Source organism: Lissotriton vulgaris, chromosome 11 (genome assembly GCF_964263255.1).
Source record: "Lissotriton vulgaris chromosome 11, aLisVul1.2, whole genome shotgun sequence".
NCBI classification, from domain to species: Eukaryota; Metazoa; Chordata; class Amphibia; order Caudata; family Salamandridae; genus Lissotriton; species Lissotriton vulgaris.
Genome location: NC_141699.1, coordinates 603,840,934 through 604,994,366, shown reverse-complemented (window position 1 = coordinate 604,994,366; position 1,153,433 = coordinate 603,840,934). Strand labels below are relative to the sequence as shown.

At 46.0% G+C, this 1,153,433-nt stretch overlaps 1 protein-coding gene and 1 non-coding gene across 7 annotated transcripts; one reads left to right on the top strand and one right to left on the bottom strand.

Annotated features, from left to right (window-relative positions):
* The first annotated feature begins 404,436 nt into the window (after nt 1-404,436).
* On the top strand, nt 404,437-1,035,487 carry TFDP2 (transcription factor Dp-2). Of its 6 annotated transcripts, none has more exons than XM_086943705.1 (12): nt 404,448-404,578; nt 493,469-493,572; nt 576,884-577,008; nt 585,437-585,511; nt 634,628-634,675; nt 734,692-734,854; nt 766,281-766,424; nt 869,586-869,654; nt 913,284-913,435; nt 953,085-953,251; nt 1,025,958-1,026,162; nt 1,027,053-1,035,487. In XM_086943705.1, exons 2-12 carry the CDS (start codon nt 493,570-493,572, stop codon nt 1,027,234-1,027,236), a joined length of 1,335 nt encoding a protein of 444 aa, XP_086799831.1. In that variant the 5' UTR covers nt 404,448-404,578; nt 493,469-493,569; the 3' UTR covers nt 1,027,237-1,035,487. The 6 variants fall into 6 exon arrangements, with proteins under 6 accessions (XP_086799832.1, XP_086799831.1, XP_086799829.1 ...); XM_086943703.1 differs by having other exon boundaries at nt 1,025,955-1,026,162; XM_086943704.1 differs by lacking the exon at nt 404,448-404,578 and adding an exon at nt 477,863-477,982 and having other exon boundaries at nt 1,025,955-1,026,162.
* On the bottom strand, nt 684,553-684,624 carry TRNAA-UGC (transfer RNA alanine (anticodon UGC)). The gene has a single exon. It is a non-coding gene; the product is annotated as a tRNA-Ala (tRNA).
* Nucleotides 1,035,488-1,153,433: the final 117,946 nt, after the last annotated feature.

Sequence of the window (1,153,433 nt, the reverse complement as noted above, 5' to 3'; positions counted from 1 at the left end):
TGCGCGTGCCCGCGTGCACGCACGCAGACATCACTCCCAATCTTAACCGAACGAACCAGGGTGAAAGGTCTCTTACCTCACTTCAGTGCCATTCTACTTTGGGGGGAGGAGGGGCACTCAAGTGACAACTTCCTAAAAGAACACTAAACACAAGCACATGAACTACTCTGCCTTCTTGCATGCACAGCTGAACACACGCAACTCGACTCTGACCTGCACGGCTCATGCCAATGCTATTTCTTTCATAGGTCACGGTAGGACGTCCATACGCCCTCTAGAAATCGGGTGACAAATGCCATGCTTCCATGAATGGGTCTGTCTGGGCATTGCGGTGTGGCCCAACTATCCAGGCGTGTCTGCAGCTTGCAATTAAATACTGTAATCTTATCTTCTTTTTATTACAGAGTAGGTCAATCAATAAATATTATCTCTTAAGAAGTCTCTTTTGCTCCAATTATAGTTACACCCTAATAATAAAACAAAGCTAGGAGGCCTTATTTCAATTGCAACTGCTACACTTTCAGCACTAACTCCAAGATCAGCAGAAGAACACTTTTTCAAAGCCAGGGTTTACTTTTCAGTTCTTTTGCAATTATAAAGCATAAGGTTCAAACCTTTCCAACAACAGTGGTAAACAATTTATCGGATATGCACATAACTGTGTATTCCCCACAAATAAAATCTCCCGACATAAATCATTTAATCGCTGCTTCTTACAGTCTGATCTGTTTAAATAAAAGCATTCGCCAATCACCATAAATCCATAAATGGGGAAGGATTCTACAGACTCACATCACAGCTTCATTTTTTGTAGTTTTACGTTTGTGAATATATGTTTAAACCTCAGCCATTTTCATGAAATTCAAAAACAGACTTTTAAAATGTGCAGGAAGGTTTTACAAATCGTAATTACTATAAACAAAATGTGAACTTTTTTCTATGCATTCCTTATTTTCTGAAATTTGAATTTTCCAAGCTGTTTAAAACAAGGTCTGGTGTTTAATAAAATTGTTTGTACATGTTTGTAGTTAGCTGGAGTCAAAAATAAGTGAGCATGGAACATTTTGGACAAATGTTTCTAATTAGGAAGAAATCATGACTAATTTAAAAAAAAATCAATCTTTACCTATTGTTTATATAAAATCACAACTGCAAAAGTAAATTTAAAAAATAGACAGTTTATACGGTCGTATTATGCCATAAAAACACTTATAACGCTATGGGTAAATATAGTATCTTGCTACTAGATGAGTAGGAAGCATTCTAGGTGCAGAGCAAAAGGTAATAAAACAAGCGTTGGCATATGTGCTACTACAGGAAGACTTAATGAGTACATTCCTGTGTTTCCAAGTGTTTGCACATTAAAGCCAGACCTATTGACTTTGCCAATGCTTGCTAATATTTGTAAAGTTTATATTTTTTACAGAATTAGGACACCTTTCTCCTGCCCCCTCCTATTCTCCTATTTCTGTTCAAAACCAAAACTTTCCATTCTATTTCTGAACAATATAGCCCAAAGTCAGCCTCTAATAACTGTCTTTTGCTCTTCACGACACACGGTCTCGTGCACACCATCAATTGGTACCCATTCCAATGGGAAATACAGAAACAAGTGGAGAAGTGTGGCTCAATGGTTAGAGCGGCAGACCTTGATGCAGAACGCTGGCCAGGGACCAGGGTTCGATTCCGGCCTCGGCGGGATCGGGCTTAAATTCCTCTGACTGGATATTCTCGCCTCAGTGCCGAATCTAAGCATGGACCCCACGCTGCAACTCTGGGCAATAGCTTGCTTAGTCTCCACAACGGCCCCCGATGCGCAAGGGATGCCTGGTTTCACCATGGGATGCCCAGGAGTGGACACCTCACAAGGAAAAGCCAGGAGGGGTTCCCTTGTGGTAGGAGTACAAGCGCCGGGATGCCTCCGGGTTACTGTTCGCGCTATACAAATACAACACATTTACAAATACAACACATACCTTTCTCTTCAGACAGATGGACTAGCCCCTCCGCTTCTTGCTTGTTTCAAAGGTTGTTATATCTGTTGTCTTCTCCTAGAGAGCTCAGAAGCAATACTAGGGTAGAATGAGTGCTGTACAAAAAAAAAGACTCTGTGAAAGCAGAGCAGGCAATACCTGCATATGCCCATAAAATACAGAGATTCAACTTCTTCTGCTAGGTGTTATCCTTTGAGATGAAGATACATCCACTGGACAGGTCCACTAAGAGTGTCCTTTAAAGTTACAATTACTGCAGAATGAAATGCGGGCAGCATTCATACTAGGAAAAACAAATAATGGGCTTAGTACGACTCTCTAATGAGGGATGGAGTGAGCAACGAAACCAAACAGAAGTTTTCAGAAAGATTTCCCTTATTGCGAATTTGAAGCCTACAAAGCAATGGCCCCGTAAATAACCATCCTCAGTACATGCAACCACTGAAAACATATTTCACCCTCTCATAAACATCTTACTACTCAAAAAGGAATGCAGCCTACAATCCAGTGAAGAAAAGTGCCACAAACAAAACAAAGATACAAACTGTGTCAGACCCCCATTATGACAGTATGGTGGTCATTCTCCAAATATTGTGCACAAAAGTCACCAATCCACTGCTCCCTGAAAATAGAGCCATGCATTTTGATGACCAACACAATTCTTGTAATCAACAAGTAGGCTCAATAGTTAAGCCAGTTTCTTTAGCATGTTATCTGACTGCAGAAGATGGATTTTGCTTAAAAACATTTATGGGGTGAAATTGTGCACAAAAGGCTAGTGGGTGACATCTCGGATTAAAATGGGGAGCGTAACTGAACACAGAGGCATTTTGTTTATGTTCAAGACGTGGATCTGATATCAATAAGGATTATATTTGGATTCAATAGGCTCTTTGACTTTCATAGTTTTCAAACCACGTAGGTTTTTGGGACATGTTATTGTTGTTCACAATGTCTTATTCGACAGATCCTCATTTCCCTTCCTAATTAGATATCACGGTAACAGGCAAATAACTCATGCATTGATCTACCCGTTTTGATTTGTAGGATTCCAGATGGTATGAGAAACTACTTAAGAGGCAATATCCATTATTTTCTCATCCTCATCTCATATACTTCACAAACAACCTTTTTTATTTCACCATCTTTATCATCAAATGGTTCCTCATTCATAGTCATTTCTAACCATTACCTAATGTTATCCTATACAAACCTCTAAGTTATCCAGCACAATATCCTTGGTGCTACAACATCAACTGTTGCAAGGCTAAACACTTATAAAGTCCCAAAGGTGAGACCTATTGGCTATGCCAATGCTTGTTATTAGTGAGTGTTTCTCAGTTGATTGATGAGTTTCTGTGTACGAGGTTGTGTGGCTCGGTGAGGGGGTGAATATGAGAACAAATCCATGGTTGGATCAATGAGTGAGAGCATGAATGATTGAATCACTGAGGACATGGATGAACGCATGAGTGAGTTACCGCATGGATAGAGTGGTGAATGAGTAGGCCAGGCAGCAAATGGTGGAAGCTGAATGAATGGATGATACATTTGGTATCCAACTACTAATACCAATACATTCATCTCCCAGTCTGTTTATCCACCGACTCATCCCACCATCAAACCACACTCTTGGCCATCCATCTTTGCAAGCATCTACATCCCCGTACAATCCATCCAAGCATCAACTTATTAAGCCGTGGGCATGCAGGCATTCATCATTCATGCGCAGGTAGACATTACGCCATGTAGGGGTGCTTGCATACCTGTATTTGTAAATAGTCTGTGATTGTATGTGTGCCTCTAGGTGTATTATTGGTGTGAGTATCTGTCAGTCTGTGTCTGCTACTTGCATCTACATGGGAATCCACGTGGGTACCGTGCATGTAGCTGTGTGTTTGTGTGTTCATGGGTGTTTGAGTCTGCATATGTGTCTGCATGTCTGTTGGTCAGTGTGCATCTGTGTCTTCATTATACCTGTTGGAATGTGCATCTGTTTATGCCTCTATCTGTTTTGACCTGCATTGAAAAAAATGGATGTATGCCATGAGTGTGCAAAATGGTGTCTATGTGTGCTGTGCGTGATTGAAGGTATATATTTTGTGCACGCTTGGGGATCTGAAAGTCTGTTGGTCTGTGTTCATTTGTCTCTTTATCTATGTTGATCTGTCTGTGTTATTGGCTGCCTGCTGTTTATCCATCTGCTTCGAGTGATGATATCAGTCTTGTCTCTTTCCTTTCCCATTCTCAGACTGGCTCCTTCAGAGGCTGTACAGAAGGGAGAGTATAGCGCCTCCCAGTCGCCAGGCCTCTCTTGCATCTTTTTGGGTTCATTAGCTTTGTATTTTTAGTAACATTTGTTTTAAGAACAATATATTGATTTGATTGAACTGTTGCCTTTCTGCTTTAAGCCCAGTGTAGCCAGGGTTCTAAATGTTCCCCTTACCTTCCCATGTGTGGGGAAAACAGATTGATTTACAGATTCACGTCTCAGCCACTGAAGGTAGGAATATCCCAAGTGACACATCATGCCATCACAGGCTTTGTAGCCAACAATCAATCAGAACATTTGTAAAGCGCACTACTTAGCCATGAGGGTCTCAAGGCGCTGGGGGAAGGGGCGGGGGTGCTGCTACTACTCGAATAGCCCGGTCTTGAGGAGTCTTCTGAAGGATAGCAGGTCCTGGGTCTGCCGCCGGAGGTCGCTCTTCGGATGCAGGGGACTGTGGCGAGGGCGAGGTCGGCGGAGCGGAGCTGGTGGTTGGGGGTGTAGAAGTTGAGTCGTCTGTTGAGGTATGCTGGTCCGGTATTGTGGAGTGCCTTGTATGCGTGGATGAGGAGTTTGAAGGTGACCCTTTTGTTGACGGGGAGCCAGTGCAGGTCTCTCAGGTGGGGTGTGATGTGGCTGCGGCGAGGATCAGGCGTGCAGAGGCGTTCGTCTGTTGAGGTATGCTGGTCCGGTATTGTGGAGTGCCTTGTATGCGTGGATGAGGAGTTTGAAGGTGACCCTTTTGTTGACGGGGAGCCAGTGCAGGTCTCTCAGGTGGGGTGTGATGTGGCTGCGGCGAGGATCAGGCGTGCAGAGGCGTTCTGTACACGTCGCAGTCGTTTGGCCGGAGTTTGGCCGAGGTTCCTGCATAGAGGGCGTTTCCATAGTCCAGACTGTTGTTGATGAGGTCCTGGATGACTGTTCTTCTTGTTTCGGTGGGGATCCACCTGTAGATCTTGCGGAGCATGCAAAGGGTGTTGAAGCAGGAGGACGAGACGGCGTTGACCTGTTTAGTCATGGAGAGAGTAGAGTTTAGGATGAACCCTAGGTTGCGTGCATGGTCGGTGGGTGTTGGAGCTGTTCCCAATGCGGTCAGCCACCAGGAGTCATCCCAGGCCGAGGGGGTGGAGCTGATGACTTACATCTTGTCCGAGTTTAGTTTTAGTCTGCTGTTCTTCATCCACTCGGCGACAGTTTTCATTTCTTCGTGGAGGTTGGCTTAGGTGGTGAGGGGGTCCTTGGTGAGGGAGAGGATCAGCTGGGTGTCGTCGGCGTAGGAGATGATGTTGAGGTCATGCAGTCGGGCGACGTGGGCCAGCGGTGCCATGTAGATGTTGAACAACGTCGGGCTGAGGGATGAACCCTGGGGTACGACGCAGATGATCTCTGTGGTTTCGGAGCGGAAAGGGGGAGGCGGACGCTCTGCGTTCTGCTGGAGAAGAAGGAGGTGGTCCAGTCCAGAGCCTTGTCTTGGATCCCAGCGTCGTGGAGGCGTGTGCGTAGGGTGCAGTGGCAGACGATGTCAAAGGCAGCTGACAGGTCCAGGAAGATGAGGGCCGCGGTTTCTCCGTTGTCCAGCAGGGCCCTGATGTCATCGGTGGCGGCGATGATGGCATTTTCGGTGCTGTGATTTCTGCGGAACCCAGACTGGGATGGGTCCAGGATGCTGTTCTCCTCAAAGTAGCGGGTCAGTTGTTTGTTGACAGTCTTTTCGATGACCTTCTCCGGGCACGGGAGCCGGGAATTGGGCCGGAAGTTCTAGAGGTCCTTGGGGTCAGCCTTGGGTTTTTTGAGTAGGGCGTTGCTCTCAGCATGCTTCCAGCTCTCCGGGAATGTTGCTGTCTCGAAGGAGATGTTGATGGCTTTCCGGAGATGGGGTGCGATGGTGGTGCTGGCTTTGTTGAAGATGTGGTGTGGGCATGGATCTGACGGAGATCTGAAGTGGATGGTGCTCATGATTTTGATGGTATTATTGTCGTTTATGTTAGTCCAGGAGAGCAGGGAGTCGGTGCGGATGGTGGCCGTAGGGGCGGAGGTCTCAGTGGTTGTCGGGACAGTCGTGTCGTTGAATCTGTCGTGGATGTCTGTGATTTTGTGATGGAAGAAGGTGGCAAGGGAGTCGCACAGGTCTTGCGAAGGTGGGATGTCGTTGGTGTTGGAGCTGGGGCTGGAGAGTTCCTTCACGATGTTGAAGAGCTCTTTACTGTTGTGTTTGTTGTAGTCTAGGCGGTCTTTGAAGGAGGCTCTTTTTGCGGATCTGATGAGTTGATGGTGTCTGCGGGGGGCGTTCTTGTGGGCTGCGTGGCTGTCCGGTGTGTGTTTGCAGTGCCATTTCTTCTCTAGCTTATGGCAGGTTTGCTTGGAGGCCTGGAGGTCTTTAGTGAACCTGTTGGCTTTCTTGCTGGTGTGTCTGTTGGAGGGTTTATTGATCGGGCGAGGGTGTTGGCGCAGTCGTCAATCCATTGTCTGAGGTTACGGGCGGCGGTGTCGGGCGATGGGCTCGGCGGGTGGGCTCCGGGCGACTTTGCTCCAGCAGCGGCAGGGGATCTGCTGGGTGCGGTAGAGGGTTTCCGAAAGGTGAAGTGGATGCAGCGATGGTCGGTCCAGTGGAGTTCGGTGGTGTGGTTGATGGAGACATGGGAGCTTGTGTAGAAGATGGGGTCAAACGTCTGGCCGGCGTAGTGGGTGGGTGTGGTGACGAGTTGTCTGAGTCCGAGGTTGGCGAGGTTTTCAATCAGGGTGGTGGAGTTGCAGTCGTTGGTGTTCTCGAGCTTGAAGTTCAGGTCCCTGAGAAGGATGTAGTCTGTGGAGGCGAGGGCGTGTGTACTGACGAAGTTGGCGATGGAGTAGCTGAACTGTGGGCGGGGTCCGTGGGATCTGTAGACGAGGGTTCCTCTGAGGGTGGTGTTGGGATCGGTGTGGATCTGGAAGTGCAGGTGTTCGGCGGTGCTGAGGATGTCGTCGGTGTTAGTCGAGACTCTGAGAGTGTTCGTGTGGATGATGGCGATTCCTCCTCCTACTCCATTGGCACGGTCCCTGCGGGTGATTTTGTAGCCATCCAGGATGGCTATGGCGACATCGGGTGCCGAGGAGGGGTTCAGTTAGGTCTCTGTCAGGAAAGCGACGACTGGGTAGGTTGAGTCGAGTAGGTCCCAGAGTTCAATGGCATGTCTGCGGGCGGAGCGGGTGTAGAGAAGGATGTATCTGAGGTGGTTGCATTCTTTCCCAGTGGGTGGCTTGGTGGATCGGATGCTGGTGAAGCTGCAGTTCCGGCAGGAGAAGGGTCCTTGGGTGCGCTTCAGGGCAGCCGGGAAGCAGATGTGAGATCGTACGGTGTTGAGTGCGGGGAGGGTGCTGGCATCGTAGCGGAGACGTGCGTCGTGGGGTTCAGTGGGGCAAGGGTTTCTGGCTCTGGGCACGGTCCAGGCACAGACGGGCGTAGACGGGCTTGCCTTAGGCTGCGGAGCAGCAGCCACAAGAAGGAGAGGTGGGAGGGAGGAGCAGCTGGGAGGAGGGAGTGGACAAATGGGCGAGCAGGGGGCAGGGCTGCCGGGGGTACAGCGGCGAGAAAAAATGGGTCAGGAACAGTGAGGGAACAGAAGGCAAAGAGGGCACAGAATCCAAGAGGAAGGAGAAAAAAACGAGCAAATTAAAAGATAAAAACAGAGGCAATACAGTACAAGCAGGGGGGGGGCGGGCCGCAGGGGGCACAGTGGCGAGAAAGACGGGGCAGGAGCGGCAAGGGGACAGAGGCAAAAGAGGGCATAGAATTAACACTGCAAAACCGAAGGAGGAGAAAACGCACCGTTTAAACAAAAACCAGCAGTACAGTGAAAAAACGAACAGTTAAACAAAAAACAAATAATACAGTGCAAGCAGACCTACGGCCAGCCACTCGCCACCAGGGATGAGGCGCAGGTGGTAGCCTGCGAGTGGAGGCGGGCCTCGAACTGGCGGCAGTGGCAGCAGCAGCGAGCAGGGAAACATAGGCACAACAGGTGGTGCTGTTGGGGCGTGGAGAGCGACCTGCCTGGAGCAGGGTCAAGGGTCACTTTGCATTCTGGAAAATGTTATTTCGCTTTTAGTGCTACAACTCATATTTAAATACCCTGGTATAAGTATTTTTTCTGTATTGTATAAGATGCTAGAATTAATAAAACATATTTTAATAAAATCCTAGGGGCAGATTTACAAGCTCCTTGAGACACTTTAGCGCTGCATTGCGTCACTTTTGTGACGCGGTGGTGGCGTACAAAATGCAGCCAATTTACAATGGGACGCATCTAGGGAGAATCGTCACGTTGTAAAGCCCTGCGTCACATTATACCTGCGTCAGGTATAATGTATGCAGAGTGGGCGTTCCCATGCAAAAAGCCATGTAGAACTGACGCACTGAAATCTACAAGGTTTCACTGCGTCACCGAACGCCTTCACTGCATCAAAATCCCTAATCCTGCTCAGACCAGGTGTAAGGAATGATGCAGGGCTTTTTGAATGGGACTCACCCATCTGTTATTGCGCAACACTGGAGTTGCGTCACTTTCATGAGCTACTCAGCAATGCGTCACTTTTGTGCCAACGGATGCGTCTGAATTCCTGACGCATCTGTTAATCCTTGCGCCATGGAGCACTGTAATGTAAATACAGCGCATCCATAGTGGCGCAAGGACATTCGGCACTGACACAAGGAAACTGACGCATTTGTACAGATGCATCAGTTCCTTATAAATCTGCCCCTCAGTATGTAGAGTGCTGTAGGCCAAAAAGACAGTCTTGGCTGAAAGCGCCTCACAGTATTCGGATCCAGTTATTAGCTATGCAGTATTCGTCCACCATATACGCTGCCAGGGCACAAAGTATGGTATGCTGCTCCCTCATTTGTTGTGCCCTCTCTCTCTGTTATAAGGTGTCTTTGTGCCCTTCCCCCCTGTCGATTTAAATTAAATATTGTGCTTTGCCTTGAGTGGCCCTTGTATGGTATGTGAATATGGGTGTTGTCCTGATGGATTTAAAAGAGCATCTGGCAGTGATCAATGTATTTATGTCTAGATATCTGAATCAGCCATCCAGCCCGTAAATGAAAAGAACACTCGATGCAAAGATGTATCTGCATGGGCAAAAACCATGCGGGGTTTGCACTGACAAGCTCCTTGGTTCAGCCACTGTGTGCCTGAAACAGGACCAGGCAGAAGGCATTGTTTCGGTTCTCATGGGCCCACACATGCAGGCCTTAACAAAGGGTTTAAATGGTGAAATGGAAAGAAAAATCTCCTTGGTCCATTTATCTTTTAAAACACAACTTATTCGGCTTTTTGGGAACACAGGAATTTCCAGTCAAAACAAAGCATTTCAGATGCTTTTATACAAACTTAACAATAATTAAACATGTGTTTGAATTACTTTTCAAGAATCTATTCCTGGAGAATTGGCAAATTCTACGCAGAGCACTTCCGGGGCAAATACGTGGAGTAAGGGGATTTGGCTCCGCCCCCATTACACAAACTACAGGCAATATCATTTGGAAAAACAAATCGGAATCCAAAAGGACTTGACATTAAGACATAAGGAGAAGAAAGCTCCCATGAACAGACACTGAGTAAGAAAATAGGCCGCCTTTTTAAATAAGTCAAACTGCTGCTTCAATGACTGGGCAGTTTTTAGTTTGTTATTGTGTGGAGGGGTGAGAAAATGTGAGAATGAGACCATGGCAGAATCACTGAGGCTGTGCATGATCAGATGATTGGAGGCAGTGGCGTAACGAAAGTTGAGGGGGCCCCCCTGCAAAGTACACGGAGGGGGCCCCCTCCCCAGGCCACCACCAACCACTTTTGCAGAGAGGCCCCCTGGAGCTTGAGGGTCCACCCTGCACTGAGGGGGCTGTGGGGGCTTATCTTACGCCACTGTGAAGATGCCAGAAATGCCTTTTATTTCAGTTATGGAGCTATCTCATTAAAAAAACAACAGACCTACAATTTCGTGCCGTAAGTCCATTTTAACACCAGGTAAAAAAAGAGAACAAATTCATTTTGCACTGACATAGCAACAAAAATCAGCCCATAGTAAGCTTATTCTATTTTGCCACAGCACAAAAATATTAAAACGTTCTCATGTGCCATGGCGGTGAGGTCTGTGGGACTGGCAGGTTTCTGTGCCCGGGGATGTCTGTGGGGCTGGCAGGTTTTTGTGCCCGGGGAGGTCTGTGGAGCTAGCAAGTTTCCATGGCTGGGGAGGTCTGTGGGACTGGCAGCTTTCTCTGCCTGGGGACGCCTGTGGGACTGTCAGGTTTCTCTGCCTGGGTAGGTCTGTGGGTCTCGCAGGTTTCTCTGCCCAGGTAGGTCTGTGGGACTGGCAGGTTTCTCTGCCCGGGGAGGTCTGTGGAGATGGCAGGATTCTTTGCTTGGGGAGGCCTGTAGCGCTGGCAGGTTTCTCTGCCTGGTGAGGTCTGTGGGGCTGGCAGGTTTCTCTGCCCGGGTAGGTCTGTGTTACTGGCAGGTTTCTCTACCTAGGGAGGTCTGTGGGGATGTCAGGATTCTTTGCTTGGGGAGGCCTGTAGCACTGGCAGGTTTTTCTGCCTGGAGAAGTCTGTCGGGATGGAAGGTTTCTGTGCATGTGAAGGTCTGTGGGACTCGCAGGTTTCTGTGCTTGGGGAGGTCTGTGGGGCTGGCAGGTTTCTATGCCCGGGGAGGTCTGTGGGACTGGCAGGTTTCTGTGCCCGGGGAGGTCTGTGGGGCTGGCAGGTTTCTCTGCCTGGAGTGGTATGTGGGACGGGCAGGTTTCTCTGCCTGGGGGAGGTCTGTGATACTGGCATGTTTCTGTGCTTGGGGAGCTCTGTGGTGCTGGCAGGTTTCTACGCCTGGGGAGGTCGGTGGGACTGGCAGGTTTCTGTGCCGGGGAAGGTCTGTGGGGCTGGCATGTTTCTGTGCCCGGAGAGGTCTGTGGGACTGGCATGTTTCTGTGCCTGGGAGGTCTGTGGGGCTGGCAGGTTTCTGTGCCTGGGAGGTCTGTGGGGCTGGCTGGTTTCTCTGCCTGGGGAGGTCTGTGGGGCTGGCAGGTTTCTGTGCCTGGAGAGGTCTATGGGGCTGGCAGGTTTCTCTGCCTGGAGAGGTCTGTGGGGCTGGCAGGTTTCTCTGCCTGGAGGGGTCTATGGGGCTGGCAGGTATCTGTGCCCAGAGAGGTATGTAGGACTGGCAGATTTCTCTGCCTGGAGAGGTGTGTGGGGCTGACAGGTTTCTGGGGCAGGATGCAGGGTGATCTTGTCACACCCACAGGGTCAGGGATTTGGAGACATTTATGGATCAGAAACATTGATCCTTTTACTGCTACTGAGCGAAGTAGAGCGGCTTCAGGGCGGAAAAGTGCAAGGAGCGCCCCACAGTTCAAAGGTCACAAGTGAGGTACGTTGTGCTGGTGTTAAAAAGTCCAGAAAGAGCAGAGAGTTACACACGCTGGTGCCTGTTTCCACGGAAGTCACGTGCAACCTCTGGTAGAACATGCTTCGTAACCTAGAAAGGCTGTAAATGCTATTTCTTTCCTTTCATATCAATGGGGTAGGATTGGTGGCTCTTTGCAACAGCAGTAAACAGAGGGGAAGTACATGGTATGCAGTGCCATGAGAATTATGCTGCAGGTACTCAATTATGCAGCACAAAAAGGCAAATTATGCGGTCTAATGCCGCACATTTTGTGATACTTATACTTAATTTTTTGTTATTTTTGCACCTTTTAAACTGTTCTAGCAAACGTTTCACCTCAGTCTCAGTTTAACAACCAAACAGCAAAGAGTAACTGAAAGGTGGCCTGTCAATTGTAGCGAAGGGCATCCGACTGTGCAGCATTGCATTTTGCTGTATTTTAGTAACTTTTATCTGTCTCAGCTACAAATAATTCTTTCTGCAAGCTGCAATTTATGTAGCACCGCTGTCACCACAGCCCCAATCCTCACCCTCTCTGCCCCAACCCTCCCCCCACTCCACTCACTCACACCCTGATGTCCAGTTCAGCTGGACCCGGCCCTTCAGAACTGACATCACTCGGCAACTAGAAATCAGAGACAAGAAATCGGGTCAGTTTTGGGGGGAAGTGGGTACCACTTTGTCTTGACAAAGTCGGGCGAAACCGGGAAACTTCTCCCAAAGTCACAGACCAAGGTGTAAATTCATAGGTGAAGGGTACATTTTCTTGCGCCCACAAACTGCAATGACTATTTTTGTTTTCTGTAAAATCCGCACATCAACATAAATCGCAGGTGAAACTGATGACAAGCACTTTTAATCTTTAATGTGCAACATAACACCCCCTCTTCTCCAAACAACCTTCACGTACCAAAGGCTCCTTTCTTTTACCAAATACCTTCACTATAAACTGGAGACCTTACACACACAAGTGGTCGTCGCAATGAATTTTGGGTGGGGTGCAGTTGTCTGCAGGGGGTGGCATAGACTGGGGGAACAGACAGACTCATCTGCTCGGGCCGCAGAAGACAGGGCAAATAAGGCTAGCCAGAGAAATAATTAAATTATGGCCGGCGATTGCCGTCGCATGTGACCTAACAATTGTCTCCACTCTGGCCTCTGAGATGCCTCCTCGCTTCACCAGTCAGCAATACACATGGCAATTGGTCACCAGCCCCACCCTAAGGGTAAAGAGTAAGACCGCGCAGACGCAGCAGTGGAGACATCTGCACGCTGCGCAGTGTGCACCATTACAATTTTTTAAATGTTACCATTTAATTTATGAAGAAAAGTCTAGAGCGAGTGTCAGTTACATAACCTGCCTATATTAATTCATTACCTAACCTAGACGGTCATGGATGTGTAGTGCTGGCTGGTACTGTTGAGGGGGCCCCTGGAGCACAGCCCCCCCCCCCAATACGGGGGCTACGGGGGCCTGTGTTACTCCCCTGGGGCCTGTGTTATGCCCCTGCTTATAATTCCACACCACACAATTCAACTATAAATAATTTAACCCTACAACATTCCATACCACATAATTACAATCCTAAAAATACACATATTTCCACTTCACTCCATAACACATAATTCCACATCACAGGATAACATTCCACACAACTTAATACCACTCCCAACCATATAATTACACTCCACACAACTCAACTACACATAATTCCACGTCAACCTATATAATTACACTTCACACAACATATTTATACTCAACTCTAAAACACATAATTAACCTCCAAAAAATGCAACTCTGCAACATGTTGCCTAATTCCACTCCGCATAATTATACACCATACAATGCCACATAATTCCACACATCACACAATTCTACAATTCATCCCCACACAATTTATCACACAGCATAATAACACTCCACATAATACCACTCAGCTCCTCATAATTAACCACCACATAATTATGCTCTACTCCATACTGCATACATACACTCCACATAAATCCAGTTTATGCCACGTAGCAACACTGCACATAGCTACACTTCACACCATGCCTCATAATACCACTCAACATAATTTCACTCAACAAGTAACTTCCACGTCACATAATTCAACTCTACACATTTCCATTCCACACCACATAATTCACAACAAACTACATAATTCAGACTAACACCACAAATGCACAACACACCACATACATCCAATCTACATCACACAATTCCACATCATGCTGCAACATTAAACAGCACACCACATAAGTAAAGTCCACTACATACCACTCCAAAACACAAAATACCATTCCAGATAATCCCACTCCAAGACACACACTCCCACTCCACTCAATACCACATAATTACACTGCACACCATGCCACATTATTTCACTACACAGATCCAATCAACGCAAAACAATTCCACAACTAACAATTCCAATCCAAACCATATGTGTCCACTTGGCACCACACACATTCCCTCCACTCTAAGCAGAAAATGCATAGGTAAAAAACATTGTCCTTTACAACATCAATAGCTGTAACTCTCACCTTCAAATGCCTTCCAGCAGATCCTGTTTCTGGAGCTGCAAACTTTCTGGCTGTAGTCAGCTCAGTGCTGCCTCAGAGGAGCAGTACTCTGTGGTGAATGCTGTCTCTGGAGCCCCCACCCCCATCCTTGTCCTCTCCCATCTCAGAGGCTGTGCTCTGTGGGGAATGCTGTCTCTGGGGCCCCTACTCCATCCTTTCTCCTGTGAGCTCTCCTCTGCACTGTCTCTGGGGCCCACACCCTCATCCTTTCTCCTGTCAGCTCTCCTCTGCGCTGCCTCCTGCGCTGTCTCTGGGGGCCCTACCCCATCCTTTCTCCGGTCAGCTTTCCTCTGAGCTGCCTCCAGCGCTGTCTCTGGGGCCCCCACCCCATCCTTCCTCCTGTCAGCTCTGCGCTGCCTCCTGCGCTGTCTCTGGGGCCCCCAGTCCCATCCTTTCTCCTGTCAGCTCTGCGTTGCCTCCTGCACTGTCTCTGGGGCCCCTACCCCATCCTTTCCCCTGTCAGCTCTCCTCTGCGCTGCCTCCTGCTCTCTCTGGGGCCCCCACCCCATCCTTTCTCCTGTCAGCTCTCTTCTGCGCTGCCTCCTGCGCTGTCTCTGGGGTCTCCACCCCCATCCTTTCTCCTGTCAGCTCTCCGCTGTGCTGCGTCCTGCGCTGTCTCTGGGGCCCCCACCCCCATCCTTTCTCCTGTCAGCTCTCCTCTGCGCTGCCTCCTGTGCTGTCTCTGGGGCCCCCACCCCCTTCCTTTTTCCTGTCTGCTCCCCTTTGTGCTGACTCCTGCGCCCGCTCTGGAGCCCCAACCCCCACCCCATCCTTGTCCTCTCCCGTCTCAGAGGCTCTGACCTGTGGGGAATGCTGTCTCTAGGGCCCCCACCTCCATCCTTTCCCCTGTCAGCTCTCCTCTGCACTGCCTCCTGCGCTGTTCTGGAGCCCCTACCCCCATTCTTTCTCCTGTCAGCTCTCCTCAGCGCTGCCTCCAGTATTGTCTCTGGGGCCCCCACCCCCATCCTTTCTCCGGTCAGCTCTGCGCTGCCTCCTGTGCTGTCTCTGGGGTCTCCACCCCCATCCTTTCTCCTGTCAGCTCTCCTCTGCGCTGCCTCCTGCACTGTCTCTGGGGTCTCCACCCCCATCCTTTCTCCTGTCATCTCTCCTCTGTGCTGCCTTCTGCTCTCTCTGGGACCCCCACCCCCATCCTTTCCCCTGTCAGCTCTCCTTTGCGCTGCCTCCTGCGCTGTCTCTGCCCCCACCCCCATCCTTTCTCCTGTCAGCTCTCCTCTGCGCTGCCTCCTGCACTGTCTCTGGGGCCCCCACCCCATCCTTTCCCCTGTCAGCTCTCCTCTGCGCTGCCTCCTGCGCTGTCTCTGGGGCCCCCACCCCCATCCTTTCCCCTGTCAGCTCTCCTCTGCGCTGCCTCCTGAGCTGTCTCTGAGGCCCCCAACCCCATCCTTTCCCGTGTCAGCTCTCCTCTGCGCTGCCTCCTGCGCTGTCTATGGGGCCCCCACCCGCATCCCTTCTCCTGTCAGCTCTCCTCTGCGCTGCCTCCTGCGCTGTCTCTGGGGCCCCCACTCCCATCCTTTCTTCTGTCAGCTCTCCTCTCTGCTGCCTCCTGCGCAGTCTCTGGGGCCCCCACCCCCATCCTTTCTCCTGTCAGCTCTCCTCTGTGCTCCCTCCTGCTCTCTGGGGCCCCCACCCCCATCCTTTCCCCTGTCAGCTCTCCTCTGTGCTGTCTCCTGTGCTGTCTCTGAGCCCCCCTCCCCCATCCTTTCTCCTGACAGCTCTCCTCTGTGATGCCTTCTGCTCTCTCTAGGGCCCCCACCCCCATCCTTGTCCTCTCCCTTCTCAGAGGCTGTGCCCTGTGGGGAATGCTGTCTCTGAGGGCCCCCACCCAGTGCTCTGTGCTGCCTCCTGCTCTCTGGGGCCCCCATCCTTGTCCTCTCCCATTTCAGAGGCTGTGCCCTGTGGGGAATGCTGTCTCTGAGGGCCCCCACCCAGTGCTCTGTGCTACCTCCTGCTCTCTGGGGCCCCACCCCCATCCTCTTTCCAGGCCTGGCTCGTGGCTCTGACTGAAGAGAAACAATGTAACTTGTTACATTGTTTCTCTTCAGTCCTGGGTCAGGGGGCTCAGAGCAGGTACACTGGATGCAGACTGCAGCTGCCTCAGAGCAAACCTCCCACCACAGCTCTGCTGTCTATCATGAGCTGAGGAGGCCCCCCTTCATATCCTGAAGATTGCCCCTTGGGGTGGGGGGGGGGGTTGTTTGTTACACCCCTGCTAGTAAGGTCTGTACAGCCTCTTCCCCTCTCAGACTGAGCAGTGGAAGACGCTTTCTGTGAGGAGGAGTGGGAGGGGGATCTGCTCTTGTAAGGGGTCGGTCAGGCTCAGAGTGAAAGAGAAAGAAAGTTATTTTTTTCTCTTCACTTCTGAGTCAGCCCTTGCTTTACGGGAGACACTGTGTCTGACACACCCTGGACAAACAAGCTGAGGGGGCCCCCCTTCATCAATAGAAAAGTGGGGCCCCCCACCCCCGCACTGCGGGGCTGCAGGGTTGTTCGTTACACCCCTGAATGGAGGAGTGGCGAAGGGAAGGTATGATTTGATCAGTGACTGCATTAATGGATGAATGGGTGAATGACTGAGGACATGGATGCATCAAGGAGTGAGTGCATGAATAGGTTAATGAGTGAGTAAATTAAGACATGCATAAAATATGAATGGTGAAAACACAGAATAAAAAATAAATCCAGTAATGCATGACATGGCCCACGAAGACAACATAAACATTCTTAAAATTGTTACCTAGCTCATAGCACCTTACCACCCTACTGCTACTTCGAAGTGATATGAACAGAAGCTTAAAATAGCAAGCCTATAAATTGTGTTTCTTAATATGGATCACACAGTGAAGGACTGGGTTTTTCTAAGACCCGGCGGTGCCAGGGGACAACACCTGAAACCTTTGTGGGTTACCTGTTCCGGCGTACAAATAACAGAGACACAGGACACTTCCTTCAGCGTCAAAGATTCGAGGTTTATTTACTGCAGGGAACACAGAAGTCACAAGAAGTACATAGCATGTAGGTTCTAGGAGACTGCTTCAAATTGTATCTGTGGATCGCTCCTTTTATATAGTTTCTCGTCATAGAACAACATGGCAAACAAAAGGTTACAACCCGGTTCCCACAGTAAATTTCATAGGGGGTCGCTTTCATGTATCCAGGGTCCGGAACATAATTACAGTAACATCGCCGGTTCCCAACTGTAAAAGTACATCTTCCCACCATGAGTGCATTCCATTCTGGCTGTAAACGAGTTAAGGAAGAGTCAGAAACAGGTGCAGAGGAAGACCAAAGATAGTCAACAGATTAAAAAGAGTGTAAGGGGGTGATATCGGAAACACGATTGCAGGGATCAAAGGAGACGCGCCTAATGAATGCACAACTGCAACAATAGACCGGCACGGCAAGATGAGCCTCAAGCGGGGCCATCTGCCTTGCAGTGTCATCCCCCTCGTCATAAAGACACCCTCAAAGGAACACGTGTCTTCCGCAAGAGTTTGGGAATCCCAGGGTCACGAAGCAGACAGTGTCCGTTCGCTGGCTACTTGAGGGCAAGAAACAAAATGGATGCCGTATCTAAAATGGAACCCGTGGGTTCAGATAAGGAAACCCACGAAACAGACGAACGGTTTAGGTTAGCATAGCGAAAATGCGTACACCCACTAAACTCGTCATTTGCGGTTCATAGATACCAAACTCGTCCATATTCGAGCGAGTTGAAAACACCACTTACAATTGTCATGGAACCTCAGACGCTCCTTTTGCCCTCATGTAGGCAAGCACTAATCGATATCAGAATCGATCTCGATATTCATCAGATCATCCAGATGTTGCTGCAACATTATTCTATCCATCAGTGCTTCCTTGGTAACAGGTGGCCGTCTTATACACGTCGTAGCACAAAGGCCACATAAGGCAGGACCACACTGCACACAAAGACAACACGTGAACAGAAATGCTACAACAACCCCAATGATCATCAGAATTTTCCAACCCCACATCGACATCAGGCCCCAAAACAACCCTAGTAGCGTCCAATCACCTACGTCCACGTGTATGGACTCGGAGATCTTATGCAACTTCGAGATGGCTTGATAGACAGTTGGAGCGTTATCAGGAATGAAAATGCAACAACTCGAATGGATCACCTTACATACTCCACCTCTATCTGCAAGGACAACGTCTAAAACCATACGGTTTTGTAACGTCATAAGCCTGTCAGCCTGAAGCTCTGCTGTAATGTTACCAAGGGCACTCGCAGTGATATTAGCAGTCGATTCCACCACTCGAGTCAACTGTCTTAGGTTCCTACTATTGATCATAGGTCCCCAAAACGGCAAGAAACCCTTAAAGAAGTCTCCTGCTTCTTGACCGGCAGTGTCCTCTTCGCTAATCACGCCTCTCACAACTCTGGTCTTGTGATAATCCGACCCAACAGTGAAGGTCGGCGGCAACAGATTCGCAATATAACATGTGCCTGAGAAATCACGAGGCAACCATGTATATGAGCGGTCGTAACAAACAAAGTATGTACCCTTGGCAGTCAGAAGAACAGGGGAAGAGGCCGTCGGTAAAACATACGTTTCAGTACAGGCACTCCTCCCAAGCTGAGCTCGTGGACTTCGGCCAAGACCTTTCAGACAGAAATTACCGAGATGGGGTACGATCCAGATCGGAGACGAGCTTTTAAGCTGCCGATCACCCACTGACATGCTGTACTCAGCCTCACTCAGATCTCTGTATGCTCGCACCTCTTCCTCTGGGATAAGCGATGCGTCGAAGATATCTCTATCTAAATCGGCAATCGCTCTTGCCAAAGGCTTGTGGTACGGGCCAGGACCATGATCTGCAGTGCGTGGCTCTCGATGGGGCTAGGAATCTAGTGCACTACGAAACATTGTTTGGAATGCTCGAGCTGAACCCTGGGAACTGTAAGGAAGGACCAAGTACGGAATTCCCCTATCCGTGGTATGTGGCATTAAACCACACACCCAACAGTTGGTAGTATTCATCACCAACTGATGTTGATGAAGAAGCTGAACGAAGGAGTTGTTCATGAATTCCGCACTTCTAACCTGCTCGTGTTGGGGTAAGAGGTGAAAAGAATGAGGAGAAACAGTGGAAGTAGGTTTTGGTTCAGAGGAAAGGGTAGGTGAAGCAGAAGGCAATAACGATTGTATTCCATAATATACCCCACCCACCAGTAACATGGAAACAGTTAGGAACAGTAGGAACACCTGAAACAGAAAGCATTTGGTACGTACAACCCTATGCAATATGGATCTTCGCACAAGAGTCTTCTCCACTTCCGACAACTTTGAGAATGCCATCCTCTAAAAACCGTCCGCAACGTTCTTGACGCACGTCGTTCTGTGTAGCAATTGTCAATCCCGAGGAGTTCCTAGGAATTGACGACCTCCGACCTAGTGTCAGGAACCTACTAAACAGAAGGAAGTACCCGCACGGCCCTACAGTCAACCCGGATGTAAGGTTCTTTTAATCAAACAATATATACAAAATCTCCTAGCTGTGGAAAAACACACACGTGGAAAAGAACTCAGAAATTAATAAAAACCACAATTGTTCAAAAATGTTCAAGATAGTAATGGGGGTAACGTGAATTTCAAAAAAGGAAAAGCAAAAATAATTTATTAGTCTCTGGTATTGGAACGAAGAAAATATCTGCTTCTTCCAGGACGAGTCTGCTCTTCAAATAATTGATCAGATTGTGGAACAGAGTCCTGTCGGTCAGACGATAGTTCAAGTCTTGAATCCTCCAATGGCAAAGGTTCAACAAAGTTATGTGGCTGTACTGGAGTATCTCCCACAGGCTGAGCGTCACTGAACGGCACAAAGTTCGGCAGAGTTTCTGTCTCTGATGCAGCGATGCCAGTCCTCACCCACGAGTCCGCTGGTAAAGGTATTGGTACCTTTTTGGTGTGGGTGGCGTGCACCCAATGCTTGCGGCCCCCCAAACGAACTGCAGTTCTCGTGGCGAGTAGCACCTGGAAGGGTCCCACAAACCTCGGCTCGAGGTTTCGCTTCGGGCCAAAATTTCTGGTCACCACCCAGTCTCCCGGTTGGAGCCGGTGGCCAGGACCCTCCGTCTGTGCCGGCAGTGCTTCAAAGACCTGTTGATGAATTAACTTCAGTTTAGCAGTCAGATCATGAAGGTAATCAATTAGCATTGGGTACTCAAGACTTGCGAATGACCTGGGTCTAGGAACCCCCCAAATATTTGCAGGACGGCCGAAAACAATCTCATATGGGCTGAGCCCTACTCGAGAGTGCACAGTCGCCCTAGTCGACAAAAGAGCCAGGGGCAAAGCGTCGGGCCACGACAGACCAGTCGTAGCCTGAATCTTTGCGAGTTTTAATTTTAGAGTACCATTGTACCCCTCAACCAAACCTGCTGACTGGGGATGATTGGCGCTGTGGAATTTTTGTGTAATTCCAAGGCCTTTACACACACTCTTCATCACACTCCCCACGAACTCACTTCCGTTATCAGACCATACAATCCGTGGCATTCCATACCGAGGAAAGTATTCCTTCAGTAGGACTTTTGCTGTAGACAGGGCAGTATTGTCTTTGAGAGGATAGGCTTCGATCCATCGGGAGAAAGCGTAAACCACAACTAAAACGTACTTCAGGTTATTACATCGCTCCATATGGATAAAGTCCAGCTGGATTACCTCAAAGGGACATGTAGGAGGAGCAAAATGGCCAGGGGGTGTAGGAGTGCCCTTGCCAGGATTGTACATCATACATACCATGCAATTCTTGACCAATCTCTCAGCACACTTAGCGATACCATCATTCTTCCATACAGGGGACAGCAACTTGCAGATACCTTTCGTGCTAATATGTGACAAGCCGTGTGCCATAGTCACAACAGCTAGCACATATGCATCCGGCAACATCCATCTTTGATTCTCCGACATGTCAATCCAACATCCATTCGCATCTAACTTTCCTGTGCTCTCCTTCCACTTGGTCTTTTCAGTTTCGGTAGCCTCATTCTGAATCGCTTTCACACTTTCAATAGTATCCTCACACATACCAGTTTCTGCAGGCCACCTTACCGAACTCGTCACATACATTCTAGTTGCAAGGTTTCTAGCAGTCTCCTTAGCAATCTCATCAGCAAACGCATTGCCACGACCAATATCATCCGTCACCTTACAGTGCGCACTACATTTAATAATCGCCACCTGCTTGGGCAATGTAAGTGCGTCTAAAAGATCGTTCACGAGCTGTCCGTGTTGGATCTTCGTACCATGCGATGTCATAAAGCCTCTCTCTCGCCACAATCGACCAAAACTATGCGCGACGCCAAAAGCATATTGGCTGTCGGTAAACACATTCACCCGTTTTCCTTTCGACATAACACACGCTCTCGTCAATGCAATTAATTCTGCCGCCTGCGCAGAATTCTGATTCAATCTCGCAGTTTCCACAACTGTACTCAATGTTACCACAGCATACGCAGTCGTCACATCACCATTCGGCAACTTAAAACATGAACCGTCCACATACAAAGTACCATCGGGATCTTCCAATGGAATGTTTTTTAGGTCAACACGACCCTTCGTTTCTTCCTCAGTTCGCAAATAACAATCATGTGGTGGTACCTCGTCTGATTCCATATTGGTTGGCAACAAAGTCGCCGGGTTTAGGACATTGCAGCGCTTTATTTGAATGTGGCTTGCCAAAAGCGCCAACTCGTAACCGGACAACCTTGCGCTCGTCAAATGTTGGGTTTTCGTACGATTTAAGAGAGTGTCAACTGCATGCGGAACCATCACCGTAAGCATATTATCCATGACCAATCCTGCAGATTGTCGGATGGACACCGCAGCTGCCGCTGTCGCTCTTAGACAACTCGGCAATGCTCTAGCTACTGGGTCCAAGGTCGAGGAAAAATATGCACATGGACGCTGCTTACCGCCAAATTGCTGCGTCAGAACACACAACGCACAACCTTCTCTCTCGTGAACGTATAGTGTAAACGGCTTGCTGTAGTCAGGAGTACCTAACACAGGGGCCGAACACAACGCATCACGTAATTCAGAAAAACTCTTCTGACATTCTTCCGTCCATGGCAAAGGAGTTGGAACATCCTTGCACGTAAGGGCTACCAATGGTTTTGCTAGCAATGAAAAATTTGGAATCCATTGCCTGCAGTATGACGTGATACCTAGAAAGGCACGCACATCTCTCTGAGTTGTTGGCACAGTCATTCGAGCGATCGCTGCAATTCTCTCTGGGGTCAACCTTCTTCCCTCCTTTGACAATAAGTGACCTAGATAGGTTACTTCTTGGCAACAATATTGCAGCTTAGAAGGTGACACCTTGTGATGTAAGTCACAGAGATGCTGTAACAGAGACACCGTAGCAGTCTTGCAAATCTCTCGTGTGTCCGCAGCCTCCAATAAGTCATCAACATATTGGATCAAGGCCGCACCAGCCGGTAACACAAACGCATCAAGTTGACTCTTCAGGGCTTGGCTGTATATCGATGGACTCTCACAATAGCCCTGAGGAGCGCGTTTAAACCTAAAGCTGCGACCACCTAATGAGAAACCAAATAGGTCCCTACTTTCCTCAGCAATCGGAATGCTAAAGAAAGCATTCTTCAGATTTATCACTGAGAACCAAGAAGCAGATGCTGGAATCAGAGTCAGTAAAGCCGTAATGTCAGGCACCACAGGGAACTGAGGAATCACAATTTTGTTCACCTCCCGTAAATCAATGACAAAACGATAAACAGGAGGCTTAGATGGATCAGTGCGTTTCAGAATAGGTAACACAGGACTATTACACACGTTTCCCCGTGTCTCCTCGATAACATCCTTCTCGATCAAATCATAGATGATCGCTAACAACGCTCGCTCACCATCAAGGGAGATGCGATACTGGGGAATACGTGGTAATCGCACATTTGATTTCAATTGGACAACATAAGGGGAGATGTCAAGCAGGCCCACGTCATTGGGACCTGTTGCCCACAAAGATGCAGGAAGAGAACTCAATTTGGGTGGGAGCTTATCAGTTGACAAGTACATAGGAGAGATCACTCTCTGACCCAATGTAAGCTCCAGTCCCGCAGGAGAACAATACAAAGTCGCATATAACCGTTTCAGCAAGTCCAGGCCCGAAAGATTTTCACCACAACCAGTAGTCAAAATCAAAGGAGCTTTCAGCTCACAAGGCCCAATTGTAAGGGGCAAAGGGCGAGAAACCGGATTGCTAACAGGGGCACCAGAGAATCCAACGGAAACATTCGTTAAGCCAGACAAAGGTGCGCCAGGGAGTTTCGAATGCATGATAGAACTTTTCGCTGCACCAGTGTCCAACAGAAAAGGCTCAACTACGCCCGATGTGGCAACTGCGACGTAAGGCCCTCTCTGATCAACTGGAACTGATACTACTCCCTCTCTTTGTCTATGGCTGTCCTAGTAATTACCGTCTTTGATACCCTGTTCGTCTGAAAAATCGTCCACATGGTACTGCTCGGATCTACCTGATGATGAACCACGCTGATCAAAACAATTATTGGAATCGGAGGAGTTATTAGAACGCTCATTTTGATTCTGAGTAACACCACGACCTCTACCTCGCGAAGCCTGTTGAGGACCACTACGACCTCCTCTAGATGAATTACCATTATTTCGATCGCGCAGCACCGGACAATCAAATTTCAAATGACCCTCACCTCTAGAATAGGCACATTTATTGTACCCAAGCATAGATCTTTGCGAAGAAGAGTCATTTCGCGACTGCGACCTAGCGGACTGCGATTGCGATCTATTCCGCTGTTGAGAATCATTTTGATTTGAGCGCGGAGGATACGCTTGTTGTAACAGAACTTTTGTTTTGAGGTCTTTCGTCTTTTTATCCGCACGATCATTTTCCTCCTTTTCTCTATTTTCATAATATTGAGCCGTAGCCAATATCTGTGCAGAGGTAGAAACAGCCCACAAACTCTCTGAATTTTTCAATTTGTTGCTAAGTTCAGGCAACAAATTCGATACAAATTTATCCACAAACAACCTCTGACCTCCCTCAGTGCTCATATCTTGACCACTGTGATCGATGAATGCCTCCTCAAATCTCGTAAAGAAATCAGAGACACTCTCGTCCTTCTTTTGCTTACACGCAGACAGTTTATCCCAATTAACTTTCAATGCTGGCATAAGTGTCTTCATAAGGGTAATTATTCTTTGGGGAAGATCAGTAATGAGCTGTTCAGGCTTAGCCCCACCAACTTGTCGCACGTCAGCCGCCGCAAGAGCAGCCCAATCACCGCCTAACTCGGCTGCATGATCTTCGTGACGTATTTTCGCCCATACCGGTTGCGGTACGACATTGCCGAACAACATGTCGATGTCGGCAAGATTCATAATCGTAGCATCCACTAATTGGGACAACTCTTTATAGTACCCTGCAGGATTTTTGCGGGGGTCAGGCAAAGTTTGCTTAACCTGCAAAACTTCCGATCGTTTCCATGGAAGGTGTATCCAAACTCTCTGGAAGTGTGGCAAAATATTAGGAACGGCAGAGGGCGTGGCTTGGGCGCCGATGGCGATGGTCGCCTGAGAGCTCGGCTCCGGGACTGAGCCCGGGATTATCCTGTAAATCGGAGGCTGCGGGGCACCCCAGACCCCGCATTCTGCTGAGCGGACCGACGAAGACCTGCCAGGGCCCCTGGTGGAGCTCGGACGAGGGTTGCTCCGGAGTAAAACCGAAGTTTGCGGAGTTGCGGAGTGCGACCCAACATGGCGCCCGGACTTCTTTGTCCCCCTGGTCGGACCCACTGACTTGGAGGAGCGTCGCGAGCAGCGACTTGCGCCCGACTTTGCCATCCCCGGCTGCTCTGGGCACTGGCTGTCTATTGGATCGAACCTCTCACAACGAGGTTGCACTCGGTTGGGTGACCGGGCGGATGCCCACGTTATAGGGGACCCCGGGAGCGGACGCCCTGTGATCCAGGCGGTGGCCCGACTCACGACTCCGCACCTAGCTACGTCCTCCTGGCCAGCCCACTCCCATGGGAGGCGCGACACTTTGGCGCCACAAATCGTCCGGTGGAGTTGGTGACCCTCACCCCGGGTCTCTAGCGGGCGAGCGGGCCTGCCCGACTCGGCGACGGCTGTCTCCGCCCCCTCATCGGTGCCCTCGGACGCCGTGGCGGTGGCGTGAGCCGAGGCGGAGAAGTCTCCACAGGCCCTGGAGAAGGAGGTCTCCCATACTCGATTTGAGGACCAGTAACCGGAAGGGTCGTGGTCGACATCTGCACCCGGAGACGTCTACTCCGGGACCTTCACGGAGTGCCCCCGGCGACATGGGGAAACCTAGAGGAGCCAAGGGGACTACCCCGACCGCCTCGGACTCGGAAGCCCAGGACAAAGAGGAGCATGGGGACCCAAAGAGTTCTGGCGGCGCGTCGATGCAGCAACAGTTCGACCGCGTCCTGGAGGCGATAGCGACTACGAGATCTGCCCTCCAACAGGACATTGCCCAGGTGGCGACGAGCCTAGGCCTCCTCAGAGCGGACCACGGCAAACTTTCGGACCGGGTCAAGGAAGTGGAGAGCTCGGTGAAAACCTTGGAGCCGGCGCAGCGAACCTTGGCTGCGACGATGAAGGATGCCCTGTCCCGAATTGCGACCCTGGAGCAGAGGGCGGAGGATGCGGAAGGCCGCAACAGGAGGAACAACATCCGTGTAGTGGGCCTCCCGGAAAAGATCGAGGATGGCGACATGGTGACATACTTGGAGACCTGGCTCCGTGACATGGTGGCCCCGGAGGGGCTATCCTCCTTCTACACTCTGGAGCGTGCCCACAGAGTCCCGGCACGGCCACCGCAACAGGGACGCACCCCGAGGCCGGTGGTGGCGCGATTGCTGCACTTTCGGGACAGAGACTTAATCCTCAATGCCGCCAGACATAATGGTCCATTCAAGGTGGCGAACAGTCAGGTGAACATTTTTCCGGATTACACCTACGAGACTCAGCGCAAGCGGTTCTCCTTCCTGGCGGTCAAGCGCGAGCTCAGGAGCGAGGGCATCCAGTACTCGCTCCTCTACCCTGCAAGGCTCCGCATCATTGTCGATGACAAAACTCAGTTCTTCGACACCCCGGAGGATGTCGGTGCCTGGCTCGAGCTTTACAGGACAGGGAAGGATGGCTTCGGCTCCTCGTCCCAACAGGCAGATGAGCCGGAACAGAGACGGCGATCCAGGAGGATCAGGAATCGCCGCGGCCGCACGGGAGGGCCCTCAACTGCAGAGACGTCGTCGGAGCGGAGGGGAGTGTTGGAAGTGTTGTCGGAGTTGTCGGGAGCACGGGACGAAGCCATTGGGGAGGAAGAAAACCCGGGTGAAGAGGAGGCACCATCGGACTCGGAGGACTCAGTGACTGATAGTGCCCATACACCGGTGATCACACCGAAATCGGTGGAGGACCTTTTGGATGGACAAGGGTAACGGGGTGTGCTGCCTTATTTTGGGAGGGGGCCCGGCAGGGGGGAGGCGGTCACCGTCCATTGCTGCTGACAAAGAGGGAGGGAGGGGTGGGGTGCCCCTGTTTCTGCCCCGAGAGGTTTTTAGCACTGTTTAGGGCTTGTTATAGTCCTGGTGGCCTGAGCGCCGAGGGCCCACTGCCTCCGCCCAGCCCGCACCTGGCCCTTAAGGCCTTCCTACGGTGGCGACCGTGGGATTAGTAGGGGTTATTGGGTTGATGGAAGGCGAGGTTTGGATGGTATCTAGATGGTGCAGTTTGGGTCCTGTTCTGGGGTGGGTGGGTGAGGGTTTGGTTCGTTCTTGGGTTGTTTGGTTTTGGTTGGGGAAAATGGCCGCCATCAGTGCTGGGAGGAATGATGTCTTTTCTTTGTGGGGACCCGGATGGGGAGACTGTGCGAGAACAATATGGGACAATGGCTGATGTTGCTAACTTGAAATGTGTCACTTGGAACGTAAGGGGGCTTCATACTATGTCCAGGCGCCACAAGGTCCACGCTTATTTAGTGCGTAGGGGAGTGCAAATGGCGCTGCTGCAGGAAACTCATCTGAACAAGGCGGAAGGGGCGGCGCTACAGCGTAGATGGCGGGGGCAGGTCTTTTCCACGTCGTACTCCGCTTATGCCAGAGGGGCGCTAATATGGATCAGGGCAGGGGTCCCCTTTCAAGTCACGAGAACAGTGATAGATCCAGAGGGGCGTTACGTGGCCATCTCGGGCACTCTGGGAGGGAGGGACTTGAACGTTTGCTGTGTGTATGCTCCTAATATGGACCAGACTGCCTTCCTTTCCAGGCTATCGGGCTCGTTGGCCCACTTCTTCTCCGGGCCCCTTCTGCTTGGGGGAGACTTCAATTCCGTAGTGGACGTAGACATTGACCGCTCGCATCCACCGCTTCCCGATTCTCCGGTTCGTCGCACGGCTAAGGGTCGTCAGGATTGGCAGACCCGCTGGGGTTTGACGGACATCTGGAGGGCGCATCACCCCGCATCTAGGGATTATTCATATTTCTCGAGCCTTCATGAGTTACATGTCAGACTGGATGGCTTTCTTGGGTCGCCCGAACTGGTTTCGGCAGCGGTCCGGTCTGAGTACTTGTCCAGGACCATTTCGGACCATAACCCCCTCCTGCTGGACCTTCGCTGGTTCCCCGGGACGCCGGCGGTGCCCACCTGGAAGCTGCGACCCGAGATCCTTGAGGACAGTGTTTTCAGGGCGGACCTGGGGGACAAGATATTGGAATATTTTGCATCCAACGGCGGCACCGCGAGTACTAGAGCGTTAGAGTGGGACGCTTTTAAGGTAGTGGTGAGGGGTTACTGTATTTCTAAGAAGGTGGGCATGAGGCGCGTTATCCTTGCTGACTTAGATGCAGCGGACCGGAAACTCCGCGAGCTTGAAATTCGACGCCCCGGGCACCCGGAATTGCAAATACGAACGGCGGAGGCGAGGGAAAAGGTAGCGGCAGAGGTCGAACGGCTCCGCTGTTTTGACTACAAGGCCTATACGGTCCGATCCATCGCAGAGGGAGACAGATCGAGCGCGTTGTTGGCGTGGTTGGCCAACCCTACGCGCCAGTCCCAATTGACGACAAGTATGCGTGAGGCAGACGGAACCGAGGTACACACCCAACCGGAGATTCTTAGCTGCTTCCGGCATTATTACGAATGTTTGTACCGTAGTCGCTCCGCACGAGACCCTGACCGACTAGATGATTATCTACGTCCACTGGAGCTCCGCACGGTGGAGCAGGAGGTGGCGAAAGCCCTGGGATCCGACATTGAATTGGGGGAGATCCGCGGGGCCATTAAACGGATGGCGAGAAACAAGACCCCGGGCCTGGATGGCCTACCTGTGGAGTTTTATGCAGCTTACGCTGATTTCCTAGCCCCTCGATTGTTGGTGGTCTACAGGGAGGCGAAGAGGCTGGGGCGACTCCCAAGCTCGATGTGTGAGGCGTTGGTGGTTCCTCTCCTCAAACCGGGCCGAGACTCATCCGACCCGGGGTCTTACCGTCCCCTATCGATGTTGACGGTGGACTATAAAATACTGAGCAGCATCTTGGCCTCGAGGTTGCTGGGACACATGAGTTCCCTAGTGCATGAAGACCAAGCTGGTTTCATCCCACGGCGGAACACGACTATGAATATTCGCAGGTTGTTCCGTTTGCTAGGGGAACCATTCGTGGATGCCCCGTCCCCGGTCGTTCTGTCGGTGGACCTAGAGAAGGCTTTTGATAGCCTGGAGTGGGACTACCTCTGCACGGTGCTGCGAAGATTCGGCCTCGGGGAGGGCTTTGTCAGGTGGACCGCGGTTCTCTATGCCTCTGCTTCGGCCAGGGTCCGGGCGGGGCCACTGATTTCCTCGCGGTATCCGGTAGAACGAGGCACGCGGCAAGGGTGTTCATTGTCCCCACTTCTCTTTGCGCTGGCGGTGGAGCCACTCGCGCTGCACCTTCGATCGGGAACCCACTACACGGGCTTGTGGACGCCTGCGGGCCCGCATTATGTTTCGCTGTATGCGGACGACCTGTTGCTCTTCCTGGAGGACCCGCTCGACGCTTTACGTGGAGCGGCGGAGGCGCTCACTGAGTTCGGGGAGGTCTCGGGCCTCCGAGTAAATTGGTCCAAGACCTGTCTTTTTCCGGTACGCAGGGGTACTCCCGCCCCTGCCCTAAATAGGGAGATTAGATGGGAACCCGACTGCTTTAAGTACCTTGGGGTATTTGTTTATCACGACCAACCCGACCTCCTAGATGGGAACATTGCCCGCAGCATTCGAGCACTCCGAGGCTGCATGGCCTTTTGGGCCACGCTGCCGCTTTCGGTGGCGGGACGAATCGCCCTGCTTAAAATGGTGGCGCTTCCCCGGCTATTATATTACTTCCGGACTCTACCGATCTGGGTCCCACCGGCCACGTTTCGACTGTTACGCTCTATGGTGGTCGGATTCCTCTGGGGGTCGGGCCGCCGGCGGGTGGCCCTCAAAACCCTGATGAGGCCGAAAGACGAGGGGGGGCTCGCGGTGCCGGACTTTGAAAAGTATTATCTGGCGGCGCAGCTCCAGACCTTCACCCAGGAGATCGCCAGGGAATTCCGGGGCCCCGAAGACGGGAGGGGGTCGGGCATGGCCAGGCATGTTCTCTCCTTTATAACGCTGCGACAACGTTTGGCCCTGCGGGACTTGTCGATGGAGGAGCGGACTGTCCGCCTATGTTGGAATCGGGCCCACGCCCGAGGCCAACTGAGGATACCATATGCGCCTGAAATACCGTTGGGGATGCTGACGGCCCTCCCCCATGGAGGGGATTGGTCACGCTTGGCGGCCTGGGAGGATGCCGGCTTACAGCTGGTTGGGGATCTGTACGGGGACGGAGCGCTCCTGTCCTTCCAGGATCTTATTGACCGCTTCGAGATCCCCCGTGGTGACTTTCTGCTACACTCGGCCATTATGCGAGCGATCCAGGCACACTGGATGAACGGGCAGGAGGAACCCCCCTTATGTCAGGTGTGCCAGTACGTGATGATGTCGGCGGGCACGGTGAAGGCGGTCACTTGCCTCTACGGCAGGTTGATTAACGAAGGGTTGGCTCCTCTCACCACTCTAAGAAACCGCTGGGAGGAGGACATTGGTAGGGAGATCCCGGAGACGACTTGGTCCCAGTTGATGAGACGAGCCTGGAAGGGCACACGCAACGCCCGTTTTCAGCTGGTCCACTATTACGTTCTCCATAGAGCGTACCTGACCCCGGTGAAAATCAGGCGTTATTTTGCCACGAATTCGGCGGCATGCCCTAGGTGCCCGGCGCAGGAAGCGGACCTCCTGCATATGTTATGGGCCTGTCCAGGACTGTCATCTTACTGGCAGGAAGTAGCGACGACCCTGGAGGAAGTGACGGGGAGATCCTTATCATTTGATGCGGCGGTGGGGCTCCTGCACTGGTTCCCCCATACCCCCAGGAATAAAATTTCTAGTAAATTTGTCGACCTAGGGCTCCTCCTTGCTAAACGAGAGGTGACCAGGAACTGGAAGGCACGAGTTGGTCCGACAGGCAGCAGATGGCACAGTGAGCTTTTGAAGTGGGCGGCGGGGGAGAGCGCGCTGAGATATCAACTAGCTTGGAGGCAGCGTAATGAGAAGGCGCAGGAAGCCGCGTTAGAGTGGGAAATGTTGGTGCAGGCCCTCAGGGATTATTGTGCCCCCAGCGACTCTGAAGGTGAAGAAGTGACTAGCCCCGAGTCCCGGTAAACGTTTGTACTGATAGTCCTATTGCTTTCCCCGAGGGTCCCATGGTAGATCCTGTGTCGGTAGCTCCCTGGCGCTGGTGGGGGGGTTGGGTGGGTTTCCTTTCAGTTAGTAGTTTTTTGAGGGTGGGGGTTTTCTTTTGGGGTTATAGGCTTGTCTAGAAAAGCAGATGACGGACAGTGAATCATCCGGACCAGCTCGAGCATCCTACTGATCCCCCATTGCATATCGCCGCCCGACCCCAGGGTTGTGAGCCGGATGGCTGTGTACGGAACTTACGGTGGGGGGCCAGAGGGTCTTATTCTGTTGATATTGCTTATGATACAATGCTGGTCGATATTGTAACGATTTACTAATTCCTGCAATAAAAATATATTTAAAAAAAAAAAAAAAAAAATATTAGGAACGGCAGTAGCATCAAGTGGCATCCACAGTGGTGGAACTTCACGCGTGGGATACTGACCAGGCGTTGCCATCCATTCCTCAGATTCATCTTTATACAATGCACGAGGCATCACAGTGGGACGAAAAGATAGAAGATGCTCGACAGCACGTCGAACATTGCTACCCACAATCATACCACTCGAAAACTGAATCTGAAGTTCAGTTACAGCGACCAATACCTCATTTACCACATCATGTGATATCGCTTCACGTAAGAATTTGCACATTTCTTCAAACACGAATCTCTGTGTTGGCTCATTAAATTGAGAGAAAGTCTCAACAACTATGCGCGGGGGATTTTTAAGGGGATACCTAATCCAATTTTTCGCCATGTTAATTAGCGTATCACGTTCCCTACCACCAGGAAGCTGACTTCGTCGTTGGGAAACATCAGAATCATCAGACCCAAGAAGCGATCCAAAAGGAGAGTAAAGATTAGCAACAGTATTAGGAATGCGTCTTCGAACAGACGGAGAAGAGGAGAGAAGTGCAGGGGCAACAACATGAGAGCTAAATAAAGGAGCAGTAGGAGTAGCCACAAGAGCAGAAGTAGCAGGAACAACAGCTTGAGAAGGTATAGACGGGGGAGCAGTAGAGACAGTAGCAGGTAGAGAAATAGGGACAAGAGGATTCGCAAGGGCAGGACCAGTGACAGGCTGATTAACAGCTGCCGGAACAGCAGGTTGAGGAACAGGGGAACCACAGGGGCTGTGGTATCCTGTGCATATGGAGGTGGCGACTTCAGTAGATAGGACAACAAAGGGTCCTCTACTGCTTCCTCTCCCTTCTTCTCAGTACCCGTCGGTAAAACGGGATAACATTTATCCACTGTCATACGTTGTAATCTATCAAAAATTTCCTTTTCCTTCTCTTCTTTGTCTCGCTTAAACTGCTCTGCATTTCTCATCGTTGTAACGATACCTTCTCTCTTATTACGTTTAAGCTGTTTGATTTCTTTCTGCTTGGCTTCTTTACGCCATAACCGAAAGGAATCAAACATGGCCGGCCTTGCTTTCTTTTGAAACAATTTAGCTTCAAGATTATCTAAAATTAGGGTTTCAAAACTACCATGAGGTGGCCAACTAAGGACACCGTCATCTTTAGTGTAGCGGACCCAACAATCATTAAATGTGATAGGACCCACACCATGACGACTATATCATTTATAGATTGGAGTTCCAACTGGAGGTATCGGACATGAGTCCTCCAATTGGGAATCCACACCACAACCTCTAAAGCAGCAAAACAAAGTACTACGGCCAGGCATCGTGCACATTAACCGAGTTTCACAAACTTCAAGGGTTATTGGATTACAACGTCCCTGCAAAATGCAAAAACCCTCGGTTTTTTGGCGACTGCAGTCGTCAAATAGAACAACTAAGAACAAAGTACGAAGAACCACAAATGCAATGGAACCATGCAACAACTAAGCACCCACAACAACTAAGGATTCTGGGAGCGACCCACAAATACTTAACTCAAAGAACAATGGCGTCACCAGGAAGGCCCGTCAATCGTCTCGCTGTACCAAGGTCTATGCCAGGTGCCAAAACAGGTCGACAGTCAGGGCATCAGTCCGTCGCAGCCGTCAGGAGGCGGGGATCTTCGCGGGAAAAGTCTTCGGGCCACTTGTTTCGACAACAGGATCGATAAAGCGGGGTGCACCTTCCCTCGGAGATTTCACACGAAGTTCCTCACGATCGTCGGGCTTTGGACCGGTACCGCTGATGCCGCCCAACGTTGGGCGCCAACTGAAGGACTGGGTTTTTCTAAGACCCAGCGGTGCCAGGGGACAACACCTGAAACCTTCGTGGGTTACCTGTTCCGGCGTACAAATAACAGAGACACAGGACACTTCCTTCGGCGTCAAAGATTCAAGGTTTATTTACTGCAGGGAACACAGAAGTCACAAGAAGTACATAGCATGTAGGTTCTAGGAGACTGCTTCAAATTGTATCTGTGGATCGCTCCTTTTATATAGTTTTTCGTCATAGAACAACATGGCAAACAAAAGGTTACAACCCGGTTCCCACAGTAAATTTCATAGGGGGTCGCTTTCATGTATCCAGGGTCCGGAACATAATTACAGTAACATCGCCGGTTCCCAACTGTAAAAGTACATCTTCCCACCATGAGTGCATTCCATTCCGGCTGTAAACGAGTTAAGGAAGAGTCAGAAACAGGTGCAGAGGAAGACCAAAGATAGTCAACAGATTGAAAAGAGTGTAAGGGGGTGATATCGGAAACACGATTGCAGGGATCAAAGGAGACGCGCCTAATGAATGCACAACTGCAACAATAGACCGGCACGGCAAGATGAGCCTCAAGCGGGGCCATCTGCCTTGCAGTGTCATCCCCCTCGTCATAAAGACACCCTCAAAGGAACACGTGTCTTCCGCAAGAGTTTGGGAATCCCAGGTTCACGAAGCGGACAGTGTCCGTTCGCTGGCTACTTGAGGGCAAGAAACAAAATGGATGCCGTATCTAAAATGGAACCCGTGGGTTCAGATAAGGAAACCCACGAAACAGACGAACGGATTAGGTTAGCATAGCGAAAATGCGTACACCCACTAAACTCGTCATTTGCGGTTCATAGATACCAAACTCGTCCATATTCGAGCGAGTCGAAAACACCACTTACAATTGTCACGGAACCTCAACAGCATGCCTTCTCTCTGTAAAAAAACTTTTCAGCTATTCTTTGTCACAGCTTTTGCCTAGGAGTGATGCAAGGCTGAAGGCCGCATCCTTGCACCACTCCTGGAACAGATCCCATCTGAGGCTGGTTGTCGCTGCAAATCGGTGTGACCTCTAGCTTTAAAGTTCTAGCTTGAAGCCCCTTCGATTAATGGTCAGATACTGGGTTTTGTGTAGTATCTGATCACCAATTGTATCTTATTTATATAATAAACAGTACTTACAGACACTAAAGTCTCAAGAAGACTAAACACATATGGCAATTAATCCAAACATACAGATAGTATGCTCCTATAACTAAAATAATTGTGAAAGGGATATCTCACTGGTTCCCCACCAAAACCTTCTTTAAAGAAAAAAGAAGCCTAGCAAGAGAACTTAATTTCCCATCACCCATCTGTACAGGAAGTGACATAATTGGATTCTCAATCATCCTTCTACATAGGAAGTCACATTATTGGATTTCTGCCTATGGCACTCAGCGCTTCTTACCCCCTCCCAAGACCTCCTTAATGGCGGCTGAAGTGCGGATACTGCTGGTATGCCAAAGGCACGCCTAAGGCAACCTGTCTGCACCCGCCCAAACACCTAGACCACGCCCACCACAAGAAACACTGGTTTTCCCCCTATCTGCCACTACCCTGCTGTGCTCCTCCGTGCTCTAAACCCTGACTGCTGCTCACCGGACTACTGTCACACCACACCACACAAAACAGAGGGAGAGTTCATATGCACCTCCCGCAAGTTCTCATGTACTCTCCCACACTCAACATCCACCACTACCACACCAACAGCACAGCATCACACTTGCTCCCACTCACAAAAATCAGCCACATGGTCATGCTCACAAAGATCAAACATCATCCACACAACACGCCACACTTTCATAATGCTCCTCAATGTCTGATCACTCACCAAACATGGCAGGGAGATATGGGACCTACCGTACACCCATGCTCCAAACCTATACTTCCTCATGAAAACATGGCTAACCTCAACCTCTGTACTGACTCACGCTAAAGCCATCCTTTCTTGCTATAAGAATGCCAGGCAAGATCGTCAGCACAAGCCCAGAGGTGGAGTCACAATCATATTCAAAGATACCATGAGCTGCACCACCTACATGGACTCCCCCACCAGCTATATGGAACACCTCATGGCCAAAATATACATCAAGGACAACTTCTCCCTGGGCGGAAACCTTGTATACAGACCCACAGGACCCCACACCAATTTCACCAGCTATTTCACAGATTTTGTTGCAGTTCTCATCATCCCTTCATCCTCCTTACAGGCCTTAACTTTTACTTAAAAGACCATACCAAATCAAATCCTATGGTCTTTCTGGGAAACCTTGGCCTCACCCACCATGTTACCGAACCCACCCACACCACCGGACACCTATTGGACCCTATTTTCTCCTGAATCAGCACCACCACAGTTGACGAACCAGCAACTATAACCTGGCCAGACATGTCCTCGTCAGTTTCAGCATACCAGTCCCACACCATCACAGACCTACGACCACCAGAACTACCTGCCGAAGCTGGAAAAGCATTGCAGAAGAGAAGTGGGCTTTGGTCCTCTCCACGGACTGGCCCGAGCACACCAGCAACTTACTAAAAGCCATCAAGAACCTCAACAGCTGTATCACAGCATGCGCCAACACCCTGGCTGCCCACAAGAGCAACCCAACGGCAAGAGATAGATCACAAGTCAGTTGGTAAACAGAGGAACTAAGGCAGACGAAACACCACTGTAAGCAAAAGGAGCACAAATCGAGAACAAGTCAAGACACAAGAGATAAAGACATCTTCAAATAAACCCTAAGACGCTACCACCAGAAGATACTGAACAGCAAGCACACAGCTCTTGAGGATCGCATCAACACCGGCACCAACAGCAGCACGGAAATATTTGCCATCATCAAAGAATTCACCACCCCTCCTGCCACATCCAGGAGCATCACCCCCTCAGAAGACATTGGCAATAAGCTCTCGGAATTCTTCTGTAACAGAATCACCTCCATATACTGCAACTTCGACTGTCAACAGGACCCAATAACCATTGCAACTCAACTACCCATCACGGACAAAGCAAAACCCTGACCCTGTGGCCCGTTGTCACCACCGTCAAAATCGCTGCTACCATGAGGAAAATCCACACAGGAGCCCTATCTGACCATTGTCTTCATCAAAGGACTGCTACCAATCTACAAAGTACTAACACCCATCCTCAATGCCTCCATCGATTCAATCACATTGCCGAACACCACAAGCCACTGTGATGCCCCTGCTCAAGAATCCATCCAGTGACACACCCATGCTTTCCATTATAGGCACATTTCCCTACTACCATACTTGGCAAAGGTCTTAGAGAATCTAATCAGCTGACACCTCACTAACTACCTCAGCAACCACCAGCTCATCGACGCCATGCAGTCTGGATTCAGGCCCAACCACAGGACAGAAACAGCACTCATTGCCAACACAGACGACATCCACATGATCCTTGACATGGAAGAAAAGGAATCCCACATTCTCCTGGACCTCTCTGCAGCATTTGACACAGTCTCACACCCCATCTTCCTCAGGCACCTGCATGAGATTGGCATCCAAAGACGCGCTCAGCACTGGATCTGCTCCTTCTTATTTTTCTAAGTTTGAGTTTATTGAGAAACAGTGAACAGCATTTAGTAATGGCATGAGCAATAAGAACAGAATTCAACAAAAGGGTGAAAGACATGTTATGTATCATAAAATATACCATATAACTACTGAAAATATATAGAGAGAAATAAATATACATCTTATGCTGTAAAGAACCATTGAAATGCATAAAATACATTAAGGCAGTGTAGTAAAGGAAAGGGATGGGAATATGTCATCTGAGTAATAATGATTAAAAAATAACAATAGAACCTGTGGACATATTATGTATATAGGAGAATCTTGGGGTAAACCTACAACCAGACCAAGGAAGGCTCTGAGTCTCTCTGTCTTTATTTTTATTTATTTATTTATTTATAAAGTTTTGTATAGAGCGAACATGACCATAGTGGGTATCAGAGAGTTTTACAGGAAGGGAGGGTAGGGTAAAATTGGAATAGCTTACAAGTTCACATTTATAATGAAGTAAAGTGCCATGAGAATACACATATTACTACACATGTTAAAAGAGGTAGTCAGCGAAGAAAAGGTCTGGCATCATAACACGAGACACTGGTATGGTTACAATTGATAAAGCACATAAATGATAGCTTAGGGTAAAAAACGTATTTATCAGAAAAGATTTGGCTTCTTTTTTGAAGGAAGCAGTAGTTGCGATTAGGCGAACGTCAGGTGGTAGAGAGTTCCATATCTTAGGAGCAGCACCCGAGAAAGCTCTGTATCCTGTTTTCTTTTTATGAAAATGTTGTGGTTTCAGTAGTAGGGCGTTCGTGCTTTGCGATGGTCTGCAACCACCGGATTTTTCAACTTTTTGAGCCAAATATTTGAGGGGAATGAAAGGTAGGGCTGTATGCGTCATGCATGCTATCTTTAGTTGGATTCTTGCCTCATAAGGTATCCAGTTCAGGGATTTTAGAGCAGGCGAAATGTGCTTGTTTCTTTTTGTTCTGGAGACAAGTCTGGCAGCCGCATTAAGGGAGGCCCTTAGAGGGGCCAATTTGTGTCTAGGTAGACCCCATAGTGTGGCACTACCGTAGTCTAGTTTGGGCAACACAAGAGCTTGAACCGCATGCCTAAAGTCCTCCTGAGGGAGGTAAGGTTTAAGTTTCCGTAGAATGCTCATCTGATAATTCGCTCCTTTGGTGATTGTGCTGAAATGATCTTGCATATTCAAAGGTTTGTCTAATGTAATTCCCAAGGATCGAGCAGAATCAATGATTTGAGGAGAACAGTTTAGTGCTATAAGATGTTTCATCCAGAGATCGATTTTGAGAATATTGTTCAGAGGTGAGATTAGTAGGAATTCCACTTTGGCGGCGTTGAATTTGAGGTGATTGTCGGTGAGCCAGAGGTGCGTGTTTTGTAGAATAGAGTTGAGGGATATGATGTCATCTGGAGAGGAGATTTTCAGATATATTTGTGTGTCATCTGCATACATGTGATAATGAATGCTGCCAAATTTTATGGAGTCTGCTAGCGGTTCCACAAATAAATTGACGAGAAATAGGTGAGAGGGCCCGCTGAAGGCTTAGAAAGAGATTGGTTCGTTGTGGAGAAATTAAGTAAACCATTGCAATACGACCCCAGATAAGCCCATTGGATCGCATCACTAAGCCCCTGGATCGCATCACCAAGCCCCTGGATCGTAAACTCTTCCATCAACTGAGAGTTGGCTCATTACCACTGAGGTGCTTAACTACATCATGGGGTAAGGGAGGGCCGGAGCATTTTCCACTGTGTATTAGGCAGGATGAAAGTGTGAGCCACTTTCTTTTTGTTTGCCCCCTGTATGTTGCCCTTAGAAATAAGTGGCTGCGTCCACTTTGTAGAAGGTTGGGCACTCGTTCAGCATCTACAGCCTGCAGAATCCTAAAATCGGATCTATCGCCCCTGATAGTAATAGGGGTTGCAAAATACTTAGGTAGGGCATGGATTCTACGCTTGAGGATGATTAACTCGCCTCAAGGCCCCAGCTAATTAAACTATAAGGTTCCAACTAGATTGTGTCACTCTGTATTAATTGTGTTTTTCATGTCAAGTATAACTTTTAAATTATGTAAATGAAGTCCGTAAAAATGATTTAATTCTGTCTTAGCTCATGTTTTTAACTTCACATTAAGTTATTTTTTTAAACAAATAACAGTGCACTTTAGAAATGAAGAATTAATGTTGGATGTGTAGCATGTCTTTTAAGATGAATAATCGAATAAAGACTTCTTTTGACTGGACTTGACTTGATAAGCCCATTCTTCGTTCAAGTAGGGTCAATAGACTATCATGTTTAACAATGTCAAAGGAAGAAGATAAGTCAAGTAGTATTAGCAGGCATGATTCGTTTAGATCCAGCATTTTTAATATGTCATCCACCACGTGCGTGGGTGCTGATTCAGTTCTGTGACCATGCCAGAAGCCTGATTGGTGTTGGTCAAGGAGTTGGAAGTTGTCTATGTGGTTACAAAGTTGGAGCTGGACACATTTTACCCGTAGTTTCGCCAGGGTGGTGATGTTTGAGATAGGTCATAGTTGTTGAGATCTGAGCAGTCTACATCAGGTTTCTGTAAGCGGGGATTACCTGTCCTGCTTTTTGACAGTCAGGGATGGTGCCTTGATGTAGCAGGCATTTACAATCTTAGACCATAAAGGGAGAATGATGGCTTTGATCTCTTTGAAGATAGTCGGAGGTAGCGGGTCAATGAAGTGATTAGATGGGTATAATGATGATAGGGTGTTGTAGATTTCATTATCATTGAGTGATGTGAAAGTGTGCCAGGAGGCATTATTTTTAAGTGTGTCCCTGAATGGATCAATCCATTCACCAGGTTGGGGGTGGTGTGGAAAGATGACTGAGGCTACCGGGAGTAGTTCCCTTGCTGCTTGAATTTCCTTCTCTATATTTGTCGATTTATCCAGAAATATGGAGGCCAATTCTTTGCAGTTTGTGAGAGTGATAGTTTCATTGTCAATCAGGTTTGATATATTGCGTGATTGTTGCTTGATGATTTAGTTTCTCATCCTTCTATTGTAAGTGTTCCTCGCTGATCTTAAGCATTTTAGGAGCTCCAAGGAGGTGGAAGACCTTCAAGCTCTTTTAGCTGATCTGCGATTGCACCTTTAAGTGTTCAAGTTATCATTGAACTAGGGTTTGGAGACTTTAGTTGATAAATTCTTTTGTTGAAGGGGCGAACGAATCTAGGACTCCCAATATGGAGGTATTGTAGAATTTTGGGAAATTCTGGAAAATTCTTTGGGAAAGGCACCTGAAGCATAGCCGAGATCTTTTCTGATTGGGGCTGTATAAAGTCCTTCACTACTAACTATCCCAGATACTTCAGATGTTTAGCTGCTAGATGGCTTTTTGTGGAGTTCACCTTCAGTCTTAAAGACTCCAATGCTTGTAGGATGTTCTGTTGATGTCTTAGTAGGGCTTCCCAAGTGGCGCCATATATGATTATATCATCTGTATAAGCAGATGCGTAAGAACTATGGGGTCTTAAAACTGTGTTAATCATTTCCGAAAGGTGGCTGGGTCCCTGTGTAACCCAAAGGGTAAAACAGTGAACTGGTATAACCCTCTTAGGGTGGAAAAGGCTGTTTTTTCCTTATCATTCGGGTTAAGAGGGACCTGCTAGTGTCCTTTATACAGGTCCAGGGTGCTAATGTATTGAGCTTCTCCTAGTATCTCGATCATCTCATCGATACGAGGTAGGGGGTAGATATTGAACTTGGAGATCTTGTTTAATTCTCGGTAGTCACTGCAAAACCAGATGAAGACATCTAGATTTGGGACTAAGACAATGGGTGAGATCCATTCACTCACAAAGGGTTCTATAACTCCCATTTTTAACATATTCTGTACCTCCTCCTTGATAGCATGCCTGCCAGCTTCAAGGCATCTATAAGGTTTAAGACATACTATTTTATCAGTTCTGTGATTATCGAATGATGAATTATACGAGTTTGCCAGGGGACGGTGGAGAACACCCCTTGGTAAGGCCTCAATCATTCCTTCAATTCCGGTTTTAGTTTCACCTCAAGTTCTGAATCAATACACTGTAGGTCTGGTACTTTCTGCTCCATATTACCTCTGAAAAGGACTGGGAGGGAGTCTTCCCAATTTTTCCGCAGGTTCACACGAGATATTTCTGACTCTTTTTTCTTTGCTGACCCACACTCTATAAGTTACCAGGGTTACGTGTTCTAATGGTTCCTGCCATTGACAAAACATTTTGTGTTTGGAAGAAGGTAACATTAAGAGCACCAAATCCCCAACCGCAAACACTAGAAGTTTTGCCTCTTTATCATATAGTACATTCTGCATTTGTTGGGCTTGCTCTAGGTTCAATCTCATGATCTCACCTATCTGGCTTAGGTGGGTCTTTAGACCAGTGACATATTCCTGTTCCCAAACTTCCTGGACCATGTCTAACAGGGTGCGAGGTTTTCAGCCAAACAACAGCTCAAAGGGTGAAAAACTCATGCTGCTCTGCTCCTTGCATCTTAGAGCAAATAGGGCCAATGACAGCATCTTTTCCCATTTTCTAACTTCCAGGTCTAAAAGTTCCTTTAATGTGCTTTTCAGGGTAGTACTTTATTGTTCTACTAAGCCATCCATCTAGGGATGGTAGGCAGCATTCGGATCTGTTTAATGCCCAACTGGTCACATACCTGTTTTATATGTTTGGTAGTAAAAGGGGTTCCCATGTCTGTTAATATCTCTTTGGGAAAATCCACCAGAAGAAGATCTCTATCATGGCTTTGGCAATCTGAGTAGTATTAGGCTGGCAAAGAGAGGCCGCTTCGGGATATGGGGTAGTGTAGGCCACCATCACTAGAATGTAGTAGCACACACTGCGGGAAGGAATTAAGGGCCCAATTATATCCATCCCTATTTGTGAAAAGGGTTTATTAATCACGGGTAGGGGTAGAAAGGGTCTCTTGTAGATCGATAGCGGCTGTGTTTCTGACAGATCGGACATTCCCAACAATACCTCTTGACCTGATTATAAATCCCCAGCCAATAAAACCTTTCAAGTGTTGCCTTCTCTGTTTTCTCATGACCAAAATGAACCTCTAACTAGATGGCTGTGGGCCAAAAACAGGACCCTGTCTTTGAACGGTGTAGGTATGAGTAACTGTCTTGGGTGTGTTTTCCCCCCTTTCTGGTACAGCAACCCTTTTTGCTTAAACAACTGGGAACCTACTGCTTGGAGATCCTCCTCTCCATTAGCGTATTACAAGCTTCCCACAAAAGTGGTTCTTCCCTCTGTGCTGCTCGGAAAGCCCTGTCTGATCCCCAGACATAGTCATCCTTTTTGGCAGGAAAGACCCTCTGTATCACCTGCCTCTCTGTTCTCTTTTGCCTTCTACTTTTACGGTTCTTGAGAAAGGGCCACTCGTTATACACCATCTGAGAAAAAGAAGCACTTTCGCACCAAGACTCATCCTCTCTCCAAGTCTCCTTGACCAGGGTCATCTGTATCTACTATAAGGGGTTCAGGTAACAATGGTATTGACTCTGCCTGTGGGGGAACTACAGGGTCTCGCTTATGTTGTAGGTTGACTTTAACTATGGGATAAACATTTTTGTCACCATAAACATACTTAATGTTCACTACCCCTGTCTGCTAGGGTGGGTCTGGGTGGGATGAGCTGAGGTCTTATAACACTTTGACGGTAACCCGCTGTTCAACAAAGCAGGAATAGGCTCACTGTTTACTTTTATCAGACAATGATAGGTTGGACGGTATCCAGAGTTTGCAGAGTATAAGGTTGTAACCATTCCAATATCCATCAGTTCCGTCTTTTGAGGATTATAATGGGCTATGTGTCCTATACCCCCGCAGTTGAAACACTGTGGTCCGGGCAGCACGCGTCTCAGACCATGACCTGGTGAAGGGTAATACATCATGTTTCCGAGGCCAGTGGGGCTTGCTAGGTCTCTTAGGGCCAGGACCCATGCCCCCCCAACTGTCATCTTCTCTTCCCCTTTGAAGATCTTGAGCATGATTATAGGCACTGGTGATTTCTACCGCGTTGTCCAGGGATACTTGGCTGTGCTGTCTCACCCATTTTTGTACTGGGTGATGCAAAGCTGCCAGAAACTGCTCTAGGTTTTGTTTCCAAGGATCTCTTCCTTGATAGCGTTCCCAGGATTTAACCATCTGGCTGTCATGCCTTTCATGGATCCCCTACTTGGTTTGTCTCAGCGGGACTCTGTTTGTTTCATTGTCCACCCCTAACTTCTCTCAGATGCTCTTTTTATTGTCCACATAGGGTGTAGTTCCTCGGGGATTAGCTGCCTGATAGGTGGCTTGCAGATCAGCCTTAAGCATTGGCCCCAAATATTGTCAGGATCTATCCTTGGGCAAGGCAGCTGCCTTGGCCAAGCCTTCAAAGTTATTGAAGAAGAAGTCAGGGTCTTTGCCCTTACGTATTTGTGTAGCTCTACAGAAGTTACAACGGTGTGGCCCTGTTGCTGGCACAACACATCGGCCAATTTGCTAATGGTTGCATCCTGTGACTGCGCTACCTAATCAATCAGCCCAGCCTGGTTAGTCAATGTCTTCTGGAATGTTTCTCTGTCTTCGGAGGCTGCTGGTAAAAGCTTTTCCATGACTTTCTCAAAGCATTGTTGTCCTTTAGCCATTCGGGATAGAAAAGCCTCCATTTCCCACGATCCCACTTCTGACAACACTTGTAGAAGGAATGGGAGGAAATACGGCTTAGGAGGCTTTACTGATTTACTTATTTTGGCCTTTGTTGGTAAGATGTATAAACAAAACAGAGTATGGAAGGGTATTTCACAGACTGTCTTTCGTGGCTGGGTGGTGGTTTTCCTCCAGGCCAGATGATGTTATTTTTCTTTTTCACAGGTCCCAGGAGGTGGTTGTTGCCACCAGCATCCTCAAGATAACAGGAAAGGATTCAGTAAATATTTAAATCCCACAGAGCGATTTTTCTCTTTCTTCATCAAAACACCTGTGATAGCCTAACAAATGTGTGACATTTTACCTGTGTAAGGAAGGGCTCATACCATGGGTTGATAAAGAAATGATGAATAACTAGGTTTCCTAGCTGCTGTTGGATCACTCAATAATGGCGCCCTTTTTATACGCCCTCTTTTCGAATGAGCTGAAGTGTCCATAACGAGGGTAATAAGCGTCCAGAATACTACGCAAGTGTTTAGTGACTTGTGGTAACGACAACATACATTAGGGTGAAGACAAACATAAGACTAGTGACTCATGATATTGGCAGCACACATGAGGTTAATAAAAAATGGCAGAATAGTGCCGCACACTGTGAGCATAACACAAGTTCCATTAACTAATTAGAAAAACAGCAATCCCCCCAAGCTTTTTCTAGCTCTCCCTTTCTGGGTAACTCACCGTACTGCCATAACTCTCCTGAGTTATGGCTGGCTTTTGCCTCTGGTGGCATCCACCAGTCTCTGCACCAGGTCTCCAGGGGGCCCTCAAAGGAGTTGGTTTCCCTGGGATTCTCCGCTGACACTCTGGTGATGTGGGAGGCAGTCTCCTGACAGTCAGGTCTCTCTCCTCCTCCAGCGCTATCCTCCTAACATGCTCCTTTGGCGTCCTTCCCCTTGGAGTACTTCCTGAATTCTGCCCCCGCCTTCCTTCTGGTCCGTCTACTTTTCATTTTTCACTGTCTTTACCTGTGGTTGTTACAGTTTAAAAATTGATTGTAGTTTTAACCTTCCTGTGATTGGATATTTTATCACCTGTTTGTGTTTTAAACTTGTGTTTTTTCCTGCCCATGATTGCTTTCATTTAACATGTTGAATTGTGGGATTTGCAGTCCAAACTCTGTAGTTTTTCCCTCTCATTGCTGATGACTTTCAGTTTTCCCTCCAAATTTCTTCTTTGCTCTGTGCTAAATGTATGTTAAAACAGTGCACCCCCAGCCACCATTTTGTGTTCACAAGCCAGTGAAACCAGCCCCCTCTGCCTCCCCTCTCAGCAACAGGGATATTCTATATAAGAGGGTGCTTCTGTGAGCTGTTTAAACTGTGTTTACTAGGGACTGTACACTTCGTTTTTTGGCCAGTAGAGGGAGTAAAGTTTTATTCAAACAGTATTGTTAGATTTCAAGTTAGTGAGGCCTTTACCTACATAAGTCCAAAGTGTGGATTGAGCCTGTCTGTCTCCTAGGAGATTCTGAACAGGAAAAGCAGCTTCCAACTCCCTGGCCAGCTAACCTTGTCTGAGGTCGCTGGGACCTTATATGGTCTGATATTGTTTGGTACATCGCTCAATATATCCTCTACATCTAGTCTCTCATTTAACCCCAACCCCCATACCACTACTATGATCCCCAAAATACCCTTTCTAGACTCTCTCCTACCCTACCCCTCCTTGCATCATCTTACACCTCTTTTACTGTACCGATCCCCCAAAACAAACCTTTCTAAACTCTTCCCTCTTTTCTACTCCTCCCCAACCCTTCTCAGTCCTAATAACTGACTAACATATCCACCACTAAAATTACTTTCATGTTTCACCATACTAATTCAACACTAATCCTGATGGATTCCAGAGTAGCGTACTACTTGCGTTTCAAAATCCCATCAGGGGTAGCAAGCCCTATATAAATACAAACCTCTTTCCCTTCACTATCCCGCCACCTACCCTTCTCTACCCAAATAACTGAATAACATATCCACTACTCAAATTACTTAATGTTTCACTATACTGATTTCACCACTAAACCTTTATGAGTTCTGGAGTGGAGTGCTACTCACCAGAAAAGCGCTTCAACATCCATCAGGGGTAACAAGTGCTATATGAATGCAAACCTTTCTTCCCCTTTTATCCCTCCGCTATCCTTCTCTCTCCAAATAACTGACTAATATCCACCACTGAAATTACTTTGATATTTCACCATATTAATTCACCACTAATCCTTTATGGGCTTCCTGAATAGCATGTTTCAACACCCCATCAGGGCTAACAAACGCTAAATAAATACAAACCTTTTTTTCCCTCCTCTATCCTTCTGCTATCATTCCAAATCCAAATAACTGACTAACCTATACACCACTTAAAATGTACTTGCTTGTTTCACTATACTAATTCAAAACTAATCCTCCAAGGGTCCCGGAGTAGCATGCTACCCTTCGAAAAAACGCTTCGACGCCTCATCAGGGGTAGTAAGTGCTATATAAATGCAATTACAATACAATACAATACTTCGCAGTTCACTGATAGAATATTGATGACAAAAACATTGATGTTAAAAATATCGAAAATAAAATATAGAATACAAAAATATCGACTCCCATACCTACACAGGTAAGTACAAAGATATTGAATCAATCAAAAATTTTGATGTAAAAAATATAGATGTAAAAAATATCGATGTAAATAAATATCAGATAAAATAATATATTAAAAATATTAAATATGAATATTAATTTTAACAATAAATTACATGTAATATACATTTTAACAAAATATAACAAACAGGCTTAATTAAAAAAAGAAACACATACTAATTTATACATATATATATTATCTTTAAAATAATTAATAAACTATAATCTTTAATTTATTTTAAAACTTTAAAATAATATAAAACTATTATATATATATTTATCAATAATTTAAAATAAAATAAACATTATATAATAATTTAAAACATTAAACTATTAACAAATATTTAAACTTCGATTTTCCAATACAATAAGTGGAACAGTAGGGAAAGTGTTGGACAGAAAAATAATTAAATTTACTATTCCAACTCCGGTGAGTTCAATAATAAAGAAAGTGTTGGATAGCGGTAGGGTAGAAATTACTATTCCCACTCTAGAGAGAGCAACAGTAGGAAAAGTGTTGGATAGCGGAGGTGTAAAAATTACTATTCCAAATCCAGTGAGTGCAACAGTAGGGAAAGTGTTCGATAGTGAAGAGACAAACATTACTATTCACACTCAAACAGTTAAAACACAAACAAAAAACCTTAAAAATGATTTTTATTTAAATCATAATCATAAATAAACAAATATATTAATTAATATCTAAATGTATTTATTGTATTTTCTATACTATAACACCACACCAATAGCAAAACACTTCAACATTTTTAATTACATGTTTTTCCAAAATAACATAATTAATGATCAATTTAAAATATATTATTAACAAAAAAAACTAATAAACATTAATTGACTACACACACTTCGACACTATGATATCCACATCACACACCTACAGCAAACTCTAAAATAATAAAACACAATTAAAACTTATTTATACATTTAAAACTATTACTATTAACAAATAATAATAAAGTAATTATAATCTATGTAATATCCACCCTTTACCCCTTTAAAAGTAAAAACAACAGACAAAAAAATAAACAATTACCCAAAACACATATCAAATAATTAATTAACTATATATTAATTAATTAAATACAAATTTCCACTTCCCACCCTTTACTCCTATAAACACCAAAACACACACCTAAAATTAATTATACAATTACCATAATTAATTTCCAATTAATTCAAATTAATTAATATTCGATTAATAATTCATCAATTAAAAATTAATTACCCCCACCCTTAACACCTATAAAAGAAATCACACACCAAAAATTAATTACTCAATTATCATAATTAATTACCAATTAATTAGTTTAAATTAATTAACAGCCGATTATTAATTCATCAATTAAAAACAAATTATTTCCCACACTTAACACCCAAAAAACACAACAGACACCTAAAATTATTTACACAATTACCATAATTAATTACCAATTAATTAATTAAAATGAATTAACAAGAAAATATTAAATAATTAATAATAAATTACTTTACATAGTTAACACTATAACATCTCAATTAAACAAATATTAATAAATAAAAAATAATCAATACATTTAATATAATTAAAGTACTTCCCACCGGGGAGGAGCCAAGATGGCGACGGAGACGGACGTGTAGTCTCCCGGCTCCGAGAGCCTTTGTTCCCCGCGACGATATCCTGATTCCTATCCTGCCACAGCGCGATAGCGGGTGAACGGTGAAAGTGCGCTGCATCTGTTGGCGCTTCCCCGACGTCCCTGCCTGCCTGCTAACCGGAGATGTCACCGAGTCGACTGGACGGCCATTCCTAGCCCCGTAACTGGGACCCGGGCTGTGGTGTACAGATGGCGGCTGGTGGAGCTACGAGGTGGGGTTGAGACGGAGCGGCTTTGACGTTCTACCCTGCGCTACTTTCTACTACTGTCCTCCCTAGCCCTCAACTCAGAATCTGCGTGCCTGCCGACTGAGAGTTCTCTCAGCTGCCTGATTTTATCGGACTTTACAGGTGAGGCGCGCCGCGCTTCTCCCAAGATGGCGGGCATCTGACTACCGTAGCTCCCTCACAAGCCTGCTCCTGCCCCGTCTCGATCGGGGTGGAACTCTTCCTACGGATCGCCCACTGCTTGCAAATCTGGACTGTGCTGTTACCCTGGGTCCCTGCTGTCTTGTGCTGGTATCGCCCACCTGCCCCTGTGACCCCCTTGGCGGGTTTGCAAAGATGGCTGGCTCTGCTGATATGTTTGTGGACAGTGCCTCGGATCAGGACTGGATCGCTTTGTCAGGCCCTGAGCAATGTTCTGCACTTGGCGCCGCACCTATGATCGTGGAGGCGATGAACTGTTCGGCTGCCTTCACTTGTGGCTCTGTTCTTGCGGCACTTGCCGAATGGCGGGCAGTACTGTGTGAGGATTCCAGATTGCTGAGTGGGAAACTTGAAGCTGCCGCGCTCACGGTGGATAGAGCATCGCCGGCTTGCTTTCTTCAATGTGTCGACCTGTCTCTCCTGACTTTTGACGGGGCTACATTGTTGCCGCGCGAGTGCTCTGACATCTGCTCTCCCGGCAGTGTTGGTGGACGCGGCTTGTTGTCTGCCCATTTCACTGACGCCACGCTATTTCCTCCCCTGCTAGATCATATGTCCACTGATGTGGTCTCGCTATCGATGAATATGGCGCCGCAATCGCAGCATCTAGTTCGCCTGGCGGCCCGTGCTCAGCAAACCCTGTTATCACTTCATGGTGCTTTGAAACACCGAGATCACCTGACAACGCCACCTCTTTGGGCTCATGGCATTGATCGAGATTTGAGACGTCCACTCTATTTCGGGACATTGCTTCTCTGCCGAGAGCGGCCATCTTGTTCCTTTGTTCTACTGGTGGCGATGGCCCTACAGGAGTTTTGCCCGGAGGGACGTGTGCGGTCTGGCCAGGGCTAAAGGATTCCCCTTGGCAGCCTGTGCGTTGTTGGCCGGTGGGGACTCGGACTGAGGCGCCTCCTTGCAGAGTACTGATGCGGAACGTTGTGACTCTCCCCAATTTATTTAGTACTTGATGCTCATTGTTCTTGTTAACACACACGGGGCGGAGTATACACTTATGGCTAGGAGTCCGGGAGATATTGGATGTGGCCCTCCTCCGTTCTCACAAGGTTTCCCCTTTTTTCTTCTTGTCTTTCTTGCTTCTATATTTCGGGTCTACTGGGCGACAGGCACACTGCTGGGGGGGGGGGGGGTAGGCCGTAGCCTCCGCATGCGTGTAGGGTGGGGGGTTGGGGGTTGGGATTTTTGTTTATTGATTTCAGTTCCTATGGGCCTTGTTTTTCCTTTCGTTTTCTATTCTTCTTCTCTTTCTCCATCTTGGGTCCGTGACTGGGAATGGTAGGGGGTGGATGGCGGTAGACACGTAGCCGACACTTGGTTTGATAAATCCTGTTTTATAAATATTTGTGCCGCCAAGCTACCTGGGGGGGATTATGGCTTCCGTTGCTACTGGATGACATGACAAATTTGCCTGCTTATGTCGTGATGTGATTGCACGGACTCTGCTTTTCTTGGTTTATCCTTTTATAAAAAATGAAACAGACTGCTCTTATACTTGCAAAAGAATTTTTTTTTTTTTAAATTAACCTTCACTGCTCCTGTGACACGGTAGCGCGGCTTTCTTTAGTGTAATTTTAATTGCTAGCTAACACGTATTAATGTACTACCGTGTCGCCGTATTGCTTGCACTCGTGCTTTAAATGATATCGTGGCCGGCCGGATGGTTGTGGGCCCGTATTTGTTCTCTTATTACTGCACAATAAAGGTTTTCAAAAATTTAAAAAAAAAAAAAAGTACTTCCCACCCTCTTCCCCTATAAACCTACAACCCGACATGGAACTAAAAACGCAAAATTCAAATAAAAAAATAATTAATATCTACCAAAAATGTAACACATATATTAAAAATACAAACAATTCTTATACAAAAAAATACAACACATACATATAAAATATATACGAATTTACATAACATTAATAAACAAACAATATTTTAACAACTATATTTTTGCAAACAATATTTAATACTTCGATATTTTTAACATCGATATAACTTACCTAAAATTGATATTCTTGACCACGAGAATCTGTATGTCGATATTTCTGACCCTTGATATTTGTGCAACTCAATATTTGTGCAACTCCATATTTGAGCAACTCGATATTCTGTCTCTGCACCATCTACTCTAATGTCCTTCCTTTATTTCTCTTCCAGGCTCCGAGCCTCGGACAGCGCTTCAGGAGTTTCATAGAACGATCCGTGGTGATTTCCGAAGGTATGTGCGGGAAGGGGGTTTTTAACACCCGTGTTTATGCAAGCAAATGAAACACAACTAAATGAAAGATATAAACAGCCCAAGAAAGAAAGAATGGAGTAAGTCTCTTTTTTTTTTCAACACTGTGCAAAATGTCAATAGAAAATTCATTTATTTCCATTTGTAGAGCAAACTTTCCATCACCTGCGAGGTTATCCTGCCACTGGATTTGAAAGCAGGAAAAGAAAATAGCTAAAATTATCAACATCCGAAATATAAATGTTTGTTTTGAGTGGAACATTAAACATGGTAAACATAATATTTGCTGCCTGTGGTCCAAAAATGGGTTCCAGATTGGTTCCTGCTAGCCGGGTACCATGTTTTTGGTCTTAGGATTCATTTTACAAATCAAGGTGGTGCTGTTCCTTGCAGACTTTTCATTTTATTGAATAGAACCAACACACACAATGGTGATTTGTAAACGGTAAGCCAGGCAAGGATGCAAAGTGTTTGCTGTACATGGAGTGATCTGCCAATCAATCAATCAATCACTGCATTTCTAAAGCATGCTACATACCTGTGAGGGTCTCAAGGCGCTGGGGGGTGGGGGTGGGTGGGCGCTACTGATCGAAGAGCCAGGTCTTGAGAAGTTTTCTGAAGGCTAGCAGGTCCTAAGTCTGTTGTAGGCTGTTAGGGAGAGCGTTCCAGGTCTTGGCGGTGAGGTAGGAGAAGGATCTGCCGGCGGCAGTGGTTTTTCGGATACGAGGGACTGTGGCGAGGGCGAGTTTGGCTGAGCGGAGGCATCGGGTGGGGATGTGGAAGCTGAGTCGGTTGTTGAGGTATGTAGGTCCGGTGTTGTGTAGTGCTTTGTGTGCGTGGATGAGGAGTTTGAAGGTGATCCTCTTGTTGACGGGGAGCCAGTGCAGGCCTCTCAGGTGGGGTGTGATGTGGCTGCGTCGGGGGACGTCAATGATCAGACGTGCCGAGGCGTTCTGGATTCGTTGTAGTCGTCTCAGGAGCTTGGTTGTTGTTCCTGAGTAGAGGGCGTTCCCGTAGTCCAGTCTGCTGGTGATGAGGGCCTGGGTGATGGTTTTTCTCGTGTCGGGAGGGATCCACTTGAAGATCCTGCGGAGCATTCGGAGGGTGTTGAAGCAGGCTGCGGAGACGGCGTTGACTTGCCTGGTCATGGAGAGGGTGGAGTCGAGGATGACCCCCAGGTTGCGTGCATGGTCTGTGGGTTCTGGGGCTGTGCCTAGCGATGTGGGCCACCAAGAGTCGTCCCAGGCTGATGGGGTGGGTCCGAGAATGAGGACCTCTGTCTTGTCTGAATTCAGCTTCAGTCTGCTGTCCTTCATCCAGTCAGCTAGAGCCTTCATTCCTCTGTGGAGGTTGGCTTTGGCGGTGTGGAAGTCTTTGGTGAGGGATATGATCAGCTGGGTGTCGTTGGCGTAGGAGATGATGTTGAGGTTATGTTGTCGTGCGACGTGGGCTAGCGGTGCCATGTAGATATTGAACAACGTCGGGCTGAGGGAGAATGCTTGTGGTACGCCGCAGATGATCTTGGTGGTTTTCTAGCGGAAATGTGGTAGGTGGACGCTCTGGGTTCTGTCGGAGAGGAAGGAAGTGGTCCAGGCTAGGGCCTTCTCTTGGATTCCGGCGTCATGGAGGGTGCTGATAGGGTGCGGTGGCAGACTGTGTCAAAGGCAGCTGATAGGTCCAGGAGGATGAGGGCGGCTGTTTCTCCTTTGTCCATCAGGATCCTGATGTCGTCAGTGGCGGCGATGAGGGCGGTCTCGGTGCTGTGGTCGCTGCGGAAACCGGTATGGGAAGGGTCCAGGATAATGTTGTCTTCGAGGTAGCGGGTTAGCTGTTTGTTGACAATCTTCTCTATCACTTTTGCCAGGAACGGGAGCAGGGAGATGGGCCCGAAGTTTTTGAGGTCCTTGGGGTCCGCCTTGGGCTTCTTCAGAATGCGTTGATCTTGGCGTGCTTCCAGCTTTCCGGGAAGGTTGCTGTCTTGAAGGAACTGTTGATTGTTTTCCGGAGGTGGGGCGCAATGGTTGTGCTGGCTTTGTTGAAGATGTGGTGATGGCAGGGGTCGGACGGGGATCCGGAGTGGATGGAGTTCATGGTTTTGATGGTGTCTTCGTTGCTGACTTTGGTCCAGGCGGTCAGGCGGCTGGTGCGGGTATTGGTCGTGGGGGTGGTGGACTCGGTGGTGGGTGCGGGGGTCTCGGAGTTGAAGCTGTCATGGATGTCGGTGATTTTGCGGTGAAAGAAGGTGGCCAGGGAGTCGCACAGGTCTTGTGAAAGTGGGATGTCGTTGGTGTTGGAGATGGGGTTGGAGAGTTCTTTCACGATGCTGAAGAGCTCTTTGGTGTTGTGTGCGTTGTTGTCTAGGCAGACCTTGAAGGCGGTCTTGATGAGTTGGTGGTGTCTGCGGGTGGCGCTCTTGTGGGCTGTGTGGCTGTCTGGTGTTCGGTCGTGGAGCCATTTCTTCTCCAGCTTCCGACAGGTGTGCTTGGAGATCCGGAGGTCTTCGGTGAACCAGGCGGCTTTCTTGTTGGTGTGGTTGGTTGTGGAGGTCTTGAGAGGAGCGAGGGTGTTGGCGCAGTCGTTGATCCACTGTTTGAGGTTGGTTGCGGTGGTGTCGGGGTCGGTGGGTTCGGCAGGTGATCTCATGGCGAGGGTGGTAGTCAGTTGGTCCTTGGTGACCTTGTCCCAGCAGTGGCGTGGCAGCTGTTGGGTATGGTGGTGTGTGGTGGGTTTCCTGAAGGTGAAGTGGACGCATCTGTGGTGGGTCCAGTGGGGTTCGGTGGTGTGGTTGAAGGAGAAGGAGGGGCTTGTGGAGAAGATAGGGTCCAGCGTGTGTACGGCGACGTGGGTGGGTGTCGTCACAAGCTGTTGGAGTACGAGGTTGGCGAGGTTGTCGATCAGGGCGGTGGAGTTGGCGTCGTTGTTGTTCTCGAGGTGGAAGTTCAGGTCCCCGAGGAGGATGTAGTCCATGGAAGCGAGGGTGTGGGTGCTGACGAGGTCAGCGATGGTGTCGCTGAACTGTGGTCTTGGTCCGGGTGGTCTGTAGACGAGTGTTTCTTGAAGGGTCGTGTTGGGGTCAGTGTGAATCTGGAAGTGCATGGGCTCGGCAGCGGTGAGGGTGTCGTTTGTGTTGGTCGAGACTCTGAGGGTGACCTTGTGGATGATGGCGATTCCCCCTCCAACTCCGTTGGTGCAGTCTCTGCGGGTGATCTTGTAGCCCTGTGGGATGGCTATGGCGATGTCTGGTGCCGAAGTGGCGTTCAGCCAGGTCTCCGTCAGGAAGGCCACGTCGGGGGCGGTAGAGTCTAGGAGGTCCCAGAGTTCGATGGCGTGCTTGCGAGCGGAGCGGGTGTTGAGGAGGATGTAGCGGAGGTGGTTGGGTTCTCTGGTTGCTGGTCTGGTGGGATGGATGCTGGTGAATCTGCAGTTCAGGCAGGTGAAGGGCCCTCGGGTGCCCTTCGGGGTGGCCCGGTAGCAGGGGTGGTTTTGTCCGCTGTTGAGTGCGTGGAGGGTGCTGGAGTCGTAGTGCAGTCTGACCACTGCGGGGGGTGGGGTCCAGGTGTTCTGGCGCTAGGCGCGGTCCAGGCATGGACGGGCTTGCCTTTGGCGTGCCTTCGGCGCGCCAGCGGCGCGGCCGCTGCGCGGCCTCCATAAGAGGGGCTGTGGGAGGGCGGAGCAGCTGGGAGGCAGGAGCGGGATGGCGAATGGGACGGCGGGGGGCAGGGCAGCAGGGATGCAGCGGCAGGAAAAGGCACGGAGGGAGGGGGAAACGGGGGAAGGGGGTACAGAGAGGGAGAGAAGCGGCAGATGAAAGCAAGGGGGTGAAAAACCAGGCAGAGGCACGGAGAGCCAACGAGGGAAGGAGCACAAGGGCACAGAGAGGGAGAAAAACGGCAGAAAAAAGCGAGGGAGTGAAAACCAGGCAATGGCACAGGGAGCCAACGAGGGAAGGGGCACAAGGGCAGAGAGAGGGGAAAAAAACAGCGAAAAAAAGCGAGGGGGTGAAAACCAGGCAAAGGCACAGGGAGCCAACGAGGGAAGGGGCACAAGGGCACAGCGAGGGAGATAAAAAAAACGGAGGAAAAAAGCGAGGGAGTGAAAACTAGGCAGAGGCACAGGGAGCCAACAAGGGAAGGGGCACAAGGGTCAGCAGCAAGGCGACAGCGTCACGGCGTGGCAGGAGGTCCGTTTAGCAGCTGGGAGGGCGACCTACCTGCAGGCAGGGTCAAAGGTCTATTGTGTTAGCATGAAGGCACTGCATTACAGTTCTATGTGTGATTACCACCACAGAGCACATGGCTGAAATTGGCATGTAGGGAGGACTTTACTGCTGCCTCTCTCTGATCATTTCAAAGACAACAAGAATTTAATGTGCAAATATTCCATCAGCGAGTGGAAGTTATTTTAAAGGACAATTGCCACTGACACATCACCACATCACTACCACCTCAAACTTAATTTTCACTGCACAGAGTTAAACTGAAAACTGCATCCTCCTGTCCGGCATCTGCCCATCAGTATATCTGTCCTTCCGTTTGGCAGTTTATTCTCCCCCCTAACCTTTTGAGTGTATCTGTTTGTGTGTGGATTGACTGTATATGTCTTGTGGGTCTGTCAGTGTGCTGTTTATGTGTGTGTGTGCATGGGCATCTGTACAGCACTAACTGTTGGCCTATGTGCCTGTTGGTTGGGTCCCAGAGCTTGCAGAGGTCTTTGTGGGTGCCCTTAAGTGTGCTGTCCCTAGTGTGTAGGTGGGAGTAAGTGTGCTCCTCCATGTGTGAATGTATGTGTGTTGTTTTGAGTATATATGTACAAGTATGTGCAATCTCTGTAAGAAAATGTGCATGCGTGTTGTACCTCTGTGCTTGAGTTATAGAAAAGGCAAGTCTATTGTCTTTGTCAATTCCGCTCTTTTTGAAATGATTGGGATTGGTCAAGTTTACCTGCTGAAGGCAGGGGTGTTGCTGGGAACCTCTGTCTGAGAAGGAACGTAGAGAATTCCATAAAATGATTGTAAGTATTTATTGTTTTCCCTCTTATCTGTTTGCAATCAACTAGTAGCAGCTACTGCCAGTAGCACTTGGTGGGGCCTGCGTGCGGGGGGAATAATAAAACAACATAAAATGTGTTTTTGTATTTATATAGCGCCTTCTACCCAGAGGTCTCGTAGCGCTGTATTCATACCGCTGTGGAACCCTTCCTGGCTTTCCTGGGAGATGTCCATTCCTGGGAACCCCCAAGGTGAAACCAGGCATCCAAGCGCTGCTGGGTCCATTGTGGAGATTAAGCAAGCTATTGCCCAGAGTCACAGAGTGGGACCCATGATTAGACTGGGCACTGAGGCGAGAATGATCAGGTCCGGGGAGATTGAGTCCAAGAGCCGCTGAGGCGGGAATTGAACCCTGGTCCCGGGCCAGACCTCTGCATGAGGGTCTGCCGCTCTAACCATTGATTTAGAAAAGGGGGTGGTGATGAACAGAGTGTCTGAGTTAAACAGACCACTCTTACCCAGTCCAAAGATCAGGGCTTGATCCATCACCGTTATTTATCTCACTGCCCCATCCCAGCTCAGAACCTGGCTATATGCAAATCAGTCTGTCCCTGGCCCAGTGCATCATGGGAACAGGGCAGACTAAACTACCAAGCCAATTCTTCACCAGAAAGGAGACAAGCTACCGGGGACCGGTTTCTGGCATTTCAGCCTTCTTCGGCCCGGCTTGCTTGAATCCTGATGGAGCAGTGAGAAAGGGACTCATGTCTGAGTATACCCTGCCACACCTATAGTGGCCAAAAACGATTTAGAAAAGGGGGTGGTGATGAACAGAGTGTCTGAGTTAAACAGACCACTCTTACCCAGTCCAAAGATCAGGGCTTGATCCATCACCGTTATTTATCTCACTGCCCCATCCCAGCTCAGAACCTGGCTATATGCAAATCAGTCTGTCCCTGGCCCAGTGCATCATGGGAACAGGGCAGACTAAACTACCAAGCCAATTCTTCACCAGAAAGGAGACAAGCTACCGGGGACCGGTTTCTGGCATTTCAGCCTTCTTCGGCCCGGCTTGCTTGAATCCTGATGGAGCAGTGAGAAAGGGACTCATGTCTGAGTATACCCTGCCACACCTATAGTGGCCAAAAACGATTTAGAAAAGGGGGTGGTGATGAACAGAGTGTCTGAGTTAAACAGACCACTCTTACCCAGTCCAAAGATCAGGGCTTGATCCATCACCGTTATTTATCTCACTGCCCCATCCCAGCTCAGAACCTGGCTACATGCAAATCAGTCTGTCCCTGGCCCAGTGCATCATGGGAACAGGGCAGACTAAACTACCAAGCCAATTCTTCACCTGCTTAATTCAGAGACTCTGTCCCTCACCAACCCTTGTTGTAAATATTTTTGTCCACCCTAAGCGTGGAAGGGTATTTTCAGATGTGAGACCCTTGCTCATTGCACCATCAGGATTCAAGCAAACCGGGCCGAAGACGGCTGTAATGCCAGAAACCGGTCCCCGGGAGCTTGTTTCCTTCCCAGTGTAAGAATTGGCTTTTGTAGTTTGGTTTGCCCTGTTCCCATCATGCACTGGGACAGGAACAGACTAATTTGCATACAGCCAGGTTCTGAAACTGGGATGGTGCAGTGAGCTAAAAAACGGTGTTGGATCTAGCCCTGATCTCTTGACTGGGTGAGAGCTTTCTGCTTAATTCAGAGACTCTGTCCCTCACCAACCCTTGTTGTAAATAGCTCTAACCATTGAGCCACGCTTCTCCACCTAAAAGAACTTACCTGCTGCTGCTACCAGACGCTGTCTCTGTGCTCCTCTGCATCTGCCACCTCAATGCTTCTATGCTCCTGTCCCCCTCCTAATCATGATATGAGAGCAGCGTTATGATTGGCCTGAGCGGGCTAAAATGCCGCTCAGTTATGGCCTGGGAGCCTGCGCTGGTTCTCCACCCGGCTGTGCAACACAGCCAGGTGTATAAATGCTAAGTGTGCATGATGATTTGGCCGGCTTAAGATGGCCAGCCAAACAGACATGCACACTTAAAGTGCACTTACCACTCCTCCCTAGCGGATGAAGCTGGGATAGAGAGGATGGCCCGCTCCACCCTTAACTACGGCGGACTGGGAGAAAGTTGAAAATAAAATGATAATAAAATATATATATATTTTTTTAATCTGCTACCTTTCGGCAGTGGGGCGACGTTCTTCCGCCATAGCGGAGAAGTCGCGCTTGCAATCAACATTTTTTTTCTAGTTTTTTGCTTGACTTTAGTCTCTCTTGGTTTCAATTTGAAAGTTAGATATTTTCCTACTTTATTGCCTGTTTTAAGGACTGATTCCATTGTGGAAGGAAGACTAAATTTTGCTCCCGGAGCAGAACCCCTGGTTGCACATTGATCAGAATTCCAACTTTAGCCTTAAACAACGAAGCCCTGCAATTTGTCCTGTTGAATATCAAAAGGTCAAACCAAAATTAACTAGGGGAAAAATATGCAAAATATTGTGATGCATGTGAAATTTAGCATGGAACACGGCAATTTCATTGGTAATTCCTCATTAAATATACTTGGGACTAGGCAGGCCCTGACTGGCCATAGCGGGTACCGGGCAATCCCCCGGTGTGCCGCAAGGGTGGGGGCCGGTTTTGAGCCCCTGTGGGCCGATTTTGTTACAGGGCCGTTTTTACAGGATAGCTGCAAAATCGTCCCTGCAACAAAATTGGCCGGAAACCGGCCCTAGCAAAGCGTTCGGCGGCACCTCCAATACTCCCCCCCTCCCTCAGTGGTGGGGGACGGCCGAGCACTTTGCCAGGGCCGGTTTTGGTTCCCAGTCCGGCTCTGGGACTAGGTTTACTAACACTTTGAGCATCACAAACTCACACAGAGCGGTAAAAAATAACACATGGGAATTTACTTTCTAGTTTAAAAGATATTTTGCACTGTAAAGCAGGCCCGGACTGGCCGTAGCAGGCACCGGGCATTTTCCCAGTGGGCTGGAAGGGTGAGGGCCGCTTTTGGAGCGCTGAGGGCTGTTTTTGCTACTTGGGGGCGGTTTTCCAGCAGTGCTGCAACATCAGGCCCCTGCAACAAAGGCAGCAGCAGTGCTGCTTCACACTAGCACCCCCACCCCCAGGGCCGGTCGAGCTGCACCGCCAGGGCTGGTTTGTGTTCCCAGTCCGCCCCTGCTGCTAAGTGCCCTTTTTTGCATTTTGCACTGCTTTCCGTCACTTTGCATTGAGGGGGCACTGGATTTGTACATATTTGTGTTTGGCTGGGTTTGCATTCAAAAGCCAAATCTATCGGTATTCCCAGTGCTTGTTATTTATTCTCTATACCTCGCTTTGTGAGGACTTGAAGACCACACTTCAAACTTTAATAATAATACTATTTTCTTTAAAAAACATATAATTTTGCCAGTGCTGAAAGTAGCATAACCTCACAATGAATACAAATATAAAGTAGCGCTTACTATAAATGGAATGCCGAACCCCATTCTGTATGTTGTATGGTATGTATGTGTCTTATTTGTTGTTCTGTGTTACTTGCTGTAGTGACATCATGGTCATGCCAGACAGCTAAAACTGTCCTTACCAGACAATAACAACTATTTTATTGAAAACGTATTATTGCAATCGGACAGTTGTGTCCATTCTGTAAAATCATGAGGGTAATGGAAATGGTATTCCATCCTAATATCGACTCCAGAATATTCCTCTATCAAACTTTTGAGGCGAAAATATCGGGGTCCAAAATATTGACAGGGGAAGTGTATGTATGTAAGTATAGGTTGGCTTTACATAACTCCACATCTATGTACCTTTATCATATTATCTTCAAGATATGTAGATGCTAAGGTAAGAGTAGTAAATCTATACTCACCTATATATGCCCTTACCTTCTGGATATTTTGACATCTATGTTTGTGTAGCTCCATGTTTCTGTAGTCGATATTTCAAACTACAACTCTGCGAATGAACTCGCATGCCTTTTGCCATCCTCTGGTGACATCGCAGCAAGAGATTTCATCACATGACCTTTGAACCTCCGCTCTGACATCACAGGAAGTAATGTCAGGTTTGTCTCGACCGGTCGGTAGGCATTCTTTTCAAAGTCTGTAATGTAAAGAGCAAAATGTTTTTTAAAAACTCTCTTTGAACCAAAAAATTAAACATACAATTTTGAACAAAATTGTCCAGTTAGGAAAAGAGAAGCAAATTGTTTAGAAATTCTAAATTCTGAACAATGAAAAGTTGAGTAAAACAAGTACATTTTAAAAAGTTTTCTGAGGAAAATGCTTTCAGTTTACACACTAAAGCAAACATTGACAAAAACAATTGTTTTCTGTATGCTGTGCATTTTAGTGCAAACAATCTGCTGGAGACGGGATGATATACCAATTAGCCAATAGCATGAGTTGAGAGAGAAATTCTTCTCTGAATAGAGCCAACGCCGGCTCTGTTTCTATTTCAAATAACTGGTGATAATAGGACTAGCAGACCGCTGAAATCAAGCAGATCGAATAAGAAATTTGTCAAATGTACGGCTTACCACGAACAGCACTGTCCTGTATTACAAAGTTTGGAGCTGTCTATATTTCTAAATATATTTCCAGGGCGTATTTATAAACAAGCATTGGAAATGCCAATAGGTCTGACTTGAAAGGAATGGTTATGGCAATGTGCAGCATTAAAAGTGAATAGTATAGGAATGGATAAGTATTTGTGTGGTAGGAAAGAACTGTAGTTGAATATTGCTGTAGGTGAAAAGGCAATGTGAGTGTTGCCCTGTTGAGCTAGACCTAAACATCCATATAGTTTAATGACGGCCCTTTTTCCATCTGTGCTGCTGCCAGAGAAAAACATAATAAATTATCTAGCTATTTAAGACAATTTAATAGCATTACCATTTTATATGTGAACCCTTGAAAGTTCAAGTTGGAACAGTTAACAAAATGATTACAGATGTATGGCAGGCAAGCACTTTTTTATGGAAGCACTTAACGTTTGTCCAATCAAAACATGTACTCCTGCTTATTCATCTGTTCTTTAGTAATGTCACTTTCTGTAAGGATCTTCCCAGCAATACGTCCTGAGTTCAGGAAGCCACATGGCACCACAAGAACGGCTATCAACAGTTTTTGAGCAACGACAGGTGTTCAACATTAAAATCAGTCGCACATCGCAGATCTATACATACACTATCCCCTTTGGAAGTGTGGAATCTGGCAGGTAGGAAAGCCAGAATATAAAGTTTTGAAGTATTCAAGAACAGTGGCGGCTGGTAGGGAATGCTGGCGGGAGCTGGGAAGAGGTGGCGGGGTTAGAAAAAAGAAAAGAAAACGTACCTGCTAATTGCCGGTCGCCAGCCACCATCTCTCCTCCAACGATGGAACCAGGAAGCACCCAGGCTCCCAGACTCCCCTAGCCAATCACGACGCTGCCTTACAGCAGTGTGATAGGTCTGAGCAATGTGGTTCAGCACTCAGAGAAGGACTGGGAGGCTGTCCATGTTCTCCGTCAGGCTGTGCAATACAGCCAATTCAGAACATGCAAAGTGTGCATGACGGTTTGGCTGGCCTAAGACGGCAGGCAAAACCGTCATTCACATTTAAGATGCAGCAACCACTTCTCCTTCCTCTAGGTCACGGGAGCCCAGCCCCACCCAACCTAACTTAACCTGGCTGCAACTACAAGCGCAATACTACAAGTTCAGTAATTATCATTTTATTTTTCCTCTGCACTGCTCTTAAAGCAGTGGAGTGACGCTCCTCCGCCCTAGCAGAGAAGCCGCCACTGTTCAAGACAGGCGCTTCCTTCACTCTGACAACCACTGAGTTGGTGGGCGCAGCTTACCAAGACAGCACCGCTTGTGTCACTCAGGGAGATATTGGCAATAAACCAGAAGCCTAAGTTGGGAAGGATTATTTACTAAGGAGCTCAGGGACATCAAGGGAGGACTGGGCTGGTATGTCCTTGGTTCCGAGGAGTTTGACTTCGGTGCTGCAATATAACCAGCGGTGGCCCCTCCAATAGGGGTGGAGGAGCACCGTCCCCCCTGCCACCACCCACAAATAAAACAATAATAAAACAGGTTTTAAACCTGTATTATTATCGTTTTATTTTAATCCCCTGGAACCCCCAGGACTCTGACGAGTCTTGGGGGCGGGTACAGGGGGATGACACTTCTAGTGGGGAGTAGTAGTGCACTCCCTTCACTGTGCATGAGGGTTTTGGCCAGCTGTCTCAGGTAGGCCAAACTCTTATGAGCAGTGAAGATCTCTCCAACCAGAGCTGCATTGCTGGGGCTGGAGTTAGCAGGCACAGGCTCCCAGTCTGCCTGGGAGAGCAGGTTGGCAGCGCTCTGGACAATCATGATTCAGCTTTCATGTTATAATCTTTAATTATTTTGTCCTCTGAATCCCCACCACCCTCCGCCACTTTGGCAGGGGATGGGCCACTACTGATTATTGCACTTGAAAGAAGCTGTTCTGCACCCAAGACTCTACTTCACTCACATATTTCTATAGGTTTGTGACTGGGTTCTTATTGTGGGGCAACTGTAGACGCACCTGCACGTAGTAAGTATAGCACCGTGCCCATTCTCATTAAAATAGAGGTAGACCATGATTTAGTGACTTACCTACATACCCTCCACACAATCTTACAGCTTGTATTAGGTATGGTGAGGACAGAAGATTAAAAGGGGAGTCAGGCAGGGGTGCATTCTTGCCCCTCTGCTTTTTACTCTCTATATTAACCAAATAGTGCCCACACTTAGTGCCGCCTGTATTGACATACCAAGGCCTGGTAAAAAAATGATACCGGAATTAAGGTATGCAGACAATGCTGTCCTGATAGCAGGACTCCTGTGGGCTTGGGAAGTCTTCTGGATGCCTTTGTGTGTTTCATGATTCTTTGGACCTACCAACTAATTTTACAAAATCTCACACAAGGGTAGAGGGCCAACAGAAAGAAGTTAGGACAAAATTCTTTAGTAAGGGAATTGAGCTCACAAAAGTAGCCACTTTTCCATATTTGGGTGTTGTATTTGATGAGCGGGGTCTTGAAACCCTCATAAAAACATGAAAAATAACACCGTGCTAAGAGCTGCTAAAGCCACACCAGACTTCGCAAGAAGTTAGGGGCCAAACCATTGCAGGTACTAATAAAGATGTATTTAGAAAAATGTCTTCCTATGGCATGTTATGGATCTGATCTATGGGGCTGAAAGGAAAGCAGGGAGTTGTAACGGGCAGAAGATAAGTTCCTGAGGAAAATTATGACAGTTCCCGCTAGTACCACTGCCCATGTGGTGCACAAAGAGTTGGGCATTGAGTATGTCTTGGACCTTATTACCGTGGCCCCTGTCGGCTGGGAATTTGGACAAACTCCGCTGCTGATTTACATAGTAACGTGCCCAGTGACTTGTTATCACTGAAGAAAGGCCTCCGAAAGTCTTGGATTGGAATGTCAAAGAATGGTTAGATAGGGTGACCGGACCTGTTTAGCAACCCTGTATCAAGGGGCGAAAAAGGTTTTGGTGGAGATTAAGAACTTATCTCTCTCATTAATGGTCGCAGAAAGGGAAGGGATGGAGCTCACCAAATACTCAGTGAGGGTGCACACCATGCTATTGACGGGACCAGCAAAGGAGCCATATTTGACGATGGTAGTTAATCTCCATCACCGATATTTATTGACGAGATTCAAGTTAAATACGATCCACTGTGTCCTTGTAGTCCCTAAAGGATTTAGTAAGGTAGAGTATTAGGCCCTGTGTACTTCTCATCTCAAGACACTATGCACTTTATATTTTTTTGTGAGTTTTATCACCCATTACGAAGGCGATTCATCCTCCCATTGTTAAAAGGAATGGATTTGCAGTAAAACCTGCAATGTTGTTCTTGCAAATGCTTTCATCTCCCAAGGTCATCTCTGGTGTTGTATCAGTCCCAATCGTGAGGGCATGGCTACTTCGCGCGGAGATGAGAGTGCCTCCTACTGGTCCGTGTCATCTAATTCCCCCAGCTCAGCAGACCATTTTATGCATACAGAGTGCATTGGATCAGGTAAATTGTTGATGAGTTTACGGTAAGTAAGAGAGGTAGCCTTTTTATCCATGTATTCAGTCAGCAACCTATCTTCCAAGGGGAGGCCTCTGATAGTGCGGTGCTAGGTGGTATAGCTGCCGTAAGTGCGTGCTTGATCTGTATGTATCAGAATATTTCAGAGGGTGCCAACTCGTATTGTTCCTGCAGGTGTGCAAATGTAGCCATCTCACCCTTAATCCATAAGTCACCCACCGTAGAGATGCCTATAGCCTATAGCCTCTCCCATCTGTGGAAACCTTTACTATTTCTAAGTCGCTCTAGCCGTTGCGTGTCCTAAAGTGGGGTGAGTTGGGTAATGACCCCCTTCCAGCCTAATTTCGTAAATGCCGTGTACCAAATCTGGACTGTATGTGGCGTCGGTCCGATTAGGGGGGTAGATCGCTTTTTGGTATATAGCGCCCTCATGACTCCTCCGTTTCCTAACCCATATCTGTCCGCTTTGAACACTGGATCTGCTTGCGGGGCATGTATCCACTGATTAAGCACTTTCAACTGCGAGACCAGTAATACAATTGTATGTTGGGAAGAGCTATGCCTCCATCATACCAACCACGGACCAATTTGCCCATGGCAATGCGTGCCGGTTTGTTCCGCCACAGTAAACTAGAAACCTCCGTCGTTATTGATTTAAAGTAGTTTGGTGGCACTAGAAACTGAGTTTTCTCCAGAGCATAAAGAAACCTGGGGAGTGCCATCCTTTTAAAAAGTGCAGCTTTCCCAAGTAACGTCAATGGTAGGGAGTGCCAGTGTACCATGTCTCTTTTGAGACGTTCCAGGGGAGGCATGACATTTTTTGGGATAAATTCATCGGGCCTTGGCGTGATGTGGATACCTAAGTACTTAAAACTGCTCTCTGTAATCTGTAAAGCACAGTCTTTTGGGAGCTGTGGTGGTGGGCCATGAAGTATATATATAATCGATTTAGACCAATTAATGGTGTAGCCAGAGACTTGGCCATAGAGGTTACAGATATTGAGGAGCACTAAGATGGATCGCCTGGGCGATGTCATATATAATAACAAGTCGTCAGCATATAGGGAGATGCGATCCTCCCAATCCACCATCTCATTTAAGCCCTCGGATAGTTGGTTCCCATCTAATTCATGCAGCCAAGGGCTTCAAAATGAGGGCGAATAGTAATGGTGAGAGAGGACACCCCTGACGTGTTCCTCGCCCTAGCGGAAAATCTTCTGATATGTGACCGTTTGATGTTACATGAGCCAAAGGCTTTGAGTAGAGCAAGTGCACCCACACACAAAATTTGGGACCAAAGCCCAAGTGCTTCAGGACTGCAAAGAGGAAGGGCCACTCCACCATATCAAATGCCAATGAGAGGATAACGACTGCTTCTTGGAAATAGGGTATACAGACCATCACTCCTTGTAGGCGTCTCAGATTGAGGGCCGTGTTTCGTCCAGGCATAAAACACGATTGGTCCAGGTGTATTAGGGCAGCGAGAAGGGGGTTAATCCAGTTGCAAGGAGTTTAGCGAGGATTTTAGCTTCAGCATTAATCAATGATATTGGGCGGTATGAGGTACTGTCCTTGGGAGGTTTACCCGGTTTAGGGATCATCCCTATGGTGGCCGTACGTTAATCCTGTGGGAGCTCCTTCACCTCCAGACTTTCTAGATACATATTTAAAAGATATGGGGCGATTGTGCTAGTTATTTTTTTGTAGAGTTCTATGGGTATGCCGTTAGGTCCCACTACTTTCCCTGATTGTATGGCCCCAATAGGTAATTGTATTTCATCTACCGTAAGGTCAGCTTCAAGCGTGAGGATCGCCTCTGGTGTTGGTTTGGACATGTTGATATCTTTAAGGAAGGCTTGTGATTCCTCGATCGTTGTCATGGATGTCGAGGTATATACTTGCTGAAAGTTTTTAGCTAGTTCCTTTACTATTCCCTGGGGATCCGTTATAGATTCGCCCTCCCCTGTTCGTAATTGCGCGATCCACCGATTAGACCGTTCTCTCTTATCGAGTCAGGCCAGAAGTTTTCCTGCCTTATCACCAATTTCATATATCTTATGCTGTGTGTCTCGCAACCTGGTCTTAACCGTCTCTTTTAGATATTCTCTATACTCCTGCTGTTTAGGACGTAGGGAGTGGGCCGATCCTGTCGTTGGGTTTTGTGTGTGGTATTCCTCGGCCTGGCGTAGTCCTAGCTCCATGGTTTCTTACTCTTTCCTCTTTTCGAGTTTATAACCCGCAATGGAGGCAATGGCTTGGCCACGGACAACTGTTTTGCAGGCCTCCCAGAGGGCCGACGGGGACCGGACTGACTGTACATTTTCTTGAAAGTAGTGTTTTGTTGTGTTAGTGACGTTCTTGATAATTTTGGGATTATGTAGGTAACCGGGGTACATGGGGTAGATGCGACGTCTCACCGTGTGTTGATACGTGTATGTGAGCAATAGTGGGGAATGATCCAAAATGCCCCTGGGTAGGGTATCAATGCCTACAATATTATGCAAACTAACTGCTGATGTGAAAAAGTAGTCGATCCTCGAGAGGCTGCTGTGCACCCCAGAGTGAAAGGTAAACTGTTGAGTTGATGGGTGACAGTAGCGCCAAGCATCTATTAGACCAAGTGCGTCTAGAAATCCTGCTAGTCGGGAGGTTCCAGTACTTTGGGCTTTGGGGGGGGGGGGGGTGGTCTAGGGTCTCACAAATAAGAGAATTAAAATCTCCCCCAATTATGAGCTCCCTCTCTGGAAGGGTGAGCAAGAAATCACTAAGGGCTGGGAGGGCCACTCGGTGGAGTGCTGGAGGAATGTATATAGACGGAATGTATATAGACACTATATTAAGGGCCCGTCATTTCCATTGGTACGCGCCGCAAACCGACCCTAGTCATCCGTCCATGTGCATTTAATTAACAGCAGAAATTGCTTTCGTACTAAAATACCTACTCCCCGCGACACAGAGGAAAACTCAGAATGCACTACCATTCGAAATTCCCACCGGACCATAGCTTTACAGGAGGGGCCCGTCAGGTGCGTTTCCTGAAGTAAGACCACCGCAGGTGCATGACGTTTCAAATATTGTAGGACTAGCCCTCTCTTGATCTTGTCGCCCAGTCCACGGACATTCCATGCAATCAATGATAGGGGAGCAACTGATGCCAAGGGAGGTGTCGAAGGCTCAGGGTTCTGTTGAACCTGTATTACTGTATCTGTCATAGGTTACACACGTAGTAGTGGAGAAGTGCCGATAGTGTGTCTGATGCGTAGTGTAGAAATGAAAACGGTGAGTCACTGTCCTTATGGAATCTGCAAACCACAAAATACAAAAAAACATGAACAACCCCCCATACCCTCCTTGCCTCCCTGCTTGACGGACTTAAAACCACCCGCCTCCCCAAGTGCGCAGAGCGCTTAGTAACCTTTCCCAATACCATAATGTGGGGGGGAGAGATCATCCGTAGTCCCAGAAGACCTCCCCTACAACTTCGTGAGTAATGGCTAAGTTCCCTTGCAGGAGGTAATCAAGCAATGTACATCCCTCGCGCCACTTGTGTCATCGCTTGGTGTTTTAGTTTGTGATCTTTCAGTCATCTTCAAAAAGTACTTCTTCAGAGCTCCTGTCCCTTAACAGTATTGTTTGAGTTTCAGCCGATCCAGTCAACAAGGCATGAAGTTCCGCCATTTTCTCAGAGTCTGGTTTCCTTCACATCTAGGTTGTGGTCAAAGTTTATGCGTTTTAATTACAGAATAAAGTATTTTGGACTGACTGAGTATAGAGCTCCAAATGAATTGAGGTCCTCACACTATTAAAGAGACGGTGTAACATCAGCAATGAGAGGGCGAAATTGATCTGTTTTCAAGTTTTAAAACCCTCTTAGTTGGCAGTCTGCTGCTGCAATGGTATAGTCACAATAAAGTGTTTTGGCACCCATAATGGCCTCTACACAGCTTTTAATCATATTGCTTTTTCACCAGCTTCTTGGTAATGTTTACTCCAGCGAGGCTCCATGAAGAAGTCATGGAGATAGAGAACAGAGCACAGCTAGCATCACAAGTAGCATTAACTTCTGCTAGAGTTGCTACTAACAGGGCAATTTGGTGCTGCATGGGGTTATCTATTGTGTGATGTTTGTGATTTGCGTTGTGTGCTGTTAGGCGCTGTGTGATGTGTGAGTGTGTATGTTATGTTATGTTATGTTACTGGTATTTGTGCAGCCCATAATCTTTCATTAGTATTGCTTTGTTGTGTTGCCAGTTGTCTGGAACTTGCCCATACACATCATTCCAAAGTTTCAAACAGAGGGTGGAAGGGGAATGCAAAAAAATAAGTTCCAGGGGTATGCTGACATGTGAGACGCCCCTCTGGCAAGGCACGTGCCTCCGATCGGTCGCGGCGCTACCTGGGTTCCGTCGGTGGGATACAATTGGGATCTCGACACTGGGCGACGTGATGCGTGGTCCCACACGGCGCTAGTGCTGGTGATATGCAGATGGCAGGGGAGGTTCTAGACTCATGGCGGCCCTGGGCAGGGAGCGTAGGTAGGGGGCCCCAGAAGAGGGGTCCAGGCTGGGTGGAGCAAGGAGGCCAGTGATTTTTTTTTTTTTAAATATGTTTTTATTGCAGATTTATAAACAAAGCATCGAAGTAGGTCAACCTTCTTACTTTGACATCTTAAAGCACATTCTTGTCATAAAATTGCACAAAGCCATTCAGCCCACATCCCGGAGGCCGGGCGGCGCACCAGTACGTTCCATCAAAGATGTCATGGAGGCCACCTCATAGAGATGTCCGGTCAACAACACAATTTAGTACCTGCATTTTATACCACCCAAACTCCCCCCACAAATTCACCGCCAAGTATAGCCAACCACCCATTGTGAGTGACGCCAATATTATCAGAGCCCGCACTTTCAGCCGTATTCTAGAGCCCTCCCGTGGTGGTATTCTCCGGGATCTATCGTGAGCCTATCTATGTGTGTACAAAGTGTCATGGCCCGAATGTTCTTTCCTTCATTTATAACCACGAGTCCCCTCTGCGGGCATCCCTCCTGTTGCTAGAGTGGTTCCTTAGCAATCCCCCCTCCGCCCCTCCCTCCCCCAACTGCTGCTGATGTGGATTGTAACTGTAGGTTCTGATTCAAGAGTTCACCACCTGATGATTCTATGCATTCACTCTTACATGCCCCATGGAAACCCCACTCTGGATGCCCTCTAATCCTCATCCTCTGTCAGATAGTCCTTCAAGGCCTGAACTATTGTCTCCCAAGCCCTCGCCATCTCTAAGCCCTTAACGTTTGCAGTCCTAGCAGCCTGCCGCAGTCTAACCACACTTTCACATCTGGACCATTTCAGCAGCTCATTCATCCATCTCCTAACTGATGGGCCTGCCTTGGATTTCCAGTGCCAGGTGATCTCTCTCTGGGCTAATATGAGTCCTAGGTCAATGAATTTACTCGTGATTTTCGTCCTGGCTGTGTGAGGGAACCAAAGCAGTAGACATGTTGCCATGTCAAACTCCACTTCGCGATCAGTGACTGTGTTCAGAAGCTCCCCCACCTCTGGCCAATACGTCCCCAGCCTCGGGCAGCCCCACAATAAATGGTCAAGCTCTACTTCAGGCGCTAAGCATCTAGGGCACGCTGCGTCTTGTACCCGGAAGTACCTTCTGATCTTCCCCGGGGTCAGATAAGCCCTATGTAGTACAAAAAAATGCACTTGCTGGAAGCGGGCATTTCTGCACCCCTTCCATGTCCTCTTCAGAATATGTCCTCAGACCGTGTCTGGTATGGGTTTGCCTATACTCTCCTCCCATTTTTCTTTCAGTGCCGTAAGCGGTTCTAGTCCCTCATGCAACATTCTAGAGTGGAGGCAGGTAACCGCTTTGATTGTTCCCGCAGCCATCACTACATATTGACAGGCCATGGTCGTGTTGGGTTCCGCCAACCCTCCTTTCCAGTGTTTCTGCATCGCCGCGACCACCGCCGCATGCAAGAGGAAATTCCCATCCGGGTAACTCCCAAACTGGTCCTGTAGCACCCTGAAGGGGACCAGCATCCCATCAACATATAAGTCTCCCACCATCTGTAGGCCCAGATCTTCCCATTCCAATAGAGGAGACCAATCACCGCCATGCGGCAGCGCCGTTAACATCCCCAGAGGAATCTCCGGCGTGTATGGTTGTGCCGCCTTCGCTCTTTTCAAGCTCCTATACCAGCACAACCGTAGGGTTTTCTCTTCCATGGACAGGCCTCTCAATTCTAATTTCTGTTGCATGATTATATACAATAGGATGTGTCTCTGGATACCTGTCCCCAGTTCCTGGTCTGGGCCTCTAAATTCTTTAGCAATGCTTTGGGTTAATATCTGTAATTGTGCCGCTAGGTAGTACAATTCAAAATCGGGAACTGCCATCCCTCCTTCTAGTTTGGGTTGTATCAGTGTGTTTAATGCTACCCTGCCTCTCCCATGTCCCCAAAGAAAGTCAATAACCATTGTTCTCAATTCTTTGAAGATCCACTGAGGGACCCATACCGGTAAGGTGCGGAAATAATAGAGTAACCTGGGCAAAGCCACCATCTTTAGCAGTGCTACCCGGCCCTGCACTGACAAAGGCAGGGAGGCCCAAAAGGTCATGCACCCCCTCAGAGCCCTTATACAGCGTCCTATGTTCCCTTCCAGCAGATTCATAGCATCGTGGTATATGCGGACCCCCAGATAGGTAAAACAAGTTCCTTCCCAGACCACATCTACTGTGAGAGGAGGATACGGCGTATCCACCCGCAACGGAAAAACACAGGTTTTATTCCAATTCACCTTAAGGCCTGACAGCCTTCCAAAACTTGACAGCATCTCTACCGCCCCCTCTAGTGCCCTCTCTGTGTCCTCTAGGTACAGCAACAGATCGTCTGCGTACAGTGATATGTGATGAAACTCCCCACCATTTCCAATACCATTATACAATGCCCCTGTTCGTGCCTGTGCTGCCAGCGGCTCCATCGCTAACGCAAATAACATGGGAGACAGCGAGCATCCCTGCCTCGTTCCTCTACACACCGGATAGTCGGAGGATATAATGGACCCCAGTCGTACCCTGGCTGTCGCCGAAGAGTAGAGAACTCTTGTCTAGCGTCCAAATCCACCCCCTAGGCCGAACTACCCCAGTACCTTATCAAGGTACCCCCATTCTAGGCTATCGAACGCTTTCTCGATATCTACCGACAATACTGCTGGTTTTTGATCCGCCTCCAAGGTACTGTCCAGTAGTCGGATTAAACGGCGGATGTTTATTGAGGTGTTCCTAGTAGGAATAAACCCGGCTTTGTCCCTGTGGATTAGCATGGTCATGTGTGGCAGCAATCTAGTGGCCAAAATGCGACTCAGAATCTTGTAATCCACCGTCAGCATAGACAGGGGCCTATACGATGCCACATCGGTGGCCTCCCTACCAGGTTTCAGCAGCTGGACCACCAGTGCTTCCCTCATCGATTGGGGTAGATGCCCCAGTTCCATGGCCTCAGAGTATACCGCTAAAAGCCTGGGCGCCAGAACATCAATATATTTCACATAAAATTCAATTGGTAGGCCATCCACCTCTGGTGTCTTGTTCCTAGCCATCTGCTTGATGGCCACTCTAATCTCTGACACCATTATAGCACCGCCCAAGTCCTTCGCAGTAGCGTCGTCGAGTACCGGGAGTTGAACATTCTCTAGGTAGTTTTCAATGTCAGGGGTGTCAACCTCCAGCCGACTTTCATACAAAGTCGTATAATATGTCAAGAAGCGCATCAAAACTGCAGCTTGCGAATAGACTACCTCTCCCGTCTCCGTCTTTATGCTCATGACCGGGCAACCTCTAGGTTCCGGATTAGCAAGTTTAGCTAGTAAAGTACCCACCTTATCTCTTTCCGCATGCACCTTGGTGATATACAACTTATAGTCATAACACCGCAGTCGCTCCGTTTCCGTCGCGACCAGTTCCTTTGCTTCCTGCAGCCGGTCCTGTAAGTCTGGTCGCTCAGGCCTACGCTGTTCTAGATCTCTCAGCACACATTCCGCTTTCCCCAAATCAGCCAAAACCCGCGTCCTCTCATTCGAAAACCTACCCATGCAGATGCCTCTCACTACCACCTTCATGGCATCCCATTCTACCGACCTTGTGGCGGCTGAGCCCTTGTTCTCGTCAAAATAGCGCTCAATACCCTGGTGGACCGTATCACTGAACACCAGGTCCTCCAAAGTATCAGGCCACAACCTCCATGTGGGAACCGCCGATCTCGTTCGCTGCCACTGAACAGTCATCAGTAAGGGATTATGGTCTGAAATGGTTCTAGTCAGGTATTCTGTGTGTGCCATCATGGCGGCCAGGGGGCCACTACACAGGATGGAGTCTATCCTAACATGTAACGCATGCAGTGCCGAGAAGAAGGAATAGTCTCTAAAATCGGAATGTTGCTCCCTCCATACATCAACAAGGCCCCGCCTCTCTTGCCAGTCTTTCCTGTGTGTAGCTAACCTGCGTACTGGGGAGTCGGCCAGTGATGGGTGTGATCTATCCAGCAATACATCGGTTATCGAATTGAAGTCGCCTCCCAATATTATGGGACCCGCTAAAAAGTGTGCCAGCGAACCTGTTAGTTTATCAAAAAAACGGGCCTGATCTGTATTGGGGGCGTATACACTGCATAAAACCACATCACAGCCATACAGTCTTCCTTCCACTGCTACAAATCGACCTTCAGGGTCCACTAGATGGTTCGGTGCCTGGAAAGGGACCCCCGCTCTCACCCATATCAACACCCCCCTGGCAAACGCCGAGTAAGACGTGCCAAACACCTGGCCATGCCACCTCCTCTGCAGTGCAGTGCATTCCTGCTTGGTTAAGTGAGTTTCTTGCAACAGCGCTATTTGAATACCACGCCTCACCAGATAGGCGTGCACCTTGTATCGCCTTGACATAGTTCGAAGTCCACGGACATTCCATGTAAGACATTTCAAATTAGGTAACGTCACCATTGCAGCCATCCCCCAACCACCTCAACAGTATCAATCGACCACCCACATCATTGCAGCAAAACCCCCCGCTCAAAACACCCCTGAAAACTCCCCCAACCCCTCTCCCCAGAACAGGACCTAATAACACATCAGCCCCTTCCAAACCTGTAACACAACACACATTCTACTACTCTGTAGTCGTCACTACAGAAGGCCTTAAGGGCAACGAGAGGGTGATTCAGAGCCAACCGAGGGCAGGCAGGGCCCTCACCCCGAGCCCAAGATCCCATGTGGTGTTCCAACACAGTACCTGCTACTCTGCAGATCACCAGGTTAATCAGCCCCAGCAGAACTAGTGATCATGGTCCTTACTCAACGTGTCACTCATTAAAGAGTCCATCTGCCGTTTGAGGGGTGACCACCGGCCCCCCAGAGCTGTCAACGTCCGAGATGTCTCCTCCAGACTTTCCTCCTTCCTCTTCAGATTGTGAACCTACCGACTGTCCCTCCTGTTGCGAGCCCGTTATGACCGCCGTTGCCGCCAAAGCTCCTTTCTTGTCCGCTGCCATTTGGTCATCCCGCATCACTCTCTTGAGTCTGTTTCGCTTGCGGATGCGTTGTGACTTTCGCACCTGGACAGGTTTTTGTTTCTCTTTCTCTCCTCTACCCCTTCAGTCCGTTCCAGCCCGATATAACTCGAGCCATGACCACACCTCGTTGGGGGTCTGAAAGAAATGGGTCGACCCGTCCCGGATGACTCGCAACTTAGCAGGGAAGAGCAAGGAATATTGTATGCCCTCGTCTCTCAGTTCTTTTTTCACTGCCAGATATGAGACCCTGCGTTTTTGGACCTCCTGCGTGTAGTTGGGAAAGATCGTGACCGAACTGTTGTCTACCTGGAAAGGACCCGTCGAGCGCGCCCTTTGTATCAGCAAGTCTCTGTCTCTGAAATGCAGTATCTTGACCACCAATGGTCGGGGTGGGCGGCCCGGCAAGGGCGGGCGGGCAGGGACCCTGTGCGCTCGTTCCAAGGAAAAGAAAGGGGAGAGTCCCTCCGGGGCCACAACCGTTTTAAACCAGTTCTCCATGTAAGCTATTGCATCATCCCCCTCAACTTTTTCCGGCAGGCCTACCACCCTCATGTTGTTCCTCCTATTGCGGCTTTCTGAGTCTTCTGCCCTCTTTTCCAGTGTCGCCAAGCGATCAAGGATATCCGTCAGCTTGTGCTCTGCGGTTACCACAGCCGGTTTAAGCTCCTGAAGCAGTAGCTCATTTTCTTTTACTCTGTCAGCTAGTTTAGCATGATCTGCCCTCAGGAGACCTAGTCCCGTGGCGACCTGAGCTATGTCTTGATGCAGGGACTCCTTGGTCGCAGCTATTGCCTCCAATATCCCGTCCAGTCTTTTGTCAGTCTCTGTTCTTGCGCTGAACCTTCTGGGTCGGTGTGGGACCTGCCATCTATTTCCGGTCCTTTCGCCTGGTCATTCCCCTGTTTCACTTTCAGTTTGCGACCATTGGCGGCCATCTTGATCACCGAGATCGCCGTTCCGGTTTCATTTCCAAGGAATTTCTCGGTCCCTATGTCAGTTCGCCGAGTAATATTGGCCCCTCGATCTTTCTCCCCGTATGTCAATCTTAATTTTGCCACCGATTGGCGGCTACCACTTCCAGGTGTTAAGTCGCCTTCAGTCAGTCCGAGGGCCTCACATCTGTGTCCAAGATGGCCGTTCACCATCCGTTGCGTCTCCCTCCAGGTGGGCAACGATCACCCCCAGATAGTACTCCCGCAGGGACGTAGTGGCCCAAGAGCTTGTCTTTGTCCAATCTAATATCGCCCCCTCAGCGGGCTCACCATGCCCCCTTGGCAGAAGAGTTGAGGAAGTCCCAATATAGTAGCTTCGTGGCTGCTATGTAAATGTGGAGATGCCAGTTGTATGTTCCAGGTCTAGCAAGTAAATGCCGTTTTGAACTGGAGTGTTGCTCCGTTTGGATCCGGCGTGCAACCCCTCTGCGCCAACCGATCTCTACACAACTGGATTCTGTGCGGCCGTGCTGTGTCAAAGTGCCGCCTCAGATTTCCGACCTCGTCACCAGTCGTCGGCCCGTGCCACCGCGTTCAACGGGTGGGGCCCACCAACGATCACTCCTCATTCTGCTCAGCGGTCGCTCTCGTGATCTGTTGCTCTGCTCAGGGAGCGAAGCCCTATCAAGGCCCCAGCCCGGTGCTATCGACCAGCCGTGAGTTCGGATTGGGGTTCCAATCGTTCCCACTTCCGCTTCTTCCCTGCTGTGCACCTCTTCACAATCCCCCTGTAGCCGTCCGTTGTCGGGCTCACAGCGGCAGCAATTGTCTCGGGCCGCGCTCAGGAAACGAGGTCTTCCTCATGCGGTCGCCATCTTAGTGAGCGGATGTCGTCACATCGATCGTAATTCTCTGAGGTGGCGGGGAGTTCACTTTGTTGCAGCCTCATCTGTTGCCTTGTACAGGGTGTGAACCCCACTCCGCTCGCTCCTTCAGATACTTTCCTCTGCTGTTCTCCAGCCGCTGTCCTTCGCACCTCATCTTTCATTCTCTTCAGCTCGGGGCTGCCGCCATCTTGTAGTCAGATCGCAACACCTCCGACTCCGAAATCGGCTCTCCTCACACCATTCGGCCTCCTGCTTCTCCGAAAGTATGCTCCTCCGCTACCCCTGGTGTTCCGAGCAGAGTGCCTGCGCTGCAATCGGTGCTTAGGCAAGGTTTATCAGGAGAAATTGCAGGATCGGGCACGGAGCTACAGGCTCACGCCGCCATCCCTATCGGCGTCCAAGCCACGCCCCCACGGAGGCCAGTGATGCCAAATCCCATCCATCCTAAGAGTATTATTATATTAAGGATATATATTGGCGTGGTGGCCCCTGGGGTTTGGTGGCCCTGTGCAGGTGCAAAGCTTGAACATGCCTAAGGCCGCCCCTGCAGATGGGCCTGCACGGCGCTAGTGCTGGTGATATACAGAGGCGCCCTGTCACTGTTGGCGTTATGCACCGGAGGGTACCCCTGCTGGGGCTGAACACTGCCACAGACTCACATCTGGACCCCAATGTGCCAGATGCTGGTGCTTCACCCGTCACTGCTAGCTTTGCGCAGGATCACTGTTTGACTGCTGGTGGTGCTGCCCTGGGTCAAGCTAGCGCTACAGTGTCACCTTGCTAGTTGTAACGCTTTGCAGTGTCACAGCTAGCAGTTCACAATGTCACTCCTGGCGCTGGACACATTGCCACTCCTGGCGCTTCGCAGTGTCACGGTATGCTGTATCTTGTCTTACTTTGAAACTTAATAAAGAGATTTTTTTTTAATGTAGGAAGTCGATAGTACTGTGATGAACTATCTGCATTATAATTTCATCTCTATGGGAAATGAGCCGACGTCTTTTTAAAGCTTGAATAACTAGATACTTTTATGATGTGCTTTTATGATTCTCTTGTACAGAAATCGAATAAAGCTTGTTTACTACTACCATCACAATATACTTGTCCTCGATATTCTTACCAATATTTTGGCCACATGAAATGTTATCGGCATATATTTAGGTCACTCACCCCATGCTCCTGTAGTGTCTTGAGATTAGGCATGCTAGGACCCTTGCAGTTCTGGGCGGGCTCTAAACAGGAATTATGTAATTGGCTAGGAGGTGTTAAGGTGTGGTTATAAAAGTTAGGACGCAATACGTGCTGTGTGTGGTTGTTTATTGAAGAATAAAGACGTATACTGCAGAGCTCCATGTGCGGTGGATTTTATTTGCCTGCTCCCGGATTGGGGAGAATGGCACAGCTCCCAACACAACTCCCATCTCAGAAACCCCAAATCTTGATAAAATCTAAAAAACGTGGTCTCTTGCACACTAAAGGGTGGATCTAACGCCAACTCTGGAAGGGCCCACTTTTCACTGCAGATTAATTCAGTCATTCAACTTAAAGCTCCTTTTAGGCCTGGGTATTTTGCCTGCTTAACACTAGTCTTTGGGTTTACAGTTTCTCTCCTCTCTTCTCCTCCGCAGTGGCTACTTCCTAATGAGACTATTAGCCTAATGGCTTTCCACTAGAGGATAATCGATTGCAGTGACTATCAAACTATGGGCTGTTGGGCAGGTTGCTTGCAGGTGGCGCTTCATGGGGGTAAGCTCTGACTAGGAGGAGTACTTATTCTCACAGAAATATCACATTGAAAAGCAGTGCTGTGATTTAGTCAAGGAAAACAGAGCAGCCATGATCCACTCTGCAATGGGTCTTCAGTAACTTATTTTGTGAGTCATGACCTGGCTGGGAATGGGTGACAGACGAGGCCTCCAAATAACCTCAACCCCTTACTCTCTCAATTTTATTTTAGGATAATTTTCAAGGCAACAAATGTGCCAATAGCATGTTGGTAACCTTGAATTTTAGGGCCCATGTAAAAGGGATAACTGAATGTTGTTGGTTGGTGCTATTTGTATTGCGCACGGCTGCTCCAGCGAAGGAGCGTCCCGGCGCAAAAAGAACTACAATATTTAAAACACTAGAGGGCATATTTATCAACGTTTTGCATCACCTTTGCGCCACACACGGTAACGCAAGGGAGACGTAAAACCTAGATAAGATTTACCGAGCCACTCAAGACCACCTTGCGTGGCCCTAGGGTGCTAGGTAAATCTGGAGTGATTCAAGGCAGCACAAGTCACTTCTTTGTGTTACTCTGCTCCAGGTAGGCATTCCGTGGGTGGAACATGGGTGTTTCCACTCATCCACCCATGGATTTTGGCATAATCGCTGATTTGTGTCACACCAGAAAAGAGCCACGGGTCCGAATTAGGAGGAAGTTAATAAACTGTGAGTCTATAATCTGTTGTGAAAGATGGGGGGTTTCCCTTTTCAGGACGGTTCCCCTCACACACCAGAGGTGTCATGCTTCATCATGGGGGTGCCTCCTCACGCAAAAGACCTAGTCTTTGCTTGGGCTACGACCCCCTCTCTATGAGGGAGGAGCTCAGGGATGTTTTATTTAAGTAAGGCAGGGGATACATAGGCCCACATGCATCAAGCATTTTTGGCGTCGCAAACGGTGCGATTCCTTAAAATCGTCCGTTTGCGATTCCAAAAATGCATTTTGGAATGCATCAAGCATTTTTGGAAATCGTAACATTTTTGCGATTTCTAAAAATGCGATTGCTTTTAGGAAATCGCAAATTTGCGATTTCCTAAAAGCAATGCATGAATACTTTTTAAAATGCGAATTCGCAATTAGAGGGACAAATTTACCGAGTAGTTGAACTACTCGGTAAATTTGCAAAAACTGTAAATAATTACTCGGCTACCCGGTGTCAGGATTAAAAACCGTAAGGAACTGGTAACACAGTTGCCAACATTAGAGACAAACTGTGTAAAACGCTAGACCAAAATGTTTCAGCCAAAGGGACCTAGATAGTGTTGCAGCCTTCTTCAGGGTCAGTTGTATTCAGCTACTGCGGTGATAAAGTACAAATAAGTGAAAAAAACATGAAAAACATGTGCATAAATCAAAAGTATGATACTGAATCAGTTTTGTTCAGCTGTTCAGTATGTACTGCATACAACCTATATTGGAGACACAAAGCATGTTTGTCACCATATGCATTACTTGTATACATATGAAATGTGTTAAAATCACCATTCTTTCCTGCCCGGGGACGTGCCCCGACGATTAGGATCCACAAACTTGTGGTGAGTGATACCCGCCTCTCCCTTCTCCAACGCCGAGGCACGTACCATCCCGCCGTCCTCCCTTGACTCCCCCGCTTTTCCTTCATACTTCTTTTCCCCTCCATTCCCAGCAAGAGTCAGTCACCATCACCTAAGGAGTGATCCATATGCATCACTTCATATCTCCTTCCAACCCCCAATCCCTGCACCCACTGAAGAAGTCGAAAATCCACTGAACGCATGCCACGGGCTTTGGATCAGAAGACTTAGTTCTGCTCCCTGACCCACATCAGTGGATTCACAGTTAGGAATAAATTAGAAGGGAATGTATGATTTTGGGATTCTCTCAGAATTAGTATTCAGCCATGAAATCCAAGGTGGTGACAAAGCACTCATAACAATGGCACCTGTGATTTCAGTATGCAATTTAGCTAATAAGTAGTGACTGATGTTGTGATTTATGCATTTGGGACAAATTAGTCCATGCTGTAAATTCAATAGAAACTGATTTCGTTCACGGCATAACTTAACAGCTTCAGGGAGAGTTGAAAAACCGGACTGATACCCTTAAATTTAGATCAAAATAAACTTCAGTTGAAACATTCCTGAAGTTGGCAATGCTAACACGGTTTTATGTGATACAAATAAGAAAGTTAAATAAACGAATTACTTAACAAATTTAAAATGTGAATGACACAGCCAGTGTCTCCTGAACATGAAGGTATTCAAATTATAACTGACAATGTTCACTTAAAAATATAAGATTAATAAAGATGTGTTTCGCTAAGAAGCCTATTTAGGGACCAAGCCACAGAATCCGTGGATAAAGAAGCTAGTGCGGCGGAGGTTTTTAACACAGATTTTATTTGGTTTTATATATCCAAGTATAGGCAGTTATGCAACATTTAAGAATCTCATCAGCATATGTGCATTAAATACTTAGCATAACAAGAGCTTGAAAACGTACTCCCTTCACCATGCTATATCCACCTCCTCTCGTGCCCCACCCCACGGTACATATCACATGTATTAGCTCAACGATAGGCATACATAATGCCGTGTAGGTTGTCTCTAGGAGCCTGTAGGTAAAGTCATGGAGTCGGCACGCGACATCAACCATACAATCTCAGTGATGCAAATATTTACCGTTGATGTTGTCCCAAGGGGTCTCCTCTGAGGGCGAAGGCTCTGGTTGTGTTATACAGTCTACTAAGGTCTCCCAGGCTCTGGTCATGTCTAGTGAACCACGTCAACATCTGGCTTCTTGGAGCAATACTGCCCTTTCATATCACACCCATCGTTCCAATTCTCTCCGACATACCACCACTCTGGGTCCCCCTGGCGTCTTCCAGTTTTGTGTAATTTCCCGCTTTGCAAGTATGAAAGCTAGGTCCTGAAACCTACATGTAGATTTCGATTTAGCGGTGCGGGGAAACCAAAGTAATAATCAGTGTTCTGGGGTGTAGGGGACGTTCCTCTCTATGACCTCAATGAGTACAGTAGTGACTTCCTCCCAATAGGCAGCAAGTATTGGTCAATACCAGAACACGTGCATGAATTCTGCCCCTTCCTCGTCCCACCAGCGGCATCTCCCATTGGTTATCTTAATGTGTTGATTTAGTCGCCCTGGAGTGAGATATGCCCTGTGTAGGAAATAAAAGTATATAAACTTAAAGCGGGCATTCCTTGATACTTTAGGGACCCTCTGCAGTACGCTCATCCAGTCCGTGTTGGGTATCAGGCTCCCCAGGTCATCCTCCCAGCGGGTCTGGAGGGCGGTGAGGGGAAGCAACATATCCTCCCTGATCGCCCTATTCAAGCAAGTTACTGCTTTGAACGTCCCTGATGATGCAACCATATAATGACAACTCTTATGGTAGGGAGATTCAGACAGGCCCGCCCTGCTGTGACAGCACCATGGAGTAGGAAGTGACCTGGGCAGATAATGTCCCATTCGGTAGTCCCCAAATGGGGGCAGCACCTCTGCTTCAAACAGGTCTACCCACTCTGTCAACTCCTACCATTTTCCTCCAAGCAAGGGGTAGTACTTCTAGCGATGTCATTGGAATATCAGGTGAGTAGGGTATTTTCATCCACGTTTTCTGCAAGCAACAGATCGAGCATCATCACATCACCCTAAATTCTGTGGTATCATCTTCATTAAGGTATGTAAGCTGTAATAATATTCTAGGCAAGTGGGGATCCTCGGGGACAAAAGGGCCCATCTCCCTTCCAGGTGTTAGTCTGCCCGCCCGCCATTCTGCCAACCACTGCATCAGCCACTGGAGCTGTGCAGCCAAGTAATATGATTGAAAGTTGGGGGCTGCCAGACCTCTGTCATCCACCAGTCCCTACAACCTAGTCAAAGCCACCCGCCTGCGGCCCAAGTCCCAAGTCCATACAAAGGCAAAGATAAGCTAATTGAGCTCTTTAAATATCACTTGGGAAATCCACACCGGCAATACCGTGAAAAAATATAAAGTCGTGGGAACATGACCATTTTCAGCAACGCGACCAGCAACTGAGGGGAGGAATGTTTTGCAAAACTCTGTGTTCGTCCTGAGAGTCCGGACCACCTACACGACATTCTCCTCGAGTAGGTCAGTCGGGTCATGAAACATTTGTACCAATATGTATTGCAAGTAATGGGGCAAGTAATGGGGCTCCCTTTGCAACATCACCAAATCCCTAGGAGTGTTGTGGTTTGCTAGTATAGGGAATAAGCACAATTTCTGCCAATTTACTCTCAGCCCAGGGAGCGAGCCTAATTTCTCCAACAGCCCTCAAGCACCCTCCAGCACGGTTGATGTGTTCCTCAAAAAGATCAGGACATTGTCTGCATATAGAAGGATATGGTGGAATTCTCCTTTTGGTTTCTATTCCCTAATAAGCATCCCAGGTCCTGGCATTGCAAGCCAATAGCTCCATCGCCAGGGCACCCAACAGAGCCAACAAAGGGCACCCCTGTCTAGTTCTGCAGCCCACACGATAACTTTAAAAGATAATGTGCCCTATTCGAACTCTGGCAGCGGGGTCCGCATAAAGCAGTCGGGTCCAGGCCACAAACCCCTGCCCTAGGCCAAAACGCTCCATAACTGCATTGAAAAATGCCCATCATAACAACGTTGAGCATATGCCCATTTTAGGCTGTCAAAGGCTTTCACTATAGCCACCGCAAAGATTGCCGCTTCTTTCCAATGATAATTGTCTGCCTCTAGGATCGCGAAAAGCCTCCTTATATTCATTGCTGTATTGCAACCAGTAAAAATCCTGCTTGGCCAGAGAGTATGAATCCGGCATGTGTGGGAGAAGCCTAGTGGCAAGGATCCAGCTAAGGATCTTATAATCTATATTAAACCACAACAGTCGTCGATACACATTTTTATCACAAGCCGGTTTCCCTGGTTTGAGCAGGGGCACTACTAGGACCTCGCAGGTGGATGATGGTAAAAGACCTGTATGTCTAGCCACCCTATAAATGTCGACAAGTTTGGAAACCAATTCGTCGCTGAAAGTAGCATAAAATTCCACCTGGAATCCATCAGTTCCCTGTGTTTTTGTCCTGAACCATACCTTTTATGGCGGCCCGACCTCCGACAGAGTGATCTCCCCTCCTAGCTCCTCTGCCACATCAGAAGATATACTGCCAGATTCATCAAAGACCCGTTTTGCGAGTCTTTAATAGCGATTCATAAGGAATCGCTATTACAGACTCGCAAAACGGGATTCATGTAGGAATCGCAAAATAAAATAGGATTCCTACACATTCCTTATTTGCGATTAGCAAATTGCTAATCGCAAATAAGGAATAACTCCCCATTCATTCCTATGGGCCTAATGGCCCATAGGAATGAATGGGGAGTTATTCTTTAATTGCGATTAGCAATTTGCTAATCGCAAATAAGGATGCGATTTCAAGGGTGCTAGGGGTGTCCAAAGGACACTCTGTAGCACCCCTGAAATGTAATCTACATTGGTGTTGCGCACACACATGTCCAAAGGACATGTGTGTGTGCAACATGCAACTTAGAGAAATGCATTTAAAAGCATTTTTCTAAGTTTTCGCTATTTACCACGAGGTTTGACCTCGCGGTAAATAGCGGCCCGAAATTGCGAATTCGCAATTTATAAATGGTTAATGAATTGCATTTAAGGAATCTCAATCAGAGATTCCTTAAATGTAATTCCTCGCAATTTAGCGAAATCGCATTTACCGTTTTTTGCATTTGGGATGATGAATCCCAAATGCAAAAATTGCGCTCGCAAAGGGCCAGATTCTCAGAATCTGGCCCTTTGCGAGCGCAATTAAGCTTCATGAATCTGGCTGATAGTTGAGAACGTCAACTGCAACAGGAAGGCATGTGTTTCGCCAATGGACTACTAGTCTGTGCCACTTCTGTATAAGTCCGAGAAGTAAGTGTAGAACTCACGATAAATGTCCGCTTGTTGGTAGACTGGTCAGTCTCCACTATAAATGAGCCCTGTTTAGCAGGGATCACGAGCCAAGCCAAAAGCAATCCTGTACTGTCTCGCTCAACATGCACCCTGGTCATATAGGCCTTATAATCAAAGCATCATAAAAGTTCTACCTTCTCTGGGACTGCGTCTTTGGCCTCCAACAATTCTGGTTGGACTTCTGGGTGACCTGGCTTACGCTGTTTAACTATTCTCAGCGCTTCCTCAGAAGACATCACTTCTGCTAACATGCGTCGCACTCCCATTGACACTGCAATGCACGCCCTTTGAACACGATCTTGAAAGCATCCCACTCCATCTGAGAGGACGAGGCCGTGCCTGCATTTTCCTAAAAGTACTGTTGAATGCTATCTCCCGCCGAGGACCGGAAAGGTCCTCCAAGGACTCTGGCGTTGAGTTTCCATGTCGGGATGCAGGGTGGAGTCCTCCTCCACCTCAGTGTAAGCAGAACTGGATTGTGATCCGATACGGTTCTAGAGAGATAATCAATGGTGTGTACCAGGCTGTGTACATCTGGAGCACAGAAAAACGCATCTAAGCGCACATGCGAGTCATGTAGTGATGTGAAAAAAGAATAATCCTGTTCTTGTGGGTGTTGCAGACAGCAGTTGTCAATGAGTTCCCATTCCGTCTGACAATCCAAAACCACATTGGCCAATCTAGTATTGGGGGAGTCTGTCAAGAAAGGGTGGGAGCAATGTTTGAATGTTGAAGAGAGTTATATGAATCCACGGGCACTTCAACCATTGTCCCAAGGCTGGATGGGAGCGAGTAACTGTGTACTACTATGTGAGTGAAGGCAATCAGGACTCTCTAATCCCACCATTTGGCAACCCCCATGACTTATAAAGTTTTATCCTGGAATATCCGGGGGACGCACACCATGACCAATAGTATAACGTATTTTTGTACCTTAACCCCTTCCATGCTGGGCCATTTCCGCCGCTGTGCGGTAAACAAAAGAACAGGGCGGGCCGTGACGAACCCCAGCCGTCATCAGCACACGAGCGCCGCAGAGCGTGACAGCATGGAAGGGGTTAAGTGACGAAGGGTCTAGATAGCCTTACTCCAGGAAACAAAACCTTATTGCTAAAAGAGGAGCAGCACTGCAGCGCATGTGGAGGGGCCAGGCCTATTATACGACCTGCTCGGCCTATGCTAGGGGTGTTTTGGTCTGGGTGTCCCCAGGAGTTCTCTTCTAGTGCACAGGAACTCTCATTGACCCATCGGGCAGGTTTGTGGTGGTGACTGGTTGACTGGAGGGAGGATATGTGGCGCTAATTAATGTATATGCCCCGATCACGGAGCAAGCATGGCCACACACCATTGATACATTCTTCTATGAGCAGGAAGGGACACTCGTCTTCTTCCACAGCCCCTCCTATTTGTTATTCAGACAGGGTCGCAAAAGCCCTTTTACAAGTCAGAAAGGACTAGATGTATCAAGAATTGCTTTTGCGATTCTATAATAGTGAAATTTACTGATATGCTATTACAGAATCACAAAATGCAATGTATGTAGGTCTCACAATAATAATTGCGATTCCTACATATTCTTAATTGCGAATTGCAAATTGCGATTCTTAATCAAGGAATACCTTCCCATTCATTCCAGGCCCATAGGAATGAATGGGAAGACATTCGCAATCTGCGAGTACCCAATCGGTACTTGCAAATTGCGAATGCAATTTCAAGGGTGCCAAAAGAACACCCTGTTGCACCCCTGAAATATGCATGTGTGCAAATGTGGCGCACATACATGCCCTAAGGGCATGTATGTGTGCCACATGGCACTTTGAAAAATGCAAAAAAGTGCATTTTTCTAGGAACTCGCAAATTACTACCAATTTGAAGTTGCTGGTAATTTGTGATTCCTGAAGGCGAAATCGCAAATTGCTGTTGCTTCCAGAATTGCATTTAAGGAATCGCAATTTGCGATTCCTTAAATGCATTTGCAAAATGGGAATCGCAAATTTTGCAATTCCCTTATTTTTCCCTGATTCTGAGAATTGGCCGGTTTCGAACAGGGAAAAGGTTTGATATATCTGGCCTTTTAAAGACTATTCCTACATGTAAAAAGGCTTTTGCAAATTAAGGAAGTAAAAGTAACTTTTGCGGTTGCAAATCCTGAGACATTACAAATCATAGGATTTAGAATCACAAAATGGCTTTGTACATGCAGCGCAGGGTTCATAGTTCAATGACATTGAAGGAAGCAAAGACTACAACGCACACCTTGCTCTAACGTGTGACATGAAAGGACCGGACAGGAAGCAGGGTCTCGTGCTGGTGTGCAGTACCCCTCAGTGCGTGCCGGCCTCGTGCTGCGTATGTCCCGACATGCATCGGGATGGGTTTGTTAACAGCGGGTTAAGTGGGCGAGGCACGTCTCTGTCTGAGACTCAGCAATTATTTTTTTGGGTCACTGGGCAGGGTCTCATTAATAACCAATGTGAAACGATTTATCATGTCGTGTGGCTCACAAAGCGAGCGAGCGCTGAGAAATAAAAGGTGCGTGGGCAGATAATGAGGAAAGAACAGGTCTGGGAAAATGGATGCGCTTGAATTGAACAGTTAGGAGGCGGGAGATTGCTTCATGCGATCCCGAGGCACTTGCAGCCATTTACTCTGCATGAAAGGAATATTCAGAATAAAACAGCTAGGAGCTAAGAGGCTGGTTGATAAGCAAGATGGTGTAAAAACTTGGCAGGGAACAACTGCTCACGTCTTGGCTGAGAGCTTTACACCCTCTGGCTGAGCTGCATACATTATTATGCCTTCAATACCCTCAAAATGACTACTAACCCTTCTTCCACCCACTAAAGAACCTCCCACCCCTACATTTTACAAACTCCCCTTTTTCTCATCAATATTGAACTTTTAACCAGGGTTAAGTCTGCTTGCAGAGAAGACCTACAGCATATTGACCAGGAGAGCTAAAACTAGTTCCACTTTGTGCACTGCAGCTTGAGCAGAAGAAATAATCGAATTTGGTGTTCATATAAAGAAGACGAAACAGTCATTTCTTTACCAAGCAAGACAGAATGAATTATTTAAAAAAATGCAATACAAGACAGCATATCTTGGTTTAATAATTGTGTATGAGTCAATGAACTTTCATTATTCTGGGTCAATTAATGACCTTGATCAAAAGCTTAATTGAAATAACACCCATGCCGGAGAAAAAGAAGCAGATCGGCAGGGACATATTAAGGATTTTGGGGGCCTTGGGCCAAACCTATGACGGGGGGGCCCCTGTTTGGAACAGCTTTGAATTTATGATCCAATTTCAGTTCTGTCATGCCCTCTTTGGCCAGGTCACTGACAGTGCACAGCCATACACTCATCCACATTCTACATGGGTTTACATCTTATATTTAGGGACAGTGGTGTGTTTTCAACATTGTAACACAGCAGTCGCTCACTAATATTACTGCAAATAATCAACTCTGTGACACCCTCCCATTTCACATATCTAAGGTCCTGTTTTGATTCAAAAGACATTTTTTTATGGATGTTGTATGAAACAAAATGTATCTACAAAATGTCTGTAATAGACTCTCACATATCACCCACATTAAAAACAAATTAAGGGAAAATGGCATTTCAAACAATATGTTTAAGAATTATTAAAGGTCAGTTGGCTTTATCAGGGGCCCCCCTGAAAGGCTGGGGTCTACTTTGCCCATGCCTTACAATGTCTCTGCAGATGGCAAACCTTTATTTCAAGGCAGCCCATGTCCATTTTTATTAAGCAGGGAGTTGTAAAGTTGCAAACTGTGACCAGCCTCATGAATATTAATTAGGCAGGTTGTTCTGTGAACTCCTGTGATTCGATATTTTGTGAACCCATGCACAAGCACATAGGGCGGTTAACAAACTCGGATTACATCCCCAAACAGTCAGTGCGCAAGTGCAACCACTTTTTGCAAATGTAATCTTTGCACATGAGGCCCCTTGTTAATAATGATACTAGGAAAGCCCATGATTTAGAACATAGATTCCTGCCAACATGGCATGACCTGCCATTACTACTAATGCATGCGTCAGTGCTTAATTTGAGCCAGTGTTTTCCGGTGCTCGGCACCGGCACTAAATTGTGAACAATGGTGCTCCTGACAGTTTGCCACAAAGGGCCGCAATCTCTATCTGGCTAATTTATAGATTACCACACAACACCACAACAACAGTTATTTTGTAATTCAATATCCGCTAAAAGTTACTATTACCTGCCATTCTTAATGCTTTGGGGGTCTGAAATAGTTTGAATTGTTACACTTGTAGTAGTGACGTAAATAATTAATTTACTCTCTTAATTTCTATGCAGGTAAGTACTTAATCAATAATAACTCAGATCGGAAGAAAAAGACAGAGTCCGTGGTGTTAGAGTTCTTAGGGGTTTTATTCCTTAAAAAGGAATGGTCATGGCCAGGATATCATGTTCTGACCACCACAGGGGTGTCAGAAGGGATAGAGCGCTACATTTTATTAACAGTACATAGCTTATATACTTAATTCATGCCATAAGCAACAGTGCAGGAGGCGTAACAGCTGAGAGAAGACAAGATAACAGTATACACGTGGTACAAGTGCGTAATCAAGAGGCGTGAACTAGAGGTGTGTGCTAGAAACGTCACTGATAGGTGTCACAAAAGGGGTGGCACTAACAGAAATGTTGCAATGTCAGCAGAAATCGGAAGCTTGGATGCGCGCGCAGCTGCATGACGTGTGATTGACGTGAAGCTGGAGGGTGCAGGGGACTTGACATTTACACTGACGGAAAGAGACAGAAGTCTGGCATGTCAGATCAACTTGTGCTTCTATCATATCTGGTATCTGATGTTTAGGAACTAAGCTATCTGGACGGAAAGGTCTCTAGGGCAGAAGCTATTCTATACTTGCTGTGAGTGCGTGTATAAGCGCCTGAGTGTCTGTATGAGAAGCGTGGGGGCATGGGCCTTCCATGGGAGCATGGCAACAAGGGCTATGAATTACTTGAATTAATTGCATAGAGACAGGCCGGCCCTTTGGCTCTGCAGCTGAGGGGAATGTTTACTGAAACTAGCAGGCAGGAATGTATTTTCGGGGAGCGGAACAGATAACTCGAAGGTTATAGTCAATCTTGGCAGGCAGCAGGCTGAGCTGAGCGCGAGGGGCCGCGCTGAAAGTAAGTCAGAGTTCACGGGTACAGAAGCAGCCTGGGCAGAGGCCCTTGGAGTCAGAAGCCAGAAAAGAGGCTCGGTGGCAGAAATTCAGGGGCCTACTCAGCCAGAGCTGAAAAACGTAGAAGTACACTACAAAAAGACATTGGCATAGCATACTTAGGAACGGACCATTCAACCCATTCATGGTGGGTCTGAAAGAGGACATGTTAACGTTGGACGCAAATGTATTTGCGTCTTCATAGCTGGTACAGGAGGGAAGTTACATGCACTTTAACTCGTACATGGAGACGGTGGGGTACGCGCTAGGGAACACATCTTGACCATAAAATTTATATTTCCTCATTAGTGTGATGGTTAGTAGTTGTGTTGTTACTATCATTGGCAGCATAGCAGGGGCAATGTGTGGAGCAAGCTGCAGTGGCCTAGTGACGCGAGCCCTGACACTTCTTTTTTTTGCAAATTAAGTACTGGCACGCATACGGAAACTTGCACAAACACACATGAACAATACTTCATGGTGGCCCTGTGCTACACACACTGACTCAAACACACATAGCTGGTACACAGTGACATTGCTCTCCCAATACACGGGCTCTGACTAATCTCTTTCTCTCTCTCTCTATGCACATTTAGAGAAGTGATCTTAAAGCTCTGAAGAGGCTTAAATAGAATGTATGAGAATCATGATTTCAGCCACTCACACTGTTAAAATGAAACTGGGTCAAGCTCCCTTTCCAGCAACAAAAAAAGACCAGCCTCCTACAGCAAATCAGTTCAAACAGGCATTGACAAAGCCAATAGTCCTATATTTTGTATAATGAAAAGATTTCCAGACCTGCCAATTTGTGAAAAATGTTCACTGTGTGAAAATGGGGCAGGGCTTTGAAAGGGGCGGTGCTTTGTGCTAAGCACAGCCTAAGACACTTTGAAGTCACTGCCTCCAACAGCAAATAAACAAAGCTTCTGAGGCTACTGCCAATGTCCTGGAGAAGTTTCACCTCCCATAATGGACACTGGCTTCTCAGTCTACAAATAATTCACTGGAAACCTGATTTCTGCCTGTGTTTTCAGTTGAGTGTACCCCGGGTGACTGTGTGAAGGGAGCCTGTGTTTTTTGACACACGGTGGCACTTTGTGAGTTGGAAGGTCTTTGTTACTACTTTATCCATGCTTCCCTCAAAACTTAAAAGCATATACAGATACATGTATGAACTAAAGGGTGGGAGCTGCAGGTACTTCTTATATGTGAGACCCTGATGCATTCTCCCTCAATATCAGTGGAAGCAAAACTAGACATTAGGGTTCCACATGTATGGTAAAGACATGAGATCAGCTAATTTAGAGAGACGCGTGAACTGAGAGGAAACCCTCCTATTGCTTACCTCTCACTAAGAATTTTCTAAAAAATAATTACCCTCACCCACTTCAAGTGGCAAGCATCATCAGGTACTTCCTCCCAAGCACAATTTGTTTGTTTATGTAGCAGGCTCCATTGGGAGCTTTTATGTGGTAGAGGATTTTGATGATGTGTTTTCTGCACAATCCCCGAGTTGAATAACTGTTGGTGTGCAACATAGAAATGACCTGTAATTTCATCAGAAGGCCTCAGGGAGTGGGGTTTTCTGTGTTCTTCAAGATGTTTATCGAGAGTTAGTGTCTTGCAAGGAGCCACATTATAATGGTATGTCTGGTCGAGTGACTGGCCTTGCACTGATAATTTGAGATGTAAGTCCTTTCACCACCCCTGCTCCCTTAGCTGTTTATAGCGTATGACTTCTTAGCACGGACTAGAAACAGCAACCATCCCTGACAGATTACTGCTCTGGCCCTGGGAGCATGGGGGGTTGCTGGTGAGAAGCACTGTTCCTGCTTCTGTTATAGGGGGCTGATATTACAACACTGCTGTAAAACCGGCCCCCAGTAAGAAAACCTGCCCCCACGGGTACACAAAAGGCCCCCATCCCTCCAGCCCACCGAGAAAATGCCTAGTGGCCACTACAGCCAGTCCGGCCCTGCTGGTTAGGGTGGAGTAGGCACAGGCAGAAGGAGGGAAGCAGGGACCGGGATCAGTCTTAATGAATGTGCCAAATTGTCTTTAGGTTTAAAAAGAACAGAAACATGCTGACAACATTAAAGGCTTACATTACTAAAACCTATTAGGGCTTTTGCTTTCATTCATGCAAGGAAGGGGCTACAATAAAGAATGTGCCTTAAGACCTTCTTATAGGAATTTTAATATTAATGGACCATTAAAAGAGAAACCATAGTAAGTATGGGTCTTTTCCTCATTACAACCCAAAAGAGTTAATGCATTATTTTTGCAGGGGCCTCTTTATGGAAAATAGATTATATAAGGGAGCCCTGCCCAAAAAGGGTTCTAGTGTGCTTCCAACAAACGGAAGAGCTCATATGTTAACTTCCTTGAGCTCTCGGCCATATTGGGGAAAGACCACTGACAATAATCCCAAACATATCAATTGCAATGCTCCAACTAGCCGTACTGCCAAGGAGTCTAGGCAGGCATGATGTGGATCATTCAGATGTAGACTAATGACAACTAAGTCTATTTCCAGACTTCATTACAGAAGTCAGAGATGGACAAGGAGCCTGGAGGTGAAGTGAGAGGAAGACAGAGTGAGGATTGCGGAGAGACAAATGTATCCTTTCACGTGTCCACTCAAAAAACAATCAAAAGCTTAAATTAGATTGATCTTCCACCACTGGACTGGCAAAACATGTAAATGGGAGCATAACTTGTAGTCCAGAGCCACTTACAAATATCTTCCCTGTAGAGGTCATTTTTCAACAAAATGGGACACATGCCATGGTTCAGTCCCAGTCTCATTCAGATATCTGCATTTGCACTCAATTGTGTGCCTAGCTGTTTCCAGGAAGAAACAACAATTAGACTCCAGAAGGGACTAAGGAGTCTAGAAACTCAGGGACAAATTAAAACATGAGCCCAACAGTAATAAAAGGTATACGCCTAATGCAGACAGAGTTGCGTTAATCTACATCAGCATGGAAAAGGATTGCCACTGGCGGGCTTGTGAAACTTATTCCCTTCAAATGCAGAATGCTTGTGCTCAAGTCAACACCCATTCCGTTACAGAATAACCAAGCCACAAATTCTCTCCTCCTGCTTAAAGCCCAAACATTTGTAAAAAGATGAATCTTTTTAAGCCTGCCAGACCATCCTCCCCAGTCCCTAATATCAGTCCCATAAAAATTACTAAATATGACTCCCCTAAATGTTATGGCTCTAACCTTCTTCTTGAAGAAACACCAGACATCTGGGATCATTGTGGACTGCACAGGGAAAATACCATTAGTGGCCAACCATAATTTAAGGGTCATGGTTTATGACAGAAAAAAAACATTAAAATCACCAGTGTTCCCAAGGTCTTGGGACAAGAATCATTGGAAAGTATACAGACAAGACAATTGCCTGGCTGAGGTACAAAGCTGAATCATGCCTTGTTTAGCAACAGGACTTTAATGTGTTGAAAAGGATCTACAAACCGGAATAGGCAGGCAATAGCGATTGCAGTCTCATTGGTTGGGTGGAATCCAATTTACCAGAGACAATGGAGAAGAATTATAAGGGTCTCTTTTTCCACCACATTACTCTCCCAAAATGCCCAACTAAAAATGTAGCTTTATCCCACTATGTATAGTCACCCAAACGTTTTCATCTTTTTTCACTTTTTTTGTTGCTTTATCCATGGAAGTTCATCAAGTGTTTTACAATGTTATGCTCACTCACATTACACTACTGTTTTTAGGACTCGTGACCTATCAATGCGCATGCGCATTGAGCGGAGCGAGATATAAAGTGACTTAAACGGAGCTTACCAAGATCGGGCGATTCCATGCAGTGCCCGTGAAAAGCTCGCTCAATGCGCATGTGCATTGCCATAAAAAGCGCATGCACAGACACCAGCCTCCCTCCCACAGTCATCCCCCAGCGTGCGCTGTGCCAACAAGCCTTTGAAGCAAAGCTTAGCTTCACTTCAAAGGTATCCGCTACCCCCGCCCCCTGCTTCACACGTTTTTCGCATTTCTCCTCCCTCCCTCGCCCTTCAGCGTGCATTTATTTAAGCATTTTTGGCATATGAGGGGCACGCTTGAGGACCCACACCCTCCCATCGTGTGATGTAGTTATAGGCAGATATGTACCATCTCCTACTGAAGTCTATCTCATGCTTTTATTGTGGAGAATGTCCTTTCTGCACTTTTTTCCCCGCTTTCATTTCGTGCAGTCATCCTTTCTTATAAGCATGAAGGAACAAATAAACTACTTACCCCACTCACTCTCAACCTCGGTTAGCGAACTACCACTACACATCCCAAGCTAGACCTCCCCTTTCCGCTCTTGTTATTTACCAATTGTTTAAAGTAGTGATGCAGCCACTGGTAGGACCTCAAACTGCATCTAGAAGAAAGCCTTGATGAGAAGGCATGTCTGCTGCTTCTAAGGTGCCAGGTTAACCACCGAGTCTCAATAAGATAACATCTTGGCCGCCACAGTCCTAGGCAGGGAAACAAAATTCACACTAAATTAGGCATGCAGTGCCTGAGGAAAAGGGAGTGGGCTCACTCCCTAGCTCCCAACAGCCCCCGTCCTCCTACGAACTGGATGGACTGACCACGCCCCCAGTGCACTTTCACTGAGCAAGTAAACGTGTTCGCTCACCCACTATCTTTCTCTAACTTTACGGCATTATGATCAGCCAGAACAGGCTCCCTGAACTTTTCACTGCTCAAATATTTGCTGTTTTGAGATCAAACAGCATAAAGGGGGAGGAACGAGGCATGAGCATGGCGAAAAAGTCAGGCTGCTTCGGTTTCAAACACCACACAGAGGAGAACAAACTATTACCACTGGCATTGACGAGAAGCTGCTCCAGTGGAGAGGGTACAACTTTAGTTTAATGGCATGCCACCCAGACCAACACATCAGGGAAACAAAGGCCTTTCTGGATATAAGAAGGGTACAGAGTGCAGGTGAATGGGGCGGATTTGGAGTTCAAGGACGCACATTTTAGGATCTCAAAGTTAGCCCCACACGCAGCACGCAGCAGCACTCCGCTACTAGAATTGGGGTATTGGACCTGTCATAGCAGCCGGTCCCGCTCTGAGTGACAGCAGACAACGGGAAAACGCCAGAGGGACACACTGGCCAATCAATAACTAACGTTATTTGGCCTTCATGAGCGGCGCGAAGGCCCGTAATGTTGTTAGCACATGACTGTTCTGTCTGCTGCCTCCTATAATATCCCGGTCGGCGCTTCAAGAAACTAGGAAGCTTAGAGCCTTTGCATTTCAAGGAATCTGATTGGCTGTCCTGCTCCCACCATCCCAATGGCTTTAATGATCAGAACTTCTGCTTGGAGTCATGAAAGCTAAAAAAGGGCATGAGTGTCAAATATAAGTAGAAAGGGGTAGTTGTTGCCAGTGCTCATTGTTGCTGGTACTTCTCTACCCCTGGTCTCAGAAACCACGAGGGCAGCGTCAGTAAAATAAAGTAAACAAACTTCTAAGAATTCTGTTTAATTTCTCTAAACTCCACCCATTGCCCCCTCTAGCCTTTCACTTTAGGAGGAGTCAGTTGTGGAGGGGTCAGGCTGGGATAAGTGGGCAAACGTGTGATGTGACAAGGGTCAAAGTGGGCTTAAAGTCACTTGCGCTAATTTGCTAGAGTAAATTTGCATACCCAGGGCTTCTTTCTGTTTCCTGATTTTGGAATGAAATTCTCTAATGAAGGGCTACTCTGGGGTTGTACAGTGCCTAGATGGCCACAGGTTTTATTGCAGGCATGGGCGGATTTTGCGGATTCGCAATCCGCGAATTTGCGGATTTGCGAATTTGCAGATTGCGAAAATCCGCAAAATCCGCGAATCCTCGCGGATTTTGCGTATTTTTTTGTGTGTGTTCGCATGGGTTTCTGCAAGTTCGCGAGGGTTTTGTGCAATTTCGCAAATTGCGAACTTACTTGTCAGGTCGCCAGTTTTGCGAATTTGTTGTTTCTACATGCCCAGCCTGTTTGCAAGCCTTTCTTCATCACTGCCACCCTCTGTCACCACTGGCACTCTCTTTGTTCACCCATGCCACCCTCTGACTCACCCATGTCACCCTCTGTGTCATCACAGCACCCTCTGGTTCACCAGTGTACATTATTGGGGCAAAGCAAAGCACTGCCATCCTCTGTCAACACTGGCACTCTGGTTCACCCATGCCACCCTCTGGCTGGCACACCCATGCCACCCTCGGTGTCATCACAGCACCCTCTGGTTGACCAGTGAGTGTACATTATTGTGGCAAAGCAAAGCACACCTGCTAAGTGCTTTAAGGTTTGCAAAATTAAATTACAACACCTGCCCTGCCCCAACTGACATTAATGAAGGCTGGCACCTGCTTGTCTGCTCCCTTTCCTTTCCTTTTCCTGTTTGTTGCAATGTAATTTTTTTTAACAGGAACCTAACCGAATTCTGGAGGGCCCCTTCAGGAAGCACTACAGGGAATGGTTACAAATGATGAGGTTGAACTTTTGCACCTGCTCATTGCTTTTGCAAAAATCGTTTTTCTGTAATTTCGCGCTATTCGCGAGGCGCGGCGTCGTGCGAAATCGACCGTAGAAGCCGCGAACTCGTGCGAATTACTCAAAGGTCGAGTATGGGCGCCGCCATTTTGTTTGCGTGACGTATTTCCGTTTCCGCCCGCGAAGTGTAATCTCGCGGAATGAGCGCCTTGCGAATACAAGTTCGCACGAGTTCGCGAGAGAAATCGCGTGCGAACTTACTTACGCGCACGTGATCGGGCCGCCATCTTGTTTTTCATTCATTCCTATGTGTCTGGGCATGGTGTTTCTAATCCTCTCTATATCTCTGCCATCCTTTGCTTGTTATAATATTTTTTGAATCTATTTAAATTATTATCTATCCCTCTATTTTTCTAGCTTTCTATTTTTGTGTTTTAGGCTACTTTTGTTTACTTTTCAACTACTTTTTTAAACTTTGATTTTCTTCTTCCCTAGTCTTATTCTTTTTCATTTTTTCTCCTTGTTGCTACCACCTGCCCAGACCATGATGAAGCCAGCAGTGAAGCTGCCCAAGACGGGCCCGCAGCCCGTGCCCGGCTCCCGTGTGGCCGTTTAAGGGCAGAAATGGTGGTGCCCAGGGAGATCTTCAGCCCTCAGGAGGTGGGCGCACTTGTTTTCTATGTACAGCGCCGCCTCCCCAAGACCATCGCGGCAGGCGGCAGGATCGCTGCTGGCAACACCAACTGCCAGGAGCAACGGAAGCGGTGGGAGCAGGTGTGCCGGGCCCTGTTTGACATCTCGGGGGTCCAGCGCACCTACAACCAGGCGACCCACCGCTGGACGGATATCCTGGACAGGGAGCGCGACCTGCTCGACCTGCTGGGAGTGGAGGTCCCCTGGCTTGGTGAGTAGTAGTAGCAATTTTTTCATCACTCACTACTCTGTTTTTTCCCCTGCTCTGTGTGTTATATTGCAAATGTTTGTTTTAACTTTTTTACAAAGAGCAATAATGCTGCCGATTACATTGATAGTAGAGGTAAATTAATATTTCAAAATCTTCTGTGCATTTCAGGTGCACTGCTCTCCTTCTCTGTGGCGGTGCCACTGCTTATTTGTTTTCTATTTTGTGTTCATTTAATTGGGCTGAGTAATGTATGAGTGTACTTTACAGAACTGCGTAATGCTAGACACAAAGGGGCAGATTTACAAGCCCCTTGCACCACGTTTACGCTGCCTTACCTGACGCAACAGCGACGTAAACGTGGTGCATCCCTGCGAGTCATGTACAACGTGATGAATCTAGGGAGATGCGCCACGTTAAGGCCTGGGCCTGCGCCACGATGGGTGCGTTCCCACGCAGGGGGGGGGGGGGGGAGGGGGTCAGGCAGCTTTGCGCCTCGCAAAAGTGCCTGCGTGAAATCTACAAGATTTAACGCAGGCACTTCCGCGACGCTGCTACGTCAATTCTTTATGCCTGCTTGCTTGAAGCAGGCGTAAGGACTGATGCGGTATGTTGAGTATTGGGCAGCCCTGAGCATTGCTAGAGTTGCATCGCGCCTGCGACGCGACTCTAGAGATGTGCCCCTCTTTCGTCATGAGATGCATCACGCATCTGCCTACCCTTGCGCCAGGGTGTGCCGCATTGTAATTGCGGCGCATCTGCCATGACGCAAGGTTAGTTTTGCGTTACGCATTTGTTCTGGTGCACCTCTGGAGGTGTGCAGCCCAGAACTCGTAAGTATGCCCCTAAGTGTCAGATTTGCAATTACCTGCGCATCCCTGCAAAGTGTGCGGCACGCCAGCACCACCCATGGTGCGCCGTATTTACAATGTGGCACACCATGGTCCCAAAACGTCACCGAAGCGTTACGCATCGGTGCCGTAAAGGTGGCTCATTGATGGAGTTGCGTCGCAACGATGGCGCAGCTCCAGCAATGCTGCGTCAAGCCGTACGTCTGCTTCATGCAGGCGCAGGGTTTGAGTGACGCATCATTGTCCTAAATGACTGATTGAAATTTTATATATTCCCCATAGCCACTTTTAGCATGCGTTCCTGCGCAGGAATGCCCTCCCTTGCGCTGGAACGCTCCCTTATGGCGCAGGGCTTTGAAATGGGATGCATCTCCCATATGCGTCACGTTGTTAATATACGCCACACCATGGCGCCTCTCTTGTTGTGGCGCTGCGTCACAAAAGTGACGCAAGAACGGAGCAAAAGAGCTGCAAGGGGCTTGTAAATCTGCCCCTAGAGTAGAGGCTCAGGTGCAGTCCTTCCTTTGTAGCCCTCTTTTTGGCTGAAATAGTTGGTTCTTGTTCTTTCTAAATGTTTGATTTGGTTGACAAGGACATCGACAAGCAGCAATCATCAATGTTTTCTGTTCTTTCTTTCATGTTGTACGTCAGGTCCCCCCAGGGGCAAGCGGACGGAAGTGGAACAGGAGGATGCTGTGGCTCCAGAGGAGGAGGATGCAGGCCAGGGCGGCGAGTGCTCCTTTGCTGGCCCCAGTAAGTTTTCATTTAAATATAGAGGACCTATTGTTGTCCAAGCGTTCCTAATTTAATTTTTTCGAAATAGTGTTTAGATAGGAGCACAATCCATAATACTACTGTTGCAGGGACAATTCTCCACAAACCGAACTATGGACACTAAACACCAGAGTAATAATATTTCAGAGTGGCGTGTTTGGCACACTGTATAAACCTGGTAGTGTCAGCGGCACGGACTCCTCCTTGCCAAAATTTGCAAAACCTTTCGCTCAGTCACTCTAGTCTGGAGGACCAAAAACCACAGAGTCTATTCAAGTTTAAAAGCTTTATTAAAAGTAAAAGTAAACAAATATATTAAAATTAAGTTAGCTGGAAATGGAAAAGTGCTTGGTGCTGAGTTGATGAGTAATGGAACACATTTCTTGTGGTCGAGCCGAGCTTTCACCTGGTTTGAAGTTGATGTTGCTCTTGTCCTTAGAAGTCCAGCTTCTGTCTGTTCAGAGAAAAATGGTGTGTGTTAAAATTAAACAAGCATCCATCAATTGTGACAAAAAAGTGCAGCAAGACAACAGCCTTCCGTGGAAGGAGGGACATTTTTACTTTAGACTATAGTAGACAGTCAATTACTTTTTCTGTTGTTTTCACATTTCTTCATTCCTAGACCAAATACTAGTGAGTGGTGTAATCTAACATTCTTAAATCTACTTTGTAGGTGGAACATCTGGTGGCGGGGCCAGCTCGGATGTGGTGGTGGTGGTCGACTCCGAGTCCGAGGACAACTCTGGGGAGGAGGCGGCGCAAGTGGCCAAAGAAGAGACTGTGAGGAAACAGACAGTGGTGCTGGCGGGTAGAGGTAAGCTGGATCATGGTACTATCTGACTCTTAGATAGCATATGATGTGTATCTACAGAGAGTAGACGGTCACTGGATGAACTACGAAAATACTATGAAATGTTTCCGGGGGGGGGGGGCGGCAACATCATCACCATCTCCTGAGTCCTGACATGATTGAGCACAAGTATTACATTTTATTTATTTTATTTTATTTTGAAAGTTTTATATAGCGCGAACAAGATCTTTGCAGATATCAGAGCGCTTTACAAGATACGGGGGTGATAGAGTAATACAGTGTAATAGTTGAGGTAGTTAGGTAGTTACATAGTAGTTACATGGTTACATAGGTAGGTCAAAAAAACATGAGGTAGGTCACAGGTGAGGTAGTGTCGGTACAAGGTGCATAGTCAAACAGTTGTGCCAATAATATAAAGTACAAAAATAAGGAGCATATACTTGCTTAATCTAACACGACATAGAGCTTAAATAAACAAAGAACCCCATAGGGGGAAGAGAAAAATCTTGTGCGGCACCACAGCAGACGACCTGGCAACTACATTAAAACAGAGGGAAAAACAAAAAATGCCGGAAAAAAACAATTCAATCTAAATCAGGAGGATGTGGTTATAGAGCATGGGTCCTCACAAACTTTCTCTCGGGGCCAAATTGACAGTGTGGTTTGTGGCCAAGGGCCGCACCGAAGGGGGCAGGGTCAGTGGGGGAGGGGGGTGGATCTAGAGCAACAAAAAAAACTATGACCATGAGGTTGAACTCATGTCCCTGCAGCGGATGCCTTCGTCCACTGAGCCACCAGACCTGGCATACACATTACACACATCTTTCTTTCTCTCTCTCTCTGTCTCTCTCTCTGTCTCTCTCCCTCCCTCTCTCTCTGTCTCCCTCCCTCTCTCTCTCTGTCTCCCTCCCTCTCTCTGTTTCCCTCTCTCTCTCTCTCTCTGTCTCCCTCTTTCTGTCTCCCTGTGTCTCCCTCTACCTCGCTGTCTCTCTCTCTCTGTCTCCCTCCCTCACCTTCCCTCTGTCACCCTCTGGCTCCCTCCCTCTCTCTCTCTCCTTCTGTCTTCCTCTCTGTCTGTCCCTGTCTCTGCCCCTATCTGTCAGTCTGTCCCTGTCGCTATCTGTCCCTGTTTCCCTCCCTCTGTCTCCCTCTCTGTCTCTCTGTCTGTCTCTGCTTGTCTGCCCCTTTCCCTGTCTCTGCCTCCATCTGTCTCTGTCTGTGTCTCTCTGTCTGTCTCTGTCTCCCTCCCTCCCTCCCTCTCTCTCTCTGTCTCCCTCCCTCTATGCCTGTCTCCCTCTCTTGCTCTCTCCCCCTCTCTCTCTCTCCCTCTGTCTCACTCACTCTGTCCGTCTCCCTCTCTGTCTCCCTCCGTCTCCGTCTCTCTGTCTCCCTCTGTCTCCGTCTCTCTGTCTCCCTCTGTCTCCGTCTCTCTGTCTCCCTCTCTGTCTCCCTCCCTCCGTCACCCTCAGTCTCAATCCCTCTCTCTCTCTCCCTCGCCATCTCCCTCTCTATCTCTCTGTCCCTGTCTCTGCCTCTATCTGTCTGTCGGTCCCAGCCTGCTGTAATTACCATATTGTAATTTGTCACTGGGCCAGCACTGGATGTACCTGCGATGGCCTCAATAGTTTTGTACTGCGCTGGCTAGTTGCTAGTTGTACTGTGACACAACTTTCTGCTGAATCATTTTGTGTTAATCATATTCTTAAAGAGCATTGGTTACAGATTATGTCTTTCTTTCTTCATATAGTTGGTAATACTAAAACATCAAAACCATCAAGGAGTATGAAGGCTCTACTGGCCCGGCAACGGAGGCTGGATGCTACTGTTGCCCAATATCGGCGGCTGGTGGAACTGGAGGGGGAGGACACGCAGTCCAGTACATCGAATGGGACACCTGCATCCTCCTCCGTGACCCCACATTCTGCCGGTCAGCGCAGTGCTCCGGCGATCGGAGCCGGGCTGGCAGACGCCACCGCCGAGCAGCAAAGGCTGCCCCTCACAGTACTCTAAAGGCTCGCTTGCGCCGTGCAATGCACAGAGTGTCCGACCTGGAGGCGGAGGTCCGGAAGTTGAAAGAATATCAAAATTTGTTGGAGGGCCTCCGCTTAGACCACGCCATCCTCCGGGAGCAGTACGATGCCCTGGCCCTAAGGCATGATGCCCTGGAGGCCAAAGTCCACACCATGCATCCCTAGAGTGTCCCTTGCCCCTTTTTTAGAGACTTTTGGGGGGTGGGAATTGGGAGTTGGGGTTTTTGGGGACTTTTGGAGGACTATTTATTTGTTGGGGTTAGGGAGGGTCTTGCGGGAGATTATTTTGTTAGGGATATAAAAATATACTTTTTCAAACTTTATCTGAGCAAACCTGTTTTTTACTACTTTTGAGCCTGGTGGGTGGTGGTTTTGCAATAAGTTCGTTTTACTGAACACTGTCATCGTGTTGGTTCACGTGTAATTGGCCAAATGTTTTCCAAAGTAAATGCCTGTCACAGAGTTTGTTAATTCAAGAGTCCTAGGACTTTACTAGTACCACTGTCACTCTCTCGCCTCTCCTAATACTCCAATATACTACATCCCATCCAAACGCTTATCTTACCTGTAATTTGTGTTTGAGGGCTGGCTCCACCTGGAATTCACAGTGTCCTAAAGCGTTCTGCAGCAGGGCCCCAACTGGAGTTTCCCGGCGTGGATTTTCTGCAAAACAAAAGCAATCAACATTAGAAATGTGGCAGCCGTGCTCACAGACCCCAAAACCCACATCCAAAAACCTAGAAGCCCCACAGACAGCACCCCTAAGACAGGCAAGCGAGCAATAATAACGCCTAAACGTTCCCGTGTAATTGGCCAAATGTTTTCCAAAGTAAATGCCTGTCACAGAGTTTGTTAATTCAAGAGTCCTAGGACTTTACTATTACCACTGTCACTCTCTCGCCTCTCCTAATACTCCATTATACTACCTCCCATCCAAACGCTTATCTTACCTGTAATTTGTGTTTGAGGGCTGGCTCCACCTGGAATTCACAGTGTCCTAAAGCGTTCTGCAGCAGGGCCCCAACTGGAGTTTCCCGGCGTGGATTTTCTGCAAAACAAAAGCAATCAACATTAGAAATTTGGCAGCCGTGCTCACAGACCCCAAAACCCTAGAAGCCCCACAGACAGCAACCCTATGACAGGCAAGCGAGCAATAACGCCTAAACGTTTTCACCTCCCATTTCCTCCTAACCAATTTCATCCCTTAATAGACCTTGCCAGCAATGGCCCAGCCAAGACCCGTTAACCCAAGCGCAAACAAGTTTGACACCCCCCAAACAGCCAAAAAGCAAATCCGGGAAAAAAGCCACACTTAGCAAAATGTATTTAAATGAGGACTCACTACTTCCAGTACCTCTTTAGGGGACTTGTCAACATAAGTTTCTTCATTGTGCGCAATCCAGGCATCAGCATTACGGGAAATGGATAGGGTGAGTCTGGAGGAGGAGGATAGACGACCAGGACTGAGTTCTTGGCAACTAACTTGTGAACCTGAGGAATGCTGCGGCATCAAAATCAAGACAGTTCTGCTGATGGGCTTGTTGTTTGATTGGGTGATTACAGTTTTGTTGTGAATGGGATCAAGCACTTGCTAAACAAAGAAAGACAGACACACAGGAATAAAAGTGAATAAGGACGAAAAATAAAGTTAATGAATCATTGACTCATTTTCAGAACTCGCTGTCAGGGAAGCAGAACTCGTCCTCATACTCTGCAAATTCAGTCGGTAGTACTTCTGGTAACTGAGGAGAACTTTCCTCAGGTAGGTTGGTGTCCTCTTCTTCCTGCGTGCATTCTCGTACTTTGTAATCTGGTGGTATGAAGTGCTGGTTCATCTTTATCATGGTGAGCCGCTCCACATTTGCGGGCAAGAGGCGGGACCTTTTGGAAGTCACAATGCCACCAGCAGAACTAAAAACACGTTCTGAAGACACGCTTGCGAGTGGGCAAGACAAGTAATTGATAGCCAGGTTGGTGAGCTCTCGCCATATGTTTCTTTTCCCATGCCAATACGCCAATGGGTCCTCAGTAATATTGACCGCTGTTGAGTCATCCAGGTAGGCCTGCACCATTGAAACAATGTTCTCCCGGATTCCTGTACTTCGCACTTCTGTGTCCTTTCTGGGACAAGGAAACCCTAGCTGACTTAGCCAATCCTCTTCAGACATATCGCCTGGGCCTGGTGCAGATGATCCGGTTGCTGGTGTGGTTAACGGCTCAGAGGAAAAGACACTCACTTCTGCCACAGGCACAGAAGTGCTTTTTTGGGACGCCCGATGGCCTGCTGAATCACTAGTACTGTCTTCTCCTACAGTTTCCTTCCGCTCTCTTTCAAAACGAATGGCTGACTGAGCTAGCCAACCTTTGTACTCTGTAACATCTGAAGTTTCAAAAGGAATTAATACTTTGCCAAACAATGGCTTTTTGTAACGTGGATCCAGAATAGTAGCACAAATGTAGTGCTGTTGTTTCTTGATATTTACAAGCCGTTCATTGCTAACTAGGCGTTGTAATAATCTCTGCGCCAACTCATATGCTTCATTCTTTCCAGCATCCTTTAATTTGGAAGACACCACCTTGACTTGGTGCTCGAGCTTCAGCAACAATGGGATAGCTTTGCTCAAAGAACAGTCCTCCCTGCTGACTTCACGCGTGAAGACCTCAAAAGGACGAAGCATGTCTGTCAGGCTTTTAACTAGCTGCCATTGCTCCACCGCTAGCATCATTTCTGTCGTATCACCACCCAGGTTGTAGAAATACTCATTGACTACTGGAAACAGCTCATGCAGACGCTCAAGCATGTAGAAGGTTGAGTTCCAACGTGTTGCCACCTCCTGGACAAGTGCTTTCACTGGCATTCTACGTACATTTTGCTGGCGCCTCAGCTCCTTCCGGGCCTTAAAAGAATGGTTGAAATGTGTGCATATTCTTCTGCAGATGGTCAGTATTTTCTCGACTGCAGGTTCTTTTTTCAAGAACTTTTGCATGACCAGGTTCATACAGTGCGCCAAACACGGCACTCTGAAATAGTCACCGTCCTCCATGGCCTTAACTACATTGCTGCCATTATCAGTAGAAACATAACCAACCTTGCAATTTCTTGGGGGCAGCCATTGCAAGACCTTTTTGTTAAAGTCATCCAAAATGTTGTCTGCAGTATGAGTTTTCTCCATGCCAAACATGGCTAATGTTGCATGTTTACGAGCACCCTTAAAAATCTCGACCAAGTCACCACCTGCATTTATCTGTTTTGCAACCCCTGAAAAAGAGACCCAGTGTGCAGTGATGCACATGTAATCATTGGCTGCGCAACTGGTCCACCTGTCTGTTGTCAGGTGTATAGTGTGAACAGCACTCTTCTGCAAAGCTGCCCCAACCAACTCAAGCACCTCTTTATGTAGTGCTGGAACAGCAACCCTGGCAAAATAGAACCGGCTAGGAACCTTCCATTTAGGGGCCAGTGTTGCCACGAGTTCAAGAAAACCCACACCTTCGACAAACGAAAAAGGGAGAAGGTCCACCGCTAGCATTTTAGCCAGCTTAGTGTTATAGAGGCGCACAATTGGGTGGTTGCGTTGAAATGGCGCATCTGCGGAGAACATGGCTGAATTTGGTGCGCTGGACAAATTTACTGGATGATGCTGATGACTTCTTCGACCCAGTTCTGCTCAGTGTTGACATTTTCCGCATTGGTGTCTCCCAGACTCTCAGTGTGCCTCCTATGTGTTGCGGAGGGTGTGGTGCTGCCAGGGGTACTGGGTGCAACCGGACAATTGTCTGACGCTTCTACCTCCCCGTCATCTTCAGATGAAACATCTAGTACGGGTTTATTTTGGCCACTTGCCCTTTGGGATTGCTTTCCCTCGATGTTTGCTAGGTGCGCAAACCATTCGACAGCGTGCCTTCTTTTAAGATGACCTATCTGGCCTCCGGTACCATAGTTGGTACCAGTCTTACCACGGCTAACTCTAGTCTTACAAATGGAACAAACGGCTAAGTAATCATGCTTTGCATGGACACTAAAAAAGTTCCAAACTGGGGACTGGAAACTTCTGGTTTTGCCGCACTAGGTGATACTGCCAATGCCAGATGAAGCAGTGGTGGATAAGCCTTGCAGACATCTACTGGGTTGTGCAATTATTGCAACAACCCTACTTGAGGGAGTCGAGTTGGATGGAGGTCCCCTCTGGGGAGGAAATATGGGAGCTGTAGGTTTTGTTGAACTTGTTGTACTACTTGACTGCGTTGATGGTGCTACCAGTGCCACGTCGCCAGGGTCACGCTCAGCATGACGTCGGGATAGGGTATAAATGTCTGTCTGCTGCATGGCCGGTGTGGCTGGAATGACGTGTGTGATGACTAGGTCATTGCTTTCATCCTGTTCATCAACATCAGAATGCACCACTTTATCAAGTCCGACGTTCGGATCCATAAGTATGAGCTTTCCGGGGCCCTTCCTTTTAACATTTGATACCTTTCTCAGCTCATGGTGTGCCTCCCTCTCAGACGTCGGAGATGGTTGCCATTCTAGATCCAGATCATCTGATGGAGCGGCGCTTGAAGAGGAACTTCTACACACCCTCCTTGATCTTTTCCTTGCTGGGGAGCTGGGAGAAAATGAATCATCAGGAGGAGTGGCTTCGTCTTCCTGACATGATACCCCGGCTCCAAAGTCAATTTCCTCCTGTGCCCCTACTTCTGGAAGAACAACCATTGTGGCCACTTGCACCGCTCCATTCGCCGCTACATGGGCCTCTTCACTGACCTCTACTTGCGACTCTCCATGGACCTCTCCTTCTCGGCCTTCTCCTTCTCGGACAGCTCCTTCTCGGACAGCTCCTTCTCGGACAGCTCCTTCTCGGCCTTCTCCTTCTCGGCCAGCTCCTTCTCGGCCTTCTCCTTCTCGGCCAGCTCCTTCTCGGCCTTCTCCTTCTCGGCCAGCTCCTTCTCGGCCTTCTCCTTCTCGGACAGCTCCTTCTCGGCCTTCTCCTTCTCAGCCAGCTCCTTCTCTGCCTTCTCCTTCTCGGCCAGCTCCTTCTCGGCCTTCTCCTTCTCGGCCAGCTCCTTCTCGGCCTTCTCCTTCTCGGCCAGCTCCTTCTCGGCCAGCTCCTTGCGCATGTACTTGTCTTCTACCAGTAGCCCATGCAGTTGTTGTTGCGGCTTTGGTTGTTCATTAGTACTTGTGAGATGAGTTACAACCTGTGTTGATTGTGTGCTGCTACTTTCTTGCGATGAGCCAACATCACTGGTCGTTGGTGATTTAACCACTAAACAGGCTACCTGTGCAGCACTCATGGTGAACTTTTATTTTTTCCACAAAAATGTAGTGGTCGAGGCACCAGTCTCCTTGGTAAGTGGTGCCACTTGCTTCTTCTTCTCCTTAGTAGAGACATCTTTCTTGCAAGAGGAGCTACGGCCACCTCTTTTTGGACCCATCTTCTTCAGATGTCGGAACAGCAGGCCGCAGCAGGACTTCTTCCTGGCACTGATGCTCAACGATGATGCAGAGTTCTTGACTTTGTGCACCTAAAAGCAAACGAAGACAGAGGAACATCAGTTAAATATATGTTGCATATGTAGCGCTTCAATTAATAGTTTGCAAGTAGGCATTTATGAATGCACATGTGCACACCACAATATGGAAATATCAAAAATAAGAATTGCTAAATTTTTGGGAAACGGGAATTTAACATTGATCCAAGAGAGCCCACAGAGAAGGTTGTAGTTTCATGTACCACTGACTCCCCCTGGGCACAATGGGTGAAAGCAAGGCAAAATGGGTGCAGGCCTATGTCACAAAGCTCACTGCCTGCCTTCAAAATGGCCGCTTGACCCCCATCCACATGGCCAGGACCATGCCTCAAAATGGCCCCCACCAACATAGCCAGCCCCCAACCCCTACTCCAAAAAGTCAAAAAACACAACACAAATCACCACAATCCAATGCCATCCATCAAGTTTCAGAAGGTTTATGCTGCCTGCTGGTGGTTTTCTGGTGCAGAATTGCAATTTTTGCAATTTCGCGAGTGCGAGATTGTTGCTTCACAACGCGAACGTGGCGAAAGACCCGCAAAATACGCGAACAAACCGATTCTGGGCCCCCTGGGCATAATGAATGAAATCAGAGCACACTGGGTGTAGGCCTATGGCACAAAGCACACAACCTGGCTGCAAAATGGCCGCTTGACCCCCATCCACATGGCCAGAACCTGCAGGACCATGCCTCAAAATGGCCCCCCACCAACATAGCCAGCCCCCAACACCACCCCAAAAAGTCGAAAAACACACACAAAAATCACCACAAACAAACAACATCAACTTATCAACTTACTTGTGAAATCAAATTTCGAATCCAAAAGTAATCCAAAAAGCCTCAAATCCAAATATCCAGCAGCATCCACAAAAAGTAATCCTTCCCAGTCAAGATCGAAATCAAAGTGGCCAGGAAATGGACTAAGCAATGGGAGGAGCTTGCTGGACAGGAACAGGAAGTTGGAGACTGGGGCACTTCCTTCACCCCACCCCAATGGGAGGAGATTGCTGGACAGGAACAGGAAGATGGAGACTGGGCCACTTCCTTCACCCCTCCCCAATTGTAATTTTTGTAATTTCGTGAGTGCGAGATTGTTGCTGCCCGCGCCGCGGGCCTCGAGCAGTGCGAACACAAGCAAAAAATCCGCAGCGCGCGGATTTGCGGATTTTGCGGGAAATTCGCGAATCTCGCGGATTGTGGATTTACCGAAAATCCGCAAAATCCGCGAGCGGAGCGGATTTTACTCCCATGCCTATTTTATTGTTACCATAGTAATAGGTGTTAATTCATTGTTTCCTTGGCATGGTGTCATTACTGGCCACACCAGAACATCCACTACTATAAAAACACGTCAAACATCCAGCAACGAGCAGCAAGCAACTAGGGCGAAAGTGGTCTTTGATTGTTGAACATCTTTGGGAGATGTTGTTACTTGGCTGACGAACTGTAATTTTGAGTGACCCGCCCTGTTGATCGTGAAGATATTTTGAGTTTTTTTTTTTACACAGAATCACTAAACTTAGAACTGTACAATGGTTTTCTACTGTCACTGCACTGCACTCCTTTACTTCTTGAAGTTCTGCGCGTTTGCAAGGACACAGCTGCAGCAAGCTCCGAAGCACTTGGAAAAAACCTGTTGCCGCTCGACAAAATCTCTACAACAGCAGCACGTCAGGATACATGGTCTCCTGCCTCCACCGCACTTAAACCAGACCAGGTCCCCGGGGAGCCACACGCGGGGCACAGACCCAGACAGGGTGGAAAAATAGCCCCGGGTGCAAGGTGCGAGCTGCAGCGCCACACAAAAGCTGTATTGTTCAGGCTCGGGTGGACCGACGGAGGGGTTGTTTATGTCAAAGGCCAATCATTCCTACACCCCCGCTTAACGACTGTCTATTTGTGCATTCAGTACTGTACATGCACACTGAGCTTTGTCCATGTAGCGCTGTACAGGCACTCAGCCTATCGATGTAGCGCTGTACATTCACTCTGAGTTCGATCATAGCGCTGTACATGCATTCTGAGCTTTATGGAATTAGCACTGTACATGCCCTCTGAGTTATATCATAGCGCAGTAAGGCACTCTGAGCCTATCGATGTAGCGCTGTACATGCACTCTCTGAGCTCCATCGATGTAGCGCTGTACATGCACTCTCTGAGCTCTATCGATGTAGAGCTGTACATGCACTCTCTGAGCTCTATCGATGTAGTGCTGTACATGCACTCTCTGAGCTCTATCGATATAGCGCTGTACATGCACTCTCTAAGCTCTATCGATGTAGCGCTGTATATGCACTCTGAGCTTTATCTGTATAGCACTCTACATGCCCTCTGAGTTATATCATAGTGCTGTAAGGCACTCTGAGCCTATCGATGTAGCGCTGTACATGCACTCTCTGAGCTCTATCGATGTAGCGCTGTACATGCTCCCAGAGCTCTATCGATGTAGCGCTGTACATGCACTCTCTGAGCTCTATCGATATAGTGCTGTACATGCACTCTCTGAGCTCTATCGATATAGTGCTGTACATGCACTCTCTGAGCTCTATCGATGTAGCGCTGTACATGCACTCTCTGAGCTCTATCGATGTAGCGCTGTACATGCACTCCCTGAGCTCTATCGATATAGTGCTGTACATGCACTCTCTGAGCTCTATCGATGTAGCGCTGTACATGCACTCTCTGAGCTCTATCGATGTAGCGCTGCACATGCACTCTAAGCTTTTTTCTGTATAGCCCTCTCACCCTCACCCCCTCACACCCACACACACTCACACACCCTCACACCCCCTCACCCTCACACACCCTCACTCCCCTCACACCCTCACCCCCTCACAACCCTCTCACCCTCACTCCGCCTCACACCCTCACACACCATCATCCCCTCACCCTCACACCCTCACCCTCACACCCCCTAACCCACCCCCTCACACCCCCTCACACACCCACACTCACAATCACACACCCTCACCCTCACACACCGTCACACACCCTCACCCTCATACCCCCTCTCACCCTCACCCTCACACCCCCTCACCCTCACACACCGTCACACACCCTCACCCTCACACCCTCACTCACCCTCACCCTCACACACTCTCACACACCCTCACCCTCACACCCCTCACCCTCACACCACTCACCCTCACACCACTCAGTGCTACAACACATATTGTGTTACAATAGGTGTCACATTAGCGAAACATAAAACTATTGGCATTGTAAATAACAAAGCTATTACTTTCGCTACTTTCAAAACAAGCACATAAATAAAAAATGTGTCCTTTACAATACCAATAGCTCAAAATTTCCTAATGCGAAACCTATTGCATTGCTGTGCTTCTCTCCCCTGCTGCACTCTCCTGCTCTCTAGAGATGTGGCCTAATGACCAGAGCTGCCATCTAAGTAACGTAAATACAAAACATGTTGCTTTCCAAATGCTATAGGTGTCACATTCGCGAAAGTTATAACTATTGGCGTTGTAAATGACAAAGCTATCAATTTAGCTATTTTAAAAACCAACAAATAAATAAAATATTTGTCATTTACAAGACCAATAACTCCAACTTTTCTAATGCGAGACCTACTGCATTTCCAATGCTTGTTTATAATCTCTGTTTATGATTTTACAATAACACCTCCTTGACTACCCCGGTGCTGTGCCCGCTGATAACATATGTGGTCCAAATGATTATCTATCATAACAATCTTCTTTCCAAGGGGATACTTTTGACCTTGGTAATTTTCACTCATTGACATCCTCGGTTATGAGAGATGCTGTGTTTTATTGTTTTTATTTCTGATTAAGCAGTTTGACTTACTGCCTTGGTTGTTTTCATTAGTTGTGCTTTATTTGTTACGAAAGGGTGGCAGCCGAAGGTCTTTCTGTAAACTCACACGGTCACAGCGCAAATATATTCTTCGTTAAAACCAGTAGCATAGCCAGCCAGTCGTGGGTCCTAGAACCAGGAAGGAAATGCTCAACCCGTCCCCAACCCACCACCAGCTGTTTAAATTGTGAGATACAACAATAATCGGGGTTCAGTGAGTATCGGGCCTCTGTGCCCCGGTACCACTGCACCTTCTGCATCAACGGAAGCTACGCCCTTGGTTCACACTGTGCAAACAGGGCTGTTGTTTTCCGATTGACAGTAGTACATGGGGGCAAAAACCTCAGGTTTACAAATGAAATGCTTGTTTTATGTCACGAAAAACGAAACAATTAATGAATCCCATTAGCAATACGTCACTGTTGTGTAACACAACAAGCAGTTTCCTAGTAACAATGTACATTCTTTTCTCAGTTTGCAGTGGCTGTGCGTTACTTTGGACGTGATGACTTGTATTAATGACTGCGTCACACGCTGCGTGGTGACTTTGTTCAATGAACCCCAAATAGTCACGTTCCATATGAATGGTATTTATGTGCGTGTGGCAAACCTGCTCGGCCACCCCTGGAGAGGTGGAATGTTCCCTTTGGCTTTCGCCTCTGACACCCCAGCAGTGCTGCGTGGCTTTGAAACTTCCCGCGCAGCACGCCACGCAGTTAATATTCAAAGAGCAATCATGGGCGCTGTATAATTCCTGTTCATTGTTACGCTTTACTTGCAGCGGTCAAAGGGCAAGGAGTGTCCTATTCCACTCGTTCTGGTCAGTCTTTTATGAGTTTTTTTGTTTTACATTTTTATTAAACCCCAATAAAACAGTTAATGTATTCTGTAGTACAATTTCTCTGCGTAAGCACAAATATACCGACACGTCCAGCAAAAGAAAACACGAAAAAGAAAGAAGCTAACTGCTCACATGCATTAGGTTTACTTTATTCTTCTTTTTTTATAGTGGGTGTGAGCAATAATATTTTTTTCTCTTTAATGTTCTTTGGTGCAAACAATCGGATTTGTAGTACATACATTTCCAACCATTATTTCAGGCCCTGCTCCAGGATTCGGGTTGGGTAGGGCATGGAAGCGAATGGAGTAGCCTAGTGCCTCTCAGGGTTCTGCAGCTGGTTCTGGCCATGTTGGCTGGTCTTAAAGGAGGTGGAGCTGCCTACCCTACGCTACCTACTGTGGAAGTGATGATTACTAGCTTTAACTCTGTTTCTAGAGGTTTGTACCAAAGTGTTTAATACTTTTTGCTCTCTTTGACCAGACCTCCTTTCTATCCGCCCCACACTCCCCTCTCTCTTCTTCATCCGCTTTTCTCTCTGCTTTAGCCTCCTCTCTGATCCTCCTATTTCTTTGCCTCACTCTCCTCTTTCTCCATCTCATCATCTCTTCCTGATTTGGCCTCCTCCCGTTCTGTCTTCACCTCGCTCTCCTCTCACTCCTACCTCATCCTTCTGTCTCCCACTCCTTCTTCTCTCTCAACACACCCTTCACTCTTTTCCGTGCCTTTATCTCACCATCTTTCTTACCCACCTCCTTCTTCCCTCCACCACACCACCTACACTCTCTCTTCCTTAGTATCCTCCCCCTCTCTTTGCCTCCATCTCCCTGTCTCACTGCCACCCACCTCCCTCCCCACACTCTGCGTCACCATCCCCTCTTTCTACTGCAACCTCCTCTCTCTCCTCCTCAACCTTGACTCTCTCCAAATCACCCTCTTCTGTCAGCCCTACCTTCACTGCTGCCGGCTATGGGGTAGTGAGTTTGTGTATGTAAAGGAAAATTGAAATGTTTCTGTACAAGTGGTTGTACTTGTGTGGGTGTGCGTAACTATTGCAGCCTTGCTGCCTGGTACCTGTTCTTCAAAGAAAGGTCTAGTGGCGGCTCCTCTGCTAAGGCGGAGGAGCATTGTCACCCTACCAGCCTCAAAACTTGAAAAAGAAAACGATAATGAATCGGGTTTATTATTGTTTTATTTTTTAAGTTTTAGTCTTGGGGGTGAGGCCATGGGGGGGCAGTCAGGAGAGGTAGTGGAGGGCACTGGTATCGGAACACATGTGTGTTTGACCAGCCGACTCAGGCCAGCCAAACACACATGCGCACTGAGCTTTCTCCAACCCCACCTGTGTTGCTGGGTTGGAGACAGCAAAGCAAAGCCGACCAGAATCACTGGGAGCACAAATTCTCAGCGCTCAGGCCAATCCTGATGCTGCTTTCAAACATGAAAGTAGTGCCAGGATTGGCCGCAAAGGACAAGGGGAGCCTGTGTTGCAGCTGCAGCGAGACTCGGAGCAAAAGAGAGGCGGACAATCGTCAGGTAAGTTTTCGTTTTCTCCTTTCTTTTTTTAGCCGCTACTGGGCAGCTTTCAACATTTTGAACAACAGCCACACCAACGTATGGATTGTATAGAATGTGCTTATCAGACGCAGGAGATCTAAAAAGACTTGAAGGCCATGCATATGTTAAAGAGATAGTATAGAGTTATGCAGCATTTTGTAGTTATGGGTGGTGACTACTGCTGTTCATTTACTTCAAAAAAATTTAAATAATTGGAAAAGCAATCAACGTTAGCAACTGGCCAACATCATATGTGGGCCGGGATCTACAATTAGCTGCCCACTGTGGCAAGAACACAGCTTGTGAGATTGAGGAGTGGACTTGTAATTTAGTGGCTAGTTTTTCAACCAATATTTATATGTCAGTCTTATCAATGGAAAGTATTTTAAAGAGAACAAAGTAGAAATGTACAGTTCATGTGAGTTCGTCAAAACTGATCGGTCTCTTCTACATTGTCACTGGCATGTTTCCTCTTCTTTCCAGTTCACTTCCATTTTACCCCCTGTCTTTCCTATTACCGTCACCCTCTCTATCGTATCCCCCTTCCCACCCATCACTTTTCCCTTGTGTTCAACAAATCGCTGTTTACCACTCTTTCCTTAACTCACAAATATGTATAATTTGCACATCACCCTCCTTTCTGATTACCTTCCTTTCTTTTCATCCTAATCTGTTATCAGCCTCATCCTCCACCTTCACTCTTCCCTTCTCCTCTCACTCACTTCTCAGTACAGGCGTACCAATCACCCAATTCTTTAACCCATTGTGCTCATCATTCTCCTGCTCAGTCCTGCTCAATCATCATCCTTCATCTACCTCTAGCACTGTCGTTATCTTCTTCTCTATTTCATGGCACACATCACTCTCCTACTCCTCTCTAATCAGCCCTCTCAGTCATATTTCTACTTTTCTCCTCTTTCATCCATCTCTAACTTTACTACTTGTAAGAATTTGGGTTTCTGGTTGAGGGGAGGTGAAGCACTACTCATGCAGCAGCCACAATCTTTGTCAAGGTGAGGCACAAGCAAACCCCAGATTAACCTGTGCTCAACCCTCTAGTAGCTTGTCACAAAGAAGCCAGGCTTAATTTAGAGGCAATGTGTAAAGTAATTATGCAGCACTTCAAACAGTAATAAAGAAAAAACACAACACAAGAAAAATTACACACCAATTTAGAAAAATAGAGCAAATTTTATTAAATAAATGAATACTAAAAGGACAAAAATCTAATCAGTAGAACCGGAGAAAAGCAATTTTAAAGATTTAACTGAAAATAGTGCCAAAAAGCACAAAGCACCAGCAGCAGATGTTTGGTTCTGCCTGACCGGGATAAAGTCACAAATTCAGGCTGACCGCGATAGTGTGCGAGCCGGCTACAGGGACTCAGTTAGGCACCCTGAATGAGAATACCTTAAATCCTGGTTGTGCAGCCTAGGTGATGCATCAGTACTGAGGAGCTGCAAAGCTGCGTTGCAAGGCCCTGCATCGTTGTCGAGGATCCTGTCAACGAGGGCTTGCGTTACGAACACCGGCATCACTGGTGCATCACACAGCTGAGGCGATGCTTCGGTTCGAGGAACTGTGAAACTGCGATGCTAGAAACTGTGTTGCCTTCGAGGCCGCTGTCAATGAGAGATTTGCAATGTGATGGCCTGCGTAGGGGATGCCTTGTACAGCATCGGTTCCGATGCGGGCTACAAGGTCGATACGGAGTCCTTTGGTTGGGAGAATCTCTGCAGCAGATGCAATGCATCGGTTCTGCCTGGGCTTGCGCTGCGGCAGAGAAGATGTGTCGGTTGTGCTGGATCCACAGATGGAAAAGCACCTTTAGGCTCACTTCTAAGTGTCCAGGACTGGGACGCACCACTTGGCAGGGTAGGACTCATAGCTGGCATATTCATGTGCTGGGTCATGGTTGTCGGAGCTTTATGTCCACGAGTCTCTAGTTAGGAGCCAGTCAACTAGCCCTTGGAGTCACTCTGGGGTTCTGGGTTCAACAGATGCAGGCACAGTCCTTCTTACCCAAGCAAGAGGGCATCAGGACAACACAGCAATCAGCAGTCCTTTAGGGCAGCAGTCCAGCAGAGTAGAAGTCCTTTCAGCACCACAGCAGTCCTTCTTTCTGACAGAATCTTCCACAGGTTCAGAAGTGTACTGAAGAGTTAGTGTCTGAGCTCCAATATTTATACCGGGTGCCTCTTATGAAGTGGGAGAAGCTTTCAGAGGTTTTCATTTGAAGTGCCCTGGTTTCCTTCCTCCCGTGCACTGGCTCCAGACTTACTGAAAGTCATGTGCAGTACTTTGCATGGAGGTTAGGACACAGCCTATTCAAGTGTAAGTTGAGCTGTGCCCAGCTCTGCCCTGCCATCATGACATTGATGGCACATCCAGGCACACCTAAGCTCTATATTGTGTGTGGCCTTCTAGAAGGAAATCATAAAGCCCAAATGTCAGCTACATCCAGTCATGTGACCCAGAGACAGGCTACAGGCACTAACTGGCTAGGGCAGAAAAAGGTCAAGTATTCTAAAAGTGGCATTTTCAAAATTGTAATACAAAATTTGACTTCACCATAAGAGAGGGTTTTTCGTTATAATTACAAAGACACCAAACACGAGCTGGTTACCTGCTCCTATTTGGAAATGATCACTTATTCATTGTAATTAGGTAACTCCAATGTTATCCTATGGGAAAGGCAGGCCTTGCAGTGATGAAAAACGAATTTATTTTATTTATTTATTTATTTTCTTATATAGCGCCTGAGTCAATTCCCGAAGGGATATCTCCGCGCTTGTGCTCCTATCTGATAGACTCAAACATGATCATATGCTGGTAGCAGAAAAATGTTTCTCAAAACTCAGTGAATAGATAGGTTTCGAGATTTTTCCTGAAGGATTCTAGATTGGTGATTTGTTTCAGCATGGGTGGGAAGAATTCCAGAGAACAGGGCCTTTGTAGGAGAGGGTGCGACCTCCTTGTCTGGTTCTTCTAAACTTTGGGACCTGTAGTAACTGATGACTACTGGAGCGCAAAGTGCGTCCGGGGATATATGGTACAAACTTTTCCCTCAAGTATTTGGGTCCTGTGCCAAACAGACATTTGTGTATTATGCAACACATCTTGAATTCTATGCGTTGCCTTATTGGCAGCCAATGAAGCTGGTGAAGAAGAGGACGAGAGGGCGTTCTAGGTTGAGCATTAAGAACCAGCCTCGCCGCAGTATTTTGGACCACTTGTAGTTTTTTTATTTGCTCCTCATTAGCCGCGATAAGCAAGCCATTGCAGTAGTCCATCCTACTGATTACTAATGTCTGGACTAGTGTTTTCCTATGGTTACTGGGCAGGAATGGAAAAACACGCCGTAACAGCCCGATAACGCGGAAGCATGCTCCTGTGACTTGGTTGGTGTGTTCTTTGAATAGGAGTGCTTGATCCAGACGTACTCCAAGATTTTTAACAACTTGTTTCGGGCTGGGAACAGGTCCCAACTCCAAGGGCCACCATTCTGGGGACCATATTCAAGAGTTTCTCACTATCAGGACATGTAAAACCTGAAAGTACATGTCCAACTTTTTAAATACACTGCACACTGCCCTCTGGGCCTACCCTAGGGGTGACTTAATATATTAAAAAGGGAGGTTTGGGCCTAGCAAAGGTTTACTTTGCCAGGTAGACATGGTAGTTTACAACTGCACACAGAGACTGCAGTGGCAGACCTGAGACAAATGTAAAGGGCAACTAAAGTGGGTGGCACAATCAGTGCCGCAGGCACACTAGTAGCATTTAACTCAGAGGCTCTGGGCACAGGTAGTGCCACTTTACTAGGGACAAGTACATTAAATATGCCAATTGGGTATAAGCCAATTCTACCATGTCTTGAGAAGTGAGCACAAGCACTTTAGCACTGCTAGGTTGCACAGAGTCCTAAGACCAGCAAAAAACAAAGTCAGCAAAACAGGAGGGTTGAAGGTAAAAGTCAGGGGGAAAACAACACCTAAGGATGCCAGGTCTAACACCCGTCCGTTACCAGTCCTTTTTGTCCTTACCCTCATCTTTTGTATCCTCACACTCTCCGCTAATCACCCTACATTTCTCTGTAACCCAACACCATTTCCTCCTGTCAAGATTCAAGAATTGTTGAAAATGTTTGGTAAACCTTAGAGCCACAGTTGCGGAATCTGTTCACCTGGATTTTTCAGGGCGTCTGATGAAAGGACACCACAGTATCCATAGCTGCAAGTTAATTGATGGCTAATAACAGTCACGGTCTAAGCTGGTTATCCAGGCTACCTTTCAAAATGAACTTGTTGAAACTCAAATAAGTGTTTTTTTTTTATCCAGATCAGGGTCACCTACCAGCTCAGAATTTGTATATTGATGGCAGGCCTCACATGTTTTTGTATTTGCAGCTCTATCTGTCCCACTCTTAAGTCAGAAATAAAACGCTGGGCAACAATATTTGAACTTATGAGGCCACTGATTCTAGGAGCATCTTGACCGCAAGTGCATTATCCCATGATGGATTTAGGCTCAGAAAGGCATTTGTCTCATCTAGGTAAGCCTATGTCTTGCCCTCTCATCTAGCCTCCATTTCCTTATTCTGTAAGAGTTTTTCTTCCGGATCAGGGAGTATATTCATTTGCAAGGCCACTAAAATCGAGTTCCAACTATCTGCAAAAGGAAATTTGCGCAGCCCTAAGGTGTCCTCTCTCCGGAGGGACACCGCCTCTGCTCTAGCCCAGTTGAGTACAGAACGGGTCCAGGCTAACAATAGTGGTGAATCTTTGGTTTTCCAGCATTTCCTTAAAAGTCTCTTAGCCACCACCAGCCCCAGATCTATAAATCGACTTGTGGCTCTGTACTTTTTGTCCCATGCGAACAATCCTAATATACACGTTTCCCATTTGTTCGAGAGACATCTATCAGTGCAAGCAGCTAGGTGTTGTATCACTCCCTCCCAATACTGCTGTTGATTGGCACAAGCCCACAACATATGTACAATATCTGCATCTTAATCGGAAAATCGGGGACATTGCATGTCATTTCTATTAAAATAGAGATTGATTTCTCCAGGGTTAAGTATGCATGATATATTATATAATATTGTATTAATTTAAATCTGGTCTCGCGACGGACTAAGGTAGGGCTCGCCAGGATTGATTTCCATTCTGTATTTGTGCGCAGAGGGGTGAGATCTGTTGCTGTGTGAAGGCGAAGCGCATCCGCAAACCAGCGAGTGAAATGCCTGCCACTTCCCATGACATATATATATATTGGAGTACTAAATTTGTTGGTGGTCCTTGCGTCATGTCCCCCCAGCTGCGATTTAGTAGGCTCATCCATGAAGCATGCATGAGGAAGTGCCCTGGGGGTATTCCGACTTCCTGCGTAAGATCAATGTACGGTATGAGTGTGCCATCTAGATAAAGGTCACCTAGAGTATACAGACCCGCCATGTGCCATGCACTGAGATCAGGCCATGTAGTTAGTCTGCTGCCCCTCGGTGTCCCCAGCAAAGGTATCGCTGGGACATAAGGTCTGATATTTCTATTGAGGTACAAGGAGCGACAATAACACCTTTAGGCTACTCGCAGCAGCAAAGGGAGAGGACCAATCTTCTTGCTGCATCAGTGAAATAGTGAGCGAATTTTATGCTCAGTATATGCCATATCGCTGCCTCTTGTGTCCATTAAATTTTAACTCGCCACCCAGCGTGCTTCACATTGAAGTTGGGATGCTAAGTAGTAATGCTCTGGGTGAGGAACTGCGAGCCCTCCTTATTCCGATGGCAAATATAGTTTTGTGAGCACCACTCTACATCTTGAGGTGCTCCATATTAGATCTCAGAACATGCGTTCAATCAGCTGGAAAAAGGATGGTGGCAAATACAACCGTAAATTAGTGAAATAGTAAAGTAGCTGAGGGAGCATCACCATTTTTATAAGTGACAACCTTCCTGCCACCAATAGAGCGTCAGGGGAGTGCAATGGCGTAATGGGGTTGTGTGGTTGCTCCTGTTGAATCAAGCAAACTAGTAGAGTACCAGAGCGATCTGTCAGCACATGTCCTGGCGGCATGCACCTCATAATTGAGGAACCTCAGCCTTTCAATTAAGGTTGCAAGTGTTTTCTTTGTGGCCAGGTGCTGTATAGAGCAAGAAGGATCAGAAATCGTGTGTGTCTCTAGTGACAGTAAGTTGCGCTCCAGTTCTTGGAGCTCTTTGTCCACCTGTCTCAGCATTCCACATCCCTTTCCCAGGCAGCCTCCCTGAGTTCTACATTAAATGTGTCCCATTCCAGAAAAACGTCCGACACCGTATCTATGCCATGCATAAAATAGTCTGTTATAGTTGTGCGAAGGAATGCCCGGAAAGGCAGATCTTCCAGTAGGGTGGGCTGCAGTCACCATGTTGGAGCTGGAGATGGCTGAATGTCCCATGCTATTGATACACATGCAGGGTGTGATCAGAATGTGTGAGGCCCAGATAGTCTGCCTGTATCATGTACGGTAACATGTTAGGTGTACATAAAACTCTGTCAAGATGAACATTTAGACCTTGCGGTGCGGAATAAAAGGAATACTCTTGTGTGCTAGGGTTACTGTGTCTCCAAATATCCACCAGCCCCCATCCGCTGGCCCAACTCCGAAGCAGTGAGGCCCAAGTGCATGCCATTGTGCCCCTAAGTGGTGGAAATGACCAATACAGTGTTGTGTCCAGTACATTATTGAAGTCCCCTCCTACTACTTAGGGTAATTCACACCATTTAGAAAGTATAGTTGATAGCTTACTCCAGAAAGGCCCCTGTTCTGTATTTGGTGTATAGATGTTTCCCAATAGGATATATCTTCCGTCCAATCTACTTTTATGAAACTGTATCTCCCCTTAGCGTCTGCTACCACCTCCTCAACTAGAAGGGGGTGCCCGGGCGAACCCATATTAGAACTCCACGGGCAAATGCGGAGTCGTTTGTGGCATAGATGCGTCCCCTCCACCTGCGCTGCAGCCTAGTTGACTCCATATGCGTTAGATGGGACTCTTGCCGGCGCGCTAATTGCACATTGTGCCATTTAAGATAAGCGTGTACCGAGGGAGGAGGCAAGCCTCATACATTTCATGTTATAATGCGTTGTGATGTCATGTTTTAAGCGTAGTTGGGGCATAAATTTGAATGGAGTGAATGTCATGTAGTTGGTTGTGGTGCAATGTATCATCTGGAGGCAGCAGTTAAGCACAAAACCACCCGATTAAACTTCTCTTAACTGATAGCGCTAACATTTCTAACATAGAATACCAAAAGAGCGGCCCTTTCAACCGTGAGGGATTGCCCAAACCTAGTGCTATAACGCACATGAACAAAATAATCCCCTAGAGTGTAAGGGAGTGAGGGGATGAGACCTACAGTAGCTTCCCAATGCAACACACCCATCCAGTAACAAGAAAAAATCATTGAACCCTGTGATCTCTAATCTGTGTGGCAGGCAGACGGCCACCCAGCTCTTCCTAAACTGCCAGGGTGAACAACGTGCCCCCTCTGCACCCCAACACCCCCTCTGCACCCTCTCACCCCCGGCACCCACACCACCGCCCATCTACACATAGAGACAGCATTGAGAAATCCCAGAGATGCATTGCATCTCAAATAATTCCATCTGCTGTCTGTGGGGTGACGGCCCGTAGAGTCAAAGAGACAGGCTTGGACGGGCATGGCCCCAACAAGCCCTCAGCATCAGCAGACTGGGCAGACAGCTTCTCTTTACCAGACTCCTTAGCTAAGTCCAAAATCCTTTCTACTTCTCGGACAGCCTGTTGCCGCTCCCTAATTATTTTTTCCAAATTTGGTACAGCCATTAGTTTATGGGTGCAAGCTTGTTTCTGTTGTCTGCGTCGTTCATCAGTGTGTGCTGTGTCTCCTCATGTTTCGACCAGTTAGTCTGGGGCCAGAGAACCTCCCGGTCGACTCCCTTGATAGTTGACCTGATAACATCGCTGCGCTAGCGCTTGGCAGTGATTAGGACTGCTACAAGCGCTTTCATTGTTTTATCCTGTATTTTAAAACTTGTGTTGTATTACCTGCATTTAGCTCGCTTACTCCCCGGTCCACCACAGCAACCAGTGCTGTTTGTTGTGGAGGGAGGCAAGCGGTACCACTTCCCGGTTGCTCCATTTCAGGCGGCCATTTTAGGAGGGTTGACGCGCTAGTCTCCCCCTTCGCCCTCACTACTTAAGGGTCTGAACCAGTCGCGCTCGATACTTGACCTGATAACATCGCTGCGCTAGCGCTTGGCAGTGATTAGGACTGCTACAAGCGCTTTCATTGTTTTATCCTGTATTTTAAAACTTGTGTTGTATTACCTGCATTTAGCTCGCTTACTCCCCGGTCCACCACAGCAACCAGTGCTGTTTGTTGTGGAGGGAGGCAAGCGGTACCACTTCCTGGTTGCTCCATTTCAGGCGGCCATTTTAGGAGGGTTGACGCTCTAGTCTCCTCCTTCGCCTAATCTATATAGCCCCTTATTCTCCCGCGCAGCGGTAGCGCCGTAGACGCGTCGAAGAGGCGCCAAAGAGAAGCCAGTCTGCGCCAGTCCGCGTCCAGACGCTTCCTGCTTGCTCGCGGTCAGGATCCTTCACCATGGTAGGGCTCATGCTTTCATATAACTCCTCAACGCTCCTCGCCCTACGCCCTCCTACGATTTTGACTTGTCGTCACTCGTTCCTCCCATCTCATACCGAGTATCATTGTAAAAACTGTAACTGGAGCCCACTTCCCCTACGCATCTGTCACTCGCCCCCTGTTCAGGATTGGAGAATGTTTCTCCTCAACTGTCGGTCCTTACCCAAACATCACACCGAACTGCATATATTGATTGAAGAGCTCAATCCCGATGCTCTTTTTCTAACAGAAACGTGGCTTCAGGCAGACAACGACCCGGCTATTGTATGGGTCACCCCCCAAGGATACACGCTAAAAAGATTGGATTGCCAGTCCGGGAGAGGGGGTGGACCGGCCATCATATATCGAGACAGCTATAAATGCTGTATCACCCCCACCACCTCACCAACCTGCGAGAGTCTTCACTTCTCGCTAGAACTCTCCCCCACCACCACGTTTTCTGGCATCCTAGCCTACTGTCCACCTGGCACCCTCAACAATTTTATCACTAAAATTACAGACCTCACCGCAAGTGTCGTGTTGTCCTCGCCTAACTTTACTTTGCTGGGGGATCTTAATTTACATCTAGATGATCCCCACGACACCTCAGCCAATAATCTTCGTTCCAACCTACAAGCCATGGATCTATACCAAAAGGGCTTTCATGTAACCCACAATAAGGGTCACCTTCTTGATCACATCTACAGTAATGTAGATGATCTTACGGTGGAGACCCCTATACCATTACCCTGGACCGACCACTTTTTAATACCTTTTACTTGGCGCACTAACCCCCCTTCCCCCTCCCACCACCTCGCTAGGCATCGAGGAAGGAAGTGGCCCTCACTTCCCCTCCCTGCGTGGGAAGCCGCCCTCGCCAGTGACCCACCCAGGAAGGTAACGAACCCCAATATGGCTACCAACAATTTCGACAATTGGATCTCCAGCACCCTTGACCTGGTCCTTCCCAAACACTCTTGTAACCCCGTAAAAAGACCTAAAGCCGCCCCATGGTATACACCCGCCCTCAGAATCATGAAATTAGCTTGCCGTAAACGTGCGAGAGCCTGGAGGCAGGACCGCTCTCAACTCAGAAAGGCCGAGTACAGAGATGCTATAAAGCTCTATAAACAGGAGATAAAGGCTGCACAAGCTTCCTTTTATGGAGGGAAAATCAACGCGGCCGCGAATGCCCCAAAGGAAATCTTTAAAATTATTAAATCCCTCATTTCACCCCCTGCGGAGCGTCCCTCTGCTGAAGGCGCCCAAAATCGCTGCAATGACCTGGCCGTCTTCTTTTCCCAGAAAATCCAGGCTATATATTCCTCATTCAGGGACGCTAATAACGATACGGAACCCCTCGTGCTCACAACCTCCGACCCCTGTACTTCTTTTACACTTGATACAATTCCACTCTTGGACACTCCTGGCTTGGATAGACTAATCCCCAAGATCACATCTGGCTCCCCCAACGACCCAGCACCCCCTCAGACCCTCATTAAGGTCATGGACGTTATTCGCCCGGTCAAATTGGACGTTCTCAATACATCCATCACCTCCAAATCCGTACCACCTCCATGGAAGTGTGCGATGGTGAGGGCTCTATTGAAGAAGCCCAATCTCGACCAGAACAACTTGGCGAATTACCGTCCCATCTCCTTACTCCCCTGGCTGAGCAAACTGCTGGAGAGGCACGTAAATAACACCTTGGTGGACTACTTGGAGTCCAACAGCCTGCTGCGTGCCTCTCAGACAGGGTTTCGCCCTCTGCACAGGACCGAAACCGCCCTTCTAGCGGTAACGGAAGAGGCGAGAGCAGTGTTGGACCGGGGTGGAAAAGTCGCCATTATCTTACTTGATCTCAGCGCCGCGTTCGACACAGTCAACCATATCACGCTATTACAACGACTGGCGGGCATGGGCGTGTCGGGCGCGGCCCTGGAATGGCTGACATCCTTCCTGGCTGACCGTTTCTTCCAGGTCTTTGAGGGTGAGACAGTGTCTTCCAAACACCCACTCAGGTGTGGGGTCCCCCAGGGCTCCTCCCTGAGCCCCACCCTTTTTAATGCCTACATGGAACCCCTAGACAGGATAGTCCACCCCTTCGGTGTGCGTATTGTCACCTACGCGGACGATACCCAACTGGTGGTCTCCTTAGACCACTCGAAGGGATCGTCCCACACCTTAGGCCCCTGTCTAGAGGCTGTCGCTAGATGGATGCAATCTTCTTGCCTAAAACTCAATGGGGAGAAGACAGACATCATCCTACTGGGCAACCCTTCTCCCTCGGCCCTTGCATCCATCTGGCCACCATGTCTGGGCCCGCCCCCCCGTCCCCAAGCCCCAAATAAAGAGCCTCTGGATCTGGCTCGACAAAGCTTTGGACTTCTCGGTCCAAGCTACCAAGACCGCCGCCACCTGCTTCGGGCTTATGAGGATGTTACGGAAGGTGCTCCCGCTGCTCCCATTTCAGGCAAGAAGGGTCTTGGTCCAGGCCCTTATACTCTCTCGCCTGGACTACGGGAATGCACTTTATATGGGAGCCCCGATTTTCGTCACCCAGAAGCTCCAAGTCACACAAAACAGTGCGTCCCGCCTATTCTATAACCTTCCTCGCTGGCAGTCAGCGAGAAATGCCCTAAAGGAGCTTCACTGGCTCCCTGTAGTGGCAAGAGTACAATTCAAAGCCATGCGTATCTTACACAAAGCCTTCTATCGTACAGGTCCTGCAATCCTACATCCCTTGGCTACTCCTTATGTCCCGTCCCGCTCCCTTTGTTCCTGCCCCCTCCAGCTGGCCACTTCCATCAGAGTCAGGAAAGCCCGCTGGGGAGGTCGCTCTTTCTCCCACACTGGGACTAAACTCTGGAACTCCCTCCCTCCATCTCTTTGAGGTAACAGTAACCACATGTCTTTCAGGAAAGCCCTGAAAACGCACCTGTATGTCAAAACCTGCTGAACTACCTTGAGCTCGCACTAAGCAATCAGTCACAAGCGCTGCGAGGCCTCCGGGTAGTTTAGCGCTATACAAGTGCAATTTTCATTCATTCATTCACCAGTCCCAGGTGTCTTGCAGTGTTTAAAAAAAGTGAGTTTTTCCATCTGCTATTACACGTAATGTCGCAGGGAAGGGCAAGGAGTATTGGATATCAGTTGCCGGAGCTGTTGCTTCACTTCCAGGAAGGAGCTTCACAGATGCTGCACCCAGACAGTATAATCCGGAAACATCACCTTAGCATTTCCAACTTGGACCTCTTTCAGCTTCCTTGTTGCCCTCAAAATAGAAACTCTGTCGCAGTAGTGGAGCAACTTAAAGAGGAATGGACTATGATTTGCACCTGGCGCAGGTCTCAGGAAGGGAAAATGATGAGCTCTCTTGACTGAGAAGTGGGGAGAGAGTGATACTGCTGGTACTAATTCTCTCAGGCATTTTTTGATGTACTCTACAGCGTCCTAGCCCTCCGCTCCCTCCGGAAGGCCTATCAGGCAGACATTATTTCGGCGGGGGCGGCCTTCCGCATCCTCTACCCTGCTCTCTCCAGGTGACGGAGCCTTACTTCATAGTACTTCATTTGTTGAGCCATATTGTTTGTGACCGGCAGAGCCTCTGCCAAGGCTTGTTCGACATTACTGACGTGCTCAGATAATGTTTGATGGTCCGCATGCAAGAGCATCAGCTCAGTTGCCACATTATCAATGTTAGCCTCCGTAGCACTCAATAGCTTGAAGAATAGCCTCAAACCTGTCCTCCAATGCTGAGGTTTGTGGACTCAGAGATTCCCACCTGTGCGCTTTCACCACTGAGGATGCCCCCGAGGGGGTCCCAGGGCCTGCTCCCCTCATATGTCCCATCTCTGGTCTTCCAGCAAGTGATATCGCCCCCACAGTGGCATGTTAACGTGTCCTGCCCACCATTTGCCTCTCGGCCGTGCAGCGCTCACAGGTCAAGGCTCCTGGTCACGCTATGTTTTCCCACTCCTGTGGGCCTCCCTTCCAAGAGCACCACGTGGACTCAAGGGCAGGGGGGGAAGAGGGGAGGAAGAGAGGAGGGGGGCAGGGACCCCACAACCCAGCCCCACAAGTAGTAGAAGGGGTGCAGCCTCAAGTTTCCAGGTGTAGGCGACTTCTCCTGTCCCCTCAGTGGACGCAATGGCAGCCAACTGAGGCTATCTCCACCTGGATCCCCTGCTAAAACCAGGCCTGATCATTTTATTTTGTTTTAACAGTGTGTATTTCGTCTTTTCTTTCTGGTTTGACTAAATTCATACTGATGAGGAATGAGGCCCTGCCGTCTCCGTAATAGGTAATACAATTTTATTGTTTCAAACAGGTCTCCCCAAAATATTTCTTGCCCAAGCCCTCAAAGTTCTTACATGATATGTAAGGTTTTAAAGTTCACCGTCATGCAGGATTTTCAACTTTGCCTGACATACACCACTTGAGAGAGTTCTTCGACTATCGGAAAGATACAAGATCAGTAAAGTAAAAACGGTCTTTTATTTAGGACTACTCCATCATCACTCTTGCTTTTTATTTTTCTTATTTTCAAGTATTTCCATACTCTTGATGGAGTTTTTTTTTCCAAAACCTAAGTCCTTCCACAATATTTTGAACTTTCCTTTTTAATCATTCTCCTTTTCAGCGTAAGGAGAAAAACCCTCTTACTGTATTTAGTTTTTTAAATCTGTCTCCCAACTGACTCGAGCTCTCTGTACATGGTTTTCAAGGCAAGTTTCATTTTTTAATATAGCAGAAACCAGCTGAAGATCAGTACATTAAGGTGAGGGCAAGTGCTGTATGTGACATGATACTATATCATGTAAGTCAAGCGGGATTTTACAGATTTGAATTACACAATTGCATTTCATATACTTGCAGTTGCTTTGCATTTTGTGTGTTTACAATTATTTTAGGCACACAAAGATTAAGGGGCAGATTTACTAACAAGTCACACAACACACCGCAGCAAGACAATTTGCTGCGTTGTGTTGTGTGACAGGAATATCGCAGGAACGTGCCATATCTACTAAGATTTGGCACCATTCTGCTCCCTCCCTGCACTGGTGCACTGAGTCAAGCCTGGTGCCAATGCAGGCACCCTTGCAGAATGGTGCGAGGGTGCCTGTATTACAGCCAGGATTGATTACAATCCTCTGAGGCATTTTAGTCTTTCTATGTGTGCTGCAGAATACACCATGGCGGACACCGCAGGAGAGCATAATTGAGCATAGTAGGTGGCAAAGATGTCTGCCACCCTTTGCCAATCTCGCACCAAATCTCCCTCCCTCGACTGGGCTTCTAGTACCCAGCAGCCTGCTTGCTCCCTCTTATCTAGCTAAGCCAGCAGTCTGCCAGCTTTGTCTACGACCTCATACACTCGGTGCTGTGCTGCTCTATGATTTAAGAGGGCGGCTTCTGTCGCTACATATATATATATTCGCATTGTTTGGGTGCAATTGCGTGCCTAGCTTATGCAATGTCCTGTTGAGTTAGAGCTCTTTTGAGTGCCTGAAGTCCTCGTTTCAGCAAGTCCAGTGCGCTTGTTTGTCTTTTTTGTGTCCTGTGATTAAGGCGAGTGAGTGTCCTTTAAATATCTTCTTGGAGGCTTTGCACAGGGTCTGGACAGATTCGATCATTTTTTCATTCTCAGTGAATTAGTGCTCTGTTGCCGTTTTGAGCCCTATTTTGACCTGGGGTAATTTAAAATACCACAGGCTGAGTGAAATACTGGATTATGAGGCGTCCTCCTAAAGACTCAGTCTCACCCACATGAGGGAGTGATCCGTGATGCTCCGTGCCAGATGATGAGCATCTGAGAAAAAGTGCATGTGAAGTGCAAAAGTGAACATGCAGTCTATGCGGGAGAGACTACTGTGTGTCCCAGAGTGAAAGGTGAATTGCTGCTCGTGCGGGTTGTGGGCCCACCATAAATCAGCCAACCGAAGTGCCATGAGAAATTCCCTTAGTGGAGGTCACAACGAGGGTGCCTATCTGGGCAACCTGCATTCACACTTGTCACACAACACTAGATTAAATTCATTCCCCATCATCAATTTTCAGTATGGTAACTTGAGAAATAGAGCCCCCAGGTCGGGAAAATTGGTTTAATGGAGATGTGGCAGGACATATGCAGAGCAGATATTAACGGACTGCCCTTCCCACTTCCCCTTGAGCAACACAAAGTGACCATGAGTATCTGGCTACATCTGCTGGACTGTAAATGGGAGCGACTTCCTAATCAAAACCCCCACCCCTCTGGAGGTAGTCAGATAGCATCTGTATGCCACTAGTTTGTAGATCCATCTGTCAAGAGTGTTATAGGTGTTTCCTTTCAAATTAGTCTTTTGTAGAAGGGCAACATTGGGGGCATGTCTCCTCTTAAGGTATTGTTGTATAACTTCCCTTTTAATTTTGTCACCCAGGTCATTAACATTAAATGATAAGAGCATAATATTTGGTTTGTCATGTCGCATAACCATCTGTAAGGTTTAGGGGCGACTATGTCACGGCAGCACCCATATGTCTGACCTGCAGGTGGGCTAGGGGAACCTTCGCAATGCCTGTGCTACAGTGTGATGGCTGTGCTCTCAAACGTAACTGCCCCCTTCCTCTGGTACAACAGCAACAAACAAAAGCCCCACACTTAATCTCCCTCTGTGCCTCTCTGCATTGCGCACTCAAAACTGCCCACCACCCAACTTTGCAGAGTGCCTGTCGCCCTTAACCAGAGCTAAACAGTAAGAGAGAGTGGCAATGACCAAAATTGAACCCATCGGCCACCCCCCTAACACAATAATTGTGTGTTACCAAGAGTCATCTGGTCCCTCCATCCACTCTGTATCGCCCACAGCAACTCATCCACAGCCATGGGAGAACATTCAAGGGAGTGTGTGCCATCATGCTGTCAAAAATACATTTATTTTATAGTACCTGGCCGGTCAGCCCTCTTCATCAAACCAGTCTCGGCATTGCTGCTGTATCGTTGTGGCCTGAGAGTCTTTGCGCTTTGCCAATACCTGCTTATTGCTTTGATTACAGGTGTTCTTTCGGTGGGTCTATGGTGGTCCACTCGCTGTGATGCCATTAAGAGGAATTCTTTGGCTTTGCTCCCCCGACCTGCCTCCATCCCTCATGGTAGTCCCATACTACTTCAGGAGTTGTAAAGTGCCAGGTTTTCCTCTCCGCCACCACTCGAAGTTGCGCCGGGAACAGCTTGGAGTATGTCATGTCCTGCTCTCAGAGGACTCATTTCACTTCAGCGAAACTCTAACAGATCCTCTGGACTCTGAGTCTCTATCCAGGAAGAGGTTTATAACTTTTTTTATCAAGTTGGACTAATGGGGCCTGTTGAACCACCTGGAGAATGGCAACGCAATCTCTAAAATTAAAGATCCGGGCTATTATCGTGCTTGGGGGTTGCACCTGGTTTTGGAGGGGCCTCCGGGATTCTATGCACTCTTTCCATCAAAAAGTATTTTGAGAGTCCACGTGGTTGCAGCACATTACGGATGATGTCTTTAACAAACAAGCCTACTGCAGGGCCCTCTGCCTTCTCAGACACTCCGTCCAATCAAATTTGACCCTGCTTTTCTAAAGTTGCCTCATTCGATAAGTTTTCTCCCAAAACATCTCCCATACTTAGCGAAAAATTCTACTAAGCCCAAGAAGGACCGCAGTTCCTCTTTATTCATTGGTACAGGAACTTCCTGAATGGCATTCAATAAATCCTTCCTAGGTTTTATACCATCTTTGCTTACTTTGTAAATCAAATAATTCAATGTTTGCACCTTGAATTTGCATTTATCAAACTCGGCTGACAGTCCATTATTTTGCAACGTTGACAACACTTTCCTCAGATGATCATTGTGTTGGCCTTCCTCTTTCCACATCGCAAGTATATCAAAAGTAATATTCCCATATCTCCATTGAACAGCTCATGCACAAACTTTTGGAAAACCCGGTCGCCTAAGCTAAGCCAAACGCATCATTACAAACCTTTAACATCCAGAAGGTGTCATGAATGTAGTTACATTTTTACAATCCTGGTGAACACTAATCGGATTGTATGCTGAGGATAAGTCAACAGTAGAAAACCATTTTCCCTATTCATTGCTAGCAACGTGTGGAATGAACAATCATGAGGGTATGACTTGCTCCAGTTTAACAAGGCTTGCAATGCCCAACGAACTCACCTCACTGCAGAAAATACAGTAAATACTGTTTTTCTTGTCCTCCTTGTCCTTTGCTTCCGGATCACCTCCACACAGTGATCTCCAATGTCTCCAGGCATCCACAATCCTTAACAGCAGCCAGCGATCCGCAATATGCATCAGCGGTTGGCGATCTGCCGCATGTAAAGTTTCCCAAGTCGTTTCTCTGCCAGGGCTGAATCTCGTCGCCAGTTCTATAGTGCAAAATGATGACCCACACCACTATTGATAAGTAAGTACTTCTTTATTCAGCCCAACTGTGGAGTCACCATTACGCATAGCAACCCTCCTTCACTCGCAGCTCAACTGCTTTGACCCTTCACTACAATTCAAACCCCTCATTTTATTATCACATTTCATTACCTACCTAATCTAGAACTGGAATCCCTCACGCAGGAGTTAAGAATACCATAACACAACATACTCTTTTTTTTTAATGCTTGATTGTGGACATATACTGTCCTGTTTTACACTGCAGCTCATCTTCCTAAGCTGCCCTGATGGAAGGAGGGAATTATGCCCAGACTCATTGTTTAGGGTGGAATAAATAGAACCAAGGGCAGCTTTTATCTCACTGATATGTGATTTCAAGACTTAGGGCCCAATTTAGATCTTGGTGGACCTGGTCCCGCCGTCACTTTTCCGTTGGGTTATCCGTCCTGCTACTAGGCGGTCTGCCTGCTACATTTAGATACTGGCAGGTCTATGGGCAAGAACTCATCTGAGTCTTGCCATCTCCGCCACAATTTTCCTCTAGCGTCGACAGAGTCATAGGCAAAAGCGGCTATAGGAGGGAGTTCAGCCATTATTTCCACTGGGCAATCACAACGTGCTCTCCCATTTACGTACCTGTGGCGAGTAAACCTCCACACCTGTGATGGTGGTTTTGAAGGGATATAAGGTCAAAAAGTACCTTTTTTTCTTTGTTCCACTCCCCTTTCCGTTATGAATCCGATCATCCAAGTCCTTCCTTTGCTGCTGCTACTTGACCATGATGAAGGGACGGAACAAGGGAACCCTACTCACTGAGGAACCAGGGTGCGTACTTTATATAGGAAGACAACGGTTCCAGTGGAGTAATATAATTGCTTATTCTATTCACAGTAAAGCATAATAGCCAATGGAATTTAAGGGTTATAGGCATTGTCAGAGAGAGAAAGGCACCAGACACGGTAGGAGTTTAAACAATATACTTGTATTTTCAAACACAATTCAAAATATGTACATTCACAACATAGTTCCAGTGCAATGGTGTCTCCAGTGTATCATGAAGAATCAACATCAAACTACATTAACGTGATTACATGTGACAATATTTACAAGGTTTCATTTATCAATAGTTCTAGGAAAGCAACCATTCTGAATATTTTAACAGGGGAAATAAACAGACACCTTATACAATCATGAGTGCTGTATGCAAAGTTCGCTTTCTTTTATCTTCGACGGCGTTTCGACCCTGTCGGGATAGAGGGTCTCGTCAGGACCAAGGGTGCGGGAGCATCTAGATATAACAGTGCTGAGTCACAAGTGTAGTGAAGTGCCAACTTGGCGAGTGAAGGAGTAAAAGGGGTTTACTCACAGTGAACCCGGCCGGGTTCACTGTTGTGTGCGTTCTCGGTGGAGCGCAGAGATGTGCAGAAAAAGATCAGGAAGGTTACAGCCCTCTGGAGGGCAATCGTTCCCAAGGATAATATCTTGTGTGAATGGCCTGGTGGCTCTCAAGCAGCGCGGTGCAATCCGTCTGCTCCTGTTTCGATAAAACGGCTACTTGACCATGAAGCAAACTTACTCTGTTGTCGCCAGTATCGAAGGTAAGCTTCTCTTTTAGTTGTTTTCTTTTGAATTGTCTGTTTACATTTGTTCTGGACTTGTGCATTTGTAATACAATTTTTTTCTAATGTATAATGCATATGTGTGTAAGGTTGTCATTTAAGAAATTTAAAGAAACACACTTGTATTAACTTGTTCTTTTACCTTCAAATTTGGTGCAAGCTTCCACCATAATGGACACTTACACAAAATTTGACATTAATCAAAATTCAAAATGTGTTCATACAGGTGTGTTTAATTATTTTGTGTAAACTATCAAATTATAAACATTTGCATTACGCATTTTTTGAATAATTTAAATGTAACATAATTCTGTAATTGCACTAGACAAGGTAAAATGTTTTTTTAAAATAAATGTTAGGGGCATAGCCAAGATGGTGGCGGGACAGAACGTGTTTCTCATAGCTCCTGCCCGGCGCCTCTCAGGATAGCACAGCACAGGCCCCTCGAGGTGCCTAATCGATTGAGGAGTGACCGCATCCCCTCTGGGTCACCCCGGGCCCGGTCTGGACCTGTCATCTGAGCCGAGGGGGCACCGAAATGCGACCTCCTGCATCGGCCGGGAGAAGGCCCCGGCGTCCCTGGTGGGGGAGCCCTCAACAACGCGGTGGCTGGCGGTGCCAGTCATCGAGGCCAGCTTCTAGTCTCACTTTGCTGCACGCCCGAACACTGTAGCCCGCCCGCTGCTGGGGCCGGACGTGAGACCGGCCTCCGAGGGCTGCAGAGACCGGAGTGGCGAAAGGGCCTGGCATGGTCCCAGCGGCGACGTCTCCCAAGTGACTGCCCAAGAGCCCGGTGAGCCTACCACTTACCCGGTGACCACACAACATCTAGGCCACTACTGTCAGGCGCGGTGGAGGGCTGCTTGCGGCCTGGTCCCTGTGCCATCGAGCTAGGCCGCGCAGATCCCCGGCCTGCATTGTTCCAGGAGTCCGCCTTGGTGGCAAGCAACGCGGCTGCGCTCTATGTGAGGCCTGGGCGTGGAGGTGGCTCCGGAGGCATGCTGCTGCCTCCCCGCGCCGCCTCGAGGATTCGGCCGCCGCTGTGTGAAGCTGCCCTATGCTGCTGGTGGAGGTGCCCCTACACGATTCCAGAGCCCGGTGCAGCTTGGCGGCCTGTGACCACGAGTAAAGGACTGACGCACCCCCACGTTGCAGGTACTGCAGGGGTTGGCGAAAGGGAGGAGAGCGGGCCACGGACTAACTCCCAGATAGCGGCCCTGTCTCTGTAGAAGAGCTGCTAAAATCTGCGGCCCTCTCTGACTTCTGTAGAAACTGCAGCCTAATGAAACATAAACAAAGAACAGATAAGTGCAACCTATCCCTAAATGTGTTCCTGAATAAACCTTAATCTTATTAGAAATTCTCTTCTGAAAGTACCTCTTGGATCCTGGTCTCAAGCTTCCAGGTTTGGAATTTGTTACTGTTCTGGGATGTGCTTTCTATTACTGGAAAACTTCTGTAAAATCAAACGAATATCATTATCAGAATTACCAACGTCTAATATTCACCTTAATATAACTAAAGCCTACATTCTTAATAGCAAACTCACTTTTCACACATTTCCAGACTTTTTATAAAGCAAATACTGTACTTTTACATCAAAATACAGCAGGTAATTTGTGCAAGTCCTTGATTTACTGTTTGCCTTGCTGTCAATGGTTTCCTCTGTTCGATTCTTAAAAAAGTTCCATGCAAAACAATGTTTATTTCACAAAGTTCCACAAAGTATTCTTGTAACAAAGCGTTTGAACCACAAAGTTCGTGGGCGATATCTTGTTCCAAATTGTCTTTACATGAATCCAGAAACCGCCGATAAAGTTTTGTCAGGTAATAAAAGGTTTTGCACTTACTTGTTGCTGAAAAGGGATACTGATCCGTCTAACCTTGACCTCTTTCTCTTTTGCAGGTCGATTGCAGTGGACAGAAGAGGGGCTGAGGCAAGAAGTAGCCGGAAACCAGAAGAAGGAAGAGCCAGAAGCCGCGCCCGTTGAAGTCAATGAAGGTCTGGAGAGAGCAGGAGTGCCACGCCGAAGGATCTGTTCTCAGGTAAGTGGGAGGTAGACGAGCACAAGCACTGGGTGAGGCTCAGGGGCTGCCTTTTGTAGACAGGGCTGGGTGTGGTTCGAAGAGCTGGGTGTGGTTCGAAGAACTGGGTGTGGTTCTCACAAGCAGGTGTGCAGAGCTTCAGTTATTATGCTAATGAGTTGAAGTAACACATGGCCTAGGGAGGAGTGTTCTAAATAAGCCTTGGTAAAAGCAAGGTCCAAAGTTTTCTAAATAAACCTTGGTAAAAGCAAGGTCCAATGTGCAAACAAGACAGCAATGTCCAAACTTGTGAATACATTGAGCAACATACACAGAAGTCTTAGGGAGGGGCTGAGATAACAAGAAAGGCTTTCAGTAGTATGTTTAAAGAGAGCTATTACAGAGACCACTAGTGCAAAGAGAGGGGACATGCTCTTTGCTGTGCACAAACCCTAACACAAGGGCTAGCTGGCCTAACAACCAGCCAGGAGAAATATTACAAATACACATATGTTGGATTTATATTGTGTGGTTTTATTGTATATCTTGTTATATAAAGTTTATACTTGTTTTTTATAAAATGTGTGTGGTGTCACATTTGCCTTGAAGATAAGCCTGGCAGCATGTGCCAAGCTACCAAGGGGGTGAGCGGGGCTAACTCAGAAGGTGACCTTCCTTTCCCTGCCGTTGAAACACAGGTCCCTATTTGGCCTAAGGTACCTACCCCAGCAAACCGGGGATCCCAGTTCTAACATTTGGTGGTCAGCGGTGTGGGACTCGAATGTGTATTTGAAAATTCACTCAGAGTGATTGGTGTACATCACAAGTTTAGTGCAGACCCCGACGCAACCACATATTGTGTTCTTGATTTGTTGGTTCTAATTGGTTTTGTTTTTGAGCAACCTTTAAGTCACACATCATATCTCAGAGGAGTCAAGTAGCCAGTGAGGCTGCAGAATTAGAATTCGAAATTGAGGCATTGCTTACCTACAAAGTTGATCAATTGAGGCAATTCTGCAGAGCTTTGGGGTGTCCCATGAAAAGTAGCACCAAGAAGGAGGAGCTGCAAATGGTCTTGAGGGCCTGGTGGGAAGCCAAAGGGACTCAGGAGGCAGGTGATGTTGAGGTGGATGAGGATGACCCAGGGAATGGATTTGGGCCACAGGATTTTCCAGTGGAGGGACCAGCTTCAGGGGCTGGTAGTAGCCATTCAGGAAGGAGGTTTTCACCAGAGGAGCTGGAGGAAAACCAAAGGGTCAGAGAGCATGAGTTGGAGGTTATAAAACTTAAAACTCAAGCAGAGGAGAAGAAGCTGCTCATTGAAAGTGAAAAGCGAGCAGAGGAGGGCTGGAACGCTCTTGCGCTGGAAGAGAAAAAAATTCTCTTAGCTCATGAGTTAAGCTTGAGGGAATTGGAAATGGAGGTTAAACAGGCCGAGTCCAGTTCAAACGGTGGCAGCACTTAACCAGTGCCAGTGGGGAAGGTGTACATTCCCAAAGACTTAGTGCGACATTACCAGAGGGGTGATGATATATATGTGTGGTTCATAGCATATGAGATTGCACTGAGGATGAATGAGGTGCCTGAGAAACATTGGGGGCTTTGGCCTATGGAAACCCTTTGAGGCTTCTGGGAGGGATGTCTTATCCCCTTTAGAGAGAGCGGGAACCCTGACCTATGCCATTATGAAGGAGGCTTTATGCCTCAGGTATGGGCTCACTCCTGAACAGTACCGGCAGAAATTCAGGTCTATTTCTGGTGTCATTATTGGGTTGCTGTGAGCGTGGTTGCAAATACTTTACACATTTGCTGTGAAGATAAGCCTGGCTGCTCATGCCAAGCTACCAAGGGGGTGAGCGGGGTACCTCAGAAGGTGACCTACCTTTCCCTGACGTTGAAGCGCGGGTCCCTATTTGGCTTGAGGTACCTACCCCAGCCAACCAGGGATCCCGAGTCCAACAGTCCCTATCATACGAACGTACGGGGCGAAAGAGCTGACACCTGACAGGGAGTGGCAGATGCCTTTGCAGACTATTACACCCACCTCTACTCTCTGGCACTCACTGCCTTCACCGAAGAGTCTTGTGAGTAATGGGCGGATATGTCGCTACCAGGGCTGGTAGCCGCATATGCGGACACCAGTAGACAGGGCGCTCTTGGAGAAGGAATTTACAGAGGACAAAATTATCCAGGTGATCCAGAATACTCGGGATACACCATAAATAAGGTTCCCAGTTTTCCGTTTTTACTGATTTTTATAGATTAATACAGACAGAATACAATGTGTTTCCTGTCTGTAGTTATTTTCAAAAGTGGAAAAATACTGAAAATTGTGCTTCTTGTAGAGAGATTCCCCATGCTGTCTTTCATTAACTCCAAGCAAAACCTGAACAGATAGACAACATAGGGAGTTACAAAATAGGATGAGATTTACTTAAAAACATATATGTGTTAACATATATTTTCAGTATATTGCTAACATGTACCTGTGGGTGTAGTTTTATATTAAATGTGGCTTCTTTATTTGCTAAAATGCAACAGGCAGCCATGTATAAGGGTATTTGTAAGAGTTAAATAAATGTAGAAATAATCCTCAAAATTCAAAATAAATATGGGTAAATACCAATAAGATGGCCCAAAAATAAATATGGATAAATACAGACGGGAATGTTAAAAAAATAAATACCATAAATTGGTATAAATCCCTCATATACCTCATTCACGGGTAGGTCCCATGACGGGCCCAAGACTGCATGGCAAAAGTTGCGGCTAGGGGGTTCTGTTATTTAGGGATCTACATTACAACAGATCCAGAGGTTTTCTTCGTGTGGAACCTGGAGCCACCACTGGCACTCCTCTGTGGAGATATACAAGGACCCTGCTGTTGTCCATTTTGGTCATTGAAAACAATGGGGTAAACCCAAGAAATCAATAGGACCTGGGTAGCTGTATGTATATAAAAAATGTGGTCCTAGACACAATTTATAAACACGGCTAGTGATGTGAGTATTACTTCTTCACAGTCAACAAAAAGTCAGACTTAATCTGAACCTGCAAACACATGGAGATGTATTATTAGCTTAATTCAGCTAAAAATGCAACAAAAATGCAGTAAATGCAAAAAACCCAACACAACAATATCACAACAAATTCTACTGCAGTTTATTTACAATTTCATAAAATTTCAGCAAAAAGAGAAAAGGAAAGGAAAAAGTTGGTGCTCAAGTGAAAGAAGGTGTGAGTATAGGTCTTAGAGTGATTCAGTGCAACAAAGAAGTTATTTTTACATTGCACATGTTTAGCCTACCCATTCACAGTCTATATACAATATTATGACAGGGGGGCAGGGGGGGGGGGGGGGGTTGGGCAGGTGTAGGCTTTTAATGGGGGGATCGTTGACGTTTCGACCCTGGCGCAATAAGGGAAAGTCACAACCTCTGCTGCGGGTCTTCTTCAGGACGGATGTGGGGACAGGGGACGGGGAAGCACCTGTAATGGTAAGTATAAATATATTTTACAATTTATTAAATCGGGTTCGAGTCTAAAAGAAATTAAAAAGTGTTGGGTACATTACCAAAAGGAATTGAATAGGTGTCGCAATTCCAGATCAGTTGGGCGAAACACCTATAAGAGGTAAAGACAAACCGGGAGACTGTTAGCCCATCTCCAAAGGCACAGTTATCCCAAAGTGTCAAAAAAGAGGGGGTGGTCAGCAAGGATTAAGACTCACCTCTGACTGAGGAATTCTGCTCAGTCTAAGGGTCAGTTCGTACACAATAGGCACTCGAGTTCAATCGTGCTGTATAAGGGAAAGAGGAACCAATCAGCGCTACCGGATTAGGGTGAGTGTTCCTTCATGTATGAAACTTTTCTATGGGGCGTAAAATTGTACTATGGGACTGATTGGTTCCTCTTTCCGTTATACAGCACGATTGAACTCGAGTGCCTATTGTGTACGAACTGACCCTTAGACTGAGCAGAATTCCTCAGTCAGAGGTGAGTCTTAATCCTTGCTGACCACCCCCTCTTTTTTGACACTTTGGGATAACTGTGCCTTTGGAGATGGGCTAACAGTCTCCCGTTTGTCTTTACCTCTTATAGGTGTTTCGCCCAACTGATCTGGAATTGCGACACCTATTCAATTCCTTTTGGTAATGTACCCAACACTTTTTAATTTCTTTTAGACTCGAACCCGATTTAATAAATTGTAAAATATATTTATACTTACCATTACAGGTGCTTCCCCGTCCCCTGTCCCCACATCCGTCCTGAAGAAGACCCGCAGCAGAGGTTGTGACTTTCCCTTATTGCGCCAGGGTCGAAACGTCGACGATCCCCCCATTAAAAGCCTACACCTGCCCAACCCCCCCAACCCCCTGCCCCCCTGTCATAATATTGTATATAGACTGTGAATGGGTAGGCTAAACATGTGCAATGTAAAAATAACTTCTTTGTTGCACTGAATAACTCTAAGACCTATACTCACACCTTCTTTCACTTGAGCACCAACTTTTTCCTTTCCTTTTCTCTTTTTGCTGAAATTTTATGAAATTGTAAATAAACTGCAGTAGAATTTGTTGTGATATTGTTGTGTTGGGTTTTTTGCATTTACTGCATTTTTGTTGCATTTTTAGCTGAATTAAGCTAATAATACATCTCCATGTGTTTGCAGGTTCAGATTAAGTCTGACTTTTTGTTGACTGTGAAGAAGTAATACTCACATCACTAGCGTTGTCCATTTTGGGGCAGGCCACCCTGTTTAGAATGATGGCACTGCCTCGATTTCTAAGTGCACTCCATAACACACAATACCTGGTCCCTAACTCCTACTTTCAGACTGTAGATAAGGAAATCCGCACGTTACTCTGGGATGGGGACCTTTACGCTTTCGCATTACAAAAACGCAACTGCTGTTGTCTGTATGTCCCTTACGTATGTCCAGACTGTCAGGGCTAGGGGGGAGGATAGAAAGAAAAAGTGCAAGGGGTTCCAAAAGGTAGTCCGTTCTTCCTCAAAATATCTTCGGTGGTGGGATAGCCAAAGATTTTGGAGAAGACGCCTCACTCACTTATCATGACATGCTTCATCATTGGCGTCTTTCCACACCTAGGTAAGATGGTGCTACCTGGGCGGACTCGACCTAGTATTGACAGTCTGGACATCTGTAAGGGATATACGGACAACAGCAGTTGCTTTATTGTGATGCGATTGTACCTTGGAGATTGCAACTGACCTGCTTCTCTCACTCTCTACTGTGAATAAGACCTTCACGCATTGCCTTAAAAAACTGACAAGGGGATGGCACGATGAAGGCATCACCCTCTCCGACATACAAAAATATAACTGGGCAGCGCAGCTCATCAAAATTAACCAGTGGGCCCATCTCCCAGAAGGGGAACCTGCTTATCATCTGGACAGCCAGACCATGCATCCAGGGGGATACCTCAAGGCTAGGTCAGCTACCAATTTATACAGTTTTTTTCTCTTTGTCAGTGATGCTCCACCCATACACGTGAGTTGTAATGGTGTAGACATAGAAAAAACACGTTTTTCATTATACATATACGTGTACACCTCTAACATATATTTCAAAGTTGATAACAATATAATGACTAATGCGGCGCGTCATAAGACGCATTACGCGACAACGTGATACGGCGCGCTTCCGCGACGCGTCACAGTTGCGCTAACGTAACGTTTACCGGTTCGCGGACTAGGTCGCGGCATCAAGATGAGCTAACGGAAAGCTTCCCGGTTCGCGAACTGGAAGCGAAGAAAAAAAATATTTAAAAAAAAATTATTAATAAACATCTAAAATATATTTTAGGTTTAAAGAAGAATACATTTTACAGCTACAGATGTTAGCTTTTAAAAAACCAATGAAATTCACAGAAAAAACCATAGGTTATAGACCATATATAGTTAGGAATTTGCATTTACAAAACCTTGAAAATTCACTGAAAAAACCATAGGTTATAGACCATATATAGTTAGGGATTTGCATTTACAAAACCTTATTTTACTCGCATAAAACCATTGAAATTCCATATATAGTTAGTTGCGCTAACTATATATCGCGCACCCGCAATCCACTGCTGATGATGTCACATATTACATCATTCATGACATGGTCAGTGACATCACTGATGACATCACTGATGACATCTCAAATGACGTCACTGATGACATCACTGATGACATCTCAAATGACATCACTGATGACATCTCAAATGACATCACTGATGACATTTCATTTGATATTACTGATCACATCACTGATGATATCATTCATGTGATAATACGATGAACCTCTTCAGACTCTAATATAACCTTAGATACAATCAGTGTAAACAGACACTCACAGACTGTCACTCATCCATGGAGTTACTCACACACCTAGTCAGTCATGCAAAGAATCAATCACACCTCCATTTCCTCAACTATACAGTTATACAAACTTTACTTATTCAAACATATACTAACACATATTTACTCTCTTATACAATCCCTGATACAAGTTCACAATGATCCATACAGCCACTCACACATTCACTGGCTCTTATGCACAGTTATTTATATATGTCAACTCTCACATGTACTGTGTTTTACATATGTACTTACTTTGACATGTAGCACTGAGATATCCATTCACTCACCAATACACTCATGCACACAGTCAACCGCCCATACAGCTGTTTCCACATGCACTTTTGAAACCATACATCTAGTGAATCAACTGCTCACACATCTATGCACAGAGTCATACACCTCCCAGCCACCCACACACACACTCAGTCTCCCATACAAATACTTGGGCAACCAATCAATAACCCATATAGTTACTCATATAGCTACTTATCAACACATGCAGCAGTTTACAGAACAACAGACATAATGATGCACAAATTAAGACAGTTTAGTCACTAACCCATGCACTCAGTGAGACACATTTAATCACTCACTCATACAGTCAGTCATGCACCTACTAAATCCTTCATCCAGACACTTATACATCCACTCATTCTTCAATATGTAAGACATATTTACACTTTACAGAAACATACAGTCACTGGATGTTGTCATCAGTGATGTCATCAGTGATGTCACTGACCATGTCATGAATGATGTAATATGTGACATCATCAGCAGTGGATTGCGGGTGCGCGATATATAGTTAGCGCAACTAACTATATATGGAATTTCAATGGTTTTATGCGAGTAAAATAAGGTTTTGTAAATGCAAATCCCTAACTATATATGGTCTATAACCTATGGTTTTTTCAGTGAATTTTCAAGGTTTTGTAAATGCAAATTCCTAACTATATATGGTCTATAACCTATGGTTTTTTCTGTGAATTTCATTGGTTTTTTAAAAGCTAACATCTGTAGCTGTAAAATGTATTCTTCTTTAAACCTAAAATATATTTTAGATGTTTATTAATAATTTTTTTTTAAATATTTTTTTTCTTCGCTTCCAGTTCGCGAACCGGGAAGCTTTCCGTTAGCTCATCTTGATGCCGCGACCTAGTCCGCGAACCGGTAAACGTTACGTTAGCGCAACTGTGACGCGTCGCGGAAGCGCGCCGTATCACGTTGTCGCGTAATGCGTCTTATGACGCGCCGCGTTAGCGCTCCCGGAAGTGCTCCGGACCGCGAACCGGAAGCGATCCGGGACGCGGCGCGCACCGCGTAACGTAAGCGGAACAGGTCATGTGACTTGTTTATCAAACTTTTCATTGGTTCATTTCACTTTTGGTTTCCAAATGATGTATGACTAGGTCATGTGACCTAAAAATAACACTTTTCATTGGTTCAGAACTTTTGCTTTTCCCAAATCATGTAAACCCCTCCTTCTTTCCTCACTCTGACTTTCATCTTGGTGAGAGAAAGACCATTCTAAACATTATTTGCCCTCCATCTTGTATCTTAATGCGACCGAAACACAAAATGGTGGACTCCCGTGACGCTTAAGGTTCGCGAACCAGGCCGCTTCCCGGAAAGCGGTCCTAAAAAAAAGGTGGGAAAGTAATTTACAGAAAAACGACTAGAGACACTCTCACCAAATATAGATTAGCTCATACTACATAACAATCCCTTTCATTTTCACAAATTTGATTGAAATTCCATTTAGCCATTAAGCCTGTAGACCTCTCTAAGTACCGTGAGGTAAATTACTTCACAAAACACATCTGAAGTGTTGGAATTGACAACCAATGAAAATGTTACTTTCATTTTCAATTTTTTTTTCCTGACATTTGATTGGTTATGTACCTGAATATATATAAAGGAAGAGAAGGAAACACAGCCATTTTGACTACTACTTCCTGAACTACATTTCAAGAGCCTTTTCACCTCCCTGTAAAGTTATTTGATAATTTGTAAGTGGCACTTTAAATTAATTTGTAAAAACGTTTATTGATAATTATTTACTGTCCCCCTGCTATAGTTATAGATACAGATAACCTCCTCTGTTACATTTATTGATTGACTTACACTTCTCTGCCATAATTATGAATTTACTTACTTTAACTTCACTGTTAAAAAAACAGAACTACATGTCTGAACTTAAACCCAACAGTGCCCTAACTCTTCTAATATAATTATTTTTTTTATGCAATTTACAGCAAAAAAATGGAAGGGGAGCAAGAAAAAACTAATGTTTCCTTCGAGATTACATCCGAAGACATTGTAACTGAAGAAAATGTGGATGAAGATTTTATGGATCAATCTTTTGACGAACAATTTATTCAAACCTTACAAGAGACAGAAACATCCATGTTTGACGAGATACCAGATGATATAATGCTGGAAGTTTTAATGAACTATGAAAATAATAAATAATTTTTTTTAAAATCAAAATAAATAAATAAATAAAAAAACGAACAAAAACAACAAATAATTAACATACAGTATTAGAAAAGTCTATCATTCTTTTATCCTTAAAGTACGCTGCCCAGAACGCTTTCCGGTTCGCGAACTTGGCGCTTACCACTCAAAAAAAAAATATATATATTTTTTTTTGGGACCCTCCTAGGCCCTTTTAAAACCTCCACATAAAACCTAGGGGGTCAACGAGGATCTACTATGCCCCCTTATGGTAATTTCCCCCTTTGTTTTGGCCTCCTCTTGTCTCTCGATCCTACCGAGAGACAAGATGGCGGCCGCTCCGGACTGTTTAGAATGTTGACAGACACCGGAGGGCCAATCAGCTTCGCATCGCAAAGTCCCGATACGCGAAAAGTTCGCTAACCGGATCGCTGCCCGGAGCGCTGTTACAGATATATATCTTGATTTAAACATTAATTTCTCAAATTCCACTGAAGCACATATATTGAGACCTAGCAAAGGCACATAGGGCTAACAGTCCCTACAATTTTGCCAAGTTTCGTGAAAATCCATTCAGCCGTTCGGGCTAAAAGTGAGTCCAACCGCCCTATGGAAATTAACATGGGAAAAACGCGTTTTGGGACCCCCCTTTTTTCTCGGCCCCCCCTTGACGACCCCCCCCCAAATTTCCAGGAGCTGCTCAGAAACAAAATGTGCCATTTTCCAGAAAATTTCAGCCAATTCCGTCCACAAACGCCAAAGTTATTAGGCATAGAATTTTCAGAAATCCCATAGGGAAAAAATCCTAACTATATATACCTACTGGCGACCGCCAGTAGGTAATATATATATATATATATATATATATATATATATATATATATATATATATATATATATATATATCCAAAACCAAGTTTGCCTGGAAGAAAGAGGGGCCCACGAGCAAGGTAAAGATTCAGCTTTTAATTCTTTGTCAGGATCGCAACTTGCGAAATGGATGCAAATACAGCAAATTCAATGAAAAGTCAGCCTGACGCGTTTCGTATTGCTACTTCTTCAGAGGCACTGACTCGGTCAGCCCTGGGGCTGTTCCAGCCCCCCACGGAGATGCTTACAACGCCACCAATGTGGGAGCAAGGAGCGTTTGTTGGGGATAATGGACAGCTGCGGAGTTGTGATGTGACTCTGCATACCCCACTGTGGTCTCACCTCTTCATCAACAGTGTGCTCCAAGGCAGACCACTCACTGAAGGAGGACAGGACATCACACTACAGGTACCATGAAGCCCTGGGACTGGCAACGCCTACTAGGGCGGGTACTTGTGCCGTGGTTTTGCCTAAAGAATGCCTGCCTTGCAGCTTGAGTCAGTGCCTCTGAAGAAGTAGCAATACGAAACGCGTCAGGCTGACTTTTCATTGAATTTGCTGTATTTGCATCCATTTCGCAAGCTGCGATCCTGACACAGAATTAAAAGCTGAATCAAGTATAGCGTGTATTTAGACTCAAGTGGTAAGCTCACCTGCAGGTTTTCAAAGTCTTGCATGCATGAAAAAGACCTGAATGGAACAAGAATCTCCCATCAGTATGATATTCTATTTAAAGATATTAGCGAGTTGTGAATGAAAAACGGCGCGCTTTTATCTGCGAGCCTTGTAGGTTAGACTTCGGTCTCGCTGTAGTCTCAATTCACGGTACTATAAATGTAAAGGACAGATCCATTGTGAAACTTGCTACTCCAGCTCAACATAACGCTTAATATATGCGTAAATTCCTCGAAAAAGCTTACAGTTCGACTTGAGTTATTTCAGTTTGGACAAACGATCGTCGCCTAGCTTGCCGGCTGGAAACTCAGAGGTAAACAAAAAGTCCTTTCTTTATTGTGGCTGCCATGCTACTGAGTGTGTAGACATAGACCGGGGATATGAGACGATAGTCGCCATTAAGTGGTTTTTACTTATCACTCGATAGTTAAAACTTTATGCGCTGAGAATTTTAGTATAAAGATGACGTATTTGAATTAAAAGCGAAACTTCGCTTTTTATATGAAACTACCCTATTATTTCAAATCGACTTTGTGTTATATATTAAATTATAGCCATTTTATTTTTAAGAAGAATACAGTGATTTTAACGTGCTATTTAAATTTGGGTGGTCTTTTGTTTAATGGATTGCTTCATTTTCAACTAGGGTGTGTTGAAATATATTGGATTAAACATACTGTTTAAAACGCCATGAATGGGGATGTTAACCAGACATTCATTATTAATGAGATGATTAGCTATTTGGATTTTTAACCCTTTGGATAGTACCCCTACGGTAGAAGAATCACAATCAAGTTGGGCTAAGGGACATACATACATGAAATTCACACTTGCTGCTATAGCCACTTAGTAAATAATAAACAGACATTCCTGCCTATTTACAATCTATGAATAATCCACTCTCTATGGAAAAATATTCCTAAAAATAAGTTGAAACTGAGTGCAGCACCCTTCTTCATTCATTATTCACAATCATGATGCAGTCACGATCCACAAATCATCTACTCCTCCTATCATCATAAGAACTTTATTTGAATACACAAGATATCCATAAAAGAAAAGTATGTACACATTAAACACATATAAATACATGTTTAAAATACATTTCATAAAAGTGACAATAAAACCAGACCATTTCAAAGTTAGTTAACACAGTAAAATCCCCAAATTAGTGCTAGCTTATTTGGAATACATTGAACTTTAAGCACGTACAACCATTCTCTAAATGGATCCTACGTGGATGCTTATCTCATCATCAGGCAGTTGTAACAAAAAGCTGAAGGTGGCCATAAAATACCTAATATTCTGCATTTTAATAAGCGGGAGTAAGAAATGCTTTGTGTATCTAGAATAAAATTTGCAGAAAAGAGTAAAATGTCACATAGACTGCCCAGATCTCTCATCACAGGGGCAGGGCCGCACATCAAGACTCCAGTGGTAAGCACAACAAATATTTTAAAGCGCCGGCCCTGAACCAAATTAGTCTAAAAAGATAACTAGTGGGTGGGCTTTCTGCAACAATGTTCATATAAACTGCCACACTCAATGACCCCCTTTCTGTGTTCATTGTAGTGGTGCAATCAAATTTATGTAGAGCTTGCTGCACATGTTTTTTGTTTACGTTAATGTGCTAAGGGTCCATAAAAACATGTTGCAAACCAATCTTGGGAAAAGTTAATTCCACTCCAGCTAGCCATGGAAACGAAAGGCCCTTTTCACACTGAAAGCAATCCTTGATAATATCGCTGGTGAGCTAGGCCTCCTTTTTAGGTCGAGGACCTAAAGGCTGCGCTTGCGCAGTCTGGGGTCGGAGAATTAATGTCCCTTAGTAGCACTTTGGAACACGCCTACCTGCCCTGTCTCTCCTCCATTGGCTGGCTTCCTAAACGGAGGCCAGCCATTGGAGGAGGGATGCGTCACTCCGATTTAGCCCTGTCTTTTTCGGATTCGGGGGCGTAAGTTTTGCTGTTCTTTAGCTTGTGACGTCGTCCGTCACTCAGGACAGCAAAACACGCCCCCAAATCCCAAAAATTTCGGAAGCTTGAGGCCGCCATTTTGTTTCCTTCGCAGTGAAGGTGAGCCGTTCCTCGCTGTCCTCATGTAATACGTTTTCAGTGGATACTAAAAACCGGTTGTTTGACCGGAAGAAATGCCCTTCGAAAACAATCATGTTTCGAATTCAACTAATTTAGTTTTAAATGGGGCAACCACTTAAGTTACTGTTCTCTCGTAATTAAAGCTCACAGTATTTGCCTCAAGCAACATACCACGTACCGGAGAACAAACAGGTCTGTCTGCGGTGCCCGACAAGCAAGACCCAGAGGCCGGCTCTCGGGGGATAGACTTCCGCTCGGAAGGATGAGGGTATTTTCATAGGGCAGGTTGACTCATCTGTGCAAAGTGAGTTTATTGTTTTCGTAGCCCGCGCATTAATGGCATATTGCTTTATTGCACGTTGGTCCCGCATTCACCATGACCGAGTTCTTTATCTTCTTGTCGGTCGTAACCTTGGAGGAAAAAAAAAAGTAAGTTTGGTGCCCAAAAATTTCCAAAGCAGCACGACACTGCAGAGTTCCGGAGTTTCCGAATACCAAGGCTGCCTTTTCTTGATTCCACCGAATGAATGCCTGTTTCTTCCATCACCCGGCACTGTCTGTCTCTCTATCTCTCTTGCAGGCCTGTTTTAATCTCTGCTTTCTCCCTTTGTCACTCTTTTCTTCTCTTTCTCTAATTTGTTTCTCCCTTTCTTCCACGTTGGGTCAGAATCTGATGATGAGAAAGAAGTTCAGCACCCCCCAAAAAAAAAGAGTGCAGGTGTTCATCTCCTCCACAGATTAAGCACTTGTTCTGTGAACTGTTATAAAGACCATTTAATTATGCAGAATAATGAATTCTGCATATGAATCATGAACCCATGACTTAGAGGGTGAGTACAGAACGTAGTGCCTCGGGGGTTTACAGGGCCTGTGATTTAAGACTCGAACCAACTAAACATTTGAAAATTAGAAAAGAGAAAAAGGCTGGAAATGGAAAGGGAAGACCACTCGGTCCCCCCGAACGTATGGATGGGTGCCCCGATCCCCCGGGAACCATTGTGGGCGGGGGGCGTGTCTCGGCTGGTATGCCCGAAGCGGCGTAGCCGGAGCCCGCCCCTCCCGCCTAGAAGAGGTTGTCCTAAACACCTGCCCGGAAGTCCGTGTACGGATGGGCGTGCTTGAGGCGGGAATCCAACGAAGCTTCCTCTTGTTCCAGTGCTCTGAAGGCTGCACCACTCGTCGCTCGTGAGCCCTCTAGGGAACAAGCTGCAATTTTGAGAACTTGTAATCTTTGTTATTTCTCTTTCAGTGTCGGGCGTGTGGAAGATCGAGTCACCCTTGCGGATCAAGTCGGATGGAGTAATCGAAGTCATGCCTGGCAAGAAAGCGGGAAAGAGCTCCGAGATGGAGAGGATGCTACGCACCTTGGTGAACCAAGTAGCGGTGATGGACCGGAAAATGGGTAAAGTGGATCAGCTCGGTCGTGGCTTAGCGGACATCAGGAAACAGTTGGCGGCCCAGAATGCCCCCTCGGGTCGGCCTAAAAGAGTCATAGGACCGGCCTTGCCGAATGTCGCTCCTGGGGGTAAGGGTAAGAGTAGGAAGGGGAGGGCAGGTTCCAGTGAGGTCCCAGTACCAGAGGTAACTCCATCGAGCCCAGGCGCAGACATCTCCGGCGCGCCGGTAGATAGCCCGGTACCAGGACCAGAAGGGGGTTTGCCAATTCCCGTAGTGATCACGCCAATTGGGGATGACCAAATGCCCCCGGAACTGGCACATCAGTTAGCGGCACATCATGGCTAAAGAAAGGATCAGGGGGATCAGTGGCTGTGGGAGACCCGGCTGAAGAAGCCAGATTAATTATTGAGCAGTTGCGGCAGTCAAGGGACGCCGGGACGGCGAATGTACCTTCTATTCCCCCGCAGGTAGCGATGGGGGTCACGACGGACGGTCGGCCGAAGACAACGGACACGGCTGGCAAGACGGCTGAAGCCGGTAAGAGAGCGTTGCCATTGGTGGGGGAGGGTCCGGTACCTTCAAGGCGGGAAAGCTTATCGCAGCACATTACCATGGCTAAGAAAGAAATGGTATGGGGAGATAAGTACATCAACATGTTTTCACTTTTAACTGACCATCGTGAGTTAGAATATGCAAAGACCCAGAAAGATTTGTGGCACCCCAGCGTACGGCGGGCCAAGATGGCGGAATTCAGGGTCGATGAGACCATGGTGAACTGGGTCAGGGCCTTTTCTATTTTTACGGCAATTGTTGGTGAGCGTAAACCGGAAGTGTTGACTGACTTAGCATGTTATCAGAACAGGATCATGAATTTCCATGCAATGTACGGGGGAAATGAATGGAAGGGTTACGATGTTACCTTTAGAAAAGCGAAGGAGTTTAACGAGGCCTTGACATGGGATTGTCTGGACACAGTGTCATGGCATGCCCAGCTCCTGCCGGGACCGGCGGGTACGTCGGTACCAAGCACGAGTGGCTCTGGGACATTCCATCAGAAGCCGTCGCAGCCCTTTCGGGCAAGCGCCGGGGGGGATCCACATCCCAGGTCCGGCGGGAATAGAGGCAAGCGTGGGGTTTGTTGGGGATTGTTAGACGGGGACCCGGAGGGTCGGCCGAGGACAGGGGGAGAGGCCTCCAGTGAGGGCCGTCTCCAGCGATCGTACAGACGAGTAACTTCCCCCCCACAGATGGACACCACACAAGGATGAGGTCAACACTCTTTATATACGATTCTTGAAGCAAGGTTATCAGCGATACAGTGAGGTCGGGACACGGGGGTCCTCTCAATTCTAGTCTCTGTAGGGGAAAGGGTAGCGGGACAGTCTTGGTACCGGTCCGGTACGGGTGTGGCAGGAGGGGAGCTCACAATCCTCGAGCTCGGAGGTCTGGAAGGTCGGGCCGCGGCAGCACCAGCAGGCTAGGATGATAAGTCTCAGTGAGGAGGGCCGCGGCAGCGCCAGCAGGCAAGAGCAATGGTTCACAAGGATGGGCCGCGGCAGCGCCAGCAGGTCCCGACGAAGGGGTAGGTTGCAGAGGGCCGCGGCAGCGCCAGCAGGCAAGAGCGATGGTTCACAAGGATGGGCCGCGGCAGTGCCAGCAGGTCCCGACGAAGGTGTAGGTTGCAGAGGGCCGCGTCAGCGTCAGCAGGCAAGAGCGATGGTTCACAAGGATGGGCCGCGGCAGCGCCAGCAGGTCCCGACGAAGGTGTAGGTTGCAGAGGGCTGCGGCAGCGCCAGCAGTCCGTCAAGGATGAGTTCTTCAAGGTGTCTCTCGACTCCAGGATACAACTGCCTTCCTGCTCTGGAGCTGCCCCAGTTATAGATCTGGTCTCCTTTGATGTCCGGACCCTCGCGCTGGGAGGTCGGGAGGTCCGGGATGAGGGAGTCCAGACACCCAGCAGGGGGGTGGAGCCAGCGCTTGGGGAGACCGGGGGCGATCGGCACCTGGCGGGGGAGAGCCATCGACACTCCTTTCTCCCATTGACCCGCCAAGTGGTCTCTTCACCTCCTGGGTGGATGGTGGTGCCTCGATGTCGGGGCCTGGCCAGGCCCAGGGTTGGGGTCGAGCCGAGGCCACGCGGCCTCGTGATGCAGTGTCCAAAGATGGCGGCTGGGCCGGGGCAATGCTGCTGATGGAGGCCCGGGCCAGCCGATGTCGAGGGGTTTGGGAGTTGGCGTCCCGTTGGGGACGGGTTGCGGGTTGCTTCTGTGGGTTGCCGGGGTGGTACTTCTGGGGACACCGGGAGAGCCGGTGTTCGGGCCTTAATATGCGGGGAGGGAGCGGCCCCTTCACGAGGCCTGTCCAACAGGGATTCAACAAAGGAACCTGTACCAGGCCTCAAGGAACGTGTAGGTTCCGGCATGCTTGTTCGGGCTGTGGGAATTCCTCACACCCGGAAAGCAGTTGCCGATCCAAGACCAATGGGGGGGAGGAAAGGGGGGATCCAAGCAGGATTGATGTGGTGCCGTGGAAGCAAACATCTTCGCCCATTGATATCTTGGCTTTGACCCCCTGGCTGAACCGTTACCCAGATCATGTGTCCGCCGGGACTTTGAGGAATGGCTTTGTGTATGGCTTCAAATCCCGGCGGGAAATTTTCAGGGGAGCCCCTCTTGTAAAAACCAACTGTCGATTCAGCGCAACCCGGCGGTGGCCGCCAGAAAGATAGCGAAAGAAGTCAGCCTGGGGCGAGTAGCAGGGCCATTTGTCTGCCCGCCGGTTGCGGAATTTGTGTGTTCTCCTTTAGGAGTGGTTCCGAAGAAAGACCCGGGGGAGTATAGGCTCATCCACAATCTATCGGCCCCTAAGGGGGCCTCAGTAAATGAGGCTATTGACCCCGAGGTATGCTCAGTGAGTTATGCATTGTTCGATGACGCAGTCGTTCTGTTGAATCGCCTGGGCCCTGGGGCATTGTTAGCAAAATCAGACATTGAATCTGCATTCAGGTTACTCCCGGTCCACCCTCAGGACCAGCGCCTGCTGGGATTCACGTTTCAAGGGAAATATTACATGGATAAATGTATGCCCATGGGTTGTTCAATTTCATGTGCCTATTTTGAAATGTTTAGCTCCTTTTTGGAATGGGCGTTCACCGAGGCCACAGGGCATAGACAGGTGATGCACTATTTGGATGATTTCCTTTTTCTAGGTCCGGCGGGCACTCGGGACTGTGCACAAGCGCTGCAGAACTTCTGCATACTCATGCAGGAGTTTGGGGTCCCATTGGCGCCAGGTAAGACGGTGGGGCCATCTACCTCACTGGAGTTTCTGGGGATTGAGCTAGACTCAGTGGAGGGGTGTTTCCGTCTGCCAGTTGAGAAGGTGGCCAAGTTCAGGGCTTCCTTGGTACAATGTCTCCGTAAAGATAAGGTGACCCTACACCAGTTGCAACAGACAGTGGGTCAGCTTAATTTTGCTTTAAGAGTGATGCCGATGGCTCGCCCTTTCTCACGTTCCATAGCACAGGCTATGGTGGGCCTTAAGGAAGGACACCACCGCACTAGACTGTCGGCAGAGGTTCGCCAGGACATGCGCATTTGGTTGGCATTCCTGGCGGATTTCAACGGTCGAGTGGTGTGGACCAAACCCCCAGCCTCATCGGAAGAACTGGGGTTGTGGACCGACTCGGCAGGGAGCGTGGGATTTGGCGCAATCTTTGGAAACCGATGGTCAGCACAAACATGGCCGGCTTGGTGGCACTCATGTGGCCTAACAGGTAACATTGGATTCTTGGAGCTATTCCCCATTTGGGTGGCTCTGATGGCATGGCCGGAAGACTTTAGGGACCGCTCAGTGGTGTTTTGGTCAGACAACATGACAGTGGTCGAGTGCATTAATCACCAGGCTGCACGCTGCAAATGGATTTTAAGACTGTTGAAAGAAATTGTATTGCGATGCATGAGATTGAATGTACAATTCAGAGCAAGGCATGTGCCGGGTGTACTGAATAATGCAGCTGATGCACTCTCTCGTTCACACATGCAGGCTTTCAGGGGTTATCTACCCACAGCGGAACTAGTGGCGGCACCTTTCCCCGAAGCACTATGGCAGATTGGTGCCCCGGACTACAAGACCTCGTGGCAGCCAGTTTAGCGCCCAGGACGAGAAAAGCTTATGAAGGAGCGTTCCGTTCATACTGCGCCTTTTTAGGGCCGGTAGGGGGGCATAGCTGGGGGCGGGAAGAGTCCTTCCTCCGGTTTCTGGTGGCACTTCACAAGGAAGGCCGATCGGCGGCAACCGCCAACAGGTATAGGGCTGCCATATCATTCACGGCACAGCTCCACGGGGTACGAGACCCAACGGGGTCATTCTTGGTCAGGAAGGCACTCCGGGGCTGGCAGCGCCTGGAGGGTCGCAGGCAGGATAAAAGGCACCCGATTGGGTTAGACAGATTGTCCCTGCTACTAGCGAAACTGGATGAGACATGCTCCTCGCCCAGTGAGGTAATTCTGTTCCGAGCGGCTTTCGCATTGGCATTTCATGGGGCTATGCGGGTAAGTGAACGAGTGGCGAGGAATAAGAAGGACATGGGGGGAGGTCTATGCAGGGATCACGTCCAAATAAGGGGCGATTCTCTTCTGATCTCGATAGCCAGGTCTAAGACAGACCAGGAGGCTTTGAGGAGTAGTGTGGTGCTCCAGCGCGCCCGGGGGAACCCCGGTTGTCCGGTAAGATATTTGGAGGCCTACATGGCGCAGAGGTTGACAACTTGGGGGGGGGACCCTGTTTAGACACAAGGACGGCACCCCGCTGACAAGATTTCAATTTCGGAGGGTGCTGGCAATTACGATTGCAGCGGCGGGCTTGAACCCGTGTGATTTTGGGACCCACTCATTCAGAATATGGGCCGCTACGGAGGCTACGGCTCGGGGTCTGTGTCCAGAGGAAGTGAAACAATTAGGCCGTTGGTCCTCGAACTGTTTCAAGAGGTATGTGCGACTGCACATGTTATAAAAGACTGATGGAATGCACTCACGCTTGTTGTCTTTTGTTTGGATTACAGTTTCGCAAGCCTGTGACGCGGGGCGAAAATTGGGATCGGCCCAACACCAGAGGACCAGCGGGAAAGGATCACCGACTGAAGGTCAAGTGGTATGGGTCGTGGGCCACTCATACGTGAGGCGTGCTGGGGACATATTCAAGGCAGGTGACGCGACTCACGCAGCTGAGGAATATGGGTTCAGAGTGACCTTCCATGGGCAAGGAGGCCTCTGTTTTGACAAATTTCAGAGCTTTGTGGAGGAACTGTTAGGGCGGCATAGGTCACCGCCATCTGTAATCATAGTGCATCTGGGAGGCAATGACTTGGTATGACTGGGAAGACGGGTGTTAGTAGAGCACATATTGTCAGCAGTCAGCTGGTTGGCCAAAAGGCTCCCGGGGTGTACGATTGCCTGGTCCCACATAATCCCCAGAAGAATCTGGCGGGGGGTATCTCTGTGTCGGCGTTGAACCACTCGGTAAAGAGGGTCAACAACAAGATTGAGAAACTCTTTCGCTCCAATCATTTGCAAAGCATTTCCCATGGGTGTATTCGGGGTGATCAATATTATTTGGATGATTGGGTGCACCTGTCCAGGGCTGGGAATGACTTACTCATAGGAGACTTCATAGCATGGCTAGTGGCATTGAGGAGACATGACCTTTAGGAGGTGTGGAGGGGGCCGGATAGTCGGTCAACTATCCGGCCTGTGGCGGTAAGGTCATGATCGGTGAGCAGTGGTCCCTAGGGGGGGCGCCACCCAGTATGGATGGGAGCGCCCGGGGGGAGGCGGCCATTGGCCCCTCCCACGGGGGAGACGGCTATATGCCCCTCCTACGAATTTCCCGGGGGCCGGATATCCGCTCCGGCAGAAGAGAGTGTGGGGAAGGGGGGGAGTCCACGCTGTCCTTCTTACGGATACCTCGCACGAGATCTCGGACGACCTTAAGATGGCGTCGAGTGAAAGGGGGCCCCCACGACAAGGGAAGTTACAGTTGGCTGCGAGGGTAAAGTCCTCTGCGCATGCGCCACTCACACCGTGAGGGCGGGAATTTGGTAGTAGGGATCTGACACCGGTTAAGACCTTGCCGTTGGCCCTTAATGCTAGGTTGTACAATTTTATTTTAGAATGTTATGCATTTTCAGGATGCTAGACTCGGCTAGGAAACCTTTGTATTAGAGATTTGTTAAGGTTAGCCAAGAACTTGTCTTCATCAAAATGTAATGGAAGGTAAAATTGTACATGATTCATGAAACGTTTTAATTTAAAGTTTTAAATTGTGTTTCATATTTTAATAAATACGGCCAGGGGGGTAACTCCCCCCCGCCTTCCAAAAGCTCAAACATGTGTCTGTCTCCTCCCATGGGGAATTGGTGTTGGGAGGGGTGGCGGGCATCCCGGCTCATAAGAATATTGCTATAATTAGGCACGCAACACTAGCTGGAAAATTGCGTTTTTAAAGGGTGTGTTGTATGTAGGGAGTAGCAGCTATAGGTGGAATCTGAGGGGTTGTTCTTTCAGATGTAAGTCCCAGTATCTGTCAAAACCCTGCCACCTTCGAAAGTCTTTCAGCGAGTGGGAGCCTTCCAAAATCACCTGCCAGTTGATTGTAGGGCTGTAGTGCGAGCGTGCTGGGCGCTGTTGTGAAATGGATCATTCAATGTAAGGCTCTGTGGCAACAGAGGAGAGGGGTAACAAAGGTAGCTCGAGACTCATTCAAAACTTTGTTGGTTTTACAATTATGGTTGGTGGTGCAGTTTCTCTTATGTTGGGGCTGTTATTGTAATGGTGTAGAAACCGCACCATATCCGCACCTCCTGCTTTGTAATTGAAAGGAATATTCTTGTTTTTGGTTTCCTTTGCTCATTGATCTACAACAACTAATTGACGTGTGAGAAACTATTAGTATCTTAGGATTCATATGTTTCTGGTGCAGGCACTACAGAGCTGCTGTAAAGACTATGAAGCGTAAGTTTGTTATGGTGCCATAGAGGAGTTGACAGACCACTTCCAGTGCTTTGTGGCATGACGCCCGACCCTCTTTTGAATTTTTATGTGATTAACCTACCTCTTGCTCTAAGACAGAAGGAGATGTTCCTCACTACCCCATGTTTGCCGGATTATATCATCAAGCATTGGGGTTTTAAGGCAGTGACAGGAAATTGGTCACATCAACATTGCTAACCATAAATTGATAATCCTAGTATAGTGTTAAAAACAAGGTTGTTTTTCCTTAGGGGAGTGTAGCAATGAGGCAGAAAACAGAAGGGGAAAGTAGAAGCAAAGTCATAGACTGTAGCAAGTGATGACAGATGATGAGAATTTGAGCAGATTAAAATGGGAAAGGAAAAGAAGGTGTGGGACAATGAGAAGTCTTTCTTGTCCAATTCCACATCCCCTCTGTTTACTTTCCCATTTTCCCTCTGGAAGATTTTCATGATTTTCCCCTTGAATTGGGGAAGGAAAATGCAGCAATTTTATTTTCACATCTTCTACTGAAGAAGCGTCCATTAACAGTTTCTCATTTAAGGTCTCATCTGTGTCTACATTGGGATTACATTGTTAGCTTTACACCGGCATGATCAGGAAAATGTGTTGGTAAATAAAACAAAATCCTGGGCAGAACCCCGCAAATTGATGTTTCGCCTAGGGTGTAGGGTACACTGCAGTAAAAACTGTATTTTTAGAGTAAAATACCTGTGCGCCTGTGCACTCCGTTTCACGGTGTGCCTCCGCCTGGGGTCTCTTTCATTTTCTCATCATCTGAAACTTCCTGTTCTCGCCACCGGCACGAGCGAGGATGGAGAGACACCTGGATCTCACACAGCATCAGTCAGGCAGGAACCAGCCCTGCTGCTAGAGCTGTGAAGCCCGACCCTTGGCTGCTAGAGAGGGCGGGGAGGTGCGGGTGTCTCGCCGCACACCACAGCTGCCAAGCACCTGGATTCCCACCTGGGGCGCTGGCTGCTGTCTAAGAAGGATGAGTGCGTTTATTTACTTACAGGAAATACACGAAGATCAGAAGTGCCCAGAAGCCCCGCCTCGTGCTGCCAAACCTTCCCTTGGCTTTCATTCACAGCGTGAGTCAGAGGGAGCAGCCATGTCTGCGCCGTGTTTACCACCGTGCCGCTGTCTGTGTGTGTGCATATGTGTCTGTGTGAATGCATGCTTACCATGGTGTGTGTGTGCAGAAATGGATGGATGTGTGTGTGTGTAAGTGCGTGCGTGCCTGCGTGCCATTTACTTACAGGAAATACACGGAGATCTGAAGTGCCCAGAAGCCCCGCCTCGAGCTGCCAAACTTCCCCTTGGCTTTAATTCACAGCGTGAGTTAGAGGGAGCAGCCATGTCTGCACCGTATTTACCAGCGTACCGCTGTATGTGTGTGTGTGTGTGTGTGTGTGTGCGTGGCTCTGTCTGTGTGTGTGTGTGGCTCTGTCTGTGTGTGTGCGTGGCTCTGTCTGTGTGTGTGCGTGGCTTTGTCTGTGTGTGTGCGTGGCTCTGTCTGTGTGTGAGCAGGGCTCTGTCTGTGTGTGTGTGGCTCTGTCTGTGTGTGTGTGGCTCTGTCTGTGTGTGTGTGGCTCTGTCTGTGCGTGGTTCTGTTTGTATGTGTGCGTGGCTCTGTCTGTGTGTGTGAATGGCTCTGTCTGTGTGTGTGTGTGGCTCTGTCTGTGTGTGTGTGTGGTTCTGTCTGTGTGTGCGTGGCTCTGTCTGTGTGTGCGTGGCTCTGTTTGTGCGTGGCTCTGTCTGTGTGTGTGTGTGGCTCTGTCTGTGTGTGTGTGTGGCTCTGTCTGTGTGTGTGCTTGGCTCTGTCTGTGTGTGTGCGTGGCTCTGTCTGTGTGTGTTCGTGGCTCTGTCTGTGTGTGTGTGGCTCTGTCTGTGCGTGGTTCTGTCTGTGTGTGTGCATGGTTCTGTCTGTGTGTGTGCGTGGTTCTGTCTGTGTGTGTGCATGGCTCTGTCTGTGTGTGTGCGTGGCTCTGTCTGTGTGTGTGCGTGGCTCTGTCTGGGTGTGTGTGTGGCTCTGTCTGTGTGTGTGCGCGGCTCTGTCTGTGTGTGTACGTGGCTCTGTCTGTGTGTGTCTGTGGCTCTGTCTGTGTGTGGGCGTGGCTCTGTCTGTGTGTGTGCGTGGCTCTGTCTGTGTGTGTGCGTGGCTCTGTCTGAGTGTGCGTGGCTCTGTCTGTTTGTGGGCGTGGCTCTGTCTGTGTGTGTGCGTGGCTCTGTCTGTGTGTGTGCGTGGCTCTGTCTGTGTGTGTGCGTGGCTCTGTCTGTGTGTGTGCATGGCTCTGTCTGTGTGTGTGCATGGCTCTGTCTGTGTGTGCGTGGCTCTGTCTGTGTGTGTGTGCGTGGCTCTGTGTGTGTGAATGGCTCTGTCTGTGTGTGTGTGCGTGGCTCTGTCTGTGTGGCTCTGTCTGTGTGTGTGCGTGGTTCTGTCTGTGTGTGTGCGTGGTTCTGTGTGTGTGTGTGCGTGGCTCTGTCTGTGTGTGCGTGGCTCTGTTTGTGCGTGGCTCTGTCTGTGTATGTGCGTGGCTCTGTCTGTGTGTGTGCATGGCTCTGTCTGTGTGTGTGTGGCTCTGTCTGTGCGCGGTTCTGTCTGTGTGTGTGCGTGGTTCTGTCTGTGTGTGTGCATGGCTCTGTCTGTGTGTGTGCGTGGCTCTGTCTGTGTGTGTGTGTGGCTCTGTCTGGGTGTGTGTGTGGCTCTGTCTGTGTGTGGGCGTGGCTCTGTCTGTGTGTGTGCGTGGCTCTGTCTGTGTGTGTGTGTGGCTCTGTCTGTGTGTGTGCGTGGCTCTGTCTGAGTGTGCGTGGCTCTGTCTGTGTGTGCGCGTGGCTCTGTCTGTGTGTGTGCGTGGCTCTGTCTGTGTGTGTGCGTGGCTCTGTCTGTGTGTGTGCGTGGCTCTGTCTGTGTCTGTGTGCGTGGCTCTGTCTGTGTCTGTGTGTGTGGCTCTGTCTGTGTGCGTGGCTCTGTCTGTGTGTGTGGCTCTGTCTGTGTGCGTGGCTCTGTCTGTGTGTGTGCGTGGCTCTGTGTGTGTGCGTGGCTTTGTGTGCGTGGCTCTGTGTGTGCGTGGCGCTGTCTGTGTGTGTGCGTGGCTCTGTCTTTCTGTGTGTGTGCGTGGCTCTGTCTGTGTGCGTGGCGCTGTCTGTGTGTGTGCGTGGCTCTGTCTTTCTGTGTGTGTGCGTGGCTCTGTCTGTGTGCGTGGCTCTGTGTGTGTGCGTGGCTGTGTGTGTGTGTGGCTCTGTGTGTGCGTGGCTCTGTATGTGTGCGTGGCTCTGTGTGTGTGTGCATGGCTCTGTCTGTGTGTGTGTGCATGGCTCTGTCTGTGTGTGTGCGTGGCTCTGTCTGTCTGTGTGTGTGGCTCTCTCTGTGTGTGTGCTTGGTTCTGTCTGTGTGTGTGCGTGGCTCTGTCTGTGTGTGTGTGGCTCTGTCTGTGCGTGGTTCTGTCTGTGTGTGTGTGCGTGGCTCTGTCTGTGTGTGTGCATGGCTCTGTCTGTGTGTGTGCGTGGCTCTGTGGGTGTGTGTGTGTGGCTCTGTCTGTGTGTGGGCGTGGCTCTGTCCGTGTGTGTGCGTGGCTCTGTCTGTGTGTGTGCATGGCTCTGTCTGTGTGTGTGCGTGGCTCTGTCTGAGTCTGCGTGGCTCTGTCTGTGTGTGCGCGTGGCTCTGTCTGTGTGTGTGCGTGGCTCTGTCTGTGTGTGTGGTTGGCTCTGTCTGTGTGTGTGCGTGGCTCTGTCTGTGTCTGTGTGCGTGGCTCTGTCTGTGTCTGTGTGCGTGGCTCTGTCTGTGTCTGTGTGTGTGGCTCTGTCTGTGTGTGTGGCTCTGTCTGTGTGCGTGGCTCTGTCTGTGTGTGTGGCTCTGTCTGTGTGCGTGGCTCTGTCTGTGTGTGTGCGTGGCTCTGTGTGTGTGCGTGGCTCTGTGCGTGCGTGGCTCTGTGTGTGCGTGGCGCTGTCTGTGTGTGTGCGTGGCTCTGTCTGTGTGCGTGGCTCTGTGTGTGTGCGTGGCTGTGTGTGTGTGTGGCTCTGTGTGTGCGTGGCTCTGTATGTGTGCGTGGCTCTGTGTATGTGCGTGGCTCTGTGTGTGTGTGCATGGCTCTGTCTGTGTGTGTGTGCGTGGCTCTGTCTGTCTGTTTGTGCGTGGCTCTGTGTGTGTGTGTGTGTGCGTGGCTCTGTCTGTGTGTGTGTGCGTGGCTCTGTCTGTGTGTGTGTGCGCGTGTGGCTCTGTGTGTGTGTGTGTGCGTGGCTCTGTCTGTGGGTGTGTGTGCGTGGCTCTGTATGTGTGTGTGTGTGCGTGGCTCTGTATGTGTGTGTGTGTGTGCGTGGCTCTGTTGTGTGCGTGGCTCTGTCTGTGTGCGTGGCTCTGTCTGTGTGTGTGTGTGCGCGGCTCTGTCTGTGTGTGTGTGTGGCTCTGTGTCCGCAAATACTCTCTACTACTCTCTAATGCTCACCTATTGCCATTGTAAATGGCAATACCATTTATTTATATATTTTTTTAAAAATGAAAAAAAATGTCATGTGCAATGCCAATAGCTCTACCTTTAATAAAGCCGAGACCATTGCATTGTAAATGCTTGTTCTCCACACTGCTAGCCATAGTAATGGTGGCTGGGTTCTAATGTTTTCTACTACATATGGCAAAACCAATTCTACTTGGCAAATAACGTGGGAAGACAATATGGGAACCAATAGGAACTTCCTACAAAACCTATTTTCTTCTCCCTGAATAGTTTCACATTTGGAGATGCCCCACAGCTCAGCCCCATATGTGCTGCAATGGAAATACATTGTGATTTATAAGTTTGCAACAATGGGGTAAGGCCCCCCCGATGGTTGGGTTAGGTTATGTAGTGAGCCAACTGCTCTCGACAATTTCGTTCTGCACTGGATAATATGTGGTGACCATGATCCGGTTGCAGCAAAGGGAACCGCCAAATATGAACTAGTACATTTTAAACTGTTGGTGCCAACGGAAAGAGTTGTTAGCTGCTGTCTCTTAATCCCACATACCATGATAAAAGACTTAGTATAATTAGTTTGTAAGTCCAATGCGCCCATAAAGTACACAAAGGAGCGTACTAGCAGGTGCAGGACTTTAAGCATTCGTGCAATCAGCACTGCGTCGTCTGCATATAGGAGTGAGGGGAGCAATACGCTTTTGACTTTTGGTACATCTGGAGTAACAGAAGTTAACAAGCATTTACAATGCAACGGTTTCGCCCTTGGAAAAGTTTGAGCTATTGGCATTGTGAATGACAAACTTTTTATTTATGTGTTGGTTTTGAAAACAGATAAATAAATGGCATTGTCATTTACAATGGCAATAGCTTAATCTCTTGCAAATGCGATTTGTATTGCAACTATTTCAGTTAGCATTTTGCACTACGATAAAAACTGGCGTGTGCATTTACTCCTGCAGAAGAGTATCAAGAGGAGAGTCAGCATGCGTCCCTGTAGGAGGTAGTGTATTCAAGACTGCGCAATACAATACATGCTCCTTTCCCAACTCACTTGGTCTCGAACGCCCAGTCATACACTGCACTACCATACATTGCGACACAAATCTGGACATACATTAAAACGCAGAATGACCAAACGAAACGGACTAAAAAAAAAATAAACCCCGCCCACGACCTTAATGACGATCGGAAAGGGAAGAAATCGCGGGAACGCCCACGAATCTGGTCCGGCCATGACGGACAGATCTCTGTTCCAATGGCTAGCCTCCATTTATGGAGCTAGCCAATGGAAACAGAGGCGGGGACCAAAGCACTCTACTCTTCTCATGAGGTTTTCCCTGCAGCTGCGCAGTGCGCAGCTCGCCAGGCAAAACCTAAAAACAGTAGTCTGGGAGAGGCAGATGCACAACAAAAGAAGGAAAGCAATGTAGGAACAAGCTAGTGTGTGGGTGAAGGAGCCCCAGGCATACTTTGAATAAACATACCTTTATTTGGTGAGTGTTTGTTATTAGATTTGTTTGCCTGGTCAATTTTGGCAAGTGATAATAAAACATGCACAGCACCAAGGACATGAAAGGGACCTTCAAATATGTCCGTTTTTACACTCACTGAAATGTAGCAACCCAAGCAATGTGTGCAGCTTCCGGTGTGATTACAGATTTTGTACAGGTGCAATTTTGCGCCAATATTTCCATTGATTTGGAACCACATTTACAAAGTAATGCATTGCCATTGACTTTCCAGTCAAAAGGTATTTTGAGCTGGAAAGGGTCTCTTTTCTCAGCGCATAAACAACTTTGTCCTACTGCTACTTTTCGTCAGTTTGGTGAAGGCGGTGTTACTGGGGCGTTACTTGCGAGGATCAGTCTAAATCCCATAGGCTTTAATGCAAAGCTTGGTCTAATAAAGCCAGACGGGGCGCTATGTTAAAAACTCGCACTTTCTTGAAGTAGACACGAACAAAGGAAATGTTTCCATTTCTCAAAAAACCCACATATTGTATGCATTTCGAAGTGCACAGCACACATCTAATGAATGGGATGCGCCTAGTACAGATCCTGTGCTTCACAGAGCACATTGGCCTCTGCACTACAGTGCAAAGATGTGTCATTCACACCGGCATAATCAGAGCGCTAGTGCAGGGAATGACTGCAGCAGCAGGCAATCTTCATAGATATGGCTGTGTGGTGTTTTCTTGTGCAACGCAGCGCAGTAAATTTGGTTGTTGCTGTGTTGCAATAAACATTTGTAAATCTGGCCCATAAATTAGCAGCAATTTTGCACCAACAATTGTCATGACTTTTGGAATAACTATCTGGTACACATTATTTATTTTGCATTTTTCAGTAGGTGCCAGTGTCAACCTATCCATTGTCAGACAGTGCAAATAATGACACAAAATGTAGCCAGAGGAGCATAATTGAATACATCTGAACCATTCCACATCCACCACAATTTGGCGCATGTATGAACTGTGCAAATTGTTGGGGCTGCACTCTGATCACCTGGGAGGTAAAACAGCAAATATTCTGCTAGCACGGAATCCCCACACAACAACGGTTGCATTTGTTATGACGCACTTAAAGCCTGCACACGCTCGAGTCTTTGGTTTCGCTTTCCCTGCACTTGAATATCACTTCCCGCATAGCGCGTTAATGCCTCGTGGCTATAACGCTTCACTGGGGCCGGGCGGGCACACGGACAGCGGGGGGGGTGCGGGCAGGCACACTGACAGCGGGGGGGGTCCGGCAGGCACACGGACAGGTGGGGGGGTCGGGCAGGCACACGGACAGCGGGAGGGGGTGCGGGCGTGCATACGGACAGCGGGAGGGGGGCGGGCAGGCAACATAAGACGGGATACACAATACGAGCTGGAAAAGGCACGGACAGCGGGAGGGGGAGGCGGGCAGGCAACATAAGACGGGAAACATACAAAGTGAAAACACATTTATAAACAAAATGCTCCTTACCTGATCGCTTCGTGGGAACTCAAATCTTGCGGCCAACTCCAACAACAAACACTTGTAAAAAGAAGAAAACAGGCCGACTCGAAAAAAAAAAATAACACACACCCACCGCCGCGATGACGATCAGAAGTGGGTGGAGAGGGAAAAAATTGCGGGAACGCCCCCGAATCTGGTCCGGCCTTGACGGACAGATCCGGCTCCCAATGGCTAGCCTCCATTTATGGAGCTAGCTAATGGGAGCCGGGGGACGTTCCATTAGCCAATATTGTAAACATTAGATTTCGCCTGCGCGAACTGCTTGCGCAGATCGCCAGGTCGAAACCTAAAAATGGGTGTAGCTTAATAATGTATAAAATAATTAAAAGTGGGTCTAATACACATTTTTGTTTCACCCCTCGATTGACCCTTATATCATGAGAAACCTCTCCCTGAGTGCTGATTCTGGCTTTCTGAACACTGTGCAAATATGCTAAAAAGTGTACCAGTGCTTCATCCATCCCACAAGAAATAAGATTTACCCTAACTTTGAGCGACTGACACAGTCGAAAGCTTGGGTCAGGTCCATAAATGCCAAATATAAAGAAGATTGTTTGGCAACAGTATCCTTTCCTACAATATAACTCAAATTCAGACATTGTTTACTTGTCCCAACCCGATTTCTAAACCCATACTGACAGGTTGCACAATAGACTCGGCCTGTGCCCACTCCTTGATTCTGTTGGACAGGACCCTCCCTAAAATGTTAACTGTTGTATTGATTAAGGAAATGGGTCTGTAAAACCCCCGGCTGGGATTGATCACCTTTCTTAAAAATAGGCACAATGATGGAGATTGTCCAGGAACTCGGTAGTGGGAATTGTAATTCCAGATTTGTAAAGCGTGACTTATCACCCCTAAAGGTATCCAGGAGCTGGGGGCCGACGGGGAGATTAGGGGCCAGATGTATGACCATTCCATTTTGTGAGTCATGTTTTGCAACTCGCAATTTGCGACTTGCAAATGGACTTCAAATGACCTGCCTCATTAATAATCATGAGGTAGGTCGCAATTTGCAACCCAGTGGGAATGGCCAGCCCTCACAGGTATGGTGGCCTGCTGGGGTAGCAGACCACCATACCATGGCTGTGACCGCTTTATTAAATAAAGCAGTTTTTATTTTTTGATACAGCCCGTTTTCCTAAAAGGAAAACGGTATGCATTTAAAAAAGAAAAAGGAAACATTTCTGTTTCATAATTTAAGAATAGGCAGTGGTCCGTGGGACCACTGCCTGCTCTTAAAAAAATATTTTCTCTGCCCAACACAAAGGGGAAGTGGTCCCCTGAAGACCTCTCCCACTTGTGAGTGGCTTACCACCTACTTGAAGAAGGTGGTAAACTGCGAGTGTTTTGTGACCGCATTTGCAGCCGCAAATCAATCTTACATACTAGTGCGACTCTTGGCACGCCCCTTCCTAATAGCAATTCGCAAACCCTATTTTGTGAGTCGCTAATAGGTTACAGACTCGCAAAATAGGGTTTGTACATACCACACACCTTTTTAGCAGTCGCAAACGTGCCGATTTCCTGTTTGCGACCGCTATAAAGGGTGGGTCATCTGGCCCCAGGTGAGCTATTGCTCAGAGTCACATGATGCTGAGCTGAGCAGGTGCCGGGGATCGATCCGCAAGCCCCGCGCTCCATAGTCAGCTGCTCTGGATGCAGCCCCACACCTCTCCCCTTTGATAAGATTGTTAAAAGCATTCATTAACAGTGGGGCCCAGAATCTGGGTTTGTACTTCATGAGATAAATTGGCACAACACCCGGGCCAGGGGCATTGCAGATAATGCTCTGATGGATGGCGTCTTCTACTTCATTCAGGGTTACCTGGATACCTGGGCCATTATTACAAACCCAGGGGTTTCTATCACATGCTGACTGTCTTTGACCCTGTACAGTGCTTGGAAGCCTTTCAGGCTCCTTTGTGCTATATAACAACCGCATACATATATACATATCTAATGCAAATTGTTAACATTTAATTGAACTTTTAAATTTTGGCAAGACCTAGGCCAAACCTTTCCATACAGTGTGACCAATATAATGTATTTCCCGTTATTTTAAAATGTAAATATATGTGCTTATTTTGTTAGTGTTAATATGTATGTTTTTGTTTTAATGATACCCACGCCAAGAAAGTTGATTCTGCAAAGTCGCTCAACAATAGTCAATTGATGGCGCTTTCTATATTATCATTTCTGTGATTTCACGCAGATATAGTTTAGGGGGGCCTCACACATCCCCTTTCCGCCGGGGGCCCCAGAAGTCCCAGGACCAGCCCTGCATACAAATACACAAATGTGGTCTCTGTGAATTGTCTTCAGATCCTCTTTGAATCTGTGACATGTATGTGTGGGTGGAACTTTGCGACTAACCCGGCTTGTTTCCACAGGGAACACCTTTGTTTGGTATGCATACACCCTAGAGGCAGAACTCGGCATGAATAAAACGTGAACCCGGGACTGGGTAGCGCGAGGCCTGCATATTCATTGTGTCACACATTCCACACAGGAAGGGCTTCAAGGCAGCATGTGTTGCTTTGTAGCTATTTAAATAGAAGTATGGGGTACCCAGAGGGTTCCTTATAAAAATGGGTCCTAGTTGAGATTACAGACGTGTATTCTAAACTTGTTCTGGCTGACCTCACAGTACACGCAGTGCACATAATTGAACAAAAGTGCACACAATATTCACTTTGTCTTCTTACATTTCAAGGTTTACTTAAAAGAATTGAAAAAGTGCATCTGCAAAAACCGAAATTCCCTTGACATGATGGAATTTCTATATTTGCAAATCTACAGTTGAGGCAGTTTTCTGGGATTTTCAGAGTGGCCCTACCTGTAAAAGTATGTATACTCCCACAAATGTATAGGTTCGTGGGAGTTTAAATAGGCCTTTAAGGGGGTTTCCCCCCATACAAATGCACACAAATTTACTTCTGTTGATAGCATGTGTAAGAGTGCCTTTCCAAGGTGGCAATTGAAAGGGGACACTGCGATATTTTATTGGTGTGCGTACAAAGTGGTTTTCTTACATGGAAAAATATTTTCCCATGGAGAAATAAAAGTAACAAATTGCATTTGCGTCAGATTTAGCTATGCATACTTTTCCACTTAATTATCAATGTACTTTATTTCGGTAAAACTACAACAGCATAGAACATTAAAAGTTCATATCAATAAATCAAAAAAAGCACAATACATTAGATTCCACATTCAAAACATGACTGTGCCTACATCATTAGAATGAACCCAGGAAGTGGCAATAATTATATGGCATTTAAGAACCATAAAACAACAGCATAAATCCAAAATATGACTCCACCGTAAAATTCCAGCAACTGAAACGTTTTGATGTCCACTACCTCAAAAAGTATGAACTGAAAATAGTGATTACTCATAGTCATGACCTTAGTTACACAGGCACTACATGGGGTGGGGTGATAAAAAAGAAATCTTGGCGCAAAACAACAGGCTCCTCTAGCATGACGTCAAGACAGGAATTTCAAGAACCCGTGGGTGTAAATATGCGAGCTGTAATTAGAGCTAACTCTTTAAAGTGCCCTTGATTCGGATGCTCGCAGTACATCAGTTTCAGGGTGTCAGCTTCATAGGCCTTCTTCAGATAGATACATTCCTTTGGTACACCAGAAGATTCGTCAACTTTAAAACCATAACATCAATAATTAAAAAACAAAAATAGACAGCTAAGAAGTGACTGTAAAATGCAGGCATAAAAATATTAAGAGCAAGTGTCTGAATAATAACGAGAAAGAACTTCTTGATAAGATTTGGAAGTCTGTTATCTGCTGAAACGTATACTTATTCAAGGCCTACTTAGCATATGAATATTGATTTATAATATTTGCCTGCAACATGAATTACATTTGATGTGTCTGGGTTTAATGAGAATTTATTTATTATGATATGTTTATCCTGTCCATGATCTGATTTTTTTTATTACAACAAAGTTTGGACAGTGGACCACTCTATTCTCAAGCACCAATCCAAATATCACCAAAAATATATTTGATTTTTAATAAACTAGCGTGCAATTTTCACATGCTCACTGTCGAAAAGCATATCCAAAAACTTGGAAGAAAGTCTATGTTTTTGTTATAGATGAAAAAGCACCACTGCGAAAGTGAGTCTCCACAGTTCATAGGAGATTAATAAATCGTTGGACAATTCTCATTATGCAAAACGCTGAATCGTGATAAGTGAAATTCAATCTGCTTTTAATAATCCATTTATAAACACCAGCCAACGCGTTTCGTTCTGTCACCAGAACTTCTTCAGGGCGCAATCGATATCAAGGCGTAGAGTGTTTCCAATCCAAATTTCTCACCAGAGGTATGTACTTTTTCTATGTTGGGTTATCTGACTGCGACAAACCCATACCTTTAAAGTTTTTTTCAACAGTTTTCAAGTTGGAGAGAACGTATTTGTTCAATATAGACCAAGGTATTAACCTTTTTATGTATGAATTTTTTTTTTTTTTCACCGCATTCGGAAGGTCCCTCCTCTGTTCCCGTTTCAAATCCCGGAAAGATATCGCCTTAAGGCAGTTGCCTGTCGGGTCAGTTCGTAATCCCCCTTCAGCGTCTCAAAATCCAAACGCGTATGTCCGATTCAACTGATTTTTTTTATTGTTAACTTCTTGATATGTTTGTTTTTGATTATATTTCTTTCCTGTGCTGCTAATAAAAAATGTTTAAAAAAAAAAAGAGAGAAAGAACTTCTTGTGTGTGCAAGATGAAAACCTCGGAATGACCAGGGCCTTGGGGATCCCGTAATAAACATGGAGAGACACCTTTTCCACCTAATATAAATTCCACCTGCCTAAATAGAAAATGTGGTCCACAATCAGGACCCATCCAATATGGACAAATATCCTATTTTCACGAATTCTTTATGAATGGGCCGCTTGTACCTCACTTGTACTCAAGGGTGTTTTTGAGGAAAGTAACAACTTTGAAAACGAGAGAACATATAATTTGTTGTGTTGACTGTGCAGCATTTTTCAGTGATGTATGTATTTTGCACAGAGAGTTAGTAGAACAGCAGGGCTGCTTCTAAAATAGTGATTCAATTCCAGAACCAGGGAAATCCTGCAATTTTTCTTACCTTTCAGACACATTTTAAGGTAATGGCTGCAATTGTCTAGTACAAGTACTAAACAAGGACATTACTGGACTGATCTAACTCATGCTTAATTAGCAACAGTGCAGTGCTAGGGCCCACGGTTTATCTTAGGAGACCGCTGTAGGTGCTGCGGGAATGCCAAATTTGTAAAATACCAAGAATAACCAGTCTTAATTCCACCTCATGCCTCTTTCTGCCCCCATTCTGCACTTCCTGTCTCTTTATCTCAAACTTTCAGATAGTTTTTAGGTCTGGCCTAGACATAGCTTTAGCTGTCTCTCCACCCTCATGTAAAACAAAAAAATCTTAAGTAAAACAGCATTCATAGACACAAAGATAGTGGGGCATTGAGTCAGCTCTCTTCATTCATTGGTTAGTTCACCTGTGTTATTGAAATGTTTCTCTTTCCCACCACAGCATATACCATGGGGAAATGGGCTAGCCCAATGTTCCCATTCACATGTGCATATACTCCTGAGAAAGTGCACTACTGTTCCAAGGATGAAAGGACAAAACTTTAATTTGCCAATGCTGTATTGTTTCCATTGTTTATTCTTTTTTTTTTACTCATCCGTGTGTTTTTAACTATGTTTTTTGGTTACTGTAAATCTAACTATTGATATGTTTTATTTGAGCTAATAAGAATCATATTTTCATATAAGGTACATTAAAGCTAAAAAGGGCTTCTATAGCTGTTCTAAATACACATTCCTGCTAAGAAACATGGGTAATGTTGAATTGAAATTATATGGAATGGGGAATTCTTTGTCAATTAGAAATGTTATTGTAAGCAAAAGGCCACATATTTAGCTGCTGGCATGTGTTTTTCGTCTATATATGTAACACTGGCTTGCAATAAAAAATGTTTTAAAAAAGTAAGTATTACACTAGTTTGCCAGGACCGGATCTAGTACCTTTGTCAAGGCTTTGTTCATACCTTCCTTCTCCCTTTGTTACTGTTTTCATGTCTTTTTATATCTCCTTTTTTCTCAGTATTCTGGCTTTTTCTTTCTAGCTCAGGGTCAAAATCTGATGAAGAAAAATAAGTCCTAGTCCCTGAATATGAGTACTATTGCTTATGCACTCGATCTAACCACATTTCTGGAACTACACTGATGGGTAAAAAATACTGAGTCTGTGTTAGATAACATCAATGAGGGGAGGCCAAGCTTAAATGTAACCCCTTTCTTTGCTACATATTGTGCACACCTTGGAGCATAGCCCACATACAATGGAAGTGCTAACAACCCAAATACTCTAAATGATGCACTAGTACTAAAAGACTGATTAATATTTACCTGATACATTTACATCTAACAGTTAGGTGGGCATAAGTCCTCCGCCACAACAGTAGTGGAAATTCTGCTGCACATAGTGTTCTACACAGTGACGTAAAGATTTGCCCCTAAAGTGGATATCTTTGCTATGGAAGGAATCACTTTGAGTAAGAAAAAACCTCCATGGAAGCTCTTCCAATACACTGTTGCATTGTGAACTCCTTCCACCAATTTGAGCACTAGATGTGGACCTCAAAAGGAGACATATTGTCTTTACTCACTTTTCTGTGTTATCTTATGGTTTACATGTTTATATCATGAATTTCTATCAGTTGGATGTTCCTGTTATATCTTCACTTTGAGCTCCTCGGAGTCAGTGGCATGTTAGTTGGACTCAACGTGTTGTGAGAAGGCAGAAAGTCTTTAGTCTTTGCTCCTGGCGTGCAATGAGGCAGCACATCTCTGGCCTTCGTTACCAGTGAACGGAAGGTCAAGTCAAGTCAAGTCAATTCAAAGATAGCTTTATTCGATTTCATGCTAAAATCATAAAAGCACAATAAAATACATGCACACAATGAAACTCGATTATACAATCAGAATATAAAAACATTAAATCATACTCGGACATTCTCTAAAAGTGCGTTTAAGTGCAATGATACCACGGCACATTTTATACAGATGAGGTATGATCTTCTAGAGGTATCTTCTGAACAATTCAGTTCAAGCATTAAGTTGAGCCATGGTGGATCTGCATCTGATTATACATTTTAAGAACTCATGCCCCAAATCTTTAACAGAGGTATTAGATATCTCTTCCTTCCCCACGCGTAGAATTTACAAAATAAGACACAATGAACTGTTGATTGCGTGGAGATCTGATATGTGGACCAAAGCAAGTTCCTTGTGACAAACGTAAGTGGAGGTAGATTTGGGTACAGCTAACAGATATCGCAGGAAAGCGTTTTCCTTTACTTGAATTTCCTGACAATCTGCAACCCCCAGATGCCAGCCCCGTATATACCTGTTGACACACATTTGGCCTTATAAATATCAAGCAAAATGCGTACGGGCCTCCCCCCCAACTTATTGGCGAACTGTTTTAATGCGCCGATAGCACGAGAAAAAACGAAATTCCTGGTAGTAATAGCTGAAGTCCAGGTACCTTTTTTGTTAAAAACAATCTCTTGGTATGAAAAAGTGCTAGTAGATTCTATCTTTGACTGATCTAAAAAAGTATTGCAGGAAACCTTATTTTTAGATGAGCAGCACATGGTAAAAGTTTTCCCAATTTTGATCTTTAGGCCCCTAGCTCCCATATAAGCTGAGAAACTAGTTAACGCCTTCTGGAGGCCTACTTGGGTTCTCGCCATTATGACCGCATCATCTGCGTACAATAAAATGGGCACTGCAACACCATCAGTTTGGGGATAATCTGCATCTACTTTAATTAAATAGTCTGCCACGCTATTGATGTACAGATTGAAAAGTAAAGGTGCCAAAATACAGCCCTGAAGGACACCTTTCATTATTGAAAATTTTGGTGTGCATTCGCCCCTCTTTCCGTAACGCACCTTTCCCCCTGCCCCTCTATACAATTCTTTGAGGAAGTTAAGAATATTAGGATCAATGCCAAGGCCTGATAGGGTACCCCATAAAACTTCGTGGCTCAAGCAGTCGAAAGCTGAGCTAAGGTCAACAAACATCATTAACAAATTGCCCTTTTTTGCCACCATGAATTTGCTTGTTAGCATAGCCAGATTTAGTCCCTGTTCGACGGTGCCTATGCCTGACTTGAATCCATACTGGAGTTTGGAAAGAACACCTGTATCATTAACCCATGTCTGTAATCTATTCAATATGATTCTACCTGCCACTTTCATTAAAGAATCGAGTAATGAAATTGGCCTGTAGCATTTAGGATCGTTTCGAGCACCCTTTTTGAATATTGGCACGACTATCGCTTCCTGCCAAGTGGGTGGAAATCCTTTATAATTACAGCTATGGAGCACATTTGTCAGGAGCGGTGCCCATAAGGTGATATTATCCTTATAAATATCTATAGGAACACCATCTGGCCCTGGCGCTTTGCTATTTGTGCTTTCTGCAATTGCCAGTTCCACTTCGGATATGGAAAATACTATCTCCAAAGGAAACAGATCAAGAGGGGCAGACTCTGCAGTTATCGACTGTCCAGCACTACGGCTATCTGTTCTGACCAGGTCAAGTTTCTTGTACAGCTCGGTAAAATGATCGATCCATACCGTCTCATCTATAGCAATCTCTATCAAGTCAGATTTCCTATCGACAAAGAAGGGGGCATTTACCGCTCTCCCGAAAGCAGTATTATCTCTCAGGGAACACACCTTAAGCAAAGTTTCCCAGGCGGCCTCCTTCAGTTCATTCATTCATTTCATTTATAAAGTTTTATATAGCGCGAACTTGTTTTTCTGCTTTTGTAAGGTAAATTTGTAAGATAGTCTAGCAGACCTTATGTCTTGCATGTTTTTAGGTAGCTTTTTTAGGGTTCGTTTTAAATAAGAGTGTGCTTTGCTGCACTCGGAGTTAAACCAGCCTTCGGCCTTGTCCCTCGCGCCTTCTCGTATTGTCCCTGTTAGTTTGCTTCTAATTTGTGCTATGATCTTCTGGAATGCTGCAATAACCGCGGTTGGGTCAGGATTTTCCGCGAGACAGATCATGAAATCGTTTAACTGACCCGCTACTAGACTATTAAGAAAGTTTGTAGGGTCGACCCTGTTCCATTTTATTGAATATCCATTGGTTCTAGGCAAAGAAATCCCATGACAGTATAAGTTTTCAGACACATTAGGTCCTTGTCAACCCTATATCAAAGATTGAACTAATCAGGAAGTGATCGCTGAGTGCAATATCCTCTGTTTTGAACGACAGAATGCTATGATGATAGCTTGTAGTGACCAATGAGTAGTCAGTAACAGACCGTAGGCCCCGCTCGTTAAAAGTGGGTTGGAAGTTCACTTGAGGATTACAGAGCTCATTCACGAATCCTAGGTCCCACTCGAATAATAAGTTATTGAACAAATTTCCAAGCATTGAATGCTCAAAGTGGGTACAAGGATCTCCCTTAAGATTAACCATTCCGCATATATCTAGGCTACTATTTGAGCACTAGATGTGGACCTCAAAAGGAGGCACATTGTCTTTACTCACTTTTCTGTGTTATCTTATGGTTTGCATGTTTATATCATGAATTTCTATCAGTTGGATGTTCCTGTTATATCTTCACTTTGAGCTCCTCGGAGTCAGTGGCATGTTAGTTGGACTCAACGTGTTGTGAGAAGGCAGCAAGTCTTTAGTCTTTGCTCCTGGCGTGTAATGAGGCAGCACATCTCTGGCCTTCGCTACCAGAGAACGGAAGGTGCTTTCCCCTATGCTGTGAAGTCAGGCTGCTGCATTCACCTGAAGAGTGGTCCGCAGCTTGCGTGGTGCGTTGGCCTGGGAAGTCAGCGAGCAAGGTATGGAGGCTTGAAGGGCACTTATATATAAATAAGGCTCCCTGTTTTCCATTTTTACTGATTTTTACAGATAAATACAGACAGAAAACCATTTATTTTCTTGTCTGTATTCATTCTTAAATGTGGATAAAACCAGAAATTCTGTGCTTTTTGAGCGATTCTAAATACACTTTGACATGACTGCCAGGCCAATAACTGTGTGGATTGATAGGTAAGGGGTTAAAAAAAGAAAGGAATTTTAGTAAAGAGACTTAAACAGCAGTAGCAATGCAAGGCTGATACTGAAATGTGCATATTTTCATATAAGCCATTGATTTTTCTTCTGCGGGTGTTCATATCACTGAAACCTGGCATGCATTCAAGCATGACTGCTTAATTATTGGTTAAATAATTGTGGCAATATACCAGTTTCAGCTTTACTTTTTTCACAAAACCAATAATAAATATGTATAAATACAGATAAAGTTAAGAAAAATAAATATGAATAAATAGAGAGGGAAATGACAAAAAAAGAAATACCATAAAACCGGGAACCCTAAATATAAACCTATCCTAGATAGGTGCTTTTCCTGCAGTTATTGTAACATCCACAGGTACTCCTCAGAATCCGGGCGATGCACAAAGGGGCCACCTCTTGACATCCCCAGCTCTGACACGGCTAGGGGAGTAATGAAACTTGAGTGGGCCCGCCCTGCAAAGTACATGCGGGAGCCCCCGACATTCCGGATGCAATTCGGATCTCTCAGTTCAGGGACTTGCTAGTGCCCCCCCCCCTCTCTAGCAGCACCCCGCGAGGTCTTTTCTAACGCTACTGCCCATTGGCAAAAATAAATGCTTTGTCAGGGAGTTTGCAGCCACCGCTTCATGCGGTTCTACCAGCCAGTAAAATGGGGCCGTTTAATCCTGGAAGGCTGGGTGATACCGCTCCAGCAGACTCGTAATGAGGGGTATCTTGGTGTCCCTCATCTTCCTAAAGTGTGGCACAGTGTCTCTTCCACACATCACCTCTTCTGTGGCGCAGCCTGGTCACCATCCGAGATGAATGATTAATGTGAGGTGGAAACACATGCGCACCCACACAGTGTTTGTCATCGATGGAATATCCCCTTTGTTCCCCCCTTGCCTTCTCCCCCGCCTCACACCTAAAGCAAGCCCAGTCAAAGGCATTAATCACCTCTCAACGCAAATTCAACAAATGAATACAAGCTAGAACCCTTGGCGCTCTTGGCTGGCTTTTCTCTGTCTGTGAAGCACTCTACCTACTGTCAGGGGCGGGAAGCTGCCTCTATTTCACCACAGAGCGTACATGTCACAAGCACCAGCTGTGCAAGCAGCACAGCCCCCCCTGCTCCAAAAGACCAATATAAGATAGGATACATCACCGACACAGCAGGTGCAGAGCAAACAACAGTAGTGCAAGCTTCGCCAGACATTAAGAGTCCCTCGCGGTGGCAGCACATGCACATCAGAGCAGTGCAAGCTTCAGGACCCTGATGATACAACCGCAGATAGGATCAGGGCAGCTAACACTCACAAAAAGCAGGCACAGCACAGGCAACAGAGGTGCAAGCTCAGTCCCCACCGAACCCTCACCCCCACACACAGAATACATATAGTAGAGGCAGTTCACATCTCTGACAGAAACAGGGCAAGCTTCCCTCGCTCACAGCAAACAAGCATTTACAATGCAATGGTTTTGCCTTTGTTAAAGTTAGAGCTATTGGCATTGCTCTTGACATTATTTTTATTTATGTTTTTTTTTAACATAAATAAATGGCATTGTCATTTACAATGCCACTAGCTTTATCTCTCGCAAATGACACACACAAACACACACAGAGCCCCCCCACACACACACCCACACAGAGCCCCCCCCACACACACCCACACAGAGCCCCCCACACCCACACCCACACAGAGCCCCCCACACACACAGCCACACAGAGCCCTCCACACACACAGCCACACAAAGCCCCCCACACACACAGCCACACAAAGCTCCCCACACACACAGCCACACAGAGCCCTCCACACACCCACACAAAGCCTTCCACAGACACCCACACAGCACAAGCAGGAAACAGGGGCACACGGAGGCACAAGCAGGCAAGAGGGGCACACGGAGGCACAAGCAGGCAACAGGGGCACACGGAAGCACAAGCAGGCAACAGGGGCACGAAAACGGAGACACAAGCAGGCAACAGGGGCACACGGAGGCACAAGCAGGCAACAGGGGCACACGGAGGCACAAGCAGGCAACAGGGGCACACGGAGGCACAAGCAGGCAACAGGGTCACACGGAGGCACAAGCAGGCGACAGGGGCACGAAAACTGAGGCACAAGCAGGTGACAGGGGCACGAAAATGGAGGCACAAGCAGGCAACAGGGGCACACGGAGGCACAAGCAGGCAACAGGGGCACACGGAGGCACAAGCAGGCAACAGGGTCACAAAAACAAGCACAAGCAGGCAAAAGGGTCACAAGCAGGAATTGTAATTTAGACGGGGCTGAAGTGGAGAATGGTCAGTAGGGAAGTAGTGCGGCTGGTGCAGTGGTACCAGGCCGAAAGGTGAGAGGGGCTGTCTGCACCCCAGTTTGGACAGTTTCCACTACCTAACAGGGATTGGTGGGAGGGGGGCGTACTTCTTGCTTGCTTTAGGGCTGTTACTTCGGGGACGCAGTGCACGCTCTTGCCTGCTGCCTGCTGCCACCGGGACACGACAACGGGCAGGGAGGGGACAGGCTGGGAGAGGGCAGGGAGGGGACAGGCTGGGAGAGGGCAGGTTGGGAGAGGGCAGGCTGGAAGTGGACAAGCTGGGAGAGGACAGGCTGGGAAAGGTCATGGAGGGGACAGGCTGGGAGAGGGCAGGCTGGAAGTGGACAGGCTGGAAGAGGACAGGCTGGGAAAGGGCAGGGAGAGGACAGGCTGGGAGAGGGCAGGGTGGGAGAGGGCAGGCTGGGAGTGGGCAGGCAAGGAGAGGACAGGCTGCGAGAGGACAGGCTGCGAGAGGACAGGCTGCGAGAGGGCAGGCTGCGAGAGGGCAGGCTGCGAGAGGGCAGGCTGGGAGAGGGCAGGCTGGGAGTGGGCAGGCTGGGAGTGGGCAGGCTGGGAGTGGGCAGGCTGGGAGAGGGCAGGCTGGGAGAGGACAGGCTGCGAGAGGACAGGCTGCGAGAGGACAGGCTGGGAGAGGGCAGGCTGGGAGTGGGCAGGCTGAGAGAGGACAGGCTGTGAGAGGACAGGCTGCGAGAGGACAGGCTGCGAGAGGACAGGCTGCGAGAGGGCAGGCTGGGAGAGGGCAGGCTGGGAGTGGGCAGGCTGCGAGAGGACAGGCTGCGAGAGGACAGGCTGCTATAGGACAGGCTGGGAGAGGGCAGGCTGGGAGAGAGCAGGCTGGGAGTGGACAGGCTGCGAGAGGACAGGCTGCGTGAGGACAGGCTGGGAGAGGGCAGGCTGGGAGAGGGCAGGCTGGGAGAGGGCAGGCTGGGAGAGGGCAGGCTGGGTGACGGCAGGCTGGGAGAGGACAGGCTGGGAAGCAGAGAGGGTCTTACCTGAGAAGTCTGCCAGCGCGGAGCTCTCCGGGGCGCAGAGCAGCAGCAGGGCCCAGCAGAGCAGGGCGGGGGCGGCAGGGGCTCGCAGAGGTGTCTCCTGGGGCAGCCGCCCAGGTCCGCCATGGTGCGGCTCCGAGCCCCAAGCCTCTGATGGTGGTGCTGCTGCGCTCTGTAGCCCATTTAACTTACCGGGCACTCTGGCAGGGGCTCCTTGCGACGGCGGCAATCTCTTGGGCACTTCTCTGGTCTCCCTCTTCGGCATGGGAGACCGGTAACGTCCTCTTCTTCTCCCGGGGCTCCCTCCAGGCCACTGGAGCCCCGCGTGGGCTGCCATACTTCTTCTCCTGGGCTGCCGTCCTGGCGGGGGCTCCTTGCGACGGCGGCAATCTCTTGGGCACTTCTCCGGTCTCCCTCTTCAGCATGGGAGACCGGCAACGTCCTCCGCTTCTCCCGGGGCTCCCTCCAGGCCACGGGAGCCCCGCGTGGGCCGCCATACTTCTTCTCCTGGGCTGCCGTCTTCCTTCTTCCCCCGGGCTGCGGGGGGGTGGGCACTTCCGGCCGGCCGCGCTAGGATTGGCCGGCCGGCTAGTCACTTCCGGGTCGCCGCGGGCAGCGCGGCGGCCCGTCTCTAGCTCAGGCAGGTGGGCGGCGAAGTTTCCCGCGGAGTGGGCTCCCTCGCGGATCGCTCTGAGCGGAGATGGGCGGGGGCTCTCGACCAGCAGTGACGTCCACGCAGCTCAACCAATCAACGCTAACAGACAGGAACCCACTCGACCGGCCGTGCTTGCAATTGGTCCTAGCTGTTCGTTACAACTGTCAGGAGGAGGGACCAGTAAAATGTCTTGGTCAATCGGAGCAGTCACCGTCCGGCAGTCGCCCCGCCTCCCCAGCTTTCTGGTTTCGCCGGCGCGTTGTAAAGGAATAAAAGTAGTCATGTAGCCGAGGTAGGAAGTTGAAAGTAGATCTTTATTTTAGTTTATGATATAAATTAGAGAACCCCACCAGGAGCAGTATGACCTCTGCTCAGCCCGAACATCCCGAGCAGGAAGGCAGGTGCCGGCAATGCCGGACCAGATTCAGGGGCGTTCCCGATAATTGGTTTTCGGCTGACGTAGCGTGACGTAGCCAAAAGCCAAAAATTCTCGGGAACGCCCCCGAATCTGGTCCGGCATTGACGGACAGGCCCGTCTTCCAATGGCTAGCCTCCATTTATGGAGCTAGCCAATGGAAGACGGGGGCCGTTCCTGTCTCCCCTACTATAATCATTAGGTTTTCGCCTGCGCGAAAAAGATGCGCAGAGCGCATCTTTTGCCAGGCAAAACCTAAAAAGGGCAGCACAAACACAAGAGACCTTAAATTTCCCTTATAAAGAAGGAGTAACGACAAGCTAGTCAAATGCAGCGCAAGCTTCCTCACGCACAACAGAGACACGAGAGGAGGCCAGCAGTGTGAGTTCCCCCACACACACATAACTGATACACAATGTGCAAGTTTCATCCTGAAACACACGCACATACACAACAGGTATCGACGTCAGAGAAAGCAGCCCTTGTGCATGCAGATCAGATCTAGTATGAGTGGTGCTTGAGTGATATCTCTGCCCTGATGCTTTCTGCAAGCTTCCTTCATAACCAGGGAGCAGAGGGAACATCGCTAGAAGCAGTTCAAGTTTCACGCGCACACAAAAGAGGTAAGCTGATGCAGCGGATGTCTAGGCTCCCTCAGATATAATGAACAGGAACTACAGTAGCTGCAGCATGTCAAGCTTCCATTATAACCAGAAGAGGTACTGGGGCGTAGCTGCCATTAGTGCAGCCGGTTCAGAGACGCCAGAGCCCAGCAGCATGAACACACTAGCCCTTTCAATTTGGCCCATCTGGCGGTGACAGGCTGCCTGACTGCCCAAATAGTTAGTCCAGCATTAGCTACAGCATAGTAATACAGAGTGGTTCTAGAAACCAGTTCACCGAATCGCTGCCGGGCTTTCATTTCCTACATACCACCACCACCCAAGGGAAATTACCAGCATGGCAGTTACCTTGCAAGCCACAGGTAGCTCATCTCGCCTTCAAACCGACCTTCTGCCTCCCGAGTTCCATCACCAACAACACCTGGCTGCATACAATACAGAACCATGTTGTAAGCTTTGGACTGTCTCTGTGCTGCCTTGTCCCTTCTCATAGGAGCAGTGCCCTGTGAAGAATGCTCTCTCTGAGGGCCCCCACCCCCATCGTTTTTGGGGGCCTGGGTCTGACTGAAGAGATACAATATAACGTTACTTTGTTTCTCTATAGTCCTGGGTCACCGCCAGGAGCTCAGAGCAGGCTGCACACTGCAGCTACTTTAGAGTAAGAGTCATACAGCTCTCTACAAATGAGCTGAGGGGGCCCCCCTTCATGTACTGAAGACTGTGGGTCTCCCCTCACTGCGGGGGTGTTTGTTACGCCCCTGGACACAGCGTACACAGAGTATTGAGGCGATCTAGCTAGGGATTGGGAATTAGGATAGGAACAGCAGGGAATGGGAGACCTGTGGATAGATACACAACATTAATGGAGTTCTATGAATAACAACTACTCTCATAGAGTCTCACTAAGGTGAACAATACCTACAGCCAGGGTTCAGGTTGGCGCTGTATTCCTCTCTACACCCGGTAGTGATACAGCTCTCTACATGGCAGAAAGTTAGGCCTATGATAACAAAACAGAAACAATTAATACTCCTCAGAGACAAATACCTCCACTAAAAGAAAAACACGCTTCACTCATACGTACCCTCCTTTCATTCACAAGGAGTGAGTCTCCCCACTGCACTCAGAACAGAGGAAAAAGGAAAAATAAAATGATAATAACACAAATGTATTATCATTTTACTTTTAGTGCTGGCAATGGGGCCAGTTTAGTGTGGGCCGGGCTGGGGTCACAGGGAGGAGGAAATATGTATGCACCATAAGTGTGCATGAGAGTTTGGCTGGCTGTCTCGGGCCAGCCAGTCATGCACACTTAGCATTTCTCAGGTGGAGAACAGTCCCTAAGCTCCCAGGCACTGCTTGAGGAGCCAGACAGGCTGCTCTGACAAACCATGCTGCTGCTGTCATGCTGGTGACAGCAGCATCGTGATTGGCTTTGGGAAGCCTGTGCAGTGCCAGGAGCCAGGCCGGAGGAGAAGCTACTGCCATAATGAGTTAAGTGATCTTTTTTATTTTTTTAATCCTGCCCCCGCCATCCCACACCAACCCTGTTCCGTAGCTGCCACCACTGGTGGCAAATCACCCAGGAGGGTTTCAGGTGCTGGAGATGTTGGCTGCTGCATGATGGTTTGATCATTCAAACAACCAGGTCTTGAGGTCTTTCCTGAATTGCTGGAGAGAGGGTGGACTCCTGAGATGCAGGGAGAGGGTGTTCCATGACTTGGCTGCCAGGGGCGAGGAGGAGCAGCCTCCGCAGTTGATTTGGTGGATCCATGGGGTGTTTTTGAGGGAGAGGGAGGCAAATCAGAGGTGTCTGATTGGTTGGTGGAAAGTCAGGTATTTGTTGTTGTATGCTGGTCCTTCGTTGTGCAAGGCCTTGTATGCGTGGGTCAGCATCTTGAACTGGCATCTCTTCTGAATTAGCAGCCAGTGTAGCTGTTTGAGATGGGGTGTGATGTGGATCCTTCTAGGGAGGTTAAGGATGAATCTCCCTGCACTTTTCCTGGGTAGGGGAGCAGCAAGATGGGTTGATAGTTCTTTGGTTCGGCTGGGCAAGTGGAGGGTTTTTCATGATGGATCTCACTTCAGCATATTTCTAGTCCTCAGGGAAGAGGGCCATGGTGATGGAGGTATTCAGGACCTTCCTGACCTTGTTGCTTCCGAGGTTGAAGATGTGGTGGGAACAGGGGTCCGTCAGTGCTCCAGAGTACACAGAGTTTATGATGAAGATGATTTCTTGCATGGTGAGGTGTTTCCAGTGGGTGAACAGGTGTTCGAGGTTTGGTTGATGCTATCAGTGGCGGACGGTTGTTGTTTGAAGTTCTCGTAAATGGCCAAGATCTTGTAGAGGAAGAAGTAAGCAAGGTTGTCACACAATTCCTGTGAGGGTGTCATGTTGTTCTTTATGGCTGCGGGATTGGAGAACTCTTTCACGATGGTGAAAAGTTCCTTGCTGTGGTTTGTGCTGGCTTCTATGTGTTCTGTTAGGGCGTTCTTTTTGGTTTCTTTCAGGAGGCGGTGGTACTGCTTAAGAACGATCTTGAAGGCGGTGCAGTCTTCTGTATTGTTGCTGAGGCGCCACTTTCCTACTAGTTGTTGGCAGTTGCTTTTGGTGGTGTGCAGTTCTTCGATGAAACAGCTTGCTTTTTTGATTGGCCTTTTGGCCGTGGCTGACTTGGTGGGGCGACCGTGTTAGCGCTTTCTGTGATTCACTGGGAGAAGTTTTTTGCTAGTTGTTCTAGGTCGTGTGTAGAGTCTGGGAGGTTGGAGTGGATATCTTCGTTCCATTGGTATTCTGATACCTTTTTTCAGTCTCTGCGTGTGGACCAGCGGGGCACGTAGACGAAGTGGGTGGGTCCTGAGATGGCGAAATGGATGCTGTAGTGGTTGGTCCAGGTGAGTTGTGTGGCATGGTTGTATCTGACTCAGTCGTTGAAGGTCAAGATAGGGTCAAGCGTGTGTCCTGTAATGAGGGTAGGGTCGGTGACGAGCTGCTTGAGGCGGATGCTGCTCATGCTCTCCAGGAGTTCAGTGGTGTTGGCATCGCTGGGATCATTGAGGTGGAAGTTGAGGTCCCCAAATAGGATGTTGGGCTTGGAGTAGATTGCGAATGGGGAGATGAGGTCTGGGATGGCATTGCAGAAGCGGGGGGGGGGTGGTCCTGGTGGTCTGTAGGCCAGGGTGCCTCTCATGTTGCTTTTTCTGTCCATGTGGTACTTTTTCTGTCCGTGTGCAGTTGGATGTTGAGGTGTTCCATTATTGGGCTTGGGTCATCTGGGGATGTTGTGCGGCGGACGAGGTCCCTGTAGATGATGGTGATTCCCCGTCTGTGTATGTTAGTTTAGTCCCGGTGTTTTATCTTGTAGCATTCGGGGATGGCAATGAGTGGTGCAGAGGTGGGGTTTAGTCACGTTTCTGTGTGGAAGATGATGTCCTGGGAGAGGGATAAGATTTTGTCCCAGATCTCCGTGGTGTGCTTACTGAGTGATTGTGTGTTGAGGAGGATGCACTGGAGTTGTGTCGCAGTGGTCTCACCCGACATGGTGGATGCGGATATGGCCATGTTTACGGTGTCTCTAGTGTTGTTTGCTGCTTTGTTGCTGAAGGTGAGGATGCAGTGTCAGAAGGAGAACGGTCCACTGGTGGTGCGCAGTGATGTGCAGCAGCAGTGCTTGCTGGTGCATCCGGCGTCCTGGGCTTAGAGGACAGCAGCAGTGTAGCTTTGTGGGGTGGAAGGGCCAGGGGTCCTGGCACTTGGCGCGCCCATGTGTGATAGGGCACAGACAGATTTGCCTTTGGTGCGCCCACTGTAGGGCAGCACAGTGGCCTCTATAAGTAGTCCTGAGAGGTGAAAGGGGCTGTGTGGGAGAAGTAAACATTGGGAAAAAGGAACAGTGATGGCAGACAAAATGGTGGGAAAAGCAAAATGAAACATAATTAAAATGTAAATGCAGATAGTAGATGGGGGCAGTGCACAAGTAATTACAATAGTCACAAGTAGTTACAACAATTTAGGCACAACAAAATCACACTCAGTGCACAAATAAAGGTAGCAGATTCAGTAGCAAGAAAACAATCGCCCGAACAGCGGGTTCGAGGCACGAAGGCTCAAGGACTCTATCGGAGTCAAAGTGCCTCATAGCTATTCAGGAGCATCAGCGGGGAAGCTTTGCTCTTGACCTTGGGATGAAGGACTAGCTCCTTTTGGGGAAATAAGTCTTAGAATTCCAAGCCTACATTGCTAGAAGTCAATCAACTCATTAGAAGTCTAGTTTTCCCTTTTCCTAAGTGTAGCTACATTGCTTGGTTAGGTGACTGGGAGGGTGTGACAGACATCGCTGGAGGAAGTACGGCATGCTGGTTCGGAATAGCTGTAGACAGAAAATGGAAAGAGCCCCTTCTAATCTGGGTAAGCAGGGACCAAACTACTGGACTGGTGAAGCAGTGCAGCCCAGTCAGGCTGGCCTTTGCATGGATAGTGCTCTGGACTGAAAGATATTTGGCGCCCTGGCTGCAGCTGGTGAATAAAATGAAGCATTCGGGGGCCAATTTTGTGTTCACTGTCCAGTCACACATCAAAGCAGTGACTGGCCTCTAAGCACAAGCATCTCGGCACCCCCCCTAAAATATTCCTATTCATTCACAGCAGCAGCACAATCACTTTAGTGCTAAGTTGTTTCTGGTTCGAATGGCAATGTTGGTGCCTGTCGGTGAGGAGTGCAGGTGGATAGGAGGGGTAAGAAGGGAGAACAGCAGCTGAGGCAAATAAAAAAGGGTTAAAGGCAGTTTAGTTTGCATCACTGGTGTCAAGAGGGACGCTACTGTCTGCAGGTCTTTAATACAGACAACTCGGTGCGCCACTTTGAAGATTGGTGCCCAGGCCCTGGGCCCAGCATGACCATGTCGAAGGCTGGCTCTGAGCCCAGTGGACGAGCGGAATCAAACTGGGCAAAGTTGAAAAGGTGTCAGGAATTAGCAAGGTATCCTGGGGCAGATTTACAAGAACTGACGCATCTCTGCATTTTAGCCGAGATTCGTCAGGTCAATTGCGTCACACAAAAAAACCCTTGCGCCACCATGGATGCGTCACATTTACAAAGCAGCGCACCATGGTGCAAGGATTGACACATGCGTCACGCATCTGTTGGGGTACCGGTAAAGCATTGCTGGAGTCGTTGCAAAGAAGAACAGGGAATGGGGCCAAGCACAATTGCACCTATCATGAGTACTGCTTAGTAAAGATTTTTAGGTGCCACGGACCGGAGATTCACAAGCCCCTAAATCTCCTAAGACAAAAAAGTATTTCTCACAAATTCATTGCACACAATGGTCCAGCACACTAATTATGAATACATTCCAATATTTCAACAGTGATAACGATTTTAAGTTGATGAAGACAGCCATTCAGTGGAATTGTTTGCAGTTCATTCTTTATTTCTTTATTTTTCTTCATATAAAAGACTGTAGCTGTAGCCAACGCGTTTCGTCCTTCATGGACTTCTTCAGGGCTACAAGTAACACATATACATATATAACAATTACTATACATAGATTTACACTATTTACAAATAAAAAAACAATTTTACAGATAATTCATGCATTGTGACACATCATTTTGAGCATCATTTTTAAAGGTCATATAGACTATAGTTTATACAATATTTACAAGGTATTCTGTAATCCAACATAATATCCTTAAAAGAAGAACATTGCAGTATCACTCCACTGTTGCTACTTTATCATGTTCATTACAGTTTGCACTACACAGGGTGCTGATCAAAGAAAGGAGGATTCAGAACCTTTTATATCCTAAGTCTAGTGGGCTAGCAACAAATATAACATTATAACAAAACCCCAGTTGGTACAAATTAGATCATAAAGTTAGCGTTACTTACCGGAAAAAATAATGATATTTAGTCTTTAGCAGGTGGTTTAAGTCTCTCGCCAATGACATCCAACTTAATTTCATATTGCCTAATGTATAGAGACAGGAGTCAATTTTTAGCCAGTCAGTCCCTAATCATTTAATTTCAGCAGTATCTATACATAAAGACACAGCTCATACCTTATAAATTCTCTGTCTTATTTATATTCAGGGAAGCTTGTAGCAAGGGTGCTCCTGTATTCAATACTTAGTCATATATTGAAATCCCTGATACTGTTTGTAAAAGACAGAATAAAGTATCTTATAGTAATGTGGCAATATCCCCATAAAATATACCGATATCCGCATACACATGTATTTTTTATTTTAATCTCTTTTGCATAGCTTGATGCCAGCCCTCTGATCTTTTTAAAGAGAAGAAAGGCAGGCCTCCATTGATTACAATTGTTATTTACCCTCCCTTATGCCTATATTTATGTATCAGGGAAGCATCTCTCAAAGCGTATTTAAATCCCCCACTGTTTGGAATAAAATTAATATCAATTCAAAGAGGTTTACATCAAGATATTAGTGTATTCTGGCAGCGCCATTTTGTTCTGTCTATATTACCATTAGCCAAACGTATTAGCTGCCAATATATGCATGTGGGATTCAGGTAGTAAATCTCTAATTATTTAAAGTTTGCAAAAGTTTGTTTTACTTCCAATATTAAAAAACCCCCATTAAAAAGAAAGAATATAACCTAAATTAAGGAAAAGAAAAAATCCTAGCATCTCGCTGTCAATTACTTCAGAAATGATTTAAGGCGGGCTCCGTAGCATGGCGTCCTCCGTGGTCGAGAGAAAATAATGTTCAAAACCCCCGTTTAAATAGTCCCTTAATTAATTGCACATGTGAATCACCTGGATAGCGGCCATAGCTCATAGGCACCTAATCACATTTCGCCAGCGCCATTTTGAAATGTCTAAATTAAATTATCCCGACTGGTATGTTGTATATTATATATACATACCACATGTAAAGCAGTATATTCATAATTTTAAGTCAAATAGGAAGAAATATGTGTCAATAATGGGCAAAACGCCTTAGAACCACGGTGCTGCAGCTTAAGGAACTGTTGATACCGTGTGTTGTGTGTTAGGGAGCCTGCTGAATATCTATGAATTTACCCTGGAGTAGGATACAAGAGGATGTTTCCTAAGAATTTTGAAACCCAGCTTTTCAAAAAAGTCAGGTTTAAAACTGTTGAGGCTGCTTATAAAATCAGGGCAGCCTTGAAGGGCAAACGGGGTATTGTCTGGTACAGCTTCTACACTCCATTTTGGAATTCACCTTTGTTTCCATTAGTCTTCATGATGAATATTGCCTGGTGTGGAAGAAGCTAGGTGTATGGAATCTAGGGAATGTGTTTTTTCCAAGGGTCAGATCTGTTCCTTTGGGGATTTGCAGTTTAAAAATGGATTTTTTAAATACGTACATATAAGAGATTCTATTCAAAAACTGAAAAAGTATATGATATCATTGGATAAAAAACAGTCAGGCTTTGAATGCTGAAAGCAGCACAAAAATTAAAACTATATATAAGCTACGCATGGAACTCAACCGAGACGATTTAGATGTTCATCAAGGGAAACAGGCCAGAAGATTGGGTCTAGTTTTCGATGATATGTGTTTTCAGCAAGCTCTAAATCTTGGGCAGGAGATATTGTTAAGTGCAAGGTTGAAAAGTAAACATTGTTAGACACTGTATAATTTATATTTTAGCCTGGAAATTGGGTAGCTGGAGAAAAAGAACGAAATCAAACTGTCTGAGATGTTGGGATAGCGATGTACATGTTTTTTGTCTGTGTGAAATTAGGAAAATTTAGCTGGGAAATATGCAAATTCATTAGCAATATTTTAAACACCCAGGTTAATATCACGCCCCAGCAAATATTATGAGGGAAGATTTCCAGTATTGTAGTATGGAAATATCCACAAATTCCGGATGACGCTGATGTAATGTCCAAATTCGTTTTAATAGTAGAAATACCAAGAAAGTAAATACCGAAGAAAGAGCAAATAGTAGGAGCGACTGAAGTAGGAAGAAGCCAGGAGCAACTGTCGTGAGCAGCACAGAATCATTAATGACATAGCAAGTTTCTAGACAAAACATTCCACAAATTAAAGAAACAGTAAAACCCCAAGAGATCAAATTAACAACATATGAATACCACATACCCTCCCCCCATATAGTGTAAATCAAAACTGATTAATACAATACATAGTCATACAATTTGACTGGCATCATACAAATTCATTGATCACGTGCAGGCACATCAAAAGAAATACAAGATTGATTAGGTGAGCTTGTTGATGAACTTGCAGTAGGATTGGATATAACATTAGATGCATTAGAAAAATCTACCATGTCTCAACCAGGTCCAAAAGTGAAATCAGCATCATCTTCATCAGATCTGTTGGCATAAACTTTGTTAAAGATTTTAACTTTGTTGTCAGTAACTTTTATAACATTGTTCTTGTTCCACCAACCTCTGTTTTCCAAAAGAACCGAATGTTTGGTGAATCTGACAACTCGAACTGGTAACTTAGACTGCCCTTTGCAGACTTTGTAAGGTTTCTCAATAAGAACCCTATCATTTACTTTAAGAAGAGGGCCGTAAGATACTGAACAACCATCATAAGAACTTTTCTGTAATGACTGCTTAGCAGCTACTCTAGTTTTAATCACTTAGTAATCTGTTGAAGTGTTTCTCCTATAATGTAAAGCAGAACCTATGGCTATATCATCGAACCATTGGGGCATGAGTTTAGATCTAGCTTCTCTGCCCCTGAGAGCTTTGAAAGGTGTGATTCCAGTGGTGGAATGAGGTTTTGTGAAGTAGGCCCAAACCTTCTTTTGTAAGAATTCACCTACATCAACATGGGCTGCAATAGTAGTTTAAACTCCTTCCTTAAGAAAGAGATTGGCCCTCTCAACGAGTCCATTAGAAGAAGGACTATACAACACAACTCAGCAGTGTTTTATTTCAGAACTCTTAAAAATCTAGTGACTTGATGAGAAATGAAAGGTTGACCATTGTTGGTGACAACACAACTAGGAATACCCTCACTTCTAAAAATGCTTTGCGTATCCTATCTTTGTTGCCACTGCTGTTGTGCAAATCTGTATTGCAGCAGCATGGCTGCTCCCAGAACCTTTTTCTTCATCAGTGGATACCTACATTGCTGGCAATGATTCAACTAGCTTATACCATTGCAAAGAAAGCAACAGCTAGAGGAGCCATTGTTTGGTCACCAGTGGCTAGATGGCTAGACACTATGTAATGTCTTTTGGCACTGGAGGGAGTTTTGGGTCGTAAGGGCTGAGTAAGGTACATGAAGATGTTATCTTGGTTAGTATCAGGCTAATCCTAAACGTTTAGGGTAGTTTCAATAAGTTTGGAGGCAAAAAATTAATTAATTCATTATTATCATGTATGCCTTGTAAATGGGATATTACTGAGTTATGAATTATGGGGAATTTGATTGATTTAGACTTATTTGGATGACGTATATGTAGAAAATAATCTAGTTGACAATAATATTGATCTGTTGTTCTTGTATTTCAAGTTATTATTTGTATATATATATATCTTCGCATTCACCAGGCTTCCTCTTTCGCTTAGCAAAGTATCCACGGCACCGCGAAGAAATAAGGTCTGGGCAATTATTTCAATCCACAATTCGTGCAGAGATATGGATGGTCTACGCGTTTCGGCGCTATGCCTTCAACTGGACCATATATATATGTTAACATAGCAATGATAATAAGTTGTACTCATTTCTTTTCTTCAAATTTCTTTATTTGTATTTTTAATACTATTGATACAATGTCCACATGTTAAAAGTTACAGGATATATGGTGAATTTCAACAAGTAGACATCACTTTACATAAAACAAAATCAAGGCATGACAGTTTGAGTATATTAGTTATGCTAAGTGAGTGTTCCATTTCCTGATGAATCAACAACGATTGCAATATAAATTTGTGTGTAACGGAAATCATAAAAGGTATCACATATTCTTAAACCTTGCTATATCGTGACAGACATATATAGCGACATGTTCCCTCAGGTTTTCGCTGGGTCTGTGTGGCCATTATTACACAGAGTGGTACAATGCATATTTAACGTAAAAGTGAACTTGTTGCAACAATCCCACATGAATCACTCCAGTCCATTGTTAGTGACTGTGTCATGATGGTGCCCAGCCCCCACCCCTGTATCCCGCCTCCGCAGAGCAGACTATATTGCAATTAGTTTTTATCCACACCCCTGGGTGTACTTGCATGACTCTCTTGTATAGTACTGTTTCAGTATTGTTGCATATGGGACCTGGATTGTAAACCATTTAAATATCTGTATCTTGTCTGAACACATCTCCGTTTTGTGAGTTATTTCCCTCTGATTCTTGGTCCGCCTGTTGCAGCTCTACCAATACCGTGATCCACCTTTGCGCAATGGGGTAGTTACGCTAGCCTGCTATCTCCACCCTGTGCAAAGCAGTGCTTTCTGCCTGTCCCCATACCACAAGTGAGAGGTTGAGGGTGAGAGGTTGGCTGTTTTTCAATCACTTGGTGTTTAACGTTTTAGCAACAAAGAGTCCTTAATCTATGAATCTTGAAGTGACTTTATGTTTCTTGGATCTGGGGAATATTCCCAGTATACACTCTTCCCATGTATGTAATTGAGGTCGCTCAGTGTAAGCTGCAAGTGCCACTGTTACTTCCTGCCAGTACAATTGCAGCATAGGGCAGGACCATGTCATGTGTAGGAAATCAGCGCCCACCTGGTTACAACGAGGGCATGCCCAGTTAGTTAGCTGGAAGTAGTTGCTCAATTTATCTGGTTACAGGTATGCCCTGTGTGTAATGTATGTTTGTATAACCCGAAATTTGGCATTTCGTGGGATCGGCGCAGGGTTGTCCAGGATTGTGTCCCATTCTCCGTCCATCCATGGGCCTCCCTTGTCTTTCTCCCACCACATGCACAGGGATGTCAAGGGGTGGAGAGTGTGAGTTAGTAAGGCTTCTGTCAGCAAAACATAATGTGGCTTCCACTCCCCATTACGTATCGGTATTGAATCAGCAGATGCATTTATGGTTCAGTGTTTATGTCTCCCCAAGCCGACATAAGTGATCTTATGATTGAGTTATGTAGTAGGAATTGACCTGCTGGCAAGTCATACTAATGAGTCAGTCTGTTGAAAGGTATCAGTGTACCTTCGGCATATAGGTCACCAAGAGTATGTATCTCAGAATCGTGACAATGTGTGAGTGCACCATTTGAGGTGCCCGTTTTGTTTCTTGGGGTATCCAGGAGAGGCAGCGCTAAAGCGTATGGGGTTGTGTTTCTTGTGAGGTATAAGCTATGTTTATGACATTGGTAAGCTAGGGCTACGCTGGTCGGCGATGGGATGGAGGATTGAGTCATTGGGTGAAACAAGTGGTAGATCGGGGACTGTGACCATGGTGGTTGTGTCGTGGCTGTGTCGGCTAGATTAAGTCCAGCAATCCACTTCGTCACCCACTGCAACTGCGCTGCCAAGTAATAGAGCTCCATGTTTGGGACAGCTAGTCCTCCCCTACTTAGGGGTCCATATGATTTCCAGATTGCTTTTCTGTGTGGGTTTTTGTTCCAGCTGAAGTTCCGAATCAGTTGTTCAAGCTCACTAAATGCTTAGGTCGGGACATAGAGGGGGAAGTTTGCAAACTAGTACAGCAACTTGGGCAATATTACCATTTTGGTCAAGGCAATTCTGCCCATCACATTTAGTGGCAGTGTTTTCCAGAATTTGACTTGTGGCCTGATGGAGGATATAACTCTGGAAAGGTTGCCTTCCAAAATGTCAGTGGTGCTGTGGCATATAAAAATACATAGGTATCGGAAGGTAGTTGGCTGCCAATTGAGGAGCAAATTATTTATTAGTAAATCTGGGTTCAGGGTCTCATTCCCAAAGGGGTACAAACACAACTTGGTCCAATTCACTTTCAGGCCCGACGTCACTTCGAACTGCCTTAGTGTTTCCGCTATGATACCTGGGATACTGTGTAGGTCCCTGAGACATAGCAGGAGATCGTCCACATATAGGAAGATCACATGCAGGCAATTTCCCAGTTGGATAGCCCAATCTCAACCCCCACCACGTAATTGTATTGCTAATGGTTCCATGGCCAGCGAGAATAGCTGCGGGGAGAAGGGGCATCCTTGTCTGGTGCCTCTGTTAATAGTTACACTCTCTGATGTTATACTACCTGTACATGTCCTGATAATGGGTTGTGGATAAACCAGATTGATCAATTGGTGAAAGGTGTCTCCAAAGCCATAGCCGCTCAATACCGCAAAGAGATAGGGCCATTTGAGGGAGTCGAAGGCCTACACCAGATCCAGGACAATGCAGCCAGATTTGGGAGAGGCACATGTAGCGTATTCTTGGAGTCTGAAGAATCTTTGTATATTCAGTGAAGTGTTCCGGGTGGGGACAAACCCGTTTTGATCGGGGTGCACTAAATTCTTTACCAACTGTGCTAGTCTCGCAGCGATGATAGATGCTAAGATTTTATAGTCAGTATTGAGTAGTGCCAACAGTCTGTAGGAGCCTAATAGAGTCAGGTCTTTGTCTGGTTTAGAAAGAGAGACCAGAAGTGCCTCCCGTTGTGTGCCCGTGAGCGTGAAACCCGATAGTGCGGCGTCATATACTCTTTTTAGTTGTGGTGCTAGTATTGCAGCATAAGGTTTATAAAATGCGGTTGGCAAACCATCAGGGCCTGGGGTTTTCCCCGTAACTAGGGAGCGCATACTTGCCATGATTTCATCCATGTTTATTGGGGCGTCAAGTTCTAACTTCTGCTCTGGGGTTATTTTAGGGAGGGTGATTTCCGATAAATATTGGCGAATCTCTTCTGCCGTTACCGTGACTGTGGATTTATAGGGCAGCGTAGTGCTGTTTGAATTCCTGATGTATATCCTGTTGGGAGTATAGTAATGTAATAGTAGATTAGGCTACAACCTGCCAAATCTACTGTGGGTAAAACCACTTGCCTTCATGGTGAAGGATCCCAAATGATGTAGGGTGGTACAGGTCGGTAATCTTATGGGAACAATTTTCTCACAACGAAATACTCCAGGTTTGATTTCGCGGCTGTACCCTACAGACACACAGTTAGATTTTCTGTTTTGACCCATTACTATTTTAGTTGTTGGTACTTATAGTTGTTAGGGGCGATAGCAATGCCTGGTCGGTAAACATCCCCTAGGACCCTCCCTTCCTCTGTTTTTCATTTATGTAAATTCTTCATATCCACAAATTTGAAGTAAAACTGAAAAATTATTCACTCACTTGCCTGAGTAATTAGTCAAAGAAACAATAGTGGCTCATTAGAAATTCAAGAAAATAGGTTTAGAGAATAAATATCAAATACCATCAGAAAGACTGAAATAATTAATTTAATCTGAGCCTATTTTTACTCATTTACAGGATCTCTTAAATAATTTAAATGAAACTATATTACACAAAGCAAAATGATGTCCATTATTACACCCAAATGTTTGGTGTGCCGTCACTTTTACAGCAAGTATAAAACTTAATTTTTAATATCAAATCAAAATTCTATCATCTGGGAGTAATGTCAGAAGCAGGCAAACTTGTTAATTAGTTCTATCCCCGGAAGCATATCAAGTGCTGAAAGCAACCCCCATATTCTTTATTGGACAGTTGGTTTAAACTTAATCAAAACATGTTATTACTTTTCTCAAAACAGAATAATTCTTACTCCCAATTGGTTACATCCACTGGTTACATCCACTTGTCTTAGAAAATGAAAACTATTCCCTAATTTACATAGGCTGATCGCCAAAATGTTGTAGATAGTCTGCGATTAACAAAATATTTACAATATTCCACAATGTAATAGATACATTTTAAATCCTTTGCTGGCATTTCCCAACTACAATAGCTATACAAAGAGGGAATCACTTAATCAAACAGATATTGTAAAAATGTTGCAAAGTTTCTTAAAGTAATGATCATCAATTATATCTCTTACCAATTATTTTTTCAAAAGCTTTATTTATAGAGCGCATGTACACCTAATGGTGCTAAGCAAGTGATTAAACATGAAACGGAACGATAAAGCAGAAGGAAAAATCTGAACCAAGGGCTGAAATGAACAGATTGCCTCCTCACTCAGCACGAGTTTGTTTGAATAGTCAGGTTTTTAATGATTTCCTGAAGGAGTTAAGATCAGGTTCAGAACGAAGATGTGTTGGTGGGGCCTTCCACTCCTTCGGGCAAGTACTGGAAATCTTCACCCTTCATTTTCTTGCTTTTTAGGTCTTGGCCTGTGATGGCTGCGCATGCGCAGTCTAGCTGGCGAGATTTTATGATTTTAGGTGAGTTCACTATCGAGCTTTAAGCCCCTCTCCTCTTTCCCATTGGCTGGCGTCACCCTTTAGGCTAAACGGTGGCCGGCCATTGGGAAAGAGCACTCTCTTTCAAAAGGTTTTCCCTCTTTGAGCCGTCCCACTTGGACTGGCTCACTTGACTTACTGGTGTTGGAAAAGGATTCTTATCTTTATGGGGCCATGTGTTTCAAACACATGGCCCCATAAAGATAAGCTCTGGCGCGATCCTGTTTTCATTTTTGGGACGCGCTTGTTTTCCCTCCTCGCTCCTTGAAAGAGTAACTTAGCGTTGAGGCTGAGCTATTTCGTCATCCATTGCACTAAGCATTATGTGATTTGACTAGAATAACAGGATCGATACGCCATAACCTCTTCCACTTATTATGCACGAGTTAACAGGGTTTTGTTTATCTTCGATTCGATTCTCATTTGCCTTTACATTCTGCTAATGAAGCGATATAGCGTAATCCCGGTTCCCTGAACTTGTTGACACTCCTCTATCCACCAGGCGGCGCAACAACAACAGAAAGCCTGCCCTCTCATTTCTTCTATGCCGAAATCGTGGTTTTTGGTGTACCTTGGTTGCAGGGCTGGCTTGAGGATCTGGAATGTGTGAATGTGAAGTGTCATGGGCTCCTCCAACCTGAGGGTGGGGCTGGCTCAGTTACCTGCACCTACAGGGCCTGCTCAGGTGGGGGCAGGTATGTGAGGGCAGGGCTGGCTCAGTTACCTGCACCTCCCTGGAGGGCAGAGTCTGCTCAGGTGGGGACAGGACTTACCTGAGGGTGGGGCTTTCTCCGGTACCTTCACCTCCCTAGGGTTAGGGGCAGCAGAAATGTGAAGGTGGGGCTACCTCAGATACCAGCACTTCCCTGAGGGCAGCGGGCGGCTGGGACTGGCCAGGTTGGGGTACATTATTTACCTGCAGGCGGGGCCTGATACAGTAATGGCTGCATCCGCCTTTCGTTAGTCATCTTCGGTACCGGGACCGTCCTAGGGTGCGGGGCCTGCTCCGGTGCTGAACCACCTCCTCCCCAGAACTGTTTCCAGGGTCGGCCTAGTCAGTTCAGCAGGTCTCGGAGAGCAGAGGCCGGCCCGTGAAAGTCCTGGTTCCAGCAACATTTGACTATTTGTACAGCTCATTTAACTCTGCGGTATCCCGGAGGCGCTACAGACACTACCCGACTCCCCACAAGGCAGACTTGACAGATGCGGATCTGAGGAATTGCAACATATACTTGTCATTTAGGGTGAGTACACGTATCCAGCCCTGGGGGGAGGGGAGGCAATCCGGGAGGAAATCCAAAATAGGACAAGGGGGCAAGAACTCTCTTGCAAGCCTACAAAACATCCAGACACCCGACTAAAGAACAGTGTGTTCACATTTGTATTTTTAAAGAGGCAAATACGAAATACTATATGCCTCTGTTGTGCGCTGTGGTAGTGTCTACTGCAGGAGGCAGAAGTGCATTTTGGGCGATGTAGTCCTGTGTGTGCTTCTTCTATGAAGCGAAAATAACCAACTCTATCTCGCCTATGATTGTCGCTCTTCGTTGGCGCCCCATAGAAGCCTTGGTGATGTATAGGAGAAATGCATGTATCACCCACCAGGCCTTGCATACATACATCTGCTCCTCGCTTCCTGGTGAACACACAGAAGCCTTTGGGAGGCTTCAGTTACCAAACCTTGCAGCCCCTACCTGTACCCCCTACAACCTCTAACAATCTGTGTCAGTGCCTTTGTACTGCCTCTCCGCCGATTTCTCCAACCTGGAGCCCATCTTGATATTTTGTTTGCAGGTTGGTCCCCTTCTCTGTACCCGCACCTACTTGTCATCAAAGATTACACTGGAAAATCCTTCAATAAATATGAACTAAGTTATGACTCATGTAATTAAGTGTTTATACCATGCATTTTTGATCCTGGATAATGCAAAATATCTGAAATGAATATTATGGATATGCATAAACACTCTAGGAAAAGGAAACTACAGTCTCATGCTGCATTATATATCCTTGCCAAACCATGTCATGATCGTTGGCATGTTGGCAAAAGTCGACAGGCCTCCTTGTGTCTTAACGTTGATGCCATATTCACTTCTATGTGACTAACATGCAACTCTCAGTGGTCTGCGCACAATATACTTTCCATCATGAAGGCTAGCGAATTTATCCTCAAAAATGTATTTTTCAATAATTCTTCAGAGTCTGAGTGCTTTATGTATGGTTCTTCAGGCCAGCTGTCCAATTGTGTGCCTTTCTCAAAGACCAATGGTTTCTGCCTGTTTCTGACCCCACACCAGCCATTCCACATTCTGGGTGTGGTCATTCTCTGATTTCAATGAGCCTGCGCACCTTCGTCTTCTCCTACCATACCCCTGCTGCCTTCTGCGGGGCCGCTCATAGCAGAAAGGGACCTCATTCCTGAACCTCTGTGCTCACTGTGGTGCGGGCTTTAACCCAACATGAGAGGCGTTATGTGCATCTCACTCTTTGCCAACAACAGCACTGGTTTGCCCCACAAATGGCTTCGCCGAAGCACTCCAGGCCTGACCCGGCACCCCTGCTTTTTCAGCACGTCTACAACAAACCTCAGCAGTGCACTGGCATGGCATCTCAACCCTGTCCTGTTGCATGCCATTTCGAATTTTTACCCCTCCACAGGACACAGTTCTAACTCCCGTGTATCACACGCCCCACCAGTACAAAATAAGAAGGTACTTAACAGGAAGAGAACAGGAGCACAGTAGCAGGCACAGGAGATGGGATAGCTTGGTGCTCCTTGCAGTCAGGAGCTACAGAGCTGGCTCAGCTTGCCCCTGCTTTGGGCACCACAAGGCTGGGCATGAGGGATCCCAGGTTGCAAAATAGGCACAGGTAGGCACTGAATTAGGCCTGCCTCCCCTGGACACGCCCTCTGTCTGTGTGGAGCCAGTCTGGGCGGCTGCCCGTGGTTTTAGGACAGGTAGGCTGCAGATGGAAGTCCCTGCTCTGCAGCATGCCCGCACACTCAGCACCTGCCTCTCTGCTCCCTGCCGGCCCCTCCACCTGCTGAGGCTCCTTGTCCCGCCCCTCAACCCGGATCTTCTCCATGCTGCCCTCCAGCACGAGAAGATAAACAAACACTGCCTGTTCCCACCACCTGTGGGACCCTAGGGAACCCGAATGGGGATTCGGTAGTTCTAGTTACCTGTGCACCTGTAGCAGTAGGCACTACGTTAGACCCAGAAGCATCTTAAAATGGTAATAACAGCACACCTTACAATCTGCACATATGCATATATGGCTTATGACATTCCATATTTTCATGAGTATTTGTGTAAAATAAAAACATACCAGAACGTAGATCGCAGTTCTGCCCCGGGGGAGCTAATAAACAAGACTCATAAAGAAAAGCAGTTGAAGTTAATGGGAGCTGCAAAACCAGAGTGCTTTGTTTAACGTGGACACGCGCCATCCGCCTGATGGCATGACAACAGACGTTTGACGTGACCGATAGCTAGCATCCGACGTAAGCGAAAACAATTCGGTATTCAAAGCTTGTCTCTTTCAGCTCCACACTAGGAAGCTGTGTTTTAAAAACAAAATGCGTGTGCCGCTCTGTGTGTGTGTGTCGCTGTGTGTGTGGCTCTGTGTGTGTGGCTTTGTGTGTGTGGCTCTGTGTGCGTGGCTCTCTGTGCGTGGCTCTGTGTGTCTCTGTGTGTGTGTGAGGCTCTGTGTGTGTGTGTGGCTCTGTGTGTGTGGCTGTGTGTGTGTGGCTCTGTGTGTGTGGGTGTGTGTGTGTGTGTGGCTCTGTGTGTGTGTGTGGCTTGTGTGTGCGTGTGGCTCTGTGTGTGTGGCTCTGTGTATGTGGCTCTATGTGTGTGACTGTGTGTGTGTGGGTGGCTCTGTGTGTGTGTGTTTTTGTGTGTGTGGCTCTGTGTGTGTGTGGGTGGCTATGTGTGTGTGGGGCTCTGTGTGTGTGTGGCTCTGTATTTGTGTGTGGCTCTGTGTGTGGCTCAGTTTGCCTGGGCAATTATTTTCTTTTTCTTAGCCGTAGTATGCAAATGTGAATCAGGTGCAAAATCTCAGTTTTTGCATGATCCGCTTTCTGCCTGCAGTGGACTAGAAAATTAATGAATTGTACGCTGCATTTTTGCAGTGATCCATTGACTGCCACAAAATTACTACCCAGGCATGCCAACTTGCAGATACATTTCACAATGGAGTGAAGGGGTTTGGGGGGAGGATCTTATAGGGGATGTGTCTATGAAGGGACAATATCATAAGCCAATTGCGTTTATGAGGCATGAGGGCACAAGGTCATGAAGAGGGGTCGGGGCTTTGGGCTGAGATCTGACCCCCAACATCCCTCCCCCCAAAACAAAAGCTTCTGAAGCTACCACGAATGCCCTGGGGAGTATGTAAAAAAATAGCCATGAAACGCAGCAGCGCCCACCCTCCAGACATGAGCTGGAAACCTACAACCCACACCTGCAGTGTGAGAGACAGCAGTGCGTATGAGGGACAGCAGTGTGAGAGACAGAATTGTGTGTAAGAAAGACAGCAGTGTGTGAGAAACAGCAGTGTGTGTGAGAGAGCCAGCGGTGTGTGTGAGAGAGACAGCAGTGTGAGAGACAGCAGTGTGTGTGTTCTAGGGAAAGCATGGTGTGTGAGAGAGACAGCAGTGTGAGAGAGACAGAGTGTGAGAGAGACAGAGTGTGAGAGCGACAGCAGTGTCAGAGACAGCAGTGTGTGTAAGAGAGACAGCAGTGTGTGAGAGACAGCAGTGTGAGAGACCTTTAATTTATGTTTTGGTTTTTGAAACATAAATAAAACGCATTGTTATTTGCAATATCAATAGCTCAAACTCACGTAAATACGAGACCTATTGTATTGCAAATGCAATAGGTCTCGCATTTGCGAGAGATTAAGCTATTGGCATTGTAAATGACAAGGCCATTTATTTATCTGTTTTCAAAATGAACACATAAATAAAAAGTTTGTCATTTACAATGCCAAATAGCTCTAACTTTTACGAAGGCGAGACCGATTGCAGTGTAAATGCTTGTTATATCTAGGGACTACTAGCAGATTTGCTGTAGAGGCTCGAGAGACCCTGTGTTCCAAATATAGTTCATGGAGCATTGACATTTATGGGTGGGGATCAAGGAGCGGCATAAGCAGATTACTATTTGTGTATCATCTGCATACATAAGTATATGGAGCCCCATTTTGGAGTGATTTTGCTACAGACCCCACATGCATGCTGAACATGTGGAGGGGTGAACACAGATTTCATGGCACACTATATTTCAGTGATAGTTTTTAAGCAGTAGATGAGGTTAGCTTTACCAATTGAAAAGTCTCTGTCAAGAATTATTCAAATCATCTTAAAACAATACCTCCCAGATTACTTGTTCCAGGGCATTCATGTGGGACACTGTGGTCTACTGTATCAAACACAGCGACAAATCTAACAACATCAGCGTGTTAGGTCTACCTATGCCAGCTTCTAATCTTATGTCATCTTATACAGCTACAAGCACATATACAGTGCTATGGGCCATACAAACTATTGCCTGATTATTTACCAGTGTTGTAGTATTTTGTAGATGCAAGCATAGTTGTTTGGCAACAAAATTTGCTTATAGTTTGGCAAATGCTGCTAACGGTGTTATAGGTCTATGGTTTTTCATCTCACTCGGATATAATCCAGATTTTCCGGAGCCATAATGGCGATTTAAAGGAAGATTGGACAAGACCTTCCTCAAAGAAGGAATCACAGAGAGATCACAGAGGGCTTATAACCACTGTGTGAATATTTTAAAGAAGATATAAGTGACAAGGATTCAATAGAGTGCCCAAATTTGGCTTGGAGAGAGACAAACTAAGGCCTTGGAGGGTAAAGGTGAGAAATGTGCCAAAGTTGTTATACAGTGAGCTGAACCTGTCATGATTAGAGGAAAGTGGTTTTCAATGTCTGCTCTTAGAAGGCAACTTTTTAAATTAAATATGTATTTAGTTCATTACAAAGTGATTTGGATGAAATTACCCCCTAAGAGGCTACAATGTCATCTGAAATTTCTGTGATGAGTTAAAAAAAGCTTTTGTGGGAGTTCTTAGAGGTAATTTGCTCATTGAATCAAGGAGCAGGTTTTCTTTGCAAAGAAGTAAATTTAATCTTGATTATGACAAGTGAATAAGCCACAGATTTAATCTACTGTTAAAATTTATACATTGCTTATCGGTTGACGAATATGCTGGCTAGGGCATACGTCTAGGACTTCTGTAAATTTCATTATGATTGATTTCATTGTTAAATGCAGTTGTGCTTTTTCGCGAGATATATTTTGAACTTGATGTCGTTATTTGTAAGGAGAATTTGATATCAAGGTGCTCTGACAATGACCAAGGGGTAATCTCACTGCTGTCAGCTTCTAGTGGTTATAAGTTGAGAGAACTCTCTGTTTTTTGTTTCCTACAGGTCATGAGCCCACCAGTTAAAATCTACATTAATAAATAGTTTGGAATAGGTTATAAAGAAAACTAATTGAAAATTAAGTAGGCAAGGTGCTCATAGAGTGAAAGGGTGATAATTTAAGAGTATGGTCAGAGAGGCACAGCCTAATGCTTGAGCAAAATGGACCCTCACAAGTGGAGCACTTGCTGGGGCCACATCGCCTGGCTATCTCCTAGCTCACCAGGGGGGTATCCGTGAATCACAAAGGTGGGGTGCCCACTTGAATCCCCTCTCAATGCTGTGAGATGCTGCCTCAGTGATGATCCATGCTGAAAGCAGAGCTGCCACCCACTGAATCAGCAGCCTAGTGTTTAGGTTTAACTGCCTCTGCTGAACATCGGACCTCATAAGTAACTAAAGTGCACTCCGCGGACCTGCTGCAGTAAAGCATCAAAGAGTGCAACACGCAAATTGACTACCTGAGAGGCTGCAGGGCTTGTACCACAGGCAGCGATTCGCCTTCAGCTTGGGTCAGTAAGGATAACACTGTCCACACACCGAGCCGCGGCCTGTGGTGCCTTCTAAAGGCTGTATTTCCAGATGCAATGAGTTGTGAATGAGGTATGCCCAGACAAATACCTGAGGAGAGAGGAGCAGCTACTGCTCTCTACTCCCTGTAACACTGCTACCTGGCCCCAAATGCCGTGTGTTCCCACCCTTTCTTTCCACATGCCCAGGTCTACAGTACCAGAGGGGTCCTTCGCCATCACTTGTCTGTTGCAGTGACGAGGCTGCAATTAAATAGCCTGTCCCCGTCCCTACTGCAAGATATAGACAGTCCATTAAACGTATACATGGGACTCTTGACTGCACCCTGTGAACTATGGAGGTGGTGAGACAGCCACACTAGCTTAAACCCTGGAGTCCGGAGACATGTCGACCCACACCACTCAGGTGCTGTATTATTCACCGCCAGAAGTGCTATACTGTTAGAAATTTGGATTCTGGTTGTCAGAGTATGCATCCTGTAAAAGCAGGAACCACCATTCTAGTCAGGGTCAACTAGATAAACACTAAAAGATAATCTGTGCTCAACCTCTGGTAGGCTTGGCACAGAGCATGCAGGCTTACCGTAGAAGGCAATGTGTAAAGTATTTGTGTAACACACACATACAGTATACAATGAAAACACTGCAAAAAGACTCCACACAGGTTAGAAAAATAAAGAATATTTTTATGGGAAAATCAAGAACAAAATGAAAAAATTAGTAGATCTGGAGTTTTGGATTTTTAAAGAATAAACCAAAAATACCGCTTAAAAGTCACTAGCGCTAAAAAGCTACTTGAGGTTGCGCTAGACTGGGTAAAATCCAAATGTTCATGCTGACCACGATGGAGGGCAGGCCGGCTACAGGACTCAGACAGGTCCCACTGACAAAGTACCTTGGATGGAGCAAAGCGTCATCCTCATCTGTACGATGTGTGGGTTCCGATTCACGCAGACAGGTCAATGCGTCAAAGACTGGCCTTGCAGGCAGGACCTCAGGTCGGCAATGTGTCATTGTTAAACCTCACAGCCGGATCCTGTGTAGTTTTCTAGCCATGCAGGGATATCTTCGGACCGACACTGTGTCAGCGTCGAAGGGCACTACGAAGGTGCCGATCGGCGCAGTGGCAATGATGCATCGATTTTGTACAAAACAGCTGCATAACCCACTTCTATGGCCCAGGACTGGATGGGGCATCTTAGGCAAGGTTAGGATTCACAGATGGCAGAGTCCAGCAGCTCCAGCAGGGTTGTAGGTAGTCTTTGATGATCCTGAGACTTCAGGAACAGTAGGCAAGCAAGAAAGCCCTTAGAGTCACTTCTGGGTTCAGGTGAGATGGGTCCAGTCCTTGCCATCAGCAGGGCAGAGATCAGCAGGCAGCAGGGCAGCTCAGCACAGCAGTGAAGTAGTCCCTTAGAACAGCCAGTCAAGCTGAGTGGCAATCCTTGTAGCGCAGCAGTCCTTACAGAGTTCTTGACAGGTCCAGTAGTGTACTGATTTGGTAGGGTGAGAGCCCCAATACTTATACCCAAATGTGCCTTTGAAGTGTGGGGTGATTTCAAAGTAGCTCCTTGAAATGCACTGGTCCCCTTTTAGCACAGCCATGCCTGCCGGGCTATCAGTGGGTGGTAATCAGCCCTTTGTGTGGCACAGGACACTGTTTATTCAGATGCAATAGTCAGCTCCCACTCCCCCTTCCTGCCCAGGAAGGCTATCAGAATGCAGATGAATGCAGATGAATTAAGGTATGTGTCACTACCAGGAGATGTAAATCTTAAAAGTACATGCCCTACCTTTTAGTTACACAGCACCCTGTCCATTGGGCAACCTAGGGCCTACCTTAGGGTGTGACCTCTGTGAAATAAAAGGAGAGTATAAGGCTTGGCAAGTGGTTTTAAATGCCAAGTCGAAAAGGCAGTGAACTGCACCTATATACCCTGCAATGGCAGGCCTGAGGCAGGTTTCAAAGGCTCCTTGTGTGAGTGGCACAGCCAGTGCTGCAGGCCCACTAGTAGAATTTAGATTACAGGCCCTGGGTATATGGTATACTACTTTACAAGGGACTTATAAGTAGGCTGTCTGGTTTTAGGTTCAAACCTATTATAACTGATAAAACCCCACCAGAAGGCAGATAGCCTTCACCAGTGTAAACATATAAACACTGAAAAAAACTGCACAGCAACAAACTAAATGCCATTCAAAGAAAGTAAAAGGAGAGTGAAAGAGTCATTTTTATTTCTTCCTGAAGGGGCCAATACAATGTAACTTTGTTTCTTCTTCCTTTTTTCAGTTTTGTGGTTTTGTTTTAGGTGTTTATTTATTTTATAAACTGTATGGAATAAGGAAATATCAAAATCATATTTTATTTTTTGGGCTACGTTTGAGTCTTTAACTGATAGGAAAAATGTAGGTTTCATAAGCATCTTTCCCAATATGTACCATCACATTTACCCACAGAAAATGGGTAAAAACCCTTCATACATCAGTCACTTTGTAGTGAGTCAGTATTGATAGTAAGTGAATTGCCAAACACCCCAGGCTTTAAACATTCAATGCAAGGTATAGTGACAGGTATATGTGAAAAGAGTGCAGTCGCAAAGCATCTGGGACACAGGTGAAAACATGATACCAGACTTTTAGAAAACATGGAATGCAGTGTCACTTGGAATGCTGCTGCAAAAAGTTCTTACCAAGTTCAACAAAGATTGGAGTGACATTTTTTGTTTTTGCAGTGATTCAGCTCCGTATATGAAAAAGTTGTTTGGTGACCTATGATAATCGATATCTGCTAAAGAGCTTCCCTTTAAGAGATCCTTGACACTTGTTAGATGGTATGCTGAAAGCATCTTTACAATCTTCAGAGTTGATGAAGAATGCTATTGACTTTTTAGCCCATTCTGGTGCACTATTTTTTTATGCGCGAAAACTAAAACGCAAATATTTCTCATTTTTTCATTTTGTGCTTTGTGTGGCATCAAAGAAAGAGTCATACCAACTGTGTCACTTAGCTTGTGGTTGTCAGTCCTAGACGTCATGAATGTTATATTATCCATGTGGCAACTGTTTACATCACTTTCGCTGAGTGATGATGCCCAAGGCAAGAAATGTGAGGATCTTTGATCACATATTGATAGTGATTTGAAAAAAAGTACACTTTACTGAATTCTTAGATTTTTACAGGAAGCATAACTGCTGTAGAGGACTTCCTAAAAAAATTGAGTCTGAAAAAGCCCTTGTCTACCAAGTGTTCTGCATAATTGGTGTCAATGTGAAACATCTCCTTGAGAGTAGGCTGGGCAACAATTTTAGTGACTTAGGAACTGCAACATGTTCCATGTTAGAGTGCTTACCACTTGGTAAGCAAAGAAATGTTGAGGAGCAATTCAGGAACTTTTATTTTACAATGTATGAGAAATAGCTTGCAATGATGCATAGTAATGTCCCTTCACCAATCATGGCATTTGAAGTCAATGAAGCCTCACTGTGATACTCTGCACAAGTTATAGATCCCTTTCGTAAAGGGAAATTATCTCTGGAGTTTCAAAAGGGCTCCCTCATTTTTGACTGCTTCATTAACTCTTAGGGCATATGCACGCAGTTAAACGCATATGTTGCAGAACATGTCGCAGAGAATCACAATCTTCAGGTACACCAGTAATGACATGGAAAGCTATGTCAGTGGCCAGCATTAGCAAATTGTGTACTGGCTATTTTGGCGTTGCCTGTCTCAAGTGCCAATGTTGGCAGGGCTTTTTCACAGATAAATGTTTACATGGGAAGGAAAGAGCGAGCGTGCATGACCAAAAAAATCACTAAAGAAGTATTGTATGGTGTACTATGATAAGTTTAATTTGTAAAAATGTATTTGGACCTCATATACATGGTACATACACTGTCTATTTACCATGCACTATCAGTGCAGAAAGCAAAGCAATAATAAAAGCAAAAAGTTCCATAAACACTGGATAAACACTATTTCTGTTGTTTTTAATGGTGCAAAAATGTGTAACCACTGTTTTTTAAGGTACTGAAATCACTTGAAAACACTGAAACAACAGAATTTACCAAAAATAAAAACCGTAAAACAGGAAAGCCTACTTATAAGTAACCTAAAGATGCCAAATAGTTGTAAATCAATTTACCATGTTTAGAAAAGAGAGTACATGCACTTTAGCACTGTTCAGAGTCCTAAGGACAACAAAAACAAGGTCAGAAAAATAGGAGGAGGAAGGAAACATGTTTGAAGTGACTCTTTAGATAGGGCTATTTTTCAACATACACCATTACACCAGCACAGGGGGAAGCTGCTGAGTATACCTGTGGAGACCCCCCAGGAGTAAAGGGGGTCAGATAACGGACAATAGAATGAAGCAGCTTTGCAGATGTCAGAGCCAAACACAACACAGTCCCTCTGACCCGGAAGTACTGCTGTGCCAATTCTAACCCCTGTCCATATAGCGGTACGCTACCCCCTCACAAGCCTCCCGCACTGTCAAAACCATCTAGACAACTCCTCTTCACAAAATCTGTGTCAGGGAAGCAGAATAAAGATGGGAAAGATACAGACGCCCAGCAAGAAATCACCCTAGAAGTAATCAAGAAAGAACTAGCGACACTCAGAAACACACTTTCAGAAGTAACAGAAAGCACATCCAAAATGTTAATGGACATTCACACCTTCCTCTATAATATCTCCACCTGTAGTACTAGACTGAACTAACCACTTGTACCACCAAAGGTAAACTGCTGAACTGGATGAACGGAACCAACGCTACAATCTCTGCATCTCTGAAGTACCAGAGAAGCTGGAAGGGGATACCATAATTCGATTTCTCGCCCACTTCATCCCGACCTTGTAAAAATCCCTACTTAGATCCACCTCTGGAGTTCTAACAGGCCCACAGAGTAAGACCACGGTGCCCAGTGAATACAAAAAGCTCCAGACAAATGAGATTACATGCTTCTTATGCCACCCAGTAGGGTGGTGGCAGTATCAAGGCAGCAAAGAAGAAAGACCTGTTCCCTTATAAAGACCACAAGATCTTCTTCTCACAAGACTTTTCACATGAAACCATGATGACTCGGAAACGATTCTTACAACTCTGTCCTAGACTCAAACACTTGGGCATTGGATATGGAGTCCTGGACCTGGCAATAATGCTGATAAGCCACGACAACAAGACCACATAATTCAGTGACCTCCGACAATTGGAAGGATACTTAAAGGCATATTTGTCCACCAGAATGGACACTGGGGCCAAAGCTCGCCTACCGAATGATAGACCCATATGTAGACAAACGGGCCCACCGCATATGCTTCCTGAGGAATAGCTTTGACTCAAAGAAGTCAACAAACAATGGACAGGAGGTCTGAAGCCTCAACACACCTCTGAAGAAGCCCACCCATGAAATAAATCAAGATCTCCACTTCCACCTAAATGCCTTACCACCTTCCTGCACAGGTAGGAACACCGCACAATGCACTTCTACATACATATATTATCAGGCACTCATCTACACTTCCCCATCCTCAAGCCTTGAGTATATTGACACTTAGCTCAACCCAAACCTTGGTAGTTACAACTGACTTCAGGAGACCCAGAGGCAGAGACCCAGAGGCAATGTGCCCCAAAGGCTCAGCACACAACCATCCGCCTGTACAAAGGACACATCCTTTGTTCCCTTGCTGTTGGCCTTAGGCAGCTTGTGCCATCTCCCCTTCCATTAATGGTCCCTGGTCCTGGGTAGACCCCCAGCACTTTTGAGTAGCCTACTCACAACGCTAGTGGCTCAAGTACAAACTCCGTTCCCAAGCCCACAGCCCTCCCTACCTCCCTTCGTTGACCTCAGTATTACTAGGAGCACACTTAAGACTACGCACTCGGCATGCACATGAATGATGGGCCCAGTGATACACACACTACCAAGTACTCATACGTCCTGTATTGCACTCAGGGCAATGCACACACGGGTCTGAGGACACAGAGACAACACTTTTCAGTCGTTTTTCTGAATGTCAATGGCTTAACCAAGTATGTCAAACGGAGAAATATTTTGAACTACTATGATAATCTTTATTCCGCCAAACAGCACTGGCTCCCCAGAGGTCATTACATCCTTTTTGGAACAACATGAGTTCCCTGGCTCTCTCTGGACCAATGTCAGTCACTTGAGGCAGGCATTAAGGTAAAGGAGATCAGTGATGCGACTGATGACCTACCATACTGTAAATCTCTGGGTATAGATCTTTAACTGGCTGAATATTGTACAATACATAAGGACCTACTGGCCTCCCTCCTTTGTCTGGTGTACTCTGAAAACTTTCCACTATGCTGCGCCAGCTACAGGCCAATTTGCTACTTAACGCTGATACAAAGATCTCTGCTAAACTCCTGGGAATACACTAAAATTAATCCTCCCATCCATCATACATAGGGATCCAGGTTGGAGTGAATATACATGTTTCAGGTACTGAGACAGTGAGAAATGGGGCTGGTGTTCCTGAATGGGATACAGAAGCTATACTCAGACCTGACTGCTTGGATCACCTGCAATGGGTATACATCCACTACCTTGGACATATACTGACAGACCTGACAGGGATGCCCCTTAGTCCCCTTTCTCTTTATTATTGCTCTGGAGCCCCTAGCTATCATTATTGGAAACTCCCCAGACATACACGGAATACCAACAGCAGGAGGACAGCATAAGATATCTCTCAATGTAGATGACATCTTAGTGACCCTTATGGATTTAGTCTCCTCCCTACGAGCCATCACATGCCTGATTTCTCACGTTTCTTTCCCACTGGTTGCAAGGTAAAGTTGGATAAATGTGATGCCTTACCCCTCAGAAACCACAGGGCCCCTGCAGCCATCGACGGACTGCTGATAAAATGGTCTACTATCATCCTGAGATATCCAGGGATCGAGGTTAATCTGGTCTTTTACATATTGTAGAAGGCAACCTTGACCAGCCACATGTCAAGATCAAAACAGACATGCACTGCTGGATGCAACCTAATCTTTCCCTTTGGGGAAAAGGACAGATAATCAAAATGAACGTGATGCCTGGACTATACTGTGTATTCACTATGCTCCCCCTATGCATTACCAAATGACTGATGGAGGCACACAAGAAAACTTTTAAAACGATCTTGTGGAAGGGTAAAAGAACCCTGGATGAAACTCATGAAACTGCATGCGGCAACGGAGATGGGAGGTATGAGACTACCCAGCATTCACAGCTATTGTCTGGTGTTGCGACTTATGCCCCTCAGGTATGTCCTACACAACATGCTGGACACATCCATATGGGTACAATTGGAGGTGGCACTTCTTGGATGGTACGGAGGTGTTAAAATGCTCCACACCGGAGACCCTGATAACCTGATTGCACCACACCCAGTACTGGCTACCACTGTATACGTATGGTGCACAGCATGCAAACTGTTACAGATGAGCCTGACTATACACACCCAAGCCCTCTTATGGTGCAATACCTAACTGATGATAGGAGTCAAGGAACCCTACTGGACAGTGTTTGATAATAAAGGTATCTGTCAGGTCTTGAACCTCATCCATGCCAAGGAGTACAAATCCTTTGCTGAAGCTCAGGACTAATATGGCCTGCACCTGCACCACTTCTGGAATTAACAATGACTACTTCACTGCCAGAGAGAATCTCTGGGCACCTCCCCACTGGAACTACAACCCTCACAGAAAATGGACTATCTACAGAAATGGGGTACACACAATGTGGTGATATCCGGTCTGTATCAGATTCTGACTGACCACCAATACTCCACTCCAGTTTCACAGCCCTTGAAAGTGTGGTGGTCAGACAGGCTTCAGACCCCATACTCAGAAGAGTACTGTGCTGATCTTCTAGCCAATCATGACTGCCTCCTCAGGGAAGTGTTAAAGCTCCGTTAGTTCTAAGTACTGCACAGGTGGCATCGGACGCCCCTGCCATTTGGTAGGTCCTTCATGCTCCCTAGAGTTTCATGCTAGAGATGAGGTTCACTGGAAGAGGGTATTGTTCACCTACTATGGGAATGCACTACAGTGACCGCCTACTGGACTTCTATTATGACCTCGCTTTGACGGGCGGTGCCCCTCATGGGTACACAAAGAGTACAAAGTGCTCTTCTCCGTGAATTTGCTCAGTGCCCTGCCATTACCACCCAACAATCCCGCTGGCTTGCCATAGCACCTGCAACTGCTAAAATTTACATCTTGAAACTACAGCTCACGACCACCTGAAATATGGCTTTGTGAGATGTACCAAGTCTATTAACGGATAATAGCCAGCCTGACTGATGCCTTGATAAATTTACAGATGCAAGTAGAGGCCTTCTCAAGGACTACTGACCTTGACCTAAACACTGATCTGAACCTTAGGACCCCATGTTTCAGCCAGGTGAGCTGCTTGGCAAGGCAATGAGACCCTGATATGCCCGATCCCCCGAACCCACCCACTCTTCTCTCTCCATTCAGTGTTGCCGATAGTAGATATGAAGGCCCGCTCACACAGAATGAAACAAACCACACCCGAAATGGAACTCTCTTTTCCCTATAGAGAGAGAAGATGGACAAAGGGGGTTTCAAGAAGGGATGCCCCTCCTCGCAAAGGTTTGCTTCTTTAAAAACAAGCTACATTTTTGCAAAATAATACGATAAAAACAGATTATTATGAAAAAAAGCATACAATATTAAAAAGCAATACAAAATAAGTACTATAAACACTGTTTAACAAATATTACTTAAAGTATATACACTGCAAGGACTTCAAGCTTCTACTGTATAAGAGGGGACCTTTGGGGTTGGGCCTGCGACTTGCCACCATAATTCTTCTATCCAATTTGGGCACCCTTGAATTATATCTCTCTCTAATGCATCCCCGTCTAAACTGATTTTACAGCAGCCACCTGACCACACCCTATGTTTGCATGCTGATTAATGCCCCCGTGCTCAAAAGAGGTAGCGTTGAAAATTATTGTGAGTTAAAGAACAATGTTGTTCATTGGTTAGCAAGCTACACTGGTCTCTCAAGTTGTTTGTTGTACAGAGCTATTATTATGGTACGTGGGGTTGGCTGGTTTGGGGCAACTATTAAGAGTTTCTCTGGGGACTGTATTGCAATTAACTTTAAGAATCCTAGGTGGATGAATCAGATCATGTCTAATGCGAGCGATCACCTGCACATAAATTTAGTTTTTGCACTCCGCCCACTAGGTTTCTTTTATCCCCAGAGGGGACACAACAAGGTACAAGGGGGTAGTGTGGGCTCTCTGATAAGGTTGGGGCCTCAGTCCATCCCTGTGCTGACTATTAATTCAGAAGTCAAGCTCACAAATAGATTTGCCCCTTTAACTGAGCTGCATGAGCAGGACTGACTTTTATCTACTAAGGCATGTAGTGAGATGATCACTAGTGGGGCTGACGTCCCTTTGAGGTATCTTCACTCACTTGATTTGCTTAGCTGGAATGTGTCAGGTGTCAGGTTCTTACTGGCAGATATACAGGAGGTTAGTATGCTTAAAGCCTTTGGACTTATCTGTCTACAAGAGACTTGGGACATGGCAGGAACTGTATTTACTGATGGGCATGCAGCTTTCTTTGTCCATGCCATACTTTCCCAGTAAAGCCGCGCTAAAGGAGGGCTGGCAACTTTTGTGAGTTTAAGTCTGGGGTGTGACATGGAGCAAATCTACTCCTTTTCGCCTAATGTTTTAAGCTTTTCTTCCATCCTTTTCACGAAATCTATGTGTTCTAATTAATAATGTTTATAATTCTCCTACCTCAGTTGAACCTTTATAGACTGCTCTAAAAGAATTCCTGGATGGTTTTTATCAGGCTCAGTCCACTTCCCATAGTTACTATTGGCAGGGGATTTAAATACTTACCCTTGCTTTCTTTGTGTTTCTGATAAGTGTAACAAAGCTGGACTTGAGGTCATTGATCAGGTGCATTTTGTTCACTACCAGCTATGTGATAGATTTGATCTCTTATTGTCAGAATACAATCTTATTAACCTCTTGTCTAAACACGTGCTATAGAGTTGGTACCGACATTTAAGGGAAGAGTCCTGAATTCCAGTATCAATTTTATTCATATTTCTGCTTGTCTACTCTCCCTTTTATTAAACTTTAAGACAGTCTGGAATGCTCATGGGATCAAAACCCGCGTATTGCGGAATTCAGTTGGCCTAAGTCAGGGAGAAATCATTCTAATCTGCACACGGAGCCACTTAAAGTCAAGGAGCACGGTCAAAGAATTAGCTGGGGCAAGATAGTCCCAAAGGATTTCTTAAGGGGCCTTCTCTGGTCACGAAGAAGGGATTTTTATGTCTGTTTACAGTTATATCCTCAAGACCCGTAGGCCTTATTTAGATCTCGCTGGATGGAATACTCCATAGGATATAATGGGATCGTAATACAGCAGACGGAATACTAGTCACCTTTGTGATGGAGTATTCCCCTCCTCCAAGATCTAAATCAGGCCCCAAATCTCTTTTAACTTCTCTAATATAAGTAAAGAAATACAGATGGCACTTACTAGAAATATGAATAGAAAGGGATATGGTGGCCCTAAATGATTTACCTAAAGCTGCTCAAAGGCCCACAAGAATCTGATGGTGCCTCTGCACTGTAAACCTAAGGATAGGAGTTTAGTTAAAAAGACAAGAAGACGCTATAAGAAAGCTTGTAGAAATTGCAAGATTGCGTTAGTACATGAGGTGTAGGATCTGTTAGTGACCGCCTGTGAAGCTGGAGACAACAATGCTTTTTAGAAAATAGTGAATCAACCCCTTTTTAATGAATCACTGGTCACAAATATGGTTCATACCATTCCAGCTCAAGATTGGGTAAACCGTTTTAAATCTATTTACAATATGGCTATATCTTTTCATTTGAACATTACTACTCCTTCTGCTAGTGTAGTCCTGCTTCATTTTGATATGGACGAAGTGGTTGAAGCTATTTTGGCCCTTCCCTCCTGGCCTGGAGGGTGTGCCTGAGGACCTCTTCAAGTCTTGTGTGGACTTATGGGGTTCCTTGCTCACTCGCCATTTTAATGTTGTAGCACGTGGGAGCATTTCTCCCTCATGGAAACAGTCAGTGATTGTGTTGATATATAAAAAAGGTAGCCGTACAGATCCGGTATGTTATCGGGCCCTATCTCTAATAGCTGTCAAAGTTAAGGTCATATGCAGGCTTCTGCTGTAATGTTTATTGGACTGGACTGACAATGGGAAGGTTATATCTGATATTCAGTATGGCTTCAGGCAGGGTAGAGGGACGTTTAAACACAACCTTAATCTTTACCTTTTAGTTGCCAAATAGTCATTAGTAAGGAAAGAGTCGATCCATCTTGCATTCATGGACCTCAGCAGAGCCTTCTACTCAATTGACAGAGCGAGGTTATGGGCTCTGCTTGCGGACATGGGGTTAGATCGAGCTCTTGTAGCCTTCTTGTGTGATATGCACGCCAGGCTTGAACCCTCAGTCAGATTTGGTGAAAATGGGAATGCACCACGTATTTTCGGCTGAGTAGGGGAGTCCGATAGGGCTGTATTTTAGCTCCCTTGCTTTTTATTTTACATATTAACCATCTAGACTCATTTCTAACGCCTCAGTGCAAGGATTTGGCATGGATAGGGAAAAGGTTGACCCCAGCCCTTTTATATTCAGACAATACCATTATCATCGCATGCACGGCTAACGGTCTGCAGCGCCTGGTAGACTGCTTTGTCAACTTTATGGACCATCTGTACTGAAAAAACTATTTGCCTATACAATCTATATCTATATATGGAACATTGAGCCCCGCAGTAGAACTACACGCGCTGAGCACCGCCATGCAGCAACTTGGGAGGAGTTAGCAAACATCCAGTTTGCTGGGATCACGGACATCTTTCCGTCCCCTGCCCCATCACCGAGATGTCGCCTGGCTGGCGAGGGGATGCCTAGAGGATGCTTCTGAGGTGCAGCACAAGCAGACGGGTAACGGAGCATCAGCGGCATTAATTTTAGCTGGAATTCAAGTTCCATAAGGCACCGTGCATCCAGTACCGTCCATCAAGGGGCGTGCCATCTATGTATGTGGAGCTGTTTCCGGCCATCCTGGAATCTGCTCGTCGTCCTCTGAGGAAGAGGGACTACACCCTCGAAACGCGTCAGGACTATAGACGAAACAGGACTCTCATCAACTTTCCCATGCTTGACAGCTATCCAAGCACTCTGCCCAAAGTAGGGAAAGCGTTGGATAGCGTAAGGGTAAAAATTACTATTCCAACTCCAAAGGGTGCAACAGTAGAGAAAGCATTGGATAGTGTAGGGAGAATAATTACTATTCACACTCCAGAGAGTGCAACAGTAGAGAAAACATTGGATAGCGGGTGGGTAAAAATAACTATTCCCACTCCAGAGAGTGCAACAGTAGGGAAAACGTTGGATAGCAGCTGGGTAAAAATTACTATTCCCACTCCAGTGAGTGCAACAGTAGGGAAAGCGTTGGATAGCGTAAGAGTATAAATAACTATTCCAACTCCAGTGAGTGCAACAGTAGGGAAAACGTTGGATAGCGTAAGGGTAAAAATTACTATTCCAACTCCAAAGGGCGCAACAGTAGGGAAAGCGTTGGATAGTGTAGGGAGTAAAATTACTATTCCCACTCCAGAGAGTGCAACAGTAGGGAAAGCGTTGGATAGCGGGTGGGTAAAAATTACTATTCCCACTCCAGTGAGTGCAACAGTAGGGAAAGCGTTGGATAGCATACGGGTAAAAATTACTATTCCCACTCCAGTGGGTGCAAAAATAGGAAAAGTGTTGGATAGTGTAGGGGTTAAAATTACTATTCCCACTCCAGAGAGTGCAACAGTAGGGAAAGCGTTGGATAGCGGGTGGGTAAAAATTACTATTCCCACTCCAGTGAGTGCAACAGTAGGGAAAGCGTTGGATAGCATACGGGTAAAAATTACTATTCCCACTCCAGTGGGTGCAACAATAGGAAAAGTGTTGGATAGTGTAGGGGTTAAAATTACTATTCCCACTCCAGAGAGTGCAACAGTAGGGAAAGCGTTGGATAGCGGGTGGGTAAAAATTACTATTCCCACTCCAGTGAGTGCAACAGTAGGGAAAGAGTTGGATAGCGTACGAGTAAAAATTACTATTCCCACTCCAGTGGGGGCAACAGTAGGGAAAGCGTTGGATAGCGGGTAGGTAAAAATGACTATTCCCACTCCAATGAGTGCAACAGTAGGGAATGCGTTTGATAGTGTATGGGGTAAAATTACTATTCCCACTTCAGAGAGTGCAACAGTAGGGAAAGCTTTGGATAGCGTAGGGGGAAAAATTACTATTCCAACTCCAAAGGGTGCAACAGTAGGGAAAGCTTTGGATAGCGTAGGGGGAAAATTACTAATCCAACTCCAAAGGGTGCAACAGTAGGGAAAGCGTTTAATAACATAGATTTTTATTTTAACATACTTCTAAATAATGTTTATATTTGAAATAATGTAATAATAATAATAATAATACAGATGCTTGTAGAGCGCGAACAGCTACCTCTGGTGAGGTGTCCCGGCGCTAGCGAGTCCTACAGCAAGAGCGAGTAGCCATGAGGAAGTTCAGAATTATTGCATAAAAAGCCAAGTTTTTAGAAGTTTCCGAAAGCTATCTTCTGTCGTGGCAGATTGGATAGCAGGGGGCAAGGTATTCCAAAGTTTCGCCGTGCCGGCCCAGAAGGACCTGCCTCCAAGTCTAGCTTTCCTCACGCGCGGAATAGTTAGCTTGAGCATGGAGTTTGAGCGCAGCTCTCGCTTTTGGTGGTAACGGGGAAGTCGAAGTTTTAGATAATTGGGGCACGTGCCTTTTAGCGCTCTAAACGCCAAGGTAAGCACCTTGAACTTAATTCTGCTTGCTACTGGCAGCCAATGAAGCTCGTGCAGATGCGGAGAGATATGGTGCCTGAAAGGGACACGTTTTATCAATCTCGCAGCCGCATTCTACACGATCTGTAAGCGTTGCACCACATATTTGGGCAGACCAAGGTAGAGGCCATTTGAATAGTCTAGTCAAGAAGTAATTGTTGCATGAACAACCGTTTTTCGACACTCGACTGGTAGCAGAGGCAGAAATTTTCGCAAATTTCTGAGTTTGTGCAGGCAACCAGCGGTAAGCTGTTGTATATGCGGCAGGAAGGAGAGATTCTCATCCCATCTTAATCCTAGATTTTTTGCATGGGTTCCGGGAGATGGGGCAGGGCCCACTTCCGGTGGCCACCACAGGTCCCGAGGGGGGTGTTTGAGATTACCAAAGAATAACACCTCCGTTTTGCTTGCATTCATTTTGAGTTTATTTGTGTTCATCCATTTGGCCACGTCTCGAAGACAGCCCCTGATTTTACTGAAAGCTGCCTCTGATGTGTCTGTACAGGGAAAGACCAATTGAGTGTCATCTGCATATGATATTGCCTTGACCCCCCATTTAGCAATCAATGTGAAAAGTGGGGCCAAATAGACATTGAACAGCAGAGGGCTGAGTGCCGACCCCTGTGGGACACCACACCAGAGGCTTTTAGGTCTTTTAGGTATAATTAATTTTTCAAATACATCAACATCAATAAAAAACAATTAATAATTAATAAAACCAATTACATTTGAATAATTAATTGACAATAAATTAACAACAAACACCAATAAATAATAATTATTAAATATTACTCACCAAATAATAAATATTAAATAATAAATTATTTATAACAATAAAATATTATTTAAATTTAAATCAATATTAAAAATTAAAATACATTATACACATTAATATTTTTGTAAAAAATGTTTAACAAGTAATTATTTAATTTTTCTAGTAATTAAAAAATATTTACAAATTACAAATATTAATTGACAATTTTAAAAATAATTATCTATTAAAATAATTAATTACCAATTAATAATTATTTAATACATTAATTATCCATAACTAAAAATGTATAAATAATTAAATATTTACAATAAAATTACTTTCCACCCAATACCCCTATAAACCCACAACACACTCAGGTACTAAAACATAACATTGAATTAAAATTAACATTAATTACCAATTAAATAATTAATTTATCAATTAAAATAAGTATTTGCCAATTAATAATTAATTACAAAATAAATTATACATAAAAATTTTTTATTAATTACAATTACATTACTTCCCACCCTATTCCCCTATAAACCCACAACCCGCTCCGGTACTAAAACATTACATTTAATTAAAATTAACATTAATTACCAATTAAATAATTAATTTATCAATTAAAATAATTAATTGCCAATTAATAATTAATTACAAAATAAATTATACATAAATAAATATTTTATTAATTACAATTATATTACTTCCCACCCTATTCCCCTATAAACCCACAACCCGCTCCGGTACTAAAACATAACATTTAATTAAAATTAACATTAATTACCAATTATATAATTATTTATCAATTAAAATAATTAATTGCCAATTAATAATTAATTACAAATTTTATTATACATAAATAAATATTTTATTAATTACAATTAAATTACTTCCCTCCCTATTCCCCTATGAACCCACAACCCGCTCCGGTACTAAAACATATAATTTACTTATAATTAACATTAATTACCAAATATATAATTAATTTATCAATTAAAATAATTAATTGCCAATTAATAATTAATTACAAATTTTATTATACATAAATAAATATTTTATTAATTACAATTAAATTACTTCCCACCCTATTCCCCTATAAACCCACAACCGCTCCGGTACTAAAACATATAAATTGCGTATAAATACATTTATTAATATATAAAATGAATACACATATAATATAATTTATTTTAAATACTTGACCAAAACATATAACACATACATAATAAAAAACAAAAAAATAATACAAATATCGATATTAGTGTCATCGAAATTAGTTACATCGATATATATGCTATCGATATTACTAACTTCGATATAAAGAATTTCGATACTACTTACCTTAGGGTCGATATTCGGTCCAACGATATTCTTGACATCGATATTCTGCACCTTCGAAATTTCAAACACAATATTTTGGTAGGTCGAAATTTAAAACTCGATATTTTGACTGTGTACCCAATCTTGGGCACGCCCATTGGTAAAACAGTCAAGTTCTCCAACCTAGGACTTTTGATTGACCATAAACTGAATTGGGACCCCTTGAGTAAAACTCATGTGCCGTTCTTTAATAGGTTAGCACATAGTATTGATGCCTTTGCGAGGAAGCTTGGGTGCCCTCAAGTCAAATCTATAGTAAACCTTTACAAAGTCAAATGCATTCAGACTGTGGCATTTGGCATGGAGATTTGGGGCTATAAGTCCAGTCATACCATCCAAGTGGCCGAAAACAAATGTGTACGTAGAATTCTAAGCTTGGCACAGACTGTGCCTGCAAAGATTGTGTACTAAGAATTGAATATAGGTTTTATTCCTGTAATGTTATGGTTACCTGCATGGCTAAAAAATAAATTAGATTTTAACAGAGAGATCCTGAAGGATTGTTGGGGATAGACCACTCTTATCGAATTCCTTGCTTACATTACATCAAAGGTGTTTTATCTGACTTGGGTAGACCGGAACTGTTTACTAAGCTAGAACTAATTTGTAGAGGATGTCACATGGGCCAAGGAAGCATTTAATGTATCTGTGCAAAAAAAAAAAAGTAGGACCGTTTCAGACTGTAAAGCTCGAGCAGACACTATGGGGCTCATTAGGATGGCGGGTGGACTTCAGTCCGCCCGCCACCCTAGTGGTGCTGGGAACGGCCGCCAGTGGTGTGGCGGTCCCATACTGGCAATTAGGATATCACCGCCACGGTGGTGGCGGCAACCCACATATATTACATTGTGGCGGGTGGTGCCACAATGCAATATATGCATGTTGTTTATTGGCATGCACAACATGACCGGCACCGCGGGTGCCTGCCACCTTGTGCATGCCAATGTTGGGGGGTACCATGGGTACCCCCCAAGTGCAGCCCCCACCACCCTGACACCTTGGGGGCCCTCAACGGGCCCCCAAAGTGAATTCTGCATGCCTTTCCATGGCGGAGTCTCCGCCATGGAAAGGTATTGAAAATGCCACATCATAATATGCGCCACCATATTATGGGCCTTTTCCGCCTGGTAGGCAATTGTGATGATTGCCTACCGGCGGAAAAGCAGCGGACGGTCTTTCCGTCCACCTTGGTACCCCCGCCATGCTAATGTGGCGGGGGTAACAGGCCATCCGGCGGGGTGTTTTGGCGGGTGGATCACCACCGCTGGTCAGGCGGTGGTAATACGCCCGCCATGCTAATGACCCCCTATGTTATGGTCAACACCCCAGGCCAAATGGAACTGTATCTAACTTTGCACAGGCGTCTGTTACCATATTTCCATCTAAATTTGTTTCCACAACTTTTAATTTCCTGGCATATGTTTGCACATGAGATATGGTTGAGGCACTTGACACTTTACATGGTGTTTTTATTTGTCCTAAATTTGTAAGCATGAGACATAAGTATATTCGTCCACTATTTCTGCCATTGAATTTTAACCAAGTGAGGCCTGCTCTACTGTACCTTCAATTTTTAGACAATTGTACTGTCAATGCTTATGTATCTAGATTTTTAGCAGGGTTTGTTTCATTCTACTTGCAGAAAAACATGTTGTCCTATTCTTGCGACTTTTATGAATTTTGTACTTTTCCTGCTTTTATGATTTACTGTGATAAATTGAATAAAGTTACCTTGACTTGACTAATCAATTAAATACTAACAATACATTTTAAAAGATATAACGTCAATAATGTCCATTCCTGTTCTCCTATAAAAACCAACAACCCACTACTGAAATATACATTATTTACCAAACTGTTAATAAATAAATATTCTGTAAAATTTTAAAAATAAAATGCAAATAAAATAACATTTAAAAAAAATACACACTTAACACCTTGGGTGCTCAGACGATCCCTCTGCTGTGCTGGGCCATAACGGAAATGGGTGTGGTCATGACGAGCTCAGCTCGTCATGAGCACACGAGAGGTGTACCCTCGTCATGAGCATCGAAGGGGCTAATAATAAATTACGAAATGCACCTTACCCGAATGACCTTGAGCTGTATTATTTGTCATGAACAATGCTATAGTCTTCCTCTGGATGCATGAAAACAATCAAAAGAATTTCACTCTGATAATCATGGTAGACTCTTCTCATGGATAAAAAAATTGTTGCTGATCACCAAAACAAATTCTATAATGAAAGTAAGCGTCAGTGCATGAATTTGTATTTGATCATTAACAAGTACACAGTGGCAAGACAGGGTTTGATCCTTATGGCCTTTATAAATCTCACTTCGACTTTAGGTAGAGTAAATCATTCCAAACTATGGAACATTCTCTTCTTAATGACTTTGGATCCGGATATCATGTTTTTCTTGAGAGCTTCATGTGAATACAAATGCCTCAATTTGATATTCAAGTGATTCTTCTTGTTCGTTTGCCAAGGATAAATGTTGGCCTTGTTTCTGTTTACCTTGTTCATAAATAGATTAGAGAAGATGTTGTCAGCATCAGGCGCGGATTGGCCATTTTGCTGGGAAATGGCCCTTACCGGCATTATTAGACATGGATGATGTGGTTCTTTTAGCTAGAAGCGTGTTGGGCCAGCAAACTCTCCTGGATTTGTGTTTTACTGTTATGGATGATCTGGACCTGCCCATTCAGTTATGAAAACTCTTTTGTTATGATGGTAGATCCCAGGTCCACTGAATCTAAGAACTTACAGGTGCAGGGTCATACATTAATGAAAGTTTTAGCCTTCACTTACATTATTTTGTTTGATTGACGGTTAAATTGTAAGCACCTTAGCAAAAAATAAGGAACTACTGAAGGCTATTTCTTCAATTATAGGTTTTACATCTAGGTTGGGCAGGAAACTGTTGACAGCTATACTGAAGATATATCAAGCAAAATGTATGCCAAAGGTTGCCTATGGCTGCCTATGGTAGTGACATGTGGGGTTATGCTGATGCTATCGCATTCCAGATCATTCAGAGCTTATTTTTTAGGCATCTGTCGATTGTGCTGCAGGGTGTACCGTCCTACATAGAGCACAAGGAGTTTGGCACAAGTTATCTAACTGATGGTTTAGCACTCTGACCTCTCCTTTGATGGGTAACAGTTTGGACCATCCCATGTCCGCCAGAATAGGGAGATTTTGTAAGATTGTCTCTCTCTTGGCAAAGCTCACCGTATACCATGGCTAAGATATGTTGAGAATTGTTTCTCTCTATTGAGGTGTTGTGAGCAGTCTGATAACCCTGTAGTAATGGTAAAGTTTGACGTCATCTGGATAAAACACATTTTTTATTACACCAAAAAGCTGACAGGGAAAGCCAGGAGTTGCTAAAAGTCTCAGTTCGTGGGTATTTGTCTTTCAAAACAGCTCTGTTTATGGAGCCTTACCATCCCTCTGTAATTAACAACAACCATCATTTCTTGATTACGAGATTTAAATTAGATTTATTGCACTTGCGGCTTGCAGTCCCAAAAGCCTGGAAAGAAGCTTAAAACCCAGGGCCCTAGGCTTCGACCATGTGTTCTAGAGAACACTAGCACAGATTTTATCTTTCTGCATGTAAATGGTCACAACCTTTATCAAGTACATCCAGCCTTGATATTTTTACAATTATTAAATGATGCTATGGATAACTGATTTTATGAAGTTTGTTCTAATCACATGTGTAACTTATGACATAAGTCTCCCAGTGTTGTTTTAAAATCTATTTATGATAGTTGAAGCCAAACTGTAATTGTTCTTTTCATTGTTGTTTTTGGATAGATTCCTGGGACTAGTTGGTTCGGGACTTTTATAATGTGAACCTTTGTAATTGATCTTATTGTGTATGCTCTTTTATTCATTCATATGTATCTTTTATGGTGAATATGCATTGAACCAAATAAAGAATGGCTGTTGTGTGGGTTTCTCATTTGGGTTCTTAAGCTTTTTAAACAGTAATATTTCCCCGGCTCAAGCGTGGCAGATATTTTGGTCCGCTGTATACAAGTGATTACTTAATCAATATGTTGTTGTCTATTCTGGCTCTTTTGAGATATACCATCCATTCTACAAGGGAACTCAAGGCTTGAAGAATATGTATAGTCTCAATTACTCCATTTTTTAAGATTTTTGGAAATCTGGTCTTAAGAGTTTAAGTGTTCCACTAAACTCCAACATACTTTTATGGGGAGACTGAAGAATTTAAAGCTTTCTGCCTCTACTAAAATCACTATGTGTTCAGATTTGGATTCTAACTCTACTCTTAGCGCAATGGATGAGCTTCCCTCTCACAAACCTGATCACTCTTCAGGCATCATTCCGAAAAAACACAACTTTCAAGTAAAGTTCCTACAATCTCTACCAAGTGGCCAAAGAAAGACCCACCATCTCTGGGAAATCCTTCCTCATCATCCATGGATATTATCCTTGAGGAGATTTGTGCCTTGAAACCTTTGATTGAAGAAACTAATAAGACTCTATCATTTTTAGATGATAAATGGTCTTCTTTGGATTCGCAAGTTATTATTGTAGAACAATGGACAGAGTCTTTCCAAGCCTCTTGTTCTCGTATTTCCATTTTGGAATTGAACATAGCTTTACTTAAGAAACAAGCGGAGGAGTTGGAAAACCGAAATCGCAGGAATAATCTTAGACTTTATGGTCTCCCTGAAAATATTGACGGCTCCAACCCTACGTCTTTTTCAGTCCCTTTTGCTTAAGCTTTTGGAATTGCCTGCTACTTCCTCACTCAACATTCAAAGGGCTCACAGACTGGGACCAAAAGTTTCTGTAAAACCACTTGGTATCATCATGCTTTTTCTGCAATATACAGACCTTCTTCAAGTCCTGTCTGCTGTTAAATCCAAAAAGCAAATTTTTGGGGAAGGCCATCATCTATTTTTCTCTCAAGATGTTGCCAAGATCACAGCAGAACGTTGTAAGAAATTTCTCGATTTAAGCCCTCAATTACATTTAATAAATGCAAGATATGGACTTCTTCATCCTTGTCTCATTCTTGTCTCTTCAAAGTCACATATAAGGAGACGACCACAACATTTGAAGATCCTGCGGCGTTATGAGAGTTCCTTGGTCTTCATGGAGCTGATGTTATGGACACTTCAAAGCCTGCTTGATTATCTAGTTTGCCTCGATTTATGTAGTTGTTTCTCATGTCCAGATTACTCTTTAAACATTGTTCTGATTACACTATTGTAATGTTCTAATATTTGTTTGTAATAACTTGTTATTTATATTTCTCTTACCTTCCTCTCGCTAACACCTACCATGTTTAATTTTCCTTCCCTCCTTATTCAGGTGTTTTATTCCTCCAATGTATGTTATCTGTTAATCCTCCTGTTCCGTTGAAGTCTTTGACTGTGGTTCCTCGGGATTCGATGGAGCTTCGATGCAATTGTCATCATTTGTATGACTTGCACTGTCTCTTTGTTCTATACCTTCTTCTTTCTTCTTATAGCCTCTCCTTCATGTTTTCTTCACCTCCTCTTTTCTCTTTTCCTCATTTTTTTATTCCACCTTTCTTATCTCTCATGTTCTTGCTTCTAGAACAATCATCATTTTCTCTTCTTCTTCTTTTCATACATATTTCTCTCCTAACTCTATCTTCTATTAATGTAAGCATATGGTTTGTTCATACTTGTCCTATTAAGTTGCATTCAGGGTCAAATCAAGTCCTGGAATATTCGAGGATTAAACAATCCTATTAAACGGCTACGGGTGATATCTCATCTAGCTAAACTAAAAACTTATATTGCTTTACTTCAAGAATCGCATATTACAAAAGAGGAAGCTTCAAAGTTTGAAGAGATGTTGGGTGGGACATGTGTTTAACTCTCCGGCAATGGGTAAGAAAAATGGTATTTTGATTTTATGTCACAAACAACTGCATGTTTCTATTGTTCAACAAGCGGTTGATACTGAGGGTCGTTGGGTTATTGTTAAAACTTCTTATGGACAAGATTCCTTTAGTTATTTTTAATGTTTATGCCCCCACCTTGGTCCAATACGTTTTTTGGACTAATATATCAGAGAAATTATTAACATATGACGATGATTACATCAATTTTTGGTCGTGACTGTAATCAAGTTGTTGATCCTATTTTAGATAGGCATTCCAGAATTATATTTGTTTCCTCTAAAATGCACTCTCAATTTACTTCCACAATTCGTCGTAATGCACTGGTAGATATTTGGAGACTACGTCACCCAGATCTTAGAGTGTATAGTTTTTTCTCAGCCCCACATCATTCACAATCCCGTATCGATTACATTTTTCTGAGTAAGTCCCTCACCCAACATGCCATTCAATCTGAGATTGGCTCTATCCTAATTTCGGACCATGCTCCTGTACTCGTAGACATTGACCTTATCCCCTTTTCTCCTCGTTCAGGAAGATGGCGTTTTAATAACTCCCTACGTCTTGATCCTATTTTTAGTCAAAAATTCAATTCCTGAGGAGGAGCTACGCGGGCATCCAAGATGGTCGCGTGAGCAGAGAGCTCCCGAGACCCGCGCCGCCCTTCTTGATCTATCCTTCTGAAATCCTGGTCACTTCGATGGGCTTTTGAAGTGCTACTCTTGCTGATGCTGCTGCTCTATTGGGGGCCGAGATCGGACTTCGGGAACCATATTTACATCGTCCTAGGCTTTCTGGCCTAGCTCCGGACGTGACTGGGGACTCTGCTGCTTTGGATGGCCGAGCAGTAATGCAACAACAACGGCTGCCTGGCATCTGCTCAACCGATGGTGTCTCACTTTCACTTTCGGTTTCTCTTCCATCCTTGGACAGACTGCCTGTGACCTAATCTGCACTCCTGGTTTTGGTGGTCTAACCAGCTCCATGCCTTCACCACAGCGCCGGCTCAGTGGTCTGTGATTTTTGTGAGGCTGCGACTTTCGAAGTCCGAGAGGACACTGCCATTCTATCGCACCCGGGAGGACCCAATGGGGTGCTGACTCCAACATGGCGACAAAACCCGAGCTGGAGAAGCGCAGGAAAGTCACCAATCGTGGGGGATCGGTCCAGTCTAATGTGATCGATCGCTATACCCTGCCGAGAGGATCCCCCAGTGCTGCCAGCCGCAGTTTAGAGGACCCAAGTGCGGACATGACGGCCTCATCGGAGGTGTCACTTCAAGATCTACTGGCCGCCATTGCAGGACTCAAGGCTGATATGGGTCAGCAATACGAGGCCATCGTGTCCAAGATAGACACGGTGGCGGTCGATGTTACCCTCATTCGAGCCGACTTGGCTAAGACGAACGAGAGGGTCAAGGCATTGGACCTTAAAGCTACCAGTCTGGTGACGGACATGGCGGAAGCACAGTCAGAGATTGGGAATCAGCGGTCGTCGCAAGACCTGCTGACCAGACGTATGGAGGAGTACGATAACAGGGCCCGACGGAACAACATCCGCCTGGTCGGGGTACCGGAGGACAGTGGTGCTGACTCGATCGATTTGCTGGTCGAGGAATTAATTGTTGCCAAACTTGCTCCCGCAGGCCTCAGTAAGTTTTTTGCGGTCGAGCGTGCATACCGCTTCCCGGGTGGACAGGTTAAGCCAGGGGGACCCCCGAGGCCTATTATTGCTAGGCTGTTTCACTTTCGGGATAGAGATGCCATTCTCCAGGCCTCTCGCAAACACGGCCCGCTGAAGTTCGAGAACAGCTCCATCTCTATCTACCCTGACTTTACTCCTCAAGTACAGCGGCAACGATCCGGATTCCTGGGAGTGAAACGTCGCCTGAGGGATTTGGGACTTAAATATGCGATGCTGTTCCCCGCTCGCCTACGTATCGAATACAGGGGATGTGCTTTCTTTTTTGATCAACCGGACAGTGCCAGTGACTGGTTGGACTCATTGCCAAAGGATGATACCGAGAGCCGGGGCCCCGGAGGCGCAGACGGAGGCGCAACGGCGCAGGAATGACTTTGGGTCCTGAGGTCCGATTTTGGATTGTTACTTTTGCAGAGTAACTTTTATTATATGCTTTCACCTTTAGGCCCGGGGTGGGGCGGGTTAGGGTAGTCTCTCCCTTCCTCCTCAGGGGTTCTTTGTGTAGATTCAGATGGGGCGACAGGCACACTGCAGTTTGGGGTGGCTTCTTAGTCAGCAGGGGTGCAGGGTGGGGGGTGTTGTAACGGGTTCTTGGTTGGGGGGTGGGAGGTGTGGGACTCGGTTCTGTTTTGTGTTCTATGTTTTCTTTTTCACATGGTACTGTATCGCTTGTATGCATCCTTGCTCTGAGGTTCCGGAAGGGGGTGGTTTGGGAATCTTTCTGGGATGGGGGGGGGGGTGACATGAAAGTTCTATCCTGGAACGTTAATGGTTTGGGAGACGGGATCAAACGTGGTATTGTGCTGCAATTTATAAGACGCCATTCCCCTGATGTTGTATTACTCCAGGAAACCCATTTGATTGGCAATGCCTGTAAAGCTCTTGATCGCCGAGGTTATCGGCTTGTTGCTCACGCTGGTTTTACATCCGGCTCCCGAGGGGTTGGTATAATGGTGAAATACTCCTTAGCCCTTGAAATAGACGATGTCACCCTCGACGATCGAGGTCGCTATGCTGCTGTCTCGGGGAGATGGGAGGGGAAGCTGATTGTAATTGTTGCTGTCTATGTTCCCCCGGGACTGCAGGCTACCACTTATGCTGACCTTGGTAAGACTCTTCTAGGGCTCCCAGATGGACTCCTGATCATAGGTGGGGATTTCAATTCGGTAATGTCGGGCGAGTGTGACCGGCTGCCCCTTAGAGTTCTGCCTTTGTCACAGATGTGGCTCACTGACTTGTCGGAAACCTTCGGGTTGGTAGATGTTTGGCGGATGCTGCACCCCTCACAAACTCAGTATACTTTTCACTCTGGTGCTCATGGCAGCCTCTCAAGGATTGATTATTTCTTTATGCTAACTGCTAATTTATCCTTGGTGCGTGAAATCCGTCATCTCCCCAGGGGTATTTCTGACCATTACCCCTTGTTACTCCAGGTTTCGGTGGAAGGTCTTTCCTGTTCCACCCTGGCACTTTAGGAACCCTCAGCTCCGCTCGGATTTGGTTAAAGCGATCGATTGTTACTTTGATGAGAATGTGGGTTCGGTTGCTTCCCCTACGGTTTTGTGGGAGGCCTTTAAAACTGTTATACGGGGTTCCGCGCTGTCCCTTATTGCAGCTGATAGGAAAGCTAGGAGGGAGGCTGTGTCGGCCCTTGAGACCGAAATAACTACGCTCGAAAGTGAGTTGGGTGGAGATGATACGCCTGTACTTTTACACTCCTTAGAATTGAAGCAGGCAGATTATAGAGCCCTTGTGACTGATGCTGCTAAGGTGATGCGTATGAATCAGCTAGACCGTTTGTATGATGTGGGTGACAAGGCTAGCAAACTCCTGGCGTGGCTGGACAAGGCTGAAAGAATGAACCGCGTGGTGCCCGTTATCACCCGTGCGAATGATGAATGTGTGACTGATCCCGGGGAGATTGTTGAATGTTTCGTGGATCATTTCAGAACGGTGTACAGTTCAGTGAGTGACCGTGATGAGGCTGACTCCCGTTTACTTTTGCGCGACATTGCACTACCCTGTGTCTCAGAGGAGGACAGATTGGCCTTGGAGGCTCCTATTACAGTGGATGAGATCGCTCTTGCCATTAGGTCCTTGCGATCGGGCAAAGCGATGGGCCCCAATGGTTTGCCTATCGAGCTCTATAAACTCCGACCGGACAAAATGGCGGCTCATTTGCGCACTATGTTTCTTGATGCATTTGAGGCGGGCGTCCTTCCGTCTGAACAGCGCTTGACTACCATAGTGGTCATTTATAAGGATGGCAAGCCTCGTGACTGCTGCACCTCTTATCGCCCCATCTCATTGATCAACGCAGAGCCTAAAATTCTGGCCAAAGTCCTGGATAATCGTCTATTGTCTGTAATCTACGACCTAATCCATCCGGATCAGTCCGGTTTCATTCCCCATCGAAACACAGCTCTTAATCTTTGTAGACTTCACAGCGTTCTCGCGAGAGCTGGGACTCTCACTGAGCCTGCAGTAGTGGCCTCCCTGGATGCTACAATGGCCTTCGACACCATAGAGTGGCCATATTTGTGGGCGGCCCTTTCCAAGTTCGGGTTTGGCCCTAGTTTCATTGCATGGGTGCGGCTCCTATATGAACAACCGTTAGCCCAAGTTGTGGTGAACGGCAGAGGCTCCGATCCGTTTCCATTGGGACGTGGCACCCGTCAGGGGTGCCCGCTCTCCCCACTTCTTTTTGCATTGGCATTGGAACCCCTTGCAGCGTGGCTTCGATGGGAGCCCTCGATTAAAGGGATCCGGTGGGCACCGGATCTGGAGGATCGCGTCTCGCTTTACGCGGACGATATCCTTCTCTATTTCACCTCACCCCAGAAGTCTTTAAACGTGCTCTTTGACGTTCTCACCTCCTTTGGTAAGAACTCCAGGCTTGTTATCAACTGGACCAAGTCATGTGTCTATGTTATAGCAGGGGTGTTGCCTCCGCTGCCTAGTAGGTTTCCTATCCAAGTGGCAGGGGATGGTTTCAAATATTTAGGGATTTTTATTTCCATGGACTCTTCAGTGCGATACGATCGTAATCTTTACGCTCCCCTTCGTCGCCTCAAGCAGGATGTACGGCGGTGGCGTGAATTACCCTTGTCTCCATTGGGTCGAGCAGCACTTTTTAAAATGATGTCCCTTCCCCGGTTTTTATATGCCTTGCAGAACTTTTTCGATCCTGTCCCCGCTCGCTATTTCTGTGAGATTGAAGGCCTACAGAGGCAATTGATTTGGGACGGACGAGCCCGTATCGCCCTATCAAAACTTACGCTTCCCTGGTATGATGGCGGTATTGCTCTGCCTGACATTAGACAATATTACTGGGCCTCACAATTAAGTGCAATTAACCATGTGACGTATTCCCCGGGACCCGCTCCCGCTTTCGCTATGGATAAATTCCTGTTGCCGGGCGGCAACTTCAATAGAGCTCTATACTCGAAGTCATCACTCCGCTTCTTGACTGGTCCCACGAAATGTGCCGTGCGTGCCTGGAAGGATGCGAATGTGGCTACAGGTTGGGGCGATAGATTGACGCGTGTGACCCCGCTGTATGATTCTGAACGGCTGGGTAGCCTGTGGCGGACGAAAGGGTTTGATAAATGGGATATGATTGGGATTAGCAAGGTGGAGGATCTTTGGGCCAGAGGAACAGTGAAATCCTTTGAGGCTCTAAAGGTAGAATATCAATTGGATGACAAGGAGTATTTTCGTTATCTTCAGGTGCGGCATGCCCTGTTCTCTGCCTTTCCCCCCAGGACTGACGTCCCCCAGTCGTCCCCGTTGGAAGATCATATTCTTGACGGCCATGTCCCAGACAGTACGATTTCCTTAATTTATAAAAAAACTTATTAACAATAGGGATGACCTTCTGGTGAAGCTTCGGTCCTCCTGGGTGGCGGATGGGCTCGAACTGGATGACGAAGACTGGCAAATGGCTATTTCTTCCCCTAAGGAGGTGGCTATTCCGGCTCGGCTCCGTTTTGTGCAACTAAAGATCCTCCATCGTGTCTATGTGACTGGTATGCGTCTGGTACGAATGGGGCTCGCGACTGATGGATTGTGTAGGCGTGGCTGTGGTATGAACGGAACCTTTTTCCATATTTTGTGGGAATGCCCGGTTGTTTCTGCTTTCTGGTCTAGGATCCACGATGTGATGGGGCGTGTTACTGGGGTTCCCCTCCTTCCCGAGGCGAGGCGCTGCCTGCTTAATGTGTGGGAGCCTACGGACTGTACGGCCGCTCAGACCTTCTGGATCACCCTGGGCAACATGGTTGCCAAAAGGGACATAGCGCAACTTTGGGGCTCCCACAGGCCGCCTGGACTCAGTGCTTGGAAAGATAACATGGATTGGTGCATGTTTCGAGAGAAGACGGTGTATGAGGCTCGGGGTCGTCCTAGGAAGTGGAGTAGAATCTGGACACAATGGAATGAATACCGGGGTGACATTTGTACCCCGCCACTTGATTACGCCGACGCCATTCCCTTCTCCCCATAGTTGACGTTCCTTTCATTAGCTACCATTCTTGATCCCCTTTCATCGTTCCCCTCCCCTAGTGGACTTGCCTCCATTCTTATATATTGTTTCCCGCTTTTCCTCCCCTTCCGTGAACTTGCCATTGCTTTACCATGTGTTTGTTTTTGTTGTTTGTTTAACTTCGACAAAATTACAAAATTGAACCTCAGTATCCTTTGATTTTTGCTTTATGCACTACACCATATTGGTGCGCGAAGCGGCCTTATCTGAAGTATAATGTGATGTACTCTTTGCTCTTTTGTCATAGCGGCCGGCCCGAAGGGGTTGTAGGCAGACGCTGTGTATTGTGCATTTGATAAATAAATAAATTCAATTCCTTTGCCTTTGAGTTTTTCACTAACAACAATATCTCAGAATCTCCCTTTGTTATGGCTTGGGACTCCTTTAAACCTGTTGCTAGAGGTTTTATCATAAAATTTGTTTCTCAAAAGAAAAAAGCTGCAGAAGCCCAATTAAATCAATTACTTAATAAAATTAAACAATTAGAATATACTTATTATCATTCAAACAACGAGTCCTCTTAAAAATCTAATTGACGCTAAACTTACCGTCAATAGATTGTCTACTAATGCTGTCTCTAACTTTTTATTGAAAAGCAATTCTCGCTATTTGGAGGTCAAAGAAAAATGGGGAAATTACTGGCCAACTATTTAAAAGTAAGAAAGGAAAGAACAAAAATAGAATCCCTACAAGGCCCCGCTGGTACTTCTATCTTCAAAGATAAAGATATCCTAAATGAATTTGCATCATTTTATAAGAATCTTTACACTCCTGAAACTATATAGGGACAACCTGATCTCCTTTCTTATTTTCAATCCCTTCCTTCTCCATCATCAAGTCACATTGATTTTAAGTTTTTGGAAACTGATATTTCTCTAGCAGACATCTCTCATGTTGTTTCGGTCTTGCGCCGTGGGAAAGCACCTGGCCCTGATGGCTTCACTATTGAATTTTATAATCACTCTGCGAAAATCCTTTTACCAAATATTTTACTCCTTTTTCAATCTTTTTGTAAAGATAGCTCTTACCGGGGCACTTTTCAAGAGGCTTTAATTTGTTCAATTCCTAAAGAAGATAAAGACTATACTCTTTGTAAGAATGATCGACCTATTTCCTTGGTCAACACAGACTATACGATTTTCGCCAAGATTCTAGCGCTTTGTATTGATTCTATCCTACCCGATCTTATTGGCCCTGAACAATCTGGTTTAGTTAAAGGGAGACTTGCATCTGATAATTCTCGTGTTCTTTTTAATGTCTTAAGCAAGGCCTCTTCACTGGAACATCCTTTTGCCGCGATTACTTTAGATGCCGAGAAGGCTTTTGATAGGATGGGGTAGGATTTTATGTTTCAAGCTTTAAAATGGGCTGGTTTTCCTCCTAAATGAATTGCTTCGATTTCTTTATTATATTCAGATCCCCGAGCTTCAATTTTTGTTAATGGTATAACCTCCGATTATTTTTCACTACATAGAGGAGTGTGACAGGGTTGTCCCTTAGTTCCATTATTATTTGTTATAGCTTTCAAACCCTTCTTAACTAAAATTAGACAGGACGATCGCATCACTGGCTTTTTTTTGGTCCACACCAAGTTAAAATGTCAGTTTACGCTGATGATGTTCTTTTATATTGTTCTAACCCCGAATCATCTCTTGCTCCTTTTCTTCAACAGGTAACATCTTTCTCTAAAGTTTCTGGTTATCGCCTAAACGCTGATAAATGCAAAATTCTACCCTTAAATATTTTTGACCAATCTGGGTTTTCTTGGCAACCTCACAAAATCAAATATTTGGGCTTATGGTTCGCCCCCTTATTATCTGATACGTTAAAACTAAATTTTGATTATATCATTAAAAATTAGATGATTCTACAGCTCGTTGGTACCCCCTTTTTTTATCATGGTGGGGTCGTCTTGACTCAATTAAGAAGATGCTTTCTCCTCTTGTACTATCTCCATGATTCCTATTCGGATTCCTGAATATCATTTAAAGAAAATTGACTCTATTTTAATAAAATTCTTATAAAAGGGTAAATCTTTTCGTATAGCCTTGTCCTCTTTAAAAAAAGATAAATATAAGGGAGGACTCAAATTTCCTGATTTTAAAGCATATCATACCGCTTTTTCTGTGAAGCAGGCAGCTCGATGGATTTCCACAGATCTTCCTTTATATCCACCTTTTTGGTTAAAAGTAGAGAATACCTTTATTACTCCTTTTAACTTTCAGGAGATATTAACCTTTACTCCAGACACACCTTTACTTCCGACATTGCTTCTTTACGTTCTCCTATTATCTCTCATTCTTGCAAACGGTTGGTTCCTATGTTATCTTCATCATATCCCTCTAATAGTTCTCTTCAGCAACAACCCATTTGGCATAATAAATCATTAAGAATCCGTAATCGCTCTATATACTGGAAATCTTGGCACTCTAAAGGACTAAGCAGGATCTCCAAACTTATCTCGGATAATCAACCCCTTACTTTTGCAGACTTCCAAGCTCAATTTTCTTTACCTTCTTATTCTAAAACACAATACGCTCTCTTATACCCATCTCTCATTTTGTATCTTCAAAATCTTCCTAATTCTATTGATTTTCCCATTTTGTATAGAAACTTATTCTCAATATTGGACAATTCCCCCTCAGCATCCACTATATGTAAATCTTTACGTCTTCCCTTTGACAGATGCAAAACGAAGGTTGAACTGGCATGGGAACGCGATTTATCACAGGAATAGCCAATTGATACCTGGGATAAGATATGGTCTAAAATTCATAAAACTTCTCGAGCCGCAAACACCACACAGACCCTTTTCTTCATTTATCATCAAGTGCTTTTTTCCCAATTGTCCTTGACATCTTTTTCATCAGAAACAACCCCTACCTGTTGGTCCTGTCTCCACCCTACTGCTGACTTAAAACATATGTTATTTGAATGTCCTCCAATCCAAGGGGCCGATTCACAGAACTAACTTAAGACAAAATCATAAACTTACCACTTTTTGTATTCACAGAAGGTATTTAGTAGTCTTAAGTTAGGATTTTGTCTTAAGTTAGGATTTTGCCTTAAGTTAGGATTTTATCTTAAGTTAGGATTTTGTCTTAAATTACGATTTTGTCTTAAGTTAGGATTTTATCTTAAGTTAAACTTAAGTTTAACTTAAGCTTGTTTAAGTTTAATTTAAGATAAAATCCTAACTTAAGACAAAATCCTAACTTAAGGCAACTATTTTTTTTATAGTTGCCGTTATCTTTAATGGTTCTATAATACTTATATTTTGTCTTATCTTCCCCTTCTTTTTCTTTTCCTCCTTTCTTCTTTATATGATGCATATCCTTAGTATACATTGTGATCTCTAAATTGTTAAATATTTCTACTGTATCTTTTCATTTATGTACATAAGTTTCTTTATATCATTATATTGCTGTTTCTTCCTTTTGTTTTCCTTTTTCATTAATAAAATCAAACTTAAAAATGAAAATGGAATCCTTAAGCACTCAATCCTGAGTGGAAAATAAACCAAATTCAGACACACACTCATGTAGCCCCCTACATTGGGATTACAAACTGAGCGCAAATCGTGCACACAAAAGTAAAACTTGCAGCATAGTGAGTTTGTGTAGCCCACAAATTGTAATAACATGGGCTCGTAGCAAGTTACCCTCCAATTCAAGTTATGTAAATTGGAATGAGGCTCAAATTGTGCATCTGGTAAATGGTTTACCCTCCAGAATCAGTATTAACTGAATGAACAATTTGCGTCAGTGACATCACACAATTTACAGACCACTCCAGACAAGGGCCTTAATGTTTTCTGTGAAGTATATATTTTGCAGAACGATTTTGTGAGTGATTAGTATGGATATTTTTGACATAAATTGTTACAAAAGTTCAAATTTCACACAAATGCAGTAACACTTAACACTATGGGCCTGATTACAAGGTGGTTGGTTCATTCTAACCCTTGTGTAAACCCATGTTTACACACGGATCTGAATTACAAGGTAAAAAATATTTAACGCATCCGATAATTATCGGATGCGTTAAATACCTCAAGCTTGCTTACATTTTGGAAGGTCAAACCTAACAAAATTTAACAGTGGTAATGTGTAAAATATTTACCTTGCCATACAGATTTTGGTGCATAAAACACCAAAATCTGCATGTTATTCCCCATAACATTATAATAGGAGCTATTTATCGCACCCAATATATAACGTCCCCTGTGGTATAGTTATTTTTAAGGTGCACTCAATGGCACCTACACTAGGTTGGAAAAAACATAAAGCTTCACAATCTGCACAGCCCAAATGTTATATACCAACATAACAAGGCTGCTGGTGGAACGCAATGGTGCTTTTTCATTTGTAGGGGTGCATCATAATCGTGAGTAGTCTGCACCCACACATATTCCTGTGTTGTGTTAACATTTGGTTATAAGAATGTATTTGGCAACATTAGAAAGCAAAATGACAGAAACTTTTCAAGCAATGTAAAGAACCAAACGTGGCATTTTGTATTTTGAATTATGTAACACCTAGGGGTCGATTCCGATTCAGGAAAAACCGCTCTGAATAGCCGTTCGGACCGTTTTTCCCGTACGAATCGTACCCTTCAATGTCCCCCGTACGTACGACGAAGTACGATTCGTACCAGGAGCCGTACTTCGTACGAGTCGTACAATACACCGTACGACTCTAATCTCCGTACGATTCTCCCTCGGAACCCGCTGTACGCGACATCTGTACGGTTCGCGGCTGGTTTTTACGACCCAGCAAGTACGATACGTGTCGGGTACGCACCGTACGACCCTTTTTCTACGGAAGCTGAAAACAGCCGTAAAAGCAGAGTTCGTGTCGAAACAGGTATGGAACGGCCCCCCGGGTACGGTGCGTACCCCCCATGATCACAGGGGTACACACCGTACCCCTGTGATCATGGGGTGTACAAGCCGTACCCCCATTTTACGATCAGTGTACGATCGGTGTACGAGCCGTACCCCATGTACGATCGGTGTACGAGCCGTACCCCCATTGTACGATCGGTGTACGAGCCATACCCCATGTACGATGGGGGTACGCCTCGTACATCGATCGTACAATGGGGGTACGGCTCGTACACCGATCGTACAATGGGGGTACGGCTCGTACACCGATCGTACACTGATCGTACAATGGGGGTACGGCTCGTACACCGATCGTACATGGGGTACGGCTCGTACACCGATCGTACACCGATCGTACAATGGGGGTACGGTTCATACAACCCATGATCGCAGGGGTACGGTGCGTACCCCTGCGATCATGGGGTGTACGGACCGTACTATGTGTATGTGTTTGTGTGCTTTTCCGTACGACTCGCCCTTACCTGACGTGGACCGTACGAATTGCGTCCTCATACCCCGGTCTGGATCATACTCGTCGGGTCGTACGGCATGTGTACGAGTCGTATGGTATGTGTACGAGTCGTACGGTTCACGGTTTCAGCCTTGCAATACATACGGATCATGACGATTCGGACGGATTCAGGGAATACGGATCGTACTTCGCGACTCGGATGGACGGGTACGATTCGTACGGAGAGGGCTCCGGATACAAATCGTACGGACGTTTTTTTTCCCGAATCGGAATCGACTCCCTAATAGTAGCTCATTTATAATATAATGCCTTGATATAAACGTGCACCATATTAAATTCTGCACGTAGACGTGGTTAACTGAGCGTTAAAGTGTAGGATTTCAAAGGCTGCTCACAATGATTCACTCAGTTGATGTGTTTCTGTAACATGATGATTTAGAAAGGCCTAAATGAAATGTTCACTTATGTGTGTATTTGAAGGGCCTAAGTGCTTCACTCTTATGTTGGCCTATTTCTGTAGGCCTGAAATGTATTTTCCCTGGAAGCTCTTGCATTAGGCTTGTTAGTGAATTTCATGTGCATGTTGGATTTGTTCTGTTCTCACGTTTCTGTTGTAGGTGGAGAAAGTCGCCTTTGTTAGTTAGAATAACGGCTTTTGTTTTAGGAGTTAGGCATGGAGAGGAGAGGATACTTTTCGGCAGAAAATGTTGATAATTGGGAAATGGTATTCATTCTCACTGAAGGAGGCCTGGGAATCAAGGTAATCGAGCCAGGAGCTGGGAGTATCAAAACTAAATGGAAAATCACCTATGAGAAGTGCCCAAAGAGATGAGGTGATCTGTGGGCATGTTCTACGTTTTTGTGTTTTGAATTAGGGACAGTGCCCTGGGGGTTGAGTCAGGAGAAGAGGAGAGGAGATCGATGGAGACGGAAGAAGCATCTAAAACCGAGCTCTGTAGCTTTGGCTACTTGACCCACACACCCCGAGTACACTTCTTAGGAAGTCTTCATGCGCTGACACCTTTTCCTGATCTTCTCTGGGGAATGCTAAGTAGGGATGTCCCGGTAGTAGTAGTGTAGGGACAGACTAATGCTTTTCACTCATCAATCCCAGATGAAGACTAATCTTGACGTAGGGGTAATCATTGCCTGCATTCTGGTTCTGGAATTTGTCATTCTTTTTATGCTTCCACGTTTTATTCTCGCTCGTAGGTTTGGATTTGTATTAGTTCCCATGTATTTCTACAACCTCGTCTTGAGGTGCTTGTATGTCCAGTTATTTTTGGCTTTGTATTAAACCCACTAACTTAAAATTATGAGTTTGTGATTCTTCAGAGTCTTGTTCCTTTAAAAATTGTCAATTGCCTTAATGAGTTATTTCTACCCTCTACACTTCTCAGCAGGTAATAACAGTCCATTGACCAAGGATTCCAGAGTAAATTAGTAGAGAGTAACCCGACCATATCAATGCCTTCCAGCACAGGGGCTTAGGTATCAATAGTGCAGTAGGTGCAGTGGCATCTGGTCCAGGTCTGGAGGCCCCCTCCACCCTAATTCCTGCATTCCTTTACTGTCAGATCGCGTGATAACGGTGCCCTTTTTCCTTCATTGCATTAGGGCCCATGGGACCCTTCCTAAACCACTGTTCTAGCATGAGACATTCACTGTCTGGCCCATTAATCAAATTCAAATTCAAAATTAGCTTTATTCGGTATTTGACAAAAAACCATAAAAGCATACAGGATACAAAAGTAAAAACATTAGCAGACTAAATAACTTTCCTCGTTAGAAGACTTCTTACAAGATACATGTCATGAATACTAAACAAGTGAGAATCATTAAAAATATGTACAAAATTCTAAAATTCATTAAGGACTCATGGAGTTCATACAGTGTCATGTATTGCGTATTATTTGATGTAATAAAGAACAAAGTAATACAATGCATACAGTTTTATCCATACAGTCCTAGTCACTACCCATGGTCCCTCTGCACTTTACAATGAAGGTCATGAATTTTATTGCTGTCACAATGGTGATTTCATCTTGCATCATGTACAGTCTGACCAGTGCGGGTTTACAGGTTCTCAATCCCCATGTTTTTAACAGTGGTAACAGGTATCTTTTTCTCCCCCATTGATAAAATTTGCAGAAGAAAATGCAGTGTATGTTTGACTGCTTAGACTGGTCCTCACATGGACATTTTGCCAAGTTAGCAGACCAATCGTTCGGGGCAGGAAATGATATTAACCTATAGAATGACTCCGTCCTCATTCTAGTCAGGAGCATTCTATGATAGCACGAATAGATTGGGGCTAGGTAAGCATGCAGGCCTGTACCATCTAAGATATTGCGATGGGCAACTATTGTAGACTTATGCCCATCTAGGTACCATCTCCGTTCCTCTAGTAGGTCAAGACATGCCACTTTTAGGGCTTTTTTTCCTATTTGTGTGCATGATATGGGATTCAGGTAGAGATCTGGTTTGCCAATGGAAAACAAAAACTTTTTCACATAGGCCAACCATGGCTGCTTACTAGGAGCGAGATGATTCAAACAGTCTTGGATTACTTCCCTGTTGAAACTAGTATCATCACATGTCCAGATCTTGAACCACAGCATCACTGGCGGTATTTTTATCAGGTCGGTGATATGGACTCTATTCAGTTCGTTGTGGCAAATTGTGGTGGACGTGGAACGGGGAACTGATAATAAATATCTCAGGAAAGCATTTTCCACTGTTTGAATTTGTGCACAGTCTGCCAGGCCCCAGATACCCGCCCCATAAACAGCCGTGGAGACACATTTCGCAGCATAAATCTTAAGTAGTATGTCTACAGGTTTCCTACCCAATCTTTTTGCAAATTGTTTGAGGGCACCTGTCGTGCGAGAGAAGGCCATATTTCGAGAGGTTATTGCTGTTGACCATGTGCCCCTATTGTTAAATATGATACCTAAATAGGAAAAGGTTTTGGTCATAGCAATCTTAGTATTATTAACGAAGGTTTTACACTCTGGAATGATTTTCCTATTTGTGCATGACATTGTGAATGTTTTTCCCTCGTTTATTTTTAATCCTCTCGTGGTCATGAAGGTTGAGAATCCTGTTAGGGCTTTCTGAAGGCCCACCTGTGTGCGAGCCATGATCACGGCATCGTCAGCATATAGTAGTAGTGGTACTGAGATGCCGTTTATTTTGGGGTAATCCACTTCAAAGTCTTTTAAAAAATCTGCTATCTCATTGATGTATAAATTAAAAAGAAATGGTGCAAGGATGCAACCCTGTCGGACCCCCTTTGCTATAGGGAATTTCCTGGTTCGCTCACCATTTTTTCCATACCTGACTGTGGCGCCAGCGTCTCTATAGAGTTCCTGTATAAAGAGTAGAATGTTTTTATCTATCCCCAGTTTGACCAGGGTTTTCCATAACGTGCTATGGTCCAGACAATCAAAAGCCGAGGTTAGGTCGACGAATGTTAAAAACAAATTCCCCTTTTCCCTTCCAATGTATTTACTGGTTATTAAGGCCAGGTTTAAACCCTGCTCTACGGTACCTAGACCAGTTTTGAAACCATACTGAAATTTTGATAATATCCCTTTGCTCTTGGACCAGGTTTGCAGTTTGGTTAACAATACTCTGCCTGCTACTTTCATCAGGGTGTCTAGCAAGGAAATAGGGCGGTAGCATTTTGGGTCCTGTCTATCCCCTTTTTTAAATATTGGAATTACTATGGCTTCATGCCATGTATCAGGAAAGCCTCTCTTACTATACGCGTTTAATACATTAGCTAATAGAGGAGCCCAGAGATCTACATTTTTTTAAAATATATCGATGGGAACTCCATCTGGGCCAGGGGCCTTTAAATTAGCACTCTGTGAAATTGCTAGCTCGAGCTCTGCAGGGGTAAAAGCTATATTTAAAGGAAAGGTCTCTTGCATTACTGCCTGTTCCACCTGGCTGTTAGTAAAGTCATCTTGTGAGGCCGTAATTGTTTGATCTTTTTTGTATAGGGAGGTGAAATAATCAACCCAGACGTCTTCCGTTATGGCTATCTCTATCGAATCAGCCTTGCTGTCCTTGGAGAAAAAGGGGGCGTTGATTTCTTTCCAAAAAGAAATGTTATCCCTCAGGGCGGTTGCCTTTAGTAGGGCTTCCCAGGCTTGACTTTTCAATTCATCCTGTCTCTCGCGTAAGGTCTGTTTGTAGGCTCGCCTAGCGTCTTTAATCAAGCTGGTGTCTCTAGGGACAGACTTTAATGCCTGTAATAGGTCTTTATGGGCTTTAGAACAGGCGGAGTTGAACCAGCCGTGTAGTTTCTTTGCTACCCCTATTTTTAGTTTTTTGGTTAGCTTATCATTTATTGTGGTAGTTATTCTTCCATAAGCCTCTACAATTAGCTGGGGGTTAGAGTTGAGTTCTAGGCATGTCGAGAATTGTTCCAGTTCTTTCTGGACTAAGTCCTTCACGAATTTTGTGGAATCAATTTTTGCCCATTTTATGGCATATCCATTCTTTCTTGCCAGTGATACTGAGTGGCCATGAAGAATACTAGGTATGCTTGTTGCAGGACTCTCGGGCTTCTTGACAGCAATAGTGGTGCTAATCGGGAAATGATCACTTATTGCCAGGTCTTCCGTATTAAACTCCTCCAGACAGCCCTGGTTCCTATTGGACACTAGGATATAGTCAATTACAGTGCCCAACCCTCGACCAAAAAAGGTTGTCTGAAAAGCTACAGAGGGCTCACATAGTTCATTGGCAAACCCCAAGTCCCAATCATGCAGTAGTTGGTTTAGCATGTTACCCATCGTCGAGTGTTCAAAGTGTGTAGTAGGGTCCCCTCTTAAGTTGTAAATGCCACAGTTTTTTGTGGCACTGTAGGGACACAGGTGACAATTGTAATCGCCAACTATTAAAGTACAGTCTGCATCTTGCCCACCTCTTGTGAGCATTGTAACAAGCTCAGCTATTAAAGCTTTAGGATCTACTTTTGGGACATTGATGTACAAGTTAATCACAAAAATGGACCACCCCTTTGCTTTAACCATAAGTCCTTGCATTGATCTAGTCACCCCTACTGTAGGTCCACTTGCCATGTATGGGGTCAGTTTTGTGTTGCACAAATTAGAGGCAAAGATACACAGACCCCCCGACCCTCTACCACGGCTACCCTGTGTTGATGGGACGTAGAAGGTGCTAAAGCCCTCAATGTGTGTCTCCTCCTGGTCCCAGCATTCTTGTAGGCATATTATATCCTGTTTGTCCATAAAGGATAAAAATGATTGGTCCCTTGATTTATTGTTTAGCCCTGCGATATTCCAGGAAGTTATTTTTAGGCTAAATTTTTGTTGATTGGCTTCTAATGCCCGTGACTGTTTAGTTAGCCTCTCCGTACCCTCTGCACTATGATCTACCTCCCTTGTGTTTTGTGTGGTATCCCGCGGGCTTGTGCGTGTGACCCCACCATTGAATTTCAGTTGAACTGCGGGGCCTTCCCTTTTTAGGGTCTCATTTAATTGGTGTGGTGGATGCTGGGATGTTAGCGGTATTTCTCCTATTGGGGGATTTGATATGTTCCTTGATGGTCCAGTACTAGTGATGGAAGTCTGGTGGTCCTTTATACTGGGCTCGTCTGAGATGCCTACGTTATTTCCTGTCTGATTTATTGCCCTTATTGGTCAATCGACCATGTCTAGGCAATCGAACCTGTTCCTTGTGGGAGCCCCTCTCCAGTAATCAAGATTTATGTTTTCTCTTCTTGGTGGCCAGGGACGATTATCCCACCCTCTGTTCCAGTGATTGCTAGTGTTCCCATTTCTGTTTCTGTTGTAGTGCCCCACCTGTGTCCAGGGCCAATCCTGAACTTCGTCCCAACTGTTCGAGTCACCGTAATTAAAAGTATTTAAAGGTGGGTAAAAGAAGGAGAGGCGCTGAACATCAACCCCCCCCTTTTCTCCAGGGCTGGCCATGAGGATATGTAATCAGCTGTGGCAGGGTCCTCACAATAAGTACAATACAATCGCCCTGCAGGCTTTTTTTGGTGTCGCCAATCCAGAACACTCTTCTCATTGAGATGATTCTGCTATGATTAGATGGATGAAGAGGTCTGTTTTGGCTCAACCACTGCAATACCTTGTTGCGCAAGGACCAGGGGGGTTCGTCTGTACCATCTGCCAGCTCGGTGACCCCGGTAAGTATAACAGTGTATGGGGTCGCCTCAGGTGGGAGATGTATCGGACGCCTATACCTATGGCCTTTCCTCCCGTTGGCCTGTGGCTGGGGTGGTTGAGCTTTTTGTGAGGTCTGTGGGGTATCCTTCTGCTTCACTACTTGGGTAATTGACTCAACAGGAGCCGGGGTTTTTTGGGGGTTATCAGTGGGGCCTTTTTGTTTTCCACTCCCTTCTATTGGGGCAGATTTTGAAGTAGTTTGTTTGTTTTTTGGGGCTTCGGTGTTTATAACTCTATCGATCGACGGGGGCTTGGGTCGGGTGGCTGGTAGGGACGGGGGTTGAGCCAAGATGTTTGTGTCTTTCCCATTCCCCACGGCCTTGGCTGGTGTTCCTAATGATTTTTGCTTAAAGGCTGGGGTATTTAATTTGGCTAGTTGCTTCTCAATGGTCATGATGCTTTTTTCCAAGGGTTGCAGATGGCGTTTTAGCAACATACCCATGCTTTTTGTGATGAAATCATGTAGTGTTACACATGCAGTACATGGTTTCTGTATGCCACCCCCGAGGGCTTTATTCTCTCTCAGCTCTCGGTGAGCAGCATCCTGCGAGATTGCTATACAGTCGGTGTTAGTATTGGTAATGTTCGATTGGTCTGCCTGGACTAAGTCGGTAGTTGGCTTGAGTGAGGTTATCGTGTTTTGCGAAGCTAGTGTTGTCTCGTGTGGGGTCAGGTCAGTGTTTTTCCTCTTTGCTATAGCACCCTCCCGCTCGCCCATGGGGTTGGGATCTACGTTATCCACATGATCATAGGGAAAAAGTAGATCTGGTGTTTTTTCCAGGTCCTCACTGGAGTTAGACCCCAGTGAGAGTTGGGTGGCGGATAGGTCTACAGTGTTTGAAACCGTATGTATTAATACGTTTGTAGTGACCGGTTCCTTAAGCAGTGGAATAATAGGACCCTGTTGTGTAGGGGTTTGTGCAGAAGCCAGGAGCCCCATAGAAGATCTTCTGGCAACCTCCAGTTCATGGGAAACCCTCCGTTCTAAAATGTGAATGCTTTTGTCTATTACTTCATGTGTCTTAGTAATAAATAAGTCTAGGGGACCAGTAATGTCAGTTAAGCTAGAGGTTTTTTTACTTCTCGTGCGCTTATTCATTTTTGCACCACGTGTGTCAAAGTTGTTAATAGGAACACGACAGATAGTTGGTAGCAAACCAGCAAATGTCACAATTAAAGGTAGCGGTATGAGAATGAAAATGTCAATACCGTGGCCCAGTCCAGTCCTGCACAGTCTGGAACGGGCTGAAACGGGCCCGCCCTTGGCCCAGGCTTCGCCTCGCGCTTCTCCCCGCGCGCGTCCCGCGTTGCGTGTGAGGGTGTTCAGTTTAAAGGGAAGTTCACGCACGGGGGCGTTGCCGCCGGGGGAAGAGGCACCAGCTGGTAGAAGCTAAGGCTTCTGGTCCTCGCAGTCCCCCGGTGCAGGCAGCCAGCAAGTTGGGGTCAAGCGCTCGCTGGGAGCAGTTTAGCAATCCGTCGACCACGGACAAGCTCCCACCAGCGGCGCGACCTCACAGTTATCTGCTGAGAACAGGGCAATTATCTCCGTTGAAAAACAAATGATCCTTGGCAGGGAGACTCCAGAAACAGCGTGTGTGAGCGGCACCCGCGGAGCGGGTGTCGCGAAAAGTAAGTAGGCGGCAGGTAGGGGGCGTTGCCGCCGGGGGAAGAGGCACCAGCTGGTAGAAGCTAAGGCTTCTGGTCCTCGCAGTCCCCCGGTGCAGGCAGCCAGCAAGTTGGGGTCAAGCGCTCGCTGGGAGCAGTTTAGCAATCCGTCGACCACGGACAAGCTCCCACCAGCGGCGCGACCTCACAGTTATCTGCTGAGAACAGGGCAATTATCTCCGTTGAAAAACAAATGATCCTTGGCAGGGAGACTCCAGAAACAGCGTGTGTGAGCGGCACCCGCGGAGCGGGTGTCGCGAAAAGTAAGTAGGCGGCAGGTAGGGGCGTTGCCGCCGGGGGAAGAGGCACCAGCTGGTAGAAGCTAAGGCTTCTGGTCCTCGCAGTCCCCCGGTGCAGGCAGCCAGCAAGTTGGGGTCAAGCGCTCGCTGGGAGCAGTTTAGCAATCCGTCGACCACGGACAAGCTAACCTCACAGTTATCTGCTGAGAACAGGGCAATTATCTCCATTGAAAAACAAATGATCCTTGGCAGGGAGACTCCAGAAATAGCGTGTGTGAGCGGCCCATTAATCTAATGTGGAAGATCTTTGGCTTCAATACAAAGCCACTTACCATGCCTGGAGCAACATATCTCCTCAAAGTTTTCTGTGGTGCTTGTAATGCTCTGTGATGTAAGAACTGAGATCCTATTGTTATTTTCCACAAAAAAAACGAAGAGGTGGCTGATTGGAGGCATTTTTGCAAGGGCTGGGAGCAGGTCCACTGTTGATCACATACAACGCACTCTTGGGAGCCTTGCATTCAAAAGAGGCATAAAAAATGACCACTTATGAAATACCCTGCAGGAGGAATGTCTTGAGAAACAAAGGATAAATGAACAGATGGATGAATGAACAAATGAATGAAGGACTGAATGAATGATAAGATTTATTAGGCTACTTTACCTCAGACAATATCTGTTGAGGCCAAAAAAGGAGATAAGCTTTGTTTAAAAAGTTAAGAAAAGTATTATGCTTTCGGACTTTATGATCAGCGCCGCGGTGATACATAAAGGGCTGAAGCACACAGACTGCACCAGGATAGCTTGATTCCAGTGGCATGGAGAGCACTGGACTCAGTTCTGAGCATACCCGTCCTACTCTGGGTGACAAATGCAAAAACAACAGTTGATGGACAGAATGCAGAACAATGTCATACATTCACCCGAGTACAGAGATCTGGGCCTAATTCCATCGTTGTTTTGTTCCCCATGCCATTCCAGTTTGAACCCAGCCATATGCAAATCAGTCTTATCCCTGTGTCCTATGGGAACCGTCCAGCCCGAACTGCCAAGTCAGGTCCTACCTGGACTGAAAACAAATCAAAAGGTCTTGAATCTATGGAATCCGGATATGGCTGTGAATACATGCAACAGGATCAGTGAAATCTATGTAATATGGGCAATAGAGTGAGTCTAAGAAGTGAACAAAGCATGTATGCATGGACAGAGGGTGAGAATGCACAGACTGTTTAATACTGGAGTGTTAAAGCTGCAGACTCCCTTTTGTTCTCTTGCCTGGTTCCATGACTAGCAAAACATTGGGAAGAGGAATGCTAAAGTAAAACTAAAATAACTAAAATGAAACGCATTATGCCTGTCGGACATTCCCAAGCAGACTATGCATATGATGTGGTACAATAATGAAACAAGTACATAAAACATTGTTTCATCCTATTTTAAGTTAACCAATTTAGAAAAGTCCCATCATTTAGCCGTGTTAAAAAGCAAACTTCACAAGATTGGAGGTAGGCAAAGAGTCACAACTTTGCTAGCGTCAATGTCCTTGAGGTGCAAAATGAGAAGGTGGGGAGGAGATCTGGCAATTTCTGAGAAAACCATATCTGGGACTTTGGAACAACATTCACGGTTTTATACGGTGTTATACGCTGGACGAAAACATTTCATCAAACACCAACACACAACTGGAACAAAAAAGCCTACTACAAAATAGAAATACTCTGCATGTCTGTGGGTGAAAATTAGTAGCTTGAAACACCATTTCAGGAATGCAAAGATGTGCGAAATGACATCTTTGGAGATGGAAAAGTACTTTTTGCAAGTGTCTGGGAGCTGCCCGCCGTTTGAGGTGAGTTAATAACCTCGTCACCCTCTACCATCACCACCTTAGACACAGCAGCAGCCTCAAACCGGTGAGGCACTCAGCACATGTGCACTGTCGTGGACAACTGCTAACGCGTAAGAAATCTACTTAACTGCTTAGACATAAAAAATAGAACCCTAAGCCACATGACACCTGTTTGCCAGAGCATACTTTATGAAACGGTTAACGGCTTTTCAGCAGAAATAGGCCCTTCCCGCAGACCGTAGCAAGCCAGGTGCAGTTAATACGTGTACTGCATGTGAAAACTTGACCGCCAAACTTACTTCCTGTCACGTGCACAACTGTACAGTACACTGTCAAAATAAACCACTATCTGAACAAATTGAACCGAAACTGGTTGTGAGCAAGGCTTCTTTCTCTCGACCCATGACAGACAGATGCAGACAATGATGGTGTCGTATTAAGGGTACCCTAAATCCTAATCTACACATCAGACAGGCGTTCAAAAGTAAAAGGTAGCCTTAACAGGTGGGAATTTGGGTCTGGCCCGGCGGCACTGCACCTGCAGCACCATTTACTCACATTCAAATTATGATGTTTAGTTCTACAGTTTGGCATCCTTGGAGTACATGCTACCTCAAACTGCACTCTATGGTCCTCAAACCGTGCTTGAAAATGTGACCTTGACTTAAGACTTCTGATTGTCACCTCTCATTTCACTTTGAACAGCCCTCTCCTTACCTTCCATCTTCTGCATGCCTCCTCTTTGGGAGGACAGTCTATTCTAAGCAAGGTGCATGTTTGCCTTAACCTGTACATTTGTATTCCTGCAAATTGCCCACACCTCATCTCAAAGATCATAACCTGTCCTTCTTTGAAAGTCATACCTTGTAATTTAGAAATATCTAATCTCCTCTAGCTAATCTTCTAATCCCACCTACCAATTGAATGAACCCCCTCACTAATGATTACACCTAACTCCTACTAATTTAATCCACCACAGAGACACAGGAGTCAATAAGTGGAATGGTATCTTTGATAGCGCAAGAAAAATCTGGATAATTACCTATAACCACTGAATTAAACACCAATTCATGATTCTGAAGCAGCATGCTGCCCTGTGTAAAGAATATCAATGCATTGTCAGGATTAGTAAGCGCTCTATAAATGCAATTACAATACAGTACAATTGAGAGCTACACTCCTGTATATATAGCCGGTGTCAGAACCTCATTCAGAGGGCATTCAGGCATGGTGAAGTTACTGGCCCAACATTGGTCATTCTCTTATCCAGTTGATGGTGACAGAGCAACTCAAGGAGGAGAGCTCTATTCTTCTTAGGCAATTCCTAACAGATCTGACAAAGATGGGTCCAGAGAAACGTGCAGTGTTTTTTTAGCTGATAAGGCTAACAAGAGCAATCTTTTGCCTCTTCAGCTCTCTTTCCCTTTTCTTTTCACTATATTCTCCCTTTCTCAATCTCCTATCCCCATATATTAATTTCACATCCTTGGCCCATCCCTCCTAGCTCTCCCACCTCCTCTCCTCTTGTTACTGTCGAACTAGCCTCAGCTTTCCACTCTCAAACTGCCCGGCCTTCTCCTCGTGCTTAGCTTTAGCTTTCTGGAGAGTCAACTACAAGTTCAGTGTCTCTACTACACTCAACCCACCCAAGGGATTTACTTCTGGAAATGGTGAGAGTGGTTCGTTGGAAATTAGGGGTGGTGTACATATTGGGAAAACTTCGGATATTTCATTAGGGGACATTCTCGGTGTGTGACTGGGATAGATCTGTGCTACGGGGACGTGAGCGCCTGACTTCACAGTGCCCTTCCCCTGGGTTCCTGAAATACTTCTCTTCCATAGCCTCCTCCCTTTCAGCCAGTATCTCAAATGAATCCGTAATGAAATCAACAAGTACCTCTCGGTCCCTGCTTCTGAAAGCCCCCCGCCCTTTGTCCCTACATCAATATAGATACTTCAGATGCTCTATAAATATGGAGCTAATGTCTACTCTCAACAGTGTGTTTCCCATTATTTACATGTGCAGATCTTGCGTGAAAAATAATTGAGTTATTTTTATTGAGCTACTGGTATAAATTGCAAATTGCCTCCTTAGCACCCTGCACTCCTATATGTTAGGCATCCCATCACTTGTGGCAATTATCAGAAACTCTTTCAGAGGGCCAAGGGGCAAACATGGGTTACTGGGTCCAACCATGCGGGTTGTGGCTGTTTACTCCTGCTGTCCTGAGGCCCAACTTCTATGGGCCTGATTAACTGGGCCAAGTACTGACACTTTAGCACTTGACTCTCAGTGGTAGCACTGGTCGAGCAGCCCAAGGCTCTTCAGGGGGAGGTAGGTGAAAGGTGGGCAGTGGGTCAAACCTTGAAATACCCACAGTGACACCAGTAGTATGAATATCCAGACCAATACTTATATTTAGTAAGAAAAGCAATATTCTTTCATACACACAAAACACAGCACACTATGTAATCTCCACATCAAGCCTCTCAAGGCTAGCGCCCTAGCGATAGTCTGGACAGTGTCCTCCCCACCGACTCCTCTCCCTCCTCCTTCTCCACGCTAACCCATGTCTCCCTGGTAGATCTATGGAGGTGACCCCACAGGTGCTGTCTGTGCTAGTGGTGCACACCCGAGTCTGGTTTTGGCCTTGAAAGTTCAGCTCATCCGACACTACTCCGCCAAGCTCATGCAAGTTTCATAAGGGGCTGTGGCACTGCTCCAGTTTTACCCGACAGCAGCCTTTGGAAGTGTCTAGGAGCCGGAGAACGTCTTCCCATGCTCCAGCAATAAGCAGCTTATGCAGCATCCTTTCTCAGTCGGCGTGGCAGTGTGCAGAGACGGTCAAAGGCGGTGATGACTTCCGGGTGCAGTGGCTTCTTCTTCCTCGTGGTACCTGCCGGTAAAACGTAAACATTTTTAACGCTTGCATGTTTTATGATATCAATTTAAAACATTGACTTTATTGATAATTATTTTAATTTTACATTTTGAGTAAGTTATGTATTTCATTGTAAAATATTATATTTATTTTAAGTTACTATATTATAAATTGGTTTTAATTGATGTTAAGTAAATAAATAGTGATTCCTGTAATACATCTTTCTAATTATTATACATATGTATTGAAAAAGTATTTTATAGTATTTTTTATTTAAAACAAAACGTATTCAAAAATAGTGTATTGCTTTTTTGAATATTTCATTTTTTTAATATAAAATTATTTTTTAATGCTTAATAATATTTGTATAATTAGAACTGTAAGGAGCATGTTTTATTCTTATGTAAAAAAAAGTTGGAAATTGTTATTGAGTCAAAACACGATAACCGTTTTTTTGTGAATCGTCTGCTTTCTCTGCTTTGGAGATAAAGGGCCAGATGCATCAAAGGGTTTTGCCCATTCTGTGTCTATGGAAAAATGTGTTAATGCATAAGGCCCCTAATTTCCCTAAGCATGGATTTGAGACATGATAGTAGATGAAAGTGGGTTATAGAATTATTTTCCAAGAACCTTACCTTTCGAATTCTGATAGTAACACAAGGAATAATCTCTACTTGACACATTGTTCATGTAGTAAAGTATTTCACTGTTGTCACAGATGTGCTTTTTTCACAAGCAAGTGTACTAAAAGGATTTCCTTAATTCAAAGTGGTTGAAAATGCTCAATGAATTATACTGCAGTGTATCAGTAAGAATGTTCATAGGTCTTTGATAGACACTAATATAGTGGGCCATCAGTTCAGCAGGGGGATGCTCTAGACCATGGTGGTCAAAACTGTTTTCTACCCTAGGGTAGTAAATTGATCATGCAACAGAAATTGAGCATATACTATATCCAATTTCCTTTAATTCACTTTTTGGACAGGCTACACTGGAGATTCAGAAATTTAAACAGGTCATAAAAGATCTTAACATGTAACACAATGCTTACTTTAATGTGATCTGCCACATATAGGGCAGTTTGGAAAATACCAACTGTAAAAAAACAGGCACAGATAAATGAACCACCTCAGGTGTGAACACTAACCCACCCTGCAAACAAGGAACCTCTGAGATGACACTGTAAACATTCCAACATCACTGATACTAAAGCACGTGTTGGGAAGTCCAGAAACATGCATATGAGTCAAGAGCAAAAGCACACCTTTACTTGTCAACCACAACAAAAGTACGATCACCCAAACAAAAGAATTTCACATTGGTAAACCAAAAATGATTGGCGACACACACAGACAGGAAAAAATTAATAGGTGTTAATAAGCTTTTTATTTTTACAACTCAATGCAATCCTTAACGTTAGATGACACAAATATGTCAATAAAAAGGAGGCTAAAAATAGACTGACAAAGACTGCAGCAAAAAAGAATGCTTTCCCACAATAAAGAACAATCTGGAGAAAACAAGCTTTGCAAATATCCTTATCCAGTTATGATCAGGAAGGATCTCACATCACAACTCTACCCATTTATATGGCCCGATTCACAGAACTAACTTAAGACAAAATCCTAAACTTACTACTTTTGGTATTCACAGAAGTTAGGATTTTGTCTTAAGACAGACTTAAGACTGACTTAAGTTAGGATTCTGTCTCAAGTCTGTTTTGGGTCTGTCTTAAGACAGAATCCTAACTTCTGTGAATACCAAAAGTAGTAAGTTTAGGATTTTGTCTTAAGTTAATTCTGTGAATCGGGCCCTGTGTGTGCAAATGGTATATTACCAACAACACAACAGACATTCCAGGCTCTTCATCTACAGAGGTCATGCCAGAATCAAAGTCTTGCTCAATATACTGGATCTGCCTGCCAATGCCCTCCCCTGTAATTTGTTCACATTCTAACATTATGATACAAAGCAAAAAATAATGTTTTGGACTACAGCACATATTCTATGTCAAATCCTCCACTTTCTTCTCACTGTAGACTCTGGAACACCCAACATGAAAGGAGAAAAAGCTTGAAACCTCTATGAACCTACTGTTTTCTCCATATCTTTCTACCAAGCTGTCTTACTAGAAGCCACCTAGGAAGAAGAACAGCTAAAAACCTAGATCCTGTCAAGTCCTAACACAAACCCCAGTGAGGGACAAAGATTGCCACTGGGACAACAACTCACAGCATGCATGTGCTACTCTGCACAGATGTTCTTATGTAATTGTTGTATGAGAGAATATTATATTACTCTTTGAAAAATCTGTTCAAGTGCAATGTAATTTATTTAGTTATGACATGATACGGCAAAGGTTAAAGTTTAACCTAGATTGGTACCTCTCTGCCATGAAAGAAATAATTAACAGGTGTACCATTTGGTGTTGAAGTATTCAGATTTATTACCTAAAACACTATTCGAACATACAGCTACCACAAACAATTGTGAGGTCGCTGTGCCTCAAATGGGACATGGGGCCATGCTCATGCAACCCAAATATTGAGGAAACCATTGAGCATCTTAGGGAGAGTTGCATATTGATCAGTAATTTAAACCATAGGATTTCCGGTCCACTACACTTTTCACGGTACTGCATTTACAAAGTGGCAGCCCCAACAAAATCTCCAAATTGGGTCACACCAGAACCCGTCCTGAGGAGACCTCCAAAGCACAAGATGTAAAAATGCACCGACAATGAAATAAGAAACTCTCTAGCCATCTGACCATCTTAAATCGAATGTGAGACCCTTGAAGCCACTGTTGTCCACTTCCCTGATATAGCTCATGTTAATGGTAATGTTATCTGACCTTATAAAGTGCACTATCACCATTCGGGTACCCTGGCGCTGGTTTACACTTGCCCTGCAAAACACATATGATAAATTAGGATAGCACTCGCTGAGCATGATACAGATCTTGTTTAAACTTTAGGATAGAGCCAGGTCTTTATTTTCTTCCTAAACTGCAGAAGATCTTCCATCTGTCTAAGACTGAACAGGAGTTTATTCCAGAGCTGAGCCGCTGCAGAGCTAAAGGCCCTCTCTCCCATTGTTGTCCTTCTGAACCCTGGCACATTCACCAATTTAGTTGTAGATGATCGAAGACTACGGGTAGGAACATACCATCCAAATTTGCCCTGCAACGGCTTAGGCTCAAGACTGTGCAGAGCTTTAAAAACAATACATAGCGACTTAAATTGTATATTTTGTGATACTGGGAGCCAATAAAGCTCTTTGAGAGCCAGGGAGGCTGATGATCGACATGGTCTCATTAGGGCTAATTTAGCAGCTATTATCTTTAATCTCTGAAGTCTCCCAATCTCATTATGAGCGGGGTTCACAATATGAGGAGAAGATGTAGCCTAACGGCTAGGGCAGTCGATTTCAAATATGGGGAAACGAGTTCAAGTCTCAGCAATGACACTCCAACCGTTTTTTGCAGTCGCAAAGGGGTTTTAGACCCGTTTGTGACTGCAAAAAACGTGTGGCCCATGTACCAACCCTATTTTGCGAGTCGCTAATCCATTAGCGACTCGCAAAATAGGGTTAGCGACTCGCAACTAGGAATGGGTATTCCAAGGGCATCCGTTACTAATAGCGACTCCAAAACCAATGTATGAATGTTTTGCAACCACAATTGCTGTCGCAAAACACTTGCAGTTTACCACCCTCCTCAGAAGGGTGGTAAGGCACTCGCAAACAGGAAGGGGTACCCAGGGGGCCACTTCCCCTTTGGGAATGCAGTGGCAGTGGTCCCAGAGAAACAGACAAGTTTCATTTGAATTTTTTTAAATGCATCCCAAAACGGGCTGCATTTTTTTTAAAAAACCTGCTTTATTTAAAGGCAGTCACAGACATGGTGGTCTGCTGACCCCAGCAGGCCACCATCCCTGGGAGTGCTAGCTATTCCCAATGGGGTCGTAAATTGTGACAGCCTCATTAATATTCATGAGGTATGCAATTTGCGATTCCATTGGGAGTCGCAAACAGTGTCTCAGACACTGTTTGTTGTACATAGCATTTTGCGACTTGCAAATTGCGACTCGCAATTTGTCGCAATTTGCGAGTCACAAAATGCTATAGTCGTATATCTGGCCCATAATCTCCCCGTGCCTAACAACAAAAATGATGTGCCCTTGTGTAACGCAACTGGTGCTCATGTAAAGCGCTCTGATACCTTCGGGTCAAGTTCGCGCTATATAAAACTACGAAGAAAAAAATACCTTTAAACAACCGAATCAATCCTCCCACTTGGTTATTTCTAACATTTGTAATAATTTCACGGAGTAAACAATTACCAAGTAATTTCATACATGAGTTGTTCATTTACTGTTTTTCCTCCATAAAATGCTAAGGTTAAATTTTAATTGGCGCCTCTCCACTTACCACAAATTGACTGGTGGTGGTTTTCATATGGTCACGTTCGGAGCACTAATAGATTGTTTTATAACATTCTACCTTGGTGTTTCTTGTGCAAAAAATATATTTACTAAACACTGATGGTGCTCTCAGATATGCTATCTTTGAAATGATAAAACCATGCAAGGATAAAGACATTTATTGTTGCCACTATGTGCAATATGTTGATATATATTACATAACTGTGAATGTGGCGTAAATAGCGGGAAAGGCATTTCTATTGTATACGTTGTAAATGTGGTTCAGCTTTTTTTTTCTGCTTAACATTGTCCCAACTCCGTTCCTATACAGGCAATAGGGGAAAAAAAGCACAAAGTGTGGCAAAGAAAATCACTTTACAAGACTGTTAACAAGAAAGTGCCGGAGAAACAGGAGATCTGAGCTGGGGTAGTCCAGGTGGCCGGGCCTACAGGTGGTAGACCACCAGAGGTTTTTATGAAGAGTTAGTGGAAACAATTCACTTCATCCTGGTAGCTCAGGAAAACATTAAACCCCACTGTACTGAATTAAAGTGCCCAGTGTCCATTTAAAGATTAGCCATCATGTCCCTGTTTGACAAGAGAACAACTGTGAATGTTATGGTGCTAGCCGAGTAAAGCAGCTCAGCCCCAAGCCATCAATGACAGCCATATGCAACTTTTTTCCAGCAGAGGTTTAGGAATGCTTCCACTCAAGGGGTCCTATGAATGCTGCAGTCTGCATGTTGACAAGGAGATCCCCTCCTGAATTGTTGTGGCAGAGACAGAGTTGGAGACAAACCTATGCTGCTGCATAGCCGAAGACCTGCAGTTGAGCCAAGTTACTATAAATGTCAGGTAATGCCAGATGAAAGCCCTTCTTGAAAGAATGCTACAAGCTGTTCCAATGACTTGGATGATTCAAGAACAAATAAAGTTACATACAAACACCATGGTCCAGCCAGTGGTGCTGTAACACATGTGGGTCTCTTTCCTTATCGTTTCACATATGAAGCAAGAGCTGCAGACGTACAACTTAAGGTCATAAGAAAAAGACCCGAACTTGACATGCATCATGTGCCAGGCACCATCTGGTGCCTGGCTCACAGAGCGTGGAGGTTAGCGGAGGCCCAAGGGGGACGGGGGCCCTTCTAGGGGCCCCCAAATTCCCAATCAGCTGCCTTTTCATGACGGCTGAACTGCCATTAAAAGGCGGTCAGTATGGGCCATTGTAATCCTTGCGGCAGTGCCTCCACAGGCACCTCCCCTATTTCAGGGAATTCGAACCAACCGATGGCCCAGCAGGCTCCTTGAGCCTGTCGGAAGTGTCGGTCGGTCCCTCTGACCAAACCCATCATAATGCAGTAATGCAGTCCAATGCAGTAGTTGGATCACAGCCCCAGATGTTGGACGGACTGCCACCGACGGCCTGTTGGTGTCAGTCCATCCAACATCATAATCGGGCCCTTAGTCAGGGGTAGTAAACGCTATATAAATGAAAATGCTATATAATATAGAACCCTCCTGCTCCACATTTACTCAAACACCATAACACTCAGTGGCCGGGCAGCCAATTATTTTTCATACAGGTTGAATAATAATTCAAAAATACAAAAACAGAGGGCAAAGGCTATTGAAGACATCACACAACAAATTGAATAATGTCTTAAGGTAGCACAAAGAAGTGCACAAAACCAGAGAGTACTTCCCTCTTTACTCCCCACACAGTAGGAACTAGTCCCACTAAACTGCAACTACAAAGAGGTTTCAGCACTCAAATATATCCAAGTAGATTATTCATAAATAGAGTCCACAAAATGACATCATGACCAGGAAGAATTGTCTGACTCCGTGATGTGGTTTTCAAATGCAGATTTCACTTTATTTTAATCGTCAAAAGTTCATTCCAATGTCCTACATAGCATTGCCAACACGTTTCGTCTATTCAAAGACTTCTTCAGGGCTGGATATATTTGAGTGCTGAAACCTCTTTGTAGTTGAGGTTGCATAATAATGCCCTTACACTGCTTGGCACTCTTACACTCACATAAAACAAAACTGCTAAGGGTTTTATCTATCACCCAGTACTGTACCAATCTACAGCAGTAAATCAACCCTCACCAATTGAACGAGCATGGAACAACTGAAGAGATCTACCACATGGCGCTGGCCAACCGAGCACTTAAATGTAGTACACCACTGCAGGTCCAAACAAGCTAAATACTATGGATACTTCTTGGCATCTCAAAATGACAATCAGAAATAGTTTTATATTAACTCAGTCCATCCCAGCAGATCTCTCCACCATCTTTCCCGCCAACTTACACCTGCTCTGGACCATAAACTTGAAACAAAATTTCACAAAATTGACAATCCAGTGCAGTAATCAGCTGAGTGCACTATAATCATAAGACATATCAATAAGGGACCTGCAGGGCAGCTCAAAGCGGTTGGCTTGCTGAAAACCATAAACTGACTGCTTATCTCTCACACTCTTCATCCATCACACTGCTAAGCACTGCGTCTCATAACACAAAAACTGCACCTCGGTGGTCCTCACGCATGACGTGAAAACACTTCCCACACTGGATCAGAACAAACGCAACACACTTCCAACGATACACACTATTTAAGCACTATATAAATGTTGCAATACATTACAACACAATGCAATGTTAGTGGCTGTTGGTGGACAAAGGAGGCCATTTCTGCTAACAGTCTGCTTCATATTAAGAAAAATATGCAAATTTAACACTGAAGTGACTAGAAAAAACACATGCTAAAAACTAGGGGGCATATTACCAAGCAATAGCGATAATTATCGCTATTGCTTGGTTAGAGACAAAAATTTACCGCGGAGCTGCGGCGATTTTTACCGCAAATAAACCTTGGTATTACCAAGGTTTATCGCAAATGCGATAAAAATCGCCGCAATGCATGAATATCGCTGAAAAGTCAGCGATATTCATGCATTACCGAGCTAATGCTCTTAGCCATGTTATCCACCTCCCATTGGATAACATGGCTAAGAACTGCTCAGGGCAGGTGTTAGCTTTTGGAGATATTCGCGCTTAGCGCGAATATCTCCAAAAGTTGGTAATAGGAGATAGCGATGTTAGCGACTGTTTTCAGTCGCTAACATCTTGGCACGCCCACTTTGCATGTCATTAGTGATAAATATCACTGACATGCAAAGTGGGGCCCAAGATGGTCGCTATCTCCTACTAGCTGTCGCTAACTGGTGTTAGCGACAGCTAGGTAATAGGGAGATAATTTTATCTCCGCTTTCTTGGCTTTTAAAGCCAAAAAAGCGGAGATAAACCCCCTTGATAATATGCCCCCTAATTTTATTAACACAAATTTCACATAAGTTTAACTTGGGCCTTTTTTGCTGTTGGTCTTGAAATGTTTGTTGTACTGGGAATTTATTTATTAATTTATTTAAGGCGATTTTCTATAGCGCGAACATCACCTAAAGGTGTCCCGTGTGAGTTTTTTTGCTTCATATTTTCAGGTCTAATAATGAACGCTCTTCTTGCAAAGGACACACATTTAGGTCAAGCCCGATAGGCTGAAACCCACAACATCCGCAGTGCCCCTCGTTCACCTGCTCGATAAGTGTGCCCTTCAACTGCCTGCCTGCAGGTTAGTCAATGGTTTGCCACTTACTTGTGACCTGCTGCCAAATAGTGCTTGAGGGGGAAAAAAGCTAATTTTTCTCTGCCGATTGTTTTGACTAGCATTCTGTTTTTTACGGTTATGTTCGGGTCATTTGATGCTTATTTCCAGTCAGAAAATTGGTGCCACATTAGGCTGTAGTTTCGAAACAGAGAAATAAAGTGGTTTTGTAAACGTCTACTCTGGGTTTTTTTTATTATTAGACCAGATTCTAGGGTCCTGTTTGATAGTCCTGTTTTTTTTGTTTGCCTTAATGAGGTTTTATCATTAGCCAACCTTGGAATGAAGCTCTGAACGGCGTCTTCTCCTTCACAGAGAGAACCCCGCCTATTGAAGCGAGAACAACTGCTGCAGTTTCCCGCCTTTGTTCCTCTGCTGTAATTGTCGGGCCCTTGACCTCCCATGGGCGTGGCCAGGCCTAGCAGCACTTCCTCAGCAGTATAGGGGTTAATGCCTTCCACTGTGCGGAACAATGAGATGTTAGCTTTTAGTTTGTGGCTAAGGGAAAACCCAACCAAGCATAAATTTGATGGCGCTCCTCTGTTAGAAACATCCATTAGTGAAGTACCCTGACCGTGCTATGAATTAGTGAAGGCAATACAATCTCTACATCTTGATGGGTTTTTCCTGCATGCACAAAACATCTGAATTACATGGCCAGACCGGATGCTCTCGTTGTTTTTACTGATTTTTGTTTATAAAAGCACGAAATTGTTCCAAATACAGCAGGGCGCTATAAGTGAGCACCAGATTGCATTACACAAGGTGCAATTTAAGGCACAGGGAGATTAAGGTACTCGCTCTTTTCTTTCTATCAAAAACTATTTAATTCACAATTATATTTCCCTGGATCATAAAGGGAATGAACTACTCAATGAATAAACTAAAGCAATTCTATCATGTAGAAACAGGGTAGTTTATAAACAGACAACAAATCACGTTTTTTGGTATACTGAACAAATTAAGTGCTCCATTTGGTTCTCTTGAATATTGTTACCACTTCATGTCTCTTTAGAGATATGGCTCTCAGCAGCTATGCCATGAGTCCCAGTTGCATAGTTGGACACCTTGAGTATAGTCTTGGAGTTTGCCGGGAGCACACTTAGCGGGCATATTTACAATAACTGGCGCATCCCTGCAAATCAGCAGGGATGCGCCAGTTGTTGTGCGCCGCAGCTCCGCCATCATGGATGGCGGCGCACCATGGTGCAAAAACGGCACAGATGCGTCACACATCTGTGCCGTAAAAGGGACGCATTGCTGGAGTTGCGTCACAAGCGCGACGCAGCTCCAGCAATGCTGTGGGGGCCCTATCTAGTTAATGCTGAGTCAATCCTTACGCCTGCTTCAGGCAGGTGCAGGGTTTTGACGCATCATTGGCCTAAAAGTGACTGAGTGAAATCTTATAGATTTCACTCAGTCACTTTTAGGAGGCGTTCCTGCGCCGGAGCGCAATCCCCTGCGCAGGAACGCCTACATGTGGCGCAGGGCTTTACAACGTGACGCATTTCCCAGATGCATCACGTTGTAAGTACCCCACACCATGGAGCAGGATTTGCGCCGCCGCTGCGTTACAAAAGTGACGCAACGACGGCATAAATAATGCGCAAGGGGCTTATAAATCTGCCCCATGGTGTTCACACATACGCATGCACATCTCCCCATGGCCTGTATTGGCTATGACATGTGCTCTCATGTGTATCACTTCTGGAATATGGGGTCCATCTTTGAGGCCTTTTGGTCCATGTCTGGTAGTATACCTCAGTATGTGCACAGTGGCGTAACAAAACTTGAGGCGGCCCCCTTGCAACCTTACATAGAGGGGGGCCCGACGCTCTATACCCATTCAGGAGCTGTCAGCCACCGCCCATGCACAGTGCTGGAGGGGGCCCCCTCGCACAGCGGGAGCTGCAGGGCTATTGTTACGCTACTGCATTTGCATTACTAGTGTAAAATAGTGCCCAGTAAGTCTTGGCTAGCCAGAAAGATTACTAGCCTGCCTGCACTCACTTCAATTACTGAGGAAAAACAGAGAATATAAAAAGTGATGAAATGCACTTTTTGGCAGCATCAGCAAATAGAAACAAGATCTGGTAAAGCCAATAGGTCTTGTCTATGTGAGAGTTATTGGCTTTGCCAATGTCTTTTAGCCATGTTGTAGAACAGCTTGGCTGCTGTTCAACATGGCTAAAAGTTAGTGGTGTGGTATAGAGGAGTATGGCGTAGAGGAGAGGGGTGTAGAGGAGAGTGGAGTAGATTAGCATAGAGGGAGTGGTGCAGAGTGATATGGAGTGGAATAGATTTCAGCCGAGTAGAGCAGAGTGGCTTAGATTGGAGTGACGTAGAATGCTTTGGTGTAGACTAGAGTGGCATCAACAGGAGCGGCACAGAGTAGAGTAGAGTGACGTAGAGTGAATTAGACTGACGAAGAGCAGAGTGGCTTATAGTGGTTTTTAGTAGAGTTGCAAAGAGGAAAATGGCATAGAGTGGAGTGCTGCAGAATGGCATAGAGTAGAGGGGTTGCGAGGTGAGTGGTGTAGAGTAGAGTGGCATAGATTGTAATGTTGTGGCGTCGAGTAGAGAGGCATAAAGTACAGTGATGTAGATTGGAGTGGCGTAGAGTGTTATTGAAAAGAATGGAGTAGAGTAGAGGGATGTAGAGTGGTGTGGCATGAAGTAGGGAGGTGTGGAGTCACGTGGAGTTGTGTAGAGTTGAGTGATGTATAATAGAGTGGTGTGGAGGGGAGTACCGTGAAGTAGAGTGGCGTGGAGTAGAGTAGCGCTGAGTGGAGTGGTGTAGAGTTAAGTTGGGTGGAGTGGTGTATAGTAAGTGGCATGGAAAAAAGTAGAGTGGGGTGGTGTAGAATGTCATAGAGTGGCATTGTGTGGAGTAGAGTGACATAGAGTAGAGTGCAGTGACATGGTGTGGCATAGAATGCTGTGGACTGGCATTGTGTGGAGTGGAGATGTGTAGAGTACTGTAGGCTACCGTGGAGTACAGAGGCATAGATTGGTATGGAGTGGTGTGCAATGGAGTGGAGTGGTGAAGAGTGGCGTAGCGTAGCATGGAGTGGAGTGACTTAAAGTAGAGTGCCGTAGAGTGGCATTGTGAATAGTGGAGTGGAGCGTAGTAGAGTGGCATTGAGTAGAGTGGCGTAGAGTACAATGTAGTGGTGTGGGAGTGGCCAGTGTTAACATCCCCATATGGCTCCATACCAATAGAAAAATCATTATCAAATTTAAGGCATTTATTTAACAATATCATGAATTATGGAAGATGAAGTCTTGATTTACGATCTGTAGAAAGAAAATTGCACAAGAACACATTGTTGCTTTTAATTTGAAGTCATTTAGTAACCTTCACCAGTGTGCCTCGCCTGTAACCACGCTATTTCCACTTTCCCTTAAAACATCTGTGGCCAGATGTAGGTCGCCCAATACCGGTCGGTAACGGCCAAAATTACAGAATTTCGGCTGTTACCGACCGGTATTGGGCTTTTTAGATGTAGGTGGCATTTTTGCAGGATTCTGTATTTTACAGAATCGGTAATTTAAGGATTTGGTAAAAGACAGAGGGCCAGATGTAGGTAGCCCAATATGGGTCGGTAATGGCCGAAAATCGGTAATTTCGGCCGTTACCGACCGGTATGTAGAAAATTAGATGTAGGAGTCAAAATTTTACCGATTCGGAAAATATGAGTCGATTCAAATAACTTTATTTCGATTCCACAAGGAAATCATAAAAGTATACATCAATTTTAAAACAAAACAATTTATCTACCATAGAATCACAATACATATTTACAGGATAAAAACCATAGTACAGCTTAAAACTAAATACCATGAACATTCAATATCTATTTCTGATCATCAGAGCTGATCTAATAAAATTCAATACAGCATTACAGGTGTTTGCAGTTGACAGAGATAACAAGAATTCATAAGCTTCTTTGTAATAGCACGTTCCAAAAGATAATAATAATGGTCTGATAAAGGTGTTTCTTGGGACCTTATACAAGGTACAAAAGAGAAAAAGGTGGAGAGTATTTTGCGAAACCTTATTATTACAAGGGCAACAAGGTAACTTCTTCCACCAAGCCCCCTGCTTTGGAAAAGCAAAGAGGAAGTGTAAGGTGCCAAGGCGAAATCTTGTAAGATAAAAGCGCCATTGCGTGTTCATAATATATGACAGATAAAAGGGTTGAACTAGCCTACCCCGTACCCGTGATACATGATCATTTGTCTTTAAAGAACCCAGTTTAACATTATAGGCATTTTTAATAACTTCCTTAGCATCCTTACTAAGCATATCAGGATTTGCAAACATATTTCCCAACCCTATCTTATAGAGGGTCTCCCTGACATATCGTAGCCATGGGATTTCCCTGTAATGCTCGAGTTTAAGGCAATCTTGAAGGATATCTTTAGTTAATTTCAGTTCATCAGATTGCCAAACTTTAGACCATAATATTCAAGGTGCAACGTGAATAATATCGCTTACAAACTCAATTCCAACCTCTCCGTGGCAGAATATGTTAGATGTGCCCGATGGGACAGATAGTAAGCGTTTTAGAAACTTATTCTCCATAATCTGTATTTTTTCACAATTTTGTGACCCCCAAACACCAGCACCATAGGTCAGAGCAGAGACACATTTAGCTTTATATAAAGATGTTATTTCAGCTATACGTCGTTGTCCTAATTTACTAGCAAAGCGAAAGAGAGCTTCAATTGACTGTGTAACCTTCTGAACCCTGGCTGTCAACAAAGGTTCCCAGTTCAATTTTTTGTTAAAAAGGTTTCCCAGATAATTGAAGTTATCAACTTTCTCTATATTAAAGTTCCTCACCCTGTATTTGCGATTTTTTACATTTTTCAAGCCGCAAGTCATGGCAAAAGATTTACTAAAGTTGACCCCTAAATCTAATTTTCCCATAAACATATCAAAAGCATTCAGACAAATCTGCATGCTATTGGGAGTAAGGGCCATTAGGACAGTGTCATCTACATATGACAACATTGGAATTCTTTTACCGTTTATCTTCGGAAAATCAGCACCAGTTTCTAATAAAAAGCCCTCTAGACCATTCGTATAAACCAAAAATAGAAAAGGGGCTAAAATACATCCCTGTCGGACGCCTTCGGTGGATAACATAGGTCTTGTTTTCTCTCCTCCAGGGCCATATCTAATTCTGACCATTGTAGCAGTGTGCAACCTGCGGAGCAAAGTAACCAAAGGCTCCTCGAACCCCATAGAGTCCATCCTACGCCACAATTTATCCCTGCATACCGTATCAAATGCACTGGACAAGTCCATAAATGCCAAGTGAATAGAACTATTCTTTGCCCCCATGTACTTGCCCATGATCAGTGCTAGATTCAAGCACTGCTCATTAGTTCCTTTCTCCCCCATAAAACCATATTGGGATTCTACAATAACCCCCGCCGACTCTGCCCACGATTCTAGACGCGCCAATATTACTCTACCCATTAACTTGCATGATGCGTCAATTAATGATATTGGTCTATAGCAACGTGGGTCAGACTTATCACCCTTTTTGAAAATAGGCACCAAAACTGCCTCTTTCCAGGAGGTCGGAATGGGCCCCAGCACTAATGCCTTAAAAACATTCAGAAGTAATGGGGACCAGACCTCCAGATTATGTTTAAAGAGGTGTAAGGGTACTGCATCAGGGCCAGGGGCCTTTAAAGCCGCCCCCTTAGTCAAAGCCAGCTCCACTTCCGAGAGCGTTAATGAGTCACTAACTATCTTTGCTGATTCCATGTTAACATTACAGTATTCATCCTCTCCCGTGGTAGCAGTCTGTAGTTTCTCCTTGGGATTGAAGATTTTACTATAATGAGCTACCCAGGAGTCTTCAATTATATGCACTCGAATGGTATTTTCTTCCCCTGTTTTTAAAAAAGGCCTATTTATTATTTCCCCAAAAAGTCTATTATCCCTTAGATCAACCGCTTTATCCAGGTCTTACCATGCTTTGGTCCTCAAATCATCTTTCCTCTTTCTAATTGCCTCCCTGTATCTTTTCCTAGCCAATATAACCACGTCTCTATCTCGTGGGTCATGGCGTAATGCCTTAGTTACATTTGTTTGAGCTGAAGAACATTCAGCATCAAACCATTTAGGCCCTCGGTGTTGATTCCTCCCCCCTATTTTTACAAGAAGATGAGTAGCCACATTACCCATTAATATTTCGAAATTCTTAATTATGTGGTCTGGATCAGAAATAGGTGATAGACAAGTTTCTATCTGAATCGCATTTTCCTTAAAAATATCCATTTCCAATTGCCTGACAGGTACTTTGTTCCACTTTAGAGTGACGCCCTGATTCTGACTGTATACTATAGGTTGTTCCGGACCCAATTTTCTTTCAAGAACCATGTTAAAGCTCAGAATTAGGGGATTATGGTCACTGGCTGGGTTCGCCTCAATTTTAAAGTCCTTCAAGAAGTGGAAAAACCCCCTAGATACCATTGCAAAATCGATTGTACTCGTTCTGCCCCCTGTGCCTTGAAAGGTAGGTATATTCACAGTACCTGAAAAGCTGGGCATATCCAGGATACATAAATCATTGTTCATGACAATACTATTTAGAGCCTCCCCTTGTTTGGTATGAGTAAAATGGGCCATAGGTTGGTCATTTAGATCCATCAGACCACACGCCATAGACCCACTAAACTTACATAACTCACAATTAAAATCGCCTGACCATATGATGGAAAGAGGGAAGATCCTATTTGTCACCTTAGCAATCTCTACCTGTAGGTTATCAATAATTACGGTTTCATGGGGATCAAATATATTATAGTGCCAATTAATAAGAAGAACAGTTTCAGGAAATAGATCCTTAATGATAAGTAATTGGTACCAAGGTGATTCCACCACTCTGTAAACATATCTTAGATTATGCTTTACAGAGATTGCTGTCATAAGCCCACCCTTAGCTCGTCCTGATTGCGATGGTATTGCAGGAACATTAAACATTTGAAAACCATCCAGACTCTGGTCCACAGTACTCCATGTCTCCTGTAAACAGACTATATCAAAAGAATCTACGTATTCTACCCAAACCGGATCCTCCAATCTTTGCCCAAGGCCCGCAATATTCCAGGAAATTATACGGAAATAGCTAACCTCCTCCCGATTACCCTCCTTTACCAGTTGTGTTTTAATTATAGAATGAGCTGGCTCCACCCATCTACAATATTTCTTGCACCATTAATTCCCACATCAACAACCTCATGAGTAATTATATCATTATTTCCCACAACAACATCATCCTGAGCATTTATAACTCTAAGAGTACATATGCTATCCCCACACCTTCGATCTAATTTTGAGTTTACATTTGATTTGTACAAAAGTCCCATACTCCCTTGAACAGAATCATTCCCATCATTACCATAACTTACAAGATCATTGTTTTCTTCAAAGTGGGTTTGACAATTTTCACTAGCCCAGAAATTCTCTACACGATTTATATTATCATTGGTTGTTATTTTCATTTCACTGCAGAGAGTAAGATGGTAATGGGACGGCACCAACCTAGGCATAGCATCCTCAACCGGAGAAGACAAGGTAAACTTATTGTTCCAGGGTGATAAGCTTTGTTGAGAAATTGGATTCAGTCAGTCATTTAAGTTCATTGGGGTCAGCGGATGGAACATATTTGATAATGGAATGTTCCAAAAGTCCTTCGGATTTGTAGGATGGTAATTATTTGACCTAGGGTACATATTAGGGTGATTTACCAAAGGAAAAAAGTTAACATTTCTATTAGGGTAGGTAAAGTTAGGTTTATTTCTAAATTGTTTCTGATGGTAAGGGGAGTCCAAACCATATCTATACCGGGGTTTATTTGAAGAAAACATCATGTTTTCCGGATAGAAATATGTCAGATTCCGTGTTGACACTCCTCCATCATTACTACCCACAAACCAATCACTTATATAGGATACCACCCTATGGTCCCTAAAATTAACTATGATCAAATCACCCTCTATATCCTTAGGACGAATGCCGACCCATTGACACCTTCTAACTGAGACAATGTCTCCATTCAAATGTACAGGTAATGGTCTATTCAGACGCAACCAATGAATCACTTTGTTTTTTAAGCTAATATTCGATTCCACAGTTCCCTCCGGGACAGCAGGAACGCCTGTTAAAATAATGAGAAAATCAGAAGATTCCGGCGGCAGATCTACTGTATCTTTATAATGTAATTTACCTCTGTTAGGATGATTTGTTTGGGAAGCAGGTATTTTGTTGATTTGAGCAGGCTTCGAAACCACTGAAGGGATCTTTTCTTTGGTTGTGGTTTTCGAGGCTGTAGTCACAGGTATGCCTGATGCAGTAGTGGGGTTTTTATTAGCAGGTACATTATTTGGTTTCTTAAGGGGATTATGTTGTCTAATTTGATTATTTGAGGTTTTGTTTTCAGTAACGGTAACTGGGGTGATTAAAGTTGGTTTCTCTGGAGGCGTAGGCTGAGGAAGAAGGCAATCTAGTTTTTTATCCAGCCTTTTAAGCCTTTCGACAAGAGGAAGAATAAGAGCCTTTAAGAGTTTTTCAACAGCATCCAGAAGCCCATCATTAGGAATGCTTTTATGTCCCATATCTACATTCCTTTGTATTACTTCTGTCTCCTCTGAAAGCTTTTCCCCCACGTCCTCTAACAGGGTTTCTTTGGGGGCTGTTGTTATCTGTGGCGGCTTCCACGGATTGGCAGACCCACTTTTATTTTTCCCTCCCTTCTTCCGTCTCTTCCTAGCTGGGGAAGATACACCACCTTTAGACTTTTGGTCATCATGTGCACTAGTTGTTGTAATAGTAGGCTGAGAAGCAAGCAACGTGATGACCTCAGTTTGTATCTTCAGGGGGGAGGTAAGGTATTACTATTAGAGTGGGGAACAGGCTCCAAGGGCAGAGGGGTATTAAGATCTATAAGGTTATTTGATATTACCGTGGACAAGTCACTTGGACCTTCCACTGCCATATCCAGAACCCCCAGCGATGGCGGACTTTCCTGAAAAATTAAAGGTATACTATCTGTGTTAAATAACTCCGCATCCATCTCAGCCTGTTCTGAGGTGCATACAGGAGACTTCGCTTTGCTAGGGGGAGGAATCTGCCTCTTAAGATTCTCAATTGAGAGGCGTCGTTCGGCCCTCCTTTCCGCTAGAGCTAACTCTCGGTCAATTTCCTTAGTTGCTTTAGCAAAATATTTATCAAGGGGGCCGAGTATAGAGGTACTCACGCGATCAGGGAGGGAAGTAGGAGTTGAACTAGACATTTTTAGGATAAGTATATAATAAAATATATAATAAATAATAGTGTTTAGGCACAATAACCAATAAGGGTAACAAACAAACAACCTCGTATAGTAATGACAACTAAACCTAGAAATATACGAGGGTATCAACCCAATGTTAAATCGTGATTACAAGACCACATCCAATAATGAACTTATCAGAGGGGGGGCCCAGCCCGGCCTCCTCCGGCCCCTGACGGCCACAGACGGTCCCGCCCTTGTCCCGGGCTTCTCCCGGCCCGCTCCCGCGCGCTCTCGCGCTGCGATAATAGGGGGTTGTTTATGTTGGGTAATTGGATGATAGGTGTGGTGTTACGAGCAGGGAGAGCGGCCCAGGTGGCAACAATCAGGGCTAGCAGGGACTCCTGGGAAATGGAGTCCCAAGCCCGCCGCTCGCAGCCCTGCTTCACAGCTCTCTCCCACAACAGCCTCCTCAATGGCCCCTCTCCTTCAGTCCAAGAGTCCAGGGGTGTTTCTGGCCGCGATGCGGGACCCGCGAAGCGGGTACCGCGAGGTGTGGCAAAGCGGCACGAGCCCACAGAGAGAAAACAGGATCCCAATAAGATGCGAGGTATTCAGCGTCCCGCCTGACTACTGAAGACAGAGGACTTTATGGTCGTTGGTGGGTGTGGCGTCACGAGCAGGGAGAGCGGCCCAGGTGGCAACAATCAGGGCTAGCAGGGTCTCCTGGGAAATGAAGTCCCAAGCCCGCCGCTCGCAGCCCTGCTCCACAGCTCTCTCCCACAACAGCCTCCTCAATGCCCCTCTCCTTCAGTCCAAGAGTCCAGGGGTGTTTCTGGCCGCGATGCGGGACCCGCGAAGCGGGTACCGTGAGGTGTGGCAAAGCGGCACGAGCCCACAGAGAGAAAACAGGATCCCAATCAGATGCGAGGTATTCAGCGTCCCGCCTGACTACTGAAGACAGAGGACTTTATGGTCGTTGGTGGGTGTTGCGTCACGAGCAGGGAGAGCGGCCCAGGTGGCAACAATCAGGGCTAGCAGGGACTCCTGGGAAATGGAGTCCCAAGCCCGCCGCTCACAGCCCTGCTCCACAGCTCTCTCCCACAACAGCCTCCTCAATGGCCCCTCTCCTTCAGTCCAAGAGTCCAGGGGTGTTTCTGGCCGCGATGCGGGACCCACAAAGCGGGTACCGCGAGGTGTGGCAAAGCGGCACAAGCCCATAGAGAGAGAACAGGATCCCAATCAGATGCGAGGTATTCAGCGTCCCCAAAATATGAGTCAGTATTTTCCCGAATCGGAATATACCAAATCCTCAGTTACCGAATTCTTATTTATCGAATCGGTAAATAAGAAATGGTAAAAAATGCCAATGGAGATGTAGGAAACCAAAAAATTCGGAATTTAAGAGTCGGTATGTACCATGGATTGAAAGCAGGTGGTAACCAGGTGCAGACTATAAAATAAGGCCCCAAAATGCAACAGTGTAAATAGAATGGTGGCTTTCTACGTCATAGCAAGGCAGCAACGGCTACAGGCAGCAGGAGAGAGGGAATGGATAGGGGAGGAGCAAGTGTACAGGCAGAGGATAACACTTTTCCAACTGATTGAGCCAGAGATACTGCAAAGGTACAGGCTACACATATTAGGGTGATTTACCAAAGGAAAAAAGTTAACATTTCTATTAGGGTAGGTAAAGTTAGGTTTATTTCTAAATTGTTTCTGATGGTAAGGGGAGTCCAAACCATATCTATACCGGGGTTTATTTGAAGAAAACATCATGTTTTCCGGATAGAAATATGTCAGATTCCGTGTTGACACTCCTCCATCATTACTACCCACAAACCAATCACTTATATAGGATACCACCCTATGGTCCCTAAAATTAACTATGATCAAATCACCCTCTATATCCTTAGGACGAATGCCGACCCATTGACACCTTCTAACTGAGACAATGTCTCCATTCAAATGTACAGGTAATGGTCTATTCAGACGCAACCAATGAATCACTTTGTTTTTTAAGCTAATATTCGATTCCACAGTTCCCTCCGGGACAGCAGGAACGCCTGTTAAAATAATGAGAAAATCAGAAGACTCCGGCGGCAGATCTACTGTATCTTTATAATGTAATTTACCTCTGTTAGGATGATTTGTTTGGGAAGCAGGTATTTTGTTGATTTGAGCAGGCTTCGAAACCACTGAAGGGATCTTTTCTTTGGTTGTGGTTTTCGAGGCTGTAGTCACAGGTATGCCTGATGCAGTAGTGGGGTTTTTATTAGCAGGTACATTATTTGGTTTCTTAAGGGGATTATGTTGTCTAATTTGATTATTTGAGGTTTTGTTTTCAGTAACGGTAACTGGGGTGATTAAAGTTGGTTTCTCTGGAGGCGTAGGCTGAGGAAGAAGGCAATCTAGTTTTTTATCCAGCCTTTTAAGCCTTTCGACAAGAGGAAGAATAAGAGCCTTTAAGAGTTTTTCAACAGCATCCAGAAGCCCATCATTAGGAATGCTTTTATGTCCCATATCTACATTCCTTTGTATTACTTCTGTCTCCTCTGAAAGCTTTTCCCCCACGTCCTCTAACAGGGTTTCTTTGGGGGCTGTTGTTATCTGTGGCGGCTTCCACGGATTGGCAGACCCACTTTTATTTTTCCCTCCCTTCTTCCGTCTCTTCCTAGCTGGGGAAGATACACCACCTTTAGACTTTTGGTCATCATGTGCACTAGTTGTTGTAATAGTAGGCTGAGAAGCAAGCAACGTGATGACCTCAGTTTGTATCTTCAGGGGGGAGGTAAGGTATTACTATTAGAGTGGGGAACAGGCTCCAAGGGCAGAGGGGTATTAAGATCTATAAGGTTATTTGATATTACCGTGGACAAGTCACTTGGACCTTCCACTGCCATATCCAGAACCCCCAGCGATGGCGGACTTTCCTGAAAAATTAAAGGTATACTATCTGTGTTAAATAACTCCGCATCCATCTCAGCCTGTTCTGAGGTGCATACAGGAGACTTCGCTTTGCTAGGGGGAGGAATCTGCCTCTTAAGATTCTCAATTGAGAGGCGTCGTTCGGCCCTCCTTTCCGCTAGAGCTAACTCTCGGTCAATTTCCTTAGTTGCTTTAGCAAAATATTTATCAAGGGGGCCGAGTATAGAGGTACTCACGCGATCAGGGAGGGAAGTAGGAGTTGAACTAGACATTTTTAGGATAAGTATATAATAAAATATATAATAAATAATAGTGTTTAGGCACAATAACCAATAAGGGTAACAAACAACCTCGTATAGTAATGACAACTAAACCTAGAAATATACGAGGGTATCAACCCAATGTTAAATCGTGATTACAAGACCACATCCAATAATGAACTTATCAGAGGGGGGGCCCAGCCCGGCCTCCTCCGGCCCCTGACGGCCACAGACGGTCCCGCCCTTGTCCCGGGCTTCTCCCGGCGCGCTCCCGCGCGCTCTCGCGCTGCGATAATAGGGGGTTGTTTATGTTGGGTAATTGGATGATAGGTGTGGTGTTACGAGCAGGGAGAGCGGCCCAGGTGGCAACAATCAGGGCTAGCAGGGACTCCTGGGAAATGGAGTCCCAAGCCCGCCGCTCGCAGCCCTGCTTCACAGCTCTCTCCCACAACAGCCTCCTCATTGGCCCCTTTCCTTCAGTCCAAGAGTCCAGGGGTGTTTCTGGCCGCGATGCGGGACCCGCGAAGCGGGTACCGCGAGGTGTGGCAAAGCGGCACGAGCCCACAGAGAGAAAACAGGATCCCAATAAGATGCGAGGTATTCAGCGTCCCGCCTGACTACTGAAGACAGAGGACTTTATGGTCGTTGGTGGGTGTGGCGTCACGAGCAGGGAGAGCGGCCCAGGTGGCAACAATCAGGGCTAGCAGGGTCTCCTGGGAAATGAAGTCCCAAGCCCGCCGCTCGCAGCCCTGCTCCACAGCTCTCTCCCACAACAGCCTCCTCAATGCCCCTCTCCTTCAGTCCAAGAGTCCAGGGGTGTTTCTGGCCGCGATGCGGGACCCGCGAAGCGGGTACCGTGAGGTGTGGCAAAGCGGCACGAGCCCACAGAGAGAAAACAGGATCCCAATCAGATGCGAGGTATTCAGCGTCCCGCCTGACTACTGAAGACAGAGGACTTTATGGTCGTTGGTGGGTGTTGCGTCACGAGCAGGGAGAGCGGCCCAGGTGGCAACAATCAGGGCTAGCAGGGACTCCTGGGAAATGGAGTCCCAAGCCCGCCGCTCACAGCCCTGCTCCACAGCTCTCTCCCACAACAGCCTCCTCAATGGCCCCTCTCCTTCAGTCCAAGAGTCCAGGGGTGTTTCTGGCCGCGATGCGGGACCCACAAAGCGGGTACCGCGAGGTGTGGCAAAGCGGCACAAGCCCATAGAGAGAGAACAGGATCCCAATCAGATGCGAGGTATTCAGCGTCCCCAAAATATGAGTCAGTATTTTCCCGAATCGGAATATACCAAATCCTCAGTTACCGAATTCTTATTTATCGAATCGGTAAATAAGAAATGGTAAAAAATGCCAATGGAGATGTAGGAAACCAAAAAATTCGGAATTTAAGAGTCGGTATGTACCATGGATTGAAAGCAGGTGGTAACCAGGTGCAGACTATAAAATAAGGCCCCAAAATGCAACAGTGTAAATAGAATGGTGGCTTTCTACGTCATAGCAAGGCAGCAACGGCTACAGGCAGCAGGAGAGAGGGAATGGATAGGGGAGGAGCAAGTGTACAGGCAGAGGATAACACTTTTCCAACTGATTGAGCCAGAGATACTGCAAAGGTACAGGCTACACTTCCAAACCATCCTGGACCTGATCAGGGACCTGCACCCACTCCTGGAGCACCCAACACCAAGGGCGCACACCATCCCGCCCCATGTGCAGGTGCTGTGTAGCCTATACCTGCTTGCCTCTGGGAGTTACCAAAGTGTGATTGCTGCAGTAGGTGGTGTGTCCCAGAGCTGCCTGTCCCGTTTCTTTAGGAAGTTCCTTGAGGCCATGATGCAGAGTATGCATCATTACATTTGTTTCCCTGACACACCTGCGGAACTTACAAAGACTAAGACAGATTTATATCAACTGGCACACTTCCCACACGTGATAGGCTGCATAGATGGCACCCACATCCCACTCTGCCCACCTGCAGCCACAGAACACATATACAGGAGCCGGAAGGCAACGCACTCCATCAATGTGCAGGTGATATGCAACGCTGGCAACATCATTACAGACATTGTGGCTAAATTCCCTGGGAGTACCCATGACTCGTACATATTCCAGAACAGTGGGGTATACACACGCCTAGTCTCTGGAGATTTTGGGGACAGATACCTGCTAGGTAAATGACTTTGACACATCCTGACAGTCATAGCAGATGAATGCATCATGATTATGTAACTAATGGCATTCTCTTTTCCACCTAGGCGATAGGGCATATGCCCTGCTGTCCTTTGTGCTCACCCCCTACCTCAATCCATCTACCAGGAGTGAGAGGCTTTACAGTGTGGCTCACAGATCTACTTGCAGCGTTGTGGAATGCACATTTGGACTCCTCAAGAGCAGGTTCCGCTGCCTCCACAAGAGCTGAGGTGCACACCAGTATACTCCAATCCTGTGCTGAAAAATTATAGCGACCCGTGCCATGTTGCACAATCTTGCCACCAAGGAAGGCACAGAGGTGGAGATTACACATCATGAGGACATTGATGATGACACAGAACAGGCAGAGCCCTATGCAACAGGAGCAGCACCAGCTACAGATGGGAGACTGAGACGGGCAGAGATCACATGCCAATATTTCTAAGTAAGTAATAAGACACAGGCAGGCTTAGTATATGAAATACGTAGTTTAATTGTCCCTACGGCATTCAAATTATACCACACCATGGTATTACAATGTCTATTATTATGACTGGGTGGTCACAGTTAACCTCACCGTTGTAGGAAGGTGGATATCTGACTATGGTTGCCCCCAACTTTTTGCCCGGTGTTTTGCTGGTTTTTCGACTTAGTTGACCTGGGACCCTGCTATTCAGGGCCCCAGGCCTACTGCTCTCTCTGTAAAATGGATTCCATGTACCTTAGGTACATATCTAATTGGATACTGAGTCACCTTATCAGTCCCTGTACAGTGTACCTTAGGTACCCAGGGCATAGGTGTACCCAGGGCCTACCAGGGGCTGCAGCATGTATTATGCCACCCCTGGCTGGCCATCCAAATCTGACACAACTGGCTGCACGACAGCTGGGGCAAGGTGGTGTAATCACCCTTTGCTATAGATATAGTATACCTATATCTAACCCTAAAATGGACACATGTATTCCTATCAGTCACTCCTATGGCAGGCCTTATCAATCCTGAAGGCAGAGTGCTTGGAATTATGTGAGATGGTGCTCTGGCATGAGCTGAGCCCGTTTGCAGCTTGCGGAACCAAGTCCTGATAGCTGTTCCATGATAACGCGTACCATATACTCTTAAGTGCATTATAATCCAAGCGGTTATTTGCCAACTCTGGTATCGCTTTATCAAAACATGTCGAGTAAGGTGTCATACGAATTGGAATACTAACCCCTCGCCAATTCTGGTGACGGGGTTAGCATTCCACCCTTCTAGAGGGACACGACATGTATGTAACTGTGAACCCCGGTTAAAGTTAACTCGAGCCTCAGCATCACAAAATGGATGCTGCCACCACAGACACAAGTCTGACCTCCTGCTGCTGGGAGTCCTTCCAGCGAGGAGAGCTTGGACAAAGGGTTTCCTGTCAGGGGCGGTGCTAGCACCATCCCAGACAGGGCTTTGTGTATCCCAGGTAGGCAGGGCTGAGAGGAAGGTGACTGCAAGTGGCACCCCGGTGCTCACTGTGCATATGCCGGCTTGAACCAGTTCCAGGGGCACACCAGCCCCTGAGCTGGGGAAAGTCCGGACAGGGGGGAGGGGTGTAACCACCCCCCTTCCTGGTCCCACCCATGGGCAGGACCTAGTCGCGTGCCAGCCCCTTTCTTTAGTATAAAGGTAGGAGCGGGCCCCCTTCCCAAAGAAGATAATTCTGAATCTTGACGACTTTCCACGAAAGAACTCTTGAACCTTTCTGAAGACTCTCCCTTGTGGTTAAGGAGTAGCCACCCTGCACCAGCGGGCACCATCTAAGCGCATGCGGTTTGCTGCAAGTCCATCCTCCGGATCAAGACTGCCCAGCTCGACGAGACCCAGATTCCCTGGCACCTCTGACCTCTACCTACATCATCAGCCCAGCTGAGATTCGTGGGTGTGACGAGACCTCGAGGGACCGGCCATCTTCAAGACTGCACGACGCTTATCCAGCACAACCGCCGAGGGATCCTCGAGTGAGTGCTTTGGGGTTTGAGAAGCCCTAACCCTGAGCAGCTCCAGCACGGAAGTCCAGCCCCCCAGCATCCACAAGATCTGCGTGGGGCCCTTCTGCTCTTTGCTGCTCACCGCGTTGTCCGGCCACTTGCCTGCTGGCTTGTAGCCTTCCTGACGATGAGCCACGACACTTCCAACGCTGGTCTGGTTGCTCCAGACTGGCCCTTGCTCCCCTCCAACAGAGGAGCACCCCGGACCCTCCTGGTCCACTCCAGACGCCATTTTGAGTCCACCGCGTGGGCTTGCCTTTGCCAAGGTTTGTTGCCCCAATCCTGGGTCCAGCAGCGCCGACAGCAGACACCTTCGTGGGACAGCTCGCACCTCCATCCTGGCCGCCGACAACGCCTCCTGGTCCGAGAGACTGCAGAGCCCAGCGTCGCCCACTCACCTGGTCGAGGTGATTTCATCCGGTGCCATCCTGGTGCCCATCTGATCACTGGCTAGTGATCAAGAACTGAGTCCCCTCTGCTTTCAGGTCATCTTCAACTCCGATCCAGGCTTGGTTCCCATCGAACTTCAACACTGGTCGCCTGCCAGCAACTTCTTCTTTCAGGCTCCATAGACTGTAATGAGGATTCCCGACGTCTTTTGAACCCTATGCAGCCGCAGCCCCTGGGCTAGGTAACTTGAGCATTTCGGTGCTCCAACGTAGGTTCACTATCTAAGTGTCCAGATCCTTTTTCGTTTTCAGCCTACCAAGTCGGATTTGTCTGATAACACTAACTTTACGAAATCTAGCAACCATAGACTTTGTCCCGCATCCCGCGTGAGAGTGCACACTCTGCACCCGATCTCCCTAGGCCTCCTGCTCCTAACCTGAAGGTTCAGTAGTGTAGTCCTAGCGATCCTAAAGCCTCTGGATCAAGTTACTTACCTGCTAGTATTTCGCATTCCACTTTTGTAGTATATGGTTTTTCGTGCCCCTCGGGCATTTGTGTAAATTGTGCAACTTAAAGTATTTTCTTAAGAGTTTTGTCATGTGCTTAGCTCCCTGACTCGTAAAGAGATCAGGGTAGACTTGTTATAAATAAATATCCTTTTATTTTCATAACAACTTGTGTGGTGTCCTTTCACTTGGTGTTCAAGGGGTATATGTGATGGTATAACAGCTGGCTAAACACGCCCTCTAGAGCTTAGCCTAAAGACTGCTCTTGTCCATGCTACTAGGATAGCTGGTTTATAAGGTTGACTTACAACCAATCATCAATAAGGGTGGTTTGGAATGATACATAGTGATCACTAGAATAGTGAGCACGGCATATCAGGCCAACTTCTCACATTGGTGAGCAGCGGTTGGGATTTGAGCTTGCTGTTGTTTTACCACACGTATCCTAAGAATATCATTTGAAAGATCACATAAGTACCAAGGTACATATAACTTAGCTTAGAATACTAGAGTTCTACTGAACCAGCTGTTGTAGTGTAACAGGGCTTAGCACACCCTGACTACAACTCTTAGCAAGGGATCAGTAGGCAAACAAATAGTGTAGGTATATGAACCACTTACACCTCACTAGAAGCATGTCTAACCACAGAGAGTCTTCAGAGACCCCTCTTGTGGTTATTGACCCTCCACAGGTCATATCAAGATATGCAGCTCTTAGCTTCCAGGAGATGAGACAAGTGTGTACCTCCAGGAAGCTAAAACAGGGTTCTAACCCTACCATCCCATTTCTGATAGGTCTCTTAGAGACTTATGATGCAAGGAGGGCTTCTAACACAGGCCCTTCTAATCCAGATGGGAGCATGCCCCCCTTAGAGGGAACCCTTGGGGACCCTGACCTCAACCTCAATGGAACAGGAAGTGAAGGAGAGGAAGAGGATCAGGAGTTGTCAGGGGATGAGGCAGACAAGGGTCAGGTAGAAGTCAGTAGACTCACCAGGACCAACTTAAGCAGGCATGAAAATGGACTTGGGGACCCCCAGGCCCACTCTCAGGCAGGCTTAACATTGGGAGTGGACGAGTTAGGTCTCTATCCAGAGGCTCTAACAGATCCATTCATACCAATGGCTCTCAGGCCTCTTCTCACAGAGGGATGACATCCCCTCAGAGGAGAGAGCATGAAGCTAAGATGAGGGAAGTCAATCTGAGGATTGAAAGGGAAGAACTTGCCCTGGCCAAAGAGAGACTTGCCTTTGCTAGAGAGCAGAAATTGAGTGGAGCAGAAATTGAGTGGGGCAGACCCCACTGGTGGCAGCATTCTCCCAAGAGAAAAAGACAGGAGTTTAGACACTAGACACCTGAGTAAGATAGTGCCCCCCTTTAAACAAGGGGATGACATCCACAAATGGATGACTGCTTTGGAGAGGGCCTGCACTGTCCACTGCATCCCCCAGAGTCAGTGGGCAGCTATTTTGTGGCTCTCCTTTGAAGGCAAAGGTAGAGATAAGCTCCTCACTACTAGAGCTGAGGATGCTAACAATTACCAAGTCCTGAAAAATACACTGGTTGATGGGTTTGGCTTAACAACTGAGCAGTACAGGTTGCTGTTTAGAGACACCCAGAAAACTCAGTCTCAGGATTGGGCTGACTTCGTTGATTGTGCCACTAAGGCTCTAGAAGGCTGGCTATTGGGTAGTAAAGTTACTGACTTCACAGGATTGTATAATCTTATTATGAGAGAGCAAGTCTTAAATAATTGTCAGAACCAGTTATTACACCAGCACCTGGTAGACTCTGATCTGACCTCTCCACAAGAATTGGGTAAGAGGGCAGACAAATGGGTCAGAACCAGGATTAGGCCTAAGAACCAGGGTGGTGACCAAAAGAAGGAATCAACCAAGCCTCAAGAGAAGGGTGGGAATAAATCTTCTGATCAAACCACATCAGGGCCCCAAAAATCCTCTGAAAAGGGTGGGTCCCAGACTTCTCCCAATGCCCAAAAGAAACCCTATTGTCATACCTGCAAACAGGTAGGCCATTACAAAACTGACAGCAGTTGCCCAAGGGCCAACAACAATAAGGAGAACATACCCCCAAGTAAAACTTCCCAGCCTCCTGTTACTACTAGTAGTAATCCCCCAGGTGGTGGGAGTGCCCCTAAGAATCTGGGTGCATTTACTTTGGGAGTTCCTGGGGACTCTGGCCTAACCAGGTCCCCAAACTTAGATACTCTTGTCTGTGAGACTGGCATGGGGTTTGCCAACTTCACAACTTGTCCCAACACTTTGGGCAAGTACAGACAGGAGCCCCTCATCAATGGTTCAAAAGTTAAGGCCTATAGAGATACAGGGGCTAGCATCACCATGGTGACTGAGATCCTAGTCCCGTCAAGGCAACTTATACCTGGAGCCACATACCAGGTAACCAACATTGATGGAGTGCAGAGAGATCATCCCATAGCAGTGGTAAATCCCAGCTGGGGAGGTGTCACTGGCCACAAGAGGGTGGCAGTGTCATCAAACTTGCCTGTAGATTGCCTACTGGGGAATGATTTAGAGATCTCAGCCTGGGCTGAGGTAGAGCAAGAAACCCATTTTAAAATGGTAAACCTCAATGGTAAGGTTAGTGGGGCAGTGATAGCCACAGCCCCAGTCCAAGATGTCCTCCCTGAACAGGTCAGGAGGGCTGTGTCAGTCACAGCCCAATCTCAGACAGATTCCTTCCCTGAACAGGTTGGCAAGGCTGTGATGGTCACAGCCCATACCCAAACTGAGTCCATTCCTGAAAAGGCTGGTGGAGTTGTGATGGCCACAGCTCAAACTCAGACAGATAATAGTGTTGCGAAACTTGAAACTATGGATCACTCCACTCAGACAGAGAGCATTGAGGAGGAAGAGAAATCTCCCTCCCACCAGACTCTAGGAAAGGATCAGCCTCCTCAGGGAACTGATCTGACCCCTTGTGAAGGAACTGCCCCAGAGGTAGTCAGGCCTAGCCTGGCAGAGCCCCTGATGTCAGTGGACCCTTCCAAGGTGGGACCCAGTCTGGAGCAGGTAACCTGCCCCTCTCTACCCTGCCTCAGTCAGCCCAGGGCTGTAGAGGTCAGGGAGGTCAGTGGTGGACCCCAAAGGCCCCCCTGTCCAAAAGAACTCCCCAATCAGCAGATTAGGATCACTGAAGCTAGTAGTCCTAGCCAAGTGAACATAAAACAAACTCCTGAGGGATCCCCCTTAAAATTAGCTAGGGACCTCCCACAGATGGACACTGTTGGGCACAGCCAAACCTGGGACCTAAAAACCCCAAACCTGACCTGTCCCTCCAGTAAGCCAAACAGAGGGACTCAGCCTCCAGCTTTAGGTAACCAGAGGTTGACCCTGAGAGCTCACAGCAACTCAGTCCTGGAAAGAAAGGCAAATATGGTGGATAGTGATTGGAGGAAGTTGAGCCCAACATTAGTGGAGTCTCACTTTAGTACTCCATCCCAGCACCAGCCTTTTACTTTGCCAAAACACACCACAGGTAGAGATTCCCTATGGTGGAGACCCTCAGATACCCTTAGGGTGAGGGATTGCTTAGTGGACCATGATATAGGGGGTAACCATGCCAGTGCATATACCACCTCATATGGCCACTCAGGCAATATAGGCTTACCTGGTCAAGGCTAGCCTTATCTCCTTTCGTTTGGGGGGGTTATGTAGGAAGGTGGATATCTGACTATGGTTGCCCCCAACTTATTGCCTGGTGTTTTGCTGGTTTTTCGACTTAGTTGACCTGGGACCCTGCTATTCAGGGCCCCAGGCCTACTGCTCTCTCTGTAAAATGGATTCCATGTACCTTAGGTACATATATAATTGGATACTGAGTCACCTTATCAGTCCCTGTACAGTGTACCTTAGGTACCCAGGGCATAGGTGTACCCAGGGCCTACCAGGGGCTGCAGCATGTATTATGCCACCCCTGGCTGGCCATCCAAATCTGACACAACTGGCTGCACGACAGCTGGGGCAAGGTGGTGTAATCACCCTTTGCTATAGATATAGTATACCTATATCTAACCCTAAAATGGACACATGTATTCCTATCAGTCACTCCTATGGCAGGCCTTATCAATCCTGAAGGCAGAGTGCTTGGAATTATGTGAGATGGTGCTCTGGCATGAGCTGAGCCCGTTTGCAGCTTGCGGAACCAAGTCCTAATAGCTGTTCCATGATAACGCGTACCATATACTCTTAAGTGCATTATATTCTTCGCGGTTATTTGCCAACTCTGGTATCGCTTTATCAAAACATGTCGAGTAAGGTGTCATACGAATTGGAATACTAACCCCTCGCCAATTCTAGCGACGGGGTTAGCATTCCACCCTTCTCGAGGGACACGACATGTATGTAACTGTGAACCCCGGTTAAAGTTAACTCGAGCCTCAGCATCACAAAATGGATGCTGCCACCACAGACACAAGTCTGACCTCCTGCTGCTGGGAGTCCTTCCAGCGAGGAGAGCTTGGACAAAGGGTTTCCTGTCAGGGGCGGTGCTAGCACCATCCCAGACAGGGTTTTGTGTATCCCAGGTAGGCAGGGCTGAGAGGAAGGTGACTGCAAGTGGCACCCCGGTGCTCACTGTGCATATGCCGGCTTGAACCAGTTCCAGGGGCACACCAGCCCCTGAGCTGGGGAAAGTCCGGACAGGGGAGAGGGTGTAACCACCCCCCTTCCTGGTCCCACCCATGGGCAGGACCTAGTTGCGTGCCAGCCCCTTTCTTTAGTATAAAGGTAGGAGCAGGCCCCCTTCCCAAAGAAGATAATTCTGAATCTTGACGACTTTCCACGAAAGAACTCTTGAACCTTTCTGAAGACTCTCCCTTGTGGTTAAGGAGTAGCCACCCTGCACCAGCGGGCACCATCTAAGCGCATGCGGTTTGCTGCAAGTCCATCCTCCGGATCAAGACTGCCCAGCTCGACGAGACCCAGATTCCCTGGCACCTCTGACCTCTACCTACATCATCAGCCCAGCTGAGATTCGTGGGTGTGACGAGACCTCGAGGGACCGGCCATCTTCAAGACTGCACGACGCTTATCCAGCACGACCGCAGAGGGATCCTCGAGTGAGTGCTTTGGGGTTTGAGAAGCCCTAACCCTGAGCAGCTCCAGCACCGAAGTCCAGCCCCCCAGCATCAACGAGATCTGCGTGGGGCCCTTCTGCTCTTTGCTGCTCACCGCGTTGTCCGGCCACTTGCCTGCTGGCTTGTAGCCCTCCTGACGACGAACCACGACACTTCCAACACTGGTCTGGTTGCTCCAGACTGGCCCTTGCTCCCCTCCAACAGAGGAGCACCCCGGACCCTCCTGGTCCACTCCAGGCGCCATTTTGAATCCACCGCGTGGGCTTGCCTTTGCCAAGGTTTGTTGCCCCAATCCTGGGTCCAGCAGCGCCGACAGCAGACACCTTCGTGGGACAGCTCGCACCTCCATCCTGGTCGCCGACAACGCCTCCTGGTCCGAGAGACTGCAGAGCCCAGCGTCGCCCACTCACCTGGTCGAGTTGACTTCATCCGGTGCCATCCTGGTGCCCATCTGATCACTGGCTAGTGATCAAGAACTGAGTCCCCTCTGCTTTCAGGTCATCTTCAACTCCGATCCAGGCTTGGATCCCATCGAACTTCAACACTGGTCGCCTGCCAGCAACTTCTTCTTTCAGGCTCCATAGACTGTAACAAGGATTCCCGACGTCTTTTGAACCCTATGCAGCCGCAGCCCCTGGGCTAGGTAACGTGAGCATTTCGGTGCTCCAACGTAGGTTCACTATCTAAGTGTCCAGATCCTTTTTCGTTTTCAGCCTACCAAGTCGGATTCGTCCGATAACACTAACTTTACGAAATCTAGCATCCATAGACTTTGTCCCGCATCCCGCGTGAGAGTGCACACTGCACCCGATTTCCCTAGGCCTCCTGCTCCTAACCTGAAGGTTCAGTAGTGTAGTCCTAGCGATCCTAAAGCCTCTGGATCGAGTTACTTACCTGCTAGTATTTCGCATTCCACTTTTGTAGAATATGGTTTTTCGTGCCCCTCGGGCATTTGTGTAAATTGTGCAACTTAAAGTATTTTCTTAAGAGTTTTGTCATGTGCTTAGCTCCCTGACTCATAAAGAGATCAGGGTAGACTTGTTATAAATAAATATCCTTTTATTTTCATAACAACTTGTGTGGTGTCCTTTCACTTGGTGTTCAAGGGGTATATGTGATGGTATAACAGCTGGCTTAACACACCCTCTAGAGTTTAGCCTAAAGACTGCTCTTGTCCATGCTACTAGGATAGCTGGTCTATAAGGTTGACTTACAACCAATCATCAATAAGGGTCGTTTGGAATGATACATAGTGATCACTAGAATAGTGAGCACTGCATATCAGGCCAACTTCTCACATCACCGTGACCTGTCCTGTGAGTTGAGGGCATTTTCAACATTTGCGTCCACGCAGTACAGTGCGGGAGGCACGAGGCTGGTTCTCAAGGCTTTCGGTGGTGCCTGGTTTAGCATATTGGTGCCTGCTGCTCCTACGCATTTCAGGGACAGGAGTGCACGAGCCATTCCTACTGGTGGATTCATCTGTTTCCCCCACACCTGTGTCTCCAGCAGTGGCTGCCTGTTGCGTGAGCATCAGCTCCATGGCAGAGGTGACATTACCCATCCCCCTTGACAAATCGGTGCAACAGTACACAATTGCATCCTGCATAGCAACAGAACGGCAGCACAGCAGGGAGGTTGCAGTGGAAAAGCGGTTCAATGCTTTTGTCTGTTGCCGCATACACAGACGATCCCTGCGCCTCTCTGAGTGGTCCCTATCTAATTTGTCGCATGGAGCACTCATGCACTGGGTCATGTCTGTCCTCCCCTTTGCCATCGACTGCATGCTCTCTGTCATGTTGCCTATGCCCTGGTCGATGTTTGCCATCTTGCAATTTATACTGTGCACCTGCCTGTGAACTGCCAACATTGCCTTTGCCTGCAGGCGCTGTACCTTCACCACGGTGGCCTCAAGACCGCAGAAGACCGCCTCACCATCCTGGCCTTCACCTCTCTCCCGTGCCCTTCGGCCTCGGACACTGGACCACACAGCTCTCTAAGTAGTCTGCTGCCCAGCGTTGTCTGACACAGGTGGATTGGTTGGCATGTCACCCTCCTCATCTTCCTCCTCTGATGTTTCGAGAATCCGGAGAGGGGGCACATCAAGCCTCCTTGCCCTTCCCTGCACAGGTGACTGTGATGTTGGTGTGGGGGAAAGTGCTGCTGGTTCTGACTCTTGAGTCCCAAACAACAGAGGTGACTGAGGCTGGGGTCTAGTGGGTCGATCAGGTGTAGTGGCTGCCTGCGCTGTGGTTTTCCCTTGCTGAACAGCGCTGTGACCTGCTCTTTCTCTTGTCTTCTCCCTCCTCTCTGTTGTCGGTGCCCTCTCCTCCCTCTCCTGTGCTGTCTTGCGCGATGACTCTCCTGTGGACAGATATGGACATTGAGTCAGTGGTGTAGTTCACCTGTGTGTCATAATTAAATCACATTTCTATCACACATTTGTCTGGTCTTCATCAGCTTCTGGAAGTAGTGTGTGGCATGCCTTGCTGAATTCTATGGTGACTGCATTGATGTATCTACCTATGACTATGTCTCCCATGATGCATTGCTGGACATAAGTAAACACTGTTCTGGAGTGTGATGCAGGCACACACAGTGGGGAAGGGGGACAGGGAAATGGGAGGGGATTAATGTCCATGCTTCTTACTTTGTTTCCTTGCAGCTCTGGCAGAGCTGTCAGCGTCCCCAATGCATGGATACTTTCCGGCTCCAGGGTGGATTCAACCAGCTCCTCAAGGTCTGTCAGTCGTAGTGCTCTTGTTTTTTCCTCCACCTGTGCTTGCAGCTTCTTTTCTGTGTGCAGCAATTTTTTTATTAGTGATGATACGCAACTCGTACCATCTTTTTTTGAGGTAATCTATGTCCCTGTGGGTAACCCCAATGGCATTGACCTTGGCTTGGATGTCAAGCCAGGTAGTACGTTTCACAGACTCTGCAACATGCAGAGACTGTTTTCCAAAAATTTGGGTGTGGTGTTTAACCACCTCCTCAACCAGCACCTGCAGTTCTGCTGGGCTGAATTTGATTTAACTCCTGCACTCTGCTGCATCCTTCTGGCCATCCTGGGTCTCCATTGTGCTGCTCAGGTATGCTCAGGGAAGCCTGCTCCTCTGTCTTTCCTCCTGCTCTCCAAACTGTTCAGTTGCTCTGCACTTGCATGGGTGTGGCCACTCCCAGGTACTGGGGAGGGGTGCTTGAATCTGATTGGTTGGTTCCTCTGTACCTTTGTTGTGGGGTGTGGTGGGTGTTCCTGATTGGTTTACAGGCTCACATGTTTTTTTTCTTCAAATTCCCGATTCTGTATTTACCGATTCGGTATTTACCGAATCGGTAAATACCGATTCGGTAAATCCCATTCATTCCTATCGGCCAGAAGGACCATAGGAATGAATGGCCGATTCGGAAAATACTGAATCGGTAAATACCGATTTTGAATTCCGAGTGATACCAAATCGGTAAGTTTTATCAATTTTTTACCTACATCCTGTTTTCCAATTCTGAAATACCAATTCGGTATGAGTCGGTATTTAAGAGTCGGAAAAAGAATTTACCTACATCTGGCCCCGAATTCTTAACATACCGATTCGGTAAATTATCAAATCCAGGATGTAGGGAGCACTCAAGTTAGTGCATTCCTTAGTTAAGGATTCGTTATTTACCACCAACTAGAAATTGGTGGTAAATAATGAAATCCTTTGAAAAAGCATTTTTTTGCTTTTCCAACAGTGCCATGTTGCAGACATACATGCCCTTAGGGCATGTATGTCTGCATCATGTGCACCCATACACAATTGAGGGGTGCAGCACGGTGTCAAAGTGACACCCTGCCACCCTTCAATGTTTCCCCCTTTTACCGAATCGGTATTTACCGATTCAGCAATGGACATTCATTCCTAGGGGCCTCCAGGCCCCTAGGAATGAATGGCAATTACCGAATCGGTAAATACCGATTTGGTAAATACAGAATTTTACAGATTCGGTAAAATTTACTGAAATATTACCTACATATTATTTACCTATTCTTAAATACCGAATCGGTATGATTCGGTATTTAACCACATGGCTGCTGCGGGGATTTTTGCGCTGTGCTGCAAATGATCATTTTGCTGTTTACATGACGAGCTCAGCTCGTCATCAGCACACGACACCCGTGGGTGATGACGAGCTGAGCTCGTCATCAGCATCGAAAGGGTTAAGAATAGGTAAATAGTATTTACCTACATCTGGCCACTGATGTGAAAGCTATACAACCGCTTCCCCACAGTCTTTATTAAAACAATCTGTTGGTGTTTAAAAATCAGCGTTGCATTAAAGATTCTTCTTCTTGAACCAAGACTGGTGTATCCTGCTTGTTCAAGCCCAGAAGCAGCTTAAACGTTCGGGTTTAATATGCTCCGAAAGTGAGATTAACATATAAGGTTTTGAAGCATTTGTATTTTCCACCTAATGAATGTTTTGATATTATTTAAACATTTTGCTTAAGCACCAGTACACTTTACATAAGTTACTTACAGTTTTGCATAAATTGAAAAAAAGAAAAAACAAGCACTGGCGTTGCCAATAGGTTTCGACTTTTTGGAAAGTTGGAGCTATTGGTTTTGTAAATGACATTTTATATTTATATATCGTTATTGGCATTGTCAATAACAATATATAAATATAAAATGTCATTTACAAAACCAATAGCTCCAACTTTCCAAATGCGAAACCTATTGGCAATGCCAGTGCTTGTTTTTGTTAGCCGTGGCATGAGTGTTATAATTTAAACATGCAGGCGGTGTATATATATTGTGAAATGGCTATAATCGGCATTGAATGTCTTGAGGAAGACTTGCTCCATGTTCTTTCTATGTAAATAAAGTTTCCCTGAACAAATCCCTTGTTCCCTGAGGATTGCTCTTCCAACACTAAATCTATATGGTTCTGGTTCCCATTATAGCGTACGTTTTTACTGGTTGTATAATTTTCTGTACGCATCATGATAATTTATCATTAAAAAACATTACATTTGCTTCAGTAACTGATTAACTGGGGAATATCGAACATACACAGCAAAGGGGTTTCCAAAAGGGATCACTTCTAGTACTAGCAATTTACTCATAGTGTCAATCAGGTTCAACGTTAGAGGCGTCATCCCTGTTACCCTTTCCCACTCCATATCACGGCACCCAATGGAAAAACTTGTCGTTCTCTAAGCCCGCCTACCCATCGGCCAACAGCAGCTGCTGAAAGAATGCGCGCGGTGCCCTTCAAGAGCGGACTCATGGCGTCACTCGTTATCAGGCTGGGATTTGCAAGCCGCCACAGCTTCTCGTGAGTTTTCATGTTTGACTGACAATTGTGGGCGGAAGTGATTCGTGATGTGGCCGCTGGTCTTGCCCTCGCCTTCGCATACTGTTAAATCCAAGAAATACTGTTGAAGCGCGAGGTTTAGCAGTTTACGACAACCTGTTTACACCGTACACTGTTTCAAGGGGCATAGTTCTAGTTCGCGTACCCTACAGGCGGAGCTATGGCATAAGACCAATAAAGGAACCTTTAAATAAGATGACGTGCCGTTGGTGTAATTTGCAGCCAACTGCAGCGTTCCTGATGAATCTCAGCTGTTCCGCCCCTTCCTCCGCAGGGTGTGCGAAACGCGGTATCTCTTTAAGCACTCCACACGACGAGCTGTGCTCTGTATTTTGGCACTGGTTAATTACCCGTGCGTATATTTTTTTATTTGTTGATAGCGCAAACTCGACCTGAGCTATTGGAGCGCTGTATAGAAGAACCAGTTGTATTACACATACATCATTTTTTTTGGTAGGCACGGCCCGGGTAGATAAAGTGATTTGTTCTCAATTACAGGATGTTGAGATGAGACTCGAACCTAGTTCCCCTGCTCCAATGGCGTCCAGAGGGGAGTATAGATATTGGTAATATTGAAAGTTAAAAACAATTAAAAACAAGTCAGGTCCCGGGCTGGCAGCCAATCACAGCGCGGCCCGGGGAATGACGTCACGGGGTCTCCCGGTCGGCAGATTCGGGGGCGTGTTTTTCGCGCTCTCCCCTTCCCATTGGCTGGAAGGTAAAATTCCAGCCAATGGGAAGAGGAGAGGGCGGGCTTAAAAAAAGACCCAGAAACACCCCCGAATCGCGTTTTCACGGGGAAAGCGTGATTGACAACGCTTTCTTCCAATGGCTAGCCTCCATTTATGGAGCTAACCAATGGAAGAAGGGGCGGATTCAAGTCCCCCATAATGTAAACAATAGCTTTCGCCTGGGCGGAGCACTGCTTCGCAGTGCTACGGCCAGGTCGAAACCTAAAAAGCAATATGACACAGCCAGGATTTACAGCTACATGCACTTTAAAAAAAAAAGCTGTATTATAAAGGAGTTGCGGGGTTGGCGGGAGGGAGCACTAAACAGGGGGGCAAAGGAGGTTGGAAGGGCAGAAGAAATAGTACCTGAATTACAGTAGGGAGCAGCGGACTAGAACTGATTCAGTAAAATCAATCTGTGCTTGATTCGTACTGAAATAGATAGGAAGGACCCTTGTTGTGTGCTGGCCAATCAGGAGGCAGCACAGAAGATGAGAAATAAGTAAATGAATGGTATGTAATGGACGGGGTGCTTGCCCCTTTTGTGTATAAATAATGTTTCAAGCAAGAGCGCATGAGCAAGTAGCACATGCGCTGGCGCAGGCTCAACCTAAAAAGGATTGCTGCTTATTGGAGATGTATGCAGGACTTTTGCAAGGAGAGTGTGGAGGTAGGCAATTCTCTCCCCCTTAAACTCCAGGCATGACTAGTATCGGCTTAACTTTCCACTAAAACAAAATAATTCCTCACCAACTTATTGGTAGAGCGAGATATTTCTTTATGGGAGGCCAAGAAAGTAAAAAAACAACTTGAAAAATAGTAGCCCAGAAACGCTTTTTTAAAACAATATTTTCATGGCAAAACAGGTTAGGTAAAGGCTTGAAGCAACAGTAGGTCAGGGAGAAAATAAAGTCTAAACAAAAGGATTCCAAGAGTGGAGGGTGGGGAGGGGGTTGGTAAAAAACCACAGTGAGAGACATCAATAGGCATGATACAGAGACATGGGAAGGGTGCAGAGACACTTACAACGGATAGGGATAAAACACATGTACTCACATCGAGTGCTTCACAAAGAAGAGGCGCATTGGGAAAAGCCAGTAGGTTTCGCCTTTGCAGGAGCTATTGAGTTTGCCAATGTCTTGTAGGCATGTTGTACAACAGACCGGAGGGAAGTAGAGAAGGGTGGAGTTGAGTAGCATGGTGTGGAGTGACCACAGAATAGAGTAGAGTCGTGTGGCGTATAGTAGAGTGGCCTAAAGTGGAGTAGAGTGGAGTGGCATAGAGTAGAGTGGAGTGGCGTAGAGTTGAATAGATGAAGATGTTTGGGGGTCGGCGGGGGTCCGTCTGTGGTTACTCCTCGGTCCACAGTCATGGGGATCTGACTTTGGCCACAGGGGTCGACTTCCCTCATAGTTGAATAGACTGGCGTACAGTGGCGTACAGTGGATTGAAACAGTGTAGAGTGGAGGGGCATAGGGATTAATGGGCTGGCTTGGAGTGGCGTAGAGTAAAGTGGTGTCGAGTGGAGTGGAGCAGAGTAGAATAGGATGGCATGGCTTAGAGTGTTCTGAAGTAGAGTGATGTGGGGTAGAGTGCTGTAGAGTAGAGTCACATAGAGCCAAGTGGCGTAGAGTGAAGGGGCTTAGAGTAGAATGGCATTGTGTGGATTGGAGTGGAGCAGTGTGGCTTAGAGTGTCATGTTGTGGAGTGGCATAGAGAGGAATCACTTTGAGTGGCGTACAGTGGGATCGAGTAGAGTAGAGTGGATTGGCTTAGTGTGCATTGGCTTACAGGGTAGTGGTGTAGAGTACAGTGGCATAGAGTGCGGTGACATAGAATGCAGCGGCATAGAATGCAGTGGCATCCAATTCAGTAATGTACAATGCAGGAACGTAGAATTCTGTGGCATAGATTAGAGTGGTGCAGAGTAGAGTACAGTGGCCTAGAGTGCATTGGCGTAGAATGCAGTTGCACTAGTGCAGAGTAGAGTGTCATTGTGTGGAATAGAGTGGACTGTGTGTTGTGGCTTGGAGTGGCATGGAGTAGAGTGCTATAGAGTGAAGTGGCATAGAGTGAAATGGTGTAGGGTGGCATTGTGTGGAATGGAGTGGGTCAGAGTGGTGTAGAGTAGCACTGTGTGGAGTGGTATGGAGTTGAGTGGCATAGAGTGGAGTGGAACAGTGAATCATGTAGTGGTGCGGCATAGAATAGAGTCGCGTAGCGGGGCATACATTGGAGCGGAGCAGAGTAGACTGGATTGGTGTAGAGTACATTTGCATATAGGGGGGTAGTGGTGCAGAGTGCGGTGGTGTAGAGTACAGCAGCATAGAATGAAGCAGAGTCCAATGCTGAGACCATGAATGCTTAGTGCAGTGGCGTAGAGTGGTGCAGAGTAGGGGTGGGCTGAATTTCCATAGTCGTGCTACGCAAAGCTCTGCAAAAGGTAAAAAATCTCCGCAAGCACGCAAAAGTTCAGCGAACACGCGGAATTGCTTGTTCCGCGTGTTTGCGATGATTTTTTCCTGTTCGTGAATGCTATTTGCGTGCTCGGGGAGAAATATCTTGCGAATACGCATTTTGAAAGTGCGAACAAGCAAATAATTCTGCGTTCTTTGCGGAACGCAAATATACCCAAATTCCGTGATCAGATCGGCATTTACCGCCCAGGTCTAGTGCAGAGTAGAGTAGGGTGGCATGGAGTGCAGTGGCACAGCATAGATTGCACTGACATAGAGTGCAGTGGCGTTGAGTGGAGTAGCACAGAGAGGAGTACAGTGGCATACTGTTCAGTGGCATAAAGTATATTGTTTCAGAGTAGAGTGAAGTGGCAAGATTGGAGTGGTGTAGAGTAGAGTGGCGTAGAGCGCAGTGGCATACAGAAGAGTAGAGTGGCGTAGAGTTCAATAACATAAAGTGCAGAGCAGATTAGAGTGGATTGGCATACAATGTAGTGGTTTAGAGGGGAGTGGTACAGAGTAGACTCCATTGGCGTAGAGCAGTGTTCTTCAAACTGGGGGGCAAGCCCACCTGGGGGACACATGTTTCAGAAGGGGGGAGTAGGTCCACAGACCCCCAATATTGTGCTAGATCTACAACAATGAAACTCATACAGGTTTCCTGTTGTGGATTTTGTGTACTGTATTATTGTGTGCTTTTATATTTCATTTTTTAAGGGCAGTTGGGCTTCTATTGTAGTTTGCCCGTTCTTGATGTATTCAGTGCCCATTGGGGGTGGGGGGGTGGGGGGGGGGAAGCAAGGTGGGTAGATGTATTGTGCTGAGAAAGCCCTTTGCAAATCTTTTGATAGGTGCTTTCAGATGTTTTTAAATCTGCTTTGCAATAAAAACATAAAACAATGTGATTAGTGGGAAAATGCTATTGTGTATGCTGAGAGCTGATGTCTGGATGGGGCTTGAAGGGATGTAGGGTTTTAATGTGGGTGAAGTTTCCACATATACGAAGGTAAAATACCAGCCATTTGACAATTTTCTAGGATTCTACAGAGGCCTAGACATGATACTTTAAGAGAATTAGACATCAAATAACCCATATTTATTTTCACCATGGCTTTTCTTCCTCACTTCAACTGGCAGGTAGCATTAGGGTACAACTACAACACACTTTAAAGTGTTTTTTTCTTATATTTACTGATTAAAATATGTACTGGTAATATGGGGAAACCCCCCACTTTTGGCAATTTTGCAAATTTTTGTAATGGCCTGTACATTAAAATACTGTTCAGGACGCTAAACAAAAATGTACAGGCGGCAACCGTAAATGGGTAGTGCTTTCACTGGGGTTCTGGGTACCCTTGAAGAGAAAGGAATGGGCTGGATAGGACTGGGGGTCAGACTTTAAAGAATGGGATTTCGGTAATGACAGTGATTGAATTGGAAATATAAATGTGCAAGTACGCACTATACCATAGTAACTGTTCACTACTGAGCAGTCTTGGTACTCTCCTGTTACACGTATTTCACCACTTTTTGGAACTGCTGATATTTTTCACTTGACATTAAAGAAGTTCATCTAGTCAATCTCTGATAGTCTGAAGATAGGATAGGAGCTGATTATGGTTCCAAAGAAGACACCTCGTGGACTGTTTTATTTGGAGCTTTACATGGGAGATGTGGATCTGGGTTTTGGAGATGGGCCTTATACTGTATGTTGTAGAGTGGTATCTGAATGTGCTTTGTAGATTGTGGCCTGGATCTGGCTTTGCAGGTGATGTCTGGGTGGTGCTTTGGAAGTTGATACAGGACTTTGTCTAAGTGAGAGCTTAGTAGACTGAGTGTTGATAGAAATTGACCGAGTGTTCTGGATACGACTTTGTAGAGAAAGGTCAGGATAATGAATTTCAAAGGAGGTCTGAACGTGGCTTAGAGGACCAAAATATGACGTTTTGCCCAGTGGAATTCCCAATCTGTCAATGATTTTATAATTCTTGCTACCCGACTCACCCCCCCCATTCAAAATTTTAAAGATGGTCCTGACTCCAAAACATTGTGCTCAGGAGGGCTCAGTATAAGTTTAAAGACCAATGGCGTAGATGGTATTGATGTAGAGTGGTGTAGCAGAGAATACAGTAGCATAGAATACAGTGTTGCGGAGTAGAGTGTGGCACAGTAGAGTGGTGCAGAGTAGAGTACAGTGGCATAAAGTGCAGTAGTGTAGAGCGGAGAGTCGCAGCATAGATTGGAGTGAAATAGAGTGTAGAAGTGTAGATTGGAGTGGTGTAGAGTAGAGTGACGCAGAGTGGAGTAGATTGGCGTAGAGGGCAGTGGCGTAGAGTGCAGTGTTTCAGAGTAGAGTGAAGTGGCGTTGAGTCGAGTAAAGCAGAGTGAAGTGCTGCAGGGTAGAGTGCTGTGGTGTAGAGTCGAGTGGTGTAGAGTTCAGTTGTGTTGAGTGCAGTGGTGCAGAATAGATTTGATTGGCATAGAGTGCAGTGGCATAGAGTGGAGTGGTACAGAATAGAGTACATTGGCATAAAGTTTATAGGTGTAGAGTGCAGTGGCATAGAGTGCATTGTTGCAGAGTAGAGTGGCATTGAGTGAAGTGGTATAGAGTAGAGTAGTGCAGAGTAGAGTAGAGTGGAGTGGCCTAGACTGGAGTTATGTAGAGTGCACTGGCAAAGAGTACAGTGGCGCAGAGTAGAGCAGAGGTGCTTAGAGTACATTTGCATAAAGTAGAGTGATACAAAGTAGAGTAAAGAGGCATAGAGTGAAGTGTTGTGGAGTGCAGTGGTGCAGAGTAGAGCAGAGTGCAGTGATGCAGAGTGGAGTGGCCGACAGTGTAGTGGCATAAAGCAGGGTGGTGCTGAGTAGACTGCAGTGGTGTGGAGTGGCACAGATTAGAGTGGAGGGGTGTAAAGTGGCGTATGCATGGTGTGATAGCACACCGCCATTACAGCCAACACATTTTCAATTTAAATGACCATTACATTTGCATTAACATACAAGTTTTGCCGAAAAAAGCATACAGCGCACAAACGATAATGTTTGGAAATGTCATGAGACTAGACTGTTGATTTGTTATAAGCATAGTAAAATATTTGCTTTGACAACACTTCAGAATTACATGAAATATGCTTCATTTGTGCGTCCTAATTCTGATATGTTGTGAAATATCAGCACAGTTAATTTACAGCCGTCTACATTTTGTTGTGTGCTAGAAAAAAGCATTTCCTTTCACAGCAAGATTGTCACAATGAATCCGCTCACTTTGAAATCAGAGAAAAAAAAGGAAATACCACGCTTCCTAAGAAGACAGAGCCTGACATCTGACCTCTGCTTTTGAATGCACAGTAAATGTGACAATATAAGAACAAACTTTAAAGGCCTGTTTACAGAGAGTGAGAAAGAGTACAGTAAGTAGACTATGCTCCGCCAAAGGGACAAACTTCGGCTGGACAGCCTAAAACAAATAAAGCCTGTAAGTAGAAAGCAAGTCAATGTGAGTTTAGAACGACAAACCCAATGGTAAGCAATGGGCACAATGCATTCTCAGGGAAGCTTCAACATGTCCCCAAGCTGTATTTAGCAAACCAGACACCTGCACTATGGGGTAGGCTTTAACCTAAAAATGGTTATTGCTGATTCTGCTTTGTCAAAAAAAGACAAAAAAAGCAATAGTGTTTGTGTTTAAATTAAAGCAAAGACACAGTAGGGAGCGTTGAGGAACCTAATGGGCAAGCATGGGGGGAGCACAATGGAGTGTAGATTGGTGGGGATGTAAAAGGGAAGCAGAATACAGGTAGAGAGAAATGGTAGTTTCTTAATGAGGAGCTGTTAAAAGATACAATTATCCAATTAAAAAGATGGTGAAGAAGCTATAATCAATGGGAGGAGCAGACACAAGAAGAGGAAAGAAAGCAATTAAATAAGATACAAGTAAACGAGAATGAAAAGATAGCCTACCAATGGTAAGCAATGTTCTGAGCTAACGTTCGCTGTAAGAATTGATATTGTCCACAATAGGTCTTTGACAACAGACTGATAAAAACTCTCTTTCGGCAAGCCCTTAAGGCCAAAACCCCATCACTGAGTGGCACGCAAGAAGGTTGCTTGACACTCAGTGATGGAGCTTTGGTCTTAAGAGCTTGCCGAAAGAGAGTTTTTATCAGTCTGTTGTTAAAGACTTATTGTGGACAATAGCCAATCAGATACAAGCACGAGATCGGGAGGGTTCGCGGATCCACTGTGTCGCTATACTTTCAACTGGACATTTCTTTACATTTCTCAGCAACTACTGAATGGATTTACACCATTTAACAAAAAAGAGTGCTTTCCAGACCAAGAGCTAACTTTCTGCCAAATTTGATGTCATTCCGTTCAGCATTTCGAGCAGTAGCCGTGTCTAAAATGTCCTATGGAAATGAACATGGTGTTTTGGGACCCCCCTTTTTCTCGCCCCCGCTTGACGGATCACCACAAAATATTTAAGACAGCAGCTGAAGTGAGTGGCGTATTAGTTGTGAAAATTTTGTGAGGAGTCTTCAAGCGGCTCCAAAGTTATTGGCAAAACAAAAACCACTTTTCCAATGGAAACTCGGTCCTAACTATAACTACCTACTTGCGACTGCCAGTAGATAACATGTGTATATATTTATATATCTTCAAGGTGCATAGATGTGGAGTTAACAATAGTCTTTCTATACTTCCGTTATATGCACTTACTTTTCAATATTTGGTCCCTGGATATTCTGTTCACAGCATTACTGTATTGGTATTCCTAACCTAGATATTCCATACTACAATTCCTCAAACACTCCCAGTACCTCACGTCAGTTTGAATGGGTGAGGTTTTTAATTCTGGCCAGGGTTATATTGTAGATACTAGAGCTCACTTACGCAGGATCTAAGGCTTTTTTCTGACATCCCCATACACCACCCCATCGTAGGCTTCTCCCTCCACAAGTCTAAAGGAGACCAGGTTATCAGACCCATCTGTGGTTTTTCATTGGATTTGAGTTTCTTGCTGTGAGCGGCTTATAGGCCTCCCAATACATTTTGCCTGTTATGGTTTGACCCTACATCAAGGATGCTGCATCTTCGAACAGAGAGAGGCCAGGGTTTCTTGACTTTTGGAAGTTTTTAATTTAGATTCCGATGAGTTGCTTCAGCAATCTCAATGGCAAACCACTTGATTATGGGATTTGAGATATTTAATACTTTACAGTGTTTTGCTTTGAACACCACTGCTAGTTATATCTGACAATGCCACCTGTCCCATCTTCCCATATTTTAGCAGGAAAGCTGAAACTTCTAACCCCTTCCAGAGTGTTTGTTTCGTAAATCGGTGAATGGGCCATGGTCACCAGAATTCCATACCCCACCTGGAGCCAGATTAAAAGTCGAGTGGAGAGAAATTCCTGGGAGGGATGCTGCTCTGTACATTTACAACTAGGCTTTTGTTCCCTCTCCAAACAGTATCGGGCACTGGAGTACGAGGCCCAATTTTAGCAGGTGCGGAAATGCACCCTGTAAAATCTCATGTGGGTTGATGCAGAACCTGAGGGCATTGGCACAGACCGATCCTCACCTGATGCCTACATCCTCAGGATCCTGGACCCTGCACTACAGCGATCAACATGCTCCCATTTACCACCTTCCTTAAGCAGGTTTTAAATGGGAGTAGAAAAGGACCTCTTATTTGGTCCAGAATGGTATGTCTACCTCACTGAATAATCGGTAATAGCAAGATTTAGGTGCTGAAATGCCAACCATAAGCAGTAATTCCAATCACCTGGGATCCCTTTCCTATATCCAGCCAACTTGTAATCAGACATATGGTGTTCAGTCCTTCTGGCTCAGGATACGAAAGCTAAAGCAATATACCAGGCCTTGTTGAAAAGCTACCACACCACCATAGGGAAATCTTAAAAAGCATTCATTGTCTCCTCCATTTTGGAGGCAGCTAACAAACCTCATAAGCACTTCAAATTTACAATTCCTTCCTCTCTCCTACGCCAAAGAAAATGTTCCCTCCCCCTCGGTGGAGCTAGGCCAAGTTCTTCTTCAAGAAGATCCAGAAAAGCTACAAGCAATTCACTTTGCCGGTACCTTCACGGCCGGTGGATCTAGCCCCTGCTAAAACTTGCCCTATTTTCATGAGCTTTGACTCTATTTCCCTCAAACACTCATCAGCTGAACTTACACTATCAGGGGCGGCTCCTCCATGTGGGCGGAGGAGCGTCACCCCACTGCTTTCTTGCAGTGCGAGAAGCAGAAAGATAAAATAATATAAATAACATATTTCTGCTTCTCGCACTACGAGAAAGCAGAAGAAGGCTTTGGTTGGGGGTGGGCAGGTCGGGGACAAGTGTCTATCCCAATGTTGTGGGCGCTGACTGTTTGGTTGGCCCCAGGGCCGACCAAATCAGTCATGCACATCCTCCCGTTTTCTCCATGTAGGCTGCATGCAGCCTTCATGGAGAAAACGGCCTCCCCCTAGACGCCTGTGCGGCAATTGCAGCATTGTGATTGTCTTGGGGGATGGGAGGGAGGCTGCCTGTGGCTGCTTCCTGCGAAGGCAACGCGGATCGGACCGCCAAAGGTAAGTATTCATTTTTTTATTTTTTATTTAAAACTAACAACATCCCGCCCAACGACCTCCCTGCACGACCTCCGCCTCCCCACCCACGAGTCAACCCCATTTTTTATAAACTCATTAATACTTCTCTTAAATATGCAGGGGTTCCTAAAAATCGGAATCAAGAGTTTTGAAAAAAAGACGTGTTAAAAAAACATGTCTCCCGACCCTAAAGTCTTAAGCAACTTCAGGCTAATTTCTGTTTTCCCCACAATAGTTAACATTTTGGAGAATAGGGTCAACAGTCTAACCTCCTTCTACAAGACTGACAATCGGGTCTTCTGGCGGGTTACAGCCTTACTTGAGGATTCCAAATTCATCAAGGAAAATCTTGATCAGAGTACGCCAGTTGTGGTCATGCTTTTGTATTTGTCTTTGGCGTTCAACACTGTTTCCCATGCTATCTTGTTAGACAGGCTCAAGAAGATTGGAATCAGAGATCAGGCTTTGCTCTGGCTCAACTCTTTTTTGAAAGATAGTTCTTAGGCAGTCTTCCTGCCTCCTTTCACCTCTGCATCTAAGCTTCTAGAGTGCCTAGTGCACCAGGGTTCATCGCCTAGCTCCACCATTTTTAATATCTACCTGGAGCCTCTGGCTAAACTTGCAGAGTCTTGGGGGGTGCAGGTGGTCTCCTATGCAGATGACACCCAGCTCCGACTAATCTTTCAAGGAAACGCGGCAGCAACCTTGAGCTTGCTCAAGCCCTGCTTGAAGGCTATTCTGGAATGGATGAATGGAAGCTGCCTGAAACTTAATTCTGAAAAAACTGAGATCCACTTTTTTGGCACGAAGTCCTCACCAGATGCTAACATTTGGTGACCATTGGAACTAGGTGCTCCTCCCTTCCCAGCTCCTGTAGTGAGGAATCTGGGAATAAAATGTGATTCCAAACTCACTTTTGAGCCTCAGGTCAAGTCTTTATCTGTCACTTGCTATGCCATCTTGAGGGCTCTCTGGAGAATGCTCCACCTGATTCCTGAGAATTGTCAAAAAATAATTGTCCATGCCTTGGTTACGCCCAAATTGGTCTATGCCAATAGCCTGTATTTAGGCCTGCCCGCTTTCCTAATTCAATGGCTCCAAACTATCCAAAATGCCTCTGCACGCAGAATCCTCAAAATTCCCATCAGTTTCTCATCACCTCCAGCATCTTCATTGGCTCCCTGTCATCTAGAGGATTCAATTTAAGGCTCTCCCTTTTGCTTTCAGAGCCTCATAAAGGATCTTTTTTATCTCAGGTCAAGATTGAAGCCCTACTCTCAAACCAGATCCTTAAGATCTGATAAGCTGAAACTGCTCCAAGTCTCTCGCATTTACAAAGCAAGAAGAGGTGGGAGTTCTTTCTCTTATCTGGCTCCCAGGTTATGGAATGCACTGCCTCTTAGTTTGGGGTACATCCCTTCGGAACCCTGCGTCAGACAGAAACTTAAGACCATGCTTTTTGACTCCTGCCTAGTAGGCTAATTGGTCCTGACAATGTTTTAGCCTCTTTTTTTCCTTGATCTCTCTGCTAGTGCTGGGGCACCATTTTGGAGGCATGTATATGCTCTAGAAATGCATTGAATTTAATTGAATTTAATTTGATGCTCCAGTACCTTCCACACATATCATATGAATACTATGGGGTGAAGGTAAGAATGAAGGTCCACGATGAACTGTGTAGTTGTTCCATATCTGGCATGTTCCCGATCTCCAGATCCCTCCTGTCATGGCATGGACCCCGTTGGTCCTCCAAATTAAATCACTCTCCCTCACAACGTCTTTGCGGGCGTGTAATGGGAGGCTGGAACCTGACAGACCGGGGTCAGCTACGTTTAACAGACTAGAGCAAACTTCCATCATTGACTATATAATGATAGAGGGCAAATATTGGGATAGGCTGCTGGAATTCAGGGTTCTCCCAAGACAATACAGTGACCATAATGCCCTTGTCCTAACACTCAAGCCAGGGAGTTTTGGGCTGACAAATCCTGCTCCCGAACTTAATTTTGAACTCCTGCCCCTCATGATAGCAGGGTTAAATGGCCTCATTTTCAGGACTCCCCAGCCAAACTTGCTGAAATATATCAGATAGTTATACCTCTGATTTCTGAGATGGAGGATTTGGGTCCCCAGGGTAGAGCTGTGGAAATCCATGAGCAGTTGGCTGTCGCGCTAGTGGATGTGTTTTGCCCTGTGAGTGGGAATAAATCCCATCGGGTCAGGACACACCCATGCAAGAAAGCAAAAAAAGACCTGCTCACTGCAATTAAAACCAAAGACAGAGCAGGAATTAGGATATCACGATTGCTCTACAAAAAGGCAATCATTAGGGGAAAGAGGGATTGGGAGGAGACTAGGTGGGAGGAACTTAGATCTGCACTCTCATGTGAGGACTAAGTCGTTTTGGGCTATTGTTGGCTCAGGCGTGAGTGGGGGAGGTCTGGCACTATCCCCGAATATAGCACCCTCGGTGTGGGAAGCACATTTTGGAGCATTATATGCTAACTCGGAGCCAGAGTTCATGCCCCTGTCAGGTCCCGAACCCTGCCAGGAGTATAGATTGTTAGGGGTGACAGACCTGGCCCTGGGGGAAGCTACAGTGCCTCCTTCGTTCGCCGCCCCGGGCCCCCGCCATGAGTATCGATTGGTGGGGGCCTCGGGCGACAAACTGTGGCGGGACTCCCGGGATGTTGAGGATGAGTGCCATCTTGCAATGCCTGAGATTATCACTCTGAAGGAGGTTGAGTTTGCATTAGCAAGGCTACTTTCCAACTAAGCCCCTGGCCTCGATAAATTGCCTGGGGATTTATTTCGTTCTCAACCTAAAATATGGGCACCATATTTGGTTGTCCTATTTAATGCGATTCTTATGGGGACTGATCCACCAGGCACCTGGTTGGGAGCCAAGATCGTCCCCATTTATAAGAAAGGTTGCCTGTTAACCCCATCTAATTATAGGCCCATTAGCCTTATAGATACAACACAAAAACTAATGGGCAGGATCATTCTGATAGGATCCAAGGGTGGATGGAGGAAAACAAAATATTGACTACACTCCAGGCTGGGTTTAGGTCAAGTATTTCAACCTTGGACCAAATATTTCGGCTGCAGGTTTTATTTTAGAAAACAGCAAGAGTGGAGGGTGGCAGCCTCTACCTTGTCTTTGTTGACCTGCGTGCCGCTTTCGACCTCGTTCCTAGGGAAAAGTTGTGGAAAGTTCTAGCAGACTTGGGTCTCCCGCCCTATTTATTGAACATCCTTAACAGATTACATACTGGCAATTATGCCCAAGTTAGGTGTGGGAGGTATGGAGATCTCTCGGCACGCTTTCCTGTTTCAAAGGGTGTACGCCAGGGGTGCGCCCCGGCTCCCACGTTATTCTGCCTTTACATCAATGGTCTCATAGACCATCTAATTGGTGTAATAAACAATGACGCTCCCAGACTGGCCACCGGGCGGGTGCCCGCTCTGATGTTTGCGGATGACACCCTGTTGTTATCCAAAACATCATCGGGCATCCAGCGTGTTTTGGACGGTTTTCAACGTTCTGTGCTTCGCGTGGATTGGAGGTTAACTTGGAAAAGACCAAGTTCATGATCTTCAATCCCCTGAAGCGGATCCGCCCAAATCCCGTCCTCAATAGCATCCCCATGGAACGTGTCAAAACTTTTGTCTATCTTGGTATTACCTTGACGGAAGATTTTGACTTGGGCTTTCAAATTTCTAAGTCAGCTCTCAGACTAACACAAATAGCAGGGGGTATTAGTAAGCTCCACAGAACATCAGACTTAAAACCGGCAGCTCCGGTTCTTGAAATATATCGACTCCAGGCGAGAACAGCCTCAACGTATGGTGCTGAACTTTGGGGCTATAAGAATGCATCCAATCTTTTGAGGGTGGAACAATGTTTCATGAGGAATCTGGTGGGTTTACCACAAAGTACACCACTCATCCCTCTACGATTTGGTTTGGGCCTGGAGTCAATAGAGGAGTTGGTAGCTGCATGGCCTATGCTCTATTGGAAGAGGTTCTGGTCAGTCCCTGAGCTGGCCCCCTATAGAGCGGAATTTTTGGAGGTTTGGGGTCTTCTAAAAAGCAGAAATATCCTGTGGTTGCTTCACATTAAGGTTCTTAGTGCCCGGATAGGTATGCCTGAGCTTTGGGAGACCCCCGAGTTGAGCTTCCCGAGGATATCCAGATCGGAACTCCAAAATCTGCTGAAGCGACAAAATCTATTAGCCTTACAGAGATCAGCTTCCCTGGGTAGGCTGTCCGCAGAGTTCCTCTTAGTAAAATCAGAACCATGCCTAGCGGAATTCCTAGATGTAATCCAACCACCTCTTGAGAGGAATTTATACACTCAACTAAGGCATGGCAGCCTACCAATCAGGTCATTTACCTCTAAATGGGCAAAATCGGAGAATGGAGCCTGCCCGGCATGTAATTATAAACGAGAAGATATTCCTCATGTTATGTTTTTCTGTCCAGCATACGTAACAATAAGGAAATGCTGGCTGATCCCATTATGTAGGAACTTGGGGTTTAGACACTGTATGCAGGCCGGCAGGGTTCTAATGTATGATACCTCTACCCTCATAGTTTTTGCTGTATCACGTTTTTTACTTGGTATGTGGCGCAGAAGGAAAAGCTTTGTATAATGCCTGTGATCAATTATGAATTTTATTGGTTCTTGATAACTGCTGAGTTTAATCAATTTTTATCTCTAATACTGATTCATTCATTATTTATTGTTTTAAAATGAATTGTGCCTTGCATGTATTTTATCTGCACTTTTATCTTCTTTTCGCCCGAAATAAAGTTATCATTGAACATGAATTGAGCTATGTTTGCCTTTATCCCGATGTTCCCCTCCATTGTTTTCACTTCTTTGTGGTCAGTTGGTGGGCCCCTAATCCCCCCAAAAACTTCAAATTGCTGATCTGGTGCTCTTTTGGCCCCTATTGGAGTACTCAAGAAGAAGCACCCCAAATAGTCCCTGCTTTGTGTGCATGCTTTTTTAAAAAACAATCATAAGTGACAAAAGGGGCGCAAAGGGATGATTACTTCAGCCTCATTCCCCTTGGTGCACCTGTCATTAGGGTTACCTTTAATTGATCACAAACATCCAATTTAATGTTACCTTTGGTGAATAAAGGAAGGCTGCTGCTTGCAGAGGAGAACAGAGACAATCCATCCCCCACTTCATCTTCCTCTCTAATCCTTGGTCTTCTTGGTCTGGCTGAGGTCAATAGATGAGGATTCCCGAATGTCTAAGCCACTGGAAGACTAGTGACATCTAGGCAGTGCTCAGCACAGCAACATTTGGCAAGAGGTCAAGGTTTGCTCTTCCTTGAAACCCCACTGATGAGGGATGCACATCTGCCATATTATAGAAGTACATGATGAAGGTCCACTTGATCTGAGTGCTTCCTGTTTTCAGAAGGGTAGAAGGCATTCTAGAAGGTCCTGCTGAAGTTCTATGGCTTTCCCTGCTGCTGACCCAGGCTGTGTAAAAACTCCTGCATGGGCCAAGGAGTACAGAGAAACAAATATGGCGCCCAGAAGCTCTCTATTATCCTCACCAGAAATCAGTGGAGGGTTATACTAAAATACAAAATCTACATATTCTGGTCAGCTGAATTGTGATCTGTACCACCTGTAGTTTGTGCCCCTGATGGGCCTCTTCATGCAGAAGTCCAACACCTGCATGGACAGTGCACTATTGAGGAGCAGGGATAGTGAGAAGGACCTTAGTTGTCCTAGTATGTGATTGTGATCATGTACATGTGAGACTACGCCTCTTCTGTGGGACAGCAGTCGGCCCATCTCCACCAATGTTGGTCTCTCCTAGGTATTGAACCTTTGACAGAGAGTAGCTAGGACCCACACACCCCCATGTCAAGAAATGCTCAACTTTTAGCAGACCAATAAACTTTACATTTATTTGGGATGGTAAGCAAGTCTTATTAGCATTCTTATTATGAACCCTGAACCGCTAGACACTGTGGGCCTGATTCTGATGCGGTTAGGAAAGCATTCTCAATTAGGGCCTGATTCTGATGTAGTTAGGAAGGCCTCCTAATGACATTTGCTCCTTCCAAATCGGATTGGGAACGTGTCTTCCTGACCCAGGGCCCAATTATGATGCGGTTAGGAACATATGCTCCTATTGAAGTCAATGGGAGTCCAACCAACTCGTATCTGGAAGCATCCAGATGCATTGTACTCCGTCGGACTCTCCCGATCCAAGCGGGTCAGAAACCAGTTCCAAACCGATTCAGACGGGAAGCTTTCCAACCCACATCATAATAAGGCCCTGTGTGTCTATTGTACACCATTACTGTTTCATTTCTTTACATATTGTTAATATATTTTTCTAGCTGCTCTCAGTTTTGTGGTAGTCACAGGCAGAGTAACTATTTTATAGTTTGGCATTCATGAATGGGGTTACAACATTTGCTTGGAAATATTCTTCCTTGTGGTAGTTCTTGTACCTGCTCTGAAACAGTAGCTGCTTAGATTTACATAGTATGACTTTAAGATAAATCACAATGTTCGAGATAACTTACTATTGAGAATATTTTTATTATGTAACCCTTTTTATTATTTAGTCTAATTGTGAAGCTTTTTTTACTGTCTGACAACTTTTGTTCCTGTATACATATATTCTTATATTTGTGAGATTTTATTAAGGCGTGGTGCCTCTATCAAACTCTAAGACTAGATGGCGGTTCATATCTTTCCTACAACTGTAATACTTGGGTTCTACTATACCCCAACTTTACACAACTTACTTTGACCTCCAAGTAACTTCCCAAGTGACCTCCCAACCAACCCAAGTCAGGTAGAGAGTTTAGTGGAATGGGGAAGTCGCTTTCTATCAAAGGTCAAGTACTCAGTCTTTTGGTTAGTGAAAACACAGTGATATTGCTAGGTTGTCCATGCAAGTGCAAAAACTGGGGAAAAGGCATGAGGGTGCACCAGGAAGGTGATCAAGTGTGGATGATTTTGCTTACACAGTAAAATCTCAGGGATATATTTTTCAGTAAAACCTAGGATGGCCATTATGAGAGTGTCAAAGGGGGAGAGCCTCAGTAAATTAATGTTTCACTTTCCTTACTAAACTTGTGGTGCCCCAGCCTCATTGAGAGGTGGGGGAAGCTTCAGGTTCACGAAGGCAGAACCTTAACTTGTTCTGCCATTAGAAGCCTCATACTGGCAGCCGATCCACCACTGGGCGACTAGGGCCAATTCATTGGAAATGTTGCTGAATTTAGGGTGCCTGGGACCCCTATGCCTTATATGGCATTGCAGGCGGAAAAACTCAATGATAGACCCCATGTGTAGAAATTAAACTCCTTGTGCGTCAGAGCCATTGCTTATCTGTATGTTAGAAATAACCCTGGCTTTAGTATTTTATAAGTATAATAAATACAAAAAAACTGTTCCAAAGGGCCACCTTGATATAATGTCTGGCGGCATTAAAGTTTTGCTGAAAGTACTTTCGCTGTCAGTGGAAGCACTTTTGCGAACCAATTCCTCTCAAGCAAGAGGGGATCTCTTACTTCAGAAGATAGTCTGTGGGACAGTGATGGGGGTCTTGACCAGCAGTCGATTGGCATACTGCCTCCTGAACTCAGAAAAATCATTGTAGGAAGATTGAATCATTCTGCATGGTTACCACCACGTTTTACCTGGTGTTGCTATGTTTTTCTGACTAGTCTGACTGGGATCTGCCAATCAGAACCCCTCTCTCTGTGCTTTTCCCCTAAATTGTACATGGTGAGTACTCAGGTACACCCCAGATTGGCTACTGATACCCTTGTAAGTCCCTAGTATATGGTACTAAGGTACCCAGGGCATAGGCGCACCAGGTGTCCCCCATGAGCTGAGGCATGTATTATGCCACCCATGGGAGACTACTCAAATTGTGACTCCAGGCCTGCCATTGCAGCCTGTGTAAACTGGTGCTAGCTCCACTTATGACCGATATAAGGTTCCTTCTATCTGAATTCACAGCATTAAAACCTATAAGTCACCCCTAAGGCAGGGCTCTCAATCTTGAAGGCAGGGTGCTCGGGTATAAGTGTGAGGGTGCCTGTGCATGAGCAGGACACCGCTACCATCCACAAAGTCCATTCTCCCGGGGTGTAAGTACATAAGCCATTACGATATATAGAGAGGCCATGCGTCATTATGTGATGACTAACTGGCTGTAACGAACCGTGTCATGTTTGGTATCAAACATGTTTGAATCATACCCCAACACTGTAAACGGTTTTGGAGTATGACTCCATGCACTGTAAAGCTCCTCCGGGCGGCTCTCATTACTCCTGGTACTAGTCTTCTAGACCCGAACAGCAAACTATGGCAACTGCTGACCAGAGATACGATTCTGCCCTCCTGCTGCTGAGCCAAGCTCGAGCAGGGGAAGGCAGGAGACCACCTCCCAGACAAGACTTAGTGTATTAGGACAGGGTGGAGGCACTTACCAGTGCCACTAGACTGCTTTGAAGGGCACATTTGGTGTCCTCCTTTCATACTCCAGTTGAAACCAGTCCGCTCTGGCACAAAACTGGACAAAGGACATGGGAGTATCCTCCCCACTGTCCACCCCCTCCTGTGGGAGGGACCCCTGAATCGTTCCAACCCTATTCTTAGGGTACTTAAGGGCTTACCTGTGGGTGGTTCCTTAGATTCGTTGTAGGACAAGTTTCAGATCCAAAACCACACCATCATCCGTCTGGGAAATGTGGACTTTGCTCAACTTTGCTTTTGGAACTGAGACTGCTACTGGGAAGAATCCTGCTGCTCCTGGTCTCATCGTCCTGCCAGTCTTCTGCGTCGTCTGTGCCTGTTGACATCCAAGACACTCGAAGGAATCTCCCTTGAAGTGAAAGAGTCACTTACCTGCATCTGCAGGCACCCCAATGAAGCTGACCGGTCTGCTGTTCCTGAGCTCCTACGGACTCGGAAAGGTTCAGAAACACAGGTGATGGTTATGCTAATCTGTTGAGGCCTGCACTGTCTTCATAGCAAGTTTGAAGCCAGTAACCCTCGTAGGAACCGACGGAGCAGTACCACCATGCACCGCACTGGCTTGCCTTTGCCAAGGCTTGCTGACTTTCTGCACCAGATTCTTCGGGATCCAAGAAGCTCCAGCCTCAAGCATGTCCTGCAGCCAAGATCTATGCCTGCACTGTGTCCTCTGCACTGTGGGCCTCCCTCCTTTTGGGAGCTGCTCCAGGTCCTCTTGCGACTCCTGTGCCTTCAGCCCGTGGGTCCGCTTGAGGGTCTTATTTGGCTTCAGTGGGCTCCTCTGCTTGCTTGGAGCCTGGTCTGACTTACCTGCTTGCGGTGAGTCACTTGGACCTTGCTGGTCCTGACACTTCACCTTTTTCGACTACTGCATTTGTTGCCGTTGCTAAGACTTGTTGGTGCCCCGGCCGGACACTGACCCTCTGGCTCTTGACATCCGACGTGGGACAGCTTGTGAACGGCTCCTGTTCTTACACTGCATTCCCTGGTACGCACAGATGCAACTTCAAGGGCATCCTCAACTCTCCTGCATCCCGACATCTGTGGGCATTCATCTTCTGTGCCGTCTGGGCACACCTTAGTGGCATAGACTCTGTCCCCTCTGCTTGCAGGTACCTCTCATCTTGAATCCACCTTTGGGTTCCAATGGACTCCTTCACCTTCTTCACCAGCTGCATCTTTACTGCACTCCTCCATTGTGGTCTATGGCGGTTTCCGACCTCAATTCGCAACTATGTACCTGGCTTCCCTGGTGTAGGTATACTAGTTCCTGGGGTATCCAGGGTGGAGTGACTTTCCAGCCTTCCATCTTCCACTGGGTTTCTTCAAGGTCCGCTGGGAAGGTCATTTTTCTTGAAACCTGCAATGCCAGACTTACCCATTGACTTTTATTGAGCAATTGGTTGTGTTCCCACTCTTCACACGGCCTCCATGGAGTTCCTGGGCACTTACTTTGGGTGGTTCTTGCGTCACCGACTCTTCTACATATTCTGGGTCCAGTCTCAACTTAGGTTGCAGTTCGCATTCTACTATCTTAGTATATGGTTTGGTCTCCCCTCGAGACCACTGTGTATTTGTGTTACTTACGTGTTCTATTATCACAGTATTGTGGGAATTGTGGTTATATATCTGGGTAGGAGATATTGCAATGTGTTAGTGAGTGTTTATAATAAATACATGTTTTATAACTACACTGTGGATCTTTTTCACTTGACGTACACCATAAGATTAAGTACTGGTAAAACAATCTGCTTTACACTCTTTCTGGACAAAGCCTGAAGGCTGCTCTCCACAGCTATCACTTAGAGAGCTTTCTAAGGTGTCTAAGACCACTAAAATCTCTTTAAGGTTTTTCTGGATTAGGGCAGGGTGCTACACTTACATAAGTGATGCAAGAAAGAAAGTTGCTAGCCCTCTCAATCGTTTAGTCTCTGAACATTTTGAGACTACAAACAAAAATGAGTCAATTGTTTGTGAGGGTAATTTTATTTAACCCTTTTGAACTTATTTTGATAGTATTTACCTATTTCAAAGGCGAGAAGAACACTTTACAAAAACCTTTACAAAACACAATGACACATATTTACAACTACTATACAATTGACATATATACAATTAAACAAACAATTATGCACAAACTTCTTTTACAAAAGAATATAGTGATTATGTATCCACAAATAATTACTCTTTGCGAAGTTTCAAACCACTATAAAACCCACAAGGTGAAAGAATGGCAACAAAAATTGAATTTTTTGTTTAGCAATTAATTCAGAGATAATGAATAATCCCTTCAGGGGCAGATATTTTATAGTGCCTGTCTGCCGTTTGCCGACGCGTTTCAAATCTGTAAAAAATCGCAGATTCTCCTCAGGGCTCTTTCATTGTAGTTGATCTATACAAATAAGAATATAAAGGAAGTTTGTTTTAATAAATGGGAATTAAAACTTCAAACACAGAACGACAAGGAGAAAACGGCATGACGACCGACGCTCTCCGTTCTACCTTCTAACAATAGGTATGTTATCAAACACTCCCTCGCAAAACCTTATGAGTCCAGGGTGTCAAAATCAATTTCAATACTGAGCACAACAATTGTGCCTTACAGGTATCATCAGAATTATACTGACCACCGAGAGGATCTAGACACAGCCTTACCGTCATAACAGACAGAGGTAGGAAACTTGTGTCTTTCGAGTCTGGAGCCAGTCACACTGTGCTGCCCCGGGTGGTCTAGTAAGCATGTGAATTAATTTTTTTGCAGAACTGATCTTCTGTTATATTGAATTTCTGCGGCTCACAGCCCCTCGTGAACAATTGGACCACGAGACCGTACCGCCTTTTCATGAAGGTAACTAGTCCAGTAACTCTCAGCAACCATAGGGGGTGGAAAAGCGACTAATTCCCATTTATTAAAACAAACTTCCTTTATATTCTTATTTGTATAGATCAACTACAATGAAAGAGCCCTGAGGAGAATCTGCGATTTTTTACAGATTCGAAACGCGTCGGCAAACGGCAGACAGGCACTATAAAATATCTGCCCCTGAAGGGATTATTCATTATCTCTGAATTGATTGCTAAACAAAAAATTCAATTCTTGTTGCCATTCTTTCACCTTGTGGGTTTTATAGTGGTTTGAAACTTCACAAAGAGTAATTATTTGTGGATACATAATCACTATATTCTTTTCTAAAAGAAGTTTGTGCATAATTGTTTGTTTAATTGTATATATGTCAATTGTATAGTAGTTGTAAATATGTGTCATTGTGTTTTGTAAAGGTTTTTGTAAAGTGTTCTTCTCGCCTTTGAAATAGGTAAATACTATCAAAATAAGTTCAAAAGGGTTAAATAAAATTACCCTCACAAACAATTGACTCATTTTTGTTTGTAGTCTCAAAATGTTCAGAGACTAAACGATTGAGAGGGCTAGCAACTTTCTTTCTTGCATGATATATTTGGTCCAGCTGCCCCCTCGTCCCAGGACCAGACTCCGTTGTTTTACAAACACTTACATAAGTGAGCACCGTGTACTAAGCCAGCCTCCTACAATCACCTAACAGGTGTCTCTGTTCTATAAGTTGTTGTGTTTGGAATAACACCATTTCATTTTGTTCTATCAGCTTGATGAGTTACGTTTTTGCTGTAGTCGAGTCATAGATGTGAGTTTTAAATAATGGAAAGGTTTGGCAATAGGAGGGCATAGATAAACTGTTGCAAGGATTCTGCTCCTAGACAGAACTGTGCACAGAGACCCAGGACCTCAGTAAATTGTGGTGTACCAAAAACTCACCTCAGTATCTAGAAAACCCCAACCAGCTAGCATCAGTGTCACATTAGCTCTTCGTCCTATAGCAAAGTAACCAATGATTAGACAACCCTGAATATGCGTCTTAGGATAAACTCAGGATTGGTGGGAAGTGAGAACACTCTTTTGTTATACTCTCATACCAGTCCACAACATGAGTAAAAAAGAGGCACGGGAAAGGTTAAAATATTTATTTTAACGACGTGCTCTCAGTTGCAGTATCTTTGCCAACATAAGCAGACATATGATTAGAAATAATATGGTTAGCATTGTTACAACTCCATAAAACACAAAGGGAGAGATAATATTACAATGATGGTGAAAACAGGTCATATAGCGCCTAGTTATTACACCCTCCCTATCTAGGAACTATGTTTTATAAACTAAAGAAGGTCTCTTAAGCTTGTTTGGGGGACCCCATTACCTCTCAGCTCAGCAAGAGTGTATCACATCAGGATCAGCAAAAGCTCTCTACATCACTGGGAACGGAAAATCTTCCAAGTGTCTGAAATCCTGGCTGCAGTGCAATAATAAAGGTGCCAGAATTTCATTTGGCTCACATCTGTTATTGTTATTGTTATTGTTACCTTGAGTTTATATAGCGCCAAATCACCGGCAGGTCTCTAGGCGCTCAGACAGATGGAAACTCCAGCAACAACTTAATGCGTGATACAGGCCACTACAAAGGTAAGATTTTACATCGCACCCAAAGCTTTCCTGAACAACAATGTTTTCAGCGACTTCCTAAAACGCAAGAGATTTGCTTCTCTACGTAGGGCTTCTGGTAGCTTATTCCATAACTGAGGGACCTGGACTGAGAAGGATCTCCCTCCCTTGGTTACCAGCTTGTAACGGGGACAGGCCAGTAACTGAGTATCGGAGGACCTAAGTGTTCGCTTGGGGTTATACACCTCCAGGCGATCTTTGATATAAGCAGGTGCTTGCCCATAAATTGCCTTATCAGCCGTACATAGGATTTTAAACTCTACCCTCTCTTTTATAGGGAGCCAATGTAGGCTGTGCAATAGAGGTGAAGCATGGGTCCTTCCAGGGAGCCTAAAGATTATTCGCGCCGCGTCGTTCATAACGACCTGCAATCTATTGGTCAGGGTTTTGGGAAGACCTAAATAGAGGACTTTCCCATAGTCCAGTCTTGAGATAATGGTTGCACCACCGACCGAACGGAGCATGGACGAAGAAAGAATGGGAACTAGCTTGCGCAGCTGTCTAATTAAGTTGGTACAGCTCCCTACAACGGAGGAAATCTGACTACCCATTGACAGTTCGTGGTTCAAGCTTAATGCCCAGGCTTTTCACATTTGCACATGATTTCGGGGTAGGACCTAACTCCTGTGGCCAATATAGGTCACTCCAAGGTGAATTAGTAGTTGAAACTACCAGAACCTCCGTTTTATCCGGATTTATTTTCAACATATTTACAGTCATCCACCCGACCGTGTGTCTAAGGATGTTCTGAGCATGGGTCTGCGCCGCAACTGTATTGTCAATGCTAAGTAACAGCTGGGTAGCGTCGGCGTAGTTAAATACTTTGCAGCCCATGTTAACCAAAGAATCAATCAATGGTTGCAGGTAAAGATTAAACAGTAATGGGGATAGTGCGGAGCCCTGCGGGACCCCGCACCCTCCCAGTACCCACATCAGATGTACAGTCCCCCAATTGGATCCTCTGCGTCCTCCCTGATAGAAACGATTGAAGCCACTTGTAGGCCATGTCCCTAACCCCAAAAGCAGCCAATCTGTACAGGCGCAGGGAATGGCTGACAGTATCAAACGCAGCTGAAAGATCTAAAAGTATCAGGGCGCTCGGTTTCTTACTGTCAGCCATACCTCTTAATTCATCCAACACCGAGAGCATCACCAACTCCGTGCTGTGATGTGCCCGAAACCCATCTGCCATGTGTTGTGTCTAAAAACGTGAATCGATCAGTTCGATTAACAGCTACCCTGTTATGAATACCTTGAAGGCTTCTTATCGCAAAAGAAAAGGGGACCCCTGAAATACTAGTATGAAGTAACCTAGACAGGGAAAATACACTCATGTAAACATTCTAGGACTACTTCAAAGTGACGCAACCCTTAAGTCATGATAAAGGGAATGACAGTAGTGACACTTAGGAAATTAGAAAAATACAAAAAATATTTATTCATTCAGAATAATTTTCTGGTTTTTCTCATATAGATATATGAATTGCATTATAAAAAGCATATACTCACAATACAAAAGTGACATACATATCATACAGAGACTTATAAACCATGCACAACATTCTGACTACTTTCTTACCAAACCATACACACTAAACCATACATACAATTGACTATACATCAATGTATGATGCAAGTGATATATGAATTATAATATTATTCAACTCAAAGATAATAAATTGATGAATAGTATAAATCTTTAGGGTTTTTGAAGTGGGCGCAAAGCTGACTCAACGCGTTTCGACAGAAACACTGTCTTCATCTGGAGTATCACCTCTGGAAGTTGTGCTCTGGAAGAATACAATACATACCAATGCATTAATATTACAAAGTGTCACTAATGTCAAATGAAATATTTGATTTAAGAAATGACATGGGCCTATGGATATCCAAGGATGCAGTAATGTCTCACGCACAAAAATATATAAACAATACACAAATATTTATATAGGCATAGCATTACCATCTAACAGACATGGTGTTTTACAGAGGAAAAACAGACATTTACATGTAGTGCTCAAATAAATCAATAATGACCATACTAATCAAAACAGACAAGAAAGAAAGAGAGGGAGTCTTACCACAATAGATAACCCCATTTGTTTTACGTCTCTGTAGATAGACTGAAGGACAATACCTAAAAGGTCTTCAATATAAAAAGAATCTATTTGGAAAGACAAAAAACCCATAATGGGGATATGTTAGGACTAGATTGTTCTGCCATTATTTAGTATCCTACATAAGCAAACATTACTTACGAAATAAAAGAAAAAGGGAATAATACCAAATGCTATCCCAAGCGATATGTTGAGATGCAGTCAGTGCTTGACACTATATATCCGGAGAAACACAATGAATAAATAGGATACCCTTGTCAGTGTGATACTTGAAGTGCTCTGGAAAAACCAGACAACAGGAAAACGGAAAGAGGTTGCTAATTTGTGTAGTGTGATGGTCAAACTCATACAAATGTAACAATGAAGAGCACTAAACCTCTTGAATAATTACCTCATATATCAACACAGTCCTATCTCGAGCCCGAGACAGGTCTCAATGGCACCTCCGATAAAGGGCCGGACAATTTCTAGATGAATCAAGGAACGTGACATGTAGTAATGAAGAGAGAAAAACAAGAGAGGAGAAACACAGTCAAAAGTGGGAAAAGCACAAAATTAAACAAACTACTAATGTTTTCTGTGTTAAAAATATTTTTACATACCCTCTCTATAAAGTGACGATGGGCACTTGGACGAGCTGTGAGTCTCGATGGAAAGGATTCATACAGCTGAATGCGAACCACACAAGAGTAGAACAATAGGGTTAATTTCTATCAATGTTATACTATCTGACACCTAAAGTCATCTATGGAAAAAACTAAGATATTAAAACGCGTAACTGACAACAGTGTAACTTAATTGAAAAAACGTAATCCATCCGATAAATATAATCTACATCAACACGAAAGGACAAAAATATACACGCGATCACAATATACAAAAAATGTAAATGCTACGTTCTTAATAACGAGACTTGATTTTAAGCTGAGATTTTCCATCCGGAAATTTAAGTATGGCCAAGTCCTAAAGACACACTCAAAGCGTTAAGAATACGCAAATATAAATTGAACGCCTATATAGTTTTACATACTGTTTGTCAGCATAGAGGTTTCTGTATGGATGGCGAAGATGGCGCTATGAAAACAAACCAACCTTTAGGTATAATAGTCACAAGACGAGTAACAATCTCCACCCACACAATAATTTTTGGCTGGAAAGTCTAGGCAAGCATTAAAAAATAAGATAAGAGCCTTGAAAGAAGTAATTATGCCGTATAGAAAACTCTTACCAGATAAAAGGATGTAATTGAGCTTTTCAGCTCTATACTGGTAACCAGCAGGCCAATGGATATCAGCCGCAGCAATCCAAAACACGCGAAAACTAGTCTGGGTTTAAAAGCAGTGAGCGAGGTCATATAATATGGCTGAGATACCCGCCACCCCCTCTCAACACAATCCCCAAGAATTGGGAAACCGGAAACAGTTCTGAACTTTTGGAAGGCGGGAGGGAGTTACCCTCCCGGCCGTATTTATTAAAATATGAAACAAAATCAAAACATTAAAATAACAGTTTCATATCATGTACAATTTCATATCCACATTACGATGTTTGGCTAACCTTAACACATATCTAATACAAAGGTTCTCCTAGCCGATACTAACATCCTCACAAAATGCATTTCAAATTGAAATTGTACATCCTAACGTTAAGGGCCAACGGCAAGGTCGTAACCGGTGTCAGATCCCTAAACCAGAACTCCCCTCTCACTTGTGAGGGGCGGCCGCACAGAGGACTGCACCTCATGTGCCATACCAATTTCCCTTGTCTTGACGGGGGCCCCTGTTAACTCGACGCCATCTACGTGGTCGTCCGAGGACTCGTGTGAGGTGTCTAGAAGGTAGCGTAGACCCCCCTCCCCACCCCACACAACTTACCACATCTGCCGTCGCAGATGTCCTGGCCCCGGGAAATTCCCAGGAGGGGCCCGTAGCCCCTCCTATCCAGGGAGGGGCCTTGACCGCCTTCCCTTTCCTTTAGGCGACCCGTCCTTTAGAAGGGACCGCCTCCCCGTTGAGGGGCCAATGGCCACCTCCCCCCTGGCGCTCCCATCCGTAATGGGTGACGCCCCCCCCTAGGGATCTTCCAATGACTGCTCACCGATCATGACCTTACCGCCCGACCAAACAATAAATACGACAAGATTAATTACTAAAGAGAAAGAGACATTCCTACTTTAACGGATCAAGTATCAAAACCTCTAAAACATTACTAATCACTCTGATGCAAGTCTTTAATAAAGCATACTGCAAAGGATCAACCACTTTATTGCAACCAAATCACAAACTTTATTCAGAAACAACCTGCAAGAAAACAACAACTACATAAAATGACTTTATACCACGACCACTTGCTGTCTTCAGGGGATGGTGGGTGGGTTCAAAATTGGCTCTTCGTTCCGTCTCGAGGTCACGTGCAGCGAGGAGGTGCAGCTTCAGAGCACAGGAACAAGAGGATGCTTCCTTGGATTGTTGCTCCTTTTATTCTTCTCTGGGCGGGCGTAAACCCGCCTCCTCCCGCCTCCAGGGGCGTGGCTGACGGCTTCAGTGTCTAGGACAACCCACTCTTGGGCGGGAAAAAGCGCGCCCCGGCTACGCCGCTTCGGGCATACCAGCCGAGACGCGCCTCCCGCCCAAAATGGCTTCCCGGGGGGATCGGGGTACTCCACCATACGTTCGGGGGGACCGAGTGGTCGCCCCTTTCCATATGGCTGAGATACCCGCCACCCCCTCTCAACACAATCCCCAAGAATTGGGAAACCGGAAACAGTTCTGAACTTTTGGAAGGCGGGAGGGAGTTACCCTCCCGGCCGTATTTATTAAAATATGAAACAAAATCAAAACATTAAAATAACAGTTTCATATCATGTACAATTTCATATCCACATTACGATGTTTGGCTAACCTTAACACATATCTAATACAAAGGTTCTCCTAGCCGATACTAACATCCTCACAAAATGCATTTCAAATTGAAATTGTACATCCTAACGTTAAGGGCCAACGGCAAGGTCGTAACCGGTGTCAGATCCCTAAACCAGAACTCCCCCCTCACTTGTGAGGGGCGGCCGCACAGAGGACTGCACCTCATGTGCCATACCAATTTCCCTTGTCTTGACGGGGGCCCCTGTTAACTCGACGCCATCTACGTGGTCGTCCGAGGACTCGTGTGAGGTGTCTAGAAGGTAGCGTAGACCCCCCTCCCCACCCCACACAACTTACCACATCTGCCGTCGCAGATGTCCTGGCCCCGGGAAATTCCCAGGAGGGGCCCGTAGCCCCTCCTATCCAGGGAGGGGCCTTGACCGCCTTCCCTTTCCTTTAGGCGTCCCGTCCTTTAGAAGGGACCGCCTCCCCGTTGAGGGGCCAATGGCCACCTCCCCCCGGGCGCTCCCATCCGTAATGGGTGACGCCCCCCCCTAGGGATCTTCCAATGACTGCTCACCGATCATGACCTTACCGCCACAGGCCGGATAGTTGACCGGCTATCCGGACCCCCCACAAAACTCCTACCTAAAGGTCATGCTGCAAACTCTTTAACCAGGCTACGAAGTCTCCTATGAGTAAAGAATTCCCCACCCGGGACAAATGAACCCCATCCTCTAGATACATATTGTCCCCCCTGATACAACCATGAGGAATCGAATGCAATGCACTGGTACGGAACAGTCTACCCAGCTTGTTATTCACCTTTTTCACAGAATGATTTATAGCCGACACTGAATTAGCCCCCCGCCATACCTTTCGTGGAATCATATGGGACCATGCAAACGTGCACCCTGGAACTCTTCTCGCCAACCAACTTACTGTGGATAGTATCGCCTCGAGAAGTAGTCGTCTACCAGTGGTCACCAAATCATTGCCCCCAAGATGTACTATGAGTATAGATGGCGGTGACCTTGTCCGCCCTAACAAACCCTCGAGAAAATGTTGAAACTGGTCAATACAGAGCCCGCCCCTTCCGTAGAAGGTCACCCTGTACCCGTATTCCCCAGCTGTGTGAATCATGTCACCTGCTTTGAATACGTCCGCGGCACGCCTCACGTATGAGTGGCCCACGACCCACACCACTCTTTCCTCAGCCGGTGATCTCTGACCGCTGGTTCCCAGGTGTCGGGTCGACTGCACAGTCCGCCCCGCCTCGTAGGTTTGCGAAACTGTAACCAAACAAAGACAAGAAGCGTGAGTACATGATATCAGCTTCACAACATGTGCAACCGCACATACCTTTTGTAACAATTCGAGGACCAACGCCCCAACTGTTTCACTTTTTCCACACTCAGACCCCTGGCTGTAGCCTCTGTAGCAGCCCCTATCCGGAAGGAATGAGTCCCAAACTCGCCCGGGTTCAAGCCGCGAGCCGAAATTGCCATTGCAAACACCCGCTGGAACTGAAACCTTGTCAGTGGGGTGGCATCTGCGTGCCTCAGCAATGTCCCTCCCCATGATGCCGCCCTCTGCGCCAAATACTCCTCAACGCATGCCACCGGGCACGTGGGGGATCCGGGAATCCGCTGGACTACTACACTGTCCCCGATCGCCCCCTGATCGGTCTTGGACCTGACAAACGAGACAATCATCGTCTCCCCTTTTACTTGAATGTGCTCTCGGCACAAACCACCCCCCGTATCCTGCTTGTTTCTCGCCACCAGTTCGCTTACCCGCATAGCCCCATGGAATGCTAATGCAAAAGCGGCCCGGAATAACACTGTTTCCGACTTGGATGAACATGTTGCAGGGAGTACGGATAGTAACAGGGCCAACCTATCCAGACCTATCGGGTGCCTTTCATCTACTCTGCGACCCTCAAGGCGTTGCCACCCCCGCAGCACTTTCTGTACTACGAAAGACGCTGTAGGATCCTGGATACCATGGGCCCGCGCCATGAAGGAAATGGCGGCCCGATGCCTCTGGGCCGTAGCCACCGATTTGCCTGCCCTGCGTAATGACAGTAAAAACTCTATGACAAATTCCTCCTGGCCCCAAAACTCCCTCCTAGCAGAACCCAAAAAGGACCAATAGGAACGGAACGCCCCTTCATATGCCTTCCTTGTCCTGGGTGCTAAACTCTCTCCCACGAGGTTTTGTAGTTCGGGGCACCGAGAGACCAGAGAGCTTCGGGAAATGGTGCTGCCACCGGGTCCGCTGTGGGCAGAAAACCCCAGAAGGCCTGCATACGGAAACGAGAAAGCGCATCAGCAGCCTGATTCAGCACCCCTGGCACATGCCTCGCTCTAAAGAGCACGTTCAATTGCATACATAGTAACACAATTTCCTTGAGCAACCTCAGGATCCATTTGCATCGTGCTGCCTGACTATTGATACACTCAACCACGGTCATGTTATCAGACCAGAACACCACAGAGTGATCCCTAAACCCCTCGGGCCATGTTTTCAAAGCCACCAGAATAGGGAACAGTTCGAGAAAAGCAATGTTACTTGTAAGACCACACTCGTGCCACCATGACGGCCATGTTTGCGCCGACCAGTGATTGCCAAATATGGCGGCAAAGCCTATACTCCCCGCCGAATCTGTCCACAGCCCCAACTCTTCGGAGGACACCGCCGGCTTGGTCCAGACAACCCGACCATTGAAATCCGCCAGGAATGCCAACCAAATGCGCATGTCCTGGCGAATCTCGGCCGAGAGCCTCGTGCGGTGGTGCCCCTCTTTAAGGCCGACCATGGCTTGTGCAATCGAGCGGGAAAAAGGGCGGGCCATTGGCATTATCCTAAGGGCAAAATTCAACTGACCCACAGTCTGCTGTAATTGATGCAAGTTCACCTTGGTTTCCCTAATGCATGCCTCCAGCGAAGCCCTGAATTTCCGCACTTTTTCCCCTGGCAACCGGAAGCAACCTTCTTCGGAATCGAGCTCTATTCCAAGAAACTCGAGCGAAGTTGATGGCCCCACAGTCTTGCCTGGCGCCAATGGCACACCAAACTGCCTCATCAGATCACAAAATTCTTTTAAAGCCTGTGCACATTCTGTGTCCCCGGCAGCCCCCAGGAACAGAAAATCGTCAAGATAATGCATAACATGCTGAAAACCCGTCATTCTTGTGAATGCCCACTGCAGGAAACAACTGAATTTTTCAAAATAAGCACAAGATATGGAACAGCCCATTGGCATACATTTATCCATGTAATAGCGCCCCTGAAACATGAAGCCCAGGAGACGCTGATCGTCCGGGTGTACCGGGAGCAACCGAAACGCTGACTCGATGTCGGATTTGGCCATCAGCGCTCCGGGCCCCAGGCGATTCAACATGACGACTGCATCATCGAAGGATGCGTACCGCACCGAACATACCTCTGGGTCTATCGCATCATTAACTGACAAACCTCTCGGGGCTGACAAATTATGTATCAGTCTGAACTCACCCAGGTCCTTCTTGGGGACCACTCCCAAGGGTGAACAAACAAAATTAGGAACTGGTGGCATGTCGAATGGTCCCGCAACCCGACCCCGGGCTACCTCTTTCCCAATCTTCGCTTGCACCACTGCCGTATTATGTAGGACCGATAGTTGATTCCTACACTGCGCTTCACCCTGAAAATTCCCCACCGGGATGCGGAAACCATAGGAAAAACCGTCTCGCAACACCCCAGCGGAGACATGATCAGGGTATTCACTGAGCCAAGGAATCATTGCCATGGTATCAACTGGTGTAGGTAAAGCTGCCCCTCGGACTATGTCAGACCTGTTTGGCGCCTCCCCTACTTCCGTTATCACCCGTTTTGGCTCTGCACATGGTCTCGGGATGCGAGGACTGTCCACACCCCCCACAGTCGTGCCGAAACTTGCATGACCCCTGTGGCCTCGTACACTTTCCCCTGTTAAAGTTCCAGCATACCCCTTTCTTACCTGTATTGCCATTCGACCTTAGGTGATGCTCATTACTTGCCCCCGCCCGAAAGGGCGCCCCGGATGGTTGGTGGGAAAACTCACCCCCGCCCCCCCAACAATGGTGCCTTTAACATGCCTGAGTTCTCCATTTTTTGCCAAGAAATGGAGTCGTAACAATCCCACGTCAGGCACGTGTCGAACTTTTTTGCCTTACGAAAGATATTATCATAGCAAAACCACTCATTGCCCGCATATGTCTGAGAAAATTCCATAATACGTGACTGGTACACAGGTAACTCGGTCAACAAGTCAGGTCTCCGTTCCCCCATAATTGAAGTGAATATGCCGAATGCTCTACCCCAATTACCTATCGTCTCATCGACTCTAAAGGCGGCCATTTTTGCGCGCCAAACACTCGGATGCATAAGTTCTTTCTGGACTTTCACGTGCTCAATCTCGTAATGATCAGTTAGCAAGGAAAACATGTTTACATATTTCTCAGCCCATATCCGTTCTTTGATTTCCATTGGGATATGCTGAGCCAATTTCTCCCTTCTCGAGGGTACAGACCCCTTCCCCGCAATCGGCATTAGCTGCTTACCTGCGCCAGAAGCTGTAACCGCCGTTGCTGCCGAACTCGTGCCAGCTGCGGGTTGCTCTACTGGAGCCTGCGGAGAAACAAACGGACAAGGTGGTTTCGCGGCCTCCCGTGACTGCCGCAACTGCCTTATTAATTGCTTGGCCTCCTCGGCCGTGTCCCCCGGAGCCACAGGACCCCTGCTGCTATTACCCAACCATGCCGCTAGCTGGGCGGCCAACTCCGGGGGCATGTCCCCATCGTTCACCGGGGTAACCACAACGGGGATCCGCTGGCCCTCGGCAGGAGCCGGCGCGGGAATCTCCGCTGGTCTAGGAGGGCTCGCCGGGGGAGCCTCCGGAACTGGGACCTCGTCCCCGTTCGACCCATTCCTGGCCCTCTTCCTTCTTCCGGCCGGGGCCGCCGCCGGGTTGGATCTTTTCGGCCTTCCCGCACCGTCCCTGGCCGCCATCTTTCTCTTCATCTCTGCCATGTCTTTCACCAACATCCGGAGCATCTGGTCGGTGCTGACCTTCTTTGCGACTCTCTTGCCCGGCATTTTCCCCACGTAGGTGAAAGGTCCTGACGCGATTTGTAGTGCTAGAAGAGAAAAGAGAGAAATTACAAATTTCAAAATTGGCTCTTCGTTCCGTCTCGAGCTCACGTGCAGCGAGGAGGTGCAGCTTCAGAGCTCAGGAACAAGAAGATGCTTCCTTGGATTGTTGCTCCTTTTATTCTTCTCTGGGCGGGCGTAAACCCGCCTCCTCCCGCCTCCAGGGGCGTGGCTGACGGCTTCAGTGTCTAGGACAACCCACTCTTGGGCGGGAAAAAGCGCGCCCCGGCTACGCCGCTTCGGGCATACCAGCCGAGACGCGCCTCCCGCCCAAAATGGCTTCCCGGGGGGATCGGGGTACTCCACCATACGTTCGGGGGGACCGAGTGGTCGCCCCTTTCCATTAGTCACCTTATCGAAAGAAGGGGCGGAGCAAAACCCGGCCAAAAATAACAAAAAACTTAAACAGGCCACATTCCTATTCTTAAATACCGCAAAATACACCTGATGAAAGATAGTTAAAAAAGATAGCTAAAGTGCAGCCAGACTATATAAAAACACAACACTATAGATCTATTGTGAATGAAAAAAGATATTCCTCACGCGAGGACATAGTGGGCTTAGCAGGCTGGGAACACGGTTTACTTAAGCAGCTTGAAGAGAAAACCGCCCGATAACAATAGAATATTGTTGAAAAAGAAACACTTATGAATCACTTAAAAGGAAATGCTAGCTAAAAATAAACCATCCAAAAACACAGGGGAAAAAGGCGGACATGATGTAGAAAACAAACGCAATGGCATAAAATGGTACATATACTGGGTCCAACTATATAGAATGTCAAAGGTAAATTTAATAATTATATCGTATAGCTTGATCCCATGGGATCTCTGAATTTAATCCATTAATGTGAGAGTTAAGGGAAAAGATCCAAAACAACTCTCTGAGTTTTTGTATGGGTTCAGCTTGTTGGGTGTTCTTGATCTCAATCTTTTCCAGAATGAGCCGTCTTATTTCTGTCTCACAATGGTTCAAAGGATTCGGCACTCACTGTGCAGACTAAGGTCACAATGTAAGTCTAGGGATGTTGAAAATAAGCCTTTCTCATGTGAAGACATTCATGCAGCCTAACTTAAAAAAACAGCTATATGCAGTGTTGTGTGCATAAAGCTGCAAAAGGTAAAATGGCGTTTAACTTCTAATAAGCCATGCTAACATAGCAATGTGTGCAAACCAGGCATAGCCCACACTACACCCTCCCTTGATCGGAGAACGTACAATAAAGGGGGCAACATTTAGAGAACGCAGAGTTCAAGTTCGAATGAGACAGAACCAAGTTCAGAAAATTTGCCTAACATGATCATTGGAAGTAAAAATCCAAATTACTAATTATTAAAAGTATCAAAACATACATGTGTAGCCATAGTATAAAAAACTTCAAATGAAAAGGAAGTGATTACAAAAATGAGTAAATAAATGCATGAGTCCAGTACGTGTCTATGAAGCAGAAAAAGTGGCACTTCAGTCCAACAGCGTATAGGCACAGTACGTTGCAACAGCCTCCAATAGGAAGTTGTTGTTTTCATCAGTGAACATTTTTAGCCATCCAGTTTAGCAATGGAAAAGAACATACATGTTCTTTAACAACCGGAGCCTCTAACACCATCAGAGGACAACTCGGGTGTTCTTCGAGATAACTGTGTGCCAAGAAGTCATGGGCTGCGGACCTTATATTCCAATTGCCTAGTACTCCATGAGCCGTTGTGCAGGCCATAAACCCGATACAAGAACAATCTAGTTCATGAGCAACTAAGGGACTCATTAGTAGATCATAATCTTGGTTAGGAGACACCGTGTTGCAGAGGCATAAATCCAGAGCCCATTCAAGTCCGCAATTCAGGTAGTGGAAGACAGGCTGCATGCATGTAAAGTACGAGAACTGGAAGGATAAACCATACGCCACACTCAAAGTACCCAGAGGTAGCGATCCATAGTATTCAAGCAACCGGTTAGGAAGCTGGAGTAGCCGGGGCAGGTTGTCGAGGGGCACAGGATGTGCAACCATTTTTCAGCTGAGGAAATGTAAATTTTATGGTCAAGTTGTGTTCCCTAGCGCGTACCCCACCGTCTCCATGTACGAGTTAAAGTGCATGTAACTTCCCTCCTGTACCAGCTATGAAGACGCAAATACATTTGCGTCCAACGTCAACATGTCCTCTTTCAGACCCACCCTGAATGGGTTGGATAGCCCGTTCCTAAGTATGCTATGCCAACGTCTTTTTGTAGTGTACTTCTACGTTTTTCAGCTCTAGCTGAGTAGGCCCTGAATTTCTGCCACCGAGCCTCTTTTCTGGCTTCTGACTCCAAGGGCCTCTGCCCAGGCTGCCTCTGTACCCGTGAACTCTGACTTACTTTCAGCGCGGCCCCTCGCGCTCAGCTCAGCCTGCTGTCTGCCAAGATTGACTATAACCTTCGAGTTATCTGTTCCGCTCCCCGAAAATACATTCCTGCCTGCTAGCTTCAGTAAACATTCCCCTCAGCTGCAGAGCCAAGGGGCCGACCTGTCTCTATGCAACTAATTCAAGTAATTCATAGCCCTTGTTGCCATGCTCCCATGGAAGGCCCATGCCCCCACGCTTCTCATACAGACACTCAGGCGCTTATGCACGCACTCACAGTCAGTATAGAATAGCTTCTGCCCTCGAGACCTTTCCGCCCAGATAGCTTAGTTCCTAAACACCAGATATCAGATATGATAGAAGCACAAGTTGATCTGACATGCCAGACTTCTGTCTCTTTCCGTCGGTGCAAATGTCAAGCCCCCTGCACCCTCCAGCTTCACGTCAATCACACGTCATGCAGCTGCGCGCGCATCCAAGCTTCCGATTTCTGCTGACATTGCAACATTTCTGTTAGTGCCACCCCTTTGTGACACCTACCTGTGACGTTTCTAGCACACACCTCTAGTTCACGCCTTCTGATCACGTACTTGTAACACGTGTATACTGTTATCTTGTCTTCTCTCAGCTGTTACGCCCATTATAACTGTTTCCTATGACATGAATTAAGTATATAAGCTATGTAATGTAATAAAATGTAGCGCTCTATCCCTTCTGACACCCCTGTGGTGGTCAGAACATGATATCCTGGTCTAGACCATTCCTTTTTGAGGAATAAAACCCCTAAGAACTCTAACACCACGGACTCTGTTTTCTTTCTTTCCGATTGAGTTATTATTGATTAAGTACTTACCTGCATAGAAATTAAGAGAGTAAATTAATTATTTACGTCATTTTGGCGCCCGAACAGGGACCCCTCCCCCACCTCACGCGCCGGTTGGTGCGTTGCAAGCTATGTCCCCTGCCATCAGTTAGATGGAAACTACGCGTACCGGCAGGATTTCCTGCATCTCCCTCTGACCCACGGAGGTGACGAAGACTGCGATCAGTGCCCAGACGAGGCGGTGAGGAGTGCGGAGGATCCCGACCAGAGCCTAGCCGAAAGAAGCAAGGTCCGAGGTGTCAAGAGGCCCACCAGGTTTCCGAAATTTTCCGAAGTTTTCCGAAGTTTTTCCGAAGTGTCGAATCGAGTCCAGTCGAGTTTTCCGAGGCCTTCTGTTTCCGTGCTTCCCGGTGAGTACCATTGCTGGGACGTATCTAGACGGGTTTGGGTACACAAGTCTGGTCTGCACTGTTTTTAGGCAGTGTATCTGTACTGTTTAGCAGTATATCTAGTATTCTGAATTTCTGAATTTCTGCACTGTTACACCAGTGTATCTGTACTGTTTAGCAGTACATCCAGTATAGGGGGTAGTTATCTATGTCTCAAATGTCTTTTCATGTGATTAATGTCGTGGTATGAATGTGAATGTGACCGTTTTTAATGTGAATTATTGTGTTTCTTGTACAATTAGCTGTACCCAGTATTAAGTAAACTAAGGATTGAGCATTCAGTACTAAGTAAGCAAAATGCCGTTTTTCAACAAGTTAAAGCAGATAGGAACTAGGAAAGGGATACTAGAGGAAGAAATTCCTATCCCCCCTAGGGACACTCCAGGTAACTTTATGTACCATAAGCACGGCATAGACGCCATATTGTATCTAGACTTATGGACTGACTATACTAAACACCTAGACGAAAGACACAGATGGCCCGTTAACGGAACATGGGATGCCGAGTGCATCATGAAGGTAGAGGAAGCACTATGGAAAAAGAAAGCCAGACAATCTCAGAAAGACGCCATAGAATTTTGGCGTAAGGAATCACATAAACGTGCTGAAAGAGCACTCCGTAGAGAAGACAGACTTAAAGAATCAGAGAAAGCCCAAGAAAACGAACTAGTTACTGAGGGGATCCGAGTAAAAACTGAACAGATAGACCGCGCACGACATAATCTTGTAAACGGTATGTATCTTGCGGCCGAGGGTACACCTGAGGCCCTATCAGAAATACCGAAAAACTTACCGCCACCATTGATCCCAACTAAAGTAATGCATAAGACTACTAAAGATATATTCCTAAATTCTTATCTAGAGGATGTAGCACCGGCTTACACCAATCTGCCTGTTCGCACCTTGCCTACTGACGGGGACGGGGGCACCCCGCCCCCAGATCATGTTCCGCCAGTACCGCGACAGACCTCCCCCGTTCCGCCAGCCCCGCCACTTCCCGCACCCAAAATAGACCTACCGAAACCACGTTTACCTGATCTAACTAAACGACAAATTCAAGTTCAGATACCGACTCCACAGGGAGATACTGCACAAGCCTCCGCTTCAGGAGGTGCAACCGCGGGTCCTCGGACCCCGCCATTGACACACAGATTAAATCTCAGGGATATGCAGAGTCCTCTCACGTTCAGGTCACCCCGCTTTGACGCATTTAAAGAAAACCTTTCAGTTTGCAGATACGATCCAGTACCCGGAAAAGACGATCTAATGATATTGGCATCACTACGGTTAAGATCTGCTACTGATATCTTGCTATGTTATGTAGGAATGAAGGATCGTCTGGATAGAATATATGAGTTTGTTCAGACAGGGAAAGACCCTGACAGTATTAAGGAGGCCATGGAGAAACAGAAAGTTGACATTCAAGCACAGATACTACGATTTTTCATAAACTGTCTAATAAGAGAACGAGATAGGCCTGGAACAGATCAGAGTGAATTAGATGCACTGAACAAGTGGGGTCAAAATATAACTGAAGGAAAACATGATAAGGGGACTTGCATAGCCACTATGTACAGGAAAATTAGGAAAGCAGTGCTAGCAGTACACCAAAAAGAGAAAGAAAAAGCTTCCTCCCAGGAGGAAGAAGAACTTGAAGAACCAGAAAGAGCTGCAGATACTATAGCATATGTAGGTAAGGGAAATTACCTTAGGAAAGGCATCCGTCCAGAAAGCAAGAGAGTTTTTTTCTCTGCCTTGACAAACCCGAATTCTGCTGAACATCAGTTCCAGGAAACTGATAAAAGGCTTCGAGATCGAGTAGGGTACCACGTGCTCAATTCTATGGATGAACAAGAACTAGCCCGATCAGCCGTATCATGGGCCGAAAATCCAGACATATATAATGATGACACAGTAGCGCAGACATTTCTGAACCTTTCCCCAGACGAGCAGAAATTAGCAGGTGTATACATGATTCAGCACCTCCTCATCAAATACAGAAACCATCATTCTGATCCAGGTCCCCTACACGAAACACTAGAAGCACTACTCATGGATAGATGGAGAGGCTTAAGTACCAAATTAATTCAAATAATTCTAGAACAACGCCATAGATATGACACTTTCATAAGCTCCGAATATGTTCCCGCCCCGCCTCCAGAAAGAAAAACGTATCACATGCAATGCGGGGGTGGCATTGAAAGTCAGAACCCCTTACGAGAAGTACACCCTGTTATGGGTACGGATCACCTTTTGAAACGTGTATATGTACACACGCCTCTGACCAAGTTAGAACTGTTAGAAATGAAGAAACTAGTACCGTGTCATGATAAAGATCCCGCAGGTTTTCACAGAGAGCTTAAAGACATGTTACTGATGGGGGATTACACATATGATGATATCATGAAAATGTTAAAAGTACTGTTGCCCACGGGCATCTACGAGAAACTAAAGGAAAAGGAATGGGAGGTGGGAGACACAAAGATTGCATGGGCAGAAATAGAAGAGGAAGAAAATAAACGTGTCCCAGGGGTAGGCCTTGGGGATAAGACTAAAGCATTACCCGGTTTGATAGTACAGGTCCTGCCAAGATTATTGACAACTAGAAAGGAAGATTGGGACGCGATCTCGTCCTGTAAACAGAAACATGATGAAGATACTAGTGACTTCTATTCAAGATTCGAGAAATGTTTCATTATCAATAGTGGCCTCAAACCAAGTAGCGAGTCATATCCGCACCTTTTTGTATCAAAACTAGTCGAGAATTCCCTACCATTAGTTAAAAACCGAGTGTACAAAGTTGAAAGTACTTGGCAGGCAAATACACCATCCCAGATGTTACAGATGCTCCAATATCATCAGAACAGAATTAGAGAAGAGCAGGATCAGGAACAGAAACGCATGAAAGACACGAAGATGAAAATGTTAGTAGCTCAGACGGTCCCAGCCGACGGTCAGAGAAAGGGTGGGACCCAGACAAGTCACACTACAGCTCCCGTTAAAGGGACATGCAATTACTGTAAGCAGCCAGGTCATTACGTACATGAATGCCCAGTCCTGAAACATAATATAGCAACAGGTAAAACTAAAGAAAGACCGCATCCGCCTAGACAAGACCATAACCAGCATCAGTCTTCACAGAATACACAGAATACACAGCCTATGCATGCTTCTTCACCTCCAGCACAGACAGTAGCGGTACCACAGCCACAGCCCATTGCCGCGTCTCAGCAAGTTTCGCAACAGATGTACCAGTATGCCCAGTCCGCATACCCAGATTACCCCCGATATACATGAAACAGCCTAGAGAGGGAAGGTGGCTTGCCTCTTATTGAAATTCCTGTAGATCAAGAAGGTCCTTATGTACACAGTCACGTATTGGGAAAAGACAGAAAGTTTTTAATTGACACAGGGGCAAGTCGCACTACGATCAGCCATGATGAAGTCCCAGGGGCACCCCTCTCAGGCTCACAGAATGTTTCCCTTGGTTTTTCAGGACAGCCTATTGTAAATGAGGTATCAGAACCAGTCCCCCTGGCTGTGGGTCCATTATCACGTGTTACAGACTTGTTACTTACAAAATCATGTCCGGAAAATCTGTTAGGAATTAAAACATTGAAGGCTCTAGGAGCTATATTCTGCTGTTCCCCGGAGGGAGTTAGACTCTTTCTACGGGATTTCAAGGGTCATTATGTTTTGCGAGAATTCGATGTCAGATTGAAAAATGTGCCAGATTACTTGTGGGCAAAAGGCCCAACTGATGTAGGTTGCATGCATATCACCCCATACCGCGTCACACTCAAGGCAGGTATTGTTTTACCGAGAATCAGACAATACAAGTTACCACCCGATGCTGTAGTGGCTTTACTGAAAATCATTGAAGAGCTCATTGCCCAAGGAGTGGTCGTAGAGACCGACTCCAATGTCTGTAATTCACCGATCATTCCGATTCTTAAACGTACCGATCCCAATGCACCGCCAGTATATCGGCTGGTGATTGATCTTCGAGAACTGAATAAATGCATTATACCACAGTACCCTGTGGTTCCCGACATCTCATCCCTATTGACTGCTATTGATTCAGAAGCGACGTTCTTTACTGTAATTGACCTCAAGAACGCCTTCTTCAGCGTGCCTATTGATCCAGAGAGCCAATATCTCTTCGGATTCAGTTTAAATGGACGCAGCTTCAAATTTTCACGCGCACCTCAAGGATTCACAGAAAGCCCCAGCATCTACAGTCAAGCACTGAAAAGACAACTAGATTGTATTCAAATGCCAGTTAACACCGCTTTACTGCAATACGTCGATGATCTACTGATCACCGCACGAAGTGAGCCCGAATGTGAACAAGCATCACTGACAGTTTTACATTTTCTGGCCGACAAGGGACACAAGGTGTCTCCTTCGAAGCTACAATTCTGTGTTCAGCAAGTTGTGTACTTGGGTCACTTGCTGTCCAAAGTGGGGAGACAGCTCACTCCCGATCGCATTCAGTTAATTGTAAATATGCCACAACCCCAGACACAAAAGGAAGTGCGGGCCTTCATAGGCCTCACCTCATACTGCAGACAATGGATTCCTCAATATGCATTTCTAGCTAAACCACTCATCCAGTTAACGACACAGGAGGCAGCGACTTCGACTGCCCTCCCTTGGACTCAGGAACACACACAAGCTTTTGAAGAATTAAAGAAAGCCTTATGCCAAGCACCAGTTTTAGCGACACCATGTTACAGCAAACCGTTTACACTTTTTGTTACAGAACGTGATGGTACAGCATTGTCTGTCCTCACTCAAGATCAAGCAGGTTCACATAAGCCTTGCGCTTATTTCTCAAGTACATTGGATTCAGTAGCCCAGGCACTCCCTGCGTGCTTGAAGTCAGTAGCAGCAACAGCACTAGCCATCAGACAGAGCGATTCAATTGTTTTAGGCCATCAATTAACAGTACAAGTTCCACACTCTGTAGAGGTTCTGTTAAACAGAACCCAGACTCAGCACTTGACTATAGCACGATTGACAGGTTATAAATTAACGTTATTCCAGCCACACATAGAAATCAGGCGCTGCAGTATTCTGAACCCCGCAACACTGTTACCTACAATTATGACAGATCCAGCCCCGCATGATTGTATAGAAATCATTAATGCAGTAACAAAGCCTAGACGAGATTTAACAGATGTTCCACTGACAAACCCAGACCTGACACTTTATGTGGACGGTTCATGCCTGAGAACAAATACAGGAGAATTAGTGGCCGCGTATGCAGTGACCACTGAAACTGAAGTTAAAGAAACACATCGTATTGACACACTGTCCGCTCAAGCAGCAGAGCTCATCGCTCTGACCCGAGCTTGTATACTAGCCAAGAACAGAAATGTCAACATATACACTGATTCCCGTTATGCGTTCGGAGTCGTACACGACTTCGGCATGTTATGGCAAGAAAGAGGTTTTTTGACCTCCCACGGTGCCAAGATACAACACGGTCCCCTCATTCAAGCACTGTTAGAAACAATACATTTGCCTTCAGGAATATCAGTCATGAAGTGTAAAGCACATACTAAGGTCACAGATTCTGTTTCCCAGGGTAACGACCTGGCAGACCAGACAGCAAAACATACAGCACTGACTCACACCCAGACAACTGATGTGACAAAGACAATAGTACCGACAAAGTGTATGGCAGTCAAGGATCCCGCTCTAGATGTAATTGATATTCAGGCACATGCTACCCCAGAAGAAATAAAGAGATGGATTGAACTAGGAGGGATCCAGACAGATCAAGGTTGGATGACGAAGGGAAGATCTACATGGTTTCTCCCTGACTCTATGGTTCAAGTCATGATTAATACAGCACATAGCCCAGCACATCTAGGAGAGAAAGCGATGTTAGACAGTTTACAAAATCTTTGGAATAATAAACACTTACGAGTGGCCGCAAAACAGAAAGTGCGTACTTGCATGATCTGTTGTCAGTTCAATCCAGGTAAAAGCGTCCCTGTAGAGCAAGGTGGATTTCATCCTCCCGATCACCCTTTTGAAGTCCTCCAAATGGATTATATCCAGATGAACCGTTGTCGAGGATTCAAGTATGTCCTTGTAGTTGTTTGTGCTCTGTCCCGCTGGACCGAAGCATACCCAGTCTCAGACTATACTGCTCCGACCACTGCCAAGCAGTTGGTTCGTGAATTCTTCCCACGATACGGTTTGCCTCGTGTCGTGTACTCAGATAACGGACAACCCTTCTCGTCCGAGCTAATGAAACAAGTTTCTTTACTGCTAGGATATCAGTGGAAGTTTCATTGTGTCCGACATCCTGAAGCCGCAGGCCTTGTAGAGAGGCATAACCAGACACTAAAGATACGCCTTGCAAAAATATGTCAGGAGAAAGGGGTCGACTGGATAGTCGCCCTGCCAGTGGCACTATTCTACATGAGGATGGTCGCCCACTCGAGATCAGGACTATCCCCGTACGAAGTGGTTTTTGGCAGACCACCGAATATGTGGGGGACGCCCATTCCGAAAAGATCACTGATGTTGATTGTAACATGTTGACAGATTACCTTGCCTCCTTGATGTCTGCACTCCAATCATGTCGTTCACAGGTTGCCGCAGCCTTCCCTGACAACACTGATGTAAAGCCGCACGAGGTCCGTCCTGGGGACCTAGTATTGGTGCGAAATTTCGACAGGAAGAGTCCACTGGAGCCCCGCTGGAAATCCCCGAAGACCGTCCTTCTCACCACGAGGACCGCCGTGAAGATCGAAGGGAGAAAGGGGTGGGTCCATACGAGTCATGTGAAAAAATTTCATGAACTGAAACCAGACCGAGACTCGTCCACCCCCACCAAAGACTGTGTTGAGCCAAAAGACTTTACAGTTACCGAACGAGAAAAAACTCCCCAAGAGGAGTACAGGTCGAAACTCCGATCTAGCAAGTCAGACAGTTTAATTGTTTAAGTCCTCCCCTAGGTGAATCGGTTAAATAGTTTCTGACATGTATCCCCTAGATCGAGATAGAGAGAGAGAGAGACAAGTTAAGAAAAGTGCATATTGTAAATCACTCCGTAGTCACTGTATAGTGACACTATTAATAATGTTTATTCTGAGTATCTTAGTTATTGTTGCAAGCATTCTGCTACCTATCTACTGGCCTATTTTCAGGCGTGAACAATCTGTTTACAATGTTTCTGCTGAACATTCTTTTAGTGAGTTACCGCCACACGAACTCTCTTACAGACTTGCGCTGCGCAACAATACATTCATTAGTATGTTACACCATTCCCATCAGACTAACAATGCTACAGACTGCTGGATATGTGGCCGACTCCCTCCCTACCAGAATTACAAGGGAGCTCTGCCCCTTTTTCCGTACCCGTTCACTCACAATGGCTCCTGTGGTGAATGGTTTAAAATAATTAATTCCTTAGATTCTGATATTGCTGTTTTCGATGGGGGCTGGGTTTGGGGAAACTTGAACTTAGTCCTGCTCGACGTCTGTTACCCTGATAAGGAGGGACTCCCCACTCGAATAGGAACTGATCTAGAAAATGAAGTATATGGATTAGGTAACTACACAATTAGCCTTATGATCCTTACTGTCGAATCCGAGGCTGCACCAGTCCTGCCCCATATGCTAGTATTACCAGTCACTGGTGAATTATGTGTCCGAAAGAAAGGTTCAGTACACTTAGGTCATAGTAAATGCACTACTGTGGTCGAATTCAGTGATCATGGTAAATCGTCCTTCAAAGCTATCAGTCACTCCTATTTTGTTTGTGGTCATACCGCATACATACGTCTGCCTCCAGATTGGGATGGTACCTGTTATATTGCATTCCTTCTGCCACCTGTTTTTCTAGCTCCCCCTGATTACCATAGAAATACAAATCTAGTAAAGAATAGACCCAGAAGAGATATCCCACTTGTCGACTACACAGAAACGGCATGGGAACAGTACACCGATTTTAATAAGGGATTCTTTTTCTTTTTAGGACCTGTCCAAAACAGTAAATTAATACGTAGATTAACTAGAACACTTGAAGCTGTAGTACATGAAACTGCCTCCGCCTTAGGTAACTTAACAGAGGAGCAATCTGCTATGCGGGTTGTTGTCCTTCAAAATCGTCTTGTTATTGACGTCATCTTGGCAGATAGAGGTGGAGCCTGTAAGGTCATCGGGTCAAGTTGCTGCGTTTTCATCCCACAAAACGCGCCATCTGTCTATCAAGCTATTACCCGTCTGCATAAAATTGCAAATCAGATACATCAGAATCCAGGCACCTGGACTTGGTCCGGTTGGTTCTGGACAACGTTAACTGCTTGGGGATGGAAGATCCTATCCTTCCTAGGTTTTGGCCTTGTCATAGTATTCAGCTGCTGTCTGTGCCTACAGTGTGGGCCGGCGATATGTGGACTGTGTGCCACATCGTGCATTGAACATTCCAGTTTCCTCTCAAACCGTCAAAGAAAGAAAGATGAGCAAATGATGCTGCAAGAACAAACTGATCAATTTATGATGATTGATATATCATGAAGGGTCCGTAGGGAACAAGGAGGGAATGAGGAAATGTAAATTTTATGGTCAAGTTGTGTTCCCTAGCGCGTACCCCACCGTCTCCATGTACGAGTTAAAGTGCATGTAACTTCCCTCCTGTACCAGCTATGAAGACGCAAATACATTTGCGTCCAAAGTCAACATGTCCTCTTTCAGACCCACCCTGAATGGGTTGTATGCCCGTTCCTAAGTATGCTATGCCAACGTCTTTTTGTAGTGTACTTCTACGTTTTTCAGCTCTAGCTGAGTAGGCCCTGAATTTCTGCCACCGAGCCTCTTTTCTGGCTTCTGACTCCAAGGGCCTCTGCCCAGGCTGCCTCTGTACCCGTGAACTCTGACTTACTTTCAGCGCGGCCCCTCGCGCTCAGCTCAGCCTGCTGTCTGCCAAGATTGACTATAACCTTCGAGTTATCTGTTCCGCTCCCCGAAAATACATTCCTGCCTGCTAGCTTCAGTAAACATTCCCCTCAGCTGCAGAGCCAAGGGGCCGACCTGTCTCTATGCAACTAATTCATAGCCCTTGTTGCCATGCTCCCATGGAAGGCCCATGCCCCCACGCTTCTCATACAGACACTCAGGCGCTTATGCACGCACTCACAGTCAGTATAGAATAGCTTCTGCCCTCGAGACCTTTCCGCCCAGATAGCTTAGTTCCTAAACACCAGATATCAGATATGATAGAAGCACAAGTTGATCTGACATGCCAGACTTCTGTCTCTTTCCGTCGGTGCAAATGTCAAGCCCCCTGCACCCTCCAGCTTCACGTCAATCACACGTCATGCAGCTGCGCGCGCATCCAAGCTTCCGATTTCTGCTGACATTGCAACATTTCTGTTAGTGCCACCCCTTTGTGACACCTACCTGTGACGTTTCTAGCACACACCTCTAGTTCACGCCTTCTGATCACGTACTTGTAACACGTGTATACTGTTATCTTGTCTTCTCTCAGCTGTTACGCCCATTATAACTGTTTCCTATGACATGAATTAAGTATATAAGCTATGTAATGTAATAAAATGTAGCGCTCTATCCCTTCTGACACCCCTGTGGTGGTCAGAACATGATATCCTGGTCTAGACCATTCCTTTTTGAGGAATAAAACCCCTAAGAACTCTAACACCACGGACTCTGTTTTCTTTCTTTCCGATTGAGTTATTATTGATTAAGTACTTACCTGCATAGAAATTAAGAGAGTAAATTAATTATTTACGTCACAGCAAGAAAATCAACAGCAGTACACCGGCTCCCGAAGCGAGAATTAACGGGAAACCTCCAAACAGGCTGGAAAAAATAGAATGAAAAAATGCTGGTATCATACCAAATATAGTTTGGAATGAGGTCAGAAGGCCAAAACTTACTACTTTAAAAATGTGTGCCAAACCTGTGGTGGAAGAGGCATTAAATATTGTGTGAATCAAAGCAGCGAAATGCAGGGTCAGATCTGTATTTAATAAGGCATGTACCTCAGTTCGGGTGTTAGCAACCTGAAGGACGAATGTTTTACGCGCAGATTAAGGGCGACTGCTTTCTGGGACAAAAGAGCCCTTATTCAACTCATCTTGTTGAACTCTGCTATCAAGGACAGAATAGAAGGCCAGATGGATACATCAAGCCTCCCATGCGGAGGGGGAAACAGCACATTCTTACAGCAGACAACACGTTGGGAAACAGTCATAATGTACGGAATTCCCGCAAGCTTACCACAGCAATCTTCATTATTTAATAACAAATAACTACCGTTTGCTAACAACGTGAAAGTAGGTGTAATAGCTGGGGCAGGTGTGCCTTTCAAAAAACACGCCAAATTCGGGGCTGTCATGTTACAGGAACCGTGCAATTGCAGATTCCGACAGACCAATGAGTGATAGGGGTGGAAGTGCAATCTTCACCTTTTAAATACACCTACTTTCCTTCCCTTAAGCACCTATATGTAAAGGGGAGATTCCATACTTCATGGAGAAAAGCGCTACCCAGAGGCTCAAATCTACCTATGGCATAGTGTTTCATGCAAGCTTATTTATTTATTTTATTTTATTTTGAAAGTTTTATATAGCGCGGACAAGATCCTTGCAGATATCAGAGCGCTTTACAAAGATAAGTACATGAGGGAGCATGGTTAAACAGATAAATCAATAGGTCAATGAGTACAAATTGGTGGCGTCTAAGCCCAACATGAGTACAAAGTAGTACAACTAGGTGGTTACAAAGCTAAACATGTGAGTAATAGACAATTAATGCAAATAGTCAAAAGGGTCAAACATGTAGTATAGATCGGTGCAGAGTACTAACAGTGATCAAGATAGTAGTTCAGGTGTATTTAGCCATGAGGATAGCTTTTACTTCATTTTTAAAGAGTGTGGTGGAAGAGATAAGCCTGGTTTCGGTCGGGAGAGAGTTCCAGATCCTAGGCGCCATTCCCGAGAAGAAGCGCTTATATGTTTTTTCCTTCCGGAATCTTCGAGGTTTCAACAGAAGATTGTTTGTGCCTCTGGTGATTCTAGCTCCTCCAGAGATTGTCAGTTTCTGAGCGAGGTATCCGGGTGAGTTTAGATGTACCGCCTTGTGTGTCATACAGGCGATTTTCAGATGTATTCTAACTTCAAATGGCAGCCAGTTCAGGGATTTCAGGTCAGGAGTGATATGGGAGTGTTTTTTTGACCCAGTGATGAGTCTCGCTGCAGCGTTTAGAGAAGCTCTTAGGGGTGCGGTTGTAGTTAGGGGGAGTCCGCAGAGGGCGATGCTGCCGTATTCAATTCGAGGGATGACTAGTGCTTATACTGCCATTTGGAAGTCTTTGGCTGGGAGGTAGGGTTTAAGTTTCCTCAGAGTGTTGATCTGGAAGTTTGCTCCCTTTGTTGCCTTGCTGATATGTTGCTGCATGTTCAGATTGGTATTGAGTGTTATGCCTAGGGATTTTGCTGAGTCCACGATGATGGGTTGGACATTGAGTGCAGTTCGGTCTTTAAGCCAAATTTGAGTGGTGGAGACCTTCGCTGGGGGTGAGATCAGAAGGAACTCTGCTTTCAGGGCATTGAGTTTGAGATGATTGTCGGCCAGCCATGATTGGGTGCTTCTGATCGTTGAGTTCAGGAGCAAGATGTCCTTGGGGGACTGTAATTTGAGATAAAGCTGGGTGTCATCTGCGTACATGTGAAAGTGTACATTGGATGCTTGTAGCAAGGTAGTGAGCGGTTCCATGACTAGGTTGAACAGAGTTGGGGATAGAGAGGATCCTTGGGGGACACCTAGCGTTACGGGTATTGGCGAGGACATCATGTTGTTGCTCTTGAATTTCTGCGACCTGTTGTGAAGAAAGGAGGTGAACCACTTGAGAACAGTTCCCGATAAGCCCATTCTTGTGTTTAGAAGCTCTAGTAGATTCTCATGTTTAACAGTATCAAATGCTGAAGAGAGATCAAGGAGGACGAGGAGGCAGGTGTCGTTTTGGTCTAGTATTTAAAGTTCAAATTTAAACAGAGGGAAAGGGAGAGTTATTAACCCATGGATAAGCCAAACAGCAGAATTTGATTCGGCAACAGAAAACGGTAATGGTTCTAACTTTTCAGTATGTAACAGAGAAAATGTGGCATCTTTCATTGACAGAAATTGTTGTTTAACAGTCAAATTAAAAGGCAAATATAGTGAAGTTGTGTTCATGTAATCCCAAGGCACCTTCCCAGCCTTTAACGTCTGAAGAGTCCATGCAAACTGCATAATAGAACGTCATTGATTTTGACCATGGTACAGAACAGCGACATCAGAAGAAACAATATTATCTAATGTGTAAATTCGGGAAGAAAGTGTGTTAATGCTATTATCTACAACTGTAAGCCCTTTTTCTAAATTAGCTTGATCAATAGCTCTTAGTCTAGAAGCAGCTTTAACTTGGGACAATTTCCAAACTTCTTTGTAAATAGCATAAATCCATCTTTTGGACCTGCCATTTGCAGTACCTTTCACAAAGTCATTCAAGTCAACCGTGTCAGTTAATTTGAATAAATGTAATTTTACTGATGCTTAGGGGGAGTGTTTCAGCCAACTTTGGCATAGCTTGCCTACAGAATAGGTAGTGACAGAATGGTCACTCTCAAAACAGGGATCTACTCTAACCTCTGTATAACCAGGGGTCAGACCTAGAAAACGGTGCTGGCAGGAATCTGCACTTTTTTGCCACAGCAGCCATCCTTCGGGATTAAGTCCTGAAATGTCAAAAGATGAGTTTCGCAAAAGGGTCTGTAAATCACTAAGGGAAGTACTTGTGTAAATATTCCATTGGGGGGTATTCACCCAAATCAGGAAAAGAAGGAGCATTTAATTTTTAGACGTAGCCAATCCAAAGCAGGTGGTTTGTGAAATAGTCGAATTCAGAAACAACATATGGTTCGGGATGAGACACGCGCGGTGCAAAACCTCAGTGCCTTGTACTTGCCAATTTTTAGAACCCCAAACAGATTTAAGATCAATAGTATCTTTCCACAGCTCATAGTACCCTACAGCTAATTGGTCAATAAAGGACTTCGAATACAGCAATTTCGTGTGGGTCTAACCTTGAAAGAGGACTTCTCAGTCATCCTAAAATGAAATGCATCTGGATTTGACTGATCAAAATCAGTAAAGTATGAAAACTTTTTTAAAGAGTTTTTGAGCTGCTTTCAACTGGAGCGGGACAATGTTCCCATTGAGTGTAATTAACCACATTTCTAAATGTGTTAGCTTTGTGCAGAAAGTGATTGCCATAGTGTTGGTAACAGTACAAATCAGCATAACTAGCAGAATCTAAATACAAATCTTCAGCATCAAAGGCAGCATAATATTTCAAATCAGAAAACAGAGCCTCTACGGCTTGGACATCTCAATAATCTGGTCGAATATTTTGTTTAACCATATCCCCCATAGAAACATGAAGTACAACTTTTGAAGGGCACTTCGATGTGGTAGAGCCAGTGTCAAATGAAAAACGTGATTGAGTAGCCACACAGGTCTCCAAATCAGGCATAGATAAGTCAGTGGGGTAAGTATACTCAGTATTATTAAGAGGATCATCAGCTGGTGGATTCAATAAAGGATTCGTAACTGTATTCATCTCAATCGCAAAATCAGGCCTGGTGGTAAGTGCCGGGGCCAAAACAGAGTTTCGCAGCGCTGGACAAGAGACTGCAGGTGTCATATTAAGAAGAATCGGCCACTCTGTGTAGTTTGACATTGTCAATGGAGATGTACCTGTTCCCCTTTCGTCCAGGATGAGGAGGTAAAATGACTGTTCTTGTACCCTGCACGCCAAGCACAGGAACTGGAGCTCGATAAGAGGGGCCGAATTCTTTCTTGTTCTGGACTTTCTCTCGGACCAGTTCTCCAACTTGGGGTAGCCAGCCAACTACTGGAATCTGCAACGCAGCATCAGATGTGGAGGGCAAATGTTCCTTTGCAAGACGGTCTTGTGTATTTTGTAGATTCTGGAAAACAGTACAATGTTCATCTACGTCAAAGGGAGTGGCACCGCCTGGTCTAGACCCTCAAGGTCGGAACAAACATCTTGATACCAAAGAGCATGTCATATGGGGTCCGCCCACCCAGAGATCTTCTAGGGAGATTATTAAGTGCACGCTGAATGCTATTGAGTTGGGCTAGCCAGTTCCGGCCTGTACCTAATATCCTAGCTGTCAAGCATTGCTTTATGTCACGGTTCATCCGCTCCACAACACTATTGCCCTCAGGCCGATATGGAGACGAAAATTTGAATTGGACCCCCAAAGAACTCATGGCATCCCTGTATGCCTTAGAGGCAAATGCTGGACCCTGGTCCGAATGGAAAGTACCACACGCAAATATTTCCACAAAGACACGCAAATCCCTGATGACAGTGCGAGAATCAGCACTCCGTTGGGGCCACACCCACACAAAGCGCGTGCAAGAATAAGCGCCACCAGTAACGCTGTTGAAGGAGAGTTACAGTAGCTGACACGCCAGCATGCACGGATGCCATACCCTCGTGGGCTGCTGTAATCAAGGTCTGCCTGCGGTCCACTTTGGGAATCAACCTTTCACCAACGTCGTTAATTCTCACATAAGGAACTTTATCAGGACTTAAATGATAAGAGTATTTAGAAGGGAAACCTTTCAGGTAATTTATTTATTTATTTATTTATTTGTTAATTGACATTTGTAGAGCGCGGCGAATACCCGAGGGCGTCTCAGCGCTAGTTAAGGGCATGGATCAGCAACTGGGGTAGAGAAAATATACAAGGCTATTGGTCAAATAACCACGTCTTTAACTGTTTGCGGAATATGAACAGAGAGGGACTTGCTCGGATATGTGCAGGAAGGGTGTTCCAGAGTTTTGGGGCGGCAGCCAGGAAGCGCCTGTCGCCCCATGTGACTGTTCTAGTGCGAGGCACAGTCAAGAAGTTCTGATGAGAGGAACGAAGAGATCGGGTTGGAACATGATGGAGAAGATTATGTTTGAGAAAGTGGGGACCTTGATTATTGAGTGACTTGTAAACAATACACAGCGATTTGAATTTGATACGGCTGCGTATCGGGAGCCAATGGAGATCCCTAATGGTGTTTGTGACTGGTGCGAACTTGGGGATCCCAGCCAGCATTCGTGCGGCTGCATTTTGGATTGACTGCATCTTATTTGTCACTCGGACTTGAGCATTTAGGAATAGGGCGTTACAATAGTCCAAGGAAGACAGGACTAGTGAGCTGACCAGTGTTTTTCCGGCCGTGTTTGGTAGGAAAGGTAATATTTTCCTAATCATTCTCAATTTCATATGAGCTGACGCCGCAGTTTTGTTCGCGTGTGCCATAAAGTTAAGGCCAGCATCAAAGATGACGCCTAGATTTCTCACTTTGCTGGCTGGACTAGGCGGGGGACCGAAAGATGGTGGCCACCAGACAGATGACCAGCCCGGGGAGAGGTGACCGAAGATGACCACTTCAGTTTTTTCTGAATTGAGTTTCAGACAATTTGTGGCCATCCAGTCACCTATTGCCATCATTCCTCTCGTGAATCGATTGGCCACTTCCTCACCGTCCCCTTTAATGGCCAGTACCAATTGGGTGTCATCGGCGTAGGAGGTCAGGCTCATCCCAAATGCTTTGATGACACTTGCAAGGTCCGACACATAGATATTAAATAGTGTCGGACTCAGGGATGAGCCTTGAGGGACCCCACACGGCAGAGACACCTTGGATGATCGGTAAGGTCCTAGAGATACTGCCTGTGATCTATTGGCCAGAAACGATACAAGCAAGTCCAGAGCAATTTCCTGGACCCCCAGTCGTTCGACACGGTCGACTAAGATCTTGTGGTCGACCGTGTCGAAGGCCGCCGAAAGATCCAGCAATACCAGGAGTGCTGTCCCCCCCTGGTCTCGTATGGCTCTGATGTCATCCGCAGCCTTTAGGAGGGCAGTTTCCGTGTCATGACATTTGCGGAATCCGAACTGGGTGTTGTCAAGCAACTGGTGCTGCTCCACAAATTCCGACAGTTGCTGATTCATGGCTTTTTCTATTACCTTAGCTAGGAAAGGGAGACTGGCTATCGGACGATAGTTTTTCAAGTCATCTTTATTCAAATTTGCTTTCTTTAAGAGGGGTTTGACCAACGTATGTTTCAGGGAGGCCGGAAAAATTCCGGAGCTAAACACAGTGTTACAAACATGGGTAATAACCGGTATCAACGTATCCATCACTGGCATAAGAACTTTAAGCGGACACGGGTCTAGTGCTGAACCTGATTTGATCATTGAAATAATAGTTCTTGTCTGATCCGCGGTAAGATCGACAAAGCGGGTCAGTAAGTTATCCCGTAAGGTGGATGATAGGGGTAGTGGGGTAGAGTCCGTGTTTAAAGAAAAAGCCTGATAGATGTCATTAACTTTTTTGAAGAAAAAATCGGATAAGGCGTCGCAAAGGTATTGTGAGGGAGGTGGTGTAAGGTTGTGCGTGCCACCCGACAAACGTTTAGTAATGTCGAATAACTCTTTGCACGAGTTTTTGGCGGTCTCAATTTGTGCGGTATAGTAGGCTCTTTTCGCCTCTGCGATCATCTGTTTGTATCGGGCAAGTGAATCTTTGTATAACGATTTGCTTTCTGGGTCGTAGCGCTTCCGCCAAAGTCTTTCTCTTTGTTTATTTAATTGTTTCTGTTTTTTGAGTTCATCCGAAAACCATGGAGCACTAGGGGAGGCTCGATTCTGGGAGATAGATTTTACGGGCGCTAGCTCAAGTGTGGCCTGATTAAGCCAGGTATTAAACTGATTTATGGCGACAGTAGGGTCATCTGACAACAAAGGCGACGTTCTCACCAGGAATGTGTTCAATGTCCCCACCTTTATGTCCTTCCGTGCTCTCACCTGTTCGGGGCTATTGTTAACGGCCCTCCTCTTAGGGGCATCGGGAATAGCTAAATAACTTAAAATGGCGTGGTGATCGGTCCATGCCAGGGAACTAACATCTGCAATATGTAGCGACTCAATATTAGTAAAAATGCCGTCAAGAGTATGACCTGCGTCATGGGTAGGGACGGAAATACGTTGATACAGACCTAGTGTTTCCATGTCCGCTAAGAGGCATGCAGTGTCTGTGTCACTACTTGATTCAAGATGGAAATTAAAGTCGCCTAACACAGCAAAGTGATCTTCAAGAGCTATAGATTCTAATATAGACCCAAGGCTGAGTAAAAAGGGGGCACGTGCTCCAGATGGGCGGTATACCAGTACGCCTTTAAAATTGAAGAGGGGTGTGAGCTTAATACTAAACAGTAGGGCTTCGCAACATGTGGATGGTATCGGTGTGGTCCTAATTGGGAGATTATCTCTGACAATAATTGCTACCCCACCTCCCCGCTGGCCTACTCTGTCCTGTCTATGTATGGTGAACCCACTAGGGACTGCTATAACCAAGTCGGGGTCCGAGGCACCGTCCGTCCAGGTTTCCGTGAAAAACAGGACGTCCAGGTGGGCATCTGTTATTAGGTCAGCAATTTCTTGCCTGTGTTTGCACATGGAACGGGCATTGATAAGTGCTAAGTGAAAAGTGGTAATGGGAGGGGGCGGAGTGGTCAGGGCCTTGATTTTGGAGTTGACAATATGTGTCCGAAATGAGCAGTGTGAACAAGATAATTGGTAGGGTACATCAGTGGATGAAAGTGGGTCATAAGTAACACAGCAATTACTGCCTGGTGGCCGGAGTACAGAGAGGGATGAGGACGAGTAGACCAATCTGGTCGCTGAACCAGGGGTTTTGGCACTCTGCACGGGCTCAGCGCGGACGGGCGCAGACGGGCTGGACTTTGGCTCGACTTAGGCGCGCTTCCGGCGCGCCCGCTGCGCCGTCTTTAGGGAAAACACATTTATAGGTAGTGAGGAGGGTAAGAGGCAGCCAGCGACTAGAGCGCTGACCTGCCTAACTCAAGATGGCGGCCGTCAATCGCCCCAGCACCTAGATCGGCTGGCGAGCGAGGACGGCGATAGCAGAGCCCTAGGTAAGCGCTGAGAGCGCTAAACAGGAAAATAGCAGAGTTCAACTACACCTGCATAATAAAAGGGGGTTAAAACATCAATATACCAATTTTTTAAAACACGATGCTGATAGTGCACAATAGTTGAAATTGCGATTTAGCTAATGCGCAAATAGAATGGTAGCCAAGACAGGTCTGTGTAGAGCCCCTCAGCGTGACCGCCACCCTTAGACCGGTGAGGTCGACTGCCCGGTGTTTATAAGGCTTCCGGGAGGGCAGGAGGCAGCCAGCGACTAGAGCGCTGACCTGCCTAACTCAAGATGGCGGCCGTCAATCGCCCCAGCACCTAGATCGGCTGGCGAGCGAGGACGGCGATAGCAGAGCCCTAGGTAAGCGCTGAGAGCGCTAAACAGGAAAATAGCAGAGTTCAACTACACCTGCATAATAAAAGGGGGTTAAAACATCAATATACCAATTTTTTAAAACACGATGCTGATAGTGCACAATAGTTGAAATTGCGATTTAGCTAATGCGCAAATAGAATGGTAGCCAAGACAGGTCTGTGTAGAGCCCCTCAGCGTGACCGCCACCCTTAGACCGGTGAGGTCGACTGCCCGGTGTTTATAAGGCTTCCGGGAGGGCAGGAGGCAGCCAGCGACTAGAGCGCTGACCTGCCTAACTCAAGATGGCGGCCGTCAATCGCCCCAGCACCTAGATCGGCTGGCGAGCGAGGACGGCGATAGCAGAGCCCTAGGTAAGCGCTGAGAGCGCTAAACAGGAAAATAGCAGAGTTCAACTACACCTGCATAATAAAAGGGGGTTAAAACATCAATATACCAATTTTTTAAAACACGATGCTGATAGTGCACAATAGTTGAAATTGCGATTTAGCTAATGCGCAAATAGAATGGTAGCCAAGGGGGAGGAGCCAAGATGGCGGCGGAGACGGACGTGTAGTCGCCCGGCTCCCCGAGCCTGTGCCTTCAGCAACTATATCCTGATTTCCATCCTGTTACAGTGCTGCCGCGGAAGAACGAGGGAAGCGCGCTGTTGTCGGGGGTGTTTCTCCGGTGTCCCTACCTGCCCGATTGATGGTAGTACTGGCGTGTTCACCCGACGATCGTTGCCGAGCCCTGGGTCAGTGCCCCTTGTCGCTGTGCACAGCCGGAGACGGCCGGAGCTCCTGAGACTTTACCGACGGATGGTGTGACTGCTATCCCCCGCCACAACCTATCGCCTGTGAAAGCACCCGCACTGATCCCTCCTGTGGAAGTGTGAGTCGACCGACTGTGGGTCTCCACCGCTATTCCTTCCTTGAGCGGCGCTGAGGTGAGCCGTGCTGTTTCTTTCTTTATTGGTGCGGAACTGGCCGCTGCAGCTTGCCTTTGCGATTACCCCTGTTTGGGTCTCCACGAAGGGACTTATGTGGCTTATTGCTCGCAATAGGGGAGCCCAGGCTATATCGTGGGATCATACCCCTGCTGCCTGTTGTGAGAATCACCTGCAAGATCGGTGACCCCCTTACTGTATTCAATATGGCGGCCGTCTCCTCCACAGCACTGATGGGCTCCATCTCGGCCCCTGAATGGGTCGCCCTACATGGCCTCGGGAGGCGTATGGAACACTTTGATGCATTTCGGACTGAGGACACATTGGATCGCCCGCCCATATTCACCTATGCCTCCATTCTTGCGGCGCTAGCCGAATTGAGGGCAGACTGGCATGAATGTTCTCGCGCACTCGGCGCGAAGATGGATGAAGCCGCTCTCGGTTCGGAGAGTGCATCGTCAGCTGGCTCCCCTTGTGGCATCGAACGGCCCCCTCTTGATATCGCAGTGGAAACATTGTTGCCGCGTAACTGTGAACTGGAGCAACTTTCTGACAGTGAACTTTCCACAGGACTGCCGTTAGCCCATGTCGTTGATGCTACACTGTTTCCTATCCTGCCTCAGCTTTTATCGTCGGACAATGAACCTTTATCCTTGTTCATGGCTCCGCTGGCGATGCAACTAATTTCCTTCACTGTTTTCGCTATGCATGGTGTGGCTTCAAGTCGTTGTCTTATGCTAAATCGGGCGGACCTGGGAGCGGCTATCTTCTGGATCGCTATCACTGCATGTACCTGGAGGTGTTCATTTTGTGTTTGGGGACCTTCTCATTGTCGAGGGCGGCCATCTTACCCCTTTGTTCTATCTGGGGCGGGTCCTTCTCCGGAGCCATGTTTAGGGGGACGCTTGAAATCTGGCCAGGGCTAGGAGGGTCCTTTTACATGTGAATTGTGCATGTGGGGCGGGTGGGGGCCCGGTATGGGACGCTTCCACAACGCGTGCTGCTGTGTTTTATGATGTCTCTCCCTATTTCATTTTGTGCACGGAAGTTCTGACTTTTGGTATTACGTGTAGGGTGGAGAGTATTTAATGGCCGGGGAGTTCGGGTGATTTAGAATTTGGCCCTCCTCGAGTATTAGGGATTTCTTTTTCTTTTCCTCCTTTTTTTTGTCTATATTTCGGGTTCTTTAGTGGGCGACAGACACACTGCCGGGGGGGGTAGGCCGTAGCCTCTGCATTGATGTAGGGTGGGGGGGGGGGGGTTTAATTTTATACAGTTCATTTCTATGGGCCTTATTTTCTATATTTCCTGCGCTTTTCTTAATCTATTTCTGTTCAGGGTCCGCGATAGGGGTTAGTAGGGAGTGGGTTGCGCTATACATGGCGTGTAATTGCCAGCTTACTATCTTGTTGTTTTGCTTTGCACCGCCATACTGCCTGAGATGTTAGCCTCTACAGATGGTTTCACGCGATGCTGCTGCCTGCTCATGCTGTGAAGTTACAGTACGGACTCAGTTCTCCTTGGTCTCTATTCTTCACTGTTTATATTTTATACGACAAAAACTTTAAAAACTAACCTTCAATGCTCCTGTTTTCTCGGCGACACGAAGTCATCCAATGTGTCATTAATTGATTGTCGCTATTCATACTGGTACCGCTGAGAATCTGTATTGCTTGCTCTTGTGCTCAAAAGTATCGTGGCCGGCCTGACGGTTGTGGGCCCGTATTTGTCATTTTTTCATGCACAATAAAGGTTTACAAAAATTTTAAAAAAAAAAATAAAAAATAGAATGGTAGCCAAGACAGGTCTGTGTAGAGCCCCTCAGCGTGACCGCCACCCTTAGACCGGTGAGGTCGACTGCCCGGTGTTTATAAGGCTTCCGGGAGGGCAGGAGGCAGCCAGCGACTAGAGCGCTGACCTGCCTAACTCAAGATGGCGGCCGTCAATCGCCCCAGCACCTAGATCGGCTGGCGAGCGAGGACGGCGATAGCAGAGCCCTAGGTAAGCGCTGAGAGCGCTAAACAGGAAAATAGCAGAGTTCAACTACACCTGCATAATAAAAGGGGGTTAAAACATCAATATACCAATTTTTTAAAACACGATGCTGATAGTGCACAATAGTTGAAATTGCGATTTAGCTAATGCGCAAATAGAATGGTAGCCAAGACAGGTCTGTGTAGAGCCCCTCAGCGTGACCGCCACCCTTAGACCGGTGAGGTCGACTGCCCGGTGTTTATAAGGCTTCCGGGAGGGCAGGAGGCAGCCAGCGACTAGAGCGCTGACCTGCCTAACTCAAGATGGCGGCCGTCAATCGCCCCAGCACCTAGATCGGCTGGCGAGCGAGGGCGGCGATAGCAGAGCCCTAGGTAAGCGCTGGGAGCGCTAAACAGGTAAATAGCAGAGTTCAACTACACCTGCATAATAAAAGGGGGTTAAAACATCAATATACCAATTTTTTAAAACACGATGCTGATAGTGCACAATAGTTGAAATTGCGATTTAGCTAATGCGCAAATAGAATGGTAGCCAAGACAGGTCTGTGTAGAGCCCCTCAGCGTGACCGCCACCCTTAGACCGGTGAGGTCGACTGCCCGGTGTTTATAAGGCTTCCGGGAGGGCAGGAGGCAGCCAGCGACTAGAGCGCTGACCTGCCTAACTCAAGATGGCGGCCGTCAATCGCCCCAGCACCTAGATCGGCTGGCGAGCGAGGACGGCGATAGCAGAGCCCTAGGTAAGCGCTGAGAGCGCTAAACAGGAAAATAGCAGAGTTCAACTACACCTGCATAATAAAAGGGGGTTAAAACATCAATATACCAATTTTTAAAAACACGATGCTGATAGTGCACAATAGTTGAAATTGCGATTTAGCTAATGCGCAAATAGAATGGTAGCCAAGACAGGTCTGTGTAGAGCCCCTCAGCGTGACCGCCACCCTTAGACCTCCCTTCTCCATTGCAGCAATAGCTGCCAAGATGTCATCATCAATCTTACTTTTGAAACGTATAACTGCTGCTACTGAATATGTTGCCACTGCTGTCTTGGCAGCCTCATCGGCAAGACTGTTGCCAACAGCGTGAACTCCAAAACGCTGGTGACCAAGTGTATGAATTACAAACACAAGTGGGAGCCGTTCCTTAAGTTCAGCCACTCAAACCCAGATCATTTTTTTGTGTGCGACCTTTGGAATCACTATAGTCATTTTGAGCCCAAAAGAATAAATTGTCATTGTATGATTGAACACAGTAGTAAGAGTCACTTACGACAAGAGTAGTCACACTAGGATCTGCGTACTCCAATGCAAGCATCAGAGCGCAAAGCTCTGTCGGTTGGGCGGTAGAGTCCCCTTATGTCTGTGTATGCACGACATCGGACTTGAACTCACCGTTCACCCTAGTACCTACCACAATTGCGCAGGTCGCAGAAAATGCATGCTTTGAACCCGTTGTGGGCTGTGCCGACCCGTCAGTATAAATGATACAATGGAAATCCTCCAGCAGGCGCATAGTCAGAGGAGCTGGATGAACGAATTCATAATGTAAAAACTCCTGTGTCTGCAAAGAGGTGTCAAAAATGAAGGTGACATCAGGGGATGTCAAGGATTTGGCCCATTGTATCCATTGTGGGTGCAAAGCTTTTGAATTAGGTACACTGGCTTTCGTCACTGCCTCCAGGGCAGGATACGGAGTAACAACGTTTTCCCTGCAAATGTGCACGTTCTTTGAGAATCGCCATTTGCACTGCTGTCAAAACTTTTTCCACAGTGGAAAACCGCCACTCAGCCGAGGTGTACAAGAGTGACTTGTAAGCGAAAGGGACTGTGTCACCCTCATTAAAAGTCAGGTAAGTGAAACCCACCGCCCCTGGGACGATTCTTATCACCAGGTGGCGTGGTTATCACAAGTCAACAAGAATTTAGATTCTAGAAGATCAGCCTGGGAAGATTGCAAAATTACAGAGTGAGCAGGCAGCCAGCATAATTTGGAGAAAGTAGGTTGTACCAAAGCGTAAAGAGGCTTGATACGCTGGGCATATTCAGGAATGCACGAACGTCCAAAATGTAAAAAGCCAAGTAAAGATTGTAGTTTCTTCAGCGTTGTAGGAGCGTGCAGCCGTGTGCATTTCTCCAGAAAGTGAGGAGCCAAACCTCGACCTTCATTGTTGAGCTCATAGCCCAGGAACAACACTGTAAACTCTCCAATGTGAGATTTTGCAAAGTTGAATTTGTAACCGAAGTCCGCAAACTGATAAATTATGCGGTCAACGCGACACAGAGATGTGGCCATAATTCGTTATCTATGAGATAAATGTCATCCACATACGAACATGCATCTGGGTCGAGCCTCTCCAGGAGAGAGACTATGCGGGCGGCAAAGACGCCTGGACTGTTCTTATAGCCCATCGCCAAACGACGAAATTGGTGTTGTTTGCCACCACTGGTAAAAGCTGTCCATTGACTACTAATAGAGGACAGGTTGTGGGCGAAAAAACCATTGGATATGTCAAGTGTAGATTTAAACCTTTTGCGCACAAGACTACCCACAAGGGCAGAACTGTGAGTGTTTTGTACCACGCACGTACAACAATGTGAGTTTAAGAGCCGATAATCCAATATCAAATGGTACGAGCTATCTGGCATAGTCACAGTAAAAAGAGGGTTATTCATCGGAGACACACAAGTTTCAATCACACCTTGATATTCCAATTGCTCAAGGATTTCTGCCACGGGAGCTTTAGCTTCACGCCGCATGGGGTATTGGGGTTGAGGCAGCGGCAAAGACCGCAATGGTATCTCATGTCAGGGGGGAAATTTGTCCCATCCTCAGTGGGTATGGTATAAGGGGCAAGCACCTTAGTCCAATCTTCTGCGAAACGCAGGGCCTGCTCCTTCGGCACAGTGTGTGCGAAACTAGGAAGGATTACCTCCTCCCCTTGCGGAGCAGCTAAGACAAAAGGTGGTGGCCAGTCGACCTCCGCCCACAAAATGTCATAGGTAGTAGTCAGATTTTCACAAAAAATACCTTTTATAGTACGTTGTATCTCACCTTCAATTAAAAGGTCAATTTCAAAAAGCCTTTCAGGGGGAGCCACTCTAGTGTCTGCTGTCTGAACTACAACAAACCTGTCAGTCGCTGTCACCTTCAGTGGTGGACGCAGCGCCTCACGCACTATGGTAATCTCTGCTGCGCTGTCCGACAACGTCAGTGCCCATGTCAGATTCCGAAGCTGCGTTCTCACTATCTGTGGCATATCTCGCTGTTAAAGCTACAACTTTCTCCTTCTGAAACTTAGGTCTTTGACATGGTGAGTCGTCCTGCTTGCCTTTACCGTCGGCCTTTCGGGGTTGCTCACGGCTCTGTTGGTTACCCTGTCCTCTGCCGCCGCCTCCTCCACCGGTTGGTGAGACCGATGTTTCCTGCAAAGAGCAAGGAGAACGTTGGTCAGGAACCTGAAATCTATCAGGTGACTTAATCGTAGTGCGGTCACACAACTCATAAGTACGCTCAGTAGACGCAGGTATTGGCAAAGCAGGACGATGCCCCTATTTCTGTTGCTGTTTCCCCTGTTTCTTATTCTTACTCCAATTCTGTTTCGGAACTTTCTGGCGATCATCTAAATCAGAACTCGCTGACAGAGTTTGCTGCTGCGTTTGTTTCTTAGCAAAAGGCTTAACACCCAAACTATTACGGCCGATGGTTTATAAGCCTTCGTAATAATTTTCGGGAACTGACAGGGCTTCTCTGCCTTGGGAACATCGCGCAAAGCATTAGACACCTGGAAGCTTACCGCATCTCCCTTGACATTACGTAGGACAAGATCGTGAACCATGTCAAACGCTCCCACGAGTCGCATTCCCAATTCAACAGCCGCCTCCGGCCCGTGTTCCTCTTGAACGCATTTAATGACGGAGGGTAGGACAGCCATAGACGGTGTCCCGAAGCACCTAGTATAGACGCCGCGAAAATCACACCCCATGTAGTACAGTCAGTTACGTCTGGCACTAAGTCTTTCTGCACACTTATGGTAAGGATCCTGTGTTTCTCCACAGTGGTATTAGGAAAGACTGCCTCCAGTTGGTAAAATTTCTCGGCAAGCCAGAAAGGCATCTCATCCTTATCCTGGGGACACTTGTCCATAACCGCATTAACCATAACGGGACAAAGCTTCAGCCCATTCGGTCCAACTGGATGCTCCGCACCTCCAGGTGCCCCACCCGGGCGGTTGCGGGAAATGTAATGAACTAAAGCCCGTACTACTGCTACAGCAGAGGCATAAAGGGGCCTTAATTCAACAGCTGTACATCGCCTGCATCGGGGTGTGGGGTAAAACTAGCTGAAACAGGCCAAGAAGCGCCTGGAATAGACAACGGTCTTAATCTAACCGCCGTAATTGTGTGGGGGAGGGCGCCATTAAGCTAATTGGAACTCCTGTGTCCTATATGGCATGTACTCCCTAGGCACGGCAGTGGGCGTGTAAGAATGAAACACATTAGTATTTGCATCAACCGCAGGAAACGTAACCCATGAGTAAAACAGCTCAAACGGGTATGATGCGTCTGCACGTACAACAAAAAAGACCACCATGCCTTCCAAGGAGACATTATAAATCTGCAAATTAGAGCGTACCGCCATCCTGCTATGCTGCGGGATCTCAACGGCAGCCATAACGACACAGAAAGAGATTAGTACAATGCAAAGAAAAAACGCACAACTGGGTAGTAATTCAATAGAAACCATTTAAAAATATCAAGCTTGAAAAGACCTATTTAAATATAGGTAGGCTTATCCAACACCACTGTCATCCGGAAACAATAGTGAGGGGGTCGTGGACTACTCGAGAGTCTCAAATTAAGACCACTATGTTAGGTGCGCCATGTTGCAAGGATTCTGCTCCTACACAGAACTGTGCACAGAAACCCAGGACCTCAGTGAATTGTGGTGTACCAAAAACTCACCTCAGTACCTAGAAAAAAAACCCAACCAGCTAGCATCAGTGTCAGATTAGCTCTTCATCCTATAGCAAAGTAACCAATGATTAGACAACCCAGAACATGCGATTTAGGATAAACTCAGGAATGGTGGGAAGTGAGAACACTCTTTCGTTATACTCTCATAACAGTCCACAACAGGAGTAAAAAAGAGACACGGGAAAGGTTAAAAAAGGTATTTTAACAACGTGCTCTCAGTTGCAGTATCTTTGCCATCATAAGCAGACATATTATTAGAAATAATATGGTCAGCATTGTTACAATTCCATAAAACGCAAAGGGAGAAATCATATTACAATGATGGTGAAAACAGGTCGTATAACGCCTAGTTATACCACCCTCCCTATCTAGGAACTATGTTTTATAAACTAAAGAAGGTCTCTTAGGCTTGTTTGGGGGACCCCATTACCTCTCAGCTCAGCACAAATGTATCACATCAGGATCAGCAAAAGCTCTCTGCATCAGGAAAATCTTCCAAGTGTCTGAAATCATGGCGGCAGTGCAATAATAAAGGCGCCAGAATTTCAGTTGGCTCGAATCTGCCATGCATTGTGTCTAAAAACGTGAACTTATCAGTTCGAACAACAGCTACCCTGTCATGATAACCTTGAAGGCTTCAGCACACACAGTGCAGACTAAGGTCACGATGTAAGTCTAGGGATGTTGAAAACAAGCCTTTCTCATGTGAAGACATTTGCGCAGCCTAACTTACAAAAACAGCTATATGCAGTGTCGTGTGCAAAAAGCAGCAAAATGTAAAATGGCGTTTAACTTCTAATAAGCCATGCTAACATAGCAATGTATTCAAACTAGGCATAGCCCATACTACAAGACCACAGAACCATAGATACATGGTGTTGAGTGATAGTTCCATGTGAGGCAGCCATGTTGGGAGATGTCATTCTTAAATAGCTGCTTATTCCGTCTGCTTGCACTGTCCTTCAGGATTTCTGGGAGTGTAGTACCATCTTGTGACTCCATTTGTTGGCCAACAATTCTTCTGTTAACCAAACAGGGCAAGATACATCTTTTTTCAGACAGCCACCTTTTAATTCTTGACACAAGCAAAATGACAACATTTGGGGCCAGATGCATCAAGCATCCATTTTGCGATTCCTTATTAGCGAAAATTAAGGAAACGCTAATAAGGAATAGCAAAATGGAATGCATCAAGCAATCACAAAAAAAATAGCGATTCCTTAATTGCGACTCACAAATTGCGAGTCGCAATTAATGAATACCTCCCCATTCATTCCTATGGGCCTAGAGGTCCATAGGAATGAATGGGAAGACAATCTCAATTTGCGAATCGCAATTAGCGATTCACAAATTGAGATTGCGAGTTCAAGGGTGCAGGGGTGTCCAAAGGACACCCTGTTACACCCTGAATGTGATCTGTGCACATATGTTGCGCACACACATGCCCTTAGGGCATGTGTGTGCGCAACATGAAACTTTGAAAAATGCACAAAAGTGCATTTTTCAAAGTTTTTGCAAATTACCATGAAGATGTACTTCATGGTAATTTGCGTGCCCTATTAGCGAATTCGCTATTTTTGATACTTTCATGCATTGCATTTAAGGAATCTCAATTAGAGATTCCTTAAATACAAACAATCGCATTTTAGCGAATTCTCTATTTGCGATTTTTGCATTTGGGATGATGCATCCCAAATGCAAAAATTGCACTCGCAAAGGGCCAGATTCTGAGAATCTGGCCCTTTTGTGAGCGCATTTTGCTTGATGCATCTGGCCCTTGGTTATTTTATATACACGCTCCACCTAGGTGATCTTGGTAGCCATTTGGCTTTGTAAAAGGGAATTTGTGTGAACTTCAATAATCGTCACATCATTTAGAGAACTGCATGGGGGAAATGTGGAGTAACTAAATTTCAAAGGAAATATTAAAACCGAGCCTGGTATTATTTGACTAAGTTCTAATGTGATACTTAAAAGTCAATAAATGATAATACATGTGAGCAAGCTGTTTATTTGGTTTAGGTAAAAAGTACTCTCTGAAGGAAAAGTAAGAACAGATCATAAGCTCAAAAATATGAAACCAAATATAAACTGAACTTAGAGACTTAACATAAAAAACTCTAGGAAATGTTCCCAGAAATAGTTTCAAATTATTGTTACCAACACAGGTGTCTTCGTCTATGATCCTTGACATATGGCCCACTTCCCCCAACACCATCCAACCACTGCTTCTGCTCTGTTTACTGCTTCCACCACAAATCTTGAAGCATTTGTTTACAGTGACCCCCGCATAAACACTCATGTCCACTGTGCAAACAAGGAAGAATTCATAGTCTCACTCCAAAGATGGATGTCTTCCAATTCTACTCAGTAGCAACACCTTAGTCAAGGATTGACCTTACTGGGTAAAGCTTTCTATCCAGGCCTTCTTTGCAACCAACTAGCTACACATAATTTCCAGATAGCTGCCATCCCCCTGATGTTAGAGATAAATAAGGTACCACACATCCCCATGTCCTACAAATGCGTCCCTGGTTCCTGTCGAAAGACCAAATCAAATTCATGATCGTTCGCTGTGGGTTAATTATGTGCTGTCAGAGAACCCACAGTCTTCTCCAGAGCAGGATATGTGGGGAGTGGCAAATCCAACCATGAACTCTTAATATGAAGCAATTTCCTTTTCCTCCACATCAGCTGCTACCTACCATTCACCAGACAAGACATGAAGACCCATGTTCCCATTACAATTTTACACAATTAGAGGCAATTTCGTTTGGGGTATGCTATATACAAATCATATTAAATAAATATATATATGGGAGTGCAAAGTGTCACGTTGCACTGGAACAATAAGCTGCCAATGCCCAGCTTATGTAGGCACTATAGGGCTTATTTACAAATTGCATGTTGTAGTACTTAAAGTAGGAGCCAGTCACATACTACAAAATGCTAAGGACAAAGCCCTTCACCTCGCCTAGCCAATTCTTTCAAATGCGAAGATCTCCATCCGTATAGCAGAGATCTCTTCACATGTGGGTGTATGTTTTAGTAGTAAATGTGGCAGGCACAAAGGAGAGTTGACAGAAAATGGGAAATGCTTAATACCAAATGGAAAGAGTTTAGGAACATTTAAGGAAAGTTTTCAGGAGGGACATGCTAATATAAACACACACACAAAAATGGGTAACACGATTGCTACACCAAACTATGTTATGCTATGTTATGTTATTATAGGTCTTTTATAGCGCACGGCTACTCCAAAGGAGTGTCCCGGCGCTTTGTGCACCAGACCTAGGAAAGAATACAGACAAAACATAACAGTGAAAAAAAATAAAAACAGTCCCAAAACCTAAGACGGGGCAGAGAGTCTCTAACGGGTAAAAAGCCAGGTCTTTAAACCCTTCCTGAAAGCAAGTAAGTTGGGCGTGGAACGCAAAGACAAAGGTAAAGAGTTCCACAACTGAGGGGCCAGCAACCTAAATGACCGTCCTCCGATGCGGGCTTTTTTTATTCGGGGGACTACTGCAAGTGCAAGGGACTCCGATCTCAAAGATCGTGCCGGAAGGTAAAAAGCCAGCCTCTTTTGCAAGTATTGAGCTCCCGTAGCATGCAAAGCTTTGTGGGCCAGTGTCATAGCCTTGAATATTATCCGCTTCCGGATGGGGAGCCAATGTAGAGTTTGCAGTAAACTCGAGGCGCTAGCTCGCCGATGCAGGGCAAAGATGACTCGAGCGGCAGCATTCTGAGCCACCTGCAGGCGTTGTAGGAGGTATTCCGGGAGGCCAAGATATAAGATGTTAGCATAATCCAATCTGGATCCAATGAGGGCCTGAACAATTGTTCTCCTATGTTCTACACTTCTAAATTTTGCCAAAGGTGTCAAAACTGGTGTAAATGTAGTCCTGCCGAGCATTGGAGAATCTGGGATTTTTTTCTTTATTATTGTTGTAAATTATTACAAAAACAAATTAATAGGCCTAGGGCCTGATTTAGATGTCCATCACAGCGGTGACAGATATCCTGCCCACTGAAATATAAATCCCATAGGGTTTAATGAGATTTATGTTTTGACGGACAGGATATCCGTCACTGTTGTGACGAAGTAACCCGTCTGCTGAGTTCTAAATCAGATACTAAAATTAATTAATCATTTAATACAGAATCGTTTGATTAATCATTTAATACAGAATTAGATCGATGAGTTAATATTCTGTACTAATTAATTTTATTAATTCAAGGTTAAAAACAAATCTTTTCCTTTCTTGGACCTAATCTCACCCATTGCCAGTCTCCCATTCCCCTCCCCTCCTCTACACCCTCTCCTCCCCATGTCTCCTCCTCGCTGTCATGTATAGCCAGATTGACTAACCTGAATATCCGGTACAGCAGGAGCGAGGTTGAAGTAAACTTCCTTCCTCCCTGGATACGGTACTACAGACAAGCGCAAATCTTGCAATCGCCTATAGGACCCCACCCCGGGAAGGGGAAAAAGTGGATAAATAAAATATAAAGATGTGGCAGCCAGAAACCATCTACAGGACTTGACAGCAGGAGAAACGCCAGACGTAGAGGTTGTAATTAGGTACCTGCACAGGAATACAAGAGCAAGACAGTTACCTTTTGCCCTCCCCCTCTTTGTCTCTCTATGTATGGAATAGGAGGACTGACACTTACTCACTACGGCTTCCACTCGTGCTTAATGAAAAAGAAGGCAAAATAGGAAAAATAAAAGAAAAGAACAGAAGAAAGGATTTGCCCAGAATCCTTATATCAGGAAAGAAGCACAAGACTTCTATAGTACTCTCCAAGAATTCTCCTTGCTGGTGTAATACACCATATGATCAAAGAATCCAATAGGATGTTCAGCAATACAAACTCCAAGCAAACACCAGGTCACAAAGTCTGGATCCGAGCCACTGAACAGCTCATGTGAGTTCAACAAAATGTTCAGCAAGGTACCATTGCCACGAAAACTAATGTCAAAAATAGACGTGCCAAAATAAAACAGAAGAGTTTCAAAAGCACCCTTCTATCTAGCAACCGCTAGAATCCATATGGACGATTGCCAAATACTGGAGTCATTAATTATACACAGCGCACCTAAAGTGCTCCGAATTCAGGGCTCAACAAGTATCCCAGCTCACCCACGGCTCTACAGCCGAGTTCTGTGTACTTTGCCGCTTTGCTGTCAGCGCGGCTCCCCGTCGCTGCTCTCTCCGTAACACCAGCGCGGCTCTCCTTCAGCGCGGCTCCACGTCGCTGCTCACCGCTGAATGCTAGCGTCTCCACTCTATGCTGCGAACGCTGGTGAAAATGACTCGACTCCGAGTTCCAAAACACAATCCAAGGCAAGAACAGGATCCACTAGGCTCAGTACACAAGAAGCGAGAAAACACAGGTGACAAGCACCGCGGCAAGCGCTAAGAAGGCATATATAGAAAATGGACTAGACAGGTAAGGACAGAGACAAAGGACTACACCAGGCATTCTGGGATTTGTAGTTCCGCTATATAGCCTAATTCGTGACAGAACCCCCCCTCAATGACCGACGTCTCGGCGGTCCCCCAGGTTTCGTAGGGAATGTAGCGTGGAAACGTCGTAACAGCCCAGGACAGTGCAAGTTACCAAGAGGTTCCCAAGAACGCTCTTCAGGGCCATACCCCTTCCAATCAATCAGGTATTGTAAGGCTCCCCTCACCCTTCTGGAATCCAGTACAGCTTTGACTTCATACTCAACATCCCCCTCCACCGTCACTGGCGGAGGTGTGGCAACAGCTCTTGTCCCTTGGATATATGGTTTTAGCAAGGACACATGAAAAACAGGATGGATGTGCCAGGACGAGGGAAGCTTTAGTTTCATGGCTACTGGATTGATGACAGCAACGATGGGATATGGACCCACAAACTTTGGTTGTAAGCGTGTGTTGCCTTTCACTCTCAAGTGTTTAGTACTCAACCATACCTTGTTTCCCACTACATAGCAAGGTTCTGGGGTTCTCTTTCTGTCGGCCTGCATTTTGTCACGGTCTCTGGCTGCCTCCAATTGCTCTTTGGCTGACTTCAGAACAGAACGAAGATGGGCATGATGTTGTTGTATGGAGGGATGAGAGGAGGGGCATAACTGATCAAATGGTAAAGAATTGGGGTGAAACCCAGTGAGGCAAAAGAAAGGAGAGCATCCTAATGAAGAGTGAGTCGTGTTATTGTAGGCAAACTCAGCCATCCACAACAACGTCCTCCACTCTTCCTCCTGTTGTAACGTAAAGCACCTTAGATACTGCTCTAACGTCTGATTCAATCTCTCTGTTTTACCGTCCGTCTGCGGATGGTAACTTGTTGATAGTCTAGCATCTATTTTCATCACTTCACATAATGCCTTCCAGAACTTTGACGTGAACTGAGTGCCTCTATCAGTTATTAGAACAGAAGGTAGCCCATGCAACCGTACTACATTCTGTAGAAAGACTAAAGCTAATTCACCTGAGGTGGGCAATTTGGGTAATGCAATAAAATTACCCATCTTGGTGAGATGGTCTACCACTACTAGAATGGTGTTGTTGCCGAAACTGATAGGCATTTCCACTATGAAGTCCATAGAAACTGTATGCCATGGATAGGGGGGAACAGGGATAGGACGCAACAATCCAGTGCTTCTTTGATGTTGTGTTTTAGCCTGGATACATATGGGGCACTTGGTAATGTATTCTTCGATATCCTTCCGCATGGTTTCCCACCAAAAATACCGGGAGGTAGTCTGGAAAGTCTTGAGTATACCTGGGTGTCCACTCAAAGACGAGTCATGGGTCCATCGAAGGACTAAACTCTGAACTTCTTGGTCTGGTAGGAACAATTGATTGTTTCTGAAGAGGAGTTTCTCTTTCTTCTGTCTTTGCAATGGCTCCTTAGCTACCCAGGCCTGTGCATCTAAAAGGCTGTTTTTGTCTTCTACTAGTTTCAGGAAATCTGCAGGGCCAACAACCACTGCTACTGTTTGCTTGAAGGATTCTCTGTGTAAAAGAAAGGGGGGATCTTCCATCTCTGAAGGTTGGTTCTTTATCACTGATTCAGGTCTTGATAAAGCATCAGCTTTGCCGTTTTGTGGGCCAGGACGATACTTGATTATGAAATCAAAATCAGAGAAAAATAATGACCACCGCAACTGACGAGGTGTCAAAGCTTTTGCACTCTTCAAGAAGAGAAGGTTTCGATGATCTGTAAAGATTTCGACGGTGTGTCTTGCCCCCAACAAATGATGTCTCCATTCTTCACAAGCTCGTTTGATAGCCAATAACTCCTTATCAGTTATGCTGTAATTCACCTCACTAGAAGACAATTTTCGGGAGAAATAGGCTACTGGATGCAGCTGACCTGTATCCGGATTCCGCTGGGATAATATACCTCCTATAGCAAAATACGATGCATCAGTTTCCAACACAAAAGGCTGTCTGGCATCTGGATGGCGTAAGATGGGTGCCGAAATGAAACATGTTTTCAGGGTTTGAAAAGCTTGTTCTGCAGCTTCAGTCCACTTGAACGTTGCTCCTTTCTTCAAAAGCAGGGTTAACGGCTGTATAATCTTGGAAAATCCTTGTATAAATCGCCGATAAAAGTTAGCAAAACCAATGAAGCTTTGCAACGCTTTTACACTAACTGGTGATTCCCATTGTGTGATGGCTTGAATCTTTTTATGATCCATTTGTAATCCCTTAGGGCCAATGATGTATCCAAGGAATTCTACTTCAGTGGCATGGAACAAGCATTTCTCCAATTTGGCGTATAATTCATGCCGTTGGAGTCTTTCTAATACTTCCATTACATGCTTAACATGATCCTCTTGCGTGGCAGAGTAGATGAGGATGTCATCAATATATACTATGCATGATACATCCAATAAACCCCTCAGCACCTCATCCATAAAATATTGAAAAGCCGCCGGGGCATTACACAAGCCAAAGGGCATCACTTGATATTCGTATAGCCCATATTTAGTGCGGAAAGCAGTCTTCCATTCGTCACCGCGACGAACCCGCACCAAATGGTATGCCCCCCTCAGATCAAGTTTGGTGAAGATCGTCGCATCCTTTAGCTGATCCAATAGCACTGGTATCAATGGAAGAGGATATCTGTTCTTCCTGGTTACTCTATTGATAGCTCTGTAGTCAATACAGGTTCGCAAACCCCCTTCTTTCTTCGGGATAAAGAACAGAGGAGATGATGCTGGAGAGGTGGATGGACGGATGAAACCTGAAGCTAAGAGTTTCTTTAGATACTCCTGAAGGTAAACATTTTCTGACTCTGTGAGAGCGTATATTCTGCTACATGGAATGTTGGCCCCGGGTTCTAACTCGATTACACAATCATAATCCCGATGAGGGGGTAGTTTGCTGGCTTCTTTCTCATCGAAGACGTCTCGATACTGGCTATACACCTCCGGTAGAGAAGAGATGGCATTCACTTCGAGATGCAGTCCTGCTCCTGCTAGAGTGCTTGCTGGGGTTTCCACGTATATGGTCTCCTGGATACAAGGAAGAGAACAATGGTCCTTGCAGTACGTGGAACTCAAGGAGATAGTACGAGCAGCCCACTTCACAACAGGATCATGCAAAGTTAACCAGGGCATTCCCAGAATTAGCTTGAACTGCGGGGCATCTATTAAATCAAATGTTATATATTCATGATGATTTTGTCCCACTCTCATCACCAACTGGCTTGTATGGTAACACAATGGCCCGGAAGTTAAGTCAGACCCATCTACGGCCTTCACAGCTTCAGGGGTTTCCTTTTGGATACAAGGAATTCCAAGTCTTTTAGCATATTGGAGATCAATAAAGTTTCCTGTTGCTCCACTATCCATCATGGCATGTACCATCACAGGTTGACCGCCTGGCCATTGTATAGTAACACAGACATTCATATGGGGTACAGCTGGCTGCATTGTATTGGCTACGGCATGGTAGACCTCTAGTTCGGTGTCTGAGCTCAAGCAAGGGGTCTGGGACTCGCTTGAGCATTCTCGTTTCCCGCCATGTTGAGAGGATGGTCCACCACAGAAAGAGAACGGGTACCCTTGGTCTTTGCTCTACATTCTCTAATGAAATGTCCAGATTTCCCACAATACATACAAAGTTTTAGATTGCGTCTGCGAGTACGTTCTTCAGAGGTTAATGGTCCTCGTACACCTCCAATTTGCATGGGTTCAGGGGTATCAGAGGTTGTAGCGCTTTCTGCAGCAGCCTTTGGTTTTACCATGGGAAACCGAAAATCATACCGATGTTTGTCGCCCCTGCGTTCTTGTAATCGATGATCTAGCTGAACTGTGAGGTCAATCAATTCTTCACAGGTGGTAGGCAACGTGACTACCTGCGCCAAAACATCCTTTAATTCACCTCGCAATCCCTGATAGAACAAGGAGATTCTCTTGGAGGTAGGCCAATCAGTTTCAACAACAAGACGATTGAAATTGGTAATATAAGACAACAAGTCTTGGGATCCTTGTTTCAATGTAATCAACTCCCTATCCAATGACAGCATATGGGCCTTACGATCAAACAATTTACGCATCTCATCACAAAACCCCTCGAAGTCATCTAATACGGGATCCTTCCTTTCAATGAGCGGGAATGACCAACTAGCTGCGTTACCCCCCAAGTATGACAACATAAAGGCTGTTTTGGAGTGGTCATCAGGGAAAACCGTTGGCTTACATAAAAAATGTAACCTACATTGACCCAGGAAGGTACCAAATTTCTTAGGGTCCCCCATAAACCGTTCTGGAGGCGCAAGAGGCAATTGAATAGGTTGTACTACCTGAATGGTAGAAGGCCCTTGCCCTCCTCCTTGTATAATGGGGTTCTGAGTGTGCGTAGGAGGTTGGAAGGTAGCTCCTTTAATGTAATGGGCTCCTCTTGAACTAACAGGACTGGTACGTGCCATTCCTGCTACCTCCTGACGTAGAGTACCCATCTCCTTTCTTATTTCATGATTTTCTCCCCTAACAGCATCTACCTCCACCCGTAAAGCGTTAAGGGTTTCCAACATGGATGCTAAAATGTTCTCAGTCTCCATCACTCAGGCTGTAGTAAAACGTGGGCTTGTCACTCTGTCATGTATAGCCAGATTGACTAACCTGAATATCCGGTACAGCAGGAGCGAGGTTGAAGTAAACTTCCTTCCTCCCTGGATACGGTACTACAGACAAGCGCAAATCTTGCAATCGCCTATAGGACCCCACCCCGGGAAGGGGAAAAAGTGGATAAATAAAATATAAAGATGTGGCAGCCAGAAACCATCTACAGGACTTGACAGCAGGAGAAACGCCAGACGTAGAGGTTGTAATTAGGTACCTGCACAGGAATACAAGAGCAAGACAGTTACCTTTTGCCCTCCCCCTCTTTGTCTCTCTATGTATGGAATAGGAGGACTGACACTTACTCACTACGGCTTCCACTCGTGCTTAATGAAAAAGAAGGCAAAATAGGAAAAATAAAAGAAAAGAACAGAAGAAAGGATTTGCCCAGAATCCTTATATCAGGAAAGAAGCACAAGACTTCTATAGTACTCTCCAAGAATTCTCCTTGCTGGTGTAATACACCATATGATCAAAGAATCCAATAGGATGTTCAGCAATACAAACTCCAAGCAAACACCAGGTCACAAAGTCTGGATCCGAGCCACTCAACAGCTCATGTGAGTTCAACAAAATGTTCAGCAAGGTACCATTGCCACGAAAACTAATGTCAAAAATAGACGTGCCAAAATAAAACAGAAGAGTTTCAAAAGCACCCTTCTATCTAGCAACCGCTAGAATCCATATGGACGATTGCCAAATACTGGAGTCATTAATTATACACAGCGCACCTAAAGTGCTCCGAATTCAGGGCTCAGCAAGTATCCCAGCTCACCCACGGCTCTACAGCCGAGTTCTGTGTACTTTGCAGCTTTGCTGTCAGCGCGGCTCCCCGTCGCTGCTCTCTCCGTAACACCAGCGTGGCTCTCCGTCAGCGCGGCTCCCCGTCGCTGCTCTCTCCGTAACACCAGCGCGGCTCTCCTTCAGCGCGGCTCCACGTCGCTGCTCACCGCTGAATGCTAGCGTCTCCACTCTATGCTGCGAACGCTGGTGAAAATGACTCGACTCCGAGTTCCAAAACACAATCCAAGGCAAGAACAGGATCCACTAGGCTCAGTACACAAGAAGCGAGAAAACACAGGTGACAAGCACCGCGGCAAGCGCTAAGAAGGCATATATAGAAAATGGACTAGACAGGTAAGGACAGAGACAAAGGCCTACACCAGGCATTCTGGGATTTGTAGTTCCGCTATATAGCCTAATTCGTGACACTCGCCCACCCTATTCCACCCCCCCCCACTCTTTTTAGGTCTCGGCCTGTTCCAGCGCATCGCTTGGTCTCGGCCGAGACCTTAAGTAGGGCTCTCAGAAATGCTACTTTGCCTTGCTAGAACGCGCACAAGAGCAAGCTGATCTCCGACAAGGTAGCACTTGCAGTGACTCACCACTGTCGGTTTTTTTTTATTACATTTTCGGCCGTCAATGCTTGTTTAGTGTGGGTAATAAGCTGCATTGACAACACTATCTATCCCGAATGCACGAGTGCGCGCAAGCGGCAAAGAAGCTATTTTCTCCCAGAAGCTGTTCCTCACAGAGAGAGCGCTTGTGCGGAGTCTATGAGTGAGATTTCCTTGCGCTGCAAGCAAGGAATGGGTGCGTTATAGAGCGGGCGCTCTGATCACACTAAAAGGGAGCAACGTCAATCATGCCTATTTATTCTGCTATATAGCAGCTCCTTGTGGCTCTGTGTCCCTGACTGCAGTAAACTTCGTATTTCTAGAAACCCATACATCAAACATTGCAAAAAAAGGATGACGTTCTAGAAAACAGAGGAATTACAAGCAAAGCCAAGTCTTTTTACACCTCTCAGCTTGACAAAGGTAGCAGAGCAAACATCCCCCACGCCTCAAGATCCTTGGAAGCTAATATGCTTTCACCACTGGCGTTCATTTCGCGGCCTCTTTTAATTTTTTAAAAATTGATCTTCACACCTGCCTGCTCTGGAGTCCTTTGGAGCTGATGATAGTCTGGCTATTTTTAAACTGGCGCCTCAGGTTGGCTCTGAAGGCAGCATTCTCCATTGTGTGCCCACGCCGCGGAGTCCTCGTACTGCTGCGTGGCTGGCACGGTGGCACGGCCTCCCTTCTGGCGTGCACCCTGCACAGTCTTGAGGTCCTCTCGCCCCTGGATGGGCAGCGCTCTGATCCTGAACCTACAGATGGCCCCACCCTGGACCCCTGACCTGCTGTGGGAGGGGGTCTCCCTGCCCTAGCACACTGCATGCCGGGTGCTCACCACACACGGTCGACCACGTCATCTTGGTCGACCGTGTCGCAGCCCTTGGAATTAGTCATCTGGCTAAAGACCTTATAGCCTCCTTCCTTGTTAATCGCAAACAGGCAGTCAAACTGGGCAACTACTACTCGCCCACTTCTGAACGGCCCTGTGGAGTCCCTGAAGGATCCTCGCTAAGTCTCACGCTTTTTAATATCTATGTTGCGGACTTGGCGAGGGTTATTAAATCACATGGGATGCGATTAACTACCTACGCGGATGACACCCAGCTTGTGTTGGCGGTGCATAAGAACGGTCCAGTGGTAGCAGCTAAGTTTCAGGAGGGGTTACTGGATGTACAATCATGGATGCACAGTAACTGCCTGAAACTTAATGCAGAGAAAACCGAAGTTATGACTTTCGGTAAGATCTCCCCCGAATGGTCCCCAACTTGGTGGCCCAGTCAGATGGGCTCCCCCCCGATTCCAGCTGTCAAGGTTAGGAATTTGGGAGTGATCTTTGATAACAGGCTATCTTTTGGTTATCATGTCAACAAGGTGGTCTCTGCTGCATTCTTCGTGCTGAAGAAAATAAAAAAACTCATGCCATACCTACCCACTTCGGCAGGGAAAACACTGATCACCACCTTAGTGTTTTCGAAGCTGGACTATAGAAACGCCCTCTTCCTTGGCACTCACAAATACATCCTGAACAAACTACAGTCCGTGCAAAATATGGCAGCACGGATTCTGCTTAATATTCCTTGGCGACACTCTACTTCAGCAGCCATACGCCATCTACATTGGCTAAGAGTGGAGAGCAGAATCAAATTCAAGGCTCTCTGCATCGCCTATAAGGCCATTCATCAGACTGGACCAAAGTTCTTAAAGGAAGCTTTTCAGGTGTACATACCTGGAAAGAATCTAAGATCAGCAGCAACCCACCTATTGCATGTTCCCCGAACAAGAACGGCCACATGGGGAGATAGACGCTTCCTGGTAGCGACCCCCATACTGTGGAACACACTCCCCTTGGATATTAAAACAGCACCAACACTCATTGCCTTCCGTAAGGCCCTGAAAACTTGGCTATTTAATCAATAAGTTCCTGTCCTGAATTTTGTGTATCCTAGAGCATCTCATTGCGCCTAGACACCCTAGGGTATTAGTTGCGCATTAAAAATCCCATAAATAAATAAATAAATAAACATGGACATCCTGAAACTAGGGCCTGCTGCTGAGCCGCACCCTGCTTCCAGGAGAGACTTTGTTATTTAGGGCACTCTAACATTTTATAAGAAGCAAGCTCGGGCACAAGTTATCAGAGGAATCCAAAGAGCGAGCCTCTCTTGCGGCCAGAGAAGCCCCGGGCCTGATTCCGGAAAGCATTCTGGACAGGGGCCTCCAACGTTTATAAATAAGAGCAGCTTATGTTCGATGAAAATCAGCACGAGCTAATGATATCACGTGCTCTGTAATAGTGACCACCTCAGACAAGATTACATCTGCGGGCAGCTCGTTCAAGATTACCAGCAGTGACCCCCTCAGCAAGTGGCCTGATTTGTAGTTTTTCAGAAGACCTTTTCCGTGTAGTATGGCGTATGCTTCTTTAAAGCAGTTGAACAAACGTCTGTAGTGAAGCCATCATTCACAGTCCATCTTATTAAGGTCACTGAGGGTTACTGCTGTGTGACCAAAGGGAGTGAGAGGATGATTTTATTTTTTAACATTTTGTTTATCAGTCCCATCTCTTCTAGAATACGTTGGACATATTGCAGGTTTGTACGTTGTAGATGATGTAGTGTAGTGTACAGGGTATGTTTCCTAAACAATGGTTACAGATTGATTAGAATGGAAAGATTATAGAAAAGGGTCAGAGAGTGGTTTCTAAATATTTCTTTTGCCATTGCTTAAAATATTTGCCTTGATGTTTTGCCTATATGTAGTAATGTAAACACATCTCCTTTCTAAGGAATAAAGAGGAAAGATTATACCAGAGAGAAAACCAACACAAACGTTAAGAGGAGCACAAAATTCAACAACTGGCCATATTGGAGAAATTGTGAACCATAAACGAATGGATGAAAGGTAGAAACACTTCAAGAATGAATAAAAAGAGAAAAATAAATATATATGCACAACAGGAGAAACAAACAGAAACTCTAGCAAAATTAAAAGAAATGTGAAAATCAGGAGCACGAATAAAGAACATTACCAGTTTGAATAATCATGAATTAAACCTTAAAGGTGAAGAAAATCTGGCATAATCAATCAATCAAAAGCAATACATGTAAAGCAATAAAACTTATGTATCACTAATAGAATGTCAATTGAATTCCATGTGACGTACGTCCACGCACAGGAAAAGTTCAGTAATATTAAGACTTTTGCGCAAAAGATAGAGAATAATATCAATAGAGCTCTAGGTTAACCATCAGAAAACAGTACTGTTTTTAAAGAATGGCATCATAAAATATCATTTAAAACCGGTAACGTAGACAAACAATGTCCACTCATAAAGCATGCATAAGTTACTTAAGTAAATAATATCAACCATAACTGCATCATGCATCATGAAATGAAAATTTTCATGAAGAATGTGTCATTAAAATTTAAGTAGCATAACAAAAATGACTGGTACCATAATAATCCTGCAAATGATAGGTAATCATGTAGGAATTAAGCAACAAAATTAATCAGCGTTGTATCATAAATACATTAACATTCAGAAAGTAATCCATAGTAATCATACCTGCTGCAACCTACAATCAAAATAGCATTAAAATAGAAAAAGGCATACATATACTGTACATCCTCAATAATTCAAGTTATTATAAGCAATGAACAAAACAATTAACTAAAATAATTAAAGTGGTAATCTTTGTCAATGTAGGAAAATAAAGAACTAAAATAAATAAAGTTGTCACCGTTGTCCTTGTGCTAGAACCAAATTAAAAGAAGATGCAAGCTGTGCGGATACACAGTTCAACATTCACTAAGGAAATAATTCACGATGGACATTGCATAATCCAATTAAATAAATGGTGTGCATGTCACGGATGCATTAAAGACATGCAAAGTAAATACGTTACGAAAATGTATAAGTTGAAGTAAATATGAAGGTACCTGCGAGGGTTTTAAAGAACATCCATGTCGAGGAAAACAAAATCGGTACCTTGAAGATCCTGGAAACCGTAGAACAACTAGAGGAAAAAGGAAGATCCTTTGAACTAATTATTGTCTCGCAGGGTTAAAGGGAAGTCAAAATGAGAAAACGTAGCTCCATTACGGCAGCACGCACCTGTGACGTCGAGCCGGGTGGATGGAGTCAAGGAAATGCATCAAGGTTTACTGCGCATCTTTATTGACGGTGAATATGCGTCATCGAAAGGAAAAACATGACTGGAAAACGTCCGGTTACAGCGAGGTTGCACGCGCTAGAAGAATGCGCTGACTGCATGCTCGAGCCGCATTTGAAAGGTAAGATGGCGGTTGAAGTGTCGTGTATGAAAGGCAAATTGAAACACAACAAATGTTTTGCCAAAGACGTTGAATAAGGTAGAAAATGACAATTGTAACGCTGGATAATACAAATTGGCACAGCAGGTTCATCCTTTGACCTTGGAAAGTGGGATTAGCTTTAATTGCTCATAATTCAGAAGGGTTATAAATCGTGTGCTGTCTTCACTCGACACAGGAGTTTGGATTAACCTTGCAAGCTTGTAATTCAAAAGGCAGCAGGCTTCCAAAACAGTAGGATTATTTATCAAACACAGCAGACTTTTAAATCGGTAGGCTTCTTTTTTTTTTTTTTTTTTTTTAAACCTTTATTTATGAAATGCACATTACACAGCGTCTGCCTACAACCCCTCAGGGCCGGCCGCTATGACACCTATCGAAAAATAAAGCAAGACAGTACACTGTTAAGACAATCTCTGAGCGCACATTATAGTGTGGAGCATTAAACTGTACTAGAAGGATATTAAAGGTTTAATTTTTATGATTTTGTCGAAGAAAAACAAAAACACACAAACACATGGTATCATACTGGCAAGGGTCATAAGAGGGGGGGAAAGGGGAGAAGGAGTAAATATAAAAGGAACGAATCTGGCAAGGGGGGCGATCATGAAGGAAAAAAGGGGGTGACATGATATGGAAAACAGAAAACGGAACGCCAATCATGGGGAGGAGGGGACAGGAACCTCGTAATCAAGTGGAGGGGAACAAATATCGCCACGGTAGGAATTCCACTGTGCCCAGACCCTGGACCATTTCCTGGGACGACCCCGTGCCTCATACACCGTCTTTTCTCGAAACATGCACCAGTCCATGTTATCCTTCCAGGCACTGAGTCGTGGTGGTCTGGCGGAGCCCCAGAGCTGAGCTATGTCTCTCTTAGCAACCATGTTGCCCAGAGTGACCCAGAACGTCTGAGCAGCAGTACAATCCGTGGGCTCCCACACATTGAGCAAACAACGCCGTGCCTCAGGAAGAAGGGGGACCCCAGTGACACGTCCCATTACATCGTGCACCCTGGACCAGAAGGACGATACAATCGGACATTCCCACAGAACATGGAGAAAAGTACCATCCATACCACACCCACGCCTACACCGTCCATCCGTCACAAGCGGATGTATGACGTTACAACGCATACCATTACAACTACCTACCATTACAACGCGACCATTACAACACATACCATTACAACGCATAGCGCTTAGAGGTGCTGGATAGTGGTAAGTATAATTTACTATTCCAACTCCAGTCCCCGTGGACACTAGGGAAGGTGTTGGATAGTAAATTAAACTTATTCCCTATCCTAGAGCGCCCCCCAGCGCAATGCGTTGTAATGGTATGCGTTGTAAAAGTTGCGTTGTAATGGTAGGTAGTTGTAAAAGTTGCGTTGTAACAGGTGTATACCGTCACAAGCCCCATGCGCACCAGTCGCGTACCAGTCACATACACACGGTGGAGGATCTTTAGCTGGACAAAACGAAGCCGAGCCGGAATAGCCACCTCCTTGGGGGAGGAAACAGCTGACTGCCAGTCCTCGTCGTCTAGTTCAAGCCCATCAGCTAACCAGGAAGCACGAAGTTTCCCTAGCTGGTCTGCCCTGTTGTTAATGAGCTTCTTATATATTAAGGAAATCGTACTATCGGGGACGAGACTGTCCAGGATACGATCCTCCAGGGGGGAGGATTGTGAGATATCAGTCCCGGGGGAAAGGCGGAGGATAAGGCGTGTCGAACCTGCATATACCGAAAATGTTCCCTATCATCAAGCTGGTATTCCAGTTTCAAGGCTTCAAAGGACTTCACAGCGCCCCTGGCCCAAAGATCATCCACCTTACTGATCCCAATCATGTCCCACCTGTCAAACCCTTTCGTCTGCCAAAGGTTGCCCAGTCGATCAGAGTCATACAATGGGGTCATACGCGTCAGCATGCCACCCCAGCCCGTAGCCACAGTTGCATCCCTCCAGGCCCGCACTGCACACTTCGTAGGACCCGTAAGGAGACGGAATGGCGACTTCGAGTACAAAGCCCTATTAAAGTTGCCACCGGGCAGCAAAAATTTGTCCAGGGCAAAGGCAGGAGCGGGTTCTGATGACGGGTGCCGCGGCCCAACGGGAAGGGGTCAGAACTCCTGCCATTTACCACGACTTGGGCTAGCGGCTGTTCATAAAGAAGTTTGACCCACGCAATAAAGTTAGGGCCAAAGCCAAACTTGGAGAGGGCCGCCCAGAGATAAGGCCATTCAATGGTGTCAAAAGCCATCGTGGCGTCTAGGGAGGCCACCACCGCAGGCTCCGCGAGGGTTGGAGCTCTCGCGAGAACACCATGAAGCCTACGCAGGTTAAGGGCCGTGTTCCTATGCGGTATGAAGCCGGAATGATCCGGATGAATCAGGTCACAAATCACCGTCAACAGCCGATTGGCCAGGACTTTGGCTAGGATTTTAGGTTCTGCATTTAGCAAGGAAATGGGGCGGAAGGAGGTACAGCGATCACGAGGCTTGCCATCCTTATAAATGACCACTATAGTAGCCAGGCGCTGTTCAGGTGGGAGGACTCCTGCCTCGAACGCGTCTAGGAACATGGTGCGCAGATGGGCAGCCATCTTGTCCGGACGAAGTTTGTATAGCTCGATGGGTAAACCGTTGGGCCCCATCGCCTTTCCCGACCGCAGAGATCGGATAGCGAGGGCAATCTCATCCACCGTAAAGGGAGCCTCCAGAGCCAGGACCTCTTCCTCCGAGACACAAGGAAGAGCTATATCACGCAACAGCAAACGGGAATCAGCCTCATCACGGTCACTCACCGGGGTTTAAACCTTCCGGAAATGATCAACAAAACAGTCAACAATCGCACCGGGATCAGACACACTTTCACCAGATTCACGAACAATAACGGGCACAACGCGATTCGCTCTTTCAGCCTTATCCAGCCACGCCAGGAGTTTGCTAGCCTTGTCACCCACATCATATAGCCGGCCCAATTGATTCTCTCGCATCAACTTAGCAGCATCGGTAACACAAGCCCTGTAATCCGCCTGTTTCAGTTCCAAAGTATGCAATAGCGCAGGCGTGTCATCCCCACCCAGCTCACTCTCAAGCGCTGTAATTTCAGTTTCGAGGGCCAGAACGGCCTCCCTCTTAGCCTTCCGTTCAGCAGCAATAAGAGACAGTGCGGATCCCTGGATGACCGTTTTAAAGGCCTCCCAGAGAACCGTACGGGAAGTCACCGAACCCACATTTTCATCAAAGTAACAGTCAATAGCCTTAACCAATTCTGAGCGGAGCCGGGGGTTCCGAAAGTGCCAGGGGGGAACCGGGGGTACTCTGTTACCAAAAAGACCACCCACAGATATCTTAAGCAGCAAGGGGGAATGGTCCGAGATACCCCGGGGAAGATGACGAACCTCCCGTACCAAGGATAGGGTGGAAGCCAGCACAAAGAAATAGTCTATCCGAGAGAGGCTACCATGCGCACCGGAGTGGAAGGTGTACTGCGTCTGGGTAGGGTGCAGCGAACGCCAAACATCCACAAGACCAAAAGTTCCAGTCATATCGGTGAGCCACATCTGGGACTGAGGCAGAACTCTAGGGGGCAGTCGATCACATTCGCCAGACATCACGGAGTTAAAGTCTCCGCCCATGATCAGCCGACCATCAGGGAGACCAAGAAGAATCTTGCCAAGATCGGCGTATGTGGTAGCCTGCAGCCCCGGGGGAATATACACAGCCACTAACACAATAGGCTTCCCCTCCCATCTCCCGGAGACAGCAGCATACCGTCCCCGATCATCCAAGACAACATCATCAATCTCAAGGGCCAGGGAGGATTTAACCATTATGCCCACCCCCGGGACCCGGAGGTGAAACCAGCGTGGGCGGCCAAGCGGTAGCCCCGGCGGTCAAGGGCTTTACAGGCATTACCGATCAAGTGGGTTTCTTGAAGGAACACGACATCAGGGGTGTGGCGCCTAATAAATTGCAATACAATGCCACGTTTAATCCTGTCACCCAACCCATTGACGTTCCAAGAAAGAACCTGCATCTCACCCCCCCCCATCCCAGGAAAAACGACCCATCCCAACCCCCTCCCATAACCACAGATCCAGAATATTTGCAATTAGTAATATACCATGAACAGAGAAACACAACATAAAACATAAAACACAACCAAGTCCCCAGAAACCACTCCCCAACCAAGAACCTGTTACAACTCCCCCCACCCTGCACCCCTGCTGACTAGAAAGCCACCCCAAACTGCAGTGTGCCTGTCGCCCCATCTGATCTACACAAAGAACCCCCCGAGGAGGAAGGGAGAAACCACCCGTACCCGCACCACCACGGGCACAATCATAGAGCATACAATATAAGGCACTCTATAAAGTTCATAGTCTCAAATCAGACCACTGGGGGCCCACGTTAAACCTGGGCCATCGCACCGCCGTCTGCGCCGCCGGGGCCTCCACTCTCAGTGTCATCAGTCGGCAACGAGTCCAACCAGTCACTAGCACAATCAGGCTGTTCGAAAAAATAGGCTCTGTCTCTGAACTCAATCCGCAAGCGAGCAGGAAACAGCATTGCGTACTTCAGTCCCAGATCCCTTAAACGACGCTTCACTCCAAGGAAACCAGAACGTTGTCGTTGCACGTGGGTAGTGAAATCAGGATAGATCGAGACAGAGTTATTATCGTACTTCAACGGGCCGTGTTTGCGAGCGGCCTGCAGGATAGCGTCCCTGTCCCGAAAATGAAATAGTCTAGCGATGATAGGCCTCGGAGGGCCCCCTGGCTTCACCTGACCACCTGGGAAGCGATAGGCACGCTCAACCGCAAAAAACTTGCTGAGACCTGCGGGAGCGAGTTTAGCGACAATGAGTTCCTCGACCAGTAAATCGATCGAGGCGGCACCCTTGTCTTCCGGCACGCCGGCCAAGCGTATGTTGTTCCGCCTGGCCCTATTATCGTAGTCTTCCATTCGTTTAAGCAGCAGGTCGTGTGAGGAACGCAAGTTTCCTATCTCGGATTGTGCCTCTGCCATGTCCGTCACCAAACTCGATGCCTTTAAGTCCAAAGCCTTGACCCTCTCGTTTGTTTTGGCCAAATCGGCTCAAACAAGGTAACCTTTTAAATTTCACTTTCTTCAAGCAACTTCTTAGCAAACTGGCACGTTAAAAATCCCCACCAGTGACCATTCCACTCTTTTGGTCGTCCTACAACTAATCTGCCAGTCCCTGCTTTCTAAAATCTTAAGTTATCTACTGCTGCACCTGATTTAAAAGCTGCTGCACTTGATTTAAAAACTGGTTCACCTGATTGAAAGTGACTGCACCTGATTTAAAAAACTGGTTCACCTGATTGAAAAGTGACGGCACCTGATTTAAAAGCTGCTGCACTTGATTTAAAAAACTGGTTCACCTGATTGAAAAGTGACTGCACCTGATTTAATAGCTGTGGCACCTGATTTATGACTCTGCTTATTTGTAAGCCTACTTTACCTGCCAGTCCCTGCTTTCTAAGGCTTTGATTTAAAATTAACTACAGCTACACCTGATTAAGAAGCCTACCGATGGAGGAGCTACGCGGGCATCCAAGATGGTCGCGTGAGCAGAGAGCTCCTGAGACCCACGCCGCCCTTCTTGATCTATCCTGCAGATATCCTGGTCACTTCGACGGGCTTTTGAAGAGCTACTCTCACTGATGCCGTTGATCCTTTTTTGGTCGGAATCGGACCTCTGGGACCATTTCTACATCGTCTCCAACTTTCCAGCCCAACCCCCGACGCGACCGGGGTCTCTACTGCCTAATATGGCCGAGCTGTAATGCAACAACAACGGCTGCCTGGCATTTGCCCCACCGGTGGTGTGCCACTTTCACTTTCGGTTTCCAGCCCTCTCGTCTCTGACTCCTTGGGACCTGCTACTCTACCCTGGTCTGCTGCTCTCACTGCCTACGCTTTCTTTCTTGGTGCTGGCAAGGTGAACCGTGGCATTCTCCCGTGAAACTGGACTTTTGGGGTTCGAGACTTGCCACCATCCCGCAGCACCCGGGTTTCCCCGACTGGCGCTGAATACAATATGGCGACAAAACCTGAGGCGGAGAAACGCAAGATTCAGCGCCAGTCGGGGAAACCCGGATGCTGCGGGATGGTGGCAAGTCTCGAACCCCAAAAGTCCAGTTTCACGGGAGAATGCCACGGTTCACCTTGCCAGCACCAAGAAAGAAAGCGTAGGCAGTGAGAGCAGCAGACCAGGGTAGAGTAGCAGGTCCCAAGGAGTCAGAGACGAGAGGGCTGGAAACCGAAAGTGAAAGTGGCACACCACCGGTGGGGCAAATGCCAGGCAGCCGTTGTTGTTGCATTACAGCTCGGCCATATTAGGCAGTAGAGACCCCGGTCGCGTCGGGGGTTGGGCCGGAAAGTTGGAGACGATGTCGAAATGGTCCCCGAGGTCCGATTCCGACCAAAAAAGGATCAACGGCATCAGTGAGAGTAGCTCTTCAAAAGCCCGTCGAAGTGACCAGGATATCTGCAGGATAGATCAAGAAGGGCGGCGCGGGTCTCAGGAGCTCTCTGCTCACGCGACCATCTTGGATGCCCGCGTAGCTCCTCCATCGGTAGGCTTCTTAATCAGGTGTAGCTGTGGTTAATTTTAAATCAAAGCCTTAGAAAGCAGGGACTGGCAGGTAAAGTAGGCTTACAAATAAGCAGAGTCATAAATCAGGTGCCACAGCTATTAAATCAGGTGCAGTCACTTTTCAATCAGGTGAACCAGTTTTTTAAATCAAGTGCAGCAGCTTTTAAATCAGGTGCCGTCACTTTTCAATCAGGTGAACCAGTTTTTTAAATCAGGTGCAGTCACTTTCAATCAGGTGAACCAGTTTTTAAATCAAGTGCAGCAGCTTTTAAATCAGGTGCAGCAGTAGATAATTTAAGATTTTAGAAAGCAGGGACTGGCAGATTAGTTGTAGGACGACCAAAAGAGTGGAATGGTCACTGGTGGGGATTTTTAACGTGCCAGTTTGCTAAGAAGTTGCTTGAAGAAAGTGAAATTTAAAAGGTTACCTTGTTTGAAGAAAGTTCATGTTTCAGTTGCTTGTAAATATGAAGAAAATTGATTTTCCCAAACGTCGCCAATGTAGTAATGTAAAAGAAGATCAGGTCACGTAGGTTCTTGTAGAAGGATGTATTTATTATTTAGTTGACATGAGGTGGTAGTTCAAGATAGTAAGAATATTTCTAAGGTAAATCCCCACCAGGAGCTGTCACCAGTCAGCTCAATCCTCATCTCCCAACTGACTCTAGCAACAGAGCATAGCATTCCAAACAGTCATCCTGTGTGGTAACATTCCATTAGATGACATAGGTAAAACAACTAGAAAGCCAACACTACACTATACGGCACAAATTCAGATTTGATAGCAGCAGCCTACGCCTGGGGTTGGGGTAAATGTTTGAACTGGTGCTCAGACTGGTTCCCACAAGTGAGTTCGTTTGTCAAAAACTTAGATTTATTTTTTGTTCTAGTGTTGGCCTTGAAATCCAACAGTAACTGCTGTGACCTGTTCTTCAACGGCACATTAAGATTTCATCCCAACGTCAAAAAAGTTCATTTTGGTTTATTCCAAATTGTCCGTGAGTAGCCTAAAATACCCGTAGGATGTGACGAGCCATGCAGCAGTGATAAGCGGCCTTACAAACACTAAGCCACAGCCCCCTTTAAAAAAAACATATTTCACGTGAGGAAATAAGCTGTTGTGTGAGATTATTTTAAACATAAGGCAAGCGAAATCTCACTGACTACGGTTTTTACTCTGAAAAGTCGTTTTTGAGCTCTGACCCTTAATATTGGTGTACTGGCCTTTGCACTATTGTACTAGTGCTGATATAATGTTGAGATTGCACAGTGGAAATGTGCTACACTTTCGCCTGGCTTAATCAAACTCAAGATGCCTGCCATTTTGACCACATAGAACCACCAGTCTTCCTCCCTCTACACTTGTTATGCATTGACTCGAGCATCTTTTGAAAAAGCCTGAATAAAGTACATACAAAGTAGTCCACCATAATGCAATGCACCCAAGTACCTTACTGACAAGCGTGTGTCTTGTTTATTAAAGCGTTTCATTTTGTAATGATCGTTTAAGATGGCTGTAGGTTATACAATAATGTTTTGACCACTTCTACTTGCCATTGTGCTTTAAATCCACTATTTATTATTTCTAGTTTTAAAACGATTTGCTTTATTTAAAATAAATAAAGACAAATGAACACATTTATTTCCAGTTTAACCCCTTCACTGCGGCGGCTATTCCGCCGCAGTGCTAAGGGGGCTGGGTGGAAGAGTGGCGGGCGCATGCTGGTGACGGAACCGCTCCGTCACCAGCGTCGTTTGCACTGTGCTTATGACGGAGCGGTTCCGTCATGGCCCCGCCCGCTCAATAGAACGCCCAGCGCAGGCGTGGAATTTGCGCCGCGCAGGCGCGTCGGGCGGTCCATGACGGAACCGCTCCGTCATCAGCACAGCGCCACCGCAACTGATGACGAAGCGGTTCCGTCATCAGCAGGGGAGGGGTTAAAAACGATTTGCTTTATTTAAAAGAAATACATATAAACACACTTGATAAAACACAGGTCCCCACAAGGCAATTTTTCAAAAAGTTTGCACAGATGTCCCTGAAGCCATTTTTTATCATTTAAAAGACATTGCCTTGTGGGGACTTGGGTTCAGGTCCCCACAGTGAAATCAAGTCCCCACAGCGTGAGTGTGTTATCACACCCAAGTCCCCACAAGGATAGTAACACAAACCCAACCACACACAACCCGACTCAAACACACAACCACACACACAAACACACACAACCACACAACCACATACAACCACACAACCACACACAACCACACAACCACACACAACCACACAACCACAATCACACACACAATCACACACACAACCACACACACAACCACACAAACACATACAACCACACATACAACCACACATAACCACAACCACACACACATAAACACACAACCACACACACAACCACACACACACAACCACACACACACACACAACCACACCATCAGTGCACACTTTCACCAGGCACAGACACCATCAGTCGTCAGTGCACGCTTTCACCGGGCACAAACACCACCAGCCGACACTGCACACTTTCACCGTGCACAAACACCACCAGCCATCGGTGCACGCTTCCATCAGCAACACACCCCCAGACGTCAGTGCACGCTTTCACCAGGCAAACACACACCACCAGCCATCAGTGCACTCTTTCACCAGGCACACACTCACCACCAGCCGTCAGTGCATGCTTTCACCAGGCACACACACACCACCAGCCGTCAGGGCACGCTTTCACCTGGCACACACTCACCACCAGCCGTCAGTGCATGCTTTCACCAGGCACACACACACCACCAGCCGTCAGTGCACACTTTCACCATGCACACACCACCAGCCGTCAGTGCACACTTTCACCAGGCACACACACCACCAGCCATCAGTACACGCTTCTACCAGGCACACACACCACCAGCTGGCAGTGCACACTTCCACCAGGCACACACACCACCAGTCATCAGTGCACAATTTATACAGGCACACACACCACACATCATTTTTAACACATCCACAATTACCTATTGTAGCAATCGCAGTATGGCGCACTTTACTTTTAAACATATTCATCTAAAGCGCAGCATGCCACCATTGCTACAAAAATAAATGCACATTTTTTTGTCCTACAATTTATAGACTTTTGTTGCAATTGGTGTTGCAATATTTAGCAATGCCAATAGCTCAAACTTAATTAATGCGAGACCTATTGCATTGCAAATGCTTGTTATTCTTTGTCGCAACTAGCCTCCACCCCCTCTTTTTTTCTACATCATTGTTACAGTGTCAAAACTTATATTATTTAATTTTGTTATATCACGGACCCCGCCAATGAGATGAAGCGCGTTGTTGCACTTTTGACTTTTGCAGATCCCACCGGATCTCTGTGAGCATGTGCATGAGGTTGTCCGCTCTGTGTAAATTTGATACACTAGCGTGTTCAATGCGCATTGTTGTTATTTCTTGTACACACAATGTAAAACCTAGTATATCCTTCTGAAAAGCAGAAAAACAGAAATAATTGAAATTAAATTGCATTGATGTTTTACATTCAACTATTTTATATTTTATTTTGTAAGTAATAATAAACTTAATTATGTTCATTATATTTTCCCACATGCAGAGTTCTGTCACAGTGGCAGAGAACTCTGCATAAGTGTGCAAAATCAGTGGTAGTAACTTTACACTCACTCATAAATCCTCGGCTCTACCTCCTGATTTGAAGTTTGAGGTTTGTGAAGGCTATGGTTTTCAAACTCTTCTCACACTTTTGGAACAGGGTTCTAGGGCAATTTTATTGCAGGCTCTATGGTCTTCTAACACCCTTTGACTCACTAGAGATCAGGTGGATGGGTTGCTTCCACTTAAAAGTATTAATGATTGCACTGCCACTATATCTCTAAATGCCTTATAATTTCAGGAGCTACAATAATGGAGTTTACCAGCAGATTGAAAATGTTTTTTATTGATTCTTGAGATTTTGTTAGGTATATAGTTTTAACTTTGAATACCATTGTTGTGTGAACATGCTATCTTGATATAATGCCCCTTCATTCACTCTCACTAACTGTAGGGTGTGCTTGCAAGTTTCCGGTTTACACAGTGGGAAAGTGTGTTCTGGAGCTATATATCATTGCACAACAAGCATTTACTACTTCACACCTCTTCTGACAATTTCTGTTCAAGGACCTTCGCTGTTTTAAGGTGCCTTGCGGTGTCGAACAGCACATATACATCTACAGCAGGTTCAATTTGTCTAAATCAGTTGACCTTGATGAACTGTAGAAGGGCTCACCCATGGCTTTGCCTGTAACCTGTATCTATTTATCAATAGAACAGCCACCGCTTTGCCTGTATCTTGACTATAGTCTCCAAAACACTGCGATAACACCGTGAATCCAGCCTGATCATAAACCTTCTTTGCTGCATGCATGCAGGTTATGGATTCCTTTTTAGGCTTCCTACAACCACCCCTGTTTTGCGGAGATAAGGCAACCCATGACTGTAATGATATTGTTGCCTACCCAGATGTGTCTGCTTCTTTTCAAACTCCTGGTTTAGATTCAGGTGTATCTGTACATTGTGCTTGGAAACAATAAGATATGCAGAGTGCAAACCTGTTCACCGGCCCCTGCCATGAGCCCTGGCCAATGCTGGGGTTACTAACAAAACTCCTTTGTTGTCAGCATTACATTGATATTGTGGTAGCTAGGGAAACTCTTGAGAATCAGCACAAGGAAAGGCCACACCTCCTCACCTTTGCTGGCTTTTGGTTGGGTTCTGTGCATGTAGTCCTTTCCTTCCCGCCTATTGACGAGAGATTCTAATCATTTTCGTACTTTATTTAAGTCTGTTTTTTGTGTGATTTTTATCCATCTGGAAGTAACCATTGGCGCCCCTGGGCCAGGTAAAAGGTCAATTGCCAAACCACATGTGTTGAGTCTGGTATTGTCTATGTTTAGGTGTTGTAACCCTAGCTCCTGTCATTGATGTGGACAGGCCTCTGGAATGGTTTCTAAGAGGACAGTGGCTTCATCTTGCAGTATCTGGCTCTTTGGATTTTCTCAATTTCATTCCTGGTGTTCTGGTGCACTGACATGTAAAGTATTGGTACTAGTTTTAGCTGTCATTCATTTAGCCAATATAATAACCAACCTTGACTTGTCTAGAATTGATTGGGTGCTGAAGATTGTCACAATCGTATTGTCCAGTTGTTCAATTAGAGATCTTTGTGGCAGTGTGTTGTGTATATCGCTTCAATAGTAGGAGCCGGTAAGTGGCTTCTTGTAATTCCAGAATGCTAAGAAGTTCTGGATCAGCAGTTGCTGCAGGGAAATTACAAGCGTTGGATAAGGGTCTGTGCGCCGGCATTTAAACTGGAATTAACTGGAGTATTTATCCACAAAGACAACAGTTTCACAGAAAATTGGCAGTGAGGGTGGAATAGCCTCTACTTGTCTCCACTCGAACACCACACCTCACATCTCTCGCCTTCCACTCTGCTTATACATCCTTCCATATCGCTTTCTCCCCTTCCCATCTCCACATCATCCATCAACATGAATCCACTGCAACTTTGCCCATTTCGCCCTTGCCTTCCCATCTCCTGCTGCATTCATCACATTTCTTGCAATATAATGTCACCCTTCTTTTGTTCCATCTCTTCCCATTCTTTAAAACAACATGCCAACCATGAACCTTACTCACTAGCATGGGATTAGAAAAATTGTTTACTCCATCTCTTCTTACCAACTTGATCTTCACATAATCTCCTTCTTTTATTCTCCCCTTACTCACACTTCAACTCTCCTCTTTCAGTGCTCCTCTCTCCCTCAACCATTGAGGGGATAACTTTGTTCTCTTTGAGTGAGAGGGGGTTAACAGTAGAATATTCAAAATTTAGATTTTGCTGTTGAATGTGTTTCATACTTAGGTTATGTGTTGAGCGGAAAAGGTGTATCCCCTAAACCACAGTTTGTCGAGGGTATTCAGGAAACCCCTGCACCAACTAACAAAGAAGAGGTGAGACTTTTTTAGGATTAGTAGAATACTACTCAAATTTGTGGACAATGTTGCAAGTAAAGTGTTCCATATTCTACAACTTTTAAAAAACAGATGTCAATTTGAATGGAATGAGGAGTGTCAAAGCAAAATTGATGGTATTAAGGAAAACATGGTGAATGCTCATGCCTTAAGTAACTTTAATCCTGAATTATTGAGTGTGGTTACCACAGATGCAAGTTGCAAGGGGCTGGGCGCTGTACTATCCCATGTGATGGTGGAGGGCACTGAAATAATAATTGCATATGCCTCCAGGGCGCTATCTTCTAATGAGGAAAAATTCTCAGTAATAGAGAAAGAGAGTCTTGCATGTTTGTTGGTTTTATAACAGTTCAGTTCCTTTGTGTGGGAAAAGTTGTGTACACTCAGAAGTGATCATAAACCATTAGTAAAATGGTGAATGGGGAATGTCCAAGGCATCCATACGTATTGCCAGGATGTGAATGCGCTTGCAGGATTTTGTATACAAGATAATGTATGTGCCGCTAAAGAAAAACGTGACAGCAGATTTTCTGTCAAAAATGCCTCTACAGATTAAGGAAGATTTAAATGATCGAGAGATTGCGACATTGCCCTTATTTACGAATGAAAGTCTCCCTGTTATTGGAGAAAAGACATAGAAAGAAGAGTATGAGAAGGATAGTATTTTGCAGGAGGTTACGCAATTAGGAATAAATGGATGTCCAGAGAAAAGTACTCTTAATTCTGAGTTGAGGGATTTTGGGGAATTAAGAAAGGAATTATCTTTGGCTAAAGGAAGCCTTATCATGGGTAAAGTTATTTCTCCAGTTTCTTTAAGACAATATACTACCAAACAATGTCATGAGGGTCATGGAGGTATAGTCAGGACAAAGTAGTGTGAAATTGTTTGAATTGTGCCAATGCCGATAAATCTTTGAAGACCTTAAGACCTAAAATGTGTGAACTGGTAATTAAAAAAACTCATGGAAAACTGTTACAGTTGTCATCGTGAGACTGATTGGGATAAGTCCTAAATTTGTGATTGCAATGACTGATATATTTTCAAGATTGCCAGTGGTAAAAGTGGTGGATAGAGTGGATACTGAGAAGGTGTTGGAATTTATGGATACTTTTTTTGTAGGTGGAGGGTTACCTGCATATGTATTAACTGATAACGGGGTGCAATTTGTTTCCAACAAGGCTAAAACTTATTTTGATAGCGTGGGTGTAAGACATCGAACCACATCATTGTTCAATCCCAGTGGGAATGGAATGATTGAGAGGTTTAACAGAGTTCTTAAGGGAGCAATCCAGCTAGCATTGAGAAACAATGAAGATTGGGAGTTATAGATTCATAGGACTATATGGACATATAGAACTACAGTTAATGAAATGACCGGGTGCTGTCCATTTGAGATCATGAGGGGCAGAGAACCAAGAAAAAAAAAGTTATCCAAAATGATTGATTGATTCATCTTTTAGCAAGATTGCTATTGAGGAATTGCCAAATAGAAGTAGAGATACCCATCGGAGGTATATGGAAATGTATAGTTTTAAGAAGAGCACCAAAGAGATTCCTGCAGTAAAAATTGGATTGCTTGTTAAGCTTAAGAGACTTTGGAAGATAAGGAAAAGTGAAAGCCAATTTACAGAGCTGTTACAATTAGTTAAAGTTTTGAGAAATGCAGTGTTGCTAAATGCTGGTAAGGTGTGGAATTCGAAGAGAATCACAGTTTTAAAGGGAGAAAGGAGGTTGAATGTTTTTTTTAATTTTTTTTAAACTCTTTTAATTTGCAACAAAAAGGTAAAGTGGTGGTCAGCACAATCAGGGAATACATTTGCCACATAAGTACCATAGAAAAACACAGTACATACAGAACTTGTCCGATACCAGACATCCCGTAGCAGTACAATTATAACAGCAGTTCACAATGCAATCTCTTTGTCAATGGGTTTGATTCGGGGGGGTTCACACTGGGTACCCCGATAGTCATTCCAGTTGGACCACACCGCCACCCATTTCCAGGGGCAGCCCCGGGCCACGTATACTGTCTTTTCCTGGAGCAAACACCAATCCATATCTGTTTTCCAGGAATTGAGTGTTGGAGACGTTACTGCCCCCCACGGCCTAGCTATGTTGCGCTTCGCAATTGCCAATCCTAGTGTCACCCAGAGATTCCCCCTCGATGGCAGGTCCATGGGCTCCCAGATGTTCAAAAGGCACCTCTTCGCCTCCAGTCTCAACTCCACCCCCCATACCTCTTGCATACAATCGAGTACTCATTTCCAGTAGATCAGCAGCACAATGCACACCCACAGTATATGGAAGAAGGTTCCCACCTCCTCCTGCAGAGTCCATCCTCACTTCAGCCCATCAGCATCAGCCTAGTGCCAGAAACGTAAACCCGGTGGAGAATTTTCAATTGGATCAATCTAAGTCTGGCTGATATTGCTACCTCCTTGGGGGATGCTACCGCGCCTCTCGACTCCTCGTCATCTATTTCAAGTCCGTCTGCCTCCCGTTTTCCCTTAAGACTTGGTAATGGGTCTGGGGAATGGTCAAAAAAGTTTCTTGTATGTGAGGGAAATGGTGCGTTCTGGGAGGTGGCCATCCAGCAGTCTGTCCTCCAGGGGAGAGGACTCTGGGGGCTGAGTCCCCGCAGGGATATTAGTCTGAAGGAAGTGCTTAACCTGTAGGTATCTAAAAAATTCTGTTGGCGCCAGATCATAGGTACGTTGGAGTGAGGCGAATTGCACAACTCCATCTGGACCCCATAGATCTTTAATGTGAGAGATCCCTATTAGGTCCCAATTGCGGAACCCTTTGGTGCGACCTAAAGTGCCCAGCCTTTCTGAGACCCATAATGGGGTAGCCATTGTAAGGATGTTAGCCCAGCCCAGTTTGCGCTGGACAATATGCCATAATTGGACAGAATGCTTCTTGGGCCCAGTGAGTGAGTACCCGCCAGGCCTGGAGTATAGCGCAGCCTCAAAGTTCCCGTCGGAAGGAGCCACCGGTCCATTCCGTATCCCGGATCGTTCCCGTCACAGTAGGTACCCTGGTTTATGGCCGAGAGATGCACAGCCCAATAATATTTCTGTCTGTCTGGGAGCGCTATACCCCCATCAAACCATCCCAGTGTGAGTTTCTGTAAGGATATGCGGGGTGTCCCGGTACACAAAAGATCTCTCTGTGTGGCCTCGATGGCAGCGAAGTATGACTGCGGAACTAAGTACGGGTAGTTTTGGAGGGCGTAGAGGAATCGTGGCAGCGCCATCATTTTGAAGAGCGCTGCCCGGCCCAGTAGGGACAGAGGGAGTTTCTGCCAGGTGGCGGAGTCTCTTTTAAGCCGCTGTAAAGGCGGCAGTAGATTTTTCTCATATCTAATGGCCTTTTCTTTGAAGACGAAGATTCCCAGATACATGAACCCGTCCCTGCCACCTTAATCGGGCAATTGCTTGTGATAACCGGAGGGGCTCCGTGGAGAACATATAAGAGGGACTTACCCCAGTTAATACTGTACCCTGAATTCCTCCCAAAACTGGTGAAGATATCCAAGGATACTATGAGGGACTTACAAGGTTTTGTGAGGTACAGAAGGATGTCGTCCTTGTAAAGTGAAATTTTGTCCTCCCATCCATCAGCCCATCGGAGCCCCCTCAGAGAGGGATCCTGTCTGATCCAGGCAGCGAGTGGTTCCAGCGAGAGGGAAAAAATCAAAGGTGAGAGGGGACACCCCTATCGCGTCCTCCTTCCTAGAGTATAAACCTCAGAGGTTTTGTTGTTAACTGTGACCTGGGCCAAGGGCTCGGAGTAAAGGAGACGCACCCAACCGATAAAATTAGGGCCAAAGTCCAGTTTCTGAAGGACTGCCATCATGTAGGGCCACTCCAGCATGTCGAATGCCATTGCGGCGTCCAGTGACACCAAGACAGCATCCTCTTGGATCGTATGGCAGCGTCCCAGTACTCCGTGAAGACGGTGCAGGTTGAGCACCGTGTTACGATGGGGCATAACCCCGATTGGTCCGGGTGGACCAATGTGGTTAAAACTGGCTTAAGCCTATTGGCAAGGACCTTGGCCAGGATTTTTGGCTCAGCGTTTAGTAATGAGATGGGCCTGTAGGAGGCACATGAGTCTCTCGGCTTCCTTTCTTCAGGAATGGCCACGATTGTGGCAATACGTTGGTCTCGTGGCAGTACACCCCTCTCCCTACTCTCCTCAAACATACGTTTTAGGTGTGGGCTAAGGCTGTCGGGTTTGAGCTTTTTCAGCTCGATCAGGAGACCATTGGGCCCGAGGGGTTTCCCTGGCCGGAGATCTCGAATGGCCCCACACAGTTCCTCGATGGTAAGTGGCGCCTCCAAAGTTTCCCGTTCAGCGTCAGAGAGGGTAGGCAGCCTAATATCAGCCAATAGGGCAATTGAGTTCTCTTCCGGCCGATCAGACCCCCTACTGTAAACCTTTTGGAAGTGCATTGCAAACTCCCTAACAATCTCTCGGGGTTCCGTGATAACGGCCCCCGATTCGGTCCTAAGCTCGGCGACCACTCTCTGCGCCTGCTGCTTTTTGTCTAGCCAGGCTATGAGCTTGCCCACTTTGTCCCCTTGATCGTATAGTCTGCCCTCCCTATCTCTTGCCAGAGTCCTTGCGGCGTCAGTTGCCAGGGTCTTGTAGTCAGCCTCTTTGAGTTGCATCTGATGTATAATTTCGGGGTCGCAACCAGTCTGCGCCGCGTTTTCTAGCGCGAGAAGATCTGTTTCCATAGACAGCATTTGCGCCTCCTGTTCTTTCCGACGGCCAGCGATTGCAGAGAGGGCCTTCCCCCTAAGCATGATCTTAAAGGCCTCCCACAATACTACTGATGACTCCACCGTGCCATTGTTGTTCTCGAAGTACTGGTCAATGGAAAGAGTCAATTTCTTTCTCGTCTCCTCGCTGCAAAGGTACCAGGCATTGATCGGCGCCACACATCCCTCCCGTTGGTCACCGATTGTGAGGTGGGCCCACAGCGGGGAGTGGTCTGAGATACCTCTTGCTAGGTGCGTGACATCCTGAATTGTAGTGCCCTGGTGCATCGGTGCTAGGATGTAGTCTATGCGTGAGAAGGAGCGGTGTGGGCCTGAAAAGAAAGTATATTTGTGTGTGTCGGGTGTCGGAAACGCCAGAGATCAAGTAGGCCAAACGCCTCCAGGAAATCGGATAGCCACATGTGTCCCGTCGCTATGTTCCTAGGCGGGTGCCTGTCTAAGTCCCCCGAGACCACAGCATTAAAGTCCCCGCCCACTAGAAGTTGCCCCTCTGGAAGGGAATGGAGAAGCCTGCCCAGGTCTTGGTATGATTGAGTTTGAAGACTCGGCGGGATATAAGTCGTTACCAGGTTGAGCCTGAGCCCCTCCCACTTCCCCGAGACAGCCGCAAAGCGCCTCAGAGGGTCGGATTCTGTGTGATCAATGACAAGGGCAAAGCTATGACGCAAAAGGTTCCCCACCCCGGGAAGGAGGTTGTATGTTAAAGATTTGTCAAGCAGGGAGGATGACGAATCAGGACAAGAAGAACCAAGACAAGATGAACTTCATGGTGTTAACGAGGAGCATACCAGTGAAAAAGAAGCAAAAGAGTTAATTGGCAAGGAGGGCTCTGAAAAGAGGGTTACAATTAATGGCAGTGGAATGAGTAAGGTTGGAAGGGATGATGTTGATTCAAGCAGTATTAATGCCAGTGCTGATGATAATAATTTGGATCTTGGCACTAAAGGTTCAGATTTGTATGGAAATAGGAGATGGAGGAGAAAATCTAAATGGATGTCAGATTGTGTGAGTGAACGAGAGGATTGTTGTGTAGAAGATTGATAATGAAAGTGTGTAAAGTAGGGAGTGGTGATATAGTTAGTTTTATTCTAAAGGGATAGCTTAGGTAAGTATAATTGTCAGTTTCATGTATGAATTATTTTATTGATTAACAGGTAAAGATATTTTATGTATATTTTCGGTGATGGATTGGGTGCTGAAGATTGTCACAATATTCATTGTGATCCTATTGTTGTGTGGTTCAATTAGAGATCTTGGTGGCAGTGTGTTCTGTATATTGCTTAAATAGTAGAAGCCTGTAAGCAGATGCTTATTATTATAAAATGCTAAGATGTTCTAGGATCAGCGGTTGCCGCAGGTAAATGACAAGCATTGGATGAGGGTCTGTGCATTGGCATTTAAACTGGAATAAACTTGAGCATTTATCCACAAAGACAGTGTAGTGTCAGTACACAGCATACACCATCATTAATAGCTGCATACATTCCATGCTGGAGAATATGTTTTAGGTTCAAGTGAATTGGTTTAGTCTGCCACGGTGTCCACATGTATTGTCATATACTCTAGCTCCAGCTACAAGTGCCTTCACTGTGTATACTCCCAACTCTTTACTTCATTCATTTTCATCTTTTTTTTAATATGTGACCAAAGTGGGCAATTGTGAAAATGCTTCTCAGAGGGCTTCCATCCAGGAACTGATTGAGATACTGCTTAGTTACGTTAAATTGAAAAATGCACATTATGCTCAAATGCGTTTTGTCTTCATCTACAAGTTCCCACTTACTGCCATTGAACTTAAACATGTGAAGTTAGGGTCTGGCTGATCAATATTTCAAGAAACATTTGGATACAGTATCATCTCATTATCATCTCTCTTGCCATTGCTTGACTTTATTACTGTCCTGGCCCAGGCTGGACTAAATATTTCTTTCTTTTGTGGAACAATATATTCTTTGTTCTCTACCATTTCAGTTGGGGTGTAGGGCATGTTAGGATGTTAAGATTACTTCTCCATCAGAGATTAGCCCATTTTTTTCTAGATGTAGTTGGATTGCACCTTGGGTTTCACATTCCACATACGTTTTGGCAAGAATTTCCTAACACGGCCATGTGGGTCCATGAACATCGAGTAAACAAAATGCCAAGGGTAGTGGGAATTAAATCATGCACCCTTGGACCTCAATTAAATTGCAAAGTTTATCCATTAAATTACTACATCGATCCCTTGTCCAACCCTTTAATAGATTTCTATATGGCAAATGACTGAGTCAAGAGCTCATTCCTTGCCCTACAGAATTCTGCTGATATCCTGGGCCTGAATCCATCCACAACATATAGAAGTATGGGATGGATGCCTACATGGGTAAGTGACCATCCATGGCTGTTCATTTTGTGGCATACAGTTGGCTATCGACAGCTGTATCAGACCTTGGACCTAGAACATGGGTCCAGGAAGGAGGCTCCTGCGCTGTGAGCTGGGACTGACCCGCCATTGCTCAAGTGGTTGGGCCTGTGAACAGTTGGTGGCAGGATAGGAGGTGCCGTCTGAGGGAAAACAACTTTTGGGGACCTGGTGGAGTTCTGGACTGCTACTGTGGTGGAGAAACCATACGATCCTGGTGAGAGACATACCCTCTCGATTTCCCTTGACCGTGTCGCTCTGCTGCCTGCATGAGAGTGCGTCACGATGAACTACTTCTTGTGGATGTGATCTCTGTTTTCCTCACCCCTAATTGCCTTCAGATTGTCTGGGGCCTGCAGGCCTGGGTGACGGCCCGGTCAATTCATTGGAGGGGAAGCGCCGGTGCTGTCCTTATGACTGGGGACCTGCCTGATCTCAGCTGAGATCTTGCTGGCTACTTGGTGCCCTTTGGGAGTGGAGGGAGTTGTGTTGCAGCCTTTTGCTTCTTGGCTCTGTGTGCAGCCTTTGCCCTCCTCTGGAGATGGTTGACAGTAGGGTCTCTCTCACCCTCATGTGACGACTGGGACCGATGGACCTGGAGCCCTCTGATGTTTGTGTCCCTGTGGTCTGTGCTGTGTCGCAACCCACCAGCATGCTACAGCTTGAGCAGGTGAGTGGTGGTGGTGTGGTGAGGATGGGAGTGCTACTGACGCCTGTAACATGAAGAAAACTCTCTTCCACCACTCTGACAGTGTTCACTTTAATAAAGTCTCAGTGCCCATCGGATGGCTACATTTGGATTGAGTGACCAACTGCACTTGCTCTGTAGCACTTACATCATCTGAGAATATTGATAAACCCACCACAAAAGCTTTATCTCCTGGGACCAACAAATACAGCTCTGCAATAGAGGAGGGGAAACAGGAGCATTTGTCTGGAGGGGCAACTGGACCGGATAAGTATCCTGTGACATTGGCAATCAACAAATCTGATGAGAAAATGAAAGCTATCCAGGATTCTCAATCTGCTTTGGAGCAGGTAATACACACTGTTGCCTTAGTTGCTGGGCAGCTCTAGGCTGACCATGTAAAGCTTTCAAATAGTGTCTGAGATTACATCATCGATTGCTGCTATGGGGCTCTCAGTTTCTGAACTCTAACGGCACATGCCAGACCTGCTCAGGGAAGTTCACGTCCTATGTGAATGAATTGAGGATGCGGAGGTGCAATCGCACAGCAACAACATTAGAATAGTGGGACTCCCTGAAAAAGTTGAGGACGAGTTCATGGAACTGTTTGTTGATGAGTCACTCCTCGCTACGGTTCTCCTGGATACACGCTCTAAATTTTTCTATGTTGAGAGGGAGAAAGGACCCCATTGTGCCCTCCTTTACTCAACTGCAGTGACAATATTCTCCAAGTGGTGTGCAACCACTGACAGCGGGATCTGAACAGGTTAAAGAGTATACATCTTCTACCATACCACCTTGGTACAGCATAAAAGACACAGCTTTCTTGAGGTCAAGTAGACACTGAGCTCCTTCACAGGTGGGGTTGTTTTTGTGTAAAGTGTAGGAACTGGCGCCTCATGAGTATGCGTAAATCGCTATTCTCAATCATTGCGGTGCAAAAGGTGAGGGAAATACACACCCTGAACCCTCCTTCTGGACCGTTCGCACGACCCACTATTAAACTGTAACGCTTGTCCTATACACACGCTAGTGTTCTCCAGATAAATGTCTGTATACATATATCTTATCTCCTTATCATGATCATGTCGAATACAAGAAAAAACAGTGTGATCAGTTGTTATCAAAGCTTTTCTAACAATTAGTTGTTGGGTGTTCTGTTGTTCCTTTATTTCATACGGAAATGCCCAGCCAACATGTGTTTTGTCATTGGAAATATCCCACATTTCTTCTTCAGAGCTGAAAAGGACTAAATTTGTCCTGTTCTCTCCGCCGGTTCTACTTCTGTCCCGGCTGTGCCTGGTTCTCCCTTTGTCTTCTAAAATCCTGGTAATATTCCCCTGCTGTGGTATTTCTATCACTAGTCAGGTGTGGCATCTAGTGATCGGCTCCATAGTGTCAGTTGTACGGGTCATGAGCAATCCGCATGGAGCTATAAGGATACTCAAGGCACACTCGCTTAGAAGCCAACCTGTGACAAAGACTATAAACAACTGAAGTGCAACTGACACTACGGAGCCTATCATTGGGCGCCGCACCTGACTAGCGATAGAAAGTGATTACAGGGAATATCTAATGTGCCAGCATGACAGGGGCGACAGGGTGAGACACATTTTGGCTTGGCATCTGTAATCAGAGATCCGCCACAAGCCGATTTGCTCTGTTAGGTCACCTGATGGCCGACCGGTGACCTCACAGGTGGATATCAACAGAGTATTCTCAGAGTATTACAGAGCAATATGTAAAGTTACTGGTCCCCTTTAAACTGCCAGTTTGTGTGCTTATTTTGACTCTTGACAAGCCCTCGACCCCCCTCCCCTAAACTCTGATACCGGGGGCAGATAGGCTACCTCCATAGTTTTATGCCATTTATAAAACACTGCTTTGATAAAGACATCACACCATGTGTCACCTGGCTTATCAAAGATGAGTACTACCAGAAATGACTAAGGAAACCATCATTACTGTGATCATCATTACTGCGCTGCCTAAACAGGGTTGTGATCAACTTGATGTTTGGTCATACAGCCCTCTCTCATAACACAATATTGAGTGCAAAATCTTGGGTAAAATATTGCCAACAGATTGCTCCCACACTTGCCAGCCTTGATCCACCTGGACCAGTCCGATAGGAACACAAATATAAATATACGTTGCCTGCTGCATATTATGGATCAGTCTCGCACAACACTGGGCTCTTCTATTGTGGCCTCATCAAAAAGTCCTTCAATACCCTCCTGTGGCCTCATCTGTTTGCGGTGCTGGCTAAAATGGAGGTGATAAGTACTATCCTCAAGTGGGTAAAATTGTTATACGCAACACCTGTGGCCAAGGTTCAAACAGGCCAAGATTTTTCCGAGCCATGGCAGATATATGGAGGTACCAGACAGAGATATGCTCTATCTTCTGTCTTGTTTTTATTATGTTATGGAGCCTCTGGTCTCTGTATTGGGAGCCAAAGCGGGAGACTGGGCAATAGACATATGTGGTAGAGCACACATGTCCTGTTATGTGGATGATGCTTTGTTATTTCTGAGCCTTAGAAAGACACTGCAATAGGAGCGCTGAAGCACGTTACTTCACAGCATGGACTGTGCAGTCCATTCCGTCCAGGAAGAGGGGGTGCATATCTACAGAGAGGCACTCCATATGCCTACCTGCATGAATGCCCTGGTCCAGAGACAACATGGGGCCCAGTAGGGCCTCCTTAGTTTCCTCACCATCACCCTTTTTATGGCGGGCTCACTGCCATGAAAAGGGTCACATTGAGGAAACTCGTAATATGCTTGGGGGTGCTGCAGCGGCACTGCCAACATATTGCCGCCTCACACAGCTGCAACACTGCCGAGAGATCACGGATCCCCGGTGGTTGCAGCTGCCCTTTGGCGGTCCAGCTGCTAAACTCTTAAAAGGGTGATTGGACTACCGGTGCGGCAGTGCCCGCACCTCCACCGCGGCTACGGCCGTAATTGTATTTAGGCCCTAAGACGGAACAGATGCCACCCTAAAGTGCTACACATGTTCTCACTGGTAGACAATGGTTGTGTGGTGCTGTTGTTACTTACCGATTTATACAATGAGGAGTAGTGGGATGACAGGCCACATAGATCATATGGAGGCTCATGATGTTGAGGGAGGGCGGAGGAGAAGCACAATGATGGGTATATATAGCGTTTTGCTGGTTACAGGGTATAGTAGCATTTTCGTTTATAGCTTCGGGTGGCAGAGGTAAGTAGTACTTGTATGATGTTGTAAATTTGCAATAAAGAGCTATTCAGAAAAAAAGACTTTTAGAGCCTTTTTTACATTCCGATCTTTCTTAATACATGACCCTTGAAACCATGGGCATCAGTGGCAGCACCAGGGTAAATAAAAGGGCAAGCCTGGGCTGGCAGCTGCTACCACTGGTAAAATGCCATTCCCCATTAGTCCTTCAATCAATACTTGTGGTTGGGGCTATTTCATTGTTTCTGTCATCTCAAGTCTATCAACTGTCTTGTCTGAGGCACAGATCCGGTTTGTGTTGTTTAAAGACTTTACACTGCTTTGGTAAATCCTCATAAAGTGAGGATAATGGAAGGAAGGAGGGATGGAGCAGTAAGGCGTTGCAACTTACTGGCCACTGGTAACCTTCATGTCATTGTTTTCTGCTCTTCCTCGTCACAGACTTTCCATTTGCTCCCACTCTTCCACCTGGCCTATATCTGTGTTCAATCTGTTCAACTGAGTCTGCTAAGCCACACTTCCGAGGTAGTTCTGGGCTAGATGCCAAGGATTAGTATACTTTGATCCAGGAGATGTGTAAATATTGATCATTTTAGAAAAGAACGCGCTTCCCTTCCAGAGGTTCATCCTCCTAGAAGTGAAGAGACTGAGTGGATTCCAATGTTATGGAAAGCACCACTATATAATTGAAGCGTGTACTTGCTTCCATGCAGTGCTTGTATATGATTTCACTGATATCAGACATTAGTTTATATTTAATACTTTACTTAAATCACAAGGTCTTCGAACTGTGCCATTTCTGCCACCCCTGGTATGGCAATGAGAGGGGGCAAAATGTGAGTTCTAATGGCCAAATTACTACAGTTGCACATTGAAAGACAGTCATATCATAGGCACGAGAGCATATGAGTCACAGGAAAGGTGCAGCCTAGATCGATTGACAATTGGTTACCAATTCTGTCCTGGCTCATCACAGATCCGAATTAGAACATGGAAAATTGGAGGAGGATTTTTTAGGAGCTAGTAAGATTGTTTGTTTCCAGGAAATCTATGGGCATATTACCAAGCATAAGCGATAATTATCGCTATGCTTGGTTAGCGGCAATAATTTTATCGCCGTGCTTTGCCTATTTCTATCGCTTAGGAGCCTTGCTGTTATCAAGGTTTATCTCCTAAGCGATAAAAATCGGCCGAAATGCATGAATATCACTGAAAAGTCAGCGATATTCATGCATTACCGAGCTAATGCTCGAAGCCATGTTATCCACCTCCCATTGGATAACATGGCTAAGAACTGCTCAGGGCAGGCGTTAGCTTTTGGAGATATTCGCGCTAAGCGCGAATATTTCCAAAAGTTGATAATCGGAGATAGCGATGTTAGCGACTGTTTTCAGTCGCTAACATCTTGGCAAGCCCACTTTGCATGTCATTAGCGATAATTATCGCTGACATGCAAAGTGGGCCCCTACATGCTATCACCTACAAGCTGTCGCTAACTGGTGTTAGCGACAGCTTGGTAATAGTGCGATAAAATTATCGCCGCATTAGCGGGAAAAAGTCCTGCTAATGCGGCGATAATGGCCCTTGGTAATATGCCCCCTAGAACCTTGACGCCCTCACTTTAGTTGAGTATACATGTACTAAAAAACTGTTGTTAAATTGAAGGGGGTTGCGCCCTAGGGGCGGAGTTATAATTGCACCAACAATGACAACAGCATTGTCATGAAAAATGATTGCAAAGTGAAGACTCCCTTGGCAGTTCAAGTGTCCGCTGAAATGACAGGAACAATGTGGGAGCATTTGATGTAGGTAATGTTTATTTTGCACCAGCAATGACTAATAATGTCTTTGTAATATACTCTTTTTTGGAAATGTATTGATTGTACACTTACAAACACAACAGATACCAAAGAGATTTGAGAGTTATAACCAGAGGTTTTAAAGATGATGTAGTTTGCAAGATGGGTGTATTATGGAAAAAAGAGATGTTAATGCTAATTAGTGAAGCATGGAAAACCTCACCCATTACTTATCAAGCCAAGAGACGAGATAGGAGAAGGAGACAGTTATTACAATATGTGGATCTCTTTATATATCTGAATGGCAGATGACCCTCCTGCAAAGTTCACTCATCAAAGAACAGAGTTTGATTACACCTTTGTTCAATCAAATTGCTCTTTTTATTCTGTTGATTTAAGAATATTCCCTTGTGCAGATGGCAATCACTATCTATGATAATCTAATGGGGTAATTTATGTTTAAATTGAATAATTGAGATCCATGAATGCATTCATCACGTATTCAAGGTAAAGCCTGTGCAGGACTTTGTGTATGTTATTTTAGGGGCGCTGGAACCACGATTATCAAGTGATCAAGATCGCCAGCTTTTGGATCTAATGTTAACATTGGCATGTAAGGTGGTTTTATGCAAATGGAAATGTACCAATGAGGTAAACTTCAAGATCTGGCAGGAATGGTTGTCTTTTCTAAGAGGTACTAATAATCAGGCGTTACAGGCCTCTACGTGGTGCCCATCCAATAAGAAACTGTGGAAATCATTAGACGTGTCTTCCTTCCATTATGATCCACCTTGATGCAGATCGTTCCTGTTACAGTAACCTGTGGTACATGAGTGCATGTCTGCGATCCTATGTTAGAGTCCTACCCGCTACATCCACACATTGAGTGTTCGGCATGTTAATCTATATCAATGAGACAAGCAAGAATTGATTTTTCTTCTTCTTTCTTATCATTTGTTTTTCTGTAATTGTCTAACAACACCTGTATCGAATCACTCTGTAACGGAAGAATTATTGTACTGTCTTTACTTTTGGTTTGTTACCTCAATAAAAACGACTTGAAATAAAAAAAAAAAATTGAATAATTGAAAAAAAGCTGGATACTGGTACCGTAGGTCAGAAACCTGTTCCTATGTTCATGAACAACTCGGTTATCAAGGTTTATGTATCGTCATCTATTAATAACGAAGGATAACTAATGGACATCTATGAGGTGAGCCTGGGGTAGCAGTTTCTTTCCTTGGTCTCAAGAGTCATGCAGGCATCAGCAGCAGTAACATAAAGTAGACAGTGCTCTAAGAGCCACGCTTACATTCTCTAATTTCCATTTCTTGGAATTCTGCTAACTCATCAAAAGCCAATAGAAGGCTGTTGTGGGATTAGGGATGGAAAAAGGGTGTCTTTGATTGTAAATGAAGTCAATGGTATGCAATATCGCTTCTGCTACAGGTGGCATTTTGTTCAATTGGCTTGCACACTTGGACTGTGTTTTTGACAATCAGTTTGACCAGGGTCTAAGTCATATGGAATTAAATGGCAAGTGAAATTAACATAAATATAAATAGTTGGTGGCTTTTTGCATTTGATATAACGCTTGCTGCTTGACATGGCAGTGATCGGAGTAATAAATATGTGAGGGCATGTGAAAAGTTAAAGTACCCCTCAATCTCTTTGAGATACATGTATGGGCCTCAAAAAGAATAATACTCAGAATAAGAATACAAAGTGGCCTGATAGTCCAGAAGAATAGCTATGCTAAAATATTTACCTGGGTCTATGAGTGGTCAGAATCTACTACTGTTGACTTGGACCTACATTGGTTTTAGAAAAAAGAGCTCAGGAATAGACCCTGCCATGACAGTGAAAATCATGTACTCCAGCTCTCGCCTAAAAGAAACCTTGAATATGAATGTTTGCTGTATTGAATATGATTAATCTTTGGTGATGCTGATTGAGGGGATTTTTGGAGTTAGTTAGCAGATTGGATGTAGAATGATCCCTAGAAGCACTCTTCAATGAGCACCATTGTAAAGCATGGCTCTGAAAGAAATTTGGGAGCTCTAAAAATCTCTCACTACATTGCAGGACCATTACAGTTTAAAATAAATGTGGCAGATTTGGCGGAAGCTTTATGGGAATTGCTTTAGTTTCCCCCACTTGAACAAGTTTAAGCATGTAGAGAGAATTGTCACATACAAGCACACAAACTGGTGATTTTGTAAAATAACTATGTGACAAGGAACTTAAGGTACTTATTAAAAATAATTCGCTCACTGAGCTGTCTATCAATTTGAAGAAAATTAAAATCCTAGTCTTTGGAAATTGGAAATTCAAATGTAAATGTTTTCTGTGGGATCATTTGCTTGAAATAGTGAAATCAGTATTGTAACCATTTGAAATAAAGTAAGACACAATTATTCACTTCTGGTATAATGAAGTTCATAATAATTAATGGATGAAACTCCTTTGGCTCCCTTATAAAAATCAGTGTATGCAGTACTCAATGATCTGACCAACAATTTAGAATGGGATCATCAGTACATGCTATCACTTCCGTTTTGAACAGGGTAGTATCTATGGGGGTCATTACGATCACTGTGAGACTGTCACCGACAAGCTGTCTGTGGCGGTCTCATCGCCATCATACGACCATTTTCTGCCCACCAAATTAGTGGTTCTGTGTCGGTTGAAAACTCAGACCCCAATGCATCTTACTGGCTCCTTGAGCCCGCCGGTGCATCGGCGGCCTTCCTATCCCTAACATGGTGGTGGTGCCTACCAGGCACCGCTGTAGGGAGTAGGTAATTGGGATTAGGAAGGTCCCTCCCCACCAGCCTTTCCATGGAGGTTCACAATGGACAATGGACAATGGCGGCCCATAGCGGGCCTTCCTTCAACCCAGGCCCTTGATTGTGGGTGTGGGGGGGCACCTATTGTGCTACCCAACAGTTCCCTGTACTAAGGGACAGGCACCGCATGGTGCCTGTCACGTAGTACAGGGATGTGCTACACATCCCTTTTTAGGTCTTGTCTGAGCCAGCGCATCGCTGCTCGGGGAGACATTTACTAGGGGCTTTAAAAAGGGCTACCACAAGCTAATATGGCTGGCCTAGCTCTTGCGTTCACACGCGTGTGCATGCGGGCAACCAGCTTTTAGCGCCTGAGACGCCATCTGGAGCGCAATTACTTTCACTTCTGCTGCGCGCGCTTTATTTTAATTTGAGGTGCGCGCGGGATCTTATTGCCGGTCCTGACTTCCTTTCTTTCCCTCTCCTCCCCAGACCGGGTCGCACCAATGGCGCACGTTTCTCCTGGACAGTCATCGCAACGTGTTATCAATGTCAATTTACAAAAGGGGGTGGTGATGAACAGAGTGTCTGAATTGAGCAGACCACTCTTACCCAGTACAAAGATCAGGGCTTGATCCATCACCGTTATTTATCTCACTGCCCCATCCCAGCTCAGAACCTGGCTATATGCAAATCAGTCTGTCCCTGGCCCAGTGCATCATGGGAACAGGGCAGACTAAACTACCAAGCCAATTCTTTACCAGAAAGGAGACAAGCTACCGGGGACCGGTTTCTGGCATTTCAGCCTCTTCGGCCCGGCTTGCTTGAATCCTGATGGAGCAGTGAGAAAGGGACTCATGTCTGAGTATACCCTGCCACACCTATAGTGGCCAAAATCAATTTACAAAAGGGGGTGGTGATGAACAGAGTGTCTGAATTGAGCAGACCACTCTTACCCAGTACAAAGATCAGGGCTTGATCCATCACCGTTATTTATCTCACTGCCCCATCCCAGCTCAGAACCTGGCTATATGCAAATCAGTCTGTCCCTGGCCCAGTGCATCATGGGAACAGGGCAGACTAAACTACCAAGCCAATTCTTTACCAGAAAGGAGACAAGCTACCGGGGACCGGTTTCTGGCATTTCAGCCTCTTCGGCCCGGCTTGCTTGAATCCTGATGGAGCAGTGAGAAAGGGACTCATGTCTGAGTATACCCTGCCACACCTATAGTGGCCAAAATCAATTTACAAAAGGGGGGGTGGTGATGAACAGAGTGTCTGAATTGAGCAGACCACTCTTACCCAGTACAAAGATCAGGGCTTGATCCATCACCGTTATTTATCTCACTGCCCCATCCCAGCTCAGAACCTGGCTATATGCAAATCAGTCTGTCCCTGGCCCAGTGCATCATGGGAACAGGGCAGACTAAACTACCAAGCCAATTCTTTACCAGAAAGGAGACAAGCTACCGGGGACCGGTTTCTGGCATTTCAGCCTCTTCGGCCCGGCTTGCTTGAATCCTGATGGAGCAGTGAGAAAGGGACTCATGTCTGAGTATACCCTGCCACACCTATAGTGGCCAAAATCAATTTACAAAAGGGGGGGTGGTGATGAACAGAGTGTCTGAATTGAGCAGACCACTCTTACCCAGTACAAAGATCAGGGCTTGATCCATCACCGTTATTTATCTCACTGCCCCATCCCAGCTCAGAACCTGGCTATATGCAAATCAGTCTGTCCCTGGCCCAGTGCATCATGGGAACAGGGCAGACTAAACTACCAAGCCAATTCTTTACCAGAAAGGAGACAAGCTACCGGGGACCGGTTTCTGGCATTTCAGCCTCTTCGGCCCGGCGTGCTTGAATCCTGATGGACACCCCTTGTTGTAAATATGTGTTATCAATGTGGCACAGCTTTTTATGTTTCATTGGGATATGAAAGTATTTCAATAGATAACATCTTTCGGCGAGGGAAGAAAGCTTTACTGTTCTGCAGGAAAAAAGTAGGTACCTCCCCCGTTCCATTTCATGAGCTTATCCTTCAGCTGAAAGTAAAATGTCCGCGCCCTTATACAGTTTCACTTTCTTTCTCCCTTCCTTCACACGCGAAAGGGTGTATCACAGTGTTTCTCTGTTTACAAGAGCACTGAACTCGCTTGGTCGAATCCGATGCATCTCACCAGCGGACATGACCTGAATTTTTCCCTAAACATCCATCATGTGCAGCTAGTCTCCCCCAGTTAATGTACCCCAATTGTGTTTAAATCCCCCCTCACCCATTGCTAGCCCCGAAGTGCACTCTGCTTTGCCCCTCTGTCCGTGCTGCAGTCACTCGCTCGCTCGGCAGTTTGCAGTACATCCACCCATTTATTGGAGATTTACACCCTTACTCTGGTGTTTGCCACTCCTCCCTTGGTACAGAGGTTCTAGGTTCTGCTGCCCCTTGTGGTCCTCATACACACGTGGCATAAACTACTTGATACACCTAAGTGCTGCAGCCAAACCTCACCCGTTATATATACTCTTGAGTACTGCAGCTTAGCCAACCTGAGGCACCTACTGTGCACTGCACTAGTTGTGTGCGGAGACAATTTATTATCGTGCTGGCATTATTATGGCTTGGTTGCGCCTTGGGTTCCTTGTGACCTCACTTTCCAGTTCTCGGCACTTCATCTGGCATTGGTACCATGTAAAGCACTTACCTCAAACTCCTTCTGCCTTCGGGGTGAGGACAGCAGCCTCAGAAGCAGGCAAGAAAGCATTTTCCTTATTCATTAGTCCGAAACCATAATCATTTGCCAGTTATTTTGTGCAAACACACAGTGTCTTTGTAAGTAAGTTAAAATGAGGAACGAGTGTGAAAAACACTAATCTGTAAACAGAAGGAAAAACCAAATGCACAAATTTCAGTGCTTTAAATTTTGCAGGTCTTTGCTGATGCGAGACACCAGCATTTAGTTTCACTTGACAGTCCTCATATTTAAATACTCATTTAAAACATAATTCTAGCGCATCCAAACCATTCACACTGCTTTGTGTAGCTTTGAATGGTTTAAACTGTCTGAATGTGATGTTCAGAAGGAAGTGTTTATACTGGCATGTGGCAGTGATTGTAGTTCCATTAACGAGTGCAAGCTGCAGTGACCTCCTGAGCAATACATTGGGCGATCGCACTGGTTTATTTGTATATGAAGAACTGCGGCCAATCGCTGTCAGGGTTTGGTGAAAAAATATCATGGATGTGTTGAAGAGACCGAAAGCACACCCAGTCGACAGTACCTCCGTGACAGGGGTACAAACAGCTTGAGGACAGAAAACGACCACCCGCTGCAGTCCCTGCAGACACACACAACAAACCTCGGCTTTGTACCAGCGCTCAGCAAACATGAGGCAGAAGAATTTTAAAATTCCATTACTTTGTTCCTCACATCAAAGAATATAAGGTTTTTGGGTGTGATCAGTCTTAGAAGAAGCTTGACCAACTACTAGAAAGGCAAATGTTTGATCTCTGGGGCCATATTAATGAAACTTTGCCTTGCTGCAAAAACAGGATAAGTCATTGGTAAGATTGTCTTCCTTGGGGAGAAAATTTACATCATATAATTTTTGCTGTTTACATATTTATAAGTTGAAGCAATGTACATTCTCCACGTTTGAAGCGATTTTTTAAAAATGATATAAAAAGGAAACATGCAAAATAAGTTATCTCTATTTTTTTAAAGTTATTTATGGCATGGGATTTCACAATTGAAATACTGATGTATTGAAATACTGCATGTAATAACAATATAGTAGCTCTTCACCATATACACCCTATACAGTATTACATTTCCACGGGTTGTCGTTTTAGCTGAATAATGGTGTTTTGCACAGGGTTATTAAAGCCAAAATCTGGGCACCCCTTTTGCCTCCAAATAGTGTTAGTTGTATAATACCTCTGGACTGTTCCTATTGCAGCAAATAGCTGGGTCTAATATGATGTGTCATGGTGTGCCACAAACCGTGTATTGGGATGTGGCTCTAGTAAATTAATAGTGTCTGAGATTGATTCGTGCACTCAATTTGTCACTTTTTTGAAGTTTATATTGTGATGCCCTTAGTGTGTGTTTCATTTGAATTGAATTACGTCCATCATATTTTCTTTTTGCATCTGTCCCTCTAAATGAAAAGGGGATGCCCAGGTGTGGGTCCTGTGTCAAACCATGTAGTAAAACCCTTACTGAACTGTTGACATGTAGGAGACTGTAATGATTACCTTAATTATCTAAATGATTCCCAGTGTATTAAAGGTACTGTTTAGATGAATCCTCTTCATGTGTTCACATGCCATCCTCACACCTGATCTCCAAGTGCATGTCTTGTGCCCAAATGGCCTTTACTTTATCCCTAGCAAAATGAACAAGCATTGACTTGCCTAATAGGTCTCGCCTTTGGGACCTTATAAGTGTTTAGCCATGCAACAGTTTATGTTGTTGCAACAAGGATATTGCGCTACATTACTAAATACTTATACGGCCCCAAAAGCGAGACCTATTGGCTATGCCAATGCTTGTTTCCATTGCGGAGGGGGCTACAGCCAGCAGCACCCGCCGCAATAGAAACCCCGGACAATGCAACCGCCACTGTGGCGGTCACATTGTAATTTGTCCTGTGTGACCCCCGACACTATGTTGTGCGGTCCCCATCTCCATTAACATCCACCCACCATCCTAATGGGCTCCTATGTTCTAGATCCAAATTCAGTTAGAATTATGTGTTGTGGCAATTTTTGGTCTATCAGATCACACCACAATCTTGTATTTAGTCAGCTATTGATGTGCTCCCATGGACCCTCTTGAAAGGAAGAGGAGGATATAAATGATTGCAAGGAGGAAAGTAGGTGGGCTTAGATGACATTTAGATTCCAACTTGAAATGTGGGGTGTCAGATGGGAAACTACCTTTTGATCAATTTGAATTTATCGTCAAGATGCGATTCTCATATTATCTTTATATAAATCAAATAAGTCATCTGAAATCTGGGCAATTTGTATTACCAATGTTTGCTCAACTGTCACCTCTGTTAAATATCTTCAAAAATATTAAGTCAAATACGTCAAATAAAAGATTTGGAGCCTGGTTTAGAGTTCAGTGGACGGGTTATTCTGTCATATATGTGATAAATATCCCATCCACCATATTACAAATGCATTATATCCAACTGCATTTATTTTTACAGCAGACGGGATATCCATCACAAACATAATGGATACCCCACCCACCATGTTACAAGTGCATTATATCCGAAGGCATTTGTAATACGGTGGACAGGATATCCACCACATTTGTGATAAAGTAACCTGTCCTCCGAACTCTAAATCAGGTCCTTGGTGTGCTTCACCTGTGATTGTTATATATCCCAAACCCAGAACGCACAAAATATTTATTATGTAACCATGGAAAACCTAATCTCTACCAATTATGATGCATAGCATAGGAAACATTTTCGCATGCTTTGTGCATCTATGTAACCTTGTTGTTGCAACGGAAAATAATCCTAAACCTTTTAGTTATTAACTATCAAATTAGATTTGAGTCAAAAGCAAATGAACTTTGAATGAGTTAGGGGTTTATGATATATGCAGTAAGAATGTAACATATTTCAACAGGGTGAAGTTATAGGTAGGCTGAATGCCAATATGTATGTATAAAAATTGAACACATTGAAGAATTGCATACTACTGGGCTGCCTATTACCAGCTGAGCTGCTAGAGAATCTACGCCAGTGAATCTATGATGGCTTAGATTGGTTTGGTTTACTGTCTACACTTGACTTATTGCTAACTTATATTATCTATCTGATTGTATTGCATTCTGGAATTAGAAGTGATTACTAATATTTACTCTTGTGAAATCCTGTGTCAATAAGATATTCAAAAATATTAATTTTCTGAAACTGGACATGTCTTTGCTGCCTATTTTAAGAAATGCAGGCCATATCTATCCATTTCTTAATATATTTTGGTGAGAAGATTAATTAATTAGCTTTCTAGAAGATTTTGTGCTATGATAGATTTTGCATTTATCGACTACTTAGCTGAACTGTATTTGTCTTTAAGTGTTTTAACAAAAATACTTATTTGTTTTGCTTCCTCAATGAATTTTAATGCAAAGACTTGATGATTTTTTATTTAATAAAACGGACATGATTTTTATTAGTAAGTACAATAAATATACGACTGTTGCCAGTCAACCTGTACCCCAGCTTATTTATCTTTGGAACTGGGTGGTTGACATACACTCACATTTCTGAACAATTTTATAGTAACTGTGAATTCACCAATGCTATAACCACCAAGATCTGAGTTTTAATGAAATTAATCTTGAGTCTTTTTTTTGACAGATATCATTTTATTGCCAATCGACAATTGGAAACTTGTTTTGGAAAGTTTCTGATGTGCTGCAGGATTTAACAAGCCATAAGGTATCATACATAAAGATTTAAAACTTTGTGTTTAATGACTATCGACTTTTATTTTTGAATGGGTGTATATGTTACAAAATGGGGAAAGGAGCTGAGATGTGTGGAGCCCAATATATTACATAGTCAAGTAACTAACACATAAAAGTTCTTTATTTAGCCCCACAACTAAAATAATGTAGTTTAATCACAATTTTTCATAGTATAATTCTGTTTTTTAATATCCTCTTCCAGCCCTGCCTTTGCTTCTTTCTGGTGATCACAAAGCTCCCTCAGAGTAGCATGTGATTCTATTCACGTATTCAAAATCAATTACATCAGGTGACTGTGTAAGTGGCCAATGCATATTTTAAAGTAATAATGATCTCATTTACATTAGGCACCTACCTGCAATAGAGACATCACAACAAAGAATTACAATGCATAGTGGAGTAACAAGGGGTCATGTGCATTTTTATACAAGCAAAACAACTGTGCACCTACACCCTCATCATAAGTCTTTTCAGCCACAATACCATAAAAGATAGGTTTGCGTTTGGTCAAAATGCTAGTGCGTAAAAAACAAGCAAGGATCAGCATCCCACCGAATATCACTGATTCAAGGGTTATTTCATGTCAAAGAAGCCTTTGAGCATTGTCAGAGCTAAGCCTGTTCTTCAAGGTGTGAGATTCTCAACGTGCGAGATTTAAGGTAGTTGCGGTAATTTCTATTTGAATACATTGCGTTGATGTATGATACAATGAAAGCATTTCTAAGAGACTTGGGCACACATCAAGTGATGGGCGAAGAAAGTAGAGACCAAGACCCCCTCTGCAGCTGGCACCAAGAAAGGTAACAGGTAATGCTATCAGGTGGTGTCTGCGAAACAATCAAGATATGTGTCAGACCTGGCACCATTGGCGTGGGTCTCCCTTCCATTTTTCGCTTTTGTCTTCTCTGTGTTTGCTGGTGTTAGATGCTCAGGCCGCTGTGCCACTGCCATTCAGTGCCACAGCGCGAATGCTCTCTATTGTAAATTGACTGTATGAATTGGTATAATCCTAATTGACCCAAGGAACATGATAGGAAAGTCAAATTTAGTATGCCTGAGCTCCAAATATGAAAGTGCATCTTTTAGTGATGATCATTTTTATATTCTGTGATCAAAAATACCACTTTTAGGAAGTAGGTATTTTCTTGCCTAAATCTTCCAGTGTGCTATGCTGTTATGTGTATTGGCTGTCTGGTTTTGGAGGGTCAAGGCAGGCTGAGCCAGACCTGGATTGAATAGAGAGATCTGCAGTGGAGTTTGGGGATGGGTGACCCTTTGATCTGAGCAGGGCTGTGCCTGGTAACATGAATGATTGCTTCACCTCCCACTGTGCGTCTGATAGCAGACACCCTCTTCCTGAAAGGCAGGATGCAGCCTTGTAAACAAAGTGCTCCTGGACGACATCAAACTGGTTCTGGCAGGGTTCAGTGATTTGTGACTTTTTGAGAAGAAAGACTTTTGGGGTATAAAAATCTGTGCTAAAACCCCCTGGCGGTGTGTTACTTCTGGATGTCAAAACGATCCTCTGTCTGTGTAGCTAGAGGGAAAGGACTCTGAAACTTTCATCCTTCTTGCTGAAGCAACTACCCAAGGGCCTGATTTGAGCTTGCCTCCTGCCGAAGTCTCAGGGATATTATACTTCACCCATCAGCCGCCCGGATTTCTATTTGAGGGGGATTCTGCTCGCAGGTGAGGCCTCTGTTGAGAATTCCAGAGCCTCTGGTTCTACTGCAGGGAATGCGGGCTGATAGTCATCGCATTGCTATTGTGGGCCACCACAGCTGAGGAGCTGTTGCTGCTGAGAGCCCGCATTTGGCTGTGGTACCAAAGTCCTCGTCATTTGACATCCTACGAGAATCATCACTATCGCTATTGTGGGCCACTGCATCTGAGGAGCTGTGCCGCTGAGTACCTGCATTTGCCGTCCTACGAGAATCATTGCTATCGCTATTGTGGGCCGCTCCAGCTGAAGAGCTGTGCAGCTGAGTGCCCACACTAGTCCCCACTTCAAGGATCTTGTTACCACCTACGTGTGCCGTTGGGTGCCCGCGTTTAGGCCCCATCCCAGGATTATCGTGAGTGCACGCCGTGGAGCGCTACAGCTGGGAGCTGTGGCTGCTGTGAGTCCGCCTGTCATCACCGCGGCTTCCTTGTGAGGCTGCCTGCAGTGCCCCTTTTGAGTGCCTTTATTCCTTTTGAAGTGAATCTGTAATTATGTGCATTGTGGCTGCTTGAGCGTTTTTTAGCCTCGTGTTCAGTCTATATAAAGATAACTATTTTTCTATAACTGCTTGTGGTGTCCGCTTGAAGCGTTTTCCCTGAGTTATAGTGTATGGTCATAAATGCTTCACACACTGCCTCTGAGATAGGCCTGTCTGCTCGTGCTACGTCACCACAGGGTTGAGCAGGTGTTATCAAAGGGTGTAGCCCCCTTCTTACTCTAATTTAGGAAGAAGGATCCCTATTTGGACCTCGGCGCCAGCCGCTGCAAACTAGAGATCCCCATTTCTAACAATATGTTATAACATTCGGTGCCCACAAGGACCTGTACAAATCCAAACATCTCAGATTTGCTATGTCGTCTGCCAATTTGTTTCTTCAAGAAGAGATTAGGAAAGTGTTACAGAATATCCCATCTTTCTTATACTATAATTATGATATACTTCTCTTTTTGGAAAACTCAGAAGAGTGCAATAAGACTGAAGAAAGTCTGTGGAAATCTTGCAGAAGCAAGTATTATGCTCATTAAAGCCTAATTTGATCTAAAATTCTTCATCTGCATTCTGTAATGCAATGGCATGAGGCTCAACATCGAAATGACGGGGTCCCATCTTCTTCTCAGATATCTTTTTGCTGAAATCTTTCCAGGGCAGGGTCAATTATTGAGCCCCTTATATAAAATGCTGCATTCAACAGGTCTCCTTTAAGAGGTCTTACAAAGAAATAGCAGCCTTACTCCTGGTCAGAGAACTGTTAGTCTTCATTTGATGGCATCAAGACATGAACTGTGGAGGACAGTAACATGGCATACATCCATGCTCCCCTGAAGACTGAACTTGCTGTGGACGCAAGCCAGTGGGCATTGCTTCTGTACTGTCTCAACAAGAACGAGATGCGGATTCATATAGGCATATGATCCCTATGCCAACCAACATCAAATGAAACTCACAAACTGAAAAGGAAGCCTTGGTGTCCTCTGGTTCTGCAAACATTTCTATTTGCTCTTGTTTTGTAAAGCTGTTATTATTGTCACTGACCATCAGGCTCTCATCAATATATTTCGAAACCCCAAGGCCAAGATGCTGCCCTGCATACACTTTGGTGGAGCTTATGACTAGAGAACTTCCAATTTCTTATTATGCGCAGGACAGTGAATTATCACAATGCTTCTGCATTATTTTCGAGATTTCTGCTTATTAATGGATGTATGTACATGGTATTTTTTTACGAAAATAGGCAAAATGCAGCAGAGCATTGTACGGAGTCAAAAGAAAAGATACAGCCAACAATTGATTGGAATGGTACCTGGGTTCTTAGAGCAGAAGTTCACTGTTACTGAATCATTATGCAGTGCTCTTTAATGAGGTGTGTCTTTAGCACCTTTCTAAATTGGTGAAGGCTTGGGATAGTCCTGATGGATTAGCGGATGTTATTCCATATTATGGGCATATAGATGGAGAAGACCTCTTGCCTTTCATCACACCTACAAACTCTTAATTGTGGAAAAATATCGCCATTGGTTCAGTCAGTTCAGTGTCAACTGACGTCATTGTTTCAGCCCTCAAAAAGACATTTGGCATTCCCAAGTTTGTAAAGACTGACAACGGGCCACCTTTCAATGGGGCCGCCTTCCAGGCCTTTACATCTATCATAGGAAGATCACTCTTGTGTGGCCACAATTAAGGTCAATTCTGGAAACTTCAGGCTACTTTGTACAAAGCTACACAAATCTGTAAATCTCCAATCTTATCAAACAAGCTTTTCTGAGGTGTTCTGCCAGACGCTGATGGTACCACTGAGAAGTTAGTTGGCTGTTTGACAGCAGTTTGCCAGAAAAATGAAAACGAGGCTACCTCAGGCTGTTCTGCTACAGCACCACCAGAGAAGATGAAGTCAAATGCTTTTTGGAAGTGGAGAGCTCATACATGTCTCTTTGCTAAGTGTACTCGCCAAGATGAAGGGTTCACAGAAGACTGACTTATCTTGAGCTCAGATTTGTACTTTGTTACAAATATTCATGTGGTATGCTCACTCTGGAGGAATGGATCAACAATGAGCAGGAACCCTGTTACGGCGAGCCCTGCCATGAACATTTTGAAATTCATGGCATCGACTCCGAAGAACTTTCCAAAGAGGACTCAGATTCTGATTACTTTTCACTTGACTTTCCAGTCTTTCTAATTCCTCAAACTGATCTACTGATCCCGAACCTCTTGCTTCTTACTTTCAGAAATGTAAGTCCCCGAAAGACTTATTACTGGAATGATCTTTTTTTTGCATCTCAATTCTGTATTAAAGTTTTTTCAAAATTGAATAAATAATGGTGACCATTCAAATAGCATCATATAAACAAAAAGACAAACTAAAAATATCCATCAAGGATACAGTAGAGGATATGAGCAGGATAAAAGCAAAATAAAACAAAAACAAACGTGTACCATTACCACATTTGCATGCATAAACGAATGAATGACATAACAAAATAAAGCAGCATTATTCCAGAAAACAAAGAATCATATGCATTCAAAAAGTGAAGAGAAGAAAAGGAAATATATAAAACCTATCAACAGCAATATTTAAAGTCATCATGAACTGAAAGACTCCATATATGGTTAACATTAACCAAATTGTCAGAATGATCTTAATGAAACCTACTTATCTGCTATATCCTAAGATAGAGAATTGTAGGGTTGTCACTTCTACTGTGTGCTCCTTGACACATGGGACAGAAAGTGTCAGGGAAGGCAAAAGGCACTTTTAATCTGGACACCTGGAAGTATGGTTGCCACCTTTCATATTGGCCCACACTTAAGGGCCGATTATGATCGCGGACGGACTTGCGTCCGTCCGCGATCATTGAGGAGGAGGGGACGTCCGCATGGGCTGCGGAGTCCCCTCCTGTGCGATTAGGATGTGACCGCCACCCTGGCGGTCACATCCTCTATTTTTAACATTGCCGCGGGTGCAGCTTCAAGCTGCACCCGCGGCAATGTTAAATATGCACGCATTGCATTTGCATGCAGAAAGAGGCAGGCACCGCGCAGTGCCTGCCGCTTTCTGCATGCAAATGCAGGGGGGTACCATAGGTACCCCCCATGTGCACCCCCCACCCCCCCTTCACCTAGGGGGCCCGCAACGCAGCTCTTCTCATTGCCGACCACAACGCTCTGCCCCGGGCTGAACAGGGGAACAACATGCAGCAGGCCAGGAGCCAGTTTGGGCCATTAATAACAGATAAGGCAGCGTTTTTGGCCAGAAAACCCTCACGCTTGTTGCAGGCATTAACCCTTGCATTTCCAGGGCTCCTGGAAGCCACAATTTTTGGTACCCCTATTCTGTCTACAGCTAGGGGTTTTCTCCCTCCATTAGTCCTAGAGTGGGACTATATATACCTTGATTTAGTGACTTTGATATTGTTTCCTGGCTCCTGCACCCCGACATTACTCCCAACCAACACCCTTAATTCCGGGCTGATAATTGAGCTTCCCTCTGGGGATTTCTAATTGGAATTTTACATTCTACTAAAGAGTATGGCAGAGTGCGAATTCTACCAGGAGGAGGTTACTGCGTGCGAGGAACAGGGCGATGATGAGTACTATGAGGAAGAGTCCATAATAATAATAATAATCCACATTTGTAAAGCTCGAACAATCACCCGTAAGGGTCTCTAGGCGCTGGGGGCCGTCGGGAACATTAAGCAAGCTATTTCCCAGAGTCACATGGTGCTGGGCTAATCTGCTGCCTGCACCAGGGATCGAACCGTGATCCCCAGATTCCGGAGTCAGTCGCCCTGGCCACGGCGCCACACCTCTTCCATGGAGGACATTATTGACAAAAAGCAGGATGCGAAGCTAGATAAGGCCCTATCTTCCGCCCTGTTGCCCCTAGCTAAGAAATTGGAACTATTGGTCCCTTCTACCCCTGCCCCTTCCTTCCCTCTACTGGGTCTTTCTTGGCCCCGGGTCCCCCATTGGTTGAGCTGGATGGTTCCTCTTGGCCCCATGCACACACATATTCTAAATGATATAAGTCCAAGGAAAGCTCCAAAGATGGTGCTTCTGCCCAACCACTGCCGCAGTCCTCTCCTATCCCTGTTCTCGATGCCACTACTGATACCGGCACAGACACAGATTCGTCCCATGATTCTAGACCTCGCAAATGCGCTAAAAAGCGTAAGCATGCTTCCTCTCCTGTTCACCCTTCTCCCTTCATGTTCGATCCCTCAGACATAATCCATCCTAGGTCCTCAGACTGGGTTCCTCCCCCTACTGTAGCTGAATACATGCAAGCACATCCTCGCAAGGGTTTTGATAAAGAGGTCAGGGCTCATCTGAAATCGGAATGCCCACACCCAGACTTGGCTAACAAGGTGGCTCTCACTCCAGACATAGACTCTTCATTGACCACCTTCTTGAAAAAGTATAAAAAGGACCCTAAGAAGGGGATTGATTGCACCCTACGGGCGTGCCAAGATAAGGTCATCGACCTTGCAGGCTCTCTTGCAAAAATTCTAGAGTTGGCCCTCCACTCACAGGAGACGGGCCGCCATTCATCCTGAGGTCCTGGCGGGATGGGCGCAAAGGGCGATTTGCATGCTAGGAAACGCTAACTGCGCTTTGGCTTCCGAACGGCGCAAGTCTGTTTTCCTCAGGTTTGACCCCCAATTGGTGGAATTAGCTCCATCGGAACCAGGTCCTTTGGCAGAGGGTCAACTGTTTGGCGACAAATTTGTGAAGGACATTGCAAAATTCATGAGTACCTTCGCCTCACTTGATAAATCTCAGGCCTCCCTCAAGAGAGTGCTGCAGCAGGTCTCTGGTAGGGCCGGCTGTGGCAGAGGATGCTCGACCGGCCGCTACACAAACCCAAGTCCTCCGAGAGGTTTCGCCCCCAGGCGTAGAGGTTACACCCAGGAGCACAAGTGTGCCGGCTTCTATCCCTCCAGATCACGTGGCTACAGGGGTCGCTTCAACCGGGGTGTCAACCGAGGATACACAAACTTTGACTCACAGTCATCTGGTAATTCCTGTTTGTCCGTCAATTCCCCTAGGGGGCAGGCTGTTGCACTTTGTGGTCAATTGGACAAGTCTCACTTCAGATGTTTGGGTCCTTCAGACCGTTCAGGGCTACCAGATAGAACTGTTGGATTCTCCCGGTCTGGTGTTTCCCCCTCGTCCTCTCTTTTTTTACCTTCAAGAACAGATTTTTATAGACTCAGAACAAGAAGAGCTTTTGGCCCAACGGGCTATTGCCGTAGGATCCTTCATACCCGAAGGATTTTGCAGCAACAACTTTTTGGTCCAGAAGAAGGACGGACAGAGGCCAACGCCTTGTCTTGAACCTAGGAGATTTCAACCCTTATATAGTCTACAGACACTTCAAGATGGAAGGCATCCATCTTTTGAGAGATCTCCTGCTGGAGAAAGATTGTATGGTCCGACTGGACCTGAAAGATGCTTATCTTACAGTACCAGTTTGCCCCTTACATCAAAAATTCTTGCAATTTCAATGGTAAGGGCAATGGTACCGATATCGCACTCTTCCCTTCGGACTGTCTTCGGCTCCGTGGGTATTCACAAAACTCCTGAGACCAGTGGTTTCCCACAGGAACAGACTCTTCTTCTCACTCACTTGGAGTGGACGATGTCCTTGTTATGGAGTCTGGGTTTTATCATCAACCTCAAGAAGTCAATGATGGTCCCGAGTCAGCAGATCGAATTTCTGGGATTCCTGATAGACTCAGTCTCTGCCCAACTCCTACTTCCAGTGAACAAGATCAGGTCCATAAAATGTGACATCAAATCCACCTTGTCCAAACAAATGATTTCTCTAAGAGTTCTGGCGAGAATTGTGGGCTTGTTGGCGTCCTCAATACAAGCCATTTTCCCGGGCCCTTTACATTAACGGGCCCTTCAGAGACTCAAGATCTTTCACATTCAGAAAAAGTTTCACTACGATCACCTCATTCCCTTATCTCTGGAGGCTCGAGAGGAGCTGTGGTGGTGGCTGGAGCACAAGACAGCCTGGAATGAAGAGGCAATCTTCTGCGCAGCCCCAAACATGGTTGTCGAATCAGACGCCAGACGATGGCGATGGGGCGCTCGCTGTGGAGAATTTGCCACAGGCGGACGCTGGTCAGCAGACGAACTAAAGTTGCACATAAATCGCCTCGAGTTGCTGGCCGGCTCCTTCGCCATCAGGTCAATCTCACCCCTGAAGAGCAATTGTTGCATCCTTCTCAGGATGGACAATGTTTCAGCAGTAAGATACATCATTCGATTAGGGGGCACGAGGTCCCGTATGTTGGTCACCATAGTAAAGGAGTTCTGGCAGTTTTGCCTGGAACACAAGATCAAGATCACTGTCATAGCGGAATATCTTCTGGGGAAACTCAATCAGGTGGCGTACTGGGACTCCAGATTCCTAAGAGATTACAGCGATTGGAAGCTTTACCCCAATCTGTTTGCCCAGATCATGGATATGCAAGGTCCATGCCTAATAGACCTGTTTGCCTCTCGGACCAATGCCCAACTTCCCCGGTTCTTCAGTTGGAGACCGGATCCGATGGCAATGGGAACGGACACGTTCCTTCACCATTTGGGCATCAGAGGAACTTTGCCTTCCCTCTGTTTGCCTTGATTCCGAGAGTGGCGGCTTCTGTCCGTCGGCAGACGGCTTCAATAGTGTTGGTGACACCTTTGTGGAAAACTCAGTTGTGCTTTCCCACACTATTGGAATTGTCTGTGGATCTTCCGTTTCAACTTCCGGTTTTCCTGACTCTTCTCCAGGACCCAGTGGGAGCATGCCATCCACTGGTCCTGCAGAACCAGCTAACGCTGATGGTGTGGATGCACTCAGGAGACATGAGAGCATTGCAGGCCTTTCACAGGTGGCTGCCAGCTTTATGCAGCAGGCTTGGGCTCCATCCACCCGAAAGCGATATTCAGCTTGCTGGAAGAGATGGATGGGTTGGTGCCTTTCAACAGCAGGTGGATCCCGTGGGATCAGATGTGACTGAGATCTTAAACTTCCTCTCTGAATGTGCAGAGTCAGGCTTGCTTACAGATCAGTTAATAATTTCAGGTCCGCTATTTCAGCAGGTCATGATCATGTGGATGGTAAACCTGTGGGAGTTCACCCTCTGGTTTGAAAATTGCTTAAAGGTTTTCGGGTGGCTAATCTGATGTACGGGCCTTAGATCTGGTTGGTAGAATGTTTTCTCCACATGGTGTCTCTTTCGTGATCACGAGACGGATGAAGACTATGTCATATTCAGTGGAGTATCCTTTTTTCCATCATAATAACAAGTTATAGGTCTTCCAATGTTTGAAATGTTATGAAGAGCGTACTATTGCACACAGGTCTGATCCGTTGTATCAGTTGTTAATTTCAGTTCAGAAGCCCTTCAAGCCTGTCTCTGCTGCCACCGTAGCTAGGTGGGTTAGATGGGTGATGTCGGAAGCAGGTATTGATACTTCTGTCTATGGTGCTCATTCTGCGAGAGGAGCTATGGCCTCCAAGGCCTACATGTTGGGATCTCATTTAGAAGACATCCTTAAAGCAACTGACTGGTCTTCAGATTTTATGTTTAAAGTTTTATATTATAAGCCTATTTCTCATGTTTCAGATGCTGTGATTGATGAGCTTTGAACCAGCATAATCAGAAGCCTCCGGTACTGATATAGAATACAGAATGTTCCAGCTATCGCGACAAGAATTTTAGATTCTATTAAGGACATGGAGGCGAGGATTATCCCACCCGTTGGGACAGTTTATTTCAACTGTTAAGTTGTTGAAGTTTATGTTTATAACAACGTTATGTGCCCACCCTATGAGAAGTAAAGTTGTGGGTTCCCTTTCTCAACCTTGTTTCTGATTTAAGGAAATGATTTTAACAAGAACTGACTGGCTACTCCGGATGGAGATGCATCGTCCTCGTGACAGAAGCGGATGACTTCGCGTGCTGTGGATTATATTTTCCGTTGAGAATTCATAAAGGAACTGTTCATCTCTCCGTTGAGAGTTTAAGACTTTGGTTTCGTACTTATGGACTAAGTTCGCGCAAAGAAAGAGGAAGCCAGTTTGGTGCCTCTCTACTTTGTATACTTTATGATGCAGTGATTGGCTGTGATAAAGGAGGCGTGGTTCTAAGCCTCATGGGTATTGATTTTTTTTAGTTATGTCGTTTTATTTTCATTGGCTGCTGTGTTTGCAGTAAAGAAATTGAGTAAGCATAATCCTTGCCTCCGTGTCCTTAATAGAATCTAGCTAGCTGGAAAATGTTGTGTCCTTCACAGTGAATAAGCGACAATCTGTTTCAGGAACAATCTGTGAACGCAGCCTGTTGATCTTTTACTCAAGCATTAATGATTTAAAACTAATTTGTATTTGTGGTTCTCTCATTCTCTGTAGCCATAGAAACAAACATTTTATCTTTAATGTAGATGAGGTGATTTTGGCAACAAGTAATCCTTTGCATTTCAAATCGGGTCTGCTAGCATCTGCGAAAATTATATTAACTAATTGTTATTGTCTAACGTGCTTTTTGGAGAAAAAAATATTTCAAGCTGCAAAAAGTCATGACTTTTGTTTATCTACATTCCCTCAAAAGAATGAATGTGATCAATTATTTAGCATCCAATAAGAAATGAAATGTTTTTGAAAAATTAAGATATTTTTTCCTACTCCTATGCGGTGATTTCATTTTTTTCCCACATTTCTGTTCTGCACGGTAATACTTCTGGTTTGCATTCGGAAGCGTTCTATGCACACATCTTAATCCGCACCATCTGTGAGAGCATGGCCTGGTGTTCAGAGATAGAGTCGTCGGACGATCCGGTCAGAGCTCGATTGCTCCCGTCTGGCCGAGCCTCAAGTTTCCACTGAATGGTAACAAAGACTGTAGAGTGTTGTTGGTACTGCAGTGAGAGCATGCTTCCTCAGTCCAGGTAAGCCGGAGAGAGATCATTTTTGTTTGTTGTTCGCTGTGATTTATTGTGCGCATAAACATCGGCCGTTTCGCCCTGGACGTATCATGTTTTTAAACCGCACCTTGCCTCCCTGTTACATTGAAGCCAGCATTGCAAGTTGCAGGCAGGCTAACTACAGTGTGCTGCGAGGGGACTGGGGGAGGGGTGAAGAGTTGGTTGAGTTTGTCAATGAAATGCTAAAACAAATTATTTAAAATGCCGATTTTAATTTTAGGCGTTTCATCTTCTTTTCTAAAACGGGCCATTATTTAAAGAAAACAATTTTACAAAAATACATGTAAAACACCATTCACTTCACGATACTTTAAACATTTTACAAATATCATGTGGCTTTCACATACATGTATTTTTTGCTTTTTAATTAAGAAGTAACTTTGGCAACTGAGATTACAGTATGGATGCTGTTTGAGCCTGCAACTCATGTGCATTTTTTTGTAAACCTTCAAAATATATGCCCAGAAGTGTATAATTAAATTTAAAAAATGAGTGAAAGTTTTAACTTTTCTGTGTTTTTTGTGTTTTTTAAGGCCCGTGTTGCATGCATTTTTTTTGTTTCGTTTTTGGGGTGCTTTTCCCTGCTGCCGTCCGCATGGGAAGTGTGTGCGCCGTTGCAAATGTCAGCTGTATTCTAATGAAGCCGGGGCATTGTTTGCTCCTGAAGGGGCTGGCACATTCCAGGGCTCTACGGTTATTATGAGGCGCAGTGTGGGTGGCAACATTTGGTGTCTGCCTCTTGGGGCAGGGACTGCCATTGTGCAAGGTCTGGATTGGCAAGTTTCTCTAGCAAATAAGATCTTAACATGTCTCTGAATTCCTTTTTACAAAAAGATTATCCTCCTGTTCTGAGTTTCCTTGTATCAGCACGTGCATGATGCAGGGCTGTTTACTGTGCTCTTTATGCATAAGAGAGCTTATGCACAATCAAGTATGAACTGCTAGTTTGAAAAAAATATATATTTTTGCATATTACTGTGTTCATCATTCCAAGGGACAAGGCATGTTTTCTTTTGGCTTGGCCTGACTTAATGTCTGGAAATGCACTTGTAGAATGGCATGTACGTCAATGCAAATGTGGTGTCAAAGTGCTCAAATTTATTCACTACAAACACTCTTGGAATTTAAAGTCTAGAGTGAGTCGCCTGATCACCCTTTTATTTTGCACCGCAGTAGCTGCCATGGGGCTAGTCAAGTTTATGGAAATTCGATGGAAGCCATTAAAGAAAGATATAGATCTTTTTCTGATGTAAATGAGGTGGCTTCGTTCATAATTCGCAAGCCAAGAACATAAATCAAGTAGAAAATGGAGAGAGAAGTAGTGAGGCTGTGAATTGTAATAGAACACCAGTTGAATTATTATTCCTTGCGCTGATGATAATTTGTAGACGTTTCGCTAGAGCTGAGGTCCTGGGCCTAAACTTAATTTCTATCCTTAATCTGTGCATATATGCTGGGGTGGTTCCACAGCTGCCTGGTTGGAAAAGACCTACTGTGGGATTACCGATATTTTACACTGGGCTTTTAGCCCACCCATTGCTTACCAGTGGTTTGCGTTACTGTCCTTCTCATTTGCTTTCTTTTTTGATGGCTTTCCTTGTCAATCTTGTGTTTGTTCCTTCCCTGGAGCGTAGCTTCTTCACCATTTACTAGATGTGGTTGACTTGTGTCTATCACCGCTTCACTTTTATGGAACTACTTGTTTCTTTTTGATTTAGTGCTGCATGAAAGTGCATGTGTTTTCCAGCTCTCTGCCTCATGTGCGCTCCACAAATGCTCACCCCCCAGTGCTCCATGTTTCTTACACTTCTTCCCCTGCGATCTGTGTTCTTCTCTCCTCATGTTGCTGTCACCCTTTTGTGCTGTTTGTTATCTTGTGCTCTTCTCCCCAACGGGCCATATCCTTAACTGCATTGTGCGCTTCACCCCTATGTTGTCTTCTCCCTCAGTCCCTCATGTTGCTCTTCCCTCCACTCCTGTGTTGCTTTCTCCCTTGTGAACTTCCTTTTCCCACCTTTCTCCATCTGTTCCTCCTTTACCCACCCACAACAGCCACTGTCTTCCTTTTTGTTCATTTTGTTCTTTCTCCTTAAAAATCTTATTTTATTTACCGAGCCTACAAGATAAGTAAGGGTGCCCGACATGATGCTTTGTGAATAATGGAGGTGCTTTTGAACATGGTGCTTGCCAGCGAGGGGAGCTTATAGAGCTCTATAGGGATAAGAGTGATGTGATCCTATTTCTTCATGCCCTGAATTAGCCATGCTGCAGTATGAAGGGTGCCCTTAAGGGGTGTCACTTTGGGAACCCTGAAGACTGTGGAGCAGGGTGATGCCACCATCCAGATGTAAGTGTATGAGGGCTTGAACAGCAGTTCTAAGTCGCTTTTTGAAAGAAACTGTTACAGTGTCTTCAGAATAGAGATGCGGGCACTAGATTGTCTTTTTTTGGGTGATGTCTTCCTTGAGGTTGGTGTCCAGGGTGAATTCAAATAACCTGGCATTCAATGTAAGGTGGCGTTTAAAGCCACCAGGCTCATGTGATTGAGCCAGGTTTGTACTTTTTCTTGTTTGTTGTTCTTAGCTAATAACAGGGGTTCTGTCTTCCTTGGTTGGGCTTTGAGTAGGCGTTGGACATAGAGGTCTGGATGATGAGCAGGCAGTGTTTGAGGTTTCTGAAATCTGAAGTAGAGGAGATTTTCAAGTAGAGTCGTGTACCACTGGCATATTGGTGAATATTTATGCAGTTATCTGTGAGTAGAGCACCAAGCAACTCCAACTAGATGTTGCAGATCACAGGGGACGGTATAGGACATTGGGGACTCACCAGGTAACTGGGATCTTTTGAGACATGGAGGTGCCCATGTGAATACACTGGTGTCAGTTGGAAAGGTAGGATGAGAAACAGTGAAGGGCATTGCTGGTGATTCCCATTTGAGACTCCAGGGTACATATGATGGTGGGATGGTCAACTGTGTCGAAGGCAGCTGAAAGGTCCAGCAATATCCCGAAGCAAGGGCCAACTTCATCTGTGGTCAGGAGGGCATTGCCTACGATTTGCAAGGTAGCGGTCTGTATGCTGCAGCATGATCTGAAGCCAGACTGGTAGTCATGCAGAAGGTGGCCAGCATTAAAGTGATCTTGGACTTGAACATGGACTACTTTTTCAATTATCTTGCCCAGGAGTAGTAGCTGAGAAAGTACCGATAGTTGGGGAGGTCATACGGGTCTAGTGCAGTTTTCTTAAGGAAGGGGAGAGTCTGGCCCATATTAAAAGCTTTTAGGAAGATAACTTGAGTGATGGAGGCATTGACAATGGTGGGTGGAGGTGAGGGCATCCCCAGAGGGTCCTGATGAAGGGGCGCAAGTAAAACATCATCTACATAAGAAGTGACTGAGGAAGTTGAGTGTGTCAGCAAGATCTGCAAGACAGAAGGCTTTTAAGGATGTCCATTGCAGGATTCTACAGAAAGAAGTAGGCATAAGGGATGAAGCAGGTTTGGCGTTGTTGATACACTTTCAGAGCCTCTGTATTTTTCAAGGAATTAGAGGTTGATGATGTACTTTTCTATGAAGTGAGGAATGGGTTGGTCCGGCAGGTCGTTGATGCAGCTCTTGCCTTGAAAATCATCAGGACGGGAAGAGCTCCTCGAGGCAGCCGAGGCAGACCCTACGCTCTGACTTAGCCACGCTAGACGGGTCAAAGACTCCGATTAATCCATTCTTTCTACGGGGACACATGACTGACTACCCTCGAATCGAGATTTGGAGTGGTCCCCAGCCCAGCACCCGGATCGTTTCGTTCCTAAACTACCCTTGTGGGATATGTATTATACTTTTCAAAACTTATTGCCTATATCGACCCCAGCAAATTAATTTAATTCAGCAACACTGATCAAATCAGGTTGCTTGCCCCGCCACCCTCTTCCCGTCCTGATGAAGACCCACCTGCAAGGATTTTAAGTTTTCCTGCCACCCTTGGGTCGAAACGTCGACTTTCACAACTCCTACACAGCCTCCTCCTACCCCAAATTGTGTATAGTACGGATTTAGGGGCATGTGTATTTTGAACTTTCAATCTGATTTGATGTCTATATGCTGTCTAACTGGCATTTAACCTATGAGAATGTCTGAATAATACGTGCTTTTATTGTCACCAATTCCCTCCTCACACTACCCTCACGATTGCACGTCCCCCTTACCCCCAGGGGCACTGATACGATTTTGTATTGTACATTTGATTTTGACAACTTCTTTCCTATAATGTGAATAAAACATTATAGATGTATTTATTCCTTTTTACTTTGTCTTAAATTCTTTTCATTCATACGTCCTTCTTACTGGGACCCCTTCTTCTCATCGCCTAACACCCAGGTCCCAGTGACTCCTTTGGGTTAACCCTTTTTCCCATACTTTCCCATTGTGGGCAGTTGCACAGAAGAGAGAATGCGAGAGTGGAACAAGTCAAAAGCATTTCTTGCTCTATGTGTTAGTGTGGGGGTTGGGCTCCCCACCAAACTGAGAGTAATCAGACGTCACAAACAATATTTTTTTCTGGGGAAAAAGAGCAAACTAACTCTCTACCAAAAGCAGGGAAAGTAAAAGAGGGGGAACTAGAAACAAGGGCAAAGAGGATGCTAACTTAAAGGGGACCTTGGTGTTGGGTGAATTATCCTTTTTTAATTCATATAGAATTTATATTTGAAAACGTTAATGAGTATTGAGTGAGGTTACATTGGAGCATTGGATGGGTATGTCCAGACCTGGGTTCCTTGCTTACTGTGCCACTGGATACAAGCTAGCCTGGCTGATGATGGGTGACATTACCCGAACCTGGTTCCAGGATGCTTGTTTCCGGTCCAGGGAGGACCTGGCTTGGCAGTTTGTTCTAGACTGTTCCCATGAGGCACAGGGTCAAGACTGATTTGGATATGGCTGGGTCCAAACTGGGGTGGCATAGTGGGCAAAAGAACGATGGATTTAACCCAGATCTCTTGATGTTTGAATCGTTCAGCATTCCGTCCATCATTTGTTGCAGTTACATTGGTACAAAGGTCGGGTTGTGATGTTGTTGAGAGGCGTGGAGACTCCTGATCGGGTGGAGGAATATTATTAAAAAAATGGACTCAGGTTGTTTCTTTGTTTGACTTGGACAACAATTTCAAGGTTGTCATGTCACTTTTAAATTAATTACAGGCAAGTACATGTGTTTCTTGAAAATGCCCTCTATTGGAGAATTGCATACACTTAAAGGTTAACAAAGACATGTTCTTTAAAAAAGCTGCAAGATAAGAAGTCCCTCTCAGAATCTGCCTCCAAAACAGTGAAGTACACAGTGGGTGTCTTCTGGGAGAAAAACCAGGAATAACGAGTAGGATGATGCTTCTTTATAACATTTCCTGTTTCATTACTCACATGGACCTCATACTCCTTGTTCATTGCTTCCAGAATATTGAGTTGATTGATGGAGATATTTACACATCTGAATTATTGCTTGCTGTTCCTTGGTTAATCGGATGGTAACATGATGGTGCAGAGTGCAGTTTTAATTTCTTTCTGAAGACTAGTTTACCCCAGTGCAGACGTGGAGAACAAATCAGATCCCTAGTCTGTCCTTTAGCTTTGAAAAAGCTTCACATTTTCTTTTTGTAGTTTACCCTGGGCATGTACACTGCAGTGATCTTTCAGGATCTATCTGTATTTGTTTTTTTGGTTTCAGTCTTAGGCAAATTGTTATTCTCTGCCAGCAGCCAACTAGCTCCTATTGGATCAATGACGTTGAGCATGTGTGTTGTGGTTTGCGGATTACACTGGGGCTGTGCTTTTCCTTCCTACTGTTCAACATTTATGTTCACCTCCTCCAGTGTAGCTTAGACCACCGTACCAGATTAACTTCCAAATGTTTGGCGATGCCACTAACATCAACATCTGGCTGGAAAACATGCCTAGACCTTGTATTTCACTGGAAGAAAGAGATCTTACCCTGCATGACTGCAGTGAGGACCAAGATTCAGGTGATGGAGTGAGCAGAGATACCCTGGCTGCGCTTTAAATGGCCTTCTCCTTCAGTAACGCTCCATCGCCATCTTTAAAAGTAAAGAACTTGGGAGATCTTTTTTGTTTCAGGGATCTTGTTTACTCCCAAGTCCAAAGTGTGGTTAATGGAATAGAGCTGCATCTTGTCATACTGGATAATTCCTTCTGATCCTCCATACAGATAATGGGGCATATTTAATAAGAGCTCTGATTACACCGGGGCAAACAAAAAAAAGAATCAGCAAGCTGTAAAGACTTCAAAATCAAAGAGCTCGAAAGTTCCTCAAGTGCTGAAAATATGACCACTTAATGCAAGTCCCTACAGATCTCCACTCGTTATGGGTGGATGGAAGGATATGGTTCATAGCACTGTTTACTATGTGCAGAGTTTTTGAGATGGTGATCAATGATAGCAGTAAAATCTGACACTTCTTTAGATGTTCACCAGGAACCTTCGATCAGCGACTACACACTTAATTAAACAAAGGACTTAAAGTGGCAAACACATTGAACCCGGTACTGTAGCTAGAACATTACTACATCCAGGAAACAGAACTATTTAAGGTTGCAGTTGAATGCCCTCCACGTAGAGCAGGTGTCGTTATTGGAGAATGCTGGTCACAAGTTCTCGGCTGCACTTAACTGGACACTAACCTCCCAATTCTTACCTTTATGCGACCCTTTTTTCTATTTCCCCTAGCATTCTAAAGGGTCCAAAATGATGACTAAAACTGATTTATAAAAGTATTAAATAATTATAGTACATTAATTTTGGGGTTTATTTTTGTGAATGGATTTGTGGATCAGTCACTGGACGTTAAATGTCACGCAGGTCTTAAGTAAAATCCTCAAAAGCTGCATAATTCTTTCCCCTTTGAGAATAAGAGAAGTTTTATTTTTCAAACCACAAGGGGTTGTGTAATAGTGTTAGCTGTTGATTGTGATTTTAGGGGCTGTGCAGGATCAGGCACCAGAGAAAATGAAAAAATTACCCCTGATCAACCCTAAGTGTCATAGATGAATTTGAGTGACCCATGCAATATGGTGGTTGCTTAACATCAGACAACGTAACAATGCTTCAGAGCCAAACCAGTGAAACCTGTACACTCTATGGATGACTGTGACTTGACTAGAGGACGTCATTACTACCAGCTATCGGTAGATGGAATTTAGGTAGTTGTTGAAGAATGCAGAACCGTTAGTTATGGCAATCGGACGAGAATATCTCAGTTTGAACTGGTATATGCAATTGGCTAAGAGGGAATGTGAGACAGCCATTTGCCAGTCTAGCTACTTTATGGAGGTGGGAGAGCAAGGTCTTGGTACCGGCCATATCAAAGTTATACTTGGGTCAAGTAGTAGCCAGTGACATACATCCTGGTTTGTAGCTTAGACTGTTGTCATCAATTTGGAGTGTAGTAGTTTATTTTTAATGGCAGCGGTGAACGTCTAACTGCATTAAGTAAAGGATATAGTAGATCCCTTTGTAGTTGGAAAACTGTGTTGCTTCTAGGATATTCAATATGGTGTGAATATTGGCAAGTAGTATGTAGTAACTGGTACTGAGCCTGCAGTTCCTGGCATGAATAAGAAGTGGACTAACTCACAATGGCTTATTTGATCACGGCTCAGCCAATTCCTTCTTTGAAGGCTACATTTATGAAGTCCTTAATGGGTAGATTTCAGTACAGTTTAAAGAGCTTGATTGGGATGATACTCCTAGATGAAATGTAGATTTAAAATCTCAAATAGAAGATAGGTGAGGAAGTAGATGAGTCCTGATAGTAATGTCCGGATTGGTTAGTAGTGTGTCCAGGAATAGCCCAGGGTGAGCTGATGGGTTTAGGATTTGAATTTAGTTCAGTGGCATACGAAAACTTGAGGGGGCCCCCTGCAAAGTACATGCAAGTGGCTCCCCACACTCTGGGCCTAGTCTGAAGATCTAAGGCCCAAGACCTGTCAGTACCGAAGGGAGCCCCCGCGCACCACAGGGGCTTTTGTTAGGCCACTGATCTAGTTACGAAATTTGATGAATTCTCCAATCCCATTGGTAAAATCATTTTATAGTGTTTTGTATTTGTTGACTTGCAGGTGCAGTTAATGGTATAGGAGAAGTTTAAATAATTTACTGATTTCAGTACTCTGTTTTGGATTTTTAGAGAGGCTAAAATCTAATAGGGATTTTGCCTATTCATAAAATAAACGTCATGTCCCTCTAATTCTCCATAATTGGGAGGTGACTAATAGAGGTGTGTTCTTATTGGCCTTACCCGTCTTTGATAAAAAAGAGATTTTTGAAGTCCGAATCAGAATACATCCAATCAATTAATAAGCTTTATTTTGACAAAATATTCCATAAAAGCAAGCAAATAAATACAATGTATACTAAAATGTGCGTTTCTTACAAAATATTCAAATTCATTCTAGGAGGAGAGCCATAGCCTTTAAGCATACCAACATGAAATATTTAAAAGCACTTGTGCAGTAGCATCATCTCTTCCCCATAGATCAATTTCCTTGCTTGTCATTACAACATTACAAAAAACAATGAATTACAATGAATTGATACAGCATGGATTTAACACCTTCAGCGCAGCGCGGATTCCTGCGCTGTGCTGAACGTTCTAATGAGCCAACGGGCTCATGACGGAACGGTTCCGTCACGAGCACAGGCCAACCGACGCTCATAACGGAACCGTTCCGTCAATAGCATCGAAGGGAATAAAGAGATATTTGAAGCAAACGTACCTATCTAGGTTTATTGGTACTCACAAGTATGAATACCTAACCATCTCTTCATAAATAGAACTAATTGTTATCGAAATGTTATCTAGCAAATGAACAGAGGACAATTATTTTCAAATGAAAATAAAATATACATCCATTTTATGCTAATCCACCAGCTATTACAAAATTACAACAAAATAACAGATATCGTTGGTACACTCTTCATGGAAAGTGTACGTTGCCACACATATTGATGGATTGTGTATACTTGTAAATATTGACTATAGACCTTATTTAGAGTTTGGTTGATGGAACACTCCGTCACATACGTAGCAAATGTTCTGTCAGTGAGATTACAAGTGCACTATGGCCCATGGCCCTCTGAATAGGGTGGATGGGATATCCACCAAATCTTTTCAGAGTATTCCATAGGCCAAACTCTAAATAAGCGCCATGTCTGTTAAAACATGTTTATAAAATACAGCACTTTGATTTCTGATGAAGCAAAATTGTTCCTGGTGAACACGCTATGTTTAGATGTGGCCATTGCACTGGAACAATTTTTTTAATCTTTAAAAACCTTCAAATTTTAAGTGTGATGTTACTTAGCAGTATGTGTTTTCTAAATGTTTGAAATGTGTTTAGATTATTAACTGATATTTTTTGGTAATGAGACTTTTTACATTTCAATCAACTGGTTTATTGTATATTTAATAAGACTATGAACTTAGTAAACATATTTATGAACTAGCTGTGTTTTGTAGAGAGGTTTGAGGTTTACTATAGTTGTGCGTTTTCTTCTAGGGGATTTACTCCTTAGTTTTCATGTTCATTGAAGTAAAGTTTTTTTAAACAAGTTTGGTCACTGGGTGCCTGGTGAGGGATGTGAGTAGTCCATCTGATGCCTGCAGTTTCATCTCGTGGTCCGCTCCCATTGTTACTGACACCAACCTCAACATATGCCCGGACGGGGGAGACCTTGGTTATAGGGTGAGGGATTTATAAGTAATGCACCTTATTTTCGTTTTCAAAGGTTGTAGCTACATGAAGCATCATTATTAGTATCCATTTGTGACATGATATACCAGGCATTACACTTATAAAGTTCTTGACATGTTGCGTCTGATGGTTACCTCATTAAGACACAGTTGCAGAGATGGTGCTGTGTGTATTACCAAGTTATATGAGTGGTTAACTTACAGGCTGTCCTCTAAAATCCGGGGTGCTCTAAGTATCACCTACCCCTTCCGCGGCCTGTTTTGGCCCCTTATGGAGATGCAGTTGGGTGGGAAATTTATTTGCCCAGTCGTCGGGCTGCTCCCTTTTTTTTTAGGTCTCGTCTAGACAGCGCATGCGCTATCTCAAAGAAACATGTTGTATATACTTGTGGGCTTCAGTCTTCATATAGGCTTCCCATTTGCAATCTCCATGCTCACTCATATTTTTCCTTCCCATTGGTCCTTGGCATGAATTTGCCATTCCTCTTCCTGTGTTTAGCTCTCCCAGAGAGCATGGGCCAAGTACACTATCCCTCTACTGCTTCCATTTTAGGATCTGTTTCAGGAACAACATTTTTTGTGTTAAAGATCACTTAACAGGAGTGCTCGTGTTTTCATTCGCCACTCCAAACTCCTCTGTAAACAGGCCTGTAAATCTTGCTCTTATCTCGTCACATTTGCTGTGCATTCAAAGACTGAAGTCAAATGTCAGAGGCTGTTATCCGAGGGCAACTGTTTAGCTGTTTTACGCATGACTGGTGTACGTCAACAATCTGGCCCGGCATCAGTATGATATACTTGTAATTCTGCATGCCCGTGATTGACTTTCAAAACACGTGGCTAAATCACATTTCTATCACTTCAATTTAAAGACTTTATTCGGGTGCATGTTTATAAACAAATTAAGCGATGCAAAGTTTCTGTATAAGCACATGTTGTATAAGTAATTCACTCTTATTCATAATTAAATGTAATGTTGCAACCGCAAATCCAAGTTAAATACTTTCGACATAGTTTATTTCTGGCCTGTAAATTTTGTTCTTATCTCATCACATTTGCTGTGCATTCAAAGACTGAGGTCAAATGCCTGACACTGTTTTCCGAGGCGCCTGTTTAGCTATTTTACACATGATTGGTGTACGTCAGTGTGATGTACTTGTAATTCTGCGTGCCTGTGATTGACTTTTAAAACAGATGGCTAAATCACACTGCTATCCCTTCAATCAATTTAAAGACTTTTTTTGGGTGTGTGTTTACAAACAAAATCAAGCAATCCAGGGCCTTTGTTTAAGCGCATGTTGTAAAAGTTAATCACACCTACTCATAATATAATATAATTTTGCAATGGAAAAACAAAATTAAATACTTTCAACCTACTGCATTTATTTTTTATTTTGATTTGCCGGTGCAACATTACTTTTAATCCTGAGTGCATTTGATTTAATTGCAAAACATGCTTAAACAAAGGTTTTTAATCACAAGATTTTCTTTGTAAATACATACCTAAATGAACTCTTTCCATTGCAGTGATAGAAGCGCAGATTTAAGTGTGTGTTTTGGGCGCATTCGCAATTAAAAAATTTTCACCATTAAGACAGGGTACAAATAAATGCAGCGATTGGCTAGTGCAACATTACTTTTAATTCTGATTTACTTTCAAAATATTCACATAAAAAAGGCTTTACATTGGATTTACGTTTCAGGTTTCAGACATGCACTCATAAAGCCTCTATGAAATACACAGAATTGTGAGTTTATATGTACATCTCCCCTTGACATACAATTTTATCATGCCTGTGCGCTTGATTTTCAGTTGTCAGATACTTCAAATTAAAGGCTGACCGTCACATGGAAACAGCAGTGAGTACATTATATTTCCCAACATACATTTCCTTTATATACCTTTTATTAATCTCTTTCACATGATGGAACAAGAAATAAATAGCAGAAACAAACATACTCAGTAGAAACATGTACATTGTTCCATGCATGCAGGGAGATCACAATAACCCAAAACAATTGCTTACATTATGGCAACCAATGTAAATAACATTGTTATTACATGATGCCATTTGTAAGTGGAGAACTGCTCTTGAGGTGTTGCTTCTCTATGTCGATGCATGTCTGCTGCGCTGCTTTCAGTGCTCTGGCCCCCTAAGGGGCGCGGGCACATTAACTGCATCGCTGCAGCGGCTTTTCCCGTTGTGTGCGGCAATTTTGAAAAAGCCGCGTTACATGACGAGCTCAGCTCGTCATCAGCACACGACCACCGTAGCTGATGACGAGCTGAGCTCATCAGCAGCGATGAGGTTAAATGCTCCACTGGTGATGCTGCTAAGAGATTTAAGATAAACTATGGTGGCTACTACCTACGTTGATTGGAGTTAACTACCATTTTGTAGGAAGTGTTTAGGTTTTCTCGACTAATAAATGCTTGAAAAAGTTCTGTCAAATGCGGCATTCGAAAGCACGCGAAGTCACTAACATTAGATCAAACTGAGTATGAATTAAAAGCAACTTAATGGGGGAATCGGAAGTTTTTGGACGAATTACTTTGTTGAAAAAGTAGAGGAAAGTTGGGCTTTCTTGAGGGCACTAACCAAGTACCGCTGTATAAATTTAGTAGGTTTTCAAGTCCGTTTTAAAGAGTGGTTGTTTGGGGTTTATCCACAGGGTTGTTTTATGGAGTGTTTTGGAAAACTGTCCAATATTTAAACGCACGTTTGGATCAGAAGTATTGTTCACACCTGGATTTAATTTAAATGCATCTTTGCAGTGGCTTTCGGGGTACTTCTCTCTGAAGATTTTTGGAAAGGATTTGTTGCGAATGGGGCTCGCATTGGTCGATTATGGGATTTGCATAATTCCTATTCTTTCAAGTACTGAGAACCACTGACCACTCTTCCATAGCACATCAGCCCTGATCTGCAGCACACTTTGTGGTATCAGAGCCTGTAGTCACAGGCAGATCTGCAAAGTAACCCAGTCCTGATCCCTAAGATCCACCGCTGTACTGAGAGTGGGGCCTGCAGACGCTTTGCCAAAGATACTCCCTGATCCTGCAGTGTAGCATCCCCTGGTATTGTGAACCTTACACATCTTTTCCCACTCTTCTGAGCCCTGATCGGCTGCACCTTACTGCAGTACCACCTCAGGAACCCACAGCAGCTGAATTAAAACTCCACATCTTCTTGCTCCCAAAGCACTGGGACTCTAAGATTTCTCCTCCAAGTCCAGACATTATCTCCACCACTTGGTGTAAAGCGCTGATGCACACTCACCCCAGCCAATTCCCAAACGCCACTAATCAACCCCTCCCCACTAACCCAGTATTTGTAAACCGTGAACTAATCACCCCTAAGGGTCTCAAGGCGCTGGGAGCCGTCGGGGAGATTAAGTGAGCTATGGCCCAGAGTCACATGATGCTGAGCCGATCTGCCTCCAGTGCTGGGGATCGAACCGTTAGCCCGCCCTCCGGAGTCAACCACCCTGGCCACTGCGCCACACCTCTCCACAAAGTAGGGTGCAAATATACCTGGATGAAACCAATCAAGAAGATGGGTCTGTTGATGTGATGCAGGTCTTTTCAGAAAATCAGGAGAGAGTATTTGGAATAGTCAAGCCAGGATTCCCAGTATTACCCCTGCCTTATTAATAACAAAAAACCGGAGCATACAACAGAAGAATTCATGGAAGCAGCTGGGCCACAGGTGTTAACAAAATAATTAGATGGGCGCAACTCCTCCTAAGTGGCTCAGTGGGTGATCAGTGACGCGTGCAGGTAAAACAAAGAAGACTCACAGCTCTCCATGGGTTTAGTGTACACCCCACTCCCTCAGTTCCATCATTGTTGCTCAAAGACCTCTCGTGTGCAAGGGTGAGTGAATTGGTGAGAAATCCCTGCATGATATTAGGACAAGTTTGAGAAACATTTTTGTAAGAAATTGGGGTTACCCAAATCTCAACCGGGGTAGCATGGCATCAAGCGGGCAGGCCAAACTTCGTGGACATGTGAAGCATTCACGCAGTACTCACAGTCAACACACCAGGCACACCACAAAAGAGGCAGGACACCAGTTTGAGTTGGAAACAGATACGTACTTTAGTAGGGTTTCCAACCTGCAAGACAAAAGAATGCAAAACAGTAGTGTCATACAGGGCGCCAAATGGCGCCGGAGCCAAGTGGATAAAGGGGGGAAATTATTTACATAGGAAGTAGTCCATGCTGAAAGAGAAAAAGGATGGAATCAAAATGTCATTAGATCTGGAGCCCAATCTGGCGGGGCCAACTCAGACTCTCATCCTACAGGGAAGGCTGTAAATGCAGAAGTTCTACGTTAGCATAGTTAACCATCATGCACATTAACACCAACCCAACCCCTGTTAGGGAAAGAAAACATTAGGGCATCACGGCATAACATGGGCAGGAACACCTGAAATAAATAAGCCTATCTGGCCCATCAATCTAGTACATAAACAAGGGCCTGGAATAACATCAGGCCAACCCATTGACCAACCTAGGCGGAACATACATCGCCCAGCATAGATATCAGGTAGGAGCCCTCCTCATATATCAGGAACACCTGTAAGGAAATAGCTAGGCTCCCTCTACCAACAACCTTGGGGTATCAACATCAGGCAGAACGTTGGCATCACTATAAGCATAAGACATCAGGGTGTACACAACAGCCAACTCTCTTCATGAACATTAGGCATACACATTATGGAGCATTGGCAGGTATTAAACCATACGCATGAGCCTAATCCTCCCCACTGGTGCATCATCTAATGAAGGCTCCCTAGGCATCTGTTCCCTCCTGGCTCACTCAAGCCAACCTATATGGGGGTGTGCCCTTAAACCATAAACACACTGACACACTGGGTGCGAAATTCAGCGAAAGCACTGCCTTGCCACACTAACACAAATCCCAGGGCCTACACTAGCTGGCATTCACCTGGACACCCCAGGCAGGGATTAACTAATGTCGTAGCCCAGTTCAGAGGTCTGGCAATCCTGTTGGTACTTCTCCCGGGGGCTCTGGCGTAATTAGGACCCACAAGTTCAATTACCATGTCTCCCGGGGGGGGGGCGAGCACCGACCCTGTGCCCCGTTGCCCTCTCCACCCCCACACTGTATATGGTTGCCCACACTCACCAGGCTGTTCAGGACCTCCTTTGCGGTGGGGGCAGGCACCGGCAATGTGCCTCGATGCCCCTGCTGTACAGTGCTGTCAATTGCAGGGCTTCCCTGACCAACTGGGAGCCCTGCGGGGCCTGCAGCACCTTCCCGTGACTTCTGCCTCTCCCAGGCCCCTCTGATCTTGTTGGGACCCGGGCTGCAAGGCAGTGCTTTCGCTGAATTTCGCACCCAGTGTGTCAGTGTGGCAACCCCCATTTCCTACAATTTTGTTTTGCATTTCTTCACTTGCCTGTCTCACCTTAGCTCTGCCTGCTATGGCCTCAGGTGAAACGTTGCACTGTTCCCTCAGACAGGGTATCCTTGTGGTGGTGTGCTACATAAATCCGTTCATTCATTCATATCACCCCTAGCTCTGACTTTGCTGTAGAAAATCAATCTTCTCCTAAATTTCCTCCGTGAAGAAGTCTGATCCAGGTCATCAGGAGTAACTACACGGTACAAAGGAAAGCAAACACCCAAGGCTCCTTTTGAGATCTGTAAACAGTTGCACACGTTGCAAGGAGCTGATAAAAATGTGCTGCTTCTTGGCACTTCTAGCTAGGAAATGATCGGGGTTCCTCTAGTAGACTTTTTATATAGAGTTTTCAAATATTGCTTCAAACTAGGAGCTGTGGGCATTCCAGCATTACAACCACAAACCTGCATCTTTAGAAATTAACTCTTTATTTACTAAAGGTGAGTTTAACACATTTATGATCCAAGATATTAAAATTGCAGTAACATTCAAGTGAAGAGGTACAACTTGTGTTAAATGTTAACACCCTAATTGTGCAAGAAGGTAAAAGGTTGACATGGAAGATGTCCTGCTTGGCTCTGTCTTCCTCGCCTGCCTTTTGAAAATGGATTTGAGACACTGATTTGTTCTTGTTGGGGCTGCCAGGGTTCTCACCAGCATTAAAGAAACATGACTATATTACCCCCAGTTCCTACATTAACTGACTTCTTCTTGATGTGCTGATACTCTGAGAGCTCTATGTCTCGCGTACACAGCTATAAACCTCTAGACTCCAGATATCTCTCCCAGAAGCTGTCCCTATCTGGAGGTTCTTATACCTTATGTCTAAAGGCAGAAGATCTCTCGCTACTTCGCTTTCTGAGAAGACCTCGCTTCAAGGTCCCTCTCCAGCAACACTCCCAAAACCTGGAATGTTCAATCTACCCCTGGGCCCCCACGCCCAACCCTTCATGGCCACCCACCCCACCAACAATTTACCCCCTTAATGCCTCTCCACACACGGAGCAGTACTTTTTTTTTATATATCTTTACAGACTTTCACTTATATTTATCTAATGCATAGGATCTATAAGCATCTGAAATTCCATGTCAAGCAAACTATTTATAATAGTATTCGAGCATCTGGATGTTGAGAGCTCAACTAAAGAAAGGAGTGTGTCTAAGGACCAATAATGGCAGGTGTACGTACACCTACCTTCTTCTCCAACATTCGGATGTTTCTTTCTGTTTCGCCCTTCGTAATTTAGAACACTCTACCTACAGTGGGTGGAAGGTTTTAATAGTATGATATCCCCCTTGCATTGGACTATACTGGATATTAAAGAACCTCTTCCTTGTTATAGGCCCTGACCTTCCCCTCGGGGCTATAACTTGGTTTTGGGGCTTTTAACAACCGGTACAGCCCTCTGCGAGCGAAGCTGCTTCCACTCCATGGTAAGCCGGACAGCAGCAAGTCCATCACAAGGAGCGAACTGAACGTGAGCAGATTCATGTCTTGTGGTAAAATGGCTCCAAGTGCACCATGAATCTCCCCGTGTTAGTGATTCCATAGGGCTCGTTAAGACAAACGTCCTTAATATAATCTTCAAAAAGAACAGAATGAAAATAAATATGGAATTCTCTTTTCACTCTGAATGTGCGGGAATCGGAAAGCGGCTGTAAGCCCGATCTTGTGCAGGAGGCAGAGTGTGGGGTGTTTTTGTTGGTTCTGTTGAACTTGGCTGTGTGTTCAGCTTGGCTGCAGCTGTTGGTGCCCAGCCAGTTTAAGGATTTGGTGGAGTTGGGATGGATTTTGAGCAGGCACCTGTTCACATACCTCCCCAAGACAGTCACTCCATCGACCAGGCTAAGCTACTGTGGCTCTTGCTACCTCTATACAACATTACTTTTAGTCAGCAGGGGGCCAGTGCACCTGCAGGCTAACTCCAGGGGGTGGTGAGACCATGTGTCCTCCACCCCTTCATTTGACCCCGACAAAAAAAGTGCATTTAAAAAAAAGCATGTTGAAAATATCGAAAACTCATTTTTGTAATTGCATTTTCTGAAAATCTAATTACATCAAAATATAAAATTCCCAAACTGTGGCGAAGGTGTTGCTTTTTTTTTTTACTGCGGCCACCCCCGCCCTGCATTCACACCCTTTTTCCTTCTACAATTTGCTGTTTTGATTTTAAGATTTTTTAATTTTCTTTGTTTTAGGTGACTCCACATGTTATCCTTACCATTTTGTTTTCCCTCCATGTCAGTATTTGCTGCCAAGCTAATCTACATTCGCGCAAGAAAGCATTGTCCACACCCTCTTTTAGGAGCAAGAAAGGCCACTTTTATTTTAGGACAGGTGCATCATAAAACATCATAAACACATTCATTATTTATTTATTATTTACATATTTCAACTCTACAGTGAGCCTACTAAACCTAAATCCCAAAACCCCGAACAAACTCCTGCCTACTACCCCTAGCCTACCCAACGCTACCCTTCAGGATGGCCAACCCGCTCCAGGCTGCCCACCCCCACTAACAAAACCCGCCTACAAAAGAACAAAAGCACCCATCCTAACAGTGGCAGAACCTACCTAAACTAAACAGTGCCTAGAGCACCGCAAAATAAAGAACCCAGAAATAAATAAATAAAGAAAGAAAAAAGAGGGAGGGTGGGTGGGGCAAAAACAACCTCCCTTCGCCTCCCGCCACGCAGTTAGTAAAAACCCGCCCGACTTCCCCTTTTAAACCCTCTGCTAATCAGCCCCTCCACCTGGTCATGCTCCTCGCGCGAACCTGCCCAGGGAGAGACCGGCTCGCGCCTGGCTCTCCCTGGGTCCCCCCTCGCGCAAGAAAGCATTGTCCACACCCTCTTTTAGGAGCAAGAAAGGCCACTTTTATTTTAGGACAGGTGCATCATAAAACATCATAAACACATTCATTATTTATTTATTATTTACATATTTCAACTCTACAGTGAGCCTACTAAACCTAAATCCCAAAACCCCGAACAAACTCCTGCCTACTACCCCTAGCCTACCCAACGCTACCCTTCAGGATGGCCAACCCGCTCCAGGCTGCCCACCCCCACTAACAAAACCCGCCACCCAGGAAAACCTTTAGCGTTTTCCTGCCCCACCGAAAGGAAAGGAAGGAGCACACCACAATTGTACCTGAAGAACCTTGCTAATCAAGTCCCTGAGTTCAAGGAGGTAAAAAGAGAGGCCCAAAGCTGAGAGATGCACACCGTCCTCACAAAATAAATGATGTTGAGATACTGTCAAATGATAATGGTCCAAACTGTAGATACCCCAATGTTGACAAAATGGGCGCATTGTCCTGTTCACTTTCCTTCTAGCCTTTTCCAGGGCAGAATGATTCCGCGCCCCACGCCATCGCAAACGAGGCACAAACTCAGTCCATATAAGCATGGTGCTCACCCATGTGGTTCTGATGATTTCCAGATCCTGCTTCATCAATTTTAACAAGGTCAACCCCGAGAGAGAAACCAAGTCATTCTCTCCCAAATGTAGCACCAGGAGATCCGGAGGGCCCCCCAAACACTGTGAGACCAAAGCAGCCAAGGCGGGGAAAAGCCCGCCCCAGCGCATTCCCCCTGTTCCATGCCAGGAGACTTCGTGTGTCATACTGTTCAGACCAAGTGATCTCCCACAGAGCTGTCTGGCAGCGGCTAAAGCTGCCCGTTTAACAAAAGAGTGCCCCAGTATCCACACCCTTCGTTTGCATCCGGCGGCTGATGGCCAAGGACCTAGGAGAGAAAGAAATGTTAGACAAGCCAAAATGCACTATTTCCTCACATACTTCTCACAGCACTTGGAACGCCAACGACCAATGCGCCGGATCTGGGACCAGTCCCACCCCAACCTAGCGGCCTCTGTTGCCGCGCCAATTCGGAAAGAATGAGTACCAAATTGAACAGGATCCTTCCCCAAGCGCAACAAAACCTTGCGTAGCACAGCCAACAATTGAGATGGCACTATGGGACTACCATCCGCATGACAAAATATGGACCCCTGGAGAAAATGCGGAGAGGACACAAACACCTCCCATTCCCCAACCGGGCAACATGCAGAGACCCCACTCCTACCAAGGAACACCCACTTACCCCTCCCCATCTGGTCGGTTTTAGATGCCCGCAGCCACAGCCGCACTCTGTCGCTTTCCAACACTACCTCATCGCTGGTCATACCTACCCTGCCCCGCAGCCCTAACAACTCTGATGCCCTAAATGCCCCAAAGAACAACCAAACAAAACACAAACGAAATTTGGCACTTTCTAGGGCATCATAACAACACACCTCCAATTCCGGCAACAGCAACTGGAGCAACTCAAAAGTCACAGGCTGCCGGAGCCGCTGACCACCAGTCCGGAGCCTGGCCAAACCTTTCAGCACTTTACGAACCAACACCCCCCCAACCGGATCCCTCCCCCAGCAAAGCTGCCCATAGAAAGAAACCCCAGCCAATTTGCCAGAAATGGTAGTGGGCGATAGGCCTTTGTCCGACAAATGTAAAACAAACTGCAATATGCATTGTTCATCAGACCAACCAGCCCTGGACGGCCCCATCGAATCCTTACCAAACTGCAGAAACTCATTCCAGGCTTTCACATAACCCCGCCGGGTGGATTCAGCCACTGAATTTTCAACCAAGTGGTGAACCCTTAATCCCCCAGGTCCCATACGTACTGTGGGATCGGTGTTGGTTCCAGGTCCGCCCCAGGAGCTAACTTGCGAAACTCGGACCACTGAAAGCGAGACAAAGAGTCAGCGATGCAATTAGAAATACCAGGAACATGCCGTGCTTTAAAGACAATATTTAATTGCAGACACCTTAGCATGAAGGCGCGCAGGAGCCGCAAAACCCTCAAATCGCGAGCCTTTTGGTGATTGACAAGGTGTACTACTGCCAAATTGTCCACATGAAACAGGACTGAGCGATTCTGAAACTCATCCCCCCATAAGTGCAAAGCAACCAGCAGCGGGAAGAGCTCCAGAAACGCTATGCTGCGACCTTGATCCTTCCAGTGCGCCGGCCAGCCGGCCGCGCACCAACGACCCTCCCAGAAAATTCCGAAGCCGTGAGCCCCCGACGCATCAGTGAACAACTGTACTTGCCACACCATGTCCTCATCCGCAAAAAACAAGGACACGCCGTTAAACTCCTGTAGAAAACGAAGCCAGACAGTCAAATCGGCACGCACAGCGGTGGTAATGCGCACCCTGTGATGGGGAAGGCTTGCTCCGGACATGGACAGACCCAGACGTCTGCAGAACGTCCTGCCCGCCCGAACAACCCGGCAAGCGAAATTGAGGTAACCCAACAACTTCTGAACAATTTTCAAAGCCACTTTCCGCTCCCCCAACACCAGATGTATGAAAGCAGACATTTCCTTCACTTTGGCCACAGGCAATCTCGCCACCATAGACAGCGTATCAATTTCAATCCCCAAGAAAGTCAGGGACGTACAGGGACCCTCCGTCTTATCCTGCGCCAATGGAACTCCCAATTCCTCCGCTAGAGCCTGAAAGATGTTCAAAGCCGACTGACACTGCCCAGAGCGACCTTCCCCAATGAAAAGAAAATCATCAAGGTAATGACAGACCAATACGTGGCCACTAACAAAAGTGAATCGCCACTGCAAGAAGGTACTGAAAGTTTCAAAAAGGGAGCATGATACTGAACAGCCCATGGGCAACACCCGATCCACGTAGAAGCTACCATCAAAATGCATTCCCAACAGACTGAAATCCCAAGGATGAATGGGCAATAGCCTGAAAGCCGACTGAATATCGCTCTTTGCCAGCAAAGCCCCAACACCTGCCGTGCGCACGAGCCGTAAGGCATCGTCCACTGAAGCATAAGTGACAGTTGAGTCAGCTGGATCAATAAAGTCATTAATTGATGAACCCTCGGGCCAGGACAGGTGATGTATAAGACGAAACTCCCCTTCCGCCTTCTTGGGCACCACGCCCAGGGGTGATACAATCAAGTTAGGCAGAGGACAATTCACAAAAGGACCAGCAATCCTACCAGACGCCAGCTCAGCATCCAGTTTCTTCCGCACAACATGGGGACTCTCCTTCGCAGACTTCAAATTGTCCGACCACCTGCCCACCCTGGGTCCCTGATACCCAATCCGAAACCCAATTTTGAAACCCCAAGACAAAATCTTAGCGGCCTCAAAATCTGGATAATCCACCAGCCAGAGATCAAGGACCTCTTGCCTAATAGGAGTAGGAGCCCTTGTAAGCAGACTGTTGGTGCTGTCCCCTACCCCCTGAACCTCTTCCCTGATCACCCAATCGCTGGCCGGGAAAACACTGGGTGAGGGCATGCTTCCCTCCACACTGCGAACACTCGTGCTTGTACCTGCAAGCAGGTCTGTTACAGGAACCCCTGTTAAAATGCCAGCATGTGCCAGAGACGGCTGATTGACCTCTGCCCCAAACCCCCGCTCCAGACTGAGCGGGGCGAGCCGAAAAGGGGCGATAATACACGGGCTGCCCGCTAGCTGTGTGGGTCGTAGCAGGCGGTTTTGCCGATGCCATCCATTGTAACCATAATTCGGAATCAACCTCACCCCACGAACGCTCAGGGAAAGCGCTCATGCGCGCCCTGAATTCGTCATCGTAGGACAACCAAGCAAAGCCGCCAAAAGAACTGTGAGCCTTGCGGATGACATCTGCATATTTAAACATGTCTATTGCTTTTTCAGGATGACGTTGACAATAAACGCTGGCATAAATAAGAAAGGCCGATGTCCAGTTCTCTATGGACCTCGGAACACGAGGCCTCCGAGCCAATTCTAATTCCTCCTCCTTCGACCCTTCTTTTGCCTGGACATCCCTATGTAGCAGTCGAAAAACATCCACAAATTCCCCAGACCATATCAGATTCTTTGTTTTTTCAGACAAATGGGACCCCAGGGGCATCCCAACCCCTGAATAAGGCAACTTTTTCGGACGGATACTATCCTCCGTGACCCTTGTGGCAACCACCCCACCATCCCCCGCTGTAGAAACTTCTTTTGCAACTTGCACATTAGAAACATTCGAAAATACAGGCCGCTCAAGCCCCCGTGCCAGAGCGACTCGCTCAACCACAACCCCACCATCCCCTGTCTTAGAAAACTCTTGTGCAACTTGCACATTAGAAACATTCGAAAATACAGGCCGCTCAAGCCTCGGTGCCAGAGCGACTCGCTCAACCACAACCCCATCACCCGTGCCAATAGATCTTGTACTTTTATCCGGGAGACTCTCCCTGGGTTGCCACACAGACCACCACCCATCCTTACCTCGCGGCAGTTGCTCCGCCTGCGGTTGAACAGCCACTCGATCCCTTGGATGAGATCCAGACCGCACTGCCCCTCGTACTGCTGCATAGTCCGCACTAGACGCCTGCAAAACACGAGAAACAGTGTGTTGCCCAAACCCACCCCCCTGGGCCCGTGCTGCCAAAAGCCCAACCTCTTTGTCTCTCAATTCCCCCTCTTCCTATTCATCATCATGAAAACTCCCACCGAAAGCTTCATCAGAAAATTCCACTTGAGCACTACCACTGGGCATAGCCCCATCACCAATACCCCCATCATAACATTGCCAGTCGAAGTTTTGAAAGCTATGTGCACTTAAAGCTGTAGAAGAGCCGTCCGCTCCAGACAGCCCCCCTGTAAGCCCACCACTGGAAACAGCCGTGTGGACAGTTCCCGGGCCCGTAGAAACAGCCAAGAGCCGCCCAGCCGATGGCGCAGATTGAAAACTGCGGCCGCTCGAGCCAGACAAAGAAACAGCCCCTAAAACATTGCCCCCCACCTCTAAAACGCAACCACCCCCCGACGCCAGGGCAGTGCCACCCACCGACCCATCCTCAGGTCCACCCAGAAAACCACCCGGACGACCCCTGGGGGCCGGGCACAGTGACTGGCCAGGGACCGGGGGCACTCCCTTGCGTAGCAAACCTTTGCCACCCGTGGGCAGGGAGGCGTGGGAGGGGGGCTGGGAGCCAAGGGCACCAGTTGGGGCCACCGTGGCCGGAGGGGGCAGCAATGCATGCGCAGTCCCCAGCATAACCCCAGCAGGTGACGGGGGCAGGGCCTCCGGGTGATGGGGCGACGGAAGCGGGGCGCTAGTGTGCTGGGCGACTGCGTCAACCAGGGGGGGGGGGCCAACATCAGGGGGGGGGGCAGGAACAGGCCCCGGCAATGCCGGGGAGAGCAGATAACACTGCCCGTTGAGCCATAGGCATGGGGGAACCCCATCTGCCAAAGGCGATACCAGGAGGGGAGAGTAAGGGGGCACCGCAGCGGGTAGAGGGGCGTGCAAGCGTCCATGCATCTCCAGGCTGCGCCCACGCTTGGGCTTGGGGCCCCCCTTCGACCTCCCCGACTTCCCCAGTGACAATCCGCCTGTGCCCGGGGCCAGCCGGCCCACGGAACGCCCCCGCCTCCCCCCGGGCGCCCCTCGTGCACCAGCATCTGAAAACGGTAAAGCACATACCTGCTGGAGGGCGCCCGGGTCGCACGGCGGGGGTTCTGCAGCAGCGGCGGGCAAAAGCAGCCCAGGCCCGTCTCCCGGCATGGCAGCCTCGCCGTCCTCCTCGTCCTCCGGGCCCGTCGATAGGCACGCCTCCACGGCCCTGGCGACGCCCACCGAGGCCTTGCGAGGGGGGCGGGCCATGCCGACCCAAGCTTCCGCCGGGACACCCGGCATCAACAGGTCCTCGCGCCCTGCCGCACAAAGGATTTGTACGGCCCTCCTAACATCTGCAGCTTCCTCCATGGCCCAAGACAAAAGAGGGATCACGAGCGCAAAAACAACCTCCCTTCGCCTCCCGCCACGCAGTTAGTAAAAACCCGCCCGACTTCCCCTTTTAAACCCTCTGCTAATCAGCCCCTCCACCTGGTCATGCTCCTCGCGCGAACCTGCCCAGGGAGAGACCGGCTCGCGCCTGGCTCTCCCTGGGTCCCCCCTTGCCATCCCCATTTGTAAAATGTGGAAGGGAAAGAACACTTCTGAGATGATCTTATCTGGATATTTTCTTTCTTTATGTCTTTTCGATATTTTGACTGCGTACCTCAAGTGTTACTAGAACAAAAACTATGCTTATCGAGTGGCGTGCTTCCGAGCCTTTTCTGTGACCGTTATTTTATTTTGCCATTTTTTTCTCCGCCCACCACAGAGTCCGTGCTTGGCATGCAAGGTGGCCAACTATCGATTGCGACGTTAAATTTCTTACTCTAAGAAGGAAAAAATACCCCTAAGACTGCCTCACAAAGTGAGTCAGACACTGGCCTGTTAAGAATGGCATTCCAGTGGCAGACCGGGCACTTTACAAATGCCAATTTCACAACTTGGTTACAAACGTAATAAAAGAGCCCTGCACTCAGTAACGAATGTGTGGCAGTGTTATTAAGGGCAGCACTGAACATCGCCATTTTTTGGATGGCCGCCATTTTCACTTGTGCTTTCTATTATTCGTCAGCAGTATGAAGAGAACGTAAGTTGGTGAGAGCTACCTTAACCAGAATGGCCTCAGGCGGTTATCTTGCTTCGAGAGCTGCGTTTGAGGTCGGATTCAGAACTTCATCGGTTGCACGCTCCATCTACACATTAGGGGGTATATAACCCCACTTAAGTAATTGCACTCGTGACGTGCTGCCTCACCGTCGTCACACCCTCCCTGATCAAGGATCGATAGGACATACCGTACCCAATGCTTAATTCGAGCCGGTGGTTGAAGTGGTGGGCACCAACGCTCATTTTTTTTCCGTAGAAGAAGGTACGTCTTTTTGATCCTTGGAGATGGAGCAAGAAGGAGAAATGAAACACGGAAGGAAGGTGGGGAGGGATGGATCGAAGTTTTGAAAATCAAGGACGAAGTTGAGAAAGCAGGCTTGTTGATAAAGAACCTAACAGCGAGTGAGTTGTAGGGGAGGTTTAGGGTGGCGGAAGAAGGAGGCTTGAGGTGGAATCGAGGCCTTGGTGGTCGGTTTCCCCAAATTTGGGCCAAGTTGGCAGTCGGCTCATAGGAAATGCATAGGCCCCTACAGTGATGTATTTGTTTGTTTACAAATAATTAGACCCTGCGGAGACATGAACCTAAATTCCACCGAGAGGAACACGACCAGAGCAAGCACCCCGCGTGCTCTTTTACAGATTCCTGTGCACAATGACACTCACATGATCAATACCCATACTAGGATAATATCCTAAACCACTCACCAATACTACCGTATAAACAGGTGCATTACCAACGGTAACCCGCAGGTGGCGCGCTGGCGGAAGTGTTCACGTTTTCCACATTTAGCTCATCACAGGTTTAAAGAGCAGCAAAATGGCAAATTATGGAAGACAAGCAGCTTTTGTTAACCATGGGGCAATTTAAGGGTCTTTAAAATACCTTTTCAGTTAGCGACTGCCAGGCTCCACCTTAGGGTGTGGAATTTCAGACAGCCATTGAAACATTGTAAAACTAATGTGAATTTACATGGAGGCCCAGGCCTGGGGGGGGGGGGGGGGGGGGGGGGTCCAGAGAGAATGTTAGAACGTAATACTAGGGAGAAATCTACTGATATTAACTGTAGCGCGCATGCGCTGCTGTTCAGCTAAGTGACAGTTTGAGCTACGTAATTTCCAAATTAAATGCAAACTTTAAGGAGTTTGTAAAATCAAGTATGTAATTAAATTAGAACGCAAAGGTAGGTAACCAACATTGTAGCACATACATTTTTTCAGTACTTGGATTTCACACCCATTAAAAATGATGGTATCACTGCGAATGCAACAATTTGCAATAAAATGACCTCAAAATGTAGCCCCAAATTCTCACAAAGTAACGTTTCATGTCTTTCTGGACAAGAAAGAAATTGTTTAACAGCTACTGCGGCAGTTTCGGCATCCTCACTGTTGCTGCTGCCTTCCAGCACGTGCTCTGAGGCAAAGTATGGTTGACAATCGCAACCTGCGAGGTGGTTCAGTGAGTTAATGCTCGCCGCTGACATCTACAGTGGTCGGAACTGAAGATCACGAGTACAATTGCCGGCGAGACAGATTCGGCCTACCTTTTGTCCGAGGTGGTTAAAATCAGTACCATGTAATTGAAATATTAATATATGACGTTGAAAATACTTAGGTATGTCAGAAGTGTGATAAGCTCCATACCGAAACCAAGCAATTATTTTGCTGTGACGTAAAACAAGGTAAGTCATTTGGTGGATAATATAATTTAATAGTGCACATTGCAAAAATGGCAGTGGGTGAGAAGTATTGTACCGGAAGTCATTGGAACAGAATGCATGCTGTGGTGGGCTGCTATGAATCTATATTGCAGTTTGGAGCAGCACTGGAGAACACATCTTGTCAAGTCGCTACAGCCATCTTAAAGCTATAGGAGACAGGTTTATCAACATCGAGGAATATGCATACTCTTAAATTAATTTGGGCACGTTCATGCAACGGAAAGCAGTCAGTCAAAAGCTTTATTATCGGTTAAAAACCATAAAAGCACATGTATACATACGTTGGATAAAAACTGTCCATATAAAACAAGTAATACATACAGGTTAACGGGCCAAAGTCCTAAAATAGTTTAGATAAAAATATTAAAAATGTTAAAACAAAGCAGGATCCTATACAGGTTAAAATCAGAGTGAGGAGAATTAGTCCCTGGGTTTATAATATATATCATGCAATGTAAAGCAGACATACGTGCAGTCAGTTTCCAGCACCTTCCACCTGTGTCATGAAGGAAAACAGCAACTCTAGGAAAAATCCAAGGGAACTGTGGAAGGAAGTAAGCAGGGGTTGTAATTGCATTACTTGTGGACATAACCAGGAATGGATTATGAGAAGCAGGCTCACTGGAATAATGCAATTCTGCGGCTTTGAAATTTCACACATAGTTATGGATTTGCTGCACTTGCCACACAAAACACCATGTGCTACATAATTCGCAGATTTCAAAATGTTGTTCCTATCTGAAACGATTCACAAGTTTCTTAAAATAACACCTCACGTGGGAGGTGGTAGGCACCTTTAAAAGATTCACGAGTCACATTCCAGGGGCCGACTCCAGCAGCCAGGCGAAAAAGTGGTACTAATGAGATGAAACCTTTTTTTTCCCGACAATATCAATGTGGCTTAAAATCACAAAGTAGTGAAAGAATACATCTGTAGAATGTGCCACATTATGCCGCATAATTTGCCTGTTACTGGATAATTTGTCCACCCTGTGTTACAATGTGGACCTCCACTGCAGCATAAATTCCTGTGGCTTTCATAATAAGTGCCAGTTAATCTGTGATTGATGTGTAGCATCATAAAACTCACAGCCCGGAAGTGTGAAATTTAGGAATTAGTAATATCGCTGCTGAAAATGCATGCCCCAGCTTGTGGTCACGAATGCTTGTCCTTTGATGCACAAAATATTCGCTGGTGAAAAATCTGTGACGTTGGGTTACGCTAGCAGAGAGTCACGATTCAAGATGATTTTCATTTTTTATATGTTTTTTTTATTGAGTTCATACCGTCCGCCTTGCATCTTCTTCAGTAGGCTTCATCATTAGGGTAGTATGGTGATGCAGGCGCTGTAAGGGATCGGAGTTGGCATCCTGTGAATCAACAGGAGATGCTTAAGAAGGAAGGGACAATAGTCCCTTCGGCTGTGGTTTTAGATGACAGTGAAACACTTAGCTGAACATATTGAGTTTTTGAAGTTTTCTGAAGTAAAGGTGGTTTAGCTCTGGTTTGCAGGGCTGGGACCACAGAGCAGCCTTATTCCATTCCCATTGTTTGTAACCTCTCTACGTTGAATGGACTGAGTGTGGCTTGTTTTGTCACTCCTGGCAGGTGTGTAGTGCTGCAGGTATCTAGAGCCCTTGAAATGTGCTGAAGAGTTCTCTGTACATGGTTCTTAGAAGGATCTCCCAGTTCTGTAGGGTGAGGTTAGCTAATGGATTTTTTGTTGACACTTTTCAAACTTTGACGTTTTGTAAATCCATGTATGGCTCATTTTTCAAGTTTTGATGTGAGGGCGTTGGATAATTTTGATACCACACGTGTAAATATTTCTCAGGAGTTAATAATGAGTGACTGACTGTATTTTCTGCAACCAACAGACATAGACTGCAAGTCATGCGTCAAAGGTCTTCTTACATTCTGCAGCGTCTGAAATGAAGAAGAGAGACTGTTTTTTATTTTTTATTTTACAATCTTCTCAGTTCCTCTATTGGCTTCTATTGTTGACTTTTTTTGGTTCTTTTTGGTTTTACTTGCTTTTTTACTGTTTTTTGGACGTGCTTTGTTTTGGCACATCCGTGGTCCATATGTGTTTTGTACATTCGTGATTTCTGCCCCCTAAGAGTCTCTGATTGTGGAGGGGGTTTGAGTATAATATTCGTCTTCTGATTTTCATGTGTGCGGTGCCCACATTTGTGTAAGCAATTCTGTTGTGGTTCTCTCAATTTCTACCTAATTCATTCCCTGCTGAAGCAAACTGATACTGTCTTCTCGCAATGGGTGTGAATGGCAAACGTCCCAACAACTCTCTGCTGGGGTGGAGAAGTCTACTATGTAATGTAAGATCTCTTCCCAAGCATTCTGCCAACGTTTGGGATCTCCCCTCCTCTGTGCAGCCTGATCTTGGGTTCCTGACCGAGACTTTGCTGAAGCCCCACTCCGTCCCCTCCATCACCCTCGCTTTGCCTGAGGGATATAGGCTTGGTCGTATGGATAGACAAATAAAGATGGGGGTGGTATTGCCATAGTACATAGAGACAGCATCAAGGTCACCATATTATAACCGAAGTGACACGACCATGGAAGTTAAGGTCTTTCGCATAGACCTCTTGTCCCAAATGATCTGGAAGGGGGCCCTAGTCTACCGACCCCCTGGCCCTCTAACTGAATTCTCTCTACAACTCACTGAACTAATCGCTCCTCATGTGATTGCGAGCAGAATTTTTTTTTACTGCTGGGCGACTTCAACATACATAGTGAGTGTACCTCTAATGTGGACGCAGGGAGACTCCTAGCCAATCTAGCCCTATTGGGGTTAACCAAGCTCAACGAGGGCCCTACGGATACAGCCGGCCACACATTGGATATTATTTTCTCCAACTCCTCCAATGCTTCTTGTGAATTCCCGAAGCCATTACCATGGTCCGACCATGCGTCAATTGAATTTTCTATTCAGGCCACAAGGAAGACAAATAGGCTTAGCCCTGCTACCCACCATCTCTGCAGGCAATGGAACAGAGTACCCTGGAGGGCTTCCAAACCTCTTTTGTAGAGCCACGGATCTCCGTATCAGACAACATAGTAGAGGATGCCCTCGCCAAATACAATCTGGCTATTTCCAGCACTATTGATCAGTTAGCACCCTTGAAATCTCTCCCCATCATTTCCAAGCGCCCCCAGAATGCCTGGTATTCCCCCCAACTTCGAACTCAGAAACAACTTTGTAGGAAGCATGAAAAACAATGGCGTCTTACCCATGATGAGAGAAACAGAGATCGGTTCTATACCTCTCCGGCCGATTACCATGGGAACATTAGAGCGGCACACAAAGCCCATATAGCACTGCAATTGGATCAGGCTCATAATGACTCCAAAGTGTTATACTGCGTTCTCCAGTCCTTTACTAACCCTAAAGCTTGTGAGAACCCAGCAGCTCCTACACAAACATTGTGCAATGACATCGGAACATTTTTTACACAGAAAATAGAGCTCATTTATGATAAAATAGTTTTGTCAGGGAGGCATTCAACAATCATCACACCTCCTGATGTGCCTGCGCAGATAGCTACTCAATTACTGGGAAGTTTTCCCCGGGTTACACAGGTAGAGTCACTGATTCACGTTATAAAATCAGGCTCCCCTCTGGACACCATCCCGGCTAAGATCACCACTTCCCTCACTTGTCAACTGTCCCCTTCCATTGTGCATCTTCTCAATCTCTCCCTGAAAGAGGGCCTTGTTCCTTTAGAATGGAAAGCAGCACAGGTTATGCCTATCCGCAAGAACATCAAGGCCCCGCTGACTGAGCTTTCCAATCTCTGTCCCATCTCTCTCCTACCTTTCCTGAGCAGGTTATTGGAGAAGCATATAAACATGCATCTCTCCAATCATGTTTAGCAGACGGGTAGCCTTGACCCTTCCCAGTCAGGCTTTTGGCCCAAATGCAGCACAGAATCAGCCCTACTAGCGGTCACCGATCACATCAGGATGACCCTAGATAGGGGCCATTCCACAATTCTGGTGCTGTTAGACCTATCCGCCGCGTTCGACACGGTTTCCCATCAGAGACTGCTCAGGAGATTGGAGGAGATTGGACTCAGAGACTCTGCTCTTCAGTGGCTGACGAGTTTTCTATCTTCTTGTTCCTCGGCTGTTAACCTCAGCCCATATTGTTCAGCACCAACAGAACTGACCAAGGGAGTACCTCAGGGCTCCTGCCTAAGCCCGATCTTGTTTAATATCTATGTGGCTCCCTTGGCCAACCGGTTAAGGAAGTGTGGGTTTATTCCCATCTCCTATGCTGACGATACCCAGCTGCTTTTTCTGTTCGAAAAGTTTACTCCATCAGTGCAGGCGACCTTCTCTTCAGTTATGAGAACTATTTCACAGTGGATGAGGAGCAATCTACTTCAGTGTAACGTGGGAAAGACGGAGATCATGCTTTTCGATGAGGCCCAATTATTTGGACCCCTAATTGGTGGCCAACTGATCTGGGTACCCCCCTGCTCCGAAAACCTGAGTCAAAAATCTTGGCGTTCGCCTTCAACAGGCCCTTACTATGAAGGAGCACGCCGCCCAGACAGCCGGCTCCTGTTTTCATATGCTGGGTTTGCTGTGTTGTATCCTCCCTCTGCTCCCTTATTCGACCCGGAAGACATTGACCCAGGCACCTATTTTAAGTTGTCTGTATTATTGCAATGGTCTGCTGGTCTCGGCCAATGAGGCTGCCCTCGACAGACTGCAGGTTGTCCAGAATACAGCGGCTCGCCTGATCCTTAATGCCCCTCCCAGGACTACTTCCTGCCCCCTGCTTTATCAGCTCCTCTTGCTCCCTATACGGGAGCGAGTGAAGTTGAAGGTTTGCTGCATTGTACATAAGGCCTTGTTCAATTCTGCTCCTACCTACCTTGCTGACAAATTCATTCCTTACACACCTCGGAGGTCTCTCCGTTCAATCCAAATCCCTACTTGGGGTACACAGAATCAAAAGGGCCAGACTGGACGGGAAGTCTCTATCCTATCTGGGCCCCCGCTATTGGAATAAGCTTCCTTTGCAACTGAGACAGTGTACGGATCACTTCCACTTCAGGAAACAGCTCAAGACTTCTCTCTTTTCTGTTTTTGATTTTCAGCAGATAGTCCTCCATACGCTGCCCATTCAAGCGCACTGATACCCCTTCGGGGGTCGATTCTGGCACTTTATAAAAAAATTAAAAAATAGAGTATCCTAGTTCACTTTACCTCCCGAAGCCAACTGGTTCTGTCTTATGGCAATATGGTATGAACTGGGTAGCCTAGTTCAGTTTGCTTCCAGAAGTATACGGGTACTGTCTTCTAGCAATAGGGTATTAATTGGGTATCTGTGTCCACTTTCCCTCTTGAAGCATATAGGTTTGCTTCTAGCAATAGGGTATGAGCTGGGTATCCTAGTACACTTTGCCTCCAGAAGCATATGGGTATGAAGAGGGTGTTCTTGTTCACTTTGCCTCCAAGCATACTGGTGATGTCTTTTGGCAACAGGGTGGGATTTAGGTACCCTGACTGTTTGCCTTGAAAATTCTGCTGGTGCTGTGTCTTTACCATAGGGTATGACTTGGGCACCATTTACCAATTCTAAACTTTTCCAACCTATTCTCTTTTTTAATTTATCCTTTGCCCTCTTTTTCCTCGTTGATTGTCTCCTGATACCAATTCCTTTTCTTTTTTTTAGTTGTAAAAGCTGTTCAGTGTATGGACCCTTCTTGTACCGCTTCTTGCTTTCTGTCATCTAACCTGGGGTTGTGAGGAGTTAAGCAATGTCACCTAATGTGTGGGTGGGAAGCAGAAGATCTGCCATCAGAAGTTACATTTAGAGTTCCTCTTTCTTTTTGAGGATGATGGCCCTGCATATGAGGAGCATCTTTGGAAAAGGAACATGAGACATCTTTTCAGGCTAATGTGAAACCATTCACACATTGCTAATAATGGCTAGAAAGGTGAAGACTTTGAGTGTTAATGCAACATTATATACAGACGAAATTGTACTATATGTGGGTTACCTATATAAGATCATATCGGGCAACACCGAACAATACAAGCAGTTTGAGCTGTAATGTCCTGAACCATTCAATTTATACCCAAACGTATAACTGCAACCAAGTAATAATATAGCAAGGAATCCAGATGAACCATACTTCATTTTAAAAACGTATTTAATTTGTATAAATATACATATTTTTGCCATTTTTATAGAGCCCTTTGACCTACAATCATGAGATCACACTCTGTTATAAACTGTTATAAACGGGTATTAACATGCCCTTGTGGTTGTCTGACTTACATGATGGTTGCCATACTAGTTAGGAATAGTACAGTGTGAAAGAGGTATTTCTAAAAGAAGGGGCTCCTGTCTTACCAACAGTCAAGTGAGAAGATCAAACTCATGTGCATAGCTTGGATGGAGGATAATGACTTTCAGATGAGTGTCTCTATTTCTGGCTCTATAAGATACACTACATTTGATATGCCAGTTTGATAGCATGTCAGCAACTTCAATCCTATCTTCCATATCAGCCAATGAAAATTGGCCATGGCTGGGATATGTGTTTGGGGGACGATATCTATACATATTTTAGTAGTCATCCCCCATGAGGATATTGACCGACTATTATTTGTCATACTGTCCCCGCTTCCCACACTGAAAGGAGGGAAGAAGCTGAGCTGCATGCCTAAGATGAACCATAAGTCATATATTTGTTGGGTATCTCTTAGTCCCTGAAAAAATGTAAGCCCATATGCTATGGATAAATCTAGCAGTTATATCTAAACAGGAGAGTCAGGGTACGTAGGCCACTCCTTTACCCCTATAAATTATATAACAACAACATAAGAGTGACTAAAGGTGCTATGATGATATTTTCAAAAAGCAACCAAAAAATAATATACAGAGCAAGAAGGTGTGAACAGGTGTACAAAGAAATGGGAAAAAACCTTATTTCTTAAAAGAACCCTCACTCACCAACCTGGTTGGTGACCTGCTTCATCATACGTGTCAGCTGGCTGGGTTGTGTGGAACTATCAATTAAAAGAAGAACAAGAAACAACCGTTGGATTTGCACTAATTTTGTTGTCCTTCCACTAACTGCATTGTCTATCTTTAAGTTGTGTGTGTGCTCGGGATTGTCTTCATATTTCATGGGATAGGGTCCCCCTGTCCAAATCAAGAGGTAACTGGGGTTTCCCCTTCCCAGGTTGCACCGCACCGTAATTAACCTTCATACACTTACGTTACTAAGCTGAGCGCCACTACTTCCTGGACACTAAAATCCTGTTCCGTTGGCATACATCATCTTGGCATACATCATCTTGGCAACCAGGTGTCTACTATCATTTCCTGGAAGTACACGCCCACCCACTGATAAACGCTGTTAAGTTGCTGCCCTTAATGCAATTTTTTTTGTTTGTCCTCTCAAATTAAGAAACCACAGGTATTCACATCAGATTTCACCTGTGGTATTGCCTTAACCGGGATCAACAAAAACGGGTGTAACTATTTCAGTATAAAGTAAACATTTTATTTGGCCGGACAGTGATGATGGTAAGAATTTTATTTATTTATTTATTTGAGAGTTTTATATAGCGCTGGCTAGACCCGGAGGTCTCAGAGCGATTGACATAAGGTTCCACAGAAATTACAAAATTACATCAGTTACACGTTACATCAGCTACTAGAATTTTTTTTTTCAAGAGAGTAGAAGACAAAATAAATGGAGCTTAGAAGGGTAAGGAGTTATAGATAAATATATGCCTCACAAAAGAGAGACTTACCCTGAAAACCAGAAAGGACTGGGTGGGATAAACAATAAACAATATATTTCCTTTCTGTGTTACTCATTTAATTCTCATACTGATAAAGGGACCATCTAGTAACTATCATGACACAACTGTCTTCTCATGATGGTCTCACTTGGTGCTCGTGTGTAGATCGAAGGGTCTCGTGGTATAGGACTGCCTTAATCGATATGTAGCTACCTCCTTTTTTAGATGGCAACGTATTTAGGCACCTTCGAATTCAGGTCTCACGTCTTCACTGCAGTCAGCTCCTGACTGCAGTGAAGACCATCATGAGAAGACTGGTTGATCCGTAAACAAAAAGAAAAGATCTTATATCCTTTGTATACAGAGCAATGGAGTTTTAATTGAAAAAACACTCTAAATAATAGAGACCGAGAGAAGGAAGAGTCAAGGTCCACCACTGCATGAATGAAAGCCAATTGTTTGCAATTCATATTGAAGATGATTTGTTTTTAACTGATCTGTCCTGAAGAAGGTGTATAAACAACTTTAAAGACACCAAAACGCGTCGACAAAAGGACTTTTATGAATATTGTTGTAAATTGTTTGTATAATTCATTGTATATTGATTTTCATGAGAGTATTGCTGTATATTACATTATAGACGTAACTTGTTAGAAGATAAAAACTATAGGTCAAATGAGTACGCTCTGAGTCAGCCAGACTCAAAATTGTGTTGTTGTCTATATTATCTGATGTACTGATTAATTTTAATTTTATTGATGAAAAGAGTAAAACGTGTTTTTAATAAAATGAACAAACGAAACCTATTTTGCATTTGAACAATCCTTAAGTTGTGTCATGATAGTTACTAGATGGTCTCTTTATCAGTATGAGAATTAATTAACACAGAAAGGAAATCTTTTGTTTATAGATAAATATATGCAACACATTAAAGAGCGAGAGGGGGAGACAAATAGAGCGGATAGGGGAGAGGAGGAGTGAGAAGGGAGAGGAGAGGTAGACGGTAGGAGAGACGATGGGAAAATCTGCCCAATGGCTGACTGGGTAGGTGACGGCCGAGGAGGGAATCCACAGCCAGTCTCCCCTTTAGCTCTCAGGTAGCTCCATCGGGCATCAGTCAGATAGCTAGATCTCTAGGTTACATCAGTTACAGGTTACATTGGTTGCTCGAAACATTTAAATAGCATACAAGACGAGCAAGATACAACAGGGAGATGAAGAAAAATGTCTGCCCAATGTCCGGCTGGGTAGGCGATGGCTGAGTGGGAAGCCCATAGCCCATCTCCTCTGTAGCTATCAAGTTAGTTCCACCGGGTATCGTCAAAGTGCTAGGTTTCCGCTGTTGGTGTCAGACTATAAATTGCAGGTTTCATTGTTACAAAAGGTTACACAGTTATTAGAGCCTGGCAATATAGTGACAAGTAAGTTCGAGACAAACAAAAAGGACATATATACGTAAGGGAACAAGCAGGCAAGGGGAGATATTCAGGAAAGGAGGGCGTAAGAGCAAGGGAAGTAGAGGGAATGGAGGAGGGGAGGGTGATAAAGCACAGCATGGAAAGAGGGGGGGGGGGTAGACGAGTCAGAGCTGCGTCCAAAGTCCAGTAAAAGGCGATCCCAGGGGAAGTGGTATCATTTCCCCATCTCTGTTGCAAGAGGCTCCCTAAACGCAGTGGACTCTCTCAGACGGGTCACTGAGACTCCAAGCCCTACAAACTGGATCCTTCCCCAAAAAGGGGAGAGGGAGTGCTTTGGCAAGGGGTGCCATACCATACCTCAACTGTGAGTTGCTCCTGAGGCGCTATGGACTCTCTCAGCGGGTTCGCTGAGACTCCAGAGTATAAATATTGGATCTTTCCCCAACAAGGGGAGAAGTGGTGCTTAGTTAAAGGGCACAAAAGGACAGGGTGCGCTAGGTGGTGTAGCGGGCAAGGGGAAAGATTCAGGTGAGAGGGGATAGGAGCAAAGGAAGTAGACAATGAGAGAGAGTGCTAAATGAGAACAGATATATAGATAGGAGACAAGGAAAAAGAATAGTTACAGAAATATGATGGGAGGGGTGGGCGAGACAGGGAGACGAGGAGAAACAAAGTCCGGCTGGGTAGGTGACGGTCAGGGGGTGAGCCATGGCCGATCTCCTCGATAGCTGAACAGAGCAGCTCCACTGCGCGTCGGACATAGTGTTCGGACTCCGCTGTCAGTGTGGAGATCATGAGTACTCAGAGATTGTCAGATTTAGGGGGGGGGGAGAGAAACCATGGTTTCACCGCTTTGCTTCCTTAATAGCTACACAGAATATTCTGGCTGTTGCTGACATTCGTAGAGATTGCGCTTTTGCAGTTACTTGCAATAAAGGGTCTCTTTTAGTGTTTTCTAAGATTCCCACCTCATAAGGTAACACTTGATCTTTGTTTTTACAGGTTTGGGGAGGCCTATATCAGCCATATTGTATCGGAGGATATAAAATCCTATGTTGGCAGTTTTAGACTGAATGTGCTTCCTCTGGGGACTTGGATGCCAAATTGGAAAACAACAGCTGGCATTACATAGCTGTGGCATGAGCGAATTTAAAGATTGTTTACTTCTTTTCTGTTCTGCCACTATTGTGCTCAGAATGGACAGCAACATTTAAGACCCATCATCAAATAGCAAATCATAAGTAGATGGGAAAGATTCCTTTCCTGTAGAAAGGGGGTAGAGTTCATGTATGCTATCTGAATATTTGCAAAAGAAGCCCTATTGAAACAGAAAAGGTATATATGGCAGATGCTATTGAGACATAGTTTTTATTGTTCAGTTTCAGCTGTAAGTCGATTGTATCTACTATGTATTTTAGTGCAGTGGTCCAGAAGAAAGGTCTTTTGTACTAGTGCAGCTGAGCCAGACAGAAAAGTAGGAATTCTCCAGCAGTTCTATTTCAGCAGATCTTTGGCTAAGAAGGGGCCAGACACTCCATCTACCATTAGCTTGCCTATGAATCATTCATGGGACGCGTGTCGTGTGATTGTACAGGGGAAATGGATAGTGCAAGCACATGTTCCCCTAACTGCAGTTCAGTTCCTGTGTTCACCTGCTAATCTTGACAAACATTTCATGTAATGAGGACAACCCAACCCAGGTGGTCTAGTGGAAACCCTTGTTTCTTCTGTGCCTAGGGCATGGGCATTCCCTACTTTTAACTGCTCCTCAAGTGAGCCCTTGTTGTCTTTCAGCTCGCTGATATGTATGTCTGGAAGTCAATAAACGTTGGAGCCTTTTGGACTTTGAACAACCTTTGGCTAAGCCAACATGTCTGGCTTGCATTGTATGTTAATGCACATAGAAGGCATAATGTGGAAATATTATTCAAGTACATTTGAAATAGAAAATGACTGTTGATATATAACCAGTGACATAATGGCGGTGCAGTGTATCCATTTACATTATCCCGTGGCCCTATAGTGTTTCATCAGTGCTCGCAATAGAGAGTGAAAGCTGCTTGTAGCCAGATGCTAAACAAGCATTTGCAATATAATAGGTCTCGCATTGACACTAGTTTGAGCTTTTGACATTGTAAATGACAATGCCTTTTATTTTGGTTTTCATTTTTGAAACATAAGTAAATGGCATTGTCATTTATAATGCCAATAGCTTGACCTCTCGTAAATACAAGACAATGCCTTTTATCATAACTAGGGAAGAACTGAGCATCCCATCAACTGCATAGACCTTCTCCGTGTATGCTAGATGATTTAGATGCCTGGCAAATATATTCATGTTGGCATTACAAGAAACCTGATCATTACAGTAAAACATAAATGCACCTGTGCAAAAAATCTCCGACTTAAAAAGCAAAAGTGAAAGAGTATTTGTTTCAAGATTGAGCGTTTTATGCCTTGAGATTACCAGTCAAACGTCATTAGAAAGGGGATAATCCTCAAGTGAAATAGTAAACCTGTCCTAGGTTCCCTCTGTTTCAAGGGAAATGAGAGGTAGATTTGACTTTTCCAATGCATGTGTATATATATATATATATATATATGCGCAAGACTTTCCTGTGCAACAAATTACTTCACTAACGTACCATTTGTACTAGGTCAGTTAATATCTGTGCACAAAAACAGCAGGCACGATCCAAAAAGAATTTCAATCTTAAATAATAATAGATATCAACATGTATTTGTAGTATACATGAAATGCCTTGCATTACTTGACCTCAGGTCCAAATGGGAGTCCACTTTACTTAACTACATGTCGAACTATATTGGCTACAACGTTATATTTCATGTACCAAAATAAATATGATTAAAGTCCGACAGAATGAGCAAAAAAAAAACAAACCTAAAAAAAAGGCACCATTAAATAACTATACACCGTACCACTGGTAGCACGAAGATAACCAAATCCTTTTGACATAACCGGGAGCACCACTGTGCTTCCATTGCATTATACTACTCGTAAAAAAGGCTCACAGTTTTTTAAGTTTTTACTTACTTTTACAGATACAGACAGAAAGCCATCTATTTTCCTCTCGGTGTTCATTTCTAAATATGGATTAATGCGTAAAATAGGTTTTCTATTGGATGAGTCAATCAAGAATGCTAAATCAATAGCTGTGCAGGTTTATAGGCAGGGAGTTAAAAACATGGAAAAGATTTCCTAATGAAGCTTTTATAAAAGCAGCATTACAGATGCTTAAGCTGTTCTTCAATGCATATGCTTTCAAATTGTATTGCATTGACTGTAAATGGCTAAACCCCAATTGGACATTCAAACATGAGTAAGCACTGGTTGGGTAAATAAATGTCGAAATATACTCATTGCACCTTCATTTTTTGCATAAGGCATAAAGTAAATATGGATAAGTACAGATGATGTACAGAAACTAAATATGGATAAACGCAGACGGAAATGTAAAAAAATACCATCAAACCGGGAGCCCTATTCATAAATGCCAAATCAATTGTCCACAAAAGAAATACAGTACACAAAACTTCGAAAGCGTTTGTATGTTTGTTTAGACATGATTATTGAATGGTATGGGAGCCCCTTCTCAAATTGACCAACACCTCAATATTGCCTTCCAGTGTGATAAGGGCTGTCGCCGGTGTATCCTCCGAAAGGTTTTACCTCTACCATTCATGAATCCAACTCCTTCACATGACTCTCACAGGCCAACATTTTCCCGTCTGCGTTCTCCACTTTTTGCTCCATCACAAGGTCTCTGCCAAACCAACTCTCCAGTTTATTTTCCACTCCATTCAGGACTGATTAGATAGCACAAGACTCCTCTTTTAGAGCTCTGTGTTGGCTATTAATAAACTTCATTGGAGTTTGTTCAACTTGCAGAATGACCTCCTCCTCACCAGGCAGGCAAGGCTCATTTTTAGGTCGAGGACCGTAAGGCTGCGCTTGCGCAGTCTTCGGTGAGAGATTTAATGTTTTCTAATATGGGGGCTTGAACCCGCCTCTCTTTTCCATTGGCTGGCTTCCTAAACGGAGGCCAGCCATTGGAGGAGATGGGTGTCACTCCGTTCAAGCCCTGTCTCTTTCGGATTCGGGGGCGTGTTTTTTGCGTTCTTTCGCCCTGTGACGTCATCCGTCACTCAGAACGCCAAAATCATGCCCCCGATTCTGAAATTTTCGGAGCTTTGCGGCCACCATTTTGCTGCTTGGTAAAACCAGGAGAGCAGCGTCTACTGAGGACATGAGGTAACTATCCCTTGTTTATTGTGTTTTAGTCTCGCTGCAAGCTTGCTGTGCGGGGCTCTGCCTCGCGACATGTCAGCAAGACCGGCCGTTACGGTGCCGCACGCCGGGCGATGGGTCGCCGCGCGCATAATGGGTCTTATTATGATGGAGCACCTCTGCGGCTCTCTCCGCGCACGCGGGTTTGCTTCAGTGAGCGAGCTACGGCGTCGCCGTCCCGAGCCGGAGGTGCCAAGAGGGCGGAGGCGGGTCTTCGGACGCTTTAGGGAGTCTGGCTCACCACTCAACAACCCAGAAGCTCTGACACATCACCCTGAACATCCCCTGGCAAGTACGGCTCGCAGGTGACCAGCCGCAGCGGCTCTAACTCTTCCGTGAACACCACGGGCTGGTATAGCTCACCCATGTATTATAACTCACCCCCGAAGAGCCCAACAGGTCTACCTCACTGTTGAACACTCCAACTGACCCAGCCCACCCCGGAACACCCCAGCAGCCAGTCCAGCTCACTCTTGGAGCTAGCCCCAAATACCACCAACCGGTCTAACCCCCCTTTAACATTCCCAACATATATAGCTCACCCAGTTATAGTTCACTGGTGAAAATCCTTGGAGGTCTGAGGGGCCGTGCCTGAAACTGCTGCACTCGGCAGACACGGAGGAAGGAAGGGGGAGAAGTCAAGTGTGACCCGGCAGCTGTGACAGCCCGGAGCGGCCTCACTGTAGAAGGCTCTACGACCCTGAGGGTGGCGGGGGGTGTCCGACTGGGAGTGCCATGAGGTGGCATGCGGCAGCGGGCACACTTAAACACAGGAGCGGCGCTCCTCGCGCGGCAGACCCTCTTAGGGGGCTGGGAAGCCCTCTGCTCTCATGAGGTGGCATGCTGCAGTGGTCACACATGTAAACACAGGAGCTTCGGGCGGCACCGCCTCTCCCTGTCGGGATATCTTTGCTTTTCAGCACCCTCATAATGCAGTCCTCCTCCTCCTCCTCAAATATGTGCCCACCATCCCAGTGCCTGAAAGGATCCCCCGCTGCCTCTGGATACAAGGCCCGCAGAACGGCCCTGCTTTTAATTCCAAGAGGCTTTGCGCAGACTGTTAATTTTTTTGAGATGGCATTTGGTTTGAGGGAGGACGGGACTCTGCCTGAATAGTGTTGATGTAACATATAGTGTTGATGTAACATTCTTTGAGGCTTTTTTTCATTTTAACCAAAGATTTCAATCATTCATTCGCTGATTTAAAATTAACCTCTATAGGTCATGCCGTGTATTTGTCGAATGCGTCTTTATAAGTCTTTGACTTTGTAGTATGCACTCTAAACCTTCATTATATATGACTGGGTGTGCAATGGACTGCCAGTGAATATTTCCACATATTCCTCATGACGAACTTGTCCAAGGTTTCAAATCACTTGACCTCAATATCGGAAGTGAATACGATCCATAAATGGGACAAATGGCGCCAGTGACATTCATTCAACCCAATTTTCTAGGCGTTAAGAAAGAGAAAGCCACAAAACTGTTCAATTTTTAGCATGAATTACACTACCGAAAATGAACATATCCTCGGCAGAGATGAATGCAGGTAAATCCTCTTTATGGAGCTAAAGTAACAGCCTCTCTACTCGTATAGTAGTGGACCGTGGGTGTCAGCCAACGGTTTTCTGTACTTTTTGGGGACCTCCTTGATTCTTTGCAAGAGGAGAACTTACTTGTTCTATCGCCCCCTTTTGCCCAGAAAGTTCTTTCATCAAGATGGTTCTGTGAGGGGAGAGTGCACAGGCACAGCTTGACAAGCGAAGGCTTTCTGCTGAATGGGACAGAGCGTCCCAGTCAAAGGATCTGCAGCGCCCACTGGTCTAAAGTTCCAATCCCCCATTCCCACGGCAGCCCCTGTTCCTCCCTGAACACGTGTCTTCTTTTTAGAGGAGTTAACTGTTAGGCATGAGGAGGAGGTGTGGCTGCTGTCTCCGACAAATACATTGTCAGCTATAGCTACAGAATTTCCTATAATGCGGATGAAATTGCTTCTCACTCTGTCGCCTCCTCACGGTCTCCCACCCCCTCAGTATGTCAGGGAGCCCTGTTGCCTGTCTCCGCCCCCTCCCGTCGCCCCCCATTATTGGCGCTGATACCACTCAGAGCTCGCACAAATCCTTTCTCCGTGTCTCATTACTCTGCGCACTCGCGCTAATCCCCTGATTCTTGCTTCCTTTATCTGTGTCTCTTCCTCTCGCTCGTGTTTTCTCTGCTCACTCTTCTTTCCACTCTTTCCTGGCCTTCCCTCTTTTCTCTTCAATCTCCTTTCCCTTCTCTCTCCCGCGCACCCTCCCCTCTTCATGTCTCACTCTGTCGCCTCCTCACGGTCTCCCACCCCCACAGTATGCCGGGGAGCCCTGTCGCCTGTCTCATCTCCCTTATCTCACTCGCTCCCACACCTGTCCCACAGCTCACCTCTTTCTCTCTTTGTTAAACAGTACAGGACCCCATTCACCAGTCTGTTCCCCCTCACCAGCGTTTGTTGCTTAGTGTCCACCCCTCCCCAATATCTGTCCCTCATACCAGTGACTATCCCTATGCATGTCCCTCCCCGTACATCTGTTGCCACCTACACTCATTTCGGTCTCCCGCCACCAGTGTCTACCCTCATCGCTGATGTCTGCCCCAACACCAGTGTCTGTCCTCACACAGGTGTCTGCCTGTTCCCATACACTAGTACCAGTCCCTCTGCAGCAGTGTCTGTTCCCCTTCACCAGCGTCTGTTCCCCTTCACCAGCGTCTGTTCCCCTTCACCAGCGTCTGTTCCCCTTCACCAGCGTCTGTTCCCCTTCACCAGCGTCTGTTCCCCTTCACGAGCCTCTGTTCCCCTTCACCAGCGTCTGTTCCCCTTCACCAGCGTCTGTTCCCCTTCACCAGCGTCTGTTCCCCTTCACCAGCGTCTGTTCCCCTTCACCAGCGTCTGTTCCCCTTCACCAGCATCTGTTCCCCTTCACCAGCGTCTGTTGTTCCCCTTCACCAGCGTCTGTTGTTCCCCTTCAACAGCGACTGCTGTTCCTCTTCACCAGCGTCTGTTCCCCTTCACCAGCGTCTGTTCCCCTTCACCAGCGTCTGTTCCCCTTCACCAGCGTCTGTTCCCCTTCACCAGCGTCTGTTCCCCTTCACCAGCGTCTGTTCCCCTTCACCAGCGTCTGTTCCCCTTCACCAGCGTCTGTTCCCTTTGACCACTGTCTGCTCCCTTTAACCACTGTCTGCTCCCTTTAACCACTGTCTGCTCCCTTTAACCACTGTCTGCTCCCTTTAACCACTGTCTTTTCCCATTAACCACTGTCTTTTCCCATTAACCACTGTCTTTTCCCATTAACCACTGTCTTCCCATTAACCACTGTCTTTTCCCATTAACCACTGTCTTTTCCCATTAACCACTGTCTTTTCCCATTAACCACTGTCTTTTCCCATTAACCACTGTCTGCTCCCTTTAACCACTGCCTGCTTCCCTTCACCAGTGTCTGTTGCCCTTTAACCAGTGTCTGTTGCCCTTTAACCAGTGTCTGTTGCCCTTTAACCAGTGTCAGTTCCCCTTCACCAGTGTCTGTTCCCCTTCACCAGTGTCTGTTCCCCTTCACCAGTGTCTGTTCCCCTTCACCAGTGTCTGTCGCGTAGTGTCCACCCCTCCCCAGTATCTGCCCTAACACCAGTTATCTTTCCCTCATACCAGTCTCTATCCCCATACATGTCCCTCCCTGTACATCTGTCGTCACCTACACAAGTGTCTGTTTGTGTCTGTTCCCTTTCACCAGTGTCTGCTGCTTAGTGTCTACCCCTCCCCCAATATCTGCCCTAATACCAGTATTTGTCCCTCATACCAGTACTATCCCCATACATGTCCCTCCCCATACATCCTTTGCCACCTACACTTGTGTCTGGCTCCTGTCGCCAGTGTCTGTTCCACTTCACCAGTGTCTGTCGCTTAGTGTCCACCTTTCCCCCAGTATCTGTCCCTCATACCAGTGTCTATCCCCATACATGTCCCTCCCATACATCCGTCGCCACCTACACTTGTGTATATCTCGCACCACCAGTGCTCATCCTCACCACTGAGGTCTGCCCCAACACCATGTCCGTCCTTACACCAGTAAGAGTTTGCCTGTCTCCCTATGCTGGCACCAGTCCCTCAGCAACAGTGTCTGTCCCCAAATGTTGCAGTTTCTGTCTCAGCATGGAGGGAGCGCATATTTGCAGACTGTAGACATGTGAATAGGTCAGCAGCTGTTAATTGTCTGGGAACCACTAGAAATCCATTTCAGAAAGAAGCCAATGCCACCAGGAAGGCAACATTTTCCCTCTACATCCCTCCACCAGGCATGCCCTCCACAGACATTTAGGAGCAGTTAGAAGTGTGAGTGCATGGAAAGGAATGTGGGATCTGCCCCTTACGGACACCAACTGCTGGAGTCTGTATCAAAGGATCGCCTTTTCCCCGCTTTCCAAGAAGCAGACTAAGTTATAGGTGAGACTCTATGTGTGGGTGGCTCTGTGTGTGTGTGTGTGTGTGTGGGTGGCTCTGTGTGTGTGTGGGTGGCTATGTGTGTGTGTGTGTGAGTGGCTCTGTGTGTGTGGCTCTGTGTGTGTGTGTGGCTCTGTGTGTGGGTGTGGCTCTGTGTGGATAGCTTTTTTTGTAGGTGGCTCTATGTGTGGGTGGCTCTGTCTGTGTGAGGGTAGCTCTGTGTAGGTGGCTCTGTGTGTGGGTTGCTCTATGTGAATGACTGTGGGTGGCTCTGTGTGGGTGGCTCTGTATGTGTGTGTGTGGGTGGCTTTGTGTGTGTGGCTCTGTGTGGGTGTAAATGCAATAGGTCATGCATTTGCAAGCGATTAAGCTATTGGCATTGTAAATGACAATGCCATTTATTTAACGATTAAGCTATTGGCAATGTAAATGACAATGCCATTTATTTATGATTTAAAAAAAAACTAAAATAAATTTCATGAGCAATGCCTATAGTTCTACCTTTAATAATGCCGAGACCATTGCATTGTAAATGCTTGTTTTCTTCTGCTTTTATGTAATCCAAAGAAGCCCACCTTTCTTTCTATGAGCCATCCTTCTCTGCCAGAACCAAAGGAACACAGAGGGCACAGTGCAGCTTCTTCATGACATGGGGAGTAATCACGATGGACGGTATCATGGTGGATCTCTGGCCCATCTATAATCTGGCTCCCAGTTACAGATACAGCTCCTGTCTCTATTGGCTTTGCCAATGCATTACTCTCTCCTGACCACTACTCCTTGCCTACTAGATGGAACCTGCGCTGTCTACTGTCAGACATATTGTGGGCTTACTAGTGTGTATGGTGCTTTGAGTCCGGCCATTACTTACCATTGTTTCCCGTCAATCTAATTTGCTTGCTTCTTATTCATCTTTATATTCTACTCTTGTCAATCTTGTGTTGTCCCTGCCATGGAGCATTGCCTCTTTACCATCACATTCGTTTGGCTAGCTTCTGTGCGTCCACTGCTTTCTATTTAAGTATTACTTTTTTCTTTTCAGTTAAAACACTCCATGAGAGTGCATTTTTTCATGGGTGTAGCTTTGTGTGCAGGGGGTGTTTGGGGTGTTACACCACCCCTAATAAATGTATTTTCTGATAAATAGTTGGGTACAGGTGGTTTCAGTTGGATATTGTGAGATGTCAATCGGATTTCACCAGGAAGTCTCGCATAAACACAGATAAATAGGCACACCGTTTTGAAAGTCCTCAAAAATATTGGTCATTTTACAAAATATTATGTCTTCTCTCTTAGCACTTTACAACAAAGCAAGATTTCCCTTCTGTACCAGAATTATTTTGATTAAATAGTATCCACTGAACCAAAACCTCATGCCAGAATAATAAATATCTAGAGATTGCAATCCATATAAATGCATGCATTACATCAAATTCACATAGAAATACATCATTATTATTCACGGATTTCATTAAAATAGAATTAAAAAAAGGATTTGGCTTAGTTGATGGTTTCAAGTTCCTAAAGTCTGAATCTTTATCACAATTCTTATATATTCATACAATTCTCTACACAAATTGTTACAACCTTCTCTTTATAAACTGTGCAAATTCTTTAGTGCATAGTCCAATTTATTAAAAAAAACTAGTACTCTCTTAGTACTCTTACCAATCCACATTCCTCTCCCTTTCCACTGCCCCATAGGCCCCTCTCACATACACTGCTTGCGTATAAAGTATTTAAACATAATATGCCAGCCTGATTGTCGGAAAATCTGAAGCTCGCCTCCCCCCAATCTTACTGACCAAGCTACACCCTTGCATATTTTTTTCCAGCTGTCTACCTCATGTACCTCTCAGCCCTAGCACTCCCTGTTGCACTCTGTCACCTGTGTGCTTCTCCCCACCCCATCCATTTTGCTCTTCCTCTCGTGCCTTCCCCCTTTGGTTTCTTACCTGCGTGCTCCCCCATCCGCTTCACGTTGCTCTCATACCCGTTGCTTCTCCTCCTCAACCTGTACTCCCCTGTTGCTTGTTTGCCCATGTTTTTCTACGCTGCCTGCTCCACCTTGCTCTCACACGTTGTGTCTCTTCCCCGTCCAACCTCCCATGATGCTTCCAGCCCTTGATACTTCTGCACACGTGTTGCTTTCCATCGCCCGCCTTTAAAAAAAAAAAAAATTGTTTTGCAAGTTTTTTTCCTTTTTAGTTACTGATCCAACTCTGGTCGCTAACTATACAGAAAAGAAGCTCCTGCATAATGTGTGGTTGCATGTTGCGTGCAGGTTCAAATTGACATCTACAGCCACATCAAAGGCTTTAAAAAAAAATATATTTTGCCATGAGGCACAGCATCGATAATACTGTGCTTCACCACACATGCTCTCTCTACTGAATGATGTGGGCGCCATTTTATTACTTTTCTTTATTTACTGATCCAAGATGGTGAATGCTGCATGGAAAATAAATGGTTTTCTGTAAAAATCAGTAAAAACGGAAAACAGGTAGACTTACAATATTTTTTTTGTTAAAGGCATGGCTGTTCAGCGGGTAGAAGTAGGCGCATGGATTTTCAGGTATCATAGGGAGAAGGATAAAGTGACCCTGTTTATTTTGAGAAAGCCTGATTTCACCCCGATTTATGATCTGATTTAGAGAATGCCCTGCATCTTACTTTCAACAGCTTCTACTGAATAAATTGGGAAAAGTTCTACAAATCAGTTCAACATGGCGGTTGTGTGAACTTGGTGACCGAGGACACGCTTTAACAGTAAAGAGAGTAAACAGACTCAGTCAGTGAAGAGATATCAATAACGACCTCATTAGCATAAGTGGGATGCAGGGGTGTACCAAAGTCCCTGGAGCCCATGGACCACAGAGGGGTCCAGCCCTCCAGGGACCCACATTCAACAGGCCAAAGCATATCTATGAGAAATGGGACACTCTGGCGTCTCCCGTCATATGTTACAGGGGTGAAGGGTATGGGTAATTTTCCATTACGCCACTGCTGGGATGGTCTATAAGAGATCACATACACTTTTCTGTTTAATTTCCTAAGATTCTCGGAGAGTATAGCTTTGGGACTAATAGTTCTGTGTAAAGAAGTCAGAAATTATGTATAATATCTGGACGTTTATTTGTAAGAGTGCATTTCCATTGTGTTAAGGATTGTACATACTTTGACTGGTTTGTAGTTTAGTAGTGGGTTGGAATTAAAGTTATGAAACAATACACGAAGTGTCAAAATATACAGTAACAATAAAAATAGTTGCATAATGGTTCTTTAACATGACAGGCAGGCTGTGGCCTGAGCTCAACGGTAAACACTTAATTTACTGAGTGAATGTAGTGCTCCATTTCTATATAGTACTTGCGAAAAGGACATACTCTGTTCTATCTTGGCAGTTAACTCTTCAAACCATGAAAGTGTGTTGACCCATTAGTGTTTTCTGACAAATTGTGACTGGAAGAGAGGTGCATGTTACTATGTGGATTGGCATACATGCTCTGCATAAAACAACAAAGCATTTTGTGCCTCTTCTCCAAGTGAAATGTACTAGAGCATTGGCAGTGTTTCCTGAACTTTTTAGAACCACAACCCAACGTTTAGAATAACAAACTTAGCTTTAATAGGCATGAGGAGGGCCCTTTTTTAAGTCGAGCCTGGGCAGCGCATGCGCTGCTCTGTGAGGCATGCTGTATTCAGGTAGATACTTGAAGTTCTACCCATTTCCCGCCCATCTTTTTGATTGGCTCCTGTTACTGTCCTTTCTAAATGTTTGCTTTTCATTCATGAATAGGCTTAGTAGTCCCTCCTTGGTACTGCCTTTTCTGCATTTGTAACCTCTCATGAGGACTTGACTTTTGACTTGTGTTGTTACACGGTCTGCTTTATCTAGGCTGTGAGCACTATTTTTTTCAATGATTTACCCCTATTCCACTGCCGCCCACTTTTATTTTAATTGCTTATGGCGTTTCGCTTTAGCATCCTCGTTTATTTATTTACTTTAGCAGCGCGGTCTGCTTTAAGTATAGTGGCTGTGCTTATTTATTTATTTAATTTGGAAGCGCGGTCCGCTTTAACTTTAGCGGCCGCGTTATGAAACATTTTTAACACCATGCGCGCTAGCGGAATTCCGCTAGCGCGCTGGGTTTTTCAAAAACGCACTTTACGTGATGAGCTGGGCTCGTCATCAGCGTGCGAGCGGGCTACGCCATGACGAGCCCAGCTCGTCATGAGCGTCGAAGGGGTTATTTAGAGCAGTGAAAGCCCTATACTATGCTTTCACTTACAAAGTGGCCACACCCCTTTCTTTATAAGCTGCTGCCGTATTCAGCGTATAGCGAGCCGTGTCTAAAGAAAGGAGTGTGCCCACCATTGAAGTGAAAGCATGTCATGGGGCGCTTTTTCCCCAAAAAACCATTTGTTTGTGAACACATTTTTTTGGGGTAAAAGCACCCCATGACGTGCTTTCACTTTAATGGTGGCCACGCCCCTTTCTTTTAATGCTGCTCGCTGTAACCTGAATGCGGCGAGCAGTGTCTCGGCCACTATGACAGTGGTCTTGCATTTGCGAGAGTTTGAGCTATTGCCATTTGAAATGACAATGCCTTTTATATGTGTGTTGGTTTTGAAAACACATATATAAAAGGCATTGTCATTTACAATGCCAATAGCTTAAACTATCGCAAATTCGAAACCTAGTGTAATGCATTGCAAACGCTTGTTTAAAATTTAATTAAAGCATCGCGTGGTAGCGCATGGTCATTTACAGACAGCTCATTTTGCCGTCATACAGTTTTACTGATACAATTATATTGCACACAAATGAAAATGTGTGGAAATCTGGTTTGAGTGAATATTTAGCATTTGTGCATCACCAAGTAAAGTGCCTTGAATTGTTTTGATCCTATTTAAATTTTTGTTAACATCACACTTCAGAATTCCAAAACAAAATTGTTTTATTTTTGCTTTCCAAACTGCTGAATGTGAACAGATCATTTACAGGTATTTACATTTTGTTGTGTGGTATGTCCCTTAGCATTTCCTGTACCCCAGAAAGATTGTCACTGATTCACTTTACTTTTCCTTCTCTAACTGCAAAGTGAGAGGAGTTTGCAAACAATAATCCCCCTGTTAGATAGCATAACCAGCAATTCATCATAAGAAATTATTGGCATTTGACCCCTGTCTTTGAAATGCAGCAAATGTTGCAAGATAAATACAGAATTTAATTTAAAAGCATCTTTAGTTATTGCTTGGACGTTCACAAATCGGCTTGCTACCCACAGGCTAGAGTCTAGCAAAAGAGGGAGAAAAAGATGATTGGTCATAAGTGTTCATTTTCAGAGGTTAAAGTCAGAATGTTACATTGGTAAAACTGTATTGACTGGCTGATTGTGGGGTTTTGCATAGAGGGCCATTTAATGCCCACAATCTTATTGAATAGACCATCCACTTTAATTAAGACGAGTAGATTAGTAGCTCTCTCCTTGCTAGCTCTGAACTGTTTATTAGAGTTTGAATACTGCTTTGCGGGCAGGCTTCTTGAACCCTAAGCTTTAGTTGCTTTTCTTGTTTGGTATAATATACCGTTGGCATCAGGAATTTTCTTAATCAAGGATTTGATGCCACTCAGCATCAGCGGAGAGCAAGTTCCTTATGATAAGAAGCAATTTTTTGGTCTGTTGATGATGTATTTTGCCATCCAGAGGAAAATTGTTCGTATCTACTCTATCAAGTGGGGTGAATAAACTATACTAGTGCCCAGTAAGAAGAAATCCCTCCATCATCCAAAACCCCAGTGTAAATAATGTTCTGTGCTGTTGCTATGCACAGCTTTATAAATAATGTTGTGAAAAGAATATAGAAGTGCAAAATTCAATATGATCTTTTCCGAGAACAGGTACATGCATTATTATATCTACCAATCTTGGCGGTCACCACTAGGTAGTTATAGTGATTGCACCAGATTCTTCGCCTTTTTGAGCAGATCTTATCATTTATAAGAATCTTCAGGCGACTGGACCTTTTTATCTGCTGAGAAGTGTAAAGGGGAGAAAAACAATTCAATCACCCCATCAGTAGAGACTAATCAATTTAGAATCGGAAAAGATCACTTGACTACGTCTTACAAATTAAGGGTTTTATTACAAAGCCAAAAATAACTGAACATACAAACACCTTATAATGAGGTTGCAAAAATGCAGGGGCACTACTACGAAATTCATTCTAAGAACTAACCTAATTCGGTGCAACGTGAAAAGAATAAGCAACTCTAGGAAAATTAGACAAACAACAATTGCTCCAATATCCTAATTAGTCTTCATCAGTTTTACAGAAAGGAAAATAATCTGTTTATTCAGTCCCTACTCTAGCGCTAAGTTGACATCCCTACATAGCATTTCCCAGGCAAGATTGAGAAAAGGTGTCCGCTCGTGAAGACTTCCTAAGAAGTACCCTCACGTTGAAAGAGTCAGAAGCCAAAGCTAAGTCTTCATTATCAGAATTGATCCCTTCTCTTACCCTCCTCAAGCTCTCTGATCTCACCTGCCCTTCCTTCCCAGGGGCACTGTCCCTAATACAAAATGCTCAACTCAAAGAACATGCCTCAAAAAACCTCCTTTGGCTGGACATCTTCTGCAGGTGATTTTCCACAAACTTGCTCTTCGTCCAAGAACGGTTGAGTTGTACTTGGGTCCCAGGCTTTTCCAGCGAGCTCCCAATTATCAGAATTCGAATGAAACACTGTAACAGGTCTCCTCCATACCTAACTCCTAAAACAAAGAGCATCAGTCTAACTAACGAGGAAAATGTCCTTGCACCTGCAACGGAAAGCATGTGAAAGAATTTACCTTGCACGTACAAATCTGCTGACTGCCTTCAACTGAGAGCCTTCCCAAGGAAAATACATTTTGGGCCTACTCGATTTAACTAACATAAGAATTCACGAACAGGCCTTTCATGACAAAACGTGGATATTCATTTCAGGCCTTTACACATCCAAACCTACACGAAATGAATAAACGGTGCATTTATAAGCATTACATTTCTTCACCTTAAGGCACATTTAGTCATCTCTACACATGCAAACTTTTATAGTGCACATTTAAATATAATGCATTACATTTCACACAACTAATTCGTGAAGCACTTGCAATAGGCAGTTACATTTAAATGTTGTTGTACCCCTTCTACTAACACAGCTAATTTTCTAGCATTACACATACATTGTTCATTATTACGGCCACATTTCCTAATGATTAATACTTAGTTCAACGCAGGATTACATGTGGGTGCGGACTACTAGTGATTATGATGCACCCCTACAAATTTCTAAATATCATGACTATCAATAGTTAAGTCAGTTGTTCCCTAGGAAAAGTGTTTTCGGAGTTACTAATATGTTTGGCAATGTTTGATGAATGTCCACAAAACTTTCCAAGCCCGCCCGTCGGGTGGTATTCATAACTGGGACCTGTGCTGCTTGGCCCACAGCCATTTAAACGCTGCAGGGAGCCCACACCTGTGCTGAAATTAGTGTATCTGTGAAGGGGGGGGGGCTGCTGCGACCCCATCCCTGAGCCTCCAGTGCCTCCCGGACCAAAATTAGTTAATAGTGGACTTTTGATTTGTTTACCTGCCCACACTGATCAAAATATTGCTTCTGTCCATGGGGAGCAGCATTAGTAGCTGCTCCCTCCAGGCAGAACCAATGCCGGCTTCCGCTGCATGCGGAAAGCTGGCTGGGGCTTTGGGGACCTTGAGGGCAGGGGGTGCTCCTCCGCAAAGTCAGAGGAGCGTTGCCCCACTGCCCTGCGAGCAGTAGTTAGAGAAAAAGTAAAATGATAATAACCAACATTATTATCATTTTAGTTTTCCATTTCCTGGTGTGGGTGGGGCAGCACTGCCAGGGCAGGGGCCAGGAGGAGGAGTGGTTGCCTTCTCTAAAGTGTGCATAACTGATTGGACTGCCCTCTGGGGCCGACCATAACAGTCAAGCGCACTTTGCATATTCTTCACCCAGGCTGTGTAACAGCCCTGGTGCAGAACATGGCCAAACCCCCATTCCCCGTCTGAGCTCCGAGTCACAGCGTTCAGACCAATCACAGCATTGATTTGCAGCATTGTGATTGGCTAGGGGAGTTAGGAGCCTGGGTGCTTCCTGGTTTTTGCTTCCCAAGAGCAAAAGGCGGTGGCGAGGGGACTGAGAGACAGCAGCTGGGCCGGGTGGCTGGCCTTAAGGTAAGTATTTTATTATGTATTATTTTAATGTACACCCCCCTCCTCCCTCCCTGCCATACCATCCCCCTTAAATAGTGGCTGCCACTGCTTGGGGGTCCCCTCGTGGCCCCCAACTAATGCATGTTGGGTGTCCGGGGTGGGCACCCACCCTTAATACTGCGGGCCCTGGGAGATGGGGTCCCCGGGTCGATAATGGTTCAGGGAGGGTGGCTGCGCTCCCCCAATTAACATATGCCATTGTCCCCAGGTCCTAACGAGGCTCGAGAAGGGGGGGACATGCAACCCTCCCCTTTTTAGGTCGAGCCTAGGGCAGCGTGCATGCGCTGCTCTAGGAGATGGCCTCTTGGAATCACTCCAGACTTGTCAGTAAACTAATTTGTGTGGCTTTAGATTTTCCACACATTGCATGGGCCTTTGTGTGTGGCTTTCAAAAATGAAAGCACGCAATTGGCCAAAGGCGGGTGCATGCCCCACCTTTTTCAGTGAATGTTTACTCCCACGGCCTACAGCTTGTGGGAGCGAGCAGCGGCACACAGGGTGCCAGCTGCATTCCTTCGAGGATCATTAAAAACAGCGCAGTCACGTGCAGCTGGGGCCGTACAACTTTTATTTATGAGTGAGTACCCCATCTGCATTCCCGCCCTCCTTCTACTCTCTGTTGTGTTTTTATTACTTTTATTTGCTACAGTCTGCCTGGCAACTCGCTCCCGTTCCTTCTCCTCTCTCGAAGGTCCTCCCTTGTAGTGCCTGATCTGGTGCGCCCACCATATGATCTCGAACATTTCCTGTTGACTTCCCAGGCCGAGTTTTCTCCTCCATAATCGCTCGCCGTTATTACTCCTCTTACTCTACGGGGCACAAGACAATGCTGTGTTCCTTTCTCTAGGATTAGCACGCGCTGTAAGTGCTTTCTTTAAATCTAAGCAAATAAAGAGAGCTTTCGTGCTCACATTGCATTGCTGTGCACGCCATAGTCCTTCACCCAGCGACGGATCCATTATGAGAGCGCGCGTGCTCTCCCCCCTCCTTCACTTCTGTCAGAAGGTTTATAATTGACACCTATCTGCTATGGGGTTTGAAAGCTTTATTTCACCATCGCCTTATCGATGATTTCACAGCTCCAAAGAATTGTAGATGTTGGACGTGTGCTGCCGAAATCTAGAACCTGCTGACAGACGTTATCCTTTACGGCGACCTTCACCCCCACTGTTACTTGTCTTAAATTAATGCACACAACTTGAAGAGCTCATCCAGTTTCCTCCCAGCACAGAGTAAATCCAGAGCTCGTTTTCAAAATGCAGTCATTATTTGGGGATAGTCTGGGGCTTGGGGGTGATGTGAGGTCAGACTGCAATGCTTTTGTAAGAACTAAAACCCTACGGCACGGTCTGCATAACATAATATTTTTCCACCATGCAGTTGCCAGTGCTCAATTAAAAAGAAAAATAAAGATAAGTGCCAGAGCCCTCGTCAGGAGAACATTGCAGCATCCACCATTTATTGCCCCGCCAGCGCTGCCAATAACAGTGCCAACTTTGCTAACCATCACACTCTTACAAGTGTGACAATCCTAAATTATGCCGACTGTGCCACCTTGTGGCAGACTGTCATAAGTCATAAGGGCTGGTGCCGATAATTAAGTAAAGTTAACGAACCACAGGCTCATATGCACTGCTTCCAACCCTAAATGGAGTTTGCTTTGACATTAAGCCCTGCTGGCCAAAGAGCCAGCCAGAAGTCGCCATCACCCATATTCTACCTGCAGCTTTTCCCATGAAGGATATGACCAAGTAGCAAATGTTGCTCTAGGAACCGACCCTGTAAAAACTAAAAAAAAAAGCAAATTTGCTTGGAGTGGAGCTGCCACATGGGTTTGTAGGCGTAAAGCTAGGCCCAGATAACTGACACCTTGTGTGTAGGTCATCTTAAAAAAGTGTGCCTTACAAGAACCATATAGCCCAGATAGCCTTATGTAACTCCACACTTGTAGTTTATCAATGGTCTCCGGCCATGTCGAGCGCATTCCAGGACTGAGATGTTGTGAGCTTGTATTGTCTTTCACCTGCTCTGTCTTACCACTGGTTTTGTGGTAGCTGGAGAAGCTTTTCCTTCTCCCAATAATGTCGGGGTTGATTATAAAACAGTAGGAGAAGTTGTGTAGCTATTGCAGTTCCAAAGATAAGGCAGAGATTATTGATGTTAGGGACTGATCTTGACTGAGACCACCATGTTGCTCTCACATTGCAGGGGCATCACTTGCAACACGTGCTTTTTATTATTTTCTAGTGCACTAAAAGCTTTTTACATGATCCAGGCTTTCTACTGAAGATGGTTAAAGATCATCAGGCCATTTTCATTTAATTATTTTAGGTTTTGTGCTGCATGGCTAAAAACTTAAAAGGTCCCAAAGGGGATATCTATTGGCTATGCCAATGCTTGTTTACATATATGTACGGCTCTAGGGATGGGGTCCCAAGGGCCTAAAGAGGCTCGGGGATGTGTGGCCCCTCTCTGTTTTTTTAGTAATGGTCCTGGAGAATGGGGTCCCCAGAGCCTAACAAGCCTTGGGGAGGGTGGCCACATGGCCCCTCCCCCTTAATAAAAAAAGGCCCCGGGGGAAGCGGGTCTCGGGGCCTAATAAGGCTCGGGAAGGTGAGCCATGCACCCTCCTCCCCTTTAAAAATAAGTCCCTGAGGGGTGGGCCCCCAGGGCCTAATGGGGCTCGGGGAGGGGGGTTACGCAGCCCATCTCCCCTTTAAAATATATATGGCCCTGGACAGTGGGGGGGGGGAACAGCCCCCCCTCCCCTTTAGAAAATAAAAAGACCATGGTGGACTGCTGTGTCCCCAGGGCCAGGCCCTGTGGCCCACCCACCACGCATGGCCAATGGCTGTGTGCAGTGCGGGGTTGGCTCTCTTTGGGGGTGGAGGGTTGGACACAAGTCTTGGCCGCAGACCGTATGCAGTGTGGGATTTGCTGTGTGCGGGGAGTTGGCTGCAGGGCCTGGCCACAGATCCCTTGCAATCCAGTAGTCTACAGGCCTAATTTAGAGGTGTGCGTTAAAGAAGTATTCCCTGATTTATGAAGCAAGTGCTAACTCTAGAGGAGGGTCCACAGGTGGAATTTCTTAAGTATTTTGTACATCAATGATTCCATATGCAGACCTCAGTGCTGAAGAGTTTCCCTTGTATTGTTTCTGACTTAACCAATGAACATTTTTTTATTTAAATGTTTCTTTTGTTACTTATATGATCATAATGCCTTCGTCGGCTCATCCCAATTATTTTCAGGGAGAAAAATGTAAGTACTCCAGAGGTAGGGCGCCGTGGCCAATGGCCAATAGGTCAAAGGAGCTGCTGGTAAAAAAAAGTTTGCGAACCACTGACTAAGGGAGTTGCACTTGCTTTCAGAGCTCCAATACTATACCTGTTTATAGAGCAATATATGTAAAGAAGAAGCTTGGATGACATCAATGATGTCTGACAAAGGTCTGTGTGATTCCGGGCCTATTACTTAATCTCCTGGTGTCTAAAATTGTAAGTATGTATAATATAAATTTTAAAGTACTAATGTAAATTAATTATGATCTACTGCAATTGTATTTAGCAGTTCATCGCGAATCACTTTTTCCAGTAATTGAGCCACGAATGATCTAATAATCCATCATATCACTACATACAGCCTTTTCTTGTAGGAACACTGGCTTACAAATACATCTATTTAAATAATGTGGGTTAAGGAATATGCACAGGCTTGAGTGATGTGTGTGTTGCAGGATTGCATCTCTAAGATTACCGATGAACCATAATAGACTATACCAGGTCCCTGTTCCATGGTACGTAAAATGGTAATTGGTTGGGGAATGCTAACTGCCAATGGAACTATGGTGTGAAGATGCTGTGGAGAATGTTGTAAGAACAGGGAGAGGTGGCTTAGACCTAAAATGTGACTATACTTTCCATGCATTTTCTAATTAATGTAAGCACAATTATGGACCATTGTTGATGGTGCTGAACATTTGTTCTGTGTATGAGCATGACTATGTTGTTAGTGTGGATTATCTAGCTACCACATTAGATTGTTGAAAGTCTAAATAAGGCTGATTAAAAAAGAGAAAGGAACATGCACAAGCTACCTGAAGTGCAGGTAGGTGTACCATAATCAGTAACAACTAACCCTTATGTCCAGTTTTTTAAATTATTAGTACTTATCATGGGGTCAGCTATATTTTTTCTTTTTTCCCATTGTGTATTTTTATGTTTGTTTTGTATTTTTATTATAATGTACCATATCTTATCTGCAGTTTTGTGAACCACTCCTAAATTTAGTAGCTGCCTGTAACTTTTCCAGGGCAGTACCATGCCATCTGGTATGAATTAGTCCTGTGACAAGATGAGAGTATGAGTAATCCCTCAACTGAGAGATGCCTGATTTGTGCAGTCTAAATGGTGTGAACTATGCCCTATGTTACCATTTAAAGCAAATAGGTATCTTTGTTTTTCACTCACAAGATCGCTTCTCCCTTCTTTGGAGCCAGTCTATACATGCTCTATATCTAGGTACAATGTCTCATGGTGGCCATGATGAATATCTTGTGCCAATCCCAATACCTATTTAATGGGTAGACTTGGTGCCAACAATCAGGGAAAAGCGCATCCCACCCTAAATAGGGTAGCCTTGAAAAACCCTAGAGAAAAGGCTCTAGTATAGTCTATGACCGAATGGTCTAGCTAGCGCTATATAAAACTAAAAATAATAATAATAATGTATGGATAGGTATGGTTTTTGTCAAACCCGTCCAACCTTGCAAGCTGTTCCTAGTGTGATGAAATTTGTATCCTCAACAGATTACCACATATTGATAAATAGTCTGCGATGACTTACCATCTAGTTTGGTAGGAAAGTACATAAAACCTTCCAGGTGTATTTAACTGAATGGCCGCTTTCGAGACAAACCCCATAGAGTGTTCAGACATAAGTAAGTACCTTTCCTTCTTTGATTGACCTCAGCATTTTGATTGTCATATGTGCACAAAATGGCCCATATTTGCCTTCATTTATATATTTATTTGTATTTGTTTCATCTAGTGTGAACATGACCCGTCAGAGTATCAGAGCGCTGTACAGAGAAGCAGACCAGTTAAACAAGTATAGATGTAAATAGTGAATACTTTACATATAAGAGATTAAGCATACAAAAATGAGAAAAAAACAACAAGCAACATAGCAGATATAAAATAACAAAATTGCATAGTAGAATGGGAGTCTGTAAACATGAAATAATAGTCAGTTTGAGTGGCTTCAGGTCTATTGTTGAAGGTAATTATTCAGGAGCAACCGTTTTACTTCTTCTTTTTTTTTTATGAGGAGATTGAAGTGGAGAAGTGTGGCTCACTGGTTAGAGGAGGCAGACCTGGAAGCAGAGGTCAGCCCGAGACCAGGGTTCAATTCCCGGCTCGGCGGGGTCTTGAGTCCTAAAAATGTCCATGGACTCGACAATTCTCGCTCCGGTGCCTACTCGATTCACGGGTTCACACTCTGCGACTCTGGGCAATAGCTTGCTTAATCTCCACAACGGCCCCTCGCGGCGGGATGCCTGGCTTTCACCTTGCGGATACCCTGCCGGGGTTATCTCACAGGGGAATACCAGGATGGGTTCCCTAAGCAAGCGCTTAGAAACCGCTCGGTGATTTGCGCTATATAAATTCCTGTACATTTACATTTACATTTGAAGGGTTAGATCTGTTTTCATTCTCAGGGGACGACCGGGTAACGTTTTCTTGATCTCGTGATGAGTCTAGCATCTGAGTTCAGTGTAGCCATTAAAGGGGCCAGTCTAGCTTTGGGTAGCCCTGCCAGAGCCACACTTTCCGTAATCTAAATGGGAGATAACTAGGGATTGGACTGCTAGCTGCGGATCAGGAGGCAGGAACGGTTTGGTTTTCCTTAATGTGTTGTGTTGGTGATTGGCTCCTCTGGTGGTTGCACTGATGTGGTCCAGCATATTCAGGTATTTGTCCCGTGTTATGCCTAATGATCTAGTGGAGTCAATCACATGTGGAGCGCAGTTGAGTGCCATTAGTTGTATGAGCAATTCTTGAATGGGGGCAGAGTAATTGTTGGGGTGCAATCAGGAGCAATTCTGTCTTGTGTATTTAGCATAAGGCAATTGTGAGTTAACTGTGCCCTTCTGAAAACTCCACAATGGTTGAGAGTTTTGATATCATTGGGTGATGACATTTTCATGTACAATGGAGTGTCTTCTACTTACATGTGATAATGTATGTTTGAGCGATTCAGAATTTCCGTAAGAGGTTCCATAAACAAGTTGAAAAGCGTTGTTCTTTATAGGCTGCTGGGCCCCAGGTATGGGGTCACTAGATTCCCTTTTGATCGCACACAATCTATTGTATTTTCTTGTCCCAAACTCTAACCACAACGTGCACTTATTCCTCTAGATATTGAGATTTTTGTAGGAGGACGACTTTTTTGCTGCTGTTCTATTTTGTCAGTGACTTCATAAATAAACCCACAGCATGTTGGTTGGTACTTGATTTCAGCTACTTTTAAGGGATTTTTTCACTACTAGATGAGCACACATTCTGAGGTCTTTCATCTTGACTGTAGTTGCATCAGCAGGTCTGTGTTATGGGTCAGCTTCTTGAGAACACAGGCAGCATTTCCAGTCAGTGCTTCTACAGAAGTGGGCTAACGCTTTTACAGGAACTGATGACTTTCCTGTGTTTACTAAATGTATGCCCTGAATAATCTTTAGCAAAAACACCTGCTTTCTATGTCCTCTGGGTTCTTCAACCGTATTGCAAAAGCCTGTTTCTCTTCTGCACAGTTGATTGAGTGCCGAATAAAGTTAATAAGCAACATCTTGAAGTTTTCTCTTTAAGTGATGCTGCTTTCCATGCACAAATACTTGTGCTCCAGTTTCTCAGACCTCTCTTCTCTTTGTTTTTTGGTGTGGAAAATAGAGATAATATCTCGACACCTGATACCGTGGTGTACTTGCTATAGTAATTTGTGACACACTAAATGTTACTGACCTTTTTTTAAGTGTATTTATTTATGTGTCTTCAAGTAAATAAATACTTCGAAACATTGCGGCACCGCATGTGAACATTGGATTAGTACGTTATTGTAGCAGTTGGAGACTTTGCTAACTTTTCCTTGATTTTACATCAATTTTGTCTGGTTATTCCTTGTCGTTAAGTAATACACGCAAGGAAATGTCCTATGGTAGGTAGATTCTGCACGTTCTCTTTCTTCAGTCTGCCCCAGTTCTTCCTCACCTAGACTATATTATGTTCTCCATCAACACTTTACCTTCTTGCCACTTTCTCTTTGTTGGGATTTGTTGATCCTCCCATTCCCCGGCACTGTCTCTTCTTGCTAACACAAGTCCCAGTGCACAAATCAAGAGCTTACCCTTGGGCAAACCACATCATTAGCAATCCCACTATTACTAATTGGGGCGATTTGGGGATCAGACAGACAATTCCCTTATTATTTCTTCCCAGTGTGTCTGGATCCTTCTACAGCCCTAGATGAGTGGAGAAGTGTGGCTCACGGTGTAGAGCAGGCAGACCCGGAAGCTGAGGTCAGACCCGGGACCAGGGTTCAATTCCCGACGCGGCAGGGTCTTGAGCTCAAATGTCCACGGACTCGATAATTCTCGTTTCGGTGCCTGCTCTAATCATGGGTTCTCACTCTGCAACTCTGGGCATTAAGCTTGCTTAATCTCCACAACGGCCCCCTGCGGCGGGATGCCTGGCTTTCACCTTGGGGATGCCCTGTAGGGGCTATCTCACAGGGAAAAGCCAGGACGGGTTCCCAAGGCAAGCGCCGGGAAACCTCCGGGTAGCTGTGCGCTCAATAAATGTAATAATAATAATAATAATAATAATAATGATGTGCAGAAACATACCTTCGCAGTGTAACACTCTATGCATGTTGGTGTTTGTCAGTCTTGCCTTAATTGCAACTTCTCTCTGGTTCATTAGTGCAACTTCTATATCTTCCAATGGGCCCGTCTTTTTTCCAGCATCACAGCAGTGAAGAGGTAACCTATTAAATATTTGTGTTGTAAAACATGGACTAACACTGCAGATAAATGGTATACAGAGCTATGAAAATGTTACTTCCTTCTCTAACCGCCCCCTATTTTCTTCTGTCCAATAATCAGTATTACTAATACTGACCCTTAATTGTGTTTTTGTGGTTGGAAACAATGGTTATCTCCAAGCTTCAACACATCAAAGAAAGGGAATACCTCCTGGATATGTGTGATTTTGATTCATTCTGGGGTCTTGCCAGAGATTTAGCTCTGGCGTCTGTCTTGGAGAACACCATAGCAATAGCAAACAAAGCTCAATCTTTGCTTATGTGCATGGTCTGGCAGTCACAGTTGTGATGGTTCCGTAATAGATTCTCCTGTACAGCATAGCAGAGGATACAGAATTACCAGGTAACTCCTTTCAGTAACTTTGTACCTTCCCCTTGACCAATCAGGCCAGGTCACCTGACATCTTACCCTCACTACATGCTCCTTTGGAGGCCCCAGAACTCTATTGTTCAGTCCCTCCTGCTCATCATATACACACTCCCTTTCATGTTGCTGCTCCAAATCCCTTTACTTTCCCTTAAAACCTACAATGAAAAAACAAAACCCATTGAATTCTTAATTCCCCATTCAATTGCCACATCTGTGTGTTCAAAGGATTATACTCTTTAGAGGAAAAAAAGGGGGCTTAAGTGGACTGAAGTTGAATGACTCCGAAAAAGAGATCTGTGTCCCCTTCTTAGTTCCCCTGAAATCATCCATTGATACTTGCTGGGCCTGCTAACCTTGGTGTAGGTTTGAGCACACACTCTCAAATAAACAGAATCCTCAAAGGAGTTTAAAATGTGTCATCTTTGCTGAATCATCCATGACAATACCACCATGGAAGTTGACTATGCCTGCTCTGTAATTGCGAGTCTGTCTGAATAGCCGCCTTACACCTAGATTCCTGTCTAGTCACTTATCCATCCAATCTGCTTTCAAAGCAAGATTGTGCCTCAAACATCCAATCCAAAACCTAAACTTTATAGTCAACATCGGTGTCAAAGCAACCGCATGCCCACTACTTCTCTTTTAAGTAAAAATCCTTATTTCAACAATGTATTAATCAGCTATGCAGAAACATTGCCACCCTAGTCGTAGATGATTTGCCTCAAAATGGTCAACTTAACAGCTGCCTATGTAACATTAGTCTAGGTATTGCAGGCATTCTTCCTCATTAAATATTTCTATGAGCCTTAGTCTTTTGCACAACTATGCATACCATTGATAAGTCACAGTTGATTACATTAACTACGCCTCAAGGTATCAGTTTTCAGGAGCATGTGCTTAGGCCCCAGCTCTCACTTACCTGGACTAGTACCTCTTACCACTCTAAGGCCCCTTCGGCCCTTTCGGACCTGGCATTGTGCCTCAAGTTCCCGCCTCATTCTGGCGCTCCTCTCTCTTGCTCTCAATCTTTGCGCCCCCACTCCTCTGCCTAATTCCAATTCTCTGCTGCTCACACTCTTTTACTACTTTTCATTTTCCACTTTCTCTTGAGCTTACCTTCTGTTATTCTTGCTTTCACCCTTTTGACGGTTTTACCTCTGCTCTTGCCTTTGTGCCCATTTCCACGTCCATTCTCTGTCTCAATCACTCTCCCCCTTTTGATTGCTTTCTATTCGCTCTCACTATTGTGACCATTTTGTTATTGTGCCTGTTCTTCCCCTTGGACCTGTTTTGCTCGTTCGTCCTCATTTTCTCCCTGTTCCTCCCTCTCCTGGGGACTCTCCCACTTCCCCAGTGCTTTTCCGTCTCCCTCCTCTCCTTACCTTTTACCTGCGTCTTTGTTTTAATGCCTTCTCTGGCCTTCTGCTTCTTGCCCCTCCCTAGACAGCCACCTGTGATCCTCCCCCCTGTATTCCCCCCCCTGTGCTCCTCCCCTTCCCAGGACCTTCTTAATGTTGGCAACTGCACAACTGCACCGCTACACATCTTCCACCCTGTAAGCACTCAACCGATGCCTCCATGCCACACCTCACTCCACAGTAGGATCCTTCTAATGCTCTCACAGTCACTTCTACTGCAGAAGCGCTCCTATTCCACTCCACCACATACGCTCACCCCACTTTACATGCATTCTCCTCAACACCTCTCTGCAAACATGCCAACGAGGTTTGGGACCTCATCGACAAGCACTCTCCCGATGTTCCTTTTCCCAGAGAAACCTGGCTCAATCCGTTATCCACCCCAGTTATCACCATGGTCGTCCCGTCGGGCAACAAGATTAACCGCCAAGACAGGCCCACAAAGGAGGCCTCGCCATTGTCTACCAGGAGGCAATCACCTGCACCACCTCCACTGATGAACATGTGCCATTCATGGAGCATATGCACTTCTTACTATAAGCAAGCTATACCACCGCCAACCATCAAAGGCACCCTCCTTGCCTACCGACCCTCTCTTCCAGGCCATGCACCACTTTCGGCAACCTCCTCACTGACTTCATCCCCTCCCCCCTCCACCATCAGCGTTAAGGACTTCATACTGCTGGGTGACCTCAGCTTTCACCTTGATGGCCCAACGGATTCCAAATCCACTGCTTCTTGAGAGCCTCAACAACATCGGACTCACACAGCTTGTCCAAGGCCAAACACACAATGTAGGACACACTCTTATTCCTATCTTCACAGTGAGCAACAGTTACCTTTAACCACCTCACCCCTCTCACCAGGACGGACCACTTCATTGTACACTTCCACATCAATGCACCCCACTCCACAATATCAGGGCCAGCCGGCAACTACAGGTGCAGCTGCAACAAGATAATGGAAGCAAACTGGACTCACCCTCATATCCAAACACTCTGATCTCACCAGTGACCTCCAGAATTGAATTTATTTAATGACATAAGGACCTTCATCAGGGGGATAACAGGCTGTGCTGAGACACTAGCCCCCCTCAAGGAAGTCAAACAAGAACCAATGCGCAAGCCTGCTGGTATACAGAAGACCTGAGTGACTCCCAATGTTATTGCAAACAGCTAGGGTGAAGTGGAGAACCAACCAAGACACCAAGGCAAGGAGCACCGACATATCCACGCTTAGAAGATTCCACACCCAGATCAAAGAAGCCAGGAAAGCAGCCATTGGACTGAATCTGGAAGCCAGCTTCAACAACTGGAAAGAACACTTCAACATCGTCAGAATTCTCCAAACCCTCAGCAGCCACCACCATCATGACTGCATCACTGGACCGCTGCAGGAACCTCTCCAACATTTTTCATAACAAAATGCTAAAGATCTACAGTAACTTCGTACCCAAACACACTTCTGAAGACCCCATTAAACTATGCCCACCGCTACCAAGAACGATCAACTAACGGACTGGAGCTCCTCACTGCAAAAGTCACTGCTGATTCGTGAAAACTATCCACTCGGGAGCCCCCATGACCCCTACCCACACCATATCGAAAACTTGGGAGGATCCTTGATCAGTCATCACCGTCATCAAGCCCTCCATCCATGATGCAACCTTCCCAGGCTGTTTTATTTCATATTGGTACCATGATATAGGTCTAGGGAACATCGTACACTTTCCCTACATCATCTCCCCATCATTTCAAATGATGAGCCTTATAGGGACATAACTCCAAATAATGACAGACTGGTCTTGTATGGACATAACGCCTTATAAGGACTGTAGACTTGTATGGACTAAACCTTTCACCTAGTTCCATGCAGAGGGTGGGTTTTTCCCAATCGATATTGCTAAGACGTCATCCTTAGCACATATGAATAAACTATGAGTACACTCTTCAGGAGGTTCACTTCAACTCCCCCATCGAAGCACAAGGTTTAATTCCCAACGTCATCCTCATACTAAACAATGGGGAACATGCGCACATAGACTGTGTAAATACAGCACCTCTTGCTATCAGTAAGCAGGAGCGAACCGAGATTTCAAGACCGACACACTGACCAGAGATGCTGCAGCTCCAGCATGCCATCACTCCAGCTGACAGTGGTCTGAGGATCCCTTGCGGGGTGTCCAACTCAAGTCCAGGACGAGGTCCCACACTCTCACTATTCAGGTATGGGGGTTTGGCTAAAGCCTAGAAGGATTCTTGGCTCTTAGACTTAGGTTCTTAGGCTTAGGCTCTTTCGCACCTACCCACATGCTAGGTATACTTAGGTATATCTAGACAAGCATCTTTGGAGTATGCACTTTATTTCATAAATGCATTTTATATTCATGTATCTGTTCATGACTATTGTAAAATGGTAGAACAATACTATTTCTTCTTATTCACTGTCCTGCTGGTTCTATCACTATGCTACTGTGTTACAGTTGTAGCCGCACACTTAATTTACATGAGAAGAACTACGGTACAATAAATTCTTATTGTAAACATGCTTGACTGTTTCTTCCGTGTATCTCTCTGAGAGCAAAACAAGCAAGCACGAGTGACTGGGGGAAAAGTAGTATATTGTTTCCACGAGTCTGAGATTATTATGTTCTGAAGTTGCAAAAACGAATCTCTCTGATAACAGGAGATTCTAGTAGCACTGCGAGCTAGTTAATGCGAAAACATAGGCTGACCTATTCGGTGGGAGTGTACAGACTCAGTTTGCCACCAAGCCCACAGTATATGTTATCCGTAAAAAGCGTAGGTCCCGCATGAAAGGGTACTATCGGAACTACACTACAAGGTAACTGGAAATACGCCAAGGTCAAAGCTGTCCTGAAAAACCCCTCACTCTTAACCTTCCCTTTCAAAGTCATGGAGAAAGAGATCAACAGGCAACTTTCCAATCATCCAGAACAGCACCACCTCCTGGTAATCACCCAGTCAGGAGTCCGCAGCAACCACAGCATGGAAACTGCTCTCATCTCAGCAGCCAACCACATCTGGGCCACCATGGACAGAGGGGAGACTGCTGCCCTATCCCACAGCTCCCACAACTCAAGACTCCAGAAGTCCAGAATAATAGGAGCCGCCCTGAGAGGAATTGCCTCCTTCCTCTCCCATAAAACCCAGCAATTCACATACCTCTGAACCCAAGAACCTAATCTGTGGAGTCCCTCAAGGACCTTCCCTCAGCCCTACCCTTTTCAACATATACATGGCACCTCTTACCCGTATCATAAGAGTTCACAGAATCAACATTGTGTCCTATGCTGACAACACTCAGCTTATCCTCTACCACACAGACTTCACCAAAACCACTAGGACTTAACATCCTGCATGACCAACGTGGCAAACTGAATGAAGGAGAACTTCCTAAAACTCAACACAGAAAAAACGGAGTGCAAACTGAAGTGGCCGTGGGTAAAAAAACAATGGATTGGAATGCTGCCTCAAGTGATTGCCTGTGGTTAGACGTATTGCAAGCATTCTTCCCATCACATTTTGGAGTGGAACCCGAGATAACAATCCTGCATTTAAGCATGTGATTGACTAGGTTCTCCGTTAAACAGTAATCTGAAAAGGAACATGTCATTTTGGGTACACTCTCACAATTTTGTAGTGTCGTACCAGACAGCACACATTTTTATTTATTTGGAAAGAACAATTGAACCTAATGCCGAGTTCACATTCGAATCATAGTAGATATTCAGGAAAAAACAACTCTGAACCCTCGCACACCCCGTTGACATGCTTCATCATTAGGTCTGTTCTTTGGTTTGACCAAATGACCCTACTGGACTCACCAAAGGTTCATCTGTTTGTGTTGTGCTGGAAATCGAAAGATGGAGGTTGCACAGTGGTTGCTTGGGGAGTAAGGATTAAACATCCAGAAAGAGTTGTAAATTAAAATTGTGTCGTGAAAGACAGAGTTATTGTATGGTGAGTGATAATAGAAGGAAAAATGCTTCCGGGATAAACCAAGTTACTTTGAGGTACCGTGAGAAAATAACCTTTTGGTTGAAGAAGTGGTATTTATCCAAAGTGTAAATAAAACTGGCCTTTTGAAGCAAATGTATTTTCATAATATTCTGAGTAGATATTTGAGTAAAAATGCATTCTGAGTTAGGGACACTAATTACTGACATTATTTCCTTGGTCGGTAAGGCCAATTGCTATGACTGAGGTTTCGTGATGTGACATGTTTGGAGTCATATTGTCATGCTAACTCATCTAGCATATTTTTATCATCACTGCTATTGTCCAATGCTTAAATCATCAAAATTGGTGTAAACTAAGAGAAACATTTGCTCTCAACATCTGAAAAGGTCTATGTAGCCTGAGTTGTATCTGTCATTTGTGATTTTTTTAAGATGTATCTAAACTCTGGGATAGCTCACAAGCTTTTGTATTTGTGTAACTTATCAATTTCCCACCCTCTCTTTTTCATGTACAAAAGTAGTCCTAATATAAGATTGAAAATCTGCTTAGGAGGAATAGTCATAATATGGCTTATAATCTACTTGGAAAGGGCAGGAAGGAGAGATGAAATGATAAAAGATGTTCTGCACATATTTGAAATGTTGAAAAATATATAGGTGACTGTGTCACATTGCATTGTTAGATTATCTGAAGTGCCTGTAAAACATATGACCTTTTATCAAATTGTATGGCAAGTAAAGTAAGTTCTGGCACCCCATCTTTCAAACCTCTTGTGGAGCATTAGGCTAACTTGGCAGTCTTTAAACGTAAGATATGTCCTGTCAAACTTGTTAGAGCTTTCTGACATTTTAGCGGTTTATTAGGTCGAGCATTCAAGACCTCTTGTATATACTTTAGTATATACTTATATTTGTATGACCTTTGTGGGCTCTGGAGATCAGCCCTAGGACTTGTCTGCTTCCGCTTAGGGACTTTTTTTCTGTTCAAGTGCCTCTATTTAACTGTCTTGATAGAAAATGACCAGCAGAGGTCAGTAAAATACCAGGATCACTTTAGCAATCTCTAGATTCCAGTCCACAGAAATTATCTTCCACGAGCACCTGTAGCCAAAAATATTTTTTTCAAATCTTGTATTTTCAGTGATCTGACAGCCCCAATTTTATGTTAAAATCAGAGTTTTGGACCAGACCGTTTCCCGCTGAAAGGCAATATTTCTCTTCATGTGTTCCCATACCTGGCGTGTCACGCAGTTTGGTGCTTACTTTCCCTCCATGTTCAGGAACAGTAGATGTTTCAGCACCCAGGCTAATTTCCTGCATAGCTAAATACATATAGGGTCCCAAAGGCGAGACCGATTGCATTGCAAATGCTTGTTTTACTATGTGCCCTTATTTTACCAAAAGGTTGGGGTGCCTATTTACGTTCCCTCAGTTTAAAAGGTCACCAGCAAGGCACTTGCTAACCTTCTAAAACTGAAACGTGTAGAATGTTTCAAGTTTTGAAACTAGTAGTTAGCATAATGATGAGATCACTGAAAGTGGCATCTTACATCCTCTGGCATGATGATGACATCACAGGTCATCCTATTATGTGCTACGTGACATGGATCAGACAAAAACAATACATGTCCTCTGATCCAGATTTATTCATAAGAAATCTATGCTCCCATAAATTAGTGATTTTTTTCCACTGTGACCCCTGTTACCTCAGTAGTACATATTTTAATCAGCAGACATACCTGTCGGTTGGTAACTTCAGCATCAGCTGCAATGCATACATGTCTGTAAACCACACTGTTTTACGATACCTGTCTAATTCTGTTGATTGCTCAGGAACCTGGGTGTACCCTCTTAACCCTTTCAATCTGCAACGTATCCAAACGAATAATGTTGGCTACAAGGTATCTGTAAAGGATACATTTGCAGTAAACGTGGCAACCTATCTAAATTAGTAGTGTTGGCAAGTAAGCAGCTACTATGTTTCTGGAGTGCCTGGAAGTTATCAAAATGTGTAGCAGAACTAATGCGGAGTTGGGGACGCTAATAGCTGACATTATTTCTTTAGTTCAAGAGGGCACTTGCTACCGCTGTTGTTTCATGATGTGACCTGTTTAGACACGCCTCGTCACCTTAACTAATCTAGCAAACTTGTTTTTTTCTTCTGTATCACTACTACTCAGTCTGATGCCTCGACCATCAAGATTAGTGTAACCAAAGAGATTTTTTTTGCTCTCGAAACCTGAAAAGGTCTGTGTAGGCTTAGTTGAACCTGTGGTATGGGAATTTTTCAGATGTGCCCAAAAGTTGACCAAATGTAACCGGATTACTCTTACAAAACAGATTTAGAAGTCCATTAACTTTAGAAGAATGAAAGGATGAGCCTGTTTTATCAGGAGCTGAACCTGTGAACATAACGTCACACACAGGTGATCCATCAGACCACTGAGCCCTCTTATATAATGGTTGATTGCTCGTCATATGTCTGGAATGAAAAGGGTGATGTTAATATCAATACTTTATTAACTGTGTGATTACTTAAAATCTTTACAGTATTAAACACATAAGCAACACCCCCCCTCCCGTCCCCCTTCCCTAAAGAGCTTCCCGGAATTCAAAGTAAAAATGCACCATGCCTGCAGGGGCTCTGTTTACTCCTTTGCTTCCTTTTAAGACTGCAAATCAAAATGAATTAAAATGTTTTTTCACACAAATTTTTGCTTAGACTTTTAAGGATCAATGGTTATATAAAATTCATCGGGGTACTTCCTCCGTAATCTCGGTTGTCGTTGATCAAAGTCCTTGCTGTGCCCCCTACTGGGCCCCACACTTGCTTTGTGATCCGATTGTCCGTACTGAGAGCCCCTGGGTTGAGTGGCGTCCATCGGGGCTAGGGCGCCAGCTGGTTTCATTACTGAATAATTGCGAGCCTGGAATCTAAAGCCTGTTGCTGGGAGTCAAGTGCAATTATAATTTGATGAGTAAACTTGCCGACTCTAGCATGTAAGCAGGTAGTGGTTTCTGATAAGCACCATTCCGAGGCCGTCTCTGCAGGTTCTGAGACCTTTGTCTCTTAAAGCGGGGCGTAACAAACAATGGCGATCGATGGCCAACTTGTGGGGCAGCAGCAAAGAAGATGTAACCAGGATTCTCTGTGGTAATTGCATAGCCGACAGGAGACGATGTTGTCTTGAAATCCAAGATCTTGAGGGCAGTACGGCGTAAAAAAAGGATTTTCCTTCATTCCTGAGCTGAGAATGAGGTTTGCTTGTATTGTTGAGCTTTCCCGGGAATGTATAAATTGTCAAGTGCCAGTGTGAGGGAGTTATACTGGAGTGAGCTTCGATCCAGTTCAAATGAGATGGTCTGGACTTGGCGCTTCACAGCTTTAGCCCAGGCAGAGTAAGGAATTTCGTAAAGGGCATGCTCCCTGCCTCTATTTTCAGACAATCTATTGCTTGATCCAGCTTAGTGTGCCATAGGGAACCCGCTGCCTTAAAAATCGTTTTTAGAAAGTTTTTGTGAGTGGTTTCGGGTGCTTTCAGTACTCTGATATAAAATGTTATTAGGTCCCCCTGTAGTGCCAAGTCCGGCCTACTTAGTTCCTATTTCCAGCCTCAGTCTGGTGTTCCATGCTTGTCTGGGCACCTGTAGCACAATCTTATAAGCTTTTATCTGGGCTACATTGATGGCTTTCTCTAATGCGCCTGGGAAGGAACAGTGACCGTCAGTAATTGCTGGAATTAGTTTTGCCCTAAGTACTGTCAGCATGGGCTCTGTGGATGGACTTGCTAGGCGATAGCTTAGACGTCTAAGTGACAGAATTATTCTGTTGATTCACGGTGTTAGCTCCTTTATGTATTTAGCTGTTGTAGCCCTCTTTGTTACCCATACCCTCAAGTAGCTGTAAGATGTAGCTGTCTTAATTTGGTGCTCTCCCAGAGACCAGGTTGCTTGCTTTTTGTGTGGATATTTGCCAAATGTTATTATCTTTGTCTTCTTCTCATTTATTTGCAGGCTGTTTTCCTGGTTGTACATTGCTAGACTTTTTTATGCTCTTTGGAGGCCCACCCTGGTGTGGTCCATGATCACTGTGTCGTCCGCATACTGAAGGGTTACCAGGGTCATCTTGCCCAATCTCGGTGGTACAAGGCTGGCGTCTTTCAAGGCGTGCCCCAGGTCTGCTGTGTACAGGTTGAATAATAGTGGGGCTTTAGCCCGATGCGATTCTCAGGGTTGCAATTGCTGGACTTAGTTTGACCTTGACCCATGTCCCCTCATAGAGGGCTTTTATCGCTTTAAGAGGGTTCCCAGGATCCCCCATGTTTCGAGTTTAGCCCATAATCATCCTCTATTAACCCTGTCGAAGACTGTGGAGTAGCCTATAAAGCAGCAAAACAGGGGCAGCTTGTTATTCATTACCCCTTGCTTCGAGAGATATGACAGCGCTAAGATGTTGTCCATAATGGAGCTATTTGCCCTGAAGCCAGTTTGATAAGGTGGAGGATACCGTTCTTATCCAACCAGTCCTCTTTGTCCCTTAGTGGTAGGCAGGCATAAACCTTTGCTTTGATGTCGAGCCGGCTATTAGCCTGTAGTTAGTGGGGCTCAAATTGTCTGCCTTCTTGTGTATTGGAAATAGGATATTGCCTTTCCAGCATTGTGGTAATATTGCTGTGAAGTGCGAGTGATTATAATATAGCGGGTAAGGATGGATGCAAAGAAGGCTAGAGCGGACTTGAAAACTTGAGCGGGAATGAAATGAAATGAAATGAAATGAAAAATTCCATTTATATAGCGCATAACTGCCCGGAGGCCTCGCAGCGCTGATGACTGATTACTGTGTTCGACTGCAGGGCAGAGTTAGTACGCCTTTGAGAACAGGTAAGTTTTTAAGTCTCTCCTAAATGACATCAGATTATCATTTTGTCTAAGGGACAGAGGCAGGGAATTCCATGCCTTTGCTGCTGAGCAAGTAAATGAACGGCCACCCCAACGGGCTTTCTTGATTTGGACTTGATTTGACCAAATGGGAATGCCATTTGGTCCTGTGGCCCCATCAGTTCTTATCGCCCTTATGTACCTGACGGTCTCCTCCACTATGTAAGCGTCAAACTGACTGGGCACTGTGGATTCTTCCTGCTCTCTCTGAGGATTGATGACTTTGGCGGGGGCCTGAAACCTCTCTGAGATGTTAATACTTAGCTGAATGTTACTTGGGAGGATGAAGGCCAAGTAGGAACTGCAGAGATTTTAATCTGTTGATTGTTGGTTACACATAGATCCTTTTCACTGGCAATTTTTGTTGATAAGCTGAGAATGGAAATTGTAGAATGTTCAAGCATCCGTGTTATATTTGATGAATCAGTAGCAACATGACTAATTTTTCATAGATGTAACCTTGGCTCGAAGTATTCTGCATTGTGACTTCACTTACCCTGATGATGGATTCAACCCAGATCTGTGACTGAAAAGTTTCAGCTCTCCGTCCATCATCTCCTTGTGTTTGCTTTGTAGAGAGTGCAGCACCATAGAACTCAGAAGTGTACAATGGAGTGTCATAAAATGCATTGGTCTAGATTATAGTGGTGAATAGTAGAGTGCAATTGCGTAGAGTACGGTGGTGTAGAGTGGCTTAGAGTGCAGTGGCGTAGAGTGGTGCAGAGTAGAGAGGCGTAGAGTGCAGTGGTTTAGAGTAGAGTTCAGTGACCTAGAGTAGATTGTTTGAGTAGAGTGGAGTGGTGCGGTGCAGAGTAGAGTGCATTGGTGTAGTGTGGAGTGGCGTAGATTAGAGTGGCATACAGCGGATTGGCGTTAAGTGCAGGGGTGTAGATTCGAGTGGTACAGAGTAGAGTGCATTGGTGTACCGCTTATTTAATAGAGTTCATTGTTGAAGAGTGGCATAGAGTGAAGGGGTGTAGAGTGCAGTGATGTAGAGTAGAGTGGCTTAGAGTGCATTGTCGTAGAGTGGTGTAGAGTAGAGAGAGGCATAGAGTAGAGAGGCATAGGGTGAAGTGATGCTGAGTGGATTAAAGTTCAGTGGCCCAGAGTGGAGTGTGCATGGTATGGTAGTACACTGTCATTACAGACATTTTTTTTTAACAAACTTTATTGAGCCACAAAGCAACATCAGAATATCATAGCAAATACAGCATGGCGTTTGTCCCCATCCGATGTATTACCTTTCCTTAAAGTATTGATTTGGGAGAAGTGTTTGTTGTTATATATTGTGTTTTCTCTGCATTCTTCTCCTCAATTATTTACTTAACCAGGGACCCTCTTGTGTTTCCCATAGTGGTTGACGACAAAATTAAACGTATGGATAATGTACCCAGCGCCCCAACAACAGGCTCTGTAATCGTCTATGAGACGATTTGATAACTTTTGAATGTGCCCCGTGAGTTTGTAAAGTTCTTTTTGTTAATTTTAAGTGTAACATTTTATTTCTTTGCGTTCGCTTCCGGTGAGCTGAGCGGGGTCAAAGGTCATATAATATCGCATGCTGCGATGCTACTGCCTTCATCAGCTTGATAAAAACGAAAACGGATTTGCATGCCTTAAAACACACCAGAGTCGCCCTTGAACTTCGAGATGGCGTGCTCCTTCGCCCCATGCCCCCACCTCTTGTGGCCTGCACGAGCTCCTCCGCCTCGAGTGAAAATGAAAGTGATGTGTTCGCATGCCGCTCTGCTTTGCAGCGTGACTCCACATTTCTGAGGAGGGCTCCAGCTGCACCTCGAGGCTGCATGATTGAGATAGCCGGGGTGCCTCTTCTCCACAGCTGGGCGTGACCGTAGGTACCGCGAGCACTGACCGCGCGCCGCGCTTCCGCATACCCATGGCTGGAGGGGCTTGGAGCAGCACCATGCTTTTGTTATCGGCCCCTTCCTGCTGTCTGTGTGCATGGTTCAATGAAAACCCCAGCGAGTGAAGTACAGCTACGCGGTGACTGCGTTTTAGTGAACACATTTCTTGTGTACTTTCTCTGAAAAAGGTTCAACAGCATCTTTGTTTGTGCCCATCAGGTCCTTGACTAAATGTTATTTGTGAACAAGCATTGGCAAAGCCACTCGGTCTCGCCTATGCAAGAGCTACTGACTTTGCCAATATGTTTTAGCCATGTTGTACACCAACGTGGTTGCTGTTCAGCATGGCTAATAGTTAGTGGGGTAAAGGAGAGTGGCATGGAATGCCGTAAAGGGGAGTAGAGAGGAGTGTTATGTAGGGGCGTATAGAGAGTTGTGGAGTGGCGTAGAGCTGAGTGGGGATCAGGGAAGTGGAGTGTCGTGGAGTGGTGTAGAGTTGTGGAGTGTCGTGGTGGGATAGTGTCTTAATGTGGAGTAGAGTTGAGTGTCATAGAGGAGAGTATAACATTTTATAAATAAAAAAAATAATAGTGTTGGAGAGTAGGATGTTATAGAGTGGAGTCGAATGAGTAGAGTGAAGTGGCATAAGGCACTGTGGTGAAGAGTAGATTGGCATAAAGTGCAGTGGTGTAGAGTGCATTGGTTTTGAGTAAAGTGGTGGAGAATGCATTGGTGTAGAATGCAGTGGCATAGAGTAGATTGTTTCAGAGTGAAGTGGTGTGGAGTGGTGCAGGGTAGAGTGGGATGGTGTAGGGTAGAGTGCAGAGATGTAGTGCAGAGTGCAGTGGCATAGAGTATATTGGTGCAGAATAGATTAGCAAAGAGTGGAGTTATGTAGAGTGCATTGGCTTAGAGCAGCACAGAGCTGAATGGTGCAGAGTAGAGTGCAGTGGCGCAGAGTAGAGTGCAGTGACAGAACGGCATAACATGCAGTGGTGTAGTGTTGCAAAGTAGAGTATAGTGGCATAGAGTGAAGTGCTGCAAAGTAGGTGGCCCAGAGTGCAGTGGCATAGAGTGCAGTGGAGTAGTGTAGAGGGGCGCTGCGTAGAGGTCAGTGGCATAGGGTGCAGTGATATAGAGTAGAGTATCACAGAGTGAAGTAGAGTGCAGTGGCGTAGGGTACATTGTTTCAAAGTAGAGTAAAGTGGCATGGCGTGGAGTGGTGCAGAGTAGAGTGCGGTGTCAAGGAGTAGTGGTGTGGCACAGAGTGCAGTGTTGCATAGTAGAGTGGCATTAGAGTAGAGCGGAGTAGCCTAGACTGGAGTGGTGTAGAGTGCAATGGTTCATAGTATAGTGGGGTAGACTACTCTGGCGCAGAGTAGAGAGGTGCAGAGTAGAGAGGTGCAGGGTGCAGTATTATAGAGTGAAGTGGTGTACAGTAGAGTGTAGTGGCGTAGAGTGTAGTGGTGTCAGTGCATTGGCATAGAATGCAGTAGAGTGACCTGGACTAGAGTGGTGCAGAGTAGAGTGAGGTGGCATAGAGTGCAGTGGCTCAGAGTAGAGTGGTAGAGAGTGCAATGTTGCAGATTAAAGTGGCGTAGAGTGAATTGGTGTAGAGTACTGTGGCATAGAGTCTTGTAGAGTTTAGTGGTGTACAGCTCAGTGGTGCGGAGAAGATTGGCATAGAGTGCAGTGGGGTGGAGAGCAGCAGCGTAGAACAGAGTGGTGTAGAGAAGAGTGGCACAGGGTATATTGCTGTGGCGTGGAATAGCATACAGTGGAATGGCGCAGCGTGGAATAGAGTAGAGTGCAGTGTCGTTCAGTACAGTTGTGCAGAGTAGATTAGTGTCTTTGTGTGGATTGGTGTGCAGTGCGGTGGCATAGTGTGTTGTTGTGTGTAGTGGCATACAGTGCAGTAGAGTGGTGCAGAGTAGATTGCAGTGGCATAGAGTGTAGAGGTGCAGAATAGAGTTGCATAGAGTTCAGTGGCAGAGAGTGCAGTGTTGTAGAGTGGAGTGGTGCAGGGTAGAGTGGAGTGATGCAGAGTAGAGTGTAGTAAGAATAATAATTGATAGACCGGATGCAGAACAATGTCATACATTCACCCCAGTACACAGATCTGGGCCTAAATCCATAGTTTTTTTGCTCTCCATGCCATTCCAGTTTGAACCCAGCCATATGCAAATCCGTCTTGACCCTACACCCAATGGTAACAGTCCAGCCCGAACTGCCAGGCCAGGTCTTTCCAAATGAGGTCGCGCACTGCTCGTCCCATCAGCGTGTGACCCCGGAGTATGATGGTCGTCCCTGGACTGGAAACCAGTATCCTAGGACCAGTTTCAGGGTTTCGCCCCTCATCAGCCAGGACAGCTCGACTCCAGTGGCATGGAGAGCACGGGACCCACATCTGGGTATACCCATCCCACTCGGGGTGACAAATGCAAAAAGAACAATTGATGAACAGAACCCAGAACAAAGCCACCCATCAACTGTGTGTCTTTTGCTTTCTCACCCTAAGTGTGCCGGGTATGCTCCGACATGGGTCCCGGGCTCCCTGTGCCACTGGATTCAAGCTATCCTGCTGATGAGAGGTAAAACCCAGAAAACGGTCCTAGGATGCTTGCTTCCAGTCCAGGGAGGACCTGGCCTGGCAGTTTGGGCTGGACTGTTTCCCTGAGGCTCATGGTCAAGACTGATTTGCATATGGCCAATTCTAAACTGGGGTGGCATGGTGAGCAAAAGAATTATGGATTTAACCCAGATGTCTTGACTGGGGGGATGTTTTGATTTTTTCTGCATTCTGTCCATCAACTGGGTGTCTTTTGAGTAGAGTGTAGTGGCATTGAGTTCAGTGGTAGAAAGTGCAACGTTGCAGAGTAGACTGTCAGAGAGTGCAGTTGTGTATAGTAGAGTGACATAGACGGCATTGGCATAGAGTGCAGTGGCGTAGAGTAGAGCGACATAGAGAGAAGTGGCCTAGAGTACAATGGTTTAGAGTAAAGTTGCATAGAGTGCAGTGGCGCAGAGTAGATTGGTGCAGAGTGCATTTGTTTTGAGTAAAGTGATGTAGAGTGCATTGGCATAGAGTGCAGTGGTTTGAGTAGAGAGCTCTGGAGTAAAATAGAGTGGTGCAGAGTGTGAGAAGTTGGCCTGATATATGATGTTTCCAATTTTCGAACCACCTTGTATCAGTCCAAACAATCCCTTATGGTGTCTGGTTGTAAGTCAACCTTATTAGACAAGCTATCTTAAGGGAGGCATAGACTAAGTAGCCTGAAAGGCTTAACTCAAGAGGTCGTGTTAAGCGAGCTGTTTTACCACATACAATCATGTAATATCAAATGAAAGGACACCAAACAAGTATATATTATAAAAATATATGTATTTATTTCTAAAACAATCCCCAGTACTCTTTATGAGCAAAGGGGCACAAGCGTTAAATCAAAAGCACAGTATAACATACAAAGTTGCACAATTATGGATGACAGCGGGTGGCCACTCAAACCATATATTAAAAAAGTGGTATAAGAGATACCAATCGAACAGTGGTTAGGCCTAGGGCCTAGAGAATCGCTGGGAGCAGTCTGGACTAGCAATGCTGAAGTCGGGAAAAGCCCGCAGGATTCGGGTGCAGCACGTAAAGTGCAGCTTGCATGGTGCGTAAAAGTTACACAAATAGAGTTTAAGGACACTTCCGCTGAACCTAGAGGAACAAAACTTTAGACACAGACCCTAGAGGTGTGTACTAGTGTGGGAAGACCGGCGTTGCAATGTTACCTCACCCACAGGAAGCGGGTGCATAGGGTCGAAGTGGCGTCGGGTTTTGACACGCAGGCTCTTGGTGCTTGGAGCTGAAGATGCTGCAGGCGATGGGAAGGAGAAGTGTCCGGTGGGATCCAAGGGTGGATCGGAGTAGAAAAGTACCTGAAAGCAGAGGGGACAGAGTCTGGGTCACTCAGCAGTGACCAGGGTGGAACCAGGACGGAACCAGGCAATGTCGGGCGCCATCAGGTGGTCGTCGAGGAGCTTCTCTCCGCTGTCACGTGGGCTCTGGGGCATCTGCGACGTCCAGGAGCAGGTCACGATCTGTCCCACGCCGGCTCTCACTGTCAGCGCAGTCGGCTTCAAGATTGGAGCAAACAACACTTGGCAAGAGCAATCCACGCAGGACCGGGGGATTGCTTCTCACTCGGACCAGAAGGGTCAGAGCGGGGGCTCCTTTTCAGCGGAGCTGGTGCAAGTCTGGGGCAACCAGAATCGCAAGTCGGTTTTAGGTTTTCGTCGGCACAGGGGCCACAAGCCAGCTGGCAAGTGACCGGGCCAACGCGTCGAGCCAAAGTAAGCAGAAGGGCCCCACGCAGCACTCGTCGAGTGTAGAGGGGTGAGCTTCGATACAAGAGTGGCTCAGGGTTGGGGCTTCTCAGACCCCGGTGTACAGCTTCGAGGATCACTCGTGGGCTGCACGGTCAGCGTCTCGTGGCCTTTTCAAGATGTCGTGCCCCACACTTCCGGTCGCCTCCACGGGTCTCAGCTCTGCAGGGACTGTGGATCCGGCTGTAGGAAGGCAGGCAAGCTTGATCTCGTCGATCTCTGTCGCTCGAGTTCCGGCGGGAACTGCAACAAAGCAAGGGTCGAGGTGCTGGATGGTGCCTGTTTGCACAGGGTGGTCACTCCTTGACCACAAGGGAGATTCTTCAGTCTTCTACGTGGAGTAGGATGTCAAAGAGTCCAGAGTTTCATTTCAAATGTTTCGTCGGGATAATCTGAGTGCTTTGGCACTGCTCCCATTCTTATACCAATCTAGGGGGCTGGATTACCTGCTAGGTCCCCTCCTATGGGTGGGACCCAGGAAGGGGGTGGATACACCCCTTTCCTTTGATCCAGGCCGCACTGGGACAGGGGCTGGTGTGCCCCAGAACCGGTTTGGCCGGATTATGCAAGGGGCAGCCTTGTGCTCCCCAGGCAGTGTCTGGTTTCTTTCAAACCTCCCTCTACAATCCACTATCTCCTGTCTGGGGTGGTGTAACACCACCCTGCGACAGGAAACCCTTTGTCCAGGCCTCCTCTGCTGAGTTTCGGTCAGCAGCAGGAGGTCAGACCCGTGACTGTGGCAGAGGCATCCATTTTGTGGATCTGAGGCTCTTTTAAAAATCAACCGCATTTTAGCAAAGTAACATGTCTTCTCCCTCTAGAGGGGTGGAATGCTATCCCTGTCGACAGAACTGTCGAGGGGATAGTATTCCAAATCGTATGACACCTTACACAACATGTTTTGATAAAGCCAAACCAAAGTTGCTATATAACCGCGAGGATTATCAGGCACTTAATAGTATATGGTATGGCATTATCCCGGATCAGCTTAGGGAGTTGTTCCCGACAGCTGCAGACAGGCTCAGCTCATGCCAGAGCTCCATCTCACATTAAACCACGCACTCTGCCCCCAGGATTGATAAGGCCTTCCATAGGAGTGGCTCACAGGTTTATATGTGTCCAGATAAAGGTTTAGATATAGGTATACTATATCTAAGCAAGGGGTGATTACACCCACTTGCCCCAGCTGAGTGATCAGCCAGTTGTGTCAATTTAAGAACCAGCCAGGGGTGGCAAAAGATATGCTGCAGCCCCTGGTAGGCCTTGGTGGCACCTATGCCCTGAGCACCTATAGTGCATGGTACAGGGGCTGACAAGGAGTCCATTTCCAATTGTGGTATGTACCTATAGCACATGTATTACGAATTTAGAGAGAGAACAGCAGGCTGGGGGTCTGATTAGCAGGCCCACAGCCTCAGTAAGTCGAAAACCAGTGAAGCAAAAAGCAAAAATTTGGAGTGACCATAGGATAGCAGACCCTACTCTCCTACACAGAGTGCATTGGTGCAGATTGCAGTGGCATAGAGTAGATTGTTTCAGTATAGATTGGTGTGGTGCTCTGTAGAGTACAGTGGCATAGAGTACAGTGGTGCAGAGTGGAGGGTACAGGGTAGAGTGCAGTGGCGTAGAATGCAATGGCATTGAGTAGAATGGTCCCGAGTGGAGTGGTGTAGAGTGCAGTTGTGAAGAGTTCAGTTGTGTATAGTAGAGTGGCGTGGGTGAGAGTTCATTGGCATAGAGTACAGTGGTGCAGAACAGAGAGACATAGTGGAGTAGTACAGAGCAGAGTGCAGTGTGGAGTGGTGCAGAGTAGACTGCAGTGGCTTGGCGTGGTGTAGAGTGGAGTAGGGTAAAGTGGAGTATCAATGGTATGGTAGCATACTGGCTTTAGTGGAAATGTCATCACCTAGTGTATTGATTTGTTTTGATTATATTAAAATATGTATTTCCACCAGACAAAATAGTTACCCAAAATGTGCTTCATATGTGCTTTCCATATTCAGAAATATCTGCAGTGTTCAATTACAGACATTTTAACTTTGTGTTGTGCTAGAAAAAAATAACATTTTACAGCAGACCCAAGTACCCTGCATGATTGTCTCATAAATCTTCTCACTTTGAAGTCAGAGAAAGCAAAGTAAACACCAAGCTCCCTAGGAAACAGAGCCTGACATTTGACCTCTCTCTTTCAATGCACAGCAAATGTGATAAGATAGGAACAAGATTTAAAGACCTGTTTACCGAAATTCAGTACTGGTGGAATAATACAGTAAATATGGTTTGGGCACGGGATGGGATGACCTCAAGCTGGAAAGCCCCAAAAAAATAAAGGCAGCAAATAGAAAGTCAGAAAATGTGAGTTACTAACCCCACAGCCAATGATAAGCAATAGACTGAATGCATTCCCAGGGAAGCTTTTCAAATGCCCCCAAGATGCCGTTTGCAAACTAGGCTTTGACCTAAATAATGTACAGGGAAAACACTCTTCTGCGTCAGACTTTTCATAGGCTCTTAGTGCACTCTTACAGTAACGGGTTGTGGTAAGGTACATGTGAGTTACTAACCCCACAGCCAATGATAAGCAATAGACTGAATGCATTCCCAGGGAAGCTTTTCAAATGCCCCCAAGATGCCGTTTGCAAACTAGGCTTTGACCTAAATAATGTACAGGGAAAACACTCTTCTGCGTCAGACTTTTCATAGGCTCTTAGTGCACTCTTACAGTAACGGGTTGTGGTAAGGTACATTGTCAACCTTATTTCAAATAATTCTCAGCTTTGATAAAAACAGAACCTTGCATGTATTTGTCTGAAGGCAAAGTGTGAAGTGAGGATGACATTTTAAAAAGCTCAAGAACTATAATGTGAAAAAGCATGTGACTCGGGCACATCGAGGAATGCTTTTCCCCGGAAAATAATTCGGTTGCAGGCATTTTACGGTATGAATTGAAGTGTGCATAAAACAGTTATAATCAGGGTACACTAATATATCTGCTGCTGCAACAGTTTTAAACTGCACATTCAGTTCACTGAGCTATCTAGAAATGTGGTAGTGTCACAACAGGAAAACCAGATTTTTTTCAGTTTGGCAAAGAGAAGATTGACATTAGAGTGGCTCTGCCAGTTCAGGTTTGTAGAGGTGTTTATGCATTTATAAAAACGTGTGTGTCATTAACAATGAGCATAATATGGATCTATATTTGAATTTATATGTGTCCATATATTATTTGATTGCCTTTGAAATGTTTTGCTGTCACTTTTAAAGTGCATTTTCTTGTCTTATGCTAACTAGGCCTGATTACCATCATGTTCAAAATGGATGACGTATCCTGAAATGAAATGAATTTAAGATTTCTAAAGTGCACTACTACCCATAGGTGTCTAGGCACTGACTCCCAGTAGGTAAGAAAGGGTTATAAATTAAACCAGGCATCACTTGTAGACCAAAGGAAAACAATATAAGTGCTGTTCTAATTATTAAACAGCCATATTTTAAGAACCTTACGAAAGTTAGACAGTTTTTTTGTGGTTTTTAATTTAAGAGGCATCGAGTTCCAAAGTTTGGCAGTAGCCACTGCAAAACTCTTGCCTCCCCAAGTGACTCTCTTAATTTGAGGTACAACCAAATTGGCTTGGGAGGAAGATCTTAAAGTCCTAGAATGGGCGTTTCGTTGAAAGAGCTGTCTGATGGATTCTGGGACATCAAGATGAAGGGCCTTAAAAGCTATGCACAGAGACTTGAACATTACCCGCTTTCTTACCGGAGCCAGTAAAGTAAGGGGAGAGATTGTGAGACTGACTGATGTTTTGGTATCCCTAGAAGCAGTCTGGCCACTGCATTTTGGACCATTTGGAGCTTATGCAGAGCTTTCATATGAAGAAAAGGCCATTACAAAAGTCTATTTTAGAAAAGACTAGTGCAGTGATCACTGCTTTGCGTAGGTCCAAAGGAATGAAGGGAAAAACGTACCTTAGTGATTTGAACATAAAGAAACACGAAGAGGTGATGGCATTAGCGTGTCCCACAAAGGAAAGCTTTTCATCAAATTGGACTCCCAAATTTTTCACTTTGAGCACAGGAATTGGGAGAGCACCCATTTCCTGAGGCCACCATTTGGGAGAACAAAATGATGGGTGATTGCCAAAAAGTAGCACCTCTGTTTTGTCTGAATTTAATTTCAGACAACTGTTGGACATCCAACTCCCAAGCTGTAACATGCAGTCGTGAAAGCTTTCTGCAGTTCTGTTAAGATCTTCTGTGACCGACACTACGAACTGGGTGTCGTCAGAATATGAGACAACTGATTAACCTAAACTTTTGATCAGTGAGGCTAGAGGAGTAACGTAGAGATTAAAAAGAGTGGGGTTCAGTGCCGATCCTTGCGGTACACATTAGGGTAGAGTAAAAGATGTTGACCTGTGGCTGTTAAATTCCACGAACTGAACTCTGTCAGTAAGAAAGGATCTAAGGAACTTAAGGGCAGTGCCCCTGACTCCTAACTCAAACAGACGATTAATAAGGAGTTCATGGTAAACGGTGTTGAATGCTGCCGAGAGATCTAACAAAATTATGGCAGTGTTCCCTCCCTCTTCTAAAGTTGTTCTAACATACTCAGAGGTGTAATCAGAACACATTCACTGTTTATTATTTCAGCTGCATGTATTCATTCAAGTCATATTTGTTTATTTCCAAATTATGTTGTTCTAGTAGAAATCTCTCTATCATCGGCTTAGTGATTTTTCTACTTTTAAGGTTTCTTATGCTTCCTCACTGTATTGCATTCATTCACAATAGTTCACTGTTGTTGTGGAACTAGTTTGTTCTGCTATCTTCAAAATGGCATTAGCATGGAGGGGGCTGAATCAATATTGATGTGGTGGGGTAGTGCTTACATGGTAAGATAGTAGGATGCTCAAAATTTCTATACTCTGATTTGTTGAAATTAAATTCTTTTACTCACGCCATGATGAATCTCCTGTTTTCATGCACCGTCAGTGTCGCTCCCATCGGTAACAACGCCCGCACAAGGTTCACCAAGCTGGCTAGCTGATACACCGAAGACCTGAGAACTGCCAAACAACACTATAAACAACAGGAAAGAAGATGGTGGACCAGCAAGGACACGGCTGACAAGACCGCCTTCAAGATAATTTCAACCTCTACCACACAGTTGAGAGATTCGTAGAAAAAGGCCTTAGACTTATGCATTGAATCAAGCTCCAGTAACAGCAAGGACTCTTTAACATAGTCAAAGAATTCTCCCACCCTTGAGCTGCACGAAACCACATTACTCCCTCACACGACAAGATCTCCTACAACTACAGAAACTTCAAACCCCAGCCCAAGGCCACCTACTTCTTCAATCAACACAGTGATCCTGCAACCCCCACAGACATCGGTCCACTTAGGGGCCCCAACCAACCTATGCGTTCACCACATCTTCAATCTAGGCGAAGCCAGAATCATGCACATACTCATCACTTTGTTTAACACCTCAATTGCCACTGCCTCATTCCCTGGGGACTGGAAACATGCAAGTCAATGCCTTGCTGAAGAAACCATTGGCAGACCCCAGGGAAATCAACAACTAGCGTCCGATTTCCCTGCTCCCGTTCTAGGCCAAAGTATTAGAAAAAGCCATCAACCAGCAGCTCTCCTCACATCTGGAACAGAACCTCCTACTCAACTCCTACCAATCTGGATTCCACATTAACCACAGCACAGAGGCAGCACTCATCGCGACTACCGACGACATTGAGCCCTACTCGACTGAGGAGATACTGTGGCTCGGATCCTCCTAGCCCTCTTGCCAGCCTTTGATATGATCTCCCACCACACACATCACGGGGCTGCACAACATAGGCATCCAAGGAGTCGCTCTTAGATGCATCACATCTCTCCTCGCCAGAAGAATGCAAAAAGTCTGTCTCCCCCACTTTATCTTCGAACCCAGGGAAATCATCTGTGAAGTGCCCAAAGGATCCTCGTTCAACTCCACCTTCTTCAACACTTATATTCTGTATCTGGCCAGCATTGTTAAAACCCACGGTCTCAGCATCATATTCTACGTTGACAACACACAACTCATCCTCTTCCTCTGTGAAGACAGCCCCAAGACCAACTTCCACAACTGCATGACAAATTTCCCCTGCCTAAAGCTCAACACGGATAAGACCGCAGTACTGATTTTTGGAAACACAAGCTCCCTATGGGTCTCATCCTGGTGGTACTCCTACCCCCACTGACCACGCTAGGGGATACTAGGCATTATTCTTGCATCAAGCTAACCATTATGACTCGGGTTAACCCAGTCACCTCCTCCTCCTTCTCTATCTTCTGCATGTAAGATATTAAAATAACTACCTAAAAGCTCAAGATGCACCATCACTCAGGCCCTCACCTCCAGCTGACTGGACTGCGTCAACTCTCTCTACTTTGGAATTGCAGCTCACGTATTCCGACATCTACAGACCATACAGAATTCCTCAACCAGACTCGTCCTGGACCGGAGGGAACTCCACTGGCTTCCTGTACAGAAGGGATGCCAGCTCAAGCTCTTGACCCATGCATACAAGGCCCTACACAACTGTGGACCCGTCTACTTAAACCACCGTCTGAACTTCCACCAGTCCACCATACACCTCTGCTCCTCGTACCTCTCTCTAGCCTTTACCCCCTGCATCTAACGCAGCAGATGCAGAGGTTGCTCCTTTTCCTACTTAGCAGTGAAGACATGGAACGAGCTACCCTTTCATCTATGGACGTCGTATCGCTTCCAGAGTTACGAAACTCCCGGAAGACCTGGCTATTTGGCTAATCAACTGGATCCTGCCTAGATACCCCCACGGGTGTCAAGTAGTGTGCAACACATCTACTGATTGATTGATGTTTTATGAGAACATTTCCTCTATAAACCCTCAAATTTGGGATGAGTGTGATAAGTTTCCGATGCTGCTGGGGATTGTGTCAGATTGCTTGCTGATTTTGCAGCTCATTTAGGACTTTGAATATTCGTGATTTTGCCTATGATTCTGTTTTGTCCTTTTGCTGAGTGCTTTCATGGCAATGGCTTTATGCATCTGCACTTACATTTTCTATAATATAACTTTTGAATTGTTTAAATAGATCTTTCTAAATTTTCTAATTCCACCCTAGAGCTCATTGAGTCTGTTCTTCCTTATTTTACTTTATTTTTAATATGCTGTCCTGTATCTTATCTTGGGTTAAATTATTAAATACATTTGAGATTTAAAACCTTCTCTGATCCACCCACCTCTGGACATGGTATTGAGGTGACTTTTGGGGTGTAGGATTTGAAGGGTTTTCAGTGCCCACAAAGTCTAGATTTCTACTTAACAGTTCTGGTTTGGCTAGTCCTTTCTATGGAGCAAGAACACATTTTTATTTCTCAAAGAGCATACCTGCCATTTGAGACCTAACTTGAATTTTGGATACCTGACTTGGAGTCCAGAATCTAGAGTCTAGTGCATACATGGTTTAATCCTGATCCCTGATTTAATGCGGCCCTTCTGATGAGTCTGTTTGAACGCAAGTGTATTTACTTAGCGATCCAACAAAAGTCACCAACATACCAACCCAATACCACCCGTTATCTCACTTCATCATTTGTTGGCAAGAGTGCCCTTTATGAATCATGGGCAAGGAGGCATTCTGATTGAAAGTTGTGTAGTATCCCAGTGTCTGTGCTAGTATTCAAGACACAGGGTACAAACTGTTAATTCCAGTTTTTTACAACACATTTGCCACAGTGCTATTATTTTTGGGCTAGCTTGTATCTAATGTAGGTATTGCCATAGTGGCCAGAACCAACTTCCTTTCGGTTTGTTGCTACTATATATTGTCCTAAAGACATATTTTAAAATCGTATACTGAACAGTGCAGAGAATTTGTCATAATGTTTTTTTTTAGCTCAACTACAGATGACAGCATTGATTCACGTGTGAAGTGGAACTATGGGATCCCCGGTCTAAAGATCATTTCATTAAATTTGTGTTGTGATGGTTGTGGGTTGACTTTTTGGTCTTAACTGATCTTCTCTATAAAATAGTTTTCAGTATTGTAACAGTGAACTATTGACTTCAATGTACATTTCAGTCACACTGTCTACCTCACTGAAATTGGCCTATTATTTTTACGAACTATATGCCTTAACTTTATTTTGCTTGTGTCTGTTTGCTGTTCTTGCTACCATATATGTTTGTAATTTTCAGGGGCTTCACAGCAGATTTTACTCGGGCTCAGTATTGTTACATGTTATTTATCATGTTGTTTTTGCACCACACCTTTTCCGCTTTCCTCGCTGCGTTTCAAAAGCTGCAACATGCTAAGGACTTAGTAAGATCCCTCTACCTAAATATACTTCTAGAGTGATTTGAAACCATGAAGGATAGTAACTACCTATGCATGGCATCCATTTTGTCTTCATGACTGCACTCTTCTTGAATTATGTTCAGCGTGCCACTGATTTTCACACCATTTCTGATACCTGTTTTTTTTAAAAAGCTCCTTCTGTCCCCACTTTTCCCTCAGTTGCATTGTGGGTTCTTGTGTGGGCTGCAGAATCTGTGCATCATTGAGTCATTCGTATGTTGCTTATTTATGGTGTTTCTGAAAGCAGTGCCTGCAGGAGGATGGGTGTGTTAGGTCATAAGGCGACTGCAGTATCATGAGGGATGTTGCAAGGCTGATAACAGGACCAGTATACCCTTCTGTTTTTCTACAACTAGGCTGCTCTCGTTTGAATATTTTTATTTGGTGTAAACCTAAACATCCACATTGGCAAGAGTATAAAGTACACACTAAGTTTCACATTTACAACCATGCCACTCCCATACTGATATCTGGATTGTCCGAGTGAAAGCGAAGACAAAAATCTATACATTATCCACAGATATAAAGAGAATCACTACAGGAGTACATGCTCGTGTCTACATAGCTTTAGGAAGAGTTCCATACTGCACAACAGCTGTGCCACTCCCTCCCCCCTCTTTTGGCCCCGGCTTCACATAATAGATTGGACCGAGATATGCAAGTAAACGCCTGTCCAACATAGGGCCCCTGTAAGAGTATGTAAGCATAGACGTAGGGGTATGAGGTCCATCATGTCGTACAGTTCTGTACCTCTTGGGGGTTGTTTTTGCAGTAGAAAGGCTAGTAGCCGCATTGGTGAGTACAGGGTTACACACTGACAGCTTCTCTGTGCTAACATCGGAATGGGACTACTAAAGTTGGTACTTCAATGTATCAAAAGAATCCTTGCATTATTCCCGACTTGATGCCAAAGTCTAATATACAGTAACTTTTAAGTAAATGTCTACTTTAAAAAGTTGCCGCTCTGTAACCCAAAGGTTTTGGAGTGACTGTTTACTGCTGATGGCCACACAACAGCCTTTTACTCTCCTGTGGGGAGGTGTGAATGCCTCTCAGAAAGAAACACAAAGTGTATGCTTGAGAAGAGGTGTTACCTTTCCCTGGCAGGAAGACCAAGCAGGGTGTGAGTCCAAAAGGTGAGCTTCAAAGGAGAGGCTGCCTTTGAAGGGCAAATGGTGGAGACACACAAGAGGGGCTACTCTTTTGTTCTACTAGACAGGTTGTTGTCGGGGACAGAGAGAGAAAATAGTTGCCAAACCAGTTTTCCCAAGGGTATGTAGTCCCTAGTTGGCCACACCTCTAGGGTGGGCTATCCAGCACCACACACTGAGGGGTGCTGCCATCTTGGGAGATGGCAAAATATTGCATTCTGGGATAGCTATATGCCACAGTAGTAACTGCATCCCTGATGGCAAATTCTAGGCTTTATATTGGCACCCCTTGCACACAGACCTCATATCACGTCTGCACTGGAGAGGTCTGAAGAACTACTGCCCTACTGTTTCCTCGACCGGACAAAGAGAGACTGTTCCAAAGACTGGACTGCACCTGCTGATCCTTGGGCTAGCAATGGGAGAACTGTGCTTGTGGTACCCTGCTCGAGTAAAGGTCATCACCGAGCTCCAGACAGAAGGGGTGACTCCAAGTGTCAGTTGGATGACTCCCCGTTAGAGCTAAAGGGCCACAGAAGCTGAAGAAGCTACTTTGGTGAGTTGATAACCCAGATTTCCTGACCACTCTTGATACTCAAAAGTTACACCTGAGTCTGCTGGACACAGGAGAGTCATGGGATGGTAGTTTTGTCACCCAAGACGGACACCAGCATCAGTTAAGGAGAACCAATAGTTTTGATGTACTTTGAGACCAGCATGCCAGTGCCAACTGGTTTTTGGCTGAACTTCAACCAGACTTCGAGGGACATCAACCCCTCTGGCCAAAGTCACCCCAACCATGTCCGTAGACCAAGTGGTGGCCCCAGGAAGACCCCCATCATCAGATCGACATTCTCAGCACCCTTCAGCATCTTCAGCATCCTGTATCCCATGGATCAGGACCACTCAATTGATGTTTATGGCGATTCAACCATAGAACCTAGACTGAGCTGGAGACTGTTGTGACTATAAGGTGACTGTCCTACCTAGCCTCATTGGCCCCTATGACTTGCTTCCGGCCAGAGTTGGTCACCCAGACCGGGCAAGAGTAGTCGTTCCCAACTTAACAAAAATATTCTAAGGTTTTCCAAGTAACTCGAACACCCGTAGTTACCAATGCTTGTTTGTGATTTGAATGAAAAGCAGTGATTTAGTATTTGTTTAATAATTTATATCTCCAGGACCCACCGGTGGATTTTATTTGTTTTTGGTGTCTAAAATATTATACAAATCAGAGCTATTTATAAAAATTGGTGTTGGATTTCTTTTGTGCTGTTTCTTATTCAACTGGTTTGGTACTTCTAAATGCTTTGAACTTGTTCCTTTGACAAAGCTTGACTGCTCGAAGCCACAGCTACCCACTGTTGAGCTACGGTGTTACATACGAGCCTGACAGGACCCCGACTTTGAGTTTATTACGTGGTGAGGTCCTATATTCACGCCATATAATAAACTGCAATCCTCTCTGTCCGCAAATCTATCACAGCCATAAAACATGTTTAATATCGTTTTCCTTTGAGTTGCTTTTTATTAGTATGTTTTCTTGTTTCACTTTTTCAGGTAACAATTAAGTCAAGCGCTTTCCTGTACCCAACATCAACCTACCGGCCAAGATTTTGCCAAACTCATTATCACCCATTAACGTGAATGTTGGCCACCAAATGGTGAGTACGGCAACTTACATTTTTTACTGTGGGCCAGGATTAATGGTGCTGTGCTAACCAGGCTTATCACTGAAAACATGAACATTTTATTGCATAGTCCTTAAGTTCCCATTTGTTGTTTTTAGCATGCAGATAGAACGGTTTAGTATCCTTCTTGGTAGTGTATAATATGCACTTTATGTATATGCTTTTGTAGCTATAGCATCCTTTATAATACGACATTGAATCATGCAAGAGCTTACAAGTCACCAAAAACATCATATAGGACAGGGGTTCTTGTGACGTTACTAGCAGATTGTAGTTTTTTGTGAAACAATCTATTAAAGTTTAAATGCACCACCTAGGCACTGTGTTGTGCTTTTTTACCCCATAGAGAAGTGGTATTCAAACATTTTAATTCTAAACCCCTCCCCTGGTGAAAACAATACATCGAGTCCCCCTCTGAGTTTTTCCAATTATTCTATTCAATTGGCAATGTTTGAATATATGTCTAGACTTATTTATTTATTGCAGTTAAGTTCTGTTACTGTTTTAAAAATGCAATCAAATGCATAATTGCCAAGCAGACTATTCTGGTAAGGCAGGCCTTACTAACGCGTACAAGTGTCCGTCCACAGTATGATTATTAGAAGCAGGGTGGGGGTTTTGAAATATATTTGGAGTCCCTTCCCTTTTGACACTTACTCCCAGCTTTGATATAAATGACAAAAGAGGTTAGTGATGGCCCCTTTCAGAGCATCTTATTGTCGCTAATTTTTATCAGCTTAAAACAAAGCACCGTTATCAACATAATGCTTCTTTTGGCCAGAGCCTGCCTCCCAATATCCCCCCCCTATCACTTGAGGTCCCTCCAAGGGGGGTCTGCCCCCCCCCCCCCAGTTTGAATCTTGCCATAGAGTTATGTAGTGTGGAAATGTTTCGTGTTTCCTGAGAGAAAATGGTTATGATTATGAGTACTCCTGGGAATTTGCCCCGAGGTGTTTGTCAATTCAATGACAGTAAGTAATCCACTCAAAATATATACGTAAGCTTCATCGGTACATTTGCAACTGTAAAACTGATATTTCTGTGAAGCCTGCCCAGTCAGGCAGCTGGGAGACGTGGCAGACACCGAAACCTTGACATTAGGGCGAGATATGCAGAAAGAGCGATGTGCACCACAAGAGGGACCCAAATCCTGCATGTTTAAGTTTGGTTGCTTTCTGAACTTTACAGTAATTTTGTAAGATAAGTGGCAAAACGTGCGGTATGCTGCAGTTTGTGTGTGGGGTTTCCCCTGGCTTTAAATGGAAACGCCACTGTGCACTTTTTTTCATGCGAATTGCATAGGTTTCATGTGATAGTTTTTTACTGGGTTGAAATCCCCCCCCCCCCCCCCACAGATATTTAAAAATATTTCTGCCCATTTTTACTTAAGTTTCCTAGAGATTTGTACTTTTTAATCCTTTTCCCGTTTATTTCTTTGAGTGCATTGAGGCACAACTACTTTTTTTTTTTTAAAATAAAAGTTTTTATTAAGAAGAAAAACAGAGCATATCAAGCAATAAATGTACAAAAGGATACAAAAGACATAAGATACAGTTGAGCCACATATTCGTCGAAAGTGGAGGACCTTAGAGAACAGACCCCACCTCCACTGACACCATGACCATAAAAATCAAACAATATATGGATACATAGGGACTAAAAGGGGATTGTAGTTCAGCCACATGTATGTCTAATGCTAAGAGCCCTAGGGGGAAGATCTCACCCTATCCATCGCCATGTCTGCAGTAGGAGAACTGCAGATCTCGCCTCTGTATATATTCCACGGCCCCCACTTCGTATCCCACTTTTTAGGTCAACCTCTGAGTTTGTACAAAGTTTTCTCGGCCAACATAGCCCTGTCCATCTCTGCCACCCATCGTATCACAAGCGGGGGGTCAGGGGAGCCCCAGTGCATTGCTATGGAATGTTTGACAAGGAGGCACCCCAAGGCCAACCACTGGTGTTCTATGTCCGTCAAGTCAGTCGCCTCTCAAACATTGAGGATCCCTCACCGGGGAGCGAGTGGAATCGGTTTCTTTAGTGCCTCTGTCATTTTCTTATTTACAACAAGGGGTGGTAAGGAACAGAGTCTCTGAATTAAGCAGAAAGCTCTCACCCAGTCAAGAGATCAGGGCTAGATCCAACACCGTTTTTTAGCTCACTGCACCATCCCAGTTTCAGAACCTGGCTGTATGCAAATTAGTCTGTTCCTGTCCCAGTGCATGATGGGAACAGGGCAAACCAAACTACAAAAGCCAATTCTTACACTGGGAAGGAAACAAGCTCCCGGGGACCAGTTTCTGGCATTACAGCCGTCTTCGGCCCGGTTTGCTTGAATCCTGATGGTGCAATGAGCAAGGGTCTCACATCTGAGAATACCCTTCCACGCTTAGGGTGGACAAAAATATTTACAACAAGGGGTGGTGAGGAACAGAGTCTCTGAATTAAGCAGAAAGCTCTCACCCAGTCAAGAGATCAGGGCTAGATCCAACACCGTTTTTTAGGTCTCGCCTGTCGATGCGCATGCGCATCGAGCAAGGCGAGAGTATTGGCACTTATCCGCTCTTTATCCACACTGCAAGGAATCGTGGCGATTCCTTGCAGTGCACGAGAAATTTAAGCTCAATGCGCATGCGCATTGAGCTTTAATGCGCGTGCCACATGCCCCCAGCCGCCTGCCTTGCCTACTCTCTCTCACAGCCTCCCCCAGCTCCGCCCCCTCACTACTTGATTGCACGGCCGCTAGGCCGTGCCTCCCCTACTCTCCTCCCCCCTCCTCCTCTCCTCCCCTGCCATGCCCCTGATCTAGATTGTCCCCGTGTCCCTCTCCGCCCCCTCACTACTTGATTGCACGGCCGCTAGGCCGTGCCTCCCCTACTCTCCTCCCCCCTCCTCCTCTCCTCCCCTGCCATGCCCCTGATCTAGATTGTCCCCGTGTCCCTCTCCGCCCCCTCACTACTTGATTGCACGGCCGCTAGGCCGTGCCTCCCCTACTCTCCTCCCCCCTCCTCCTCTCCTCCCCTGCCATGCCCCTGATCTAGATTGTCCCCGTGTCCCTCTAGCCCTCCTCTGTCGCACCGTGTGCCCCTCGGCAGCGGCCTGGTGTCTCCGCCGCCAGCTCTCCCGCCACAATCCGAGCCCAGAGCTTCGCAGGAAGCTGTGGCGGCACCGACTGCTCGGTTAAAATATCCGCTTGCCCTGTTCGAGGATTATAATTAAAAATAACCATTGCCTACGCGCGCAGGGCCGCCTTTGTTCTGAGCCGTCGCTTTGTGTGGCGCATTCCTCTGAGAGGAGAGGACGAGGTCCCACCCCGGGCTCAGGCAGGAATGACAGAAAACAAGTTTGCGCATCCTCTCAGCGAACATGTCTGAGGCGCTGCTCGTGTGAACCAGGAACAGGATTACCAGGCGACTGCGTCACCGCCTGCGCAGCCAGCACAGATTTGCATTTCTAGCACCCCACACTTGCAATGCAGAACGTTCATTTTCGAAGCACTAACTACAACTCCCAGAATGCAATAGATGTTCATATGCGTTCAGGAGTCAGAACAACGTATCCTCAGCTGAATCAGTCGTTCAGACGCAGCGTTAGAGAAGGTGCACAGCAGCCATGCAGTGACAGTGGTATTGCCAATTTAAAGGTACAGAAGCCTCGCCGAGAAGTGCTAGTACCATAACATTAGATGAACAGTCATGCAAAGTGATATCATTTTCAGGTAAAACGTATATGAGCGTTGCTACGTACTGCCAGTACAGACCCAAAGCCTCAGTATGCTAGCCCCAAGAAGTGCATGTCATGCCTAAGTTAAAGTGTAGCATCCAAGATGAGTAGTGGTGATACTGTGCCTTTATAAGTACAAGCCTTTCAGAGCAGTTCCGGCACTGCCCCGTCAGAAATAGAGCAGCCTTGGTGAAGTGCTTGTATTACATCGAGAAATGCAAACTCTCCCATTAAAAGCAAGCAGCCACGCTGAGAAAATCTAGCACCTGTCCCACTGATGAGTGTGATATACCGGGTGAGAAATGCAAGAACTGTCCAATTTAAAATACTTCCTCGTCGCAGAGAAGCGCCTCCTGTGCCAACAACACAACTAATAAGTGCCGACACTCGTCCCTGAAACCGAAGTGCAGTGTCCGAGCCTGCCAGCGGCTGTCATCTTCAAGGGATCACAACTGAAGAATCTACTTCCTTTTTTTCCTTTTTTTTAATAGAAAAACCAAAGTACGCTGTTTTCAGCCTTGGTCTTACCACCAGGAGGATATATAACCCGTTGTCCCCTCACCCTCACTCTCACTCATCCTCACTCACCCTCAACACCACACACTCACTCACCCTCACTCACCCTCAACACCTCACCCTCAACTCCTCACTCACCCTCACTCTCACTCATCCTCACTCAACCACCCTCAACTTCACTTACCCTCAACGCCTCACCCAACACCTCACCTTCACTCACCATCAACATCTCACCCTCACTCACCCACAAAACATCAGCCTCAACCCCTCACCCTCAATCACTCACCCTCAACCATTCACCCTCACTCACCCTCCCTCACCCTCAATTCCTCACCCACACCCTCAACACTTCACCCTAAACACCTCACTCATCCTCAACGCCTCCCCCTCCCCCTCACTCCCCCTCACCCTCACTCACCCTCACTCACCCTCAACACCTCACCCTCACTAACACTGAAACCCTCAATCACCCTCACTCTTACTCTCACTCACACTCTACACCTCAGCCTCACCCTCACTCACTCACCCTCAACACCTCACCCTCACCCCCTCAACCCCTCACCCCCTCACCCTCACTCGCCCTCACCCTCAACCCCTCACCCTCAACACCTCACCCCCTCACCCTCAACTCCTCACCCTCACTCACTCTCAACACCTCACCCTCAACCCCTCACCCTCAACACCTCACCCTCAACACCTCACCCTCAACACCTCACCCTCAACACCTCACCCTCAACACCTCACCCTCAACACCTCACCCTCAACACCTCACCCTCAACACCTCACCCTCAACACCTCACCCTCAACCCCTCACCCTCAACCCCTCACCCTCAACACCTCACCCTCACTCACCCTCACTCACACTCACTCACACTCACTCACACTCACTCACACTCACTCACCCTCACTCACCCTCACTCACCCTCACTCACCCTCAACCCCTCACTCACCCTCACTCATCCTCACTCACCCTCAACCCCTCACCCACCCTCAACCCCTCACCCTAACTCACAATCACCCTCACTCACCCTCACCCACTCTCACTCTCACTCACCCTCAACCCCTCACTCACCCTCAACACCTCACTCACCCTCACCCTCACTCACCCTCAACACCTCACCCTCACACAGTGCAATAGGTCTCAGAGGATTTTTAGTTAAAGCTTTTACAATTGTTTATGGCTTTTTTGATTTGTAATTCTTTAGCATTGGCTACAAAAAATAAAAATGCAAAAGATTTACAACAAAAAACCCATAAACAATTCTAAAAGCACTAACTCTAATGCTGCGAGACCTATTGCATTTCCAATGCTTGTTAGCTCACTGCACCATCCCAGTTTCAGAACCTGGCTGTATGCAAATTAGTCTGTTCCTGTCCCAGTGCATGATGGGAACAGGGCAAACCAAACTACAAAAGCCAATTCTTACACTGGGAAGGAAACAAGCTCCCGGGGACCGGTTTCTGGCATTACAGCCGTCTTCGGCCCGGTTTGCTTGAATCCTGATGGTGCAATGAGCAAGGGTCTCACATCTGAGAATACCCTTCCACGCTTAGGGTGGACAAAAATATTTACAACAAGGGGTGGTGAGGAACAGAGTCTCTGAATTAAGCAGAAAGCTCTCACCCAGTCAAGAGATCAGGGCTAGATCCAACACCGTTTTTTAGCTCACTGCACCATCCCAGTTTCAGAACCTGGCTGTATGCAAATTAGTCTGTTCCTGTCCCAGTGCATGATGGGAACAGGGCAAACCAAACTACAAAAGCCAATTCTTACACTGGGAAGGAAACAAGCTCCCGGGGACCGGTTTCTGGCATTACAGCCGTCTTCGGCCCGGTTTGCTTGAATCCTGATGGTGCAATGAGCAAGGGTCTCACATCTGAGAATACCCTTCCACGCTTAGGGTGGACAAAAATATTTACAACAAGGGGTGGTGAGGAACAGAGTCTCTGAATTAAGCAGAAAGCTCTCACCCAGTCAAGAGATCAGGGCTAGATCCAACACCGTTTATTAGATCACTGCACCATCCCAGTTTCAGAACCTGGCTGTATGCAAATTAGTCTGTTCCTGTCCCAGTGCATGATGGGAACAGGGCAAACCAATCTACAAAAGCCAATTCTTACACTGGGAAGGAAACAAGCTCCCGGGGACCGGTTTCTGGCATTACAGCCGTCTTCGGCCCGGTTTGCTTGAATCCTGATGGTGCAATGAGCAAGGGTCTCACATCTGAGAATACCCTTCCACGCTTAGGGTGGACAAAAATATTTACAACAAGGGGTGGTGCGGAACAGAGTCTCTGAATTAAGCAGAAAGCTCTCACCCAGTCAAGAGATCAGGGCTAGATCCAACACTGTTTTTTAGCTCACTGCACCATCCCAGTTTCAGAACCTGGCTGTATGCAAATTAGTCTGTTCCTGTCCCAGTGCATGATGGGAACAGGGCAAACCAAACTACAAAAGCCAATTCTTACACTGGGAAGGAAACAAGCTCCCTTTCTCACTGCACCATCAGGATTCAAGCAAGCCGGGCCGAAGACGGCTGAAATGCCAGAAACCGGTCCCCGGTAGCTTGTCTCCTTTCTGGTGAAGAATTGGCTTGGAAGTTTAGTCTGCCCTGTTCCCATGATGCACTGGGCCAGGGACAGACTGATTTGCATATAGCCAGGTTATGAGCTGGGATGGTGCAGTGAGATAAATAACGGTGATGGATCAAGCCCTGATCTTTGGACTGGGTAAGAGTGGTCTGCTTAATTCAGACACTCTGTTCATCACCACCCCCTTTTCTGAATCGTTTTTGGCCACTATAGGTGTGGCAGGGTATACTCAGACATGAGTCCCTTTCTCACTGCACCATCAGGATTCAAGCAAGCCGGGCCGAAGACGGCTGAAATGCCAGAAACCGGTCCCCGGTAGCTTGTCTCCTTTCTGGTGAAGAATTGGCTTGGTAGTTTAGTCTGCCCTGTTCCCATGATGCACTGGGCCAGGGACAGACTGATTTGCATATAGCCAGGTTCTGAGCTGGGATGGTGCAGTGAGATAAATAACGGTGATGGATCAAGCCCTGATCTTTGGACTGGGTAAGAGTGGTCTGCTTAATTCAGACACTCTGTTCATCACCACCCCCTTTTCTGAATCGTTTTTGGCCACTATAGGTGTGGCAGGGTATACTCAGACATGAGTCCCTTCCTCACTGCACCATCAGGATTCAAGCAAGCCGGGCCGAAGACGGCTGAAATGCCAGAAACCGGTCCCCGGTAGCTTGTCTCCTTTCTGGTGAAGAATTGGCTTGGTAGTTTAGTCTGCCCTGTTCCCATGATGCACTGGGCCAGGGACAGACTGATTTGCATATAGCCAGGTTCTGAGCTGGGATGGTGCAGTGAGATAAATAACGGTGATGGATCAAGCCCTGATCTTTGGACTGGGTAAGAGTGGTCTGCTTAATTCAGACACTCTGTTCATCACCACCCCCTTTTCTGAATCGTCTGTCATTTTCTTAGCAGCTCCTTGCCATAGTCGTTGAATCACCGTGCATTCCCATAATGTGTGATAAAAAGTACCTATCATGCCACAGCCACGCAGACATTGGGCATCTGGGCACCTGCCAGTTTGGCGATCAGCGGCCGGACATGTAAGCTCGATGGAATATATATATATTTTTTTTGCAAGACCTTTATTGTAAATATGCTCACATACACAGCAGTGTGCCTACAACCCTATAAAGGGCCGGCTGCTAACAATTCAACAGTGGGTATCTGTAAGCATACATCAAGGATAGAGGGCAGGGACGGTCCAAGTTCGTGGAGGGCAACAAACGGTCACAGTTCAGGCATATATCAACCTCCACATTTGTTCCCCGCTTAACACCTATATGTCTTATTTTGCAGTGTTTATTCATAACAGTAACAACCCTCACCTCCCCCATCCCAACAAACCCGGTCCCAAGTCACAGTAAAGTGCATAGAATTAGTGCAAAATATAAAGAAAGTGCTAAAGGCACGTAAGGTATTGTCGACAATCAGATATGCGGTGCTATCTCAAGTATACAAGGCAACATATGCCTCCAGTCGTTGCGAAAGACCAGGAAGAATCAAATCCTAGACCGCCCCCTAGGAGCAACATTCACAGCAAACAGAGACAACCCATGGCGACAGTCACTCATTCTAACCAATTATTCAGACATACCCTCAGGCACACCAGCAACAGGCAAGCAATCCCCAACCCCATCGTCAGAACTGCCATCCTCTTCCAATCCAAGTATGTAGGTAGTGTATGAGGCCCATATATCTCGTGGCCGTGACTTCTCCAGCAGAGCTTCAGCATAGCACGTCAACTGATCCCTGCAGTAGGCCATGTCCTTCAACCACAACTGCACATCAGGCGCCCTCCTACCACCCCACCCCATGGCCACCCTCCGCTTAGCAAGCTGCAGCGCCAGCACAATCAATTTCCGCTCCTTACTAGGCACACCAGAAGCAAGCCCTAGCAAACATAGCCGTATATTCATCGGCACCTCCGTGGCCGTCATCTTAGTGAGGGTGTCAGTCACAGCCAGCCAGAAGTCATACACCTTGGCACATCCCCATGCTAAATGCACAAAATCAGCATCTTCCTCTCCACACCGAACACACCTCGCAGCCTCCCGAAGGCCATACCGGACCAACTGTTTCGGAGTGTAATACCACTGATGAAGGAATTTAAAATGAAGCAAGCGAAAATTGCCGTTGACCACATAGCCCCCCGTCATGGAGCAACATTCAGTCCATTCCTCGTCCGTCAGAGGCTCAGGCAAGTCCCTATCCCATCTGGCTCTGGCCAGCAGCGCCCCTCCCCCTTCGTCTTCCTGAGCAGCTCGGTACAGTCTAGAGAGCAACTTGACTCTGTCCGTCGCGGTGTAGAGCAATTGCAAAGCGCTCAGCGTCAGGTGTTCATCTGGGAATGTAGGGTACAAGGAGCGTATGGCCGCACAGAGCCTAACATAGAGGAAGGTAGCCATGACCGCATTTGTGGAATGGTCCGTCATTGATTGTAATGGGAGGAACCTGGCCCCTGGGAAGAGAGTTCCCATAGTATGGAGACCAGCTCCCTGAAGAACCTGTAAACCGCCTATTTCACTCGACACCGATATATCGGAGTGATACAATAGCGGCATGGCGGGAGCATAGAGCGGCAACCTGCCAGCTCTCCTACCAAGCTCGTGCCAGGCAGTCGCTGTGGAACGGACCGTATCCACCTCACCCTTGTCAAACACCGAGTGAGTATTACCCATCATGGTTCTCAACGGGAATGGCAAAACGGCACTGGCCTCAAGCGCCACGTGGGGGGTATACGGGGGGGGCAGACACCCAATAAGCGGCAAAATGCGCCTGTGCACAGAGGTAATACAACTTCATATCCGGCAAAGCGAAACCGCCCAGAGCATAGGGCTTAGTCAGCACCTCCCACGTCACCCGCGGCTTCTTACCGGCCCAGGTCAAGGAGATCAGCAAAGAGCGCAATTGTGCAAAGAAGTGAGAAGTCAGTCGAATTGGAATGTTAACAAAAAGATACAGAAATTTCAGGAGGACAGCCATCTTGATTAAAGATACACGATCCGCCAGGGTGAGAGGAAGCTTGATCCAGCGGGCCACCTGATCCTCCAGTTTGGATATAGCCACACCATAATTGGCTCTAATAACCTCCTGACTATCCCGGTGGACCTGGATTCCGAGGTAGCGCACCGAGTCCTCGGCCCATTCCAGTGGGAATTCCAGGGGGAAAGGCACGGTGATATCCGTGAGGGGCAGCAGAACAGACTTATCCCAGTTAATAGTCAGTCCAGAATGATGCCCAAATCGAATAAATTCCCGAAGGATAGACTCCAGGTGGAGGGCAGGCTCACGCACATAAAGCACCATGTCATCCGCATACATAGACACAGCCAGCGTGCGAAAGGGGAATTTCAGGGCCGCTTCAGCATACCTTTGTCTCAAAACACAAGCCAGAGGTTCCATCACTATAGCAAACAATAAAGGGGAAAGAGGGCAACCCTGTCGGGTGCCCCTCCGCACCGGGAACGAGTTCGAAACATGGCCGTTGACCCGTACACGAGCCACAGGGTCGGTATAAAGAAGAGTCACCAACGATGTAAAAAAGAAGGGTACCCCCATACGATGTAAAATAGCTATCATATACCGCCATGCCACCGAGTCAAATGCCTTAGCAGCATCTAGCAGCACCGCCACTGCAGCCAGGTCCGGCTTAAGTAGATGCAACACAGCGAAAAGAGCCCTGAGATTGTGGGTGGTAGAGCGAAGCGGTATGAACCCCGACTGGTCCGGTAACACCATCACCGGAAGTAGCAGCCGCAGCCGGGTGGCCAGCACCTTGGCTATAATTTTAACGTCAGTATTCATGAGTGAGAGTGGGCGATATGACTCACAGTGGTCCGGAGGCTTCCCGGGCTTCGGTAACGCAACCAGCAGGGCCTCTCTCATTGTGGTCGGAAACCGGCCCCTATCCACAGACTCCTCCAGAACCATCGCTAAGTGCGGGAGTAGAATATCAATGTACTCTTTGTAAAATTCAGCCGGTAGGCCGTCTGTGCCAGCAGCCTTCCCATTAGGAAGAGCCGCAATTGCCTCCCGAAACTCCTCTTCAGTAATGTGGTGCATCAGAAATTCTTGCTGCCCTCTCGAGAGCCATACTAAAGCTATATCATCAAAGTATTCAGCTATTTCTGCCTCCGACGCAGTCTCAGTATACTCGTACATACCCTCATAGTACCTGGCAAAGCAGTTCAAGATTCCAGGGGTATCAGTAACGACCTCCCCCTCGTCCACAATCTCCTGAACAGAACAATGCTTGGCCCATGGCTGTCTTATGCGATCCGCCAGCCCCTTTCCCGGTCTGCCCCCTCACCATAATAGCGCGCCCTGGTGTTTTTGGACAAGAACTTCACCTCCTGATCGGCCAGCTCGTTATACTCAGTCACTTTCGATCTTATATCGGCCAGCAGGGCCTCTCCAGGACATTCCTCCAACTGCCTTTCCAATCCCGTCAACTCCCTCTCCAACCGAGACATGGAGTCCCGCAGTGACGTGAGGACTCCAGAGTGAAGGCCTATACAAGCCCCGCGAATAGTCACCTTGAAGGCCTCCCACACCGTACAAACATTATCAACCGATCCGACATTTTTTTCAAAGAACTCCACGATAATGGTCCTGAGTCGCTCACGGAGCACCAGATCAGACAAAGTTCCCGGCGATAATCGCCAAGTGAATGGCGCAGGCGTGCACGTAGGAATTTGCAGTAGCAGGCGTACCGGTGCATGGTCAGACAGCGTGCGCGGCAAGTGGTCAACCTCCAACACCCACCCACTCACATCCCGAGTCACCAGCCAGTAATCTAAACGTGACCAATTGTCATGAGCTGAAGTATAGCAAGTACCCTCTCTCCTTCCAGGGTGTCTCATACGCCACACATCAACCAGTCCCAAACCGTGCATACCCCCCTGAACCTCAGCAGTCGCCTTCTTTCGCACCCATGGTCTGTCTTGCTTCCTGTCCAACTCCCCATCCAAAATCACATTGAAATCCCCACCGCAAATCACAGCCGACTGTGGTAACATGTATACCTTATTCCAGAGCGCAACATAAAAATCAGGGTCATCCACATTAGGTCCATACACATTAACGAGCGTAACAGGAGAGCCGCATAACGTACCATGCGCAATTATATAGCGCCCTTCTTTATCCACTTCTTCATGTTTCACGATAAAAGGCACAGATTTTTTAACCAGGATCATTACCCCACGTGCATATGAGGAGTAGCTTGACGCCAGTCGAACTCCCGCCCATTTCCTACCCACAGTTCCTGCAGCCTTGCCCCATAGATGCGTCTCCTGCAAAAAAGCTATATGCGCACCATGTCTGTTTAGAAACGCCAACATCTGTCTAGTCTTTTGAGGGCGTTCAACCCCCTTACATTCCAGGTAACACAAGCAATTTTACCCCCCCCGGCCATCCACCCACAATGGTAACACATCCCTAAAGGCACAGGTCCACCCCTCATGAGCAGAGGAAGCACAGCGCACAGACCTCAACAGACCCCTAAGTACCTTGAGAATAGCATACCTCAGTAGAAAACACCAGGCCCAGTCCGCCCCCCACCATGGCCCAATCCACACATACCTCCCAGCACTCTGAATGCAACACCGTGACCGTTCCCCGGAGAAAAACAAGCCCCCCAAACCCCCACCTCCCACTTCAGCATCCCCAACCTGCCAAAGCCGACCCCCTCCCCTGTCCCCCAACAACCCCAACTGTGTGATCAAAACTGTGTGGGGATCTCCCATACTCTGGGACGTAGCGGCGCACTTCTCCCGCCAGAAATCTGACGAGAGAGCGGACCGTACAAGCGATAAAGAACATTCCCGCCCCCCCCCCCCCCCCCCCCCCGAACACCAAAGCATCAAGCAGTCCTGCCAAGTATGCCCACCCAGCACTGCCAACTATACGACTGACCTTCCCGGCAGAATCATATGAAAATAGACATACCCTCGTCCCATAGCCATTAACAATCCCCCGAAGGACCCCATATCAGGACAGCAGTGCCCCACGCCAAGCCACAATGCGGCACAATACATAGGAAAGGTAAGCAGATGATTAAAAGGGCAGAGCATAACCTCTCCGAAGCAAATTACAGCAGTATATCACTAGGGGTCCCTCCGAGTACACAGAACAGCTAAAAATAGCAAAGCACATAGGATGGGACGTCCAAAAAATTAAGGATCATTGTACCAAGTTGCATCTAACCAGCAGTGTGCTTCTCATCAGCCGACAAGCACCTATTCCACATCCTCCATGAGGTCTTCCTCCCCTTCTTGGTGCACATTAGCGTCCCTCTTACGTTTCTTTTGCTTCTTCGCATAGTCCATGGCAGCTTTAGGGGTAGCAAAGACTTTGTTGTCCGACGGAGGCCCTATCCGAAGGCGCGCTGGATACAACATGGCGTATGGAATGCTCTCGTCTCTCAGCAGTTGCTTCACTGGGGCGAATTCCTTGCGCGCGGTCTGTACCGCCACAGTAAAGTCCGGGAAGAACTCCAGTTTGTTTCCCTGGTACTCAATGGTGCCCTTCTCCCTGGCAAGTCGTAGTATAAGGTCTCGGTCCCTGTAGTTGAGGATACGAGCGATAATAGGGCGTGGGTTGGCACCAGGCACAGGTCGCTTCGCCAAAGTTCTGTGTGCTCGCTCCACTATGAAAACTTTCGAGAACTTATCCGAGCCAAAAACATCCACCAACATTCTCTCCATGAAGTCTTCCATGCGACCCACATTTGTGGACTCCGGAAGGCCTGTGACGCAGATGTTATTGCGACTGGACCTCCCTTCCAAGTCCTCGTTCTTAGCCTGGATAACCGCCAGCACCCTCTCCATGTTGAACACCTTAGTGGACACAGTGGCCAGTCCATCCTCCGCAGCCAACACCCTCTGTTCCACCTCGCCCATCCGCTCATTCTGCCGATCGAACTGCGTCGCCATATGGTCGAGCCTGTGATTGACCGCCTCCATGGTGCATTCTATAGATTGTAGTGTTTTCTGCATTGCAACCAATGTGTTCTCCAGGTTCGGGGCTCCGCCAACTGCCCCCGATGCCCCAGCGTCCGGCGGTGATTGCGATGAGGAGGTCGCAGTCCTCTTCGCCTCAAAGTTGATCTTGGGCTGGTTGCGTTCCGGCCTGCCCATGATGCAGCAGTAGTGGCCCTCCGGGTGTAGGGGCAGCCACCCACGTGGTCGCAGGCCCTCACGAACCGCGCTCCGGCAGCCGCTAATGGTCTAGCAATATTTCAAAAGTTATAGGGCTGTAGCGGACAAGGCCGTCCAGGTTCACCAGGCCAGAGTGCACCACCAGCCAGCAGCCGCTGTGTCGCAACACCTCGCCACCCAGTCGGGCGCAGCGCGCGGAATGTCCACACGAGGCCAGCGCCACCTCCGCAGCCCCGGCCTCGCGTAGAATACCGCTCCACTCACCGCCACCCGATGGGCAATGACTACGTCTCACGCACTCTGGGCACCAGTCCGCCGTCAAAAAGTTGTTGATTCCTCACCCGGGATCCAGAACACAGTGGGCCGGTCGACTAGGCAGCAATACTGGAGCAGATCTCAAGGACCCAGCCGGTGGGCGGGCCGCTCCGCCAGTCCGCGAGTCTCCGGACGTCCAACCGCCAGCCGACGGCGAGTCCGATATTTCGGCCACACGACCTTTCCAGCCAAGGGAGAACACCTCAATCGAGTCACAGGTGCTTCAGGCGTGCTTTGCCATCGAGTCGGGGGAAGAAGGCAGCAGAATATGCAGGATTTTATAGCAAATTATGGACGGTCCCGGCAGAGCCTCACATACGTGCGGCCATCTTGCTCGGCGCCCTCTAGCGCCCCCCAGCTCGATGGAATATTTTTAGCTGTATCAATCGGAATCGATGGCAGATTGCAGATTCCTGTGGGGACATCAGCGCCGCTAACCAGCCAGTATCTTCCAACTCGCCCACGTCGTCTTCCCATTAGTGGCGCAGGGCTGGAAAGGAGTCAGGTAGGTTGTTACAGAGCTTGCGATAAGTACAAGAAATCGCCTTAGTCAACAGGGGTTCTTAGAGCAGTCTGTCCTCTGAGGGTGAGGCCAATGGGAGGGAAGAGAGGTCAGGTATACTTGTCTGAATCGCGTGTTTAATCTGGAGGTATCGAAAGACCTCCTTGTGTGAGAGTGCATGTTTCTGTTGCAATTCAGGGAAGGAGAGTAGTTTCCCCTTGTGTATCATATCTCCGACTGGAGATGCCCATAGTATCCCATTTGTCAAAGCCTGGCTGGAAACAGAGGAGGCCCAGGTTTTGCGAGGACCAAAGGGGCGTCGCCTTAGTGAACTTGTTGGACCAACCGAAACTTTTGGTGGCGCGGTGCCATATGGCCACCGTCTGTTGCATGGGACCTACATAGCGATTACGCTGTGGTATGCTATATAGAGCTCCCAGGTATCCCTCACGCCCGGTCTGATAGCCCTCGAAATGGAATCCCGGGTCGGTAGGTGTACCGTGGATCCACTGATTAGTGGCCACCAGTTGGGACACCCAGTAATATAAAATATGCAAAAGGAGTGGGAACCCAATCTACCCTTGCAGGTATGGGCAATGAAGTTTACAAGAAGGGGTTTACCTACAAGGGATTTTGTTTATCTGAGGTTTTTCTAAATTTTTTTATGACAATTATTTATAGTATCACCCTGAAAAGTAGTGAAGAATTGAATAAATCAAAGTAAAAATCCAAAATGATCACAATTTTTAGAATGAAACATGAATCATACACGGGGCAAAGAGGTATATTCCAAAAAACATTCATATATTTAATATATATGTATTTTAAAATTTGTCAGGGAAAAGCAACAAAACATAGTATGTAAAGTGGCGTTAGGTAACCTATACAAAAAACTATGTTGACACCTCTATGTCATTTAAACACTTAATGTGATAAAGAGATAGATGTTTAAGTCGACGTTTCGGTCTGTCAAAGGAATAAAACCATCAGACCATCTTCAGGACAGAGTGTTGACTGTAGCTCCACATAGGTATACAGTAAAACCGTAACCTGTTGTATTAATTTAGCTGGTGTAATTGTTGAACAATGTTTGTTGAAGACCAAGAATAAATAACTGTTGCGTATCGTCAGACAGATATTAGATGTTGGTCAGACCATCAATTGGCGGCACCACTATTTTACGTTTGTTTGCCGGTTTAATCGTGGCAAAGGGTCATGTCTTTTAAAAAAGAGGTTCCTGTAAAGCGGCTGTAGTCCTATTCGTCTTTTCGTGCAGTCGCACACACACTTACAAATATGCGCACACACCTGTACAGAGTCTCTCACATACCTTCACACCTGCACGCACACACATGAACACGCCTGCATGCACACAGGACTCACCATGCGCCCGATGCCAATCACAGCGCTGTATGACTTTGTCAGGGCACTGAAGTGCTAGACACATAATTCATGCAGACAGCTAATAATTTCACAACCAAAACAGCGCTTTGGGCCAAGCAGAGGGAAGGGAAGCGCTATACAAACGGCAATGCAATGATGTTTACACACGGTCAGCGCTTCACCAGTGTGTAGACATTGTATTCTATACTGTGTTCGAGCCACGGGAGCAGCGAGAGGGGCCACAGGGTTGAGGAGGGGCCGCTGGAGTAGCGACAGGTGGCCATGGAGCCGAGGAGGGGGCCCCAACGAGTGGCATTCACTGACGGGTGGCACCATCACCTCTTCTCCCTACCTAAGAGGCCCAGAAGCAAATGGGCACAGAGACCACCGCTAAATTCACCCCTTCAACAGACACCGGCTGCGTACCCAGGGGAATGAACAGGGGTGGGTAGGGGGGGGTGTGAACAAGGGGTCAGGGGCACGCAAGGGCATACGGGGACAGGAGCACCCGGTTCAGGTCAGTGTCAGTCAGAATGTTTTTCTCTCAGTATCCCCACATCAGTATATAAGGTGATGAAAGAAATCACCAAAGACTCTTGTATCGATTAGAGGGCGAGGCTAAATTCATGTTGAGATACCAGGTTTACGAACAGGATTAGACAGATTTTGAAAACAACAAAGTTCTCAATACTGATATCTCAAGATCTATCACTCCCGGTGTAGGAAGGTGGATACCCGACTATGGTTGCCCCCAACTTTTTGCCTGGTGTTTTGCTGGTTTTCCGACTTAGTTGGCCGGGGACCCTGCCAATCAGGACCCCAGGCCTACTGCTCTCTCTGTAAAATGGATTCCATGTACCTTAGGTGCATTTACCAATTGGTACTGGGCCACCTTGTCAGACCCTGTAACTCAGGGCATAGGTGTACCCAGGGCCTACCAGGGGCTGCAGCATGTATTATGCCACCCCTGGCTGGCCATCTAAATCTGACACAACTGGCTGCACGACAGCTGGGGCAGGGTGGTGTAATCACCCTTTGCTTTAGATATAGTATACCTATATCTAACCCTAAAATGGACACACAAATTCCTATCAGTCACTCCTATGGCAGGCCTTGACAATCCTGAAGGCAGAGTGCTTGGAATCGTGTGAGATGGTGCTCTGGCATGAGCTGAGCCCGTTTGCAGCTTGCGGAACCACGTCCTAATAGCTGTTCCATGATAACGCATACCATATACTCTTAAGTGCATTATAATCCTCGCGGTTATATGCTATCTTTGGTATCGCTTTATCAAAACATGTCGAGTAAGGTGTCATACGAATTGGAATACTAACCCCTCGCCAATTCTGGCGACGGGGTTAGCATTCCACCCTTCTAGAGGGACACGACATGTACGTAACTGTGAACCCCGGTTAAAGTTAACTGAAGCCTCAGCTCCACAAAATGGATGCTGCCACCACAGACACAAGTCTGACCCCCTGCAGCTGGGAGTCCTTCCAGCGAGGGGATCTTGGACAAAGGGTTTCCTGTCAGGGGCGGTGCTAGCACCATCCCAGACAGGGTTTTGTGTATCCTGGGTAGGCAGGGCTTTAGAGGAAGGTGACTGCAAGTGGCACCCCGGTGCTCACTATGCATCTGCCGGCTAGAACCAGTTCCAGGGGCACACCAGCCCCTGAGCTGGGGAAAGTCCGGCATGGGAGAGGGGTGTAACCACCCCCTTCCTGGTCCCACCCATGGGCAGGACCTAGTCGCGTGCCAGCCCCTTTTCCTAGTATAAAGATAGGAGCGGGCCCCCTTCCAATTTAGATCATCTTTGAATCCTGAAACTACTTTCTACGAAAGGAACTCTCAACTTCTTCTCAAGATTTCTCCCTTGTGACTAAGGAGTAGTCACCCTGCACCCGCAGGCACCATCCAAGAACACTGCGGTTTGCTGCACGTCCTTCCTCCGGAATCCGATTGACCAGCACGACGAGACCCGGCTTCCCTGGCACCTCTGACCTCTACCCACATCGTCAGCTCAGCTGAGATCCGTGGGTGCGACGAGACCTCGAGGAACCAGCCATCTTCAAGACTGCACGACGCTTGCCCAGCACGACCGCCGAGGGATCCTCGAGTGAGTGCTTTGGGGTCCGAGAAGCCCCAACCCTGAGCAGCTCCAGCACAGAAGTTCAACCCTCCAGCATCCACCAGATCTGCGTGGGGCCCTTCTGCTTTTTGCTGCTCACCGCGTTGTCTGGCTACTAGCCCGCTGGCTTGTGGCCTTCCGAACGACGACATCAACGCTGCTGTCTGGTTGCTCCAGACTTGCTCTTGCTCCCCTCCAAAAGAGGAGCATCCCGGACCCTCCTGGTCCACTCCAGACGCCATTTTGAGTCCATTGCGTGGGCTTGCATTTGCCAAGACTTGTTGCCCCAATCCTGGGTCCTGCGACGTCGACAGCAGATACCATCGTGGGACAGCTCGCACCTCCATCCTGGTCGCCGACAACGCCTCCTGGTCCGTGAGACTGCAGAGCCCAGCGTCGCCCACTCACCTGGTCGAGGTGACTTCAGCCGGTGCCATCCTGGTGCCCATCTAATCACTGGCTAGTGATTCAGAACTTGGTCCCCTCTGCTTACAGGTGTCTTCCATCTCCGATCCAGGCTTGGATCCATCCGATCTCTTCACTGGTCGCCTGCCAGCAACTTCTTCTTTCAGGCTCCATAGACTGCAACGAGGATTCCCGACGTCTTTCCAGACCTATGCAGCCGCAGCCCCTGGGCTAGGTAATTTCGCCTCTCGGTGCCCCAGCATAGCCTCACTATCCAAGGGTCCAGATCCTTTTTCGTTTCAGCTCTACCTAGTCGGATTCGTCCGATATCACTAACTTTGTAATTCCTAGCATCCATAGACTTTGTCCCGCATCCCGCGTGAGAGTGCACACTCTGCACCCGAGTCCCCTAAGCCTCCTGCTAGTAATCTGAAGGTTCAGTAGTCCAGTCCTAGCGATTCCAAACCCTATGAGATTAGTACTTACCTGCTAGTAATTTCGCATTCCACTTTTAGAGTATATGGTTTTTCGTGCCCCTCGGGCATTTGTGTCAATGGTGCAACTTAAAGTATTTTCGTAAGAGTTTTGTTGTGTGCTTAGTACCCTGTCCTCATAAAGAGTACAGGGCTGTTGTGATCTAATACACTGTTTATTTTCATAACACTTGTGTGGTGTCCTTTCACTTGGTGTTCAAGGGGTATATGTGATGGTATAACTGCTGGCTTAACACGCCCTCTAGAGTTTAGCCCGAAGACTGCTCGTATCCATGCTACTAGGGTAGCTGGTCTATAAGGTTGACTTACAACCAATCATCAATAAGGGTTGTTTGGACTGATACAAAGTGCTCACTAGAATAGTGAACATTATATATCAGGCCAACTTCTCACACCCGGGTGCAGTGGGCCTGGCAGCAGGTGGCGCTCCGCTCACACAGGGGCTGGGGGTCGGCGGTCGTGACTAGGACAACGCAGGCGCTGACCCCATTCTCGTTTTATTCAATGATGTCATGCAGCCTCCGGGTTTCAGTTGGAGAACAAGCTCCTCTCGGATTGATACAGCAAGCCTATGATGACTGGGTCGCCTGAAACGGGGGCAGGCACGGGAAGGGGCGGAAGCACCACCATCTTTCTCGCCTCTGATGACTGGGTCGGCTGAAATGGAGGCGGACACGGGAAGGGGCTGAAGTGAAACGGGGGCAGGAAGGGGCTGAAGCACCACCAGTAGAGCCATTGCGCTGCCAAATAAAGAAGCCACGGAAGGCTTAATAAGCGTCACCACATTTCTCTGAGGCGAAGCAAGAATGCCTCGGAGAAACCAGTGTCATTTTCAGATTCAGGGGTGTGTTTTTCGTTCTCTCCTCTTCCCATTGGCTGGAAGGTAAAATTCCAGCCAATGGAAAGAGGAGAGCACCAAAAACAAGAAAGAAGAGAAAAAACACGCCCCCGAATCTGGAAAAGACGGGGCTTGAACCAAGTGACGCCCCTCTCCTCCATTGGCTGGCCTTCGTTTAGGAAGCCAGCCAATGGAGAAGAGGTGCGGGTTAAAGCCCCTTACTAAGAAACATTAAATCTCGGCTGCGCGAGCACTGCTGCGTAGTGCAACGCTAGTCCGAGACCTAAAAATGGGCCCCCAATGCTACAAAACCGGCCCCCATCCTTCCAAGCCACTGGAAAAATGCCTGATTTCCGCTACGGCCAGTTCGGCCCTGCCTGATAACTCTTTGGGTACTACAGTCCGTTGTAAGAAGTTGACTGATTTCTAACTCCTTTCTAAGGAGGGAAACAACACCGATTCCATAAGTCTCAATGTGTCCGAACTTCTCAACCAATACATTTTCACAGACATTACAATAGGGTGTTTAGCCAGACCCTCATTTCATTGCCGCAGGTGTGAGTACCTTAGTTATTGTCAGATCACTGTTTTCTTGACAGCCTAATTAGTTCATGACATCACCGTTGTCACTGAATATTTCTGATTTATGTATGACAGGCTGATTTATTGCTCTGGTGACCACTGTATTGTACTGTACCTAGACCCCGCCCCACAAAGGTCCCATGAGTCACCCTTGAACTGCTCACACATATCTACCTAATAAGATGAAGTGAAAGAGGATCTGAATAGGATCTTTTTGTATATTTGGTATCATGAGCGCTGATTGCAAGGGACCCGGAGTGTTCACACTCTAAAAGATAGCAGGAGCTCCTGTAATTGCCCATTCTAGAGCACCCGAATTGACAGCCCTATGTGCTGGAATCTGTTTTCACATGGATAAGCAAAGTTTTAGCAGTACATGCATCAAACTCAGAAATACTGTATCCTAAATAGCGATTTTTAAAGAATCGCTATTTAGAAATCACTATTTCCTATGCATGGCCGTTTTTTGCGTTTTTTTCCCGAATTGCTAAAAATCGCTATTGCAAATAGCAATAACACAATTGCGGCACACAGGTTGCGAAATAGCTGTTTGCGATGCCGCTAATAGCGATTTTGGAAATCGCGAAATCGCTATTAGGGAAATCTTAAATAGCGCTTCGCTTTGATGCATGCTGATGACATCACAATCAGGAAGTCATCCAGTCCATGCTTCATTCAGTGCCCAGAGAGAGTGAGAGGAGGAGGCTGAGTGCAGGAGCAGAGCAGGACAAGCAACTTCTTGGCTTGCAAACCTGTCCAGTGGCTAAAAAAGGAATCTTCAGCATCATTGGAGAATGCATCTACCAGGAAACGCAAGTTCAGTGAGCGAGAAATTGAAAACCTCATAGAGGAGGTCATGATGAGCCATGACAAGCTCTTTGGGAAACTGTCCCTCAAGGTTGCGGAGGCAGAGAAGCGGAAAATATGGCTCAGGATCCAGAACAAAGTGAATGCAGCGGTGGTCACCCACTGCACAATAGATGACCTGAAAAACAAGCATTTACAATGCAACGGTTTCGCCTTTGTAAAAGTTAGAGCTATTGGCATTGTAAATGACAAATGTTTTATTTATGTGTTAGTTTTGAAAACAGATAAATAAATGGCATTGTAATTTACAATGCCAATAGCTTAATCTCTCGCAAATGCGAGACCTATTGCATTTGCACCCACACGCACACACGCAGAGAGCCACCCACACACACACAAAGAGCCACCCACACACAGAGCCACCCACACACAGAGCCACCTACAAAAAAAAGCTAGCCACACAGACAGAGCCCCAACACACACAGAGCCCCAACACACACAGTACAGAAAATAAGTTGAGGACTGTGCACCAACGCTCTGTAATGAATACACATTTGCAGGCAGCTGCACACTGTAAAGAATGCATGCTTATTTTGTACATATATATTCAACCTAGCTCGTTCACAAATTGTAAGCACTCTGCTATGTGACCTATACTGAGCAGACCTATGTCACCAAAATACACTGCAAGCACCCACCTATGTAGCCTATGATGTGCAGTTCAACGACCATACCCTACACATGAAGCTTTATACCAAAACACACTGCATGCCCAGGCCCGTCACCCACGATACACAGTGGAAAATCAGCTAAACCAGCTGGAAAACAAAAACTTAGCTGCCAACCACAATACTTTTCTGAGCACGCTGACATCTGTGTCATACTGAGCACTCAGCTTACAGCCACGGGGCATTACGCACATAAACCTAGAGTACAAAACAGAATGCAATCACATACAGTAAACTGCTCGCTATCTGTCGCAAACTGACCAAATCCAATTGTCATACATGATACACGCAAATCCAGGTGTGACTTACAGCAAACTACAGCCGGCTCTTGCTAACTTTTCTACGCAGTGCACAACCAGTTGTTACTATTTTTGCACAGGAACCTGCTATGATCTGTACAATGCAAGCAGTTGTTACTTTACTTTATGTTCATCCATGTGTCACCCATATCATAGTATGCACAGCTGGATGACAACCACTGTGCAGACAGATGTCACTAATGGTGCACAATCAGCTGTCACTCCTAGTACACTGCACAGCCAGCTGTCACCTGTAAAATGTACGACTAGGAGTTGCCTACAGTAACTGTTCCCAACCAGCTTCCAACAGTGGACAATCAATCGTCATAAGCAGCACACTTACCCGCCGTCCACAGTACGATTCAGAAAAGGGGGTGGTGATGAACAGAGTGTCTGAATTAAACAGACCACTCTTACCCAGTCCAAAGATCAGGGCTTGATCCATCACCGTTATTTATCTCACTGCCCCATCCCGGCTCAGAACCTGGCTATATGCAAATCAGTCTGTCCCTGGCCCAGTGCATCATGGGAACAGGGCAGACTAAACTACCAAGCCAATTCTTCACCAGAAAGGAAACCAGCTACCGGGGACCGGTTTCTGGCATTTCAGCCGTCTTCGGCCCGGCTTGCTTGAATCCTGATGGAGCAGTGAGAAAGGGACTCATGTCTGAGTATACCCTGCCACACCTATAGTGGCCAAAAACGATTCAGAAAAGGGGGTGGTGATGAACAGAGTGTCTGAATTAAACAGACCACTCTTACCCAGTCCAAAGATCAGGGCTTGATCCATCACCGTTATTTATCTCACTGCCCCATCCCGGCTCAGAACCTGGCTATATGCAAATCAGTCTGTCCCTGGCCCAGTGCATCATGGGAACAGGGCGTGGAAGGGTATTCTCAGATGTGAGACCCTTGCTCATTGCACCATCAGGATTCAAGCAAACCGGGCCGAAGACGGCTGTAATGCCAGAAACCGGTCCCCGGGAGCTTGTTTCCTTCCCAGTGTAAGAATTGGCTTTTGTAGTTTGGTTTGCCCTGTTCCCATCACGCACTGGGACAGGAACAGACTAATTTGCATACAGCCAGGTTCTGAAACTGGGATGGTGCAGTGAGCTAAAAAACGGTGTTGGATCTAGCCCTGATCTCTTGACTGGGTGAGAGCTTTCTGCTTAATTCAGAGACTCTGTCCCTCACCACCCCTTGTTGTAAATATTTTTGTCCACAGTACAGCTGTCACCTATAGTCCAATTACACAGCCAGCTGTCACCCACCAAACACAGTCATCACTACAGTACACTGGGCCAGGCAAGTGCTGTGAACTGCAATCCACTGCACATCCAGGAGACACGGACAGCGGGGGGGGGGCGGGAACGGGCACACGGACAGCGGGAGGGGGGCGGGAACGGGCACACGGACAGCCGGAGGGGGGGCGGGAACAAGCACACGGACAGCGGGAGGGGGGCGGGGAAGTATGCTTTCATCAGCATGGACAACTTGAGTGTATGAGGGAGGGAAGCAGCAGCATGAACAACTGGAGGGTGTGAGGGAGGAAAGCAGCAGCATAGACAACTGAAGAAAGGGAAGTAGCATCAAGGAAAACTCGAGGGACAGAAGCAGCATGGACAACAGGAGGGTGGGAGGAAAGCAGCAGCATGGACAACAGGCAGGTTGGAGGGAGGGAAGCAGCAGTATATACAACAGGAGGGTGGAGAGGTTTAAGCAGCAGCATGGACAACTGGAATGTGGGAGGGAAGCAGCAGCATAGACAAGGGGAGGGTGGGGGGATTTAGGCAGCAGCATGGACTACAGTAGGGTGTAAGGGAGGGAAGCATCAGCATGGACAACGGATGGGTGGGAGGGACGCTAAGCAGTAGCATGGACAACGGGAGGGTGGGAGGTGGGAAGCTGCAGCATGGACAACAGGGTGGTGGGAGGGGGAAGCTGCAACATGGCCAACGGAAGGGTGGGAGGTGGGAAGCTGCAGCATGGATAACAGGGTGGTGGGAGGGGGAAGCTGCAGCCTTTGACAACGGGAGGGTGGGAGGGAGGGAAAGAAGGAATGAGGGAAGCAGCAGCACGGACCACGGGAGGGTGGGAGGGAAGCAGCAGTACAGACAACAGGAGGGAGCAACACTGACAATTAGCAGCACAACGACGGAAAGAAAAACATCAACATAGCGCTCGATTTCTTGCAGTGTCTAAAATGTGGCCACATCTTGACTGCATCCAGTGACATACAACTTTTCTCCGTTTAGTGACAAGACCTTGCTTCGAAAAGTAATAATAAATAAATGATACATCTACGCCTACCTCCCTCTCTCTAGGTCGGTACTTCCACTAATCAAAGTAGCCTCGGGCCATAGTTTACGTCTAAGGCAGTGATCCAAGAAGTCAACTGAAGCCTGTGAATACAGAACAGTCCTTGACAAACGTGCCCAATCTTATTTATTTTTTATTTTTCGGTCTTGTATAGCGCAGGAAATCGATCTCCGAGGAGATATCTTCGCGCTTTGTTACCGATAGCAGAGCAGGTACAGAAAAATGTCTGTGTAGCATTATTGGAGTTACTGGGTGGAAAATAAGAACGTCTTCAGGCATTTCCTAAAGGTGGTAAGGTTGGAATTTAGTCTGAGGGCTAGGGGCAGTGAGTTCCACAGAACAGGACCTTTATAGGCGAGGGCTCGACCTCCCCGTCTTTCTCTTTTTATCCTGGGAATCTGGAGTAAGGCTTGAGTTTCGGAGCGTAAAGCTCTACCAGGATAGTAAGGCTTAAAGATCTCAGTCAGGTATCTAGGGCCAGTTCCAAACAAGCACTTGTGGATAGTACAACAGATTTTGAATTTTATTCTCTGACAGATGGGAAGCCAGTGAAGTTTATTGAGTAAGGGGCGGGAAGAGGACCCAGCAGGGGCATTGAGAATCAGCCTAGCAGCCGTGTTTTGGGCCACTTGTAGCCTCCTTAGCTGTTCTTTGTTGGCAGACAGGAGTAGTCCGTTGCAATAATCCAGCCTGCTAATCACTAAGGTCTGTACCAATGTTCTCCTGTGGTGGTCTGCCAGATAGGGAAGAGCCCTTCTGAGTAGGCCAATCACCCTCATACATGTTCCTGTCACTTGTATGGCATGATCTTTAAGCACCAGAGGTTGGTCAAGCTTGACACCCAGATTTTTCACACATTCCTTTGGGCCTGGAGCTGAGCCCAGTTCCGGAGGCCACCACTCAGGTGACCAGAGGAGTGGGGCATTCCCAAAGAGCATGACCTCCGTCTTACCCACATTGCATTGTAGGTAATTGGAGGCCATCCATCCAGCTATTGCCCTCATTCCAGCAGCGAAGGAGTTTTTTACTGCTGTAGTCATCTTTTGAAATGGGAACAATAGCTGGGTGTCGTCAGCGTAAGATATTGGTGTGAACCCGTATTCCCTGACAATGTTCGCCAAGGGGGCCACATACACATTGAATAATGTGGGGCTTAAGCATGAGCCTTGTGGGACCCCCTTGGTAAGCTCCCTAGAGATGATTTGGTGGGAGCCTAGGCGAACATTTTGGGAGCGGTTGGAAATAAAGCTTTTTAGCCATGAAAGGGCCGTTCCATCCACTCCTACATCCCTCAAACGACTGATCAAGGTGCCGTGAGACACCGTGTCGAAAGCAGCGGACAAATCTAATAGCACCAGGATCATGGAGTCTCCTCTATCCTGTGCCATCCGGATGGTATTGGTCACGGAGAGGAGAGCCGATTCTGTGCTATGATTTGGCCTGAACCCAGATTGAGAGGGGTCCAGGCCGTCCGCTGCCTCGATAAATTTGGAGAGATGCAGGTTGACATGTCTCTCAGTCATCTTACTCAAGTGAGGCAGGAGGGATATAGGACGTAAATTACTAAGATCTGACCATGGCAACGCGGTGTTTTTGCGAATTGGGTTCACTACTGCCCTTTTCCAGTCATTGGGGACCATTCCTTCTCTAAGAGAGAGATTAATTAGTGCTTGAAAGCTAGGGGCTAGTAGGCTACCCAAAGGGGCTACCAATTTGGCAGGTAGTAAATCACGGGGGTAAAAACAATCCCCTCGCTTATACACCCCCAAAGTACTGTTGACCACCCTGAGTACGCACTGAGCTAACGAACACTTACTCTGTGCGCGCTGAAACAAATCAGCCGGCAATTCCTCACTGGCTCCACGTCACGCCGTCCGATCGTGTCCAACAGTTACTGAGCGCACGCACGTGGATAAATACGTGGGGCGGTTCTCTACTCACATCAAATCGGAACGCCCAGCAAAAGCAGGGACAAAGAAAGTCTCTCTCTAGGTCGGTACTTCCACTAATCAAAGTAGCCTCGGGCCATAGTTTACGTCTAAGGCAGTGATCCAAGAAGTCAACTGAAGCCTGTGAATACAGAACAGTCCTTGACAAACGTGCCCAATCACGGGGGTAAAAACAATCCCCTCGCTTATACACCCCCAAAGTACTGTTGACCACCCTGAGTACGCACTGAGCTAACGAACACTTACTCTGTGCGCGCTGAAACAAATCAGCCGGCAATTCCTCACTGGCTCCACGTCACGCCGTCCGATCGTGTCCAACAGTTACTGAGCGCACGCACGTGGATAAATACGTGGGGCGGTTCTCTACTCACATCAAATCGGAACGCCCAGCAAAAGCAGGGACAAAGAAAGAGGACTGAATCCTGCAGCGGCCGAGCCAACTAAAAATAGTTAAAATAAAATAAAAAGGAGCCCGGGGGAGCAAAACGTGTCGGGCGCTGTTAATATAAATTACAAAGCACAGACATACAATAAACAACAATAAAGTTGGTTCTAAAAAAGAAGCTCGCCCACCAAGAACTGCATCCTGAATCCTGGCGAGGCTCCAACCAACGGCGGCGCAGCTCACGGGGACAGGCCCACTGCAGCGGCCAATCAGAGCGCGCCTCTGCCGGCGAGCCTCCGAAAAGCCACCAATGCGGTCGCAGCCCCTTCGTGCCTCGGCCAAGGTGCCGAGCAGCTGCCGGTTGACCCCCGGGCGGGACGGGATACCACTATTTGTGAGGACACGGGGGGGGGGCGGGAGAGGACGAGGGGGGCGGGCGGGAGAGGACGAGGGGGGCGGGAAAGGACACGGACGTCGGGAGGGAGGCGGGAAACGTGGGGACGGCGGGAGGAGGGACACAAGGCAGGACAGCAGCAAGCACGGCCCAACCGGACCAGACTCGGGGGCGTTCCCGGCGTCGCGTGACGTCGCCAAAGCCAAAGAATCTCGGGAACGCCCCCGTGTCTGGTCCGGCATTGATGGACAGGCCCCTCGTTCAATGGCTAGGCTCCATTTATGGAGCTAGCAAATGGGACGGGGGGGCGTGTTCCATAGTGCTTATTGTACTCAATAGATTTCTCTGGAGGAGGAGCCTAACGGCTCCGTCCCCCAGCGAAACCTAAAAAGGTGGTACAACCTGCGCAGCCGTGCCAAGGAGAGGATTGCGGACAGGCTGAAGGAGGCTAACAAAACTGGAGGGGGACCAGCAACACTGCCTGGAAATACACCCATGGAGGACCTGGTTGAGTCCACACTCCAGCCTGAAGCTGTGGTGGGAGTGACCCAGTTGGATACATCCGGAGTGGCCAGTACTTCACAAGGTAAGATGCATGCAAGTGTCCATTTCAAGAACCATATCATAATGAGAACATCACCTCAGTTCAGCTCTGGTGTACAGATACTAACTTCAGTCTACATTTTCCTGCCATACCCAAATGCATTATGGGACTTACAGGCAGGTTAGGCAAGTTGCTAAACACACTATAAGAAAGTTACACATGTGAACACTGTGTGACAGATAGTAATTTAATGAGACCCAAAGTATGCTTAATGTGACATGCCATTACCCTTACAACAAATTAATAATGCATCATTTAACATCACAGATGCGGCAAAAGGAGGGTCTGAGGACAGTGAATACGGAGACACACAGGAGACTCAGGACGAGGCAGACGTGGAAAACATGTGGCCCCAAAAAGCACACCCCCTGCCCCCACTATACGCAGGACCCCGGTTCCACCACTGCATGTCATGGAAGCTGAGGATGCGTGTGAACCAGCTCCAGAGACAAGCCAGCCTCATGGACTCCCCAGTCACAGGCCCGGCACAGCACCATCCAAAGTCGGAGGCGCAGGTTAAGGGCACGCATCACATCTCAGGAGGACCAGAGTCCAAATGTCTGGGGTGGCTGGAGAGCCAGATGCTGAGGGTGCAGTGCCTGCAGGTAAACATATGAGGTCAATGCAGGCACAACTCTGTGAAATGGCAAGCAACATTGCAGTCATGAGTGATTGCATGAGAGAACTCTCAACAGCTGAGGTGGAAGGCAACAGGCAGACCAATACGGCCAAGCAGGAGCTGAGCAGGGTGATGCAGGAGGGCCAGGTGACAGAGAGAAGAAGGCATCGCCTGTTGATGATGTGCTTAGAAGCCTATACAAAGTCTAACAATAGACTGAGCACCAACTCTGCACTGCTGTTGTGTCGGTCAGTGGCCATGCAGATAGAGATGAGCCATTGTTGTGGGGATGTGGCCAGGACACTGATGCAGGTGACTTATGCCGTGGAACAAATCCAGGCTGCTACAGCTGGGGGCAGCAATGTGATAGGACAAGAGGGGAGTGAAGAGGTGTCAATCCTCAGTAGCCTGTCAGTGCCAGTCCCCACATGCAGAAGGCGCATCACTCAGAGCACTCAACCCTCTGGAGCCTCCTTGAGGGATGAGGATGATGCTGGCAAAAGGCGTTTGGGGGTGCATGGTAGGAAGAGATAGTCTGACTTGGGCAGCACAATTCAACCATGGTGAGGTAACCATTGACAATACCATACTAGTGACTGAGATCCAAGTCCAAGACTGTGTTGGTTTTTTTGGGACGTTCATTCACTGTGCAACTTTGCACCTGCTATGCGTGCTTTAACACAACCACCTGGTTTAATGCAAGTAAATACAGTACATTTCAAACATGCTGTGTCGTGTCTCATCATTACTCACCTCAGAAATAATGTTGTGTAATTTCTGCACACCTCCTTCGCCCTTCTGCTGAGCTTGCCCCTTATGCAGGTCGTAGTTGTGGCCCTTGCTGGTTATCCTCCTCAGGCTCACTGTCGGTCAATTCAATGGGTATGCCTCTCCTGGTAGCAATATTGTGCAACATGGCACATGAAGCCACAATCCTGCAGCAGGTCTCTGGCCGCTACTGCAATGATCTGCCAGTCTTGTGGAGGCGGCAAAAGCGACTTTTCGTCATTATACCTTCGCTCATTTGGGGTGGCTGGGTTGAGGTATGGTGTCAATATGTAGTTTCGCACAGCGTATGTGCTGTCACCTACAGGGTAGTGAGCAAAGGGTTAGTGACCGTTAGGCATTGCCATTTGGCTCACTGTGTGAGAGGAATCTTAATGTATGTTTACCAAGCAGATGTCCTTCGCCAAAATCACCCGCGAGCAGACGGGTGTGTATGCCACTGTGTCGAAATATATAGGAGTCATGTGTGCTTCCAGGGTATTGAGCCACAATGTCCGTAATGATATTGTTTGCCAGTCCTTATTTGCGATTCGCTATTTGGTAGTCGGAAATAGAGTACTCGCAAATAAGGATTCCCTGAATTGCTGTTTGCAAATTTAGCGATTCCTTAATTTTTCGATTTTCATGATTTATCGCAAAATTAGGTTCATGCATTGAGAGTGGCTAAATTACGCTTGCATACATGCTTTTTTGTGATTCGCTGTTTTTGCGAGCGCAATTTAGCTTGATGCATGTGCCGGTTAGATACATGGAATCCAGGACACTGAGAATGTATGTATGTGTGTGTATATATATATATATATATATATTATATATATATATATATATATATATATATATATATATATATATATATATATATATATATATATATCGATATGTATATGTATATACATATATAAATAAATCTCTTTCCTGCCTGATACTTTTATAATTCTTGCCTATTATGATACCCATTTTTAAGTTTATCTGGTTAAATATCCTATTGTGGGCTTTGAATCATGTGCCAGTACTTAGCGTCATTTCATAGTTGCCATGCTGTGTTTATTTACTATGTCTGATGCTGTTCTACATAGAATGATTTCTGTTGTGTTTACCTGCAGCTGTCTTCTGTTGACATAAAGAAAATATGTCTCTCCCTATATAGTGTCTTTTCTCTCCGACTCTCATAATTATACTTTACAAGGTCCGTGCAATGTTAGACTAATGTTCTGATTTGTTACCTTTGCCTCACATTGTAAAGCGCTCCGATATCCTACGGGATCAAGTTCGCGCTATATAAAACTTTATAAATAAATAAATAAATAGAAAGCCAGTTTTGGGTGTGGCGCATGCTATAGGTAAATTATCGGACTCCGTAGCTGTCCCTTTTCATCATTGGCCATACCTTCACTGAACATTTACCTAAATCCCTAGAGCTATTTCCAAGACAATCCATTTAATGATATTCGACCTCATAACTTACTGACCAAGGCTAATGTTGTAGCAGGGCCCTTTAGGGGATTCCTTCCTTAAATTATTGGCTTTATTTCTTCTGGAGTACTTTCTCGTCCATATATGTCCTCCCTTTATGCACTCTTTATTACATCAACGAATTGACTTGCCCAAACTTCCCCCCGTCCCATCTATTTTCTTTCTTTTTGTATTACATGATCTTCTAGCGGGCAGAGGATGAGACTACTGTTATGTCACCTTTCTGCAAACTGTTGTTAGGCCTCTGAAGTTTTGACACATCTATGAAGCCCGGGGTAGATGCTAATTGGTTACAATTAAATCTGACCAAACCGAGTTAATGACTTAAGGACTGGAAGAAAAGAGTAAGCCGAAAGGTGAATGCAATTTTTGTGTTTTTGAAGAGAGCCATATTTTGATTCTAGTGTGATACTGGATGTGGAACTCAATGGAACAGCAAATGAGCAATATGGTAAGAAAAGTAGTTATTTACCCGCCCTAAAGCATTACATAGTCAGTCACATCCATCACATTACCTTGTTAGTGTGGCGAATGTTTCCTTAGGTACACTAAAGGAGAATACCCTTTTGCTGCAAGTGTTGCGACATCATGTTTTTTTTTAAAATGAGTGTCACGCGCAGCATGCTGACATTACACTAATTAAAAGTGAAACCACTCGGCCCGTTAGTGCACACTGGTTTCACTTTGATCGGTCCAGGGATCCACCCACTAATCACCAGAGATTTGTTTGGGGTCAGTGGCCCGGCTGTGCAATGGGCCCAAAAATTCCAGGTGAAGTTATCAGCTGAATGCTAGGAAAACGTTTATCAATATTACATGCTTGAAATCAAGTACAATTCAAATCATCACATACTGTGTGCCACAAAGGGTATCACCACAGCAGGAAGTCTCCCAACTCAAATTGAATTATCATTCAGCTAATAACTTTAAATGTGTTTTAGAATTGCAATATTTTGTCATTAGCATATTAGTTTTTGAAAATACATATTATTTTCTATCAAAATCCCTTTCCATTTTGAGCAATCAAACTCAATTTCCCAGAAGAAAAACCTTTTGTGAAAAAGCATAGTTTTTCCCTTTAAAAATCAAATCAGTTTTCATTGTTAGAATATACCAAGTCCCTAAACATCAGCTTTTTGTTTTCATTGAGTACCGCCATGTAAAAATGCCTGTCATGGACAAATTATGCTTCAAATACCCAGGAATTGGAATCATAGGCCAAGCTTCCTCACCATAACACTAACAATGCCTCTGTTATGCCAATAATGCCCACCATTAAACCAGGGCTACCACTGTGCCACAGCTGGATGCCCAACATACATCAGTTATGGCCATTGTTATGGGAGAAGCGGTTGCCACTCTGTCAGGAATGGCTAGAAGCAGGCCAGTGTTGCTCTTAATATGTCAGTGATGGCAGCAAGTATGTAATCACTAGACTTGTATGCCCAAAATAGTCAAGGACGAAAATATTATGGCTATGGCAGAATTATATAATGAATGGGCACAATTGCGTCAGAGATAATACTCATATGATGGAGACCAGCATACATATTTGGCTGTCCTTGATGCTAGGAGTAGGGTTAAGGAATCAACACTGTTTATTTGGGAAGGACACAATGTCACACACCCACACAAAAATGAATGTGATGCTTTTAATTTTCTCTACCCTGGATGCATACTCTCTTCTCCTCAGCTCTTTGGTTGATCATGCTCCCAACTAACACATTTTCACTCTAGTTCTTGCAGTCACACCCTTTGGTGGGCCAGCCCTGGTTACTGCTGCTACTATTCATTGATGTCACACACAGTGCGACTGATCGAGCAGGGTGGATAACAGGGTCATTCTCCTTCTTAGGTATATTTAAAGTGGTTAAAGACTGTTCATGTGGCAGACCCATAGGCCAACACTGCAGCTTCCACATGCTTCAACACCCTCCGCATACTCAGCAAGACCTTCAAACGGACCCACCCCCGAATCCAGGAAGACCGTCACCCATGCAATCATCACCAGCAGGCTGGACTACGGGAACGCGCTCTATGCCGGAATCAACAAATCTCTACTCCACAAACTTCAGACTGTCCAGAACGCCGCAGCCAGACTCATCCTCAGCATCCCACGACAAGACCACATTACCCAGCATATACAAGCACTCCACTGGCTCCCCATCGAAAAAAGAGTGACCTTCAAGCTGCTTCAAGCTGCTCACACACACCTATTAAGCCCTCCACAACACCGGACCCCAATACCTCAGCAAAAGAATCTCCTTCTACACCCCCAAAAGAAACCTCCGCTCCGCTGACCAGGCCTTGGCCGAATTCCCCTGCAATCACAGTCCCAGAACAGGAGGCACACCCTTCTCCTAAATCATGGCCACGACCTGGAATGAAATCCCCCTCAGCATCAGATGAAGCCACACACAGTGAAAGTATTTAGGAAGAGCCTCAAGACCTGGCTTTACGAATGACCTAAGCTGCCCAAATCCCCTGCACACACTCCCCCAGCGCCTTGAGACCCTCACAGGTGAGTAGTACGCTCTATAAATCCCTGATTGATTGATAGGCCACCATAGTGTGTGTTTGAGTGTTATTAACATGCCCTGCCATTGGTTTGGCTGTCTGTAACTCTTAAGGGTAGTGAAATGAGCAGTGCTGCCGTCTTTAATATACACAGAATCTCTGGATTGGCTTGGTTTGGCTTCACCTCTGAGAGCTACTTTGAGGGTGCTGGTGAGCTACCAGTAGCTCCTGAGCTACTGGTTGGAGACCCCTGCTCCAGAATCTGCACGGCTCTTTAGAATTTCTGCCACCGCGTGCTCCCACACTTCTCCCAATAAAAACGATACCCCACTTGTGTGGATGGGCCTATCGCTATTGTCATGAAAGACCCCACCAACACAACATGGAGACATCACATTTTCACCATGAAAATTGGCCTAGTTTGGAGATGTGGGTAGCTGCAGTGATTGGGCCCAACCGCAATCCCGGGAAACCCTACTGAACCCAGACATTTCATATAATTAGACACCCAAGGAAGTCCAGCGTGGTATGACATCCATGGATGGCACTTTGTTTTATTACAAGGAATGCCCTGGTAATATTAAACTTAAACAAAATTTGCTAACTTTCCTCACATTTCTGTGTGGAAAAGTACAATAATCTGTAGGATCAGCAAAATTCCTACCACCCAGCGTTCCCATACTACTTTCCATAAAAATGGTAGAGCTCTTGTGTAGCTGGAGCTGTCTTCAAGGCCGGAATAGATGAAATCTGTGACCTTATGAAGCCATTGGGCTCTTTGCATGATCCCTGGTTTTATCTCTTCTTGCCTCTGGTAATCTGCCCAGCCACACAAGTGTTTTCAGTGAGAACTCAGTACCACTTACAAGCCTGATGATGATCTCTGTGTTGTACATGTAGGCAAAATTGAGTTGGCCAGCCTGGGAGGCTACATAAGCATAGAAGGCTGACCCCTATGAATCTCTGTAAATGAGAGTTCTAAATGATGGCTCAAACAAAGGCAAGGAGGCAGTCTTTTTAATTTGTTATGTTAAAATCATTTGTAGATCACGCTTACACCAGGCGGTTTCATGGCGCTGTGAGCAGGAGGCAGCAATAGTATAGTGACAGAAGCTTACTCGTGTGCCTGAGAGTCTTAAGGAGTGTTCTGAATTGAGCATGAGAAGTTACTGACCTGAGTTCCATGGGAAGGGAGTTCCAGAATTGAGGGGCCAGAAGAGAGAATCTAAGACCACTGTGTTTTTTCCATTTGAAGGTGGGGATGGTGAGCAGGAACGAAGTTCACAAGGGGGGGCTTAACAATGGATCATGGAGGAGATAAATGCCGGGCCGTGAGCGGCCAGGGCTTTGAAGATGGTACAGCCCAGTTTAAATGCACAGCGTTTAGCCACATGGAGCCAGTGGAGGCTCTTCATCAAGGGGCGGACTTGTTGGTGTCAGGGTTGATGGAAGATGAGCTGCTTGGTTTTAAACCAGTTGTAGGCGATGGAGCTGATAGGCCGGGATGCCAACATAGAGTGAGTTGGCAAAGTCAATGCGGGAAATGACCAAGGCCAGAAGAACTAGGGTTAAGGTCTCGGTGGTTAGGAATCTGCCGATATTCCGGATTCTTCGTAGGTGGAAATTAGATCTGAATCCAGACAATGCTAAAGAAGGATGGAATGGCAGGTGAGGTCCTCTGACACCTACCTCTAAGTGTCTCAGGGCTGTGACACCATTGACGTCCCTAGCAATGCAGAAGGCATCTTAGGCAGTTGTTGCTACACGAGGTTCTGAAATCCACCTCGGTTAGGTGAAAAGCCTGAGAAAGGTCCAGAAGAGCAGAGATGTGGGGAGTAACGACTTGCTCCGTGATGTAGGTCGGGCCATATAAAGGGTTGGTGGCTATGAAGAACGGGAGGATCAAAGAAAGATTTATTTGACAAAGGGCAACTTGGCAGTTCAAGTGATAAGATAACAGAGAGTTGTCAGGATGTGTCCAAATAGTGCTAAATGCACTCACTGGCTCGCAGTGTCATTGCTGTACAAGACTGCAACAGTCATCCATGCTTGTGTATGAGCCAGACTCAAAGAAGCGTTTCTCTTGTATCCCAGCGATCGAGTGTGTGTGTGTGTGTGATCGAGTAGGTCCCATTTGGGTACAGGGTCTCTGTTTTGGGACTGTTTATCTACAGCGCTACTTTATGCATGGCATAAACCATAAATGCTGATCTGACAGGAGTATTCTACTGTTTCTTACTGTTGCTGAGGGAGGGCATTATGGTTTATGGAGCTTTGTTAGTACACCTTAATTGCTGTATTAGGATTCCAGAAAGCTGAGACAGCGCTATGGGTAATTTGGTGTATGTAAGCCTACAAATAGAGATACTGAGTAGTCCAAGAGGAAACCTGTGTGAAATATGAAAAAAGAAAATGGTCCCTCAAAAAATATTTGCTGGTGAGTTTTATTTATTATGGAGACTAAGGGCAAAATAGGTCCGGGTTATTAAAGCATGTCAAAAATGATATAATATAGATAATAAAATCGGCAAAGAAATAATGGCAGATAAAACAGCGCATTGGTGATCTGATGAATGTGCAAAGTCTAAGAGATGTCAAAACAAGTAGTGACTTTCAAACACATGATTAAATGGAGGAGTTTTACATGGGCACATTGCTCAAGTTTATTGGTAATAATCAGTGACTGTTTTATTAAAGGCCTTTTTATTACCCTTATTCTGCAATGGATGGTGTCTTTCCCAGGACTGAAATGAAGGAAAGATCCCAGACTCCACTGCAATTGAAAAGACAAACATGCAAAAAAAGATTTGTACAAGATAATTTACAAGGAGACATTTGAAACATAAATTCAATCCCAAAACACGAAAACTGCGCACAAGTCATCTTAGTAAACAATAAGGATCCACAGAAGGGTGTTTGCAAATTGTTTTAAATCAAGAGATCAGGGTGTCTCTACATCTACCCATTACAGATGGGAAGGAGCTTTACAAATTGTGCAGAACAACGTCTGAATAAAACGACATTTACATTAGAAAAAATTAAGCTTCTAAAAAACGCTGGAACATTCCCCTAAGTGAGGCGCAGGTCTATAGCAAGGGTAACACAAGGTGACAGCCTCTCACAAATACATGGAGCATGTGAACCAGGGGTAAGGTAAAAACAAATTATAGTTAAGAAGTTGATTCAAACAGTAGCCTTTAGGAAAGAAAGACAATGAACTTTTATAACTAACTGTGCACTCTCCTATTCTAAAGTCAAATTGAGAAAACAGCTATAGGCCTATTGTTTTCATGAGGCTATCCGCTTGAATCGAGAGCAAATCAAGGCCTGTAGTTTGAATACAGGGTGCTAGGATGGCAAAGAGGCACTTCTATTCCACGAATTAGCACCAACAACAGAGGTTAAATGATTGTAGCAGAGGTTGATATATTGAGAAAAAAACAATTACTAGGTATTGGGTTTTCTGTAAAAATGAAGGATAATTTAGAATGAAATCCTCAAAACCGAACAATAGAAAACAGACTATGTATGACCTTTGCATGGACATAAAAGAAATCCTTCCAACTATCAACTAATGTGCCAAAAAAGTGCTGATTGAATGCAAGGATGGACACCTGAGCATAGTCAAAAGGAAATACATTGTATATTTCAAATAAACACTTGTAAGCATTGGCGTCAAGAGCGCATGCATGGAAAGGCAAGCCTGGCTCAACAGTCTGTTCAGAGATGCAGAAGACAAAACTGTTCACCTATTTAGAGAAATGAAAAAAATAGGATTTACATTGAAAACTTGTTGACACATGGAGGAAGGTTCACCCAGCACTAAGAATATTCTCTTTATTCTGTGCTCCAGGCACTATAAACCCATACTGATATGATCTTTACCACTGTTCAACTCTGATTCGATTTTAGGGACTGAATACCTATTAGAACATTGGAATGTTGGGAGCTCCATTGCAAGCAATGGAGTGCTCCCTGCTTCTATGGGCTGGTAAAGGCCCGCAGAGCAACATTCCATTGTTCTACAAAGGCTTCTCGAAGTTCGAGGGGATTTATATCCCCTCGAGCTTCGAGAACCCTTTGTTTAATTTGTTAGAACATTCGGCCCTCTAGTGCCAGAATGTTCTAATTGCCTTATAGCCCTTCATAGCAGGGCTATACCGGCTATTAAAGTCCCGCTGTTTCGTTAAAGTCCCTCGCCTTCGGCTCGTGCCTTTAACGATTCAGCGGGCCTTTAATAGCTGGTATAGGCTATAAGGCTATAGTAAAGACCCTTTCAGATCCCAATCCATTGAAATTTACTCTGCAAAGTGGTAATATAACAGCAGTAATATCTTCCCAGGCAACTGCAACTTGTCTGAGAAAACTACACATTTCTTTGACACAAATGCAGGCTCCACTCTGGTCACGCTGAACGAATGGGAGACTTTTAAAGCTAACATTCAAGTTATATGTATCAAGACATCTGTTGGAGTTAGAATGGCATTGGATGGGCAAATGGACACATTAGCAAAGGACATGCACATCACTGAAAGAGCACACGATTCTCTATGCTGACACATTAAACCTTTTTCACCGGTGATAACCGCATACAGAGCTCCTTAACAAGCTGAGCTGGCATGACTACAGAGTACACTACATTGAAGAATTCTGAGTGAGAAAAGTCCAGGCGTCTTCTAGCTGGGCTTCTAAGAGCAGAAGTTTAATATACAATTATTACTGCCATATGATATCTCAAGGGACATGCCCTCCATGCAATTATGTATTAATGAGTTCTTCACAGCATATTACAGATGGCTTAATGCGCTAGGACCGGTCGCTGACACTTCATTGCTGATGGCTTATGTGCGATCAGCGACATTACTGCAACTAACACTGGAACAAAAGGTTGATCTGGACAGCCCTGTAACCATAGGTGAGCTCAACCTAGCGACATCACCCCCTCGCAAGACCTCTGCAACTCCCTCGCCTCCTACTTCCACAACAAGATCGCGAACATACACAACAGCTTCAGCACTCAACCGACGAACGCCACGACCGAACCACCGCCCCCCACCACCACCCTCCGCGTCTGGACTCCGATCAACACCGAAGACACCGTCCGCACGATGAACTCCATCCACTCCGGATCTCTGACCGACCCCTGCCCTCACCACGTCTTCAACAAGGCCGACGCTGTCATCGCACCCCACCTGCGGGACATCATCAACACCTCCTTCGCCACCGCCACCTTCCCGGAGAGCTGGAAGCACGCCGAACTCAGCGCCCTACTCAAGAAGCCATCGGCCGACCCAACCGACCTCAAGAACTACCGCCCCATCTCGCTGCTCCCGTTTCCTGCAAAAGTCATCGAGAAGACCGTCAACAAGCTGCTGGCCGCCTTCCTCGAGACAAACGGATCCCTCGACCCCTCGCAGTCTGGCTTCCGGGCCAACCACAGCACCGAGACCGCCCTGATCGCAGCCACTTTTATTTATTTGATTTATTTGACGGATTTGTAGAGCGCATGGCTGCCCGTGAGCGTCCCAGCGCTAAGTGACAAAAGGCTTACTGCGGTGGAGTCTCACGGGAATAGCCAGGTTTTGAGTGCTCTACGGAATGAGAGCAGGTTGGGTTGAGCTCTGATATCAGGGGGAAGGATGTTCCAGAGTTTGGATGAATTGTATGAGAACAAACGACCGCCTGAACGAGCTTTCCTGATTCTGGGTATGGAGGCCAGGTTGCAGTTGGAGGAGCGGAGGGTTCTAGTAGTGGTATGGGGTGAAATGAGGTTTTGTAGAATTGGGGGGGCCTTTCCGTGCAGAATTTTGTAGGTGGTACAAAGAGCCTTAAACTTGACTCTTTCCTGGACGGGGAGCCAGTGTAGAGCAGTTAAGGCTGGTTTGGCTGAGCAACGGCGGTTTGTTCCTGTAAGAATGCGGGCTGTAGCGTTTTGTACTGTTTGCAGTTTGGACAGTACTTTTTTGGGTGCCACCGATGACATCCGAGCGCCGCTCGACAACGGAGAAACAGCGGCCCTCATCCTCCTCGACCTCTCCGCGGCCTTCGACACTGTCTGCCACCGTACCCTAGTACAACGCCTCAGCAACGTCGGAGTCCAGGAGAAGGCACTGGAGTGGATCATCTCCTTCCTCTCCTGAAGGACACAGAGAGTCCGTCTCCCTCCGTTCAGATCTGAAGCCACCGAAGTCATCTGCGGCGTCCCCCAAGGCTCCTCGCTCAGTCCAACCCTCTTCAACGTCTACATGAGCCCCCTCGCAGACATCGCACGCCAGCACTACCTCAACATCATCTCCTACGCCGACGACACCCAACTGATTCTCTCCCTCACCAACGACCCCGCCACTGCCAGAGCCAACCTTCACGAAGGGATGGAAGAGGTAGCCGAATGGATGAAAAACAGCCGCCTGAAACTGAACTCGGACAAGACGGAAGTCCTCATCCTGGGATCCTCACCCACCGCTTGGGACGACTCCTGGTGGCCCCCCGCCCTAGGCAGCGCACCCAAACCAACAGACCACGCATGCAACCTGGGCTTCATCCTGGACTCCTCCCTCTCCATGACCAGACAAGTCAACGCCGTCTTCTCGTCGTGCTTCAACATCCTGCGCAGCTACGTAAGATCTTCCGGTGGATCCCCACCGAGACCAGGAAGACGGTCACCCAGGCCCTCGTCACCAGCCATCTGGACTACGGCAACTCCCTCTACGCTGGAACCACCACCAAACTCCAGAAGAGACTCCAGCGGATCCAGAACGCCTCAGCACGACTCATCCTGGACATCCCCCGTCGCAGCCACATCTCCGGACACCTGAGAGACCTGCACTGGCTCCCGGTCAACAAGAGAATCACCTTCCGTCTCCTCACCCACGCACACAAAGCCCTACACAACCAAGGCCCAGGATACCTCAACAGCCGCCTCAACTTCTACGCTCCCAAACGCCAGCTTCGATCGACCAGCCACGCCCTCGCCGCCATCCCCCGCATCCGAAGAGCCACCACAGGGGGACGGTCCTTCTCCTACCTCGCCGCCAAGACATGGAACTCCCTCCCCACCCACCTCCGCCTGACCCAGGACCACCTCGCCTTCAGGAAGCAACTCAAGACCTGGCTGTTCGAGCGGTAGCGGACCCCCCTCCCCCAGCGCCTTGAGACCCTCTGGGTGAGTAGCGTGCTATATAAATGCGATGATTGATTGATTGATTGATAGCTATTGGCAAAATACCGGGTTGTGATGGCCTTCCCCTAAGGGTCTATAAAACGTTTAGGAGTAAGTTAGCGCATGGCCTGTCAAATCTGTATTCATCAGCCCAAGAGTATGCTTTCTCTTATGACTAAGGAAGTGATCAATAAAATATGACCAAAAGCTGGTCTCAACCTGCGACTTCCTACCAACTTCTTTGGATCTTAAACTTAGATAAATAAATGCTCAGAAAGGTGTTGGTATGTAGGCATTAAAGGTTCCTTCCTCGTCGGTGCACGTAGACCAGGGTGGATAGGCATTCCCATGTCCCATGTGACGAACAGTTTATCAGTATAGTATGCACATGGTGGAATGGCTTTCATTGACATGAAGAAAGCATTCGATTAATTGGATAGGCAATATTTGTCCATGTCCTTAAATGTATGCGATTTGGTATTGAATTCCGAGCTTAGATCCCCATTGCGAGGATTAAAAAGAGCAAAGTGATATTTCCGTAAGTGGTCATACTGAGAGGCTCAAGACCGGGCTGCCTTTTTCCCCCTATTGCTATCCTTTCCCTTACCATGAAGCCCCAGGTGTGCCACATACATAGAATGGAGGGCTACCTCGGGCTGATCATACATAATTCAGGTCCACATGATCTCATTATTTGCAGATGATGATCTTCTATATCTATGGGATGTGCGCAATGGGTGGCTTGTGGTGTTTCAGAAGCCGGAGGAATTCTGAGCCATTTAAAGGGTTAAACTGAATGTTGCCAAATCTTGCATATTCCCACTAATACATCACACACATATCCACTTTACAACCCTCATGGTCTGGAAAAGATGCATCACACCTTCAAATGCATAGCAATATTTTTTTATGGCATGTCTTAAATGTTCAACCTTTTTTCCATTCCTCCATAAGGCTGAATCTTTGGTAATGATGTATCTAAAGGATGAAGTAGGGTGTTTAAGTTTACTTTGTTTCTTTAATTTATTAGAAAACACCACTTAATGAATCATTATTTTGCGATATTGTCAATGTGGTCATATTGTGCCTTTATTGTTATTTTGGTGTGCATGGCTGCTTGTTTCTTATGTGAACTTTTAATAGTGGCATGTGTGTTAATAGTTAATATATATGCTTTTTATATGTGCCTGGTTTCTCTGTATCAATGTTCCCTTTGACATAGCCAAACATGTTGGCTTTGCCAGTGCTTGTTTCAAGAGGGCTTGTCACAAAATTGGACCGTGCTGTGCTCAAAATGTAGTTGCTGATGGGGCAATTCTTCGGCTAATGCGAGTAAACTATATTTGTCTAATTTTAAGTAATTGTCTAGTGATGATAAGCTTTATCTTTGACCATATTGAGTGGTGAGTAATGAACGAAGAGCCTTATCTCAGATGAGTGCTGTTCATGAGGTCTTGAACATTCTGATTATACGGTAAAAAAAAAAATCTAAAATGCAGTGATGAACGTGCCTCTGATCGTGCGTCAACAAAGATGAAGAAAAGCTGTAAGCTGCACTAAGTCTTCCCCACATTTGCTAGAACTTATGTATTGTACCAGAAATGCTGAAGAGGTGGTTGTGAGAGTATCAGTCCCTCACTATATCAATAATGTGCTGCTGCTGCTGCTGCATTGTTAGTCCTTTGTAAACCATGTTGAATTTCCCGCCAGTGCGACTAGAAATAGAAGTACAATGTCACTGCAGCTGCATGGTAAAGAGCTTTACAGGGTATATCAACTCTGGGTATATCAACTCTTGTTACTTGGGCTCGAAAAGGTGCATGTCATTTACAAACAGCACAAAATTCTGGAGTCGGACTGGTAAATAGTCTTGGGAGATGGGCTCAGGTGTAGAACGCGTGAAGACAGACCTTGGTTGCCAATGGAGAGGGGCATCCGATTTCTCTTATAGATATTTCTTTCTCCTCAAAGCATCCCTTTCCTGTGGTCCTTCAACAAAAGCCTTCCTATCTCACTGTACTTCCTTCTCTTCACTATGGATTCAAGATTCATGTAATCTCTTGATTTGATTGTGGAACTCCCTGCAAGGATCCATTCAACTGGAAGGCTTCCTCGAAAAACGTTAGTTATCTGAAGACCCTTCTTTTCTGTTAGTAGACATAAGTATAGTGAGGCAACTTTGAACACAGCAACTACGGGCGTTGGAAGTAAGAGTCTGGTTATTTAGGGATACATTCCTTTTTTGGTGTAAAATTCATGCTGGCTCAAGTTCTGGTCCAGAAGTTAGGGAGCACAGCACCCCAGTCTCAGGAACAAATGGCACTCCAGAGTCTGCGGTGCAGTGCCGCTAAAGAGCCTTCTCCATGTTTTTGCAATTTGAACTTGTTTTGTCCATTTGCTGGTGTGCGAGTGTGCTGTTCGTTTGCTGATTGTTTGTAGACTGTGTGAGTGGCAAACTTCTGGCTACAACTTTCAAAACTCATTCATCAGGTGCATTCACTAAAATGTTGATTCAGCCTTTGATGGAAAGGACAAAATGTTAGTGGGTCATGTACAAAAACCAACGTAGGAGGCAACAATTATTTAAAAATGTGAACTTATTTATTTTGTGATACACTTCCCAAAAAATATTTGTCAGAAGTCATTGAAAATGGTATTTTTCAGTAGAAAATGTCATCAAGATGCATCTCTTGATTGTCAGGCATCAATTGGTTGGCTCACATCCTGATTCATAAAATAAAAAGAAAACATGATCAAATTCTATGAACAAGTGTTTCGCATGCTAACAAACAAAAATACTGATGTAACAAAAATAAAAGACATGGTATACAAATGTGTAATTATTTTCAGATCTTGAAATCTATAGAATGTTTGTTTCAAACTCTATTCCAGCCAGACTATGTTCAAGTGAATTCATATATCATGAACATAGTATCTTAGTAAAAATCCGCACTAGTCATGCGAAGGCCCGAATCCCAAAGTTTAATTACATAATAGTCAGGTGTTTTTTAAACAACGTATTTATTCTGAAAACATTTATTGACAGTCCGATTAATCTCGAGTTCCTAACTTCCTAATGAACGAAAGTAATTCGGTGAATTACTTGAACTGCCTTGTTAATTAGCACAAAGGAGACTGAATGTATGCTAATCAATAATTGCCCAAATGGATTTTGGTCCAGGGTAGTTAGTTATCATGCTTTATCAAAAGTATTAGACTGAGATGACCCAGCGCATAAACTATTCATTGCATAAAACAGCAAATGCCGGTGCTGTAGAGGGCAACCAGAAAATAATACACCAGCACAGTTACCGCAAAAAAGGACAACATCCTAAAACATCTCCAGTTTGTAAGGGCTTCTGATCTTCACCCTTCTCTCTTGTTTTCCAACTTGAACCTTTGAGTGCAGATTGTATTCAAAATACTACCCATCCCAGTCTGCGGTTTATATCTGAATCTGCCGCAGTAATTTCAAAACCTTCTTTGTAGTGCAGAACAGTGCTCTGGAGTAATACTTTACTTCCAAACAGCCTTTGGGTAGGCTGGGTACATTCTGTTTTAAACTTTGTATTGCATGACATGAGCGCTGGTTCAGGGGAGTTTTGTAAATAAACCCTTTTTCGTTTATGAAATACAGCAAGACCGAAAGTGTGAATTAGGACATTGTAACTAATTCCCTGATCATGCTACTTTTGCATTTTGGCCCATACAGAAGTCTGCCTTGATTTGCCTCCACAGTAGCAGCATAATGTATGTTCTCTTAGTGATTGCATGTATTCTTTAGCATCTATTTAGTCTGTTTTCTTCTCAAAACAAGCAATTGTGCTGATTTGCAGTTGGAACGAAAGGCTGGAGTCCATTCTTTTTTCTAGATCACACATCTTGACTACTATGGACTGGAGGTTGTGTGAGGATGACTGGCAATACAAATGTCATGCATTTAGTGAGAATTATTTCCAAGTGGGAAATGTATGTTTTGGGTACCGTTGGGCTTAATCGACCCTCCAGGAACATTGTGGGGTGAATGTCTGTCATGCTGACTTCTCAGCAAAATGCCCTGACCCCATCCCTTTTTAGTATTGATTCAGGTCGTTGAGTGTGTAGATTATATTTGGAGGTTTTGGGATACAATGCGTTGGGCTAATGGGCCCATGTCATTTTTGAAGGTCAGTTGTGGGAGTGAGATGGTTCATTAAACCCCACAGATGATGGTTATTCATTCTGACTTGAATTCTTCTTTAACTGTGGTTCTTGACTCTAAAACAAAGCAAAGTGTGAACATCTGGTCGACTCCAGTTTAATAGTAAAGTCTGAATCAAGCATTGATTAGGCTGTATTCAGGCTTAGTATCTAGGCCTGTGGTACTGTTCCTTTGTGTTGTTGGTTGTGCTCTGCATATAGAGATGTGGACTGACCTTTTCCATAACACAACATGTGCTCTATAGTTTGTATTACCTACTGCTATCATGATTTTTGGTTCTTCCCCTTGTTCTTGAAGCACCAGTGCCTGGCTGTTTTTTAGTGTTAATGCCTATATTCAAAGTCTGATTTTCTATTGAAGAATATTCATTAGTCATCATATGGCTCTTCTGTCCAGTCCAGATGAGGAATGGGGGAGTCATGCGCATGGCCCAAGAGTTTTAACTCAAGTATTTGATGTAGAAAAACTCCCTAGTAGCATCGCATGTAGGATGCTCCACACCCCAAACTCTTCTAGACAATGTTTTGGGGTGCTAATTCTCTTCCACTGGTACTAAAGGTTTACCAGTTGACCAGTTGACTGGTAGTTATTCTCCACAAACATAATGGCATATAGCTGTACCTTGACAACCACAAATTAATGCCTGGACTTACCCCTTTTAGGTGGATATCTGTGGGTATTTATTTTTTTAAGCCATTGCAGTGTGTTTAACTCCTTACTTTTGCAACAGCTACAGAATGACACTGTAGAGCAGGCTTCTCCAGCGAGTAGCTCATGAGCTGCTGGTAGATCTCCTGCTACTGTTCAGTAGCTCTCTTGTGTGCAGCCCACGGAACTGAATTAGAAGCTTATGCTTGGTTGGGCTTATATATGTATACCAGAATTGAAAAGCGAGTATTCAAGATGAAAATGTGTATATTTTCAGAATTCATATGTGGCTTGGTTGGGAAAACATTTTTACATTTCCAAAATATGTTTAAAACTGGTATTTGAGTGATAAAAATCAAACGGTTTTGAGGAAGCTTATTACTAATATTATTATTAGCGAAGGGCATTGTAGCTATGGCTGTTAATTTTTAAAGACATTCCGCATTTACAAAGAATTTGTTTACATTACTGTTTGGCAGCCATGTCTGATGTACTGAGGTAATCACTGCTGGTACTATTTGAATCTGTTGGCTACTAATGTACTCTTGTATTATGAGTTCACTATTACATCTCAAATTATGTAATGTAATGTATTGTAAACAGATATTTGTATCGCGCAACTGTCGCTCCAAGGAGCTTCTAGGTGCCACTACTGACCAGGAAGTTATAAACACTGGTCAGGCTGCTATTAGTAAGTCGGGGGGAATTTCGCATTACATTTAGTATTTTTTATTACAGATAAGGTTTGAGACCCCTCTGCTAGAACAGTGTTGCCCAGAAGCTTGCTCTTCAGATTAATTCTTAATAGATTACCGCGCTATGCTCCGTTAAGTGGCACCAATATTGCCAAATTTAGCATCGTTTTAACCCAGCATCTGAATAATTTAGCTAACGTGGTTAACAGAGTGGGGTGTAGGAAAAGACTGTTTCTGCATCACTGTAATTGCATTTTTTACAGTTTAATTTTAAGACAGTCAACTCTCCTAGTCAAGCTGCATTACAGTAACAGGGCGTGATTAATGTATTCTCATCGCAGCTTTCAGAGCATCTGTGGTTCTTCGATTACGTACTGATAATATTCATCGCTTCTTTGGGGAAAATCAATGTGGCTATGAGATGGGGTAGTAATTTTAGCTGAAATTTCAAGATTGGCTAAAAGATATGTCTTGGTGCGAGGAACGGGCGGGGACATATGCAGAGCCTTTGCCACTGTTGTCTCATCCACAAGACCTTTGGGGCCCCTTGAAAAAATATTTGGCAAAATTAAGTTTGGAATGAGCGGATGTGTTCCTTACGACAGATTATGGCTCCTAGATGTATTATATTCTTTGTCAGATATGTACCGGGGTCTTGTTATAAGGTTGATTTCTAGTGACATTGTGCTTTTACTAAAGTTAGAAATTATAGGAGACCTCAGTAACCCAGGCATGTTTTTCGATACTTACTGATTACAATGATGAGATGATCTATGTAATTGTGCAATTCGGTTGATATGCTATACTTTATATGCTGCCATGTTATATGTACTGATTTTGCTATTTGAAACCTATAAATAAAAAATAAAAAATGTCATCACTTCTAGTCTTTCTCCTCATCCTATTTCTCACTTCGGAGGAGTTGTCTTCTCTTGGACAACAAGACCTGCTTTTTTCCTGTTGCAAAAACAATACAATTTTCGACTGTCTCCCTCTTTCCAAAAGTAGAGGATCAGCTTCCTCTTCTCTTTGTGTTAATGGCAAAACCTTGAAACTGCAACCGAAACCTCGAGGTAGACCAAGGAGGTAAGGCGGAATGCGAAGAGGAAGTGTATTCCTATTAGTCGTGCAGATTACTGGAATCAATGCATTACCCTCATGCCATTCTTGGTGATCGTAGTCCGTTCTTGTGAGTTGTACCAAGTATTACACAGATTCAGTAACAGAACACCAGCCACTAAAGTTGCTGTGGACATCATCTTCCACCAGCAGTTGCTAAAGCTGTGTTCTGTACACCCCATGGGGGGACTGTAATCAGGGCCTGAGCATCTTCCTGTGCTCAGAGGCCAATGCTGAAAGCAAATGGCGAAATCCAAAATCTCCCTTGCAATTGATGTAAGCAGTAATGACCTTTGACGTTATCAATAGGAGGAAATCCATTAAGAGGCTTGAATTCCCCCCCCCCACTCCATAATGCTCCAACCCCCCCCCCCCCCCCACACCCCTTCTATTATAACCGGTTTCTCTTTTACTCTAGGGTCCCAAAGGTCTTCTAGTTCCCTGGCACCAGAGATTTTGCCCTCTGCACATCTGTTTCTGTTGTTTCCTCCCTGGTTACAGTGGAGGAGCCCTGTCACATCCACCCTTTGGTCCTCTGAGAACGTGCCAAATCGGAATATTTCATTTTGTATTCGAAGCCATTATTTTGACATTTTTTGTATTCAGTAGTATTCCTTTTGTGAAGTCTAGTGTATGAAGACTACTGAAATGTGATGGATACTCCTTAAACACTATCAGCCTGTTAAGCAAATCAAGATGTTCTAAATCTTGTAGTGTTCGGGAAAATCTATGGCATGCACATATATCACGTATAATTTGAATACTACTGGAACATGATTAATACTGAAAGACTATTAGAGAAATGGATGTATACTGTGGCATTAGTGTTTATTTAGTATGCAACTATAAGTTAAATACAAACCATCCAAAGAAAATGTGAATAGCAAGGGTATTTGGCAATAGCAAAGTCTGTGATTGTCCGAAACGGAGGGTGTGTAAGCACAACATATATCTGTGCATCTGGCTTCTGGTGACAGTGGCGCAACAAGGGGGCGACGTAGACAGCCAAGTGGCTAGCTACGCCACTGTCTGGTGATCATAATCAGTGCTTCTAGAACTTTCTTTAGTGCTCACATTTAATGACACTAGTCTCCGTTGACCAGTCATGATGAATCTTAATAATCTTCATTTAATGTTCACAATGGAACCTACTAGCCTTTATTTAGTGTCCGGAGTTAATGTAGCTAGCCTTCAACTACGATTTATAATAAAGATTTACCAGTCTTCTTGTAATAATCAAAATTAATATTAGTGACCATCTTTCTTCACTTTCAAATACTACTTGAGTAGATGTAGCCTTCTCTAATTTAAATATTTCGGCTTGCCAGGTATAGTACTTAATCTTTACGTACACTAAATGAATACTTTGAATAGTAAATTAAGACTACCAAGAAGATAACAAAAAAATAAAAGATGATGTTCCATTTTGCTGAAGGATCCTTCACTGTGGAACATCCTTAATTTCAGGTTAGGCCAGAATCGCTGCTTCAAAATCTTGAGATCTGGTCGCCTCGTGCTTCCTCAGGCTGTGTCGGTTAGCCACTCTACGCAAGTTATGTTGATGCAATATGAGCATTCCATCCTGAACCAGGAAAATGGACAGTGTCCTGAGTTTCACTGCCCATTCCAGGAGGAATTGTGTTAGAAATGATCTGTCTTCCTAATGGATCAAACACAAGGCATCAACATAATCGCAGCAAATAATTTATATCTAGTGATACTACTACTCCACTACTGATAACAATAATAATTGAAGAGGCCCAACTTTTTTCTTAGTATCCACTCCACTAACCCCCCCCCCCCGCTCCACAAGCTGAATGCCAGAGTTCCCATATACCAAGGCTGCCTAGTCTTGATTTTTATCTTTCTCTTCCTCATTTGTCTTCTTTTCTTTTCTTTGGGTCAGAATCGAATCACTAAAAATATGTTTTGGTTCCCAAAAATGAGTATTGGTACCCACCAGCTACAAACACCTAACCAAATTAAACACGGAACCCGGTCCTTTTCCAAGTGCAATAGTGGTGTCCCCTGGCATTGAACTGTCTCAGCACAGATAATTTTGGGGTCTTGCAACATTTATCACCGTCTCCTGCTCAGAGTTTGCATGGAGATCTTGCAATGGTGGGGCTGTTAAAGCGCTTCCATCTGAAGTCTGCACACGTATGTGTTGCCGGAGTAGTCTTTACAGTTTCATTGTAACATCTCCCTCAATCTTGATTACGTCTTCTTCAAGTGTGCAACCACTGCAGGAAGCCATTTGCCTATAGTTTGTGGGGCCCACTAGTCTGCACTGGTGTGAACAAAGGGCAAAGTCTGTATGCTGGAGTCTACATACTTGCTTCATGGGTAGCAGAACCACCTCTCCAAGTCCAATGTGTGGGAATAACTATGAGGTTGTCTTCGCAAGAGAACGAATGTAGAGACTACATTGTTGGGTTGCCTGGCCACCTACAAAAGCAAAGAATGACCGAATGATTACATTTACATTCATTTAGGGTATGTTCAGTACACCACTGGTAGTCTAGAGACCTATTTATGTTCACAAGCACCCTGACCACACAAGTAAGTCTCAAAGGCAAGGTGTAAAAACTTGGCTTTGAGTCTGAATGTTTATGTACACTGTGTATCTCTGAGCAGAGGAATCCAAGAGCCTAGTCCACTGCAAATGGGATAAAGACATGAATTGGATATTGTCACAGCACAGAACTCTGAGCTACATTGTGTGGTGAGAGGGGGTGGTCTATGCAAGTTCCAGGCCTAATCTGTGCTATTGCCGTATGCAGAACCTCCAATAATCCATTGTTAGTTGCTTGGTGAGGTGGAATGGGTAGAAGCCCAAACATAGCTACGGATCTATAGTCCTTCACCTCCTAAAAAAAGTCACTTCAAATGTATTCAGCTTTTTCTAAACTAAAGTCTCCCGAGGAAAGAAAGCCCTTCTGCACATTGCCTCGCAGTCATTTGCTTCTCCACGTGTGATACCCACTCCGTGAAGTATAGCAATTAGAAACTGATAACTTCCATATTTAGCACTATGTGGGTGTTAAATAATTACAGCTCATATGAACTAACTCCAGTGCATACTTAAAAATTCACTTTGTAAATACAGATCCTCCCACACTACTTTAAATGTAGTAAGTACAATGAACAATTCTTCTTCTGGTTGCTTCTTTGTTCATGGCTATTTCAGGTTTATCTATGGAAATGTAAGTAAAACAAATATTTAATTCACATTTGCTTCATTGGCTCATTTGTGTTTGTCCCGTCCTTTGCTATTTTTAAGGTATATTACTGAATCACTAGTGGAATTTCTCTAATTGCCTGTGCATTTTTTTCTTTTTTGCGTACTTGTAGTCTTCCTTCATGCTTCTTTTCTCTGGAAACAAAGCATTTATAGCTGTGCACGGTTATCTAGAGCCTGTTGGCACTAAAAAGATTGTTCTGACATTCAGTGACATGCGGCAAGGAAAATGTCAGAGAGGAATTGTTAAGGATGGTGATCAGTCGGTATGTCATTGTCCATGCAGCTCAGATTGTACTGTTCTCTGTTGCTTGTGTAGGGCAAAATGATGGCCTTCCAAAGGCAGATAATGGATGTGTCTCTTCTGAGGTGACACTCGGCTGTGGTGGTTAACACATGACTTCATGACTTTAGGAAACCATGTTTCTAGGTTTGGACTGTTGACATAATTGTTGCCAGAACTGGTTCAGTGGAAGTAAACCAAGACTGCAGATTCCGGAATGCTCCAAATTGTCATATGAAAGCACAGAGCTTGAAAGATCGTGTCTTGGCAACATGGAGCAAGATGGCAGCCTTGGTTTGGCTGTAGGAGAACTTGACCATTTGAAAACAGCTAGCCACAATCCATGTTAAGCATCATTGAGTCAAGAGTTGTTGAGCTATAGAATCCTAGCGGGATGTAGCAATTTAGTCTACAACAGGTTCTGCCAAATTAGCATATTTTCACTACTCTGCCAATCAACATCTTGTTTCCAATTGAGGATCATACATTAATTGAATTTTGAGGCTGATACACACTAGGATGTTTCTCTTCTACTGATTACTCAATTTCACCTGGCTGACATGATACGAAACAGAGAGGACTCTAACTGCAGGCCTATTCCACTGAAACTTTAATTTTGTGTTGACATATTTTCTGTGAATGATATTGTGCTTCAAGCCTCATTTTGTTGAACTCTCATCTCGATTACACCAGGCTAATATATCTCTGCAGACCTGAACCTTTTGTTGTGCAGACAGACATGTGTTCAGTTGCAAGACTCCATGTGCAACCATGGGGACATGTGTCCCCCGTGCTAGCCTAAGCATGCTAATAATAGCTGCTGGTGGCCAGACAAATCTCCTTATATGACCTCTGCATTGCGCACCGAGCTCTCAGTCGACTTGATCCAAACCTTCCACAACAGACGTTTCAGTGCTACTGACTAAGGAGCAGTCCTTGAGGTGGCTCACAGCTAATGCTTTCCCCACAAAATGTGCAGTATGACCCCAGGGATCATTCCAACCCCCCTCCTCACAAATAGGTTTACTTACAGATCAGAAACCTCTCCTTAACCCTCTCCAAATCCCTGTGCCCCCTTACTTTAAAGTGAGCGCTCCAGTTTCTTGTCCAAAGATGGCCACTGTCTCCCCCGCAGACACACACTGACAGCGTGGCACGGGTTGCCCTGTCTATATCTGCATGGGGACACACCACATCCGGGCAGTGAGTGATGCGCTTTTTTCTAATCTGGGCGATGATGCTTTCTGTTGCTTAACCCCTTCGCTGCTGGCCCGTTTCCGCCGCTGTGCGGTAAACAAATGAACAGGGGCGGGCTATGACGAACCCCAGCCGTCATCAGCACACGAGCACCATAGTGCATGACGGCTGGGGTTCGTCACCAGCATACAAGGGGTTAATACATGGACTTTTTCTGTCCAAAACATCTAGCTGAAAATTATACCCGACTAATAGAGTGGGGATGGTGCTGTCAGACACTCTCGTCACTCACCTAACTTCTGACAGGTTATGTGAAAATATGAACGTTGGGTTTGTAGTGAAGGCACTACCTGGGGTGGCAGAGTCAAGACACCCGGGCACGGTAGTTTCCCCAGGGTGATGGGCCAAACTCCTTCTGGCCAGGGCCCTCACCCTGGCTTGTTCAGAGAGATACCTATAGTGAGGAGTAGGAGTCTTGGCTCTTTGGTGAGGCATTACCATCGCCTGACATGGGTGTTTTTTGGCCTGACATAGGAGACCTAACTATTCGTTAAGCCCAGAGGTTTGCTACATGCAAAGTTTACTGCACATTGTGGTGAATAGATTATCTTGAGTGTGTCCCCATCTGCTAGCCGGCGGACAGTGTGCTGGTGCCTACTGTAATGGTGTACTCATTGCTTTTGGAAGAGGTGGGAGTTGGCACTTATTGACACTGCGAAATATGGGTGGCAAGCGAAAATCGTTCTGTATGTGCACAATGCCTGCGATAATGTAGCTCCCATTCCCTTCACATTTCACTCCTTATTCTACTACACGCACTTGCCTGAATTTGGAGCACACTCTCCGGGCTTTACGCACAATACATCAACACTCCACAAACAGTATTTATTTACTAAGCAGGAAGTCCTACAATGCAATCAAATTAAGGTGCTGCATTATAGTGTGCATTCTCCATACGCCGGCCTTCCCCCTCCCCATTGACATATTGTATATGATATACTGTATGGTATTGTTTCATCAGAGGTGGCCAGTCCATCATGGCGCCACATTATCATAAAGTGAGTGCCCCTCATTGCAAAACTGCACAGAGAGGCAGCTGAAGAAAGAATGGGGAAGTTGTGTGCACTTCTAATCCAATTATGTTTTAACTACATAGCACAAGTTCACCTAATACAGCGAGGCACGAAAGTCTGCCTGAGAATTTCCATACAGCATTTTCCGTAAGAGTGGGGATCCTACTTGTCTGTTACCCAGGCTTTTCTTTGGATAACATTATTCTTAATGGACAGATTTTGAAAAGGACTCTAATTCTACTCTGATTGCTGTCCGAGTTTTTTCTCTGCCTGCACTGAAAGCGTGAGGGAAGATGGAGGAATTACCATAGCCAGGCAGGATAGACAGTGCTGGATCACATTAACATGGCGGCTGGCACTCCTAGCATTAAGAATGGGGCATGACCGGGGCCACGCAGGTAGGACAGTGTTGGATCACATTAAAATGTCGGCTCTCCCAGCATTGATCATACTCCGAGTGACCACTATAGACAAGCTCAGGGTTGAGCTCATTTTACCTCGGGTTTGCCATGGAAACACCACTTTCCAGTGTTGCACTAGTGCACTTGCAGCCTCCACGTTGCTGCTCTAGGGCTGCCTACCCAGCCCCTCTCTGCTGTCTTCCCACTGCATGTATTAGCCATGACAAGGGAGTACTCCGAGAAATCAAATATCCCCTCCTTTGATTGATTTCAGAAGGATGTTGAGAGAGGGAGAGTAGCAGATGAGCAAAACACGTGAACTCAAGCTTTCCTATTAAGGTGTATTTCTTTTCTTCTGCCTTTTTTCTTTCACTCTCATTTCCTCTACTTTTTTCTGTGTTTCTCTACTTCTGTTTCACTTCCATTGCATGTTTCTTATAATTGACCATTGTTTACTCCAGTCTATCTTCTCTGCTTCTATCACATTTTTTTACTCCACGCAGCAGATGACACGCCGAAACGCAGTCTTTTATATCTGCACAAACCAATATGCGTAGAAAAGGTAGTAATTTCATTTACCTGCAATTTTCTACTAGTTCCAGTTGATAAAATCCTTTGTTCAGATCAAGGCAAGATAAGACTTTGGCACCATTCAGCTGTATGATCATATCAGCAATTTGTGACCCGGGATGTCGTTCTCTTTTAATTGCTTTGTTAGTTTGACGCATATCAACACAGATGTGTGTAGCTCCTTCGCTGTCATTTTTAGGCACTCCCACTATGGGCGACACCTATGATGTTGGACTAGTAGATCGCTCTATGCCTCAAGTTCATCATGGACTAAAATTCGACAGTGTCGCTGAGCAACAGGACAAATGTCCTCATTAATATGCAGTTGCACTTTCATTGTCTTTAGTTTTCCTAATCTATAAAACAGCAATGAAAACTGACACACTATTTCGTGATCAGCGTTTATGTTTACATTTACAGATATCAGTCCCATTTCAGCAGTAGTACTGAAACTGAATAAACAGGCACTTGATGAAGTACCTTGAAATACGTGTAGGTGCTTGTTCTTTTATATTTTTGTGCTTCATGGTTACTACAAATGAACTTTGACTTTTTAATGGCGCTGATGCCGCCCATTTATACACTTCAGTTTTTTACAGACTGAGACTGGGTACCGGAGACAGTTTGTTGTACTTCTCCTCTGGCATGATGTTTATTGATGCACCAATGGCTTTGATTAAAGGTATGGAACAGCCATTCACCTTTAGTGTGATGATAGGATAGTTTCTAAATGAATTTTGTGACTTTACTTGTCAATCTTTCTTCGACTTGTATTCTTTCTTGCATGCAGCCAATCCGACATGCACACATTTCTCTTTACTTGACATCGCACATCTATCTTCTTTACTGTTGCTTGATAAACAAGGACATTGAAGAACTTTTGGATGAGGATTTAGATGACGATCGACTTCATTTACTTTCCATTTCCCTCAACTGATGTGGCCGCTTGGCCTGGTGGGCAAGAATAGAACATCCCTTCTGAAACATTCAAAAGTCCATTTTGTTTTCTCGATGTGACGCACTTTGTTTTTTCTTCGCTTTGCAAACTGTTACAAAATGGTTCTCTTTCCCGCAGCCCGTACATATTTGTCTAATGGTGGGGCATTTTCAAGCACTGCTTTAATTTGACGAAATGAGACTTTATCAGCCTGTAGTATTTTCTTTATTACTTCTTTTACTCCACCTGCAGGATTCTTCAGATATTTGATGATCTTTTTGTTATCTGCTTCTTTTAATACATCAATGAAATCATCAAAAGTTTTGATCCAGGCAGTTCACCTGGCGCAAGTATTCTACTTCTTAGCGGTAACAAATGGAAGCTGTGGTTTCAGGAAAACTATGGATTTATAACCAGTTGTGGACCTTCTAACATTTAGAGTATGTGCTGTTCATATTGCGCGTGCTGGGAACCTGATTCCGCACCTTCTGGTAGTATTGGCTCAGTACTTGAACTTGGGTCATCTGGCCCACTCACCAAACACATAGCGCCTTCTTCCTCTTTTACAGTAAGTACTTCTTTAATCTCTTGCATGTGCTCATAACCATTTAAGCATTTCTCTGTATCTGGCTGTTTCACTTCTAGCGCTTCCTCTCACCTGGCTATCACTGCCTTTTGATGTTATCATTTCATACGGCTTATGGCTCTCTGTTGCTTGTGGTGTAGTACCTCTTTCGCGGCCTCACCAGCAGTTTATTGGCCGTTGATGCACACATTTCTCTATGAGGCCTTTGTCTTCTTTGAAAGCTTTGCATTGGCTGGAGTGGCCCTTTTACTCCACATGCACCAACTGTTGATCTTCAGTTTGGCTAAGGCACATGTGGCATGCACAAATAGTTTGCTAGACTACAGCAAACTCTCTGAGAGACCACTGTCAGTATCTTTGGGTTGCGTATCCCCTATCTTGCAGCCAGTTGTAGCATCCTTCCCCAGCCTAGGAACTGGTAAATGATTGCGCCACACACAGAGCTTGGTTTTACCTATCATTATTCCTCAGTGTGTAACTGTTAACTGTACCTTCTACATCATGACTTCTATCACCCACACCCAAGCACCTATGTCACTGTTCTACAGAGTCCGTCATGAACCAAAAGTGTCCGTCATCTCGAACTCACAAGACACTACACACACAGTGCATGGGCCTGCATCCCTCCTAGTCCGAAGTACCTCTACTCAGCCATGCTAGAGGCAGCAGTTCAATGTATAAAAGATGAGGGGAAAGCTGCTTGTCTGGGCAGTGGTTACTCACACAATGATTCTACCGAAAGTCACTGTTGCGTCCTAGAATATCGACAATCGTGTGCTGCCTATTCTGCATTTAACGTGAAAGCACCAGGCACCCTCCACAGGACAGGGGGCAGAAGTATGTGTGGGACAGAGATAGTGAGTTAGGAGAGGGCTGAACCTGGCATCGATATTCTCTAAATGGCACTGAATAAAAGTGTTTGCAAGTGCCACTAAGATCCTAAGAATTCCAAGCTCTGTTCTCTCTAAATATGCAGGAATACTGAAAATTACACTTAGCTTACTTTGTTACCGGTCTCACACTCTTGGTGGTGTAGTGGGTAAGGTGGTAGTGCATTGTGCTCTTCCCACTCCGGAGCGTATTCCAGCATGTTCGTATTTCTTCCCATGTGCAAGTGAGGACAACCTCAGGAGCTGCCATGTAGGCCAGGTGTGTCCGCGACTCTGCACGCAGCTACCTGGCTCTAGCTCCATGTTGTAGTGGCTCTGACGTGAGTGGAGTAAAAAAAAATGCGATAGAAAGAGATAAAGAAAAGATTGAAGCAGACAAGATAGACTGGAGTAAACAATGGACAATTATAAGAAACATTCAATGGAAGTGAAACAGAAGAAGAGAAACACAGAAAAAAGTAGAGGAAATGTGAGTGACTTATGACAATAAAAACAAGGTGCAGTAGTTTGAGTCCCACGTTTACGCACAACTTCTAGACCCGGTATCCACTCTCTCAAATTTTAGAACCAGTTTGGGATGGTTCTCTTTCGAGCGTTCATCTCTGGCTTCTCTCCAGAGACAGCCCTTGTTTAAAATGCTGCTTCTCACTTGAAGTAGCACTGGGGCTGTCTCCAGATTAGAGCACCCACCGGACGGGCATAATGAACAGTGAGGTTTCTGCTCTTGGGTGCCATCATCCTCTCTGAAGCAGTAATCAGGGAAAGTGAGGGCTAGACAAAAAGCAGGCCTGCCTTAGAAACAACAGAAACTGAAGGCCCACCAATCAATCTTACCATCAACCAACTGGCAGTGTGCAGGAATAACTAATCGGCAGTCCCTTGCTAAAAGTCCTCTTGGAATTATTAAATGTATCCCAGTCTCCATCACTTCACTGCCTGGCTCTCCACCTTCCAGCCACATGAATGCCGACAATATGACCGTATTCTTCACTGTCTGGGGATGCTGTCCTCCTAACCTGTCTTGTGCAATGCCAAGTCAGGGGCATACACACTGGATCTCAATGGCCTCATAATTCAGGTCTCAATCACACACATAGCCCTGCTGCTGTGCGTGTGCTATACACATACTCAGCATACACACAGGAAGCCAGTGCAAGGTCCTGAGCATATACATGATCTTTACCCAAGTGGGGCCTGTGGCAACACTCTTATTGAAGCAGGCAAACCTTTCCAATCAATCTACACAACACAGTTGGGGCGTAACTTGGCGAGAAAGATTGGGGGGGGGGCAGGCTGTGAGCTTCATGTTTCCCCACCAATCATGCTGGTTAAAATACATTATATGAGAAGCAGCTGGGCTTAAGGCGCAGTAGGAAGGGCGAGGAGTGTGGCTTGTGAGGGTACTTACTGCTTAATATTTTGTAAAATAACAATTTTTCAAGATCTTTGGAACAGAGACAAGTGTGTGTGTGTGTTTTTGTCTGCATGTGTATGTAAAAATCGCAAGTGAAATCCTGCAAACACCTCGCCATACCCGACTCAAAGCACCTGTACCCAACAATCTACTACAGAATACATTTATTAGGGGGTGGGGGTTTACACCCAGCCCCACCTGAAGCTACACTCTTGAACACGGGTTACTGCCACCTGAGATTTATGTGATTCTTCCATGGTGGGGATAGTACTCCTCTATCTGCCCTGAAGGTATGCTTTGTTTGTGTTTCCAGATCACAGGACAAGCCGAGACCTCGAATAGTGGGGACAGTCCTAGGACTCTGCACAAGTGCTTAGACTAGTATGACGTTAGAGCCAAAATAAAGAAGGATACTATCAATCAGTACATTTATTGAGCGGGCTACTCACCCGTGAGGGTCTCAAGGCGCTGGAGGGAGGGGGAGGGGGTCGCTACTGCTCGAAAAGCCAGTTCTTCTTGAGGTGTTTCCTGAAGGAGAGATGGTCCTCGGTCAACCGTAGGTGTGCGGGGAGGGAGTTCCATGTTTTGGCTGCCAGGTAGGAGAATGATCTTCCTCCGGTGTTGGCTCTGCGGATCCGTGGGACGGTGGCGAGGGCGAGGTTATATATGCAGTTGAGTCCTCCGGGTAGGGATAGCACACAAATACAATGCAGGGAACATTACTATCCTAACAGTGGTAAATATAAACACTAATGTCTTGGAATTTAATGTCATGGGTGATTGTATGCAAGAATATCTTTGAGTTGTTTACTTAAACAGTGCCTGTTCCTCTTTCCTGTGTTCATTCAGCCTCCCAGTACAATAGCTCGGTGGAGCACGCGGTGCAGAGATCCTTTTAAACTTGCAGGTGTGTGGTTTGAATCACAGCATCGCCGTGCTGAACTTCCTATTTTTAGGTTGATAAATTGAAAACTGAAAAATATTGTGACTGTAACTGTTTTTCCCAGCACTATGAAACGGCCAAGTTTTTGTCACAAGCACTGTGTAGAAAATACGTTATATAAATGTTATTTGTAGAGATCCGCATCCTGAGAACTTTTGTGATAAGTAAGTGTTTACTTGCGAATATCTTGTAGATGCAACCGGGGATGATTTCCATATAATCTCATTGACATGTGTTCTACCTTGTGTCCAGAAGGTGGCAGTAGCGCACTGCAGTCAGCACGAATGGTTTGCTAACCGAAGGCATGCAGTGCTGTTACCTAACCCGTCCAGCAGCTCGCTCCAAATATAGCCTGCTCGCCCTTTGTCGCTCATATTAGCTAAATGCTAACATTACTTTTGCCTTTCATGTCAGTGGACATGCTGAGATTGGCCGCATTCTATATTTTCAGTGCCTCCAGCCACAAACCGTTATTTAAAAGAAATTTGAATCAGTGACAGGATTAAAACATCAGCAAAGGGCAGCCTGTGAGTCCCGTGGATGCCCTCATTTTTAAAAACGTTAAATGCCTTTCATTCCCTCAAGGATAGTCTTATTCAGAGAGTCTTCGGCATGAATAGAGTTAGAGGCCGTTCGACCCTTGACCTTTAACCTGACCCTTCACGGATGAGTGAAGTTGAGAGCCCCAACAGTACTAATCCTCTCATTCTTCAAAGGGCCGCGAACCCAAGGCCTTTAAAGCAATATTTCAAGGCGCTTTGTGGCAGATAAATTCATTTTTTTCACAAATGTATATCTGCTCTTCCTTAAAACAAAAAAAGTACACGTTGGAAATTCAGGCATACGCAGTAGCCAGAAGGGCTGGTATGATTTTTAGCCGTTTGTGGGCTTGTTAATGGTTTGGTGGACTGGCGTTGTTTTTTTTTTCTTTCTTACTGTTGATGTGCCTTATATTACCACAAGCATGCCTACAGCAAGCACAAATGCACGCAATCTTCCATACGTTTTAAAACGCCCATAGAGCATTTTTTTACAAGTTTAAAACCTCCCTGATTTGCAAATGGGGAAGCACTTTTCTAGCTATCTGGTTCGCTCATGGGGACCACTTTTATTTTCTGCCCCAGTCCGACTCTAACAAAAGGGCGAATACCCCTTGTGCGGAATGGAAATGTTTTTGAACTCTGATGTCTTTTAAGTAAGCCTTTCGGGCCTTAGCTTTGGCCTAAACTTGTCGGGTTTGAAAGGTCAAGGAGCGTGTCCAGGTATTTTTTCCTAGTTGTAGTAACTTGTAGCAGGTTAAATAAACAGTGTTTCCACCCGAGTTACCAGAGACGCTTTTTTTGGTCCCAAACCCGCTTTTGAATTGATTCTCATAGTAGTAGCAGTAATACTTTTTGTTCGGCGGTAAATACCGCACAGATGCCGATTCGATCTGCTGTTGGTACTCAGTTTACTGACTTCGGAATGATGGACGTTTAAGTCTTCCTTTTGGAATTCGAATTCCTGCTCTCCCAAACACTGCATTTTGTCAGTGACGAGCGATCAGCCCACGCTCTCCTGGCAATGAGAGGCTCATAAGCAAACTTTCCAAATCAGTTTAGGCCCGAAAAGGAGCTTTAAAGTTGCGAAAATGAAAAAGAAACTGGATGGTCCGACCCCAGCTGCTCACGATTAGGATTGTGCAAATTAACTATTCCTCTTCGGAAGGCAGCAAACATCGCACAGCTGTAAAGTTTCTCACGTTAGTGTGAAATATCTTGCAAAAATATCAGTTGGGGTCCATTTTGTCCCACAATTTATTTATTTTTACGGGAGGTTTCGCTCAGAGAAAAGTATTGTGGGATTTTTCCCTGCATAACCAACTTGTGTGATTTTTACATATACTATTTTTTGTTTTCTTTCTTCTAAAAATGCCAAATCAGTGGCTTTTGGAAAGTTTTTTTAATTTTTTAAGAACGCACAAAATTGATAGTCCAGCTTCGTACACCCCTCCTCACATGCACAAAACCAATATCCAGATTTGTTTATCCCTGTTTCACGCAAAACAATCATAAAAAATATAGCTTTCAAGGTAAAGATGGAGAGATGGGTTAAAATAAATCACTTACCTCCCGGCCGGCCGCCGCCTCTACAGCGCCCTCTTCCTGGCTTCTTGGGGGAGACAGGAAGCAGGAAGCACCAGGACTCCCAGGCTCCCTGCAGCCAATCACAACGCTGCAGTGCAACATTGTGATTGGTCTGAGCGCTGTGAGACAGCGCTCAGCCAGGGGCTGGAGGGGTGAGCATGTTCTCCACGCAGGCAGTAATACAGCCTGCATGGAGAACACAGTAAATGTGCATGACTGTTTTGGGTGGCCAGAGAGGGCTGGCCAAACACTTATGCTCACATAGGGAGTGCCAACCACTCTTCCCCCTGCTCTGAGAGCAGCCCCGCCCCACAAAGACAACACAACGGGGAAAACTAAAATTATAATAACTTCAAGTTATTATAATTTTATTTTTCCTTTTTTTACACTGCAAAAAGCAGTTGGGCAACGCTCCTCAGCCTTAGCGGAGAAGCCGTGTGTGTATGTGTCTGTCTGTCTCTCTGACTTTCTAAAGATGCATCTCCTGCTTCTTACTGAATTGCCAGAGGATTGGAGCAGTTCTGAAGGTTTTTTTTAGATCAGGGTGTGCAGATGCTGAAGGCCTGCCTTGTTTTCCTCTTTGTGTGTGCTAATTTCTAGTCTGCCAGTGTTATGGCTCTTGGTATGCCTCTTCCTTTCTCAGGTGATTAGTTTCTTGGTCACCTATGCTGGAGTTTTGTTTCTCCATTGGTTTTCTACTTTAATTTAAATTACTTTCACACAATAGTCTGTGTTTGTCCTCCTCTTTTAATACTGCAGATTTGGGTACCAATGTGAGTCATAGTGGCTGAGTGAATTACGCACTTCCTGCTGATGTCTGCTGTGATCTGCAGCTAATCAGCTTCAATCCTGGCAGTAGAAACTCCTCCACTCCTTCTGAGGTTGATTCTTGGACACAAGTTGATAGTTGTTTTCTCACTAATATTATTATGAACAGGCTCTTCTCATTATGTATGTTGCCCACTCTAAGTGGTGTAAACCTCTCTGCGGAGCACTCCTCTGTGCGGGCCTGGTTGGTGCTGCCTTTAAATTCAAGTGCCTCTGGTGTTGGAGCCCAAACCCCCTTAGTGCATTGCCAAGTGAATCGCACTCTCAAAAATGGCGTTGAGCCACAAGCAGAGGTTTATACTTATTACACCCTGTCACAGCAGGATGTATTATTAATAACCACAGCTCCTGTTACAACCTCCGTAACGGGCAGCATAAACTCAGCTATGCTACACTCCCTCACTCGCCGCTGCATTTTAGACACAAACACCCCACCCCTCGCTCAGCGTGGGTCTGTTCCAAAAGTGCCCTTCGACTACTCCGGTCAGTGAGACAGAACATAGTGAGACACACTCCTCTTGCTATGGGATAGAAGGGAGTTTACCATAATGCCTTTCGCCGGTCCAGCTGTGTGTCTGCCTCCACTGGCTGGGAAAGCCAATAGTGTTAGACTATGACTGTTGGCCAAGCTCTGTGAGAAGTACCCCTCCCCGCCCACCAGTCTAGAAGTGGATGCGTCCTCTGGCACCAGCAGCTCCCCCTTGAGGTTGGCATCATTTGGTAGTGCTTTGCTGCTCTTCGCCTATCCACTGACCCACCAGCAAGTTGCAGATGAGGCATCTCCTCTCCATCTTGTGCGGTTCTGTGCATGGTAAAGTTATGCCTCATGACGTGGGCGGCTTAGAGAAATATGCCCACCGGTGACTCAATGAGGCCTAGTGTTTGTGTAACCAGGTCTTGGCTAGGCCTGGACATGAAATTCTGCTCCGTTTGTGGCGCTTCTGCCACTACTTCTCCACGTAGCAGAGTTTTTTCCTCACTTACCAATGTTAAGTTGGCGAGTGTGAGCAAGTAAATTCTTACTCCAGACCACCTCCCGGTAAGATGGTCTCTACCACTCGCATTGCGGAACCTGTTCACGTTGAGGAAGCGACTGCTCGAGTAGAACATCTGCTCGGCAGCAGAAAGAAGCAGCGCCCTCTTGCGCTCACGTGGTGCCATTTGCGCTGATGGTACAAACTCCACCCAGGCCTAGTCTTGACTCCCTAAAGGGTCATGACGAGTTGGGAGCCGTGGGGCTGATGTTTTCCCTTTTTCAGGGTGATGCTAGTTCCTACAGCCCTTACCGGGCCTGGCGTGGCATGGCAGATGCACAGTTGCCTTTGTGTCACTCGACTTTCCTCAGAGAACTGCTCAAACCACTCAAATGTTCGAACACATTATACTGTATTGTACTGTGTTGTATTACATTGCATTGCAACAGCATTGCTGTACCACTGGCTACCACTGATGAGAAAGTGGTTGACAGTGGGTAGCATGCTACCCCAGAACCTGCCCATGCCTGTGCGTGAGGCAGTCTGAGAACAGCGCCACACACAGCCCACTGCCCAGTCGCTTCAGCCTTTGTGAGGGGAATGATGCCTTCTTCCTGCCTGCTGGGTATCCAGGCGTTTGGGTGTCTTATGCTCGGCAGGTAATGCACCTGTTGCACGCCTACAGCTCTCACGTGCACACCCAGGAACACCTACCTGGAGCGAGGCTACTGTGTAACAAACACTTAACCCTCTAGGCTGGTGGTGGCTTCAGAATCCAGGCCTCTGAACCACTGTTTCCATCTGAAGTCGACTTGTTTTCTTTACAATACAGATGCAGTTTCTTCTGGTGAAGGTAGAACTTTGAGCCCACACGTTGCCAGCCCTCTTGAAATGTTTCCAGGCGTGTGGGCGAGCGCATTTTTATTTTTTTTTGCAGGGAAACCCTTCTTAGTCCTCAACTCCGTGAATATTTCCTCTACAGACAGTGTAATTTCGCACTCATCCGTTAATGTGATATTTAACATGCTGTTTTCAGTTATTGCTCTCAGCCTCATGTAAGGAGGCAATAATAACACAGATAAGTCCCTTTTCGCTGTTTATCCTCTCACACTTCGAGCTCTGTGCCCTCGTGCCTGGAAAGCAGCCTTCTGTTAAATGGCTTCAGGCAGAACTGTGCGGGTCTGTTTCACATCCGCAAATATCGCAGACTCCACCTCGGACTGCGGCCAGCACCAAAAGGGCCCTGTGTGCCCCTGCTCGCGTCCACGGGGTTGGAATTATGGCACAAATGCCGTCCAGTGGCTAACTTGCTGGTCCGGGGGCCCGAGGACCGCAGTTCTAATTCCGGCTCCACCGCTTGACCAACTAACAAATGTGTGATTCTGGGCACATCACTTAAACTGCCCCATTTTCGAAATATGTGTTATTGTGTTATGTAAATGTAGTACCCACACTAAATGTAAACAACACCCTCTACAGTTGCCCTGTTGCATATTCCTGTACTCTCACAATTTCATATGTATTTCCGCTATTAAGGGGCCTCAGCTGACAATGGCACACTGGATACTGTACTCTGTCCCAACCTTGGTTCCTGCAGCAAGAGACACGATCTCTGTATAGCGCCCAACTGCTTTTTTGGTGCTATATGTTTGTGATGAAGTGTTGGAAGAGCAAAATAAATAAATAAAAATCACGTACTTACACTATAGCATCGATGTTCAGGCTCGGACTACGAAGACCAGCACTTTAGTATTTCAGTTTAACACCATTCACATCTGTGTGTGTGTGTGTGTGTGTATATGTATATATATATATATATATATATATATATATATGTATGTATATATATATATATATATATATATATATATATATATATATATATATATATATATATATATATATCCCATATTCAAAGTATTGGAGTCGGTTCAATTTCAATGTAGGCCTTTTCCTGTTGTTATTCATCCTTCCATTTACGTCAGAAATGTTCTGTCCTTGCTCCTACCTTCTGGAATGCACTCCCGCCCCCTGTTAGACTTTCATCCTCCTATATGGAGTTTCGCAAGGCCCTTAAAACTTTTTTGTTTCAGCAAGCGTTCAGCTCCTAGCCCGCTGTGCCTTTCTTGCCCAGTAAAATAACCCCTAGCGCCAAGAAACTGCATAGTGTATGTGCGCTCTACAAATTCTTTTAAATTCAAATTCCATTCGTTTACTTAACTTACTCATTTTTATTTAGTTGAGTTTTATATAGTTATAGCTAGACCCGAAGGTATCCGAGTTCTTTGCAACAGTAAATGTGCACAACATAGATACCAAGCATGGTAGACCTTTATCAGTCTGATGATTTTTTTTTTTTAAATCACTGGAGGCTGTCAGTTCCCTAAACCTTCTAGAGCGAACATTCGTCTGCCTTCACTGTGGGACTCTTGTTTCCCTCGTGGGACACAGGGTTCCACAATTGTGAAGGAGGAGAAGGGCACAGCCGTGCAGTCTCTGGGTCAGCCTTGCCAACTCTTCCAAGAAGCTTGGCAGCAGTGTAGCATCCAACACAATCAAGTGACCTGATGCTTTTTGCTGAACAAATCTATTTGGATTTCAGTATGTCTTGTAGACCTCACAATTTCGTGTGCGAACTAGGCAGTTAATACTTCTACTGTCCCCTATCAAGAATCCCTGTTCAATATAATACTCAATTTACTATTCTGTTCCCAACTTGTGCACCCTATTGTGTAGTGCAATATATGAAAGAAAGGAAGCACCAAAGAAAATCAAAAAAATGAGTGAAAAGATATGGAGTGCCTCACAGAAGTAACACCATGGGAGTCCACTGGTAGGTTCTCACCAGTGAGCTCGGGGTCTTATCATTAGCACTTCCATATCAAAAACAAAAAAAGAAAAGAGGGATAATGTGCAGTTAAAGTGAAAGAAAACGTGCACCAGTGGTGAAAATCCTGGTGCTACAATTGCTAAGAGGCGTCTCCCTAGTGCATATAAGAACTGACCCAAAATAAGGTGGACCTTATGACTTCAGGCCACTCTATTTTGAAATAAAAACTAGCAATACCTCCACTGGCTTTACCTCTTTATTCCATGCCGTGTGGTTGCTCACTTTAAAAGACCCTCTGTTGCCTTCTAACTGCTTAGAGGGCCAACATGTTTCATTGCCTTAAGTGCTTTGGGCAATTTCGTCAGGGCGAGGGTCAGTACACCATACTGCATGTGCTTTGTATACAGATAACCGCTTAGATGCCCGACTTTAGCATACCGGTGACCCCCTTCTTGTGTCACTCAAGAGGTTCAATCCATGCGCTGCTTTCTGTCAGCCGGATCCTTAAGCGCCCTGTGCTTGAAATCGTCCGCTTCCAGTGTAGCAGTGTGCAGTGTAGCATCACCTCAGACAGTGGTCTCTCCGTCTACATTTACAAGCCGAGGGCCGACCACATTGGGGAAACCTTTAACCTCTTCCGTACGGCCGCGATTCCCCCCGTGTGCGGCCGCCGAACGAACAGGGAGGGCCGTGACGAACCCCAGCCGTCATCAGCACACGAGCACCGTGGAGCGTGACCGGTGGGGTTCGTCACCAGCATGGAAGGGGTTAAATGAAGCACATTTTTTCAAACAAGAAAAAGATTAGAGCCGGATTGGTTGGGGGTTTGGGGTATTAAAAGTGATTTTATTTGTTGAAAATTATACTGTTTTCTCAATATGTTAGCATTGGTATATTGAATATGAAAATGTCAATAAAAACTATAAATAAATAAAAGAAAAAGTAAAGATATTTCGAATATCACAGTGAGTATAAAAATTATGTAGAGCAGAAAAAGCTGTAATGGAAGATTGTTGATGATACTCTCATGAAGGTCTTGGTGGGAATTAAATTGTGTTGAAGATGTTAAGGTAAACGATTTGGTATTGTCGGTATAAAAACGCTCTGTCACTGGTGTATAATTAATACTTCTCGGATGTTATTGGTGACAATTAATAAAAAGAGCAATGAAAAAGATTGTTTGGGTGCTGTAAGGTATCTATTCTGCTCGTGCATCTTCAATATAGAGTCCAGGAAAACAAATCCTTGCTGTGCCCTCTGATATAACAACATTGGCCTAATATTTCTCGTTGGCAACGCAGAGTGAAACAAATGAATGGGTAGCAGACACGAAGAAGATGTAAAAAGTAAAATGTATCCTTTTTGAGGGTGTAGTGTCAGTTGTTGGCCCACTTCGCAGTCCTCGGTGATGGAGGGACATCGTCCCACTATCTGGTTTGCGTATTGGACAATAATACATTGAGGTAGTGTCCATTTTGTCAGCCTACTGGTGAAATAAGATGCGTGATGTGACTGGTAGAACTCAAAATGGCTACAGTTATCGATTGAAAAGCATGAGGGAGTGGATTAACCGTTGCAAAACCCAGCATGGTGCATGGGAGCATCTGTAATCCTCCATTTTGAGAATGTTTAGACTGAAACTAGGAATACACTTATGCACCATACCCACTGCTTAATTTTTACAAGAGTATGTGCCAGGCCCCAAATTTTTATCATAAGCCTGTCAGGTCCGCTGTTGATTGTGGTCAGTGGAAGAACACAAGTACATTGCCAGTGCTCCAGGGTAGGGACAGATACAAGATAGACAAGGCAAGCCATTGAATAAAGAAGCTGCAAAAGAGAGTGACAGTAATGCCAACAAGTGGCGAGCAATGGGCGGGCTGCTAGCCACTCAATGTTCTCAGTAAGCCTGCAATATTTTAGGGTATGCACAACCTAAAAAGAGACAGTACATTTATGCCTCGATGTAGTTATATCACTACATTTATTTATTTATTCATGTATGAAGATTGCCTATGCAAAAGCAAATAGTTAACACATGATAAAGCCAGAAAGCGGTGCAAATAAAGATTTTTAATGATACGGCAAGGCAGTCTTTCCTTCTCAATAATCAATTCTGTTAAAAAATATACTTTGACAGTACATCTGTGCCTTTGATTTACTCCTACTGTCTTATCTTTACATGAGCAATAAGTTTGTCTCCGAAGGGATCAGTTTAAATGGGCGTCCTATTGACACATACGCTGGAAGTTCATTAGTTGGTTAACTTTCCCTTCTGATTTTGAGATCACCTCCTGGATATTGGATGTAAAGAAGGACATTTCTAATCGAGATAGATTTCTCTTTCACTTATAACCAAAAGAGCTAAGGTTCCAGTCTGAGTTTGTCTAATAACTACCCGATCTCTGTTATTCACGTAAACTCTACAATGAACCAGTTGGTGGGATAATAGTTAAAATGGCTTTTGTTTTGCCTGGAACAAGGCGAGAAGGCTGAAGCGCCTTAACTCTATACCTCATATGTATCCAACTTGCCAAAGCCTTGGCCTCTTATTCTCTGAGCTTAGCTTAGCTGGTACAAAGTGGGAGAGGAAAAGTGAAAATGCCAGAGTTTGACTTGGGTCATTACATATTGGTCGTAGCTCTTTGGCGATGCCAAGTATTTCTGGAGTACACAATGTCCAGTTGTTTAACTGATTCCACATTGAGTGGTAAATTCTTTAGGCTTCCATTCTTTCTGTTCCTGACTTGTTGGATTTTCTCCCTATTCTTACCCTTATCCCGCCCTGGAACATATTGTTTTGGATTGGTCGAATGTTTCCTTCCTCTTATCACACCAGGGAGCTATCTCTCTCCCTCTCCCTCTCCCTCTCCCTCTCCCTCTCCCTCTCCTCCCCTCTCCTTGCTCAGGTTCCCTTCATCCCTGACCCTTTTCATCCCCTCTGTCTCTCTTCCCACTTGTTCTCTACTGCGATCTCCTGTACATCCATGCTTTGCCTGGGTTTTGAGAATTGCAGCACAAGTATTACAAAACCAAAAGCAGCGGGATGCCACCTTGTAATGTTATTTTGTATAATTCCAAGAGGGCAGGAGTGCTGCTTCTAAATCCAGGGTGATGGTCATCTTGGAAAGGTATAACAGTGCTATTGTGCATACTTATTTTTCTATGTCACATGATGGGCGTCCTGTTGCCTCAGGATGTAATGTGACATATATTTTGGAAGTATATAAACTAATATTCCTGTATAAAATAACTTTCCAAGATGGCTTCCCACCACATCTTGGCCTTACCATTGCTTGTGCTGCAATTGTACCAGCACTGGCAAAACCTCTACCGGCAGCAAACAAGTGCTGGCCGACTGGCTTAGTCGCTGCTTATTTCTTCTGCAATGCCACCCTTGACAGCAGCACTCCGTTGAGATATAAGTTAGTACCAAAGCTACCTCTTACTGAGATATGTTGGGACATTTTTTTGGGAGTGAAGCCATCAATACCTACTGGCCAAAGTATCATAAATAGTAGGTTCATTGATGGGGGTCTGCCATTTGTAATGTCATTTCATATTGTGACTTCATCCTGTCAATCATGGTTGTGCTAGATTATCCCTGTTACTTTATTCTGTGGCTGTGTAGAGTTTGTTTGCTTTTCAGATGCTGCAGTGATATTTTGTTGTTGTTATTTGAACAGTCTTGGAAGCACTGTGATCTTGAGTCATCAAAGTCACTTTCGGTATTTTCAAGCCTGGCAGAAGATGGAAAAAGTAATCACAGGCTTTTTTGAGTGTACTTTGAAGTCAAATACAAGGATTGATTGGCTGAATTTTGTGCAGATGAGCCTGGCTGAACTCAGTAAAGGTTTTTGCGCGTGTAATCTACAATAAGGCCCCGCAGGCACATTACCTGAATCCTCACGAGGATTTGTTGTGATCTACAAACAACTGCCATCAACATTACACTGCAGCATACTACCAACTGGATCATCCTTCTGCGGAGATGATCGTTGACACTAATGCGCGCTTTGTGCCCTCTTAACTACTGGTATCCATTCACCACATGGAACTGTGGTACTATTGTTCTGCGCTCCCGTCCCTCCCTTGGATCATCGTTGTGCTATTGCATGTCCCACACAGACCCTCCAACCTCGAATATGTGTTCATCATGTGAGAGAGGGGCGGGGCTTGGAGCCGGGGGTGGGCATTCACCCCGTCACTGCTTAAAGGGCCGTGGAAAGCCAATGAAAGGGGCAGGACAAGAGAGGAGTGGGGCTTAGAGCTGGTAATGGTGTAAGCAGCCTCTCCTACCCTCTTTGAAGGCTTCCGATCCCGCCCCACTCATCCTGGATGGGGTGTTAAACATTTAATGCATTTTAAGGGTGCAGAACATCCAACAAATGAGTTGGAAACCTACTGTGTTGGCATTTCTAGCTTGCCATGTGATATCTCTTCTTCACCGGATGACCTGGTGAAGAGTGCGTTTGTTGTGAGACTCTTTTGTGCGTTTCGTGGTGTAAAGCACTGTGATTCCAGTTGGGCCTGGTTCACACCTTATAGAACCAACTACAAATTAATGGTTGCAGTTACTGATAAAAGCAGAGCAGAATACCAAGAATGTTCTGTTGAATTAAAAAACAAATTGATGACCTTATACAGGTCTGGGCCTGCACCAAATGGTGTACCTGCCAGGAAGCATCTTGTGCTTATCTTTATCTCACCTACGTTTGTTCCAGGAGTTTTGGTGCAGTGGGATAGTCAGATGGTGAAAACAAAAATGTTCCACAAGACATGACTATTCAAGTAGATGAAAGCCTGGCGAATGGTAGGTTTTCTGTTGACAGTTGATGTGAGATAGGTAAATCCTTGTCCCGCTTTTGGACTCCACTCCCATAAAATCTTGTCTCCACAATAGGCAAAAGCCAGGCAAAAGCCAGGCAAAAGCGAAGCCATTTGCAGGTGGGGGAAATGTCTCGCCTCATAAGGAAGATTCTTGGTGGACACAATGTGCAACTGAACGAAACCCAGAATGGTATGCTTCACTTTGCAAAAATGTGTCGTATGTGCCTTGCCCCATGAAGGGGACAACACTCTGAGAACGGTGGCAGTGCCAGTGCGTGAAGAAGGAATTTCCCCCCCACCCCGTGCCTTCTGGAATTGGTCAAATTAATTAGCAATAATGTCCTTGCGTGCCAAAAAGCAAATGCCACCTCCTCTCACGCATCTCTTCATGTCCCTTTTCGGAATGCATCTATTTTCCCCTCATAATTAAAGCGCCTCAGCATCTGAAGTCCCCCTCGGTGTTTCAAGGTACCCAGTCGAGTGACTGACTGACTGACTGCACATGTGAAAATAATTAGTCTAACAAACCGGCTCCACGGCTAGCTGGAGGAAAATGTTCCCCGGTACGGGTCAGCGTTGTTTTAGGGTAAGCAAACATGGTAATTTGTTTCCAGAGAGGCAGCCAGCTGCGGTGTTGTGCTCGCGCAGGGACATTCCGGCCCCTCGTGACCTCGACCTCTGGCGGGAATGCGCTCTGGTTTCGGCGCGAGGCGGCTTCGGTTGCCCCGGCCGTTTGATTTTGAACCCCGTGGCGAAGTCCAAGGACTTGTCCCGTCAGAGCCCAGAACTGACATCTGCTCGGCGGTGCGGCGTCCTACTGCGTCATGGGACATTTGCAGCGAGGTGCCCGCGGGAGATATCGTGTTTTTGGGTCTGCTGGGGCTAAAAACAATGTTTTCTTTATTGAGCATGGTTTCTGGTCGGGTCATTTGGGGTTCTTATGTACAGCATAGATTGTGTATCTATGTCCATACTGCTAAACAAAAGCCAGTCGAGTTGGCATTAATAGAGGAAGAGAGGATGAACGCAAAAGGGCTCAAAGAACAAATACTTTTCTGTCAGTAGTCCACATACTTTTTTTGTTTTGATATTGGTGTAGCGGAATCTCTCAATTTCTTTAGGTCACCAGCTGTGGTTAAGTTGTGAACTACGCAGTAAGATGTGTGGTAATATTTTTTTCGTAACTGGTCCTCATTTCTACTGTTAAAGTAGCCCTTCTTCATCCTAGAAATCGCAAATCTGAGAGGAAGCGTTACAATGTGATTGTGTTGTCGTGAGGAGGAGCTTGTTGGGCAGAATTATCCGTGATCTACAGCCAGGACACTGGACTGACACCACTTCCTTCCCAGAGAGTGGAGAGGAGGAGCACGGACATTGTAGGGTAGAGAAGAGGGAAGATGGTATGGGTGGAGACCAGCTCCCACAGAAGTAGAGGGGCAAGTAACAGCGCGGGAATTAACAAAATTAAGACATCATAACTCAAGCATGTATTTACCAGTGAAACTTGGGAGGAGCATCGCTAGAAGTGCTTGACTGGGACTACCACTTCCAGGTCTGCTGCTTTCCCATTCTAGGCATCAAAGCGTCCACAACACGGGGTGGTGTCTGCATAGTGTTGTGTTGTCTTCAGCGTTGAAGCCGGTGGGCTGGGGCTCTAAATCTTGCATCCCCAATTGACCCAAGTGGATACTGCCTCAAGTGCAAAATATGTCAACCTCCTAAACATGCGCTCCCTCATGCACACCAGACAAGCTGGATATGTGGATGTAGGTGCTGAGGTGGGGAATGACAGCAATATTGTTTATCTTGTGTACAGTGTGTGGTGGTTGTGGCTGTCTGACTTTGTATATGTAGTGGTCATTAGATAGTCTTGCTTATCCACTTCACATTCATTGAAGCAGATAAGCTAAACAACTACCCGCTTATCATCCCGTAATAGTACTGACCGACCACTCCGGATAGTCTGCACGCTGGGTGTTTTTAAGCTGAGTACTCCACCATTTACACTATGGAGTACCAAGCTCAGACCGTGTATTTTAAGTTGTTGTGCTTCTATGCACCTTGTTTGAGGCCAGTCATGAAATATTTACTCCCTTCTCAGTAGTCAAATTCTCTTTATTTCGGTTAATAAAAACCATAAAAGATACAGCTGCACAAGTCAATATTAAAAACATTCCGAGCTAAAAGGAACAGTCAAATGGTGAATGGGCAATTCGAAGGTAAAAAATTGCTCTGATTAACATAGTAAAACAACGTGAAAAAGAGCATGAGCGTTACAATTCCCAAGTGGGTCATAACTCTGTTGTCTACGGCAATACAAGGCAGGGCAATAAAACCACATGACTAAAGTGCTGGTGCATTTATATACATTATATAGAACGGTCAGCAAGTTTATAGCCCAAAAATAAGACAACAGTACTTACATGCTCCTTTTTCCCTTGGTAACACCCTTACTCGTAATCAAGCAAATGACAAGATTAAAATGCATAAAATAGTACAGTGAAAACAACTATTTAAACAATATGAAAAGTAGCAGCATTGGGAATTAAACCTCACTTGTCTGGTCATCACAATTTCCATTTTGTCTATCAGGGCCAAACAAGGGTGTTGGCAGCACCTTCCTTCTAATCGCCCAAAAGTGGCCTAGACATTTCGCAGTTGCACAAGCAAATAAAGGACTAGCGTCTGATTTTAATATGCACAAGGCCTGTTTAGAGCTTCAGAACCCGAGTTGTCTGCACACTGGAGCTAACCATTTGCTCCTTGGTTTCGCATAAGCTGTGCAGGCAAAAAAGACATGGCCTATTGATTCATATGGGCAGGAACAGGAAGGTCAGCCCTTAGGTTGAGATTTATTGATCAGCCAGGATTTGCTAAAAGCATTGATTGGTAAGCTACCATGCCTGAACTGGGTATACAATATCCTGTCAGCTGGGACCGTAATAATATCAAAATAGCTTACTAAAAGACAATTCGTTTTCAGGTCTATGAAAGTATCTGTTAGGCTGCCCTGTTGGATTTTCCAAAGTTTATCCTGCTCAACCCATGCCCAGTACAATAGCTTTGCTTGGCTCTAGTATACGTTGGTGGGTGACCGGTAACCTGTTTTGGCATGCCAATGCTTGACCGAAGATTATCTATATGTTTGATCCAGCTAATCTTTTTGGTGGTATCCAAAGCAGAGACCTTGCTAAAAGTTGCAGTGTACGGTGCCAGATCAGGAGTGGTGACCAATCTATGCCGAACAGCAGTGGGCGAAGCCTCGCAAGGTCATTAATAGGCTTAATGTCCAGATCAAGTTTACGTGGGAGAAGAGGGGTACTTTGAGGAAGGGATACCAAGTTTCGGAAGAACTTGTTCTCCACTGCTGAGAGATCACTTAAATTTACTGTGCCCCACAACTCTGCCCCATGAAGAGCACTGCTGACAGCCTTGCAGCTATACAATTTAAGAGCAGGTGCTACTGGTTTAGTATATGATAGGCGATGCTCCTGCCTCAGAATCCCAGTTAGCTCAGAGAATTTCAGAGATGCCTTCTTTAGATGGTTCTTCCAAGTCATTCCCTCCGACCGCTTAATGCCCAGATAGTCAAATGAGCTGACCCTCTCAAGCGGAACATTGTCCAGGAGCAAACTTACCTTGAAGGAATTGTGAGGGTTCAGCATCATTAGCTTGGCTTTAGTGTTGTTCATAACCAAGCCCCTCTCCTCACAGAAAGCCTTAAAATGATTCATTAATTTTTGTAGGCCCATGGGGTTTTAGAAACCAGGAGGGTATCACCAGCGAATAATAGTGTGGAGATTTTGTGATTCGCCAAAGATGGAGCAACAGCTGGGATGTAGCACAGAAGATCAGCTACTTGTTTAACATACAAGGAGAAAAGGGTTGGGGCTAAAACACAGTCCTGGCGGACCCCCGGCTGGATCATATTTGGCTCGGAGGTTTGTCCCTGGTTCTCCCATCTCATACGGGCGAAGGTCTCTTTATTCCACCTGATTAGGAGTTCCAGAATTGCCAGGGGTATTCCCATATCCCTAAGCACCTGCCAAAGTAAGTCCCTAGGCACAAGGTCGAAGGCTGTTTTTAAGTCTATAAAGGCAAGGTATAGACTAACCTTGCCCAACACAACAATCTTCCAAACAGCATAACAAGACGAAAAACTTGATTGGTTGTGCCAGTCTTCCACCGAAAACACGCTTGGAGTGGAGAGAGGATGTGATTCTCATCCATCCACTCCTTGATCTTAACTATGAGAGAACGCAGAAGACCTTTTGCGCATAGTTGATCAGGCTGATCGGACGGTAGCTGGAGGGCTTTGTCCTATCCCCTTTCTTAAAAATGGGTATTACTTCGGCCCCTTTCCATGAACCTGGAATCTTCCCCCCGCCAGCTATGTCATTGGCCAGTGTTGTGAGGTATGTTGTCCAGTTACCCCTGTCTGGGTGGAAGAGGTCGACAGAGATGCCAGCCGGGCCTGGGGCTTTTGCAGGTGAGATTGCATCCAAGGAAGACAGGCTTTCCTCTCTAGTAAATGAGGTTACCTACTGGGTGACCTGTGTCAAAAAACATCTGGGGTCTATCTTAGATGTTAGTGATGGAATACTGATTACTGAAGTGCTTATGCCACTCTGAAGCTGGGATGTTATTGGCCAAAGGGGGAGATCTTTCAAAATTGCTCGTGGACAAAGTGACCAAAACATCCTGCTATCTGGGTGCAGGATGACCTCCCCAAGATCTTCCCATCTCCTTTCGTCCCATTCTCTCTTGGCTTTAGTTTGTGCCTGTTTGTATTCTCTCCTGGCTTCACGTATCATGGGAGTATCCCTATTTCTGATGGCGACAGACAGTCTCCCTCTCAATACCCTACACTTCTTATTGACCCACAAATTTGTTTCTAATGATCCCCCCTGCTTAGGTCTATTCTTATGAATGTAAACAAAAAAGGATCTGGCCAAGTGCTTGAAGAAGTCCGCATGTAGAGTGCTGCAGCTAATCGGTGTAGTCAGGTCATCGCTCGCTAGTGACAGAATCTCCAACTGCTTTTCTAAGTCATTTTTATTTATATTAATCTTTGATTCATCTGACATAGTAGCTGGCCATTTGAGACGAAGTTTAGCGTTTGTAATCTATCCTACTCTACCCATTCGGTCCACGGAAGGTCATCCCCCATCCTTTATCGGAGCTGGTTCTCCCATTAGTGGCCCTTAGCCTGCATTTCAGAGATTTAGCATTCAGCAGCAATGCTGCTTGCAACCATTTATTTATAGGAGGGAGCTCTAGGGGTGGTACCAACCACACTTTATCCTCCTCATTCACCTTGTGGGAGTCAACCCAGTCGAGTGGCTTCTATGTGACATTGAAGTCACCACCGACTATTAGGGGGTGACTGTCGTGCCTGGCCTCCAATAAATTGTCCAGGGCATGGAGAGTTGGGGCGCTACCTCCTCTAGTGCTTCTGGCATAAACATTGTAAATATCAAAGGCTTGCCCTTGCGACTATTTAGCCTAATCCCAAGGATGTCTGAGCTATTGGTGACCAGCTCCTTAATGTCACAGTTTATTGAGATATTAATTAGAATAAGCAACCCACCTGTCGGCCGGCCATGCTTAGATGGAATAGACGGTCTATGAAATGTCATGAACCCGGGAATGAATGTGGGGGTCGGGCTCCATGTTTCCTGCAGTAAGCAGATCTTATGTTGGTTGATAAACTCGAGCCTGTGTGGGCAATCGGGCTTCCCTCTTTTGCCTGCCATATTTCCCGACACTATTTTCATCATCCTGCTGTTTGTCATCGAGGAGAGAGCCTGGGGAGTTGGTAGGGCAATTGGTTCAATCGGCTCTATTGGATGATAACTAAGTGTGTCTAGACTTTTGGCCTGCAGATGATCTCTTGTCACAGGCAATATGGCTGTTGCCAAGACCGGCTGCGAATTTGATGTCATACAGCTGAACTCATGAAAGGAGCCCTCTTGATGAATTTATGCTGTGGGGGAAGTGCGGACATAATCTATACTAGAGATGTATGTGGGGTCCCAGGCAGAAGGTGGATGCAGTCAATCGTTCTGGGGCAAAGTTGAAATAGGGGAGTCCCCAGGGGGCTGTGGGGCAGCTTTGGGTCGTTCGGTCATAGTAGGGATACTTAGCTTCAGCTGGATATTTGAAACAGGTGGTGGATAGATTCTAGATTCCAGGGCAACTAGGTTATGCACCAGGTGTTTACTGATTGGAATAAGCTCTATTGCATCATCTGAGCTGTGTTTAAGTACACATCTTTTTGCCTGCACAATGTCATCCCTTATTATAGATCTTCAACCCCTGGTATGCCTCAACCAATGTATAGCTTTGTTTTTTAAGGGTTCACCGTTCCTATGTTTGTAGCTGTTGTTGTCCACCTTGGGAATATTGGTCATATAGATAGTTGTGGGCAGGGGAGCAATGTGCGTGGGGTGAGGTGGTTGGAAGAGTTAAGGGCACCCTAGTACAACCTGTATTCAATCTCTGGGATACTTGCTCTGTCGACATCCCATGCCCAGCTAGGTCCCGTGGTACACCCTTAAGTTTCCAGCATTGATCCTCCTGAAACCTCCATGGGCAGTTAGTGAGGTACCAGGTGCCCTATCATTGCAACCAATTGGGGCAAACTGAGGGGCAGAGTTAATGTTCAAAGCATTATGGCCGGTTTGCATGCAGGGGGAAGATGCAGGGCCCGTCCTCGAGTTTGCATGATTATTTGATGTGAGCGCTGGTTGGGGGGTGGGGGGGGGGGGGGGAGGGGGTTTGCTGGGGTCTACTACGTTATTCTAGTTTATGGTAGAGTTTTGACACTAAGACAGTCAAAGTCTCAATTGAACCTTTTAGGGTTAATATTCCCTCTGAAGATCTAAATTAGAGGGTACAAGTCCATTAGCAGCCGCCCTTTCTCCCTGGTAGGGGTTCATATTTAACCCATTGTCTGTTATACTTGTATGCTCCGGGTCACTATATTAATTTTTTATAGCCGATTTCTCTGCAAGGGGGGCGAAGCGATTACTCGGGGGAAGGTCGACTGGCATGACACAATCAGAGGAGCAAGCTTCGCTTGAAGGACACAAAAGGCTACAAGTGCGCTCTTTTCTCACTTCCAGGACTGGCATTGGATGTATTTTGTTAGCCGCTTTCTTAAATAAATGTGTATGTTCCCATACCCTGTGTTGGTGGACCCAATTGCGGTGTGTGGGTGAGAAGCCATAATGAGGGGTGCAGGAGTGTCAAAAGATGAAACAGGTGTCGTAAGCAACCCCTCACAGTCTGCAATGATATTCTCAATGCGATCTAGCACGTTCTCCCTATGCACCCCTTTCGTTCTCAGTTTCCTGCCCTGGAGCCTGGGACTGTTTCTTGGATCTCTTCTTTGTGGCACCTCCCAACCCAGTCCCTTTCCTTTTTCCCCCATGCCAGGCAGTCAATGAGTCAATACTGCAGAAGATGGTATGAAGTATTAGGTGAAGCAAATATGGTGCAGCCGAAAAAGTCAAAATGCCAAATAGTACCTTAGGAATGGAACAGCCCAAGTCCTAAAGACTAAATTTAAACTGCCTCCTGGCGCCATTGCAATTACGTGTGCGGCAGCAAGCCGCAAAGAAGCCTGGGACTTGTGGTCCTTGTCCCCAGTCACGGCCTCAACAGCAGGCAAACAGGAGTGAAACCGGCCTCCCTTCTGTACACTCTTCAGTTTTTCCAGTGTTGATCTGGCTGTCACTGCAGAGAGTTGAGTGTCATGGTTGGGTAGAACACGTGTAACCAGTGACTTTGCTTTTTGGAGGCTTAAAGGCTGTGCAATGTAGCACTGGGTCTGTGTGTAGCACAGAATGCGCTTTGAAGTGGATCAAAGATTACGTGTACGGCAGAGGCACTGTTCCATCCTCCAAGTATGGCACATCAAAATGAATCAAATACTCCCTCTTCGGAATCCTACCGTGACCCCTAAATGAGCTAGTCTGCTGAATACGTCCGAAGATTTCTCGACTGAAAGAGGCCTGCTAGTGAAAAGAAAAGTCAGTGACTCTTTTATGAATTGGTAATTTTACTCCCTTTAACTCCTTCACATCTTTGTATAGCCAGTGATAGGCCTGCTTGGAGTATTTTTTTCTGAAGCACATGCATTTTGAACCAAATGATTTGAAAATTCAGCTAGTCTGAAAGTAAAAGTTCAGAAAAGGAAGTAGCACTGAAAAAAAACGTCTCAGGAAACTGTTTGTCCTGATGGCCATGGCGAATGTACACTCCTCTGCAGCAACCATCTATGAATGCATTTTATTATACTTTAAGCTACTCCATGCAAAGCTAGCCTCCTACGGTGGTCATCTATGAATGGGATATCTTACAAAAATAACAAAATACATTAAAAAATGCACAATTGACATGCATGCTCACGTGTAGGAGGCGGTCTTGCAGTTGTTAATTAACCAGTTGAGGGTGGCTCCCTGTTGATAGTGTGGAGGGTGGTGTTTAATCTGTAACACACTAAAAGGGGTGGGGAGGAACAAGTAGATGTTGTGTGGAGGGATGGGTGTTAATAAAGTCAAGTGGCTCTGAAGGAACAACTGAGAGTTTGAAGAAATGTAGAGAGAGAAAATTGTCGACCTTGTGCATTGAACTGCAATGCAAGTTATAATGTCAACCATGGACGGATATCATGCAAAAAACACCATGCAACCAAAATGCTCCCGGGTTGAACAAACACAGGAAAAAGGAGAACGCATTCAAATCAAAAGCAGGAGAGTAAGATAGACAAGAAAGCCATCCAATCATGAATAAGAAGGAGGTTGACCCAAAGTCTACTCTATGTAACATATTGTTCACAGTATGTCTCGACTACCACAGTCAAAGTTGTTTGCTGCCAAAACCTAAATAGAGAATGGAGATTCCTATGGATAAGTGAAAAAATAGGAGGCAGATTTAAAAAAAGGAACAGAGACTTGTATGGAAAAGTACAGAAAATAGGAAGCAGACATAAAAATAAACAAACTAGGGATATAGGTTGTGGAAAAAGATAGAATGTAGGATGGGTACGGGAAGCAGAAGAGATGGATATTGAGTTTAAAAGCAGATGGAGAGCAAACCTTCAGGGAGGATGGGACTAGCAAAGGAAGGAGGGAAAAGAGAAGTGGGATTGAAGGGATAAAGTTGGAAGAGACCGGAATGAGGATAGAGTAGCAGTGGGTACTCCCTAATTTAAAATGAAAAAAATTAATTAACTCTAGAATCGAACCAAATAATTTGAACTACACACCATTTCACTGAAAATGTGCCTGCCGATTTATAACAGAACTACATTTGACTTGTATTTTCTTCATCTTTAACGAGAGAGCCTGGTGCACCATTTATGCTTTATCACGGCTCTGAGCAACACAAAAACCTATGACACAATTACAAATCAGTTTAATAGCATGTACTTCAAAAAGATGCGCTCAAATCAATGAGATGGTTTTAGCAACCAAGAGGGTATGTAAATCGTAAATCGTGAGGAAAACATATCTTTGACTACCTTGCTTCTTTTTGTACACAAAATCTGCTAAGCATAGCTTGTTCCATCATATCATTTCTGCTACACAGTCATTCCAAACTTTTTCTGAGGGTGTCTTTTTTTTGGTGGCATGTCCTAAAACCAGTGCTTAATTTGAGCCACTGCTTTCAGGTGCTCAGCACCTGCTCTTAATTGCAAACACTGGCACTTATGACAGTTTGCCACATGGTGGTGCTGTTTACCTAGTTAAAAATGAGCACGACAAAAGTTGTTTATTTATTTACTGTACATAAAAAATGACTAATACCTGATGCCCAAGCCATTCTTATAGCTTTGGGAGTCTGGAATTGTCTGAATTGTCACAATTGTAGGGATGTGATGGTTAGTTATGTTATGGTAAAGGTGACTTATAGAGCGCATGTTCACCATAAGGTGTCTTGGCGCTGAAGTAGTGGTGTTGGTGCGGGCATTGGCAGTCCTGGTAGGGGAAATGGCTAGTGCAAGCTCCAGTGGCGGCCTAACGGGGGCCCTGACATGCATTTTCTTTCTTTACAAATTGAGCACTGCCTAAAACAGAACATTAGGAAAAAGAAGTGTGATGGAACGTTGTGGAGAAATGTTGCACAGCGCCGTGTGCTCCAAATCTGGTATTTTGTTTCCACATTGTTAATTGGAGGTCTCATTTTTACACTAACCATGCTTTGAATCCTCCTCCGCCATTTCGCTGAAAAGGCTGGAGTGATAGCATGTGGAGCAACAAGTCTGTGGTTCTGCATAGTTGTTGTCTGGTTTTCACCAATAAGGACAAACTTAGTGAGTGTTCTGAATTTATATGCAAAAGTAAGTAAACGCAGAATAGTGTAACTGTTAGTCTCCTCCGCTCTTACCTGCCATTCTCGGGATGGCAATCGCCCCCCCCCCCCCCGCGAGTCAATCGTGGGAGTGGGGGGGGGGGGGGGGGTTGAGGCGGCCAAAGAGCTTGCTACTCCACTGCCAGGTTCATGTCCTTTAAAAAGTAGTATACACCCTAGCAGTGGGTTGTAAGGCTGTATTATTCTCTTCGAGTCTGGATGAATAGCAATCTGCAGTTTTTTGCTGACCCTGTTGACTACAGAGCTCGTACTAGCTGACGGTGTCCTTCATAACAGGAGGCCAATTTGCAGCTACGTATAGATTTTCAAAATAATACATACCATTATTAATAACGTGCAAAAAAGAAATGAACATCATTGTTTTAATAACAATCTTAATTGAGCAGGACTTCGAACAGTAATAGTTTCCAGGTGGCCATTTCTGATTTGCTAGTTGGATGACTCTTGTCACAAACACTTAAATGGCGCCTGGTGCTGGTTAAATAAAGGCCAATTATTTAGTCTCTATTGCTTGTGATTAAGTGGGTCAGAAGGAACCCCTGTCATTATTTTTCTCTGTGGCTCTGTGTTTTGATCACATACATTGCTCTGCTGTGCAAGCGCTGCCTCATTCAGAGAATGTCACTGGCATATTTTGGCCTGGAGTGTTCTGCTGTCCTAATTGCTAATCCTATTTATGTCGAGAGAAGACCGGACCAAGAATCAAAACCCTAGGACAGACATTATTACAAAGCCAGCAAAAATCAGTATTTATAAAAAAGAGAAACGAAATATATATAGCATATAATGAATAGGAGGAATTCGATAAGGGTCCACGGGTAGGGGAGGATGCTTTTAAAGATGAGGATCACATGTGCCTTTCTTAGACCTTTTTTTTGTTTTTTTACTTGCTTAATGATACCAGCTCATATTCTTTTCCCTTCAGCAATCCCCGAGACAGCTGTATTGAGCAGTATTGAACTCTATTGAACTGTACACTGTATCTTCAGCAGTTAGCTTTTGGTTATTGAAATCAGATTTTGCATTGGCATTTTGAGAGAACTTGGACTGCATTTCGTGGGCAGCTGAAACTTTTTTTCTCCAGCCATTGCATAAGTCCAGTGCTTAAATTGAGCCGGTGGTTTCGGGTGGTCCCACTGTCTTGCATCCAGTTTGAACTACCCGGTAGGAGGTGGACCAGGACCATGGAGCCGACGGCAAAGGCCATACAACTCCCTGGGACCAGCAACGTTGTGTCATGGGCATAAATGTGACCCTCTGCTCGAGTTTGGAACAAATCATCTAAAGGTCTCACACACACACACACATGAAGAGCAAGAGGGCTCTAGGTGTGCAGCACAGGCCCCCGCCAGTCAATGAGCGCATCCGTTAGGGCAGCGTTCTCTTCCCTCTCCATCCACCACCAGTCAATGCGCGCATCCTTTAGGGCAGCATCCTCTTCCCTCCATCCACCGACAGTCGATGCACGCATCTGTTAAGGCAGCGTTCTCTTCCCTCTCCATCCACCACCAGTCGATGCTCTCATCTGTTAGGGCATCATTCACATCCCTCTCCATCCACCGCCAGTCGATGCACGCATCTGTTAAGGCAGCGTTCTCATCCCTCTCCATCCACCGCCAGTCAATGCGTGCATCTGTTAGGGCAGCGTTCTCTTCCCTCTCCATCCACATCCAGTCGATGCACCCATCCGTTAGGGTAGCATTCTCCTCCCTCCGTCCACCACCAGTTGATGCACGCATCTGTTAGGGCAGCATTCTTCCCTCTCCATCCACCGGTAGCCCATGCGCGCATCCGTTAGGGCAGTGTTCTCTTCCCTCTATATTCACCTTTTACCTATACAGGGTTGTTTTTTTCTACCCGAAAATGCAATTGTGTGCAGCATTTCTCTATGCACACTTTTGTTGCTGTGGTGCTGGGAAGGGTAGGGGGGGATTGTGTCTCTGCATGGAGATGCCAAACTGATGCTACAGCCTCAACCCCAGTCAGGACTGGGAGAAGAAAAGCAAGATTCTGCTTTCGTCTTCTACGCACTAAGCTGCTTCATGTCACACCTTTACATATCCTGTATATGCTGCCTTCAGTGACTGGCCACCATCTCTGGGGTTGGTCTGTATGGCACAGCGAAGTTCATAGTATGACTTTTGAAGTTGCATCCGACACCCATTAGGGCTTCCTTCGAGCTCACGCCTGTGCTGTTCCACATTGTTGGATTAAAAGCAAGATGATGTGAAGCGCTGTCCTTATCTAATTTTTAATAAGGTAGTGTGAATAGGGACACGTGTATACAATGTTTCAAACTGTTTACTGTTAATTTATTCAATTAACGCCACAAATGTTGTATTGCTCGGCTACATTTCACTTACCTAAATACCCCAGCACTTTGAATTTCTGATTATATGGTCTTAGTGAAATGTATGTAAAAAAATATATATATTTTTTTTACTTTTTCAGCTCATAAGCGCACCTCAACGATTCGCCAATTCAGGGAGTGTTCTGATTGGAAGTCCATACACCCCAAACCAATCGACAATGGTCACACACAGTCACATCACAGAAGCCACCAACTGGATCCCAGGGTAAGAACTTTTTCCTACGTATATGAAATATCCAAGATGATATGCAAAGAACTTTTTTTGTATAGGTTGCTTTATTTTTTTGTGATCAAAGGTCCTCCTTCCAGCGGGACAACCCCCATAGCAAATATTTTCTATATTTTCTGATGTTGTGGTTGTCTATCTGAAACCTACTGATTTATTTACTTTTATGGCTTTATATGGTGCAAGCCAAGACTTTTTGGGTATCACATCGCTGTACATGAATGGATCGATGCTCAAGGGATTAGAACAATGTAAAGCACATCCTAGACAAGAAGTTCTAGTGTGTGACTTTGGTTTCACATTTATCCTCAGTTTACTTAGCATGCCATGACCTTCGACATGGATATAGCAAAGGCTGTCCTCCCCAATATCTCCCCAAATACCCCCATTTTTACAGAGCTTGGTGAAATGCTGCGAGTCAAGCATTGCCAATACTTAATTTATTCTTTTTTTTACAGTTAAAGAAGCATCACCAAGCCTTGCCTAATACAGCAGGTGTTATATTAATCTCTGATAGATTAAGCTGTTTTTCTTTAATGAGGAATTTCAAGCTGCGCAACATTAAAAAGTGAGTTTGTATTTAACTAGTCTTGAAAGTACGATCCTGTGCAGCACCCCGAGTAGTGTTACTTAGAAAACAGGGGAGAGGTGTGTTAGGCTGTTTGTCCACTATCTTGTAATAAGGCCCAGCTATATTCCTGATGAATAATAATAATTAGTGGGGCAGGGACTCTTGAAAATCATAATGACTTACCAGTGCCAATTTTAACTCGTTGTTGCTTATGTCCCACACATGGCGCCAGAGGCTTCAGCTGACTGACACATAGAAAAACAAAAAGCAGGGGGAAGGGTTGTGTTCTGCCTAGATACTCAGAGTTCCTGCAGCTACTGAGAGTGGAGCATTCTCTAAACACTATGTGGGAAAACAAAATGGCTGCCAGCAGGGTGAGTGATGCTCTGTGGGGAGGGAATCCAGAAGCGAGAGCGGGGCATTCAAAGACTCCCTGAGTGGATGCTCTGCAGCACTTTTGAAGTTTCGTGTGACCTCTTCCATCGCAGATGGAGATTGCTGATTGAACTGGCACCAGTGCTGTACTAGGAGCCAGTGTGTCCCAGTGCAGGAAGGAGCAGCAGCATTAGGAGTTGACAAAGAGAGCTGCACCCTCTTCTTGCTCCAGAGAGGGCTAGGTCATAGTATTACAGTGTAATACCTCTACAGAGTCCTGAAATGGAGGTGAAACAGTAAAACAAAAGTCATTTATTTTTTATTTTAACCCTCACTGCCTGCAGGAAAGAGGTGGCTCGCAGTGAAGAGTGCAATGGATCAGAGGCAGTTGATATTGCAAAGGGCCAGTGTATAAGGACTGCAGTGTTGAAGACCATCCTTGAAAATCTCAACAAGGTGGAGAAGACATTGGTAGTGAGAGAGTCCATGTTACAGAGGCTTGAGACAAGAGTAGTGAGGGGCTTATTGCTGACTCAGTGGAGAAAAGGGTGGGGAAAGTGGAAATAAATAGGGCCCACATGAGTTTCAAGTTAAGTTACCACCCGGAAAAACATGGGAACCTGAAGGGTGCACTGCTGTTCTTTGAGGGAAAGTATGAAATGCTGCTTGATGCACAATGGACAACAAATGTTAGATTTTTAGGCTACAAAGCAACACCCTACGAGACATTATTCATGGAAGAGGTGCAGGCATTTTGCAAGGAGCACCTTGCCCTACCAGACGGAGAACCCCAAGTGCGAGTGGAGGAAACAATACAGGCTTATATCATGATGTAGAGCAACTCCCAGGAAACAGGAAAAAGGATGTGATTAGTGGTGCGAAGTGATCCCGCTCATCGGGACACCAGCCTGAAAAGAGCTGCAAGTTTGGAAGATACTAAAATAAATGAAAGGATTATGTTGTTCCCTGAATGTGGTGCCCTCTTGCAACACAAAAACAACTCCATGTGCTTTGCACCAATTTTCTGGATAAGGTGGCTACAGCATCCCTGTCAGACTAAAGGTGGTATTGGATGGTAAATCATTTGTTTTCTTTCACAGCCTCAGAAAACCCAGTCATTCCTAGAATCAGAAGCAAGACACCATAGGATCCGTCATGGACAACGTTTGACTCTGAACTTACTGCTTTGGATCCTGTGTTAATCACACGCCGTTGTGATACGACCCGACAGGGAAGATGCTTTCCATAGAGTGGTTGCAGTGAAGAGTTACGTTTTTACTTGCGCTCCTTCTCCCTCCTCCTGCATTCCTCCAAAACCTTCTTTTTTTTCTTTTTAATTCCCCTTATGTTCTTTACTGTGCCCCTTTTCCTCTTCCATGGTGACCTTGTTCTATTCACGATTGGATAGTCATGGTCTGTAGGCATTTCTCCAAATACATATACAATTGCTGGTACATATGGTACACTCCAGTTATTGAGTTCTTTGATGGACAGCAGCAAAGAACACCAAAGAAGGGGGGAAAATGGCTGTGTGTGTGTTTTCACTGAAAAAACCCAAAGGTTACTGGGACGTTCTAGTAAGCTCAGATTTCACTCGTCCAAAATTTGTGAAATTCAGCAGTTCTAGTTACCTGACTAACTATAACTTAAGTCCTGGCAATGCACTACTTATGACATCATATATGACATCAATCATTACATGGTCAGTGACATCACTCATGACATCAGCAGTAAGTGTAAGTATTTTGTAAGAGTTTATTATTGTTAAACATGCATACTAAGGCATCACAAAAGTTACATTTGTATACTAGGCATACTACTAATGAGTGATACTACTTTTAATATAAATGATGTGAGTGACTGTGTGTATGCTGAGTGAGTGGATGTGTCAGTGGCTATATGGATAATTGAGTGGGTGAGTGGGTGTCAATGGTTGGATGAGTGAGTGACTGGGTGTGCAAGTGTCTATGGGTGAGTGGCTCTTTGAGTGGGTGTTAAGTGAGTTGCTGTATGAGTGGCTGTGGTGAAGAGTGAGTGTGTGAGTGGCTGTATGGGTGAGTGAGAAGATGTGGGGGTGCTTGTATGGATGTGTGAATGGGTCTGTAAGTGGTTGTGTGGGTGCATGAGTAAGTGCTTGTATAGGTGAGTAAGTGGCTGTGTTGAGAGACTTATGGGTGCGTGAGTGGCTGTATGGGTGAATAACTGGGTGTGTGAGTAGGTGTATGGGTGAGTGTGTGGCTGTGAGAGAGGCTGTATGGGTGAGGGACTGGGTGTATGAGTGGTTGTTTTTGAGTGAGTGGTTGTCCGAGTGCCTGCATGTATGAGTGAGTGGGTCAGTTAGTGACTGTATGGGTAAGTGAGTGTGTGTCTGTCTGTGTGTGCCTGAATGGGTGAGTGACTCCAGGTGTGAGTAGTTGTATTAATGGGTGTGTGAATGGGTGTATGAATAGGGGTGTGAGTGACTATGGATGGGTGAGTGGGTGCAGGAGTGGGCGTAAGGATGAGTGAGTGGTTGTATGAGTAGCTGTATAGGTGATTGGTTGTGTGAGTGGCTTATTGAGTGAGTGAGTGAGTATCTCTAGGGATGAGTGGTTGGTTGTGTGAGTACTTGTATGGGTCTGCAAAAGGGTATGTGAGTGGGTGTGTAAGTGGGTGGGTGTATGAGAGCTTTTTTAGGGGTGTGAGTGGGTGTGTGAGTAATTCTGCTACTGATGTCATGAGTGATGTAAATTGAGATGTCATCAGTGATGTCACTGATCATGCCATGAGTGATGTAATATGTGAGTTCATAAGCAGTGCATTGCAGGGACGTAAGTTATAGTTAGCTCAGGTAACTATAACTGCTGAGCTTTGTACGACTGAAATTGAAGCCTAACTACAATGTCCCGGTAACTGTTTTTTCCAGAGAATTTCTCTGTTTAAAAAATAATTATATTTCCTAACTATAACCTCCTTGTTACCTTTGTTTTTTACATTGAATTAATAAGGTCTTTTTAATTCTATTTCCTTAGTATAACGTCCCTGTAACCTTTGATTTTTTTTCATTGAATTTCTGAGTTTTTTAATTTTATTTCCTGACTATAACCAGTAACCTTTGACAGTGGGTGTGTGAGTAAGTGCATGAGTATCTCAGTAGGTGTGTGAGTGAGTGTTAGTGTCTCACTGGGTGGGTAGGTGGGTGCATGAGTGTCTCAGTGGGTGCATGAGTGTCTCAGTGGGTCCCTGAGTGGGTGTGAGAGTGTATCAGTGGCTTTGCGAATGCCTCCATGAGTGTTGTCAGTCAGTCTGTGAGTTGCTGCATGGGTGTCTGAGTGGGTCTGTGAGTCAGTGGGGGTCTGTGAGTGTGTGAGAGTATGTGTGATTCTGTAAGTGGTTGCAAGAGTGTCTATCTGGGTCTGTGAGTGGGTGCATGAGTGTCTGAGTGGGTTCTGTTTGTTTTCTGCTTGATTTTTTGACTTTTTTCTCCTCACTTCTAACCTCTATTTTTCCTCTTTCCGCTCGTTTCTGACCTCTATTTTGCCGGCCGGCTTAAGAAGCACACTGGCACTCTGCTGCTCCCCGTCGACTGATCCTGCCTAGAGCCTCTTGAGTTTCCGTGACTAAGAAACAAAAAAGCCCAGCATCAGGTCCCCGGAGCTGCACGCTAAATGGCCCACTCACCGTCCGTTGTTTATTTGATTTACACAACAGGGCCATTCTTATTTATGCATCTCACTGGAGCAGTTTGAGGGAATTGGTTTCCCATTCCTCCAGGATCCTCCTAATCATGACTGTGCGCCTGTTATCTGCTTGATACAAGGATACAGATCCCATTCAGAGGATTGCCGTGTTTCACCCACCCACAGACGGGACTGCTAGTACATTGTCTTTCTTTCATCCTGAAGAGGCCTGGGTCTCTAGGCAAAAAACCATTGATACTTTCAATTGAGGAGTCTGTAAATCTCAATCGACTTTCAAAGACCTTATTTGACACACAAAGAATATAGAGAGCAAAACTGTCCCTCACATGTGTACAATCTACAGACTATCTCTTTTATGGACTCTGTAAAAAGCAAAGACTACAGCCATATCTGTTTCAAAGAACTAGAACACTGAAGAAATAAACTTTCTAGTTGGCACATTTATTGTTTGGTATTTGATATATGTTTTATGTGTGTGCAGCTTAGTGCATCGATTGTCCCTTGCACATGTTTGCTTATTTATTTTATGTGTGTATGTTTAATGTGTTATACAGCATTTGTATAACCAAGACACCTACTCCAGTAGTGAACGATTGTAGGCTCAGCTAGAAGGTTAAAAATCAATTTGCAGAAATTGTGAATATAGCTCCAGTGATTAATTTATGTAATCATTGGATAACTAACAATACAATCATCCATTCCCGCATCACACCACTTTTTGTTTACACATTGCTGACCTTTATTCAGCCTCTTTCTGTTTGTATCTGACCTTTATTCTTCCCCTTTCGGCTCATTGCTGACCATTATACTGCCTCTTTCTGCACGTTGCTGACCTTTATTTTGTCTTTCTGCTAATTTCTTGCCTTTATTTTGCCTCTTGCTGCTGGTTTCAGGTCTCTATTTAGCCTCTTTCCGCTCATTTATCACCTTTATTTTGCCTTTTGCTACTCGTTTCTCATCTCTATTTTGTCTATTTCTGCTTGTTTCTGTTCGTTGCTGGACTCTATTTTGCCTCTTTCTGCTTGTTTCTGACCTTTATCTTCCCTCTTTTTGCTTGTTTCTGACCTTTATTCTGCCTCTTGCTGCTCTTTTCTGACCTCTATTTTGCCTCTTTCTGGTCGTTTCTGTTTTTTATTTTGCCTATTTCTACTTGTCTCTCACCTTTATCTTGCCCCTTTCTAATCGTTGCTGACCTTTATTCAGCCTCTTTCTGCTAGCTTCTGGCCTTTATTTTGTCTCTTTCTGCTCCTTGCTGACCTTTATTCTGCCTCTTTCTCCTTGTGTCTGACTTTTATTTTGCCTCTTTCTGCTCATTTCTCACCTGTGTATTGCCTCTTTCTACTCATTGCTGACCTTATCCTGCTTCTTTCTGCTTGTTTCTCACCTTTATCTTGCCTTTTCCTGCTGGTTTCTGACCTATATTTTTCCTCTTTCTGTTTGTTTCTGACCTTTATTTTGTTTCTTTATCCTCGTTTGTTACCTTTATTTTGCCTCTTTCTGCTCGTGGCTGACCTTTATTTTGCCTCTTTCTGCTGGTTTTTGACCTTTATTCTGCCTCTTTCTGCCCATTTTGACCATTATTTCGCCTCTTTCTGCTTTCTTTTTCCAGGACTGCAGGGGACCTTGAATGCTCCTGCGGTCCCATCGGACCCTGCCTCCCGCGGCAGCTGGCATTGCTCTTACAGACTGGGAGCTGCTAAACATGCAGCTCCCTGTCTGTGAGAGAAATTCTTTCGTCTGTTTCCCTGTCTGCTTGACGGTGGGCTGGGAAATAAAGGAAAACTCCACTCTCAGCAAGCTGGAGTGGTTTCATTGCTCGCGCTTGTTGGAACATAATTTAAGTTTTCACTGACTTGGCGGGAGCTTTCAAAACTCCCTCCAAGTCAGAGCAAACAGCTGCGTCCCGGAGGTGGCGATCCCCAAGGCATGTATGGCTCCAGGAAGTGGGGGGGGGGGGGGGGGAGGGGGGGACGTGTGGAGCCTTTCGTTTGCACGGGCTGCCCAGGGAATGTGGTGGTCCCCAAAGCCAAGAACGGCAAGGGAGATGTGGAGGGGCGTGTGGCCTCCCTCCTTCTTAAAAAAGGTAAAGCCCCGGGGAGGTGGAGGTCCCTGGGGCTTTTAGAATCCCAGTAGGGGGTCTGTGTGGCCACCCTCTTTAATTAAAAATAAATAAATACAAACAAATCCCCGGGGGGGTGGTGTCCGCATGCCACACCCATTATTTATATTTTTTATCCCCTGGGAGTGGTGGTCCCAGGGGCTCAAAGAACCTAAACTTTTTATGAAATGCCCACAGGACCTGGCCAACCCGGGACCCTTTGGAAAACAAGCGTGGGAGCCCTCGCTCTTTCCCTCACTCTTTATTTTTATTTTTTTGCTGCGAATTTGCGGATATCACAAATTTGCAGCAATTAAATATTTATTTATTTTATACTATGTTGTCCTACAGGTTCCCTCTCGTACCCCCATACTAAGGCTTGGGTGTCAGGGTATTCCTACCCTACCCCATTTGCTTTTCATCACGTTTTCTTTTGAGACTCTGTCGAAACCAGTCCCAAGATGGCTGCCAACACTTCCTGGTTGAAGTGTTGGCAGTCAATCAGAGCTCTGCTTTTCCCTGCACAAGTTTGTTATTATTTGCGTAGTTGCCACAATTGCGGATATCCTTCTTTTTTCCCTTAAATTTCTCAACAACTACTGAACAAATTTACACTGGATAGATAACTTGATCTACGAACCAAAATCTTCCATCATGCCAACTTTGGTGTAAATCTGTCAAGTGATTTGGTCTGTAGTCGTGTTCAGAGTTCTTATGGGAAGTAACATGGGAAACAAACTTTTTTTAACCTCCTCCCCCTTTTTCTTGGCCCCCGCTACATGGATCACCCTGCACCTTTCCATGCCCACCAAGAATCACTGGCACACTTTTTGGGGAAAATTCATAAAACGGCACCAAAGATATAGTCAAAAACGTTACTCCTCTGGAAACATGGCCCTAACTATAACTACTAACTGGTTAACACCAGTAGGTAATATATATAAACACAGTATTATTCCCGTTTGTGGTGTTCCTGTGCCACCCCTTTTGTGTTATTGGTAGACAGAATGCATTTTTTCTCAATAATGGTCAGTTGCACCCAAAATTGACAATTGCAGTAAAGCATTGCTTTCTTTTCGGAAGATTCCTCCATAACGTTGTCAGTAATCAGTAAATATGTGGGTTTGCTTACTAAGTTATGAACATGTATGTTTAGTTATGTAAGATTTACAGCAAGAACTGTAATTCATGCTAACAGCTAAGTACAAGCCTCCATTTTCGATTGGGATGGTGTTGTTTTGGCCTGCAGACAGACTGTTGAATATAGTTCAAAACGATTAAAAAATGACGTCCGGAAGCTGGCTGTTTACTGATTCAGTTTGAGGAGAGGCATACGATAGAGTTGCAGGAGGACAGTATCTTAGAGCTGTCTCAAGAGACACTACGTAGCTCATCTACCATACTGAAATGGTATTGTTGGCGCAGACAGCCTAAGCTGTCGTTGTACTTAAAAAATCTGTTTCCATATAAAATAATCATCATCATATCAGTATCACCAGCACAAAGTTCATGAATCAAAAATAAAAAAAATTAAAATACCATTATTGTAAACACCCAGGAAATAGTACAGTAGCATTCACCTTTAAACTACTTGCATAATGTTATTGTAAATGCAAAACAATAAGATGACCTAATAAATTCCTCCTTTCTTTCCACGTGTCCTGTCTTTTTTTTCCTATTTAGACCCGCTGATCATTCATTACTACATTCATACTGTATACGAACACTGAAACATCCATTTAATCAGACGAACGAAAGGTAGGGCTCATTCTCTGAAAACTGTCAGATACAGCAAATCTGCAGATGTTTGTTTAACTGGTTCCATTTGTCATTTAACATTTTTTTCATTTTGGTTTTGACTCAAGTTGGGCGCATTGCATTAACCCATTTGTTAGCTAAGTGATGAAGGTGCATTCGTGAAGGTCCATTTTTGAAGCATCCATAAAAACCTGGTTATTGAGCCTCAAATTAGTTTTTTAAAAAATCAGATCAATGCTTCTTAAGAATATACTTTCTGGGGTCTATTTACATTTCATCCATTATATGTTTATACGTATACGTCCTGCCAGCATCTAATCTAGTTTGGTTACTTTGACAACATATGTGCCAGTGTCCAATTATCTCCTGGGCATTTCAAAAGGATGGAAATCAAGACAGAAAACACAGAGTAATTTAGATGAGTGTAGTGGCAGCGTTGGCCCATCTTTACCCACCGATTCATCTTGACGTTTAGGTCTAGTAAGACTTTTTGGGGAAACCCCAGCTCCCTGAAAGTTATATCTGAAGTCCACCTGCTGTAATTCCCTGTGTGTTTTGGGTTAGTGGAAGGTTGTGCCATCGAACCAACGTCTGAAAACAACAGGAATTAAGATAATTGCTTTAACCCCCATCCCCATCTCCTTTTTTTTTCCAGAAACATTTTTGTTAAATGTATATATTTCTTTTTTTAAAATTTTTTATTTATGGTTTTTATACATATACATACAATGCACGGTGATTCTGTCATATGGGCAACCATCCTGTGCGGTGCAAGGTACATGGTAAACATTATTCGGATGGTGCCCCTTTTCTGGTTATACAATAACGGTAAACTAGAAAGGAGGAGAGGAAAGTGTGAATAAGTAAAGAGAGCGAGAGTATCCTGTAGACAAAGCGCTCCACTGTAAAATAAAGAGGGATTTTGCTTCGATCACGACGGCTTTGTCGCGTACTGAACTCCCCACAGAGGGAGAAAGAGAGCTGTTAGACCTTCTCCTAACCACTGCAGTCAAGTTAGTACTCACGAACTGGAAGCACACCTCATAAGCATCCCCATCTCCTTTTAAGAAGTTATGAAAGTTAAAGAACAATCAACTATACGGGTTGGCTTCACAACGCAGCCGTCTGCAGACTTATTGCTACCAAAACTGCAGAACTGGGGTTCTGAACCTTTTGACTCCTGTGGACCCCCACGTAATCAATATTGGAATCTGTGTACCACCACTGAACCATTTTTAGAATCGTGCCTCCACCCCTTCTGAGTCATTACTGGAAGCCAGTAGACCCTGGCTTAAGCGAATTTGATGATTTAAACCTCACAATACACAAACATCCAGAAAAAAGTATTCATCAAACAAATAGACAAAAGATGAAATATTTTATTTAATTTACATATATATATATATATATATATATATGAAACATAAAATTTGTAATTTTAATGGAAAAGTAGGGGCTTTTCTAAATGCAACTGAAGCCAGACATCTTCCATACTATATTGTCTTTGATGCATGTGCACTGCTCCCTTGAATCTAGCTGAGGACGCCAACTTAATTTTTAGCCTCCAATGAAAAGTTTCTTCACATTTACTGAATATTTAAAAATGTTCCATTTTGCACCTTCATTTATGTACTTCCATCTTTATTTCTGTACTCTTTATTAATTTTTCATCTTCTAAGCAGTTGGGGACCCCAAGTAGGTGCCGTGAACCCACAGTGGTGCGTACATCACTGGTTAAGATCAACTGCTGTATAATGTAGATCGCGTGGACTTTGGCTTCACTCAGATTAGTGCTTTCTGTCACCTAGCTCTATTGGCTTTTTGGTGTATCATTCGACTCCTATAATGTGCTTGCTTTGAAAACATGAGGGACAGTTTTTCTGTGAACAGTACACTGAATGATGACACATTACATTATTTGTCTCATAAATGCATTGTATACATAAAGTAGTCATTTTTGGGGGGTTTTCTCTGCACAATTTAAAAAACATGTTTTAGACAGAATGCAATTTGTGTTGGCCATACGTTGGCTTGTGTTTTTTATGCCTTTTAATGCCTTGATGATAAGCATGGTCAACCTAGATAAAACGATCTATTTTTGGGAAAATTGCACTCACTATAAAAAGTCCTAGAGTTTCTATCTATCATTTCTTCCCATTAAAGCGGGTGAGGCTGTATCGAGTATTATATTATCTTATTATACCCAGGCTTTATTTAATTTGGAGAATGGTAATAGAGGCAAATGCAGTGGTATGCCACCCCCGAAATAAACAGTTATCCCATATATTATTATTGTATTAATCCTATATTGTGTTTTCTATTATCTTGATTATATAAAACTTTTCAAATATTGTGGCTATCAGTAGTAATTTTTTCACCTACGTTAATATAATCTCTTAAACTACTTAGCTGGTTTCCTTTCTTCAATAGATTTCGAAATTGAGCATTCACGATGCCAATAAATTGATCAGAATTTGTAATACTTCCAGTGAAATCTGCCTACTTTTATTTTATAATAAAAATGCAAAGCACTTGAAGAATAACATTTTGCCCACAAATAATGGGCTTAGTCCTGGCACAGTGGACTTGTGCCTATGTTGGTAGTAAATTTCTCTGACATTTTTGGATTTCACACGTTTTCTTAGTAAGCTAGAAATGTCAGAGTTTCCCAGGAAGGATTACGGAATTCTACAATAATTCAACGTGAAGACATTTTCACTTTTGTAGATGCTGCAGAAATCCGTTTAAACCTCCATAAACATGCTGTCCAAGTACATTTGTACCTGCTAACTTTTTATTTTCTTTGGTAGGGTGGTGGCGATTTGTTTTAAATTCTTTGTGGAAAAGACAATCCCCTGTACAAGCCAGTTAAAAGGGATGTTTCTTTCCCCTTCTCACCCTTGCTGGATCTTTACATCAGCCATTTGTCTTCGTAACTGTCCAACAATGTCATGGTGGAAATGTCTCTAGCAACCGATAGTATACACTCAGAAACTGATGGGTTTATGGGTGTACACCTACTCAGAAAGTTTTGCAGCGTGAATCTTTCTGGATTCACTAGGCTGTGCATTATTCCACCATCTAGTGGTTGGGTCCGTAATTGTAGTCTTTTTTCTCTCTCTCTCTTTTTTTTTTTTTCAAGGCCCAGTTGGGCGTTGACATACCACCATTTGGTGTCCCTTGTGACGTCGACGTGCTTCCTCCAGAACCTCCCTCCTTTGGTAGCCATCTTCAGATTCTTTTTTCCGCTGTTTGGTCTGGATCGTTAGAAGAGTTCCAGAGATTTGGAGGAAGAATCAACGGAAATTTGTTGAAAATCGATAAAATCACAGTTTTTCATCACACCAGACTACAGGTCAGGTAACCGGGACTACGAAGGAGCAGAATTTCTCACAAGATCTCGACGTTCACCCGAGAATGCGCACACAGGGGACTCCCTGAGTGCAGGAATGGACAAAACTCCCTGCAAGTTTTGCACCAATTGCCATCACAAATATGCGACGCCGAACAAGCTGCCGATATGGAGAGGAAGAAGAGGAGGCTCGAGGCCGAAATGGTGAGCATCCTGCAGCGGAAAAAGGACTTTGACTAAAAGATGAGCCAGTACACTATCCCGCCGAAGCCCGAGGCCAAGGTCTAAAGGGTCTACGTAGACCCTGAACCACCCAAACGCCTGAACCGGTCGAAGTACAGGAGGAAGAGGCTTCCTGTTACTTCGAGGGAGAAGGCGAGGAGGAACAGCAAACCTACCAGGACTCGATGTCTTCGGAGGTGCAAGACTTAGAGTGGCATGACCTCGACGCCGAAATACTGGAAGAAGGAGTAGTCACATACCCTTCGTGGCTTTCACCACCAGACGATATAGGAATCTATAATATGGTGGTCAAAAATGTTGCAGAGACATATGGAGTGAATTTGGAGGAGGAGAAACCCAAGGCTTGTTTTCTCCTGCAGACTCTTTTACCTACACAAACAAGGAGTCAATTCCTGCCCATGCTCCCTAGTGAGCTGGATCAGGGCAGAGAGGCTTTCAGGGAGCCAGCTGTATGTAAGTCAGTGACCCCGAGAACAGAAAGGAAGTAAAAGCACTCCTCAAAGGACCATGCATGCATTCAGGGATCAGTGCCAGTGGATTCAATAATTACTGCAACAGCTGGGAAAGAGCCAATGTGCCCACAAATGCCAGACCTCCTCCTGACAAGGAGAGTAGAAGAATGAACCTCACGGGGAGGAAAGTAGAACGGAGTGTGGCGATTCAGTGGCACATCGCCAACTCAAATGCCCTAATCGACAGACACACATACTAGCACTGGGAGGAAGTGGGGTAACTCCTTAAGCACCTACCGGATCAGTACCAGCAAAGGCTACCCCACCTAGTAGAGGAAGAGAAAAACATGGCGAACACATGTTTAAAGTCGGCCTAGGACGCGGCGGAGATGTCCAGCAGGCAGATGATGATTGGGGTGATAGAGAGAAGGTACGCATGGCTTAGGATTTCAGGCTTCAAGCCTGAGGTACAGAACAACATCCTGAACACACCCTTCAACGGAGAACAACGTTTTGGGACACCAGTTGACGAAAAGTTAACTCAACTCAAAAAAGACAACAAAACTGCAAGGTCCATGGGAGCACTACAGTTCAGAGGGATGAGAAGGGGTACACCCTCAAGAAGTCCAAATGGTAGGGGAGGCAATCAACCGAGTACCTCGCACCAAACCTTCCAACAAGGTTATCAGGGAAACGGCCAGGGCCAGCAGCAGCAGAACTGGCAGTACCAGCCACAAGGCCAGTCCTTTCGAGGTCGCTCAAACGGACAAGGACAGGCACGGAGAGAAGGTCAACTACCCACCTCCAAGTGACTTCGCCGAACGGCAAACACCCATCTAGATGTCACCTCTAGGGGGGCATCGAAAGAGAAGAAAAGTCCAAAAACTGATTTCACAAAACAGACAGTTCCCCAAACATATAACACCAGTAGGAGGCAGAATAAGGAACTTCCTCCAGGAATGGAAGAAGGTCACAACAGACAAATGGATATTAAACATCATACAATATGGCTACTTTATAGAGCTAGAAAAACAACCTCCAAACAAGAGGCCAAACAACTAGGCGCTCTCTGCAAAATAACTTTCACTCTTGCTAATAGAGGCACAGGAACTGCTCAACAGGGAGGCAATAGAGATAGCGCCGTACAAGGAAAGAAACAAGGGGGTTTATTCCAACTACTTCCTCGTACCAAAAGTGGACGAAACGCTTAGGCCTATTCTGGATCCAAGGTTCTTAAAAAAAGTTCATAAGAACACAAAGATTCAAAATGACATCTCTGCAAGAAGTAATACCCCAGGTACAGGAAAGGGATTACATGGCAACTATAGACTTAAAGGACGCGTACTTACACATCCCCATCAACAAAAAACTAAACGCCTACTAAGATTTGTGAACAACAAGACTCACTACCAGTTCACAGTGCTCACATTTGGATTCAAATCAGCTCCAAGGGTGTTAAGAAAATGCCTAGCAGCATTAGCAGCACACCTGAGGAGGCAAGGAATACATGTATACCCCTACCTCAACGACTGGCTCGTAAAAGCAAGCTCCTACAGCCAGTGCAAACAACACATCCAGCAGGTGATACAAATTCTAATCCAACTGGGTTTTTCAATCCATTGGGGGAAGTCTTCAATAGAACTGGAAAAGGTGAAGATATTCTTAGGGGCAGAGATCAACACCATACAGGGCAAGGTGTTCCCCAGCACAAAGAGAACTTTGGCAATACTGAAGAAGACACGTCTTTACCGCAAGGGGCAAGCTCTGACAGCGAGGTCAGTGAGCAAGCTAATGGGAATGATGGAGTCATGCATACACTTGGTCCCAAATATTCACCTACACATGAGACCGTTCCAGGAATGGACACCGCAGCAATGGTCACATGCAACAGGGAGTTGGGAAGGTCTAGTGGTTGTCACACATGGAGTGCATCAGGAAATAGTGTGGTGGAACAAGGAAAACATATTGCAGGGAAACCATTCACACAGCCAACTCAAACAGTGACCATCACAACAGATGCCTCCCAGCAGGGGTGGGGGGCGGACATGAACAAACTCAAGGAGAGGGGGTTATGGTCACAGCAGGATGCGGTCAAAGACATCAACTACCTAGAGCTAAAAACAGTGTTACTAGCCTTGAAAGCCTTTCAAAAGGAGCTATACGGAAACAGGGTGTTGATCCAAACAGACAACACAACCACCATGTTCTACATCAACAAATAAGGAGGAACACAATCTGTGGCACTATCAGGGCTACCACAGATAATATGGACATGGGCCATTCCACTAAGAATAGACCTGCTGGTAATACATCTCCCAGGGAAGGACAATGTAGAAGCAGACAGACTCAGCAGGCAAACATCAGCCTCCCACGAATGGGAGCTCAACCACAGGAAATAGAGGAACTATTTCGGAAATGGGGCACACCGCAAATAGACCTATTTGCAACACACCGAAATGCAAAATGCCAACACTTCGCATCCAGACAACCAGACCATCGGTCCAAAGGGAATGCGCTATGGATAAGTTGGTCAAAGACATTTGCATACGCTTTTTCCCTGATGCCACTGATACACAGGGTACTCAACAAATGCAGGATGAGCAACATGAGACTAATACTTATAGCACCTCAGTGGGCCAGATAGTCCTGGCTCTCACAAATAGTAGAAATGGCACAAGCACACAGACAAAGAGAAAGGGCCTGTTAGCAATGCAGAACGGAATGGTGCTACACCCAGAGCCAGAGAGCCTCAGCCTTGCAGCATGGCTCCTGCAGACCTAGAATTTGTACACCTCAAACTACCAGCAAGCTCAAGGGCTGTGCTCAGGGAGGCAAGGAGACCTACCACAAGAAAATGCTACTTAGCAAAGTGGCAAAGATTCTCCGAGTGGTGCATTAGGGAGAAACTACAAAGGGAAATTACAAAGAAATCAACAGCACTAAAAAACTTTACGCATCTACCACAAAGTAAACTATGCTACACATCCCTAAGGGTGCACTTAGCGGCAATAATGGCTTACACAAGAGAAGAAGCAGGAAAGTTTCTTCACCTCCCAAGTAGTAAAAATATTTCTAAAAGGGGCAAAGAGAATTGCACCTCCAAACAGAATGCCAGCACCAGCATGGAACCTAAACGTAGTGCTAACTCAATTGATGAAGGCACCATTTGAGCATATTCCCAAAGCTACACTGCACATGCTCACATGCCTTCCTAGTGGCTATCACATCGCTACGAAGGGTGAGGGAATTGCAAGCGCTAATACTTCGAGAGACCTACCTGCAAATACACAATGATAGGATTGTAATGAGAACAGACCCACATTTCATGCCAAAGGTGGTGTCATGGTTCCACATCAACCAGACAATTCAAATACCAGGTTTTTTTCCAAAAACCTACCACAAAAAGGGCGCTACACACACAGGACGCCAGGAGGGCAGTAATGCACTATATAGAAAGGACAAAGGAGTGCAGAAAGACAAAGCAGTTCTTTGTATCCTTTGCCAGCAGTTTTTTGCGACGACCAGTTACCTAAAATACCATTGCACAGTGGATTGCACAAACCATACAACTCTGCCACAAACAAGCAGGAAAACAGTTACAAGAAGCAGCTAATGCTCACCCAACAAGGAAGAAAGGAGCAACAATTGTGTCAATTCAAGACATTTGCCAAGCCGCAACATGGTCTTCAGTGCACATGTTCACTAAGCACTACTGTGTAGATATTCAAATGAACAAGGATGCGCTAGTGGGACAGAAGGTCTTACAACACATATTCAGTAACCAGAGCTCATCTTCCACCCAGCCACCACAATAACGATAAACCGCTACAAAGTCTATGCACAGCATAGTGAATCTAGAAAGATTCACGCTGCAAAATGTATCGTTTCTTACCTGTCGGTGTAGTTTTGCAGCTTGAAGACTTTCTTGATTCACTAGTGAGCCCACCCTCTTCCGCCAGAAAGATGAGACAAGAGGAAGAGGAGGAAAACAGGGAAAAGACTTTAAAAGGTTAAAGGAAGAGAAAGACTTACACAAGACAAGAAAAGAAAAATCCGAAGATTTATTTTATTTATTTATTTATTTAAACATTTGTAAAGCGCTACAAAGGCCCTTGGGCATCTCGGCGCTGATATCTGCTAAATTCAGCCCTAAAGGAGGATCTACTTATTGGTCAAATAACCAAGTTTTGAGTTGTTTCCGAAAGGACCACAAAGAAGGACTGTTCTTTATGATTAGCGGCAAAGAGTTCCAGAGCTTGGGTGCGGAAACAAGAAATCTTCTGTCACCCCATGAGACCAGTCTGGTACGGGGTACTTCCAGCTGGAAGAGATCAGAGGACCGCAGGGACCTAGTGGGCCGGTAGGGGATGAGTTGTTGAGTCAGAAAGGCCGGTCCCTGGTTGTGCAGTGCCTTATAGACAATGCACAGAGCCTTAAACTTAGCTCTGTTCCTAATGGTAAGCCAATGCAACTCTCTGATGGTGCTCGAGACTGATTGGAATTTGGGGATGTTACCCAGCAGTCGGGCAGCGGCATTTTGAACAGTCTGCATCTTGTTAAGGACTCTCTCTTGGGCATTCAAAAATAGGGCATTACAGTAGTCCAAGGTGGATAATACCAAGGACGTGATCAAGGTCTTGCCTGCTGAGGTAGGGAGAAAAGGGAGGATTTTTTTGATGATTCGTAGCTTATAAAATGCGGAGGAGGCAATCTGATTTGCATGGGGAAGAAAAGTAAGCCTGTCATCAACCATGACACCCAGGTTCCTTACCTTGTTGACTGGAGTAGGCGGTGAGCCCATGGACTGTGGCCACCAGCGAGAAGACCAATCTAGGGATAAGTGTCCAAAGATGACCACCTCGGACTTATCCGAGTTCAATTTGAGGCAGTTGGCGGCCATCCAACTTCCTATAGCCTGCATGCCCAGATTGAAGTTGTCAGTCACTTTTTGTCCGTCATTTCTGATGGCCAAGACCAACTGGGTATCGTCAGCATAGGAAGTAAGGCTCATCCCATGAGCTCTGATGGTGTTGGCAAGGTCCGACACGTATATATTAAAAAGTGTCGGACTCGGGGATGAGCCTTGGGGGACTCCGCATGGCAGGGACAGGGTGGTAGATTGAAAAGGCCCTATGGTGACCACCTGAGTCCTTCCGGCAAGGAAGGATGCCAGTAGGGCCTTGGCCTTATGCTTAATCCCCAGATCTTCGACACGGTCGATCAAAATCGCATGATTGACCGTGTCGAATGCTGCTGAAAGGTCCAGCAATATCAAGACCGCAGTGCCACCCGCATCACGAATGATTCGGATATCCTCTGTGGCCTTGATCAGGGCCGTCTCCGTCCCATGATGTTGGCGAAAACCAAACTGAGAATCATCCAATAAATGATGGTGTTCTATAAAGGCTGACAGTTGGGCATTCAAGGCCTTTTCGACAACTTTGGCCAAGATGGGCAAATTGGCAATCGGTCGATAGTTCTTGAGCTCAATCCTGTCTAAATTGGGTTTTTTTAGGAGTGGCTTCAGTAAAGTCTTTTTTAGGTCAGCGGGATAGACTCCAGTGGTAATCACAGTGTTACATATATTAGTAATTGCTGGAAGCAAAACTTCCAAAACTGGTAGCAATACTTTAAAAGGGCATGGGTCAAGGGCAGAGCCTGATTTAATAGGTGCCAAAAAATCCCTGACCTGAGTAATAGAGACCTCCCTAAACTGAGATAAAGAAGGACCAGTTGTGGAGGGATTCACCTTTTCAGAAGGAATATGTACATGCGCTTCTTCGGAGCTAGCAAAGACCGCATAAATATCATTAACTTTGTCGTAAAAGTAGTTGGCCAAAGCATCACAGAACAGTTGGGAGGAGGGAGGTTGAAGGTTAGGTAAACAACCAGCCAATTGTTTAGTTGTCTCAAACAATGCTTTATTTGAATTTTTAGAAAGTTCAATTTTTTCCGAGAAGTACTTCTTCTTAGCATCTAGGATCATATTTTTGTATATGGTAACCGAGTGCTTGTAAATTATTTTGGCCTCTTCAGAATAGTGCCTGCGCCAATTCCTTTCATTCTTCCGACACAGCTGCTTCTGTGTCCTTAGTGTATCCGAAAACCAAGGGGCAGATGGAATTAATCTGTTTCGAGAGCTTTGTTTTGACTGGACCAGACGAGTGGCAGCAGATGCAACCCATTCATTATATTGGGCAGTAGCAAGATTAGAATCAAGTGATAAAATCGGGCTAGTTTTAATCAGAGCTGATTGTAAGCTATTGCTGTCAATATTTTTCCAGTCCAGGAAGGTCTGACGGTTATTATCATTCTCCGTAGTTATTCCTGAGGGATGGCTGGTTAAAGTGGCCGTTATAACAAAGTGATCTGACCATATAATGGGGAAAATTGCAGAAACCCGAAGGTTGTCTAGATTGGAAAAAATACCATCCAGGATATGGCCACCTTCATGAGTTGGGGCTTTCACTAGTTGGGAAAGCCCGAATGTGGTTAGGCATGCCTGGAGGGCAACTGTGTCACTGTCTTCAGTTTTGTCGAAGTGAAAATTGAAGTCGCCTAGTATGGTTAATGATCCATCCAAGGCAGATACTTCAAGAATGTGACTGATGTCAGAAATGAAAGCCGACCTTTGTCCTGGTGGACGGTAAAGAAGGATACCTTTAAAATTTATGGAGGAAGTGAGTTTGATAGAGAATTGAAGAGCCTCACAAGACAAAAGCGGTATCTCGTCAGTTCTGACCACATATGTGTCCCGTGCAATTATGGCTATACCTCCCCCTCTCTGACGTTGTCTATCCAATCTATGGATTGAGAACCCATGGGGGACAGCAATAACCAAGTCCGGTTCCGAAGCATTGTCCAACCAGGTCTCAGTTAAAAACAAAATGTCTAATTGTTTTTCCTCCATGAGCTCAGCTATCTCATGTCGATGTTTACCCAGTGAGCGGACATTAATGAGAGCCATAAGATAGTCACTAAGAGTCTTATTGGGTTTCCGGTGAGGGAGGGTATGATAGGTTGCAATTACAGCATCACAGTTTGAGCATTGGTGAGCATTTCCCACCAATGAATGCGGGTCAAATGTGGAACATAGGGGATCCTGTGGCGGTCGGTAGCTCCTAAGTTGGCAGATGGTGACCAAAGGTAGGAGCTTCCGGAGGAAGCACGCCGATGTCACAAAGGACACCAAATGGTGGTATGTCGACACCCACCTGGGCTTAGAAAACAAAAAAAACAAGAAAAAGACTACAATTCCGCACCCAACCACTAGATGGCGGAATAATGCACAGCATAGTGAATCCAGAAAGTCTTCAAGCTGCAAAACTACACGGACAGGTAAGAAGCTATACGTTATCCCTGCTCTGGAATGCTCGCATCCAATCCATAGAAACAAGTTTGCTCACAAGTGATATTACACTATAGCAGTGTCATATTGATTGAATTTACAATCATACATTAATTTTCTCACAGACTTCTGACCTACACTTCATACATTTCGGCGTTTGTTCATCTATGTTCAATTTAGTGTTGCCGCATGCTTGATAACACTATTTGAATACAATATGCTATTGTTGGGGGCACTCAGTTTAAACATATTGCTCAGGAAAAGGTTAGTGCACAGACAGACCTTAAGAATGATTAAATTATCAGTATTGATTTTTCTTTTCATCAATCTTCATTTAGTTATTCATTACTTAATTCAATAACAGGAACACACATTACGTGCTTCTATTTATTACCTCTATTTGTCAGTCAGTATAGAGCTTTGTATAGGATAATAGGACATTGGTGACCAGTTTGTGTAGTTCATTAAACTTCCCCTTAATATATATATACCAATGCACTTTGAACATCTGATGTGTTTCACAGGCCTCTCTTGATGAAAATAAACCCTCCAAAATTCAGTCAGTACTAATATGTTATCACAGACTTGACCAATTAAAAAAATATATATATTTGGAGGGATTATTTTAATCAAGAGAGGTCCGTGAAAAACACATTCGATGTTCAAAGTGCATCACAAGCGTTCAAACATTTTGCATGAAACCTGAAAACAAGCGTTGGCTATGATGGAATTAAGTGATGAATAATTGAATGAAGATTAGATGGAAAGAAGAATGAAACTAATTCTTGATTATTTTCTGCGGATTATGCTCTCTTTATCTTGTGTAATCGTGTCTGCCTCTGATATTGAAATACTGTGCAAAAATAAATATATTAACATTATGTTGGGGACGATTAAGCAGAACTAGTATCAACAAACATAGGGGGTCATTAGGATCTCGGGCGGATCTCCACCGCCCGCATGGCGGTGGCGATCCGTCCGAGATCCGTCCCTGCCCGCCACCCATTTCACCCGCCATATTACTATGCCGGGGGGACCACGGCGGATGGAAAGACCATCCGCCGCTTCGGAGACTAAATGTAAATGTATTCTGTATCCCTGCAAAGCTCAGAGGTGAATTAGGATTACAGCCTACTCTTCTCAGATAAGAGCCTTTCCTTCCAGCTTGAATCTCTTATTACCCTTAATGAGATGTAAGTGGGCAGGATGGAGTCTGTGTGTCAATAAAGGTGCATTGAACCTACTAACCTACTCACACTGATGCTCTCAGCGGGCTTTTGGAAAGGGTGAAGAAACACGCACATTACTGGTCCTTGAAGCATCACAACTGCGATGAAGAAGGAAGAACAACCATTCTTCCAACAAGAAGAGTGGGTCATCTCCATACTTTGGAGTTAGTTTCATGCTCTGAGTAGATGGTGGGATTTGAGAAGCACTTGGTCGGGACATAATTCATTAATTTGCACCACATCACATGGTATTAGTAATCGACTGCCTGACAGACGTAGAGAGTTGGAGAACAAGCAAGAGGGGGAGGGAAATTGCACTCCCACAAAAGAAAGGACCTTATGACTATTATGAGAGTATTTCAGTTTTGTTCATGTAACAGCTCACCCAAACTGAATAATAAATCTTTGATTTTTAACCACACTGCTTTTCAAAAACGTTACAAATTCTGCCAAAGAAGTGTCCTGTGACATCCTAACTAGTCTTTATTAAACTATACTCTTTCAAATGATAATCAGCCACAGTCCATACTAACGACTACTTTAACAACTGCTCCCCGATCATCAACAGTTACACAGCTACAAAAACCGCTCCAAAGCAGGCCTATTGAATTAAAAATGGCAAGCTTAACGCCTGTACAGCTGACGGGATCACTTTATCGCTTGTATTACCTACACACCTACACGAACGACTGTTATTAATTTGACCAGAATGAAGCATAGAGTTTGTTTATTTATACATATCACTGCATGCAATTCCTTTACCTGAGCAGGGAGTAGTCCATAGGAAATCTGACCATTTAACTGGCCTTACATAACTAGCATTGGCAAAACCAATAGGTCTTGCCTATGCAAGAGTTATTCACTTTGGCAATGTGCTTTAGCCATGCTGTACAACAGTGTGGGTGCTATTCACCATGGCTTAAAGTTATTGACATAGAGGTGGGTGGGGTGGGGTTGATTGAAGTGAGGTAGATTGGGGTATAGTGGAATGGGGTAGAGTGAGTGGTGAGGTAGATGGGGGTAGAGTAAAGTGGGTTGGTCTGGGGTAGTGTGGAGTGGAGTAGATTGGGATGGATTAGATTAAGGTAGATTGTAGTGGAGTAGATTGGAGTAGGGTAGATTGTAGTAGAGCAGAAATGGGTATATATTGGGGTAGATTGGAGTGAGAGGGGTAGGTTGGAGTCAGGTAGATTGGAGGATTGTAGTAGGGTACATTGGAATGGAGTCCGGGTAGTTTGGAGTGGGGTAGATTGGCGTGGAATGGAGTGGGCTAGATTGGAATGTTGGGGGCTAGATTGGAATGTTGTGGGCTAGATTGGAGTATTGTGGGGCTAGATTGGAGTGTTGTTGCGGGGTAGATTGGACTGTTGTTGTGGGGTAGATTGGAATGTTGTGGGGTAGATTGGACTGTTATGAGGTATGTTGGACGTTGTTGTGGGGTAGATTGAGTGGTGTCTGGTAGATTAGAGTGGTGTGGGGTAGATGAGAGTGGTGTGGGGTAAATGAGTGGTGTAGGATAGATTAGGGTGGGGTAGATTAGCATGGGATGGAGTGGGGGTAGATTGAGGGACAGTGGGGTAGATTGGAGTGGCGTAGACAGGAGTGGGGTAGTTTGAATTGGGATACATTGGGGGTAGAGTGTGGTATATTGGAGTCAAGTGCGTGGATTGAGGTAGATTGGAGTAGGATAGATTACAGTGGAAAGGAGTAGATTGGAGTAGAGAGATTTATTAGGGTGGAGTAGGTTAGATTGGAGTAGGTAGATCGGAGTGGGATAGATTGGAGTGAGTAGTTTGAAGTGGGAAAAATTGAAGTAGATTTGAGTGGAGATAGATTGGAGTGAGGTAGATTCAGATGAGGTGGGGTAGATTGGAGTGGGATGAGTGGGATAGATTGGGTTAGAGTGGGATAGATTAGGGTGGGGTAGATTGGGGAGTGGTGGAGTGATTTAGACTGCAGTGGAGTGGGGTAGATTTGAGTTGAGTGGGATACATTGGAGCAAAGTGGAGTGGGGTAGATTTGGTTGGAGTGGAGCGTTGTAGAGTGGAGTAGGGTAGAGTGCAGTGAGGTAGAATTTGGTAGAGTGGAGTAGATTGCAGTGGAGTGGGGTAGATTGTGGTAGATTGGAATCTGGTAGGTTGCCGTAGTTTGGAGTGGGGTAGATTGTGGTGGAGTATGCTAGCTTTGACTGGAATGGGGGAGATTAGAGTTGTGAGGAGTTGCGTAGATTGCAGTGGAGTTTGAAGTGGGTGGAGTTGGGTAAGGTGGAATGGAGTGGGGGTACATTGTACTGGAGTAGATTGGAGTGTAGTGAGGTAGATTGGAGTGTAGTACATAGGGGTAGGGTGGAGTTGGGTAGATTGAAGTTGGGTGGTTTGAGGTAGATTGGAGTGGGGCAGATTAGAGCAGAGTTTCGTTTATTTGAATGGAGTGTGGTAGATTGGGGTGGAGTGGGGTTGATTAGGGTTTATTAAGTGGTGTGGGATAGATTGGAGTGGAGTAGACTGGGCGGAGTGGGGTAGAATTGATTATAGTGGAGTGGGGTAGATTGTAGTGGAGCGGGTAGATTGGGGTGGGGTATTTTGGGTTGAGTGGGGTAAATTGGGGTGGAGTGGGATAGATTGGAGTGGGGTTAAGTGTTGTGGAGTGCAGCAGGGTAGAGTAGAGTGGCGTGTTATGTTGTGGAGTGAGTGACGTTGAGTTGTGTGGTATTTCGTAAAGTGTCTTAGAGTGGAGGGGCGTAGAGTGGATTGACTGTCATAGAGCGAAGTGGAATGTCGTAGAATGGAAAGGCGTGGCATAGAGTGGAAGGGCATAGAGTGGAGTGGCATAGTGTGGAGTATTTATGGTGTGGTAGCGCACTGTCATTACAGACAACACATCTTCGATTGAAATTACCGTTACGTTTGCACCGAAATATGGTTTTAATGCGTACAAACGATAATGTGTGCAAATGTCATGTAGTGTATTGATGTGTTTTGATCGTATTCAAATGTTTGTTCCCACCACACTTCAGCATTACAAAAAGTGCTTAATTTGTACTAATTCTGTTATATTCTAAAACATCAGCACAGTTAATTTTTTTATGTGCTAAAAAAAATCCTATACCCTCTCCTCTCTCATGGATACTCAGCAGGATTGTAACATAAATTCTCTCACTTTGAAGTCCGAGAAAACACCACCAAGCTCCCTTGGAAGACCGAGTTTGACATTTGACCTCTGTCTTTAGATGCACAGCAAATGTGACAACATAAGAACAAGATTGAAATGCCTGTTTACAGAAAATGAGTTTGTGGAAGAATGCAGTAAACAAAGTTTGGGCAACAGGATGGACGAACTCAAGTTGAACAGCCTAAAACAAATAATGCCAGCAAATAGAAAGCCACAAAATGTGAGTTACAAACCACAAAGCCAATGATCGGCAAAGACTGAGTGCATTACCAGGGAAGCGTTCAGAATGCCCACATAAAGTCTTAAGCAAACCAGGCAGCTTCACTGTCGGCTTCTACCTAAAAGTTACGCCGGTGGGCAAAGTGAAGTGCACACAAGATGCATTGTGTGGGTCTTTTTGTTTTTCCCTGATTCACCTATGATCTTGATTAAGTAGAGGCACTTATTACAAGGCTAGGGGCTTGATGTATCAATTAAGTCTGCCTATTCTGTATCTTTGGGGAAATGCGTTGATATGTAAGGGCCACAGTCACAAATACCCTCAGCCACTGACAAGCTTGTTCCCATCACAGAATGCTATAAACAGGAATTTAAATGTTTATCAGTGGTCTGGACTCCATCTAGGTCAGGCTACTCTAACCAATAGCTCGCAAGCTACCTCTCGCGCCCCAGGTCTCCATAAGTAGCTCTCCTGTTTGTAGCCCTGCCTATTAAATTAGTAGCTTTTATGATTGGTGTAACAACATTTAAACGCATGTATTTGATATGTCTGTCTAATTTTAAAACTCATTAGCTTATATTTGAAGAACAATTGTTGAATTTCCAAACTATGTTTAACCCCTTGGGCGCGGCCACGATTCTGCACCTGTGCGGCCGTTTTTAAAAGTGGGCGGGTTCATGACGGCCCCCAGCCGTCATCAGCATACGAGCACCGTGATACATGACCACTGGGGGCCGTCATCAGCATGGAAGGGGTTAAGGCAAATAATTGTGATAAATTAGGCAGCCTCTGGGACACTTTTATTATTATTACCTAGGTGCCAGGGGCATTGCAGCTATGGCTGTTATGGATTACCCACGTATAGACATTTCACATTGACAACACTTTTTTTACATTAGTGCTGGCATATGTGCCTTGATGAACTGAGGCCATCACTGCTGGTAATGTATATTTACCGGCGGACTTGCGCAAAGAACCTAATTTGCTGTTGAGGTTGAAGACTGTTCTTTTCCAGAAGGCCTGGGGTGGGCTATAAATTTTCTGGGAAGTGTCTTTTCAGGTTTCCTGTGGTGCTTATCGGACAAACGCTTAGAGACCCCTGGGTTATAACGCGCTATACAAGTCGAAATAAATAAATAAATAAATAAATTATTTATAAAGTTTTATATAGCGCAAACTTGATCCCGAAGGATATCAGAGCGCTTTACAATGTGAAGCAAAGGTAACAAATCAGAACATTAGTCTAACATTGCACGGACCTTGTAAAGTAGAATTATGAGAGTCGGAGAGAAAAGACACTATATAGGGAGAGACATAGTAGCTCGTGATGATTTTCACTGAAGTTAAGTAGCTCTTATTGCAGAAAAGATTATGGACCCCTGATCTAGGTCTTCTAGCCCATTAGCCTTCCTTGAACTCAAACATTGACCTGATTTCCCTGCTGGTACAGCTGTGCATTCTTTTCTGGTCATGTGAATTCTCACAAGGAGGAGCTCGACAGGAGAGAAAACAATGCATGTTGCCCTTATGTCAGTTCCCAGGTTGTTTGATTAACTTATTGGCCTACTCCAGTCCTCAAGTGCTCTCTGTCTGACTGTGACCCAATCACCTGGGCAAAAAACTGCGAAGCCGAGCTGTGACTGAGAACTGGGGCACGACTTAAGAAGCTGTGCACTGGAGAAGATGTTGCCTTCAGGCCCCGCGGACCCCAGGCCCCGCGGACCCGTGGCCCCGCGGACCCGTCTTGTAATCCCTTGTGAATATAGTTTATACAATTAACACCTTGAGCGGTTAATTTGTTAACGTTTAAATCCACAATGAGAACAATTCATTAGCCTCTTCCGTGTGCGGACGGCCCCCGCCATCTGACGTCACAGTGGGCATGTGCGGAGGATGGCAGGGGGCTGTCCGAACCACGCACATGTGGAATTCTTCAGCACTGCGGGGGAATTCCGGCCGCAGCGAAGTGTTTAAGGGAAGTCCCAATATTGGGTAAGTAAAATGTCCTTTGAAATCTGGCAGAATTCTTGTAAAATACACTTCGCTGTGCACTTGTTTCAGTTTAATGTTCTGTAGCCGCCCTTTTGATGCAAATTAGCAATTTATTTGCTCACAGCACTCCTCTTTTTAGCACTGCTGTTAATTGACCATTTGCTAACAATATTCATTGAGTAAACTTTAAACCCGCTCCTTTCAACCATTGGCTTTCCCCGACCAGCCTCTTTCTGCAAGTGACTTGAGACTTTGCCAGGCACGTCTTGGCTATGCTTATTATCACACAGAGTATGTCCTGCTATATGTAGGAAAGAGAAAGAAAGGTAGGAGTTGTGTAATGTCAGAAGAAACAAGCACTGGCGTTGCCAATAGGTCTCGCAGTAGGAAAGTTGGAGCTATTAGTCTTGTAAATGACAAATATTTTATTTATGTGTTGGTTTTTAAACTAGCTAAATTGATAGTTGTGTCATTTACAATGCCAATAGTTATAACTTTCGCGAACGTGACACCTATAGCATTTTGAAATGCAACATGTTTTGTTTTTACATGACTTAGATGGCAGCTCTGGTCGTTAGGCCACATCTCTAGAGAGCACGAGAGTGCAGCAGGGGAGAGAAGCACAGAGAGGGAGCAGACATGGAATTCTTGAAGGGTTTGACAGTCATAGTTAAGAAGAAGGCTGTGTCGCAGACAGTGGTGCTGGTGACCTGCAGGGTGAATACTCCAGAATCGGCGTTCTTACGCAGAGTCGAGCATGCACCCACATTAGTAGACCTTTCATTCAAGACAGCATAACACGGTCTCATAGGGGCCGTATCATAATGATCTTTTCTGGTGCAGGGTAAGTAGAGCGCCTGTGCGACGAAAGTGAATTCTTTGAACCCAATATTTCTCGGAGTAGAGATTTATTTTCAGACAGAGCCCGACAGAAGCATTAGAGGGAAACCTTGCTCACTGTTTCCAAATTGAACTACATGCCCCTGGATGCGAGCATCACAAATGCACAGCAGGCTAGTGTTACACGCTGTGCTAGGCACTCAAATATCTGAAATCGCTCCCTCAGTTTAACGCAATAACTGTTGACAATGTGGAAGGGAAAAGATCTGCACCTGCTGCGGATATCACACTATCACCAGCACTATTAAGAAAAGCTAAAGAGGTCGAGCTTCTATTTGGAGTGCTCACTAAAAATATTTAATAAAGCCTGCTACAGTTAAAAAAAATTATAAATAGCTTTCTATGTGCAATGTAGCTACGTGATAATTTAAGTACGATGATTCAGTGCATTTTTGAGATGCAAATTAGTCCCCCATGCTTTGCATTGGAAGCAATCCACAGGAGACGTAGTCATACACAAAACAGAAAGAATTAGGAGGTGTGAGAGGAAATAGTTTCTTGGGTGGAGCAAAATCTCAACCTATATAATTTTGAAAGCATTGAGAACAATAGGTACTAAAGTCAGTAGCACGGTCAAGTTGGTCCAAAAACGTGTACGAAAATAAACTAGGCAAATCGAATGTTTCAATCCACCCGTTAAAGAAGCCACATGTGAGTCATGAAAAGGCTAGAATCATGGAGACCATTCAGTGGTTTACACCATGAGCAGCAATGATGACAGCAACATGAAAGGAAAAACAATTTGGACAAGTCTGCACCTGCACGGACATGAGGACGTTTAAACGCCATCCGCCATGAGGGATAAAGGAGTGTAACAGAGTTCACTCAGAAGTGTTAGGCATTAAAATATTCGCCCCATCACAACAAACCCACCGCTTCTGGGTATGGCTAATCACTGAAACGCTTATTTCCGTCAAGGCCACTCTCACCATGCGGCTGCCGGAGCTCAGAAGTAAAGTTAAGTGGCAGCATAGAGACGTATGCAAGAAAAGGCCTTACAGAAGAACAAGCAATATAAAGGGTTTCGTTTCACTACAGTGCTTTACAAAAACAAAAGCAGCCGGGAAACTGAAAGTACGGCCGGCCACCGGCCAGCCATGAATAATTAGGGGAGGAGAAGCCGCACAGCACACGCTGGGAGAAGCCCTTTGATGTGCTGTGCGGCCGTGAAAAAATGCAATAGGGAGGGAGGGAGGCTGATGCGCGTGCTTGTTTGGTCATGTGATTCACGTGCACTTAAAGAAAACCGCACGAACAAAACCCTTGGTTTGACGAGCATTTTGAGCACTTGAATTCTCGCTCCGCTCAATGCGCATGCGCGCATTGATAGGTCGCGAGACCTAAAAAGCCAGGAGAAGAAATTTCCTTCAGGACAAGAGCCCTCGTTCACCGTTAGGTGACATGCTTCATCATATGGTTTCCCTCCCCCGAGGGGAGAAGCTGAGGTGCTTTCTCAAGATGAGTGTATGGATAGTGGTGAAAGAGGGGCAGAGTGCAAAAAAGTGTGAGAGATTAAAAATGTCTCTGCGTCCACTAAATCTTTATTGGGTGGCTGCAGGGACACAGTTAAAAAGCAACAGGACTATGGATTAAACTAATATATCCCTACATATAGGTCAACATGTTTCTGCCATAGGTTGGTCCTCTAAAGAGATTTGGAGGCATTCATCAGAACCCTAGTTGGATAGTCTCTCTTCTTACGTGAAGAAAATATATGTAAATATATTGGCCACCACAGGAACCGGGCGGTCAGGTGTTCAACGACCCAAGTATCTTCAAAGGGGTTCGTCTACTCTTGAAAGTCAAATAACAACATTCAAAACTACATGTAAAGGCATAACAAAAATTGTGCTTAATTTCCTTGGTATAGGTTATGCTTACCTAAAATGCGATATGCCAAACCAACTCTCCATGCTCTTGGAACGTCTTAATGTGCCCAACTGTAAAGAACATAGATCATAGTGCCTATTTTTGTACATTTGTTTCCATGAATATTAAATCATAAACACAGGGAATTCATTGGAGGAAACCGCAATCTGTTCTGTTCTCTTTGAATAAACATGATTCATAACGAGGTCTCACAGAAACTAGTGGACCTGTTATTTATATGATATAATGCCTCTCATCCGAGATTGTATGTGTGTGTATACCTGCCCCAACATTCGATCAAGGGAAATAGGTGTGTGTAGAAAGCCTCCATTCTGCTGAAACATGTTTTACTCCACCCTTGTTGGTTGCTTTTTCCCATACCAAAATGACATCACTCCTCCCATGACTATTGTGTGCATTTTGCACTTTCTGGAATGTTCTGCATGTGTTTGAAAGGCTACCGTTTTGACAAATCAGATTGGCCAATACAATAATTTGTGAACTGGTTTCAGGACATTTTGGCAAATCGATTCCTGAGTGGAAGAAAATAAGGCAGAATCCAGTGTCCCGCAGGAGGCAGCTGAATCTATTGTGGATTATGGCCTTCCTCCTAAATATCCGCCCCTCCTAGCTATTGTATGTTGTTTTTGATGCCCGGGGCTGGCTCCTTCGCCTGTAACATTAGTTAAACAAGCATTGGAAATGCAATAGGTCTCGGATTTTTTTAGTTAGAGGTAATGGCATTGTAAATGTGTGAGAAGTTGGCCTGATGTATGATGTCCACAATTCTGTGGGCACCTTGTATCAGTACAAACAATGCCTTATGGTGGTGGTTGTAAAGTCAACCTTATAGACAAGCTATCCTAGGGGTAGCATGGACTAAGCAGTCTTACGCTAAATATATATATTTATTACCAGAATAATCCTCTGTACTCTTTATGAGGGCAGAGGCACAAGCGTTTAAACAAAAGCACAGTTAAGCATTCAAAAGTTGCACAATTTTGGATAGGCCCGGTGGCCACTCAAACCATATACTAAAATAGTGGTATAAGTACCACCTCTCGAACAATGGTAAGGCCTAGGGCATTGTGAATCGCTGGGACTACTCGGGACTAGCAGTGATGAAGTCGGGAGAGGCCCGCGGGACACGGGTGCAGTGCCTAAAGCACAAGCATATGCCAATGCAATGTCAATGGCGCGTAAAAGTTATCGAGTTACTGTTTTGGAAGTCTTCCGACTGGAATAGAATTACCACACTTTAAACTAGGACACTAGAGGTGTAAACCACTACAGAAACACCGGTGTTAGATCGTTACCTCACCCACAGGAAGCGGGTGCATAGGTGCCAAAGTGTGTCGAGTTTTGTCGTGTAGATCTATGGAGCCTGGAGATGAAGATGCTGCAGGCGGCCTGGAGAGAAGAGTCCGGTTGGATTCAAGGGTGGATCGAAGATGTAGAGTACCTGAAAGCAGAGGGGACAAAGTCTGGGTCACTAGCCAGTGACCAGGATGGAACCAGGAAGGAACCAGGCGATGTCGGGCGCAATCAGGTGGTTGTCGTGAAGCTTGACTCCGCTGCCACGTGGACTCTGGGGCATCGACGATGACCAGGAGTGGAGCACGAGCTGTCCCACGAAGGCTCTCGCTGTCGGCGGTGTCGGCTTCCGGATCGGACTTAACAGGCCTTGGCAAATGCAAACCACGCAGGATTGGAAGATCGCTTCTTACTCGGACCAGCAAGGTCAGAGCGGTGGCTCCTTTACAGGGGAGCGAGGGCAAGTCTGGAGCAACCAGACTAGCAGTGTAAATTTCAAGGTTCATCGGTTCTGGGGCCACTAGCCACGGGCAAGCGACCGGACCAACGCGTGGAGCAGGAAAATGCAAAAGGGCCCCACGCAGCACTCGATGAGTGTGGAGGGGAGATCTTCGGTGCACAAGCTGCTCGGGGATGGGGCTTCTCAAACCCCAATGCACAGCTTCGAGGGGGCCTCGGGAGCTGCACGGTCAGCACTTCGCATTCTTTTCAAGATGGCCGGCTCCACGCTTCACGTCGCCTCCACGGGTCTCCGATTCGCTGGGACTGTGGATCGGGCTGTTAGAAGTCAGGGAAGCTGGGTCTTGTCGATCTCTGTCGCTCGAGTTCCGGCGGGAACTGCAACAAAGCAAACCGTTGGGCGCTGAATGGTGCCTGTTTGCACAGGGTGGTCACTCCTTGACCACAAGGGAGATTCTTCAGTCTTCCACGTCGAGTGGGATGTTGAAGGGTCCAGAGTTCTGTATCAAAGTTTCGTTCAGGATAATCTAATGCTCCTGGGCACAGCTCCTACCTTTATTCCAAATCAAGGGTCTGGATTACCTGCTAGGTTCCTCCTATGGGTGGAACTCAGAAAGGGGGTGGTTACACCCCTTTCCCTTTGTCCAGTTTTGCGCCAGAGCTGGGGCTGGAGTGCCCCAGCACCGGTTTGAACTGGACTATGCATGGGAATCCTTGTGCTCCCCAGGCAGTGTCTAGTTTCATTCAACCCTCCCTGCTACAATCCACTATCTCCTGTCTGGGGTGGTGTGACACCTCCCTGTGACAGGATATCTATTGTCCAGGCCTCCCCTGCCGGAGTTTCGGTCAGCAGCAGGAGGCCAGACTCGTGTCTGTGGCAGCAGCATCCATTTTGTGATGCTGGGGCTTTGGTTAGATTTAACCGCGTTTAAGTAAAGTAACATGTCTTCTCCCTCTAGAAGGGTGGAATGCTACCCCCGTCGCCAGGACTGGCGAGGGGGTAGTATTCCAAAGCGTATGACACCTTATACGACATGTTTTGATAAAGTCAAACCAAAGTTAGCAAGTAACCGCGAGGATTATAATGCACTTAAGAGTATATGGTATGGCAGTATCCCGGAACAGCTAAGGGAGTTGGTCCCGACAGCTGCAGACAGGCTCAGCTCATGCTAGAGCACCATCTCACATAAAACCAAGCACTCTGCCTCCAGAATTGTTAAGGTCTGCCATAGGAGTGACTTATAGGTATATATGTGTCCAGATATAGGTTTAGATATAGGTATACTATATCTAAGCAAGGGGTGATTACACGACCTTGCCCCAGCTGAGTGATCAGCCAGTTGTCAGTTTAGATGGCCAGCCAGGGGTGGCAAAAGTTATGCTGCAGCCCCTGGTAGGCCTTGGATGCACCTATGCCCTGGGTACCTATAGTACACTGTACAGGGGCTGATAAGGTGTCCAGTACCAAATTGGCGATGTACCTAAAGTACATGTCTGTGAATTTAGAGAGAGAACAGCAGGCTGTGGGTCTGTTTAACAGGCCCACAGCCACATTATGTTGAAAATCAGTGAAGCAAAAAGCAAAAAGCAAAAATCTGGGGTGACTATAGGAAAGCAGACCCTACTCTCCTACATAACCCCCCCCCTCCCAAACGCAGGGACATTAAACTTAACCTTGACCAGATAAGTCTTCATGTTCTAAGTGGAAATACCTGGAGAGACCATCTGCATTGCCATGGTCAGTCCCTGGTCTGTGCTCCACTGTAAAGCCCATCCCCTGTAGGGAAATGGACCACCTGAGCAGTTTGGGATGGTCACCCTTCATCTGATTTAGCCACAAGAGGGCCTTATGGTCTGTCTGAATTAGGAAGTGAGTGCCAAACAAGTATGGTCTCAACTTCTTCAGGGCCCAAACCACATCAAAGGCCTCCCTCTCAATGGCTGACCAACGTTTCTCTCTAGGGGTCAGCCTTCTGCTAATGAAAGCAATGGGCTGGTCTTGACCATCTACATTAAGTTGTGAAAGCACAGCTCCCACCCTCAACTCAGAAACATCTGTTTGAACAATGAACTGTTTGGAGTAGTCAGGACTCTTCAGGATAGGTGCAGAGCACATGGCCTTCTTCAGGTCATCAAATGCCTTTTGACAGCTAACGGTCCACTGAACCTTTTTTGGCATCTTCTTGGATGTCAGATCATTCAATGGTGTCACAATGTACCCATAGTTCTTTACAAATTTCCTGTAATACCCAGTCAGGCCCAAGAAGGCTTTGACTTGTGTCTGGGTAGTTGGAGGAGCCCAGTCCTGTATGGCCTGGATTTTGCTCTCCAATGGTTGAACCTGAACCCCACCTACTAGGTGGCCCAGGTACACAACCTTGCTCTGCCCTATCTGGCACTTGGTAGTCTTGATAGTCAGGCCTGCCTTTTGCAGGGCCTCCAGAACTTTCTTCAGGTGGATCAGGTGATCCTCCCAGGTGGAACTAAAGACAGCAATATCATCTAGATAAGCTGCACAGAAGTTATCCAACCCAGCAAGGACTTGGTTCACCAACCTTTGGAAAGTGGCAGGTGCATTCTTCAAACCAAAGGGCATTACCACAAATTGATAATGTCCACTGGGGGTTGAGAATGCTGTTTTGGCTTTAGACTCCTCAGCTAACCTGATTTGCCAATAGCCAGCTGTTAAGTCAAATGTGCTCAGAAATTTGGCAGAAGACAACTTATCTATGAGCTCATCTGCCCTTGGAATAGGATGAGCATCTGTCCTAGTGACAGCATTGAGACCTCTGTAGTCCACACAGAACCTCATTTCTCTCTTTCCATCTTGGGTATGGGGTTTTGGCACAAGGACTACTGGGCTGGCCCATGGGCTCTCTGATGGCTCAATAACTCCAAGGTCAAGCATTTTCTGCACCTCAGCCTTTATACATCCCTGACATGGTCAGGTTGCCTGTAGATTTTATTCTTCACAGGCAGACTGTCGCCAGTGTCCACCTCATGGGTGCACTAGTTAGTTTGATTGGGTGTAAGAGAAAACATATGTCTATGAGCCTGCAACACCTGTCTGCAGTCCCATTGCAGTTGGTCAGTGAGGCTGCCTGCCAAGGCTACTCCATCCACTGAACCATCATCAGGGTTTTGGGATAACAGGTCTGGGAGAGGGTCACTCTCTTCCTCCTGGTCCCCATCTGTAGCCATGAGTAAACCCATGTCTTCCCTGTCCACAAATGCTTTCAATCTGTTTACATGGAGCACCCTGTGGGGGCTCCTAGGGGTGCCAAGGTCCACCAAGTAGGTGACCTCTCCATTTTTCTCCAGTATGGTGTAGGGTCCAGACCGTTTGTCTTGGAGAGCTGCTGGGGCCACTGGCTCAAACACCCACACCTTCTGCCCTGGCTGGTACTCAGTCAGAACAGCCTTTTGGTCATACCAAGCTTTCTGTAATTCTTGGCTGGCCTCCAGGGTTTTGGTTGCCTTCTCCATGTATTCAGCCGTCCTGGAGCGGAGACTAAGTACATAGTCCACAACATCAAGTTTAGGCTTTTTGAGAGGTAACTCCCATCCTTCCTTCACAAGACACAATGGACCCCTTACAGGGTGGCCAAACAAAAGTTCAAAAGAGCTGTAGCCAACCCCCTTCTGTGGGACCTCTCTGTAAGCAAAGAGTAGGCAGGGTAAAAGGATGTCCCATCTTCGCCTGAGCTTTTCAGGTAACCCTTTTATCATTCCCTTTAGGGTCTTGTTGAACCTTTCAGCAAGCCCATTGCACTGTGGGTGGTAGGGTGTGGTAAACTTATAGTTCACTCCACACTGTTTCCACATTGCCTTCAAATATCCAGACATGAAGTTGGTACCTCTGTCTGAAAGTACCTCCTTTGGAAAGCCCACTCTGGAGAATACTCCAAGTAGGGCCCTTGCCACAACAGGTGCTGTTGTGGTCCTCATGAGAATTGCCTCTGGGTACCTGGTGGCATGATCCACCACCACCAGGATAAATCTGTGCCCAGATGCTGTTTGGGGGTCCATTGGTCCAACAATGTCTATCCCCACTCTTTCAAAGGGCACCCCCACCACAGGTAGTGGTATCAGGGGGGCCTTTGTGCTGCCACCTGATTTGCCACTGGCTTGGCAGGTGACACAGGAGCGACAAAACTCCTTGGTGTTCTCTGACATGTGAGGCCAGTGAAAGTGAGGGACAAGTCTCTCCCAAGTCTTGTTCTGGCCTAAGTGTCCTGCTAGGGGAATGTCGTGGGCCAAGGTGAGATGGAAGCTCCTAAATTGCAGAGGTATCACCAACCCTGGTAGCACCAGGCTTGGGGTCTCTAGCCTCTGAATAAAGGAGCCCATCATCCCAATATACTCTATGGGTACCTTGAGCATTCCCAGCAGCCTCAGTGGCAGCTTGCTGTCTGAGGGGTTCAAGAGAAGGGCAAGTTAACTGAGCGTGGCCCAGGTCTGCCGGTGAGGGTCCCGCTGTTCCCAGAAACTCAACCTGATCAGGTTCAAGCTCTTCAGAGACAGTCTCCTCTTGGATCACAGAATCAGCCTCCTGTGAGATCTGATCCTCAACCTGGGGCAAGTGGGAAGGCACTGCCTTAACCCTCTTGCTCTTCCTCTTGGGTTGTGGTTCTATAGTTTCAAGATCCACCACAGGTTCAGGTAGGCACTTTTTGGCCTGGGACCTGGTTACAGCAAGGACATGTGCTGAAATACCTAGCATCTCTGCATGAGTCCTGTACTCCACTTCTGACCATAAAGAATTCTCTAGATCATTGCCCAATAGACAGTCATCTGGGAGGTCTACACTCACAACAACTTTCTTGAGGCCATTTACCCCTCCCCAGGAGAAGTTAACAACAGCCACACTATGTGTAGTAGTGGCATTGCTAGCCTTAGTCACTAGGTAATTCTCACCTAGTACAATTTGTCCAGGGTCCACAAAGTTAGGTGTCACCATAGTGACACTGGCACATGTGTCCCTGTAGGCCTGAGCCAGTTTCTCATTGATCAAAGGCGTCTGTCTATACTTGCCCAAAGTATTGGGACTTACAGTAGTGACCATAGCCATGTCCACATCATAGAGCAGAACTGCCTGAGTAGGGATTCTGACTAGGACAGACTCCATCTCAGTACCCAGGGTTAACCCTACTATACCCTTTGGTTGTGTACTACCACTGCTGACTGTACTAGGGGGTGCAGGTGCCTTAGGGGCTGCAGTGGTAGGGACTGGATTTTTCTTAGTGCATTCACTACCCCAGTGTGAAACTGATTTACAGGTTTGCACCAAGGTTTCTTTGGGCCATCATTCTTCTTCTTCTTGTTTCAATTCTGGGACCCACCCTCCTTATTAGAATTATTTTGGGGGCCTGAAGAAGACTTCTGGTCTTTTTCTTTCTTATCTCCGCCCTTCTGGTCTGCCTTTTTCTGATCACCACCTTGGTTCTGGGGCTTCTGCTTAACCCTGGTTCTGACCCATTTATCTGCCTTCTTTCCCAATTCTTGGGGAGAGGTCAGATCTGAGTCAATCAGGTGCTGATGCAACAACTGGTTCTGGCAATTATTAAGGATCTGTTCTCTCATTATAAGATTGTACAATCCTGTATAGTCTGAAACTTTACTTCCCAGCAACCAACCTTCCAAAGCCTTAGTGGCACAATCAACAAAGTCAGTCCAGTCCCGAGTCTGAGCTTTTTGGGTATCTCTGAACAACAACCTGTATTGCTCAGTGGTTTGGCCAAACCCATCAATAAGAGCACTCTTCAGGACAGCGTAGTTTTTAGCATCCTCAGGTCTAACAGTGAGGAGCTTATCTCTCCCTTTCTCAGAAAAGGAGAGCCATAAGATTGCAGCCCACTGGTCTTGAGGAACCTGCTGTACCATGCAGGCTCTCTCAAAAGCAGTTATCCACTTGTGGATGTCATCCCCATCTCTGTAGCGGGGCACAATCTTGCTCAGGTTTCTATGATCATAGGACCTGTCTTTATCTCTATGGATAATGTTGCTGCCACCAGCGGAATCTAATCCACTTAATTTTTGCTCCCTTGCTAAAGCAAGTTAAGCTTGGGCCAGGGCTACCTCTTCCTTCTCTATCTGGAGTTGGACAGCTCTCATCCTAGCCTCATGTTCTCTTCTCTGGGGGGGGGGGGGGGGGGAGTCATTCCCCTTTGAGATCCCCTTGAGGCATTAGAATGATTAGAGTCTCTGGAGGGAGATCTAATTTTTCTATTGCCATACTATTGGGCCTGGACAGGTGGACACCTTCTCCATTCCCATGTAGGCTTAAGTTGGCCTGGTTCAAGATTCTAACTTGAACCTGGCCACCCCCCTTGGTCATCTGACTCATCTCCATCCTCATCCTCGTCTACCTCTTCAGGATCAACTTCTGGGACATCAATGTTATCAGGGGGGTTTCCTTCTTTTACCTTACTTGAAGGACATGAAGCAGATTCCTTCTCTATGTCAGCTTTCTCTAGGATTGCTATTAGGATAGGGATGGTGGGGTTGTGACCCCTTTTCAGCCCCCTTGAAGTGCATAGGGCACTCAAGTCCTTGTGGCTGAGTTTTTCATACCTGGATGGTGCCTTTGGCTGGTCACCCACAGGTAGAGAGCTTGAGGCTTCACCTGTGCCAGGATTGACTAGTGAGGTGTAAGTGGTGCACTTACCTAGACTAAGTGTTTTCCTACTGGAACCTTGCTAGTGAGTTGTAGTCAGGGTGTGCTGCTCCCTTTTGTCTACAACTACTAAGTTCAGTAGAACTTAAGTATGCTAAGCTTTTTTTTTATATGTACCTATAGTACTTAATGGGATCTTTCAAATGATATAAAGATTGCAATGGTAGAACAGCAAGCTCAAATCCCAACCGCTGCACACCAATGTGAGAAGTTGGCCTGATGTATGATGTCCACAATTCTGTGGGCACCTTGTATCAGTCCAAACAATCCTTTATGGTGGTGGTTGTAAAGTCAACCTTATAGACAAGATATCCTAGGGGTAGCATGGACTAAGCAGTCTTAGGCTAAACTCAAGAGGGCATGTGAAGCCAGCTGTTTTACCATATACAATCCTGTAATATCAAATGAAAGGACACCACACAAGTTATATATTATAAAAATATATGTATTTATTACTAGAATAATCCTCTGTACTCTTTATGAGGGCATAGGCACAAGCGTTTAAACAAAAGCACAGTTAAACATTCAAAAGTTGCACAATTTTGGATATGCCCGGTGGCCACTCAACCATATACTAAAATAGTGGTATAAGTACCACCTCTCAAACAATGGTAAGGCCTAGGGCATTGTGAATCGCTGGGACTACTCAGGACTAGCAGTGATGAAGTCGGGAGGCCCGCGGGACACGGGTGCAGTGCCTAAAGCACAAGCATATGCCAATGCAAAGTCAATGGCGTGTAAAAATTATCGAGTTACTGTTTGGAAGTCTTTAGACTGGAATGAATTACCACACTTTAAACGAGGACACTAGAGGTGTAAACCACTACAGGAGCACCGATGTTAGATCACCTCACCCACAGGAAGCGGGTGCATAGGTGCCAAAGTGTGTCGGGTTTCGTCGTGTAGATCTATGGAGCCTGGAGATGAATATGCTGCAGGCGGCCGGGAGAGAAAAGTCCGGTTGGATCCAAGGGTGGATCGAACATGTAGAGTACCTGAAAGCAGAGTGGACAGAGTCTGGGTCACTAGCCAGTGACCAGGATGGAAACAGGAAGGAACCAGGCGATGTTGGGCGCAATCAGGTGGTTGTTGTGAAGCTTGACTCCGCTGCCACGTGGACTCTGGGGCATCGACGATGACCAGGAGTGGAGCACGAGCTGTCCCACGAAGGCTCTCGCTGTCGGCGGTGTCGGCTTCCGGGTCGGAGTTAACAGTCCTTGGCAAATGCAACCCACGCAGGATTGGAAGATCGCTTCTTACTCGGACCAGCAAGGTCAGAGCGGTGGCTCCTTTTCAGGGGAGCGAGGGCAAGTCTGGAGCAACCAGACTAGCAGTGTAAATTTCAAGGTTCGTCGGTTCTGGGGCCACTAGCCAACGGACAAGCGACCGGGCCAACGCGTCGAGCAGGAAAATGCAAAAGGGCCCCACGCAGCACTCGATGAGTGTGGAGGGGAGATCTTCGGTGCACAAGCTGCTCGGGGCTGGGGCTTCTCAAACCCCAATGCACAGTTTCGAAGGGGCCTCGGGAGCTGCACGGTCAGCACTTCGCAGTCTTTTCAAGATGGCTGGCTCCACGCTTCATGTCGCCTCCACGGGTCTCAGATTCGCTGGGACTGTGGATCGGGCTGTTAGAAGTCAGGGAAGCTGGGTCTTGTCGATCTCTGTCGCTCGAGTTCCGGCGGGAACTGCAACAAAGCAAACCGTTGGGCGCTGGATGGTGCCTGTTTGCACAGGGTGGTCACTCCTTGACCACAAGGGAGATTTTTCAGTCTTCCACGTCGAGTGGGATGTCGAAGGGTCCAGAGTTCTGTATCAAAGTTTCGTTCAGGATAATCTAATGCTCCTGGGCACAGGTCCTACCTTTATTCCAAATCAAGGGGCTGGATGACCTGCTAGGTCCCTCCTATGGGTGGAACCCGGGAAGGGGGTGGTTACACCCCTTTCCCTTTGTCCAGTTTCGCGCCAGAGCTGGGGCTGGAGTGCCCCAGCACTGGTTTGAACTGGACTCTGCATGGGAAGCCTTGTGCTCCCCAAGCAGTGTCTAGTTTCATTCAACCCTCCCTGCTACAATCCACTATCTCCTATCTGGGGTGGTGTGACACCTCCCTGTGACAGGATATCTATTTTCCAGGCCTCCCCTGCCGGAGTTTCGGTCAGCAGCAGGAGGCCAGATTCGTGTCTGTGGCAGCAGCATCCATTTTGTGATGCTGTGGCTTTGGTTAGATTTAACCGCGTTTAAGTAAAGTAACATGTCTTCTCCCTCTAGAAGGGTGGAATGATACCCCCGTCGCCAGGACTGGCGAGGGGGTAGTATTCCAAAGCATATGGCACCTTACACAACATGTTTTGATAAAGCCAAACCAAAGTTAGCAAGTAACCGCGAGGATTATAATGCACTTAAGAGTATATGGTATGGCAATATCCCGGAACAGCTAAGGGAGTTGGTCCCGATAGCTGCAAGCTCAGCTCATGCTAGAGCACCATCTCACATAAAACCAAGCACTCTGCCTCCAGGATTGTTAAGGCCTGCAATATGAGTGACTTATAGGTATATATGTGTCCAGATATAGGTTTAGATATAGGTATACTATATCTAAGCAAGGGGTGATTACACAACCTTGCCCCAGCTGAGTGATCAGCCAGTTGTGTCAGTTTAGATGGCCAGCCAGGGGTGGCAAAAGATATGCTGCAGCCCCTAGTAGGCCTTGGTTGCACCTAAAGTACCTGTCTGTGAATTTAGAGAGAGAACAGCAGACTGTGGGTCTGATTAGCAGGCCCACAGCCACATTGTCGAAAACCAGTGAAGCAAAAAGCAAAAATCTGGGGTGACCATAGGAAAGCAGACCCTACTCTCCTACAAAATGGCAATGTGTTTTATCCATGTGTTCACCCTGCACACCCATACACTGTAGTCACTGTCACTCCGCAGTCACTATCACTCTGCAGTCACTCTGCACTCACTCTGCATTCACAGTCACTCTGAATCTGCACTCTGAATCTGCACCCTGAATCTGCACCCTGCACTCTGAACTCTGCACTCACAATCTGCACTCACAGTCTGCACTCTGCACTCACAAATGCACTCTTCACTCACACTCTGCACTCTGAATATGCACTCTGCACTCACACTCTGCACTCTGAATCTGCACTCTGCACTCTGAATCTGCACTCTGCACTCACAATCTGCACTCACAATCTGTACTCACAATCTGCACTCTGCACTCACAATCTGCACTCACAATCTGCACTCACAATCTGCACTCACAATCTGCACTCACAATCTGCACTCACAAACAGCACTCACAAACAGCACTCACAATCTGCACTCACAATCTGCACTCTGCACTCATAATCTGCACTCTGCACTCTGAATCTGCACCCTGAATCTGCACCCTGAATCTGCACCCTGCATCTGCACCCTGCATCTGCACCCTGCATCTGCACCCTGCATCTGCACCCTGCATCTGCACTCTGCACTCTGCATCTGCACTCTGCATCTGCACTCTGAATCTGCACTCTGAATCTGCACTCTGAATCTCAGAGTGCAGATTCAGAGTGCAGATTCAGAGTGCAATCTGCACTCTGAATCTGCACTCTGAATCTGCACTCTGAATCTGCACTCTGAATCTGCACTCTGAATCTGCACTCTGAATCTGCACTCTGAATCTGCACTCTGAATCTGCACTCTGAATCTGCACTCTGAATCTGCACTCTGCACCTGCACTCTGCACCTGCACTCTGCACCTGCACCTGCACTCTGCACCTGCACTCTGCACCTGCACTCTGAACCTGCACTCTGAACCTGCACTCTGCACCTGCACTCTGCACCTGCACTCTGCACCTGCACTCTGCACCTGCACTCTGCACCTGCACTCTGCACCTGCACTCTGCACCTGCACTCTGAATCTGCACTCTGCACTCTGAATCTGCACTCTGAATCTGCACTCTGAATCTGCACTCTGAATCTGCACTCTGAATCTGCACTCTGAATCTGCACTCTGAATCTGCACTCTGAATCTGCACTCTGAATCTGCACTCTGAATCTGCACTCTGAATCTGCACTCTGCACTCTGAATCTGCACTCTGAATCTGCACTCTGAATCTGCACTCTGAATCTGCACTCTGAATCTGCACTCTGAATCTGCACTCTGAATCTGCACTCTGAATCTGCACTCTGAATCTGCACTCGCACTCACACTCTGCACTCACACTCTGCACTCACACTCTGCACTCACACTCTGCACTCACACTCTGCACTCACACTCTGCACTCACACTCTGCACTCACACTCTGCACTCACACTCTGCACTCACACTCTGCACTCACACTCTGCACTCACACTCTGCACTCACACTCTGCACTCACACTCTGCACTCACACTCTGCACTCACACTCTGCACTCACACTCTGCACTCACACTCTGCACTCTGCACTCTGCACTCTGCACTCTGCACTCTGCACTCTGCACTCTGCACTCTGCACTCTGCACTCTGCACTCTGCACTCTGCACTCACAATCTGCACTCTGCACTCACAATCTGCACTCTGCACTCACAATCTGCACTCTGCACTCACACTCTGCACTCACACTCTGCACTCACACTCTGCACTCACACTCTGCACTCACACTCTGCACTCACACTCTGCACTCACACTCTGCACTCACACTCTGCACTCACACTCTGCACTCACACTCTGCACTCACACTCTGCACTCACACTCTGCACTCACACCCTGCACTCTGAATCTGCACTCTGAATCTGAACTCTGCACTCACACTCTGCACTCACACTCTGCACTCACACTCTGCACTCACACTCTGCACTCACACTCTGCACTCACACTCTGCACTCACACTCTGCACTCACACTCTGCACTCACACTCTGCACTCACACTCTGCACTCACACTCTGCACTCACACTCTGCACTCACACTCTGCACTCACGCTCTGCACTCACGCTCTGCACTCACACTCTGCACTCACACTCTGCACTCACACTCTGCACTCACACTCTGCACTCACACTCTGCACTCACACTCGGCACTCACACTCGGCACTCACACTCTGCACTCACACTCTGCACTCTGAATCTGCACTCACACTCTGCACTCTGAATCTGCACTCACACTCTGCACTCTGAATCTGCACTCTGCACTCACACTCTGCACTCACACTCTGCACTCACACTCTGCACTCACACTCTGCACTCACACTCTGCACTCACACTCTGCACTCACACTCTGCACTCACACTCTGCACTCAGAATCTGCACTCTGTACTCACACTCTGCACTCTGTACTCACACTCTGCACTCAGAATCTGCACTCTGTACTCACACTCTGCACTATGAATCTGCACTATGAATCTGCACTCTGAATCTGCACTCTGCACTCACAATCTGCACTCTGCACTCACACTCTGCGCCTGCACTCACACTCTGCACTCAGAATCTGCACTCTGTACTCACACTTTGCACTCAGAATCTGCACTCTGTACTCACACTTTGCACTATGAATCTGCACTCTGCACTCACAATCTGCACTCTGCACTCACAATCTGCACTCTGCACTCACAATCTGCACTCTGCACTCACACTCTGCACCTGCACTCTGAATCTGCACTCTGCACTCACACTCTGCACCTGCACTCTGAATCTGCACTCACACTCTGCGCCTGCACTCACACTCTGCACTCAGAATCTGCACTCTGTACTCACACTTTGCACTCAGAATCTGCACTCTGTACTCACACTTTGCACTATGAATCTGCACTCTGCACTCACAATCTGCACTCTGCACTCACAATCTGCACTCTGCACTCACAATCTGCACTCTGCACTCACAATCTGCACTCTGCACTCACACTCTGCACCTGCACTCTGAATCTGCACTCACACTCTGCACTCTGAATCTGCACTATGCACTCTGCACTCTGAATCTGCACTATGCACTCACACTCTGCACTCTGAATCTGCACTCTGTACTCACACTCTGCACTTTGAATTTGCACTCTGCACTCACAATCTGCACTCTGCACTCACAATCTGCACTCTGCACTCACAATCTGCACTCTGCACTCACAATCTGCACTCTGCACTCTGCACTCACACTCTGCACTCTGAATCTGCACTCTGCACTCTGAATCTGCACTCTGAATCTGCACTCTGAATCTGCACTCTGAATCTGCACTCTGAATCTGCACTCTGAATCTGCACTCTGAATCTGAACTCTGCACTCACACTCTGCACTCACACTCTGCACTCACACTCTGCACTAACACTCTGCACTAACACTCTGCACTCACACTCACAAACTGCACTCACAATCTGCACTCTGCACTCTCAATCTACACTCTGCACTCTCAATCTGCACTCTCAATCTGAACTCTGCACTCTCAATCTGAACTCTGCACTCTCAATCTGAACTCTGCACTCTCAATCTGAACTCTGCACTCTCAATCTGAACTCTGCACTCTCAATCTGAACTCTGCACTCTCAATCTGCACTCTGAATCTGCACTCACACTCTGCACTCACACTCTGCACTCACACTCTGCACTCACACTCTGCACTCTGAATCTGCACTCTGAATCTGCACTCTGAATCTGCACTCTGAATCTGCACTCTGAATCTGCACTCTGAATCTGCACTCTGCACCTGCACTCTGCACCTGCACTCTGCACCCTGCACCTGCACCCTGCACCTGCACTCTGCACTCTGCACTCTGAATCTGCACTCTGAATCTGCACTCTGAATCTGCACTCTGAATCTGCACTCTGAATCTGCACTCTGAATCTGCACTCTGAATCTGCACTCTGAATCTGCACTCTGAATCTGCACTCTGGATCTGCACTCTGAATCTGCACTCTGAATCTGCACTCACACTCTGCACTCACACTCTGCACTCACACTCTGCACTCACACTCTGCACTCACACTCTGCACTCACACTCTGCACTCTGCACTCTGCACTCTGCACTCTGCACTCTGCACTCTGCACTCTGCACTCTGCACTCTGCACTCTGCACTCACAATCTGCACTCTGAATCTGCACTCACACTCTGCACTCTGAATCTGAACTCTGCACTCGCACTCACACTCTGCACTCACACTCTGCACTCTGAATCTGCACTCTGAATCTGCACTCTGAATCTGCACTCTGAATCTGCACTCTGCACTCACACTCTGCACTCACACTCTGCACTCACACTCTGCACTCACACTCTGCACTCACACTCTGCACTCACACTCTGCACTCTGCACTCACACTCTGCCCTCTGCACTCTACACTCTGCACTCTACACTCTGCACTCACACTCTGAATCTGCACTCTGAATCTGCACTCTGAATCTGCACTCACACTCTGCACTCTGAATCTGAACTCTGCACTCGCACTCACACTCTGCACTCACACTCTGCACTCTGAATCTGAACTCTGCACTCGCACTCACACTCTGCACTCACACTCTGAATCTGCACTCTGCACTCACACTCTGCACTCACACTCTGCACTCACACTCTGCACTCACACTCTGCACTCACACTCTGCACTCACACTCTGCACTCACACTCTGCACTCACACTCTGCACTCACACTCTGCACTCACACTCTGCACTCACACTCTGCACTCACACTCTGCACTCACACTCTGCACTCACACTCTGCACTCACACTCTGCACTCACACTCTGCACTCACACTCTGCACTCACACTCTGCACTCACACTCACACTCTGCACTCACACTCTGCACTCACACTCTGCACTCACACTCTGCACTCACACTCTGCACTCACACTCTGCACTCACACTCTGCACTCACACTCTGCACTCACACTCTGCACTCACACTCTGCACTCACACTCTGCACTCACACTCTGCACTCACACTCTGCACTCACACTCTGCACTCACACTCTGCACTCACACTCTGCACTCACACTCTGCACTCACACTCACACTCTGCACTCACACTCTGCACTCACACTCTGCACTCACACTCTGCACTCACACTCTGCACTCACACTCTGCACTCACACTCTGCACTCACACTCTGCACTCACACTCTGCACTCACACTCTGCACTCTGAATCTGCACTCTGCACTCACACTCTGCACTCACACTCTGCACTCACACTCTGCACTCACACTCTGCACTCACACTCTGCACTCACACTCTGCACTCACACTCTGCACTCACACTCTGCACTCTGAATCTGCACTCACACTCTGCACTCACACTCTGCACTCACACTCTGCACTCACACTCTGCACTCACACTCTGCACTCTGAATCTGCACTCTGAATCTGCACTCTGAATCTGCACTCACACTCTGCACTCACACTCTGCACTCACACTCTGCACTCACACTCTGCACTCACACTCTGCACTCACACTCTGCACTCACACTCTGCACTCACACTCTGCACTCACACTCTGCACTCACACTCTGCACTCACACTCTGCACTTTGAATCTGCACTCGCACTCTGCACTCGCACTCTGCACTCGCACTCTGCACTCGCACTCTGCACTCGCACTCTGCACTCGCACTCTGCACTCTGCACTCACACTCTACACTCACACTCTACACTCACACTCTACACTCACACTCTACACTCACACTCTGCACTCACACTCTGCACTCACACTCTGCACTCACACTCTGAATCTGCACTCACACTCTACACTCACACTCTACACTCACACTCTACACTCACACTCTACACTCACACTCTACACTCACACTCTACACTCACACTCTGCACTCACACTCTGCACTCACACTCTGCACTCACACTCTGCACTCACACTCTGCACTCACACTCTGCACTCACACTCTGCACTCACACTCTGCACTCACACTCTGCACTCACACTCTGCACTCACACTCTGCACTCACACTCTGCACTCACACTCTGCACTCACACTCTGCACTCACACTCTGAATCTGCACTCACACCCTGCACTCACACCCTGCACTCACACCCTGCACTCACACCCTGCACTCACACCCTGCACTCACACCCTGCACTCACACCCTGCACTCACACCCTGCACTCTGAATCTGCACTCTGAATCTGAACTCTGCACTCACACTCTGCACTCACACTCTGCACTCACACTCTGCACTCACACTCTGCACTCACACTCTGCACTCTGAATCTGCACTCTGAATCTGCACTCTGAATCTGCACTCTGAATCTGCACTCACACTCTGCACTCTGAATCTGCACTCTGCACTCACACTCTGCACTCACACTCTGCACTCACACTCTGCACTCACACTCTGCACTCACACTCTGCACTCACACTCTGCACTCACACTCTGCACTCACACTCTGCACTCACACTCTGCACTCACACTCTGCACTCACACTCTGCACTCTGCACTCTGCACTCACACTCACACTCTGCACTAAGCACTCTGCACTCTGCACTCTGCACTCTGCACTCACACTCTGCACTCACACTCTGCACTCACACTCTGCACTCACACTCTGCACTCACACTCTGCACTCACACTCTGCACTCACACTCTGCACTCAGAATCTGCACTCTGTACTCACACTCTGCACTCAGAATCTGCACTCTGTACTCACACTCTGTACTCACACTCTGCACTATGAATCTGCACTATGAATCTGCTTTCTGAATCTGCACTCTGAATCTGCACTCTGCACTCACAATCTGCACTCTGCACTCACACTCTGCGCCTGCACTCACACTCTGCACCTGCACTCACACTCTGCACCTGCACTCTGAATCTGATTCTGCATTCACACTCTGCACTCTGAATCTGCACTCTGCACTCACACTCTGCACTCACACTCTGCACTCAGAATCTGCACTCTGTACTCACACTTTGCACTATGAATCTGCACTCTGCACTCACAATCTGCACTATGCACTCACACTCTGCACTCTGAATCTGCACTCTGTACTCACACTCTGCACTTTGAATTTGCACTCTGCACTCACAATCTGCACTCGCAATCTGCACTCTGCACTCACAATCTGCACTCTGCACTCACAATCTGCACTCTGCACTCACAATCTGCACTCTGCACTCTGAATCTGCACTCTGCACTCTGAATCTGCACTCTGAATCTGCACTCTGAATCTGCACTATGAATCTGAACTCTGCACTCACACTCTGCACTCACACTCTGCACTAACACTCTGCACTAACACTCTGCACTCACACTCACAAACTGCACTCACAATCTGCACTCTGCACTCTGAATCTACACTCTGCACTCTCAATCTGCACTCTCAATCTGAACTCTGCACTCTCAATCTGAACTCTGCACTCTCAATCTGAACTCTGCACTCTCAATCTGAACTCTGCACTCTCAATCTGAACTCTGCACTCTCAATCTGAACTCTGCACTCTCAATCTGCACTCTGCACTCTCAATCTGCACTCTCAATCTGCACTCTGCACTCTCAATCTGCACTCTCAATCTGCACTCTCAATCTGCACTCTCAATCTGCACTCTGCACTCTCAATCTGCACTCTGCACTCACAATCTGCACTCTGCACTCACAATCTGCACTCTGCACTCACAATCTGCACTCTGCACTCACAATCTGCACTCCGCACTCACAATCTGCACTCCGCACTCACAATCTGCACTCCGCACTCTGAACTCCGCACTCTGAACTCCGCACTCTGAACTCCGCACTCACATTCTCCGGGTGATGCCATCATTGATATCATCAAAGATGTCACTTGAGATGTCATTAAGGATGTCATTGACGGGGGGCATCTTGTCACTAGGTGAAAGATGGCCACCATCTAGTGAGGCTCTGCTGGCTGGACGGATCATTCACCATTTATCCTGCAGATCGGGCCACTGACAGCACCAGAAAAAGACAGGAAATGTAATTGACCTGTCAGTGAAGCAGCTGATAGCAGTTTTGTAGATGGTGGCGGACTGAGGAGGGCGAAATTCACTGGAGAGCTAAACAGCGAGTGTGGCCTCTGGCACCAAGATGGTGGGCTGGAGTGCCTAAGCTGAATGGGGGATACTGCACTGTCTGCGGATCGGTGAAGTGTGCAGTGAGCCTGCTGGATGGTGGTTCAGTGAGGAGCGGAAAGGACATGTATGGCGGCCAGGGATCCGACGCACCTGGCCCGTGGGGAGCAGCCGCGGCCATGCTCTGCGCTGGGCCCCCGGTGCCACGGAGGATCTGTGAGCCGCAGTGAGCCCTGAGAAGTGGGAGGACTGTGGCGAGACCCACGCCAGATGATATGGTGTGGTGTGCCTCCCTGCGAGACAGGGGCGAAGGTGAGTGAGTGTCTGCCTGGCTGAGAGGATTTCGTCCGGGAGGCCGTCCAGCAGGGAGGAGTCGTGGTCCGGCTTCGAATTCCAGTGGTGGGGGCTGAAAGGACGAGCAAGGGAGAATGGGTTTGGATATGTGCAAGGAAGTGATGGCGCTCTGCGTGTTCCTTTGGTTCTGGTAGTTGCTATGTGTTGGACAGGCCACATGAAGGGCCCGCTCCCCCTCTGCCCGACCAGGCCCGAGCCCGGTCCCTCAAGTGTTACACGCCACCACTTCACGTTTTCCGTCCCCTCCGGGACCCCTGCCTCTGAACCTCTCGACCTCTTGGGCCCGATCCACTACTGGCCCGCGCGGCCGACCTGGGCGCCATCTTGGACAATGCACCACGAGGCCGCGTGGCCTCCGATCGACCCTAACCCTGGGCCTGGCCAGGCCTCAGACATCCCGGCACCACCATCCACCCAGGAGGTGAGCGGACTACTTGGCAGGTCAATGGGAGAAAGAGGTGTCGATGGCTCTCCCCCGCCAGGCACCGCTCGCCCCCAGCCTCCCCGGGCGCTGGCTCCACCCCCCTGCTGGGTGTCTGAACTCCCTCATCCTGGACCCCCCGACCTCCAAGTGCGAGGGTCCGGACATCAAAGGGCAACGGCCCTATAACTGAGGCAGCTCCAGAGCAGGAAGGCAGTTGTATCCTGGAGTCGAGAGACGCAGAGAAGAACTCATCCTTGCCGGACTACTGGCGCTGCCGTAGCCCTACCTTGTGAACTATCGTCCTGCCTGCTGGCGCTGCCGCAACCTTCGTAAACCTTCATCGTCGTCGGGACCTGCTGGCGTGGCCGCGGACCGTTTGTACCTCCATCTTCATCGGGACCTGCTGGCTCCGCCGCGGACCGTCGCTACCTTCCACCATCTCGGGACCTGCTGGCTCCGCCGCGGCCCGACCATCTAGAACGCCGAGCTCGAGGATTGAGAGCTATCCATCCACCCATTTGGTAACAAGACTGTCCCGCTACCCCTTCCCCAAACCAGAGACTAGAACCGAGGGGACCCCTGAGTCCAGACCTCCTTGTATCATTTGACCGTACTCAAAGAATTGCTGATAAAGTATCGTTTAACCTTATCCTTGTGTGGTGTCCGTCTGTGGGGGGGAAGTTACTTGTCTGTACGATCGCTGGAGACGGCTCTCCCTGGAGACCTCTCCCCCTATACTCGGCCGACCCTCCCGGTCCGTCTAACATTGGTGGCCAGCGGCGCGATCCGAATCACCGCATAATCGTACAGAGAGTAGCTCACCCCACGACGAAATCACGATGACAACCAAAGAAAGCGGATCCACCGAGAAATTTCAGATGGAGAAATTGGAAGAATACAGCCATTGTGAATTAAAACAATTCTGCATCGAACTAGGTATCGCTACCACCGGTCTAAGTACCAAAGATGATTTCAAACAGGCCCTGGAGTCCTGGGCAGAAACCAGGGCCGTCAGACCCCCGGACCAAAATATCGCAGCAGTAGACACCGCGGCTCCCGAGGAGCGAAGAACGGGTCTCTCGCAAGACGAGATCCAGGAACGAGAAAGAACAAGACTACATGAACTAGAAATGACCCGGCTCAAAATGGATGGTGAACTCAAGTTGGCCGAACAGAAACTGAACTTAGAACATCTGAGGCTCCGAGAAGAAAGAGAGGAAAAACAGAGACAAAGAGAGCTCGAGGAAAAAAGACTGGCATATGAACATGAGCGCAAATTAGCTGAGATAGACTTACGCAAGCAGAACAAGGAATCCGGGGTGACCGAGCAACCCCGCACCCCAGGAGCAACAGATAAGAAGGTACACATCCCCAAGGATGTCGTTCGAGAATACTTCCGAGAGGACGACATCCAACAATGGTTCAAGGCCTACGAAATAGCTATGACCTCCCACCGGATCGATCGAAGCGACTGGGGAGCCGGTCTATGGGGGAGATTCCTCAATGAGGGCCGCGATGCCCTGCTTCAGCTCCCGGACCATCTGATGACCTCCTATGACCATATGAAAGCGGCCCTCCTCACCCGCTATGGGCTCACACCCGAGATGTACCGCCAGAGGTTCAGAGACTGCACCCGCATCCCGGGTACAACTTGGGTGGAGTACGTTAACTATTTCAGCAGAGCCTTCGAGGGTTGGATCAAAGGAAGCAATGTCACAACTTATGAACAGCTCTTCAATCTCATGGTGTGGGAGCATCTGTCAAACAATTGCTTCATCGAACTCCGGCAGCACCTCCTCGACAGCAAATTGTCTGATCCACGGCAGCTCGCAGCCGAAGCTGACCGGTGGGAAATCACCAGAGTGGGCCGAAATGGGTCCTATGAACAGAACCGAAACCACCACGGTCAGCACCGTCCCCGAGGAGGAGGAGGGGGGGGCAAGGAAGAGGAAAAGACAGCGCTCCGGCCGCCCCCGCTGCCAGCACCCCTCCCCCGGCCAACCGGGGCAGCACCCCGGCACGACCGGGATATAGGGCCAATGTCACGTGTCACCGATGCCAGCGAGTCGGCCACTACGCAAACGACCCAAATTGCCCACAGAACCAGAGCCCGAGACCCCGCCAGGTGGCTGCCGCTGCCCTGGGGGAGGAACAGATCTCCGAGGAACAAGAAGAATATGAGCAAGAACATCAAGAATGGGAGCCAGCCGCCATGGCTCTAGCTTGCCTAGGGGGGAAAGACATGGTCCCGCGGGTCCCCCTACCCGCTAACACCCGGAAATACAGCCAATGGGTGAGCATCAATGGACGCCGGGCCGAAGCCCTCCGTGACACCGGGGCCAGTGTGACAGCCGTCCGCTGTCACCTGGTGACCCCAGAACAGTTCCTACCAAATATTCTCTGCCCTGTCCGTTCAGCCGATAACTCGGAGAGTCTGTGTCGGATGGCCTGCGTCCCTTTCGAATGGGGAGGGGTCTCCGGCATGTTGAAGGTGACGGTCCGAGATGATGCCCCTGTAGACTGCCTCCTGGGGAATGACCTTGAAAGCTCTCCGTGGGCAGCCGTAGAACGAAGGGAGCACCTGGGGATGTTAGGCCTCCCGGACTGGGCGTGCGTCACCACCCGGTCCATGGCCGCCCGTGCCAATCTCCGACCCGAGGAACCTGAATGGCCGGCGCCTCCTCCCCCGGTCGCTCCAGTCGAAGACACCGACCGTGCTGTCCCCCCAGAACCAGCTCAACCTCCGGGCCTCTCGGGCCTCGACCAGTGGCATCAAGAGGGGGGCCCCACACAGGAGCAGTTTCGCCAAGAGCAGAAGACCTGTCCCTCCCTCGAGGGACTCCGCCAACAAGCCCTCGCCCAGAACGCAGGGGATACCTCCGGAACACATTGGGTCTATTGGGACAATGATCTGCTATACAGTGAACAAAGGATCGCGGAGTTGGGGGCCAGTCGAGTGCTAGTAGTGCCCCTCCGTTTTAGAGACTTCTTGCTAAATCTGGCCCACGATGTCCCCCTGGCTGGACACCTGGGTCAGGATAAAACTTACAGCCGCCTAGTGACCCACTTCTTCTGGCCTAAAATGAGAAATGATGTACTCCAGCATTGCCGATCTTGCCCCACGTGCCAAGCCAGTGGGAAGAGCGGCCGCAAACTAAAAGCCCCCCTGCAACCATTTCCAGTGGTCACCACCCCGTTCGAGAGGGTCGGGATAGACATTGTGGGGCCCCTGGACCCCCGCACAGCACAAGGACATCGGTTCATCCTGGTACTGGTGGACCACGCCACCCGCTACCCCGAGGCTGTTCCCCTGCGAACTGTGACAGCCCCCTGTGACAGCCCCGGTAGTCGGCCGGGCCCTGATGGGGATCTTCTCCCGTGTGGGCTTCCCCCGAGAGGTCGTCAGCGACAGAGGCACGAACTTTATTTCAAAATATATGAAGTCCCTCTGGCAACAGTGTGGGGTCACCTACCGATTCACGACCCCCTATCACCCTCAAGGAAACGGACTCGTTGAGCGGTTCAACCGCACGCTCAAAGGGATGATTGGGGGGTTAGAAGAGCCCCTCCGTCGCCAGTGGGATGTGCTACTGCCGTGCCTCCTCTTCGCATATCGAGAAGTCCCCCAGAAGTCCCTCGGCTTCAGCCCGTTTGAACTATTGTATGGACACCCCGTACGGGGGCCGCTCAGCCTAGTCAAGGAAGGCTGGGAAATGCCCCCTCTAAAGAACCCTCCAGATGTCTTCAAATACCTCCTAACCCTCCGCAACCAGACCCGACGGTTCAGAGAGCTGGCAAAAGCAAACCTGGAGGCCAGTCAAGAGGACATGAAAAAGTGGTATGACCAAAATGCCTCCTCCATCGAATTTGAACCCGGCCAACAAGTATGGGTGATGTCCCCCACCGAACCATGCGCCCTGCAAGACAAGTGGACGGGGCCCTTCAAAGTAGTTGAGCGCAAGGGCCCTGTCACCTATCTCATCGACATGGAATCTTCACGGAACCCCCTCCGGGTCCTCCACGCTAATAGACTGAAACCCCATTTCGTGCGTTCAGAACTCAGCCTCCTGATGGCCACAGACAATGGAGCCGAAGAAGACTCCGAACCCCTCCCTGACCTCCTACGGACTCGGGAGAAAGACTGCTCCGTGGACGGGGTCCGACTCTCGGAGGCCCTCACCCTGGAACAACGCCAAGAATGTCGAGACCTCCTGCTGCAGTTCGCCAGCCTGTTCTCCCTCACCCCAGGTGTCACCTCCTGGTGTGTGCACGACGTGGACACGGGGGACAGCCCCCCTATCCGCCACCGGGCCTACCGCGTACCAGATCGGGTACGGGCCTGCATTCAAGAAGAAGTAACCAAGATGCTCACGCTCGGGATCATTGAGCCCTCAGACAGCCCCTGGGCCAGCCCAGTAGTACTGGTCCCCAAAGCAGCCACCCCCGGCACCACACCGGAACTCCGGTTCTGCGTCGACTACCGGGGCTTGAATACGGTCACCAGAACAGACGCACATCCCATCCCCCGGGCAGATGAACTAATCGACCGCATGGGAGCTGCCCGCTACCTCAGCATTTTCGACCTGACGGCTGGCTACTGGCAGATCGGCCTCACACCCCGGGCCCAAGAACGATCTGCGTTTTCCACTCCTGACGGCCATTATCATTTCAAAGTCATGCCCTTCGGCATGAAGAATGCCCCAGCAACGTTCCAGCGACTCGTTAATCAGGTCTTGGCCGGACTCGAAGGATTCAGTGCCGCCTACCTAGACGACATCGCTGTATACAGCCACCACTGGTCCGACCACCTCCACCACCTCCGAGAGGTGCTACAGGCCCTTCAGCGAGCTGGCCTCACGATCAAGGCCAGCAAATGCCAGATTGGTCAGGGGTCCGTGACCTACCTCGGACACCAGGTGGGAAGCGGCCTGGTGGCCCCTCTGCAGCTCAAGATCGCCGCCATCCAGTCCTGGCAGCCCCCCATCACCCAGACCGAGGTACGCGCCTTTCTGGGACTCACGGGCTATTACCGACGGTTCGTGAAGGACTATGGTAGCATAGTGGGGCCCCTCACAGAACTCACGTCCAAAAATCAACCAAAGAAGGTCAGCTGGACCCCAGATTGTCAAACAGCCTTCGAACAACTGAAGGCCGCCATTTGCTCCGCCCCTGTGCTCCAGGCCCCCGACTACAGCCGGGAATTCGTCGTCCAGACGGATGCCTCCGACCACGGCATGGGGGCGGTCCTGTCTCAATTGAACCCCGAAGGCCTTGATCAGCCAGTGGCCTTCATCAGCAGGCGACTCCTGCCTCGAGAACAACGCTGGAGCACCATCGAGAGGGAGGCCTTCGCCGTGGTATGGGCCCTCAAAAAGCTCCGGCCCTATCTTTTTGGCACACACTTTCGGGTACAGACCGACCATCGACCCCTGCAGTGGCTGATGCAGATGCGGGGGGAGAACCCAAAACTACTACGTTGGTCCATCTCCCTACAGGGGATGGACTTCACTGTGGAACATCGACCTGGACAAGACCACGCCAACGCGGATGGCCTGTCACGCTTTTTCCGCCTCGACGAGGAGAGTCCCCAAGAGGATGGGTGACTCTCCCCGCCTTCAGCTGGGGGGGACGCATGTTGGACAGGCCACATGAAGGGCCCGCTCCCCCTCTGCCCGACCAGGCCCGAGCCCGGTCCCTCAAGTGTTACACGCCACCACTTCACGTTTTCCGTCCCCTCCGGGACCCCTGCCTCTGAACCTCTCGACCTCTTGGGCCCGATCCACTACTGGCCCGCGCGGCCGACCTGGGCGCCATCTTGGACAATGCACCACGAGGCCGCGTGGCCTCCGATCGACCCTAACCCTGGGCCTGGCCAGGCCTCAGACATCCCGGCACCACCATCCACCCAGGAGGTGAGCGGACTACTTGGCAGGTCAATGGGAGAAAGAGGTGTCGATGGCTCTCCCCCGCCAGGCACCGCTCGCCCCCAGCCTCCCCGGGCGCTGGCTCCACCCCCCTGCTGGGTGTCTGAACTCCCTCATCCTGGACCCCCCGACCTCCAAGTGCGAGGGTCCGGACATCAAAGGGCAACGGCCCTATAACTGAGGCAGCTCCAGAGCAGGAAGGCAGTTGTATCCTGGAGTCGAGAGACGCAGAGAAGAACTCATCCTTGACGGACTACTGGCGCTGCCGTAGCCCTACCTTGTGAACTATCGTCCTGCCTGCTGGCGCTGCCGCAACCTTCGTAAACCTTCATCGTCGTCGGGACCTGCTGGCGTGGCCGCGGACCGTTTGTACCTCCATCTTCATCGGGACCTGCTGGCTCCGCCGCGGACCGTCGCTACCTTCCACCATCTCGGGACCTGCTGGCTCCGCCGCGGCCCGACCATCTAGAACGCCGAGCTCGAGGATTGAGAGCTATCCATCCACCCATTTGGTAACAAGACTGTCCCGCTACCCCTTCCCCAAACCAGAGACTAGAACCGAGGGGACCCCTGAGTCCAGACCTCCTTGTATCATTTGACCGTACTCAAAGAATTGCTGATAAAGTATCGTTTAACCTTATCCTTGTGTGGTGTCCGTCTGTGGGGGGGAAGTTACTTGTCTGTACGATCGCTGGAGACGGCTCTCCCTGGAGACCTCTCCCCCTATACTCGGCCGACCCTCCCGGTCCGTCTAACACTATGACAGTGCAAAATCCGGTGCAAGCAGGTCGGGGGAACAAACCCAACGGAAAACCAGCCCCTGCAAAGGTAAGGAGATGCCACTCCTGTACCGAATAACATGAACAAAATCCTGTGCACACGAAAGATTCGAGTTGTCTCCAGGTGGAGACTTAAATTTGAGCAATGTTAACGAAAAGATACACACGATTCGTCTGGTGAAAATTGTAGAATTTAATCGTGGAATGAATGTTCAGTACACCCAAGTAGCAAGTGGTAGACAAAATTAGATGAAGCCGACACGTGTTTCGTCACAGTGTGTAGCGGCTGTGACTCATCAGGGCTTAAACACACAGTGTGCGAAAGGAGGGGTCAATGGCGTGAATTATAGCCTTCTGCTGCGCGTGTCCGCACGGAATATGCAGGAAGTGGAGCAACTCTACAGACTATGGCCTATTGCGTGCTGCCTTGTAAAAACACAGCCATGCGAGGGCCAATTGCCATGCAGCTGCCATAAATTACGAACATTCACGCGCTTCTCTGGAATTCGTAGGTTAGATTTTCGAAGTCCTCTCAAAAGGACTCTGAAGCTATGTAGGCCGAGCCCTAAAAAAGAGTATATGATATTTTATGTAAAACAAAATGGAGAATGTGCCTTTATTTAGCCTGGTGTTCTGTACGCCTGTAACTTCGCAAGTTAACCTTCGTTCATAGGTACCTTGAGAAAAAAAACAATCATAGATGAAAACAATAATTTTCTTCACCACTTCTGTCTTGTTTGAAAGCAGGCATGCAGTAATAATGTTCTGCTTGTGATGAGATTGTAACCAAGTATGCAACAGGCTGAACGTTTCTGTGACTACATTGTAACCAAGCACACCAAAGGCTGAACTTTTCTGTGTCTACATTGTAACCAAGCACGCCACAGGCTTAACTTTTTTGTGACTACATTGTAACCAAGCACGCCACAGGCTTAACTTTTTTGTGACTACATTGTAACCAAGCACACCATAGGATGAACTTTTTTTGTGACTACTTTGTAACTAAGCACGCCACAGGGTGAAGATTTTTGTGACTACATTGCAACCAAGCATGCCACAGGCTGTACTATTGTTCCGAACAAGTTAACCCGTTAAGGCGCTATTCCGAATGGTACAGTGGGTGATGATGCCATAGTCCTTGCTCATATAAAAATCATCTGATATCCGGAGCTTGGGAATGTAATGGGGCCGTAAACTCCGACAAACTTATAATTGTGATCCCTGCACAAACGTGTTTTCGCAGGTGCCGGAAATTTCTGGGCCACTCATAATTAGGCCCTAATAATGCGTTCCATACTGCAAATGTACGATCTTATGACTCAATAGCGCCTGGATTCTGGGATGCCACTGTAAAGGCCCTTGCCCCTTTTGTTTTTAAAAATGTTGTGTGTATAGTTGTTTGACAATGTTTTCTCCTTCTCTTCTAACCCCCAGGGATAGAAAACGACCGCGTGAATATATCGATTCTGATTTTTCCGAAAGGTGAGCCGGTCTAATTTATATTCTCTTGATATTCTCAAATCTGATTATGTATGTCGTCTTCTACAAAATGAGCGCAGCAATGTCTGCGTCCTTCCTTCCTCTCTCCCTGAATGTGCACGACCTCTGGTCAGCAGGTCATGACCTCGCAGTCCAGGGGCTCATCCAGTCCCTTCTATCCTTGCTTTGACAGAGCTGACATGCCAAGTTAATTTCAAAGCTACTCTGCGTGAAACGGGATTTGAATTCATGGTTCTTATTTTGCAAAAAATATCGGTTTTTTTATCGGTCCTAAAGCGAAAAAGTTTTGTTCATGCCTGTGTGAAATTTGTTCAGAAGAAATATCACATTGGCTCAGATCATGCACTAGTTTATCATCTGAAACACAGTTGTAAAGCGTTGCAGATCCATACAGGCCTCTTTGATTTTATTTTTAGGGTTTGAAGTAATTTAATGAGAAATTAAACATACACATACAAACTTTCAGTGTTTTGTGATTGTATCTTGCTGTCATTAACAGATTTGTGAAATTTGGACGCTACATTAGTAACCTGCACATTACATTATTCGCTACAATATTATTAATGAGTCATCCTCCATGAATTACTTAAAAGCAAATGAAGTTCGCGAAATTTTGTGAATTAGCGTTTTAGCGTGAAATGTCAGCATCTCGCACGACTTTCGTTGTACTAGCACATTCTCTCCTTGAAATTAGAGATGCAAATGTACCAGCAAAGCCCTGATAATGGAGTAAAAGTCTCTTTGAGACATTTTTAGCTATAACCTGTTTCCAGCATGTAAAAAAGTTATGGGAACTCGCCTAAAGCGAACTGTTGTGACTTTTGACTAATGACAATTTTGCCAGACCTGGAAAGGAGGGCCCCAGAACCCTTGTTCTTTCTTTGTAAAGGCATTTTGAGCTTTTTGTTTCTAAAGCCCTCGTGTTTTTTGGGTACTTAGCACATGCTTTATTTGATGTTCTAAGTCAAGAATGCTATTTTACCGTAGTGTTTCCCGATTAAAACAATTCAAAGGCCTCTTTCTGTGTTTAGATGTCTATTGAAATATATGGTAATCTACTTTAAAGAACATCAGCGACTTTAGAAGCGTGGGGTGCCCAGTTTCCAAGTAATAGCCTTACGCTAAGCATATGCTCTTATTAGAACATAACACATTAGAAAGAGTAGATATGTGTTCTATGTGGGCGTAAAAAGTGATTAAAGGTGAAAGAGAAACAATAGTGTAAAATATAGTAGAATGTTATTTTTTTATTTGTATTATATTTTAATTGCATGATATGTGCATCCTCTTCTGAGGATGACTTCGTTGCTTGATATTTTAATACGTATAATTCCAATTCTGCAAGCATTTACATGGATATGTTTGTAAAGCTCTTCAGAGACTCCCTAAACAGCTGGCTTATAAGCGGTTTTCTGAAGGATAAAGGGTTTGAGGAAGCGGCTGCCTGCGTGTCCCAGAAATATTGTTCATATCCAAAAACTGGACCCTGACCTTATATGGTGTTACAAGGATTTAACTGTATTTAGAAAACACTCAGTGACTTGTACTAGTACTAAGCTATTTATGCAGTTCCTCACCCTTATTTACTTAACTTTTTTGCTAGTGTCCTATCGAATTAGATCACACTGTGTTCTTGCAGTATTTTCCAGCATTTAGAAGGTCCATAATGCAGCAGTTCAAAAGAAGGTTGTGTGCCTGACCTCGCAATATGTTTTATTTGGTCAGACAGTGTCTTAACAGGCAAAGTATGGCTGTGACATTTTGATCATTCACAATAATCCTATATGAGTGTGTATGTGTGTATCTATATGTGTGTGTGCGTGCGTGTGTGTGTGTGTGTGTGTGTGTGTGTGTGTGTATTTATATATATATATATATATATATATATGTATATACACACACACACATGCATTTATATATACACACACACAGCCAGTGGCGGGAGTAGTTCTAGTTAGGTCAGCGTTACCATAGGAAATGCGTTTGTATGTTGCTAATAACCCTTTGACGAATCTCCACAAAACTATCCAAAAAAGTGAAATTTTTGCCTAGTTTGTTCATGGAAAGTTTTGGGGTGATCCGTCAAGCGAGGGCTGAAAAAAGAAGATAGCCCCAAAACGCAAAATCTCCACTGTATTTTCCATAGACTTCTTGGGCCCATCAGAGGGCGGGGGCAGCACAAACCACAGACCAGTTTGTTGGTGTGAAAAAGGCTGCTTTATTGGAAGCAGGTGCACCTTACAAATAACTTCACTTGGCCTGTGCCGTACAAAACGAAACCTCGCTAAATATATTTTTCCTAACATACCCCCACCCCCTCCCCTAAACATGGGTCCCCCCCCTGCAACAATAATAAACACAAACTTGCAATTGCCAACTTTCCTATCTACCTAATAAATAGCTTCTTGTACCTTCCCCAACGGTAAAACCAGACCTTCTAAAATCCCCCAGTACTTAGGAAAATCGCCACCCCAAAGAACTGAACAACACACCAACACCTGTTCCAGCGACAAATCCCCATACAATAAACCTTCCAGATGCACCCGCTCCAAACAATGCCCCTTCAATATGCCGCATCTAACCAAATCCAGTACATAAAAAAACCCTCCAAAATCCAAAAAAGTAGTAAAAAAGGGGAGGGTGGGAGGGAAAACAAATGCTCCCACAGAACCACCCACAACCTTGCTGGATCACTACCACCCAATGGTGGATACTCCCTAAAATGGCCGGTTAAATAATGGCCCAGCCCAAAAGTAGCCCACCCAGCCCAAAGATAGCCCATAGAGCCCAACCAGCCCAACGGAGGTGCTGGCTGCCCCCCCCCCCCCCTTCCCGGCCCAAAACCCCCCCGGGAGGAGCAGGCCGGCTGCCCCTCCCAAAGCCTATTTAGGCAGAGCTACAGCAAAAACTGCTGAATGTAATTACACCAAATGTGGCTTGGAAGCTATATCTATAGATTGTGCTTAATGTGATTTGCTATAAATCCGTATGGTACTACTTGAGAAATGAAAGTTAAAAAATATTTGTAAATCTGGACATTGAGGTATGAGGGATTTTAGCAAGTGTCCTTCGAACCCAATTTTAAAAAATAGAGCATTCAGATTGGCTCAGGGACCTTTTTTTCACTTAGGCCTTCACGCTCCCATGGGAGTCAGACTCCAGTGGAAGGGAACATTCTGATTGGCTGCCAGCAACATGAAATGTTTTTTGCTGGCAGCACTTACAGGACTGTGGGACTTAGTCCCTTGTCCAGAACTTTAAAAAACAATTATATAGAGTAGGGTAGGGTTACCCTGCCCCTTAGGCCCCACAGGGGGATCCTAAGGGACTACCTCCCTGAGCTGGATTCAGCCCCGGGACCCCATCCCCCAGGGCCCAAATAATTTTTAGGTGGGGGGGGGGGGGCAGGAATGTGGCCTCAACCCCTGAGTCTTTTTGGCCCCGGGGACCCCATCCACCGGGTCCGTCTCGCTTCCTGTGTTCCGGTGAGCCACCCTTGGGACACAGCAGTTTTTTTGTCCGCACAGGGTGCATGCAGGGATACTTGTGTTTGCTCTCACCTGGTGGGAGCCTTTTCAAAACTCCTACCAAACAGGAGCAAACACAAGGTCTGCTCACAGCAAGGGGAAGCTTTAAAAATGCTGATGCGGACTGGGCAACAGATTAACAGATCTTTCCCGCCCAGAGGAATCTGCATAAATAGCTGCTCCCTGCAGGAGGGAGAAATACAGGCTCCTTCAGCATGCCGGGAGCTGGCTTGGGCATCTGGGGCCCTGGGGATACCCCATGGCTTCCAACGTGTGTATGGTGGATGTCCTGTGTGGGCCCTGGGGCACCCACCTATTTAAAATAGAGGCAATGGGGATTGGGTCCCCGGGGCAAAATAGCTTGAAGAGAGGGGCACAGTCTGAATAAATCTTAAAATTGATAACTGTGAGATGCCAACCATTGCCTTTCCAACAAATATGAAGACTCGGTTTGCTTAAGATCACTGGTGTTAAAAAAACATCTTCTGAATCTTGGCCTTGGCAGGTAACCAGGGGTTTCCAATGCAGATGACTGTGCATAGTGAAGTTACAGCATGAACAGTGACACAAGGTAGAAGGAATGGCGAGAGTGCTGAAGCATGTGAAGAATCCACCTGTTTACAAGGTATCATTAAAGCAACTGCTCTTTATAGGAAATCATTTTAAAGATGCACTTGACGACTGTCTTCTTTCAGAGAAAAGTGCCTTGAGTCTTAAATAAAATGAGGAAGACTGCATCACATGCAGGGTCACATACCATAGTGTGTAGTCCCTATCCTGCACGTTTTAGAGTAAGAGACATCCTGTTAGAGCATACGAGGGACCTGGACATTGACATTCTCACTAACAGTTTCACTTTCGAATTCAACATGGGGAGGGGGCTGGGGCTTGCTGGGATCCTTAAAGAGGACATGCAAGAGCACATTCTCTTTGTGCTTTTCAGTGCGTACGTGTACCACACAAACCAGTTGGTTGAGTCAAATCATGTATGTGCATGTGTATGGCACATCACATGTCGGAGATATTCCAGAGCATATAAAGTCTGGATCTCCTGATTTTCAGAGTGGTAAGTTTATAACTCAAGAATGTTCAGAAGTGGCATAAACAATGAATGCAGTCGTTGAGCTATTTTGAGGTCATTCGATCCACCTAGCTGAAATGGATTCCAGATGCTACAAAGCATATTCAGAATTGTATGTTTTCTGTAGACTCAGGTCTTCCCCCTTACTAAATATAAGAGATGTCTAAGCAGCTGGCAAAGCCCTTTAGCCACATCTGACTTGCTCCAGAATCATACACCTAATTTCATTGAACTAGATAGTGCCTCCCAACACAGTGACCAACTAAAACACAGCGCCAGAAATAGTGGGTTAAAGTGTACTGTGTGACAACATTAGTAAGTAAACACTATTACAACATCAAGCAGCCATAAAAACATTTACTGAATACCCATCAGTGTCACTCTTTTTTTTACCTGAATTGTTACATTTGTAGTAGTAACCCTGCTGCAAAGATGATTCTCATAAGACACTTTGTTCTAGCAGGCTCAGAAGAATCACAAATCCTTCGGGAGGAGCTGATTTAGAGTTTGGTGGAGAAGGTGCTGTGGTGCAACAGCGAAGGAGTACCCTCTCTTCCAAACTGAAGGCCCACCTGCCTGATTTACAGTAGCCAAATATTAAGTACGTCAGTGATGGAGAATAGTCTGTCTCCGTCGCTAACATACTGCTCCGAAGACCCAACAGAGTTTGGATTATCTGAGGTTTGGCGTGTTGGCCACCCGCCTGATTTAGGATGGGTGGCTGAATGCCCGGTTATTGCTCTCCCTTACTGCTGTGAAAAACGGGCTGTAAGGGACAGTGAAAATGTTTAAATGACCTCCGTTCCATGGAAGAAATTCTCATGCTGTGGGTGTAATTTATTTTTGTAAATTTAAAAACAAAATCCCGCTTTGGGATTTTGTTTTTGAAAAAACAAAAAAAGGTAAAAGAGGATACCGTAATTTAGATGGTACTGTCCATCAAACCTTTAAATCATTAATAGGAACTGCCCTGACAGCTGTTCCTCTCATCGATTAGAGATGTCTGCTGGGTCGGCAAACATCTCTAAACTTGGAGTACGGGTACTCAAACTCTAAATCAGTTCCTATGTCCCTAATTTACATTGGAATGCACCAACTATAGTAAAAATAAAAAAGTGTAACATCTGTCCTTCTTATTACTTTTATTTTCCATCACTATGGCCTGTGTATGAATATCGTGATGCAATACGCTTTGGCTGTTGTGTGCTTTGTCTAACAAGACTTCATTAAGTCAATAATTAAATAGCAATAACCAATGTTTGCTGTTGCATGTTCATTGTAGAGCCTCAAGTGTCCATAAAAGTCAGGAAGTAGCAGAGCGATTTATTTATTTATTTGAAAGTTTTATATAGCGCGGACAAGATCCTTGCGGATATCAGAGCGCTTTACACAGAAGGGGAACATGAGGGAGCATAGTCAGATAGGTAAATCAGAGGAGCAAACAGTACATAGTCAAACAGGTAAATCAGAGGGAGCAAACAGTACAATCAAGTAACCCATGCACAGGGTGCAATATGAGCTAACGATCGGTGCATTAGAAACAAGTAGAGGTATAATACTGCAATAAAAGGCATACATTCGCTAGTTGATAGTCTAAAGAGGTCATTTCTTAGGGTGCTATATGAGCTAACGATCAGTGCATTATAGACAAGTAGAAGTATAATACTGCAATAAAAGGCAGATACTCGATAATTAATAATAGTCTAAAAAGGCCATTTCTTAGGGTGCTATATGAGCTAACAAGTAGAAGTATAATACTGCAATAAAAGGCATACATTCGCTAGTTGATAATAGTCTAAAGAGGCCATGTCTTAGGGTGCTATATGAGCTTACGATCAGTGCATTATAAACAAGTAGAAGTATGATACTGCAATAAAAGGCAGACACTCGTTAATTGATGATAGTCTAACAAGGCTATTTCTTATATATATATCATTTCTATATGAGCTAGCGATCGGTGCATAAAAAGCAAGTGGAAGTATGATACTGCAATAAAGGCAGACATTCGCTAAGTAAAATTAGCCTAAAGAGGCCAATTCTTAGAGAGTACAATCAAGTAAACCATGCATAGGGTGGAATATGAGCTAACGATCGGTGCATTAAAAACAAGTAGAAGTATAATACTGCAATAAAAGGCATACATTCGCGAGTTGATAATAGTCTAAAGAGGCCATTTCTTAGGGTGCTATATGAGCTAACGATCGGTGCATTATAAACAAGTAGAAGTATAAAACTGCAATAAAAGGCAGACACTCGTTAATTAATAATAGTCTAAAAAGGCAATTTCTTAGGGTGCTATATGAGCTAACGATCGGTGCTTTAAAAGCAAGTGGAGGTATGATACTGCAATAAAGGCAGACATTCGCTAATTAATGTTAGCCTAAAGAGGCCATTTTTTAGGGTGTGTGCAAGTAGTGAGAGAGACTAGTCCAAGATGGCCGACAAAAAGAGAAGGAGAGAGACCAGTCTAAGATGGCAGCCAAATTGTAGGGATTACAGAGTTTGGTTTCCCTTTCTACTCTGGGAATGTCGAGTTAGTCCATCTTCCATGTTGATTGAGGGGGAGAGCAGAGTTCAGCTTCTATGCTGCTGGATGATGGCTTATCTCTGTTTTGCTGCTCCCTGACCGCGTTGGTATGTAGCTTCATGGTCATCTGGTGGGCAGGGGGGCGATTTATGGTTCCAGCTTTATGGCCCCAGCCAGATTAGCAAATGGAGAGTGAAAAGCCCGCGAAAAATACCAGTCACATAAAGATATCAGTTTAAAATTCCGGTCAAAGCGTAAAAAACAGAGTTAAAAAACCTGCATGAGTATTTAAGATGATGGGATTGCGAGTAGTAGCCCTTCGAGTCGCCCCTGAAGCTGTTCAAGTAGTTTTGTGTGCAGTATTCCAGGCAGGGAATGAAACGACTTGCATGGGTGATAGGGTAAATAGCTCTGCGAGCAGTTACCTTACAAGTCACCACTGACGCTGCTGCTCACATCAGGTTTATCCCTAGTTGCGCAGTGGTTACCCCCAACACACAGGCAAACAGGGTATACCGGCACTGTGAGGGGGCAGGGGGGAAGCCTCCCGCCACAACGCCGCCCCAAACATCCAGACAATGACACACCGGAGCCGTTCCAGATGCCCCCCGTTCCGTACTCACCGCACCGCTGGAAGGAGGGGGGGGGGAAGGCCTCCCGTCGAAGCACCACTTAAGACACACCACAGGGCACACCGGAGCCGCTCCAGACGCCGACCGCTCCCCTCTGAAAGAATCCTTGGGAGGGGGCAGGGGGGAGCGCTCGTTCACCCGCGCCGGCTCAGCCAGCACCAGCCCCCGTGCACCCGTCCCTCGCGACACCGCTCGGTTGGGCACACCGGAGCCGCTCCAGACGCCGACCGCACCGCACTGGAAGAGTCCTTGAGAGGGGGGGAGGGAAGAGCGCTCGTTCACCCGTGCCGTCTCAGCCAGCGCCAGCCCCCGTTCACCCGTCCTCCGTTCACCCGTCCCCCGCTACACCGATCCGTTGACCGTAGGCAGGGCATCTCCGCGTTCAAAAGTCAGAGGAGTGCAGCTGCCCGACAGGATCCTCCCAGGCGTCCCCGATGGATCCGACGACTATCCAAGGCACAGCTCAGCTCCCACCGTCCTGGGCTCCGGCGAGCTGCAGGGGTCACCAATTCATCCGCCAGGTTCAATGCAAGCGACGGCGAACTCCAGGCGTGTCGGGCCCCTCCGGTGACACGCCACAGCTCAAGTCCAGTCGACCTGGGTTCCGCCGAGGCTGCAGGCGTTCCAGCTATCCCTGCTGCAGGTACTTATTTTGCCGCGATAATATGATCACTTTTGCGATCAGTTACACACTTCGATCCAGTTACTTTTTGTTACTTGTTTTTTTTGCCGAGGGTGGTGCGTGCTAACAGGGATAACTCCACAAACTGGATCCCAAGCACTCCGGAGCTCCGGAGCTCCGGACCGGTGCTCCTACCAGGCGGCCAGTCGATTGACCCTTGAGTCATAAACCTGGGACCCAAAATTTAAATAAAATGTATTCCTGGCAAAATTTAGGAGTCAATCGAAGTCACCAGGATCTATCTTACCAGATGTAGCAATAGGGTGGTGTATGTCAACACACTGAAGTCCCCAGCGGATACCAGGAAGCCTGCAGCAAGTATGCAGTCCTTAAGTGAACATGCACAAAATGTTGACTTTTAAAAAGTAACCCATGCCTGCTGGAACAGATTCTGTTTTTATAATGTCTTTATTGAGGTTTGTTTTGCAGTTTTCACAATGCTGGGATAGGTTATTTCAGTCAGCAGCATGGCATCCTGCCCCCTAATGCTGCAACCTGTGGAACCAGCAGAAGAAGGTTCAAGGCCCAGCATATCTACTAAACATTACATTGGTACCTTAGCATCTTGCCCCGGTCTCTCCAGAATGTGTTTGCTCTGCTTGCTTTTGTTGTCTGGTTGTAAGTGCTCTGAAGCTACATTAGAGGCATTTTGTGATATGTTAGAATTTCTATTTGTACATTGTAACTATTCATACAATCAAAGATAAATACATTAGTTATACTATTTGACAACTGAGATTACAGTTAAAAGAACCAGATTCATGATTCTTTTTCTGATTATGGTGATTATATCAAAGAATTGTTCCGACCGCTGCCACAGTAGTTCTTTTTGCCTGGGTCGGGATATCGGGGCCTGGCACAGTGGTTGTATTTGTGTGATTATGTCAGATAGGTGTTAATATGCTGGTTCGCCTAAATTTGTGACTCAAGAATGTGGGTCCTATGCTAGCCATTTCTACGACTTATGACTTAGGAATGGGAAGCATGTTTTTATGTATGACTCATAGGATGGGTGTTGTGAATTTCAGCGAGATAGTTCCATCTTTCTGTCTTAGGTTATGAGTGAATGGCACTGTGTTTCTGTTTATATGTCTTGGTATGTGTGTGTTGTGGCCAATGTGTTGCTGGGTTTTCAGTTGTGCAACCACTGGTGCTTCTGTTCGCTTGAGTGATACCTACACGGTCTGGATGGTGCCTTTTCGTTCGCTGTCTCTTTCTGAAGCTCTCACAAATTCTGGTGGTAATCTAGAACTGTGACCAAGGGCCATAACTGCTGGCACTAGCCTTTTTAGGTCTGGCCTAGTGACGCAGCGCATGTGCTGCACCCCTAGGCGAGATCTATTGTTGTCACTTTGGTGGGCTATGGGGGACAGGACATGTGCACGCGAACGTCTGTCTAACAGCTAAGCTGAAGACACAGCAGATGTGCGCGTACAGGTGACACGAGATGTGCACAGGTATGGCTCTGCTCGGTTTCTCCCTCTCTCCTTCCGTGTCTGTGCGCACGCAGGACAAAATATATACACGCGCTTTGCATTTGTTTGCTGCAAGGTATTTACTTTAGATTTTTTACTGCATTTTTACTTTTTTTTACTCCCTCTAACGGGCCCTTTCTACTTTTGTGATTACCCCCCCCCCACCACAACAATAAATGCCCCCACATATGTTTATTTCTTTTTAACTAGTGCATGCAGCCCAGGACATGTGCACACATTCACCTGGCACCGTTTACCCAACTAGTAGTCGCTCGCTCCTTCCCTGTCGTTATCAAGCTCCCACTTTTACTTACGTCACAAAGTACGTATGATTGAAGTTAAGTTAGTAAAAATACATTTTACCCTGTAGTAGTAGGTAATTGTAGTGGGAGCAATATATTATCAGTCTGTGTTAACAACCTTTATTTAGTGTCCTACAGCCATAATGAATAACTTCTAACTGCATACTGTATGGCCCTTCACTCTAAACTTAAGCCTGCCCATGGACAACTCCGTGCTGAGTTAAGTGGGAGGGGGCCAAGGAGGGTCTTCCATACCCTCCTCCCACCTACATCATATTCAGTCCAGCTTTTAAGGACACCTGAAAGCCAAATTAATTCTACTTCAAAACTCGTCTACTTCGCAGTAGGCCTACCTCTAAGTCCTGACCACAGCAGAATGTTTATTCATCAGAAAACCACGTGTTTCTATGAGGAGTATCAGAGTGCGCGTCTCACCCCATTGGGCACTGAAGCATGCTGTATGGCAGTGGGCAGTCTGTTGGCAGAGAATGGTTACTTTAGTCTGGTGCCCAAAGAGCCTTCTTCTGTACTACTGCAAAGCATTACTGCGACACAACATAAAGAACGGAAATATGCCCCAGTATAATTCTAAATGTATTGATTTATAATGTTTTATATAGCGTGAACATGACCCTTGTGGGTATCAGACGCTATATGGTGTTAAAATTATGATGGTAAAAATGGTAACACTTCATAGGTAAAGTGATTAAAAGATAAAGGTTTGCAAAACTGAGTATCCCTGTGAGGAGGCCTGTAGAGATGCTGGCTGTGAATAAACAGAACCCTAAATCCGCATTAAATGAATTGCCAAAAGTTGGCAATGAGCAGTAATGCCTTCTGTCCACGTACCTGGTGCTCTGGTGGGGTCCGCTGCTCTGCTGGTACTTTCCAAAAACTCGAAAGTGATTAAAACAATCATTTGCAAAGCAATAGGTCTCGCATTTACGCATTTACGCAACTTTAAGCTATTAGCACTGTAAATGAATATGCCTTTTATTTATGTTTTAAAAACAAAAATAAAAGGCATTATCATTTACAATGTCAATAGCTCTGACTCGCTTAAATGCGAGACCTATTGCATTGCAAATGCTTGTTTCTTTGTTTTATTGAAGAGGCATTGATTTTGTTAGTTCTGTTTGAGTGGGACTAGACCCCACCTTTTATTACTCTATAAGCATAACCTCAGTGTTTTAATTTCAGCAACAATGAATTTCTTTGAGAGGCTGCTTTGGATTATGAGTGGCCTGCAATATCCAACTTCAGTGCTCGGCTGTGGTAGCAGCCCTTAAGCAGAGGGATATAGTTTGGCAAATTATGGGTGGCACACAGAGAGACCATTCTCTTTGTGTCACCTCAGGAGAGATGTATGGGGTGGTGTTCAACAGTCTTCCTAATGAGGAAATGTCTGGGGAATTTCAGAATGATAATAGACCTCAAATTGGTGAATATGTTATTTGTAACATCACATTTCAAGATGAATACGCTACGGCATCAAATTTCATTAATCTGGAAAAGAAACTTCTTGTCGAAGCTGGATCTACGGAATATATATCTGTATGTCCCTATCAGAAACTCGCATCAGAAGTTTCTCAGATTCATCGTGAGAGACATTCTTAGGAACTTCAGGGGGCATTTGGGCTCAGAACAGCGCCCAGAATCTCGATAAATGCTTCTGCTCCAGTAATGGCCTTTCTTCACAATATTTTTCTCAGGATTCATCTTTACAGGCACAAACTCATGATTGAGCCATCTTCACCTACCCAGGTTTAGAGGTGTGAAGAATGTGAAGCAAGCTCTCCTAGATCTGGACTTTTCAATCAACTATTCTAAATCTTATCTTCACTCCACACAAAGCGAGAAACATATTGGAGTCTTTTGCAGCACAGATGTCGGTGAAGTATTTCTCCCAGAGGGAAGGAGAGTCAAACTATTAAATTATCTCCAATAAGTGCTGGCTAAGACCAGTGCATGGTCAAGGAGAGACTTCAGATCCAGGGGAGGCGTGTTCAGTGAGTTGATTAGTGACTCACATTCTATAGCATTGAACTCCTTTTTCATTGAACTTTGAGGCATAGATTCCTGTCTCTACAGACATTAGAGACTGTCTCTATTTGTGGTGGATTCCGTCAGCACTGAGAACCAGAACAAGATTTTTCCTTACCAGGCCTAGTAGTCTTAACAGATGCCAGAAGTTATGGGGTGCTGGTTCCTGGAGGAAGTTTCTCGATTCTCCAATTGAAGAGAAACAATTGCTGGATGGTTAGCCCTTCAACACTTTGGTGTTACGAATGGACAATATGGTGGCCATGTCTTGTCTGAATCATCAGTTCAGGACCAGGACTTTGAATCTTCAAACGTCTCTTATGCACTTTTGGACAGAAGTAACTCTCCTGTCAGTCAAAGACTCTCATATTCAAGGGATAAACCATATCCAAACAGATTGTCAAAGCTGCATATTCGCTTCATCTCAGGAATATTCTCGGAGGTTCCCTTTGCACCAACAGATATGTTGTTTACTTTGGGTTCCAGAAGTCAAACTGTTTACAAATCACCAGAATACACTTCTGTACCACTTTTTCCTCAAGGTTCCTAGATCCTCAAGCATTAGGGACAAATAATGTGCCATGCAGTTGCCACAAAATTCTTAAACGACTTTCCTCTAATTCTCCTCATCCCCAGGGGTTTAGCCAAGATTTAGATAGACAGAGCAGAGGTGGCTTAGGTTCTCTGTCATTAGCGAAAGAGAAATTGGTTCCCCTTCTTTGCCTGATGGATATGGAGAAGGATTGACTGATTCCCTTGACTCCTTTCCCTCTTCAACAGCCTCTGATTCCACCAATCACTCATTGTTGTCTCAGACTATCGGTCTAGTCATTGAGAGGTCAAGGCTTATGAACACTGATTTGTCTTTAGCCTTTTCCATGCAGGCCTTTAGAAGGGAAATCTATGAGGAAGCCATGGAACTACCATTGCTCTTCATTTAGCAGATGCTGTCAGCTGAGTACCCTTTCCTATGATCTCTCTGCTCTGGGTTAGCATTTTGCAGTTATCACAGGAGGGATTTGAGAGAAACTTAGCTGTAGCCACCTTAAGGTTACAGTGGTCATCTATTAAAGCGTTTAGATCACCTTGAAGTGGTTTATCTGCTATTGAGTCTCTGGTGTCATGTTTAAGGGTTTTCATTTGTTGAGACCCAGGGCAAAGCAGTAATTTTCTACGTGGCAGTTCCCTCTGTTTATGGCCTGTATTCGAGAACCCCCTTATTCAACCAATGCAAGAAGTGGATGAAAAGTTTTTTTTCACTGTAAAGGTTTTATTTTTAGTAGAAATAACCCAAAGCCAGGAGAATAAGTGAATGTTGTTCTCTTCTATGTCAATATCCTCATTTAGAATTATTTTGGATAGGTTCTTTCTAGGATTGCATCTAAGTTTCATTGCCAATATCAATTATTCCTTCCACTGGAATCAAGGGATAGTGCTCCCGCTCTCTCTCTGTCCGGATAATGGGGCAAAATATAGATTGGATATTTTGGATATGGTAATAGTAAAGATATACCTTCACTGATCAGGTGACAGTTTGTAAACGGCTTGATAAGGAGGGGGTGCAAGTCCTCCCAATGCGTGCAGGGTCTCTGGGTTAAATTGGTCATTTCCTCAGCTTGCCAGATATTAAGATGTTTTTCCGGAGACAGTTCAGGCTCTGTCAACTAATGGATGCCTGCTTTCAGGGTGGGTGAGTTGGCGTGTATATCACTGGTTGGCAGTTGTAAGGCAGCAACTTGGGCTTCACTTTTGACTTTAATTTCTCCTTTCAAATTTAATCTGGTTCAGGACAATGTATTGAATTTTGTTGCAAATGTTATATCAAAGCAGGTTTTTCTTAGAATAAGCGTACGAGTTCTAACGAGAGTGCAGGAGATGAGCAGGTGTCTTCATCTCATTTTATTAAGTAATAGAATGAGGGAAGATCTGGAGTATTGAAAATTACCAGTAAGTAAGCCTAACATTTCCACCCCTGTATCTTGTCTTCTGCCAAAGAAAATCAATATGTAATGATGACGAAAAACACACTCATGCAAAACTTAGGAAATTCACGAATGAACGTCTTTCCAGTGTGATATTCAGTGGTGGATGCTATCAATCACTAGTGGAGGGGTGGGGGCGGGGATAAAGAGGGAATGGGGTAAATAAAAAAATAAAAAGTACTTACTGCCCCTGCCGGCCACCATTCTTGTGCTCCGGTCCTGACTCCTGACCCCCCACAGGCTTGTGCATACTGCGCAGCCTCCAAGACGCCAATCAGGAAACTGCTTGCAGCCTGGTAATACTACTTACCAGCATGCGAGCAGTGCCTTGATCGGCGTGAGTGGGCTGGTTTAATTCTCGCTCAGGGCTTGGCAGCCATCGCCTCTTTTCTACCCGGCTGTGCAGCCCAGCTCGGGTGGAGAGACCTTAGTGCGCATGTCGGTTTGGGCGCCCTTAGACAGCCGGCAAAATCGACATGCGCACTCAGGTGCACACTACTCCTCCGCCTGCTGTCATCACGGCCCACCCCAGACTCCGCTGGCTCTAGCACCGTAAGAAAAAATAAAATGATAATAAAATGGTTTTATTATCATTTTATTTTTCACCTTTCCCTCTGCTGGCTCTCACCAGGGGAGGTGCGACACTCCTCCGCCATAACAGACGGGTATGTAAGTCATTAGAAACAAAAAGACACTGCAAACAATGAATTGCTATAAGAAACAAGCATTTGCAATGCATAAGGTCTCGCATTAGGAAAGTTTGAGCTATTGGTATTGTAAATGACACATTTTTTTATTTATGTGTTGGTTTTGAAAATAGCAAAAATAATAGCTTTGTCATTTACAGTGCCAATAGTTATAACTTGTGACACCTATAGCATTTGTAAGCAATATGTGTTGTGTTCACGTGACTTAGATGTATTGATATTACAAATAACAATGGCTTTTAATTTTTTTAAATAATTAAAACTTAAATAAAAGTTATTGTAATTTATAATGGCAATAGCTTAAACTTTTGTAAATAACTTTTGTGAAGAAATGTGTTCAGTGTATTTTTTTGTGACAAAAATCCAAGAACAGAAGTGAAATACTAACCTCTTTTTGTGACATTTGTAATAAAGCTTGAAACATTGAGAGAACATATTTGACCCAGTTGTTGTTGAATGGTTGCACAGATTGATGCTGTGGTGGCGACTAGTGATGCTGTGGCATTCAGTGATCCTGTGGTAGCGCATAGTGATGTTGTTGTGCCCCTTAGTGATGCTGTGGTGGTGCTGAGTAATGCTGTGGTGGTGCTGAGTAATGCTGTGGTGATGCGATAGAGTGAGTGGGATAGATAGATAGAGTGAGGGCGATAGATAGATAGAGTGAGGGTGATAGATAGATAGAGTGAGGGTGATAGATAGATAGAGTGAGGGCGATAGATAGAGGAAGGGCGATAGATAGAGTGAGGGCGATAGATAGCTAGACAGATAGATCGAGTGATGGCGATCAGTATGTAGATAAATAGATTGATAGAATGATAGAGTGAGGGTGATAGATAGTGAGGGCAATAGATAGATAGATAGAGTGAGGGTGATAGATAGTGAGGGCAATAGATAGATAGAGTGAGGGCGATAGCAAGATAGAGTGAGGACGATAGATAGAGTGAGGGCAAAAGATAGATAGATTGATAGAGTGAGGCAGATAGATAGATAGATAGATAGATAGATAGACAGATAGACAGATAGACAGATAGATAGATAGATAGATAGATAGATAGATAGATAGATAGATAGAACCCGATTCACAGAATGAACTTAAGACTCAATCCTAAACTTACTTCTATTTTGGCATTCACAGAATGCACTTACTACTTTTGGCATTCACAGAATGAACTTACTACTTTTGGTATTCACAGAAGTTAGGATTTTGTCTTAAGTTTGTCTTAAGACAAACTTAAGACAAAATCCTAACTTCTGTGAATACCAAAAGTAGTAAGTTCTTTTGTGAATGCCAAAAGTAGTAAGTGCATTCTGTGAATGCCAAAATAGTATTAAGTTTAGGATTGAGTCTTAAGTTCCTTCTGTGAATCGGGCCCATAGATAGATAGAGTGAGGGCAATAGATAGATAGATAGAGTGAGGGCGATAGATAGATAGATAGAGTGAGGGCGATGGATAGAGTGAGGGCGATGGATAGAGTGAGGGCGATGGATAGAGTGAGGGCGATGGATAGAGTGAGGGCGATGGATAGAGTGAGGGCGATGGATAGAGTGAGGGCGATGGATAGAGTGAGGGCGATGGATAGAGTGAGGGCGATGGATAGAGTGAGGGCGATGGATAGAGTGAAGGTGATAGATAGATAGATAGATAGATAGAGTAAGGTCGATAGATAGATAGTGAGGGCATTAGATAGATAGATAGAGTGAGGGCAATACCAAGATAGAGTGAGGGCGATAGATAGAGTGAGGCAGATAGATAGATAGATAGATAGATAGATAGATAGATAGATAGATAGATAGATAGATAGATAGATAGGTAGACAGATAGAGTGAGGGCGATTAGATAGAGTGAGGGGGATTAGATAGAGTGAGGGGGATTAGATAGAGTGAGGGCGATAGATAGATAGAGTGAGGGCGATAGATAGACAGAGGGAGGGCGATAGATCGATAGACAGATAGAGTGAGGGTGATAGATCGATAGACAGATAGAGTGAGGGTGATAGATCGATAGACAGATAGAGTGAGGGAGATAGATAGATAGAGTGAGGGTGATAGATAGGTAGGTAGGTAGGTAGGTAGATAGGTAGGTAGATAGGTAGATAGATAGATAGATAGGTAGGTAGGTAGATAGGTAGGTAGATAGGTAGGTAGATAGGTAGGTAGATAGGTAGGTAGATAGGTAGGTAGGTAGGTAGATAGGTAGGTAGATAGGTAGGTAGATAGGTAGGTAGATAGGTATGTAGGTAGATGGGTAGATGGATAGGTAGATAGTTGTGTGCGGTTGTGTTTGTGGTTGTGTGTGCGTGGTTGTGTGTGTGTGGTTGTGTGTGTTATGCTTTGTTTTGCTATGCTATGTTTTGTTATGCTATGTTTTGTTGTGTTTGGTATGCTATGCTATGTTTTGCTAGGCTATGATTTGTTTTGTTTTGTTATGCTATGTTTTGTTGTGTTTTGTTAAGCTATGCTATGGTTTGTTGTGTTTTGCTATGTTTTGTTATGCTATGTGTTGTGTTTTGTTATGCTATGCTATGTTTTGTTATGCTATGCAATGTTTTGCTTTGCTATTCTATGCTTTGTTTTGCTATTCTATGCTTTGTTTTGTTAAGCTATGCTATTTTTTTTGCTATCCTATGCTTTGTTTTGTTATGCTATGCTATGTTTTGTTGTGTTTTGCTATGCTATGCTTTGTTATGCTATGCTATGCTATGTTTTGTTGTGTTTTGCTATGCTATGCTTTGTTTTGCTATGCTATGTTTTGTTATGCTATGTTTTGTTATGCTATGCTATGTTTTGTTATGCTATGCTTTGTTATGCTATGCTATGTTTTGCCATGCTATGCTTTGTTATGCTATGCTATGTTTTGTTATGCTATGCTATATGTTGTGTTTTATTATGCTATGCTTTGTTTTGCTATGCTATGTTTTGTTATGCTACGCTATGCTATGTTTTGTTGTGTTTGATATGCTATGTTTTGCTATGCTATAATATGTTTTGTTTTGCTGTGCTATGTTTTGTTGTGTTTTGTTAAGCTATGCTATGTTTTGTTGTGTTTTGCTGTTTTGTTATGCTATGTGTTGTGTTTTGTTATGCTATGTTTTGTCATGTTATGCAATGTTTTGTTATGCTATGCTATTTTTGTTTTGCTATCCTATGCTTTGTTTTGTTATGCTATGTTCCGTTTAGTTTTGCTATCCTATGCTTTGTTTTGTTATGCTATGCTATGTTTTGTTGTGTTTTGTTATGCTATGCTATGCTTTGTTGTGTTTTGATATGATATTCTTTGTTATGCTATTTTTGTTATGCTATGCTATGTTTTATTGTGTTTTATGCTATGCTTTGTTTTGCTATGCTATGTTTTGTTATGCTATGCTTTGTTATGCTATGCTTTGTTATGCTTTGCTTTTTTATGCTATGTTTTGTTATGCTATGCCAAGCGTTGTTTTGTTAGTCTATGCTATGTTGTGTTTTGTTATGCTATGCTATGTTGTATTTTGTTATGCTATGCTATGTTTTGTTGTGTTTTGTTATGCTAGGTTTTGCTATGCTTTGCAATGCTATGTTTTGTTATGTATGCTATGTTTTGTTGTGTGTTGTTATGCTATGCTATGGTTTGCTGTGTTTTGCTGTTTTGTTACGCTATGCTTTGTTTTAAGTTGTTATGCTATGCTTTGTTATGTTATGCTATGTTTTGTTCTGCTATGTGTTGTGTTTTGTTATGCTATGGTTTGTTATGTTATGTTATGCTATGTTTTGTTATGCTATGCTATGTTTAGTTTTGCTATCCTATGCTTTGTTATGCTATGCTATGTTTTGTTATGCTATGCTATGTTTTGTTGTGTTTTGCTATGATTTGTTATGCTATGCTATGTTTTGTTGTTTTATTATGCTATGCTTTGTTTTGCTACGCTATGTTTTGTTATGCTATGCTATGCTTTGTTATACTATGTTTTGTTATGCTAAGCTTTGTTTTGTTATGCTATGCTATGTTGTGTTTGGTTATGCTATGCTATCATTTGTTGTGTTTAGTTATGCTATGCTATATTTTGTTGTTTTTTACTATGTTTTGTTATGCTATGTTTTGTTATGCTATGTTTTGTTCTGCTATGTTTTGTTGTGTTATGTTATGCTATGTTTTGTTTTACTATGATATGTTTTGTTTTACTATGATATGTTTTGTTTTGCTATGCTTTATGTTATGCTATGCTTTGTTTTGTTATGCTATGCTATTTTTTGTTGTGTTTTACTATGTTTTGTTATGCTATGTTATGCTATGCTTTGTTTTATGTTATGTTATGCTATGTTTTGTTCTGCTATGTTTTGTTGTGTTATGTTATGCTATGCTATGTTTTGTTTTACTATGATATGTTTTGTTTTGCTATGCTTTGTTATGTTATGCTTTGTTTTGTTATTCTATGTTTTGTTTTGCTATGGTACGTTTTGTTGTGTTTTGTTTTGTTATGCTATGTTGTGTTTTGCTATGCTATGTTTTGTTTTGTTATGCTATGTTTTGTTTTGCTATCCTATGCTTTGTTTTGTTATGCTGTGCTTTTGCTATCCTATGCTTTTGTTTGTTATGCTATGCTATGCTGTGTTTCGTTATGCTATGCTATGTTTTGTTATGCTATGCGGGTATGTGAGGGTGTGTGAGTGTGTGTGAGGGTGAGTGAGGGTGAGTGAGCGTGAGTGAGGGGGAGGGGGGTGAGGGTGTGTGAAGGTGAGGGTTTTTGAGGGTGATGGTGTGTGAGGGTGAGGGGGTGTGAGGGTGAGGGTGTGAGAGTGAGTGAGGGTGTGAGAGTGAGTGAGGGTGTGTGAGGGTGAGAGGGGGTGTGAGGGTGAGGGGGTGAGGGTGTGTGAGAGTGAGGGGGTTTGAGGGTGAGTGAGGGTGAGAGGGTGAGGGGGTGTGAGGGTGAGTGAAGGTGTGTGAGGGTGAGTGAAGGTGTGTGAGGGTGAGTGATGGTGAGGGAGGGTGTGAGGGTATGTGAGGGGTGTGAGGGTGAGAGTGTGTGAGGGGTGTGAGGGTGAGGGGGTGTGAGGGTGAAGGGGTGTGAGGGTGAGGGGGTGTGAGGGTGAGGGGGTGTGAGGGTGGTTGAGGGGTAGTGAGGGTGAGGGCTGTGAGGGTGAGGGGGGGTGAGGGGGTGTGAGGGTGAGGGGGTGTGCGGGTGAGGGGGTGTGCGGGTGAGGGTGTGTGAGAGTGAGAGGGTGTGTGAAGGTGAGGGGGTGTGAGGGTGAGAGGGTGTGTGAGGGTGAGGGTGTGTGAGGGTGTGTGAGAGTGAGGGGGTGTGAGGGTGAGGAGGTGTGTGAGGGGTCAGGGGGTGTGAGGGGGTGAGGGCGAGTGAGGGGGATGAGGGCATGAGGGTGAGTGTCTCCAATGAATGTCGCTGCTTAGCCTTCTTTGAAAATGTTCAGTGCTGCAAATAGAGCATGCCGCCCTAATTATCACAGCATGAGGCCCCAAAGTGATAATTATCACAGCATGCAGAGAGGCGCCCCACACTGCTGGAGCACTCAACTGCACATTAATTATAGTTGAGTGCTCCAGCAGCCTAGGGCGCCTGTTGACATGCTGTGATAAGTGGGGTCTCATACTGTGATAATTGTTACTTGCGGCGCACAAGCTGTTCCCAGACCTGAATCGGCTCGTGCCCATACTACAATAAAAACGGGGCGGGAACAGGATACTGAATCCCGCCCGTCCAGGACTCCCTGACCTGCCTCATGGTTGCCAAGGCAATATTTCTAAAAATATTGTCGTACTACCGTAAGGCAGGCCATGGAGTCCTCGAGAGGCGGGATCCAGAGCAGACAAATCTGCTAAACAGGAGCTTTTTCCAATGGCAGGCCTCAGTTTCCAGAGGCCTGCCAATGGAAAAAAGGGACGTGGCTTCACGCCATACTGAAATCCCCTGCTCACAATATCTCTTTGCCTGCAGCAGGACCATGCCCTGCAATGCAGGCTTCGACCTAATAATCCCCTGCTCACAATATATCTTTGCCTGCAGCAGGACCATGCCCTGCAATGCAGGCTTCGACCTAAAAAGGATTATGTTTTTCAAAGTTTAAGAAGGAAATGTCCGAGATAGCTATCAAACCCAAATGCAAATTCAAGTTGTGCGAGGTTTCTGTGTAAAAATAGTAAGTGTTGTTTTCTTAGTTCTAAGGATACTTAGGGGGGACTGTCTTCTCCAGAATGCAGGGTGCTGAGGAGTCCATCTTAGGCTGTTTGCATGAACTTGACAGCCCAGTCTATTTGAAGGCCCTTTTTCTGCTGTCTCTGGCAATTGTTTCAGTATCTTATAGGTGATCATTTTGTGATTTTCCTGGATCAGTGTTTGAGGCTATAGAGTGTGAAGTAGGGATCTGGAGATTCAGTCAGACCTTCGGGCCACTTGTCTTACTCAGAGCAGGAGTTTAGAGCCACTTAACAACCACAGACATCCTAGGGAGCCCCATAGAGTGGGGAGAGGGTGCCACCAAACATGCCAACCTACCCCTAAACTCAAACTCTGGTTGGGCTGCTGAGGGACTACTTGATTGTCAAATGAGAGACCGCATAGAGGAGTAAAGGAGCAGTGGCCTGGGCATAGGCAACAGATAGGCTTGGCATTTGGTGAGTTGGCCGTCATTCTTTGATTCGATATGAGTTGGCAGGTGTGGACAGTCACGCTAACAAAATAATTTTTTCACCCTCTTCCTAAAACCCAAATGAAAAGTGAGCACTCTTAACTCTACGAGCAGTTGATTCCAAAGTTTTGGGCCCAAGAATCTGAGTGATCTTCTAACAATGCCAATATATTATAGCCAATGGATTTTTATAACCAACAGTTTATCTGATTGGGAGGCATAAGCAAACGTATACGGGCAAAAGAACAAGGCAAGAATACTGCCCAGCTTTATAAAAGGCTTTGTGCAGTAAACTTAGACATCTGTACTAGATTATCTGTTACACTGAAATTCCGTGGAGGCTTCAGCATGCACAGGACGCATGATACCTCTTGGTTGCATGGTAGATCAAATGAGCTGCTGCATTCTGTACAAGCAGTAGTTTTGCCATTGCATAAGCACTCAACTGTGGATGAATGGAGTTACTATAATGTAGGCAATAAAAATGTACACAGCCAAAAACAGGGGTGTAGTGCTCTTTTGTGAGGATATGTTATGCTTGTCTTAGGAGCTGCTTTCCATAGAAACATGCTCTGCAAGACGTGCTGACTTGGGCATTCATGGTGCGCTCCATCGATGATGATACCCAATGATTTGACCGTAGGAAGTTGCATGGATGCATCTCCAAGCTTGTAAGCAAATGAACCATTCAAACACTCGATATACTTTCCCAAAATCAAAATTGTTGGCTTGTTTGCATTTACTTTTATAAAATTCTGTCCCATCCATTAATGTATTGCGGCTGGGCAGAAACTAGGCTATTACTTGTACGGTTAGACAGTGATCTGTGTATTGTCCTCATAAGATAGCGCTTTACAGCCACCTTATTGAATGATGTTGGACAAAGGGTACTCATACACATTGAAAGTCAGTTGTAATAAGGAGGATCCTTGAGGAACGAACCCCCAAAGAGACAGCATGAGGGAACTTTTGGGTTTGTAATAGGACAACTTTGTTGACTGCGTATGGCCTTCTGGAAAAGATTCAAACCACGGACACCCACATCCTTCAGACGCTGAAGCTGAAGTGTGTGGTCCACGGTGCCAGATGTGCCTTAGAGATGTAAAAGAATCACTGCGTCGCCATCACCTTGTGTACCTGGAGTTCTTATTGCCAAGGCACTAGCAATGTTTGCCCTTTGCCTTAAGGCAAAACCTCATAGTCAGAGATGGCTATCTGTTTGGCCTCAATTCTCTATAAGATTTTCTCTTCCTCTGTTTCTGCTTCCAAGGGCAGACAGGAATAGCTGGCCAGACACTCGCATGAGAGGACGTTTTCACGCACTTTCAATGTCTCTCTTTCACTCACTCTCTTGTGCTAATTAGAGAAGAGATAGACCAGGTGTAAGCTGCCGGAGTCGAAGTGCTGGGTGACAAGGATGCGATTAAAGAAATGTATGGTGGGGTCATAGGATTGCCCATGTCACAGCGACATTAGCAGATTTGTTGATTAACTTGCCTGTGACAGGATGTCACTGTGGTGCATCCATTTTGTCAGGCTTAAGGCTGGAACATTGATCTGTTTTTATAGTATACCACTCTGTCAAAGTTGAAAATGTGTTTAATGTAAATTGTTTAGGATTAAAAGCAAATTAATAAAAATAAAAACATAATAAAACAATCAGTTAACGTCCTCCTTTAGCTAAAAAAATAGATAACATCCGCCATATATGCCCTTCTTGCAAGATCTAAAATTAAAGTTAATAGCCAGATTCCCAGACAACACTAGGAACCTAGCGAGTGCACCCGACATGACGTAAAGGTAGATGTAAGAGTTGAGTTGTGTGGTATTAAAGATGTGAATCTTTGGATGCTGGAAGGACTGACTGCTCTTTTCACAGCACCGGTGAACCATGGACAAGTTCCCATTTTAGCATCTGCAAAAACAACAGTTGATGGACAGAATGCAGAACACTGTCATACATTCACCCCAGTACAGAGATCTGGGCCTAAATCCATTGTTTTTTTGCTCACCATGCCATTGCAGTTTAAACCCAACCATATGCAAATCAGTCTTGACCCTGTGCCTCATGGGAACAGTCCAGCCCGAAATGCCAAGCCAGGTTCTCCCTGGATTGGAAAGAAGCATCCTAAGACCGGTTTCGAGGTTTCACCCCTCTTCTGCCAGGATAGCTTGATCCCAGAGGCATGGAGAGCACGGGACCCACGTCTGGGCGAACCCGTCCCACTGAGCGTGACAAATGCAAAACAAGCATTTGCAATGCAATAGGTCACGCATTAGAAAAGTTTGAGCTATTAGTATTGTAAATGACACATTTTTTATTTAATTTTTGTTTATGAAAATACCGAAATTAATAGCTTTGTCATTTACAATGCCAATAGTTATAAATTTCGCAAATGTGACACCTATAGTATTTGTAATGCAATATGTGTTGTATTTATGTGACTTACATGTATTGATATTACAAATAACAATGGCTTTTATTTTTTTTTAATAATGAATACTTAAATAAAAGTTATTGTAATTTATAATGGCAATAGCTTAAACTTTTGTAAATAACTTTTGTGAAGATTATGTTCAGTGTATTTTATTGTGACGAAAATCCAAGAACAGAAGTGAAATATTAACATCTTTTTGTTACATTTGTAATAAAGCTTGAAACATTTAGAGAACATATTTGAACCAGTTGTTGTAGAATGGTGGCGCTGAGTGATGTTGTGATGGCGAACGAGTGATGTTGTGGCGTTCAGTGATGCTGTGGCAGCGCATAGTAATGTTGTGGTGCCCCTGAGTGATGCTGTAGTGGTGCTGAGTGATGCTGTATGCAATGTTTTGTTTTGCTATCCTATGTTTTGTTATGCTATGCTATGCTGTGTTGTTATGCTATGGTATGTTTTGTTATGCTATGTTTTGCTATGATATGCTATGTTTTGTGTTTTATTATGCTATGCTTTGCTATGCTATGTTTTTTTATGCTATGCTATGTTTTGTTGTGTTTGGTATGCTATGCTATGTTTTGCTATGCTATTATATGTTTTGTTTTGCTATGCTGTTTTGTTGTGTTTTGTTAAGCTATGCTATGTTTTGTTGTGTTTTGTAATGCTATGTTTTGTTATGTTATGCTATGTTTTGTTATGTTATGCTATGCTATGTTTAATTTTGCTATCCTATGCTTTGTTTTGTTATGCTATGCTATGTTTAATTTTGCTATCCTATGCTTTGTTTTGTTATGCTATGCAATGTTTTGTTGTGTTTTGTTATGCTATGCTATGTTTTGTTGTGTGTTGTATGTTATTGTGCTATGCTTTGTTTTGCTATGCTATGTTTAGTTTTGCTATCCTATGCTTTGTTATGCTATGCTATGTTTGGTTGTGTTTTGTTATGCTATGTTTTGTTGTGTGTTTTTATGCTATGCTTTGTTTTGCTATGCTTTGTTTTGCTATGCTTTGTTTTGCTATGCTTTGTTTTGCTATGCTTTGTTATGCTATGCTTTGTTTTGTTATGCTTGTTATGCTATGCTAAGCTTTGTTTTGTTATGCTATACTATGTTGTGTTTTGATATGCTATGTTTTGTTGTGTTTTGTTATGCTATGCTGTTTTGCTATGCTTTGCTATGCTACGTTTTGTTATGTATGCTGTTTTGTTGTGTTTTGTTATGCAGTGCTATGTTTTGTTGTGTTTTGCTATGTTTTGTTATGCTATGCTTTGTTATGCTTTGTTTTGTTATGTTATGCAATGTTTTGTTATCTTATGCTATGTTTTTTTCTGCTATGTTTTGTGTTTTGTTATGCTATGCTATGTTTTGTTATACTATGCTATGTTTTGTTTTGCTAGGCTTTGTTATGTTATTGCTTTGTTTTGTTTTGTTCTATGCTTTGTTTTGTTATGCTATGTTTTGTTATGCTGTGTTTTGTTTGGTTTTGTTATGCTATGCTTTGTTGTGTTTTGCTTTGCTATGTTTTGTTTTGTTATGCTATGTTTTGTTTTGCTATCCTATGCTTTGTTTTGTTATGCTATGTTTTGCTATCATGTGCTTTTTTGTTATGCTGTGCTATGTTTTGTTATGCTATGTTTTGTTATACTATGCTATGCTATGATTTGTTATATTATGCTATGCTTTGTTTTGTTTTGTTATTCTATGCTTTGTTTTGTTATGCTATGTTTTGTTTTGTTATGCTATGCTATGCTTTGTTGTGTTGTGTTTTGCTATGCTATGTTTTGTTATGCTATGTTTTTTTTTGCTATCCTATGCTTTGTTTTGTTATGCTATGTTTTTCTACCCTGTGCTTTTTTGTTATGCTATGCTATGTTTTGTTATGCTGTGCTATTCTGTGTTTTGTTATGCTATGCTGGTGAGGGTGTGTGAGGGTGTGTGAGGGTGAGTGAGGGTGAGGGTGGGTGAGAGTGAGGGTGAGGTTGGGTGAGAGTGTGTGAGGGTGAGGGTGTGTGAGGTTGAGGGTGAGGGTGGGTGAGGGTGTGTGAGGGTGAGGGCGTGAGGATGTGGGGTTGTGAAGGTGGGGGTGAGGGTGACTGGGTGAGGGTGGGGGTGTGAGGGTGAGGGGGTGTGAGGGTGAGGGTGTGTGAGGGTGAGGGTGTGTGAGGGTGAGGGTGTGTGTGAGGGGGTGTGAAGGTGAGAGGGTGTGGGGTTGTCAGGGTGAGGAGGTGTGAGGGTGAGGGTGACAGGGTGAGGGTGGCGCGGGTGGGTGTGTGAGGGTGAGGGTGTGTGAGGGTAGGGGTGTGAGGGTGTGGGGTTGTGAGAGTGAGGGTGTGTGTGAGGGTGAGGGGGTGTGAGGGTGAGGGGGTGGGGGTGTGTGAGGGTGAGGGTGTGTGAGGGTGAGGGGATGTGAGGGTGAGGGGGTGTGAGGGTGTATGAGGGTGAGGGTGGGAGGGTGTGTGAGGGTGGGGGGTGTGAAGGTAGGGGGGTGAGGGGGTGTGACGGTGAGGGTGTGTGTGAGGGTGAGAGGGTGTGAAGGTGAGGGGTGTGAGGGTGTGAGGGTTAGTGCATGAGGGTGAGGGGGTGTGAAGTTGAGGGGGGTGTGAGGGTGAGGGTGGGAGGGTAAGGGGGTGTGAGGGTGAGGGGGTTTGAGGGTGAGGGGGTGTGAGGGGGTGAGGGTGAGGGGGTGTGAGGGTGAGAGGGGGTTTGAGGGTGAGGGGTGTGAGGGTAAGGGTGTGAGGGGTTGAGGGGGTGTGAGGGTGAGGGGGATGAGGGTGGGTGAGGGTGAGGGTGGGTGAGGGGTTGTGAGGATAAGGGGGGTGAGGGTGAGGAGGTGTGAGGGTGATGGGGTGTGAGGGTGAGGGGGTGTGAGGGTGAGGAGGGTGATGGGGTGTGAGGGTGAGGGGGTGTGAGGGTGAGGGGTGTGAGGGTGAGAGGGTGTGTGAGTGTGTGAGGGTGAGAGGGTGAGTGAGGGTGTGTGAGGGTGAGGGGGTGTGAGAGTTGGTGTGAGGGTGTGTGAGGGTGAGGGGGTGTGAGGGTGAGGCAAGTGCTTTATTAAATCAGGAGGATGGGGCAGCGGAAGCAACTTAGGGCAGAAGGAACGGGGGGTGCATGCATCCTAGGACGCAAGCTCCATGGGAGGTGGCGTGGGGACACTGAAGAAACACACAGTGGGGGTACTTGGAAGCAACGTAGGGGGTGGAAGGGGCGGAAACAACAGGGGGAAGGGGTAATCAACACAGAGGATGCAATTGAGGAAGCAACAAGCATTGAAGAGGAAAGTAACAGGCAGGGACCAGCACATGGGGTACAGAGAGTAACACTATGCAGAAGGAGAAATGTGCACGAAGAATAGGGCCAAATATTAAGACCTGGAAGCAGTGAATGGGAAGCAGTATCAGCCTGCACTCACCTCTGCTCGCACTGCTTTCTCCCTCCACAAACATGTGCTTACTGGAATAGGCTAGCGGTAGTGTACCAATGGCCCAGACTACTCTTTCATATTCCGTTGCGTTGCTGTTTTATCTTCAGTCACCTACATATATCAGCATTTTGGTGCAGCCATACTGGTGGTGGTTCAGTGTCCGTTATACATTTCAGATGGTGTAGTGTAAGCTACAGAGCTGCTGACTCCATGAGCAAGGAATCGGTTCAAGTATCGGCTCTACCCCATGCCTACAATTTTTTAAATCAAATTAAGCAATGGAAACTAAATTACAAATGCTGATCATACTGGGAATTTTTCCTAGTATGCTCAGCATTTGTAGTTTTGTTTCCAATGTTAATTTTGTTCTGATAGCATATTTCCTATTCAAACTCTAGGCGTTTGCTCTTGCACATGTATAAGAAACCCTCAGCTGTTCAGAGGGTGGGGGAGAGGGCTCCTAATGCGAGGAAGGCGAGAGAAAGCCAGAAATCCAGGCAGAGGCGGAAAGGAAAGATAAGGCGGACGTAATATAAAGGTGTCTAAAACATGAAGCACTGTGTCCGTGAAGCAGACGCTGTGCTAATATACAAGCGGAGGGAAAACAAAAAGAGAAAAGAGTGCAGCAGGAATGAAAATATATTTAAAAACAAGCTCTGGCATTGCGTGGCGCTGGAGCGTCTTCCTTTGAAGTCTGATGGGGGGGAGACGGGGGAGCGGCAGCCTTTTAAGTCTGATGCCGAGGCACAGACAAATGGTGGTGTGTGACGTGGCTGGCTTGTGCACACGCCTGTCTCACGTGAACTGTGTCTAATCCGCAGTTTTAGTTGAGTTTTTGGACTGGTTACTAGAATCCCGCCGCAATGCTTACGCATTGCTCAGTGAGGCCTAAACAACAGTTGATGGACAGAATGCAGAACACTGTAATACATTCAGCTCAGTACAGAGATATGGGCCTAAATTCATTGTTTTTTTGCTCACCATGCCACCCTGTGCCTCATGGGAACAGTCCAGCCCGAACTGCCAAGCCAGGTTCTCCCTGGACTGGAAACAAGCATCCTAGGACCGGTTTCGGGGCTTCACCCCTCTTCAGTCAGGATAGCTTGATCCCAGGCGCGAGACCCACTTCTGGGCATATTCGTCCCACTTGGGGTGACAAATGAAAAACAACAGTTGATGGACAGAATGCAGAACACTGTCATACATTCACCCCAGTACAGAGATCTGGGCCTAAATCCATTGTTTTCTTGCTCACCATGCCACCTTGTGCCTCATGGTAACAGTCCAGCCCGAACTGCCAAGCCAGGTTCTCCCTGGACTGGAAACAAGCATCCTAGGACCAGTTTCGGGGTTTCACCCAGGATAGCTGGATCCCAGTGGCATGGAGAGCACGGGACCCACGTATAGGCATACCCTTCCCACTAGGGGTGACAAATGCAAAAACAACAGTTGATGGACAGAATGCAGAACACTGTCATACATTTACCCCAGTACAGAGATCTGGGCCTAAATCCATTTTATCATAACCTGCATTTACTGTCGAGTAAAGTGTGAAATGTCCTAACTTTTGATGGGCAGATATACAACGCCAGTGGTGCAGCCTTCGTTTTCTGGCCTCAATAGTTAAATTCCTCGTGCGGAGGAAATCGCTGCGCCAGTTGCTCCTGGAGAGCTGCAGCTCATTGTGAATCCGCCTGTAGGTTTCTTTTCTTTCTGTCAGCGGTGCTTGATTCAAGGAGGCCTTTTCATCACAAGAAACGGGCACTTAAAAGGTTCTTTGGCGCCATCTTGTTGGCATTGGTTTCAACGGGCTACGTGCATTGTCCGGGTTACTAATGTGCCCGCTGTCGGTGCACAGACCTAACGACTTTACCCAGTCACAGAGGACACCACAAGAAGATATTAATGTGCAGCCCGGTATGGGCGACAGTTGTGCTCCACAGGCCGGGTTTACCACACGCTGCAGTTCTTAGCGGCAGCTCATGGGTGTGCTTGGCTCCAGGCGGGGCCTGGAGTTCCTTGGCAGGCTCCGTGATTAGTAGGCCTCAATGGAGAGCGCTACCGGGCCCAGCGCAGCCAAACGGACGAATCAGTCTTTCTTCTTTTCTTCTGACCTGAACGTTGCTAAGCAGTAGACGTGACCTCCTCAGCTACGCCCGGCCTGAGCGGTCCTCGCGCCAAGCTGGCTTCAATCAGAAAAGTCTGGCCGCATTCCCACGTAAAGCGGCGCATTCCACTCTCACCCAAAGCATGCCAGGGTATTTGGTGTGTGTCCTGGGCGCTGCCATTGATCTCGAAACCCCTCATCTGTTCGTCTGCTGAATCTGCCCCTTTAAATAGTATCTTGGCACGGAAGTGCGCGGGAACCGGACTCAATGTGCCATGCCAAGCAGCTTCAATGCCGGGACTCGTCAGGTACAAAACGACACTGAAAAAATGCCAGCTGGCCTAGATACCAAAGACTCGGACCGAACGGTAACCATCGCTTCTTTGAAACGCTGGCTCTCTTGTTAAACGACTTTCATCTAATTCGCCTATTTTACTGAGAGACTAACCCCGTTTTGCTCCCTTTCAGAGTGCGGTTAGGCCTATCCAGGTGGCCTTTACACAGCACCTGTCCGTTGGTTTCCTTTCATGGCCCAGGTGGGCCCAGAAAGTGAGTTATGGCGTCTGCTTCATGGCCCAGCCAGCACAAGGCACCCACTCTGTCGCCTGGCATCCTCTGCACCAGGATGGGTATTACTATGGGTAAAATCCTGAGCTGAGCTCCGCAGAGGAACAGATAATAGTACAGAGGATCCCTTTTATTTTGTGAGGCAATGGACTCTACCATTGCACTGAAGCTCGGTCCCTTCCCACTACCTGCGCATTGCCCACCTATTGGGCGAGACATCTTGCGTGAAAGCAACTTTGAGACACTCTGCTAAAACTCTTTTGAATTAAACCAAGAAAATCCTTACTCGATTTGAATTAAACCAAGAAAATCCTTACTCGCAGGCTGGCAAATTGCACTTTCGATCCAAGCAGGTGTACAGTGGGCTTTACACTGAGAGTCTATAACCTGCAAGGCCACTTCTGTGATTTTTGGGGCATGATCTATAAGGCTTGGGTGCTAGTGGCTTTCTTATTTACTTCTCTTTCTTTTTCCTTTTTCTGTTATCAACATACATATTCACCAGCAAGTTCTTGTTCATATGATTTTACATATACATAGCGCGGGATTATAGCATCAGCACTAAAGATAACAATTATCATCCTATAAGATTCAGGTGAATGTACTAAGTGCACACTCACCTCCATATACTTTTACTCATGCAAGTCCTGTCATTTTTGTTTTCATCTGCTTCCCTTATTTGCCCGCTTCTCGTTGGGCATCCAATTCCAACTTGTGCTCATTACTTTTTTTACTCTTAGTCTACAGTCCGTCATCTGCACCTTCCTGTGAGCCTTCTTAGTGTTCAGTCTTTTGTGATCCAAGGACATTTTGGTAGGACCCTGGTGCTTCTGCTCCTGTAGCAAGCACACAGTTGTTGGGCACTCGTAAAGCTAGCCTTTTGTTAAAGAAGCACTCTTCTCTGCCCATTTCACTGCCAAATTTAGTTTTTTCTAGGGAAAACGTCAGCTGCCTTCCCCACATTGTTTGGTGTTAATTGCTAATGATGATCTCTTCAAATATAGAGCATTTTTTAATGGTGAAATCTGCAATCTCCATGCAAACACCTTTCCTACATTTACCACTCAACAGGCATTCCCACACCTTATGTTTCTATAGGCTTGAAACACCTAAATATCTTACATATTCAGCAGCATTTTTTTAGTGCAAATATTTATAGTTTCATTATTGTAAAGAATCCCCATCCGCCCCCTCCACTGTCTTCAAATCATCTAAAACGCTGCCACCAAACTCGTCCTGAAACTCCCCCGGCACTCCCACATCACGCTGCACCTCCGAGATCTACACTGGCTACCGATACACAAACGCTGTCAATTTATACTCCTCACACATCCATACAAGGCACTGCACAATATTGGACCATCAGACCTCAATTCCTGCCTCCACTTCCACCAGCCCAGCTCTCTGCCTCTCTCTCTCGTACACATACTCCTCATCCTCAGAAGAAGAACAGGAGGCCTAGTCTTCTTATACCTCATTCCAAAAACATGGAACAACCTCCACTACACCCAAGTGCCTCTTGCTTCCAGAAATCCACAGGAAACTGAAGACCTGGTTCTTCAACTAAGACCTTGCAGATGAACTACACACCTTCTCCAGCACCTGGATACCCCTCGGGTGATTAGGTACACTCTACAAATCCATATAACATGACTGCATAACATTCAGACCCCCCCACTTGTGGTTATGACCTGAAGAGATACTTAATCAACAACAAAAAAAGTTATCATTTTATTTGCCTCAGACTGAGGACAAATGGAGATTCTCTCTGAAAGTAATGCCCCAACAGGTCTGTTTCGTAGGTTTCCAGTGTCCTCTGTATGATCCATTTCATTTTGAAATGCTGTTCCAACCATTGGCCTTACCTTCCTTAAGCCATGCCAACTAACTTAGTTAGGCCCAATATAGTTCCAGTGGGTTTCTGGAGCTGCATTCCACCAATGTATCCGCATTGCCCTCACTTGGCCCACCAGCATGCCTGTATTCAAATGCACTCAGCGCAGTATGGCTCATGCAGTTTTGCCAGGCAGGCCAGTGGAGTTTTTGCCTGATCATATTGGACACCGCTACTGCTTTGTTTCCTGCTAACTTCTGGTTTTTAATCTTGCCACACATTGGGAATGGACATAGATGAATATTAGAGCAACATATGGGCCTATTGTAGGAACAGCTGAATGCTTGGATCTGAGCCAAACTTCTGCCCTAATTACAAGATCTCCCTGTTTAGGTCAACCTTATTAAGGTAGGTTCCTACTGGTTGGTGGTTCATTCCCAACTGACACGAGGAAGCATGAACAGGATGCATTAGGGGTCCTATCTCACACACCCAAGGGACCACACATCTTTGTTTTCACCGTGCATAGTTTATTTCAGTCCAGTTCAATTAACAAGTTCATACTTTCCTCACACATTATGAATGAAGGAGAATATATAAGAAATCTATTCTAGCAGGTCAATTACTTTTGCTTCACAGTTCTTCTAGCAACGTTTCCCCACAAACAGATTGCTTGTGAGTAAGAGGAAAACGTTTTACATCATGTGTAAAATTACTTTAAGCACTAGGCAATCCAGATATGATATTTTGAAGCAATATCAATAGAAGTGATCGTAAACGCTTCAAGGCAAATCAAATATTTCTTGATTTCTGTCCTTCACAAATGAGTTGGTATTGGGGCAGACATTTCTTCTATACTGGTAAAGGATTCGTTCCCCTGCTGCGAGCGACCCATCTCCAAATGAATCTGGTATCCTTACTTTATTTTGGCCTTAACACTGGCAAACCTATGTGTGTGTGTGTGTGTGCTGTAGGCTTAGGCCTGAAATGGACATTGAGGCCCAGAGCCTGGCGCTGAGCTGAGCTCATGGAAGGATGTCAAAAGTAGACTCTTGGCTGGCCACAGGACTGCCATTTGTGTTCTTGGCCATGTACAGTGATTGGTAGTGGAAAAGTACCTTGCGTTTAATGCTCAGCAGAAGAACAGCCCTTCTTAACTGTTCATGGATTTGAGCGTGTTGCCAACAAGGCCCTCTTGGGTAAAGCTTCACTTATGTATCATGGCCAGACCTTGCACTAACATCCTTTATCTGAAAGTCAAGAGCATGTGCTTGTATGATAACAGGACTCCATATTGTTTGTGAGTGTTCATGAATGCTATTACCACTGGGATCCAATTTGGGATGCCCTTTGTCTGACATGGCACAAGATGGAGGTTGTGAAACAGCTCCTAGACTAGGGGTCCTCCAGTTGAGGGGCAGGCCCTCCTCTGGGTCGGGGAATTGATCTCATGGGGAGGGTGCCTCGCACTGACTAGTCCTTATTGGGCATTGCCATTTGGTTAATGAGTGAATCAGCGTGAATCACCGACACTTGCCAGTGAGAATCATTTTTGGGGAGATCCTGGGTCCTTTATTTCCACTTAAGAGGCCCGTCCAGTAGGGCTGGTGAGTAAGGTACAGAACTTCACACAGAGGGCACCTGCTTTCTGAAAGCCTTGCTGGAAGAAGTGTGGTTTTAACAGTAACTATGGGAGTTGCATGACTTCTGAGATGGGAGAAGAGAGAGCCCAGTTATGAGATCCCAACTGCCAAGCCTAGTGTGAGACATGACCTATAAGGAGCCGAAGAAAAATGGGAGAGTGCCAAGAAGACATCAATTGCCTGGGGTTTCGCTGCCTTACTGCTGAGTCATATCCAACTGAAAAAAGGTAATTCCCAATTTGCCAGTGTCCACTATAAAGTAAATGCTGCCCAATTCAGAGGCCACTGTGGAGAAAGTTGCAGACGTCCTGTGCTGACTCTACCTAAATTGCACTTCAGCAATTGCACTAGCGCCCTCGACCAAAGGAGAAAGATCCTTGCACCACAACCCCGGAACAGATTGCTGGAGGTGGTTTTGAAGAGCCACTGCCATGCTAGACAGCTGACTACCGAGCGAAAGTGGTTCATTTGCCTGAATTCCCCTGTGAGCGGGACAGCTCTTGCCATCCACCCTTCCACCTGCACTTGTTGAATCCAAAAGCACACCTCTTGAGGTAATTCCGAATGCCTGAGAGATAATGACTGAGCTTTTGCTACCAGAATTTGATGGACAATTTTTCAAACATTGCTATCCTTGTATAAGAACTGGATAGTCATTTACGACCGACTGACTTACAGGTCACAGAATTGTAAGCAGCTGCTGTGCTGTAGTGTAGTAAGCCTGCGCCTGAGCCTTATTCATGATTACTTTCGTGTTTTTATTCTGTTGAGAATACCGTCTACCCATAGTATATCCTTGTAGAGTTGCTTACTCTGAATGTATTTCATTCTGTTGTAAATAAAGTAAATTGTTATCCAAAAAGACCAACATTGACCTGGACATTGTTACTGCATCAAATGTGTGGTTGAGTTCAGAGTTTCTGCCCTTTTAAGCTACCTCCCTAAAACACCTTTGACTGCTCACCCTCACTACACTCGGAGTCAAGAGTGTAATTGGCCAAGTTTGAAGAGCCAGAGTATGACGGGTCGTAGGACACCAGTGGCAAACGACCTCAACCACCACAGTTGGGCCCAGTAGTGTTTTTTTCTGGCACGTTGCTCCCCTTTCCTTGCCTGCCAACAAGGTCTGAAAGTTTACTAATGCATGCAAATAGTATTCATGTGGGTCAGAAATATGAGGCCTGAGACGTGACGCAAGAGGCAGCCATTTACAGAAAATTATATTTGGATATATTTGTTGAAAAGTAGCCTAATGAGTGAACATGTGCTGGTTAGACACACCCATCACTCCTTATTGATATTTGGTCTGGGCCAGAAACAGAGACGTACTCCTGCGTGCCTCATTTGGTTAATTTGTAACAAAAATCAATATGTAATTTGCCTGGTTTAATAAATCTTGAAACACGTAAGTGAAATCAATAGTGAGTTGTGTAATTGCCGAAGCATGCTTCTGTGCAAGGAGTCGACTGCAATAAACAACAAGGTGAAGGATGGAATACTTGAATTATTCTCAGTCACTGGAACCAAGCTGTGCCCGACTGAATAGGCCATTAATGGCCGAAACCAGTCTCTAGTTGCTTGATTTCTGGTTCAGAGGACACATGACTTGGCAGTCCAGGCTAGACTATTCCTATTGAGCAGGACCAAGGATGATTTGGATATGGTTGAGTGGATTCTGAGATGGTAAGGTAGGCAAAAGAACGATGGATTGTGATGCGGCCTGAGTAATTGCCAGTGGCGGAGTTTATTTCAAGCCTTCCATCCATCACTTTTTAAAATCATTTTCCTATGCACAGGAGGGCAGTAATTCTCCGGAACTGGATGAACCCCTTTAGTTATAGCACTACGTAAAATAGGTTAATATCTGCCTATCTACACGTTTTATTTTTATTCCTGTTCCAGTGAGCGAAAACGAGCTATAAAGCTCATGATAGTCGGTCTTTTAAATGCAAGCATTTTTTTTAAATTGTTTTCTTGCAAGGAAATACAGCAATACATAAATAGAAAGAAATCCAACTTAAATATATATGGCATACAAAACTGAAAAATTAAAGCAATATGATTAGATCCAGTCAGCAATAGGTGCCGAAATTTTCTCCCCCAAAGCTCTTCTTTTGATTCCTTTTAACTTATAAATAGCGGACTCGATATTATACATAAACAATAGTTTTTCACGCCAAGTAAAAAATGAAGGAGGATCTGGATTAATCCACTCCCTAGTAATACAGGCTCTGGCTACCGCCATACATATAAATAAGAAATAAGATACTGGCTTTAATCTAGAGGGAGTATGCTCAATACCCAATAACACCATCTCCGTGGTTACCGTAATATCACATTTAAGAACGACAGAAAGAACGCTTTCAATTTGTTGAAAAAACACCCTAAGTTTGGGGCAAGAAAAAAACATGTGCAAGTCATCAGCTGCATATAACCCACAACGACTGCAATTCGTTCCAGTGGTCGTACTCCACTTAGCAACCTTACTTGGAGTATAATAAAGGTTATGTATGCACATAAAATGCTGAGATTTCATCATCCCTGTAATCAAACAGTCTGAAGCACACTTGATAGAAAACAAAACATCAATACCAGGGATACCTAATTTATTAGCCCATTTCGACTGGCACTGTTCCATATCGTCCCCACATTCTTGAATCAGACTTAAGTAAAGAGAACCTATCGGGATTTTTTCTGCAAAAGTTCTAATAAAGGAATTTTTTATCATTCTAGCTGAAGTGGTAGATAAATAACTCTGTAAAAAACTTCGGAGGTGAAGACATTTTAAAAAAATCATTTCTTGCCAAAGAAAAGTTGTTCTCTAGTTCCTGGAATGAAGCAATTTGGACGTTAAAAAATAAATCTCCCAAATATCGTAGTCCTTTCTGCTCCCACCTATAAATCGTTAAATCACAGAAAATAGCTGGCAAAAGACCAGACGAAGCTAAGGGGGTATAAAAATGTTATTTGGATAGGCCCAGATGCTTTCGTACTTTTTGCCAGGCTCCGAAAGCTGCCTTCAGCGTCTTATACTTTGTTTTTTTTATGGTAACTGGGCTCAACAACCTTAAGAAAACTACCTTTCACTTTATCACCCATAATCATTTCGAATATCGTTGGCGTTTGACAAACGGGTATATTTACTCTATCTCCCATTATAAGAGGGCTAATAAATTGTAGTGTAGCCGCTAAATAATAAAATAAGAAATAAGGGACATTCCAACCCCCACACTCACTACTAAGTATCATTTTCTTGAGGACTTTGCGATGGCGTTTATAGCCCCACAAAAACCGGGAGGTAGTCCTTTCTAAGTTTTTAAAACCGAGAGAGTGAAATTCCAACGGTATAGTACGGTACATATACAGCACTTTTGGTAGGATCAGCATTTTTAAGATGTTGAGTCTACCATACAATGATAGGTGTAAGTGATCTAAACGCTATAACACAGTATTAATTTGTGCTATCACAGGGTTTATATTAAGTTCCGGTATTTTCTCTATGGGCAAAGAAATCTTAATTCCCATTTATGTGACCTCTGGGGTGGTGGAAATATTCGGAGGTGGGTTATCCCCAGAGCAAAGGATCTGTGTTTTCTCCAGGTTAAGTTTATAACCGGAGCATGATCCAAATTGTTTACCAAGATCATTAATTGCCGGAAAAGCTGTCTGGACGTCGGTGGTAGTTATCACAATATCATCGGCGTAAGCCAATGCTCGGTAGTTGGTCTTAGCCAAATAAATAGGTCTAATCTTTTGTTCCAAAATAAAGCGGTTAATTAAAGGGTCAATATAAAGTGCAAAAAGTAAAGGCGAACAGGGACATCCTTGACGGGTGCCCCTGGTGATTAAAAAAAAAGGGGAAACTTGGCCATTAATTCGGATACAAGCTTTTGGAGCAGTATACATAGTTTTAAGTGCCTTTAGAAAACCTGGACCTAGTCCCTTCCTGGCCAACACGTCCCACAGATAGCCCCAGGCAACCCGGTCAAAGGCTTTTTCAGCGTCTAAAAATACAAGTCCAACATTAGACCGAGTTGCCTGGGACCAATCAAGAAACGTGATCACCGGAGGAGGAGCCAAGATGGTGACCGGAGCAGACCTGTAGGCTCCCGGCTCCGCCAGCCTTACTCCGCCGCACCGATATCCTGACATAGATCCTGGTGAAATTGACGGCAGATTGGGTGCGACGCGGCGCTGATCCCAGCGGTGTTTTCCCGGGCTCTCGACCTGCCCGGCAGCCGGAGATAGCCGCTTACCAGTCTACAGCCCTGGACCCCGCCTGCACGGGCTCTTTCTGCCGTGCCCCGGAGAACTGCTGCCGGCCGGAGTGCTCGATCGGCGCTGGCTGCTGGACCACCGGTGAGATCCCCGCAAGGCGCTGCCCGTGCTCAGCCACCTGAAGTGATTCGAAGCGGGCGGAGAGAAGGAAGCACTCGCGAAGCTGCAGTACCCCTTCGGAACGGCTCCTTTGTTTGAGGCTGACGGTACGGGGAGAGGATTGCTCGGCCATGTTGGATTGCCCAGGACTGCCTGACCCCATGCCTCTCTACCCGGGCCTGCCACGGGGCGCTTATCCTGCACTGCGTGTCTCACTGGCACGGTACATAGCACCCCGCCAGCATTGAACGGGCGTACGCTAGTGCTTCACCTATCCTGGCGATCACCCCGGAGTTTTGCCAAAATGGCTTTGCGTGGTGATTTGTGTGGTGGGGATGTGCGCCCGTCCCCGCCAGTGGCCTGTGCTGCCCCGCCTGAGGTGGGGCTCGAGGTTCCAGAGACTCCCCGGGGACATGAGAGGCAGGGGCTACAGCCTATACTTTCTCTTGGCACCGCTCTGTCCGCCCTGTGCGACCTCCGTGCAGAAATGCACCACTGCTACGGAAGATTGGGAGGCAAGCTAGACGACATGGCTTCTGCGCTGCGGCGGGACTGTAACGTGCTGATCCCGCAAAGCTGCCACTTGCCTCCGCCTACACTTCACGGGGATACAGCGCTTTCTCCTGCCTGTTGGACGCCTGAGCCCGCTTCCAATTTTACTGGCGCCCAAGACCGCCCGCCTGACAACTCCGCCCGGGATACTTTGTTTCCCCTTTCAGTGAAGAGTGCTACATTGTGGCTGGATTTATTATCGTGTGTGCCTTGGGACCTATCTACGGCATTGCTGGTTCTACCGACGGCTCCTGTGTTGTGCCCCCTGACTTTGCTGCCTAAACACTCGTGCACTCCTGGTGTTTCTGTGGAACTCCCTGCTACAGTCGACGGATTTCCTGGTGACTTTCTACGGCCATTTTGTGTTCCTAAGTTGCTTTCGTTCTTTCTCTCGCCATGTTGCTTCTTTGTTCTACAGTGGGCGGGCCTCTCTCGGGGAGCGTATCTGGGGGTGTATCCACGTTCGGGCCAGGGCTAGGCTGCTTTCCTTGTTATCGGCTTCTTGGCTGGTTGACCTGGGTCTGGGATTGTTTTTTGTGTCCAGCTTACTTGAACGCTGCAAATTGATGTTTCACTCCTGTATCTGCCTTATTGCTTGCCGTCTATCCTGAACTTGGGGTGGAAGATGTATCAGTGGCTGGTGGGGACCGGGATGCCTGGAATTGATCCTCCTCCTGTTCTATTTGTCTTTGAGAGTCGAAGATTAGGGTGTCCTTTTCTCCCTCTCTATATCGGATGTTATACCTTTTTCTTTTTCCTTTTCTTTCTTTTCTCTCTCGCTACATTTCGGGTTTATTGGGCGACAGACACACTGCTGGGGGGGGGGGGGCAGGCCGTAGCCTCTGCATGCGTGTAGGGTGGGGGGTTAGTAGTTAGTATCTAGTTATTATTTCTATGGTGCCTTCTTTTATTCCTATTTTTGATTTTCCCTTTTGGTCTGGGTCCATGTCTAGATTACTAGAGGTTAGGTGGCGACGGGCAACGGGTGGGATGTGAGGGGGGTCATCTAGCTGACTGCAAATTGCTGCCATGCTGCCCGGGTGGGACTTGACGGTTGGGTCGATATCCTGTGTACAGATTTGTAGCTACTGTCATGCTCCTCCCGCATGGATCCTTCCTTTTTGCTTCTCCTCTCTTATGATTCAGGACAGTACGATTTGATTCAATATCTGCATAAAAAAACCTTTAAAATTAACCTTCACTGGTCCTGGGACATGGTATTACAGCAATTAATGTGTAACTTTTAATGCTTGCCTAGGATGATGGGGTAATACTGTGTCGCCGTAACGCTTGCATTGGTGCTTTAACAGTTTTGTGGCCGGCCGGATGGTTGTAGGCCCGTATTTGTCCTTCTTTGATGCACAATAAAGGTTTTCAAAAATAAAAAAAATAAAAAAAGAAACGTGATCACCCGTTGGATATGATCCTCAGTGTCACGGGCAGGAATGAAACCATGTTGATATTTAGAAACTAGCGAAGAAATAATATTGGATAATCGTGAGGCAAGAATTTTAGAGAAAATTTTACTGTCGGCATTTATAAGTGAAATGGGACGAAAGGATGACGGTAACAGAGGGGGTTTGCCCTTTTTAAGGAATACAGTTATTATAGAATCATGCCATGAATGAGGGGCGATACCTTGTTGGGCTCTTAAACATAAATCAACCAGTTCTAATCTTAAAATACCACGAAAATGCTTAAAAAACTCCAAGGGAATAGCGTCGGGGCCTGCAGCTTTTCCAGAGGCTAAGGACAGCAGTGACAGCTCAATCTCCTCCAAAGTAATTGGCAGATCCAGCTTCCCGCTCTCCTGTGTAGGTAAAATATCATTCAGAACAGATTCAGTGAATTGAGTAATCTGGTCTGAACAGGCTCCCACCACATCCTCTGCGTATAGTTTAGAATAAAAGTCACAGAACACTTTAAGTATATCAACAGTTTTGTTAACAGTCGCCCCTGCAGTATTATTAATGTTGTCGATGCTAGCAAACCCCGCTTTCTGCCTTGCCCTCTTGGCCAAATGTTTTCCTGAATTTTCTCCTACTTCGTAAACCTCCGTTCGGAAAGTAGCAATTTGCTGAGCAAACTTTAAAGCAAATCCTTGATGAATCTTAACCTTAAGAGCCAGTAGCTCCTTAGTAATAGTATCTGTGGCTAGTCCCTTGTTACAAGCCTGCATAAGCCGAATCTCCAACAGTCTTAGATTATTCATTTCTGCTTCCTCTTTCTTTCGAGTCTCCCTCTGTTTTCTTATTGAATAGCTCAAAGTTTCTCCTCGAACCCCACACTTAAATGTATCCCAAACTACCTCTGCAGAAGCGGATCCCTTCTTATTAGAAAAAACTCAGGAATCCAAGTATTCATATACTCAACGTAGGATAAGTCGAACAGGAGCTTACGATCAAAAGTCCACGGCCGGGGGGGGGGGGGGGGGGGTGGAATGTTTAAGTCAAAACTAAGCGTGATGGGGTTATGATCGATATAATTTTTGGTAACACCCCATATTCCATTTGAGCAAATTCATTATGCAAAGTCTTAGCAACAAAGAAGTAATCCAACCTAAAGTGTCTTTGATGGGGGGCAGAGAAAAAAGTACAGCCAAAATTTCCCCCCCCCTTTTTCATACCCCACATCTATCAATCTATGTTCTTGAACAATCTCCTTAACTGCTTTAAATACATTCTTCTTTCTCCCTGCATATGGAGTATTTCCGCAAATATCAAATGTTTCATCCAAATGCAAGTTAAAGTCCCCGCATAATATTAACCGAGGTGACCATAAAGCTAACTCCACACTTAATTGATGTAATACTGTGGGGTCGTCAACAGTAGAGGCATAAACCGAACAAATAGTAATGATCGATCCCCCAAGTTTGAGTTCAGCAATGACCCATCGTCCCAGTGGATCTTCTTTAATTCTTTGAACTTCACCTAGTCCAAACCTCTTTAAAATGGCCACCCCTCTTGTTGTGGAACTTTGACAAGAGCACCCCACAACCTCCAATCCAAGATCCTTGAGCCATCCTCTATTTGCCCAAGAGACATGGGTCTCCTGTATACAGATTAAATCTGTCCCCATAGTTTTTAACATCTGAGCCATTATACCCCTTTTTCTTTTATCGTTTAAACCACAAACATTAATGGAGCAGATCGTCAATGTAACCATTTTCTTGTATTAGTACAGTTCTGCAATTAAGCTTGCAATAACAGAAAATTCCATAAATTGGCACCAGCCACACAAAAATCCTAAACTTAAGAACTGAGCATCCTTCAGCTGTACTTCCTTCACCCAAAAAAGAGCCCTCTCCCACCCACACCCCCCCAGCAAACCCCCCCCAACCCACCCTCTTCCCAAAACCCACCCATCGGAAGCTTAAGGGCAAATGCCCTCATTGATGGAAAGTGAGTATGAACTATGTGATTCTGCCCGGGCCGACCAGACCCAAATAGTACCTTACCCCCAGCAAAAGAAGGAAAAAAAAGAAGAAAGAAAGAAAAAGGGGCAAACCACTAAAAGCGTAGAAAAAGTGTATAATCCTTATCCAATCTCTGCTACATTGCATCTAAGAATTGCTGTGCTTTGACCTCAGAAACAAAAAAAATAGTTTTCCCCTTATGCACAACCTTAAGTTTTGCAGGGTTTAGTAGAAAGACTTGCCCCCCCTTAGACTGAATTGGTGCCATTAGCTGTTTAAGCCTCCAGCGTTGCTGCACTGTTACCGGGCAAAAATCTGGTCGTACAAAAAACTCATGCCCTTTCTAGTCTTTGAGGGTCTAGCCCAGTCATACAAAATCTCATGAACTAAGTAGTTCTGTAAGCATATGAGGATAGCTCTTGGGTTCTTGTTTCCCCCTCCCCATATCGCGTTTTTGGTTAAAGGGAAAGCGATGAGCTCTTATAATTTCTTTATCCCAGTCCCATCCTTTGAGATCTGGAAAAGCATCCGAGAACATCTGCAAAACAAAGAGACGGATATCTCTTCCCTCTGATTGTTCAGCTATCCCCAATATGCGTAAGTTATTACGCCGTGTGTGATTCTCCAGGTCGGTCAGCTTCCACTCGATGTCTTGTCTAGTACTCTCCAAGTCCTTAATTGACGTTTTTTGTGTAGAGAGTTCATCTTCCACAACAGAAATCCGAGCTTCGATCTCCTGTACTCTCAAATTGGTTTAATTGCTGGAATTAGCTAGGCGACGAACAACATTCTGCAATTTACGAACAGCTCCTTGGGTTTGGAGCCCCTCTGCCTTGGTCTCCTCTCTATGAGCCATGATTAATATATACATGGAGGTCTGCAACTTATAGATAGATTTTAATGTAATCTCCTCATCTCCCTCCAATAATTCTGGTAATTCAGCCTGGGTTCCTGATGCCGCTCCAGCCCTTTCCCACTGCGGTTGGTCTATTACACCTGAGTTCTCGCCTGTGAGGGGGTTTTGTACCTCTACAACCCTGCGAACTGTGTTAGGAGCTCCTTGGTTCGCCAGGAAGTCGGAGCCAAGAAGTTCTTCCTCGGAAGTTTGATTACAGTCATCAGCCCAGTCTTTTACAAGCAGATGACCTTCGTTAATCAACTCCTCATCGAGTTCCCCATCAGATGTTACCGACACATCGGACATGGAGTAAAATTGACCCCCCGATTCAATAGATTCTGCATCATTTGAAGGTTGATCATTCACCCGTGGCGAGACCCTGACTTCCTCCACCGCTTGACAGAGCTCGGCTAAGTCATCGTTGTTGCCTTTTTCGAGGGAGGGAGACCCTCCAACTCCGTCTCCAGCTGTGGACGAAATCAGATTTAAGGGAGTCTGAACTGAAAGAATTACGCCATGGTTCTTAGGAATAGCACCAAGCAGATCAGTGACAGGTCCTTGCGCGCTTTCTTGGATGTGACCTCCAGGCGTCTGAGTACTATTCTTAGATGAAGCAGCTATATTCTTCTTCCTAAATAAATCGGGTATTACTGGCTCCTTAATGACCCCATTCTGCTGACGAGCTCGGGTCTCAGAAATATCTCTATTAAGCGAATTAGGCTCTGTCGTTGGCACTATTACAGTATTTTCCACAGCACTGGACGTAATGTTAGCGGCATTGGCTGAAATAATAACAGCTTTTTTTGTCCCTCTGCCTTTAGGCGCCATAATTGTCGCTTAAATAATGATCCAATGGCAGAGCTAAATAAGTTAGTAGCTGGCAAGTAAGTAGCTATATCAGATGTCCTTATACTGATACCAGCAACCAGAGTGAATTAGTTGTTGTAAATTGCTGTTTCGAGAAGCTTTGAGGCTGTAAGGGTTTTAAGTTTCTTGCTGCCTGCTTGCTGCTTAGAATGCTGTCTAAATATATAGCGGTATATATGTATAGCAGTTTATCACAGTATATGGCAGCACCGAAAAACAGTCAAGCAAAGAAATCAACAGTAACAGCAAATTACTTGAGGCTTATTGCAACTACTTAATGCCACTAGAAAGGTCCTGAACCGGTATGCCTTCAATGCTGAAAATAAGAGCAATCCTGCTCGAGTAACGATACCTCCTGGGTATTTGTAACAATGTATCCCGGCGTCTCCGTCTTGCACTTCATGCACTTCATACAGCTGCTACAACTTCTGCAGACGAAAAGACTCTCTGCACCCCCCGTTACAGCCTTGCTGCTCTAAGAGGCAAACTCCAGCAGACCGACGTCTTCAGCGTTTTCCAGCCTTCGCACACCTCCGCTCCCCGCCTTTCGCCTCCGCCTCTGCCCCGGAGTGAGACTCTCCGCGGCTTTCACTCTTGCCGCTATGGTCTGAGGCTCTTTACGGCTCCTGCAGCTTTCACCGTTTTCCCCGCCTCTCACCAACACTCCACGGCTCTCCAGGGCTCCCCGGCTCCAGATACCATTCAGCTGACCGCAGTGTGCACGCCGTCCAGAGCACCGTACAGAGCACATGGAACCAAGCAAATCCCGGACAGGTGCTGCAGAAGCGGCCCGGCAGCAGAACGAGGGGGCTCCGAGAAGGCTCCGCTCAAAGGGGTTTTTAGACAAAGCAGCAGCATCAAGCAGCGATCCGGTCGAACCTCGGGTAGGACGCCACAGTTCCTCACTCGGCTGCAGTAGCGGCCGCCATCTTGCCTCCAGATGCTCTAAATACAAGCATTTAGAGTTAAACATTTAAATGTTTGCCTGTACTTGGAAAGGGAAAAGTTCTGCTATCTGGCGATAATGGTGGTGCATGCCTGTGAGAAACAATATGCATACAATATGGGTAGGGTGATTCAAGGGTTAAAATAATTTGTACACTACTGGAACACTCTATTATGGGTATAATTACCATGGTTAAAATGGCCCTCCTCCCCACTTCGTGCCAGAATGAATGAACCAAAACGTATAGAGCGCAACAGCTGCCCCAGCGCTGAGTTGATGTAGGGAAGCAAGGCCCTAAATCCCCAGACTAAACAGCCAGGTATCTAAATGAGGATTTGCCTGGTTGTACTTCTCTAAAAAGATGTTTCTTCACAATACAACGTTCCATGTTCCCATACAGACATCCACATTCAGAGAATTAGACATTCTAATGATACATCTTCTATGGGCTGGAAAGGGGTGGACAGTAGCCCTAAGTACACTGAAACTGCTTCAGGAGGACGGAGCTCTGGGGCTGCCAGAGCTAGAACTGAACTATATTGCTTCTCATTTACAGAATGCAACAGTGGTATACAATGAAAGGCAACTGGGAAAGAAATTCACTGTGCACATCCGTTGAGGGTGAGTCACTAATAGAATTATTCATGAGGGGAGTGGGTATACCCAGCCAATACCCCTACATTGTGAGGTAGACCTGGAGAGCCCAGGAATCTGCCAACTAGAGAATCTTTAAGAGTCCCCCGTTCTTGAGAGACCTGGACGCATGGGTCCTCCAGCTGTTTAAACTTGTCCCTGATACACTTCAGTAGCAAACTGGAGACAAAGAGGGAGGTCACACTGTCTGAGATCTCTACCTGTTACAAGCATTCATTTTCATCCCTGATGCGCAGGAGACCTGTAACGAATGCCCAGGGCAGTAGTTGTAATACACTAAGGGCCCGATGTAGGTGGCCCAAATATCGGTCGGTAAGGGTGAAATTCGGTAAATTTCACCGTTACCGACCGGTATTTAGGCATTCCTGATGTAGGAAGGATTCGGTATTAAGGAATCGGTAAATACTGATTCCTTAATACCGATTCCTTATGGCCTTGCATTTAAGGAATCGGTAATACCGATTCCTTAAATGCAATGTAGGTAGCACTTAAAACAGTGCACCTCAACCTTAAGGAATCGCTATTTACCACCAACTCCTAGTTGGTGGTAAATAGCCATTTCCTTTCAAAAAGCACTTTTTTGCTTTTTGAAGTGTGCCACGTGGCACACATCCATGCCCTTAGGGCATGTATGTGCGCCACATGTGCACACATGCACATTTCAGGGGTGCCAGAGGGTGTCCTTTGGACACCCTGGCACCCTTGAAATACCTCTCACGATTACTGAATCGATAATACCGATTCAGTAATACCGAATTTCTTCGCATTCATTCCTGTGGGCTTCCAAGCCTATAGGAATGAATGGGTAGGTGATTCCTTATTACTGAATCGGTATTACCGATTCAGTAATTAGGAATATTACCAACTCGGTATTTTTTACCGAATTATTCCCTACATATGAAAAAAACAATTCCTAAATACCGAATCGGTAAAATTCGGTATTTAAGATTCGGTATTTCCGAGTTACCTATATATGACCCTAAGTTAGCTAGAACAGCCAGAGAGATCTGGACTAATTACCCAAGTGCCAGAAACCCCACATACACCTTTGAGTTAATACTACAACTAAACTAGGTGTGCCACCTGGTATTTCTAATCTATTAAGATTTGAAGTTAGACAGGAAAAAAACACCATTGAAAGCTGTATATTCCTTTGGTATGGAGCCCCCAAAGCCTTACATATCCACCTTTCATGGCATTGTCATACAATAAAGTGGTAAAGGATGAGTTATTAACAAAATTACAGAGCTTGACGGGTGCCCAATTAAAGGCCTCCCCTACAGTGTTTGTTGGTTGTCATCACTAAACCATGGAAGGGTAAGACTCAGTACAGGCTTACATTATTGGATTGGAGCTTGCAAAGCGATGTAATGGCTAACTCTGCCCCCTCGGTCCCACAGAAAACACTTGGAGGTGAGTTATGACAGAGGGTGTCAACTTTGATTGAGGTCTGAAGAGACAAAAGAGCTGCTGACACAAGGGCACAGGACACACCACAAACCATGGGAGGAGGGTATGAGAGATAGATAGCACCCTTGTACACTAAGATTATGAAACATAGTCCCACCGTCAAGGATATCCAATAAACAGATCTTTTGGTAAAAACTTTAGTTATACTCACCCAGCACACGTACACGTACACGTATCTTTGTAAGAAAATTGTAATTTGGTACATTGTTACCGTCTGTGATGCTCCGCTCTTCCATTGTTAATGTATTAAAATGATACATAAAGAAGTTTAAAAACCTTTCAACTCTTTACAGATGTCTGATTAAAGTAATGTTTGTTGCTTCAAACTAGTGTTCTTCAAACTAGTGTTTTGGCACATGAAAATATTTTTTTTAGTTTCATCATATTTGACACCAAATGTGTCTACCTTGCGGGAATGAGAACTATAGGTTTTCACAGTTGTTGCTACATAGTACATCAGAATTGTCGGCAATGTTGGAGTACAGGAGTTGTTGTCATTATGTACAGTGCCTCCTGATTTCAGCAAACTCCTACATGCACTGTATCCTGCTGTATGACTTGTAGGTAATGAGTTTGAATTCTGTAAGGAGCAACTCTGTTTTTAGGTGCACCTTAAACAGTGCATGTTTTGTATGTTGCGAAACTTATTGTTATCTTAAAGAGTGCTTAGAACCTGTTCATTGCTTACCATTGGTTGGCTCCATTGTCACTATCATTTGCTTGCTTCTTGTTGGTTAGCTGTTTAGTCTGTATTTCCTTCTCTTGTGTTTGCCCTGCCCCTGGAGCATTAACGCATTTCTATGCCCTTCCACTGCTCGCTTTTTCCAGAGCTACTTTTTAAATTTTGTTTAAGTGCTCTACAAGAGTGCATGTGTTTTCTTGCTGTCTTCCTCGTGTGCTTCTCTCCCTCACAATGCTCTCTGTGTTCTTCTGTCTTCCCCGTGCCCTTCTCCCCATGCCTTGCCTTTTGTCCGTGTGGTTTCTGCACACCTGCTCCACATTGCAATCTTTCGCTTATTTGATGCCACAGGTGCACCTGATATCTTCCTCATGTGCGTCTCTTTTGTACTTATTTAAGCATTGTCTTGGAGTGTGAACTAGGCTCCAAGCCTCATTATGGCACTGAGATTTAAGGGGTGTAGGAAGTGTTCCCACGGTTAGATTTTTCTGTCTTTCTTTAACTCCGGGTCCACAAAAGACAGTTGTTGAGAGTGTAGGTTACCTCATTGGAGGAGGATTAAGTTATGAACCGGAACCCTGTCCTCCATGATGTTCTTGAAGCAGATTGTCAGCAGCCATCATAATAAATGTCATATTTGGTGGTCTTGGTAGATGCAGTGGTATTAGGCCTGCAAAGGGGTGTAGTCTGATGTGAGTTACTTTTGCCCGTGCTGTAGCATAATGTAGAGATTGACAATTTAATGTAAATGAAAACATGGTCGTTACTGAAATATTGCAGGGTTTTTTGTTTGACCACTTTTTCATGACAAAGTGATATTTGTGATATTTTGTTGCACGCACCTATAGTTAATTCTAACAAAATTGTTCAGCATAATGTATACTTCATAGAAGACCGTAGTGGGCTCATTTCATGGAAAATGGTCTCTGCGCCGGATTTGACATTCTGATTCCAGTGCAAATTTCACTTAGACCCACAATTTCTTCACTTGGAAATTTTGCCAGGTAATATCAGTGGGATTATAGTCGAAATTCTGAGTTTATTGTGGCTCAGAAAGGGGAAAATTTGGATCTGTTGCGAACCAAGACTAAAATTGCGTGGTATTCATCATTTGACCCTGAGGAACTCTGAATCCGAATGTAAAAAAAACTGCCTGCAGAAAACTCCCCAAGATGCAGTATTGTTTATCCTCCGGGTGATTTTAACTTGTGATAAATTGTAGGCAAGCGCTGTAGTAAGCACAATCTAAATATCTCGATACAATACGCTACAGGACGGGCTGAGTGCCTTAAAATGTGCTGGAAAAAGAAAATGCGTTCCCCAGGCAATGCCTCGCCTTGCATTCAGTCTTGAGAGGGCAGAGGCGCCCTGTCTGCTGTAGTTCCCGCTACGAATATTAACGAGGGTCGTTTGAGAGGCTTTCTCGGAGAGAAATGGCGCGTTCTTCAGCCCCTCGGGATAACTGACGTGGGTGTTTGGGGCAGTGGAGCTGACATGCTGCTAATTAACTACTTTCCCCCAATTTTTAATGACTGTATTATTAGCTGCTCCGTTACTTCCCAACAACAGGATAGCGGAAGGTGTGGGGTTTGTCTCAGAAACATTACCTCCTCGTAAGTCTTCCTCGACACATGAATAACGAAGTGCGCTTCAGCTCCACACCAGAACCCCCAAAGCAAAAAAGTTAGCCTCCCATGCCTCCCATCCCTTCCCAATATGGCCGACCCATTACACCCATGACTTCTATAAGAGGCAGGCCGGCCGGCCCAACCCTTCAGCCCGTTTTTTTGGTACTGCGCTGCAGATTCTCCAGAGCGTGTTTTAGGTAAGTGGTTCCTGCTGTAGCTGGAACTGGGTTCCCTGTTTGGTGACCCTGCTCTAGCGGGCCCAAGGACTCTGGGACCGTCTTCCTGCCTTCTACCGGCAGTCTGGGCCTGTTAGGCTCTGTTTTAGCAAGACAGTGGTTTACAGGGGGATGGACGAGGGGGTCTGGGGTTCTTCCTGGCGGCCTTTTTCCTCTCCCCTCGTCCGTGTGTGCAGAGTGTTTTTGTTATACTCATGCCCGGGACCCCCTCCCCCCCTGGTGGCGCTCCTTCTGCTGGTGTCGCTCCTGACCTACCCGGGTCTCCCATTGCTGGGGCGTCTTGGGACGTGTAGGTGGGGTGGGGGTTCCCAGCGGTCCCTTCTACGGTCCCAGGGCGCGCCTCCGCCTCGTGGTTGTCTGGTTTTTCGGGGTCCTCGCTGCAATCGATTCTGTTCCTGTCCTGAGGGGCTGGCGGGGCGCCGGCCGCAGCGGAGCTTCGCTGCCTGTAGCTGCCTCGTTGGGTGGTTTGGTCCCTATCTCTGCCACTGAGCTAGGGGTATCTCTTCCTTGCACACCTTGGCAGGCTAGCCTTCTAGCAAATGCATGGAGTAGCCTGGGGATGCCGGGGATTGAACCCGGGGCCTCATACTTGCAAAGCATGCACTCTACCACTGTGCTACATCCCCAGTTTTTATACACGTTTACGGCTCCTAGCTGTGGAGCCGGTCTCAAAGGGGACTTACTGCGTTTGTCCGCTTGCTGGGCATGTCTCATCAGTGTGAGAACGCGTGTTGCCAGGAGCTGGGCACGGATGCATTCTGCCTGGTGCCGCGCTCTACGACCGTTGCCTCTGACGCTCCCTGTCCCGTGTGATGCCGTTTTTCTCACCCGTTCCTCAGGACAAGCGTGCGGCTTGTGCTTTGATGGTGTCCTTTGCGTGCCTTTATGCCTTAGTGGGGCTCTTTCTGTTTCTTCCCTGCCTGCGCGCTGCATTGTTCTCGCACAGTGAAACTACAATCCTGGGTTTCTGTTGGCAGGTACAGTGTGACCGTGATGGTGGAGGCTCTCACTTCTGCTCAGCTCTTCTGCTGCTGTTGCATTTTGCTCTCTGCAGAATCGTTGTTTTTTGGGGTCCTGGTGTCCCAGTGCTGTTCTACGGGATCAGCGTACTCTGAGTGAGTGTGATATTCGGTATATTTGTATTGTACTCTTCCTGGGGCGGTTTCAAGCTCCAGTCGCACGGTGGTTCTGTTTGCCTCACAACTTTCGGGCATTGGTTTCCCCTGTTTTTGCCTGGGGTGAACGGACCTGTTTCTAAGTGCAGTGTGTACAGGGGGAGTGTAGAGGATGTGGCCTTAGGGCTGTAGCGGTCGCCCTGGTGGCTGGGGACCCGATTGGAGTCTCTGCGACGTCGCTCAACATCCTGTGTTTCTTGGTAAATCACTGCAGTTTTACGGATTTGTGCATTGTGTGCGGTGGTCCGCTACGTGCTCCTTTTTTGTGCATATTTCTTGTATTTATTATCTACTGGTCTTTCTTAGTTTTTACTGGTGGGTCCATTGATTTGCCCATTTGCCCTATGGTTTGTGTGATCCTGTCCTGTTGTTTTGCTGGCGTTTGGGGTATGTCACTGGGCCATGACTTCATTCTGTTTGCTGTGTTGTCCCTGGCTCTTTCTTCCCTTCCGGGCTTTGGGGCCTGCAATACTTCCATCCTGTATGCTCCTGTTCCTGCCTATTCTCCAGTGAGGTATGGGGTCTGGCCTGGTTGGTCCCTGATTGGGTGTCTCCCTGAGGGTTCCGGGACTGTTGGCGGCTGCAGGTCTGATGGGGGTGGGCTACTATTGGCTCCTTCTCGGTGCTGCTTTTGTGGTCTGAGAGTGGGCTTTTGCTTCTGCTCCTTTGGGCTTGCCCTCTCCTGTCCGGGCTTTTCTCGTCTGGCTTTTTGACTCTGCGAGCAGCTGCTATGCCTCTTGTCGGTGTCGTGGTTCTCCTCGCTCCTGCCCATCGGGGCTCTGCTGGGGGCCGGTTGTGGCCTCCGCTTACATCCTGGGTGGCCCCTGTGTCCGTCTTGGCGGTCTCCCTTGTTCTCCGGGTGGGACTGTTCAGGTGGGGTCTTGAGGCTATTCCTGTTCCAGGCAGTACTCCTTAGTTTTTCCTCTGGCCCCCTGGCTTTGAGTTGGGGTCAGGGTCCTCCTCGGAGTGTGTCGGGTGTTCTTGTGCCTTGTTAGCGGGCGGTGCTTTGCATTGTCCTTCTCTTGGGGGCTCGTACCATCTGGTGGTTCTGTAGTGCTTCTGGGCCGTCCTGGGTTCCGGTTTGTCCTCGTCTTCACCTATTCTAAGTGTATTTTCTCTTGTCCCGCTCTTAGTTCCATTCTGCCAGTGATTGTCTCCACGGTTTCGGTCTGGTCTGGGTTGGTGGTGTCCGTTCTCTTCCCCTTCCTTTTGGTAGCTGGTCAGTCACGAGGCTCCCTTTTCGCCCTGGCTGCAGGTGTGTCCTGCGGTCTTCCTTTTCTGGTGTCCCCCTGCCGGGTAGTTGCAGCCTTTTTCCGGACAGTGGGGTTGGGGGGCGTCTTTGGGTTCCCAGTGGGTGCAGGGTTGATTGGTCCCCCTGCTGGTAGTTTTTCTCGTCTGGCTTCCGTTGACCATTCCTTGGCTTGTCTGGGGTTGGCCCCTGTCCTGCGGGGGCTTCTTGTTTCAGTTCAGGGCAGGTTTGCATCTGCCTCGTTCTCCGGGGGGGTTACAATGTTGGCCCTTTTGGCTTTTTGGCATGGTTGTGCTGTCATTGACTCAGTCTCTTTTGTTCTGGTTTCGGTTTGACAATAGCAGAGTAATGGGACCCCCCTCAGAAATAACGTAGGTCAGGGAAAGAGGGGAATGAAAAAACGCAACATAAAAAGATTTCCCCCCTTGACCAAAGTAATTCAACACTGATATACTTCTATTACTTTATGATCTTCATACAGAAGTACATTGGTGACAACCATAAAGAGTTCATTTTGCTTTTTATTATTTCCTTTTTTTTTAAATATCAATTTTTTTTATCATTCTTTTTCTTTTTTTTAACAAGACAACTCATTCAGTATTATTTATGTATCAAAAACAATATATCAAAAAAGATTTTTTAGCATCATTTCATAGTTTATACATGTGGATACATCAAGAAAAATTCACCTTACAATATATACATAATAAAAAAACTCAATTCTATGGAGAACTAACAATTCATAAAGAGTATGACCCCCTGGATATAATGCGCTCACACAACAAATGTACTATCACTACCTCACTCTCACTGAATACACTCAAACAAGAAAAATCTGTACAAGGACGAGATTCTGATGATACAAAAATCTCTGCCAAGGGGTAAATCTCAAATGCCAGGCATGAGATTCCGTACTAGGTCGACGCGCGTTTCGGTGGAAAAACGCCACCTTCCTCAGGACCTTTCCAGATGCAACCTCTCAACTTCCAGGGGACATGCTACATAGAAAAGAATATGCTTTATACTTAATTATTGTCTTTTGAAACTGCTGTAAGGCATGGGTACAGGATACAGTCAGCTCACATAGAGAGCACTATGTACGCTATAGAGTGCTTGAACAAGTAGACAGTCACTTCTTTATAAAGGAGGGGATCCTACAACTTTACGGCCTTGAATGTATTCCCAATGGGCTTTTTAATAACAAGCAGATGTATTAACTCGTCTTCAATTTGTTTGTTTATCTATGGGTTTTAGTCCTACTAGATTCCAAAGGTGGGTGACGCCTTAAGCAGCACACAATCCCAGCCTTGTCAAAAAGCTGCTCAAAGCCTTTGTGTCGACCGTCCTCATGACACGTATCGTAGTCGAAGTCCACAGTAAAAAGTGATTATAAAGAAGTGACTGTCTACTTGTTCAAGCACTCGATAGCGTACAGGAAGGTGGAAAGGTCCTGAGGAAGGTGGCGTTTTTCCACCGAAACGCGTGTCGACCTAGTACGGAATCTCATGCCTGACATTTGAGATTTACCTTTTGGCAGAAATTTTTGCATCATCAGAATCTTGTCCTTGTACAGATTTTTCTGGTATGTAACTGTTACCACGGATTTTTTACAACGGATTTCATTACCACGGATTTTTTACAACGCAGGTCATTTTACAACGGATACCTTTACAACGCAATACACTACAACGCAGATACTATTACAACGCATACCATTACATCGTAAGTATAATTATAGGTAAGTTTATCTTTTTTTAAAAACATTTATTAGTGGTATTTTGTTATGGGGTACAGGGGTATTTATAGGTTTTAGGGCTGGGTTTGGGTGTTGGGGTACAGGGGTATTTTTAGGTTTTAGGGCTGGGTTTGGGTTTTGAGGTACAGGGGTATTTTTAGGTTTTAGGGCTGGGTTTGGGTTTTGGGGTACAGGGGTATTTTTAGGTTTTAGGGCTGGGTTTGGGTTTTGGGGTACAGGGGTATTTTTAGGTTTTAGGGCTGGGTTTGGGTTTTGGGGTACAGGGTTATTTTTAGGTTTTAGGGCTGGGTTTGGGTTTTGAGGTACAGGGGTATTTTTAGGTTTTAGGGCTGGGTTTGGGTTTTGGGGTACAGGGGTATTTTTAGGTTTTAGGGCTGGGTTTGGGTTTTGGGGTACAGGGGTATTTTTAGGTTTTAGGGCTGGGTTTGGGTTTTGGGGTACAGGGGTATTTTTAGGTTTTAGGGCTGGGTTTGGGTCTTGAGGTACAGGGGTATTTTTAGGTTTTAGGGCTGGGTTTGGGTTTTGGGGTACAGGGGTATTTTTAGGTTTTAGGGCTGGGTTTGGGTTTTGAGGTACAGGGGTATTTTTAATATATATTTACAAATTTAAAAATTACAATTATTTGATATAATTTTTTTATTAATTAAATAATAAATAATTAAATTTAATAATTCAAAAATAATTATTTACATTATATATTAATATTATATACTTACCTATAATTATACTTGCGTTGTAATGTTATGCGTTGTAATAGTATCTGCGTTGTAGTGTATTGCGTTGTAAAGGTATCCGTTGTAAAATGACCTGCGTTGTAAAAAATCTGTGGTAATGGTATGCGTGCTAAAAGTACGCGTTGTAACATCATACATCCGATTTTTCTTGTTTGAGTGTATTCAGTGAGAGTGAGGTAGTGATAGTACATTTGTTGTGTGAGTGCATTATATCCAGGGGGCCATACTCTTTATGAATTGTTAGTTCTCCATAGAATTGTGTTTTTTAATATGTATATATTGTATGGTGAATTTTTCTTGATGTATCCACATGTGTAAACTATGAAATGATGCTAAAAAATAATGAAAAGTATCATACATTGTTTTTGATATATATACAATACTGAATGAGTTGTCTTGTGAAAAAAAGAAAAAGAATGATATTTTTTTTTTGATATTAAAAAAAAAAGGAAATAATTAAAAGCAAAATGAACTCTTTGTGGTCGACACCAATGTACTTCTGTAATAAGATCATAAAGTAATAGAAGTATATCAGTGTTGAATTACTTTGGTCAATGAGGGAAATCTTTTTGTGCTGATTTCGGTTTAGGTCACCGATGGTGGCTCAATCTTCCTTCTCGTCCGGGCTCCTGGTTTTGTGCTTTCCTCTGGTCCCTTTGCTTACCACGGTCTGGACTTCCCTGGCCTGGACGGGGCACTTGACCTGTTGGGGGTGCTCGCCTGGGTGATTCTCTCTTGTTTTCTGCTGCTGCGAGCGTTGGACCTTGGAGCTATGGCTCACTGGTATGTATTGCACTTCTGGGGGTACAGGCTTACACAGGACAAGGGTTTGTCTCCTGCCACTACTTTCGGAATATCCCAAGTTGGTATATGTTTGAGCGGTGCTTTTCGTTGTCCAGGGAAGCTGTGATTTCCCGGTTCTTCTTCCCCGGATGTGGCTCTGCGATTCCTGTGCGTAATTTGCATCCTTTTCTTCTTTGTCCCTGGTGTTGGGGTACTGGGGCCTACTGGCTCGGGTTTGCTCCCTGGAGGTGTTGCCATTGCTCAGACCCGTTTCACCCAGCTCTTCTGTCCTTCTCGCCTTTGGTGTGTTTCTGCCTGTGGCCTTACCTCCCTGTCCGCTCCTGTTCCTGTCGGCTCTTTGTTGTTCGGCTGGGTCAGGCCTGGTTGTTGACTGGCTGTATAGCTTCCTGGGTGCCAGCTTCGGAGGCTGGCTTTCTACCTGTTGTACGCTGCTGGGTTGATTTGCTTGCCCCCTGAGCGGGGCAGTCTCGCTCCTCCGTGCTGCATTCCCCTCCCTACAGGGTTCTACTGGCTTTCTTGTGCAAGGTGGCCCCTGGTGGGCATTTGCTTCCTTTCTGGTGGGCATTTGCTTCCTTTCTGGTGGCTTGGACTTGGGCCTGGTCCTGTCCGCTCTTCGGGCTCTCTGTGCTGCCTCATGGGCTTTCGGCTTTTTGCTGTTGGCCGGCTGGATTCCTTTGGGGGCTGGGTCGTTCCTGCGGCTTCCTGGGTCTGTTTGACCTTGTGCCTGCCTGGGTTCTCTCATTGGTGTCGCGCTCCCTTCCAGGGGGGGTTCCTTTGTGTGACTGGGGTGTGTGTCCCGCCTGTTTATCTCCTTGCTGGTGGGGTTTTGGTGTCCTTCATTTTTTGTTATTGTTAGGTTAGCATGCTGGGTTCCTTTCTGCACCTCAATCTGTTCTTGCTGTGCCTGCTGGGTTGTTTGGATTTATTTATTTATTTATTTATAAAGTTTTATATAGCACGAACTTGATCCCGTAGGATATCGGAGCGCTTTACAATGTGAGGCAAAGGTAACAAATCAGAACATTAGTCTAACATTGCACGGACCTTGTAAAGTATAATTATGAGAGTCGGAGAGAAAAGACACTATATAGGGAGAGACATATTTTCTTTACGTCAACAGAAGACAGCTGCAGGTAAACACAACAGAAATCATTCTATGTAGAACAGCATTAGACGCTTCTGGTTCCGCTGCTTCGGCTCCAACGTTTGGGCTTTGCTCCCCTCTTGCTTTTTAGCTGTCCGTTGGGCGATCTTGGTGTGTTTGGACCGGTGTGCTGCTTTCTGTTCTGGGCCTGTTTGTTGTTGCTTTTAGCCCCGCGCGGTCAGGTTCCGTACTTTCTCTGTCCTCCTTCGGTTTGGGCGGATTTTCTGGCGGCCCTACGAGTCCCGGGGAATCCAGGTTTTCGTCCCTCCTGGTGTCTCTCTGTCCGGGCTAGTTCTTCCTGCTCGTGGTTGCCTCTCTCTTGGGTGGTCCTTCCACTCATCTGGTCTTTTGAGTTTGCCTGCTTCGTTGGCATCCCCTTCTGGTCCGTTTGTTTCTTGTGAATTTCCATGAAGCCGCTTGGCTTTGGTATGTGCTCACTTCGTTATTCCTGTGGTGAGGAAGACTTAGGAGGAGGTAATGCCCCGGTTACTTACCGGTAACCTATATTACTCCAAGTATAGTCTTCCTCACCACTAATTCCCATCCCTCCCTCCCTGTCTGACTATCGGCTTCATGTTTATGCTTGGTGGTTTCAGGATGACTGGTTGGGCCGGCCATCCTCTTATAGAGGTCAAGGGTGTAATGGGTCGGCCATATTGGGAAGGGATGGGAGGCTAACTTTTTTTAGTTTTTGAGGGTTCTGGTGTGGAGCTGAAGCTCACTTCATTATTCCTGTGACAAGGAAGACTATACTCAGAGTAATGAAGATTACTGGTATGTAACTGGGGCAATACCTGGTGTTAATACCTAGTGTTAAGAGGAGGGGGGGGGGGTGTTGTTACTCTGACTTTTCCTGGTCTACTCTGAAATCGTTTGTGCCGATCCTGAGAAAACCCTAGTTGCGGCTTGGAATCGCCCGCCTGTCCTCAGGCAGTCTGCTAGATGCGGGTTTGGGAGGAGAGTGCCTGCATGTTGAGAAAATCTATGCTTTTTGCTAATGCCTTGTTTCCAACGTGTGCGGGTAAAGGCAGGACCAACTCGGAATGCTGTAAAGGCGTTTTCAGAAACAGAGCGAGATTGTACTTTTGCTTTGTTTTAAAAATCTAGGTTTATACTGTTGTTTTTGCCCCCAGAAAGATGCAGTGCTTTAAGTGGTTCGGTACTGCCCGGTACAGTGTACCATCAGTTTTTTAATTTGAGAGGGTGAGTACCTGCACTTCTCAAGAGAGATGCAATACTTTTAATTTGAGAGTATCGGCACTTCTCAGAATCAAGTAGGCACTCTGCTACAGAGTACCTGCACTTCTAATTTTACATTTCAAACACTGGAAAGTCGATGATAAAACTTGCAGGCAAGTTTGCCTGGTCTCCTGCATCGACGGGGATGTACATGGCATTCAAAATTCAAAAGGAAACCTAGGTTGGCAAAACAAATAGTTTGGGAAATATTTCCGAGAGCTTCCCGCGCGCTCAAGGGCAGCTGAGGACATGAGCTGCACTGGCCCGTCTACAGTCTCTCGTTTTCTCATTCTTTCTCACGCACACACTTACAGCACAGACTGTCCTTGTTCTCCACACTCTTTGATCTCTCCAATCGGACACCCGCAGAGTAACAGTTTGAAAAGGCAACGTGACGGGTGTAATGAGGTAGGGCCCTCGGCCCGCATGGGAGGAAGAGGGTAAATCAATGTTGGGGTGTAGCTTGAGAGAGAAAATCAACAGAAAAGTCTGTCTGCATATGAGGACAGTCACTCCTAGGTACTGTTAGTAGCATCTCTACAGAGTAAGATCAACCTAGTCGGCGAACAACCATTTTCCTGTGTATAACTAGGAGCCACTACTGTGTAGGGACTACTGAAAGACAAACATGGCAACATTTTCAAAGTGGAAAATGGCAGATTTTGAAAAAAAATGAGGAAATGTTTTTCCCCATTGGCTTATATTGAAGCAACCTAAAATAGAGCCATTTCTTTGCTTAAAAATAGGGAGTCTCCTGATGAAATCGGGTCTATGTATATACATGTATGATATAGGTCATTGCCATACTAGATGTGTGGACATCGCTCCCGGGCATAGCCTACATCCTTTAACCAAGAAAGGATAGGTGCTCCTGGACACAACCCATAGATACTTTATTGGATGAAGTTAGTCACCCTGAGTTTAACGTTCAGTCACTTCACGGGGAGAGGATGTGGCCTAAGGGTTAGGGCGGTCAAACTCAAATCTGGGCAACAAGGTTCATGTCTCTGCAACGACATTCAACATCCTGTGATTCTGTGCAAATCTCTTAATCTTGCCGTGCCTAACAAAAATGAATGTGTCCTTATGTAGCGCAACTAGTGCTCATGTAAAGTGCTCTGATACCCGATACCTTTGGGTCAAGTTTGCACTATATAATACGCAGAAAAAAGAAAAAAAACAGGGTGAGAACAAACTAGTCACCTCCAGGCTGTACTCAATCACACCCAGATTCCTACCCTGTTCTGTGACATTCCAACACACATTACCACTACCTCCAGTTGTGAGTCAATGAAGGCGGAATGATAATACACTTTGCCACAAGGCGGAATGATAATACACTTTGCCACAAGGCTCCCTTATATCAAATATGGCCAACTTTGGTAAAGGCCACACCTATAATCAAGGCCACTGGAAATATAGGATTTTGTGGCTGTGGCAATTTCCGCATAGTTAAGGATTTTCCGCATTTACCACAAATACATCTTCTGCTGGATAATTTGCAGATATTAACAAAAAAAAGTTTGTTTCACAGTCAAACTGATCAAAAGGTATTAAAAATGTACCAACGCATGTTGCTGCACAATGAAAGGCCCTTTGCAAAGCTTACCTGTTCACCCTTCTATTGCTTATTGCTTTATTTGGGTGGCAAACTGGTACTAATGAGGTGAAACCTTTTTGCAAGATAGTGTTAACATGTTTAAAAATGGCAAAATAATTGGGTAATTCTATGACGAAATGCACCGCGTTATACCGCATAATCTGCATTTTCTTGTTACATTATGTTGACAGCCCTGCCACATAATTTGGTATTCCCCTGCCACATAATTCCAGTGGCCTTCCCTATAAATCAATAATGTTATCAGTCAATGGAATCTTACCGCTCTACCTTTTGAGTGTGGGCAGGCGCTTCCGGGCCCCACCTAGGGTTAGTAAGTGCTATAAAAAGATTACAATACAATACTTTCAGGATTCACATTTGGTATATTCTAGCACAAGATGAAGGCCAACCATGACCAGTCCTGGAGTGGAGGTCTTATGTGGAGTGCTGAATCCAGTTTCTGCTGTCCCTTATTTAGTGTTATGTGCAGTTCAGGAGATGCTGTCCGCTGCACTACTATTTACCAATATCAGAAGGGTTGTGTATGTGAAGCTTGGTGTTCCAAACACATGAAACCTAGGCTCTGCAAATAAATTGGAGCCTTACATTTATAACACATTCTTAGTTTAAAAAAACTTTTTGTTAGCATCTGGTTACCGATAGCTTTAACTGTCTATTATGAGCACTCGTGATCAGTAGAGGGCATGGCATTTGGTGGGCGTTTACACTGCACCATAGACTTTGTCATGATTGTGGTGATGTAGTTTCTTACTGCATACTAGGCTTGGGTGATGAACTCCACTCCGTTCGAGGAATTTGTGGCGTTTTTCTCACTCAGCACAACATGTGGAGGTGCGGAGCAGAGTTTTTTACCATGCTCGCACACACCAACCTCAAGTTGGCGAGTGAGGAAAATCCACCTCCCGGTGAGATTTCTCAACATAGGTAGTCTGATTTCTCAATGCGGGTGGTCATGCCTGCACGCGTTGAGAAACCTCCCGCTCGAGTAGAAAATCTATTTGAGTGGCGGAAAAGTAGCAGCGCCCTCTTGCGCTGCGCTGCACTTTGTGCAGTATTACAGCATTAATATTTTTTGGGATTCACATGCTGTGCATTATTCCGCCATCTTGTGGTTGGGTCCCGAGTTGTCTTTGTTTCTTTTCTTTTTTGTTTATTTGTTTGATTGGGGCGTTGTCGACCACCATTTGGTGCTAGGTCCATCCCTTGTTCGATGCCAGACGACGCCTCGGAAGTTCCTCTGCGTGGTAGCCATCTTCAGATTCGTTTTTTCCGCTTTTGGGTCTGGAAGCAAATGGAGATACTCTGAAGTTTTGGACAGCGAAAAAACCATTGGTTATCAACTGAGAAGATACCGGAGAAGGAGAGGGACCTCCGGACACCTTTCCCAATCGGGGGAACCTGGCAGAGCAACTATGCAGACGGATCAAAGGAGGGAGAGGTAAGGGCCATGGAAAATACCCCTTTCAAATTTTTCCCAAAGTGCCACGACACTTTTGCACAATGTGATCCACGCGACATTTGAAATCTCTGCCTGCCGAGGGATCACAGGGATAAGACTGCTAGGCCTGCGCGGTATTCGTGTTGAAGACACTCAAGGTACGCTGAAAGCAGAGAGAGGACCGTTACGCAGCCATGCGTCAAAGTCCGATATAACCATCGCTGAGGGACTTGGGCCTCTCAAGCTACGTGGATGACCAGTGAGTGGACGCAAAATCGACACACGGGGGTTCAGACATCGAGGTCCAAAAAGGGGACGCCGAGAAGAGACATACTCCGAAGAAGGCAACAAAGGACACAGAGAAGGAGACGGACAAAGTAAGAAACCCTTACCTGCCGGAAACCAAGGGCCCCAAAAGAAGGCGTAAAAGGCAGCCCAGGCGTTGAAGAAAACTATTACCAAGGGTCAGCCGCGGCCAAAAGAAACCCATGGATCCCACCCCAAGGATACCAATGAGGGAAGATCGTTAAAGGCAAGCGCCGAATGAGAGACCCCCTGGGGAAAGACCACACCCCTGGAGGCAGAATCCACCACATCCACGAAGAGGCTCTCCCCGGCCTCAGACGCCCAAAGGGCCCTCCAGGTGGAGAAGAACAAAAGACGCCTGGAAGTGCAGATGGTGGCACTTCTTCAACGGAAAAAGAAGTTCGACTAATTGCTGAAGGAATTCTGAATTCCAGTGATACCCACAGGCACCGCCAAAAAAACAGAAGAGGAGGAAGATGTTCTCAAAGCTCCGGCAACTCCTGAACCTCACGAAGAGGATATCGAAAAGGAGCTTGATGCTCCAAAAGAGAAGGAAGCCTCCGGGACTTTCGAGGAAGAATGGAAAGGCTTCGACACAGAAAACCCAGAAGAAGAAGAGGTGCATAGCTATCCCTCGAAGGCTTCACCACCAGATGACATAGCCTCATCAAAAGAGCAGCTGACAATTCGGGGTCCCCTTAGAGGAGGAGAAAGGAGACTCCTGCTTCCTCCTAGAGACTTTGGCACCATCCACCAAAGGGGCACAATACCTTCCAATGCTACCAAGCATCCTGGGCCAGGGCAAGGAGGCTTTCAAGGAGCCTGCCTCAGCAAAAGGGGTAACCCCAAGGGTGGAGAAAAAATATAAACCTTCCACAAAGGACCTTAAATACATTCAGGGAAACACAGTGCCAGACTCCATCATTGTCACCAAGGCAAGAAGAAGGAGCAACACTCACCCCTCCACTGGCCTATATCCAGAAATAGAAATCAAAAGAATGGACATGGTGGGGAGAAAGATGGAGAAAGAAGCAGCAGCCCAGTGGTGCATTGAAAACTCCGGTTCCCTCATGAACATGTTTGGCCACAAACAATGGGATGACATTGAAGAACTAAGCTCCCAGAGGAGGTTAAAAAGAGAGCAAAATCAAACATACAGGAGGTAAAAACATAGCAATCACCTGCCCGAAATCAGCCCTAGATGCAGATGATATAGCAGCAGATAAATTTGCACAGGCACATCCTTAACCCTTTCGATGCTGATGACGAGCTCAGCTCGTCATGATGCACAGTTGAGCTGTGCTGATGACGAGCTGAGCTCGTCATAAATAAAGTAAAACAGCAATTTCCAGCACACAGCGGGAAAACGGCTAGCAGCCAAGGTGTTAAGAAGGCGCACCTGGCTCCCAATATCAGGCTTCAAGCAAGAGGCCCAACCCTCAATAATTAACAGACCCTTCACAGGGGATGCCGGGTTTGGAAGTGAGGTAGCCGAATCCCTTCAACAAATAAGGAAGGACAATGAGACGGCCAGGGCTATGGGAGCCCTACAACGGAGGGGCATCTTCAAAAGAGAAGGTTTTAACCTCAGAAGACCCACAGGAAGGGGACTCTTCTCAACAGGCAAACAACAACAGCAAACACAGGGCGATGGACAGCAATCAAATTAGCAGCCCGGATAGCAGGTCTGGCAGTAGCAACCAAGGCAGCCCTTTCGGGACAGAGGAAGAGCCAAGGGGCAACCCTTGAGAAGGGGAGGAGCAAACGTCAAGTGACTTGCCCACAACTAAAGACCCCACACAAAGCCAATGGGAGACAAAATAGCGCACCACCTACTTCAATGGGAAGACATAACCACAGACAGTTGGATTTTAAATGTGGTGCACCTCGGCTATATTATAGAGCTAATAAACAAACCCCCACCGAACAAGAAGAGGTTCCAAAGAACAGAACTCTTACAATTAAGACAGAAACTAAGGGAACGCCTACAAAAACAAGCAATAGAGACCGTACCAAGGAGAGTACACTACAAAGGAAACTATTTACCTTACTTCTTGATACTCAAACAAGATCTCACACTAAAACCCATCTTAGACCTCCGATTCATAAACAAATTCATTTTCACGCAGCATTTCAAAATGTCGGCGCTACAGGAGGTTAGCCCATTGCTACAAACAGGGGAATTCATGGCAACAATAGATATAAAGGACGCCTATTTGCACATCCCCATGAACCAAGCTCACAAGAAATACCTTCGTTTATTCCATGAAAACACTCACTAACAAGCAAGGGCCTGCCCTTCGGGATAAAATCAGCACCAAGAGTTTTCACAAAGTGTGTAGCAGCGGTTGCTGCATTCCTAAGAAGGAGAGGAATCCACGTCTATGCCTAACTAGATGACTGGCTGGGGAAGTCAAACTCAAAGCAAAGATGTTAAACATTTGTTAACCAGTTGATCACGACACTGCAAACATGGGGATTTTCAATAAACCACAAAAAGTCATCAACAAAGCCAGGACAAGAAAAGACATTCCTAGGGGCAAGATTAAACTCCAAGGTTGCACAGGCATACCCGACCCAAAGGATAATATAAGCAATCAGAGAAGAAACTCACCTCTACCAGAAGGATTTGTCTGAAAGTGAGGACTGTCGTGACACTCATGGGCATGTTAGCATCATGCATTCCCCTCATCCCTCATGTACGCCTCCACATGCGCCCTCTGCAGGAGTAGTTATGCAGCAGCTGGTCACTAACCACAGGGAGTTGAGAAGATCTAGTGGTTGCAACAGAACACATTGAGACCGAAATACAATGGTGGGCATCCAAGAACATAACACTAGGCAGACCTTTCATAACACAAACTCCCTCAGTGACCATTACAACAGATGCCTCCCACAAGGTTTGGGGAGCACACTCAGGAAACCTGAGTGTACGGGGTCAGTGGAGCAATAAAGACTCTATAAAGCACATCAACTTCCTAGAGATGAGGACAGTGTTCCTGACTCTAAAGGCTTTCCAAGCCCACATAGGAGGGAAGACTGTATTGATCCAGATGGCCAATACAACGACAATGTTTTACCTCAACAAACAAGGAGGAACGAAATCATGCACCCTTAGCAAACTAGCTCAGGAAATATGGATATGGGCCAATTCGAAAAAAATCAACCTACAGACAATTCACCTGCCTGGAAAAGACAACAACTAAGCGGATCAGCTCAGCAGACAGAACAGCAGCTCGCACGAATGAGAGATAAAACAAGCATTTACAATGCAACGGTTTTGCCTTTGGAAAAGTTTGAGCTATTGGCATTGTGAATGACAAACTTTTTATTTATGTGTTGGTTTTGAAAACAGATAAATAAATGGCATTGTCATTTACAATGGCAATAGCTCTAACTTTTCCAAAGGCGAAACCTTTGCATTGTAAATGCTTGTTTAATTTACAGATCCAAGATGGTGAACGCCACTTGCTGCAGAAAATATGTGTAAAAAAAATTCTATTCGATCGAAGTGCCTTTTCTGGAAACGTAGTGGCTAGTAGCAAACCGGAGTTGCCAGGCCCACCAGCAAATGTAATATTCATTTTTAAAATGCTGTATAAGGACTGCGAGGGGTGGGCGAGCATTGAAGGAGTGGATTAATTAAAAAGAAAGAAAGCGGGGGAAGAAGAGTTGGAGGAGGGCAATACAGGAACGTGGGCTGCATGGGGTGCTGGCATTTAGTAGGGGAGAAGCACAGGAGTGACGAGTTTAAACACATGCTCCAATATGTAGTCAGCCAATCAAAAGTATGATAAAAAGAGGCTATGCTGTAGGGAAGGAGCAAACACAAGCGCACTACATTTTTGGTAGGGTCCTCTAGCGGCTTTCATCAACGATCAGCTAGAAGGTGGCTGGTATATCTGGTAATGGGTACCTGTTAAGGATTGCTGTAAGTATACAATGCACGGACAAGATGCAGAATTACATTTGTAAAAGGCTGAGTGTACTTCCTAGATGGAAAATAGGCATGCATTCTAATGTAGGCAAAAGGATCTACCCGAAACAGCTAATCGAAAGAAAGTAAGATTAAAAGGCAAATCTTGAGAGATTCAAGTTGTGATTGACGATGGCTCTACAAAACAAACTGAATCTTCCCGTGTCAAAGAAAGCATTAGCTAATGGAGCTGAACCAAAGCCCCTTAAAATGTTTAGAATAGAGTAGTTTGACCATGACATGTCAAGACTGTATAGGACTCAGTCTACTGTTGCAGCCTCTGCAAACATGTAGCAAACACATTCTCGACTGCATTAAAATAATTCTAATTCAAGTGGTATACATAGTGAGAAACGAGTTCAAAAGTGCTGTATTTTAAGGCAATTACCCCAGTCACTGCTTACTTTATGGCGAGCTGTGGAAATACAATCTTACCCGATGCAGCACATCTCTGGAGTGAGAGGCAGCAGGACTGTAGGCAGCATCTCAAACCTGTCAACTTCTTGCAAGGCATGCAATGCTGGAATAGCCAGAGCAATGGTAGAGAAACTCTTTAATTCAAGGCATTAAACAGCAGGTTTTACCATGGCTCCCCAAAATCTAATCCTGAAGCACACTTCCTATATTTTACCAGAAATGCATTTTCTTGATCGAGAGCTCACATGATCCTTCCACATCTCGGTGCTATCTTTTCCAAGAGAACTCTCCATGTATTAGCTGTTCAAGCTTTTCCTGCTGGTCTTTTCCTGAAATTTGTACATTATTTCTTAGTGACTGAAACAGCCCAATTTGATATTTACTATCATGTTCCTTAGTCCCTAAGCAGCAAACCTGACAACAAAGCCTTGATACATGTTTTCAGTATCTCTGCCTTTATTTACTCTAAGGATTCTTTTCTTTACCAATATTCGCTGCGTCTACATTGAAAACCAATTCTTATTTTCTATCAAAATTTGATGATGGTGTCAGATACATTCTCCATGGTATTTTCTGCACAGGTTCATATCACAGGGTCACTGCCCACCTGCAGTTCGCTCGAATGTTGGGCCTGTGTGTTTTAAGTTGTTATCCTCAGTTATGCACACGCTTAAAGGGGTCTGGTTAAACCACCTCATATCAAGCCTGAACTTTTAATAGATTTGTTTACCAAGTGAGAATTTCAACTCTAAACTCTAAAGATTAGCACCATTACCTGCAAATAACAGTGTTCGGGTCCATGAAATACAAACACCCTGCTTCTAGAAGGAAGATGTGGGCTAGCACTTAGGTGATCTGACTGTAAGACATGAGTTGAAGTCACAGGTTCCTGACTTCATCACTTTGGGTAATGTTGGGCAAACTTCACCATCTTGCTGGGCCTCGGCTGCTTCCATATCTGCAAAAGTGGCCGAGGGCTTAGAAATGTGCTAATTTCATTTCAAATGCTTTATAAATCACTGGACATCAGGGTCAGATTAGGGAAACTAAAATCAGCCCTGACATAAATGCTTAAACAAGCTTGTCATCTCGTCACACAATCTCTTTCCACCTATCCATTCCCTCTCTCTACTTCTCTTCTCTCTCGCTTTTCCCTCGCTGATCGCTTTCTCTCTACCTTCCACCTCCCTCTCTCTTTCTCTCTCTCTTGAAACCTCCCCTCGATGACTCCAAGTAACCTCGGGGAGATGTGGGGGATTGACAGAGGCACCAAGAGTGGGCTTCCCCCGCCAGAGTCGTGGTCAGCCGATGGGCCTCTTCTGGCCGCTGAAGCCGCTTCCCCTGCCCCATTATCAGCTCTTCACGCCGCACCCTCTGGCTGTGCGGGGACAAAAGGGACTGGAAGAGCCCCCGCCTGCCCCCAGGGGGCAGCCACTTACCCTGATAGCGGGGCACTTACTAGCGCCGCAGCACAGCATCACCGCGACTCTATGAATATGTCAACATGATCTGGGGGGGGGGAGCGCGGGAGGAGGGAGAGGGGGGCAAGGAGCAGAGAGGCCGGCCCAGGAGCCGGAGCACACCCCACGCCCGGCCCGGTCGGCACAGACGTAGGCTCAGCTCTCACCCCGCGCCGGCGCTTCACAAGTCCCGGGCAGATAAGGCGGTGGGAGGAGGCAGCGCGGGCAGCTTTTTATCTCCCCCTGCACCTCCAGCTGAAGCTGACCCGTGTTTTAACACCCAATGCCCGGGCTCCCACCCGGCCCTTTCAAGGTGTTTGGGCAGCCAAGCACTTTCGAGGGAGGGGGGGGGGGGAGACACAGTCTTGCATTGGCAGGGATCAGAAGTGAGGGTCTGTGCACTGCGACTCAAGTCAGTGTGACCATTAGCTGCATACACAATGTTTTTTTTTTAATTACATGAAACCACTCCTTCCATTCCACGTGTACGCGTAATAGACTTGCATGGTGTGTTTATACATTATAGAGTGCATGAATATATGAGCTAGACAAAAAGTACCACACTCATACACAAATCACAACACACCATGCACACAACTACATTGACTTGTACACCCTTGCCACGTACTACACACAAAACACCCGCTTACATTAGCTCACATACGCACTAAACACTCACACATACAACACACCACCAAACAACCCGCTCCCTCTCACATGCGCATGCACAACACACAATTCTACAGCCACAGTTACAGCCTCTGGTAATATAAGTATATAGTGCCAGCATTTTGATGAGTAATATGTTGCTATGGCCCGGATGTATGCACATGCGTCTATATACACACACACACAGTGCAAAGCTGTCCGTTTCTGCACGTCAGAACTATTGAAAATAAAAAACACCCGTACCCGCCTGAATCATCGCCGAGGCATTCTCCTCCAGCCACCCCAGGGGCTCGCTCCGCTCCGAGGTCATCCCGCCCACTCACATGGAGGGAGGGCCGCTCTGTCGCAGTAGGACCCCCACCTCCGGAGCTGCACATCGCTGCCCACGAGCTGGAGAACAGCTTCCTCCCGCCTGGGGAAGAGGAAATGGAGCCCACAAGGCTCTTCTTTGTCCCAGCCGGCCCCGCCCACCGTCATGCACGGGCGCAGGCTCCTCTCTCTCTCTCTTCTTGCGCTGCAAGGCGGGGTGGCACGAAAATTGGCACAAGTGCGGCGTGGGCAGCCGCGATGAACATAAAGCGCTAGAACAAACGAGAAATGACGATCCTCACCGGCAGATGATTAAAAAAAAATGGCGGCAGCACCTACGAGGACACGGGGGGGCGGGAGAGGAAAGGACGGCGGGAGGGGGGCTGGAGAGGACACAGGGGGCGGGAGGGGGCGGGAGAGGACACGAACGGCGGGAGGGAGGCGGGAAACGTGCACAGGACAGCGAGGGGAGGGGGGACGGCGGGAGGAGGGACACAGAGTAAGGCAGGACAGCAGCAAGCACGGCCCGGCCGGACCAGATTCGGGGGAGTTCCCGGCTTTTGGCTGACGTAGCCAAAAGCCAAAGATTCTCGGGAACGCCCCCGAATCTGGTCCGGCCATGACGGACGCCTCTCTGTTCCAATGGCTAGCCTCCATTTATGGAGCTAGCCAATGGGACAGGGGGGCGTATTCCAGAGTCACTACTTAAATCAAGAGATTTCTCTGGAGGCGGAGCTTACAGCTCCGTCCCCCAGCGAAACCTAAAAAGGGAACCTGCAACAGGTCTTCAACCTCTGGGGAACTCCAGAAATAGACCTATTCGCAACAGTGGAGAACAAAAAATGCCAATTCTTCACCTCCAGGTTTCAACACGACCTCTCAAAAAGTAATGCCCTGCCATTAAACTGGTCAGGGACATTTGATAATGCTTTTCATCCAAATCCTGTACTACAAACGGTTCTGGGGAAAGCCACACAACCAGGAACAAACCTAATACTCATAGCCCCTCGATGGGCAAGACAACCCTGGTACTCAAGCCTACTCAAACTGTCTGAGGGACAGATGATCAAGTTCAGTGCAGACAAGGACCTCACAATGCAAAGGGGTCAAATCTTTTATACAGAACTAGCGACGCTCAGCCTGGTGCCTGAATACACAGAGTTCAGACATTTGAACTTACCGCGAAGAACAATGGAAATACTAAAGGAGTTAAGGAAACAAACCACCAGATCATGCTACGCGGCCAAGTGGAAATGGTACACAACATGGTATACGCAAAACAATAGCCAAAATGTAATTTCCACACAGGAAAAAGTGCTCATATATCTTACACACTTGCTCGACAGTAACATCAACTACTCAACCCTCAAGGTGCACCTGCCAGCAATTCTGGCCTACACCAGGGGAGATTCATATAAAAGTTACTTCACAGCACTAGTCATTAAAGGATTCCTAGAAGGGTCTAAAAGGATTCCACCTGCAAGAAAGGCTCCAGCTTCAATGTGGAGCTGAAACACATTCCTAACACAAGTAATGACAGGACCATTCACGCCGATGCACAAAGCAGAACTCAAATACGTCACTATAAAGACTGCCTTCTTAATAGCCGTAACATCTCTATGGAGAGTAGGTGAACTACAAGTATTAACTATTCAGGAATCATACAAGCAAATCCACAAGGACAAAGTTATACTAAGGACAAACCCTCAATTCCTACCTAAGGTAGTAAGCAAATTCCACATGAACCAAAGCATACAGCTAACAATCTTCATCCAAAACCCGCAAAAACGACTAGAAAGAAGCTTTCATACCCTGGACATAAGAAGGCCTTTACTTTACTATCTACAAGAGACAAAACCATTCCGTAAAGGCAACCAATTGTTTGTCTCCCACTCAAAGTCCAACAAGCGAGCACCAATGAAAAAGGGTACAATTGCAAATTGTAGATTGTACAGACAATTCAAGTATGGTATGCCTCAGCAGGAAAAATTCTAAACACATGGCCAAAAGCCCACTCAACAAGGAAAATAGGGGCAACCCTAACCTTCATGGTCAATGTGCCAATAGACACCCTGTGTGCTGCGGCAAAATAGACATCCCCACACACATTCACCAAACATTACTGCGTGGATATACAAATAACTAAGGAAGCTCGTGTGGGACAAAAGGTACTTCAACACCTGTTCGCAAGGTCTTTCTCATCTTATCACAACCACCCCAAGAGGGGGGAAACTGCTACATAACTTTTGCAGAACTCCGCATAGCGCAACAGATTTTTTTGCCACTTCACAGAGTTCCATGTAGCCTTCTGCCTACACAGTCAGCACTGATCTGACAGCAACTGAAGGAGCTTCTCCTGTCCGGGTAGGTGCTTCACTATAGAGTCTCGCAGTCTTCCTTGCTGCATTTTCCCACGACCATCCCACTACAGGTGACTCGCCCCAGGAGCTTTCCGTATAGCGCTTCACACAGTGAAACCTGGAGTATTTACTTTTCCACTTCTTGCTATAAAGGACAACAGAAAGCGGTCTTCCGGTTTACAAGTATTCTTTCTCATGGTACTCCTGGGAAAAAAACCTTTCTTATACCAATTGCAAATTATGAAGCATAGCGCAAAAAGACTCCAACCTAAAGGTTGCTAATGAGGAACATTATGATTACAAATTCGAAGTGCTTGAGCCACAATTTCATAGGTCCTAAATATAAGTACTGAGTAAGGCAGCCCCTAAAGAATTTGTTGGACTATAGAAACATGGACTAGGGACAACAGGATGAGTGTTGTGCTGAAACCATAGCTCACAGCAGTGTGAATCAGTAAACAAACCGACAAACATCAAACATGCCAGTGTAAGTGGGTAGACAAGAACTTAGATGGGTAGGTACATGGATGAGTGGCTGGATGAGTATGTGGCTAAATGTGTGGGTGAGTTTGTGGACACATCTAGATTGATGATCAGCTGGTTGCTTAATGAGTGAGCAGGTGCATGTAAGTGCATGAACGAGTCAGTGGTTGGGTGGGAAGATGTATGCCTGAGAATTGAGGAATATGGATAGATAGATGAGTTAGTAGCTAGATTAATAGATGATGAAAGAGTTGGTGGGTGGCTAGGTGAGGTCATCAGAGGATGGGTGGGTGACGAGTGGATGAATGTTTGGATGCTTGAATGAATCTGTGGATTGACAGGTGACAGGGTGATTAAGTTGCTTAGATAGGACTGTAGACAAGCACGCACAGTGCAGACATGCCATATATTTGTGTGTCAACTTGCTTTCAAGGCCACGTATCACTAAATAACACACACATGCAACAATACCTTAAATAGAACACCTCACACACATCTTTACTCACCCTCACACAATAAGGTTTACTTGTGCGTGTTATTTACCCTGCTGAGGTTCTAGAATTGAGTGATTTCAATTTCTTACTAAATTGTATGGAGGTGGTTTGTGCGATGTGGGTCGTCGTGATGGAGTTGATATGGAAGAGGAGCAGTGTTTCTTGTGGTCTTTCAGCTACTTGGGTGAGTGTCAAGTCTTTCAGTTCCACAAGAGAAGCTTGCTGATTGGTGCCATTTTATTGCCTCCCCTCTGCCCCCGTTATTCATTTCCCCTTCAGGACTCTGTAACTAATCGCGCCTGGCAGCTGAATGGGTTTTCATGCACCTAGCAACTGCTGTGGCTGTTTCATTCTGTCTCTTGCAGTGCTGGTTATAAGACGGAAGGGGCCATACAGCCCTTCTGATCGTAGGTTCCCTGAAGGAAACACAGCTGTGATGTACACTATAGGTATACCGTGACAGTACAGTACATGCCCATGGACCTGGGCTGTTTACAGTCAAAGTAGGAGATTTCTTATTGGTGAAAGCTCTGTTACCGTGTGGAATAGTTTTGTATGGCCTTCAAGATGTCTGAGAAGTGGGCAACTATTTTTCGAAGGCCTCCTGCGTCGCTTCGAGTGTATAGCTCCCCAAAGTATGCAGCAAAGCTCTGAGCAACCTCTCTGGGGCCCGACAGTAACCCACCACGAGGCACCGGAGAGACTGCATTTGCGCCCTGGCAGAAACTATGCAGCATCCTTCTGGATTTGTCTCCCCACTGATATATGTGCCTCTGCACAGCCTGCCACGCTTGTTTAGCCTCAGCAAGGAGCAGCTGCTGATACAGTTGGGTCAGGCTGAAATGATGCCATGCTGCATCGCCTCCTCTCTTGCGGCTGTTTTTTTCTTCATAGTGCGCATCTGTGCCTCAAGATCTACCAGCTCATGCGTTCTACGCTTACGTTCACCCACGCAAAAACTATCACCCGGCATTCCCCCACTTATCTAGGAAAAAAGACTGCCCCATTTGTGTGGCTGGGCCCAATGTCACCGACAGGAAAGGATCAAACCATTGTAATGGGAGTCCTCTGACTCCCATTGACTTTGGTTTGATCTTTCGTGTCACAGGCACTAGGCCCAGCCATACAAGTGGGGCAGCGTTTTTATGAGGACAAGTGGAGAAATTCTGGATGGTAGGAGTTTTGTGAATCCCTGTTGATTCCCGGAAGGTTCCATCACAGAAATGTAAGGAGAATCCATCATTCTAAGCCAAATTTAAGGTTTGCAGGGCATTGTGGATAGGAAATTGTCATGTGATCTGCGCAAGGCATACCCACATAAGTGGGGTACCGTTATCATTGAGAGACGTGTGGAAACGCTGAGTGGTAGGAAATTAGTGGATCCCCTCAGATTCCAGAACTTTCCTGCACAGAAATGTGAGAAACGTGTATTTTTAGCCATCATTTGAAGTTTACAGGGGCTTCTGGGTAAAATAACTTGGTGAGAGACACGCATGTCATGCCAACGTGGACTCTCCTGGGTGTCCATTTTCAGGAATGTGCAGGGTTGGTAGGTTTCCCTAGGTGCCGGCCGAGCTAAGGCTCACAATCCACAGCTAACCAAATAGCAAAAAAAGGTTGGTTTTCAGTGGAAAAAGCTGATATGTCCATATTGCGTTTTGGACCCTTCCTGTCGCGGGAGCTAAGCTCACCCACACAAGCATGGTACCATTTTAAATGGAGACTTGTGGGACGTTGGGTGGTAGGAAATTCGAAGCCTTCTCCTAGGGTTGGACTGGGACAGAAAATAGGCCTGGGCACAAAAAATAATGCTCCCGCATTAGTGAATTGTATGACCAAAAAAGTGCCCCATGTTTGCAAATGGGGACAGTTTTCAACTTATAAAGACGCACTGTATAAGTGTTTTGCAAGGTATGGAAGTCTGCATGGATGTGAGCTCACCTCAGGCAGTGTCTGTTTTAATATTAGGGAAATCAACAGTAATAAAAAACGGCCAACCAAACCATAAAAAAGGGCCGCAAACAGCCAAAAGAAACCCCCCTCACACTGACCTGTCAGACCAGACCTTCAGTCACTGCCTGATTGCCCTATAGGTCAGTCTGACCCTCAGACCCCCTGCCCCCCCCTCAGAATCCTAAACTTTGAATCACAGAAATGTGAGGAAAATGTGTCTTTTTAGCCAAACTTTGAGGTTTGCAAGGTCTTCTGGTTTAAAACACCTTCTGAGACCACATAATTCACACCACACTGGATGCCTCCTAGGTTTCAGAAATGACTAGTTATGGTAGGTTTTCCTAGGTGGGGGTGAGGTTGGGCTCAAATCCAGCAGCCACTAACATTGAGGAAAAGGAATCTTTTTTGGATGGAAAAATGTGATTTGTGCATTTTGGGCCTTTTCCTGTTACGATGCAAGGTCCACTCAGATGAGTGAGGTATGATTTTTATCATGAGACATTGGGGACTCTCCTGGGTGTGTAGTTTTAAGAAATGTCTGGGTATGGTAGGCTTTACTGAGTTTTCTGGGGTGGTGGCTGAGCTAGGGCCCAAAATCCACAGCCACCCACTTTATAAAGACAAGAATTGGCAAAGCCAATAGGTGTCAACTCTGCAAAATCTATTGGTTTTGGCAGTGTCTGCTGTGCAACGTGGTGTAAAGTAAAAAAAAAAAATTAAAACGCCATGACATGGGCTGCATTGACCACATTATAGCGCTTTTTTTCTTTTAAAACATGTTGCACAGCAGCTCCTGCTGCTGTGAAATGTGTAAATACTACATGCGGGGGAGGGGATGGTTAAGTACCACAAGTGCAAGGAGCAAAAAAAACAGATAGGGGTGAAAATGGACAGGTGGGGTGAATACGGAGGATGTATGACGTTAAAACGCATACTTTTACATCGCATACCATTACAACGCGATATTTACAACGCAGGATCCTTTACAACGAATGCCTTTACAATGTATGTCATTACATAGCAGATGCTATTACAACGCATGCCATTACAACGTAAGTATAGGTAAGTATATTATTTTTTTTTAAATTGTAAGTAATAAATATTTAATTAATTTACTTTATTTAAAGTAGTTTTTTTTTAAAAACAGAACCCTTAAAATACCCCTGTACCCCTGTACCCCAAACCTCTCCCTAATCCCTAAAGCTACCCCTGTACCCCATAACCCCAACCTAGCCCTGAACCCTAAAAATACCCCTGTACCCCATAACCCAAGCCTAGCCCTGGACCCTAAAAATACCCTTGTACCCCATAATCCAAACCTAGCCCTGAACCCTAAAAATACCCCTGTACCCCATAACCCAAACCTAGCCCTGAACCCTAAAAATACCCCTGTACCCCTTAACCCAAACCTAGCCCTGAACCCTAAAAATACCCCTGTACCCCATAACCCAAACCTAGCCCTGAACCCTAAAAATACCCCTGTACCCCTGTACCCCAAAACCCAAACCTAGCCCTGAACCCTAAAAATACCCCTGTACCCCTTAACCCAAACCTAGCCCTGAACTCTAAAAATACCCCTGTACCCCATAACCCAAACCTAGCCCTGAACCCTAAAAATACCCCTGTACCCCAAAACCCAAACCTAGCCCTGAACCCTAAAAATACCCCTGTACCCCTTAACCCAAACCTAGCCCTGAACCCTGAAAATACCCCTGTACCCCATAACCCAAATGTTAGACGGACCGGGAGGGTCGGCTGAGGTACGGGGAGAGGTCTCCAGGGAGAGCCGTCTCCAACGACTGTACAGATGAATAACTTCCCCCCCACAGACGGACACCACACAAGACTGAAGGTTAACGAGACTTTATATGCAATTCTTAGGTTACGATGATATGGTACAAGGAGGTCTGGACTCAGGGGTCCCCTCTAGCTTAGTCTTTGGTTTGAGGAAAAGGGTAGCGGGACAGTCTTTAGTTACCGGTGAGTCCAAAAATAGCTCTCAATCCTTGAGCTCGGCGTTCTTGAGGATCGGGCCGTGGAGGAGCCAAGCAGGTCCCGAGATGGTCGGATGAAAGATGACGGTCCGCGGCGGAGCCTGCAGGTCCCGATGAAGATGACGGTTACAACGGTCCGCGGCCACGCCAGCAGATCCGGACGACGATGAAGGATGAAGGTTACGACGGCTGTGGCAGCGCCAACAGGCAGGATGATGGTACACAGGACAGAGCTACGGCAGCGCCAGTAGTCCGTTCAGGATGAGTTCCTCTTTACGTCTCTCGACTCCAAGATACAACTGCCTTCCTGCTCTGGAGCTGCCCCAGTTATAGGGCTGGCGTGCTTTGATGTCCGGACCCTCGCACTTGGGGGTCGGGGGTCCGGGATGCGGGGTTCCAGACACCCAGCAGGGGGGTGGAGCCAGCGCCCGGGGGCGCGATGGGCGAGCGGCACTTGGCGGGGGGAGCCATCGACACCTCTTTCTCCCATTGACTCGCCAAGTAGCCCGCTCACCTCCTGAGTGGATGGTGGTGCCGAGATGTCTGAGGCTGGACCAGGCCCAGGGTCGGGGTCGATCGGGGGCCAGGCGACCTCGTGGTGAAGTGTCCAAGATGGCGGTTCAGGTTGGCCGCGTGGGCCGGCAGGGGATCGGGCCCACGAGGTTAGCTTGCCTCGCAGGCAGGGGTCCTGAGAGGGCAGCAGATGTACAATGATAATGCGTGGTACTGTCGTGGCGGCTCTCGGGCCTGGTTGGGCTGGGGGAGAGTGGCCCTTCATGTGGCCTGTCCAACATGCGTCCCCCCCAGCTGAAGGCGGGGAGAGTTACCCATCTTCTTGGGGACTCTCGTCGTCGAGGCGGAAAAACCGGGACAGGCCGTCTGCGTTGGCGTGATCTGGTCCTGGCCGGTGTTCGACTGTGAAGTCCATACCTTGCAAGGAGATGGACCAGCGCAGCAATTTTGGATTTTCCCCCCGCATATGCATCAGCCACTGCAGGGGTCGGTGGTCGGTCTGCACCCGGAAGTGGGTGCCAAAAAGGTAGGGCCGGAGCTTTTTGAGGGCCCATACCACTGCGAATGCTTCTCTCTCTATGGTGCTCCAGCGTTGCTCCCGGGGTAGGAGCCTCCGGCTGATGAAGGCCACGGGTTGATCAAGGCCTTCGGTGTTCACTTGGGACAGGACCGCCCCAATGCCCTGGTCGGAGGCGTCTGTCTGGACGAGGAACTCCCGGCTGTAGTCGGGGGCCTGGAGCACAGGGGCGGAACACATGGCGGCCTTCAATTGTTCGAATGCCGTTTGACACTCTGGGGTCCAGTTCACTTTCTTTGGTTGATTCTTTGACGTGAGTTCCGTGAGAGGCCCCACTATGGTTCCATAGTCTTTTACAAACCTTCGGTAATAGCCTGTGAGGCCCAGGAATGCTCGTACCTCGGTTTGGGTGATAGGGGGCTGCCAGTCCTGGATGGCAGCAATTTTTAGCTGTAGAGGGGCCACTAGGCCGCTTCCCACCTGGTGCCCGAGGTAGGTCACAGACCCTTGTCCAATTTGACATTTGCTGGCCTTGATCGTGAGGCCAGCTCGTTGAAGGGCTTGCAGCACTGCTCGGAGGTGGTGGAGGTGTTCGGTCCAGTGGTGGCTGTACACAGCGATGTCGTCTAGGTAGGCGGCGCTGAACCCTTCGAGCCCCGCCAGGACCTTATTGACGAGCCGTTGGAAAGTCGCTGGTGCATTTTTCATGCCGAAAGGCATGACCGTAAAATGATAGTGGCCATCGGGGGTGGAGAAGGCAGAACGTTCCTGTGCTCGGGGTGTGAGGCCGATCTGCCAATAACCTGCTGTCAGGTCGAAGATGCTGAGGTAGCGGGCAGCTCCCATTCGGTCGACCAGTTCATCTGCCCGGGGGATGGGATGTGCGTCCGTCCGGGTGACCTCATTCAGGCCCCGGTAGTCGACACAGAACCGGAGTTCTGGGGTGGTTCCGGGGGCGGCTGCTTTGGGGACCAGCACGACCGGGCTGGCCCATGGACTGTCTGAGGGCTCGATGACCCCGAGCGTGAGCATCTTGGCTACTTCCGCCTGGATGCAGGCCCGTACCCGATCAGGTACGCGGTAGGCCCGGTGGCGGATAGGAGGGCTATCTCCGGTGTCCACATCGTGCACACACCAGGACGTGACACCTGGTGTGAGGGAGAACAGGCTGGCGAACTGTGACAGGAGGGTTTGGCACTCTTGGCGTTGTTCTCTGGTGAGGGTCTCCGAGAGGCGGACCCCATCTACGGAGCCGTCTCGCTCCTGGGTCCGCAGGAGGTCAGGGAGGGGCTCGGAGTCGTCTTCAGCCCCGTTGTCCGTGGCCATCAGTAGGCTGAGTTCGGTTCGTGCAAAGTGAGGTTTCAGCCTATTGGTGTGGAGGACCCGGAGGGGGTTCCGGGAGGACCCCATATCGATCAGATAGGTGGCAGGACCCTTGCGCTCGATTACCTTGAAGGGCCCCGTCCACTTGTCTTGGAGAGCGCAAGGTTCTGTGGGGGACATTACCCATACTTGTTGTCCCGGCTCGAATTCAATGGATGAGGCGTTCTGGTCATACCATTTTTTCATATCCTCTTGACTGGCCTCTAGGTTGGCTTTTGCTAGGTCTCTGAACCGCTGGGACTGGTTGCGGAGGGTGAGGAGGTACCGGAAGACGTCTGGAGGGTTCTTGGCCGGAGGCATCTCCCAGCCTTCTTTGATCAGGCTGAGCGGCCCCCGCACTGGGTGCCCGTATAGCAGTTCAAATGGGCTGAAGCCTAGTGATTTTTGTGGGACCTCCCGGTAGGCGAAGAGGAGGCACGGCAGCAGTACATCCCACTGGCGACGAAGGGGCTCTTCCAATCCCCCGATCATCCCTTTTAGTGTGCGGTTGAACCGCTCAACCAGTCCGTTCCCTTGGGGGTGATAGGGGGTCGTGAATCGGTAGGTGACCCCACACTGTTGCCAGAGTGATTTCATGTATTTAGAAATAAAGTTCGTGCCTCTGTCGCTGACGACTTCTCGGGGGAACCCCACACGGGAGAAGATCCCCATCAGGGCCCGGCCGACCACTGGGGCTGTCACGGTCCGGAGGGGTATAGCCTCAGGGTAGCGGGTGGCGTGGTCCACCAGCACCAGAATAAAGCGATGGCCTTGTTTTGTACGCGGGTCTAGGGGTCCCACAATGTCTATTCCGACCCTCTCAAATGGGGTCGTGACTACTGGAAAGGGTTGCAAGGGGGCCTTTAGTTTGCGGCCGCTCTTCCCACTGGCTTGGCACGTGGGGCAAGATCGGCAATGCTGGTGTACATCGTTTCTCATTTTGGGCCAGAAGAAGTAGGTCACTAGGCGGCTGTAAGTTTTATCTTGTCCGAGGTGCCCTGCCAGGGGGACATCGTGGGCCAAGTTTAACAGGAAGTCTCTGAAACGGAGGGGTACCGCTAGTACTCTGTTGGCCCCCAGCTCGGCGATTCTTTGCTCGCTGTACAGTAGATCATTGTCCCAGTAGACCCAATGAGTTCCGGAAGTGTCCCCTGCGCCTTGGGCGAGCGCTTGTTGACGGAGTCCCTCTAGGGAGGGACAGGTCTTCTGCTCCCGGCGGAATTGTTCTTGCGTGGGTCCCCCCTCTTGGGCCCACTGGTCAAGGTTAGCGATGTCGGAAGGTTCGAGGGGGGTGTCATGGTCGGTGGTCTCGGCTGGAGCGACCGGAGGCGGCGGCGCCGGCCATTCTGGTTCTTCTGGGTGAGGGTTGGCCCGGGCGGCCATGGACCGGGTGGTGACGCACGCCCAGTCCGGGACGCCTAACATCCCCAAGTGTTCTTTTCGCTCCACGGCTGCCCACGGGGAGCTCTCCAGGTCATTTCCGAGTAGGCAGTCCACGGGGGAGTCGTCTCGGACCGTCACTTTCAGCATGCCGGAGACCCCTCCCCACTCAAAGGGGACGCAGGCCATCCGACACAGACTTTCCGAGTTGTCGGCTGATCGCACAGGGCAGAGGATGTTCGGTAGATATTGTTCTGGGGTCACCAGGTGACAGCGGACGGCTGTCACACTGGCCCCGGTGTCCCGAAGGGCTTCGGCCCGTCGTCCATTGATGCTTACCCATTGGCTGTACTTCTGGGTGTTAGCGGGTAGGGGAACCCGCGGGACCATGTCTCTTCCCCCTAAGCACGCGAGAGTCATGGCGGCTGGCTCCCACTCTTGATACTCTTGCTGGTCTGTTTCTTGTTCCTCGGGGATCTGTTCTTCCCCTAGTGCCGCGGCGGCCATTTGGCGGGGTTTTGGACTCTGATACTGCGGGCAGCTTGGGTCATTTGCATAGTGGCCGACTCGCTGGCATCGGTGACATGTGACATTGGCTCTGTACCCCGGTCGCGCCGGGGTGCTGCCCCGGTTGGCCGGGGGGGTGGTGCTGGCAACGGGGGCGGCCGGAGTGTTGTCTCTTCCTCGTCCTTGGCCCCCTCCCCCTCCTCTCGGTCGGTGGTGTCCATTGTTGTTCCTGTTTTGCTCGTAGGACCCATTCCGGCCCACTCTGGTTATCTCCCACCGGTCAGCTTCGGCTGCGAGCTGCCGGGGATCGGTCAACTTGCTGTCGAGGAGGTGTTGGCGTAGTTCGATGAAGCAATTGTTGGACAGATGCTCCCATACCATCAGATTGAACAGCTGCTCGTATGTCGTGACGTTGTTTCCTTTGATCCAGCCTTCGAAAGCTCTGCTAAAGTACGTTACATAGTCCACCCAAGTTGTACCCGGGATACGTGTGCAGTCTCGGAACCTCTGGCGGTACATCTCGGGCGTGAGACCATAGCGGGTGAGGAGGGCCGCTTTCATATGGTCGTAGGAGGTCATCTGGTGGTCTGGGAGCTGTAACAGGGTATCGCGGCCTTCATTGAGGAATCTGCCCCATAGGCCGGCACCCCAGTCGGTTCTATCGATCCGGTGCGCAGTCATAGCGATTTCATAGGCCTTAAACCATTGTTGGATGTCGTCCTCTCGGAAATATTCTCGGACCACATCCTTGGGGATGTGTACTTTTTTCTCCGCGGTCCCCGGGGTGTGTGGTTTCTCGGGCACCCCTAACTCTTTATTCTGTTTGCGCAGGTTGATCTCGGCTATGTTCCGTTCGTGTTCGTACGCCAGTCTCTTTTCCTCGAGCTCCCTTTGTCTCTGTTTCTCTTCTCTTTCTTCTCGGAGACGTAGGTGCTCTAAGTTGATTTTTTGTTCGGCCAACTTGAGTTCTATTTCCATCTTGAGTCGGGCCATTTCTAGCTTGTGTAGTCGGACTTTTTCTCTTTCTTGGATCTCGTCTTGCGGGAGACCGGTTCTTTGCCCTTCAGGGACTGTGGTGGTTTTTTCTGCGGTGCTTTGCTCAGGGGCTTCGGTATCCCCGGTCTCTGCCCAAGACTGTAGGGCATGTTTAAAATCGTCCTTGGTGCTTAGTCCGGTGGTAGCGATACCTAGTTCGATGCAGAACTGCTTTAGTTCACGGTGGCTGTACTCCTCTAATTTTTCCATTTGGAACTTCTCGGTTGATCCGCTTTCTTTAGTTGTCATTATGGTTCGTTGTGGGGTGAGCTATTTTCTGTACGTTATGCGGTGATTCGAATCGCGCCGCTGGCCACCAATGTTAGACGGACCGGGAGGGTCGGCCGAGGTACGGGGAGAGGTCTCCAGGGAGAGCCGTCTCCAACGACTGTACAGATGAATAACTTCCCCCCCACAGACGGACACCACACAAGACTGAAGGTTAACGAGACTTTATATGCAATTCTTAGGTTACGATGATATGGTACAAGGAGGTCTGGACTCAGGGGTCCCCTCTAGCTTAGTCTTTGGTTTGAGGAAAAGGGTAGCGGGACAGTCTTTAGTTACCGGTGAGTCCAAAAATAGCTCTCAATCCTTGAGCTCGGCGTTCTTGAGGATCGGGCCGTGGAGGAGCCAAGCAGGTCCCGAGATGGTCGGATGAAAGATGACGGTCCGCGGCGGAGCCTGCAGGTCCCGATGAAGATGACGGTTACAACGGTCCGCGGCCACGCCAGCAGATCCGGACGACGATGAAGGATGAAGGTTACGACGGCTGTGGCAGCGCCAACAGGCAGGATGATGGTACACAGGACAGAGCTACGGCAGCGCCAGTAGTCCGTTCAGGATGAGTTCCTCTTTACGTCTCTCGACTCCAAGATACAACTGCCTTCCTGCTCTGGAGCTGCCCCAGTTATAGGGCTGGCGTGCTTTGATGTCCGGACCCTCGCACTTGGGGGTCGGGGGTCCGGGATGCGGGGTTCCAGACACCCAGCAGGGGGGTGGAGCCAGCGCCCGGGGGCGCGATGGGCGAGCGGCACTTGGCGGGGGGAGCCATCGACACCTCTTTCTCCCATTGACTCGCCAAGTAGCCCGCTCACCTCCTGAGTGGATGGTGGTGCCGAGATGTCTGAGGCTGGACCAGGCCCAGGGTCGGGGTCGATCGGGGGCCAGGCGACCTCGTGGTGAAGTGTCCAAGATGGCGGTTCAGGTTGGCCGCGTGGGCCGGCAGGGGATCGGGCCCACGAGGTTAGCTTGCCTCGCAGGCAGGGGTCCTGAGAGGGCAGCAGATGTACAATGATAATGCGTGGTACTGTCGTGGCGGCTCTCGGGCCTGGTTGGGCTGGGGGAGAGTGGCCCTTCATGTGGCCTGTCCAACACCAAACCTAGCCCTGAACCCTAAAAATATACTTGTACCCCATAACCCAAACCTAGCCCTGAACCCTAAAAATACCCCTGTACCCCAAAACCCAAACCTAGCCCTGAACCCTAAAAATAGCCCTGTACCCCTTAACCCAAACCTAGCCCTGAACCCTAAAAATACCCCTGAACCCCAAAACCCAAACCTAGCCCTGAACACTAAAAATACCCCTGTACCCCATAACCCAAACCTAGCCCTGAACCCTTAAAATACCCCTGTACCCCAAACCCAAATTAAATAAATGTTTTAAAAAAGATAAACTTACCTATACTTACATTGTAATGGCATGCATTGTAATAGCGTCTGCTATGTAATGTCATGCGTTGTAAAGGCATGCGTTGTAAAGGATCCTGCGTTGTAGTAGTTGCGTTGTAAAAGAAGTCCGTTGTAATAGTTGCGTTGTAACTGTTGTTTCCCGAATACGGATGATGGGGGTGAAGGTAAAACAGAGAGCCGGGATATATGGGGAAGACGGCAGCAGGGGATATGGAGACTTGGCAGTGTGGGATGGGGAAACTGTCCAGTGCCATGCACACTTAGAGTGCTTGGCGAAAATGAAAAATGAAAAAATACCTTCAGTAGAGCGCGGCAAGCGGAGTAAAACTGGTCGCAAACAGGAAAAGCTGCTGGGTCCATACTCCTCGGCATGGACTGAAGCCTGGAGAAGACTGTAGAAGGATATGAGCAGCCAGCAGGAAGTATGACCAGTAAGAAGCAAGGACACAAAAGTGAAGTGCATGCCAACTAATGGTAAGTATTGGGCGATCTTTGCGCCCATTTTTAAGTTGTTTGTTTTTGTAACAGTAGCTTAGATGTAACCTAAAAAGCATGGATTCTGCTGAGGACAATATAATGCCTCCGGGTTGTGTTCTGGGATGCACTGTCGCGCATGTGCCTAGCCCAGTAACACAAGTGGGGTACCATTTTTATCAAGCGACTCGTGGAAACCCAGAATAGTACAACTTTTGTTGCCACGAATTGGATTTCTTTGTATTTGCTCCTTCCAAATGCAAGCAAGTGTGTAAGAAAGAAGATATTTAGCCAAATGTCCTCTTAATCACATACTAGTGTGGTACCCGCAACTTCAGAGATGTCCAAATATCCACTGCTTCTAAACTCATTATCTGATGTATGTTTCAAAATACATAGGTTTTCTGGATGCCCATTTTTTTTTTACTCTGTTCTTTTACTATATGAAATGCTCTATACTCCGTGCACAATGAAAAACCATTGTAAGGTGTGGCTCATTTGCTTGCTCTGGGTACCTCAGGTTCTTGGAGAACCTACAAACCCTCTATATGTCTCCACAACCAGAAGAATATACTAGACATGCCGGTATACTGCTTTTGTAAATTGGCCATCGCAACAAGAAATTACAGATAAAATGTTGTCACAAATAGCTGTTTTTTCCTACTCCTTTGCTATTTTTTATATTCCAACAGTTAGTTTCTTAGGGAATACCATGAGGGATGTACTCAAATAGCCCCTTGTTAAATTCAAAATGTTGTCTACTTTTCAGAAATATACATGTACTCCTGTTTTGTGACCTTTTTTTGGATATCGTAACTTTAAAAGTGTAGTTTGTGAATAGCTATGATCCTACTCTTTTATGGGTGAATGTTTGTATTGGCGTGTACCCCATAAACTTTTCCTTACCCTTCTCCAAACCATTTAGTAAGTATTGCCCATTTTCTATCCACTTCCCATTAGCCCTCTCATATTTACAGTTAAATTAGAGGCTTACGTGTGTAGAGGTCTGTTTCACTTTGGCTGGCTGATATTTTGACATAGAAAAGATTGGAGAAGCAGAGGTCTCTGCGTGTAGGCTTGTGAATAGCATTTTGTAGTCTGTGTAGTAGTACTGTATGCAATACTACTGTATGCACTACAAAATGCAGTGTGTGGATAGACCCTTGGATCTTTTTTTTTCTAGCTCTCATTTTTGTGGGAAAGTTGTTAACACTTTCCCCCGGGAGGGGTGCCCGTGCAGGAAAGCGCGGTGAGGCGGTGTGGGGAGGGACTAGACAGACGACAAGGGAAAATGTAATTTAAAAAAAAAGGAAAATACTTACCTTGCACTCGCCGCATTAGCTCTTATCTGCACGGTCCACTCCTGTCTCTCCGTAATATTACCTCGTAGAAGCAAATGCATCTTCCCCACATCAAACGTATGCCAGTGGATCGCGTACAGAATTGGAAGATATCCACACAAGATAGTTATTTACAAAGCTAAATGATTTCTGAAAATCTGGCATGGGGGCCGGATGTTGTGGAACAGTGTAGGACACTCCTCTATTAGGGCATGTGATACTTTTAACCAGCCACTGATGCGGATTGATGAACTATATTGAGACTCCTGCATTTTCCTTTTCAATGTTACATTACCTGTGAGCATCCAGAGTCCACCGTGAATCCAGGAGGCAGGGTTCATTCATGCCCGGTTTTTATTATAGTGGCAAAAGATACATTTACAGGTAATGAATGTCAGTGACTCGTGTACATAATCAGGGCTTATCCTGACAAGCTGGAATGGATTCATCATTCCTGGACCTGTGTTGGACACCCCTGATCTACAGCATAGCCTGGGAGTAAAATTCAGTGTTTATCCCTCTTACAAACGGTATCACACCTCTACTTTGACCCATTATTTACTATTATATTAAGCATTTCCAACGACTACAACCCATTTATCCAACTACAATGGCTCTTTCTAGCTAAAATGCATATAAAGTTAGTTTATAATGGAATTGTGCTCTGTCTGCAAGTGCAGCGTAATCTTGTCATATTTCTTACGTGAATTTGGGATACTGAGGCGGGGAATGGCCTGAAAAATCTGATTAAAACAGTAATTCGTTTGACATACTGCAACAAAATGACTTTTCACAACCTCTGCAATCACATTTCAGTAGTGTATCATCAACAGCAACCGCAGGCATGCATAACGCACCGTATCATTCTAGTTTTCGTATATCGCACAAATTGCCGGCTGACGTGCCTGCAGGCAGTGAGAGGAATCAATTGGAAGGCGCGTTCAGACGCGCGACCACAGCCTCCCCCAATCGGGCTTCAGAGGGACATCATTGTGTTTCATAAAGCGGGGGATATTTCACAACACGTCAAAGTGCCATGTACAGAGCTCCGTTTGAAAGGGCCAGAAAGGAGATGTTGCACGTCTTGCAATAGCACAATTGATTGTAGGTGGGTAGGGTATTTTCAGAGTATTATATATGTATTCTTAACAAATCAAAAGCAGTTGGCGGTCTCATAGCTTTAATGTACCTTCGCTAGCTTCTTGATCTGAAAGCTGTGTGGGGCGTTGCTTTAGCTTGTGATGGCATTGGTCATACATGTATAGTGACATGGAAACCATTGGTGCCTGCCATCAACAAGCCGATAGACCAGTGCTTAATATGCAAAAATGTATGAATCACACGTTTTTCCTAAGAGTCGACTGCTGAGTGCTGAGGGTGACACATTGAAAGCTTGCCTCCTCTTGAGTTCGCTTCAAGCCTCTTTCTTCCACTGCTCTACACTTCCTGTACATCTCCACTCTTGCGGGTTCTCTTTCATCCCTACTTTCCCCCTTTGTCCCCGTTTTCCTATATTTCTCCACTTTCGTTCCCCCTTTTCTGCATTTGTGTTTCATGGTTTGGGTCGAAATCTGATAATGAAAAATACGTTTTGGGCCCCAAGTTAGTGCCGGGACCCACTACCTGAAACTACCAGAAAAAAATTAAGCAGAAGCTAAACTGCTGCAGGCAGGGAGCAGCAAGAATGACATAGTTGAAGTGTAATGCCTTTCCATTTGTCAACAAACAGGCAAGAGCGCAAAATGGAGAATTTCCTCTGGTTTGCCATCAGTAAAGGTGAACTAGGGAGTGAGCAGGGTACCATAAATTGGGCCAGATGTATGAATGTACTGGTTATGGTCTGGCTTGACAGTGTGCTGTCGCCAGACAAAAATGAGAGCATCACAAGACAGGTGCTTTGGCTCCACCACATATTGGAAAGCCAGGAGTATATGTTTTGAAAAAGTGTGCTTCCACAATAAAGTGCTTGCCCTCCTCGCAGCTGCGATAAATTTATTTATCCAGCTGTCTAAGCTTGAACTTTCAGGGGCACATACATGCCATGCCATTCGAATGCTGTTAAAGTGCCTTCAATAACTAGATCATTTAAATTGTGTTTCCCAGGCAACAGCACAGATTGGTGGAGGAGGCCATTAAACTTAATGGATTTTTAAGTCTGGTTTGACAGTTCATCTGTCTTTTGACCTTTTAATTTACAACAATATTATTCCACAGTTCTTTGTTTGCACTCAAATACAGATCTATTCCCATGGTATTTACTTGAAATACTTTACATTACCACAGAAAGCCGAACCTATTGACATTACCAATGCTAGTTGCAAAAACTGATCAAAATTTCCACACAAATTTGTTTTGACCAGTAAATTAATTTGCAAAATGGCCTATGTACCGATAGGTCGGTTTTGCAAAATATTGATTTTGAAGGTGTCTAGAACGACCTGCCTAATAAATATTTCTTAAGCAGATCACACATTGCAACTCCAACCTATTGGCTACCTTCATAAGGATGGGGGCCTGCAAGGAACAGCAGGCTACCATCCTTGTGAATGTGTTTAAAAATGTAATTTTTTCTTTCTTTCCTTTTTTGTTGTCGTTTGTTTTAAGCAGTCACATTTTCTTAAAGGAATGAGAGCTGCTTTAAAAAAATAAACGTTTTTCCATTTTGAAAAGCTTTAGTGAGAGTTGGCAGTGATACCCTGGAAAAAACCTTAAATTTAGTAAGCTGGCAACAGTTAAGTCTCAGATCCATAGGGGCTAATTTGGAGCCCTGAGCAAAAACAGGTGCAGTAATGGTGTATCCACAATTTGCAATGCTGCTAGAGTGTGACACTTCGAGATTGCGCTACTACTGCACTGGTCTGTATTTCAAACCCCAGAACCAATGTTAACAATCTAATTGTAAATTGTCCCCCCTACCCCCGTTCTGATGAGCACAATCTGGAAATGTGCTCTATTTGCCCAAATGATTTATGCCAAATTCGATTTGGCGAAAAGCTTGTGGGCAAAAACCCTTTGGCTGCTTAATTAACTTTAATGTTTGAATTTGGGGGCAAACTCCTGTTCGGCCCAAAACAGCAAGTGTCTTCCCATAGGAATTACGGCAAAGAGACCACTGACTACCACTAATTACCAGTGGTTTTCAGTAATGGTTTGTCTTTTTCCAAAGATCTACTATATCCATCTCTCCATCCAGAAGTTCATCCAAATATCTATCAATCAAATATTAATGATAGTTTCAACATTCTATTATTAGTCTCTAAGCTAGTAGAATAAATCCTGACCCAGTCGGGTCACTCAGAGCTGTCAGAAGTACATATTGGAGAGCTCGCGGAAGAGTTTGGATCACGGAGTCTAGGTTCATGTAGAACCTTCGGTATACTTCATGGGCCCAGGCCAACTCTACTTTATGGTTATAAATATGTCCAGAACAGAGCCCATATTTTTTTAAAATTCTGAACTCTATCTCGTAACACTGCTGTGAATCTTTCCATTGCATATATTGACAGTATTTTGCACCACTTTATTTTTATAGGGGGTAGGTAGGATGTAGACCCCCAACATTGTGCTGTTGTGAACCTAGTTGCTATAAGTATCTAAAAGAAACACATTTGTGATAGATTCCTTACTTTAGAATTGCCCCCAAGCATCAGACTGGATCTGGAAAGTTTTCGTCAACAGTACCCCTGTGCGTCGGTAGGCGGCGTCGTGCGGCTCTGCGTATGTCGCTGACGTCGTAGTCGCCGAGATGACGCGGCTGGAGCTACTTAGACACGCCCACGCGTGCTGATGTCAGTTCTTTCTTTTTCCGTGCCAGTAAGCGCAGATCACGAGAGGGCGGTACCCCCAGTCAATTTTTGACTGAGTTATTTATGGGACTTTTGTCTTTGTTTTTTGAGTCTTTGACTCCTGGTGGATAGGGATGCCCGGGTTTAAGTCTTGCATGGCTTGTCCCCGCACGATGTCGGTTATGGACCCGCATCGTGAGTGTCTCCACTGCCTGGGGCGCGACCACGGCTCAGAGTCTTGCCCCGAATGCCGGGCCATGGCTCTGAAAACTGCGGCAGCGGTCCCGAAAGTTGCTAGAGGCCCGTGAGTCGGCTCCGCGCCATTCAAGGTCCCTGACCCATGGGAGGTCGAGGGACCGGTCACGGAGCCACCACCACCATCGTTCGACAAAGTCTTTGCACGCTGAGTCAGGTAAGGCGAAGCACAAGAAGTCGAAGAAGCGGTGTCGCTCTTTGCCTTCCCCTAGCCAGTCACGCGACACGGCTGAGGGTGCTGGTGGTGATACCCCCGCGGCCCGGCGGAGCCTGCGTAGTTGCTGACTGCCTACCCGCCCTTCCCGGTTCTTTGGGCTACTCCGGCCCAGCTACAGGACTTCCTGTCAGCCATGGCCCACCTTTTTGGCCCATCAGGCCTCGCTGGCACGCCTTCGGGGCCCGCAGGTCCGACTGGGGGTCCTCGCTCCTTTTCGTCGTCGCTGCGGCACGTTGTCATTGACGACACCGGTCTCGACTCCGTGAGACCCCCATGGATCCATGCATGGATCCCAGCCGATATTGGATGGCCTCATACGACCTCCACTGACGTCTACGGCACCGCCACCAGCGTCGGCTGGCTCCCTGGCCGACGCCGTCCCCGGCTTCCACTCCGACGTGGAGACAGCGCCAGACCGGTGTCGATCGATGCTGATTGGGAATTTCTATCCCTTTCTCCATCTGCTTCCTTCTTTTCCGCCTACTCAGCAGGTTGGGGAGGATGGGGAGGACTGGGAAGGGTTTGAAGACCCTCTCACAGCCCAATACAAGTTAGACCCTGACTGGGAAGAGGATTTGGAAGACGCAGGACCTGGTGCACTGTCTCCTTCTACCATGGCTAAGCAGGAGGGTGGTACATATTCTGTGGTGTTGCGTAAGGCAGCCGAGGCTCTCCACCTCGAGCTCCCTACGGTGGCCGTCAGGACTAACCTCCTGACAGAAGTGCTTCAGCAGGCATCTTCCTCTATGGAGCCATTGCTGCCGTTCAACAATGCACTTTCGGACTTCCATTTGGGCACCTGGTCCAGGCCCAACACAGGGGCTCCTGTGGATGGGAACGTGGCGACCCAATTTTCCTCTGCCAACACCCTACCCCTGAGAGCTTGGTTGTCCAAGCTTCTGCATCCCCAAGCACATTCCCTTCCGCAACACCAGACAGGGAATCCAAGAAACTGTAGCAGTTTGGGAAGAAAATTCTCACCTCCTTCGGTTCAGGGCTGCGGTCTGTGAACACCGCATGCCTCTTGGGCCGTTATTCCCACTCTGTGTGGGATATGGTTGCACAGGTGCTGCCTCAGTGTCCGGAGGAGGCCCGGACAGTGCTCTCACAAGCTATTGCTGAGGGAAGAGACACAACCAAGTTCACAATTCGTTGTGGCCTTTATACCGCCGACTAGCTGGGCAGAGCGATTTCCACTACACTGGCGCTACGCCGTCACGCCTGGCTGACGACAACTGGCTTTTCAGGGGATGTCCGGAACACTCTGATGGACATGCCCTTTGATGGCACTCGCTATTTTGGCGACTAGGCAGATGCTGCGTTGGAGCGTTTTAAGGACTCGCGGGCTACGGCCAAGTTCTTAGGCCTTTCGGCCACGTGCACTCCTTCCGCTTCTGCTTTTCGCTCCTTTCGTAGCCAAGGAAGGGTTGCTCAAACAAGTTAGTTTCAGAGCCACAAGCCTGTGCAGCAACAGTCTCAGCACAGCCACAAACGTGGGACCCGCAGAGGTGGGTCACACGGCCAGCGGGCGGTTTACTCCCCCACCTCCCCTGCCGCCACTGCCTCCAAACCTTCCTAATCCGGTGTTTCAGGCCCACCAAACGCCAGTGGGTGGCAGGATTCACCATCATACCTCCCACTGGCGCACCTTCACTTCGGACAGGTAGATTTTACAGTTAGTCTGAAGGGGCTACTCCCTCCCCTTCGAGACTACCCCTCCAGCCATGCCACCTCAATACCACCGCATGTGGAGGGATCACTTGGTACTTCTCCAGCAGGACGTTGCAGCCCTCTTGGCCAAGGGGGGCCATCAAGCACGTTCCGACGCCAAAAAAAGGTTGTGGTTGTTACTCCCACAACTTCCTGGTTCCAAAGAAGGACATTGGCCTGCGTCCTATCTTAGACCTTCGGAACGTCAATCACTTCCTCCGGAAGGTGAAGTTCAAGATGCTCACACTTGCTCATGTCTTGTCTGCCCTAGACCCGCAACACTGGATGGTAGCGTTGAACTTGCAGGATGCTTACTTTCATATTCCCGCCCTGCCGGCCCACCGGCGTTACCTGCATTTCACGGTAGGCCACGAGCACTTTCAGTTCACCCTGCTCCCTTTAGGCCTTACTAACACCCCTCGGGTGTTCACGAAAGTGATAGCGGTGGTCGCAGCTCATCTGCGCAGATTAGGGGTTTCAGTCTACCCCTATTTAGACAACTGGTTGTTGAAGGCGGGCTCGCCCCAGGCAGTCGTCTCCCACCTCCAGACTACAGCCGACCTCCTGCATTTTCTGGGGTTCTCCATCAATGTGCCGAAGTCACACCTGATCCCCTCTCAGAAGCTCCTCTTCATTGGAGCGGTTCTGGACACGGAGCAGTTTCGGGTTTATCCTCCCGAGCAGCGAGTCCAGGGCATTCAGGCTATGATTCCAATCTTTCAGCCCTTGTCCTGGGTTTTGGTCAGGATGACCTTGAGGCTGCTGGGCATCATGGCCTCCTGCATCCTGCTGATCAATCATGCCAGACGGCATATGCGGGCTCTGCAGTGGGACTTGAAGTTCCAGTGGGCGCAGCATCAGGGTAACCTGTCCGACTACGTCCAGATCTCGGAGGGCACTGCACAACATTTGCAGTGGTGGCTCATGAACCACATTGGGTCAGCGGCAGATCCCTCTCCCTTTCCCAACCAGTGCACATAGTGGTGACAGATGTGTCCCTCCTGGGATGGGGGGCCACATGGGAGAGGCGGAAATCAGAGGCCTCTTGTCTCCGGCGGAGTCCAGGCTCCATATCAACCTTCAGGAGCTCCGGGCGATCCAACTTGCACTGAAGACATTCCTTCCCTGAGTGTCTGATTGATTCAGAAGCTCCGTCCATCACCAACCCCTTTTGTACCGCTTTTGGCCGCCATAAGTGTGGCAGGGTATACTCAGACGTGAGTCCCTTGCTCACTTTGCCACTGGATTCAAGCAAGCCGGGCTGAAGAAGGCTGGAATGCCAGAAACCGGTCCTCGGAAGCTTGTTTCTGGTCCAGGGAAGACATGGCTTGGCAGTTCGGGCTGCACTGTTCCCATGAGGCACAGGGTCAGACTGATTTGCATATAGCCATGTCTGAACTGGGGTGGCAGAGTGGGCTAAAGAACAGTGATGGATTAAACCCAGATCTCTTGACTGGGTGTGAGTGTCTGATTGATTCAGAAGCTCCGTCCATCACCAACCCCTTTTGTACTACTCTGCACGACAGCATACTATGTCACTCAATTCTGCACCACTGTACTCAAAACCACTCTACTCTACACTGCACTCTACGCCACTGTATTCTACTCTGCACTACTACACTCTACTCTGCACCACTCTAATCTATGTCACTGCATTCTACAAAATTGCATTGTAGACTGCTATAATTATATGCCTCTGCACTCGATGCCACTGCACTCTACGCCATTATACTCTGCAACACTCTACACCTATGCAGTCTACACCTGTCCACTCCACACCACTGCACTCTACTCTATGCTATTGCACTTTTCTCTGCACTACTGTACTTAATGCCACTGCACTCTGACACTCTTCTCTGCAACATGCACTCTACGCCACTGAACTCTATCACACTCTTCTCTACGCCACTCTACTCTGCATCACTCCACTCGAAGCAAATCGACTCTGCAGCACTCCACTCTATGCCACTGCACTCTGCCACATCATTCTACAGCACTATACTCTGCACCACTCTATGCTACTGTACTCTATGCCACTCTACTCTACATTACTGCACTCTACACCACAATACTCTACGCCATCCTACTCTGTACCACTGCACCACTCCACCTGCACCAATGCACTCTACCCTATTGCACTCTACTATGCAACACTAATCTATGTAATTGAATTCTACGACGCTGCTTTATACGCTGTTGAATTTTATGCCGCTGCACTCTGTGCCACTATACTCCGCAACACTCTACGCCCATTCACTCTACACCAGTCCACTCTACTCTACGTCACTGCACTGTACTCTACACCACTGTATGCCACTCCAATACACTGCACTATGGCATTCCACTTTATGACACTCCACATCACTCTCCTCTACGCCACTAACTTTTAGCCATGCTAAACAGCAGTCATGCTGGTTTACAACATGGCTAAGAAAACATCGGCAAAGCCAATAACTCTTGCATAGGCGAGACCTGTTAGCTTTACCAATGCTTGTTGTATCTTGCGTTATGTCAAACAGAAGATGCTTTGTTTCTTAACTTATGGTCTTTGATAGCCGAAAGCGTACAATTTACTGCAATATAATTACACAGCTGCTGCCTGCAAACGTATTTTACAGTTGATTGATTATCTTGTGGTGGGCTCAGCTGTTACTGCTTTTTTTATTTGGCACAGCAGTGTTATCAAAAGAGATTCACAAAAAAGCATCAAATTAAACCAGCATTGACAAAGCTAATAGGTCTGCATTAGTTGTTCCAGTGTGGCTCCGTCAAGGCTTGCTTTGTTTTTGTCGTGCCTTATGTGAAACTGTATGGTAGGGGAAGCTATGTGGCCCTCGTCAGTGTAATGAAACAAAAGGTTTTGATGCACTAGACGTTTGCCCGACCATAATGCATAAATATAATTCAGCATGTCATTTCTCCTACGTGTGTATGACAATGAGCAGGAAAGGCCCCCTCCTTCTCTATGCAATTCAAAAGCCTTATGCACATACAAACTATAAGTAAATCACAGTATTCCGACGAGTAGTTTTTCCAGCACAACTGCTCTGTTAAATATTGCTTTTTCCACTGCCACAGAAATCACTTATTCCCAGTCAAATATGAGGGCCGATGTGCAGTGGCAATGGATAGTATTGTGCGGGGAACTCTTTGTTGTGCGGGGAACTCTTTCTCTTGGGCAGTGATTGGGTGGTTGTGGTGTGTGTCTTGGAGCATAGTGATTACCGACTATACAGCTAATCTTGGAAGCTGGTTGGGAAAAAGAGGAGCTATTGAGGATAGGTGGGATCGACTGGTGGTTATGTAGCGAAAACGAGTGTGTGTCTCTATCTGTGTGTCATTGTATCTATTTGTGATTACTGATGGAGACAGACTCGGTAAAGGATTTAAAGATTAAATGTATTCTCTTAGAGAGAGACTAGGCCCAAGGCAACCCGATCTCCAGGCCTCCTGCCCTTTTTGGAGTGCTTGCAGATAGTGCTGTGTGAAATTGTTATTTCACCGTCATTTTTGCAATGTGCAAAGATCCATTAATTTTTTTATGGCTGTGTAAGTTTGTTCACTTTTGTTCTGTGGAGCTGGTTTGACCAGTGTCTTGCCCGAGCAGAAAGTGTTTAGCCGGAGACAGTTGACCTGTACTCTTCTTGTGAGATGCAACAACATTTTATGAAGCAACATTTCTTGAAATTAAATGTCATTGTTTTACACAGGCCTAGTCTGCACTTAGAGCAGCTGCTTCCTGTTTTTTACAGAGTGACGCATTTATATGCCGGGCCCACAAAATGGAAGAGTGAGAGGACCATATTGAGATCCCTAGCTAATGGGTACACGCCACATAATTTCCCAATTAGCTCTAGCCTCTGGGAGGGCAGCAGAGGATTCCCCTCAGGATACTGAGAGGCTAGGGTCTGCATTCACCTACCAGTGAGGGTGGTTTGAGCTAGACTACCAGTGTTGGACCTCAACCTAGTAGCCTCGGTGGCTGCTCTAGTTAATCCCCTATAATCTTACCCTGATGAGGACATGTGCTTGTGTTTGCACGTATCACATACACTTCCTGTTGTTTCTCTCCAGCATTTCCGGATCTCAGACTGCTGGGATGTGAGAAACTGGAGAGTGAGTGCAGCCAGTGCGCTGTGTCCCTAGCGGAGTATGACGAGGTCTCTGTAGGAGGCAGCACACAAGCATTTTAAAGAATCCGCGGCTGAATGAGTGTTTGATTGTAGTTGCTTAAATTAATGAGCTGGGAAATGTGCAATATTTCTTGGAAATAAAGTATTTTGCTTGACTTGAGTGTTTGAGTGAGTAAAAGAGTGAGCGTAGTGTGCTTGTGGGTGGTTAAAGGAGAGAGAGAGAGATAGTTGTAAAATGAAGAACAGAGGAGAATTTCAAGTTTCAGACTCCCACCCCTGCCTGTACAGTTGCAGATCCTAAGAGGGGTTTGCTGTCCTCTGTGTGCCTCTTCCAAACCTGAGAGATCAGTTGGTAAGATTGGAAGTTCTGAAAAGTAGTTCAAAGCACTCGCCCTGTGCCTGGTACTATGAGCATCTGAGATGTAGTGGTCCAGTAAACCATGCATCCATAGCACCCATACATTCCTGGCTTTTATTAAACTGAAAGTGTTACCTAAATACTAGGAATCCTAACATCACAGGAGGCTGCAATGCTCAAGACTACAGAGGTAAGTAGTAAGTTACTGAATGCATAACACTGCAACACAGAATAAACAGACACTATCCCAACTGGTATTACTGTTGAGACAATTAGACATGTATGCGAAAAGCATTACGTGAACAGAAACAAGGAGACTCGATACGTTTTGGAACGTGCTCATGGCATCGTATAATTAGAGAAAAAATAATAAGAAACACAGTTGTAGCAGCACTGTACATAAATGAATAACAAAACAACCCAAATTGGACTTGGTGCTAGGTGTGTGCAAGTGACATAAAGGTGGCGACGCAAGTGGCAATTGTGATCAGCATGGACGGCGCATAGTGTGAAAGTGTTTGAATATATACAGTGAATCAAAAGGTCAATGTGGCTCAAGTTAAGTTACAATGCGAAAGTTTGTCTGGTTTGAAAGGATGATTCAGATGAGCCACACTGGGGGATGCGCCATTTAATGAGCTGAGGGGTCGACAACGTTTCGATCCTCGTTAGTCAGGATCATCTTCAGGACCGAGTTGCCTTTGGAAAACGGTGCTGTACGGGGAAGGAAGGTAGAAAGTAAAGGAGGAAAGGTGGGGAAAAGGCAAGCGCTGGCGTAGAGGGACGGGGACTGGCTGGGGCGGTCTGGAAGTGAAGGGCGCATGGGAGGGCGCAGGGAAGGGCAGGAAAGGGTTGTCGTGGGTGAAATGGTCGCGACGCATATCTCATGCTGTGTAACTGGACCCTCTAGCATCTTTTGTATGTCCTCCGATAATACCGGGAAGTGGAGATCACTCAGGAAACCTGCACTTTTGCATCGAGTCCTCTAAGCCTATATGCGAATAGAGACCGCTCAAATGAGTATAAAAGGCGTGATTTATCTCTGCCTGGGTACACACCAGGGTACCCGTCTGGTCTCGTATTTGTGTTATAGTCAGCGGATCAGGCCGGTCTCGGACCAACCTGGCCAAGAGTGCACCAGACTTATCAGCTTCTGTGTGTTGTCTATGTAAATATTCCTTATAGTCAATCATCCGTAAGGTCTCTAAAAGCTCCGCGTGATCAATGTACTCCACCTGTAGGTCACCTCTCTTACCCGGGTCATTACTAGCCTCGCGCTCCATGGTCTTCAACCGATCCTCTACCTCACAGAGTTTCTTATGAACTTCTTGTCTAGCCCCCACTAATTGCCCTATAGCTGGTCCCCTGATCACGACGTTCATGGCATCCCAGACACCAGGTTCGAAGAGGCAGAATCCCAATTAAATCTAAAATAGTCCGTAAGAGCATCAGACAAGGATGCCCGAAAGGGGGGGGTGGGGTGTCCTCCAATAGAGAAGGTGGGGGCCGGAGTCGGTACCCTGCCCCAAAGGAGTGTAACAGTTATGGGTCTGTGGTCGGAGAACTTTTTTGCTAAGTATTCAGATTTCTCCACGTTAGGGATTATCGATCTTGGGCAGGGATCCCTGCCCAATTAGAATAAGAGGGAGGTTCCTGTACCTCTTCTCTTTGCAGAGGTTAAGGTTTTCCTCTGGCCAAGAAGCACCTACCAAGACACTAAGACAAGCTAATACTTTACCGTGAGAAGTTGAGCGCCAAAATTTCTGAACACTTAAAAACCTACTCATAGACTATTCAATTATCGATCTTGAGCATAGGAACCGGTCAATCCTAGTGTGTAATTTGTGTATATGGGAATAAAACGAGTATTCCTTGTGGGTGGCATAAAACTCACGCAATGCGTCCAATAATCTCCAGCCCGCAGCCCAGGTAACAAAGAGGTCGGCTAATTTGGTAACTCCAGCAGCCTACAGGGGGGATGAGATCTGTCCATATCCACATTTAAGACCACATTCCAATCTCCGCCCAACACCCAGGGTATCTCCACCCAGTCTGATAGTGCCAAACCCAATTTAGGTAAAAACTGATCCTGGTCATAATTCGGTGCGTATATACTTCCCAGGACTATTAGTCTCCCATCCAGTGTACCTTTAACTAAGATGTACCTGCCTTGGTCATCTACCTTTCTCTCCATCTCCTCAAATGGTACCCAGTGACGCACCCATATAGTAGCTCCCTTGGAGAAAGCAGATTATGTCGTAGAATAGACCATGCCTCTCCATTTCTTTCTCAATTTCTGCGACTCTGTGATGGTCAGATGGGATTCCTGTAGGAATGCAATCTGTATACGGTGTTGGAGGAGGAACAAGTGTATTCTGTGACGCTTTCGAATTGCCCCCAAACCTCGCACATTCCAGGTGAGAAATCGATATGTCCCTGCAGTCTCAGCCATGTACGTCTCTTATCTCATGTAAAGTTACCATTAGGCCAGATGTCGTGTCCACTGCACGTAGCGACCAGGAGTCCCTATACCCCAAAACCATAGAGAAACCTCAACCAAACTCGGCCCAGCATCGAAACACTACTGGTCCCAACAAGAAGTGAACCAACAAATCAGTCCATAACATGGTGCATACGCCAATGGGGGGGGGTGGCTGACCTTCAACACCATTGGGTCATTGTTCATGGCTAGCTCCGATTGCTCAACGGCAGGTCATCCCGGGGTACCAGGATGTATGACAGCCCTTATCAGAGGAAGGGGGGGGGGGGGAGAAGGAATACAGGATATGTGAGCTGCCATATTGGGTGTAGGCCCCGCCTTGAATCAACATCCCCACACAACCCCGAGGAGACAGGTTCCAATTGTCCATTTCCCATATAGCACAACCCAAATACATCCAAATGAACGGAGCAATATATCTAGGGAAGCACAATAAGGAGAGGAGCTATGGCGGCTAGTGCCCTTTACAAAGAAAAAGGATACTACTTATGTTGCCTTCATGAGTCTGTATCCCACTCGTCCAACATTGTTCTCAGTTGTCTACAAGATCATCAGCTGTTCTGGGTGTAATGGTGGGGGAAAGGACAGCGCTATGATCAGAATAAGAGTGAATCGTACTGTCCCCCGAGTCTGTTTCAATCTTGTCCTCCGCCTCCCGAAATGCCCCGGCCGTCGCCAGTGCTCCCAGTTGGTCCTTTTTCTGCTGCCTCCTCGACGGGCCCGAGCGGCCACTCCTCCCATCAGGCTCAAGGGACTCCTCCAGATCCTGACCCGGTTCATCCACCATGGACAGTCCTGAACGTCCCTCCGCTGATTCCAGGCCAACCCCTATGTCCATTACTTCCAGCCATTCTTCCACGTCTGAGGGGCTTTCAAAGAAGTGCATCTTCTGGTTGTGGATAACCTTCAGCCTGGCAGAGAAGAGGAGGGGGTACTGCAGCCCAGCCTTCTTTAGTCTTCTCTTCACCTGTTGGTACGACGAGCGCTGCTTCTGGACCATATTGGTGTAATCTGGTTATAGGGAGATTCTGTGGTTTTCGAACTGCATTAGCGACTTCTCCCGGCCTTCTGTAACAAGAGATCACGGTCCCTGTAGTTGAGGATCTTCACAATCAGCGGCCAAGGAGGCCGGCCAGGACGGGGCTGACCCGTCGGGATCCGATGCGCCCGCTCCACACAAAAGTACGGAGAGAGGCCCTCAGAAGTGACATGGTCACGAAACCATTGCTCCGTATAGTCCGCCGCTCGAGTCCCTTCGCATCGTTCCGGCAGGCCTATAACGCGTATGTTATTGCGTTGGTTTCTTCCTTCTGCATCTTCCACACGATCGATTAATGAGGGGACCTGCTGTTGGAGGTGTTGTATGGAGGAAGAGTGGTCCGCCACCGTCAGCGCGAGATCTGCAAGAACTAAACTCTGGTCTTTAACCCTGTCCGCTAATTTTCCATGGTCCGCTTTCAAGAGGGACACGTTAGTAGTCAGGACCCCCAGCTGTTGTTCCATCGCCGCCCTAGAGTCTTGTATTTCTTTTAAAATCAGATCCAGATTATCCGGCGGAGGTCTCCCATCACTCCCCGGTCCCGCCGCTCCAGGCCTTTTCCAACCTCAGATCCAGCATACGTCGACTCAGTGTCTCCTGGGCCCCCCAGCCCCTTAGGCCCCCTCCGTACCATGACGATGTAATAGAGGTAGAGCACCCTCTATATGGGTAATCCCCTGGGTAGTTTCCACCACGGCCAACCGTACCAAGCAACCTTCACGAGACCGTAGGGGGTCAGCAGCTTCCAGAGCAAAAGTGGGTCAAGCAGGCAAGGGGGAGCAGAACGGCAGCAATGAGGTTCAATCACAGGGTCACATCTCCCATGGTCGTCGACAAGCTAAAGGGTGTCGCCGCCAGCAAAGCATTGCTGAGATCAACCACCATAAGGACCCCGAGCAGGCCACCACTCGCCTGGCGTTGGGGAGGAGAAGGCCTCTCAACAGCCAGCCTACCTTTCCGCAGAGCTCACGGCCATCACACAGTATCCAGGGGGGGGTCCCCCAACCTCAAGTGTAGGCAATTAGGATCACATACGCAAGGTGTAGGCGTCCTCCGCAGCACAGCAGGGCAACCTCGGGGCAATCCAGCCTGCTCCAGCCCGCCGCTAGCCTATGGTCATTCCCCAGGCTCCAGTCGATATTCCGGGGTCCGGGTACTTTGTCTTCGGGACGCGGCCCGCCTCAAACTGCTCGCATGTGTTGCGAGAGCAACTTCTGTGGCCTCCGCTGCAGTCAGTGAGGGGGTGGCCCGCGCACGATGCGTGTCGGGGCACCGGTCCAATTCTCCCCCTTCGGGGCTTACCTCCGCCTCCCGGAGCTCCCGCTCCGCTCCCCCAGGCCGCACGATGGTGGCGAGGCACGGCCTTCCCATTCAGCAGATCAGCGGTGGAATCAAGTCACCCGTACAGCCCGTCGCAGCCAGACCTCAGGTCCCACAGGGACCCTCGCCGCTTCCCTACTGTCCCACAGCAGTATCGGCGAATGGGCGCAGCAGGAGACTTAGATTGTCGGGCAGCCGCCACAGCAAAGCGATCTGGCAATGGCGTCTTTCACGGGCACTTCCGCCCGGGCGGGTCGTCTCACCACGCACTTCCGCCTCCACGCGAGCCCCCGGCTCGCACACACAGAAAGCCTCTGCAGGCCCGGTTACAGGATGGTCACAGTCCAGAGCGCCGCTTCACAAGTCAGGCCATCGGGTCGTCTCTCCGGCATCTGCATCCCCTCCGTCACCTGTGGGCATGTCTGGGCCCTCACAGAAGCCCCGTGACAGGATCAAAGCCCCGGGGGCCACTGGAGCTCTATCGGCAGCCGACTACCATCATGGCCAACTAGCCATGCCCCCCGCATTGTAACTTAACTTGAGCCACATTGACCTTTTGATTCACTGTATATATTCTAACACTTTCACACTATGCGCCGTCCATGCTGATCACAATTGTCACTTGTGTCGCCACCCTTATGTCACTTGCACATACCTAGCACCAAGTCCAATTTGGGTTGTTTTGTTATTCATTTATGTACAGTGCTGCTACAACTGTGTTTCTTATTATTTTTTTGCTAATTATACGATGCCATGAGCACGTTCCAAAACATAGTCTCCTTGTTTCTGTTCACATAATGCTTTTTGCATACATGTCTAATTGTCTCTACAGTAATACCAGTTGGGATATTGTCTGTTTATTCTGATAACCTACCCTGATCTCAACGTGGTTTATGGATCATACTCCTGTAGTAATTTACAATAACACTGCAACACAGCATGCATAATTAACTTCTTTTTTATTTTTTCACTAGTAAAAGAAGCAAGAAAGGAGACAAAAATGGAAAGGGACTGAGGCATTTCTCTATGAAAGTGTGTGAAAAGGTTCAGCGAAAAGGAACAACCTCCTATAATGAAGTAGCCGATGAACTGGTGAACGAATTCACAAGCGGCGAGAGCCACATAGCTGCGGATTCTGTAAGTACAAACGTTACTGGCGTTCGTTATTAACGCAGTGTTTGTAGTAGGTTGTTTGATGAATAGGCCTTGTTGATTATGTTGATTGGTGTTCATTGTTAAATTAAATGTTAACTCAATTCAATTCAATTCAAAATGACTTTATTTCGGATATATTGCAATCCATAAAAGTACGATACATTATACATTTCATTTAAAAAAAAAACATCACAAAGTTACAAAGTCAGTATAAAATAAATACATAAGACATATGAATTTCTTGACAGAGTGAGTAAACAAGATCGGTACAGAAAAAGTGCAAGTGCAAGTCGAGCCCATATGCAATAGTGCAAAAAGGTACTTCAGGCAGAAAATCACAGTTATTCATCTAAACATTTTCTTATTCTCACAGATAATTTTAAATATTCTAACACCTGGAGAACACAATCAGAATGCAATAGCTGTAAATATACAAGAGCGGGTCTGATTTGTTTAAAATTTAATTTTCTTAAAAGAGTAACAAGATACCGCCTACGGGGATATTCATAAAATGTGCATAAAAATATAAAATGCAGCATGTCCTGTGGAGACTTCCCGTCGCAGCCACAGGGTGCTGCCGATTTTTTAAAAATGTCCAACTTTGGTCTAATTAAAATGTGGTGGAAGATGTTGAATCTAAATCGGGTCAGCAAAAACTTGTCATGGGAGGTAAAGGAGCCTGTTAGGTACATTTCCATAGTGTCACATGTTCTCAACATAATGTACTTTCTAACATTTGGTTTCAAGAGCTCAACTTCATCTCTTAGGGCACTGCGATTCATAAAAAAAGCCCTCTTAATTACTGCAACATCACCCGTGACTATATCCCCCGGATTTTCAAACATATTTAGGCGCCCAAGCTTCAAAAATTGGGACTTCAAATATTTGAGCCAGGGTACACACATGGCATAATCCATTGAAACAAGATCTTCCAGTATCTGGTGGGTTAAGGGTATATCCTGGCTTAGCCATAATTTAATCCAGCATAACAGTGGTTTCAAACCGACAATGTCTGAAACATACTGACAGCCAAGCTCTTCATGTACAGCTAAGTTCGGTGTACTGCCTGGGACACACAACAAGCGCTTGAAGAAGTTATTTTCGGCTATTTGTATTTGTTCACCATTTGTGTAGCCCCATATCTCACTGCCGTATACTGCGGTGGATATGGATTTAGCACTATATAGTTGCATCATAGCCACCATCGGCTTTTTCCCCAATTTACTGGCAAAATTAAAAATTGAGGCATTCACTCTGGTCATTTCACCCTTCTTTCTAGCCAGATGTGGAGCCCAGTTGAGCTTAGTATCAAATAAAACACCCAAATATGAAAATGTATTGGTAACAGGGATCACAACATCATTTAATTTAAAAACAAACTTCTTTTTTGGTTGACGGCCAACATGCATAATGTAGGATTTCGAGTTATTGACCATGAGATCCCTGTCAGACATAAAGTTATTAAAAGCATTCAGCAGTGCTTGGAGACCCTTCTCTGTTCGTGATATTAAAACCGCGTCATCCGCGTATAAAAGCAAGGGAATGCCCCTCTCTCCTGCTCTTGGACAATCTGATTTTATCTCTTGCAATGCAGACTCTAGGTCGTTTATATAAAAGTTAAAAAGAAATGGGGCCAGAATACACCCCTGCCGTACTCCTTTGTTGGTACTAAACTTGCCTGTGGTTTCCCCATTCACTGAGAACCTCACATTGGCTCTTGTATCATTATGTAGGTCCGCAAGGAAATCCACAATCCCCCTGTCAACGCCTTTGTCCCTCATGGTCTGCCATAGCCTCCCCCTGTTGACACAGTCGAAGGCTGACGACAGATCCATGAAGGCTAAGTGAATTACTCCTTTTTGAACAACAGTGTATTTATTCAAAATAAGAAACAAATTAAGGCACTGAGTTATGGTAGAGCGGCCTTCACAGAAACCATATTGGCAAGTTGACATAATATTATTATCAGTCGCCCAGCTTACTAGACGTTGAAGTAAAACTCTCCCCATAATTTTAACCAGTGAATCGATAAGGGATATTGGTCGATAACAAAGAGGACTTCCCCTGTCGCCTTTCTTGAAGATAGGGACTATGGTTGATAATCCCCAAGTTTCCGGACAGCCTACTCTGGCCGCAGCATTAAATACAGCAGCCAGAATTGGAGCCCAGAAAGCTGGATCATATTTATAAAGGTCCGGCGGAATTCCATCAGGACCTGGTGCTTTATTGGCTGTAAGGCCCAAGATGGCAACCCGAACCTCGCTTATTTCAAATGTTATATTACTGCTCCCCACAAGTGGGGCAGCAGCACTAGTACCAGCACCCTCTAGAAAGTACAGGCTTTTAAAATGGCTTTCCCATTCTGCTTTAGTTATGCAGCAAGCAAGTTCATTACAGGGGTCATCGGTTAAAAAAGGTTTTTTAACCAGTGCCCAGAACTTGGTGCTGCTCTTCAGGGTGGAGGGATCAAGTAATTCCTGCCAAGCCTCCTTCCTAAGGAGCTCCTTACGGGCGATGGTAATAGCCTTATATTCTTTCCTGCAGGCCTTTACCTCCTCCCGGTTCCTCGGTGAGGCTGACAAAGCAATCCTTAAGTTGCGAGCAGCTTTGGTGCAGTCATGGCTGAACCATTTCGGGCCTGTTTTAGCCTGATTTTTATTAGGGACAGTAAGAAGCGCTGACACCTTCTCCGACACATTTTGATAGGATTCTAGTACTAGCCTGGGGTCATCCCCCTCAATCATGCAAACTTTGATCTCCTCTGTACAGCTCTCAACAATATTTTTGTAGAGGATATCTGCAGATTCCAATGACCATTTTAACCTCCTCCTGCCGTCAGTTGTTCCCAAGCTACCTTGAGTAATGGTCTTATTTCCCTTCTTTGCCCAGGGACATTTCAAGCAGATTGTTAAGGGATTATGGTCACTGAACTCGCTCGAGACAATGCAAAAAGAGTCTAAAAAATTTTGCATTGTCCGAGAGGCCAGTATATGGTCTATAAAGGTACCCCTACCATGTCCCTTAAAAGTTGGGATATCAAAACAATACAAAGGGTCTTTAAAAGACAACGCCGAAGAAAGGTCAAGATCATCCATCAGATTGTTACACAATTCCCCATCCTTAGTGTGTTCCATATGGAGATAACATGCACGTTCACAAAACATTTCAGGTAAGCATTTATGTAAAGGATCTATACAGGGATGTAAATTAAAATCCCCCATAATCAGCAAGTTATGGCCTAGGTCTTTCATATTATTAGAAACAAAAGAATGTAGGAAAAAAATGTCATTCCTAACCTCACTGTCGTAGATAGCATTGTAGAAATTCACCAAACCCACACTGACATTTCCTCCAGATAAGACCAAGCCCAACACACCTGTGTGCTTGGCTTCAACTCTGCGTACTCCACAAGGTAATAATATTGAAATAAAAATTACCAGGCCCCCCTTCGGCCTACCCCTTAAAGATGGCAAAGCGGGTACATAAAATGCCTTGTAACCTTCCAAAAAGAGGTTACAGCCCACCTCCCAGGTTTCTTGTAAGCAGATAATCGAAAACTGTTTGATGTAGGTCACCCAATTTTCATCACACATTTTCGCCGCAAGACCTGCAATATTCCAAGAAATAGCTTGGCATGCTGGGTTAGTAACCTCCGGGATATCTGAGATTATATTTGTAAGTTCACCTGTAGCCACAGTATCCTGAGCCGCAGGTGCCATCCGTCAGTCGCACATTTCAAGGCCAGATAATGCTTCATACCTGTTCTGTGTAATTAGATCCGTGCCATACCGATAGGGGCCAACACTATTACTCCTGTTATAAACATCAATGGGTCCAGCTGACCTACAAGGATTCATGATGTTATAAAAGAATTGAGAATCTTGAACAGGGGTGTATGGTTCAAACGCCCGCCTGGTTAAGCTCTGTTGTGGTGTAGGTTTACAGAGATGCGCATAAAAGTAGCCTAGCGGGCGTACACAGATACTATTTTCATTATAGACCAGTGAAGAAGCTCTCAAGAGAACAGTCGCCACATGCTGAGGGTGTTTAAAATTAATGACTATACAGTCTCCAGAGCTAGATTTTCTAGAGGGTCCCACCCAATTCACGCGTCTAACTACCATAATCTGGTCCGAATATGCTATGGGAAAACCACAATTTTTGTTAAGCCACGCTACAGTCTTGTTTTTCAAGGAACTATGGGACTCATCATAAGGAGATGCAGGATGTGTGCCGCAAGGAGGGACATTAGTTAGTACTGCCACATATGGAGCACAATCAGGTGGTAAGTTTAAGTAGCGATTGTGCCTTGGGTGACTAAGGGTTCTACTGTTTTGAGGTGTTGTAGATAGTTGTGGTTGCGGAGCTGATACCACTGGGGTATCCAATATGTTGGATCTATCAGGCTCCGCTGGTACCACTATAACAGTATTCCCCCTATCCCTATCCTTGATCCGTGTGTCATTGGCTTTATCAGATTCTTTCCCTTTCCCCCCACCGTGAACTGAACCACCAAATGTTGCAGTCTTATGTGATGATAACAGACCACCCAGCCTAATAACTTCCTTTGCTAAATTGTCAATCTTATTAGTTAAAGGCTTGATAAGCTCTTCAATTTTTGATGTTAATGAAGCTTCAAGATTTTTTAATAAAGAGGCAAGCAAGTCAGAATTTTGATGAACCCCATTACCATTAATGCCCGTAAAGACAAAAGGGGTTATAGCAGCAGGGCCACTAGTCGTCTTACCATCCTTTTTTTTGGCCTTGGAGTTATTAGGTTTACCATTATCTTTTTGAGATACTGTTCTACAGGTTCTCAGGGGCCTATTTTCAGGTTGGGTTACAGTTTGGGTCTCATTCAAAACATCGGTGTCGTCAATTAGCTGTACTGGTGGGTCAGCATAGACCTCAACACTTACTGAGATGGGCACAGGGGGGTCAATAGAAATGAGATCAGTAATATTAGCAACAGGGTCTATGGGTGGAGTAATATCAGGGGGTGTTTCTAGTGAGTCCCCTGTCATATTGGCCTTCCCCAACGATGCACGTCTGTTATTGTTAATTTGGTTTACTTTCCTAACCAAGAAATTATCCAATGACGCTGGGCCTACCTTAACCTTGTCAGTTTTGGGTTTGGACATCATAAGCAGTGAGGCTATCAATTTACAAACAAATACACACTAGCGTACTCACTCACGGTCAAGTAAAAACAACAATAGTAACAAATTATAAAAGTTAAGTTCTTACGTGCACACAGCACGATGACAGTCAGAATGGGGCGCTACAGGGTCCCTGGCCCAGTCCAGTCTCCTCGGGCCTCTGAGGGCCACAGAGGGCCCGCCCTTTGCCCGGGCTTAGCCCGGCGCTGCCCGCGCGCGTCCCGCGGGGCGGGACGCGTTCCTCAGCTATGTAGCGCCTCCAGGCGCTGCCAGGCGTGTCAGGGATGCGCCGATGGTCCCAGGGGCACCTGGGTAATGTAGTTAGAAGCCGTTGCCCTCACGGCGCTTGTCTGTCAGCAGGGAGCCCCACAGCCGTTTCCCTCACGGCAGGAGCAGTCGAGCTGCGAGTCCGGTGAGATTTTCACCCCCGCTAGAGCGCTCGGCGCTCCTCAGCTATGTAGCGCCTCCAGGCGCTGCCAGGCGTGTCAGGGATGCGCCGATGGTCCCAGGGGCACCTGGGTAATGTAGTTAGAAGCCGTTGCCCTCACGGCGCTTGTCTGTCAGCAGGGAGCCCAACAGCCGTTTCCCTCACGGCAGGAGCAGTCGAGCTGCGAGTCCGGTGAGATTTTCACCCCCGCTAGAGCGCTCGGCGCTCCTCAGCTATGTAGCGCCTCCAGGCGCTGCCAGGCGTGTCAGGGATGCGCCGATGGTCCCAGGGGCACCTGGGTAATGTAGTTAGAAGCCGTTGCCCTCACGGCGCTTGTCTGTCAGCAGGGAGCCCCACAGCCGTTTCCCTCACGGCAGGAGCAGTCGAGCTGCGAGTCCGGTGAGATTTTTAAATGTTAACTATCTGGAGGTTTTATGTAATTTTATTTTTTTACACATTTTGTTAGGAGTGCGAGAGCACTTCCTATTAGTTTGCTAGATGTAGAAAGAAAATGGTGCAAATTATTGAGACATCCAAATAAGTGTAATTCAGACCCATGGTGTGATGGAAATGCCCGTCAACCACGAAGGTGGTGCAGCTTCCTTCACGTCTGACTGAACAGCAGCTAGCTCGCTACAAGCCGATGAAGGGTAACCCTAAGGAGCAGTATATGAAAGAGGTGCTTGCTGTTTCTGCAAATATGTCCATTTGATATTGGTGCATCCCGTTACATCTACCAGAATGTGAACATCCTGCCATGCCATTGCATATCAACAAGCGACTTACTCTGTCACTGGCAATTAGAGCATGCCTTACTTGGTCGCGATAAGTAAATATCAACTTTGCCGCTAGTGTCAGTCGTGGGATCAGCTCTGCTGCTAGTGGCATATGTGCAGATTGCTCTGCGGCGTGTAGCAGATGTTCTTCGTGCTGTTCTCTCTGGGCAGATGGGAAGCTTGCTTTGACTCGACTGGAAAATGTGCTGCTTGCCCTGACCTTGGCAGAAACCATACAACAAATTTTGCATCTAGTGCCGCATCCGGAGCTTGCTTTTCCGTGTGTTGCTTTCTCCGCCTCTGCTACACTGGTATCATTTGTTCGACCTATGGTGGTCAGCGCGCTGCTTTCTCCTATGCTGGCAGATGTTCAACATTTGTTTGCATCTGGTTGATGAGGTGTTGCATACCTCACCTTCGTTGACCGCTGCGCCACTTGCTGTGCCTGAGGTGGCAGATATGAGCTGCAACCTGTGAGAGAGAGCAGTTTTGATCATCTCGTGGGGACCTGATGCAGGAGAAGGTCCAAGTCCATGGGTCATGCTCTTCCCTGGCACACACTGTCCCTGTTCAGGTGGGGATTGCAGCTCTGAATGGCGCCAGGTCTGGTTGTCTGTATGGCTCGTGCAGGCCCTTCCAATGGCCGGGAGCCAGAAGCCACCTGGCTATCACTTAGGACTGCTGTTGCCATTCTGGGTGATGAGACGAGTTCACACTGGCCTCTGAAGCTCCCACTTGCACGGGGGAGGGGAGGGCTGTGTGAGACCAAGGCCGGTGTCTCCCGTTTCCGTTTCTGGTTCGTGCATCGGCCAGGGTTGCAGGTAGACAAGAGCACGGGAAAGATGCTCATAGCTCCATGCACCTTTCTTGCGCTTGCTACTGACGTAAGCCTGAAATCAGAAGATAGTTATTTCCGGGTAGTTTGTGGATTAGAGGATCACGGCCCACACGTGCCGAGGCTCTAATCATCCGACAGCTATGGCCATAAATCCCCACATTCAGCACCGCCCCAACTCAGGGGAGTTGAAACGGGGCGACATCCAGGTCCGGCTTTAACGCTGGTAGCGCCCGGCTTTAACAGTGCTCCTCAAGTCTCTATAACCACTCTCTCTCTCACATGCATTTGTTTTGTTTTATAGCGCTACTCATGCTAGTATAAGGCGTCTAGCATTACGTGTGTGAATCAGTGTATAGGACGTGTTACATAAGACAAAGGACTACAAGGTGTAGGAGTGACATGTCATCAATACTGGGAGGCAGTAAAGTTTAATCGTGCTTTGTCTGGCGAATCACAAACTCAGAATTTAAAACATAACACCATGGTTGGGGGTTGTCATTACTATTAGCTATTTATTTTAACCCAAATGAACACTTTTTGCGACATTAGGATAGTAAAAGAATGAGTAAGAAAATATAATGTTCCAACCTAAACCTTGCATGCATGCATGCATCTTTTTGATGACAGTTGGGTCACTATTCTTTGTTAGGACTTTAACTTATACACTGCACGTTACAAAAGGAGAGCTGTGACAAAAGCAGTAACCCACTGAACTATTTACATTAGATGCATATGTGATCTGTATGATGCACGTTCTTTGCAGCAGGCATATTAACCCCTGCACTACCTTATGATGAGTGAAAACTTCCACTACACAAAACTCTGATCTCTCTCCAGCAGACCCATTAATCACCAGAGTAATTTTTATTGCTGCCTGGAAATGGCTGAAGGCAAAGTAGCTCCAACTTCTTTGCACCCCCCCCACCCATCTCTGAAGTCAGCGCCCCGTGCCGTGGGACCGGTCGCAACACCTTAGAGTCTGCCCTGGTGTTAATCTTCATTGTCATTGCTGAAGTGATCTAGTTTTAATATCAGTAACATCATTGAAAAGATAAATACTCAAATGAAATGAGTCCATCTAGTGCTTGTTAACAGTATGGTAAATGAGTTACAAGATTGACATTGTTGTGAATAGTTAGAAATTAAATTGTTTGAATTCTTAAACTATGAAACTGAGTTAAACATTACTGAAGCCTGTGGGAGGAGTTTACGGCCTTTACAGTGCCATAATCATTCCTATTGTCCTCTTCACACCACTTTCCTCTGCCGCCTCTATATGAGACTTACACTTTTTTCCACCCACATCTTTCCGAAATCTTCCATCAATATATATCAGACCTCCTCTCTTTCCTTTCCTAACCCTCTTTTTCACTTTCTCCTTCTGCCCATATTCGCTTGGATCTGCTTCACTTTACCATTCACCACGCACACACAACACAGCCATTCACCTGTGAACACTGAATTTCCATTTGACCAGTCAATATTTCAACAGGAGCTTTGTACCTCCTTCACACGCGTTTGCACATAATTACAAGTGTAATTAGTACAGGCCACCATCGCTCTCTGCCCTCCACAAAGGAGCCAAACTCGATTGGTTGAGCAGGTATTCTAAACATGTTTGCGACCCACTGGCAGCCACTGTGAAAACCTCGCACTCCCTTTAGACTCGACTCCAGTACTCTCAATCCTGGCCCATTTTCAGGTTTCAGGTTTTAAAGTCTTTATTTCGATTATTAACAATCATAAAAGACATATAACTGGTTCATTTAAAATATATCCAAAAAAAAATCAAAAAAAAAAATCAATGCACATAGAGATTATTTAGACACTCACAAGGATACATAAGTGCACAAACAAAAGAACATTTCTTAACAAGTGAATAAAACAGGATTAAATTTCAATGAATGAATAAAGAGACCTGAATATTTTATATAAGGTTAAAAAGAAAAAATAGAGAGAAACAAAAACAAAAATATTGCATTAAAAAGTTAGGATTACAGATCTAGAATGCAAACAATGAATGCAGTTAATAAAACATAGTCGTAGGGTGCTTTAACAGTTGCATACATAAACTAAACAGATTGTGGCAAGTAGCAGAACATCTTTTGTACTTGGCGCTAAGGTGAACGCTTTTTTAACCTAAGGAGCCAAGCCCAACCCAAGTACTTTGCCAAGGCTACCACAAAGACCTCTGAGGTGTTAGTCCTGAGCACCTGTATGGCATCTATCGCTGTTTTGTATGGTAGATTTTGGAACAGTGGTTTTAGCCATTTTTTCCGAGGCGCTCCGTACCTAGGACAGGCAAAAAGGAAGTGGCCTTCTGACTCAATATGACCTGAGCAGCACGTACAATAAGGTGATATCCCTGTGGACCATTTGTTCAGAAAGATGTTTAATGGCAATGCGCCCACTCTAAACTTATGGTACAATTTCTTATCTAACGGTCGGGAGATAACATCCCAGTATGGCTCTCTCAGTAGGTCAATTTTGAATGTTAAAAACCTGCCTGTGAGGTCATTTTTATTGGACAGCATCACTCTTTTTAGGCGGGTGGTGGCCCAATATAGAGATTTAAATTCATCTTTAGGTGGGAAGGAATTAGATTGTGGGGATGTCCAGAGATGTTCCAAGCCCATGTCTATCAGAATTGTTTTTACAGCAATGAGCCAAGGTATTTTCCCTGAACCCCTGATAGACCTAACTTCCGACAATTCCTTTGCAAAAAGGAATAAGTCTGGGGATGTCCATATTCTTCTCCACAATGCCACTAACCTAAATCTTGCCATTTCATTAATGGGGGGGGGACCAAGATCCAGGCAGAGAGGGAGCGAGGGTGTAGACTGTGGAAGGCCCACAAGGTTTCAGAGGAATCTACATTGAGTTTTGTACAGATTAGACAAGTCCGTATGACCCCATAGATCAGCGCCATATAAGATGGCTGTAGAGATTTTAACATCATAGATCTTAAGGGCCGGCAGGACCCGTTTAGTGATTGATTCCTTCTGCTCTTTAACGAGACAACCAGTCAGCCTGGCAAGTTTGAGTTGTTGCATATTGATCTGATCCTTCCATCTCAGACGGCTATCAAGGGTAACCCCTAGATAGGTCATGGTATCAACCTGTTCAAGGTTTACTCCATTCATCTTCACTGAACTTCGAACTGGATGGTTTTTTGTGAAGACCATAAATTTTGTTTTCCCCACATTGACTACCAGGTTGTTGATGGCACAAAACTCCTCAAAGCGGTCCAAAGCCCGCTGTAGTCCGCTGCGTGTTTTTGAGAGGATTAGAGTGTCATCTGCGAAGATGAGTAGCGGAAACCTCATCCCTGCCAGCATTGGGGCATCAGTGGGAGTATCCAAGAAAAATTTAACAACTTGGTTGATAAAAAGGAGGAACAGGGTAGGGGCCAGGACATACCCCTGGCGGACACCTCGGGTTACGGGGAATGTTTCTGTGACTTGTCCCTGACCCCCCCACCTCACCCTCGCAAAGTTGTCCTCGTGGAGTCTTATAATAAAGTCCAATAATTCGGGTGGGCATCCCAAGGTTATCAGGACACCCCACAACCTGTCCCTGGGCACCAGATCAAAGGCGGACCTCAGATCGATGAATGCAGCATAGATGTTACCACCACCTAACCAAACCTCCTTCCAATAGATCAGGCAGAATCTAAAAACCTGATCTATGGTGCTCATTCCCGATCTGAAGCCCACCTGCATGGGGGACAGAATATTCTCCATTTCTATCCAACCCTGGACCCTTCCCAAGACCATGCGCGCCACTATCTTTTGGATCGAATCGATTAAACTGATAGGGCGGTAGTTTGCTGGAATGGATTTATCACCCTTTTTATAGACTGGAACTATTTCTGCCCCTTTCCAGGATTTCGGGACTGTAGCTCCAAGTGCCAAAGTATTAGCTATTCTAGTGATATACGGTAGCCACAAAGTGGGATTAGATTTAAAAAGATCCGCCGGGGGGGGCGTGGCCAAGACTGCCATGTGATCGGACGTGCCACGGGCGAGCTCTGTCGCCCCGTTGCCTGCATAAGCCTTTAATAGCGACATTTGGGGGCCATCGAACGTACCTGCACAGCTGCTGGTGCCTGGAGTGCGGGGCAGTCGCTGGTGAACCGGACCCGGCGAGGGAGACCGGAGTGCACAGACCGGAGGGCTCAGAAGTTTTGCCACCGGCGGGCCCGCCCGCCATCTTGGTCCTGTGACGGGGGACCGGCGCCTGGGTGACTGCGCCTCAGCGGATGCCCTAACCCCTGGCAGCGGCTGGGGATCGCGGACAGTGCTGTCCCATCCTGCGGGGAGCCCTCCGGTTGCCGGGCTTGAGCCCACGTGTGCCTGGGAGCCGACCTGCAGCCTCCTCGCGCTCCGGCAGCGCGCGAGGCCAAGATGGCGCCGCCCCGTAGCTGAGGACTAGCCTGACACCGAGGGTGGAACTGGACCCCCCAGACCAGCGGGAGCCCCCTGCGGGACTGCGGGGAAGAGAGGAGCGTCCGGCCAACAACTTCACTCGTCCCTGAGGTGAGGGTCCCTGGGGTGAGCTGCAGCGGAGGGCCGGAGCCGGCTGGCCTTGCCTGACTCCAAGATGGCGGCGGTCCCCGAGACCCGCGGTGACCTGCAGCGCTGCATCTAGAGCCTTCAGCCCAGCGCTCGAGACGCCCCTCTGGCCCGCCCTGCGCAAGGAGGGGAGCCCTTTGGACCTGCCCTGGTGACCCGACTGGGGGTGTCAGGGGACTGCTGCCCGGCGCTGCTGGACTGCGGCGGGGGCCACTGCTCAAGCCGCCTGCTGACCTGAGGCTCCTGAGAACACCGTATATACTAACTCATTAAAGGAGGTACAACTACCTTACTGTGAGGCTCCTGGACTGGGCACTGCTTGGCATCCTGACCCCTCCGGCCGCTGCGACCACAGACATCTGTGCCCCCGGGGCTGTCCCGACCGGGCTGGAGCGAGGGACCAGAACTGCGACAGACCAGTGAGTACCCCCGCGCTGACTCCCCGGGGTGACCAGAGCCACTCCCCGAAGGCGACGCCATTCCCCGAGGGACGGACGGAGTGACACTCGGAGCCCGAGGGGGGGGCTGACCTGTGAGGCGTGCTGGTAGCGACAAGAGGACCCGGGCCTGCACCCTGTCTTGCGGACAGAGCGAGCTTGCATACCGGGGAGTGTTGGGTGGGGAGTGAGGGGCTGGTGGCGCCCTGCACTATCTCCACACCCCGGCGACGCTATCGAGGAACCGCGCCCGCGACGAGGGACACTGCGCGCCGGGTGGACGATGACCCGAGGCAGAGGAGGGGGCAAGGCGGACCCGGCGACGGCGTCTAAGGGCACGTCGGTGGTGGCCATGTGGGGCAAGGCGGGGGCGTCGGCCCCAACTGAAGACACGCCGCCACCTGTCACCGACTCTCCCCCGGTGACCCAGGCCTTCATGTCCTCTTTCATGGCAGACTTAAAATCCGAGATAGGATCCCTGCGGGCGGAGGTGCACACCTGCGTCAAGGAAATGCGCAAAGAAGTCACGGAACTGGGAGACAGGGTCGATGGACTTGAAAAAATTGTTGACACACGCACTGAAGATGTCGAGCAGTTGTGGCAGAGGGTGGCGGCCCTAGAGGAGCAAAACATCGAGCTCCAAGTCAAGCAGGAGGACCTTGAGAATAGGGGGCGCCGCAACAACCTCCGAATCCGTGGCGTACCACTCGGAAAGGAAGGGACTGACATCATGGCCTACACGGCTCAGCTCCTGCACGAGGTGCGAGGCGGAGAGGGGGCCTCCCAACCAATTCTGGACCGCGCACATCGTGTCTTCAGCGTGGGAGGCAAGACGGGCCTTCTCCCAGATATAATTACCCGAGTACACTATTTCACGGAGAAGGAGGCTATAATGAAAGCGGCAAGGGACAAACAGGACCTGCAATTCGGAGGGCATAAGATCCAAATATACCAAGATCTGGCACCTAACACGCTACATAGAAGGAGGGTCTTCCGTCCTGTGACAGAAAAGCTACGGGCCCTCGACATCCCCTATCAGTGGGGGCACCCCTTCGCCCTGATCTTTCGCTGGGGTGACAAGCGCAGGACACTCCGCTCCTACAATGAGGCGGCGCAACTGATTGGGCTCTCGGAATCCCCCGAACATAGCCCATCTCATCCCAAGCAACAGGAGAGACCCCCGGCCCGACCGGATTGGACCACGGTGACCCGGCGTCGCCGGACGACCCCGAAGGACGACCTTTCCGCATCCCAGGCCAAGCAAGACATCATCGACCACATTCGCTCCCTTGAGAGCGACCGCGAGGAGCACCCCGCGAAACCTCATACACCGTGACCCCCGATGGGCCAGTCTCCACGTCTCGATGACCACGATCGCCGAGGGAACTGCCATTACAACCACCTGTGCGGGAATGGGAAATTCTGCGTCCGTGCGCTCACTGATGGGCATTCTGGCACCACCTGCATCCCTGCGGCTGGCGCGTACTCCCACACCCCGGCAACAAGGGGGACGCGCATGCTTGGCCCTACAACCTGCCGAACCTCTACAGGGAGTCAACTGAACAATAGAGGCGGCTCGGAGGAGCTGATGTGGCCGTGGCCGGCGGTTGGGCCCCTTGGGGTGATCGAGAGGGTACGCCCTGGCGGACCTTTGCTGCAGGACCTTGCCCCCGTCGCTGGATCCAGGTACTCCTGTGGAAGTTATTCAACCTTCCCCGTTTTTGGGATACACTAGACTCACTTCCCCTGAATCCGCCCTGGGCAACGGGGCAGACGGGCTCCGTGGCTACCGGGACCTTCATTCTCACCAGAACCCCCCCCACTCTGTCCCGTAGGAAGTGACATTCCTGTGATCATCCAAACCCTCGGGTAGAGGATGTCCGGAACATGGGACATTGTGCTAGGGCCCTGTTGGCCCGTCGTGATTCCTTTTTCTTTCTGTTCTCTTTGTTTTCCTACTCTGCCTACTTTTCCTACTTTTCTCCCGACCTGTTCCTATGCTGTCCCCCCTTCTGCCCTCGGGCGGGGTGGCAGTCCCGAGACCCTTACTGATGCATACCAGGAGCTGCAGCAGTGGTGGCGGAGGGGGGTGATTCTTCCCATCCATGCGGGGTGGAGGGTGCTGGGTGATAAAGCGGCAGTATCCCCCCTAGTGTTATGGCGGTGACTGTACCCAGGCCCCTAAAGATCCTATCGCTCAATGTCAAGGGGCTGAACTCCCCCAACAAAAGGAACCAGGTATGGCGCTACCTCCTCCATCACTCCCCAGACATCATATTTCTGCAGGAGACGCATCTCCTACGGGGGGACACTAAGCGCATGGCACACCCTAGATACCCCACACAATTCTGGGCATCGGCTGACACCAAGACGGCAGGGGTGGCGATCTTGTGTAGAGCGGGCTGCAGGCAGGGGCCCTCCAAACCATACAAGAGCAGTGATGGGCGCTTCATCCGGGCTGCGGTGCAGATGGGGGGGTCGCAATACACCCTGGGTAATGTATACGCACCCAACCAGTCGCAGGACAAATATCTCCAGTCACTCCTGAGGGCCCACTTCCAGTCTGACGAACCGCGTACAATCCTCGGTGGTGACTTTAACCTAGTGTGGGACCCAGATGTAGATCGCGGGGAAAACGCGGGCGGCGGCGCAGGAGCGATGTCCTCCACGCTCAGGTCACAGTTCACGGACTTGGGACTGGTCGACGCGTGGCGCTACCACAACCCGGGGGTCCGAGACTACACCTTTTACTCCCACTCCCACCGGACATACTCGCGCATTGACCACATTTTCACCTCCCTTGACCTTGCTCGGGACACACTGCAAGCGGCCATTTCGGATATCTCGCTATCGGACCACGCACATGTGGAGCTTACGTTGCAAGACCCCCTGGCGTGCGGCCCTCGGGAGCGACGCTGGACCCTCCCACCGGGTGTCCTCCGAGACCCGGACGATGTGAATAGCATCCGCGATGCCATAGACTCGTACTTCACCGTCAATGATCTGCACGAGACACCCCTCCCCGTAGTATGGGATGCCTTTAAGGCCACCATACGGGGGCACATCACGTCCCTAGCGATCGCAAGACGACGGGAGACCCACAAGCTGGAGTCTCACCTTACGGGCGAAATCAAACAGGCGGAGACACGGGACAGGACTAGATCTTCCCTAGCGTCCAGACGGGAGCTAGCTAACCTCAGGGGACAATTGCGTCTCCTACGCACCAACAAGGCAGAGTACTCCTTACTAGCGCTGAAACAAAAATATTATGAGGGCGGAGACAAGGTAGGGCATATGTTGGCCAGACGGCTCAGAGCGAGAACAGCCAGAGCCCATATCGCTAAACTCCACTGTCAGGATGGCTCCACGGCCGTCACGGAGAAGACAAAACAGGACGCCTTCGTGGCCTACTACACCTCACTGTACGCGGGGGCACCCACATCGCAGGAGGCGCGAGCGGCGGTCCTTGACGATTACGAGGGGACTCCGTTACCGCCGGCCTGTGCTGCGGAACTGGAGGAGCCCATATTGGAAGAGGAGATTTCGGCGGCCATTAAGGAACTCCCCACCGGGAAAACCCCAGGCCCGGACGGCCTCCCGCTGATCTTTTATCAAGTGTTCCTAGCCCAGCTCCGTCCCTATCTGCTCAGGCTTTACCACTCCTTCTCTGACACGTCTGGCCCGTCCTCCGACATGGGAATGGCGGAGATTGCGTTGATCCCGAAACCCGGAAAAGATCCTGCGCTCTGTGCTTCCTATAGGCCTATCGCCCTCTTAAATACGGATCTGAAGATCTATACCAAGATTCTGGCCAAGCGATTGGACCCCTACATGCCGGGGCTTGTGGACCCGGACCAGGTGGGTTTCATTAGGGACCGACAAGGGGCGGACAATGTACGCCGACTGGCACACCTGGTGGGCAAGGCACGACACTGGGACATTCCGGCTTGCCTTCTCTCGCTTGACGCGGAGAAGGCCTTCAACCGGGTGGACTGGACCTTCTTGAGAGCGGTGCTCCGGAGGCTCGGTCTAGGTCCTAGAATGATAACTAGCATTATGGCCCCGTACCTTGGGCCGCAAGCCAGGGTCAGAGTGAACGGCCAACTAACACCGCCGCTGCAGATATATAGGGGTACGAGGCAGGGATGCCCGCTCTCGCCGCTCTTGTTCGCCCTCGCGGTGGAACCACTAGCGGCACTGATACGACGCGACCACAGAATACATGGAATAGCCCACGGGGGGAGGGACAACAAAGTGGCGCTATTTGCCGACGACCTGATCCTCACTCTCACACACCCCAGTGAATCCCTGCCTGCGCTTCACGAGGTTCTGTGTCTATATGAACAGGCATCGGGCCTCAAAATAAACCACGACAAGTCCTGGGCGCTCAACCTCACTATACCCGCTGACGAGCTCCAACCGCTGAAGGCGGCGGTGCCCTACCAATGGGCGGAGGGCCAAATTAAATACCTGGGCCTCACGCTGACCCCCTATCTGGACTCCTGGTCTTCGGTAAACTGGACGGAGTGTCGTAAAGCGGTTCTGGAGGACCTCCGGAGGTGGAGGCCTCTGATGATTTCCTGGCTGGGGCGTCTAAACGCGGTCAAAATGTCGATTCTGCCCAAAATCTTGTACGTCTTTCAGTGTCTGCCCACCCCGATTCCGCTTCATTGCATCCGGAGCCTCCAGCGAGAGATCACTTCCTTTATCTGGGGCGGGAAACGCCCACGGTTCTCGCAGAAACTCCTTATGGAACCGAGGGACAGGGGCGGCCTGGCATGCCCCAACTTGGTTCACTACTACTGGGCAGCACACCTGCGCTTCGTAGTGGAGTGGGGTGCTCGTGCAAGTGACAAGCACTGGTTCCACATGGACCGGGCGGTCACGGGACGCACTATATGGGACCTGCCGTGGCTCCCGCGGGCGGCGCGCTCTAGGAGCGCCTACATAGCAGTCCCTACAAAAACAGTCCTGGATATATGGGACAGGATTGCCGTGCCCAGGGGTCTCACGACGTTCCCATCCCCGCACACGCCGATAGTGGGTCACTTGCAATTCCCTCCGGCCCACAAAACACGTACGTTTGATGTGTGGACACAGGGAGATTGCAGAGTCATTGGGGACCTTTTCCTCGGGGGCCTGCCCAAGACCTGGGAGGACTGCAGGGAAGAGTTCAGGCTCCCCCCGTCGGCTGGTTTTCAGCACACCCAGCTACGTCATTGGACCGCGTGTGATGAAGTATATCAGGCGGCCACCAGGGCTTTCACACCCTTCGAAAAGCTGGCGCGCTCTCTCGGGGGGCTGAAGAGACTAATCTCGCAAATATACCACATACTGCAGCACCCTAAGTCAACCCCCGCACACCCGTACCAGAAGCAATGGCAGCTGACGGCGGGAGCGGACATCGAGCCCTCCCAGTGGAGCAGGCTGTGGCGCGATATCCCCAAGATCTACCGCAGCGTCCCGCAGCAGGAAAATGCCTATAAATTGCTCACCCAATGGTACTACACTCCGCTGCGTCTCAGCAAAATGTTCCCTAAAACCTCGCCGATGTGCTGGAGATGTAGCTCTGCGACTGGTGACTTTGTGCATATATGGTGGGCGTGTCCAACCTTGACAATCTTTTGGAAGGAGGTACTTAGCCATATCAGAGGGGTGCTGGGGTTCCCCATACCTGAAGAAGTGTCCACAATACTACTCGGCATCTTCCCTAGCACACTCAAGGCACTTACCCGCAGCGACTGGGTACTCGCACTCCACATGCTAGGGGCGGCTAAGCAACTCATAGCCCTGTATTGGAAACGTACTGAAGCGCCGCCCATAGCATCCTGGTTTGTACGCCTTTGGCAGGTACTCGCGCTGGAACTGCTCACGGCTAGGCTACAGCTGAGAGACACACGCTTTACAGCAGTTTGGAAACCCCTAGTGCGATACCTCTGTTCGATACAACATGCACGACACGTGCCCCCTAGACTCCGCACGCTACGCCTCTTTGAGGACGCCATTGCCCCTGCGGATCCTGCCAGGCTGTGTCCTTGAGTGTTAGACACACTACGGTGTCCCGCGCTGCAGAGCACGCCCCCCCCCACCTTGCCCCCAGACACGCCGCCCACAGCCACTATCCCTTCCCCTCTCACTACTCTCTGACCTCAGACTCTCTTGCTTCTTATACTTTCTTTCTTCCTACTTGCTGCTCTGGCCTTCGTCTCGTTTGGAGACAGATGTGCCCTGTTGGGCTGTTTACTACGGTTGGGCTAGTTGCCGGTTATATACCTCCTATGAATAGTGGGCGCATGCCCACGTGTGATGAGCCTCTGTCTACCCCTCCATAAGCCTCGCGGCCGGCTCTCCTGAGAGAGTTGTAGGCACGGCGCTGTGTTAAGGCTTTGAGCCGGCTCCAGTGGCTACGCAAGCATAAGAACCATTGCAAACGCGGCCGGCCTCTACAAGAGGTTGTAGGCTTAACGCTGTGTTTTAGATAAATAAATGTGGCCTGTGTGGGCCTGAACAAAAAGATCCGCCGGGATTAGGTCCATACCGGGGGCTTTACCTCGGAGAGTAAGTGCCAATGCCAGCTCAACCTCAGAAACCGTAAAGGTGAGTTTTCCGCTTTCTGGGGTCTGCATGAGTGGATTGCTAAAGGGATTTAAAGTCTCATCGTCCCCAGCTCTAAATTGGGCCGAGTAAAATGATACCCAATCCTCGAGTGGCACATTATTTCCGGGTGTAGGAGAGTCAATGTTTTTACCCCATTTAACCAAATCCCAAAACCTTTTCTGGTTATTAGAGGATGATGCCTCTAAAAGATCTAACCAGAACTCATCCTCCCACTCCCGTTTGGCTTTACTAAGGGTTTTTTTGTAATGGAGTCTAGCAGCTCTCACTTTAACCATATCCCGAGATTTAATGGCAGAAATGAGAGCTGTATGAGCCTCTCTACAGTCCTTGTTATACCATTTTTGGGGCAAAGGATTAGTTTTAGTAACAGCCTTCCCACATGGTTTGGATAACATTGATTTTAAGCTATCAAAGCACTTAATATGAACACCCATCACACTATTTACAGCTCCATTCGCCATCCCCGACATATCTATTTGCAACATTTCATTAAGTGCATTTCCCACTACAACATTGATATTGTTTAATAAACACTCATCTTCTATAACCCGTGACCACTTCAATCTCCTCCTATCATTGGTAAGTAGGACATCCCCTGTGTAGGTTGCAGATGGTTCCTCCCTTATATTTAGATCCGGTGTCTTCAACGATAGGAACAGTGGGTTGTGATCACTTTCCGGGCGCTCTAAAACTGCCATATCAATTAAGAGAGCCCAATGCTCCATGTCCAGTAAAATATAATCAATGCGGCTTTGCCTCCGACCATTATCAAAGGTACATTTTCCCTTCACATCAGAGGCAGAGCGGCCATTACATGCCCGGAACCCATTTTGTAAGCAAAAGGCCGTCCAGGACACTGCAGCCTCTGTAGCTTTAGCCATCTTCTCCAATTGCAAGTCTGGAATACCCCATGCAGAATCATCTGCCATAGTCCATGTATCGCCCATATCTAACACGGGTTCTATAGTACAATTTAGGTCCCCAGCAATGATAGTAGTGATACCTCCGTCCATTTTCATTATCATGTGATCAACAAGGTTCAACAGGGGGGGGCATCGACCACCAGGAAGGCCTCTAGCATAGATGTTAATAATATTCATAACTTGCTTGTTCCCTTTGTTTAATATAATGGATAACAGATCCTGATTCTCCACCGGGAACTCCGTTGGGTAGAAGCCCAGGGATTGTTTCACCCAGATTAACAAGCCACCTGCAGCCCGCCCTTTACCTCCTTTGGTTGCGGGTTTGAAAAAGTTAATATAGCCCAGCTTATGGACAGGTTCCGTTGCCCATGTTTCCTGCAACAGGATAATATCGTAGTTGTCCATAAAACTTGACCAATCCGCAGACACAAGTCGTGCCTTAATACCCGCTATGTTCCAGGACAAAATTTTCAGATGGTCGTTCAAATTGCCTGGCAACAGAGAGCGTAAGGGCTGTACAGATCCATGAGCAGCCCCTATATCATCATTATCTACTAGATGCTTAACACAGTCTACCGGGGCAATGATTTTCTCCTCTATCAGGGACCCCTGGGCAACTACGTGTGGTCTAGGGCTGTTTGGCAGATATGTTCGGCCTCCTTCCCTGTCAACTAGATTGGTCAATTGAATTGGGCATACCACGTTATAATCACTCAGGACTTGGGCTATCACACTACCAGTCGGAGATTCACTAAAGGGATCGTTGAGTCAATCTACAGCTTCCAAACCAGTAAGTGGGCCAAAATGATTAAAGAGGAAGGGGCGCTGGCCGTCAATCGGGGTCAATACCATGGGATGTCTCGCAGCAGGACCTTTGCGAAACAAAGGATAAGATTGGAAGGGTATATGCCGTCGCGGGTAAAAGTAGGATAAATCTAATGTTTGAACATCCCCCTGCCTTGCAAATCTGGGCACTCGTTTAATAGCATCTACTACCCATGAATCATTGAACGATATAAGGATACAGTCTCCTTCTAAATCTTTTGCCTCAGGCCCCACCCAATCTACTCTCCTCACATACAATATCTCCGTAGGAGTGGAGGGGGGTAGCGGGCGATTTTTGTTCAGCCAAAAGGTGACTTTATTACGAAGGTCACCATATGATTCCCTAGATCCTGGTTTTAATGGTGCTACGCCTGTCAAAACGATGGTGTGTAAGGCCGCTTCGGGTGGCAGATCAACACTGGGGATGTTTGGCCTTTTACGCCCCCCCTCCCTGCGACTGGTAGAAGCAGTATTTTGAGTTCTTAAAGTGCTTGGTGAGGGACGATTTAAGTTAGATTGTATTAGAGGACCCATATGTTGACGCCCAACCATATTTTGTTTAGCCTCTATTTTTGTTTGGGGCATTGGTACCTGAGTCTGAGAGCTAGCTCCTAGTTTAGGAGAGGTGGTAAAAGAAGTATTAGTTTTTTGACCCCCTTTGACTATGGTTTTATTTATTCCTGTCGTTTTATTGAGGGAATTTTTGCCGTTTTCCATATTCTTACTAGTAACCTTACTGGGTGCCTTACTTGGTGCTGGTGCATTAACAGTGCCCTTATTATTTAAGCCACACAATGCTTGTAACATTGCGTGGTTTGATTGAATCAGACCCTCCATGCTATCGATCTTTGAGGTCATGAGCCTAGTCCGCTCCAGGACTGGTAAGAGTAGTGTTTTAAACATGGCCTCCATTTTTGCCAGCAGAGCCTCATCACTATTGAGGCACATGGGACATGTAGTGGAGGAACCCAAAGCCAAAAGTGAGGGACATAGCATATTGTTAGGCACCGAGGGTTTTAGCAGGTTTGGTTGGGGCTCAGACCCCTGGCGCCATTCCCCTTGAACTGTATTTGCTTTATTGGGTTTCATATTTCTTTCCCCTGACATTCTAGAATCCCGTTTTCTCTTTTTGGTATTGGGGGCAGAATTGGATATAGGTGGATTAGTTTTTTCAGCAGGGTTGGAGATATTGGATTGATTAAGGAGAGGAGTTCCGGATAACTGGCTAAGATCCTGCTCCTCACTAATCACGGAGTCATTATTCTCCATTCCAATCTCCTGCGTATCTTTGGAGTCGTTAATACTAATCCTTTCTACCATTATTTTGTCCCTTGTGGTCGGGCTACCCCCAATATTTTCTATATGGACTATTGCGTCTGTAGTGGTGGTATGGACACAATTGAAGGCAGCATGGGGTACAGATGGTGCAGGGGAGATAGATGTAGCTAACGCCCCCAGTGAGGATCGTTTTCCACTAATCAGATCTATTGAGAGCCTTTTCTCAACCATGGCAATTTCCTTTTCTAAGATGCCAGTGGCCCGTCTGATAAAAGCGTCCAAGGGGCCAGAGACAACGCCATTAGGTGTATTGATTTGAACAATACGTTCCTTCCCTGATCTTAATGGCATTTTGGGTGGTCTTCAGAACGTCCAGGGGGAGTGGGCCTAGGCCGGACTCTGCCGTACTCGAACGGCCTCAAACGGCCCACTCTTTGCCCGCTCTTTGCCCCGAGCTGCGTCCCGCGCTGCGGGAGATTACGTCTATTATGTAGGGGACGTAAGGGGCGGGGGGCGGGCCAGCAGGGAGAGCGGACCGTCAGCTGTTTCCCGGTCTCGCAGGGACTCCTGGTCACTGGAGTCCCTGCACGCTCGCAGCCCCGCCGAGCCTCTCACCCGGACCGCCTTAGGAGCCGCCTTGAAGCCCGCTGAGCACACCAACTCGAAGCGGCACCCGCGGAGCGGGTGCGGCGAGAAGTCGAGCCGGTTTTGCAGGGTATGTTACACTGACACACGCCGTCAGTTTCCAGATGCCTCCGTCGATAGGTTCAAACAAATGTCCCAATGGTGGAAGGTAGAACGCTCCTTTTACCAGCTACAAGGGGCGGGGGGCGGGCCAGCAGGGCGAGCGGACCGTCAGCTGTTTCCCGGTCTCGCAGGGACTCCTGGTCACTGGAGTCCCTGCACGCTCGCAGCCCCGCCGAGCCTCTCACCCGGACCGCCTTAGGAGCCGCCTTGACGCCCGCTGAGCACACCAACTCGAAGCGGCACCCGCGGAGCGGGTGCGGCGAGAAGTCGAGCCGGTTTTGCAGGGTATGTTACACTGACACACGCCGTCAGTTTCCAGATGCCTCCGTCGATAGGTTCAAACAAATGTCCCCATTTTACTCACTTGCCCACAGCCTGAACTAGCACAAACACCTATAGGTGAATCGATACTCGGTATGCAGAATAATAGGTTGATATGTTGCATGGCAAAAATGCTTAAAAAGAACCCTCACTGGTATGACTGACATATATTACTGTAACGTTTTTTACAGTCATTGTTGAGATATTTAGAATTGTTTTGCACTATAAAGGATATCAGAATAGAGCATCATATAGACTCAGTTCAAAGACCTGCCGTTGAAGGAATATTTTACCTGCCCTAGACATCGCTGCATAATGTAGTGCTATGAGGCCCAGGAGCGGTGCTCCCTCCCTTGAGCCTTATATAGCTGGATAATTGCTGCTAACTACCAGAAGAGCCCCCACACCCCCCACACTAGGACTCATCGCAATTATCTAGAGCTGTGTTGCCTAGGGCCTAGTGGCCCCTCTCCTGGGCCTTGTAAAGCTAGGATGTGGTCTCGAAGCGCAGAGTAGGGCAAAGCATTCAATAAAAGGCAGAGTTGAACCAAATCATGGTGGGTAGTGTAATCCTAGGGCAATGGCTTTCATTAAGGCGGGTTCTCTGGGTCTCTAGCCAGTCAGTAATTTGGATCAGCTTTGTATTGACATCCTTTACAGGGTGAAACACTGATCGATATCTCAACATTGACTGTCCACAATTTTGAGCTACCCCATGAGCTGTGAGGCCCAGAGGAGTGTGGTTCTGGGCATTGTAGCCCTAGTGTAGCACTGTGCATCCCAGGAGTGGGTGGCTGCCTGCACTCGGCCTAACACCACTGGATAATCGCTGCATGGCCCAGACAAGGTCGCCCAACCCCTGGATCTCGCAGCCATGATCCAGTGTTGAGGATCCCAGGAGAGTGAGGCTCCATTTCCTGGGCTTTGAAGCTGCAGAGAAGAGCTTTGATGATAGAGACTGGAGAGAGCCCTGCCACGCTGGCTTCTCCCTCCTCCACTGACCCAGCTCTCCTCACCCTATTCACACACATTTGCATAGGTTTACTATTGCCATGCTACCACTGTTTTGTGTCTATGCAAAAGGACCAAGCATGTTTGGATGAGTGGGTACTCTAAACATCTTTGTGACCCACTGACCGCTCTTGTGAGAACTTACCACAGCCTTTATACTCCACTGCAGTGCTCTCATACATAGTCCACCACAAATACCCACCCACAACCTGAGCTCACACAGACACCTATTTGCCGCTCAGGTTGAGGAAGCTGCTACTAGAGTGGCAGAAAGAAGCAGCGCCCTCTAGCATTGCATGTGGTGCAGATCGCTCTGTAACAAACTCCTGGTGCTAAAAAATCAGCGCGAGAAGGGTGACTTACCACACTCCACTGCTCGTGGAGCTCCGCAGAGTTTTTATGGCACTTTGCCGAATTTCATGTAGCAGAACTCTGCAAACTCCGCCCAGGCCTGGTATTTTCATGAATTGCGTCTCTTCTCATTAGTAATATAAGAAAGACCTTACAGGGGTAAGGTGGGTAACCTGAGCACTCCTATGTGCTTGAAAAAAGCAAGTTTGTACAAAAGTATTCAAAAGTTCAAAGTTTTATTCACTTTGTGATTTAATAAGTATGATTCATCTTTCTGAATCCAAAGTAATCATTTTGAATAAGATGCCTTGAATTAAACATGGCGTAATCACTCCAAAGTCACAAAAAGTTCAATGCGTCTTGATAGTAATTGTTGAACAACATAAATCAATATCCCCGATGCATTTCAAGCTGAAAAACTCTTCTTCAGGGGGTCAATGTGTTCTACAAAAGAAGTAGGAGAAACCGAAGTTATTAATCAGGGCCCGAGTGATGGTCGATCAAAATAAGAGAAATGACCAAGGTAATCAAATAGGGTTATGGTGGATAAACGGACGGGAGGTTAAGGTGCTGGTCTAAAATTGGTGCAAAAAAACGTAAAGTGATTGTCCGTGTGAACCAAGAATAAAAATAAAAATACCGACAGGATTATAACCCTGGATGTGACAAGTACATGCTGACGAAAGTGAATGAAATCTAAAAAGCCCCAAAAATGTGGTGGATGTATCATGCGATACACAAAGGAAAAAATAATTCGTAGTGGCATTTAAACAAGAACCGAAATATGGTGAGTGGCAGCGATAGCTAGGTGTCTCGGATTTTGAAACCGTGATTTGCCAGTAACAGATATTTTGCTTACCCAAACGTGTAAACGCGGTGAGACGCTTAAGTTCAAAGATCCAAACACGGTGAGACGCCATCCTGAGAATGCGGAAGTGCAAAGAAGCTTAGCGCATGCGTGTGTTATCTCAGCCGAGTGAGATAGAAAGTGGACTGGGGTTGTGAACTCATCCAATTCACTTTGCTGCACAGTTATTTTAAATATCAAGACACATTTTTCATCCAGCTCTCCGGCGTAGCGATGGGGAATTGTGCAGCCCCATCATACGCAAATCTTTTCATGTATGATTTTGAAACCAAACATATACTGTCCAACCCACATTGGCAAGATCATCTCAAAATCTACTACCGGTACATAGACAACATTTTTCTAATTTGGACTGGCACTGAACAACAACTCATCTTTGCCATCAGTCACCTTAACACCATTAACGACAGAATCCAATTCACCCATAACTTTAACCGGACCAGAATTTCATTCCTAGATGTGGACATCACCATCAAAGACACCAAACTAGACACATCTTTATACACCAAACCTACCGATCGCAACAATTACCTCCATTATTCAAGTTTCCACCAACTTAGCCTCCAGAAACACCTTCCGCATTCATAATTAATGCGAGTAAAGAGAATCGCTTCCTTAGACGAAACTTTCAAACAAGATAGTACCATCATCATGAACAAATTTCTTAACAGAGGTTACCCTAACCAAGTCGTTCAAACTTCCCATGCCAGATTTACTACTATTGACCGATCCATTTTACTCAAACCAAAACCAAAAATAATTTCCAACGAACAACGTAAGGTTTTTGTTTCAAAATTTTCCACCAAAAGTCATTTGATCAAATAAAGCATTACCACTCATTTGCAAATACTCCAACTGGAACGTGATTTCAACACAATTTTCAATGAGTTGCCTATTTTTGCCTACCAACGCTCTAAAAACTTACGGACAATCATAAAACCTCGTACTACCCAGTCTACTGTTTACAAAGGAACAATTCCCTGTAATAACTGTCAGAATTGTCACAATATATTACCAGGGAATAGTATAACTCATCCCAGCAAAGGCACGCCAATTTGGTTACAAGTCAATGCCACATGTGACACTACGAAAGTTTTGTATCTATTGAAGTGCCCTTGCGGATTACCCTATGTAGGGAAAACTGAACGTAAAATCAAAACTAGATTAAATGAACACCGGAGCAACATCAGAAATAAAAATCTGAAATCTTGTGTTTCCTCTCACTTCACACAACAAAATCACAACAATAGCCAAATTCGCTTCCTCATTTTAGAGGTCGCCAAAAAACCGGAGGGCATAGACCCAAGAAAATACCTTTTTCAGAGAGAACTGCATTGGATATTCAAATTGGACACCGCCCACCCTAAAGGACTCAATGAACGTCTGGAATTTAGCAGTTTCCTCTAACCTGCATCCTTGACTCTGTTCACTGCAATTGTTGGTCCTCTTTTTTGACTGCATTTTTTTTTGACAGCATTCATATATGTACTCTAACCTTTTTTGACCGTACTCATATATGACATATTTTGTTTCTTATATTCCTTTCTTTCTTCCTCTTTTTTCTTCCCTTCTTCTATTTACCTTTTCTGCTCTTAGCATTACCCCCTTCCCCCTTTTCACACATCTTTTACCAGACACACTATCTTGCTCTTTAGTGTTCTCTATTCACACCTGTTTGTAAGCATCTGGCCGTAACATTCTGTCATTTCGCTTTTTTCCGACACTCAGCTTTTGTGTTTCAGCTGTCACCATCTTTTCTTGATTACATTTTCCATCACCCCATTTACTCATTGTCGTCGTTTTTTTTCATCTATTTCCTTCAATTTCTTTTAGCTATTCTTTTTTATCATCTTAATTGCTCTTTATTGCATACGATGTTTATCGTCTATTTTGCACACTACATATCCAATCATTGATGTATTTATTTGTTTACCGTTTCTTTCCTTCAAGCTGTTACATTGCTTTACTAGTTTCACTCGCATTGCCCCTCTCGGTTCACAACCCCAGTCCACTTTCTATCTCACTCGGCTGAGATAACACACGCATGCGCTAAGCTTCTTTGCACTTCCGCATTCTCAGGACGGCGTCTCACCGTGTTTGGATCTTTGACCTTAAGCGTCTCACCGCGTTTACACGTTTGGGTAAGCGAAATATCCGTTACTGGCAAATCACGGTTTCAAAATCCGAGACACCTAGCTATCGCTGCCACGAACCATATTTCGGTTCTTGTTTGAATGCCACTACGAATGATTTTTTCCTTTGTGTATCGCATGATACATTCACCACATTTTTGGGGCTTTTTAGATTTCATTCACTTTCGTCAGCATGTACTTGTCACATCCGGGGTTATAATCCTGTCGGTATTTTTATTTTTATTTTTATTCTTGGTTCACACTGACAATCACTTTACGTTTTTTTTGCACCAATTTTAGACCGACACCTTAACCTCACGTCCGGTTATCCGCCATAACCCTATTTAATTACCTTGGTCGTTTCTCTTATTTTGATCGACCATCACTCGGGCCCTGATTAATAACTTCGGTTTCTCCTACTTCTTTTATAGAACACATTGACCCCCTGAAGAAGAGCTTTTCAGCTCGAAATGCATCAGGGATATTGATTTATGTTGTTCAACAATTACTATCATGACGCATTGAACTTTTTGTGACTTTGGAGTGATTACGCCATGTTTAATTCAAGGCATCTTCTTCAAAATGATTACTTTGGATTCAGAAAGATGAATCATACGTATTAAATCACAAAGTGAATAAAACTTTGAACTTTTGAATACTTTTGTACAAACTTGCTTTTTTTAAGCACATAGGAGTGCTCAGGTTACCCACCTTACGCCTGTAAGGTCTTTCTTATATTGTCAATATCTCGCCCCTTCTGGACAGAAGGAGTTCACCCTGAGCACCCTGAAGGATTGAACATTATTGATTACCCGTAAGAATATTAGAATCACTTTGGAGTGCAGCGCACTTCATTCTCCAGTCTTCTCATTAGTAAACATCAAGCTTCCATTTAGGAGTAGTTTTCACTTCTGGGGAATTTCACTTTGACTGATAAAGTGACCGCACCCATTTTAGGCGAATTTCGAGCTTACACGTATCATGCAACTGAAAAATCCATAGTTTAATTTCATATCGATAGACAGCGGCTTTATAAAAGAAGCACTGGTAATGCCAGTAGGTCTGGCTTTAATGTGTAAAGCAAGTAAACACATGAGCTTCACTAGAAGATTTGTAGTGTGCAAATCCACATTGAGTCTTTCAGAAGAGTTTACTTACTGTTTTTCGAACTGTAATTAAGTACTTATTTTTGTAACTCCTCATGGTGGCTGTCTTGTGAAGAGGCTTATGTTCATCACAGTACGCTATAGTTGGTAATGGTGACAAGCCAATGAGAAAGGTCAAAAGCATGAGTGCTTTACTGGAGAAATTTGTCTCACGCCTTTGGAGAAATTTGTTTCTTATGAAAAAATTACGTCAATAGCAGTGGGCCTTGCTTGCTTTCATAATGCCAACCGACTTTTAAGGGTGAATTGTTATTGCACCATGCTCAAGGCCCCTCTGACAAACCCCGGGGGATAAAGATTTGCATTGTGATAATGCTTGTAAACCCTGTTATGGTATATTCTTTTACCAACAGTATTTTGGTATATACTTGTAATTTTATACATAGTATTAAGCTGAATGTGTATTTATGTAGTTTTTATAGCGAGTGTGATATGGGATTTAATTTCCAAACTCGTAAGCTTCACACCTCTGCTTCCAGCTCCTCTGGTCTATGAAAAAGATCCTGTACATTCTTGCATGTGTTCCAGCTGTGGTCGTTTATTTTATAATAGTCTCTTGCTTAGACCGTGCAACCTGGTATTCCTTGCAGTAGCAGCTCCTCCGCAATGGCGGAGGAATATCGCCCCACTCACTGTAGAAGAAAAATAAAACAATAAAAAAAGAATTTTATTGTCGTTTTTTCTCTCTCTAACAGCCAATGCTGTCAAGTCAAGGGCTGGCCTGACCGGGCATCCTGAGTGACAACCACCAGTAGAGGAAGAGTTGTTGGGCACTGGGACTAAGATGGACGGCCAAACCATCATGCACACTTTGATTTCAGCAACCCAGCTGTTTTGCTGTATTGCTGTATTGTACAGCTGGTTGGAGAAACGGCAAAGGTTACCAGTCACTTACTGAGCACCCAACCAAGCCACTCGGACCAATCCTGGAGCTGCTCACATGCTGATAGTAGCTTCTTGGTTGGGTGGGAGTGGCCCATGGACTTCCTCCTACTTCTTCACCGAGATGGCTGGCAAAGGGAGCGTGAGGGAAGTGTTTTTTTAAAATTATTTGCCCCCCCTTACCCCTTCCCCCAGCACTGCTCCACCAGTCCATTCCTTGGGCTCCTTGAGGTTCTGATTAACAAGCTGCACATGATATTGTTTATGGTAATATGCCTGTGCACATTTAATCATGGGCATGAATCCACTGCCCTACAACCGTGACACTGGCTTCAGATCGAACATCTGACTAATTTCAAGGCTCTGTGCTTGGTTCATTGTGCCTTCTACTACAAGGAACCCAAGATACCCTGCCAGCTTCTGATGATGTATGTAACCTCCAAACCCTTAGAATTGACTATGTTACTACACATCTAACTTCACTTCGTTTTGCAAGAAGCTAAACACCTCGCTCTTCTGTTAATCTCCAGATCTGTTCTCGTCCTTCCTTTATCTGTTTTGTCTATTTCTTGTGTTTCCGTTCCTGGCGCAATCATGCCGTTGGCGTACACTGTGCTTTTAAAACAAAAAAATAAATACATAGTAAGCATGGCTAGTGTACTCCCTTTCTTGGTGACCTGCTGGGGTTCCCATGAGCTCTGTGTAGCAGAGGGTTTCAGGGACATGTCGGAAGATTGGCTCAGCTAAAGAGTTGACAGGACTATGGCTGGCAGAATGGGAGTGGGAGTCAGATGTAGTATGAGCAGCGGTGAGAGCGGGTGATCTCAGAAGCTTGTGCTGGAGCCTGTGGATAATACAAAAAAGTGTATCCATTGTGCATAGTGTGCAAAAGTGTCTAGTCGTACGAGCTACCAAGCACTTTGTCATTCTGCTAATGCACTTCGAATCCCCTGAAGAAAAAAAGAATTATTGGCGTGTGTCATATAACCAGAAGTCTAATTTCAGAGATACGCCATGGTTAAGTGAGACAAGCTGGGGGACGATCACAGCAAATGGAAGATGTAGTTGCTGTGTCCAGTCCTGAAACTCATCCGTTCTCTTTGGGTCCAAGGGGTTTATGAGAATATGAAATGCAAATCCTAATATTTCCTATTGTGCGTTTCTCATACATCATATTTAACACAATTTACTACCATTTCCAACTTCTGGTTCTGAGAGCCCTCGGGTAGGTGGCCCCTCTGGAGGGTTCTTCTGCGGGGAGAGAAGGAGGGAGTTGTCTCTAGATCTCCTGTCACAGCCAGTGCTTGTTTGTCCTTACCCTCCGTGTCACATACCGAAATGATCCGGTGTGTTTTAATCCTGTTAACCTTTTGTATCTTTCCTCTTCATCTTGTTTAAAAGAAAAAGTGTCATCTGTACTCTCAGTGGCACTCCTATTATTGTCTAAAAAGGTTGTGCTATTTTCATGAATGTCTCCAGTCTTTGGGCTTTCCATCAGCCTTTCTGCTTAGCATGGGTTTAGCAATGCCTGTCCTGGTGATTGTATCGGCACGTGGATTGCAGTTTATATGTTGTCCTCGGGTTACTACATGGCACTGTGCTGTCTTGGTTTCTTGCTGGATCCATCGCATCTGGGATCCTGAAAAATACTACTCCTTTGTGTGCTCACTGGTGTTGCGATCGTTGTGGTGCATAGTATGAATAGTGGGTGCCATCCTGGATCCTGTCAGCAAATCGGGAACACTGAACAGTCCCAGAGCTTGTCATGGGACTATTCCACCCTGGTCAATTTTCAGGGTCCACCCCATTGAAGAGACAAGACTAGACTCCTCGGCCACCACACCTGTGGACCGAAGAACCCGCACGTCACAGACGTCAATACATGAATGCTAAATCTTTGTAGGTGCACAAAGAGTAACTATTTTTAATGTAAACCACCTGTGACTACCCATGTTCTTGCCTAGGTTGAATATTGGTCTCTAAAGACAATGGGAATTTTGGTTCATTAAAAAAGTTATTGGTACTTCTATTTCTACAGTCAGATGCTGTATGTAATCGCATGTCTTCTTTTCCAGGCTTATGATCAGAAGAATATCAGACGTCGAGTCTATGATGCTCTGAATGTGTTAATGGCCATGAACATTATTTCCAAAGAAAAGAAAGAAATCAAATGGATTGGCCTTCCAACAAACTCAGCTCAAGAATGTCAGAACCTCGAGGTGAGTGCAAGCCGGCAGTCCTGGGCCCCCTGTGTGCATGCATGTGCTTGGTGTTGAGTAGCACTTTCTACCGCTTGCGAGGTGCCAAAACACGATGAGCGGGTGGGTGGCACGTTGCACCATGAGGAAGGGCTTTGGTTGTTCAGTTGCAGTGTGGCCTATGTGGGAAGCGTTTTGGTGTTGTGTGAGATGGCCAAAGTTGTATTTTAATCTTGTCTGAGGATGCTGTTGCGCGGGCAGATAAAAAGCAACAGCACACTGTCAAGTCAGCCGCCTTTTTTTAAGATTTAGTCAATCGGGAAAGCTATTTTGTTGGTATTACAAGACTACGTCTTATGGCATCCAAAGGGAGAATTCTGTAAATTTTGCACCTACCTTTAAAGAATGCATCATGCTTCGCCTGTGGGTGCGCACGTGGCATTCCCAAGCTCCTGAATGCACGTTTTGTGGTCCTGTGACTGTCTGCTTTACTTTCCTGAACTGAACTGCTGCCTTTGTGATTTTCTTTAAGTACAGAGCAGCAGCCTTTCACTTAAAGGAAAGCGCAACATTATTGAACAAAGTTTCGTAATTTTATAAGCAGTAATCATTGATGTAATGATATTAATGAAGTTCTCAAAAGGTATGAAAAGTGCTATATAAATTAAAACACAATGTGTTTTTGGTATCTCTATTAACACAGTTTGAAATGATTACATGCTGCTCGGTCACAAATTAGGATAAAAAACATAATTATACAACAGCGCCTTCTCTCAATTGGAAAAAATAGTGTTTTTTCCAGGCATTTCTAATACATACGTACGTCGCTCAAATAATGAAATCTCTGTACATGGGAGACAGAGAAAGAGATTCAAACGTAAGACAACGCCTGGGCTCTTTTACATACTCTCTCTGGTTTTCTTTGCTGGTTTGGCCTGCGGGCTCAATCTGTGAAGAGAGTTGCTCGCAGTTTCTGCCTCATAGCCTATTACCTGTGGAGAGCTAGAAGAATTAAGTGCTTTATTTTCTGGTTGGTTTTGTCTGTGCTTTTCCTTTGTTTGGCAGTGCACATCGTTCCCTTGCAGATCCTGCTCTCTGTTACCGGGAAAACTGTATTGTTCTTTGCCTGTGTTATGCTCGTATTTTCCAACGTTGTGTGAGGGGAACATACTGCCACTGTGTATGTGTTGTGTCCTGTAGTAGGGAAGTGACTGCCCTAGGGGTATCAATCTGGGACCTGCACTCCGGGGCATCTAACCCTGACTAGGCCTAACACGTGGCCCTATAATTAACTCAGTCAGACACTGGGAATAACTTGGTTGCTCGGTCTGCGCGCATCAGAATGCGTGCGTGCGTGCAAGACCTCTTTTTATTATAGGGAGTCACATGACTCGCACGCCACACGCCCAGGACGTCGGGGGCGTGCCTCCAGGAACATAACATTCCTCCTAAAATAAGGAAAAACCAGAAACACAGCAACAACTCAAACTCAAACGTTTTTCAATCAGTCTCAGGTAACATTTTAGTAAGAACACCTTCAGCGTCCTTTGATTGCAGCAACATCACATCTATTATTCTTTTCTGCTACATAGACATTCAGTAGGAACAGTCTTACGTGAAGTAGTCTCGTAGCCAGCAGGAGGGAACAGGATTGTTTCTTAAACGGTGCTGCGACCCCCTTTGACTCAGCATTTCCGCTCCAGCCCCTGATTCGGGACCTGGTGCCTCTCTGTCTGCCCCCTCCGGATCTGGAGCCTCCTCGAGGGCCTCCGCGTCACCTCCCACTTCTTCACTTGCTGCTCTCAGATCGCTACTTTGGCTGACCTCGTGACTGGGTGTTGATTCAACAGTTGGTGTGTTAGTTGCAGTTTCAGTTCGTTCAACACTCTGCCGAGGCTCTGATTCTGTAGCTGCTGAGTGAAAGAGTTTGAAGTGAGATACATTGCAAGTCACCATCTCTCGTCCTCGGATCACAGTAAGACGGGTGCCTTTCACCCCAATCACTCGCCACGGTCTCCTCTCATAATTGAGTCTGAACTTGCCACTAGTTATTCGGTTGCGAAGAAGCACCACATCTCCTCGTCTGAATTGGGGTGGTACCGCCCGTCGCTTCTGGCTGATTTTGGCAAACGTAGTCTTTCTTTTCTTCGCAACGGCCTCCTCATTTACCACCTCAGGTGACCACTGTGGATGATGAGGAATGGAGTCCTTCACTACTCGTCCTAGGAGAAGATGTGCCGGGGCTACCCCCGTTGTAGAGTGTGGGGTCTGGCGGTAACTTCGAAGAAAAGTGAAAATGGCCATCTCCGCAGACTGTCCCTTATCATGAGCAATACGGATGACTTTGTTCAATGTCCTCATAAACCTTTCGGCCTCCCCATTGGCTTGAGGCCACCGTGGTGTTATGCGCCTGTGGCGAGTCCCAAGAGATGACAGATAGGTAGCCAGATCTTGCCCTTTGAATGGGGGCCCATTGTCCGTTCGCAGCTCCCGCATGGCACCATGAGTGGCGACAATTTTTTCCATTTTCGGGATTACACAGTCTGCACTTGTGCTTGTCACAATTTCTACTTCTGGGTACTTTGAATGGTCATCTATCATCACCAGCGTGTGTCTCCCATCCGGGAGACTGCCAAAGTCCATGCTGACCCGCTCCCAGGGTCCCTGGGGTCGGGGCTCTACAATGATGGGGGCTTCCCGAGAGGCTTCTCCCGTGACTTGACAGGCAGTACACGACCTCACCATGTTCTCCACCATGTCGTCCATGAGGGGAAACCATACCTTTGTTCGCAGCCGGGCCTTGGTCTTGACCATCCCCTGGTGACCTACGTGCGCTAGTTGGATCACCTGTCCCGTAAGGGCCGTGGGTATTACTAGCCGATGCCCTCGCAGCAGACATCCCGCCGCGTCTTCATTGAGTTCTTCCCTGACATGGTATAGGCTTTCCATGATTTTCTGGGCCTCCGGGGTGAGCGCCTTCCAGCCCTCCTTGGCTTTATGCCAGTTGGCAGTCCGAAGGATATCCTTGACCCGCTGTATGCAGGCGTCTTGGGCCGTGGCGTTCACAACGTCCTCCAGAGATATGGGGAGCGGGCATGACCTGGCCACTACCCACTTTACATACGCTTCTGTTTCTTCCGCCTCATCCATCTCCTCCGGAGTGGCGGGTCTGGGATGGCGCGATAGGTAGTCTGCCGGATTCTTCGCTCCGGGTTGATACTCAATGTTACAGTTGTATTCCTGCAGTTGCAATAGCCATTTCTCTATTCTTGGGGGTGGTTTTGATGAAGTCCCTGAGAATAGGGCCACTAACGGCTTGTGGTCGGTCACCACCGTGAATGGCTTCCCATAGACATACAGGTGGAAATGTCGACATCCCCAATGAATTGCGATTGCTTCCTTTTCAATTTGTGAGTATCTCTGTTCTGTGTCCGTGAGGGACCTACTGGCAAAGGCAACTGGAGTCCAATCTATCTCATCCCTCGGCCTTTGCATCAGCACGACCCCCAACCCGGCCGGCCCGGCATCTACCGCTATGAGTGTGGCATTTCGAGGGTCAAAGAATGCCAGCGTGGTATTACTGGAGAGGAAGGCCTTGATGTCTTGGAACGCCTTCTCCTGCTCCGGTCCCCAGTTCCACGGAGTGGAGTCCTTCGTGAGCTCACGCAGCGGGAGAGTTAGGTTGGCCAGGTCTTTGATGAAGCGCCCACAGTAGTTTACCATGCCAAGAAAGCTCCTGACTTCAGTGACCGTCGTGGGTGGTGGCGCATCCTTGATGTCCTTTACTTTGTAAGGATCTGGGTTGACACCATCGGCTGAGAAGACATATCCAAAGAACCCTATTTTGGTTCGCAAAAATTCACACTTGTCTCGATGTAGTGTGAGCCCGCACCTCGGAGCCTGCGGAACACTTGCGTCAGCCGGTGATTATGTTCTGAGATCGTGCGGGCATGCACCATGATGTAATCACTGACATTTATCACCCCAGGTATATCGGCAATCAGTTCCTGAATTACATTTTGGAAAACTTCAGCCGCACTGGAGATCCCAAAACTAAGTCTAGTGTACCTGCGGAGTCCAATGTGTGTGGAGAATGTGGTGATGTTTCTTGACTCCTTGTCTAACACCAGCTGATGGTATCCCGCACGGAGATCAAGTTTTGAGAACCAGCAGGCTCCGGCCATTTCTCCGATTAAGTCATCTATTGTGGGAGTGATATGGCGCTCCCGTTTGATGGCTGCATTTGGGAGGCGCATATCCACGCAGATCCGGACTGCTCCTGGCTGTTTCGGTTTCCGCGTGACCACAATGGGCGAAACCCAGGGGGTGGGGCCTGAGACCTTCTCGATTATTCCGGCTGTTTCCAGCTTATGTAGTTCTTCTTCCACTAGCGGCCGAAGGTGAAATGCAATGCGACGGTGTCGCAAGGCCACGGGTTGCACTGTGGGGTCCACGTGTAAATGTATTTCCCGACCTTTGAAACATCCAATGCCCTCAAATAGATCCGGAAAGTCCATGAGTAGTTGTTGCACCGACTCTTCGTGGACTCCAAAAGCAAGCGTGACCACTCCCAGGTCTTCAGCTGTTCTGCAGCTCAGGAGCATGCCTTGGCCCTCTTCCGACACGAAGATGTTAGCCCTTGTGACTTTGTCCCCGTGGCGGACTGCCGCTCGAAACTTCCCTCTGATCCGGAGTGGAATATCTTGACCATAGGCAAACACCGTGATGGGGGTGGGGCTGAGGACCGGAGGGGTAGGCATGGTTCTGTAGAGAGATGCGCTCATGAGGTTTATGGACGCACCGGTGTCCACTACCGCCATAATCTCCTGATCCGCCACCTGAATGGCGCATTGGGGCAGGGTCCTGGTGCGTCTGGTGGCGGTGCCGATCATGTGCACCTTGTGCACGGACCGCTCCTCCTCTTCATCATCATCCATGTCGCTATTGCTTGGATCACCTTCCACAACTGTCTGTACCGTTTGGCGTGGCTTGCGGAACTTCTTTGACCGGCACACTTTTTCGAAATGGTTCATCTTGCCACATCCGGAGCATCGTTTGCCCCGTGCCGGGCATTCTGGTGCCGGGTGTCGCGGGCCTCCACAGTATCCGCATGAATGTCCCGATGCCCCGCCTTGGACGGGTGTCGTTCTTTTGTGCCACTTGGATGGTGTCTGGACCTGTAGCTTGTTGATCGGTTCCACCTTCACATTGGCTTGAAGTGCAGCCTCCATGTGTGCCGCCCTGGCCTTGGAAAGCTCTTTCGTGCGGCCAAGGGTGAGGATGTCGGGCAAAGGCTTCCCCGATTCTTCCAGAATCCTCTCACGCAATTTAGCAGAGGCGCAGCCCTGTATTATTTGTCCCCTGATTTCCTCCGTTACATCCTGGAACCCACAAGTTAGTGCCAGCTTCTTGAGTCTGGTGTGGTACGCATCCAGTGACTCTTCCGGCAGTTGCCGTGCTTGTCGGAAGACAAAACGTTCGTAGTCCTGGTTCGCCATGGGCTCAAAGTGTGCATTGAGGGTGTTAATCAGGGTATGATGAGTCTTGGGGGTCGCCTCTGTGAGGGTCCGAGCAATGAAGTGAATGTCTTTGCCGCCAAGGTGGAGGACCATGGCGCGTTTTTGTTCCTTGTGGACCTTCGTGGCTTCAAAGAATATTAGGAGCCTGTCCACCTATTCCTTCCATTTCGGAGCGAGAGTGGAGGGCGCACCCTCCACCACAAACGGTTCAATGGGCGGAATGGTAGCCATCGCCCAGGACGCGCTTGATCAGGCCTGTGTCCGGCCGAGGCGAGGCCCAAAGTGGCACACTGAGGAGGTCGCTGATGGCTATGGCCTTGTGAGGACGTGTCGGTGCCCGCAGGCAGGGCAGACAGAGGCCGTGGTGTACCCCCCAGCAAGGGCGGCGGAGCGCGTGCGACTGGCGCTCCGGTTTCGGATGGTGACGGTGCGCCTCGGGACGGGTGGACACCACGTCCCCTCGAGCAGCCAGGCAGCACCGGCCGCCTCCCTGATCGCCGTGCCAGGCGGGCCGAGGTGCGCTTCACGCACGTGCCGACGGGCACGGTGCGGCACCGGACGGGGAGGCCTAGCGGGAGAAAGACTGTACACGGCCACTCGTCCCTCGATGCGCGGCAGGTCAGCGTGGGGCAGCGCGGCTCACCTTCGATGTGCCAGGGGTGGAAGTCGTCGTCTCTCCAGGCGCGCTGTGTGGGGGTGTGCGGGACAGCAAGGCACGAGCACCACGAGCTATCGGCAATGCTCGCAGCCGCCTCACGCGAGAGTGGGCACACACACACCCCGAGCGAGGAGTCGGCAACCACCCTCGTCGCCAATTGTTGTGTCCTGTAGTAGGGAAGTGACTGCCCTAGGGGTATCAATCTGGGACCTGCACTCCGGGGCATCTAACCCTGACTAGGCCTAACACGTGGCCCTATAATTAACTCAGTCAGACACTGGGAATAACTTGGTTGCTCGGTCTGCCTGCATCAGAATGCGTGCGTGCGTGACCGACCTCTTTTTATTATAGGGAGTCACATGACTCGCACGCCACACGCCCAAGGCGTCGGGGCGTGCCTCCAGGAACATAACAGTATGCATATGTGTGAGAGAAGCTGGCATATATGCTGTCTGGGTTTTTCTGCCGCTGCAATTGTACCTGTTATGAGGGACTAAAATGCCAAGGTATCTCACCGTTATCTCAAGTAAAACCAACAGGAAATGAACACCCACAAGGTCAGATCGGCATCACAAAGCTAAGTATCTCTAAAACAAACCTTCCCAAATACCCTCATATATAGTAGTGGCTGCAGGTAGGGGAAATGGTTAAGGCAGTCTGACGTCCGCCGCCTCTTCAGCTTCAATGCTCGCACAGGCTCCCAGAGTCTCCTGTACCTATCCAGATGCTACTTTTATGCTGGTATTACCCTACATGAGAGAAGCGTAGGGATTGGGCAGAGCGGGCTGGTTCTATGCTCCAGCAGGGACAAGGAGCCTGTTCTCCTGAGTATGCCGATATCTCCAAGCAGTAGCCTGGAGAAATCCAAGTGTGCATGTCAGTTTGGCTGGCCGGCCGTCCAAAGCGGTATGCGCACTGGCAGTGCCCTGAGCCCACCACTCCTTCTGCTGACCCCGCCCTCAAGACTCAGCGACAGGTCGGCTCAGTAGTAAAATATGATACCAAAGCAGTTTTATAACTGCTTTATTGTCATTTTAATTCATATACGTCTACAGGTTCTAGCAGTGGGGGGACCCTGCTCCACCATAACAGAGAAGCCGCCCCTGCTCTTACATCCCCCCCCTCCCCTCCTCCGACTATGGTTTTCACTCCTTCCCCTCCTGCCTCCCAGCAGCACTGTGCTCAAACACGGTCATGCTTTGGCACACTCGCAGGATCACTTTATAGACTTGTTCACCACTAGGCTATTCCCTCCCGTGACACATTCAGATGTATCATTTCCTTAAATGAAACTGTACTGCACTATCCTGTTTTCATGACTACTTTAACATATACGTACACATCAAGAAACAAAATATGTCAATATCCTGCCAAAGGCCTGCAACTACCAGTGAGCGTGGCTGAAACAATTGTCAGAACCTACAAAACCTGTCAACCTTCAGACAGTGTATACTGTCATACTGACAATGCCGGTGGCCGATTACAGAAGTACATTGATGACTTTTTGGCGAAACTGTGTCGAATTAGGAACAACCACAGACCCTAAAATCTCACCAGTATTACACATTCTGTTCACTATACTCCAGCCTCAAAGTATTTGTCACTGAATAATACGTTTTGTATCAGTTAATCAAAATTGATACAATTAGTCACGTTAAATGAGTAAACACGAGAATAAAATCAGTTAAGGACGTATAAACTCCAGTCAGAAAATAGAACAGGACTATAAAATACTACTCCATTGCAAAAATAAATACATATAATGTTCGAGGCATATGAGCTGCAGATCACACACTATGCATAGATCGCCATCTAGTGTTGGGCCCGGATGTTTGCAGTTTATCACCTTGGAACAAGTCTTTGGAAGTCCCAAGATAGGTGACTCCTCCTCTGGACAATAGTGCGCATGGGCATCAACAGATCGTTTTTTCCCGCCATTGGGCTCGGATGTGTTCGACACGTTCCAGTTCGGTGTTGTTACTGATCTACCTTTCGATTCGCAATCCTTTACCCTATCTTCGGTATTGTCTTTGATCGTGTTTCCCATTCGGGGCGACGCAGGCCTTCGGGCCTATCTGCGCCATCTGACCTTTTGGCTCATGGAAAGGACTCCTTTTAAAAAGTGTCCTCAATGTGGATCCAAGTTTCCACACACCGATCTTCATAAGGTGTGTAACCTCTGCCTTTCACATGAGCACGAGGCCAAAGACTGTCCAGCTTGTGCCTCTTTCCGCTCCAAGAAAACCATACGAGATTGTCAAGCTCGAAGAAGCATGGCTCGATCTTCAACATCGATACTGGACGATATCTTCCAAGAAGGCATCAATGTACCGGAGCAGGAGCAGATCGAAGAAGGCACCTTTAGCGCCTCCGAAGAATCCAACGTCGAAGACATCACGCCAGGGCAGCGGGTCGTAAGTACTGATGTAGACCCCTCCCCCCCAACCCATCCATGCAAAGGCTTCGGTAACACCTTCACTTTCGGGCCTAGGTGCACAACGGGATAAAACTTCTCATGTCCCGCCTTCGGGTCCGGCAAAGAAGTCGACATATAAGCCTTCAGGCCACTCTGGATCGAGCCAGCCTACCGTTGGTGCCAAAAACCCATCCTCGACACCGACAACAAAAGACAAGCCAAAACCGAAACCATTATCTTCGTCTGCATCGAAGCCTGGTTCCACATCGGCGCACTCAGCACCAAAATCCACAGACACTGACCCTTCAGATCCGAAAAAAATCATCGGAACCAAGGAAACAACCGGTTCCGAAAACCACTAGCAATGAACCTTTGGATCCGAAAAAATCATTGAAACCGAAAAAGCAAACCTTTGGAACCCAAGAAAACTCCTTATTCCAAGTCTAAGTAGCATATAACAACGCCAAAAATTGTGCCACACAAACACTCGGACCTGAATAAATCGGCACTGAAACAACAAACTCCAGAGGAGGAGCTTTTTCGACCTGATCCAACCCAAAAAAACTCTGGGAATAGACCCAGAAACAGGTCATCTGAGAATTAGTCCTTCCAACAAAAGGAAAATGGACAACCCTACGCCACCTTCACTTCCTTTAAAGAAAAGAAAGATTGCTACTTCTCCTTTAAGGATTCCTCCTCCACAATACATCTCTACTATCCCATCTCCAGTACCCTCACAATCTCCTCCAGATGATGAGGGTACCTTTGGGGACGAAGGGGTTGTTGAACCTCTAGGAGAACCTAGTCATCCTTATATCCCAAATGATCCATGGGAACATTATGGTACACCTGATGTTCCAAATATACCACAAGAGGAGGTCTATCCATCTAGACCATCCCCTCCAGAGGACACTATAGGATTCATTCAGCTTATACACAGGGCTGCAGAATATCACGGGGTAAATTTACACACATACCCTATAGAAGAAGACTTCCTCCAGGACACTTTTGCACCATCTCAAAGGTCCACTTCCTTTCTCCCAATATTAAAAGTGGTAATCGAACACGCTCCTGAAGTCTTTAAAGATCCTGTAAGGGCTAGAGTCATTAACCCCAAGGTAGAAAAGAAATACAAGTCTGCCCCAACTGACCCTGTTCACATTAAAGGCCAGCTCCCCTTAGATTCCTTGGTGGTCTCCAACGCCAGGAAACGGGCTAACTCCCAAATCCTCAGGCGATGCTCCACCGCCTGACAAAGAGTCAAAACTCTTGGACGCATCTGGTAAAAGAACGGCGTCACAAGCAGTCAACATATGGAGAATTGCCAACACACATGCCTTACTAGCTAGGTATGATAGGGCGCACTATGATGAACTAGAGGCCCTACTACAACACATTCCAGATCAATATAAAACAAGGGCCAATTATCTCATCCAGGAAGGTAAACTAATAACCAATACCTCCATTCGATGCACTCTAGATGCAGCAGACACAGCCTCCTGAGCTATTAATACTGGTGTTCTTTTACGCAGGTATGCCTGGCTACGGATTTCAGGGTTCAAACCTGAGGTTCAGACTACCATACTGAACCAACCCTTTGACCAAGAACATTTATTCCGGCCTACTGTAGATTCATCTTTAGAAAAGATGAAACCAGATACAGATACTGCCAAATCAATTGTAGCTTTTCAATCACAGGCTCCCAGAAGTTCCTTTCGTCGCTCCTCTTATAGGGGCGCCTCTAGAGGTTTTAACACTGATAACTCCCCCACGTCCTATAAAAGTCCGACACAGACCTCCTCTACCAGAGGTTATTACAGAGGAGGCTACAGGGGCAATAACAGCATAGGTAGAGGCAAAACTACCAATACTCGCACTGCCTCCACTTCCAAACAATGACTTTCCGCCCCTCCCCCCAGACCATTATACCCCGGTCGGGGGAAGATTAATACAGTTCCTACCTCTCTGGAACACTATTACCACGGACAGGTAGGTGAGACAAATCATCCAATCAGGTTATTGCCTGGAGCTCACTTCAACTCCCCCAAACATACCATCCAAACAGCGTCCAATGTCAACAGAGCATTTAACACTTCTAAAACAAGAGGTGCTTTCTCTCTTGCAAAAACATGCAATAAAACCAGTCCCCATGCACCATCAAAAAACAGGAGTTTACTCCCTGTATTTTCTGATTCCAAAGAAGGATGGAACCTCGAGACCCATCTTGGACCTCAGACCATTAAACCTATACATACAATCATACCATTTTCATATGTATGGACACTCTTCAACAGGTCCTTCCTCTACTCAAACAAGGCAATTTCCTTGCCACTTTAGATCTCCAGGACGCATACTTCCACAATCCCATCCACCATGCCCACAGGAAATATCTTAGATTTGTAGTGGACAGTCAGCATTACCAATTCAAGGTTCTCCCATCCAGAGTCACCACAGCACCCAGATTATTCACAAAATGTCTAGCAGTGGTAGCAGCCCACTTAAGAAGACAACAAATTCACGTCTTCCCATACTGGGATGACTGGCTCATAAAAGCCAAGTCGTATACCTAGTGTGTAAATCACACACACCACCATCCAACTACTTCACCACTTAGGGTTTACAATAAACCTCCCGAAGACTCACCTCCCACCATCCTGCATCCAACAATATCTAGGTGCCACAATAGACACCTCAAAAAGCCTTGCATATCCCAATCCAGGCAGGATAGCAACTATGCATGCCATTATAACAAAATTCCAGCCTCAGCACTCACTTCTAGCTCAAGTGTTTATGCAACTAATAGGGATGATGGCCTCTTGCATATTTATAGTACCTCACGCAAAACTCCAGATGCGTCCCTTACAGGAATGCTTAGCACGTCGGTGGAACCAAGCTCAAGGTCAGCTAACAGATCTGGTGTTGGTGGACAGCCGCACACATCGCTCTCTGCAGTGGTGGATCACCCAAAACCTTTTCCAAAGGGCGACCCATCCTAGAGCCGGTTCCACAGATCGTGTTAACAGCAGACGCATCGCTCACCGGCTGGGGCGCTCATATACTACATCACACCATATAGGGCAAATGGACACCTCAGCAAAAGCTACTCCACATTAATCACTTTGAGCTACTAGCAATCTTTCTGGCATTAAAATCATTCCAGAAACACGTATCAGGCAAAGCTGTCTTAGTCCGGACGGACAATATAATAGCGGTGTATTATCTACAAACACAAGGGGTGGCGCACTCTCTGCAGCTCTCTCAACTAGCACAGAGCATCTGGAAATGGGCTATTCCTCAAAACATATTCTTTTTAGCCCAACATCTTCCAAGAATACAAAATCAAATGGCAGATCTGTTAAGTCGTCAAACACAGCAGCTCCACGAGTGGGAACTTCATCCACAAGTCCTTCAACCGTTTTTCCAAATGTGGGGGCATCCAGAGATAGATCTCTTTGCCACACATTCAAACACAAAAAGCCCAAAAAGCCCAAGCTTCGCCGTCAGATATCCACACCCATTGTCCAAAGGCAATGTGATATGGATTAATTGGTCAGGCAGATTTGCCTACGCTTTTCCGCCTCTCCCACTCATTCCATCAGTGGCACACAAGCTGCAACAACAGTCACTAACACTAATCCTAGTTGCTCCAACATGGACCAGACAGCCAAGGTACACAACATTGCTGGGACTATCAGTAGTCCCGCTCCAAACTGCCCACTGCTCTTAACACAGAACCATGGAGAGATCAGACACCCAGATCCAGAACAGCTCAACCTAGCGATCTGGCTCTTGAAGTCCTAGAATTTGGTTACCTCAGTCTTCCTTCCACCTGATTGCATGAACGTTATCAAAAAAGCTAGGCGTCCCACCACTAGAGCCTGCTATGCAGCCACGTTGAAAAGATGTGTGATATACTGTACCAATAACACAATCAATCCTCTAGATGCGTCCATTCAACACATCATATGTTACCTACTGCATCTTCAAAGATGTAATCTAGAATAAAAATCAATCAAATTGCATCTCGGTGCCATAGCAGCCTACCTGTAAAATAGACCACATTTGTCATTGTTCAGGGTACCTGCCATTAAGGCATTTATGGAAGGCCTCAAAAGAATAATTCCTCCCAGGGTACCACCCTCTCCAGTGTGGAATCTAAACATCATCCTCACTAGGTTAATGGGTCCTCCATTCGAACCTCTACATAAATGTGAGCTACAATTTCTTATATGGAAAGTCGCTTCCCTTGTGGCTATCACATCTCTCAGAAGAGTCAGTGAGCTACAGGAACTAACAATTCTAGAACCATTTTCACAACTCCGTCATAACAAAGTGGTTCACAAAACAAATCCCAAATAAGTAAGTTATTACTCCCTTCCATCTCAACCAATCTGTAGAGTTGCCAGTCTTCTTCTCGCAACCACAAAAAGTAGCAGAAAGAGCTCTTCAAACACTAGAAGTAAAAAGAGCACTTCTTTACTATATTGACAGAACAAAACCTTTTCGCAAAACAAAACAGCTTTTTGTTTCCTTTTCACAACCACATAAAGGCAATCCCATATCAAAGTCTGGGATTGCAAGGTGGATTGTCAAATGTATACAAATTTGCTATCACAAAGCAAAACGTACACTTTCAATTCCCCCTAAAGCCCATTCTTCTTGCAAAATAGGGGCTTCCATGGCATTTTTAGGGAACATTCCCTTATATGATATCTGCAAAGCAGCTACATGGTCTACACCACACACATTCACAAAACACTATTGTGTAGATGTGCAAGCAAAACAACAAGCTACCGTGGGCCAGGCTGTACTCAAAACACTATTTCAGACTACTGCAACAGATACTGGTGGTCGCCGCTAAGAGACAGTACTGTTATGCAATCTATGCATTGTGTGTGATCTGCAGCTCATATGCCTCAAACGGAAAATGCTACTTACCAGTATGCATCTGTTCTTGGCATGTAGAGCTGCAGATTCACACACGCCCACCCACCTCCCCAGCTACCTTGATCTGTTCCAGTATTATCTTAATTAGATACAACATACATGGACATCTCTTTCCGTTTCTCACAAAACTCCATATTTTCCCTTTCTGGCGAAAAAACAATCTGAAGATGGAGTCGATGCCCATGCGCACTATTGTCCAGAGGAGGAGTCGCCTATCTCGTGACTTCCAAAGACTTGTTCCAAGACAATAACAAACTGCAAACATCCTGACCCAATACCAAATGGCAATCTATGCATAGCGTGTGAATCTGCAGCACTACATGCCAAGAACAGATGCATACTGGTAAGTAGCATTTTCCTTTAAAATATTGATTCTGCGGCAGTCAGTAGCCAACACAATCCAGTCCTTCACTGCCTGATGACAATACAAATTGTGTTGACAAATTTCCTAAAATATGCCAAGTGCATGGGAACAGTGGAAGTCATACAAAATTCCCACACCTCATTGGAGGAGGAGACCCCATTCAACCTGAACATTGGTTTTAATAAAGTGTGGCATGCAGTTAAAAACCCCGAACATCAACATAGTATGTGAAGAATGCGCCTTAATGTTCCTGCCCACTCTAGACGATGTTCATTCATTGGAAAGACCATGAGTCGTGCTCTAAGGATACAGTCCCTGGTCTCCTCGTATTAAAGCTAACTTTGAATACAGTTGTATTTTCGCTTCCCCGTATGATTTTATGATTGGAGATGCATAGGTGATATAATTCACAGTTGCTAAATCGACTTTACTCGAGCTGTATACGGCCTGTTTCCTCGAGGTATGCTTTTAGCCTGTGAAGCTTCTAAAACATGCAGAAATTAAAATCGATACTTCTTTTCAGTTGTTAACATTTATGAGAATGCATAGGGATTTTTAGTAAATGAATTACTGTTTACCTGAAAGAGGACTTCAAGCTTTTATTACAATTCCTCATTGAACTTCCAAGGACAGCATGTGCTTGTGTGTAAATTTGTTAGTAAAATATCTTGATTAAAAAGGATACATGGTGGTTGTGTGTTGTATATACTAACTAATGGTGTTACACTGATATTTCTTCAGATGTCTGAACAATATATCAGATGTGATAGGACTGGAAAGCTACTTGGCACATTTATTCTTAATTTGGGTCACTTTACGTCAGTGTACACTCATTAGATGTTGCTGTGCTGTTATTAGCATTTGGGTCGACTTATTCTTGTTGCCCAGTGAGGCACTGACTGATTAAGTTGAGAATTTAGGACATTCTACTCGCTAGATTGCACCACCATATTGGAGAAAGCAGGCCCTGTTTAATACTGTTCTCACTCTGGTTTTTAATGCATCTCTTTCAGTAGCTGCTCAATTGTCAGTCATTCTTTTCCTTTTCTCAGTAGTGGAACAGTGAAGTCCACCCTTCAGCCTGCGAGCTTCAATTGTCTTTAGGTCACTATGTAAAGGGATCTTTTATAAGACAGGACTCTTGCTATGGCCACTGTGCCTTGTAGCTAAAGACGAGTTTTGAATATGAGAGATTTACTTGCAGAGTCACTCCGCCATATTTGTTTTTCTTTAATGACATTTCATTACAAAACATTTTCAAGCTCTCTGTTATCAATACAGCGTAACATACATCAGGTCCTTGTTGAACTGCGTGAGGAAATACTTTACACAGCAATAGCCCTCTCTGCCCCCTCTAACTGGCTCCATCCATCCTGTGCCTCTCTCCAATGTGCAAACGCTGCCTGTGCTATCACATTGAACCCAGACCCTCCGGTTTTGTCAATGCTTGTTCTTCGAGGGCAATCAGTGGAGAGAAGCTGCAGCGGACACAGTGTTTGTAAACTAAACATTGTTTTGGTGAAGGGCACTGCTTCAGTAGATCAGTAGAAGCTGCGTCTTCTCCTTGGCCCTGCAGAAACCTTCTACTCCCACGGGTGTCTCTGACCTCGCTGCCCTTTGACGAGCTCCCAAATGCAGCTCTATGGAGCTCAGCCTCCCGTTACTGATGGAGGCGGCACTACTCCCCCCCCAAAAAAGTATCACAATTTCTTCTGCTACTTTCTCCTAATATATCTCTCATAAAAGGCATATGTTAGTCATCACTGGAAGCAGAGTTTCTTCACGCCCTGCTTACCTAAGTCTACTGGTAAATTGTAGACCACCCCCCGTTTTGTGTCCGGGAAAGATTAGCCATCCACTCCTTCGTTGCAACTTTTACTGACAAGCAGGATAAACAAGCACTGGCAAATTCAGTAGGTTTTGCTTGCTTTTTTGAGTCCTGGGTAAAATACTTTTTTTTAAATCTGCAGTAGTGAAGAAACTAAGCAAAAAGCGATTGTTTTCGGTGTATAATGCCTCTATGAAATCAATTTTTCATGGGTCACGATTCAGTCTACTTTTGAGATGCAAAGTAGTCCCAATGCATTTCAATGCAGGCATGCCATAGGATGTGTTAAGATAAACCAAACAACCAATAGCATGAGGGGAGAGAAAAATAATTCTCTGAGTGGAGACAAAGTAAACTTCGGATATTGTAAAGAATCTGCTTTGCTAGGCCAGACCTAAAAATAGCAACTATTAAGGTGCAAACGTTACTGACAAAGTAGAAACCATGGATGGTAGCCAGTGGTTAATTTGAGCGGTGGTTTCCAGTGTTTAACACCGGCACTTAATTGTCAACACCAGCACTCTTGACAGACTGCCACACAGTGGCGCTGTTTGTCCAATTTATAGATGGGCAAAACAACAAGTATTTATTAATTCAATATACATTAAAAATGACTAATACCTGCCTTCCAATCCTTTCTTTTGGCTTTGGGGACCTGAAATAGTCTTCTTTGTCACACTTGTCGAGTGTGATGGTTTGTAGCTGTACTGGTGCTGTTATTGGCAGCGCTGGCAGGGGCAATGGGTGGTGAAGCTGCAGTGGCCTCCTGATGCGGGCCTGGCACCTATTTTTTAATTACAAATTAAGCACTGACGGTAGCACTGCTCTGCCGGATCTTGGCTCGGGTGTCTGTGATTCGTCCCAGATATCTGAGTGGAGTCTGCCCACACAACTCAGTGACTCATGACGCCGGTGTGCATTCATGTCCGTACTGTGTCACTGCACAGCAACCTTTGGGGCAGGACGATTGCAGAGATACAAGTAACTGAAACGAAAGCAGTAGAGACTTCTGTATTCTGGGCAACTCTGGTTAGGTAAAGAAACATGAAGACACGGATTATCAAGCGTCGAGGTCGAGGGTCACACAACACCGCCCGCACCCCCACACACCCGCATCCCTTGGAATGTAGTCCAAACCATCACTAAATTACTGTAATCTGAACAATGGCAATGCCCCTATGCCTTTGGAAATGGTCGACACTGTCTGGATTTAGACCAGGCATCATTACATCCCAACATAGCACTACCACCGCCACACTGGAATGCAACACTACCACTTCCGGCACTTCTAGCATCACACTAATACCTTTCAGCACGGCACTATCATTACCCTGCACTGAGCTGCCTAACACCTTCAAGCACTGTGCTCCCACAAGCCCAGCACCACACACCAACCTGCACTATACCTCTCAACACCAAACTGCAATCCACCTGTCCACAGCACAGCCACCCTCACTCTACCTCCCATCCCCAACCTGCACTCCACCTGTCCACAGCCACCCTCACTCTACCTCTCAACACCAACCTGCACTCCACCTGTCCACAGCACAGCCACCCTCACTCTACCTCTCAACCCCAACCTGCACTCCACCTGTCCACAGCACAGCCACCATCACTCTACCTCTCAACACCAAACTGCAATCCACCTGTTGAAGGACTGGGTTCTGTAGGACCCAGCGGTGCCAGGGCACAACACCTGAAACCTTCGTGGGTAACCTGCTCCGGCGTACAGATGACAGAGACACGGGACACTTCCTTCGACGTCAAAGATTCAAGGTTTATTTACTGCAGGGAACACAGTAGTCACGACAAGCAACACACGTGCAACTTGGGGAGACTGCTTCAAATTGGTTCTGTGGATCGCTCCTTTTATACAGTTTTTACCCATAAGACAACATGGTACACAAAGGTTTACAACTCAGTTCCCACCATCATTCCCCAGAGGGGTCGCTTTGGTCACTTTGAACACATGAGGTCCGGAACATAAATGCGGAAACATTTGGCGGTTCCCAACTGTAAAAACCCATCTTCCCAACTTTAGTGCATTCCAATCGGTAATAAACAGATCGGAATAGGAACAAAGACAGGTGCAGAGGAAGACGGAGACAGTGGGGAGATCGGAAAGGGCGTAAAAGGGGAGGTATCGGGAAACACGAGATACAAGCATCAAAGGGACGTGCCTAATGAGATGCACGGCTGAGACAATAAGTCCGTGCGGCAAGATGAGCCTTGGGCAGCACCATCTGCCTTACAGTAACATCCCCCTCGTCATAAAGACACTTACAAAGGACATGTGTCTTCCGCAAATATCTTGGGAGTCCCAGGGTCGCGAAGCGGACAGCGTCTGTTCGCTGGCTACTTGAGGGCAAGAGACAAAATGGATGCCGTATCTAAGATGGAACCCGTGGGTACAGATGAAAAACCCACCTAACAAACGAACGGTTTAAGTTAGCACAGCGAAACTGCGCACACTCACTAAACTCGTCATTTGCGGTTCATAGACACCAGACTCGACCATATTCGTGCGAGTCAATAAAACACCACTAACAATTGTCACGGAACCTCAGACGCTCCTTTTGCCCTCATGTAGGCAAGCACTAGTCGGAATCGTAATCAATATTCATCAGACCATCGAGATGTTGCTGTAGCATAGCTCTGTCCAATCGAGTCCCCTTGGTAACAGGTGGCTGTCTCATACACGTTGTAGCACAGAGGCCACATAAGGCAGGACCACACTGCACACAAAGGCAACACGTGAACAGGAACACTACAACGACTCCGATGATCATCAGAATTTTCCAACCCCAAGTCGACATCAGGCCCCAAAACCATCCAAGTAGCGTCCAATCCCCTACATCCACGTGTATGGATTCGGAGATCTTATGCAACCTCGAGATGGCTTGATAGACAGTAGGAGCATTATCTGGAATAAAAATGCAGCAGCTCGAATGGATCACCTTACATACCCCACCTCGATCTGCTAAGATGACATCTAAAACCATACGGTTTTGTAACGTCATAAGTCTCTCCGCCTGAAGTTCTGTGGTGATATTACCAAGGGCACTGGCAGTAATATTAGCTGTTGATTCTACCACTCGAGTCAACTGTCTCAGGTTCTTACTATTAACCATAGGTCCCCAAAACGGGAGGAAACCCTTGAAAAAGTCTCCTGCCTTTTGACCGGCAGTATCCTCTTCGCTAACTACGCCTCTCACAACTCTAGTCTTATGATAATCGGCATCTACGGTAAACGTCGGAGGCAACAGATTTGCAATGAAGCATGAGCCCATGAAGTCAGCGGGCAACCATGCATATGCACGATCATAACAGATAAAGTATGTACCCTTGGCAGCCAGGAACACAGGGGACGAGACCATCGGCAATATGTAATTTTCAGTGCAAGCACTTGCTCCAAGTCGGGCTTGCGATCGTCGGCCACGACCCATGAGACAAAAATTACCAGTGTGGGGTACGACCCATATCGGAGGCGAGCTTTTAAGCTGCTTTTCGCTAGTGAACGCACTATATTCACCTCTACTTAGGACCCTATAGGCTTGTATCTCTTCTTCGGGAATAAGCGAAGGATCATAGATATCGCTATCTAAATCCTCTATTGCTATCGACAAAGGTTTTTGATACGAGGTAGGACCAGAGTAGGGGGAACGTGGTTCTCGAATGGGGTGGAAACCCAGTGCGCTTCGAAACATTGTTTGAAATGCTCGAGCTGACCCTTGGGAACTATACGGTAACACCAGATATGGAATTCCCTTATCCGTAGTATGTGGCATCAACCCACACACCCAACAATTAGTAGTGTTAACCACTAACTGATGCTGATGAAGGAGCTGAATAAAGGAATTATTGCGGAATTCTACACGTCTAGCCTGCTCGTGTTCCGGTAACATATGAAAGGAATGGGGAGAAACAGTAGAGGTAAGATTAGGGTAAGGAGTAGGAGTAGGTGTAGCAGGTAAGAAGTAGGACATCATGTAATACACCCCACCCGCCAAAAGTGCAGAAGCAGTCAGAAACAATACAAACAGTTGGAATATAAAACATTTGGTACGACTGAGTTGCTGCAGCTTGAATCTGTGGACTTGAGCTCCCTCCAAATCATTCAGCTTCGAGAATGCCATTCCCTACGACCGTCCGCAACGTTTCTTGACGCACTTCGTTCTGGGTAGCAATAGTCAATCCCTAGGAGTTCCCAGGAACCGACGGCCTTTAACCTAGTGTCAAGACCTACTATCCAGAAGGAAGTACGCGCGCGGCCCTACGGCCTTCAATGCACAATATGTATGTATGCAAAAACAAAGTCTCTCAGCTGTGGAAGCAAAAAGTATAAGGAATGAAGCTCAATATATATATATATATATACAAGAATAATTACAATAATACAAATGTTCAAAACTGATCACGAAAAACGGGATTATGCAGTTGTCAATACAACAAAACCGAATCTTTTTATTTGTCCTTAGTGCGAGGTCGCAAAAAGTATCGGGTTTTCCCAGAACGTGTCTGCTCGTCAAACAAAGGATCCGTTGAAGAGACAGCGTCCTGCTGATCAGTTGAGTGTTCTGGTCTTGAGTTTTTCAATGACAATTGTTCAACAGTATCTTTCTGCTGCGCTGAGGATTCTCCAACAGGCTGTGCGTCGCTAAAAGGTACAAACGCCGGCAATGTTTCTGTTTCCGCTGACTCAATGCCTCTCCTTACCCACGGGTCTGCCGGCAAAGGAATAGGGACTCGTTTGGTGTGGGTGGCATGCACCCAATTCTTACGTCCCTCGAGACGAACGGCAGTCCTCGTGGCCAGGAGCACTTGATAGGGTCCGGTGAACCTCGGGTCTAGGTTGTTTTTGCGTGAAAAATTTCTCGTCACCACCCAGTCTCCAGGCTGGAGCTGGTGGCCTGGACCCTCCGTCTGCGTCGGCAATGCTTCGTAAACCTGTTGGTGAATCAACCTCAGTTTAGCAGTCAAGTCATGTAGATAATCGATCAACATTGGGTACTCAAGATCAGAAAACATTCCTGGCCTAGGAACCCCCCACACATTCGCAGGACGGCCGAACACTATTTCATAGGGACTAAGCCTTACTCGGGAGTGTACAGTCGCCCTAGTTGACAGTAATGCTAAAGGTAAAGCGTCAGGCCACGAAAGACCAGTCGTAGCCTGAATCTTCGCTAGTTTTAGTTTAAGGGTGCCGTTGTACCCTTCAACCAAACCAGCTGACTGGGGATGATTGGCGCTATGGAATTTCTGATTAATTCCAAGGCCCTTACACACACTCTTCATCACACTTCCAACAAACTCACTTCCGTTATCTGACCACACGACTCTAGGCATTCCGTACCGAGGAAAATATTCCTTCAGTAGGATTTTCGCAGTAGACAAAGCAGTATTGTCTTTGAGAGGATAGGCCTCGATCCATCGGGAGAATGCGCAAACCACAACTAAAACGTATTTCAGGTTGTTGCATCGCTCCATATGGATGAAGTCCAATTGAATCACCTCAAAGGGATACGAAGGGGGAGCAAAACTGCCAGGAGGAGTTGGGGTTCCTTTGCCAGGATTGTACATCATGCACACCATACAATTCTTCACCAGACGTTCAGCACATTTTGTAATGCCATCATTCTTCCATACCGGAGACAACAATTTACAAATACCTTTCACGCTGATATGTGCTAACCCATGCGCCATTGTCACAACGGCCAGCACATACGCATCAGGCAACAACCATCTTTTCTGATCCGACAAATCAATCCAACAACCATTCGCATCCAACTTTCCCGTGCTTTCTTTCCACTTCGCCTTTTCAGTCTCGGTGGCCTCATTCTGAATTTCTTTCACACTTTCGATAGTGTCCTCACACATACTCGATTCTGTAGGCCACCTAACCGAACTCGTCACATACATTCGAGTGCTAAGGTTCCGGGCAGTCCCCTTAGCGATCTCGTCTGCAAACGCATTCCCACGACCAACATCATCCGTCACCTTACGATGCGCACTACATTTAACAATCGCTACTTGCTTAGGCAACGTCAGTGCATCCAAAAGATCATTCACAAGCTGGCCATGCTGAATCTTCGTACCATGCGACGTCAAGAAACCTCTCTCTCTCCACAATCGTCCAAAACTGTGTGCGGCGCCAAACGCGTATTGGCTGTCGGTAAACACATTCACACGTTTCCCTTTTGCTAACACACATGCTCTAGTAAGAGCAATCAATTCTGCAGCTTGGGCAGAATTCTGATTCAACCTTGCAGTCTCAACAACAGTATTCAACGTTACAACAGCATAAGCGGTAGTCACATCGCCATTCGGCAACTTAAAACATGACCCATCCACATACAGTGTGCCATCCGGATCTTCCAATGGGGTGTTTTTAAGGTCCACTCGACCCTTTGTTTCTTCTTCGGTCCTCAAGTAGCAATCATGTTCTGCTACTTCATCTGACTCTGTGCTAATTGGTAACAAAGTTGCCGGGTTCAGAACATTACAACGTTTTATCTGAATGTGGCTTGCCAGCAACGTCAACTCGTACCCAGACAACCTCGCACTCGTCAAGTGCTGAGTTTTCGTACGATTCAAAAGAGTATCGACTGCATGCGGAACCATCACCGTAAGCATATTATCCATGACCAATCCTGCTGATTGTCGGATGGAGACCGCAGCTGCCGCTGTTGCTCGTAAACAACTCGGCAATGCTCTAGCTACTGGGTCCAAGGTCGAGGAAAAATATGCGCATGGACGCTGCTTACCACCAAAAGGTTGCGTCAAGACACTCAAAGCACAACCTTCCCTCTCGTGAACATATAATGTAAACGGCTTACTGTAATCGGGAGTACCTAACACAGGAGCCGAACACAATGAATCACGCAGTTCAGAAAAACTTTTCTGACATTCTTCCATCCATGGTAAAGGAGTTGAAACATCCTTACACGTAAGAGCCACCAATGGTTTCGCTAGCAATGAAAAATTAGGAATCCATTGCCTGCAATACGACGTGATACCTAGAAAGGCACGCACATCTCTTTGGGTTTTTGGCACAGCCATTCGTGCAATCGCTGCAATTCTTTCTGGGGTCAACCTCCTTCCCTCCTTTGACAATAAGTCACCTAGATAGGTTACTTCTTGACAACAATATTGGAGTTTAGAAGGGGACACCTTATGATTCAACTCACAGAGATGTTGCAGCAATGACACCGTAGCAATTTTGCAAATGTCCTGAGTATCGGCAGCCACCAATAAGTCGTCGACGTATTGGATTAAGGCCGCACCGACCGGCAACCTAAACGCATCCAGTTGACCCTTCAAGGCTTGACTGTAAATCGATGGACTTTCACAGTAGCCCTGAGGAGCGCGTTTGAACCGGAAGCTACGTCCACCGAGAGAGAAACCGAAAAGGTCCCTGCTCTCCTCGGCAATCGGGATGCTGAAAAACGCATTTTTCAAGTCAATCACCGAAAACCACGATGCAGAAGCCGGAATCAGAGTCAGTAGCGCCGTGATGTCAGGCACAACAGGGAATTGAGGAACCACAATTTTATTCACCTCCCGTAAATCGATAACAAAACGATAAACAGGTGGTTTTGAAGGATCAGTACGTTTAAGAATAGGCAGCACAGGGCTGTTGCACACGTTTCCCCGAGTCTCTTCAATAACATCTTTCTCAATCAGATCATAAATGATCGCTAACAATGCTCGTTCACCATCAAGGGAGATACGATACTGGGGAATACGTGGCAAACGCACATTAGATTTCAACTGAACGACATAAGGCGAGATATCGAGTAGGCCCACGTCATTCGGACCCGTTGCCCACAAAGACGCAGGAAGAGAACTCAATTCCGGTGGAAGCTTATCAAGAGACAGATACATAGGAGAGACAACCCTTTCTCCTAACGTAAGCTTTACACCCGCAGGAGAACAATACAAAGTTGCGTACAAACGTTTAAGCAAATCCAGGCCCAAAAGATTTTCACCACAACCTGTGGTTAGAATCAATGGAGCTTCTAGCTCACGTGGCCCAATTTTAAGGGGCAAAGGGCGCGAAACTGGATTGCTAACGGGGGCGCCAGAGAATCCAACGGAAACATTTGTTAAGCCAGACAAAGGTGCGCCAGGGAGTTTCGAATGCTGAATAGAACTTTTTGCTGCACCCAGTGTCCAACAGAAAAGGCTCAACGACGCCCGATGTAGCAACTGCGACGTAAGGCCCTCTCTGATCAACCGGAACTGATACCACTCCCTCTCCTTGTCTTTGGCTGTCCTAGTAATTACTGTCGTCAGTCCCCTGATTGACGTAATAATCGTCTACATTATACTGCGCAGATCGCCCTTGCGACGATCCACGTTGATCAAAACAATTATTATTATTAGATGAGTTATCTGAACGATCATTCTGAGTACCACGACCTCTACCACGTGATGCCTGCTGTGAACCACCACGACCTCCTCTAGATGAGTTACCACTATTACGGTCATTCAAAACAGGACAATTGAATTTAATGTGTCCCTCCTGTCTACAATAAGCACATTGATTGTACCCCAACGATGACCTTTGGGAGGAGGAATCATTACGTGGCTGCGATCGATTCGATTGCGACTGCGATCTATTCTGCTGGGGTGCATTCTGATTCGAACGCGGAGGATATGCTTGTTGAAGCAACACTTTAGTTTTTAGCTCTTTCGTCTTTTTATCAGCACGGTCGTTCTCTTCTTTCTCTCTATTCTCATAATATTGTGCTGTAGCCAATATCTGAGCCGAAGTAGAAACGGCCCATGCACTTTCCGAATTCTTTAATTTATTGCTCAAATCGGGCAATAAGTTTGAAACAAATTTATCCACAAACAATCTCTGTCCACCCTCGGTACCCATATCCTGCCCACTATGGTCAATGAATGCTTCCTCGAACCTCGTAAAGAAGTCGGAAACACTCTCATCTTTCTTTTGCTTGCAAGCTGACAATTTATCCCAATTTACCCTCATAGCTGGCATAAGAGTCTTCATTAACGTTATTATTCTTTGAGGGAGATCAATAATCAACTGGTCGGGTTTAGTAGCAGCCACTTGTCCAGCATCTGCCGCTACAATGGCAGCCCAAGCACCACCTAATTCATTCGGATGATTTTCATGACGAATCTTAGCCCATACCGGTTGCGGTACAACATTGCCGAACAACATGTCGATATCGGCAAGATTCATTACCGTAGCATCCACGAGCTGCGATAATTCTTTATAATATCCTGTAGGATTTTTGCGAGGGTCAGGCAAAGATTGCTTCACCTGTAGCACTTCCGAGCGTTTCCATGGGAGATGTATCCATACTCTCTGGAAATGCGCCAATGTCGGAGGTTGAGCATTAGGATTGGCTGGTATCCAAACCGGTGGAACTTCACGCATGGGATATTGGCCAGACTCATCTGGTTGTTTTTCAATATCCTCAACAAACAATGCATGCGGTATCGGAGCGGGGCGAAAAGACAGCAACCGCTCAATAGCACGTCGAACGTTAGTATCCACTATCAGTCCATTTGCGAACTGAAGCTGAAGCTCAGACAGGGCGGTCAGCACCTCGTCAGGCGCATCGGCCACTATCTGATCATGAAGGAACTTACACATTTCATCAAACACGTATCTTTGGGTTGGTATATTGAACTGACAGAACGTTTCAAGGACAACACGGGGCGGATTTCTAAGAGGGTTTACCATCCAACCCATCGCCATATTATATAGCGCAACGCGTTCTCTGTTACCAGGCAGCTGACTACGTCTCTGAGGACCATCGGAACTAGCGGACCCATGAACAGGTCCAAGCGAATGAAAGAAACTAGCCGCTAGAGGAGTAGTACGAGAACGAGTAGAAGGAGAAGCATACGATACAGGACTAACAAGAGAAGGAGTAGAAACAGTAGCAACAGCAGGAGTTAACAAAACAGGAGCAGCAGCAGCAGCAGGAGTATGTGGAAGTGGAGGAGCAGTAGGGACAGAAACAGGCAAAGGAGCAGGAACAGTCGGAAGAGCGGGTACAGGTTGAGGAACAGGCTGAGGAACAGGCGGAAGAAGAATAGGCGGAAGAATAGGTACGGCAGGAACCACAGGAGCTGCAGCTGCGGTACCCTGTACGTACGGAGGTGGCGACTTCATGAGATAAGACATTAAAGGATCCTCAACTGGCTCTTCCTTCTTTTCCGACTTCGTAGGCAGAGCGGGATAACATTTATCTACAGTCATACGCTGTAATCTATCAAACACTTCCTTATCCTTAACCTCCTTATCATGCTGAAATTGCTCTGCTTTCTTTACTATAGTAGCAACATTATCTCGCTGATTACGTTTGTTCTGTCTGATTTCTTTCTGTCGGGCTTCTTTGCGCCACAACCGGAAGGCATCAAACATGGCCGGCCTTGATTTTCTTTCGAACAGTTTAATTTCTAGATTATCTAAGATCGGGGCCTCGAAGCTACCATGAGGTGGCCAACGAAGGTCGCCGTCCTTCTTCGTATATTTAATCCAATAATCATTAAAGGTAATCGGACCTAGTCCATGTTTACTATATAGTTCATAAGTGGGAGTTCCAACCGGAGGTATCGGACACGAGTCCTCCAGTCGGGAATCCGTACCACAAGGTCTGAAACAACTAAACAAAGTACTACGACCAGGCATCTTGCACACTAGCCGAGTTTCACAAACTTCAAGGGTTACGGGATTTACCAAGTCCCAGCAAAGAACAAAACCCTCGGTCTTTGGCGGCTGCAGTCGTCAAACAACACAACAAAGTACGCTAGCAAAGTGTCACCGACAAAAACACTCACACAGCGTTAACAACAAAAACACTCGCTAAAGTGTCAACAACCAAGAACTCTGGGAGCGACCCACAAATACTTAACTCAAAGATCAATGGCGTCACCAGGAAGGCCCGTCTATCGTCTCGCTATACCAAGGTCTACGCCAGGCGCCAAAACAGGTCTACAGTCAGGGCAGCAGTCCGTCGCAGCCGTCCGGAGGCGGGAATCTTCGCGGGAAAAGTCTTCGGGCCACTTATTTCGACAACTGGATCGATGAAGCGGAGTGCACCTTCCCTCGGAGATTTCACACGAAGTTCCTCACGATCGTCGGGCTTGGACCGGTACCACTGATGCAGCCCTACGTTGGGCGCCAACTGAAGGACTGGGTTCTGTAGGACCCAGCGGTGCCAGGGCACAACACCTGAAACCTTCGTGGGTAACCTGCTCCGGCGTACAGATGACAGAGACACGGGACACTTCCTTCGACGTCAAAGATTCAAGGTTTATTTACTGCAGGGAACACAGTAGTCACGACAAGCAACACACGTGCAACTTGGGGAGACTGCTTCAAATTGGTTCTGTGGATCGCTCCTTTTATACAGTTTTTACCCATAAGACAACATGGTACACAAAGGTTTACAACTCAGTTCCCACCATCATTCCCCAGAGGGGTCGCTTTGGTCACTTTGAACACATGAGGTCCGGAACATAAATGCGGAAACATTTGGCGGTTCCCAACTGTAAAAACCCATCTTCCCAACTTTAGTGCATTCCAATCGGTAATAAACAGATCGGAATAGGAACAAAGACAGGTGCAGAGGAAGACGGAGACAGTGGGGAGATCGGAAAGGGCGTAAAAGGGGAGGTATCGGGAAACACGAGATACAAGCATCAAAGGGACGTGCCTAATGAGATGCACGGCTGAGACAATAAGTCCGTGCGGCAAGATGAGCCTTGGGCAGCACCATCTGCCTTACAGTAACATCCCCCTCGTCATAAAGACACTTACAAAGGACATGTGTCTTCCGCAAATATCTTGGGAGTCCCAGGGTCGCGAAGCGGACAGCGTCTGTTCGCTGGCTACTTGAGGGCAAGAGACAAAATGGATGCCGTATCTAAGATGGAACCCGTGGGTACAGATGAAAAACCCACCTAACAAACGAACGGTTTAAGTTAGCACAGCGAAACTGCGCACACTCACTAAACTCGTCATTTGCGGTTCATAGACACCAGACTCGACCATATTCGTGCGAGTCAATAAAACACCACTAACAATTGTCACGGAACCTCACTGTCCACAGCACAGCCACCCTCACTCTACCTCCCATCCCCAACCTGCACTCCATCTGTCCACAGCCACCCTCACTCTACCTCTCAACACCAACCTGCACTCCACCTGTCCACAGCACAGCCACCCTCACTCTACCTCTCAACCCCAACCTGCACTCCACCTGTCCACAGCACAGCCACCATCACTCTACCTCTCAACACCAAACTGCAATCCACCTGTCCACAGCACAGCCACCCTCACTCTACCTCCCATCCCCAACCTGCACTCCACCTGTCCACAGCCACCCTCACTCTACCTCTCAACACCAACCTGCACTCCACCTGTCCACAGCACAGCCACCATCACTCTATGTTATGTTATGTTATGTTATTTATATTTTTATAGCGCACAGCTGCCCCAGCAAAGGGGCGTCCTGGCGCTTTGACAGACACTATAACATAACACACAATAAAAGAAAAAGGCAACTAATCAGACACGGGAAACAAGAAAGTTTTAATCGCCTGCCTGAAGGCGAGCAAGTCTTCAAGAGCTCGGATGTGTACCGGGAGCGAGTTCCATAAACCTGCCGCAAGCACCCTAAAGGAGCGGCCACCCATTCTGCTCAGTTTAAAACGTGGACAGACAGCCAGGTGGAGCCCCTCCGATCTCAAGGATCTCAAAGGAATATAGGGAGTGAGTAGATTGGCAAGAGCCGGCGGCAAAGAAGATTTAAAATTTTAAAGGCCAGGCACAGCGCTTTGAACTTGATTCGCTGTCTGACCGGTAGCCAATGTAAGGCCATGATGGTACCAGACACTGAACAATGTCTGGGGAGGCCCACAATGGCCCGTGCCGCGGCGTTTTGCACCCTTTGAAGCCTAGAGGCCTCCGCTTGATTCACCCCTAACATCAGCGAGCTGCCGTAGTCCAGCCGAGATAGAATTGAGGCCTGGACCACAAGCTGTCTGGTAGGGGGATCAAAGTACTTTAAAACCGGCCTTATTCCCCGCAAAATGCCATAGCACGTGGCAGCCACCTTCTTAGTATGATCCATGAAGGTGAGCGCAGAGTCCAACCAGATACCTAAATTTCTCACTCCAGATGCTGGAATAGGAGTGACACCCAACTCTGACGGCCACCACTGGTTACCCCATAGCTCAGCGTGCTTCCCTAGTACCAACATCTCCGTTTTGGTGGCATTCAACTGAAAGCAGTTGGTGCAAAGCCAGCTTGCTACTGCCACAAGACCCGCTCGGAATCTGGGGGCCTCCACCTCAGGGTCTCCACTAAGTGTCACCGCTAGCTGTGTGTCGTCCGCATATGAGGCCATAGTTAGACCCCCACTGTTTGAGGACAGCAGCCAACGGTTTCACATAGAGGTTGAACATTGTAGGGCTCAACGAGGATCCCTGTGGGACCCCCAGCTCCAGGGAATAAGTGGCAGATTTGCCTGGTGGTATAGCCACTTTAAAGGATCGATCCGATAGAAAAGATCGAAACCACTGGAGAGCGACGTCAGTCACTCCAGCCTCCTGTAAGCGTTGGATCAGTATATGGTGGGACACAGTATCGAAAGCAGCGCTTAGGTCTAATAGTAAAAGCGCTGCAGTACGACCCGAGTCCAGTACCTGGCGGAGATGTTCCGTGATGTAAAGTAATGCCGTCTCTGTACTGTGTTCCGGCCGGAAGCCGTTCTGACTGGGATCCAATATCTGGTTACGAGCTAGATGCTCAGACAGAACAGAGTTGACGTGGGCTTCTGTTACTTTGGCTATCCAAGGCAACAGGGATATAGGTCGATAGTTTTCTGGCAACCGGGGGTCTGAGTTGGCTTTTTTTAGTATAGGAGTAACCACTGCCTGTTTCCATGCCGTGGGTACCGTTCCGTTGGACAATGACATATTGATAAGATTCAATATGGGAGCTCGGCACATCGGGGAAAGTGTGTTGATAAAGGCTGGCTTTAACGGGTCCAAAGGCGAACCTGACTTGACCCTGAGGCTAAGCCTGTCAAAGGTCTCAATAGACAAGTCTGGTAGCATAGCAAGGGTCTCACATCCCACCGTATCGGGGTCGATAGCCTCTCGATTCTGGTGGTGTGTATCAAAACCTTGGTAGATTTTTTTCACTTTCTCCACAAAAAAGGAGGCCAGATTATCACAGTGGGAGTCTGTGCGAATCACCTCTGAGGTGGATCTATTTTTCATAAGGTCCTTCAGGACCTTGAAGATCAGTTTTGATGGATTGGAGCTGGTAGCAAATTCCTGAGCGTAAAATGCGGCTCGTGTTCTGCAAATAGCTCTATGGTAGAGCTTCAGCTCAGTAAAATACCGAGTTTTCAGAGCAGGGTAATAAGATCTTCTCCATTCCCTCTCTGTTTTTCGGCAAGATTTTTTCAGTTCTGCGAGAGACTCATTATACCAAGGACTAGGTGTTTTTGTCCGGCCTTTCGACCACCGCAGAGGTATAAGAGAGTCCAGGGCATCGGTGATCCAAGCGCAGAACTGTTGGTAGCCTTGTTCCACATTAGTAAAAGTGCTCAAAGGTTTCTGTTCCAAAACACTGTAGAACTCTTCAAGTCTAAGCTTATGCCAAAGCCTATTTAGAATAGGCCTGTCCGCCTCTCAACACCAGCCTGCACTCCACATGTCCACAGCCGCCCTCACTCTCTACCTCTCAACACCAACCTGCACTCCACCTGACACAGCCACCCTCACTCTCTACCTCTCAACACCAACCTGCACTCCCCCTGTCCACAGCACAGCCACCCTCACTCTACCTCTCAACACCAACCTGCACTCCACCTGTCCACAGCCACCCTCGCTCTCTACCTCTCAACACCAACCTGCACTTCACCTGTCCATAGCCACCCTCACTCTCAACACCAACCTGCACTCCACCTGTCCACAGCCACCCTCACTCTCTACCTCTCAACACCAACCTGCACTCCACCTGTCCACAACCACCCTCACTCTCTACCTCTCAACACCAACCTGCACTCCACCTGTCCACAGCCACCCTCACTCTCTACCTCTCAACACCAACCTGCACTCCACCTGTCCACAGCCACCCTCACTCTCTACATCTCAACACCAACCTGCACTCCACCTGTCCACAGCCACCCTCGCTCTCTACCTCTCAACACCAACCAGCACTCCACCTGTCCACAGCCACCCTCACTCTCTACCTCTCAACACCAACCTGCACTCCACCTGAAACAGCCACCCTCACTCTCTACCTCTCAACACCAACCTGCACTCCACCTGTCCACAGCCACCCTCACTCTCTACCTCTCAACACCAACCTGCACTCCACCTGACACAGCCACCTTCACTCTCTACATCTCAACACCAACCTGCACTCCACCTGTCCACAGCATAGCCACCCTCACTCTACCTCTCAACACCAACCTGCACTCCACCTGTCCACAGCACAGCCACCCTCACTCTACCTCTCAACACCAACCTGCACTCCACCTGACACAGCCACCTTCACTCTCTACCTCTCAACACCAACCTGCACTCCACCTGTCCACAGCACAGCCACCCTCACTCTACCTCTCAACACCAACCTGCACTCCACCTGTCCACAGCCACCCTCGCTCTCTACCTCTCAACACCAACCTGCACTTCACCTGTCCATAGCCACCCTCACTCTCAACACCAACCTGCCCTCCTCCTGTCCACAGCTACCCTCACTCTCTACCTCTCAACACCGGCCTGCACTCCACCTGTCCACAGCCACCCACACTCTCTACCTCTCAACAACAACCTGCACTCCGCCTGACACAACCACCCTCACTCTCTACCTCTCAACACCACCCTGCACTCCACCTGTCAACAGCCACCCTCACTCTCTACCTCTCAATACCAACCTGCACTCCACCTGTCCACAGCCACCCTCACTCTCTACCTCTCAACACCAACCTGCACTCCACCTGAGCACAGCACACCCACCATCACTCTACCTCTCAATACCAACCTGCACTCCACCTGTCCACAGCCACCCTCACACTGCCTCTCAACACCAACCTGCACTCCACCTGTCCACAGCACAGCCACCCTTACTCTACCTTTCAACACCAACCTGCACTCCACCTGAGCACAGCACACCCACCATCACTCTACCGCTCAACACCAACCTGCACTTCACCTGTCTACAGCACAGCCACCATCACTCTACCTCTCAACCCCAACATGCACTCCACCTGTCCACAGCACAGCCACCATCACTCTACCTCTTAACACCAACCTGCACTCCACCTGTCCACAGCACAGCCACCCTCACTCTACCTCTCAACATCAACCTGCACTCCATCTGTCCACAGCCACCCTCATTCTCTACCCCAACCTGCACTCCACCTGTCCACAGACACCCTCACTCTCTACCTCTCAACACCAACCTGCACTCCACCTGTCCACAGCACAGCCACCCTCACTCTACCTCTCAACACCAACCTGCACTCCACCTGTCCACAGCCACCCTCACACTGCCTCTCAACACCAACCTGCACTCCACCTGTCCACAGCACAGCCACCCTTACTCTACCTTTCAACACCAACCTGCACTCCACCTGTCCACAGCACAGCCACCCTCACTCTACCTCTCAACACCAACCTGCACTTCACCTGTCTACAGCACAGCCACCATCACTCTACCTCTCAACACCAACCTGCACTCCACCTGTCCACAGCACAGCCACCCTCACTCTACCTCTCATCAACCTGCACTCCACCTGTCCACAGCACTGCCACCCTCACTCTACCTCTCAACACCAACCTGCACTTCACCTGTCTACAGCACAGCCGCCATCACTCTACCTCTCAACCCCAACATGCACTCCACCTGTCCACAGCACAGCCACCATCACTCTACCTCTTAACACCAACCTGCACTCCACCTGTCCACAGCACAGCCACCCTCACTCTACCTCTCAACACCAACCTGCACTTCACCTGTCCACAGCACAGCCACCCTTACTCTACCTTTCAACACCAACCTGCACTCCACCTGTCCACAGCACAGCCACCCTCACTCTACCTCTCAACACCAACCTGCACTTCACCTGTCTACAGCACAGCCACCATCACTCTACCTCTCAACACCAACCTGCACTCCACCTGAGCACAGCACACCCACCATCACTCTACCTCTCAATACCAACCTGCACTCCACCTGTCCACAGCCACCCTCACACTGCCTCTCAACACCAACCTGCACTCCACCTGTCCACAGCACAGCCACCCTTACTCTACCTTTCAACACCAACCTGCACTCCACCTGAGCACAGCACACCCACCATCACTCTACCGCTCAACACCAACCTGCACTTCACCTGTCTACAGCACAGCCACCATCACTCTACCTCTCAACCCCAACATGCACTCCACCTGTCCACAGCACAGCCACCATCACTCTACCTCTTAACACCAACCTGCACTCCACCTGTCCACAGCACAGCCACCCTCACTCTACCTCTCAACATCAACCTGCACTCCATCTGTCCACAGCCACCCTCATTCTCTACCCCAACCTGCACTCCACCTGTCCACAGACACCCTCACTCTCTACCTCTCAACACCAACCTGCACTCCACCTGTCCACAGCACAGCCACCCTCACTCTACCTCTCAACACCAACCTGCACTCCACCTGTCCACAGCCACCCTCACACTGCCTCTCAACACCAACCTGCACTCCACCTGTCCACAGCACAGCCACCCTTACTCTACCTTTCAACACCAACCTGCACTCCACCTGTCCACAGCACAGCCACCCTCACTCTACCTCTCAACACCAACCTGCACTTCACCTGTCTACAGCACAGCCACCATCACTCTACCTCTCAACACCAACCTGCACTCCACCTGTCCACAGCACAGCCACCCTCACTCTACCTCTCATCATCAACCTGCACTCCACCTGTCCACAGCACTGCCACCCTCACTCTACCTCTCAACACCAACCTGCACTTCACCTGTCTACAGCACAGCCGCCATCACTCTACCTCTCAACCCCAACATGCACTCCACCTGTCCACAGCACAGCCACCATCACTCTACCTCTTAACACCAACCTGCACTCCACCTGTCCACAGCACAGCCACCCTCACTCTACCTCTCAACACCAACCTGCACTTCACCTGTCCACAGCACAGCCACCCTTACTCTACCTTTCAACACCAACCTGCACTCCACCTGTCCACAGCACAGCCACCCTCACTCTACCTCTCAACACCAACCTGCACTTCACCTGTCTACAGCACAGCCACCATCACTCTACCTCTCAACACCAACCTGCACTCCACCTGTCCACAGCACAGCCACCCTCACTCTACCTCTCATCATCAACCTGCACTCCACCTGTCCACAGCACTGCCACCCTCACTCTACCTCTCAACACCAACCTGCACTTCACCTGTCTACAGCACAGCCGCCATCACTCTACCTCTCAACCCCAACATGCACTCCACCTGTCCACAGCACAGCCACCATCACTCTACCTCTTAACACAAACCTGCACTCCACCTGTCCACAGCACAGCCACCATCACTCTACCTCTTAACACCAACCTGCACTTCACCTGTCTACAGCACAGCCACCATCACTCTACCTCTTAACACCAACCTGCACTCCACCTGTCCACGCCCACCCACACTCTACCTCTCCACAAGTTTTCCTAAAGATAAAACACATTCTGATGCTCAGCCTACACAAGCGTTTTAACTAAAAAACATTTTTTTTAATCTATTTTACATTTGAGTCCTTATAACCTGGAGTGTATGGTAATGTGTATAACGGAGCAGCACTGCAGAATTTAAAATATTCCCAATTAGTACTAGACCCGAGATGGATGCTCGTCCTTGGGGTAGTCTGGGTTCTCGGGGCGTTTGTCGCAGTCTGTTTTCTCGTAATGTTTTCAAACAGACAACGCTCGTAGCTCAAACCTGGCAGTTTACAAAATATAGGTCTGTGAATATGCTTCAGACGAGCCCGTGGCCTCATCTGTGTCGTGTGGTGGGGCTGCTTCTTTCTGTGCAAGTACCTGCAGGCCAACCTATTTATTTTAATTTTAAACTGTAAAGAATTAGTGTTCAGAATGGGTGTATCACTTCAAGCTTTTGACTCGGCTTCTGCGTGCGTGACTGTCATGCACACCCTGCAGTCTTTAGTGCAGGACTTCTGCCGAGTTAATGCATTAAAAAAAACATGCTAATATATTTTAAAAGACATAACCCTGTGCTAGAACGGGCGCTAATTACCGGCTATGGGAGAGAGCTGGCGCGTGTGACAAGACGAGCTCCCATTTGACTGGATGTCCTTAGTTTAAGAGGCTGCGATGGGAACGTTCACTGCCTCAGATTAACCCCCGACCCTCGTCTATTTTTGACCCGATTCAACCCCCCGGAGCGGAGTCTGAGCAGCGCGTGGTCGGAGCCCTGCGCAGATCCGTCCCCGCGGGCCGGCTGCGCACATCCAGCTGTGCCGCCACTGCAACGAGGCCGGCGCGCGCAGGCTCCACAGACCCGCGCTGCTGACGCACTCTCCTTCCCTGCTGGCGCTGGGGGGCGATGGTTTCTGCCGAAAGTCTCTTCTCCGGAGTCAAGGTTGTTGGTAGAGCTGGGCTAGCCAGAACATTTGTGGGGAGAGCCGAGCCGGATGTCTGGCTTGGCTCTAAGAGCCGTAGCATGAGTTGAGCGCCCACCCCCCAAATATGCTTCCACAATGTGCGACATCTAACGCTGCTTCTGGTCTAACATTGATTTATTTCTGCCTTTTGCTCACACCTGCACACATTTACTTTTGTTTCCACTCTCAAACACACTTTTTCTTCTTTACCTCTTTTTCTTCTTCACTAGCTCCACACTCTCCATCGCTGGATGGGCCTCATAAGATCTCTCTTATTCTCTCTCTCTCTCCTATTATCCCTGCTCTCTCGCCCAGTCTACTATGTCGCTTCCAGGAGTCATGTAATACATAAGAATGACTAAAACCCAAAACTTGGACACAGCCTTTAAAGGAGCTTCGTGAGTGGAGTAAATTATTCCGACATATACTTAAATGCGAGGTTGAAGTCAGCGGTCCAAATCCAAAATGTTTGGTCTGTGAGTGACGAAGAGGCGGATTGATGCCAGCATGGTGTGGTGGGAGGGGGGTGGTGGTGGTGGTGGTGTTGGGGACTTTACGGTGGGTGTAGGGGAAATGAAGCATTCACATCTAGTGGCTGAATTGCATAAAGTGAAACCAGACAACCTGGGATCAATCCCGGCTTCCCCACTGTGTGTGATTCTAGGCAATTGTATTATAAGTAGGGTGACCAGCCGTCCGTAAATTTCACGGACAGTCCGTAATTTCGTCCGTCTGTCGGTTGTCCGTGAAGGATTTTTTAACAGACGCCCTTTGTCCGTAATTTTAACCAGGCACCGGTCGCACCACCCTAAAGGCGGCACAGCTTCCACCCACCTACCTCCTTGACTCCGATGCTGTTGAGGTCAGGTGTAACAGACTCCGATGCAGTACCAAAGCTCAGATACCCAGCAGCATTGGAATATTACCTTCACATAACAGACCTTATTGTTACTCAATTATTCTCAAATGGACCAACCTTCGGGAGGATGGAGGCTAGAGACGACTTTTCCATGATTCGAACTCCTAACCTGCCAGCTTCTATGCTTCCCTTTCAGATATGCCCCTTGGACTTGTTTATCTTTAAATCGTACCCAGCATGTCCTCCTCCTGCTATACTGTGGCCCTTCACCCTACCAGACAGGCCTGCTTTGCAGAATAGAAAAAGTAATATTTTAATGTGTTTGTGTTTTCTTGGAGCACACAGTAGCTTGAACAAAGAACTAGTCTCTTTGATTTAAGCTGCAATTAGCTCTCCTGTGGGGCGTATATGTTAGAACTGACATATAAATGTGAATACTCTTGATAATTGAGGAGCGTGCTGCAAACTTATTCAAACTCTAAAAAGGGAGTTTTACACAAGAGCAGCACGTGGTTCTCTTCAGAGAGCAGAGCTTAATTACTGTCACTAAATTGTAAGCAAACCTCAGTTCTTCAAACATGCAGTCTATAATGTAATAAAATAAAGAAATGGCACAATCCCACCCACAATGATTAGCAAAGAATGGAGGACAATCAGTTAAATCAGTTCTCTTGGAGTATCTCCTTTAAGTACTGTACCTCATAGTGGGGGATGGCAAAACTAACATTTTGGAAAGAGAGCAGGAGGGGGTGAGGAGCCCTACTCCACCCTGGAAGAGACCAAGATGACACTAGAATACTGCATGCCCACCCTGGGTGGTTCCTGTGCCTGACTTGGATAGCCACTATCTCCCCCCGTGATGGATCCTGTCCCCCCCCTGTGATGGCTGCTGCCCCCCTGTGATGGCTGCTGCCCCCCTGTGATGGCTCCTGCCCCCCATGAGGTGGCTCCTGACTGTCCCCCCCTTGTGATGGCTCCTGCCCCCGTGATGGCTCCTGTCCCCAATGTGGTGGCTCATGTCCCCCCTGCCTGTGATGCCTGTTAAGGGCCGCCCAGACCTTTTTATAGCTTGTACTATCACAAGCTATATCAGACTCACTTGTGAAAATATGTTTCAAGCACTCTGCAAAAGTGGGGGAATTCACATCTTTCCAGGCCCTACATATTGCTCGCCTTGCCAAGATGATAACGTAGAAAATACATTTGGACGCCATATCATTGGGATGATGGTCTGTGGCTAACCCAAACAGAATCATCCCCGGGGTGACCACCAGTTGTAAATGTAGTACCTCAGCCAGAGAATCCTGTATTTTAGTCCAATAATTTATTATCATCGGGCAATCTACAAACATGTGAAAGTCATCAGCAGCCAGTTGTTTACACCTTGGGCAGTGGTGTTCTAGACCCATAATTTTTACTAGTTTTTTAGGTGATATATATGCTCTATACATAGTAAAAAGATGATTTATTTTAAGGGGAGCTGACTTGACCACTGCCTTCAGCATAATAACGGAGTCCACCCAAAATTCCTTTAGGTTGTTGGAATTTAGACCCACAACGTTACCCCACAATCTTTGGAGTTCAGGTTCTGTCACTCCCTCTGCCTCAATCATGGCCCAGTACCAAAAGGATAGCTCTTTCTTCTATCCACCCTTCCTAGTTACTTAATCAAACTTTTGATTAGATGTATTGTAATCCCATGGTATAGTTGCCCACCATCCTGACAGCTGATAATACTTAAACCTAGTAAGAGTCCCGCCAGTCAAACTAGACAGAGATTCCCAATCCATAAGCTGTGAATTCTTTTGCAGATCACGCCGGCACGTTAATCCTGCTAATTTAAGGGGGCGAGATAACTGATCATTAAGGCAATCTGGCGTCCCTGGAGAGTCCCATATCGGGGCCTGGGGTGCGTAGTATGGAATTGCCAGCCTTTTTCTAATAAATATCCAATTTTTCAGGCCCGCTCCCAAGATCTTTAGTCTCACCTTTTTGTAGAACTTTGGATCGCCGTATTTAAACAGAAAGTATTCTTGCCCTTGTGGAATGCCATGAAGTAGTGTCTGAAACAAAAGACCTAAGGAGGATGCATTCGCCTTGTCGGCCAAGAGTCTGAAATTTTTGAAATGAAAAGAATGACAATAAAAATAAGTAGGTCTTGCAGAGCCAACCCTCCTGTTTTTAGGTTTCTCCTTAGTTTTTCCAGGAGATTCTTGATGTCTTGGTATTCCAGATAAAGGAACCAATTTTCCCCTGTACTTTGGCTATGTCATATGGATTAAAAATTAGTGGGATTGAATTAAAAAGAAAAGTGATTTTAGGTAAGATGATCATTTTAATTAGGTTCACCCTCTCAAAGATGTTTAACAGGAGGCCTGGCCACCGTTGCAAGAGACCGCAGATATCCTTATAAAAACTCTCATTAGATTTATTTGAGATAACTCTGAGATATCTTGGGCCAATTATAAGAGATTTCGTGACTTCAGGGTGTGCACTGTATGAAATCTTTTCCTGTGTATGATTTAATAAACTATAATGTTGTCCACGTATAATAGCAACCAGGCTACCTAAATAGTGCACATCACAAGTAACTTGCCTCTTGATTCACTATTGCGATTGTTGTCAGTGTGGGTGGAAGGAAGCATGAATGTTTCTTAAATTCATGTTTGAAAAATGTCTCTTTAAAAAAAAACACTTTTGAATCCACTGATATAACCTGATGTACTAAAGGGTTCAGAGCTAGAATATTGATGTATAAATATTGATGTACAGAAATATTGAGGTAAAAATATTGTGGGATAGAAATATCAATGGGAAAAATATTGTGGTCAAGAATATCAATTGTTAGGTAAGTAATATTGATTGGAAAAATATTAAAGTGTTAAATATAGTTTATAAAAATATAGTTGTTAAAAATATCGATTTAAAAAAAAAAAATTTAAAACCTTTATTTTCAAATCAGTGCACACAGCTATTTAGCCATACATCCCGGAGGCTAGGCAGCATATCGTTAACCAGAAGGCCAGTGTACAAGGAGCAAGTTACCAGTACTTATAAAAATATCGATTTATTAATGTTATATTTTAGTATTTTGTATGAGAATTGTTTTTATTTTTAGAATATGTGTTAAAATTTCAGTAGTATATATATATATTTTTTTAAATACAATTTAGCGTTTTTAGTTCCATAGGGGGTTGTGGGTTTATAGGGGAATAGGGTGGGAAGTAATCTAATTATATAGATTGTATTTATTATTTATAGTAGTTAATTAAAAAAAAATTAATTGAATTTTGCGTTTTTAGTTCTGTAGCGGGTTGTGGGTTTATAGGGGAATAGGGTGGGAAGTAATTTAATTATATGAAATGTATTCAATTTATATTTTATTCATAATTGTATAATTGTGATGTTATAGAGTTAAATGTGTACATTCATTTATTATTAGTTGTTTGATACATTAATTTAAATTATTTATAAATAATTATGGTAATAGTTCAATGAGTTTTAGGTGTGTGTTGTGTTTATAGGTGTAAATGGTGAGAAGTAATACATTTTTTATTGATGAATTATTTATTGGTTAATTAATTTGTATTCAATAATTAGTAATTATTCATTGTAATTGTGTAATTCATTTTAGGTTTGTATTGTGGATATTATAGTGTTAAACAATATGTAATTAATGAATGTTTGTTATAGTTTTTTAATAATATATATTCAAATTTCAATATTATTTATGTTAATAAAATAAATAAAATGTAATAAAAATGTGATTGTTTTTTTTTTAATTGTTGTGGTAACCAGCCCTTTCCCTACTGTTGCACTCACTGGAGTGGGAATAGTAATTTTTACCCCTCCGCTATCCAACACTTTCCCTCCTGGTTCACTCACTGGAGTGGGAATAGACATTTTTACCCCTCTGCTATCCAGCCCTTTCCCTACTGTTGCACTCACTGGAGTGGGAATAGTAATTTTTACCCCTCCGCTATCCAACACTTTCCCTACTGGTGCACTCACTGGAGTGAGAATAGACATTTTTACCCCTCTGCTATCCAGCACTTTCCCTGCTGTTGCACTCACTGGAGTTGGAATAGTAATTTTTACCCCTCCGCTTTCCAACACTTTCCCTGCTTTTGCAGTCACTGGAGTGGGAATAGTAATTTTTACCCCTCCGCTATCCAGCACTTTCCCTGCTGTTGCACTCACTGGAGTGGGAATAGTAATTTTGACCCGTCCACTATCCAACATTTTTCCTGTTATTGTAATTATTGTGTTGTGAAATGTATGGTGTTTAAAAAAAATAGTTTCACGTGTTAATTAATTATAGGATGTTTCATTTTATTTTAAATTATTGATATATGTATATATTTTATTTTTATATAATTTAAAAAGTTTATAAATTAAATCAAGATAATATTTAATAAAATGTATTTAAGTAAATATATGTATATGTACACATTTTTGTGTTTATATATTTTTAAATTAAGTTTATTTGTTATATTTAGTTAAAATATATATTAAATATTTATTTTGTTAAAAAGAATAATATTTAATATATTTTGTTTGTTTTATATTTTTTAAGTCGATATTTTTTACATCTATATTTTTTACGTAAATATTTTTGATTCAATATTATTGTACTTACCTGTTTAAATATAGGGAGTCGATATTTTGTATTCAATATTTTTGTAAACTATATTTTTTACATCGATATTTACACATGGAACCGTATTAAAGTGACCTGCATGTTCATGAATACACTTTTTTGAATTTTGAAGAAGGTTTATCATATTTTCATAGGTTTGTTGCAAGATGTCTTAAAAAAATAGTGTTCCTAAATTTAATTGGCACAGGAACCCTTTGTTACTTCCTTTCTATAACTTCAACTAAACTGAAAACAAATGCTTGCCTGGTTATTTAATATATTTTTAATATTAATTCTGATTCGAGTAAATAGCACCCCAGTGCTGCTGTTGACCTGGGGCTGCATCTACAGGTCAAGAGGCATGCGGCCCTCTGGCCGTACTTTGAGTATCACTGTCCTAGAATATATAATGCCCTTCTCAGTCTGGCTGATGTCCTCAGAGCCTCTGTGGTAGCTAGCCGCACAATGACGCCCTGCCATGGCTCTAATGGTGCTCCACAGGGTAGATTGTTAGTGTCTCCAGTGGTTGAGCTGCTGTTGCTTTCGTGTGGCCCTTTTGTTGATGCCACATAGTATTTCATCGGTGATACAACAGTGCATCCAATTAGTGGCCGCATAATTCCTCCATGGTGGATTCTATATATTACTTCCTTGGTGGCTTAACAGCACGTCCAGTGGTTGGCCCTCTGTCGCTCCTGGGCGGATGCAATTTAATGCCTCTGCTAACGTAAGAGTCCTTACAGTGTGCCATTCCTCTGACTGCGCTGGGTGTGCTCCATGTAATACCCCTTTGTGGCTTAACAGTGCCTTCAATATTTTGGGTCTTTTGTTGCTACCAAACGTCTGTGCATCCTAAAATTGTGTACGTACCTGCATATGTAGTGGCATTTGTTCTCACGTCCTCCACTACAACCCATGCCTATGCACAGAGACATTAGGTTCCACCAAGCATCCACCTCGTGGTTCAAACGTCATCTTTCTGTTATATTAAGTTTTCTTGTATAGCGCAGCTACCACTCCCAGTGGAGTATCCCGTAGCAGTATGCAGACTATGAAAGGCAACCACTGATATTTCGAAGAGCCAGGTTGTCATCAATTTCCTAAACTTACCGAAATCCTGACTGGATTGAATTTGATCACAGACTTGTCCGTCCTGCCCGGGCTTTTCCTTGTGGGGGTGGGGGGGCAACACAGACAGTGGAAGCGTGGGGGGTGAAAGGGAAGAGGGAAGAGGAAACACGAACAACGGGAGAGTGAGGGTGGGAGGGAACAAACAACACATTTGACTGTGCAACTTAGAAAAAAAATAGTTCCTCTAGCACAGCGCCAGCAGCGAAAGGACCATAGTCAATATGGCGCAGTCCGTACTCGGCCCTGCTCTTGTGGTTACAGAGGTTACACAGTCAATCTATCTGTTCTCCAAGGACATTGACACTGAAAACTTGCCTCCTCTGAGATTAATGAGCACCATCTCAATCACTTGCCATTGTGTGGATTCCACAATGAATTGTGTTTCCTGGAAGCATTTAACCAGTGGGGTCTGGGGAAGCTTGTACCACATCCTGCATATGTGTTGAAGAATACAAGTCTTAACCTTCAGGGTGGTTGTCCAGCATATATCTTCCGACAAGGACACTAAATGGAATGAAAACTGCAAGAGTTACATGTAGTCTAATATGTCAATGTTAGTGTAAGAGTCATATCACCTGAAAAGACCTGTGTATTGTAGGCACAACACATGCTTTATAATGGCATAGTGAGAGGCAGGACAGTTCAATTCTAAAACCATAAATGGTGATTTGAATGTGTGTTGTGGAAGAAAACCAACAGATCTCAAATATCTGTGCCTCTTTTGAAAGCAAATAGGGCACGTTGTAAAAAACTGTCTTCAGGTGCAAGTATGGACCACTGTTTATGAATAATCTTTTGTGCCATGTTACGGACAATGCTGAAAACTGACACACAAGTTGAGCTGTCAGTGCATTTTTAACCTTTGATATTAAGTATTTCCCCTGGTGAGCTCAAGCACACTTGCCTCAGTAGCCCTTTCAGTAACAGCTATTGAGACGTATGCCAAAGAAAATAGATGATTAAGTGAATAATCATCTTTAAAGAACAATTTTGAATGCAGAAATTGACCAAAGGGTATGTTATCCCGTATGGTCTGGTGTCAGTGGCTAGATGAGATGGGTGTACAATTTCTTTCCATGCGTTTTCTAAAGGTAGTACTTTCCAAAGTACCTTCTCTATGATGTATTTTTAAATCCAAGAAACTATTGGAAGGATGATGAAAGCAGATGGTGACCTGTATATCTGATAGAGACGTCTAGCCGCAGGTTCCTTAACTTAGAATATCCCTTGGCATCAGACAGGATCCGGAAAACATTTCCGCAGCAGCACCTAACCGGGGGGCGGCTCCGCTCTCACGTCGTCCACAGACATGAGGTCAGTGGAGCCATATATGCCCCTCCCGGCGCTGATGTCTGTTTTCTTCTTTTCCGTGACCGAGTGCGGATCCTGGAAAACCAGCAGTGGCCTGGTTTTTGGGCCTTCTTGACACCTCGGTGTCGGGTGGAACAGTGTGCAATGCCTTCCGGCTTTAAGGCCTGTGAAGCCTGTGGGCGTCAGATGTCTGGCACTGACACGCACCTCATTTGTATGCGGTCCCTCAGCGTGCAACACGACTCTAAGGACTGTGACGCCTTTTAGCGGATGAAGCCAAAGTCCTTGAGGGAGCGTCACATGAAGTTGCTGGCCACACGGGTCTCTGGTCCGGCTCCCTCCTGTTGCCGCTCCTCTTCTCGAAATCGGGCTAGTTCCTGTGGTTGCTCCCGCGACCGACGTACAACAACAGGTAAGCGTAAGCACAGGTGTCGCTTACGGAGTTCTTCTTCCGCTGCCGCCCATTCCTCTTGCACTGAGCTGGGTAAAGATGCACAGCAGCCTCACTCTTTCTGGGTGTTGGGGAAACGCGTGCCCAAATGGAGGCCTATTGTAAGGTGCTGCAGCTTGTTTCGAGTCGCCCTCTCTCCCTGGTACGCCTTCGGGCCCCACAGAGGTAGCAGGCACTCATGCTGGATCCTCGTCTATGGACGTTTCCCCGGCACCGGCTGTGTGTGTCGGCTCCGATTCTAAAGCCAACGCAACGCCACCAAGCCAGGGCCCAGCCAACCCCGTCAGTCAGCGCATTTCCCTGTGTGGCTTCCTGCGCCAATGACGCCCTGGTCGACGCTGGGTACTACCCCAGGCTGGATGCCGGCTCCGGCGTCTCTTGCTGTGGGATCGGCATTGGTCGGCGTCCAGGTTGAGTCCTCTGTGGAGGTCGGCGACATCGATTGACATCGGGACCAGCGTAGAGTCCGCCTCCCTTGGTGGTTGCTCCGCCCAAATCCTCGGGTCGCAATAGGTAGCCACTGCGGCGTCCGTCAACGCCGCTGCTTTCATTTACGCCTCCTCATTTGGAACCTGATGCCATGGACTCCCTTAATGAAAGGGCCAGGGTGCAAGTACCCTGTGTCGCCTGGCCTTTGGGTCAGTCTCCGCCTCCTCCACTCCTCATGTCCAGTGGTAGGATTAGCCTTCTACCATCTCCTACTGACAGTTTGTTGTCACCTACACGGATGGCAAATGAATCTAGTGCTGCCTTTGTACGCGCTATTCATGGGGCGGCTAATGTGCTTGGCTTTCACCCTCCTATGGTGCCTTTGCTTTCTGATCCCATATTGGATCTGCTCCATTTGGAGCCTATTGAAGTTGAACCTTTGCTACCCTTCGGGGATTCACTACTTGACGTCCTCTGTGGCATTGGGTTAAGGCCAGCTTCTGGTGACCCCGTTGAGTGCACTGTTGCTCAGGGACACCGCCCGGCTCCAGGTGATCCTCTCTGTTGGTCTCTTCACCCAACTGCTCAGGGCCTGGTTGTTCAGGCAGCTTTTAATTTGGAGTCTGCACCATCCTTATCACTGCTACCTCCCACCAGGGAATCTCGGTGGCTGGATGATTGTGGTCGCTGGCTTTTCGCCTCTGCTAGCGCAGGCATCCAGGCTTTAAAAATACAGCCTGTGTGTTCGCCTGCGCATCCTCTGCTCTTTGGGACTCAGTTGCCCACCTTCTCCCTTCTATTCCAGAAGGGCCACGGATGGAGTTGCTCCGCCTTCTTCTGCATGGCAGAAGCATGGCATAATGTTCCATTAGGTCCTCTCTGGATGCCAGTGACTCAATGGGACGGGTCCTGGCTCGCGCTATGGCTTTAGGCCGCCATGCTTGGCTACGCGACAGCCGCTTCCCGGATCATGTTCGAGATGCCTTCAGGGATCTTTCCATTAATGGGGTAGATCTGTTTGACCGCTACGCGGATTCAGTGGTCTCCCGTCTCTTATCAGGGCCGAGATAAATCTTGTTGCTATATCTCTGCATTATTTTCCGGTGCCCAACCTAAGGCACAGGTTGGTTTTAGTGGCCGGTTACTGTTCATGGTTGGTTAGCCCTTTATCTGTTCGTTCGGCACAGCCGTTTGGCTGTTTTTCTTCTTTTCAGTCCTCTGACTGTCCTTTGCCAAAGAGGACACCCCTACTAGGGATTTGCCTTACCCTATATGGGGTATTCATGGCATTTGGTTCTGCCATTACTTTGGTATGCTCCTATGGAACCTCCGAGCACACGTTCTGCTGGAGTCACTTGTCGGTTCCTACAGAGTTCCTAGTGTGACTTGCTTTATTGCACGTTGGGGTTCTCTGTCTGTATTGCATTGGAACTTGGCATAGGTTCCGTGCCGTGTCTATCCCGCACGCCTGGTGAAACACTGGGTTGTAGCAATTCTTTCACTACGAAGCATCCTATTTGCTGCTCTGTGGCATATTTATTGTTGTTCTTATTAGTGCAACTTGGACGTACAACCCTTTCTGGTTCGTCCTCCAAGCGAGTGGTTGAGGAGGTGTTCTCTGTTATCGAGGTCATAGACTTTTTCTGGCCGCTTGTGCTACAGCAGTGTCCATATTCCCTGCTCTTACAGTACAAGTCTTTCCATGCTTTGATTGGCTTCATACTGTGTACCCTCTAAGGGCCTGTTTTCCTTCGAAATCACTCCTTGGGGTCCTGGACCTTTCCATTTGTCCTCACTTTTGCCACAACAGTGTCTAGTTCTTCTCCTACTCTGTTTTGCAGGGGGTGGTTGTTTTTTTTTTGTTTTTTTTTGTAAGACCTTTATTACCATTCGATAATTATACACAGCCATGTGCCTACAACCCTGGGGCCGGCTGCAAATCATTGGACAGTACATAGTGACGCGTTAAACATACATTTCAATACCTTACCCTGCGAAATCCGGCATTATATTTGCAGAGCATGAGGTCTTATTTTTTAACAATTTTGTAGTTTGCCAACTGTAAACACAAAAATAACACAATAGTAACCTTCAAATAAGACTCTTATAAGCTGTCTGGCTCAATAATATCACAGCGTGAGATCATGGGTTGTGGACGTATGGAGGCCCGGTGCTGCACACCTCCCATAGAGTGGAACTAATATCTGGGTTATTCCTCCCCGCCAGCATTCAATGTCAGTGTATAGTCCGTGAAATAACACCAGAAGTCTTTGGGCCTAGATGTTGCTGGCAATTCCTCTTCGTAGGTCTGTAGTTTGTCTCTACAACTGGCCATATCTAGCAGCCATCTGGATGTGCTGGGCACCTGCCTGCTGTGCCAGCATTGTGCTATCTGTCTCTTGGCCAGCAATAGTGCTATCGCGCAAAATTTACGCCGTGTAGCTCTGAGCTGTGGTACTACACCCAGCAGACAAGTGTGAATCGTGCATTCTACTTCAACCTCCAACATGGTGGACAATGCATTTACCACTTCTATCCAATACGCATGTACTGCAGGGCAGAACCAAGCCAAATGCACGAACCCTGCTCCCTCCCCATTACATCTTTTACACCTGTCATTATCCTGTAGTCCGAACCTGTACATGCGCGCAGGTGTGTAGTATGCCTGGTGTACAAACTTGTAGTGAATGATCCTTAAATTACCGTTTGGTGTAAGGATTTGTGTTAAGGCACAGGTTTGTTGCCACTCGTTTTCAGATAGCGGACTCTCCAATACCTCATCCCATCTCGCTTTGGCCTTGTCAGTAGTGTACGGTATCTCAGCCTGTGCCGTAGAGTACAACCTAGACACCAGGTGTGATAGGTCTTGTGTGGTGATGACCAGCTGTAGTGTGTTCAGGCTATCTGGTTCCGACGGGAATGTTGGATAGTGCACCTGCATTGCACGTTTCAGTCGATAGTGCGTGAATTGAAACATGGGCGTCTTGTTTTGGACATACGTTAGGTCTTCTGTGTTCACAAATGAGCGTTCCTGAAACATGTCACCCATTTTCCCAATACCTACTTGTTGCAGTAGTGACATGCCCACTTTTTCCCACGTTACCGATAATGCTTGATGGTAGGGTAAAGGCATCGCGGTTGCGTACAATGGTGTCTTGTGTGCTAGGTGTCCCAACTTTCTCCATGCCTTGACGGTGGTGTCGATTGTGTTAATATCACGTGTATGTAAGGGCTGTCGGACATGTGAGAGGATCGACGTCAGCGGTATCGGCAACGCATCTCCCTCCTCAATAGCAGTGTGCGTGAGATATGGTATTTCGTGGAACCAATATGCAGCATATTGCGCTTGGGCGCATAAGTAGTACAATAGGAAGTCTGGCACCCCGAAACCTCCCCTGATATATGGAAGAGTCAGCGTCTGAAGGTCTACACGTGCTTGTTTTCCTGCCCAGATTAGTTTTAGTACCAGTGATTTTATACTCCTGAATACTTCTGCTGGTGGTGTAATAGGGATGTTATTAAACAGGTATAGTAGTTTAGGCAGTATGTTCATCTTCACGATCGCTATACGATCTGCTAACGACAGGGGTAGCTGTATCCAGCGTGTTACCTTATCTTCTAACTTGGAGATTGTCGTGCCATAGTTCGATCTGAGGACCTCCGCCGGGTCTCTATGGTACCACACACCCAGATATCTCACCGGGTCCGACTGCCACTCCAATGGGTATTCGGTGTCCTGGGGGGTCGTCGTATCTGTCAGGGGTATAATGGAGGATTTGGACCAGTTTATGGCTAGGCCCGAGTGCCCACCAAATTTGATATATTCGCGTATTATTGAATTTAGATGTGTGTTGGGGTCACGGACATATAGCAGCATATCATCTGCGTAGAGCGAGATGTGCAGTGGTCTAGATGGGAACTGAAGCGCTGATTCTTTGTAGTTTTGCCGTATAATGCAGGCCAGGGGTTCAAGTGCTAATGCGAATAATAGGGGTGATAGAGGACATCCCTGCCTTGTGCCACGTCGAATATGGAATGAGTCCGATACATAACCATTGATACGCACCCTGGCACATGGTTTGGTATATATGAGTGATACCCATTGTACAAATCGTCTGGGAAACCCCATTCTATGTAAAATGGTAAGTAAGTATTCCCACTCAATGGAGTCAAATGCCTTGGCGGCATTCAGCATAACCGCCGCCGCCTTCGTGGATGGATGGAGATAGTGTGAAAGGGCGAACAGTGACCTAGTATTATGGGAGGTAGAACGCGTAGGGACAAAACCTGCCTGATCTGGCAAAACCAGACTTGTCATTAGAGGTTTCAGTCGCGTGGCCAGCAACTTCGCCAATATTTTAGAGTCGGTGTTAATAAGTGAAAGCGGCCTATATGAGTCGCATGCCTCCGGATCTTTGGTAGGTTTGAGGAGCGCTATAATTGCTGCTTCACGCAGTGTCGGGGGTAATTCTGCTTGCTCGAAAGCTGCACCATACATTTCCACCATATGTGGGGCAAGTATGTCCACATACTGTTTGTAAAATTCATTAGTGTACCCATCCGGGCCTGGTGCCTTCCCATTCGGGAGAGACCCAATTACTTCAGTCACCTCCTCCACCGTGATGGGGGAAGCTAACATCTCCCTCTGCCCGTCCGACAGCCACCCTATCGCCACATTCTCTAAATATTTGAAGGTGTCCTCACTCGACGCTATCGGTCGTGTTCTGTACAGCTCCTCGTACCCTTCAGCAAAACATTTTAATATGTCCGCCGCTTGCGTGTGTAGTGTGCCATCCTCCGCCTTAATGCGTAGAATTGGTGTGTGTCCTTTGCCATCGCAAATTTTGGCCGCCAGTATACTGCCAGGTCTGCCACCCTCCCCAAATGCCCTAGCAGAATGCTTCCTGTCTAGGTATTTGATTTCGTCGTCTATGAATGTTTGATGTTCTGAGTGTAGCGTTCTCAGTTCCCCCATCAGGGTGACATCTTGAGTAGCCTCGAAGGCCAACTCCAGTTCCCTCATGCGTGTTTCGCAACGTGTTATTTGTCGTCGGATATCTTTTAAGATACCTATTGTAGTGCTCATGCATACGCCACGTATTGTGGCCTTGAACGCTTCCCATAACAGTCTGGGGTCCTCCACTGCAGGTTCGTTCAGTAGGAAGTATTCTTTGATCGCTTTGTGAATGGTGTTTGCGTATACTGTGTCCGTGAGCGCACGGGAGTTGAATCTCCAGTGAAAAGGGGGCATTGTATGATTCGGGATCATGAGGGCTAACAATACAGGGTTGTGGTCCGAAAGTGTCCTGGGTAATATCTTAATCTCTCGTGTCCACAATGTGACGCCATCTGACCCTAGCCAGTAATCTAAGCGTGACCAGCTTTGGTGGGCCGCAGAAATGTGTGTAGCACCTGAGGCACCAGGGTATTTGTGTCTCCATAGGTCAGTCAATGAGAGATCTGAAAGCATGTGCATTAACTTAGCCCTGGCCTGCTTATTTGGTTCTGATGAGTTCGTAGACCGGTCCACTCCCTCCTCCATCGTCACATTCCAGTCCCCACCGCATATGATATGAGTGTTCGTTAGTGTTTGCAGGTGGCCCCACAGTTCTTGGAAGAATTCCGGGGCGTCCGTATTCGGCCCGTATATATTGAGAAGCGTTATCCGCTGCCCACGTAGTGTGCCCGATACAATAACATATCTGCCATTGGGATCACTTACAACCTTATGTGCTATGAAGTTCATGCCTCTGCGTATTAGTGTGATCACTCCCCTCGAGTAGGAGAAATAGTTAGCCGTGTATGAGGATTCCGACCTACGTCCCCCTAGTTGTGCATGCGTGTTAGGTGCAAAATGTGTCTCTTGTAACACAGCAATATCAATTTCCCATCTCTTTAAGTAGGCAAAGACCTGTCTAATTTTCTTCGGCTGAGCTAGACCCCGTATATTCCATGTAAGGAGGTTGATATGATTCCTATTGGTGTCTCCCATTACCTGTGCCATCCATACAATTGATGGTTCCATCGATTCAGCAAATGACAATTAGAAACAGTACAAATCTGCGTTTCCCCAGTTAAGAGCATATGCGCACCACCACCCCCCCCGCCCAGTAACACCTCGCAGACGATTATGTGTTAACAGCTTTGGTCTCAGAACTTGAACTATTCTCCCCTTCCCTCCGCCCCCACCCACTCCAGCATCCCAATTCTGCCGAAGCCATTGTCCCATTGTAAACAATCCCTACAAAAACAGTCAAAGATAAACAACTTTGTTGGGGATCACCCTTTCGGAGGTCCACCTGGGGCACAACTCTACACCCAACTGAATGGGTGCGGACCACTCATACATTCGCGATTCATACGTGTGTACTGAGTCCATCCATCCCGTTTCCACCCACAGACCCCGGTATTCTGGTGAGTTAGCATATATCACAATAGTAGGTTAACGTATATGAATATTGTAGTAACATTGCACCACTCTATGTGGGGGTCGGACCCTACGAACCAATTTGATGTCGCAACACAGTGTCTTATAGGTACGCAATGTGGACTCCCCCACTCGTGGTCATCCGCTCAGGAGAGCGACAGTGTGCTGAGTCATACTATCCAGGTCACCAGTGGAAGCGTAATGGTACTTGCAACTCACAAGTTCAAAACAGAAAGTGGCTATTATCAGCAATTTGTCAACAGTTTGTGCGTTCCGTGGCCACTGCCAGTGAACGCCTGCCACTATGCATAGTCAAAATTGTCAGCGATTCTGTGGTGAACCTCGACAGGAGCCCATGGGTCGAGCAATCTGCGCCATAATGACATTCATGCATGCTGAACTTGGACAAATGTCTTGGTGCAGACCTGCTTCCAACACCATACAAGTGAGATCAGAACGTCAGGCCAGTGTCATTGCATGTGAGCAGAGAGCCCGTAGATCTGGGGCTCCCGTGTCTATGCAAAGAGGCCTCTTGGGAGAATAGTAAAAGGGAGTCTTACCATAAATTTGCAGCTTACCACCCTCATTCTTTCTCCGCTTCGTCCGAGTCTGTGTGTCGAGCGTCTCGTGCTTGCTGCTTGTGTTGCTGTACCACCTTTTTAACGAATTCTTGGGCTGCCCTTGGGGTTGGTAATACCACTGCCTTGTCATTCCATGTCACCCTCAGCCGCGCCGGATACAGCATGGAATATCCCACGTTTAAGTCTCTGAGTTTGGCCTTGACGGACGCGAATTCCTTCCTCGCCTGCTGCACCGCCATTGTGTGGTCCGGGTAGAACTCCAGGTTGTTTCCTTGGTGTGTGATCTTCCCCTTCTCGCGCGCCAGTCGGAGGATGGTGTCTCTGTCGCGATAATTGAGGATCCTCGCAACAATCGGTCTTGGTGTCGCTCCTGGTTTCGGCTTGGGTGCCAAGGACCTGTGGGCTCTCTCCACAATGAAAATTTGAGACAGGGCCTCAGTCCCAAAAATGTCCCTGCATAGTTGTTCTATGTAGACCTCCATCTTGCCCGTGTTTGTAGATTCCGGCAGGCCCGTTATACGTACATTATTGCGTCTGGAGCGCGCTTCCAAATCCTCCTCTCTTGCTTTGATTACCTCCAGGACTCGCTCCATTCCGGTACACTTGCTAGTCGTGGCACGCGATTCATCCTCCACTGTCGATATTCTGGATTCGGCGGTGTCCAGCCTTTCGCCATGTTTCTCAAGTTTGTCTGACATCCCATCCATCCGACACGTCAGGTTGTCCAGTTTCCCGTTGATATCCTGTACATTAGCTTGTATGGACAGCAATATCCTTTCCATATTGGACGTGGGCTCCATATGCGGCGCGTCTTCCCCCTCCGATACCTGTTCTGTGACTTTTGGCGCCTTCTTGCTCTCAAAGGAGATTTTTTGCTGCTGCTTATCCGGCTTCCCCATCGCGGCTGATCCAGGAGGCCTACTAATCGTTATTCGTCTTGTTCTGGTGGCCCTGGCCGCTGCCGCCGTGGTCGTACTCCTTGTCGCGATCCCGGGGGGCACCCCAGTACAGTAGTCCCCCAGTTTCCTTCGCAGTATGTCCTCGCCTCCAATCTAGTAGGAGCCGCAGGTGAGCACGTCCGAGTGCATGCGTGATTCACACCCCAATGGCGAGCGCTTGTGTAGAACAGCTCTGTCCACCTCTTGTTGCCCTCGACCCTCGTGCGCTTGGACGCCACCCGATGGGTCACACTGACACCCTTCACGCAGTGTCTTTGCGGTTGAGAGCCCGTGATTGCCCAATGCTTTTAGGGCTATGAATTGTACCTCGCACTTGGTCTGCCGTGCGTTTGGGGAATCTCACCCTAACATGGCACTTGTCCCGTTATGCTGCACTGCCGCGGCTCCCGCCCAGCGAGAAAACGGCGCCTCACGGGAACAGACGTGCAGCGGCTGCCCTCCCTCGGTAGCGCCGGTGCTCCGCTATCCCCACAAAGCGCTGTGCCGATTTTGGTTCCCACCTGGGTCGTCGGGTGATAGCGGGAAGGCGCTGCAGCTGCCCGTATGTCCCAGCTTATCCGGAGCGCTGACGCCCGTGTCCACGTAGCACACAAGTCAATCACCCGCGCTCAAGAGCCCGCCCAGTGCTCGGACCTGGGTGTAATCCTGCAGTGCCCTCAATGCGGCGTACAATGCACACTGCCGGCCAGAGGATGATGGTGCATGAGTTTATCGTGTTACTCTTCCCCCTGCGCGCCGCTTCTCCGCTGTTTCATTACCGCCGCAATGTTTGCTCACCGCCGGATCAAATAGGCGCAGTCCGCGTTGTGTCCATGGGCGCCGCCATCTTGTGGACCACCGGCCAGAAGTCCTTAAAGGGGCCGTTCGTGACTGGCTCCCAACAACCACCGGCCACCCAGCAGTCGTACACCCACAAGTTCCGCGATCATGCAGTTGGCCGTCGCAAGTCACCTCAGGTTTAGGTGCAGGTACCAAGGGTGTCTCCGTGACTCGTTGCTCCGCAGAGGATCGCGGTGCCGGCCGCCATCTTGTCGCCTCGCGCTGGTCGCCCAAGCGCTCGCCGCTGTTTTATGGAGACAGAACGCTGTTTAGAGTCCCGCACTCGTCGGCGTCAGAGCCAGAGGCATTCATAACCCCATATCTGTGATTTCCGATGTCCGTGGGGGTCGGGATAGACCGCTCAGGCCATGTTTTTCGAGTCGTCCGGCGGAGCTGTGTGGTCACCCAGCCATTCCGCCGTGCGCCCCCTAGCGCCTCCAGGGGGTGGTTGTTCCGCTTACGCAGGGAGCATGGTTTTCTTACTGCTCTGGACAGTGTCCTACCCAATTTCCAAATGTCTGAGAGTATGTTCTGCATACTCTGCACTCTTATTGGGTCACGTTTTTATTGTGTCAACGTTTTTCTTCCTGCTATGGATCTGCTCTGTGTGCTACCCAGCAAATTAGCGCAACCTCCTTCATTCAGACAGCGTCCGTGGTCCCTGCCCTGGTCTACTTGTTCTACCGGCTCTCGTGTCCGGCTGGCTGGTGCCCTTTTTGTGCTGTTGCCTTCTCATTATTTTGTACCTCAGGCTACTGCGCGACCCTACAGGAAGGCTTTGCTTCCTTCGTATGGCTCTAGTGTCCTTGTGGCATGCTTAGGTCCCTTCCAGTCTTCACTCTTGGATGTTAACGCACAACTACTTGTCTTCGGCCCTTCACATATTATGACGACATCGCCTAGTCCTGGCGTGTCTTCTGATTTCCTGCTGCCAGCATCTTGTGGGCATTAACTGGCATTCTGCCACTGCTGTCACTCGTGTCTTGCTAGTGCCGGTTTCAACAGGGCTCCTTTTCGCTGTTGTGCATATTGGACCGGTGTACAATGTCTCTGTCATACCAGCTGCCATCTCTCAAAACGTTGCTGCGGTTGGAAAACTGCGTCTGGCGGTTTTCTCAGTCTTTCGGTTCGGCTACTTTTCTTGCAAAGTCATGGCCTCCCTTTACTCCATCATATCTGCTATATAGTTTCGACTCCATGCTGGCACTTGCTGGGTAAGGGTTACCCTATTGTCTCTGCTGTCCACTTGCCTTTGCAGGTACAGGTCCACAGTGTTTTTTAACACTATTTTCTTGGTCAACTGGTAATTGGTTGCTTCTGTAGCCAGTTCGGAACCTGTGGATCTTCACATTCTGGGATGGTTCATCTTCTTTGAAGTTATGAACTCTCACTTCGCCAGGGGCATCTGGCTTTGTGCTTCTTTCTCTCAACCCAATATACATAGAGGGGTCTTCTGTGCTGTTTTACTGCCTTTGCCTCACATTGCTTTCTGCTCTCCTTAAGAGCTTCATGGTCTGGAGGTTAACTGCGCTAACTTTCATAGTCTCACTATGATTCGTCTCTAAGGTTAACAGTTCTGTTTAATCACCTTACGGACGACTAAGTTCATTCACAAACTTGAGGGAGTTCAGTCGCAAACCCGCCTCCTATAAGGGTATGGCTTTGGTAACTATTCTAAGTCAAGGAATCTGCGGATAGATGTCTCTATCAGATGAACGAGTTACTTACTTTCGGAAACGATGTATCTGGTAGAGACATAGTCTAGCCACTGATTCCTTAACGCCCGCCCAACCTCCCTGTTCTGCGAGGACCTTTTCTGGTTGAGGCTTTCTATACTCCCCTTCTTTAGGGTGGCTTGCCCCTTCCTGGGTGCTCTGCTCTCACTCTAATAGAGACTGATTTGTTCTGTTTCTCTGTTGCTTCCCGCCATTCTCTGAAATTCAGAGTGGGCCGTGGAGCAGTGCGAACGTGAGAAGCTAGAACTTGAATAACACTGAAAGAAAACTGAATTCCGGAGCGAAAAACTCGCGCCGCCGGAGAACCAGACAAAAATGTAACTCGGATCAGGTAGGAATTAATCATCCGGACACAGGCAGACCAGCCGCCGGAGCACGAAGCCAAGAACGCGGTTCCACAGCATAGACGTTTTTCACTAAACAAGCGCAGCCTTGGACAAAAATCACACAAGTGTCCATGGACTAGAATTACCCTGCCCTGATGAGAATCCTGCAAATCCACAAACAGGATTCGAAACGCGTCGGCATTTACCTTGTATTTGATATTTAAGTTAAAGCGATTGATGCATGAAATGGGCTTTTTTCTTGAAGTATATTGATTTGTTCAGCTCGAGTGGCTAGGGGTCACATTTGAAAAGTTCTTACCCCCGAGCCCATATACTGACAATTGTGTGTTTTTTCTAATTCTGATGGTTACTTCATTGTCCATGTTTTTGTCACAATCATGAGCACCTTTGTGATTTAAATGTTTTAACATATTTTTGTGTTTCATTCACTCATTGTAAATATTCACATATTTGTATTGTAAATCACATATGGCTTTATGTGAGGTTGATGGCGACCTTGTTCTGTGTATAAAAAGATAAGACAAACTGTGAAATCAAAGAAACAAAAGACAAAATTGACTGTCGGGGTAAACAAATAAAGTTATGTTTATCCGTCAAACAACATTCATTGTTTCAATTAATTCTCAGAGGCTTAGGTAAAAATTCCCCATTTTTTCATTCTCTGAAATTAGGTGGTATGTTAATACATCATATGTTCTCTCCAGCTCTAGACCTGTAATGTACGGTGTGAAATCTATTCACGCTTTTTCCCACCATTCCGCTTTCCCCTTCTGCTTGGCTTTGTGGTCATTGCCGCCTTGGCTGGGTTTTCCTTCAGGATATTGGCTATGTCCAATTATGGCTCTTTAATGGAGATTACGATGTCTCTTTCTGGTGACGTCTTGTGGTGCACTCTCATTTTAGTGTTCCGGACTTGTTCTCCTTCACAGTTTTACTTCCCAGATTTTTACTTTCTTCTTCTGCCAGTCTGTTTTTCCACATCCTTGTCTTCCTTTCACATTGATTGAGCCTATGCTCTTGTGGGGTAGTTCTTCAGAGCGCTGCTCTGTTCTCCTGTCAATTTCTTCAATATTTTAATCATTTTTGCACACTGTTTTCATATTCTCATAGTTTTTGGGTGAAGACTCCAATGAAAACTGACATCAGCGCGCCGAGAGGGGCATATATGGCTTCACTGACGTCATTTCCTTGGACGACATCAGGGCGGAACCGGCCGGCGCCGCCGCCGGCACGCAGAGGTGCTGCTTCGGAAATGTTTTCCGGATCCAGTCTGATGCCTGGGGATATTCTAAGTTAAGGAATCTGCAGCTAGACTATGTCTCTACCAGATACAGCGTTACCAAAGACAAGTAATTCGTTTATTAGGGTTACAGTTATTCAACCAGTCAACAAAATCCTTAACCCTTTCGCTGCGGCGGCTATTCCGCCGCAGCGCTAAAGGGGCGGGGCGGCCGCCGCATGCTGGTGACAGAACCGCTCCGTCACCAGCTACAGTTGAGCTGTTCTGGTGACGGAGCAGTTCTGTCATGACCCGCCCCGCTCATTAAACCTGTCGCGCAGGCGCGAAATCAGCGCTGCGCAGGCGCGGCGGCCGGGCCATGACGGAACCGTCATCAGCACAGCTCAACTGTAGCTGATGACGGAGCGGTTCCGTCATCAGCAGGGGAGGGGTTAAATTGATGTTCCTCCCCGGACCAAGTATACATCATCTATGTATCTCTGCTAGATGGACAGATGTGCTTGCAAGGGATTGATATCTGTAAAGATGAATCGATGTTCAAATTAATTCCTTTTAAGATTCACAAGATTTGGGGCAAAGGCTGCCCCTATTTCCACACCTTTAACTTGGAAGTGGAAATCATTGAGAAAGTAACAAAATTTTTTACTTCAAACAACCTCCACATGTTTGATAATAAATGTAGGAGTACCGGGAGAGGTGTTCGTCTAGCATAATTTTTGAGAATTCGGTTCAAAAGAGTGCTTTTCTATGGTGGTTATAAAGTCAGTGTTGGATGGAACCCGAGGCATAAGCAAAAAACATCAAGAACTTGCCAAATAGATTTAATCAAGTATCCGCACCTGGATACGAATGGTCATTACCAAGGATGTTCTCAATTCCTGTGCATGTTTCTCATTAAGCAAGGTGTACATTACCTTCAGGGAATCTTTTGTTTAAACCAAAATTCGTTCTGGCTTAGGAAGCCCTTTTCAGAGCCCTCTTTGTTCATTTGTTTCATACTTTTCATGATTTCATTTGTGGGGTCAAAGAGTTTTGCAACAATGCTCAGAAACACTGAGCTGATTGTCTCTCATCATTTCAGTCTGTAGTATTCAATATGACAGGGCCACCCCATATCTGTGGGGGTTCTGTCATTGTTTTTACTAAGACTTCTGAAGGCCTCACTTTCTGTTGTATTGGTGTTGAATTAAATCCACCTTCATTCTTTACAGATGGATACCTTCTAAAAAGGAATTGAATGTGACGGAGGAACAAAAGTAGAAGAGAAGTAGAAACATGGTGTTGGGCTATCCCAGATAAGGATTTTCCGTGCAGAAAAAGATAATTCTGACTTTTTAAAATAATTTTTGCAGTTCTGATTTTATTGTAAACAAAGTCAGGTCTAGTGGTTGGATCAAAAGAGAGACCCTGACTTACAATAGATATTTGTGATAAGGTTAACCTCTGGTTTCAGTAGATTAAGAATTTGTATTTCCGTTTGTTGGTCAGGTAAACACGTGATACATTTGTGTATCTTTCTCTCTCTTGGAATGTAGGAAGGTTGATGACGGCCTTTGAATCTGCGTTTGCCCTTCCCCCTTCTCCTAAAAAGTTTACAATTGCCCGATTAGGGCAATCAAGAGGACGAGTGTTGTGCTTGTTCATGGTCCAGACTTGCTGTCTGGGTCACCTGATGCTGTGGTGTTTGAGAAAGTGAAGTATCTTTTTTTATATTGTACTCTGAGAGACTTGTAGTACAATTAATCAGCAACAAAATAATATGTAATTGTCTTGTCGCTTATTATTTTACATTTCAACAACGTATTGAGTGTTATTTGCCAAAAGTCAGAAATAGTCTTTTCTAAATTTGCAGTAGCTTTCCGAACATTAGATAACCTTTTCATCATCATGAATTTGTTGAGCGAGGGGGGCGTGGCTTGGACGCCGATGGCGATGGTCGCCTGAGAGCTCGGCTCCGGGACTGAGCCCGTGATTATCCTGTAAATCGGAGGCCGTGGGGCACCCTGGCCCCCGCAAACCGTTGATCGGAACGATTGGGACCTGCTGAAGCACCGGGCACGACTCGAACATGAGCTGACCCGACGGAAAATCGAAGTCTGTGGACCCGCGGAGTGCGACTCAATATGGCGCCCGGACCTCTTTGTCCCCTTGGTCGGGACCTTTAGACTGGAGGAGCATCGCTGGCTACAGCGCACCCTCCACTCTTTCATCTCCCTGTGATGTGAGGGTCTGGGTGCCGACCCAATTAGACTTTGGCAACGGGGATCGCTCCTGGAGGATCGGAGGCCTTCACTATAGTGGACCTTGGCCCACGGACGCCTGGCGGCCCTAGCTGCGGTGCCGACCCCCTGAGCCGCACCTGGCTGCACCTCCCCAATCGACTGACTTCCATGGGCAGCACGGCCCCTTGGTGCCACAAAATCTCCAGTGGTGTTGGTGACCCTCGCTCCAGGTCCTCATCAACCAAACGGGCCTGCCCGACCTGGCGCCGATTGTCTCCGCCTCCTCCTCAGTGCCCTCAGACGACGTGGTGGTGGCGCGGCCCGAGGTGGTGGAGATCCGATAGACCCTGGAGACGGAGACCGCCGGCCCTCGGCCCGAAGACCACTAGCCGAGAGGGACATAGCCGACGCCCGCACTCGGTGGCGCCTCTACCTAGCTCCCCATCGAGCGATCCCTGCGCCATGGGGAAACCGAGGGGAGCCAAAGGGACCACCCCAGCCGCCTCAGACTCGGAGGCCCCGGACAAAGAGGAACGTGGAGACCCGGAGAGTTCTGGTAGCGCACCACTGCAGCAACAATTTGACCGTGTCTTGGAGGCGATCGCGACCACACGCTCGGCCCTCCAGCAGGACATTGCACAGGTGGCGACGAGTCTGGGCCTCCTTAGAGCGGATCACGGCAAGCTTTCGGATAGGGTCAAGGAAGTGGAGGGCTCGATAAAAACCTTGGAGCCAGCGCAGAGAACCCTGGCCGCGACAATGAAGGATGCCCTATCCCGGATTGATGCCCTGGAGCGGCGAGCGAAAGACGCGGAAGGCCGTAACAGGCGAAACAACATCCGAGTGGTGGGCCTGCCGGAGAAGATTGAAGATGACGACATGGTGGCCTACCTGGAAGCCTGGCTACGGGACACGGTGGCTCCGGAGGGGCTATCCTCCTTCTACACCCTGGAGCGAGCACATAGAGTCCCAGCGAGACCACCGCAACAGGGCCGTGCCCCGCGACCGGTGGTGGCGCGATTACTGCACTTTCGGGACAGAGACCTCATCCTTAATACCGCCAGACATAATGGCCCCTTCAAGGTGGCGAACAGCCAGGTGAATATCTTCCCGGACTACACTTATGAGACCCAACGCAGGCGGTTCTCATTCCTGGCGGTCAAGCGCGAGCTCCGGATCGAGGGCATCCAATACTCGCTCCTGTTTCCTGCAAGGCTCCGCATAATTGTCGATGACAGAACTCAATCCTTTGACTCCCCGGAGGATGTCTGTAATTGGCTCGAACTCTATAGAGCCGGGAAAGATGGCTTTGGCTCCTCATCTCAACTGGCAGTGGAGCCTGGACAGCGACGGCGGTCCAAGAGAATTCGGAGTCGCCGTGGCCGGTCGGGCGGACCCTCGACTGCGGAGACGTCGACGGAGCGGAAGGGAGTGTTGGAGGTGTTGTCTGTGCTGTCTGGCTCACGGGACGGTGCCATTGAGGAGGAGGCGGACCCTGGCGACGAGGGGGTGCCAACGGACTCGGAGGAATCGGTGACCGATAGCGTCCACACGCCGGTGATTACACCGAAATCGGTTGAGGACCTTCTGGGCGGACAGGGTTGACGGGGTGAGCTGCATCCGTTTGGGAGGGGGCCCGCAGCGGGGGTGGCGGAGGCCGGTGATTGCTCATGAATCCCGGGGAAGTGGGGATGGGGTGCCTTGCTTGTGCCCTGAGGGTTTCTTTCACTGTTTGGGCTAGTTTTAGTCCCGGTAGCCCGGGTATCGAGGGCCCACTGCCAGCGCCCGGCCCGCACCTGGCCCTTAAGGCCTTCCTACGGTGGCGACCGCAGGATTAGTCGGGGATAGGGGGTTTGCTGGGGGCATGGTTTGGATGGGAACTAGATGGTGCTATTTGGGTCCTGTTCTGGGGAGGGTGGGCAGGGGTTTGGGTCGAATTGGGGTTGTTGAGTTTTGGTTGGGGAAAATGGCCGCCATCAGTGCTGGATCGATTGTTGCTCTTTCTTTGTTAGGACCCAGATGGGGAGACTTTGCACGAACAATGTGGGACAATGGCTGATGTTGCTAATGTGAAATGCATTACTTGGAACGTAAGGGGGCTTCACACCATGTCTAGGCGTCACAAAGTCCACGCTTATCTAGTGCGTAGGGGAGTACAAATGGCGCTGCTGCAGGAGACCCATCTTAACAAGGCGGAAGGGGCGGCGCTGCAGCGTAGGTGGAGAGGGCAGGTCTTTTGCACTTCGTACTCCGCGTATGCCAGGGGGGGCGCTAATTTGGATCAGACCTGGGGTTCCTTTCCAGGTCACGAAATCAGTGGTGGATCCAGAGGGGCGTTATGTGGCCATTTCGGGCACTCTGGGGGGGAGGGACCTGAACGTTTGCTGTGTCTACGCGCCCAACGTGGACCAGCTTGCCTTCCTTTCCAGGTTATCGGGCTCGTTAGCCCACTTCCTCTCCGGGCCCCTCCTGCTCGGTGGGGATTTCAACTCAGTAGTGGATGTGGAGAATGACCGCTCACACCCCCCCCTCCCTGACTCTCCGGTTCGCCGTGTGGCTAAAGGTCGTAGGGACTGGCAAACACACTGGGGTCTGACGGATATCTGGAGGGTGCAACACCCCGACACTAGAGACTATTCCTACTTCTCAGGCCTGCATGAGTTACACGTCCGACTGGACGGATTTCTTGGCTCGACAGAATTGGTTTCAGCGGCGGTCCGGTCTGAATATTTGACCAGGACCGTCTCAGATCATAACCCTCTCCTGTTGGACCTTCGCTGGCTTCCGGGGGTGCCTGCGGTGCCCACCTGGAAGTTGCGTCCCGGAATCTTAGAGAACAGTGTATTCAAAGCGGACCTAGGAGATAAGATCTCGGAATACTTCGCGTCCAACGGGGGCACTGCGAGTTCGAGGGCGCTGGAATGGGACGCTTTTAAGGTGGTGGTAAGGGGCTTCTGCATCTCCAAAAAGGTGGGCATGAGGCGAGTTATACTTGACGACCTAGATGCAGCGGATCGGAAACTCCGCGAGTTGGAACTCCGCCGCCCCAGGCGCCCTGAACTCCAAGAACGCACGGCGGAGGCGAAGGAGGCGGTTGCGGCGGAGGTCGAACGGCTGCGCTGTTTCGACTATAAGGCCTATACTGTTAGGTCCCTCGCAGAGGGGGATAGATCGAGCGCATTGCTGGCATGGCTAGCCAATCCTACGCGCCAGACCTCTCTGACGATGTAGTGTAGTTCCCAGTTTCCCACTAGGCCCTGCGCATTGGAATAACATAAACAGTAGTATCGACGTGGAACTGCTTATATTCCAGGCCTCCACTGACTATGCTAAACTTAATTGGGTTGTGTTACCAACTAGCTCAGAGGTCACTGGAAACTTTCTTCTCTGCATAGGAAGTGATCAGCTTCCTTGGCACAGACAAGAAGGGATTCAGCTTTCCAACAACCGTGCAACATGACAACTTTGCTCCTCAGATCAAGAGTCAATCTCTAGGGTCGTGTGAAACAATAGACCTGTATTTCACTCAGTCAGTCTAGTGCAGTTTACTTTCACGAGATGTAGAGAATAGAGAGACGGGCGTGTATCAATAAAGGGTTAACATTTATTGAACAGTCTTTCTTCTCATACAAGAGAAATGTATTGCCACAATTGCAATAATTGTTATTATAAAAAGTATGTACAGTAAGATAAGTATTGCGAAATAGAACTGTAAAAGCATTGATATGGTTTCTTAGCCATACAATGGTTTAAAAGTAATAAAACATATATACAGTCATATATACATTAGGCTAACATACTCAACTGGTGCTTCTAACTAAGCCTACCCCAGTGTGCCTGACCTAAGCCTAACACGTGAGAAGGGGAGTAAGTAAGTAGCTTAAGTTAAGTTGGTTTTGCCAAGGTTTGTTTCAAGAATTCTCGTCTAAGGGTTTAGTCAACACCATACCTCTGAATAGAATGATGGAGGATTGGTATCTCCTTCAGGGGTCTCTCTCGATATCCCAGTCACCCGCGAGGGTAAACCGGAAGCGCCGGAACTGGATTTCTCTGCACGAGAAAGGCAGCGGCTCTCTTCAGCGCGTCGAGGAAGGAGGGGGGACAGCGTCCGCGGGCAGCTGGAATCTGCTGGATGTCTTCGCAGAGGACGGCTGTTCAGCTCCTTAAGCGTACTGCACCATAGTTCGCGCTGTAGCGGCGATAATGGTAATCAGCAGCTTCACCACCACAGGATAGCAGGCTGCAGCGACAGAGTGCTAGATTTACCAACACAGGGTCGTGCAGGCAGCTGGCATCAGCAACAGGCAACGAACATTGCTTAAGGCAACGTTGGTAATATTTATACCTGACAGGTGCCGGGTTTGACGCAAGTTTGCTGGACATAAGACGTCAATTAAAGATGTCACTAGGAAGTGATAGTTATCAGTTGCTCATTAGAGTTCCATTACTAATCAAAACATAGCAAGCGGGGATTTCCAGGTTTGCTAAGTTTTTATCTTGTTGAAGAACTCGGAGTGTTATCTAGGAATATCAGATAGTGACTGCTGCTCTGTCATTGCACTAATTGGTCACAAAGGAAGTAGCAGAGAGTCATGCTGGAATGTGGCTCTGTTCGTGTGAGGCCAGAGATGACTTTTCAGAAAATCGCACTTGAACGGTTATGCCAATATAGGGAATAAATGGGTTTATAGCCGAATAGGGGCATAAGGTCACAGTATCGATCAGGAACCTAGATTAACACGCAACAACGACGTCCATGCGCACGGCGGACGGGACCGAAGTTCACACCCAGCCTGAGATTTTGGGCTGTTATCTGCACTACTACGAACGTTTGTACCGCAGTCGTACTGCCAGGGACCCTGACCTGCTCGATGATTATCTGCGACCCCTAGAGCTCCCAATAGTGGAGCCTGATGTAGCGAAAGCCCTGGGGTCTGATATAGAACTGGGGGAGATTCGCAGCGCCATTAAAAGGATGGCGAGGAACAAGACCCCGGGACTGGACGGCCTTCCTGTCGAATTTTATGCAGCTTATGCTGACCTCCTGGCACCGAGGTTGCTGATAGTGTATAGAGAGGCGAAGCGGCTTGGTCGGCTCCCCGGCTCGATGTGCGAGGCCTTAGTGGCCCCCTCCTCAAACCGGGAAGGGATTCGTCTGATCCGGCGTCCTACCGTCCGTTATCAATGCTGACGGTTGACTATAAAATACTGAGCAGCATCTTGGCTTCGAGGCTGCTAGGTCACATGAGCTCCCTGGTTCATGAGGACCAGGCTGGATTCATCCCCAGGCGAAACACAACCATGAATATCCGTAGGTTGTTCCGCTTGCTGGGAGAGCCGCTCGTGGACGCCCTGTGCCCGGTGGTCCTATCGGTAGATTTGGAGAAGGCTTTTGACAGCCTGGAGTTGGGACTACCTGCGCACGGTATTGCTGCGATTCGGCCTCAGCGACGGTTTTGTCAGATGGACCACGGTCCTATATACTTCGGCATTGGCCAGAGTTCGGGCAGGCCCGCTGATCTCCTCACAATACCCGGTGGAGAGGGGCACGAGACAGGGTTGTTCACTATCCCCGCTTCTCTTCGCGTTAGCAGTGGAGCCACTGGCGCTGCTGCTCCGATCGGGGGCCCACTACAATGGCTTGTGGACGCCTTCGGGCCCACACCACATCTCGCTGTACGCCGATGACCTGTTGCTCTTCCTTGAGGACCCGGTTGCGGCTCTGAATGGAGCTGCGGCGGCGCTCACGGCGTTTGGGGAGGTCTCGGGCCTTCGGGTGAATTGGGCTAAGACCTGTCTTTTCCCGGTTCGCAAGGGCACACCTAGCCCTGATATCAGTAGAGATATTAGGTGGGAACCTGGCTGCTTTAAGTACCTGGGGGTGTACGTCTACCATGAACTGTCTGACCTCCTGGATGGGAACATAGCCCGCAGCACTCGAGCGCTGCGGGGTAGCATGGACTTCTGGGCTACTCTACCTCTCTCGGTAGCAGGGCGGATCGCCTTGCTAAAGATGGTGGCGCTCCCCCGGTTGCTGTATTATTTCCGGGCGCTACCGATTTGGATCCCGCCAGCCACATTTCGACTGTTGCGGTCAATGGTGATCGGTTTCCTCTGGGGGTCGGGCCGCCGAAGAGTGGCCCTCAGGACCCTGATGAGGCCGAAGGCTGAGGGGGGACTTGCGGTGCCGGACTTCGAAAAGTATTACTTGCCAGCGCAGCTGCAGACCCTCACCCAGGAGGTCGCCAGGGAATTCCAAGGTCCAGAGGACAGAAGGGGCACGGGGATGGCCAGGCATGTTCTCTCCTTCATAGCGCTCCGTCAGCGTTTGGCCTTGCAGGACTTGACGCTTGAGGAGAAGACCATTCGCCTGTGCTGGAACCGAGTCCACGCCCGGGGCCAGTTGCGAACACCGTATGCACCCGAAATACCTTTGGGTATGCTGACGGCCCTGCCTCACGGCGGTGATTGGTCACGGTTAGCGGACTGGGAGGACGCGGGCCTACAATTGGTGGGTGACCTCTACGAGGACGGGGCGCTTTTACCCTTTCAGGAGCTCATTGATCGCTTCGAGGTCCCTCGCGGCGACTTCCTTTTGCACTCGGCCCTGGTCCGAGCGATCCAGGCGCACTGGAAGCACGGACAGGAGGAACCCCCTACCTCTCCGGTGTGCCAATACGTCATGATGTCTGCGGGTACGGTGAAGGCGGTCACTTGCCTTTACGGCAGACTGCTCAATGAGGGGCTGGCCCCCCTCACTACTTTAAGAACCCGTTGGGAGGAAGACATAGGTAAGGAGATCCCAGAGACGACTTGGTCCCAACTCGTGCGGCGAGCCTGGAAGGGCACGCGCCACGCCCGCTTTCAACTGGTCCACTACTATATACTCCATAGGGCATATTTGACCCCGGCAAAGATTCAACAGTATTTTGCCACGGGATCCTCGGACTGCCCCAGATGCCAGGCGCCTGATGCAGACCTCCTCCACATGTTGTGGTCCTGTCCGGGACTTTCCTCCTACTGGCTGGAAGTGGGGGAGACCCTGAGGGAGGTAACGGGGAGATCCTTAGCGGTTGATGCGGCAGTGGGACTCTTACACTGGTTTCCACATACCCCCAAGAACAAAATTTCTAGCAAATTCATTGATTTGGGGCTTCTCCTTGCTAAACGAGAGGTGACCAGGAACTGGAAGGCACGGGTTGGTCCAACGGGGCCCCGATGGCACGGCGAACTCTTGAAATGGGCGGCGGGAGAAAGCACACTGAGGTACCAGGTAGCTAGGAGACAACACAACGAGAAGGCGCAGGAGGCAGCGCTAGAATGGGAAACGTTAGTGCAGGCCCTCAGAGATTATTGCACCCCCAGCGATTCCGAAAGTGAGGAAGCAGCTCGCCCCGAATCCCGATAGGCGATTGCACATTACAGGTCTGTTGCTTCCCTCGTGGGTCCTCTCACAGATCCTATTGCGGTTGTTGTCGTGCACTGATGGCGGGGTTGGGTAGGGGTTACTTTGGTTCATAGTGTTTTGAGGGAGGGGTTTTCTTTTGGTTTTATAGGATGGTTTAGAAAAGCAGATGACGGACAGTGGATCATCCGGACCAGCTTCGACTTCCTGCTGAGTCCCCATTGGACATCGCCGCCCGACCGTTAGGTTGTGGGCTGAATGGCTGTGTAAGGGTTCATCCTGTTGGGGGACAGAGGGTTGTATTCCACTGATTTTGATTGATCTATGATGCTGGTCCGATATGTAACGATTTACTAATTCCTGCAATAAAAATATATTTAAAAAAAAAAAATTAATTTGTTGAGCGAGATAAGCCTACCCCATCTGTATATTTGGTCTATGTAAGTGTTTGTAACAAGTCTCATTTTTTTTTTCTCTGTGTCAGGTGTACATGTAATCAATTCTAGTGCAGATGAATAAGTGCTCCACTCACTTTATCGTTGTGTGCCCACTCTCTGTGTTTTCACCTTGCACAGCCAAGCACGCATACCAGCTCATGCTCAATAATGCATGCTTTACAGTACTCCACACTCCAGATATTGCACGCCTCATCAATTATCACAAGCTTTATGCACTCTTCATCACAGAAACATTGTTCAACCTCACATCCTTACACATCCTAGACATCATTGTCCTACAGGTTGCAGCACCAATAGTGTGCACTGCACATAAGGGGGATGCCTCGTTGTGATCCTTGGAGCTCCTCACATACTTTCTCACGCTCTGCAACTTAGTCAGCCACCTTCCTTCACATCTACAGGACTTCTTGGCAGAACAAGGACTTCATTGACATATTCTATAACCTCCTGACTAACTCATCCATCTGACACACGTACAACACCGAAAAATGCCAGCTCGAAAAAAGAAAGCTGCATAGACTCACTCAACATGTTCAGCACATCAATCAACCAACACGCTCCTAAAGGAACATCCTCAACTTCATCCTTTCAACATACTACTAATCCAATGCAAACCACCCATACCTCTGGACTGGACCGACCACATTACCATCTCTACCTCTCAATGTCCAACCAACAAAGCAAAGTTTACCCAAACCTTCAGACCCTTCAAAGATGTCTGTATTGAAAACCTAAAGTTTGAACTAATCTCTTGTCCTGCCAACTCCAGATCTGACATCAACACAACTTCAACATTTTTCTGGAAAGACATGAGAAGACCCATGCTCTAAATAAAACAAGGAAGTCCAAGCTGAAATCTTCAGCACCCTAGTACTTCAAAGACCTCACTAAAAAAAAGCTCTTTCTACAGACCCGAAGAAAAAAAGTACCCCGGATGACCTCATGCTACTTAAGACTCTGCACAACACACACACACATTACACAAGCTACAGCAAAGTGCTAAACCAACACCATAAATGAAGCTGCCAACAGAAGCAGGTCACTCTTCAACACAATAAAAGACTGCACCACCCACTGTCTGGTCCTCTTATCTCACACTCCTCAGACAAGTGTAATAACATCAACCTATTCTTCAGTGGAAAAATACAGAGACTTCAACAGCGCTTTGTCAACACCTAGCCAGTTGCTACTTAGACCTACCCGTTTTCTTAGTATTCTGCAATGGTCATCCTCCAAAAACCTATCTCTTGCAGAGTTTGTTGATATATTCAACTCCTTCAAAATGTCCTCCTATTTTGAAGATGTCCTACACTTGTCCTTCATCAAAGCTCTTTTGGATACGTTTTTTTGAACCATACTTACAACTGCCAATGCCTGCTTCACTTACAACATCTTTGCAGAGGTTCTCCATACAGGCCAGATCTTTCCACTCCTAAAGAAACCTACTCAGGAACCTGATTACCTCACAGATTAAAATAGGGCCAAGACTGATTTTCATATGGCTGGGTTTTAACTGGGGTGGCGAAGTGAGCTAAAGAACGATGATGGATTCAACCCAGATCTGTGACTGTGGGAGAGTGTCTGAAAAGTTTCAGCACTCTGTCCATCATCTCCTTGTGTTTACCGCACAGATTGCTAAGTCAGCGCTCACCTACCTTTCATGAGCAAGATCATCAAAAGCAGATGAAGCTCAACTTCAAGATCATATCCGGTTTCTCCTGCACAACTACCAGTCTGGCTTCTGATCATGGTGCAGCACGAAGAGAGCTACATTACACATGGTACACAACACCTGTATGACCAAAGATGAAGATGACGACTGCCTTGTGAACTTGCTGTACCTATCACCTTTCTTCAAAACCATTGACCATCTCACCCTCATCCACACCCTGAAACCTCAAATGGGATTCACTGACAACATCCTTCAGTGGTAATCGTCTTACTTTTCCAACCAACACCAGTTAATTCTTATGGGCACATTCAGATCTCAGAATATCCATATCAACTCCATAGTCGCCCAGCGTTCTATACTGCCCTCCATCATCTTCACTGCCTACTTGGAGTCCCTAAGCCTCTATTCACCAGTAACAGCATCAAAATTCACAGACGATACACAACTCTACTGGAAAGTCTTCTCTCCATACAGCCAATGCCTCAAACACTGACTGCATCTCATCCGGACCTGAATGTCCCACAACATCTACCTGAAGCTGGACCACACCAAGACAGAATTACTGGTAATTGCCAAGAATTACAAGCAAGAAATAGAAGAAACCTGACTCAATGATATGAACCTTGACAGCTTCGAACCCCAATTTTCACCAAATGCCAAGTTGCTTGCATACACCATAGGCAACAACTTCAACCTTAAGGAAAATATTGACAAAACAACGATGGCCTGGTTCCAGCTCACTCTACTGAAGAAAGTAGAGCTGTTTCCCCAGAGAGTGACTCCAAAGCTGCTGTTCTACCCCTTATACTCTTACACCTGGTGTTAGAACCGGCTGTCTCTAGTTGGCAGAGGTATACACTTCTGACAAATAGGGACACACCTTTTCTAGTCAGGGCAAGGGGATCACACCCTTTGATAACCCCTGCTCACCCCCTTGGTAGCTTGGCAGAGCAGAACAGGCTTATCTCAGAGGCTGTGCGTTAAGCATTTATGACCACATACAGAAATAAAGTGAATACACTACAAATGGACACGACACAGTACTATTATAAAAATAAGGATTTTTATATAAGGCTTAGCACAAGACCAAATAACGACAAAAATATACACAATACTTTTGGAAAGGAAAAGGTTCAAATGTGGATGCTTCTTTAGGACAAAGTCTTTTCGTATCAAAGCAATTCTTCTTCTTGGAAACACAGTTCTTAGTAACAAGGTAACCCACACGGGGGCTACACGACGTCGAGATAAAGTTAATCCAAAGGTTCGGCGTCGACCGCGAGGAGCGCTACGTCGAGCCTGGAGTCACACGGACCCCCAACAACACAGTACCTTGGAAAAGGAAGCACACGATGATCAGTGGCATCGAGCAATCCGGCGTCGCGTCTTCGGTGTAGACCAGGCCTCAGCAGTCATCGATGTCGATGGTTCTGTTGCAAGTGTGAGCAGCTCTCACGGCGTCGAGAGGGCACGAGGGCGATGCGATGAGCAGCGGTGCAGACACGAGGTCCCTTGGAGCTGGAGCCGAACTCACTACTCACTGGCGTTGCTGCTGGCGTCGATCGGGCCCGGCGGCCGGCGTCGAGGAAGCGGGACACTTGAGCCGTCACTCACGGTGTGGAGCTGGATTCGGCGACGTCCGTCGGCGTCGAGATTGCTGGTTCTTTCAGAGGTGCTGGATTCACAGGTTCCAGCAAATAGCACTTAAAGCAGATGAAGTCCTTTAGGCCTGTGACTTCAGCAGGAGACTGGCACTCTTCCAGTCCTTGGAGATTTTCTTAGCAAGCGTGAGAGTACACACACAGTTCCTCTCTCCTGGTTCCTTGGCAAAAATAAAGAAGCACTGCAGGATTCCCCCCAGCAAACAGCACACTGGCAGAAGGGGTAGGCAAGTCCTCAGATCAGCAGGCCTCTTGTCCTTGGTTACAGGGTTCCTTGTCAGAAGTGATCTGATTCCTTAGTTCAGGGGTCCTTCTCTTATACCCCTTTTCGGCTTTGATCCCTTTGTCCATGCAGGGGGATTTCCCAACATCCCGGGTCTGTTGGGGGTGGAGCCAGGCAGAAGCACCTGGCTTATTCACGGAGCAGGGCTGGGTCCTCAGACGCACAGCAGGAGGTGGAGCCAGCATTGTCACTGGCAGGAGCAGAGCTATCGGCCTCCTGGTAGGAGGTGGGGCTAGGATCGTCCATGGCAGGCACAGAGCCATCAGCCGCTTGGCAGGAGGTGGAGCCAGCATTGTATCAGGCAGGGCAGGCTATCAGCAACTACTCTCCCCCTACTCTCAACGCAAATGTCCCACTCGTCCCACACTGACTCATCCAGACCTCTGGAGCCACCCAGCTCCTGTCACACACACGCAAGACCAGCAGAAACCAGAAATGGTTAGACAAGAAAATAGACACTTTCTAAAAGTGCTATTTCCAAACCCAGAGTCCAAAAACCATCCACACCAACGGATGCGTAATAAAACCCCGAGTTCAGGGATACCAAACTCGACATTGCACCATGCTCCCCGAGCCAGCTAGGATCATAGCATTAATAATCCCGGTGGCCCATTCTGACTAATGGAGAGCAGGTTACCTCGAAATAGTGAAGAACGAAGATGGCTGTTGTTCACTATCAGGACATGCCAACTTGGTCAGGCGTGTCCTACCTTATACTTACAACGCACCCTGCCCGTGGGCCTACCATAGGGGTGACTAATATGAAGTTAAGGGAAGGTTTGAAGGGCTGGCAAGTAGGTATACTTGCACAGTCGGCGTGACAGTACTAGACCGCACGTGGGTCTCGCAATGACCGACCCATAGACATTCTTTTACGAGGCCGCTCTTGTGGGTGGCACAACACGTGCTGCAAGCCCACGAGCGGCATTTGGATTTACAAGCCCCGGCACTCCTGGGGCACTAGACGAGGGACTGACAGTAAATCAAATAAGCCAAACATGGATACAATCGATACATCAATTTAACATCGGGAGCACTTGCGCTGTGGCACTGATCAGCAGTGGCACGGCGCCCAAAGCATTATCCAGCAAAACATCGAAAAACAGTGGAGGCAAACAGAAAAAATGGAGGAGAGACTCAAGCCAATGATGTCAGGTCTAACACGTGTCCCCTCCAGCTGAAATGTGGGGAGAACTACCCTTGACCTAGGGAGTCCTCATCACTAAGGCGGAAAAATCTGGACAGACCATCAGCATTGGCGTGATCTGTACCAGGGCGGTGTTCCACCGTAAAGTCCATCCCCTGTAGGGAAATGGACCACCTCAACAGTTTCGGATTCTCACCCCTCATCTGTATCAACCATCTGAGGGGCCTGTGGTCTGTCTGAACCCGGAAGTGAGTCCCAAACAGGTAGGGTCTTAGCTTCTTCAGCGCCCAGACCACAGCAAACGCTTCTCTCTCTATCGCACTCCACCTCGTTTCCCTGGGAAGTAACCTCCGACTGATGAAGGCTACAGGCAAGTCTCGGCCCTCTTCATTCACCTGAGCTAGAACAGCCCCCACGCCATGCTCTGAAGCGTCCGTCTGGACAATAAATTCTTTCGAAAAGTCGGGTGCCTGGAGTATAGGTGCTGTGCACATTGCAGTTTTCAGGGTGTCGAAGGCCGTTTGACAGGCATCAGTCCAGATCACGTTTCGTGGCTGCTTCCTGGAAGTCAGCGAAGTCAAGGGGTGCACAATGTTACCGTAATCCTTGACAAACCTCCTGTAGTAACCCGTGAGTCCTAAGAAGGCTCTCACCTGAGTTTGGGTTTTGGGCGGCGCCCAAGCCAGGATGGTATCAATCTTGGGTTGCAGGGGGGCAACCTTGCCGCTCCCTACTTGGTGCCCCAAGTACACCACAGAACCCTGCCCAATCTGGCACTTACTGGCTTTGATTGTGAGGCCTGCTCGGCGCAGGGCCAACAACACTTCCTGGAGGTGCCGCAAGTGTTCCTCCCAGCTGGCGCTGAACACTGCGATGTCGTCCAGGTAGGCGGCACTGAAATCCTCCAGTCCAGCCAAGACCTGGTCGACCAACCTCTGGAAGGTGGCAGGGGCATTCTTCATCCCAAAGGGCATCACCCGGAACTGGTATAGCCCATCTGGTGTGGAGAATGCAGACCTCTCCTTTGCCCCATCGGTTAAGGCGATCTGCCAGTACCCAGACGTTAAGTCAAACGTACTAAGGTACCGGGCAGCCCCCAACCGATCAATGAGCTCATCAGCTCTGGGGATGGGGTGCGCGTCAGTCTTCGTGACTGAATTGAGTCCTCGGTAATCCACGCAGAACCGAAGTTCTGGTGAAGCACCAGGCGCTGCAGCCTTCGGGACCAAGACCACTGGGCTGGGCCAAGGGCTGCTAGAGGACTCAATCACCCCTAACGCAAACATTTTGGAGACCTCCTCCTTAATGTATGCTCGAACCTTGTCAGTCACCCTGTAAGCCTTGTGCTTCACAGGAGGGCTGTGTCCGGTGTCAACATCATGGACGCACCAATGAGTGACACCCGGAACCAAGGAAAACAGATCCGGGAATTGTCCCAACAGGTGGCGACAATCCTGTTTCTGCTCAAGGGTCAGTGTGTCATAGAGGACCACACCATCCACTGACTTGTCTTGCTCTTTAGCGCACAGGAGGTCAGGAAGAGGCTCACTCTCCTCCTCCATTCCAGCGTCTGTAGCTAGGAGCATGCCCACTTCGGACCTTTCTAAGTGGGGCTTCAAACGTTTGACATGCAGGACCCGCAAGGGGTTCCTGGGAGATTTCAAGTCCACCAAGTAGGTGACATCGCTCTTCTTCTCCACAACCTTAAACGGTCCAGTCCACCTGTCCTTGAGTGCACAAGGTTCCACAGGGGACATGACCCACACTTCTTGACCAGGCTGAAGCTCTACCAGAGTGGCATTCCGGTCGTACCAACGCTTCATCTCCTCCTGGCTGGCCTCCAGATTTGCCTGAGCAAGTTCTCTGAAGCGCCAAGTCTGGTTCCGAAATGCCAGCATGTAACTGTATACATCCTGGGGAGGTTTCCTGGGAGATTGCTCCCAGCCTTCCTTGACAAGTCTCAAAGGCCCTCTTACCGGGTGACCATACAAGAGCTCAAAGGGGCTGAACCCTAGAGACTTTTGCGGCACCTCACGGTAAGCAAACAACAGGCATGGCAAGAGGACGTCCCATTTCCGCCTCATTGGTTCTTCAAGACCCATGATCATGCCTTTAAGAGTCCGGTTGAATCTCTCAACCAGCCCATTTCCTTGAGGGTGGTAAGGAGTGGTGAACTTGTAGGTTACCCCACACTCCTTCCACAGAGACTTCATATAGTTCGAAATGAAGTTGGTGCCCCGGTCTGACACCACCTCTCTGTGGAACCCCATCCAGGAGAAAACACCCATCAGTGCCCGTCCCACCACGGGGGCCGTCACTGTTCGGAGAGGGATGGCTTCCGGGTACCGTGTGGCATGGTCCACCAAGACCAGGATCAACCTGTTGCCCAGGGCTGTCTTGGGGTCCAGGGGCCCAACAATGTCAATACCCACCCGGTCAAAGGTGGTGCTGACCACCGGAAAAGGTTGGAGGGGAGCCTTCTGCTTCCTTCCACTTTTCCCACTTGCCTGGCAAGTGTGACAATTCTTACAATGGATGTCTACATCCCTGCGCATCTGAGGCCAATAAAAATGGGTGACAAGCCTGTCATAGGTCTTGTCCTGCCCCAGATGTCCAGCTAACGGAACGTCATGAGCCAAACCCAGTAGGAAGGCTCTGAAGCGCTGGGGTACCACCAGCACACAGGCTGACCCAGGTTCAGCAGCCTTAGGCTCGCTATACAGGAGGTCGTTCTCCCAGTACACAAAATGTGACCCTGACTGATCACCTGAGGATTGGGCTGAGGCCTGCTGCCTCATACCGACAAGAGAAGGGCACGCCTTCTGTTCGGCACAGAATTCCTCCCTGGAGGGACCACCATCCTACTGCCAATGGGTCAGCTCGGGCAGATCTCCCAGTTCGGCAATTTGTTCCCCTGTGGGCTCCAGGGCATCCCCCTCAGGGTCTACCACCTCCTGGACCACAGGAACTACGGGGGCCGGTTTCCCGTGCCTCCTGCCTCTTCTCTTCACAGCTGGGTCCTGGGCCGTACTTTCAGGCTCCGGGACCCCATCGATACCCTTACTCGCTGTCATCGATCGAGTGGTTGCACACACCCACTCTGGCATACCCAACATTTTCAAGTGCGCCTCCCTCTCCACCTTAGCCCAAGGGGAGTCTTCTAAATCATTGCCCAGGAGACAATCGACAGGCATGGCGGGCCTCACAGCGACCTGAAGAGTACCTGAAACTCCCCCCCCATTCAAAGGACACCTGAGCTACCTCACACTCTTTCTGGGAGTTGTCAGCAGCTATCACAGGGTAGAATGCGTGGGGAACCACCTGCTCTCTGGACACTAAGTGACACTTGACAGCTGTCACACTCGCTCCGGTGTCTCTGAGAGCTTCCACTCTATGGCCATTAATGGTCACCCACTGCCTATATTTACTAATGTTACTAGGCAGAGGGGGTGGAGGGACCATTTGCATGTCTCCTAGCGAGACCAGGGACATTTCTGCGGGACCCCTCCCACCAGGGACAACCATCTCCTCCCCTCCCAGGGCTACGCTCGCCAACTGACGGGGGGTGCACTCGGCGGTGCATTCGATTTCTTCATGGGACACTGTGGGTCATAATACCGGTGTCCCGCCTGCCCACAAGTGTAGCAGGTTAGGGGGCCCCTATGAACAGGCTTACCCGTCGGGGCCCCTGGCTTCTTCTCAGGGGGAGGCTGGGAACCTTTCCCTTGGTTCCCTTGGGGATTACTTTGGGGCCCTTTCTGAGACTCCTTCTGTTTACCCTTGTCCCCCCCCACTCTTCTGCTGGGGACCCTTCTCACCTTTGGCTGAGTCTCCCACTGACCCTTGTGGACCCTGGTACTGACCCAGCGGTCCGCCTCCTCAGCAAGTTTTCTAGGGTTAGATATCTTGCTATCAATAAGGTGCTGGCACAGCTCTGGAAAACAGTTATTAGACAAATGCTCCCAAGCAAACAAATCATAAAGAGCTTCATAACTTTCCACTTTGCTGCCCTTTACCCAACCATCCATGGCTCTGCAAAAATAAGACACATATTCAACCCACGTCGTACCAGGCAACTTCTTACATTCTCTAAAAGCTTGCCTGTACTTCTCGGGGGTTAGGCCATACCGCAACATTAAAGCATCTTTCATATGAGCATACGACATCCTATCCTCCACAGGCATGTCTAACAGGGTATCTCTCCCCTCATTCACAAAGCGACCCCACAACCCCGCTCCCCAATTCTTCTCAGGGACCTGGTGGGCCAACAATGCTAACTCATATGCTTTAAACCACTGACCAATATCTTCGTTCCTATGATAATCTTTTATCACATCTTTGGGAAAATAAAACCTACTTTCTGCAGGCACAGATGGGATGCTGCCACCAGAGGGATTCAATTCTAACTTCTTAGCTTGGATATCCAACTCCCTCAACTTGGTATCACGCTCCAAAGCTAACTTCTCTCTTTCGAAATCCAACCTTTTGGTCTCCAAATCAGCTTCTCTCCTACCTCTTGCATTTTCTAACTCCAACTGCCCATTTATCTTTAGCCTTGCCATTTCCATGTTGTATGCACGCTCCTTCGCCCTTTCTTCTCGTTCTTCAGGGGAAAGACCTTTGGAGGAAACACTGCTTCCGGGAGAGGACTCAGGCCCATTCGCTGGCGCCTCCTCTTCCCCTTCCACTGGCGGTACCACCACCGGATCAGTGGGATCTCTGGCCTCCAAACAGGCCTCCAATGCTTTGAGATACGTTTCCTTAGCCTTGAGACCTTTGGTAGGCACTTTCAGCTGCTTGCAAAAGAATTTCAGCTCCTCCAATTTGTAGACGTTTATCTTCGCTCTGTCGAACTCCTCCACGACAACAACAGGGGTAGTGACTCCGGTGTCACTCATGGTCAAAACTGGCAGTGTTCAAAAAATCAAGTTTCAGAAAAGCGGAGAACCAAAAATAGGATCCTTCCAAATTAGATTGTGGCTGCGCTATGGTCTGCTTTCACTATGTAGCACACACTAATCACTGCACATGGGTCATAAATACAAGGTTCAAATCCTTACCGCTGCGTCCAATGTTAGAACCGGCTGTCTCTAGTTGGCAGAGGTATACACTTCTGACAAATAGGGACACACCTTTTCTAGTCAGGGCAAGGGGATCACACCCTTTGATAACCCCTGCTCACCCCCTTGGTAGCTTGGCAGAGCAGAACAGGCTTATCTCAGAAGCTGTGCGTTAAGCATTTATGACCACATACAGTAATAAAGTGAATACACTACAAATGGACACGACACAGTAGTATTATAAAAATAAGGATTTTTATATAAGGCTTAGCACAAGACCAAATAACGACAAAAATATACACAATCGTAATAAATACTTTTGGAAAGGAAAAGGTTCAAATGTGGATGCTTCTTTAGGACAAAGTCTTTTCGTATCAAAGCAATTCTTCTTCTTGGAAACACAGTTCTTAGCAACAAGGTAACCCACACGGGGGCTACACGACGTCGAGGTAAAGTTAATCCAAAGGTTCAGCGTCGACCGCGAGGAGCGCTACGTCGAGCCTGGAGTCACACGGACCCCCAACAACACAGTACCTTGGAAAAGGAAGCACACGATGATCAGCGGCGTCGAGCAATCCGTCGTCGCGTCTTCGGTGTAGACCAGGCCTCAGCAGTCGTCGATGTCGATGGTTCTGTTGCAAGTGTGAGCAGCGCTCACGGCGTCGAGAGGGCACGAGGGCGATGCGATGAGCAGCGGTGCAGACACGAGGTCCCTTGGAGCTGGAGCCGAACTCACTACTCACTGGCGTTGCTGCTGGCGTCGATCGGGCCCGGCGGCCGGCGTCGAGGAAGCTCGACACTTGAGCCGTCACTCACGGTGTCGAGCTGGATTCGGCGACGTCCGTCGGCGTCGAGATTGCTGGTTCTTTCAGAGGTGCTGGATTCACAGGTTCCAGCAAATAGCACTTAAAGCAGATGAAGTCCTTTAGACTTGTGACTTTAGCAGGAGACTGGCACTCTTCCAGTCCTTGGAGATTTTCTTAGCAAGCGTGAGAGTGCACACACAGTTCCTCTCTCCTGGTTCCTTGGCAAAAATAAAGAAGCACTGCAGGATTCCCCCCAGCAAACAGCACACTGGCAGAAGGGGTAGGCAAGTCCTCAGATCAGCAGGCCTCTTGTCCTTGGTTACAGGGTTCCTTGTCAGAAGTGATCTGATTCCTTAGTTCAGGGGTCCTTCTCTTATACCCCTTTTCGGCTTTGATCCCTTTGTCCATGCAGGGGGATTTCCCAACATCCTGGGTCTGTTGGGGGTGGAGCCAGGCAGAAGCACCTGGCTTATTCACGGAGCAGGGCTGGGTCCTCAGACGCCCAGCAGGAGGTGGAGCCAGCATTGTCACTGGCAGGAGCAGAGCTATCGGCCTCCTGGTAGGAGGTGGGGCTAGGATCGTCCATGGCAGGCACAGAGCCATCAGCCGCTTGGCAGGAGGTGGAGCCAGCATTGTATCAGGCAGGGCAGGCTATCAGCAACTACTCTCCCCCTACTCTCAACGCAAATGTCCCACTCGTCCCACACTGACTCATCCAGACCTCTGGAGCCACCCAGCTCCTGTCACACACACGCAAGACCAGCAGAAACCAGAAATGGTTAGACAAGAAAATAGACACTTTCTAAAAGTGCTATTTCCAAACCCAGAGTCCAAAAACCATCCACACCAACGGATGCGTAATTAAACCCCGAGTTCAGGGATACCAAACTCGACATTGCACCATGCTCCCCGAACCAGCTAGGATCATAGCATTAATAATCCCGGCGGCCCATTCTAACTAATGGAGAGCAGGTTACCTCGCAATAGTGAAGAACGAAGATGGCTGTTGTTCACTATCTGGACATGCCAACTTGGTCAGGCGTGTCCTACCTTATACTTACAACGCACCCTACCCGTGGGCCTACCATAGGGGTGACTACCATGAAGTTAAGGGAAGGTTTGAAGGGCTGGCAAGTAGGTTTACTTGCACAGTCCGTGTGACAGTACTAGACCGCACGTGGGTCTCGCAATGACCGACCCATAGACATTCTTTTACGAGGCCGCTCTTGTGGGTGGCACAACACGTGCTGCAAGCCCATGAGCGGCATTTGGATTTACAAGCCCCGGCACTCCTGGTGCACTAGACGAGGGACTGACAGTAAACCAAATAAGCCAAACATGGATACAATCGATACATCAATTTAACATCGGGAGCACTTGCGCTGTGGCACTGATCAGCAGTGGCACGGCGCCCAAAGCATTATCCAGCAAAACATCGAAAAACAGTGGAGGCAAACAGAAAAAATGGAGGAGAGACTCAAGCCAATGATGTCAGGTCTAACACCTGGATAGTGGAAATGCTATGTTCTAGACTTCAGAGTGATCCCCCTGAGGGCATCCCACATGACACAACACTTCTCACCCAGGGTCTAAAGGAATATGATAATGTCACTCCCTTTGCCAGTCCGCACACTCTTCGGAACCAGCTGAAATATTTACAAAGTTATCATGACATCCCCACCCTCTCCTATCTGTTTGACAAGCTCCCCATCCCTGGTTACTCTCGACACTCACACATCCAATCAGACAGGAGAAAAACAAAGGTTAATGAATAAAAAACACAATGCAACCAGCCTTTTCCATCTATGCTTCCAGGATCTCACACATCCCCCTATCCGCCACACTAGCCCTATTCAGGAATGAATTGAAGATGCCTCTCTTTAAAGAACAGTACATCTCGATGCAGTAACAGTCCACAAACTAATAATCTCTCAAATTGCTTGTTGACTGTATCATTGTATTTAATCCTGTAAAGTGCTCTGCTGCCTTTGGCTAGGTTTGCAGCATACAAATCCCTCATACATAGGTTTATGCATATTTTCCGTAATTTGTCGTTTCCTCATTTCTTCTTTCTCAACAAAAATAAAATCCTACCAATTTGCTACCTCAAGGTAAGGGATTTTTTTCCTCCCCGTTTCAGTACAGGCCTTGAAAGCTATTGGTAGAATTCGAATTTTATGTCCATCCTTTGGCACATCTTCTGTATGCTACTTTGTTACCGTACTTGACGCCTTAGTCCTGATTTGTTTATTCGTCTAGGATTGGAAACTTCTACTTATTCATTATTGGGCTGCTTAACCTCTTCGATGAGTCGGACGGCCAGCAGTGGGCGTGTGCTGAGGACGGCCGGGGGCCGTCCGAACCACGCACGCGTCAATTTTTTCAGCGCCGTAGTGGAAAGTCCACTGCGTTGAAGAGGTTAAAGTGACATTCAATTCATATGTGTTTCTTAATTGTTGAATGCCGCCACTACCAAGCTAATCTAGAACAATCAAGGTTAACATCAAGTTTGACTTGCAGCCAATCTTTTTCTGCTCATTTTATTGTTCTTTTTCTATTTCATTATTCCCATGTGAAACCTGAGCACTGTGCCATTACGCCTCTGGTTTGTAGCACCTTGTTATCTACGTTATTGCAATATAAAATTGTTGATTTCATCATATTGGTTTTCAGATTGCATTGTTTGCCCTGCCTCCTCTGTTTTATTATGCAACCCACATGTATTGCACTGAAATGGACTTCTTCAGTATCTTCAGAATTCACTTGTCTATCTGTTCATAGAATCTTACAAAACAATAATTTTATTAGACTTGCTTGTTCTTTTTGAAGGCACCATGTGGATGCTATTTTCATACTCATTGCAGGATTCCATGGCTCGACATGCATTGTAGGGTGGGTACGTCAATGGGCGAAGATGTGATTTTCGGTTGTTATTGCGTGGGCATGTTTTTGTGCTAGCATTACTACTGTGTATGATGAAAGGTCGTGTCTGGGATGCCAAGCAGCAAGCCTTGAATAGTGTGCTTAAAATGCCATTTCTTACTTTGTTTTCTACTCGAAGACCTGAAAGAACCATGTAAATGTTGGAAGACGGACATCATCCACATACACAGATGGCAAACAGCACATTTACAAAACAAGCTTCCAGATGTAAAGCTCACGCCACTATATGCAAGACACCAATAGTCAACATTGCGAATGGTCAGCCTTCATTTCTGAGTTGCACGCTTTGGTCAAGGGATAGGATCCTGCAAATACCCCCATGTCTACACTGTCTGCTGTCACTGTGCTGCGATTGTCGCCTCTCGTGCTAAAATGGTTTGCTTCACCTATCCACTTTTGACTGAATTATCTTGGCGCCTGCCTTAGAACGGTAATTTGTTAAGGAGGGACATAACTGATAGCAGAAATGAACAGCTCCACAAAGGTACGCTAAGAGCCTTCCGAAGAAATTTGGTGATTCTTCTAAAGTATTCATTAATTGAACAAACAGTAATTGGTATAATGATACTAATGAAGGCGTTTAGACCTCACAAGCTGGATCCAACGAGCTGTATAAATGATAATCCAATCCAATCAAGAAAGCCAGAGGAACAGCCACTGGGCAGAGAGGGGGTTGCTCCTGCCTTGCTAAGATGGCAGACCATGTAGAGACCACAGTGATAAGGATGAGAGTGAAGTTCACGGCACCAGTGCTAGCTGCTTCTCAGGGGCACCGGTGCCGTGCTAGTCTGTTGGTTGCTTCTTTCCTTTCTTTGTCACTCCATGAGTTCTCTCTCACGGTCTTAGTTCCTATTCGATGTTGGCTGTTAAAAGTTTGAGCCCCACCCTGTTCAACATCTATATGGAGCCCCTGGCTCGAGTCGTAGAGAACTTTGGGTTGGGCATTGTCAGCTACCCTGACGACACCCAGCTCATGTTTAAGCTCACTCCAGATAGCGAGAAATTTGCCACCAATTTCTCTAGCTGCATGGCTGCTGTCGCCACTTGGATGGATAACAACTGCCTCCGTTTAAATGGTGATAAAACTGAGGTGTTAGTGGTAGGGAACAAAACTTCAATATGGTCCCAGGCTTGGTGGCCTACTACTCTGGGTGACTTCCCCCACCCAGTCGAAAAAGTCAAAAACCTAGGGATTATGATTGACTCGGATCTTTCGGGAAAATCCCAAGTCAACAAAATAATAGGTAAATGCATGGGCACGCTAAAAATCCTGCGAAAAATCATCAATCTCATCCCTACTGAAGCAAGAAAAACTATTGTGCATGCACTTATAACACCCCACTTGGACTACGGAAACGTTCTCCTATTAGGCCTGAACCAAAAGCAATTGCACCAGCTTCAATGCATTCAAAATGCTGCCGCCCGCATGGTATTGGGTCTACCAAGAAGAACATCTTCCAAAGCGGCCTTGTCCAAACTGCACTGGCTCCCGGTTAGGGAAAGAATTAAATTTAAAAGTCTTTGTTATGCCCACAAAATTGCCCACAACAAAGGACCTACCTATCTAAGAAATCTTCTCACTATCCATCGTCCAACCAGAGACCTTAGATCCTCGGGTATGTCACAATTTAAACTTCCCCGTATCCATAGAGCGAAAATGGGTGGCCGCTCCTTTCGCTTCCTTGGAGTAAAACACTGGAATGCCCTCCCTGTTCATTTGAGAATGGAACCTTCAGAAACTCTTTTTATAGCCAAATTAAAAACTCACCTTTTTCCCCAATAATGCTTTTCTGCACTTTTTCTTTCCGTTTGTCCATTAGGAGTTTTGTCGGCAGTCAGCGCGGGGATACACAGTTGTGCAGCCATGCGCTTTATAAATGCTTTATTATTATTATTATTTATTAAAAATCTCTCTCAACCTCCCATTTGCCCATTTACTTTTGGTTTTAGTTTATGAGGAAGTAAATGAGATTACTACTCCCGAAAGTGCTCCTTTCAAAATGGCTTGAATGTTAATTCAAGCAACATTCTCTCACCACCTCAGTTTCACATTTACCGACTCTGGCTGTAATTATCATTTTGAGAGTTTTAAATCAATATAAAGCTTTTTATTCCTCTCTTAATAAAATAAACCAGCCGGGTTTTTATGGATTCCTTCAATCCCTATTTCTCACTCAAACTGGTCACATGACACACTGCTTTTGTGCTTATTTTAGTGACACTCTCTGCAAAGCGTATACTCAGCGCTCTACCTCTCTTAGACTGATGCCGCGCTTGTGGGATTAGTGTCTTGAACTGCTTGAAGATTGAAAAACGGACTGGGCACTTTATCCTCCAGGATTAACTAAAAAATGGGACAACATGCATTCAAAAGTTCATTCTCAACCACGGTTGTATTTGTAAATTGCAAGAAAGGGAACCAAGGCCATATTTGTTACTCAATGGACTTCTTTTATTTATTAGAGTTGGCCTAGAATCTTCATCTTTTCCCAGTAAATCATAATAAAAATATGTACAGGTCCACATACATACAGGAGCTTCACCTCAGCCCTCTTCTTCCATTGGCCAGCGTCAGCCCCACTTCATTCGGTGACACTCTTGCACTGTGACAGCATTTTACACTGATCCGATGTACACAGCCGCCAAAGGAGGGAGCACTTCAGTTCCAGGACTGGGGAACTCCTTTAATTTAATAGGATTTCATATTTTTTATCAATTTTTTTTGTGCACACTACATGCATTTGGAAAAAAGTAAATAAAAATGTACCGTTGTACGCTTGCCAAGGCTAGACCTTCTGGCTTTGTGAATGCATGTTCAGATTCGATGTAGGTCTTGAACACATGGAGTTTTTAATCAATAATAAAGATAGACGTTATTGTGGCAGGGAGCCAACACATGTTTCGTCATATGTAGAGGACTTTGTCAAGGCTTAAAGATGCTTAGACACACAAGTAGGTACATCTGAGTAAGGAAATAACTTCCCAGCATCCCAAATAATTCAATGCAACACTGTAACTCAGCATCGGGTAAAATACAATTGAAATGGCAGCTGTGACCTGGACCGTAGGAAGAGAAAAGGTGTAGCTTCAGAGCCACACTGCACACTATGCAAAGGCAGTGTAGTACAAGAGTGTAGAGGTGACTTCATAGTATCTTTTTCATGTCTCTCTATAGGCAGAGATGGGTATACAACAGGGCACTGTGTTAGCTGTTTTTTATATTTTAGTGTGCAAACATTGTTGACACTTGACTCAATTTCATGTACAACACCTTCTGTCAAACTTTAGCCAACTTCGTGTTTCCTGCTGGAATTTCGAGGCCATGGTGAACCTGTTAAAAAGAAAAATTACAAGTCACACAATGTAACTGTGAAAGAATGAATGATGGTATTGTGTCATAGTGCCACTTGGCAAGCTCAAAATACAATGTAGCTCCTGAATTTCTGCCTTTCTTTCTTGTGGGAAATCACATGTTAAACAGTGTAACTGGTAAGAAGAGGGCAGCCATCTTATTTCAAATGCAAATAGCATATCCCAGTTAAAAATAATTTGGTAAACCGGCATGTTCAAAAATGTAATTTACCAGAATACTACTACCAGCAGGAGCTGGACCCGTCCAAAGAGGCGCCCCTCTTCCCAGGAGAGTTTGTAGTGACGTAGGTGGTGCGTCTTCGTCACCAATGTGACGCGGCCTGCCTTGAACAAGTTCTGCGGGTGCTTCCCTGTGAGGGCCGCCAGTGGCACCGCCCCTGGTGAGAGCACAGACTCTCTTTTATTGTACATAAAGATGTTTGGAAGTTATTTATTTGTTGCAGTCCCTGCAGCGTGCAGTATAAATCAGCAAACGGCTGTGTTGCTGATGAAGCACAAGTGTACACTGCGATACATCCCAGATCCGGCGGTGCCCTGGAGGCCTCTCTTTGGAAATCGCGCGCACGTCGTGTTCGATATTCGTCACTCCCAGTGCCTCAAATAGTGCTGAGCGTGGTGACGTGGCTATCACGTGATAGACACTGCAGTGTAACTCGCTTCTATTTCAGTCATATTAGAACATTGGGATTTTGGGAACTCTATTAACCCCTTCGAGGCTATTGACGAGCTGGGCTCGTCATCGCGCTTACCTGTCCTGCGCGGATGACAAGGCCAGCTCGTCACGTAACGCGGTAATTTCGAATTTGCCGCGCACAGCGGGAAAAGCCGCCGCAGCGATGCGGTTAAAGAAAAGGGAGTGGCAAAGGGCCAAAAATGGCTGGCAGAGGTTGCTAGTACAATATTCCAGTGTTGTTTCTGTTTTTACAGAACAGTCTGTTCTCAGGGGTGGGTTATAGCATACATGTAAACTCCCTTTCCCTTGTTTTAAGCCCTCGCATGGGGATCTGCCTTCTAATACTGGTAGAGGGCATTTAATGACCAGTAGGTTTAGCTCTCTGCAATGGACTGTTTTGCTACAGTAAATGAATCGTTTAGGTTTTAATTAATTTTATTTACTTTCTAGTTGTAGACTCCGTACTGAGCCTTTGAAGCACAGTCTGCATTGACTCTCTGCTGCAGAGTAAAACAAGCACTGGCGTTGCCAATAGGTCTTGCAGTAGGAAAGATGGAGCTATTACAATTGCAAATAGCAATGCCTTTTATTTTGGTTTTCATTTTAAAAACATAAAGGGCTTTGTCATTTACAAAACCAATAGCTCCAACTTTCCTACTGCGAGACCTATTGTGCACTGCACAGTGTGGGTGAAAGTGGCACTGCATGGGTGTGAGTGCCTTTGAGTGAGTGGCGTTGCGTGGGTGAGTGGCGTTGCATGTGTGATTGTTGTTGCATATGTGAGTGGCGTTGCTTGGGTGAGTGGCGTTGCGTGGGTGAGTGGCGTTGCATGTGTGATTGTTGTTGCGTATGTGAGTGGCGTTGCTTGGGTGAGTGGCGTTGCGTGGGTGAGTGGTGTTGCGTGGGTGAGTGCCGTTGCGTGGGTGAGTGGCGTTGATTGGGTGAGTGGCGTTGCCTGGGTGAGTGGCGTTGCGTGTGTGAGTGGCATTGCATGGGTGAGTGTGGCGTTGCGTGTGTGAGAGTGGGCTTGCGTGGGTGTGAGTGGCGTTGTGTGTCTGAAAGTGGTGCTGTGTGGGTAAAAGTGGCACTGCGTGGGTGTGAGTGTATTTGCGTGAGTGAGTGGCGTTGCGTGGGTGAGTGAGGTTGCGTGGGTGAGTGGCGTTGCGTGTGTGAGTGGTGTTGCTTGTGTGAGTGGCGTTGCATGGGTGAGTGGCGTTGCATGGGTGAGTGGCGTTGCATGGGTGAGTGGCGTTGCATGTGTGAGTGGCGTTGCATGTGTGAGTGGCGTTGCATGTGTGAGTGGCATTGCATGTGTGAGTGGCGTTGCATGTGTGAGTGGCGTTGCGTGTGTGAGTGGCGTTGCGTGTGTGAGTGGCGTTGCGTGGATGAGTGGTGTTGCGTGGATGAGTGGTGTTGCGTGGGTGAGTGGCGTTGCGTGAGTGAGTGGCGTTGCGTGAGTGAGTGGCGTTGCATGTGTGAGTGGCGTTGCATGTGTGAGTGGCGTTGCATGTGTGAGTGGCGTTGCATGTGTGAGTGGCGTTGCGTGGGTGAGTGGCGTTGCATGTGTGAGTGGCGTTGCATGTGTGAGTGGCGTTGCATGTGTGAGTGGCGTTGCGTGGGTGAGTGGCGTTGCGTGGGTGAGTGGCGTTGCGTGGGTGAGTGGCGTTGCATGTTAGAGTGGCGTTGCATGTGTGAGTGGCGTTGCATGTGTGAGTGGCGTTGCATGTGTGAGTGGTGTTGCGTGGGTGAGTGGCGTTGCATGTGTGAGTGGTGTTGCGTGGGTGAGTGGCGTTGCATGTGTGAGTGGCGTTGCGTTGATGAGTGGCGTTGCGTGGATGAGTGGGGTTGCGTGGATGAGTGGGGTTGTGTGAGTGGGGTTGCGTGGATGAGTTGCGTTGCGTGTGAGTGGCGTTGCATGTGTGAGTGGCGTTGCATGTGTGAGTGGCGTTGCGTGTGTGAGTGGCGTTGCGTGTGTGAGTGGCATTGCATGGGTGAGTGTGGCGTTGCGTGTGTGAGAGTGGGCTTGCGTGGGTGTGAGTGGCGTTGTGTGTCTGAAAGTGGTGCTGTGTGGGTAAAAGTGGCACTGCGTGGGTGTGAGTGTATTTGCGTGAGTGAGTGGCGTTGCGTGGGTGAGTGGCGTTGCGTGGGTGAGTGGCGTTGCGTGTGTGAGTGGTGTTGCTTGTGTGAGTGGCGTTGCATGGGTGAGTGGCGTTGCATGGGTGAGTGGCGTTGCATGTGTGAGTGGCGTTGCATGTGTGAGTGGCGTTGCATGTGTGAGTGGCGTTGCATGTGTGAGTGGCGTTGCATGTGTGAGTGGCGTTGCGTGAGTGAGTGGCGTTGCATGTGTGAGTGGCGTTGCATGTGTGAGTGGCGTTGCATGTGTGAGTGGCGTTGCATGTGTGAGTGGCGTTGCATGTGTGAGTGGCGTTGCGTGGGTGAGTGGCGTTGCATGTGTGAGTGGCGTTGCGTGTGTGAGTGGCGTTGCGTGTGTGAGTGGCGTTGCGTGGGTGAGTGGCGTTGCGTGGGTGAGTGGCGTTGCATGTGTGAGTGGCGTTGCATGTGTGAGTGGCGTTGCATGTGTGAGTGGCGTTGCGTGTGTGAGTGGCGTTGCATGTGTGAGTGGCGTTGCGTGGGTGAGTGGCGTTGCATGTGTGAGTGGCGTTGCGTTGATGAGTGGCGTTGCGTGGATGAGTGGGGTTGCGTGGGTGAGTGGGGTTGCGTGGATGAGTTGCGTTGCGTGTGAGTGGCGTTGCATGTGTGAGTGGCGTTGCATGTGTGAGTGGCGTTGTGTGTGTGAGTGGCGTTGCGTGTGTGAGTGGCTTTGCGTGTGTGAGTGGCGTTGCATGTGTGAGTGGCGTTGCATGTGTGAGTGGCGTTGCGTGGGTGAGTGGCGTTGCGTGGGTGAGTGGCGTTGCGTGGGTGAGTGGCGTTGCATGTGTGGGTGGCGTTGCATGTGTGGGTGGCGTTGCATGTGTGAGTGGCGTTGCATGTGTGAGTGGCGTTGCATGTGTGAGTGGTGTTGCGTGGGTGAGTGGCGTTGCATGTGTGAGTGGTGTTGCGTGGGTGAGTGGTGTTGCGTGGGTGAGTGGCGTTGCATGTGTGAGTGGCGTTGCATGTGTGAGTGGCGTTGCGTTGATGAGTGGCGTTGCGTGGATGAGTGGGGTTGCGTGGATGAGTGGGGTTGTGTGAGTGGGGTTGCGTGGATGAGTTGCGTTGCGTGTGAGTGGCGTTGCATGTGTGAGTGGCGTTGCATGTGTGAGTGGCGTTGCGTGTGTGAGTGGCGTTGCGTGTGTGAGTGGCGTTGCATGTCTGAGTGGCGTTGCGTGTCTGAGTGGCGTTGCGTGTCTTAGTGGCGTTGCATGTCTGAGTGGCGTTGCGTGTGCTGCCTTCATTGAAAGGGATAATCTAACTCCTGAAATGTTCTTGATTATATAACCCAAGATCAAACAAAAACGAATTAACTATTGGAAGAAAAGCACGAGACCTTTAAAAAACACTTTCCTCCTTCACTGAAACATGAAGGTATACACCAAGTTCAATAAACAGGGTTCTATAATATTAATTTAATGTAAATATAACTGGTGTGGCTCTGATTTTATACTTTGCTTATACTTTTTTGTTAAACAACTGTGTAAACTAAGTGTTCTGGCATCTAGATGCGACGGACCACACTGTAGAAAACCTCAAATCCAAAACCGTGGCATAATGTAAAGAACAGGAATTATTACCACGATAGCCCATTTTATTGGCTTTATAGCTAAAACAAGCAACTGTTAGATCAGTAAAAGCTAAAAACACATTGGGATTTTGACGAGAACAAAACATTAAGTGCCCACACTTTGAAAATCACTGGGATTGTTCTCGCTATACTAATGTTTAAGAGGAAAAAAGGTCAATGAAACTCAACTGCGTGTACCAGAGATGAGGAAGAAGAACTGTTAAACTAAAGAGAAGTAAATAATTACAAGGGAGGACGGGTGACGAGACGCACGGAGAGCAGCAGCCTTTGATGTGCTGGCCGGCCGTGCAGTGAATAATTAGGGCAGGAGAAATGCTGGCATGAGGCCGAGCGCACGCTGGGGTTTTAGGAAAAAAAACAGAGGAGGTGGGCTTAGGATACGTGAAAGGAGAGACTGAGATGGAGTGGACTGGAGGGGAAGGAGAGGCAGAGGGCAGAGAAAGGGCAAATGGAGGCAGAGCAAAGATGGAACGGCGAAAAGAGGAGGGGTGAGGTTACGTTGGGGATGGAGAACCCAGAACGGCGAAAGGCGAAGGGGAGCCTTTATGTAATATGGACTGCAGAGTGCGTTTGCTCCAATTTATATAACATAAGCAGCTAAGGGGTGCAAACAAGCATGTGCGCTATTTTTTGCACCAGTGCCAAATGTATGTGATCTGGCCCGGAAGTTGCTTAAAGAAGAGACGCGTGGCTACACTACTATAACAAGGGAGGATACCCGGAGGAAAAAAACTGCAAGCTCGAGGGACAGACAACACTGCATTTTAGGACAAGTAAAGCACTCCAATTACGTTGGTCGAGTTTGCGCTTATTATTCTTAGAATTAAGAGAAAAGAAACGATCTGCATAGCAGAATGATAGTGGGGAGGAGGGGGGGGAAATGCGAAACACAGCCTGGTAACCGTGAGAAGTGTGAAGTGGGGGGCGGGGGGAGTGGATGCCTGAAGTGAAGCTGCTGGCGGCACCACGCTGGGGAAACAACAGATGGCTGGCTTTGATGTGGTGATGCAACGGGGAAGCCTGTGGGGAAATGGGCTGGCTGGGCTCGTTCACGAGAGGCTTGTGGTCACGTGATTCTCCCGCTTTTCACATGCACTGTGAAGAAACTGCAGTCGAAACTGCAGTGGTTTGACTAGTGGATCGAGCACTTGAATTCTCGCCATTTTCCAATGGAAAAGGCGAGACCTAAATAGTCGCCGCTCAATGCTGAAGGGAATCCTTACAAAACAATAGTTTATTTTTAGTTCACCATCGTTGTACCATTGTTGGCGGCTAGATGTTCAATCAGGGACTGGGTGTGCCCCGGTGAGAATGCCGCCGCCCGACACGTGTTCCACTGTTTGTGACGCAAGTGTTGGCGTCAAGGGTGGATGTTGCATGACAGAAATCGAAGGATTTCTAGTTCCATGCATGAGCTCCTCATCCAGTCCAAGTGTTTTTCCTTTCACTCGGAAAATTGTAGCGCTTTTTATTCCAATATAACATCTGGACCACGAGTCCAAGAACATAAAGAAAAAAAACTAAACTGAATGAGCAGGGGCGGATGAACCTGGGAAGTTCTAGTCTAGAACAGGGTTCTCCAAAGTCGGTCCTGGAGGGCCGGATCCATGCCAGATTTTTAGCATATCCCCATTTAGATAAATTAAGTTATCTAAAAAAATCTGTCCTGAATCCGCCCCTCCAGGACGGACTTTAAATAACCATAGTCTAGAAATCCAATAGTGGCTTTCAAAGAACCGATATACTCAGCTTTACAATGGATCTTAATGAAGTGTGACATATATAAGTAGAATAGTCCAAGATCTCTTTCTTTAGAAAAATTATGTTTAGACTCGTAGTTTGACTTCATTTACTGTTCATGCTTGTATCATCTTGTATTCAGGGTCACTGGAATTATGCGATTTTACGGCCAAGGTGTTTTCCTCGTAATTATGTATTAGTCACATTTGCCATTTTTATCCATAATCTGCAAACATGCTCAAAAGGATACAAACGCATCAACACATTCTGCCGCACAGTTGACGGCCCTTTGCAAAGATTGACTGGTCCCCTTTCTGTTGCTTATTTTAGTGTTGAACTGGTACTAATGAAGTAAAAACTCTGACCAGACAGTTTTAACATGTGTAAAAATAACAAACAAAGGAAGTTATACTTTAACAAAATATGTTCCATTACACTGCATAATTTACCTTTTATTGCTGCGTAATGTAGTCAACACTGCTGGATAATTCGGTCCTCGCCTGCTCATAATTTGAGTGGCCCAATTTATATTTCCTAATGATATGTATTGGATGATGCTGCTGAATATGTGATTCCATACTTTCTTTTTATCTCAACTTCCTATTTTTGGCTACCCTTTTTGGATTGTGTGAAATATTGTGCATTTATGTACATGCACCTTAAAGTGATTGCAGGGCTTAACAGAGGGTTAGCTGTATCACAAGACTGGTTGCACGAAGGGGTTGCAAATTGCAAACAAACCTTTTGCCAGTGGCGGCTCCTACGCTAAGGCGGAGGAGCGTCGCTCCCACTTCTCTTTGAGCAGTAGTTAAAGAAAACTAAAATGATAATAACAATATTTATTATCATTTTAGTTTTCATTTCCTGGTGTGGGGTGGAGCGCGCTGGACTGCCATAGCAGGGCAGGGGACGAGTGGTTTGCCCAGTCCAAGGTGTGCAGTGACGCTTTGACTGGCCCTCTTGGGCCAGCCAAACCGTCATGCGCACTGTGCATGTTGGTCTGCACCCAGGCTGCATTACAGCCTGGGTGCAGAACATGCCCCAGGCCCCCATTCCCTCCCTGAGCGCCGATCTAGGGTGCTCAGTCTAATCACAACGTTGCATTGCAGCAATGTGATTGGCTAGGGGAGTCAGGAGCCTGGGTGCTTCCTGTTCCTGCTTTCAGGAGTGAGAGGCGGCGACGAGTGGACCGAGAGGGGGCAGCAAGCCATGTGGCCGCCCTGAAAGTTTTTTTTTTCATTTACAATCCTCCCCCATTTCACTCCCTTGGTAAATAGCGTCCTCCACTGTTTTTTGCAACCTGTCTTTCATTTTGCAATACAACCTAGTCGACCTATAAACTAATAGGTCGCATTGCAAAATATCCAGTCAAATAGGATCATAGAATTACCTGCCTAATGAATAATAATTAGGCACGTCACTAATTTCAGTTCCCTGTAATTGGCTACAAATGCAGAAATGATGATGTCCTGCAAAGAACAGCAGACCACCATACGTTTGCATTCCCAAATGTGTTTTTCTTTTTAATTAGCCCGTTTAAATTTTATTTTTTTAACAAAACCAGTGCTGCTTTAAAAAAAAAAAAAGTTTTCCGCTTGTGAAATACATTGGTAGGAGAAAGCAGTGATGACCTGGTTTGTTTCTTACTCCCCTCAAGGCTGCCAACACCATTCATACAGAGGAAGATTCCCCTTTGTGAATCTGTGACCACCACCTTTGAAGTGTCGGTAACTGGTCAGTGGTTTGAGACCGTAATTGCGGTCGCTAGTCAGTCATCCCTTCAAGACAGATTCAGAATTAGGAAGTAATGCCCCTTTCACTCGCATTCCTAATTGCATTTCAGAATAGGTCAGCTAATGCATTTTGCATGTCAAAAATACTTTTCTGAGTCGCAAAATAGATTTAGTACATAGTAAAACAAGCATTTGCAATGCCATAGGTCTTGCATTTACACAAGTTTAAGCTATTGGCATTGTAAATGGCAATACTTTTTATTTATGTTTTAAAAACCAAAACATAAATAAAAAGCATAGTAATTTACAGTGCCAGTAGCTCAAACTTCTGTAATTGCCAGACCTATTGCATTGCAAATGCTTGTTTTACCTAGCCATGTTGGAGGGTGCAGGACCATATGTGGCCAAAAGAGGTCCCAAGAGCCCTCTTTTGCCACATATAGTACTGCACCCTTCAAAGTTGGAGCAATGTTTTTTACCTAGCCATGTTATAGGGTGCAGTACCATATGTGGCCATAAGAAGTCCCATGGGACCTCTTTTGGCCACATATGGTACTGCACCCTGCAGTACATCTGGTATATACACCCTACCCATAATGCATTGCTTGCAAGACAGTGCCATGAGTACATTCAAATAGCTATATCCATATATAAAATTAGTAGCTTTGAAATGTGACAAAATAATTATTATATTGATTCTGGATTAGGTTCTACTCTGTGTGGAGCTGATAAAGGGAAATTATTAGGTCTCATAAAAATGTGAGATGTGCTAGTGAGTAAAGTAACTACTGTCAGCCTTACACAGGACATAGCGTGTGTTCTGTCTGTAAATCATTTAAGAAAGCAGTGCTCCTAGGCTGTAATTAAAACTTAGGGAGTAACAACACATATTTCAGGAAGTGTCCTCATGGGAGGTTACAAGAAGAGACAAGGCAATACAAAGGAGGAACTACTAAGCCTATTGACCAAAAAAAAGCCACTGTTTACAAAGGACAGGAACCATTTAAAAAAATGGGGCAGAACATTTAGTTTTGTTTTTATTTGCAGTGGAAATATTATATATGCTTTGAACTAAGGCCAATGGTATTAAAAACCAACAGCTCTAACTTTAACAAATTCGAGACCTATTGTATTGAAAATGCAATCGGTCTTGCATTAGTTGGAGTTACTGGCATTATAAATGCCAATTTTTTTTATCTAGACATGTTGCAGGGTGCAGTATAATATGTGGCCAAAAGAGGTCCCAGGGAACCTCTTTTGGCCACATTTGGTACTGCACCCTGCAGAAGATATGGTAAATCCACCCTACCCATAATGCATTGCATGCAAGACAGTATCACAAATATATTCAACTGGCTATGTCCATATATGAAATTTGTAGCTTTGAAATATGACAAAAGAATTAATTCTCGATGAGACAGCGCAAGCGCAGCCTAGGCGAGACCTAAAAACAGTGCCGACTGGCACGGATTGGGGGTGGCAGGGCGGGGGCGAGGCGGTAAATGGGGGAAAAACATACCTCCTCGCAGACTCTCTCCTCATCATCCTCCCTCTGCTCCATAATAGGAAGCTCCAAGGCTTCCTGGCTCCCCTAAGCCAATGCAGCTTTGTGATTGGTTTGAGCGCCGTGGTTCGGTGCTCAGCCGGGGAATAGAGGCCTGGCTGGGCATGCTCTCCACCCAGGCTGTAGCCTAGGTGGAGAAAATGCAAAGTATGCATGACTGTTTGCTGGCCAAAGAGGGCCGGACATTCAGTTATTGCACACTCACAGACTGCCCACCTCTCCTCCCCCTGCTCTGAGAGCAGAGCAGCCCCACTCGCCCCTCAAAGACGCTGCAGAAGAAACAAATAAATGATAATAACAAGTTATTATCCTTTTATTTTTCCTTTATTTCCACTGCTGAAAGCAGGGGGGCGATGCTTCTCCACCTTAGCGGAGGAGATGCCACTGGTAAAAAAAACATTTTGCTGCCCAAGCCTTGTCAGTTTGTAAATCACAGAGTTGGCGACCGCATAATGACTTAGTTCATTTGTCTTTATGATCTCTCATTCATGAGGCCTAAATTATGTTGTTTTTCAATTTTTTTCCATATATGTCAGTTTCAGTACAGTTGTAACTTTTGTATATTTTCATACCTCTAACTTTGCCGTGCTATGCTTGGAAATAACTCCCACTTGTTGTAAAGCGTTATGATGCTCTTTGGTCTTGTATGTACTATATTACAATGCTGCATAAATAAATCGTCACTTGCAACAGCGCCCCATTCTCTCACTCAGTTTCACTGTCATCTTTACCCACCCACCAACCCCCCCGAACCCTCCCTCCAACCAGCCACCCTTGTCATCTACTCAGTCTACCTGCCAATTGCTTTTCCCTCCTGTCAGCTTTGAAACAAAAATTGGCTCAGTAGCAGAGCGGTTTTGACAGACCAATTACCCCACCTGGCGCGCATCCCTGCATTGGTCACATGAAGCGTCTTATCCATTTTACCTGGAATAATGGCGGTCTGTGCACAGCACTTCCAGGAAGCAACGCTCTTGCGAGATAATTGAATTCAAACACTGTATGTATTATTCACATAGTGTTTTTTACAGCAAAAAGTACCCAGAGTTTAAGATGGCTGAGTTAACTTGTGGCACACTATTTGGTAGCCATCATCCACAGCGAAAAGCTTGTGCCTGGTTTTAGTGGACATGCTTATACTGTTTTGTTTAGGGAAACATGCCCAAAAAATAAATAAATAACAATCGAGGCAGACTAATTATCAAATTAAATGTGGGAGACTCTGTAGTAAGTTATGAGAAAGGAAGTGACAACACACCTCTTAACAGATTATGTTACTGCAAAGGGGTCTATTTTCCATGTTATTTCAGTTATATGTTTTTATTAGCCTGGGCAGCGTTCTGTCCTTTTAGCTGGATATGAAGTTTTTAGGTCGAGCCTAGACGAAAGCAAAAGCGAAGCTTTTGCTGTCTAGGGCTCGACAACTTATGTTATCAGCAGACTGACACGCGCTTCTCCTGCCGGAGATTTTACCTCGTGGGCGCGCACGGCGCCGTGCCCCTCTCGTGCCTAATATTCCCGTGTGCAAACACTCACACAGCCACACTCACGCATGCGCACATACACAGCCACACGCATACACAGACACACACACACACACACGCACCCCCCCTTAAACAGACCCACGCACACACAGACAGACGCACGCACAGACACATTCGAACACACACAGACACACACGCGTACACTACCCCCCATCACTCACCGGGCTCTTTCGGCGTGTTCCGTGTCTCCTCCGCAGCGCTGGTCTTCCCCCGGGCCCCCTCCTGGGACCCGGGACTTCAGATGCCGCACTCCGCTTTGGCGCCGGGGCTCGGAGCGCGCATGCGCGGGCAGCCCCCACCCTCTCACTCCGCCCGGGCTGCTTTCTGTTTTTGTACTTGAAATGTCTGGGAAAGTGTCCGCCGGTCTCTGGGAGAGGTGCAAGCACAGTCACCCCGTTCAAAGGCAATTTGGGGATTTGAGTGAGAAAAGTTCTTGGCGTAAAGGCTTCCGGCGCAAACACCCATTTCATGTGCACGGCTGGTGACAAAGACGAAAAATGGTCAAATAAGGTTTTGTATGAATTTATTGAGGTTATGAACGGTGTCTGCAGCGCTCTGGAGAAAATAATTATCTGTAGACCGTAATGACTGCTGGATGAGGCACAGAGCCTGGGCCCCGTGCCACCAGAGCAGGCATAGTAACTGGCACAGGGGCAGAAAGGGTGCTAGTGCCTTGGGCCGTGTAGGCAAGCTTAGTGACTGGGCAGCAGTGGCGCAACATAAGTCAGCGGTTCGAGGCGGGGCGAACTCCAGGCCCCCCTCAGCAAAAGTATTTGTTGGTGGGTCAGGGCAGGACGGCGGCCTCCATGCACTTTTCAGAGGGGGTTGCTCCAGTTTCGTTACGTAACTTGTCAGGTGCACGGGTGTGGGTACAGTGGCTGCACCTTGGGTCTCGTCAATACTCCTGGTGACAGAGCTTGCCACTGTGCCAATTCGGGAGGAATATTGACAAAGCGCTCGGCACGGATGCAGCCAGAGTAACCAGGCCAGGGGTTCACTCGAGCAGACACCGCGACTGGGCGACTGTGCCCTGTGTCTGCGGAGCAGGCAGGGTGACTGGGCGTTGCGTTGAGCCTCTTAAGGTTGCATGGTGACTGCCCTGTGCCTCTGGAGCAGGCTCAACGATTGGGCACTCTGCACTGATACACGCACAGTGATTGGGCGTTGGGCCTCTTGAACAGGCACTGCGACTCTCCCCTCTGCTATTGGAACAGCTACACTCTGGCAGGCCCCGATAATGGACCTTACACCACTTACGTAGGCATGGAGACTAATCAGTCTATTGGATCAGTCAGAGTGACACTACAGTGAACCAGCCCAGTGACTGGATTCTGCACCACTGCGGCAGGCAGAGCAGAGAGCTAGTGTTGGACCACAGTTGTAGCATTTATATAGCGCTAACCAGGGCTTTAAGTGATCTGAAACAAGCATTTTTTCTTTCTATGTCTGCCACCCTATCTGACTCTTATCTCCATTTGTCCTCTGCCCCATAAGACCACTTCAAATGCTTACATTTTTCAGACATGTAAATTAAATATTTCATTCAAGCCACCTCACAGGGATGAGAAAAAAAGACAGTGTGTGCATGTATATGTTTGCGTGCATGCCTGCTGCATGCACGCGTGCGTAGATATGTAGGAGTGTCTGTGTGCGTGCTTGCATATCAGTGCATGCGTGTGTTAGTGTGTAATAAGGCTCCTCTTGGTTATACTGTATATGTATGGATGCTTGCTTATTTGCATGTCTATGTGTGTGTGTCTGCTTGAGTATGTGTGCATGAGCGTGTTTATGTATGCTTATATGGTTGTATCCATCTATGTATGGGGCCACATATGGCTTTTTCCAAATTAGTGCATGTATGTATATATGTTTGTTTGTGTCTGTGTTTGCACATTTACGTGTCTGTGTGCATTTATGTTTATTTTGAAGGTTTTTTTAATGCACATAAAAGGCTCAGTGGGTGGGTGAGAGCGCTTTACTAAAAACAATACCTGTGACAAGAACTACTGGCTGCGGTAAATATTAACCTCAATAGCACCTCTTTCGTACTGGTTTTCCAGCGGAACACGGTCAAATGAATGGGAATAGCGGTATGCAAATATCATAACTCCACTTCATACAGAAAACAAAAGTAAAAAATATTGCCATTTTTAACACCAAGAGCTCTAGCTTTCACAAATCCGAGACCTATTGCATTGCAAATGCTTGTTAATACATCTCATGCACTGGGCTTGCTTCTTGTTTTTTTTAATTTTAAGTCTTAACATTGAAACCCAGCTCCCACGTTCTTTGTACACTGAGTGAGTGAAACACTCAACTGCCAAGATACAGAGATGATCAGTCAGCCTTTCATCATGTCAAGGTCCATGAAGTGAGTACTCGTAGCTACCAATAGGCAGCGTATCTTCTGTCCAGGGCCACTGGAATGATGCGATTGTGCCCGCTCCGCGTTTTTCACATCATTATGGATCTGCCACATAAGCCATCATCTGCTGCATAATCTGGTGGTTGTAACAAATAGTTTCTAGCTCAAATGGTTAAAAAGCTACTAAAATCGCAGTGACACGTGTTGCTGCACAGTCTGAAGTCCTTTGTAAAGGTTGACTGGTCACCTTTCTGTTGTTTATTGCTATGGCTGTGTTAAACTGATGTGCAACCTTTGCCAATACACTGTTAAATGACAACATAATGCAGTAATATTAACAGAAAATGTGCTGCATTGCGCCACATAATTTGTTTTTTCGTGCCGCATAATTTTGTCAATCCTGCCACATAATTTGCCCCGCTCCTGCTACATAATTCCAGTGCCCCTGCCTTCAGTCACACTTTAACAGGCATGGCTTTAAATCCAAAAGCATTTTGCATACGTGGATCTTTACGTTCAATGCATTTAATAGTGAAAAGTGGTATGTTATGTCCCAGAATTCAGAGTGATGTATGTTGAGACGAGAGGACGTACTGCAGTACAGCGCCACACGTGGTTATTTGATTGGAGCACACTCAGAAAATGGGCCATGTTAAGCGCTTTGGAAAATATCGCTCAGATGAATCGTTAACTAAAGCTGAGGATTTTGTGTCCCTTGCTTGAATTTTTTATGACTCTAGTCGGACACAATACCAACTGCAGGCCTATCTCTCTTCTTCCCCTGTTTGGCAAAGTGATGGAAGCAGCAGTGAACCAGCAACTGTCAACCTAACTCGAAAAAAATAATCTGCTGGACTCATCCCAATCAGGCTCCCGGTCTTATCACAGTACTGAGACAGCCCTAGTACAGATAGTTGACAACATTAGGCTCTCCCTAGATGCCAGACAATCGGCCATCCTCATCCTGCTTGACTTGTTGGCGGCTTTCGACACCATCTCACACGACATTCTTTAAGAACGTCTAAGAGAGTTTGGTGTTGAGGGCCCGGCTCTGAAATGGCTAAAAATCTACCTAGCGGAAAGGACTACAACGGTACAAATAGGGGATTTCTGCTCCAAGAGCCTAATCATTGATAAGGGTGTTCCTCAGGGATCCATTTTAAGTCTAACACTCTTCAACCTTTACGTAGCGCCGCTGGCCAAAATGATCAGAGACCATGGCTTCGACACAATCTCCTATGCTGACGACACGCAACTGCTGATCACTCTTGACGCTGACACACAGCGCAGATTTATACAATGCATGACATCAGTAAACAAATGGATGTCAACAAATCATCTGCTCCTCAACGCGAGCAAAACAGAGGTCATGCTCTTTGGAAACGCACTTAACATATGATCCGCAGAATGGTGGCCTCCCTCACTTGGACCATGCCCATTGCCCAAAACAACAGTTCGTAACCTGGGAGTTATCATGGACAACACATTTTCCATGAAGGACCATATCCACTCCCTGGTCCACACTAGTTACGGACAAATGTGCTCTTTGAAAACAATCTTTAAATGGATCCCCCTCAGTGCTAGGCTGCCACTAGTACAAGGCCTAATCATCAACCGATTAGATTATGGCAATGCACTGTTTGCATCCAACAATGAAAGACTTCTCTCTAACTGCAAGTGCTTCAAAACACTGCAGCCATATTGGTCCTTAATCTCCCTTCCCGATCACCATCAGCCCCCAGTCTTAGTACCCTCCATTGACTGCCGATAAAAAAAGTTTCTTTTAAATTATGTTGCCTCACCCACAAAACTTTGAACAACCAGGGACCTATCTATTTGGCAAAGAAACTGGTTAAATATCAGACAAGACGCCCCCTTCGCTCATCCAACAAGCACCTCTTGAACATCCCCAAGGTACGCACTGTAAAAAATGAGGATAGTTCTTTCTCCAAAATTTCCCCGGAGCTATGGAACTTATTGCCGATGCAACTCCACCAGGAGACGAACCATAAACAATTTCATAAAGATCTCAAGTCATGGCTATTCTAACTCTGTCTCTCCCCTCTAGGTACTGTTGTGGGCAAAAGCGCTATGAGACCTAAGGGTGAAATATGCGCTCAAGAAAGGTCTGTTACTCCTACTACTACTACTACTACTACTACTACTACAATAATGCGTTTCCTTCTAATCAGTTGTAATCAACCAGAATCGGGTACAGATCTTTGAAACTGGGACCAGAAGATATATGATCACCTTCTTAAGGCACGAATACAGGAAGAACGGTGCAAGGAAAGGGTAAATGATGGCCGGGCGCCTCTACAGAGCGTTAGTTTAAAAGGTGACCTCTGTGGTTCCATTTTCAGATTAGAGGATGGCTAGACAAGCTCCATTATAAGTGTATGTGTTACATTTGCGAAGTGTGAGGGGAGGGATACAAGGTCACACTCCTGCTGTGCTCACATACTAGTGGATGCTGTTCCGCCTCTCATGGCCTCACCCACGCCTAAGGCGAGGCTGTCACCTCTCTATAAATAGTAAGGGGACGCCATCCACTGGCATCTGTCCTTGATTTCTAACTTGGTTTGTTGTTTATATTTGAAATCTTTATATTGCTTTCCTTTTTTTCATTCGGGCTTTCATGTTGTTTGACACAAATCAACGCTGCATCCCACACGTTTCCCTAATCTTGGCCTTATGAGAATCTGAGGTGTCCAGAAGCCATTGGCGGCACTTCCACTAAGGCAGAGAAGCGTCATTCCACTGCCAGGAGCAGCAAAGAAAGGAAAAAAATAAAATGATAATAACGGAATGTTATTATCGTTTAGTTTTTTCCCTCCTGCTGCAGCAGTGTGTGAGGGGGCGAGGCGGAGCTGCAGGACAGCAGGGGGCGAGTGGAAGGCACTTGTGCGCAATGACGGTTTAATCATCTCTGTCGGGCCGCCCAAAACAGTCATGCGCAACACCCTGTTCTCCATGCAGGCTGCATTACAGCCTGCATGGAGAACATGCCCACCCTTCCAGCCACTGGCTGAGCACCGTGTCAAGGCGCTCAGACCAATCACAACGTTCCACTGGAGCGTTGTGATTTGCTTAAGGGTGGGAACTTGGCTGCCAGCTTTTTGTTCCGACCTGGAGTCAGACACAGGAGAGAAGGCATGGGACCCTGCAGCGGCAAGGTAAGTTTTACTTATTTATTTATTTTAAAGCATCCCGCAAGCCACACCCGCCACGAGCGAGCCATGCCGGCCGCCCCTGCCATAAGCGAGCAGGAAATGCAAGGCATTATTAGATCACATGAACGCAGAGAAACAGCTGGTCGACTGCTCTCTTGTGTGCATCTACCACACATGCCCCTCCTAGTTTCCATATTTTCTACATGCATGGCAAGTCCTAGGATGGATTTCTTGCTGAAAATTTCATAACTGGTCGCAGGGCCGGTTTTAGTGTTCGCGGTGCCTGGTGCCATTTTTCGTGCCCCTTCACCCCATGACCGCCTCCTCGGATTCTCTCACTACCACCAGGCAAAAAGGTCCTTCATCTCTCCAATCATACATTATTGCTAAACACAGTCCCCCCTTGAGGTCAGCGCTCAAGCTAAAGCTGGCCCTGACTGGTCGTGAGCCCTCTGGTGATCTATCTTTCATTAGTCTTTTCTTTTTTTTTGTTCTCACAAAATCCTTCCTTACGAAATAGTTTTTCTTTGAATGATTCTGACCAGGGCAATGAATATGGTTTGCAATGTCACTATACTAGAACGGAAAAGCGTAGTGTGTTTACTTGTTAACAACTCTCCCTACAACTTTGTTCTCCAGGAAGCTTTAACACCTAAATATTGACCTCCAAAAAGGTTCTGTCAGAAGTAGTTGCCTGCCTCAATTACATTCAGTGAAGTTGATAATGATTTCAGTACTGCAGTTGTTCTTTAGACTAGTAGAGCATTCTCGGAAGATAGTATTTTCCGAAACACCATCCTGGTCATTCTTGGGATTTCCGATGAATCGCAGAACATTGGCCTGGTGTACCTCTAAGTTATGCAGTGACAGAGTTCTCAGGTGTGTGTCAAGGATAACTCTTGCATATGAGGCACCTCAGTCCACTGAACATGTTGATCCTTTCACGTGGAAGGAGTTTGGGGTTCACATCTCAGCGCCCAAAACACGTTGAGCTCATTCTTCTGTGGTTGAGGGACTGAGTATACAAGAACGTGAGAAGATAACTTAGTGAAAGAAATTCTTCTGCATACTCCTCCAGAAGACCCATGACACATTGAGTGGTAGTTTGGAGGCTTCTCAAGACAGACTCTTCTTCGGGCTTGCTGGTTGGTTTAAATACACTGCATCAGAAGACTAATCTTTGCTCAATTGCATCACACGGTGAGGACTTGGCAGAGATGTAGATACTGAAACCCATAATTAGGTAATGGTGACCCTGAAGTGAGCACTTTGTTTTGGTTTCCTTCATATGTCACTGAAAGAGGTCTAATGCCAACACCTTAGGAACACTAGATAGTTTAGTGCAAGAGCCTTGTACTTGGTTAGGCAGTTTGTCTGGCATCCCACTGGTCTAGTGCATCAACTAAAGGAACCTGTGATTAGCGGTCTTGAATCCTAACAGGACCGGTCCTTTGTTCCTTCACTGGTCGATACTCAGATGGATATTATCATTACCATGAAATTGTGTAAGCTGCAAGCTATCACTTTACAAATAAAACTGTCAAGAAATCTTATATTTTATGATGGTGCCTCAGTGACGTCATGTTCCTGAGTCTCCACATTTCTAGTCCTAGGCTTACATTTAATGAATCATTGGGTTCTAGGTATTGAAGTCTTCAGAAGACTCTGAAGGAGGCCGTCAAACTCTCATGCTCAGCTGTCTGAAATGGCCTAGGCCAGTTGTTCTGAACCTGTGGTCTATGGACCGCTGACTTCTTGCAGCACCTACTCAGGGGGTCTGCAACTGTTTAGAAAAATAAAGAATACTAGCAGATTAATAAAGTATATACACATAGCAAAGTAAAATGTAAAAGTAAAAATTTGAAAAAACTCTCTAAATGAGAAGGAATTTGCCATTGATGTCTAACAGTTAAGCTGATATCCTTAGCTTGATTAGCGGGAGCAGCAGAAGTATGGCACACACTAGAATGGCCAAATGGTGGTCTCAATTGAAGCACTGGTATGCTTAAGACAGTACGTATTAGGAGCAAAAAAGCCAAAGTGCTATGCTAGAGTTTAGCATATTGCTGTGTTCTTAGAAATAAAACCAAATTTTGAAAGGCTTCAGCCTTCCTAGTAACATTAAAATTGTGGTTTTTGTATCCATTTCTGTTTATGAATTAAATGAAATATTTAATGATTTGTATTTATATTATATACTTTTTTCTATAGTTGTGTGTATGTTTTTTGAGGTTCACATACCAGAAATTATTTATACTGGGATACGCGCCTTCCAGTAGTTATACTCTTGGAGGTCCACAGAAGTCAAACGTTTAGGAACCACAGGCCTAGGCAATATATGAGTGGTATACACAACATATACATACATAATTGAAAGAATATCTATTCATGTAAATCCAATATACCACCCAGTGCCTCTTCATATTCCTGCCTTTTCTCTTCCATCATTTATTCCAGCCTGCCACCCATATGGTAAAAAACACAAATTCGAACAATCTTTTTTTTAACAGTCGTTAAAGCTTCTGAATTACACCAACATTGAAATCACTTCCATTTCTTTGAATTTTCCTACCATTGGTTAACTGACAAGTAGCCTATTTTGTATTGCAACAGTCTAACTCATGATTTAGCAAAAATAAAAAACACAAATAAACAAATACCCTTGTCCATTTTCTTTTGTTGGTATTTAACACTGGACTGGATGTTGAATTTGTATAGCATAAGTGTTTGTATATATTTTCATCCATCACTCCAGACGCAGATTGCCTGCTCATATTTTCAATATCCTCCCTTGGTTATTAAGTAAAGTGTGCTTTTCTATATATGAAACTATCTAAACCCACTCGTCATAATTGTTGTTCATCTTCAAAATGTCCACCCAATCCAAAATGGCTGCTTCTATCGTGTGACATGTGGTTGTTCATTGTGGACCTAAATATATGATTTTAAAAGTTCTTGATTGTGAAAAGGCAGTGGAAAGCTGCCCAAAGTATGAGCACATTTCTTTGTAGGCAATCCAAGTGAAATCGCACTGGTCTGTTTCAGAGTGGCTAGTAGAAATCAATTAAGAAATAGCCCCCACCTTTTGAGAAATGCCACAGAATGTCTGGCTTATCATCAAGTACATAAGCTATATCAGTCAGATTAATAGGCCACAACGAAAGGGTTGTGGCTGCCAAGCAGATATATAGGATAAAATAGAAGCTAATTTTTTGATCAGTGCCCTGATTTTTATGTTTCGGTGTTTGCTTTTGTATTTTCTCTTCAAAGGTGGAGAAACAAAAACGAATGGAACGAATAAAACAGAAACGAGCTCAACTACAGGAGTTACTACTACAGGTAAACCATTTATGGTTAAAAAAATATTTTTATTTGCTATCATTTCCCCCTCCAATTACCTTTGCTTTAGACCCCCATTCAAGAATGGGCTAAGTATCCATCCTTCTGTCTACTCAACTGTACCCGTAGGACAAGAGCTGGTACTGTTATCTATCATGTTTCTTTGTTGTGTCTGCTAATTGAGCCAATTCCTTTGAGATCCTCTGAACACAGAGTGCTTAATCTGAAAAAATGCAACTATTTTCATGCTTCTAAGAATAATTAACACTGTCCTTTGTTAATGATGAGTTGGTGGTGTAGCTGCAGCTGTATTATACATGGATTTCTTTCTGATGGATACCTCTAGCTGTAGATTCCCCCCTGTTAGAATATTCCCAGGCTCCAGAGTGGTGTGGTAGAATTCTTCAGCAATGCTCCTGTGCACTGACAGGTAGTGCCTTGTTGCTCAACAATGACCCCATATCACCTGGAAGTGATAGAGCAGAGGTGCATGTACCCCTGCGCTGCTCGCTGATGTCCTAACTTAGTTGTCTTCTGACCACTTCGAAATTCGTTCTACTACAGTGTGCTAGGTAAGATGTCTCTAAAGAAAACGACAGGATTCAAGCTGGGCTGAATGTGCATGTGGGTGTCTCTGATAGATAGTCTTCGGTCACAACTCGAAGTCGTACGATAAATGTTGCTTCATACACCTGAAGGCGATCCAGGAGCAAGAGGCAAAACTCCATGTTGCTGAAACAGTTGAAACATAAGTTCCACTCCCCGTCCAAGTCATAGCTAGGTTTGTGATATAGTTAAAGAGACCGGTTTCATGCAAAGCACCTTTCCCACTCGATTTTTTTCCAGAAAATCAAAGTAGAAAGCTCGTTATACAAGAAAACTAAGGGAGACTCAAACCCATCCTGCCACTCCATATCAGATGAGAAGGCACTAGGGCGTTAATCAAAAGATCATACTTCAAAAGTATCTTCTCACTCTGTCCTGTTGTACATCTGGTCCCAGTGATCCCAAAATCTCAACACAGGCGCAAATAGTGGCCTTCAAGAAGGCTGTGCTGCAATTCTTGCGGCTCCCTCCTGTACATATTCTGGCTCCACGAAGCTACAGGGGACTCCAGTTGGACTTCTGCCGACGGAACCTCCTCTGACACCAACTGACCCCTTTGGATCCACTCCTGTGTCAGCACAGATGCTGACTTCACTAGAACCAGCCCTGGACCAAAGTCTAATGCCGGTCTCCGCACCCCTGAACCAACTTTGCCTGCCTCAGATATGTGTTGTGCCATACAATTTTAAAAGCATGCCCAATCATTATTCAGCCAACCTCTAGCCCATGTCCTCTACTTTGATGCCAGTAATATCAGGAACTGGAAGCTTTATTCAGATCTGACCCTGGTGCAGTTCAAGGTATCCAAAATGTTCTCTGCAATACCTATGATAATAAAGAGGAGTACAACCTGCCCGTTCCTCATTATTCTGATGAAGGCCATTATCTTTTATTTAGAATGTCAGTGGCCTAGATGCATCCCTAGAAGGTGAGTTGGCCTCACCACCTGAACCATCAATTAAAGAAAGTGCCTCTTTCGCAGTAGTAGTGTGAAGGGCAGCAGAAGTGCTAGACTTGCAGTAGCCTACTCTTGAAAGTAAGACAAATTTATTAACTGAGATCCCTCAACAAAAATCCGACTCCGTCTTAGCAGCTATTGCCATTCACAGACTCTCTTACACACACTTAGACATTTTGTCTAAGCCATACTCATGTCCTCAAGTCAGTTGGCCTGTAGCCAGATGCTTTAAGCCGGTTCCCAGTGATCCAGAGTTTTTGACAAAACATTCTTTGTCAAATTCCTGGTCATACAGTATATTTAATCCTAATGCCTTTCAAACAGAGAGTGAAAACGTTTTGATGCCTTTGGAAAGAAAATATTCACCTCAACTAGCTTAGCTTTAAGTTCCTTTGATGCAGTGTGCCATCTGAGCAGGTACACCCATTCTTTATTAGATATTACCAGCAAGATCTCGCCTGCCGCCCGAAAGACCTCAGAACCTTGCTGGCTCAAATGATGCAAGAGGGACAGGATGTGGCGAAATATGTCTTCACTGTTGACTTAGACAGCACATACTGTATAGGTAGATATATTGGTGCCATTGTCGTTCTTAAAAGGCATCCCTGGATGAAATCCCCTGGCTCCATAGATGTTGTCCAAACGTCTTTGATGGGCATGCCCCTTGATGGCTCAAGATTCTTCGAAGAAAAAGCTGATTCAGTGCTCAGACAATTTAAGTACAGCCACCCCACAGGATAATTCTGGTGAGTCATGCTTCCAGTCAAACGGTTCTATCAGCACTAAAGAAAATCTTGAGGCTTTTCACTGGGCTAGTTTATTCGCAAGGCCAGCCCTTCCAGCCTGTACACCAGCAGCAGATCCAGTTCCCTTGGGGTAGAGGATTAGACAGTGGCTAAGGGGGTTTGAACAAGCAGGGAAAACTTAATTCTAACTCCTCTTCTGCTGCAGCGGCTGCTAAGCTGCTTCATTATCTGAGGCCTATATCCAGCTGATAGGAGGAAGGATACAACATTTCCTCCCTGGCTGCTGAGCCATCACACCAGACAGATGGGTCTTGCAAAGGATTCAAATGGGCTACATCCTTCGTTTTATTTCATCCCTTCCGCACCTGCCTCCCTCCACATCAAAGCAACTTTTGGAGGATCACTCCACAATCTTGAGGGAACAAGTCAGCCTTCTGCTGTTCAAGGGTGGCAGTGAGCGGGTGCTGGATCCAGACAGTGCAGAGTGGGGTGCTACTTCCTCGTACCTAAGAAGACAGAGGCCTCCGGCCTAAACTGTATCATCTGAAAGAAACAGGTTAGTGTTAGATTCCTTAACTTAGAATATCCCCAGGGGTCAGACTGGATCCAGAAAGTTTTGCGTAGCAGTAACCCTGCGCGTTGGTAGGCGTCGTCTGCGGCTCCGCGTCAGTCGTCAGTGTCGTTGGCGCCGGGATGACGTCGTCGGAGTACTTAGATGCCGCCCTCACGCGCTGACGTCAGTTCTTCTTTTTTCCAGGCCAGCAAGCGCAGATCCGGAAAAAGCAGTACTCCTTAGTCATTTTTTGGCTAATTTTTTTGATCTTTTTTGATCCTGTTTCGAGTTGTAAAGACTATCGATACCGGTAGGGATGCCCGGGTTACAGCCCTGTGCCGATTGCAACCGACTGATGTTGGTTACCCACCCCCACCGCCGGTGCCTGTATTGCCTTGGGGCCGACCATGACGATAAGTCGTGCCCCGACTGCCGGGCCTTGACTTCGAAGGCTAGGCGGGAGCGGTCTCGTAAGCGCCTCGAGCTCCGGTAGTCGGCCCGTGCCGTTCACGGTCCAGGTCGAGGAGGAGGTCGAAGGACCAGTCGCGGGGCCACAGTCATCAAGCGACACAGCCCACACGGCTCCGCCGGAGCCACAGGCGCCGCTGCCAGCTCCATACCCGCCGGTCCCTGGGCTGAACGCGACGCCGGAGAAGATAGATGCCTTCCTCATGGCCATGAGGTCGCTCTCTCCTCCGTCGGGTCCTGCTGTGACGCCTTCGGGTCCCGCGGCCCGACTGGGAGTGCAAGCGGGCTGGGTGCTTCGGCCCCGGCGCCGTCGTGTGCTTCGGCACCGTAGACGATTCCGGTCCAGACGCCGCAGCGCCGCACCGGATCCGGGTCGCCGCTGGTCGACCTTACGACCCCTTCGCCGGCGCTGACCCCCCCCCCCCCCCCCCCCCCCAGGGTGTCACCCCCTATGCCGTTTCAGGACAACGTCGTCCCCGGTCCCTCTCTCGGTCCGGATCCGGCGTCGCTCGACTCCGCACTTGACGCAGAGAGAAGAGCAATTCTTTTATGATCTGGCCCCCTCCTTTAAACCGGACTATCAGGAGATGGGAGGCAAGGGGGACTGGGAGGGGTCTGAGGACCCTCTGGCATGAGAGTGCCTGTCGTTTCAGGTCTGGGCAGTAGATCTAGGGGAGGCCAGTGGTTTGGACACTTCGCCCGACACTGGCTTTGCTTCCCCTCCTACCATGGCTACGGAGGAGGGGGCTGCTTACAGTGTGGTGCTGACGAGGGCAGCCAAGGCCTTGGGTCTTGAGCTCCCAGTCGCGGCCGTGAGAAATAACCTCCTCACCGAGGTCCTTAAACCGCAGGCAAGCTCTTCAGAGCCTCTACTGCTGTTTAATGAGGCCCTTACTGATGTTCTGTTGGGCACTTGGTCCAGGCCCGCTACAGGTCCCCCTGTAGATCGGAACGTGGCCAGGTGCTACCGCCCGGGCGACCCTAGCTTCCTGTCCACCCACCCCACCCCGAGAGCCTGGTTATCCAGGCCTCTAACTCTCAGACCACATTCCCGACTGCACCACCTGATCGGGAATCCAAAAGGTATGAGCAGTTTGGTAAGAAGCTGTTCTCCTCACTTAGTTTGGGGTTGCGGCCGGTCAACACCGCTTGCCTTTTGGGCCGTTACACCCACTCTCTGTAGGACACGGTCGCGGACGTGCTGCCAGCTTGCCCGGAGGCGTCAAACTCGCTCAAGCTCTTGCGGATGGGCGGGATGCAGCACGATATTCTATCCAATGAGCGCTGGGCAGTGCGATTTCCACGATGGTGGCGGTTCGCTGCCACGCCTGGCTGAGGTCCGCCAACTTTTCGGCTGATGTCGTTTGATGGCCGTCGCCTTTTTGACTACAAGGCAGACCGCGCGCTTGAGCGTTTCAAGGACTCCAGGGCTACGGCCAAGTCCTTGGGCCTGTCGGGCCAGCGCCACCAACCTTCTGCCTTTCGCTGCTTTCGTGGCCAAGGAAGGGGCGCCCCCTCACGTCCTGCCAGCCACGGGCCGCAGACTAACATCCAGGCAGCGGCGGACGTGGTAACCGCCGTGGCGGTGCCAGGGGACAGCCGCAAGGCCATTCCACATCCACCCACGCAGCATCCGCCTCAAAGCCTTCCTAGTCTGAGTTTTCAGGCCCATTCGACACAAGTGGGGGGCAGGGTTCGCCATCACCTCCTCCACTGGCGCTCCATCACATCGGACAGGTGGGTGCTGCAAATCGTCTGAAGGGGCTACTCCCTCCCTTTCGAGGCGACCCCTCCAGCCATGCCACCGCATGTCGGGGGATCACTAGCAACTTCTGCAAGAGGAAGTTGCGGCCCTCTTGGCCAAGGGGGCCATCAAGCGCCTTCCTGGGCCAGAAGTAGGGTATAGTTGTTACTCCCACTACGTCCTGGTTCCCAAGAAGGGCAAAAGGGGCCTACGCCCTATCTTGGACCGGCGGAACATCAACAGCTTCCTCCGGAAGGAGAAGTTCAAGATGCTGACTTTGGCTCAGGTCTTAGCTGCCCTAGACCCAGAAGACTGGATGGTAGCGTTGGACTTGCAGGACGCATATTTTCACATCCCCGTCATGCCGCCCAACCGGCGTTACCTGCCGTTCATGGTAGGCCGCGAGCACTTCCAGTTTACCGTGCTCCCCTTTGGCCATACCAGCACCCCTCGGGTGTTCACGAAAGTGATGGCGATGGTCGCAGCCCATCTGCGCAGATTAGGGGTGTCAGTCTTCCCCTATCTCGACGACTGGTTGTTGAAGGATGGCTCGCCCCAGACAGTCGTCAGCCTCCTCCAGACTACGGCCGACCTCCTGCACCTGCTGGCGTTCTCCATCAATGTGCCGAAGTCACACTTGTGTCCCTCTCAGAAGCTCCTTTTCATCGTAGCGGTTCTGGACTCGGCGCATTTTCGGATTTATCCTCCGAACAGCGGGTTCGGGATATTCGTGCTCTGATTCCGATCTTTCGGCCTTTATCCCGAGTCTCGGTCAGGGTGACGCTGCGGCTTCTGGGGCTGATGGCCTCCTGCATCCTTCTGGTGTATCACACCAGGTGGCGGATGCGGGCTCTGCAGTGGGACCTGAAGTTTCAGTGGGCCCAGCATCAGGGCAAACTGTCCGACCACGTCCTGATCTCGGAGGGCACTGCGAGACAGCTGCAGTGGTGGCTCACGGACCGCGATTGGGTCAACGGCAGATTCCTCTCAATACCCCAACCGGAGCACGTAGTTGTTACGGATCCATTCCTCCTGGGCTGGGGGGCTACATAGGAGAGGCGGAGATCAGAGGCCTCTGGTCTCCGACGGAGTCCCGGCTCCATATCAACCTTCTGGAGCTGCGGGCGATCCTGCTTGCACTGAAGGCATTCCTTCCCTCTGTCCGGGGAAGTGTAGTGCAGGTGTTCACGGACAACAACAAACAGGGTGGGGTGGGGTCGTGGACCCTTTGTCAGGAGGCTCTGCGCCTCTGGCAATGGCTGGAACACCAGGGCGTCACCCTGGTGGTTCAACACCTGGCAGGTTCCCTGAACGCCAAGGAGGACGAACTCAGCCGCCGGTGCATGATGGATCACGAATGGCGTCTGAACTCGGAAGTGGCGCAAGGCCTCTTTCAGCGATGGGGAGAGCCTTGGTTAGATCTATTCTCCACCGAAGAGAACACGCAATGTCATTTCCAAGGCGGCACTCGCTCGGAGACGCTTTTCGTTACTAGTGGAGCTGCGGTCTATTGTACGCCTTTCCGTCAATACCACTTCTGCCCAGAGTGCTGAAGAAGATCATGCTCAACCGGGCCCAAGTCAGCCTTGTGGCTCCGGACTGGGCACGAAGATACTGGTATCCCGAGCTACTCAGCATGTCAGTCGATCCCCTGATTCGTCTGCCTCTTCAGGAGGACCTTCTGTCGCAGCAGCAGGGGACGGTCCTCCACCCGAACCTGTCCAGTCTCCACCTCCATGCGTGGAGTTTGAGCGGCGACAGTTGAGACCATTTGACTTGCCTCCTGAGGTCTGTGATGTGATTCTGGCAGCCAGGCGTCCCTCCACAAAATCAGTATACGCCTGCGGTGGAACAAATTTGTGGCATGGTGCACAGCAAAGGCTGTGGATCCCCTTTCTGCCCCCCTTTCAGAGGTTCTCCTCTTTCTTCTTTCTCTTGCCCAGCAGGGCTCTGCTCTGGGCACTATCAAGGGCTACCTCTCTGCCATTTCAGCCTTTTTAAGGCTACCTGATCAGCCTTTTCTTTTCAAGTGCCCTGTTGTAAAAAGATTCTTGAAGTGTATCACTCACATGTTTCCTCCTGTTCCTTTCGTGATGCCTCAGTGGGACTTGTTTTGAAGGAAGTGAGCGACCCGAAATACCCTTGAGGGCTTGGGTAATGAAAGTGAAAAGGTAAAGTTGCCTTCAAGGGACTTTATTTAATCTGTATTTTATTTAGTTGAGATTGTTCTAAAAAGGACCAGTCGATTGTCCTTGAAGTGAATAAATCAACAATTTACTATCTTAAAAAAGAGCATTGCATCAACATATAACATATAAACATATAAACAAAGACACAAGGTGTATACGAAAAAATATATTTTTATCAAGTGGTTCATTCAAAGAAATCAACTTCATATACAGATCAATAGACAAATAGAGATTAGGACTGTGGGTACACACATAAGTGAATTACTAGGTGACACAACAGAACCTAAAAAAGCACCTATCCCAAATCACATTGAGTAAAACAAAGAAAGGGATAGGGTGTATAGTCGACGTTTCGGTTTCTCAGGCGTTAATTTGCTGAAACCATCCTCAGGACTGTTATTAATTGTGGTCTGTATAGAGATATTGTTATCTGAAAATCAAAGGATATTTTACAGTTACAATATTAAACTAAATATTTACGTTACACCCTGGTGACAAAACAATAAGATTTAGACAATTGGAGACAAGAAAGACACTAACATGATATGTACAACATGAACATTATACAAATACAAGGTTTATTTACATAAAATCACTATGAATCTGAAGTGCATTTACTTAAAAACAAGAAACTTCACAGTAGTTCCTACATGTTAATCTAAAACAAACAGAGTTATTCACAATATTTTCTATTTGGTATATCCAAATGTTTTGGAGACCTTGTTTTTTGGGTCAGAACAGATGTGGAGTTGTTAGATCTTTGAGACAAAAGGCTTCTACATCATTAAGATCTATTATTTCATATCAGATAGCCCAATTGATTCTGGTCCGATTATTATAGCAACAATGATTGAATCAGTCATATAGTTACATGGCATAAACCGTTAGTAATGGTTCAACCCTCAGAGAAGGTGACTTCTTGTCTATTAATTGGCATACTGTTCTATAACGGATGTTATATGAAACCACATAAGGCAAATCTGACTATTTGTATTTAAAACTATTTTTATCACAAAGGTCTGAGTACCTGTTCATAGAGTATCGTTACTGCATCCCATGGATGATTGTGGATCGGAATGTCTTTAAAATCTGACTGAAACATAAAAGTCCAGTATTTAGGGTCTGCGTTTATAAGATTGGCATGGGTAGATCTATTTGTTTGGTGAAAACATACCTATTAGTTGTAAGGCAATGGGCTTCACGTGATAATTCAAGCTGTAGGTGAGAACAAATATTCCTCATAGAGCTCAGGTATTATGGAAAGACACGAAGCATCTGCAAAATGTAATAATCAATATTTACTGGATCTTATCTATATCCTGGTATGGTAGCCATATAGTATTCAAAAATGAGTCTTACCCGGTGTGTATGGAATAAGATCTTGTCAATCACCGGTATCAAAATAAAACAAATCAATACGAATTGGAGAAGGTAACACGTCGAGCAGTTATTAATCCTGCACCGCCTATCCAAGGTAAAAAAGAAATGCATATGCATTAAGAACGCGAGTCTCTTACAGACTGATGGCATAGCGTTAGTTAGCACAATATGTCCCAATAATTTGGGCACATATATTCGGATTTCAGAGTGCTACAAAACATACTAACTTGTAGACTTATTCAAACAGATTGTTTTAACCACGGCGCCGCTTTAAATGTTACATGCGACAGGGACGGGGTTGTTCTGAGCATATTGTCAGTATGCAAAATATGTACCGGCAGTTTAAGCGCTTATACCAGTCGTTTGGCGCTTTCAAAGTAAAAGGCGCTGCAGAGATTCAAAACAATATATGCTGGGGTAGCAAAGTTTTGAGCAAAGAAACAATTTTCAAACTATATACCGATAGCAAAACATGCATTTAGAATTTGTTACGCGCTTTCGAGATTACTGGGGCTTCAGAATTACACAAGGTGTGTTTCAGGATAACAAAGTCCTGAGCGCAATGAAATATGAATTCAATTCCAGTATTCTTACCTAGTATTCGGACAGAATAGAGATGAAGAGCGTCTCGTCAGTACGGAGCCACGAGTAGTTACTGACCGCTCTCGTGTTTATAAAAGAAATGTTTGGAAATGGAAATAGGACTATACTCAGCGGCCATATTGGACTAGTCAGTGGATGATGTAAGAATGGGACAGGGAGTTTCATGGATTTATTCACAGAACATCCGTTATTGTAATTAACATTTCAAAAGATATCAAGGAATAACAAAGAGTCGAACACAGTATATAATCATTCTGACATTCATAGGTTTGAGATGTATATTTAGCAGTCGCAAATCGATCTATAAAAGTTGTTATTTCATTATTTAAAAGTCATAGCAATCGGACTGCTTGCTTATATAATATGGATCTTTTTGGGCAGATGGATTTAACAAATTCAAGTCAGGCATGCCAGGGCATGCCATTCTGTTGCTGAATTCAAACCTCGCTTAACAGTATCAGTAAGGCATATCAGTTTGCCTTCACGCATTGTTAGTATCTTGTCAATGTTATTTTGCCTTTTGTTGGGTTTTATTACTTCTAAAACCCACCATGTCATTTCAGTCTCCTTATGGCCTAGACGTAGGAAGTGTTCTACTAAGGGAGCTGTTTCCTTTTTGCAACGAATGCGCGACTGATGTTGCAAAATGCGCTTCTTTATGGGTTGGATTGTTTTACCCAAGTAATGTAGAAGGCAGGGACACTGAATGCAATAGACCACATTGGTGGTATTACAATTTGAAAAGCTTTTATTCGTAAACTGAATGTTGTTAATTGTGCATGCTTTTACTGTTCTGGTGGTGGCACAGGCAGCACAGTTATTGCATTTAAAGTGGCCTACCACAGGACTCAGTTGCCTCATGTTGTTTACAATGTTCTCTGTAGACGGATTCTCATATGCATGAATCAATCTATCTTGCAGGTTCGTGCCTCTCTTGAAGGCAAACAGCGGTTTCTGCTTTAGTTCAGGAAAGGAGTGAAGTAAATTCCACTGTTTTGATATGATTTTTTTAATCGCATTTGAATGCGTGCCAAAGGTGGTTATACGTCTTCGGCGAAACTGTACATATAAAGATGACTACTTTCTGGAAGCCAAAAAACTGAAAGACAAATTGTTTTCTCATGGTTACCCGGGCAAATTACTGAGGAAATCGATGAAAAGAGCTTGGTACCAAGACCGGGATGCTTTGCTAACAGTAAAAGAACGCCCAAATGAGACTAATATAGTCTGTATAACCACCTTTGGCACGCATTCAAATGCGATTAAAAAAATCATATCAAAACAGTGGAATTTACTTCACTCCTTTCCTGAACTAAAGCAGAAACCGCTGTTTGCCTTCAAGAGAGGCACGAACCTGCAAGATAGATTGATTCATGCATATGAGAATCCGTCTACAGAGAACATTGTAAACAACATGAGGCAACTGAGTCCTGTGGTAGGCCACTTTAAATGCAATAACTGTGCTGCCTGTGCCACCACCAGAACAGTAAAAGCATGCACAATTAACAACATTCAGTTTACGAATAAAAGCTTTTCAAATTGTAATACCACCCATGTGGTCTATTGCATTCAGTGTCCCTGCCTTCTACATTACTTGGGTAAAACAATCCAACCCATAAAGAAGCGCATTTTGCAACATCAGTCGCGCATTCGTTGCAAAAAGGAAACAGCTCCCTTAGTAGAACACTTCCTACGTCTAGGCCATAAGGAGACTGAAATGACATGGTAGGTTTTAGAAGTAATAAAACCCAACAAAAGGCAAAATAACATTGACAAGATACTAACAATGCGTGAAGGCAAACTGATATGCCTTACTGATACTGTTAAGCGAGGTTTGAATTCAGCAACAGAATGGCATGCCCTGGCATGCCTGACTTGAATTTGTTAAATCCATCTGCCCAAAAAGATCCATATTATATAAGCAAGCAGTCCGATTGCTATGACTTTTAAATAATGAAATAACAACTTTTATAGATCGATTTGCGACTGCTAAATATACATCTCAAACCTATGAATGTCAGAATGATTATATACTGTGTTCGACTCTTTGTTATTCCTTGATATCTTTTGAAATGTTAATTACAATAACGGATGTTCTGTGAATAAATCCATGAAACTCCCTGTCCCATTCTTACGTCATCCACTGACTAGTCCAATATGGCCGCTGAGTATAGTCCTATTTCCATTTCCAAACATTTCTTTTATAAACACGAGAGCGGTCAGTAACTACTCGTGGCTCCGTACTGATGAGACGCTCTTCAACTCTATTCTGTCCGAATACTAGGTAAGAATACTGGAATTGAATTCATATTTCATTGCGCTCAGGACTTTGTTATCCTGAAACACACCTTGTGTAATTCTGAAGCCCCAGTAATCTCGAAAGCGCGTAACAAATTCTAAATGCATGTTTTGCTATCGGTATATAGTTTGAAAATTGTTTCTTTGCTCAAAACTTTGCTACCCCAGCATATATTGTTTTGAATCTCTGCAGCGCCTTTTACTTTGAAAGCGCCAAACGACTGGTATAAGCGCTTAAACTGCCAGTACATATTTTGCATACTGACAATATGCTCAGAACAACCCCGTCCCTGTCGCATGTAACATTTAAAGCGGCGCTGTGGTTAAAACAATCTGTTTGAATAAGTCTACACGTTAGTATGTTTTGTAGCACTCTGAAATCCGAATATATGTGCCCAAATTATTGGGACATATTGTGCTAACTAACGCTATGCCATCAGTCTGTAAGAGACTCGCGTTCTTAATGCATATGCATTTCTTTTTTACCTTGGATAGGCGGTGCAGGATTAATAACTGCTCGACGTGTTACCTACTCCAATTCGTATTGATTTGTTTTATTTTGATACCGGTGATTGACAAGATCTTATTCCATACACACCGGGTAAGACTCATTTTTGAATACTATATGGCTACCATACCAGGATATAGATAAGATCCAGTAAATATTGATTATTACATTTTGCAGATGCTTCGTGTCTTTCCATAATACCTGAGCTCTATGAGGAATATTTGTTCTCACCTACAGCTTGAATTATCACGTGAAGCCCATTGCCTTACAACTAATAGGTATGTTTTCACCAAACAAATAGATCTACCCATGCCAATCTTATAAACGCAGACCCTAAATACTATACTTTTATGTTTCAGTCAGATTTTAAAGACATTCCGATCCACAATCATCCATGGGATGCAGTAACGATACTCTATGAACAGGTACTCAGACCTTTGTGATAAAAATAGTTTTAAATACAAATAGTCAGATTTGCCTTATGTGGTTTCATATAACATCCGTTATAGAACAGTATGCCAATTAATAGACAAGAAGTCACCTTCTCTGAGGGTTGAACCATTACTAACGGTTTATGCCATGTAACTATATGACTGATTCAATCATTGTTGCTATAATAATCGGACCAGAATCAATTGGGCTATCTGATATGAAATAATAGATCTTAATGATGTAGAAGCCTTTTGTCTCAAAGATCTAACAACTCCACATCTGTTCTGACCCAAAAAACAAGGTCTCCAAAACATTTGGATATACCAAATAGAAAATATTGTGAATAACTCTGTTTGTTTTAGATTAACATGTAGGAACTACTGTGAAGTTTCTTGTTTTTAAGTAAATGCACTTCAGATTCATAGTGATTTTATGTAAATAAACCTTGTATTTGTATAATGTTCATGTTGTACATATCATGTTAGTGTCTTTCTTGTCTCCAATTGTCTAAATCTTATTGTTTTGTCACCAGGGTGTAACGTAAATATTTAGTTTAATATTGTAACTGTAAAATATCCTTTGATTTTCAGATAACAATATCTCTATACAGACCACAATTAATAACAGTCCTGAGGATGGTTTCAGCAAATTAACGCCTGAGAAACCGAAACGTCGACTATACACCTTATCCCTTTCTTTGTTTTACTCAATGTGATTTGGGATAGGTGCTTTTTTAGGTTCTGTTGTGTCACCTAGTAATTCACTTATGTGTGTACCCACAGTCCTAATCTCTATTTGTCTATTGATCTGTATATGAAGTTGATTTCTTTGAATGAACCACTTGATAAAAATATATTTTTTCGTATACACCTTGTGTCTTTGTTTATATGTTTATATGTTATATGTTGATGCAATGCTCTTTTTTAAGATAGTAAATTGTTGATTTATTCACTTCAAGGACAATCAACTGGTCCTTTTTAGAATAATCTCAACTAAATAAAATACAGATTAAATAAAGTCCCTTGAAGGCAACTTTACCTTTTCACTTTCAGTGGGACTTGAACCTTGTTCTTACTTATTTGATGTGCGCTCCTTTCGAGCCACTTTACAATTGCCCCTTCGTCTTCTCACTCTTAAGACTGCCTTCCTGGTTGCCATCACCTCTGCCAGGAGAGTGAGTGAGCTCCATGCTCTTTCTTCCAAACCTAGTTTCCTTTCTGTCCATCCGGACAAAGTTGTCTTGAGAACGCGTCCCTCTTTCCTGTCCAATGTAGTCACAGCCTTCCACATCGGGCAATCCATCACCTTGCCCACCTTCTTTCCGCCTCTGCATCCCTCGAAAGAGGAAGAGAGGCTCCGACGTCTGGACCCAAAACGTGCACTCTCATTCTATCTGGACCACACACGCCAGTTCCGGGTGGACGACCAGCTCTTTGTTGGTTACGTGGGCGCTAAGAAAGGACTGCCGGTGCACAAACGGACCATCTCTCAGTGGGTCGTGTTGTGCATGAAGGTATGTTACTCTTTGGCTAAAAAGGAGCCTCTTGTTGGGCTGAGGGCCCATTCCACTCGGGCCACGGCGGCTACTACTGCCCTGGGTTGGGGAGTTCCCTTGCAGGACATCTGTCAGGCAGCTAAGTGGGCCTCACTACACACGTTCGCTAGACACTACTGCCTGGACAGCCAAGTCCGGAGAGATGGCTTTTTCGGCCGTTCTGTTCTCCAGGACTTTCTGGTTTGATCATTGGTTCTCAGACCCACCACCGGGGTTGGTATTGCTCGGGTATCTATTCTAAGGTAAGGAATCTAACACTAACCTGTTTCTTTCAAATGCACAAGTTACTTACCTTCGGTAATGATATATCTGTAAGAAACAGTAGTTAGTGTTATATTCCTTACCGCCTCAGCCATCCTCCCCATTCTGCGAACCGATATCTAAGGTTAAAGTTCTTCCCTTTGAAGGCCCAAGTTTTAATGGCACCAGTGTCGGTTTTTATCATGGCTTTGCGTTCCTGGCGCGGAAAAGTTGTGTATAAGAACTGACGTCAGCGCGCGAGGGCGGCGTCTAAGTACTCCGACGTCATCCCGACGCCGACGACGGACGCGGAGCCACAGACGATTATTATTATTATTATTATTATTTATTTTTATAAAGCGCGATAGTCACCCGGAGGTATCCCAGCGCTGAGGAACCCTGAATTCACCAAGTCAGCGGAGCAAGAGACTGAGAAGGAAGAAGGAAGAATGGGGGAACAGAAGCAGAAAGGAGGGGAGGGGATGTAGAGGTTAGGGAAAAAGATGAGTTTTTAACAGTTTCCTGAAGCGCAGGTATTGAGGTTCAAGACGTAAGTTACGGGGAAGTGAATTCCAAAGGCGGGAGGCTTGTACCGAGAAACGTCTTCCTCCTGCTCTGGTTTTCCTGAATCTAGGAATGTTGGTAAAGTTTTCTGCATTGGAGCGGAGGGACCTAGAGTTTCTATAGGGAGTGACAAAATTACTGAGAACAGGAGGGCCTTGGTTCTGCAGCGTTTTGTGGACGAGACATAGGGCTTTAAATTTGACTCTCTCCCTTATGGGGAGCCAATGGAGGAGTTTAAGAGCGGGCTTGGCAGATGATCTGGCCGGGGTGTTAGTGATGATCCGGGCGGCCGTGTTCTGAATTATCTGTAGTTTAGTGAGGGTCGCTTCGGGGGCACCCAGGTAAATCACATTACTATAGTCCAACCTCGATATTATGAGACCTTGGACTAATAGTTTTTGGGATTTAGGGGGGAGAAGGGGCAGGACTTTCCTCAGAGATTTTAAGAGGCCAAAGCAGGTCCCTGCCACCTTCTTGGCTTGTGAGGTGAAGGAGAGATCGGAGTCGATCCACACACCCAGACTTTTCACCTCTTTTTTAGGGTCAGGGGGCGGACCCAAACAGGCTGGCCAGCTGTCTAGGGGAAGTGAGGCTCCTTTCGGGCCCAGTATAAGGACCTCGGTTTTTGTCCCATTGAGTTTTAGGGCTGATCTGTTCATCCAGTGATGGACCTGCGTAAGGCAGTTGAACAGATCGGCTTTCTGTTGCTTGGGATGGGACAGAGACACCACTAGTTGAGTGTCGTCGGCGTAGCTGACGACGCTCACTCCGAAAGGGATGATAACCTCCTCCAATGTGGACATATAGATATTAAATAGAGTAGGGCTCAGGGAAGAGCCCTGAGGAACACCACATTGGAGGGGCATTTCGGAGGAGCGGGCGTTCTTTTCCCAGATCTGGTAAGACCGTTGGGCCAGGAAAGATGAAAGCCAGGATAGGGCTGTACCTTCAACTCCTACCCTAGCCAGTCTTTCGATAAGAAGTTGGTGGTCTACTGTATCGAACGCCGCACTAAGGTCGAGGAGGATCACTGCCACTGATCCTCCCCCATCCAATAGTGCTCTTGCCTCCTCTACAGCAGCCAGAAGGGCGATATCCGTGCCCTGTCCAGGTCGAAAACCCGTCTGGGAGCTTTTTAATTTATTATTGGCCTCTAGGAACTGAGAAAGTCTCCTATTGACCAATTTTTCTGCGACCTTGCTCACTCCAGGCAGTAGGGAGATGGGCCTGTAGTTAGCCAGGTTCTCGGGGTCAAGCGTAGGTTTCTTCAGCAGGGCTTTTACCACCGCCTTCTTCCAGCTTGAGGGTACAGCTCCTTGTTGGAGTGAGGTATTAATCAAGTGGGTAAGGGAAGGGATGATAGTGGGGGCTACCTCTTTAAGAATGCGGAGTGGAGCAGGGTCGCTAGGGGAGCCGCTCTTCATGGAGTTGAACGTATTTCTCACCTCATCAACCGTGACCTGGCCCCACGTGGACAGGCAAGCGGAGGTGTGTGGGCAAGCGATATTTTCCTCAGGACTGGAGGGGGGGATAGATTCCAGAATTAGTCTGATTTTATCGTGGAAGAAATTGGCCAGTTGCTGGCATTTCTCCAGATCGACTTTAGGATCGGAAATGGGTCCTGGTCCTTGTCCTTGGGGTTTAGACAGCTCTTTAAGGATGGCGTACGATTCCTTACTGGAGCATCCTGCTTTCTCTATTCTCTCCTGAAAAAACATGCTTTTGGTTTTATGAATAGCAGTTTTGTAAGTCAGAAGAGAAATAGAGTAGAGGTTCTTGTTAGTTGCTGTTTTGTCGCGCCTCCAGGAGCGTTCGGTTTTTTTACACTCTTGACGCAGAGTTTTAAGCTCAGGAGTGTACCATAAAGCGGGTGGTATTCTTTTAGGTTGTTTCAGGGTGGTAGTTATCGGGAGCAACGTATTCAGAGAGGAAGTGATCCAGTCGCTGAATTGTTTGTCAGCTATATTGGGATCAGATGAGAGCGCAGGAGTGGACTCTGCAAGAGAGGCGGCCCATATCTCAGGTGATAGTTTGCGCCATTGTCGGTCGGTGACTTGGGTTTTTGGGATCGAATAAGTGGGAGTTGGAATTTCCCAAGAAAAGGGGACCAAAAAGTGGTCCGTCCAAGGTAAGATCACCGGTGGGTCAGTGGTTATTGTTGCAATGTTGGTGAGGATCGGGTCCAATAGATGGCCTTTGTCATGGGTAGGCTCATTATTCGCTAGACGAATGTCTAGAGATGTTAGATCGTATGTCGGATGCCTACCGACGCTTAGGGGTACTGCTACGCAAAACTTTCCGGATCCAGTCTGACGCCTGGGGATATTCTATGGTAAGGAATCTAACACTAACTACTGTTTCTTACAGATATATCGTTACCGAAGGTAAGTAACTTGTGCTACACCCATTGAACGCATTTTAGAAGAAAAACACTCGAAATGCTCACCTTGTCTCAGATTCTTTCAGCACTGGACCCAGGATATTGAATAATGGCAGTGAAGATAAATATATATCTCCCAATACCTTGACGACTGGCTGCAAAAGGCTAGCGCAACTAATTCAGTTGCAAAAATCTTCTGCTGCTTCAAGCCATCAGCCTAGGTCTGACAGCATTCATTCCACTTATCATTGGGAGGTTGGGGCAGGTCTTCATAGACAACACAATGCGTTAGTGCAACAAGCAGGGCGTTGTGGATTCCAGTTTCAATATCCTCAGCAGAGCAGACGAGCTGAGCAGGTGTCAGATAGCAGACCACAAATGGCGTCTTCATCCCAAGATGGAGCAGGGCATCTTCGATCAGAGGCATACCCACTGGGGACTGTAGTAGGATGGCTGATTGAGTCAGTGCTATGGCTGCATATGTCCTAAGTTGACCCCTGTGGGCCTCCCAACCGAAGCTGTTGCATATCGACAGGAAGACAATACAGAATAAAACTAACACCACAAATTGTCAAGCACATTGTTTGTGGCACTATATGAGCGCCCACATGTTTCTGTAAAATATTTACATTTACCTTTCTATGTATGTGTATATCTATATAACCTATATATAGATCTATACTTCTATAGAAAAACTCGTATTGAAACATTTTAAATGAATGTGTGTATATGTATGTATGTATATATATATATATATATATATATATATATATATATATATATATATATATATATATATATCCTCGCTCTCTGCCCCAAGGTACGAGGCACTCTTTTCGACGGGTGCAGTCCAAGCGCGTCGGAGCCTCGCGCTCACTATATTCAAACTCAATCCCTCCCGGTCCCGGGCGGGAAATAAAGACTGCACACACGGGAATCTTCAATTCAAAAAGCAACTTTACTCGCACAGACGCGTTTCGGAAGCCCCGCTTCCTTCCTCAATGTTGTTGAGGAAGGAAGCGTGGCTTCCGAAACGCGTCTGTGCGAGTAAAGTTGCTTTTTGAATTGAAGATTCCCGTGTGTGCAGTCTTTATTTCCCGACCGGGAGGGATTGAGCTTGAAAATATATATATATATATATATATATATATATATATTGATTACCAATCCGATTCCCTCTGATGAAAGGAAGGCACTGACTCCGTGACTTTGACTCAAGAAAAGTTTTTAATCCGACATGCTGCACAGACGCGTTTCGGGAGGGATTGAGCTTGAAAATATATATATATATATATATATATATATATATATATATATATATATATATATATATATATTCCAAAGAAAGCCTCTGACCCTACAGGGCGGCCTCAAACAATGGGCACGGAGTAGCCCATCACATTACAACACAGCAGAGTACTTGAGGCGCATTTCAGGAGACAAAAGCGTTTATTTCAAAGGCACAGCCACACACTTCTTTCCAACTCCTTACGCGTTTCGGCGAGCAGCCTTGTTAATAGGTAGGAAAAAGATGAAATGCAACGTGCATCCGTGTGTGCTCTTTATTTTAAAAGTCGCATTACCAGTTCATGCAATACTAGTCCCATAATGCAGTGTACCAGATTTTCAATATTGCTGCATGGCATCTTAATAGACACACATTTGTTGAAGTGTTTTTAAAATTCATAATAGGGACCTGCATTATTTCTGTGAGTTATTATTTCCAGCAGGCATGTGCTTTGTGAGATTTGTTTATCTTCAATTGAATCCTTTGCCTCTGAAAAACGCTTGTCAACATAAACGACCGGAAGGCGAAATCATCCTCTTCCGAATCCCTTCCTTCAAGCAATCACCTGTTTTGCGCTAGTGGTTCCTCCTAAGTAGGTTAGGAGGACTCGTAATAATCCAGTCCGGGTTTTCATTTGCAACATAATAGAGCATGCTGGGAATTGACTTTAACCTCATAGCTGCTATTACACATTCCTCCCCAGTGCTGCGCTGTCCATTAGAACTAGTGCTGAATGGACGTTCAATGGTCGTGCGCAGCACTGGGGAGGTAGTGCTGCCGTCGGCCAATGCACCGAGGCAGCACTTAAGGGGTTAAATAGCACAAAACAGGAGGGTATAACGCTGAATAACACAGCCTGTAAAAGTAACCATGAAGCGAATTTCGTTTTTGCAGGGTTTATACTGTTGTGGCTTTGTTTAAACACATTCCGGTTATGCCTTCTGTGGAAAAACGAACTATATTATCTCACATGCCTGTAGTGACCCAATCACTGTGGAGTGAAGTGCATCTTCGATTTTAATGAATTGTAAACCTTTAAAAAGAGGCACCAATATGGCGCAACTCAGGTTGATGAAGGCAGCTTGACTGCCGAAACGCGTCCCTGTTCGTGTGAATGCTGTAACCAAGGAAATAAACGGGAAGAACCCCCACCACAACGTGTGCTGGCTCCTCAATTTAATTCAGTTGGGGAATATATATATATATATATATATCAGAAGTTTATCAGAAGTTTCTGCAAATGCCAGTCACATCCACAGTCGCACTGGTGCCTTAATGACTGGCTTCGGCGCCTGTGTCAATATCTGTACGAAAGAAAAATTGCCAAGGCATAACACACTTGAATACACACTGAATACAACCCTTTATTTGGGAATGGACAGTCTTGTTGGAAAAACCAAGCCATATATAGTACCTTATGATAGGGTGAATACATGCCACAGAAGCATGAGTTATATATTGGCAATTATGTTACCCTATCTCCTGTATGCACACGTCATGATTGAGTTACATGCACTGTGCCAAAGATGTAATGAGGCATTTCTAAATAATTATGTGGCATATGCACTATTTTGTTAATTAGCATGACGAAAGCCGTAATTTTCTTGGTCTATGAGTGTAATTGATTCATGCTCATTTCACCTACTATTGTATGAGATTTTTGGGACTGATGAGTGGTATATTTACTTATTTTGCCAATTTAGTTATAATATGACAATGTACTTTTCCAAGTGAACATTATCATTACTGTTCTTGTATTTTCACATTATTATCGGTCGTGTTGTGGGTTTTTTTTTACAACTACTAACCATCACACCCCTACAAGTGTGACAGTCCAGACTATTCCAGACCCCCAAATCTATAAGAATTGTTTGGGTGGTAGGCATTTGTCATTTTTAAATGTATATTGATTTAATAACGATTGTGCTCATCTCTAAATTAGACAAACAGCACCACCATGTGGCAGACTGTCATAATTGCTGGTGTTAACAATTAAGTGCTGTGCCCAGCACCAGAAACCACTGTCTCAAATTAAGCACTGGTACAAACACCCCTTGAATAGCGTAGCGTGTGTGTCATTTTTGCTGGGTAGTTTTTTCAAAGCACTTGAACACAACATGCCATTTCTTGGTGCTGGGAAATCTCTCGGTTTGCAAAGCCTAAAACCCTAATGAGTAACATTAATGGATAATGACAGGCAATGTATAACGTATGCTAAAGCTAAATTAAAAGGAGACTTTTCAGTTTATTTCTGAAAGCTAAAATATCACTGTTAAGCTTAAATCACATTGGCTGAATTCTAAAGTTTAATCAAAATGTTAGAGCATGCTGTGTGAAGAGCTCTTGATGCGTGTGATTTCGTGATGAAGACGACAGAGGAATTCGTTGAGCGTAAACTCCAGAAGTGTGATAACACTGCGCACAATCTATCAACATTTGGGATTCTTATTGTAAAAAAAACTGTTGAAAGAATTTTAAAATGTAGTTTCTGCTCAAGAAGAAACCAGTATAAACAGCGTTGCAATGGGCAAAATGAGTCCGGACAAGCAATTTCTCAGCTGATATCTGTCAAGTTTGACAACATCTAATTTAAACAAGATGTTTGTTTCCCTGACATAAAAGCATGTTGACGTACTGTAGCACCAATGGGTTAAAGAACACTCTACCATTTAGTATAGGGGTATGATAAGTGACCACCCCCTTTTCTGAATCGTTTTTGTCCACCATAAGCGTGGAAGGGTATACTCGGATGTGAGTCCCTTGCTCATTGCACCATCAGGATTCAAGCAAGCCGGGCCGAAGATGGCTGAAATGCCAGAAACCGGTCCCCGGAAGCTTGTTTCCTTCCTAGTATAAGAATTGGCTTGGTAGTTTGGTCTGCCCTGTTCCCATGATGCACTGGGCCAGGGTCAGACTAATTTGCATATAGCCAGGTTCTGAGCTGGGATGGTGCAGTGAGCTAAAAAACGGTGATGGATCAAGCCCTGATCTTTGGACTGGGTAAGAGTGGTCTGCTTAATTCAGACACTCTGTTCATAACCACCCCCTTTTCTGAATCGTTTTTGTCCACCATAAGCGTGGAAGGGTATACTCAGTTGTGAGTCCCTTGCTCATTGCACCATCAGGATTCAAGCAAGCCGGGCCGAAGACGGCTGAAATGCCAGAAACCGGTCCCCGGAAGCTTGTTTCCTTCCCAGTATAAGAATTGGCTTGGTAGTTTGGTCTGCCCTGTTCCCATGATGCACTGGGCCAGGTACAGACTGATTTGCATATAGCCAGGTCCTGAGCTGGGATGGTGCAGTTAGCTAAATAACGGTGATGGATCAAGCCCTGATCTTTGCACTGGGTAAGAGTGATCTGCTTAATTCAGACACTCTGTTCATCACCACCCCCTTTTCTGAATCACAGAAAGGAAGGAGGCCGAAGACCGAGTTCCTTTAGATGGCCTTGGAACTCAAGGTTACTTACGTAAGTTAGAAAATTAGAGGGAATTCTATCTCAATCAATATATGGCCAGAACATTTCCTTTCTCTAGGAAAAAAAGCTTAGATCCATGGCGCCTTGCTCTTTATGTGAATAGATAATAATGTGTTCTCTGTTATGAACTGCATTTCCAGGAAAACGCTGATACAAAGGCTAGTCCTACTTTCAATTTGAGGTCTTGCTAAAGGCACACATGTAGCCACTAATTGTATGAGGTCACGGGTGGAGGGAGCACTCTTTTTAGGTCTAGCCGCATGCTGTTTATCTGTTTGACAAAGGTGTTAAAGAACTCACCTCACACACAAATCAGAGCCTGCAATTGTTTATTAACAAAATAAAAATAATTGTGTGAATCGCAGATATTAGAAACATGACAGAAGGAAGTTAAGATTACTTCATGCAAATCTATTCCACAAAGGTCAAGCGATGAATAAAAAAAGAAATATGCAGTATGTCTTTGGGGCAGCCCCTTTGACAATCACAACAGCAATAACAGCTGCAAGCACAGCTCTAAAAGCATCTCTCAGCACAGCATGGACTAGAGCAGTGACCATAGCTGCAATAACAGCATTAGCCACTACAGAGAACACTGCTATTCCCACAGGAGGAACAACAGCTGCAACCACTGCAGTGACCCCAATTTCCACCACTTTGGACACCACAGACGTTACCACAGATTGCAACCTCAGCAGGATTAATGGCATTAATCACAGCTGCCATAATGTCAGGAACAATAGCACCAACAGCAGCGTCTTCCACATAAAGGAGCACAGACGCAGTAATAGGAGCAACAACAGTGACTTCAGTTGTGCTACCTTCAGCTAGCCTCAAGGTAGTAACACAACTGCAATATTAGTTTCAAACATAGTAGGAACCACCGGACTCATGGCAACTGCTACTGCCGCGGTAACCACAACAGGGACCACCGTATCGGCCACAGCTGCCACCATGGCAAAGACAATAGTGCCAACTATAGATGTAAATACCACAATGTCAACAGAGTTAACAACAGCAGCAAAGCCTTTCACCACAACAGTAACTTCTAACCCCATAGTGACACAGTAGCAGCCATAGCTACCACCATGACCAGAACTGTGCAGTAACACACTTTAAATAACAGAGACCACAGCAACAACCACATCTGCTACTTCATCATAGACTACAAAAGCAGCACCGGCTGCCTGCAGATCAGCAATCAAACTGCAACAACAGCATGACCACAGCAGCAACCAAATCTATTGCCACACCAATAACCCCAGCAGGGACCAGACCAGTGACTACAGCTGCCATGATACCAGGGAGAACAGCAGCGATGAAGTTGCCACTACAGCAAAGACTGGAAAGTAGCCGCCAAAGCAATGACCTCTGCTGTCACCTCAATACGGACTACAGCAGTGACCAAAGTTCCAACCACAGCTGACACCACAAAAAACACAATAGAAGTGACCATAGCTGCTACTACAGCGAAGACCACTGCAGCCAAAATTGAATGTACAACAGTAACCCAAGTAACCACAGCAGTGGGGACCACAATAGCAATCAAAGCTTTAGGAACCGCAGGCACTTCAGTGGCAACCCCATCTGCCAACATCGTAGGGATCACAGCAGCAGCGGCTGTCATGACAGCATGGATCTCACTGACCCAACATTTCCATCAAAGCTGCACCAATTGCAGGGACAGAAACTGCAAGTAAGATGGGGACAACAGTATTGACAACAGGTCAGCCACCGAGAAAAAAGAATAAGTGGGGTTAGTGGAATATCTGAATTAACCAGTAGTAATCACCATAGTTCACATTCTAGAGATTGTCTTTTTTCATTCATTGTGCCGTTATAGACAGGAGAAACCCATACGCAAATCAGCTCAAATATTCATCAAAAAGGTCCAGCCCAAACATCAAAGCCATGCTCCCTCTGAGAAGGAGCACCAGCAACCCCAGTTTTGGCCTTGTTTGGTCTCATCATTGAGGTGCAGTTTGAGTCCTGTAAGGTCGAACACAAGTCTCATTTCTGGTCACAGCTTTGTAGAGAAGATGGGATGAGAGTCTTAGGGGTCACCAGTCTTTGTTTATGGGACAAGCCCGAGTACTCAGTAAGTTGTCCTTGAAAATGGGATACACCTGCCCATTAAAACATTGGACCAGAAAAGATTGTAGGACAGTGCTGAGTGTCTATACTGAGGATAATTTTGCAATCCGCATATGTTTATGAAATCTAAGAGTTGCATTTGATGAGACATGATTTTTAATCCTTAAAGTTGGGCAAAGTATGTGTAGACATATCCTGAGCAGCCAACACGTATTTTGCCCCATAAAGGCCCGGAGGCCTGGGGCTTTCTCAAGATGTGGGAGCAAGAAGGGGGAGGACATCCCTAGCGGGGTGTCCATCTCGAGACCAAAACGGGGTCCCACAGGCTCTCACTTCAGGTAATGGGCTTGACTTTATCCTAGAGGGATTCTTTGCTTTACACCCACATACATGCTAGGTACATTCAGGTATTAGTTAGGGATGCATTGTCGGAGTATGCATTTTATTGTCATGTATTTTTTCTACTTGCCCATATTCTTTGTTTTAGCAGGATGGTAGAAATCTACCATCCTTTTACACTGTTAGTGCTTATCATCATATATCTGTTACTGTCTAATGGTTGTTTCAGCACACCTATGTTACACTAGAATGACGCTGGTTCAATAAATGCTTATTGAGAAACGTCCCCACTGTTTATTCTGTGTATCTCTCTAAGACCCCCGTATCTCTCTAAGACATCCCCGTCTCGGCGGGTCTTGGGCTCAAAATTCCACGGACTCGACAATTCTAGCTCTGGTGCCTACTCAACTCACGGGGTCACACTCTGCGACTCTGGGCAATAGCTTGCTTAATCTCCACTACGGCCCCTCGCGGCGGGATGCCTGGCTTTCACCTTGTGGACACCCTGCCGTGGTTTCTCACTGGGGAATACCAGGACGGGTTCCCTAAGCAAGCGCCGGGACGCTTACGGGTAGCTGTGCGCTTTACAAGTCCAGCACATTTACATTTACATTTACAAGACAAAGTGAGCACGGGTGACTGAGCGAAAATTACACTGTTTCCGCAATCCCTGATGGGATAGAGTTGTAATGTTCGGTGGTTGCCAAGAACTATTCTCTCCTTGGTAAGAGGAGTTTCTAGTGGCACTGTGAGCTAGCTTGTATACAGGCTGACATATCCGGTAGGGGTGCCCAGAATCAGTCAGTCAGTCAAAAAAGATCTTTATTTCGGCAATGTGCCTTAAAAGAAACAGATATATAAAATCGGTACACAGTAGATGACAATCAAAGTTCATGATATATGTAACAATCGCAGCAAATTTTTCCACACAAACAATTGGTCGAATTTCATAAGTGTTGGCGACAGTTAAAAAAGTTAAAACAATAAATAGATTTCAGATACCCGTTTTAAGAACATGTAAAATAGTTTTTTAAAAAACAGTATGCAACGGGCTAAAAATGCAGGCGGGTGCACATGTAATTAATCGCCTGCGCTTAAGCCACATAGCAGCCAAATATTTTGAAAGGGCAAATACAATCGGACCAGTTGTGTCGGTTATTAGTATTCTGAATGCCTGCATGCATTGTCGAAAGCCAAGGTTTTTACATAGCGGGACAAGCCAATATTTCCTGGCCTTGTAATATCCTGGACGAAAAAATAATACGTGAAGTTCAGTTTCGGTATCATATTTACATGCTGGGCAATTTTTCGGTGCAGAGCGTGTCACTTACTGGTGAACGCTCGCGGTGGTAATACACCATGCCTCCACTGAACATATAGTTTCTTCGCTAGAACAGGGTAGATGTTATCCAAAAATTGCTCAAATAAATAGATATCTTTGACCAAGAGGAAAGAGGCTGCTGTAGAACCAATCTGTGGATTGCGTTGTACAGCATCAAGTCTATCAGCACGAAATATATTCGTGAGCTGTTTACGCGATATGTTTGCGCAGCCCTGCTCTGGTTCGGACAATAGGTCGATGATTTCTAACCTTGTAAATTCTTTCCTTATATATGCAAGCCAGGGAAAGTTCCCCGATCCTGTATGAGTCTTAATCTCCTTGAGTTTGTCTCTATATTGATTCAGATCCGGAGTAACCCAGAGCCTACGCCAGAATCTCAGGGGTTTTAGTGCTAACTCGTCTTTAATTGGTCTGATGCCCAGATCGAGCCTTAGGGGAAGTAGTGGGGTACTGGACGGTAATGCTACTAATCCGCGTAAACAATTATTTTCAGTGGTTATGATTTCAGGCCTGACGGAGTAACCCCATAATTCACCCCCATACATAATGGCATCCCTAGCTTGAGCCTTATAAAGCTCCATAGGGGGGGGGTCAGAGGTTTCAATGTAGAATTGTTGAATAGTTTGAGAATGCCACCCGAGAGTTGGGCCAGTTTTAACTGTGACTTAATCTGTTGGGGGCCCCATGTAAGATTTTCATTAATTGTCACCCCGAGATAGTCAAACGTGATTACCCCTTCCAAAGATGTAGTCCCTAGACTAGGGTTTGGCCGAGTGGTTCTTGGAGGATTGAAGATCATACATTTAGTTTTTAAAGAGTTGATCTCCAAACCTCGGATATTACAAAAATCCTGAAAAACATCCAATATTCTCTGTACCCCCATGGGGCTTCTAGACAGCAGGAGAGTGTCGTCGGCAAACATGATTGCCGGGACCGTGTTCCCTGCCAGCTTTGGGGCATCATTATAGGGAACTCCATTGAGGTGCTTGATTACTCCGTTAACATAGAGGCAAAACAGGGTTGGTGCAAGCACCCAACCCTGCCTTACCCCCTGGCAAACAGGGAATCTGGATGAGTGTGTGCCGTCTTTCCCACATCTTACGTGGCCATAATTGGCCTCGTGTAGCCTCATCAAAATAGATAGAAGGTCCGTGGGGATGCCAAGATCGAGAAGGACTGCCCAGAGTTTGCCCCTGGGAACAAGGTCAAAGGCGGAGCGAAGGTCGACGAATACCATATAGAGGCTGCCACCCTCTATTCTCACTGTTTTCCAATAAAGATGATGTAAACTGAAAATTTGGTCCACAGTGGAGGTATTCTTTCTAAACCCCGCCTGGTAGGGGCTGATGATTGCAGACTCCTCTATTCAGTTCTGCAACCGATCCAGAATTAGTCTAGCAAAAATCTTCTGGGGGACATCAATGAGGCTGATCGGTCTGTAGTCGGATGGGAGCAGAGGAGAGCCCTTTTTAAATATGGGCACTATCTCTGCGCCCAGCCAAGTACATGGGACCGCCATGCCTCTCGAGATCGCATTGAACAAAATCTGGAGGTATGGGCCCCAGATTTTCGGTTCCTGCTTAAAGAGGTCCCCCGGAAGTTTGTCCAGGCCTGGAGCTTTACGTGAGGCAAGTTTGGAGATGACAATGCAGACTTCTGGTACCGTGAACTCAGTCATCTCATGGGGCATTATCAGTGCGACCTGGGCGACTGAGTCCTGAGTGTGGTCAATTAGTCCCTCAGTGGAATATAAGGCCCGATAGAGACCTTCCCAGACTTCTGGGGCTATGTTTGGTTCTATTGCTGGTTTCCTCTCGCTGGTACCATTATGGTCCAAAATTTGCGGGAATCTCTAGCCACAAGCGCCTGAGATATGCTATACCATTTTTCGTAGTCCCACTCTTCCTTGGCACAATTAATCAACCGTTTGTATTGAGCCCTCCTGATATTAATTATAGACCTGTCGTTTTCTTTTATGGCCAGCAATAATTCTTTTTTTGGCTTTCCTGCATGCCGGATTATAGCAAGAACAGTGAGGCGCCCTTTTTGTCCTGTCCGACACCCGAGGATTAAGTATCTCCGCCAGGTTTAACAAAACACCCTCATTGCATGCCTCCAGTTTAGATAGATAATCATGTGGTAGTGGTAGGCTGAATAGAATTGCAATCTCACTGAGCAAGGGGATTATTGAGCTGTAGAGTTTCCCCAGTAGTTCCGGGTGTTCAACTACTTTGTGCCAGCTAACTCTGCGCCTATCATTGGAGACGGTAAGATTGCCGTCATTGGCATCAAGAGATAGAGGGTCACTCCCCCTACTATAGGATATAACCAGTTTTAAGATGAGGGCGTTGTGGTCACTTTCTGCTCTTGTAACAACATTAAAGTCAATGACAATTAGCCATAACCTTGTCTCAACCAAAATATAATCAAGAAGAGACATTTGTCCTGGTTTGTTATAGGTGTATTTAGATGGAATATCGGAAGGAGTACAGCCGTTGCATGCTCGTATAGAGTGGTTTAAGGTGGGTGCCGTAATTTGAATCGCTAACGGGGACCATGCCTTGGGAGCAGGAGCCTGGGACGCAGGAATAGATCAGTGCTCATCCTCTGCGGTTAATGCTTCATCATTTAAACACTTGATGGGTTCATAGTGACAGTTTAGGTCTCCGCCCACCAGCAAGCGGATGCCACTCGGAATTGTTGGAATAAAGAGGGATAGGTCCTCGATAGTGCTTGAATCGCTGGTGAGACTTACAGGGCGGGAGTATACATTCATCAGCGCTAATTTAAGCGTGTTAGGCCAGGTGAGAACCACACACTGGATGTCTTTAGAATGTGTATCTCAAATTTTAGCTGCACAGCCAAGGTGGGTTCCAACCCAAATAGTAAGGCCCCCAGACGGTCGGCATTTTCCTCCCCAAACAGCCGGTGTATAGAATGTAGCAAAGCCCATACGATGTAAGTCGGTACGGGCCCATGTCTCCTGAAAGAGACAAACATCGGTTTCGTCCACAAAGGATCCCCAGTCAGGACAGGTCAGTTTGTTTGGGATCCCTGCCACATTCCACGATAGTATTTTAAGTGAATGTGGCCCAGGACCCCCACCATTAGCCTTCGGTGAAACCATGCTACCTGTGTCCAACCGGGTCACTGCGTGGACTAAGGGCGACTGTGGATTATTAGCCTCGACTGCGGGGGTACTAGATTCGCTACTTCTGTGGGAGGAGAGCTGGGTATTGCTAAGATTAGATTGTGTTGGTGTAACCTCACAAGTCCTTCCCACCAACTTGCCCTCACTGGAGCTGTCTCTTTCCTTTTCTTTTGTATTTCTGCCCGCCACTTTACCGGCCATGTCGGTATCTGTCACTTCCCCCTGCGTTGGCCACCGTCAGTCCACCTGGTTCAGGCTACTGTATCTGTTGTGTAAGCTTATTGCAACAGGGCCTGGAGAATCTCAATACCTGCACTCGCTAATTCTAACCGCCCTACGGCGCCCTGCCAGATTCCAGAGTTGCTCTAAACCTTTACTGGGACGTAATTGTCCCGGAGGGTAAAAGTAGGACAGGGGAAGGGACTGTACAGCTGTAACAGAGTGTGACTCACCCCATTGACTAATGTGAGACACAGTGCGTGTGTCTCTGAAATTTATTAGTACACAATCCCCAGGTAAGTCCTTGACCCTATTGCCCACCCATGGCACCCTACGAACAAGTAGAATTTCACTAGTTACAGTAGGCGGGAGAGGTCTATTTTTAATGAGCCATTCTGTTACTTTGTTCTTGAGTGAGGTGTATGACTCCTCACTTTCATTGTTCAGTGCGGGGACCCCAGCTAGAACCACCACATAGGGGCTAGATTCGGGTGGTAGATTAATTTGGATGGGCCTTGAATTGCCAGCACGCTGAGTAGATGTATTGGGATCATTGGGTGGTAGGGGGTTGTGTCGTGGGTTTAAGCCCTGGCCGGCGATGGAAGTAGCCACGGCACACCCTGTAGTGCCCATTGCCACGCTGCCAGGCCCTTGTGATTTGGGGCCAAATACAGGTGTCTCGGCCTTGCCTTCAGCACCAGAATCTAGTGGAGCTGGTTCAACCGGACCCATAGTATTTGGACCATTTGAGGTAACAGGAAGATGTTTATCATTGGCTCTTGGTCGTTCCCCTAAAAGCCCTTCAGACCGTTTGGAAGCTTTAGTTAAAATTAATAAGTTGGCTTCAATTGCAGCCAGTCTATGCTTAAGAGGAGTCAGAAGATCTGAAAAAAGGGCCCCTACTTTTGTCCAAAAGTCATTGTTCACTTGGGCATTTTCCATGTCAGTCACCGTAAGGTCTACATAAGGTGGCGCTTGTGCAGGTTCTTCGGGAGATTCCAACGGTTCTGGCTCAACCTCCTCCAGCCTCCTTTTCTTTGATTTGGTGAGGGTCCTTTTCGTCGTCGAGTGACCAGTGTCCAGTTTCTTTTTAGTGGCTCCTTGTACTTTGGGTGGGTGGTCTTTTTTACTCAAAAGGGGGACAGTCGTTGACCTTGTTTTCGGATGGGATCGCTCAGCTGGCGAACTTGACTCTATAACAGGGACTGTCAAATCGCTTGTCGAGATGTGGGTCACCCTAGGGGGAGAACAGTCACCCAATGACAAGCCCTGTACATCTGAGTTATCCGACATGTGTCCATCCCCCAACTGACCGATATGAGCGTGCACATCAAGTGATAGCCGCCGTTCTGTTACTGCTATCTCTTGTGCAAGCACGTTGGATGCCTTTGTGAAAAAGTAATCCAACGTACCCAATATGCCCCCACCTTTCATGCTCGTCTTGTCCTTAGTGGGCCCCTGCGCCATCTCTAATGAACAATACTATGGCGTACAGCAGAAGGGCCGACCTCCAATAGCAGTAGCACCTCCAGGCCCTGCCGCCGAAGAACCCCCACTATCCGGCAAGGCCCGTGCTAGTCCCTCAAGAAAACAAACAGACTAACAAGCAGGCAGCTGGTCCCTCGGATATCCGGGTAGTAGGGCAGCACTTCACTATAGGGGGGATCGTCAAGCAGGCTCCGCAGAGCCACCAGTGCTGATTGCAACAACACTATTGATTGGGCGGGAACTGCCTTTGAATGTTGAAGCCCAGAGTAGTGCGCATCCCAGCCTGCGTAGATCCCGGGTAAAGCTCTGAGCTGTGCACTCTCGCTGGCTGGCACTGCCTCTCTGGGCAGACCAAGAGCCCTGACTCAAACCACACATGACCACTATGGCACCCTCCAAGTCCGTCGGCCGAACCACCACTCTAGGCCGGCTCACCACCGCTCCGTACCTCTGGGTTGTCTGGTCGCTCCTGATGGTCACCCCCTTGGCCGCCTACAGGTCACCCACACCACATGCCAAAAAGGGAGAGGCAGGGCACAGGTGCACCGAACACACAACCACAGTTGCAGCCAGACTTCAATGTACATCAAAAGATAGCTGATACGTCGTCAGGGCCCGAGCCCTTGCAGCCCAACGCTCAGCCAATCCACCAAACGATGCCTGGAATGCTCACAGCACGCCGACGGGACCCTCTCGATGGTCACTCACCAGACTGCACACGGGGGCACTGATGTCGTGAAATAGTGACAGCAATCCAGCACACCAGGCCTACCGCAGGACAGTGGCGGCGGCGCCGGAGCTCGGCCCTTCACGTATCGGCGCTCAGCCGACTCACCTCGCGGGGATTCTTGCAGTCCACCGGATCCCAGGCACGACTGTCCCGCACCTCGGGCCGGGTCTTCGGGTCGCTCTCTTCGGGCTCCCCTTCGTCTGCATACACGCCAGGCCTCAGCACCGCATCCAAGGGCGAAGAGTCTCGCAGCAGGCCCACATCAACCGTCGCTGCCAGACCACAGCGCGCGAAGGGCGCGAAAGGCAGTAGCGGCAGTAGCGGCAGCAGCGGCGCCGCCAAGGCAAGAACCCTCCGGCCTCAAGGAGACCGCCTGGGAACTCAAAAGCAATGCGTCCGGTGCTCCACTGTCAGCGCCACACGCTGAGGTCTATTCATACCCCACTGGATCGTTAAATGCCTGGGAAATCGGTGAAATGGCTGACGGCGGGCAGGAGCTCGATTCAGTGCATTAACACAATCACACAACTTCTCAGTCAGTCTGACTCTAACCCTACTGTATATGTTGTCTAAACGCGCAGATTCTATATAGGTTTATAGGAACTATACGACAGTCCAAGCCATATAGCAGAGTCTGTCACAATGTCCTAGTGCGGTCTGGGTGTTGGCTGCCTATGATGTCTCTCACATGCGTTGAAACTTTGCACAACGTTAAGGATTAAAAATCACATTTCGCCTATGCAAGCCTCTTTGATTTCGGGGGCATGCATGCATTGCAAAATTATCTTCGATATAGACATTCAGCTCTGTCCTAAAATTTTCTTTGGTCGCAGCTTTTGTAGTTTGGTGCCTCACTGAGAAAAAGAAAAAATACAAAGTCAACTAATCTTGCTTTACCACAGGCTTGCACAAATGTGCAAAGGCTATTCATATATTGTCTGTATGCAACCTACCTCTATTGCCTATACTCTTTTTTAGGTCTCGCCTGAGCCGGTGTGCATGCGCTGCTCTGCGAGGCTTTTAGTAAGGGCTTTAAACTCGAAACACAAGCTTGTGCTTGTGCTTTTTGTTTTATCTCACGCTATTGAACTTTGCATGCAGCACGCAATTGGCCCAAGGCGGGTGCATGTCCCGCCTTCTCTCTTCCCTGGCCCTGGCCTAGGGTGCTCGGGAGTGAGCAGCAGCAATTATTGCGCCTGCGTCTCGGGGGCACGTTAATTGGAAACAGATGGCTGTCTCGCTGGCCCTGGTGCACTTTTGCTCCAAACCCGGTACTTTCACTTTCGCCGCTGATTTGAGCTGTTAGCTGCACAGGCACTTTAGCAGCCTATGCAGTAAAATCGCTGTACACGCAATTTGTCTGTGCCCCTAACTCACCTGCACTTTCCGCATGTATGTATACTTGAGCAGCCTGTACACTTTAGCATTCTGTGCACTTAGACAGCAGTACACCTCCTCTATACGAATGCTTAGCTGCCTGTACTGGACACTCGCGCCGCACTACGTCTTAGATATTGTTCACTCTAACTGCATGTGCGACTTGGTTAGTTTCCTACTGCGTCCTCCCGCCCCCTCAGCATTCCAAGCAAGACTCATGTTCGCTTTTAACATGTATATTTTATGGTAAATTCAATACTATTGGAAAACGTCCATAACGACGCTTACATTTTTGCATTTACCCCACACAAGTACAGTGTTTTCCCACTTTTACCAACGTTTGGATATCCAGGCTCGGTCTCTGAGACTCTAGAATCACAGCACTGACTGACATCCATGAGGAATGACAGCTGACATAAAACCAGTAGCTACCATGTAACAGCACTGTTACAGTTTGCAAATACCGATGCTGAGTGTCAGGTCACCTCTCTGTCCCACGTCAGCATGAAACAGATCATCCTGTGGGCTCATGCAAGCAAAATGCACTAATCCCAGCGTGTAATGAGAACACAAGTACCCCCAACGTGTAATGACGTGGATCTCTCTGCTTGTAACTGATATTCAGATTCAGTCATGTGTAAACAATTCTCAGAGCCAACTACATGCATTCAAAACTGTTATCGTCAACGTTAAAATGAAGCACACATAAGCGTCCAGATGCAAACACGATATTCAGACCTATGGGCATATAAACATAAAATACGGCTTCCTTTAGATTTAAACAAAGTCTACACCTCACTGTATGTATACATGCAATATACACATCCCTCCACATATGCGCAAAATCCACATGTATCTGCTGTGATCTTCATTTGCACACCCAGTGTACAGATCCATCAGGCCACATGTAAATATTACACATGGAAACTCCCACATGCCCACTTACATATCTCTCTGCATGCATTGTTAATCTATAGATTTCTCCAGGTGTAGACACAATGTACAGAGATGTCTTGAGACCACAAGTAAACACAAATTTGGTATAAGGAAACCTCCACTATAGGCACACACACAGAAAGCTTCACACATGCACAAAATATAATATACAGATCCCTAAGTGTGTAAGTGAGACACAAGCCTACATATTTAGACACATAAGAGAAACCAAGACCACATGTAAACATAATATAAAGTAACTTTCATGTGTGCACACGCTGATCGCAGGACATGCAATCATAATGTGCAAATTCCGTCACTTGCAGACACAATATACAGATCTCAGACCACAAGTAAAACAAGCATTGGCATAGCCAATAGGTCTCGCCTTTGGGACCTTATAAGTATTTAGTTATGCAGCAGGTCCCAAAGGCGAGACCTATTGGCTATGTCAATGCTTGTTTCACCAAGTTTGTGGTGCAGCAGATTGCACAGTAACACTGCACAAATAGATTGTGCTCATTTGTGCATGCCTGTGTTTGCATGATTTAACACAGTAAAACTAGACCTATTGTCATGCTCAGTGCTTGTTTAAACAGCAGTTTGCTCTCTGTGACTTGTCATTCACACTGTTTGTTGGCAGCATTTATTGTCAAGTCACAACTCTACTGTAATAAGTTATTACAGTAGAGTTTCTATATCAGTTTCCTATTACAGGTGATTAGTGATGTTCGAACAAGATTGTAATCAGAAAATTAGAACCAGGTTTTCAGAACTAGTTTGCAAGATTATAAGTATTAAGTAGGTATGTACATATATTTTTCTGGTTGGAAAATGGCATAGTTTAAAGTGTCAATGTACATACACACAGTCTAAATACCAAGCGTGTGTGACGGACAGGTATTCTATTTTTCTTTAATCCCTGCATAGGCCCTAGGAATCAAATATCAGTAAGAAAGTACTGTTTAAAGAAGTTTTCTTTCCATGTGAATGGTATGTGTTGTAAGGTTATTGCCTGGTGTCAACTGCATGTGATTTTTGCACATGTGCATGTTGTTGGTGCATCTGCACTGAGGTAAAGACTACCCAACTCCTCTTTCCAAGAAGACATTTTTCCCCATGTTCATAAAGGTGGCGGGGTTCATTGATTAACTTTTTTAAGCTTGGACTCGTATTTTCAAAAATTCTATGAACAACGCTCTTGTGTGGTGTGGCGTTAGTCAAATAAGACAACTGAACCATTTTTTCTGTAGGAATCTTTAAGTGGGTTGAAAGGCATCTGATTGAACACCTCCAATTGTTTGGAAAGTGGGTATTGATACAAAAACGCTTGCGAGAAGACCACCATATTACAAAGTAGTCTTGCGAGGCCTGCTTTGTTGTGCAAACAATGCCCAAGTAACACTTCCAAGCAAATTTCACAAATACAAAGGGAAATGCAAAACAGCTCCAGAAAGTTTGTTACAACACAATGCGTGGGTCCTGCTTGAAACTGGGCAGCGGGACGGCCCTGCGGTGCACAGGAAGTGAGTGCCCTTTGAGAAAGTAGCAGCTACACTGTACGCTGCACTGTTGTTGGGGCAGCTGTAGAACCGCTTTCCCAGTTTGACAGCCAGCGCCTGTAGGCGAGCGACTTGACAAATGCTTTTCTTTTTCAAATCTCTAAAGAGACGTATGTATCTTGAGACACACAATCCAGACTTTGTGTTCTTTATTCAGATGAACCTGGAAGCTGAAAGGCAACTGCACAGATCACCCCATCGGTGCAGCTGCCAGCAGTCTTTTCAGAATAACACAAGACCCTCTTAGAATGTTGGTGGGGTGCCTCATTGAATAAAGAAAGAACTTTGTTACGAAATTACTCTTTTTTTGCCTTTTAATTCTTAACTTTTTGATTTTCTAAGTTTCCCTTCTATCATTCCCACTCACACCCTTTGCTCTACCAAAAAAGAATGATTTTTTTATCAGGCATTTTGCTTTGTGTGAAATTATGTGGAGACTGATAGCTAAAAGTACTTAGTTCAAACTCTGCTGGAGATCTGTGGTAACGTCACCCAGTTGCAGTTCGGGAAGGGGTACAAAACTGATCTAGTAAAACATATTTTAGACTGGTGTTTGGAGCCAAGTGGTGCTATTGTTATGAAAGCCACATTATATACAGTCTTTTTATGATGGAACAACGTAAGATAGGACTTTCACTTTCACAGTGTTGTGATTCCCCACCCACCCCTTCTTATCGCAACCACCGGCCCCCTCCTTGGTGTCCCATCTCTTAAGTTTTTCTTTGCTACAACTCATATTTCCCTTTAATGTTTAAAGGTAGGTGCCATTAATAGTAATCATTGACAGCATCTGTAGTGTGTGTGTGACAGATTTCAATGTGTCCATGTAAATGAAATGCAGCTCTTTAACTGTTACCTATGTTTTTTGAAACGCAATTGCTTTCTCTGGAGCTTGCCAACTTCTTTTTTTTTTTTTTAAACAAATGTTATTATGTCGGAGGTCATAGACAGTGCAAAGCTCCTTGATCCAGGAAACATCTACTACAGCACATATTGCAAATCATTGTCTTTGACAGTTGATTTTACATTATTTTCGTCGAAATTTGTAATACGACAGAAACACCACAACGCCCTCCCCCCCATTGCACTAACACACAGCTGCGTATCGGCTGTCACCTCATCTCCCATCCCAACAAATCGAGTCCTTTACCACATATCCAGACCCTTATCCTAGGGGCCCACATTTCAAAGTAGATATCAATGTGTCCACTGGGGGCACCGGGTCCAATTCCAAACCTTGATAATCTGTCCACCATTTCCAGATTTTGGGGTGCTTTTGCGGGCTGCCCCTAGCCTTAAATATCGGGACCTCCAAACCCATTCTAAAATCCAACCCATTTTTCCAAGCCGAGAGAGAGGGAGGGGCTGTCGCCTTCCACAGCATTGCTATATCTCTTTTGGCCAATGTCAGCCCCAACAGTAGTAGATGCCTCTTGTACATATTACCTCCTATACCCTCCATAATATGCAGAATTGTCCGTTTCGGTGAGATGGGGAGCTCCCACCCCAACACCTCTGTCATACAAGCCAACACCCCTCTCCAGAATTTTGTGAGTGCTATACAGTGCCAAACAGTATGAATTAGGGACCCCTCCTCTCGCTCACAGCGCAGGCACAGCGGGGAAGCCACCAGGCGCCCTCCACAGCCTGAGCCTAGTGTAAAAAACCTGGTGGAGGTATTTGAATTGAATAAGGCGCAGCCTCATAGATATTGCTGCTCCTCTAGGTGAGTCCAGTGCATCCATCCTGTCATCTCCTTCCTATTGACCCACATCCCCAACCCAAGCATCTCTGAGTGTGTCCAGTGTAGTGGAACTATGGGTCTCCAAAGATTGGGAGATCTGTGATATTCTATGATCTTGTAGATCTCTCATGAAGACCATAGCCTCAATTGGACTGAATTCAGGAAGCGCCTCAATTCCAGAAATATTTTGATAAATGGCATGCCGAAATTGTAGGTATATATAGAACTGAGTTTGTGGCATTTGGTATTCTTGCTGAAGATCTTGAAAGGATTTGAGCACCGAGCCTCGCATTACTGCCCCTAATGTAGAAATCCCTATGTGTTCCCACCCTTGAAATCCAGCTAGTGCCTCCAGCTACGGCAACTGGCCATTGTGCCACAGTGGGGGTCTCTCTAGTTAGCTTGTTCCACCATTCCATCTTACGGAGGGACTGTTTACACACCCAAAACACCTGAGTGGCCGATGGCAAAGACTTACGAAACGGTAAAGAATAGTATGTAGGGTGGACTCCACGGTCACCATACCACCATTCATTGAGCACCAGGAGACGTGAGGCCATGTAGTAAGATTGGATATCTGACGTGGCTAGCCCCCACAATAAGTTGATTGAAAGCAGGTCCACGGCGCCACCCTGGCGGCCCCCCCTGCCCACAGGAAATGTCCCAGCGCAGCATTTACCTGGCAAAACCACAAAGGGGGCACCGGGTATGGATGATTCTGTAGCTGATAAAGCAGGCGCAGCAATTACACCATTTTAAAAATTGCCGCTCTGCCAAACCGAGAGAGGGGAATATATGACCAAGTTTTCATTTCCTCTCTTATTCACGTCCAAATTGGTACTGTATTCCTGTCCCACAATACTCTCGCCAGAGCTGAAAGGAAAACTCCCAGATATTTCACCCCCTCTGACACCGCCCGTACTGCCGTGGCCCTGGACTCCAGCTCTGCGGTCCCCCTCAGCACCCGCAGCGTGAATTTACTCTGATTGATCTATAATCCCGATGATTCACCAAAGATTTGCATGATGGGGAGAAGCCTAGGCCCAGTCCTATTTATGTCATTCAGGGAAAAAAGGACATTGTCTGCATACAGGGCAATGCGGTCTGAGAGCCCATGGTCCCACTCAAATCCAGCCACCTGCGCGTCGAATCTCACCCACGCCGCCAAAGGCTCCATTGCTAGAGCAAAGAGATAGGGCAACAGAGGACACCCCTGACGGGTGCCTCTGCCTATGGAGAATGTGGAGAATATGGATCCCGCCACCCGCACCAACACCGTGAGGTCCTTATATAGCAAGTTAAGGTACGCCAAGAATCGCGGGACTATATTAAGTCGGTCAAGAAGCGCAAATAAGTGTACCCAACTGAGGGAATCAAACGCACTATCCATGTCCGCCAGCAAAAGGTCAGCCGAAACTCCCCTTCCCTGGATGGCAGCTATTGCATTATGCGCCCGCCGTATATTATGGTGCTTGGCCTGCTGAGGCTTAAAGCCTGCCTGGTCCAACTTGCCAACTTATATTGATAATTTTTGTAGTTTTCAGCTGGCCCGTAACACCAGGGAGGCATGAAACGGATGATGAATTCTGCAGTAATTTATGGATCTAGGCTAGTTCAGGGAGGGTTTTTCCACAAGTGCAGTACTTCAGTTGTGAAAAACACACAAAAAGATGAAATTGAATAAAAATAATGATTATTATTAAATAATTAATGATGGGGCCCAAAGCTTTGTTAACAGTCTGCTGGATGTTGTGGCCCTTGAATACCAAAGCTGCCTAGTCCTGATTACACATTCACTCTCTTTCTTCCACCACCCTGCAAATTCTAGACCTTTATCTCGTGCCTGCATATTGTTTTTATGTCTGGCTTGACAGTGCGGCTGTGTGCTGGATGTATTGTTACCAGTTCTTTAATATATTTATAGAGTGGCCTATCTCACCGCCGTCCGCAGACCCTTCCATTGTCTTCTGAGTGATTCTGATTGCAAGGCATGAATCTTGTGATCACCTAACAGACATCGTCATTGACTTCTGTTGATAAAGAATTGATAACAGGGTTCCCTATGTAGGCATGACATTTTAACCTTTCTTTTTACGTAATGTGGTCCATTTGTAGTGTTGAAAACCCCAACAAGAGGATTCCATGGTGTATCATTACAAATTTAAAAAGTTACTGAATTCTTGAAATTCTTTAAATGAGATTTGATATCAGTGAACTGTATTTGACATTATTGACTTAAATCATGTTACGGTTTTATAAAGAAATACAATATTTTTGGTTAAAAAAAATCTCTAATGACAAAAGAAAGTTAGCATACAATTTCTCAAATTGTACAAAGTGTACAACAACTGCCAATACTTACTGAAAACTGATGAACCATCGGGTTTGCTTTCACTCTCTGTTGAGTACGCATTTTAATATTTAAAAAAATGCTATCATTTGAAAGCCTACAAATTACTTACAATTCTTCCCAGGCACATTGCTTGTGTTTGTAGAAGCTCTTCAACTTGCATGAATGCGTAGTTTCAGGCTTAGCTTGTTTATAGCCTGAATGAACCCATTCACGCCTATCTGCCATAACTACTTAGTCATAATCTGGTTTACAGTCAGTAAGAGATACCACTGGTGCGGTTATTGTTTTGAGAACATATGAGCATTTCAATGCCAATTTAGTGATGGGACTGTTTTCAGAAAAGCTGCTACTTCTAGCAGACAATTCTCTACAGCACTGAGATTGCTAAGTACTCAAACATGTTTTGCAATTTCTAGGCATATGGTGTTTGTAACACCCATTCAGCAGCAGTCTACCACAGCTGTAGTAGTAGAGTTTAGAAAAGAGATTGCTAAACATTGGCCACTTTCCCTTTAGTTGTGCATATAGCTGACGATGCAAGTATAAACCGGTGTTTTGAATGTAAAAATGTTAATTTGCCTTTGTAAACATGTTTGTTCACACATATTACACCAGTACTAGCATAATATTACCTATGTATAAAACTACTCAGCATGTTTTCTGTAGGAATTCCATTGCGTGGATAGCTGCCTTAGAATCCCACCAACCTGCAAATTGTGTATATGTAGTAACTACTAATGTTCCCACCATGGATACTGTATGAGGGTCACTAACCAATAAAGGGAGTAAATCCGTATCTGTAGTGGGAATAGGGAACTTTTCCCCATGGGTTTACCAAAACTCTTAAAGGCCTACTTGCTTTAACTGTTTCACACAATATATGTGTGGCCTACTGCCTTTGTCATGAATTGTTATAATAAGCAGAGCAGACCTACAGCTTTTCCCAGTGAACCAATTGGGCCTTTAACCTTATCATTGGCATGTCAGCATAACCAATGCAGGCCTACTTCACTTGAACATAGGATTTCTACATGGCAACACATGCATTCAGTCATAATAACACTTGAAAAACCAATATAGTCCTTCTTATAAGAGGGCTCTTTAAGGTTTATCACAATGACAAAAATCTCCTGGTTTGCCAGAGTCAGTAACCAACACCAATTGCCTTGCCAACCACTGTAATCTTTGGAGTTCAATGTAATAAAATACATCCTCAGGCTAACCACGATGCAATAATAATCCACCCTTAACAACCTCTTGCCACGTGCTTTTCCCAGCAAAAAAGCCAAGCCTATAGCCTTTGTTGTAACATTTCATAATAAACAGATTTGGCATTGGGTCCTTAGGTGGTTTTCCTCCTTTTTGGAAAGCCGCCAGCAAACAGTATGGTGCCCCCCTTTTTCTTCCTCTATCCCCCGATGAGGGTGGGAGTGCCACAGGGCTCTGTTTTGAGCCCAACTCTGTTTAACTTTTATATGGCTCCCCTTGCACTATTGGCAGAGGAATACGGAGCTAAAGTTATATCCTATGCCGATGACACACAGTTGTTTACCTGCGAGAAGGATGATGCTCTGAGTGAAACAAACAATTGTCTGACAAAGGTGTTCGCCTGATTTAGGCAAAAGCAACTGCTATGCAACTGAAAAAAGTGAAATCATTTTCTTCGGCCATAGTCCTGGCGAGGAATGGCCCCAATGGTGGCCACAGGAGATGCCGCCCCCGGCCAGCGCAGTCACCACCGTAAAAAACCTTGGGGTGAAATGGGATGCGGACATGTCCATAAAGTCCCAGGTCCAAGCAGTGGCAGGCATATGTTTTGGGCTACTGAAAACGATGAGGAACTTCCTCCCCCTACTTCCAGTTTCGCATAGGAAAACTATGGTCCAAGCCCTGATAATGTCAAGGTTGGACTACGTTAATGTTCTGTACCTAGGTCTCCCTGATTACCTACGCGGCCGCATGCAGGTGGTACAAAATGCGGCAGCAAGGGCCGTTCTTATAGTTGACCCGAGGACACACATAACGCCTCATTTGATGTTCCTGCACTGGCTCCCGGTGCGAAAGAGGGTTAATTTTAAGGCCCTGGTATTGGCCTTTAAGGCCTTTCACAACATAGGGGCCCCATATATCAGGAACAGAATTCAGCCCTATGCACCATCCAGAACCTTGCGGTCCTCGACTCAGAGGTTGTCGATCGTGCCTCAGTTCGCTCGTGCGCGTATGGGCGGACACTCTTTCCAGGTTGCGGCCTCAAAGCTATGGAATAGCCTGCTGCCCTCCCTGAGACAGGTGCAAGTTCTCCTTCATTTTAGGACAAAAGCTAAAAACTTGGCTTTTTCAACATTAGATGAAGCACCCGCCGATGTGTACACTGTTCTGTCTATGGGGTCAAGTCAGTGCCGGGACACTCTCAGGAGTAGCCGTACGCTTTACAAATACCCTATAACCTAACATATGGCATCTGACTTAATATTTCCAATGACCCCTTCCGGCCTGTAGCCTTTATTATTGTCTTGACTGCCGTAACCAACTCTGGACAACTCTATTGAGCTGAAGTGAAGGCACCCATCAGTCATAAAATGACATATACGGGCAAAATTCAATTTGGGATGCAATATCCAAACCTCTTGAAATAGGTTAACACCAAAGTTTTTGCCTGATAGGGTGATCTGTGAGAGTACATGTAACGAAAATACCCATCTACTCCCTTCAACACCGTTTAATAACAATTCACCCTCCAATACCTACTGGTTTTATCACATTTTTTTTAACAACAAATGATTCAGGCCTATTGACTTTTTAAATAATCCTTCTTAATAAACCGATCAGACCTATTGCGTTTGACATAACCTTTACTAATGAATCATTCAGGCCGAAAGTCTCTGTCATTGGCTTGTCACCAAAACATTTCAGACCTACTGTTTTGACCAAATGGTTTCCCATAGCACAACCTTCGGGAATACAGTCATAAAACTACAAATATGTACAATATTATTGTTGGCAAAACAATATACACATCACACCTAAGATAACAAGGATTCTGACTGTACCAGTCTTCTGCCCCAGTGTTTGCAAGATGTGTAGCCAACACTCAAGCCTTTGCCTCCCTTGATACTCTGTAAACGCCCATGTAACAAAATGTATGTCTTCAAGTTTAAGCACAGTTTAATAGCAATCCACCCATAAAGGTCTCCTGCAATTGAGATATATTTCTCACAAAAAATAAGCTAGACTTACTGCCTTTTATTATAACTTTCCATAATAAACAGACCAGAGGTATTGCATCTGATATAACTTTTCCCAGTGACCCAATTAAGCCTATAGCGTTTTCATTAGGTTTCCACCATAACCTGCTCAGACCTACTGTTTTGATCAAAGGCTTCTCACAGGGCAAAACTTGTAATACAAAACTCTGTTTTCCAGTGGCAGACCACACACCACCTCCTCAATGAGAAGCTTGTTGAGTGGATGATCAGCATGTAGGCAGAACCTAAACCCCTTCTTCAATACTGCTTCTTAAAACGCTTTTCGATCACATATGGTCTGATGGCAGCTTCACCGTCAGCCAGATCTAAAAACATATTTACCAATAAAGCTAAACATCTTTTTCTGAAAAGGTGAACAATAAATTATATATCACAGATCTATCCTTTGGTCTATTCTTAAATAAGTCACCAATAAGCCAATTGTTTTAATGATTAAAAGAACAAGTGTGCTTTGAATGAAGTTCAGTCAATTGACATGACTCTTGAGAGTTTTGAAGTAAAATTAATACTTGTTAACATGTGAGCATTATAGTCCGTATTTTATTTAATTTTGAGTTATATGGATCGGGAAATGATCACACAACATAAATAGAACTTCACAGCACGTGCAGTGGAAATCTCTTAGCAAGCAGACACATGGGGTTCAGCCCAAATGCAGCTTACAAGTTGGGAAGAAAGCCTGCAACTCCGAGACATTTCTGGACACACTGAAAATGAAAACAGTTGCAATACATCTGCATAGCAAAGTGCCCTATATGATTAAAAAACTGCAGAAATAGGTTTGTGAACACCAATTTATTCGGTTATTCCTCATTTCAAGGGTTAAAACAGACAATAGTGCTGTAAACCACAACACTTCTGTACTGTACCCCATTCCCAATTCGGGTAATTCTGGGTGATATAACCTCAAAATTCTTACCATAACAAGGTCTACAGCATGGAAGGCTATATAACCTCATGAAACCGAAATCAAAGTGCCTGAATAATGAACAAGTATTTAATATTTCTGCTGATTACCTTTTTGTCTTATCATTTACAGCAAATAGCTTTTAAAAATCTTGTGCAAAGGAACCAACGAAACGAACAGCAGTCCCAAGGTACACCCGCGTTAAATTCGACAATCCAGCTGCCGTTCATAATAGTGAATACCAGCAAGCGGACTGTGATAGACTGCAGCATCTCCAGTGATAAGTGAGTATGAGGTGCTCAAAATGGCACCCTTAGTCAACGCTTATGAACATATACACTTATAATATTAATGCTGTTTCAAAGAGCACAAGATAGTGGCGGAGGCGTAACGCCTTGAACCTGTCTTACGGCTTTTGGTTTTTAACAGGCTGCTGTTTTTAATCTTTATATAAAATACAATGGGAGTGTGAATTATCACTTTAACCTGTCATAAAGATGGACTTATGTACAATGCCCAGTCTTTGCAAGTGAACGCCTTACATTCACACAATATATAGTGATCCTTTGCAACTAGTCAGAAGCAGTAAGTGGGCATTTAAGCATTGTATATTCATTGAAAATGGGGGTCCTTCGATAAGTGAGATGCTATGCTACATGGTAACCAAGTGTGACAAAGGCTTTTGCAGATTATTTTTGGTAATTTATTGTTCTGAAATTGGGGCCATAAGTCTTTTGCACAACGTTGACTGAAGTAGGAGAAATGGAAAGGCGTGTGTTTTCCCTCTGTCTTTTGCCGTAAATAAGCTAATGATGGCAATGCCTGCCTTCAAAGACTGCTTCCGTGTCTTGGGCTGCGAAACATATGTGATGATCGTTCAACTTCTATTTGCCTTCTTCATCAATCACCATGTGCATAAAAACATTTCAAAGATGAATGACTGCAAAATAATTTTGCCATTTGCGGGCAGAGACTGAAATCTTTCTCGGCACTCATCAGTGGCCGACCTTCCATTCTTCTAGCCAGATTCTCTTGGCTGTGAATTCCATTCAACATTAACTATCTGAAATCGAGATGCATGGTTTGCTGACAAATTTGCCCTTCAAAATACAGAAAAATCCGCTAATTGAAGGGTGAAACAAATGCTTCCTCCTCCGAATTCTCTTGCCTTTTGTACCTTTTCTTTTTAAAGCATCTTTTATTATAATTGTCATTCTATATAGGTTTGACAATGCACATTATGTTTGCCTTGTCAAACCTGCCACCCTCCTTCTCTTAAATTCAAATCTCTTTACAGAAACCACAAAGGTCTTGATGACAACAACCTTTCCCATCTCTGTAATGCGATCACCAAGTACAGGCCTCCAGAGCCTTGCAGTTCCTCAGGCAATGACGAGACATTTCTGGCAAATAGTGGGCAGTCAAAGCTTCTCTCTTCTAGCCCCAATCCTCTGGCGCACTCCTCCTGCCAGTCTGCGAAATTCACACGACCTCATCCACTTCTGAAAAAATGGAACACCTACTTGTTATACTACTACTCTCTCTGCCTGTTTCCCTCCCTTCCCTATCCAATTGGTTATTCAAAGCACTTTTTAGGAATCCGTATACCATATTCCATTATCTGAATTATGAAGGCCCATAAGTATATCACTAAATTATTCTGATAATTTAGATATAAATATGAAAGTAACAGTGTACCTAATTGTAGAGTACTTTGTGGCAGATCAGTTGATCTGACGGCTGACACCAACACTGCAGTATTAGATGTACAGAAGGACTCTGCTTGTTATGGGAGCACGGGCTTTTCAAAGAAAGCATCTTGTAGTTTGAGATCTGCCTGAAGAAACAGATTCATTCAAAACGAAACCCTAAACATGAAAATCTAATTCGAAGCAGTGATTGGTGGATTAGGAATTTGTTAAAAACACATTTTTGTGATGTAAAATTATCTTATAAAGTGCAGTTTCATCGACTACACTATAACAGAGAGTAGCAAATGGGTCAGCACCTATCCAACATACACTAGTGTATATTGTTTATCAGATGATGTATCACAACTTAGTGGTGTGATATATAATATTAAAACGAAATGTAACAAACTGTGAAATTTTGATAAGATTATCTATAAGACATTTAAAAAAATATTTGCATCACAAAGTACTTTTGAACCTTCAACGTAATTATTTATGGGTTATTGTGTTTTTGGTTTGTTGGTGGAACATATCCAAACCAATTACTTAGGTGACAGCCAGCTTCTAATGGCATTTTACTAGTCAAAAAGGTCTTTATTTCGATATATATCATAAAAGACAATATACAACAAGCATAAAATACATTTCATAAAAAGGTTAAGACAATAAATACAATACACGTTAAAACTTGGGTAAAACAGCATTAAATTGGACAGAAAAAGACCATGACTACGACATACGACAATACACAATTACTAAACAGATGACGTAAAAGCTATGACTCAGTGACTAAGGTTACGGGAACGTATAGACCAGGCCCAGCTAATGAGCTTTGCCACACCGATGACAATAAAGGCAGTAGTGTCCGTTTTCAAAATCCTACTGGCAGCAATAGCAGATCTAGTGCCCAACGAACAACATACTGGTCTTAACCAGACTCTTCTGGGTAGTGAATACTTTGGACAGCAGAATAGTAGATGTTCAATATTTTCTACTTCTGTTACACAAAAAGGACATTTGTCACTACTTTCTGGGTTCCAAGAGTGTGTTAGCCCACGCACAGGTAGCGAGCCCACTCTCAGTTGATGATACAGTTTCCGGTTGTTTGACTTGGTTATTATGTCCCAGTAATCCTCATATCTCGGGACATCCTTAATAACTAGAAAAACCGAAGTCATTGTATAACCCTCCACTAAAGATGGTCTCTTCTCCATGACCCTGAGGTCTCTTCTCCATGATCCTGGCATTTTAAGGAAAAGGTGAATTGATGTCCTCCTCAAGATCGCATGGCGCGAATTCCTCAAAGTAGCTATCTGAATTGAAAATGCACAGGCCCACTGTTGGCTATTCAAGCAAATTGTTTTTCAGTATTCAGTAATCTAGGCCCTGATTTCAAGTGGGCTGGTAAATTTCAAATCATGCTCAGACTTCTGTTTGACCAGTGATCGGCATTCAGAGCACTGCTGTAATTGCAGCACCCCTGAAGTTTTCTGTTGGTGAATTTCATCCGAATAAACCTTCCATAATTTACCAAGTCAAAAACATGCAGTATATTTCAAAGCATTTACTGCAGAGAGCACCAAATTCCACAATTAATTCGTAATTTTCAACAGGAACTCCCAACCCCGCCATGAACAGTTTTCTCATGAATAATGTTATTGCAAATGTTTGAGTGATATTCTTAATGTCATACAACATGTCCTTACTGAGGTAATATGTGGTCTCAAACCCAGCCCTCCAGTGCTGCGGCATCTCTCTCTCCTGCTTTTGCATCGTTTTACTGCTTTCTCTTTCCTTTACCACGTTTTTCGTTTGTTCACTGCTTTTTCCTTTTTTTTGTAAGTGCTTCCTCCTGCTTTCTGCCTTGTTAGGTCTCGCACCTAGCGTTTCTCTGCAGCGCAAGACATTTAGTAGGTGAAAAACGGAGTTTGAGAGACTGACTTAGGAATCCTTCCTTTTGTGGCCTGCTATTGGCGTTTGCATGCCTCTTGTAATCAAAGTCATCATGCAATAGGCCAAAGGCGGGCGCATTGCTCCACACACGGCCTATTGGTGTCTGTTACGAGCACCGGCCATCATGTGGTTTCAATTATCGCGCCCAGACACAGGCACGATAATTGAAACCACATGGCTCGCAGTGGCGCGCGCGCGCAATACTCGCAGGTTTCTTTTTTTGGGGATCCATTTTACAGGGAAGCATGGTAAGTAGCGTGAGCCATATTAAAAGACTGCAAAGCTCTGTACAAGTTTGAAGGTAGTGACAGTAAATGTAAGTGGGGTGACTTCTGAGAGGGAGTGTGGGCTATTTAGTATGTCATACATAACTCGACGCCTCACCACGGGTAGTAAGTGCTATGTAAATGCAATTAAAACTGTGAGTGCAGCTGGAAGTGTGCAGGCAAAAGTTCCTATTGATCGATCTTTTTGGAGATGCGTTGCCTTCTGTGTTTCTTTGCCTCCTATTCCATTGGTCTCGGTCACTTAATTAGCCCGAATGTGCTTCGTCTGCTTTCTTGCTCGTGCGCTGTCTGTTCTCTGATTCTTAACACCTCATCCTCTGTCCTCACAGAGAGGCGCTGTGCTACAGGCAGGGTGGACCGGAGCAGGAGCTTTTTTACCAATGTAAATAAGTGACCATCAGATATGCAGCTGGCCATGGACCTTATACTCGGGTGACTGTTACAGGGACCAGTGCTCCTGACAAAAATGAGAATAGCACTGATGATAACAATGGGACTAGTGCCAATGCCAACAATGAGAATAGCACTGATGAGACCAATGGGACTAGTGCCGATGCCAACAATGAGAATACCGCTGATGATACCAATGGGACTAGTGCCCATGACAACAATGAGAATAACGCTGATGATACCAATGGGACTTGTGCAGATGTCAACAATGAGAATAGTACTGATGATACCAATGGGACTAGTGCTGATGCCAACAATGAGAATAGCACTGATGATAACAATGGGACTAGTGCCCATGCCAACAATGAGAATAGCACTGATAATCATGAGGCTAGTGCCCATGCCAACAATGAGAATAGTGCTGATGATACCAATGGGACTAGTGCCCATGGCAACAATGAGAATAGCGCTGGTGATACCAATGGGACTTGTGCAGATGTCAACAATGAGAATAGTACTGATGATACCAATGGGACTAGTGCTGATGCCAACAATGAGAATAGCACTGATGATAACAATGGGACTAGTGCCCATGCCAACAATGAGAATAGCACTGATAATCATGAGGCTAGTGCCCATGCCAACAATGAGAATAGTGCTGATGATACCAATGGGACTAGTGCCCATGGCAACAATGAGAATAGCGCTGGTGATACCAATGAGACTAGTGCCCATGACAACAATGAGAATAGTGCTGATGATACCAATGGGACAAGTGCTGATGCCAACAATGAGAATAGCACTGAAGATAACAATGGGACAAGTGCTGGTGCCAACAATGAGAATAGCGCTAATGATACCAACGGGACTAGTGCCCATGACAACAATGAGAATAGCGCTGATGATATCAATGGGACTAGTGCCGATGCCAACAATGAGAATAGCGCTGATGATACCAATGGCACTTGTGCAGATGCCAACAATGAGAATAGCGCAGATGATACCAATGGGACTTGTGCCGATGCCAACTATGAGAATAGCACGGTGATACCAATGAGACTAGTGCAGATGCCAACAATGAGAATAGCACTGATAATCATGGGGCTAGTGCCCATGACAACAATGAGAATAGCGCTGATGATACCAATGGGACTAGTGCCCATTCCAACAATGAGAATAGCGCTGATACCAATGGGACTAATGCCCATGCCAACAATGAGAATAGCGCTGATGATAACAATGGGACTAGTTCCCATGACAACAATGAGAATAGCACTGATGATAACAATGTGACTAGTGCCCATGACAACAATGAGAATAGCATTGATGATACCAATGGGACTAGTGCCAATGCCAACAATGAGAATAGCACTGATGATAATAATGGGACAAGTGCCGATGCCAACAATGAGAATAGCACTGATGATGACAATGGGACTATTGTCCATGCCAACAATGAGAATAGCACTGATGATACCAATTGGACTAGTGCCGATGCCAACAATGAGAATAGCACTGATAACAATGGGACTAGTGCCGATGCCAACAATGAGAATAGCACTGATGATACCAATGCGACTAGTGCCAATGCCAACAATGAGAATAGCACTGATAACCATGGGAATAGTGCCCATGACAACAATGAGAATAGCGCAGATGATACCAATGGGACTAGTGCAGATGATAACAATGAAAATAGCTCTAATGATAACCATGGGACTAGTGCTCATGACAACAATGAGAGTAGCACTGATGATAACAATGACTATAGCTCTGATGATAACAGTGGGACTAGTGCTAATGGGAACAGTGAGAATAGCACTGAAGACAACAATGAAAATAACACTGATGATAACAATGAGACTAGTGCCAATGACAATGAGACTAGTGCCGATGACAACAAGACTAGTGCCGATGGCAACAATAAAGAATAGCGCTGATGATAACAGGACTAGTGCAGATGGCAAAACTGCATGATTAAGAGACTATTACTCCGGGTCTGCACTTCTCATTCATAGGAGACACTGTTCTGGACTCACATGCCTCTCATCAGTGTGCACACTGGTCTTTAACCATATTCCTCTAATAGATTCTAGCACATTATTACAGGTTAATATGTTCCTTGTGAGGCCTCCTGACTCCTGCCATATGGGGTTTTAGTTCTGCCATTATGTTGATTATAATTCCAGTGCTGGAGTATTGTGCTTTTGGTAACACAAAGCCATCTCATGCTTTACCTATACTTGTTTGTTTTTGTGAGTAACGTCAAAAGAGCCAGTATGTGCAGGGGAAAGGACTTTTCGGTAACAACAAGCATTTCCAATGCAATTGGTCTTGCATTTACGCGAGTTTGCCCTATTGACATTGTAAGTGACAATGACTTTTATTTATGTTGCAAAAACCGAAACACAAATAAAAGGCAATGCCATTTACAATAAAAATGGCTCAAACTCTCGCAAATGCGAGACCTATTGCATTGCAAATGCTTGTTTTTTTATTGCTTCTACCTTGTTTTTTCATTTGCTGTTCCTGCCTGCTGCCCATTTTCCTGCCTCCCACCTAGCTCCTCCCACTGCCCCTCCCTCTTCTCAGGACCTACTTAAACAATGCTGCAGCGTGACCCCATTGAGCAGGTCCCAGGTCCAGTTCTCATGTGCTGCTTCATCGCTCTCTCCTGCATTTGCCTCGTTTTATTGCTTTCTCCTTCCTTCACTCTCCCCGTTTTTCTAAGTGCTTCCTCTTGCTTTTTGCCTCATTTTCACTGCTTTCTCCTTCCTTTTCTCCCATTTTTCCAAGTCCTTCCTCCTTTTTTTCTGGCTCATGTTTACTGTTTCTCCCTCCTTTTCCCCTGTTTTTGCAAGTGCTTCCTCCTGCCTCGTTTTTTTACTACTTTCCTTGTTTTTTTAAGTGCTTCCGACTGCTTTCTGTCCCGTTTTCTCACTGGTTTTTCCAATTTGCTACTTCAACCTGCTGCCCGTTTTCCCGCCTCCCGCTTAGGCCCATCCACCGACTCCCAGCTCCCCTCCCTCCTCACAGGACCTACATAATGGAGGCCGCATCTGCGCCCTTCCACGCCCAGCGCCAGAACCCCTGGCCCTTCCACCAGACAACAGTACGCCAAGCTGACCTCCTGGACCCAGGATGCACCAACAACCACTTCTGTCGCACATCCTGTGCACCACCAGAGGATCACTCTTCTGCCAAGACTGCCGCCTCACCTTCAGCACCAAAGCAGTCAGCGACACCGCAACAACAGCCGCACCTGCGATATCAACCGAGACCACCACGTCACAACTCAAGTGTATTCTCCTGGGAAACTGCGTTTACAACGCTGTCTCCACAACGCAGTACCATTACAACGCGATTGTTACAACGTCTGCGTTGTTACCACGCGTACCAGTACTTCGCAAGTCATTAAAACGACTTGCTGTAGGGGGCGCGCTGGTTTTGGACTTACAATACAACACCTTCCCTGCTGATGCACAAACTAGAGTACGAATAGTAAATAATACTATTCCTAAATCCACTCTGCCCCCTACAGCAAGTCGTTGTAATAATTTGCGATGTACTGGTTCGCGTGGTAACAACGCAGTCGTTGTAACAGCCGCGTTGTAATGGCATGCAATGTTTTCCCATCCGTAGTAAAGAGTCATACTCATCCTCCTCAACTTACGTTCACTCGGAAAACACGCCACAGAGGTCTGGGACATGATCTCCTGCCTCACCCCAGAAGAGACACCATCTTCCTCACACAAACCTGACTAAACCCTGCCTCCCCCCAGACACCGCAGCCACCATCCCCAAAGGTTACAAGAAAACACATTGGGACAGAACCAACATACACGACGGAGGAATAGTCATCAGTTACAGGGACACCATCCGATGACATCCCCTAACTACCCGACACAAGTAATTGAACATTTCAACTTCCAACTCCACACAGATGGAAAAAGAGCCATCAGAGGTACTCTTGTCCTCAGACCACCAGGACCATGCCCCAGATTCTGCCATGCCATCCCAAAACCCATTGCCTTGCTTGCAATCAACTCATAGCACTACATCTTCCTAGGGGACTTCAGTTTCCACTGCGATGAGCCCAGCAATGCCAACTCCACCAACCTACTGGGAAGCATGAGCAACATCTGCTTCATGCAGCTCATCATGGCTCCCTACCCACATCGCAGGACATATGCTCAACCCCATCTTCACCTCCACCGACAGTCAGGTACATCCACACAACACCACTCACCTGGTCCAACCACCACAGCGTACACTTCAGACCATCTCAGGACAAACCCACCCCAGCACCATACCCCTCAGATCTACACGAAGAGATGGGAAACAAACAAGTGGAACAACACTCTCCGTTAACCAACTCCAAGACTCTACACACAACCCTGAACAAGCAGCCAAGATCACAGTGGGTCACAGACTATGCCAAAGCCATCGCCCCTGCCAAACAGCCAGGACCAAAGAACAAAGCAAAAGAGCAAGCTGGTTCACCAAGGAACTGCACTCCACGAAATGCAACTACTGACAACTTGAAAGGAAGTGGTGTATCAGCAAAAGACAGAAAACCATACAGCCTTCAGGTTCACTCTGAATCAATACTACCACCTCCTGAAGAAACCAAGAAGAACACCCTAGTCGACAGCAGCAAAGCCAGTGCAAACCACAGCAAAGAACTCTTCGTCATTGTGAAGGAGTAAACCATTCCCGCAGCCACCAAGAATTACACCACTCCCTCCCAGGAACTGTGCAACAACCTCACAGACTTCTTCCACAACAAGATCTCAGCCATCTATGAAAACTGAGGACAAAAAACACCCTGAAGTGAGGCCCCTCCTGAAAAATACATCTACCGACCCAGCCGAAATGAAGATCTACCGGCCCAGCTTTCTGCTCCCCTATCCAGAAGAAGTCCTTGAGAAAGTGATCTACCAGCAACTCAAACACCTAGAAGACCACAACCTCCTGGACCCCACCCAGTCTGGATTTCAAGCTAACCACAGCACTGAGACAGCCATGATCGCAGACACAGATTACTTCAGAGCCCTTCTGGACAGTGGAGAAACAGCAGCTCCTCTTGGGCTTATCCACCATGTTTGACACCATCTCCCACCACATCCTGATCAACAGACTCAATCACATTGGGATTTAAGGAAAAGCCCTCAAATGGATTGGCTCTTACCTCACCAGCAGAACCCATGGGATCCGCCTCCCACTGTTCACTTCAGAGCCCAAGAAGATCATCTGCAGAGTCCCCAAGGATCGTCCCGTAGCTTGACCCTCTTCAACACCTACATGATCCCCCTGGTCACCACCGTCAGAACACACAGACTCAACATCATCTCCTAGACCAACAACGCACTGCTCATCCTCTTACTGTCCAAAGATCCCTCCACCACTAAAGCTAACTTTCACAGATGCATGATGAATATCACTGACAGGATGAAGGACAATTGGCTCCAACTCAGCACCGAAAAAACGGAAGTCATAATTTTTGGAAACAACACTTTGCCATGGACCAATGCATGATAACATACAGAGCTCTTCATATCCCCCCGCCGCAACAGACCACGCCCACAACTTCAGCATCATCCTGGATAGAAAACTATCCATGGAGAGGCAAGCCAACGCAGTCTCATCCGCCTGCTTCCACACCCTTCGGATGCTCTGCAAGATCTTCAGGTGGTTCCCAGCAGACACCAGAAGGAGGTCTCATCACCAGCAGACGGGACTACGTAGGAATCTCATACCTCCTGAAGAGACTCCAGACAATACAGAACTCTGCAGCAAGACTCATACTCGCCTTCCCCAGAAGGACCCACATCACACCACATCTTAAAAAACTACTCTGGCTCCCGATTCAGAAGAGATGCCAGTTCAAGATAACAACCTATGCCTACAAGGCCCTGACCACCAACCGACCAGAAACCTTCGATTAGTTTCCCTCTCCCTCGCAGATTGTTCACAGATCCGTTGAGTCCGCAGCGGAGGACGCATGTTCTCATACCTGGCAGCCAAGGCTTGGAGCAACCTCCCTTTTACCTCAGGACCGCACCGTCACTCCAGCAATTCAAAAGAGAACTAAAGTCCTGATGGTTTGAATGATCAAACCTCCACGCAGCAGCAACCTGCTCCAGATCCCTGGGACCCTCATGGGTGATTTGCATTACTCTATAAATGTTTAATTGAATGATGTGTGGATAATTAGCAATACATGGAGAGGATGCGAGTTTTAGTTACCTTAGGGCACAAGTTCTAATTTCTTAAGATAACTAGAACTGCGGAATTTCTATGGTTTTATACGTGTAAAATCTCAGCCTAACTATAACATCCCTGTAACCTTTGGTTAGAGAATTTCAATTTTTTTTTCAAAATTCTATTGTCATAACTATAACATCCATGTAATTTTAGTTTTTTCATCAAATTTCTACGGTTTTATAATGCCATTTCCTAACTATAATGTTTCTGTAACAGTTGTTTTTTCCAGTGAATTTCTAGGAGTTTTTTAACGTAAAGTAATATTTGATTACTATATGCTAATCCAACCACTCGTGCCCTCGGTCTAGGGCCGTGCACAGCTGTGGGTTAGCCACAGGGCCTGCAGCCAGCCCCCCGCTGTGCATGGCCTCTGACCGGGCACAGTGCGTGCTCGGCCACATGGCCAGACCCTATGGCCAACCCCCGACTGCAACCAAGCCCATACTGCGCATGGCCTTTGGCTGCAAAAAGGGGAAGGGGGCACGTACCACCCCCTCCCCAGGACGATTTTGGCCCTGGGGACCCCATCCCCTGGGCACGGCCCACCCATGGCGCCCACCACACTATGTTCTGGGCCATTTGTGGAGCCCCAATGCCCTGGTAACTACAGCCACCTCCCTGCCTCCAGCGGGGAGCCGGCCTTGCTCTCGCCTGCAAGGAACAGCTAATAATGCTGCTCCCTCTGGGCAGGAGCAATCTTTTATCTTTTTCCCTGCCCACTTGGGATTGGGTTGGGGCTGCGTTTCCCCCCTCTCCCTTTTTCTCAAACTCAGCTGGGCTCTGGTGGATAGGGTTCTCAGGGTCAAAATGACATGGGGTGGGCGACATGCTCTCTTCTCCCCCCAAATATATATATGTATTGTTTAACCCCAGCCCCCCCACCGGTAACTGGCCCACCCGGGGGACGTACAAAAACCAAGCGCAGGAGAATGTAATTGTTCTTTTTTTCCTCCACAAGTCTTCTGCGAATTTGCAAGAAAAAAAAATGTTTTGGGACCCAGGTGGGGTTCACTGTAGGACCCCACCCCCAGGCCTAGGTGGTCAGGGTATTCCTACCCTGCCCAGTTTGTGTGTTTGTTTTTGCCTTTTTTCTTGGGACTTGCTGAGACCAGGTCCCAAGATGGCCGCCACCACTTCCTGGGTGAAGTGGTGCAGCCAATCATGCATAGCATTGCTGTTGCCATGTGGTTATATTGCGGTAGATCCGCGTCTCTAGTTATACATAAATCTTTTTTTCTTTAATACCTCCAAAACTACTGAACAGTTTTAATCCAAATTACAACAGCACGGTTTCTGGACCAAGATCTAGGGGGTCATTAGGATGTAGGACGAATTCCCACGGCACTCATGGCTGTGGCGATCGCCCCTACATCCTTCCCCGCCCGCCACCCATTTACCCCCGCCATATTAGTATGGCGGGGGATACCGCGGCGGATGGGAAGGCCGTCTGCCGCTTTTCCGCCCGGTCGACAAGTAAACCAGGCGGAAAAGGGTTTAATATGGTGGCGATGTCTGCTAGACACCGCCATCCATATTAGTTTGGGGGTGGAAACATGCCTTTCGGATAGGCATGCAGACTTTGCTTTCGGGCCCCGTTGCTGGCCTCCAGGGTATTGGGGGTGCACATGACATGTGCATTGTCATGGACATGGTGGCAGGCACCTCGTGGTGCCTGTCACCTTGTGCATGACAAAGCACACAGTGCATTCCCAGTATTGTGGCAGGCACGGCCCGCCACAATGCTGGGAATGGAGGATGCCACCTCCATGGTGGCGGTGGCCGCCGCACCACTGGTGGCCGGTCCCAGCACCGCTAGTTCCGCCATCCTAATTGACCCCCTAGTTTTCTGCCAGATATGGTGTAAATCCGTTCAGAAGTGCGAACTGTAGGCGTGTCTAAAATCCCTATGAGAAATTGCATGGGCTAAACACGTTTTGGGACTGACCCTTTTCTTCGCCCAGCTTGAAATAATTACCCTGAAACTTTCAAGACAGCAGCTGAAGTGAGTGGCAAACTATTTTTGAAAATTTTGTGAAGATTCGTCAAGCTGCGCCAAAGTTATTAGCAAAACAAAAAACACTTTCCTGTGGAAACTAGGTCCCAACAATAACTCTCTACTAGCAACTGCCAGTAGGTAATATTTATGTGTGGGTGTGTGCTTTTTATTATGAATTATTTGGAACGAACGTGACTAGCAGACTGTAGGCCAGATATAAAAAATGTAAGGCATGCAAGAAACTATAAATAACCCACCCTTCCTTGATTATACAAAATGTTAATGACCAAATAATTAAAAAACAAATAGGATAACAAATAGGTAATATTGTTTTTGGGAAAACTTCAGCTCGCTACGCATCATTTTGGTAATTTCGAGAAAGGATTTCCGTATATATATTCGACATCCACTAGGCTAAGTGCCACAGGCAGTCTGCATGAGCAAGTTTGGCTTAGCAAGTTTGGCTGATTCCGTCATTTGAACCACAAACTTTATTTTTCCCTAGGAAGAAACCTTTTCCTTTATCCCACTGAACTATGAGTGTTTTGTTTTCCACCTTAACTAACACTGCTTTACCTGCATTTCTTGGATGCCAAGCAGAAATGTTTAATACTTACACGATTTCAAGTTTGTGGTTGAGCATGCATTTTGTGGGTCGACCTTCCTCTCCACATCCTCCTTGCTGCGCTGAAACCTAGAATTGCGAAAATTATGCCATAAGACTGAATTTTTTCAGTTCTAAATTTCCCACGCGGGCACAAATGCTGGCAGATCCTGGTTCTAGGAGTCGGGATGAAGGCATGGGACGTTTACGTGCACCTAATCTCAATTTAGGTGAGCCAAAAACTTGGTGATTAAGTCTCTCTTTTGACAGGAGGAACATTTCCCATTGTTTCTGTGGGCCTAGACCCGGCGAACCGCGGAACCACAAAATATATCTATAAATGCAGTTTATTTTTTATTTGTCTTGACTGTGCTTTTTGGAAATCTGCTAGGATCCTCATGAAAACGTATCTACAAGTAGCAGCGATGGCGTGTGCCTGCTGAACTTAAGTATCCACTTGTAGTGTTGACAAGTGTGATGAGTGAACAAACGGGTAAATGGCAAGCAAGATAGCAGCCGAAATGCAATTTCTGAAAGCCCTATTGCAAGGCTTGGATGATATCTGTAAGTGGCTTTCATGGCTGTCAGCGGTAAGTCGGGCTGTCTGCTACTGACCCAGATCTCGCTAGTACAGAGAAAGGTGAACCAAGGTGGTTCTTAGATATGGCTGCGCAGCTGTCGAAAACCTGTTACCAATTCTTTAATATAGAAATAGAGTACGCTTTGACTCCTCACCTCATTCTATTGGCAGTTTGTTGTAGATCTCGCCTTCATTTTTGCTTGCATTTCTTTGCATGAGGGACTATTTTCTACGTCACAAGTACACCGAATTATGATGACACATCAAGCAGTTTAGTGCATCACCCACCTTCTACGGAGTGCTTGCATTTCAGTGCATGAGGGATTATTTTACAGCTGAAAAGTCCACTGAAGGGTGACACCTCAGATCCTTTACCTTATGTATGCATTGTATATAGATAGCCTTAATTTTCTACTCTGCAGAAGCTTTTTTTTAAATATATATTTTATTATATATTTTAGTCAGGACTCCAAAGGCTAGCCTGACCTAATGGCTTTTCAAATACATTTTAAAACAGTAATGCAGACTATCTGGGACACAGTTGTTGGCGCTTGTAGGTGTAAAGGGACTCCGTCTGATGAACTGAAACAAGGAGAACCTCAAAGATGTACCCACAGAGTATACAAGGAGGGAAGCTTGAGCAAGTGAGTGCGGCGAAGGCCTGGAGACTGATGCTGCAGTGGTTAAGTAAACATAGGTGCTGCACATCCAGTAAAGATTTGTTTATGTGACTGACGTCTGTGGCTGTATGGCGAGCTAACTTTTAGTGCCTAGTCATGTAGGATCAGTTGGAAGCTAAATGTGTTTGTATTTGAATATCACAGCAACTGCGAGCTTCCTATGTTTTAAATGTGTGGTTATTGGACGAAGGTTTGTAGAAGAATGTCCTGCCCTTGAAACATTTTGTGAAAAAAGTCAGTCAGTGAGGCTACTGCATTTAACCGTTTTGTTGCACATGGCAGCTTTTTTAAGCTTCAGTGCAGAATGGTATAACCTGAAAAAGTAGGGTGAGGTGAGTGTTATGGGGGCTCGCTTCATATTCCTTGCACTGTGTGAATGGGTGATGTCCCCACTACAACACCTTTATCGCTATACCATTACCTCACAGTAGTGCCATGAAAGCCGAACTAGCAGTACAAGCCAGAACAATGTGTGTGTCCCCTAGTGGCATGCACCGCCTAGGTCTCCCACATAACGTAGCTGAAAAACTGCGTAAAAAGAGAGTAAATAATGTCCTGAAAATGGAAGTAGTATTGAGGTATCCACATCATATGGCCTGACGCCTATCATATTCTATAGTGTTTCCAGTATTAAGTATGCAACACCATAATATCCCGTCGTTTAACCAATATACTACAAAAGTAGGATTCTATGGGAGTAAGTTCACCAAACATTTGAATCAAAAGCTTTGTAAAAAGAAGTCGGTCTGGCGGTGTTACCGCCTAATGTCTGTAAGATTTAGCACAGGCTGCTGTGCCGTTCCAGAGTATAACACCATCTAATGCTTGTGCGGCAGTATATCAACGGAAAGCGATAGCAACCGCTCATATTAATGTAACAGACAATATTTTCACGGCAGTGTTGTTTTTTTCCCTATGATTGTAGACTATGAAGGAAAAAAAAGTTATTTTATTTGTAATTTTGTCTGTTCTGTTAAAATTCCTAAAAAAAATCACTTGAAAAAATGCATTGCGACAGGTGACATAACAGATCAGGGAACAAGTTAAAACCTCCGTTAATACAATCTGACAAGTTAAGTAGGCCATATCACAGCAGGAGTATCGCAGATTAGTCCAACAACTGGAAGGAAAGGCATTGCCAAAGCAAACTGCTTTTGGTATTTGTAAAGGCAGTAGCTGTTTGGATTGATAATCAAGGACTTTCTTAAGCAAATGCCCTTCTTTGCCTGCACATCTGTTTAATCAAATCTGCTTCTTAATAGTTACCACAGGCATGCATTGCCGGGGTGCCATGTGCCCATTTCAAGCAAGGACGGTGCTATGCCTACTCCACAGTTGGGTGGCAAAAGACATGCGTATCTAGAGAGCAGCGATCGCCTGACAGCCCCAGGGCTGGAACAAAAGCACTTGTTGCATTGATGACAGTTGTGCTGCTGTGCCACAGAAATATCTTGCAGGGCTGCACATGCCATGAATGTAAAGCATTGTGCCCTGTATACATCACTTAACTCAGACTTGCCTGTAAATGTCAGGATTCTAATATTGAAGGCTCCCAAACGGCTATGTATTTTCCTTTAATACAGACCTAAAGAATTTAAAAACAATACCTGCCAGAAAAGAGATTAACAAAGAACTTATATCCACCTCCCACCATTCCAACAATGTATATAACCCATATGATTGAATTTGCTACTGCTCTTTGCGGTGAGACAAAGCCACATGTACATTTGTCAATTTACGCTCGCCCAGCCCTATGATCTTCTTTTGTGTGCATCACATTTAAGTTCCATTCTCCACTGATTCATGCTGCTTGGAATGTTTTTTAGTTATGTGTTTCTACCTCTACACAAACCTCCCTCCTGCTGTCATGCATCTCACTCTCAATGTATTTACCTCTGAAAACCTCTGCAGAGGCTAGGCTTCAAAGACAGTCAAGTGCTTGGTTTTGATCGCTGGTTCATGCGTAAGTTATTTTGGTTGTTTCAACTGTCTGTCTACATGCTTGTTTTGTTTTCAAAGGGATGAACTCAACTGGATGATCCCAGGCTTAGACTATTTAAAAACATTCTAGTTGTTCTAGCACAGTGTGCCTCAGGCCTCCGGCACCAGAATGTAATTCAGATGTGATTTAGGCCCTGCTACCAGTCCCTCGTAACGCTACAGTGCAATACCAATGCTCCATGAGCAGCGTTGCCGAATTGCTCCACCAGCATCGTTGATCGATTCTTTTCATCCAGACAGGAATCAATGTCAGAGGTCCACTCCTTTATTGGAACACAATTGTATTGCTTGCTCAAAGTATGTTTGCAGATCTTAGGGCTTGTGAAGGTCCTCCAAGCATGGCCCAAGGTTTCCCTGGAGCCTCAACAAGCTAATGGATGGAACCTCCTACTTTCGGTACTTTTGATTGATCAGTTTAATAGAAGTTGCACACAAGCAAATGGCAGTTTGATCTTGCATTACGTTTGGAAGAAGAGCATATACGCTTATGAGCAAAGCCGTGCCTCTCAGCTGTCTTGTAAAATAGAAGAAATTATAAAGGCATCCATGACTTCTCTGCGTCTTATTGAGGATAGGGCCTCTTCTCTTTAAAGAACAGTACATTACGACACCGTCAAAGTCCACTGCTGCAGGCAGAATCAATCATCCCCTCCAGTGACTTTTGGCTGTATCTTTGCCTAAGGCCATGTACAGTCTTCAGCGGGAAAAGAGTTAGTATCCCGATCTCGACCCTCTGCATAGATGAGGCTTTCAAGGCACTTCACCCTGGAAGGGTTTGACACATTAAAACGAACATCGCATCAGTTTGGTCTCCTTTGATTAAAAAAAAAGTGATCCAAGGCCTCTCTAGAACTGAAATGCATTTATGTTCATCAAAAGTAGGAAGACTCAGGAACTGACATCAATGCTAAGATCAGCGCTCCTTCTGTGAAGAATTAATGTCTAAATGACTTCAAAACCCACGTGTGTACTTCTTGTAGTCGCCAAAGGGATTGTTTGATCTTTGAATACCGAGCCATAACCTCGACCTCCAATAAATAATGTAGCCATCATTGAGTTCCAGAACAAATCTTAATAAACTCTTCAGAAATAGTAAATACAAATATGCATACATTTGTATAAGCACCACCATTCAAGCACCCAATAAACAGTTAATGTAGGTTTAATAATCACATGCTGTAGGTCAGACAAAATTGTTTACATTATCCAATGAAAGAAATCTGACAAGAAAAATATTCAGTCAGTCTTTTCAAACCAGGGTGAAATCTGGCAGATTAACTTGTTTAGGACATTGATATGCAAATCAGTAGGACAGCTTTTCTCACAAAAGGGACTTTTTTTAATTTACACTAAGAACAGCAACATTTCTTCTGCAGTGGTTTATTACTGATTTTGGGAAGCAATTGCAGCTCATCTCCCCAGGAAACATTAGTGCTTACTTTTTGATTGTTGTTTTGCTTTTCGAACTCCCCCCTCCCCCTTATCCACTGATACCAAAACTAGTCTTCGGACTAAGGGCCACATGTACAATAGTTAGGAATTGTGATTCCCTAATTGTGATTCTTACAGAATCACAATTAGCAAATTGCAATTCATAATGTAAGAATACTTAAAAGATTTTAATAATGATTCCTAATGGGGTCGGAGCTTGCCTAGAAACAAGATGGCAGCTAACTGAGAAAGCTCCGGCGGCACCCACAAATATCCGACAAAATCCTAGTGCAGATTATGCACTGATCTCTCCGAAACAAGCTGAACGCGCCAGCGACAGATAGCGCCAGCACCAGAACCCACGGTTGCTGTGGGATGACAGGGGCTGCAGGGGACTGCTTGCGGCCTGGAAAGCAGAAAACAATGAATGCAGTGGAGGTTAAGATAATCCTCGCAAAAAAAATATCATGATTCCGGTGGTCTGCAATCGATCGTGGTGAGTTGATCCTTTGTGAGGAACCGCGGCCCCCGTGAGTGCAGACCTGCAGAAAGACGAGCAGACACTGAAACCACGTGTGGTAGCAGCCAGTGGGCGGGTCGCTGAGGAACACTTACCGGCTATGACCGGTGGTGCGCAACGATTTCGGTGGGCTGCAAGCGATTGTGGTGAGCTGATCCGGTGTGAGGAACCACTTCCTTTGCGAGTGCAGACCTGCAGAAAGACGAGCAGACACTGGCACCACGTGTGGAAGCAGACAGTGTGCGGGGTCGCTGAGTCGCACTTATCGGCTGTGACCAGTGGTGCTCGACTCCCAGGACTCCTCCCCAAGTAAGCAGCAGCGTGGTGTGTGGATGCGGCAGTGCGGGGAACAGCTACAGACTCACAGGATCACCCAGTGGGATCGGGAGTCCCGCTCCAGAGCGCCTGGGGAGCTCAGCAAGCGCCTGTGCTGTATTATAAAAGGTATAGAGTTAGTGATGCCAGCAAGGGACTTCGTTTCAGTCAACTGACTTTCAGTATATGATTCTGTATTGTAAAAATTACAGACTCCTATTGATCAAATCAATAACTGCTACAAGCTTTCCTCGGTTCAAATAAAGTAACCAAAGCATTCGAATCAAATGATCAAACAATTTTTAGAGATGAAAAAGACACACGGAAAAAAATTTCTTTAGTAAAATGTTGTCTTTATATTGTTTCTTAACTTATAGGGTACATATCAACAGTAGTCGTTAATCACAATGCTTAACAAATGAACAAGGAAATTGAAAAATCAGCCTATATTCCTTTGAGAAAAAGTGCAATCCTAGATAAAATTATTAGATGAAATCTATTCTACCACAATAAGATAGTCACCAATGCAAATTAATGATAAACAAAGAAAAGGACTGTGTAGTTGACGTTTCGGTCTTGAGTTGAATTAATCCTTTAGACCATCTTCAGGACAGAAAAATGTGCAAACGGTAGTGACCCCCTAAAAACACAATTGCATAGATTACATATATATCATTACAATTGAGCATTACAGTCAATAGAAATGTAACCGAATTTCAAAATATCCGTGTGTCAACAGATGCCTCCCATCTCTGAGGCAAATAGTTCTCTTATTATCCAAATTCAGTTATTAAGAAAAGAGAGAAAGATGTATTTATCCTCATTTCAAATTATATACAATTAAAGTCCTATATTCAATGGTGTATTTTAGACAGCTTACTTCACAGTGTGGTCCTAATGTGACCTTGTATGTATCCACCAACAATTAAACGACTCTCTTTGGTGATCCTGTTGTCAGTCTAAAAACAAAAATCAATGTATACATACATGAGGATAAATACACACCCGTAGAGTAGTGTAACTGGCTCCCTGTCGGCACTGAAAAAGAAGTCCTACAGGTACTCGCCACGCTCGGTATTACTAAAATGGGTGATTTCTTTTTCGAGAGTAGATCACATTGGTGGTATGAGTGCACTGCTTCACTTCTATAGGATGAGGCACGCATTGCGCGAGCTGCTCTACGATGATATGCAGGAGCCCCCCTGAGTTGGTTTCCTTTTCTTTTGCGCACTGCCTCTCCTAATAAGATGGTATCCACTATCTATGACATGTCACAAGAATTCAGAAGGACACAATTTACTGAGGCTAGGTTGGAGTGGCAGAACGACTTGGGTGTGGCCCTGGACAATAGCACATGGTGGTACTGCTACAAAGTCACTCAGCATATATCACTGAACGGGAGGCACCGCCCCATACACTTCAAGTTCCTCAATAGAATTTAGTACAGCCCAGAGAGACTGCAACGTTTTGGCTTACGGGATACTGCGGACTGCGAAAGTTGCCGGGCTATGGCGGCTGGGTTCATGCATGTTGCTTGATACTGCATGAGAGTGGCGGAATTCCGTGGGCAGATTTTCCAAACCTTAAATGATATCAGCGGTCTTTCGCTTATGCCTTCAGAAAGATGTTAGGCGGTTGGTTAATAGCTATGTGTCTATTGCTTGCACAGTGTAGAATTGCGATACACGGGGCCAATTGTAATACGCAGTCAGTTGTATGAAAAACTATTACCTCCACAAAATTGTCCCAACCTTTTCTGGGGCCTATATCAGCAATATTTGATTGGTAAAGAAACTGGTGAAACGGAAGGGAATAATACTGCCTGATGCTGTTAGTTTGATCTTTGAACAATCCAGGGGTTCTCTTCATCTCTGCATTTGTAGCGGGACTACGCTCCCCAGTTATATATGCTTGTTAAACATTGCATGTTACTGATTGGCCACGAGTGGTCACATGTCTGTACTGTAACATCGCCCGTATTGGTTATGCCCTGGGTCTGTATAACTGCTTTGAGTATATAATGTATTCTGCTTATACTACTGCACACTGTAAGTTCTAATGTTTCAGTGTAAAACCTCCAAATAAAACAATTTAAAAAAAACGATTCCTAATGGGTCGCAAATTGACCTACTTCATGAATATTAATTAGGTAGGTTGCAGTTTGCAACCCATTAGGAATGATAGCCATCACGGGAATAGTGGCCTGCTTGGGTCAGCAGACCACCATATGTGTGATTGCTTTATAATAAAGCAGACTTTTTTTTAATGCAGCCCATTTTCCTTTAACCCTCGAAGTTTCATTTTTTGAGAATAGGCAGTGGTCCGTGGGGCCACTGCTGGCTCTTAAAAAATATTTTTTTACATCCTCACAGGGGAAGGGATCACTTAGGGACCCTTTCCCATTTGCAAATAGATACAACTACCTTTTAGTAGTCCGTAACAATTGATTGTTTTGCAACAGTTCACAGATAGACTATTGATGCTAAAACATCTATGTAAAAAATATCGAAAAACAAATATAGAATGCAAAAATATTGACTTCCTGTACTTAAACAGGCAAGTACAAAAATGTTGAATCAAAAATATTGAAGTTAGAAATATAGATGTAAAAAATATCGATTAAAAAATATAAGTATAAGAATATATTAAATACATAGCATGTTAATATTATGTTTAAAAAATAAATTGAATTTAATATACATTTTAACTAAAAATAAAAAATAAACAATGTAAAAAAATATAAACACACAAACATAATAATTCATACATATATTTACTTTAAAATAATGTAACTATTATCTTGATTTAATTTTTAAACTTTTAAATTATATAAAAATAAAATGTATACGTATATCAATCATTTAAAATTAAAAAACATTCTATAATTAATTAAAACATTAAACTAATAAAACTAAATTAAAATGTACATTTTGCAATACAATAAATACAGTAGTCGGAAAAATGTTGGATAGTGAATCATAAAATTTACTATTCCCACTCCAAAGAGTGCAACAGTAGGGAAAGTGTTAGATAGCAGAGGGGTAAAAATTACTATTCACACTCCAATGAGTGCAATAGTAGGGAAAATGCTGGATACCGGAGGGGTAAGAATTACTATTCCCAACCCAGTGAGTGCAACGTAGGGAAAGTGTTGGATAGCGGAGGGGTAAAAATGAATATTCCTACTCCATTGAGTGCAACAGTAGGGAAAGTGCTGGATAGCGGAGGGGTAAAATTACTATTCGCACTCCAATGAGTGCAATAGTAGGGAAAATGCTGGATACCGGAGGGGTAAGAATTACTATTCCCAACCCAGTGAGTGCAACGTAGGGAAAGTGTTGGATAGCAGCGAAACAAAAATTACTAATAACATTTAAACAATTGAAAAAAAAATAATCTTAAAAATAAATAAACAATATTTTAAATATATACGATTAAATATTTTAAACAAATAAAAAGAACACATAATGGTAATTACATGTAGAAAAAATATACGAGTATATAAAATAAATTAATGAATACATTTATAAACAATATTTATTTAAAAGGTACAAATATTAACAAACAGAATATTTAAAACATAAATGTATTTATTTTATTTCCTACCCTATGACACCAAACCAATAAAAAGACTTCAACATTTTTATTTACATTCATTTCCATAATTAACATAATTAATTAAAATATTAATAAAAAATAATAAACATTCATTGAGTACACATTCTTTAACACTAAAATATCCACAGGACACACCTAAAATTAATTACAGAATTACTATAATTACTAATTAATTAATTTAAATAAATTAACAACTCATTAATAACTCCTCGATAAAAAATAAATTACTTCCCACCCTTACCACCATTCACACCTATAAACACCACAACACACCTAAAATATTAAACAATTACTATAATTAATTACTAATTAATTAATAAAATTAATTAAAATTTATCAACAAAATAAATTACTTCCCACCCTTCCCACCATTTACACCTATAAACAACACAGGCCTAAAATTAATTACACAATTCCCATAATTTATTACTAATTAATTTAAATTAGCAACTAATTATTAAATAATTGTTAATAAATGAATTTAAACATTTAACACTATAACATCACAATTAAACAAATATTAATGAATGCAAATTATTCAACACATTTTATATAATTAAATTATTTCCCTCCCTATTCTCCTATAAACCCACAACCCGCTACGGAACTAAAAACGTAAATTTCAAATAAATGTTTTTTATATAACTACTAAAAATAATCAATACATTTTATATAATTACATTACTTCCCACCCTATTCCCCTATAAACCCGCAACCCATTACGGTACTAAAATCTCTAAATTGAAATAATTATTTTTAATAACTACTAAAATTTTAACACATATAATAAAAATTCAAACAATTCTTATACATAAAACAAATATCACACACGTGAGATATACACTAAAATACATAACATTCATGAAAAATCGATATTTTTAACTATATTTTTGCAAACAATATTAAACACTTTGATATTTTTTTAAATCGATATTACTTACCTAAAATCGATATTCTTGACCACGAAAATGTGTCTATCCATATTCCTGACCCACAATATTTTTGCCACAATATTTGTGCAATTCGATATTTTTTCCTCGATATTCTGTCTCTGCACCTTTTGCAACCATAATTCGGTCACAAAACATTAATGCATAGCACTGCAATTCAGTATTTGAAGGAGACGCCCTAAACACACACTTCCAAATACCAAATCGCTAAACTGAATTGCGATTCGGTAACAAGTTATTGAATCGTAATTTGGCATTTGTACATATATAAAAGCATTTTTGCGGTCCGAAATGGCCTGATCAGGCAGTGTCAAACTGCTAAATATTTAGTATTTATTCCCCAGAAGCACCCACACAAATGCCACAACTAGTCTTGCTACAAATTGTCTGAAGTCAATCCTGGCTGATCTTTAGACAGGTCTCAAAGATTCTACTAGCTTTACAGGTCTCCCAGGAAAAAAAAGATCATCAGTCACCGAATCCTGACAAATTTTTTTTAATTTTCACTGAGACCTAGGGGGTCATTAGGATGTCTGGCGGAGGCCACCGGCAGCCTGGCAGAGGCTATCCACCAGACATCCTTCCCTGAATTCCCCCCGCCATATTACAATGGCGGGGGGACCGCAGCGGGAGAAAACAGCCTGTTTTCCGCCCCGGTCACCTTTCGGCCGGGGCGGAAAATGATTAATATGGTGGCGGTGTCTATTAGACACCGCCAGCCATATTAACATGGGCTGTGTTTCATGCTTTTCCGTGGTGGCAATGCCACCACGGAAAGGCAGGCGGTGTTCACTCTGGGTGCCCCCTGCGGGCCCCCAGAGTGAAGCAGAGTGGGGACATGCTCACGGGGGGTACTTGTGGTACCCCCCCACATTTACATAAACAAAGCGGCAGGCACCGCGCGGTGCCTGCCGCTTTGTTTATGTAAATGCTGCAAAGCATTTTCAGTATTGTGGCGGGCGGTGCAGAGAGCACCGCCCGCCACAATACTAAAAATACAGGATGTGCCCGCCACTGTGGCGGGCACATCCTAATACCCCCCACGGGACCCCCGCCCTTATGGCGGGCCGTCCCATTTACCACGAGGATGACGGGCGGGCAAGGTCCGCCCGCCATCCTAATGAGGCCCCTACTGTTTTTCTCAAACCCTAAAGCAGAAGTTGGGTCCATACACGGTGGTCCAGCATTATGTTAAAAAAAAAAACATGCAAACTCTGCGCTGGTTTGGAAATGGTCAGGTGGGCATTGGGTTTTAAATATCTATTTGTAATGGTTAGGGTAATAGTCTGTCCTGTTTGTAAATGGCTCATTCAGACTATTCAATAATTTTAGGTTTCGCGTACAGCGCGCACGCACTGTCAGCGAAAGGAATGTGATCACCCTTGATTTGTGCATTTACCTTTTAATAGTCAACGCGTAATTAACCTTGCACTGCTGAGGACTTTCTCCTTGATTATTTTATTGCAGCAATCTACCCAAGCTTCCGGATGCCATGTCACGTGGTACACTGAGTCCTCTTGGGTAGAGGGTGGAGACAAGTTGCCCCTCCCGCTTTTAGACCAAAAGCTAGGTGTTGGCCGTGTTTAGATTCTCACCTTAGCACACTTAACGGTGCCATCTTTAGTAGCGCTCTAGCTGCCCACAGAGTACTAACATCCAGCCTGGCTATTTAATGGGCACTGGGGCACCGGCGCGGCGCTTGATCTCCGAAGGCGTGCCAAAATCATGCCCATCAGCGCCCAGCCAGGACCAGGGGCCAGAAATCCTTCCCTTTTTAACCCCTTGCGTGCGGGGCGTATTCCCCGCCTGTGCTGACTCCGCCTTGCGCGGGCGGAGTCATGACGGAACGGTTCCGTCATCAGCACAGCTCAACCGACGCTGATGACGGAACCGTTCTGTCATCAGCACGCAAGGGGTTAATAAAACTAGGATCTGATGCACATTGGAACAACTACACGCACTGAATAGCATGAAAAACAAGCCATGCTATTGTGCCATCAACCTTTGTTCTGATGATTTTAAATGTGAGAAGTGTAAAGTAACTATGAATAACTCTGCTTCAAATGAAGACACACACAGCTCTAAAAGAGAAATGACGAAAAACAGACACGGACAGATGTATATGCTCAACTGCAGAGGCTACCTAAACAAAGCCTGGACTTGTTCACTTTCCTTGAGGATGAAGAACCAGAGGCTAATATTGTAGCGGAACACAGCGTAGAAACTGCCAATTTCACAGTCCTCAGGGAATAAAATCTCCACTTTGAAAAAGCGGAGCGTGAAATTTTCAAAAACCTGACACTAGATTTAGAGGCACTACAGCTAACTGACGGGTTAAAGACCCCACCCGCAAACAAAGCCCCTTACTAGACCGAATATTTTCGAACATACTTGAATTGACGACAGAAGACCCCATTGAGATCACTTAGTCATACCACAAACTTATACCTTTCCAAGTAGGCTATAAACGTATTAAAGCCCCTATGCCTCCCCAGCTCAGATTCCAGTTACACTGGGCCAAACTGGACACCATAGCCTGGCACTACTCACTAACTAACTCTATCCCCGAAGTGGCAGGAGACGTTGCTAGTAGCTACAGAAGCTTTGAGAATCTGCAGTTGCAGTTCCTCAACTATCTAGTACCTGTCTCAACTGAACTCTTACAATTAAAAAAAGCAGGCAAAAAAACTAAAGAGACTATGGAGGAAAAAAAATAATGCCGCTGATAAGGAAATCTACAAAAAGCCCTAAAAATATATCAGTAAGCTATAAGGAAGGCAAGAATGAACTACTTTGCTCCAAGATTGACAATGCAGCCAATTCCTCCAAGAAATTATTTAATTTAGTAAGCTGCGTGACTAAACCAACAGACAGCAAATCAAGCCATCCTCCATCAGACAGTCGCTGCAATATGCTTGCTAATTTCTTCCTCGATAAAGTCAAGAACATTCTTTAGACTATGAAAGGAGATGAGGAAGCTAGGAATGTCAAGGTATTACAGCGCAAAGAAATGTATAAGCTCCCCGAAATTACTGCAGAAGACTCCTTTGAGATTCTCAATTCACTCAAGTCAGGCTCACCTCTAGACTTAGCACCTCCAGGCATTATGCTAAATGGACGAGAGGTAGTTAATAAAAGGCCGACGGAGATGTTCAATCTTTCCCTGTAGTCAGAAACAGTTCCAGCAGCCTGGAAGCAAGCCATTATCTCCCTGTCTCGCTTCTACCTGGACCTAGTAAAATGCTAGGAAAAATTAATTATTATAAATCAATTCTTGTATTTAGAAGCCAATGACATTCTTCACTGCTCTTAGACAGGGTGCAGACCCAATAGTAACCGAAACTGCCCTATTAGCAGCCACGGAGGACCTAAATGCCATCCTGCATCAGGGAGGAACTGCGGGTCTGATCCTGTTGGATCTGAGCGTAGCATTTGATACGGTCTCTCATACTTTGCTAGTAAGAAGACTCGAGGAAGCAGGGATAGCCGGATCTGCACTAAATTGGGTTACCTCATTCCTCCAAAATAGAACTTTTCAAGTATGTGAGGAAACTGCAAAATCACTAATATATTCCCTAAATTGCAGGGTTCCTCAGGGTATCTCGCTAAGTCCAACCCTAATGAACTTGTATGTAACCTCACTTACAGAGATCATAAAAGACTGTGATTTCTCCTTCATATCTTATGTGGATGATACGCAGATCATCTTCTCGCTCTCTGTCCATTCGGGCAGAACCTACATCTCACTTAGTCAATGTCTCAAAAATGCACTTAGACTGGTTGACATCTAGCACCCTAAAATTAAATGGCGACATAGCTGAGTTGATGGTAGTGGGAAACTACCCAAACAGATGGATGAAAGTTAATTGGCCAAAATGACTGGGCCCTCAACCAATGCCAAAACCAGAAGTCAAGAGTCTGGATTTTGTGGCTTTACGATAAGCTTTCCTTGACTATCCAAGCAAAAAAACTAGTAGCAATTTGCTTTGGGCTCCTCAAAACATTGCAAAAGCTTCTGAAAGGGATACCCAAGTCATTGCATGGAATTGATGTGCAAGGGTTAGTCATATTGCACCTGGACTATGGAAACTTTATTCATTTGGGAAGCTCCAAAATTGTCATCAAAAGATTACAGGTAGTTCTGTTGTATGTTCCCTATATAGCCCATTATCGTTTCCCCGATGTTAGCCTAATTATGCATTTGTAGGATGCTTTTGCTTTGCACACATTACCAATTATCACGCTTGTTTTTGTGCCACGTTGTATTTTCACACATAGTTAGCACATGTTTTTGTATTTTGTTCTTTTCCTGGGAACAGCCCATGCAAGGTCAACCAACATTGATTGTTGTTATTCTCTGTGGTCAGACACTAGCACCTATAGATAATAGAGAAACCCAGTTGCTGTTTTTAAACACACATGTTTTGTCATATAACCCTGGACATGTCATTTTGAAAATACATAGAGGGCAGAGGGAAGACTTGCAAGCAGAGCAAAGGTTCTGAGACGAGAAGGCTGCATCGGCCGAGATGTAGAGCACTTCTCTATGTATGCTAAGGGTATGGGGTTTGGCACTAATCCCAGAGATCCATAATCATTTCGCTTCTGCAGTGAGGGTGGGTTTATGCAAATCTTTCAGCTAATATGACAGGGCTCTTTATTGTATAATGTATTTTAATCATGCTAATGGCATTACTGACCTGCATTTGTGTTTCTCTTTTCTATTTATTGTGGACAAGTACAAGTGAGGGAATGAAAGGGGATGACCTGCTACCGCAATCCCTGAAAGGATTGAGAGTGTTGTGTTCTGGGGTGCCAAATCACTGGTCTCTCTCGGAACGTTAGGAGGGCAAGTGAGATAAAATAAGCTAGTTTGATTCGGGCCAATAGGTACCGATGTGGTATGGTGACTCTGTCCCTACATGCTGATATATTCTGCGGGCCCAAGTAAGTTCTGTTCCTGAGCAGAATCTCTGCAACAGTCCAAAATGCAGCTGCATGCATACTATACAAAATCCTTAAATTTCACTCTGCCTATGACCAAAAGAATTCGGTTCAGGGCCATGTGCCTAGCACACTGGGCCATATATGAAAGGGCCCAATGCTAATTTGAAAACTTCTCACTCCTTACAACACTGCAAGAATACTGCCCTCCACCAACCAGCCGTTATTTGTTGTGCCTCGAATAAAAAGAACCAGAAGCGTAGGAAGTTCTTTTGCTTTGCCTGGATACCAGCGATTCCCCAGCTATACAAATAAGCAGCTCTTTACTTGGTCAGCGAGGGATCCTGGAACCCTGGACTGGCCATGGAGACCAGTTGGACCACTTCTTATTCACAAGTATAGCCTGTCAACTCTTGTGCACAGTTTGAACTTTAGGGGGATCCTCTAATCCCAGGGTGCATGGCCACTGGAGGATCAGCACATTTCATGGTCAGTCAATTCATGAGCTGCTCCCAATCAGTTCAAAGTTAAATATTTACTTGTGCCCAGAAAAGAAACCACATCCTTGGAGAGGCAGATCAAGGAGAAAGAAGGGGCAGGACTGGTATTGCTTTGGCACAGAAACAACCTGCTACCTACAAAGACAGGAATATGACAACCCAACATGGAGGACAGTGTAACCCTTTAAAGTTAGACACTGAGGGAAGGGAGAGAATGCAACAGTGCATAATTCACCATTAAGAGAAAAATGGGTAGCCATGTACTGAGCTATTCTGTATTGCCACAGTTAATCGAAAGCCACAATAGATTCACTGCTGCCCCCAGCCATGTATGCCACAGGCTCCACAGTCTTTTCAGTACACATATCTTTCACTTATATGCTGCAGAGTCAGATCAGAAGTTAAGGAGAGCTGACGGAATCTTTTAAACAGTGGAGGCTGGAAGGCATCTCTCCTGGAAGGAGATAGGTGTGTCCATTCACTACAGATTACACCATCCACTACCACCAAACCCACAAACGTAATAGCAGAGAAGGGGGTAGGCATTCTGTCACGGAGGTGGTGCTCTTGGTGCACACCTGAACCCAGTGGGCAGCTCCATGGAATCATCCCAGAAACAGGGTTGACTGACAAAGAGCACACATGATTATCAGGCTTACTGGACAAATAATAAAACAAGCATTAAAAATGCAATAGGTCTTGCCTAGGGTTGCAAGGAAAATATGGCTAAAACCGCTATGCATGGGGCTGGGCCTCAGATGTCATAAAATGGCCCTCCGGGTCCTCCGTACTGACACATCTTCTACTGCTGTGGTATGTGGGGTAGCCAAATTTCTGGGAAGTGCATGGCAGACCCGTACCAGGAGGGCCAAGCGTCTCGCTCATCTAACCTAAACAATGGACAGCATTAGGGCATGAAGTGCTTTTTATGGTTTTAAATAACTAGCTTTGAGCTTGATTTTAGACAATTTTAATGAGTAGTTTATGAGGATGTTGTAAATATATGAATGTTGTGCCCCTACTCTTTTATATTTTTTTTAATGTACTGTATAAACTGTGTACTTTTATGATGAATTTTCATCGAATAAAGTAATTACAACAGCAATAGGTCTTGCCTGTTATTAAGTTAAAGTCATTTGCTTTGTGTAGTAAATTACTTCTCTACTATTCTCCACTGTATAGAATGTACTATGACATCATAGAATGCTTGGGTGTCTCTCTTTGCAAACAGTGTCAGTTGGTCAACTCAGGCTGAGCTGCTTGGAGCTTGCTCCTGGTGGGGCTTTACCTATACTTCCTGTCTTCTCCTACTCATTTATCCTAGAAAGAATCTACAATAACGGATTATCTAACTATACAGCTGGACTGTGTATCTTCCTTTACCACAACTTGGCCATGATCTTGAACCTACACATAGAGTAAGGAGAAAGGATAGCTAAGGAACCAAGGATCTAAATAACAAGGAACTAAATACATTAAGGACTTTCAATACGTCAACTGAAACCCAAAGCTAACACTCCGGCTAGCCCCATCAGTGTCCTGTACTATCTTGACAGCCTGCAACCTGGGCGTTTGTGGTTCCATCACCCAAGACTCTGCTATCACCTGGAACATTTCTGAGCAATCCAGCAACATACTTCAACCTGTGTGGGAATTGTCCTGGCCCAACAGCAAGTCTTGTGAACAAAGTGTCTACCAGAGTGAACAACCTTCTGTTTGGAAAGAGACCCTCAAACAGCCTCTGCCTGTGTCTGCCCTGTGTGTGGAAACAAGCATTTACTTGAGAGGCATCAAGAGTGTTACTGTGGAACCAAGAGCGTTGTTTCCTTCCTACTTAGTCTTTACCAGTTGGAGTACTTTGAGTGGACCTGGTAATAAGACCTGGAGCTTAGGAAGCTCTTTGGGGGAGCCAATTGCCAGCCTATTCAGATTGTGGCTTTCCGCTTCTCATTGCCAGCCCTGGGGGATTTGAGTAGATTCTGTGGCTCAATAAGGTAACTTTGTTTTTCTTGTGTGCTTTGCCCAGACCACATGGAGAATCGCTGCTGCAAAACGGTTTGACTTTTGTTCTTAGCGCGAGCTGCATTTTCCAAAATATCCCCACGCCAGCTAGCGCACGCCCTTACCTTCGTCACAGATTGACATTTTGACATCTTCGCATTCTCCCGGCTGCTGACTGTTACTCTACTGCTCAAACGTGCCGTGAGCCACACGACGCGCCGTCCGGAAGAGTGCCGCTATTTTGTGTTTGGCCAAGGTTCACATGATTTGTTTAACAGCGCCTTAGATTGCCATCCATGTTTGTAACGTTTCCTTCACCCTGGCGATCACAGCGAGGACGAAGCTTCTGCAAAGATATTACAGTCTCCCGGTCCGCCCCAGTTTGGCCTGCGATGTCAGTCCCATAGTTTCTTCTGGTGGTAAACGGCTTGAGCGACAAGCGAAAGATGAGACACTTCGGTTCAACAGGGAATGGACCACAACTCGTGACTCTCTTTCAGATGTTGCATCCCACAGACTGCGTGACTTTTCACTTTTATGCAAAATTCAGCATCTGCACACTGCAAGTATTCGACTCTCATCAAGCCTTCACTACGCTGCATTCGATGCTGGCCACTGCGTGGAGCTGTGTGCGGGGACCCCGGGTGAGAGACCGCTCACCCGAGCTCAAGTCTTTCATTTATTTATTTATTTTTGCTTAGCATCTCAGTGCATGTTTTGGGTGCGTGCCTGTTTTGCATAGTGTCTTGTTCTTGTTAAATTTTTTGGGGGGGATTCACCCTATTGTGTGGGTTTGTGGGGAGTTTCAATTTAGTTTTGAAAAGTTGTTTGTTTTTCATTTGGGAGCCCTTATGGAAAGTGTCTTGGGAGCTGTGGTGGCTGCTTGGACATACAGCTGGAGTTACATGGAACTCTCTCTAGGATGACTAGTACTCTGTGTTGTACTATATTTTGGGGAGTTTGTACCCTATCATGGGGAATTTGGTTTCCTGGGGTGACTTTTTTTTTTTTAACCCTACGGTGTACCCTACTTCGGGGAGGTTGTGGGGCCAGTCTATACCCTATTCTGTTTTCTAGGGTGATGTTGTACCTTACGGTGTACCCTATGTAGGGAATGTTGTAGTTTTTGTTTTCCAGGGTAAGTACTCTGTAGTGTACCTTACTTTACGGAGATTGTGTTGTATGTGGGTAGTCCATGCCCCATATCGGTTTCCAGGGTTAGTTTCCTGTGGTGTACCCTACTTTGGGGAAGTGGTGGTGTTTGTGGGTTGTAAATGCCTCATACCTGTTCCCAGGGTTAGTACCCTGTGGTGTACCCTACTAAGGGGAGGTTCAATAGTTTTCCATGGTGAGTATCCCGTGGTGTACCCTACTTAGGGGAGTTGGTGTAATTTTCAGGGTGGATACCCTGTGCTGCTCTCTTGTTTGGTGGAAGGTGTTTTGTCACTTTGCTCCGGTCGAAGTCTACCTGCCTGGAACTCGTGGCCAAGGGTTTCATGTTGGTAGGACTTTGAGTGAGAAGCTTTATCCTAGTTTTCAGTGTCAGCATGCATTCTATCCTGATCAGGGGAACTTTTGGTTTCTGTTGTGGGGGTTACATTCTTCTGTTTATCTAGAGTCAATCTTACCCCTGTTGTACCTTTTATTGGGGATGTTGTATTTCTCCAAAGGGTCTGTGTCTACACCCATCGTTGTTTACCAGGGTGCCTACCCTGTGGTGTACCCATGTATGGGGAGGTTGTGGGTGTGACCACCCTTCTTTGTTGCATTGGGTTTTATTAATCTAAGCCATGCTTTGCTTCCCTAAGGGAGGGGGATGGGTGTAGTAATGTTAGCATCTTTCTTTATTTCTGCTCATGTTAATGATATTTCTGATACCTCATGTAGTACATTATTAGATTTGTGTATCTAATTTTTGTACTTTCATGTAAACGTTATATTTGAGGTGTCTTGCTTATCTTTCTCTCTATTTCTACTGTCATTCCCTAAGGAAGGAGGATGTGTAGTAAATTACTTCTCTACTGTTCTCCACTGTATAGAATATACAATGACATCATAGAATGCTTGGGGGTCTCTCTGTGCTCACAGAGTCAGTTGGTCAACTCAGGCTGAGCTGCTTGGAGCTTGCTCCTGGTGGGGCTTTACCTATACTTCCTATCTTCTCCTACTCATCTATCCTAGAAAGAATCTACAATAAAGGATTATCTAACTATACAGCTGGACTGTGTATCTTCCTTTACTACACTTTGCTATACAATACCATTAGCAAAGCAAATGGCTTTAACTTAATCAAAGGTGAGACCTATTGCATTTCAGTGCTTTTTCTTTTTCCGTCTTTCATCTTTTTCTTTTCTCATAAATTATGTCTGTCTTACTACTTGTTTTTTTTATAGCTCCACTCTATCTCCTTCCTTATTTTCAATTCTCCTGTCTTGCTTCCCTCCTTTTCCCTATTTCTTTTTTTCTTCCTTTTTCTCTCCCAGTTTTCCCTCGCCCTTCCTCTGCCTTGTCTTAGTTTTCTTTTCTCGCAGCTGTGCGTGCATTAGCCCAAGTGGCATGGTACCCCCCACACTCCCACATGCAGCTGAGGGCATCTCCCTAGGACAGGATCTGCAGCATGATGTAATCTTCTCAGCAGAGAAGCAGCTATCAGTACCCCCCCTTATACCCTCACCCCCGTGTTGCTGTGGGGCTGGGACAGGGGCCCTCAACAGAGTGTTTCACAGCGGTGGGGGTTGTCTTTGAGGGGGGAGGGAAGAGGGACACCACAGTAGGAGCAGTCAAGGGCTGGAGAGCATCTAAGAATCCCCCAACCCCTCTCCTGAAATTCACACAAGTTTCAACTCACAGGGGATACCCCCCTCGCACCGCAGAGGACCCCCCCCCACATGGAGGCTCCATGTACTCCCCTCTTTCGCCAGGCCCTCTCGCATGGACCGCGCTGCAGCAGAGCACGCGTTTCTAAGAAAAAGTGACAACATCGAATTCCAACCTGATGTCCTAAAAATTATATCTGAAAATACAAGTGTGCTCCAATCCAGTGGTCACTCTCCCCCCTACTACCACTGCACACTCCCCTTCCGATGTCCCACATCCACAGGCACAACCTTTCTCCTCCGCTTGCCTCACTAACAACCCTCGTGACATCCCCATGTCCAACGCCTTCACCAATCCAGCAGACACTTCACTCCTATTATCACTGCCAACTCCCCTTCCATCGTCGCACATACATAACCTGCCTCCACCGCTAATCTCATGGACATTCCCTGGAAGTCTGACATCCTACCTAGAATTTCTCTCCCTCCTCACTTGGACATTAGTCCCACTACTCCTCCTCGGAACTCCTTGAATGGGAACATTACAAATCCGGCTCCCCTCGTCAACCTCTCCCCTCTCCTAATCCCACTGATTCCGACCAATCCCTAACCACTGTTCACTCTCTCTCCATAGATCCGTCATTCCCGGCCCCTGCCTGTAACCTCAAACTTTTTCAGCTCAATAGCACAGCAACTGAACAGAATGGAGCGGAAAATTAACTCCCTTGCTGCCGATTTCCTATACTTACAACAAGACCTTCTCAACAAGACCATGCCACTGTGCTCCCTCTCCCCGGTTAGATTTGCTCCTACCCCACTCAATACCTCTCCCATGCCCCCACAGAGCACCCCTCGACCCTCCAGTCCATCAGCGAGTCGGGCACTTCGACCCAACTGGGATCACCAACCCTTTTCAGTATCGATCCCTGTTATTATTGGCACTAACAGAATCCCTAAAACTGTCCACTCGCCTAGACTTCCTGCTCAATACTCCTCTATCCACCTAACTCCCCCCATCATCAAGACACCCCGCCCTCTCTCTTGCATGCTCCTAAACTGCAGATCAGCTGTACGACACGCCACAGACGTTGATGAAGCTCTACTCGCTGAAAAAATTGACATCGCTTTCTTCACAGAATCCTGGTTCAATGTCCACTCCACCCCCATTCTTGACATTCTCACCCCTCCATCATCAGACAAGACAGGCTGATCATAACTGGGGGGGACTAGCCATTATTCACAAAGCTGGAATACAGAGTACCAAACTTAAACCTGCAGAATACCTTTCGTTTCATTACCTGGGTGTTAAACTCACTGCGAAGGGCACCTCATCCATCAAATTCCACACCATCTACCATCCTCCTGGAGAGCGTACCCTTTTCCCTGAAGAACCTAATAACATGATTCTCCATGACAGACACAAAAGACGTGTTCCTGGCTGACCTCAATATCCACTGGAACGACCCAGAAGACTCCACTGTCCAGAACCTATTTAACCTACTTGAAATATACAACCTCAAACAACTCTGCAAAAAACCAACTCACATCAAGGTGCAACACTGGATGCGATCATGAGCAACAATGAACTGGTCTCTCTGAGAGCGATTTCTCCAATTGCATGGTCCGACCACCACCTCCTTCTGTTCAAGATTGATGCACTTGTCAGCCACCAACCAATTTGTGATGATAAACCTAAACACTGGACCAGAAACATCAAAGAAGTCCCTTTACCTGAACTTGAATCCAGGATTCATGGCCGTCTTCAACTCCAACCCGCATCATGGACGGCCGATGACCTCACTACACACTTTAACTCAAAAATGACAGAGGTTTTAGACCAGGTAGCTCTACTCAAACTCAAACAATTGAGGCGAACCAAATCTAAACGCTGGTTTAACGTGGATTTGAATGATGAAAGGTGTCAACTCAGACATACAGAAAGGTCTTGGAGACTAAACCCCTCGACCTTGCACCTAGCGCAACTTCGATCTGCCCGGCAGGCATACAAAAAACACATTTTCTGTGAAGATACGTCTTTCTTCCGCAGCCAACTAGATCTGGTGAAAAACAGACCAAGAGAACTCTTCAACATTGTCAAAAGCGAAACAAACTGCACTCCCTCTCAAGAAATTAAAGCCACCAAAGAGCCACGTGAAGAAATTGCCACCTTCTTGATCAATAAAGTCACAGAAATTGATCAATCCTTCATCCAAACCGCTAACCCTCCTTCCCTCTTAACCTGCTCCCCTTTAACCACCCTTGATCAATCAGAAAGAGTTCTGAACAAGGACAATCAGGTCTGCCTCCAGTTAAAAAACAATGCACATTGGTCCGACTTTGAGCTAATTTCGGAAAACGAGATCTTCAGTATAATTTCTAACCTAAAACCTTCTTCCCACACTATGGACCCTCTCCCATCCACAATTATAAAAGAACTCAACCACACCATTTCCCCTTTCTGGACAAAAATCATAAACGCCTCTCTCACCTCAGGCTGTGTTCCAGACTCCCTTCAACTAGGACAAATCACACCTATTCTCAAGAAACCTTCTTAACAACCTCAGACCTATCTCCAACCTCCCATTCCTTGCAAAAACATTGGAGAAATGTGTTCTCCACCAACTCAACAAACACATTGATGAGTTCAACCTCCTTGAAACCTTTCAATCAGGATTCAGAAAAGGCTGTAGCACAGAAACAGCTATGCTCAACGTCTCTGACGATATTCGCAAGGCTTTAGATAAGGTGATGTCTGCCTACTCATCCTTATTGACCTATCTGCGGCATTCGACACAGTAAATCATCCATCTCTTCTAGAGACCTTGTCGAAGCGCTCCAGCATTAATGGCACAGTACTAAAAGGGTTCACCTCCTTCCTTCAACACCGATCACAACAAATTAAAATCAACTCCTGTGTCTCAAAGCCAACAAAAGTCACACTTGGGGTCCCGCAAGCCTCAATCCTCTCCCTGTCTCTCTTCATGGAGCTCCTCACAATCATCTTGAAAAAAGCTGGAGTGAATTACCACCTTTACGCTGATGACACCCAAATCTATTTCAAAATCAAGTCTCCCAGCGAAATCTGACACCTCAATGTCACTCTAACCGAGATCCAAACTTGGTTCAACGCTAACCACTTAAAGCTCAATCCAAAACGGAACTAATCCTATTCTCTCCAAAAAGCAACCATCGACCAATCCAAGAGTGGCTCAAGAATCTGGGTGCCCTAAACTGCCCCCTTGTCCTATCCGACTCAGTTAAGTCTCTAAGCATCACCCTTGACAAAAACTTATCAATGGAGGCCCACATCATAAACTCTGCAAAAAGTGCTCTTTTCTCTCTAAAACACCTCAAGAAATTGAAACCTTTTCTTCCCCATGATGACCTCAAGACAGTAATCCAATCCCTAGTTCGCTCTAAAATCGACTACGGGAACGCCATCCTAACAGGGACTCCAAAAACTCACGTAGCCCCACTACGGGCAGTGCTGAACATGGCTGTTCAACTCATAAAAAGATTCGAACACATCACTCCAGCTCTCTACTCCCTCAACTGGCTTCCCATGAAAGGGAGGTGTATTTATAAGCTGACCTGCATCACACACAAAACCCTTCACTCTCTGGCCCGCAACTACCTGAACAACAAACTGGTAAGAGCAGGTCAATCCAGAACACTGAGAAGCTCCAACTCACTCCTTCTTAATCCTCCGAAACTAAAAAAGAAAAACACCCAATGGATGTATGACATCACAACGCATGCTTTTACATCGCATGCTTTTACATCGCAAGTTTTACAACGCATGCCTTTACAACGCATAATGTTAAGGGGTGCTGGATAGTGAATAGTTTAATTTACTATTCCAACTCCAGTCCCCGTGGATAGTAGGGAAGGTGTTGGATAGTAAATTAAATCTATTCCCTATCCTAGAGCGCCCCCCAGCGCAATGCGTTGTAATTAATGGTTTGCGTTGTAAAAGTTGCGATGTAAAGGCACTGCGTGGTAAAAGTTGCGTTGTAAAGGATGTTTCCCCCACCCAATACCGATTGTTTTCTGGCAACATTCTCAGGATGTGGAACGCTCGCCCTAGAGTCCTCAGATGCAACCCCCTCCTTTTTCAAAAAGGACATGAAACTCCATCTCCTTAACAAATACTTTCCTGACCAACGTCAACTAACCTAGGCTTCAATATCCGAGTGGACTCCTCTCTCTCTTGACATTCAAGGACCGTTGTGACCGGACTGTGTTAACCACTTTTTTTTGTTCTGTCCCCCTCCGCTGCACTGTTTACTTATTTTTCATGCTGTTTTTTTTAAACTCTGGTTTGCTTCCTTACTGCCAGCCTACTATGTAATGCAATTACCTTCTGTTTTTTACTGTGTGTATGTAAAGCGCTCTGATACCTATGGGTCAAGCTGGTGCTATATAAAACTTTTAAAATAAAATAAATAAACCTGGAGACTTGCAGGGGTGTGTGAGGGGGTGGGACAAGTGGGGTAGGGGTGGGGAGGACCGAGAGGGAGATTCCCTGGGAAAGAGATGGGACGTGGAGGGAGAAGGAACAAAATGTAACCGAGAGGAGAGATGAAGAGCAAAGTCACAAAGGGAGAGCGGATGAGAAGACTGCAGTTGAAGGGAGGAGAGAGAAGAGATGAAGAGAATGGGAGATGGGAGGAGAGATGCCATGGAAAGAGATAGTGTGTTGAGAGAGGGAAAAGAGTAGGGGGGAGAGAGAAAAGTAAGAGAAAATAACACCCTAAGAAAGAAAGAGAAAAAAACGAGAGGGGGCGGGAGATGTGGGAGTAAGAGTGAAAGACTAAGAAAAAAAAGAGCGAGAGAAGGTGAATGTGGGTGAAGAACACAAGAGTCAGGGAGAAAGTAAGTATGCGGCACGTACAGGGCATGTGGAAAAGGTGAGAGAGCTGAAAAATTAGAGGAGCAAAACTACATAGAAAGAGGCATAAAGAATGACCGAGTTAACCACTTCAGCGCGGCACGAATTTTCGCGCTGTGCTGAAGATTCGAAAATGGGCGTACTTGTGACTGAACGGTTCCGTCACCAACACAGCCCAACCGACGCTCGTGACGGAACCGTTCCGTCACAAACGTCGAAGGGGTTAAAAAGAAAATGGTGCGAAAGGGACAACGAAGCAGAAACACAACTAATAAAGAAGATTGAGATCATTGTAAACATCTGTGAGAGGAGTAAGGAAGGAACTACATGGAGAAAAGGACAGAACAAGAAATGAAGGAAGAGACTGCAATAGTGGAAGTCGAGAAGGAAGGGAGGACAGGAGAAATGAAACTGAATAAAATAATATAATAAACAAAGAAGGAAAATATTGGAAATGCTTAACTTTGAAACTGAGCGCTGCGCCACTTCACGGACGCCATGCTCGGTTTCCTTATAAATTTATATAAACTGAGCGCGTTGTCCATGAAGCGGCGTCACGCTCAGTTTCAAAGTAAGTGCAAGAACAAGAACACAAACTGCTGTGACTACACCACGCGACTGTGCAAACGCAAGCAATAGTTTAAAAAAAAGTGTGGCCAGTCATTCTAAAACCCACTGTCTCACGCCACCAGTGAATAATCCAATTCCGCTGGGCAAGGACTAAAATGGACAGGGTGGCAATAAGGAGGGATTAAAAACACTCCTGGGCAATCAAAGTCTGTTCTGAATAATAAGTGACAACAAACGACAGACAGCAATCACAATTGTGGGCCGATTGCAGACATGACTTCTGGAATCGTATTGATTCCAAGAAGCACTCGCATGGCGATGGCAGCGCATGTGCGCTACTAACGCCATGCGAGACCTAAAAACACTGTGGCTATACTGTGAAAACAACATAGGGCAGAGGTGGTCATTCTCTCCATAGTTTTGTGGGGGACTTCTCCAAAATTAAGTGGTTGGGAATTGACAAACTTGATCCTCAAACAATGGCTACTCAAAATGGACTTTTGGTGAATCCTGTTCGATTACAATCCTATTCTGATTGTTACATTTAGAAAACCAGAAAACTTTCTACGAGTGATAGCTTCCTTCGTCGCTTCCCAAAATTGTAAGTGCTTCCACTTTGACTGCATCAAACTGCCACAGTTTTTCCCACAAAAGCAGCTTTAGCTGCATGTGCTAAGCTAGACGAAGCAACTATTGACCCCCCTCCCTACCACGAGAGTGAAAAGCTCTGTTAAGGTGGGAATCGGATATCTGAATATGAACGTGGTGTCTAAAATATGTTTTTACAGCTGATGCTTTTGTTCAGAGTTTTTTATGAGTCAGATGCGAGAGAAATTTCAAAGTATCGCACCTACATAAATCTGACTCTTGGTGGATCATGCCTAGAAACGCTTCATATCTGTCCTCGTTCTTACTCTCTCCTGCACAGGTTCGAATATCTCTTCAATTTTGACAATGCTTTTGAGATCCACGATGATATTGAGGTTCTCAAGAGGATGGGGATGTCCTATGGGCTGGAGTCTGGGAAGTGCACAATGGACAACCTGAGGCTTGCACAGGCGCTGGTGCCAAAGGCTTTGGAGAGCTATGTGACCGGTAAGCAGTGCAGAGGATCTATATTGGTTTGATTCATTATTGTCAGGGGTTGAAAGAATTAAACAGGCTGGTGCAGCGAGGAATGGGTTAAGTTAGGTAATTTTGAGAAGGCTTACAGATTTGAAATGACATGGGGAGTATTCCCATGCTAGTCTTTGTCAAATCTTAATGCTCACTTTTTTTGTCATCTACTTCTATGTCACATTTACTTTCTTTCATCCTTTGAAGGGCTCTGCTGTTAAGCAGCATAGCTCTCCTGCGTTGTACAGGTCATTTGTGTGCCCCCTTTGCCTCCATGAGCCCAGCCAATGATCTTTGATAATCTAAAGCAGCAAATCACCTAACATGCCATGATTTGTAAAACTGTTAATTATGTCCCACATTATTGAGCAACAGACAGCTCTGTGTTTCTGTTACATTGTATTATTGAGCAACAGACAGCTCTGTGTTTCTGTTACATTGTATTTTTCTGATTTCTGTGTCTTTGCTCCCTGCTCCTCCGACCGTTTAAAGGTCAATTTCTGCACTGGTTTACACCTCAGAGGAAATTATCTTCTCCCTTGGCCAACCCAGACCAGCCAATTTCAACCAGAACTAATTTCCCCCACGGATGTCTGCTACATAGTGAATGTAGCACACAAATGTATTTTGAACTAGTTGGAATGGCCAGAGTATTCTTTGGAACTCTACATAAATACATACATGCATTTGAATGAAAGGGAAAGGAAGGATGAAATTCCATTAAGTCTAATCGGGCCTTATTGAACAGGTTGGGGAATTTCAAATACAAATGTTCCCTTTTCGTGTAACGATATAACGCTTTGTAAGATGTAAACTGAATGTAGTCAAGCTTGTAAGCTTCTGGTCGGTGCCCCAAAGAAAGCCTAGGACTAGGAGACGAATTGTGGCATTGTGCCAATGTTATTTTGTGAACTGCTTAACATGCCAGGCAATACAAGCAACACAAGCAACATGTGGGGTAAGGAAAAGTCCTGCATTTTGTAAACTTTCTCAGTGGAATTTGAACTCACCACTTAACAAATTAGACATTTTTCAGACTTTACAGTGATGCAATGAGTTGATTCAAAACAATGTAAATCTTCTAGTGTGAGATTTTCTTCCTAGTTGCACGGTGTTAAAATCTGTTACAGAATAGTGCACTGTTTTAGAAAGTGGTTAACCTATTTAATGCATTTGGTGTTTACATGCATATAAATCTCTTCTCGGTGCCCCAGGGGCTTATAACTAAGCAGAACAAATAACAGGCTCACCCTGCAGCTGTCTCGAGGTTTGGTGCTAGTATCTAGCGGCTGGCTGTCTCTTTACTAATATACATCCTTGTCCTGGTATGAATGCTGCAGGGAATATCCTGTTGGCGTCCCTCTCTTTCTCTGTCCTCCAAGTGGGTTGGATGGCAACCAGGAAGGAGGCAGAGAAAGATGAGAGCAAAGTGGTGATTCCATGTGTAAATGGCTACTTTGGTACCATGGCCCCATATTAGGAGGTATTGGAATGGAAACATGAGAAGGGACACAAAGTTGCACTTTAGATTAAACAGCCGCACGCAAAGCTCTTTCAACACACAAAGTCACACACAAATACAAAACAGCCACTAAAGAAGCACATTTTTACGTTTACATCAGTTCAAAGCAGTCACCTCTACAGGTGCACAATTCTGCACACACTTGCAGATCCATGGATGCTGTACAACGGCAAATATGCCTCACAACACCACGTACACACAAACACTTTGTTCCCGCAGCACCTGCATCTACATACCCTCTCTCATACCCTCTCTCTTACACACTTGTACCACATAACTATACAGTGAACAACACAAAGCACACCAAAACACTGAAACAAAAGTACCAACATCGCACCGTATGGATAAAGTTTGAAGCAGGGGACGGAATGGGGAGAATATTGGTAACAAAGAGAAGGCTCAGAGCAGGGAGCATGTGATCGGGTGGAAGACACTTTGCCACATGGATGAAGAAGAGAGAAGTGGAAAAGTTGGAAACAATGTGGGGCTGTGGAGAGGGCAGTTCAGAGAGTTGGAAGTGTAGAAGGCATCAAGGCACAAGCACAATTCTATTCACCCTACGAGCAGAGCAGAATGGATAAGGTGCACCAAGGGAAGTATGAGCTGAAACGGGGATTGCAGTAGTACACATAACCAGTGCTTAACACCTTCGCCGCGGGGCTAATTCCCCAGCGGTTTGGGGGGAGGTGGGGGTGCGCGAAGCACCACGATGCTTGTGACGAGCTTGGCTCGTCACGCTGCACGGTGGCGCTGAGCTCGTAATGACCACGCCCGTTTTTCGGAATGCTCTGCACAGCGGGACAATTAGCCCCGCGTGTGAGCGCCGCGCATGTCATGACGAGTTCAGCTCGTCATGAGCACAGCGCAACCGGGCCTGATGACGAGCTGAACTCATCATGAGCTTGGAAGGAGTTAATTTGTAAAATAATAAGTGCCGATGCTGAAAGACTTCTCAGAAGCCCTTGGCTGCCGATGCTCAATGTTGAGACTGCTGAATCCCAAAACTGTGTCCTTTATTCCACATCATGCTTCCTTAATTCACCACCAGAACCTCCTTGTCCCTTTATCTTACACTTGCATGCTTCCTTCCTTCCCTTCTTTCTGCCTTTGCCACCGTTTTTCCATCATTCTCTTTTCCCATTTTTGTGTTTTTCTCTCCCTTGCTCTAGATCAAAGTCTAGTGAGGAAACATAAGTGCTGGTCCCCCAAAGATTAGTGCTGGTGTGCCCCCTTTGAGTAATTTGGGAGAGCTGGGAGTGGCATCAAGTATAGTGTGGGGTACAGAATCTCATGGCAGAGAAGAAGGAACAGAGGCAGGACTAGAGGCCTGTGAGGGGGAAGAAATCGGGGCAGACTGAAGAGCTGGGAACTGAGCTATAAGCAGCGGATACATTCAGAACTAATTGTGGAGTAGAGAAAGATGTGGGAAAGAGGAGGACACTGGTAAGGATTCTCAGGGGAATGGGACATGATGAGGAAAGGTTGGAGGACAGAGCGGGTAAAAGTGGACTGCACAAGTTCAGAGAAGGTAAAGAATCCTGAGAAGAATGTAGTGTTAAGTGATGAGTGGGAGCACATCAAATAGCAGAGGCGTATGCACTCCCTACTCACCTTCAGGTGCTCCTCGGCCCGAATTAACTTATCCTGTCCAGAGGCACAGCAATCTTATGGAACTGATTTTAAGAGATTCATGGGGATGCCGGCTAGTGGCAAGTAAAGTGTCTCCACTATGCTGTACTTTCATTGGGGTAGGTTATCCAATGGATTCATGTCACTAATGGCAGCAGTTTTTCAGTCCTTAAATACCCTTAAACTCATTGGTCAGTCTGAAAACTTTCATGTTGGGTGTGACCAGTTGGACTAGTTGATATGAAAAAATGTTGAGTACAAGGAAAGTTCAAGACTGTTGGCAAGGCGTTATCTGGTTACTACACTCTTAGGCTGCCCTCCAAGAGTCACTTTTAGTTTGAGCTGACCAGACTGCATAGCTGTCTGCTTCTGAAAGACATACTGCAGACTTACCAAGAACATTCAGGGGGTTTGAGCCCATCCATGACTGTCCGTCTCTTTTGCCTGTTTCTTATTTGTGTCCTAACATGTTAATATTGTATTTGACCCTCCCTTGAGGCATAGCCTCCTCGCCATTTTTATTGATAGACTGGCTCCTAGGCTTCCATCGCTTGCTTTTCAAGCACTGCTTTTTTTTGGTTAAGCACTCCATAAGAGTGCATGCATTTTACAGCTGCCTCCCTTGTGTACTTCAACCCCCCTGCACTGTTAGTGTTACTCACTGTCATTCGTTTGCTTGTCCCTGACCTCTCCATGTTTCTCTCATGTTCTCCCCCGGTTACTTTCTTGCCCATATGCTTCTCCCTGATCACTGTTCCTCTCTCGCCCATTGCGACTCCTCTCCATCCCTACCCTCCATGTTGCTTCCATGCCTCCTCCCTCTGTGTTGCTTCCCCCTCCCTTGTCCTCCTTCTCAGTCACTTTTTCTTCCCAAGCCCGCTCAAGTGTTCCTTCCGTTCTAAACTGCTCTGTATTGCTTTCTCCCCTCCTTCTCTGTTGGTCATATTTTCTCCTCTTCACCCACATCCTCTGTGCTGTTTCATTCCCCCAACCCTACGTGTTGCTTCCCCCACACCCTCCTTCTCTTTCAGCTGTTGCTTCTCCTTCCCATTCCACAGCATTATTTTACCCACCACCCCTCCGTGTTGCCCCACCTACGTCATCCGTGTTGCTCCCACCTATCCACGCCCTGTCTTTTCCCCATCCCCCACTCCATTGCATCAAAAAATGCTTTTGTGCATTTTTGTTTTTTTATTTACTGCTGTTAATATCAGAAAAGGTCTCTTGGAGAAATCTCTTCATTCACCTCTTTCATGCTGCACTTCTTGCATTCCATACATTCCTTTACACCTGTTTCAAAGGGGACAAACTAGACAATTCTTAGCCGTTATTTGTTATTATTAAACAATATTTAGAGGCCGATTCAAATCTCGCTAGGAAAGCCCTCTGTACGAATCGGACCTGGAGGTCTTTCCTAGCAAGCCGCACTGTGCGAGTCCATCCGAGTGAGTACGATGCAACTTTATGGTTACTGACTCGATTCGGCAGGCCTCCCTTTGCACTAAATGGGAGCCTGTGCACGGACGTGTGCACAGGCTCTCATAGCAAAAAGGGGGTGGGTGCAGAAAAGCGTACACACCATGGCGGGCACCCCATTTTGCCCGCCACACTGTGCATGCTTAGATCAGGGGGACCCATGGGCACCCCCCGTGACAGGTTTGGAGGGCTCCCCCGAAGTACAATTCCAACAGTTGCTCTGTCGAATCTGGCTCCGGTAAGATTCAGCTTAGAACGAGTCGTACGGACAGGATCAGGTTTGGAAACGATTTGGTTGGCACATACGCGATCTTCACATCGTACTTGGTCGTTCGGACCTGTGTACGATTCTGTCGGAAACAAGGGCTATGAATCGGATCCGGGAAAGCCAAATCCGATTCAGAGGCCTTCTGAACATCATCGGAATTGGGCCCTTATTATTTCACACCATATATAAATATACAATTACATTAAATTCATCAATTTAAAAACTGTCTAAAATCAAAAGTTAAAACAGTGCAACACAATATATAACAGATACACTGTGACAAGAGGGACAATACCTAAAACATACACATAAGTCATTAAGTATTTTTTGTTAATGTGAAGGAATCAATGAATTGATTACATTATCTAGGTCTTTTTCCATTTTTACTCAAATTTAACAGAGATGGGCGTCAACACGTTTCTGTGGAATGTCAAAATAGAACCACCTTCTTCAGGACAGAGAGTAAATAATTTTCCCTCCTAACAAATGTGCAGTATTCACCTGCACAAGAAAACAAAACATATATCCAACAAAATTTCATGGTCTCACAACACTACTAATATTAAAGTTCACGATTTTGCTCATTATTACCACCCAACTATAATCAAAACAACTCATTAAATCATATATCACAAAAAATAAATTCCAATCATGCTTTTTATGTGCTGCCCCAGCTTTGATCAGAAAAGAAAAAGAAAAAAGCGGACGTGTAATTTTATAGACGCAGCCAATCATGTCTTAGACTTTCTTTTCTTTACTCATTTATGCTATACAACATGACCATTATAACCTTGATTCCACACCCCATGTGTATGTGTCACTGTGTCAGAAGGGAGTCTAATCTGTGTGTATGTGTATGTGTATGTGTGCATAGTCTTAAACTTTGTGTTGGGTGAGATGTGTTTTCGGCAAACAGGTCAGCTCTCTCCGCCCACTAATGGCAAACACAGTCACGCCAGAAAGACCAAAACTTGCAACTACACTGATATTTGTATTTGTTTTGTGTGTAGTTGATCTGTACTTATTTTAAAGACACAAATACAAGCATGCACACATCTCCGAAAAGTGTTGTAGATCTCTCTTTTTTCAAATGTATACATTGACCACTGCTAAACACAGATCCTGTATGAGAGCCAAATAGCACAAAAATTATCCCACACACACAATAGTAACACCTACTAAAAAATACTGATCTTAACAGATCCCCTACACAAGCTTAGTTAATCTGTATCGCTCACAAAAATAGGTTCACATACCGCTTCTCAGTGACTTAGGCAAAAATAAGCTCAAACATCCTTAAAAATAAAGAAATATTTACAAATGTACACACACTGATCACCCACACCCAAAGTTAAACTAACACGAATGGATCCTGATACACAAATATTAAATGTGTAGAGCTCTGACGTTTTCATGTGCTTAATAGCTAGTGGACCTTAATAACAATTCTGCCAAACATGCTGCCTTCATCTGATAATAATTTAGCACTAGACGTCCCCAGGTCATTAGTAAGTCTACATACTCATCTACTATCCCTGAGCACAGGCCGTTGATGACAATAACTATCTGGGCTAGTGGGTCAACTAACTTGCTCATATGCGAAGGAGAAGAATAAACGTATCAGAAGGTCGAACTGAAAGGCCTGTTTTATGATTATCTCATGTATAATTACAGGTACTCCAATTTGATCTTGGTGTTTGGGTCAGCAAATCCAGCACATTGACATTGCCTCTCTGTGGTAAATTCCATATGGCGGGACAAGTCCTGAACCCTAGTTTCATATGTGTAGCCATGATCCTGGCTTTGGTAATTGTCAACTAAGTGAAGGGTTCCCTGAACCATTCAAAAATCACTTAATTGTGCTGTTTTAGTTTTAGTAGCTATGAAAGTGTAATCCAAAGCTTTTCGCGTGTCTCTCCATGCCATCTCTTCTTATTATCTGGAGACAGAAAGAGACACCTATTTGGCTTATCCTTTTCTAGTGAGGTAGTGATTGAAACAAAAGAAAATTATCATTGTTTGGGAAATATTAGGCAAACCCTCAAATGGTCTTTCTTGGCCAGCCCATCAGGGGTCAGAAAGAAGGTCTGTCAAGCTAAGAGCTACTCACTGGATAAAATCAGAAAATCTCTGGTTTTGCCTTTGGTTGGTATTGTCATTGTGTTAGACCTGACATCCTTGGCGTGGTTTTTCCCCCATCTTTTTGCCTCTGACTCATGTATTTTTGATGCTGTGCTGGATTTCGTTGTTGCTGGTTTAGATGCGTTGGACCCTCTGCCACTGCTGATCAGTGTCAGAGGGTAAGTGCTCCCTCTGTAAATTGTCATATTGATTGGGTATACCTGATTGGCATATTTGTATCACCATGAAGTCCCTAGTAAAGTGCACTGTGTGTGCCAGGGCTGGTGATGACAGATGCTACTAGTGGGCCTGCAGCGCAGATTGCGCCACCCACATGAGTAGCCCTAAAATGATGTCTCAGGCCTGCCAGCGCAGGGCCTGTGTGCAGTCAGTGGACTGCCATGTCCGCCTGGCCAGTGTCCCCACTGGCTGGGCCTAACCCTTCCCTGTCTGTGCACACCAGTCACCCCTATGGAAGGCTCAAGGTACCCCCCCTGGGCAGGGTGCAGTGCATGGATAAGGTAGAGCATGTACTAGTGCAGGTAACATGCTCTGGTAGTGAGCAGCAGCCATTTTGTGTGCTCACTGCTGTAAGGCTATCTTGCTCCATAGAGTAACATGGGGGAGGCTGGTCCCATTGGATCCCAGCCTATCTTCCCATAGGAACAAGATGGGACATAAGTGAATGATATCCCTGAACTCAGAATTTAATAACACATCTTTTAGTAAAAGTTATTTTTAAATTCTGTGTTTGAGAATAGTACTTTTAGAAAGTGGCTGTTCTCTTGTCTAAACCTTTCTGTGTGCCTGGGACTGTTTGTGGATTGACTGTCTGGGTTGAGGATGACAGGGTCTGCAGAGCCCCCAGGGGGTTATCTGAGCCAGCCGCGTGGATGAAAGGCAGCATCTGCTGCCAGGGAAGTGGGAGGAGATAGCATCTGATAGTGAAGGGCTGTGCCTGCCTAACCTCAAAGCTGGCTCCACCTCCTGCTGGGCGACTGGGAGGAAGAAGGAAACCAGAAACACCCCAGACCCTCAGAACTGGTTTTGACCGGGCTCAGGGCCCCCTTTGCACAAAGACTTCAAAAGACTTCAAAGCCTTTTTGGGGTATAAGAGAAGGACCCCTCACTACCGAAAATCAGATTCTACAATCAAGAGGAACTTCTGCCAGAAGAAGGACTGCTGAAGGAGCTGATGGAAGATTGCCTTGCTGTGTGCTTTAAGGGCTGACCTATCCTGCTATCCAACTGAAGGAGAGGAGAAGAAAGGGACTTTGCTGTGAGCTGTGACCCTGCCTGCTTGAAACTGCTAAGACTTTGCTGTGTGCTGTGTCTGCAACCTGAATCTCCAAGGGCTTGAGAAGATCTGGCTCCCTGTCTGCAACCCAGGAACATAAAGGTTGCCCCAGGACCACAAGATTCTGCTGCGCCCCTGAAGCTGCTGTGCAGTGCAAAGATCGTGAGACACTGTGTCGGGCTGTGTAGCGCACTGGCTGCTTTCTAATCCAAGTGAGGGCGCCGCACTGAACCAGCCTACCGTGTGGCCGAGGTCGCCGTGTACATCGACACGTGTGGGGCGAAGATCTGAGCTTGTGGGTCTCCTCAGCGCAAGGAGCGCTGAAAAACAATTGCTGGCCGTGTCACCGTCGCAGCCCGGGGTCAGTAACCCCCGTGAAAAGTGCCCCGTATCATCCCGGTGGCTGTGTCCTAAAGATCGAGCCCGCCGCGCTCTGATTGGGCGAGAGGGCCGAGCCCCCTCACCAGAGTCGCAACGGGATTGGCTGTTGTGGCGGAGCGTCATCAGCGAGGCCGCGCTGCCATTGGTTGGCGGCCTCGCGCTCAGAGGGGCTCGTCGTAGACGCCGCGACGGGATTGGCTGCCTCAACTGAAGCTGCCGAGGAGCCGGGAGAATTCGCCGAGATCACCGCCGGGCCCGGGGAAGACTGACCTGACCTCGCCGAGGGATTAATCCGAGTGCTCCAGCCCGGGGCCTGCCGTCTCTGCTCCCCGCTGCACCTTGAAGGACGGAGAGCGGGCGGAGAGCATCCGGAGACCGGCCGGGCGGGAGCGCTCACCCACGAGGTACGTCTGGGCGCCTGGAAGGATACCGACCACGAGGAAGAGAGTCCCCCCTCCCAACAGCATTCCGGTGAGGCGCGAAGGGTCCCTGACGCTAGGGGCCGGGTCCCGTGGCATTTCACAACGCTGGCATGGTTCTGACTGCTAGTTTTAAGAGCGTTTTAATCATAAATCATTGGCATATCTTTTTGCTGATTGAAGAGACTGGAGACATTTGTTTACATGAGAACTTCCTGAAATTAAGTACCACCAATTAAGATTAAGTGCATCATTTCTATACTAAAGTGATTATCGTGCAACTGCCTTATTTACATTGCTGCAACCAGATAACGTTATGTTCGAGGCATATGGGCTGCAGATGGTGCATTATGAATAGATCGCCATCTGGTGTTGGGCTCGGATGATTGCACTTTGTTTTTCTCTTGGAGAGTCTTTTGTATCTTGGTGACTCCTCCCTTGGTTGGTAGTGCGCATGGGCATCGGCTCCATCCTTAGATTGTTTTTTTCCGCCATCGGGTTCGGATGAGGATCGAGACGCTCCAGATCAACTTCAGAAGAAAGTGATTTATCGGCGCGTATTCCCTTTCCAATTCGACGGTATTGTTATCGAACGCGTTCATTTCCATTCCGACGCGTTGCAAATTAAAAATCGAAGAGAAAAACTTGGATCTACGTCGAAGAACAGGAGGCCTTTCTCGACGCAGTCAAGCCCGGAGTCCATGGAAAGGACTCCATTCAAAAAATGTCCAACGTGTGGTGCTAAGTTCCCACACAAGGACCTACACGAGGTGTGCAACCTCTGTCTATCGCCTGAACACGAATCCAGGGACTGCGAAGCCTGTGCAGCATTCTCCTCCAAGCTAACGATTAGAAATCGTCGAGCTCGAAGACACGAGGTTTCCAGAATGCAGGCGGAAGCGATCCCAGAGTTGTTCGGAGACGAGCAAATCGAGGAAGAAGAAGAAGAACAGTCGGGGTCGGAAGGGGACCAGTCGGAGACCGAAGAACTCATCGATCAACAAACCGTGAGTGACGACGTCCCCTTACCGAAAAACCGACCCCGTGCGGTAACGACCCCGCCCTCGGGCCCGGTCAAACCGCTGAAAAAAGTTTCCGACGCCCCGCCCTCGGGCCCGGCAACGAAACCGAAACTGAAACCGAAACACTCGGACTCCCACCATGTCGGATCCGAGAAAAGGGCGACATCGACTTCGGCACCGAGGCTACATGCAAAAGAGAGCTCGGTATCGAAACATTCCATGTCGAAACATAAATATGACTTATCGCCCAAGAGACACTCGATACCAAGAAAGTCGGAATCGAGCAGGCATTCGGTGTCGAAAACAACAAGATCTGACGATCGAAAACAAAAGCACCTCTCGGAACCAGGACCTTCGGTACCGATTCAGGAGCAACAGACAGATCCCAAACAAAAGATCTTGTTTATTGATCCACAAACTGGGAAAGTGGTCACAAAGAAGAGAAAGAGTGAACAGTCAGAAGATAAACCTCTTCCTTCAAAAAAGAGAACAATGGGGACGAATATAACTCCTCCTGCTTCTCCTCGTCCTAGAGTCACACCCTCTTCTCCTATTCCTCACAATAGGCCAAATATTCCTACACCTTCCACACCAAGACCAGCTACACCTCAGTCAGATGTAGACAGTGATCTAGGGGAGGGAGAACCTCAGGGGGATGACGAAACTATCCCAGATGAGGAGGACCCATGGGAAAATTATGATGTAGGGTCAGATGAGGACAACGACCCAGAGCTATATCCCTCAAAGCCTTCACCACCTGATGATAACACAGGGTTTGTGCAGCTCATTAATAGGGCAGCAAAGTATCACAAACTAGATATGCACACAGAACCTCAAATAGAGGATTTCTTGTTAGAGACTCTACCTAATGCACAGAGAACATCAGGTACTCTTCCTATGTTAAAGGGTCTTCTTAGTCACACAGAGGAAATATTCGAAAACCCAGTGAGAGCCAGGGTGTTAAACCCGAGAATTGATAAAAAATACAAAGCGGCTCCAAAGGACCCAATATTTATTAGAGGGCATGTACCTCTAGACTCGCTGGTGGTCTCAAACGCTCGTAAAAGAGCAAACTCATTATCTACAGGAGAGGCTCCTCCACCAGATAAAGAGTCGAAGTTAATAGATGCATCAGGCAAAAGAGTAGCATCACAGGCAGCGAATAGCTGGCGTATAGCCAATACACAAGCACTACTCGCACGTTACGACAGGGCACATTACGATGAGTTAGAAAAACTTCTCATACATCTCCCAAAAGAACACCAGAAAAAGGCAGATCAATTAATACAGGAAGGTAAAATAATAACCAATACTTCCATTAAGTGTGCATTAGACGCAGCAGACACTGCAGCAAGGTCTATTAACACCAGTGTCATGCTAAGAAGGCATGCATGGCTTAGAATCTCAGGATTCAAACAGGAAGTACAAACAGCCCTATTGAACAAACCATTTGATCAGAAAACATTGTTTGGTTCAAGCACAGACGAGACATTAGAAAAAATGAAGAAAGATACGGAAACGGCTAAGTCAATGGGAGCATTGCAACAGCCAACACACAGAGGTTCCTTTCGTAGATCCACCTATAGAGGGGGCTCAAAGAACACAGGAACGAATCAGCAATCCACATCTTTCACACCAACATCACCCAGAGGTAATTCAAGAGGCAGTTACAGAGGTAACAACAATAAGGGTAGAGGCCGCGGAAATAATAACAACCGCAACGCCTCAACACCAAAACAGTGACTTCATAGAACTCCCCCCAGACCACATAACACCGGTCGGGGGACGTCTATCACAGTTCCTGCCTGTCTGGGAAAACATCACGTCAGACAAGTGGGTGAGACAAATTATCCAACATGGTTATTGCCTAGAACTCATAGCTACCCCACCAAATATCCCCCCCAAACAGCGTCCAATGAGTCAAGATCATCTGACATTGTTAAGAGAAGAAGTGCTAGCACTTCTACAAAAGCATGCAATAGAGAAGGTCCCAAAGGATCAGCAAGGAACAGGAGTATACTCTCTATACTTCCTGATCCCCAAAAAGGACGGGTCCCTAAGACCAATATTAGACCTCAGACCTCTCAATGCTTACATAAATTCGGAGCATTTCCACATGGTCACGCTCCAACAAGTACTCCCTTTACTAAAGAAAGGGGACTTTCTTTCTACACTGGATCTAAAAGACGCTTACTTTCATATCCCAATTCACAAAGCCCACAGAAAATACCTAAGGTTTGTGTTAGAAGGACAACACTATCAGTTCAAAGTCCTTCCGTTCGGTGTCACAACAGCACCAAGAGTTTTCACAAAATGTCTAGCTGTGGTGGCAGCACACCTAAGAAGACAACAAATACATGTCTTCCCATACTTGGACGATTGGCTAATAAAGGCCAAGTCAAAGGAAGAATGTCTTCACAACACACAGAAGACAATCCAATTGCTGCACCACCTAGGGTTCACGGTGAACTACAAAAAATCACACCTGCAACCAAACCAGATTCAGCAATACCTGGGGGCTACAGTAGACACAGAGAAGGCAATAGCATACCCCAACCCAATCAGAGTACAGACAATGGTCGGGTTAATACAAAGATTTCAACCACAACACTTACTACCAGCACGAGTGTTTATGCAACTATTAGGCATGATGTCCTCCTGCATACTGCTAATACCACATGCCAGACTGCAAATGCGCCCACTACAAGAGTGTCTAGCGACACAGTGGAATCAGGCTCAAGGTCAGATTACAGATCTGGTGTTGGTAAACGACCGGACGTATCGCTCTCTGAAGTGGTGGAACACAGAAAACATTTCCAAGGGACGGTCGTTCCTAGAGCCAATTCCACACGTGATAATAACAGCGGACGCATCGCTCTCCGGATGGGGAGCGCATATGGACAAATACACAGTACAGGGGAAGTGGAGTGTGCAGCAAAAGAAACTGCACATCAACTACCTAGAACTATTAGCAATATTTCTAGCACTAAAAGCTTTCCAAATGCAAATAGCAGGAAAAGCAGTCCTGATCAGAACAGACAACATGACTGCAATGTATTATATTCAAAAACAGGGGGGGACACACTCTCTCCAACTGTCCAGACTAGCACAGGACATATGGAGATGGGCCATTCCTCAAAAGATCTACCTGTTAGCGGAACACCTACCAGGAGTTCAAAATCAAATAGCAGACATCCTAAGCAGACAGTCAGAACAAGTACACGAATGGGAGCTGCACGACCAAATACTACAGCCATTCTTCCAAAAATGGGGGCAACCAGAGATAGATCTGTTTGCCAATCATCAGAACGCAAAATGAAAGGAATTCGAATCCAGGTACCCACACCAAAGGTCCCAGGGCAATGCACTGTGGATAAATTGGTCCAACAAATTTGCTTACGCGTTCCCTCCTCTACCACTAATTCCATTACTGGTTCGGAAACTACAGCAACACTCAATGACAATGATACTAGTGGCACCCACGTGGGCAAGACAGCCGTGGTTCACCACGCTGCTACAACTATCACAAGTACCACATCAAAAGCTAAGGTTATTACCCATGCATCTTACACAGAACCATGGAGAAATAATGCGCCCAGATCCCAAACAACTGAACCTAGCGATCTGGCTCCTGAGGTCATAGAGTTTGGGTATTTAGATTTACCACCAGAATGCATGGAAATCATTAAGCAAGCAAGACGTCCTACCACCAGAGCATGCTATGCAGCAAAATGGAAGAGGTTTGCTATACACTGTAACAGTAAGAACATCAACCCTCTGGACGCATCCACTAAACAAATCATTTGCTATTTGTTACACTTACAGCAATGTAACCTAGCATATACCTCTATCAGAGTTCATCTCGCAGCTATAGCGGCGTATCTACAAAACAGGCAACATCTGTCACTGTTTAAGGTACCAGCAATTAAAGCTTTCATGGAAGGACTCAAAAGAGTCATTCCACCAAGAAGACCACCTTCCCCAGTCTGGAATCTCAACATAGTGCTTACCAGACTAATGGGGCCACCCTTTGAACCTATGCATAGGTGTGAAATACAATTCCTCACATGGAAGGTGGCCTTCCTCATAGCTATCACGTCACTTAGAAGAGTAAGTGAACTGCAGGCTTTTACAATTCAAGAACCATTTATGCAGCTACACCAAAATAAAGTGGTTCTTAGAACAAACCCAAAATTCTTACCGAAGGTTATTTCAGCATTCCACATCAATCAGTCAGTGGAATTACCGGTTTTCTTTCCAAAACCACAAACAGTAGCTGAAAGAGCCCTACATACACTGGACGTTAGAAGGGCCATATTGTACTATATAGAAAGAACACAAACTTTCAGAAAGACAAAACAGCTATTTGTTGCGTTTTCTCCTACACATAAAGGCAATCCCATCTCCAAAGCGGGCATTGCCAGATGGATTGTAAAATGCATTCAAATATGCTACTTAAAGGCAAAGAGAACATTAACTGTTCCTCCTAGAGCTCACTCTACACGTAAACTAGGAGCATCTATGGCATTTCTGGGAAACATTCCACTAGATGACATATGCAAAGCGGCTACCTGGGTTACACCGCACACCTTCACAAAACACTATTGTGTAGATGTGCAAACTACACAACAAGCTAGAGTGGGACAAGCAGTATTAAAAACATTGTTTCAGACAGTTGCAACAGACACGGGCGACCACCGCTAGGGAGAGAACTGCTGTATAGTCTATTCATAATGTACCATCTGCAGCCCCTATGCCTCGAACGGAATATGCTACTTACCAGTATGCATCTGTTCTTGGCATAGAGGGCTGCAGAGTGGTACATGCCCTCCCAGCCTCCCCGGAAACCTGTGTCTGTTCCAACATTATCTTATTTAGATACACTTACATGGGCACTCTTATCTGTATTCTACTATACTGCTCCATCTAACCCTACTATGGCAAAACAATCTAAGGATGGAGCCGATGCCCATGCGCACTACCAACCAAGGGAGGAGTCACCAAGATACAAAAGACTCTCCAAGAGAAAAACAAAGTGCAATCATCCGAGCCCAACACCAGATGGCGATCTATTCATAATGTACCACTCTGCAGCCCTCTATGCCAAGAACAGATGCATACTGGTAAGTAGCATATTCCATATATTTTTATAAAATATACTTACCTGTGTGGTCTCAGTTTGTGGTGGATTGGGGATTATTGTTGTGTTAAGTGCAAATATTATACACATTGCCTTGGGGATAAGCCTGCCTGCTCGCGCCAAGCTACCTAGAGGAGAGCGGAGGTTATCTACTGTGTGTATTCCTTCACCCTGACTAGAAGCAAGGGTCCCTACTTGGTCTAAGGTACTTACCTCTGCCAACTAGAGACCCCCAGATCTAACACATTGCAAGAGTGAAAGATGCCCCAAATATGTTATTCTGCAAGCGTGCTTGTCGATCTGCATGTTGTAATTCTTTTTGAGATCCTCAACTCTTTATTTAAAAAAAAAATGTTTTAACTGTTCTCCCTGTACTGCGACTGAAGCCATCCAAGTCAGTGTAATATTTTTCCTGCTAAAAGGATTAACAAAGAAACATCTTGGAAAAATAATTCAGAGCCTAGTTAATCGTTTACAGGTTGGAGGGAAAGATTTATTATTGGGTTCAATGAAGACCACTGAGGAAGCATGATATGAGGATCATCCATGTTTATCCCCCCCAAATCAGCAATGAGTATGAAATGTGAGTTTAAAAATGAACCGGAGTCGAGCTGTGTTAAGTGTTGATATACTGTTCAATAAAAATGATTGATTCTAAAAATGAACAGGATTCGTTCTCAGTAATGCAGGTGAATTTGATAGATTTTTTTCTGCTTCTTCCAGCAGAACCTCCCCCCAGAACTATCCTGCTTTTTATTATGTATCACTACATATCACACTTAATGATTGTGTGTCCTAGAAACTGAATTAGGAATGCGTATACATTTGCATCAACAGAATGCTTCTAGGAAGAATCAACTTCCTAAAGAAGCATTAGCAAAGCCGATAGGCCTGGCTTTTGTAATGCAAGTACTAAGCTATTCGCCTTGCATATGTTTGTAAAACATTGTTACTAAAGTAAAATCAAAAAGCATTTCAAAATACTGAAGGAAAAACAAACACGTATCTTAAGATAGCTGAAAGTTGGACATTGAATTCAGTATTTTTTTATCTTTATAAATATCATGGTTTATGTCTTATGTTTCCAGCAGGAAACTCTGTACAGAATTTAAAAAGCCTGTTGTACATGCTCCCACATTAAAACATAACTAAGAGAACTAGAAGCAGATATTTTTAAAAAATTACAGATGCCTGAGAAAGTCTACTTTTAATGAAAAGCTTGTCATTTGCTTTGACTAGGAACTGGAAAAAAATGCCTAAGCTTTTTACTGCCCTTCAGGACCCTACAGAGCAGATATATGGACCTCCAGGAGTAGAGAGGAGATTTCAGTCACTCTTCTGCCTCAGTTGCAGGCTGAGTGAGTGCAGCAGGCTGCTCCTTACCCAGCACTATAAATGCCGCCCTTGTGCGCAAAGGCCTGGGCTTTCATGCAACATGTGAAAGGCAGGACATAAAAGAAAAACAACTTGATAAAGTCTGCTCTTTTCTGAAACCTGTGAAAAATATGCCTGTTGCTGTGCTTTTACAGATGAGTTGGGAGGGGTGGCAGCAAGATGGAGAGTTCAGGGGTGCATAAATGGGAGGGGTGAGTAGTGCATGGGAGAAAGAGCAAGAAACATATGCACTGTCGTGTAGAGCTCAAAGAAAAAGTAGTTCCTGAATCTAAGAAGTGGAAATCCTCTAATCAAAAGGATGTTATTGAAGCAATGCTCAAGTGGAGGAAAAAGCACAAGAAGAGGAAGGAAAGCCTTTAAGTAATAGACAACCAGATGAGGTTGACAACCAACAAATGCTAAGTAATGGGCTGACCCACAGTCCACTCTAAGTACTGGCATTTTACAACGCAGGTTTTTCAAGAGCAAACGGATGCAAGCTGTCTGCAGGCAAGACCTAAAAAGACTACTGTCGTATTAGAGAGGAACTCGGGAAAGACCACTATGTGCATCAGGATCAGCGAGAGCTGATGGCTTCAGGTAGTGTAACACTTTCAGTTTAAGTCATTATGCATGGTTTCCAGAGCCTGGAACAACATGGGCCGCCATTGAGAGAGATTGGTGACAACCAACTCTCTTCCACTGGACATGTTGTGATTTAAAACATCAATAAGAGCTTAAGGCACAATCATTTGGTTCTTACCTTTGGTAGATGGAATTCACTGCCTTTGACAAGTTTGGCCTTGGATGAGTACCTGGAATGTAGGCACTTAGATGAAACGTGGAAATTTGAGAACTAACTCTTGAAACTAAGGTCTAAGTTCGGTTTACTTTTCAGCACTAAGACGCTGAAAGGTGAAAGAGTCCCTAGTAACTAGGAATGGCGAATTATAGAGGTATTTCCATGAAACTAAATAATTGGACACTAGGTGCGATCTGTTGTGTCCCTACATAGAAAAACAGTTCAGTCATGGGACAGTGCAGATATGTCAGAAGGGAAATTGTTAATTACTGTTCCCTATTAACAACAACACCACCATGATTAAAATCTTAAAAACAGAATGTGGGGACCTGAATGGCATTAATGCAAAATTAGGCTCCAGGGGAGAATACTTCAGCTGGCTCCCCTTCAGGGCTGCATTCATTGCACTCCGCTGCCTGATAGCATGGAGTCTCATTGCGCTATTTACAGAGCAGTAAACAGACATCTCAGTGTCACAGTACAAACAGGAACGCAAGAAATGTCTGCTAAATGTTATTTGTCTGTCGATTCCCAGGGTCAGGCTAGGCCTATTTCCATATTGCTGAGAACCGTGAATACAAATTAGGACTGGCAAAAGACCAGTGTATTTTTGTAAAAATATATATATTACCCTATGGTGGTCGCCACTGGGTAGTGTTTGTTAGGATCGTGTTTCCATAGGAAATGCTTTTTATGTGTTGCTAAAAACATTGGTGATATTTGATCAAGCTCCACAAAACATTCTAAAATAGTGCTTTTTTTTGCCTAGTTGGCACATGGAAAGTTGCAGGGTGATCCGTCAAGCAGGGGCTGAGAATAAAGGGCTCCCAAAACGCGTTTTCCCCATTCATTTTCCCATAGGAACTTTAGACACTGCTAAAAACCTAAACCGCTGAACGGATTTACACCAAATTTGAAAGAAAGCTAGATATAAGTCCAGATGGAGTTTTTTTGTGCTTTGGTATAATCCATTGAGTAGTGTTTGTGCAATTAATGTTAAGAAACTTTGTATATTGTGGGACGCAGAGGCTCTGCGGATTTCGACAGATCTCCAACTGAGATCTGATTGGCTGCCACCACCTTAACCATGAAGTGGTGTTAGCTATTTTAGGACTCTGGACTAGGCCAGAGTCCTAAAAAACCCACAAAAAAGACACAAGGGAGCAGAGTAGGGATACCCTGGCCCCCTAGGCCTGGTGGTGGGTTCAAAAACCATTTTTTCTTAAATGTTTGTGTGAATACATGGAAGATCTGCAACAAATTGTTTTAAAAAACCAATCACAATCTCCTGCGCTTGTATTTTCTTAAAGCCCCCAGGGTGGGCCAGGTCCCAGGGAAACTAATATTTATTTGTTTGGGAGGGGGGGCTTGTGTGACCCCGGTGCCCAAGTCTGATTTAGGCCCAGGAACCCCATCCCCATGGACCAGTTTATGGCGGAAGGGTGGCACATGGCCCCCTTCTTTGAGCCATTTTAGGCCACAGGACCCCATTCCCCGGAGCCTGGCCATGTTGTAAAGGGGAAGGAGGCACACAGCCCCCTCCCCGCCAGGCCAATTTTGGGCCCGAAGATCTCATACCTCGTGACCCAGTTACTTGTAAAGTGAAGGGGGGCACTCCCCCCCCCCCCCCCCCCCTTCTGGGGCAATTGTGGCCCGAGGACCATCCCCGGGGCCTAGCCAAATTTGTAAAGGGGGAGAAGGGCAACTGCTCCTTGAGCCATTAATGGCACTGGGGACTCCATTCCCCCAGTACCAGCTCAGGCTATGTCCTGGGGTACCCTCGTATATAAGGTGCTGTGCCCTGGGGGATGGAGTTCCTGGCGCCACAATCGGCCCGGGAAGTGGGGGCCACAAGCTCCCTTTCAAAATTGTGTTTGGTCATGGGGTTCCCGGGGCAAAAATTGCCCCTGGAAGGTTAGGCTGATGCCCCCTCCCGTTCATTTTAATTTATGACCTTAGTGGATGGGGTCCCCATGGCCTATCATGGTTCGGAGAGAGGGGCCACGCAACCCACTCCTCTTTATTTTTAGAATTGGCACTGGGGGATGCGGTCCCCAGGGCCTTGTAAACCTTGAGGAAGGGGGCCACCCAGCCCCTCCCCTTTCATTTTAATAGTGGCCCTGGGTAATGGGTCCCCAGGGCCTGACAAAGCTTGGGGAAGGGAGCCACGTGGCACACTCCCCATTAATTTTAATAGTGGCCCTAGGGGATGGGGTCCCCAGGGCCTAAGGAGGCTTAGGGAATACGTCCATATGACCGCTCCCCTTAAAAATATATATGTCCATGGAGGTTGGGGTCCCCAGGGCCATAATAGGTTTAGGGAGGAGGGAATGCAGCCCCCTCCTCTTTAAAAAAAACCAAATAAAGGTCCTGGGAGTCCGCAGGGCCAGGCTTTGTGGCCAAATTGCCACTGCTTGGCTATATGCTGGGGATTAGCCGCAGGCCATGCCCAGTGGCTAACGCCCGCCATGCTCGATTGAACGCCCTGCAGAGGGTGGAGAAGGCTGCATGCGGGGTTTGGATGCAGCCATCCCTCGCCGTGCACCACTTGAGGCCGTGCTTGGTGGGGGGATCGGATTAACATATTGTAATTAAATATAACTTAACGTTAAAAAAAAACCAATAAATTCACAGGAAAAACTCAAAGGTTACTGTAGCGTTCTAGTTAGGTGGAATGTTCAGCCTTACACTCTAAAAACCATTAAAATCTGCCAGTTATAGTTGGAGGAATCTCAAGTAACTATAACTCATGCCCTACGGTAACTAGCACTCGCGCCCACGCCATGCCCAGTGATATTTCTTAACGTTAAAAAAGCCCTAGAGATTAATTGAAAAAAAACGAAGGTTAAAGTAACGTTGTAGTTAAGTAAAATGTTCAGTTTTAAACTCTAAAAACCACTGAAATTCACAAGTTATAGTTGGAGGTATCCCAAATAACTATAACTCGCGCCCTCGCCAAGGCCTGCTAAATACCCTACATATTACATCACTCATGACATCTTCTTTGACATCATTGATGATATCACTGTGCATGGTGGGGGACGCAAGTTATGGTTGAGTTAGGGCACAAGTTATAGCTACTTCAGATACCTCAAAGTATAGCAGGTGAATTTCAGTGGTTTTTACAGTTTAAAACTGAACATTTCACCTAACTATAACGTTACTTTAACCGTTCTTTTTTTCAGTGATTTTATATATACATAAAAAAATATGTTTGTGTTATTGCTAAGCACCCACACTGTCCTTGAGAGTTTCAGTGTGCATTTCAAAAAACGAAAGGGATCAATTCATTGCAGAAGATCCTGTAAGCAGTGAACTGAAATATTTGTAGTGTTTAGTCTTTACGCATGGAAGAAGAGGCGGTTTTCAAGCTATTTTGAATTTTTCAGAAGTTTTTCTCTTGATGTAGAAGCAATGCATGGCAATTAAATGGGTACTGTCTAGTGGCTGCAGCAACAGCCACCACACACATGATCTAGTTCTACCTTGCCTCGTAGCAGTTTTGGAAACCAACGTTAATTGTGGTTTGGTAGTATACAAATTGGATTTTCCTCAGGTATGCATATGATTTGAAAACTGTTATTCACAACACACTTTTGAATTTCACTCTCCTTGACTGGTAAACAGCAGAGATAATTTTTTCATTGTATAATATCATCTGATCTATTTAGCTTAGAAGAGATGTGCTGCATAGGTTTGTGCTGCTTGACACTTCACTAGCATTTTGTGTGGGGACCTTCATAAACATTATTTCAGCAATCAATTCAATAGAGGGCCACTACCAGGAAGGAAGATCTAAGGATGGATCAACAATTTTAGCAGGAATCTGCAAAGATGGTGCATAAACATTTTTTGGATGTATTTGTATTATTTTCATGCATGAAACTTCAAAAAAAGAAAGATTTGACATTCTTGAGTAACAAGCGCTCTTACAGCAAATATGCACCAGATATTCAAGAGCAAATGTGTTTCGAACTGAACAGTTCCCCAGACATCAAAATATGCATTGCCAACACATGAAAACATTTCAGATACAATTGTGAATAACCGTCTCGTACATTCCTAGGCCACCTGGGTCTCACAATCTCCCTTAACCGCAGATGTGACAGCTCTGTCGCTGCTGTTTGTATTCCATAATATAACTTACACCATCCCCAGACCATAAGGAATTTGCGGGTGCAACCCCAACTACGATATGTCTCCTTCTCGGCTGCCATGTAGAGTTCTATTCCATGTCCCTATTCCTGCTGTGAGGGAGTTTCTGAGACACCCCAGTCCCTCACAGTTTCTCTTTTGGCCACTACTAGGCCCAATGGGCTACACAGGCGTTTGGCTCGGGAGAGGTCCGTATCATTAGGAATCCCCAGTATAATGTATTTGGGGTCAAATGGAAGATTTCCCTCCAGTAGATGTGAAAGCTCCCAAGTGATCTCTTTCGAGCATTTCTGTATGGGATGGCAGTCCAATATTGTGTTTATAAAGGAGCCCAGTTCCCCTGCTCATCTCAGACATGGGGGAGTGAGAGCCTTGCTCATGGTATGTAGTTTTTGGCGATCATAATAGACTCTATGTAGTGCCATAAACTGGATAAGGCGTGGCTTAAGCACCACCTCTCAGGGATGCAGCAAGGCTGCCTCCCAACCGATGTCCTCGATTATACCCAGATCCCTTGTCTATCTCTCCCTCAAGCGCCCCAAGGAGTCAGGTATGTTGTTGTTTATGGTCGTGTATGTCTGTGACTCGCTCCTCCACCAAGTGCCTCCATCACGATGCGACCCTTGAGGTGGACCTATTCCAGGATGTCCCCCTACCTCATAAAGTCCCTCCGCCTGCCAAGCATGGTGTAGTTGTGCATATTTTTAAAATTGGGTATGCTGCAATTGTTTCTCCCGCCTCATCAAAGGGAATGACATAAGCATCCCATTCCTTTTGTGTCCCAGACCTCAAAGCCGCATAGCCCAGAGACCTCCCCTTACCATCAACCCCTCCAGAGAGGTGTCTCCCGGGTAATCTTGTGAGCCCATCCCAGCGTTTTCTTAGCGTGTGCTATGCCTGCAAGGACACTTGTGTTGCTGGCACTTGAATATGGACACATTGCCCCCATATAAATAGTGTCGGTGTATGCGTTTCTCCAACCCTCACTGTTCCAAGCAAAACGTCGATTGGTCCTGCGGGGAGTAGAGCCAGGTATTGAAGGCAATTAAATGAGCCGCCCAGTAGTAACCCTCAATATCAGGGAGCGCTAAGCCACTGTTGTATTTGGACCTTTTGCTGGGTGCAAAGCGATATTCGGGGGTGACCGCCATCCCATAATAGTGTTTGTAGCCCTCTGTTCACCCTAATGAACACTGACTTTGCTACCTGATAGTAAGTGTTTTGAATCGCATACAAAAATGTTGCCAGGGTGATCATTTTAAACAAGACTGTGTGCCCCATCAGTGTAAGGGGGAGTCCCCTCCCCTCCACCTGTCCACATCCATGATGAAGTTTGTGATAACGCTCCAAATATTGCGTTGATTGCAAAGCTCCCTGTGACTAGTCATAAAGATTGCTAAATATAGAAAATCCTCCTTCGAGAGTTAAAGACCCTGCAGTAGAGGCAGGATAGGCACATGAGCTTTTGGGACATATAGTATTGATTTTCTCCACTTACTATTATAGTCTGAGTCAGCCCCATATGTCTCCACTACCATGAAAAGGTTTGGGATGGTAATATCGGGTTCTATCACATAGATGACATGTCACCTACATACAGAGACCGTTTTTCCTCTGTGGCATCTCAGGGCGAAATACGGAACCTGTGTACATTCAGGTACTGCCTAACGACACAAACCAGAGATTCTAGTGTAAGCGCAATTAATAACAGGGAGAGGGGGCATCCCTGCCTGGTCACTTTTTTTTTTATTGGGAACGTTTTCCCACTTACCCTGACTGTGGCCACCAGGTTTTTGTATAACAGCGCTACCCAGCTCCTAAATTGTGGACCAAAGCCAAACTTCAAGGGCGTCTGCTCCAGGAAGGGCCAGTGGATTGCATCAAATGCTTTCAGAGCGTCTAATGATAAGAAAACATTGGGAGACTGTATGGCCTGTACCTTTGTAATCCAGATGTGTGTGCTCTGTAAATTGTGATGAGTCGATCTACCGGGCATAAATCTCGATTACTCACGATGTATTAATGTGGTAATGTCCAGTAGGAGGCGCGTCGCTAAAATGGGCCAGTATTTTAGGTTCTCCGTTTAATAGGGAGATAGGGCGATATGATGCGCACCTGTCTTTGAGTTTGTCAACTTTAGGAAAGGACCACTATCGTTTCCCTCTGGAGGTCCAATTGTAGCTCTCCTTTCTCTTTCCCTAAACAGGTTCAAGAGATGCGATCCTCTCAAGTTTGCATATCTTTTATAAAACTCCTCTGGGATGCCATTGGGACCTGCTGCTTTCCCAGTCTGCAGTTTATCGATGACGTCTTGCACTTCGCCCAACGTGAGTTCTGCCTCCAAGTGCTCAGTCCTCCTCATCCAGAACTGATGCAGAGATCTGGATCAAATATGAAGCTTAAGCCTGCGAGTCATGAAGCTGTCTAGCTGTGTAAAATTGTTTATAATACTGCGCAAATTCGGTTACTATCAAGTTGTCCGTTTTAAGGTGTTCTCCTTACTTGTTTACTATTGCTTGCACCCATCGGGCGTCCCATTCCTGGCGACCCAGCCACGTTAGTAATTTGCCTCCCTTATCGCACATTTTGTGTAATCGGTGTAGGGATGCCATCATTTGCTGTTTTGCCTACTCTTGCGGCAAGTCTCTTGCAGGCCGCTATCTGCCTTATAGTCCGGGGATCTGTGAATTAATTCCATGACCTTACGAGATGTAAAATCTTAACCTCCAGTGCCTCTAGTTCAGCACTTTCTCTCCTTTTTTGGGCAACCAAACACTGGGCTATGTCTCTAAGAACTGTTTTGAAGGCCTCCCATAATGCTATACAAGAACCCATGGAGTGTCCGTTTTCCTTGAAATATTATTCTATGTATACTGTAAGACCCATCGCTACTTCCTTGTCCTCTAACTCCCATGCATTAAGGTTCCATCCTGTAGCTGTCCTCTCCTACAGGTGCCCTAAACATATATGTAGGGGTGAATGATCAGAGAGACCTCTGCCAGTTATTTGGCCTGCGACATTTCACCAACCCCCCCCCCCCCCAACACCCCCCACGACCTCCCCTACCTGGAGTATGCAAAACATTATGCCCTGGTAGCGGAATGTTGCTGACACCAAAGATCTAGAAGGCCCATTCCTTTAGCGAACTGTGCAAGTCCAGACGGGTGAGGCATTGGGCGGAGAGTCCCAGAGCAGTCAAGATGTGTGGCCATCACTTCATTAAGATCACCCCCCACTATGTGAAGTGTAGAGGTGGATTCCAGTAATATGTCTGTCATCTTGGCAGGAGTGGGCACCTGTAGCTAGGGCGGAGCATAGACACTCCTCATGTCATATTAGTCCTTCCTCTGCAATCCTTCACTCTAAAGTATCGCCTTAAGGGGTCTTTTTATGTTTTCGATATGATGAAGGGGAGATTTTTCGTCATGAGTATAGCTACTCCATGAGCTCCACTGGTAAAACCAGCTTGCACTAGTGTTACATATACTACTCTCCCCAGAAATTTACAGAGCGTCACTTTTAGGTGAGTCTCCTGTAGGAGTTCCACGTCTGGTCGTAGTTGTCTAAATGTATTGTGCCATTAGACCTCTTTTAACTTTGTTGCCAAACCCATTGATGTTCCAGGAAAGCACTGTGAGGAGGTGATGTTCTATTTGTCCTGGCTGAGGCATATAAGGTCATGTGAAATTAATAAATCCATGTGGTCGACCCTATGTCTGTTGTAATCCGTGTCAGTTGTCGTTGGCAGACTGCGGTGCAAAGTGGAATGTCAAAACACAAACTAAGTGAAAAACCCTCTGTTCCTCACAACGTGTTCCCCTCTCACTCCGCCCCCCCATATCTCTCTCTTACTCTATACTTCATAACCGTTCCCAACAAGAGCAAGAAGAGAATATGAGAGGTCTGTAGCCCATTGCCCATTATAAATCACAACCCCCTAATAACTGTTTAAAGCTTAAGTTAACAACTTAGATGCAAACCATGAAAAAAAGAAAAGGAAAGAAAAGAAAGCCAACAAGAAAGGTAGAGTGCGGGGGGCACTCTCCACTCTTAAAAGTGAGTCCTTGTAGTTGTGTGAGGGAGTCGTCAGCACGGATTCTTGTCTTCTCCCTTCTTGTCACTATGATTCATCCGCTAGTGAACTCCATATCTTCAGCTGGCTTGGTTTGTGGTTCTGTCCTGAGCTCCAGGGAGTCTAGGCCCAGTAAATCTTGTTCCATATTTGTGATTTCTTGCAGTAGTGGGTGACCGGAATCAGAGTCCAACGCAGGCCTGCTTCGATAGTTCCGGTGTGACGGCTCTGAGGGGTTCCTTTTGTTTGATCATTTTTGAAGTTTGGCCAGGTCACATTCGGTGCCCAAAGACATTCCAGATCTCGAACGCGTTTTCCGGACAGGCAGTGGGGTTCCATTAAGATGCCTGCCACCAGAGCCCTCCCTTTTTTCTTCTCAGGGAGCGTTGACATTTTGGTACTGCCTCTTCCCACACAGCAGTGGGTCAGTGCCCCTGTTTCCCCGACCTGAGGGGAGGATGCTCATCCAGCCATCTCCATGCCGCTTCTGGGGTTTGAAAGAAAAATGTTTTCCCTCCGTACTTGATTTTGAGTTTTGCCGGGAACATTAACATGTACTGAAGCTGAAGGGCCCGCAGTTTTTGTTTGACTGAGTCGAATATATGTCTTTGCTTTTGCACCTCACTAGAATACTATGGGAACACCATTATCTTTGAGTTCTCATTGTGGATCCCTCCCATGCGCCACACTTCACGCAGGACTATATCTCTAACCAGTAAATTGAGAAAACAAGCAAATACTGGTCTCAGGGGGTGCCCTAAAAGAGGTTATGCATCCAGGGCCAGGTTTGCACGTTCTATAATGAAGCATGAAGTGAAGTGTTCAGGGGGGAGGGAGGTTCTCAGCCTGGACTCCAAGAAGGCCCCCATGTTTGGACCCTCTACTCATGGGAAGCCTACAAAGCATTAATTATTTAGTCTTAAGCGGTTTCCAGTGTCATCCACTCTCTATGCCATTTCCCTCATTGCGGCATTAAGTTCAGTGACTTCACCACGGAGGGTGCATGTTGTGTCTTCTATTCTTTCAGAAACATTGCATAGGTTTTGTCTGAGCAAGGTGATTCCTGAGTAAACCTAGTCTATTCTACCTCCAACACCTCTCTTGAGGAGTAAATCCGTATTTGCAAAGCGCAAACTACCCACCCTTATGGGTCTCAAGGCGCTGGGGGCCATCCTGGAAATTAAGTGAGCTATTGCCCAGAGTCACATGGTGCTGAGCTGAGCTGCCACCGGAGCCGGGGATCGAACTGTGAACCCTGTGCTCCGAAGTCAGCTGCATTGGCTGCTGCACCACACCTCGAGGAGTGAATGGCTTGTAGACGTGCTGCAATGTCCGGCATACTGGGGGCCTCATTTTCCGCATCAGCCTGCAGGGGTTAGTATGGATATCCATTTTTCCTTGTTTAGGCACCTTAGGCTCCGTGTCTTTCGCCATTGTTCGGGGGAGAATGACAGCGCAGCCCTCTGAGGTAATCTCCGGCCCAGCAGAACAGCGGGCAGCCACCTATCAGTGGCACGCGCACCCCTCCGGCTCCTCCCGTTCCACCCCGCACTCGAACCAGGCTAGTGGGGATGTGGCAACCACAAGGCTCAGTCCACGCTCCAACCCTAGTTCTGCAGTCACAAGTGTGTAGATGCAGTGGGTAGGGTCCCAAGGAAGTCAGCACTCCCGGCCCTGATCCCAGCGCCTTCGTCAGAAGCATTTTCATGTTTGATTTTCATCGAAACCACATACAACCATGAGAACAACAAGGACATTGGGGGCAGGGCACAAGTCCTAAAAAAAAGAAGTGGGGGGACGCTGTCACAGGAAGTGACGACAGGAAGTGACATCACGAAAGGTGGCTTGCACCATCGGGCTCATTGCCTCCCCTCGCTCACCCCTTAGATGCGATTGCACCTGAGAAGTCAGCGCGTGAGCAGTGTGCTGTGAGCTCCGAGCTCCTCGTCCCAGAGAGGCCCAACAGTGAAGTCCAGCTGTTTGGCAAGGGGGACGGCGTCCACCCGGTAAAATAAGTGGGGGGACGCCGTCCACCTGCGTGGTACCACGACTCAAGCCCTGATTGGGGGTCTGATGCACTAAAATACTAGTAGCAAAAAATAGCCAGAATTTGTGCACTGACTTTTTGAAAGCAGTCTTTAATTTTGCTATGCGACCTATGTAATATTAGGTTGCATTGAAAAATCTCCCCTCGCAATGGGTCGCAGAACAATTTGCATAATTAATATTAATTGGGTAAGTTACTATTTGTGACCTCCTGTGATTAGCTGCAAAAATGGAGACCGGAGCCTACAAGAAAAGCCAGACCACCATCACCGCGTTTGCATTCACAAACTAGATTGTTTTTTAAAGCAGCCCATGTTCCTTAATAGAACTGCTACTTAAAAATAAAAGTTACCCAAAGCAGAATTTTTTTCAAGCAGCCTCTGTTTCTTAAAGGAAATGATGCTTCTATTTTTAAAAAAGAAAATAATTTAATTTGGAAAGCCGTGGGAGAACCGTCAGTAGTGTCCTAGACCACTGCCTGCTCCGCTCAAGGCCATCTGACACGATTCCGAAAGGGAATCTGCTTGAGGATGACAGCTCCCCATTTGTAAATAAGTCGTCGCCGCCTCCTTTGAGGAGTTGCTAACTGTTCATTGGTTTGTAACCGCAATTAGTCACAAACCATTAATATCATGATGTACCTAATTACAGTTAGGATGAGGACGCGGCTTTCATGCCCCTTGCTGATTGCGATTCACTTTGGGTCAGTAATCCATTTTGCGAGTTAGAAATGCTTTTCCTACCAGCAAAATGTGTTTAATATGTTTTTGAAATTCCATTTTGCGGTTGCAAACCTTATGATTTTGAGAATCCGCGGGTTTGCTACCACTAAACGGTTTGGTCCATCCGGCCTAAATTTCATATATGGTTTTCCATATCCAGTAGACTTTTCTTTATATTTTTTCCCTATAGCTTCTCTTGTTCAAAGCGTTGCTGTCTCTCTGACATGTAATCAGAATTGATGCAAATTCTGTTTACGTTGACATGAATCACTTCTGAGAACATTGCATTTTCCAACGTATGTTTCTTTAGTGTTACTCTCCATCTTCGTTCGATTTTTTTTGTGTTTTCCCCCACATATTACAAAGTGCACTGACACTTGATATAATATTGTAAATCCCACAATGTGATACATCTGATGTGTGTGTATGTGACATGAAAAATGTCAACAGGGTTGCATGGAGCAGCCTTTTGCCAGAGTTTAAAGGTCTATTGAATGTTGGGGTTTAAATGTAATGAAATTAAACCTGTTTGAACCAGATAAAATGATAGCTCATCTTTAGTGGCTGTGTGGTAAATGGTTTTCAGTGGTAGCGAGAGGATGTGCTCAAGGCACATGCAGCATCTGTGCAACCTGAAAGACCCGGAGCCTGTCCATGATGTTCATCTCCTTCAGTGACCTTTTGAGGTTTGATCTCAGGATGACCACTTGTAAGCAGGTCTTACATCTTTTTGATGCTGAATTATTGGATGAATTAAGGACCTTTTTCTAGATGAAAAAACATGAGTAGACCACTTCTCTAAGCTCTATTCATACACCATAGGGGGATCACTCACAGCGGAAAAGGAAATAGTAGTAGCACCAAGGGCATCTAACTTACATTTTAATCTGGAGGAGACTATTCAGGCAATAAAGACCATCAAAGCAGGAAAAGCCCCAGGACCTGATAAGATTCCTGGTGATCTAATAAAACACGACGTAGAAGTCTGGGGACCATACATACATTTTCTATGTAATTCAATAGTAGCAGGTACACCGATTCCTGACTCATGGAAAGAGGCTGAAATTGTGACAATTTTTAAAAAAGGAAATCGGCATGATCCAGGAAATTATCGCCCGGTCAGTTTAATTGATCTTTTACAAAAAGTTTTCGCCAGACATATTTTAAATAGACTTTTAGAATGGATGAAAGAGACCCACGTATTATCAAAGTATCATGATGGGTTCAGAATAAGAACAAGTACTACGGACCAAGTTTTTAGATTTACATGTATCTGCTGGAAGTATATCACGTTAAGTAAGGGCAGCCTGTATGTTGCTTTTATAGATTTGAGGGCTGCCTTCGATCTAGTCCCTCGAACCCTACTATGGGAGACATTAAAAGATATAGGGGTCCCAGGTGAATTACTTGTCCAGCTGATTAGACTCCATGCAGGGAATTATGCAAAAGTAAAATGGGGACCAAGGGGGGAATTATCTAAGGCTATACCAGTGAGACGGGGTGTACGACAAGGTTGCGTGTCGGCACCCACGCTTTTCTCGCTGTACGTAAATGATATCCCCAATTATTTGGGTAATTGTAATCAGGACTCCCCAAAACTTGGGGGTGAAGGCATTACAGCATTACTATTTGCCGATGACACCATTCTCATTTCCCAGACCCCTAAGGGACTCCAAAGTTTAGTGAACTCATTTTATAACTACTGCGTGGAGAAAGGTCTGGAAATTAATTCATCCAAGACTAAATACATGTCTATTAACCCGCAAAAATCGTTTAGGAAGAATCTAGTTTTAAATAATCAAAAATTGGAATACGTGGGAAGTTTTAATTATTTGGGAATCATGTTAGATAGCAAATTATCCTGGAAGGGACATCTAGAGAAAAACCAGACAACGTTTCGCCAATACTTAAAAGGCATGGAGATAGCCAGTCCAAGGCTATTTCACCTGCCTTGGAAGTGTTCAAAGCTAAGGCCCAAGCAACGGTACTATACGGGGCCGAGATTTGGGGTCCATTCTGTAAAAAGAATTTTGAACGGGAGGAAAACAACTTTATACGGAGATTATTGAAAATCCCGACCAGAACACCCCTAACACCAGTACTTTTGGATATCAATATTAAACATACTGATTATCAGGCAGCTCTAAGACCTTTACTATATTGGATATGGATATGTACCACTCCAGAGCTGATCAATTATAGAGATGGCCTGGTAGAGATCATGCAGATTAACGGGTACAAGAACATTCCCTGGCTAAAACATATTTCATCTTGGGCGAACAAGCTAGGCCTAACATACTATTGGAAAGAGCCCTCAAGACTGACACCTCTTTGCAAGAAGCTCTTTAAGTCCACCTTCTGGTCCTACATGAATAATGAACTACTACATAGCTCATCTACAGGGTCACTCACCCTAAAGTTCCTAGCATTCAAAGAAGAAGGTTCTTTTGAACCCTTTATGGACGAGATAGGTCCCCCGCTAGCGAAATCTTTATTGTTAAAATTTAGATATGGTGTTCTCCAAATAAATGCTTACACATCTAGATGGGGGGGTTCCAAGGAAAATGATGTATGCACCCTTTGTACGCAGAAAGTCAAGGAAAATGATGTCCATCTACTTTTTTTTTTTGCCCATTTTATAAAACTGCTCGGGATCGATGGATCAGACCCCTGAGTAGGAATTTGGGTGTAAGGATTTGTAGTGAAGCTGAACGTTTACTGAAGTCTAACACTTCACAATTGGTGGTATTTTGTACAAGTAGATTTCAATAGAATGTGTATTTGATTAGGAAGAAGGTTGGATTAAAACTTTAGTGATATGGCCCTACATTAATGAATTCTGGGACTATGAACTTTTGCACTTGCACTTTATAAAATCTGACTAGTCATAGTGACCAAAACTTCTTTTAATTGTTAAAATGTCTGGCTTTTAAATTAACTTTATTGTATTTATGATATTAGAGGGTAGGTTTTATAGCGTAAACTGATCATGTGAACAAAAATTGTATGACTATTTCTACCCCTAAAACCATTGTACCTGACCTATTGGAAGATTTGTTATGTAAAATGTGTGCAACCTTTTTTAACTGTTTCTTTTAAGGCAAAAAATAGCCGAAATAAAGATTAACGAGAATTATTGGATGTCATTTGATCTCTTTTGATGTCTCTGGCAATAATATTACTTTGGGTGGTTTCTCTGCAGTGCAGCCACTAGCTCTGCTGATCTCTGACACACAGTAGAGGAATTAGACTTCATAGAGAGTGCACATTTATCCTCTCACTTGAAGGGTTGTATGTTGGATTATGTGCTTTTCCTCCCAGTGAACATTAAGCGTGTATGCAGATCAGTAGCGGCTACTCGTATTGCTTTGTGGTGCGGCGGGGGAGTGGGAAAAGAAAAAAACACAAATATAAATAAAGAAAATAAAACTTAACGGCTCTGTTGGCCGCCACCTTGCTCCCGATCCTCGCGTCCCATCCAGGAACTGCTGAACACTGCGCAGGCTTCCAGCTCCCAATCCCAGCCCTGCTCACATGCTGGGAATACTATTCCGAGATTGGGCTGGGATTGGTCTGAGCACCGCGGTTCGGCGCTCAGACATGGACTGGGAGCCTGTGTTGGTTTCTCCATGCAGCTGTACAACACAGCTCGGGTGGAGAAAGGCTAAGTGCGCATGACGCATTGGCTGGCCCTAGATGGCTGACCAAACCGCCTTTCGTGCACTTGGCAGTGCCCATTACTCTCCCCGCCTCCCTGGTGCTGCAGCATCATATGGGTGGGCCATGCCCTTCCCACTGCTTGCAGCCTGGAAAGCCAAAAATAAAATCTGCCGTTGGCAAGCCTTCAGTATTTTCTCTTGGAGAATCCTCTAAAATACTTTTGATCACAGATGCGACCTTATTGACTAAGTATAACAGGGCCACTTTGTAACTATATTTACCTCGGAAGTAAGAGAATGCTCAAAAAGGATTGAACACTCTACTCGTGGTTTACATAAAATATAATGATGCTGAAGTCCAGGACCAAAAGTTACGGCATTAAATTGCTGAATGAGCAATCAAACACTAATGTGATCCGGCTGAGAGCGTAGTAAGGGATGTAAATCAGCCATCCTGTCCAGGAAAACAAAATTATTTTTGGATAGGATGAAGGCAGCTGGAAGCTCCTAAAAACTTTCAGGGCACTTGCGATCATTGCTGACCAAATAGCTTCCACTTCAAAGAGAACTAAGTCACTGGATTGATATCTAACATTACTAAAATACCATGGCAATAAGATCACTAACCTGAGAGAATCCGAAGCACTCTGCTGAAGTCAGTCATGGCCAACAAAAGAGATACCAATAGGAAAACAGCTGGTTCCGGCTTAGGATCCATATATTTCCTTCCGCTTGTATGCCCGCTAGGAGTAGCTGATAATTTGATGAATATGAACCTTACCTCCTGTCTGGCAGTACCTGGTCCTTGAAGTCGTATTAATGAATGACAAGGGAACATGGCTCCAACGTACCCTATAAACTCTGAAAGATTCCTAAGGAGAGGAGAGTCATGGGCCACTCCACTTTGTAAGAAATCTTTGTGGGATCTGTCAGAGCCTAAGAATTACCACTCAGTATTTTAAGATTGGAAAATGAATTGGCGATCTAACTGCAACGTCATTTGAAAATACCTGTAGACCTTGTGGGTGACTGGCTGTTTTTTGGCACAAGAGTGGGCCCAGAACTGACCTACTCAATGTCTAAATGACAATTTTTTTACCCATAATATTTTTATTGTTTTTTCAAGAGCATCAACACAGGCCATAAAGGCAAAATCGACATTTCCAAAACATAAACACACATGGTAGTCTCTCAGTGTTACAAAAGGTTTATGAAGATCACCACGAAGTACAATTCTGCCTGCTTGACCCTTGACAAATGTAAACATGTTGGACCGAAGAGATCTAGCTCACCTGATATTACTAGATCTCCCAGCTGCCTTCGTCCTAACAGATTGAGGGACTCCAGATCATTGGAGTCCTTGAGTGCAAGGGGAGCAGGAATCTGCCTGCGGAGAATGTCATTACCCCCATCAACCGTGGCATACAGTGTTCCATAGGGGACTTCCATGCCTCAAATGCTATTTAAAATGTATACCTTGTTTATATTGTATTGTAATTGCATTTATGTAGCGCTTATGACCCCTAATGAAGCATACAGGCGCTTTTATGGAAAGTAGCACACCACTCCCAGAACCACGATTAGTGGCTAATGTAGTGATATTTAGTTAGGGGGTTTAGCTTGTATTCCCTATAGGAAACAAAATCAACTCTTCCATGCATTAATTACCCCAGTATGTTTGGTGGGGCTAGATGGAGCTGGTTGTGATTGCTGCGGAGAGAGGTTATTCATGCAAAACACTGGTGGGGTGATTAGATGGGGTAAATCATGATTTGATTGTTGATAGTGAGCAGTCAAGTGATTACCAGTATTTAAAGAAAAAAATATAGATTGTTAGGGTGCTATTGCACAAAATGAAAACTACAGTGGAAAATATTTCAAGGTTCCCTATGAACTATAGATTTCACCTTTATACTGACAGCACCCAGTCACTCTGCAATGTGATCTGTTGTCAGGCCAACTAGGATTATGGGATATGGGGGACCAAATTATGTGTCCAAAAAATCAAATTATGAGCTACATTCTCTGTTTTTGTGAATTGTGCAAATATGGTAAATCCCTAAATATGTGGTAAGCGAAATCCACTGGCCATAACTATTGCCCATTATTGTATCAGTAATCTATTCAACAAAGGTAAACAAAATTCAAGTATTCTAATTTCAGTTAGTTTCTATTGTTACCTGCACTTTTGAAAAAACACAGCTTTTCATACAAACTACACCAAAATAAATATGAAATGGTAAACAACATAACTGCTAATCTGGTCCTGTGTTGTCATCTCTGTTGACCTTTACAAACCACTCTGCTTTTGACCTCATGGTTTTTTTGATTTAACCCGTTGACCGCGGTGCGAATTTTGCCGCGTGCGGCTGAAATAAATGGTGGACGTGGTTCGGACAGCCCCCGGCCGTACTCCGCACATGCCCACCGTCCCGGCCGTTCGATGCGCCGAAAGGGTTAACCAGAACCTCACAATGGCAATATTGCAGTTACCTGTTACTGGTAGGGGTGGGTGAAAATTCCTTTTAGCTGGCGGAGTTCGTGGAGTTTTGAGTTCCAACAAAACACCGACAATCACTGCTTTGCAAAGTTTTTTCTCGCAGGCGGCTCGCCAGCGTTAAGTTGGCAAGCGAGAATTTTTGTCCCCTGCACGATTTTTGGGCACTAGAATTCCTCCTGGCGAGATATCTCAATGTGGGCAGTCGCAGCAGGGCGCAAAGGTTCATGTTGAGAAAGCTGCTGCTCAAGTAGAAAATTTCACTGAGTGGCAGAAAGAAGCAGCGCCCTTTGGTGCACCCCTTGGTGTCGTTTGCTCTGATTTTACAGCACGGATCAAGCTCCAGGCGCAAAAAATCCACACGAGCAGAGTGGCATACCGAATTTCGCCTGCTTGCAGAACTCTGCGGAATCTTGCTGAGTTTTTATGTAACTCCGCTAGTTCCACCCACTCCTAGTTATTGTGTCCTCTCTGTTTCTACATATTTGTAGGTGATCTTCTGCTTGTTCAATGTGTCATTACACAATTATGCAGATGACACTCTGGTGATCTTTCATCTAATTAAATGATTATGTAACACCAGAGCAAAACTGACAAGATTTTAACTTGACTATGTCTGACTGAGACAAATACAGTCCTGCTAGTAGAGCCTGACGCCGCCTTAAAATAGCAAAGCTAGACACTCGGTACTGATAACATTTTCTTTAAACTAGTGTAAGGACACTAGACGGCTAGTTCGACTTTAAGGTGGTCCTAGATAAGTAGACCACTGATGTAGTTAGTACGCTCCTCAAATTAGCATCCAAAACGCCTTCTCAAAGACCCTCCATTCTTAAATGAATCAGATAGGCTCAAAATTCCAAGAACTATTCTTGGAGTAAAAGTCGCTTATCGTAATTCAGCACCTGAGTACTGCCAAAAAATCTGCAATCTCCCAGTGCTACAGAACTCGGTGACCAGAACAGCGGCAGATATTTTGAGTTTATCGAATCGCCTCTTTTCTAAGGAGCATTTACTGACGACTGGTAGATGCAACTGTGCATTTTAACACTTTCACTCTTGTGAACTAACCCGTGTCCTGACCAATTGAAAAGTTCTCCACGACTCTAGCAGGATAATTATGTCCACTCACAACTTACTTTTGGAGACCTCCAAAATGCAGTGGGAAAGAGTGGTAGGCTGCGCATTTCCAGTGAAACATAGGACCTTAAGTAATGCACCTCTCGAGCAACCACAGCACCCTGAATAGTTGCTTGCCTCCAAAAAGTCTTTCAAAACGTTTGTTTTGATTTGGACATAGGCATCCATATTTGCAGCGTTCAGAAGCCCAACGATGTGTAGCGCTGTGTAGATGCAGGCCTTTATCAGTGAGAACCTCGCTACATAAGAGCTATAAGATTGGCTGTACTGTAAGAGCGCCTTGGCTGTACGAAAACCTTTTTAAACTCATGTTTTCTTTTTCGGAACAGTCCACGAGAACGGGTATGATGGGGTAACCTTTTAGTTTATGGAATTTATCTGTGCTTTAGATTTTGGTCACACCATGGTGTCGCATACAGCGACCCGTAGTTTCGAATTTACAAGTTTGTTCGGCACAAAGAAGCATTTCCCAGTCTATCGGCAAACCGCTTTTGTGTGCTCCGGCATTTAGCATGTTCTTCCAAAAATGACTTAAATGCACTGGAGAACATTCTGTTCAGCCCACGTTACACAAGGTTGGAGGAAGCAGTTTTATTCAAACTTGTTCTTTCTCCGGGTACCCATAGCAACACAATCTTGATTAGCATTCCTGAAGGGCTCCTTCCTGCTGTCCATTTTGCCCAGCATTGATTTCTTTGAATTCAGTGCAGACAGCAGGCTACTGTTTTCTTCCTGGGCCTACCCTTGTGCTTGTTTGTTTTGTTTCAATTGCTGCCTCTGCAGAGAACGCTCTGCCCATAGAAGCATACCTCTTTCTAATTCCTCGAGAAGTGCGGGTGCAGGAGCCAGCCAGTAAATGAGATCATGAGTGTATTTTGTCCTGAAAAGTAAGTTGCTACTTGGGGTAGACTTGCTTTTGAGGACTGATTAATACAGAGATGTACATGTACCAGGGACCTAAATGTTTCTAGCAATTTTGTGAAGTTATTATGAAACTGTAACAATTTTTTTTACAAATTGCCTACTTTTGAATTATTTCTGCTCTTCCTGTCCAAGGATGGGAAGTGAGTGAGTGATGTGTGTAAGAGAGAACAAACACTTTAGTTTGTGTTTTTCCCTGTAAACATGTCTCTTATGCAGTTACTTATTCTGACAGCAACTCAATAATTTCTGTATCATTATGCATTCCAGTTGCATGTATATGGCGCTGCAAACTACTAATGAGAGGTCAAAGCGCATTAGCAAAGGGGAAGCAAGCAGGTTTTACTGCACATTACACTTGGTTGGAAGATTGTTGGAATATAGTGTGCATTGCTGGCCTTTAGCATGGTCAACTGGGCCTCCGCCCAAGGCGCTGACCTCCAGACGGGTGCAGGAGCTGCTTGCAGCAGTCTTTGTCCAACCTGGGTCCAAAGCAGTATGTTTAAATACAGTTTCTGAAGGTTGTTGGCACCCATGTCTGTAATTTGTCTGTTTTTCTTTTCATGGCGCTTCTTAATTTTGCTCCCCTCACCTTCCTCCTACTCCTTCCAAATTTTTGACAGGGCAACAAACAAAGAGGACAAACAGGAGGGTCTTCAAATCTGGTTTCGCCCAGAACGTTGAGTAAAGGCCAGCCCTGGTAGTGTGGCAGGTGTTTTGTTGTCCTTCATGATGACTAGGGTGATGTTCTGATCCTGTGGTCTTTCTCGGCACCTAAGCCTATACAGGAGCAATGAGAAGTGAGGGACAGAAGGCTTCACCTTTCTCTGGTGAGCCATATTTTCAATCCAGAAATTCTTGTTTGAATCAACGGTACCAATTTTCTAATAGAAAACATTACACCTCACCAAGGTAAATCATGCTTAAAAATGGCCAGTTAGTGTTAATAATAATAATGAATTCAGGCATAGGTTTTGCCAATACTAAATGGCAGAATAATGCGCAGCATGTGAATCCAGAAACTTCTGCAACCTGCAAACCTACTCGTACAGTTATGTAACAATCTCATTTTGGGCAATTGCGATCGCTCATTAACTAATCGCACTCACCCGTCACGGCCCCGTCTCCCTCTATTAATCCTCTGCCCTTCAAACCAACTAAGCCCCTCACAAACCAGTGGTCCTCTTAATTCTGTGTCTGTGTGAAGAACCTTATATGGTCTCCCTTCTTTCTCATTCATTAATACCGCTGTTATTGAGAACCCCTTAAACATCTTATGTGCTTAAGTCTGTAAGCCACAACCTTCCCCTTGGTCGGCTCGTTATTTTTTTGCCCTGTGTCTTACATTTTCCGAACCTCTACTTGAAAGTGCCACTTCTTCTTCAATAAGATTTTAATTGGTTGCAGGTTTGAGAACATGTATGTTTTTGTTCATGGTCAACTTGTTTTACTGGCAAACCAATTCCAGCTGTCAACCCTTAATTCTTTCTGTACTGGTTTCAGTGCTTGCCTCTTCAAAATCGTGGCTCAGCTGAAGTCTGGGAAAAGATAACTGCAAGTAATTGTACAGTAGTGTCTTCTTGTTCCTTAATTTACATACAATCCAGTCCCGCACCCCAGTCTTATCGTAATCTTTGAGTCTTTTGTGCCAATTTGATTACTTCCAGTTCTAGAACTAGGCAACAATATTGCACAACACAGACTGGGTCCCCCCCCCCTAGTTTCTCCTTCTGAGACCTCAAACACATGGACAAAACCCCTCTAAGATCTCCAACCCCTTCCTCTTTCAGGCAGTCAAGGTCATAAATGCAGCTAACTTCGTTATGTTTCTCCATGCTGTCAACGTTTGATCCCAGGCCTTCATTCTCTTTGATGAGCCTAGCATGGAGTGTTATTATTGTAATGTGCACAATCTGTCATTAGTACGACATTGTACAGTCTATTTTCTTCCTTTATTCCAGAGTGGCCAGGCACAACTCTATTCCGACCACCTCTGTTTTCAGTGTTTCTAGTTCTAGACCAGCGTTTAATTTCCTTTTCCTTTTCCTTTTCCTTTTCTGGAGCTTTTCCAATACCTTCTGCATTCAAAGGGTAGCTGTCATCAGAGAGTTTCACTCTGAATCCTTCTTGGTTTTCTGCTTCACTCTGGGGAAGAAGAATTCTTTCATGTGTCCCTGTTGTGCAGGATTTCTCCTAGGGCCATAGAAAAACTTGAGCTCACTTTTAGAAAGTGTTTTACTGGAAGGGGCTGTAATTGTGGAATGCACTCAGTGGCATTAGCCATCCCAATACGGAAGCAGCACTCTACACAGTAGCAGTCCATGTGTTTACATGATTCCTTAAATTAGGCCACAACAAACTTCACACCTAATTTGTAGCCTTTTTTGGCTACTGTCTTAACAATGCTGCCACCAGCCCCTGTCTCTTTACAAAGGGTTGTTCTTGTGATTTGTCAATTTTCAGAAGCTTTCTGTGGTTTGGCTCCATACCTGCCTGACCAGAAGACATCCTTTTCAGACATTGAGGCCTGGCTCTATTGCCTCACTTTAAGATGGCCGCTCCTGAGACTCGCTGTAGCCTCTAATTGTGGTGTTCTGCGTTACTTTAATATTAAGCAACCTCCTCATTCTGGTCATTTGGACAACGAGTGCTGTCCTCTTCCATCTTTCCAGACTAGGAAGCTGTTTCCTTAAGACATATTACTTGTGGAGTAACTGATCTCTCACTACTGAACAAAGAGGTCCAAAGCTGAGGTCTTCGTTTGTGACTGGGCAGTACCAGTGGTAGGAGGGAATAGGCTACAAGATGCTCGGCTCCAGCTCGGATACCAAAAACATCAGCAAGTCACGTACACAGAACACCGAGCTATTCTGGGTAGGATCACCTTCCCTCAAGCTCCAACCTACAGTCTTGGGCCATGGGAAAAGCCTTCAGTACACAGAAGAAACCTGCTGCAGACAAGCGCTCATAAGAATTGTATCTGTCTAGCTGTGGTACAAAACCATATCCCGACATACCTGCCTTTGATGTTATGTAAAGTTGCCTTTTCAGGATTGAATGGGGAATGATCCCAGCATTCCAGTGATGACAACAGCCATGAAGGGATCCTGCCAGTGCCAGTGGTTTTTGCCACCCTAGGTAATGTAACATTTTGCAGACACTCCCCTAAGGTTCCAGCAATGGGCCATATTTGAGACATTCAGAACCAAAATGCATCTCTGATTCTGCTGCTAGGTATAGCACTTAGGTTGTGCTGGCCCTGCATCACACCTAAATTGTGGCCTATTTTATTTGTGCCCGGTGCTGCTTCTTTTGAGTTTTCCGAGCTACTGAATATTTCCAGCAGTCTACAGTACGTTTTGTATATGAGCCACTGACCTGGTTTTCTTTTCTGCTTGATGGTTTTGCTTTGTTGCTTTGTTTTGATACAGAGTATACTCTAGGAGGTTTCTTTCTTTTCCTTTTAAATCAGTGTAATATATCTGACCATAAAATGGAGTACGCCCGCCCCCCCACCCCCCCCCCCCCCCCCCCCCCCCCGCTCCAAGTGTTAGCAATGCAGAGAGTGCCCAGGGGGGGCTAGTCTCTCTTCGTGATAGAGCAGACTGACTACACGTACAGGTAAAACAGGATTTAGAGGAGAAAGAGACGCGTGGTTAGCAAGAGGGTAGGGTTAGTAAGCTTAATAACGATGATAATAATAATGTATCTGCTGATCAAGTCTGCCGACAACTGCCTGACGTCACACGCTCTGAGAAGCTGCATGGTATTGCAAGGAGAAACTCACCTCAGCTCCTCATTGTCTCTGCCCCGGAAGATCGTGGACTGCAGCCCCGGTGTCCCCAGGGGCGAAAGGCCAAGGAAAAAGGCTGCTTGAGGACCCCTGCTGCCCCTCGGGCCTCGCCGGCTTACTGCAACCGGCTGGGAGTGGAGGGGGCAGCAGTGGAGGGATGCAACTGCAACAGGGGAGCGACAAGGCGCTAAGGCTGGGCCTGCGATATGCCAGCCAACACAGATCAAAAAGAAGGATTAAAGTGCTTCCAACTTCTCCCCTCAAACACTCATGCTAGAGGCCAACTCCTGATCAGCCCCTCCACCCTTATTGCCAGGAGCCAACCATTAGTATCACCTCTACTGCACAAGCAGCCAGTGTGCTCGCCCTATGGCCCAAACTTCATAAAAACAAGTTATCAAAATGTTCCTTTATGAAAGATGATAATGCCATTCTTTACCTTTCCCCGGAGGAGGTCAGAGAGGTACTTCCTATACCACAGCCGCCTAGGCTCCCACAACCTAGCACACTAGAAATAGACACCAGTTCAGTGCCACAAACAGTTAACACAACAGACCAGCAATCCTCTCCTTACGTCTCCCCATCACACTTAAATATACTCATCTGTTCCCCTAAATCAAGCACTCATTTTTCACCAAAGAATCACAGTAGATCAGTCAATCTCGAAATCAAGGCCTGATTTAACGACACTCAAAGACTCCCAAGTTATAAAAAAACAGTACTAAACACAGTGCGTCTAATGTTATATTATCATCCCAACACCCTTTCCTGCAAGTTGAAAAGGATCACTCGCAATCAACCAGGGGCTCCCCTGCAAGCTCCATGCTGACTATAACCCAGCCATCATCCTCTCCTGTGACGGACCTTGCTTTTGCTTCTCTCTCACATGAATTATCATTCATCAGGGGCTTTTGTGTTGAATCGCCAACTCAAAATTGTAATTCGAACCCAACCTGTGATACAGGGATTTAGCAACAACTCATCAATATGCTCAACACCACCTTCAGGACACTGGAGTGCCAATCAAATAAGTTTGATATTCAAACTTCCATGCTAGATGCACTACCTCAGTATACCTCATCCATCGACTCACACTTAGAGCGCCTGAGCGCTACATTCAAAAGTCTTGTATCAAATACCCAAAACCATCAACCCAACCTCATCCACTTCTATCAAGCACAGCTCACAAGACTGTGTGTGCGCAATTTTGTTAGGCAAATTATTTGCCTTACCAGCCATATTCAGCAATCTACTTCAGGAAATCAAACTGACGGAAAAGCTGTGACTCTCCCACCCTGCTCCTAACTGACTGCAACACTAACAAACTACTTACGTCCAGCACCTCAAACACAAATGCTCGCATCCACATCACCACCTCATACAATGCAGCCTTCAAACAAGATGGCGGAACTCAAAGTGGAAGTCCATCCAATATCTTTGAATTTTGAATCATCAGACAATTATCACACACAGAAACTTCATGCAGATACAGACCCAAGCAAGCAACCCAATGTGTCACCACACATGGCTGAATATGCGCCCATCAACACTTCTGGGTCCCCCAATGCTCAATTACCCAAGCACAAGAGAAAGCGCCTAAGGAAACAAAATAAAAAGCAGGACAAAATTCAGAAGGCAGCACAGTACGCCTCGAAGATAAATAGCTCCTTTTTAAGGAAAGAGTCCCACTCTGAGTAAGACACACCTATGAATACGCAGGGTAGGGACAATGAAACCGCTACTGAGCCCCCTGCCGAATCAACACTGCTTCAAGCCACCATCAAGACGCATCTTCTGGCCACCATAGAGACTGCTGCTCAAACCATTACCATCTCACAAGACTTGCCGGATCAACAACCCCACCTCACAAGCTGCTTTCCACCAAACAGGGCCATGGCTGCACTCCCCTCTTGTAATCAACTTTGTCAACTCCCAAATGGGATCAAGCCTTTGCTCACAACTGCAAGTCATAATATAAGTCAACAACTGAGAAACTGGACCATAAACGATCAACTGTTTCTCTCAACAACACCTTCGACCAACTCCGACATCGCTCCCACTCAAAACAATTTGCCGCCATCGACCACCACTTTAATGCCAGTTTTGCACCCGGACTATACCTCCCAAGGATCAAATGACATACTGAATAGAGGAAACATATTCAAACTTCTAGACTCTCTCTCTAAACTCTGGTACCTAAACTCCACCAACATTGGGAGCATCAAGTTTATTCCTTCAGTCATACTTCCCCATAAGGAAGCAACAGCTGTGACCTGGACTACGCTTTCAGTGGCCAGCACCAAATACAAAAATGACAAACTTCTAGAGGAATTGGGGATTCTGATCACATTGCTGCCAAAGGACCAATACCCACCCGCCCTCATTCAGCATGACCCTGATAGCATCTCCTGTCGGCCTTCACCAGATCTAGGTAAAATTAAAAACTGTAGTAAGTTGATTTGTCTGTCAAGCACCTCAACCTTACTTAAAAATGCAATAGGGCCCCTCTACTCAACTGTCGCCAACAATAGGCAAGCACTAATCCTCTCCACCCACAACCAAGAAGGGAGACTCTGCAAACTTGCTACAACCGCAGGAAAGTCAAGAGAACTGGAACTGGAGCTGGCTGGCTGCCACTCTGGCAGGTCCCTCTTCTAACTAACTCATATCTAAAGGGAGCTCAGGTTCGACCCCTGGCATGAGGAACAAGCCCGACCCCATAAGTTTGCTATCCTGGAACGTCGCTGGACTTGAAAATATTCTAACAGAACTGGATGTGAAGTCTTTTTTTATCATCGCATTACATCATATGCATTCAGGAATCAGGGTGTGAAGAAGACACTCCACTAGAAGGCTAACCGCAAGTTATTCACTCCAGCCACAAGACAATCTACCAAGTGCCATGCAATGGGTGGTGTGTCTATTTACTTATCGCTGCACTAGGACTTCAATATTTCTGTCTATGCCATTGGCCACCACAACTTCCTATGCGTTTAAATCAAAAGCTGGAGCCAAAAGGCCTCAACGGGCAGACTAATTCTACTAAACGTGTACATTCACCCGGCAGCCCGGGAAAAGAAGCAAAACATTAAGGACTGGGAGCTCCTAATCGCAGACATTAGGTTTACCCACCCAATTTTTGGCTGGTGACTACAACTTGAATTTGCTCCACTATCCTTTTTGAAATATTTCTTCCACAACTGCGGATTTGCGGTGGCTGATCCCCTCGCAGACAACATCACTAAGAACCGACCCAGTAGGACAGAAACTACTAGCAGCCCTAGAGGGCATGGCTCTGCGCCCCCTAAATGGCCACTACCCTGAACACCAGCCTTCTCATCACACACTTCTCCCCGCACTCCCCGCATAGATCAGCAGCGTTAGACTAACTTTGCTCAATCCCGTTGACAAACTACGTCAAGTCTTTCGCCATCTTAATACGCTGCGAAAGCGACCACATGCCCCATGGGCTGACCATAGATCATCAGATCAAGGCACACAACATCCAAGGGACGGTCGGCTCAAGGGGCTTGCATCAAAATAGGAAGCGTATTAAATGGTCCACGAAAATTGCACAACACAAGGCTGACCATTTGTGCATCTACTTCTTTCAGCCCTCAACTACACCCAGCCATTTAGCCCAGGCCCATAACCCATCAGATTCACCTCATCGCACCCGTGGTTTATAAAAGATCTCAAAATCCTGAAACGCACCCTAAATAAGAAGTTCGAATTTCTAAAAACTCAGTCGAACATCGTCAACTCGGAAGAAATTTGCAACTTTTGCAGGATGTATAGAAAACGCATCTGGCATGCAAAAAAAGAGGCATTACAAAGCACTACAGTAAGAGCTATTTATGGCTTGCCAAACGAAAAACTCTAAAGAATGTTGGATCATAATAAATCGACTAAACAGTGAAAATTAGCCTTTTAAACATAAAGGAAATAACGTTACAGCGGATCACTGATGCCTACACATAAGCACCTTGTATCAAACCAGAGCCAATTGCCCGAACATCCCAGCCTCTCATATCAAAATTCGCCAAACTCCCAGAAACTACGAGGCTGCCAAAGAACAAATTCACCAATTGGCATTAACCATCATGCCCAAAAGAATTGTCACCTTAATTTTAAAAAGCCGAGCGGACGGTGCCCCTGGCCCAAATGGCATTACTTCTTCAGTCAATTGACAGGACACTGAGTTTTGGTCGCAACTGATGGAAAAGCTGTTTCGAACCTGTCTCACCACTGACACCGTTCCTCCATCCTGGCAAGGGGCAATCTTGCACCACATTTATAACAAGCATTGGCATAGCCAATAGGTGTCGCCTTTTGGACCTTATAAGTGTTTAGCCAATCAACAGTTGATGTTGTTGCACCAAGGATATTGTACTGCATAAATAATACTTAAAAGGTCCCATAGGCGAGACCTATTGGCTATGCCAATGCTTGTTTAGCATTTGACATGCTCAAACTTATATCAGTGCTCCAGTTTTTTACCTACTGCAGGCCACAACCTGAGGTATAAAAGGATGAAGGCAACTATTATATTCAGATAGCCCACAAAATAATTCATCTTTCTAAAGTTAAAAGCTCAGAAGATTTCCCAAAACCGTCTGGCTTGACTGCACAACGGTCTGCAAAACATTAACAGTTCTTTAAAATATACACAGAGAGGGCTTTGGCTCCACCAGGAAGAATATTATTATATCATCTCATGGTATTGGCTGTTTGTTGTATCATTCCGATTCAATTTATTGACTGCACTGCTCTGCATACGGGCAATTTTATATCTCAAAAACACATTGAATCATCACAATCCGTAATCATTTTCCTTATTTTTTCACATAGACGGGCATTTTAATGTTTTAGTCAGGCTTCCAGAAGGCAAGCCAGACCTCTAGGCTTTGTCAGTGCTTGTTATCCTGGCACTGAAGTCCTGAAATTATAATTGAAAAGGTAAAACTACAAAAAACAAATGCAAAGAATTATAGTGCTGGACAAGCTTCTCAAAACCTAACCTAATAGCTCTAATAATTTGCATCCCCACCATGTAACTTTAGATTCCAGAAATTGAGATCTCCTTCCTGTCTTAAAAAATGTGTACATTTCTCAGCCAACTAAGTAGCCAAAAAACGATTTGCGTTTGTTTCACAATGGGTGGGGCACTGGTGGGAAAAAAACCAAACCCATGTGTGTTTAGGGTTGACCGGGCAGTAGTCCACATGTTCACAGATCAGGAATTAAGATCAGGCGGATTTCGTTTTCTGGACCAACAATCCTGCCATTGAGGAAGAACAATTTCCACCCAATTACATACACGGAATATCCAAAGGCAAGGATGCAACGTGTACACAACATTCTTCTACCTTCTTTTCTGGCAGCATGCAGCAATGTCAACGGAAATTTAAATTCTAAGGTCCATCCGCATTTACTAATTTCCAAAGTGCAACAGCTCCCACTTAGCAAAAGACGCTCTGAGCATTAAAGAAAGCGTCCAGTTCTGAAGTGCTTGTCTCGGTGCGGCGAGTGTGACATGCATCATTAAAAGTGAAAAATCCAATCTTGAATTATTTAACTGCCTGCCATGGGCCATTTTTTACAGTTTCCTCAAAGTTCTGCTCATCAACCAGTACAAAAATACCACTTTTGCTTTTATCAGCAATGGAAAACATTGTTTATTTCTGAAGCAACGGCAGACAGGACCGGGATTCATAGATACGGTGTCATAATACGAAATAGGGTCCCCCCTGCAGAATGTGATGAGGGGGCTCCCAAGTCTCTCATTTCTTAAAGACATCCACTGGCTTTGGACTGAAGAAGGGGGCCCTGAACCACTGGGGGTGGGAGGGCCTGAATGATTGAGGGGCGAGGGGAGCCCCGAACGACTTGGGGGAAGGCGGGAGGGGAGTGAGGTGGGGAGCGGAGGCCCTTGCGCAGAAGGGGCCTGTGTTATGCCCTGATGGAAAATGACAAAACTGCTGGAGTTGAAACATACTACCCCATGAATCAACAGGATTAGGTGATCTAGGTTTGCTTGACAATTGTCCTCCGAAACAACGGGCTGAAATTATCCTCCCCCTGGCAGGTCTTTGTTGAAGGGAGCCTTTTTCACAGCAAGGTAGGCAGAGTGTGGAGTCCCACATGCCACTGACAGAGCAGGGGTTGAAATCACTAGTACTCGATCCCTCACCTCGTTCTGTAATGCGTGGGAATAGGTGGGTACGTATGGCAGTAGATATTGCAATGAATGAATGAATGTGGGTTTTATAGAGCGCGTAGTAACCCGGAAGCATCCCAGGGCTAAAACCAAGACAGCCGATTCAGAGGTGGAGACCAAGAGAAAAGGGGTTCGGGGGAAGTGGTGGGTTTTCAAGAGTTTTCTGAAGTGGAGATGACAGGGTTCGCTCCTGAGTTTGAGAGGTAGGGCGTTCCACAGTCTAGCCATGTTCACCGAGAATCGCCGACCTCCTGTGCGTGCCTTTTTAGGGCTCGCCTGTTGTGCGCAGCACAGCTGGCAAGCTATATAGGGGCTTATCCAGTCTTTATCCACACACCACTGGCTGGCGATTCCTTGCAGTTCATGAAGCGCGTGCACAATGCCACCAGCCGCCTGCCTGCCTGCCTCGCATTCCCACATCAAAGGCAGCCCTCCCAGCGCATTTCTCACCCCCTAATTATTCACGGCCGGAGGCCGTATCTACTTTTAAAACGTGCACACCCCTCACCCCCCAGTCACTTCATCCGCGCCCACTTCACACGTGCTCTGCAGGTCATAAACAGGACCATCTGCTCCACTCCCAGCACTGCATGACCATCTTCAAAGCAAGCTTGTAACACGAGCTGCCCTCAGACGTTCCAAGACACACACTTTTAATGCTTCTGAGGTCGATAACATGAGCCCCGTTGCATTGACACACACTGCCCTCACACACACAAGTTACTGTCACACACACACCCTCAACCCCTCACCCTCCCTCACCCTCACTCACCCTCACTCACCCTCAACACCTCACCCTCACTCACCCTCAACCCCTCACTCACCCTCACTCTCACTCATCCTCACTCACCCTCAACCCCTCACCCTCACTCACCCTCAACCCTCACCCTCACTCACCCTCAACCCCACACCCTCAACCCCTCACCCTCAACCCCTCACCCTCACTCACCCTCGACCCCTCCCCCTCGACCCCTCCCCCTCAACCCCTCACCCTCCCTCACTCACCCTCACTCACCCTCACCCCCTCACTCACCCTCACTCACCCTCACTCACCCTCAACCCCTCACCCTCACCCTCACTCACCCTCAACCCCTCACCCTCAACCCCTCACTCTCACTCACCCTCACTCACCCTCAACCCCTCACCCTCACTCACCCTCAACCCCTCACCCTCAACCCCTCACCCTCACTCACCCTCACTCACCCTCACTCACCCTCACTCACCCTCAACCCCTCACCCTCACTCACCCTCAACCCCTCACCCTCAACCCCTCACCCTCAACCCCTCACCCTCAACCCCTCACTCACCCTCACTCTCTCTCACCCTCAACCCCTCACCCTCACTCACCCTCACCCCCTCACCCTCACTCACCCTCACTCACCCTCACTCACCCTCACTCACCCTCACCCCCTCACTCACCCTCACTCACCCTCACCCTCACTCACCCTCAACCCCTCACCCTCACTCACCCTCAACCCCTCACCCTCACTCACCCTCACTCACCCTCAACCCCTCACCCTCACTCACCCTCAACCCCTTACCCTCACCCACCCTCAACCCCTCACCCTCACTCACCCTCAACCCCTCACCCTCACTCACCCTCAACCCCTCACCCTCACTCACCCTCAACCCCTCACCCTCAACCCCTCACCCTCAACCCCTCTCCCTCACTCACCATCAACCACTCACCCTCAACCCCTCACCCTCACTCACCCTCACCCACCCTCACTCACCCTCAACCCCCCACCCTCACTCACCCTCACTCACCCTCACCCTCACTCACCTTAAACCCCTCACCCTCACTCACCCTCACCCTCACCCCCTCACCCTCACTCACCCTCACTCACCCTCAACCCCTCACCCTCACCCTCACTCACCCTCAACCCCTCACCCTCACCCTCACTCACCCTCAACCCCTCACCCTCAACCCCTCACCCACCCTCACTCACCCTCAACCCCTCACCCTCACTCACCCTCAACCCCTCACCCTCAACCCCCCACCCTCACTCACCCTCACTCACCCTCACTCACCCTCACCCTCACTCACCTTAAACCCCTCACCCTCACTCACCCTCACTCACCCTCACTCACCTTAAACCCCTCACTCACCCTCAACCCCTCACCCTCACTCACCCTCAACCCCTCACCCTCACCCTCACTCACCCTCAACCCCCCACCCTCACTCACCCTCACTCACCCTCACCCTCACTCACCTTAAACCCCTCACCCTCACTCACCCTCACTCACCCTCACTCACCTTAAACCCCTCACTCACCCTCAACCCCTCACTCATCCTCACTCACCTTAAACCCCTCACCCTCACTCACCCTCAACCCCTCACTCACCCTCACTCACCCTCAACCCCTCACTCATCCTCACTCACCTTAAACCCCTCACCCTCACTCACCCTCAACCCCTCACTCATCCTCACTCACCCTCATCCCTCACCCTCACTCACCCTCACCCACCCTCAACCCCTCACCCTCACTCACCCTCAAACCCTCACCCTCACTCACCCTCACTCACCCTCAACTCCTCACCCTCACTCACCCTCACTCACCCTCACCCACCCTCAACACCTCACCCTCCCTCACTCACCCTCACTCACCCTCACCCCCTCACTCACCCTCACTCACCCTCAACCCCTCACCCTCACCCTCACTCACCCTCAACCCCTCACCCTCAACCCCTCACCCTCAACCCCTCACCCTCACTCTCACTCACCCTCACCCTCACTCACCCTCAACCCCTCACCCTCAACCCCTCACCCTCACCCTCACTCACCCTCACTCACCCTCACTCACCCTCACTCACCCTCAACCCCTCACCCTCACTCACCCTCAACCCCTCACCCTCAACCCCTCACCCTCAACCCCTCACTCACCCTCACTCTCTCTCACCCTCAACCCCTCACCCTCACTCACCCTCACCCCCTCACCCTCACTCACCCTCACTCACCCTCACCCTCACTCACCCTCACTCACCCTCACCCCCTCACTCACCCTCACTCACCCTCACCCTCACTCACCCTCAACCCCTCACCCTCACTCACCCTCAACCCCTCACCCTCACTCACCCTCAACCCCTCACCCTCACTCACCCTCAACCCCTTACCCTCACCCACCCTCAACCCCTCACCCTCACTCACCCTCAACCCCTCACCCTCACTCTCCCTCAACCCCTCACCCTCACTCATCCTCAACCCCTCACCCTCAACCCCTCTCCCTCACTCACCATCAACCACTCACCCTCACTCACCCTCACCCACCCTCACTCACCCTCAACCCCCCACCCTCACTCACCCTCACTCACCCTCACCCTCACTCACCTTAAACCCCTCACCCTCACTCACCCTCACCCCCTCACTCACCCTCACTCACCCTCAACCCCTCACCCTCACCCTCACTCACCCTCACCCTCACTCACCCTCAACCCCTCACCCTCAACCCCTCACCCTCACTCTCACTCACCCTCACTCACCCTCAACCCCTCACCCTCACTCACCCTCAACCCCTCACCCTCACCCTCACTCACCCTCAACCCCCCACCCTCACTCACCCTCACCCTCACTCACCTTAAACCCCTCACCCTCACTCACCCTCACCCTCACTCACCCTCACTCACCTTAAACCCCTCACTCACCCTCAACCCCTCACCCTCACTCACCCTCAACCCCTCACCCTCAACCCCTCACCCTCACTCACCCTCAACCCCCCACACTCACTCACCCTCACCCTCACTCACCTTAAACCCCTCACCCTCACTCACCCTCACTCACCCTCACTCACCTTAAACCCCTCACTCACCCTCAACCCCTCACTCATCCTCACTCACCTTAAACCCCTCACCCTCACTCACCCTCAACCTCACTCACCCTCAACCCCTCACTCATCCTCACTCACCTTAAACCCCTCACCCTCACTCACCCTCAACCCCTCACTCATCCTCACTCACCCTCAACCCCTCACCCTCACTCACCCTCACCCTCCCTCAACCCCTCACCCTCACTCACCCTCAAACCCTCACCCTCACTCACCCTCACTCACCCTCAACTCCTCACCCTCACTCACCCTCACTCACCCTCACCCACCCTCAACACCTCATCCTCACTCACCCTCACCCTCACTCCCCCTCAACCACTCACCCTCACTCACCCTCACCGACCCTCAACACCTCATCCTCACTCACCCTCACTCCCCCTCAACCACTCACACTCACTCACCCTCACTCACCCTCACTCACCCTCAACCCCTCACCCTCAACCCCTCACCCTCAACCCCTCACCCTCAACCCCTCACCCTCAACCCCTCACTCATCCTCACTCACCCTCAACCCCTCACCCTCACTCACCCCCTCACCCTCACCCCCTCACCCACCCTCACCCCCTCACCCTCCACCCTCACTCACCCTCAACACCTCACTCACCCTCAACACCTCACCCTCACTCACCCTCAACCCCTCACCCTCACCCTCCCTCACCCTCACTCACCCTCAACCCCTCACCCTCACTCACCCTCAACCCCTCACTCACCCTCAACCCCTCACCCTCACTCACCCTCAACCCCTCACCCTCAACCCCTCACCCTCACCCTCAACCCCTCACCCTCACTCACCCTCAACCCCTCACCCTCAACCCCTCACCCTCACTCACCCTCACTCACCCTCAACCCCTCACCCTCACTCACCCTCACTCACCCTCAACCCCTCACCCTCACTCACCCTCAACCCCTCACCCTCACTCACCCTCACTCACCCTCACCCTCACTCACCCTCAACCACTCACCCTCAACCACTCACCCTCAACCACTCACCCTCAACCACTCACCCTCAACCACTCACCCTCAACCACTCACCCTCAACCACTCACCCTCAACCACTCACCCTCCCTCACCCTCCCTCACCCTCCCTCACCCTCAACCCCTCACCCTCACTCACACTCAACCCCTCACCCTCACTCACACTCAACCCCTCACCCTCACTCACCCTCCCTCACCCTCAACCCCTCAACCCCTCACCCTCACTCACACTCAACCCCTCACCCTCACTCACACTCAACCCCTCACCCTCACTCACCCTCACTCACCCTCAACCCCTCACCCTCACACAGTGCAATAGGTCTCAGACCATTTCAGTTACAGCTTTAAGAAATGTTTATGGCTTTTTTTAATTTGTAATTCTTTAGCATTGGCTACAGGAAACAAAAATGCTAAACATTTACAAAAAAAACCCATAAACAATTCTAAAAGCACTAACTCTAATGGTGCGAGACCTATTGCATTTCCAATGCTTGTTTACTCTGTGCACTGTGATAAGATGTTCATGATCCGAGCGGAGGGGCCTTTTGGCTTTGTAGGGCGTGACTAAGTTTTTGAGGATGGGGGGGCCCTTGTCCTGTAGAAGTTTATGTGCCAAACAAAGGGATTTAAATTTGATCCTTTCTCTTATTGGGAGCCAGTGCAGCAGTTTCAGCACTGGTTTGGCAGATGTTCTGGCCGGGGTGTTTGTGAGAAGCCGGGCTGCGGCGTTCTGAATTTGTTGAGGGAGGATTTGGGTGCTCCCAGGAAGATGGCGTTGCTATGATCCAGTCTAGAAAGGTTTAGTCCTTGGATGAGCAGCTTCCGGGAGGCTTGCGGGAGAAGGGGCAGAATTTTACGAACTGATCTGAGAAGGCCGAAGCAGATTCCCGCTGTTTTTTTAGCTTGGGTTTTAAAGGACAGGTCCTTTTCCATCCAGATCCCTAGACTCTTGATCTCCTCTTTGATCAGCATCAATTTGACAGCGGCTAATCCCCATTTTTTTTTTTTATTGGTACCACAGCAGACTGGGATACATAAAGATATTTACAGTTGTCTATTTAATGCCAACTCAATAACTGTCGGTAAGGTACTGCTGTTTTGTATTCCAGAGGTCAGAGTTTAACAGACAACCTGACGGAACCAGAGGTGGGGTACTTTATCCAGACTTCATTACTGCGAGCTAAACAAAAATCATTCAACGACATTTGTGTGATAGGCAGGTCATGAAAATAGGCAATTGCTACTCTAGAAGCCTACATGGTTAATTAAAAGCAGTTGTGCAGTAAAAATTAATTACATTTATAGGACTGTTTGCCACCCAATAACATTTGCATACAATCTAATCAGTATGGTTCCTGCCACTGAATAGTGATCAACTGGGATTGTGCATAGAGAAAAACAGACAGACTGAAGGCCCTGTGGTAAGTTATCCTGGGGTGTACTGGGCAAAAACTCACATTACCCACTGACAGGTCAGCTACACACTACATACTTTACATGTTCTAATATTGCTTGTATATAATGTGATCTCTCACAAAATTGGCTAGTTCCTGGTTCTGGCGAACACCATAGCTACTGCTGTGTGAAACTCTGCTGCCTTTGCTTCTAAGCACTACAATCTTGCATTAAGGAACACACAGATAAAGAGAAATAATCTATGTAGATGCATTTTACCCACATATTTTACAATGATAACCAATCTTAGAAAGAAATTGGAATGATATTTGATAAGGTAATAATACTTGAACCACCTGACTGTACATTTATTTGTTTAGAATTGAAAAGTACTGTTAAAAAACACTCAGATATTTTTATGCATCAGTGAGACACCTTCCATGGGGCAAGATGTTGTCCGTGCTCTCGGCCGAGTGAGGTGGCGTTCTGCTCTCCTGAACCGCAGTGGACCCCTGAATGACTGCTCTGCCCTGCTTGTACAATATTTGCTAAAATTGTTAGTCTTTCACTGAGCAAGAAAAGAAGCAACTCAGTCTATGGCTCTTACTTTTTACTTGGCCTCTATTAGACCTGGAGTGTCTCTGAAGCTGTGGTGGCTTTGGCGGGCTGTTCAGCGTCCTAGCCGCTGCTCACCTGGGTCGGTGCTTCGTGCGGCGCTTTCTACATCCAAGTCCGGCGGGTGCTCTCCGGGCCGCCGCCTTCCACCTCCAGCCTTCAAAAGCAGGATGCTGCTGAAAGTGTTATCTAAAGCGGCGGCTGCCGCTCTCAAGTCCCGCAGCTCAACGCGTAATCAGCACGAAGCTGACTTGAAAGGCTCTGCGGCTTCGATTCAGAAGGGAGGCCTTACGAACACAGATAAACCTCCATCTACGATCCCTGCAGTAATTGCCGCCACTCCCCCGATGTCTACCAAGGGTCAAACACTTCCTGAAATGTTAGATAGGCTTGGGGCTAAGGAAAAAGCCCTCACTGCAAATGCTGGCTTGCCTGACACAGCGCAAGGACAAGATTCAAAGACTTCTAAAGATCTTTCCGGTAAGGAGGGGGTGAAGCCGCAGGCTCTCAAAAATGCAGTCCCTTCCACGACTCGGCTGATAACTTCTCATATCCTGCCTGCTGTTGATAATCCCATCTTATTACAGAGTCTTCTTTTAACAGTATCTACTACAGCGCTGTCTAATTCAGGAAGCTCTCCCCATCATATTGACCCTTTTGAGCTCCCGGGACTTACTAATTCTATTAACTCTTCAAAAGAGGCAGTTATGACTCCAGGCCCAGCTCCAGATTCCTCTGTTTCATGCTCTCCCACCCAGTGTATGCTGGGTAATGTAGTTCAGCCTTCTAATATGCTTGTATCTGCTTCTTTGGAGTTGCCCATAGAACGATCTCATGACACCAGGGGGTCAGTGGTTAGTGAGTCTACCGATAAGTTTTACTCGGTTTCCGATCATTCTGTATCCGGGGAGGAAGATGATGACCATCCAGAGCTTCAGTGGTCGGACTATGATAGTGACTCGGCTGATTGGCATCTTAGCGAGGCCTCAAAAGACTTGAATACCGATACAGTTCGCAAAGCCCCTGGCTCTAAAGCACCTTCCCAATCTATTCAGCAAAATTTGCAGAATAACTTACCTGTGGAACAGCCTCAATTGAATATGCAGGATATATGTGGAAACACTGGTGGAGTCGTGTCCGGTATCTCTGAAGAGGTTTCTCTGGTAACAATTTATCAAACTCTAATGATGCACAGAGAAGCAACAAGACAAGAGAACATGCGTACCCAGGGGGTTTGCCGCAAAATGCAGAACTCTCTTCGACGCGTTATTAAAACCTGCACTGAGACTACTACCAGGGTCGCCGAAGCTGAAGAACGGATTTCAGCTCTTGAAGATGCCGCAGCTGTTCAGAAAGATCTAGTCACAGAGGTCAAAGAGCAACGCAAGGACATTTTATGGAAGCTTTCAGATCTTGAGAATCGGGCTAGAAGGAATAACCTTCGGATCTTAGGGATAGAGGAAAATAAAGAGGGTGACGATGTCCGGCAATTTATAGTGGAGCTTTTTACCCATGCTTTTCCAGAGGTCACCCAATGGGATTGGAATCTCGAAATACAGAGAGCGCATCATTTTCCATTCAATAAAAAAAGCAATCCTCTGCCAGTGCCAACAATCCCTACCCCGTGCTATTCTGGTATGTTTCAACAATTTCCTTCCCCGTGAACGCATATTTGACCTTGCCAGACCTAATAAGAAACGATCTACTAAGGACTGCCAATTCTTTGTCCGTCCGGATTTTTGTTCAGAGACGGTCGACCGCCGCTGGCATCTCCGGCAGCAGATTTCTCTATTCCAGGCTAAGGGGGCCCAGGCATTTTTGCTTTTTCTGGCAAAATTAAAAGGGATTTTTAAGGGTCAGACAAAGTTCTTTTTGTCGGAGATACCTGCTAAGGAATTTCTGGATTCAATATAGCCTGAGTTAGGCAATGTATATTGTTTTTTTTTTGTTCTCAGACGCAGGGCAGTTGTCATTTGTTTGTCTCTTTTTTTTCTCTTTGTGATGACCTGAGTGGTATATATAAAATCCTGAACTCTTTCTCTAGCTGATGTTTAGGGTCATCCGTAATTTTTTCTGGATAGGGGGAAACTGTGGGATCAGTGGAGTGTGGGGATACGCTTTCTCAACCATCACAAGGACCACGGTTCTGATGCTCCGTATGGGGGGGTGAGGGGTGCGGGGGTGCAGTTCTCAGTTGGGATGGGCGGGGTGATTGGGGTGGGTTGCTGGGTGGTGCGCTGGTGGTGGGAGGAGGGGATCAAATTCATGGTTACAGACAGCCGTCTGAGTTTTTCAAATGTATTTAATGTGATGCCAATTCTCGTATTTCTCTTTAAAACAAGGTGGATTGCAATTATGTGTTCTATAAAATGTTTAATAGTTTTTCAGGGCTATTTGTTTTTGATTAAACTTAATGGCTGCTCCTAGATTGACATGTGCAACTTGGAATATTTGTGGACTGAATGATCCTAAAAAATGTAGGATATTTCATAAGATGTTGCAGGTGATGCAGGTGGATTTAATCTGCCTGCAGGAAACCCATATTCCTTGGAGCAGCCGTGGTCTTCTTAGATTTTTTGGTTATGATATAGTGGCCTGCACCCGACAAACTTCTACAATTAGGGGTGTTGCTATTATTTTAAAAGCCGGGGTTGGGCGGGTTAAAAGGATAAAGCAAGATAATTTTGGCAGATGGTTAGTTGTAGAGTTATTGGTTAATAATCGTTTGCTTTCTGTGTGCTCGATATATGCTTCTAACCTTGATGACCCGCAGGTTCTGAGGAATTTAAATCTAGAATTAGCTACTTGGCCCCACCCAATGTTTTTTTGCGGGCATTTTAATATCAATATCCCTAGTCAGCTAGATATAATAAAGCATAGTGCATATGTCAGACGAAAGGTTCAAGTTTATAAGGCGCTCCGGATTCTCTTATTGAACATGGTTTGATAGATCTTTGGCACTATCACTATTCAAATCAAGAGGGCTACACTTTCTATTCAATACCCCATAACAAAATGGTCCATATTGATTTTGCTTTTATGTCTGTTCAAGGTGCAGGGTCTACTAAGATCGAAATTAACCCTAGGACTATATCTGATCACAATCCCATTATTTTCAGTCTTCCATAGGATCGTCCTGTTAACCAAATCAGATCATGGACTTTCGATAGGAAACTTCTATTAGATAAATTGTATCAGGAACAGCTCACTGTTTGAATCTCAAAGTTTTTTGAAATTATTAGTCGCACCGCATCGGTCGGTATTGTCTGGGACACATTTAAAGCTGCACTGCGCGGCGAAACTAAGAGATTCGCCTCTTATCATTGGAAAACAGAGCAGCAAATTTTCAAAACTAGACTAGCAGTGCTTCAACAAGCCGAGTTGGATCCAAGTATCATCATCCGTATGGGGGAAGATTTAGCAGCAAGTCTGAAATCGGTTGCTGTAGCAAAGTCTAATTTACTAGAGCCTTTTTATGAAGATATAGCAACCAAGTACTTCCAATTTCGAACTTCTATGTACGAGCTGGGGGAAAATTCTGGTAAGGTCCTAGCAAAACGTCTACAACAAAGGGCTGTAGCTAGCCATGTTATCAGGGTTAAGGACCAGTCTGGTATTATTCAAGACACACCCAGTGGTGTTGTAAATGCTTTTGTCGATTTTTATTCGATCCTATATACAGAGGATACGAATATAACTTTACAACAACAAACTAGCCTGGACCAATTTTTTCAATCTATGGATACTCAGAAGGTTACAGCTGATCAGAATCAAATTTTGTCAGAACCTATTAGTTGGGAGGAAGTTGTAACTGCTATGAAATCCCTTTCCAATGGTAAAGCTGCCGGGCCGGATCTTATCCATCTAGAATTTTATAAGACTTTCTCATACTTATTTAAACAGCAAATGTTAGAGGTTTTCCGTCTTGCCCAGACTGGGTCTGTCCCTGATTCTTGGCGACAGTCAACAATTGTCCTCTTTAAAAACAAAGGCAAGGACGAATTAAACCCTGCATCATATCGGCCGATAGCGCTAATCAATACGGACAGCAAAATCTATTCAAGGATATTGGCCTTTCGCTTAATTCAAACAATTCTTCCCCTGGTTTCCATTCGCCAGCATGGGTTTATTCCCGGCAGGGACACGACGGATCACATCAGGCGTGTCATTGCCCTGTTAGACTGGGCAAAGGTCACAAACTCCTCCCTCGGGTGATCCTGTTGGACGCCGAGAAGGCGTTCAACAGGGTCTCCTGGGAGTATTTATGGGGTGTCCTGCGTTGAAAGGGCTGCACATCGGAGTTTATCCAGGCCCTAAAAGCTCTGTATATATCTCCAACTTCTAAAATTCGTATCTCAGGTAATGAATCGCATTATTTTCCTATCAGCAGGGGCACCAGACAAGGATGCCCCTGTTCTCCCCTCCTTTTTGCTTTATTTATTGATCCTTTTTTATGTTTGATAGAAAAATACCAGACTATTTCTCCTATTAGTGTCCATGGAATTGAATATAAGGCATTGGCATATGCCGATGATATTGTATTACTAACTGATAATGTTGCCCGATCTTTTCCTGCATTGGAGACTCTGGCAGCCCAATTCGGTTCAATCTCGGGCTATAAGTTAAATATTGCAAAGACGCAAATTTTGCAATCCGCGGCTATGCCAATTTCTCATGTTCCTATAACTTCAGAGGCAACATATCTTGGTATTCAAATTTCGCCCGATGTAGATCAGATCCCGGAACTGAATTACCCTCCTATTATCGATCTACTTCATAATAAGTTAGAGAGGCTGGATCATTTACATTTCTCGCTATTTGGTCGATGTAATATTCTTAAAATGTTTGTCCTTCCTAAATTTTTATACCTTTTCAGATGTATCCCACTTTTAATCCCTAGTTTAATCTTAATAAGAGCAGAAAGGATATGTCAACGATTTCTATGGTCATATCTTAAACCAAGGAGGGCGGCTAAGTGGACCGGTCTCCCGCAGGATTGTGGGGGCTGGACAGTTCCGAATTTAATCTATTATTATTGGGCAGCTATGATCCAACACTTCGCCCTTCCTTTTCTAGGAGATTCTGCTGAGCTCCCGTTACATCTGTCACCATCAATATATTCAATATCACTGGGAGATGCCACAAAAGGTGTATTAACTCTTATCCTTGAACCGAGTTATTTTAAAAAAAACTAAATTCAAGGTATCTTGGGCGTTATTCTCGGTCTAGCAAAAAGTTTGTCGTAATTTTCATATCCCTAAGCTCAATTATTACACTCATTTAAATGCTTCTGGGTTACTTCCATCAATATTTAGAGAGGGGGTGGCTATTACCTGGACATCTCTTGGTTTGAAGGAGATTGGCGACTTGGCTGATCTCGGGCAAGTGGCTTCTTTTTTTTCTGAAGGAGAAATTCCATCTGCAGTCCAACCGCTTTTTTAAATACTTGCAATTCAGAAGCTTTCTTGATAAGAATCTCCCTGTAAATTTAACAATGTTTCAAAAAATTACTATAGTTGAATTAATAAGAAGGAAAGTAAAAATTGGCAGTCTATACCAGTCTTTTCTATCTCAACTTCCAGATGATTTAGTTGATCAGAACAATAAGTGGGTGACTAAATTTGGAGTACCTTCTGTTGATTTAAAATTTCCGTTGGTTTTAGCTAGGTCTGTTTTGGTTTCAGGTACTCTCCGCTCGCAAAGTTATATGGCTATGTTTAACCTTTATTACTCGCCTGCAAAACTTGTTAGATGGGGGGGTGTTAGTGGGGGCAAAGATTCGTTTTGCGCAAGATGTAAATTTCCGTCTGCAGACTCTGTTCACATGTTCTATGACTGTCCGGATTTATCTTCCTTTATCAATCAAATTGAAACTTTTCTTACCCAGATAACTCAAACTTCAGGGAAAATCTCGGCAGAAATAGTAATTACTGGTTATGAATATTCTATGGCCCCTGAAAGAACAAGATATTTGCAAGCTTTCTTGTTTATTGCTATGGCCATGGTCAGACTCTGCATTACATCGCTCTGGATAAATCCTGAACCTCCTACTTTTTGTCATTGGAAGGCCAGGATGTTGGCCTGGTTCAAACTAGAGACTTCTGTTCAGGCGTTCAGAGGAAAGAAAAGACGTTTAACTGCTTCTAAGAACTGGGCACCATTTGAAAAGTGGCTGGCAAAATAATTTTGATTACTATTGTATAATTTCTTATGTATAAATTGTGTAAGATTCATGTTTGTTTATTTAACCTGTCTCCCACCACCACAGGATAAAACAAAAAAGTAATTAAAAAAAAAAAAAAAAAAAGTGAGACACCTTCCATCAATGGGCAACGACGGGCCTCAGAAGGAGTAGAGGCCTCCAACTGATATTCTTATGTACCAGTACCTGTACAACTGCTGAAATCCCTGCACAGCACAAAATGCAGAGAAGGTATCTGATACATGAGGTTGATGTTTGAGCTTGATCACGACAGTACATTTGTTTTGCTTCCCAACTGCTTTTGTCCTGCTGAACACAGACCAGAAGGCAACAGGTACCACGAGCACTCTTCAGCATGCTCAGGAATCCCTAAGAAACTCCTATGCATGGATTCAACAAGAGGTCATGATGGCGTGTAATTAAGAGGCAGAATGGGACAGTGCAGGCAAGGGGAAAGCAGCCAATCGATAAGTAAGTTAGGCCACAGAGCTGCAACGGCAGAAGAAAAACACTGACGTCTTTTTAAGCAATCTATCTGCTTCGTCCGTTTCCCCGAGGCCACTTCCTTTCACTATCTAGCACATTTTCCCATGCTGGCCTCAAACTAGAGTTAGCTTCCCAACCAAACAGGATGGTAACTCAGGACAGCTAATAACCCACTCGGAATATTAGGCTATATAATTACTGAGATTTTGCCATAAAACAACAAATTAGTGGATGGATGCTAATAAGTGACAGGACCTTCACCTTTGAACCCCACCACCCCGATAAACCATTCTATTAATCCAGGAGTTATTTCAGCCGAATTTAGAAATTTAGGTGGAGTGTACAACGGCATGGGCTAGAGACAGGGTGACTTTTTTGGTAACGAATAATGGTCTTTCGCACGTTTAATAATAAAAAAACACACACATAGTGCTTTCAGATTGAGTGTCCAGTGATCCATGCTCTATTGTGCTCCTACGTTTATTTATGCTTTATTTTTTATTAACAGAAACCATGCAGGGTTTCCTATTCCCAAACGGTGGACCTACTAGGTTTTTTTGATTTCCTATTTCTACTCCAACTAGGCAGTAAAAACATAACAGCCATGCCATAATTTCCTTAACACAGCGGGCAGAGGGGTGGTAAGACATGCAGGCACAAACAGAAACAAGCAGTTGCAAAAGTTAACATGACTGCCACCTGTTTCCAATTAACCCGACCGCAAGACAGGCAAATGTAAACAAGCGCGGGAGCAATAATTGGAAACAGATGGCGCAGCTGCTCGCCCCCCCCCAAGGTAAATGCCATACATGCACGAGAGCTGATTGGAAACAGTGCAGTACTTGCACAAGTTTCCCCAAAAGTCCTGAGTGATTCAAGAGGTCACACCTAAGCAGCGCTTGCGCGGTGCCTAGGCGAGACCTAAAAAACAACCAGTGGCAAACCCAAAGAGCGATCGCCTCATAGCCCTCTTAGACGTCAAAGCCAAATACTTTGCCTCCTTACTACTGGAAGATCTGGATGCATGGGAAATATAAAAAATTCTGATCCCCTTAACCAAACCTACTTCAGGCCTATGCTGGACACCACCGACAATCTAGTGGAAATTAGGATGCTGGTGGCAAAGCAGATACAGAAAAAATAACTTCTCTATAACTGCTTTTTAGACTACAGCAAGGCCTTTGACCACGTCCACGGCAAACTCCTTTGGTCCAAGCTTAAAACTTGTGATATCCCCTAACCACTGCTCCGAGGCATTCAACTACTCTACTCCAAAACATGGGCCAGAGTAAAACTAGATAACAACTTAACAGTTCTGACAAGATCAAGATGGCGCAAGAAGTTAAACAAGGGTGTGTTTTAGCTCAAGCCCTTTCAACTTATTAATAAGCGACTTGATCTCTGCACTGGATTCGGTAGTCAGCGATGTACCAAAATTGGGAAATCGTTCTATCACTTCCTAGCTTTACGCTGACTATGTTGTCCTCTTAAGCCAACCAGCAAAGGGTTTACAAAGGCTGTTCGACGTTTTATACGAAAACAGCACCATGAACAGCATGGCCGTGAATTTTGAAAAGAACAGCGTTGTGAAGGCGGGTCTGCTTCGGGAGCAGTTTCCTTGCGCAGTAGTTTTGCACTCCACATTTGAAGTAGTGCACCTGGTGCAAATGTTTCTCATGCAGTGCACTTACACTCTGGAATCCTTTCCAGTACATATCTGTGCCACTTTTCCTTCCTCTATCTCTATATATATCATTAAAAAAAACATGCTCATTGAGAAACGTCTTTATGCGACCTCATAACACTCTCTGGTCTCAGTTAATTTGCTCTACTAAGCATGTCTTACTTAAACTAACAGTTTATGAGTGGTGCTCGGGTATAGGCTACACAACTTCCTTTTATTTACACAGTTGTTTCTTATCAGACCTCATGGCATCTACCCCGCATGGTCATTTAGTTTTGTCTAGATTACATATTTCTGAATTGGATTGGTCATTTTATCGATATTTATGCTAACGCTCTTTTACAGCACTCTGCAATTCTTCCACTCAGTGCTTCTCATGTTCCGGTTTGCGAACTCTATGCACTATACTCTGAAGTAGTTTTGCCATGTTTCTTCTCAAGCTTTTACATCCTTTCTCTAACCATGATTATATTTTCTATGCGAACGACATCTCCGAGACTCGCTTGCATTATTTCTGCTCCTGCTATGCAGTGCGTTGTGCTGCGTTCTGTAACTGGATCGCCTTATGCTTGTTATTTCAAAGCCTCTTAGGCGTTCTGAAACCTGGATGGACGTGGTTTACTCTAGAGAAAACAGGATATCAATAAATAAAATAAAAATAGTTCTTCTTGTCAGGAGGGGAAAGCCAACGGACAGCCTTGGTCCTCTCAATCCGTCCAACTGTCAGCCCCCACGGAATTGTTCCACTCTCCCCCCACCATCATGAAAGGACGAATTTAGTCATCACTGTTATAGTCCGAGGCCTGCCAGGAAAGTTGCAACAATGAAAGGGGGTGCGAGGGGAGAGCTGGGGCGGAGTTTTTCCGGCTTGTTTTAGTTTGTCCATGGCTCGCGCTGGTAACTGGCTAAGGGCAGTGCTACCAGCTTCTTTAAGAAGTGAGCGCCAAGCTGAGGCAAACATTAAACGAAAAACCTCTATGAAGACCAAATGATAAATTGTGATAAAATAAGATCATATTGTATGCCAGACCCCACAGGAATGGCCTTTTGGTTGGGGGTGGGGGGGGGGGGGGGGGGGGGGGGTGAAAGAGCAACTTGCGACGTTTATTTTCCCCGAAAGGCCGCATTCCTCGTGGGCTGTGTGTTTTCAGCCTCCCCAGCACTTCCCATGGCTCCCCTGCGCCCCTCCTTGCAGCTGAACACAATGGGGGGAGACAGTTCAAAGCAAGTCCATTTTAATGCATTGCTTTTATCACGCGAGTGTATGCCAGGTGTCTGTTTCGTCCCTCTCTTTGGTAATCTGTGCCGAACTAAAGATGTTTCGTGTTTTAAAAGCGAGCGCAGTCGGACGAACATTCAAGTGTTTGTTTTCCTTTGAAGTGGCGACTTTTATTGTCTCGCGCTGTGCCTGTCCAGCTGCAGACACGCTTGTTAGATTTACCACGCGAAAGTCACGTGAATACTAATTACCTCAGAATATTTCACAAATTAATAGAGCTTTAACGCGGCACTAAGGAATTCATGACCCTCTTGACGTCGTGTTTCCGCTACACCGTTCGGATCCCATCTTCACAGCACACAGGTTTCTCTTCAGTTATGTGCAAAGCCGCTTTAAGGCCTGGGTGTAGTACACATAGTGGGTAATTGCCTAGGACCCCAGGTAACCTATGATGTGGACAATAAATATATTTTTTCATGCGACATCTCAGCATGCTAACCTTAACCCTCATCCTCTCGGCCATTCAGTGGCAACTGGATTAATAAAAAAATCTTTGTCTCTATCCTCCCATTTTACCTCTTTCTCTACCTACCCCTAGCTCCATCTTCCGTGAAACTACCCCCTTTGCCTTTACTCTCTACCTCACTTACCGTATGGCTCTCACCTCTGCACACCTCAACTCATTCTCTCTCACACACAACCTCACCCATCTACCACTCTCGGGGCCTACCACAGCCTCTGTCTACCTGAACTCCCTCTGTCTGTGCCTTGCACCTTCTCCATTTCAAATAACTCCACTGTACAACCCTGCACCTTTTCTCTCTACGTCCATATCAATCTCACCTCTTTCTCTACTGCATCTCTTTCTCTCCTTCATTACTTTTCTCTCTACAACCTCCTATCCCATACTTCTATTCTCTTCTCTGCCTTACTTCTGTCATCACCTGCCTTGTCCCCCCCCTTATCATTTTGCCTCTTTTTCTATCTCCCCACTCTCTCTCTACTTAGTGTTTACCTATACTCATCTCACAACCTCACTTCTACCCATGTCGACCTCTTCATTTTATTCTCCCTATCTTCAACTCTCTCTCTACACTCTAAAAGCATACCTATGTCTCCAGCTCTCTTTCTCTGCTTACTTCTTCCCCGCTTTGCCTATTTTTTCCAGACTAACTCTCTTTTCTTCTTCGCCATACTTTTCTCCCTACTTCCAAGGTCTTGCTGCCTCATATGTCTCTACCTCCCTCTTCCCGCTATGTCACCTCTCTCACCATACCCTGTTGTTCACCTATCCATCCTTTTCGTGTCTGAGATCCTGTGTTTCTGTAGTGTAAAGGAGTCAGAGACCACTGCCGACCTAGAGAAGTGTATAGGATGGAATAGAGAATTAATGGTTGCACCTGTTAGAATGGTGAAAATCCCCGGAGCAGCGATTCATTTTCAATGTGCAGGGAGAATGCCAGTTGCAATGTAGACTTTGGTTGGCATTACAAATACTAAACAATTAATGCTAAAATGTCAAGGGCTGTGTGCATATATCTTCAATTATACATTAGTCCATTACACATCGACCAAGTCACCCTTACTCTCTCTTTCCTCCAGTGTTGACAACCGGTTGGTTAGACACTGAATTATTTGTAAAATATTGTGGACAAACTCAACCTAGATCCAAGCACAATAAGAAATGATGCTGTCGATGTGCTTTTGAAGCTTTCCTTTGATGATTTTTGCCTAGCGGATGCTGGGGAGTCTGAGTTTTCAGCTGCGTTTTGCTGCGCCATTTTCTAAAACTTTGGCATATAATGATATAATTCAATGTTGTTTAGCCTCAAACAGGTTTGAATCAGCTGAAAATCAGAATTAAACGCAAAGTTCCCCTATTCAGGGACAGCCAAAATATTTCTTGCCTCGGACCTCAAAAATCCTTAATATACACTAATTCGGTTGACACCAGAAGACAAATATTGATTAGACGAGAAAACTGAATTTTAAGAACATTGGTTGAAGGGATGAAATAGTTATGACACCAAACCTAAAAATTACAGAAACATGATTGTGTGAGCAGCGCAAACAATTCTCCACTCCCCCAATACCAGTGCTTTGCAGGACCATAAGATGCAGTTGGCATTATTAGAATATGAAAACTCTTTTGATTCCATCTTTAAATTTTCCTCTGCTGAGGGCTTTGCGTGAAGCTTGTTATAACGAAACGAATCTGAATGTGTTATTCTCTTCTACAGATCTATCTAAATGAACCAAAGGTACTAGCTAATCAAATATTGTTTAACGAAAACTGCCACTTAACCACAGCCAACTACTAAGTCACCATTTTTCAAAAGATTGTTCCCTAATTGTTTGGGGGTTTTTTTGTAACAAAGAAACGCTGTATGGATATTCGGGAAAGGATTGCGAGTTTAACTTTGACGCTTCGTCTCATTCTACTGTGGTGCAAAGCTTTAGTGTTTTTGTTCAATACATCTGATACATTTTACAAAAGAGTACTCACAATTTTTTGCCCTTCTGTAGCTTTTAAACAACTTGACGGTTGTAAATAAAACTCTATAATAAAGTTGACAGTGCCAAGTTAAAACTGTTAAAAAATACTGAAATTGCCAAGTTATGGTTAGCTGCATTAACTAACTCCCCCCTAATGCTCTGCTCATGATCTCATCATGTATGTAATAGATGACATCACAAACTACATTGCTGGTGACCTTGAATATATATTCTCACTACTGTAATCGTCATAAATATCACTATGGATAGACAATTATTTGTGCATGTGTTATTTACTGATGTTGTATTTTTTGTACTGTTTATTGATATGAAATAGCATCTCACTTTTAGCCAAGCACAGGGCCCACCTCTAACATTAACATAATCCACTGCACCTGGCCTATCATCAAGCCCTGCTCCTAGCCAACATTTGGAATTACCACAAGGTTTCAGCAACAAGGCCCTGCACAAAGCCTTTAAAGGACATAACCCACTGACCATGGACCTCAACAATATGCAGAAGTGTTCGAGCCTGGAACTGCAGCCCCCTAATACCTTTGGCCGTGTGTGGCGGAATATGTGTGTAAGGGGGCTTAGCACAGGGTCTACATCCAACCCCTATGCAAGCCTACTTATTACTGGGAGCAGCATGGGTTGATTGCAGGGCCTGCACCAAACTCCCCCCAACACCCCTCCAATTGTTGACCCATGATCATTCTCTCCTACCTCAGAGTAGGCTCTCATACCTATCTTCATCACCTTCACCCAGATCAGCAGCAAGATGCAAAGCAGACTATATTACTCAAATTGATAAAACAGTAATGGTGCATAGTTTCACACTCTGTTACTTTCATTGTGGAGTATGGTCAGTTAGAATTGCTTGGAGGTGCTTTGTTTTATATTACATGTTTATTTTACTAGTTAAGGAACTACACTGCTACATAGTCTATAGCAGTGGTTCTTAAACTTTTGACTTCTGAGTACCCCCACTTAATCATTACTGAAATCCGGGGACCACCACAGAGTCACTGTTGGAACCCTTGGATCTGGCTTAAGAATTTTTTTCTGGCAGTACACTTGCACTCGGTAGGTGGCATTGGTCGACTCCGCATCCTTCACGGTATCTACTTAGATGTCGCCCCTGCGCGCTGACGTCAGTTCTTTCTTTTTCCGCACCAGTCTGCACAGATCCTGAGAGAGCAGTACCCTAGTCACTTTTTGACTAACTGTTTTTTGACTTTTTGTCGACTTCTTTTCTAGTCTTTTGACACCCGGTGCACAGGGATGTTACATCGGAGGACCAACTTCAAACCTTTTGGCTCCGGCCACAAGCTGATGTAGGTGACGGACCCACATCTAGTGTGTCTCTGGTGTCTGGAGCATGACCATGACCCGAAGTCGTGTTCCGACTGTCGGGCCATATCCCCGAAGTCTTTGTGGGAGCGGTCCCGAAAGCTTCTGGAGGCCTGACAGTCGACTCCGCGCTGCTCGAGGTCTTGGTCAAGAAGGAGGTCGTGGGACCGGTCACAAAGCCATCAACACCACCAATCCTCGTCAAAGACTTTGGGTAAGTCAAAGCACAAGAAGAAGTAGAAGAAGCACCGTAGCGCTTCGCCTTCTCCCTCTCTGTCGGCTAATGAGATGTGGGATGCGGACGGTCGTCATGCTTCAGCTCCGTCTGCGGAGCCTGCTGGGTCGTTTCAGAGTTTCCCCCCCATTTCCCGGAGCTGTAGCAACCCCTGCCCAACTTTGTACATTTTAAGAAGCTCTCCACTCCATCTTTGGGCAGCCCGACTCCGCCGACGCGCCTTCAGGCCCCACGGAGTCGGTTGGGGGTTCCAGGCCTTTGCCGCTGCCGGCTGTGGTCCAGACGCCGCAGGGCACCCAAGGATCTAGGCCTGGATCTGGATCGGCGCTGGGCGACCTGAGGACATCTCCTCTTGCGTCAAATCCGTTGACGACACCACCCCGACTGGGGACACAGCCGGCGTCAACCCCGGCCTCCCCTTCGACTTAGATACAGAGCTGGACTGGCGTCGACCGACGCCGGTACTGGTGCCAGCCGACAATTTTGTGCCAATTTTCTACCCTGGCGTTCCCTATCGCCCTGAGTGTCAGCCAAAAGAGCGTGAGGAGGACTGGGAGGGGTCTGTTGACTCTCTTGAAGATCCGGACTGGAGAGAGGAGTTTGGTGATGCCAGTGGTCTGGATAGCTCCTCAGACCTTGGTATGCTTTCTCCCACTACTGTGGCTACGGAGGAGGGGAGCCTCCTACGCTGTGGTGTTGCGTAGGGCGGCTGAGGCCTTGGGTCTTGAGCTTCCTACGGTGGCAGTCAGGACTAACCTCCTGGCTGAGGTGCTTCAGCCCGCAGCGTCCTCTTTGAAGCCCCTGCTGCCTTTCAATAAGACCCTCATGGACATCCTTCTGGGCACTTGGTTCAAGCCCAGCACAGGAGCGAATATCAGGGCCCCGTTGCAGGAGCTCACCAGCTACACGTTCGCCATACTCAGGTTTGGGCCACGCCACCTGCACACCTCAGGTTCCTTTATCTTTAAAACAAAGAAACAGGCCTTTTCCCCCCCCCACTATTGCAGGGAAAAAAACACATTTTTTTTTTTACATTTGTTCACGGGCACTAGGTGGACAGGGTATCCATACCACCTTATACTGTTTAAAAATAAAGGACAGGAATAAGTCCCATAGTCCTGTAAATGCAGTAGCAACATTTATTTTCATGTTGCAGCCAGTCATCAGAGCGCTCACTCTGAAAAGTCCCCTTCAGCCAATCGGAAGGAATACATTTTTGAATTTCAAACCAACAGTGGAGCTATACAAAGTTTTCAAACCTTAATTTCTCGAAAACTAGTGAATGAATTTACATAAAATCGAAAACAGCATGCTTTTTGGTCCAAGATCTAGCTTTCTGACAGGATAGCTGTTCAGTTTTTCTGTCTGAGTTTGAGGACACCCCCACCCCCAATTCTTTTCTCCGCACACGCTTGACTAATCACTACGAAAACTTTCCAAAAAGGAGCTGAGGTGGATGACCCTGTTTTTGGTAAGATTTGTGAAGATTTGTCAAACAGCCCCAAAATGATTAGCAAACTTAAAAATCTGTTTCCTATAGTAACTAGGTCCTAACTTTAAGTACAGAGTGGCGACACTGAAATTAGCCAATTATGCTAATCAACGCACACACAGTACACACCATAACTTGCATCACCCAATATTTTGTTGTGTTTTGTGCCATTGGCAAATTTGCGTTTTGAGCATGACTGATACTGAGAGCTACGAGAGCTGCGAGAGACAGCTAGTGTGTCTCTCGATAACCATAACTGGCAAGTTTCAGTAGTTTTACGCATTTGATCCAGAACCATAACTCGCATTTAACTGTATTTTTCAGGCAATTTTATTTTTATGATCTATTAACAACTCTCACTGATGACAGCCCTAGACATGTGCAGCAAGAGGTTATATGCAAGTCCTTGACCTCTATTTTAGGTCTCGAGAATTTACATATCCGAGTACTTTGACGAGCGAATCCCATGACATTTTGGTCGTTTTTTATTTTAGATTTCAACCTGGATGAGGGGCCCATTGAAGGTCCCACAACTCTGGTCTGGGGTTCAGGTTCTGCCTGCGATGCCTCTTTTCTTTAAATATGTAGGATATGGGGACTGTGCTCCAAGTACTTTAATAGTTGCCGCAAGAGAGATTTACTATTGTGGCAGCCAATAAGTTCTCTTGGATCCGAGTACCAACTCTGGTTCCATGCATCGGAGAGGGGTGACAGAAAAAAGGCTTATTTCAGATTTGTGTTTTTTTATGTTTGGAATTTTCAGATTTTCAAATTCTACACAACTTTCAAATGGCACATGTATATAAAAGTGTTGGCCCTCTACAACCTGCTCTGCAACTTTTCTTAGATGCTAATATCTCATAAACTACTCAATGTATGTAAGAAAGTGGCACTGTATATACTGCACCAAAGTGAGATACAGTGTGTACAGAGTCCAGCAGTCCCCAGGGGTTTGGCAGAGGCTAAAGTTAGATAGAAATTTACTCCATAAAGTGGTATCTTGGTCACGCAGTAAGGCAGTATCAGAGGACAGTGTAATGCATTTGATGTACACACTCAGTCAGCAACTGGTCTCACACACTCAAGAACTGAACTCCAGGCCAATTGTTTTGTATAAAACAATATACTGTTGTTTTATTCCTAGAACCAAGCATGCCTGGTGCAGGTAAGCATAAAAATACTTTTCAGTAGTAAATTACTTGTATGAACACAGTTCAAAATAGCAGTGTGCCATGTCGACTCTTTGTTTTTTTCTGCACCAAAACACGCAGCCTGCCAAGGCAGTGTGTGTGTGTGTGTCGGGGCACAGAGCCTCTAAGGGTGGCACAATAAGTGATACAGCCCTTAGGGGCTGTCTCTGGTCACAGTGCCATGGGTACTTAGGGTACCATTTACCAGGGGCTGACATGTGGCCAGAGATGCCAATTGGGTTTAGGCTTCAACACAGTTTTAGGGAAGGCACACAGGCGCTGAGTACCTGATTGTCAGGAGCCCAGGGCACTCAGTCAAAGCACATCAGCAATTCAACAGAAAAGTGGGGGCACACCATGCAAGAAAGAGGGCACTTTTCCACAATGTATTAGCAGTAAAACCAATCAAAGTTGGATTTCTGAGTAAAATTCTGCTTTAATGGCAAAGTTCTTATAAATCTGTTCATCGGTTTAGGCTGTGGGAGCAAAAATTGGAGGAAAAAAAATGTCTTCACCTGCCATTAAATTTTTAGGTTGAGCCTGCATTTTAATCGTTTGTGCAGCGCCGTTTCAGGGACAGCGCACTCTGCTTGTTTATTTATTTTTTACTTTAAAATCGGGCGCAGTGCCACTTAAAGGACATTGCGCTCAGTTTCTTTCTTTTCTTTTTTTTTTACTTTAACACTGAGCGAGGTGCCCGCTTCAAGGACATGGTGCTCAGTGATAAAAAAAACTAAAACAAAGCAGCACCGCTCTCAGTTTTAAGCTTAAACAACCATTTGCAATGCAATAGGTCTCGCATTTATGCAAGTTTAAGCTATTGGCATTGTAAATGACAATGCCTTTTATTTATGTTTTAAAAAACAAAAATAATAGGCATTGTCATTTACAATGCCGATAGCTTAAACTCACGTAAATGCGAGACCTATTGAATTGCAAATACTTATTTTTCCTGTGGCCAGACCCAACGAAACTTGCCATTGGAATGTGTAGTTGACTAAGTTAGTAAAGTGCTACAATTCATGCATGTCCTTCTACATGGCCAAAAGTAATAACACTTATGTTATTTGTTGTATAAGATTGATATACTTTTCATATTTAGAAAAACATGGGGCTGAAACCAAAAAGACCTTGTTTAGTTCATTGGAAGATGGTTATCTTTTGCCTTTTTTATTATATCCTAACTGCTGCTGTATGGTATAATCCTGTTCTCAATTACATCCTATAAACCAATTGTATATGATGTGTGAAAATGTCAATAAAGGTTAATAAAAAATATATATATCATACAAATATACATTTTATGCAGAAAGCGCATTTTTTGGTTTGCTAATAACTTTGCCGCCATTTTCTGCATCTCACGAAACTTTCCCCCAAAATGTTCTTCCATCTCAGCTCCTTCCATGAAAAGTTTCGAGGTGAGCTGTGAAGCAGGGCTTGATAATAAAAGGGGGGGGGGTGAATAACACATTTCTCTATCCATAGAAAGTAACTATAACTTGTGCACTAAAGTAACTATAACTCCCGCCCTCTGCAGTGGGTGCTAATTACTTCCCATGACATGCTCTATGATATCACTGTAACATCAGGAATGAGATTGATGACAACGCTGTGCATGGCAGGGGCGCAAGTCATAGTTACTTACGATAACTGTAACTGTTGAATTTCAGTGTTTATTTAGTTTAAAACGGTATGTTTTTACTAACATTTTCACTTAACTCTCTTATGAAGGATATCTCCCTCGCCGGGGACGGGGTGTTAAGATACTTAACCTTTGGCCTCCTTTGATGAGCTTTCTAACTTATTTCAAGGTGTCATAACCATTGTGCACTTCGGTATGTCTGAAGAAAATATTATGCATACGACCATGACATTGACCACAAAAACAAAAGTAAGCATCTGCAGGTCTTGCTTTGGAGAAGAATGGTTCCCTGTTTCTTGTGCTGTAATTTGTGTCTAACCTGACTAGTAAGGGGCAGCTATTGGGTAGAGAGTAGTTTTGTTTTTTTCAAAACAACAGTCAGGAGCCTTTGTGATGACTTTTACAAATATACCACCCAATTTACAGGCACCAGATTTTTGGGATTTTGCTTGTGCTTTGCCTGTTTGAGCACACAATACCGTTCAACCCAGTCACTAATGTTTAAATAGTGACATTGGTGCTTTCATAATGGTTTGCTACCGCTGCTTTTCTGCCGAAGGACTCATTACATTGTTCTACAAGAAAAAGACATTAATTACTGGTCTTTCTTGTTTCCCGTAAATTGTTACATTTTAATTCATATGAGATGGTTTTCATTCTATCATTGTTTGCTGAAGCATACAGAATGCTTCATGGTGTGACGAGTACTCTTTAAAAACAATAATACATTGTTGCCCACTGGGTGGACCCTTACAGGTCTGAGAGGTAGTCTCTATAGCACCCTCCCCTCGGCTGGGGACCAATGCTCTTGCTGCCAGATCCAGGATAAGTGTTTCTTTTTTGTTGAGTAGGTCCTATACACGCCCACTTGCCTTATGTCTAAAACGTAACCAGCATTATGTGTTGGACATCTGCTTTATAGTTGATGCTCAGTTTGTTCAAGTCATGCTGAAGAATATGATTAGCTGAATCCCTATGGTGTTGTAGATTCTATTTCCTGCGCTCTCATGCATACCATACTAACTTATTTACTCATAGGTAAGCTCCCATTATATGAAAATCACCTCCGCCCGTTCAACCTGAAACAGGGTGAACAGTGGGGAGTTGATACCATAATAGATAATGAGATTTCTGAGCATGTCCACGTGTGCAAAGCAAGCTGAACACAAGGAGTAACATTCATTTCTTCGTGATTTGTCAGCAGATATGTCCAGAGAATCATCTTGGATAAAGCAGGAAGTGTCCGAATCAACTCCACCAACTACAGCGCCGACAAGGATAAAGCAGGAAGTGCTTGATCTCCCACAGCAGACTGCAGGACCCAATTGGATAAAGCAGGAGGTCTTAGAAACATCTCAGCAAGTGTCCAACTTGAGCATGACGAGCTCCGCCTCTATATCACACGCAAGGTGAGCAAGGAAATATTTACCTTTCAAGAGGGCACTGAGCCACCCTGTGCTTGTCTTCTCACGCATTGGGTGGCTGACATTTTTCTTGTATCATATGTTCTCTTTACATTGTAATACTTTACTGTTTGTGAGAAAGAGCCAGCAGGGTTGAGATACCTGAAAAACAATTTTAATTTGTATTTGATAGCTCATAGAAGAGCTCGCTGTTTAACATCTGCATGAAAAGCGAAGCCTAGTCTAACACAATTGTTGCTCTTTAAGCCATTCTTGTAGGTGCAGCGTCCGCGTGACCTTGTCAGGGAACCGCTTACACATTTGTATCATAAAGCACATTAACTCTATTACTGGAATATAGTGATGTTACCATATCATTTATTGTGCACCGCGTCCAAACCCACATCAAGTGCAATATGGGAAAATCAATAAAGCTCAGTGGATCAGCTCTGTTGTGACACCAACATCGCATAACACCACAGCACTGAGTAGTGCATTTGAATACCGGTTATAAACCACTTTTTAGACCTTTTGAAAAGTATTAGCCCTGCCGACTCACACTGTGCCACTGTGTTTCACAATATCGGCTCCCTTCACACGGTCACCCCATGAGAAGCTGATTACACACAATAGCAGTGAAAATGAGCTGAAAACCACTACAAAGATTGAATTTCCAACTCGTCTTCGAGGCTTTGAACAGCTGATGTGAGCAGAGGTTTTGTAGGTTTGGGAGAGGGCAAAAGTCTCCCTTTAGTACTTCTCTGCTTGATGACCCGCCCACTTCAAGCCCCCCTCCCCTCACAGTACCATTTTTATTTCTAGTTGGCAGGTGTGTAGTATGCATAGTAATTTTAAGCAAAATAAATCTAACCTATGGATGTTTGCATTCCGTTTAGTGCCGAGGGAACAGGCTATGATGCAGAAGTGGCCTTAGCAACAGGGCTGTTGATGACCTCCAACAGTCACCTGTCCAGCAGTGAAACATCACACTACTCTGAATCGCGAGGAGAAACTCCATGCTCATTCAACGATGATTATGACGACGAGGACGATGATGACGATTTCTCCTCTCCAGAATAACCACTGTTGAAAATGGACAGGAATAAGCTGCTTGTGTGTGTGTTCCCAGTATGCACCGTTGTGATGGTGGGATCACTGTTCGCATTGTGCCACACCGTAGAAAATATACATGCACACTAATAAAATGCGAAAAAAATATATGAGGGTCACTTGAATGCAGTAGTAGAGCGCACAATTTAATTGTTTGTGAAGAGCAAAGAAAACACAAAAGGAACATAATACATGCTCTAAGTAATGAGCACTTGCATTTCATGTACCCATGTTTATTTTCCAACACAGGAGGCCTGCTTACTGTAGTGTTTTTTATTTTGTAATGGACCATGCTGTCACCCAAGACTGCAGATGAATCCACACTCCGTAGAGAATAGTACTGCTGGCGGACCTACATGACCAAGGAAAACTTGACTGATTGTACATAAAATAATAGAGAACCTATCCACTCACATTTTCAGTTTTTCACCTGAAATACTTTTCTCAGTAGATCTTAAAATAGATACTCTTACTTAGACAGGTCTGGTTTGATACTGGTGAACTTTTCATCCGACGCTCTTAAAGAATAATTTGTGAATTAGGCCTCTTTAGAGTCGTCATATCAATCTTATGCCCTGGGGCCCATTAACAATGTTAACATCCTTAAAAAGTGAGAAAAGACCCTTTGGGGTGACAGGAAAGGGGTTTTAAAAGTGCATTTACATAACCATGTCTTTTCATTCTTAAGATGATAATGATCCCAATGAACAAATGGGCCTCAAATGTTCTATGCACCCAAAATAAGATGTTGACTGGCAAAATAACTAATTTGGACTCTTGATTACTATAATTTCTTTAAGATAAAGATGGGTTTATGCCCTGCTATTTTGAGAATCCTTGTCTTAGGCAGTAGCATCTTAAAGACGTAAGAGCTACCAGAGTATATGTCAAGTGGTCAATACTAAACCCCCTTGTAGGGCTGCAGTGTTTTGGAGTCCCTTCTGATTCGAGCTTTAATCCTTATTAGAAAGTCATTGATGTTGAACATTTAGAAATGTTTTATCTCTGCTACTAAACCGAATTTGGATCTGACCAGTCTGTGTGTAGGATAAATAATCAATTCTATCAATTGTCCTCCAAGTGGAATTCTTGGCTAGTTGAAAATTCTCATCATTTCTTGGTTTAAATCTTGGTTGTTGCCTTTGACTTGTTACTCAAAATACCCCTATGTTTGTTAATTGTTGTGAGGCAGAGGGTGTGTGCGCATTCACCCCAGATGCCAGTGTCTATTTGAAAGATCCCAGTTTACAAGGTCCTTGTTTTGTGTTTTATGCAAATGTGGACGATTTATGCAAGTCCAACCGCTATTCTTTGCTTCGTTTATGAAACTTCAAGCCAATGACTTAAAAATGATAGTGCAATTAATGATGATTATTTTGGTGCAAGGATATGTAACTTACTCCTGTGTGCAATAGCGCACAAGTAAGTGTGAATTGTTGCTTCAGAGTAGCTCTGCACAAGAATAATTAGCTGACAGTGCTGCTGTGCTTCGAGATGATCACATTTTGCCTTAATCAAAGTTGCCTTGCAGGCCTTGGCTATTCTTGGAACTTTGAGAAAAACGGATTTCAAAAGCTTTCGTGAATGAATAGTTCAATCTCCTGTAAATCTCTTGCAATCAACTGTTCTTGCCAGTATCCTTCTGCCAGTATCCTCTATCCTCCATGATCTTCTTTTTTTTTTAACCCATTACAAGCAAACAGTGTCTATGTCCTTGTTGTATCTCCTGCATTTTCTTTAAAGGGCCAAGCTAGCTTCAGACTACATGGTAAATATCTGTAATATCCACCGACATTCAGTGCATTGTTATGTGGCATGCCCTTTGTTCCATTGTTATGTGTCACATCTGGAAGCTCAAAACTGTTGAGGAACTGGAGAGGGGTACTGTAGAAACGTCTGTATCTGATGAACGGCCTAAGTTGCAGTGAAGAAACATCCCTTGAACCTCTAAACTTGTAATGTTACATTTCCAAAGCTGTTTTATGATTATTTGCTTTCAATTTAATGGAGTGCTTTTGCGAGCGTTTGTGTGATACCACCTGTTTCCAACAAGTTTGAATCATCTCTGTGTCCAGCTCTGCAAATTTCGTTTAAAAAGCCTGATACTCTGGCTTCACGACACAGTTCCAATCGAGTATCTGCCTAATTTTATGGAACAGCTGAAGTGCTACCATGCATAAAACTCCAGTCAATAACATTTAAATAGAGAACAAAACACGTACAGATGCTAAAGTCCAGATTTAGAGTTTGCCAGACAGGGTACTCCATCACAAATGTGACTTTTATGCCTGCCTTATTTATAGATAGGTGGACCGTCAGCTTTCCGTCAGCAGAGTCCCTGTGCATTACACTGCCAACCCTATTTAGGGTGGACAGTGTAATGTTTTTTTTCCTGTGTGTCACCACCATGTAAATCCTGGCAGTGAGGGACTGAAAAAAACAAATGATGACCCACAATACCCAGGGAAAAAAACTCCCTGGGGGCATGGGTGTCATTAGTTATTTGTTTTTCAGTAACAAACTCCCACTTTGGGAGTTTGTTTTTGAAAAACCAAAACTTTATTAAAGTTTTGTGAATGGCCGCTTTCTACCAAACTTTACAGTAACCGCCATGACTGTGGTTCCTATAAAGGTACAGAGATCATCGCTTGGCTAGCAGTGATCTTTAAAGTTGTCAGGCAATAGTCCATCAGGGTGGTAGACCTAATGTCTTCCACCACCCGACATAGTTTTGTCTGCCAAACGTTAAATCCCGTTCTAAGTATACCCAGATATATCCATGCTTATTCACTAAGATACATATGGTATGTTCCCAATACTTATGCTGAAGCACGCCTCCTTAAATCAAAGTCATTCAAAATGTTTGAAGATTTCACAATTGGGAGAATTTAGAAAATGGTATGATTTTGCTGCAAGTGAATGAGCGTCCAATATTATGACTAAGCAGCGGATAGAGTTATTAAATCAGCATCGTTAATTATTTTTAAGGTTACAGATAGAACGCGTGCTTTTAAATGAAGGACCCTTTGGAAAAAAGTGGAGTGGTTGGCTTTCTTTCGTTTGCATGAAAAAACACCCCGAAAATGATAGGACCTCTTTTCATGGTTTTGTGATGAAATTGGACATATTTTGCAAGTGGCAATCCATGTGTTGGCAAACTACGCTTGGGAAATACAGCCATGTGGTAGTATGAGGATTTAAAGTCCATCTGGGTGCATCAGACTCACAAACTGGATCTTGGCTTCGGACACACCGCTGAACTGCTCTTGTTTTTTTCATGGCATAGCAAAGTGACCCTTGCAACTATGAGACATCTCACAAAATAACGTACTGCAACCACTAATGCCACATTAACAAGCACCCCCCATTATTGCCACACTCTTTCTTCCACACTACGGTGCTCCAAAGGTCTCTGGCACATTCGTAAATTATTTAATCAAATCATGCCTAATGTAGATATATTACAAAAGAATTGTGTGCAGAGATGTCATCTCTCACCATTTACCAATTCTACTGCGATACCTCTGGAAGTCTGACCAGACACTCGTGAGGTTACTTTTTTATATAACCACACATAGTCTTAACGTGCTTGAGTAATTGTTGCCATGTGCTCTACTAGTATTTGTGATGTTTCAGTTAAGACCTTAACTCCTAAAGCTATGATAGGATGAATGCACTTCATGCCACTTGTGTGACTTGAATGCATTATGAAATAAGCTAAAAAAGCAAATCTGGAAAAGGTGACCAATTGCAGTGTGGTTTCTTTAAATCTGTTCGATGTGGTAATGTGCTCTCTACTGTAGCTATCATTCAGCAGCAGTCTCTCTCAGGTGCACAATCATAAATTGGAATATTGAATGCTACTGCATCAACACTATGATTGCGCTTCTCATGGTGGGTTAGGGAAATTGTCACCTTACTAGATAATGTGCTTTGGCAGCTGAATAGGCACAATGAAGGGCTTACATTATTATGGTTTGTAGATGAAAACATGAAGTCTGGTTCACTTACCAACTTTTGCAGGACTTCTTAGCTTTATATACATATAATCAGAACATTCAACTGCAAAAATGGCAAACAGATAAAGAGTGCTTTTCACTCTGGGGCAATAATCAAAAGCAGTTGATGTGATCTGTCCCCATACAAAAGTGATGTAGCTGATATGGACACCAGAAGATTTCCAGACCAGCAAGTGGCCCATTTCTGAAAGGCTGATATGGCTAATGTGTGCCAGAAAAGTGGTCAGCAGTGCAGCGACTCTACAGGACTCTCTATAAATTTCCTGATTTTAATGCTATATGGCCCACTCTGCCCAACAATCTATCGCTATTCTTAAACCTAAAATAGTAAACTTCCTTCATACGATAAGATAGACTATGTCAGGTGCTAAGGAGCGTTACATGTCCAGCTATTGTTTCGATCTCCTCCCTTCAGGAGTACTGACATTTCTGAAATGCATCCAATTCTGTTCTTCCACTTAACCTCAAGTTAAAATTGACAGGGACACAACTGTACCTAACTGTCGAGGCTCACTTCTGGAATTGAGAAGTGATAAAATCATCTTTTTCCTCACTCTGTCACATTGCAATGCTGAAATTGGACGGTTCCTGAAAAGTAAAATGGCAAGATTGATACAGTTTCATTTTAGATTCCTTAAATCTCCGAATTAAATCCCAATGCTGTTGCATATAAAGCCTTGGGTACTTGGATAGCAGACATTTGTGATGCTTCTTCTTTACTTTAACAGCAAAAGGGTGTTAGCATGTAGCTTTTATGCATGAAATGGTAAGTTGTGAACAATGTGAAATAACCATATTGTCTTTGCAGTGTTTACTATTACACTGTTGCCTATAGATCGTACTGTGCTGCAAACGTTTTACTTTCCATAGTAACTCAAGATAACATGCCATGGTCAGCCCTTTAGCGAACTACAGCGGCTCCCCACAGAGGTGCATAGTCTGCTCTGCTTTACTTGATGCTACATGCATATTCCTTTAAACTGCACTTTTCCAGTGTGAAAATACATTTCATGCTTTGCGTAGAAAAGGTAGCTCCTTGTCTGGACCATGAAATGAGTTGTTCAGCTAGCAGTGCCGTTCAGTCTCTGCCTTAATCTGTCAAACAGGAAAATAAAATCTCCCTAGTGAAAGTAACAAAAGTCAGCAATTGTAAAGCAGACCATTCTTGAGAAACCTGAGAATTAGAAATCCAATCACAAATGTAGCTACAATTTTGTGTTATGATAATTTTGTGTTATAGATCAGACTTTGTAATTTGCTTTTAAGATCTTGGGTTTGGTGTATAATTTATGTTGTCAATTTAAAAAAAGTAACTTAATATGCCACCAGAAGTCCTGAGAACAGAGTAACAAAACATAATGTCTTCAGGAGGATTTTATGTGTAGAAGTGGTCAATACTTGGTGGTGTTATGCCTAACACAGAATCCAAACTTATCAGATCAAACAATACGGATAAATGAAGATACAATCTTAAAGTACAGATATAAATGTGAAAGGAAAAAGTAATTGGGAAATGAGTGTTTTGTATATTAATCCTATTTTGTAGAAACTAAGTGTATATTATTTTATATCTAGTAAATCATTTAGGAAGAGTTACAGTATGATCTCTACTAAAAGGTGTGTGTGTGTAAATCAGTGCAATGTACAACACAACATTAGTTTACATTCATCAGGTGGATGAAATGCTAATGAAGACACTGAGAAATATATGGTGCAGTGCAAAGGCAGGTGAGGTTATGTTCTGGGATTAGTGTCTGCGGCTAAAGTCCAACAAATGATTGAAATGTGCAACACATGTTACCTGGGTCAAATAAATATAAGTTATACTCTTTAGACTACTGAGATTTTAAATCACACGGAAGACAACTGACATGTGTGTCAGCTTTAACTCTTTTCTTTAAGGATAGGTAGATGCTTCTAATTGGAAAGGGTTGACTAACATAGCTATTTAAAAACATCTCAAATCCTCGATGCTTACACTTTACTAGACTGTCTGTTTGTTCAAAATAAATCACATCCCAATGATGGCATTGGTTGCTTGTTGAATTAGATATTTTAGTTTGGTTAAAATATCTGGCCTCTTTTGTAGTTCTACAAAATAGACGTGTTTCACTAAGAAACAATTCAATGGCCATGAGGAACTCCCTTTCAAGTCAGTGAATTCACAAAAGTGTAAATTGCTACCTTTATGAACAAGGTCTGGACAAATGAAAAATCCTCAAAGTTATTTTTAGTGATATTAAATATGGCTCACTCTTTAGGCAACCTCATCATCACATTTGTGGTGTATGGCCTTATATGTTTCAGGAATTAACTCTTAATTGGAGCTTAAAAACTAGCTTGGGAAATACAGCGTAGAGTTTCTCAATATAAATCTGGCATATCCAATATTAGAGTGAGACAAAACTGGTGTGTTTTGTAAGAATGAATTATGTTCTTAGACATCCCTAGCAGAATATTTGGGCATCCTTGAAAGAAATGGTAGATCAAAAAGTAAGGCCATTGGAAGTAACAACCAAAACGCCAGAGCACCTAATGGTCCTAATGTTGAAGTGGAGCTGCTTGTATTTCTTCAGCAAGAAGAACATTAGGGCATTTAGTTTTGGGCTTTAATAGAAGAAAGAGTATGATGGCTTAATCTTGTAATGACCTAACTATTTATGGGATTTATGCAGTATCTTAATAGATACATTTCAATCTGCAGACCAATTAATACAGTAACATTCTAATAAGGAATAATGCAACACAATTATTGCCTTGAGTACGATTTCTGATTTCTATGGGAATTATGCCCACTTATGTCACTGGCTATTAAAAAAAGGTAATTTTTTTCCAAAGACAAGCAGATAGATAACCACATCAACATGCAGTTTTTAGAATAATTGAACCTTGAGCTCATTTATTAACAGGAAGGGGGAAATAATGAATTTGTACATTTGTGTACATAATCAGTCTTCTTCTCCCCAGTAGCCTGACACAATATATTATAACGGAAAGCTGTAAAATTCAAGTATCGTCCACTGGCTGTTGTTGGTTGAAATGTTTCACTGATATATGTTCGACCTGGAGAGATATCAAGAGTCAATCAGATCCTTATTGATAGAACTGACCAAGTGCCATGACCACTAAAAGGCACATCCATTTCTAAAATATATAACTAGTTTGTAAAAAACAGAATTAGTATTAAAAAAACTCAATTTGCCCAGTGACAATTTCATTTTACATGGTTCATCTTTACCTTAGGATTGATTACTGTTCCATTTATCTAACTTAATCCCAACAAGTTTTCTTTTGTTTGAACGTGATATGTCCGTGTGTTTATTACAGCTGAATAACAGATCACTATTAATGCAGATAATTTGCCTTGCCTATGCGTGGTGTAAGGCTTGCTTTATCACTACTGGATCAAAGGGGATTTCGAGCTGCTTCCTCTGGATGTGTATAAGTCAACATGTTTTGCCACTATAAATTCCATTGAATCCTGCCTCCAGGTAAACGTTTGACACATGGACATTCCTGCCTTCCATTACTCTTTTAAAGGACATTGAAGCAGTCATTCTGATAAATTTTGCCTGAGACCTGCCACAAAATCAGCATTGACTTTACAATTACAGTTTCCTAGTATTCCACACCCAACGCTAGTTTTACCCCATGTTATCAAACTCCTTTTTTCCTCCCTCAAAATAGCTTCTCATTCATCCATGTGTGTTGTGATTTTGGAAATAAATGTTGATTGATTCACAATGACAATCTGGATAAATATCTGTCAACTTACCCAAGGAAAGAAGAGTTCTCAGTTTAAGGTTCAGCTTCTAGCTATTTAAAAACACAATACAGGTTCGAGATAAAAAGAAAGCACCTGGATCAAAAGCAACTAGCCATAAGCTCAAGAACTCTGCAAGTTCATATATGATGTGAATGCTTTATTTTGTAATGCCACATACTTTGTAAATAAACAACTAGCTAATTTTTTATGGAAGTTTTATATAAACTTATTTCTGCATACAGGATCTACAAGTGCATTTTCTGAACAAGCTGCCAACGTATATTGGAGTTATACTCTAATTAGGCTCAGAAGTCTGTATCTCCATTAAAGTGGAAAATACTCATGCATTAAATGCAGACTGTCTTTAGTTAACCTATGTATGGTGGGTAAGTGGATTTGTAATGCAAAATGACAGAATAAACGACTGCAAACACAATGTATTTTGTCTTTTGTATTAGCATAAATACAAAATATTGAGAAAAAAAACTTTGTTGTACTTTATGCAGCAGATATTTTGTCCTTGCTCTTGACTTGTAGGTCTAAGAGACTGGTATGTTCGAACTCTAGTTTTGAAGATTTCCTCGCAGAACAGAGTCTAGTTTGGATTGTGAGGCTGCCTTCTCAACCCTGACTTTGCATTGCCTGGCATGTAGTGTGTCAATTGGAGGTAGGGAGTGCTGTCGGATGGTCATGATATCCATCTACTGGATTATCTGCACTGTGTTGTGTGATAATTGAAGGTCCTGTTTACTGTGCTGTACTGTTTAGTGTGTGGAGTATCTCAGGGGGTGTATGCTGTTGTGAGCAAACCACTACGCCAAATATGGCATATATGTTCTTTGTATGATCTTGCATTGGAAACATGCAAGCTTTACAGTCACTGATACATTTATCACTTAGCAGCCTTGGTTTTTTTTCAATATAGAAAAAAAATCTTTAGTCCTCTTATTTGACAAAGGCAGGGAGAAAGATCTAGTCAAGATCTGTGCAACTGGGAGCAAACCACCACTAATCTCGTCAACTTATTGTGCATTGTCCTAATCCTTGTACTAGGCAGAAATAAACCAACCCCGGGACAACGTAATTTCACCAGTCCCTAAAGAAGAGAAAAAGAAAGACCTAGGAGTGGTGATATAAGGGATCAAGTGATATAAAGGGGTCCCACATTCTTTCCTTGTACGAGCCCATTTGGCATTCTAATCGATCTATGTGTCTTGAAAAGCTTAGCCAGCCCACCCTAGTTGGGGAGAGTCCAGAAACCCACTTTAGACTAATTTCCCTGCGTGCAGTGGCTATTAAAATAAAAAGCAGAGACAAAGTATTTTTCCCAAAGACTGTTTTGTCTACCTCCCTTAATCCAAATATCATGAAAGAAAGGCTTCCCTCAATATCCCGACCCAAGATTTTATTTAATACATTACCCACATCTCACCAGAAAGCCTGGATAGCTGGACACTGCCAAAACAGATGCACATCATCCGCATTTTCCAGTTGACATTTCGGGCAACATCTTCTTTTATTTCCTCCCATCTTAGCGAGTTTCTTGGAAGACCAATAGGCCCTGTATATGGTAAACAAATGATTCCTCCCGAGTGAGGCTGAGGTCACTGAAGTCCATAGTGTAGCAACAGATACTTGCCATAGGTTTTGGGTGTCGCAGCTTGGCATGTCCAGCTTCCAGATTTCTTCGGCCAGGGTCCTCCCACTATCGTCTCCTTGTACTAATGCCCAGTACCACTTTGAGACTTTCTTTCTGTAGGCTTGTATCTTCACTGAATCCTTCTCTAATTCCGACTCTGCCCCAACGTTTAGTTGGGATCGTGGCCAACTTGTAGTATTTGAAGCTGGATATGTGGAAGTCTGTGTTCTGACTAAGAGCATCCCATGTTAATAGCGTGGGGGAGGCTAGGTTGTCCTTCAAGCATAGAGGGGCCCCTGGGGAGTTCCAAATGGTGCCTTGCAAATATAGTATGGATTTGTTTTTAACCTGAATCCAAATTCTGCTTGTTGCAATTAGGGTCTTAAATTAATTTTTGGGGAAAAATTTGGTGTGTCCAAATTTGAACAAAAAGCCTTTGCCTTTTTCTCCCAAGTTACTTATTAGAGCCCTATATCTCAGCGGCATTTCCTGGGGGGCTAACAGCTTTCGCCTAGAATTTTTCAGAAAAAGGCCAAGTAATACAATTGAAAATCCGGGAGTACTAATGCCCCCTCCAGCTTTTTCTTCCTAACGTTTTTTCCAGGAAATTCTCACACTCCTATCCCTCCATATAAAACTACTAAGTTGCCCCTGAAGTTTTTAAAACCAAACAGGCTTAAAAATCTAAGGGAGAGTGTTGAAAATAAAAGTAAACCGGGAGAATTGTCATTTTAACTAGGTTGGTCCTTTTTTAGCCTCTTGCGTAAGTCGAGCAAAGTAGATATCCGCCATTTTGACCAAGTCTTTTGTTACTCGTACTCCTAGGTATCTGAACTCTGTCTTACCAAGTGTTCAAGGTGGTTGGGGACAAGGTTGTTCCATGACATAGCTTCAGTCTTATCTTAGTTGACTAAATAGCCTGAGATTCCCCCAAAGTTGCCCGCTAATTCCAAGACTACGGGTAAGAATGTCTCCAAATTATCTGTATATACTACCAAATCATCTGCGTATAGGGCCTCTTTCCCATACCAGTCCACATGCTGGAAAGGGGGGATTTTTTGGTCTACTCTTCTTTCAAGAGGCTCCAAATAGAGATTAAACAGCAGCGGTGAAAGTGGACAGCCTTAATGGGTTCCCCTGTTTATCCGAAGGCTAGTGGTTAGAAAGCTGTTAAGCAGTATCTTTGCTGTTGGGGTATCATGTATACCTTGGATAGCGTGGAGGAAATTAGCACCAAGACCATTTTGTTCTGCAACATTGTACAGATAAGGCCAACTAACTGTATTGAAAGCCTTGGCGGCATCAACCAAAATAACAGATAAGGTGGTCTCCATCACAGAAGCTAAATCTATCGCACACACCAGATCTTGTGTCGGATCAGAAAGTTGCATCCCCTTCATGAAACCCTTCTGGTGTGTACCTATTAGATCTCCTAGGACCTTATCCAGTAGTCTGGCTAGAACTTGTGAGTACATTTTATAATTGCATTTAGCAGAGAAATTGGTCTATAAGATTCACATTTTTTCGGGTCCTTATCAGATTTGACTATTAAAGTGATCACTTCTTCACTCCATGTAGGGGGGAGGGGTGCTTGCTGTGCATAAATAGTGTTAAGCATCTTATCCAGGAAGGGGAAATTGCCTCTTTCAGGGTTTTGTATATCTTGTTGGGAAGGCTTTCGGGGCCCAGAGCTTTTCTTGATGATGCTATCTATTTCTGCCGTGGAGATCTCTTGGTTGAGAGCTGTCCGCTGAGTGTTATTTAGGCAGGGAACTTTGTCCTGATTTAGCCAGTCTCTTATCTCCGGTTGCGTCACTTCCACATCATCAGTATATAACTCCTGAAAGAAGCTCACAAAAGCTTCCCCAATTGTCCTTTCTTCCATGCACTTGCACCCTGTTTTATTATTTATTACTGCCTTAATGTCATTTCTAATCGGGTCTTGTCTTGCTTTCTATGCTAGCATCTTTCCGCATCCTTCCCCATATTCATGATTTGCCAGCCTACTAACTTCCCATCTCTGTTTCACTAGGCCGTCCAATTAATCAGATAATATCCCACTAGCTTCTGTCAATTTACTTTGTAGCGCCTCTTTTATCGAGGCTTGGGCAGACTCACTCTTTGTTAATTTTCCCTGAATATCATCAGTGCCTGTTCATAATCCCTTACCTTGTTCTTCCCCACCATATTTTTATAAGCAGCTATATTTATTAATTTCCCATGGAGATACGCTTTGTAAGCGTCCCAGACAATGTGAGGTGGAGCGGAATCAGTGTTTTGTTTAAAAAAGGAAAGTTTCCTCTTTCAAAGATCTTACTACTTCAGCATCCCCTAATAGGTTTCTATCTAAAGTCCACATTGTCTGTACTGGCGGGACTTTAACCAGAATCTCTAATTTAACTGCTGCATTGTCAGATAAGTGTGACTGTTGATTAGTTACCTTGAGAATGCTATTATTTAGTTTCTGGTCAGTCAAAAGAAAGTAAATTCTGGATGAGTGGGCCAGCTTTTTGTTTGAAAAGTATACCCTCTCTCCTGTGCTGCTTTCATTCTCCAAGTATCCACCAAGGCTAGATTTTCTATCAGATGGTGAACAAAATCCCTCATTTTGGGAGAGTTTACTGCTGGTCTCGGGGTGGAGGGTAGATTTATCCAAGACTGGGTTGAGGTTTTGTAATTCTCGAGTCTGACTCCATTTTGTTCTGTGCCACCATTTTGTGTTGCCCTCACGTAGGCTTGTGAAGGTAGCCTGGTGAACAAAGTGGCCTGGCCTTCTTAGTTCATGTATACATTAACTACGTTTCTTTTTGACTCTGAAATGAACTGCAAGAAACTGACCTCTTCACCTGAAACTGACCTCGCAAACCCAATTTCCCTGATCGATCTTTGTCTGAGATTGACAATCAATGTTCAGGACATCGTTAACTTTTAGTTTCCTTGCACATGCCTTATCTTGTTCAGCATCTGTTACTGTTTCTTTTTTATGTTTCTTCATTACATGGGTTATGCTTTCAATTATAGGTTTGTCCGGCTTGTGGAGATTGAATTTGGGACATTCCTAATAATTAACTTTTGGGTTGGGATACTGTAAATTGATTTTTTTGTTATGTGATACTTTGTTTGAAAATTTACCTTATTAGCTAGAATTTTGTGCAGTGGGTGTACATTTATAATGTGAATATTGGGTATAAAAGGAGATGTCTCGCCTTAGTAAAATGAGCAGTCTCCTGAGAATTTACACCGTGATGTATTTCTAGGATCACTGTTACAAGCTGCAGCTAATAAACTTGGTCTCTGATGCCATCCAGAAGTATTCCGTGTCTCTGTATACCAAGACAGGTGAACTCGAAGATCTTAGGCGTGCTCCTGATGCCGCTGGGTTAAACCCCGGTTCTTCAACTGGCGCCCAACGTGGGGCGACTTCAGCGGTACTGGTCCAAGCCCGAAGATTGTGAGGAGCCCCGTGAGGAAATTCTGGAGGACGGACGCCACTTCATCGACCCCTGCATATCGACGTGGACCGAAGGTTTTTTTCTGCGAGGCTTCCCCTTTCCGATGGCTGCGAAGGACTGCTGCCCTGACTGTCGCCGTGTCTTGGACCCTCTTGTGATGATTTATAAAGCGACACGTTAGACGGTCTTCTGGTGGCGTGACAGACATTTTGGTTAAGTATAAGTGGGTCGCTCCCACGACTTTGTTTTGTTTCTTGATTTTGATTCAGCCATTGCAATAGTCGAAGCCGAGGGGTTCGTATATTTGCTTATGTATCATTTTTGATAACCCCTTGAAGTTTGAAGCAAGACTAGTGAGCTAAAAGATGTCTGGTTTTAGCAAATTTAGGAAATGGTTTTGTTGTAGTTGTAATAGGGATTCCCGATTGAAGGACTCGTGTCCGATACCTCCGGTTGGAACTCCAACTTATGAGCTCTATTCAAAGCATGGTGTAGGTCCCATTACCTTTAATGAAGTATGGGTCCGTTATACAAGGAAATATGGTGTTTTACGATGGCCCCAACATGGTAGTTTTGAATCAGATGTTTTAGATAACCTAGAAGTTGCGCTATTTAAGAAGAAAGCTAGGCCGGCGATGTTTGACTCTTTCCGCCTTTGGCGTAAGGAAGCCAAACAGCGAGAAATTAAGCAAGCTAAGAGAGATAGGAAGGAAAGGAATATATCGGTAATGCAAGCTGCTAGGCAGTTTAAGGAAGATGAAGAAGATCGTACGATTGAAGTGCCAGATAGACAACATTGCATGGCCATGGACAAATGTTATCCGGCTTTGCCACCCCCCCTTTCAAATGTGACTGAAGACCCTGAAAAGGATCCTTTGATGACACATTTACTGAGATTACCACCCCCTTATGTGCAGGGTGCTACTGCACCTCCGTTACCTCCAGTTGTTGCACCCCTTGTTGTCGTTCAACCCCCTGTTGTTGTTCAGCCACCTGTTGCTTCACAGGTGGTTCTTCCTCCCCTGGCGCAGCCCCCTCCAGGGCCGCCAGCCTTGCCACCAGCCTTGCCTCAAACTCCTTTGCCTTACACTCCTTTATCTTCGACTTCTCTTATTTCTGTCCCTACGTCTCTGTCGCCTCAAAACACTTTGTATCCCTCCTGTCCTCATGTCAACTTCTTCTCCTTCTGCTCGGCAACTTATGACTGAGACTGTCTCTAGTCTTTTGTCTCCTTTCTTTGGGTCACTGAATATGACCCCTGTTTCTGAATGTAAGCAGAGACGTAGTCAGCTCCCTGGTCCCGAAGAGCGGGCAACGTTGGATCTCCTTGCTCGTAGATGGGTTTCGAATACCTCCAAGTACAGTCCACAAGTGTTTATGGATATCTCCCTACAGTGGGAGGCACCAAAACAAAAGGTATGTTTTTGATGTCATGTGTAACTTCCTTTGTCAGAAGTGGGAAGATAATGAGTTGGGTTCAATTCCACTGGAATAGCTTAATGTTGAGTCTGAATTTGCTAAAGGGACCATAGTGGGTTCCGATGTTGAGGAAGCGGTAGGTACACTACTCACTTTTAGGTCTAGACTTCCACCTCAGTCATTGTTCGAACCTGACCCTTCTGTTAGGAGAAAAGTGAAGCAGTATCCTATGAGAGAGGTTCCCCCTGTATGGAGAGAGGCAATTGTGGCTGATGCCGCTCATGGTATTGCCACTGCACCGGCTCATTTTCAGCTAGTGTGGGTGCATGTCCCTTGGAAGAGAGCTGAGGTCCTGGCTCTTAAGCAGACCTTGCCTGACCCCCGTAAAAATCCTGCTGGTTATTACAAGGAGTTGTCTCAGACAGTTGATGCGTGTGTTATGAGTTTAGCTGACATAGATATGTTGATGGGTAATGTAGTTCCTCAACCCTTGTGGGCGAAGATCCGTCACGAGGATCACGCGCCAGAGTTAGGAGATACGTGGGTTAATATTACTGCTGCAGATGGTCGGCAGGTAGGAGGTGCCAAACCTGAACCCTTAGTTGCAGAACTACCTGGTAGGATTATTAATTTAATGAAAACTATGATGCCTCCTCTGCGGGTGAATTGGGACAAGTTAGCAGCATGCAAACAAAAGAAATACGAGAGTGTGTCTGATTCCTTCACTAGGTTTGAGGAAACATTAATTTATCATAGTGGTCAGGACATGAGTACAGAAGGTGGTCAGAGGTTGCTTGTAGATAAGTTTGTTTTTAATTTACTTCCTGAACTTTCTAATAAGTTAAAGGACTCTGAGAGTTCATGGGCTGTTTCTTCTTCGGCCCAGATATTGGCTACTGCACAATACTATGAGAATAGAGATAAAGATGAGAAGGATAAAGTAGAGAAGAAGACTAGAGAATTAAAAACGAAAGTTCTTCTGCAGCAGGCTTATCCGCCTCGCCCTAATCAGCGTCAGTTTCAGCAACCTTCCCAGTTTCAGCAACCCCCACAGTTTCAGAAACTGTTGCAGAAGTCTGAGTCTTTTGCTTCGCGACTCCCGCTAGGCCCTAATCAGTGTGCTTATTGTAAAGAAGAAGGTCACTTCAAGAATAGTTGCCCGATCTTGCTACAGCGTGCGAATGGTATGTCTGGTCTGAGAGGTCGTGGTGGTTTCCAACAAGTACCTAGGGGTAGGGGACGTGGTACGTTTCCCCAGAATGAACGTTCCTTTTCCCCTCAGAATTCTATGAATTATTTTGACCAACAGAATGTTCCGACCGTCCAGTCCGCTCAGTACTACACTGATGATTATTATGTTGGAAGTGAGAGTGCTGGTTTTAATGTTAGTTAGGACAGCCATGGACAAAGTGAAGGAGTAGTGTCAGTTCCAGTAGACCAGAGTGGACCTTATGTTGAAGTGATTACATCAGGTGTAGCAGAACCTTTTGTTTTGGATACTGTTGCAGCAAAGAGTTCTATCATGCACTCTAAACTCCTTGGCACACCTTTGTCTAGCTTGACCAATATTTCCGTAGGATTTTATGGCGCCCCAGTTCGTAACCCGGTTTCTTGTCCTTTGCCCCTTTCTATTGGTCCCTGTGAATTGGAGGCTCCCCTTATTCTAACGACTGGCTGTGGCGAGAATCTGTTGGGTTTGGACTTGTTGAAAAGATTGCATGCGACATTACATTGTTCTCCTTCGGGAATACATCTTACGGTGGGTAAGAAAGTGATTTCCCCGATGTATCTGTCTAAGGATCGCCTTCCACTGGAACTGCGTTCTCTCCCTGATACACTTTGGGCTACAGGTCCCAATGATGTTGGTCTCTTGCAGATTCCACCCTACGTTGTTACCCTTAAGTCGAATGCTAAATTACCCCGCATTCCTCAGTACAAAATTTCCAGTGATGGCGAAAGAGCTCTTTTAGCGATTATCTATGATTTGGTTGAGAAAGGTGTGGTTGAAGAAACGAGAGGTAATGTGTGTAACAGTCCTGTTCTGCCTGTCCTTAAGCGTACTGACTCTTCTCAGCCACCTGTGTATCGGTTTGTGATCGACCTTCGAGAAGTCAATAAGATCGTTGTGCCACAGTTTCCTGTTGTCCCGGACATTACTGCTTTATTGACTATGATCCCTGCCTCAGCTGCTTGGTTTTCTGTTATTGATCTGAAGAACGCTTTCTTCAGTATTCCGATTGCTGAGGAAAGTAGGGATATTTTTGGCTTCTCTTTAAGAGGCCGCAGTTTCCGGTTTAAGCGCACTCCTCAAGGTTATTGTGAGAGTCCCTCCATTTATAGTCAGGCTTTGAAAACTCAGCTTGATACTCTTGCATTGCCTTCTGGTGCTACTCTTATCCAGTACGTTGACGATCTGTTGGTTGCTGCTGATGATGAAGAGATTTGTAAAGAAGTTACTCTTTCTTTGTTGCGACACCTGTCTGACCTTCATCATAAAGTGTCACCTTCGAAGTTGCAGTATTGCCGCCAAGAAGTGACCTACTTAGGTCATCTCTTGTCGAAGGAGGGAAGACAATTGACCCCAGAGCCTATTCAAGCGATTGCCCAAATGACTGTACCATGCACACTGAGAGAGGTGCGTGCCTTCTTAGGTATCACCTCATATTGTAGACAGTGGATTCTGAATTTTTCTTTGCTAGCGAAACCTTTGTTGGCACTTACTCTTAAGGACACACCACACCCTCTTCCTTGGTCTGACGAATGTCAGAAGAGTTTTTCTGAATTGCGTGATGCATTGTGTTCTGCTCCGGTGTTGGGTACCCCCGACTACAGTAAATCTTTTACACTTTACACGAGAGAGAAGGTTGTGCGTTCTCAGTGTTGACGCAACAATTTGGAGACGAGCAGCGCCCATGTGTGTATTTTTCAGCTACTTTAGATCCGATAGCTAGGGCGTTGCCTAGTTGTCTAAGAATTGCAGCGGCTGTTTCTATCCGACAGTCTGCTGGTTTGGTATTGGATAATACATTGATTGGGATGGTCCCACATGCAGTGGATACCCTATTGAATAGAACGAAGACTCAATATCTTACCAGTGCGCCTTTATCGGGTTATTAGTTGACGCTTTTGGCTAGCCATGTGCACATCAAGCGGTGCAACACATTGAATCCAGCTACATTGTTGCCGATCTTTGTAGAGCTAGATGCTCAGGAACAGCATGACTGTTTTCACCGGACAGAGGAGGAAACGAAGGGTAGAGTTGATCTGAAAGATACTCCTCTTTCGAATCCTGATGGTACCCTATGGGTAGATGGTCCGTGCTTTAAGCATCCGAATGGAGAGACGACTGCAGCATATGCTGTCACAACTTTTCACACGATTGTTGAAACAGCACGTATTGCACAGATTTCAGCGCAAGCAGCGGTGTTGATAGCATTGACTATAGCGTGTGTTGTCAAAAGGAAAGAGAGTGAATGTTTATACTGATAGCCAATACGCATTTGGCGTGGCTCACACTTTTGGGCGCTTGTGGAAAGAGAGAGGATTTCTTACTTCCCATGGTACGAAAATTCAGCATTGACAATTAGTGAGTGAAGTTCTCGAATCCTTTACTTTGCCGACCCAAATTGCGATAGTGAAGTGTAGTGCGCATAAGAAGGTTACGGATGATGCGGGTTGAGGGAATGCTTTTGCAGATGAAGTAGCGAGAGAAACGGCGAAAGATGTGACATGTCGGATGTATGTTGCAGGTCCTGCCAGATGGGTTGTGGAAGGAGGAATGTGTGAAGATACAATAGAAAGTGTGAAGATGATTCAGGCAGAAACTACTGAGAGAGAATTTAGTATGTGGAGAGAGAGTACGGGAATGTTGGATTCAACAGGCTGTTGGGTTGAGTTGTCAGAGCACCAGCGATGGTTGTTGCCGGATGCATATGTGCTTCCGGTGGTTACTATGGCTCATGGGTTGGCTCACATTAGTTCAAAAGGGATATGTAAGTTGTTGGCTCCGGTATGGCAGAATGGTGGAATTCCTAGGTGTGCTGAGAATTTGGTTAAACACTGCATGATTTGCTTGATGCATAATCCTGGAAAGGGAACCCCAACTCCAGCGGGTCATTTTGCTCCTCCAACGTATCCGTTCGAGGTGTTGCAGATAGACTACATTCATATGGAAAGATGCAACAACTTGAAGTATGTCCTTGTGGTTGTTTGTGCCTTTTCCAGATGGATAGAGGCCTACCCCCTAAAGGATAATACTGCCTTGTCTACAGCCAAGGTTTTGCTCAAAGAATTCTTTCCCAGGTATGGCTTGCCGAGGATGGTATGGAGTGATAATGGAAGTGAATTTGTGGGTCAGATTATGAAGAAAGTATGTGCGGGTCTGGGTATTAAACAGAAATTTCACGCTGCGAATCACCCCCAGTCAGCAGGCCTGGTTGAGTGCTATAATGGCACTCTGAAGCTGAAGTTGGCCAAGGTGCAAGCGAGCTCTGGTCTTACATGGCCCGATGCCTTACCATTGGCACTTTTGTCCACGAGAATGAAAGTACATTGTCACGTGGGACTTAGCCCATACGAGATTGTTTTTGGACGTCCGGCGAATTTCTGGGGTTCGAGGCCTAAGAAGTACAGTGATATCGAGTACCCTATGTTGGTTGACTACTTACATGATTTGACTGATAAATTGCTTGTTCTTCACCAACAGGTCCATGACACTTTGCCTTCAGTTTCTGTAGACGCAGGCCACACGATTCAACCTGGCGACTGGATTCTAACCAGGAATTTCCAGAGGTCAAAGAACTTGGAACCAAGATGGACTGGTCCATACCAAGTCCTGTTATCAACTCGGACTGCTATTAAGGTGTTCGGCAAGAAAAACTGGGTACATGGTACCCATTGCAAGAAGATACCTTTGCCCTTACCGTACAATAAGTGGGTCTGGGAAGGTGTTGCCGATTCCGAGAGTGAAAGGGTTCCGAGATTTGTGCCTTTTAGCGATGCACATCTGGAATGGACTCAGTCAGAACGTGCGGATGATGAAGTCTTGCAAGAAGCTGTGCCGCCGTGTTTGAGACTTGATACTACTCACCCAGAAACACTCTTTCAGGATCAAACTGTGCCTGGTAAAGAACGCTACAACTTAAGGTCTAAAAAGGACAAATAAAATCTGATTTTTTTTGTGAATTACACTCTTTCAGACAAGAGACTATTTTTCTTTTTCGAACCACCATCCGGGTTCAGCTGCAGGGTCGCGGTATAAGACTTAAGGGGTGGCCTGCGTATTGACGAAAGGTCTGCGGTTCTAGGGACGTCTAGGACGCCTGGACGCACACTTGAGGGAGGAAGGAAAATTGCCGCGAGCAGCACGGTAAAGGATGGAGTCTGTTGTAACTGAAATAGATGTTGAGAGAATAGATCTTAAGACAAGATGTTGTACATTGATACATAGCAAATGTTTTATAATATTGTGCTTTTTGACGTTTTTAAGTATCACGTTAGCTTGTGTGGGTTGGACTGTCTATGCTACACAACAGACATCTGCATCCACCTCCCAACCGATGCTTTCTTTCACTACTGCTTCTTTGCACCAGTTTTATACGTTGCCTGAACATGAACAGACAAGGAGATCAGAATTTGTCAACAACTCGTTCATACAGTTGTTGCATCAGCATCAGTTAGTAGTAAATACCACTAATTGTTGGGTTTGTGGTCTTATGCCTCATACGACAGATAAAGGTATGCCATATTTGGTTTTGCCTTTTTCTTTTAATGGGTCTGTGTGGGCTTTTCAGACCATGTTTACATATGCAAATGAGGTACGCCCCTTACGTTCCCTTAAAGATAACTCGAGCAATAGTGCCTTGATAAGGGGAATAGTAGCTATGATCCAAAATATTGATGCTTTTAATGCTATCCCTAAGGATGAGGTGCAGGCTTACATTGGTTGGAACGTGACTGGATATAGTACCAACTTGACAGAGAAGGAGAGATGAAAAAGGTCTCCCCCTATTTGGATTGTACCCCACTGAGGCCATTTTTGTTTGCAAGGTAATGGTCGGAATCCGAAAGCTCAGCTAGGTAAGAGTGTGTGTTCTCAAACCTATGTCTATTCATCTCGGACTTCTCCACCGTTTGTGCCAGCTAAAGGCACATATTTTGTTTGTCATGACAGAGCCTACACATGGTTGCCACCTGATTTTTCAGGAACGTGTTATGTGGCGTTTCTGCTTCCCCCCACATACACTACTGCTTCAGACTATCATAGAACGGGATATTGTAGAGGTGTCTTCAATCAGGAAGATACTGCAGCACACGAAGTAGGAGATTTCTTCAAGGGCTTCCTGCCCTTTTGGGGTCCTATGATCAATAGTAGGCATATTCGACAGCTTGTCTGCGTTGTTGAAGCTACTATTAATGAGACAGCAGGTGCTCTTAGTAATGTTACTGCTGAGCTTCAAGCGGACCGCATTATGACTTTGCAGAACCGTAGGGGATTAGACATCATACTTGCAGATCAAGGAGGAGTATGTAAATTGATTGGATCCAGTTGCTGTGTTTACATACCAGATAATGCCCCTACAGTGTACCAAGCCATCTCTAGGTTGTATAAAATCTCTGAGTCTATGCATGTAGACGAAGGAGACTGGTCATTGACGAGATGGTTTTGGGGACTGCTGTCCAAATGGGGATGGAAGACTCTGACATTCCTTGGTATGGTTTTAACCTTCCTTTTCTCTTGTTGTCTTTGCATCCAGTGTGGTCCCGCCATTTGTAGTCTTTGTGCTACTATGTGTGTTCGGAGACCTGTCCCGAGAGAAGTAGAGAATAATAAGATGATGCTACAGCAACACCTTGACGACCTAATGAATATCGATATAGACCTAGATTCAGATTAACATGAGTCTTAGGTTATTGCCTACGTAATGGCAAAAGGAGGGTCTGAGGTTTTGTAATTCTCGAGTCTGACTCCATTTTGTTCTGTGCCACCATTTTGTGTTGCCCTCACGTAGGCCTGTGAAGGTAGCCTGGCGAACAAAGTGGCCTGGCCTTCTTAGTTCATGTATACATTAACTAGGTTTCTTTTTGACTCTGAAATGAACTGTAAGAAACTGACCTCGCAAAGCCAATTTCCCTGATCGATCTTTGTCTGAGATTGCCAATCAATGTTCAGGACATCATTAATTTTTAGTTTCCTTGCACATGCCTTATCTTGTTCAGCATCTGTTACTGTTTCTTTTTTATGTTTCTTCATTACATGGGTTATGCTTTCAATTATAGGTTAGTCCGGCTTGTGGAGATTGAATTTGGGACATTCCTAATAATTAACTTTTGGGTTGGGATACTGTAAATTAAGTTTTTGTTATGTGATACTTTGTTTGAAAATGTACCTTATAAGCTAGAATTTTGTGCAGTGGGTGTACATTTATAATGTGAATATTGGTTATAAAAGGAGACGTCTCGCCTTAGTAAAATGAGCAGTCTCCTGAGAATTTACACTGTGATGTATTTCTAGGATCACTGTTACTAACTGCAGCTAATAAACTTGGTCTCTGATGCCATCCAGAAGTATTCCGTGTCTCTGTATACCAAGACAGGTGAACTCGAAGATCTTAGGCGTGCCCTTGACGCCGCTGGGTTAAACCCCGATTCTTCAGGGTTCAGCAATGTGTTAAAATCCCCCCCCCCCCAAAATGATATGGTATATTCTAACGAGAAGCTCTTGGTATAATTCTCTAAGTGGGGAAGGATCATTGATATTTAGGCCATAGTAGGTAACAAAAGCATATTCTAGATTACGGATCTTAACATAGCTCATTGCCCATCTACCCCTAGTATCAGTCGTGGAGCCCTCCAGCCTAGTCTGAACCGATTTTTTATAGGACTACCACTCCCTTCACATTACAGGACCGATTTGTGCACACAAGATGAGAAATCCATCTATTCCTCTTTAAGACTTACAACCATTCTTCACGACGCAAATGAGTATCCTGCAATAGAATACCATCACTATCAGAGAGCCTTAGTAACTCCAGAATCTTTCTTCGTCTAGAATTTACCCTTAGACCATTGACATTTCATGAGTTTATTTTAAGATTGCTCATCATTCCTTCCCTTTCTTTTGGAGCGATAATATTCAGCACTCTCTCTCCCTTCTGGTGCCTTATCTCTTTGCGTCAATGAGGATTATATGTATTTTTTCCTCCCTAAATCCTCCCCACCCTGTGCTCAAAAAAACGAAAAACTTGTGAAAGTGTCTTTGTCACTTCCCCTCCTCCCCCCAGGGAACCCTCCCTGTATCCTGCCTGGGAACTCCCAACATGCACTGTTTGATCTCCGTACCTCCACCCTATAGAATAACTTCAAGCTGTTAGGAAACTTTATGAGACTTAAATTAACAATTAAGTTTTCCATCTCGGATATCTCTCTCACTTTGTGCATTCTATTGTTCCACAGTATTCTTAGTCACCGGAAATTTCGGCTGTGCCGTTGCCCCTAAAGCCTTCAAGTCCTGGATATATTTTCCTAATTCCCACTGACGAGTTTGAGTAGCCTTGGCGATATCTAATCTAATCGTGAAGGACCAGTCTTGTTTTTAAGCTGTTTACCTCTAAGAGCAGCTGAGAGATTAGTTCCTTGATTGTATAAGTGCGTAAATTTATCAGAATTTTCCTAGGCTTTCCTGTGTCCAGGGATTTCCTAAAAGGATCATGATGTACCCCTCTGGTTGTCGTTCTCTAAATCAAATTTTGCTGCTTCTGGGAAGAATTTTGCCAGCAAATCCACTACAAAGCTCTTTTAGTTTCCTCCCTCACTGCCTTCTGGAACGCCCAGGACCCTTAGATTGTTCCTTCTTCTTCTCCTGCCTTCAGAGCCGTTATCTGCATCTGATTGGTTTTTTCCTCCTCTTGTAACGACCCCAGAGAGGCTTCCATGATAAGAAGTCTTTCTGTGATGTCGACCAATTTCTCCTCCAAACCCTCACATGCTGTTTGAATTTTAGCTTGAGTCTGCTCTGAGACAGCAAATTTTTCTTTAATATCGTTTGATAAGGAGAGGAGAATCCAAGTAACATTCATGCCAGGCAGTTCTTGTTCCTTCCCTGATATACTCTGACCGTTCCCTGCCTTCCCTTCTGGATTCTTGATACTCGTGAGAGCATGATTTGATCCTACTCTTATCTGGGGGGGTCGATGCCAAAATGTCCACATAGGGGCTGTTAAGCAGCTCATCATTCAGTAGGGGGGAGAAGTGGTTTTCCAAAAGTAACACAGGATCCACTTTGGATGCAGGATGGGGAGGTTCCATTAGGCAGGTCCCGATTTGGTTAGACTGAGACCCTTCGATATTCTTAATCTTGAAAAATGATCTCATTGAGGAGTGATTTTGATTCTCTCTCCTGAGCTGCCGATAGATGATATCATAGGCTTGGTACCTTTTTTAGTGCTTTTATGAGAGAGTACTTGTGTGGGTATTTGGGATTGCGCTCCTCCAAACCTTGCCCTCCGAAGCCATTGTTAGACTGCATGGAGTCTGGGTCACTCTGCTTCCCTGTGGTCCTCCCCGCAAACTTTGCATTCCTCAGTGTGTACCTATTTTTTCCTACGCTGTTGGAGGGGGCAAGAGTGAAGGGATCATGTAAGCATCCCACTATGACTGCTAACACCTCTCCTTCTCTAGATAGATAAGGTGCTTGTTCAGTAACCTTTTTGGGACCTGAGGACTTTATTTTCCTGGTGGCATGAGGACTCAATCTTTTTTAGGGGTCATGAGTAAAGTAAATGACCTCGCTTTAGCCACTTCTCTCTTCTGCGCACCTGGATGGGCATCCACTGCTGGGGGACAGGTTCTGACTCTTCCCCCCTATGCCCTGGAAGCAAATCCGAGCTACTGCACGTCTTTTGCGTCGGAGCTCTGCAGCAGCACGAAGGCACTGTGAGCCCGTGTCTGGAGCTCGTTCCTCCCCCGCAGCGCTGCCGATGGGGGTAACTCTGGTGTGGAAACTGTCCCGCTTTTGTTGCTGGTGAAGGAGCGGGTATGCAGTGTCATGCGGGCCGTAGTAAGCCAAGAAGAACTGTATCAGCTTGTGCAGCAAGAAAGCCTCAGCACGGCGAAGGCACTGGAGCTTGCAGCCGGCGCATTAGCAGGCTGCCATGTTCCCCCGTTGAGCCTTGTGTTTTAGATAAAACATTGAGTGTTTACAACTGTACATTAACCACCCCTTCACAGTCATAACATTCTACATAACAATTTATATTTGCTCGTGATGCATGCATGTCACATGTTCTCTCTAGTGTATTTTGTATATTTGTATGCAGCATTTCTTGGAAATTTAAATACCTATCTGGACTGCTTGGAATGTGTGAAAACTGCATTTTGATGGATGTTTTGAGGCTGTCTTATATTGTAAAAAATGTGTTAGTTACACTTGAGCTCTAGTGGATGTAAAAGGGGTGGTCTGTTGAGTATACTGTGTTAGATGTTTGTGTGTGCGGTGTTTGGAGGTTAGTGCTGTTCTGCATTTCTGTGCTGTTTTAGATGCAAATTATATGGTCTGTCTTACATATGATTATTGATTACACCTTATCCTGACAGCCAAGATGATATGGTCCACCACTTGAAAATAGGAGAGAGGTGTAAAAGAATCAAAGCTGCCTACTTGCTGCCATCAAGAATGCAGCATAGATCAACCAGCACAGCAAGCACTACAGAGTCAGCCATGTCAGCGGGATGAAAGCCAAACTGCACTGGATCAATAACCACATTCTTAAATATTGAGAGTGTGGCTTTTTTTAATTACTTTTTCTTATGACTATTACCTAGAAGTAAGTGGATGGGCAGACATTACACAAACTGGATAGATAGCCATAATGTTTCCGTAACAATGAGATAATAGATTTTTAAAAAACAATAGTAACCTCCTCAAAGCAAAAATTAAGAAAGCAGATATGAAAATATGAGAAAGATTTATTAGGTGAGCCTGCATGCAAGGATCCAAAGGGGACCCAGATTTGAGTGAGGCAAGTGCAATGCTGACAGACCGCTTCATATGCAGGTCGTAGTAGGAAAGTAAGTGACCATTTGAAAATTCTAAAAGGATACCAAGATGGACCAGGACCTAGAAAAGATGCTGTCTAATGGCCTCTATTTTTTTTGTAGAGCCAATTAGGCAAGGGCTTACATAGCATAAGCAAAGGAGAGATCTTAGTTTGGCAGTGGACAGAGTCAAAAGAGTTCCTTGGCCACAAAAAGGGTTCTTTAGTTGTTCTGGGAGCCACATTAATGTAGTTTTGGTGATTGAGGTGTAAGAAAATGAATTATTAATTGGGGGTGGATTAGAGTCCACTACAAATAATATTGTCACTATTATTAAGTTCAGTCAAAGGTTTCAGTATTTTAAAACTGGACTCAACCCCTGGTACCTGTTGCACAGAGCAAGACAGCATAACCTAAAGAAAATGTGTAAAGCATGTAGAAATATCCAAACCGTTATAAAGCTGAAAACACAGCTTGGGGGCCTATTTAAATCCTGGCAGATGTCCTGTTTATCTTTGCCCTGGTGGAGGCACTGCCTGCCAGATTTATAAATAACAGCCAAGCTGATGGTCATTTATAAAGCATTGCCAGGTACTGCCGTCACAACAGTTTCTGTCAATTAATTTAGCTGTTTGGTGAAGGGTGCCATCAACATGACTGAGCCCTGCACCAAACAGTTTTCTTTGATCTATTTTTTTTTAATCCCTAAATGGGATTTTCTTCTTAAAAGGAAAAAAAGAAAATGCTCCCCTCACCATGGTGGTCCTCTCTCATGGTGAGGGGGCATTTAGCAGTTTTCACTGCCCCTTTCTACCAGGGTTTGCCTGGCAGTGACAGGCAATGAAAACTGGACTATAATTCATCCCATCTAAATTAGATGGGTGGAATTACTGGTCTGCCTCCACCAGGGCTGTCAAATGGGTTTAATCAGGGCAGAGATGAAATAGTCTCTGCCGTGATTAAATTTATAGTCCGCTTGCATCTAAATCGAGTGGGTGAACCATTATCTTGACAAACAATCTCACAGTGCGCTTTATTCCTAAAATTAAAAATGCGAAACGTTGTCTGCCTGTCCGGAGCCTATGTGCCCACCCACACGTCTGGCCAGGGAAGGGAGCAGTGCCTTCTGTCTGGTCACTCAAAGCCGGTTCTTTGGGTAGCTCCCCGCCCACTGGGGCTACAGCCAACCTGGCTGGGGAACAAAGAGTTGCCATCCCCGGGTCTCACCTTACATTTACTTCCTAGTTCCAACCTAAATGTTGTTCCTTCAAGTTGAAAAACCATTCCCTAGAACCAGGCCATTGTTCTCCTCTGAAGGCAGTTTTAACACCTAGTAAAGGTCTAGCACAGTCTGGGCAGCTGCTGGAGAGCTAATGCACATTGCCTTCCAAGAGTGTCAGGTAGGGAAAAGGTACATTTCAAAAAGTAGCAATTCTGAAATATTTGTTAAAAAGCACACTTAACCATTATATTTGGCTTTTAACTGCCTCGATGCTCATGACGGCCGGGAGCAGTCAGAACGTTGCCGCTCCGCCCACGCGAGGTTAATACCTCGCCTGTGCGGGAGAATTAATCAGTGGGCAGAGTTCTGACAGCTCCCGGCCGTCATGAGCACACGCCCACTGTGATTTATGACGGCTGGGAGCAGTCGTCTGTACTGGAGCGCCACGCCCAACCCCGCCCCGCGCCGCAGCAAAATTAACACCGCAGCGAAGGGGTTAATAAATATGCAAAATAGTGGTGGAACTATTTTTCTAGCTGGTCCCAAACCTGAGATTCCAGAATTGATATTTAAATCTGTACTCTGGATTTTCTTCTAGGACAGCCTAAGCCTTGCACAGTGAAGTAGCTTTTGGGGGCTTGTCTCTGCAGGGGCATTGTAACATTACATTTCTAAATGTTCTACTTTTAATTACTGTGCATCATACCATATCAGCTACAGAGCCTCCATTGGGGTGTCTTATTAATATTTTAAAGTAGGTTTTTTCATGTTAAAACTGTTTTGTTTTTTTTAGCTGGTCGGACTTCCGATTTAAATTGCAGCAGTCAGGCTGCACAAGTAGGCCTGAAGCCATGTTTTTCCTGTCACACTAGTAGCTTGCACAATAAATGCTGGAGTTGACAGGTGACATATAACTTTCCATGTACACAGGTGTACTTCTGCACCATATACTATGGCCTTAGAGAAATGTAAATATGCCAATAGGAATTGCACTCGGGCCTGGTTAGCAGTGTCCCAGTACACAGAGTGAAAAACAGCAGCATCAGTCCTAAACAAGAATTTGCAATGCAATAGGACTCACATAAACGTGAGACCTATTGCATTGGAAACGGGCGTGCGAGCGGGTGAGAAGGCAGTCACGGACTGCGGGAAGGGGGCGGGAGGCATGGGAAGAAAATAGTGTTCGAAATAAAGGGACCAGTACCTATGAAAGATACAAATGACGACATGGCCGTCAGGGGGAGGGACTAACCAAGCCTAAATCCAATCAGAAGGCAGCATTTAGGACCTAAGCCAATGAAAAAGATGGGTAGAGAGTGGGCGGAGCTTCCACTCCATACTGAATACTGCATGCCTTGCAAAGCTAGCAGCGCATGCGCGCTTCCTTGATAAGCTCGACCTTAAAAGGGGTTATTATATCAAGAAAGACACTTTCTCACACAAAGCCCTTGCTTCTAACAAATATCTAACTCTTAATATCCAGCAACCATTTCACAGTAGCAGGTGTCTTGGTGTCCTACCCTCTTGATATGATATGAGGTGAACAGTACCTGGATCAATTATTCTTACTCATGCATGGAAAAATGTGACCATGTATACATTAATCCAATCTTTTTAAGGGGTTGCATGATGGTTTAAAAATAAAAATTGAGCCAAAGCAAATTTCCTCTATAACGTACATTGGTGAACTTTTAGCCATATCAAAACTAGTGTTTTTTCTTCTAGCTGTAATTGTAAATCATTTGGCCAATCTCCTACTACATATTTGTCTCCTGACTAAAAAAGTAGCATAAAACATGCTATAACATTTTATGAGTCAAAAGAGAACAACATTTTATTTAACAAACCATATCTACTTGTCCCTGACCATTGTTTTTATAACTCCATAATGTAAATCCAGATTGCATTGACCACTTTGACATGAGGTGAGCAGCATAAAGGAGGTCTTGATGAAAGGAGTGTGAAGATAGTTAGAACGAAATGTAGGAAGGTGGAATCTGACTATATGGTTACCCCAACTTTTTTCCTGGTGTTTTGCTGGTTTTCGACTTAGTTGGCCTGGGACCCTGCTATTCAGGGCCCCAGACTATCTGCTTTCTCTATAAAATGAACTCCATGTACTTTAGGTACATACCAGATTGGTTACTTGGTCACCCGTGTGAGCCCTTGTATAGTTTACCATAGGTACCCAGGGCATAGGTGCACCCTAGGCCTACCAGGGACTGCAGCATGTATTGTGCCACCCCTGGTTTGCCTTCCAAACTGACACCACAGGTCTGTTCACCCCTTATTTAGATATAGTATACCCATATCTACCTTTATATATAGACGCATATACACCTATAAGCCACTCCTATGGTAGGCCTCAACAATCCTGGAGGCAGAGTGCTTGGTTTTATGTGAGAGGGTGCCCTAGCATGAGCTGAGCCCCTCTGCAGCTTTCGGAACCATCTCCTTATAGCTGTTCTATGATATAGCCATACCATATACTCTTAAGTGCGTTATAATCCTCTTGGTTAATGCTAACTTTGGTTTGGCCTTATCAAAACATGTTGTGTAAGGTGTCAAACACTTTGGAATATTACCCCCCCTGCCAATTCTGGCGGCGGGGTAGCATTCCACCCTTCTAGAGGGAAAATACATTTAAATTACTGCTTTACTCCGTTAAAGTTAAACAGAGCCTCAGCATCACAAAATGGATGCTGCTGCCACAGACACGAGTCTGACCTCCTGCTGCTGGGGGAAACTCCATCCGGCGGCCTGGACAATAGGTTTCCTGTCCAGGGAGGTGCCAGCACCTTACCCAGACAGGGGTTTTGTGTATTGGGGCAGGGAGGGCTGCATTCAGTGAATGTGTCTAGACACTGCCTGGGACACACAAGGTGCTCCATCCATAGCCCGGTTCAAACCACTTGCTGAGGCACTCCAGCCCCTGCTCTGGCACGAAACTGGACAAAGGGAAAAGGGGTGTAACCACCCCCTTCTCAGGTCCACCCATAGGAGGGACCTAGTTAGGTAATCAGCCTCCATCCCTTAGTATAAGTATAGAAGCTGTGTCCCCAAGACTTTAGTTTATCCTGGACGAATCTTTGAAAGACATATCTTGGACCTTCGACATTCCATTCTGACTGGAAGACAGAAGACATCTCCCTTGTGGTCAAGGAGTGACCACCCTGTGCAAACAGGCACCAACAGCATCTTTGCCGGTCTGCAGTTTCAAGGCTCCCGTCAGAACCCGAAGACTCTGCAACACAAGAACTGGACTTCCAGACTTCTCTGACCCCGACCCACATCCACAGCAAAGCTGAGACCCGTGGGGGACACGAGAGACGTGGGAACGGACATCTTGAACATCCTCCATTTTGCTACCTGCACTCCTTTCCTGAAGCCTCAGTAAGTTGTGCATTGGGGTACGAGAAGCCCCAGTCCTGAGCACCATTTGCACGGAATATCAGGCCCCCACACTTTGCGAGTGTCCCGTGGGCCCCGACTTTGCATTTGAGCTCGACATGTCTCCCCGGTTCCTTGCCCGTTGGCTAGTGAGCCCCCTGAAGATGCCATCTTGAAATTACTTTGCCTTCCTGGTTGCTCCAGACTTGCTCCAGCTTCCCTGAAAAGGAGAAGCGCCACAGACCTTGCTGATCTGCAACATAGCCAATCTCGACATCCTGCGTGGGTTGCTGTTGCCAAGGCTTGTTGGGTCCAATCCGGATACCGACACCGCATGCATCTAGATCCATTGTGGGACAGCTCAAATCCAGCGCCTGGTCATCGTCGATGCCTCTTGGACCTCGTGGCTGAAGAGACAAACACCTTCTTCACCTTCAAGCACGCAACATCACCTGATTCCTTCCTGGTCAATGGCTAGTGACCCAGACTCTGTCCCCTCTGCTTTCAGGTTCTTCACATCACCGATCCACCCGCACACTTTTCCTCTGGTCGCCTGCAGCACTTCTTTGCAGCTCTCCATAGAAAACGACGACGAAACCCGACACGAAAAAACACCTATGCACCTGGCTTCCCAGGGTGAGGTAACACAAGTACTCTGGTGCTCCCATGGGTCTTGACTCTCGAAGTGTCCTAGTTTAAAAGGGTTCCATCCTAGTCCATCCGGAAGTGTCCTTAAATTGTAACTTTGTATCTTTTACGAACTCCATAGAAAGTCAATGGGAACCCGCTCCTGTGTTTAGACACTGCACGCCGCTCCTGTGGGTCTCCTACTTCCTAACCTTTACTTATACCACTTTCTTAGTATTAAGCATGGGCGAATTTTGCGAATCTCGCGTTCGCGAATTTTGCGGATTTGCGAATTCGCAATCCGCAAAATCCTCGAATTCTCGCGAATTTGCGGATTTTTTTTTGTGTTCGCAAGTGTTTCTGCCAGTTCGCGAGGATTTGGTACTAGTTCGCAATTGCGAACTTACTTGTCGGCTCGCAACGGTCGCGACTATGTTGTTTCTACGTCTGGTTCATCATCACAGCCTCCCAGCACCCTCTGTTTCACCACTGGCACCCTCTCTTTGACCCATGCCACCCTCTGTTACATCAATGCCACCCTCTGGTTCATCATCACTTTAGAAGATGGGGGGGAAAAGCAAGCCCACCTGCCCTGCTTGAACTGACATGAATTAATTTGGGGTTAGTTTATTAACAACACCTGCCCTGCCCCAACTGACCATAATGAATTAGGGGCTAATTAATGTGTCACTGAAAGAATTTGAAGTTCCAGCCTGGCACCTGCTTGTCTGCTCCTTTAGCTGTAAATCAGGACCTTTGTGGCATACAGTTAAGGTCAGAGCAGGGTCACACAATAGTTGCAAGCAGGCAACCGAATTCTGGAGGGCCCCCTCAGGAAGCACTACAGGGAATCGTTACAAATCATGAGGTTGACCTTTTGCACCTGCTCATTGCTTTTGCTTTTGCAAAAATCGTTTTTCGTTTTTTTCGCGCTATTCGCGGGGCGCGGCGTTGTGCGAAACCGACCGCGGAAGCCGCCAATTCGTGCGAATGAGCTTTTTATTTTTTTGCGGCTTGTTGTTTCGCGAGTTTTTTTGCAGTATTCGCGAGCCGCTTGCAGCGCAACACGCGAATTTACCCCAAGGTCGAGTACGGGCGCGGCCATTTTGTTTGCGTGACGTATTTCCGTTTCCGCCCGCTATGTATAATCTCGCGCAGTAAGCGCATTGCGAGTAGAGGTTCGCACGAGATCGCGAGGAAAATCTCGCGCGAACTTACTTTCGCGCTCGTGAACGGGCGCCGGCCATCTTGTTTTTCATTCATTTCCTGTGTCTGGGCATGGTGTTTAATCCTCTTGCTATCTTTGCCATCCTTTGCTTGTTTTCAGTTTTTTTTTTTACGATTTTGCTTCTTATCTATCCCTCTCTTTTCCTAGCTGTATATTTTTGTCTTTTCTGCTATTTTTCTTTACTTTTAAACTACTTTTTTAAACTCTTTTCTTTTCTTCTTCCTTATCCTATTCCTTCCTAATTTTCTACTTCCTACCTTACCTGCCCAGACCATGGTGAAGCCAGGCGCCGTGAAGCTGCCCAGGCACTTGAGGGGGGCAGCGGCGGCGGGGAGGAGGAGTCCTGGACCCCGTGCCAGGACACCATGCGGTCGATTGAGGGGGGAGCAGGTGATGCGAAGGGAGATCTTCAGCCCGGAGGAAGTGGGTGCGCTGGCCTACTTCGTCCAGCGCCGCCTGCCCAGGACCATCGCGGGAGGCGGCAGGATCGCGGCCGGCGGCTACAACATGCGGGAGCGGTGGGAGAAGGTGTGCTGGGCCATATCCCACCTCTACGGGGTCCAGCGCACCTACAGCCAGGTCACCCATCGCTGGACGGACCTCCTGGACCGGGAGCGCGACCTGCTGGACCAGCTCGGCTTGGAGATCCCCGGGCTTGGTGAGTAGTAGTAGCCATTTCATCACTCACTACTATGATGTTTTCTCCTGCTCTGTGTTGTTGTATTGCAAATATTTGTTTTTTACATGGAGCAAGCCAATAATGCCGCTGATGACGATTACATTGTAGTTAAATTATATTTCAAAATCTTCTGTGCATTTCAGGTGCACTGCTCTCCTTCTCAGTGGCGTTGCTACTATGCTTATTTGTTTTCTATTTTGTGGTCTCATTGGCCTGAGTAACTATTATGTATGAGTGTACTTTACAGAACTGCGTAATGCTAGACACTAGGGGGCAGATTACATTTACAAGCCCCTTGCGCCACGTTTACGTTGCCTTGCGTGACGCAACAGCGGCGTAAACGTGCCGCATCCCTGCGAGTCATTTACAGCATGACGCATCTAGGGAGATGCGTCACGTTATAAAGCCATGGGCTTGCACCACAATGGGTGCGTTCCTAGTACGCAGGGTGGGCGGTCCGGCGGCTGTGCGCCTCACAAAATTGCCTGCGTGAAATCTACAAGATTTAACGCAGGCACTTCTGCGACGCTGCTACGTCAATTCAATTCCTTATGCCTGCTTGAAGCAGGCGAAAGGACTGACACAGCATGTTAAGTATTGGGTGGCCCTGAGCATTACTGGAGTTGCATTGCGTTGGCGACGTGACTCCAGCGATGCGCCGCTCTTGCGTGACGAGATGCGTCACGCAAATGCCTACCCTTGCGCCAGGGTGCGCCGCATTGTAAATGTGGCGCATCTGCCGTGTCGCAAGGGTAGTTTTGCGTGACGCATTTGATCTGGCACATCTCTGGAGATGCACCAGAACGCGTAAGTAAGTATGCCCCTAAGGGGCAGAATTGCAATTACCGTCGCATCCCTGCAAAGTAGCAGGGATGCGCCATTAATTGTGCGGCCCGCTACCACCACCAAACATGGTGCGCCGTATTTGCAATGCGGCGCACCATGGGCCCAAAACGTCACCGAAGCTTTACTGCTGGAGTTGCGTCGCAACGATGGCGCAGCTCCAGCAATGCTCTGGGGTACCCTATCTCCCCAATGCTGGGTCAAGCCGTACGTCTGCTTCAAGCAGGTGCAGGGTTTGTGTGACGCATCATTGTCCTAAAGGTAATAACACATACTAATATAACATTTACAACAAAAGGACAAACAAGGTTAAAAAATACATTGAAGTTGAACTTTTGACGAGACGAGATGGCAATACTGAAAAGGGTCACAATTTCAATCCTATATTTTTTTTAAAACATCTTGCATTGAATCTAATTATACCAACACAAAAATGGTGCAACTCGATGGTTGTATAAAACATTGGTAACCAGAACCAAATATAACCAAATGTAGAGTGCCTCAGGTCAAACAGATAAAAAGAGCCATTTGATAAAACCCAAGTAAGCAGAGGAGAGAATAGAGAAAAGCAAGGTGGGGGTTTTTTTGCCCCTACAAGAACCCATACCAAAAGGTTATCCCATGTAGAAAGTATGCACATGTACCACGTGCCAGTGACCGGGCCAGCGTTGACACTATACAAAAAATGGTCTCACCAAGGATGTTATCCGATCTTGAAATGACGGAATGACGTCAGCGAAAACGTTTGACCAAAGCAGTACAGATGCTGAAAATGGTACAAAAGATTTATTTAGTATATATGCACTTGTCCAGAGATCAAGCCCTAATAAGTGTTAAGGGGCGCCAAAATTCCTTACCCGATATCAAAATTCTGATATCCGAATAATATTTTAAACACGTCAGGGGTATATAGGAAAAAGGCACGATTATCCAAGAAGGTAATATTCCACTATATCAAAAGAAAAAAAGGGGGGCTTTTCAGTCAATGTACGTCAGAGTTAATATTCAAAAACTGGTTATTGGTAAGCCATGATAAGTAAGCAGATCACGGAGACAATTTAATTTATATGTACATAGGAACGAAGATTCTAATTCCTCACGAATCAATTATTGTAAAATTACTCACAAAATTAATGTAAAATTTTTGGCGTCCAAAGACAAGCACAAGCGCAGACCTTAATAAGCTGCCACCACAGATGCTGTAATGAAAAATAGAAAAAAGAGAAAATAGAAAAAGTAGAAAAATTGGGAGTCGTATATACACATACATGTAAATCACGCCCCCACACAGTTCTTTTCATTAGTCCACTATGTTGATTCACAATAGATCATTAACTACTAGTCTGCAAGAAAGTTGCTGGAGTAATAGTCCTATTGCAAGCACTTATCACATATGTAGTCCAAAAAAAACAATATTACTATCATGCTAATTTGGAAAGAGCAGACCGTGTGTGAGAGAACGAATTCACACATAAATAGTCCTATGCAGGAAATGCTGTTACCAAGGTTGTAGAGTATTAGTGCTTGATGACAATCCAAATCCCAGTAAGGGAAGTGTCATATGATGGCCCGTATTACATATATATATCGTATGCGTTCCCCAATGTTTTTCCAAGTGGGAGCGTATCAACGTAACCCTGCAAATCCTCCTCCAAAGTGAAAACTCACATCCCCAAAGCATGCAGACCCGAAGAAGAATGCGTTACGTTTTTAAACAAGGGCTACAAATAACGGAGCATTTTAACCCCGCCAACCTGAGGAGAGAAAATCACAATAGATAAGTTGGCAATACACGGAGCGCTTGTAAGCCGCCTCCCGGAAACTTGCAGCTAGAAAGCATTTACGTTTTAGGAGGCTACAAAAGACAGAGCGTTTTGAACCCGCCCCCCTTGGAAGAGAGATTGACAAAAAGTAACTCGGCAAGGCACGAAGCACTTGTAAACCCCATCCCTTTATGCGGAAACTGGCAGGGGGCAAACAGGCAAAGCCTGGTAACACTGGAGTGTCGATTCGTGTATCACAATAGATAAGTTGGCAATACACGGAGCGCTTGTAAGCCGCCTCCCGGAAACTTGCAGCTAGAAAGCATTTACGTTTTTAAACAAGGGCTGTAAGTAACGGAGCGTTTTAACCCCGCCAACCTGAGAAGAGAAAATCACAATAGATAAGTTGGCAATACACGGAGCGCTTGTAAGCCGCCTCCCGGAAACTTGCAGCTAGAAAGCATTTACGTTTTAGGAGGCTACAAAAGACAGAGCGTTTTGAACCCGCCCCCCTTGGAAGAGAGATTGACAAAAAGTAACTCGGCAAGGCACGAAGCACTTGTAAACCCCATCCCTTTATGCGGAAACTGGCAGGGGGCAAACAGGCAAAGCCTGGTAACACTGGAGTGTCGATTCGTGTAGCGCAAACTCACCTAAATGCGTCCTGTTACTGCAGTGTCCCCATGACGGATTTGATCGACCAAAATCGGCCCGGTCGGGTGCGTTTTTAAACGCCCCGCGTATCGATCACATGGTGTATAATTACACACACCTGTGCTTGTACAGGCAACAGGGGAATCCCGTGACTGCAACGAGGGACGGAAAGCTAGAAGAGGGACTACACAGAGTCCTAGTGAGGCGGCCATGTTGGACTGTACTCAGAAAACCGGCAATCCTTATAGAATACACAAGTAATTCAGAACGCCGCAATTTACCACAGGGAAGGCTGGCCAATTATAAATATAGGAATTTAAATGTATATATATATCAATTAGGGGTATACTGCCAAAGCCCCTGAGAGGTAACAAAGAAGAATAATAAGAGTTCGAATCGAGTGATGAAACAATTAGACACATAAAGAACAAGCCCCCATTAGAAAACATAGAAAATCACCACCTATTGTAAGTAGATTGAGAAGGGAAACCCAATGGCCTTTTAACATACCCAGTGTGAACACCAAGAATCACAAAACGTGAGTACCATTTCTAGATAAACATACAAAAAATATAATCAACAACAAAACAACAAAGAATACCATTTTTAAATAAACATACAAAAATTATAATCAACAACAAGAACAAAAACAACATTTCACAAATCATATGGACAAAAGTTATTAGCCATACTGGAACACCGTCATTTCTTTTACACCTAAGCCAGGATACACAATGGGCTGCATTCGTTTCCTTTATACCTAAACCAAGGTCATGGAAAAGCCAAGAATTAGGGTAGGTGCAGAGTTCAGGGATTAGTCAATCAGGGCAAAAAGACCAAAGATGTGTCAAAGAAATGTCACTACAGGGATAGCTCAATATTACATTATAGAAAGTAATGCATCTCATTATCCGAATTGTGTCCCTGATTGATGGCTCTAAGGCGACATATCCATTTAGCTTCCTCTCTCCTTAGGGTAAGCTCCCTATTCCCACCTCTTTTATTAGGCGGAATATGTTGAATTGCGTGGAACCAGAATGTATTGTCATTAGCATGTTCCAAATTGTAATGTTCCATTATCGGATGCCTGCTGTCCCTATTTATAATTGCCCTGCGGTGTTCTTGGATTCTCAGTTTAAGTGGTCGTATACTGCTGCCTACATATATACGACCGCAGGGACATCCTAGGACATAAATTGTGTAGGTGGTGTTACAGTTACAAAAGTGGGTGATCCTGAATTGACGATCATTATTAAATGAGAAGGTAGTGGTCTTATTTTTACCCATCTCACAAACATTGCAGGTTCCACATATAAAGAAGCCTGGGGGTTTTGGGGCTAACCAATTTTTGTTGCTAGGGGGAGTAGTCACATAACTTGGACATAGTTCTCTACGTAGGGAAGTGCCTCTCCTGTAAGTAATGGAAGGTTTTTCACCTACATGATTTCTCAGGCCCTCTATTTCTGTCAATAGGTGCCAATTTCTCCTGAATATGTTAAAGATTTTGTCACTATGTGATGTATATTGGGTGACAAATCTAACTCTGCTGGTTTCCTTGTCCAATTTAGCTCTTTCATTCTTACTGGACAGGGTAGAATCCCTGTCTACCGTCTCAATTCTGCATACTGCTCTATCCACAGTTTGTTGGTCGTATCCTCGCTTTAAAAATCTCTGTCTTGTCACATTTACATTCTCCTTAAACGTGTCTTCTTCACTGCAAGTTCTACGAACTCTGACAAGTTCGCCAAACGGGATGTTTTTAATTACCGAACTGGCATGTGCACTAGAGGCATGTAGTACAGAGTTACATGAAGTTTCCTTTCGATATAACTTGCTTTGGACACGACCATTCTGTACATAGAATGTAATGTCCAGGAAGTTAATGCTGCTCCTACTATGCGACATGGTGAACTTTACATTGTACGGGTTGTCATTAAGATACACAAAGTAGTTAGCCAGTTCCTCATCAGTTCCAGACCACAAACATATCACATCATCGATGTACCTCCCCCAGAACACGATGTTGTTGGTCCAAGGGGAGGCACATCGGGCCCAGGCATGCTCCCTCTCATACCACCCCATGAAGAGGCAGGCATAAGAAGGAGCAAACCTGGAACCCATCGCGGTACCACTGGTCTGCTGGTACCAGCGATCATCAAAGAGAAAATAGTTGTTAAGCAGAATAAGATCTTTCATCTGCATAATCATTTCATTTTGGGAATAGAGCTGGGCATCTTCTCTATCCAGGAATGATTGCACCGCTATTTTCCCATACACTCTATCAATGCACGTGTAAAGGCTGGTGACATCTAATGTCACGAAACTGAGGTCATCCGACCACTCGAAGTCGTTGAGTTTGATCAGAACGTCCTTACTATCCTGAACATAGGAGGGAAGACTCAGCACATATTTCTGCAGCTTGAGATCGACATAATGGGAGAGGCCTTCGGTGGGTGAGCCCACCCCCGAGATGATGGGTCTACCAGGTGGGAACCCCTCCCCCCCCTTATGAATTTTGGGGAGAATGTATATACAAGGGTAAGAGGGGTTGGATACGTGTAGGAATCTAAATTCATCCTCTGTTAGTAAACAGGAATCCTTCCATTCACACAGTCTCTGGTTGATGGTATTAACAACAAGTGGTACTGGATTGCTTTTTATCTCCCTATAGTTCTTACTGTCTGATAGTTGCCGTCTAATTTCACCAAAATAGTCTACCCGATTCATGATTACCACACTTCCCCCCTTATCTGCCTCTCGTATCACAATGTTAGGGTCATCTTTGAGGTTTTTAAGGGCTTTTCTTTCAGAGTCAGTTATATTAGACCTGATTTTAGTATATTGTTGATTCGAATTTTCAAGTTTGTACAGGTCTTCAGTGACCTTTTTATAAAAGGCATCTATATTATTATTTTGTAGCCTCCTAAAACGTAAATGCTTTCTAGCTGCAAGTTTCCGGGAGGCGGCTTACAAGCGCTCCGTGTATTGCCAACTTATCTATTGTGATTTTCTCTCCTCAGGTTGGCGGGGTTAAAACGCTCCGTTACTTACAGCCCTTGTTTAAAAACGTAAATGCTTTCTAGCTGCAAGTTTCCGGGAGGCGGCTTACAAGCGCTCCGTGTATTGCCAACTTATCTATTGTGATTTTCTCGCCTCAGGTTGGCGGGGTTAAAATGCTACGTTATTTGTAGCCCTTGTTTAAAAATGTAACGCATTCTTCTTCGGGTCTGCATGCTTTGGGGATGTGAGTTTTCACTTTGGAGGAGGATTTTCAGGGTTACGTTGATACGCTCCCACTTGGAAAAACATTGGGGAACGCATACGATATATATATGTAATACGGGCCATCATATGACACTTCCCTTACTGGGATTTGGATTGTCATCAAGCACTAATACTCTACAACCTTGGTAACAGCTTTTCCTGCATAGGACTATTTATGTGTGAATTCGTTCTCTCACACACGGTCTGCTCTTTCCAAATTAGCATGATAGTAATATTGTTTTTTTTGGACTACATATGTGATAAGTGCTTGCAATAGGACTATTACTCCAGCAACTTTCTTGCAGACTAGTAGTTAATGATCTATTGTGAATCAACATAGTGGACTAATGAAAAGAACTGTGTGGGGGCGTGATTTACATGTATGTGTATATACGACTCCCAATTTTTCTACTTTTTCTATTTTCTCTTTTTTCTATTTTTCATTACAGCATCTGTGGTGGCAGCTTATTAAGGTCTGCGCTTGTGCTTGTCTTTGGACGCCAAAAATTTTACATTAATTTTGTGAGTAATTTTATAATAATTGATTCGTGAGGAATTAGAATCTTCGTTCCTATGTACATATAAATTAAATTGTCTCCGTGATCTGCTTACTTATCATGGCTTACCAATAACCAGTTTTTGAATATTAACTCTGACGTACATTGACTGAAAAACCCCCCTTTTTTTCTTTTGATATAGTGGAATATTACCTTCTTGGATAATCGTGCCTTTTTCCTATATACCCCTGACGTGTTTAAAATATTATTCGGATATCAGAATTTTGATATCGGGTAAGGAATTTTGGCGCCCCTTAACACTTATTAGGGCTTGATCTCTGGACAAGTGCATATATACTAAATAAATCTTTTGTACCATTTTCAGCATCTGTACTGTTTTGGTCAAACGTTTTCGCTGACGTCATTCCGTCATTTCAAGATCGGATAACATCCTTGGTGAGACCATTTTTTGTATAGTGTCAACGCTGGCCCGGTCACTGGCACGTGGTACATGTGCATACTTTCTACATGGGATAACCTTTTGGTATGGGTTCTTGTAGGGGCAAAAAAAACCCCACCTTGCTTTTCTCTATTCTCTCCTCTGCTTACTTGGGTTTTATCAAATGGCTCTTTTTATCTGTTTGACCTGAGGCACTCTACATTTGGTTATATTTGGTTCTGGTTACCAATGTTTTATACAACCATCGAGTTGCACCATTTTTGTGTTGGTATAATTAGATTCAATGCAAGATGTTTTTTAAAAAATATAGGATTGAAGTTGTGACCCTTTTCAGTATTGCCATCTCGTCTCGTCAAAAGTTCAACTTCAATGTATTTTTTAACCTTGTTTGTCCTTTTGTTGTAAATGTTATATTAGTATGTGTTATTAATATTGGTGTATTTCTGTGTTGCTTTCAGCCCTGATGAAGCTCCCATGGTTGGGGAGCGAAACGCGTTGGCTGTCTTGTAAATGAAAAAATAAAAGAAAATCTATTTTTGATACTACGTGGTTCTGGTCTACTTCATCCTTGGTGCTGCCTCCATTCTGTTTCTAAAGTCTTTGTCTGGATTTCCAGTAGGACCAAACCGCAGCAGGTCCTGGAGGTTATCAGCACAACAAGAAATTGGACATTTGAGGGACATTGGAATATAGATGTGCTGGCTGCTAGATCCGCTGTGGAACTTTTTTCTTTGCATTGTCCTAAAGGTGACTGATTGAAATTTTGTAGATTTCCCTCAGCCACTTTTAGGATGTGTTCCAGCGCAGGAATGCCCTCCCTTGCTCCGGAACGCCCCCTGATGGCGCAGGGCTTTATAACGGGATGCATCTCCCAAATGCGTCACGTTGTTATAATATTATACGCCGCACCATGGCGCCCTTTTTTGTTTAGCTGCTGCGTCACAAAAGTCACGCAAGAACGGAGCAAAAGAGCCGCAAGGGGCTTAAATCTGCCCCTTCCTTTGTACCCCTGACAATAAGAAAAATAGTGGCGGTGGATTGATAGTTTGACTATTTAAATGACTGGTAATGTAGCAGGCAACTGTTAGTGTTGTCACTGATCTGATTGAAATCACAATGGAGTTTGTCTGTCACTTTGCGTCTTGCCTGCGGACTGCTGCCTGCCAGTCCTAGGTGAACCTTTCAGTACTTTGTTTAGTGAGTTACGTGACTTTTGAAGTCACAGGTCCACAAATAAATGAAAAGTAACCCTAATCAATATAATTTCGCGGAAATATTTTGTTATTGTTCTTTTGAAATGTTTGATTTGGTTGACATTGACAAGCAACAATCATCCATGTTTTCTGTTCTTTCTTTCATGTTGTACGTCAGCTCCCCCCAGGGGCGAGGGGAGGACACAGGAGCAGCAGGCGGCGGATGCTGTTCAACAGGGCCAGGATCGGGCAGGCGAGGGCTCCTTTGCTGGCCCCATTAAGTTTTCATTTTAGACTAGTACCTATTTTTCCTAGCGTTCCTCATTTGATTTTTTCAAAATCGTCTTTGATCTTCTTGTAGACTGTATCTAAATTCTTATCCTGCCTCTACTATGACTCCCTGTGGTATTACTAGATTATTCTTATTAGTCTGTCTGTGTAGCTAACTAAGATTGCACGGTTGGCGAAACTCCCATTCTAGTCAGCAATAGCTCTATCAACTTAGTGCAGTCCTCTGGGATTGTCCATAATGTCTTTTGAAGTGTTCTATCTGCTTTGAAAATTCCCAACTATAAAATGTGAATGACCACCAAGAAATAATAAGATACTACCTTTCGGTTTGGATAGGAGAACAATCCATACCACTACAGTGGCGCGGACAATTCTTCTGCAGAAAAAGAACTATGGACAATAAATAGTGCATTGCTTATGAATTATAATAGGCGCTGTTAGAGTTTCCACATACCTCTGTGATAACAGACTTTGAACCCCCAATGTCCTTACTGACTGACTACTACATAGTGTGGCACAGTCATTTACCTCCCGAATTCATCGATCATTGATCCCCAATGATGATTATTATCCAACATAGCTGAAGAGTACGGAGTCAGAGTCAAGAAGTGTCAGAGGCACGGACTCATGCTTGCAAAAATTGCAAAACCTTTCGCTCAGTCACTCTAGTCACTCTGGACCAAAAAACACAGAGTCTCTCTAAGTTTAAAAGCTTTATTAAAAGTAAACACATTTATTAAAATGAAGTCATAATAAAAAAACGAAACGTTTAACTGAGAATGTAAAAGTGGTTAGTGCTGATGATTAATTGAAGACATTTCTTGTGGTCGAGCCGAGCTCTCACCTTGTTTCAACTTGATCTTGTTGTTAGAAGTCCATCTTCTGTCTGTGTGGAAAAAAATGGTGCGTGTTAAAAAGCCAGCCTTCATCAGTTGTGCCAAAAAGTGCTGCATTACATTGTTTTCACATGTCTTCATTCCTTGACCAAATACTAGTGAGTGGTTTATTCTAACATTCTTAAATGTACTTTGTAGGTGGAACATCTGGTGGCGGGGCCAACGCGGAGGTGGTGGTGGTGCTCGACACGGAGGCGGAGGGCAATTCCTCAGGGGAGGATGCGGCGGTTCCAGTGCCGGCTGTGAGAGTTCAGACGGTGGTGGTGGCGGGCAGAGGTAAGCTCTTATATATTCCTTACTTATTGAGATTGAAGACGTGGCTGGGAAGGAAAGAATATGAGATGCATGGCTGGGTGAATGATGAAGCAATGATTGGTGGAAGGACAACAGCCTGGGTGGGTGACACAGAAACTGTATGTGTCCATATACCTGGATCATGCTACTATCTGACTCTTAGATAGCATATGTGTATCTAGAGCAGGGGTACTCATAGTACGGCCCGCGGGCCGGTGGCGGCCCGGCAAGCCTTCCTTGGCGGTGTGCAGACCTTGCAGACAATCACTGCTCCCCCGGCCCCCACAGAGCAGAGTGGAGATGCAGGGCCACAAAGAGGTGAAATAGAACAAAGCCTCTGCTCTGTGGGTCCGGGCAAGCAGTGATTGTCAGGGTGGAGATGCAGGGGCGCTACAACAAACAAAGCCTCAATAATATGTTAATGGTCTTTTAAAGACCTGTTAAGTACTTTGGTGTGGCTGTCTGTGTGTGCGCGTTGAGGAAGCTGTCTCAGCCCGGGCTGAAGGCTGACACAGACAGACACATACACAGTGAGATGACAGAGGGGGAGGGAGAGGGAGGGCAGGAGGGAGAGAGAGATGGAGAGGGAGGGCAGGAGGGAGAGCATGAGTGAGAGAGATGTATGTAAATGCTGGGTCTGGTGGCTCAGTGGATGAAGGCATCTGCTGCAGGGACCTGTGTGCAACCTCATGGTCACAAGTTTTCGTTTTGCTTTAGCCCCGCCCCCTCTGACTCCGCCCCCACCAGTGCAGCCCTCGGCCACAAACTACACTGTAAATTTAGCCCCTGAGAGAAAGTTTGTGAGTACCCATGATCTAGAGAGAGTAGACGGTCAGTGGATGAACTAAGTGTAACTTTGAAGAGCATGTAACACTGCACCCGCACGTCCGTTCCAGTGTAGGAAAGGCAAGGAAAAGAAGTTTTAATTTTGTCCAAATACTACCATCAATAGTAGCAGTAGTTTGTATTTCAAGCACAGCATAGATCCGGTTATTAGGGTGGCAACTCCCTACCTCTCTTAATAAGTTTAGTAGTACTCAGTCATTCATGTGTGGATGTATCACTGGTCACTCAATAAAAAGCAAAGCACCTAAAGTCATCCCATATATAAGCAAAAACATCCCATGTGAAGTGATAGATAATCCGATTATTTATCTTCTTCAATCTTCCATTTCTAGTACTCATTTCCACTGTAGGGTGAAAGTTAAATTAATTAAGCAGTAGCCCTTGAGTTGTAACAGAGTATTCTCAGTGCCACCCGTAATAGAAAAGTAAGAGCTTCACCACCTGCATGTACTGGACGGGTACAGTAACGCAACGCAAGTCTAGGTCACTCCTCATGGCGTGCGTCTCTTTTTCTCGGGTGCAAGTTTACTGCGCTGGCATTATGCCGGCTTGCAGAAGATAACGTACCAATTTTCCTAAACAAGAGACAAGAAGAAGAATAAGACTGGTGTACTTTCATAGTCGACTCCAATGGAAGTCCATAGTGCTCGTAGAATTTGTTCCTTAAACTCCCACTAATGTTAGAGCAAGGATGAAGAAGTGTGAGGTTAGATAGATACTGGCCTCAATAGTTATGTAATGCGCTTGCAAGTTGCTAGTTGTAGTGCAACACAAATTTCTGCTGAATGATTGAGTTAATCTTAAAGAGCAATGGTTACAGACTATGTCTTTCTTTTTTCATATAGGTTCTCCATCCAAACGAACAAGGAGGAAGGAGCTGGCTAGAGCGGCCCGGCAACGGAGGATCGATGCCACTGTGGCCGAATATCGGCGGCTGGTGGCCCTGGAGGACGAAGAAAGTGTGCAGTCGACCACAACAACTACGTCGTCTGCATCGGCCTCCGTGCCCCCAAGGGCTGCAACCCAGCACAGTGGTCCACCCAGACTGAGCCGGGCTGCCAAAGCCAAAACTCCACCGCCGAGTAGCAAGGACAACAGCTTCCTCTCACAGCCGTTGCACCTGCAAGGCATTGAAGGCACGCCTGCGCCGCAGTACCCTGATGGTGTCCCGCCTCCAGCAGGAGCTCCACCACTTTTCAAACGAGTTGGAGGGGCTCCACGTAGAGCACGCCTTGCTCCGGCAGGAGCATGATGCCCTGGCCCAAAAAGTAGACCGCATCCACCCATAGTGTCCCTTGCCCCTTTTTTAGAGACTTTTGGGGGGTGGGAATTGGGAGTTGGGTTTTTGGGGACTTTTGAAGGACAATCGTTGGGGTTAGGGAGGGTCTTGCGGGAGATTATTTTGTTAGGGATATAAATATACTTTTTCAAACTTTATCTGAGCATACCCGTTTCTTACTGCTTGCCTGGTGGGTGGGGGTTTAACAGTGACTTTGTTTTCCTGAAAGTTTAGTTCCATTTTCTTCCTTTAAGTGTAAATGCCCAAATGTTTTCAACACTAAGTGCCTCTCACAGAGTAAGTGAAGTGAATCCAAGAGTCCTAGGACTTTAGTAGTACTACCGTCAGTCTCTCGTCTCTCCTACTAATACTCCATTATACCCCCAAACCACCAAACGCTTATCTTACCTGTAATTTGTGTTTGAAAGTAGGGCTAGACCCAGGGCTGGCTCCACGGGAAACAGCGAATAAGGTTGGCAATCTTGGTCGGATAAAATTTCCTCATAGCGGTGGTACTAGTGGTGTGACACAGTGGCAGTTGCATGCCTATGAAAAAAAAGAAAATTAAATCTGGTTTGTCCTCCTGAGCAATTCAACGGTACAACTGAGAATATAGCAGGTGACAGAAGTACACTAGAACAGTGCCACATTGTAGCCTAACAAATGGTAAAGTATAACTACTAAATCGGTTGAAGTTCTTTGACATTAGCCATGGGTCTTTGTCAAGCAGAGTAAGAATATATCCTCGGATTTCTTCACCAGCCTGTTGCTATCACCTTATCCTCCCCAGCAAGTGTGTGGATTTATTGCTGTAATTTAGTCACACATCAATCAAAACCACACAGCCCGTGGGAAGAGGGTTAGGGTTTGAAAAATGGATGGGTACGGGGGTTTTTGGGAAAGGTTTTGGGAGACAAGAAAAAATAGCACAGCATGGACAAACAATTGTGAACATAAACAAATCTTTGGGTACAAACCTATCCATCAATCTTTGAAAGTGCATGCACTACTGCATGCATGTCAGTGAAAAGTAAGTAGTACTTTCGACAACTGTGGAAGAAAGAATGCGACAGTACAGGGCGTGTGTGGAATTATTCATAACTATATTCAACATAAGGTCTCTGTAGCCAGATACCTGAGAGCCTTGCTGGTCACTATAAATCCATTTGCAACAACACTCAATGGGGTTGGTCTGGAAGGTATAGTAGATAGAAAAGGAGAAATTGCTTTTTTTCTAGGTGTCCCCTCACTCAACAGGGTTGCCCCTTGGTGACATGCTTCATCATTGGGGCCATCCCAGTCCTCTATGGGCTGGGGCGTGCTGCGACTTGCGAATTACGTAGGAGCATTTACAAATGACTATGTGTGGTGCAGATGTGATAGTGGAGTGGACTAAGTGATGTGTTAAGGGATCAATTTAGAAGCAGAGAGAGATCTAAGAAATGTAGTCACAGTCAGAGAAAAAGGCAAGGGATACTGTATCTATGTTGTTGTAGTTGTCCTGTTGGAAGTGGTAAGTAAGTTGCCTGCAGAAAAAAAATCCTCTTATTAGCGGCACTCCTCCATTGCAGCCGACGCTTCGTCCATCGATGTTGGTCACCAGAAGACACCCTGTCCACTGCCTGCCTGATGCTGAATTGTGGCTCGCTAGTGTGAAGCCTGACTCCATCCTTTTTTCCCCATTGCAGAGACTGAAACCCGGCCTGTAATTATTCAACGAAAAACAGGAAGTGATATATTATTACAACACCACTGATAAATAAATATAAGGTATGTAGGCTGTGGAGTGCAAAAAGTCACAATTTGATTTTCCTAGTAGACAGTACAATATTTTTGAAAGTGCGTACTCTGTCTGAGTCACCTTTTGAAGGATAAATAAGTAGGGGCAAATTAATGTAGCGGATCTTTCCCCTCAAGCTAGGTGTACTGTAAACTGTGTTTTAGAACAAAATTAGATCTTCCTAGCAGTGCTCCCACCCAGACCCTTACTAAAGCCAGTCGCAAAAATGTAGAAGACCCCCAATTAAATCTCAAAAAACGAGGCCTAGCAGAAAACTGGTGACAAAACTTACTTTGAAAGTAAAAGTAGGCCGAAGTACCCCCTTCCTAATTACCCCTTACCCACCGTGGATTGCATTCAAACCACTTGCAAGCAACCAAGCAAAAGTATCCATAGCCAGCATCGCTCCAAGACTCAAATCCCCCCCACTGAAACACATGCAATAGAAATACTGCTAACCCTAACGAACCCTAAGTTAAGAATAGTGGCAAAGGCTTTCTTTAACTATGCCAAATCCCCCCTTTCCCACCATGGATTTTCTTCAAATGACTTGCAACCAAAATTACACATTCTCACGAGTGCTCTAAGACCCCTGAACTCAGTTGCAAAAATCTAGAACACCCCGAAACACATGCAATCCTGCTGCTAGGGCTAACCCTAACGAACCCTAAGTTACAAAAAGTGCCAAAAGGCTTTTCCGCGAGGATTTTGTCCCAACCACTTCTACCCGGTATTAGACCTTCCCAGGAATGCCCCAAGACCCGCCAACCCACCCGCCAAGAAGCATAACACCCCCAAACAGGCCAAAAGCAAAATCTCATACTTGCAATATTTCTCGGCCTTCGGTCCAAACGCGCTGCGTAGCTAGGCCATAAGTCGGGGTGGCCACAACGGATTTCCTGAAAAGCAAATGCAATCAAGATTAGAGTGTCCCAGCAGTGCTCCCAGACCACGAAACTCACCCACAAACAGACGGAACCCCCCCTAAGAGCACCTCAAAGGCAAGCAAGTCATCAAAAACACAAAAAAATTTCCGCCTGGGATTTGGTCCAAACCACTTTTATCCGGTATTAGAGCTTCCCAGCAATGGCCCCAGAGCCGTCAACTCACCTGCAAAGAGGTATAACAACACCCCCACAAGTGCTGAGTCTTTCTTCATTGGGCGTAAACCAGCCCTCTGGTTTGATGGAAATAGGAGTCTGGAGGAGGAGGATAGTGAGGGAAGATAGTGTGGCTCACTGGTTAGAGGCGGCAGACCCGAGAGCAGAGGACGGCCCGGGACCAGGGTTCGATTCCCGGCACGGCAGGTTTCTGGACCAGGGTCAGCGGACTCGATAATTCTCTCGCCTCGGTGCCCACTCTGATCAGCGATCATACTCGGCAACTCTGGGCATTAGCTTGCCTCATCTTCACTAACGGCCCCACCAGACCGCCGGGGATGCCTGGTCTCACCCTGGAGATACCCATTAAGGGACCATCTCTCAGGGAAGCCAGGAAGGGTTTCGCAGCAGTCGAAGCGCCTTGGGACCCTTCGGGTAAGTAGTGCGCTATATAAATGCCTATACATTTACATTTACATTTACATAGAGGAGCATGTTCTTCTGAACTTGTGAACCTGAGGAATGCAGACTGCGGCAACTTCAAATCAATTAGCAAACCAGTGAAGACAGTTCTGCTGATGGGCTTGATTTTGTGATTATCTGATTAAAGTTTGAAATATATTAACTGTGCACAACAAAGAAAGACAGACACACAGGAATAAAAGTGAATAAGGACGAAAAAGAAAGTTATTGATTCGTTGTCTCATTTTCAGGGCTCGGTATCACGGTCCAGGAATAAGAATAAGGCTTCGTCATCATACTCTGCGAATTCAGGCAGGGTGAGCTCAGTGTCACCTGACAGAGTAGAAATTCCCTCATCTATGTTGCTGGCCACCTCCTCTTCATCCGGCACGCTTTCTCATACTCTGAAATCTGGTGGTATGAGGTGCTGATTCATCTTGATCATTGTTAACCTCTCCACATTTTTGGGCGAGAGGCGGCTCCGTTTGGGAGTTACAATGCCACGAGCAGCACTGAAAACCCGTTCAGAAGACACGCTTGCGAGTGGGCAAGACAAGTAGTTTAAAGCCAGGTTGGTGAGCTGTGGCCACAATTCTTTTTTCCCATGCCAATACGCCAATGGGTCAGAATTAACATAGACCTCTGTTGAGTCATTCAGATAGTCCTTCACCATCGACTCAAGGTCCTCATCCAAGGTTCCTCCACTTTGCTTAGCTCTTGCTGTGCCTCTGACCTTTTGAGAACCAAACCCACGCAGAGCTAGCCAATCCTCTTCAGCCTCCAATGTTTCTGTTGTGTCTCGTGCAGCTGATCCGGTTGCCAGTGTCTTTAACGGCTGAGAGGTCACTTGTGCCACAGCCACAGGTGCAGAAGTGGATTGTTTTGACTGGGGATGGCCTGCTGATGTACTGCCATTTCCTTCAATTTCCAGCCGTTCTCTTTCAAACCTCTTGGCTGACAAGGCTAGCCAACGTTTGTACTTTGGAACATGTTCATCATCAAAAGGAAAGAATGCTTGGCCTGCCAGCGCCTTTTTGTAGCGTGGATCCAGAATAGTAGCACAAATGTAATGCTCTTCTGAGTGGATCTTTTTAAGACGTTCATCACCTTGTAGGAGCTCTAATAATTTCTCAGCCAGAAGCAAAGAGTCTTGGTTTTTTTCATCTTTTTCAAACACAGAACACACCTCCTTCAGTTGGCCCTCCAGCATGTACAACAATGGGATAGCTTTTCCCAAATTAGAGTCCTCCTTGCTGACTGCACGCGTGAAGAACTCAAAAGGACGAAGCATGCATGTCAGGCTTTGAACTATGTTCCATTGCGCCGCACCCATCCTCAGCTCCTCTGTACCCTCTGTAAGGAAATATTGATCGAGTTCCTTATACTGCTCATACAGACGCTCAAGCATGTAGAAGGTTGAGTTCCAACGTGTTACCACCTCCTGGATGAGTGCTTTCACTGGCATTTGACGTTGATATAGCAGGCTCCTCAGCTGCTTCCGGGCCTTAAAAGAATGGCTGAAATGCTTGCACATTTTTCGGCAGGTGTCCAATACACTGTACGCTGCACTGCCTTTATTACCCAAGAATTTTTGGACAACCAGGTTTATACAGTGCGCCAAACACGGCACTCTGAAATAGTCACCGTCCCTCATGGCCTTAACTATATTGGAGCCATTGTCCGTGGAAACATAACCAACCTGGCGTTTTAGTGGGAACAGCCAGTTAAGGACCTTTGTGTTAAAGACATCCAAAATGTTATCTGCTGTGTGACGTTTCTCCAAACCAAACATGGCTAGTGTTGCATGTTTCCGAGCAGCTTTAAAAACAATGTCCGCGTCAACACCTGCGTTTAGCTTTGCTTTAGCCCCTGAAAAAGAGACCCAGTGTGCAGTGATGCACATGTAATCAGCGCCTGCGCCACTGGTCCACATGTCTGTTGTCAGATGTATAGTGTGAACAGCACTCTTCTGCAAAGCTGCCCCAATCACCTTCAGAACATCTTCATGTAGTGCTGGAACCGCAACTCGGGCAAAATAGAACCGGCTAGGAACCTTCCATTTAGGGCAGAGCGCTGCCACTAATTCTAGAAAACCAACCCCTTCTACAAAAGAAAAAGGGAGAAGGTCCAGAGCTAGCATTTTAGCCAGCTTAGTGTTATACAGACGCGTCAGTGGGTGGTTGGGTTCATATTGCGCTTCTGTAAACAACATCTTTTTAATGTTGCCCTGGACCAAGGATTTACGGGATGATGATGATATCTTCGACCCAGTTACGCTCGCTGATGAACTTTTCCGCATTGATGTCTCACTCTCTCCCACACTCTTAGTGTGCCTCACATGGGGTGTGCTGCTGACAGGGGTACTGGGTGTAAGTGAAGTGTTTGAATCGTCTTCTTCCTCCTCGTCATCATCAGATGAAACATCAACGTTTTCATTACGTGCAATTCCGGCTTGCTTAAACGCCTCTAGGTGCGGAAACCATTGGACAGGGTGCGCTCTCTTAAGATGACCTCTCTGGCCTCCGGTACCATAGTTAGAACCAAGCTTACCACGACCAACTCGAAGCTTACAAATGCTACAAATGGCTACGTTTTCCATTTTTGGGCAAACACTAAAGAAGTCCCAAACTGGAGACTTGAAATGTCTTTGGGGGCCGGAGGAGGCGGCGATACTTGTGGTGGTGGTCCTGCTGCTAATGCCAGATGAAGTGGAGGATGTGGATTGCCGAACTTCAGTACGTTTTGCACTTTCACCACCACGAATTGAGGTCGAGGTGGGTACCTTCTTGCGAGGAAGAAATATGGAAGCGGTAGGTTTTGGTGTACTACTTAACTCCAAATCTAATGATTCCATTTCCATTGCCTCCTCGTCGACATCATCATCACGCTCAGCAGCTTCTCGGCATAGGGTCAAAATGTCTCTTTGCTGCATGCCCGGTGGGGCTGCAGTGACCTTTGTGATGACTGGCTCGTCGTCATCGTGAGAGGCTTCATCACCAGCAGTATCTGTCACTTCTTGTTGAGCCTCATTACAATCCATAGCTATGAGTTTTTCGACGACCTTCCTTTTACGCTTAGGTACCTTTGTCAGATCATGGTGTGCCTCACTGTCAGACCGCAGTTGTGGTTCCCAAGACGGATCACTTGCATCAGAAGGAGGTGGGCTTGAAGAAGATGTAGACACCCCCCTTGATCTTTTCCTTGCTAGGGATGTGGAAGACAATGAATGATCATCAGGAGGAGTGGCTTCCAATACCTCGGCTTCATTGTCGATTTCCTGATGTGCCCCTACTTCGGGAGGAACAACTATTGTGGGCACTTGTGAACCTCCATGCACCTTTGCTTGCGCATCTCCTTTTGCTGCCTCTCCTTCTACATGTACTTGGGCGTGTACTTGCACATGGTGTTGTTGTTGCGGCTGTGGTTGTTCAACACTTGTCCGATGAGTTACAACAACCTGTGTTGATTCAGGGACATTGCTGCTACTTTCTTGCGATGAGCCAACATCACTGGTCGATGGTGATTGGAGAAGTACACTGACTGCCTCTGAAGCACTCAAGGGCTTTGACTTAAGTTGGCGTGGTGGTGGAGGCACTGAACCCAATGGAGCAGGGGTGCTGCTCCCAGCTTGGTCCCCAGCAGATCCTGCTGCTGCAGGCGTACTTTTTTTTTTGCTCCCAAAAAACGTGGCGGGTGGCACACCAGCCTCCTTGGTAACTTGCTTCTTCTGCTCCTTACTAGCAACTTTCTTGCTAGAGGAGCTACGGAGAACTTTTTTGGGGGCCATCTTCTTCAGAGCAGGTCAGACAGCAGGCCGCAGTTGCACGAATTGTAGAGTTGTCTGAGGCCAGACGTGACGTCGCGTGACGTTATGCTGCACACACACACCGCTGCAGGACTTCTTCCTGGCACTGGTGGTTCTCTTGAGTCTTGTGCACCTAAAAACAATGGAAGACAGAGGAACATCAGTTCAGTTATACAGCACAAAAAAAATCGAAAAACACTGCAAAATCAGCACAATCCCATTCCATCCATGCCCTCCATGATGTTTAAGTTCAAGACAGCCCACAGAAAGACTAGGCCCATGCTAGACTCAAATACCCTGCCCTGGTGAAAAGGCCACAAGTACAGGCCCAAAAAACGAAAATCACTGAAAAATCAGCACAATCCCAATCCATCCATGCCCTCCATGATGTTTAAGTTCAAGACAGCCCACAGAAAGACTAGGCCCATGCAAGACTCACTACCCCTGGGCATAAATAAAGGTTGAAAAGTAGGCAAAATGGTTGCAGGCCTAACAACAAAGCCTGCATTCAAAATGGCCACTTGCCTGCCAGCACATGGCCAGTGCCTGTAGCTGCACTCAAAATGGCCACCAGCCACATGGCCTGTCCCTCCCCATGAACACCCCCAAAAATCGAAAAACACTGCAAAATCAGCACAATCCCATTCCATCCATGCCCTCCATGATGTTTAAGTTCAAGACAGCCCACAGAAAGACTAGGCCCATGCTAGACTCAAATACCCCTGGTGAAAAGGCCACAAGTACAGCCCCAAAAAACGAAAATCACTGAAAAATCAGCACAATCCCAATCCATCCATGCCCTCCATGATGTTTAAATTCAAGACAACCCACATAAAGACTAGGCCCATGCAAGACTCACTACCCCTGGGCATAAATAAAGGTTGAAAAGTAGGCAAAATGGTTGCAGGCCTAACAACAAAGCCTGCATTCAAAATGGCCACTTGCCTGCCAGCACATGGCCAGTGCCTGTAGCTGCACTCAAAATGGCCACCAGCCACATGGCCTGTCCCTCCCCATGAACACCCCCAAAAATCGAAAAACACTGCAAAATCAGCACAATCCCATTCCATCCATGCCCTCCATGATGTTTAAGTTCAAGACAGCCCACAGAAAGACTAGGCCCATGCTAGACTCAAATACCCTGCCCTGGTGAAAAGGCCACAAGTACAGGCCCCAAAAACGAAAATCACTGAAAAATCAGCAGAATCCCAATCCATCCATGCCCTCCATGATGTTTAAGTTCAAGACAGCCCACAGAAAGACTAGGCCCATGCTAGACTCAAATACCCCTGGAGAAAAGGCCACAAGTACAGGCCCAAAAAACGAAAATCACTGAAAAATCAGCACAATCCCAATCCATCCATGCCCTCCATGATGTTTAAATTCAAGACAACCCACAGAAAGACTAGGCCCATGCAAGACTCACTACCCCTGGGCATAAATAAAGGTTGAAAAGTAGGCAAAATGGTTGCAGGCCTAACAACAAAGCCTGCATTCAAAATGGCCACTTGCCTGCCAGCACATGGCCAGTGCCTGTAGCTGCACTCAAAATGGCCACCAGCCACATGGCCTGTCCCTCCCCATGAACACCCCCAAAAATCGAAAAACACTGCAAAATCAGCACAATCCCATTCCATCCATGCCCTCCATGATGTTTAAGTTCAAGACAGCCCACAGAAAGACTAGGCCCATGCTAGACTCAAATATCCTGCCCTGGTGAAAAGGCCACAAGTACAGGCCCCAAAAACGAAATCACTGAAAAATCAGCACAAATCCAATCCATCCATGCCCTCCATGATGTTTAAGTTCAAGACAGCCCACAGAAAGACTAGGCCCATGCTAGACTCAAATACCCCTGGTGAAAAGGCCACAAGTACAGGCCCAAAAAACGAAAATCACTGAAAAATCAGCACAATCCCAATCCATCCATGCCCTCCATGATGTTTAAATTCAAGACAACCCACAGAAAGACTAGGCCCATGCAAGACTCACTACCCCTGGGCATAAATAAAGGTTGAAAAGTAGGCAAAATGGTTGCAGGCCTAACAACAAAGCCTGCATTCAAAATGGCCACTTGCATGCAAGCACATGGCCAGTGCCTGTAGCTGCACTCAAAATTGCCACCAGCCACATGGCCTGTCCCTCCCCATGAACACCCCCAAAAATCCAAAAACACTGCAAAATCAGCACAATCCCATTCCATCCATGCCCTCCATGATGTTTAAGTTCAAGACAGCCCACAGAAAGACTAGGCCCATGCTAGACTCAAATACCCCTGGTGAAAAGGCCACAAGTACAGCCCCAAAAAACGAAAATCACTGAAAAATCAGCACAATCCCAATCCATCCATGCCCTCCATGATGTTTAAATTCAAGACAACCCACAGAAAGACTAGGCCCATGCAAGACTCACTACCCCTGGGGTCACTCACCAGAGGAGACGTTTTGAAGGAGAGAGGTTTCTGTTTGCACAGCGCACTTTTGGCGGCATTTGAGGCTTCGAGGCTTCCAGCTAACGACTTGCCGCACCCGCTTCGCGGGCGCCGCTTCGCTGGGGAGCCTTACCTCCAGCATTCTTGAGGGCGGATTCCAGAGGCTGCAAGCAGGAAGGCGGTAAGGGGTGCGAGGCACCAGCGGGGCTGCGAGCGTGCAGGGACTTCATTTCCCAGAAGTCCCTGCGAGACCCAGGAAGAGCTTCCGGTCCGCTCTCCCTGCTGGCCTGCCCATCTAATGACCATTTAAGCGCACCTGCAACCCTTGTACCGTGGGTCACTCACCAGAGGAGACGTTTTGAAGGAGAGAGGTTTCTGTTTGCACAGCGCACTTTTGGCGGCATTTGAGGCTTCGAGGCTTCCAGCTAACGACTTGCCGCACCCGCTTCGCGGGTGCCGCTTCGCTGGGGAGCCTTACCTCCAGCATTCTTGAGGGCGGATTCCAGAGGCTGCAAGCAGGAAGGCGGTAAGGGGCGCGAGGCACCAGCGGGGCTGCGAGCGTGCAGGGACTTCATTTCCCAGAAGTCCCTGCGAGACCAAGGAAGAGCTTCCGGTCTGCTCTCCCTGCTGGCCCGCCCACCCGCCCATCTAATGACCATTTAAGCGCACCTGCAACCCTTGTACCGTGGGTCACTCACCAGAGGAGACGTTTTGAAGGAGAGAGGTTTCTGTTTGCACAGCGCACTTTTGGCGGCATTTGAGGCTTCGAGGCTTCCAGCTAACGACTCGCCGCACCCGCATCGCGGGCGCCGCTTCGCTGGGGAGCCTTACCTCCAGCATTCTTGAGGGCGGATTCCAGAGGCTGCAAGCAGGAAGGCGGTAAGGGGTGCGAGGCACCAGCGGGGCTGCGAGCGTGCAGGGACTTCATTTCCCAGAAGTCCCTGCGAGACCCAGGAAGAGCTTCCGGTCCGCTCTCCCTGCTGGCCCGCCCATCTAATGACCATTTAAGCGCACCTGCAACCCTTGTACCGTGGGTCACTCACCAGAGGAGACGTTTTGAAGGAGAGAGGTTTCTGTTTGCACAGCGCACTTTTGGCGGCATTTGAGGCTTCGAGGCTTCCAGCTAACGACTTGCCGCACCCGCTTCGCGGGTGCCGCTTCGCTGGGGAGCCTTACCTCCAGCATTCTTGAGGGCGGATTCCAGAGGCTGCAAGCAGGAAGGCGGTAAGGGGCGCGAGGCACCAGCGGGGCTGCGAGCGTGCAGGGACTTCATTTCCCAGAAGTCCCTGCGAGACCAAGGAAGAGCTTCCGGTCCGCTCTCCCTGCTGGCCCGCCCACCCGCCTAAACCGCCACCTACAAATTTTCACCTCACTCCCGCAGCGCGGGACGCAGCGTGGGCGAAGACGGGGCAAAGACTGGGCCGTTTCAGGCCGTTCCAGACCGAATAAGAACGGACCGGGCAATCCCCCTTGGTTGTGGTTTATCCAACACGTAGCAAAACCTGTCTATATTTTAATTTCTTAAGGGCAACATTAGAACCCTCCAACATGTCTGCTCGAGCCTCACGAAGCAAAACCACAAAAAACGGCAAAAAGGTTACTGGGACACTTGATGATTTTATTACACGGACAAGCCTGTCTATAGATAACGAGATCACTAAACTCCAGCACAGAGTTTCCCTAGAGCTGGAGTCTGCTAGGAAATTGTCAATAGAACTGGCACTGAAAAAGAAATCATCCTTGGGTCATATTGCAACCTCCAAAACGCCAGAGCGCGTTACTGGCCCTGTCCCCATAATCGCCTTGGCTGAAATACACTCTATCAATGAGGGGGCAGCTTCTGCTGACATCCTAGAAGTAAGCAGTAATGATGTAACTGATAGCATAGTTCCAGAAAACATCTTACCCCCTGAACCCTCTATTGAATCCAACCAGGGGGTCATAGTATTGGAGGGAACTGGCCCAAATGTTACTTGTGATAATGCTAAACCACCACCTAAACGCAAACGCAAAAACCTTTCAGTCTATGCTAGAAAGAAGGCCAAGGTAGCATCAAATCAAACTCTTTCGGGGGGTCTTGAACAGCCGACCACTAGCACAACTGCAGGGACTGATCCTACTGCCCCTATTAACCAATGTAGCACGGACAATACAGGGCTGTCCAACCCGGTACAAAGCACGGATACCCAAATAGAAGAGGGTGAGAATATCTCTACATCTAGGTATTCTACACAAGGGGACAGGGAAGAATTTTTGAAAATAGTGTGGGAAACGCTTAAAGTATTGTTGAGGCCATTAGAAGTCAGGTTAGCTGGTATTGAAAATCAACTACTTGAGGTAGAGAAGAGGGTCATTACGTTAGCAAGCATAAGCCTCAATGGCAATGGTAATGACGGGCCCATACATGTTCAAACTTTACCAGTGGCTGCTACCCCAAATACTAATCCATTTAGTGTTCTAAAACAAAAAGAAGGGGTAGCCAAAAATAAAAATTCTAACTTGAAAGCCACCACCCAAGCAGCACCTACTTCTATAGTTCTGAATGGGCCACTGGCAAACAACACTGCATCTCAGCCTTCTGGGACTGCTCAAAGTAATAAACCACAGCCAGCAAATGCCTCCTCAACTAATCCTCTGGCCACTAAATCTTCTGCTCCCCAGAAGCCAGTGGAGATAACCAGACCCCATCAGGGCTCTAAGAAACCCACGCACGATAGGTCCCAAGCACATAGAACTGACTCATACAACCATCAGACAGCGTACCCCAAAAATAACTTCAGGGGAGGATATATTGATTTGCCACCAGATGCCAGTCCATTTGTTATAGTCCTCACTGGTGTCCCCGAATTACAAAATCACAATGAAGAGAATTTTGCTTCACTAAAAAATAAGGTGATTTATTGGTTAAATTCAAATAAACCGATTCCAAATCACATGAGAAGCAAAATTCTGATGGTACGCAGGGTACCATGGGTTGGACAAATGACTAAGTCAGTTCCGGGGGACTGTATAGTTGTCTCGTTTGAGGAACCGCATAGTGCGGAACAAATCTGTGCATGGAAATCTTATGGAGACACATTCCCTATTACAGCTAGACCCCTTTCTTTTTTTTACCCTCCTCCCAGAATCCAAAAGCAAGGCCCTGGTTGGAACACCCCTAATCTGTTTCATGGTTATGCACCAAATACAGCCAGACAAGCAGAGCTTAATGCGTGGTCTGGGGTCCCAACGTTCAATAGGTTTAGCTGTTTGGACGCGGTGGACTGACTGGAAACCATGCCTAACTGTATTCCTATGCTCTATGACTTGTATTGCACATTGGGAGTGGGGCAGGATCTTTATAGATCAGGGATAATTAATCCTCATAACCAAATTAGTTCTGAAGGAACCTCAGTCATGCCTATGGAACGCCATGGTGAAACTCCTACTCGCAAAAAAAGGGCAGTGGAATCCAATGTTGAGAACAAAATAAATAATACACATTTAACTACTACTGCTACACCATCCCTAGTAGTGCTCACAGCTAACTGTGACCCTTCTAATAAACCATTAATTCCTGAACTGAAATTTTTATCCTGGAATATTGCTGGGGTTGGAAAAAACTTGAAGGACCCTGATTGGGCGGATTACATTGACTCTAGTGAAATCTGCCTCTTGCAGGAAACATGGGCCATGGAAACCCCGCATAGGATGGGTTTTAAAACTTTCGATAAAATGGCAACTCAGTCAGAGAGGGGAAGACCTGCGGGGGGTCTTATCATCTGGATTAAAATCACACTATCTATAAAAGCTGAAAGCATAGATACAGGAACTCCGGATATACTAGCCTTAAAGATCACTACTGCAATGGGGCACCAATATTATATTATTAACATTTATAATAGACCCACAGGTCACTTTAGGGTTTCACCCACGCTGGAAATATTGGATTCATTCCTTAAAACAGTAGTCGGTGATGTTCCAGTAATACTGGGGGGTGACTTGAATTGTAATTATGAACCGATTCTTGGCATTACTGAGGCTCTTGAGGATGAAGATCATGCCTATAACATCCCCCAGCTCGAGACTGCTATACACGTCAAGTGCACTACGTTAGCCGCTCAAATTCTAAGGCTAACAGTTGAACATGGTTTACGAGCTTGCAATGGCCGCCTTCCATCTGACCTATCCAAACAACCAACCTTTGTAAAATCTGTAAGTAGGCTTGATTTTATTCTTGTCTCACTAAGCATTTGGCACTTTATGATGGACTTCAGAGTATCTAACAGGGTTGAGAGTGACCATTTTCCCCTGGAACTGCACATTGAAGTACGTATGTTTAGTGACTCTATGCCCACTGAAGTTGCAGATGCTCCATGCGAATCTGTTCACGTTAATAATAATAGACGTGCTCTGAAATGGCCGCATCTACTATCAGATGGCACAACTCTTGCAGCTGTTTATTCTCTCTTTGATTCAACCTTTAGCCCCATAGCTGGCACTTCCCCCCTATCTGAGAACTATGCACATTTTGTTGAACTGCACAAAACCTTCTTTGACAAACTCAAGATTCACATGTCTAAAATGCCAAAGAAGAATCAGCAAAATATAAGGATGGGCTGCCATGGGAAGCTTTGGTTTAATCGCTCGTGTAAGATGGCCAAAAGGAGTCTTCTAACTGCAATAAAAGAGGGCTCTAAATTGGATGTCAAACTTGCAAGGGAAGAATACAAGCACGTCTTAAAGGATTCCAAAAAAGCATGGGAAGAGCTTCTTTGGGCAGATATGCTGGCTGCTGCCAAAACAAACGACAATGTTGGTTTTTGGAGGTTGGTTGCTAATGGGGGGCATGCGGGAAGAGCAGTTAATGACACTTTCTTGGATGAACTAACATGGGTAAACCACTTCACATCCCTGTACAAACAATATGACAGTGCTGCTGCTGAGGACACTTGGTCACCTCCACCCCCTGAATGCCTTGATTTCACCTTGGAAGAAACCACGAAGGCAATTAACGACCTAAAAAGCAGTAAAGCCCCCGGTCCGGACAAAATACCTGGCGACCTTTACAAACATGCAATCGAAGTCTGGGCTCCTTACATCAATTATTTATTTAATGTTTTATCTATTGATTGCTCCTTTCCTGAAAGCTGGCGTGCAGCAGAAGTTGTGCTAATTTTTAAAAAGGGTAGCAAATCTGATCCCTCTAATTATAGACCCATTAGCTTAATGGACACCCTGCAGAAACTCTATGCCAAACACTTATTATTTAGAATGAATGATTGGCTGGAGGAGTCAAAAATATTCACTAAATTTCAGGCAGGCTTTAGGTCTAAGACCAGTACACTAGACCAGGTCTTCAGATTCTGTTGTATTTACTGGAAGTACGTACATGTTAGGAAGGGTCATTTGTATGTAGCATTTGTTGACCTTAGAGCTGCATTTGATCTTGTTCCTAGAAAACTGCTCTGGAGTTCCTTAAACAAAGCCGGGATGCCAGGGTGCCTGTTAAGCCAGATAATTGAGTTACATGCTAGAAACCACGCCAACATTAGATGGGGACCAAATGGCGAACTGTCCCGCGATATTCCAATCGAGCGCGGAGTTCGTCAGGGTTGTGTCCTGGCCCCCACTCTATTTTCCATATTTGTTAATGATGTTCCTGAACATCTAAATGCCTGTAACAACGATTCACCTCAGCTGAATGGAGAGAGAGTACCTGCGTTGCTCTTCGCAGATGATACCATCCTCATCTCCCAGACTAAGAGGGGCCTCCAGATACTCTTAAACTCATTCAGTGGTTACTGTGAAAAAAAAGGCCTGGAAATAAACACTAACAAAACTAAATGTATGGCATTAAATCCTAGCAGACCAGATAGAGGGATTTTAACTCTTAATGGACAAACTCTTGGGGTTGTTGATAACTTTTCTTACTTGGGGGTGGTAATTGACTCAAAGTTAACATGGAAGGCCCAACTTGAGAAGAGTAGGGTGGTATATGCTCAAAATGTAAAACCCATTATGAGTAAATTGAATGCCAGTGTAAGCAAGAGTGTAACACCTGCTCTTGAACTCTTCAAATTTAAAATCCAATCTGCCACTCTATACGGGGCTGAAATATGGGGTCCCTGGGCCAGAGAGTGTTTCCAAGGATTGGATAATAAATTCATGAGATCTATTGTAAGAGTTCCTACTAGCACCCCCCTAATCCCACTCCAATTTGACCTAAATTTTAAACAAACTGATCATTTTACAATTCTAAGACCCTTGATGTTCTGGATTAGAGTTTGGTCCACCCCAGAATTGTTGGACTATAGGAACTGTCTCCAAGAGGTACTAAACCTCGACACTTTTAATTCCATCCCATGGTATGGGCACATACAAAAATGGTTCAGACTGCTGGGGTTGCATTCCTTTTGGGAACACCCGGAGAACTTGCCACCATCTGCAAAAACCGTGGTGAAGAGAGTTTTTTGGTCCTATATGAATAACAAGGTTGTACACGAGAGTAGAACTGGTACTTTAATCAACGAATTTTTATTGTTTAAAGCTGAACCTTGTTTTGAAACATTTCTGGACGAAATTGAGCCTCCTGTGGCTAAGACCCTTTACCTGAAATTCAGATACGGGACTCTTATGTTAACTTCTAACCTTGAACGATGGTCAAAGAAAAATGCTGAATGTACAACTGTCTATAACAGAATATGTCCTATGTGCTCTGCTTCCTGTTTGGAGAATGAAATTCACATGCTCTTTGTATGCAACGCTTACACAAAGGCACGGAAAAAATGGTTAAAACCCATGTGTGCTCTCCTAGGAACTAGAAGTTGTCATATTGCATATAGGATTGTCAAAACAAATTCTGATCAGTTCATTGTGTTCAGTATTAGCAGGTTTTTAACTTCAGTTTTCTTTATTCGAAAAAAATTGGGTCAAATGCTTTGAAAATTATGATAGATTGTCCAAAGAGGTATACTCTGTGTGCATTTCTGCTGCTAAATTGAATCGTGCTAAATGAAATATTTTTGGTGACCCTTTTTTAGGAAAAAGCTTGTGCATGTTCTTTATGAATTGTTAATTGGAATTCAATTTTTTTTAAAATTCGTGTATGTATATTCATGTGTCTTTTATGGCTATTTTTGCCGAAATAAAGATTTAAAAAAAAAAAAAAAAAAAAAAATACCCCTGGTGAAAAGGCCACAAGTACAGGCCCAAAAAACGAAAATCACTGAAAAATCAGCCCAATCCCAATCCATCCATGCCCTCCATGATGTTTAAATTCAAGATAACCCACAGAAAGACTAGGCCCATGCAATACTCACTACCCCTGGGCATAAATAAAGGTTGAAAAGTAGGCAAAATGGTTGCAGGCCTAACAACAAAGCCTGCATTCAAAATGGCCACTTGCCTGCCAGCACATGGCCAGTGCCTGTAGCTGCACACAAAATGGCCACCAGCCACATGGCCTGTCCCTCCCCATGAACACCCCCAAAAATCGAAAAACACTGCAAAATCAGCACAATCCCATTCCATCCATGCCCTCCATGATGTTTACGTTCAAGACAGCCCACAGAAAGACTAGGCCCATGCTAGACTCAAATACCCCTGGTGAAAAGGCCACAAGTACAGCCCCAAAAAACGAAAATCACTGAAAAATCAGCACAATCCCAATCCATCCATCCCCTCCATGATGTTTAAATTCAAGACAACCCACAGAAAGACTAGGCCATGCAAGACTCACTACCCCTGGGCATGAATAAAGGTTGAAAAGTAGGCAAAATGGTTGCAGGCCTAACAACAAAGCCTGCATTCAAAATGGCCACTTGCCTGCCAGCACATGGCCAGTGCCTGTGGCTGCACTCAAAATGGCCACCAGCCACATGGCCTGTCCCTCCCCATGAACACCCCCAAAAATCGAAAAACACTGCAAAATCAGCACAATCCCATTCCATCCATGCCCTCCATGATGTTTAAGTTCAAGACAGCCCACAGAAAGACTAGGCCCATGCTAGACTCAAATACCCCTGGTGAAAAGGCCACAAGTACAGGCCCAAAAAACGAAAATCACTGAAAAATCAGCACAATTCCAATCCATCCATGCCCTCCATGATGTTTAAGTTCAAGACAGCCCACAGAAAGACTAGGCCCATGCTAGACTCAAATACCCCTGGTGAAAAGGCCACAAGTACAGGCCCAAAAAACGAAAATCACTGAAAAATCAGCACAATCCCAATCCATCCATGCCCTCCATGATGTTTAAATTCAAGACAACCCACAGAAAGACTAGGCCCATGCAAGACTCACTACCCCTGGGCATAAATAAAGGTTGAAAAGTAGGCAAAATGGTTGCAGGCCTAACAACAAAGCCTGCATTCATAATGGCCACTTGCCTGCCAGCACATGGCCAGTGCCTGTAGCTGCACTCAAAATGGCCACCAGCCACATGGCCTGTCCCTCCCCATGAACACCCCCAAAAATCGAAAAACACTGCAAAATCAGCACAATCCCATTCCATCCATGCCCTCCATGATGTTTAAGTTCAAGACAGCCCACAGAAAGACTAGGCCCATGCTAGACTCAAATACCCCTGGTGAAAAGGCCACAAGTACAGGCCCAAAAAACGAAAATCACTGAAAAATCAGCACAATCCCAATCCATCCATGCCCTCCATGATGTTTAAATTCAAGACAACCCACAGAAAGACTAGGCCATGCAAGACTCACTACCCCTGGGCATGAATAAAGGTTGAAAAGTAGGCAAAATGGTTGCAGGCCTAACAACAAAGCCTGCATTCAAAATGGCCACTTGCCTGCCAGCACATGGCCAGTGCCTGTAGCTGCACTCAAAATGGCCACCAGCCACATGGCCTGTCCCTCCCCATGAACACCCCCAAAAATCAAAAAACACTGCAAAATCAGCACAATCCCATTCCATCCATGCCCTCCATGATGTTTAAGTTCAAGACAGCCCACAGAAAGACTAGGCCCATGCTAGACTCAAATACCCCTGGTGAAAAGGCCACAAGTACAGGCCCAAAAAACGAAAATCACTGAAAAATCAGCACAATCCCAATCCATCCATGCCCTCCATGATGTTTAAATTCAAGACAACCCACAGAAAGACTAGGCCCATGCAAGACTCACTACCCCTGGGCATAAATAAAGGTTGAAAAGTAGGCAAAATGGTTGCAGGCCTAACAACAAAGCCTGCATTCAAAATGGCCACTTGCCTGCCAGCACATGGCCAGTGCCTGTAGCTGCACTCAAAATGGCCACCAGCCACATGGCCTGTCCCTCCCCATGAACACCCCCAAAAATCGAAAAACACTGCAAAATCAGCACAATCCCATTCCATCCATGCCCTCCATGATGTTTAAGTTCAAGACAGCCCACAGAAAGACTAGGCCCATGCTAGACTCAAATACCCCTGGTGAAAAGGCCACAAGTATAGCCCCAAAAAACGAAAATCACTGAAAAATCAGCACAATCCCAATCCATCCATGCCCTCCATGATGTTTAAATTCAAGACAACCCACAGAAAGACTAGGCCATGCAAGACTCACTACCCCTGGGCATAAATAAAGGTTGAAAAGTAGGCAAAATGGTTGCAGGCCTAACAACAAAGCCTGCATTCAAAATGGCCACTTGCCTGCCAGCACATGGCCGCTGCCTGTAGCTGCACTCAAAATGGCCACCAGCCACATGGCCTGTCCCTCCCCATGAACACCCCCAAAAATCGAAAAACACTGCAAAATCAGCACAATCCCATTCCATCCATGCCCTCCATGATGTTTAAGTTCAAGACAGCCCACAGAAAGACTAGGCCCATGCTAGACTCAAATACCCCTGGTGAAAAGGCCACAAGTACAGGCCCAAAAAACGAAAATCACTGAAAAATCAGCACAATCCCAATCCATCCATGCCCTCCATGATGTTTAAATTCAAGACAACCCACAGAAAGACTAGGCCATGCAAGACTCACTACCCCTGGGCATAAATAAAGGTTGAAAAGTAGGCAAAATGGTTGCAGGCCTAACAACAAAGCCTGCATTCAAAATGGCCACTTGCCTGCCAGCACATGGCCAGTGCCTGTAGCTGCACTCAAAATGGCCACCAGCCACATGGCCTGTCCCTCCCCATGAACACCCCCAAAAATCGAAAAACACTGCAAAATCAGCACAATCCCATTCCATCCATGCCCTCCATGATGTTTAAGTTCAAGACAGCCCACAGAAAGACTAGGCCCATGCTAGACTCAAATACCCCTGGTGAAAAGGCCACAAGTACAGCCCCAAAAAACGAAAATCACTGAAAAATCAGCACAATCCCAATCCATCCATGGCCTCCATGATGTTTAAGTTCAAGACAACCCACAGAAAGACTCAGTCCACCCACCACTGAATACCCCTGGGCAAAAGGCCCCAAAACAGCCCAAAAATCGAAAATTCCAAAATTTTAGTTGCAGCAACTGTAATGCCCCAAACAAACTTACTTGTAAAATTTCTAATCCAACAGCGATCCAAAGAAAGTCAAAAAGGCCTCAAATCCAAAGATCCAGCAGCATCCACAAAAAGTAATCCTTCCAGCTCCAGATCCAAATGAAAAGTGACCAGGAGATGGACAAAGCACTGGGAGGAGCCTGCTGAACAGGAACAGGAAGTTGAAGACTGTGGGGCACTTCCTTCCTCCCACCCCCCTCCCCCCTCCCCAAAATGGACTCCTCGCTAAAAAAGTGGAGGCAAATGTCAACCTAAGGAGTTATTCAGATAAAAATCATCATTTCAAGAAGGTTTATGCTGCTTGCTGGTGGATTTCTTGTGCAGAATTGCAAATTTTATATTTTCGCTTGTACGAGATTCTTGCTGCTCGCCGCATCTCAAATCTCGCAATTGCGAAGTACCGCGAGACATGATCTCGCCGTACTCGCGTTGACAAACTATCGCTGGCAAGTCGCGATGACGTAATCGCGCTCGCCAATTCCCGCTGGATCACACAGCAAGATCCAAAATGGCGCAGCACTCGCAAACTATCGAGAAAAACAACTCGGCAAACGTTGATAAACGCCGCGCGCCGCAAAAATTGTATCACCAACGCCGCGCGCCGCAAAAAAAATCCGCTGCGTGCGAATTTGCAGATTTTGCTGGAAATTCGCAAATCTCGCGGATTGCGAATTTCCCAAAAATCCGCAAAATCCGCGAGCGTAACGGATTTTCCGCCCATGCTTACTTAGTATAAGTTTTGTGAGGCCCCTGTGGCATAACGTATACTGTGCACCTTATCGTATATTAACTGTGTGACTTGTATTGTATTTTGACCTCTGACCTCATAAAGAGTGCAGAGGGGTTGTGTTTAGATTAAATACATTTATATTTGATATATACTTTGTGTGGTGTCCTTTCATTTGGTATTCAAGGGATTATATATGGTAAAACAACTTGCTTAACTCGCCTTCTGAAGTCTTAGCCTGAAGACTGCTGGTTCATGCTACCCCTAGGATAGCTTTCTATAAGGTTGACTTTACAACCATCATCAATAAGGGTCGATTAGACTGGTGCAAGCTGCCCACTAGAACTAGTGGACATCATATGCCAGGCTAACTTCTCACCCGAAACCATTGAGGACATGAAGCCTAATACAACTTTATAATGCACCACACTAGACTGATTAGAGGACTGAAATGAGCTCGCTGAACATAGTGTGCTTTAGAGCCCTGATGATGTCCTTTTGGACTAAACACGTTGGCTGGGTTGAGTTGACTACTAGTCACTAAATTCAATGAATACACATCTGGATATAAACAAAACGCAAGACTCCCATGTGATTTTTTGGGGATGTGACAATTAAGAAATAACTAGAACTAATCCGAGACTATAAAACACAAAGAATAGTTAATAACGGATTAGTACACGTTCCTTTCCACAAAGATTTGACTTTTCATGTTTGTTGCCCAGTGGTGGTGGTGCAACCGAAAGTTGAGCGTGTAAGAGTGAAGATTGAATTTTCTTGATAATAACACCAGTTAGCGCTTGTTTTGAGCCTTCACTGCCATTGTTTGTATTTTCAGAACATGAAAATAATGCAGATAGCCCATTTGATCAATAGTTCTCTAAAGTATTCAAGTCAAACAAAGGTATCCCAAATTGCAAAAATTGGGTTGGAAAATACCACAATACTGTAACCCTCAACTTTGTACATCAGAAAATCATGCATTGAGAGATTGCTCCAGACTGGGGATGTGCTGGCATTTAGATGGGCTCTAAGCAATTTTTAAATTTCCTTACCAAATTTAAAGCTACATCGGAAGTATATCCTGCTTCATTGTAAAAAAACAACACAATGGTGCGAAAAATGTAACCCAACACATGTTTTGGATTGGATAAGGATTTCCAATATCTCAGAAAATGTGGTTAGTTCAACTTTGTTCTGAAGCAAAATCAGCATTCATAAGCAACAATCTCCAGTCACCTTTCAGCTCATGTCAGTGTATACTGTCCCATTCAAATGGATGTAAGTTTTTTGGAAGGGAAATAAAATATATCAGCCATAGTGGATGTAAAACAAACTATAGGATAGCAGGTTTGCTTAAATGAGCATAACATGCATACATGGAGAAAAGATTATATAGGTCTGTCACTCTCGGAATTTGCTATAAACTTACAATCAGGATCACATTTTTTGTAGGAGTCCTAGATCTGTAAACTGATGACCATTTGAAATTCCTTTGTGATGAACAGTGTAACATTTAATGCTCTTGGTTTTCATATCCAAACATAAGTTCTGGAACATAGAATTTTTAACAAAAGAAATAGTATCTTTCTAATGGCAATATCTAAACATACTCCGAGTCTAATCTCAGAATTCATCAGTGTTGTGCCATCCTAAATACTTTGGACTGTAGATTCAACATAAATGGCGTAGACTAAGGGGGCACAGAGCATAATTGGTTGGGTTCTAATAATCCTAATTCTCTGAGCTCTTATGAGATACTCTATTTATACATGGAGTGAGTCATTAGGTATTGACCTGGTATTTCATATTTCTCTAGAGCTTGCCTTAAAAATGTGTCCGGTTGAACTATGAAATATTTTTTTACATATCTTACCCATAAATCAACCTATCCATGATTTACCCTATTACCTAAACTCTCATGCTTAGTGTTAGTAAGTGAGGCTGTGTTGTATCAGCAGCATTTTGTTATCTCTTTAGTCACAGTAATCACTCTGTCTTCCCAAAAATCAGGTACCATATCAGCATTTTGAAAATGTCTTTGGTAAGTATAAACAAGGACTTTAAAGTTTTACAGATCAGATTAGGAAAGACTGTCAACTCATTAGTTTTTCCATATTGATTCCCTCTTGTTGCAATGTGCATTTTCCAAAACTGGTTTCAGATTTCAATGGCTGACTTTCTTTAACCATGTTCCATGTTAGAATACCTAGCTCAATGTATTGAGTGATTTCTACTCAAGAGATCTCTCAATATTTGGACCATATGTTCACTATGTAATGCTTTTTTAGGTAGTCCACTGGAAAATGATTAAAAACCTTACACTCCTGCATTTCAAAAAAGCACTAGCTCTTCAAAGAGATTGAGAGAAATAGACACCAGATCCCACAATTCTGATAGATACTACCTATAGCAAATTGATCACTTTTGAAATATTTACCCTTTACGTGCCAGCTGCATCTGGAATTTGTTCCTCAGCACTAACCATGTAGCGTAGGTAGGTGGGGTACCATGTAGCCTCAGCTTGACTTTGCCTGTCTGTGGTGTGACACATGGAGACATATAAGAAGCTGACTGGTTAGCTGCAATCAGTTCCTGTTTCTGGGTGTCTCATAACTGCAGGTCTGAAGCTCCTCTTGGTGCTTTAGCAAATATTTTACTCTGCTATCGATACATCAAATGTCTCCTAAGGTTTTGGGGTTTAAGCATGGCCACAGATGACATAGAAAGATGTCCTTATCGGATCCATATAACTGTATTTGATGTCTTGAAATCAACTTCAATCCCTTGGCATGCAATTCCTATTTTGTGGTCTACAAACGGGAACAAATCCGCCAGAAGTCTTTCCACAAAATGTGCCATATATAAAACAAGCCCTGTTCTTCTTAGAGGAAACATTCCTGCTCTATGGACAGTTTGGAGGCTCAGTGCTGTTTCTTGATGCTGGTCTTTTCGTCTTGGTCAGAGACAGTTTAAATTCTGGAGAAGAGAAAGTGAAGTTCCTGGCTCAGTCTGCTGACTCTTCTTAGATAGAATATGGCAATAATGGGGGGGGGGACCCTGTGTCCCTCAGGACCTGGGTATGTATATAATAGGCTACAATGGTTCTGTCGGGGATAACCCAATTGCTTTGTAGAAGATGAATTTGAAGAGAAACAAGAAAACTTGCTTGATACCTATTCAATAAGTATGGAAAGTGTAGCATAGACTTTGGTTAAATCATAAAACGTATATCAAATGACGTTGGAACACATATCAAAGGAAGTTGGAACACAGATCAAAGCAAAACCCCTACTATTGTATGCTTGCAAAACAAATTTTTCTTTTATATCAATTAAAGCTTAATCAATATTTACAAGTAATCAGAGGACTGTCAATAGAGGAAATATTGAAAAAGGTGACATATGGTACAGTGACAGTAAGTGCTCAGTGATAGTGGTGCAGTGCATATATAAAAGGTGACATGTACAATTATTTACACAGGGAACTAGAATGCGGTCAGAACAAAGGTAGACAACAACTCAGTTAAACAGCTGGTTTGCTTATTGATTTAGGACCCAGAGTTTTGATAGAGCTGAACAAATATATATTTGTTGACGTTTCGACCCTGACAAAGCGTTATTGGAGTGTCATGGTGGGTCTTCTTCAGGACAAGTGGGCGTGTTGACAGCCCAAAAAGTGGGATGGATTGAAGAGGCGTCCCTTGCTGTGTGAAAGTCGTCAATAGATCAGCATGGGTCAGACAAGCTCAAGGAGTGAAGTTTGCTTCATAAAATGAAAACCCTAAAACGATGTGGTATTTAATTTGAGAACATGGAGGACACAATGTAAATGAGGTCCATCAAGGGGTCCAGGCAGCAATCCTGAATCGGAGCGATCAGGTCACCAGTGCTCGGCTTCAGTTGTAGACTGTGCAGTTCTGAGCTTATCCGACCCATGCAGATCTATTGACGGCTTCCACACAGCAAGGGACCACTTCCTACCCTTGAAAAAATGCAACGAAAACGTTTTATTTTTTTCTTCTTTAAATGCATCCCGTTTTCCGTTAAGGAAAACGGGCTGCATTAAAAAAAAAGCTACTTTATTTGAAAGCAGTCCCAGACATGGTGGTCTGCTGGGCCCAGCAGGCCACCATCCCTGGGATGGCCTGTCAATCCCAATGGGCTCACAAATTGTGAGAAGCTCACTAATATTCATGAGCCTCGCAATTTGCAACCCCATTGGGAATCGCAAACAGTGTTAAACACACCGTTGTACATGCCAATTAGCGCCTTGCAAATGCAACGCAATTTGCGAGGCACTGTTTGGCAAGTCGTACATCAGGCTCCTAATGTCGTACGGAGAGAAAATATGCTGTCAACCTTTGTCAACTAAAGAGAAAATATGCTGGTCCCATTTGAATGAATCCTCTCCCACCCTGAATTCTTACTTTGTAACTTTTTTTTATTCGTTCATGAACACTCCCTTTTACTGTTTTTTTCCTGCATTTATCTGAGATGGATAACTGAAGCTGCTGCTAGTGACAAGCCAAATGGTTTTTATTTATAAAAATACTATGTGGCGGGGCGTGTACAAGATGGCGGCGTGATCGGACGCAGGTTTCCGAGTCTCCCTGCCCGATCCCGCCGATTGCCGCACTAAACGCCTGAATCTCTCCCCCAAAACAGACAAAAAGCACTGGTAGGGATACCCGACGACAAAGGGGGCCCTGAAAAAGCGCCATCGGTCTGCTCGTCTTGTGGAGGCGTAAATTGAAGGGAGACGCTGCACTACTGCCTGTAATGGCGGCCGCGCTGCCGTGCTAGAGCCCGCCGAAAGTGCCGTCGAGAACAACCCATCTGACGATTAGCTCGGGGGACGGGGTCGGAGGGCGAGTCCCCGCTGCGGTTCCTGCGCCGTAAGTCCCATTGCGGCACCGCACAGCCTGAGCGCTCCGACCGGAGATCGGAGGGGCCCCAGCGGGGGATTGCAAAATCGAGGCCCCGGCTTCGGGCCTGCGGCCCGGACATCCGCGGCGCTAAAGGCGGCCGCCCTATTCACCCCGACGGACCTGAAAAGGGCCCTGCTCGGGGAGCGGAGGACAGCACGGCCCCACCACCGTTGAGATCCACGCCGGGTGGTGCACCTGACACCACCGAGCTCCGAGACGGCCCTGCGGCCTAGCAACACCGAGCCACGCCTGGGGCTACAACCATCGCTGAGCAGGCGGTCCGGGCCTGCTTCGGGAGGCCGCTCCTTGTGCCCAAAAGACGGAGGTGAGGAGAATTTGGGTAGAGGTGGAGGCGCTGGGCAGCTCGGGGGGCATAATCGAGCCCCCGGTGTGGGGACGCAGAAAAGCCTTGAGAGGGGTCGCACTTTGGGCCTGGGGTGCCACCGGAGAATTGTTTGCTGTGGGGCACTGGGGACTGTGGCCTTCAGCCCCGATATACATCACCTAGCTGAGACCTGTGGTCTGCCACAGTAGAACTGACTTTGCCGCGCTCCTCGCGGGCCTGTGGGCAGTTGATGATGCTTACAGCCTGGGCATAAGAAACGCAGGGGGTGAGGTACCCTGCGCCTACACGGCGACCCCCCCTGTGACACGCTCCAGTACTGCAACACCCCCCAGGGACCCCAGCGACTTGCCATCCGCTTCTGCAGGGGCTGCCCACGAAATGGCGGCGCAGAGGGGGAAGAGGGGATCCCAAACGCTTCCTGAAATGTTGTCCAAGTCACAGCCCAAAGTTAACAAAGACCCCCCCTCCCCGGCGAACGCTAAATCGCCGCCAGCCTCAATGGAAGACCAGGTACCAATCACCAGGTCTTTCCTGGAAACTTTATTTAACTCACTTAGAGAAGACTTCCGATCTTTGAAGCAAGAGGTGGCCGGGGAGGTCCGAGAGCTCCGACGTGATGTGGAGGGCCTAGGGGAACGCGTGGTTACCATCGAAGAGACAGACCAGGCCAGAAGCGGCGAAATTGAGCAGCTTCAGCAGGAAGTCCTGCGCCTCACTGACCAGCAGCTGGACCTCCAGGCCCACGCGGAGGACCTCGAGAACCGTTCCCGCCGCAATAACATACGGGTCCGGGGGTCCCTCAAAAGGAAGAGGGGGCTGATGTCACGGGCTACCTACAATCCCTCTTCAGAAGTGTCTTGGGGGAACCTGCAGATTTTGCCATTCGAATCGACAGGGCCCATAGGGTTGGATTGCCTCGTCGGGCTCCGGCCCCACCACTGGACATTTTGGCGTTCCTCCTGGATTTCCCCCTTAAAGAGAGGATTCTCCGAGAGGCTCGGAGAGCCCAGCCCCTTCAATTTCAAGGCCACTCCATCGCTCTATACCAGGATCTTTCATCCATCACTCTCCAAAAGAGGAAAGAATTCAAACCTGTGACGGACCTCCTAAGACAGAAGGAGATCCCTTACTCATGGGGTTACCCATTCCGGATCATATTTAAATGGAATGGTCGGCTAAATCAGCTGCGGTCACTTAAGGACACCTGTGCAATCTTGGGACTTGACCAGGTCGGCACTGAACCGGTGTTCAGAAGCTCCCAAGGGACATCTAGAGGGGGTTGGCAGACTGTGAATTATAAACGATCACCAACCCATCGACTTAAACCGGATGCCTCTGTCATCTCCCGAGAACGCGAGACTGCACTGGCGGAGGTGGCCAAAGAAACTTCTTCTCCAGAATGTTAGGCACTTATACAAGAGAGATTCCATATTGCATTTGCTCTGCTCAGCGGTGGGTGGGTCGGGCGGGGGGACCGGAGAGGCCGCCGTCGGAGATGACCCCTTCCATACTCTTTACCACGGCCCTGTGTGGACTAACAGGACTGGGACTATGTATTTCTAGGGAGTTGGGGTTGGGAGGAGGGAGTTTGGGTGGTAGGGGTGGTTGTAAGGCTTCCGCTCACAATGATTTTTGCTTACATAAGCAACGATGCAGCCAATGGTGGTTTTGGGTTGTTGTGGGGGGCTTGTTGGGCTAGGGGGGGCTCCAGGGTGGGGACCAGTGTGCCAGTCCGGTTATATCATTGATAGGGGTGTTATGTCTACGTTGTGCCGATTCAGAGGTTTGTCGCCCGCTTGGATACAGGGTCTGATGATAGGTCTGCAGGGTTGCCGGGAGGGTCAAGGCTTGAGATTTGCTGCGCTGCTGCGGTGTGACCTGCGGGACACCTATTTTGAGCTGTGCCATAAACCCACTGCACCATGCCTGATGTGACCCTTAAGGTTCTGACCCTCAATGTGAAAGGGCTGAATAACCCCATTAAATGTCGGGCTATTATTTCCTACTTGGAACATTCGGGGGCAGATATCTGCCTGTTACAAGAAACACACCTCTTGCAGAAAGACTGGCATAGAATGCGCTCCCGCGCCTTCCCGCAGCAGTTCTTTTCCTCTCTCCCAACGAAAACAGCTGGGGTTGCGATTTTAATATCTAGAAGCTTCCAGGGAAAGGTAGGGAATAGGGTAGGTGAGATCAAGGGTCGTCTCTTGGTACATAAATTTCAGTTAGGTGACACACACCTTACGATAGGCTCCCTTTACGCCCCAAACACAGGACAAGAGGCCTTCCTAAAAGGCGCGATCTCTGAGGCGCTTCAGACCCCACATGCACCCCTACTCTTGGGTGGGGATTTCAACATCGTCATGGATGCACAGGCTGACAGATCGGGACACCGCTATGGCGGGACTGGTGCCCTTTCTCCCAATAGCCGTGAATGGCTGAAAGATAGGGGCTTGCTAGACCTCTGGAGGGCTAAACACCCGAACACATTGCAGTTCACGTTTTACTCGCACGTGCATCACACATATGCCAGGCTTGATCACTTTGTAGGTTCTTCTGAATTACTTAACAACCTTGAGGAGGTCACCATAGTGCCAGCAGCCATCTCTGACCATGATGCACTGGAACTGTCACTCACACTTCGCGCGGCTCACCGGCCTAGGGGCCCGTGGCGCCTATGCGAAACTCTATTGCAACGACCGGATGTCACTAGACAAATTAGCGAGCGCATCACTGACTATTTAGCTACCAACGACACGCCCGGAATATCTATGACAGCTCTCTGGGGCGCCCTGAAGTCAGTCCCTCGAGATGAACTCATTGTCATAGCAGCGGCTGAGGCCAAAGACCGCAAGAGTAAAAGGGACGATCTCACGGCCCGCGTAGCGGAGTTGGAGCGAGTCCATAGCCGAACTTGCGCTTCACGCGTTTGGAGGCAGCTAAAAGCAGCACGGGCCCAGATTGCCAGCCTTGATACAGATAGGGCAGAATTCGCGGCTCTCCGTCTCCGACATACTTATTATGTTGGAGGCAATAGAACAGGCCGCTTACTCGCCAGTGCTCTGAAGGCCAAGGCCCAGCGAGCGAAGATCAACGGTCTCGATGGTGCCAATGGGGCGGTACTTGCTGACGATACCCAGATAGCAGAGGCATTCCGTTCCTACTATGCCTCGCTGTATGGTGAAGAGGAGACTCCCTCTGGAGACATTGGGGCCTACTTGGCCACGACAAATCTCACCGAAATCTCCAAGGATAACGCGGAAGCCCTAGATGCCCCTATCCGCCAGGATGAAGTTCTGGCAGCTATATCCCGTCTAAATCCACTCAAGTCCCTGGGACCTGATGGCTTTTCGGCGGGTTTTTATAAACGTTTTGGCCGACAGCTGGCTCCAGTGCTCACCCGCCTTTTTAATTCTTTCGAGGGACTGGGCGCCATTCCTCCGGATATGCTGGTCGCGGAGGTGGTGGTGCTTCCAAAACCCGGTAAGAAACCTACACACTGCTCCGCTTTTCGCCCTATCTCATTATTGAATCTTGACTTAAAGCTTTTTACGGGCATTCTTGCTGCGCGCCTTGGCCCCTGCCTTCCTGGACTTTTAGAACCCGACCAGTCAGGCTTTGTACCCAACCGGCAATGTAGCGATAACACCAAAAGGGTACCCCACCTCATTGACAAGTCACACTTCCAGGCCTCGGACTCCGCACTACTTGCTGTAGACGCGGAGAAGGTGTTCGATCGCGTGAATTGGACTTACCTACAACAGATCCTGCATCGCTTTGGCCTCGGTGACCGCTTCTGCGCTCAAATTGCAAGCTGTTACCACCATCCGCAAGCTAGGGTCCGCCTGGGAGGCTTGCGCTCGAGTCCATTCGAAATTCAACGCGGCACCAGACAGGGTTGTCCCCTTTCCCCCCTTCTGTTTGCCATGTATATAGAACTGTTGGCGCAGAAGGTATGAGATAACCCAAGAATTAAAGGTGTTAATTTCGGGCATGAACCCCATACCATCAGTTTATATGCAGATGACGTCATAGTTGCCCTGGACCAGCCTAATAGCTCTATACCAGCCTTTATGGAGGAACTTGCCTCATTCGGCTCCGTCTCAGGGTTCCGAATTAACATAGACAAATCCTTGATACTGCCGTTGGGTAAAAATGCAAGCCCGCGAGCCCATGCCATTGGTCACGGGAGTGGTCTCCAACTAGCTACCCAGGTACCGTACTTTGGAATTACCCTAACCTCTTCAACGGACTTAACGGTATCGACCAACTATAAGACTCTCACCACCCAGATCCGGACGGATCTGGCACGGTGGTCTAAACAGCCCCTCCCCCTGCTGGGGAGGGTGGCAGCAGTGAAAATGTCTATACTACCTCGTATCCTATATCTCATCCAAACCATCCCGGTTATGCCCCCTGCTGGCACTTTGAAGGACTTACTGGACACCCTGCTTAACTTTGTTTGGTAGGGGAAACGTGCACGAGTCCACAAACAGCTGGCTTGCAGGAGCATGGATGAGGGCGGCCTTGGCGTCCCCAATCTGATGTGCTATTTCCAGGCATCTAAACTCCGTTACCTAGTAGAATGGTACAGACCTGAGTCGGAGAAAAGATGGCTCTTCCAAGACAGGGCTATGGCACAGATGCCGCTTTGGCGGATTCCATTCCTCGCCCGGCAGCACAGACCACGATACATGTTGAGATCTCCTATCACACGCACGACCTAACAGATATGGGATGGGGTGGCGCTCAAGCACGGTTTAACAACCTTTCCCTCCCCTTTCACTCCCATATTGGAGAATCCGGATTTCCCTCCAGGCAATGGCGCAGGCGCATTCCTCCAATGGCGAGGCACGGCATGTCGTGCTGCGGGCGACCTTTTTGATCTGCGGGGATTTCTTCCTTTCACAGATATCAAGCAGGGGTACGACATACAGGACCCTCACCTGTTCCAATATTTTCAACTACGACATTGGCTCACTGCTCCGGACACCGCGGCACTGGTGGGTCGCCCCATGTCGACCTTAAAAAAATGGTTACTTACTAAGGACTCGGACAGACACCTTATATCGGAACTCTACAGAATGCTCACACCACCACACACTTCGGAGAAAACACCAATTCAGAAACGCTGGGAGGCTGAATTGGGTAGAGCCTTGTCATATAAAGAATGGGGTTACGTCTACTATAGGGCTACACGCACCACACGCAACACAAAAGCGAGGGAGGCTGCAGTGAAATTGGCTATGTACTGGCACCTCACCCCAGTTCGCCAACACAAGGGGAACCCGGCACGTAGTGAGCTTTGCTGGAGGGGTTGTGGGGAAAAGGGCACTCTAACCCACCTCTTATGGGATTGCCCGATACTCGGAGACTACTGGAAGATGGTCCTGGACGATATTGATTCCACCTTTAAAACTGAAATCCCGAGGTTCCTTGCATACGCTTTATTAGGCCTCCCCAATGCACTAACCTTCCCCATGAAATCATTGAGGGGTCGACAGATGGGAATTGCCATGCAAGCGGCCACGCAACATATACTATCACTGTGGGGTTCCACAACTAGCCCTACACACACGGGGTGGCTCCATAAACTTTGGTTTACACTTGGGATGGAGCGCATACAGGCAACACTCACCGGCTCCACCAACACATTTCAAAAAACGTGGCTTCCACTATTGACCCTCCTGTCCAAGGAATTTAATGAAGTCACATGTCCCAAATACCTTAAGATTTTGCGTCTTACCGATGTCAACTGTGACTCTCAGTGACTTCCCAAAAAGGGGCTCTAGGCCTCTCTGGCCTGTTGACGGACCTTCTGGCACTACAGGGCACACTGGTCGGGCGGGGAGGGGGGCTCGGAGGGGGGTGGGATGGGAGTTACTGGTTGTTGTTGTCTTTCTTATGTCATTTTATTGCACCGCAGGTCATTTGCTTCCACAATGTCAAACTGTCTGTTAGGCATATTTGTCTAAATCTACTACTCAATTTTAGGGAAGACATGCTTGTCTGTCCCGCCCGCTGTATATGCCTCTTGCCTTTCCGATACGCTGCGATGTCTCGGTTTATGCCTGCTGGAAAACCCAATAAAATACATTTCAAACTAAAAATACTATGTGAATAATCCTCAAGCACTGATTTCTCTAGTGCCCCAGGAGATATGTACAGAGGGCCCTTTTGGCTATGCCCCATATTGACCCACTCTCGGTAGACGTTTGGGCCAGTTGCCTGTCACTTGTTTCAGTATGGAACTCATATTGTGGGTTTCAGAATTGTGGCCCCAATGGTGGACTTGCACATTGCTGAGCATAAATAAGTGTTTGTTACTGTAACTACTTACACATGTCTCCTCTTGTCAGCATTGCATGTGGTGCCAATTTAGAAAACAAACAGTCAACGATGATCTTTAAAAAAATTTTTTTTATTAAAGTGCAAAAATTGCAATACATTAAATCCATTTAAACCAATACATCCATAAAAATGAATTACCTGTAGGCAAACATAACATTTTCAAAAGTTCATATATAATACACAAAGCACTAAGAATTCAGGGACAGATGCACACAAAACAAGCAAAATATAGTTTTTTAACCACGTACATAAGGTGCTAACCTCTCATAAACTCAGTCAAAATATGTAGCCCATATTTTTCCAAAATTCTTAAGACCCCCCACACGTAGTGCATAAGTGCGTTAACTTCTAACTGCTTTCATTTTATGATCTTGATTGATGTACAAAACACATGTGGCAGGATTGGGCATGGATTAATTGAGTATTAAATCAGATATGCACAGAAATTATGATAACTCACTCCAAGACCATTCTCAATTTGTTTGAGGATTGTAGAGTGTGTTTCCGGGAAGCAGTATGAGAATTATAAATGATGAAGTGCAAACCTTAACTAAGATAATATCAGAGCAGGAATACATCCTTGAAAATCGATTAGTGGTCCAATTGGTGTCAACTATAGATGACCTATGAATAATCTTTATTACCCTTAAGTAAATTCGAAGAGGCTGTTTGGTCAAGGATTTAGTTCTGACTTTGTTTTGAAAGAGTTTCAAATTGAATAAAAAGGTTAACAATGTCAAACATTTTAGTACTGAACATCTATCAAATAAAATGATTAATTGAATGATACCTCATTGCTGTATCTAATGTTGGTGTGCCTAATAATAATTTGGATGTTCATCTCCATGGAGTGACATGAACTGTCAATGTTATATATAGAAATATGAAGGGGTACATAAATATAGCACCGTTTTCAGTGCATGACGTTTATTTAGTTTTTTTGTTGATACATTCAGAACCGGGGACTAAGAGGGTGTCCCTACTCCCTCTACCTCTCTTTGTGTTAATACGTTTATTTAGTGAAACAAAAAGCAGATTAGCAAACGGATGGAAATGCACCCCGCAAAGGGACTGTGTTCCGATGGAAGAATCAAAGTTGGAAGAAGAGCCATGTTTGTTAACCTTATCCCAACAAAAGCTGCAAACCATTATTTAAAACCTTGTGTCCTGATTCAGGAAGCTGCAGGGAAAGAGTTTAGAAGCATAACAGCTGAACCTCTGCCCCGGACATCTTTCCCCTCATACTGACCCCGGTATAGATGTGTTTTTTGGATTTCTCTAGGAGGAAACTCTTTGCTCGTCATTGGTAAGCAGATGCCTTGTTGGAAGGCACAAAAAGAACTAAGGCAGCACGGAATCCAGTATTTGTAAAATCTGCAGAAGGCAGAGATGATAAATGTGAAAATACAATGTATTATTCATTGCAGTAAGATCATTTAATATTAAAGAATTGTACATTCTAAAAAAATCAAAGATGTAATCAGACAGGCATGTGCAGACGTAGGGTTCAATTTAAGACAAACACAAGCTGACAGCAGTAAGCTTTGATTTAAGACAAATGTAACCCCATGACGTGGAAGGAAGAAAATCTCATACAAACAGAAACCCTTTGTTCTACCCGTCAAGAGCGATCCTCATGCCTTGATAGTGTCTACATTGAGAATAACACTAGTGTTAGCTCCCAAGATTTAGGAATTCATCTGATGCACAAAGGAGAGTTAAACACAATACCACCACATTTAGGGGGTCATTACGATGGAGGATTTTCCGCATCCCCCGGGCCGGCGGAAGCCACCGCCGGCCCGGAGGATGCGGAAAATCCTCTGCGGACCCACCAGGACCCACCGCCACATTAGGATGGCTGGTGGGTCATGGTTTAGGTCCGCAGCTTTTCCGCCGCGGCTGGCTTACAACGCGGCGGAAAAGCACTAAAATGGTGACGGTGTCTCTCAGACACCGTCAGCCAGATTAGGATGTGCTTGGGAACATGCTTTTCCGCCGTGGAAAAGCATGTGTAACTGCACTGCGGGGGCCCGTTGCGGGCCCCCTAGGTGTAGTGGGGGTGGGGGTTGCACATGGGGGGTACCATAGGTACCCCCTGCATTTGCGTGCACAATGCAGCAGGCACCGCGCGGTGCCTGCCGCTTTGTGCACGCAAATGCATTTTTAACATTGCTGCGGGTGCAGCTTGAAGCTCCACCCGCCGCAATGTTAAAATAGAGGATGTGACCGCCACCCTGGCGGTCACATCCAAATCTGCACAGAGGGAACGCCGCAGCCCATGCGGATGTTCCCTCATGCTCTGGGGTCGCGGACGGACTCAAGTCCGTCCGCGATCGTAATGACCCCCTTAGTGTTCTGTCAATGTTGATATTGAAAACATATTTTCAGACACTGAAATGGTCATCTTAAAGGCACATAGTGCATTTGTAAGATCTCAGAGGTGACTGACCGCCTTCTGAGACTACGTTTCACACACTCCACCTCTCCACTAAGCTGGTTCCTCTCCAATATGGTCCCTTTTGGGTTAATGATGGCATGCCAAGCCATGATGCAGTATGTATGTCATCTGTATGTAAGTACCGAGGACTTCAGCAATGTAAAGGACCCTAGTGGCTAAATATGTAATTGTGTGAAAGTGTGTAATAACAAAACATTTATTCTTGGCAAGAATATTGTTTTCATGGTTAAACCACACTTAATGTTTGGCCACCCTATATTAGGGAGGATCAACATTTTAGTGCCCTAAGGATGTGCACCTGGCACTTTCCTCAGTACTATTGACTCTGTACTTTATTATCTCAATGAGTATGAAGGATCAAAATGGTGGTGTTAAAGGAAAACACTCCTTTGCCTGTAGATGTGGTTGTGACCTCATCACCAGGTCTTATTTATAATCATGAAGTAAATCACGAGGCACAAAATTTTGCTGAACATCTGTAACAAGTGCACCGGGGCTCAATGTACTTGGTACAAATATTCAAACCACACTTTTTATTATAAGACAGTAAGGTTTGTCTACCTCTGCAGTCTATTGTCGCTGAATAGATCATTTTTTACAACCCACCTGTCCCAAGTAAAGTTTCAGTCACAAACATGACTGAGATTCTATTTGAAAGGGGTAAGATGAAAAAAAGAAAGGACATGGAACATGTATACGAAAAATTTCCTATACATTAAAAAAAAAAATGATAGACCATGTTAAATTGTGTACCAAGATTTTGTGTGCGGTCTGTAAAACCTATAAACCTGTAGCCAATGTTTGCCACCATTTGTCTGAGTTTTTGGAGGAAAGTGAGCATCTCCTGCGACCCCTCTCAAGGAAAGAACATTCTGCATGCCATGAAAATATTAGATTATTTTATTATTACCTGTCAGAACCTCTACATTTTTAGTCAATTTATAAGTCGTTTTTTATGTGCATATTATCCTTTAAAAATCATAGTTTGGCCTTTTCTCTTGTGGCGCCATGTCAGTCCCACTTTCATGCAAGAAATAAAAATAGTACCAGGTTTACAAGGCAGACACACTCTGACTTCCAGGCCACAGTGAAGGTTGCCCCAGGGAGACCCTCCTCACAAATCAATGATATTTCGAATGGCAACCAGGGTTTGTGGTACCAAAACTGGTATGGCGGCCCCCAGCCGCCATTTTAATGTTGGTGATTTATGTGTCACAAGAGGTGTGTTAAACAAACACAACAAAAGGAAGGCCAAGCTTGATCACCCAACCCTTAAGTGAGAGTGGCCAATCCTCAGTGGGGTGGGCACAGAGCCTGGGGTAGGTGCAGTGCCAGGCCCTGTGCCCAACCCCTGCTGTGCATAGCCAAAGGTAAGAAATGGGAATGTGTTCACAGCGGAAGTATGCTGATGGAAGGGAATTGGGTGCTGGACATGGCAGCAGACCAAGTCTGTGCCCAACCTCAGCTGTAAATATTCCATAACTCGCACTGTCCACCATGCTCTAATTTCAAAATGACACAGCCGCACACAAACAGCTGTGAAGTAAACGACATGGCAGGTGGTGTGAGTTATGGGATTTGTTGTATGAATTTATAATAACAGCTGTAGAATTTTGGTAGTTTAACACGTTTGTGACAGAACAAGACCTCACTTTTTAATTGTGTTGGTTCTGGAGGAAAAAAAAATATATATATCAATTCATTCATTCATTTATTCAACTGGCGGCCGCCAGTCAGTAGTTATAGTTCAGTCTGCTTTTCCATAGATGGAGCATTTATTTGATTTGCTAATAACTTTGGTCCGTTTGACAAATCGCCACAAAACTTGCCCCAAAAAAATCATCCACCTCAGCTCCTTTCTGTAAAGTTTTGGCTTGCTGCATCAAGCAGGGGACGAGAAAAAAAGGGGGATCTCAAAACGTTAAATCTCCATGCATTTTCTATAGACCTCTTTAGATACAGCTACTGTTCAAAAACTGCTGAACGGAATTAAACCAAGTTCAGCAGGAAGCTAGATCTTAGTCCCCAGATTAAGGTTTTTAGATTGAGCCTTGGCATACATGCTGTATTCTCTCTGTGGGCTTACAGCCTCTGCATTGCCTTTTTATTTGTCCCTTAGATTGTCCTTCACAAATGTGTGCTTGCTGGTGGTTACTTCTTCTACTTTGTCCCTCCTTTTTTGTGTTTTGTTTCTTCCAGGAGAGCACCACCCGATTACTGCTATTGTTACGCTTCTGTGTTTATGTGTTCTGTTTGGCGGATAATTTTTTTCTTTTGTTTCCTGCTTGCTTTTGACAAGCCATCATCAGGAGTGCCGTGGTTTCTCACTCGCCCGCTTCCTTATAGCTCCAGTGGTGTAAAGGCAAGTGTGCATGCACCAGCAAGTTCTGAACTACACATTCCTGCTGTACTCACACAGCTAGCAACCCTTGGTGCCCCCACTACGCATGCGCAACACATTAAACTCGATAATGCACGTGCACTTGCCAGTGGACTCTTTAAATGGCAAAAACTATATGTTCGAGGCATATGAGCTGTAGATCATATGCTTTTATATAGATCGCCATCTAGTGTTGGGTCCGGATGTTTGCACTTTGAAGAAGTCTTTCCAGTCACGAGGTAGATGACTCCTTCTTTCTGTGATAGTACGCATGGGCATCCACTCCATTGTTAGATTGTTTTTTTCCGCCATCGGATGTGAATTGTTGCACTCCGGTTCTGGCCCCCTTCAACGTGCAATCCGCTACCCTCAACGGTATTGGTAATTGCCCGCGTTTCCCATTCTCCGCATGGGAACCGCATATCGCATATAATTTGCTCTCAAAAACCTTTGATCGGAACATTCATGGAAGACCTTTGGGCCTACCCACTCCGGGATCGGTAGCAGCTGATGGAACGGACTCCATTCAAGTTATGCCCAGGGTGTCGCGCTAAGTTCCTGCGCACTGACTTGCACACAGTGTGCAATCTTTGCCTATCCCCGGAACACGACAAGAAAGACTACGATGCGTGTCAGTTGTTTCGATCCAAGAAAACCCTACGTAATCGTCGTGCTCGACGTCATAAAATGTACCAATAAAGCGGCTCTGCGCTGGTCCTCCTCTGAGACGAATCCGAACATGAAGAATTGCAAGCACAGGAAGCTCAAATGGAGGAGGAGCACGTCTCTGTATCTGACGCCGACTCCGATGCCAAAGACCTCACACCGGGACAATGGACCGTGAGTAAAGAGACTTTGTTCCCATACCATCTCCTTTATAAAAAAAAAAGGCTCCAGTCTCTCCTCTGCCTTCGGGCCAAGATCGGCACTGAGAAAAATTTTCAAGCACCCCGCCTTCGGGCTCGGTGCTGAAACATAAACAACAGCCTTCCGGCTCGGGCTCTTCCCGTTCCCACGCCGGTGCAGACCTTAAACCTTCAGCGTTGAAAACAAAACATATTCTGGTTTCTGTGGCACCGTTGCGCAATCCTAAATCTTCGGAGCCGAAAACTTCAGAGCCAAATCTTTTGACGCCAAAACCTGCATCGAAAGAAAGTCCAGCAACTAATGGACCTCGGATTGAAAATCCACTGGATCCGAAACACAAGGAAATCGTGATTCCTCCCAAAACTGGTCATATTCACACCAAACTTCCTGAAAAGAGGGAAATGGACTTACCAGAGGAGGAGGAGCACGTCTCTGTATCCGACGCCAAAGACCTCACACCGGGACAATGGACCGTGAGTAAAGAGACTTTGTTCCCATACCATCTCCTTTATGAAAAAAAAGGCTCCAGTCCCTCCTCTGCCTTTGGCCAAGATCAGCACTGACAAAAAGTTTCAAGCACCCCGTCTTTGGGCTCGGTGCCGAAACATAAACAACAGCCTTTCCGGTTCGGGCTCTTCCCGTTCCCACGCCGGTGCCAACCCTAAACCTACGGCGTTGAAAACAAAACACCTTCTGGTTTCCGTGCCACCGTTGCGCTAACCTAAATCTTTGGAGCCAATAACATCAGAGCCAAATCTTTCGACGCCAAAACCGGCACCGAAAGAAAGTACAGCAACTAAAGGACCTCGGAATGAAAATCCACCAGATCCAAAACACAAGGAAATCGTGATTGATCCCAAAACTGGTCATATTCACACCAAATGTCCTGAAAAGAGGAAAATGGGCTTACCAGAGGACTACCACATTCCTTTAAAGAAGAAAAATGTTGCCACGAACCCTTCTCCTCCTTATATTTCACCCATTCATGAAGAATTGCTCATTACAGCTAGACATTCCCCTACACCACCATCACCTGACCCACAGGATACAGGGGGTGGGGATATAGATGACTATGAACCACAGGATCCTGATCCATGGGATCGTTATAATGTTCCTCAACCAGATAATGACCCTGACTTATATCCATCCAGGCCTTCGCCTCCAGATGATAACATTCGGTACATTGAGCTCCTCAATAGGGCCGCACAATATCATGGAGTAGAGCTTCATAAGGAGAGTTTAGAGGAGGATTTTTTGTTAGAGACACTGAGTTCATCTCAAAGGGCTACACAAGCATTACCAAGACGATTGTAAGACCCTGTAAGAGCTAGGATTTTACTCCTAGGGCAGAGAAAAAAATACAGAGCTGCACCTAATTGACCCTGTTTATATCAAAGGCCAGTTACCCTTAGACTCTCTGGTAATTTCCAATGTTTGTAAGACAGCTAACTCTCAAACAACAGGGGATATCCCTCCCCCTGATAAGGAGTCCAAATTATTAGACGCTTTGGGAAAAAGGATAGCCTCACAAGCGGCTAATAATTGGGATCTCTCGGCACCCGGGGTGCAGACGGCAACATGCAGAATCATCAAACTAAAATAGCCAGGTTTTTAATTTTTTCTTAAAGATTATTAACGTGGGACAAGCCCGCAAATCTTCTGGTAGAGCATTCCAGTATTTGGGAGCCAAATAGGAATAGGCACGCCCACCCATCATAGCCTGTTTAATTTTCGGGATTTGGAGGAACTTAAGGCCACTGGATCTTAACTGCCTGGTTGGAGTGTACGATCTTAGTTTTCTTATAAGATATTCTGGTCCTAAACTGACCAGGTCTTTCTTGGGGGGGGGGATTTCAAAAACCTTTATTGTATATCAAGCACGATACATCAATGCAATTACTTCGAGCTACATTTTACTACATGGAAATGCAAGTTATTAGCATCTTCTCGTGCATAGCATCTCGTATTGATAAAGAGGAACGTACTTAATAAACAGAAAACAATTTCCCACCCTCCCCCCTACTGAGCATTACGCACATTGAATCAAGATAAATAACATTATCTGCAATAAGCATCAATCACAAAGTCAATGCCAGGGTTCATGAGAAGTGTGTGACAAGACCCACTGTCAAAATGCGTCACTCCGTTGTTCCTGTGGAGGCATTACCTGCAACCTGCATGAAGCAACTTGTTGACATGAAACCTTTTACTCCGACCCGGGTATATGATATCTTAGAAGCTTCTGTCCATTACGCTTATGAAGCTGTGTCTGATATGCAATGACTGTCTACTAAAATGTAGTGTCAGACAATGGGCTGCGATATTTCCCCATCAATAATGTCCATCCTTTCAGGCCCCTCTTCCTCGTCCGACTGCTGTCGAAGAAGGTAGGACAACAGCGGCCCCTTCGGCCGTGACCTCAGAGGCAGTAGTTCAGCATATTCGTGCAATTGTTCTTGCCACGTGAACATGGTTAGAGTCCAGCATTTAAACTTGGGGGCGGCCCTCGACCCCACCGGCATGCAACCAATCTTTTCGTCAGAAGAAGACTCATTGCAAGAAACTTTTTTATGCACTGTCACTACTGTTTGTGTCAAGCCTAACAACGCTTTCGTAGGGCAGGGGGAGGGTAATATCTACGCTTAGCATGTCAGATAGGCCTGCAAAAACCCTTGTCCAATATTCAGCAACTCGAGGGCAAGACTAAGCTAGATGAATGAAATCTGCCCCAGCTGCCCCGCAGCGTATGCAACAATCAGTCTCCCTTAAGTGAAATTTGTGTAATCTAGCAGGTGTATGGTACACTCGATGCAGGAATTTGTAGTGTATTAGGCGTAGTCTGTTGTTACCTGTAATAGCGTTAGTTTGTGTGCAGCTAGTCTCCCACTGCTCATCTGTAAGGGGTGCAGCTAGTTCTTTATCCCATTCCAGTCGAACCTTTAGTGGGGCAGCTCTTGGAGTGTTCTGCACGTGTTTATAGAGTAGTGATATAACATGTTGTGGGGTCTCAGCTTGTAGTATGGCATGTAAAGGCGCAAAGATTTCCGGTTCTTCTGGGAAAGAGGGGGTAATTGCTCGAACTCCCTGCCTAATGCGAGTATACAAAAAGGTATCCATTACAGAGGGTGATCGCTCCTCAAACAATTGCTCCGAGGTGCGGAATTTACCCTGCACACATAAATCGCCCCGAAGTCGATGCCCCAGTTCTGTAAGTAGTTTCCGACAAATTGCTTCACAAGTGACCATCAGTCAGGGGGTCATTTTCTAAGGGTGCTCTAGGGGAGTAAAAGAACGTGTTGTCCATGGCGTGAGCCATGCGGTGCCACGCCACAGCTGTGCAATCTACCGTGGACGGGTCAGGTTCTCTGTGCCCTGTATGCGTATATACATACTCAGTCTTAACCAGTGAGGCCATGTGTCCATCCTCTACAGCCAAGTGAGCCATGTAAGGTGGCGGATGGAACCAGTAGACAGCAAAGTGTGCTTGAGCGCAGTAGTAATATCTTTCGAAGTTGGGGACCTCAAACCCCCCCCTGATGAAACGGCAGCATGAGTCTGTCAAGGCTAACACGCCCCTGTTTCCCTCCCCAGATCAGTCTTGTCAGCTGCGTCTTTAGTGAACGGAAGAAGAATCGCCCTGGGTTGTATGGTATATTGACAAAAAAAGGTGCAATAATTTTGGTAGTATCACCATTTTGGTAAGAGCAATTCGCCCAGCCATTGAGAGTGGGAGGCGCAGCCATCTGGTGATGCTGTCCGTTATCTTATCAATCGCCGTTCCATAGTTAGCCCTCATCATGGTATCTTTTTGTCTGGTGATTCGAATGCCCAGGTATTTTAATTCGTCCATTTCCCACTTTAAGGGATAGTCGAGCTGGTGTGGGGGAGTGTTGTTAGTCAGCGGGAATACTGCGGATTTAGCCCAAATTTATTTGCACTCCAACCAGGCCGCCAAATTTAGTGATTTCACGTAATACTGGATTTAAGTTGTCCTGGGGTTTCCTAATATATAGCGCCATATCGTCTGCGTAGAGCGAGACAATCAGTTGTCTGGTAGGGTAAATGAGAGCACGATGATTATGCCTTTGACAGAGTTTCGCGGCTAGGGGCTCAATAGCGATCGCGAAGAGAATAGGGGAAAGGGGGCATCCTTGGCACGTGCCTCTATGAATGTTAAAGGGGGTGGACTTAGCGCCATTGAGCAGCACAGTTGCTATTGGTTGATGATATAGTAGCCGCTCCCAATCTATGAAACTGAAGGGCATCCCCATGTACTGCAATGTGCCAAGTAAATAGTCCCATTCAAGCGAATCAAAGGCTTTGGTGGCTTCTAGGAATACCGCCACTGCCTCGCAATTTGGATCAATGTTTTGTAGTACCGCATGGAGGGTGCGCAGATTGTGCGAGGTTGCACGATTCGGGACAAACTCTGCTTGATCCGGTATGACCAAACGTTCCATGAGGAGATTGAGGCGCGTTGCCAATACTTTGGCCAGGATCTTGGTGTCACAATTCAGTAACGACAAAGGGCGGTAGGAGTCGCAGTGGGTAGGAGGCTTGCCGGGTTTGAGTAGGGAAGTTATGAGTGCCTCACGCATGGCACGAGGGAGGCTACCCTCCTCAAGCGCCGCATAGAATACCTGTTTTAAAATAGGGGCTAATATGGGAGCAAAGGTTTAATAAAAACAATTGGGAGTCCGTCGGACCCGGGGGCCTTACCAGATCTCACAGCCATGATTGCCTCCGTGATTTCATCCAGTTCCAATTCTAAGTGTAGGAATTTTTGTTGGGTGTCTCCCAACCAGGTCAATGCGACATCTTCAAAATAGGTAGGCAGGTCAAGCAGATCTACTCTATGTGAAGAATAAAGGGTCCGATAGTGTTCCTGAAAAATACGGAGCGATCAGGGAGATTTCTGTATGTTGTACCCTGAGCATCTTGGATTTCAGTAACGTAATTGGCAAATCTAGGGGGTCTAACCGAGTTTTCCAGCGCTCTTTCAGGCCGATCTCCCTCACCATAAATGCGTGCGGCATGGGGCTTCCCCAAAAATGTGCATTCCCTATCTGCAACTGTCGTATAGTCAGTTAGCTTCTCTCGCATACGGGTCTGAGCCGTTCTGTCGGCCTGATTTAGTGCGATGGTGCCCTCCAGTTTGCGCAGCTCGGTCTCCATTTTATGCAAGTCATCACATAGTGACTTCAAAATCCCACCTCCCTTGGCTATGCACAAGCCTCTAACAGTGACCTTAAACGCCTCCCATACCGTCGTAACACTAGAGACGGAAGACATGTTGCGGTCAAAAAAGTCTCAGATATCTTGTTCCATTTCAGCCCTGAACGCAGCATCTCTAAGGTGAGCAGGATTAAGTCGCCAACTCAAATAAGCGGAGCAATCCAAGGGAACATGGAGTTCTAACATCACTGGGGAGTAATCCGAGTAGGCGCGAGCTAGATGGGCCCCTTTTTTTTAGCCAGGGAGTCATGTCAGCTGAAATAAAGACATAGTCCAAGCATGCCCAGGAAGAGTGTATGGCTGAATAGGGTGTACCTTCCTTTAAAGTAGGGCAGGCATGCCTCCAAGCATCTATCAACCCATTTTCGTCCACTATATCACATAACGTTCTTTGCGTGGTTGTGCAATGTGTTGAGAGGGGCCGTGACCTGCCCATGAGAGGCCTCAATGCGGTAATGAAGTCACCCCCCCGAGACAATATATGTAATTCCCAGCATCTGTATTTTCCCCCACAGTATAGGCAAAGTATTAGGGTTATCGATAATAGGGCCATAATAGTTGGCAAACAATACATCATAGGAATGTAGGCCTCCCCATACCAAACAGATCTACCCTCAGCATCAGTGTCTACACCTTTAGAAGTGAACGCTACCCCGCGTTTAATTAAGATAGTGACGCCTCTAGAATAGTTAGAGTAGGAGGAAAACGTACGACAAGCGGCCCATCTGGATGCAAATTGTGTAGTGTTGCTGGGTACAAGGTGTGTCTCCTGGAGGAGAGCAAGGTAACCCAATATCTGTCTACGTTTTCTCGGGTCATTCAGGCCTCGAATGTTCGATGTGGTCAACTTAATCGACTGTAGAGCCCTCTTCTCACCTGGGGAACCCATGCTCATACTTGTTACAGTTCACTTGACAAGGGTGTGTGGGTTGTCTGCTCAATAAAATCAACAAAACCCTGTGTTAGACTTCGTGTGTGGTGTAAATGTTGTCAAACCTTCAAAGTACTTTAGTGCGTTTCGCCCAACAGTGTTACCTCCCACCCACACCGGCATCCCCAACTTGCCGGGCATAAAGTACACTCCCAAAAAGAGAAGTCCTCCCTTGAAACAACACATCATCCCAAAGCCCCAAGAGGGAGGGGGAAAGGGGTTCGCCCTGTAGAGGGGGGGAAGGAACCACTAGGGGCTCCAGACCTGCCCATACATCTCCCTACTTTCACCCACTGACATCCCAGCAGTAAGCTAGGTAATCAAGTGTGGGACGGAGATGATTGTCTGAGCATTATAAGCAGTGCATACTTTAAACAAGGTAAAACAGTAATGTACATCACCAATGCAGTGCGTTTCTCGGCATCATAACAAACTGCTGAGATAGTCTATCGGGAGTTTTAGTCACTGCATGAATTAGTCCTGGCGGGATAGAGAGGCGAATTCGATCTGGACCTGCTGTCAGATTCACACTCTTTGGAGGATGCCTTTTTGTGACGTTTGAGGTATTCTTCGGCCTGCTGCGGAGAGGTGAAAAAATGTTGCTTCCCACGATGCGTGATCTTAAGTTTGGCCGGATAAAGCATAGTGTAGGGGATTTCCAGGGACTGCAGTTTCTTTTTCACTCCCGTGAATTTGTGTCTTGCTTCCTGCACCGTAGGCGTAAAGTCTGGGTAAAATGCCAGCGCTGTGTTTTCATATGGTACTTGATGTTTTTCCCGGGCCAGACGGAGAACCGTGTCATGGTCCCGGTAATTCAAAAAGCGAGCGATAATGGGCTGGGGTGATGCACCAGGAGGGGGACGGGCCGCCAGAGATCGATGTACTCTTTCCACAGTGAGGTGTGCTGAGAAGGAGTCCCTGCCAAATAGATCAGCAACCAGCTTTTCTATGAAGTCCTCCATACGACCCGTGTTGGTTGTCTCCGCAAGGCCCAAGATGCGCACGTTGTTCCTTCGGGAACGTGCCTCCAGATCTTTGTTCTTGTCAGCTATTATTTTGAGTAGCTTGTCCATCTGCGTGACCTGTCAGCCGTTAGTCGTTGCATTTTCTTCAAGGTCAGTTATTCTGCTCTCGGCCTCCTTCAAGCGGGTGTCATGTTGGCCCAGTTTGGCTACTACAGTGTCCATTCTGATATTGAGCACATCAATTTTAGAGTCTATGGACGTCAGACTTTGTTTCATCCCCAGTAAGAGCGATTTCCAGTCTTCTTCTGGTGGGGCCTCCGCTCCGGACACCGTGTGGTCTACAGCCTGGGACCCAGAGTTCTTCTTGGACTCAAATGCAAGTTTGGATTGTTTGGCGTCATTCCGCCCCATTTTGCAGAGAAATGAAGAGATATCGCAATGTGAGCCTTCCAAGCGTGGCAGATGGCTAAGTAGACAGCGATATGTAGGTTGTCAATTCGATGATGTGCCTGTCAACGTTGGTGGGGGGCGGGCCAGTGACCACCTCAGTATAGTGTAGATAAAAGTTATCAAAGCCCTACGGGAGCCACCGAAGCGGTCCGCGCAGGGCTTCTCCAAGGGGGCAGCTGAGTACCCGCTAAAGAAGAGGGCCCACCACTGCCGAGTATATGGGGGTGGGGGCCAGCGAAGACTCACCGAGCCGTAGGTTAATTTGCTGTAGATGAAGGGAAGGCACAGCTGGCGTCTGGTTTTCACGACTCTTCTCGAGCCAGGGGTCCGGCTCTGTCGTAGCAATGCACAGCGGGTAGGAAGGGCAGGGCGGCGATCCAATGTAGGCCCAAGGGCAGCTCAGCGTGGCCGTAGTTTAGGCGGTGCGATCGAGGGGTGCCCACGGGCAGACAGAGCAGGCAGGGAGTAGTGCTGGGGGAAGGAGCACACAAAATGGAGGTCAGGGCGGGAAAACGGCCCCAGAGTCATCTACTCTCCCCCCCAATGCGGGCCTAGCATAGTCTTGGCAGCTCCAGCTCAGGTGCAGCTTCAAGTGGGACAGTGTATTCGTATTGTCGCCCCTGCTATGCGATCTCACAGTCCGTAGCTCACCAGATGACCAAGCGCGGGGGCCAGGCGGGGTGCAGTAGCTCTGTCAGCACATGAAGGGGGGCCGACCGTGACAAGGAGCAGGCCCATATAGCAATGTAATGTAATGCGGCATCAGGTATGTTGCCACGTACCCAGAGTGTGGCCCCTAATGGAGGGGGGGTTGTATCCGAGCAGCAGGAGCCAGGGTCTCCGCGCCCTCCGCAGCAAGCGTAGCGGGACGTAAGCAGCAGGCAGGTGAGGTGACGATCGTAGCCCCACAGCAGTTCCAAGGTCCCTCCACTCCCGGCTGTCGAGAGTACAAAGCAAGCCGGGGCAAGCCACGGACCCCCGGCGGCGACGACCCCACAGGCGGCAGGCCGGCAAAATCAAGGCCCGAGACCACGGCCTCTGTTAGTGGTCGCAAACAAAACAGGTGATGGACAGAATGTGGATCAATGTCACACATTCACCCCAGTCCAAAGATCTGGGCCCAAATCCATCGTTTTTTTGCACTCCACACCACCCTGGGTTAGACAATGGCGATATGCAAATCAGCTCTGACCCTGTGCCCCATGGGAACAGTCCAGTCCGAACTACAAAAGCCATGTCCTTCCCAGAACGGAATCAAGCATCCGAGGACCGGACCGGTTTCGAGGTAACACCTCTCATCAGCCCGGCTAGCTTGACTCCAGTGGTGTGGAGTGCCTGGGACCCACGTCTGAGCATCCCCAGCGCACTTATGGCGGCAATTGCAAACAAAACAGGTGATGGACAGAATGTGGATCAATGTCACACATTCACCCCAGTCCAAAGATCTGGGCCCAAATCCATCGTTTTTTTGCACTCCACACCACCCTGGGTTAGACAATGGCGATATGCAAATCAGCTCTGACCCTGTGCCCCATGGGAACAGTCCAGTCCGAACTACAAAAGCCATGTCCTTCCCAGAACGGAATCAAGCATCCGAGGACCGGGCCGGTTTCGAGGTAACACCTCTCATCAGCCCGGCTAGCTTGACTCCAGTGGTGTGGAGTGCCTGGGACCCACGTCTGAGCATCCCCAGCGCACTTATGGCGGCAATTGGATGCTTGATTCCGGTCTGGGAAAGACATGGCTTGGTAGTTCGGACTGGACTGTTCCCATGAGGCACAGGGTCAGAGCTGATTTGCTTATAGCCAGTGTCTAACCCAGGGTGGTGTGGAGTGCAAATAAACGATGGATTTAGGCCCAGATCCTTGTACTGGGGTGAATGTATGACATTGTTCTACATTCTGTCCATCAACTGTGTTTTTTGCAATTTTCTGTTCGTGGTCGCGGCCGGGTGGAAGGCCACGGCGAGCAGGGCGCCCTCTCGCGGGCCGGGGTCACCGCAGCCGCGCCACTGATCTTGGGTGCAGGGCAGGCTCTGGGCAGGCGATGCCAGTAATGCATTCGTTGGGGGCAGCAGCTTGCAGGCGGGCCGTCTCGCCCCAGTAGGTCCTCAGTCCATGGCCTAGCGTGAGAGCCGCAGTCGGGCCACGAGCCCCACTGGTCCAGATCACAGCCCCCGGGCAGGTTGAGGCGATGATAATCTTGGCCCCGGCAGCAGGTAGATCGGCCTGCGTGGTGTCAGCGGATTCCTCACCGTCTCACGGAACCATTGGTGATAAGATGGTCCAGAAAGGTATGCAATAGGATGGTATGAAGGATGGTTAATCGCTCAGACGGGCCAGAGCCTCAAAGAAGTGCGCCCATTTTGGTCTGGCGCCACCTAGCGCCCCCTACAAGCCTCTATTCTTAATCAACCTTTTGATAAAGAGCATCTTTTTGGCCCAGCTGTAGATATAGCACTAGAAAAGTTTAAAAAAGATACCAAAGTTGTTAACTCCATGGGAGCTTTACAATGACCTTCTAACAGGGGTTCCTTTTGTTGCTCATTCTATAGGGTTGGCTACAAAACTATCTACAGAAAATCCCTCCTCCTCTTACAAGGGCAACAATCAATCGCCCTCTTCAAGAGGTTTTTTTAGAGGAGGATATAGCGGAAACAACAGCAAGGGAAGGGGCAGAGGTAATTCAATACGCACCTCCCCTGCAAACAACAAGCAGTGACTTATTTCCCATACCCCGATCATTCAACTCCTGTCAGGGGACGCCTTTCACAATTTCTACCCATTTGGAATACGCTACATCAGACAAATGAGTTCTACAAATTATCTAATCTGGTTAATGCCTGGAGCTTACAACCACTCCACCGAATATTTCTCCAAGGTCGTACCTCATGTCACAAGAACATCTCATCCTTCTAAATCAAGAGGTTTTTTCTCTGTTGCAAAAGGGGGCGATAGAACTAGTTCCTTTACAATACCAAGGAACAGGAGTGTACTCCCTCTAACTCCCATAAAGGGCGACTCTCTCAGGCCTATATTGGACCTCAGAGAACTAAATCTATACATACAGTAGGACCATTATCATATGGTAACACTCCAACAAGTGCTTCCTCTCCTTCAGCAAGGTGACTTTCTATCCACTCTAGATTTAAAGGACACTTACTTTTATATTCCAATACACCCTATGCAACGCAAATACCTCAGGTTGTGGTAGCAGGCCAACATTATCAATTCAAAGTCCTTCCCTTCGGAGTGACAACCGCTCCCAAGGTTTTCACAAAATGTCTGGCAGAAGTTGCAGCCCATCTGAGAAGAAAACAGGTTCACATCTTCCCATACTTGGACGACTGGCTCATAAAGGCCAGTTTGCACAACAGCTGTCTGCGTCACACACAAAAGACTGTGCAACTCCTTCACCAACTAGGATTTACAGTTAATTACACCAAATCCCATCTCCAACCAACCATATCTCAAGACTATCTAAGAGATACTATAGACACACAAAGAGCTCTAGCATACCCAACTCTAGCCAGAATCAAAAATATTCAAAACCTAATGTCTCAATTCCAGCCTCAACACTCCTTACCAGCTCGAGTGTTCATGCAATTACTGGGAATTATGGTGTCTTGCATTTTCATAATTCCCTATGCAAGACTTCAGATGTGTCCCCTACAGGAATGCTTAGCACGTCAGTGGAACCAGGCTCAAGGTCAGTTATCAGATCTAGTGTTGTTAGACGGCCGCACCCATCGCTCTCTGCAGTGGTGGAACATACAAAACCTTTTGAAAGAGCAGCCCTTCAGCGACCGGGTTTCACAGATGGTACTAATAGCAGACGTATCACTGACAGGTTGGGGAGCACATCTCCAAACCCTCACAATTCAAGGCATGTGGAGCTCCCAACAAAAACAGCTTCATATAAATCATCTAGAACTGCTAGCAATTTTTCTGGCTTTGAAAGCATTTCAAGTTCAACTAGTACGCAAGACTGTACTAATTCGTACAGACAACATGACAGCCATGTTCTACATTAGAAAATAAATGGGGGGGGGGCACACTCCATCCAACTGTCCAACCTAGCACTGGACATCTGGAGGTGGGCCATTCATTCCAAAATCTATCTCCTAGCAGAACACCTCCCAGAGGTAGACAATCAGATGGCAGATCTGCTAAATTGTCAGACACAGCAACTCAACGAATGGAAACTACATCCTCAAGTTCTCCTGCCCTATTGGAACTCTCCGTAGTTCCTCATCAAAAACCACATCTTACACCTAATCTCCTCACACAGAGCCATGTAGACATAAGACACCCAGACCCCAGTCAACTCAATCGGACGATCTGGTACCTGAAGTCCTAAAGTTTGGCTATCTTAATCTACCGCCAGACTGTATGAATATTATCAAGGACGCTAGACGTCCTACCACAAGATAACAACCACATCATCCCGCTTGATGCTTCTGTCCAAAACATTATATGCCATTTGTTACATCTACAACACTCCAATTTAGCATACACGTCCATATGTTTACATCTAGCTGCTACAGCCGCATATCTCCAAAATAGACAGCATATATCTCTTTTTAGAGTACCTGTCATTACAGCGTTTATGGAGGGACTCAAAAGAGTTATTGCCCCTCGAGACAGCGGTGGTGGCCGTCAGCTCACCGAGGCAGAGCACCGCATCGGTCTGAAAGAAGGATGGTAAAAAAGATGCTCCCGGCTCCATCGTGATTGACCTGTGGTGGAGGGAACCGGGAGTGCTTCCGGAGCGAGAGAAGAAGCGCCTGACAGCACCCTTTAGCAATGCTGCAGCAATTGCCACGGCTCCCGAGGGAGACATGTTGGGGACTGCGGGCAAAAGTACAGAGAAGACGAATACCCAGCGCGACCCTGTCAAACCACGAATAACCTCCAAAGAGAAGCTGGATTCAACCGTTTCGGAACAATCAGTGCAGTCTGCCATTAAAGAAGTAAGTGCTGTGGGGGCTAAAACCAAGAACGTTACTAATACTAATACCTGCATAACCCCTGAGGCCACAGAAGTTATTGACTTATTAGCACTTAATGTCTCCAATTTTGCTAATTTAACTCTAAGCGGTGCACAGGATGAAGATGTACAGGGAGCTCAGAAGGCCGTAGCAGACTTGTATGAGCCTCAAGAGGGAACCACAGGCTTGAATGGAGAACAGAATCTTGTTAGTGCAGCTAATGTGCAGACACAGGTCATTATTGATGGTAGTGTGGATGGAGAAAAAGACACGAGTGATTTCTTCTCCTTTTCCGACGAGGCAGAGAATGAAGGAGAATGGACGGACGATTCTGTGTCATACCTTACGGATGAGAGTGGCAGTAGTGGAGATAAGGTAGTGATTAATACTATCAAGTCTAAGCCAGTTTTGAAACGCAAAAAGAAGCAACATTATGGGACTGCTTTAAAAAAAGAGGAAAAAAACAAATCCAGGCAAAAAACAGGAATCACCAGTGTTATAAGTATACTCACACTAACTCTAGGAAGTACATTAACAAAATATCTGGCATATCATGGAAAAAATCGAACATTGCTGGTACAGATATTTAGAGAAATAAGGATCAAGCGAGAGATTAACCGTATGTACTTAGAATGTAGCAGGGCTTCATGATAGAGGCAAGTGCCAGCGACTGAATGAAATAATCTACCAAAACTCCGCAAATATAGTATGTCTCCAAGAGACACATGTGCCCTGGGACAAAAAGGGATTTATTAAAATCCAGGGGGTATAATCTACTTTCTTGCACCTCCCAAACATCGAATACATGTGGGGTAGCAATACTGGCTAAAACTTTCTTGGGCCCAGCTATCCGTAAGATAGCAGATGCTCAGGGTAGATGGGTCATCGTTGAATTGGCCCTGGTCATTACTATCTGCTCGGTTTATGGATCTAATCAAGATGATCCCTCTATCCTTGAGAAACTCGAACTTGAGCTTGCCTCGTGCCAAGGTTCACTTGTATTTTGTGGCGATCTGAACATCTCGATGGGACCCTTATTTAACAATCATAAGCTGCAAAAATACCTGGTTCGCAAACCTCGAGTATTCATTGCAATTATCTGGCTCCGAGATAGTCTTGGTCTGGTTGATATATAGGATGCAAAAAATAAGGCAGACCTGGGGTTCACATACTTCTCATGTCCTCACAATAAATACGTTAGAATCGACTACATACTTACAACAAGGGATATTGCCAATCAAGCTACAATCACTAAACATCCCAAAATAATCTCGGACCACAATGCCCTAACCCTCACATTTGATGTAACAACCTTTAGTAGACAATGTAGGAGCTAGACCTTTGATAGGAAGCTGTTGGCTAATAAGGAATACATCAAATACATCACCAACTGGGCTCAAGATTTCTTTGATATAAACCGCTTTAGTGCCCCAAGGTGTGTGGTTTAGGATTGTTTTAAAGCAGCCCTTAGGGGGGAAACGGTTAGCTATGTAGCTAGAACTAAAAAACAACGTAATAGGGAATAAAACCAAAAGATATTTGAGCTAGCCAGGGCAGAGGAAGAACACACTACACAAATTGCTCGACAGGAGGATGGGAAACACACTATGTATCGTATGTTGGTACTAAAGACAGACTTAAACTCCGGGCTGACCCAGAAAGCAGCAGAAATCTATAAAGCACACCAGAGGAATGTATATGAGAATGGGGAAAGAGTAGGTAAGCAGCTTGCACTACTTACTCGTCAAAAAACCTCCTATAATGTAATATCAGCTATACAATCACAAGGACATACACACACACAAACAACCGACATAATTAATTCATTCCAACAATATTATCAGAAGTTCTACCATAAGGATTGTATAGCCAATAGGGTCGAAACTGACATGTTCCTAAGTGATTTTTTAAATGACCCAGATATAAGCAGGAGAATAGATACCACAACCCGAGAGGACCTCGAGAAAGAAATCACCCTTACAGAAGTGCATATAGCCCTCTCCGCTCTCACCTCAGGAAAGGCTGCTGGCCATGACAAAATCCCCCTTGAGTTATATAAAGCACTGAGCAAATGTCTATGCCCTCTTCTTCTCGATCTATTTCTCGGTATACAATGGAGTAGGACGCCCCCGGAGTCTTTGAAGGAAACAAATATAATCATCTTCCCAAAGAAAGGAAAAGCCCCAGACCAGCTGTCATCATACTGCCCAATTTCCTTAATCAAATCTGATTCAAAACTATACGCTAAAATTATGGCTAATCGGCTCGTGAGGGTTGTCAAACATCTGGTCTCCCCATGGCAGCATGGATTCGTCCCCGGAAAAGGTACGACCGACCATACTAAAAGGGCTATCTCCCTATTTGACATCATGTCCGGGACGGGGGGCGGTTGTCGATGATCCTCCTGGACGCTGAGAAGGCCTTCGACCGCGTGTCGTGGGATTTCCTTTGGGCAATATTGACTTATAATAACTTTGGCCCTAATCTTATAAAATCTATAATGGCGATGTATCAGGACCCTAAAGCTAAACTGCAGATAATGGGCTCCGAATCACGCACAATCCAAATCTCAAGGGGCACAAGACAAGGGTGCCCCTGCTCCCCGATATTATTTGCACTCTACATAAACCCTCTGATTCTAAAACTCCTTGAAAACCAAACAATTAAACCTGTGGTAACGGGCCAGTTTGAAACCAAAGTATTGGCCTACGCCGATGACATTGCCGTTTTAACACCTAACCCTGTTGAGGCTATTTCTGAAATAGAGGCTGTCACACAAATTTATGGGCGCTACTCGGGATACTCCCTTAATAAGGATAAAACAATTATACTTTGTACTGACAACATCGAATCTACCGATCCCAGAAAAACTGAAAAAGCTAAGTATTTAGGTGTATGCATAAGCCCAGATGTTAAAGCTATCCCCAAACTTAATTATGAGCCATTAATTAATACTATAAAAAGGGACTTAGAACGAGTTAATAGCCTGCACCTTTCAATTATTGGCAGGGGGAACTTTTGGAAAATGAACATACTCCCTAGGGCATTATATTTATTTTGTGCAGTTCCCCTGAAGCTTGAAGACAACATTCTAAATTCTCTAGAATCATTAATGTCTAAGTTTGTGTGGCAGCACGGTAAAATTAGGAGATCTCTAAAATTTCTTTCTCTGCCACAGCACAGAGGTGGATGGGCAGTCCACAACTTGCTATTCTACTTCTGGGCGGCCTTCCTTCAACAAATGGCTACACTTCTTAGTACCACCCCTTCTATTGATAATCCATACTAATATTAGAAAGAGAGAGCCCAAACCTTTGAGCCGGGTAATCTCAGGAACCACAGCACCAATCACAACACCCAATACAGCATTGGAAAGGACAGTTGCAGCAGAAAGACATAGGCTATACAGATGCCCACCATATATATTAGAAACGTAAAAGAACCTTACCGGCGAAGTAGTCCCTTGTGTGCGTGGGCGGGGCGCAGCATTTACCGACAAAAAGAAGCGTTCCTTGTGGGCGTGGGGAAACAAAACGTGTGCGTTGGGCTGGGGGCGTGGCCAATGCGGCATGCCGACAAAGAGAAGCGCTCCTTATGGGCGTGGGGAAACACAACGTGTGCGTTGTGCTGGGGGCGTGGCCAATGCAACACCCAGGCCCACTGTGATGAGCTAGCAGACTTCCTTTACCGCAAAATAGAAATCATTAATTCCTCTTTTTCTCAAAATATCCCTCTGCCCAGCGGCCCTGTAGACCCAGGCTCTGCGGCAGCACTACCTGTCTCCCTCACATTTATCCCGCCCTTAGATCTCACCCATTTAGAGAGTATCATGCAACAGGTCAAATCAGGATCACCTACTGACCCGGCCCCTCCGCGAGTTCTCACCCCGATCACCAGTCAGATCTCACCCACCATTCAGGACCTGCTTAACTCCTCTCTCCACGCTAGCATTGTCCCGCCTCTATGGAAGAGAGCAATGGTCAAGGCTTTATTAAAGAAACCTAGCCTCGATCAAAACAATCCCTCCAACTATAGACCTATCTCTCTGCTACCCTGGCTCAGCAAACTACTTGAGAAGTATGTCAACTCAGTCCTGACACACTTCTTGGAATCAAATGACATACTTGATTCCTCACAGATGGGTTTTCAGCCCCTTCACGGAACCGAAACAGCCTTGGTCGCAGTGACGGAGGAGGCAAGAAGGATCTTAGACAGCGGTGGGTCAGCGGCCATCGTTGTACTCGACCTTAGTGCCGCTTTCGACACTGTAAACCACAACATTCTTCTCCACCGTCTCAGTAGGATAGGAATCTCGGGAACGGCACTCACCTGGCTGAGATCCTTTCTCACAGATCGATCTTTTCAGGTATTTGAGACAGATTTCACCTCCTCCAGCAAACCCCTGAACTGTGGAGTGCCCCAGGGCTCCTCCCTGAGCCCCACCCTTTTTAATGTTTACCTCAGCCTCCGCCCCTTCGGAGTGAAAATTATCACCTATGCGGATGACACACAGCTGGTGGTGGCGCTGGACCCCCTCTCAATTCCCACCACAGCCTATACAAATGTTTGGAAGCAGTCTCCGCCTGGATGTCAGCCTCCTGCTTAAAACTAAACGGGGAGAAAACAGAGATTATGCTCTTAGGAAATACCATCACCAAATCCATTGACTCCATCTGGCCCCTTTGCCTAGGCTGTCCCCCCGAACCCAAAGAACAAATCAAAAGTCTCAGCATTTGGCTGGATAGAACACTCAATTTCAACTACCAGGCAACTAAGCTTGCTGCCACATGCTTCGGGCTCCTGAGGCTACTTCACAAAATCCTCCCTCTTCTCCCGTTCCACTCAAGACGGATCATGGTCCAAGGGCTGATTCTATCTCGCCTTGACTGCGGAAACGCCCTATACCTTGGGGCCCCACAGTCCACGCTCAATAAACTTCAAATTGTCCAAAACTGTGCCGCCAGGACCCTCCTCGATATCCCACGACGAGTCTCAGTCAAAGCTCGACTGAAAGATCTCCACTGGCTTCCTGTGAAATCGAGGATTGAATTCAAGGCCATGTGTATTGCTCACCGCTCTTACTGGGGAACAGGCCCTGCTATCAACCGCCCCCTGGTAAATGCCTATCACCCCAATCTCCCTCAGATCCGGGACTTCCTTTCTCACCACAGTACCGCAAATCAAAAGAGCCAGGTGTGTAGGCCGGTCGCGCTCTTACAACCTAGCCAAGATCTGGAACACTCTCCCCCTCTCAATCAGATCAGAGCCTAAACTACTTACCTTCCGAAAGCTCCTTAAAACCTGGCTTTTTAATAAATCATCTTTTTTAATAAATCATCTTAAAAAAATTCTGTTTAAGTCTAGCGTACTCCGCCTAGCCCAACCTCTGTAGCGCTGGGACGCCCCTGGGTAGCCATCGCGCTTTATAAATTATCTTTCCATTCCATTCCATTCCTTTCCAATGGGCGCGGCAATCACGGGCCAGCAATCGCGCGGCATTCATAAATCCTGGAGCGGACAAGTCCTGCAAAAAGTGGAGGTATGCTTTCAGCTGGGGGCGCGGACACACACGTTACAGGGTCACACACAAAAAGTGGCCATATGCGTTCAGCTGGGGGCGTGGACACACACGTTACAGGGTCAAACACTTTGCATTTTCATTTGTGCTGGGGGCGTGTCAGACGTACTGTGCACGTGTGCGTTGTGCTGGGGCCGTGTCAGACGTACTGGGGCGAAAGCCTTTACAATAACACTGGGCGGTGCGTTAAGAAAATTCTGGTGCGTTCGCCGTTCACGCCATGTGGGTTGTCTAAATGGCAAAATAGCGCATGGTAAAATACCGGACACACACGTTACAGGGTCACACACTTCGCATTTTCATTGGGGCTGGGGGCGTGTCAGACGTACTGGGGGCGAATGCCGTGACCATAACTAACGGACTACACAGCACACACACTGCACGGCAATTGTTACAGAAGGCATCTCACTCATCTTATCTGTTGTGATACTTACCGAATGCTGCATACTACCTTTTGTCAAACTTGCCGAATGCTGCATACGTAACGACTTACATTTCTGGACACAGTGTAACTAACAGGCTTTCATCTCTAGGCCCAGCAATGTCCATAACCTATTTATTCTCCGTCCAGATTCAAATAAAACAAAAAAAGTTGTATACCGGGAGATTTTAAAATAATTTTGAATTGCCTATTACACACATTGCACTGATTCTAATTCATTCCCAGACAACGTCAGGACGGGCTGCTAGTATTGGAGATATAGTAGTTCCTTCTATTTATGATCTGTCAGTAGGTACGAAAGCTAAAGGTCTTTTTCTAAGGCAATTAGAACCAAGCTACTTAAAAAAAATTAAGTTTAAGGTCATCTCTAATGCTTGGAAAATCTGGTCAGGAACTGCTAAGTACATGAAGATTTCGAAGATAAACCGATACACCCCCCTATGGCGCTCTACAGTGCTCCCCACGATGGCCAACGATGATATTGCCAAGAAATGGGAAAACTTAGGAATTATCACAGTGGGCGACTTCCTGGGCGAGGATATATATACCACCTTTATAGACCTACAGAGGAAATACTATTTATCTAATGCCGACTGCTTTAAGTTTATTCAGGTCTATACTATCCTAAAGCTTAAAGCTCCCAACATTAATTTAGAAAGGAGTCAAATTATAGAAACTATTACTAAAAGTGGTATCAAAATCGGTCCAATATACAGGCTTCTCTTAGAAAAATTGCAGGACGACATGGAGCAAACAGAAGCAGCTTGGGCTGGCAAACTATCCAACCCAAATGTAGATATCGATATGAGTTTATCTTTATCATCACGTCTGCTCATATCGTCTAGCTTTAAAGCCCAGATGTACAAAACGATATACAACTTGTATTTTACCCCTGCAAAATTACATGCATGGGGAAAAAGGGTAAATGACGAATGCCCCAGATGTGCATCTGGCCCAGCTACGCTTATACACGTGTTTTGTGAGTGTAACAAGCTAACATCGGTTAAAATAATGATGCTGGACTTCTGGGAGGAGGTTTTTGGACACAAAGTAGCTGATTCCCCCACCCTCTACATGCTTGGGTATGATAGTACACTTGAGCTTAATGTGGAGGAAGAAGCAATGCTATTTATTGGCACCGCTGTCTATAGAATAATACTCGCAGCTCGGTGGAAAGACTCAGACCCGCCGAGCTTCCAAATGTGGTTGGCTCACTTTCTGGGGGTATTTAACCAAGAAAATGCTATCTATGCCACTAGGGGAAGACAGGCTAGTAGGCGCGGCAATAAGATTTGGTCACCCATATACAACTTGGAATACAGGGATTAGGCCTCTAGCACTATAATTGGACATACCCTTTTACTTATGTATTTATTTATAGTTAAATGCGCTAGGTATAAAAGCTCTATGCAAAATGTAGCTTGTTTATTCACTATGAGTTATGAATTCCTCACGTCCTTTTATATCCGCTATTGTATATATGTGTACCTCAATTGTTATTGTACAATTATGTATTACTGTATTACCTGGATTTGATAATAAAAAAAAAGAAAGGACAAAACCTCTCCGTAATATAAATCAGCTTTTCGTCGCTTTTGCTCCACCACACAAAGGCAATCCTGTATCAAATTCAGGTATTGCAAGGTGGATAGTTAAGTGCTATCAAATATGCTATGCAAAGGCTAAACAAACATTACCAGTTCCCCCTAGAGCACACTCTACACGCAAACTGGGAACTTCGATGGCATTTCTAGGAAATATACCCATCGATGATATAAGCAAAGCTGCAACATGGTCTATACCTCACACATTCACAAAACATTATCTGTTGATGTATTGGCAGCACAGCAAGCTAGAGTAGGCCAAGTAGTTTTACGCACACTATTTCCTACTACTGAAACAGCTACAGGCTAGCCACCTCTTTGGGAGATAACTGCTATGTAGTCTATGCAAAAGCATATGATCTACAGCTTATATGCCTCGAATGGAAAATGCTACTTACCCAGTATGCATCTGTTTTTGGCATATAGAGCTGTAGAGTCATATGTACCCACCCGCCTCCCTGGGTACCTATACCTGTTGCAGTAACATCTTACTTAGATACATGCATTCATGGACATCTCCTTCTTACTACTACTACTCTTACTAACTTAATTATCACGCTCTACGGGAAAAGAATCTAACAATGGAGTCCATGCCCATGCGCATTATCACCGAAAGGAGGAGTCACCAACCTTGTGACTGGAAAGACTTCTTCAAAGAAAAACAAAGTACAAACATCCAGACCCAACAGTAGATGGCGATCTATGCAAAAGCTTATGACTCTACCGCTCTATATGCCAAGAACATATGCATACTGGGTAAGTAGCATTTTCCTTCCCAAGATGCAGCTTCGGAAACAACAGTGCTAATAAGCCGGTACAAAAAAACAGCAGTCATAAAAGAAAGACTACAAGAATAAATTGAATGCCATAGCAAGACCATTTTATATAGAGGGAAGCGTAAGGACCACTGTTCAAAGGACATTGAGTCTCTGGCAATGACAAACTTATCCCCACCCCTCCCTGTTTCTTCTCCCCTCCCTCCTGTCCCTGTTTCTACTCCCCCATTCACCCTCCCCGTATTTTTCTTTTTTTTAACTTATACCCACCCGCTCCCTGTTTCTTCTCCCCTCCCTCCTGTCCCGGACTCTACTTCCCCCCTCCAGTCCTTGGTTCTACTCCCTCCCGTCTTTTTTTTTGTTTGTTTAAACTTTTCCCCACCCTCTTCTCATTCCGTCCCTGGTTCCTCTCCCCAACCACCCATTCCGTGGCTGCAACCTGGACCTAAAAAGCGATATGAAGCAGTCAGCGCTGGCTGCTTCATATCGCTTTCTAAAATCATCACATTAGCCACCCCCAACCGATTGCCAAAGCCAATAGCTTGTGATTTGGTGTAAATCTGTTTAGACGTTTTTTTAGATATTAAGAGTCAAAAATAATTGTACATTTTGCCAGTTGGGCTCGTGAGAGTCTTGCTAGACTCCCACAAGTGCACAAAATCAAAAATGGAGCCTTGTGATTGGTCAAGAAGTCAATTTTTCACATGAGCCTTCACATTCTTGTGAGAGGCTCCTGCGATTCTCACAAGAGCGAGTGCTCTAATTGCCTTGCTATTGGTATTTTAGAAATTAAATGGCCGCCATTACTGTTTACTTTGAAAATTTGGAGGTGTAGTGGAAATGAAGTAAAAAAGTTAAATAAGGGGGCAGCAGAAAGGCATGCTGTCCCCCTAGATTTAGACAATAGATGTCTAAGGGATAACTACAGTGAAAGCAATAAAGGCATATTGGTTTTAACTCATTTCTACGCTCTCGCAGGACTCTTCACGGGATTGTGAATAGTAAGAAGAAGTAGATGAGTTCTTAATACACCGTTTGAGAAGGAATACATATTGTAGTCCTTGTTTTTGACAGGAAGTGTGTAAGAGATAAGTACTGTGAAAATTAGAAGGTTAAACCTTGTTTTTTTATGAGCTTGCAAGACTCTTGTGGGATTGTGAAAAGTAGAAAGGAGTAGGGAATGTTTGAATACACTGTTATACACACTTGTTACTGTATGAAGGAGCGTTACTGGAGTTGGTGTTTATCAGACTCTACTATTTATGCTCATTGTTTTGAGAAGAGTTATGAGTAGAGTTAAGGCTCATCCACACACCCTGCTAGGCATACCCGACATATGAGAGAGATGTTAAAGGATAGGGCAGTTCCTCCCCACACCCTACTACGTGCACCAATCATTACAGACAGAGGTCTCAGCAGAGAGGCCTGTCCCGCCACACATCCTAATACGCACACCTGCCATCTGATAGAGGGGTCTAAGAGAAGAGGCCAGTCCCTGCACACACCCTACAACACACACCTGTCAACTGAGAGAGAGTTCTGAAAGGAGAGCCCAGTCCCTCCACACACCCTACTATGCACACCTATCATTACAGAGAGAGGTTTTAGCAGAGACGCCAAATCCTCCATTCACCCTACTACACATACCCATCATTACAGACAACAGTGTCACCAGAGAGGCCAGCCCTTCCCCACACCCTACCACACACACCCATCATCTGAGTGAGAGGTCTGAAAGGAAAGGCCAGTCCCACTCCACACCCTTCTAAGCACCTATCATTACAGAGCAAGGTCTCAGAAAAGAGGACAGTCCCTCCACACACTCTACTATGCACAACCATCACTTGAGAGAGAGGTCTAAAAGGAGAGGGCAGTCTCTCCTCACAACCTACAATGCACACCCATCACCTGAGAGATTGTTCTGAAAGGAAAGGCCAGTCTCTCTCCACACGCTACTAGGCACACCCATCATTACAGAGAGAAGTTTCAGCAGAGAGGGCAGTCCTCTAAACACACCCTACTACGCACACCCATCATGGCGAGAGTAATGACAATTCAAAAAAAGATAACTGGTGAAATGCCTTGTTATCAGAGTTACAATAACTTCGAAAATGAACAATTTCTATTGAATATTTATCTGTTTAATACTCGCACGCATTTTACAAAGCTTTTGGAAACTGTGAACGCGCCTTGTTTTGTTACAAAAAAACCTATCTTTTATTAAACGCATCGATTCTGATGACGGAACCGCTCTGTCATCAGCCGCGGTGGTGCTGTGCTGATGACGGAGCGGTTCCGTCATGGCCCGCCCAACGCGCCTGTGTGGCGCGGATGCCGCGCCTGAGCTGGGCATTCTATTGAGCGGGCGGGGCCATGACGGAACCGCTCCTTCATCAGCACAGCTCACCCGAGGCTGGTGACGGAGCGGTTCCGTCACCAGCGTGTGAGCGCGCGCGGCCCCCCCGCCCCCTTAGCGCTGCGGCGGAATAGCCGCCGGAGCGAAGGGGTTAAAATAATGTCTGAACACAACATATATTATGAATTCATTTTACCTTACATACATGGATGTTGATTTGGAAGTAGTCAGGGGTCGCAGCTGTGACCTGTAGCTTGCTCCCTGCTATTCCTGGCACTTTCTTTACGACCCTGGCCTTAGAGGTGGTATATTTATGCCCTCTCTGAGGCCAGGGATCACAAAGGAAGTGCCAGGAGTAGCAGGGAGCAACTAAAGGTCACAGTTGTGACACTTGACTACTCCCAAATGACGTCCATGCATACATACACTCACAAAAATAAATGTAACTTTAAAAAAAAGCTTTAAAAATTCACTGGCAAAGGTTAAAGTAACTTTAAAGTTAGGCAAATTGCTCAGTGACAACAATAACGTTTTGAACTAAATAAAATCACCAGTTATAGTTAGCAGCGCTAACAATAACTTGCGCCCGCACCATGCACTACTTAGAACGTCACATATGACATCACTCATGGCACGTTCTATGACATCATTTATGGCATCACCGATGACCTCTCAAATGACATCATTGATGACCTCTCAAATGACATAATTAATTACATCACTGATGACATTATCAAAACTTCACTTTCACACATATTGCTATATACATTGGTATAACATTGGAGGCCTGACAGTTGGTACAAAATACCTCAGGTGAAAATCACCCATTACTACTGCCAGCGAACAAACCACTCCGATGTTAAAAACAAGCATTGTAGGCAACATTGAGTTTATAGCATACACTTTACAGGTACCATAGATCAAAAAAAACAATCAACCACAAATATAAGAGAAACACATATTGACTGCAGTGTTCAATATCTATCCAATTGTTGACAGAAACTCAAAATAGTGAATGTCAGTTAAAAAAATGCCCTACTGTGGATAGCTTTTATCTGTATAAACCCTTGACACTCACCAAACCTATATTGAGAAATGCAGTTGATATAAGCAGAAAAGTAGGTACAACACAAGCAGCAGACTGCCAGTTAACTCCCTGGTGATCATCAGCTTTACTACAGTGTTCTAATAAACAACTAGAGTGCAAACATTCTGAATTTATGCCAAACGTGAGGCACATCTGAATGCTTTCTTAATGGAATCAAAGTGGAAAACTGAAAGCATTTTCCACTGAAGATACTGCAGTAAATGAAGACATTATGAGCTTTAAAACAATAAGTCTCCCACGATGGCCACCAGAGAAACAATAGCTGAAATGTAGCACAAATATCACCCAAATCTAACACACAGGTATACCCAATGAGAGAAGTGTGCAAAACACATAGTTTTTTTGGGTGAAGTTTTAAATAGCACAGATTTGACTCGAAGGTATTGGAGTGCTTTACTGTTGTGTAGTTCCTATAAATCTATATAGGATCTGCACATTTAGACAACCTAAACTGTGGGATTGGTGTCCAGACTGATTCCAGAAACCCCCACCTGATATGTTCGCCTGTATACCAGCCAGCTCACAATGCCACAGTAAACTTCTCTTACCAAGGAGAGAATGGTTCCGGGCAACTATCAAACATGACAACCCCATCCCATCAGGGATCGTGGTAACAGTATAGTACTTTTCGCTCAGTCACTCCTGCTCACTTTGTCTCAGAGAGATACACAGAATAAACTGTATGGACGTTTTCAATACATATTTATTGAACCAGCGTCATTCTCTTCAGAATCATAAGGAAAGTAATGATTTTTCTTCTGGAAGACTGTCTGAGGGCAGTAATCACAGCCCTCATCAGGTCACAGCTCGACTAATGTAACAGTCTTTATTTGAACATCCAAAAAAACACCTAAACAGACTCCAAACCGTGCAAAATGTTCCGGTCAGGTTGTTGCCGTGGACACAGACGTTTGTCTTGGTCAAGAAAGAACTAAAGCAACTACACTGGCTTCCAGTTAAACAACGGACACAATTCAAAGCCCTCTGCACGGTCTTCAAGGCCCTCAAGCTAGTGGGACCCGACTTCCTTAAATAACGGCTGCAATAGTATGTTCTCGGAAGAACCCTTCGCTCCATGGGAGCAAAAAAGTGATAGTTCCCCTAGTCAAAAAAGCAAGCTGGGGCGGTGGAAGCTTTATCACACGTGCCGCAAAGGCCTGGAACAATCTACCATTCCACCTCAGAAACTCTACTGAGCTCCTCTCTTTCAGGAAGGGGCTGAAAGCTTGGTATTTACTTCATAGTCACCCTTCTCCACAGCAACCAAATAGGCAGTGCTTAGCACAGGACACCCTAGGGTAACCGCTGCACTTAAGAAATTAAAATAACACAAAACTTAACATAACATAAAATAGGTGTGCAGAAACAACCATAAGGCAGAAACAGATAAAAATGATTATAAGCACCATTAGAGTAATGGATGGTAGATTTCTACCTTAGTGCTAAAACTGTGAATATATGCAGGTATTTAAATAATATAATAATGCGTATTCCTACAATGCAACCCTAACTAGATGTACCTAAGTGTACCCAGCATGTATGTAGGTGTAGGGCCAATAATTCCCCTAGGATAAAGCCAACCCCATTACCTGGTGTGAGAGAATGAAGGACCCCATCTTGATCTTGAGATGGACACCTCACGAGGGATGTCAGATCATTGCGTGCTGGAGTTTCTGCGTGCAGGAATTTTGGCGTATCGCGTCAGTGTATCAGCAAGGAAGTCTTTCTTCTCTGCCTGCCCCAGCAAAGATATGCTGTATATATACTCATATATAGGGGTTTTACCTTGCTGCGTCATATCGGCCAAGGATGACAGAAGGGATGACCCTTATACATAGTTATTATGCAGAAGATGGGTAATCCTGCTGTGATTCTGAGAAGCCTCATGTATAATTAATTAGGCTAATTTCTGGGAAAATCGCACACCATTTTATGCAGCACCCAACTAGGTAAAAGGTCAATACCAGAAACCGTTATGTAGTAAAATAGCAGGGAAATGTTGGTGAAAGGTTGGGTTACTACCTAGGCCTATATTGGGGTACATTACAAAACATAACATTACATGAGCATCAGTTATATTACTCAAGGACACATTCATTTTGGTTTAGGTATGGGGAGATTAAGTGATTTACCCAGATTTACAGGATGTTGAGCTTATGCTGAAACATGAACCTGGTTCCCAGGTTGCAAAGTCTGCAGCTCTGGCCGTAACGCCATATCCTCTGTAAACATAAAATGAAGTGATCAACTGCATAAAAAACATAAAAATAGCAAATCATTTTAATGTGCTTTGTCACTGTTTGAGAACTCAAAAAATATGTCCTCATTTTAGTTTTTTAGAGCACTAACCAAAATTTCTATGGGAATAAGTTTGATAAATTCTAAAGTAAATCCTTTAGGTATTGCAATTTGATGATGTCAGGTGTGCCACACTTTTGTTCTAAATATAGAATCTTAGTAATCTAGCTGTTCATTAGAATACTGTGGGGAGGCAGAAGTCAGAGACACAAACATGGATACTTGAGGACAGGGAGGCGGTGCAGAGGCAACAAGTTGGCCAGGCAGGAGGGGCAGTGGAAGCACAACAGACAATAGAGGGCAGAGGAAAAGGGCGAGAGGCAAAAAAACACAACAACCATGCAGGACAAGCAAGAGAGATTGTGGCAATATAAAAGACCATTGAGGGCAGAAGGAAGAGGCAGTTGCAGTACAGCCATACATGCCAACAGACGCGATACTGAGATTTAAAGATATATTCTAACTTACTGCATAAGTTGCATTACTATTCTTTCTGTACTATTGAGTGTTACAATTGCTAACATATGTCATCTGATCTATAATCGCGTTTTTAAAGTGGGTGTATTATTTATCAGTAAACTAGCCGCTACAATGACACATGACCCCTGCTGATGTATTTGTATAGTTGTGCTTTGTGACAGTCTAAGCTGTTCATTGAGCTTACACTCTGCAGTGATGGCTGAGTATTGTTCTGCTTTATAACATATTGACCAGTTTCCTTGGACTCCTCCCCTTTGTGATGAACGACTGTAGTAGTAGATTACAATAAATTCATCAGTTCACTAAGACATTTCTCTACAGTGATGGCTCAGTATAGTAGCCAGTTACAACAGACTCACCTCTCTGCTTACAACTTTCTCTAGGATAAAGAATAATTTTACTAATGGTTTGTGACACAGTGGCCTGTCTGCGAACACCTCCTTACTGCTCATATGCTGTAGTGGTTTGTGTATATCTGACATTTGCACCAAAACCTCTTTCCAGGTTTATATAGGGTGGTATTGTGGTTTGCTATAGACTACCCTAAAGAGATAGACGTTTTACTTTGGTTATTAGTTTGTACAGTAGTTGTTTAGAAAACACAGGACTATCCGCTTAGAACTGTCCCTTATGTGATAAGTGAGTGTATTAGTTGATAAGGTTACAGTGAGCTCTATGGTGTATGTATCTCACTTGTGTCTTCTTACTTTAAAAAAATGTAAATGGTATTTTTTGAAGTATGTTGAAGTTTACTTTGCTGGATGATGTCATCAGTGATGTCATTTGAGATGTCATCAGTGATGTCCTCAGTGATGTCACTGACCATGTCATGAGTGAAGTAATTTGTGAGGTCAGAAGCAGTGCATTGCGGGGGCATAAGTTATAGGTCAGGTAATTATAACTGCTGACTTTCTATGGTTTTGTGTGTAGAATCTGAACCTAACTATAACATCCCTATAACTTTTTTTTGTGTATTTCATAGTTCTTATAATATAAATTGTACTACAATTTTACCCATTAGTTCAATTTAGTGTTATACATTTTTAAAAGTTTAAAAATACATTTTATTCATACATGTATTATTATAAATTTTAAAACTAACAATGAACATAACTTACTAAACTTTTTACAAATGCAAAACACAAAGTCTTTCTCTGTTTTCTTTTCTATTCATTTTACGGTTCCTCTGCGATGCCAACACAAATCTGTCCATCCATCCACATTGGAAACCATAACCTAAATCAGTTAATTTTGTTTCACATCTCTCTGAAGACAGTCTCGGAAGCACAGCTCCATCATATTTTTGCATTTTCTTCTAAAGAAGAGAGTTTTAAAGTTAAGATGTCTTCTGATGAAGATAGAAGAGAACAGAAAGGGCAGGATGAGGAAGAAGACTTATGACCTCCAAAGAATACCTCAGACGTTTGGAAATATTTCTCTTTCCCTTCAAGAAACAAGAAACTTCTTGTAAAATGTGGCCAATGCAATATATGCAGCAATAACTGTCAAGGGGTACTGTGAAGAAGTATTCACATTGCACAGCCTCTGTTTTGAAACACCTGAAAAACATACATACATGGACGTTTCAAGGGATAAGGGAAGGTGGTGCATCATCAGTAGCAGTAAGACTATCTATGGGACTCATACCACCTAACCACAAACTTACCATCCCAGCTGTTTCACAAAATCAGAAAGACATGGTCAGGAGGAGCTACGACAGCAAGCAAGATGGCCGCATAGTCTCCCGGCTCCGCTGACCTCCGTCTTACGCTCCAAGATCCTGTCACTTATCCTGATTTCCTGCCCCGGATCCGTGTGTGTGAACTACTCCGCACTCCGATGGTGTGATCCCGGGGTTTTTCTGACATTGTGGAGCGGAGTAACTTCGAGGACCGATTTGTGGCCTAACCCAGTCTGGAAGCCGGGGTCTCGAGTGCTGGCTTAGCCGTGTCTGAGTTGAACAACAGCGGACTGTTGAGGGCGGCAGGGTCCGGTCTCTGGAACTTTCAAAATTTTTTGGATTGCTTTGCTACCATCTGCTGCCTGGTGTTGTGTTCGAGGTGAGGAGACGAGTGACGCACGGTGCTGTGTTGCGGGGGTCCCTGATCCGGAGGCCCGGCACTTGCATCACCGGCGCACCTTGGGTTGGAGTCTCGTCGCGCACTAATGTATGCTGACGGTTGCTCCCTCACGGCTCAGTCCTGCTCCGGCTGATCTTACCCCGCAGAAGGCGCCTCTCCGTGGGGATCATTATGCCTGAGGAAATATGGAACAGGGCGGAGCAGGCCCAAAGTGGACCGTCATTGCGGGAGGTGCTGGCGGCCCTAGAGGCACTTCAGGCGACTGTGGCAGCTCAGACCTGCGGCCTGTTGTCGGCGGCAGATGGACTTAAAGCACTGAGACCGGATCCTGACTCGATGCCCGAGACCTGGCAGCCAGCTTGCCTTTTGATCGACGCCCCAATGGCGCACTTAGACCCGGTGCTGGAAGCTGTGCCTGCCCCTACAGAAGTGGATCTACTCGAATGGGCTGTGATCGGTGACTTGACTAATTTTTTGGAATCCCCGGTTTTGCAGCTGTTGGAACATTCAACTGCTCTCCCTATCCTGGAACCTTTTAATTGGTACTGTGAACTGTTTTGGATTGTGTCGAACCCCCTCCCCAGTCGGTCTATCAAGATGGCGGATGTGCTAATGCCTGGCTTCGGAGACGGGGAGGGACATCGTTGGTACCAGCTGCTTACTGCGGGATCTACTGTTCTTTTTCCATCTACTGAACTATGTTCCGACCACTTCTGTATATCTTTTGACATTTGGATGATGGGGCTTTATTCGTCTGAGGGACTTGGCGAATTCGATCGACGGGGCCAAGGCTGAGACTGTTGTTTGGGTTGTTCATTGTGGTTTTATCGGTAACGGGAGTGCTTCATTAGCTTAACGGAGTCCGGGGCAGGGTTGGTGGTTCGCCCCGGGATGTTTTCTCAGTTTGGACTATTCAGATGTGACAGTTTCGGGGGGACCCCTTTGTTAGGGCGGGGGGGAGAGACCGGGAGCACGTAGAAGATAGCCCTCCTCCATTTCCCCTCTTCGGGTGGGGTTTAATTTCTTTCTGTCTTTCTCTGGGTCTTTCTATATTTTGGGTTTCAGTTCTTGGGCGACAGGCACGCTGCTAGGGGGGTAGGCCGTAGTCATCTGCAGGGGTGCAGGGTGGGGGGTTGGGGGATATTTGTTTTGTTTTTCGTTTTATTTCTATGGCCTTTTTCTTCTTTCTTTCTTTGCCCTTTTCTTTTCTTCTTTTCCGGGTCAGTGTAATGGGTTCATTTTTATGGCCATCTCTGCTGTTTCATATGTGCCTCAATTCTCGCGATGTTTCAGTGCTACTGGGCGGACATTCAGCTGGCGCGAACTATATTTGTACGCTCGCTTATCCTGAATAGTGTGTTTTAACGCCGCTGACTTACACGAAGATGATTTAACTGTGGACATATTGCTATTTCGCCTCCCCCCCCTTTTTTCGCAACTTGAGATATTGTATGGCACCTGATCCTTCTATCTTATATTATAAAATGGAACCTTTTTATCCTGTTACCAACTTGATATGTTTTACAACCAGTACGTATTGTGGACGTGGCGAATCTGCTACCCGGGATGCTGAGTCTGGGTTTTGATTGTTTTATTGTGTTGCAACTGCTTAGCGGCCGGCCCTGGGGGTTGTAGGCCCGTGTTTGTACTTGGTTGAAATGTCAAATAAAGGTTTTCCAAAAAAAAAAAGAAAGACATGGTCATTCATTGTAGCAAATGCGATATGCCAGTTCCACCAAACATGTCATCCGTTGCCCAGGTTATAGATGTTATCAAGAAGCATAATTCTTCATATTTTTTTCTCCTCATCCTTACATCTTCCATTCCTCTTTAAACACAAGTATATATCTGGAGAGCAAATATAGAGTACATTTAACTTGCGATTACATACTATTAGATTACATAGCCAGTGAATAACTGCATAAGTGGTTATGTCAGTGTGTAAGAGGTTGTGTAAGTAAGTGTCTGAGTAGGGATGTATAAATGGGTATATGAGTGGATGTATGGGTGGGTGACTGGGTATGTGAGTGGTTGAGTGGATATATAAGTGAGTGTAGCAGTGTCTCCGGGTGTGTCACTGGATATTTAAGAGGCTGTGTTGATGTGTGACTGTATGTATGTCTAAATAGGTATATAAATGACTATATGGATGGGTAACTAGCTGTATTAGTGGATGTGTAACTGTATGGTGGCTGTATGGATTTGTAAATGGGTATGTTAGTGGCTGTATAGGTGGGTAACTGGATATATAACTGGGAGTAGGAGTGCGTACGTCTGTGTGTAACTGACTAAGTGCTGGGTACAGGAATGGCTGTAAAGGTGTGTAAGTGGGTGTGACAGTGCCTGTATGGGTGTGTCAATGACTATGTAAGTGGATGTATAGGTGAGTAAATGGGTGTTTGACTGAGTGTGTCAGCCTGTCTAGCTATATGATTGGTGGGTACAATAAGTGCTTTTGTGGGAGTGCCTGCCTGACTATGTGAGTGGGTACAAATTACATACTATTAAATGTTATACTATAAGCAAGCACATACATCTGTTTTCTAACATTCATTCATACTGGCCTAATAAAATACCTATATTTTTAGTATTGCAATTCCTCTTCCTCCTTTGCTGCTCACTATATTTTAGTTAATGTTCTCATCTAAGCTTTTATTTTGCCTTTTACTGTAGTGTCTAGAAGCTACACATTTTCTTCCAGCTTATATACACTCACCGTTTTTTTAATATATATATATTTTTATAGAACAACCGGATATAGATTTATTGAAAGCTTTATTTCGATATAAAAACATATCATAAAAGCAATACATTACAACAATACTAAAAACAATTTGACAATACACAGAGTAAAAATCCTGCAGAATCAATAGTGGCATTAAAAAAGTGTATTATTAGCCAAAAAATAAAAGCCGGTACAGGCAGAAAGCACATTACTGGGTCAACAGTTTCTTTGCAGTTCTTATTCGCCAAGCCCAGCCCAGGAATTTTGCCATACAGCAGGCAAAGAAGGGTCGGGCATCTGTACGCAATATGCGCAAGGCTTCCAAATGTGATCTAGTGCCCAAGCTCCTACATAAGGGTTTCAACCATCTCGACCTGGGCACCGCATAAGCATAGCACTCAAACAACAGATGAGCAACGGACTCAACCCTTGAGTCACAGAAGTGGCAATAAAGTATAGTTGAAGTGGTGGTTTCCAGGTGGAAGTTAACAACCCTAAGGGAAGTACTCCCACCCTAAATTTAAAGTACAATGATCTGTCGCCCGAGTTATGAATTAAGTCCAGATAAGGTTCTCTGTAAGGGAGCTCCTTAACTAACAGAAACTGAGCAACAGATTTACAATGCTTAGGATTGCACATTCTCTCGTTGTCCACCCATCAGTGGCGTCACTAGGGTTGGTGTCACCCGGTGCGGGTAGCTCTTGGTGTCACCCCCCTCACGACTTACCGTCCCCGCATGGAACTCCTCCGTTCCGAGTCCGCCAGTGGACACAGATGGCAAATAACGGGACCATACAGAATTCTTAGTAACGTTTGTAAATTTAGTTCCTATATTTACAAAGGCCATAGAAGAAAATTTTAATTCAACAAGGTCGGAGGTAAAAGATTGTAAGAAGTTAAGAACTAAGAATTGCATAGAAAATATGTTACTGTTTTTTTTTTATTTTAACATTAAACTTTAAATGTTACTGTTACAGGAGATACGGTTGTAACAGTTTTGCATTGGGTTTGCACAATCAGCAACTGCCAGAATAGTATGCAACAGTACAAATGACAATGTCATATTAAATCTAGACTAATCAGAATTTTCCTTTCCTGGCCTTTAAAGCTGCAAACTTGTTAATTACTTCATCAAAATCAACTCCTTTCGCCAAATCGCTTTCAATTGATAATATTGCAAGATCAGAAAGCCTTGACTGTCCCATGGTAGATCGCAAATAGTTCTTTATAAACTTTAGCTTTGAAAAACTCCTCTCACATGAAGCCACAGACACACAGATCGTAAGAAATAGTTGTAGGCTCAATGAGAGATATGGGAGAGATTCTAGGAAGTCCCATTCAGCTATGAAATTCAAAACATCCAATACTGACCAGTCTTTGGCTTCTCCGAGATCAATCTCTGCTGCCTTCAGGTGCCTTCTCAGCCTTGGTATTTCTAATAAAAGCTCTCCCTCGGATAACTCATCATAGAAAGTGGTCAATTTTGGAATGGATACCAGTAACTCTTCTTCAGTGGCAGATATCAAACTCTTAGCTTGAACAGCCTCAAACATGGCTGCTACTTCATTGATGGCTCTTGATCTGATCTGGAGTTCAGAATGGAAACGATCAATACACTCAAGCATCGCCCTCTTGTTTTCTTCTTGCAGAGTTAGTCCAACATCTCTTGTCTTCTCACCTGTCATCCTCTTCTTGAACCTGACTCTGCTCTCTACTGAAATTCCATATTGGTCTGATTTTAAAAGCGCCTGTTCAATGGCCTTCTCTACTAGATGATTGCGCTGCTCGTCATACAGGAAAAGTCTTAGCGTCTCTAGCTTTTTCACCACCTTGTCAAGAGTTAAGCCCTTAGTCTGAAGGTACAGCTGTGTAGAATTAACTTCTTCAAGTACATCACACCAAAAGTAGAGGTAGCACAGAAACGTGAAATTGCAGACAGCAGGCAAAAGACCTCGGGCTGTACCTCTTGTGTCTAAATTTTCCTCTGGATCACATAGAGCTTCAATTGCCGCCACACATTCATCGAATTTTTCTTTCACTGCCTTTACTGCAGAATGATGAGCACTCCAGCGTGTTGTTGATAGTCTTTTCACTGAGACTCCAGTGTGGTCCATTAAAACATCCCATCGGTGAGTGGAAGCAGCAAAGAAGGAAAACATTGCCTCAAGAGTTCCAAAAAAAGTCACACACGAAGCATTTTCAGCAAAAGAGTGTTGGCCGCACAAGTTAAGTGAATGGTCCACACATCCATTAAAAATAGCTTTCCTGTTCTTTCTTTTCAAAATGGCTTGTACACCCCCATGGATTCCAGCCATAGTGGCAGCATTGTCGTAACCTTGAGCGCGGCACATCATAATGTCGAGTCCATCACTTTCCAGATTTTTAAGGATATCAGAACTGAGGTCAACAGCTTTTTTCCCCTTTAAAGGGAAAAATCCCAGAAACACTTCTCTTACTTCAACTTTCCTATTTTGGATTTTCACATATCTGATCACTTCAGACATTTGGTCAGTGTGTGATGTGTCAGGTGTGCTATCGAACATGATCCCAAAATACCTGGCAGATTTTATATCCATGACAAGCTTCTCCTTCACATGATTTGCTAGTACATGTATGAACTCATTCTGAGTTTGTGGTGCAAGATAAGATACTGATGCTTTGAGTTTACATGTGCTTCGCTTTAATCTCATTAGGTGCTCTTTCAGCACTGGGTCATATTTAGAAAGCATCTCAACCATTTCAAGAAAGTTTCCTTTATTCAATGAAGATTCATCTTCATTGTGGCCCCGGAATGCCAGATTCTGCTTGGCAAGAAACAATGTGACATCGAGCAACCTGTGCAAAATGTCTCGCCACTTTTTCTTCTCTATGTCCATCAAAGCAATACTTTCAGCGTCAATTGTTTTGTGCAGTCTAAGTCCTGCTGCCAATGTTTTCCATTTTTCAAGGCAATGTAAGTGCTCTTCAGATCTCTCATGATTATGCACTTTCGGGCTCAGTTTCCACCACGTCTGAAATCCAGTCACAAATTTGGATGTCGTATCTGTAGCATGATTAGCGGCAAAGAGTCGGCAACAAAAACAATATAATTTGTCACTGACCAGTGAGTAAACCATCCATGATCGCAACACTTTCTCGCCATTTGGCATCATCTTGTAAAACCACTCTTTTGACAGCTGGCGAACATCTCCTTTTGCTTTTGGATCTTGCCTTGTCGCAATTCTGAAAGGGCCATCTTTGTTCTGGAAAGAAGCACTTCCTCTTTTGATGATTTCAACCCGCAAATGATCTGGAACTGGTATATTCCAAAAAGAAGCATCATCTAAAATATTCAAATTTCCGCCCTTCATCGTCTCATTTACAGTATCATGGTCAGAGTCATTTTCAGTACTGTCTTCTGCTTCAAATTCATCCATGTGAATTTCCATTCCTTGTTTTCCTGCTTCATTTTCTTCTATTTGAACTCCTTCCTCCTCTTCTGCAGAATGCATACTAGCATTAGAATCAGCGTTATCAATTGGTGGCCGAGGAACTGTGTCTTTTGCTGAACCTGCCTTACCCTGGCCATCATCTGGTCTCTTGACATATTGAAGCATGGATCCACGTAGCGTTGAGACGGATTCATTTTTTTTCTTTTTTTCTTTTCTTTGCTGGGATCCACTTGGCCTCTTTGATGTATGTATACCATGTGGCATGATTGATATAATATATCCAAAACAAAGTGTGTTTTTAAGCACGTGTAGTGGGCGTGGGCTGATCAAACAGCGGGTCCAGTCAAATGTAGGATGTCAGTGTCGCCTCTAGTACGAGTGGTTCGTGCAAATGATTTGGGAGGTTTTCATCTTGGTCGCCCTGTGCTGTTGTTCATTTTTTTTGTTTTTATACTTGTCGCCTATTTTATCGATGGTAATAAGCCTGTAAAAGATGGAAGCCGGGATTGACTATTATTACCCGCTGAAAAAACATGCTCATTATTGCATTTTCTTCTTAAGCGTTATTAACAAACACGTTAAATACGGTTTAAGAATAAAGACAGGCAGTGGCACTGCAAATGAAAATATAGAATTCAGTAGAATGATTGATTATTTCTTAACCACAGTTGGGAATCATGGAATTGTTGCAAGCCTCTTGTAATGTGGCCCTGCTTCATACCCTGTAGATTTTAGTGAAAATAGAATTCTGTCTTTAGGTGAAGCAAATCAAAAGTTAATAAAAACGTGTGAGAAGTGCTTCAGTGCAGAAGGCCCTCCGTAGAGGTGGACTGGTCATCATTCAGTTGTTAATTACTGTCTTTGGTTGTTAGAGTGTTTCTAATGAATTAACAGTTTTACCATGTGTACGCTCTAACAGACAGTTATACTGTGCGTAAAATACTCAGAATAGAACCACCCTATCAAGAATTGTGCCACATTACGCCAGGTTATTTCCCTTTTCTTTCTGCATAATTTAGTCAACCCTCCACATAATGTGGCCCACCTCTGCTGCATAAATGCAGTGGCCCTAGCTACGAGTGGCATTAGGATACTAAATGGCCCCGGCCGAGGTGAAGGGCAGTCAAGGACGGTACTGGGGAGTTGCTTGGTAATGACTTACAGCCGCATAGTGAGGTTTTGCTGGGAGCCTGAGGTTCCCCTTCCCTGTGCTTAACGACTGCTAGAGGTGTTTGGGGGGTTGGGGGAGTTCTCCCCTCAAGAACATTTGGAAATAAGAAAGACCAAAATGGTGCACAACACATTTTCCTTTACATATTTAGCTGTATTAACTTTCAAAGCACAGTAAATCGTAAATGATGACCTGACATAAGCATGCCAGAAAGCATGGAAATGTCACACATAAGCACCCATGCCATAAACCGTGGAAATGCTACATATAAGCACCCAGGCCATTAACCATGGAAATGTCCTCAGGTCAGAAAGCATGGAAATGTCACACATGAGTTCTTGGTCTCAGACCAGGAAGCATGGAGATGTCACACAAAGGCACCGTGGCCAGAAAGCATGGAAACGTCACATTCAGTCAAAGGCACACAGGCCAGCCAGAAAGCATGAAAATGTCAAACGAGGACACCCAGGCCAGTGGCGCTGGTCGGAACAATTTCCCGAGTGTTGTCCTAAAAATTACCACTGTTCCCTTCACCTCTCTCACGGTCTTACTTCTTTCTTACTAAACCTCTCCTCCTCTACCTCTTTTTTTCTGTCCCTCTCTCATCTTTCTAAGCGGCCACAGACAGGATGGACAATAAGGCAGCAGGATAAAGACCGACCAGCAAAGCAGGCATATTTCAGCCAAAGCAGTTCACTTCATAGTATACGTATGAAGTGAACTAACTGTGAAGTGAACCACCTGCAACTGCAAGTGAAGTGACGAGTTCAAAGAAAGGCCTGGCCTGCTCCCTGCCTTGAGCAATGAATCGATTCATGCAGCCGGCCGTGTGCAACTGCAAGCACAATGCACCGCCTGGGTCAGGACTAGCCTAGGAGGCTGGAAGAGCGGGGCCGGACATGGTCTTCCGGTCTTCTATTTATTTATGCGTTTTTATATAGCACAGACTTTACCCAAAGGCGTCAGAGCGCTTCACAATAGGAACAGTAATGAAACATGAGGAGAAAATTACAAGTGAACAAATTACAAAAGCAAACGTTAAGTTACAAGAGCCAAAAGTGACAATTGTGAACAAACAAAATACATGAGGTTGCAAACGGTGCGTTACAGGAGGAAAAAGTGACATGTGTGCAGGTTACAAGTGCTTAAAAGATAAACTATGACTGAAGGCAGGTTTTGCATTTTCCAATCCCTGAATGTAAGAGCTTCACATCCACTGTCTGAATGCCAGATGCTGATGCATTATCTACGCGAGTAATTAAACTAATAACAATGTATAAAAGCAATTACTAATGCGTCTTTATTACTAAAGGAACACTTTTGTGAAAAATTCGAATAATGAAATACTGAGCAAAAAGCACTGTTTCTAAACTTATACCTTGCAGTTAAGTATGCAATTCCTTAAAGATGGTTCATAATTCATTAAGGAGGTATATTACAAGGATGGTAACCTGAGACCTATCTCTTCTCACTCAAGAATGTCTGCAATGAAAGCAGTAACTCGCTGCGCTTCCTACGTAAAATACAAATCTGTGACCTGCATGGTGCATGCTTGTAGCATACTATACAATAATAGACCATACCACACAACACCATACCATACCATTAAAAAATGGACAAATCTAATACATCTTGTGAGTCCTTGTGACTTTGCCAGTGCATGTTAGAAAAGATTCCTGAATATCTGCACTGCAGACTTCAGGCAGCCTTGATGGTATTTTTCTGCATGTTACATCTGAGGGCACAACCTTTTAAAGCTCTAGAGCGCTGATTTACGTCTCCACAAACTGAGAACACCACCCTTCACACATAAATAGCAGCCAGCAGAGCCCTTAAGATGATCAGTCTAATGTTTAGATGGAAACCCCCGCTGCATGATGGGAACACACACACACACCCTTCACAGCATGCTTGATTAGTATGCCTACTACTATTGAGAGATTTAGGAATGCATGGCTACCACATTGACAGAACTGGATTTAAGAGCAAAATCCTGATTGCGTCCTCCTGGCTAAGGAGACAAGAAAAATGGCATCACTTAAATGATAGCGGCCAAGGCAGGGACAAACAGACTCCAGAGACAAGTAGAGAACAATCCAAGACAGTTCAAGAGTGAAATAGCTTTAGTAAAAAAAATCAGTAGATGTTTGAAACTATTTGTACAGACTGGTTAGCAAATTCCTGATATTTCACAAACTACTAGCTTTAAAAGTGAGCTTCCTATAAAAAAGAGACCAGCCAAATCTTAATGATCGGACTTTAACTCAGTTTCCAATTATTTGATCGATTTTTGACAGGGTTTGATTTGTTTCGGGACATTATGGTGTTATAAATTTGGTGGGCACTTCGCACTTTGCAATTATTTTCGATGGCAGATTTAGAATAATGAACTGAAATTCTCTATACAGGTGTTTGCATATGTAAAAATAAGCATCTCTTAATCGATTGTAGTGTCAGGGAAGTTCAATATGGATTATCTCACATCACATGACGTGATCAGTTGAGTTCATTTCATTTGTGTGCCACTGCACTGCCACATAGTTAGTAAGTTATGTTCATGCAGTATAATAACATTATTTCTCTCTCTCTTACCGTGACCATCAGGGGAGAGACATCGATTGATGAAGGTGGTCTCGGCCTCGCTCTCTCGTCTCTCTGCTGGGCCTGGCCTGGGCTGGGCGGTGATGTCGTCGCTATTAATTCTTTATTCCCACTCCCAGCAGACAGTGAGTAGTCCCACGACGACGCACGGCCGCACGCACGGCACCACTGCGCATGCACGACCTCTGGCGGGCGCGTGACCGCCGTGACGCGTCTGCATCAGGTGCGGCCCGCGCGGGGGCTGTCCCAGGCCAGGGCCATTATCATTGGTAGGTGTGCCGTGCGGCGCGGGCGCGCTATTGATTGACACAGCACACAGGAGGCAGCTGCCGCTTATGCCGCGGCTGCGCCGCACCGTTGCCCGCATGATCGTGACGTCACCGACTATGATCTGATCAGAATACATGATCATGATCATACACCTAATCTGGTGCACAGCGGCGGTGCGGTTCTTGGCGCGGCGCGCGGGTGCGCTTGGCAGTTGAGTTCACCACTGTTATTTATATTTCATTTAATAAAATAGCCGGCGGCCAGGCAGCTAACTTAATTTACTGCTGCTGGATTGGTGTCACCCCCCAGATGGGGTGACACCCGGTGCGGTCCGCACCCCCCGCACCCCCCTAGTGACGCCGCTGCCACCCATAACCAATAAGCCTTCTTTAGCATTTGTTTAGAAGGTGCTGTTCTGTTGACCCAAGCGTCTCCTAACCCCAACTCATAGAGAAGCCGCTTAACCTCCCTGAGCCAGGTTACCTTATGCCAGCCCAATAGGGATAGGAGTTCGCTTAGGGCATCTGCATAGCTACACAGTTCCGGGACGTTCCATATCCTGGCCCATAATAAAAGGGGATGTAGCCTTGCTTGCTCACATATTGGGCGTGTGCCAGCATCTAGCAAGAGGGGGATTGTAGGGGTGCTGTGGGGTAACCTCATGAGATCTTTGTGGAAGTTATTTTCGAGGTGAGTTATGGTATCAACTCTCTGTACGCCCCACAGTTCCGCGCCATACAATGCTGCACTCACCACCCTTGCCCTGTAAATGTCCAATAGTGCCCGATAGGTTTTAAAGATGAGGCACGCTGTTCTTTAAGCAGAGCACCTGCAACCCTCTTATGGGTCAGAAACACCTTTTGGTGGTGTGCCTTCCAACTCATAGTGTCGCAGAGTCGGATACCCAGGTAGTCAAATTCTTTGACTCTTTCGAGTGGAACAGAGTCTAAAGCAGGAGGGACAACAGATTTCCTGGGGGGGTTAAGGACAAGGAATTTGGTCTTGCTTATATTTATAGACAGGCGCTTGGCATCACAAAAGGCCTTAAAGCTAGAGAGCAACTTTTGGATGCCTACTGGTGATTTTGAGATTAGAAGGGTGTCATCCGCAAATAGGAGCGTCGGAACTTTCCTACCAGCCAGGGAAGGTGCATCTGATGGATGTTGAAGAAGATGCTCCACCACTCCGTTAACGTAAAGAGAAAACAGAGTGGGGGCAAGCACACACCCCTGGCGGACGCCCCTATCTACAGGGATACGAGATGTTTTTTCCCCCTGGGCACCCCATCTAATCTGAGCAAAGTTGCTTTCATGGAACTTTATAAGCAAAGCCAACAAGTAAGGGGGTAGACCCAACCCGTCGAGGACACTCCACAATTGGGCTCGTGGGACCAGGTTTAAGGCAGTTCGCAAGTCTATAAAGACTAAATACAAATTGCCCCCACCCAGCACAACCACTTTCCAATATATCATTAAGAGGCGAAATGTCTGCTCGATGGTTCCTGTCCCTGTTCTAAAACCTGCTTGGAAATCTGACAGGATCTGGTTTTCTTCAGCCCACTGCAAGATCCTACCTACAACCTTTTGTGTTGAGTCAATCAGACTGATAGGGCGATAGTTGGCTGGGTCGTCCCGGCAGCCTTTCTTAAAAATAGGGACGACCTCAGCGCCCCTCCATGAGTCAGGGAGAGAACCTCCCAGCAAGGCCTCATTTAAGAGTGAAGCAATTAATCTGCTCCACAATAATGGGTATTTCTTCAGCAAGTCGCCCGGAATCCCATCAGGGCCAGCAGCCTTGTTAGTTACAATACACCTGATTGCCCTTTCAACTTCCACGCTGGAGAAGGGGCAGTCATTAATTGAAATATCAGCTGGGGTACTGGCCAGGAGACACAAGCTTGGTTGAGGTGCCCCCAGTGGAGCAGAATAAAGCTTGGAGAAGTGGGCAAACCAGACATCACCAGGGATATTACAGGTTAGCTGTAGATCAAGAGGCTTGTCCCTGGCTCTCAGCAGATCCCAAAACCCCTTGGAGTCTTTCCTAGTGCTTGCCTCCACTAACTCCCACCAAAAACTGCATTCATGAGCCTCCTTAGCCTCAGCCACAGTTTTTTTGTAAAGTTTCCTCGCAATTCTGATATTAGCTGGGTCCTTGTTCTTCACTGCGGAGATGAGTTCCCCCTTGGCAGCCCGACATTTGGAGGAATACCACTTGTCTCTTGCCTTAGAAGCACCTTTCACTACAACCCTCACACTGGATTGCGGAATAGTAAACAATTCACTTAATGCCACAATAGTTTCTGTGAATAACGGTAAAACAATTTGGCTGGTGACACTTAAGGCATCTAGTCGCGGCCCCACCACTGACATGATGGTCCCTGCTTGCGCCATCCTTTCTTCATCCGCTGCTGCTTTTGCCCACTTTAGGCGCCTGCCACAGTTTGAAGGTACAGGTTCATGAGAGGTTTTCCACTTCAACAACCGGATATAACATATTTGTAAAATCTCTTTGCTGTTGTCCAATTTTTATTATAATATCTGTTAACATGTTTCCCACTGCAAATCTCAAGTCAGAACTATCGCAGTCCTCCTCCACTCTCAGTCGAAAAGTACCTAAAATGGCTACACTTACTAATACTCCTATACTTAGCAAATCACAGACTTTCTTTCAACTTTTTTTTTATTATAACACTTTTGAATGGTCCCTTTCCATGTTTCCTGGAAAGTAGCCCAATTTGGTAGGCTTTTCGGTGAACCGTAGACCCACTGCAGCGGTCAAGGTGGCTCCGTGTGATTCTGCTGTAGATACACTGATCCACATGGAAGCCCTTAAAAACATTCAAGAATCTGCTTTCAATGCTTTTCATTTATGCTTCATTTTGTAAAATATTGCCAATTACAAGACATACACTCCTTACTGAGAAAATCTATCTTCACCAGTCTGCTTTTCAGTTTCATACTGCAGTCTCTTTCATTACCGCCCCCCAGACTCTTTTACCTCCATTTTCTAAGTAACTATGTTTCCAATAGTCTCTGCCTACCAGTAGGTGAAAAGCTTACAATACTTCCTCCAAACAGCATATTAGCTTCACATTAACTCTAGCATGTGTGGATTACTGTTAGCAATTCCAGGCATATCCCAAACAATATAACTTTTAAAACAATTTCCAAAGCCAATAACAGAGGTAGTTAATTTTTTTCTTAAAGTCACTACCTAATTATTATTATTTTTTAATTATTTATTGTTTTAAACATAACATAACAATCAAACATCAACATGGTATGTCAATGCACTCTGTACATCCCCTAAGGACCCCCAGGCCTATTGCATCTGGTAATTGGAAAGTATTTTGTCAAACAGTTACATACACTTCCCTCTATTGGTATTCCTATCTGCCACCCCACATGTCTGATTCCTTTTAGGTTGAGCCATGCCATGAGTCCATCCCTTCTTCCCTGACCCCTCAACTGAGTATATGTGTGCATCCCTCTCTAAACCCCAAAATGAGTCCCTAACCCCAGCAGCCCCAGATTTGTTCAAATATTTGTTGGCAGCCTCATCCCTTGTGTACCTCCTTTTTCACCAATTTGCCTTGATCCATGTCTGTTTCCCAGTCACGTTGCAGAGAAGGAGTCCCACTACCCCACTTTTGGCAACGTCTCTTTTTGCTACCATGCAGCCTAAGTTCACTAGGAACTACTGATAATGTGTCATGTCCGTAGGCTCCATATTCCCAGTATCGCCATACTGGGTTGTAAGTCCAGAGGAACCCCAGTGGCTTCCTCCAGTCAGTGCCTATCCCC

Excerpts from the sequence above, each read along its gene's own strand:
- TFDP2 (XM_086943703.1), top strand. Across the intron at positions 913,436-953,084 it reads TGCAGCATCTCCAGTGATAA|GTTCGAATATCTCTTCAATT; the intron begins GTGAGTATGAGG and ends TCTCCTGCACAG. Across the intron at positions 1,026,163-1,027,052 it reads GCCTCTATATCACACGCAAG|TGCCGAGGGAACAGGCTATG; the intron begins GTGAGCAAGGAA and ends CATTCCGTTTAG.